Consider the following 1,153,433-nt stretch of genomic DNA (forward strand, 5'->3'; position numbering starts at 1 on the left):
TGATGTGCCGATATATTGTCATTCTTTTGCGCTATATGATGTGCCGATATATTGTCCTCCTCTTGAGCTATATGATGTGCCGATATATTGTCCTCTTGCGCTGTATGTTGTGCCGATATATTGTCATTCTCTTGCGCTATATGCTGTGCCAATATATTGTCCTCCTCTTACGCTATATGTTGTGCCGATATATTGTCATTCTCTTGCGCTATATGATGTGCCAATATATTATCCTCCCTTTGCGCTATATGATGTGCCGATATATTGCCCTCCTCTTGCACTATATGATGTGCCGATATATAGTCCTCTTACGCTATATGATGTGTCGATATATTGTAATTCTCTTACGCCATATGATGTGCCGATATATTGTCCTCTTACGCTATATGATGTGCCGATATATTGTCATTCTTTTGCGCTATATGATGTGCCGATATATTGTCCTTCTCTTGCGCTATATGATGTGCCGATATATTGTCCTCCTCTTGCGTTATATGATGTGCCGATATATTGTCCTCTTGCGCTATATGATGTGCCGATATATTGTCCTCCCCTTGCGCTATATGATGTGCCGATATATTGTCCTCCTCTTGTGCTATATGATGTGCCGATATATTGTCCTCCTCTTCCGCTATATGATGTGCCGATATATTGTCATTCTTTTGCGCTATATGATGTGCCGATATATTGTCCTCCTCTTGAGCTATATGATGTGCCGATATATTGTCCTCCTCTTGCGCTATATGATGTGCCGATATATTGTCCTCCTCTTGCGCTATATGATGTGCCGATATATTGTCCTCCTCTTGCGTTATATGATGTGCCGATATATTGTCCTCCTCTTGCGCTATATGATGTGCCGATACATTGTCCTTCTCTTACGCTATATGTGCCGATATATCCTGCTCTTGCGCTATATGTTGTGGTGATATATTGTCTTTCTCTTGCGCTATATGATGTGCCGATATATTATTCTCCTCTTGCGCTATAATATGTACGGAAGGAATGAGTTCTAACATCATAACATGTGTGGGTGGAATGTCTTCTTTTTATGCCGTGTGATATTCCGATGGAATGTCCTCGTTTTATGCCATTTAATGAGCCGATGGAATTTCTTCGTTTTTATCTACATAATGCACTGGTGGAATGTCATCCTTCCGAACCACATAACTTACTAATGGGTCACACTTGATTATAATGACAATAACTTTTATTGTTTCCATTTTCCATAACATATCGTGTTAACATAACCAAGAACTATACAGTGTGTTTGTATTTAATTTCTGATATTTCTGGCATAAATTGCTAGACTATTTTGTTACTAAGACATGTCGTTTCGGTCAGTATTCACATAATATTTTCTTAACTACCTTTGATTGCTTGGAAACGGAATTCGTAGTAATAATAAAATGTATAAAGGAAAATTACTTTTAACTTAATTTTCTATTAATAATTAGTTGAAATTGAGCCTTGTTATCTTGTTATTGCTTGTCAGGAACTGAAATCGTGATGATATTATAACTGACATTCCGAAATGCATAGGTAAGGTTTCTTTGAAATTTAATTTGATTAACCTTCGTTTGTAGTTACAAAATCCATACTAATTTAATGTGATTGCTAGAGACTAAATTGTGTTAATGTTAATATTAAAAGTGACCTAAGTAAATTTTATTAAATTTTTTACGATCGTGTTTCATCTTGCCGTCTGCAGCATTGTAGCCTACATATACCATATTATGTATATAGCATAAAACATTGGTACCTATAGAAATAAAAGAGATAACTTTAGTCTACTGTTCTAGTTTGTAACCTAACTCGCGGTTAATATAACTTGAAGAGCTCACTGCAAGAATGATGGATGTCATTTGGAATGCATTTTGCAGGAGAAGCAATTGAAAGTTTGAAATGCTTTGCGCCCAAAGCTTAATTGTGATTTTCCGATCATTACTGGACAATGACTATCAGTGTTAATGCCATGTAACTCTCTATGTACATTCTATATGTCTTAAGCTATGCATTGACAGTCTTGGTTCATTTTCGATAAGAAAGTGACATCCATCATTCTTGCAGTGGACTCTTCAATTATAAACATCACAGTTGTTGATGAAAGCAGCTTCTAGGAAGTAACTTATGTAATAATATTCATAATTACAAATATCTTCAGAAAAATAACCAAATACTACACTTCACCTTCTGGAGGCACTACGATATAATGTAGAAGTTTTCCACTTTTTACGAACTAACACTAAACTTTCTTATAATATTGGACAGCCCTGGGAATATACGGGAAATAGAAAGGAAAGGAGATAACCCCGCCCATATTGTTTCTGCTTCACCGCTTTAGAAACGAACATACAGTAATCACTGTGCATCAGTGGTGGATTTTAGGCGCTCAGCGAGAGCCGAAAACTATGATGCATGCCTCATACAATCCGTCACTGAGCAATGCTTGCCTTCAGATCTATTCGTATCGGTCCGATACATAACTGTCTCTGTAGGGGAATGTGGAGAGGGTAGTCTGCGCTACCTCAATTGAATGTATTAACGCCCAGTCCTGGTATAGGAGGCAAGATTTATCCTTGACCTTATGTGTCCTGGCTGTATCATCATTGGGTATGGTGGGGGAAGATAGGTTTTAATCTGAGATGACCTTTTAGTGTCGGTAGATTTGTACAATAATAACCATCATGAAATATACTCTGTTTCTGATAACTCATCTTTTCCCCCCTCGCACGGCTCACATGCCAAGTCTCGCCTCTTCATCTGTACATGACGGGAGTCCCCGACTGTGTTGTCAACCCGATATAGGACCACGCATACGTCACAGGACAAGTACAGAACAAAGGACAAATACTCAGTTCTGTGTAAGTGAGACAGGTTAAATCTCCATTCACGGTGGGAATAGAACCAAGGACGGCTATTTTGAGAAGAGAAAGCGCTAACCACTGAGCCTAGCGGAGAACCAAGTACTACATTAAGGTGTGTATTAATTTGTCTAAAGCAGTGCAAAACCGAATATACCAACAACTTAATTAACTGAATAAAATTGTAATCCTGTAGTTACAACATGCAAAGCTCTATAACACACAAATTATCATGTTACATTTTGCATAGCAAATACGACCGTGCAATTTATATTTATTTTGCAATACAAAAATTCTAATAAAAGTACATTCTTGCAAAAACTCATACAGGTTACATTTTTATTAAGTGCTTATAATACAAACTTGAAAACATATTGCAGAATAATCCTGACAGTCTCTCTCTCTCCCTCTCTCTCCCTCTCTCTCTCTCTCTCACTCAAACACACACTCTCTCTACAGCCCAGTATATACAGTCACGAAGCTCAATACGTAGTAAATATGAATCCATATATACTGGGTGTTCAGTTCAAAATGTGTCATGACTCGCTGTATGCCGTCATGTGGCTAGCCGATGAGCCTAGAGAATTCAATCTTCCTACACTTCCGCAGAGGTGTATAACCTAAGAGGCAGAGAAGTTGCCTAGCAAGTACGGCGTTCATTCTGAAGAGTACGTACCGATACGTACGGTGACGCCGGTAGTGGCAGGAATGTGAACTGTTTGGAAATACGTACTGTCGGGAAAAGGAGGAGAGGGTTAAGACGATTACTTACGTATTTGTTGACATTAACTTCGACGGTCAACATGGACACGGAGCATTTGATTTGTGTTGTGGAATGTTACCGTACGCAACCGATGATAACAAATACCCTGCGTACGACTTGCCGGCGCAAAACACAGTTCGAAAGAGGTTATGGTAGCACACAGACCGTACAGACCGCCATCTGTTGCTACGACGTTCAAGTTATACCGTACACGTTCTCAAGTTCAGATTGAAGAACGCCTTAAATAATAGGCAACTTCTCTAACATATAAACAGAAACTCGCTTCAAATCGGTGACCCAACAACAGTGACATCATGACACACTTTGAAATGAACACCCAGTAGTTGCTAACCACTAGGATCGATAATATCTCCCCAATATAGGCAATGCGAAATAGTACCGGCATAGTCTACTGTTCCTAGCACCCTCATAAGTCAAGCTTCGTGACTGTATATACTAGACTGTGCTCCCTCTCTTTCTCTCTTTCTGCCTCCTTTTTAACTTTTCTTCTATTGTGTTATACCGCACTTAAAATCGAATACAAAAAAACATAGTTAAACTTCAATCTTCGTTATAAAAAAGCGATTGTGTTAATACGAAAAAGTGTATGTTGTTTTGTAAGGAGTTGCCTGATATTTGGTGGTAAGCAGGCTTAGGATCCGGGACACTTTACCAACTAATGTACGCACAACTTGACTATAGAGTTCCTTGAACATAGTAGATAGACATACTGTGAATGTAAACAACGAAGGCAAGACCTCAATGTACTTTCGTTATATTTTGCTGTTAACAGTACAATCTATTGACGATAGGAAATGAAGTAGGATACAAATCTCACAAGTTTTCATGTCCCTCGGAGACGTGGAAGGCGTTAGCGTTACTATGTACATACTTGCAACTAGTTCGAAAAAGTTGTTCACTATGAATTGAAAATGCACTGTGATGGCCTGAGTTCGTTTCGTAGGGAGAGACTGAAGAATACTGTACCTCTGATCACGATCCGGATTGTACACTAACGCAGAGATAAACAAAAGTCAATGCGCCACCTCACTATATCTGTACTCTGTCGCACTGTAACTTCACTTCATTCTTAAGTTTTCTCGGATCCTATGCCTGGTGATAAGTTTAGCAGATTATAGTAGAGCGTCTCGTTTAGGCACAGCGAAAACGTAAACAAAGTGCAGGTAATATGTTGGGGGAGGACGAGTCGTACAATAAACACGGTGGATGCACAAGGTTTTTAGTTATTACATTTATAACGAGCATTAATTAAAATTATATTTTCCAAAAACACACAAAAGAAAAGAACACAAATTGCATAACGTTATCATATACGCGTTTCAACAAACAATCAATTGTAACGTTGAAATAATTCAATGTAACAAATCAAATTTGCTACTTATATGATGTTTTTACGGTTATGAATTTCATTCTCTGTATGACTAACATAATATTACCGTCTTCTGTGGCCGAATTAACAAAACTACAGTATATTGGTCTGAAGTGTCAACATTATTTCTTAAATATAATTATCTCTTCTCAAAGTTCAATTTTTTCAGGTAGACTAATACACTTACATATGTTAATTTGGCCACAGAAGACGGTGATATTATGTTAGTCATACAGAGAATGAAATTCATGACCGTAAAATATGCTGCTTGAAAGCAACATCATATAAGTAGCAAAATTTCATTTGTTATATTAAATTACTTCGACGTTACAATTGCTTGTTTGTTAAAGAGTGTATATGATATCGTTATGCAATTTGTATTCCTATCTATTGTGTGTTTTTGGAAAATACAGTATAATTTCAATTAATACTTCGCCATAAATGTTGTAACTAAAACCTTGTGCATCCCTCGCGTTTATCTTACGGATCGACCTTCCCCACACGTTACCTGCACTTTATTTACGTTTTCACTGTGCCTAAACGAGACGCTCTTCTGTATATTGTGAAATACAAAAAACAAAAGCATTTTGATAAATCTAAGTATCGGTACTGGTAAGTGGTAAAGATTTTGAAAAGATTGCTTCATAAGGAGATTTATGAGGATTTGGTGCCAATATTAAGGGGTGATTGTCCTTCTTACGCCACCATAAATTTAAGTTGCAAAATTTAAGATAGGAAGAACTGATTTCGAATGTGAACAACGTGTTAGAAGATCTGTTTCAGAAAATATCGTTGCTATGCAGATATTTTTTCAAATCATAATATACGATGTGAAAGATACACTGATGGAAATTTCGAAAGCTTCTGATATAATACGCTTGAGCCCAATTCGTCGATCATCATAGTCATGTCATGCATAGCAACGATATTTTCTGAAGTCACACAAACAGATCTTCTAACACGTTGTTTACATTCGAAATCCGTTCTTCCTCTCTCAAATTTTGCAGCCATGAGGCAACTAAGCCAGGAGATCATAATTATATAAAATGAGAAAGATGGATAGCTCTAGTGCAAGAATTCGTCCTTGTTCCTGTTCTCTAAAAACAAAACAAAGCAGTATGGTTTCCATTAATATAGCCTGCATATATTAAATTATGTGACGTAAGGTCTGCTTGCCTTGATAACAAATTTCATGGCGTGCTTATTAATTAATTTATAGTTAAATTCACTGTACGTAAGAAACTCTTTGAGTACATCCAATCCAACTGCAGTTTCTGAAATATCTTGATTTTCTGCGTATTTCACATGCACCATCTCCTGATACATCTCCTTTAGTTCAGGAATGGCGTCGTATGGAAATGTATGTTAACAGAAAGTTTTACGTTTCATTTGCTTCAAACTGAACATAGATAGAAATTATTAAATATGCAATAAAATATCTTACACAGAATTCAATTTCTTTACTTTCTAAACAGTTTACATATTGGTTTCAATTTTCTACGTCCTACAATTACAGAGCAATTAAACTTTGAATCAAAGTTTACGCTTTTTGGTGTTCGAAAATTTTCATTCTACCCCAGTAGACAGGGAATACTAAACCTTTACTTTATAGAAAAAGGAAGACCGAAAATAATGCCATCAAATATTGTAATAGTGACAGTGAAAAAGTCTGTCACTTAGCGACGCTTTTAGCGTCGATGGAATTGGTAATAGTAATATGAGGCCGAGGATTTACCATGCGATAAATTGACATTCGCCTTATATTTAGGGAAAGCCTGGATAATTATATCAAGTTGGTATCGAAATCACGCCCTAGTCTAACTCTTCATCAGCCTATCGCCTGAGTTATGTCTGTGGCTTCAGCTTCACGGTAAGAAATGAGTCAGCTACAACATAAGAGTAGAAAATATAAATAATAAGTATGAGCTTAGAGAAAATATTGAAATGCCAACATAGGTATTCACACGTACCGGTGTAGGTCGTTATTTTTTCGACTATTATACACCTTGGCATGAAATTCCTAACTTACAGTAAATGCTCAAGGAACCTAACAACAAGGTTTTATATATTAAGTTCTTAGAAAAGTCTGTCACTATCTGTGCCTGAAATTGTATATTTTCAATTTACTTTGCCAATCATACAAATCAGTATTGCTTTCATTAAAGTATCATGTTATTTTGTCCCGACCTCCATTTTTTACGTGGATTAATTAATTATTTTTGCCCCGTTAGTACTCTAATAAATTTATTGTGGATTGCTAGGCTACGAAGTACTGCTAACAATGAATATGACATGAAAACCACCGTTAATTTTATTTTGTATTTTTATATTTGATTCTTAACACCAGTGTTGTTTTATTTTGTATTCTTATATTTGATTCTTAAGATCAGTGTTATTTTATTTTGTATTCTTATATTTGATTATTAATATCAGTTTGTTTTATTTTGTATTCTTATATTTCATTATTAAGATCAGTGTTGTTTTATTTTGTATTCTTATGTTTGATTCTTAAGATCAGTGTTGTTTTATTTTGTATTCTTATATTTCATTATTAAGATCACTGTCTTATTTTATGTTCTTATGTTTTATTCTTAAGATCAGTGTTGTTTCATTTTGTATTCTTACATTTGATTCTTAAGATCAATATTGTTTTATTTTATATTCTTATGTCTGATTCTTAAGACCACTGTTGTTTCATTTTGTATCCTTATGTTTAATTGTTAAGATCAATGTTGTTTTATTTTGTATTCTTATGTTTGATTCTTAAGATCAGTGTTGTTGTATTTTGTATTCTTATATTTTATTCTTAAGATCAATGTTGTTTTATTTTGTATTCTTATGTTTGATTCTTAAGATCAGTGTTGTTTTATTTTGTATTCTTATATTTCATTATTAAGATCACTGTCTTATTTTGTGTTCTTATGTTTTATTCTTAAGATCAGTGTTGTTTTATTTTGTATTCTTACATTTGATTCTTAAGATCAGTGTTGTTTTAATTTGTATTCTTATGTTTGATTCTTAAGATCAGTGTTGTTTCATTTTGTATTCTTATATTTTATTCTTAAGATCAATGTTGTTTTATTTTATATTCTTATACTTTATTTATAAGATCAGTGTTGTTTTATTTTGTATTCGTATATTTGGTTCTTAAGATCAGTGTTGTTTTATTTTGTATTCTTATATATGATTCGTTAACATAAGTGTTGTTTTATTTTGTATTCTTATGTTTGATTGTTAAGATCAATGTTGTTTCATTTTGTATTCTTATATTTGATTCTTAAGATCAGTGTTCTTTTATTTTTTATTCTTATACTTTATTTATAAGATCAGTATTGTTTTATTTTATATTCGTATAATTGATTCTTAAGATCAGTGTTGTTTTATTTTGTATTCTTATGTATGATTCCTTAACATAAGTGTTGCTTTATTTTGTATTGTTATATATGAATCCTTAAGATAAGTGTTGTTTTATTTTGTATTCTTATGTTTGATTCTTAAGGTCAGTATTGTTTCATTTTGTATTCTTATATTTGATTCTTAAGATTAGTGTTATTTTATTTTGTATTCTTATATATGATTCCTTAAGATAAGTGTTGTTTTATTTGGAATTCTGATATTTGATTCTTAAGATCAATGTTGTTTTATTTTGTATTTTTATATTTGATTCTTAATATCAGTGTTATTTTATTTTTTATTCTCATATTTGATTCTTGAGATCAGTGTTGTTTTATTTTGTATTCTTATATTTAATTCTTAAGATCAGTGTTGTTTTATTTCGCTGAAGCCACAAACATAACTCAGGCAATAGGCTGATGAAGAGTTAAACTAGGGCGTGATTTCGATACCAACTTGAGATAATTAGCCAGTTGGAAATTTTCCGAGGTTTTCCCTAAATATAAGGCGAATGTCAGTTTATCGCATAGTAAATCCTCGGCTCATATTACCATTACCAATTCCATCGACGCTAAAAGCGTCGCTAAGTGACAGACTTTTTCACTGTCAATATTACAACATTTGATTGAATTATTTTTTGCTCTTCCTTGTTCTATAAAGTAAAGGTTTAGTATTCCCTTTCTGCACCTTGTTTCTAATTGGTTTCTATACCTAAAGCATTGTCAACATTTTAACAGTAATGGAGTAATTTACAAGAATTCAGTTATCTCTTGCTTGTTGACATACTTGAATATTAAACTCAATTGACGATAATTTAGAGTTGATATTGTAGACATTCAGTCTGGTGCCTTAATTTCTCTGTGGTTTATAAATTGAATTGAGGTGGAGAAAGTTAGTTAACACGTTTTAATTAAATTACAATGAGAGTGAAAGGAGTCATATAAGGTTTCAAAGCAATTTAGCACAAAAGCTTGTAGTATAATTGATCAGAGGAATTTCAACTACTTCAAACTCTCTCGCAAAGTATTTGGTCAATGAAGTATCGTGATATTGTAACTCTGATTACGTACTATTTTTTTTTCAAACAATTTAAAGTATTCTTTGGTTATATAATGACGCTGTAGCAACTGCTAGGCTATTTAGTGTCGATGAAAATGCTGATAGCGAGATGTTCTTTGGCGAGATCAGGTCGATGATTCGCCATAGATTACCTGACATTCACCTTACATTTGGTTAAAACCCAACCAGATAATCAGCTGAGGAGGTGTACGATCATCCTCTCCTCTACTTCTTCTTAAAGCGGCTGTTATTCGCTAGATCTATGGTACATTGTATGATTGGATGTGCGCAGTGGAAGACTTTTAGAAATAAAATAGTGTGAATTTGTATAACAGATATAATTAACAAATAATGGATAACAATATACATGAATGATAAATGAAATAACATATAGGTATGAAATTAAGTAAATGAAAATATTACAAGTTAATCTGAATAACCAGTAAACCAATAACTGAATCGTGGAGACTTTAATTACACTGGGCGAACATACTTACAACTCGTAATACAATCTGATACACCCATTTCTCAATAATCAGTTGCTGACTTATTAAACATTTAGTCGTAGATTTAATTTATGTTTTATTTAACGACGCTCGCAACTGCAGAGGTTATATCAGCGTCGCCGGATGTGCTGGAATTTTGTCCCGCAGGAGTTCTTTTACATGCCAGTAAATCTACTGACATGAGCCTGTCGCATTTAAGCACACTTAAATGCCATCGACCTGGCCCGGGATCGAACCCGCAACCTTGGGCATAGAAGGCCAGCGCTATACCAACTCGCCAACCAGGTCGACTTTAGTCGTAGAAAAATTGTCTCAATATATAGGGTGTTTCAAAAATACGGGGCATAATTTCAGGTATGTATTTCCCACATGTAGACAATCAAAATAGTTCATACAACATGTGTCCGGAAATACTTTATTACCGAGTTATGGCCTTCACAACATTGAAATTCACCGGAACGTTTTTCTTTCCGTAGGTCGTTGCCGTCAAAGGAGACATTAAGAGGGCACTCTGACAGTTCATTCCGAGGCGAAGGTTACATTCAGTGTTGTGTAGGCGTTACACTGTGCGACATGTATTCAAATCAAGAGCTGGCAGAGATACACTTCATGTACGGTAAGGCGGACGGCAATGCTACGCTGGCTCGTCGTTTGTACCAGGAGAGGTATCCACAGCGACAATGTCCAGATCAGAAGACATTTGTACGTCTCCATTACCGTCTGTGCGAGTATGGAAAATTTAACTCTCCTGATTTTGGAAGGGGACGACCAAGATCTACAACTCCAGAAGTACAGGAGGAGATTCTGGAGGCTGTGAACATGACTCCTCCTATCAGCACACGAAGGGTAGCGTTGCAAGTCAATGTTCCTCATACGACTGACTGTCTGGAGACTGTTGAAAGAGTATCAATTGTATCCTTATCATTTGCAACGTGTACAGGCCCTGTCACCAGCAGATTACCCTGCACGAGTTAGGTTCTGTCAGTGGTTCTTGCAGCAGTGTGGTGTAAATCCGAACTTTCCTGCCTTAATATTATTTACAGATGAAGCACAGTTCACACGAGATGGCATAACAAATTTCCACAATCAGCATGTATGGGCGTATGAAAACCCACGTGCAACTGTTCCATCTCATCACCAGGTGCGGTACTCCCTCAACATGTGGGCCGGTATCATTGGTGATCGATTATTACTTGTAAACAGACTTATGGGGCAGGCGTACACAAACTTCCTGGAGAACACCATACCTCATGTTTTGGAAGACACTCCACTGATCAATCGTCAACACATTCACTTCTTGCATGATGGCGCTCCTGCACACTTCAGTCTTACGGCTCGCCGGTACTTGGATCGAAGGTTTCCTGGTCGATGGATAGGTAGAGGTGGCCCAATTGCTTGGCCTCCACGCTCACCTGATCTGAATCCTCTCGATTTCTACTTGTGGGGCCATTTAAAATCATTGGTTTATTCGTCTCCGGTGCCTGATTTGGAATCCCTTCGGAATCGAATTGTGGCATGTTGTGAGGACATACGCAATACTCCTGGAGTTTTGGATCGTGTTCGCAGGTCAATGAGACATCGATGTGAGGTGTGTATTCAAGCAGGAGGTGGACATTTTGAACATCTTCTGTAATGACAACGACCTGCGGAAAGAAAAACGTTCCGGTGAATTTCAATGTTGTGAAGGCCATAACTCGGAAATGAAGCATTTCCGGACACATGTTGTAATGAAGTATTTTGATTGTCTACATGTTGGAATTACATACCTGAAATTATGTCCCGTATTTTTGTAACACCTGTATATATATATATATATATATATATATATATATATATATATATATATATATATAGCCAACTACATATAAACCTGAACACGAACGCCCAGTCAGTATGCCTACTCATAACACTTGTCCCATTCAATTACAAATAACATAAAATCTGATTAAGCAAATTCAACATACACATGAACTCAGTATTTCACAAAGAATTTACCCAATACAAACTGTCACAGACTGATCACTATATAAATTACCAATTCCACATATGTCTCACATAAACTATGCAGATAGCACTAACACTAATCTCTGTACGTTACAATCAAACAATGCCCAAGAGAGAGAGAGAGAGAGAGAGAGATACGATAGATAATAAATAACCGACGATAATTTCAAATACAAATGATCGTTAGAATAGCAACGGGAAGTCAATGCACTCGATTCCTGAATACCTGCGTGGAAACGAATAATAACCAATATGAAGTAGCAAGTACTAGAATAGATAAATGAGGCCCATACTATAGCGTCTAATACGATGTAAGCCAAGAGATCGTAATCGCCATGCTATCACCCAAACCGTCTTGGAACTTCAATACTACCTCACATATCAAAGTTATATCTCATCACGTAATCCCCCAATACAATACAACCTCACATATCACAATTATCTCACTTCACGTAATCCCAATTACTTAACCCAAGACGTATCATCAGCGAGTGATTTCCATACAGGATTCACCACAATATCTGTAACACATACTACCCAAAATAACAGTAATAACACAACCCAAATTTGCCTATTCCAATAATAACCAAACTGATACAACTCATTGCCAAACTAAATCCCGAAATATATTTCAAACAAGATTTCATAAAATCCGTAAATATTCAAATGAAATATAATGATTCACTATTCTCGAACAATCTAACACGATGAACTTAAGTTACAAGTGTAGAATACAATTCGAGATCTATTTCCTGAGTGCACGTCGATTGCCTGAATGAAGTTGTCGGTACGCGGCCTGGCTGCTGAGTAGTGTTCTCGATACTAACTCCGACTCCTGAGTAATGTTCTCGATACGGGCTCCGGCTCCTGAGTAATGTTATCGGTGCGACCTCCGGCTCCTGAGTAATATTACATATAATTGCGCGTAACCAAGTAACCTCGTTTTCACTCTCTCTATTCGTCTGACGTAATCAACCGGCCAATAGGAAAATTTGGATAAGAAAATGAAGGAAATGGTAACGCTATCTATGACATATCGTCTGAGAGCACTCTGTCGGGCGAAGTGACGTACTACATGAACAACTACGATGTCGAGCACGGCTCACAGTTCAAGAGGAATTTGAACCCACGCCCGAACGCAACTCCGAATCAGAAGGCAAGTGATTCTGCCGACTGAGCTACGCCGGTGGTTCATTTTGAGTTTTCTACGTCTGACTTAGTGATCATAATTATACCCAAACCGTTGTAACTTTGCACTTCACGGTTCATTTGGGTTGGCAACCGTTCCTGTAAAAAAATTGAAGAACGCTCTGCGGTAGCCTTCTGAACTAATCAGAACGTAGCATTTTTATCAACTGTTCATGCTACTACGCGCAGGGCTGCTGTGTTGTCGGTTTGCTACATGTTACATAGTATTAGTATAACGTGCGTAATTTATATGTTAAGGCTAGGTCGCAATAAATCGGGAATGAAAACGACAACGAGAACGAGAACGGAAATAATGTTAAAATAAATGTATTTAAATTTGAGCATTCACAATAGTAGAGTGCTTGCTTAATGATTCAAAGGTTGTGAGTTGAGTTCAAACCCTATTGAAGCTATTTTATTTTGTTATCATTTGTTAGCAACATAAATAATATTCAAGTTATCATTTGTATTCTGTTATTCTTTAGCTATATAAGTAATATTTAAGTTATTTCTATTCTATTATCGTTCTTTAGCGATATAAATAATATAAATTTAATGTCGGGTTTGGGACAATGCAGCTGCATAATACGAGTGTTAATATTTTTTTTCTTATATTATTACATTATACTATCCTGTAACACAATAGTTAATTGTGAATGCTCACATTTATATACATTTATTTTAACAATATTTCCGTTCTCGTTTTCGTTGTCGTTTTCATTCCCGGTTTATTGTGAATCAGCCTTTAGTTTATGAAGTTATAAATAATTTGTAGCTCTGCTGTCAAATGTCGTAATAAAATATGTAATTCAAAAATGATATCTCACGTATTGGGAATCCTTACGTAAATAGGCGTCAGAATTGGTGCAAATAACTCGTCAATATCAATTTTATGAGCAGGAGAAGGAATTTGTCCATATATATGCGAATCCGTCTATTCTTGCAGATAATTTAACACAGGATAAAAAATTTAACCCTCTCTAAAAGGATAGCAGTAAAGAATGGAGTTACATAATAATTATCATTTGAATTAACGGAGGAGAATATCAAACTTCGTGTAACGTAAATCAGCTGTTGTGTAGCAAGTGGTCATTGTGGCAACGTCGCATCTCCCTCTACCAACATCATGCAGAGCTGTCAGGTGCAAGGTTACAAATGCTTGGGTATATGCCTATCGTATTATCCATTGAGTCTCACGTTTGCGCTTTTAAGTAAAACTAAGAGTGGCCTATTTTAAGAGAAGTGGAAGTAAAAGAGCGTACCGTACATTTAGTAAATGAAAGGGCTACAGGAAAAATTTACTGGCCAGTTGTCGGTGTGGTATGAATTTTGGGTAAGGGGTAGAAAAAGCCCGTGCATACTTACATGACTAATGTGAGCCATTCTGGGATCTCAACATTCTGACGTGGGCGAGAGAAATGGGTAAAAAATTTTGGCTGTACCCTCTAAAATTTTGATTTACACTCTGTTATTATTTTAGATTTTGTATTTGTCAGTTTAAAGACGTGTCAATTTAAATTATTGGTTTAGCTTTCTAATCTCCTACATTCCTTAATCTGTCGTATGGTCAAAAAGTATGTTCTATGAGAAATATTAATTGCATTTACTTTCTATATAATTATGTTCTTTTGTTTCAGGATCCAAGCTTTATCACCACTCATCAGATTGGGGAGGTGAGTACATTGAATATTTTTATTGCAGACAATTTTTGCACCAAATTGTAGCTTCAAATGCTCTTCTTAATTTGTGTTACTGTGTTCCGTTACTGGAGAAAAATTTTGTCTCTCTTTGCTGCTAATGGTGGGGTAAAATGAATACTGAGATGTTAGGCCTATGTCTTAAGAAAACACAAATGCCTTATCTTAATACAGAGTGCTAATTAGTACATCCGGATATTTTTGGCAATAATCAATTGGGATACATGATCTACGGGGTGTAACAGGACCTCACCGACTAAATTTTCAGGATTGATAGGTTACATTCTTTTTGTGAAGGAACATATTACGCTCGATGACACGTTCTTAAAGAGCTATGCATCCGGAAAGTCAGATCTCCAGTAATTACTTTCATTTCACTTTTTTTTTTTTTTTGCACAAATGAGATTGAATTTTCCATGCATGTCCTGGCAGTATACAGGGACATCATTTCACTTTTACTCCAATTTTATTGTACCTGAGTTTTTTAATGTACTTCACTCCCACCCCTTTTACTGATGAAGTTCAACCGTCCTCCACACAGATCCAAGACCGCATATACAGTCACAGTAGCCTTACGGTCATAGTGAACAGTACGTTCCAAAATTATGTCAGCCTTTTCCAGTGACGAAAGAGCTTCCAATAGTGAACCATTTTCGCGCAGGTACTGTCGTCCATTTGCCTACGTCGCATCCCAGTGTCCCCCACCTGCTTCTATTCGCCTCTCTGTAAAGGCCAGTGGCTGGGCTGTCTTAGCTCTTTTCTGAGAACATTAATTTCTATTAGAAATTGGACGTCTACATAATATTATACAACTGTTTAAAATAATTTAAATAAAAGGGCCTCGTTAAGTAATTAACTTTCACGTGATTTCTCCTCTCTCTACGACCCTGCGACATAACAACTTGGACGGAAGTAGATAGCATGTCTGAGTAATGTTATCTTTTCGGATCGGGCAGAAGTGAAGATTGAATTTACAGTACGTAAGGTTCTTTTTTATAGAGTAGGTACAGAAATATTTCAACATGAGTTACTGGTACGAAGAACGAAACTGGTAATTGGAATTAGGTGCAATAGGCTACAGTGCGTAATATACACAAAAGAACTGAAGCCTTTATCGAAATGAACAGCCATCATTTTCAAAAATGTGTTTAAATATTCATATTGTGATTATATTTAAATTTAAATTCACTCTCTATATTGTACGCTAATGTGCTGTAGACTGTATAATATACATTGCACAATGAATAAGTGAAATTTCCTAGTTTACTAGTGAACTACTTTTCTTCCCTTCTATATCTAGTAAAGTGATTTGTTTCTATTTTATACTAGCATCATCAAACTCCGATCTTGGAAGGGGTAGCAAACGGTATTTCCGGTTCTCAACCGTTAATCCAAAGGTATAGCCAGGTTAATATTAGAAATATTAGTAAAAATAAAATGATGTCCCTATACTACTCCCTACTACCAAATGAATGTCTTCTGTGAATAGCCAGTAGTAATCCAGTATGATAATAAATGTCGAAGACAATGTTCATACTCGTATTTCGTCTATAGATCTAGCTGTTCAAAAGTTAGGAATGACGAAAAGTCGTGTTAAACAGCCTGGCGAAAATGCTTCGTGAATTCTGGTATGCAGAAATAATTGGAAGCTGTTTACAATGCCTGACGGTTGGTAATGGGAGCTACTTTATTCGTTGAACTTTGCCTTCCTGCGTCTGCTAAAGTACGAATCTGCGAGGCAGGATTCAATCTAATGATTTTAGAAAGTTCTCTTTTCCATCAGAATCCTAATCTCCACGTAGAAGTACGACACGACTCTCTCTGAGTTGATGGCTCGCAAATTAATACGAATATCTCTCTACTCTTTGGTCTGTCAACCACGCTACAGTACATCGGATCTGTCTTTTATGTGACTTCTCAGAATGCAGAATAATGTAACATCGTTTTGTGGTGTTCAGAGTAGCGTGAACAATAGTCTCCTTTCACAAAGACACAACTGTCCGTCTGTTTTCTACCTGTGTCCATGTGGGTTCATCAAGTTATTTCTTGTGTGTGTTTCCTTCGTGTAATGGGGATTTTCTGTCCATATTCATTTCACTTTGTTCAGTCTGAAGTAGTTTACTGAAGAGGGGCATACGTGAAAATTATTTAGTATATCCCAATAGACTGTAGGCTATATAACAGCGTTCTTCGTACATCTCATAATATATTGTTAAACTAACCCTTGAAATGACATTAAAATTCAAAATATATCAATAAAACTAAATTCATTATATGATGATGGATGAGTGGAACAGAGAAAAATTCTCTCCGGCACCGGGATTTGATCCCGGGTTTTCAGCTGTACGTGCTGACGCTCTATCAAACTAAGCCACACCGGATTTCCATTCCGATGTCGGATTGAATCCTCTCAGTTTGTTACACATCTTGGGTTCCCTTTAGTGGCCTACCCTCATGCATTGCGCCATAGATGTATGACAGTGGCACATTGTTGACACATGTGTAGAGGTGCACTCGTTATGAGTGACTAAGTGGCCGGGATCCGACGGAATAAGCGCCGTCTTAAATCACTAAGTGATTATTTTTCGCATATCATATATTATTACAATATACCGAAGTACATATGATATTCCCGTGCAGAAATTCTGCGTCGTCATATGATGATGGATAAGTGGAACGGAGAAAAATTCTTTCCGGCACAGGGATTTGAACCCGAGTTTTCAGCTCTACGTGTTGACGCTCTATCAACTAAGCCGCACCGGATGTGTGGACATTGTGCCTTTGTCATATATATCTATGACGCAGTGCATGAGGGTAGGCCACTAGAGCTCTTAAGGAAAGTTAATTTTTTATGTGTACATGATGTAAAAGAAGCTGTAGAGTGTATCCAACAAAAGATGTAGATGGACTTCATCCAGAAAATTTTAGAAAAATGTCTTTGGATATGAAGGCATTTTTTCCTGCAACAGCACTAGGCATACTAACTATTTATAGAAATATAAAATAGAAATATCTGGAAAACATACTGTGGCTATTGGAAGAAGTCGTATAGTAGGAAGACCCATAAGTATTTTAATGAGCAGCTATTTCAGTAACTAATTTTTCTCTCCTTTCCATTCTGAATTTTAGTAATAATTTTTTGATTTCGTTATATTTTATAGCTAATATATGAATGGCTAATAAAGCAACATTATAGGCATTATTGATTCCAACTGTACCGACGGGAACATCTTTAGGCATTTGGATCATGGAAAAAAGAGCGTCTAGCCCTTCTAACAATCCATTTTTGGAATGAATTGGAACTCCTTCGAAGAAATAATTTCAAAAGGAGAATGTCCAGAATAAACAACAATTATAAGAGCAGCCATTCCTTTAGGTAATAAGGCACTCATTTTGATTATTTTCTTTTTTTAGCATATGAGCACGTTTCATATTATTTTACAATGTGTTCCATTGAAATGAAGTTGTAATATCTTTCCTCTAGGCTTTTTCAAAATTCTTGTGTTGCGAACGTTCTTCTTGACATTCTACTGTTATTTTAGTTGGAATATGTGTTAATCGTACAGCTGATTCTGTTTTATTCCAAGATGTGGAACATAAACTGAGAGGATTCAATCCGACATCGGGATGGAAATCCGGTGTGGCTTAGTGGATAGAGCGTCAGCACATAGAGCTGAAAACTCGGGTTCAAATCCCGGTGCCGGAGAGAATTTTTCTCCGTTCCGCTCATCCATCATCATATGATGACGCAGAATATCTGCACGGAAATATCATAAGTAGACTTCGGTACATCGTAATAATATAAATTCATTATGTTTGATGAGTTAAACACCAACATAGTGACATAAATAAAATTAGTTTACATACTCCTGTTACTTACATAAAAATTTAAAAATACACATAACGTGAAATTCATATAACACTGTTGTTCGTACACTTACCCCACGAGAGAGGGAATAGTTAAGTTTAGATGCATACTAAACAAGCATGCAGTGTGCACAGGGTTGTCTTTCAGTGGAGGTCATTTGCTGTTAGTCCGTCATTCAGAATTGTGTACAGTGGAGCGTCATAAGGAGCTCAGTTACGATTTAAAGAAAGTTATTGTTCGCCTTACTCTGAAATGCTATTTCTATAGGAAAATAGATAAAGTAAAGTCCCGTTGCTCTAATTTCCGGCAGCCAATCGCGTTGCAGGTCGGCTACATTTAAACGTGTGCGTCTTGTGATTCGCTGGTGAAGACGTTATTCATTTCTTAAGGCTCGATAAATACTTAATATAATCGCCCGCCATTTTGGCTCTTTCGTTGGCGTTCCCAGAAAGCACACGAAGACGTTATTTGCCGCTCAATTATTTGCTGAATTACAGTGCGTTTGATTTATTATCATAGTAGCTACGACATGATAATGTTTAACGGTGTGGCAAATAGATTCTTCATATGGTAGCTGGGCAACGAAAGAACAAAAATGGCGAACGATACTACCTACCTAGACTTTATAGAGCCTTCACTTCCTAAGACGTAAGCAAAGAGGAGGAGTTACGCCGGGAATAACAGCGTCGCGACTATAGTGCATAAAACACAATCTACAGTACAACACATTGTAGAAAAATTTCGAAATCATGGAACTTTGAATAACTTGAATAGCATATCTAGGTTACTGGAAGGTTTCGGAGTATATGGATGTAGATGTTAATAATAAAATATGGTGTGGGACCAAAAAGACCCCAGGTAGGTTTTGAGAGTTAATCTAAGAGCTACCACGTGAGAGGGTTATCGAGAACAAGATAGCAATCCTCACAAGAGAAGGCATCTGACTTTTTGCGCTGTGCGAGTGACATACACGTGAAAGTCAATGCTTCGATTTTTAGGAGACTTTAATCTCGAATGTGCCAAAATTTAAGAGGGGAGGGAGGAGAGATGTAGGTTCGTGGCTGATTTCCTTTAGGGTTCATCGCGATATTTCTCTTAGCGCCTGAGGAAAACCAAAGGCAGGATGAACTCTCAGTTTAGGGGATAAGCCTAAGGCTGTTAGATGATTCCAATAAATAATTTCCCGATCAACTCCGAGGACATATTGCGGGAAAGCCACAAATGCTCTGGTTGAAGTAGCCTTTAAGCTGTGCTGTAACTCTGTCCTGCAACAGTTCCAGCTGATGAAATAGCGTACCATACTATGCATTTTACTCAATGATTGAATATTATGGATTCTCGGAACTCCAGGTGCGCATATTCTGTTTATTCACTTAGCCGTTATGAAGGAAATTAGCCTCGTTAGACAACCGAATGCAATCGGTTGCTGCAGGATTCCCCTCCAAATACTGATTAAATTATTCGGAATAGAAGTCCCTTGTTTCTAGTTAATGCTCGCCTCATTTGAGAAACATATTAAATATTTTCGTATTGTTTTTAAGGAGAAAGATAATTTAAACCGAGTTGTTGCAACAATTTTCCCAGGGTGCATGGCTGAACGAGTGTAATGTTTTTCAGGCCATTTAATGAACCTCAGTCCACCAGCAACACCTTTGGCATTCACATGGATAATAATCTCAACTGGGACATGCAAATCACAGAAACCTGCAGAAAAGTATATTCTGTTATCCATGTGCTAAAAAGGATAAATGTTCATCTTCTCTCTTGCTTAAAAAAAGTCCCTTGTGCAGACGCTTGTATTTCCCTATTTTGACTATGCTGACATTTTACTGATTGACCTCTCCAGCGACAACAAAACGAAACTTCAACGTGCTCATAATTTGTGTGTACGTTTTGTAAGCAATGTTCGTAAATATAATCATATTACCCCAGCCCTGGAAACAATAGGTTGGCTCAAACTAGATAAGAAAATAAATTTACATTCACTTCTCCTTCTCTTCGAAATCTTGAACTCTTCGTACCTGTCGTCTCGCTTCACTTACCTTTCTTCCCACCACAATCTGAACACACGCTCTGGCCATGAAACAATACTAACAATACCATCCCATCGCACCTCCTCATACTCATCCTCTTTCACAATAGCCCTTCCAAGACTCTGGAATTCGTTACCTGCTAGCATCAGGGACTGTCGAATGAAATTGAATTCAAACGCAAACTTACTAGGCACTTGGTCAGTAATTGAGACTCGTTCAGACATGGTTTCTTGCAAATAGTTCTCTTAATCTATCACAAAATATTTCAATATCCGGTATTTTTATCACTAGAATTTTGTTATTATAGGTTTAATTTGTAATTCAGTAAATACAAAAATATTCTTTGTTCTTAACTTCTATGATAAAATGTCTAGCTTTCATTAATCAGGTAATCTTGTCGTACTTTAATTTTTATTGTAATTGTAATTGTAAATTTAATATTAATTGTAATTTTATTGTTCACATTATAATTGTAATCCCCTGGTAGAGGGTCAGAGAAGGACTCACGGCCTTATTTCTATCAGGTTAAATAAATAAATACTACTACTAAATACTACTATATTTATTTATTTCAGTAGGTTATTTTACGATGCTTCATCTATATCTTAGGTTATTTAGGGTTTGAATGAGATGAAGGTGATAATGCCGGTGAAATGAGTCCGGGGTCCAGCATCGATAGTTACCCAGCATTTGCTCATATTGGGTTGAGGGAAAACCTCGAAAAAACCCTCAACCAGGTAACTTGCTCCAACCGGGAATCGAACCCGAGCCACCTGATTTCGCGGCTAGACGCGCTAACCGTTATTCTACAGGTGTGGACCCTCTACATTAAATAAGTAAATAAATAAATAAATGTTTATTTACTTATTTATTTATTTATTTTATTTATTTATATATTTATTCATTTATTCACTTATTTATTTATTTATTCATTTATTTATTTTGCAAATGGTTAATACATGGACCAGTGGAGTCATTGACTACAAACAAAAAAAAAAAAACAGTAATAGGACAATTTTACAGATATCTCAAATAACATATCTTCATCCTGGCGTCCCAGTGAAAATTATATACTTTTATATGTTCAGGAAAATAATATTCTTATCCTGAAAATATTCGTTTTACGTCACAAGAAGTAACTAGAGCAAACCTAAAATATGATAGGCCTACAGTATTCCTTACTATATCACCAAGTGATCAACACAATGCAACTAGAATAAGAATTATACTTCAAATATCAAAACTTTCAGGGACTTGTAGAACTAATCGTTCATTATCTGAACTACAATTTATTAGGCCTACTACCTTTTTTCACGTTGTCCCTTATTACCGTTTTCCACACAGGCTGCATTGTTTTATCTTCTGAAAACCCATTCTTACTGGCTTCATCGTATATGTGATCCAAACATTATACCTGACGTCCTGCTGTATACGGGATGTCTTTGTGTTTGTATAGCGGGTTGCGTATCTTTTTTGTGAAGGCGCGGTACACCTGGCGAGCCTTCCACGTTGACCGTAAATGGGGGATGATTCTCCTTTTCCCACAGCATCACTTTTTGTCGGCGCGTGTTCTTCCCTTCAGATCGTATGTCAGGCCACTGAGATTCCTGAAAGAGACGTCTACACAGATAAAGGTTGGTGGAGGGTTCAATCCTCCCTTCCTTCCCCTGACAGCCTGTGCCACACCCCTCTACTTTTCTAACCAACTGCACGGTGAAGTTTCGAACTGTACATTTTTATAGAAACAAAAAACTGTTAAATTTCTATTCCACCCTTGCTCAACGCTTTTCAACCCTCCTCCAAAATCTGTGCAAACTGTTGTGAAATGGTTAGTGGGGGTGTGTTGTGGTATTTCAAAAACTTTTATATTAAAAGACTAACAAACTGTTCCACCTCAAGTTAAGCCCCTGGTATACGTGCATGAAGTTCCTATCACACGGACATCTGCCTTACAACCCCCGCTAGCCACCCTTCACAAAGGAGGGGAGTGATTATGTATACTTGGTACTTCCATTTAAAAAGTTGAACTTTAGCCGCAGGGGGTGAGTTTGTAATTATAAAGCTTTTGTCAACAAGTAACCCTTTTTTATTCAGAAAACTCTTGAAATAAATAAGACAAAAATTGCTACATCCAAACATGTTCGGTTTTATAGGTTCTGCTCTAACCTATTCTTTTCTATTTCCTATACAATATAATTGTCCGGTATCATTGTAATTAGATCTACTCTTTTCAGTCTACAGTATATTATTATTTTCAATTCTGTTCAGAACGGTTCTTCTCTTCTCTTCTCTTCTCTTCTCTTCTCTTCTCTTCTCTTCTCTTCTCTTCTCTTCTCTTCTCTTCTCTTCTCTTCTCTTCTCTTCTCTTCTCTGTTGCATTACATTCTGCTATTGCTATTAGATAAACAGCCCTGTCTGGATGATTTTAATTTATTATATGAGTTTATAATGGTGCTGCAAGAAATCGGAAATAAACTTCCAGGCTCTAAACATCCTGCGCGCCGTTATTTTGAGATGCGACAACATAAAATGATTTTTAAATCTAATGACCGTACATATGCTAAAACCTCTAATCCGGAAAAGCTATCAAAAAGGTATATAAAGAAGAGACGTGAAAAGTATAATTAGGATCTTTTGCAGTATCAGTATTATAATGAACGGAAGAAATGTGTTCGGTCAATTTATAATAGGCCTAATAATGAGAGAGATGATCCTTGTAAAATACCGGTAGGAACTTTAAAGGAAGCTATGGAAAAAAAATGTAGTACTTCGAATAACGCTTACTTACTTATTTACTTACTTACTTACTTATTTACTTGCTTACTTACTTACTTACTGGCTTTTAAGGAACCCGGAGGTTCATTGCCGCCCTCACATAAGCCCGCCATTGGTCCCTATTCTTAGCAAGATTAATCCATTCTCTATCATCATATCCCACCTCCCTGAAATCCATTTTAATATTATCTTCCCACCTACGTCTCGGCCTTCCTAAAGGTCTTTTTGCCTCCGGCCTTCGGCATTTCTGGATTCGCACATAGGCTACGTGCTACATGCCCTGCCCATCTGAAACGTCTGGATTTAATGTTCCGAATTATGTCAGGTGAAGAACACAATGCGTGCAGTTCTGTGTTGTGTAACTTTCTCCATTCTCCTGTAACTTCACCCCTCTTAGCCCCAAATATTTTCCTAAGCACCTTATTTACCACGACATGGCGCGTCCTCAGGTTGCTGATCGAGGAGACGGCCTCCAGATATGGAGGGTAGCAGTGAATATATTGAATAAGCAGTCGCGGACAGCCGATGAGGGGTGGTCCTCCAGCTTGGGGGTTGGGCGAAGGGCTAATAAACCATCATCGTAAAAAACAGCTTGTTATGAATCCTTCAAATAAGCCTTCGAATAACGCTATAATAGATAATTATAGTATGAACTATGCTAATACGCAGCAAGATGATCTTGACCAGATGTTTCTAATTTCAGTTCAAGATATTCAACGGGCATTAAATGGAATGAAAGCGGATTCCGCAGCTGGACCAGATTGAGTGTTAGTTCGGACTTTGAAGTTAATAGATTGTGCTTCAGTAATTAATACCATTTTGAAAATCATGATGGACTGGAATGTCGTGCCTGAGGGAATGAGAGATGCTAGAACTATTTTAATCTATAAGGGGAAAGGAGACCGATGCTATCCTTCCAACTGGAGACCGATTTCTATATGTTCTGCTGTTAGACGATTAATTGAGAGAGTTATTGATGTAAAAATGAGACAATTCGTCCTTTTGAATGAGAACCAAAGGGGTTTCGTCAGTCAACCAGGTACATACATCAATATTTCGTTAGTTGACGGTTGTTTACGACACGCTAAGCAAGATAAGAAAGATCTTAATATCGTCATGTTGGATATGACTCAGGCTTTTGACAACGTGGGTTTTGAACGTCTAGAACAAACATTTAACACGCAGCCTTTACCGACTCGCCTTCGCGAATTAATAAAAAGTTAAACCAAAGGAACTTTCACTACCATCAATTCTTCAAGTTCAATGTCTGATCGTATCGAACTCAGAAGAGGGGTTTTTCAAGGATCTCCATTGTCCCCCCGCCTTTTCAATTTATTCATTGATTTCATTATTAAAGAACTGACAGAAAAACATATCATTGACCAATATGGTTTCCAAATTAATTCCGATTTAGACAGTCTTACTATATCAGCCCTTGCAGATGACATAGTTGTCGTTGGTAAATCCAGCACAAGAGCTCGTTATGATGTTTACATCTTCACTTCAAAATATTGGGCTACAACTCAATGTTCAGAAATCGCCATTAATTAATATTCGTGAAGGAAAACTACTTGAAAAGGATTTGTTTCTACACCATGACTCGTATATAAAGGCCATTGGACCAGAAGACACAATAAAATATTTAGGAATAACTTTCAATGATGAACTGCAGTTTAATTCCGAAGAATTGATAGTTTCCCTTCGTCAGGATCTTGAACTTTTAGTATCGACACCTATGTTGCGGCCTGATCAAAAACATAATATTGTTAATCAATATATCTGGCCCAAGCTCATATATCCCCTGCAAATGGCTCCCTTAGATAAATTATCTCTAAGTTTTTTGGAAGACGTTGATAAGATCCTTCGAAGCTTTGTTAAAGAAATACTTTCCCCTCCCGGCTGATATTCCAATAACATTTCAGAATCCACTTACGTTCATCGAACGATAATTGCACCGCCATGTTTGTTTATAAACACATGAACATGTTTCCATGCTTTCCACTGCCTTCTGAATCATAAACAGCAAAAATCGTATTTCTATCTCTTTGTTGTGAAATAATATTTCAAAGAGTGTATACATCAATTTGGGACACACTATATTAATTATATTGTTCCATTATATTAATTTTTGTGTGTTACACCCTGTTATATAGTTTTGTGTCATTCTTTTCTATATTGTTCTGTTCTGAATCGTTTTTTTTAATTATTCGTACATTGGTTTCTATTCTATTGTTTTCTATGACATTTCATTCTATTAATTATTTTTGTCCTTTCATAGCCCCACTGTCGACACTGTCAAACTTCACTATTTGTTTGTCTATTTCGTGAGTCCTGATCTATTTTCTTGGGCGGAGGTAAACTACACACACTTTCCAGGTATATTTTTTCCATACCTTTGCTGTACACTTGTGGTATGCAATCTGCACACGCAACAAACGTAGGTGATAGGGGTCGTATGTAAATTACACACACAGCATGACTCGGGCTATTTTTTTAATAAACGACATATAAATCGAAGACAATGTCAACCAATGTTACGGGTGACAAGCACAATTGACTTACGCAGCTTGTAGTGAGATTAGAGAGATACTGTATGAGTTAGGCTGACTTGGACGGATAGTTACGCAGCAGTTCAACATAAAGTATTGGCCCTTGAACACAGTTGTTTATAAGTGCTATCCATGCTGCAATAAACGTTGTATGGAGTGAGGCCAATGTCATTGGATGTAGATTCCACCTAAGTCAATTTTGGCTTCGTCAGATTAAAAAATATGCTTCCATAAAGAAATATAAACGTGATTCTGAAATAGAAGATGGTTAAAACTTGTATTCAGTCTACCATTTTTAAACTCACATGAGGTTGGCGACTATTTTGTATCTGATTTAGTGGTCATTAAGCCACAAGATGAAAGACTAGATAAATGTTGTGACTATTTAGTAGACATCTATGTAGGCGATGACGCTACCTTTCCTCCTTTGATCTGGGCAGCTAAAACAGAAAGCTTGCAGCTTATAACTAATCAATATCTGTGCGTATTTTCATATTAGATTCAACAAGACATTTTACTCTGCTTATCCAGATATTTATACTTTTACAAATAGTTTAATTGAATTTCAAATAGACACATACGTGAACATTCAGGGGATATCCACTGCTGCAAAAGTAAAAAATAAGGGCTCCTTAAGGAGGAAAGAAACTATGGAGAGAATTATAAAAAGATTTTAATGAGGGGCATATATCCCGAGTGGAATTCATTAAGCGAGCAAAATATCATCTACCAATAAAAATACATTGGTTAATACGTTACTATTGTAATAGTGAGTATGTTCAAAGTAAATATATGCCATTGTAGCGCTGTGTGCAATTTACATCCTGTTTTTATTACCTGGGTTATTTTCGTGTGCAGATTAAATACCCAAAATCGGTGTGTGCAACTTACATGTGTGTAAATTACCTTCTTTTAGGTGAAATACCTGAAACGTGTCTGCAGTTTACCGCCCCCGATTCTCTCCACTCCGGGACACATCTTATCGCTCGCTGTATCCCTTGACCTCTTCTGTACCTGCTCTACGAGCCTGCAAATGATATTGGGGCCTGCTGCTGCCACAGTATCGTCTTTGATGCTTAGCACTTTGTCCCGATTCCTTCATGTTGTGCTGGATTCGTGTTCAGATTGCAGATGACCACACTCATTTCCCTCGTTCTAACGTTCAACAGTTGCTATGGTAACGAGGGATGAAGATAAGGATGAGGATAGTGTGACTTCCAATATTATTAAAATGTTCAGAAAAACCATAACTTCAAATTCATACATAGTATGTGAAGGGCAAAGGTGGACACCATTTTCCGTACAGGTTTACATATAAATACGTGTATGAAACATGAGAAAATGGATCTGTAACTAATGAGTGTTAGTATATATATATATATATATATATATATATATATATATATATATATATATATATATATAATTTTAAGTATATATTGTACGAGGTTGTTTTGAAAAGTTTCTTCATACGTTATTGTAGAATAGTTCACTTCGACGACACAATCACATCCTCATTTGCATCTGCACTGCATCGTCAGAATCAACGGACGGTTCTCTCCGGTGTTCTTAAAGTTTCGGGAACAGATGTAAATCTTATGGCACCAGATCGAGACTGTATGGAGGTTGAACAAAGACAATGAAATCAAATGTCTGCACTGCATCGTCAGAATAGGCTGACCAGACGTCCCCGATTTCCGGGGACAGTCCCCGGTTTTGAGTTTGCTGTCCGCGGGGAGCAAATGTCCCCCGTTTTGTCCCTGGAATTTAATTTTGTCCCAGAAGCTTTGATTTTGTTTCAATAAAATTTTACACATAAATATTTAAGGATCGTGATGGAACTGCTGCGATTCATGCACATTTCTGAACGGTTCTCAGTATGAGGCAGAATAACCAGTAAGCACAGCATGAGATATTCTGCACTCTTTGAGAAGAACATAGTATCTTTATCTTTGGTCATCTTAGCATTCGCGTTGCGTAGATGCATTAGAACTGCCGCAGCGTCCATTTCTAAGCAGTTCAAAAAATGAGAAATTTTGTGACAAACCAACAGGTGAAAAGTGGTATGATGTTTTTAAACATTAAAAAAAATCATTCCGCTTGAACATCTTCTCAAAATAGTGCCATTATTATGTGTCTTCCAGGCAGTAATTCATCAGTTGAAAGACTTTTCTCCACAGTGAACTCAATCTGGATTGATGAAAAGTCGAAAAACAAAGTTGAAATAGTTAAATCTTTGTTAGGTCTACAAGTGTTTGAAGAACTTAGTGTGAAGCTGTATAGGAAGGATCAGACCCTTAAAAAGATACATCCTTCAGGCAAGTACTTGCAAAATGTATGTGCTAGAGTTCAGTGTGTACAATAGGCCTATTCTGTGAAAGATTCAATGCATGCTTCAGTACTGAAATTGAATTCTTAGTGGCTATAATTATCTATATATAGCAGTTACGTGTGTTTATGCATTTAATTCAAACCTTTAAGATAATCTATAAATTTAATGTGCAAAGTTCTATCGTTATATCTACTGTTGCATGTATTTTCTGTAACATTTCAACGGAGAGTGACTAGGTAAGCGTTTGTGGTTTTTCTTGATATTGCCGATGTCCCCTGCTGGACCATAAAAATTCTGGTCACCCTACGTCAGAATCAAGGAGCAATCCTCTCAGGTGTTCTTTGAGTTTTGGAAACAAATTAATATCTGATGACGCCGGATTGGGACTGTATGAAGGATGATCAAAAACAGTGAAACCAAATCCCATCATGGGTGCACAAAGATTTCGGAATATCAGTTCTGCCATTATCGTCTGTACATTGTCCGTCCTTTGTCACAGAAATTGATAGTCGCACCAGTTTCATTACAAGCACGAACAGACCAATGTCGCACAATACTTATGTCTACACATTCATCTTCATAAACAACTTTCCTTCTCCCGATGAATGTCAATCGGGACCACATGTTCTGCCGACAGAAACTTCATCACAGCACGCTGCTTCAGACGCACCGACATAGTGCTGTTACTGAGAGGATAAAAAGAAAGGAGGGAGCATTCCAAGCAAATATGCAAGTATATCGGTGCGACGGATATGACGTCAAACTACACCTTCGCGAATTACCGCCAATCGCCAAATATTCAATTGCTACTACAGGTTTCTGTCATACGTAAACGGTTTAGAATGGATGTGGAAGTTACAGGAGTATTAGCAGATTACTGTATCGATGTAAATTTCACTGTATATTTATTAAAAGTGTTACGGTTGTAACATGAACTGAACATTTCATTCCCACATACTTTCTTTTATCAAGAAGGATGTTTGCACTCCTTCACATGTTAAAGCATAGAGGGACATATCAACGGACATATTCTACAGTTGAGCCGAGCAGAATATTAGCTTATTAAAAAAATTACCACTTGCTGAACTTGACTACACTTTTTAAATATTCACAACAACATGAAACAATTTGTAATCGTAGTAATATGAACAAAAGAGCTGATAAACGTACCAGAAAAAGAAATGAACAACGGGTAATTTTACGGCAATATTAGTACAACTTTTTGGTTCCACCGTTTCAAGCTTATGGCCCAGGGTTGTGCTGTTATATGCCGCCATATTGCAGTCATAATTCAGAGCTCTCTAGCGGTAGAGATACGAAACTTGCTCCAGTGGAACAGGAAAGTTAACTGAGTAGAATGTATCACAGCTAGTACACCGAAATTTGTTAACAATAACACAAAACATTATAGTCCCGACGCTGTTATTTCCGGCGTGACTCCGCCTCTTTTCGTATGTCTTAGAAAGTGAAGGCTCTATAAAGTCTAGGTAGGTAGTATCGTTCGCCATTTTTGTTCTTACGTTGCCGAGCTACCATACGAGGAATCTATTTGCCACATCGTTAAACATTATCATGTCGTAGCTCCTATGATAATAAATCAAACGCACTGTAATTCAGCAAATAATTGAGCGGCAAATAACGTCTTCGTGGGCTTTCTGCGAACGCCAACGAAAGAGCTAAAATGGTGGGCGATTATATTAAATATTTATCGAGCCTTAAGAAATGAATCAGCGAATCACAAGACGCACACGTTTAAATGTAGCCGACCTGCAACGCGATTGGCTGCCAGAAATTAGAGCGACGGGACTATAGGAGGCATTACTTTTTAAAACACCCTTGTAGAATAAAATGTTCAGTAATATTATAACAAAACGTGGGCATTCGTCGGTAAGGATTCTGATGGAAATGTATCGTTACCAGTACTTACATAACACTGAAGAAAAAATGGATTTTTAAATAAATACGGATGATAAGGGTGTTGTTATGGTATTAAATCGATTATTTGAGGACGCTTTATCAACTGCGAGATATATAGCGTCGGCGGGATTGGAGATAACACGAGTCTCTGGCGTAGCTCAAACAGTAACAGGATTAAACAGAAGTGTAAAATGAATGTCAGGCAATCTCATGGCGAGTCCTCTGATTCATCGCATCGAATACCAACTATTGTAGTTATCGTTGTCACTAAGAGAAACATCAGACGGTTTTCTTCTACATTCTCTGTAATGTAAACTGATAAACAGGCTTCGAGACTTCGGACCCAATAGAACATTTCAATGGGAAATCCGCATAACAGCGTACTGAGTATAGTGGTAAAGCGTAGGCTACAGTGGGTGGGGGATTATTGTAGAATGAATGCCAACAAGTACGCAAAGAAAAACGTTCTAGATTTGAAGGTTCTGAGGAATAATTTGGTTTTCATACAAACTGTGTCTGAAACTATTACACGGTTAGAAAAGTCAGAGTAAGAGACGTCGGGAGCCCTCAAATTAATTGTGGAAATGACACACAGAATTAATGAGACACCAAGTACACGGGTACTGAACGTGTAAAACAGAAGTGGAAATCAATTTTATGTAAAAATAACCGATATGGAACATTGTGTAATATAAATATTGCAAATTAGTAGACATAGAGTCACCCGAGAATAAAGAACTGTCTCTTACAGACTGCAATAATGTCAGGTTTTTTCGTTTTGCTCCTATCACGTCATGCGACGTAGAGCGCAGCGTTTCGCAGTACAACTGTGTTTGGCAGATAACCGAAAAAGATTTACGTTTGAGACACTGAGAATGTATCTTGTAGTATATGGCAATTCGGTACTGTAACTGCAATTTCTAAATACGACCTATAGGATAGATGAAGATATTAAAATTGATACATGTTTATTTTCACCATTAACACTGTGTATAATTAAACACAAATGCTTATAAAGGACAGGAGAATAAATGCTTTTCATATTCTTTTGATATTGTCATTGTGTAATGTATATTTACTTTCAGAATGTACATCTGTGTGTGTTTCTCCGTACTACCGTACTCTACTCTAAATAGCAACGTTGTTACCTCAGCACATCTCTACCTTTCACTACCTGCAGCGAGTCAACAACCTATAGTATAAGCACAATAAAGTTATTGTATCGGGTCCAAAGTCTCGAAGCCTGCTGATAAATGAAACTATGAAGTCGAAATCAAGAGAAACATTACATTTATTAATTTTTTTATTACTTCCACTCTTCTCTGTGATTTCAGCGCACATTTTAAGCACTTAGAGCAAGATGCCTGAACAGATAGTCCGGTACTTAAAAATTGTAGAGATCCACCGCGGACGTGCGACTCGCGACAAGAACAGTTTGGCTGTGAGATGATAACTGTGCATGCACGGAGCGAGCGAACTCGATTAATAAAAACCTAAAATAACCAAACCTAACTTTTGTATATGCAAGATGTGTAACCGAAACACGAAGGGAACTTTTTTGATTTGATGAAAGATGGATAGAACAGAGAAAAATTGTCTCCGGCACCGGGACTCAAACCCAGGTTTTCATCTCTCTGTTTTCGACAATGATACACATGACTTCGAAACTAGTCAAGCAAGGTAAACACTAAATATCAACAGGGTAAAGATGTTTGCAATTTAATCAGTGATTTATAAGTTTAAAAGTGTATACAGAAAAATGAAATATAGACTAGTTATAAAATAAATCTAGCTTTCTATGGAAATTCACTTATTCGCACATATTCTATGTACAGTAGTGGTAAAAAAAACCGGACCGACTCTTGTAGCTGATTTCAAAGCCTTGTTCACTGCAGAGCACGATAGACTGGTAACTAAGACTTTCGTGGTTCAAATCCTGCCTGGTAAGGACACTTTTTTTTGTTCCTTATTCAAATTTATTCCCAATACATTTCGATTGCAGCGATATTTTACTACTTAATTAACTTATTATTCCCAGAACATGAATCTTACCAGCAATCGAAAAGAATTGGGAATAAATTTGAATAAGGAACAAAAAATGTTTTCTTCCCAGGCAGGATTGGAACCACGAAAGTCTTAGTTACCAGTCTGTCGTGCTCTGGAGTGAACAAGGCTCTGAAATCAGCTACAAGGGTCGGTCCGGTTTTTTTTCCACTACTGTACACAATTCATTCATTCATTCATTCACTGACTGACTGGCTGGCTCACTCACTCACTCATTGACTCACTCACTCACTCACTCACTCACTCACTCACTCACACATGTACATACATACATACATACATACATACATACATACATACATACATACATACATACATACATACATACATACATACATACATACATACATACATACATACATACATACATACATACATACATACATTTTATATTGCAGCTGATGGACTAATTCTTGATTAATGAATATTGCGACACCTGAGCCAACTCCCGGGTCTCCCTTGCCGCCATCGGTGTAGATGTCTACTTTGTAAGTTTGATGACTAGATTTTTCTCTAATCAGGATTTTATCTGCTGGATGCGGCCATGTTGTGTAATGCTCTACTGTGTCAATTTTAATTCCCTCCTGGATCCTTTTCGTTCTTTCATATGCTGTCGCCAGCTTCTGAATTTCTATACCTATGGGTGTGTTTTTATACATACATACATACATACATACATACATACATACATACATACATACATACATACATGCATACATTTTTACATTTTTTTTAAGTTTATAGGTATATGATAAAAATTGGCTAAGATAAGCTATACTTCATTTTCATATTATGAAAGCGCGTAAAACAATCATCAGGAATAGTTATTATAAGCAAAGTATGACACAATATTGTAATTGTATTTTAAATGTAAATTACCCAAGGCATGTATATAGTAATTTCAAGCTAATAAGTATAGGATTAAAATTAGTTAAGGTGATGTGTAAATTCAACTTCCATATTATGAAAAAGTAAATTTTAGCATTATATTGTAATTAGAAAAGTAAATTATTCAGTATAATGCATGTAATATTAGTTTATGCTTCGTAATTCAGCTACTTATAAGCTGGAATTAAGTTGCCTGATTCGAAGTATATGTGACGTCATAGCGCAAGTATAGATATGTTCGTATACAAAATAGATACGCATCCTCTACCCTCTCGCTCTAGTTTCTAGTAAGTCGAATCCTGGACGCAGTAATAGTGAGTACTGTTATCTGTCAGTGCTGTCTGCTAAAGTCTTATTTAAAAGCTACATCTTTGTGGCCGATTATAGGTTCATTGCAAATGTAAAATGCATTCGATAAGACGCTCAAGTGTGTAATGTTGCAGGGCATAGTTGAGTATTGAACTGATATTTTCACTGTTAATGTAGACAATATTACATTTTATGAACTGTGTAAAATAAACATAAAAGTGGCAAAACAGTGTATTGAAAGGCATTCCAATAACAACACGCGCAAAAATATGTTGAACGTGATTAAAAAAAGACAGTATCATCATAATCTGAAAATTATAACGATATCAAGCCGACGTTTAGCATGGATTTTTGTACCATGATGGTTAGTGTCAACATCACAATTACTAAATGAAACAGTCGCTATTTTAGGAAATTTATAGAAAAGTACATAGAAAAATAATGGGTTTTCAGTTGCGAATGTCATACGCACTAGTCCGATGAAACACGAAAAAAAATATTAGAAATATATTTTATTATTCTTTTGCACCAACAACGTCTTGTTATACTGAAAGAAATTTCTCGCGATATAAAATAATTTTAAGTGATGTCTGCAGGAAGTTCAAGCTCCGTGACTTACGAATTCACATTATTATTCACTAATGGAGATCACGTCTGTAGCATGCGTTTATGTGTAATATACATGTTACATAGCTCCATATTGGTGATGCCTCATTTCAGTAGTTAGCCAGAACTTATTCAACATTGCTCTACTATGTTGGGAGTTGACTGTACTCCATTAACACGAAGCGACGAGCTGTTTATTTATATCTTTATCCGTTGCATATCTGTTCGGCGTACTATATATCGAAGGTGTCTTTAACTTCAGTGTTTAGGTAGCTGCAATACTAAGCCTAAATATTACTGTGAAATTGGGTGTGCAGTTGACGTTCTCAATAATAAAAAATACATACATACATACATACATACATACATACATACATACATACATACATACATACATACATACATACATACATACATACATACATACATACATACATACATAGACGAAAATGTGATTTATTACTTGTTAGATACAGTGTAGAATGTAAGCAGGCTTCTGTGTTGCAATAGGCGACTCCTCTGCCAGCAGTTGTGACGCCTGGCTTGATCTTGTCATATCTGAGTGTAGCTGGCGAATGCCAGTTGGCGTGTATATTGTACACACCGCGCAGTTTGCGGTTGTTTTACAAGGAGTTACTGCATGATAGCGAGTCCGTCAAACAGAAGCCAGCATTAGCATGCACTCCGTCTCTGTCAAAACATCGACCACAGGCAGAACTGATAGAGTTGGGATGGAGCTGAATGGAGAGCCGTGGAACCTGGCGGCGAGGAACAACATTCAGCAGTTAAAACACAATATTCCTGTAATTACGTGTGAGAGGCACACACACAGATGTACATTTTCTATAGCGTGAGAACAAGCCCACATGTCACGTTCGATCACCCGTCCTCATGAAACAGCTAACACCCTCCAGGATATACAAGAAATATTAGCGATGCGTCTCTTTCCAAAAGAATAAGGGGAGAAATTCACGTATATGTTATCTGCTTTATACTTTTTTATTTTTTCTATAATTTTATTCCATCTTCACTTCCAACTTACTCTTAACTAATGTAGTTAATCTCTTTTATTTCTTTCTTCACTCCTTCCTTCATTTGTTATCTTTAATTTCTTCCTGCCTTTCTCTGTTTCATTACTCCTATTCTGCTTTTAGTAGTTATTTTCTTTATCGGTACTTTCCCCTTTTCCTTCATTTCTTTTTTATTTCTCCTTTCATTTCGCTCTTCTTATTTCAGCGATCTTTCATTTGTCCACTGTTCTTTTCTCTATACTTTAATTTTCCTGTATTGCATCCTTCTTTCCATTATTCCCCCGATCATTCCTTTTTTCATCTTTCTTTCTTTATTATTCCATTTTTCTCTCCATTAGAACATATTAAGACACTGGAAAAGATTCATAAACGGGCTCTCAAGTGTTTTCGTAATAATTCACCATTAAAATGGGACACACTCACGGACAGGAGAACGCGAATTCGATTATGTTCAATGTTCAAAACATACAGAGGTGAGCCTGCCTGGAGAGAAATAAAACATAGGTTGCAGCCGCCAAATTACTCTTCAAGGAACGACCACTCATATAAATTGAGGGAAAGAAGACAGAGGACGGGAACTGGAAAGTTTTCTTTTCTCAATCGTACTGTCAGGGACTGGAGTACTTTACCTGCAGACTTACTAAAGGCTTTACCAATAACCAAAAATGTATTTAAAAATAAGCTTAAGGATTTTACTAATAGACGGTAGTATATTATACATACTACTTAAAGGGTGTAATTGATATTTTGTTATTTGAAGTGTTCTATCAGTGAGGAAGTGTGTTGTGTCAGTGAGGTGTGTAGTATCAGTGAAGTCTATTGTGTAAGTGAAGTGTGTTGGTGTCAGTGAAGTGGCTGTGCAAAGTATTTGAACAGTGAATTGGTTAGAAGTGTTAGTGAAATCAGGTAGAATCAGTGCAGTGAGTGAGTTGACAGCGAAATAAGTGTAGTGCCGAAAGGTACTTGTGCAGGTATGAACCTGTCACACTCGTGGGTCTTAGTTTGAACTTAGGGTTAAGATACAAATTAGATTTACTTGAAATATTTTAAGTGACCATGCTTCATTTAATTTAGGATGCTCCTTGTTATTATTATTATTATTATTATTATTATTATTATTATTATTATTATTATTATTATTATTATTATTATTATTATTTTATTATTAATTATTGTTCTTTAATAGTTGTGTTTATTATTAATTGTCATTATTGAGTGTAATTAGTTACCACTGCCACCGGGTATATATCCATTTGCAGTGTGAATAAATACATACATACATACATACATACATACATACATACATACATACATACATACATACATACATACATACATACATTATTTCATCATTCTCCTCTCATTCGTTTCACTTTGTTCCCTCCTTATTCCCATTATTCCCTCGTTTATTGTTTATTCCTTCGCTCCTTTTATCCTTCAGTAGATACTTTTCTTCTTCTTTCGTTCTTTTCCTTCCTCCGTCTTATGCTCATTTTCCCTTCGTTCTTTCCTTTCTTCTGTTGTTACTTTCCTCCTTCCTTTCTTCCTTTTTTCGAAGTTGCTTTCCTTCTTTCTTCGTTATTTCTCTTCATTTGTCATTGCTTTCCTACTTACCTGATTTTTTTTTATATCTGTGGCGCCATGCAAAAATTACCGGTTGTTATGTAAGGTTGTGAAACTTGGATCCTCACTTTAAGAGAGGAACAGAGGTTAAACAGAGGGCTAAGAGGGATGAAGTTACAGGAGAATGGAAAAAGTTACACAATGCAGAACTGCATGCATTGAATTCTTCACCTAACATAATTAGGAACATTAAATCCAGACGTTTGAGATGGGCAGGGCATGTAGGGTAAAGTTGCCTAATGCCGTGATACTCTTTATTCCGTGATACGTTTTTTTTTTTTTTTTTTTTTTTTTCACTGATTGTCACAAGATTGGGTATCTTGCTAGGAAGTTCACCGATGTCTCAAAAGTAGAGGAAAGATGCACTCTTCCGAGAAAGATGTCTGGCGCTGTTGTCGAACGGCAAAGCTTTGACTGACATTCAATTTTTAAAAAGTATCACGGGATTAGGGGTATCACGGAAATAGGCAACTTTATACTAGAACGTATGGGCGAATCTAGAAATGCGTATAGAGTGTTAGTTGGGAGGTTGGAGAGAAAAAGACCTTTGAGGAGGCCGAGACGTAGATGGGAGGATAATATAAAATGGATTTGAGGGAGGCGGGATATGATTGTACAGATTTGATTAATCTTGCTGAGGATAGAGACCGATGGCGGGCTTATGTGAGGGCGACAATGAACCTCTGGGTTCCCTAAAACCCATAAGTAAGTAAGCCGAAAGAATTACAGCAAAGTACCGTTGTCAATATTACTAGCTCTCATCCTGACAGAAAATAATAGTTACCTATTGTCTCCGACGCTTTATGCTGTGACTATCGTGTTTATTAAGAGTTTCTTTGGGAGCATGTCAGAAAAAACAAACTCAGTGTTTGTCGTATCATACGACTACAATGAATGATTTTTTTATGTCGACCAGAAATCAGGTTTCCATATACATCAGTCGATTTTATCTCTTGTTGTTATTATGTTAATATATTTGCCTTGTTAACTACTACCGGTATTCAATGTATTCAGACGTTCGAAAAATATATCAGCAAATAAGGACAGTCTAAGAAGTCAAACAGAATTGGAAAATAGGTACCCGATTTCTCGTCTCACAGATACCGGTATATCAAGTGTTGGGTGGTACTCACTAGTTCTAAGTAAAATTATCGTTGTTTTCAATTTTACAGGGATTTGTTTTTTTTTTTTTTCTTTGAATGGGGTTAAGTACCGGTACGTTAGTGAACAGAGGTTCCGCGAATAAATATTTCTCCCAAATCTGAGTCGCTCCTTCAAAAAGACTGGGAACCACTGTTATAAACAGTATCCAGATCGAAGACTGTGGTGGGAACAAGAACACAATTTATGTTCTATTTTGGCAACTGGCAAAAGATCAAACATATGATAGTGCTTAGATGCATTTGATCCCCTCCCTTACTGCTTCGGGGGATGCTTCTGATTGTGGAACATAATTGCAACTGTCAACCGAGTGGACTCTTGTGTATATATGCCCTTAGTGGCTGTGTTGTCGATATACTACTGTCCGTTAGAGGAACTAACTCTCACCATATCCATAGACTTAAATTTCCAATTTATCGCACAAAAGCTGCCCTACATATATATAGCTTATATTTCTGTCGGGCGATTGGTAGTCACAAAAATTTATAGATCTTTGCTTGGATGAAGACAAGAAGCAAATTCTATCATTATGCAAAGAAATATATGAAAAAGGCCTGAAGATTTTACGGAGACTGTGTTGATTCCAATACCGAAGAAAAATAATGCCAAGAAATTTAACGAGTTTAGGACTGTTAGTCTGATATCGCACTCGGCGAAGATTCTCTTCCGAATACAGAATCGACGTTTATATTCTAAGAAGGAAGAACAGTTGGAAGAAGAGCAGTTTGGCTTCAGGAAGGGAAAAGGTACGAGAGATGCAATTGAACTGCTAAGAACAATTGGCGAATGGTATCTAGAGAAGAATAAAGAAGTGTATGTAGTATTTGTGGACTTAGAAAAAGCTTAAACAGAGTGGATTGGAATAAACTGATGGGGATCCTGAAGAAAATAGATGTGCATTGGAAAGAGAGAAGGTTATTCAGTAATCTTTATATGAAACAACGAGTCAAAGTCATGATAAAGGAAGAAATGTGAGAAGGAAATGAAATAGGCAGAGGAGTACGTCAAGGATAACCTTTATCATCTACTCTGTTCAACATCTATTTGGAGGATTTAGTGAAGAACAATTTTCACAACATGGGAGGAATAATAGTAGGAGGAAGAAGAATAAAGTGCATAAGATTTGCTGATGATATGCTTTGTTAGCAGAAGAGGAGATAATACTAAGAGATATACTACAGGAGCTAATTTTATATATGTATATATATATATATATATATATATATATATATATATAATTACAGCATGCCCCATTACCTAAGTAATACTACATGCTTTCACTTTCTATGTAGTACAAATATATATATATATATATATATATATATATATATATATATACAATATTTACAATTTGTCATCCTAATTAACTTAAAATGTCTATGTATGTATGGTCCTTGTGTTCTGTCACATATTTTAACACTGTAGTAGTGCCTGTTCATGCTACACATTTCTAAACTCACTTTTAGTTTCTGTTTTATCACACATTTTTGTTTTACACTATATTAGTTGCTGTTTCGTCACAAGTTTATAGATTTTATAAATTGATTAAACACTTTGAGGTAACTGTTCACAAGCTGTTGGCAAGTCACTGGCCAATCTCCTCCGTTCATCCTGATGTCCCTCATGAGCGATGTCCTCTGCTGTGCGGTGTCTGCACATTCATAAATATGTAAGATGATTCACTGTTTGCTGTACATGTTGGGTCGTCTATGATGTGGAATCTGTGAAGGTATGACTTGGTTCTGCCGTATCCTGTGATAACTGCTGTAAATTCTGGAGTTGAAGGTATTGATAATTTTAGTCTCTGCTTAATTGACGGGAAGAAGTAGGCTACTTCGTTGTTGCACCTTTGGTTGTTTTATTCCATCTATTGTGCCATTTCTGTATTCCTATTTCCTTTATTTCTGTAGCTATTGTTGATTTTGGGATTTTTCTGTAAATGATTTCTATAGTGTCGTCGCTAGCAGCTTGCTTTGCTAAATTATCTGCCATTTCATTGCCGGCTATGCCTATGTGGGCTTTAACCCAGCTGAAATGGATTAACCACATGTTTTGTTGAAGGGTACGAACTGTTAATGACAGCTGTGAGCAGTATGGGATGACGATAAATGCAAATAAGACAAAGACCGTGGTCATAGGAAGAAAAATAAAGAAGATAAATTTGAGATTTCTAAATGAGGCAGTAGAGCAAGTGGACAGCTTCAAATACTTGGGATCTACTGTAAGCAGTAACATGAGCTGCTGCCAAGAAATCAAAAGGAGGATAGCAATGGCCAAGGGAGCTTTTAATAGAAAAAGTAGCATCTTCTGCGGACCTCTGGAGAAATAACTAAGGCAGAGACTAGTGTAGTGCTCTGTATGGATTGTGGCATTGTATGGGGCAGAAACATGGACATTACGACTAAGTGAAGAGAAGTGACTAGATGCATTTGAAATGTAGATATGGAGAAGAATAGAACGTGTGAAGTGGACAGACAGAATAAGAAATGAAGCTGTGTTGGGAGGAGTGAGTAACAAAAGAATGATTCTGAAACTAATCAGGAAGAGGAAAATAAATTGGTTGGATCACTGGCTGAGAAGAAACTGTCTACTGAAGGATGTACCGGAGGAGTGGTGAACAGGAGAAGAGAAACTTATTTATCATTAGCGAACACAGAAAAGCAGAAACATTGCACATCAAATCATTAACCATTAGGTCCATTAAAACAGAATAGGACCCAGTACTGATCCTTGAGGAACACTATATTTTAAGGAGGAAAGATGTGCCAAATTTGTGGCATTCATTATTTACTATGATAACTTCTAATACAGTAGATGATTCTACTTGCCTATAGATCGGTTTATGTATCTGTTTAAAAAAGGGAGGATGGTTATAGGTGACTCCCCTTATGGATGTACTGGACGGAATGGTGAACGGGAGAAGAGAAAATTATTTATCATTAGCGAACACAGAAAAGCAGAAACATTGCACATCAAATCATTAACCATTAGGCCTATTAAAAGCAATAGGACCTAGTACTGATCCTTGAGGAATACTATATTTTAAGGAGGAAAGATATGCCAAATTTGTGGAATTCATTATTTACTATGATAACTTCTAATACAGTAGATGATTCTACTTGCCTATAGATCGGTTTATGAATCTCTTTAACAAAGGGAGGATGGTTATAGGTGACTCCCCTTATTTTTTTTTAAGCCCATGTATGAATTTTGCTAAGAAATAGTTCTCAAGTTTTATTTTTCTTATTTCCGTAATGGCTAATTTTTTTTAATTTTACAATCTTCCCAAAATATTTTGAATGATCTGCATATTTCTGATGCCATATAATGCGTGAGTTAGGTGCTACGCTGCATGTTTTGATCTCGTTAGCCGTATTGAATAAACCTACAATAATTCTGTTATATGCAGTTGGCATAGAATAATTTATATCTCACTCAGAATTTGCAATCCAGACTTCATTGAATAAACGAGAGATTACATCCGTGTCCAGCATGTGTTTTCTCTCGTGTTTGACATGGTGCACACTAACCCTTCCCCTGCTCCTGTCAGTGGATACAATTTCCATGTCCTGACCCCTATATAAACTCTAATTAAGTATATGCAATATACATTATACACAAATGTATATTAATAACTAGATAAGCTTAATTTCAGGTGGCCATCTAAATCATGAACTTCATTAGACTGTGAACATTTGTCACAAAAAGAATAATTATTACAAACGTATTGCCTGCAAAACTGATATAAAGGCACGTGCACAGTGTGATTCAAAATATTTGAGGGCTTAAGGCTGGTTCAAAATAAACCGATAACGAAAACGAGAACGGAAATAATGTTGAAATAAATGTATTTAAATGTGAGCATTCAAAATAGTTAATTGTGAATGCTCACATTTAAATACATTTATTTCAACATCATTACCGTTCTCGTTCTCGTTGTCGTTTCCGTTCCCGGTTTATTGTGAACCAGACTTTACAAACTTTGCGGGCGAGTTCTCCACACCTAAACGAAAAAATATTTCGTATATGCACATACACAAAATGCCTAGTTTATGAGTTGTACCCGAAAACTTAACATTCAATGCTTCGTTATCGAAGTACAATGTTACAACACATTGACTCAGCCAACCTATTGATTTTCCATCTCAAAAATTATTTTTAAATTTTAATGTTCTTAAAATAAGACAAATTTATTATATTGTATTAATAAAATTCATACATAAAAATCGAAATAATTTTGATTTGTATTCTCATAGGTATGGGAGTATAAGGGTACAGTACATCAGTTATTCATAGATTTCAAAAAGGCGTATAACTTGGTTAAGAGAGAAGTTTTATATAATATTCTTACTGAATTTGGTATTCCCAAGAAACTAGTTCGACTAATTAAAATGTGTCTTAGTGAAACTTACAGCAGAGTCCGTATAGGCCAGTTTCTATCTGATGCTTTCCCAATTCACTACGGGCTAAAGCAGGGAGATGCACTATCATCTTTACTTTTTAACTTCGCTCTAGAATATGCCATTAGGAAAGTTCAGGATAATAGACAGAGTTTGGAGTTGAATGAGTTACATCAGATGACGTGAATATGCTAGGAGAAAATCCACAAAAGATTAGGGAAAACGCGGAAATTCTAGTTGAAGAAGTAAAGCGATAGGATTGGAAGTAAATCCCGAAAAGGCTAAGTATATGATTATGTCTCGTGACCAGGATATTGTACGAAATGGAACTATAAAAATTGAAGATTTATCTTTCGAAGAGGTGGAAAAATTCAAATATCTTGGAGCAACAGTAACAAATATAAATGACACTCGGGAGGAAATTAAACGCAGAATAAATATGGGAAATTCGTATTAGTATTCGGTTGAGAAGCTTCTATCATCCAGTCTGCTGGCAAAAAATCACAAAGTTACAATTTATAAAACAGTTATATTACCGGTTGTTCTGTATGGTTGTGAAACTTGGACTCTCACTTTGAGAGAGGAACATAGGTTAAGAGTATTTGAGAATAAGGTGCTTAGGAAAATATTTGGGGCTAAGAGGGATGAAGTTACAGGAGAATGGAGAAAGTTGCACAACACAGAACTGCACGCATTGTATTCTTCACCTGACATAATTAGGAACATTAAATCCAGACTTGAGATGGGCAGGGCATTTAGCACGTATGGGCGAATCCAGAAATGTTAGTTGGGAGGCCGGAGAAAAAAAAACCTTTGGGGAGGCCGAGACGCAGATGGGAAGATAATATTAAAATGGATTTGAGGGAGGTGGGATATGATGGTAGAGACTGGATTGATCTTGCTCAGGATATGGATCTAAGGCGGGCTTATGTGAGGGCGGCAATGAACCTCCGGGTTCCTTAAAAGCAAGTAAGTAAGTAAATAAGTAATATTGTCAATTCTAATATCTCTAGTATTAAATTTAAAAAGTTATGTATGGATTTCATAAAAATTAAAAAATTGTAAATTTAAATTTATATATTCTTATTGCGTAGTAGACATAACACAAATTGTATTATATACTACTTAATTTCAATTCAGGAATCCGCCCCTGAGCACGAGTTCTACTCTTTCAGGAGCGAGCTAAAGTTTTTCTGTATATATTATATTATATGTTACAATTATTAGCAAAATAAATAAATAAATAAAATTAAATCAGTCAGTTGATGCTATAAATAAGACCAACTGATGTAGGTACAGATACAGAAATAAAATGTATAGCTTCCTTTTAGTATAAGTTTCATTTACAACACGCTGCGCATGTGCAGTAAACAAGATCTCCTATATACGAGTATATGCTACTTGTGGACAGTCGTGCGAAATTATTCCCTACATAAGGTGGACTCCCATCAAGACTCGCTTCAAATTTTAATACCGTATTCGTACATTGAAGATTTCCATGATATGACGTGACCGTGCTTGCATTGAAGAACGTGTAGGACATTTTGAGCATTTAGTAGTAGTATTAGTAGTATTTATTTATTTAACCTGGTAGAGATAAGGCCGTCAAGCCTTCTCTGCCCCTCTACCAGAATACCATTTATTGTGAATTGTGAGTATATTTTATATTGGACCGAAGATTTATTTGATTGGCAATGTGTTACAGTGAATATTCGAGAAAAATTCGTTCTGGTACCAGGAATCGAATGCAGGACCTCTCAGCTATGCGCGCTGAGCGCTCTTTTCATCTGAGCTATGCCGAGACCCGATTCACGGTGCCGGCCGAACTTACCTCCTTTCTATCAATGGCCTATTGCCTGCATTTTAGACATATAAGCCATGTATGCAGGATTCTATATTTAAATGGCTTTATGGCCATTTCGATGCCAGTTTATTTATACATATATGAGGCTTTGCCGTCCTCATTAAATAATCAAGGCTACCTATATGTAGTCAACATGTAGATACGTATTATTGTAGAAAAATATATGTAATATTACAGTGAATACATTCTCTCCATTTTAATTAAAATACAGGATGGAAGGGAACCTACTACATTAATTCACAGAGGTAATAGGTCAAGTCAATGCCAACAAGTTTTTCGATATGTTTAATAGTTTCGAGGCGGAGTGGGGATGAGTATAACTGCAGTCATCCATTCCGCAAGACTTACGAGAGGAGAATGTAAACAAAAACGTCTCATGAGATACGTTTCGATAAAATTACTGTACATTAGTAACACTTAACACATTAGTTAACATTACTGTAAACTTAATTCTTTTTTAAATTAATTTATTTTTAATTTCTTCAAAGATAATAACTTAAATGTAGACTGAGTTACAGAATGTGTATTCGTAGGTTAATAATGTTATTTTGAGTTTACATCAAATGATGTTGTGTGAAATGGACAGATAGAATAAGAAATGAAGCTGTATTAGAAAGAGTGGGTGAACAAAGAATGAAACTGATCAGGAAGAGAAAAACAAATTGGTTGGGTCACAGTCTGAAAAGAAACTGTGTGCTGAAGGATGCACTGGAGGAAGGAAAGGTAAATTGGAGAAGGGTTCTAGTCAGAAAAAGATAACAGATGATAGACGACATTAAGATAGCTATATGCGGATCATATGCGGAGACTAAGAGAAGATCAGAAAATAGAAAAGATTGGAGAAAGCGGGGTTTGAGTGGAAGTCTACCCTTGGGCAAAAAACTATGAACGAAAGCGTGCATTAATGTAAATGTGTTCAATTTCTGTAGCTACATGTCTTTTTGTTAATAGGTGTACAATTTTGCAATATAAACTTAAAAAAAATATATGCATGTACTGCTTGGAGGAAATAAAATAAAATGTCTCATATTGTGAACTCATTTTGAATTTTAAGATTTTGTATCATTTATAATTTAGTTTAAAAAAATTAATTCAATATTACGGTTATGAAACTGCCATTTTGTACTCCAGTAAACGTTCAACGATGAATGGAATAAAAATGTATTTTTATAAACTCTGGGATTTATGATTTTTTTTAAAAAAGAGTCTCATATTCGGCACTTAGGTTCTCATATTGAGCTCATGCATTAATTGAAAAAAAAATGGTAGATTTTTTATGTCTGGTTCAGCATCCAATACGTTTCAAACTATTAATAATAATAATAATAATAATAATAATAATAATAATAATAATAATAATAATAATAATAATCATCATCATCATCATCATCATCATCATCATCACGGGTTGAGCCGCTAGGCCAGTTCCGTCCCCATTAGAATTGTTTTCTCCAACGAAACCAAGGACGACCAACATTTCTCCTTCCTCTTGGAGCATACTGGAAAGCTTTCTTGGGGATTCGGTGATCCTCCATCCTTTCTAGATGTTCCATCCACCTATTACGTTGCTTTGTTAACTTTTGTGTTATTCCCTCTATCCATAATTCTCTTCTGATATCTTCATTCCTCTTGTGTTGTGATAAAGATTATCCCGCCACTGATATTAGGAATTTCATTTCTGAGACTTCTAGTCGTCTTTTGTCCCTTTCTGTTAAGGTCCATGTCTCTGCTCCGTAAAGTAGTACTGGAAGGGCTACTGTTTTTTAGAGTTTTAACTGTGTTTCTTTCGTTGATTTCTTCCCTAATCTCCGTCTAATTGTTCCACATATACCTTGAAATTTATGCATCTTTTCTTCCATATATCTTTTTTCCACATAAGAAATGTTGCATCCTAAATATTTAAAATTACTAACTTGTTCAATAATTTTGGAGTGAATAACTATTTTCGTCCTTTTATGCTGCATCCCTATGAAAGCCATTGTTTTTGTTTTAGTGTGTGATATTTTTAAATTATAGCTTTTGGTTATTTTACTCAGTTTATAAGTTGCACTTTGGAGGTTGTATTCCATATCAGCAATCACCACTTGGTCGTCTGCAAAAAGAAGGCAATTTACAGGTTTTTTTATCTAAGATAAAATCACAGTTTAAAATATTCAGCCAGTCATCAGTGGCTTCGTTAAGATATATATTAAATAAAGTGGTGATAGTGGGCACCCTTGTCTAACACCCCCATTAATTTCTGTTGTTAATTTACCTGGACCTTTTCCTTTGTCAATGCAAATATTGGTATTAATATACATCCTACGTAATGTTCTTATCAGATGTTGTGGGTATGCTCTTTTCTCCATTATTTTCCATAATTTTGATTTCAAACTATTAATTATTTTGTGCTCGACCATGCCGAAATGTAGTAATTATACACCTGGTAGCAGCCCTTTAATGGACCTCATTAAAGTACACCTATTCATTAAAGTTCAGGTGTTCCACCAATCAGAAAACACCATTATAGCAATGTGAAAGCGCAAGTATCGATTATTCTCGGATATGCAATCGAAAGACAAGTAGCGAAACGTCACTGAGGCTGGAAATCCAATACTGTCGCAGAAGGTTATGTTCTGTTACTATAATAATTAGCGTTAATTGTAAATAATATTCAAATAAATTCAATTTGTCGTCTCGTTTTTCAATGTCTAAATCAATTTCAAGGTTATATCAAGATTAATGTTTATTTTACTCTCTAGATTATATGAGGCGCTCAGAAGTCAACATGATTAACTCCACATTTGGTTATTTTATAGTTTCTAAGTTGGTAATGTATTAAATTGACCATATTTTTAGTGGCCAATGTGATTAACTCCATAGTTCAGTAAAAAGCCCACAGAATGCAATATTCTTCTTGACTACAACACAGAATCAATTATGTGTATTCAACTTTAACCTTGATTATCTCAAAATCTTTGGAAAAGGAGTTAATCATGTTGACTTCCGAACGCCTCATATCAAGGTCAATGACATTTCTTTCTAGGAAAAAATCAATACTTTCGCGTCTGCGCACATCTCACAATTTACGAGATATTGTACAAGGTCAGTTCCGCTCCTCAGTCAGATAAGAATAACATGAATACTTATGAATAATTTCAAGTCATAAATATGGTTGAGCATAAAAAGTCGTATGAAACTTGCCTATAATGGTAATTAAGTCTTGCCTATAATGGTAATTGCGCTCGTTTCATAAACATACTCGCGTCTTAAATTACTATCATTATAGGCTCGTTGCATAATGTACTATTGTTTATTCTAACATTCACTAGTACAATACGAAAATATGTCTATCCTGCCTTTATTAAACTATATCTATGTGAGTAGATCGAGTCAGAAAACTTATCTTTTAACGAAATAACTTTACACTGCTGTCTCGAATTAGCAGAGGGCTTGCTAAGTCACTGAAGCAACTATTGCTAGAAATGAAAACAATTTTGGTGAATAGGTTTGTACTCGTATTATCTCTCGAAATTACGTGCTGAATCAGCTCCTGGAGTAAGTAATATAGTCCAAATGTTACGAAACAACTTGTTTATTTGTACACAGTATTAGTTTCTGCAAACAAGTGTGAAACTGAAATTGGATTTTCTATATTTATTCCAGATACCTGTGTACAATCCCGAGTACAATTGATTTCGTGTATATGGTTGTGTAATTGAATTTAAAACAAACAGGGGTACTGTTGTTTTAGTTGGGATTACATTTTGTATGGTTTTATTCCGCGCTCATTGCGAAATCTACTGAAAAAATAGTGGTGAATAATGGGCGCATAAATCTAATTTCTGTATGAACTACGTGATTCAGCTGTAATCAATTGGCGCTGCATCTACTTCGGCCTCCTGAAACATTTTCTCTTTGTGCCCAATGCTGGCTTGCAGAATGCATGATGCTAGCAGGCATTACCTTGTCTTTGTGTCTTCGTCCTGCTGTACTTCCAGCTCCATTGCGACACAACTCGGAGCCGCTTGGATTATTAAAATGAATCCGGAGTTTCATTGTCAGAAAAGAGAATTTATGCCGTTTTCCCAAGTATAGAGAGAAAGTAGGGAAGTAACATATGAAGAGTGTCATTAACAGATTTTGTTATGTTTAGGTCACTGAAATATCTAGTAGCTACCAGTAATTTAAAATTAAAATTTGTAAGTAAGAAATATGAGTACGTGCTTGAGCTATACAGGGTGATTCATTTCGGAAGACATAAAATAAAAACGTGATAAAATGAGAACTTGCTATTTATTGTTAAATAATTTGCACATGCATTCTAGAAGAATGTAATGGAGAAAAAAATGGGAGTATAAGGGTGCAATACATCAGTTATTCATAGATTTAAAAAAGGCATATGACTTGGTTAAAAGAGAAGTTTTATATAATATTCTTATTGAATTTGGTATTCCCAAGAAACTAGTTCGATTAATTACAATGTGTCTCAGTGAAATGTACAGCAGAGTGCGTATAGGTGAGTTTCTGTCAGATGCGTTTCCAATTCTCTGTGGGCTAAAGCAGGGAGATGCACTATCACCTTTACTTTTTATCTTTGCTCTAGAGTATGCCATTAGGAAAGTCAGAATAACAGAGAGGGTTTGGAATTGAACGGATTACATCAGCTTCTTGTCTATGCGGATGACGTGAATGTGTTAGGAGAAAATCCACAAACGATTAGGGAAAACACGGAAATTTTACTTGAAGCAAGTAAAGAGATAGGTTTGGAAGTAAATCCCGAAAAGACAAAGTACATGATTATGTCTCATGATGAGAATATTGTAAGAAATGGAAATATAAAAATTGGAAATTTATCCTTTGAAGAGGTGGAAAAATTGAAAAACTTGGTAGCAACAGTAACAAGTATAAATGATACTCGGGAGGAAATTAAACGCAGAATAAATATGGGAAATGCCTGTTATTACTCGGTTGAGAATCTTTTATCATCCAATCTGCTGTCAAAAAATCTGAAAGTTAGAATTTAGAAAAGAGTTATATTACCGGTTGTTCTTTATGGTTGTAAAACTTGGATTCTCACTTTAAGAGAGGAGCAGAGAATAAGGATGTTTGAGAATAAGGTACTTAGGAAAATATTTGGGGCTAAGAGGGATGAAGTTATAGGAGAATGGAGAATGCAGAGCTGCACGCATTGAATTCTTCACATGACATAATTAGGAACATTAAATCCAGACGTTTGAGATGGGCAGGGCATGTAGCACGTATGGGCGAATCCAGAAATACATATAGAGTGTTAGTCGGGAGGCCGGAGAGAAAAAGACCTTTGGGAGGATAATATTAAAATGGATTTGAGGGAGTTGGGATATGATGATATAGACTGGATTAATCTTACTCAGGATAGGGACGAATGGCGGGCTTATGTGAGGGCAGCAATGAACCTCCGGGTTCCTTAAAAGCCAGTAAGTAAGTAAGTATTCTAGAAAAATGAGAGTTTTGTTGAAATTAGACCTCAACACGCCCACCATTGCGAAGACGACACAGTTCGAATCTTGAGACTAATTCCTCCAATGTGTCGCCTAAAATCTCAGGGGTAACTGTCTTTCTCAAAAGCTGAGAAAATCTTTGCTCTCAGATCATGAATATCCCTGGGTAGGTGTGCATATACATTATTCTTCACGAAACCCCAGAGAAAGAAATCGGGTGGTGTCAGTTCTGGAGAATTTGGAGGCCACATGCGGATTTTCACGTCCCCATATGTTTGCATTATGGGTATTAACTCAACCACTGACATGGAAGTTTGCTTCGTCCGAAAATACCCACCTATTCAAGAAGCCTTCTTCTCTCTCCATACGAATCGCATAAAATGGATGTAAATGTGAAGCGTTGTTGGTCATCAATCTCACGTAGTGCCTGAATACGTTGCATTCGGAAAGAGGATAGTGGAATAGTTAGGAATAGTTAGAAATATGGGAGAAGGGAAAAGGGAAAACAGCTGGGAATTTAATTGAAATTAATTGGAATAAAATTTCATTGGAAAAATTGTTCTGGGACCGGGTATCGATCCCGGGATCATTCGCTTAGCGCACTAATGCTTTACCGACTGAGCTACCCAGGAACTACACCCGATACGCTCCCAATTTTTCCCTTCATATCCACACAACTCATCTTTGAGTGGTCACAAACTCTGTGTGGCTTGAATTGTGGTTTTCTGTTAACGTACCTACAGTGAAGTATATATTACACAAATCTAGCTTTCAGGTAAAGCTCCCTGTGAAGCAGACTGCATTTGCAGATTTGTATAATATACACGTTACTGTAGATACGTTAACAGAAAACCATAATTCAAGTCATACAGAGTTTGTGTGCACTCAAAGTTGGGTTTCTGACGTCTTGTCAGCTCACTTGAGTTGTGTGGATATAAAGGGAAAAATTGCGACGGTGTCGGTTGTAGTTCCTGGGTAGCTCAGTCGGTAGAGCATTCGTGTGCTAAGTGAAGGGTCCAGGATCGATTCCCGGCCTCGGAACAAATTTTCCTTGAAATAATTCAAGTCTGCTTCACAGGGAGATTTACCTGAAAGTCAGATTTGCATAACTGGAATTGATTTAGCAAATTGAGAGTGAAATATGTTTACGAAGTCGTCTCTCGCCAGTTCTTTTTAGTCAATATACTGTATAGAAAATGTTACTCTTTTTTAGTACTATAAGAATATGGCAAAAAATCTTATAACTAACAGAAAATTACACACTCTTCATGTAGCAGATGAGCAGGTTTATACCATATTTCCCATCCTCTCACCTTTTCTCCTCAAATTCATATCCCACATCTTCTTTACCATATTCTGTGCTTTTATTCTGTTACCTCCTCTGCTCTCCCACTGGTCCTCTCTTCACAGCAATCAAATTTATTCTAATGTCTGCTCCTCTACTCAGCTCAAATCAATAACTCCTTTGCTCTACTTTATTCTCCTGTCACATACAGTATTCTCCTGTTTAATTTTCTAGTCTGTTTTAATCTCCTGCCTTCTTCTCTATTCTACTTTTTTCTCCTGTAGCAATCAATATTATTCTAATGTTTGCTCCTCTACCCAGCTCAAATCAATAACTCCTTTGCTCTACTTTATATTGCTGTCATATACAATATTCTCCTGTCTAATTTTCTAGTCTGTTTTAATCTCCTGCCTACTTCTCTATTCTACTTTTTTCTCCTGTAGCAATCAACATTATTCTAATGTTTGCTCCCCTACTCAGCTCAAATCAATAACTCCTTTGCTCTACTTTATATTGCTGTCATATACAATATTCTCCTGTCTAATTTTCTAGTCTGTTTTAATATCCTGCCTACTTCTCTACTCTACATTTTTCTGCTGCAACAATCAACTTCATTCTAATGTTTGCTCTTCTACTCAGCTCAAATCAATAACTCCTTTGCTCTACTTTATTCTGCTGTCATATACAATATTCTCCTGTCTAATTTTCTAGTCTGTTTTAATCTCCTGCCTACTTCTCTATTCTACTTTTTTCTCCTGTAACAATAAACTTTATTGTAATATCTGCTCTACTCCTCTATTCTACTCTACTGTTTTATTATCGCTCTGTTTTCCTCTAGTTTCGTACTTCATTTTGTATTTTTCTGTCTTCTACTCACAATGTCTTATAAACTATACTATTTTCCTCTCTTTTCTCTCTCTTTATTCAATAGTGTACTCTACTCTTTCGTTTGTCTGCTCTGTCTTACCAATAATCTCTTTCAAAATCTGGTCTTTTCTTCCCTTCAATCCTTCAATCTTATCTCATCCCGAAACTTCCACCCTCCTCCAATCGCATATCGTCACTTTCTCATCCTGTCTGTTCTTCTGTCTCCTCTTTCAACCTTTCCTCTCTTCTCTCCTTATAGTTTCCGTTCTTCTGTCCTTTCTACTGTCCCTTCTCTTTTCCTCACATCCCTCTTAGCCTCTCTTTCTCTCTTGTCCTTCCTTTCCTTTCTCTGTTATTTCCTCTGTTTCCTCTTTCCTCCTATTTTCTCTTCTTTGTATTGATTTCTTCTCCTTCTTTCACCTTTTCTACAAAATCTCTACCTTCGGTTCTTCTCTGTTCTCTCCACTTCTGTCATGTTTCTTCCCATCTCCTTTTACCTTTCTTTCCTTAATTCTCCTTCCCCTCATTTTTCCTTGTCACTCGACTACTCTCTTACTTACTGTACTCCAACCACGAGAAAGTCTCCAGAGAATGAGACGGAGCGGGGTGATGCTGTGAAAGAATGTTGATGTCATAAGATGTCCTAAGGTCACACACGTGGGTACTCGTATCTCTATTGGCTATCTCTTAAAGCACAAACAATAACACTGATATACACATTTTTATATACCCTAGTTACAAAATTAGATAACGGTTAATTTCCTGGTCTTTTAATCCCTCCATACAGGAAATAACATATGCAGGAGAGCGCATGATTTTTAAACTGACGTTATAACTCTAATATTATCTATCTACTTCGCTCCGATAGATGACGCAATAGTAAGCATATTCCTTTCACGGTTTTTCTCCTGGTTGGAGAACAGTACGATCTTCTCCTTTTCTGTCCTGTCCAATCTTTCTCTGTCCTCTATAGTTCCTTTAGCTATCCTTCCCTTCTCCTTTTCTGTCCAACATATCTCTTATCCTCTCCTTCATTTCGTCCTCTTTTTCCTCCACTACCATTTTTTCTCCTTTGTACTGTACTACCTCCTATCCTCGCCTCTCCCTCCACACCGTCGGCCCAGTAGGCACTGTGTTGTATTTCTCTTTCCCCTCGACGCTGTGATGTTAACAAGGTGGTGCTACAAATTGCACCCCGGGCTTGTGGAAGACGTGTATAATTATGACACAAGACTAGCCGGGGTTGGGTGTTGGGAATTCTGAGGTCACAGGCAATCATGTCGTCAGCCTTGGTCATGGCAACAAGATGAGTGGGGCTGCACAATCACCGCCGTTAATCAGGCCGGACAAGCGACAGTGGGAGGGGCCCCCAGAAGAATGTGGGCGCATTAGCTCTTTGTAAGCGGGTTCGGATCCTTGTGGAGACCCTCTGTGTGGCTCACATTCCTGTGGGGAAAAAGCACTCGTACAGGGGTGTCTAAAGTTCGTTTCAAAACATTAATATTGTTGTGAAGTTTGAAATGATCTGTTATAAATTAAGTTGAGGAACCTTTTACTTACACTTTTCAGCTGTAAATCGTTTGGAAAACTACTGATTGCTATAGCCCAATCAACAATGCCACCATTCTTTATATTAGCTCGAAATTTCGCTAGTTCATACCCGATTTAGGGCGATGTTTTATTGAAAAATCTATTTTCAAAAGTAGAACAAAATCACGGAGCCTAGTTTCCTAGCTATGACGCGTTAAATCTCAGTCTTTAATTTAATTTATTTAACTAGCTACCTAGCTAGTGAGTACAAATTAAAATTATAAAACAAAAATGTTTCTAGCCATTACCGTAAGAACCACGCTTGTGTACGGTGTGGTCTTAGCTATTAATATAACATAACATTTACAAAGACAGTTTACTAAATACAGTAATTAACTTAATTGAAACTAATAAATAACACACAAGAGCAAAAAAAAAAAAAAAAGAGAGAGAGAGAGAGAGAGAAGAGAAAGAAAAAAGAGAGAAAAAAACTAATGTTGTGGAATTTAATCGATTAATCGATCAATTTCTGTTGTAAGATTAATCGATCAAAAGTATTTAATCGAATAATCGAGTCAATTAAAATTAATCGGTTGTAGTTGGTATTAATTATTATTTTGTTAATAAATACTCATACTAAATTTCCGACGATATTTCCCTCTGGGAAATTGCTTACTTAAAAGCACAATAGTACTGTTATTTTCTAACTGTAAACCAGGTACCGAAGGGAAAATCTTTGCACAGGCACTTTAGAAAGAGATGGAGATATGGGGACAGTGACCTAGTCTACCTCTGTTGTAAGTTGAAACAATGCGAAACCCTTATTCAGTTTTATGGTTTTCCAAGAAAACGTCCTAACATATGAAATAGATACTTTTCTGAGATTCGTCCCCCTCATCCCTTATAAAATAGCCATGTCTACACTGTGTGCAAGTGAGAGCGTAACTACCTTCCCTGTCTAAAATCTGGTAATTCGATTACAATATGGGCCAGTCTTCTGTTTCGACCGCTGTACTTTTGCAGTTGCAGTTTCTGTACTGAGTTTGTATATGAAGGTTGTGTGTTTAGTTTGATAAAAAAAAGCACTTTTCTGTGGTTTGTTAAAAGTATAAACTCCATTATGTCATATGAGAATTTGAAAGGTAAACTCGTTGAAACATTTGGATTTATATTGAACGATCGTGGAGAAGTGCTTGACAGAAAAAAGGTTTTTCGTGTATAGTGATGCAGGAAACATTGTTACTAAACGTAGAGCAGCACTTAATTCGGAGCATGTGAATGCACTCACATGTTTAAAATCATATTAACTAGGTGAGACTTCATACTTTTTGTTATTTATGTTTGTCTGAAAAATTCTCGGAAAAATTATCACAATAACTTATAAGCCTCATAATAAATAAGTTAATAAGTAATGAAAATAGTTTTTTTGTAATATAACGATAAAATATATACAGATATAGAACATTTAAAACTTATGCTTATCACTGAACACAAGTTAATAATAATTGTGTATTACAGTATATTAAAACATTTCTTCAACTCGATCAAAACTCGATTAATCTATAGATTAATCGATTAAATTGAAATAGTTAATCGATTAAATATTTTGATCGATCAACAGCACTAAAAACACATTTAATATAAATTGACAATCAGACAGAAGCCAGTGATATTCAATAAAAATATGAATATAGTCGACAGAAATAAAAAGATAAAAATACACACATTTGTTAATATTATATATCATGAATAATTTTATAAATTTCTTTTTTAAGGATTCAATTTCAAAATATTTCAAATTTGGAAAATGGTTTGTAATTTCATTATAAAGTTGTGGGCCGAAACTAGCACCATGTTTAAGAGCTGCACTTGAATGACATTTAGGCTCAATTAATGGGAAAATAGACTTTTGTCTTCGAGTACGGTATTCAGGTCGATTAGATTTTTTATGTTTTATTTTATTTGTGTGATAGTAAGTTAGTAAACTATGTTTATAAATTTCTTCAGTAGTTAATACTTTAAAATCGGTATAAATTAAATTTGTGGGGTAATCCATATTTTTGGTTAACCAAATTTTTATTAATCTTCTGTGTAATAAAATTAATGGATCAAGTACAGATGATGCTACTCCACCCCAATTTACTATGCCATACTGGAGGGGTTCCCAACCGGTGTGTCGCGAAATTTTGGAATTGAAAAATAAATTTTATACCATCCAGAAACCTTTTTTCTCTTTACAACGAAATCGTTGATATGGTACATTTTATTTTGAGCGAGACTTTACCAATGAAATGTGAAGATCTGCAAAAATGTTCAGTTCATTTTTTCTGCGTGGCGAAAATTCGAATGAAAGTCCACACCTACAACAATGCTTAGTAATTCGTTTACTCTTCCCACTTAGTAATAAACAGAGTTTAGATCGTCAGAACATATTGGTCAGTTTCAGTATATAGTACATGTGAGCAGATGATAAAGCACTTTTCATAAAATAGTCGCACTATTTAGACTTTATCATGGACAAATTTTTAATTCGAAAAAGACAATCTGAATCGAGTTCTGGTTAGATGACAGCAGTGCTAATTCAAATAATGTGAGCGAAAATTCCCTCAGGGTTCACAAAAACGTACTGCGTTTCGTAAATATAGCGATGAATACTTGCAAAATGGTTCTAAGTGGCGTGGAGATGAATACAAACAAAATCCCGAGTGTCTTATATGCGGAAATGTTTTGTCAAATCATTCGATGGCTTCTAAGAAACTTGAAAGACATTTAGAACTGTTCGAAGTCATTGTGACTGGTTGTTATTATTATATTAAAGTTCGGTAAAGTGTGTCGTCAGTCAAAAAAGGTTAGGAACCACTGCCATATTGTATTAGGACCTAATGATTGTACTGAAGCTAAAAATACTATTTCCAATGCCTCCTTAGTTATAAAATTTCGAAGCATTATGAATTTATAAATTGTCTTTCTTATACTTGTACACATAAAATAAATTTGTTTCTCACAATTCGAAATTGGTGATCCACCGACGTTTAATTAAGGAGCTGGGTACCCCTAGATATCATTTAACCCTGAAGATGAGGAAGATGAACATCCTCGAAACGTCACTCATGACCTGGCTGGAAGCCCGAAAAAATTTCGAATTGTCACGTCGCCAGGAAAGCTTCAGTAGTTATTGTTTATCACAATAAATGTGTTGTTTGAGAGGGTTACAAGCGAAATTCCTGGCCAGCTATTCTACGCCTCATCGATTTTCCTATTTTCTCCGTTATTTTACAATAAATTTGCATATGATTCCACAGAATGTGTCGTTAAATCTTAGGCATTTCTTACAGGCAAAGTGAAAAAAATTAGAGACAATTAGGACGAAGACATGAAGTAAGAAAGCTGAAGTACCTCTGAACTTGAGAAAAGTACCAGCCAACGAAGTACAAGTAAAAATAGAGTTAATCGGGAGGAGATAACTATCGGGGGAAGATGCTTACTTCTTTGTAGTTTCACATTCTTCCCAGAGAGAACGCCACGCGCATGTCTTCATGATCACTAAGACAGTTGAATGTCTGTAGAGTGGAAGCTAACTCATTTTGCCACGTGTTATTGTTATGAAAAGAAGAAAAGCAACAAAACAGCCCATTTTTCTGATATAAAGTAATTGCAAATGTATGTTACAATTTTAATACATCCTTGAATTCGTAATAACTGTCTAATATTTCTAATGGATATTGTAGTAAAGGTTCTAAAGTTTATGTTGTTAACAACCAACGACCTTGTTCCGCCATCTGAAGTTGCGTCACATTACTAGGCATCTTACCCCGATACTTGAGGAAGATGCTCAATTTTTTCGGGGGTAAGATGGCAATTTTTTTATGCAGTTTTATTTTTTTTCTGTTTTCTTGCAGGGAATGCGTAAATATTACGTAAGGTCCTCTGATAGAAGTCAGTGGATTAAGGACAGTCCCAAAGTGCGATGGAACATGTTAGAAAAGGGGATATGAACTGTTTTAGAGCATCGCAACATACGGGATTTTCTTCCGTATCCTTAAACGCCGCCTAAAAAGAATGACAAAAAAATATACTGGATTGAATTCATTGTATACAAGAAGCGATTTCACGAGTCTTGCACACAGCAATAAAATATGTGCAATGTCTGTGTTGCTAAGTAGTGATAAACGAGTGAGAAAGTGTCAATGAGCTTCAGATGGTCATTTTTTATATGTACATGTATCAAACCAAGTTCAGGTAAAATACATATATCAGTAACTATGTTAATTGTATTTGACATCTTACCCAACTATCGAGGAAAGATGCCTACAGTGCAGATAAGAAGAAAACCTGTATCTCTAAACAAGGTAATTAGTGTTTTCTGTTTTGTACCAAAAATATAGTTTCAAAATACCTTCCAGGCTTTGGTATTTCAATATGAAATTCAAAACTAAATGAAAAGTATCTTAAATTTTCAATCAAATAAAGAGTGAGGCATCTTCTACCGATCCACTCTATCTTATTGATCGGAATGAGGATTTATTTTTGACACGTTCTCTGAACCATGAGGACAAAATGTTTTTATTAATACCATTTACCTTGTACACAGGCTTTATTGTTCACTTCAAAGCTACCACAAGCTTCTGTCGCGCCGTCTCGCTTTGAGAATGATGATCAGCTCTGATGCAATTGGTGTGATTGCGTATTTGAGGAGGGTTTTGCGATGATCACGTAATTGCTTCTGAACGATAGGATAATTGCTGCGAGGATATTGAACCGCATAATGTAAACACATGAATGGTTGATTGATTAATTAATGCTAGGTTCTGGGATCTCAGACATAGGTCGCCATGTTCCATTTTGAACGTAGGGATGGCAGAGTCGTAATGTGCTGCCTGAGCAGTAGAGATACCCTGTATCGATCTCGTAGGAATAGTTACTATCTTTTCTCAGCCTTTTATAGAACATAACATAATAGGATATAATGTGATATGTGACGTGATGTGATGATATATAGGATGTTTCCGAGGTGGTTTTACAAAGTTTCAGGGGTAATGACGAAGGGCACATGTATCAATTTGAGATCAGGAACCATGGTCCGGAAATGACTGAATCGAAAGTTATAAGCAAAAATAGTTGTGTGGAAATGGAATTGTAATTTGGCACCACGTGCCCTTCTTCCCTTAACTTTTGGAACAGTCGTGGAAAAATAATACGGGCCGGATGTCTCCTACGTGGGTACTTGCCTCGATGCAATCTGTGAGCTTGTCTACTGTTCCCATTGGCTCATCCGTATTCGAAAATCATGTCTGCTTATTTCGCTCTCATGTACTCCTCCATTTCACTAGCACTTATCGACTGTACACTGTAACTTGTACACATACACTGCTGTCTACAGACGTGCATATCAGGAAGACCGACCATGTCTGTTACACATTACGCTATCTGCATTGCTTTAGTGTAGTTTTCTGTCCCCATCCCTCAGACAGCGCACTGAATGGAATACTGTAAGTAGACAACGTAAACAACGTCAGATGAATACAGTATGTGTAAGATGTACAGATAAATACACACAAATAAGGTGTACAGGGGAATAAAATTATTTCATTTCCACAGAACTATTTTTGCTTGTAAATTTCGGCTCGGTCATTTCCGGACCAGGATTCCTTATCTCAAATTGATACATGTGCCCTTCGCCATCATCCCTGAAAGTTTGTAACACCACCTCGGAAATACCCTATATAGGCCTATAAGGGCGGAAACATATACCAGGCAAGGGAAAAGTGATCAAGGAGAAGAATGGTGATTAGCTTGCAGACTTTCATTCAATCCTGAATAAATGGAAAAACTATTTGGACAATTACTAAATGTACATAGGCCAAATAGAAATTATCCGGACAAAATTCAAATACCAACTGCTGATCAATTTATACCCGAACCCACACTTTCTGAAGTCGAAATTGCGATAGAAAATGTGAAAAATTACAAGTCTCTAATCATCGATCAAATTCTGGCAGAATTAACAAGCGCATTATCAAGCGAAATTTATAGTAGAGACAGGATTTTAAAGGAAACATTTTTCATCAAAAAAGGATAAAAAATGGAAAGTTATAGTCAAAAAAGGGACTTGAAAGAAGGACTATATTACTCCCCAAAACACACTTCAGCACATTCACGGATATACAGTACATGGCACACACAATCTTACGTTTATCTCTTCACAATATAAGGAAAGTGTTGTATTTGATATAGTCGAAAAAGACTATATTACTTCCTCAAAAGGGTGTTATTTTATTTGAAAACAGACTTCAGCACATTTATGAATACACGTAGGACACACAAACTTACATTTATCGCTTCACAACATAAGGAAAGTGTTGTATTTAATCACATTCAACATTTCAATATGTTGCAATATTATTCTACCTCTTTGAACGCAGAATGCCTTTATAAACAGAAAATGACCGCTCACCAGCAACTAAAATCAGAAGTGAAAATTTTCTTTTTATCCTGAACTCTAAATCAGCACACTTATTAGTTTTTCAATGTCTGGAATCAGAAAAAAAAACGATATTTATTTTCGTTTGCTCAGGAAGTCATAGGCCTATCGGAAAAAAAATACAAGAAAACTATCTAAATGTTTACGATATTCTGTCACAAAAGGACCAAAATAAGAGTTGTTTTAAAAAAAAGAGAAAAAAGGGAATATGGACTAAAAAGGGGAAGAAGGGAAGTCGAAACCACACAATTTGGTCGATGGAAGATATTTTGAACATCGTAATTAACTATTTCAAGTTGCATGTTGAAATAAAAAAAGGGGATTCCCTTTAAAATACGGTCTCTATTTATAAGCTTGTACTTGCTATTTGGGAAAAGGAAATTGTACCAGAACAATGTAAAAAGTCCACAATTGTACCCATTTTTAAGAAGGGGGTCAAAACTGACTGTAGTTACTTTCGAGACACGAGACTTTTGTTGACGTCGTACAAAATTTTGTCCAATATTCTTTTGAGATGATTAACTCCATATGTAGATAAAATTGCTGGGAATCATCAGTGTGGTTTCAGGAGTAATAGATGGACTATCGATCATAAAGGCATATGACTCGGTTAAAAAGAAGTTTTATATAATATTATTATTCTATTTGGTATTCCCAAGAAATTAGTTCGATTAATTAAAATGTGTCTCTGTGAAACGTACAGCAGAGTCCGTATAGGCCAGTTTCTAGCTGATGCTTTTCCAATTCATGCGGGCTAAAGTAAGGAGATTCATTATCACCTTTACTTTTTAACTTTGCTCTATAATATGACATTAGGAAAGTCCAGGATAACGGAGAGGATCTGGAATTGAACGGGTTACATCAGCTTCTTGTCTATGCGAATGACGTGAATATGTTAGAAGAAAATCCACAAACGATTAGGGAAAACACGGAAATTTTACTTGAAGCAAATAAAGCGATAGGTTTGAAAGTAAATCCCGAAAAGATAAAGTATAAGATTATGTCTCGTGGCCAGAATATTGTACGAAATGGAAAATAATATGAAAATTGGAGATTTATCCTTCAAAGAGGTGGAAAAATTCAAATATCTTTGAGAAACAGTAACAAATATAAATTACACTCGGGAGGAAATTAAACGTAGAATAAATATGGGAAATACCTGTTATTATTCGGTTGAGAAGCTTTTGTCATCTAGTCTGCTGTCAAAAAATCTGAACGTTAGAATTTATAAAACGGTTATATTACCTGTTGTTGTGTATGGTTGTGGAACTTGGACTCTCACTTTGAGAGAGAAACAAAGATTAAGGGTGTTTGAAAATAAGTTTCTTAGGAAAATATTTGGAGTTAAGAGGGATGAAGTTACAGGTGAATGGAGAAAGTTACACAACGCAGAACTGCACACATTGTATTCTTCACCTGACATAATTGGGAACATTAAATCCAGACGTTTAAGACGGGCAGGGCATGTACAGAGTGATTTATTTAGAACTGACACATTTCTTTCTTTAATTATTCCGTTGGAAATTCATTCAATGACCCAATTTTAGCACCAAATTAAGCAGAATGTTCTGGAGTTTCGATTCCTTGTCACTAGATGCGCAGATGTTTATGTCTTATTCCTATTGTTGGCAGCACTAAATGCGCAGATGTTTATGTTTTATTCCTATTGTTGGCAGCTGTTTTCGACGTTTTGTGTCAACGTGAAAATGCAGTACACATTAAATCAACGACTCTTCCTTGTGAAGCAATACTGGATTACGAATTCAATTACAGCTACTCAAAGGGCATACCAGAGAAAAATTGGTGTTCGCAATCCTCCCAAAAGAAACACAATACTGGGACTGGTAAACAAATTGGAAACAACTGGATCTCTGGAGAGTGAAAAGTGCAAGCATCGTTCATCTAGGCTTCCCACGGTTGTTGTTGACGTAAGAGCACGACTGGAGCAGTCACCCAAAAAATCATTAAGACGTTTGTCGCAGGAGACAGGGTACACCTACTCAATGTGTCAGAGAGCCTAAAGCCATATAGTGTTACGGTTGTTCATCAGCTTCAGGAACCAGATAAGGATAAAAGATTGAATTATTGTCGTTGGTTTCAGACGTTCATTGTGCAAAATCCTGCCATATTGTCCAACACATGGTTCACAGATGAAGCATGGTTCCATTTATCCGGTTATGTGACGACCGAATAATTTCCAGGAACCTGTGGCCACCGAGATCTCCGGATTTGACAACGCCGGGCTTCTTTCTATGGGGTTACTTAAAAGACAGGGTTAACGCCACACGTCCCCAGACATTGGACGATCTGAAGCACAACATCACACAGGAGATTCAAACGAACAACAGAGTCCTCTAACGAGTGGCCAGTAACATGGAACGACGTGTTGAGTTATGCCTTATGCAGGATGGAGGACATTTTCAACATTTGCTATAGAGGTAAATAATCTCCCAAAATTCCTCTACATTTTAGGTATAATAAGTTGTCGCTAGCACAATTCGTTTTGAAACAATTAATGAAAAATATGTGTCAGTTCTATATAAATCACTCTGTAGCACGTTTGCGCGAATCCAGAAATGCATATAGAGTGTTAGCTGGGAGGCCAGAGAGAAAAAAGACCTTTGGGGAGGCCGAGACGTAGGTGGGAGGATAATATAAAAATGGATTTGAAGGAGGTGGGGTATGATGATAGAGACTGGATTAATCTTGCACAGATAGGGACCAATGGCGGGCGGTAATGAACCTGTGGGTTTCTTAAAAGCCATTTGTAAGTAAGTAAGTAATATGTCAAAGAATAACCCCCTGAAATTAATGATATTATTTACGGATTAATCTGTACATTTTCCCTTGTCCACTTCTTCTTTTCGTCTCTTTCTTTTCTCTTCTCTTCAATTCCCCACTCCTGACAGCACATCTCGTATCTTCTTATCCCCGTCTGTGAGCCCAACTGCACGCACTTTCCACTCTGCAGTCAGTTTCCATTACCTCGTGGTTACCATGGTGACCGCAACAAGTCCTGCCTGGTCATTTCGGCGGTCTTCCCAGCACATGTGCCTGCGGCTCTGGACGTATCTGCTGCAGTCGATAACTCTGATATCTGCATTTCCACATACTTAGAATAGAAATCACTGCCCTTGGAAATTGTCACGGTTTAAGAAGGGAATCAGACCGCTTAAAGAGGAGCATACATCACTGAAGTCGATGCTTATTTAATAGTGGTTAGTCGCCATTTATAATAAGTCAGGAAATATTAATGTTAGGTCGTTTTATACAAATGGTAGATACTCTGTGATCACATTTTGAGTTTTCAATCTGATAGTAAACGAACTTATTCTCCGGGCAGGCGGAAGCAATAGGACTACGTCGCAAAACTTACGGATAGTTGTGTAACATTAATTCAATACAATACAATTGAGGGGTGCTCTGCAATAACAAGGTATGTGTAAGAAGTGGGTTTTTGGCAGTAAGTAAAAGTAACTTTGTTTTCATTAACAAAGAAAGGCCTTTGCAAATCTGCGTTTTTGAATTAATATTATTAATAGTTTATATGTATAATTTTCATGTATTATTCGTCAAAATCTCGTTATTGAATTTGTTATTTTGGTTGCACGTTTATGAATCACACGGAGGCCGGTCGAGAGAGCCAGCAGCTTCGGAGGGTCGCCTGTAGAGCGATCTGAAAACCAGAAGAAGTAACGAAATGATGAATGAAAGGATGATAGGGAGGAAAGGATGTGGCGAAGATGAGTGGGGTTCCAATCGCCTGATAAAGTTATCTGATATTCATCCATAGGAGTGAGGGAAAAGCCTCAAAAAAACCTCACCCAGGCAACTCGTTCCAACCGGGGATCGAACTTGGTCACATTGGGTTCAGAGTTAGACTCGATAACCCCTCAGCCACTACGGTGAACAAAATACGTAATTAATTAATGTTTTCGTACGTTAGTTACAATATGATTAGCATGAGTGATATTTAACGATGCTTTGCCTTAAGTGATTCCTTTGTGTAAGTATTACATCTTTTCGGAAGTATAAAATAGGGCAGGGTGTTTATTGTGATCTGATTAAATTACAACGCGCATCGTGGCTATTAACAAAGCTTATTTTGAACACATACATCAATTCAAGTCACAATTATTATCCAGAAAAACAAAAACAACTTTGTGCAAAATATTGGTAATACCAATATTAACTTAAACCGTTGAAACAAACATTCTAATGAAAACATATTAAAGAAAACTGGTTTCAATTTAAAAGGAGATCCAACGTATGAAAAGGGACATTGGCGAAAGCATTTATATGAAGTATAACGATGATGAATCAGTTGTATCTATACAATAAAAGCAGTCAAATTAAGACGGACATGGTAACTAGCTCGTATCAAACAACTGGCTTTTTTTAAGGAACCCGGAGGTTCATTGCCTCCTCACATAAGCCCGCCATCGGTTCCTATCCTGAGTAAGATCAATCCACTCTCTATCATTATATTCCACCTGCCTAAAATCCATTTAAATATTATCTTACCATCTAAATCTCGGCCTCCCCAAAGGTCTTTTTCCCTCCGGCCTCCCAATTAACACTCTATATGCATTTCTGAATTCCCCCATACGTGCTACATGGCCTGCCTATCTCAAAAGTCTGGATTTAATCTCCGTAATTATGTCAGGTGAAGTATACAATGCGTGCAGTTTTGTGTTGTGTAACTTTCTCCATTCTCCTGTAACTTCATCCTCTTAGCACCAAATATTTTGCTAACCACCTTATTCTCAAACACCCTTAACCTAGTTTCCTCTCTCAAAGTGAGACTAGCTCGTATCGGTGAAACTATTTGTACACAAAAATGTTTCTGTTTCGCTTTTCAAAATCTTTCCTTATGATGATCCGTAATGTATCTACGAATCGTTGGATATCTCTTTTTCTAAAACATGGCATAAAAATCTCACACCACGCTGATTACCATGAGAGTAGGAAATCGTGCTTCTTTCAGGAAGAATAAAAAAGACAGTCGAAACCTCATCTTTAAAATTCAATGTCTTAGTAAGGAGATTATTAAAAAATGTAATATTTATAGTCCCGTCGCTCTAATTTCCGGCAGCCAATCGCGTTGCAGGTCGGCTACATTTAAACGTGTGCGTCTTGTGATTCGCTGATTCATTTCTTAAGGCTCGTTAAATACTTAATATAATCTCCCGTCATTTTCGCTCTTTAGTTGGCGTTCGCAGAGACCACACGAAGACGTTATTTGCCGCTCAATTATTTGCTGAATTACACTGCGTTTGATTTATTGTCATAAGAGTTACGACATGATAATGTTTGACGGTGTTGCAAATAGATTCCTCGTATGGTAGCTCGGCAACGTAAGAACAAAAATGTCGAACGATACTACCTACCTAGACTTTATAGAGCCTTCATTTTCTAAGACGTAAGCAAAGAGGCGGAGTCACGCCGGAAATAACAGCGTCGGGACTATAGTATTACGTATGAGAAAAGAAAGAAATGTTGAAATCGTTAAACGTAATGACGACAATAATGGTAACGATAACAGAATCATTTCGGTTTATATGATAATAATTAAATAGAAAGTTACCACAAATATGAAAAAGCAAGGATGTAAAAACTAAATATATTTGACGGATTCAAAACCTCATGATCCTAGCTCCGCTATATACAGTGCCGCAATACCACGACCACTCAACCACACTAAAGGATTCGTTAATTAAAATTCCTACGATTTCACGTTAACTATGCATGTGCACAAAACGTTGTTAGCTGATTTTCAGAGTAATCCCTCATCGAAGCTACGACCGCTAGAGCCGAAGCTCGGCGGTAATGACGTTAATACTGCGAACTCCCAGCCAGCTACAATACCACTCTTTATTTATGTGTATATTAGCTTACTTAGAACTTCTCTTTAAAATGCTTTAATAAGGGAAGGTAATCCATGATAATGCGAATGGAAAAGTATACTGTCTGTGACTCAGTAGAAGACGAGAGCGGACTGAGGAGGAAGGGATGTGAATAGATAACGTACGACAACACGTGCAATATTTGTACTGTAGTAAGCGGAAACATTAGGTCTCCTTCTGTTCAACTTAGCTTTAATTTCCATACGCATTGTTACTCATGTTTCCTGTACGAGTAATAACCTGGCTACTGGGATGCTTATCTGAGCGATATTTATAATAATCAACAGAGATAGTCAAGAAGGTCACATTCTTTCCGCTCCTCTTCTCCTGAGTAACGGACAGTAGGTCTATCGAAATATTATGAACTAAAACCTATCTAGAATGTACAACATGTATTACATATTTCTTTTCTACTTATTGTTATGGAGAAGTAATAGAATTGTTTTATTTAACGTCATTTTCATCTGCTGCGTTTCTGTACAAATGTGTCTTGAAATGCAAGTGGACAGATTTTACCTGAAAACTCTTTTAATAGAGACAGGGTTCTGTTAAGTGTCCTATACTACGTATATCTAGGATAATATAAGACCTACAGCTTTACTTTTCTTCCAAAGAAGCGTTGCTTAGAAATGTATATCATCCTTTAAAACATATCGTCCTCGACCAGGTTTCTATTCCCGAACCTCGAACCGAATGGTAAATGCAACACCATCGAGGATTACCATATGAAACAGTAGTATGGTGGTGGTACTGGTAGTGGTGATGGTAGTACTGGTGGTAGTAGTAGTAGTAGTAGTAGTAGTAGTAGTAGTAGTAGTAGTAGTAGTAGTACTATTAGTAGTGTATGTATGACTGTATGTATTTATTCACACTGTATTTGGGTATATACCCGGTGGCAGTGGTAACTAATTACACTCAATAATGACAATTAATAATAAACACAACTAATTAATAATTAATAATAGTAATAATGATAATAAGGAGCATTCTAAATTAAATGAAACACGATCGCTTAAAATAACATTTAAAGTAAATCTAATTTGTATCTTAAGCCTAAGTTCGAACTAAGACACACGAGTGTGATAGGTTCATACCTAGACAAGTACCTTTCGGCACTACACTTAGACTACAGTATTTTGCTGTCAACTCACTATTACTACTACTAGTAGTGGTAGTTGTGTTAGTGAAAGTGGTAATTGTGTTTACTGAAAGTGGTAGTTGTGTTAGTGAAAGTGGTAATTGTGTTAGTGAAAGTGGTAATTGTGTTAGTGAAAGTGGTAATTGTGTTAGTGAAAGTGGTAGTTGTGTTAGTGAAAGTGGTAGTTGTGTTAGGGAAAGTGGTAATTGTGTTGGTGAAAATGGTAGTTGTGTTAGTGAAAGTGGTAGTTGTGTTAGTGAAAGTGGTAGTTGTGTTAGTGAAAGTGGTAGTTGTGTTAGTGAAAGTGGTAATTGTGTTAGTGAAGTGGTAGTTGTGTTAGTGAAAGTGGTAGTTGTGTTAGTGAAAGTGGTAGTTATGTTAGTGAAAGTGGTAATTGTGTTTGCGAAAGTGGTAATTGTGCTAGTGAAAGTGGTAATTGTGTTAGTGAAAGTGGTAATTGTGTTAGTGAAAGTGGTAGTTGTGTTAGTGAAAGTGGTAGTTGTGTTAGCAGGGACCGGCAAACCCTTTTTCAGGACTGCCCATACTCGTTTTACTCCATGAGTGGGCTAACGCAAGCTACCACTCGCCTGCCTTCAACCTTCCCTCACAAGCAGACAGGCACTGTTGTTGCACGTGACGTCAAACAGTCCTATTAGTAACTCGAAATGACTGTTGTGTTTTGCCGATCTGGGCCAGACTGTGCTGCTTTCAGATGCATGATAAATGTCAACCAAATCATTCAAACCTGATAGGAAGTATACAGATAAAGACAAAGTACTAAAAACTTAATTTGTTGTCTTCTGAAACGTACGTTAATAAATAGGAAGGAAACTATTTCTTGTCAACATAAAATCCATTATATGCCAACAGTTATTATAAATTACTTGCACTTTCCTTTTCATCGTACTAATATAAATTTAATGCGAACCATTCAAACTTTTAGCTTCATAAATAAAAATAAATCTGTCCCTCAGAAGTTAAATAGCAAATCAATATTCTGAAGAACAAAAACTTTGTTACATTTTACAGGTCTTCATGAGACTTTTAATTGTTGATAAGGAAAAAGTTAAAATGGAATATTTTCCTATAATAGTTGTATTCATAACAAATTGTTACCAATATTTCTTTCAACATATTATTCCCTTCCCTTCCCTTCCCTTCCCTTCCCTTCCCTTCCCTTCCCTTCCCTTCCCTTCCCTTCCCATCCCTTCCCTTCCCTTCCCTTCCCTTCCCTTCCCTTCCCTTCCCTTCCCAACTAGTCACAAGTTAGATACACTTTGCAGGAATATGAAATGTATAATGTTGGCTTATTACTTTACGAAATTTTGTAGCGCAATAAAATGTAAAACTTTGTTTCTTTAATCAAGAATTATCTGTTGTTATTTCTTGAGTCGGATACACTTTGTAGAAAAACGAAATGTATAATATTCATCTTATTATTTTGTGAAATTCTGTAATGCAATAAATTGTAAAACTATATTTCTTTAATCAAGAATTTTCTGTCGTGTTGGACCATAAAATGAAAATTTTTAGAAGTGTCTAAGTAGCCAACGAACTTAGATTTAAAACTAGTAGGCCTACTATTTCTTCTTAATCAGCGTAGACTGGCTTCCGTGAATGCAAGTCACTCTATAATACAAGCACACATACAGGCTTTCTCAGGTCCCGCCTGGAATGGGCTTATAAAACCCGGGCTGAATGGGCCACTCTTAACTTCTAACTTGCTTTCTAGCTTCACCGGAAGCCAAGCCTGACGACAGGCAGTTACAGGCGTGAATCTTGTCTTATTTGCCGGTGTCTAGTAGTTAGCTTTGGACGTACGAGTATTTGGAATAGAACCACCGGACAAGTTAATACGCACCTGACAATTACGCAATTCCTATACACAGAACTGTATTAGCTTTCGGCTTATTTTATTATTTGTGTTTGAATTTTTTAAAAGAATTTTAGATAAAGGTGCAAATAGCCTAGTAGCTAACGCGCCCTTTTTAAACCTCATTAACTAATAATAATAATAATAATAATAATAATAATAATAATAATAATGGCTTTATTTAACCTGGCAGAGTTAAGGCCGCACTGATACATAATGAGATCAATAGAGGTAGTTATATAAAATTTACCCCATAAAATAAAAATAAACATAGTGAAATACATATCAATTTTTTAGAATCAAATACGAATCACATAAAAACAGAAGCCGATAATTAAAAAAAAAAAAAAAAAAAAATGTACGCAGTAAAAATAAAAATAAACACATTGGTATACATATTAGTATTAGATTACAATTAAGTAGGGTTTACATAATTAAACCAGAAACCGACAATTGAATAAAATGTACACAAAAATAGATTAATAATAAAAAACAACAACACAGTGGGATACATATTGGCATTAAGTGATAAACACTACTACTACTACTACTACTACTACTACTACTACTACTACTACTACTACTACTACTACTACTACTACTACTACTACTACTACTACTACTACTACTACTACTACTACTATTATTATTATTATTATTATTATTACTATCCTTATTTATTATTATTATTATTATTATTATTATTATTATTATTATTAGTAATTGTCTTATTTTTTTATACTTTGTATGTCTCATTTGTTTTGACCTGCTGTTCACATTTTGTCCCTCGCCGTGGCATCGCGGTCTAAGGCATCCTGCCTAGGACTCGTGTTAGGGAATGCGCACTGGTTCGAGTCCTCATGGGGGAAGAAATTTTCTCATGAAATTTCGGCCAGTGTATGGGACCGGTGCCCACCCAGCATCGTGATGCACTTGGGGAGCTACGATAGGTAGCGAAATCCGGTTGCGAATGCCAGCTATAACGGCTGGGGGGATCATCGTGCTAACGACACGATACCTCCATTCTGGTTGGATGATCGTCCACCTCTGCTTCGACATGTGGGCATGAGGCCAGCAGCCGGCTGGTCGGTCTAGGCCCTCTACGGGCTGTAGCGCCACGGATTATTATTATGGTTCACATTTTATTATGCTTTTTTCTTTATTTCTGTATGGTATATACAGGTTGTATCTAAATTGTTGTCAAATATTTCGGGGATATGTTCCTAAAATCAAAACATTTTAAAAAGTTAATTAGAACATGTGTCTGAAAACCATTCGTTAGGGAGTTATTAAAGGATTTGTCCCTTCATTGACCGCTGATTGTTTGGTGGTGTTTTGTTTGTTTGTATTTTGTAGAGCAAAGAAATCAGAAGAAAATTTATTCTGTGAGTGAACAGAACGAAATGATTTGCATCATTTAATTGAAAATGTGCTTCTGGACGTCATCCAACGAATGTGTTTTAACACGATGCTGCTCCAGCTCATTTCAGTCTGATAGTTCGTAATTTTTTTAATGATCGATTTCCCCAAAGATATATTGGTCGAAGGGGATTCATTGCATGGCCTGCTCGATCGCCTTATTTGAATCCAATGGATTTCTGCGTCTGGGGACATTTAAAGTCCCTGGTTTATGCGACTCCTGTACTTAATGTTGATATTCTGAGAGCGTATCCAAACTGGATTTCACGAAATACGAAACACTCCAGGAATTTTCAACAGAGTATTCCAGAGCATGTAACGCAGGTTTAGGGGACACATCGAAGCAGAAGGAAGCCACTTCGAGCAATTTTTGTAAAATTAAATTTTGTCTTGCAACTCTGAAATAAATTATTTTGAGACCAATATTCATATGAACTTTTTGTAATGTTTTGGTGTTAGGAACACGTCCCCGAAATATTTGACACCAATTTAGATACACCCTGTATTATGTCTGATTTCTACTTACTTGTTATTTACATTTTATTATTATTATCTTATTCATTTTTGTGTGTAAAATTGTAGTGTACTTTGTAAATTTGCAGTGTTTTTTGTAACGCAGTTTTACTCCTGGTTGAGTGTTAGAGAAGGCCATATGGCCGTAACTCTGCCAGGTTAAATAAATTATTATTATTATTATTATTATTATTATTATTATTATTATTATTATTAATATTATAGCGCCAGGCGTTCTGTAGCAATATATAATTTCTATTTTTCGTAACTGGTTGTGCACGACTCTAATTCAGATACCAAAATGACTTTTGACTTTTTGGTTAAATAAGCCTATAAATTCTGTTCTTAAAATTAATACAGTTATACCCCTTTCACCCTGCATTTTGTTATACAGCCGTTATTAAGAGTTTATTAGCATTTCATGATATAAACTAATGTTTATAATGTGCTTAGATAGGAATCCCAGAGCCAATCTCTAAGCCGGAAAGCAGTGGCGGAGGAGAGGGGGAGTCGGTTTGCATTCCGATTTACGACCTCTCGAGCCCGGGGTGTCAGCTACGTAAACATGTGCACAGCTTTAGGACGTAATACGTTTTGAAAACTGATGCAAGGTTCACATGTGTGCGGAATCCCACTGGGTCACAATATGTTATAGGATGTAGGACACTTTTTGTTGTATTTTTAATGTAATGGGGTTTCATTTTTGACTCACCGTGGGACATACACACCTGCCGCATGAGATACGGTGGATGTGGGGGGTAGTGGGGTTGGAAACTGCCACCCCTATTCCGGCGGTGTGGAAGAGGCTACAGAAATAATTCTATTACCTGAAATCCACCTCAAAAAGCGAGAGATACAGAGAGGGGAAGATACGTGCGAAAATTACTTCGTCATTCTATCAAATTCGATTGTAATTTTATATAGGCAAAGCGCATCCATACCTTGCATATCCATTAAAGTAAGGGACTACGAAAAATCAGCTAATAAATTAAAAATATAAGCAATTGACTGAGCCTTAGTCACGCTTTATTTTCCTTCACGTTACGTTTTTACTGTTCAGCATAATAACGTGGGAACTATGAACGAGCTTTGCATAAAATGTACAGCATCAATGTCAGATAATGTTATAATTATAGGATGAACTACACTAGCAAAATATTTAATTTATTTCATATATTGTAGTAGTAACAATACCGTCAATTACAGTTCCACAATTACCATCTGCTGCATAAAGTGTTGTTTCATAAATCAATAGTATAACGCCAAAACTTTCAAACATATTAGTTATATCAATTAGTTCATTATTACGAGAACTAAAATCAATGTTAAAATCATCAGTTGTAAACGCCCTATTTAACTATATTGTATTTGTAAATTCAGCAGTAGTCTACATAGCTCAATTGATAAATTGTTTATGATTATAAATTGAATTAATCTACTTGATATGAATTGTACAAGTTTGTATAGCTTAACGAAAGTATGCTTGGAAATTGAATTACTTTGTATTGTATTGTACAGGGACATCATTTTATTTTTACTAACATTTTTATTATTAACCTGGCTATACATTTGGATTAACGGTTGAGAACCGGAAACACCGTGTGCTACCCCCTTCCACGAATTGAGTTCGATGATACTGGCGTAAAATACAAAAAACTCACTCTACTACGTATAGGAAGGAAGAAAAGTAGTTCATCCATTTACGTAAACTGGGATATCGCGATTTTGAGTCTGATAATTTTCATTAGGTTTTTGTTTAATCAAAATACAGTACTGCATTATCAATAAGTGTTTTTATTGACGAACCGAGCTATCCATTCGGACATATTCATTATGCAGTGTATATTATAATGTTTACAGCACATTAGCGAGAAATTTAGACAACGAAGTTAAATTGAAAAATAATCATAATATGGATATTTAAATACACTTTTGAAAACGGTGGTCGTTCATTTCATTATAGGCTTCAGTTCTTTTGTGCATATTATCGCACTATAGACTATTGTATCTAATTCCAATTACCAGTTTTGTCCTTCGTACTAGTAACTCGTGTCGAAATAATTCTGTACTTACTCTATAATAGAATACCTTACGTACTGTAAATTCAATCTTCACTTATGCCCGATCCGAAAAGACAAAATTACTCAGACATGCTATCTACTGTCCGTCCAAGTGGTTTTATCGCAAAGTCGTAGAAAGGAGGGGATCACGTGAGGTCCTTTTATTTAAACAGTTGTATAATATTACGTAGACGTCCAATTCCTAACAGAAATTAAGGTTTTCAGAAAAGAGCTAAGACAGCCCAGCCACTAGCCTTTACAGAGAGGCGAACAGAAGTAGGTGGGGAAAACCGGAATGCGACGTAGGCAAACGGACGACAGTACCTGTGCTAAAATATGATTCAATATTGAAAGCTCTTTCGTCACTGGAAAACGCGAACATATTTCTGGAACGTAATATACTCACTATCTCAGTACTGTTTACTATGACCAGAAGGCAATTTTTACTGCATACGCGGCCTTGGTTCTGTGTGGAGGATTGTTGGAAGTTTACTAGTAGAGGGGGTGGGAGTAAAATACATTCAAAAACTCAGGTAGGCCTACAATAGGAATTGAATTAAAAGTAAAATGATGTCCCTGAATATTTTTGTATAGTTTTAATGATGAATTGTATATGCTTTAAATTGAAAAGTAATCTGTATAGCTCTACTGATGAATTGTTTATGCTTGAAATTTTAAGTAATTTGCGTGATACGTATTATCAATTTCAGTATATCTCTACTATTGAATTTTTTATGCTTTTAATTTGAATTAACTTACTTGCTATGCATTATATTTTATAGTTCAACTGATGAATAATCGTTTGGGTTTGTAAATTTAATAATCTGATTGGCTATGGACTGTATATGTTAAGGACAGCCATCAATGTAGCTCAGTAGGCAGACTCGCTGGGCTGCTGATCCGGAGCTGCGCTCGTGCTTGTGTTGGATCCCCCGTTTGGTCTGATTGGTTTCTTCCGAGGTTTTCCCCAGCCATGGGACTGAAGCCGGGTGGTCTATGGCGAGTCCTCGGCCTCACTTCACTTCACCCCTGTTTGGTCTGATTAACTTACCTGGTAGGGTTTTTTCCGAGGTTTTCCCCAACCATAAGGCAAATGCTAGGTAATCTGTTAGCGAATCCTCTGCCTCACCATATCTCACTACATTCCGCCAAAAAATGGTAAAAAATTGAAATTGAAATTATGAAAAAATGTAAAAATTATAATTTGTAATCTTGTACGATTTTGTCTTGTTCTACATCTTAAAGGTTCTTTGCTAATGTAAGATCTATGTAATACAATAAATTAAATGAAAAAATGAAATATAGTCTATATTACAGTTAATAAATCATTTAACTTCTCCATAGCCTGAAAAAAATCTTCTTACCTTACATATTTTTATACAGCAGATGTTTCTCGGTTTTTCTATTAACATTTTTTGTGACACAGACCATTCAAGAAGATGATAACCATTCATTATCATCCCTAAACACAATACAATGCATAACAATGTAACTTATTTCTCTCAGAGCACCCTGTTAGCCAAGGATATTTCTTATACTTGAAAAATGAAAATTTCTATTTTGTCTTCTTTCTCCGCTATTTTAATATGTAAATGTGGTGTCGATCTCCTATTTTGTAAGCACATTTTGTTTTATACGTCCAACTTGGAAACTGTTTCCGTTTTAATTCTACAAATAATGACCTCAAACTCGGTATGAGCCATTTTGCACAAAATTAATATGCAACACAGACGCATAAACTTTTCATTAAACTAACATTCAACGACGCAGCACATTCACATTCAAATCGATTTGAATACATTTACCGTATTGAAACTTTCATGAAAAGGGGTATTCAAAAGGATCTGAGTCTCAAGGTCGATCGATGCACCTAATAAGAGGGATCAGATCATATTCAATACGGTCTGAGTTGCATGCAAACTCGTATGGATCCAAAACGATTTCAATACTCTAAGCGCATGAAATATCGTTACTAATTTTTTATATATAAGGTAGGTGTCCCTGATATGGCCATGCTAAAGTTTGAGAATTTTTTTTTTTTTTTTTTTTTTTTTTTTTTTTTTTTTTTTTTTTTTTTTTTTTTTTTTTTTAAATGTAAACCACTTTTTTCTTACTCGTTCTCAGTCTAATGGACTTTCTTAAAACAATTTCCTTTCCCCATAAAAATAGCTTTAATTGTCCAAAAAGTCCCAAATTCAAAAGTCTACCTAGTGGCCATATCAGGAACATGTGCACATGATATGGCCACCCTTGTTCCATGTTCTACAAATCGTGATTGTTTTCAGTTTGATAGCGCAGTTGTACTAAAATCAAATAATTTTGGTGTAAAATTAATAAAAACGACACTTAATAATCTTTATTATAATTCAAAAGTGTAGTCAAAACAGGTTTTTCCATAAAAACATTAAGTTGTTTTTCTTAAAATACAAAATTTTTGCGTAATCCCAGTTATAAGGCATGTAAATTTGTCAGGTGAAAAAATAAAAGTGAAATGAACTTGATATGGCCATGGTGCATTTGATATGGCCATATCAGAAGCAGGTAAGCTTTCACGAAAATCGTTTGATTATAAACAACTCGTAAAAGATACGCCATCAACGATAACACCAATCAACAGAACATTAAAAACTGAATGGAGTATGATGGTTTTCATGAAACAAGTCTTTGAAAAACATGCACAAAACAAAGGAGACTTACCAGAGAAAAATAAGAAGAGATCACATGAAAACCGCAAAACAGGCAACTGACGCCATATTGCTCAACCTGACTGGATGGAAAACGATCAAGTGACAAACCAGGATGCCCTTTCACTGGATGTTGCTGCAATTTAGCGGATTTTTTGGTTAACTAACTCACAATAGGGGGTGGCCATATCAGGAACATGGCCATAACAGGAGCACCCACCTTATTATTATTATTATTATATATATATATATATATATATATATATAGAGCCAGAAAATTAAGTTTCCATGTGCCTCATTAAGGAAACTCAACATTATTTTTTGCGAAGATCTGCAGGATGGCCAAAATGCTAATATGTCTATGACATGTTAACCAACAAATCTACTTTCTTCAACTTTCTGTTAATTTTTCACTGCTTGTAGAGTGTAAGAGAAGGCCCTATAGCCTTACACTACCAGTATAAATAAATAAATAAATAAATAAATTAATTAATTAATTAATTAATTAATCAACCAACGAACGAACGAACAAACGAACAAAGAAACAAACGAACAAAGAAACAAACAAACAAACAAACAAAGAAACAAACAAACAAAGAAACAAACAAACAAAGAAATAAACAAACAAACAAAGAAACAAACAAACAAAGAAACAAACAAACAAACAAATCAAACAAACAATTCAATCAATCAAATCATCCAAATAAATCAATCAAATCAACGAAATAAATCAATCAAATCAACGAAATAAATCAATCAAATCAACGAAATAAATCAATCAAATCAACCAAATAAACCAATGAAATCAACCAAATAAATCAATAAAATCAACCAAATTAATCAACAAACCAACGAATCAACAAATCAACAAATAAATCAATCAATAAATAAACAAACATTACTTTCGAAACTTCACCTTCTGTATTGAAAATTGCATGAAAACAGGGATGAGGGAGGTCATATTAAGTACGCTAAACTTATCCAAATCGATTTCAATAGTCCATGAAAACGTAGTATTGTAAACATAACTTTCTTACTAAACAGAACGTTCAAAAGGCTCCATCTCTTTTAGTGGATTAGGCGAAAATGACAGCAAATCAAAAGTTAAAATGAAAGAGACATTTTAATTAACAGTGAATAACACTGTCAAATTCCTTTGCAGAACGAAGAGTTACATTAGTTTTGATCAGATTTCTGCACATTTAAAGGACAGAAGTAAAACTTTTTCAATAATTTATCATCATAATACTCTGCTCTTTTAAATTGACTGAGGATACTGGGAATTCAATCAATGTCTTTCTGAAAGGACGGTATGAAATTTCTCATATGAAATAATTTTTATCTCGAAAAGGAATAAAAAAAGAGTAAAATTGTAATAAATCGTACTATTTGAAATATCTGAAAGGATAACTTTCTGAAATTAACGACATTACTTACAGTTCACTGTGTATTGTTTGGATGTTTGTACATTATGGACGTGATGTTGTATGCATTTTAGGCTGTATAGAATCCGAACTTTCTACTGAGTCCATTTTATGAAAGTTCTTTCACATCTCTCTCTTGTGTGGTAATGTTGTAATTATCTGAAAATTTAAAAGCAGTAAATTATATAAAAAAAGAGAAAACATGTTCCGTGACTGACATTTAAATTATTGGAAATCCCAAACTGTAAATTTAATATCATATTTGTTTGCTTTTGTTGTAATATTCTATATCTGTAATTAACTTTTAAAGTTTTGTCCCTGCTATCCCTAACTGGATTTTGCAACATATCTAACTTCTCTTGTTTCGTATCTCCGTAGTAATCCAGATTACACGGACGCTGTGTGTACTTCAAATAAATCAGAGATGCATGAACATGGAGAAACCCGGGAATCTTAGAATATATTCTTCGTGAGTGACTCAGGTTGCTGAAGCGTTATCTTAGAGTAACAATAGCATTCTGCCACTTTTTCCGCATGACATATTCAGAAACTACATAAGTTTGGTCGTGATTCTTATAGAAGAAACTGTACAGAATACTCTACTATTATAATTCAACATCTGACCCACTTTCGTATGACAATATAGTAACTCAACATAAGCAGAAATATGTCGGAATTTTGCTTTTCAAACTTTCGGATTGATTACAAATACACGTGGATTCTGAGAGTTGCTGACGTCACGTGAGTACCCAATAATGACGTGTATTAATCTTCGGAGTTGACTTGGCCCCGTTGAGTTATGAGAAGGCCAGTGTGCTGCAGGTTGCAGGACTTCTTTTCTTACGGAACCATCGAAGGTCCAATGTTACTGGCGAGGGGAACCGGGGTTAGAGAGGGGTAGTTTGATACGAGGGTGGTGCGTGGGAGGGTTTAGAAGCGATACCCAATACGTTACAAGTGTCCAAAAGCTTTTAGTACGAGTAAAATGTTATTGACTGTGAGGAAGGCATTTATTTGCGTGTCTTCGGATGGCGGAAAGTTTCCCTCCTGAAGAGAAGTTTTATTGCGTGAGTCACATTTCCATAACACATGTTATTCTTCAATCTCACGTATCTATTAGCTCTAAAGAAATCCTTTTTCAAACGGAAGGAAATTTCTGTATTTGTTTTGATGGTTTACCTACTTGGTCTAGAACTGCAAGGGGTCGGTGAATAGAGCTATGAACTGGAAGGTCGCGAGTTCGGCATTTCTAGTATTTTTCACTGTCAGTAAGATATTCCTGGAAGTAAAGTGGCCATTGAGCATGGCATTGAAATCTGACTTTCAGATTTTAAATCCGCCACGTACAATGATTTAGTCATGCCTTAACGGAAGGAAAGCAAGTTCACGTACCGATTTTATAGATTTATTGCACGTAAGATAATTTTGCTCCGGAATGAAAAGGCATGAGATGGAATTTAAGAACCATTTGCTCCGCCAAGCATTTTGCTTCTATGATAGAGGTCCCCCCCCCCAAGGAACTCTAATACAGTGAAACCTCTCCTTACGGACAATATAGCTGCTCCACCTTCATTAAATTTATTGGGTGAAATTAGATTATTAAATAGTTTGGTACGGATACTTCTCATATACGGACACATTTTTATGTCCCAACTGAAATAATATAGAAATAGTGATTATTATTTGTCTTGTCTCACTAGCAATAAAACCAAGTCCCTTCAAATAAGGGTGAAGATTATAGGAGGGTTGAAATTTTTCAGGATTCCTTCAAAAACCTTGTTATTGTACAGGCTACCGGAACTCAGTTTCTTGAAAGACAAGCTCAGTGACGGAACTACACAGTACGAAGAGAGATATTTTGTTATTTTATTTTGTGCTACAGAATTGTATCAACTAGTCCCTTCCGCCACTGGATGGATGGACGGCATCGCTCCACTCTCCCCATCGCCATAACAACACAGACGAAGTAAGACATATCTCCTTTCTCTCTCTTTTCAAAGTGAGACAAGATTCATCACACAGGCTTTAAACTCTCAGACACGGACAGCTGTTTCACAGTCCAAAAGCTTGCTTTACCTCCGGACTGCGGACAGAAGTTGGATTTCAAGACCTAATGTGTTACAAAGATAGAAAATTTGGTTTTGAGAACTACACAGAAATTCCTTAATATGAAAGAAGACAATAAGAGTCTCGTAGACTACCTCTAGCCCAGCTGGCTACCTCTTGTTCGCTGAAAGCGGGTGGATAAACAAAGTCATAAAATTTAACCTGTCTGATGGGTCCAAGGTTTCCGCGATCGTGAAATTGTATTCGACACATGATAGGGTTAGTAGGATTATTCTCTTCACTTCAATCAGTTGTTCTGTTTCGAGAGACATGGCACCTGAACGTAAAGGTTAAGTTGGAAACTGTAAATTACAGTACTGCACAACTGCAGACATAGAATAAAATTGCATGGCACAGTACTGTAGAGAAGTTTTATATAATATTCTTATTCAAGAAACTAGTTCGATTAATTAAAATATGTCTTAGTGAAACTTACAGCAGAGTCCGTATAGGCCAATTTCTATCTCATGCTTTTCTAATTCACTGCGGACTAAAGCAGGGAGATGCACTATCACCTTTACTTTTTAACTTTGCCCTAGAATATGCCTTTAGGAAAGTTCAGGAAAACAGAGAGGGTTTGGAATTGAACGGGTTACATCAGCTTCTTGTCTATGCTGATGACGTGAATATGTTAGGAGAAAATCGACAAACGATTAGGGAAAACGCGAAAATTTTACTTGAAGCAAGTAAAGCGATGGGGTTGGAAGTAAATCCCGAAAAGACTAAGTATATGATTATGTCTCGTGACCAGAATATTGTACGGAATGGAACTAAGAAAATTGGAGATTTATCCTTCGACGAGGTGGAAAAATTCAAACACCTTGGAGCAAAAGTAACAAATATAAATAACATTCGGGAGGAAATTAAACACAGAATAAATATGGAAAATGCCTGTTATTATTCGGTTGAGAAGCTTTTGTCATCTAGTCTTCTGTCAAAAAATCTGAAAGTTAGAATTTATAAAACAGTTATATTACCGGTTGTTCTGTATGGCTGTGAAACTTGGACTCTTACTTTGAGAGAGGAACAGAGATTGAGGTGTTTGAGAATAAGGTTCTTATGAAAATATTTGGGGCTAAGAGGGATGAAGTTACAGGAGAATGGAGAAAGTTACACAACGCAGAGCTGCACGCATTGTATTCTTCACCTGACATAATTAGGAACATTAAATCCAGACGTTTGAGATGGGCAGGGCATGTAGCACGTAGCCTATGGGCGAATCCAGAAATGCATATAGAGTGTTAGTTGGGAGGTCGGAGGGAAAAAGACCTTTCGGGAGGCCGAGACATAGATGGGAAGACAATATGAAAATGGATTTGAGGGCGGTGGATTATGATGATAGAGACTGGATTAATCTTGCTCAGAATAGGGACCAATGGCGGGCTTGTGTGAGGGCGACAATGAACCTCCGGGTTCCTTAAATGTCTGTAAGTAAGTAAGGCACAGTACTGTATTTTCCTTTTTCAGTTTTATCTACTGTAGTTCAGAGTTGAAAAGAATTTACTGCAGTACAGTAGACTGTATTTAGAATTAAACTACAGTAATACATTTCATTTAAAGCGTGAAGGGATATATAATGCATATTATAAATTTACTGTTTGATTGGGGAACCTTCCTCCCAATAAATGACACCTCCCAGATGCGGACAGATTGTTACGTCCCTTCGATGTCCGTAAATAAGAGGTTTCACTGTATTGCAGCGAACTCAAGTATAGTCTGATTCAAAGCAGAAAATAGAATAAACGGTTCCAAGCAGCCATTGTATAGCGCCAAAGTTACCAGCGTATTCCGAACCTCAGCAGACAGATGCAACGAAATAGGAACGAAACTGCTTCAAGGTTAAATGGCTATCATGGCGACTGTATGAGTGTCTCATGCGCTACGTTAGAAAATTTTTCGAAATTATCATATCGTCACATCGCTCAAAAAAAAAAAAAAAAAAAAAAAAAAGCACACCACAAAGAATTTATTTCTTCAACCAGTAGTATCTACACTTCGGATTTTAGGTAAAAACCTATTTTAATCCTTAAAAGATAAGTTCATAAAAAACTTGTGCAAGCACACGTTTCATATAAAACTATGCTTAAATTAGTATTTTAATAGCACTTAAAAATGCCTATTTTGATGACAAATCCTATTTTTACCTATTAAGTATGTTTTATCTCCACTAGGTCAAAACACCCATTCTCATTTCGAAAATTTATATTTTAAGTTCGAAATGTGTTTCTGGTTCTGTTGGAAATAAAGTACGGGATAAACTGGAGCAAGTTCTGCAAAGAATTGTAGGACTGAAGGACCAGCGTACTGCTTCAGATATCCTGGCAGGGAAGAGCACGGATTTACAATGCAACATTCCTGTCCAACTAGTGTCAAAATTGAAATACACTACTGTTACTTCAGTGGATGTGGAACGTTCATTTTCAGCATACAAATTTGTGTTGAGTGACAGACGGCATTGCTTTCTAGTCGAAAATGTAGAAAAAGTATTAGTAATTTATTGGGATGCTAATTATGGATATTAACGGCCAAGGCTTGATAAAAATTGATTATATTTTACTTGTTTGTGTACTGAAGTTACGTCTAGAATTTATTTTTCACATTTCATTGTTTAGTTTATGTATAACTACATAGTTAGATATTTGTTGTTCTTGTACTTTTTGTAGTATTGGTGGTAATGTTGTATAAGCATTTAAAATTATTAATTTCTAGAAGTGAATTCCTGATGATTTGGAATATGTTTTTAAAGAAAACATTATTTTTTGTTAGAGCCTATTTTAATTCTTTAGAGACTATTTCCTACACTTTTAAGCCCATTTTAGGCACCTAAAATTACATTTTAATGACCCAAAATCCGTACCCTAGTAATAACCGTTCCGTTGACATGTTCTTCATAAGTAAGGTTGTGACATCGGTATATTTGTATCAGTTTCAGGTCGATTGAAGGTGAACACACGACACCGGACGTGTTTCAAGTACAGGCTGCGGAAGCGAATTTAACACACGCATAAGCAAGCAGTTTGCGTGTTTTGTATACAATTATTGCGTATTATGAAATCAGACAATACAATCACTGTATATAAGGGTAAAATAAGTCATACAGATGTTTGACGGAAACGATGCAGCTTCCATAAGCAATTCCCAAACTCTTCTTGGTGAACCAAATATTAGAAAACAGTGTGAATATATTTCATCTAATTTTGAATTTATCTCCTCTACAATCGAATGTCTCGAAAAGACTGGTGTGAAATTGGTGGAGAAAATTTCGATAGTAAATAATCTCATCTCAAAAGTGAATGATCTGCAAAATGATATAAACAAAACGATGTGTGCGAAAATGAACACAGTAATACAAAAAAAAAAAATGGTGGTTTCAATTCATTATGCAAAATTACAAGAGTCTTGTCAAATGATAAATGCTATTGTTATCAACTTGATGTAGAAATGAAATTGATGATGTAAAATACTTTACATATGCTCCCTTGGTTTCAGCCGATGTAAAACGCATACAAGGTTATACTATCCGACACTCGGCGGTCATTTTCATTGAAAATGAATGTTGTTGTTCATTGCATCAGGAACCGAAACCAAGCAAACAACATGCAAGAAGCCACCGGCGTGGCTCAGTCGGTTAAGGCGTTTGCCTGCCGGTCTGAAGTTATGCTTTGGCGCGTGTTCGATCCCCGATTGGGCTGATTACCTGGTTGGGTTTTTCCGAAGTTTTCCCCAACCGTAAGGTGAATGCCAGGTAATCTATGGCGAATCCTCAGTCTCATCTCGCCAAATATCATCTCGCTATTATCAATCTCATCGACGCTCGTAGTTGATACAGCGTCGTTAAATAACCAACTAAAAAAACGTGCCAGAAAAGTGAGGTACGGAATAGATGTGATTAATAAATTAATGTAATGGTTAAATATAGGGAATGTAAAATTGTACGCCAATCGCCATATACGGTACGTTTACAGCATTCTAAAACTGTAATGCAAAACTCTAAATAAAAAAAATATATAAAAAAAATAAAAAAAACATCTTTTCAGACATGTTTTACCACATTTGTGACAGTTTAAGTGTGATTTCCAAAAATTATTCTGAACCTCACCAGCATTTTAGATCTTTGCGATATTAACCCTTACATACAATGATTGTATTGTCTTGATTTTATAATGGGCAATAATCGTATACAAAACACGGAACGTGCTTGCTTAGGCGTGTGTAAAATTCGCTTCCGCTGCCTGTACTTGAAACACGTCGACTGCATTCTGTCCGACGTCGTATGTTCACCTTCAATCTAATACAAATATACCGATGTCAGGGCCCTGTTCATAAGCCATTAACAGATTTTTTTTATCAATCAACACAGCAGAACACATCGCTGATATTACCTAGGCAGTTACGAGCGTCGTTAAATAAAACATAATTTACAACAACGAACATTTATATACTATGTCAGCGTTTCTCAAACTATGGTCCGCGGACCACCTGTGGTCCTCGAGTTCTGACCTTGTGGTCCTTCAAAAAAGACAGAAGAAGAAATAAAATTCAAACGAATTGCTTATCAAACTACAATTGAAAATCTCAGAGTTTGGAAATGACACATGACAATCGCCTTTCACTTTTCTCCCAGTAGCCTACTAATATTTTACGAAATAATTTCTTACCCTACCCGTCTACCCACTCTACTCTCAGCAACAAACAGGGATTTAAAGCACTATGAACTATGAACGTGGCATTTCTCGCCATGTTTTCCCTGCACATCTGGTGCCGTGCCTCTAACCCAGCCAGGGACCACTCGAATTCATAACAGAGGACCAAAGTACCAAACCTTTTCATATATTGATGGCTTTCTTGATAGTTTTGCCGACACCCAGTCTGCACATTGAAATGGGCACGTACAATACGTCGTACATCAATAAAATAGAACGTGCCAAATTGCATCTTTACTTTTTGAAAATCGTGCATGTTTCTGCATTAATTTTTTCATTTCTTTCTTCAGATGACGATATAAGAAATTTTAGATTCCGCCTATTTTAAAATCCGACACGTTTACTTTTTACACTTTCGTGTTTCGTCTCTATGTGCCGATTCAATTTTGCGAGTTTCATACACTCGTTTGAAAGCACTTCGTAACAAACAACGCACCGAGGTTTGGATTCACTCTCATTGCCACACCAAGTAAATCCAAGTTCCAAATCACTCTTGTCATATTTACGAGAGTGTTTTTTCTTTGAATAGCTATCACTAGGACTAGATATTTCTGTAATGGCACTATAATCACTGATATTAATATATTTCTTCACACACAGCTTCTGAACTATTAGCACTGCCTAAATGAAGCGTATCATCGTGTTCCTTTCTTTTCAAAGATCGGGATCGAAGTCGGTTTTCCATTATTTAGAATGGGCACTATTTAACAGAAACAGGGACAACTACGGTGTACCACATAAGAAGGATTTCAAACAACTAGCTGCTAACAGTTAAACGATGAATCAACAATACAAAGAATTTGTTATAAGTTACTTGTGATTAGCTACAAAAAATATAATTAGAAAAGTATTATGATTAATTAATTGTACTTTTAAATATAAGTAGGCTATACTGGTATTAAAATATGCTACAAAAATGATAAATTTGCTTTCGAAGGGAACAAGAATAAGGTGGTCCGCGGAACTGTTCTGACTTTAAAAAGTGGTCGTCGCTTCAAAAAAATTTGAGAAACGCTGTACTATGTGAATATCGAACCCATTATAGTCACCTTAAAAAAACTGAGGCCATACTATGTTGCATGAGAATAATTACTACAGCCTCCTTACTTCCTGTTGTGATTGCCACTCCGATGATCCTCCTAGCCGGAGCTGCAACTTGAGGTTAGCAGGGAGGAAGTCAGTCGAGGGTCGCTATTGTATTGAACAATCCCGGGCAACATCGTCCATCATCCGCTCTTAAGTATGCAGGACACTAGCAGTGCCTGTAATGAACAACTGCCCATTCTCAAGGAGTTCCGCCCGCCTTGGAGCCGCCCCTGCGGTCATGTAATGAATAATAGTCGCCCAGCTCTGCGACACAAATTCCCTCTCTAAACAAAACCAGTGCCGCCCGACAACTTGTACCCATCACCACAAAATTGAGAAGTTCGTACAGTGTGGAGCGAGTGCTCAATTGGGCTCGTGACCCTTTATTCTTTTCTTCTTTTTTTATTATCCAATGTAATAAACCCTATTTCACCCTCAGGTATATTAGGGTTATAGTTGACACCAAAATACATATTTTATAACAAGAGGACGGATGTTGATGACCTAAAACTTACTTAAAATGATCATTAAAATGCCCTTAAACTAATGGAAAAATGATATAAAATTAAATTTTTTAGATTTATAGATTTTAGATTTATTTATTTAATAAGAACATATACAGAGTGTCCGGGAAAGACCTGACGAAAAGCAAAAACTATATCTCTGAAACTGTTGCATTTATTGTTGCGATGTTTTCACAGTTACAAAGAGAATCACAATAAATTTTAATGTACCTCTATATGAGCACCATTTTTGGCCCGGGCTATGTCCAGGCGATACTCAATCTCCTGCCACACACGCGAAAGTATCTTCGGTCTGACTAGTCCTATTGCTTCGTAGTTTCGACCACATAATTCTGCAATTGCTCACAGAAGTGCGATACACTTTGTCTTTCACAAAACCCAACAGAAATAAATCCAATGGGGTCATGTCCGGCGACCGTGATGGCCATGGTATAGGTCCGCCTCTCCCAATCCAACGATCAGGGAGGGTGTCTTTGAGGAAAGAGCGCACATAGTTAGTATAGTGTTTTCTCCTCGCGCAATGGTATGCGCACGCTCGTAACATGCTGCTAGGTAACAAAACTTATTGAGTTTCTCTTTATAATTGTGAAAACATTGAGGTAATAACTGTAATAGTCTCAGCTATAAAAGGTAAAGGTATCCCCGTAACATGCCATGAAGGCACTTGGGGGGCATGGAGGTAGAGCCCCATGCTTTCCATGACCTCGGCACTAGAATGAGGTGGTGTGGTCGGCACCACGCTCTGACCGCCTTTTACCCCCGGGAAGGACCCGGTACTCAATTTTATAGGAGGCTGAGTGAACCTCGGGGCCGTTCTGAAAGTTTGGCAACGAGAAAAAATCCTGTCACCACCTGGGATCGAACCCCGGACCTTCCAGTTCGTAGCCAGCTGCTCTACCAACTGAGCTCTCAGCTATATGATTACTTATTTTTCGTCAGGCCTTTCCCGGACACCCTGTACATAAAAACGTTACAATAAAGTACCCCAAAAAGAGCAAAGCTCGTGTTCGGGGACAGTTCCGTTACATAAATATACATACTTTGTAGACAAAATACTTAAGAAAAAAGGTCATATAAAGATGATAATGATAAAGTTAGTCATAATAATACTAGTAATAACTGAGTGAAAAAAGAGACGATGTTGAGATTGGTGGATTAATATTAACTTATTATTAGTAGTATAATTAGTACAGGTCATGTTGATACAGTAACCAAGATAAGATAGAAAAATATACTTAGGATAGAAATAAACTTGTTTTACAATACATGGTACATAATAGAATACAGGGAAGTCTGTTATATAATTTTTTTAATTCTGGATTTGAAAATGTCATTGCTTAAAGTAGTCAATTCTGGATGAAATTCTATTATCGAATTATATAGACGTGGACCATAATTTGTACTGTGTAGTAAAGCAGCAGATGTGAAACATTTAGGTTCAACTAAATTAAGAATTTAATTTCGTCTTGTGTTATGATCATGTGGCTGAGCTACAAATTTCCATTTTTATGATAGAATTTCATTAAAGAGTATTTATAAATTTGGTCAATTCTAAAAACATTCAATTCAGAATGGATCAAATTTGTTGGGTAATCCAATCGCCTTTTCAAACAAATTTTGATTATACGTTTTTGCAAGAAAATGACTTTTAAATATTATCACCGTACTCGCACCACAACTTCTTAAAAATTACTTACTTGTTTCAATGACTGCCCTGCAAATCTCTGACAGAGGAGGCAACTTCCTGGAATTTGACTAAGATAAAGGGGAAAGAAGGATGCAATAAAATGAAGGTTTTAAGGGAAAGCTATAGATTTTAATGAGGGTTTACAATGTGTCAGTTCTTTCATTTTTCGTCTCCTCCGCCTTCCGCGCTTCACTTTTGTTACCAGATCTTCCAAATGAGGGAGTGTGAATGACAAAAGAAATTGTGGGCGCAGCGTGCATTATTGCAATCTTTGTGTTAAAAATACTGTCTACTACAGTAGACATCCCTTCCGAACCATGTTGAGGACACAACGTCCTGTCCAGGACATGGTGAAAGTTTGCCCCCTTCCAAACATAAATTCTAAAGACATCCTCGTACCGTCAAAAGAACAGTAGCGGTCAAAGCCCTCACTTAAACTAAGTTGCTGTCAAGCATTTTATATTACTTCCGTTGTGTGAAATGAAGCCTTCAGTGGAATTAGGGATGGACTTTAGAGTCTGTTCCAAACTATAAAACTCAAACTTCATTGTTATTCACTTATTCAGTAGGTAATTACTACTGACCTATTTGCTTAGAAAATGATTTAACAGACCTATCGGTAAAGAAGAAAGTAAAATGCATTGCAAATGATCTAAAAGTTCTTCAAAGTATTAAAAATGACCAAAAAATGCCGAAAAAATATAAAAATGACCTATTAGTTGAAAAACGTCAAAAAATTCAATATAAGAAATTACTTTTTTACGTTGATATTAACATAGAAAGGATTTCTATATTAATAGGCATCGTTCTAATATGAAAAATAAGGTGACTTTTCATCAACATCCGCCCCCTATTTCTAACCAATAAACAATAGTAAAGTGATAATACAAAATAGTGGTCACAGTTACAATTCACATGGATTACGTAGAAGCAGGCACATTAGTGAAAGAATGGCTCCTGTTAAAGATTAATGAGATGTTTGAGGAATAATCAATGCAAAAGATATACAAGAATGTCTAACCGTGTCAGAGTAAACACACGACTTTAGAAAGATAATAATCAATAGTAGATCGATAAAACAAAGTTTGACTTGAAGTTTCAAATTAATACTGAATTCATGAACAATGAAACAAGTAAGAGTAATAAAAGGATATTACAAGAAATGATTTACGCTTACAAGTTACATGCATGATTCAGGAACAATTTATTACAATAATTAAAGTATAACACAAGTAATGACTTACAACTAACGAATAATGAAATTCTTGAATATAGTAGGGGCAATACAAAATAGTTAGAAACGAATGTAAACAGTAAAGGAATAATAGAAAAAAATACTTAAAATTACAAATTAAATACATTCTTTTTAAAGCAATAGGTAACAACAAAGAGATACTAATAACAATACACTGCAGTTGCAGATTAAACACATTATTTTAAAAACAAACACGCAAAGGATCAATAGCTATTTTCACGCATTATATACATGGACCATGACTTTAATTCACATCTTCTTGACGTTACTTCGTATATTATTTTGTGTTTAAATCTATTTCAGTTTGTTATTTTTCACTGTAACAACAAAAATATGTTTCATAAAGCCACAAGGCATTTCTCTATATTTATCGTATAATAGTACTCTTTGTCAATGGCAACCTATAGTGCTTATAGGAAGATATATATATATATATATATATATATAATAACTATTAAACACATTATTTTAAAAGCAATAAATAGCTATATTAAGAGATAACTTAAAATTAACGAATTAAATACATTATTTACTAACAATTGGTCCACACCTGTGGAGTAACGGCTAGCGCGTCTGGCCGCGAAACCAGGTGGCCCGGGTTCGATTCCCGGTCGGGGCAAGTTACCTGGTTGAGGTTTTTTCCGGGGTTTTCCCTCAACCCAATATGAGCAAATGCTGGGTAACTTTCGGTGCTGGACCCCGGACTCATTTCACCGGCATTATCACCTTCATCTCATTCAGACGCTAAATAACCTAAGCTGTTGATAAAGCGTCGTAAAATAACCTACTTCGCGCACTAACAACAATTGGCAATAAGGAGGTATTACAAGAAATTGCTCAAAATTAGAAATCAAATACCTAATTTAAAAATGAACACCAATAGTAAAATTCTTCTTTACACTTCCCGTTCTCTGTTTTGCTTTCTTTTTTATATTATTCTTAATTTATGTCTACACCATTTCTTTCCTATTCTATTTTTACATCTCCATTTTCATATTCGTTTGCCATTTTAGTGGTCATAATTTCTTCTACTCCTCTCCTCTCCTCTCCTCTCCTCTCCTCTCCTCTCCTCTCCTCTCCTCTCCTCTCCTCTCCTCTCCTCTCCTCTCCTCTCCTCTCCTCTCCTCTCCTCTCTAATTTTCTTCCCTTTTTATATCATCTTCTCTTTCCCTTTCCTTCCTCTTATCCTACTATCTTACACAACTTTCTTTTCTTCGCTTCGTCTTTTCAAATCCTTACCTCCATTTCTTCTTTTATATTGTACTTCGTAAACTTCTTTCTCTTTTTATTCTTTCTTTATTCTTCAACAATTACATTTCTCTTCGTTCCCTTCTTTCTCCACTTTGTGTATTTTCTTTCTCCCGTTTATTTGCCTTCGCTTTTTCCTTCCTATACTCTCTTCTTCGTTTTTCTTATCCTCAACTTTTTTCCTTCCTATACTGTCTTCTACGTTTTTCTTATCCTCATCTTTCCGATCATCTCTTTTATCTCCTCTTTTTCCTACTCTTCTATCATTCCATATCTCTTCTTTTATCATATATTTTCTCCTCATACATATTCTCTTTTCTTTCCTATTTTGCATTTTATAAATCATGCCTTTTTTCTGCTTCGTCTTCATTCGTTTTCCTACGCTTTGATTCTGGCAAAGTTTTAGGCCTTTTTCAATCACAAGAGACAAAATATTAAAATGGTTCTGCCTTCTTCTACATTCTCCTGGCTTGTCTGAATGTTCTTCAGAGAGTCGATATTCTGGCATTCTTACAACTTTCTTGTACAAGTTTGATAGATATTTTTCTGCTTCTTGTGTCAGGCCTATGTACTGATGGAATTATATCTAACGTTAATTATTCTATAATTTAGTTGTATAGATCTTTAGAATTTTCATTGGCTCTTAAACTTTTGACGTAAACATGTAATATATATATATATATATATATATATATTATTTTAATGTACCGAAGTACATATGGTGTTTCCTTGCAGATATTCTGTGTCATCGTACGATGAAAGAGTAGTGGAACGGAGAAAAATTATCTCCGGCATCGGGATTTGAACCCGGGTTTTCAGCTCTACGTGCTGATGCTTTGTCCACTAAGCCACACCTGATTCCCATCCCGGTGTCGAATCGAATCCTCTCGGTTTAAGTTCCACCTCTTGAGTTCCCTCTAGTGGCCGCCCTCTGTACTACGTCATAGATGTCTGTGAACGTAAGACTAATGTCCACATATGTGCAGAGGTGCACTCGTTATGAGTGACTGGTTGGCCGGGATCCGACGGAATAAGAGCTGTCATAAATCACGAAGTGATTTACGCATATCATATATATTATTTTAATGTCCGGTGTGGCTTAGTGGATAAAGCATCAGCACGTAGAGTTGAAAACCCGGGTTCAAATCCCGGTGCCGGAGAGAATTTTTCTCCATTCCACTACTCTTTCATCGTAAACATGTAAGTCAAAGATTATATGTTTTAGAATTCCAGTGCTGTTCCTGTAGAAGCACTATTTAAAATAAGCAATTAAATTTTTCTGCTTGCGTAGACACATTTCTGGTCGTTTCCTACCGATTAGACAATTTACATTTTAGACTTAATCTTGGACGTATTATTCGGCAGTATTATTTAAATATTCGTGTTCTTTTTTTTACTAATGCTCTAGATATAGGAAAGTGAAGTGGCGGAACCATAGAGAACAGTTTTTGAGAACTAATAGCATTACATCTTCTCATTCCAGTTTCCACATAAGCTTTGAGGGGAAATTTTCTATTCCACGTCTTCCCTCGTAACGAGAGTACTTTTTACCATTCTTGGGGTAAGTTTTCGACATGCTCTCAAAGGCAGCGTAACTTCCCTTAATTTCCCTTCCTCGATGAGGCCATCCAACATCTCCCTCGCCCTGGGGCGGCAGCGAAATGATATCTACACAGCTTCGCCTCACTACAAAAGAAACTCCATCAAGCTAAATGCTTCAGCTACCATTTTCCCGTCTGAGGCGGAAAATCGATCACAGATGTTCTGTCTCATTGAGAGAAGCCACTACATAATGATCATGCAGTGGATGTACTAGTGAATTATAGAAAAAAAATAGGTGCAATTATTTTGTACAGGCTTTACACAATATTTGTCAAATTGGATATCATTATGGGTATGTAGAAATGAACCAAAGCACAACATACTCGTAATTAAACTGACAAAAGGACTTAAATATCTGCTTGAATTAATATAAAATGGACGTTATTAAATAAATAACACTTTATCAATGTATCATAATGTGTATTACTTACTTACTTACTTACTTATTTACTTACTGGCTTTTAAGGAACCCGGAGGTTCATTGCCGCCCTCACATAAGCCCGCCATTGGTCCCTATCCTGAGCAAGATTAATCCATTCTCTATCATCATATCCCACCTCCCTCAATTCCATTTTAATATTATCTTCCCATCTACGTCTCGGCCTCCCTAAAGATCCTTTCCCCTCCGGCCTCCCAACTAACACTCTACATGCATTTCTGGATTCGCTCATACGTGCTACATGCCCTCCCATCTCAAACGTCTGGATTTAATGTTCTTAATTATGTCAGGTGAAGAATACAATACGTGCAATTCTGTGTTCTGTAACTTTCTCCATTGTCCTGTAACTTCATCCCTCTTAGCCCCAAATATTTTCCCCAAGCATCTTATTCTCAAACATCCTTAACCCATAGAATAACTCTTCTCGGGTTCTCAGCCAGGTGAGTTGGAGATTAGCTTCCAAGCTTTCGACGGCTAGCTCTGCCATCTTCTTCTTCGTCCCTGAAGAAGATGGCAGAGCTAGCCGTCGAAAGCTTGGAAGCTAATCTCCAACCCATCTGGCTGAGAACCCGAGAAGAGTTATTCTACATCAAACGCCGGGAAAGCCTCAAGTCATACATCCTTAACCTATGTTCCTCTCTCAAAGTGAGAGTTCAAGTTTCACAACCATAAAGAACAACCGGTAATATAACTGTTTTATAAATTCTAACTTGCAGATTTTTTGACAGCAGACTGGATGATAAAAGCTTCTCAACCGAATAATAACAGGCATTTCCCATATTTATTCTGTGTTTAATTTCCTCCCGAGTATCATTTATACTTGTTACTGTTGCTCCAAGATATTTGAACTTCTCCACCTCTTCAAAAGATAAATTTCCAATTTTTATATTTCCATTTCGTACAATATTCTCTTCACGAGACATAATCATATACTTTGTCTTTTCGGGATCATAATATGTATTATACACCAATAAATTAAAATAATAGTAACCACAAACTCAGTTTTATCATGTTATCCACAATAACTTTCCCCTCTCTTCTATTTTATTCAATTAGTCCCACTTCAGGGGTGGGCACGGACTGGGACTGTCCACGGACGTCAGTAAATCGTTCGGGTAGGCCCATGATCAGGGCCGGGTATTTATGGAGATCGCGAAAATCACGACATAATAGATTTGCAATAGATTTTTTACTAATCTTCACGAATTAAGTGATTTTGATTAATAATATGCGGATAAAACAATCGCGAAATAGATTTGTAATAGCGAAATATGAACACATTCGCGAATTATTACTATTGCATCGTTTTATGGCGAATTTCATATTTCGATTTTTTTTTTTTCGAATTTTCTTTTTCACTTGAATTTGTTATAGATCCAAGTAGGCTACATTATTACATGGTATTCCAGATGTTCTGATTACATTAATAATACTAATAGTAATAATAATAATAATAATAATAATAATAATAATAATAATAATACAGTAAAACCTTGATAAGACGCGCCCGTTTATTACGCTATCTCGTGTAATACGCTTTTTTGTCCGGTCCCTGAACATTTCATATAAAATACCCCGTTTGTTGCGCTCAAGTCCTGCATAATACGCTGTATTTGTGGAATATTTTCGATGTAATTTTCAGCAATGTACTGTAACAGCAATGAATCATTTTGGCCATTGAACTTGCTGGTGCCATTAACCTGAAAAGTATTGCATTCGACCCTTTACCTGCGCAATTAAACCTTCATACTTCATACCTTAGTATACCCCACCCTCTTGTTACGCTGCCTTATTCGACCCTTTACCTGCGCAGCTTACAGTTACAATAATCCACCCTCTTGCTAATCCTCTCTCTCTCAAGCAACATTCCTCACTCGGTCGTAATAAAATTCTGGAAATTTTTGCTGGTTCGTTTGTTATCTTTTAATGTATTGAAGTGTCAGTGTGATTACGATGAGTGTTAAACGAAAAGCGCTTTTTGTGTCTGAAAAATTCGAAATCTTACGAAAGTACGATGAAAACAGTACTCTTAATCAGAAATAACTGTCTAATGCATTAAGAATCCCATCATCGATATTAATAACGATAATAAAAAATCGCGTCTCAATCACTGCAGCTGCGATGTCGGGAGGGTGTAAGCGCAGGAGAGTGAAGTGTGGTAAACATGAGGCTTGGAGAACAAGCACACGGCAAACAACACTATAAACGACTTTTTTTCGAAAGAATTAAGTGCAGTACGTACATACATACAGTATTGTAAATGTCTTTAACATACAGTACAGTAATTACATAATGGAGTAATACTGTATTACCTTTCATGAATCATGTATTTCAATAAAGAAAAATGCTAATAGATACTGTATATAAGTCAAAATTAGTATACCCGCCTACGCGGTCCCGGTTAATACGCGGTTTACACGCGGTCCCTTGAACAGCGTCTTATCGGGGTTTTGCTGTGATAATAATAATAATAATAATAATAATAATAATAATAATAATAATAATAATAATAATAATAATAATAATAATAATAATAATAATAATCCGTGGCGCTACAGCCCGTGAAGGGCCTAGACCTACCAGCCGCCTGCTGGCCTCACGCCCACATGCCGAACCAGAGGTGGACGATCATCCAAACAGAATGGAGGTATCGTGTGGTTAGCACGATGATCCTCCCAGCCGTTATAGCTGGTATTCGCAACCGGATTTCGCTACCTATCGTAGGTCCCCAAGTGCATCCCGATGCTGGGTGGGCACCGGTCCCATACACTGGCCGAAATTTCATGATAAAATTTCTTCCCCCATGAGGACTCGAACCAGCGCTCATTCCGTAACGCGAGTCGTAGGAGGGATGCCTTAGACCGCGACGCCACATTAGTGAACTCAAAAGACGGAGAATTCAACATTTCACTAATACATTTATTTTAAAATGTTCAATCTATATGATTGATCTTTATTTTGCAAATTTTGTTATTTGCTATGACATCTCAACTGGATATTAACGTTTTCGCCTTTTCGGCATCATCAGATATTTTAAAAGGACGAAATCTAAACTTCATCCATTAGACTATACATAGTAATGTGCGTGACAAAGTTGATTTCATGAGTTTTATGTAATTGAAGATTATTGATAAGCAGTTCAATTTTGAATCTGGTTTCGAGAAATATAAATTTTAGAATTGTGGATGTGACTCGATACATATAACTCATGTTACATTGTTAAAATACCACTTATTATAAAAATAAATAATTATAATGACTATTACACTCCTACTTTTGACCAATAAAACGGAACGAAAGGATATATGTCCCACCAATCATGGCTGCTTATCGCACAATTTTATCGCGTCCCTAGCATTTGTTTAATTTTATCGCGTCCCTAGCATTTGTTTCTTTGTTTGCCAACATTTGAAACTGCGCTGGTCTGGACGTCAAAAATATATATAAAATTACAAACCACTCCAGTCGATGCACAGCAGTTTCAAATATGACTCGAATTGGCATTCAAGAACAAGAATTAATAAAAATCACTGATCATACCTATGCATCTTGTGAAATCCGATTTACAAATAAATGAAGAGCACCATTCGGAAATCCTGAATAAGTTGAATACACCATGTGGGCCTAAATCAACGAGTTCCACTTCTATTACGCACACGTCCAATATAACATCAATTGATCCACCAACCGCATTCAAATTTGAAAATTGTACATTCAGTAATTATTCCATTTAAAATTATTCATTCGGAAATCCTGAATAAGTTGAATACACCATGTAGGCCTAAATCAACGAGTTCCACTTCTTTTACGCACACGTCCAGTATAACATCAATTGAACCACCAACCACATTCAAATTTGAAAATTGTACATTCAATAATTATTCCTTTTAAAATTATTCATGTATATTTTTTATGTCATAGTCGTTAATTAAACCTTTTCTAACACTTGTGTACAGTATATTAGTTAGGTTATGTTATAGCTTCTGCTATATGATATTATGGATAGTCACGTATCAGAGATTGTTTAATATTAAGATTTATTGAAAATCATCTGTCAAGTGACGTTGATTACTGGGATTCGGATAATTGAAGTGGAATGCAACTGTTTTAATAATAAAAATGAAACGAATCAACAAAGCCTTCTTCACTTGTGACATTGCCATCGTGTATAGATGGAGAACTTCTCGACGAGAAGGCATTGCTCACTACTGCCATCTAGCATGCATCTAGCGTAATATTTGTAATGTTGAGATGGTACAGTAATACATTTGAAGACAGTTGTATTTTCGTATGTCAATTAATATTTTATTGTATTGGAGTACTTCGTTACTTCTAATCTTTATATACTTTCTTCTAATCGTGTAATAGTCAATTAAATCCCACTCGAATTTTGATTTTCTCTAGATAAATCAAAACGTCAAGTGAGATTACTGTTGATAAAATTGATAAAATTTACATGTTATATTTTGTGTCTAAATTAGAAAACTATAGTGCCATGCTGTTATTATTACGATGTAGTTAATGGGGGATGTTTTACAATACAATTGGATCTTCTGTGGTAGTCAATCGTCGTGTTCTTAGGTCTGTAACATTTTAAATTTAGAAGTAATTCATAATTTTCTGTGACTATTACACTTTTACTATGTCACACTAATTTTGACCAATAAAACAGTACGAAAGGACGTCCTTCAACCAATCGGGGCTGCTTATCGCACAATTTTATCGCGTCCCTAGCATTTGCTTAATTTTATCGCGTCCCTACCATTTGTTTTTTTTATCACTACCCTAGCATTTGTTTCTTTGTTTGCCAACATTTTAAACTGCATTGGTCTGGACATCAAAAAACAGAAAATTACAAACCACTCCAGTCGATGCACAGCACTTTCAAATATGACTCGCATTGGCATTCAAGAACAAGAATTAATGAAGATCACTGGTCATAGCTATGCATCTTCCCTGAAATCCTATTTACAAATAAATGAAGAGCACCATTCGGAAATCCTGAATAAGTTGAGGGATACACCATGTACACCAACGAGTTCCACTTCTTTTACGCACACGTCTAATATAACATCAACTGAACCACCAAGCACTAAAACATTAAAATTTCAAAATTATACTATCAATAATTGATCCTTTTAAAATTATTGTTTATTTTTTATTTCAACATCGTTAATTAAAATTTATCTTCTTTATTTCATCATCCCTAATTAAAACTTTTCTAACACTTGTTTATAATAGGATATTTTATAACCTCTGCTATGATATATTGAATAGTCACGTAACAGAGATTGTTTAATACTAAGATTGATTGAAAATCACCCGTCAAGTGACGTTGATTACTGGGATCTGGATAATTGAAGTGGAATGCAACTTTTTAATAAAAATGAAACTGAATCAACAAACCCTTCTTGACTAGTAACCTTCCACAGAGTTCAATGAAGATTCCATAGTTGGCACAACTGATAACAAGAAAACAGCTAAACATAACACACTACTGCCATCTAGCGTAATATTTGTAAAGTTGAGATGGTACAATAATACATTTGAAGACAGTTGTATTTTCGTAAGTCAATTAATAATTTATTGTATTGGAGTACTTCGTTACTTCTAATCTTCATATAATTTCTTCTAATCATGTAATAGTCAATTAAATCCCACTCGAGTTTTAATTTTCTCTAGATAAATCAAAACCTCTAGTGAGATTACTGTTGACAAAAGGACTTAAATATCTGCGTGAATTACTATAAAATGGATGTTATTAAATGAATAATACTGCATAATAATATGACGTATTATGCACCAATAAATTAAAATAATAATCACAGTTTTATCAGATTATCCACAATAACATTCCTGTAAGCCTCTCTCTTCTATTTTATTCAATTAGTCCCTCTTCAGGAGAGAGCACGGACTGAGACTGTCCACGCACGTACAGTAAAGGCTGGTTCACAATAAACCGGAAATGCAAACGACAACAAAAACGAGAAAGGAAATAATGTTAAAATGATTGTATTTAAATGTGAGCATTCACAATAGTTAAATAATTGTGAATACTCATATTTAAATTCATTTATTTTAACAATATTTCCGTTATCGTTCTCGTTGTCGTTTTTGTTCCCGGTTTATTGTGAACCAGCCTTTAGTAGCTCGGGTATTTATGGAGATCGCAAAAATCGCGACATAGGGGAGACTCGGCTAATTCCGCAATATTAAACCGCATAAACTGAAACCAAACGACAGTCGTAAAGAATTTGATTGAGTATAGGTTGGATATTGTTCGTGCTACTAATGGGGCACATGTAGAAGTGTACTAGTGTGAGTAAAATAAAATCTATGAGTTTTTCTTGAATTCTCTTTAATTTCATTGACCTATCTTTCATACTTTCCGTTTTATGATTAATTGAAATCAGAGAGTTTCGAATGGAACACCGTGTATATCACAATGAATGTAACGTAGCGCCTTTCAAGTTTACATTTAAGCTTAGTATTCTTTCGTTGATAAAATTATAACTGTAAATATTAGATTTTCTCAAGATTTTAATTATAACTGCCATATCAGACGTCACGTGTTTTGTTCAACATTTTTATAAAATGTTATAATATCCTTGTAATTTTTTCTTCCTCTGAGTTTCTTATTTGCTTCCGTAATGACTGCTGTGCCTACATAGAAGTTCTTTAATTATCTTCTAATTACATTTCTTTATAGCAGAGCTCTCTTACGTTCCATGTCCCTTTTTAGTGGTCTTTTAATACGTAATTATTCCTCGTTGTCCTTTGTATTGGCCTGGTCAATGGATCCGCCCGGCTATTCCCATGAAGATGTGTAAATGTCCTCTGAACATGTTATCAGCGTGATGTAGAGTTAGACTGATGGAGGGGCCGCTATTTATTAAGCAATCAGTCATGCCGACCACTTGTACCAGCCCTAAATGGAGGGTTGCCTCTTCCGCCGACCGACGCGCGTTGCAGTCTTCAGCATTGAGTTCTTTACCTATTACACTAGGCACGGGCTCTTCATATTTATGTACCCTTGAGAGAGGATGGTCTAGTTATTAAGGTACCTGGAGACATTAAGGCCCAGCATGTTATAAGGCCCAGTACCTACCTTTGCCATTAGTTATACACTTTTGCAAAAGAGAGCAACGGCTCTTAAGAATTATTCCTTCTTGCATTCGAGTGAGGTTTAAAGATATTTTATACATATATATATATATATATATATATATATATATATTATTTTAATGTACCGAAGCACATATGATATTTCCATGCACATATTCTGCGTCATCATACGATGAAAGAATAATGGAACAGAGAAAAATTGTCTCCAGCACCGGAATACCTGCATGTAAATATCATATGTACTTCGGTACATTAAAATAATATATATGATATGCGTAAATAACTTTGTGGTTTAAGACGGCGCTTATTCCGTCGGATCCCGGCCAATTAGTCATAACGAGTGCACCTCAGCACATATTTGGACTTCAGTCCTACGTTCATAGACATCTATGACGTAGTGCAGAGGGCGGCCACTAAAGGGAACCCAAGAGTTGGAACTTAAACTGGGACGATTCTGTCCTACATCGGGATGGGTATCCGGTGTGGCTTAGTGGATAAAGCATCAGCACGTAGAGCTGAAAATCCGGGTTCAAATCCCGGTGCCGGAAAGAATTTTTCTCTGTTCCATTTCTCTTTTATCGTATGATGACGCAGAATATCTGCATGGAAATATCATATGTACTTCGGTACATTAAAATAATATATATGATATGCGTAAATCACTTCGTGATTTAAGACGGCGCTTATTCCGTCGGATCCCGGCCAACTAGTCACTCATAACGAGTGCACCTCAGCACATGTGTGGACTTCGGTCCTACGTTCATAGACATCTACTGTATGACGTAGTGCAGAGGGCGGCCACTAGAGGGAACCCAAATGTTGGAACTTAAACTAATACGATTCTGTCCGACACCGGGATGGGTATCCGGTGTGGCTTAGTGGATAAAGCATCAGCACGTAGAGCTGAAAACCCGGGTCCAAATCCCGGTGCCTGAGATAATTTTTCTCTGTTCCATTACGCTTTCATCGTATTAAAGATATTAGATTCTCTTTCTTGTTTGTAGCTGACCGGTGGCAACAAGTTATGTGTGATTTTTTGTGCTTTCATTATAAAACTTTGCAAAATTTAAGTTGGTATTTAATCGTTTTACTGTGTGTTATTAATATAATATTAAATGCACTTCATTGTTTAAACTTTAAGAAGTTTTGGGCTACCGTGAAACTTTCGCTAATGAGCATATGAGCACGCCATAAATTAAAATTGGTGCGAAGTAACAGAGTACGATGAATGTGTAGGTCTCACTGAGGAAAAAACTGAAGACTTTGTTTGCCCAAATTGTGTTCAACACTTATATTCTTTATTGTGGGCCTTATTTTCTGTCACAGCAGGATATAAGGCCCAGTGACATGATGTTAATTTTCATTGCTCACAGCATTTGTGGGTTTGTTTGAATATTTATTTGAAGTAAAATATTATAGCATGACTATAAAAGTATTCTATTCCATTATTTAAAAATTGCTAAGCGTCTCTATTTCAAAGAAAGAGCGTTTTATTCCTTAGGTGGGCCTTATTACCCCCGGTTACCTTATAAAGTCCCCCAGACATTGTGATCCTCGTTGTTGGTCCACGGATCCTTATTGTAGTAGTTATTCGGACCACAGCACAATATCTGATAGGTTCTCCCATATATCGGAGTGCACCGGTAGGGCTTACACTAAATATCGATCGAAACGTAGTTTTATTTTTGGAAGCAACATTTTTTTTATCATTTCACAAATAATTTTTAATTTACGACTCTGTAACACAGATACCAATGCTATTATTAAAGGGACTACACTAGGAGTAACTGCGTTTAATTTCCTTAAGACACTAGCCTATAGTTGTTAGAAATACATTATTATACAGAGTGGAAGGTAACTTTTTACAATCCTTCTGGGATGTGATATGTCGAATTGTGACAAACAAGAAAGTCTAATAATATTTAGTTGTCATAAGAACGGTTTTCGAAAAAAAAAAATGATATTTTGTAACTTGAAACTATGCTGAAGTTTTTCATGAAACTGCTCAAAATTGGATTTTTATCTCGTGTAGGATGAAGAGTAAGCTATGTATGGCCGTGTTACAGTAGTATATGCATTGAAAATAACACATATTTCGAATAAATTGCGTTAATAGTCGTGATCACATTGCATGGGAACAGGGCTGTGACACGCTGGAAGCACTGTTTCTTCCGTAGCAAACCGATTGGCTGGGGTAGGTGTACGGAGCGGACGATACGCTTACATGCACTTCGTCATTAGTTGCAGACTACAGCATTATGAGAAGCAGTAATATCTATGTTTTGCTTTTGAACCGTAAAAGTAGATTTATGAGCAGATATACAGGGTTATTTACGAAGATTTACCGTCACCCTATTTCCGAAGACATTCTGAGCAAAAAAGTCATATTAAAATTTTTCCTAATCACAATATTTTCAAACTTACATTAATTTGAAGTTGTTAGTAAAATACATTTCGTCTTTACTTTTAAGGGTAAAACATATTATAAATAGGGAATAAACTATTCAGAAGTATCATTTCTTTAATTAGCTAGTGTTCTGAAGCTAAAAATGTGTTGTTAATTGTTTCGTACAGATTTTATTTTTCAATTATTAACTAAAAATGACATCATTCTTATGTCCTTGTCGCAAAAATGTTTACAAATCATACGACTTTAGGAACTTGATTCTTTACAGTTTAATTATCCATCCTAATGTACAGTCTTAAAGAATTTACAAGAGTCGTCATTTGTGACAATTGTTGTGATAAATGCGTAAGAAAATGTAATTTTGTAGTTAAAAATTGAAAAAAAAAAAAAAAAAAATCTGCACGAAGCAACTATGGAATTCAGAACACATTTTTAGCTTCAGAATACTAGACAATTAAAGAAATGGTACTCTTGATTAGTTCATTATTTATCTGGAATTTTTTTACCTTTAAAACTCAATAACAATAGTATTTTACAAACAACTTCAAATTAGTGTAATTCTGAAAATACTGAGATTAAGACAAATGTTGGCTGGCCTTCTATGCCCAAGGTTGCGGGTTCCATCCCGGGCCAGGTCGATGGCTTTTAAGTGTGCTTAAATGCTACAGGCTCATGTCAGTAGATTTACTGACATGTAAAAGAACTCCTGCGGGACAAAATTCCGGCACATCCGGCGACGCTGATATAACCTCTGCAGTTGCGAGCGTCGTTAAATAAACTATAACATTTAACATTTCAAGACAAATGTTTATATGACATTCTTTTGCTCAGAATGTCTTCAGAAATAAGCTCCGTAAAGGACGATAATTCCTCGCGAATCACCATTTATATTTGAAATGTATTGTAATATCATTTTTATTAAGAATTTAGCATTAAAAATGCGTCACTAGTTTGATCACATTTGTATGTTAGGGATAATATTGTAGTTCATGTATTAATTCTTGAGCTTCAAAACACTCCCTCTCGTAAAATTCTGCAATGCACGCCACTGATGGCGAGCTTGCATCCGAGAGCGGAACTGTGAACTCACCAAAAGCATGTTCGTTACGGATAAAGTGTGCACGGACCTGAATTCTACTGTGTAGTGCCCCTTACACCTGACTACTCCAAACAGATATTTCTATAGAAAGTTGCACTTTATTTTGTGTTAAAAGCTGCGTTAATATCGGCGGATTCAAATGACTATTCATCAACGATTTCATCTTCTCTTCTTTCATGTTTTCGTAGTAGATTATTTAGTAATTGAATTTGAGAGATTTCCCTGTAAGGCGTACGTATCTGTTAAAACCAATATTTCAGCATCGGAATCGCCTTCTCTTGTTTCATATTTCAATGGCAATTTTCATTTGGATTCTGTTTGATACTCAAAGTGAACAGAATAATTGCAGGATTCTCTGAGCACTTTAAGCCATTTTATCTCTTCCTGGGGAAAATATGGATTGCATCGTGGGTCTGATCGTGTATTTATATTTTCCGCAAAACGAATAACAAGAGGCTTCCTCTGGGTGATTAATTTGCGGGATGTCTGTAATGTGCGCTCGAATTACAATAATTACATTCGTGATTTATTGTGCCGAAGTATATTGCTCTCAAATCCGTATTAGCCGCACATCGAAGAGGATTTACTAACATTCAGCAATACTGATGGAATCCTTCTGCTAGCGGATGATAAAAATTTCAACAGCAATTCTGTAATATTACAGAAAATCACATACTACACATTTTTTGAGCTACGTTGTTGCAGGAAATGATAGTCCTCCAAAGTATTTTAATGTCCACTAAGCATTTAGGAGCCAAGTTAGCTCTGTCATTCTGGCGATAACTCAGGACTTGAAAACCCCAGGCAAAGTGGGATTTTTAATCTTTTTCTGAATTCCACAGCGACTGCACACTTCGCTCTATCTCCTGCATCATTGAGTGCTATAACTTTGCAGAAGGCAAGTTCATGGTGCTCATTACATCAGCTCCTCTTTTACTTGCGTCAAGGACACATGGGGGTGATATCTCCCTTTCCCCATGCCCCTTAGTGGTCGGTATACAGGCGCCTTCCTTTATACTACATTTACTTTTAACTCAAATAATATTTTTCCTTCAGAAATACAGAGTGACCGTTTCGACATGGATAAAATAAAAACACTGTTAAACATTTACTACTGAACATTATTTGTTCAAACTTTGTGTATACAGCATTCAAGGATGGGAGATTTCTCAGAACGCTACATAACCCTCATTGCGCATTCTGCACAACTCATAACGGGGATGCAATTCATCCCATGTCCGTTGTAGTATTAGAGGGGTGATTTGTTGAAAAGGTTGAATCATTTTTAACCTTTAGATCATCAATGTTCCTGGGTTTCTCTGAATAGACAGTGTCTTTAACGAAAACATCAGGAGGGGTTAGATCTGGGGAGTTTGGGGGCCAAGCAATTGGTCCATCACGATCATACCACATACGTTTTAAAGCTTTAGCAAAAGATGAACCTCCCATGCCCAGTTATGCAACAAGACTATGAGCCACAATCTAAAGCTAATGTTATCATTGTTAGGTCATAAGTAGGGCCCGGATTTTTATGTAATATCAAGGTGTTAAATATGTACATATTTATGTAAGAAAAGTAAGCTGAATATGTACTAAATATGTACAATCATGAAAGTAATTAATATCAATATCTGGCAGGTATAGGATAGATAAGACTCCTCCAGTTGTGATTTCATAGAGCACCCGACTTTTTTTACCGCAAATTTGACACATTACTATTTTTCCATCTGTAGTGAAAGCTTCGTCCATCGCAATCCATGATTTTATTTTTGTCGTTAGGGTTGACGATATAGGGGTCATTTTAGTTTGTTAAAAGCAGTAGTTAAACTCACAGATTATACTGTAAGTACTAAAGCTAGAGAACTGAGTGAAATGAATGACATAACAGAACTGCAAGCACTGTTTCGCTTTACTGGATTAGGAGAAAATAGGAGATGTGGGACACATGCATTTTAGCTGCTCCCTGTAAGAAACAAAGTACCTACTAAAATCTCAATCTATAGGCATTTACAAACTGTTGTTTGAAAAGTGACATTCTTGTCTCATTCAGAAGGTTAGGATTATTCCAGCCGAGAACTACACTTTCTAATTGCTCGGAAAATCCCATTTCCGTATAGGGCTAGTAAATTTAAAGTAAAGAGGTCAAGCATAACCTGAAAATCTATTTATTTTAAACTTTCAACATCTTTCCAGTTTCTTCCTTTATTCCAGCTTCTTTTCAAAAGTCGGATACTTTATTGCGGCTCATGTCAGACTTGACACATGTTTCCCCTGGAAGGAATAGGAAGAGGATGGGTAAGGTCCTAATTGCATGGGAACGGCTTATTAAGACGTGTGCAGAACAATTATTATAGTTTGAGACAAATAACGGCGTCGTCCCACTCCACCGCATGATGGCAACGCTACTTTCCGAGTGATGTTTACAGTAAAATGTAGTTGTATGAGGAAGGTTGCCTTTTGTTCACTCATATTTACAGTGGGCGGTATGGGGTGAGTGTCTCTATTACTTTCTGGAACTAAGGACGTTATGTTTCGTCCCAAAATATATCCTTTCTTGGGTCGGTAAAAAGGCCTTTTAAATCTCTGTATTTCAAATTGTAAACTTCCCCTGCAGAAATTTTTCTCCCTTTTAGAGAAGTAAAAATGAATAAGACCATTAAATATGTAGATTTATGTAATACCAAGCCATAATATATAATGTGGGGTAAATATGTAAAAATATGTAGTATCGTCCACATCTGTGGAGTAACGATTAGCATGCCTGGCCGTGAAACCAGGTGGCCCGGGTTCGATTCCCGATCGGGGCAAGTTACCTGGTTGAGGTTTTTTCTGGGGTTTTCCCTCAATCCAATATGAGCAAATGCTGGGTAACTTTCGGTGTTGGATCCCGGACTCATTTCACCGGCATTATCACCTTCATCTCATTCAGACGCTAAATACCTAAGCTATTGATAAAGAGTCGTAAAATAACTTACTAAAAAAATATGTAGTATCAAATTTCATTATATTAATGGTAATTACAAGATTCTCAAAGATTTGTTATTTATATACGGTTAGGTTGAAAGGAATATAATATGTAATTACATAAAAATCCGGTCCCTAGTCATAAGCCTATGTAACGTGATTGAGCACGCCCAATGACCCAAGCTCCTTTACTACAAGCATGAGGCACCGTCTTTGTGTATAAAAATAGCCATACCGGGCAGCCATTGTCAGTAATATCTCGGCATCGAGACCAGCTACAGACATGTGCCTCACTCGTTTGATTCATAGTTGTGAGTTATGCAGTATTAATGTGATAGTAGACACGTACGATACCAGAAAAATCTACCTGTGGCAGTGTGAATCTTTTCGCTTCGTGATGTTACCTTCTTAAAAGCGCAGTTCACCATGATGTCCCCCGTTGTTTATGGAACTTGGTGTAGTAAGTTTCAGATTGGTCTGTGTACAATTAGGCTTCTTTTTGTAGTTAGCTTAACCCTTTCTGAACTGAATTTGGTTTCGTAGAGACACCATAGAGAAACAAGAAACCAAAGCATTACTCTTCCTAATAACAACTGTCCAAGGAACTGGTGGGTGCTGCATGCTATCGGTAAAGAACGAAACTACTTTCGAGGATACCAAATGGAATCATCAGGCGAATGATATGAGACAGAGATTACAGAAATTTCAGTGATTCCAAATGGATTCATTCGATCTGAAAGGGTTAATTATTATAATTATTTTATTTCAGTTTTATGTCATATGAAGTTTACTGTGGAACAAGTTTGTAGTTTAGGGAACGACAGAAGCGTTTCTTGAGTTCGAGTTCATGTCTGTTTACGATATCATTGAATGGACATCAAGTGAAAATAATTAGGATTGAAAGTTAGGTTTTCACTTTTAAATCTAAATTGATAATTATTAAATAAATGAAGCTCAGTTACAAAAAAGATATTGTAACGTACATTGGAATTGTTACCAGAAATAATGGCTTTATCTATGCACATTTCTAAATTTATTAAATATGCTAGGACAAGTTAACCGTTTTTATTTTCTTTAAATAGGCTTCCTCATCTATTGTTGTCTCATATCCAGAACTTTATTCCAGTTACCTCCATGAAACCGATGTAACGATCTTTCACTGTAAAGATCAATTCCACACAATTGAGAAGGATATCTCCAAATACAGACATGAACTACAGTATTTTGTATTTTCGCAGTAGGTTCTTGTAACTGTCTTTGTACTACGTCATGTATATTCCAAAAATATACGAATTCGAAGTTCATATCTCTGATAACTTATATCGTGTATTCAGTAAGGATAGGGACTGCGGTGTTTCTGAATAGCAGAGCCACAAGAAAGATTCATGGGTCTGATTCGTGTTTCAGGAGCGTTAAGGATAGAAGCTATGCAGAGAAAATATATTTAAGAAGCAATTAAAATCAAACTAAGTTTACTTTTGGTTTAGATTTATATATTCTCTTTAGATTCCAAGATATAGTAGTTTTGTTCACGAATTCTAGTTTCGATGCATTTTATGCCCGTTTCTGTCGACAACTTATAAAGTTTATAGTCGTCTTGCTTTATGAAGACATCGACGTTAAGAGGGTTGTTTGAAAAGTTCACAGCCTGACATAGAAATTAAACCAGGATTATTCCGAAACATTCTTTATTTCTCAACATAATCCCCCCTGAGATTCACACATTTGATCTCTTGTGGTGCAATGCTGCTGTATTATTCCTTGAAAACAGATTCCTCGAGATCTGCAAAAAAAGCCTTCTGATGCTGTGATGACCTCTTCATTTGACAAATATAGTGAATTTTGAGTTTTGGGAAAAGAAAGACTTCTGAGAGTGCGAGATCTGCTGTGTAGGGGAGTGCGGCAACACTTTGAACCGTAGTTCGTGTAGTTTAGCAACTGCGATTGCAAACGTGTGAGCAGGTGCATTATCGTGATGAAACTACACTTTTCGATCAGTGCTCCTCCAGGAAACATCTGGCATGGGTTTGGGGTTGTCAACCAAACCAAAAACTAATGCATTATATGCGTTTATGACATATGTTCGGTTTCTTATGGCTGTTGGCATGTTCCTTTGTACCTCTAGTAAATAAACAGATATTGGTCATTCCATTCAGTAAATTTCATAGCAGTTCAAAGTGACGTTTGCGCAGTGAACAAACAAGGACTGGTTTTGAGTAGGGCCTATTTAAAAGAAAAATGTACCATTTCGAGTGAAGGTAAATTAAAAGAGGACACTTTCATCTGTCCACAAATTCACAAAGTTATGGTTAACTCTTTGTTTGAGAAAAAACCTTTCCGTTACAGAAAAAATGGCATGGCGCGCTTTCAAATATATTTGCTCGAATTTCATTGGGCAGAGAACTACATACAACTTGTTGTGGAAACCATGTCAAGTGCATATGAGAAAATGGGGTGTAATATGTCTCTCAAAATACACTTTTTACATTCTCATTTAGATTTATTTCCTCCTAAACTTGGAGCGGTAAGCGACGACCATGGGGAAAGATTCCATCAAGAAATATCTGAAATGGAAAGGCGATATAAAGGAAGGTCATCATCCAGCAAGCTTGCAGACTATTGTTGGTTCCTTGTAAAAGACATCCCGGGTCTAGTTACAAACAGAAGTCATCCCGAACATTCTTTTAAATGTAAGTTCAAATTCCGAGACTTTTCTCGTTATAGGCTACGCATGAAATACTTTTATTGTTGTTGTGTTTTAAACTATGGAACATCATTTTTGTATCCATTACACATTTTTCAAGTATTATGAGGCATTTTGAGTCTCGTGTGTTGTAATTTTACCAGTAGCAATGAAAATTATTATAAAAAAGATTTTTTTTCATAAAAAATTCAATTCATTTTCCCTGGTAAATGGTACGTGATGGGGCAATTTGGATTTATATTCAGATTTAGGGCACACATATTAGTAATATTCACCTATTTTTATTTCGGAGCAAGACAAAAAGTAAAAATTTGTTGTTCATTGTTATTGTAAGCATGACACCAACCGAATCCTCTTTCCTTCACTAACAATATTCTTTGCACGGTTCCCTATCTCAAACTACATGCTACTGTTGTCGTTCCTTGCGTGTTAGCAACGTTGCAATCAGCACCAGCAGCGTTCTTTTCGTCGACGTCTTTTAAAATAATTTACAACTTAATCACTAATAACCGCTCCTGCCTGTGCAATAGTTGCCTTTTACAGTCTCTCCTTCCATTTACGTATCTCACATACACATAAGATAAAGATAAAGATAAAGCCTATTGTGTCCCATGAAGGGCAAAGGCCTCCTTAAATAAGGGAAAGCTCTATTTCTGTAACGTGATGAGCAAAGCTCGGAACTTGGGGACTTGTGTCTTTGCACGTGACTAAGCGACCGGACTTCAATGTCAACATATTCCCGCTTCCAGCACGGAGGTACTGTCAGGTCTGCTACAAAAGTGGTTTCTGGCTCCAACAACATATTAATAATATTATGGTAGGTTGAAACACGTAATTTCATAGCATATATATATATATATATATATATATATATATATAATAAAAATAAACATGAGAAATATATCAAATTTACTGTTCTGCTGTGTACATTTTATTACAGTGTATGACTACCTACATTCGAAGATTCTTCGGTAGCAGACTTAAAATAGTGAATGTTTTAATTGTTACTGTTTTCTATTCGATTTTCAGCAGTTGCTAGCTGATCTCGTATCTGAGAAAAATAAGTATATCCTAAATTTTTCTCGAAAATAGTTTTCAATTAGTGTGTCACTACTAGGGCAAGCCCCTCTACGTTTCGATCCATGTCTATGGACAGATTTTTCTACAATTTGAGGGACTGCAATGCCTTTCAATGAATTTCGTTTCCAGCCTCTAGTTTGTGTGTGTGGCACAACTTACAAAATATAAACTCTCCATTCGAAAGAAATAATATATCTCCTCCGAATTCTCCACGAAATTCTTTATCTTAAATTTAAAACAAAATGTATTTTCAAACTTCTATAATACCCATTCGAAATAACGCGTATTTTCTATTTCCTCAAACAGACCGTTTACCTTTAATTCTCTGAATGTCATTGGCTTCGACATAACAGTTTCTTCGTCCGTCTTCCTGTAATTAGTTGTGGCCACTTTCTTAGTGCATACGACTGTCCCTGAGCACTTGCAGCGTGAGCTTTGTGTACGTTGTACCTGTAACCTTACTCATGCACACGACACAAGTCCCCAAGTTCCGAGCTTTGGTGATGAGTTAGTTCAGGTTAGACATGATATTTAAGTCTAAGAACTTGAATTCCTTTAACAATGGTTCTCTCACTGTCTTTCACAACTTCCTGTCTATGCACAAATGTCTCTCGAGTAGTTTCCATTCCACTTTCTTCTGTCTCTTGCCTCTCTGGACCATTGTTGACCTGCCTGTTCTTTGAAGAAGTCTGCCCATCTGCGCCGAGGTCTGCCTTGAAGTCTCGTTCCTATACGGGGGTCCCACATGGTAGCTCGGTATGTCCATCTGTCGCCTGGTAGCCTGGCCACGTGTCCACCCCATTTCCATTTGGATGTAATGGCTGCATGTGTGAAGTCCTGTGTATCTGCTAGTTGGTACAGTGTCGCATTTGGGATTTCCTCCTTCAGTGATACGCCCATAATTTTGCGCATCATTTTCCTTTGACACGTTTGTAGTTTGGTCCTGTGTTTCCCTGTTAGCGACCATGTTTGGCACCCATAAAGTAATACAGGATAAACACAGGTCTCCAGTGCCTATATTTTAGTTTTTGTGCTTAAGGTTTTGTCAAGCAGAATGAATTTAAGGGCCCAAAATGCCTTTCAGGACAGGGAGATCTATTTATTTCCTTTCCTGTTCTGTCCTTGAAAGAGATTAGTTGTCCCAGATAAGTGTATTCGTCCACGTATTGAAGTGGTTGTCCATCCACTGATACTGGGATTGTTGGTCCGTTTGACATTACCTGCGTTTTTAGCATGTTCATTTTCAGGCCTGCTGCTTTGCTATGTAACCACATTTGTTGTAATATTAACTGTAATTCTTGTGGTGATTTCGCAAACGGGACCACGTCGTCAGCAAATTGCAGATTTGTTACCGCATATACACAAAATATATTACAGTGAAACCTCTCATTTACGGACATCGAAGGGACGTAACAATCTGTCCGCATCTGGGAGGTGTCCTTTATTGGAAGGGAGGCTCCCCAATCTAACAGTACGTTTATAATATGTATTATGTATTTCTTCACACTTTAAATGAAATGTATTACTGTAGTTTAATTCTAAATACAGTATACTGCAGTAAATTCTTTGCAACTTTGAACTACAGTACATAAGACCACAAAAGGAAAATACAGTACTGTACCATGCAATTTTATTCTACGTCTGCAGTTGTGCAGTACTGTAATTTACAGTTTTCAACTTAACCTTTACGTTCAGGGGCCACGTCTCTCGAAACAGAACAACTGATTGAAGTGAAGAAAATAATCCTGCTAACCCTATCATGTGTCGAATACAATTTCACTATCGACGTTCGCGGAAACGTTGGACCCATCGGACAGGTTAAATTTTATGACTTTGTTTACCCACCCGCTTCGAGTTAACAAGAGGTAGCCGGCTAAGCTAGTGGTACCTACGAGACCCTTATTGTCCTCTTCATGTTAAAGAATTTCTATACGGTTCTCAAAACTAAATTTTCCATTTGTGTAACACATTAGGTCTTGAAATCCAAGTTCTGTCCGCAGTCAGGAGGTAAAGCAAGCTTTAGGACTGTGAAACAACTATCCGTGTCCATGTCTGAGAGTGTCCGTAAACGAGAGTTAAATTTATCATTATTTCTATAATATTTCAGTTGGGACATAAAAATCTGTCGGTATATGAGGAGTGTCCGTATCTTGGGGGTGTCCGTAAGGAGAGGTTTCACTGTATGCGAGTTTTACACATTCAATTAATTGAAACATTCACACGTGAACAAACGAACTCGGGAAGCATTTGTTACAGACTGATTGTTTTCGCCAAATTCACTATGTACCACGAATCACGTTTTGGCCGCCTAGGTTATTTGAGCTACTATATGTAATCTGTGGTTTCAGAGCTTACTTTGTGTTTCCTCCACTTCTTATTGATTGCGTTTGAGTCTTTGAAAATATACTCCGAAGATTTAAAGCTGTATGTCATTTTTTTTTTCACAATCGCCTTATTTTAATCTCTATGTTTCTAGGAAGAGAGCTTTTTGCCTGACCATATAGAAGTTTAATGATGTTGTTGTACTGAGTTTAGTGGCTGCCATAATATCTCTTCTGAACAATGTCTATATTTTCGCTTCGTGTACAGCACATAGGCCTATATAGTTTATGTAATATGCCGTTCGTAAAGGTTCAGATAAGTATAGTTAAAACCGGGAGTCTGCTGTTTGAATTCTGCTATTCTTTTTAAGGGAAGTACTTTTGAAGATTTATAGACTCTGGTTATATGCACCCGTATCTATAAATTTGAAACTGCAGTTCCTAAGAAACTTGTTTCAAGGAAGGCCTTATTCCAGTTACGAGACAAATAAACAAGTGTATTTGTGTTCGTGTACGTGTATGTATGAAAGAGACAAGCAGCTGAATTCAAATTGCGTGTAGACCGTAGTTGACAGGTTATACACAAATCTCCCTTGAAGTAAACTCCTTCAGCGGTGGCTGAGTGATAGTGCCTGTCACGCAAGTGACCAGAGTTTGAATCCCGATCAGACCTGGGAATTTTAATTCAAAATTAATAGCAACACTTGTGAAGGACAGGGTTGAATTTGGAGATTTTCTCAGGATTCTTCCGTTTTCCAAAATTAGTTAGCTATGTATATCTTTCAGTCAACATTTCTCCGTTTCGCTCTCATTTCATAGCATTCCCCGAACGCTGACTTCGGGATCAAATGTTTGCAATGTTAAATGACCTGAATACAGCTGTGACCGAACGCATCCAAAATCTAAAATTTAGAGGAACATTAAGCGGCATTCAAAAGCTGCCACAACGTTGGGAAGCAGCCATATCACGTATAGGGGACTATTTTGAACGACCTTGATGTAAGTGAACTGAAAAAAAAAAATGAAATGTGTGCCAATGAAATAAATTTTCTGCATTACTTCTGGGGTCACACTCGTATTATCTTCGCGTTTGTCATTGGTTTCAGTCTAGAACTAAGATAAGAGAAGAATCGTTCCAAATACCTTTCAGGAAATCTTTCCCCGAAACACAAATTTCATCATTTCAAACAACAAATTTGTCTGTGGAACGCATAATATTTTCCACGGGATCTTGCACGCTAGAGTTTAGAACAATGTGTGCATATTTCATCATTCATTATTAATCTTCAAGAAAATTGCAAAGTCGTTGTGTTGAGTTCAGTGAAGGAAATCTCGTAGTTAAATTATGTAACATCAATTTTCTCCTTGGCAATGATCCACGATAATCCCAAGTATGAAGATAACATGTTGTATACCACTTCCCTCTATAGCTTTGATCCAGATTCTTGAAAGTAAATCCGCCTACCGCCTAAACCGGCTGTGGCCAAACGGAGCATAAGTAGAACTTGTCGCACTCCGGTTCGAGTCTTGGAAACTACACCCCACGTATTGATTGATGTTTACCGTACTCAACGCTATGTGCCAGTAGCATCTCGTAGGAGGACAGATAAAGTTTAACAGTGAAAACGAAACATTTTGACGTTTGTTATTTATTATTACTACAGGTCAGGGCTGGGCACCAAGAACGGATTCTACTCTCTCACGGGAAGCCATGTGACTTATCTTCAACCCCTTTCTTCCCCGTCGAATACCGAATACAATAATCATCTCTCCGTCCGCTATAAAACATTCTACACAAATCTCCGACATTTGTAATTTTCAGTAGTCTACAATAAAGGAATGCAATATGTAATTACATAAGAATCCGGACCCTAGTTAATAGTTCACAGAATCTCTTCTTTGCATAATTTCGAAGACGTTGATGTCCTTGAAATTTGTTTGTATACTGTATGTGCTTCCTTATATTACAAGACCATCAGTTAGATTATCACGTACGTTCTTTACCTTCTGAAGTAATCTACATTATAGTCTCCAATTCTTTTAATGAAAAAATTTGGGTTACTTTAAAGTCGACTTCAAAATTCTCTTATAATTTTGATAAGAACTTCATGTATGTATGGCATACTGAGATCTTCTTGTATTTGCGATATTCTAGTAAACCAATCAGACGCATGAATCAGTCTATAGAGGATTGCACTTTAAGAAAATAGCATTGAACATATGGAGGCTATTCCATCAACTATTTATAAGTATTTTTCTTGAGAACTGGGAATTAATTCGTTTCGTTTAATTCATAGAACATAATTTCATTGAGAACTAGGTCGATTTCATGTGCTAAAATTGTGTTACACCTCTCAAATTACCTTATTTTTAATTTACGAATAACTGGGTAACAGCTAAATTGATGGAATAGTCTTCCGCTCTCTTGCCGAAGATCTCCGCTGGAAAAGTTAACAGACAAGTAGGGGTGGTACATTTAAGGCTAAGATATCATGCTGTTAAAACACGCTTATGTGAAGAAGTACACAAAATTTAACTGTCAGCAAAACAACAAAGGTATTAGGTATGTATCTTAGACTTTTGTTTGATTATAGTGCGAATTTAGTAACGGAAAAAGTGTGCTGAACATAATCTTAAATTTGTATTATAAGTACTTCTTAACATTTTTAATAATGGAAAACATGTGCTGCACATAATCTTAATTTTGTATTATAAGCGCCCCGTAACATTTAATAACCCAAAACTGTGCTGCAAATAATCTTAAATTTGTTTCATAAGCGCTTCTGAACATTTAAATAACGGTAAACGTGTGTTGCACATCTGAAGTCTATATTATAAGCACTTCTTAACCGAATAAAATAACAGGTTTATTATTATTATTATTATTATTATTATTATTATTATTATTATTATTATTATTATTATTATTATTATTATTATTCAAATACTTGGGGTGTACCATAAGCAGTAACATGAGCTGCTGTCAAGAAGTCAGAAGGAGAATAGCAATGGCAAACGAAGCTTTTAACATAAAAAGGACCTCTGAAGAAAGAACTAAAGAAGAGACTAGTGAAGTGCTTTGTGTGAAGTGTACCATTGTATGGGGCAGAAACATAGACATTATGACGAAGTCAAGACAAGCGAATAGAAGCATTTGAAATGCGGATGTGGAGAAGGATAGAGCGTGTGAAATGAACAGACAAAGTAAGAAACGAAGCCGTGTTGGAAACAGTGGATGAAGAAATAATGATGCTGAAACTGATCAGAAAGAAGAAAAGGAATTGGCTGGGTCACTGGTTGAGAAGAAACTGCCTTCTGGAACAATGGTGAACGGGAGAAGAGTTCAGGGCAGAAGTAGATATTAATGATTTTATTATTATTATTATTATTATTATTATTATTATTATTATTATTATTATTATTATTTGTAATTGCAGTAACGTTTTAAGACCTTAAAACTGTATTTTAATGCGTATTTCGATCAATATGGAACCTAGTTGAGGTGTCTAAAAGTTTGTTAATGGCCTAAATATCCGAAGTCTAGTTATAATGTATATATGTTTTTGCAGGCATCATTGTGGCATTAATAGGTTTTTATCATTTCAACGTACCTATGTTGTGCGATAAACTTGCTAGAACGCTATACATATTAGGAAGAGAGTGAGATAGAGATACTATACCCCACTCGTTCTACTAAAAGAGGCATCTCGCGGCAACACCACAGTCTACTATATACAGTCACGAAGCTTGAGTTTTGAGGGTGCTAGAAACAATAGACTGTACTGTACTGGCAACAGTGTACCGGTACTAGCCAAGACCTGTAAGACCAATGCTTTTTTCTTAAGTTGGAATACTCTATGTGCCTTGACCTATGACGTCGGGCGCTGGTGTTGTTATTTGGTTCTTGAAACGTAAGATGGTGCTGACCGCAATTTTGCATCCAATTACCGCAGTCTAGTATATACAGTCGCGAAGCTCAATATGTAGTAAATATGCAAACATCAGATAGTTGCTCACCACTAGGATCGCTAGTATCGCCTCATTACAGGCAATGCAAAATAGTACCGTCACAATCTATTGTTTCTAGTACCTTCAAAACTGAAGCTTCGTGACTGTATATAGTAGACTGTGCTATTACATTCATCATGTGTACACTATGAAATTTCTTCAAAATCTGTATGTACTTCTTTCAGAATCGTAATATTTCCTCTTTACACTTCATATATTGCGAATTTGTAATCTTCAACGAAATTTCTTGGAAAATGTGTAAGGTAAGCTTTTGATGCTCCGTCTAGAGATCTTTAAATAAAAACGAATTCATATTACGTGAGGAGAAAATATTTAAAAGCTTTTAAACACCCACATAAGCGTTTTTACTTCCGAAATATTCCACGAATAATTTAAATATATCTTGTAAAATTCTGGGAAATGCTTCTGCTGGAAGACCTGTTAGAGTGGTCTCTAAATATCCCACCGAAGTAGACTTATCTGAAAGAGAAAATTTTCAGTTAATATCCATAGTGCAGGCCATAATTTCCTTTCATTGTCAGAAAACACTGCACGGCGACAATGTATAAATACAGTATTTCTTGTTATTATGCGTTCAAGGGCGAGCCATATTGCAAGCAGCTCACTGTAGGCAATTTGTTGTGATTAATTGAAATTATGCAATAATAGATCAACCGACATTTTGAAAAAATGAGATATTTGCACAAATCTGTTGATGGTAGACTAATTTAACTCTGAAAGGGCAATAACACGATATCTGAATTTTGCTGCTATTTGTAACGAAAAATTCGTTTATTGCATAAAATTCATTTATTTATTTTGCTTTGAAATATTAATTCAACTGCTGGTCTCTTAGTAAAAATCGCTTAGCCTTTTTTGGTATTATTTGTGCTATTTTTTGTAATATTATGAATGTTATAATACTTCTTGCATAAAATATTTTATTAGAAAAAGAAACAGATTTATTTCAATGACCAATATCTCGAAACAGGTTTTTGGCACTTGGTTTCTTATTGCGTAACTCCGTCCAATTTGTGGTTATAATACAGACCTGATAACTTCCTGCATAGTGCGCAAGCCACTAGCAATTAGCTTATGGCTCTTTTTCTCGCTCATTGACATGCTAGGCCTATCTTCCGAATTTGACGGTTTTGCATAGTTTTGGTTTTTAATGTTATAATTTCCAATTATTATTATTCAGTAGGATTATACGTTTTTTCAGGATAAATTATGCTCTTTGATCGACGAAGAAGTGTTTTTTTACTTGGGTATTTAACGACGCTCTATCAACTCCTAGGTTATTTAGCATTGACGGAATTAGTGACAGCGAGATTGCATTTTGGCGAGATGAGACAGAAGGTTCGGCAAAGATTACTTGACATTCGCTTTACGGTTGGGAAAAACCTCGGAAAAACCCAAAACAGGTAATCAGCCCAAGGGGGATTCGAAACCACGCCCTAGCGCTAGCGTCTCAGCCGACTGAGCTACGCCGGTGGCTCGAAGAAGTCTTGTACAGCCATCATGACAGCATACATATTTATTAGAGATTGTTCTTTGAATTTGAGAAACAAACAAAAGTCACAAGGGACAATGTCAGGACGGTGTTGAATCGTGAATTGTTGGGGCATCCTTTAGATTTAAAAGGGACTTATAGAATTAAATATTCTATTCACATAATTTTTAATTTCAGTATGTTTTGTGTCTCTTTAAAATTGTTCGGCTGAAATATTCGTTTAAAGTTGTTTTCAAGATAAAATATAAGATAAAAATCGTCCTTCTCCATCTTCATACAGTCCACACCTGTGGAGTAACGGTCAGCGCGTCTGGCCTCGAAACCAGGTGGTCCGGGTTCGAATCCCGGTCGGGGCAAGTTACCTTGAGGTTTTTTCCGGGGTTTTCCCTCAACCCAATACGAGCAAATGCTGGGTAACTTTCGGTGCTGGACCCCGGACTCATTTCACCGGCATTATCACTTTCATATCATTCAGACGCTAAATAACCTAGATGTTGATACAGCGTCGTAAAATAACCCATCTTCATAAAAAAATAGAACCATAGTTACTAGTCGTAAATTGCAGAAACCCCACACGGCCAGGCAATTCAGATTTTCTGTCAGGTAATACTCAAGAAAAGAAACTAAAGTTCATTATGTCAAACACTATAACTTATTATTATGCTTTAATAAAAATATTGTCAATTCAAAATACTAAACACTTTTGAAGATAAACAGTTTTTTTGTACGTCTTGAACAATTTACTCAAATTCACGTTTGGGATTCTTTTCAATTCACGATTCAGTTGTGATATGCAATAAGTTGAAATCTAACATTATACTGCGTGTTCATTGCTCGTTGTATGACGTCATGTGGCTAGCCGATGAGCTTAGAGAATTCAATCTTCCTACACTTCCGCAGAGGCATATTACCTATGTGCCAGAGAAGTTGCCTAGCAACTACGGCGTTCATTCTGAAGAGTACTTACCGATACGTACGCTAATTCCAGTAGTGGCAGGAATGTGAACTGTTTGGAAACACGTACTGTGGTGAGTTTTTTCTTACTGTAGGGGTATTTGGGAAAAGAGTTAAGACGATTACTGACGTACAGTATTTGTTGACATTAACTTCGACTATCAACATGGACACGGAGCATTTGATATGTGTTGTGGAATGCTGCCTTACGCAACCGATGATAACAAATACCCTGCGTACGACTTTCCCGAGCAAAACACAGTTCGAAAGAGGTTATGGTAGCACACAGACCGTACAGACCGCCATCTGTTGCTACGATGTTCAAGTTACACCGTGCACGTTCTTAAGTTCAGATTGAACGCCTTGATTAATAGGCAACTTCTCTGACATAAAAGCTGAAACTCGCTTCAAATCGCCGTCTCACAATAGTGACATCATGACACACTTTGAAATGAACACCCAGTACATTGCAGTAATACCAGTGTGTAGGCTTATTTTATGGATTGCTGCAATGGAAGAGAATTTCTTACATCTTTCATCTTCTTTTATCTTTGATGCAATCGCGAAGGCTAGTTGTTAATACTAAGCAGTAATCATCCAATTTCTGTTCACATAGTCAGCATTAAAATGTCTTTAGCATCTCAGAATATTGTGGACGTATTCTTTCTTGCTGAGGTCTGTACCAAAAGCTTGCGAGGTACAGAAGAACTTCAGTTACCATTCCATGCTTTCAATTCCAGACTCCGGAACAAAGTGTTTTTTTTTAATTGGTTTCAATTTACGGCACTTTATTAACTGAAATGGTTATCTTCAGTCTTAGTGAAGCGAAGGTGATAATGCCAGTGAAAAGAGTCTAGGATCGAGCGACGAGAGTTACAAAGCATTTGCTGTTAATGTGTTAGGCCTAATGGAAAAGCCCGAAAAAACTCAACCGGGTAACTTGGTCTAACATGCGCTAATGCAGAGGCGCTTCTTGCCGATCAGGAGTTGCGCTCGGGCGCGGGTTTGATTAGCACCTGGGTTGATTACTTGATTGGTTTTTCCGAGGTTTTCTCCAACCATAAGGCAAATGTCATGTAAACTATGGCGAACCATTGGCCTCATCTCTCCGAATATCATTTCGCTATCACCAATTCTATCGAAGCTAAATAACCCAGTAGTTGATACAGTGTCGTTAAATAACCAAGTAAAAAACTTGTCCTAATGAGGTTTTGAACCCGATTCCGCTCGTTTCACAGTCAGGTATGCTAACCATGTTCCACAGCGGTTGACTATCGAAGTGGTACACCCATATTTAATGTTCTACAAATGGACCAAGACAAATTTTTGGATTCCGTCTGAACTAGTTTCACACATAAAAATCTTTTCATGTTTTTGTACGGAAGTAAACATTATTGGTACCTACCTGGCAGACGCGTTATGGAGATTCATCATAATAATCGTCACCATCGTCATCATCATCAGCAGTAGCAACATTTTTAGACCATACGAAATGTTCCGGTCTGTCATATAATCTGGGCTAACTACCTCTTCGTTGGTCTTCCTCTCTCTTTCTCTCTCTCTCTCTTTCTCTGTCCTTGTGATCTATGTTAAATATCTTCTTGAGGATGCGGTAATCTGGCATTTGTAGGAGTGATTATAATGTTTGATCTGGTATTCTTTGTATCTTATCATTTAAATTGAATATAGCCAGTTCTTTTCTGATGTTTGCACTGCGCTGTTTACCTGTTGTTTTGAATCTCCAACTCCCCTTAAAAACTCACGTCTCTGAGACCTCAATTTTATGTTTCTGACTTTTTGTTAGTGCCCAACACTCTGACCCTTACAGAGGCGTGATAAAACTTTTTAAAATTTCAAGACCGTTTCTTTCGTAGTTTTCTTTAAAAAATTATTTTTTTTATAGTTCCACATGTAAAACTAAAATACTGGAGTTTCCTTTCTAGGTCCAATCCTTTTGTATTACCTGCTTCACAGCCAAAATATCTAAAACATTTGGCCTCTTCAATATTGTTAATTGATATCTTCGATTTTTACAAAGTTTTACCTTGAAAAGCTAAAATCTTTTTCTTTTTGTAGATATTGTCAGATTCATACAACAGTTTTTGGAGATGCAGTCATGATGATCTGTTCATCAGCGAATAAAGATGTTGTGAAACTCATATCATTAAATCTCCTATGGAAAATATTAAAAGAATAAGCTTTTCCACAACAGTTAATTAGACCTGTTCAGAGTCTTTAGTCTGAAACAAAGAGAATATTTCAAAGAGGTTATTGAGGTTCAAATATTAGTTTATAGTAGATCCAATTGTGCCGTTTGAGAAGCATGTTACTTCAGTTATACAGGGTGTATCAATATGTGTGCCCATAAATGTGGGGAAGTATTCCTGACACTAAACCATAACAAAAAGTTCATATGAACATGAGTCCGCAAACCCTTCGTTAGGGAGTTATGGGTTTATTGGTAATGGTACATGTGATACATTTAACAACACACATTTACAAAAATTGCTCAAAGTGACCTCCTCCTGCTTCGATGCATGCCCTGAGCCTGCGTTCCATGCTTTGCCGTACTCTGTGCAAATGTCCTGGGGTGTTAAGGATTTGATCAAATCCATTTTGGATACGCTTCCCCAGAACATCGGTAGTGCATATGTATTGCATATCCTACATTTCTCTCTCTGAATACATCATGTGATGTGATGAATGTTACTGTGAATAACACAAAACAGAACAAAAGACAATCAGACAGAAAAAAAAAAACAAATGTCATGACTAGACAGTGGATGCGGATGACTTATCGTTGAATGTAAGTGCACATTTACTATATGTTTCATTTTTTTCATTCCGATCATTGTCTCAACAGGTTTTAAACGTGAACAGACTACGTCAACATGCTAATGTATCTCCGTACAGTCAGAAGGAAAAGAAAAATAACGTACTGTAGTACATACCTTGCAAGGTTCAGTCCTCGTCATCATTGATGCAATTACCAGCGTTGCAGTAAACGACGATATATTCTCGTAAGTTGTCGAAGCTGAATCGTCTTCGCCTTTCGCTTAAACAGTTTTTGTATCTAGAGAATTTCTGAAGAAAACCTCTAAAATGGCGATCGCGCAATTTATTTAGAGGAATATTTGTACTGAGCATCATGTTGCACGTGTCGTTAGACCCGCACAACTAAATGGTGATGATGATGATGATGATGATGGTTCCTCAGATTTCATTTCAACGCATTTCCTGTGCGATGTACTGTTGCAATGTTTCTCTATAGCTTGAGTTGTTCTGGTTTTTATTTCAATTTTGCATACATTACAACGATATTGTCTTCGTTAATACATAAAAAATCACTCTCACACTTCTTAATTGCATTTCTTACCTCTGAGCGAATTTAACGTTTTGCCATTATGAATGGATCAGCACAACATTATTCAACGCATACTAAATACTTGAACAGGATAACACAACTGCACGTGCCATATACTCTGATACGAAACAACTTCACTTTTCCTTAAGTCATCCCGCATCCACTGTCTAGACATGCCTAACTGTAATGAAGAAAGTGGGAAAAATGCAAGTTTGAGGTGAATTACATAATCAGGGGTGACTACAGGAAATTCCTTTCATAACTCTCTAACGAAGGGTTTGCGGACCCATGTTCATATGAACGTTTTGTTATGTTTTCGTGTCAGGAATACGCCTCACATTTATGGACACATATATAGATACACTCTGTATATCCAGTGGTGAACCGAAAATTTCCCATGATTAAATCCTTCAGACGGTCAATACTTTCTTGAGTACATATAATCAGTGGTTGACCTACGACTTTATGTGTTGGCATGTTGTCCTTCCAAATCTAACATAATTGCTGTAACATCTCCCGAATACCTATCACATTTTGATGGATTTTGCCGGAAGGAAAACCTTTTTCCTGATCATATTTAATCACTGCATGACGCTCATTTTATCCACTTCTCAGAAAATGTCACATTATCACTTCTTTCGATTCACATGTCTCTAAAATACAAGTGATAAAATTGTTAAATTCTACATTTAACAATCAAAGATTAAACAAACTTCTGTTCTATAGTAATATCACGTTACGCACAGTAAATATTGCACAACGTAGTAATTGCTTCGACAACACCTAAGGAGACTGCTTCGATGGCTCAGTGCACTCGCTTTGCAGTGCCTGATTACTGAGAACCATTGAAGAGACCTGTGACGTCAAAGAGCATTTAGCTGGAAATCACTGCTGTGGATTGTGTTCGTTGTCACAGTGACGGCTTTTGATGTGCGTGTGACTTACTCTTGTGTGTATTACACTAAGTCCATGTGTGTCTCTTACGGATAATTGTTGTTTCTGCCGTCAATCATCAGATTCATGGAAACACCGTAGTAGAGATTCAACTTTACATATACAGCGTGTATAAAAATTAGACTGACAAACTGCGTTATGTAATATGTGTTGTCAATTAAATTAATTTGTAAGGGCCAATATACAGGGTGATTCAAAACCTCTGCGACAAACTCTGAGGGGTGATAGATATAACAATAAGGAACTCTTTTCGTTGAACAACCTGTGTCTTTTGACGCGTCATTTCGAAGTTACCGCTGAAAATGTTTTTACACGGGCGTACGTCAGTGTATGCGAATGTGTGCTCCCCTGTTTGTTTGTTTGTTTGTTTGTTTGTTTGTTTGTTTGCTTGCTTGCTTGTTTGCTTGCTTGCTGCTTGCTTTTTTGTTTGTTTGTTTGTTTGTTTGTTTGTCGAGATGTTTGTAAGAGACGAGAAGGGTTGTTGTTTACTTATTTTTAATGTTCAATACCTTTTCCTTTCAGTTCAGTGTAATCATCAACTGAGAATGGATGTCTACGCGGTCTTCCATCAATGCGCCGGGACGAAGAGACCCATCGTCTCGAAGGCGCTGATAAAGTCGAGCAAACATTGTGTGGTGAGGCTGATTTCTGTTTTGAAACTGTTGTTGGTACATATGGAGAGCTCTTCTTCCGTTTCCGCAAGCCTCCCCATAATACGTTACCATGTCTGCTAACTCGGGTAAAGTGTAGATATTCATTCTCTGTAGATAATTAGACTGAACTGAAAGGAAAAGTTATTGAACATTAAACGTAAACAAACAACACAACAACAACCCTTCTCGTCTCTCACAAACATGTCAACAAAAAAACAGGGGTGCACACATTCGCATACATTGACATACACCCGTGCAAAAATATTTTCAACGGTAACTTCGAAACGACGCGTCAAAAGATATAGGTTGTTTAACAAATAGAGTTCCTTATTATTATATCTATCACCCCTCAGAGTTTGTCGCAGAGGTTTTGAATCACTCTGTATGTCCAGAAATGTTATCCTTCATCGATGTAGTTGAAACCTGAAAGGAAAACTTACACAATGACATTAAAAATAAATACAGTGCTGTAAAGTTATACAAAATGCAAGACACAAGAAACATGTTAAAATATAGTACGAAATGTTCCATTGTGACATATTATAGCTACTTTTCTTCTTGTTCCATTCTAATTTTTCTTTCCATTTCCCTTATTGGATGAAATAGGTTTTACATCAGCCAGCTTTGAGATGTGAAAGAAGTAAAAAATTATTCACAAATTCACAATATGTGACCCATTGCGCGAAAAGGGATCTAAAGTCGTGAAAGAAAATTTTACAGGAGAACAAAATAACGAATTTTCGGTGTAAAAACTGCATTTCTTCGTTTTGACATCTTGCGCTACCTGTAGGCTTTTTTTACATACTGAACTAGGACGTAGTTTTATATAGTGCTTCTTAAATACCTAAATATTTCCCTTAGTTGCTAAGAAAACAAATGAAAACTTTAATTTGCTTTTTTCTCGAAAAGTACATATTGCAATATCAACATTCAATAAGTAATATATTAAAAACTATAGCACCTAGGACCATGAATTTTTTCTTAAATGCCCAGTATTTCATCCTCTTTTTTGAGAGCACAAAAAAAGAGAGAGAGAGAAATCCGACTATAGGTCCAATTTCCTGCAATTAGTCACATATATAGTTTTTGTGTACTAAACTATCCAAAGATGGTTTTAACTTCATAAGCAGAGCTGAGATTCCTTTAACCTCCGCGGTACTGTAAACTGCGCACCGACTATGTTTCTAGAGCAGCCGCGGCGAAAATGCGACTCACGAGCACATTGTGGCTCGCAGTGCTTTTCTCTCGCTTCCTACCTACAACCCCCACCCTCTTACTCACTGGAGTCAAACTCCGTTCTATTTGTATTTGTCTCGGACTTGCGAGTGGCGTATCGTCGCAATATCTCTCTCGAAACCATGTACCTCTATAAAAAAAAAAAAAAACAAAGTTTCAAGTAGGATGGGAGGATGCATTCTTTTGCGTACAATATGATGAAAATATTAAATGTATGATTTGTTCACAAATATTACTAGGAAAACGGTTGTATATCATAAAACGGCATTATAAGTTACTACATGTTACTGATGAAACATTAAAAGGTTAAGTATTATTATTATTATTATTATTATTATTATTATTATTATTATTATCATTATCATCTCTGTACGTCGATTCTTTTACAGCAGATGTACGACTAATGCGGTTAGATTTTCAATTTAAACTCACAGATTTACAATGTGACGTGAAATGAAAGCTTGATGTAAGGACTTGACAGATATTGGAAACTTCAAATCTTTGGAAAAAAATAAATATTTGAAGCTTCGTTCTTTCGCTTGCTCTGTTGAAGCCATGTTCGCTGTAACTTACGTTTGTGAAAAATTATTTTCAACAATGAAAATAGTAAAAATCAAATTTAGATCACGACTGACAGACAAATACCTTCGTGATCAACTACGATTGGCAGTAAGTGACATAATTCCTGATTTTGAAACTTTGTCGCAGAGACATTCTGAAGACAGTTAATTTTAGGTTGTGATAATGTGTCCTATGTTTCCTTGTTCATTTCTTTCTTCGTTACACGTCCTAAACATTAGCTTCCCCTTCGGTTGTCCGCCTCCCTTCATAGGTGCTATGCACGTTGCAGCTTACACAGTGGCTCGGCGCACCATGGCCTTTTCGCCACGGCTGTTCTAGAGAAAAGAAAGAGACAGAGAATACCTTTACGATTTCATTCGGGAGCAGTGCTGGCGTGTATACAGGTACAATCGGGTGAAAAAGTCTTCTAGCAGGTGAATGAAACATAGTTTCCATGTGTACTAAATGTTTAAATATTGAGCACTGGAATTCAACACAATAAACTTCTTATGACTTTGAAAAGTAATTAAATAAAATACATAAATACAATACAATTTCATGAATAACAAAATCTACTAATTACAGTTTGACATATATAAATAAAATGTACTTCTATGCATAACAAATATCAGTATATGGTTCGCTGATCTTTATGGCAATAAATTACAATATACATTCTGATTGTAGCAAGAGGTGCAGTCGGATGAAAAATCTTGTTGGGTACTTGCACTCCGTAAGGTGGACGGGACTTCTTCCTGTCGTGTTCTAACATGAATTTTCATATGTTCACTATGTCTTCTTGAATTACAATGTGATTGAACGGAATTTATTTTTTTTTTTCCGCTCCTATTTGCACATTACATACTTTACAAAATATGTTACACGCTTTCACACAAAAGTACTCACAGCCAAATTCGTTTACCAATATTTGTTGCATGTTGTGTTTTCTTAGTTTTGGCATATTTCTGAACAACGTAAGACCACAGTCTACTATATACAGTCACGAAGCTTGAGTTTTGAGGGTGCTAGAAACAATAGACTGTGCCGGTACTATTTTGCATTGCCTGTAATGAGCCGATATTAGCGATCCTAGTGGTGAGCAACTACCTAATGTTTGCATATTTACTACGTATTGAGCTTCGTGACTGTATATACTAGACTGTGGTAAGACTACGTTCTGACTAGCGCTTGTGCTCGTCATAAATTAAATGTTCTTGTACCTGAGTAAGGAAAACAAGCCTTCGCGGGACGACTTCCTTTGATATCATAAGTGTGAGACGTCTCACAAAACATATTGGGTACTACGTCTACAACGTCAGATGTTATAGGTGAATGAGGAAACGACCAGAATTAAAGCCAGGCGGGATATAATAATAATAATAATAATAATAATAATAATAATAATAAGTATTATTATTATTATTATTATTATTATTCTTTATTTATACTGGCAGAGTTAAGGCCATGGGGCCTTCTCTTACACTCCACCAGGTCACAGAGTATACAAGCAGTTAAAATTTAACAAAAAGTTACAGAACAGAATACTAACATATTACAAAAAAAAATAATAATAGCATAATAAAATCGACACTAAACAACATGAAAATAATACCATAATAGGAAAAAAGTAAAATACATTGGAATATAGTGAAAGCAACTCATTTAGTACAAATGGTTAATATGGAAAAACGTAAGGAAGAATATATCAAAATGGAATGTAATAAAATAATAATAAAAAAGAAAAGAAATACGAAAATGAAATAAAATTCACGATAAAAAGGCTATGATAATAAATTCATCGGCTGATAAAGAGAACAAAAAGGGGAAAGGAAGGAAAAAGAAATATGTAGCCCATATTTTTACAAAACTATGGCAGAGAAAAGGGCTTATAACTGAAAGGAATCTAATTCAAAAAGTGCAATTTTAATTTATTTTTTGAAACTAGATAAATTAATATGAAATAAAATATTACCAAATAGAAAGTAGAAACAAGTACAAATACTGTAATATATATATAATGATATAATAGTAACAATTAGATAGACAATAATTAAGGAAAATGAATATGGGTGACAGGAACGTAATAATGGCCGATCTGCACAGAACTTTCCTGAAGGTATATTCAACTGTGCCAAAACAATACAAAAATCTTATTATCGTCTTGTAGTCAAGAGAGACATAACCCTGTAACCCTGTACAGTATTACAATAACCTTGATGTTGAATCGGTTAACGGGAGGAAGAGTTTTTCTACCAAGTTATAATACAGATATCCATACTTTACCACTGCACGCGTCCCAAGCTAGCATACCAAATACGTATGTTTCTACTCCAGAACATTCGAACTGACCAGCACCTGCTGGCTCTCTATGTTACATACAGCAGGACTGGGTTCCCCCCTCTCCTCGCTTACCTATGTACCCGTGCTGCTGTGACGTGACGGAAAGAAGGGATATGCCTGTAACTATACTGATTAAAAGGTGGTGCTGAATGTGAGCCGATTACGCTTAAACTTGTTAACCAGCGTGTTAAGTCTTTTGTCTGTGGGTCCAGTTTTATGGAATCGGCGTGGAAATTTTGTCCGAATATCACCATACGACGACCCCCTCACCATAGCAACCTTTTCTGGTAAGCTGAAAATCATGCAGATTCAGTTACTTGTAACGACAGAAGACTTGACGCCTGGAGGGTAGGCTCCCACAAGAATCTGGATGTATCACGAGATGCCGCATAACACGACGTACATTTAAACAGAACCACATCCTCCCTCAAAATAGTTTCCGTTGGCCGTTATGCACGTTTGCCAAAGTTGGTATAGCTGCTGGAAGCACCGTTGAAAGATGTTGGCAGGAAGGTCCAGTATGGCTTTTCTTGTGGCAGTCATGACCTCTTCCGCAGAATGAAATCTACGCCCACGTAGGGTTACTTTCATGCGAGGAAAGAAAAAAAAATCGCATGGTGCGAGATCAGGTGAGTACGGAGGGTGTGGAAGAACTGTCACCTGTTGTCTTGCAAGTTCCTCTTGGACAAGGACAGAGCGATGTGCAGGGGCGTTGTCATGTAGCAACAGCCAATTCTTTGTACGCCATAGCTCAGGTCGCTTACGGCGAATTGAATCTCGTAAACGGCCAAGGATCTCTTTGTAGCGGGTTTTGTTCACAGTTGCACCTTCTGGGATGAATTCCATGTGAACAGTTCCATTTGATTAAAAAAAACAGTTCAAGCATCACCTTGCCTTTTGACCTGTCTTGTCGCGGTTTTTTCTGTCGTGGTGATAACGGCGTTTTCCAGGTGGCGGATTGTCGTTTCAGTTGCGGATCGTAAAGGAAACATCAAGTTTCGTCTGCAGTTATTATCCGTTTGAGAAACGTCGGATCATCGTCAGCACTACTGATGAGGTCACCACAAATCGTCATGCGATCATCACGTTGGTCTTGCGACAGGATTCGTGGCACACTGTGCTGGGTAACACGAGACATATTCAGGTCATCAGACAGAAATTTGTAGCAAGTACCATGGCTGACTCCTACTGTTGCTGCGATATCGTCTACCGATTGGGAGCGGTTAGCACGCACCAACGTTGCAACTTCTTGGATCTTGCGTTCAGTTCTAATTGTTTGTGGCCGACCAGTACGCTCATCATCTTCCAAACTGTCTCTTCCTTGCAAAAAACTTCGGTGCCACCTAAACACAACACTGCAACTCACTGCGTCCTCACCGTAAACTTGCTGCATCATTTGAAACGTTTCGGCAGCAGTTTTGCCTAGTTTCTGGCAGAACTTGATGTTTGCCCGTTGCTCAAACTGTGACATCTCTGGTTCCGACGTGCGCATTCAAATCACCGTCTCAACAAAGACCGTAGTTCTGCTTACAGTGCATGCACTCAACTGTCTCTTGTTGGGTCGAGAGACTAACTGACAAGGTATCATACCATGGCGCCACCTATGCGCTATAGTGCACCACAACGCCACTATGCGCTCAGTATTAGAACTTAATGACTGTACCACGTATTAGTACGTTCAAATTTCACTAGCTTCCAGTAACCGGCTCAGATTTCTAGTACAATTTTAATTTCATGGAACTCCAGTACCGACAAATATTGTCTATATTTGTCTCAGTTGGTAGAGTGTTGGTACGTTTAACCAAAGGTCCCGGGTTCGATGCCTGGCTCCGGAACAATGTTTCCTTCAAAATTAATCAAACCAACTTTACAGGGAGTTATATCTGAAAGCTTGATTTGCATAATACACGTCACTGTTCGGTAACAGAAAACCGCGTCTGGCCGCGAAACCAGTTGGCCCGGGTTTGAATCTCGGTCGGGGCAAGTTACCTGGTTGAGGTTTTTTCCGGGGTTTTCCCTCAACCCATTACGAGCAAATGCTGGGTAACTTTCGGTGCTGGACCCCGGACTCATTTCACCGGCAATATCACCTTCATTTCATTCAGACGCTAAATAACCTAGATGTTGATACAGCGTCGCAAAATAACCCAATAAAATAAAAATAAAATAAAAAAACAGAAAACCACAATTTAAGTCACACAGAGTAAGTGTGCACTCAGTGTTGGTTGCTTGATGGTTGTCGGCCCACTTTGAGGTCTGTGGATATAGAAGGAAAAAATGGATCGGTGTCTGATAGAGTTCCCGGGTGGCCAGGTGTTGGTAGTGTTGGTACGTTTAACCAAAGGTTCCGGGTTTGTTGCCTGGCACTGGAACAATTTTTCCTTCGAAATTATTCAAATCAACTCTACAGGGAATTATACCTGATAGCTTGATTTGCGTAATACACGTCAGTGTTCGTTAACAGAAAACCACAATTTAAGTCACATAGAGTAAGTGTGCACTCAGTGTTGGTTGCTTCACGGTTGTCAGCCCACTTTGAGGTCTGTGGATATATAGGGAAAAATTGGATCGGTTTCTGGTAGAGTTCCGGGTAGCTCAGTTGGTAGAGCGTTGGTACGTTTAATCAAAGGTCCCGGGTTCGTTGCCTGGCCCCGGAACAATTTTTCCTTCGAAATTATTCAAATCAACTTAACAGGAAGTTATGCCTGAAAGCTTGATTTGCATAATACAAGTCACTGTTCATTAACGGAAAACCACAATTTAAGTCACACAGAGTTGGTTGCTTCACGATTGTCAGCCCACTTTGAGGTCTGTGGATATAGAGGGAAAAATTGGATCGGTATCTGGTAGAGTTCCAGGGTAGCTCAGTTGGTAGAGCGTTGGTACGTTTAACCAAAGGTCCCGGGTATGATGCCTGGCCCCGGAACAATTTTTCCTTAGAAATTATTCAAATCAACTTTACAGGGAGTTATACGTGAAAGCTTGATTTGGATATTTGTCTCAGCTGCCAACATACCAGTTACAAAATCACTACCATTTGTAGTATTTGTCAGTATCGAAATTCGAAACTAAGTTGGCAGAAGAAAATTCAACCCGCAAACTAGCAGATCACCACAATCCACTAGCATATGTAGTAGTGGGAGAAAATGGTTAGCTTTCACCCTTAGGGTATCAGGTAAGCTGATCCGGACTATACCCCTAAACGCCATATTTATACAAAATCGATATTTAATTTCTGGACAGCTTGTATAATTAATGGACTCCGTATAAGCGTTGCTTATCGAAATGTACCTAGATGGTAATAAAAGAGGAATTATGAAGAGAACTTCGAGAATTCCTGATAATCTCCGCTTTCTCCATTAGAAATACGCTGGGATTTGAATTCTGGTCCGCGGTGCGTTGTAAGCCAACATCCGCTGCTAATCCTTCTGATGCGTTATAACAACATAACAAAATGCCTCTTAATTATACTCTCATTTTTATTAGCTGTACTTGTTATTTTCCTATTAATGTTTAGTTTGTATACATGACAAGCATAACATCGGATATGATTGTAGTTATTAGAGCGTGGATATTTTTCATGGTGTAGTAAACTAATTCTGCATTAAAAGTCAATATTGACCGCCTATCCTATCTCATGGAAGTTCATATTGGCATGTAATCTTAATAAAAGAAGGAAATTTATTTATTTAAATATTTATTTATTTTTATTGCTAGTAAGTTTGAAATGAATACAAGTTAATAAATACACTGAAAGATAACATAGCTCACTCCTGAATGAGTAAGACTCATTCTCAGGAGGGGATTCCAATACGAGAAAAATAAAATTAAAATTGAAAGTGAATACAGATTAAATAGTCTTTAATATGTTTAAACCCACACTATAAATCCAATAATTACTTACTTAAATACTTACTGGGTTTTAAGGAACCTGGAGGTTCATTGCCGCCCTCACATAAGCCCGCCATAGGTCCCTAACCTGAGCAAAATCAATCCAGATCAATCCAGTCTCTATCATCATAACCCACCTCCCTCAAATCCATTTCAATATTATCTTCCCATCTGCGTCTCGGCCTCCCCAAAGGTCTTTTTCCCTTCGGCCTCCCAACTAACACTATATGCATTTCTGGATTCGCCCATACGTGCTACATACCCTTCCCATCTCAAACGTCTGGATTTTATGTTCCTAATTATGCCAGGTGAAGAATACAATGCGTGCAGTTCTGTGTTGTGTAACTTTCTTCATTCTCCTGTAACTTCATCCCTCTTAGCCCCAAATATGTTCCTAAGCACCTTATTCTCAAACACCCTTAACCTATGTTCCTCTCTCAAAGTGAGAGTCCAATTTTTACAACCATACAGAACAACCGGTAATATGACTGTTTTATAAATTCTAACTTTCAGATTTTTTTACAGCAAACTGGATGATGAAAGCTTCTCAACGGAATAAAAACAGACATTTCCCATTGTTATTCTGTGTTTAATTTCCTCCCGAGTATCATTTATATTTGTTACTGTTGCTCCGAGATATTTGAATTTTTCCACCTCTTCAAAGGATAAATTTCCAATTTTTATATTTCTATTTCATAGAATATTCTCGTCACGAGACATAATCATATACTTTGTCTTTTCGGGATTTACTTCCAAACCTAGGCTATCTCTTTACTTGCTTCAAGTAAAATTCCAGTGTTTTCCTTAATCGCCTCTGGGTTTTCTCCTAACATATTCACGTCATCGTCATAGACAAGGAGCTGATGTAACCCGTTTAATTCCAAACCCTCTCTGTTATCCTGAACTTTCCTAATGGCATACTCTAGAGCAAAGTTAAAAAGTAAAGGTGATAGTGCATTTCCATGCTTTAGCCAACAGTGAATTGGAAACGCATCGGACAGAATCTGATCTATACGGACTCTGCTGTATGTTTCACTGAGACATATTTTAATTAATCCAACTAGTTTCTTGGGAATACAAAATTCAATAAGAATATCGTATAAAACTGCCCTCTTAACCGAGTCATATGCCTTTTTGAAATCCATGAATAACTCATGCACTGTACCCTTGTACTCCCATTTTTTCTCCGTTATCTGTCGAATACAAAATATGTGATCAATAGTTGATCTATTACGCCTAAAACCACACTGACGATCCCCAATAATTTCATCTACATATGGAGTTAATCTTCTCAAAAGAATATCGCACAAAATTTTGTACGGCGTCAACAAAAGTGATATTCGTTGAAAGTTACTACAGTTAGTCTTGTCCCCCTTCTTAAAGATAGGTTCAATTATGGACTCCTTCCATTGCTCTGGTACAATTTCCTTTTCCCAAATAGCAAGTACAAGCTAATGAATTTCGTTAGATAATGCGCTTCCACCCTCTGGTATTAATTCTATTGGAATTTGATCGATACCTGGATACTTATAATTTTTCAGATTTTCTATCGCAATTTCGACTTCAGAAAGTGTGGGTTCGGGTATAAATGGCTCAGCAGTTTGTATTCCAGTTTCGTCCCAATCATTTCTATTTGGCCTATGTATATTTAGTAGTTGTCCAAAATAGTTTTTCCATCTGTATAGGATTGAATGAGAGTCTGCAAGCAAGTCACCATTCTCATCCTTGATCACGTTTACCCTTGCCTGATATCCATTCTTGAATTCCTTTATGCCCTTATATAAATCTCTAATGTTTTTATTTTTACTATTTGTTTCTACCTCATTCAGTTTGTCATTCAACTATAAATCCAATACAATTTTTTATTTTTTATTTATTTAGAGAGGATTCGTGGTTGAAATATGATTGGAATAAAATTTGTTTAATAATCTGGGACCTTTACTCATGCTGTGATAAAAAACTGCATTGGTTTTACATTTTGATCCAGACGAACGCAGAGAATTCATATTTTTAGTTCTATATTTATGTATATACCTTTCAAAGTTATTAAAATTCCTATGAAAATATTTTAATAAAATGAAATAATACTTTTTTTAATGTTGAAAACTTTGAAATGTTTAAACACCAATTCAGTTGGGTAATCATTCTGCTTTTTTAAACAAATTTTTAATTCTTTTTTCTGTAGTAAAATTAACGGATAAAGGTTGAATTTATAAGTTCCACCCCAATCTATGATACCATACATAAATATAGATTGAAATATTGCTAAATAAATTATACCGGTACGTAAACAATTAATTGACAAAATATTTCTTAGAACACCAAAGTAACATAATGTTTTACGTAATTTATTACAAATATAATGAATATGATTATTCCATTTTAAATGTTTATCAACAATTATACCTAAATATTTAACTTCATTAACTTCATTAATAAATGAACAGTTGCAATCTATATCGGAACAATCAGAATTATGCATTTTAATTTGTAGCATAGATGATATCGGTTTATTACCTTTATTATTTAAAGAAAGTGAGATAGCTCTTGTTTTATCTTTATTAATTACAAGTGAATTTAAATCGAACCATTTTTTTTATTAATTTTAAGCTGCAATTTGCATTGTAATAAAATAATAAAATAAATAAAATAAACATTCTAAAAATATCATCGGAGATTCGAAAACATTGGCAAATATTGTATGAAAACATATTCACACACATACATTAACCATGAAACATAGGTTTTACCAAATGCACTGAAATTTTATTTAAGTAGTAGGCCTACTGGCTGTCCTATTAATGCTGGCTGCTTCGTTTCATGCGTCATAAATTACTACAGGGTTGTTTCCCATCTATGGAAACGAATTTTGAATTACGTCATGTGCGTCAGGAGTCACACGACACCTGAACTGTGGCGAGAGGTGACAAACCAGTAGTGAGTGATCTCATAGTCAGAGTGCACGGTGTCTCACAGCAGCAATGCCCAAGAAAATCGAGTCTTTTTGGGAGGGGTATATATCAACCCTTTCCGATGCCAAGTACAGTTACGTGAAAATCATAGGAGCCTGCAAAAAACGTGGTTTAATTATTTGCAAGAAACATATCTTCTGTGTACTTAATAAGACTGGAAGAGCTAGGATAAGATTAATTCCAGAGGGGGAAAAAACAAGCAAATCCGTTGCAATATTTAGCGAAGAATAATCAGAGAAAAAATAAAATATTACACAATCCTGTTTGCATAATTATTTAATAACAAATGAGATTACTTTTTTGGAATCATGCATAATATTAACATTACCTAAATAATACAATCATAACAGAATAGCTCACTTTGTTCAGAACCTAAAATATTAATATAAATTAAAAATATTCTTGGAAGTATTCACGACTCTACACAGCTCCACAGAATGTCACTATGCGTTGTTTATGTGAACATACTGTGTATCGTCTGTAGCGAGTGGTAACAGGGCGAGGTGCGGGTGACGTCAATACTCCATGCTGTACTCAACTGAAACCCAATGTTTTGGTACGAAGTCTCTACCTTTGCTTATTACACGCTAATACAGGCTCTATTAACTTCACCCCATTAATTTCTTTTACCCTAATGACATATTTCCCTCAAGCTTTATTCTGTAACTACAGGGTTCTTTCCGATCTCTGATAACGAATTTGAATGACGTCATGTGCGTCAGGAATCACACCGACAGCTGAATTGCGGCGAGAAGTGACAGACCAGTAGTGAGTGATTTCATAATCAGAGTGCACGGTGTATCACAGTAGCAATGCCCAAGAAAATCGAGCCTTTTTGGGAGGGGTACATAACAAATCTTTCCGATGCCAAGTATAGTTACGTGAAAATCATAGGAGCCTGTAAAAAATGTGGTTTCGTTATTTCCAAGAAAGGCATCTTGTGTGTACCTAATAAGACTGGCAAAGCTCGGATGGGATTAATTCCAGAGTGGAAAAAGCAAGCAAATCCGTCACAAGTCGCCGCACCCCACGAGATGATACAAATTAATTCCATTCGAGCTTTACCAATCTTATTAAGTATACAGAAGATGTCTTTCTTGGAAATGACGAAATCTAGTTTATTGCAGGCTTCTTTTATTTTCACTTAACTGTATTTGGCATTGGAAAGGGTCGTAATGTACCCGTCCCAAAAAGGCTCTATTTTTCTTGGGAATTTATGCTGTGAGTTGCCGTGCACTCTGACTATGAGATCACTCACTACTGGTCTGTCACCTCGCGCCACATTTCAGCTGTCGTGTGACTCCTGACACATGATGTCATTCAAATTCGTTACCAAAGATCAGAAACAACCCTGTACTGTCTTTCTTTCTTTACTACACTTGTAAGTTTTACTGCAAGTGCAATACGTAATAAATGTTCTGATGTAAAACTGCAAGCGTATTCGATCTGTGTAACGTGACAAAGCATTAATATTGAACAGTTGAATATCTGTTGCAGCATAATGTTTAAACATGCAATTCCAGGAATCTGATGCCAGACGTGGTTATCATGGGGATATTGTGGTTTTCCGATATACAGTATCAGTATTCATTTCGTTATTTATTCATGTAATTAATCTAGCCAGGCACCTGAACTTAGTATACCTAAATTAACAGAGGTGATGTATATCCTGTTACGTGTTTTTATAGTTATTGCTCATAGATTACGTTTATATAATTCTTAACATTCTATTTTTTTTCTTATCTTCACAGTTTTAAATTTATTTTTTTCTGTAGGCCTATATCTATTTCCTGCGTTCCTTTCCGCCCTTCGTTACTTTTCAGTATCGAAATTTCTGAAATTCTTCCTTCCTTTTTAATTACTGTATCATTATTAACCCTTTAAGTTTTTTTTTATGCGCACATTCTTTTCTGTTTAATCACAGCTGTAAGGTTTATCTTATTCCTGTCCCTTTCTACGTTTTACAAATCTTTCTTAATTTTGAATTTTCCCTTCTTTCTTTTACGTATCGTCTTTCAGTCATTCCTCGCCTTTCGTTTAACTTCCAGGCTTTCCTTCATTTTCACAGCTATGCGCCATAATTTCTCTTCGAGTTTTCTTTAACTTCTTTCTTTGTTGCAATCCAAAATTCTTCTCTATTTGTTTTCGTTATTTTTCTATTTTATAGTGTTTCCTTTTTCCTACATTCTTCTTTAAACCCTCGTCGATCTTTATCTCTTCCTTCGTTCTCACTTCATCTTCAATATTTGCTTCATTTCTCCTCTTACCTTCTTCATACAATCATTTCCTTCTTCGTCTTTAAAACATTTTATGTGCATTCAATTGTAATTATCCTTCTTTCTTCAATTTACTGTTCGATATTCTTCATTACTTTTGCGTACATAAATTTATTTCTTCGTCTTATTCATCCATCCATATATTACATCCATAGGATATGCTTATTCCTCCTTTTACACGTCGCCTTTTGTATTTCTTCCATCATTGTCTATTTCAATGTCTTTGTCCCTTTACTCCCTTCTTTTTATTACATTCCCAAGGTTCTTTTTCCTTATTCTTCTTATCTCTGTTAACTCTCCTTTTCTTGTCCGTAATACAGACAAGAAAAGAACACAACAATATTTTACTTACCTTTGTTTTCAGTCTTCCTTTAGGGTCTACTCCATTCTTTCCTCGTTATTAATTTTCTCGTTTTGTGCTTTCTCTTACATTCTGCTTTCTTTTCTTTCTTTCTTTCTTTCTTTCTTTCTTTCTTTCTTTCTTTCTTTCTTTCTTTCTTTCTTTCTTTCGTTCTTTTTTATTTGTTTCTTTCTTTCATTCTTTCTTTTTCCCTTTTTTTCTTTTTTCTTTCTTTTTTATTCTTTCTTTTTTCTTTCATTCTTTTTTCTTTATTTCTTTCTTTATTTTTTTTTCTTTTTCATTCTTCTCTTTTTCTTTCTTTCTTTCTTTCATTCTTTTTTCTATTTCTTTCATTCTTTCTTTTTTCTTTCTTTCATTCATTCTTTCTTTCTTTTTTCTTTCTTTCTTTCTTTTTTCTTTCTTTCTTTCTTTTTTCTTTCTTTCTTTCATTCTTTTTTCTTTCTTTCTTTCATCCTTTCGTTTTTCTTTCTTGCTTTCTTTCATTCTTTCTTTTTTCCTTTCTTTCTTTCATTCTTTCTTTTTTCTTTCTTTCTTTCATCCTTTCTTTTTTCTTTCTTGCTTTCTTTCATTCTTTCTTTTTTCCTTTCTTTCATTCTTTCTTTTTTCTTTCTTTCTTTCATTCTTTCTTTCTTTTTTCTTTGTTTCTTTTTCCTTTCTTTCTTTTTCCTTTCTTTCTTTTTCCTTTCTTTCTTTCTTTCTTTCTCCTCTTTTATTCTATTACCGGACTGAATTTTCTTGAATCATTATCTTTGTATATATTTCACTAACTTCTCTATTTTTCTTATTTTTCGTCGTTCATTGCGTTTCAATTCTTCATTCTTTCCTTATTTCTTTTCTTTTCTACATTATTTCTTTTCTGGCATTAATAATATGTCTTTATTCGAGGTACAATTTATTAATGAGAAAAATATAGTATTTTTAGCGTAACATATAGCTGAAAAAGTCTGCACTACAAAAAAAATGTAGATGCTTCGCTTGGCGAAACTACATGACTGTAGGCGAAACGTACTCGTGCTCCCATCTGTCGTGCGTAATCTGCTTGTAAGTGCAGAGTCTTCTTTCGAGCTCAACACGAGCTGCTGGTTCCCGCCGATCCGCTTTTGTATTGGTGCCAGAGGTGGGTGTTCAGTATTGTGAAAGTCTGAATCGATTGCAGTGCTTTCGTAGTCTTCTGAATAGCCTTGTGTTCATACTTTTTGTGTAAACATGAGGTGTACATAGAACAACGTATTTTTATTTCTTATAACTTAGTTAAATGTGAATGCTGGATGAGATCCCACAGGAGATTCCTTCTAGAATTTCCTAATTTTCCCGCTCATTGTAAATTTATTACCTATATGTAGGTCAGTGTGTAATGTTTGTTCTTTGAGGTCGTTTTTGGATTTGAAGCCAAAGAAACGAAGGCGAGTACTGACAGAGGAGAAGTTGGATGAAATTAAATTCTAGGAAGTTCTTGAATCGTTAGCGCAATGCGTCGGAACTTCACAAACGACTACGTTGCTACAAAATTTCTAAATTTGGAACACATGCTTAGGCCTACAGCTTCTGATAGTGAATAAAGAATAAATTGTTACAGATGGTTTCAGCAATCCATTCATGATGGAACAGCTCATATTTGATTTCCGAAAGTCCGCATGTATTCCTGGGAAGATATTACATGACGCAGAATTTGGAGTATGATGTCCTGTATCTGAAATGAGAATTATTGGTTTCACATTATACGAAAGGACAATAAATTCAGAGCGGTACAAGCCCGACATAGAGATCTCATTTTTTTTTCAAAATCTAACAGAGAGAGAGAGAGACAGACAGTTTGAAGAAAAATAAATCGTCCGGCCATAATTAAGGATGATCACAAGGATTCGGAAATTAATAGCAAATATAATGAATTAAAGATAAATATTGTTTTAAAAATAAATTATAATATTTAAGCACCGTTGATATCAATCATAAAATAAAATTGTTGACAAATGGACACTTAAATATAGGGTAGTGCCATTATTTAAAGTGTCATTGACTCAATTGCAATAAATTGAATCCGTATTTGAATATAGAAAAATAAGCCGCGGTTTATGGACTCCGCGATCACCGTATTTAAACTTCTTCGACTTTTATTTGTGGAATATATTAAAAGATAAAGCATAAGAAGATAATTCTCATCACTTACTCTCGAGGAGATTAAGAAAAAAGTCTGGCAAGAAATTGAATACATTTCACAAGAAAAACTCCGCCTTTTTTTTTTTAGTAATGATTTTGTCAATATTCTTTTGAGAAGATTAACTCCATATGTAGATGAAATTATTGGGGATCATCAGTGTGGTTTTAGGCGTAATAGACCAACTATTGACCAGATATTTTGTATTCGACAGATAATGGAGAAAAAATGGGAGTATAAGGGTACAGTGCATCAGTTATTCATAGATTTCAAAAAGGCGTATGAATCGGTTAAGAGGGAAGTTTTATAGTGATATTCTTATTGAATTTGATATTGCCAAGAAATTAGTTTGATTAATTAAAATGTGTCTCAGTGAAACGAACAGCAGAGTCCATATAGATGAGTTTCAGATGCGTTTCCAATTCACTGTGGGCTAAAGCAAGGAGATGCACTATCACTTTTACTTTTTAACTTTGCTCTAGAGTATGTCATTAGGAAAGTCCAGGATAACAGAGAGGGTTTGGAATTGAACGGGTTACACCAGCTGCTTGTCTATGCGGATGACGTGAATGTGTTAGGAGAAAATCCACAAAAGATTAGGGAAAACACGGCAGTTTTACTGGAAGCAAGTAAAAAATTGCAAATTTATCTTTTGAAGAGGTAGAGAAGTTCAAATATCTTGGAGCAACAGTAACAAATATAAATGATACTCGGGAGGAAATTAAACACAGAATAAATATGGGAAATGTCTGTTATTATTCGGTGAGAAGCTTTTATCATCCAGTCTGCTGTCAAAAAATCTGAAAGTTAGAATTTATAAAACAGTTATATTACCGGTTGTTCTTTATGGTTGTGAAACTTGGACTCTCACTTTGAGAGACGAACATAGGTTAAGGGTGTTTGAGAATAAGGTGCTTAGGAAAATATTTGGGGCGAAGAGGGATGAAGTTACAGGAGAATGAAGAAAGTTGCATAACACAGAACTGCACGCATTGTATTCTTCACCTGACATAATTAGGAACATTAAATCCAGACGTTTGAGATGGGCAGGGCATGTAGCACTTATGGGCGAATCCAGAAATGCATATAGAGTGTTAGTTGGGAGACCGGAGGGAAAAAGACCTTTAGGGACGCCGAGACGTAGATGGGAAGATAATATAAAAATGGATTTGAGGGAAGTGGGATATTATGATAGAGAATGGATTAATTTTGCTCAGGATAGGGACGAATGGCGGGCTTATGTGAGGGCGGCAATGAACCTCCGGGTTCCTTAAAAACCAGTAAGTAATGATTCCCGAAGGACTCAGGCGTGCCTACGAGGAGGGGGTTGACATTTCCAGCACCTGATGTAAGATAGGGTTAGGTTATGTTGTGTGACTTCTAACCTCAAACTCGGCACTTGAATTACCGTTGAAAGGAAGCCGCTCTATGACATGCAAAGGGCGTGCGGGCTGCGGGGTCTAGTCGCGTTCCTAGAAAATGTTATAAATTATTTATTATTGTCTTATCATGGACACAAGACAGTCAAGAGTATCGTATATCTGTGTCAGAAACGAAAGAACTTAAAATACAGAGAAATGCAACCTGTGTACCTTCACAAAAACAGATGAGAACAAAAAACTACAAACCAATGAAAGCAAAGTTGTATTCACGTAATCATCGGGAGTCTGTGAATTTCATGTCACATTTTCTTTTTTATTTTTTCTGTTTTTCGCTCACTTCCTTTTCCGCCCTCCCCTTGCCTTCTACTTATATTTTCTCCCTACTGTTCTACATTACCATTTTTTTAAACTCTAGAATGCTATCATACGTAATTTTGACGTATGAGGGTAAACAATTGAACCTCACTTTTCTCGCCAAGAGAGCCTCTCCTTCTTTTACCTATGCCTCCATCTGTCAGTTACTGACTGTCAGTGTTGACAGCAGGTTGCAACTTATACGTTTAGCCGAGTTACTATAAGATATATTGGAAGTGTATGTGAGATTTACATATCAATGGTATAAATAGAAAATTTTCTATCTGTGCAGTTTATTTATTTGTCATAAGTTTGTTTTATCTAACAAAGTAACACTGGATAAAAACTTACGTGATGATCCCGAAAATACTCTGCAAATTATACAGAGTGATTCACAAGGATTTACCGTTCCTTACGGAGCTTATTTCCTAAGACATTCTGAGAAAAAAATGTCATATAAACGTTTCTCCTAAGCTCAATATTTTCAGAATTACACTAATGTGAAAGAGACAGAAGAAGACCTACGAAGAGATGAGAGGACGGAACAGGTCGAAAGGCCTAATCACTGATGATGATGATGATGATGATGATGATGATGATGTGAATTTGTTTCTAAAATACCATTATTCTTTAGTTTTAAGGGTACAATAAATTTACAGATAAAGAATGAACTATTCAGGAGTATCATTTCTTTAATTAGCTAGCATTCTGAAGCTAAAACTGTGTTGTGAATTCCATAGTTGCTTCGTAGATAATTTTTTTTTCGATTTTTAATTACAAAGTTGCATTTTCTTACTCATTTATCACAAAAATTGTAAAAAATCACGCCAATCTTCTAAATTATTTAAGACTGTGCATTAGGATACATAAACTGTAAGGAATTGAGTTCCTAAGGTCGTATGATTTGTAAGAATTTAATGTGATAAGTGCGTAAGAATGATGTCATTTTTAGTTAATAATTGAGAAACAAAATCTGTACAAAGAAATTAACAACACATCTTTAGCTTCAGAACGCTAACCAATTAAAGAAATAACACAATAAATAGTTAATTCTCTATTTGCAATATTTTTTACCCTAAAAGCTAAAGAAAATGGTTTTTTTAATAACAACTTCAAATTAGGGTAACTCTGGAAATATTGAGATTAAAACAAATGTTTATGACATTTTCTGCTCAGAATGTCTTCGGAAATAAGCACCGTAAGTGACGGTAAATCGTCGTAAATCACACTGTAGATGAAAGTTCAGTCCATGGTGCTGAAGGCAATGTTGAGATTAAATAAGAAGCTTGTGACAGTAACAACGATCCAAAACACATACTGGGATGAAGTTGCAGCTCAAGGAGAAAAAAATTAATGGAATATACAGTAGAAAAGATCGAGGATAATTGTAGAAAACAAGCGAATGGAGAAAGGAGAAAAATAAGCGAGAAAACCGAAAATGGGAAGCTCACTATGTATTCCGCCTCCGAAGAAAAGAGAAGAAAGAATAGAAGTGTATTTTTTAATATTTTCTTGTAGTTAGATTTATTTGCTTTTTATTTCCTGTAAATTTATTTTGATATAAGCAGAAATTAGAAACAAAAATAAATAAAACTAAAAAGAACGAAATAAAAATCATATTCGTAAATATTTTCTTGTAATTATGTCTATAGTATGATTTCATAATTCATGTATATAAAAATTAGTAATAAAAAAGAGACCTAAACAACAACAAAACAACTATTTTTAACAAAATAATCTGCCCTGAGTGAGGGTGGCCTTAAAGATCCAGAATAAAAACACTACAGAATTAGAAAAAGAAAAAGATTAAATACAGGAATTGTTTAGTAAAAACTCCAGAGAAATGCAAAACCAATAGAATCATCAATGGCCAAAATAGAAATGGTAATGTAATATTTGGATTGAATCCTTAAGAATATTCAATAAATTTTTTTGAATTTCAAAAAATTGGAGACCTAGTGCTTTTAAAATATTACATGTGAATTTAGGAAGTGTGCCACGTGCACTAAACAAAAGACCAGAAGCAATCCACTGACTAGTGGGAATGTTCTATTTCTCACTTGTATGGGATGCAGGACTCATAAATGGATTTCTTCTCCTCATCAACGTGTTGTGCCTGCAGGGCATCCCTCTCAAACCGGATTGTAGGATCAAGGACTATTCTCTTAGATTGAGTGCTGTGGATGGCTATAATATCTGCTCTTCCATTCGAATCTAGGGATGAAACGCAGTGGACCTCCTCGTATACTTCCCATCCACGACGCTTGAGGACATCAGCAATACCGGTCCTGGCCTTATGGTGTCGATTGTTGCGCAGCAGCTCCGTTTTTCGACAGAATCCCAACACGTGACCAAGAGTAATATAACAATTATGTTCCGAAACGAATATAGAGCTCAAGAACACACTTTTGGCCTATTACGTCATGTTTACTGATCAATAGCAATACAATACTTCTTTAAGACGATATCATTCTAGAGTTAATTTTGTTTTACTTACTGTACTTTCCATTTTCTCTTGTTTCATTTATAAGTTTTCTTTATGCTATATTTTATTCCTTTATTTTTATCTGCAATTTTGTTGGCTTGTTTCTTTCTTTATGGCAGTTTTAGTTCTTAGCTATATCACAGTCTAGTATATACAGACAAGAAGCTCAATACGTAGGGTATATGCATCAATAGATAGTTGCTAACTACTAGGATCGCTACTATCGCCTCATTAAGACAATGCGAAATAGTACCTGCAAAGTCTATTGTTCCTAGTACCCTCATAAACAGCACATGAGCGGATTGCAGATATTAGCTGCGTTCTGTATAAGGGTGGACCGGAAGACGGGGTGATCTCGTACAAAATAAATACAAAAGGAAGTACTATTACGAGTGTTTATGAAATGAATTCCCGTTCAGTGTTCGCAAAACTATCTTGGACTATTATTAATTAATAAAGAAATATTTATTTTACAGAAGTAATAGAAATTCTATAGCTACTTAAATGTACAATATCATTTTGTTATATTTTTATTTATCAGTGCATCAAAACGAGGTTTTATGCTGTTGGCAGCTGAAAAGAAGTATAGCCTACTGATCATAATGAAACATCAGTTACAGATGTTCGATGTCTGCCTTTATTAAAGTTGATTATAGAAAACAGTTGCTCACAAATATAAATGTTGAGCCAAACATAGCAGTCATTTTCACAGCCAGCTAATGTTTAGTCTTGTAAAACTCAACCAGGCTAGTAGTATTATTCAAACGATCTTTAGCCCTTAAGTCACATTGAAGATCAGTAAGTTCGAGCTGTAAATCGTAAAATGCTAAATGTTATGTTCCGTCTTTTAGATTCCTCCATACTGTACTGTAGCAGTAGATAACCAACGTGAAACAGTTACTGAGAATAGGCATACAAACTGCACTCCACTAGATAGCTGAGTGGTCGTTTCCCCTCTACCTATAGCAAGTCTATATCATTCTGACGTATCTTTCTCTCCGTTTCGGCGAGCGGTAAACACCGCTCTCCCGCTCCGGAGGAGTGCTGTTTGTGCAGGCCTGTACTAGACTGTGGTAATAATCATCTTCACTTCCCTGCATTTTCTTTTTGAATCCTCTGCCTCGTTTTACACGTATCTCCATCTGAATTAACTGAGTAGCAGGTTAGATTTTAATTCCCTTCTATATGACTGAAATGTTTTACTGTCGAGACCGGACCCTTTAGATGCTGCGGTGGTAACAAGGTTTCACTGTTGATGCAATGTAACGGGGACATTGGAAGAGAGATGTGTGGTAGAAATCTTGCTGCAAAACATCTATTATGATTACGTTGGTATAAAGTCGTTATAAAAGTGAACGTACAATTCCTTTTGGACGTATTGCTCATTGCATGAATTGCATTTGTAAAGAGCAAGCAGAACTCTGTACCTTTTGTGTGTAGTTGTACTTTTCGTGTTTAAATCAAGACCACTTTTGCTTTCAGCTAAAGGTTTGTACATGGCAACTAATCAGGTAGTGAGTTCTGACTAAAGACAAAGGAACAATTAATGTATTGTCAAGCACGAGCACACTCTGTTGAGAAAAGAGTTAATTACAGCATTTTTCAGACTGCTGCAAATATACACACAAGTTCCGCTCTGTGACCTGGATTTCTTTTGTAGCTCGAATGTAGCGCTGCGTTGTGTTGACAGGGTTTACTTATTTTTTTATTGAATTGCGTAGTCAGGTAGATGTTTACAAAACTCTTCGAGTTTCAAAACATTCTCAGAATGCGAAAGCTTTTTTACGTATAACTCAACGAAATGTATTTTCAATTATTACCTTTACTAAACTTTTTTATTTTGTAATAACGTTTCCTCACACAGTGAATGTAAATGTATTTCATGAAAGAGCTCATTTTTTCTCTTACACACCGAAGGGTAGAGATAAAATTGATAAGAATTCTATGATCTCTGAAATATGACGTTACTGCATGTAATTTTAGTGATATTTGTTAGGATTTGGTCGTTGCATTCATTTTGTTGAATTATTATTAATTAAAACTTAGGTTAGAGTTCGCCTTCGTGTATAGCTTTAGCATAAATAATTTTGTTGGTACGATAAAAAATGTGTTAATAACGAAAGTAAGACATTAGTTTTAAGTTAATTTTATGTGAATTATTGATCAAAACTGTAGTTATTTACTTTTTAATTTTCTTGATTACAATACAACAGAATAGAGATGAACTTAAAACTCAGTCTAGTTTTTTATATTTCAAAGATTCAGTTGTAAATACGATTTTACTAGTAAACCGTGTATAGATTTTATACGAGACTAATGCAGAATTGGGATACAAAACATTACTAATAAACCATGCATAAGCGATGGTTTTATAAGCAGTGTAGTTTGCTGTAGTTATACATATGAAACTCCAGGTTTAAACTTTGTACACACACAAAAAAATGATCACATCTCTAACTGTTCCTATAGATTGTCATTTTAAGACGATGGTTGCCGTGTAACCACAGAACAACAAATCAAAGAACACAGAATAATTAGAATAATATTGCTGTAGCTGTACTCCTTGATCGAAATATAGCGTGTTAACCGTTGAGGCCCAATTGTATTATCGAAACTAAAGCGCGGCACACTAGCGTATGCTGCTGGATTGAATGAAGAATCTTAGTTATTCTCTTATCTTTCGTAATAAAATAATGACGAAATTATGACGTAGTTCTGTAACAGTTTTATCGTTAGACAGGAAGTAGGCCTATATACCGATTATTAGCCAGGAATTTACACACTACTTATAAACGATCTATTCATTGCACAGGGACATCATTTTATTTTTGCTAACATTTTTAATATTAACTTGGCTATATCTTTAGAGAACCGGAAACACCATTCGTACCCCCTTCCACGGCTGGAGTTCGATGATACTGGCGTAAAATACAAACAAATCACTTTACTAGGTATAGGAGGGAAGAAAAGTAGTTCATCCATTTACGTAAACTAGGAAATATCGCGATTTTGAGTACGATAATTTTCATTAGGTTTTTGTTTAATCAAAATGCAGTACTGTATTAACAATAAGTGTTTTTACTCACGAACTGAGTTATCCATGCGAACGTATTCATTATGCAGTGTATATTATACTGTCTACAGCACATTAGCGTACAATTTAGAGAATGAAGTTAAATTGAAAAATAATCATAATATGGATATTTAAACACATTTTTTAAAATGGTGGCCGTTCATTTCGATACAGGCTTCAGTTCTTTTGTGCATATTATCGGACTATAGACTATTGTACCTAATTCCAATTGCCAGTTTCGTCCTTCGTACTAGTAACTCATGTTGAAACAATTCTGTACCTACTCTATAAAAGAGTACTTTACGTAGGCTACTGTAAATTCAATCTTCACTTCTGCCCGACCCGCACAGATAAAATTACTCAGACATGGTATCTACTGTCCGTCCAAGTGGTTATGCCGCAGAATCGTAGAAAGGGGGGAAATCACGTGACAGTTAATTACTTAACGAGGCTCTTTTATTTAAGTTATTTTAAACAGTTGTATAATATTACGTAAACATCCAATTCCAAACAGAAATTAATGTTTTCATGAAAGAGCTAAGACAGCCCAGCTTTAACACAGGGGCGTGCAGAAGCAGGTGGGGGAAATCGGGATGCGACGTAGGCAAACGGACGGTAACTGTGCGAAATATGATTCAATATTGAAAGCTCTTTCGTCACTGGAAAACGCAAACATATTTCTGGAACGTACTATACTCACTAACTCAGTATTAGCCTATATGCGGCCTTGATTCTGTCTGCAGGACAGTCGGAACTTCATTAGTAGAAGGGGTGGGAGTGAAGTACATTCAAAAACTCAGGTATAAAGAAAATTGAAGTAAAAATAAAATGATGTCCCTGTATAAGTATCAGGAAGATAAATGTCTGAACAAGAATTTTCATTAGAATGGCTGTTAACAGTAATATATTACAATGAATAATAGGCCTATATAGAGCGATTCACGAAGTTTTACTGAAAAAGGTGTTTCCTGAAGTCAAATGGAGCAAAAAATGTAAATAAAAAAATAGGGTCCGATTTATATATAAGTCGCTACAGGTTACGTATTGAAAATTTGAAATTAGAGGTAATATTAAATAATATAAAACAGAAAACACAAAAAATTATATAGTTTCCATTCTTGTAACTGCTTACTTGTTGTAAACTTCGTTCTGTTCATCAAATCTTAGTTTTACAAAAGATGTTCAAACGTGTCTCCTTCTACTTCCACACACTTGGTCGCACGCTTATGAATCTCCCGCGTCGCATTCCTTAACTTATCAGGGCTGTTCCTGATGATTGCTGCGGCGTCCATTATGCATAAAATTAATTCTTCACGTGTGTTTACCTTAATCTGGGACACAAGATCATTCATCCACCCCATAAAAAATATTCAATTAGTGTCAAATCTGGGGACCTTGCTGGCCAGGGTGAGGACCTCCGCGACCAATCCAACGGTGTGGCAAATATTGGTTTAGATAATCTCTCACGGCGAGGACGAAATGAACAGGCGCCCCATCAAGTTGTAAGCGCATACGAAGTCTCGTTGCAAAAGGAACATCATCTACTAACTGTGGCAATTCGTTTTGTGGAAGGTGTAGGTACATGTCACCATTTAAGTTTCCGGTAAAATGAATGAGATCAGCTGATGACACCACACCATACATTTACAATAAATCGATACTGAAAATTGGTTTTCTCCTTGGATTTAGTGTTAATATCTGCCCATTCAGTAAGTTTTTAATGCCATCCCGTGTGAATTGTGACTCGCCAATGAACTTAATACAGCTATGAAACTCTCTACCATTCCCGTTTAACCAGATGCAGAATTCGACACGATTGGCATGATCTTATGGCTTTAAATATTGCACTTCTTGAAGATGATACGGATACAGTCCATTTGCTTGGACTGTCCTCTATATCTTTGACTGAGTAACATCGAGTCGCCGTACTACACATATTTTTGAAGTTGTACAGTGTTGAGAATGTTTTCTTCTTCTGCTACATCATACTGTTGACTCTTGCACACTGGTTACGATTACTGGGAACTGAATCAGTTTGCCTGTTCCACTAATAGTCTTAGGATTCGGAATTGTACGATTATGATAACAGCGGTGATATTCGGCCGTAGAAGCTATTGCACACACATCATAGTAAATATATACCATATCGGCATACTCCTCAGTTGTAAATTTATACGGTATCTTGAGACAACTGACAAGCTGCTAACTGCACAATGTAGATATGACCGTCAACTGAACATGCGACAAATGACTCTCGATGTATTGCGAAGTAAGCGAATGCGCTGATATTTGAGAGCTCTATTCATATCAACTCGTTTAGAAAATCAATAATTATTCCTGAATTATGTGAGATAGGAAAACTTTATTAGGAAAATTAGTTCCAAACCACTTCAGAAAAATGCTTCATTAATGGCGCTGAAACTTTGTTAATCACCCTGTATAAGTTTTCCACCATCGTAATTTACCTGTTATATTCAATAGGTCTATGGCATAGCCTATATAAATTGCACGATCGTATTTTACAATGCAGAATAAGCTATAGAACATTAATTTGTTCATTTAATTATTAATGTTTAGATGTATCTGCGTTTTGTTGCTAAAGCCCTCTTACATCTATATATATATATATATATATATATATATATATATATATATATATATATATATATATGAGTAGAGTATTTTAGAGACGATGTTGCCGAACTGTTGGAACTTCAAACTTAATTTTATAATTAACCGTGACTTAAACACAAAACGTGAAATAAGTGTTCCTTTCATTTACGTGTATAGGTCGCGCCAGGGATTTTGGCAGATGGATTTTCTTACTGTGATCTGGAGAGCGAGTTCTTACCCCCGCTGCAAGATCGGTTGTTATCTTTGTCGCAGTGGAATGGGTAGGACATAAGAGTAAACATGCACGCCCGAGCATTTGTGCACTCTGGACAGTCACCTCCAAAAACTAAACAAATAATACAGTAGTCTATATGTGTCTTTGGTATTCCCAAGAAACTTGTTCGATTAATTAAAAATGTGTCTCAATGAAACTTACAGCAGAGTCCGTATAGGCCAGTTTCTATCTGATGCTTTTCCAATTCACTGCGGGCTAAAGCAAGGAGATGCACTATCACCTTTACTTTTTAACTTCGCTCTAGAATATGCCATAAGGAAAGTTCAGGATAACGGAGAGGGTTTGGAATTGAACGGGTTACATCAGCTGCTTGTCTATGCGGATGACGTGAATATGTTAGGAAAAACTCCACAAACGATTAGGGAAAACACGGAAATTTTACTTGAAGCAAATAAAGCGATAGGTTTGGTAGTAAATCCCAAAAAGACAAAGTATATGATTATATCTCGTGACCAGAATATTGTACGAAATGGAAATATAATCTGTTATATGTATGGAAATATATGTATACGGAAATATGTTAATCCTTAGTCAATAGATAAGACTGAGTTTTACGAAATACGAACATTAAGGAATGGAAAATGGGAGGCAGTAATGATCAAAATAATTATACCGATTTATTTTTTTTTTAACCAGCAGACGTGCAGCCTTTAAATTTAAAACAAAGATTCACTCATAAAATTGGGTTAGACTATTCATGTCATCTCTCAGAATTGTTTCTGAAATGTATAAGGAAAGTAAAAAAATTCAATTTCATTTAGGCTACTCCCTTGAAATAAGTTCAGCTTTTTTACTTCCGAGCAGAGACGAGAGAGAAAGAAGTCGACGATTTTAAAAATTCACTAAACTATATTTAACTAGAGACGAAAAATTTAAAATGAAGGTTACTCTCTACAATATTGGTTAAACATTCTTAGATTTTTTAAATACCATATCCTAAGGTACGGTACTGATGAAAAGGCAGAAGGGAGTGAGAAATTTCATGTCATCCGATCTCGATGAAAGTCGATATCTCGGGATCTTTGCGATCACAGAATACGAATAAGGTATTATTTAGTCCGACTTTGTCCCTAAAGTGATGGAGTGGGACAAAAATGGGTGAAAAATTAAATTAGATATCTTAGGGGTTTTCGAGACGAAAATTACGAATAATACAATTTGTGCGAATTCAATATGGCAGTTTCAGTACTATGAATTATATTTTTAAAAATTAAACATCGGATATCGCACAGGTAACACATGTACAGTATTTAAGGGGGTATGTAACACCTTTTGATAGTAGGCCTATACATTTAGTAAAATTCAAAGTGTAATTTCTACATATTCTGAATGAATGTTGTGCTGGAATTGAGTATAGTCATCAGCCAATACCTCTAGATTAATAAATAACTTTTTAGAATCCATAAAGTACAGTATGTATTGTGAATGGTAATTATGTTTTTCAATTGGTGCAATTTGTGCAGGGAAAATTGGTTTCTCCGATATTTTGTATGATTTCGAATATTTAAAATGCTTTCTTCTCTGTTCTATTCACAATGTGCGTGTGAAGAAATTATTGCCCTTGTAATATCCATTACAATCCTATTTATTATACTCTTATATAAATCTAACTTCCGCAGCATGCAATTTTTACCCAATTAACCAAATTATATTTTGATTATTAAGAATCGTAATTTTATTAACTTGAATTGTCGTATCACCAGTAGAAGATCCCTAGATTATTACTGGACAAATCTTGCATATCGATCTGGTAAGGGTAGGATTATATATATATATATATATATATATATATATATATATATATATATATATATATGCGCAATGCAATGCTTTTTCCTTTTAATTAAGAATTAATTTAATTTAGAAAATGTAGGAGACGTATTGTAAAATCATTGCGAACGGAAGTCATTTATATTTATTAAAGGTATTCTTTGAGTAGGACTGTACCGTGATGTGTGTCATAATAAGGATAATTGATATGAGCTCCTGTTATGAAAATATGAACGACTAAGAATGTTATCGCATCTCATTCTCGCAGCTTACACAAACAATACTGGCTCGCCTACTGGAAATGTCATCGAGGTCATCTGCCAAAATCGGTGCCTCCGACTATACCCTATCGTCTCTTTCAATCTGCAAGGCTATTTCACTTCCACCTTGTATAAGCCCGCTTGTTATACTCGCATAGCTGACGTTCGATGCATTTTGAAGTACTGTCTGCGGTGAGAAAAGTTATATTCAATTAAGGCTTATTTTCTTTATTAAAAGTCGTTAAACCAGCACGTTCACCCATCCATGATGGCGTGATTTGGGTTACCTAAATGTATACGGCGTTTCTGGGACACTCTACATTTAATTGAGAGAAATGTGAGCAACATTAAAAAGAAGTAGAATGACACTTTATTACATTAAAGAACGCTTCGTTATACTTTAATTTTTTGTAGAAGAAACATTTTCTTGGTATGAGATACATTAAATATTGTTAGAAAATCGTAACAAGTCTTTAATTAATTTTGTCTTGTATGAGATACATTAAATATTGTTAGAAAATCGTAACATGTCTTTAATTAATTTTGTCTCGTATGAGATACATTAAATAATGTTAGAAAATCGTAACAAGTCTTTAATTAATTTTGTCTCGTATGAGATACATTAAATAATGTTAGAAAATCGTAACAAGTCTTTAATTAATTTTGTCTCGTATGAGATACATTAAATATTGTTAGAAAATCGTAATATGTCTTTAATTAATTTTGTCTCGTCGGTGGATAGAAGCACCAAATTTTTCGGCTCTTCGATCAGTGAACTGAATATACAACTCTTCCGAAAAAAAGTGAGATGGTTGAAAATAGGAGGTTAAATATACAGCCAGAATATATCGGAGATAGCATAGAGAGCCTCATAATGATCACCAGATTTAACTGGTAATTCCCGTGTTTCAACTGGTCTGGCCAATGGTGTGACTTCGGATGTTGTTGCAAAATGACTTTACCCGTTATGGACACCGATGCAGTGTTGTAAATATAGTGAAGAGAAATTGTACATGTGACTGACTATTTTTTACTTGATATCACTTAAGGGGTTAGGTAGAGCTTACAGCAGTAAAATTTTGGAAATATTCAACATGTTTTCCCTTCATTACTGTATCTTGTACAATAATCAAAATTAGTATGTGTAAAACATTGTCCTGCTATTTGAAAAGAAATATTTTTACGATTAAAAAAATTAATTAACTTTTTTTTTTTTCAAAACTCAGTTCACTGTGCAGTGATGAAGCGTTTCCCACAAAACTAAAAAACTATCGAACATTCTGTGATGAATTTTTGTGTGTGTATTTATGCATGTCATATCTACAAGATGATGCAAGATCACTTCTATACCTACCATAGATTGTCTTATAAAAAATACATTTCCTTTAAAAAATGATCAAATATCAGTATTTTCTTACAATACAAAATAAAAAAAATATTATTTATTAAGGAATGCAGTAGAGAGAGCATGATATTGTAAACATGTGTTTCAGCAATAAAATAAAAGAGAGCGAACATGAAAAAGTTAACAAGTTCATGATTTATGAGGAAACGCTTCATCACTGCACAGTGAACTACCACCGTTATGAATTTTGAAACACACACACACACACACACACATATATATATATATATATATATATATATATATATATATATATATATATATATATTTAATCTTAAAAATATTTTTAAGCTCGACCATGCCGAAATGTAGTAATTATACACCTGGTAGCAGTCCTTTAATGGACCTCATTAAAGTACACCTATTCATTAAAGTTCAGGTTTTCCACCAATCAGAAAGCACCATTGTAGCAATATGAAAGCGCAAGTATCGATTATTCTCGGATATGCAATCGAAAGACAACTAGCGAAACGGCACGAAGGCTGGAAATCCAATACTGTCGCAGAAGGTTATGTTCTGTTACCATAATAATTAGCGTTACTTGTAAATAATATTCAAATAAATTCAATTTGTCATCTGTTTTTTCAATGTCTAAATCAATTTCCAGATTATATCAAAATTAATGTTCATTTTACTCCCTAGATTATATCAAGATCAATGATATTTGTTCCTCGGAAGAAATCAATACTTTCGCGTCTGCGCACATCTCACAAGTTACGAGATATTGCACAAAGTCACTTCCGTTCCCCAGTCAGATAAGAATAATATGAATACTTATGAATAATTTCAATTTAGAAATATGATCGAGTATAAAAAGTCGTATGAAACTTGCCTATAATGGTAATTAAGACGCGAGTATGAAAATTATGAAACGAGCGCAAGCGAGTTTCATAAACATACTCGCGTCTTAATTACTACCATTATAGGCTCTTGCATAATTTACTATTTTCTTTTTCATATAGTAGAAGGACAGTGTTTTACACATACCAATTTTCATTAATGTACAAGACACAGCAATGGAGGAAAAAAATGTTGAATATTTCCAAAAATTTTGCTGTTGTAAGCTGTACCTAACCATTAAGTTCAGAAGCTAATGTGCCATATTTGTTTGTGTAATGAATCAGTGTGAAATAAGAGAAAAGTTCCGGCGAAATTGAGAGAATTGCGTTAGTGAAATGAATTACTGTAATTAAAGTTGAAGGAAATACATCCCCGCTTCCTGATTTAATGTAAAATAAATGCCATATAATACATGTCAGGGATTGAAATCGAGATTGCGAAATGCCAAGTCTGCTGTGAAGTGTTGGAGGGACAATCTGAAACTCATGTTTACAATATACTCTTTCAACTGCATTCCTTAATAAATAACATTTTTTATTTTGTGTTATAAGAAAATACTGATATTTGACCATTTTTTAAATGAATTTATTTTTTATCAGACGATCTGTGAAAGGTATAGAAGTGATCTTGCACCATATTGTAGATATACTTACTTACTGGCTTTTAAGGAACCCGGAGGTTCATTGCCGCCCTCACATAAGCCCGCCATTGATCCCTATTCTGAGCAAGATTAATCCATTCTCTATCATAATATCCCACTTCCCTCAAATCCATTTTAATATAATCTTCCCATCTACGTCTCGGCCTCCCTAAAGGTCTTTTTCCCTCCGGTCTCCCAACTAACACTCTATATGCATTTATGGATTCGCCCATAAGTGCTACATGCCCTGCCCATCTCAAACGTCTGGATTTAATGTTTCTAATTATGTCAGGTGAAGAATACAATGCGTGCAACTCTGCGTTGTGTAACTTTCTCCATTCTCCTGTAACTTCATTCCTCTTAGCCCCAAATATTTTTCTAAGAACCTTATTCTCAAACACCCTTAATCTCTGTCCCTCTCTCAAAGTGAGATTCCAAGTTTCACAACCATACAGAACAACCGGTAATATAACTGTTTTATAAATTCTAACTTTCAGATTTTTTGATAGCAGACTAGATGATAAAAGCTTCTCAACCGAATAATAACAGGCATTTCCCATATTTATTCTGTGTTTAATTTCCTCCCGAGTGTCATTTATATTTGTTACTGTTGCTCCAAGATATTTTAATGTTTCCACCTCTTCGAATGATAAATCTCCAATTTTTATAGTTCCATTTCGTACAATATTCTCGTCACGAGACATAATCATATACTGTCTCTTTTCGGGATTTACTTCCAACCCTATCGCTTTACTTGCTTCAAGTAGAATTTTCGTGTTTTCCCTAATCGTTTGTAGATATGACATGCGTAAATACACACACAAAAATTCATCATAGAATGTTAGATAGTTTTTGAGTTATGTGGGAAACGCTTCATCACTGCAAAGTGAACTGAATTTTGAAAAAAAAAAAAAAGATGTAAATAATTTTTTTAATCGTGTGAAATAAGAGAACAGTTGAGGCGAAATTAAAAGAACTGCGTTAGTGAAATGAATTACTGTATTTAAAGTTGAGGGAAATACATCCCCGCTTCCTGATTTAATGTAAAATAAATGCCATATAGTAAATGTCAGGGATCGAAATCGAGATTGCGAAATGCCAAGTCTGCTGTGAAGTGTTGGAGGGACAATCTTCAGACATTCCGACTACATAGAATACTCTAGAATATGTCTTACTGTGCAACAATAGGGCCGCGGGGAGGCAACAATTGGTGAACCACACACAGGGCCCACCTACCTGCCAGGGAGACAGGTAACCCATCATACACCGCCACAGGCATCATATCTGACTACAACATCAGTTGATTTAGACAGTTTGAATTAGTAAGCCAATTGCAGCTTGAATCATTCAGTACACAGCTTAGCGGCATTGTCCGCTATTGACACTCAGAGCCATCTGTTTGATTAGGAGGAATTAATCACCATGGCAATGGATGGCCTGGCAAATAATTATACAATGCTATATAATTACACCAGGGCGGAAACTTAATTCCGGGAACGGAAATGGGAATTAATTACACGTCTTAAGATGCGAAGCCGGTATTCTTTCGTCTTGGAATGAATCCAATTTAATTTCTGTCTGCAAGTACATTACACTGGTCTGCGTTTCAATTTTTTTTCCTGATGTAATGGATTTTATAACTGATATTTTATATTCCTTGCGTGCTGAATTAAAAAAATGTCACTCATTTTGCTCAATCAGATCAAGTTGTTTTACAACCTAAGTTTTTAGATAGTATGTATTACAGGAATAAAACGTATAACAGGTAAAATTACATATTCAAATATGCGAAAAAATAGTTTATTAAAAGGGAAATAGATGGATTACCAATATAATTCGTGCGAGTACTGATGTCACGATTTATGGCGAGGGTACTATATACCGGGTGTTTCAGACCTCCCATATCAGCATTTTTTTCGAAACTATATGATGCTGGTTGTTCATAAAAAAAGTGATGACCGAAATTTATGTAAAGAATCAATTGGAGGTAGTAACATTCCCGTAACAAACCGGAAGTAGAAGTATCTGTGGTCAACTTCGAAATTTCAAATGAGAACGTAAGTCATTGAAGGTACCATTGTGAAACTACTTTTAAAAAGAAACAACTTTTACTGAAACTTTTTTTCTAACTTTTATTGGTTACTCATAAAACAACAAAACTGGTATTTTCTGAGAAATGCTGCACGTGTATATATATATAATATATATATATATATATATATATATACACATACATACATACATACACACAAATATATACAGTGCATATACTAACTTGGCTCCGCAGGAGAGGTGGCAAGCAGAACGCGGGGACTCGAGAAGTTGTGTTGGTATCTTGCAGGTAGAGTCAATGACCTTGGCCGCATTGAATGGTGGAGAGTGGGAGGGAGCGAGAGAGGAGATGTAATATTCCTACATGTTCAAACCAGGCACTTCACAGTACCAACTTTACATCGCTGCCGGGTCGAATACTGCTGCTGGCTTCACTGCGGAGCCAGTTAGTATACGCACTGATATATATATATATATATATATATATATATATATACACACATATACACACACACACTGTACATTCGTTAAAATCACAACGTTATCTTTTGCTGCATCACACTAGGTCCTTTTTACATTTCTTTACACTTCGAATAATACGAAAGTAGTAACAGATTAAAAGGAAAGAAGGAATGAAAGGTGAGAACTCGAATGTAGAATCTTACGCTTAGAAAGATATAACCCGCATACTTGTACAATATACTGTTCAAAAGGGAAACAACTCAAAATTTGAAAATCATCAATTAATTTAATTTAATTTATTATTTCCGTCTAATGACTCATCTAATATAACAAAGCTAATAGGTGTTACAAGATATAATACTTATTTGTAATCCATCTAAATTTATTTTGAGAACGTTTTCGTCTCGTTGGCATTTTCAGGCAATGAATTGTACAATATCCAAACATGTGCATGTTAATTAAAGACAGTTTACAAAAGTGATTAACAATGAAATAAAACGTATGTTGAAACATTTTGGTACCTTAAGTTAATACAAATTAATATGGATTTTAAAATGTTAAAATTAAGTGGTCTTTATAGTTATAGGTTAAAGCTAATAAAAATACAATCTAGTTTATAATAAGTGGATTGTATTCAGTATAAATTACCTAATCTAAATATTTGTCATAATAACAACTGTAATTTGTAGTGTCTTGATTACAATATTATAAACAGTATTCTGTATAATTAATAATTGTAATCAAGAGATTATACATTACTATTGTTATTATGACCCACATTTAGATTAGACCATTTATACTGAAAACAATGTACAACTATAAATTCTATGTATTTTATTAATTTTAACCTATAACTCTAAGGACCACTTACTTTCAACATTTTAATAATATGAATTTATATTGTTGCTATATCCTTCAATATGACTGTTTTGTTTCATTGTTACTAACTTTAGCAAACTAAATATTTTAATTAATATACACAGATGTTTAGATATTGTATAGTTCACTGCCTGAAGATGCTAATCAGTCAAATCATTCGCAAAAGAAATTCAGATTAAAACAGATTATTATATTTGCTTTTTATCATTTAGATAGATCATTAGACAGAAATACATAAATTAAATTAATTTAATTGTTACATTTGACTTATCGGAAGACAACCACTACAATGAGTTATAAGATCAAAATGTCAAATTTTGATAAACCTGCATTTTAAATGTTCATGTTGCTATGAAAAATCCAAGTATCATTGAGATTATTCGAAATTATGTTAATGATGTTTTATATATCCTATAAGTTGAATGAATTAGAGGAGTGTAATAGGAAGTTAAGTAAAACGATAGAGATAATGAAAATAGGTGAGGAGTATAGTGGGGAAGGCTAGCTAGTATAGTGAAGTATAATATGTAGGAAATTAGTGAGATCGGAAAAGGGAATGTACACAAGAAACAGACATAATAACGAACATATTGGACAATGGTGTAGTATATTTTAGTAACAAGTATTATTAGAAACAATGTGTGTTCGCTATAAGTGAACTGAAAATTAAGAACAGCGTCGTTAAAGTGTCAATTTTGATTGATCTAAATTAAGTTGTTAGGTTTTAAAAGGTGGGAATACAGATAAATTTAAATGGGGTCGAAAGTTAAATTATAAGAGCGTCTACAAAAGCTTTATCTGTAATGAATGTAATTGTGGCACCACATACAAAATTGTGAGGTTCACATTACATGGATGTAAATGTTGACATCAAATATATCTTGTGAGGCTATCAAAAGTAAAACTCGCCTTATCCAGGTAAAGTGATTTGTCAGAAAACAGGAAAAACCGTAATGGATGTGGACAGTTTTGCATTTGATAGTAGTTATCTGAGCTCTATGGAAGAGGAATTAGACAAGATTTGCACAAACCGACTATATCAGTAGATAGAGAGCTGAAAGAAGTACAACATCCCATATGTAACTCATTTTTTTTTTTAATTTTTGATAAGGCTAGTTTTGCACTTGATAGCCTCATATATCATATCATATATCATATCATATCATATCATATCATATCATATATCATATATCATATCATATCACATCTCGTATCATATCATATCTCATATCATATCATATAGGCTATATCACATCTCGTATCATATCATATATCATATCATATCGTATCATATCATATCATATCTCGTATCATATATGTCGTATCATATATCATATCATATCATATCTCGTATCATATCATACATCGTATCATATCATATCTCAAATAATATCATATATCATATCATATCATATCATATATCATGTCATACCATATCATATATCATGTCATATCATATCATATCATATCATATCATATCATATCATATCATATCATATCATATCATATCATATCATATCATATATCATATCATATCATGTCATATCATATATCTTATCATATCATATCATATATCATATCATATCATATCATATCATATATCATATCTTATCACTAGGGACGACATTTTGTCCCAGTTCGCCACGAGGTTCACTGGTACTGGTGTATAGAGTACCTATGTTTACTAGTTGATAGCAGCAGTCATATCATATATCATATCTTATTATATCATATCCTTTGAGTTTCAAATTAGATTTTATCTTTTACAGAAACATGGAGCTTTAAATGCAGTTTTCTCGAAACTTTAAATTTTGGGTTGTTAAGGTCCGGGGTTCGATCCCAGGTGGTGACAGGATTTTTTCTCGTTGCCAAACTTTCAGAACGGCCCCGAGGTTCACTCAACCTCCTATAAAATTGAGTACCGGGTCTTTCCCGGGGGTAAAAGGCGGTCAGAGCGTGGTGCCGACCACACCACCTCATTCTAGTGCCGAGGTCATGGAAAGCATGGGGCTCTACCTCCATGCCCCCCAAATGCCTTCATGGCATGTTACGGGGATACCTTTACCTTTTTTTTCCCTTTGAACAGCCCCTTCGATATTCTATGTTTTCTATATTTTAGTAAAAATGTTGAAACCTTGACCGATATATGTATGTAAGTTACAGCTATTTAAGTTAATGCATATTTGTGTTGAAGTGAACCCGAATTGTTTCTTTGGTTAATGTGTTTACCATGTCAGAAGATGGGTGGAGTAAAATTGTTTTAACATAAATCTCCATTGAAGAGTAGTTTTGAAATAAATTGTGTAGCGAGAAAGCAGAAGTTCAACATTGCTTCCCTTAATTTGCTCTTTAAGCCTGCAACAATCACGCTTGGCGTTGCGTGGCAACGTGTCGGCTTCCTTCGCCCGCTCTGTCACCTGGCGGACATATTGATTTAGCTTCTCGGGTCTTCATCTATCTGGTCCAATTACCCGGCGCTAAGTCCCCTCCTCTTCATCCGCAGCTGTACGGGGTCGGACCTGATAGAGAACACTGTCCGTTGCCGGGTTAACGACATTGAATGGACTGTGATGGAGTTCCATCTCGTCCTCATCCCACTAACTTGTGTTTCTGTGTTTGCGCTCGTCTTCTGAGCCCGTTGTTGAAATAATTGACTACTCCGGGGCTCTTACGAAAGACTTCTTTTGGTCGTTGTCCTAATCCGAGTTAGATATACCCTCTTCTTCCAGAGATTTCGTGAAGGAAATGATTGTGACATAACAATAATTGACCTCTTTATTTCACAAGAAAGACTCTCAACTATTATTATTATTATCATTATTATTATTATTATTATTATTATTATTATTATTATTATCATCATCATCATCATCATCGTCATCATCGTAAATGTTAAATACTTAACTTCTGAGGATTCCATTAATATAGGGCAGGTATGCTCATTCTCTGACTCGCGATTACGTTCTGTAATCACAACCTTCGAATGTAGAGCGTGCTGTTCCTCGTTCGAAACTCGACGGATGACTGCGGAAGGCAGTTCAAGTACTTAGTAACGCACGAACAGTGCGGGACAATGACACAGTCAAAACCTTCTGTAGGCAAACGATCATTCCGTACAGTGTGGGAGGAAGACTATTTTTGTTGTACGTTCGGTGAAAATGGAAAGTGATTACTATATTGTAAGGTACTGTCAGAATACTACTGAGCAACATAAAACTACATTATAGGCTCTGCTTCCCAGAACATGCGGAAGTGATAGAGAAGCTGTTTTCTGTAATATAGCCTATTTTCATATACCAATATTATTATTATTATTATTATTATTATTATTATTATTATTATTATTATTATTATTATTATTAGAACTATTATTATTATTACTAGTATTATTGTTACTGCGGTGATTTTATTCCATCAGAAATAGATATTTTGATAAAATAATTTTTCAGAGGTGCAACGTGCAGTACAGCTTCAAGAATTGAAAGCACTTCATGAAAGGCCAAATATTGAAGAGTCGAATAATTCAGAGTCTATGTTTTGGAGCAAGTTAGCCTATGTAGTATGTTGGGATTTAGCTAAGGCACTAAAACCCTTCATGGATGGTGAACTTGTAAAGAGATGTATGGTGCCTGAACAAAATATAGTTAATTATGTCTCTGTACTGCAACAGTTCAAATGTGAATTCACAGGACATAGGCCTAATTTTAGTGATTTTAGACGTATGGAGAGTTATATTAGTATTTTTGTTAATCTTTTCATAAATTTAGTACAATCCGTGAGAGTGCAGTTCCAGGACTAGTTAATTGATTTACTAAGTAACGTAGAATTCAGAACTAAATGCAGAGAATATGACTTGACAAGCATAGAATTATTTAAAAAATGAACAAAACTAAATTTTACAAGATGAGCTTATTCGTTGCCACTATGTTAGCTACCTTCGCCTCGACATGTGTGTGCGAACAATTATTTTTGAGAATGAAGGTTACTAAATCCAAACATAGGTCCCGATTAAGAGATGAGAATCTTTAGCGCATTGCAGTAAATTCGTTGGAAATAGATTCCCGATTACTTGCAGAAAAGAATGCAGATGTTGAATAGACCGCAAAGTAGACTATATGGTGGAATATGAAAATGATATTATTATATCATAACTATATTAAATATAATAAATAATGTAATAACTGAATATTGCAGTGTATACTCTTTCCTTTTTCAAATTCAGTTTATTATCCGTATTTGTAAAAGTGTAAGAATTATGCTACGGGCGGTGCTGCAATGTAGTTGCGGAGCCCAGTCTGTACGCTGTGTTATGCAGTGCAGCATCATCCGTGTAATCGGGGCTTTTACAATTTTGAGCATACCTGATATAGGGCATTCACAATTTTGAGAAGAACAACAGAATGGTGAATTTTGATCAGAGGACGAGCGACCTGGCTCACAAGAGAACAACTAAAGCGCTTTCAGAATAAGAAGGCATATAAAGCGGAGCTAATTCAGGCCGGTCTATGTCGACTAGCCAGTGACAGTGAAGCGGTGTTGCCTAGTTAAATCGTCGCGAAGTCTCGCTGAAGCGTCGCGTATTATTTTCTTTCTTGCGCGCACAATACTTATGGGTAGGAATGAATTTTAAGCTGTGCCACTCGATAGAGCTACACATACTGAAATCAACTGTACAAGAATGGCAATTGTATGTCAACTGGTTCGCGTGTTATCGCTTTAAGACTAAAAAGAGATATTCAACCTACAGCATAGAACATATTTTGCTCTGAAGTCCCTCTCTATAAACGAAGATAGATTCTGTTTATTTTCAAATTCAGATGTGGACTGTTTTCTCTTGTGCGATGTGTAACTCGCCGTAACAATGTCTCTTGAAGGGATTGCAATTGGCTCTGGTATTTCATCTGTTATACGCAAAAGGGTAGTTCTACACTCACAAGCAAGGAATATAGTATTTTCTGTATATAAATTTTCTAAAGGACTAGCTTATGATGCAGTGCGTGTCAGTTTTACACAAACAAAGAATCTGACTGCAGAGGCGTGTGGTTTAGAAGTGCATACGTTACCTCATATCCTCGGACAGAACAAAGAGACAATTAAAATAGATGGTATACTTGAATTTACCTCTTCTGGAAAATAACGCAAAACAAACGTGTTAATTATTTGTACAATTTTCAGAACCGTGTATTACTTCATCGTACGATATTTGAAATATATTAGTAGTATGTGTTAACAGTGCCATTGTAATAGAACGTTGAAAGAAGAAGAAAGCTGAGAATAACCATAGGTACGATTTTCACTTTTCGTTGGAATATTATACATGGTATAAGAACGAAATATTGCATAAACATATGAGATACTTGGATGATATTGTAAACATAAACACTCCTGCCTCTTTTTCCATTAATTATACGAAGAGCATTAACAACATTCTTCCTTAAGAGCATTAGAAAACTTTATAAGATGAAGCAATTTAATTACACTTCACTTTTAAAATAAATACAGGCATGCTATGAACGAGAAGATTTTATAATTCCAAAACTCAATTTTTATTTTAAAAACCTTTCGTTATATGTAGTACACTTTATAGGTTTCTTCTAATATACAATTGTATCTTCAATATATTAACGATATTACGTTGGGTTACGGTTTTCATATTCACTTCTGTATAACCACTTTCACTCGTAGGTTTATACTGCCACAGGCCAGAGAGATAGAACATAGAATCTTGGACCTCTAGGCAGGACAGGTATAAGCTTGAGCATTAAATTAAATTCGATAGGCTTGATTTAACAAAGTAAAAGAAAGTATAAGCTTGAGGATTAAATTAAATTAGATAGGCTTGATTTAACAAAGTAAAAGAAAGTAATCTTCAATTTCAATATGAGTACTGAATTAGGCCTACATATGAACAGATATGCTAATGTTTTTATAGCCGGATTCTTAGCCAGAATATGGAACCCTGGACCTCTAGATATATAAAAATTAGATAATAAAATAAAATTAGATAGACTTAGTTTGACAGAGAAAAATAGAATAATCTACAGTTTCAATATAAGTACTGAATTATATATGAACAAACATGATTACGTTGCATTATAGCCAGATTCGTAACCAGAATATAGAACCCTGGACCCCTAGGTATGTATAAGCTTACTTACTTACTTACTTACTTACTTACTTACGGGCTTTTAAGGAACCTGGAGGTTCATTTCCGCCCTCACATAAGCCCGCCATTGGTCCCTAACCTGAGCAAGATTAATCCAGTCTCTATCATCATATCTCACCTCCCTCAAATCCATTTTAATATTATCTTCCCATCTATGTCTCGGCCTCCCTAAAGGTCTTTTTCCCTCCGGCCTCCCAACTAACACTCTATATGCATTTCTGGATTCGCCCATACGTGCTACATGCCCTGCCCATCTCAAACGTCTGGATTTAATGTTCCTAATTATGTCAGGTGAGGAATACAATGCGTGCAGTTCTGTGTTGTGTAACTTTCTCCATTCTCCTGTAACTTCATCCCTCTTAGCCCCAAATATTTTCCTAAGGACTTTATTCTCAAACACCCTTAACCTATGTTCCTCTCTCAAAGTGAGAGTCCTATTTGTGTTATGTCATTCCCATCTAACCTAACCTCCTGTACTCCCACAAAGTCTATTCTATATCTAGCTAGTTCTTTTGCTACTAATGTTACCCCTCCTGTTCTATATAGACTTGTAACATTCCAAGTACCAAATCTCAAAACCTTATTCCTTTGCTGTGGTCGTGCCAGAGAGTCAGTCCCATTCCGAGGCTTATGTATAAGCTAGAGAATTAAATTAATTTATATAGGCTTCATTTCACAGAGAAAAAATAAAATACTTTTCAACTTCAATATCACTACTAAATTACGTTTCTACAGATATGTTTACGTTTTATTATCGCTAGATTCGTAGGCTGCCATACGAAGAAACTGTATCTCATGTTTCCTCTGGAGAAATAAACAATAATAAATTCAGCTTTGCTGTAAAAGGAAGTCTGAGAGAGAATTAAGACATTCTTTCTCAGACATTAGCAAAGTAAATTTCTACATATCTGTCACTTTATTTCGCAAGTTAGTGACTCAAAGATCTACTGATCTGTAAAGCGAAGACGTAATAAAAATTGGGATGAAAATTACTTCATTAAGAGGAATTATATTTGAACATTACACACAATGAGGGAACAAGTCTCGACCCGCTCGCTGAACCTATATTTTCTGTTTTTATCTGTTGTCTCTGTCTTCCACGTCTCGTGCACCCTGCGACAACTCTGACAATGTCGTACTGCTGCTAGCACTCAATTGGCTTAGCTCAAATGCCTTCTTATTCTGAAACCGCTATAGTTGAGCCCGCCAGTCTAGTTCCAGCCAAGCACCAAACAAGAACAGTTCGACAACAGCTAAAATTGTAAGTTATTTTCTTGCATAAGTCTTAAGCGAAGTAGTTTTCAACTTAACAAAATCATCCTAATTCAATTCATTAATATAATGTAAATTGTTGCAGACACGCACGGCTGTACTAGATTCACGGAATCAACAGAAACATCTCGTACCACATACGTCTAATTACCGACACATAGTAACTGTATCAATGATTTTCACAGTAGTCAGTATGAACAAAAAAAAAAAAAAAATAAAATAAAAAAAAAGTGATAAGCCTACAAAGACTTCAATAACACATATTACCAAAACTATAGATAAATCAGTGAACAAAAAAGTGTGTTATTAAGACAGTGATTTTAACTAAGACCAGCAGAAGCAGCCCAATTCAACGACACAACAGGCTAACACGGCCAACCATATAAGCGTTCAAAGTGTTTTATAGTGTTTATAGTGTTTTATAGTGTATACTTCACTTGTTTTATAATCATATGTTATATTATTGTTCTCACATAATTTTACACTGTCCTACACGGGCCTTCAAAGTGAATTTTAACAGAATCTTAACAAGTAACTATAGACAATGAATTAGGTTAATTCATAACAACGATCAACTTTAGCTAAACTAGGAAATCATGATAAGTTCTATGCATTTGAATAACCCACAACACAATATGACGCTAGGTTTTCATCACATATGTTGACATAACATCCTAACATTTGAAGATGATACAATAAGAGTATCGAAAACGTTAATGTAAAACTAATAACATTAAGATAAGCAAAGGTGGAAAATAAAAATTGCTATAGTTAAATAATACAGGGACATCACTTTATTTTTACCAACATTTTTAACATTAATCTGGCTATACTTGGAAAAACTGTTATCCCCCTTCCATTACAGGAGTTTGGAGTTGCTAGTGCAATATGTAAACAAATCATTTTACTAGCTACAGGAGGAGAGAAAAGTAGTGTATCCATTTATGTTACAGGGAAATATAGTATTATGACTTTCAGTTTGATCATTACTTTTACGGTATTTTATCAAAAAAAAAGTAGAATAGCAACAATTTTTTTTCATAAACTCAACTCTTCAGGCGATTATATTCATTATGCAATGTCTACTTTATTCAGCATATTACTAACCTAATTTATTCCAGAGAATTTTGTGAGCACTTACGTAAGAAACCCAAATTTCTACAGCTAACGTCTTGACTGACTTATTAGGACTTCCCTGCATCCTTTCTCTAGTAGCTATCTTCTACAGCATCTTCTGTCACCTTTGTTGGCCATCTTGCACTTTTCTTTCTTTCTGTACACTCTGTTGCTCTAAATTTATCTACCAGATTAATTACATTTCTACGAAAATATTCCGTAATGGTATAATCAGGAAATTATGAAAAAAACTGCTGTTCACATTCGGTTATAGCCTATTGTAATATTCCAGTTTTCATCATCGTCCTTCATACCTACAAACAGTAAAACAAAACTCTTGTTTAAATAATGCTGTTAAGTACCGTACCATATTATAGGGTACCGTACTTTCGGTAACTCTAATCTTCACTTGTGCTCAGTCTACACAGATAAATTCAGTTATGCTACACACACTATACCTGTGTGAAAATAAACTTCAATGATATAATCTCTCTCTTCTATAGAAAACGCAACATATTTCTGAAACACGCTGTATTCTGTAGTACTTCACTGCTAGCAACAGCGGCCGTAAGTTTGTGTGACTGACGTTAGCAAGGACATTAGTGAAAGGGGTGGGAGTCAAGTGCATTTAGAAACGCAGGTACAATAAAAATTGAAGTAAAAATAAAATGATGTCCCTGTATAAGCTTATCGGCAGGGAAAGGATTTATATGTAAATACATATTTACTTATAAAGCTAATATAATTTATATTTTGCATTATCTTTATGTTTCACAATGTGTAGGGTTGAAAAATCCTACTTTTATTTTCCATATTTTTCCATATTTTAGAGTTTAGTACATATTTTCGTTAATTTCCATATATTTTCCATATTTCATATAAAACAGTCCATATTATATTAGGTTTAACAATAAAACAAAACAAAATTCCATTAACTTTTAAAAATACATTTCCACAATAGAGATTTAAACACATGTTCAGTAATCCCTTTAACATCAGAGTTATTTGAAAATTAGCAGTCCTATCAACAATGGGAAAGTAAGTTACAAAACTGTATTAATTTAATTTAAAATTTTTAACAGACTTCAGTTGTGCAGCTCAACAGTTAAATGCCAGTCAGAGTACACATAGGTTCAGTTTTGTAAATCATACTATAAAGACGGTAAATATGCCAAAAGTACGTCATTCAGTCAATTTAAAATCAAAACTAACAAGTTACATTTCAGAATTTAAAGAAGATGGTTTATCAACTGACAATAAAATATTATTTTGTAATTTGTGTCAGTGTGCAGTATCATCTACACAAAAGTTCCTGGTGCAACAACACATTACAACTAGTAAACATCAGGCCAACAAACAACTAAATTCCAAGCAGAGACAATTGTTTTTAACACAACCAACAACATCGAATGTAAGATCTGAGTTTAACATCGACCTGTGCCGTTCTCTCATCTCTGCTGATATTCCTCTCTACAAACTAAAGAATAAGGTCTTCAGGGAATTCCTTGAAAAATATACTCAACATACAATCCCGGATGAGTCAACACTTAGGAAGACGTATGCTCCATCCATCTACGATGAGACAATACAGAAGATAAGAAATGAAATTAAAGATAGTTCAATTTGGGTTTCCATTGATGAGACTCCCGACAAAGAAGGTAGACTTGTTGGTAATGTAGTTATCGGTTTGTTAAGTGAACAATATTCTGAACGAATTCTTTTACATTGTGATGTTCTAGAAAAGTGCAATAACAAAACTATAGTTAAACTGTTCAACGAAGCTATGGGTATCCTGTGGCCAAAGGGTATTATGTACGATAATGTGTTATTCTTTATTAGCGATGCTGCCCCTTATATGGTCAAAGCTGGACAAGCATTATCTGTTGTATATCCTAAATTGACTCATTTTACTTGTGTGGCGCATGCATTTCATCGTGTGGCAGAAGTGGTCAGAGACAATTTCCCTAAAGTAGATTTGTTGATTTCATCAGTGAAAAAAGTATTTCTCAAAGCTCCCAGTAGAGTTAACGTGTTGAAAGAAATGTACCCTGAAATTCCATTGCTACCAAAGCCAATTTTAACTAGATGGGGTACATGGCTAGAAGCAGTTGAATATTATGCCGAACATATAGACTCTATTAACAATGTTCTCCTTGCATTGGACTCTGAAGATGCAGTCTCAATTGATACTGCGAAAACAGTTACCTGTGACATAAGTGTGAAGAATGACTTAGCTCACATTCAGCATACATTTTCATGCATCATAAAAACGCTCAAAAGTCTCCAAAATAGGCACCTTTCACTATCTGAAAGTTTTGAAATTATAAATAGTACTGTGGAACAACTGAATCGTGGTAGAGGTAAAGTTGCAGATGCAGTAAGAGCTAAGGTGGACACTGTACTTTCAAAAAACCCTGGATATGAAGAACTACAAAAGGTTGTTGCTGTGATGAGTGGTGAATCAACAGTGAAGATTAACTTGGACTTATCCCCAGCAGACATTGTGAAATTGAATTATGTACCAGTTACTTCTTGTGACGTCGAACGCTCTTTTAGTCAGTATAAATCTATCCTCAGAGACAATAGAAGAAGATTCACTTTTCAGCACTTGAAAGAAATGTTTGTAACCTATTGTTATGGTAACAGACAATAAAAATTGTGTTTTGTTGAAACTACATTGGAAGATAAGGTACGTCCATTATATTTTTTGTTTAGTTTGATTAAAATGTACCAATATTTAACGTACATAGTCATTTTTTTATAATTTTAAGTCCATATTTAATTCCATATTTTGGTAAAAATCCATATTTAATTCCATATTTTGGTAAAAATAACTACATATATATTTACATATTTCATATATTTTTAGTCCATATAAATCCGTTCCCTGCTTATCGGTATCACTAAAAATGAAGCCGCTATAGTTGAGGTAATAAGACTAGTTTTGTTTCCTTGTAGTATGATCATGCGCACTGCCTCCTTTCTAGGACTTACAAAGTGTCTGTGCGACAAAACTTTTTTCAAAGACTGTACATAAAATAGCTATTCGTACACGTGCGAGAGTTTCTAATAGGCACAGTTCTTTTATTTACGAAAATAAGCATTGAAAAGCGACGAGAACGTTAAACGAAATGGAGTTTATTTTGGTTCAGGGACGCATGTATTTGTACATTTCAAGTCAGCAATTACATTAATTGTAATGTGGACCTCACAAATTTGCTTACAGTGCCACGATTACATTTATTACATAAACACTTTCTTGTGAACGCACTATTATACTTAAATTTTAATCCTGCTATTTTTTATTCCCTCCTATTACGAAATATCTCATTTGTGCCCCCCGTCCTGCCCTTCAAATATAATTTTTACATCTAGTCACTGTTTTATAGCCAACATGAACGTATCTCCTATTTCTCTCCTAAGTAATATTTATTTCCCAATTCTATTCCAAAACTAATGTATTAATTTAATCTATTCAAAATTGTCACTTCCGCTACTCCTTTCTTGATCGTCTTTACTAGCTTATCATCTCGTTCTCATTTTACTTACTAATAATCACTAATAACTGCTTTATCCCTGTATATTTAGTTTCATTGTTATAGTTCTTACATTAATCCTCTCTTCCCTAATTTCACTCAAATGTTTCTTGCACTTAGGCCTATTTAGCTCACTTGTTTTCTTTATTCTGTGACAAATGTCCCAATTCCGGTAGGGAATATGTTTAAAAATAGCTCAACAATTGCTGTGTCTGTTCCAATATTTTTTTCCAATGAAATTGTGTTTTCTTTCCGTTAACGACCCCAGGCGAACTTATTTCTTTACGGCCCTCGTAATTGCGGTCGAGTGGGCAAAATTTGTATAAGCACTTCTTTTGACATTATTAACATGGTGAAAAAGAAAATCAACTTTGTTTGCTTGTCAGCTATTGCTTATACCACGGCCTGTCGTAAAAGTGTTCTTAACATATTTTTTTAATTGGATTATTTTACGACGCTGTATCAACATCTCAGGTTATTTAGCGTCTGAATGATATGAAGGTGATAATGCCGGTGAAATGAGTCCGGAGTCCAGCACCGAAAGTTACCCAGCATTTGCTCGTATTGGGTTGAGGGAAAACCCCGCAAAAAACCTAAACCAGGTAACTTGCCCCGACCGGGAATCGAACCCGGACCACCTGGTTTCGCGACCAGACGCCCTGACCGTTACTCCACAGGTGTGGACCTTCTTAACATACATACAACATTATATGCCACTTCTGTTCTAATATGATTACACTGCAGGACTTTCGTAGCGCATGCTTGAATATAAATTCCGTCTGTACGTCTGTCCATTCAAGTGACCTGTGAAACTATGTAGTAATTACACAGGATTTAATCCCCTGACTTCTGCTTCATAACTTCCACCTGTGCCCAGTAATCCAGCGTCACTCTGTTATTAGCTAATCTGTATACGAGGGAGTTGTATCGGAAAAAGGGACTTAGCTACTTTGATTGAAGTTATCTTGAAAGAGAAGGGCGAACCCTAGCGCTACGTCCATCATAGCCATGGGTGGGCAACTCGTGCTCTCAAAATTTCAACACAACCTCAGTGCAGGTAGAACGGATTCTGTACTAGCTGTAGTGTCTGTATGCGGTTCTTACAAGATGCAAGTTCGCTCACGTCTGCAGTAAGTGGCGGCTTGTTTTAAGTGAAAAACATTATCATTTCCCTTTGGTGATGAGTCGAAACAAAAAGATTTTTTTTATTATTGAGAAGGGGGTAAACCTTGTATTATGTTCTATTAAACTTTCTTACGCATGGCATTTTATGTTACAAATAAACACAGTGAAGGTTTTAGTAAAGAAATACTGTCTAGAAGAGCTAAAGGGATATCAACAAGGTGAGACTGATATCAAATATCATTAGCGCGTTGTGCGTGCGAGTTATGGAATTGCACGACATGTGATCGACTAGCTGAGAGCATTTATGGATAAATTTGAAATGTGGCAGTATCATGTAGAGCATAGACAACTTCACCTTCTTTGACTATAAACGGTTAATCAATTTAAATTAAGAATTAAGAATTACATACTTTTTCATGAAATTGATTTGTGAGTGTTAGCCGATTTTTAGAGGTCATACTGTGCATATAAATTGTCATTTAGGCCTATCATAAAGTAGAATTAGGGAATAAATTGTAAATAACTTAATTATGTAACATGTTCAAATAATATTTCATTATAGCCCGTGTAAGCTTGTTAATGTGTATGAAAATACAAAAGTATGACTTTACTATTTATGTCATTGTTTCATTAGTACTGTATTTCACTTCTCGTAGTGTGGAAGAGAAGGTCTCATGGCTTTAACTGTACCAGAATAGATAGATAGATAGATAGATAGATAGATAGATAGATAGATAGACAGACAGACAGACAGACAGACAGACAGACAGACAGACAGACAGACAGACAGACAGACAGACAGACAGACAGACAGACAGACAGACAGACAGACAGACAGACAGACAGACAGACAGACAGACAGACAGACAGACAGACAGACAGACAGACAGACAGATAGATAGATAGATAGATAGATAGATAGATAGATAGATAGATAGATAGACAGATAGAGAGACAGACAGACAGAGAAGTGGATTGATGAATGAATGTTCAAGAGTGATAAATAAATCTTCTTATCAAATATAAGACCCTACTTCAAGATCTACAGCAGAATTCACTGGTAAGTTTAGAGAAACAGTGACAAATTGAAGGAATGGTGAACGGGAAAAAAGTTCGGGGTAGAAGAAGATATCAGATCATAGACGGCGTTAAGATATATGGACCATATGAGGAAACGAAGAGGAAGGCAGAAAATAAGAAATATTGGAGAAGGCTGAGTTTGCAGTGAAAGCCGCCATTGGGCAGAACACTAAATAAATGAATGAAAGTATGAATAACTATTTTCTTAATAATTTGTTCAAAATTACTGAGTACATCTTCTTATATCGTATAGCAGCCGTCGCGAAAATGCGACTCACGAGCACATTGTGGCTCGCAATGATAGCTGTGCATTTCTATTGCTTCCTATCTTCCCCAACCCCCACCCTCTCACTCACTGGAGTCAAACTCCGTTCTATTTGTATTTGTCTCTGAGCTGCTAGTGGCGTATCGTCGCAATGTCTCTCTCGAAACCATGTACCTCTATAAAAACGAAAGTTCCAAGTAGGATGGGAGAACGCATTTTTTTTTTGCTGCCAATATGGTGAGAATATTAATTGTATATGATTTGTTCACAAGTATTACGAGGAAAACGGTTGTATAACATAAAACGACATTATGCTACATGTTACTCATGAAACATTAAAAGGTTAAGTGTTGTCATTAATATTATTATTATTATTATTATTATTATTATTATTATTATTATATATTTTTTTTTCAATTCTTTTTCACCATATGTACTAATAATGCGGTTAGTTCTTCAATTTAAACTCACAGATTTACAATGTAATGTTACAATGAAAGCCAGATGTAAGGACTTCACAAATGTTGAACTTTTCAAATCTTTGCTAAAAAATAAATATCCGAAGCTTCGTTCTTTCGCTTGCTCTGTTGAAGCCATGTTCGCTACAACTTAATCTACGTTTGTGAAAAATTATTTTCAACAATGACAATAGTAAAAACCTAATTTAGGTTACGACTGACAGACAAATACCTTCGTGATCAACTACGACTGGCAGTAAGTGACAGAATTCCTGATTCTGAAACTCTGTCACAGAGACATTCTGAAGACAGTTAATTTTAGCTTGTGATAATGTGTCCTAAGTTTTCTTGTTCAATTCTTTCTTCGTTACACGTACTAAACATTAGTTTGTAACCTTACACATTATAAAATTATATTTAAGTGCTTGACGTAAGGAAAAAGAAAATCCGTTTATAAGTCAGACAGTTGCTTCACTTCCCCTTCGGGTGTCCGCCTCCCTCCATAGGTGCTATTCACGTTGCAGGTTACACAGTGGCTCGGCGCACGATTACATTTTCGCCACGGCTGTCGTATAGTAATATATTAACCTAATTGAACTAAATCTATCAAGTGTTTGTGTAGAGTTTAAAAGTTTCCATGGTAACACTGTTTTCGAGGCATACTGTGCTCTCTGGCGTTCGTGCTCGCCTGCTGAGAGTAATCTTGTGTACCCGTCCGCCACGTTGTGATCTCGGCCGGAAATTGAATCTGCCTTGCAGATAGCGCTTTGAAACAAAGCCCGAAATTCCAGATGGCTGAAGATGGTCCACACTTGCGCGCAGTTTTGGTTTCAATTTAATTCGCACCGACCTTGTTTGGCCCTCATGTCGAGATGTACTCTTCCCTTCGAAAGCGATCCCGACCAATGAAGGAAGGATTATCAGCGACATGTTTGTGGCTGCTCCGCTCTCTTTTGAGTTCTACCCTATGTTGGGTTTACCGTTCCTAAATCGAACGCTGCCATAGAAATGTAAAACAAAAGAAGGGAGGAGATTTGAAATACAAGGGTGTGGATAAGGCTCTACACATAACTTATGATTCAAGTGGCTATGGATTCATAAAACAAGAGAACCAGATTTATTGTTTGAAAGTTCAGACTGCTACCCGTTCGTAGCCTACATATCCTTATAGATAACGTTTTGAATGCTGCTTGTATTGCAAGTTGCTCTGGCGGAATACATGGGCATAGAATGAAACAAGAGAGGAGAGATTTTCATGGAAAATTCTGGTCATAATATTTTGCGTTATCTAAACAAAAATTAAAGTAGAAATTTTTATGGAAATGTAAAACAATGATAAGTAGATATCCTGTTTAAAAAATCTTTAATTATACGGAATGTTGACCATGAACCTTAAACACATTACTCATAAATGGTTTTTAGAAATCCTAGAGATTCATTTCCGACCTCACATAAGCCCACAATCGGTCCCTATCTTGTTTTAGCATGGTTAATAGAGTCCCTAGCATCATATCCCATCTTTCTAACATCCGTTTTAATATCCTTCCATCTACGTCTCAGCCTCTCCAAAGGTATTTTTCCCTCAGGCCTTCTGACTGTCACTCTTTATCCATTTCTGAATTTTCTCATATGTGCTACATGCCCTGCCCATCTCAAACATCTGGAATTAATGTTCGATTACGTCACGTGAAGAATACAATGCGTGCAGTTCTGCGTTGTATAATTTTACATTATCCTGTAACTTCACTCCTCTTTTTTTAGTGGCTTATTTTACTAAGCGTAATTGATCGAGTATTGATCAGATTTTTTGTATTCGACAGATATTGGAGAAAAATGGGACTATAAGGGTACAGTGCATCAGTTATTCATAGATTTCAAAAAGGCGTATGACTCGGTTAAGAGAGAAGTTTCATATAATATTCTTATTGAATTTGGTATTCCCAAGAAACTAGTTCGATTAATTAAAATGTGTCTTAGTGAAACTTACAGCAGAGTACGTATAGGCCAGTTTCTATCTGATGCTTTTCCAATTCACTGCGGGCTAAAGCAGGGAGATGCACTATTACCTTTACTTTTTAACTTCGCTTTAGATTATGCCATTAGGAAAGTTCAGGATAACACAGAGAGTTTCGAATTGAACGGGTTACATCAGCTTCTTGGCTATGCGGATGACATGATTATGTTAGGAGAAAATCCACAAACGATTAGGGAAAACGCGGAAATTCTACTTGAAGCAAGTAAAGCGATAGGATTGGAAGTAAATCCCTAAAAGACTAAGTTTATGATTATATCTCGTGATCAGAATATTGTACGAAATGGAACTATATAAGTTGGAGATTTATCCTTCGAAGAGGTGGAAAAATTCAAATATCTTCGAGCAACAGTAAAAAATATAAATTACACTCGGGAGGAAATTAAACGCAGAGTAAATATGGGAAATGCGTGTTATTATTCGGTTGAGAAGCTTTTGTCGTCTAGTCTGCTGTCAAAAAATCTGAAAGTTAGAATTTATAAAACAGTTATATTACCGGTTGTTCTGTATAGCTGTGAAACTTGGACTCTCACTTTGAGAAAGGAACAGAGATTTAGGGTGTTTGAGAATAAGGTGCTAAAGAAAATATTTGGGGCTAAGGGGGATGAAGTTACAGGAGAATGGAGAAAGTTACACAACGCAGAACTGCATGCATTGTATCCTTCACCTGATATAATTAGGAACATTAAATCCAGACGTTAGAGATGGGCAGGGCATGTAGTACGTATGGGCGAATTCAGAAATGCATATAGAGCGGTAGTTGGAAGGCCGGAGAGAAAACGATCTTTGGGGTTGCTGAGATGTAGATGGGAAGATAATATTAAAATGGATTTGAGGGAGGTGGGATATATGGTAGAGACTGGATTAATCTTGCTGAGGATAGGGACTAATGGCGGGCTTATGTGAGGGCTGCAATGAATCTCCGGGTTCCTTAAAAGCCAGTAAGTAAGTATTATCAACTGCTATGGTCATCTAGCATCTGAATGATATGAAGATGATAATGCCAGCAAGATGAGTCCAGAGTCCAGCGCCAAAAGTTATCCAGCATTTGAATCTAGGCCTAATGGGTTGAGGGAAACCTCCAGAAAAATCTGAACCAGGTAACTCGTCCCGACTAGGATTTGAACCCGGGCTCGCTCGTTTCACAGTCAGGCATGCTAACATTTATTGCACAGCGATGGCCTACTAGTAATTATAATGTTATTGATAATAATAATAATAATAATAATAATAATAATAATAATAATAATAATAATAATAAAGTAAAGATTCACTTCTCAAAAACACCGACTGTCGAAAATCACTTTCACCAGAATCCCTTTTAATGCCTATCTAAATACAATAGAAATGGAAGCATGTAAACCAGGGGGCGTCAAGTGAGTACACTCTCGTGCTTACGTACAAACCCTCAAGCCCTGACATACGGCTGCGGGCAAGGGTAGCTTCTGCCACAGTGGCGGAGCTAAGAACTTGTATGTGAACCAAATTTGTGATAAGAATGTAAATTAATTTCAGCTTTTAATTGAAGAACACTTTCACTGTTAATTATTGCAATATACTAAAAACAGTACTCTAGACAATTTGGTACAGTTAACTAATTATATACGAAATAAATTTTTGTACGTTTGCACAACAAAGAAACAAAACAAAATACTGTATACACTTTTATACAGATTAACATACTACGAAATAAAACTGTTCACTGCTTGTCTTCTTCTCATTGCTATACAGTTCAATTAACAAAATAAACCAACAATACAAACGTTGTTATTCAAATCTCTAATAATAGTACTTTTTCTTATACATCAGAGATCCGCGGCGATTTTTGTAGTTTTATGTTAGTAAGCAGCTTTTCAATTCGTGGAGCTATTGTTTTAGTACCACCCAATCACAAACATGCTTTCAAGTGTTCATGACTTAGTTGGCTTCTGTGACGTGACTTTGTACACTTCATTAAAGAAAAGAGTGTTTCGCATACGTAGCTTGTCCCGAACATGCACAACGTTCTTGCAGCAAGATTGTGCAGTTTAGGAAACCTTTCTCGTGGAAAACAAGTATAGAAATGGTTAATACTTTTTTATGTTTTGATACTTATCCTTTTAGCTCAATATCGCTTTGTAAATCAAGTATTTCTAATTGTAGTTCAGCAGGAATATCCAGGACACTCACTGAAAAAGGTGTTGTAAATATCTTAAATTGTTGTTCAAGTTCTCTAATTTCCTGATATCTACGTTCGAAGTCTTCGCACAATTGTTGCACTATTCTTATATATTCTTCCATGTCCAAGGCTTCTAACAGGTTTCCCATGTACATCCATAAATAAGGCAATTTCATTCCTAAGTGGGAGAAAACGTTCCAGAACTTTTCCTCGACTTAACCACCTTACCTCGGTGTGGTAGAGTAAATCCCCATACTCACTGTTAATATCATCAAGTAGTGCCCTGAACTCCATGTGATTAAGTCCTTTAGACCTTATGAAATTAATTGTTCGCACAACAACATCCATTACATTGCTAAGGTTCATGTTTTAGCACATCAATATTCCTGGTGCAAAATGCAGTGCACCGGTGCCCCCAAGCGACCTTGATAGGCTCCACCACTGATAGACTGCAGTGTACAACTGTACTGCCCGCAGTGGAAGCTGTAAGCAGGCCTGTACGCCCTCTCGCGATCTTGAGTCGACCTGGCGGAGCCTGATTGTAAACCATGCACTCGGGTGTGTGTGACCATCTCAACGTATGAGTCGAGTTAGGGTACGTACACGTTGGAGCAACGATAAACGATAAGAGAAATGATCCAGCGACGCTTCGGTATTATCGAAGAATCAAGTGTTCATATCGGAGCAACGAGGACGCGGGAAGCGAACATTTTGATTTATCAGTAGAAGATATTCTATGCATCCACTTAATGAGAGAAGATATATAGAAAGTATCAGCTGCCAAGTTCAAGGTTAATATAACTTAAAAACGTACAAAATTAAACCCGTTTCTCATCCCAAAGATTGTATAAATTCGTTGTGTTGTGATTGGTTCTTGTGATCACATAACATAGGACGAATAAATACACAACGGATCAATTTGTCAATATCTACAATAATTAATTTAATAAGCATAAATAATAATAAATCGATTAATATTCGGATATATTGATAATCACCGGTATTTATACAGATTAATATTATCTTAATGATAGATCATATGAACGACAAGAGCGAAGAAAATGGAACTTTGCTTTTTCGTCGCTTTTGTCGTGTATCTTCGCTTTTATCGTTACTCCAATATGCACACCTCAATGACAATGCATGCTTCAATTCTCTCTGATATAGCATCGCTGCTTCTTTTATCGTTTATCGTCGCTCCAACGTGTACGTACCCTAACAAGTTGAAGGTCAAATGAGCGTTGTTGATATGCTTGCTCTCAACGTGCTATGGTAGGGATTAGGTGCGGAACTTTTGCACCGAAACTGCGTTCTGGCTTGGGTCCAAGTCCAGTTTGGGCTGATTACCTTTTTCGTTTATTCTCAGGTCTTCCGAAACTCTAACGTGAATGTCATGTAATTCTGTGGAGACTCCTGAACTTGAAAATATCATTTGGTGTCGCAAATTCCATCGCTTCTAGTTAATCGCACTGTTTATGTGTGGGTAAATAAACAATTACGCAAGTTTTATTGAAAAATTTGGGATAACTGACTAATTGGGATGGTGGCTGAAAAAGGGCACTTAAGCAGAAACCATGCTTTGAGATACAGAGCTCTCAAGTGTAATTTTCTCTGCATAGAAATAAAAAAAATATTAACATGATCTCACATTCCACAATTTGTTATTTCAATCTTTTTCAATTATTATGTATTTGTTTCTATTGGGTAAATATACACTGGTAAAATAATTTTACAAAATATTAGCTATATGTCCCCTTTTTCTCCCCAACTGCAAAAGGTAGGAATTAAGCGACCAATATTTGAGTAAATATTTGTTTAATACATACAAGAAGTACAAAACACAAGAGTTTGAATAATTAACAAGAGCATACTATATACCATAACCATTACAATATATAATCAACACCGATATCAGACATTACTTCCTGATCTTCTGTAGGCTATCTGAAATGTCTACAGTCCTTTCTTCATAAATAAGCTTATACACATCTTAAATGTCTTTCACTTTTTAACTTTTAATCACAACGTGTTGACGATCAGAAGGTTGGAATGAGTTTAGTGCAGGCATGTTACATAGGCGTAAGAATTTCTTGTTACCTTTATTTCTTTTCTTGGCGCTAGACTCTCTTCTTACAGTCTTCCTTCCACCAGTCTGCACAGAATGGTTACATGAGTCATTTCAATCTTCCTCTTGAGAGTCTATTTGCATATCCTGTAAAATAAATTTTAAGTTCACAATTAATGTCATATGAAAATTTTATTGGGGGATTTCAACGCTAAAGTAGGACAGGAGGATATTTTTAAACCAACTATTGGAAAAGAGAGCCTACACGTAACTAGTAGTAAAAATGGAGTTAGATTAGTTAACTTTGCCACATCGAAAAATATAATTGTCAAAAGTACAACATTCCCCCATAAGGATATACATAAATATACTTGGACTTCTCCAGATAGATTGACACACAACCAAATAGATCACATCTTGATAGATAAACGGAGACACACTAGTATAGTAGACATTCGAACTTTCATGGGTGCAGACTGTAATTCTGACCATTATTTGGTGATTGGAGAATTAAGAGAAAGACTATCACTAGCCAAGCGAGTAAAGCAACAAGTTAATATTACTAAATTCAATATTTTGAAATTAAAGGGCGAGGAAACTAAGCAAAATTATCAGGTCGCAATTTCGAATAGGTTTGCCACTTTAGAAAGTTCCGACGAAGTTGAGAAAGAATTAGATGTTAATAGCGTGTGGGAAAATATCTGAGATAATATCAAAATTGCAGCTGAGCAGAGCATAGGTTATTATGAAACTAAGAAAAAGAAACCGTGGTTTGATGAAGATTGTTGCATGGTAGTAGAAAGAAGGAAACAGGCAAAATTAAAATTCTTACGGGATCCAGTTGAGGAGAAGAGAGAGAATTATTTCAATGAAAGACGGGAAGCAAGTCGTACACTTAGGAATAAAAAGAGAGGTTACTTGAAGGAAAAACTGAATGAGGTAGAAACAAATAGTAAGAATAAAAACATTCGAGATTTATATAAGGGTATAAAGGAATTTAAGAACGGATATCAGCCAAGGATAAATGTGATCAAGGATGAGAATGGTGACTTGCTTGCAGACTCTCCATCAATCCTAAACAGATGGAAAAACTATTTTGCGCAGCTACTAAATGTACATAGGCCAAATAGAAATTATCGGGACGAAATTGAAATACAAACTGCTGAGCCATTTATACCCGAACCCACGCTTTCAGAAGTCGAAATTGCGATAGAAAATCTGAAAAAGTACAAGTCTCCAGGTGTCGATCAAATTCCAGCAGAATTAATACAAGAGGGTGGAAGTGCATTATATAGCGAAATTTATAAACTTGTGCTTGCTATTTGGGAAAAGGAAATTGTACCAGAACAATGGAAGGAGTCCATAATTGTACCTATTTTTACGAAGGGGGACAAAACCAACTGTGGTAACTTTCGAGGAATATCACTTTTGTTGACGTCATACAAAATTTTGTCCAATATTCTTTTGAGAAGATTAACTCCGTACGTAGATGAAATTATTGGTGATCATCAGTGTGGTTTTAGGTGTAATAGATCGACAATTGGTCAGATTTTTTGTATTCGACAGATAATGGAGAAAAAATGGGAGTATAAGGGTACATCAGTTATTCATAGATTTCAAAAAGGCATATGACTCGGTTAAGAGGGAAGTATTATATGATATTCTTATTGAATTTGGTATTCCCAAGAAACTAGTTCGATTAATTAAAATGTGTCTCAGTGAAACATACAGCAGAGTCCGTATAGGTCAGTTTCTATCTGATGCTTTTCCGATTCACTGCGGGCTAAAGCAGGGAGATGCAGTATCACCTTTACTTTTTAACTTCGCTTTAGATTATGCCATCAGGAAAGTTCAGGATAACAGGCAGGGTTTGGAATTGAGAGGGTTACATCAGCTTCTTGTCTATGCGGATGACGTGAATATGTTATGACAAAATCCACAAACGATTAGGGAAAACGCGGAAATTTTACTCGAGGCAAGTAAAGCGATCGGTTTGGAAGTAAATCCCGAAAAGACGAAGTATATGATTATGTCTCGTGACCAGAATATTGTACGAAATGGAAATATAAAAATTGGAGATTTATCCTTCGAAGGGGTGGAAAAATTCAAATATCTTCGAGCAACAGTAACAAATATAAATTACACTCGGGAGGAAATTAAACGCAGAATAAATATGGAAAATGCGTGTTATTATTCGGTTGAGAAGCTTTTATCATCTAGTCTGCTGTCAAAAAATCTGAAAGTTAGAATTTATAAAACAGTTCTATTACCGGTTGTTCTGTATGTTGTGAAACTTGGACTCTCACTTTGAGAGAGGAACATAGGTTAAGGGTGTTTGAGAATGAGGTGCTTAGAAAAATATTTGGGGCTAAGAGGGATGAAGTTACAGGAGAATGGAGAAAGTTACACAACGCAGAACTGCACGCATTGTATTCTTCACGTGACATAATTAGGGACATTAAATCCAGACGTTTGCAATGGGCAGGGCATGTAGCACGTATGGGCGAATCCAGAAATGCATATAGAGTGTTAGTTGGGAGACCGGAGGGAAAAAGACCTTTAGGGAGGCCGAGACGTAGATGAGAGAATAATATTAAAAAGGATTTGAGGGAGGTGGGATATGATAATAGAAACTGGATTAATCTTGCACAGGATAGGGGCCGATAGCGGACTTATGTGAGGGCGGCAATGAACCTTCGGGTTCCTTAAAAGCCATTTGTAAGTAAGTAAATTAATGTCGTACATATTGTTTTCATAAATCACTAATAAGTTTTTTATTGTTCAAAAATTTCAAATTATGCATTAATTATGTAGTTAAATTTTAATTATACATTTAGTATTCATCAATATCTGCCTACAGAAATAAGTAATAACAATATTCAGGAAACACCTGTGCACTATTTCCTCTAAACTGCACTCCTGACCTCTGGTGTTAATGTTTTGCAACAAAAATGACACAGATTGTAGAACACAACATGGTGATTCATTTAAACTGATAGACGGAAAAAGGACACATAGGCCTATGTTCCCAGAATTCTTAAAGAATAGAAGTACCTAAAATTCATAAAGACTGCTTTCCAATTTAATTCTTGTTTCATTTTATGGTGATAATGTTTGCTGTCATATTTAATGCAAATTGTGTTCGTTTGTAGGTTAATTATCTACTTTATTTTCCATGTTTAAGCTCATTTTCAGCTACAGTTCACGTACATTTATATACAAAGCATTTCACTTTCTATGCAACCGCGCTTCATAGCGAGACCAATGCAGGTAATGACTCGAACGAAGCACGGTTGCACCAGTGGCTCAAAATGAAACTCGTACAGTGAAGTATTAACTAGAATTCAATGCGGTGAAGAATGAATATGTTGTTTCACTGAACTGGAATCTGTGTTTTCTAATGCTTTCATTATTGAATATTGTATATTAAAAATACTACACTACTTTCATAGAACAGCACATTAAAAGTAAACTAAATAAAGTATTTGTCTTCACAGCAATCGAGAACCAAAGTAAAATTCGTACAGTAAACTGATATACAATGCACATAATGTTAATCCCTCATTCATATTCAAGTTTTTTCCCGTGTAAACGTGCTTCACTCCGAGAGAGAACTGCTTGTTTAAGACTAGGCTATTGTGGATCGTCAAAAAGGGCAGAGTTATATAGCTGAACGTGAGGTGTTCATGCATCACCGTCAACAGGACAAGTCTTTAAGAGAAATCGCGAGGTTAGTGAAAAGATCGCATTCCGCTGTGAAGGATGTTGTAAAACGTTTTAAAGAACGAAAAACAGTAATAAACAAGCAAACAGAGAGCTCCAGAAAGATCTTTAATAATAGGGATGAACGTTCATTACTCAAAAAATTGAGGAGTAATCCAAAGTTATCTGTTCCTAAATCAGCTTTAGAGACTGAAAAGTGTTTAGGGAAGAAATGTAACCCTGAAACAATTAGAAATATGTATTGAAAAAACACAACCACCACTGCCGAGTAGCGAGGAAGAAACAGTTCATTAGTGAGGTCAACAGGAGGAGAAGAGTACAATTTGCTAAGGAGCACATAAAGTAAGGATTTTGAATTTTGGAAAACGGTTATATTCCCTGATGAGAGTAAGATAAACCTCTTTGGTTCACATGGGAGGGTTATTGTGTAGCATAAGCCGAATACGAAACTCCAAGAAAAAATCTAAGATCCTCTGTGAAACACGGTGGAGGATCTTTTATGATATGGGGTTGTATGGCTGCTAGTGGGGTCGGTAATTTGTAGTTCATTGAGGAAACCATGTATATTTAAACATTTTTTTTTAATGTGAAGCCCTGTACACAGTAAATAGGGATAAGTAACAAATCCAAATTTTATCAGGTCAGTAATCCGAAACATAAGGATCTGAAAGTACGCACTTGGCTTCTTCACAACTGCCCCAAAGTGTTACAAATCCCACCCCAGTCACCAAGTATAAATATAAGAGAACATTTATTTATTTATTTATTTATTTATTTATTTACTTACTTATTTATTTATTTAATTTATTTAATTAATTTATTTAATTAATTTATTTATTTAATTTCTTTATTTATGTATTTATTTACTTATTTATTCATGTATGTATTTATTTATGTATTCATTCATTCATTCATTCATTCATTCATTCATTCATTCATTCATTCATTTATGTAACTAGCTAGCTAGCTAGTGAGTACAAATTAAAATATTAAAACAAAAATGTTTCTAGCCTACCCGTAAGAGCTAGACGCATGTACGGTGTGGTCTTAGCCAATAATATAACATAAAATCAACAAGGACAGTTTACTAAATACAGTAAATAACTAATTCAAACCAATAAATAACACACAAGAGCAAAAAAAAAAAAAAAGAGAAAAAGTGAGAAAAAAATACATTTAATATAAATTGACAATCAGACAGAAGCCAGTGATATTCAATAAAAACATGAATATAGTCGACAGAAATAAAAGGTAAAAAGTACACACATTTGTTAATATTATATATCATGAATAATTTTATATATTTCTTCTTTAAAAGCTTCAATTTTAAAATATTTCAAATTTAACCAAGAAAAAATTATTTTCATCTTGTTCGCCACAAGTATCACCATGGACTTTTCAATTAAAAATACCATGTCTAACCTGAACTCGAACCCGCAAACCTGCGTGACATGCTGATGGCCTATATCACGTAGTCATCACAGACGTCTCTTTTCAGTGACTTTATTGCTCAAAATACTTCAAGCATGGTTTTTATGTTCGTGTATTTATATTCAGTCGATTTCTTTTGCCTTTCTTAAAACACGAGTGGATTAAAGGGTCAGAATTTTTATACTCCAATATGGCGTTGTAACTTGCTATACACAAGACAGAATCCCTGCATCCCTAGGGCTTTCCAAACAGAAATCACGGGTTCATGCAGATGTTGAATTTAAAATTTGAGGTTAACACCCTTTCTCTTCCCTTTGAAAACATCTCCATCATTCTCGCATGGAATATTCATAAGACTCCAGGATGGGAAACGAAATCGTTCAGAATATCAGAAATTCCAGACTCGCCAGCCAATTAGATTACATTTTTCTGTTATGCGATGCAAATGGTTTGCCTCTACACTTCTTTTTGTCGTGCAAGTGCTGCGCTCTGCTGCTGGGTGTGAACGATTGTTATCGCCTTCATTTGTTATTTTAATTGATGCGCTTAATTAACACCCTGTAATGAATTTTCCGTTCGCCTCTCTTCTGCTTGCCTTGTCAAGAGAATTGTATTCAGTGCTTCCGCTTTTTACGGCACTCTAAAAAAGTACAAGAATCACAAAATGTAATATTCACATTTAGACGGACGAAAACGTTTGGTAGTTCTCTAAATAACATGGCACTATTGCAGTAACGTTCATGTGTGTGTGTGTCTGTGTGTGTGTGTTGTATGTATGTTTTTTGTCCTATATATGCGTAGAATTCTTTTAATTGTTTATATTACGACGCTGTACCATGTGGTCAATGATCCTATTCGATAAACCCGCGAGTGCATCTTCTCTTCTCTAGTAAAAACTCACTATCACTTGAACTGCCTCAATGGCACACAGTAATTAAGCCGCTGTTTTGAAATGACGTGAATGTCATGGCCGAATTCGAATTTCGAATAGAGTGTAATTTTTTTCCGGCGTTTTAAGGTGCTCGCCTCGCCCACTCAGGCGCGACGAAGAGAAGAGAAAACGGACTGCAAGGCAAAGGAAGTGAAAGGAAGAATAGGGTCACAGTCTAGTATATACAGTCACGAAGCTTGAGTTGTGAGGGTGCTAGAAACAATAGACTCGGTATTATTTCGCATTGTCTGTAATGAGGCGATATTAGCGATCCTAGTGGTCAGCAACTATCCAAGGATGCATATTTACTACGTATCGAGCTTCGTGACTGTATATGCTAGACTGTGATAGGGTAGGGGAAAAAAGGGGGGAAAGAGAATGTGAAAGAGAAGAGAGGAGAGAAAAAGGAGAGAGCGGAAGAGAGGACGAATTGAAGGGTTGATAGCAAAAACCGGACAAGTCCAAAATATTAATTTTTCAGAAAACTAAAAACACTATCCCTCACGTTTCTCATGCAATATAGTAATTTGACATATTTTATACAGGTACCTCATATATCTTCCAACTTTGGTAAAAAAGTTTCACTGTTTTCTTTTATAACGTTTCTTGGAAGAAAGAAACACATTGGGCATATCCACTTTTTGCAGAACTTTTATATGTACACACATTAATTGAGACAAAGTATATGAAATCACGTTTCATTCATATTGTTTTAATTTTATCAACATACAAATAAATACTATATAAATGTTTTGGTACATTAAAAACTTAATATATCTTGATTACACAACTTTTAACACTATATCACTTCAGAATATGTATTATATGTCTTTCTAGTGTTACATTTTACCGTACTTGGTTAACATGTTTCGGCCTGCTATTGGCCTTCTTCAGAACTGGTTGTTGCTGGTCTTGGCGCCTTTTGTTTTGTTTCCAAGGAAACAGATACAACTCCAACATAACAGACAACATAATATGAAAGACAAAACATAATCACAAAAAAACATAAGAATACAACACAAATACAAGAATACAAAAAATACATTACACTGCCATACGAAAACAAAAACTCATACAAGATTGCAACCTCATTCAAGAAATTAAATTACAACTTCGCATACGGAACAAATAATTCTCTACAAAAACATCTCAACACACAAACAAACAAATACAACCACACAGGCGTATACAAACTCAAATGTATCACCTGCAACAACTTCTACATAAGACAGACAGATCAAACACGTTACAAAGAACACATCACAGCCATAACAAAATTACAAAACAGTTCCACATATGCAGAGCTCATTACAAATGCTAACCACACCTACAGAGACATCAACACAGACATGGGCATTCTACACATCCAACCAAAAAGCCAGAAACTAAACACACTATAGGACAGTAGGAAATATACAGACACACAAAAACACAAATGAAATTATCAACACACAACTCAATTTCAGAACACACACACTCTTTGACTCCACATTGCACTACACAAACACAACCCCCACAGGAAACAAAACAAAAGGCGCCAAGACCAGCAACAACCAGTTCTGAAGAAGGCCAAAAGTAGGCCGAAACATGTCAACCGGTAGAGCAAAATTTAACACGAGAAATACATGTAATACATATTCCGTAAAAACTTAAAGTTGGAGTGATTTCCTGAACACGAAAAACAATATTTTTATGTTTTTTTTTCTCTCTTTCTAAATTTGTGTCCTTCAGCTTTTGAATTCTAAGCACGTCGTATGCATGGGACTCTTTAAGATGTCTTCAATATAATAATAATACTTAGTCGCGATTTGTGAATATTCATTGAGTGCTTCTTTTGTGTCATATATTGAACTGTAATATGAATTGTATTTATGGACACAGTGTACTGTACTTACTGTATGTGATACTGTTTTGCTTCGTAAACTGTTATTTTTCTCAATCGATCAACATACAATACCTTCGGGAATTGTGTGTTATGTATTTCTTGATCTTTCGTAAGTAGTTATGCACACGGACGTATTGAAGCAGTTACGGACACACAGCAGAAGTTCTGTCTGTGATTGGTCGATTTGTAGGAGGCCATGACTGCAGGAGGGGTAGTTGAAGGCAGTGTGTTAAGCGATGAAGATGTCTTCCATATAAAATAAAAGTCGAGATTTGTGAATAATAGTTGAGTGCTTTCTTGTTGTGTCTTGTATTGAACTCTATTAACAATAATATTGATGGACACAGTGTAATTTTAATGAGTTTTGCTTTATAAACTGTTATTTTATTCCATGCATGGATGTCAAAACTGCGGGACGTGTGTTACATCTTTCCATATACTGTATTTCGTAACACTGTGGACACGGACATATAGAAGTGATTATGGCGACCTTGTAAGTATATAATAGGCTATTATCAGCTTATATATTACAGAAAATAGGTCAAATAAGGACTCTGTCTTTTTGATCCTAATAAATTAGCAACAGGAATGGGAAATAACCTAGAATGGCAACTGCTAACACGAATATAACCATGGTTAATTAATGTTTGGATAATGAATTTTATCGGCTTAAATGCACAATACCGGAGCGAGCATATGGTAGTTACTTAGAAGTCGCCAGTTGTTCATATAGTCTATGCCGCTTTTGAAGTACTCTTACAAATCGTAGGATTTAGGTGTAGTGCCGCCCCTAGACAGTGCTCAAATTTGCCGCCCCCAAGTCCCATAAACAGCTTATGAGCAGCTGTTATACAAGTCAAGTTTAGTTTAAATAAGTCTTAAATGAAATCTTACATTGCAGAAAACAATAAATTACTGGAATCAAAATACATGCTTCTCACTTGTGAATTATGAAGCTTTCCTTCGCACTTTCTTCATAGAGAAAGCATTGATGATGTCATCAAGTCGATCTGACGAAGCACATCAGATCAGAATCGATGCAAAGAAACATATTATTCAAACTTATTTATGTTGAAACAAAATTCATTTGTGAAAGTCAGGCTGTGGTTTATTTCTAAACATTGGGTTTGTTTGTTTTTTTTAGTAGGTTATTTTACGACCCTTTATCAACATCTTAGGCTGGCCGTCTATGCCCAAGGTTGCGGGTTCGATCCCGGGCCAGGTCGATGGCATTTAAGTGTGCTGAAATGCGACAGGCTCATGTCAGTAGATTTACTAGCATGTAAAAGAACTCCTGCGGGATAAAATTCCGGCACATCCGGCGACGCTGATATAACCTCTGCAGTTGCGAGCGTCGTTAAATAAAACATAACATTTAACATCTTAGGTTATTTAGCGTCTGAATGAGATGAAGGTGATAATGCCGGTGAAATGAGTTCGGGGTCCAGCACCGATAGTTACCCAGCATTTGCTCGTAATGGCTTGAGGGAAAAACCCCGGAAAAAACCTCAACCAGGTAACTTGCCCCGATCGGGAATCGAACCCGGGCCACCTGGTTTCGCGGCCAGACGCGCTAACAGTTACCCCACAGGTGTTGACTTGGTTTTGTTGGTGGTGTAATTTTAATATTACAAGTATTTCTTATTTCGATAGGAAATACATAGAGTAAATTGAAAAATAAACTCCAACTCCTTGCGGAATAAACATTTAATATCGAATTATATACGGTAGTTGAATAGTACTGTTGACGATATATTACATTGGAAATGTAACTAAGAGTTGTAGTTACTATTGATAGTGATAAATAACAAACACACATCTAATTTGATTTTCAACAGTGCATTCCTTTTTAATACGAGCAGTTAAATTTAAGCAGTTTCATATTATAATAACGTGAGACCACACCATCATTGCAATATAATTATGCAGCTGCACACTTTCCTTTTACTCTCGCTGCTACCATTGCAATGCGATAAACAAACAGTATTCGACTTCCACAAGGTGTGCAAGAATAAACTTCAGAAAAAATTTACCAACAAGTGTTTCAAAAACAAATTTCACTGTAAAGTGGAAAAAAAAGGAAAAAAAAGGACCAGAGAGAGAGGGAGAGAAATTGCACCCCTAGGCAACTGCCTAGGTTGCCTAGGCCTAAATCCGATACAGGCTTTAAGTCAGCTGTGCTTAATTCTGTAGTTACGCCTTGTACTGTGTTTGCGATAGCCCGCCAAGCATGGTGACGTATGGCCATCTGGCAGACTTTGTATGTCATCAGTGGTGGCTGGTGCAAACCAAAGGTATCATCTTAGACATAGCCATAGGATAAGTCCCCTTCGGAAAATTTCGCGTGCTTTCGTGAGAGAGCTTAGTTTCACACGTGAACGAATAAATTATACGGCGGGAAAGTTCCAATAATTTGTTGTCATTGTTTCAAATGACCCTTATTGTAAGAACACGTAACTGTTACCTCGAAACGCAGGGTTCACGTGGCGGTTTAGTAAAAGAGAAGACATGAGTGCAAGATTTCGCTCTGTTTTTATTTTGTTTTGCTTCCTTGTTGTTATTTCTGTTTACAAATTAAGCATTGTAAATAACATTAGAACAAAGATATATTCAAGGGTAAATTAGAGACTTAAGAGAAATTCAGGCTGAAGGAGATCGCTCATTTTTGTGTCGAAGAGTGTACAATGGAACAATAGTAATTAAATAATTCCCATATTCATTTCAATCTGCTTTCGGTGGACTGCAAAATATTGTAGGCCTACACAATATTACAGTACATACACATTTTAAACTATAAACTTTGAAATGCATTTTACAATATAAGAAACAAAATCAAAATAATGTGCTATTAGGAAATAGGCTACTCGGGAATAATATCAGTCATTGCAATTGTGAGCTGGTACTTTAAATTATCGTCTGTAAGTCTGGATCTCGATTTTGATTTAGCAGCTTCATCTGCGAAAAAAAAAAAAAAACTAATCGCATATTATGTAAGTGGAGCTAAACATTGATGTAAATTTCATAGTGAAAGTATGTAGATTTGAGTATGTTGATTTAAAAAGTTGTTTATGTATGTCCAAGCCAATCACCGGCGTGGCTCAGTCGGTAAGGCGCTTGCCTGGCGGTCTGAAGTTGCGCTCGGGCGCGGGTTCGATTCCCGCTTGGGCTGATTACCTGTTTGGGTTTTTCCGAGTTTTTTCCCAACAGTAAGATGAATGCCAGGTAATCTATGGCGAATCCTCGGCCTCATCTCGCAAAATACCATCTCACTATCACCAATCTCATCGACGCTAAATAACCTCCTAGTTTATACACCGTTGTTAAATAACCAACTTAAAAAAATGTCCGAGCCAACAACATTAGTTTTATTCTTGGCAAATTTAATCGACCATGCCGGAAATCAACATGAAATGGGTTTGAAAATAATAAGAAATTATTCTCCAAATTGTTAAAATTATGAAATGTATTATTTCAATATTGTATTATTACGTTGTCTAGCACTTGGGTAGCATTATCACTGACTATATAAATACGTTGGAAATTTTCAAATTCTAGAAAGGAATGAAATGGGGTTGAGACAAACCAATTAATTATATATTATTTTAAATATATAATTATACATAAACAATATTTTAAGTAAACTCTGAAGAAAACGAAGTATATGATTATGTCTCGTGATCATAACATACCTGTAGTACGAAATGGAAATATTAAAATTGGAATTTATCCTATAAAAAGGTGGAAAAATTCAAGTACCCTGGAGCAACAGTAACATAATATAAATTACACTCTTAACCGATGGCTGTTGATTGGTTTAGATATCAATGCCAATAAATCCGTACTATTATTTTTATCGCGCTATATGGCATTCAAATCATTCTAACCTATCTGATGATATCCCCACCCTTTCTTAACTGTAAATGAGCAAAAATGCTACTTAGGTGTAAATTTTTCTGACATTTTGTATATTCGATTCCCTATATGATGTATATGATTTTACCTTTTAGGTGTGTTTCCAAATTACATGTAATACGCTTTGTCAAATCTGGCAACCTTTTCATAAGGGAATATTATTATTATTATTATTATTATTATTATTATTATTATTATTATTATTATTATTATTAAATGCAGTATAAATATGGACAATGCTGTTATATTTCGGTTGAAAAGCTTTTGCTATTCAGTCTGCTCTCTAAAAATCTGACAGAATTTATAAAACAGTTGTATTACCGGTTATTCTTTATGGTTGTGAAACTTGAACTCTCACTTTGAGAGAGGAACAGAGGTGAAGGATGTTCGAGAATAAGGTTCTTAGGAAAATATTTGGGGCTAAGAGGGTTGAAGTTACAGGGGAATGGAGAAAGTTGCACAACGCCTAACTGCAGTCATTATATTCTTCACGTGACATAATGAGGAACATTAAATCCAGAAGTTTGACCTACATAAATTCTACATTCTGTTTTCGGATGCATACACAACCTATGGTTGAGATAATTGATTTTTATAAGGATTTTAAAGCACGTTTTACTTCAATAATACACATTATACACAAATTTCCCCATTCCTGGGGTAAATTGAGTATAGTTAATCTTAGGGTTGTTATTATTATGATAAGAGGATCCGGAATTGCGTTCGGGCACGGGTTCTATTCCCGTTTGGGCTGATTACCTGTTTGGTTTTTTGCCGAGGTTTTCCCCAACCATAAGGCAAATGTCAGGTAATCTATGGCGAATCCTATGCCTAGTCTCGCCAAATTTCATCTCGCTATCACTAATCCCATCGACGCTAAATGACCTCGTAGTTGATACAACGTCGTTAAATAACCATGTGAAAAAAATTATGATAAGAAGAGGCCAACAGATAAATAACTGGCTGGAAAATTGTATCATGGTAACAGGCTAAGGGTATCTAAATCTGAAAAAAGGCTTTTTTATACCCAAATTAGTGCCATCTATCACAAGGAGACGGGAGAGAGGTGCTTGGCATGAAAACTGCAAACATTGCTGGTTCGTGCACTCACATTGAGTCATTGATATTTCTTCCTGACTTCAATATACTATTCTCTTCAGTTTCACCTACCTTTATTTACTCTCATCTTTAAACCTTTTCCCGCTCTGTCTAACTTTTTCACTTTTACTTTTCAGGCCCTTCGTTTCCTCCTACCTTTTCCACTTATCTTTTACAAATTCTTCATATATACTTCGACCCACTTCAGTTCCACCTACATATTTTCACATTCATCTTCAAACCTCTCCTTTACAGCCTAGCTTTTTTCACTTTTACTCTTCAACCACTTAATTTCTGTTTGCCTTTTCCACAAAAATTTGCAGCTTCTTAATTTTCCCCCACTTTCGTCTTTCACTTTAATCTACTTTCCTCTTTAGGTCCGCCTACCTTTATTCACATTTATCTTTAAACCTTTTCCTTTCAGTGAACCTTTTTCACTTTCACAATTCAGCCTCTTCATTTCCGTCTGCCTTTTCCTCTTCTATTTTGAAAATTCTTCATTTAATATTCCATCCTCTTCAATTCCTCATACCCTTTTCCACTTTCATCTTTAAACATATTTTTTAGCCTTAACTTTATACTTTTACTTTTCAGTCTCTCAAATTCAGTCTACCTACTTTATTTTATTTTATTTGGTTCTTTTACGACTCTGTATCAACATCTCAGGTTATTTAGCGTCTGAATGAAATGAAGGTGATAATGCCGGTGAAATGAGTCCGGGGTCCAGCACCAAAAGTTACCCAGCATTTGCTCATATTGGGTTGAGGGAAAACCCCGGAAAAAAAACCTCAACCAGGTAACTTGTCCCGACCGGGATTTCAGTCTACCTATTAACGTCGTGCATTACAGGCGCTATGTTCGGTTCAAGTTTGTCGGGTACGGCGAAGTTCGATATTCGCCCATATTCGCTCTGCAGAAGGTGACCTGTCATGTTTGTTTCACCTTGTTATATAAGTATTTGCTGTTCTCTACTCATGCTTTAACTGCTTAAGGATTTTAGCACAGATCTTGCGATTAGTTTTTCATATAAAATAAGATGAAGTTTTTAATGTCTTGGTTGCCTGTCTCATGTTTGCACGTTGGAGGACACTACTACCTATTACACTTTGCAATATCTTCATTTTCCTCTACCATCCCTTTTTGAATTTCATCTTTCAAATCTATTCATTTTTGCCTACCTTTCGTCACTTTCATCTTTCAACTTCCTCGTTTCAGTCTACTTTTTTACTTTTATTTTTCAACCTCTTCATTTATATTTATCTTTTCCTCTTTCAGTTTCAATCTCTTAAATTTCCGTCTCTCGTCATAAATTTTTCTCTTTAAATTTTTTCGTTTGCCTCTACAGTTATTTTCCACTTTCACAATTTAGCCTTTTTATTTCTCTTTACCTTTTTTCCATTCTAATCTCCCCCACCCTCTCATTTGTCTCTTGGGTTCTACTTTAATTTTTCTCTAACGCAGCGTTTCTCAAACTTTTTTGAAGTGGGGACCACTTTTTAAAGTCAGAACAGTTCCGCGGACCATCTTACTCTTGTTCCGTTTGAAAGCAAACTTATCATTTTCGTAGCATATTTTAATACCAATAGGCCTATATTTATATTTTAAAATTGAATTAACGTTCGGTACTTTGGTCCTCTGTTATGAATTCGGGTGGTCCCTGGCTGGGTTGCAGGCGCGGCGCCAGATGTGCAGGGAAAAGATGTCGAGAAATACCACATATATAGTGTTTTAAATCCCTCTTTTGTTGCTGAGAGTAGAGTGGGAAGTCGATAGACGGGTAGGGTAATAAATTTCATAAAATGCAGTACTGGGAGAAAAAGTGAAATTCGTTTGCCATGTGTCATTTCCAAACTCTGAGATTTTAAGCTATAATGTGATACGCAATTAATTTGAATTTTTTTTCTGTCTTTTTTGAAGGACCACAAGGACCGACCTCGAGGACCACAGGTGGTCCGCGGACCATAGTTTGAGAAACGCTGCTCTAGCTCATTTCTTTATTCGTCTTTTCCATAAGAACTCTTTCTCTATTTCTGTTTTTTTTTATCGTTTTATGGTTGTTTCATTTGCCTGCCGTTTTCTCATTATTAATCGTAGGTCTATTAACACTCAATTCCTTTTCTCTCTCTCTCTCTCTCTCTCTCTCTCTTACTTTACCTCTCGTTTCATACTCTTGACCCTATTTGTTTTTCATTTTCCTTGCTTTTCTTTCTCTCCATAGCTTTAAATTTAAAATGTTGACTTTATCCTGTTTTAACTTTTATTCTCCTATAGTGATCCTATACTGATCTCGGGATTGATTCCGCTCAGAAACTACAGCGTGTTCATAACGCGTGCGTCCGCTTCATTTGTAATGTTCGATACTATGATCATATCTCACCTTCTTTCGATAAGTTATGGCTTAGTTTACATGAGAGGAGAAATCTGCACTTACTTTCTCTCTTATATCGAATTATGCACACTTCATCCCCCTATTATTTATTCGCTCGTTTTCATACTCTCTCTCGCTATCATAATATTAATACTCGATCACAATGCGATAGCACGCTAGAAATTCCACTTCACACATCATCTCTGTATTCCTCATCTTTCACTGTTGCTACCTCTCGTCACTGGAACTCTCTGCCGCCTGAAGTCAAGGGCTGCCGAACATTGAAATCTTTCAAATCGAAGTTAGAAAATTATCTTATGACGAGTTTCCAAGCAACTTACTATTATGACAAGTGTTGTATTGCATGTTTCCACGTATTCACATTTTTTTATGTACTAGTGATATTTAACTTATTTTATATTTTCGTTTTCATATTTTCCGGTAATGGTATATCTATAATGTGATACGTTGAGCTATATATAATCATAATTTTCCTTACTGTGTGTACTTGAGAATATTGTATTCATTGTATGCTTTTTACTGCACTATTTTATTAATACTATTATTATTATCATTATTATTATTATTATTATTATTATTATTATTATTATTATTATTATTATCATCATCAGTAATTGTCTTATTTTTTATACTTTGTATGCCTCATTTATTTTGACCTGCTGTTCACATTTTATTATGCTTTCTCCTTTCTTTCTGTATCTTATATATTATGTCTGATTTTTACTTACTTGTTGTTTACATTTTATTATTATTATTATCTTATTCAGTTTTGTGTGTAAAATTGCAGTGTACTTTGTAAATTTGTAGTGTTTTTTGTGACGCAGTTTTACTCCTGGTTGAGTGTTAGAGAAGGCCGTATGGCCTTAATCTGCCAGGTTAAATAAATTATTATTATTATTATTATTATTATTATTATTATTATTATTATTATTATTATTATTATTATTATTCGCTTTCTCTTTTTTGTTTTCTTTTTGTTCTCCTCCTCTCAATTCCTCCCTTGTCACATCCGTCATACACGAATCAAGCTTCTGTGTACGCAGTACATTTAATAAGATGCATTCTGCTGTGCCAATGTTTACCGCAGTTCATTTCTTCTCTGCTGACAGCGTGGAGAGAGATTTCCCCGATGTAGATTGCTGTGGTTGCTGGCAGTGCACCTTTTTCAATACCAACCATATTAATATAGTTCTCTGCTTCCAATTACAGCCCTGCTGCGAGGAATGCTAATTCATATTACACGCTAATATGTATGTAGTATGTAAATCAACCGACAGAGTTCGGGTGCGTCAGTGGTGGTTCGGTTGTTACGGTTACGCTATATAGAAGCACGCGATCTGTTCTGTAGTGAGTTCCCTCTTAAATGAATGTAGTTCAGGCTGGCGCAAGATAATTCAAGTATGCTAATTTACAGCATCACCCCCAACTTCTGCATTTTTACTTTGTTAAAGGATTACTTTTGTTTCGTACACAATGCTTGCGTAAATATAAAGCGGCCTTAATTTCCAATGTGCTGCTTGATGTTTGCTTTTCTTTTCACGATACTTTCCAGCGAACTCTTTGTTTAAGTATAATGGCCAAATCAATTCCAAAGAAAGCTTAAAAATGTCTTTCCAAGATATAATATTATATGCCTACATATACAGGGTAATTCAAGATTAGTTTCCGATACTTACGGAGCATATTTCCAAAGATATTTTGAGCAAAAATGTCGTAGAAACATGGGTCCTAGTCTCAATATTTCAGTAATTTGAAGTTGTTTGTAAAATATAATTTTCCTTTAGTTACAAAGGTTAAAAGAATATTACAGAGAAAGAATAAACTATTCAGGAGTATCATTTCTTTAATTAGCTAGTATCCTGAAGCTAAAATTGTATTGTGAATTTCGTAGTTGCTTAATACAGATTTTTTTTTAACTTACTTACTTACTGGCTTTTAAAGGATCCCGGAGGTTCATTGCCGCCCTCACATAAGCCCGCCATTGGTCCCTATCCTGAGCAAGATTAATCCAGTCTCTATCATCATATCCCACATTCCTCAAATCCATTTTAATATTGTCTTCCCATCTACGTCTCGGCCTCCCCAAAGGTCTTTTTCCCTCCGGCCTCCCAACTAACACTCTATATGCATTTCTGGATTCGTCCATGCGTGCTACATGCCCTGCCCATCTCAAAGGTCTGGATTTAATGTTTCTAATTTATGTCAGGTGAAGGATACAATGCGTGCAGTTCTGTGATGTGTAACTTTCTCCATTCTCCTGTAACTTCATCCCTCTTAGCCCCATATATTTTTAAGCACCTTATTCTCAAACACCCTTAACCTATGTTCCTCTCTCAAAGTGAGAGTTCAAGTTTCTCAACCATAGAAAACAACCGGTAATATAACTGTTTTATAAATTCTAACTTTCAGATTTTTTGAGAACAGAGTGAATGATAAAAGCTTCTCAATCGAATAATAACAGGCATATATCATATTTATTCTGTGTTTAATTTCCTCCCGAGTAGCCTACCACTTATATTTCTTCCAAGTACCAAATTTCGAAACCTTATTTCTTCGCTGTGGTCGTGCCAGAGAATCAGTCCCATTTCGAGGCTTATTTAAAGGTTTCGTAACAAGCTGTTTTTTTACGGTGATAGGCTGTTAGCCCTTCGCCCAACTCCCAAGCTGGAGGACCACCCCTCATCAGCTGTCCGCGATTGTTTATCCAATATATTCACAGCTACCCTCCAGGTCTGGAGGCCGTCTCCTCGATCCGCAACCTGAGGACGCGTCATGCAGTGGTGATAGGGACCCAAAATACATGGAGATTTTTAACTTCAAAATTATATTTTTCTTAGCACTTATCAAAACAATTGTTACAAATCAGACCATTCTTGTAAATTCTTTAAGGCTGTACATTAGGGTAGTGGTTCTCAACCTTTTTTTTTTTTTTTTGACTGGCGACACACTTCACTCTAGGCCCACTATATCGCGAGACATTTATTTGTTTCTATTAATAATATAATAATAACAACCAGTGCTTTTGTTCTGGAGAAAAATGTGGTGGAACTCTGTGTAGAATATTTTATAACGGACGGGGAGATGATTAGACCTACTGTTCACTGCACGGGAATTTTGTCGTTCTAAGCTCCTTTTTGTCCAATTAAGACTTTCAATGTCTAAGCGGAATTCAAAGAAAACTTGTATTAAAACATAGTTACTCACACACATTTCGGCTTCATGACGAAAAATGCAAGAAGAAGGTCTTGAAACGCCGTTCATGCGCATTCCGCCAGAAAAAAAAAACAGCAACTTGAGTGGCATTCGAAGAAAACACAGTTATGTGTCAAAAATCCCAACCTATCTATACTGGATGTTGGATTAAAGATTTTTATTATCGTTTTTGAATTAATGTGAAGTCTGCGTTTGGTGAGTTGCATAGAGTTTCTCTATACGTGGCCTATTGTCTTTTTCGAATTAAAAGTTTGTCCATGATGAAAGATAAATAAATCACTTTTGATCAAATAGTCGCACTATAATATGATCACACATATATATTGAAACTGACCAATATATTCTGGCGATCAGTGTTGCCAACTCACAATTCCATTTACCGCTGCACAAGCTTAAAAAACCGCTAAACTGTAGTTGAAAAACTCCAGATTTTTCTTAACACATCACTTCCAAATTTGAAATGCAAACTAAGCTTTAGAAACTGGAGAATTTTATAAAAATGTAGACTATGGAAAGTGTGTATCACTTTTGAGGCTCTGTTCTATGCAAAATCGTGTGGACAATTAAATCTCAATATTTTGCATTCAATATATCACCTTACACCATTTACACCGAGCTTTCCAACTACCACCTGCAACTTCTTCCATCTTATCTTTCAACACATGTTTTTTTTTTTTTTTTTTTTTCTTCACATATCTAAACTTTAGAACGTATAGAGTTATACGCGGTATATTTCTTCAAAATAGAATGAAGTAGCTTAAGAACATAAGAATATACTGGACACTTCGGAAACAATCACATTCACATTCACACCAGTCGGTTCGTAATCTGATTTCACACTGAGCTGGAGACGTGCCTGCTAATAATGAGTCTGGTTTTAAGTATGTCTCTGTTACATAAACTAGCTATAATACGGAATTATAAATTAAATAATATATTATACTATAAGTTATCATAAATAATAATAATAATAATAATAATAATAATAATAATAATAATAATAATAATAATAATAATAATAATAATAATAATAATTCAGTTATGTACTCTTTATGAATAAATGTACGTGTATCAATTCATTTAGAAAAACAATGCATACGTGATTAGACCAAGAGTTTAACAAAATGCGTCATACCTTATTTGTACAACAACAATGGATGAGGCAGGAAATGGACGTGGTTGTACCAAATCGAGTTAACATAAAACATTGATATTTTATACTCGCACAATGAAAAATTGTGATAATACCGTATTAAACTCTGTTTTATGATTAATTAATTTTGTCGTTCGCAAGTACATATAAAAACAATTATTATATCTTTACAGAAAAAAACTAAAAATATCGTCTCCTTCTGCCGGAATCATCAAGAAACGCCAGATAAACAGCTAGTCACTAACGGTAAAGTTCTGTAGCTGGCCATAGTCCGAAAAACACCAGATTTAGCTACAAAACCGCTGACTTGGCAACACTGCTGGCGATTCTAAACTCTTTATTACTAAGTGGGAAGAGTAAACAAATTACTAATCGTTGTTGCAATGTTCACTTTCATTCTAATAAATTATCGCCGGGCAGAAAAATTAAACTATATATATATATAGTTATATATATATATATATATATATATATATATATGGCAGTTGGAGGAAAAGATATAACTATGAATTATACCAACTTTTTAAAGAACCAGATGTTTGCAGAGAAATTAAAGCTAGGAGAGTCAGGTGGCTGGGCTATATCTGTAGGAAGGATGAAAATGATCCTTGCAAGAAATTGACTCTCACTATACCTTTTGGCACCAGAAAAGTAGGGAGACCTCAGCTAAGATGAAGTGGAGAAGGATATAATAGCAGCAGGTGTTAAGAGTATGGAAAACAAAGGTGTTAGATCGAAGGACATGGAAAAGCATCGTTGGGGCGGTCAAGGCTGGAACCCGGCTAAAGAACCAAAGAAGAAGAAGATATAATATTGGAAATAAAGATATTATGCAAATTTATGTAAAGTTATGTAACGGTCACTTGGGATACGAGTTCGCCAGTAACATTTTTCGAAAACGGGTTCAAAATTCAAATTCTCAAGTTATGACCTGTGTCTTTGGATCGCTCTGAATGTTCATTTCTTTCACTAGTAACGAAAAATTCGAATTCAGATCTTACAAATTTTAATGCGTAAACCTTATGCCACAGTACACATTTTAGAAACCTCACTTCAGACCAATTTTTAGCTATTTTTTCAACCATGATCAAAGTTTTGCTTCTACCTATTTCGCAGTGTACACCAATCGTTTTATAATATCGTGATTCGTATTTTATAGGTACGAAGAAGCTCTGGATACGGTTGAAACCATTGTCACACTCCTTGATTTATTTGTGGTTCTATTTCGTTACATCAAAACTTTACCCGTCCTGCACTACGAGAGTGGAATTAATCATACTCGTACAGACGGACAGAGGGACAGTTGAAGACACTCGCTCAAACTAATGGATTCGCTTCAAATGAACAGTTTGACGAGAATTATGTCCAATTTACATTGTACTGTTTACTTACCTTGCCGTTGAATGTGGGGAAGGTGTGGCCAACCCCTAGTGCCGTGGTGGCATATGGGATGCATAGATTAACCCCACCGTCCCGCCATTCGACCTCCTCCTCCCCCCGCAGCCCAAGGTCTATGTATCTAATTGGTTTTACCGGCTTAGTTTCACATCGCCTGGTAGCTGGACTGGAAATTAGAAAGGGTTCCGGAGGGTGCTTCATGCTACCTACCCCTTGATATGTGATGTCGCATCCTGTCGCAACAACCATCTCCTCCCATTCCTTCCTTTAAAGGTGGAGATAATTGTGTTTTGCATAGTGGATGGGAATGCTTGCACTGTTGCTTAGTTACGAAGTCTTACTGACAAATTAGGGTGATTGAGGAAGTCAAAATTAGAAGAGATAACGGAATTTCTGACGAGATAGGAATGGATTCGTAAGTCAGTTTCATACAAGATTGTCGTTAGTTTAATCTGATCAAAATATAATATATTCCACAGGGATGCATGTAAAATAATTTTCAAACCTAACTTAAAGGGTAGTCTAAGGTACAGCTTACAGCAATAACATTTTTGGAAATATTCAACATTTTTTTCCTCCATTAAGTTACTGTACCTTGTGCAATAGTGGCAAAAAAAAAAAAACGGACCGACCCTTGTTGATGATTTGAGAGCCTTGTTCACTCCAGAGCACGATAGACTGGTAACTAAGACTTTCGTGGTTCGAATCCTGCCTGGGAAGGAAACTTTTTTTTGTCCCTTATTCAAATTTATTTCCAACATTTTTCGATTGCTGGTAAAATTCATGTTCTTGGAATATTAAGTTAATTAAGTAGTAAAATATCGTTGCAATCGAAAAGTAAAAGGTAAAAAAAGGTAAAGGTATCCCCGTAACATACCATGGAGGCACTTGGGGGGGAAAAGTATTGGGAATAAATTTGAATAAGGAACAAAAAAGAAGTTCCCTTCCCAGGCAGGATTCGAACCACGAAAGTCTTAGTTATAGGTCTCGCAAGTACGGATTACCGACGGAAGGAATGCGAATCAAACACTGCGATAAGGAAGAGCAGGCGAGAGGAAAGGTCACGAGATAACTTGAATGATATTCAAGAGTACAGTCGGAAGAGAAACGACATCGATAGAATCAGTCTTGCATTGTGATAGCTACATTACGACTTTAGTTTGCTCCATTGCATGTGAATACGTGTCTTGTATCGCATGGTATTATTATTTCATTTGTAAACATATATTGCCCTTTTAATTAGTTTCGAATTTTTCTCTTGCTACGTTCTTTATTTCCACAGCGATGTCCTCATTTGTTCATCTTCTTGGAAGAGACAGTACTTCCATCGGCTCGTACCTCTACCCCTCGGCGTGCCTACATACACTCGTCAAAATAGACAGCAACGCCACCATTGGTTTTCGGTAATCGTTTTTTGCGCGAGCTATACCAGTCTATCGTGCTCTGGAGTGAACATGGCTCTGAAATCAGCTACAAGGGTCGGTCCGGTTTTTTTTGCCAGTACTGTATAATAATGGAAATTGGTATGTGTAAAACACTGTCCTTCTGCTATATGAAAAAAAATATTTTTACGATTTAAAAAAATTATATATATATATTTTTTTTAATTCATAACGGTGGTAGTTCACTGTACAGTGATGAAGCGTTTCCCTCCTAACCAGGCTTTGAGACTTCGGACCCAATAGGGCAGTTCAGTGGGAAATCCGCATAATGGCGTACTGAGTATAGTGGTAAAGCGTACAGTGGGTGAGGGTACTGTAGAATGAATGACAACAAATACGCAAATGGAAACGCTCTGGATTTGAAGGTTCTGACGAATAATTTGGTTTTACATACAGACTGTGTCTGATACTATTACACGGTTAGAAAAGTCAGAGCAAGAGATGCCGGAAGCCCTCAAATTAATTTAGAAAAAGATGCAGAGATTTAATGAGACACCAAGTACACCGGTTACTTAACGTGTAAAATAGAAGTGGAAATCAATTTTATGTAAAAATAAGGGATATGGAACACTGTGTAACATAAATAGCAAATTAGTGGACATAGAGTCACCCGAGAATAAAGGACTGTCTCTCAGAGACTGCAATGATGTTAGATTTTTTCGTTTTGCTCCTATCACGTCATGCGACGTAGAGCGCAGCTTTCTACAGTACAAACTTTGGCAGATAACCAAAAAAGATTTACGTTTGAGACACTGAGAATGTAACTTGTAGTTTACATTGTAATTCGGTACTGTAATTGCACTTCCTAAAGACGACCAAAGGATAAATGAAACAAATTAAAATTGCTACATGCTTATTTCCACCATTAACATTGTGTATAATTAAACACAAATGTTTATAAAAGACAGGAGAATAAATGCTTTTCAGATTCTTTTGACATTATCATTGTGTAATATATATTTACTTTCAGAATGTACATATGTGTGTTTCCCCATACTACCGTACTTTACTCTAAATAGCAACGTTGTTAACTCAACACATCTCTATCTACGTGCAGCGAGTCAACAACCTATAGTGCATGCCCAGTAAACTTATTGTATCGGGTCCAAAGTCTCGAAGCCTGCTCATAACTCATAAACTTGTTAACTTTTTCATGTTCTCTCGCTTTTATTTTATTTCTGAAACTCGTATTTACAATATCATGCTCTTTCAACTTCATTCCTTAATAAATAATATATTTTGTTTTAATTTGTGTTATAAGAAAATTCTGATAATTGACCACTTTTAAAATGAATTAATTTTTTTATCACAGATAATCTATGGAAGGCAGAGGAGTGATCTCGCATCATATTGTAGATATGACATGCATAAATACACACACAAAATTTCATCACAGAATGATGGATAGTTTTTGAGTTATGTGGGAAAATCTTCATCACTGCAAAGTGAACTGAATTTTGAAAAAAAAAAATGTAATTTTTTTTTAAATCGTAAAAATAGTTTTATCGTATAGCATAAGGCCAGTGTTTTACACATACTAATCTTTCATTATTGTACAAGAGACAGTAATGGAGCAAAAAAGGTTGAATATCTTAAAAATTTTATTGTTGTAAGATGTACCTAATCCTTGAGAAAATTTTACGAATATCGCACTTTATTATAATTTTCAACCTGCTGTTGAACGACAATATATCAACTAATAGGTTATTTAGCGTCGATGGAATTTGTGATGGATATAGCACTTTGAGGGATGAAGCAAGGATTCGCCATGTGGTTACCTGTTATTAGCTTTACAGTTGAAAATCTCGGAAGAAATCTAACCAAGATACTCAGTCCAAGCGGGAATGGAGCCCACGACCCAGCGCAGTTCCGGATCAGTACCAAAGCCGTCTACCACCTGAGCTACGCCAGTGTCTACTTTCTCATGTTTGTGTCTTTTGCAAAGAAATATTTATTGTAGCGAGTTATCAGTTACATTTCTACCTAGAAATTATTTTATAACTAAAACAAATGAAGGGTTCAGTGCCATAGTGGGCCAAGCGCCATTTATTAAAAACGGAGAAAGCGAGGTTTAAAGTTAAGTGAATACTATAGTTTAATGAAGATTGATATGTCATTTAATTTTAATATGCATACTTTATGTTATTTCCTATACGTTTCTTAAAATTATAATAATACCGGTAACTTAATTTTAACTCTTGTTTTCTTCGCTTTTTATTTATGGCGCTTGGCCCACTATGGCTCTGAACCCTTTAATTAATTATTTTGTACCACTTCCGTCCAACATTCACAACTCCGTGACATTGTACTTGGGAAGGGGTTGAGTTTCATTAGCGAAAATTTGTTTTTCTATATTGGCATCACTGATCGGCCCAACTAATGCATGAGGCATATGAAGCTATGCGATGCGTTCGGGTTATGTAGCAAAGATCACAGATTTTTTCCAATGACAAAACAATTAACTGTAACAAGAGACGAAGAAGCGAACAACAATTGTGTAGAAGACAAGCAAGCTAACGTTTCATCCACAAACGCGGCCAAGTGCAAGATTTCGTCATCTTAAAATGTAATATAAATTATGAGCATTAACTTGGAATGCGTTATTTAATTTATTTTTCAACAGAGATACCTTAAGGGGCGAGGTACAGCTTACAGCATTAAAAGTTTTGGGAATATTCAACATTTTTTCCCTCCACTACTGTATCTTGTACAATAATGAAAATTGGTATATGAAAAACACTTTACTTCTACTATATGAAGACAATATTTTTACGATTTAAAAAATTTATTTATATATATATATTTTTTTCAAAATTAAGAAAAAGATATCAGTTCACTGTGCATTGATGAAGCTTCTTCCTCATAACTCATAAACTTTACTTTTTCATGTTCTCTCTTTTTTATTCTATTGCTGAAACTCATGTTTACAATATCATGCTCTTTTAATTGCATTCCATAATAAATATATATTTTTTATTTTATGTCAGAAGAAAATACTGATATTTGATAATTTTTAAAATGAATTTATTTTTTATCACACAATCTATCAAAGGTAGAGAAGTAATTTTGCATCATATTGTAGATACATAAAAAAACTTCATCGCAGAATTTTGGATAGTTATTGAGTTATGAGGGAAAAGCTTCATCACTGCACAGTGAACTGCTACCATTTTGAATTTTGACAAAAAATATAAATAATTATTTTTAAATCGTAAAAAATTCTTTTGTTATGTAGTAGGACAGTGTTTTACACAAACTAAATTTCATTATTGTACAAGATACAGTAGTGGTGGAAAAAAATGTTGAATATTTACAAAATTTTACTGCTGTAGCTGTACATGGCCTCTTAATGCATTACGGTACAAGGTTGAGAAATGTTTTTCACAAAATCGAGCAAAAATTTTTCAAAACGAGCAGAGCGCTTTTTTCAACTTCCGAGATTTTGTAATGCACTTCACAAACGTGTAGGCTATTATACAAAATTTTTTGCACGATCATATTTTTAAAATTGCAAATACAATATATTTTGCATTGAAAATTTAGAGCAAGATTATTCCAAAGCCTTCGCAAAACTACACTGTAATGGTAACTAAGTAACAGTAAGTGCACTGTAATGGATCTATTTCAGTATAGTTTTATGTTATGAAGAATGGTCTCCCTAGCAACAAGTTTCTGTGTGAGAATTCTAACTTTCAATCCTAACAACAATAGCTGTAAATACAAGAAAAAACACGATCGGGCAGAAACTAATATTAAACTCTAGTAGCGAACTTTTGTTATTACATACTATACATGCATGCAATGAAATAGTTACAAGTTTCCATGACGACGAAATTTAACTGTGTAACTTTTTAATCTGTTTGAAGTCGGATGTAAAAAACAAACACTAATGTGTTACTAAGCAAGTTTTCATCTGTCGTTGCAGAATTCTCAATAAAGCTGTATTTGACTTCGTAATACTTCCCTTAGTTTTAAAAGCCTAATAAAGAACGAGAGAAAAGTTTTCTTTGCGTGTTTTTTAAGAACCATAAAATTTTAAACGTGTTATAAAATTTTCAAGGAGACTACGCACATAATGAGGTAGAGTTTTATGGAGCTGTTTTAAAACATTTGCGACCGTTGCTATGGTTGCAACAGTTTTTTTTTTTCGTCTGTAAAACTTTGACCTTCATAATGTATGCATCAGTATGGCTGGTCCGGTAAATATTTGATCATTACTTTGTGGTACGTAAGCCATACTGTGATCTCTTATGTGAGTGTGCTGTAAAGTATTGTTTATTTTTACACATAACCAGCAGCTTAATGAGGGGCCGTTTGACTAATTATTCTAGCGTTAAAAACTTTAGCGTAATTCTGGAAAAAAAAAACTCTACAAAGTTAACAGGTGTCGTAAAATGGTGTCCTCTCAACACTTTATGGAATTTATGAAACTTTTCAGCATTTGCAATTTAACTTTGTTGAAGAGGGAGTAAACGTTGACAGTGGCATTAAAAAGAGACCTTTTCCCATTGGACAGAAGTTACTGTCTAACTGGATGACTGACTACGTGGTCTGAGATGAGTGTGCGGATGGATGTGTCAAAATGTGAGGTGAGAGTGTTTATGGCTACAGGCCGAAGAGTGAGTAGTCGACAGCCCGTGTGGATGTGTGAATAGATGAATGTTTGGGTAGATACTTGAGTAAATACATGTTTGTGTGCATTATGTAAATAAATTAGTGAATTGATGCTTGGATGCTTTGTCAGTAAATTATTTTGAGCGCATATGAATTTACGGTGATGGCTATTTCCGTTTATGTAGAGTGAGATCACAAAGTGGGCGTACCCCCCATGTATTACGACACTACGATGGATATAGTTGATTGATTGATATGGATATGTACCTGGTAGTTCAACGATCGAAGACACTGGTATGATAACCTTAATTTTCATAGCACAGCTGAATTCTGCGCCATGTCTTGGCAGATATTTTGCCGAGATAATCAAGCGTCACTTTGTTGAAGGCATCTTCCACAGCTGCTTGTAATTGTGCCGTTATAGCGGTGATTTCGCACTTTGTCATTGATGAACTCCCAGAGAGCATTATCAGGTGTTATGAGGTCGGGATTTCGAGGAGGCCAGATAAAAGGAGCTTGATCATCTGCAGATCCTCTTCCAATCCACCGATTGGAAAAGGTCGTATTCAAGTATCCGCGCACTTCCAATACTAATGGCCAGTTTGTCCACGTAATATTTAATTTTGGCTTAACAAATGTTAAATTAACAACTGATTTATTTATAACGTTTTGTTAATATATTTTCCATTTCTTCAACATAATTTCGTTTAAAAATAATCAACACTTAACTTTAACTGTCGTTAATACTATTCTAACTGCAGTAAACCCCGATTATTCGTCACCCTATTAACCGATTGGCAGATTATCCGACTGTCTTTCTCTCGAATTTTTTTTTTGTACAGAAATATATGAAGAACTGTACATTATATTACCGCGTTACTTTTTTCTAGAGAGGGTTATTACAAGACCCTTTACACAATATGGTCTACTGTTTGAGTTTTGGTATTGTATAACTTCTATATAAATGTCTTCCGTAGGTATCAAAAGAAATCGTGTTGTGCTATATATAACAAAGTACAAATAACTGAGTAGTTTAGGGAACGAGAAATTGTAGCTCATCTCAGACTACTCACAACTGTGTGCAATTTAATAAAAATCAAGACTAAAGTGTATAAAGTATGTAAATCTACAACTTGAGACCTCCACTATTCCTATCTTTCCACAGTCATTACAAAGAGTTTTCTTTCCCCTTAAAAAGCGTCGTTAACAGCTGGACATAAATCAGTGATCTTCTGGTACACTACCTAGCGTGTTGAATACAAGGTCATAGAGAAAATGACGTTAGTGTAAGCATTATTCACTAAATTTATGAAAATGCTTTATGATACGGATTATTCGATTTTCTCGATTAACCCTTCAGGGTACTTTGCACATGTAAGGCAATTTATTATTGGCTGAAATTATTATTTAAATTCTGTACTATGGAGTAAGGCATGAAACATGTATAAAATCATAACCTATTATACTTCTTATTGGCTTTTAAGGAACCCGGAGGTTCATTCCCGCCCTCACATAAGCCCACCATTGGTCCCTATCCTGAGCAAGATTAATTCAGTCTCTACCATCATATCCCACCTCCCTCAAATCCATTTTAATATTATCCTCCCATCATAATCTATTATAGTAGGCCATTATCCATATACAAACAGTGAGTTGATAAATGAAAGTTGTATTGACTACTATTGAATAATAATTATTATAAGTAAGGTTATAGTTGTAATGCTAAATGTCAATGTCTGTTTAGAAACGTCTCAGCATTATGACCACCAGGTGACAATAATCACAGGAATGTGTGTGTAGTCAACTGTACATAAAACCCCGAGGAGAATTCCGTATCATATAACATTTTCTACTCACTCTCTCAGCTTCAGATTCATGTAGAAATTATATGTGATTTAGTTTTAAAGAAGCAATTGCTGCTGAAACATTTTATTATTTACTAACTGCGTATTTTGAAGCACTACTGACATCTGTAATAGCTGGTGAATTGGGGCAAATGGCCCATTTCTGTTTGTTGGATATTCAAATCTGACTTAAATTTCTTGCCACGTTGAGATCGAACATTTTCTAAATATTAAATGGGTAATAGCTCAGCATTAAAATATAAGTCAGTATGATAATCAGTTAACTTATAAAGATTATCTTCTGTATATTAATATTCCAAAGTCTCTTTTAAATGATATATTATCAGTCTTACTCTAAACATTCCTTAAAGAGAGACGTAACATATTATTTTCATAACTTTTGTCTGAACAGCTGTGATGTCATCCGCCATGTTTAACTGTTTGTTAAATGAGTTAACTGCCTGAAATCCTACATTTAAAGTTAACAAACGGTTAAGAAACTGTTAAGCCAAACTGGTGTTGAAGACATGAAAAATCTGTATTTAACAGTCGTTAAATGTTCTAAAAATACTTGGAGAAACCGGCCATTAGTGTTGCGAATGCAAGTTTTTCCCACCCCAAAATTGTTGCTTTTCATGGCGGTTCCACACCAAAACGGTAATGAAATTTCATCTTCACTTTATCCACGATGTCGCCGGTATGACGTCTTTTATGAAACCAAACCGCTGTCACTAATATTTGTTCAACGGTAAACGGATTCTGGGTCAGCCATATTTGTTTACAACGGCACGGTTACCATGGTAGCATGGTACCAACGTTAACATGAGGGTACCAACATTTACATTCAGCACTCACAAAGTAAGTGAAAGAAGAATACATGGACGGTACGCCCACTTTGTGATCTCACATGTAATGTAGGCTATATTTAATGATGAGAAAAGTGTCAGCATTCATGAGTAGAGAAATGTTTGGGTGCATGTACCTTTGTGATGGCAGAGTGGTCACACTTTCAGCCCGTCACCGGCACCGGGTTCGAGTCCCGGTAAAAAGGACTTTTTCATTGAAAAGTCTGTAGTATCAATTGTGGCGGACAACGTCGTAGTTGAGATTTTCTTTGGGTTTCTCTCGTTTCCCCATATTAGGTACCTATATCATTTTGTCAACATTTCACCATTCCGTCATTATTTCTTGCATTTACCCGAACGCAGCCGCTGGTCTAAGGAGGAGTGGCTTTGCCTGCTCGAAACCTGAGTACGCAGTGATATGGGTTTGGGAATGCACCTATTGTCAGAGCATTTGGAACTGGTGGATCAAGGTCACGTACAAACCACGCACGAGTCATTGAACTGAAAACTGTGAACTGAAGCACTGGTAATCCCGGCTGTCCCAGCTGACTTTAGTTGAGGAGAATGGTCCAGGAATGAGGTAAGCACGAGTGACAAATGCAGTCCATTGCTTGACCTTGATCCGCTAGTTCGAAATGCGCTGAGTATAGTTTGAGGGTTAGCGCAGTAGAGCTTGAAAGGTCTCAGTGCTGCGTTGTAATAGCTCACTTATTTGTAATTGGATGAAGTGGTGAGCGAATAGATGAATGATGAATGAATGTGAGTAAATATTAAGATTAATGTCCGAGTTATTAAGTATTCAGATGGATTGCATGTGAGTAAGTATTTTGAATGAATGGAACAGTTAATAAGTAGATGAGTGTTTGGGAGGATGTGTGAATAAATGAATGAATGAATGCATTTGAGTAATTATCTGAGACAATGAATAGTTAAGTGTTCTGGTGGATTTGTGAGTGAATTATCAAATGAATACCTGGGTGTGTTTGTGAGTACACAATGAAATCAAATGTGCGCTGCCTGTGTTTCTGAGAGAATCAATTACTGATTGATCGGGTCGATTTCTTTCTTACTTATTATGTGAAAGTAAAGGTGGATTTGGGAGCAATTAATTCTATGATGGTGTTTTCTAGATTCGTGGAATATGAACAAATCGTGTTTGGGTTAATTTATTAGTGAATTATTAAATAGTTTCTGGATTTATAAGTAAATGAGTTTGTGTTCAATGAATTTTCAAGGGAATAAATAAGTGATTGTTTGGATGAATTAGTTGGAGAATTATTAAGTTGAATTTGTTTAGTAATGGGTGAATGGGATTTGGCGAGTGTTGAATAGATTTTTGAGGGGATGAATGAGTGTTTTGAGCGAGTTTGTGAATGATTTATTATAGTGGATTTGTGGACTCCGTTGAATAAGATAAAGGTTGTATGAATTTGTGAGAGTAATAATGGTTCAGTGTCGGATGAATTTCTAACTGAAATAAATTCAACTTTTGCACTTGAGTGAGTGAGTGAGTGAGTGAGTGAGTGAGTGAGTGAGTGAGTGAGTGAGTGAGTGTTAGTTTGGTTTGTGATGGCGAGAATGACCGAGTGTTTGAGTGAATTTTTGAATGGGTCATTAAGTTGAATTTGTGGAATTATCAATAGATTGGACTCGATAAATGTTAGTTGGATTTGTAAGGTTATAGGTGAGTGAGTGTAGGATGAATTGCAAGCGAATTTTGAAGATGAATTTATGGACTTACGAGTCACGAAAATTTGGTGATAGGTACTTCGATTCTGGAGCATACATGATTGAGTGTAGGGTGAATTTTTAACGAATTAAGTTGAATTGGTGGGTTTGTTAGTGAATGAGATTAGGTGAGTTTGGGTTGGATTTTTGAAGACATGCATGATTGAGCGTAGAGTTGCTTTGTTGAATAGTCATTAGTTGAACTAGTGAAGTTGTTAATGAGTGGGACTAGATGAATAATGGTTGGACATGTAAGGACATGCATAATTAAGTGTAAGGTGAATTCGTGAGTGAATTAAGTTGAACTGATGAAATTCTGAAAAAGATTAGATGAGTGTTGGTTGCATTTGTAGGAAATGTGCGTGTATAGGATGAAACTGTGAGCAAATTATTAAGATGAAGTGATGGACTTGTGATTGAGTTAGATTAGATAAGTGTTGGTTGTAATTATGAAGGAATGAATAAATGAATCTTTGGATGAATTGTAAACGAATCATTAATTTTATTTACTTTGGTGAACGTATGACAAAACTTAGTTACGTGAGTGTCAGTTAAATTTTAAGATAAATAAATTATGGGCGCGTGTAGGTTGGATTTGTCAGTGAATTATTAGATTAAAATTGTGGTCTTGTGAATGGATGGATTTTTAGTGGACTGTCAGATAGATTTATGGATTCGTAAGAGAATGAATAAATTAGCGTATGTCTGAGGTTTTAAATGAAGTAAAGTTTGAATTGATTTTTTAAGCATTCGAATGACTGAGAGAGAGAAAGAATATATGATAATGAATGGTTAGGTGAATATGTAAATGTATGTTTTACTGAATAGATTTTGGGTTAAGTGAGCAGAGCCTAGAATACATACCATTAGGTAGTGAAGTTAAACGAATTAGATAGTAGATTAAATAAGTGGTTAGGTCTGTCAGTAATCTAGTGTGTGCGTGAACGAACAGATTCTAAGAAATGAGACATTAACTTTTTTCAGGGAACTTTCACAAGAAGTTAGTATCGCTATGTGAATTTTCATAGACTCGAGGTCAGTTTTGAGGTCAATACGGCTCCAATGAAATCTAATAAAAATATCCCGATGAAATTTCCCGGACTAAGTCTCTAGCTCTTACTTTCTCGCAGAGCTCTGCTCTTTTATATAGGTCTATTCTGTAATTGTGAGACAAAAATTAGAACCAAGGGGTGCAGAGGAATTGGGTTGATGAAGATTGTAAAGTGTGTTGGGATTACCTGCCGCTGGGCATGTAGGGTGCCTTCCTCTTCGGATAATCCGCGGATAACAGTCTATCTTGGTACCGCAGCCAACACGAGGTTAGGGAAGGGAGACTGTATGCATTACCCCGACCAACTTTAGAACAGGGGTGAAAATTAAACAAATGAGCACAAGGGGCGCATAAAAACGGGGTAGGAGGCGAAATGACTAGGGAAAAGGTGAAGAAAAATAAAGGAAAGAAATGCAAGCTAAAATAAAAGATAGCCTATAGGAAAGAAAATGGGGTCAAGGGGATGTCATATGCCCTATACATAAAACGGGCAATAAACTGGAGTGTAAGAATTATAGAGGCATATCACTGCTAAATACTACATATAAAATTTTCACTAATATCTTAGCTAAGTATTTAGAACCATACATAGAAGCAGCTCTTGGAGAATACCAGTGCGGTTTCCGTAAGGGTCGATCAACAACAGATCAAATATTTTCTTTACGCCTAATTTTAGAGAAGTTTTGTGAATTTAATTTACCTTTGCACCAATTATATATTGATTTTAAAAAAGTGTTTGACTGCATTAGCAGAGATTATATTCTAGAAACTTTAGGCGAAATTGGAGTTCCCAATAAACTGATCAATTTAACTAAAATAACTTTAACACAAACTCAAAATAAAGTTAAAAAGCAGAATAAACTCTCTGAAAGCTTTATAAGTTTTAATGGCATTAGGCAAGGTGATGCCTTATCAACTATGTTGTTTAATGTTGGATTGCATAGAATTGTTCAAAAGATAACCATAAACCCAGGAGGTACAATCATCAATAGAACGGCACAATATATGGCATATGCGGACGTTATTGTTATCTTATCACGCAATGTAAGTACAATGGATGAAATACTCAAACAAATAGAAGCTGAAGCAATCAAAGCCGGTCTGGAAATTAACAATGATAAAACTAAATACATGTATAATATGAATAATGACAATACTAATAAGATTAATTTAAATGATACTGATTTTGATAGAGTTTCCTGTTTTAAGTATCTGGGTTCCATGGTGAAAGACAATAATGATGTTATGACTGATATAAAAGAGAAGATTGCAGCTGGGAATCGAGGTCTTCGGGCATTGAATAAAACTATGAAGTCCAGGTGTATCTCAAGAAAAGCTAAAATAAGAATATATAAAACTATTATTAAACCAATAGTAGTATATGGAAGTGAAACCTGGTCTTTACCTGAAAGGGCAATAGAGATCTTAAATGCCTGGGAAAGGAAAGTATTACGGAAAATCTTTGGGCCTACTTATGAGCAAGGTTTTGGCGAATCAAAACAAATGCTGAGTTATATGAATTATATAAAGATAACAGCATTGTTGTTGACATAAAACTCAGAAGGTTAGAGTGGCTGGGACACGTAGCCAGGATGGAGAACAATCGCACACCCAAAGCTCTACTAGATGCATTGCCAGTAGAAAGAAGGAAAGTCGGACGACCTAAATTGAGAGGGCTGGATGACGTTCAGGCTGACCTAACAAAAGTTGGAATTAGAAGATGGAAAACACGAGCATTAGACAGGAGTGATTGGTCGGATGTTCTAAACTATAAGGGCCGTAATGCCAATGATGATGATGATGATGATGATGATGATGAGGAAAGAAAATAAATTGGAGGAAAATAAATAAATGTTTATGAGAAGGATTGGAAACAAATGTAACAACAAGAGTATGACAGAGATGAGAGAAATAAGTTAGAATATAACAAGTAAAGTGCAAAATGAAAAAAAAAAAATATTTCTTTAAGGGACACTGGGATTGAGTTTTGAAATTTTTACAGTTTTAATCTGATTTATTTCGTTTTTAGCTGTTTGTTAAAAGTATTAAGAACAAGGTAATGTGCAAATTTTTTAGCTCTATCGGACTGCTAGTTTCGAAGTTAATTTTATTTTAATTATGTAAATTTGTGATGTAGTCAAAATGATTAAATAAAATGACTTCGTATGATTCCATTAAGAAAATAAGGAGATATCTAAAAAATATTACATTTAAGAACCAAACATAAAAACCTTCAATAGTATAGTATATATAAAAATCTATAAAATAAACCATTAGTTTTTCAAAATGTTGTCATGGCAACGCCAAGGAGTAAGTATTTTACTGATGTCATAATCAGAAATGTAGCGTAAAACACACAAGAAATGTGGTACAAGTTCTAATTGTACCGTAGACTTTCTTGAGCATATATTGTCAACCGCACAATAGTAGACTGGAACAGCTTACCTGCGGCAATCTTTCAGAGTGGTCCTCTTAAAATCAATACATTTAAGGAAAGGTTGAGAAGATTAGACTGAAAATGTAATTGGAGGTGCAGTGTAATTATTTAAGTTGTGTCATATAATTGAGTTGATATGTAATTAATTAAGATATGTAATTTAGTTGATATGTAAATAAATAAGGGTGATATGTAATTAAGATGATATGTAATTAAGTTGGTATGTAATTAATTAAGGTGATAAGTAATTACTTAAATTGGTAATAGTTGGGTGAAATAGAAGTACTTATAAGTTAGATTTACTTTTGCTTATTGTAGGCTTTGTTGGAGAATAGTTTTTATTTATAGTCCTAGGTTTATTGCAAATACGTATTTATAGTTAGAAATAAATTTACGTTTATTTTATTTTATTTCATTTTTTTATGATTATTGCTGTACTTATTGTATTATTGTAATTGCAATTATTGTATATTTTATATCACTGCCACTGTATACCCAATTGTCGTGTTAATAAATACATATATATATATATATATATATATATATATATCGTATATTTCCTAAGTTTGCAATAAAGTAATATGCAAAAATTTCTGTGAGCACAGTGGCAACATACATCGCCATGATTACAGTAACTCTGGACATACATTTGGTTACACTAACGTGGTTGCGATAATGACTTGTTACTCCAGATTTTAATATCCATATTAGTGCCTTTATTTATATCCCGTAACTGTGTGAAATATGCTAGTAAAACGTCTAATACCAACAGTCCTAATAATTTCACTACTAATGCATTCCCGGAATGAATTTACTGAACTATAAAGTCGTTACTCGAACTGTGCGGAATATGCGAGTGCGTAATAAATAATTTACAAATTTACTTTCTATCATTACACACTACATCAGTGTTCGAGTGCATGTAATGGTTACTTGGACACAAAATTTTATATCATACCTATTAGTTTAACATATCCACATGGCAGGATTTAACACATTTGAAGAGTGATTTTCCAAATGGTGTTAAGTCAAAAAAGCTACTTTTTCAGGACACATGATTTATTATAAATGGGAATATTTTGAAGGTGCTAAAAAGAGACTTCTGGCAGTTAACACATTATGGAAAGTGAGCTTCATTGATAGAATTCAATTTTTGGAAATTGATATTGTGCCAGGTAATATTACTGTTAAACATTTTAATATGTACCAAAATGTGCTAAGTCACTTGATTGAACACGTCTTGGAAAAGAATTTGTGAATCTATTTTGTAACAATGTTTATTTGAATATTTTGCATTATATACGTAAAACTAAAAGTAGACAATGGGCCAGGTGAATAAAAATCAAGTTAGAACTTTAAGTGTTAAGTTTTAGTACTAGCTCTAGCTATCAAGTGTTAAGATAAAGCACTAGCTTTAGCTTGATAAAGTGTGAATAAAATTGAAATCAGACTTCTAAGTTAATGCTGGAAAATTTAAAGCTTTAGCTGCCGCTGAACTGAACACCTGCAAAAAAAAATCCGTATAAATTGGTTTAATTATTACATTGATGTATGCACGTCTGATATTATTAATAACTACTAGGCCTAAAGTATTATTGTTGAGAGAATGTAAGGCTGTAGTTTACAAGGGAATGAACAGTGCTGCAGGATGTCAGAGTCAGAAACAGAAACAATTCAAGAGTCAAATAATGATTCACAATTGAGATTTGGCATGTTGTTGGCAGAACATAAGATACTTTGTAGCAAGTCTCAACTGCCCAAAATTAGAGATGAAAAAGAAAGATCAGTGTCTGTATTGAGGAATGAATTCTTAAAACATGTTGGTAAAGACATCACAGAGAAGCAACTTAAGAAGAAGATACAAAATATGAAGACCGAAGTGAAAAAGAAGGCGGATAAAAATGCTACAGGAAATGAGAAAGTGGTTCTAAAGGACTGGGAAAAAATATTACTGGATTTGCTGTCATCTGATGAAAATCCCGTTTTCAACAAGATACCTGGTAATTATAACCTATTAGTATATTGTCAATAAATTTTTACTCTGATTCTTATTCATTCGTAATAATAAATTTTTATTAATTATATTATAATTTTGTAATGTATATTCATAATATAATATTAGTAATATTTTAATAATATTAATTTTAATTTTTAATTATTGTTAACAATAGTTATCCATTTTATTCATACATTTTATTACTAGTAGTAATAATAATATCACCCAGAAAATACTCAGCCAGCCATTCAACGTTCTCTTCTTCGAATCTGAATAGACCATGGTAGTCTACTATGTGCGTTGACTTACGTTCTCTGTATAATTTAGGAGTCCGAATATTCATGAAAGCAGCCATTCTATATGATGTAGCCTCACAAACTGATTTTAAGTCTGGTCAGAGGGACACTTGAAAATTCGTAAGACTAAACTTGTAGTTAAATAGTTTTAACTGGGTTTTATTCACACTTTTTAAAGCACTTGCTGGAAAATTTAAGTTTTATCTGCGTGCCTTAGTATAAACTTTGTCCAGTAATATTCAGTTCTAGTTATAGCTTATAAGTTTAAGAATAAACTTGACTTTATTCACAGAATCGGTAGTATGAACTTAAAATTTGCTAGATTAAGCAATAACTAGTTTTTATTCACTTGGCCCAATGTCTTAATAATGATTATTTTAATAACACAAATCACAAATAAATATGTTTATAGCTGATGCTACATAATACAGTTTTAAATAACAGAATCTAAAATATTACCAATGCCCACTTCGAAAACAAGTTGTTTAATAATTATGTATGTTTATTTGAACATTTTGCATTACACGTAAAACTGAAAATTGGCAATGTCTTAGTAGTAATTATTTTAATATCACATCAAAATGACTTAGCACAGTGTGGAACATTCGTACTACTGACTTAGCACACTTCTGAAAAAAAAAAAAACTGGGAGATTGTAATGGGAATAACACGAAACATAACACCGTTTGGAAAGTTTTAAGTGTATTCCTGTATAGATGTATAGGAAATAAAGTTAACCAACAAAATAATAAATCGTTTATAAAGGACTTAGCACCGTTTGGAAAATCACTCTTCATTATGTTTGTATATTCACAAGGGTGTCATAAATGTTACTTAGGGCCATTTTCTCCAAATTGAATTGAACTTATTGTAAATTAAACCAGTTCAACTTTAGTATTTAGCACCCATTTAAACGAATGTTGGCTGTATTATGCTGAAAGCTCCACTTGTGTTGGCTACACTGAAGGAACAGCTCAACAATAAGCTCGATCGAAACCAAGTAAACCAATGACTTCATCTAATTACAGTTACGTTTCAAGTTGAAATATGTATATGCGCTTATATAATAATTTTAATATCTGATTTCAATCATGGAAAGTACTAATTATATGAAATATGCATTGTGATTATTAGTCATAACAATACATATTATATTTCTGTGTGTATGTGTCTCTTTGTGTGTGTGTTTGTGTGTGTCTCTGTGTGTGTTTGTGTGCATAGGCGGAGAGAGAACCGTTTCCTTGGGGGGGGGGGGGAAGCAAAACCATAGAATCCCAATATAACAAGATTATGGGGGACATTATTAAAATTTACCTCCTCGTCCCGTTTTAGCTTCACCGTGGTACAGTATATCGGAATGATCATTTAATAAAGGTATTTTCGGGGGGCATATTTCTTACAGTGTTACATCCATATCCGTGATTTTTCGGACCTAGTTGTATAGGGCTAGAACTGTAGGTCTACTACAAATTATAATAGGGCATAACTTAAAAAAATCTCCCTATTTCTCTCTCTCTCATACAAAAACACATATATACATCAATAACACTACGTAACAATGTTAACAGAAACTTTTTTGTCCGAAAATTATCTTCCTAAAGATATCATATGAAATGGAAATTCTAATTATTTTACTTAATCTCTTATCTTTAAATTTACACATTGTACCGGGACCACTTTCCATTTTTCTGCATTGTTGTGCAGTATGTTATTCATATTTCTCCAAGTGGCGGCCTGAATACCTGCAGACTTCTAACACATGAGTACAGGCTGTTACAAAAGAAACATTACAGTGGTTCCATTCCTAAAATGATGTACTTACTTACTTACTTACTTACTTACAAATGGCTTTTAAGGAACCCGAAGGTTCATTGCCGCCCTCACATAAGCCCGCCAGCGGTCCCTATCCTGTGCAAGATTAATCCAGTCTCTATCATCGTACCCCACCTCCCTCAAATCCATTTTAATATTATCCTCCCATCTACGTCTCGGCCTCCCTAAAGGTCTTTTTCCCTCCGGTCTCCCAACTAACACTCTATATGCATTTCTGGATTCGCCCATACGTGCTACATGCCCTATCTATAGAAATTCTTATAGGCCTACATTCAGAAATTTAAAATAAATATTATAGTCCAGACACATGATCTGAAGACATTAATTCATCAATGTAAGCACAGAAACTTCATCATAAACAAAAGCAAGAAAAATCTTTTGAATTCAATATTTTCTAACGTTAATAGAAAAAAAAACAGCTCAAACAAGTTTGGGAGGGCAGTGCTCCCAATGCCCCCATAATTCCGCCTATGTTTGTGTGGTTTTGTGTAAGTGTTTGTTTTTGTGTTTTTGTATGTTGTGTGTGCGTGGGTGCGTGCGTGTGTGTGTGTGTGTGTGTGTATGTAAACGAATAGTTCTACTATTCTCAAGGTCCGCTTTCGATCCATGGCCTACTCGTGTTGAAGTTTGTTGTGATCAATACAGATGTTTCAGAGGGTTTATTTCGTAATAGCTACTTCCGTTTTCCTCTTCCAATCCGCTAACAATCACAACCTCTCCTCCCATTTCATCTATCATCTGTGATATGGTAATTAAAATAGGCTCGAGGTGAAATATAGGGATAGAAGGCCTACGGGTCTCCGATACTGACATAGGAATTAAGAACTTATGGCTCAGGGCTCTAGGGCTTATTACCTACTCGTCTGGGAATGGAACCTGGCTCTATCAGAGCTGAGACAAAATGATCTGCCTGTCAGCATTGGATTCATGAACGTCATCCGAGCCGCCTGTCGGACTGAAACAATCAACACACACAAGGCGCACAATGGGCCATTGTAAGCCTAATTGAATTGATCCATCCCAGATCCGGCCCAGGAAAGTCATTCAGCCAATGTGTTTGTGTGTGTGTCAGTGTTTGTGTATGTTTCTGTAATGTGTGTATGCAGTGGCGCCAACTTTTGGGAAACATTGGGTGGGTTCAAACACGAGTTTAAAGTTAATAATAATAATAATAATAATAATAATAATAATAATAATAATAATAATAATAATAATAATAATTTAGACCGCAAAGCTCTTGCAACCATAAAAGAGACACAGACAAAAACAAAGTCTAAAGTTAATTGTATGGGGGAATTTTCAGAACCTTTCGAAGTAAAACCAGGAGAAAGGCAAGGAAATGGACTCTATTATTTTTCAGCAATATCCTTGAAAAAGTAATACAAGAGTGGTGTAAACAAAAACAATCCTCAAAATTAATCAACCGATCACATTAGGCAGAGGAAAATTAAAGATAGATTACCTAGCATTTGTAGATGACCTAGCAATTTTAACTCATGACATCATAACAGCTCAAAAACAAATTGAACTGTTAAAAGAAATCACGGAGAAAAACGGTTTCCAGATATCCTTCGAATAAACAGAATACATTAACTGTAACAAACAAGCGCCAAATTATATGGAAACCAAATGAGTCGTTCAGAGCGGAAATGGTGTAAGTCAAAATTGGATAATGAGGTTTAAAGTAAAAATTATGTAAAAAACAGCGCAAAGTAGCAATTAATATGTCCTTCGTGCTATCCACTAGTTACTAATAGTTTAAAAAATTTGAATATCAATTGCTACTTTGTGCTGTATTTTACAGAATGTTTACTTTAACCCTCATTACCCATTTTTGACTTACATCATTTCTGCTCTCAATGGCTCAAATATGGTAAAATTAAACGAGTCTCACAATCTAAATACTTCGGTGACATGATTCAGGAAACTGGAGATGAAACAAAAGCGAACGAAATTAGATACCAAAAAATGGAGACAGCATTTCGGCTCACTCAAAATATTTGCAATAAAAAGTGCACATCGAAACATACAAAATTAAGACATTATAAACAATTATTAAACCAGAATGGAGCAGAAACGTTAATTTTGAATAAAAAAGTAGATTTCGAAAACATTGAGAAAAAAGAAGGAAAATTTTATCCTCAAACTTCATAGGCGAACAATATAGACTGAGAAGTAAACAAGAAATGAAAAAAAAATACAGACATTCATAGTGACATTAGGAAGGAAAAAGTTTAAAATTTTACGGACACTTCAAAAGAGTGAACCCCGACAGACTCTCAAAACAAATTATTGAATTTTATGTAAATATGAGTAAAGCACAAACAGATGCTATAAAATGGATTGGAGAAATAAAAATTGACTTAAAATAGCAGGAATCACACAAGACGACATCTTAAACAGAGAGCTCTTTGGAATTAGAGTTCATAAAATGGCAAGTAAACAAAGAGGAAAAACCGACTAAAAAGACTGAAACAACATGGACTGAAGGAAAAAAAAAAGATCACTGACAAAGAATGAGAATACTGTGGTTAAAAAGAGAGTCAAAGAAACGCTTCTTACTTTGCGTAATCCTAAATGGGCTTATTCGCAGCTAAAATAATGTGACAGAGCTGGGATACGATCTCACGACCGGCAGAAGGATTACAAGATCGGCCGTGGTTCTGCGCAAGTGCGCGCGCATCTGCTTCCTGTGGCATGTGCTGTGGAGTAGAAAGGAGGAGGGAGAGGAGAGAGAGCGACCACGGCAGAGAAGGGAGATATCCAGATTATTTATTCGAGAATGCCATCCTGACATCCGTGGAAATCTTCTAGGCATCTGTCGATTGTTCGGGAGATCGTACTCTCCAGAAACCATGGTTTGGTTATAAAAAGAAGAGACGCGAGTGAACAGTAGTAGTGTTGTTATAGTCAGTGGACAGCAAGCCAGCCAGTCTTCTGTATCAGTGAAGCCAGCTTTGAGACCGAAGTTCGACTTGAGTTGTGTCCGTAACTGTGGAGCAGGAAGTTCTGAGTTTGAGTGCAGTGGACCGCAGTTGGGGGACATGAGTTCGAAGTTCAGCGGAATGTCGCTGAAGGTCCGGGGTTCGAGATACTGTGAACTCGAGTGACTGAGCTAGAAGAGCTTACTAGCCAAGGCAAACGACCTGAGAACTGACAGTTCTGATTTGTAAATAGTGCTTTGTGAACATTAGTTAAAATTAACAGTTCATTGTTGTTCTCAATAATCCAAGTAAATTGTCATTGTCGTCTGTGGAATGCAATAACGAATACTGTGTTGAGTTAAAATCCTATTGTTGACGAGAGCGTTTAAGGTGAATTGTAGAAAGGAATTATTGTTGAAATAATAAAATTACATTGTTGTTTTGTGTAATAAAGTTATTATAATAATAATAATAATAATAATAATAATAATAATAATAATAATAATGCCTAATAATAACTTACTTACAAATGGCTTTTAAGAAACCCGGAGGTTCATTGCCGCCCTCACATAAGCTCGCCATTAGTCCCTATCCTGTGCAAGATTAATCCAGTCTTTGTCATCATATCCCACCTTCCTCAAATCCATTTTAATATATCATCCCATCTACGTATCGGCCTCCCCAAAAGTCTTTTCCCCTCCGGTGTACCAGTGAACACTCTATATGCACTCCTGGATTCGCCCATACGTGCTACATGCCTTACCCATCTCTAACGTCTGGATTTAATGTTCCTAATTATGTCAGGTGAAGAATACAATGCGTGCAGTTCTGCGTTGTGTAACTTTCTCCACTCTCATGTAACTTCATCCCTCTTAGCCCCAAATATTTTCCTAAGAACCTCATTCTCAAACACCCTTAATCTCTGTTCCTCTCTCAAAGTGAGAATCCAAGTTTCAAACCATAAAAAACAACCGGTAATATAACTGTTTTATAAATTCTAACTTTCAGATTTTTTGACAGCAGTCTACATAGATGATAAAAGCTTCTCAACCGAATAATAACAGGCACTTCCCATATTCATTCTGCGTTTAATTTCCTCCCGAGTGTCATTCATATAGTTGCTCCAGGTATTTGAATGTTTCCACCTATTCGAAGGATAAATCTCCAATTTTTATATTTTCATTTCGTACAATATTCTGGTCACGAGACATAATCATATATTTCGTCTTTTCGAGATTTACTTCTAAATCTATAGCTTTACTTGCTTCAAGTGAAATTTCCGAGTTTTCCCTAATCGTTTGTGGATTTCTCCTAACAGATTCACATCATCCGCATAGACTAGCAGCTGATGTAACCCGTTCAATTCCAAACCCTCTCTGTTATCTTGGACTTTCCTAATGGCAAACTCTAGACGAAAATTAAGACGTAAAGGTGATAGTGCATCTCCTTGCCTACAGTGAATTGGAAACGCATCTGACAGAAATGACCTATACAGACTCTGTTGTACGTTTCACTGAGACTAATTTTAATTAGACTAATCGAATTAGTTTCTTGGGAATACCAAATTCAACAAGAATATCATATAAATCTTCTCTCTTAACCGAGTCATATGCCTTTTTGTAATTTATGAATAAATGATGCACCGTACCTTTATACTTCCATTTTTTTCTCCATTATCTGTCGAATAAAAAGTATCTGATCAGTAGTTGATCTATTACGCCTAAAACCACACTGATGATCCCCAATAATTTCATCTACATATGGAGTTAATCTTCTCAAAAGAATATTGGACAAAATTTTGTACGACATCAACAAAAGTGATATTCCGCGAATAATAATAGTAATAATAATAATAATAATAATAATAATAATAATAATAATAATAATAACACGTCAAATAATTATTGGGTTGGCTCGGACCCCATGGGCCCATATAAGTTGGCACCATTGTATGTATGTACAATAGCGTTCATTAGTCTTTTGACAAAATGTGTTGGTTCTTTAATGAAGGCAGCACATACACAAACGGCCCAAGTCTATTGTACAAGGGTGCAGGTCAGTTACAGTGTTCACTACAAGTCTAGATATGTGTCTTCAAAATGGAGAAATAACATAGCAGTGACTGTTCGAAAGTGTTTTGACAATAGTAATATGCGTTACAAGAGCGGTATGTTGAAGTTTTCATGTCCGAGGAAAAGTTTGAAAAAGCGAAACGTAATTGAGCTTTTTTAATTTCCGAGAATTGAAAGAAAACATACCGCTCGTGTATCGTACATTATTTTGTGCGAAGATCGTTTATTATATAGCCTACCTGAAAGAGGAATTTCTAACTAGTTGCAATGAAATCTCCATCTTGGTTTCTGTTCAATGACGGCAAATTTGCAAAACAAAAATATCTATCTTCAACATTGTTGCTTCAAAATGTTTTCTATGTTTACTATACTCCAGCAGGCCGTAATATAGTCTGACTTCCCCCCCCCCCAGTCCATAAATGCGAACTTAAAACAAACGGTAAGGTTATGTAATGATTTATTTTTCATTTTAATATTTTAACAATATTATTTATATAACATATTGCAGTAATACATCGGCATCTGGAAACTTGTTGATTTTTTTACGGCTTCCTTAATGTTACTTGCATCACGAATGCAGTAACTTTAGTGGAGTTGTAGAATTTACTTAATTTTTGCAAATATTTAAAAACAATAATTAACAGTGCAATTTAGGTGAAATTGCAGTGGTAAGTTTCCAATTTATAATTATTAGGCTACTATATTGAACGTCTGTAAAAATAATATGTTAAAAGCCTAACGCAGTAAAATCAATATGTCACTTAAGCGGTAAGAAGAGGGAAATTGTTATGTGTGTTAGGTTGGGAATACTGAAAGTGGAATTTTAAGACTTTCCGCGGATTGATTTTGTGCGGAAACCAAGGAAATACGCACGATCTCGCACAAAAAAAGTTTTACGTCTTTCTTTCTCACTTGTGAATTCGCATGTTTTACAGACTAATAAAATAGTGAATCATTAACAAACCACCTGAACGTAAAAAGTACTCGTTTAATTACCTGTAGTTCATATTTAGCTCTGTATAAACTACAAACTATCGACTGTCTATTTTCTTTGTTGCAAGTTCATTCTCTAAGCAGCGCACAAAATTCCTCGTCCGATGTTCCTTTCGTTATTAATGCACTCAGGAAATAACACGATTATGTTATTTTTATCCCACACTGCAAAGTTTGCACTTAACATTTTATGGGTCACATCATAGCGCTTTAACCACCCCTTGATAATACACTAATCCGGTCTGATCTCGGGTGTGAATATATCATTATTAAATTAATACCAGGCTCCCTCTCTTACCTGGATTTCGCGTCTGAAATACTCGCCATGAAATTTAGATATGACCTGCAGCAAGAAAATTCCCATTACAGTTTAATGGGTCGCTATTTTCGTGACGTCATCCAGGGAGGCAGAAATGCAGGACACTGGGACTGCACGAACTTTATTTCAATTACCACAACGACGTACTTTACAACACATTTTCAATTTCCTGTAGCTATATGTATATTATTATCCTGCTTTTATATAAATTGGCTTCATGTCACTTGTCCTTTTTTGTCCTGCGTTGTTCTAGACGGTGTGCAGAACACATGATAAAGCGATGCGCTATTGAAATATCTAAAATCTATCATTTTTTAGATGGACAGTTGAAATTTTTACTGAATATGCATATCCTATCACAATCACACACTGTAAATTTCAATCTTTCCTCATAAACAGTTTTTGAAAAATTGAACTCCTTTTTTTTCTTAGTGAAAATCTATCTCTAAAATGGCTTTCATTTCAAAACATCCCGGTCTAAATAACTAATTATTTAAACTGAATTCAATTTAAACAAAAAAACACGTCTATTTAGATATTGAGGGAGAAGTCTGAAATCAGGCTTAATTGTATTTTAGACTTCACCCCCAGCCATCCCCACTTTGAAATTTCAAATGACACCCTTATATTTTTATAGGCCTACTTAAATATGAAAGAGTATTCAATTGTTTATACACCTCATTCATTTGTTTTCGCATCTTTTGTTTTCTATCGTCGCCTGGCAATCTGGATTGATGTTATTGTCGATTAGAGCTGAAGAGAATAATGCTACAAAGACGTATTGAGCATTTCATGTAATAGTTTTGTTGGTGTATTAAATAATTTTATGCCCCACCATGTCGAAATGTAGTAATTATACACCTGGTAGCAGTCCTTTAATGCATGTCATTAAAGTACACCTATTCATTAAAGTTCAGATGTTCAGCCAATGAAAAGTCAGCTTTGTACCGTTATAAAACCGCAAGTATCGATTATTCTCGGATATGCAATCGAAAGACAATTAGCGAAAAGTCACGGAGGCTGGAAATCCAATACTATTGCAGAAGGTTATGTCCTGTTACTATAATAATTAGCGTTAATTGTAAATAATATTCAAATAAATTCAATTTGTCATCTCGTTTTTCAATTCTAAATCAATTTCCAGGTTAAATCAGACTAATGTTCATCTTATTCTCTGCCAAGGTCAATGACATTCAGCCTCGGAAAAAATCAATACTTTCGCGTCTGCGCACATCTCACAATTCAGGTCATTGCGCTCGTTTCATAAACAAACATACTTGCGTCTTAATTACTACCACTATAGACTCGTTGCATAATGTACTATTAAAATTATGTATACCCTTCAAGAGAGAGCAGAAATCATCCTTATTGATTAAATGTAGGAAATTAGATAAAATAAGCTGTGTTTTCATCTTACAATCAACAGGTATTAACAAAAATACAGGTTGGCAGGTGACGATAGAAAAAAAAAATTGCGAAAACAAGTGAATGGGGTGTATAAACAATTAAATGATATTAGATATTTAAGTATAAATATGTAGGGGTGCCATTTGAAATTTCAAAGTGGTGGTGGCTGGGGTGAGGGTTGAAATCTAAAATACAGTTAAGCCTGGTTTCAGACTTCCCCGCAATATCTAAATTGACGTGTTTTTTTTATTTAAATTGAATGCAATTTAAATAATTAATTATTTGGACTCAGAAGTTTTTTTTATATATTTTTAAATTTAAACTTTTCTTAAAGATAACACTGCATATTGTGCAATGAGCATTAGTAATGCTCTACTTTAATTTGTTATTTTGTAAAAAAAATGTAATTTCTTCAATGTTCAAATATTGATAAAAATAATTATACTGCTTATGCAATCCTAGCATTAAAACACGCTTGTTATGACACTATAAATCACGCACAATAAAATTAGTCTAATTCTGGTACTGGTGCAGAAAAGGTTACCTAGCAACCAGTATTCCATGACAACGTCACCGCTTTCACAATACAATTTTATACAACGTACCTGTAAGAAAAAGCTTAAAAACAACAACATACCATTGGCTTAGAAACGATTACTTAGAAACCATGCAATATATTACGTCATATCGAGTATTAATGTCTCTACTACGTCATAACAGTACATTTTGTAAATTTATGATAGTTTTTTTTTACATCTTATTGCTATAATATCATAAAACATTGTATGTAACACGTGTATAATCTTCATTATAAACACTCGTGAAAATTACCAGGATTATACATTACTGTAGTTACAAAAATGACTATTACGTACATAGTATAATTATCTAGTTATAATACTATATTGAATACAGCCAATCAACTGCTCACTTTCACAAGACAGATACTAATGAAAATGAATATCATTACTCTAGCTTTAACCACTGAGTAATAAAATGAATACTTGTCGTTGAAAACGTGAAAAATATATTTTTTGAGATATTTAATTTAAAGTTTTGGTTACATACTGTATAACTCGTACTTTAACACACCATTTACCAGTTATATAAAAGTATACTTACAATGAACATATTGAGATAAAATTTTCGTGAAACCGTTCGTTTTGTAGCGCAAAAATAAAAGAAAATGTTAAAATTCGTTCATTTTCAGTAGTGCATCGTCTTTATGCATTGATAATGTTATTTTATATCACGATATTTTGAGCTAGTGATTCTAATCTTTAAGTAGATCATGATATTTGTGGACACTGGATCTCCACCTTCACTTCCCTTCAATAGGAAGCCATGCAAATGATTTTATCGTCTTAAAATTCTATCTCCTCAACCGGGTTTCAGCCCGCGAACCTTTGATTCCTTGGAAAATACAGTAATAAATTGTTGCATGTTATATTTGATAAAAAAAATACGACGTTGTAGCGATATAAATTGTTTTTTTTTTTTTTTTTTTTTTTTTTTGCTGAAGATTTCGAATAAAAGTGAAATGTTATCAGAATGTAATACCAAACCATGACAGAGCGAGTTTATAATGGGTAGTTCTCCTTGCAGTAACTCTCCGCTTTCATTTATCTCGGTTGAAATGTCTCTTACAAAAATACCTCAGAGATGATTATTATAAGTTTTAAAGTCATGTATAATGTTGTTGTATTTTTTAAATACATTACAAGTTTTTTCCCTGGTTATTTAACGACGCTAAATCAATTACTCGGTTATTTAGCGCCAATGGGATTGGTGACAGCGAGATGAGGCCGAGGATTCGCCTTAAATTACCTGATATTTGCCTTACTGTTGGGGAAAACCTCGAAAAAAACACAACTAGCTAATCAGCTCAAGAGGGTATCGAACCCGCGCCCGAGTGAAACTCCGGATCGGCAGGCAAGCGCATCTGGAACAGCGTCTTTAAATAACCTATTAAGGCAAAATAATTTTTATAGTAAGTTCTCCGAAAGATTAGTTGCAACACTGCACGCTTCTCCTTCGTCTCTTATATTGAGAACACAAAAGTGTTTTTAAATTGAGAATTGAGAATAATTTTAGTCACAGAGAATAGAAGTAACTTCCACAAAGAGAGAGGTGTGTTATTTTTTTGTTAATAGTTGTTGCATATCATCATTTTCTATTTTTAATGCGCATAATAACGCATTGGGATTCGAAATCAATCCTACATAATAACCACCGTGATATTTTAAAATTACATTCTACCTCAATGCAAAGCAGAAAGGCAACAGTTTTTTTTTTTTTTTCGAAAATAAATAATGGAGACAGTCATGTATTGGTTCTGCGGCATGATAGCAGCGCATCAGGGGTTTTATTTAATACGATTACGAATGTTATAATGGTAATATTTCAACCATCCAATGGTATTAAATGCTGTGAAATAAATTCAAGCACTCACAGTGACATAGAATATCGGCATCCGAAATAAATCCTGAACAGACAGGAAGATCGGTATAACAACGTTTCTTTCTTGTTTTCACGAATTTCAGATTTTTCCATGGAATCAAGTGATGAGACGTTTCTCCTTGTATACACCTCTATTCTAGTCAAAAAGGGAATTTATGTAAGTGAGTAATTGCATTCAGTTAGAATGTCAAATACGCAGGATTAAATATTGAAATTCACAGGGTTATTAAAAAAGTCAAGAAGGGATTCAAAGTCCTCTTTGTTGGAAAGTAAGTTTATGGAAAAGTAATAGGACTTCTACAGATTTATTTATAAAAAAAGTGGACTTCTCCAGGTATAAAACAATTTGAAATATTTTAGATATGGACGCCATTGTACTCATCTATCATTTCTACATATGTAAGAAGTGCTTATTTTGCCTTCTTCAATAGTATAATAACCTATGGTATGTATTTCTGTGTGGGGGAAATAGTTCTATAAAAAAAAGTCCCGCCGCTCTAATTTCCGGCAGCCAATCGCGTTGCAGGTCGGCTGCATTTAAACGTGTGCGTCTTGTGATTCGCTGAGGAAGACGTTATTCATTTCTTAAGGCTCAATAAATACTTAATATAATCGCCCGCCATTTGGCTGTTTCGTTGGCGTTCGCAGAAAGCAGACGAAGACGTTATTTGCCGCTCGATTATTTGCTGAATTACAGTGCGTTTCATTTATTATCATAGGAGCTACTACATGATAATGTTTAACGGTGTGGAAAAATAGATTCCTCGTATAGTAGCTCGGCAACGAAAGAACAAAAATGGCGAACGATACTACCTACCTAGACTTTATAGAGCCTTCACTTCCTAAGACGTAAGCAAAGAGGAGGAGTCACGCCGAGAATAACAGCGTCGCGACTATAGTGTAGGCTATTTAATGTTCTCCTTCTGCAAAAAAGAAAAAAAAACGTATTTTCACTGGTTCTGCTTATGATGTGCAATGTAAGCCACTATTCATAAATGAGGCTATTCTGTCTGTTATTAATCTATACATTTTCACTTCTTTGCTGAAGGTAAAAAAAAATTAGCAAATTATTATCACAGATCTGATCATCATAATTACAATACAAGATACAGTTTTCACTTGACTGAATCTAATATTAGACTGGAAACAACTAAAAAACAGTTTATGTCCATGGCAGTATCTAAGTTTAATAGATTACATTAGTCTGCACACACTGTTAACCATAATACATTTAAGAATGTTTTAAAATGCTGGATGATTAGTCATCCCTTTTATAGTATTAGTGAATACTTTGAGTCCTCTGTTAATAACTAATGTTGGTAATATAATATTATTCACTCTGTTTTGTTTTATTATGACTATGTCCATAGTATTTGTATAATACTCATGCCTTTAATAACATCTAATCTAATCTAATTTATTAACCTTTCTGCTAGGAAATTTAATTGAATATCGGAAGGGAGGCAGTACGACTCAGCACTGCGACCTTTCAAGATATATTGCCCTAACCCTCAAGCTAGGCGCATTCCCAAACCCACACCGGCTGACTATACTAAGGTTCGCTCCGTACTCTGGTTTCGAACAGGCAATCCCCTCTCGTCCTTAGCCCAGCCCCCACCTTGCCTCGCCAACCGGCATTCGGGGAATGCTATGGAATGATGACGAAATGGAAAAATGTTGATGGAATGATGTAGATGTCATTGGTGTTATTGGCACGCGTGCCATAATAAGCCGATTACGCACGATATTTGATGTAGTAACAACCTCTTTATTATGCTAGGATAGCATAAAATATATTATACGAGTATAAACAAACGGAGGCACGTCACTAGAAGAAGTAAGCGGAAAGGAGTAGCTGCCTTTTTCACAGAAGTCTTGGGGCTTCTGGATGAGCGGCGCCTTGCGTTGTCTTGCCACCTCCCGCCATATTTTATGGAAGAGTGAAGGAACAAAGAGCAGTAATATTTTATTCGGAATATTCCGTAAGTCTTTTGCAGGTAGCTCAGGTAGCTAGCCACGTGGTCATCCATAAAATATCTCTAAGTGTATTCTTGTCTGGACAGAAGAATGCTTGCTGTGGCTGTTAAAGGTTATGACTTTGATAACACCAAATGTGAGTTAAGCTACTCGTATACTATATTTTATTTCAAGGAGTGCAGTTCGGTGGCTCCTTTGAACGCCCTCTTACAGATTTATGACTTCCTACACAAACACCTCTGACAATTCCATCCTGTCCCCTTGTCCGAACATTGCACTGTTGCCATAATCCTGGTGACCCTCGAAATGAGACTGACGGGATTCTTGGAATTCGGAAAAAATGCAGCAACTCTGCCGCCAAGTGGATTCTGAACAAGGGTTGTGATTGGTTACTGACAGGAGAAGACAAGATTTCCGTCACAGTAAGAAATACATTTATTTATGACAACCAATTAGTAGGGGGCAGTAGAAGGTCTGTCGGCAAAGTCCTTTCTATGAAACTGCACTCCATGAAAAAAAAATAGAGTATATTAATATAGGCTATATAGTTATATATTAGTTCTTTATATCCAAATAATTTGAGTTATAGGAATTCAAATGTCACGCTCTATTTGCATAAAGCACAAATTGCAATTTTTTATTTGAATCAATAGCAATTAGACTTCTTTTAGTTGAGATATGGCTAACATACATTATAAACAACTCATCACACTTGTGCATGAGTTCATGAACTCGTACGACTTAGGCCTCTAGGAAATATTGATTGTCATAAAAATTGGAGAACATTGCTATCAGAAAATTGCTAAAAAATGTGTTAGTACATGATTTTAAAATAATTGATTTTAAGATTGTTATCAGTCTGAAAATTTTAACTTTAGCGGACGTCATATGCTGCTAAAGTCGTCACGGTAACCTTCAGCATGATTTTAACACATTCTACAGTGCGTTCGTAGCTCGGCCGGACCGTTATAACGTAATCTAAATAATATAAACAAGTGTTAGAAAAGTGATGAAATAAACCAGAAAACTTTTAATTAAGGATGATGAAATAAAAATTAAACATGAATAATTTTAAAAGGAACAATTATTGAAAGTACAATTTTCAAATTTGAATGTTTTAGTTGTCCGGCCGAGCTACGAACGCACTGTAGTACATACAGTCACGAAGTTCAATACGTAGGGAATATGCATCCAATGACAGATGAACTTTAGTTGCTAGCCATTAGAATCGCTACTACCGCCTCATCACAGACAATGCGAAATAATGGGCCTACCGGTACAGTCCATTGTTCCTAGTACTCTTAGTTGCTAACCGCTTGGAGCGCGAGAAATGCAAAAAATCACCTCAACCTTTGCGACTGCATGTAGGCTACTAGACTGGTTTTAATATGCCAACTGTTTCATTATTTTTATCAGACGGCGGTGAGAATATGACAATTGACTGGTTATGTATTTTATACTTAAAGGCCTATTTATATTTACTTTTACTTTATTTTATTTAATATACTTTAGAGATCTTTTACCAAAAATTATTATTTTATGCACCAAGTACGCAAAACCTTTAGCGAGTCCACACTTGTGTAGTAATGGTCAGCGCGTCTGGTTGCGAAACCAGGTGGTCCGGGTTCGAATCCCGGTCGGGGCAAGTTACCTGGTTGAGGTTTTTCCGGGGTTTTCCCTCAACCCAATACGAGCTTTCGGTGCTGGACCCCGGACTCATTTCACTGGCACTATCACCTTTATTTCATTAAGACGCTAAATAACCTAGATGTTGATACAGCGTCGTAAAATAACCCAATTAAAAAAACCTTTGGCGGACTCATCCCGTATTTTTGACTCGGCTTATATCTCGTCCAAAAACACTGAATTCGTCCGCTAAAGCCTTATTTTGCGTACTTGATACATAAATAACTATTCTTGAAACATTCTGAAGTTTTTCATGAATTTCTGTCTCTCAAAAGTCTATAAAAGAGTGATGATGTTCACCAAAAGCAGCTCTTTCGGTATTGATATCATGAGCCCACGTTCTAACCTCTCGCGTTTCCTCCTCTATAGTGAGGGTCACATAACAACAGTTCCTAAACAGCAAATATTGCCGTCTTGTCAGTGATGCCAACTGTTATCAGATATCACAAGATCCTACATACTAAATTACTTATTTACTACCATACTTTGTGTTGGAAGGTTATTCTAAATTATTCAATAATTTGTAACATGTTTTAGAACGGCAAACTATACGAGAAAGGGATCATCATGTCAAGTATTTTGTCCGGAAATACTAAAATGTGTTTTGTTTGACCACATGAAATTATTAGTACTAACTCCGAAAACTTACCTGATTTTAGTCTTGAATTATAACCACAACGCAACATATAAAATAACTATTATGTATTAATATTAATACTTATATTAATTAATTATTAGTATGCTCAAATTTCAATAGCTTCCAGTAACAGGCTCAGAAATCTAGTCGATATTTGTCTCAGCTGCCAACATACCTGTTACAAAATCACTACCATTTGTAGTATTTGTCAGTATCGAAATTCGAAACGAAGTTGGCAAAAGAAAATTCAACCCACAAACTAGAAAATTACCACAATTTACTAGCATATGTAGTAATGGGGGGAAAAATGGTTAGGTTTCACCCTTAAGGCATGAAGTAAGCAGACCCGGAATATAGCTGGGGTCAAAGGGCTACTAGATACATTTCACCCTCAGATCCACTGGACATGCTGCACTTACCACATTAGAACTACACTGCCTTGTCGGAGGAGAACGTCATTCGAAGTTGTCTAGCCGCGCCTTGCCATGTCAAGTGGGGAGCACCCACTGTGTCGTGGTTTCCATGCCTTGTTGCTCGTTGTCTCTAGTGGGCGTCCAGCTTTAGAGAACCACAATACTCATTTTCTGGTTAAAATCCAGTAGCAGCTTCTTTGGTTTATACTCGTTACTGTCTAAACGTTTACGTTTCTTAAGCCACACATTTATGGTGCTTAATAGACATGAGATAAACTGTTCTTTTTAAGCAGCGGTGACCAAAACTCGAGCTGCAGTGATTACATGCGACAAACAGCGTATGAAGTAAGGAGACGGGGGAAAGGTACTTGGCATGAAAACTACAACCAGTGGTGGTTCCTGTACTAACATCTTGATCAATCCCGCCGATAAAAACCTCAAGCTTTGCTGTATCAGTAATATCACTCCTGCCATCAAGAGCCTGTGAATAATATACGATTTTTCTTGCTTCTTTTCTAACCTTCCTCTTGAATATAATCAGGAATTTTTCTAAATTCTTCTCTCGATACTTGGTCGAGAAATTCGTAGTTTTTCATAATTGAAAACTTCTTATGGACAAGATATTTCAGTTATTTTAATCATTACTCTTTTGAGAAATTCTGTTTTATTAAAAGGCTTTAGAGCACGAGAGATTTCAAACCCTTACATTTATTTATCTCATCTTTCTCTTCCTGGCAATGATGTAAGACATGTCAATTCCTGGCGTTTAACAGTTCGTTGACACATAATATTGAATCAGTTTTTCTACAATATTATTATTAAATGAATAACTAATAAATAGTTACCTTCATCTAAAGATTGAGAAGATTAAAATTGAGATAAAATCTAATAGTTTTATCCTTCTAGGGAGAAGATCTAAAAATATGAATATCCATGCAGGTAATAGAAGAATTATAGAAACACATACTTCGAGGTCAGTAATAATAATAATAATAATAATAATAATAATAATAATAATAATAATAATAATACATTAGTCAGCGTGGCAATTAATGTTTCTATTACTCCTAATTGAATCGTTACACGAAGTAATCACGACACCCGCTTTGGTCACCACTGTTTTCAAGAAACAGTTTCGATTGTAATTGTTTCATGAACGAAACTGTTCCAAAATAACAGTTTCAAAAAAACAGTTTCATAAGAATATGTTTACATGTCAGTGCCAACTGTTCCAAATGTTCCAACTGTTTCAATTTATCATCTGTTTCATGAACATGTTTCAAAACTCTTGAATCGTCTTAGATCAGCTGTCCAGTGTATTATGACGACGAAAGTAAGTCATTTTTAGTAGGTTACTGTTAAAGAGTACAGTAATTAACTATAATTAAAAATGATCGAATTTAGTAAAAATAACGCATATAACCCTAGGAGAGTTTAATAACCATAAGACATTATCCTATAATATTTTTGCGATATAATAATTGACATACGGTAATTTTACTTGAAGCAGGTAAAAAGTTAGGTTTGGAAGTAAATCCCGAAAAGACGAAGTATATGATTATGTCTCGTGACGAGAATATTGTACGAAATGGAAATATAAAAATTGGAAATTTATCCTTTAAAGAGCTGGAAAAATTCAAATACCTTGGAGCAACAGTAACAAATATAAATGATACTCGGGAGGAAATTAAACACAGAATAAATAATGGGAAATGCCTGTTATTATTCGGTTGAGAAGCTTTTATCATCCAGGCTGTTGTCAAAAAATCTGAAAGTTAGAATTCATAAAACAATAATACAGTGGAACTCCACAAATAGACGCTCACTCTCGTATACTTCACGATATAAGGCAAGTCAACGCATCCTGTCCCGTGCTGCACAGGGCTAACCAGTTGAACCAGTGCAGTAGTGTGCAGATACTCGTACACGTTGGCAGCAAGGCAGGGAACAAAAAATGTGTACTTATGTTGAAGCAGAAGTTACAAATAATGGAACGGTTAAAAAGGTGAATCAATCAGAGCCATCCCTCAAGAATGTGACATTTCAATCAGAACAGTGCATGCAATAAAACAAAATTCATCTGAATACCAGGCAGTCTGTAGTGATTATAAGAAGCTTTGTTATTATCAGTTGAATGTAGGATGAAAACACAGCTTATTTTATGTAATTTCCTATATTTAATCAATAACGATGATTTAAATTCTCTCTTGAAGGCTATATACCATTTTAAAATAATTTAATGCACAAACACAACTATTACAAGAAATGCTAAATAAGTTTTTGTAACTTTATTGTCTTCAGCTCTAATCAACAATAACAACAATCCAAGTTCCCAGGCGACGATAGAAAAGAAAAGATGCGACAACAAATGAATGTGGTGTATAAACAATTGAATGCTCTTTCATATTTAAGTATAAAAAATATAGGGGTGCCATTTGAAATTTCAAATTGGGAATGGCTGGGGATGGGAGATGAAATCTAATATGCAATTAAGCTTTCCTCTCAATATCTAAATTTTACTTGTTTTCTTGTTTAACTTGAATTCTATTTATTTAACTAGTTATTCAGAGTGCGAAATTTTGAAATGAAAGCCCTGTATGTAGATACATTTAGAGAGTTTTTCCTCCAGAAATTTTGTTTGTTGTTTTAGATGTATCACGTATATATTATACTTAATCAGAGATTTGTTTTGTCACATAATTTACATATCGTCGTCGTTCCTGCAATAACTCCTATGTGACATATTTATCGATTTTCAGATATTTGCTCCATTAAATAACTTAAATGAATCGCTATTTGTTAAAAGGGCAGAAGTCACATTTTTTCACAATTTTTTTATTGAAATGTTTCTCTTACCGTAGACAGATAAATTTATGTTAAAATGGCTTTAAAAATCTCAGTATAAAGCGTTAAAATGCAACATAACATTTTATAATTTATGTTAAAAGGACGGATGTCCTCGACAGTTTTTTTGTCTGTCCTGTAAAATTTGTATTTTTGGATTTCTGCCCTTTTAACAAATAGCGATTCGAATAGTGATACAGCAGATAATAAAATCTCCTATATGTAATTATATTTCTTTCTTTCGAAAATGTAAGAATTCACAATCCCCTATATACAGCTGCCATAGAATGAATAAATGTGTTTTTTTTTTCATCCTACTGAAAAATTGTATATTTTGCACATAGGAAATTATTGCAGGAACAACGGCGATATACTACAATATATTATTTAAAATTATGTACGTTAATTATTTGTTTCGGTCCGTACGCCATAAAAAACATTGTACAGCTCTTATGTTTACCAATGTCCGCAGTACTCCGTAGAAAGACAGAGTTCGTACCTCGTCTCGCACACGGACCATTGCTGTGTCTATTTGTGGCGTTCTACTGTATTACCGGTTGTTCTTTATGGTTGTGAAACTTGTGGCCAGTTTTTCCAAGTAATGTTTAATTTGGCTTAACAACTGTTAAATTAACAGCTGGTTTATTTTTAACGTTTTGTTAAGATGTTTTCCATTTTTCCAACATAATTTTGTTTAAAATAACCAACACTTAACTTTAACTGCCGTTAATACTATTCTAACTACTCAACAGCAGTTGGTAATGATTTTGCATATATAAGACAACTTCTTATTGGCTGATATTATTATTTAAATTCTGTACTGTAGAGTAAGTCATGAAACATGTGTAAATTCGTAACCTGTTACAGTAGCCATGATTCATACAGTGCAGAGAGTTGATAAATGAAAGTTGCATTGACTACTATTGAATAATAATTATTATTATAAGTATGGTTATGTTTTATAATGATAAATATGAATTTTTGTTTACAAAAATCTCAGCATTATGGTCACCAGGTGACAATAATTACACGAATGTGTGTGTAGTCAACTGTACACAAAGCTCCGAGGAGAATTCCGTATCATATAAAATTCTCTAATTTAGGTTCATGTATAAATTATATGTAATTTCGTCCTAAAGAAGCAATTGCTGCTGAAACATTTTATTATTTACTCACTGCGTATTTTCAAGCACTATTGACATCGGCTATAGTTGAAGAGCCAGTAACATAGAATCTAGAGTTAATAGTAGCTGGTGAATTGGAACAAGTGGCCTATTTCAACTAGGTAACATACAACTGAGTTTTATTTTAAGACATGAAAGTGATTATTATAACTACATACCGGCACCTAAGAAATATTAGTAAATTAATAGATAATGTGCATTCAAACAACGAAACTTACTTGGTATATTATTAGAATTATATTATAGCTAGCGATAAGATATGTTTGCACTGGCTTCAAAACAGAAGCGAAAGAGCTGGATTCTTGGAATTTATCATCTTTTTCTTTCCGATGGAAATTTAATTTTCCAGCAGGATAATCACCCCGCGCACACCGTCATAAACGTTCAAAGACGGTCCACGGGAAAACATGAAAAAGAGGATTGACAAATATCGAGACATCCCACCTCAAAATCCAGATCAGTTCTGGGATCAAGTTCTGGTTACCTGGGAAGATTTCGCTAAGGACCAGAACTATTTCCGCGACCTGGTGGACTCAATGCCCCGAAAATGCCAGGCAGTGATAGACGCCGGTGGCTTGTGGACAATGTATTGGATCCACATGTGTATTTCTTTAATTTGTTTGTTTAGCTTTGTTTTACTTCGGGAAGAAAATTGATCTCCCAAGAGTTTTTTTTAAATTCTCCTAGTAGAGCCAGAGTTGCGAAATAATTCGTTCCAGTACACAAAATTGAAAAAAAGAAGAAAGGTAACATGTATAAAAATTAGTTACGTTAATAAAAAAAAGTTATCGCCGAGAATCGAACACGGGCCCCTGAGATGCCAAGCCAACTCGCTACTGACTGCTCCAAAGGAGAGATATGACGTAACCAGCGCGACGAGGCTCATATTGCTGCTCGGCTTGAAGTCTACGGAGACAACTCACATACAAACGTACCCGTGTAAATATTTTAATGTACAGTACTAGTTAATGTTTCATTTGGACAGATTTACCGAAGCTTGGTGAAACCGGCCCTTACTCTAAACATTGCTCAAAGAGAAACATTACATGTTATTTTCACAACTTTTGTCTGAAAAGCTGTGGTGTTATCCGCCATGTTTAACTATTTGTTAAATGAGTTAACGGCCTGAAATCCTACATTTAAAGATAACAAACGGTTAAGAATCTATTAAGCCAAACTGGTGTTGAACAAATGGAAAAACTGTATTTAACAAACTGTTGACGGTTTAACAGTCGTTAAGTGTTCTAACAGTACTTGGACAAACCGGCCATTGGACTCTCACTTTGAGAGAGGAATATAGATTGTTTTAATTCAACAAATGTGTTATTTCTTTTAATCCTATTGTTTTAGTACATTTCTACTTAAGCAGTGTGCAAACCATATTAAATACCTGTTTACTGTGATCGAATGAGAATTATTGATACTGTTATATTCTGTTCGTATAAAGCTATAATCTAACGTTTATTGCACCTTCAAAAGGTTTGGGAACCTGATAGCTGGAGAAAACCCCTCTGTTGCCTGAAACATGGGCTTCCCGACACAAGTTATAAATTCAGAGTGGAGTGGGATTTGAACCCGGGCCCACTGGCTTATAAACCCAAAGCGCTAACACTGAACCACCGTGGTAATTTTGTTGTTTGAAATAACTCATATAACTTCTTTCACAGTAATTTGAGACCTCAAAGAAAAATGAGACTTAAATCCTTTGCTTGATAACACGTCAGTCTTCTAGAATTTATATCAGATGGTAAGGAAGAAGGTTGTTGTCGTCTCGTACAGATTAACTGCAAGAGGCACTGCCACGCATCAACAAAGGGAGTTTCATGGCCCTCTCAAGAAAGTGCATGTTCAGAAAACTTTGACTTTTATCCTCAGTATATAAACTCATGTAAAGAGTGCTAGATAAAGTGTACGCCTCCCCTTTTTGAAGACCTACGACGATACAACCAACGTACTCTATTTAGCGTCGTATATCAAGTGCAAAGAGAGAAATCTTCTTATCTTGAGAGCAAAGGCGGGAAGGATGTGCGACTTAGGCTCTAAGACAGCGGGAGTAAATCTCAAGTTAAAGTAGAGGGGAAAGAAAAATGTTTTTGTCGAAATTCGTTACGACTGAGATTCTAAATTAATGCAAGAAGTAAGAGATTGTTTAAAATGACATTTATAAGAATAAAAATAATAGCATGAAGTTGACACTTTTTTTTCGCAATACATGTTTTTTGTATGTTATTACTTTTCTAGTATTTTGCAAGGGTAGGTCGAAAAATAACGCACAACAATTTTTGTGCGAGATCGTGCGTATTTGCTTGTTTTCCGCACAGAACCAATACGCGGTAAGTGTGAAATACCACATTCAATATTCCCAACGTAACACACATAACAATTTCCCTCGTCTTACCGCTTAAGCGCGACATTCATTTTACTGCTTTAGGCTTTTAACATATTATTTTTAGAGACGTTTAACATAGTAATAATTATAAATTGGAAACTTCCACTGCAATTTGACCTAAATTGCAATGTTAATTATTGTTTTTAAATATTTGCAAAAATTAAGTAAAGTCTACTACTCCACGAAACTTATTGCATTCCTGATACAAGTAACATTAAGGAAGCCGTGAAAAAATCAATGAGATTCCAGATGCCGATGTTATTACTGCAATATGTTATATAGATAATATTGTTTAAATATTAAAATGAAAATTAAATCATTACATAACGTTACCATTTGTTTTAAGTTCGCATTTATAGACTGGGGGGGGGGGGAAGACAGACGTATATCACGGCCTGCTGCAGTATAGTAAACCCAGAAAACATTTTACAGCAACAATGTTGAAAAAAGATATTTTGATGTTCCGAAGTTGGCGTCATTAAACAGAAACCAACATGGAGATTTCATTGCAACTAATTAGATATTCGTCTTTGAGGTATGTAATAAACTACCTTCGCACAAAATAATGTACGATACACGAGCGGTAAGTTTGTTTTCATGTTCTCGGAAATTAAAAAAGCTCAACTACGTTTCGCTTTTTCAATCTTTTCCTCGAACATGAAAACGTCAACATACGGCTCTTGTAACGTATATTACTATTTTGCGGCAACGTATTTCATAGGTAAGCAAAATGAAATAATGAATAAGAAAGCTACAGGTTTTACCTATTTTCGACATTGGAACAAGTCTCTCGACACATTTATCCCATCGTGACACCATATTCAGTATACATCGTTCATAAAACTCCGTTGTTTGGGCGTAAAGCCACCTGCGCACAACTGATTTTACTTCTTCATCCGAACCGAAGCGTTGTCTTCCTCGGAATTTCTTCATTGGTCCGAAGAGGTGAAAGTCAGACGGTGTGAGGCCTGGACTGTTGGGTGGGTGATTGCCGCCTTAATGATGCCTCTGACATTGCATTGGGTGGTGTTGCAGCGGTCACTGGTCGGCCGGAACGTGCTTCGTCGGCAGACTTCTTAGAAGAATCTGCACCATCTCGAGATGTTGCTATGATCCAGAACAGGGCTGGGCACCAAGAGCGAATTCTACTTTCTCACGGGGAGCCATATGACTTCTCTTCAACCCCTTTCTTCCCCGCCGAACACCGCGTAGCGTTGATGCAGTGACGGATGAATATTAAGCGTCCCGTTTAGAGTTTGGATTCGCTCCCGGTGCCCAGCCCTGATCCAGACAATCAAGCGCCGTACACCTCCAATATTTCCCTGTGAATTTCACTCGAATTTTTCGTTTTTCGCAAAAAACGGACTACACCTCGCTGCCCTTCACTAGTGAACGATGGCAGAAAACGCGCCATTTTTACTCAGTAGTTACAGCTCGTTCCTCAGGGTGATATCCGGTAGAATCATTGCTGTATGTAGCGCAAGATTCAAACTATCTCTCTACCAACTTTGAAGTCCTAAGCAAAATAGTATTCTGTAAAATAATTGTTGTGCGTTACTTTCTTATCTACCCTGATATCATATTCTTTCTTTTTATTAGTCCCCCTTGAGGGAAAGGACACGGACTAGGGCCTCCTCTCGTCCTACGTGCCCGTTGTACTATCTGGAATGGAATGGTGTGCTTATCCTAAGGCCTCCCCGCGCTACAGATTCCCTTGTGGGTCATCCCCGAACTCCCTTACAGCCTAAACAATCCTTTTGCCTTTCCTCCTATACCCACATTACAGCGGTTCTTCAACCCCGGTTCCACAAGCTACCACAATCCCAGGGGGGAGCCCACGGTACATAGCACTACCACCAGCAACTAATGACCACATACCATGCGGTTCAAGTTCGATGGCGGGCTGCAGGCGACTCTATCGGAGCAAGCCCGAAATATAGGAAAGAAACGGAAATTACTATGAAAGAGGGTGTAATTATGAGGTCGAACGCCGAAAGTTACGCAGAAATTCTGCTTCAATTGTTTGTGGTAAATCCTTGTGACTTGTTCGAAACAGAATTTGAGCCCGGACCTGCTTCTTTCAAGGTCAGGCGTGTGTCCCTGTGCAGTACTGTGCTCCAACCACGAGAAAGTCTCTGCCGGATGAGACGAAGGGGGTAATGCTGTGAATGAATGTTGATGTCATAAGATGTCATAAGGTCACAAACGTGGGTACTCTTATCTCTATTGGCTAGCTCTCACAGCACAAACCATAACATTGATACAAACATATTGATACTACCCTAGTTACAACATTAGATCACAGTTAATCTCCTGGCCTTTTAATCTCTCCATACAGTAAATAACCTATGCAGGAGAGCGCATGGTTTTTAAACTGACGTTATAACGGTAATATTATTTATCTATTTCGTTCCAATAGATGAAGCAATAGTAAACACATTCCTTTCACGGTTGATCTCCTGGTTAGAAAATAGTAGAAGTCTGCCGCCTGAGATCGGAACCAGTGTGTGACAACCTTCTCAACCTCTGTTGATCCACGGTATGACGAATGTTTCACTTCCGGTAGGGAATATGTTGAAAAATAGAAAACAACTACTGGATCTGTTGCAATAAATCTTTCCATAAAATTGTGTTTTCTTTCTGTAAACGACCCCAAGGAAACTTACTTTCTGAACGGCCCTCGTAATTGCGGTCGAGTGGCCAAAATTTGTATAACCACTTGTTTTGACATTATTAACATGGTGGAAAAAAAACTTTTATCTGCCCAATGAGAATGTTTACGTGTCAGTCCATGTTGACGAAGTGAATAAGAAAACATAGCTAACAGTAAGACTTTCTGTATGGACGCACTCAGTAGAAGGTGAGAGGTAGTTCTTCAAAAGTAATGAGCTGTAGAGCAAGGCACATTTCATACCTAATTTACAGACAATAATTTACTTACTTATGGCTTTTAAGGAACCCGGAGGTTCATTGCAGCTCTCACATAAGCCTGCCATCAGTCCCTATCGTCAGTAAGAGTAATCCAGTCTCTACAATCATAATCCTACCTCCTTCAAATCCATTTTAATAATTCTCTAATCTATGTCTCGGCTGACGAATCGGGATCTGTCAGATATTCGTACATAATTCGTGAGATATATTTTAACTATTGTCCCGCGCCGTAGCGTCGTGGTCTAAGGCATCCTGCCTAGGACTCCCGTTACGGAATGCGCGCTGGTTCGAGTCCTCATGAGGGAAGAAATTTTCTCATGAAATTTCGGCTAGTATATGGGACCGGTGCCCACCCAGCATCGTGATGCACTTGGGAAGCTACGATAGGTAGCGAAATCCCGTTGCGAATGTCAGCTATAACGGCTGGGGGGTCATCGTGCTAACCACACGATACCTCCATTCTGGTTGGATGATCGTCCACCTCTGCTTCGGTATGTGGGCGTGAGGCCAGCAGCCGGCTGCTCGGCCTAGGCCCTTCACGGGATGTAGCGCCACGGATTATTATTATTTATTATTATTTTAACTATTAGGCCTATATGACGTTTATGCAGAAATCGGGGTATCCATGATAATGTCGATTAAAAGACTTCGATGCTCACATTTTCTTCATTTCAGGCCGGAAACACCAGAGTGCTCTAGTGTCGGCACTTTCCTGTGCGAGGAAATGAGCTCTTGGTGATAGGGTTGTCTACCTCGAGGGCTTTTTTTCATATCCTGTCTGTGTCACTAGATAGATTCCGGTTTCAATCTTTAAAATTTCCATACAGTGCACTAATGAAACTGGGAATAGTGGGACGTGACTTCAAGGGATGACTTTTATGTCGTTGCTATGGAAAACGTATAGGCTACAGGGAGACTAAAAAGTGCTCGAAAGTTTAGGTTCATATATAAGACTACAAGTCTTCTTCAATATAGTAACGCTTTATTAACGAATTGTACTGAAACTCGTAAACAACAAAAGTTAGCTAAAACCTGATGAATATTTCAGAAGCTAGTGTCTAGGTCTGTTTATATATTTCGCTAGCAATATGACACCTACCGATTGCCTAATAATGCGCTACCTTTAACCTCCCGTCATACTCTCGGCCGATTTACCCTCTAATGGGGTTGATTTTACTTCTTATTAGTTCTAGTAGTCACTTAATTATACTATTACACTTTTACTACGTCGTCCTCCTTTGGCCAATATAACGGTACGAAAGGACATGTTTCAACGAATTATGGCTGTTTAAATTCTTTAGTTGGTTATTTAACGACGCTGTATCAACTACTAGATTATTTTACGTGGATGAGATTGGTGATAGCGAGATGGTATTTGGCGAGATGAGGCCGAGGATTCGCCATAGATTACCTCGGCGTTTACCTTACGGTTGGGGAAAACCTAGAAAAAAACCCCAACCAGGTAATCAGCCCAAGCGGTGATCGAACCCGCGCCCGAGCCCAATTTCAGCGCATTAACCGACTGAGCAACGCCGGTGGCTGGCTGTTTAACGCTACAATTTTATCACTTCCCTAGCATTTGTTTATTTTTATCATTTCTCTAGCATTTGTTTCTTTATTTGCCTACATTTGCAAACTGCAAATTATTTACGGTACGGTACTATAAAACATGCATTGCGATCGTCATTTGTTTCCCGGGTAGATAGTCGACTGAATATGGTGGCTCCGTTCAAAAGTTTTGGTGAAGTTAACATTGGTGAAATAGAATTTTAGTAAGTAAATTTAATACCTACAGTATTTTATTGCATTAAAGTACTTTATTTCTTCTAATGTTTATATACTTTCTTGTGTTTTTTATAATCTCCCTACCATTTTTTCTTTGTTTTACAACATTTCAAACTGCAGATTCTTTACGGTACTATAAAACATGTTTTGGGATCGTCATTTGTTTCCCGCACAGATAGTCGATTGAAAATAGCGGCAGGTGAAGGTAACATTAGTGAAATAGAATTTTAGTAAGTCAATTGATACCTATTTTATTGAGTTAAAGTACTTTATTTCTTCTAACGTTTATATACGAGGCGCATCCAGAAGGTAAGTTTCCCGATTTTTTCCCCTTGAAAGTAAACGTAATTAGCCGTGTCAATTGCGCATGCGTAACAGATCTATGACGTATCAATCATATGCCAGCCGGACATGTCCCGCCTGGTGCCAGTAGCGTGGCAGCAGTGGTCCGAAATGGAAGCTCTTATTCCTTCTCCCGCCGCCTGCGAGGTTCGGTCGGTGATAAAGTTCTTTAATGCACAAGGCATTGTGCCAATTGAAATTCATCGGCCGCTCTGTCAGGTCTATGGGCCGAACATTATGAGTAAGCAGATGGTGCGTCGCTGATGTAGGCAGTTTTCCTAAGGTCATCAAAGTGTCCATGATGAAGAGCGCAGTGGGCGACCGTCCATCATCAATGATGATCGTGTTGAGCTGGTGCGGCAGTGCATCATGGAGAACCGTCGCTTCACGATTACGGAGCTGAGTAGTCATTTTCCGCAGATATCGCGATTCTTGTTGCATGAGATTGTCACTAAGCACCTGCTGTTCAAAAAAGTGTGTGCCAGGTGGGTGCCGAAAAACCTGACACCCCAACAAAAATGCAACGTTTAGGAGCAGCACTGACATTTCTGCAACCATATCACGATGACGGCGACGAGTTCCTCGACAGGATCGTCACGGGTGATGAGACTTGGATTTCGCACTTCACCTTGGAAACCAAGCAGCAGTCAATGCATTGGCGGCATAGTGGATCTCCGGTCAGGACGAAATTCAAACAGACGCTGTCGGTACGGAAAGTGATGTGCACGGTGTTCTGGGACAGGAAGGGCATTCTGCTCATTTTCTTCCTTCCAAGAGGTGAAACAGTGAACGCTGACTGTTGCTGTGAAACACTGCGAACATTGCGACGTGCCATTCAAAACAAGAGGCGTGGAATGCTTACTGCAGGTGTTGTGCTCCTCCATGACAATGCTCGTCCACATACGGCTCGGCGCACAGCAGCTGTTTTGACGGAATTTGGCTGGAAGTTGTTTGATCATCCACCCTACAGTCCTGATCTTGCTCCCAGCGATTTTCACGTTTTCTTGCACCTCAAGAAATTACTGTCCTCCGATGAGCGTTTTGGCAACGACGAAGAGCTGAAGACGTCTGTCACACGCTGGTTCCATTCACAGGCGGCAGAGTTCTACGACAGAGGGATACAAAAGTTGATACCACGATACAAGTGTCTCAATTCTGATGGTGGCTATGTTGAAAAATAGCTGAAACATTGCTGTACCTGTTGCCAATAAATGTTTTCCTGAAAGTGTGTGTTCTTTTTTTTTAAATAGGGAAACTTACTTTCTAGATGCGCCTCGTACTTCCTTCCGTTTTTGTCACGTCCCTACCATTTGTTTCTTTGCCAACATTTCAAAATGGAAATTATTTACGGTACTATAAAACATGTTTAGCGATCGTCATTTGTTTCCCGGGTAGACAGTCGACTGAAAATGGCGGCTCCGTTCAAAAGTTTTAGTAAAGTTAACATTAGTGAAATAGAATTTTACTGAGTCAATTAATACCATTAAAGTACTTTATTTCTTCTAATGTTTATATACTTTCTTCTGTTTTTATCACGTCCCTACCATTTGTTTCTTTCCCAACAATTCAAACAACAAATTCTTTACGGTACTATAAAACATGCTTAGGAATCGTCATTTGTTTACTGCATAGATAGTCAACTGAAAATGTCGGCTCCGTTAAAACGTTTTGATGAAGCTAGCATTTATGGCAATTAAAATAGTTTATTGTGTTACAGTACTTTATTTTTACTAATATTTATGTACTTTGTTCTAATCGTATAATTGTCAATTAAATCCCAGTCGAGTTTTGATTTTCTGTAGATAAATGCTGCTAGTTTATTTTATTAATATTTTTCTTAATGCTGCTAGTTTATCTATACTAATAATAAATCTGTAGCCGAAATTTTTCTGGTAATTTTCGATTTTCCAAAAATAATTGGTCCTAACATATACAATTAACCACCCTGAAACCGAAAATCGCTTTTTTGAAAATTTTGTTTGTATGTCTGTCTGTCTGTCTGTCTGTCTGTCTGTTTGTTACCTTTTCACGCGATAATGGCTGAACGGATTTCGATGAAAATTGGAATATAAATTAAGTTCGTTGTAACTTAGATTTTAGGCTATATGGCATTCAAAACACATTACTTAAAAGGGGGGTTATAAGGGGTCTGAATTAAATAAATCGAAATATCTCGCTTATTATTGATTTTTGTGAAAAATGTTGCATAACCAAAGTTTCTTTAAAAATAATTTCCGACAAGTTTTATTCCTTGAAACATTTTGATAGGAATGATATTTAATGAGATAAATGAGTTTTAAAATTAAAATAACTGCCATCTAAGGCCGTGTAATGAATTAGAAAACAAATGACTTCGTCTATAAGGGGCCTTGGACAACAACAATCGAAAGCTATTAAACATAGTCTACAGATAATGTTTCTGTGTTTGTATGAAGTAATATCAGAAGCTAAATTAACCGATTTGTATAATTAATTATTAATTAACCATTGGAAAATGTAGTTTCTCTATATGGACATAATGCTATAATGTTATTACAGTAACTTCTGAGTGAATCGAGGACAGGTAAGATTAAAATAGCTTCTTATGCACAGAAAACTTGATAGGCTATTCTGTACATTCGTTTCCTGTATTTCCTAAAATAATTTTTATGACCAAATGAGTGGTCTCTGGATCAAAATGATCTCATTTTAATTATGCAAATACAATTTAAATTAAGTAACATAAAACGATTTATCCTTATATCAAACACGAATGTTCCCTGGATCAATTGTCCTATTTTAATTATGTAATTACTTTATATTTATTTCTAACGGGTGCAGCGGAGCGTACGGGTACGGCTAGTTTTATTAATATTTTCTTAATGCTGCTAGTTTATTTTATTAATAGTTTTCTTAAGAAAAATATTAATAAAATAAACTAGCAGAATTTCTCACAAAATGAATGCATAGAAACATGCAGCTACGTCATAAATACTTGCAGTAAAAATTTCATCAAGATTGATTAATATTTGGCATAAGAAAGTTGGTGTTGAATCAACAAAAATGAACACAGAAAAATAGATTTAAAAATAAAATGAATTTTTATGTAAATTAATATTCTCCTCCGCTACATAAATCTAGTAACTTCAGGGAGGCAACAAAAAGTTACTAGATTTGTAATCAGAAATTAAAAAAAAAAAAAGATTTCTTCGATGAAAAACAATTTTGACAGCTCTTTAAATTCCACGCCCCTTTTCAGCCTTAATTTTAAAAGTGTAAACATACGAGTATTTGTAATCAGAATTGAGCTGAATCCATGTGGGGTATGAAAATATAAATTCTGAATAAGTGAAATAGCTGAAAAAAAATTTGTAAAAATTTTCATGATTTTCAGTGGAGTCTTCCCTTAATATTCCTGCCTTGATTTGAATGTTCTTCTGGATTTTATTATTATAACTAAGCCCAGAATTCTTAAGTTGGAACCTATTCTGTTGCTGTCTCGTTACTTTCGAAAATATTGCTCTTCTTTTTCGTTTAATGTACCAATGAATAATATACCTAAACTTTATAGAACTTAAAAAGACCTAATTGGTAAATTAGGATCTAAAATTGAATATTTTTCTCGTTAGAACCTAAAAAGATCTGATTCGTTGTATTTAATTAATACATCTGCGTTTTATTTATTTTGAAGTCACTGTGGAACTCGGTGCAGTTGTATTTCCATTCATTATAGCGGCATTCTTTGAAAGGAAACTCTACAATGCGGCGACAATTTATACAAAGGACGAGTCTCTAGAAACATCGAACAAATTTTAAAAGAAAAGATCGATGTCAGATGTGTCACAATCATGTGATTATGATATGGGCAAAAAAAGCCAATGTTGTCTCCACCTTAAGGTGTGAGAAGTTTCAGTAATGACTATAGGGGAACAACTTACAAAACTCCTTCGGTCTGCGCATGCGTTAATCTTAAAGAGTGACACAAAGTACTATTCACGTCCTCCTTCCTAATTGTCAACCAACAACGGGAGAAGGCGTACTCACATAGACTTTCAATGAAGTAGAATATTTTCGCATTTTTGTACTTAATAATAACTCAAATGTAGTAGTCAGATTCTAATAAGGAAAAAAGCATGTGGAAGGGTATTGTTTGCATATTTCTAAGATGTTTGAGTCGCCGCAATATAACAAATGTAAGACTTCTTAATTGAGGTTTGTTTTATATTATTTTAGTGTGGGGAAAAATATGTTTTTGAAGTAGAAAATCAATTAAATATAACATTTTTTCTTGTAAAGGTAAGTGGGTAGTTGCAGTGTATGAAATCGTCTAAATACATTGTACTTTATGTTGAGAAAAACCCATGTTAATAGAATGAGTCTACAAGATATCGCTCATTTGCGATAAGAGTGACACAACTTAAAAAGTGTTAATTTTACAGGAGAAGCATTTTAAAATTTTCATATTCTTAAAAATCAAATTGTAGGCACATGCTTTTTCCAAACGGAATGCAATTTTGCACATGTATTATATTTATACTGTTGTAGCTTGTAGTACCATTATTATTAATTAATTTCAATAATTTCAACAATTATTTTAAGTTGTGTCGTTCTTTGTTTAAATAAATAAATGTCTGTTTTTAGTTATGACAGTGAGAATAATTACCTGAGGTACAATAATTGTACAATTATTGCAATTGTACAATAACTGCACAATTATTGCGTTTCTAGAAAAGTAATTTTTCGATAAAGTAATGCAATGGAATAATTTATTGGCATGTCATTACACAATAATATTATAAGGAAGCTCTGTGACATTCATTAATAAATTTAAATTTTAACAAAGATGTTGTATTGACAAACGAATGTAATAAATTTTTATGAAAATTATATTGTACAATTAACCGTATAATATAAAGGCCATTTTTAAATACAAGACTATGAATTATGTTAGAAAAAATAATATAATAGCGACAATCTAGATTGAGAAATCTTTATACAAAATCTTAAATTCTTTACACAAAATTATTTTAGAAATAAATTGCCCAGTATACATAAACTACAGCACAACACTTTCAATACAGTTCACAACACCTCTCTACACTTTCAAGATTCAAAGAATTCTTTATACAAGCTTGGAATGTGATTCGGTTTAATCAGATCTAGTAAATCTGCCGTTTTCCTATTTTTTCATTATAAACTTGTGGCAATTCTGGAGTCTCAGTTTTGGTTTTACTTCTTGAAGAACATTTTTTTAGTTGTACTTCTTAAAATTCTTCGTCGAAATAGAATGTTTTGTAGAAAAATGACAATGGATGACTTTGATGCACTGTCAAACCTTTACTTCGTTGATTTTCCTTGTGTTCCTGAAGTTAATTTGCGTTCTTGTAATTTGTTCCAAGATTCTTGATATTGAAAATGTCCTTATGGGATATTTCCTTGGTTTTGTAGGTCCTTCCTGTTTTTTTTTTTTTTTTTTTTTTTTTTGCAATAGAGACAAAATGATGTGGACTGTAAATTGGACCACTTTTGGACACGCGTTTTACTTCGCTCTCGATCATTGAAAGGGCACTACCATCTTTGTCCTGAGTGTGTCAAGTTATCAAGAATTTATGGATAATCATCTTGATAAAATTTGCGGTATATTACTGAACAAATCTTCGAGTTGTATTTGAGTAACCAGCTGCCAGACATCATTTTCTAAAAATGTTTGTCTTGACAGCTTTAGAATTAGATAGGAACGTAATTGACTCATTTCCGTGTAAAAAATTACGAACCCTATTAAAAAATAAAGGTAAAACGTTATTATACTTTTCAAATAGACAGACATAACATTAAATAATTATTAAATTAAAATAGTTTTAATCATAAATACTGTCACAATATTAAATGTAAGCTTATTGATGATAAGGGAAGTTAAATAAGTATTTGTTACTTATCTAAAATAATGACACAACGCAGAATAATTCCTTGCCGCCGAAAAAAAAATTATTCAATGAAAAGACGCAACACAAATTCTGTCACTCTTCATGAAAAGATTTAAACGTTTCAGTTTGAATGCTTCGTAACAATTAAAATTAAGTCTTTGTTGTTGTAATGATTTTGTTAGATTAAAACAATTTAATAAAGACACATCTGCCATCTGGGGGAAAAATAATATAATCATGTAGGCTAATTGTCGTTAGTCACGATAAAAATATACTACTTTTGGAGTTCATTTTTTTAAAAATCTCAAAAATGAAAAATTTTGAGTTGTGCCTCTCTTATCGCAAATGAGTGATATTATCACTTGTTAAAGGTTTATATCTGACTGCTCGCGGTCTGTCATGTAGCGCGTGTACATATGTGTAAACATTATCTTCAAAACCAAACAGTGCTTTAAAAATAAGCATTTAGGGCCGTATTCATAGACATTCTTAGCGCGGGCTTCCGGTGGATGATCAGCAAACTATCGTTTTCAGGGGCGGCTTTCGAAGAGGGGCTGCGGAGCTGCAGCACCCCCAGACATTTGTGGCTCTTGTCTCGTTTTATGTTGTGAAATACATTTATTATACAGTCTCTAGTTAGCGGCTTGAATTTTTTTAAATTACGCTCTCATTGACATGCACGCAATCGTTAGTGAAGTCACTTTCTCCTCTGGTGCTGCCAGAGCGAAGTCAGAAACAAAGACTATGGGTGAAGCCACTTCCTCCCCTGGAGCTGCCAGTCTCGTCTCTTATGCTTTGCGCGTTAGTTATTCCCCTCCCCCTGCAGCCCCTCGCCATGAATCCAGAGTTTCCAGGAGCTGCAACATTTGCAGCAGTTTGTCAGTAGCGCGCAGTTTTAAATACATTTTTTTTAATGTTGTGAGTATAACAAGTGCAACAATGTTTAATTCTGTACAATATTTACAGATTTACAATCTATTCAGTTCAGTACCTTAAAAAAATCAGGAGAAATGTGAAATTAAGTGCCCATCAGTTGAATCTCATAATGTAAAAGGCCGCTAAACAAAATACAAAGGCTCGCATATTTTTTTTCTGATTTATCAAGTATCCCTGCTTTCTTCTCTCGATCTCCATACAGTCTGTATTATATTAATGTGTTTCAAAGACAATTCCATCAGCTGGGGCAACAAGATTGAGTTTTAAAATAAGAACAGTAAATGTTGTTCATAAGAAGAAGGAGCCATTGCTAGAATGTTTTCAAACCATAATGGAATCTGAAACCTCTGACAACATCATAATAAATGAGGCAAGCGCCCTGGTTCGTGCTCTTGAAGATCCTGAATTCATTTTATGGCTCAGATTTTTCATTTATTGATGTATCATGTAGATATATTATACAACCAACTATAACATCGCCAGTTAGATATTTCTAAAGGTTAAAATCTGCATATAAAAATGAAATTATGGTTTATTTAACGACACTCGCAACTGCAGGGGTTACATCAGCGTCGCCGGTGTGCGGAATTTTGTCCCGCAGGATTCTTTTAAATGCCAGTAAATCTACTGACATGAGCCTGTCTCATTTAAACACACTTAAATGCCATCGACCTGGGCCGGGATTGAACCCGCAACCGACTATGCTACCGAGACCGACTCTGCATATCAAGCTTTGTTAATGCCATACAGACAATACGAAACAATGCACAGTTGAGCAGCGAGATCTGTGAAAATGAAATCCCTAAAAAGCGTCGTAAGGTCGAAGGGATTCAGACAAGGGTTGCGGCAGCCTAGGAAGTGTGTGACCTCATTATCGCACAAGCTAACACCCGATTCCAATTCATAAATCATCTGATATTATCTTCTCTTCTGTGACAAGAAAAATTTGAATGCTACAAAGCTCATTTCCTGAAAATGACCTAAATATATGTGTGAAGCTTTTTCTAATGTTCTATAAAGACAAACTAAAAACGGAACTCACTGTGTTGTATCAGAGACAAGAATTCAGAAATATCAGTGACGCAGTGAAGCTCTTGCAGTTTCTTCTATCTGAGAACTTGCAGGCCTCATTTTCAGAAGTTGTGAAACTACTACGCATAGCTACCTATCACCATACCAAAGACAACCAGAACGTTGCTTTTCGTGTTTGAAGAGAATAAAATCCTATCTTAGAAATACGATGAGAGAAGAGAGACTGACCGCATTAGCTATGTTTTCTATTGTAAAGTTTATGTTAAACGACATATCGGATTTTAATTAGAAGATGATTCAAAAGTTTGCAACCTACAAGACAAGGCGCATGGAACTAATATTTAAATAAGGTAAGTTGCATGGTTTATTTTTGTATACAGCCCCCCTGAATTCAATACCCACGAGCCGCCACTGATCGTTTTTCATATTCATAAACCAGTGTTAGCGATATGATATGAATCCTGTACAAGTAATCAGTCGATAGCCGGGGTTACTTTAGCACGCTCGTATCGCGGGCTAGCGAAATGTCTATGAATAGCACCCGTATTGTTTTGATTGGTATCATTTACTTAAGGGTCAGAGTAAAATGTTTAATCAGTTGTCTCCAGTCTTTTCAATTGGATTTTTGTAACAAAATTCCCACTTAACGCAAAGGAACGATTCTAAGGCCGCCTTTTCGCAGGATAGGGAAAAGAAGTGCATGAAATGTGTTGATCACGTTAAAAATATGTAAGAATAAAAGAAAAGAAGAAAGGAAAGAAGAAAGAAAGGAAAGGAAGGGAAGAAGGAAGAAAGGAAGGAAAGAAATAAAGGAAAGAAAAAAGAAGGGAAGGAAAGAAGGAGGAAAGGAAGTAAGGAAGGAAAGAAGGAAGAAAGGAAGGAAAAAAGAAAGAAAGGAAGGAAAAAAGTTAAAGGAGGAAAAAGAAGAAATGAAGGAAGAAAGGAAGGGAAGAAAGAAATAAAAGAAGGAAAGAAGGAATGAAAGAAGAAAGAAAGGAAGTAAACAAAGAAGAACGAAAGAAGGAAGGAAAAAGGAAGGAAAGAAGAAAGGAAGGAAAGAAGGAAGAAAGGAAGGAAAAAAGAAAGGAAGGAAGGAAAAAAGAAAGGAAGGAAGGAAAAAAGAAAAAGGAGGAGAAAAAAGAAATGAAGGAAGAAAGGAAGGAAAGAAAGAAATAAAAGAAGGATAGAAGAAGAAAGGAAAGAAGGAATGAAAGAAGGAAGAAAGAAAGTAAACAAATAAGAAAGAAAGAAAGGAAAGAATGATGAAAGGAAGGAAAGAAGGAAGAAAGGAAGGAAAAAAGAAAGAAAGGAAGGAAAAAAGAAAAAGGAGGAAAAAGAAGAAATGAAGGAAGAAAGAAGGAAGAAAGGAAGGAAAGAAAGAAATAAAAGAAGGAAAGAGGAAGAAATGAAAGAAGGAATGAAAGAAGAAAGAAAGAAAGAAAGGAAGTAAACAAAGAAGAAAGAAAGAAGAAAAAAAGGAAGAAAAGAAGGAAAGAAGAAAGAAAGGAAAGAACGATGAAGGGAAGGAAAGGAAGGAAAGAAGGAAGAAAGGAAGGAAAAAAGAAAGAAAGGAAGGAAAAAAGAAAAACGAAGAAAAAGAAGAAAGGAAGGAAAAAAGAAGAAAGGAAGGAAAGAAAGAAAGAAGGAAAGAAGAAAAAAGGACAGAAGGAATTAAAGAAGGAAGAAGGAAAGGAAGGAAAAAGAAAGAAAGGAAGTAAACAAAGAAGAAAGAAAGAAGAAAGGAAGGAAAGAAGGAAGAAAGGAAGGAAAGAAGAAAGGAAGGAAAGAAGAAAGGAAGGAAAGAATGAAGGAAAGAAAGAAAGGAAGGGAAAAGAAAGAAAGGAAGTAAACAAAGAAGAAAGAAAGAAGAAAGGAACAAAGAAGGAAGGAAAAAGGAAGAAAGAAAGGAAAGAAGAAGGAAAGGAAGGAAGGAAAGAAGAAAGGAAGGAAAAAGAAAGCAAGGAAGAAAAGGAAGGAAGAAAGAAGGAAGTAAGGAAAGAAGGAAGAAAAGAAGAAAGAAAGGTAGGAAAGAACGAAAAACAGGGAAGGTAGGAGGAAAGGAAGGTAGAAAAGAAGGAAAGAAGAAAGAAAGGTAGGAAAGAGGAAACAACGGAAGGAAAGAAGGAAGAAAGGAAAGTAAAAAGAAAGAAAGGAAGGAAAAAACAAAAAAGGAAGAAAAGGGAAATAACGGAAGGAAAGAAGTGAGGAAAGAAGGAAGAAAGGAAGGAAAGAAGAAAAGAAAAAGGAAAGGAAGGAAGAAAGGTAGAAAAGGAGGAAGGAAGAATGAAAGGAAAGAAAGAAAAGAGGTAGCAAGAAAGATAAGAACGAAGAAATGAAGGAAGAAAGGAAAGAAGGAAGAAATAAAGAAATTAAGGAAGGAAAGAAGTAAGGAAGGAAGAAAGAAAGAAAGGAATGAAGGAAAGAAGGAAAGAAAGTAGGAAGGAAAAAGTAAAGAAGGACCCTCTGAATTAAAAAAGTATCGGAAAATTACGGAGTCCTTTTCCCGAAAGAATCATTCGCTCTAGGTGGCCCACTACAAATATCCAGGATATTAGATATATCGTTTACAACAAAAAGTGTATAAATTTCCATTTATATGACTATAAAAGATTCAAGAGAGTTTGACTCAGAGATTTCCATTTCATTTACAAAGAAACATACCAGAAAGAAAAAATAAATGTATCCAATCTTACTTTTACAATCAAATAATGAAAACAAAAGCACAAGTTGGTGTTCAGGAAGGGAAATAAAAGGTCATCAAACTTCCATTGAAACACGCAACTGCAGTTTTGCTGGAAGCGAACACTTCAGCTTAATGAGAACTCGACAAAGGCGTTCTACTTAGACTAGGTCAGCCCCAGTATTCTTTGTAGACGAGGTTATCAACACAACTTCACAAGAAGGAAACCGACCAGGCAACTTCAACTCGCAACAGCTGAAGCCGGTAGTTTTAAACAGACATACGATAACGACGTAATATTACACAGCAAAGGATTTCATGCCGTGTAGAAAGGAACAAGACATTGCTAGAAACGGACACTTCCAAAAGTGTTGAGACAGTGTAATTGTGATAATAGAAGCTGAGCAAGTGATCTCTGTAATTATTTCAAAAAGCTTAATTCGTTCCTTCAACAGAAGAGCCAGCTTCCAAAACTGTTCTTCTGTGGTAATTGTAACCATTAGCCCTCGACAATTCAAGTAACTTTATATCAAAATATATTGGAAGGGTAAAAGTGATAAACTCACGCATAATTTTGTAGGTTAGAGGCACAGTTTATGTTCCTGTCTCACTTTAAATACACCTTCTTCATTTATTTATGTTAAAAATCTTCTTTATTCACATTTTGCGAAACTCTTCGTAGGATATATGTATTAGTGGAAAAATCAGACCTACAAGTTTTCTCATGTACAACCGTTTCAATTCCATTCAATTTGTTTAATATATTTGCTTTCCTGAATTCAAAAAGAGGTTTATTGTATCATGTATGTTTCATTTAATATATTTAATTTCAAATATTGTAATCTACACAAATATTTTCAGTCAAAATTGTTTGGTAATCTTTGTTTTATGGGAATCTATAATGATAGAAGCATCGGTTAAATAATTTTTATATTAGTATATTATTATGATTCTTGTCTATGCGGATGACGTGAATATGTTAGGAGAAAATTCGCAAACGATTAGGAAAAACAAGGAAATTTTACTTGAAGCAAGTAAAGGAATACGTTTGGAATTAAGTCCCGAAAAGACAACAATATATGATTATGTCCCGTGACCAGAATATTTTACGAAATGGAAATATAAAAATTGGAGATTTATCCTTCGTAGAGGTGGAAAAATTCAAATACCTCGGAGAAACAGTAACAAATATAAATGACACTCGGGAGGAAATTAAACGCAGAATAAATATGGGAAATGCCTGTTATTATTCGGTTGAGAAGGTTTTATCATCTAGTCTGCTGTAAAAAAATTTGAAAGTTAGAATTTATAAAACAGTTATATTACCGGTTGTTGTGTATGGTTGTGAAACTTGGACTCTCACTCTGAGGAATAGAGATTAAGGCTGTTCGAGAATAAGGTTCTTAGGAAAATATTTGGGGCTAAGAGGGATGAAGTTACAGGAGGCTGGAGAAAGTTACACAATGCAGAACTGCACACATTGTATTCTTCACCTGACATAATTAGGAAAATTAAATCCAGACGTTTGAGATGGGTGGGCATGTAGCACGTATGGGCGAATCCAGAAATGCATATAGTTGGGCGACCAGAGAGAAAGAGACCTTTGGGGAGGCCGAGAAGTAGATAGGAGGATAATATTAAACTGGATTTAAGGGAGGTGAGATATGATGATAGAGAATGGATTAATCTTGCATAGGATAGGGACCGATGGCGGGCTTATGTGAGGGCGGCAATGAACCTGCGGGTTTCTTAAAAACCATTTGCAAGCAAGCAAGCAAGCGTTTTATGAATGATTCATATTGTCTACTTTATACAGGGTGGAAGGTAATGTAGTACATTAATTGTAGGGTGTGATTCCTTAAAATATAACGAACAAGGAAGTCTAATACCATTTTGCTCGTTTTAGCGAGGTTTTTTGAAGAAATACTTCTTTTATGCCGACATTTCGATCGCGAATTTTACGAATACTAAAGTCGCGACGCTGTTATTTCCGGCGTGACTCCGTCTCTTTGCTTACGTCTTAGGAAGTGAAGGCTCTATAAAGTCTAGGTAGGTAGTATCGTTCGCCATTTTTGTTCTTTCGTTCCCGAGCTACCATACGAGGAATCTATTTGCCACACCGTTAAACATTATCATGTCGTAGCTCCTATGATAATAAATCAAACGCACTGTAATTCAGCAAATAATTGAGCGGCAAATAACGTCTTCGTGTGCTTTCTGCGAACGCCAACGAAAGAGCCAAAATGGCGGGCGGTTATATTAAGTATTTATCGAGCCTTAAGAAATGAATAACGTCTTCATAAGCGAATCACAAGACGCACACGTTTAAATGTAGCCGACCTGCAACGCGATTGACTGCCGGAAATTAGAGCGACGGGACTATAATTAAAATACGGTTTAATTTCTTGTATAACAACAAAGAGAACGTTAGTTATGTTCACGTTGCAGCAGTATTTTAATTAAAAAATTGACAGATTTCGAAATAATCGATTGAAGAAACATAGGAAACATTGATTGTCGGGTCACGTACACAAGGTCTAACAATCTGGCATCGCTGTCCGGACGGTAGACAGTTCGCCTAGTACCCGCAACTGATCAGCTGTTGTGATGTTTACATTGCATTAGTGTGCAGTTGGACGTACAGCGATACAGTTTAATTTATTTCAAAACTACGAGATGCCAGAGTCACAAATCGTGAGTACTTAGACATGGTCCAGGCCGCGGAAGAAATTCGGAACAGTGAAGAACTACTGGCCAGAGTTCGTCATAATCGGACTAGAAGATGTGAAAAATTCACGCACGCTGATGGTGGACATTTTGAACGGTACCTGTAAGATGTGAGTGGAATGTAGTTTAGAGTTTATTACTCTTTATTTCATTATTAACGCCCAGAATGAGTGATTCGTAAAACAACAAACTGTAATGTTAATTACATCGTGTTCACAAAGTTATATCAGTTTTCTTTTTTCATTAATTGTAACTGAAACTTCAATCCCAAGTGTTTTCACTAATTTGGACATAATTTCAAGATTTTCACGTTATTTCTTGTTATTACTGTACGTATTTCTTGCTTACATTAAAATTATTACGCCATACTTAGTATTGAATTGTTAGTGTATTGCATTGTAAGTAGATAATCCTTTATTCATTGTTGAACTGCGCCCGAACACGAGCTATTTTGTTCTTTCGAGTTATTGATTTACATTTTCTGACATTAAATTATTCAAACTAAACAAATAACGGTTACGTCCCTATCCGAAATTTACGTAGGTCATTTTTGTACGAAGATTTATCCCCAGATTATCTCGCGAAGTATTGCACCGAAGCTCAGTACATTTGTTTGCTGCCTCCCTCCCCCTCACCTGCTGCAATGTATACGGTGAAAGGTAGTTGAACTTTACCTTAATTGAACCTTCAAGTCGCTGACCGCATGGGGTGTGGGATACTACAGGGACATCATTTTATTTTTACTAACAATTTTAATATTAACCTGGCTATACCTTTCTATTAACGATTGAAACAGGAAACACCGTTTGCTACTCCTTCCACGACTGGAGTTCGATGATACCGGCGTAAAATACAAATCACTTTACTAGGTATAGAAGGGAAGAAAAGTAGTTCATCCATTTACGTAAACTAGGAAATATCGCAATTTTGAGTTTGATAATTTTCATTAGGTTTTTTTTAATCAAAATACAGTACTATATTAACACTTAATGTTTTTACTCACGAATTGAGCTATCCATTCGGACGTATTAATTATGCAGTGTATATTGTACTGTTACAGCACATTAGCGTACAATATAGAGAATGAAGTTAAATTGAAAAATAATCATAATATGAATATTTAAACACATTTTTTAAAATGGTGGCCGTTCATTTCGATACAGGCTTCAGTTCTTTTGTGAATATTATCGTACTATAGACTAGTGTACTTAATTCCAATTACCAGTTTCGTCCTTCTTACGAGTAACTCATGTTGAAATAATTCCGTACCTACTCTCTAAAAGAATACCTTAGTGTACTGTAAATTCAATCTTCACTTCTACCCGATCCGAAAAGATAAAATTACTCAGAAATGCTATCTACTGTCCGTTCAAGTAGTTTTGTCGCAGGGTCGTAGAAAGGGGGGGATCACGTGACAGTTAATTACTTAACGAGGCCCTTTTATTTAAGTTATTTTAAACAGTTGTATAATATTACGTAGACGTCCAATTCCTAACAGAAATTAATGTTTTCAGAAAAGAGCTAAGATAGCCCAGCTACTAGACTTAACAGAGGGGCGAACAGAAGCAGGTGGGGGAAACCGGGATGCGACGTAGGCAAACGGACGACAGTACCTGTACGAAAATATGATTCAATATTGAAAGCTCTTTGGTCACTGGAAAACGCTAACATATTTCTGGAACGTACTATACTCGCTAACTCAGTACTGCTTACGCGCCCTCGGCTGTGTCGTGAATGGTTGGAAGTTTACCAGTAGAAGGGTTGGGAGTGAAGTACGTTCCAAAACTCAGGGACAATAAAAATTGAAGTAAAAATAAAATGATGTCCCTGTACAAACTAAACAACAGTTACGTTCTTATCCGGAATTTACGTAGGTCATTTTTGTACGAAGATTTATCCCCAGATTATCTCGCGAAGTATTGCACCGAAGCTCAGTACATTTGTTTGCTGCCTCCCTTCCCCTCACCTGCTGCAAGGAACACGGTGAAAGGTAGTTGAACTTGACCCACTGCCTTCAAGTCGTTGACCGCATGGGGTGTGGGCTACTACTTATGCGGCGTTGAGTCATCTTGCAATTTCCGTCAGCGCTTTCGAAACACTTGTAATTATCTCACTATTCGTAAGTCCTATAATTTGTTTTATTTGACAAAATGTACCCTAAATAATGAGATCTATTACCTTACCTTACACCCTGTATTTTACAGGAAACTCTATTATAATTCACGATTCAAATTTCTTCAATTGTATTACATTTTAACAGGATTTACAAGGAAAAAATCTGCATACTTTTATTTTCATTTTTCTTTCCTGTTTGCTCCAATTTTCATCTGACTATCTCGTCCTAATTCTTACAGGCGGCGTTTAATATTCACTATGTATAGCGAACTAATTGGTCTCTCAGAACGAATCGCTTTCTAGTTCATGCTACGAAGACAGAATTGCTGTTGTCATTGTGATATGATATTAAGCTCTGCACTGCAATTTCGCGTATAGCTATTGATCACAGAACACCATTAATGCATATCTCAATAACACGTTACATGAATGAACTCTTTAATTAAATGCAATTCTATGCTACCATACATGATACTTGATAGAAAGTGTCATACGCATACATGAAACCTAATCATAACCATAGCCAAGAATAATGCAATCATGTACTTCAAACAGTACATATCATGAAGGTGACATATTCTTTCTCATTATACGTTTCGCGCATTCAGCAGTAATTCAGTTCTTATAATATAACGTAGCAAATGACGTTACTGTGTATAAATTGTTTTCATGAAGTACAGTGATATACAAAACACATCATAACTCAACGATAATAATGATTTTAATGCGCATCGAAATACACACAATATTATATCAAAATGAATCAATTTGACTTGTTGGGCTATACAGGATGATTCACGAAGGAAGGTCGTAAATTTAAGATGTGATTTCTGGAGTCTTTGTGAGTCAAAGAGTTCACATAAACATGGATTAGTTTCCGATCGGTTAGGGAGGTATATCTGTTTGATTTCACAAAGAATTATGAGATTTCATTATAGTAACTAACTCGCATTTAGAGATAGACGAAACAGTTTTAAAGTTTATATTCACATATGCATAAATACCTTTATGGAAGGACTCAGAGGAGTATTTGGAATTGGAGGAAGAAAGAACCAAATTAAATATCAACACAAGCGCTAATAGAAAATCCGAAATTAAAAAGCAATCAAGTCGGCCTGGTTGGCGCAGTTGGTATAGCGCTGGCCTTCTATGCCTGAGGTTGCGGGTTCGATCCCGGGCCAGGTCGATGACATTTAAGTGTGCTTAAATGCGATAGGCTCTTATCAGTAGATTTACTGGAATGTAAAAGAACTCCTGCGGGACAAAACTCCGACACACCGACGACGCTGATATAACCTCGGCAGTTGCGAGCGTCGTTAAATAAAACATAACATTTAAAAGCAATCAAAGAGACTAAAGACGGAAAATCGTCAGGCATAGATAACATCAATGCTGAAATGTGAAAAGGCAATTTATAATATTATCAGATACAAAGCATCCCTTATTTAAGAAAATATAGGAAGAATAAAAAATCCATCAAAATGTTATGTTTTATTTAACGACGCTCGCAATTGCAGAGGTTATATCAGCGTCGCCGGATGTGCTGGAATTTTGTCCCTCAGGAGTTTTTACATTCCAGTAAATCTACTGACATGAGTCTGTCGCATTTAAGCACATTTAAATGCCATCGACCTGGCCCGGGATCGAACCCGCAAACTTGGGCATAGAAGGCCAGCGCCATACCAACTCGCCAACCAGGTCGACAAATCCATCAAGAATTGGGAAAAGTTATAATTGTAAAAATTCCCAAGAAAGGAGACATGTCTAGGTCTATATACAGAGTTATTATTATCATAGGCCCCAGAAAAGAGCGGCCGGTCGAACGCGCCCTGCATGGTTTCCGCCGCGCGCTAACCGTTTCTCCCGCGCAATCGACCTTCAGTAGCCATATGGCTTTCAGTGTGCTTAGAAGTCGTGTAATGAAACTCTTTTAATTCTTCAAGTGTACAACGTTAATGTATAAAGTTTAGTGATTATTTTGCATTTAGGTAATTCCTAGCAACAAATTCTCATTGTGTGAACGTGTGTATACGTACAATACGTACATAAAGACAGAAGGTCGTGTACGAAAACAAGACGAAAATTTCGAATAAAGCTTCCGAAAAGACCTGTGCCTTCTGTCAAGACAATTAGACGACTCACTAAAAGATTTAAAAAAAAGTAGGCTCAGTGAAGAATCCAAAATTCGTAGTTTTCTTACGCTGAACGATTGTCAGTTTACTTCCAACAAAATTCCGCCACTGCTCATACAACTGCCGCGTCAATGAGGGAGTTGAGGCTGTATTTTCCGTACGAGACTAATCAGTAATAATTTGAGGCCTTCACGAAGCCCGGATATAACACCCTGTGACTTGTATTTATGGGGAACACTAAAAGGTAAGGTTTATAGGAAAAATCCTCATTCTATAGATGAACTAAAAGACTATATTATACGAGAAGAAATCCAAGCTATCAATGATGCGGAACATCAAAGAGTGGACTCACTATTACGTAGCACGGAGTGATGCAAATGTGTTTCTCCCTATAAATTCGTCACAAACATCTTATAAATCTAACTTTTCAGCACTATCCTTATAATAATAATAACAATAATAATAATAATAATAATAATAATAATAATAATAATAATGTATTTTAACTGGCAGAGTTAAGGCCATTCGGCCTTCTCTTTCACTCAACCAGTATGATAGAAAATTATACAATGCAATAAATATAACGTAATTAATACAATACAATTCAAAGCAATACAATACTACAATACAAGACAATATAATACATAATTAATATAATACAATGACAATTCTTTTTATATTCACAACACCAATAAAATAATTATGTAAATAATAATAATAATGATAATAGTAGTAGTAGTAGTAGTAGTAGTAGTAGTAGTAGTAGTAGTAGTAGTAGTAGTAGTAGTAGTAGTAATGATAGTGATGATAGTGATACCTAAATTAAATTAAATTATTAAACTCGATCACAATTATAACTTCAATTTGACTGCGGCCGTAAGAAATCGTTTAGCCTAGGAGAGATTTTTTTTAACAAAAGCCGCCCTAAATAAGGGTTCGATAGATCGACCTACTAATCAATTCATAAAGAATAATAAGTAAACAAAACAATTTTGTGACACTTGGAAAGAAAAAGAAAAGAAAAATTAAGATAAGAAAACGTAGGAAATCATTTACAATAAAAATTTTGTTGGGTACAAATGATTACTAATTATAGCTAAGGATGTTTTTAACACGTGAGATCCTATGGCATCAATCGTTGCATCAGAAATTTTATATTGTTTAAGTAGATTTAAAGTTTCACGTGGGATCGTGCCACGGGCACCGAACATGAGTCCAAAAATTGTCCAATGTGTGATGTGGTATTGTGCTCCAAGATGCTGACAACAAGGCTCATATATGACTTGTTTTTCACGACACACCTCTTGTGACTGTTGCTCATGCATCTCAAAACGGATTGTGGGATCCAGAATGACACAACAACAATGCATCCTTACTTAATGAAATCTTACTTATTGTAATTTACCGATTTCGCTAGCGGCGTGGTAGAGGGCTGGCCTTGCATTCGGGAGGTCCGGGGTTCGATCCCAGGGCCCGGCAATCCTAACTGAGGTTTTCCATGGTTTCCTCAGTTATTTCTGGGCAAATGCCGGGAATGTACCTTTTGAAAGTCCGGCCATGGACAGCGATCCTTCCCTTAATTCTTTCATATGTGTGAGTGAATGCTGTGTAATGTCTTAAATGTTATTGTTGTATCGGAGATGGCCCTGGCATTGAGCTCATCCGGGGAGGCCCTCCATGTTCTTGTGTGGTCAAAAAAAGTATGCATGTGATCCGTAGATTAATTCCTCTCCCGACAGGTCGCGGCCCTGTAAGGCCTGGGTGGCGTGGGTCGTGTAAATGCACCTAGAAGGGAGAGGTTAAACTAAGGGAAAGAAGAAGAAGAAGAAGAAATTTACTGATTTCAATAAGCAACCATCACATATCATGTTCTTGTTTAGTCAACTGTCCGAAGACAGATTTGTACCTCATAAATGACACCAGTAAGGCATCACTCATGAAGTAACTAGGCCAGGAAAGAATGGAAAATGGTATGATGACAGTAATAATAATAATAATAATAATAATAATAATAATAATAATAATAATAATAATAGTAATAATAATAATAATAATCTGTACTAATAATAAATCTGTAGCCAAAATTTTTCTGGTAATTTTCGATTTTCCAAAAATAATTGGTGTTAACATGTATAATTAACCATCTTGAAACCGAAAATCGCTTTTTTGACATTTTTGTTTGTATGTCGGTCTGTCTGTCTGTGTGGATGTTTGTTACCTTTTCACGCGATAATAATGGCTGAACCGATTTATATGAAAATTGGAATATAAATTAAGTTTGTTGTAACTTAGATTATAGGCTATATGGCATTCAAAATACTTTATGTAAAAGAAGGGTTATAAGGAGGCTTGAGTTAAATAAATCGAAATATCTCCCTTCTTATTAATTTTCATGAAAAATGTTACATAACAAAAGTTTCTTTAAAAATAATTTCCGATAAGGTTTATTCTATACAAAATTTTGATAGGACTGATATTTAATGAGATAAATGAGTTTTAAAATTACAATAACAACGCCATCTAAGGCGCTGTACTGAAATAAAAACAAATGACTTCGTCTATAAGGGGCCTTGGACAACAACAATCGAAAGCTATTAAACATAGCCTACAGAGAATGTTTCTGTGTTTGTATGAAGTAATATCGGAAGCTAATTAATTGTTTAATTATTATTTTACCATTGGAAAGTGTAGATGGACATAATTCTACAATGTTATTACAGTAACTTCAGAAACATATGGTAAGTAATGTAAAGTATACACATTAAAACTAAATGATAATATGTCAATCTTCATTAAACTATGGTTGCACGTAATAACAATTAAGAAACATGTTAAAGGAATTGTCATTGCACCAAATGATTCCTCTCTGGGCCGAAATGACCGCATTTTAATTATTTAAATACAATTTAATTTAAGTAACATATTAAACGATTTATCCTACTATCAAACACGAATGTTCCCTGGATCAAACGTCCTATTTTACTTATGTAATTACTTTATATTTATTTCTAACAAGTGCAGCGGAGCGCACGGGTACGGGTAGTAGTAGTAGTAGTAATAATAATAATAATAATAATAATAATAATAATAATAATAATAATAATAATAAATTAAAAAGACGACAAATTATTGAGTGGGCTCTAGCCCCACGGATCCATATAAGTTGGCGCCATTGCAGGCCTATATATTGTTAGTAGCAGATATATTAGTCATAATGAAGCTTGATAATTAAAAATAGCCTACCAATGTAAAAGATTTTATACGTCTGCTGTAATAACTGATTATGTATTGCACCGTTAGTTGTGGGGTAGCAAGCAAAACCTTAATGTCCCACCCAGTACACAGAAGGCTTTGGAATTCTCCCAACTTGTCAGTATGATGTAAACGGTATCTTAAATTGAACGCGCTCAACTTAGCAACGTCATTACTTTCATTTCATTTGTTTCGTTATTCTTTTGCTGCTCTGTTCTCCAGCATTAAATGATGCAACAAATCTGGATGAGTCTGCTCGGAGTTGTTTATCCCGTTGTCATAGCAACCTGGAACCAACCGGAGAGGAAATATTGCGTCTAGGCGCGTTCTGTTTGGTTAATTTTCCACGTGGGTGGAGGTACATATTTTAAACGTCGTCTTTTTTGCGTGGGATGGAGACAGAAGAGAAAGGCATAAGACGTTAGAAAAGAGGGTTGGAGAAATATAAAGTAGGGGAGCTATGTTTTATCACACTGTCACATCGGACGGGGAACTAGTTAAAAAGTTTCTGTTGCGAATGTTATGGCCGTGATTTTCTTTCCTGTGTTTCTGTGGCATATTCATGGGATAAATTACTCCAAGGAATCGAAAAAGAGGCAGCTTGTCTCGTGTTCATATCTGTGACAGGCACAGATCTTCATGTCTCGTTTTCTGGAATTCTGGTTGCGGAAATGAATATGGTGTGTCAGAAAATTGCTGCGTTATTACAGGAGACACTGAAATAAAGAATATATTCTCGGCTAACTTCTACATGTTTCCAAAATTATTTTTAGGAGGATTTATTTCAGATGTCATTGTTACTGATTTCATTACACCGCTATGGAACAAATTACAGTTGTAGCATTTTATTCCAAGACCCTTTTAACTGCTGAGATATTTCATCGTTGAAATGCAACGTGGGCGTAAACTGGTAGGTAAATTTTTTCCTGAGTATATGGTCTAAATCTACCGGAAAGGACGATAAACTTTATTTCCTTCCCGGAGAAAGCCATGCTATTTACTAGGGCTCGGAAGATGATGACCAGACTTCGAGACTTCGGACCCGATAGAGCAGTTCAGTGGGAAATCCGCATAACGGCGTACTGAGTATAGAGGTAAAGAGTACAGTGGGTGGAGGTACTGTAGAAAGAATGCCAAATAATACGCAAAGGAAAACGCTCTGGATTTGAAGGTTCTGACGAATAATTTGGTTTTCATACAAACCTACTTTCTAACTGTGTCTGAAACTATTACACGGTTAGAAAAGTCAGAGCAAGAGATGCCGGAACCCCTTAAATTAGCCGAGGAAATGACACAGAATTATTGAGACACCAAGTACACCGGTTACTGAACGTGTAAAATAGAAGTGGAAATCAATTTTATTTAAAAATAACTGATATGGATCACTGTGTAATATAAACAGCAAATTACTGGACATAGTCATCCTAGAATAAAGGACTCTCTTAGGGACTGCAATGATGTTAGGTTTTTTCGTTTTGCTCCTATCACGTCATGTGACATAGAGCGCAGCTTTTCACAGTACAAACTGTGTTTGGCAGATAACCGAAAAAGGTTTACGTTTGAGACACTGAATATATCTTGTAGTACATTGCAATTCGGGATTGTAACTGCACTTCCTAAAGACGACCAATAGGATAAATGAAGAAATTAAAATTGCTGCATGTTTATTTCACCATTAACACTGTGTATCATTAAAAACAAATGCTTATAAAAGACAGGAGAATAAATGCTTTTCATATTCTTTTGACATTGTCATTGTGTAATGTATATTTACTTTCAAAATGTACATATGTGTATGTTTCCCCATACTACCGTACTGTATTCTAAATAGCAACGTTGTTACCTCAACACATCTCTACCTTTCACTACCTCCAGCGAGTCAACAGCCTAGAGTACATGCACAGTAAACTTATTGTATCGAGTCCCAGGTCTCGAAGCCTGATGATGACCTAAAAATCACATAAAATTCACCTATAAAATGATCTTAAATTTCTGAAAATATAACATTAAAATTTAAAAAAAAATAACCATGATTATAAGGGTAAATATTTAAAAAATAGTATACTTTCATCTATGGAAAATACATTGTCACCAAAGTCAGTCACTAACTGTCGCTTTGTCTGCTTTGTTTTCCTTTCGGCATTTTTACGTCTTCACTTGTGAGATACATTATGCTGACTGAGGGCACTGGGGCTGCAGTATTTGTTCTGTTGCATTGAATGGGGGGAAGCAAGTGACACTCGTGATCAGGAGTCAAGGCTGATGCAACAGTAAAGAAAATTTCTGTAAGACGCAATCGAATTGCGTAAGCAATCTGCAGTAGATTCTCGAATATAGATTATGACTACAGCATAAAAAATCCATTCATAAAGAGAAAAGTGCAAAAATGCAACAAAAAGCAGAACGTTTCCTAAAAAAATGACCAATAGACAATAAAAGACTGAAAAATGCAAAATAAAAGCAGACTATATTTGTTCGTGTTGAACTGAAACGAGTTTGTATTGCAACCTGCATTGTCTGTGATGCCAAAAAAAAAAGATGATATGTCATCAATTTCCGAGCCTTACTAATTTCTTTAAAATCCATTACCGTCGGTCTGATTTGAGTTTGAAAATATCGAATTCAATGGCCAGTGATATTATAGTTTGTGAAATCGTATAGCTCTAACGAGGATTTTATAATATACCGTGTGGTCAAAATATTCTATTCATATTTATGAAAAATTTGGTATCAGCGGAGAACTACGGTCAATGTAAAAGAGAATTGTTTGATTACTTACAATGTACTGAGTCAAGTCAACATTATAGGACCATTCCGATAGCTCACTGCTACAGCGGAGGTTTATCACTGCGCAGTTTCGGGATCAAACTCGACACTGGCTGCAGTGATAATAGTGATAAACGAAGTCTGAAATTGAGAGGATTTCCTAGAATTTCTCCATTTTCCTCAACATTACAAGTTTCACTTCACCAGCACTCTTAATTTCATCCTAAAATACTTTTAATTTCATATAGAAATTACGTTTTCAGAATAAAATGTATAAACATAGGAGATTCCTAATGGAGAAGGAAAGTGACTTACTACTTCTTTGTTAATTATTCAAGAGTAATCTATATCCCGGTATTAGGCGGAGAAACTCAGTAGGGTATAACCATTGATTTACGAAACAATGTCCCCGGGATAGAGGCCTACAAGAATATTAAAAGTGTTCTGGCTACGTCCACAGTCTAGTATATACAGTCACGAAGCTCAATACGTAGTAAATATGCATCCATAGGTAGTTGCTAACCACTAGGATCGCTAATATCGCCTCATTACAGACAATGCGAAATAGTACCGGCGTAGTCTATTGTTCCTAGCACCCTCACAACTTAGGCTTCGTGACTGTATATACTAGACTGTGGTTCACCCGCTAGAATCCCACCCAGATGTACAGCTGCTGTTCGTGGCAGTCTGTGTTAATTGGTGACCGTTAAAAAGTGAAAGAAATCGGATTATAATTATAAAAATTTCAAAACTCAGTCCTAATAGTAACAACAGTGTATAAAGAATAAGTTATTTTCCGTTTACATAAAAAGGAGCTATATTTTCTTTTCATCTCAATGTTAATTGTAAAATTCATTCTTCGCTATTCTGAGTCAATTGGCAAACCCCGTATACATACTGTATACATAAGTCTTCCGCCATGGGCAGGTCTTTCACTGCAAACCCAGCATTCTCCAATCTTTATTGTTTTCTGCCTTCCTCTTAGTCTCCTCATATGATACTTATCTTAATGTCGTATATTATCTGAAATCTTCTTCTACCCCGAACTCTTCTCTCGCTCACCATTCCTTCCAGTGCATCTTTCAGTAGGTAGTTTATTTTCAGCCAGTGACCCAACCAATTTCTTTTTGTCTTTCTGATCAGTTTCAGTATCATTCTTTCTTCATCCTCTCTTTCTAACACAACTTCATTTCTTATTCTGTCTGTCCACTTCACACTCTCCATTCTTTTCCATATCCACATTTCAAATGCTTCTATTCGTTTCTCTTCACTTCGTCGTAATATCCGTGTTTTTGCCCAATACAATGCCACACTCCACACAAAGCACTTCATTAATCTCTTCCTTATTTATTTTTCAGAGGTCCGCAGAAGATGCTCTTTTTTCTATTAACAACTTCTCTTGCAATTGAGGGGTTTGCCGGAAGAAAGGCGGATAGACCTCTAAGCCCTTCTTCGGGAAAACGGTTTAAAATGTTGTGAATAATTCGCTAATTATAGTAGCGAAATTTTGTTTTGATTGTACTGTGCATACCTGCAGGACAGGGCTGCGTGCGTGCGTGCGTGCGCGATTTAGTCAGTCAGTCTACAAGTAGAGCTAGTGCTGCGCGTTACCGCATACTGTACTGTGTGTGTTTTCTCTTGGTAGAGACTAAGCAAATAAAGGGTGCGTCAGAAAGAACGGATGAATTTCAAACTATCGATACGCAACGAGGAGAGAGATATAATGAGGGGGACCACGACTGTTGGGTCAGCCAGAGAATGCAGTTTCAGTTGAGAACATGGTGTTGGTCTGGTGTACAACGTGCTTTCATCGTAGAGACATTTTTGAAAAATGAAGAGTCTGTGATCGCCACTCAGGACTCATTTCGACATCGGATGTCACGCTAGGATTCCAACTCGGAATACAATTTTGCGGTGGGAGGCTTCATTTCGTATCACAGGTTCAACATTAAAGAAGAAATCACCTGGACGAAATTCTATTGCACTGAGATTGTCCGAGGTTACGGTAAGATCTCGCGCCCTGCGACTTCTTTCTTTGGGACCATTTGAAGGCGTAAGTTTGTAAACATCGATCACATACACTGGACGAACTGAAGACAGCGATTCGTGAAGAAATCGTGGCAATTGCACCAGCTATGACTGTGAAAGTGATGGCGAACATCAGAAAACGCCTCGATGCCTGTATTGAAAGCCAAGGACATCATATGGATAATGTTGTTTTACATAAATAAACTGCATGTATTGGTGAATATGTTGATAACAATAAATTTTTGATTTGATGAATCTTTACAATTTTCTTGCCATGTGAAATCCATCCGTTCTTTCTGACGCACCCTGTATATAACCTTATAGTTCAATTTAGTCAGTCCAGTTGTTTCCTTTGACTTCTTTTTATGTTCATTATTGTCCTTGCTTTAAGAGTAAACAAACTTATGAAACTCATAGATTCAGACGGAAATATTTTATGTTCTATAAAGAGATTTGTTACAATATTCAGATTTTTGGCTTATTGTTATCAGGATTATACAAAGAATAAATTTTATTTATGTTCACATAAAATTGAGATTTTCTTTTTCTGTTCTATTCAGAGATTTTGCTTTGCGTACTTAATGTCTACTCAGTATATCTGAAATAATATAAATTACTTTAGAAGTAGATAATAAATGTCATAAAATGTATCTTTGTTTCAATTCCGTGTGAAATTTAAATCTGACATCTACATTAAATCCCCTAAGGAAATCATTATATGGATAAAGGGCGTATAGACCGAAGTTTTATATGGTACAAATATAAGGAAATTTAATAATATAAATTGCCTAAATGCGACAAAACATTTATACTCGCTAAGATTTTTAATTTAATATATAATTTTGTTCACTATCTGTATAACATTTTATTCAGGTGCGTTTTAAAATCTTAGATTGCCTGTATCTCAATTCACCATATTGACGTATACGCCCTTTTTCCGGCAAACCCCTCAATTGCTATACTCCTTTTAACTTACTGTAAGCAGCTCATGTTACTGCTTACAGTAGCCTACACCCTAAGTATATGACGTTGTCCACTTGCTCTACTGTCTCGTTTAGAATTCGTTAAGTTTACCTTCTTTATTTTTCTTGCGATGATCAGGGTCTTTATCTTGTTTGTACTTATCTTCATTCCGTAATGTTCACAGCTGTCATTCAGCTCCAGTAGCATATCCCTTAATATCGACTCCTCTTCTGCTAACAACGCAATATCATCAGCAAATCTCATACACTTTATTCTCCTTACTCCTACTTTTACGCCTCCTATGTTCTGAAAACAGTTCTTCACCAAATCCTTCAAGTACAAAACCCCGTATATGGGGCTAGATTTGAAATCTAATGTAATCTAATGCAAATTAACAAGACTATTTCATTTATATGACGTCATTCCATTTTCGGCCAATGAAGTGTAATGAAATTCTGAATTCCAACCAATCACAGTCATACATCGCAATAATTTTTACAGCTCGATTTATCACTATCAATTTATCGCATGGTCGTTCTTTTGTTTAGTCAGTGTCGCCAACTGTTTCCACGTAAATCGATGAAGATGAATCTATTGTACTGAATAAAGTGCAAAATCCTACTTCGACATTTACATCTTCATCTTCTAATTCCATGTCCATTGTATCTAAAAAAAATGACACTTCTTCATAACAATTGTTCATTTAACTAATCTATTAATCAGGTTATTTGTAATTATACTTTAATATGTTTAAATTAAGTTATGAATTCAGCAGATAATGAAAACTTATTTATGTTATAATAACAAGAGAAAGGCGAAGTACATGTAATTAACATTTTTAAACCTATATTTCGCTTTTCTCAATTGGCATTATTGAATAACTGTCAATTTATTTATTGCAGTAATCGTTATTCATCTATTTGACTTCACAATGTCTGAATAGATTAAGTATTCATAAATAATGTGCTGCATTGGAGTTAAATCGCTCGCTTGAACTCGGTCGAGTGTCGCACCCTCCAGTGAGATACGATCGGTCGTGATACGCTAGTAATAAATAGAAGCACAATACAAGGTCATCTCACCGACATGTCTTATCTTGTATAGAAGGGGACAGATAAGATACACATATGTTTTGCTCACACGGTACAAATAAGGCTTTATTTTCTGCTTTTATGACAAACGTTTAATCGAACAGTTAATGGAACGTACCAAAACAAGAACATGAAGTTATAAATAAAATAGTATGAAAAACTTCGATATACAGTTTTTATTCCTAATTAATAATTATTCAATATTTGATTTACCACATATATAATATGATAGGTCCATACATAGTGTTCCGCCTATATACTGCGACAATGTAGAAATGTTTTACAAAATATTATTGATATAGCAGTAGATTAATAACAATATTAGTACAGAGATAACGTCACAGAAAATATAATAAAACGAATAATAATGCTGCACAACTGTTACAGACGCAAAGATTGATACACTAATTATTATTATTATTATTATTATTATTATTATTATTATTATTATTATTATTAGAAAACTTGATAGAGTTCTTGCATTATCGTGATTGTGTTCTCCGTTTATAATAATCACATTTACATCCAATAACATCTATCAGATGAGGCAAAAATATTTACCTACAACATTTATATTACATTTTAAAGCAAGTTTTGTAGTTGTACTATGGAAAGGTTAGTTGAACACTGCAAAGTTTTGAAATGATAAATATCTATGATGTTACTACACAGTTCATCACTGTAACAAGAACGAATGTCTAACGCTCGGCTTATACCTTTCGAGGATTTATCGCTCGTGACAATTTTACCCATCATGCATGTGCGCTACCTATCGGATTATGCTATGAACTACTTGGCGCTCGAGCGAAAACGTCCGATGCAGACCTCTGATAAATATACACTTATTAACATTTTTTTTTTTTTCGTTGTTGGTAATTCTATAGCATCTATTCGATGCTTTATGGTTGTACTAACAGATGGAGTTATTTGTCAACAATGTGACGCTGAAACGTGTGTTCAGGTTACTGCCCAGCGACAGTCCTGATGCATTTTTATATTTTATGTGATGATTGGTTAATTAATATTAATCCGGCACACTCACAATCACACTCACATTCATACAAAATTAACATTTTGTGAGCGAATTTTAGGGACATATTATTTACATTTTTATTTTATTCACGAAGTAGTCCTAATAAATGTCACTTGAGTTCTGAGATTTCCCAAATAAACCCACTCGTACGCTCGTGGATTTATCGACAAATATCAGACCTCTTGTGACATTACTGTAAATAATCATTTAGTTGATATTCTTCTTAATATTGAGTGTAAGAAGAAACTTCTGTATTAAAATTCAAAACGGTGAGTAAAGTACATGTGACAAAATATTATATATATATTTTTTTTGGGGGGGGGGGCAGGATGGGTGAATAACTGGGACATAATTTAGCATCACAACAGGAATAGGGCGTTTCGAACTCCCTCAATACTTAGGTATAATGAGGAAATAGATTTTTTTAGTAGGTGATTTTACGACGCTTTATCAACAGCTTTGGTTATTTAGCGTCTGAATGAGATGAAGGTGATAATACCGGCGAAATGAGTCCGGGGTCCAACACCATAAGTTACTCAGCATTTGCTCGTATTGGGTTGAGGGAAAACCCCGGAAAAAACCTCAACCAGGTAACTTGTCCCGATCGGGAATCGAACCCGGGCCACCTGGTTTCGCGGCTAGACGTGCTAACCGTTACTCCACAGGCGTGGACTGAGGAAATAGAATAAAAGAATTGAAGTAAGAGGAAAGCACACTTTATCCGCAATACAAAATAATGTACGAATGATAATAAATTCACTGTAGAGGAAGAAGGCATAGATACATTTTCTCCCGAACATTGAACTTAGTTCCATTTTCAGTGTTTATAGAAACACTACCACCAGAATCATTGACCTTTGTCCAGTGTAATTGCAACAGATTTATCCTTCATATTTGAGCTGACAGCACGTTGTTTAAATCCGTTCCATAATTGTTCTGTCACAGGTTAAATATCACCTTTAAAAGAGCTGTAATTATGGGAACTGTTAATCACATTGTTAGCGTGCCAGTGTACAGGATTTCCACTACTGTACTGATTAGTGTGAACACAACATCTGGTATAATGTTATGATTCCAAACACATGACTTCGATTTGAAATGTTATGTTACCAATTAAATAAGATAACAAGGTCTTACTAGGAGGGTCAAACCACCTTTACTAAAATAACATATGATTGTAATTATTCTAAAACTATATCTCTAACTGCAATAGTAAATAGTTTGTCAAAAAGTAAATTATGATTGATATTGAATAATTTGAAGGGAAAAATTGTTCCGGGATCTGGCATCGATCCCGGGAACATTCGCTTAGCGCACGAGTGCTCTACCGACTGAGCTACCCAGGAACTATACACGACACCGTCACAATTTTTCCATTTGAGTTGTGTGGATATAAAGGGAAATTGTCAGTTCATTTGAGTTGTGTGGATATAAAGGGAAATCCTTCTTCACAGGAAGCTACTACCTGAAAGCCAGACTTGCATAATATATTCGTTACTGTAGGTACGTTAACAGAAAGCTACAATTTAAGTCGCACAGAATTGTGTGCACTCTGGTGTCTTTGTCAGTCAATTTGAGTTGTGTGGATATAAAGGGAAATCTTGCTTCATAGGGAGTTAATACCTGAAAGACAGATTTGCATATGATATTATCAAAAGCTTTCCGTAGATCCTAGAAAATACCCAAAAATTTATTTCCGACATTTAGTTCATTGATAATTTTTCCAGTAACATTAATAACAGCATCATCAGTAGAAATATTATTGCTGAAACTAAACTTATTTTTACAGAAGATTTTATGTTTCTCTAAATAATTTTCAGGCAATTTGGAATTTGATGGAAGTAATGATATAGGTCTGCAGTTATTTAAATTATCATCTCCAGATTTGTATATTGGAATTTACTATGACTAATTTCAAAACATCTGGTAATATACCTTGGAAAAAACGGGTGTAGGGCATTTCGTAACCGGAAATTTCGTCACCGTTATAGTCTGTCACCTGTTTTTCGTCACTAGTTTTTTGGTCATCAAATACATTTTATCATGTTTTTTTGTCACTGAGGAGATTTCGCCACCGAATATATTTTGTCATCATATACATTTTGTGATCATGTTTTAAAATGAGAGGATTTCGTCACCAAAATAAGCAGAAAATTACATTTAGGCTGTTTTCATTATGAGTCCTAAACCTTCACTGTACAATTATTTTAATGCTCTGTATTAACATAGAGTTTGAAGAAGCATACATACATCCTGTTTTATGGAGTTTCAACCAAAATTTCCACTGAAGTTGTGACATATGACACGTAGGTAACCAGGGATGTTATTTTCTGTTCTATATGCTTAATACCTATCAAAATTTCGTGCAATTCTGTTGTCTAAGAACGTATATTTCTTCTTTTTTCTGGGTGGAGACTGACCTGCTTCCAATTTCTCAATGTCCTGATGTATCCTTGCAGTCTCCTCATGTAGCAACTGAAGGACATGGTAAAAGGAGGAATTTGCTTTACCCCTTAAAATATTGAGGCGTCTATGCCACGCTTCGCAAGTATTTGTTGTTCTGGGCAGGTTTTCCCTGGTACGAATGTAACAATTTCATGTATTTGCAGGAAAGATGGGCTGCTGCCTGTCTCTGTCACGTCTACGATCCATGAAATAATTATCCTCAAAGTAATCGAAGATTCGGGTTAGCTCATCCATAACATTTTATATAGGTATCAAGAAAGGGATGCGACACGAAGGGAGAAAAAATTGTGGTGGCGAAAAATGATGAGGAAATTAAATTGGTGATGAAATATGTTGGTGACAAAAGTGATTTGGTGACAAAATGTTGCAGTGACAAAATGTAATATGTGACGAAATCACCGGGTGAAGAAAAATCGGTGACGAAAATTCCGGATCCCGGAAAAAACATGAGTTAAATGATATATAATAATAATAATAATAATAATAATAATAATAATAATAATAATACTTACTTACTGGCTTTTAAGGAACCCGGAGGTTCATTGCCGCCCTCACATAAGCCCGCCATTGGTCCCTATCCTGAGCAAGATTAATCCAGTCTCTATCATCATATCTCACCTCCCTCAAATCCATTTTAATATTATCTTCCCATTTACGTCTCGGCATCCCTAAAGGTCTTTTTCCCTCTGGCCTCCCAACTAACACTCTATATGCATTTCTGGATTCGCCCATACGTGCTACATGCCCTGCCCAATAATAATAATAATAATAATAATAATAATAATAATAATAATAATTTATTTAACCTGGCAGAGTTAAGGTCATACGGCCTTCTCTAACACTCAACCAGGAGTAAAACTGCGTTACAAAAAACACTACAAATTTACAAAGTACTACAATACAATTTTACACACAAAACTGAATAAGATAATAATAATAAAATGTAAACAACAAGTAAGTAGAAATCAGACATAATATATAACATGCAGAAAGAAAGAAAAAAGCATAATAAAAAGTGAACTGCAGGTCAAAATAAATGAGACATACAAAGTATAAAGTATAAAAAAATAAGACAATTAATAATAATAGTAATAATAATAAATAATAATCAAATAATAATAATATAAAATAATATTAATATATGAACCATGGGTTTTGATATACATATTTTATATTAATTTTGAATGTATTATTCTTAATTCCATCTATACCAGGAGCAACATTATTTTTTAAGGTCTTAACCAAAATAATAATTTCATCTTCAGTAACAGCGAAAAGAAACATGGAGGAAGCTAAATGTTCATTTTGTGTCTCATTATATATAGAAGGGTTAGAATGTGACGTACACTTTCAAAACAATAAAAAAGTGCCAAATATTACTAATTTTATTTATTTTACTTCTCCAAAAAGGGACTGTCTTTGCTAACAAAAGTTTAGAAGAAATCGTTGCAGACATCGAGCATGACGAATAGCACTGTTTAGGTGTTAGAGTTACATAAAATAATCAGAATAATAATAATTTATTTATTTAATCTGGCAGAGCTAAGGCCAGTGGGCCTTCTCTTCCGCCCAGCCAGACTCTAAGTCTAATTGAATACAAAATACTACTATGTCCAATAGTTATAAAGATAAATTAAGATAACTTGTTATACTTTTAATTGATATATAAAAACAGATCTTAATTAAAAATTGAAACGCTTTAAGTCAAAGCTCGTTCCCAACTTGTTTTCACTGTGTGTATGTTTAATTTAATTACCTCTATCGGGTTGCATTGTGAAGTGGAAACCTCAGATCTGGGTTGTGTTATCTCAACATGTTATAAAGTCAATATTCCTACGTGATTTGAAGAGCATGTTAGTGGAAATTTGAACGGATGCTGCCAGCAGAATTTCATTAATAATGCAAGCCTTTGTATGTGCTGAAAACTTTCGTCTGTATGGCGTTTAAGACAGACCGAATAATGCACAGACTGGAATTTCATTGCAGAATGTAAGCAAACAGGTCTTGAAATTGATATTCCATAGTTTGTAACAATAAACGTAGTATAGAATTACTAAATTATTCAGCCTTTGTTTCTGTAGTTATTAGAGGCAGATGACGGTAAGACTGTGAATGCTAATTATTTATGTACTACAAGAAGTTGAACTTCGCAAAGAGTTGCCATAGTAACTACATGTCGTACACTTAAAGGTTAGAAAATCTGTGTCTACAAATATGTGGCTTTATATCAAGACAAAACATTCGTATTAAGAATTAATTTTCTGACGAGTTTTCAACTAATTGCACGAGTACTCGACTCTGTACAAGTACTGTGACTCTTATGATGAACAAAGAGATTGTGAGACAGATTTTATGATATTGGTTCGTTTCTATACGTCACTCTCTTTCCAACATAGCTTCTTTCCACCGTATTAACACATCATTTTTAACCGGCGCCTTTTCTTGATAAGGAATTTTTAAACATTTATTGTTGCTGTATAAGTAGTGTTGTAGCTAATACAGTAACTTTTGTTACGAAAATTTTAGCAAATTTACTTATTTGCAAAACGTTTAGGATTTTATATATTATTATGATGTATCAAAGTACATATGATATTTCCGTGCAGAAATTCGGCATCATATGATGATGGATGAGTGGAATGGAGAAAAATTTTCTCCTGCACCGGGATTTGAACCTGGGTTTTCAGCTCTACGTGCTGAAGCTCTATCCACTAAGCCACTCATAGGAAGAAATCATGGTCATAAGAAGAAAAGTAAAGAAAGTAAACTTGCGAATTCTAAATGAGGCAGTAGAGCAAGTGAACAGCTTCAAATACTTGGGGTGTACTATAAGCAGTAAAATGAACTGCTGCCAAGAAGTCAAAAGGAGAATAGAAATGGCAAAGGAAACTTTTAACAGAAAATGGAGCATCTTCTGCTGACCTCTGGAGAAATAACTAAGGAAGATACTAATGAAATGCTTTGTGTGGAGTGTAGCATTGTATGGTGGCAGAAACATGGACATTACTACGAAGTGAAGAGAAGCGAATAGAAGCATTTGAAATGTGGATATGGAGAAGAATGAAGCGTGTGAAATGGACAGAGTAAGAAACGACGCTGTGTTGGAAAGAGTGGACGAAGAAAGAATGATGCTGATACTGATCATGAGGAGGAAAAAGAATTGATTGGGTCACTGGCTGAGAAGAAACTGCCTACTGAAGGATGCACTAGAAGGAATGGTGAACGGGAGAAGATTTTGGTGCGGAAGAAGATATCAGATGATAGACGACATTAAGATACATGGATCATATGCGGAGGCAAAGAGGAAGATAGAATGTAGGAAAGACTGGAGAGTGCTGGGTTTGCAGTGAAAGACCTGCCCTTGGGCAGAATACTATGAATGAATATATCTGCAGTGCTTGGGAAATGTGACATCAGTCAGTTTCCACAAAACTTTTTTGATAATCTATTGAAAACTTACACTGGTTTATGTCGATTTGATTTTTTTTTTCTCTATGAATTATTGTAATGGGAGAAATACTTATGTATTTTTTTCCAAGCGAACAGATGTTCCGTAAGTTGTCAATAAATTATCAAAAAAGGTTTGTGGAAACTGACTTATGTCACTTTTCCCGAGCACTGCAGATTATACATATATAATATGTCCCGCGCCGTGGCGTCGCGGTTTAAGGCATCCTGCTTAGGACTCGCGTTACGGAATGCGCGCTGGTTCGAGTCCTCATGGGGGAAGAAATTTTCTCATGAAATTTCGGTCAGTGTATGGAACCGGTACTCACCCAGCATCGTGATGTACTTGGGGAGCTACGATAGGTAGCGAAATCCGGTTGCGAATGCCAGCTATAACGGCTGGGGGGTCATCGTGCTAACCACACGATACCTCCATTCTGGTTGGATGATCGCCCACCTCTGCTTCGGCATGTGGGAGTGAGGCCAGCAGCCGGCTGGTCGGTCTAGACCCTTCACGGGCTGTAGTGCCACGGATTATTATTATTATTATTATTATTATTATTATTATTAATTTTATTATTATTATATATAGGAAAGACTGGAAAATGCTGGGTTTGCAGTGAAAGACCTGCCCTTGGGCAAAACACTATGAATGAATGAATTATTGTTTCAGTATCAAATAGTGACCCATATAGAGTTCACTTAACACTTTACTATTGTATCATTTAAGCTCATCTTACCTCCACCATAATTTTGATTTCACATTTTATATATAATTTTTTGACTGTTATAATTTCAATGCTAATAGGGACTAGGCTATTAAAATTTAATTAAGTTTATTGTAATAAATGTACACCTGCAAATGTAATTGCATTAGTATCTATTAATTTGCTAATGGAATAGCGATATATCGTTAATCGTTTCGATATACCGATATATTTTCTGCAATATATATCGTTTATCCAAATTAGGTTCGCAATATATTTCAATATCAATATATCGGTATTTAAATTATTTCCTCCATCTCTAGTGTATAGATCTTTCGCTTGGTGAACATGTACCGAGAAGCAGGAATCCCATTCTTTGAGGAATGCAGTGTGTAGTAGGACAAGAATTGCATGGCTCGTTTGCGAGATTTAAAACAATTATGTCTGAAAATCGTTTTCTTTCTGCTTTCAAATTTTTTGCTTTCTCTGTCAACGATAACAACGATATTCGTCCAGAGATGGTTACAATGTAATATCTTATTCTGTCCAGAAATAGTTGTAATTTAAGGTTGTATTCCTGCCTCAAGGTGTTAACCAGGAGAAATATCTGTTCTCGGAGCATGGAGCTTGGTGGGCGAAGACAACGACTCGTTATTCTCTCTGGAGTCCTCTTTATCAGAGATGAGCTGCTTTAGCGTGATACCAATTTACAGTATGGAAACTTCTGCTTTATTTCTCTTCTAATGGGTCTTTTGTTAGGGCGTTTTATAAGTTACTACTTAAAAAAAATCTCTAGAATGTTTTCGGAATTTGTTGAAAGAATTTGCGATCCAAAGGTAAAACACAGGAAGACGTATAAACGAAATTGTAATCTTACTTTTATTAATATTACAGTATTACTAATGCCGCTGTTACTTTTACTCCTACTATTACTAACATTGTTAATCTAATTACTAATTATACTGTCACTACTAGCCTATTGTTTTACTAAAATTGATTTTGTTATTTAGGCGCATAGTGCGTGCTTTCATTCCTTTTAACCTTTGCAAATTCGTATTAACTTCTTTCGCACTCTGTGCAAAACAAAATTGTTTGACTGTTATTGTAATCCCCGGTTTCTAGTACATTTCAGTTAACTCACAATTACTTAACTGCTCTTATAAATTTAGCTGCACTGATAACTTTCATGAGTCTCCGGAAATTTAAATTTAGATTTATCAGCGCTTGTAACTAACAGTTGAGATAACTTCAAGTTTAGTATTTATTGTTGTCTATAGATGTCTCTACTAATATGTTGTTAGTTAATTTTTTAATTATTTATAATTACTTTTGTTTGCAGAAGTTTTCAGTAATAAGGTACATAGTGTTCTCTTCGCTAGTAGGTGCAAGGCTTTTTAAATAAAGAACGATGTGATAAACGATAGTGTACATGTACACTTCCATCTCAGTCGTAATGTGATTAAAAAGCAATAGTTGTTGGTATTTGGCGTGATCATCGAGGTAAATAATGTTAGTGGAGAGAGAGCAAGACGTAACTTTGGTTACAAAACTGCAACCGTAGCCAGCTGTGGTGCCTATGGCAGCTATATTGATACACATTCGTCCATTAATTGATGAATCCATAATTCCAATTAATTGAGCCGATTGGGCCTGCTGTGTAGTGCTGTATATTGAATTTATTAACATGGTGTTGTATTTGCTCTGCAATTTGCCAATTATAGCTACGCCTACATTTTGTATTTTTGGCTGTGATGCCTGTACTTGGCTCTTTTTTATTTGTTTTTATTTGGTGTTTTTCATTTATATCTGTATCTGTGTATTTTATTTAGCTGGTATCTATTTCTTTTTTTTTCCTTCTCTTTTCCATTTTTAATTTGTAATTACACTTGTATCTGTTTTACCTCTTTTTTCGTGTTGTATGCAATTCTATGTTTTTTTTTTATCTGTACTTCTATTGTAATTGGGGGCTTTGCCCTGTTATGGACATAAATAGATAAATAAATAAATATGAATGCTTTCATGTGCTCAAATGAACTTTTTGGAGCCCTAAATACCATTGGCATTGGTAGAGCACCCAAGAATAAAACATTCCTTGACTCATGTCATAGAATCTGAAATTGATGACGAAAATTAAGTTTGAGATGTCGAAATTGTCTTTACAAACACATATTATTACCCTAATATGTCATAGAAAGTGGAACATTTACCGTAAATTACGCAAATAAACTTCAAATTGTTTAAACTTCACCGATAATTCAGTGAATTATTTTATTGTAGTCTATATTACTATTTAATATCAGTTACTATAGTTTACAAAACAGTAATACAGTAGCGCCGCATGTCGGTATTTGTTCAAATCGGTACTAACAGCCAGGTAACTACAGGCTGAGGCACAGGTATCAGTTGAAGCACAGATAACTGTTTTTCGGAAACTCATTTTAAACATATCAGCACGTTAAATCGCAGATAACTCTGTATGTACAGTTAACTGACTTTCCAGAAACCGGGCATAAGTAAACTTTAGTGTGCCAGATTGTTGAATAATTGTTCTTCAGAGGTCACTGTCATTTTGTTTGAAACCTCAGAACTTTAATTTTACTCTTATTTCCCAAAAAGAGTTATAATAATAATTTATCATGTTGATGTAGATAACATTTATTTTTACATGTAATAATTACATTAACAAAATATGTTATCTGCATCACTATCATCATAATCATTAAATTATATTGAACTATACAAGAAATTTTAGAAATCACAGTAAATTTCAAGTTGTGAAATAGTGTTTTTAAGCATTATATTTTAAAACATAAATGTTACTCCTGATCACATGTAGGCCTTATCAAATTGGCTATCACAATGTTATGAAATGACAACATAAAATGGAAACAACCATCAGAGCCTACACTATCGAAAAGGAATATTTTGGTACCGACCGCTAAAGTATGACAACTTAAAGTGAAACCCCGTAAAACACGCCAACTTCTGGAATCTCTCTCTTTCTTTCTTCTCTCTCCCTCGCTCCTCGTCATTCAGTCGCCAATCACCACGTAAATATCTGAGAGGGTGTGTGTGGGCATCGCGACCAATAGAAGAACCACTCTCCAGTATTACCACAATAACGGATTCTTCATTTTCGCCTCGACTGTCGGCTAGGAAGGTTCCATTATGCTAGCATTGCAGGCAACTAGTCAACCTTTTAATGCTTTTGTTAGCAGGTTTGACAAACTGTGAGTGGACCTGCAAGTACATAGTGCATAGTGCTGTCTCCCTTCCCCCCGTGCTTTCTCACTTGCTCCTCCACAAGACAGCCAGCGCTCACGTAGTAACTCGACCAGGGTTTCAGTTCGATTTGTCAATCTATAGATGGAAGTACAGTTACTCCATGCAATTCCATAGGGTTATACCGTAACTTCTTTAGCAGCCGCTAGATGGCAGCATAGTGAAATAGATGAAAGTGGATGCCTTGAAAATCCGTTAGGCTGATCAATCTGTTTTATGTGATCAAGGGTTGTTACTACATCAACATGATAAGCTATTATTACAACTCTTTCGGAAAATAACAGTAAAACTAAAGTTCTGAAGTTTCAATAAAGTCACAGTGACCACTGAGGAACAAATTTTTTATCAACAGTAATCTCACTAGAAGTTTTGATTTATCTAGAGGAAATCAAGACTCGAGAGGGATTTAATTGAGTATTACACGATTAGAAGAAAGCATATAAAGATTAGAAGAAATAAAGTACTCTAATTCAATAAAATATTAGGGCCTAATTGACTTACTGAAATGTTTTCATTAATGTTAGCTTCACCAAAACGTTTGAACGGAGCCGCCATTTTCAGTTCACTGTCTATGCTGTAAACAAATGACGACCGCAAAGCATGTTTTATAGTACCGTAAAGAATTTGCAGTTTTAAATTTTGGCAAACGAAGAAATAAATAGGGAGCTGATAAAACAGAAGAAAGTATATAAAGATTAGAAGAAATAAAGTACTCTAATACAATAACATATAATTAATTCACTTAATAAAATTCTATTCCACTAATGTTACCTTCACCAAAATGTTTGAACGGAGCCGCCATTTTCACTCTACTATCTATGCGGGTAACAATTTAAGGTCGAAAAGCATGTTTTATAGTACAGTAAAGAATTACAGTTTGAAATGTTTTCAAACAAAGATACAAATACTAGTAAGTATAGTGATAAAACAAACAAGTGCTAGGGAAGCAATAAAATTAAACAAATGCTAGGGAAGCGATAAAATTGTGCTATAAGCAGCCATGATTGGTTGAAAGACGTCCTTTTGTACCGTTTTATTGGTCAAAAGTAGTATGACGTAGTAAAAGTGTAATAGTCATTGAAATACCTAATTAATTTGAGAATTATTTTGCTTTCAAATAATAAAATAATTCTCTCGGATTCTGGATCTGCCACAGTCTCCACTATTGCCTTGCAATACTCGAACATGAGAGAGCCAACCAAGACATTAAAAATTTCATCTTATTTTATATGAAAAACTAACCGCAAGATCTCTGCTAAAATCTTTAAGGGGTTAAAGCATGAGTACAGAACAGAGAATATTGTTATAACAAGGTAAAACAAACACGACAGGCCTCGTTCTGCAGAGCGAATATCGGCGAAAATCGAACTTCGCCATATTCGACAAACTTGCCAGTGCTTGCAAGTTTTACATTTAATCCAAGTCCAAGTTTACTTACATTTCCTGAGCTATGAGCCTCTCTGGAACACCATAGCAACGCTCTGCTTCTCTGATCGAAATCTCTCCTTTTTTATCTGCTGAACAGTTTCTTTAAAATGTGCCTCACTCAATTCCCCACATTCCCTGGCTCCCGGCCTTCGTTTGTAATTTGTTGGCATTGTTGATAAGGCTGTAAAATTGGAGATATTTTACTTAAAAATAAAATTTTATAAACAATTGCGATGTATATTCAATATTAATAATAGAAAAGTTCTTTGTATATATTTACTTAAACGATACAATATATATATATATATATATATATATATATATATATATATATATATATATATTTTCAACTGGTAATGGAAATTACGGGAAAACGGCTGAACGGATTTTAATAAATGACCCCTCATTTTGAAGCTTGGAATCCAAAGTTTTTCAGAAAAATAGTAGTTTTCAGTGAAATGTCAATTTTCATTATAATTTTCCTATTTTCTAAAATCCATCTGTTGTCACTAATTGCATTGAGAATAAAACAAAACACACACTACAGTAAACAATATTGCAATAATGTTGACATATTTAGAGCTCAAATTAAATTGGTTATTAAAAACTTCGAGACTTACTAAAAATAATTTACAGGTCTGATTCTGTGGTGTGTAATTTTCTGAATACAGCTGTGTATTGGATATTAAAAACTACAAAACTTGAGGTGGTTTGATGGCATTATTAGCATTAGAAATGAAATATTATTATAGTTAATGCTAAGATGTGACTATTTTTCATTAATTATACATATTAATGCTATATTAATGATATGAAAGTGAAACGTTTTGGGGTTATTATATAAGTAGATGTAGAGAATATCTTAAATTAGATATCGATTTCTATAATTTACTGAGTGGCGGCTATATAGTATATGTAGTGTATATTACTGAAAACTATAAAACGTACGTAAGATAATAATATTTTTATTAAAAATCAAATATTTTTATAGATATTAATCAAGTGGGGTTGGGTCTTTTCCATATATTTAATGACTGTGTGGTGTAGATATTTATATACGTGATTCTCTTCAGTATTGGCTCGAGAGAGCGCAAAAATTAGAACTTCTATGGAAAGACCTAAAGGTATTTACTGATAAAATAAGAAGCCTACAAGATTTTGTAGTCTCCCGATCATTTCAGCAAGATCTCTTAGCAGGCTAAAATGATTTTACCCTCTACATTTCAAGGTAGTTTACGAAACATGCAGCAGCTATACCAAGATGCTATGTCTATTGTTCGAAAGCATAGCAAACCTGACATTTTTTTAACTTTCACCTACAATCCGCAATGACCTGAAATAGCTACTACTTTACTTCCACATGAAAAACGCACTGATCGTCCTGACATTGTTACTTGCGTTTTCGCGTTCAAACTAAAAAACTGAAGATGTATAGGTTCAAGAAAAACTATTTGGCATAAAAAAACCATTCAGAGGGAGTATGATTCATTATTATGGAAACAAATAACTTTCAGAATGTGTGGTATTCTTCATTGAAAATAAATCTGAAAAATGTTAATTTGAACGTCTAATGGACTTAGTTTGCAGCATTTGCTGCACAAGCCACTAGTTTTATTATAAAAATTAATGTAATGAAAATGTAATATGACACGGCACGTCATACTTTAAACTCTAAACACAGACACCAAAAATTGAACCCAGAGTCTCTTGATTATAAGACCATTAATACACTTGAGAGACGAGAAGTTCATTAAGGATATTTTATCACTCAAATAACTTATTTAACTAAATACCGTAACGGGAATATTCTAACTCATTTTTGGTGCAATAGAATGCTAATTTAATCCATTCACTGTTCGGCGACTTTGTTATTCGTGGCTTTCGACAATCAATCCGCATTAATTGTATTGCATATCACATGTGTAAGAATTAACACTGGTCAACAGAATTAAACATATTTTTTTGTTGAAAGATAAGGAATGGGTGATTCTTATAGCATTTTTCGTGCTGATTTCAGATCTGTTTTCAAACTTTTTCTATCACACAGGTTTTTGAGTAATTATATGAAATGTACTTCAGGCTTTTCTAGTATTGATACCTTGTAACATTTTACCAAAATCATATTTATTTAACTAAAATATGCTACGAAATAGATTTTAGGCTATACTTTGCTTTATAACTTAAGCCAGACATCTTAATACCTTACAATACTACCTTACCTTTTGTGTATAATCAATAAAAATTAATCCTGTAATTGCTTATTTCGCCACAAATTACACTGTGTTCACACTAAGAGTAGTATATAGATATAATAGCTTATAATTTCACAACCGTATATTACAATTCCTTAAGATAAAGCTGAATCAATAGAAAACCTCTCCGAGATTTCGTTTCATTCATTTCCCATGGCCATTGTTGTGTGCAGTGTTTTGTTTCAAGCTTATTGTTGCATGGCCATTGTTGTGTGAAATGTTTCGTTTTAAGCTTATTGTTGCATGGTCATTGTTGTGTGAAATGTTTCGTTTCAAGCTTATTGTTACATGACCATTGTTGTGTGAAATGTTTTGTTTCAAGCTTATTGTTGCATGAATAAAAATTTGCATTTATGAGTGTAGTTCCTTGTCAACAGCGATGTGGACGGTACAGAAAAATGTTCAATACGTGCTCTGGTTTGCTGAATTGAATTCAGTTACGCGTGTTCAGCGGCGCATATGGAGGGAATGGAATGTGGATCCTCCTACACGCAAATCCATTTACGAGTGGGATAGAACTCTACGAGATAATGGAAGCTTGATTTCAAAGACAGGAAAACATTCTAAAAAGCATATGGCCGAAATGACTATGGATCAGGTGCGTGAATCATTTGCTACAAGCCCACGTAAATCACATACCTTGATATGCTGGAGAAATTTGCTATTACGAAATTTCCGCCAGGTTTAACATTTCAGCAGGATGGTGCTCCTCCACACTTCCATCGAAATGCTGAAACGTTTTATGATGTAATCTTCCCAAGAAATTGGATTGGTAGGGGTGGGCTAACTTCCTGGCCGCCTAGTTCTCCGGATTTAACTCCTTTGGATTTTTTTGCGTTGGGATTTATTAAAAATTTTGTGTACAGCAGAAAAGTTCGTAATTAGATTGATTTGAGACAGCGTATCATTGAAGCAGTTGAGCTTATAACACCTGATATGTTGGTGAACAGCTGGCGAGAGGTTAAGTATCGATTTGGTACCTGTCGAGCTATAAATGGTGCTCATGTTGAAGTGTACTAGTGGAAATAAAAACTTTTTCAGTTACTCTATACAATGCAGAAGAAATTTATTTCATAAACCTTATCCAAGTTACGATATAATCTGTTCTTTCTGTATACTTTCAGTGTGGACACAGTGTATTTCTAATTACGGTAGTGAATTTAGTAACATATATCAAGAAATAAACTGCAAATGTAAATATATTGGGTAATGTAATTTACTGAAGATATTTAAATTGTTTATTTAACAACGCTCTATCACGTACGCGATTATCTTGTATCGGTAGAATTGAAAATAGCGTGACTGTAGTAGGCAATTGAGTCCCAGAATTTATCTGTAGTATTGTCACGAGAAGGTCTGAGATTAATCTGGGAAATCTCAGACCTCGAGTGACATTTATTAGGACTATTTCGTGAATAAAATAAAAATGTAAATAATATATCCCTAAAATTCGATTACAAAATGTTAATAATTGTTTATTAACGAATACTTAACCTATTCAGGCATTGTGACGTCGAAATACTCGTAGATGAATGTCGATTACTGCAATAAAGAAATTCGATGCTATTATTCAGTAATGCCAATAGCGAAATACAGATTTAACAATGTTAATTACATGTACTGTACTTTTCTCTTATTATTATAACATAAATACATTTTCATTATCTGCTGAAATCATAATTTAATTTAACAGTAACAGTGGGGACAGCTATATACCAATGCTTATGTATTCACAGCGAGACATGTTGCTACATAGTGAAACCATCTCTGTATAGATAGGCCTAATTAAAACACGAATTTTATTACGCCATACGGAAGGCAGTTTGATGAAAAACCTTATTATTACTGTGCAAGGTCTTTGGGTTTGATATGCGATGATGTTACATAAATTTGAACATCTTTCTATTAATTGGTTCATTTCATTCACAAAATACAATTTTTATAGGCTACTTATAGGTTATGTTACCTGTGGGAGCAGGACCAATGTCAGCTTTGTCTTATTTCGACCGTTACAATCAGTGCTACACGAAAGCATTTTTATAGCTCGACAAACACATTCTTGCTGTAGTGTGTAACGGAACTAAAGCTGCATCTACATAGTTCAATATTCCAATCGCGTATGCGTGCAATCTGGGAAGAATATTGAAAGAATCAAGTTTAAAACGTACGTTCAATTAAGATGCATGAAGATTTTGTGTCTACATGGTGCGCCGTTTTGAACGTCGTCTTCACTGCGTAAATATATTAATTAATATTAAGTTTAACCGTGTAGTTGCATCTTAATGTATTCATGATCATCAATTCACGGGGAAACAGTTAGCGACAACGACTAAACAAAAGAAAGACCATGCGATAAATTGATAGCGATAAATCTAGCTGCAAAAATTATCGCAAAGTCTGACTGTGATTGGTTGGAATTCAAAATTTTATTACACTTCATTGGTTGAAAATGGAATGACGTCATATAAACGAAATAGTCATAGAAGTACCATACATTTAATTTAGTCGGAGGAAACCTCTATAAAAGAAGCAAACTAGGTAATACACGCAAATGGGGTCCGTGCCTAGCTTCAAAGCATGAATATATCCTGGAAAGTCCTCAGCTACACCGGCTGCATTGATACAAAACTCATAAATCATTACAAATTTGTGTTATCTTCATAATACATTACTTTGATTAGCTATTTGTCTTGCCATTTGGCAACGTAACACGTAACTGCACACCATACGCTAATGCGCGCAAATATCAATAGGGAAATGAGAGGAGGAACATTGAAAGGCACGTGGAAAAGTGTCCTCACCAAGGGAAAGGCTTCCTCTCGTAGTTCACAAATCCATTATTTTTGTACACCCCGTTTCGCAGAATAAAATTGCGTGGTCCATCCCACAACGCTTAAATCTTCACCGGGTGTGAAACAGGCAATTGGTGTGACCACTGCTAACGTATTGGAGCCATACCTTCCCGCTCGTTCGCAGTTTTTATTGGTGAAACTTAACACCGTTCGAAAATGCTCCAGAAATTCAATATTTATTACCTCTCATTCTTTGCTATTATTATTACTAGACCACGGATTTTTAGGCTCGAATAGGATAGGTTGCAATAATTTTATGTAGAAATCCCTAAATGTATGCAACACGAGAAACTCTCGAGCGATGATATTGCCTAAAACTAGGTGCATTAAAGAACATGTGTTTCAGCTTACGCTAAACGAGTCTCAAAAGTCGAGGTCTGATTATCACTAGTCAACAATGATTTTGTTAAATGTATAATTTCTGCTGTTTCTTATGTAATGTCATTTGCTGATTCCAAAAATGAAGTCAGAATATTTCGGGCAATATCAAGCTCCCCAACAGAAAAGAAAACCCTCGTCAACCTTATATCAAAGTGCTCAACTATCTTCCCTCATTGGTTACCCCCACTCTTTCACATCAATATTAAGCAAATTCTCTTCACACTTCAAAGTAAATAAATCAGTAATGTCAATGTTGTGTACTCCGTTCTAAGCTTAGAACTAATTGTAGAGCTTCATGAACCTCTTGCTAGTTTTAAGTAGTCTCGGATGAAGTTTTCTTCTTTGCGTATATAAGTTCCTTCTCGTTAGATTCATATCTCTGGTCGTTATTTTCTCCCTTATTTCTTGTGGGGCTGAGCATATTCCTCTCCTGATTAATTTTGAAGGTCTGTCGAACAAGTCTTCTTCACTGGTTTTGCGTTTCAATTCATTTGTAATCATATGACGGTGTACACTTGCATCTTTTTCATGGTTGTGATTTCTTCCTGTATTTAAAAAGAATGTCACCTTCAACAGTTCTCACCATTTTGGTATTATACATTTTCACTATGCACCTCAATTTCTGTTCTTCTTTGTTCTTGCAGTACTTCCTGTATTTATATCCATCAACTACAGTTAATTCCTTCCTCTTTCCCTTTGACTGTACATTTTAATCATGTTGCTTGTAGTTGCTGCAAGCCGAGGTACAGTTTCCCTGGAAAATAATGAGACGATTGAATATTCCTAAGTCTCAGATGTAAAACACTGCGCATGATCAGAGACCAGAGCACTGATACACAAGATAACGAATATTGAGTTACTTAGATTCAGGCTATTTGGTTTGTTACTAGCATCGTTCCGAAATTCACTTCAAAAAACGGCAAAAAATATGATAATATTACGTAAATAAAAGATAATTATATACATAAATCGTGTAGTTAAATCGACAATGGACCTTCATGACTAGATCGATACTCCGCACAGAAAGGAAAGCTTTCGTGCCGTTTCAATAGCTCAGACGCTAAGACTTCTGCGTCTCGTGTAGAAGAGTGCGAGTTCGATTCTTAGTCTACATCAACGATTTTTTTTTGTCTAAATAACGTTGAAATAGCTAAGTAACGTTGAATTAGAGTTTTACAAAGTCCTGAGATTAAGTGTTAATGATCACAGACAGTACAAAATTACAAGTTATAATATTATAAACGTTAATCTAATGAATGCATTTATATACACATATACAATGTAAATGCATATATATTTAAAAAAACTAACAATTAAAATGAAACTAAAAAATATTCCTAAGCCACACAGACAAACTTTTACAAAGGTTTAGAGTCCTTAGGCTAAGTCATTTGTTGAGTAATTATTACAATATTTTATTAGTAGCTTTCCCAAATGTGTAATAAATGCACTCTTACGAAACAATTTTTGTTAAAAGTGTGGCTTTGGATTATTTTATTCTCACCCCTTCAGATGATTTTAACTATTTTATCTACGTGTTTGCAATAGTGTTTAATTTAATGTGCTTTCAACTTTATTCATATTATGATTGAATGAAAAAGGACTGTTGCAGTTATTGACTGATTACATATATTAATACTAATTATTAAATGCATCTGTTAAGTAACTAATTGCAGTATCTTTTGCAAAATCTTGAATGTTTAAGTTGTCAATAATATTTCTGTACTATATACTATAAGACGTTAAAAGAATTTTCAATAGATTTGGGATCCTCTACTTTATAATCACTGGTTTTAAAGAAAAAATATTTTCTTTCTCAGGATATCTACAAGTTCAACTTTAATAATATTCCGAATAGCTTTAATTGCATTATCTGAATTTTATAATTTTCTATTCAAATGTATTCTATTTCCCTCTTTCATAATTTAAAAAGAGAAGGATAGCCACCTATGCCCACCGACGCCATCGAAATTCGAGACGAATTGTAGGATCAAGTTGTTGACACCTGGGAAGATCTCGCCGGGGATTAGAACTTATTCCACAATCTCGTGACATCCATGCCGGACTGACTTAGAGCTGTAATAGAAGCTGATGGCATGTGGACAAGATTTTAAGTTAACAGGTCTCTTTTTGTTTCGTATGATTTTTGTTTGAGGAAGAATACTTTTAACTTCCAAGTAAGATTTTTTTTGACGAGGTTCAGCCCACTTGTAAGACCCAGAAATTGGGCATAAATTATTCATATTTTTCGACAAATTAGATAGTCGAGGAACTGTGAAGGAATTAATTACACCTCAATAAAAAAAGAGTTTTACCTGGGATCGAACACGAGACATTTCGGTTAAGCAGTGGAACCGACACGCTACTATATGAGCTACCGAGAAAAGACAGTGACAGCAGCAGTCTAGAATGTAGATCCCATAGCAGGCATTTGCCATTCGGTACAGAGAAGCAATGATATTTTGTGACCCGAGCTATCTTGTGAAATTCTGGCCTTAAATGGCTGTCTTCTTCGCGATCCTTATTCTGGTCCTTGTCCTTGTTGTGGTCCTTGTAACAATTCTTGTTGTATTGTCATGTAACGTATCGTTACGTCGATATCGAGTGAACCGCGCTGTAGAACTTTAACTTCCGACGACCAAGAGTCGTCTCATTCCTTTTAAGGGTAACTGTACATACGTACAAAATGAACAGTGCGCCAGCTGTGGAGGAGTGAGTGTGATAGCTTCGCGCAGAGTAATCAGTGCTGCGCGCGCACACGGAAAATAGTACCCGAGCTATCACAGTAGGGGAGGGGAAAACGGTGGGGGTAGTTGTTATTGTTGTGACCGCGAAGCATATTTGCAGAGCTTGATAACACCGGAATTTTTCTACCGCCCACCATTTTGTTTGTAATTTTAGAAAAATTGGTTTATTTTTATTGCTATATACAGTCCTTAACATGCTAATGGAAAGAAAATATTTCAAATATTTCATTTTATTGCTTTAACTATTGACCTATAACTTCAGATCGCTGTTGCCTATGTAGTCAGAATTCATAAAATTTAATTTTATTCCTTATAAGACTGCGTGCTCGAGGGCAGGAAAAAAGGAGAGAAAAAATGAGCAAGAAGAAGGTAGAAAATAACTACGAGAATAATATTATGGACGAAAATAACACTGGATTAAAGGCGAAAAAAAATAATGACATAAGTGATAAGGGTGAAAGTAGGAGTGAAGGAAATGACAGAAAAATGTGAGGAAGAAAATAAAAATGCGAAGAAAACAGTTGAGACGAAGCAAGTTAAAGTGATAAAGGAGTGTAAACATAGATTACGTGAAAATTGGTGCTAAAGGTGACTTTGACATAGGATGGGAAAATCTTTATATATCGTATATCGCGGTACTTTAAATGCATCTGAATTCATTTTCGTATGGAGAGGTTTTTTTATCCACTTAAGCTATTGGAAGGTGTCTTTGCCAAATGCTGTGCCCCACTGCAGCAAACTTAGCGGCTTTGAAGTGCCTGAAACATGGCGGTCAAGTGCGATGTCTCAATTAGCTGGCCTGGCCCTGGCTCCATTCCAAATGACGGAAGTGTCTGTCACAATCCCCTATAGTTCTTTCATGCCTTGTCAACAGAGTTCGCTATTCCTCTGTTTATGAGGAAAGAGGGCCAATTTAACAATAATAAAAAGAAAGTTCTATTGACAGTTTTACATTACCACGTTTTATGTAATAAAAGTAGAAAGTAACAGAGATAAATTTAAGATTACATTACGATGTTCTTCATAAATATATATATATATATATATATATATATATATATATATATATATATATATATATATATATATATATATAATTTTAACTGGTAATGGAAATTACGGGAAAACGGTTGAACGGATTTTAATGAGTGACCCGTCATTTTGAAGCTTGACATCCAAGGATTTTAGGAAAAGTAGTAACTTTTAGTGAAGTGTTAGTTTTCCTAATAATCTTCCAATTTTCCAAAATTCATCTTTCGTCAGTTTTGAGAACTAATTGCATTTCAGAATAAACAAAACACACACTACAGTACACAATAGGCTATTACACGAAGGCCATGACCTGCAGGATTGCTGATATATTTAGAGTTCAAATTCAATTGGTTATTAAAAACTTCAAGACTTACTAAAAATAATTTACAGGTCTGATTCTGCGGTGTGTAATTTTCTGAGTACAGCTGTGTATTGGATATTAAAAGCTACAAAACTTGATGACATTATTAACATTAGAAATGATATACTATTATAGTTAATGACATGATGTTAATATATATATATATATATATATATATATATATATATATATATATACTGTATATAACTACAAAACTTGCGTAAGGTAATAATATTGTTATTAAAAATCAAATATTTTTATAGTTATTAATCAAATGGGGTTGGGTCTTTTCCATATACTTAATGGCGGTGTGGTGTAGATACTTATATGTGTCATTCTTTTCAGTATTGGCTCGAGAGAGCGCAAAAATTACAGTTCCTAAGGAAAGACGGTATTACTGATAAAATAAGAGGCGTACAAAATTTTGTAGTCTTCCGATCATTTCAGCAAGATAAAAAGATTTTACCTTCTACATTTCAAGGTTTATGTGCGGCAGCTATACCAAGATGCTATGTCTATTGTTCGAAAGCATAACAAACCTGACTTTTTTAACTTTCACCTACAATCCACAATGACCTAAATAGCTATTGCTTTACTCCCACATGAAAACCCACTGATCGTCCTAACATTGTTACTTGCGTTTTCGCGTTGAAACTCTAAAACTGAAGGTGGATAGGTTCAAGAAAAAGTATTTTAAATAAAGAACCATTCAGAGGCAGTATGTTTGATTATTATGGAAGCAAATAACTATGAAAATATCTGGTATTCTTCATTGAAAATAAATTGGAAAATTTTTATTTGAACGTCTAATGAACAAGCCACTAGTGTAATATGATTTTAACATTTTATGATACCGAGAGTCCACACCTGTGGAGTGACGGCCAGCGCGTCTAGGTGGCCCGGGTTCGATTCCCGGTTGGGGCAAGTTACCTGGTTGAGGTTTTTTTCGGGGCTTTCAACCCAATATGAGCAAATGCTGGGTAACTTTCGGTGCTGGACCCCGGACTCATTTCACCGGCATTATCACCTCCATCTCATTCAGACGCTAAATAACCTAAGCTGTTGATAAAGCATCGTAAAATAACCTACTAAAATAAAAAAAAAAGATACCGAGAGGTGGGGTTTATCATGTTGTTTTGTCTATCTGTGCGTTCGTCGGTCTCTGTACAGATATTTTCCCTTAATCTTTACATGCATTTCATTCCTATTCAGTATCTAGCTGTTGTTCGTCGATTAGGTTGACCGGAAAAAGCCGAAACGAGTCCAGCTCTGTTCACTGCGTAGTCAAGGTCGGCCACTGCGAGTTAAACCGGTTTCGTATACAGTTAATTTGTGAATGTTGTGCTAGTATGGCGTGTTTATTGCTCTGTGCGTGGTTTATTGTGTAATAATGCTATAAATCTATAAAATTTAAATCATAGAATATTAATTTACGACAGTTATGCGAGCAAAACATTAATAAATCTTGCAACAGGGTATTTCGTCGTATCTATCCCGAGTTACACGTGCAATCACAACAAACAAGTTGTAAGTTAGTAAAAAATAATGGGAACATTGTGAAATTTATTTGTGGGCTATTCCTATACAAAAAGTGCACGAAAACAAGCCACGTAATCTGGATTTTTTTTAAAGAAAATATTCGGCAAGCGATTTTGTAATACAGAGAAATGAACTCGACGCAGTTTCCAGCAATATTTCCATCAGGTTTGATCGTCTGAAGTAGGAGTGAGTACAATTTGATTATAGCTGATAAGTAAGTAAGTTATTAAAACAAGTAACATTCGAGCGACAAACAGTGCCGGATCTAGGCTACCTGTCTGGAGGATAGCCGTCACTAGTAAATTCTTCATGGAATGATATACAAGAATTTTATTCTTAATTTTCTATTATATGAAGTAAGGAGAAAATATTGTGGCATTCCAAAAATTACGAGTAAATATCGAGATTTTTATAAAAAAAATTGCTGAAACTTCGATATCGCTATACATCACACATGGGACTGACATCTAATTTGTGTTGAAGTATTATTGGTTGGTATTATTGGTATTAGTAATATTTCATGTAGAAATGAAACTGAGAGATGGTATAACCAGCGAATAGGGATTATAAAGAATGGACACTGAGCGAATTTTCCTGTGTTTTGTTTCTCTGTGCGCCAGCGGCTAGTTCCACTTTCAAGCGCTAGAGGTAGTGTAATCGAGCATAAGCTAAGATAATAATTGAGAATAGAATTAAGGCACAGCATCCAAACATCGCCTACCTTATTGCATAATCCAGTAACGCTTTGCTTCAAATAAATTCAAGTTAACAGCTTTTCCTTATTTCTCAGTGACAAACTAGTTGTAATAATAATATTTTATATTTGAGATATCATAAATTATATTATAAAATAATATAATACATTATAAAATTAAGTATCGAATTCGTTTAATATTTGTATATAATATAATATAGGTATATGGTTTTACTTCTCGTAAGAGTTTTGTTTTTCCATTTTCAGCGCTATCGAATCATTACATATTTTAATTGTTGTTGGGGTCAACGTCTGAACTCTCATTATAAAGGAACTCTAGAGTCTAGACATTACAGTTAATGGAGGATTTATTATTTTATGGATCCAATTTATTTTATTTGAGTACATAATGTACCTAGATGTATTAATTGTATGTGTTATATTTCCGCTGTGTTGACTGCTAGCTGGTGTGATGTCAGCGCCAACTCTAGGGAGAAAGCAGAATCTGACGCTCTAGCTGGCTTGAAGGTCATTCAAATCGGTCCGGCTACATCAAAGGTACCGACGCGAAGTGTCCATTCTTTATAATCCCTATTCGCTGGTATAACTTTATAAATATACACGCAGCACAAATTAAGTAGGTATATAGCCTTCAAACATTCATAGTGTTCTGCCGGAGGGCAGGTCTTTCATTGCAAACTCATCATTCTCCAGTCTTTCCTATTTTCTGCCTTCCATATATAGCCTATATACGTTTATACAGGGTGTTTCCGAGGTGATGTTACAAACTTTCAGGGATGATGGCGAAGGGCACATGTATCAATTTGAGATAAGGAATCCTGGTCCGGAAATGACCGAGTCGAAACTTACAAACAAAAATAGTTGTGTGGAAATGAAATAATTTTATTCCTCTGTACACCTTATTTATGTGTACTTATCTGTACATCTTACACATACTGTATTCATCTGACGTTGTTTAGGCCTACGTTGTCTACTTACAGTATTCCATTCAGTGCGCTGTCCGAGGAAGGGGACAGAAACCTACACTAAAGCAATGCAGATAGCGTAATGTGTAACAGACATGGTCGGTCCTGCTATGTGTACAAGTTGCAGTGTCCAGTCGATCAGTCCTAGTGAAATGGAAGAGTACACGTGAGCGGAATAAGCAGACCTAATTTTCGAATACGGATTAGCCAATGGGAACAGTAGACAAGCTCACAGGTTGTATCGGGACAAGTACCCACGTAGGAGACATCCGGCACATACCATTTTTCCAAGACTCTTCCAAAGGTTAAGGGAAGGAGGGCACGTGGTGCCAAATTGCAATTCCATTTCCACACAACTATTTTTGCTTATAACGTTCCACTCGGTCATTTCCGAACCAGGGTTCTTATCTCAAATTGATACATGTGCCCTTCGTCAACATCCCTGAAAGTTTGTAACACCACCTCGGAAACACCCTGTATATATCACTTTTCATACATTAAATTTTTGCAATTCCACTAAAAAGGGTTATATTTGGTTTGTTTATGCTTTTGGTTAGCCTTTCTGCCAGTTAGAGGAGCAGACAGCTAGTTTTTGTAAGATCGAGGTTCAGAGGTTTGTTCAGGCTTTTGGTATGTCTTGCATATAAGAAGCTGTTCGATAGATGGATGGATGGATGGATGGATGGATGGATGGATGGATGGATGGATGGATAAGGTAGCTGGCTGGCCGGGTGACAGGCAGGAGGCTAACAGCTAGACCAGTGATGTCAAAGCAAGCGCATTTTCTGACCTAGACGTCGTGCGCGGGCATCAAGCGCTAAGTATGGAAAGAGGAAAGGTTGTGTATATGAATAAGCAGCCTGCTGAACTAAGAAAACAGTGGTGTACAAACTTAAAACGGAACATGAAATTTTATGTCGTTATTTTCATATGGCTTCTCTCTGTTTGATATGATCTATATTGTCTGTAAAACAAAAGTACTAACACCAATTTCTTAATATTGCGGTTGTGTTTTAAATGTTAATAACATAATAAAGAGTTAAGAAGGAATATTCACATACATTCCATAGTAGTATAACTATACTCTACTAAATGGATGAAACACATCATTCATAAAGAAAGTGATATCCCAAAAAAGAGATTGAGTTTGACATGATAAGTTGGAATTGATATTGATGGTACCTTTAGCCTTATAAAAGTAATCAATAAACCAATCAAAACAATACTATAGTACAAAGCAAAGTTACCTAGGTGCTATATATGTTTTAAGTGTAACTAATATTCCATAACAAAACTCTTATCGCATTATGCTTTTAAGGTGATATTGGTGACCAACTTCCTATCATCAGAATATTAAATTATTTTCTCGAAATTTGCTGAAGCTATAGAGCTGACATTTTTACATCACATGGGCTCGTATCTTTTGCTTATGGTGTAACATCAGTTGCTTTGTTAATTCATTTCATTACTAATAATTTCCATGCGAATATTTTCAATACACTATCTTCAGTAATACGTATTTACGATATATTAGATTTACGAAAACATTCTGTAAGGCTACTAAATAAATAGGCCTACATCTGAAAATTTCACTTTTCTATAAAAAAATTGAGAAAATATTTCTTTTGAATAAAAAAATCAAACTTGTGAAAAATGAGCATTAAAATTAAAACTTACATTCTTATACTGCACTTAAACTTCTCAGACAAATCTAAAAATTAACATGGATACAGTTTTAATAAGTTCTCTTCCCTTTAACTATTGAATCAGTGCTGGCCATCCCTGAATATAGCTCGACCAACGGCATATACTGCCACTTTCGTCTATCTCTTTCCTTTCAGCTGTAAAGCGCTCAGGCTCTCCTGAGCTCTAAAGCGCGCTCGCTCCTATGGGCATCAGTTGACATGACTGAGCTAGACTGTCAGACTGACCGATTGATTGATTGGTTGCTTGGACCTGATTTGATTTGATTGACTGATTGATTCATAATTAATTCATTCATTCGTTCGTTCCTTAATTCATTCATTCATAGTCAGGAAAAAAGTAATTTTTCTTTACGTCTAAGATGAATGAAAGGTTAGGTCTGCTTTTGTTGTAAGTCTTTTTTGTTAGGCAGGCTGGTCGTTTTCGCAATGTCTAGCATCAGTGACAGGTTAGGTTTGGTTTGTTTAGGCTTTTATTATGTCTTGTATATAATTATACAGGGACATCATTTTATTTTTACTAACATTTTTAATATTAATCTGGCTATACCTTTCTATTAACGATTAAGAACCGGAAACATCGTTTGCTACCCTTTCCACGACTGGAGTTCGATGATACTGGCGTAAAATACAAATCACTTTACTAGGTATAGGAGGGAAGAAAAGTAGTTCATCCATTTATGTAAACTAGGAAATATCGCAATTTTGAGTTTGATAATTTTCATTAGGTTTTTGTTTAATCAAAATACAGTACTGTATTAACACTTAGTCTTTTTACACACGAATTGAGCTATCCATTCGGACGTATTAATTATGCAGTGTATATTGTACTGTTACAGCACATTAGCGTACAATATAGAGAATGAAGTTAAATTTAAAAATAATCATAATATGAATATTTAAACACATTTTTGAAAATGGTGGCCGTTCATTTCGATACAGGCTTCTTTTCTTTTGTGCATATTATCGCACTATAGACTATTGTACCTAATTCCAATTACCAATTTCGTCCTTCGTACGAATAACTCATGTTGAAATAATTCAGTACCTTACGTACTGTAAATTCAATATTCACTTCTGTCCTATCCGAAAAGATAAAATTACTCAGAAATGCTATCTACTGTCCGTTCAAGTGGTTTTGTCGCAGGGTTGTAAAAAGGGGGGGAATCACGTGACAGTTAATTACTTAACGAGGCTCTTTTATTTAAGTTATTTTAAATACTTGTATAATATTACGTAGACGTCCAATTCCTAACAGAAATTAATGTTTTCAGAAAAGAGCTAAGATAGCTCAGCTACTAGACTTAACAGAGGGGCGAACAGAAGCAGGTGGGGGAAACCGGGATGCGACGTAGGCAAACGGACGACAGTACCTGTACGAAAATATGATTCAATATTGAAAGCTCTTTCGTCACTGGAAAACGCGAACATATTTCTGGAACGTACTATACTCACTAACTCAGTACTGCTTACGCGCCCTCGGCTCTGTGTCGTGAACGGTTGGAAGTTTGCTAGTAGAAGGGGTGGGAGTGAAGTACATTCAAAAACTCAGGTACAATAAAAATTGAAGTAAAAATAAAATTATGTCCCTGTATTTTTTGCTGGATAGGTACACAGATACCTTGGACTAAAAGGGAGAGCGTTTTTCCGCAACCGATGAGTTACTCCCCATTGCCTGTGAAAATGTCCGATACAATCATCGGTCTCGAATATAAGAAACGATGATATTTTGGGCAGACTTTCACAGCTATCAATCATATCCTGTATCTAGACTGTCTCTGGTGTGGTGTGCTAATATTTTGAGATTATTTGCAATGATTTATGGACGTTTTCTTCTCCTGTGTGTGGTGTGTAGCGAAATCGAATTTTCACCACAAACTCTTCACATTCATAAAAACTAAATTCTGGTTTTCGACGGGTTATCAGTGTATCAGTAGGTATACAGCTATCTATCCAGAACTATTGGATGGATTTAACCTCATTCAGTATAATACAAACAATTAAACTGGTAATAAAATACACCAAATGTCACTGAATTAATATATTGGTTTTTATTTGAAGAAATAACACGTTACGGAGACGAAATTTACGTAAATAAATAGACGGATTGTCTTCAAGGTACTTTTTTAAGAAATAATTGTTACTAATCTCAATCAAGCAACCTACCGCGAAAAGCTCTTTAGACCAGAACTGGACATTATTCAACCCTCTCAAGTTAAACAATATTTTGATGCATCGGAATAGACAGAGTAAGGCAGAGTCCATCATTACTAAACGGAATGACGTCACGGCAAGCATTCACTATCAGCGTATTCCGAATCTCACCGGACTGGTGGACAACAATGACGTCACGCTGCAGCGAAATAGGAACAAAACTGCTGGAAGGATCGATGGCTATCTTGGCGACTGTATAAGTTGTCTGTGCTACGTTAGCAAAATTTTGCTAAATTTCCGTACAGCCATCTCGTTCAAAGAAAAGAGAGCATAAGCAATTTATTTCTTGAACCAGTAGTAATAACTGGTCCGTTGACATGTTCGCTCATAAGCCATTAACATATTGTTTTTACGTTGTGCTCATTACAAACAATACAGCAGAACACACCGCCATGACACAACAGTGCACGATGTCATTCGTCTGCTAATTCCCGTCCTATACAAGAACCAATCAGATTCACTGATGGAGACTGCCACCACCTCTGCAAGTTGATGGCTCCGGTGCGACACCGGTGGAGCATCAGTGACGCCATCGATGAAATTCGGAACCGTGATGCCATCAGATTGCTTAGCGCTGAGATTCGGAATACGCTCTTTGCGGGCAGCGCTAAATATAAGTAGGTACTGTAGCGGTGAAGATGCACTTGCAGTTATGAATTTAATCACAGATGTAATTCTTCTGGCTACAATCTACAAAGTTTCCCCAGTTCATGCACTGCCCAGATCATAGTGCAATATATTGAGCAATTACTACGTAAGAAAAAAGCAAAAAATCCCCCAAAAAAATAGCATTGTAGGAGATGTCCTTTAAATGTGCAGAAATTTGATCCGAACAAATGTAACATTTTAAAATTCATTTTTAGAAAAAAAAGTTACATTTATTCGGAACAAATTTCTGCACACTTGAAGGACAAAACTGAAAAATTCTTTTAAACATTTATTATCATAATAAATTGCTCTCTTAACACTTAAGTAATCACGTACTACAGTATTTTGTGCCATTAGTACATAATAACACTGGGGGTTAAGATGACTCCCAAGCGACTACTTAAATTGTTAAACTGAGTGAGGATATTGGGAGTTAACTCAATGGCTTTCCCAAAACGCGCTATGAAATATTTCACATAAAACAAATTTTATCTCGTGGAAGACGCAAGAACGAACAAAATTGTATTAAACTTTTTTGTTTACAATATCTCAAAGAATAACCCCCTAGAATTAGATAATACGTTTACTCTGTACATGCTATTTTTTTCCACGACCGGGAGTAAATTGTCGTGATATACTTCTAAAATTCTTATTATTGAAGTTTCCTGGAGATATTTTTGTGAAACGATCGTTGAGGGACTTCCGCCGATTTTAGCAAGCTTCTAACTTCTGTTGCATTCAAATAATTATAAAATACGATAATTTGGTCCAGGGAGCATCCGTTTTTGGTGCGAAGATAATTCGTTTGGCGTGTTCCATAATTGAAATTAACCTAAGTGGGTCGGTATCTATTCCAAAATCGACGGAAGTCTCTGAACGCTCGTTTAATCGATATTTTCTCCGAATAAATGAAAATATAGAATTTTGGTTGAGAAATAACAACTACTGTTGGCTCTAGACAACAACAGCATTCTGATCAGCCTTATATTCACATTCTAATTTGGAATCAGTTTAGTTTGATTCTCAATTACTTAGATTGAAATATTTTCTCTATATTGTACGTAAATTGTGCACAAATTGTTAAGGAGTATTTCATTTCAGATGTCAGCGTATGCTATATTCTATCCTAGTCGTACATTTGGAAGGTTTCGTGGTTTCTCTTGTTGACATGGAAACTATTAATAGAATGGTCTGTTTCATAGCAAAGGTTCCTTAATGCAGGTACAGCTACAACATAAATGCAATTGGATGTTGTTACAAGGAAATGTCATTTCGAGAGTTAATTCATAGGCAAGATATGCAAAGCGACGGTTTGTTGGGCAATTCAGTTAAATAACACAGGCTGCATGCCAGTCACTACTCTCATTGCAGCGAGTCACTCTTATTGATTAACTCGGGTCTAGACAAAGCCACGAACTAGACAAACGGAAGAAAAACTGTCGTCACTTTTCACTCTTTTCCTTTCTTTCTTTATTTGTATTACTGCGTTTTGTTTCCCTTTTACACTTCACCTTTTCCTTAATCAATTACCTTTTCTCTTTCCGACGTGTATTCTGTTTTTTGTTTTTTTTTTTTTGTATCTACCGTATTTGTCTCCTTTGTAGTTTACTTATCTCTATTTACTTCTATTTCACTTCTCTGTCAGTCTCTCTCGAGCCATCCTGTCTTCGTCTCATTCTTCTTCCATATCTTTTATAAAACAAATTTTCTCCATATTATGTCTTAATATTGTTTCTTGTATAGGTATTGATTTCTTTGGTATTACCACAGTCTAGTATATACAGTCACGAAGCTTGAGTTGTGAGGGTGCTCGGAACAATTGACTGTGCCGGTACTATTTCGCATTGTCTTTAATGAGGCGATATTATCGATCCTAGTGATTAGCAATTATCTATGGATGCATATTTACCTCGTATTGAGCTTCGTGACTCTATATACTATAGTCGCGACGCTGTTATTCCCGGCGTGACTCCTTCTCTTTGCTTACGCCTTAGGAAGTGAAGGCTCTATAAAGTCTAGGTAGGTAGTATCGTTCACCATTTTTGTTCTTTCGTTGCCGAGCTACCATACGAGGAATCTATTTGCCACATCGTTAAACATTATCATGTCGTAGCTCCTATGATAATAAATCAAACGCACTGTAATTCAGCAAATAATTGAGCGGCAAATAACGTCTTCGTGTGCTTTCTGCGAACGCCAACGAAAGAGCCAAAATGGCGGGAGATTATATTAAGTATTTATCGAACCTTAGGAAATGAATAACTTCTTCATCAGCGAATCACAAGACACATACGTTTAAATGTAGCCGACCTGCAACGCGATTGGCTGCCGGAAATTAGAGTGACGGGACTATAGACTGTGGTATTACCCATAATTCTTCCTTTCTTCTTTTTTCCTTCCTTTCTTTCTGACTTTCCTTCCTCTTTACTTTCCAGCCATTTATTCTGTCCATTTTCTTCTGCATCTCTTCCTTCGAAATCTTTCTTTCCTTCGTAACTTTATTTTTGTATGATTTCTCAGAATTTTCTATCATTTGTATTTTTTGCTTTGATATACAGGGTGAAAATAAAGTTTTTCCCCGATAATAAATACTTATTATAAAATGAAGAGTCCACTGCAAAAAGGGGGAATATTGGAAATTTGTGAAAAATGAGATGGAAGTTCAGTATTACAGATCAAAAGGAGTAGAATACAACAGACTTTGTTGCACTGGAAGAAATATGATAGTTCCAGATCTACATCTTGTTAAGAATTGGTATACCACACAAAGAGTGGGAATGTCAAAGTTTAAATTGCATTTCCTGCAAAATGCAATATATTCGACATTCCCCCTTTTTGCAGTGGACTCTTCCTATTTATTACTGAAAAACTACGCTAGGTACAGGGACGCGGTTTTCAACAAATGATACGTGAACTTACCAAGTTTTTATGGATACATCTCAACATGTGCTCCGTTCGTTGTCTGAAGAACGTCAGTTCGAAACCCGATTTCATGTCATGTTTTCGCCAAAATCTCAATTTTCTGATCCCCAAAACCGAACATTGAATCTGTAGAATTTTTCGGTTGTGTGAAAAATTTTGCACAGACGTCTACAGTTCGACACTCAGAAAGTGCAAATCGTGCAAGCTTTGATGCCAGACGACCGTCCCCGAAGTGCTGTATTTGCTGCAGATATCCTGGAACTGAGCGATACAATAATTGTCTTAAGCCAGCCGTGGCGAAAATGCGACTCACGTGCACATTGTGGCTCGCAATGATAACTGTGCATTTCTTACCTCCCACAACCTCCACCCTCTCACTCGCTCGAGTCAAACTCGTTCCATTTGTATTTGTCTCCGACCTGCGAGTAGCGTATCGTCGCAATGTCTCTCTCGAAACTATGCAGCCAATATGATGAGAATATTAAATGTATGATTTGTTTATAAGTATTACGAGGAAAACGGTTGTGTGACATAAAACGGCATTGTACTACATGTTACTGATGAAACATTATAAGGTTGTGTTGTTATTATTATTATTATTATTATTATTATTATTATTATTATTATTATTATTATCACCATCATCATCATCATCATCATTATTATCTTATCTGTGCGTCGATCCTTTTTCAGCAGATGTACGAATAATGCGTTTAGATCTTCAATTTAAACTCGCAGATTTACAATGTGATGTTAAATGAAAGCTAGATGTAAGGACTTGACAAATGTTGAACTTTTCAAATCTTTGCCAAAAAATAAATATCCGAAGCTTCGTTCTTTCGCTTGTTTTTTTGAAGCCATGTTCGCTACAACTTACGTTTGTGAAAAATTATTTTCAACAATGAAAATAGTACAAACCAAATTTAGATCACGACTGACAGACAAATACCTTCGTGATGAACTACGACCGGCAGTAAGTGACATCATTCTTGATTTCGAAACTCTGTCGCAGAGATATTCTGAAGACAGTTAATTTTAGGTTGTGTTTAGGCTGTGTTTTCTTGTTCGTTTCTTTCTTCGTTACACGTACTAAACATTAGTTTGTAACCTTGTACTGTATAAAATTATATTTAAGTGCTTGACGGAAGGAAAATGAAAATCCGTTAATAAGTCAGACAGTTGTTTCACTTCCCCTTCGGGTGTCCGCCGCCCTCCATAGGTGCTGTGCACGTTGCAGGTTACACAGTGGCTCGACGCACGATCACATTTTCGACACGGCTGTCTTAAGCAAGTTTGTTTTTCTGATGAGGCAATCTTTGATTTGATTTGGACAAAGTGTCTTAATTGACAAATCCGATATCTAATTCTGTGGACAATTTTTGAAATGTGGCTTTGCCTGGCGAGTCGAGAATCAAGCACTACACCAAGATAACAAACAGACTGAAAAGTTGGCACTGCTTCTGCATATAGGACAATTGGATGATGAAAAGTTTTACAATTATAAGTAAACATAACAAGCTTTGACTTCTGTGGGTTCATCATCACTCTCAATGATTTTGACCAGACCTCTATTTTACCAGAAAAGACATTAAGTGTCAATGCAACAACGTCACAAGCATCTTTTAGTCAGGACAGCAATATCATCCATAAATTGCTCTATAGCAGCCGCGGCGAAAATGCGACTCACGAGCACATTGTGGCCCGCAGTGCTTTTCTCTCGCTTCCTACCTACAACCTACACCCTCTCACTCACTGGAGTCAAACTCCGTTCTATTTGTATTTGTCTCGGACCTGCGAGTGGCGTATCGTCGCAATATCTCTCTCGAAACCATGTACCTCTATAAAAAACTAAAGTTTCAAGTAGGATGGGAGGATGCATTCTTTTGCTTAAAATATGACGAAAATATTAAATGTATGATTTGTTCACAAATGTTACTAGGAAAACGGTTGTATAACATAAAACGGCATTATAAGTTACTACATGTTACTGATGAAACATTAAAAGGTTAAGTATTATTAGTATTATTATTATTATTATTATTATTATTATTATTATTATTATCTCTGTACGTCGATTCTTTTACAGCAGATGTACGAATAATGCGGTTAGATTTTCAATTTAAACTCACAGATTTACAATGTGACGTTAAATGAAAGCTAGATGTAAGGACTTGACAGATATTGGAAACTTCAAATCTTTGGAAAAAAATAAATATTTGAAGCTTCGTTCTTTCGCTTGCCCTGTTGAAGCCATGTTTGCTGTAACTCATGTTTGTGAAAAATTATTTTCAACAATGAAAATAGTAAAAATCAAATTTAGATCACGACTGACAGACAAATACCTTCGTGGTCAACTACGATTGGCAGTAAGTGACATAATTCCTGATTTTGAAACTTTGTCGCAGAGACATTCTGAAGAAAGTTAATTTTAGGTTGTGATAATGTGTCCTATGTTTCCTTGTTCATTTCTTTCTTCGTTACACGTTCTAAACATTAACTTCCCCTTCGATTGTCCGCCTCCCTCCATAGGTGCTATGCACGTTGCAGCTTACACAGTGGCTCGGCGCACCATGGCCTTTTCGCCACGGCTGCTCTATAGTTAAATTATCCTGAGACAGGAAATCCGCAGTGTATACCATATAAAGAAGTGGATCAAGGATGCTGTCCTGAGGGACACTCGAAAGTAAGGCATTTGATTTTGATTGTGCTGTTTTATATTTTACAGAGAAAGTTCTAATTTGAAGATATGATTGAGTAAACGGTAATATGTGTCTGTTAAATAGTTTCTAATTTTGAAGAGCAGACCGTGATGCCACACTTTATCAAAAGTCTTTTCTGTGTCTAAAAAAAGGCCTATGCACTAGAGATGAACAAAACTAACTGCCGCTTTCGCTCGCTGTGTTCGTTGCATTTGTCTTTCGAGTCTCGTCTCGTCATTCTCGTGCGCTTCGAGTCTCGCTCATCATTCTCGAAATAGCATTTGATCGGCGTGGAAAAATTTGAATAACATGTATCATTAAAATAAATAACATTATGAGGGTTGAAATGAGACAAAAACACAAAACAGAACAGTATCTTAGTCACCAAAATGTTTTGGTTCTATAATATATTACCTATGGTTACATAAATAGAAAAAAAAATTATAAAATAAATTTTCATTTTTAAGAAACATAATACATAACGTTAATATCTTTTTACTTGAGATTGTATACTTGATCTCAAACATATGAAAAGAAAATTCCTACCCTTTTAATAAGGACCTAGTAATTAAACAACGACTGGGGAACGGATTATTATACACTGAAAGGTAGAGATGATGTTTCAGATAGGCTACTTGATTGTTTATACATATATCACAGTTGCTAAAGTAAATAAAAGTTCAGTCAGGTATAAACAACTGTGGCGATTCAAGGCTGCTTGATGTTCGGGACTTCGAAAGTGATCAATTTCGACGTCTCGAAACACTCACAAGCAGTCTTTACGTCAAGGACGCGACGTATAGAACATTGTCGTGCGGGTTTTCGGCTTTGCGGACGCTGTAAGTCTTGCTTTCTCGATCCTTGTTCATCTCTACTAAGCACACTGCATTTACCTCGTATATGTCCAAAATGACATCAATTATACGATGTAGTTGTTGCGAGCATGAGTGTAGATACCATTCTATAAGTTTTACTGTAGTAAATTGCTTTATAACTTTTTTATCTCCCTATGAATTTCTTACTGTCCCATTTTTACTTCTCTCATAGCCTATCTTTTTGCTTGTTTCCTTTCTTTTTTGTTTATTTTTTCCTTTTATATGTTTCTTGCTGTCGTATCTTTCTTCCCGGAGTTCTCTTTTCGTTGGTGTCAACTTTATTTTCTCTTCATCTGTCGTTTCATTTCTATTCTCATATTTTACATTCTGCATTTCTTTCTCCTTATTATATTTGTTTTCATGTTTCTTTTAATTCTTCTTTCATACTTATGTTTGTCTATTTTTATTTTCTAATTTTTCTTTCTTCTCGTGTTTCTTTTTTCTATTTTACACATTTTCAATTAATTTACGTATATTTTACTTACTTTTCATTTCTACTGTTTTCCCTTTTTCGTACCTTTTTCCTTCTAATTCCTCTCCCTTCATTCAATTTTTTCTACTTCTCATTTTGTATGAGATATTCAGCAATCAAAACAATCCAAATCTCTTCCCTGCTTGATAAGTTTCAGATTCTCGATAACTTTCATTTCAATGGCAAAATATAAAACGTTACGATCGCTACAGATGTTTATTCGATTCGTATTTCTGAGCCAGAGCGTCAGAAAATAAATTCACATTAGGTTGCAATATTTCTGTAAACTTGAAATTCATTACGCTAGAACTCCATTTCATATCAAAACACAGAGTGCGTGTAATTATTGTGATTTGTGTACATAGATAACAAAGGTTCGTTAATTCGACATTTTAATGGTTTACCCTCAAATATGGACATAATGAAATTATTGTGTGCACACAATCGTAATGTTATAAACCCGTTTGGGGGTCGGGACGTTTATATTATTATGTTAGTGATACATCATGGGAAAAACCAGCAATTAAATAAAGTTAAAATTCATGTCACCAAATGTAATATGTGTGTTAAAGGGTGGTTTTCAATACGTAGAGCTTTTCACCCACACCACATCGGTAGTAATAATTATTGTGACTCTGGTAAAAAGAGGGTGAATAGTTGAAATACCTGAACAACTTCATGGAGCTAAATATTAGTATACGGTTAGACAATAATACTGTGAATGCGAAGTTTATTATTTATTTTAAATTAAGACTTTGCACTTCGTTAGGAAAGAATAAAACGTATTTTATCAGAAAGAATAAGAAAATTTGCTTTTGAAACACTTAAAATGTTCACAGTCATTCGTTGTAATGTATAGAGACTTGTAAAGCAAGTAGTCGATGTAAACAATTTTTTTTTATTTATTGTACTGTATTATGTGCACATACATATGCTGTATCAAGTTATAACGTTCATGTGAAAAACAAGTACGTCTATTCGTAATTAATTTCTGTAATCTGACACTACTGGGTGTTCAGTTCAAAATGTGTCATGGCTCGCTGTATGCCGTCATGTGGCTAGCCGATGAGCCTAGAGAATTCAATCTTCCTACACTTCCGCAGAGGTGTATAACTGTGAGGCAGAGAAGTTGCCTAGCAAGTACGGCGATCATTCTGAACAGTTCGTACCGATACGTACGGTAACGCCGGTAGTGGCAGGAATGTTAACTCTTTGGAAATACGTACTGTCGGGATATGGGGAGAGGGTTAAGACGATTACTTACGTATTTTATGACATTAACTTCGACGGTCAACATGGACACGGAGCATTTGATTTGTGTTGTGGAATGTTACCGTACGCAACCGATGATAACAAATACCCTGCGTACGACTTGCCGGCGCAAAACACAGTTCGAAAGAGGTTATGGTAGCACACAGACCGTACAGACCGCCATCTGTTGCTACGACGTTCAAGTTATACCGTACACGTTCTCAAGTTCAGATTGAAGAACGCCTTAAATAATATTCAACTTCTCTGACATATAAGCTGAAACTCGCTTCAAATCGGTGACCCAACAACAGTGACGTCATGACACTTTGAAATGAACACCCAGTAGAGACGGTAATACATGGAGACAAAAACAATCTACAAAATTTCTAAATTAACAGTGGCTGACCCCGAATTGATTCCAAAACTACGTGTTGTTTCCCACTAGCTATCACAGTATTTGTCCCATAGCGTACATATTGATTCCCATTAGCTGTCACCTTATTTCTCCCATAGCGTACGTGTTGATTCCTATCAGATAACAGTACCATAACATGTCTCTTCTCATTTTACACAGACCTGAGACTGTCTACTTGCAGTAAGTATGGTTAAAATTTTTGGCTTTTTGTTATTCTCATAATTTACAGTACTTACATGCAAAGTTGCAATTGCCAAGTATAAGTAATAAAATTATGTAGATGGATGAAACTTGTATCAGATATTTTGAAGATATTAATACCCTGTAATCTATATTAATAATAAATCTGTAGCCGAAATTTTTCTGGTAATTTTCGATTTTCCAAAAATAATTGGTCCTAACATATATAATTAACCACCGTGAAATCGAAAATAGCTTTTTTGAAATTTTTGTTTGTATATCTCTCTGTCTGTCTGTATGTTTGTTACCTTTTCACGCGATAATGGCTGAACCGATTTCGATGAAAATTGGAATATAAATTAAATTCGTTGTAACTTAGATTTTAGGCTATATGGAATTCAAAATACGTTATTTAAAAGGGGGGTTATAAGGGGGCCTGAATTAAATAAATCGAAATATCTCGATTATTATTGATTTTTGTGAAATATGTTACATAACAAAAGTTTCTTTAAAAATGATTTTTGATAAGTTTTATTCTCTGAAAAATTTTGATAGGACTGATAGTTAATGAGATAAATGAGTTTTAAAATTAAAATAACTGCCATCTAAGGCGGTGTATTAAAATAAAAAACAAATGACTTCGTCTATAAGGGGCCTTGGACACAACAATCGAAAGCTATGAAACATAGCCTACAGACAATGTTTCTGTGTTTTATGAAGTAATATCGGAAGCTAAATTAACCGATTTGTATAATTAATTATTATTTCATCATTGGAAAGTGTAGTTTCTCTGAATGGACATAATGCTATAATGTTATTACAGTAACTTGTGAGTGATTTGAGGACAGGTAAGATTAAAATAGCTTCTTATGCACAGAAAACTTGATAGGTTATTCTGTATATTCATTTCCTGTATTTCTTATAATAATGTTTATGAACATATTCATTTTTATCTCAGAGAATTAACGAAAAACGAGAGTGTATTGATTTAGTATGCAGTAATAATAGTACGTTAGCTTAGCAATCCATTATTTTATAAATCAAATTTTAACTATGCTCAATTGAATCATGTTAAAATACATAAAATACATATGCAATAAATGCAATGCAAAAAAAAAAAAACTGGATAATGAGCCAAGCAGATTATGTTGCGCTGTTGTAAAAGTTGTTCCTCCTGATATTCAAGAGCTCCCACAACAAATTAAAAACTTTCTAATTCGAGTACATCCATTATCAACACACTTTTTCATAATATAATATAATATAAACATAATAATAAATCTGTAGCCAAAATTTTTCTGTTAATTTTCGCTTTTCCAAAAATAATTGGTAATAACAATTAAGAAACATGTTAAAGGAATTGTCATTGCACCAAATGAGTGGTCTCTGGATCAAAATGATCGCATTTTAATATTTTAAATACAATTTAAATTAAGTGACATATTAAACGATTTATCCTTCTATCAAACACGAATGTTCCCTGGATCAAATGTCCTATTTTAATTATGTAATTACTTTATATTTATTTCTAACGGGTGCAGCGGAGCGCACGGGTACGGCTAGTTGTATAATAAAAGAGCTATTCCGTTTTGTTCTTTTATATAGTTTTGTTTGTCCCGCATTCTTTTGGGATTATTTTTCTTTCGCTTCTCATTTTAACGTAAGTTTCAGTTTGAATACCCTATAATGTCTCTAACAGGTGGAAAATATTGAGAGTTCAGTTTAGAGTGGAATGCCTCACAGCAGTTAGTAGTCCGTTCAGAACTACTTAACTACTATTAAAGTAAGTGAGCGGAATCAACGCGGATGTTATTGTTCGGCGAACTTATCCGAAGCGGAAATCAAGTCGTTCACTGTTCCACCGCAGGGGGACGCAAAACGGCAGCAGCGTGAACAATAGTTGAGACATCAGAGTCGAAGCATAAGGTACACCGGAGAAAGTGGAACCCCTAAATTCATTAGTGCAACTTTAACCTATCATTAATCTTATGATTTTCAAACAAATTTCTCGAAGTTTTGTGTAACGATCCATTCAAGTATGCTGAATGAAGGATGTAATTTTGAGAACAGCGAATGGAATGATCTCTTCTCAAAATCCATTCATGTTTTTAGTTGTGTATGAGTTCCACTTGCCCCAGACTCAAGGTGAGTGAAGCCTCATCACTCTTTTAGTTATAACATCAATCAGATGTGCTCAGAGAAAGTGTAAATAAAAGAAACATTAACTGAAAATGCAGATTTTCTCTTTATCAAAGCAACAGAAACTTACAAGTCTGGCTAGAGAAACTCTAACCATCATTCAGTCAATGTTGTACGAAATAAATGAAGCAGAGAAAGTGAATTTGTCACGTTTTCCAAACACAGGAGGTGGTTAAAAGTTGACAGTTTCATCACCTAGAATGATACTTTTGTTGTCTATGTTGGGCCATCGAAAGGAGGAGGTTGATGCTAGCCTTCTAGCAAATATAGCTCCCAAGCAAGCACCAACTTCTTTCAGTTGACCAACAAACGTCTTTACATCTTGTCTTTTGTAAACGTGACAAGAACCCAATCACCTACTGAAGAATCTGCAACATTTTTGGTTACAACATCCACCTCTTCAATTACGTCTTCACAATCAAAATCATCTGCTACTTTTTATTTCTTCAGTGTCATCTTCATCTACGCTGTCCTCTTCCATTGCTACAATATTCCTTTTCCTGTTTTTTTTTTCTTGTATGGGTTCCACTTACCCCAACAAGGCAAGGTATGAGGGCACATGGAACCCAGTTCATGCTTCCACTTTATTACCAAAAGAACACAAAAACACTGTCAAGGCTTATTAACTAATCAAACAGAAAAATCTTATAACAATGATAATTACGATGATAACGACGATAATGACGGTAATGGTGTCGATAAAGACGATCATGGAGTAAACAATGACGCAATGACTACCAAAAGGAAGTTAATGATTACTGTAAATGATGATGGCGATAATGATTGCGCTAGCAACGAAAATGACGATAACGAAGATACTGTTATTGAGAGGTGGCTGTAACGAAAATAATGTTATCGATAACAACGATAAAGATGAGATTACGACGAACTAATGAGTGTACCGATAATAATGGGGACTATAACAATATGACGATAATGATGTCTATAAAAAGATGACTATAACAACGATAATGATGACTATAATGACGATTATGATGACAATAACGACGATAAAGATAGCTGTAACCACGAAAATTATTACTTTAATGACGATAGTAATGGTTATGACGACTATAATGACATCGACAACGAATGATGATGATAACGCTAATGGTAAGATAACGACCATACAAATAAGTGCGCGGATGATTAACGACGAATTTTATATCGATAACAACGGTAATGATGAAAATAACGACAGTAATGATAACATAACGACAGTTATGATGACAATAACGACAGTAATGATGACAGTTATGATGACAATAACGACAGTAGGCTAATGACGATAACAACAGTAATGATGACGATAACTACAGTAATGATGACAATAATGACAGTAATGATAACGACAGTTATGATGGCAATAACGACAGTAATGATGACAGTTACGACAATAACGACAATAGATTAATGATGACGATAACAACAGTAATGATGACGATATCGACAGTAATGATGATGATAACGACAGTAATGATAATGACAGTAATGATGACGATAACGACAGTAACGATTACGACAGTAATGCTGACCATAAAGACAGTAATGATAACGATAACGACAGTTATGATAACGACAGTAATGATAACGACAGTTACGATGACAACGACAGTAATTATAACGATAGTGTTATGATGACAATAATTACAGTAATGATAACGACAGTTATGATGACGATAACGACAGTAATGATGACGATAACGACAGTAATGATAACGATAACGATAGTTATGACAATAACGACAGTAATGATGACAATAACGACAGTAATGATGACAATAACGACAGCAATAACGACAGTAATGATGACAATAACGACAGTAATGATGACAATAACGACAGTAATGATAACGATAACGACAGTTATGACAATAACGACAGTAATGATAATGACAGTAAAGATGACAATAACGACAGTAATGATGACAATAACGACAGTAATGATTACGATAACGACAGTAATGATGACGATATCGACAGTAATGATGACGATATCGACAGTAATGATGACGATATCGACAGTAAAGATGACAATAACGACAGTAATGATGACAATAACGACAGTAATGATTACGATAACGACAGTAATGATGACAATAACGACAGTAATGATGACGATATCGACAGTAATGATGACGATATCGACAGTAATGATGATAATAACGACAGTAATGATAATAATGACAGTAATGATGACGATAACGACAGTAACGATTACGACAGTAATGCTGACCATAAAGACAGTAATGATAACGATAACGACAGTTATGACGACAGTAATGATAACGACAGTTACTATGACAACGACAGTAATTATAACGATAGTGTTATGATGACAATAATTACAGTAATGATAACGACAGTTATGATGACGATAACGACAGTAATGATGACGATAACGACAGTAATGATAACGATAACGATAGTTATGACAATAACGACAGTAATGATGACAATAACGACAGTAATGACGACAATAACGACAGTAATGACGACAATAACGACAGTAATGATGACAATAATGACAGTAATGATAACGATAACGACAGTTATGACAATAACGACAGTAATGATAATGACAGTAAAGATGACAATAACGACAGTAATGATGACAATAACGACAGTAATGATTACGATAACGACAGTAATGATAATGACAGTAAAGATGACAATAACGACAGTAATGATTACGATAACGACAGTAATGATGACAATAACGACGGTAATGATGACGATAACGACAGTAATTACAATAACGACGAAATTAAGGGCGATAAAGACGAGAAGGATAACAACGATATCGATGTTACTAATGACGACGGTGATAATGGAAATAACGACAATAAAGATGACGATATCAACGGAAATTATAATGCTGACGATAAGAATGATTCGATGAGATCGTTAATGAGTCGATGAGGATGGCGACATTATTGACGACGTTTGCATGTTGATCATAACGAAGACAGTGATTACGATGATGTTGACTACAATAATGACGGAGATGATAATTGTGACAGTGGCAATGATGTTCAATGTTGTGTGCAGAGTGTTCAAGAGCGGAGAACTAAATCAACAGGTTTTCTCTGCAGGTAGAGTCTGGTGGAAGAAAACTTGATAAGTATAAATAAGCGATATTCCTTTTTGTTACATGGAGGTGGAATTATGTGGTGGAGTTCCTTACAAGCATTTCCACTTATAAGGGAGAATTCTGGATCATAAAGAAATGAAGAACCACAATGGAGGTATAGAATTTCATTTCCTGCAGTAGGAAAGTAGAAAATATGAAAGAAGACAGACTGGATGTGTGGATGTCGTCCATATTAATAGCACGCCTTCATGCGAGTCAGCGCTTCTTGTGAAAGAAGAATTATATTTAATTTCATCTTCCCTTTGAAAGCAAGTTTGACATTTTTTCTTGTTATGTGTTTCGTGCAGTATACAACGGTGTACGTTGTCTTATGAAAAGGTTTTGCGACGTAGATACCAAACGTCATAGAAATAGAGCCGTTGTGTCTGGTTAAAGCTGGCACAAAGTATACTTCTTCTAATAGGGTGAAACGATACACTAAGTTAGAACGTTAAAGTAACATTAATAGGAGAGGGAAGAATTAGTCGCACCAGGAAACTATTCCACAAAGATATGGTGTTGTACATTACAAATTACTGATGAAAGATGTTGTAAAGTATGGAGGTGTATCTTTCTGTTCCACGAAAGAATGAATCGGTACTAGTGACGTCATACCAATAAACATACTATAGTCCCGTCGCTCTTATTTCCGGCAGCCAATCACGTTGCAGGTCGGCTACTGTTGTCACGCCAGGAGAAGTCGCCAGAAGTATTTAGACGGGGCGCATGCGCACCGCGCTGTTCACTGCAATATTCCTGTTTCACAAACATCTACTGCACGTGTCTATGAGTCTTTGCGACTTTGTGAAAACAATAGTGGGGTTTTTACTGTAGTGTTTTATTAGTTTCAACAAGACACTTGTTTTCAGTATACTGCAAATCTTTGTATTGCTTTAGTTATCCTTTGCTTTTCGTGTTAATAGTGTTGATAATAATATAGTTAATAGAATTTATGTGATTGTATACTGTTATTTAGGTTTATAGCAGTTTTTTTTTTATTGTAAATATGTCGACAAAGAGGAAACAAGGATTGACAATCTATAGCGAAGAAAGGAATATTATTAGAAGTGCAAAATAATTCTGTGATGAAGAAAAAGAACAACAGTGCCTTTGCATTCCTCTTACGAAACCTAAAGCAAAGGCAGAAAAGTACTCTAATCTATCCACAAGAACAATACAGCGTATAAGGAATGAAATGAAAGACTGCACAGAAGAAAGTGCCTTGTCGACACCTGAGGGAGAAAAAAACGGAAACGTCTAGACTACCGAAACGCAAATGTAGAGAACTTCGACGGGAGATTGACAAAAAAGGTATCATTGAGAATTCTTATTTGAAAAAGAAAGAGGGCCACCGGCGTAGCTCAGGACGTTGCGCGTTTGCCTGCTGATCTGCAGTTGCGCTCGGGAGTGAGTTCGATTCCCGCTTGCGCTGGCTACCTGGTTGGGTTTTTTCCGAGGTTTTCCCAAGCGGAATGCGAATGTCAGGTAATCTATGGCGAATCCTTGGTTTCATTTCGCCAAATACCATCTCGCCATCATCAATTCAATCAACACTGAAGAAGCTAGTAGTTATTACAGTGTCGTTAAATAACAAGTAAAAAAATACCAAGCTGCAATGAACATCTACCCTTTTACAAGACAAAATTGATTTGAAATGAAAGACAACATTAAGACGAATACTGAAGAAAAAGGATTTCAGGTGGAAGAAGTGTGCAGCAAAAAAAAAAACTGAAGAAAAAGGATTTCAGGTGGAAGAGGTGTGCAGCAAAAAAAAAAAAAAAAAAAAAAGAGAGAGAGGAAAATACTGTAAATTAGAATACGTGAAGATATCTACAGCAAATAAGAAAGCTTAGGAAAGTGGAAAAACCGATTTTGTATCTGGACGAGATGCGGATAGATAGGCCTACCAATTTAACGTTTCCCAAGTGCTGGCACGATAAAAATGTTACGGGAGTTTTGACTACCGTAAATGTGTCCAGAACACTAATTGTTGTCCATCAGGATGGGGGCGGTGGGGCTAATGGCTTTGTTGAGAGATTCGAATTAATATACACGGCTGGAACATAAACAGACGATTATCATGGACAGATCATACTCCAGAAATTTTGAAAACTGTGATAATGATAGTCATAGCGACAGCACCGAAGATGCGGAATCTTTTATGTCTGACTCCGTTCCCTTGTAGCCAAGTAAGTGGACGAAGTTTTCAGGTCAGAGTGTAGCGTAAAGTTCCCCCGTCCCGCCTATCTACTCCCCGCGCCAACTCGTAGCGCGAAGACAGAACATTTAAACGTGTGCGTCTTATCATTCGCTATTGATGATGTAATGAATTTCCTGTGGCTCGATAAATACTTAATAAAATTGCCCGCCATTTTGGTTCTTTGTTGGCGTTCGCAGAAATCACACGAGGACTTTATTTGCCGCTCAATTACAGTGCGTTTGATTTAGTATCATAGGAGCTACAACATGATAAAGTTTAACGGTGAAGCTAATAGATTCCTCATCTGGTAGCTCGGGAACGAAAGAACGAAAATGGCGAACGATACTACCTACCTAAACTTTATAGAGTCTTCACTTCCTAAGACGTAAGCAAAGGGGAGGAGTCACACCGGAAATAACAGCGACACGACTATACATCATAACATGAAGGAGCTGGTTATTTTCGTATTTCATTCATGGAATTAGGTTATGTTTGTTTCTTTAAACGTGATGTATTTTACCGTAGGTTACAAAGCAAAGGCTCGTATATTCTATTTATTTCTTAACCCTGTAATGTTATTTATTTTAGTTCACTTCTTTAACAATGAAAATCGTACTTATTTATTATTATAGTCATGTACTTCCGCGATCTCCGCATAATACTCCTTGACAGTTTTCCATATTAGCCAACAGATGCCGCTAATAACGATCTTCTCCCTCAAACTTAATTGTTACGAAATTACAAACACTGCAAAATTATTCAAATGTTGTCAAAAAAGATGAAATTATTTCTTTTGAAGGAAATATAAGTAACGAAAGTTGTTAGTTATTATATAGCACATATTTATCAAAATATATCTTAATATTATGAAATAAATACGTATATTTAAATCGCATTAGTACAGTATGTAATAGTCTGCTTTCATTGGTAGAGAATAGGTCGACAATTCACTAGTAAGTTACAGATACTGGTAGTACTTTTGTGGAAGACAATCATGAATCTTCACTGGTAATTTGTAAATATGGGATGGTGAAGTACTACAGTAGAAAAATCTTATGTGGAACAGAAACCTAGTATTTTTACTACTTACTAGAGAACTTACTTGTAATGTACAACACCATATCTTTGTGGAATATGCCCCCGTAACAGTATTAGTAGTAGTTGTAACAGCAGCAGCAGCTACAGCAGTAGTAGCAGTAGCAACAGCAGCAATAGTATTAGTGGGGTGGTGGTGGTGGTGATAGTATAATATTATTGGTAGTTTTAATGGTAGTAGTAATATAATATTATTGGTAGTTTTAGTGGCAGTAGTAGTATAATATTATTGCTGGTAGTAGTAGTATAATATTATTGGTAGTTCTAGTGGCAGTAGTGTTAGTAGTAGTAAAATATTATTGGTAGTTTTAGTGGCAGTAGTAGTAGTATAATATTGGTGGTTTTAGTGGCAGTAGTAGTATAATATTGGTAGTTTTAGTGGCAGTAGTAATATAATATTATTGGTGGTAGTAATAATATAATATTATTGGTAATTCTAGTGGCAGTAGTGTTTGTAGTAGTAAAATATTATTGGTAGATTTAGTGGCAGTAGTAGTAGTATAATATTATTGGTAGTTTTAGTGGCAGTAGAAGTATAATATTATTGGTGGTAGTAGTATAATATTAATTTATTTGTAGTTCTAGTGGCAGTAGTGTTAGTAGTAGTAGTAGTAGTAGTAGTAAAATATTATTGGTAGTTTTAGTGGCAGCAGTAGTAGTATACTATTATTGGTGGTAGTAGTAGTAGTAGTAGTAGTAGTAGTAGTAGTATAACATTATTGGTAGTTCTAGTGGCAGTAGTGTTAGTAGTAGTAGTAGTAAAATATTATTGGTACTTTTAGTGGCAGTAGTAGTATAATATTATTGGTAGTTTTATTGGCAGTAGTAGTATAATATTATTGGTGGCAGTAGTAGTATAATATTATTGGTAGTTTTAGTGGCAGTAGTAGTATAATATTATTGGTGGTAGTAGTAGTATAATATTGGTAGTTTTAGTGGCAGTAATAATATAATATTATTGGTGGTAGTAATAATATAATATTATTGGTAATTCTAGTGGCAGTAGTGTTTGTAGTAGTAAAATATTATTGGTAAATTTAGTGGCAGTAGTAGTAGTATAATATTATTGGTAGTTTTAGTGGCAGTAGAAGTATAATATTATTGGTGGTAGTAGTATAATATTAATTTATTTGTAGTTCTAGTGGCAGTAGTGTTAGTAGTAGTAGTAGTAGTAGTAGTAGTAAAATATTATTGGTAGTTTTAGTGGCAGCAGTAGTAGTATACTATTATTGGTGGTAGTAGTAGTAGTAGTAGTATAATATTATTGGTAGTTCTAGTGGCAGTAGTGTTAGTAGTAGTAGTAGTAGTAAAATATTATTGGTACTTTTAGTGGCAGTAGTAGTATAATATTATTGGTAGTTTTATTGGCAGTAGTAGTATAATATTATTGGTGGTAGTAGTAGTATAATATTATTGGTAGTTTTAGTGGCTGTAGTAGTATAATATTATTGGTGGTAGTAGTAGTATATTATTGGTAGTTTTAGTGGCAGTAGTGTTAGTAGTAGTGTTTGTAGCGAGAAGAGGAACGTCAGTAGTAGCAATACCAATAGTAGCAGGAGTAGTAGGAGTGGTAGTTATAGTAGTAATAAGAGTAATAGCAACAAAAGTAGCAGTAGCAACAGTTGTAGTAGTAATAGTATTGGTAGTATTAGTGTCAATAGTGATGGGAGGAAGAATAGCAGTAACAGCAACAGTGGAGGCGACGGTAGTAACCATAGAAGCAGGGAAATACGAATGGAAAATTAGGAAAAGGAAGTATATTAGTGAAATTAATGGATGAGGAATATGGAATAGAAAAATTATAGAGAACATACTGCTATAGTAAATTTTAATGCAGAAAAGAGTTGAAAGCAATATTATGCAAGAAAACGAATGAAAAAATTAGAAGAATGGGAAAGACGATAAAAATAAACTGTATAACAGAAGGAATAAGTAAGAAGAAAATATAAGAAAGAAAAATGTATGTGACAGAAAGAAGGAAATGGATATTAGAAATAGAGTGGGATGATAGTTTGGAAGGGGGGGAGAAGAAACTGAGATGAAAGATTAAAGTAGATGAAGGAAGTATAATAGAGGGAATTGGAAGAATTACAATCAAATAAATTGTGGCCGCACATAAGAAATAAAGATGTAGTTCAAGAGTAAATGTAGAATTTATTGCAAGCTACAGGAAATTAAAAAAAAAATACATTTAACCTCCACCTGTTGGACAGACACACGAATACGTCTATACACGCTGCCCAGTCATAAGAAACCTTTCGAATGAATTTGTCTGAATATTATTTATTTTCATCCATTACAATATGAAAGACAGCTGTTTATTGAACCTAGATTTATACATTTTACTTTAGTGTACCGATTTGGAGTAATGGTCAGCGTGGTTGGGATAATTTTCTGTTTGAGTTATGCTATTTTCCGGGGTTTTTCCTCAACCCATTGCAGAGCAAATGCTGGGCAACCTTCGGCTCTGTATCCTGGATTCATTTCAGCGTCATTAACACCTTCATCTTTTACTCCTATACTCATCCCAGCATACGGAGCTGAAAAAATCCGAGCTCAAAATAGTATTTTTCAACAGTAACCTGACTAGAGGTTTTGATTTATCTAGAGAAAATCAAAACTCTAGTGGGGTTTAATTGACTATTTTACACTATTAGAAGAAAGTACATAAAGATTAGAAGAAATAAAGTAGTATAATACAATAAAATATTGACTTACTGAAATTCTATTTCACTAATGTTAGTTTCACGAAAACGTTCGAACGGAGCCGCCATTTTGAGTTGATTGTCTATGCGGTAAACAAATGACGATCGGAAAACATGTTTTATAGTACCGTAAAGAATTTTCAGTCTGAAATGTAGGCAAAGAAAGAAACAAATGCTAGGGAAGTGATAAAATTGTGTGATAAGCAGCCACATTGTTTGAAAGACTTTTTTTTTCGTACCGTCTTATTGGTCGAAAGTAGTATGACGTAGTAAAAGTGTAATATTCTGTAGTAATGTCACGAGAGGTCTTAGATCTGCCGATAAATCCACGGGCGAAGCGAGTGGATTTATCTGGGAAATCTCAGACCTCGAGTGATATTTATTAGGACTGTTTCTTGAATAAAATAAAAATGTAAATAATATATCCCTAAAATTCGATCACAAAATGTTAATAATTGTATATTTACGAATACTTAACCTATTGAGACATTGTGAAGTTGAAATAGATCAATATCGATTACTGCAATAAAGACATTCGATGTTATTATTCAGTAATGCCAATTGCGAAGAGCGAAATACAAGTTTAACAATGTTAATTACATGTACCTACTGCACATTTCTCTTATTATTATAATATAAATACTTTTTCATTATCTGCTGAAATCATGATTTAATTTAAAATTTTATAATATAATTACAGTAACCTGATTAATACATTGATTAAATTAAGAATTGTTGAAAACGCAGTTATCTAATGTGAATGAAGGAATGTAATTTTTTTCAGATAGCCTACAATGGACATCCAATTGGAAGATGAAGATGTATTTTATAGGCTACAGTTATAGGTTAGATTACCTGTGTGAGCAGGACCAGTGTCAGCTGTGCCTTATTTCGACCGTTACTACGTGCTACAGGAAAACATTTTTTATAGCTCGACAAACGCATTCTCGTTGTAGTGTGTAACGGAACTAAGGTTGCATCTACATAGTTCAATATTCCAATCGCGTATGCATGCAATCTGGGAAGAATATTGAAAGAATCAAGTTTAAAACGTACGTTAAATTAAGATGTGTGAAGATTTTGTGTCTACATGGAGCGCCGTTTTGAACGTCGTCTTCACTGCGTAATTATATTAATTAATATTAAATATCAATCTTGCATTCATTGCTTTAAAGTTGAAAGAAAAGTTTAACCTTGTAGTTGCATCTTAATGTATTCATGATCACCGATTTACGAGGGAACAGTTGGCGACAATGACTAAACAAAAGAACGACCATGCGATAAATTGGTAGCGATAAATCTAGCTGCAAAATTATCGCAAAGTGTGACTGTGATTGGTTGGAATTCAAAATTTCATTACACTTCATTGGTCGAAAATACAATGACGTCATATAAACGAAATAGTCTGTAGTAATGTCACGAGAGGTCTGAGATCTGCCAATAAATCCACGAGCGAAGCGAGTGGATTTATCTGGAAAATCTCAGACCTCGAGTGACATTTATTAGAACTATTTCGTGAATAAAATAAAAATGTAAATAATATATCCCTAAAATTCGATCACATAATGTTAATAATTGTATATTAACGAATACTTAACCTATTCAGACATTGTGAAGTTGAAATACTCGTAGATGAATATCGATTATTACAATAAAGAAATTCGATGTTATTATTCAGTAATGCCAATTACGAAAAGCGAAATACAGGTTTAACATTGTTAATTACATGTACTGCACTTTTCTCTTATTATTATAACAAATACATTTTCATTATCTGCTGAAATCATAATTTAATTTAACAGTAACAGTGGGAACAGCTATATACCAATGCTTATGTATTCACAGTGAGACATGTTGCTACACAGTGAAGCCATCTCTGTATAGATAGGCCTAATTAAAACACGAATTTTATTACGCCATACGAAAGGCAGTTTGATCAAAGACATTATTACTATGCAAGGTCTTTGAGTTTGATATGCGATGATGTTACATAAATTTGAACGTCTATTAATTGTTTAATTTCAATACAAATGTTATAGGCTACAATTTTATAGGTTACGTTAGGCCTATCTGTGAAAGCAGGACCAATGTCAGCTGTGCCTTGTTTCGACCGTTACTTACAATGAGTGCTACACGAAAGCATTTTTTATAGCTCGACAAACGCATTCTCGCTGTAGTGTGTAACGGAACTAAAGCTGCATCTACACAGTTCAATATTCCAATCGCGTATGCGTGCAACCTGGGAAGAATAGAATCAAGTTTAAAAGATACGTTCAATTAAGATGCATAAAATTTTTGTGTCTACATGGTGCGCCGTTTTGAACGTGGTCTTCACTGCGTAAATATATTAATTAATATTAAATATCAATCTTGCATTCATTGCTTTAAAGTTGAAAGAAAAGTATAATCGTGTAGTTGCATCTTAATGTATTCATGATCATCAATTTACGGGGAAACAGTTGGCGACAACGACTAAACAAAAGAACGACCATGCGATAAATTGATAGCGATAAATCTAGCTGCAGAAATTATCGCAAAGTCTGACTGTGATTGGTTGGAATTCAAAATTTCATTACACTTCATTGGTCGAAAATGGAATGACGTCATATAAACGAAATAGTCACCATAATTGTCAAAAATAGGCAGAGGCGAAAATGGTTACACGTCGATATGCGCGGCCTTAGATAAAAAAAACAATTCGTGCTACATTTCATAAAGAAGTTTTTGGAATAGAAAACATCAATATTCTAACACGGCGACACAAATTGCATCACCGGCGTGGGTTCCAATACAGTGTACAATACCGAGGCAGCAGCTTGCGATTTGTCGGGAGTGCTCGGAGGAGGGGGGACTTCTTCCCAATGTCAAGATTGCAACATGTGTTGCTGAAATTGGTACCTTACGTCTTATTGGAGACATGACGCGAAAGCGAAAGGGGATAATGTTACAAATTTTGACATGATTACCGTTCTGCCTGTGTATGAGTGTGCCACAGCGTCAATAGTGCCAACCTTTCGCAGAGCAGTTTGCTAACCGACAAGTTGTTTGTTGTTAAAACTCTGGCGTAAGTTCGAGTAAGGTTATTCTGAACTCTGATATTGTGCATTGGTACGCCAAGGTAGCTCTTTGGTATCGTGTTTATCTCCAGATTAGCCGGTTCGGGTTCGATTCTCGGCGTGGTTATACATATTCGTGTAATACAGGGACATCATTTTATTTTTACTAACATTTCTGATATTAACCTGGCTATACCTTTGGGTTAACGGTTGCTACCCCCTTCCACAACTGGAGTTCGATGGCGTAGTATACAAACAAATTACTTTACTAGGTATAGGAGGGAAGAAAAGTAGTTCATCCATTTACGTAAACTAGGAAGTATCACGCTTTTCAGTTTGATAATTTTCATTAGGTTTTTGTTTAATCAAAATACAGTACAGTATTAACAATGAGTGTTTTTACTCACGAATTGAGCTGTCCATACGGAAATATTCATTATGCAGTGTACATTATACTGTCTATAGCACATTAGCGTACACTATAGAGAATGAAGTTTAATTGAAAAATAATCATAATATGGATATTTAAACACATTTTTCAAAATGATGGCGGTTCATTTCGATACAGGCTTCAGTTCTAATGTGTGTAATTCCAATTACTAGTTTCGTCCTTCGTACTAGTAACTCATGTTGAAATAATTCTGTACCTACTCTGTAAAAGAATACCTTTCGTACTGTAAATTCAATCTTCACTTCTGCCCGATCCGAAAAGATAAAATTACTCAGACATGCTATCTACTGTCCGTCCAAGTGGTTATGTCGCAGTATCGTAGAAAGAAAGGAAATCACGTGACAGTTAATTACTTAACGGGGCCCTTTTATTTAAGTTATTTTAAACAGTTGTATGGGTATAATATTACGTAGATGTCCAATTCCTAACAGAAATTAATGTTCTCAGAAAAGAGATAAGACAGCCCAGCCACTAGCCTTTACAGAGAGGCGAATAGAAGCTGGTGGGGAAAATCGGAATGCGACGTAGGCAAATGGACGACAGTACATGTGCGAAAATGATGCACTATTAAAAGCTCTTTCGTCATTGGAAAACGCGAACATATTTTTGGAACGTACTGTGACCGTAAGGCTACTGTGACTGTATATGCGGTCTTGGATTTGTGTGGAGGACGGTTTAACTTCATTAATAGAAGGGGTGGGAGTGATGTACATTCAAAAATTCAGGTACAATAAAAATTGAAGTAAAAATAAAATGATGTCCCTGTACTTCTACCTCGGGACTAGGAGAGTATATTGTAAAAAATCTTCTGCATTATAATTATTTTCTGGTTTACTGCGCAGAATGTTACGATCGGCCAAACCAGAGCCTTCTTCAGTTACAAGCCGGAGCATGGGTAGATTTGGCAACGCTGTGTGGAAGCGGGCGGAGGCGAAATAAAGACATTGCGTTTGACGTTTTAGTGCTTTGATTCCGTTATCACATGTACAATTTTCGACATTAATTTATACAAAACTAAGTGCATATGATAAAGATTCAGTGTATTGATGTACGTAATTTATTACGGAATGCGAAATGGTATTTTATTCGAGTTTCAGAATACCGCGTAAGTACTTGCATACAGCCACTTATAACTTTTAAAAAAATTAAAAGCATACGTGTTTTTATTGATGGTACAAGGTAAAATAAATAAATACTTAAAGAAGTGTTACTTGTACCAAAAATAAATAAATAAAATAACGACGTACTTTCGCAATACCCTGTTCCAATCAATTTTAACCATTGTGGCTAGTAAACTGACAATGTTTAGCCGCTTTATTTCCTTTCACCTCTGACGTGAAAGGTCTAGGATATCATATACATGTTCATTTCATATGATTATCTGTCGTGCTTTTATATGAATATTTCAGACACCCAGGAAGCCAGTTTTAGCTTGAACCTGGCCAGTCACCATAACAAAAATTGTTATCCTGAATTATTTGTTATAAACTTTTTAAAATACGGTATAATTTTAAATAAATATAACTACAGAAAACAAGCTAAGAACGTAAATTATGCAATTAAAATAAAAATGTAAACAGAAGAAACTATTGACATATTATAATAAAGTATGAGAATGTAAATACAGTTAGGCCAAGTATAAATATCTATGAAAAAATGAAGAAACATAACTTCAACATAATACGTAACAAAACACATCATTATCTATTAAGTATGTGCCAATTAGCGATCTTTAAATCCTGTAAATACGAAGTGAAAAGAAACATGTTTATAACTAATTTAATGCAAAAGAAATAATATTAATAAACAAACCTTGAAAACCAACAAATTGAGTGCATTCACCTACAAATTATAGGTAGTTCTGACGTATAGCAGGCATTCCAAATCTTTAACAAAACTGTAACATTTATGGAACCACAAAACAGCTGTTTACAATTAACTTGAAAATGAACGGCGTAACTTTATTGATATAGCAGGCGAGACCCAACAATTTGGCCAGAATTCTGATACACCACAAACCACAAGTAAGACTATAAAAATTAATGTAGTTTATACAATATTTAATATTTAGAAGAATTGTCAATCACTTTGCCATTAATAATAACCGTAAAAATTCCTGACGACTGCAGCCATATTTTCATTTATCGTCTTGTTTTTATCGCCAATACGCACTTAATTTATAATATAGCAACAATTAACGTTTGGTACGACCGCGAACATAATATTCCATCGACACACACTTACATTGAAAATCGGCATTAGCACAAACACGTGTTGTGTAAAGTAGGCCTCCGGTTGACAGTTAATTACAGTGTTGCCGACGTATGGCTCCGGCTTGTAACTGAAGAAGGCTCTGGCCAAACTATCTAAACCAGACCTGCAGAACTGTAGCTCCTGAGAGCGATTGCTTTACTCTCCCCTAAGCTGTTGATAAAGCGTCGTAAAATAACCTACTAAAAAAAAGCTTTACTCCCCTTTCTTACCCCACCCACCTTTTCTACCAGTGCGGTCATGACGTTCAGTTGCGCTCGAGTGCATATCAACATTTATCGCGGCGGCAGGTATACAATACGCTATCAAGAATTACAAATGAACAGATATAAATCCTTAGGAACGTACCTTTAGAAAGTAAGAGAAAAATGAATGAGGGAAATAAATAAATTAAAAGACATGTAAAATAAATTTTAAAATGTATGTGTGCATATAAGAAGGTCTACCTATGTATATATCGTCCTATTACTAGTAAAGCCGATTAAATCCACTTTTTGTGTAAAATAAGTTAAATACAGTCCCCGACTTCTCTTTCCGTGCTCTGTATTCTACTAAAATGAAATAAGTCCGAAATATTGCATGCAGGCAACAAACCAATTACTTTATTTGAAGAATTTATTACAATTTTTCGTGCATTAATAAAATTTTAACTCCTGTTTTTACAAAACTTGTATTACTGGTCTTAACTGGTTTTACTAGTAATAGGACGATAAACAAATTGTACATTGATAAGTGAGTGATAGCTATATGACGGATGTCGATGCTGTCATTCTACATTGTAACGCACTCCAGCCAAGTAAATAAATAAATAATTAAGTAAGTAAATAAGTAGGCCTAAATAAGTAAGTAAATAAGTAAACAAACAAACGAACAAACAAATAAAACGCGGACTGCAGTTTAAAGAGAACTGGAACATGGCAAAATCTAAACCCGTGAAGGAATATTACTTCCAAAGGAAATGGGAATATGATTATTTTGTTGTTGAAGACGAAAAAATTGCTTGTTTACTGTGTCCCATCCAATTTATTTCTACTCGTCATTTCAATATTAAACCACATTTCAACAAAGTCCATATTAAGAATTATGGAATGCACAAACTTTCGGGTAAGTTCATTATTACGAACTGTATATTGATTATTTATTTATATACTGTAAAATTAAGGACGTCACTCGTTGTGTTCATTTTGAATTGAAATTAAAAGTGACTTTCAAGGTTCATTACTTAAATGCTATAAATGTATATTTCCGTAGGTGATGATAGGAGGAAAGTTTTCGAAAATCTAAAAAATCTGGTTCAGTTCGAGCAGCAGTGAACGACAGACGTGTTTTTGTAACGTTCCCAGAGAGTCATAAAAGTGAAAATGGTTAGGAAGCAAACAGGGAACAACAAAAATGACGCATCGACATCCGAGGAAAAAAAAGTGGCGGACGATAGTGTTATAATCAATTCAATGAAGAAAATGTTTGAGGAATTCAAATCCTTCATTAACACGGAAGTGAGTGACCTCAAGAAATCCGTGGAATTTATTTCGAATAAATTTGATGTCTTTAGCGAGGAGCTGAAGTCAGCAAAAGAAGAAATCAGACATCTAACGAAGGAGAACGAATTGCTGAAGCAGGAGATAGGTGAACTACAACAGTATTCACGTAGAGGCAATGTCGTTGTTTTTGGAGTGCCAGAAGCTCCTAATGAAAACGTATACGAAGTGATAGACAATGTGTCAGTAGCCATTGGAGGCAGTCAATACGTCCCGGATATCAGTGTAGAGCATCGACTCCCATCCAAACCAGGTAAACCCCGACCCATTAGGTTCGTTCCAACAACAGTCAGGAACCGTCCGTAACCATCGTGAGCATGCGCAGTACAGAAAAAGCGTTCCAACACAATCCGAATCAGTTCTGAACCGGAAACATGTACTGCAGTCGGGAGTTCCAACAAGCTTTTGACACGGGTTTGGAACGGTCAGAAATAGTCCGCGGATTGAGGCATGTACGGAAGAGTACGCAAGACGCGCATGCGCATAAGCTCACCAACGTCTCCTGGATATTGAAGAAAGACATGATCGACTGTTCACATCAATGAGGTTAAAGTTGAAAAGTGGCAGTACAGACGAATAATAAAACTAGAGATTTAATTTAAATTTTCGCCAAAAAGAAAGGGAATGGAAATTATTTGGTTATTGAAATAGTTAATTATAATTTCAACATGCAGCTTTGATTAAACGTATAATAAATAACGCACATACATTAATAATTAAAAAAAAAGAACTGTTTTTAGATGAGAGTCCCCCAGTACACGACATTGAATTAGCGGAATTCTTGCCTTCCATATTTTTTGTCAACTTTTTATAGAAAATGATCGAAATTCTGCTTTCTGCAATTAGAATTAGCTGCGAAATGATAATAATAATAAGCAGGGAACGGATTTATATGGACTAAAAATATATGAAATATGTAAATATATATGTAGTTATTTTTACCAAAATATGGAATTAAATATGGATTTTTACCAAAATATGGAATTAAATATGGACTTAAAATTATAAAAAAATGACTATGTACGTTAAATATTGGTACATTTTAATCAAACTAAACAAAAAATATAATGGACGTACCTTATCTTCCAATGTAGTTTCAACAAAACACAATTTTTATTGTCTGTTACCATAACAATAGGTTACAAACATTTCTTTCAAGTGCTGAAAAGTGAATCTTCTTCTATTGTCTCTGAGGATAGATTTATACTGACTAAAAGAGCGTTCGACGTCACAAGAAGTAACTGGTACATAATTCAATTTCACAATGTCTGCTGGGGATAAGTCCAAGTTAATCTTCACTGTTGATTCACCACTCATCACAGCAACAACCTTTTGTAGTTCTTCATATCCAGGGTTTTTTGAAAGTACAGTGTCCACCTTAGCTCTTACTGCATCTGCAACTTTACCTCTACCACGATTCAGTTGTTCCACAGTACTATTTATAATTTCAAAACTTTCAGATAGTGAAAGGTGCCTATTTTGGAGACTTTTGAGCGTTTTTATGATGCATGAAAATGTATGCTGAATGTGAGCTAAGTCATTCTTCACACTTATGTCACAGGTAACTGTTTTCGCAGTATCAATTGAGACTGCATCTTCAGAGTCCAATGCAAGGAGAACATTGTTAATAGAGTCTATATGTTCGGCATAATATTCAACTGCTTCTAGCCATGTACCCCATCTAGTTAAAATTGGCTTTGGTGGCAATGGAATTTCAGGGTACATTTCTTTCAACACGTTAACTCTACTGGGAGCTTTGAGAAATACTTTTTTCACTGATGAAATCAACAAATCTACTTTAGGGAAATTGTCTCTGACCACTTCTGCCACACGATGAAATGCATGCGCCACACAAGTAAAATGAGTCAATTTAGGATATACAACAGATAATGCTTGTCCAGCTTTGACCATATAAGGGGCAGCATCGCTAATAAAGAATAACACATTATCGTACATAATACCCTTTGGCCACAGGATACCCATAGCTTCGTTGAACAGTTTAACTATAGTTTTGTTATTGCACTTTTCTAGAACATCACAATGTAAAAGAATTCGTTCAGAATATTGTTCACTTAACAAACCGATAACTACATTACCAACAAGTCTACCTTCTTTGTCGGGAGTCTCATCAATGGAAACCCAAATTGAACTATCTTTAATTTCATCTCTTATCTTCTGTATTGTCTCATCGTAGATGGATGGAGCATACGTCTTCCTAAGTGTTGACTCATCCGGGATTGTATGTTGAGTATATTTTTCAAGGAATTCCCTGAAGACCTTATTCTTTAGTTTGTAGAGAGGAATATCAGCAGAGATGAGAGAACGGCACAGGTCGATGTTAAACTCAGATCTTACATTCGATGTTGTTGGTTGTGTTAAAAACAATTGTCTCTGCTTGGAATTTAGTTGTTTGTTGGCCTGATGTTTACTAGTTGTAATGTGTTGTTGCACCAGGAACTTTTGTGTAGATGATACTGCACACTGACACAAATTACAAAATAATATTTTATTGTCAGTTGATAAACCATCTTCTTTAAATTCTGAAATGTAACTTGTTAGTTTTGATTTTAAATTGACTGAATGACGTACTTTTGGCATATTTACCGTCTTTATAGTATGATTTACAAAACTGAACCTATGTGTACTCTGACTGGCATTTAACTGTTGAGCTGCACAACTGAAGTCTGTTAAAAATTTTAAATTAAATTAATACAGTTTTGTAACTTACTTTCCCATTGTTGATAGGACTGCTAATTTTCAAATAACTCTGATGTTAAAGGGATTACTGAACATGTGTTTAAATCTCTATTGTTGAAATGTATTTTTAAAAGTTAATGGAATTTTGTTTTGTTTTATTGTTAAACCTAATATAATATGGACTGTTTTATATGAAATATGGAAAATATATGGAAATTAACGAAAATATGTACTAAACTCTAAAATATGGAAAAATATGGAAAATAAAAGTAGGATTTTTCAACCCTACACATTGTGAAACATAAAGATAATGCAAAATATAAATTATATTAGCTTTATAAGTAAATATGTATTTACATATAAATCCTTTCCCTGATAATAAGCATCCCGTTCTTAGCAAAGATGATCATAGTAATAGCATCTCTGGATTTAGTACATAACGATCCGCGAAAGCGTTCCAACAGCGTCCAGTCCAGTTTCAATCCCATTGCAGATGCTCAACTAGCGCATGGGCATAAGATGGTACAGGAACCGTACATGAACTGATCCATGAACGGCTTGTTGGAACGAACCTATTGTAATCCGTTTCATGAAGAGAAGGAGCAAGGATGAATGGATGCAGTGCTACAAGAATGAGGCGCGAAAGGACAACAACGGACCCGGCATACCACTTCAGAAGTTGAACGAGAATCTACCTGCCGGAAGGTTCTCAGCAGGGGACCATTTAACAGCCGCGATTAGAAATCTGCTGAATAGCGCAAGAGATGCCGCCAGGAACAACGGCTACCAATTCGTCTGGACAAGGGATGGAAAAGTACTGGTTCGCAGAGATGAAAGAAGTCCGGTTATTAAGATAAGTAGTACATATGATATAAATAACCTGTAAAGTCTTGCACATTATTGCAAACGTTTACTTTCTAGTATTTTCTTAATGTTAACTAACAATGGAACACAATACTATTATAAATAAACTTAACCAGTACTACCACGAAAACAACAACGCCACAGAAAATTTTGAATCAAATATGAATGAGGTCACGCCCACCTGAGAGGTCCTGGGTTCGATTCCCGGTGTCGGTACGAATTTTTCTCGTACTTGATGGTATAAAAACAAACTGACTAGTCATACTAGTCGAGCAAAATATAATGAGGTGGGCGAGACCTCATTCATATTTGATACATACCAGAAGAAATGTTCCAACTCTTTTGGCAGAACCTAAATGCCACACTACAGCTGGATTAAGACACAGTAGGAATTATGGACCAAGACTATACAATTCAGTATTGAAAAATAATCCAGACCTAAGCAAGTTACATATTCTTAAGTTTAAAAATAAAGTGAAAATGTTTGTATGATATTTGAAAAATGTTATAATTTTTTTAAGTGTTACTAGCATTATATGATACTAATTTTTATTATATTTATCTGATTCATGTACCCTATAAGATAAAACATTGTAATAAATATAAATAGATCATTTTCTTAATTAATAACAGTGTATATCTCCAATAAATGATTTTCTTAGCATCGCCACAGATACACTTGATTGAACTTGTCACTATACCTTGTCACTAGAAAGTTTTTGAAATTTATATTTTCTCCGCCATTCATAAAATATTTTGATATGATACCTCTTGTACAAAAGGAGAGATCTATAACTGAATCTCGATTAATATATTTCAGTATTATTTGTATTTATCCTGGTAATCATGAACAGTTTGACTCGTAGACATTTTGTTTTTTCAGCATTAACTTCCCATGATTTTACGAGAAGATTAGAAGAGAACGGCAGTTACGTAGACTTTCAGCTCCCCACTACTACCATTAATGCACAACACAATGTCAATACGGCGGTTGCTGTCGTCTGTGATACAACGAACTTTTCTGTTGATTTTCGAGTTTGGCATTTTTTCCGGCTATTATATGCTTATTTAAGTTGTGTTAACTCTCGCTAGTGGTTTTATATTTTATTTTATTCGTCGTAGTATTTATTTTATTATTGTAAATATTTTTGTTTTATCACTATTATTATTATTATTATTATTATTATTATTGTTGTTGTTGTTGTTGTTGTTGTTGTTATTTATATCATCAGCATTATTATTTGAATCCTGTAAAATTTATGTAGACTACTGGACTGTACCCGAGCACGAGCATATGCTCATTTCGGGTATCTATTCATATGTATTCAATTCAAATGTAAATTGTAAATAAATTTGAAAATTTGAATTTGAAAGGTTAGGTGCAAAGAAATCTCAAAGAAACTACAGACAGGAAATTTATCATAATTGTAATATGACTGATTCTCTGGCACGACCACAGCAAAGGAATGAGGTTTTGAGATTTGCCACTTGGAACGTAACTAGTCTTTATAGAACAGGAGGGGTAACATTAGTAGCAAAAGAACTAGCTAGATCTAGAATAGACTTCGTGGGAGTATAAGAGGTTAGGTTAGATGGGAATGGCATATCACAAATAGGAGATTACTTGTTGTATTATGGGGAAGGAAACAATAATCACCAATTAGGAACAGGATTCTTTGTTCATAAAAGAATAAAATCAGCAGTAAAAAAGGTTGAATTTATCAGTGACAGGTTATCATATTTAGTACTTAAGGGTAGATGGTGCGACATCATAGTTATGAATGCTCACGCCCCTACAGAAGAGAAAGACGACCTTATAAAGGATAGCTTCTATGAGGAATTGGGACATACTTTTCATCAGTTACCTAGATATCACATAAAAATTTTATTGGGGGATTTCAACGCTAAAGTAGGACAGGAGGATATTTTAGACCAACTATTGGAAAGAGAGCCTACACGCAATTAGTAGTGACAATGGAATTGAATTAGTCAACTTTGCCACATCGAAAAATTTAATTATTAAAGTACAACATTCCCCCATAAGGATATACATAAATATACTTGGACTTCTCCAGATGGATAGACACACAACCAAATAGATCACATCTTGATAGATAAACGGAGACATACTAGTATAGTAGATATTCGAACTTTCAGGGGTGCAGACTGTAATCCTGACCATTATTTGGTGATTGGAGAATTAAGAGAAAGATTATCACTAGCCAAGCGAGTAGAGCAACAAGTTAATATTACTAAATTCAATATTTTGAAATTAAAGGACGAGGAAGCTAAGCAAAATTATCAGGTCGCAATTTCGAATAAGGTTTGCCACTTTAGAAAGTTCCGACGAAGTTGAGAAAGAATTAGATGTTAATAGCGTTTGGCAAAATATCAGAGATAGTATCAAAATTGCAGCTGAGCAGAGCATAGGTTATTATGAAACTAAGAAAAAGAAATCGTGGTTTGATGCAGATTGTTGCATGGTAGTAGAAACAAGGAAACAGGAAAAATTGAAATTCTTACAGGATCCAGTTGAGGAGAAGAGAGATAATTATTTCAATGAAGGACGGCAAGCAAGTCGTACACTTAGGAATAAAAAGAGAGGTTACTTGAAGGAAAAACTGAATGAGGTAGAAACAAATAGTAAGAATATAAAACATTCGAGATTTATATAAGGGTATAAAGGAATTTAGGAACGGATATCTGCCAAAAGTAAACGTGATCAAGGATGAGACTAGTGACTTGCTTGAAGACTCTCCATCAATCCTAAACAGATGGAAAAACTATTTTGCGCAACTACTAAATGTACATAGGCCAAATAGAAATGATCGGGACGAAATTGAAATACAAACTGCTGAGCCATTTATACCCGAACCCACGCTTTCAGAAGTCGAAATTGCGATAGAAAATCTGAGAAAGTACAAGTCTCCAGGTATCGATCAAATTCCAGCAGAATTAATACAAGAGGGTGGAAGTGCATTATATAGCGAAATTTATAAACTTGTACTTGCTATTTGGGAAAAGGAAATTGTACCAGAACAATGGAAGGAGTCCATAATTGTACCTATTTTTAAAAAGGGGGACAAAATCAACTGTGGTAACTTTCGAGGAATATCACTTTTGTTGACGTCGTACAAAATTTTGTCCAATATCCTTTTGAGAAGATTAACTCCGTACGTAGATAATATTATTGGGGATCATCGGTGCGGTTTTCGGCGTAATAGATCGACTATTGATCAGATTTTTTGTATTCGACAGATAATGGAGAAAAAATGGGAGTATAAGCGTACAGTACATCAGTTATTCATAGACTTCAAAAAGGCATATGACTCGGTTAAGAGGGAAGTATTATATGATATTCTGATTGAATTTGGTATTCCCAAGAAACTAGTTCGATCAATTAAAATGTGTCTCAGTGAAACATACAGCAGAGTCCGTATAGGTCAGTTTCTATCTGATGCTTTTCCAATTCACTGCGGGCTAAAGCAGGGAGATGCAGTATCACCTTTACTTTTTAACTTTGCTGTTAGAATATGCTATTAGGAAATTTCAGGATAACAGGCAGGGTTTGGAATTGAACGGGTTACATCAGCTTCTTGTCTATGCGGATGACGTGAATATGTTAGGAGAAAATACACAAACGATTAGGGAAAACACGGAAATTTTACTTGAAGCAAGTAAAGCGATCGGTTTGGAAGTAAATCCCGAAAAGACGAAGTATATGATTATGTCTCGTGACCAGAATATTGTACGAAATGGAAATATAAAAATTGGAGATTTATCCTTCGAAGAGGTGGAAAAATTCAAATAGGCGATCTTGGAGCAACAGTAACAAATATAAGTGACACTCGGGAGGAAATTAAACACAGAATAAATATGGGAAATGCGTGTTATTATTCGGTTGAGAAGCTCTTATCATCCAGTCTGCTGTCCAAAAATCTGAAAGTTAGAATTTATAAAACAGTTATATTACCGGTTATTCTGTATGGTTGTGAAACTTGGACTCTCACTCTGAGAGAGGAACATAGGTTAAGGGTGTTTGAGAATAAGGTGCTTAGGAAAATATTTGGGGCTAAGCGGGATGAAGTTACAGGAGAATGGAGAAAGTTACACAACGCAGAACTGCACGCATTATATTCTTCACCTGACATAATTAGGAACATTAAATCCAGACGTTTGAGATGGGCAGGGCATGTAGCACGTATGGGCGAATCCAGAAATGCATATAGATTGTTAATTGGGAGAGCGGAGGGAAAAAGACCTTTAGGGAGGCCGAGACGTAGATGGGAGGATAATATTAAAATGGATTTGAGGGAGGTGGGATATGATGATAGAGACTGGATTAATCTTGCACAGGATAGAGACCGATGGCGGGCTTATGTGAGGGCGGCAATGAACCTTCGGGTTCCTTAAAAGCCATTTGTAAGTAAGTAATTATGTAAATCTTGAAACGAGATAACGCATTATAAAAACATTGAATTTATTACAATTCTTTTTGAAAATTACATACCGCCACTGATGGACCATTGACGTCCAGAGAAGGTAAATATCTCTACGCGGAAGTTGATCATCCCCAATAGAAGGGGAGTGAGGCTGACGTCATATTTTCCATACTTACGAGTTCTGCAGGCCTGACCTAAACACAACAGTGCATCTATAACGATACACGAAAAAATACATTCAGGAGAGGCTAATATCTCTACCATAGGCAACATTCGAACCTAATACCATAGCCTCGCGCAATTTCCAAGCTTCCCATTAATAACTGAGATTGTCACAATTGAGTTCATTATTTCTTATCTAATTGAAATAAATTTGAGATAGAAGTTTACTTAAAAATTAAATGCAGTAAGCCTACGTCGAAAATATTATGTAACACAAAGGAAATAATTCCTATGTTTTTGGCATTATCTATGAACAATTCAGTGTTGACCTTTGTTGTACTTTGCACGTGTAAAGTTACGAAATTAAATTGATGCCCTATTGTTATGAAAACCCATTACAATTCACAGCAGGAGATTTTAATCATATTTTAATATAAATACTATGAGGAGAGAAATTTAATTTTTCTACTCAAGAAGATGAAGTACCATTCAATTTGAACTTACACAATTGAGAGGAGTTATTTATTTTGTAGCCTACGTTAGAAGTTACCATGACAACGATATAATTGAATATACGGAAGTTAATAACGTTTCCTTAATACTCGGATTGTTTTCAGACCTCTGTTTATGTGGAATGGCGCAATTGCGAATGAATTTAAAGAAAATCTGATTTAAGATGCTTTGTTTCGATTCATCTTACAGATGTACAAGAAAACTTAATTCTCATTTAGAAGAAACTAAAAGTTCCATTGCCCAGTTTTGCACTGTACGACACGACGTTCGTATTAAAGCAATTACTTCTACACAGGAGTTTATTGGAAACAACTTGTATGGTACTACAGCACTCTTCGCCTAATAATAATGAAGGTTATTGTTTAAAATGTAAAATGTATTTGTGCGAGATCGTGCGTATTTGCTTGTTTTCCGCACATAACCAATACGCGGTAAGTGTGAAATACCACATTCAGTATTCCCAACGTAACACACATAACAATTTCCCTCTTCTTACCGCTTAAGCGCGACATTCATTTTACTGCTTTAGGCTTTTAACATATTATTTTTAGAGACGTTTAATATAGTAATAATTATAAATTGGAAAATTACCACTGCAATTTCACCTAAATTGCAATGTTAATTATTGTTTTTAAATATTTGCAAAAATTAAGTAAATTCTACTATTCCACGAAACTTATTGCATTCCTGATACAAGTAACATTAAGGAAGCCGTGAAAAAATCAACAAGATTCCAGATGCCGATGTTATTACTGCAATATGTTCTATACATAATATTGTTAAAATATTAAAATGAAAAATAAATCATTACATAACCTTACCGTTTGTTTTAAGTTCGCATTTATAGACTGGGGGGGGGGGAAAGACAGACGTATATCACTGCCTGCTGGAGTATAGTAAACACAGAAAACATTTTATAGCAATAATGTTGAAGAAAGATATTTTGGTGTTCCGAAGTTGCCGTCATTAAACAGAAACCAACATGGAGATTTCATTGCAACTAAGTAGAAATTCGTCTTTCAGGTATGTAATAAACAATCTTCGCACAAAATAATGTACGATACACGAGCGGTATGTTTGTTTTCATGTTCTCGGAAATTAAAAAAGCTCAACTACGTTTCGCTTTTTCAATCTTTTCCTCGACCATGAAAATGTCAACATACCGCTCTTGTAACGTATATTACTATTATGTTGGGTTTCCATGGGGCATGAAACGCTTGTGTCCAGTGTTGCCAACAGTTCATAGAATCCTGCTAGATGTCTTTCGAAAACCCGCGATTTTCTAACAAATATCTCTAGATTTTAATGTGTACTTATTACTTATTATTGTTCAATTTTACATTAATAATAATAATAATAATAATAATAATAATAATAATAATGATCAAGATAGAGCATTCACCCACCAATGTAACGAATATTGCACACATCATTCCCAATGTGACGCTATAAAGAAATTTTGAACACTTCTATCACAGCTGCAACATATTTCAATTCTTATTGCACTATATATATATATATATATATATATATATATATATATATATATATATATATAGGCCCCATATTTTTATGTAATGTGAAAGTGCGAAATATGTACCGTACATAAAAAATGTAGTAAATATCGGAGAAATATGTAATTAAATATGTAGTATTAGTAAAATATGTAATTTAAAATCACTATTTATTAATGGATTAAATTCACAAAAATGTCGTCACAATTTAACTGCTCAGTTGAAGCAACACCACCTACATACAGGCCTAAGCATTGCTCTTGAGAACGTCAAAATGGCGGACAGAGAAGGCAATGTGTTTGCTGTGTAGCTTTCGATCTTGTTTAGTTATCCTGTATGAATTAATTTGTTTTGTTATGTTTTGCAATTAGTGTGAATTGAAAGTAATTTCAGTATGTTTAAAAGTGCTGTGTTCCAAACTGCAAAGAAAATTACGATTCTATAAATAAAGTACACATGTTCAAGTTCCCATCTGACGAAATTCTAAAGAACAAATGGCTTCGAGCAATAAAACGGGATAATTTTACTCCAACAAAACATTCTGTGGTATGTATATTATAGTTTAGTAATATATTTTATAACATATGTAGTGTAATTTCCTGTTAAAGCACCTGATACAGTATCATTAATGTTGGAATTGTTGACTGTATAGGTTAGGTGAAAGTGTGTCGTAGAAGATAGCTTCATTTTATTGCAGTCAGTTGATTCTGTAAATCAATCACAATACTCAACTATATACGTGGGTTGTGCTAAAATTATATATATTTATACGCACACAACATAGCCTGTTAATTACCGGCAAGAAATTACTGAGGTGTTGTTGATACTGAATTCAAATTTTTAGTATCACTGGGGTTTTGTTTAATTTTAAATTCTATAAATGTCATATAATTTTAGTACTAATCACCCAGCATTTTTGACCAGGAGTTCACTCTGATTATTTGTTATAGGCCTATAACTCTCGTTATTTAACCCTTGTTTTTACCCCTGTTGGTATTTTTCCAGAAAAGCTACACCAAAGACGGCATAGTTTTATTTTGTTTCACTGGTTTCTGGGACATGTATCGAAAAACGCGTGATTTTAGTTTGCAACCACAATTTACTTTCAACATAGAGATCGTTAGGTAGGCCTACTTATTTGTATATTGTAATGCATTGTTTTTGACTCCTCCCCACTTGTAACAAATACAACACTCGAGAGGTCCAGGATGCAATACTAGGGAAACTAACCATTCCCCTAATAATTCGCCCTGGACCTCTTCCATACTTAGTATGTTGGTAATTTCTAATCAGTAACAAGCGGTGTGGCTTACAACATTGATGGCTTACAACATTGTAGGCTTATGTTAGAATATAGTACATTACCGATACCAGTATCAGACTATTTTTATGCTGGAAGTATTTGTGGCTGCAAACTAAAACCATGTGTTTTTCATTATGTCCTATAGGCCTATCTTATAGAAGGCAATGAAACAAAAATAAATTGTGCCACCTTCGGTGTAGCTTTTGTAGAGAATTACTATTGAATAGGAAAAATACAACAAATGTCTTATAATAACCTGTTATTTCATCGTAATAACCAGTGGAGTTTCTTAGAAGTACCGGTACAGGCTTACGAAATATGATCAGAAAATTAATATAGGCCTAGGCCTAAATATTTCTATTAAATAGCAGGTTTGTGAATTGCACTTTCACGATAAACACATCAGGAATAGTACAATATTTAACTGTGCAAATGGCCAAGAAATAACTGTACCACTGAAAACACCAAGATTAGTACCAGGAAGTGTGCCATCAATTCTGCCAAATTGTCCTACATAGGCCTATATAAGTTCTACAAGTTCACAGAGAGAAGGCCTGGATGTAAAGCGGTTGAGGATAGACAATGCAAATCTTCTCACAGCAATTGGAACTTCTACAGCGGAATTTATATCCCATCAGGAACAAGTATCATTTGTAGATTTCACTACACTAAAAACTAAAATAGAATTGTTGAATATTCCAGAGTTCTGGACTGTATAACAGCATCATATTTGCAAATATTGAATTCTCTCCAGCACCTGTTATAACATAATAGTTAATTAATGAAAATTTAGATGTTGTACAGTTACGATATAGAAGTAGAGAGTGATGCAGATAATAATATTCCTAAAACAGCAATTTGGATGAAATTAGCAATGCTCTTGAGTATGTTAAAAGAGTTATTTAATACCCAAGACAGAAAGAAAAAGGATGTAAACAAAATTCTGACCTTTGTATCAGCTCTTTTAATGTGTTGTGTTTCTCCTCAATCAAAATTTACTGAGGTCATTAGGTTCATTGCAGAACAGATTCAGCTTATTTCTACAGAAAAAAAAGTCATACAGTTCTTCCCTTCTCATATTTTCTTGTATTATACATTCCATATCCCCTCATTGTTATAAATATATCAGAAGTCTACAGTCAATAGTTTTACCTCACCCATCAAAAATCAAGAGACCTGGCTCAATATTTTCCTTGGCCCACATCTAGAACAATATGATAATCATTTCCTGTCATATGTGAAGAGTAAGTTTTCTGGAAAGCAAGCTGATAAATATTTGATTCTTATGATGGACGAAATACATATAAATCCATGTATGGACAATGGACTACAAAGGAGGTGTTGTTATTGGAGGAGCCTTTAATAATTTCCACTTGCTACAAGCGCACATTGCTTTATGATTTCAAGCTTGCTGTCAGATTTTAAGGAACTAGTTCATATTTTACCTGTTGTTGTTGTTTTCTAATGCCAGGTATTTGACAATAAAGTCATTTGACCTCTTGCACTCCAATATTTTTCAAAGATATTATTGTGACCAGCCACTGAAGCACAGATTTTGAGGTGTTCCGAATCCATTTCTTGGTTTGAGTATCACAGTGGACAGTTAGGGGACTGTTATATTCCAATTCTATGCAGGTGTTTGGCCAAACAATCATGGCCTGTTGCCAATCTAAATGCAGCTACAGACGATTTTCGTGGTACATCGGGAATTAACTGTGGATTATGATGCAGAGAGTTCCATTTTTTCCCATGGGATTGTGTTATCAAATTTTGTTTGTTGAATATGTAGATTTAATAAATCTTTTCACAGAGTAATACGTAGATTTAGTAACAGGTCTATAAGTAGCAGTGCTGCCCTTCTTTGCTAAAGCATCCGCATTCTCGTTTCCCAGGATTCCACAGTGGGATGGTATCCATTGGAGTACAATTATTTTATTGAGTGATATTAATTGAGAGAGCATTTTAGTTATTTCTGCTGTTTGAGATGAAGGTGTGTGTTTAGAGACTATTGATAGAATAGCTGCTTTGGAGTCTGACAATATAACTGCATTTTTAAATTTACTGATGTGGCATAGAAGATTCCTGAGACTTTCACTTATTGCAATGATTTCTCCATCAAAACTTGTTGTTCCATACCCAAGAGATCTATAAAGTGAGAAGAGACAGCACGTAACACCTGCACCGGCACCTTGTTCTCTGGAGATCAAGGATCCGTCAGTGTATAAATGAAGCCAGTTTTGTGGAGGGTATCTAATATTAATTGTCTCTAAAGACAATTGTTTTAGTATTTCAGTGTTTACTTCTGATTTCAGTATTTCTTCTGTTAAATTTAGATTATATTCCATATTTAATAGATTTAAAGGGTTTGGTTTAATTTGTAGGCTTTCTTTTAAATTCGGGATATTGATTTTCTGTTTTAATTCTTGAACAATGGATATGAAACTTTTTTGAGTTTTCAATCTACAGAGAGGACTGTATGAATGCCAATTGTTTCCTGGTAATCTAATAAGTTTTTCATATTGAATCAGTGCTTTTTCTTCTATTGTCATTTTGATGCTGTTTATATTAGTGAGGAATCTCATAGAATCTATTGGAGTATATTTTACCTGTGAAGACAATGTGTGCTGAAAGTTTGCATAAAATTGTGAAAAAAATTATAATGGGTTTAGAGGCAATGGGATTTTTTTGCAATTTGTGTTGTGACAGCAACAGTATAGACGTACTTTTTTCGAAATAATAGTATCCAGTAAAATAAACTTGTGTATAATTTTCAGACATGTGCGATAAGCATGTATTTATAAAAATGCAGTGAACTTGAACAGTGAGCTAGAAGAACTAGCCAAGGCAAGCGAACTGTGAATTGAGAACTGACAGTTTTGTTCTGCACATAGTGCATTGTGACATTAATTGAAATTAGGAGTACCATGAACTTCTGTGGGAACCCACTGTGTGCATAAAATTGATCATACAGCTAAAAATGAAAGTAAAAAGTTTGCATGAATTTCGAAAGGAACTTCAGCAAGATATTGTGTGTGATCTTTTCATAAAGTTGACCAAATAAAGGTATTTATAAAGATATGTATTTTTAATTTCACTATCAGAAATTGTGTTTTATATTTTATAAATACGTCACCTCTTAGTTTCTGTTTTAAATTCAGTAAAATTTCTTGAGTATTTGTTGTACACTTAATTTAGAGTTACTTGGAAAATTAAGAATGCATTGGTTTGTTCCTGTTCAGTGTCATAATAATTACACTGATGTGTTTGATAATAGTACATTATGCAACGAGCCTATAATGAAGGTAATTAAGAAGTGAGTATGGATATTTATGAAACGAGCGCAAGCGAGTTTCATAATTTTCACACGAGCTTCTTAATTACCATTATAGGCTAGTTTCATACGACTTTTTATGCTCGACCATATTTCTAACTTGATATTATTAATTTTTTAGCAATGTCCCGTATGTTGTGAGATGTGCGCAAACGCGAAAGTGTGGATTTTTTCCGAGGAACAGATGTCCACATTGACCTTGCTAGGCCATAAGAACCTACAGAGATAACATTGAAATTAAATTACACATTGAAAAACGAGATGACAAATTGAATTTATTTGAATATTATTTATAATTAACGCTAATTATTATAGTAACAGAACATAACCTTCTGCGACAGTATTGGATTTCCAGCCTCCGTGGCTTTTCGCTAATTCTCTTTCGATTGCATATCCGAGAATAATCGATACTTGCGGTTTTATAACGGTAGAAAGCTGACCTGTCATTGGCTGAACAGTTGTAACCTGAGTCGTTATTGGCTGAAAGACCTGACCTTTAATGAGTAGGTGTACTTTAATGACATGCATTAAAGGTCTGCTAGCAGGTGTATAATTACTACATTTCGGCATGGTCGAGCATAACGATTATTTTCGTACAGTGGCCGATTAAAACTACTTAGACCTACTTCTGTGCATACATTCTAATTGAAATTGAACAGATGGTAATGTTTATAATCTTGAGATAATGTTTTATTTTACTGCTGTGCAGTATTTCTCATTATTTATATATTTTACAGTATAAAAGTAGCAAATTGTTTTTATATCTTCATTAATTTCTATGAAAATGAAGGATTAATTCCTATTTTCAAAATTATATTGCTTCTATTACTTCGTTGCATTAAAAATGTCAATACATTAATTCGTATGGTGCTACCTACTTTGGCGGCCATCTTGTTTCAATGGTCAAGCCTGTTGAAGTGGGAGAATGCAGCCAGGAAAATGATTTGCCATTTTCATCCCATTGTGTAGTTTGCAAATACAATTTGTCTCTGCAATAATTTATGTTTTTTCTTGTGCCTTGAGATTTCCTAGAAAAATATTTTTCTGTGGTATACATAATGGTATTTTGATTTACCTGACACCCGACCCAAACTCCTCGCTATAGCCTACTTTCAATTTGTAACATAGTCAAATAACTGGCGCACCTGACCATCCCAGATTTTGAGAAAGGATTAGTGCAAATGTATGGAGTTCAGGCTTTCCGAACTACTATGTTTTACAGACAAAGAGTTGGAATCCCTAGCTTCATGTTTGTTTTTTATTTATAAAAGAACTATTCTCTTTAGCCAGCTTTAGATTTTGAAGTATTTTCTGTAGTTCTGAACAAAACATAACGACGTCAGTTTTGGGACCTCCTTTACCAGCATCATGTACTATAGTGAGAACAAAAGACGGCCCTCCAGGCGGAGTAATGGGACAGGGACGTTAAGATATATGTCCAGATATATATATATATATATATATATATATATATATATATATATGTGTGTGTGAAAAAAACCAATAATTTACTCTGAAAAAATAAAACGAATTTAATAAAAAAAATTGAAAACTCAATAATTGTCCAGATATGTACAAAAATGTTACAATCATTACATAATATTTAACATGTGTAATATTGCTAAGAATATGTAAAAATATGTAAATGAAACTCGTCTATAACCATATCAGAACCTCATATCGCCGACATTTGTCATTTTCAGTGGTCTACAAGTAAAGGAATGCAATATGTAATTACATAAGAATCCTGTCTCTATATACTGGGTGTTTCAGACCACCCGTATTAGCCTTTTTTCTCGAAAACTATATGATACTGGTTGTTCATAAAAAAAATTTTGATGACCAAAATCTATGTAAAGAATCTATTGGTGGCAGTATCATTTCCCGTAACAAACCGGAAGTAGATGTACCTGTGGCCAACTTCGAAATTTCAAATGGGAACATGGGTCATTGAAGATGCCATTGGAAACTACTTTTAAAAAGAAACAATTTTTACTGAAACTTTTTTTTTCTAACTTTTATTGTTTACTCACAAGCAACAAAAATGGTATTTTCTCAGAAATGTTGTATGATGTTTATGTACGTACACTCTTCATAGTAAATGTTCAAAATATCCGCCACGCTGTGCATAACAATGTTCTCATCTCCTCCTAACATCCGTGACTGCACGGATACCTTCAGCACAGCTGAAAGACATACATGGTGTGGTTTCTCTAATTCTTTGTTTCATGTCTTCTCTAGTTGTTGGACGCACCTGGTAGATCATGTCTTTAATTCTGCTCCACAAGAAGGATTGCCCGTGACTTAGGATTGCATCATATTACAGTGTTTAGAATTCAAAACGTGAGGGCGGCAGTGAACCTCCGGGTTTCTTAAAAGCTAGTAACTACTACTACTACTACTACTATTATTATTATTACTATTACTACTACTATTATTACTACTACTACTACTACTACTATTATTACTACTACTACTACTACTACTATTATTATTATTATTATTATTATTACTACTACTATTACTACTACTACTGTTATTACTGCTATTACTGCTATTATTATTACTATTATTATTACTACTACTATTATTAATACTGCTATTACTACTACTACTATTACTACTATTATTATTATTACCACTACTACTATTACTACTAATAATACTACTATTACTACTTCTACTACTATTATTATTATTACTATTACTATTACTACTACTATTATTAATATTACTACTACTACTACTAATATTATTATTACTGCTATTACTATTATTAATACTACTATTACTACTACTACTAATATTATTATTATTACTACTACTACTATTATTAATACTGCTATTACTACTATTATTACTACTACTATTATTACCACTACTACTATTACTACTATTACTATTACTACTAATAATACTACTATTACTACTTCTACTACTATTATTATTATTATTATTATTACTACTACTATTATTAATACTACTATTACTACTACTACTACTAATATTATTATTACTACTACTATTGTTAATACTACTATTACTACTACTACTAATATTATTATTATTACTACTACTACTATTATTAATACTGCTATTACTACTACTACTACTACTACTATTACTACTATTATTACTACTACTATTATTATTACCACTACTACTATTACTACTACTACTAATAATACTACTATTACTACTTCTACTACTATTATTATTATTACTATTACTACTACTATTATTTATACTACTATTACTACTACTACTACTACTACTACTACTACTACTAATATTATTATTACTACTACTACTATTATTAATACTACTATTACTACTACTACTACTATTATTATTACTGCTGCTACTACTACGACTTACTACTACGACTACTACTACTATTACTACTACTACTACTACTACTACTACTACTACTACTACTACTAATTCATTTTCCCACCATTAGTTATAATCTGTTCACAAGTTAACAACCGTAAGTGATTTAATTCAATTTTCACTCTGCCTTATCAATGAGATGAAGAGATTCAGTTTTCCCAAACAAAAACAGAGAATTCAACAACGCAAAGTTGACTGTTAACTGACAGAATATCAAATTGATCTCCCCCATCTAACCGGTTACATTGGATTGGGAATTGCTCGATTACAGCTATCGGAATATTAATGAAAGTAGCGTTGACAATGTAAATATACATGCTGCTTATTTTGTTCCATATTGCTGCTTTCAATTTTTTAATTTCGTATTCCCACACTTCGACCAGTTCTCTTTTGAAACAGACCAAGTGTATGTTAAGGCAGAATGATTCGTGTAATGAAATTCGTTTTTCGCAGTTCTCCGAACATACTGTATTGACAATTTATGAATGTTTATGTACGCGGAAGTGTTACCCAATATCATGATTCCGATAACTAAAAAAATTAGAGATGCATTGTTTTTTTTTTTTGACTTAACACCCAGGTTCAAATCCAGCCAAAGCCGACACGAATTCTGTTAAGCAGGAAGTCTTTGTAACAAGTTTCTTAGTTGTAATTAGAGATGAACGAAACTAACTGCCGCCCTCGCTCGCTGTGTTCGTTGCATTTGTCTTTCGAGTCTCGTCTCGTACGTCATTCTCGAAATAACATTTGGTCGGCGTGGAAAGATTTCGTAACTTTGAATAACATACATCATTGAAATAAATAACATTATAAATGTTTAAATGAGACAAAAAGACAAAACAGAACAGTATCTTAGTTATCAAAATGTTCTGGTTCTATTATATGAGAGTATTACCTATTGTTATATAAATAAAAAAAAACAATTCTCAAATAAATTCGCATTTCTAAGAAACATAAAACATAACGTTAACATCTTTTTACTTGAGATTGCACACTTGATCTCAAACATATAAAAAGAAAATTCCTAACCTTTTAATAAGGGCCTAGTAATTAAAGACTGGGGAACGGATTATTATACACTGACAGAGCTGATTTTTCAAATATGCTACTTGATTGTTTATACAGGGACATCATTTTATTTTTAGTTGCATTTTTATTGTACCTGCATTTCTGAATGTACTTCACTCGCACCGCTTCACTAATGTCCTTGCTCCCGTCAGACACACAAACTTACGGCCGCTGTTGCATTCGAAGTCTTCAAGCAGTGAAGTAAACACTGCAGTGTATACTGTGTTTCATATATATGGTTGCGTTTTCTATAGAAGAAAGAACCTATATTAATAATATCGTACAAAAAAAATTATGTTCAAGAAACGATAAATTCAATTTCAGAGAATATGCTTCAAAATGTTTTTAATAATATGCGTAAAGAATTGAAGCCTGCATTGTAATGAACGGCAATCATTTTCAGCAACTTGTTTAAAAATTCAGATTAGCTTATTTGGAATTGAGGTGGCTAGAAGCAAAGGAATGCTAGTGAAATTTGTAATAACATGAGTTAAGTGCATCCAGTGTAAGCAAAAGTATCTAAAATTTTAGTGGCAAAGGGATATTTTAATCGCATCACACATTAAAATTTAAATAAAAATTTCACCGATTTTACGAAAGCTTAAATATTTAAACCCCATTTTCTCAAAAGTAACTTAAGTGCACTCACAGCCCTTTACTTATGACCCCCTCAATTTAAATGCACTTTCTATATTGTATGTTAACAACGATAATTAATATGCTAAATAAAGTAGACATTATGTTACGAACATAGCCGCCTGAAAAGTTGAGTTTTTGAAAAAAAATGTTACTACTCTACTGTATTTTGATAAATTCCGTAAAAGTGATCATCAAACTGAAAATCGTAATATCGTATTTCCCTACGACATAAATGGATACACTAATTTTCTCTCCTCCTATACCTAGTAAAATGATTTGTTTACATATTGCACTAATAACATCAAACTCCTGTAATGGAATGGGGCAACAGTATTTCCGAGTATAGTCAGGTTAATGTTAAAAATGTTGGTAAAAATGAAGTGATGTCCCTGTATAAACAGTTGCCAAAGTAGATAAAAGTTGTCAGGTATAAACAACTGTGGCGATTCAAGGCTGCTTGACTTCGGGAGTGACCAATCTCGACGTCTCGAAACACACCCAACCAGTCTTTACGTCAACGACCCTACGTAATACAGGGACATCAGTTTATTTTTACTAACATTTTTAATATTAACTTGCCTATACCTCTGGATCAACGCCGATTCCTACCCCCATCCACGACTGGAGATCGATGATACTGGCGTAATATACAAACAAATCACTTTACTGGGTATAGGAGGGAAGAAAAGTAGTTCATCCATTTACGTAAACTAGGAAATATCGCAATGTTGAGTTTGATAATTTTCATTAGGTTTTTGTTTAATCAAAATACAATACATTATTAACAATGAGTGTTTTTACTCACGAATTGAGCTGTCCATGTGGACGTATTCATTATGCAGTGTATATTATATTGTCTACAGCACATTAGCGTACAATATAGAGAATGAAACTAAATTGAAAAATAATCATAATATGGATATTTAAATACTTTTTTTAAAATGGTGGCTTCAGTTCTAATGTGCATATTATCGCACTATAAACTATTGTACCTAATTCCAATTACCAGTTTCGTCCTTCGTACTAGTAACGTATGTTGAAATAATTCTGTACTACTCTATAAAAGATTACTTTACGTACTGTAAATTCAATCTTCACTTCTGCCCGATCCGAAAAGATAAAATTACTCAGACATACTATCTACTGTCCGTCCAAGTGGTTATGTCGTAGAATCATAGAAAGGGAGGAAATGAGGTGACAGTTAATTACTTAACGAGGCCCTTTTATTTAAATTATTTTAAACAGTCGTATAATATTACGTAGACGTCCAATTCCTAACAGAAATTAATGTTCTCACAAAAGAGCTAAGACAGCCCAGCCACTAGCTGGCGAATAAAAGTTTGTGGGGGAAACCGGGATACGACGTAGGCAAATGGACGACAGTACCTGTGCGAAAATGATTCAATATTGAAAGCTCTTTCGTCACTGGAAAACGAGGACATATTTTTGGAACGTACTATTTCCTATGACCGTAAGCCTGCTTTTACTGTATATGCGGCCTCGGATCTGTGTGGAGGACGGTTGTACTTCATTAGAAGAAGGGGTGGGAGTGAAGTACATTCAAAAACTCAGGTACAATAAAAATTAAAGTAAAAATAAAATGATGTCCCTGTACAACATTGTCGCGCGGGTTTTCGGCTTTCCTGGCACTATTAGTCTTGCTTTCTCGATCTTGTTCATCCCTAGTTATAACAATATAATTTTATTTCGCGATGCCTTAATCTGTAGAGAAAAGTCAGCTTCGAATTTCAGCTTGGACTATAAAATGACAGACGAGTAACTATACCAAATCCTTTGTCAGGGACAGGGTTGTTTTACGTTCCATTAATCCATGACATAAGAGCCACAGTGCTACTACCCTACCTGATGAAGCCATACTAAGAAATACGTAAGCTTTTAAAATCCGTTGCTCTCAATCACGTTTGAAACTTCCAATAAAGTATCCAGTGCTTACAGTAATGAATTCAGGAGATGAATTCGTGGGGAAGCTCCCCCGGATTCCAGAATATTCTCCCCAGAGATTTAAGATATTTTAGACTAAAAAATGTTATATTACAATATCATATTTCAAGTTCGTGTATAAATTCTGTTATGTAAATTTTAAGGTAGTTGTTGATGAGTAGGCCAATCAGCGAACACTGTAATAATAATAATAATAATAATAATAATAATAATAATAATAAGAATAAGAATAAGAATAAGAATAAGAATAAGAATAAGAATAAGAATAAGAATAAGAATTATAATATAATAATTAGACAGTGGATGCGGGATGACTTATAGTTGAATGTAGGTGCACATTTACTATATGTTACATTTTTTCATTCAGACCATTGGCTCAACAGGTTTTAAACGTAAACACACGATGTCAACATGCTACTGTATCTCCGTACAGTCAGAAGGAAAAGAAAAATAACGTACTGTAGTACATACCTTGAAAGGTTCAGTCCTCGTCATCATTAATGCAATTACCAGCGTTGCAGTAAACGATGATATATTCTCGTAAGTTATCGAAGCTGAATCGTCTTCGCCTATCGCTTAAATAATTTTTGTATCGAGAGAATTTCTGAAGAAAACCTCTAAAATGGGGATCACTGAATTTCTTTAAAGGAATATTTGTACTGAGCATCATGTTGCACGTGTCGTTAGACTCTCACAACTAGATGATGATGATGATGATGATGATGATGATGATGATGATGATGATGATGATGATTCCTCAGATTTCATTTCAACGCATTTCCTGTGCGATGTAATGTTGCAATGTTTCTCTATAGCCTGAGTTATTCTGGTTTTTATTTCAATTTTACATACATTACACACGATATTGTCTTCGTTAATACATAAAATGTCACTCTCATACTTCTTAATTGCATTTCGTATCTTTAAGCGAATTTAACATTTTGACTTCGGCATTATGAATGGATCAGCACTACACTATTCAACTCGTACTAAATACTTGAGCAGGATAACACAACTGCACACATTGCGTTGCAATGTGGACCGGGGTTCCTTCGTTATGTACGCTGCTGTACTCGCCAGGTACACAAAAGACTAACGACGCGGCACGTGCCATATACTCCGATACGAAACAACTTCACTTTTCCTTACGTCATCCCGCATTCACTGTCTAATAATAATAATAATAATAATAATAATAATAATAATAATAATAATAGAGCAAGTGTTACAAATATGAAATAGTGTGATATACGACATGACAAACGTTGAATTCTTGCGGAAGCATTCCAAATTACTACGCACTGATATTCTCTGTAGCGAGAATTTGTTAGTCGCAGTTAGAAGCCGAATGTTGAAACGTTTATCATTATTGCGTTTTGGAGGGAAGTTCTTTTCTTGAATATACATTGTTATTGCTCAATGTAAGAAATATTAATGGTTAGGCCTATATTCTTAAAGAGACATAATCTAAGTTTATAGCAATGTATGTTTAATTTTTTTCTTATGTTTATTGTCAAGATGAATTTGAAATAACAGCAATTATGAAATAAAAGGGTAACAAAAACTAGAGAATTAATGCAATACATATGTATAATTTCACGTGTACAAAATACTTTTATCCCTTTCATTTAATAAATGACCCACGTAATGGAATAAGCATTTTACTGAACCAGACCAGTTCGTGACAGAAATTGGATTACATCACTTATTAAAAGAAGTTACGCACACAGAATACTTAATAAATTTTAAGCTTTCGTCATCCGTTTGGTCATCACATGTTACTGCCATGCCCAAGGGGCAGCACACGTAAGGGCAAACCTCAAATCTAGAGTTTCCATGCAATCTTACAGACGGGAGAGAGAAAATCTCTGGCTTGGTATGTCACCCGGCACCTTCCCCTAGCACAGTGATGTCAAAGGAAGCGCATTTTTCTGACCTTGACGTCGTGCGCGGGCATCAAGCGCTAGGTATGGAAGAAATATGCATATGAATAAGCATCCTGTTGGATTAAGAAAACAGTGGTGCACAAACTACAAACGGAAAGTGAAATGATATATCGTTATTTTTATATGGCTCCTTTCTGTTTGATATTATCTATATTGTTTGTAAAACAAAAGTACTAACACTAATTTCTTAATATTGTGGTTGTGTTTTAAACGTTAATAACATAATAAAGAGTTAAGAAGGAATATTCACATAACTTCCATAGTAATACAACTATATTGTACTAAGTGCATGAAACACATCATTCATATAGAAAGTGATATCCAAGGAAAGAGATTGATAAGTTGGAATTGATATTGATATTAATGGTATCTTTATCCTTATGAAAGTAATCAATAAACTAATAAAAACAATATTAGCCTATAGTACAAAGGAAAGTTACCTAGGTATATGTTTTAACTCTAACTAATATTACATAACAAAACTCTTATAGCATTATGCTTTTAAGATGATATTGATGCACAATTTCCTAACATCAGAATAATAAATTGTCTCGAAATCTACTGAAGCTTTAGAGCTGGCGTTTTTACAACATATGGGCACATATCTTTTGTTTATAATTTGACAGTAGTTGCTTTGTTAATTAATTTCCTTACATTTTCTATGCGAATATTTTCTAAATTTTCAAAATACTACGTATTTACGATATATTACAATTACGAAAACATTGTTTCAGTACCTGTAAAGCTACTAAATAAACATATCTAAAAATTTCACTTTTCTGTAAAAGAAGTTGAGAAAATATTCCTTTTGAATAAAATTGCAAACTTGTGAAAAATGAGCATTAAAATTACAACTTGCATTCTTTTAGTGCACTTATAGTTCTCAGACAAATCTAAAAACTAACATGGATACAGTTTTAGTAAGTTCTCTTCCTTTTATATATTGACTCAATGCTGGCCAATCCTGAATGTAGCTCGACCAAGCGGCATATAGGCTACTACGTTTTCGTGTGTTTCTTTTCCTTTCCGCTGTAAAGCGCTCAGGCTCTTCTGAGCTCTAAAGCGCGCGCTTGCGCCTATGGGCATCAGTTGACATGACTGCCCTAGCATGTACAAAACCACGGCTCAAGACCGACAGGCAAGTAGTCAGATCTTGACTCTGAGTGGAGTCACTTCTTGTCTTACCATGCTACACTTAACTCTACACTATTCACTCCCATAACGTTCCCGCCTTCGATTACCTCCCGTTCATTCCGGCTTGCCTTGGTCATCAGTTTCCATGAATGTCTCTGTCTGTGAATGCCTGTCACTGGCTATTGTTTGGTGAACCTCGTTAGCAGATTGTAATCGAAATCTTCTTCATTGGTCGTCCAATCGTGGGTCATTGTTTGCCGAGCTTCGACAACGGATAACACCCCAGAACTCGATTCTTGTCTCTCATCTTCCTATCCGCTAAACCAGGCATGTCAATTGATGCCCACAGGAGCAAGCGCGCGCTTTAGAGCCCAAGAGAGCCTGAGCGCTTTAGATCGGAAATGAAAGAGACAGACGAAAGAGGTGGTATATGGCGCTTAGTCGAGCTATATTCAGGGATGGCCAGCACTGATTCAATAGATAAAGGGAAGAGAACTTATTAAAACTGTATCCATGTTAATTTTTAGATTTGCCTCAGAAGTAGAAGTTCATTATAAGAATGTAAGTTTTAATTTTAATGTAATCTTCATCTTACGATGTTTGGTGACGTATACACGTCCGTTGATGTGACATATTAATGAATTTAAATACTATTATAGTCACAATCATGCCATGGTATGAAAGAAAAATTTCACAACCTCGAGCGGGAATCGAACTTGTCGATTCCCGCTCGAGGTTGTGAAATTTTTCTTTCATACCATGGCATGATTGTGACTATAATAGTATTTAAATTCATTTTAATTTTAATGTTAATTTTTCAAAAGTTTGATTTTTTTATTCAAAAGAAATATTTTCTCAACTTTTCGTATAGAAAAGTGAAATTTTCAGGTATAGGCCTATTTATTTAGTAGCCTCCTTACAGAATGTTTTCGTAAATATAATATACCATATATACGTATTACTGAAGATAGTGTATTGAAAATTTTGAAAATATTCGTATGGAAATTGTTTGTAAGGAAATGCATTAACAAAGCAACTACTGTTACATTATAAGCAAAAGATACGTGCCCATGTCTTGTAAAAATGTCAGCTCTATAGCTTCAGCAGATTTGGAGAAAATAATTTAATATTCTGATGATAGGAAGTTGCTCACAAATATCACCTTAAAAACATAATGCGATAAGAGTTTTGTTATGTACTATTAGTTACACTTAAAACAAATAGAGTACCTAGGTAACTTTGCTTTGTACTGTAATATTGTTTTGATTAGTTTACTGATTACTTTTGTAAGGCTAAAGATACCATTAATATAAATTCCAACTAATCATGTCATACTCTTTCTCTTTCTTTGGAATATCACTTTCTTTATGAATGATGTGTTTCATCCACTTAATACAGGTTAATATTATACTACTATATGGAATTTAAGTGAATATTCCTTCTTAACTCTCTATTATGTTATTAAGATTTAAAACACACTTACAATATTAAGAAATCAGTGTTAGTACTTATGATTTAAAGACAATATAGATAATATTAAACAGAAAGAAGCCATATAAAAATGACATAAAATTTCACGTTCCGTTTGAAGTTTGTGCACCACTGTTTTCTTAATCCAACAGGTTGCTTATTCATATACACAGCCATTCCTCTTTCCATACTTAGCGCTTGCTGTCCGCGCACGACGTCAAGGTTCAGAAAAATGCGCTTGCTTTGACATCACTGCGCTAAACCCTCTCCCTATAGTACAAACGTCGTTCTCCCCAAATACACTTATTTCCACTCAGCGTCGCCTTAGCTCAAATTGAAGCCACGAAAACAAATTTCAATATTCGAATTCTTCATAACGGCACTCCCGTTTCCCCTGTCTGAGAACCACTGAAAATATATAGAATTTCAATAAATTACTGTTTCTTTAACCGGAGTATTTTCTATCTACATCGTCGCATTACGTGACACGTTTCGATTTTCTTGTCCGTCATTGTGTTTCCCCTTTCTCTACCTCGACGACGCCAAAGGGCCGAAACGGAGATCTGCACACGACAATATTTCGACAACAAATATCTCACATGACTCAAAGTTATGGACTTAACGGAGCTGCTAGCTCGCAATTCGATCATGAGAGATAATTGCACCCACGCTTCAAATACTTGGGGTGTATTATAAGCAGTAACATGAGCTGCTGCCATGAAGTCAAAAGGAGGATAGCAATGGCCAAGGAAACTTTTAATAGAAAAAGGGTCATCTTCTGCGCACCTCTGAAAAATGAACTAAGGAAGAGACTAGTGAAGTGCTTTGTTTGGGGCAGAAATATGGACATTACGACGAAGTGAAAAGAAGCGACTAGAAGCATTTGAAACGTGGATATGGAGAAGAATGGAGCGTGTGAAGTGGACAGAGAGAATAAGAAATGAAGCTGTGTGGGAAGAAATGGGTGAAGAAAGAATGATGCTGAAACTGATCAGGAATAGGAAAAGGAATTGGTTGGATCACTGGCTGAGAAGTAACTGCCTACTGAAGTATGTACTTGAAGGAATGGTGAACGGGAGAAGAATTCTGACTAGAAGAAGATATCAGATGATAGACGACATTAAGATATGAGGAAACAAAGAGAAGGCAGAGAATAGGAAAGACTGGAGAGCGCTGGGTTTGCAGTAAGAGACCTACCCTTGGCAGAACACTAAATGAATGAATGAATGTACATTTTTGCTTACAACATTTGAAACAACCACGAAATTCTGCGTATAAATTAGAATAATAATTTTTATCATACGTTAGTCTTGTTTTCTTTCTTTTTTTTTAATTTGTACAGTTATATTTTCATTTTTGTAATTTAAAAGACTGAAGATCTGTTCTTGTATAAAAAAGACAACATTGCAGCCGTTAAAATACATACCGTATTCCGAGTTTAAAAGAACTCTCCCAACACAGTGACCCGAGGTATTGAACTCTGAAATTTTACTCGTTAGTCATGAATCAGTCTATAAACTGATTTGTCTACAGCGGCGCATTGGTTTCATTATATTTTTTATGACACTGTATCCCTTTCATCAGTTATTTACTGACGGTCCTCTGTCCGATATTTTCACTATTTCACTGGATACGTGTGAGAGAAAACTGATATAAAATTAACTTTTTTATTGCAGGTTTCTGCTTCAGAGATAAAAGAGGTTGGTGTTTGGTAAGTCAATATTTTTCAATATTAATTTTGATAGTTAACATAGAAGCACTGAGTTACTTTTATATTTCATTCTATTTATGAATAGCATTTATGTCTGCGACAGGCAATCAGTACAGAAAAATACAGAAGTCCGTATATGAACTTAAGACCTGATATGCGAATAATATTAAAATTAATAACGTTAATGATGATAATAATCAATCGTTGTCGCTTTCAGTTACAGTCGTGGGTTAGCATCTTCAATAAGACTTGAAAACTTTTTCCTTGTATGAATTTTTCGTTGTTAACTTTTGTTTTGTTAACTGCGATTTCGACGGTTTTTGATCATTGTTGTGAAGGGAGTATTGTCATATTTTCAACAAATATCACATAAAATAATACTCCATTAAAAAGGGGTTGGAACTGAATCCCAAAACGTGTAGATACATATTCGACAAATATGACTTTTTTTAGTCATGTCCTCGAAATTCCGATACCTGCTTCTTGGAGATTTAAATCCAATTACACTTATGCAATTTCTATACCTCCAAGGTGATTACGTACACTTATTGCTTTAAAAAGGTTACTCCGTCTTTCATTGGATGATAAGAGCCGTTTGTATAAAGAGATTGAACAGAGATTAGGGGGTGAAAATGGCCACCATTCAAGCTGAACCCAGATTTTTGCTGTGTAAACGCTAATGTAAGTTCATATTTAACTGTCGAATTTTCTCCGATTAATCTCAGAAGCATTATGTTTAATGTTTAACCGGTTCTGCAGCATAAGGCAAGAATTTTCGTATACCCTAACTGTGTACAACTACTTCATGGAGGTAAATTATATCTATTTTGAATGATAGTTATTTAAATAACATTGTCGGTCCTGATATGCACGTCTGTAGACAGCAGTATATATGTACAAGTTGCAGTGTCCAGTCGATCAGTCCTAGTGAAATGGAGGAGTACACGAGAGCGGAATAAGCAGACCTGATTTTCGAATACGGATGAGGCAATGGGAACAGTAGACAAGTTCACAGATTGTATCGGGACAAGTACCCACGTAGGAGACATCTGCCACATACCATCTTTTCAATACTGTTCCAAAGGTTAAGGGAAGGAGGGCACGTGGTGCCAAATTACAATTCCATTTCCACACAACTATTTTTGCTTATAACTTTCGACTCGGTCATTTCCGGACCATGGTTCCTTATCTCAAATTGATACATGTGATCTTCGCCATCGTCCCTGAAAGTTTAACACCACCTCGGAAATATTCTGTATAATATAAAATAAAAATATTACAATAATTACAGTAATAAAATTACGATAATTACAGCAATAAAGAATAAAATAAACTTAAATTTAATTCCAACTATAAATAAATGCAATAAACATAGAACTATAAATAAAAACTATTCTATAATAACTCCTATTAGCCCATAAGCAAAAGTAAACCAAACTTATAAGTACTTGTATTAAACCCAACTATTATCAACTTAAGTAAATACATATCACTTTAATTAATTACATATCACCTTAATTAATTATATATCAACTTAATTACATGACACAACTTAATTTTTTTGACTAATTTCGGCACCGCAACCTGAGGCTTATTGTACCTAGGCTCACAACTCTACTGAACACACGCACACACTGCAGGACTCTCCCGTTTATGGGTCAGGGTACCCGGCGGCCACTGCGAGACACCACACACACACACACACACACACGCACGCACAAGCAAGTACATACAGACACACACACTCTCTCTCTCTCTTTCTATCTCTATCTCTTCCTACATATCTCTATATATCTCTCTATCTCTCTATATATCTCTATCTCTCTATATCTCTCTATATCTCTACCTCTCTCTGTATCTCTATCTCTCTCTATATCTCTACCTCTCTCTATATCTCTATCTCTCTCTATATCTCTATCTCTCTCTATATCTCTTCCTCTCTCTATATCTCTTCCTCTCTCTATATATCTCTCTATCTCTCTCTATGTATCTCTCTCTATATCTCTCTCTATCTCTATAACTTTATATCTCTATATCTCTCTATCTCTATCTCTGATAATGGACAGACAACCAACCCCGTGAAGAGGTCCGAATTAAATCCCCCTGACTTCACGGTCCACCTTGATCAGGAGTCCAGCACGCCACCTCGAGACGAAGGAGGCGGACTAGATAGTTACATTGCACCTACAATTAAACTTTCAATCTAATCTTCTCAACCTTTCCTTAAATGTATTGATTTTGAGAGGATCACCCAGAAATTGAAAGATTGCAGTAATAATAATAATAATAATAATAATAATAATAATAATAATAATAATACACAAAAATTAAATACTGATAATGTAAACAAGTTTAATAATGACTCCCCCATGACAAAATTCTGCCTACTCCATAGACAGATATCCATTGCAGTCTTAAGGAATAATAACGTAATAAAATTGTAGCGTACTGCACGTGTACCGAGTTTGGACAAAATCGTTGCCCTCTTATAGATGTTATTAGAAGAAAACTCTGAGGAATACTTCGATCCCAAGATCAGTTTGTTTTCAGGAAATCAACTTAAAAGTAGTAAATATTATATATATAACCCATCACAGAAGCTTTGAAGGACTTATTAACACAAGAGTATGAAGGGTTCTCTATACAGGTATTATAAAGGGAAACTTTCTAGGAAATCTCTTATGAAACCCAGTATACATTATTTGTTAAGAGGCGAAATGGAACCTTAATGAGAAGGAAAACTCCATGAAAAGTACTAATGAGCTGCGAGGAACTGTAGTCTGGTGTTCGTTAATTGTGTACTCAGTATTAGGTATCACTGAAACTGTAAAATAAAGAGTTCGCCGTAGGCTATATTCATTTCATTTATCCGTACTTCCTTGTTAAAATTATAAATTATACCGATGGTTTTTGCAGTACTTTCCCTGAAATTAGTTGGCATTCCTCAGTTCATAAATAACAGACATTGTCGAAAATATATTGCCTGACAATGCAGGGCACGCTTGGCTAATTTCGTGATAGGCCTACTAAGATTTTGGTACAGAAATAAGATTCAAATTAAAGAAAAAATAGTTTTATAATGTACTTACAGTACTGTAGAAGAGGGTAAAGTCGATCAAAAGTTTGCAATTTTTTTTAGTAATATTGAGGTTATGCAATGGAGCGAAGTTCCTCAGAAAATAGAATTTTGTCGTCATATCCTTCTCTTATGAAGACACGTTACAAGAATTGAATTAGAATCTATAAAAATACTGTTTTTATATTTGACTTTTGATCGAAGTTACCTGCTTAAATAGGGTAAAGTCGATCACCATTGAATTTTTAGTTTAAGATCAATTTTAAAATATTGCGGAGTAAAGTCTATCACTGTTTATGTTTTTAAAAAACAAATTAAGTGTATTACATATATTTTATTTGTTATAAGGGGTGTAAAAACAATAATAATTTTCAATATATGCCTATAGCATTATATAGTGTATCTTTTGTTCCCGTGATCATACTATTCGATACAATTAGGCCTATAGGTCTCCACTGTACAATCGTGACTGATTGCCAACTTATAAAGCATAAAAACACATTTTAATACGTCACATACCAACAAACAAAGATTTAAGAGTTCAAATTTACACTTAGGTTCATATCAGATGTTATTTGAAATCTTCCCTTCCTCATGTCACTTTAGAAACTACGTTGTTCCCGTAGTCAGGTACAGAGTGGTGTACAAAATATGTTCCTTTGGCAGTGCTTCTCTTACGCAAGAAATTCACCATAATTTCGTCTTCCTCTTTCCCCACTATCCCATCAATATAAGCTATACTATGACACTTTTCTGTTTATAAGTGTTAGTTGGAGGTATTTCGGTGAACAATTTATTCTTCCTGCTGGTCCTATCTGTTTCGAGTAGGTCGATGGCATGATCGACTTAACCCTACAAAGGTACAAGTTTTCTTAAAATAATAAGTTTCAATACTAACATTTACGAACTGCAAAACTATTATTTCTGGATACAATCTCAATGAAAAGTACTTACGTATACTTTCTGTCTCCTTTCAGCTGACTATAATTTAGAGTTTGTAAGACTTTGTTTTCATTTAAGAAAAAAAGTTGAAAATAGCCATTTTCACTTCAACGGTAATTACACAGTATTCCCTTTGTTGGTATTAGCAGGCGTTTTGTTGTCCCTCTCGCTTACATTTACAATGTAAGGCAATGAAGTTAGCAGAACAAAATTTTAACAAGTAGCTGAGAGAATATATAATTTTCAATAAAAATCGCAATTGATCGATTTACACCCACTGATTGACTTTACCCACTTCTACGGTAGTGGCAAAAAAAAAAAAAAAAAAAAAAAACGGACCAACACGTTTAGCTGATTTCAGAGTCTTGTTCACTCCAGAGCAAGATAGACTGGTAACTAAGACTTCCGTGGTTCGAATCCTGCCTGGGAAGGAAACTTTTCTTTGTTCGTTATTCAAATTTATTCCCACTACTTTTCGATTGTAGCGATATGTTACTACTTAATTAACTTATTATTCCCAGAACATGAATTTTACGAGCAATCGAAAAGTACTGGGAATAAATTTGAATAAGGAACAAAAAAAAGTTTCCTTCTCAGGCAGGATTCGAACCACGAAAGTCCTAGTTACCAGTCTATCGTGATCTGGAGTGAACAAGGCTCTGAAATCAGCTACAAGGGTTGGTCCGGGGTTTTTTTTTTTTGCCACTACTGTACATTTTTAGATTTCAGGAAGTTACATGTCACGGAAATTTTACTTGAAGCAAGTAAAGCATTAGTTTTGAAAGTAAATCCCGAAAAGACAAAGCGTATGATTATGTCTCGTGACCAGAATATTGTAGAAAATGAAAAATAAAAATTGGAGATTCATCTTTCGAAGAGGTAGAAAAATTCAAATATCTTGGAGCAACACTAACAAATAATATGACACTCGGGAGGAAATTAAACTCAAAATATATGTGGGGAATGTTTGTTATTATTCGATTGAGAAGCTTTTGTCATCTAGTCTGTTGTCAAAAAATCTTAAAGTTAAAATTTATAAAATATTTATATTACCCGTTGTACTGTATGGTTATGAAACTTGGACTCTCACTTTGAGAGAGGAACAGAGATTAAGGGTTTTTGAGAATGAGGTTCTTAGGAAAATATTTGAGGCTAAGAGGGTTGTAGTTACAGGAGAAAGGAGAAAGTTACACTACTCTGAACTGTACGCATTGTATTCTTCACCTGACATAATTGGGAACATTAAATCCAGACGTTTGAGATGTGTAGGGCATGTAGCACATATGGGCGAATCCAGAAATGCATATAGAGTGTTAGTTGGGAGACCGGAGAGAAAAATACCTTTGGGGAGGCCGAGACGTAGATGAAAAGATATTAAAATGTTTGATTGAGATGGGTTATGATTGTAGAGACTGGATTAATCTTGCTGAGGATAGGGAACGATGGTGGGCTTATGTGAGGGCGGCAATGAACCTTTGGGTTCTCTAAAAGCCAAAATAAGTAAAATTTAAGATAATATCTTGGTAAATCATAGTTGTGTTCAATCAGAGGTAAATCATAACACTAACATCACATTGACATTCATGTCTTTCACTTCAGTTTGTGTGTCCTTTCAAGAGTTGAGTCGTAATCGGTATTGTCGCGGTCACCATGGTAATCATGTGGGCCGACGCTTGTTGGTTAAAACACTGTAGAGGATGATTGCATTTGAGAGGGAAATTAAATTTCCAGTATGGCTTCTTCTTGGAATGAAATAAAGTTAGGAAACCAGTGTCGTGGAAGTAGCTCATACCGCATTCCTGCAAAGGGATTCTGGAAAATATTGTCGATAATTTCTATGCCACATTAAATTTTGAGAGCAGTTGTACTGTGTACTACTACTACTACTACTACTACTGCACTGCTACTATTACCACTATTGCTACTACTACTACTACTACTACTACTACTACTACTACTACTGTTGCTGCTACTGCTGCTACTACTATTATTACTCCTGCTACTACTACTACTATTGCTCCTACTGCTACTACTACTACTACTACTACTACTGCTACTGCTACTATTGCTGCTGCTACTACTGCTACTAGTGTTGCTACTGGTGCTACTGCTGCTGCTGCTACTAGTATTACTACTATAGCTGCTACTGCTACTCCTACTAATGCTACTGTTGCTGCTACTGCTACTAGGCCTACTACTACTACTACCGCTGCTCCTAGTGTTACTAATACTACTACTACTACTGCTACTACCGTTGCTACTACTACTGTTGCTGCCACTGCTACTACTATTACTACTACTGCTGCTACTGCTACTACTACTACTGTTGCTGCTGCTACTGCTGCTACTGTTACTACTACTACTTCTGCTATTACTACTGCTACTACTAGTGCTGCTACTGCTGCTGCTATTACTACTATTGCTGCTACTGCTACTATTACTACTACTACTGTTGCTGATACTACTACTACTCCTTCTGCTACTACTATTACTACTAGTACTACTGTTTCTGCTACTACTACTACTGCCGCTACTACTACTACTACTACTACTACTTTTGCTACTGTTCCTACTAGTACTACTGTTGCTACTGTTACTACTACTACTACTGTTGCTACTACTACTCTTGCTGCTACTGCTACTACTATTACTACTACTACTGTTGCTACTGTTACTACTACTACTACTGCCGCCAGTGTTACTGTTACTACTACTACTGTTGCTGCTACTGCTACTACTATTACTACTGCTGCTATTTTCACTACTACTACTACTACTACTACTACTACTACTACTACTACTACTGTTGCTATTGTTACTACTACTGCTACTACTACTACTACTACTGTTCCTACTACTATTACTACTACTACTGCTACTACTACTGCTGTTAGTGTTACTGCTACTAATACTACTACTATTACTACTGTTGCTATTACTACTGTTGCCGCTACTGCTACTACTATTACTACTACTGCTGCTACTGTTACTACTACTGCTACTACTTCTGCTGCTACTACTACTGCTCCTAGTATTGCTAATACTACTACTGCTGCTACTGTTACTACTACTACTACTACTGTTGCTACTACTGCTGTTGCTGCTACTGCTACTATTATTACTACTACTACTGCTACTATTACTGCTACTACTAGAACTACTACTTTTGCTACTGTTACTATTACTACTAGTGTTGCTACTACTATTACTACTACTGCTGCTACTATTAATACTACTGTTGCTACTACTACTATTACTTCTACTACTACTACTGCTGCTACTGCTACTATTAATGCTGCGGCCACTACTACTACTACTGCTACTACTATTACTACTACTACTGCTGCTACTACTGCTACTACTACTGCTATTACTGCTACTGCTACTATTAATGCTGCTACTACTACTAAAACTACTACTGCTATTACTACTACTGCTACTACTACTACTGCACTAAAACTATTACCACTATTATTTTTCTCTAGTCTTCATTTGGTATGTACGATCTTCTCTACAGGGTGAAAGTTTTGCAATGACAGGCACTCCTTACAGTAAATTCTTAGCACCAAAAGGATAATTTTTTTTTGTCATTGTGCGTTATTTCTTTTTATTTGGTAGGAAATCGACTTTGCTTGTAGAAATATTGCAACTTTGCATTGAATTCAAAACCGTTTGTCAACTCATGGTCGAACTACCGCGGACGAATTGAGAAGGCGCATTAACACAGCAATCAGGAACGTCACACAAAACATGCTTGAAAGGGTTTGGGAAGAATGGGATCAGCGCTTGGACGTCTGTCGTATTACAAGTGGGGCTCATATTTACTGTATCTGAGGCCTGTATACAATTTCAGACTTTCCTCTTTCAAATGGTGGTATGATCATATATTTATGTTCAATATTGGTGAAAATATAGTCTTCTGAAATCGTCGAATAATTTATGACCACGGTGTACAATTCTTCGCATTATACGCTGTTGTTTATGTATACCTTTAGGTTGGTCATCCTGTACATTAAGAGTTTATAAAAAAATTAAATCAATAATTAGTTACAATTATTTTATTACAAATATAACTGTGATAAAAACTCCACGAAGTTCTCTTAGTTGACATAATATATCTGTTTCTCGTCTCTTTCAGATGACTTGCCTGGTTTTTTCCCAGATTAATTGGTAGTCTCATCGATTTTCCGACTTTCCTTCGATGTCGATGAAATGCAGGACTTCAGATCAGGCTTTATTTAATGCACTACATGCATGGGTATTTTCATTGTTAATTTCGTTTTTCTCGATTCTAAAAAAAAATTGATTTAGTTGGTTTTTTCCCCTTATCCTTCATATGACAGTGATATTAATGTACAATTCTATTTCCTCATACACGCATAGAAATAGCAGACATATTTAAGGATATCTTCAACCGATGCTGCTTGACTCTGTGACAGACCCCGAAATTCACAGCGCATATTTTAAGATCATTCTCCTAAATGCATTTCAGTCGTATATGAAGAAAACTCGGAAGTCCTTCAAGAGTCCGGGGGAAAAAACTGCAATTTATTTTAGGTAAGCGACTCTCTTCGTCTCCTGGGAACGTCTCTCTCTTTAAAACTTTTTATAAGGTTACGTTTTATGAAACTAATTTCCTAGCATGCCTGCAGCTATGAGGATATTTGGTTTTAAAATGGAGAAGCAGAGTTTTTGCGTTTTGACGACGTTTATCATACCTGTAAGAGGTTTGGTGTTCGAAACTTTACTAATACGATATCCGCATTGATACGTTAGCTAAATTGTGTAATCGCTTTCTTGGCACTATTAAGCTATATTTTTACTACTTGTGCAATAGAGTAAGAGATCTAACAGTGAGTTTCGAAGAGTAAAAGCTCATGTTATGAAGATATAATTTTCTCATTTTATGTTTTACACGTTGCTCAACTATTCAGTTTTTTTGTCCCGATGAACCATTATGACTTACAATAACTATCTAACTGGAGAGAAGTAAAGAGATGCAACCAAAACTTCTATGCGAGGTATTATTTATGAAAGATGAGACGTGTTAGATGCAATACTCTGTTCTAAACTAAATATGGGAAAATTGTCTCAGTGTGAGTTCTTTCTCCCCCCTCACCGTTCTTGTTTTACTTTCATCCACTATTTATTTCCGTTAAGTGTTAAGTATCTATATTATGCCGGCATAAGTCAAACACTTAAAACATTTGGACGGAGTTACGCAATAATAGACCAAGCGCCAAAAACCTGTTTCGAGATATTGGCCATTGAAATAAATCTGTTTTTTATAAAACATTTTATGCAAGAAGTATTATAACTAAGCTGCAGACTTATGCCTATATGCCTATTTTAATCCTTAATCTGAAGGCGGAAGATTTTAGGTTGCATATACATTTTAAGATATTGTGAGTATTATATGCGAATTCTATAGTGCCTATAATTCCCTATTTCACTAGTAAATGCCTATTTGCTTATAAATGCTTAAAAGTTGCCTAAATATCCGTATTATATAGTATTATTATACTTGAATTTACTGATCATTCTATCGATATTTTTTGAATCTGTAATTTGTTTCTTTTTTATCTAGCAGAGGGAAGTGATACAGAACTATCGATAATTCTGTGTGTTACGTTTTACTGCCATCAGAGCGCGGAGAAATCGAATAATTTAAAATCAACCAATAAAACAAATGTATTTTGAAAGCCGCATGAATCATTGTGGTAGTTGACTAGGGTAGTTGCTTTAAACTGTGTATCCATTTTGTGAGTTTGTGAATTGAGCATGGAGTTGAGTTTTCTGCTGTAATACGTGAAGTATACCGTGGAGATAGGCTATGTCAAAGCAAAAGTCATCGGAAGCACTGATTGGAAAATACATTGACATTGCCGCGTTCCCACTGGTTTGATCCCCGGCTGAGATTGGATCCCTGAAGTATTGCCCCATCACTTCAAGTAAAGTGGAAGGGAGTTTCTCCCCATTTAAGAACATTCTTACAGACAATATACATCAGTTCTCATTACAATATTAGGACGAATATTTAATTATTCACTGCCATAATGACATTCCTATAGAAAGTAGTACGCTATGGTCCTGTTAGCCATTGAGAATTAGAAATTTATTAGTGCCTTTTTAAATGCATATTTTATAATTTTGAATGCGTATTTTGCCTGCCTATTACAACTGTTTTTAGTGCCTAAAAATCCGCAGCTTGATTATAACATTCGTACTATTAAAAAAATAGCACAAATAATACCGAAAAAGGCTGACCGATTTTTAATAAGAGACAGCAGTTGAATTAATATTGTAGCACCCGTCTGGAACGTTCTGGTCGCGTCTGTTTGCGCGCGCATCTAGCGAGAAGGAAAGCGCGGGAAAACGGAAACTCGAGCTTCGGTAGGCGCTGTAGCGTGGCACGGAGCGAGGGGAAAGAACTGTGGTCACGGCGCGGAGCGGAGAGAGCGAAGAAACCATCTGAAAGCAGATATCTCTCGAAGACTGCGAAAGCCACGCGAAGAAGCTATGGTGTAATAATTAAAAGCGCGAGTCTTCGGAACTCAGTCGTCAGTCAGTCGCGAGTCAGTTAGTTAGTCTTCAATCTTCAGTCAGCCTTCAAGTCTTGGACAGCAGCGAGCAAGCTGGACCTGAGTTCGACGTGCAGTGAACTTGAGTGAGTCCGCAACTGTGGCAGCGTCCAGACGAAGGGGACGCGTCCGGAAGACCTGAGTTCGATGTGCAGTGAACTTGAATAGTGAGCTAGAAGAACTAGCCAAGGCAAGCGAACTGTGAACTGAGAACTGACGGTTTTGTTAGTGCTTTGTGAACCTTAATTGAAATTAGGAGTACATTGCTGTTCTCGATAATACACGTGTATTGTCATTGTCGTCGTGTGGAGTGCAGTAACTATTATTGTGTTGCTGTGTTGAGTGGAATACCCATTGTTGTAGGGTGAATTATTAGGAAATAAAAGCCACGTTGTTGACGGGTGTGTGTTGGTAAAAAGAAAGAATAAAAAGTCACAATATTTCAAAGCAAAATAAATAAATTAATTTTATGCAACAAACGAATTTTTGATTATAAATAGCAGCAAAATTCAAATATCCTATTCTTTATTTTTTTTTCGAGTTAAATTAGCCTGCTATCAACAGATTTGTGCAAATGTCTCTTTTTTTTTTTTCAAACTCTCGGTTGATCTATTATTGCGTAACTCCGTCCAATTATGTATGCATCAGTGGCGGAATCATGTCTGACCACAAGTCATATAAGTATGTTATCGAGAATAAATGGGAACAAAAGTAATACAGCGGGAAACGACATTTTCGAAACTGTCTTTCAAGATTTTAAAATATGTGGATAATTTATGATATTTCTCCAACGATACGAAAGCAAAAGAGCTTCATAACTGTATAAATACATTTTATAAAATCAGATAATGAATTTGCGTTTAAGTCAGATCTTCAAAATGTGAAAAATAGCGTCCAATATTTCTAAAATTATTTTGAGTTTGAAATTCGCAGCAAATTCACCCGGGATTGTCACTATCACACCATAATATTGGGAGTTGTTAATACTGGACAGTCAGCTTACTCTCTTCATTTTGGTATACAGTTGTGGGATTTACTACAAGTGTTGAAAAGTTAGATTTCTTCCTTGAAAAAAAAAAAAAAAGTAAAAATGGGTCCAAATTCGGGAATGTGAACGTGAAGTTGCAGATTATTATGATGTGAAAGAACGACTTGAGATAATATCTAACTCTGTTCCAAAATTCAGTAATCTAAATACATAAATCCTAGTGTAATTAATTTTTTCCTGCAAAAAAATGTAAATTTTCAGTAAGTTTTCATATCGAAAAAAGTGTTATACAGAGTGATTCACGAGGATTTACAGTCCCTTGTAAAGCTTATTTCCGAAGACATTCTGAGCAAAACATGTCATATAAAAATTTGTCTTAATCTCAATATTTTCAGATTACATTAATTTGAAGTTGTTTGTAAAATACCTTTATTCTTGAGTTTTAAGAGTAAAAGAATATTACTGATAAAGAATAAACTATTCAGGAGTATCATTTCCTTAATAAGCTAATATTCTGAAGATACAAATGTGTTGTGAATTCCATAGTTGCTTCTTACATAGTGTTTTAAATTTTAACTAAAATATTACATTTTCTTATGCATTTATCACAACAATTGTTACAAATCACACCACTCTTGTAAATTCTTTAAGACTGTATATTAGGATGCATAATTAAACTGTAAAGAATCAAGTTTCTAAAGTCGTATGATTTGTAACAATTTTTGGGATAAGTGTGTAAGAATGATGTCATTTTTAGTTAAAATTTGGGAAACAAAATCTGTACAAAGCAATTAACAACAAATTTTTAGGTTCAGAACACTACGCAATTAAAGAAATGGAATAGTTCATTCTCTATCTGTAATATTTTTTTACCCTTAAAACTAAAGAAAAAAGGCATTTTACTAACAACTTCAAATTAGTATAACTGAAAATATTGAGATTAGGATACAGGTTTATATGACATTTTGTGCTCAGAATATCTTCGGAAATAACCTCCGTAAGGGACGGTAAATCCTCGTGAATCACCCTGCATAATCTACAGTTTGAAAGATAGAGATATTGGATTTGCATTAAAAAATTAATTTCTGACAGGCATTGATTCCTTTATAAAGATCAGTGGATTTCACATAAATATAAGGACATGACTGAAACATCTCTTTCAAAGGTGTGTCCTTAAACTTCTGGTAGAAACTGTATTACATTTTATTAGTATACGTTCTAATTTTAATTTCATGCAGGCCATTCTGGTAATGAAATTTCTAAATTAAATAGGCAGTAGGCTTTTGCCATATTTGCAACCAAATATTTTCACTCTTTCTCTATGAACATAATAGGTCGTGACAGACATTTAATAGTGGGTTAATGTATTAAATTTCCTTTGATTATTACGCGGTTAGGGTCGATCAGGGTAATTGTAAACACTTTTCACTGATTTCAAATATATTTCAACATTACACAACCCTCTGTAACGGTAAGCGTAACAAAGAAACTTGTGTTATTTTTAGATCTTTCTATTTCCTGAAAATGGGTTTAAAATAATAAGGTTGACTTTTTTCATCTTTTAATTGCTAGTTTACATTTACCCCACCTGTTTACATTAACCCCTTTGAGAGGGGGTAATAATTGTAAACACAATTTTCGCACGCTCTATGAGACACTGAACATTTTTGTTCTGTTTCAGAAGAAAGAGCTGTACTCCTTCCACCTCCAGTTTTGGTCACTGGTATATTTCATCCCTTTAACCTATGATATATGACGGATATAGGAACTCCGTACTTCTCATGAGCTTCACGATAACCATTTTTCACACCTGTGACAACCCTCTCTAAATCTTCTACAGTATAGTTGGGTGGGGGTCTTTTTATAATATAATTTCTTGGCAATTTGATTACTGAAAAGTACGAAATGTAACCATAGTAAAACATGTTTACAATTACCCCCAAGCAATTAAAACTATGGGGAAAATGTAAACACGTCATAATTTAATGAACTGAGGTTATGGGAGATCTCAAAACCATTGTAATAAAGTTATTATTATTATTATTATTATTATTATTATTTCATTTATTATTATTATTATTATTATTATTATTATTATTTCATTTATTTTTTTTTCTTCTATCCAGTTTTCATTCTTGGTCACACCCAACCTCAAGCATCTTGCTTTTTCGGGTGTGACCCAGTTACGTTGTATTTATGAGCAATTCCACGTGTAACTGACTGGCATTTACATTACACTTTGACAGCAAAATGTCTGCCTAAATTGTGTAATGAGTTGAAATTAGACTGTGTCACCGCAGGATTTGATAGAGGAAAATATACACTTAAGAGAAATATAAAAATAAACGTCTTTAATAGAAAAAGTATACTATTTATTTACTTCCAAAGTGTCTGTAACTGACTGACATGTTCGGGTGAACATGGTTCTCCAGAGATTCCTCTGAAATGTCATTCCTGATACAATTTTGTAAAACATAGTTCGGAAAGGAAATTGTAATCTTCAGTTTAAGTTAAAAATGACCTCCAAACCACGATTAGTAATGGAGTTATGGCCGAAAAAGTGATTTGTAACAGATTGACCTCATTCTGTAAGTGACTGACATCTCTGAATTTTTAAATAAAGTTGCACTTACGGAACCGTAAATAGTACAAAATAATATGAAACTTGATAAGTTGTAAATTAACGTAAGGAATAATTTAAATGAATAATATGTTTTCCATAATACAAAAATTAGTTTGCTTAACCATACATCTTAAATGACACAAAATAGTGCAGATACATAGGTCTGCTTAATAACATATATAGTTCTTTTTCTGTGATTAAATACTGTATATACCAGCCATACGCATTGGTGTTTAATTTTAGGACTATATGAGTGTCACAGCAACCCTGACAGCGCTTATCACTCTACATGGCATCAACTCCCAGCGTAAGACAGTGTGTTACATTATCCAAGCGCGTTCCTAATCATCTGGCACTGACCTCCTTATCGATTACGATAAGGTGACGCAGATCACAGTTTATATTTCCAATGCCTATGGCTGTTACATATTATGTTCATAATAATAGATTAGAATGTTGAGTTCTACTTTTAGATTGAATTTGAACCATTAGAATTAAACACGTAGTAGGACTCCAAGGCACTCGTTGACTCACTCATTTAGTCTAACAAGTATGTACTGGAGGAACACTGTCAATATGTCACTTGTTATCTGAAAAAACTTTAGTTTCTTCTCACACACGGAACCTGTGGATGTTTCGCACTGATTGTTCACAAGACAGTTGTGCATATTCTATAACATAGGGATCTAACACGTAATACTCTACTTTCACGTAATGAACTCCATGAGTTGCCGGAATAGGTGCAAGATGTTCAATTCGTTTTTCGAGATACTTCTTTCCTTCGTCTATTTCAATCTGTGCTACCTCCTGAACAACAATTTGGATGTTTTTATTGCTCACAATGTTACAAAATTCTGTAGGGCTTTGTATCTTTCCCGATTTCGCAGCCATCCATGTCATCCTTTTTATTTGGCCTCAAATCGCATCCACGGCCCCTTTGCCATGATATGACTGAAAGAAGTTCCATTCTATGTTAAATCAAAATATGCGAGCAAGCAATGTCACATTTCTCAATGTACTTCTGTTTAAAATGACTCGCTGCTCCATCTGAAAATATTTTTACCACCTCAATGTTCGGAAGAATGGCCAAAATTTCCGAAAACACTTTTCGTAGACAAACATTCACTGCATAGCCTATTTGTCATGTGGTACATAATCTGACACTAATGCAGAGGATTTCTTCTGAACTTCCCTGTCACCTTCCCGTTTAAACCAGGCAACAGCAGTAAATATTGAGACCTGCTTATTGCTCCAATGAGCTGCCTGAATCTCATTTTGCTTTTTTCAGGTATAATTACTGCACACTTATCACCAGTTCACGTATAACTTCACCAAGGCCTTCCAAGCAACTAAGTACGCTGTGAGAATAAATAGCATAACAGCTGAGAGCGCGACATGTCAGTCACTCACAATGGCGCTGCGGAAAACGAAATCACTTTAGAAGAAAATATTCTAATACTTTTTTATTGGTCATGTAGTAATAACGCAGAATACCAAAGGAAATTTTAATCTGTCAATTATTGTGATGTGTGGAAGAGCTTTTCATGTTTATTATGACGGACTGACCGTAACTTACAGCACAAATAATTATAATGATTTTAAGTTATTTAGGATATTTCAACTAATTTCATATTTACTTCAAGAAAAGACCAAAATATAGTATACTAAAAAGACGGCTCTAAATAAAGAAATTTACATGTCCAAATAGTGACACGAAACAATAGTATCTTTACGTGTTTTTTTTAAGTGTTTGGAATATGACAAGATCTGCAGCAAGTTATAGACTAAAAGAAAGAGTATTTGAAACATTATCTTACGAAATAAGGCAATTTAAAGTATAAAGAAACATATTTCTTCAACAAAAATAGTCCCACATCAATTTCAAGAAATTCACCTCAGTATGACATTTTCATGGAATTGCTCTTATACAATAAATTGTAATATGTAGACTATTTTACTATGAGATTGGTAATCAATTTCGAATTTTGAAGAATATTCAAATACGAGTATTACAATAATATTGTAAAATATTTGTTATTGTATGTAATTTTTCCTTGCAATAAAATCTTTGTAATCTTGTAAAAAATACTAACTACTATACATTACTCATAAAAACAACATATTCTTAAAAATAGCTCTGTAACTTTACTTACAATGCGAAAATTCTTTCTCAACTTTTTTGTAGACTCTTACAAAACATTCATTCACAACTAACAAGTAAACCTTCACCTGAGGTAAAAAACAATGGAAATGAAACTAATATTATTGAAATCAGCATAATAAAATATGAATAATCCTCAAATTTCGTAACTCGACTGCAATTATCAAGTGCGATACACAGCGCAGAACACGGGACTTTAAGCAGAAAGAAAACATACCTTCAAGTAGTGATTAATGCATAAGATGGGAAACGATTATGCGGTCATGATGTTACTCAATTCATAGTATTTCCAGAATCTCTGTTTGCTTTTATCCAGGAAATTACGTCGCACAACAGTGATACCTAATGTTAGAAACACAAATTGTCGGAACACCATCCGCACTTTAAATAGATTTTGCACAGGTCGTATATAATCCTTGTGCATTTCGGATACAGTACTGAAGTACTCCGTAGTGTTTTGGAAACGTTGTCCACTCTTGGATGCCAATCCAGCGAACACCCAACCATACCGATGCGCCTGTTGGAATCGTGGAAAAAGAAACTACTGGTAAACGGAATCGTAGAAAAAGAAACTACTGGTAAACAAGTGGCTGTAGTTTCAGTATATTGTTGCGTTGTTGTATTATATCAGACGAATCGTCAAAATAAATATTATGGGAAATTTATCGAATCATATGCTTGTACATTCGAAAACAAATATCTCTCCAAAGGTTGCAGCTCGTAAGTCCTATTTGATGGCAAGCCTATGATTTTTAGCATTAGTTTTCCAAGACCATAATGCCCTTCTTCTATCATTTGCTTAATTGTATTTTCGTCGCAGTGGACATCATACGAGTCCAACAGCAGAAGATTGCGTGTTGCAGAGTTAGGAAGGAATATTTCTCGTAAGAATTCTATTTATAATTTTTTTGGTAATTTTTCCCGACGGAAGTCCATTTTACTACAAGGTTGACAGTCTGGAAAATGCGTTGCTTAACTCTTGCCCTTATATTTTTGGTTCTTGAAGAATCAGTACAAACTTTGGCATCAGTTTTCCAGTTTTAGAAACCACCGGCATTTTAGTGTAGGAATGTGTAGTTGCTCCTTTGGATTGCACATCATACACTTCACTGGTTCATTGATGTTCTAATATTTTGCCGAAAACCATTTCCTTATGGAATCCACATTGATCTGCATTAAACACATGATCATCATTGTACGTGTCCATAAAAGTGACGTGTACTCACGTCTGAAATTTGGATTGATTGTTCAAGAGCTGTTTTGTCGTGTACCTGACGCTTTGTTACATATGATATTATTTTTCGACTGACAATTTTATGATGATTTTTAAAGAGATGTTACCTGGAAGGACTTGCGTTGAAGTATTTTTTGTCTATGCCTACTAAATCGCGAGCAATTCTTCTTAAGTTACTTTCTTTTACAATTTTTATTTGTTAACAGCCGCAGACAAAATTCCTCAAATGTTTTTCGGTGCACTTATTTTATATTATTCATAACATCCTTTTGTTGTTCGACATCTCGTTTCATTTTGTAGAGTTGACTTTCGTGTGTTAGGCATATGAATTTATATTTCATACCGCTCAAAGACCAGATTTAAACCTTTTCTTTTTGTTGATCGGTGCACATGGCGGAATCCAATTCTCTATTATCTTACATTTTTCTTCAAAGTCAATGACTCGGGATGTTTTTGAAGGGGATGGAGCGCTTTGAAAACCGGAATTTTGTGAAGTACTTGATTCCACTTCTGACGTAGTATTTGTTTTTTCAGTCTGGCATTCTTGTACATGAGGCATGTCATTATCATCATCATCATCATCATCATCATCATCATCATCATCTCGTGGTTCATTTTCATCAGTGTCCAGAGTATGAATTTCTTCAACTGGTTTAAACTCTTTAATAAATCGCATATATCATCAATAATTTCAAGTTCCTTTCGCGATCCTCTTATTTTAATTTATCCATAATTTTAACCACTGGTTTCCTCTTCTTCAGTTAAGTGTACATAACATTACACAAACTGTAAAGTAGGCTACAACTGACAGCGCGTCTAGAGAAGCACAGTCTTCGCTCTCGCGTCTAGTATTGCTGCCTGCTATTCGTGTTTGCAATCTAGCCTAAGTAACTTGCATCTTGATTGGTCGCGATCTCTGGTGTTCATTGCGTTCGAGTTGTGTATTTCGCATTGGTTTTAATGCTTAATCGAACGGTAATAAAGGCATTTGTTTTGTTTCTTATCCCGCCTGAAGGTTTACTTGTAAGCAGTTACTCCTATTTAGCGCCCAATTGCTTTGTAGGTTAGCCAACATGTTAATTTAAATATTCCCCAAATTAAAATTTTTATATTGACAGTTTTGTATTTCTCACAGCATTTGTTTACAATTACCCTCATCTACCCGAATTATTTTCCTTTTTCTAATTATTTTCGTTCCGTTCGTGAAATATTTCGAATAAGTACTCTATACGTGTTTAAATTTGTTACTTATTATCAGAGACCAGAAATTTGGCGGAATGCCTTTCTGAATGTGTTAAATCTATCTTCATTTTGAAAGTAAATCTGTACGAATTATAATCTTTGTGATAGAAACATCACAGTTTTATGTTGCCCTTTTCTGCCTTTTTTTATACAAAAGCCTAATTTACAAAATAAATGCTTTTTTGCCTTACTTTCATTATTTATATATTATTTTATTAATTTATTATTAAAAATTGTCTACAGGTATATTTTAATTTACTTCTATAACCGCTACAATGAAAGTGACTTCATCGAATGCATATTATTGTCTTTCAGTCAGTTCATATTCTCTTTGCAACAATGAGTGCTGCCGTGCAAAAATGTATAACACTAAGCGTTTTAATAATTATCGCTTGTGTTTATTTGACAAGGCAACAATGAGTGCGGGTCTAACGTTATTTTTAACGGTTATTTTTCTTTCAGTTTTCATTGCGACGTTGTTTTAGCTATAGTCCCGTCGCTCTAATTTCCGGCAGCCAATCGCGTTGCAGGTCGGCTACATTTAAACGTGTGCGTCTTGTGATTGGCTGATTCATTTCTTAAGGCTCGATAAATACTTAATATAATCGCCCGCCATTTTTGGCTCTTTCGTTGGCGTTCCCAGAAAGCACACGAAGACGTTATTTGCCGCTCAATTGCTGAATTACATTGCGTTTGATTTATTATTATAGGAGCTACGACATGATAATGTTTAACGGTGTGGCAAATAGATTCCTCGTATGGTAGCTCGGCAACGTGAGAACAAAAATGGCGGACGATACTACCTACCTAGACTTTATAGAGCCTTCACTTTCTAAGACGTAAGCAAAGAGGCGGAGTCACGCCGGAAATAACAGCGTCGGGACTATAGCTAAATATTTCATATCGCAAGATATCAGTACAACCAAACACAAAAATGCACTTTCCAAGGCTACTGGGAAGAAGATTTCTTTGCTTCCAACAGTAATTGCAACATCGAATAGAAAATGTCAATTTGCATTCGACTTATGTAAAGTTTTTCTTGCTGCCGAAATTCCTTTTGTGGAAAGTGCAACGTTGAGGGTCTAGTGCAAGGTTTTTGTAATTGCCTTTTATTCCGTATTTTAGCTATTTATAATGCCTTTATGTCTGCCTATTTTAGATATTTATGATGCCTTTTTTGCTTCCCTATTTTAATGATTCATAATGCCTAAACTTCCGGTCTCTGCTTATTATATTTGAAAAAAGGCACTAATATATATAATGTTTACACTAGTTAATTGTCCTAATTCATTTTCTGTGCAATTTTTTTCCGCGCAGTACTATAGTCGCGACGCTGTTATTCCCGGCGTGACTCCTCCTCTTTGCTTACGTCTTAGGAAGTGAAGGCTGTATAAAGTCTAGCTACAATACGAGGAATCTATTTGCCACACCGTTAAACATTATCATGTCGTAGCTTCTATGATAATAAATCAAACGCACTGTAATTCAGCAAATAATTGAGCGGCAAATAACGACTTCGTGTGCCAAAATGGCGGGTGATTATATTAAGTATTTATCGAGTCTTAAGAAGTGAATAACGTCTTCCTCAGCAAATCACAAGACGCACACGTTTAAATGTAGCCGACCTGCAACGCGATTGGTAGGCCTAGTGATGGAGGAAATAAATGAAATACCGATATATTGATATTGCAATATATCGTAAACCTAACTTCGATAAACGATATATATCGCAGGAAATATATCGATATATCGCTATTCCGTAAGCAAATTGCTTTTTCAGGCGTACATTTTCTGTGATACAATAAAATTACTTAAATTTTAATATGCCTTTTTACCATTGAAATTAACATCAAACAGTCAAAAGCATAAATGTAAAATTGTAACAATAAAAATACATTTTCAGTACCATATGATGTAGGTTCTGACCTAAATCAAAATTATGGTGGAGGCAAGGGAGCTTAAATGATATAGTGGGAAAGAGTTAAGTGAACTCTACATAGTTGAGTATTTGATATTGGAACACTATTCAATTATTATAATGTTATAAAGGATTCAATCTAGGACACACATATAATGCACTTTTCTACCTAACAACGTAGTCATTTTTAAATGTAAGTAAACAGAACTGGCAATTATTTTTAAATGTAAGTAAACCGTACTTAGAATGTTACAAGTTTTAACAAACTTCACAGTTGATTTGATATAATCCTTTTATAGTAAGTTCCCATTGCAAGTTATTGTTACACTCCAACATTCCAAACAACAGTAGTGATGATGATAGGGATAGAATTTTTATGCACTAAAAGATATAATAAGGAAACAGAATGTCAGCACTAGGTTGTGCAGAGAAATCATAGACGTAAACAAATGTCACGTCGGTATTAAATCCTTGTTCCTCTTTCCATTTCAGAATATAGAAATAAAAGTTTTGATACCCGTTTTGAGGTCAGATGGTTCTCTTTCAGGGTAGGAGTTGCTCTCCTGCCTTGGAGAACATTAATAACAATACTAAAACAGCAGTAGATATACCTTCCGTCTGTCTCACGTTCCACACGCTGCATTTTGAATTTGGTGCATTCGAATTCCAATCCAGCCAATTAGAACAAGGTATTGAGTGAGGTTGCACAATTATGTAACTATCCACCTTCAGTAGCGCCATCTCTCGGGAACTATCGGAGTTGTCTAGTGTGGATTTCGTTGTTGTTGATAATGATAATAATTCCACAAAAAATTCGATAAATTGATGAGAAAACCGATATGTTATACGATATATTGAATCAAAATTTCGATATCGATATATCGCTATATTGAAAGGAAAATATCGGTATTTCGTAAAAATCGATATATCGTTCCCATCTCTAGCGATTGGCTGCCGGAAATTAGAGCGACGGGACTATAGGTTATAAATTCGACTGGGATTTCAACCCGGTGACTCTGCTCATAAGAAAATGTGCAAGCACTGAGCCACTGTGACGATGAGAAGACAAAAAGGATTAGTAGGGCAAAATAGATATGGATATTGGAACAGAGAAGCAGTCTAAATCACGAAGGAAGAACAAAAATAAGAATAATAATTCGGTTTGGAGGTGTCAAGTTATACAACACTGAGTCCATTGTAGTTAAGTGAGTTATAGCAGCAATTTTATAATTCAGCAAAGTGCACTTGAAGTAAAACAAGCAGTGAATGCGACGACAGGAGAAGTGGCTTTCTGGTGACGTTTTCCGTAAGAAATTGCGGCTAGTGCAGTCGAAAGTAGGTCAGTTGTGAATGCGAGGTATGCTCGTAGAGAGTTCGGACGTTGTTCTGTGAGTTCAATTCATCCCTGGAACGCACAGAATGTGAGTCCGACATTGTTAATATCTTGTAAGGACTTCCAGAAAAGCTATCTGAAATGTTCGAGGTCGAATACTTACAGGATTCCTTCAAAAGGCATCAACAATGCTCATATTGGTGCTGGAATACTTACAAGCTCGCAAATTCCATCAGCCGGACAGCGGGTGTGCGAAAAGGGCCGTGAAGATGTGAGAGTAGACTAACATAGTGCCACTCGTAAACAGGGTACATTCCTCTTCTAAAGGAAGCAAAGAGACGCACGGGACCCATGGCAGTAAATATACACATGTGGACTGAAAAGTAAAAAAAAAAAAAAAGGAGTCACAAAAGGAAATAGTTTCATTTCCATTAGGTATGTAGCATACAGGATGTTTCCGAGGTTGTGTTACAAACTTTTAGGGATGATGGCGAAGGGCACATGTATCAATTTGGGATAAGGAACCATGGTCCGGAAATGACTGAGTCTAAAGTTATAACCAAAAATAGTTGTGTGGAAATGGAATTATAATTTCGCATCACGTGCCCTCCTTCCCTTAACTTTTGGAACAGTCGTGGAAAGATGGTATGGGCCGGATGTCTCCTACGTGAGTACTTGTACCCGATATAATCTGTGAGCTTGTCTACTGTTCCCATTGGCCTATCCGTATTCGAAAATCAGGTCTGCTTATTCCGCTCTCGTGCACTCCTCCATTTCACTAGGACTGATCGACTGGACACTGCTACTTGTACACATACACTGCTGTCTACAGACGTGCATATCAGGACCGATCATGTCCGTTATACATTACAGTATCTGCATTGCTTTAGTGTAGTTTCCTGTCCCCATCCCTCAGACAGCGTACTGAATGGAATGTTGTAAGTAGACAACGTAAACAATGTCAGATGAATACAGTATGTGCAAGATGTACAGATAAATACACATAAATAAAGTGTACAGAGGAATAAAATTATTTTATTTCCACAGAACTATTTTTGCTTGTAACTTTCGACTCGGTCATTTCCGGACCAGGGTTCCTTATCTCAAATTGATACATGTGCTCTTCGCCATCATCCCTGAACGTTTGTAACACCACCTCGGAAACACTCTGTATATTTTACGCGTTTTCCAGCCATTCAGTTCCTTCAATCAGGTCCAAATAATATTATTGTTTGCAGTATATTTTCATGAACTATTTATGCAAAAGTCATAAAAAATAATGATATTTCATATGAACTCATTTCTAGACCAACTCTCGTCTCTTGAATTACACAAAAGATATTATCGTAATTTCAAAGATGTTCCACTTCATTATTTCTAACGACTGGGTATCAACTGTGGTGTTATCTGGCAATGGTGGAGTTGGTGGTAGTAAAATTAGTACGAGAATTGGCCATGAATTATCTGACATTTATCTTACAGTTACTGCATTTCTAAAAGAAAAAACATGCGCTCAAACCAAGTTGGATTCGAACTCATGCTCAAGCCCCGCCTCAAATCATGAATTCAACTCGTTATACTCTCAGCTAAGACTTTATTTATAAAGTGAATAGTTTCAATATGCAGTGTGTTAAGAAATCCATTTACAACTTACATGAACAGCTACACATACTCATTCTAGTACACGACATAACTCTCCGCATCATGCATAACGTGGCCCGCCAAAGTGGTGTGAAACTTCAAAAGTTAATCTCAGTCCTGCCATCTATCGCAATATGCGAAACCCGAAACCGGACGTGAAGTGCATAGGGATTGAATAAATGTTGCAGGGGCGATAGTGAAGATACAAATGAAAATCTTTATCATGTTGTAAAGATCTCTCAGATTTAACATTTCGTCGCTACAAGTTACGTCATCCAAGTTCTCCTAAATACACTTTCATCACACTAAACACGATTTGCGACATTAAATCACCAAACTACAATATTGCAATTTCTTTCTGACATTTTATTTATTTTATACTGCTCATGCACTAACTTCTAAGATTGTAACATTTTTGGCCCTTAATTCTACCCGTCACCGATAAAATACTGCCCTGCGGTGACGAAATCATAATCTCTTCACCCCTCATCCTTGTTGCATCCTGATGTCTTCTCTGAAAGCTTACCGCACTTTCCCTTGATTTCCCGTAAATCTCTATGGTTTCTGTAGAGTAATGGAACGGAGAAAAATTCTCTCCGGGCCGGGATTTGAACCCGGGTTTTCAGCTCTACGTGCTGACGCTTTATCCAATAAGCCACACCGGATTCCACCCCGGCGTCGGAAGAATCATCTCAGTTTTAAGTTCCAACTCTTGGGTTCCCTCTAGTGGCCGCCCTCTGCACTACGTCATAGATATCTATGAACCTAGGACCAAAGTCCACACATGTGCTGAGGTGCACTCCGGCGCCGGAGAGAATTTTTCTCCGTTCCATTACTCTTTCATCGTATGATGAGGCAGAATATCTGCATAGAAATATCATATGTACTTCGGTACATTATAATAATATCTATGGTTTCTGCTTCTTGGCTTCTGCTTCTTGCTGACTCATGTTGCCTAAACCATAATATGTTGTTGCATTGTCCTGTTCGGTCGACTGCTCCACTTGGCTCAGCAGATTCCTGACTGGGTCCTGCTCGGTCGTCAGATTTGTCCACCTGCTGTCTGGTCTCCGAGGTGTGCTTTAATCTAAAACTCCTCATTGTATCTTTCTTTTTTATTTTCGCTAAATGTACCGAACAGAATGTCTTTCCTTGCCTGTAGCTCTTTTAATATAAATAATTTAGTATCTTTTAACACCATTTTCACGAATTTTTCTTGTTAGTGAAACAATAACAAAAAAAAAATAACGCGCGCATATTATGGGAAGATAGATACTTGCCCATAACTCGACTGCAATTGCTACTGTTACGCACGGAAAATTACGACTGTCATTGTAGAGTGGAAGAACACGTTTAAATATTGACAAATACATGATAAAGTATGTAAATTCTCATTATTCCTGGTAAAATGATTCAGACAATATTATAGGGATGATGATAAACCATTCCTTGCATCCTGAAATACATAATTAAATTTAATTAAATTGTTTTGTATTATAATATAGCTCAACTTATGAATGATCGTTTGCGTTTGTAAATTTAATAATCTGATTGGCTATGTATTGTATACTTTTAGTAGAGCCATCGATGTAGCTCAGTCGACAGACTCGCTGGGCTGCTGATCCGGAGCTGCGTTCGGGCTTGGGTTGGATCCCCCTTTGGACTTTGGTTTCTTCGGAGGTTTTCCCCAGCCGTGGGACTGAAGCCGGATGGTCTATGGCGAGTCCTTGGCATCAACCCCTTTGATTTGATTACCCCCTTTGATTTGATTACCTGGTTGGGTTTTTCCGAGGTTTCCCCCACCGAAAAGGCAAATGCCGGGTAATATTTTGGCGAATCCTCGGACCTCATCTCATCTCACTACATCTCGCCAAAATGTAAAAAAAATGTAAAAAAATTGTACAAAATTGTAAAAATTGTAGAAAATTACTAAATTGTAAAACTATAAAAATTTGTAAAAATTGTAATTGTAATATTGTAAAATGTTGACATGTTCCACATCTTAAAGCTTCATTGCTCATGTAAGATGTATGGAATAAAATAAATGAATGAATGAATGAATAGGAGGTGAATATAACATAACTCAAGGTATGACGTCATGTGGAAAACAGCCTTTCCTTTGCATACAGTTATGGTGTTACTATGTACATTATTTTGTGGAACAGTAAGCTACAACTCCATACTAAACAAGAACAGCTTTCACTAATAACTAATAATGTATTAGACCATACTTTTGTGGAATAGGGTCTCCGTGTGAAATATTTGAGTAGCTGCTACTGACAACACTTTACTGAACCACAAAAGAAGATCAGAAAATTTCATAAAAACTAGAAATAACTTCAATAGCCGATTACTTTAAGAAGCAACATAGATGCAGTTTCCTTCAGCATGTGAATATAATGGAAAGATACAAGACACCACAACAAATATTACTCTTTACTTACCTGAAAGGAAACAATGTTTGGGAAGATCATGCAATAGATAGAGGGAGATGATAATGATGGTGATGACGACGAAGATAATGATGATTATGAAACAAGATATTAGTATAGAGCAGGCCTGCACAAGGTTTGCGCTCTCCGATCCGGCTCACAGCTCATGAGCGGAATGCAGATATTAGATGCGCTCTGTATAAGGGTGGACTGGAAGAAGGGGTGATCTCGTACAAAATGTACACAAAAGGAAGTGCTATTACCAGTGTTCATGAAATGAATTCCAGTTCAGTGTTTTCAGAACTATCTTGGACTATTATTAATGAATAAAGAAATATTTATTTTACAGAAGTAATAGGAATTCTATAGCTACTTAAATGTACAATATCGTTTTCTTATATTTTTATTTATCAGTACATCGAAACGAGGTTTTATGCTGTTGGCAGCTGAAAGAAACAGTAGCCTACTGATCATAATGAAACATCAGTTACAGATGTTCGATGTCTGCCTTTATTAAAGTTGAATGTAGGAAACAGTTGCTCCCAATCAATCATTTTCACAGCCAGCCTGTGTAGTCATGGTTATTATTGCTAATGTTCAGTCTTGTAAAACTGAACCAGGCTAGTAGTATTATTCAAACGATCTTTAGCCCTTAGGTCACATTGAAGATCAATAAGTTCGAGCTGTAAATCGTTAAATGTTAAATGTTATGTTCCGTCTTTTAGATTCCTCCATACTGTACTGTAGCAGTAGGTAAGCAACATGAAACAATTACTGAGAATAGGCCTACACACTGCACTCACTACTAGTAGATAGCCGAGTGGTCGTTTCCCTCTCCTCTACCTATGCAAGTCTATGTAATTCTGACGTATCTTCCTCTCCGTTTCGGCGAGCGATAAACACCGCTCTCCCGCTCCGAAGGAGCGCGCGCGCTCGTTGAGCTCTGTTTGTGCAGGCCTGGTATAGAGAGATGCAATTGCATAAGTTTTAGCAGTCTATGATTATGCTGACGTTTATTGTGGTGGTGAAAATGGCGGAAACATTTCTATAAGTATCCTACATTCTGTCTGCTAATGTTAAGTATTAAAAATATTCTCAGAGTATTGAATCAAACAAGAAATATTGTCACAAAATGCTCAACATTCTCTCAGCTTTAAAATTACTTCTTGAGAGCCAGTTCGAGCGAGCAGCCCTGACTCGTAAAAACACTTTTGTTTAGTAGGATGAAGCTTGGAAATTCTAGTTCAGTGGTACTAACTGAATGACATCTACCTCAAAGGATAACAAAAGACAGGAGAATTAATGTACAGAACAAAAGAAAGTTGGAAAAGATAAAGAAATGCTCGAAGACTGAAGGAAATGGAGTAATTCTAGGTAGGGTGTTGAGAGAGACGTTAATGTGGTGGAGGAAGGAGATAGACATAAAAAGGGTAGAAGGAAATAAGGACGATAATAAAAGCACTGAGTCGGAATTGAAGGAAAACGAAAGCTTTATACCTTGGATGAAGGCATTTAAGCGGTATTGTGAGTAGGAGTTCATTTCTTTTTGTTTTCTTTCTTCTATTTATCCTTCTACTTGTGTCATTATTCTTTAACTCAATTTTGTTTCCCTTCTTCTTCTTCTTCTTATTCCCCCGCTTTGCTATCATTTTTTTCGTTATATAATAATAATAATAATAATAATAATAATAATAATGATTTATTTTAGCTGGCAGAGTTAAGGCCGTAAGGCCTTCTCTTCCACACAACCAGCAAAAAGTGTATATATGGGTACTAAGTGAAAACAATTGCTTTTCCTATTCTTATAACGAAGTGTTTTGGTGCTTGCGTACTGTCATGAAAGAGGTAACATCCAAAGTGACTCTGCTACATATCGATACCTTCATGATAGAAGATAGGGAAAGAGGAACGGAGAAATCTTTCAATTGAATTCATTATCAACAATTCTTCTTGATTTTTAATTTATGGAATTTTCAGATTATAACGGATGTCCACCAGTCAATTGAATCCTGAACTGTTATGCCGTCGTCGTTCCGATATTAGCTACTGTTTTAATAACTTACTTTACTGACGTAGGTACTTACTTTAATAATACTTAATAGAAAAAATAATGAATTATATTCTCCAACTTCACTTTGGTAAGGAGATAAAAGATCTGCCCCAAAGAACTAAAGCAGTTGTACCTAATAGATGGCTCTCAAAACTATTCCAATCACAAATCCAAATAGCGAAGCAAAATATGACCAATTGCAGGAAATAAAAAAACACTGGTACCTGAATATTATGCATTTTATGGTAAATTTAAATATCATTAGGTCATGAAAGTAATTCAGTTCGTTAAGGAGTTTGCACAACTAGCTTTCCTCAAGTCCCTTTGAAAATTCCATAATTATTTTTTCATGTAATTCCTGTAAGATTTTCTTGGCTATTTTGTTTTTGTATTTTCTCTTTTATTCCTGTAATAACACGTAAAAAACCATATAAATAGTTTGTTATTAATTTTCAGGTTTTCCTTCGTATAGGGACATAAATACAGGGCGATCCGTTTGGGTATGGATAAAATAAAAACATTTACAAGTGAACTTTATTTGTTGAAACTTTGTGCATACAACGCCGAAAGATGGGAGATTTCTCAGAGCTCAACATGACCCCCATTGCGCACCCTGCACAACTCATAACGGTGATGCAATTCAGCCCATGTCCGTTGTAACATAAGAGGCGTGATTTGTTGAAGAGCTTGAGTAGTTTTTACTCTGAGATCGCCAGTGTTCCTGGGTTTCTGTGAATAGACAATGTCTTTAACAAAACCCCACACGAAGAAGTCAGGCGGGGTTAGATCTGGGGACCAAGCCAAGAGATAGCTGCTTCTCGTATTGGGTTTCGCCTGCGACCTCTTTAAGGCAACATAACATCACGCCACAACAATCAAGGGAACCGAAAATGGCGCCACAATAATCAGGGCAATCAAAAATCGCGCAATAACAATGAAGGTAACCAAAAATATCGCCACAAGAATCAAGGCAACTGAAAATCATGCCACAACAATCAAGGCAATCGTACATTCCGCCACAACAACAAGGTGCCCGAACGTCTCGTCACAACAATCAAGGCAATCTAACATCACGCCAGAACAATCAAGGCAGCCGAACATTATGGTGCAACAATCAAGGCAAACGAACATCACTCCATAATAATCTAGGCAAACAAACATAGCGCAACAACAATCAGGGCAATCGAACATCATGCCACAACAATCAAGGCAACCGAACGTTATGTCACAATTATCAAGGCACCCGAATATTACCACGCCACAACAATCAAGGCAACCTAACATCTCGTCACAATAATCAACGCAAACGAAAATCTCGCCACAACAATCAAGGCATGTTTTTTTAACACATAACCTGGTTCTACAAATGTTCGATACCACAACATTATGGAGTCGTAATTAGGTACATTACGCACACCATACTCACGTCAAAATTCTCTTTGAACTCTTTTAACACCCTCAAATTTAGCGTACCAAAGAACATTGTGCCCGCTGTTGATATGTATTAGCAATTTAATCATCTACGATTTTCATTTGTCCTTTCAGATTATGCATTGTTGATTGTCGTATATGGAAATTCCTACAGTATCTTTTAATCATAATATAACCAGCAATAAATTTTTCCTACTATCATAATAGCTTTATAATGATAAATTAATACTACCCATACACAAACGGATCAGACTGTATTTATCTACAGAAAAGTAAAAAAATATTAACTGCATTCGAAAAGTTAAACACAAAATATAGCCTACAGTTATTTACATTTGTTAATACGTGGTATTGCCGCTAGGCCATCGATATAGAGCTCCTTCCCTTTTTATTTTAACTTTATAAACAATCCGTTCTTCATATTTGCTTCTCTCCATCTTTTTGTTGACTGGAAGTTGTTTCACAGCTCTTCATTGTATACATATATCAGTGGCTCGTAGTCCGCAATGTTCCATGAAACGAGACTTTACAGCTACCAGTAAGTAATAACCGTTGTAATTAGAAAGTATGTGCACGTATATTTCCACCATTTGTATCAATTATCTCTTCCACACGTTAATTCTGTCATCTAACACACTGTTCACAGTAGCCCGAATTCTTTTGCGGGAAATTTCTCTTCCCTACTGTGTTGCTATGGCGACACGCTGCGAGTGTGATTCTCATCTGTTTCCGCCATTGTCTCTGACTTGAAACATCGTTACTGTTATTGTAGAGGGAGATGGATGCATTGCAAATAAAATTCGCAGGTCTGGCGTCGTGTTTCCGATGTTTATTCTGTGTATCGCAATTGCACATGATCGTAATACCCTAGGGTGCATGCCTGCGGGTATATATTGCGTTTGTTACAGTTGGGTATTAGTGGAAGGAATATATATGGAAGGTATTAGTGTAATCAGTGCTGCCAATTTAGTAGTTTCCCCCCCAGACCATCATTATTTTAATGCTCATTTTGCGGAAAAACCTGTCAAGTGATTAGCTGACGAGAAACTAGATTATCCTATTGACCGCAACTTAACCCAATTGTGACGTCGAAACTCATTCATTGTTTTATCATATTTATAAACTGTTACAACGAGCTGTGCACTTCCCATGTATTTTGTTGAAGCCTTGTCACCATGTGCTAGATCTGTTTATTCATGCAGTGTGAAGCATTTGTCAAACAGTATTTATCCAGAAGTAAAGTGGAATTGTTAGAGGGAATTTCATATAAGGTCATTGTGTATTGTTCACTCTTCGCCGTAATACCAAATGATGATTAAACATGTTATTTATTTATTTATTTATTTATTTATTTAAATGCACCACCAACAGAAGCAAGCTTCCATTATAGGAGGCTTACATTGGTACATATGCAAAATACATAATAAGAAAAAACAAAGCAAACATCACAAACGAAAGAAAGAAAATACCGGTAATGAATGAATGAATGAATGAATGAATGAATGAATGAAGCCACTGTGTCCCCTCAAGGGCTAGGGCCTCCTACAGGAGGGGGAGCTCGGTTGGTGTGGTTCACATGATGAGCTCTTTCACATGAACAATACATTCACATTCACTATACACTAGAGTTTGTCAGATTTTAGTTCTATATGAGTTTGTTCACTATCTGTCTCCACTCGTTCCTGTTGCGGGCGACGGTTGACCAGTTCCCTCCCAGCTGCTGCTTGAATGTATCTGCCCATCTTCTTCTTGGCCTGCCTTGTGTTCTCTTTCCTATGTAGGGGTCCCACATGGTGGTTTCTCTCGCCCATCTGCCTTGTTGCTGCCTTGCTACATGACCACCCCACTTCCACTTCGTTATGAGGGCTTTTTGTGTGATGTTCTCAGAAGCTGTAATTTTCTGCAGTGCCGTGTTGGAGACCTTGCCTCTCAGTGAAACGCCAACTATCTTCCTCTCCATTTTCCTTTGGCATATTTCGATGTTCGTTTTTTGCCTCTCTGTGAGGGCCCAGGTTCGGTAATAGATGCCGGGATAAAATATTGCAGTTAATATAGCGCCAAATGTCAATATAATAATGCAACATTATTTCAAAACTAGACTAAAAAAGATTATAATACACTTATTAATAATTTAAATATCTAAGGAAATACAATTCTTTTAATATTGTATGAAATTTTTTTTAACTATTACACCACTGATGATGATATAAACAACAAAAATCTCAAAATTTCCAAAAATTGCTGGAACCATCAACAGTGTACTCAAACCTTCCCAAGTACAAAGACATACAAGGCTGAAAAACTACAAAACTCTCGCACGACCAGTTTTGGCTTATGGCAGTGAAGCATGGACACTAAGAAAATGCAACGAAAGACGGCTAACAATTGCCGAAATGAGATTCATGCGAAAAAATGCTGGATCCACTCTTCTCGACCATCATTGGAACGTAGATATTGTGAAGGAATTAAAAATTGACTCTATTGTCCATTATCTGCAGCAATACAGGCTTCAGTGGCAGACACATGTCAAGAGGATGGATCGCTCTAGATGGCCCAGGCAGATTTTGTCGTATGTCCTAAAAGGTCGAAGAAATTTAGGAAGACTTAGAAAACTCTGGCAAGAGACCGTAACCGATCCACTGGGGTCTAATACTTGAAGGCTGATGATGATGAGATGATGATGATGATGATGATAATGATTTTTTTAACTATTAAACTGAAATCTAATTGAGAATCACAGTTTAAAGACAGAGAGTTGTATTACAAATAACAAACAATGGAGAGTTCTTGAAGAAAACAATTGTAGGAATTGGAATAACAAAAGGTTGCCTATGACGTAATTCTGTTCTTTTTACATTAAACTGAAGGAATTTAAGAAAATCACAGTTGTTCATTATACCGTTAAAAGCCTTATAGAGTAAAATTTGACTATTTATTACTCGTCTATATTTTAAAATTTTATAATTAAATTAAAAAAGTAAATAATTATATGAAATTCGCTTTTCATAAGACGACACGTGATGTTTTTTAAAATATAAATAACGTAAAAATCTTTTCTGTATCCTTTCTATTTGCAACTGATGGGACTGGAACTGAGGTGACCATATTACAGACGCATACTCTAGCTTAATTCTAACTAGAGTTTTATATAGAGCATCAATAATATTTATGTATTTTTTAATTCTTTTGTATTTCTGATTATAAATCCTAATTTTTATATGCATCAATTACCACATAATTTAAGTGCATTTTAAAACAAAAGTTGAGTTGTTCAAGTTTAGTAAAATAATTCTTGCTATTTTGAATTTATTTTTTAAACGTTTTTAAGTCCAGTACTGGTACAATTATAATTACAATTGTAGTTTCTGCAAGTTTCTGAAAAAATGTGACGTGTAGGCACGTTTTCAAACCATATTCGTAATCTGGACACATGAATTACATAAAAATACTCATTTTTGTCCATGTTGTGCAAATCGTGTTGAGTAGTGTTATTAAAAGTAGTAAGATTATGTTTTTGAGTTCCTAGCAATTTTGTGTTAATTGTTTTGAAATAAATACCCAACGATAATTTACGGAAATCATTTTATTTCACGCAAATTATTGCTTAGTAAACAGGCTTGCAGATACTAAATATAAACAAAATTGACCAATATCGTATCAAAAATTGCGATTCACGATTTGACGAATGGACTGGCAGAAAGCATGCCCAAAACGTAGACAGCGTTAAGGATGCTGAAAATATTTATTTCCGTGAGATTATCAAAATACGAGTTTTTGCATCGTCACAGTACTTTCTCCAACGTGAAAGCAAAAATAAGAAAATAATAAGTTATAAACATTCAGATACCGGTACAGATTAACTTTGTAGTAGGGCTATACAACATTATTTTGTACAACATGTAGCTGAAGTGTTGCTGGAAATGTGACCGTAGCAGTGCTATTATTAAGTACAATAGTGTGCAAATGAATGTGAACATAGAAAAAAATACTCATAGATAGTTTATTATTACCTTTTGGAAACAAATTTTGGTATCGAATGCGTCCTGTTTTGATTTAACGAGTTCTTTTACACGGCTCGGCATAGATCTGACAAGTTTTAAACACATTTCCTTCACTTCACTGGGGTTGAACCAAACTTGTATCAACTTTGAAATAAGTCCACACCTGTGGAATAACGGTTAGCGCGTCTTGGCGTGAAACGAGGGGGCCCGGGTTCGAATCCCGGTTGGGGCAAGTTACCTTGTTGAGGTTTTTTCCGGGGTTTTCCCTCAACCCAATATGAGCAAATGCTGGGTAAATCGGTGCTGGATCCCGGACTCATTTCACCGGAATTACCTCCTTCATCTCATTCAGACGCTAAATAACCTAAGATGTTGATACAGCGTCGTAAAATAACCGACTTAAAAAACCCTCAACCTTGAAATCATATGTTCCTTCGACGTGCAGTCTACTTTTCTCATTCTTTCCTTCAGAATTTTCCACAAATTTTCGATATAATTGATGTCAGGTGAATTACCTGAACAGTAGGGACATTTTTCTGTGTTTTTTTTTATCTTTCCATGGTTATTGTTTATTTGTGGCAAGGTGGAAGGTCCTGTTGCAATATTCCATTACCGCTTGGCAAAAGAGATTTCAGAGTTGGCACAATTCTTTTCGCCAATATATAAACACAGTCTAATATATACAGTCACGAAGCTCAATACGTGGTAAGTATGCATCCATAGATAGTTTCTAACCACTAGGATCGCTAATAACCAGGCCCGATAAGAGGGTATGGAAGGCATGGCTGTATTCTGGGGGCCCGGGGCTTCAAGGGGGGGCCCGCGTAACGTTATGGTAATACTATATACATATTAATTAAAATGTAAAATTAAAAGTAGTAATATTATTTAATTTATGCGACATTTTTACACACGCGGATCGCCGTTGCATTGGGCATGGCATCTACCTGGAAGGCAGATCACTCAACATCACGAACGTGATGGTCAGCCAGGATAGACAGTGTTAAGCCATTTGCTTCACCCATTTCAGGGTTGAGACCAGCTCTTACAAAAGTAAAGGATATGAACATCGCTGCATGAACGGTATTGAAACATATCTTACCAAATTTACTTGTGTTGTGATGTCTTCAATACGGATGAAGGACCTCTCTGAAATCGAGCACTGGAATTCCGGTCTGCAGGCTAGAAGGCGAAAATAGACGTGGAGGCGGAGAACATTAAGGCGTTGATTCAAAATTTGAAAACATTGCGTACAAAGTGGGACACGATTTTGCAGAAGTGCGTGCTTGTGGCAGCAAACATTGGTGTACCTTAGAATTTTTTTGAGAAACGAAAAGTTAGAAGATCTTCCCAAGAAGTGCATGACAATGACACTCCAGAGAAACTTTTTAAACGTGACGTTTTCTATCTGCTCAAGGACAGTGTCATTGGGAACTTAACCGTGCATTACAAAGCTGTTCCTGCAAATTGCAATAAATGAAATGTTCAGCTTCTTGTGAAACTATCGCTCACTGATAAAAAAGAATTGCAGCAAAGAGTGAAAAAATGAGCTCAAATCTATAAAAATGTTTCTGAAGAGGATATTGTATTTGAAATCGATCATCTTAAGATTATTCACTCAGCAAACTTTAAGAATACCTTACAACCTCTTCAACTCCTGAATGTCCTTACTCAACAGAAACTGACCAATCTACTACAAATGTCTGCATTGCGTTGAGTATATTTACTACATTGCCAGTAACAGTCTGTTGCTGAAGGAGAGAGGTCGTTTAGCTTGTTGGCGCGTGCGAAGAAAATATTTCGCTCAAAAATGTCGCAAAGGAGACTATCAAGTCTTGGTACCTTAGCTTTGGAAAGCAGTCTTGCACGAGAGTTGGACTTTGAAGAAATAATAGACTATTTTGCTAGTCGAAAAGCAAGAAAAGCTCCACTGTAGATTTCTTAAAAGTAATACTCTCCTAAAATGTAAGTTAGTCACTTAGCGTGTGTGTGTGTGTGTGTGTCTTTATTCAAAATAATGAATAGAGTAGTGTAAAATACTCGTATTTGTTCACTTTTGTAATGTTTATAATAAAAGCATTGTTCAGTGTTATGCTACTTTACATATATGAGTGTTCTCAATATATCGTTTGAAACGGGGCCCCATAGAATCCTAGTCAGGGGGTCCATTTCGGCTATCTACGGCCATGCTAATATCGCCTCATTACAGACAATGGGAAATAGTACCGGCACAGTCTATTGTTCCTAGCACCCTCACAACTCAAACTTTCTGACTGTATATACTAGACTGTGATATAAATTAATGTATTTAGTTCAATTCATTATTAAATCTATTGGTACAAGACGTGGTCCTGGCCCACGAATCGAAAAGCAATCCCAAAACATTTTACGGGATATTTTACAATCTGATCAATGTGCTTTGGAGATAAGAGTTCACTTTGTGATTTTCCAACATAACGAGAACGTCGTCCCTGCACCACAAAATGCTTCTCATCTGGGGGGGGGGGAATTTTTCCATTAATCTTTTCACCAATTTTCATATTCCTTTGTTTATGTCGTCTTTTTTTCATCATAATATCCGTCAAAAGTTGTTTCTTTTGGGGCCAGATTGCTTTTCGACCGGATTCAAGAAGTCTACAATGAACCTTAAAATCGTATATATGAACGCCTGCGTGGACTAATTCTGTTCATAGTCAAAGCTATACTTCGTTTCATAATGTCTGATGTAAACATTGCCGGCAGAGGAGGAGAGAAGTATAATTGCTATTCAACCAATGGCAGAGGATTCGTTCCACGCCTGTCTTGAAGTTGGGCGGTCTGAAGCGTTCTACCCCCGCTCAATTTCAAAGTAAGCGTAGAATGAGACCTTTGCCATTGGTTGAATAGCAATTATACTGCTCTCCTCTTCTGCTGGCAATGTTTACTTCTCCTGTCAGACATTATGGAACGAAGTGTAGTTAGTCGTGGATCGTCTTTAGATTTTCCCACTAAAACTGAGTCATTCTTCTTTGTTGCTTTTCTCTTTCTACCACATTTGTCACCTATGGAACTCCTTACCTCCTCATGTCAGAGATTGCCAAACGGTTAATTAACTTAAATTAAGAATTACATACTATTACGTAGAACTGATTTGTGAGTGTTAGGCGATTTTTATAGGTTATTCTGTGTACTTTGTATAAATTGTCATTTAGGCCTAATATAAGATGGAATTAGGATATAAATTTCAATTACTTAATAATCATGTATTATGTTTAACCAATATTTCATTATACAGTATGTAAGCTCCATAATGTGCATGATAACGATTTTATGTCTAAGTACTCTTATTACTATTAATATTACTAGGTACCATTTTATTGTTTCAATGTATATTTCGCTTCTGGTAGTATGGAAGAGAAGTAAGGAACCAACAACTAACTAATTAAGCCTAAAACAAAAACTATAACTATAACTATATAACTAAAACTAAATAACTATAACTATAAAATTAAAACTAAAACTGTAACTATAAAACTATAGAAGTATAAAACTATAGAAGTATAAAACTATAAAGTGTAAAACTATAAAAGTATAAAATTATAACAGTATTAAAGTATAAAACTATAAAAGTACAAAACTATAAAACTGAAACTATAAAACTATAAAACTAAAAAAAACTGTAAAACTAAAAATCTAAAACACTATATAACTAACAACATAACTTTAAATCAATAATTACAAATAACTAACTATAAATAAATAAGTATAAGTAAATAAATAACTATAAATAAACAAGTATAAATAAATAACTATAAATAAACACGTTATAAATAAATAACAATAAATAAACAAATAATTATAATTAAACAAGTATAAATAAATAAACAAGTATAAATAAATAAATAACTATAAATAAATAAATAAATAACTATAAATAAATAAATAACTATAAATAAATAAATAAATAACTATAAATAAATAAAAATAAATAACTATAACTAACTAAATAACTGTAACTGTTACTAAATAACTATAACTAACTAAATAACTAACCAAATAACTTAGTAACTTACTAAATAGCTAACTAAATAACAAACTAAATAAATAAATAAATAAATAAATAAATAAATAAATAAGTAAATAAGTGCCTTCACTTTGAGGAGGAATACTGTCTGATTAGTTATGTCTCTTAAGAATTTTGTTGACAGAGCCTAAACTGACTCCACACTCTGCCTATATTTCATATTTTTCATTTCATTTACTGTATTCTACACATCTTATATTAACATTGAATCTTTAACATGTTGAACAAGCCAAAATATTAGAGAAGATTACAATTTTGTGTCAAAATGAAGTGAGATGAGGCCGAGGACTTGCCATAAACCACCGGGCATTAGCCCCAGGTTGGGGAAAACCTCGGAAAAAAACCAACCAGGTAATCAGACCATAATTCCCTCTGAGGCATAGAAGTATGCTTAATGAGACTTACAATTTTACTTTTTTTTTTTTAAATAATATCCATTATGAACACAAACGAAAATGATGGACACAATTTGCTTCAAATATTCACTGCACTACAGAAAAGCTATTTGAAACCTTCTAACTCAAGTTAAAATGTATCAAAAATGACTTATAAAAGCACTATTCTAATTAGAAGGAATCATTGTTGTGATAAGAAGAGTTGGCATTCGTAAAAAGAGAAAAGTCTTGAAAAAGAAATGTTGTTGCCATTAATTTGCATACTATTGTATTTAGAACATAATGTCTGACATCTTTATATACTTACTGTGGAATTAAAAATATTTAATTAACGGGAATTAAACACAGTGCGAAAGGAGAGAGTCTGCACAGAATGAAAAGGGATATTTCACAGTCCTGTCAATCAAGTGGTGTGAAGCTATTAATATCTGGAGTTCATTAACATTCAAAACTCTACGCACATTGAGTCGCTTTTGTTTTTTTTAATAACATCCCAACTGTAACCTCGGCTTTTGTTTCCAAGGCAATTACACAGCTTGTCATTAGAGAATGATGCGCCCATGATTCATTGCGCGTCGAAAACTTGACGGATTATAATTTACTCCTTTACAGAACAATTTCTGCCCCATTTTACGTTAATGTGAGGGAATTGAATTGCAAAACAACACGAGGTTTATTTACTGGGATAAAGGACATAATGCATTTCATCTATACTCCCATTCGTTGCAAATACTACCATTTTTACGTCCAGAAATATTAGAATTATGATTTTCATTTGTTCAAATTTAATTTATGGTGCATTATGCAAAACGAAATGTCAAAATCTGACAAAAAACTTACGAAAAGTGTTACATTGTGATTCAAAACAATGATAAGTTTGTGTTATTTGTGTGATGTAATAGGGAAATTAAATTTATGCTTCAATTATACGTCGAATAATTCCTGTAATTGGTTATTACAAAATCATATTTTGACCTCTTTGTCATGGAATCAGTTCACCGCCCCCTGTTTTTTCACGCTGTCGGTTTTATCCACCAAACCTCAAACCACTTTGCGGTTGACTACATTTGAATATTGGCACAGGGCATAAAATTCCAATGAATAATTTTAACAATAAGGTGAAATAACACGGCAGCGTGCGAGACTTACATTTGCAAATATATTATGTATGTATACGTAGTGTGTATGTGTATATGTATATATATATATATACTCATAGTTTAATATACGTAGAGGTGTATTATAAGAAATCATTATTATTTATAAATATATGTCAACCCTATTTTTCACAGGAAAATTACATACGGAGAGGTGATGAAGTACTAAAATTCATCAGAATGCACTAAAAACTATTTTATTTTCTTAATTGCCATAAATAAAACTCTAAAATGTAACTTATTTTACTTTAATACTGGGTGTTCATTTCAAAGTGTGTCATGACGTCACTGTTGTGAGTCAGCGATTTGAAGCGAGTTTCAGCTTTTATGTCAGAGAAGTTGCCTATTATTCAAGGCGTTCAATCTGAACTTGAGAACGTGTACGGTATAACTTGAACGTCGTAGCAACAGATGGCGGTCTCTACGGTCTGTGTGCTACCATAACCTCTTTCGAACTGTGTTTTGCGCGGGCAAGTCGTACCCAGGGTATTTGTTATCATCGGTTGCGTAAGGTAAAATTCCACAGTACAAATCAAATGCTCCATGTCCATGATGACCGTCGAAGTTAATGTCAACAAACACGTAAGCAATCGTCTTAATCCTCTCCCCATATCCCGACAGTAAGAAAAATACTCACCTTAGTACGTGTTTCCAAACAGTTCACATTCCTGCCACTACAGGCGTCACCGTACGTATCGGTAACATAGACTTATTAAGGACGGTAAATACTCTTCAGAATGAACGCCGTACTTTCTAGGCAACTTCTCTGGCACATAGGTAATACGCGTCTGTGGAAGTGTAGGAAGATTGAATTCTCTAGGCTCATCGACCAGCCACATGACGGCATACAGCGAGCCATGACACACTTTGAACTGAACACGTAGTATTTCATATACCGTATCTGCTCGCGTAATTTGCGCACTTTTTAATTAACTTTGGCCACTGAAAAATTGGGGTGCGTAAAATATGCGGATTTTTCAAATAAGAGGTCCTGTTCTGAAATACAAGTATTTACGGTAAGGCTAATTTTCTATACCGGTAACTTGTCTCTACCAAGGACAAGCATTGTTAAAGTAGCGGGACTTTGGGGGTTCTTTCTGAAGCAGGTACTTCAGTTGCTGGTGAATGACCTACGATGGACTGTAGGGAAGGAAAATCCCTACTACACTGAAAAAAAATATGTACGTAATCCCTACTATACTGAAAAAAATATGTACGTAAAATGTGTGCGCAAAATACACGGAGCAAAAATAAAGTTCAAAATAATCCCTTAAAAATTAGGGTGCGCAAAATACGAGGGGGGCGCAAATTACGCGAGCAAATACGGTATGTTCCAGCGCCAGTCAATTTTTTTCTGTTTCTTTAACTTGGAATTTCACACTGTTACAAGTGGTGTTTCAGACCACACGTTTCAGCCCTTTTTCTCGAAAACTGTATGATACTGGTTGTTCATAAAAAAATTGATAACCAAATCTATTAAAGAATCGATCGGTATTAGTACCATTTCCCGTAACAAATCGGAAGTAGGGGAACATATGGCCAACCTCGAAATTTCAAATGAGAACATGGGTCATTGAAGATACCATTGGAAACTTCTTATAAAAAGAAACAACTTTTACTCAAACTTTTTTTTTTCTTTTCTTGTTTACTCCCAAAGCAACAGAGAATTAAAGACATGTTCTACCAGGTGCGTCCAACAACTACAGAAGACATGAAACAAAGAATTAGAGAAGCCTGTGGGTCTCTCAGCTATGCTGAATTGCAATCACGGATGTTAGGAGATGATCAGAACGTTGTTTAGGACAGGGTGGCGCACATTTTGAACACTTACTATGAAGAGTGTACGTTCTTAAACAACATACAGCATTTCTCAACAGATTCCATTTTTGTTAATTTGTGAGTAAAAAATGAATGTTAGAAAAAAAGTTTGAGTAAAAGTTGTTTCTTTTTAAAAGTAGTTTCCAATGGTACCTTCAGTGACTCATGTTCTGATTTGAAATTTCGAAGATGACCATAGGTACCACTACTTCCGGTTTGTTACGGGAAATGGTCCTACCAAAAATCGATTCTTTACATATGTTTCGGTTATAAAAATTTTTATGAACAACCAGTATCACATAGTTTTCGAGAAATAAAGGCTGATACGGGTGGTCTGAAACACCTGGTATATACCGTTTTTCTTCATCATAAAACTGAGTTGTTAGGAGATTATTTATCGACTGTCATTTTTTATTTGGTGTGTTGTACTTATACTGTAAATACTGATTTCAAGAAAGTTTGTGCTATCTATTGACTGAAGAAGATGGAGTGTTAAGTGGAAGAAAAGAACACTTCCGACAGGTCCTTCTGTCTGAGTTTAACATAGGAGCAAAGGCAGCGGAGGCGGTTCGAAACATTTGTGCCGTGTGCGAAAAGAATGCCGTCGGAGAAAGCACTGTAAGAAAATGGTTCTGTCGTTTCAACATATAACATCCCGACCAGAGCTTGTGTCCATCCACATAAGATGATGTTATGCGTCTTGTAAGATAAATAAGATATCGTGTACTACGAATTCCTTCCCAGAAATGCTGATATTTATTGGCAACAAGTCAGACGTCTTAACGGCCGCAATTGAAGAATAACGACCAGGAAGACTCTATCAAGTGCTGCAGCAACAAGATAATTCACGTCCGCACTCCGCTAACATGACGAAAGCAGCTATCCAGAAGCTAGGAAGTGATTCCACATTCCCCTTATTCTTTCGATCTTGCGCCCTCAGATTCGCACTGTTTCTCATCTCTATCCAACAATCTCCAAGGAAGCACCTTTGATAACGAAGATGCCTTACAAATTTGTCTTGACGACTTCTTTTTCTCCACATCAGCAGAATCTTTAGCATTTTTTACTATGAAGAAATAGTTGCGAAGCTAAAGGTTTTGAAATAAAAATCACGTGCTCCACCATTTTAAAGAATGTAGCAGAAATAGTAATAGTATGTGCTTTGTAAGTAGAAGAAAACTTTAATAAAAGCATTTATTTTCATAGCAGTCACTTCGGAAATAAGTAAATCATCATGTCATAATTTGCTTCAGATTTCGGAGAATTAACTGAGTTCAGGAAATTCTCCAATAGTCGTACCGCTTTAAGAAATATAATGTTTATTAAAGATGTATTAATTTGTCCTACAGAATAATCTCTGTAATTAATTGACAATTAATATTTGAGGAGAAAAATACGCTCCGGCGCCGGGGACCGAACCCGGGTCCTTGGTTCTACGTACCAAGCGCTCTGACAACTGAGCTACGCCGAATTCAATCCACAGCACCGGATCGAACCTTCATTGAAGGAGGAAGGTTCGATCCGGTGCTGTGGATTGAATTCGGCGTAGGTCAGTGGTCAGAGCGCTTGGTACGTAGAACATTCATTGAAGGAGGAAAGTTCGATCCGGTGCTGTGGATTGAATTCGGCGTAGGTCAGTGGTCGGAGCGCATGGTAGCCTACGTAGAACCTTTATTGAAGGAGGAAGGTTCGATCCGGTGCTGTGTACTGAATTCGGCGTAGGTCAGTGGTTAGAGCGCTTCGTACGTAGAACCAAGGACTCGGGTTCGATCACCGGCGCCGGAGCGAATTTTTCTCCCAAAATATTAATTATCAATACAATGTTTGTTAAGCTACGTACCGATACCTATATTTCTTATGAAAATGAGTTTTAATAAGGCTACACATTTTGCAAGCAGCGATAATTCCGTTCTGATGCACTAAGCTTGACAAGAGATACAATATGTGTGGGAATGTTATTTATATAAAGGTAATAAATCTCTTCTTTCCATTCGAGACTCGACTGGGATCAGATGTAGGCGTAGAAAAAGATTCGAGATTTTAGTTCATATATGTAGGACCTACGTTTCTTTGGTCATAAAAAGTCAAGTTTTTGACGGAACTGTTCTTTTAATTTCTAAACGCCCTGTAATTACACATTCATTTATCATTTTGGAATGGAAGTCTGAACACACGATTAATCAAACAATAATCAATCACCATTTCAATAAGACCCGAATCAAATCAGCAAAACGTCAAGCCACAGAATTAGCGAAATGATCACGTGGGTGTAAATGCACCGCCATCTATTAGACACATAACAAATTGCAGACGACCGCCCTCTTTTTATCTGGGTTCTGTCATTTTTTGTGGATCGTCCAGGCGATTTAATAATAGTGTGAACGTTTACAATGTTATTTCATCGAATTCTAGGCTATATATTTTCATAGTCTACGTTTGAACAAACAAGGCAGTAGTAAAAACATTAAACAATTTAATCGATGCTGCTATTTGATAAAAGTTACAGATGTTTTTTTTTTACAAAGATATATTATGTTATACCTGACATGAAGTTATATGTAAATTTTGTACAGTCCAGTACATGTTTTAAAGTTTGTAAAATATGGAAACAAAAACTATGTAACGTACCGAACTAATTTGTTACAAATTTATAGGTGTGGTAGCATATTTCTCTTTTATACAACTGGACGCATGTAACATTCTCGGTAAAGAAGTGAAGATTAACTTTTATATAATAAAATAACGTGTTTTTGTTTCTTTTCAACGACTCAAATTCAAGATAGTAGAATAAGTATCAAAATGAAGTGCACTGGGAAGAGGAGTATCTCAAGGATGACCTTTATCACCTAACCTGTTCAACATCTACGTAGAGAATTTATTGAATAAATATTGTCAGAACTTGGGAGGATAGGACGAACAAGAATAAAGTGCATAACATTTACTGATGATGTGGCGTTGTTAGCAGAAGAGGAGACTATACTAAGGGATAAGCTACTGGAGCTAAATGACGGCTGTGAGCAGTATGGAATGAAGATAAATGCAAACAAGACGAAGAACATGGTCATAGGGAAAAAGTAAAGAAGATAAACGTGTAAATTCTAAATACTTGGGGTGCACTATAGTCGCGACGCTATTATTCCCGGCGTGACTCCTCCTCTTTGCTTACGTCTTAGGAAGTGAAGCTCCATAAAGTCTAGGTAGGTAGTATCGTTCGCCATTTTTGTTCTTTCGTTGCCGAGCTACCATAAGAGGAATCTATTTGCCACACCGTTAAACATTATCATGTAGTAGCTCCTATGATAATAAATGAAACGCACTGTAATTCAGCAAATAATTGAGCTGCAAATAACATCTTCGTGTGCTTTCTGGGAACGATAACGAAAGAGCCAAAATGGCGGGTGATTATATTAAGTATTTATCGAGCCTTAAGAAATGAATAACGTCTTCCTCAGCGAATCACAAGACGCACACGTTTAAATGTAGCCTACCTGCAACTCAATTGGCTGCCGGAAATTAGAGCGACGGGACTATATAAGCAGTAACATGGGCTGCAGCCAAGAAGTCGAAAGGAGAATAGCAATGGCAAAGGAAGTTTTCAATAGAGAAAGGAGCATCTTCTGCGGACCTCTGAAGAAAGAACTAAAGAAGAAACTAGTGAAGTGTTTTGTGTGGAGTATAGCATTATATATGGCAGAAACATGGACATTACGACGAAGTGAAGAGAAGCGACTAGAAGCATTTGAAATGTGGATATGTACAGGGACATCACTTTAATTTTACTAACAGTTTTAAGATTAACCTGGCTATACTCGGAAACACTGTTACCCCCCTTCCATTACAGGAGTTTGGAGTTGCTAGTGCAATATGTAAACACATAATTTTACTAGCTATAGAAGGAGAGAAAAGTATTGTATCCATTTATGTTACAGGGAAATATAGTATTACGATTTTCAGGTTGGTCATTACTTTACAGTATTTTATCAAAAAACAGTACAATAATAACAATTTTTTTTTTCACAAACTCAAGTCTTCAGGCGGTTGTATACATTATGTAATGTCTACTTTATTCAGCATATTACTAACCTAATTTATTCCTGAGAATTTTGTGAGCACTTCCGTAAGAAACCCCAATTTCTACAGCTAACTTCTTGACCGACTTATTAGGACCTCGCTGCATCCTTTCTCTAACATCTTCTACAACATCTTCTGTCACCTTTGTTGGCCATCTTACACTTTTCTTCCTTTGTGTACACTCTGTTGCTCTAAATTTGTCTACCAGATTAATAATATTCCTACGAAAATATTCCGTAACGATATAATCAGGAAATTGTAAAAAAAAAAGAAAAACTGTTGTTCACATTCGGTTACATTGTAATTCCATTTGCCATAATCATCCTTCATACCTACAAACAGTAAAACAAAACTCTTGTTTAAATAATGCTGTTAAGTACCGTACCATATTATAGGGTAGCCTACTTTCGGTAACTCTAATCTTCACTTGTGCTCAGTCCACACAGATAAATTCAGTATGCTACACACGATACCTGTGTGAAAATAAACTTCAATAATATAAGCTCTTTCTTCTATAGAAAACGCAACATATTTCTGAAACACACTGTACTCAGTACTGTTTATTTCACTGCTAGCAACAGCGGCCGTAAGTTTGTGTGACTGACGTTAGCAAGGACATTAGTGAAAGGGGTGGGAGTCAAGTACATTTAGAAACGCAGATACAATAAAAATTGAAGTAAAAATAAAATGATGTCCCTGTAGAAGGATAGAGCATGTGAAATGGACAGACAGAATAAGAAACGAAGCTTTGTTGGAAAGAGTGAGTGAGAAAATAATGGTACTGAAACTAATTAGGAAGAGGGAAAGGAATTGATTAGGTCACTGGTTGAGAATAAACTGCCTTCTGAAGGGTGCACTGGAAGGAATGGTGAACGGGAGAAGAGTTCGGCGTAGAAGAATATATCAGATGATAGACGACATTAAAATATATGGATCATATGCAGAGACTAAGAGGAAAACAGAAAATAATAAAGACTGGAGAGTGCTGGGTTTGCAGTGAAAGACCTGCCCTTGGGCAGAACATTATGAATGAAGGACTCTTTCTTTTCTTACAATTGACATATTGTAGGTTACATTAAGCCGTGACTTTCTGTCATGGTAACCATACGACCACAGACCTCCGAAATGCTTTTAGGTCAGTACGTCTTAATGAACGAGGTCTAAAGTACAAAATGTCTAATCAGCAATTGCGTCTAATAAAAAATATACAAATTATCCATGTATAATGGGAAAAGATCTCATGCCAAAGTGTCTAATTTTGAATTAGGTCTAATTACAAATAATATCTATTGAACTATGGTCTACTGCTACAGTAGCAATATCCATTAAATTCATGATACAATAAGGTCAATTGAAAAATAGGGAATAAGTAACATTGCAACTCCTAAATGCTATCAATCTATCAGTGTGACCACTCTCTAATCCGACTGAACCGTGTAGTAATAACCTACAGCACATTCCCTGATTGAAAAAAATCTATAGAGTAAATTTGCAGACTGAACCATTAGAGGAAAATTAAATGGGTTTAACTACCTATTCAATATGTATTATGTATTACGGTTACAGATAAAACTGTAATTCATTTTAGAAGTCGAAATCTGCTGCACATTTTTTTATCTTTCACAACTTTAGACAACACTGGAAGTTAGAAATAATAATAATAATAATAATAATAATAATAATAATAATAATAATAATAATAATAATAATAATAATAATAATAATTTATTTTAGCTGGCAGAGTTAAGGTCGTAAGGGCTTCTCTTCCACTCAACCAGCAAAAAGTATATATATTCTTATAAATATTATCAAGGATTCTCTTCAAATATTACATCATCATCTCTATTTCAATTAATCAACTTATATTTCCCTTCAATTAACTTTCTTTTTTCTTTAATGTATCACATCACATTATTGTACATGTTTATTGTATTCAGGACCCTTGTGGTCACTCAAAATTCTTAGAGCTAATGTCTATAATTAACAGACATCGGATTCTAGGGCAAATGCCTATTTTGTTTCTTTAGGAGAAAAGTAAAAATAATTATTAATATTTGTGTTTCATGGAAATTGAAAGGTATTCAAAGAGTTTTATAGTGCCCTAAAATGCCCTAAAACGCTTATTAGAGCCTAATTTGTTAATATTCGCCTAAAAATGCCTAACTCACTGTAAAGTTTCGCATTTTACTCTTACTTTTTATAATTTATACATGCATTCACTGCGAAATTTAAGGCATTTAAAAAGTGGAAAGTTTGCTTCACACCGGCCATGACACCATTGATAAAGGAAACAAAATGTTTTGAATCTCACGACACTCGCAATAGATTTCACCGAATTTAACATGTTTGGAGGCATAAATGCCGACAAAGAACCAACCTTAGTTTTGAAGCAGGCAACAATCACAACATGTGCTGCTACCGATTCAGAGATATACTATACTATAAAAATGACTGTTTTCGGTCTGAAACCGATTAGCTGTACTGCCCTTCAGAGTGTCATAAAATCACAATTTTTGGAGAAAGAGTGTTTTTGAAATATTTATGAAAAGTCGTAAAAATGCGAATTAGTAGGGTAAACCGTTACAAAATATTTAAAAGAATGGCCCTCCTAGTGTTAACACTACCAGGAAATGCAACAATAAGTGGAACTTTGTATTTTTGTCCAATTGAATCTCAATAACAACGGTTCATTTGAATGCTCGTTAACAGATGCTCTTTCCCTCACCTTATTTGTGTTGAGAAGTTTTGAGCGGTAGGACGTTTTCCTGTGAAGTTTAACGCGATAATGCCGAAAAATATAAGTGCAAAATCTACATTGATCCGGCAATGGCTAACAGAATATTCAGAATTCACTTATGATGGAAAAATAATATTCTGCAAGATTTGTAGCAAACAGGTATGTAACAATAGTTGAAATATATAAATTCTATTAATTTTAATGAGTAGGCCTATAATATTTATACATTGACTGAGCTATCCTGTGGTATAATTCTTTTTAAGACCAATACACTTTAACCTTTTAAATTCCGATAGTTAAAGTATTTTCAGGTCATTAAATTGTTGATTGTTCGAACCCACTAACTTTGTGATAGAAATACGGCAATACAACAATTAGGATTTTATTTTAATTCAGTTTACTTTACATTTTTAGATTTCGCAAGAAAAGAAGTGCCACCTAAAGCAGCATGTGCAAGGAGCGGCTCATAAGGCTAAAGCGCAGCAGAAAAATCAACTGCAACAAACTTTACTAACACTGCCTACTTCATCCAATCTCAGCAGCAATTTCTATGCTGATTTAACCAGAGCGTTTGTTGCTGCTAACATTCCCTGGAATGCAATTGAAAATCCGGTTTTAAGACAGTTTTTACAAAAAACTGCAAACAAAATATCCCATCTGAGTCGACCCTAAGAAAAAATTACTTAGACAGAATATACAATGAAACTTTAGCTTCCATTCGGGAGGATATAGGTGATTCTTACATATGGGTCTCTGTGGATGAAACCTCAGATCCTATGAATAGATATATATAGCAAATATGGTAGTAGGAAAACTTAGTCCTGATGGACCTTCGATTCCACATCTCGTATGTGTTAAGGAACTTTCGAAAGTGAATAGCCAAGCCATTGCTTATTTTGTAAATAAAGGCCTACAGTCTTTATACTCAGGTAATATAGACGATTCTAAAGTTCTGTTGTTTTGTACTGATGCTGCCTCATACGTGGTTGCTGCAGCTCTACTTCTTAAAACATTTTATCCTAACCTCACGCATGTAACCTGTCTAGCACATGGCCTTCACAGGGTTTCTGAAACAATCCGGAATGTATTTCCTCTTGTCAATTCGTTTATTTCTAACACAAAAAAATGTTTTTGTAAAGCCCCATCCAGGATTTTAATATTCAGAGAGAACTTTCCAGATATCCCACTCCCAACTCAGCCGGTTGTTACACGATGGGGAACCTGGATTCAGTCAGTGGTGTATTATTCTAAGTATTTTAAAGAAGTGGTCACAGTTATTGATAAATTACCTGAAACTGATAGTGCAGCGTGTGTGAAAGCAGTGAAAGATTGTCTGAATGACTCACGAGTGAAAAACGATATTGTCTACATAACATCAAACTTTTCTTTCATACCTGCAAGCATTGAACAATTAGAACGTGAAAAACAATCTCTTTGTAGCCAAATAGCAATAGTAAAGGAAGCTCAAGTGAACATACATTCTGCTTTGGGCGAACTGGGAAAAAAGTTAAAAATAAGTGGGACAACGTATTAAATAAGAATGTAGGATTTTTCATTGTTGGAAAAAGTATCAAGAGTGATATCGGGGGAAAGTGTAAATGTTCCAGTAAGTATTGATGTTTCTATTGTACCTAATTTAAAATTTGCGCCTCTCACATCAGTTTCGGTTGAAAGAAGTTTTTCTGCTTTCAAAATGATTCTCAGTGACAAAAGGCAAAGGTTAACTGTGGAGAATTTAGAAAAAATTCTGGTGGTTACTGTGCAGATAATTATAATAAAGTCTGAGCATGGAACTGAATTTCATTAACTTAAAATGAGTAATCTTGATATCAATAATCATTATTTCATTAGTTTCAATATATTAAATTTGTGCAGCTCTGTTTATAAATATAATATAATATTCTTTTTTAATGTTTAAACATACTTTTTTGTGCGTATTTTAGTGTATAACTAAAAATTTCAGTGAAAGAAATAAGTATGATACCTTGATGTGCCTAAAGTGCCTATTTTCATTAAAATAGAGCCTAATTTTACAAATTTTGAGCTTATTTTAGGCGCCTAAAACTGCAATTTTTAGTGCCTAAAAATCCGATGTCTAATAATTAATATTACATATGTATGAATCTACAAGGTACAAAGAATTTAACAGTTTGATTTAGATAAGAGTTACATGTATGCAAGAGTTATTTATGAATTAAACAACAATTATTAATTAACAATGAAACACAAACTGTGTAGCAGAATTAAGCTAAATAAATAGAATTTTAATATATTTCAAATAATGTTAGATAATAATATAAAGAGATTATTGTGAGACAACTTTGAAAATACAGCGCCATAGGATGATATCTAAAGGAAGATGTAACAATGTAGTCAATGATAGTTTAAGTCAGTATGATTGAAGTGAATTGCTAAGAAGCTTATCCTTTAATCTATTTTTAAAAATGTTTATTGTCTTGCAGCCCCTAATACTTTGTGACAAGGAATCCCATTGTCGCGAGGTGGATACTGTAAAAGATTATGAATAACAAGATGTTCTATGAAGAGGTATACTTAACATGCCACAGATAAGTGATCTGGTATTTACGTCGTGGTTAGAGTACAGATAAGAAAAACGAGACGAAAGGTAATTTGGTGTTGAAGTGTGCAGAATTCGAAAGAGTAAAGACAAAGAGTGTAAAGTTCTGCGTTTTTTAAGTCGGAGCCACGAAACACTTGCTAAGGACGGTCATATGTGATAATATAGAGGTATTGGACATGATTATAAGCTAGAAATAGTTGTATTGAACTTAATTTTACATTAGGCACATTGGTATTAGACCCGCTTTCTTAGACCTTCGTCATTAGACCTAAGAAATTAGACTTAGAGGTATTGGACGTTGTAGTAAGTTATAATTCGAATGAACTTAATTTTACATTAGACATATTGATATTAAACCCTCCTTCTTAGACCTTAGAACTTAATTAATTCTACTACATTTATTTTCCCCAAAAGAAGCAATTAATTTCAGTCTGATAAATTTTCCTGTCTTCTAGATTACTAACTAATAATCATTCATGATTCAATGATATCCATTTCCCTATTTCAAGTTGCAATGTGTTCTCTGACTTATATTTACCAGGTACGGTATAAGAGACAAAACCTGTTCTGTGACCTTATCATATGTCGTGGCTATGTCACCATTGAGTATGGAGGGGGAAGATATGTTTTAGTCTGAGATGAACTTCTGTGTCGGTAGTTTCGTATAATATTAAAAAATTCTCTTTCTCATACTGTACTTCATTATTTCCAATCTCGCACAGCTCATACGCCAGGTCTCGCCTCCCCATCTGTACTTTGTTCCTGCAGCAAAGCTACAGCTTCAACTGCATCTATATATGAATCGGGGATTGCAGAAACAGCACATGTCATGAAAACTAAATTTTTCCGTAGACACAAAAAACTGTTTTACTGGTTGTAGACCACATTATTGGTTATAGTACTGGCTTCTTCAGACAGAAGTCTAATAGATGTGTCGTTTTATACCACATTTATTGGAATCTTAATGAATATTAATTAAATAAATTGATATATATATATATATATATATATATATATATATATATATATATAAGCTTCACATATGTTGTTTCTGTAAGAAATCAAAATTGTAGTATAATTTCAGTTAGTTATTCTGATGAAATTTTCACTTATTTTCTTAGTTAAATAACATGACAAACGATTTATAAAATAGTCATCAGGCTCGTCTATTTTGTTGTCGTGTGTGGCTTTATGTTGCCTACGAGACATATCTCGTGTACCACGGTGTTTCCCACTAGCTCCAATCAGAAAATTGCAGTGAAACGTTTAGCGCTTCTGGCGATCGGGTAACAAAACAACGGCCTGCATAGTCTTGCTACCGGAAACTCCTCTCTCAGTTCCCTCTCTCCCTGGATAAGATCTTCCTTAGAAAGCGTCTTAACAAGAAACACAAATGTGATCGGTTGATTTTAAGGAGGTTCTGAAACATTGATGAATAGAGACGAGAATTTCATGCATTATATAATCCCAAAATATGCATGCATTCATGCGCTATCAAACTGTGAAACATGCACGATCAAGCGAAAAATACGTTAAAATATGCACTTTCATTTTTGTTCCAAACGTCTTTTTTTTTGGGGGGGGGGCATAGTTGAGAACCTAACAATATTTCTAAATTGGTTTCTGTGAGGTTCCTGCGTTTGTCAGGGAATATGTTTTTGTAGACAGAGAATGACTTCATTACATCGCAAGAAGTTACGGATGCAAACTTTAATGAATAATATATTTGTGACAGTGTCAGGTGAAATTCTTCATTCAAGGTTCTGCCACAAATAACCTTCTTTACTTAACAAAAGAATCCGTAGTCCGGGTTCGCATTTATGACCCTGTACATTTTGTTTTCCGCCGCTACAAACATTTTCCCATGGGCTTAACTGAGGGATCTGTGGAATTGTTTCCAGATTCTTTCCTTTTTTTTGCATTCTTGCAATATGTGAAGCAGATGCGACATGCAGGTCGACTTGAAATTTTTCAGTAGATTTTACCTATAATAAACGGTTACCTAGATACGATTTAAAACTGACATCATAATTTAATTAATTATCTTAAAGAAATTTTGTAATTTTTTACAAAGAACAACTGCCATACAAAATATTCGGAAACAGAATAGCAGTGCTTACCTCTTTACTGAAACAATCGCAGAATACATTTCCATCTGATCTAATAAAATCCTTTCCTTTAATCTACTGTGCAAAGAGTACACTTTTGGAATTATTAATTAGAGGCATATTAGAACCACATTAACACACGCAAACAGAATAAACAAACACATTAACCACTTACGAGATTCACACACTGAAAAGACAGTTTAGCGAATGATTCCAATTTAATAAGAATCTAAATTGCTTCGAAACGAAGTGCTACAAAAGATGTCAGCAATTAAAGATCCAGCACTGCAAGCCATCAGTACCAAATGGAAGTGGGGAGGCCTGTTGCAAAACTTAGAGACGGAAGATGGACGCAGAAAATCACACTATGGGACCCCCGCATTGGCAAGAGATCACGCGGAAGACCAAGAAGAAGATGGGCTGACCTCATCAGTGAACGTGTAGGAAGCCATTGGTCAAGCAGAGCAAGACATGGGAAGACTGGAAAAACCTAAGAAGAAAAGTGAACAGCGACTAAAACCAGTGCGACAGAAACAAGTGAACATTAACAAAACAGTGCAGAATGTGAACCAAGTGAACAATTCCAAGTATGTAAACATCTCTTACGTGGAGTAGCTCACCGCGTGAGACGAATAGAGCTCGCTCTCTCTCTATAGGAGGAGACCTTTGCCCTTAACGGGACATTTTTAGGCTAATCTTTTCATTTCATTTTATTTCACTGGAAAAGGGAGAGAATTTACAACCTCCCTGAAATTGGGTGCTTTTGACCTGTATTATTAGTCGGCAGCTTCCTTATTTCCTCTACTATTACCAAAATATTCAACGTAATAAATCCATTTATGACACGTAGTTGTCGTCGGTAAAGTGTTGTAAAAGCAAACTTCCGTCCAGGGAAAGGTATTCTAACATCTTATTGTGAAAATCTTAATGTTTTCTTTCATTTTTCTGTTATTTAGTTTTTTTTTTCTTTTCCTTCTTCAATCCTGATTCCTGAAGCTAAAGTAAGGGACATAAAATAGAGAAACTGATGAATTGTATATGCTGTAAATTGTATAGTAGTCTGTATGGCTTAACTGATGAATTGTTTATGATTATAAATGGAATTAATCTACTTGATATTAATTGTGCAAATGAAAGTATCCTTGTAAATTGAATTAATCTGCTTACTTTGTATTGTATATGTTCGTATAGTTTTGGCTGATTAATTGTATATGCTTTAAATTGAATAGTAATCTGTATAGCTCTATTGATGAATTGTTTGTGTTTGTAATTTGAAGTAGTATCATCAATTACTGTACTACGCGACCAAGGCGGGACCCGTCGTGGCAGAATGAGGAACTCCGTGCTCATTGCATATGTTTACTGCTGGTGTGTCGTCACATCCAATACCTAGCGTTTCAATCTGGTCGCAATGCCGCGTGTAGGGAGACGTGTGTTTCGTAGCCAAGCGCGGAGCATTATTTATAATGCCATAAAGTTTTGTCATGAAGAAAAGACAACTGGTTTATTCCTACCTCTATCGAAGACAACAGAGCGTGCCCGTTATTTACCTGGACGAAACACGGTTCCATACTCATTACACTGTCCACAAGTGTTGGCAAGACATAAACGTGTCAGGAGTTTATACAAATAGCAGTGCAGGTCAACGACTTATAGTAGCCCATGCTGGTGGTACTGATGTTTTTTTATCGGGTGCTTTCCTCATATATGATGTCCGGAGTCCGGCCACTTTAAAATGCTAAGGTAAGAAATGTGTATCAAATATTGTATAATATACAGTACCTACTTTAGTTTGCGTTACTTTCGATTCATGTTCCCTCCTTTACGAACACCGATGTTTTGGTATGTTTTCTGAATAGATTCCTATATATGTAGGCCTTAGCATATGATAAAATAAAACAAACAATAAAGGTAACTATATATACGAACATATAACACATAAAGCGTGTTAATAATCATGAAACAAGAGCGCAGTTCAGCTTGTGCTTAATTTTGCATCTGATGCGGACGTTACAACACGGCCTGTGTTGTGAAGCGAATCGCAGCGCCACCAAACAAAACGGTTCCCGCCTTGGTCGCGTAGTATACCACAACTGATTGAATTGTTTATGCCTTAAATTGAATTAACTTGTTTTTTATTATACATATAGCTCAACTAATGAATAATCGTCTGTGTTTGTAAACTTAATAATCTGATTGGCTATGTACTGTATATTTTTAGTACAGCCCTCGATGTAGCTCAGTCGGCAGACTCGCTGGCCTGCTGATCCGGAGCTGCGCTCGGGCTTGGGTTGGATCCCCTATTTGGTCTCATTGAATGGTTTCTTCCGAGGTTTTCCCCAGCCGTGGGATTGAAGCCGGATGGTCTGTGGCGAGTCCTCGGCCTCACTTCATACCCTTTGGTATGATTACCTGGTTGGGTTCTTTCCGAGGTTTTCCCCAACCAAAAGGCAAGTGACCGGTAATCTTTTGGAGAATCCTCGGGTCTCACCTCATCTCACTAAATCTCGCCAAAATATTGTAAAAATTTGAAGAAAATTGTAAAAAATTGTAGAAAATTACTAAATTGTAAAACTGTAAAATTTGTACAAAATTGTAAAAATTGTAATTGTAATATTGTAAAATTTTGACTTTTTCCACATCTTAAAGCTTCATTGCTCATGTAAGATCTATGGAATATACAGTAATAAATGAAATGAAATGAAAACTGAGATGTCCACTCAAAACCATTAAAACATGCATTTAAATTGAATACAATGTATATTATATGCATTGTTATGCTAAAAATTGCTTAAATATGCATTATGCATGTTTTTATCCCCTAAAAAGGCCAAAACATGCAAATATGCACAGAAAGAGTACACATATTTGGAACCGGAAAGTAATGAAATGGATAAGTACTTAGATTGAGCTATGTTCCGCGTTCCTATAAAAACATGCATTTGCATGGAATTCTCGTCCCTATTCATGAATATTGCAATTTCATCCTATAAGTTGAAACTTACTTACTTACTGCCTTTTACGAAACCCGGAGGTTCATTGCCGCCCTCACGTTAGCCCGCCATTGGTCCCTATCGTGAGGAAAATTAATCCAGTCTCTATCATCATATCCCACCTCCTTCAAATCCATTTTAATATTATCTTCCCATCTACGTCTCGGCCTCCCCAAAGGTCTTTTTCCCTCCGTTCTCCCAACTAATATTCTATATGCATTTCTGGATTCGCCCATACGTGCTATATGCCCTGCCCATCTCAAACGTCTGGATTTAATGTTCCTAATTATATCAGGTGAAGAATATAATGCGTATAGTTCTGTGTTGTATAACTTTCTCCATTTTCCTGTAACTTCATCCCTCTTAGCCCCAAATATTTTCCTAAACACCTTATTCTCAAACACCCAGTACCTATGTTTCTCTCTCAAAGTGAGAGTCCAAGTTTTACAACCATAAAGAACAACCGGTAATATAACTGTTTTATGAATTCTAACTTTCAGAATTTTTGACAACAGGCTGGATGATAATAGCTTCTCAACCGAATAATAACAGGCATTTCCCCTATTTATTCTGTGTTTAATTTCCTCCCCAGTATCATTTATATTTGTTACTGTTGCTCCCAGGTATTTGAATTTTTCCACCTCTTCAAAGGATAAATTTTCAATTTATATATTTACACTTCGTACAATATTCTCGTCACGAGACATAATCATGTACTTTGTCTTTTCGGGATTTACTTCCAAACCTATCTCTTTACTTGCTTCCAGTAAAATTCCCGTGTTTTCCCTAATCGTTTGTGGATTTTCTCCTAACATATTCACGTCATCCGCATAGACAAGCAGCTGATGTAACCCGTTCAATTCCAAACCCTCTCTGTTATCCTGGACTTTCCTAATGGCATAATCTAGACCTAGAGCAAAGTTAAAAAGTAAAGGTGATAGTGCATCTCCTTGCTTTAGCCCACAGTGAATTGGAAACGCATCTGACAGAAACTGACCTATACGGACTCAGCTGTACGTTTCACTGAGACACATTTTAATTAATTGAACTATTTTCTTGGGAATACCGAATTCAATAAGAATATCATATATAACTTCTCTCTTAACCGAGTCCGTTTAAATAATTTTGCGATCCGAATGATACTGGGGTCAAGTTTTGTGCCGTTTATATTTCGGAACATCTTTCTTTTCCTTTCTATTTCTTTTAGATTTTTCTATCTTCATATTTTTATCTGTATTTTTAATTATTCTAACTCTTCATAGATGGCTCGTAGTTTTTTCTTTCTGATCTAGTTCTTCTCACTTCTCGTAGATGGCTTTTCTCTCAACTTTCTTTTTTTGCTCTGTTTCTGTTCCTATAACCTATGATGAGTTGAGCCCGGGGGGCCAGTCATTATTTGATCCGGGAAGAATTTATTATTTTATAATAGCGCTTGCTGATTGGTCAAGACGATGGCGTGATTTAGATTTGGTCTGTGAAGCGAGTTTCATCTCGAATGTAGCGTGAGTCTAGTGGATGGGCTCATGGAGGTCAGACGCGTAACAGGGTACAAGCTCCTACGTAGGCCGGGGATCGAACTAGGTTCGATAAGTTTACCAGGAGTTGTATTGTACACCGTGTTGTGGGATCCTGTGAAGTATCGCAGAAAATATTAGTGCAGTGGAAGGACTCGCTAAGGTTTGAGGTGTGCCGGCAAGTAAGAGTGTGGTGAAGAGTACGAGCTGCTACGTAGGCCGGGGATCGAACTGGGTTCGATAAGTCTACCAGAAGCTGTATAGTACTCGGTGTGCGGGAATCTGCGAGTGAATTGTAGAAGGTATTCGGGTGGAAGCTAGCGGCGAGTTTTGGGATGTACTTATTAGTTTGAGCTGCTATCATTTTCCTGACTGATTTGCGTTCAGTCAACTCTGGTAAAATACTGGTCGGTATTTGTATTTTTGGTGGATCGTTTCTCTAGTTGTGATATACCTAAAAGCCTGCCTCTATATATCATCAGTTCAGTGAGTTGGTTTTGGCTTATGTTTAATCTAGTTATTGCAGTAGAACGAATTTAAACAGTATGGAATCCACGACGAAGGCACCCATTGTTGTGTGACGTTTGAGGGGTGACCAGTCTGTATGTAACGGCTATGTGTGTGCTGAGTGATGGTTATGTCAAGGTTGTTTGACAAGATGGATGCCAGCGTGGGCAAACAACTACCTATGTAAGGTAATTAGCTGGATTTGGTTTACGCCACACTGTTAGCAAGATATGTTATGTGCCACGAATTTATTTTGCTTGTTCTAATAAATAGTTGTGTTTTATATAGTGAGTGTGTGTTATCACTTGACTACCTCGACACGCAGATTACCATCCTGATCATAACGATTCATGGCAGGGTTAGTTTATTATTTAATTGTCTTGTTTGCCAACTAACAAGTTTAGACGATTAGATAGATAAACAGATAAAGAGAGAGTGCCCGTGTGCGGCGCAGTTTGAAAAAAATACAGCCACTGGAATAGCTTAGTCGACTAAGGCGCGTGCCTGCCGATCCAGTTTCGCTCAGGCGCGGGTTCGACACCCGCTGTTTAGGCATTATCCGAAGTTTTTCCTAACCGTAAGGTAGGTATCATGTAATTTCTGGCGAACCGTCTGCCTCATGTCGCCAAATACCATCTCGTTATCAACAAGCCCACCGACGCTGAATAACCTCGTAGTTGATACAGCGCAGTTGCGGATAGTGGGTTTGAAAGTTGAGGAGGCCAAGATGTGACTAATGAGAGTTTGCATTACATGTATTAAAATATAAGGCCTATAACGTACCTCATTATCAAACGCAGAATTTATAGGTTTTATGAAATTTAAATTAGATTTTCCAATCTAAGTTTTAGGAATTTTTTTTTTAGGATTTTAAAACTCATGTTTAGGAGTTTATATTATTTTACGGGGAAAATAAATAAAAAATAAACAACATACTGTTAATATATTACAATACTATTAGAGTTATATTCAAATATCCGTTATTATATCTAGCTATATATCATAGCTACAAATCTAAAAACAACCTGCTGATTCACGTGGTGATGATGAAATGTTTTACGGAGCTACTGTATTTACCAATATTAATACATATTAATAGTCTATTATGTTTACAACACTCTATCTTTATTAATTATTACAACCACAAACCACTCATTTAAGTAGTGCTCCTGATATGAATTAGGTATCTTTAACGGTACAGCAATACAGTTGTCAGCGGTAGGTAGGACGTCTCCAAATTCGGCTCCTCTCGCGCGTTCTAGTTAAGTTTAAATACTCCGTTAACCAGCTGTCTTATTGGTTGAACTGCTGTTGTCATGGTTACCGGGGAGTAGAGTGATGTAGCTGTCTCCTCTCTCCCGCTCTCGCATAGAAATTGCAGGCTGCTAGATGTCGACTATACAGGTTATAGCACTATCTGTTATTTTTCGGTACGAATTATTTGTACTATCTACAGCAGTGATGTTAGAGCAAGCACATTTTTCTGACCTTGACGTCGTGTGCGGGCAGAAAGCGCTAAGTATGGAAAGAGGAAGGGTTGTGTATATGAATAAGCAACCTGTTGGATTAAGAAAACAGTTGTGCACAAGCTTCAAACGGAACGTGAAATTTTATGTCGTTATTTTTATAAGGCTTCTTTCTGTTTAATATTATCTATATTGTCTTCTTTCTGTTTAATATTATCTATATTGTCTGCAAAACAAAAGTACTAACACTGATTTCTTAATATTGCACTTGTGTTTTAAATCTTAATAATATGATAGAGAGTTAAGAAGGAATATTCACTTAAATTCCATAGTAGTATAATATTATACTGTATTAAGTGGATGAAACACATCATTCATAAAGAAATTGATATTCCAAAGAAAGAGATTGAGTATGACATGATAAGTTGGAATTTGTATTGATGGTATCTTTAGCCTTACAAAAGTAATCAATGAACTAATCAAAACAATAATATAGTACAAAGCAAAGTTACCTAGGTACTGTATCTGTTTTAATTGTAACTAATATTACATAACAAAACTCTTATCGCATTATGCTTTCAAGGTGATATTTGTGAGCAACTTCCTATCATCAGAATATTAAATTATTTTCTCGAAATCTGCTGAAGCTATAGAGCTGACATTTTAACAACACATGGGCACTTATCTTTTGCTTATGATGTAACGGTAGTTGCTTTGTTAATTCATTTCCTTACAAACAATTTCCATGAGAATATTTTCAAAATTTTCAATACACTATATTCAGTAATACGTATATACGGTATATTAGATTTACGAAAACATTCTGTAAGGCTACTAAATAAATAGGCCTATACCTGAAAATTTCACTTTTCTATACGAAAAGTTGAGAAAATATTTCTTTTCAATAAAGAAATGAAACTTGTGAAAAATGAGCATTAAAATTAAAACTTACATTCTTATAATCCACTTATACTTCTCAGACAAATCTAAAAATTAACATGGATACAGTTTTAATAAATTCTCTTCCCTTTACCTATTGAATTAGTGCTGGCCATCCCTGAATATAGCTCGACCAAGCGCCATATACCACCTCTTTCGTCTGTCTCTTTCCTTTCCGCTGTAAAGAACTCAGGCTCTCCTGGGCTCTAAAGCGCGCGCTTGCTCCTGTGGGCATCAATTGACATGCCTGGTCTACAGTATAGCCAACTGGATGTGGTCGACTTAATGTCATAGTGAACAGTAAAATTAATATAAATTGAAAAATGTTCGTAATTTGCTATAACTTGTCTGTGATCTTAATTCAGCTGGAATTAATATTAACATATTGTGTTCTGGTAAAATATTAGGGGTGGCACGGCCTCCGTTGCCTCCCCTGAAAATCCGCCGCTGATATAGCGTCGTTAAATAACCAAGTAAAGGAAAAGAAGTGGAGAAGCAGAAGAAGAGACAGAATAAGAAGATAGTTCTGCTAATGATTGCCACCAGCTGCTAGTCGGAATGTCTTCTGCAACAGAAAGAGAGAATGGAAGACTAGAAGGCAGAGCGGAAATAAACAGGCTGGCGTGAAGAGTACAACTAGTCGGGCCCTGCAGATTAGATGTCACTCCCAACTTGGCAAGTGTGACAGAAATTGTGCGACTCAGGTTTAATTAAAGTAGTTGGAGGGGATCAGCGGCTCTTGAGCCCGTGTGTTTGCGCTCCACTCGCCTCCAATCGCGACGGGCGTCCATGTCAACACGGGATATGCTGGCCGGCACACACCTGCTTGCACGCAACACAGGCGCAAGTACATGCAGTAATAATTATCAAGTGCCGGATTTAGGCTAAGCAACCTAGGCTATTTCCAGGGGGCGGCAATTTCTCTCTCTCTCTTCCTCTTCCCTTTTTTTTACAGTTAAATTTGTTTTTGAAACACTTATTGGTAAATCTTTAATGAAGTTTGTTCTTGAACATCTTGTGTAAGTCGGATATTGTTTTCTTATCGCATTATTGTGGTCGTGGCGAGAGTGAAAGGAAAGTGTGCAGCTGCATAATTATATTATAATGCCGGTATCAAGTTATTATATTGTACTATTTATTCTCACTTTTACCACCACACACCCGTCAACAATGTGACTTTTATTCTCAATAATTCGCCCTACAACAATGGGCATTCCAATCAACACAGCAACACAAATGTCGTTATTGCACTCCACACAACGACAATGACAATTCACGTGTATTATTGAGAAGAACAACAATGTACTCTTAATTTCAATTAATGTTCACAAAGCACTATGCAGTGTTGCCATATTTAGCGATAAGTCAGTAACAGTGTAACTAGAGATGGGTGTTGGTATCGAACGCCGACTTCGAGAACTAAACAGCTGACTAGAATAAATCCAGGAGAAAAACAAAACGTGAGACTGGTACAAAATATTGTTGACGAAGGATTATGGAAACAGCTGGAAATGTCTGAGATCAGGAGCATAGATAAGACTAAAGGAGGAAATGCAAGAGAAGACATGATAAGAACTAGCAAAGGAACGAAGCAACTACCAGATATTAGTGATTGTGAGGAGAGAATAGATAGGACTTTTGAACAATTGTTAAATGGCGTAATGGACGACAGAATAGTGAGGAGGAGGATGGAATTGACGAGGAAGAAGAGTGCTAAAAGGGAGTGCAAGAAAGTCAGGGATGGCAAAAGTGATAGAATAGAAATAGAGAAGAAAGTGTTAAGTGAAGAAGATAGTGTAAGAATGTAGTAAGATAGACATACAAACAGCGAATAAAATTAAATTAAATTGAAAGAACATCTGAACAAATGTGAAGTGGAAGTGAGAGAATTTGTAAGTGTAGTTAAGTGAATTAGATATCTGATGTTTTTCAATGTGGTGGGTTGGGAGTAGTATCAGGGGTGGTATACCTGTAGGAATATTATAGAAATAAATTTATGGAAAAAGGTAATAGAAAGAGGAAATTTAGAAGTGAAATGAAGAGAGAAAGTTAAATACCTAAATAAATAGAGGACAGAATAGTAGGGAAACAGTGAGTGATGTGTTGTAAATAGAGACAAGGGAAATGTAAACAAATAATTTCGGAGAAAATAGCTGGAAAATAATGATTAAATGTAGGTAGATTTAAGAATAGAAAATAAAATAAATAAATAATATAAATTATTAAGGAAGGGAATATGCAATATTTAATAGGAAAGCGAGAAATGGAAGCGAGTCAGTCTAGGTATGAGAGAGAGAGAATAGAATATGATAGATAGGGAAGAATAGATAACAATTCGTTTAAAACAGAAGAATAGGAAGTAATCAGGAAATACTTGACAAATGAATATATTAATAGAAAAAAGTGGTATGTATTGAAGCAGCGTTGTCAGACAGAGCCTAAACGGAGCGGAGCGCTCCACTAGACTCGTTGCGTGCTCCGGTGCTTCCACAGACATAAGCAAGTTCACGCAAGTTCTCTAGCTCCACAACCGGTTTCGGAGCTTACAACTCTGTCACTACTGTATTAAAGGGATGGTGGATCGAAAAGCAGAAATGTTATGGTCCACCATAACTATGAATTGTAAAGTTGGCTGACAAATATATTATATCGTATATCATATTATATACCGTATCGTATCATATATCATATCATATCATATATCATATCATATCATATCATATCATATATCATATCATATCATATCATATCATCATATCATATCATATCATATCATATCATCGCCTGAATGCAAGAACTAGGTAACTTGATTTTTCATATTTTGTGACATTGCCTATTTACTTATTTATTGCACTGAGGGATATGTCTCGTTTTCTTTTACCTATTTGTTATATTGGAAAATAGATATCGCTGGTATCATTCGATCAGTTACCTAGTTCCTGGATTACATTTTGTGCGATTTATGCTATGCTATAAAAAAAGGTAACTAAAAAACGCAAATTTCGAGTTACCTAGTTCTTGCATTCACGTGACGATCATGTCATATATCATATCATATCATATATATATCATATCATATCATATATCATATCTTATCATATATCATATCATATCATATCATATCATATGTCATTTTCTGTTCCTAGAAGCGACATCCGAGATTAGTCCAAATTCACAACAAACTTTATATTTTATTGCCAGTAAGTTTTAAATGAATACAAGTTAATAAATACAATGTAAGATAAACTAGCCCACTCCTGAATGAGTAAGACTCGTGCTCAGGAGAAGATTCCAATACAGACAAAAATAAAATTAAAATTGAGAGTGAATAAATGCTATTATGTATAACTTTAATAAAAAATTTTGATGCAAAATAATTTCTTAATCTGACTGCCCAATGATGTACAAAATACTTTACAAACCAATAGATCGTTGTTCAGTGCTTCGACAGAGAATACCTCTTTAGTAGGTATACCCAAGCGAATATCTGCGTAAGTATACAACTTCGGAATAAAGTCAATTTTTTATTTAAAAGTTGGTATGTATGACACCCACACAAGCTTATTGCATCGCTTCAGTTGATACACCCAGTAGGTTATAAGATAAGAATATGAGGTAGAATACTCTTTTGACAGAATGAAACCAAAGTAAATAAATAAAAATTATTCCTTGGTCTGAGTGTTCTTATGCATAAAACACTACTACAGTTCTTTGTAACATTTTATCTTATGCGTCCTATATTGTGTTGGTTAAAATATGAAAGAGGAAAGTTCTTTTACAAACCGAAACGAAGATAAAATATTGAAATCTTCATTGAAATTATATTCTTTTTGTGAGAGTACTTCTGCTATGCGATCTTAAAACGAGATCTTAAAAAAAAATATGGCAACGCATGGCTGAATACAACATCAAAAGCTTTTAAAGGATGTTGATCTAAGAGGAACTAACTGAAATGAAAATATTATTTGTACAGGAAAATAAGTAGGCTACTTTAAGCCTATATTACCTACGTTGTAGGCGTATATTAGTTTGTTGGTTACAAGATTTTACGACGTAGATCAAAGAGAAGAAAAATTATGAATTTTGAAGTATAGTCGAAAACGGAACCCATTTCTGTCCAGAGAATTATCGTATCCTATTTCCTCTAAGAGCGATAATATGCAATTACCATGACGTAAAATTAACGTGATAACGAAGCAGGACATCAGGAATTACGTCAGAATTGTCGCAAAATAAGTACACATGATGTCCAATCTCGCTACGTGAGCTACTAACATTGAAAAAGGAAAGAAATCCTTTCTAACTTAATATTAACAGACTCATAACGATGAAAGAGTAATGGAACGGAGAAAAATTCTCTCCGGAGCCTTGGATTTGAATCCGGTGTGGCTTAGTGGATAAAGCGTCAGCACGTAGAGCTGAAAACCCGGGTTCAAATCCCGGCGCCGGAGAGAATTTTTCTCCTTTCCATTACTCTTTCATCGTATGATGACGCAGAATATCTGCATGGAAATATCATATGTACTTCGGTACATTAAAATAATATATAGACTCATAACGCTTGTAGCCACACAATTATAGGCCTATTTGTTATTCTTTAAATGTAACATAAAGAATAAACTGAAAACTTCACTTTTACTAAATAATGCATGTAAAATTAACTTTAATGTGATTTTCTTATGCTTAGTAGTTAACATGGCTGCCACACAATTCGAAGTTTGTGAGTTCAAATCCGACCGAAGGTAATGCGATTTAATGCCGAAAAAATCCTTAGATTTTATTGCTCAGACCTAGTTTCCATTAGTAGAGTTAGCTTTTTTTTATTTATGTAGGTTATTTTACGACTCTTCATCAACATCTTAGGTTATTTAGCGTCTGAATGAAATGGTGATAATGCCGGTGAAATGAGTCCGGGGTCCAGCACTGAAAGTTACCCAGCATTTGCTCATATAGGGTTGATGGAAAACCCCGGAAAAAACCTCAACCAGGTAATTTTTCCCGACCGGGAATCGAATCCGGGCCACCTTGTTTCGCGGCCAGACGCGCTAGCCGTTACTCCACAGGTGTGGACTAGAGTTAGCAGAGTAAACTAGAACAGATCACTCCAACATAGCGTTTGAGGGCTAGGGCACCCGGACGATGCCCTGTGTCTGCCCGGGGCGGACCCCCACTTCTGTCCGTCGCTGAGGCTGTGGTGGTGTACGAATGTAGCCTATACGATCATCAACTCTTCTCGTCTGTTCGATAATATCCTGCAGTAATTGCTGGATAATGCGTTCCGTCAGTCATTCATTCTTCCATATAGTGTACTATCGTTTGTGCTTAACTGTTTTGAATAGGAATGAAGAGAAGTGCGTCGACAGCCGGTTCAGGATTTAACCCCTCTTGGGAGAGCTTGTATCTTGTCTAATCTGACGACAACAATGTTCATTGTTTAGTATGCCATAACAATGTACGGAAAAAACGTACATTAAGCGTCACTTTGAAGTTAAGCATTCTGATATCCAAGTTCATATTATCGGCGAAAAGAGGAAGGCATTAATAACGAAACTGAAGGTCGAAATGCAGTCTTCTTACGACTAGACAAATATCATTTCAACTAATTAAGTACTCTAAGGGCAATATAATTAAATTAATGGTTAGGTTATAGTAAGTTTATTTTGAATAGTTGTCAACAATGTATGGGAATTACTATAAAAACGTTTGTTAAACTGTTAAAGGATTTTCTGTCCGTTTATGTATGTACTCTTTGTATAGTGACAATGCCATTAAAAATTCATTTTCCCTTTCTTTCGCAGCATATTGAGTCAAGTTCCAAAAGAGCTGTCCATGCAAGCTATATTGTTGCCCTAAATATCGCCAAAAGTAGCCACCTTTATGGAAGGAATGTTTGTAAAGGAATGCACAATTTGAACGTCAGAGATGTCTCCTTCCCTGGTTCCCTGGTGACGTTATGTGAGATAATTAGTCTCTCTTCACAAACAATCTGTCGCTCAGTGTAGGAAATTTGTAAACATTTTTATGACGCTCTTTTCTGTAAATGTTGAGCAGGCTCTAGTCAAATTCCAAAGAGAATTGGTAAGGCTTTAGTGTCACACAATTTTGAAAGATAGATATTTAAATATTCCAGGCGGCCTGGTTTTCTTTTAATAACTTGGAACAAAAAGAGTTTCCGCTTATCCACACATAGACATGCAAGTTAATTGTTATGTTTAGCTGTACATACCTTTGCGAACATATATTCTCAGTTATGAACCTGAATAAGAGTAAAACTAGGTCATGTTTGTTCGATGTTGCGTTGGAAGCAGTGTTACGAATTCATTTTGCTCAAATAATTTTCCCTGATATAGCTGAAAGGGAAAGAAATCAAAGAAATGTCATTTGTGTTCCTAACTACAAAAAAGGATAATTTTATTTTGTTGTATTATTTCTAATGACCAATTGTAATTCTTGAATTCTTCCTATGTGACATAAAATGTGCCATCCATATATATATATATATATATATATATATATATATATATATATATACCTCACTGGCTCACTGTACCCTTTGCACGCGTGCAACCCTCTCAGCGATCGGTATTCCTTTTCTTTCCAATTCTGCTGTCTCTCTCGGGGCCTCGGCACAGGTCCTCCGAACCCAGGGCAGCTACGGGGCATCACGGGGGCTGCCCATTGGAATGGTCTGAATATATTTAGACTAACTACTCTACTCTACTGAATTTGGTAGAGTACCCGCTCACACCAAAAGGAGTAGACTCTACAATTCCAGTGTTTTCCTTAATAAAACTCGTTTGCACATTGACAAAGAGAGTCCTTTTCAGATAGTGTTATGTGTGTCCAACTGACAGCAGAATTTAAAGATGTATTCAGAATACATTTAAACTTTGGTGTCTATTTTCTCGGTTTAAATGTTTCCTACCCATTCACTTTTTCAACATCTCAACATTTATTGACATATTGTCCGAATTTTTTTCTGCTGTTTCAATGTATTCCAATATTTGATAATTGGCATTCAATATTGTGCAGTGTAAAGTATAATTGTGTCTAAAAATGTTTAATTCCCTAATATACATGACTTTTTTAAATTTTGAAATGATTAAATTCAATAATAATTAATTAAAAACATAGTTCTTGAGGAAACTAAAGCCAATTATGTTTTATCATGTCATAAGCTACCTTTAGAGAGAAAAAATATATTATTAAATTTGTAAAATTATAGCACAAGGTGGGAATTATATTGATATCAAAATATTAACATAACATTAATATGGATAATTAATAATGATATTAATTACACTACAGCTTTGAAAATTTGCATATATGTACCAAGTAATACTAATGCGCTAAAAAGGATAAATGTTGATCTTCCCTCTTGCTTAAAAAAATCCCTTGTGCTGACGCTTGTATTTCCCTATTTTGACTATGCTGACATTTTACTGACTGACTTTTCAGCGACAACAAAACGAAACTTCAACGTGCTAATAATTTGTGTGTACGTTTTGTAAGCAATGTTCGTAAATATGATCATATTACCCCATCCTTGGAAGCAGTAGGTTGGCTTAAACTAGATAAGAAAAGAAATTTATACTCACTTCTTTTTATTTTCGAAATCTAGAACTCTTCTATTCCTTCGTACCTGTCGTCTCGCTTCACTTACCTTTCTTCTCACCATAAAGTGAACACACGATCTCGCCATGAAACAAAACTAACAATATCATCCCATCGAACCTCGTCATACTCATCCTCTTTCACAACAGCCCTGCCAAGACTCTGGAATTCGTTACTTTCTAGCATCAGGGACTGTCGAAATAAAATTGAATTCTAACGTAAACTTACTAGGCAACTGGTCAATAATTGAGACTCGTCCAGACATGGGTTCTTGTAAATAGTTCTCTTATTCTAGCACAAAATATTTCAATTTCCGGTAATTTCATCACTATACAATTTTGTTATTCTAGGTTTAATTTGCAATTCAGTAAATACAAAGAAAATATTCTTTGTTCTTAACTTCCAAAATAAGTTATCTAGCTTTCATTAATCAGGTAAACTTTTCGTACTTTGATTTCTATTGTAATTGTAATATTGTAAATTTAATATTAATTGTAACTTTATTCTCCTATTGTAGTTGTAATCCCCTGGTAAAGGGGCAGAGAAGGCCTGACGGCCTTATCTCTATCAGATTTAATACATAAATACTAAATACTAAAATACTTATGCTCAGAATTAGTATGCAAAAAAACAATTCATCTATTTTTTATAGATTAGAAATTACCAAAATTCAATTCAGCTCCCCCTTAAGCACCATAACGAAACAAAACTAAGAACAACTCGCCAAACTCATGGTATCTTCATAAACAGTACACTCGACTATACCAAACCAGTTTTCATTAGTATAATGCCGGTAGAGTAAAGTAAAAATCAGTGGTGGGGGAAGGCGAGTAGTAGAGTTACTATCCCACTGTGCAATCTTACTCTACTCTACCATGATCAAGTACTCTACCAATTATGTTTACATTGGTAGAGTTGAAGGTGTTGTTAGTACATGCTTAAGTTACTCTACTAATGAAAACTAGGCCTTACGATGAAAATAAAGTTATGAGTCCTGGGATGCCTGTGTTATAGGTAGGTTAATGACACAAAAGACCACACCTATGAAGTAACGGTTAGCGTGTCTTGCCGCGAAATCAGGTGCCACGGGTTCGATTCCCGGTCGGGGCAACTTACCTGGTTGAGAATTTTTCCGTGGTTTTCCCTCAACCCAACATGAGCAAATACTGGGTAACTTTCGGTACTGGGCACCGGACTCATTTCACCGGCATTATCACCATCTCATTCAGACGCTAAATAACCTAAGCTGTTGATAAAGCGTCGTAAAATAACCTACTTAAAGAAAGAGACACAAAAGAGAATTCTTCTTCAGAATTAAATAATTTTCTGGTCATTTCTCTCTCAATACAAAAATCGTGGGTTAAGGCTCTTGCCTGCCGGTCTGAAGTTGCGCTCGGGCGCGGGTTCTATCCCCGTTTGGGCTGATTACCTGGTTGGGTTTTTTCCGAGATTTTCCCCAACTGTAAGGTGAATGCCAGGTAATCTATGGCGAATTCTCGGCCTCATCTCGCCAAATACCATCTCGCTATCACCAATCTCATCGACGCTAAATAACCTCGTAGCTGATACAGCGTCGTTAAAATAACCAACTAAAAATATACAAAAATCAGTTTTGGAATAGACACAATAATTATAAGTGACCTATTTGACTTTATCAATAACTTTAGGGTTAATTGTACGTTACCATGTTATAGACGCATAGTTCTATGAAAGGTAAAGTCAGTGAACAGTAAATTTGTCATACATTTTTTAATTGGTTATTTTAAGACTTTTTTTTTCGGCTTCTACGGTTATATAGCATCTGAATGAGATGAAGTTGACATTACCAGTGAAATGAGTCCAGAGTCCAAAGTCGAAAATTACTCAGCATTTGTTCTTATTGGGTTCAGGGAAAACCCCGGAATAAACCTCAACCAGGTAACTTGTCCCAATCAGGATTTGTGCCCGGGCCCGTTCGTTGCACGGTCAGGTATGCTAACGTTACTCTACAGCGGTGGACTAGCTTACGTGCGGTTTTCTGGTATCAGTTTTAGTACTATTCTGCAGTCTAACATCCTCATAAATTTGATATGGCAGAAGATCGATTCCAAGCTTTAGTTATAATTAATAATTCGTCGAATTTACGTGGCCGGGGAGATAAAATTATGTCTCATCACTCATTATGTAGTGAATATGGCCTAACATAACCGTACCGTTGCTTTTCATAAGCCACGTGCAATAATGAACACGTTTGTGGTTGCCGGTTTCTCTAACTGATGCATAGCGATCGTACTACAATATGGCTCTAAATGAAGGGTACACACGTTCTACTTTCACGTGTCCTGCTGGGATAATTTACGTATTCTTAGACTTTGAATAAATCCTTATGCGAAATTACTCTATAACCGTTCTTTGTTTCGGGGCGTTATGAACAGATCCGTAGAGCAGAACTTCTTAACCAACATTTGTGTAATTCTCTTCACCGGTTGATCTCTACCCAGAAAGTTCACCCCCAAAATTTGCTAGTTTTCGTAATCAAACAATTTCTCATAAAATATCTTTGAAAAATAGTGGAGTGCAAGAAGTCAAATGACTTTATTGTCAAACGCCTGGCATTAGAAAACAACAACACTTTCTCCTAAATACTCTACATTCACATTAAATTTTGTCCCTCTTTCGTCTATCGAGTAGGTATGTCAGGCACAGTGTTGCCAATTCAGCGGCTTTCCCGCTAAATCTAGCTTTTTTGGATAACCGTCTGCGGGTAAAATTATATCATCCCGCCTAGCGGGAATACTAGCGGTTTTCAATCTTCAAAGTTTCTGAAATGAAATTCATATTAGCATTATAAGCGGCTTTCATAATTACATTTAATTAGTTCAGTGTGTTTTTTTTAAATAATGGATGTGTTAATGTAGTGATAATTCCATATATGTTACCGTTAAAACCCGAAATCCGTCAAAACCAGTTTCAAATAGTAAAAACTAGTTTAAGCAAATAAAGATAGATAGAAAGTGAGTTTTCTTATGATCTAGAATCAATGTCAGGTTAGATTTGGTTTGTTTAGATTTTCGTTTTGTAAAAGCCTAAAAAAAACCTAAACAAACCAATTCTAACCTGTCATTGATTGTAGATCTTACGAAAATTTACTTTCTACCTATCTATATTTAAAACTAGTTTTTACTAGTTGAAACTGGTTTTGCCGAATTTTGGGTTTTAATGATATATATCGTGCAATAAGAATTTAAATATGTTGTGTCTGTGATAAAAGTGTTCAAAATTGCTTTAAAGCGACACATTGGCAATGATAATAGTGTGCAATATTCGTTGCATTCGCTGGTGGATGCTCTATCTTGACCGTTATTATTATTATTATTATTATTATTATTATTATTATTCAATAATAATAATAATAATAAGTATAGATTAAAATCTAGAGATATTTATTAGAAAATCGCGGGTTTTCGAAAGCCATCTAGCGGGATTATACGAACAACTGTTGGCAACACTGGTCAGGCATCTTGAGCGCGGGAATTTCTAGCCATTAAACTACCGGGTGGACGAGACGAAACGCCACCGAAGCTGCAGAAAACTAGTCGCCGGAATGCCACTACCTGCTCCCGGGTTTATGGCTATTTTATTCTCGGACTAGATCCCATGCAAATTACATATGAATTAGTTCACAAGGTCTAATTGAATGATTAACAGAAATCTAGCAATAATACATAATTTTTTTACCATTCTTGTGCGCAGTAATAATGAGTTCGCCAATTTACTCAGACTTGTGCAACAATCGAGAGAATATTCTCGGACTACCAGATCCCGCGCAACAAAATATTATAGATAGATATGAGCTTAAACGATATTTTCAAGTATCTGTGACAACTGTGACTGTGACAAATATCTTATGCAAATCTAGTCTTTCAGGTAACGCTCCCTGTAAAGCAGATTTGAATAATTTCAAGGGAAAAATTTTTCCGGGGCCGGGTATCGATCCCGGGACCTCTGGTATAACGTACCAGCGCTCTTTCCAACTGAGCTACCCGGGAACTCCACCCGACACCGTCTCAACTTTTCCCTTTATATCCACACAACTCACGTGGGTTGACGAAGCGCCAGAGACCCACATGGAGTGCACACAAACTCTGTGTGACTTGGAATTGTGGTTTTCTGTTAACGTACACAGTGACGTATATATTATGCAAATCTAGTCTTTCAGGTAAGGCTCCCTGTAAAGCAGATTTGAATAATTTCAAGGGAAAAATTGTTGCATTTATAGGGGATTTTTTTGTGGAGATGCAGTTGATCGGGTTACACTAGCGCTGAGGTAGTTTCGGTGATATCGGAAGTGAAAATCGTTGAATTTGATTTTTTGTGGAGATGCAGTTGATCGTATATGCAAGGCATAGCAAAGCCTAAACTAATAAAACCTAATCTGTCACAGATTCGTATATGCAAGGTGTATACGCGGAGTACGAAGAGAACTACCTCAACGCTAGTTTAGTTTTGATCGTATATGTCTAGGCATAATGAAAGATTAAACTAACCAAACCAGAACTGTCACAGATTCCTATATGTAAAGTGTATAAGTGGAATACGAAGAAAACTACCTCAAGGTTAGTTTAGCCAAATAAGTTGCCCACCATATTAGCCAGTTTTGTCTCGTTCGGTTTTAATACTATAGGTAATGTTGTCGGCTTCTGAGAAATGCTTCGAAAGTTTGGAAGCATAACGTTCAGTGACATTATTAAAATAATGTTGTAGGCTCCTTTAACTATTCTGTTTGTAATTAAAAGCATAACTGAAAAAATATTGTTATTGCGTAAAAATTGAGTGGAAAATACATATAAGTTAATATAAATTCACAGTTATATGAAAATGTAAAGATCTCGGGGAATACATAAAATACTTATAAAACATATATAGGGTACAGACTAACTATTAAAACAAAAATATCAGACTGATGTTTATATTATTATAATGCCGCTAATAACTTTGCAACAAATAATCACTTTGCAAAAAATAATACTAAACAAAATATCACGAAAAAATAATCAAATGTCACCACCCGATTGCTGTTTGCATGCGCAAACCCACGACGTAGAGGAGAAAGTTGTGAGAACGTCACAGACTCCCTGTTCCTAAGAGATAAGAGTACTGAATCGAACACTAGTGATATTTCAGTCACAGAGTACTGAATACGGAGCAGATTTCGATAGCGATATTTTGTCACGCATATTTCGCGTCATCAGTCACAGGTTTATCTGTGACAAAAAAATACCTGTGACAAAATATCGGTTTGTGAAATATCGGCCATCTCTAATTGCAGAAAGCAGTTTTCAGTTTTGTAGTGAGTGCCGATTTAAATAATACCTTTGATTACCAGTACTACTTTATCTTTTGTAAAATCCTATCTGAACAACTGTTTTGTTTCGTAATTATTTTCCAATGTTTTTCCGAATACTTATGTTTCGTTAATTTTTATTCTATGACTGAATATTATAATGTTAATGCACGACTTAAATAATTATCCATTATATTATATACAATAAAAAGGATCAATTTTTAAAACGATTAAGCTGTGTCATGAGGTACACTACAGAACAACGCACTTTTATTTGTAATACTTTCGCAAAAAGTCTTTGTGGAGAAGGTTTCGCCGTAAGTTCCATCGTCAATTTCCCGATTCCCCTGTGCCGGATAAGACAACAATATGCCAACTAATAAAGAAGTTCAAAGAGACAGGATCTGTTACAAAATAAGAAGCCTCATGAATAAACGTATATTAACTGAGGAGAAATTTACAGATCACTTAAAAGAATGAGGTATTATTAATATTAATAATAATATTATTACTACTACTTCATTGTTTTCTCTATTTCATACTGGTTGAGTGGAAGAGAAGGCCTTATGACTTTAAGTTTGCCAGTACTAGTAAAAATAAATGAACAAATAATTTAAATTTTAAGAAAGATCATCGTAGTATCTATCTTTATCACTAGAATGCATTTTCAACTGTCTGCGAGATCTAGTTTTGAGTCATAAATAGGACGTAATCTACAGCACAAACAAGAGGCAAGTGTTCCTTGATAGTACCTCTGCCACGCGCCAAATATGACGTCAAGCCAGTATAATGTATGAACAACTAACCTATCTCCGTACGCCCTGAAACAGAATACGACCTCTAGTTATTACGTATTATAAACGAATGTCACATAAATTTCAAATCAGAATACGTCAAATACTCCTAAGTGAGTCATAATGCTCGAATTCTACTGGCACTTTCGAATCCATGCCCTAAACGCACCAGGAGACAAGATAGTTTCCCCTAAGCTTCACCGGTAGTCCTAGGTCTACAACTTTTTATCATGTTGGAGCACGAATTAATGCCTCCTGTGTGGGAAGCCGTTGACTATTGGACTGACTATGACTCTAACAGTAGCATATAGTTAAGATAAATTTTGCTAATTCGACAAAAGACTGGTAAATGCTTCAGTATTAATATTAAAGAAATAATCCCTTGAGTGGTGGAAATTTCAGTTTCGCTTCTACTTGTGCCGAATGCTTCATTATCTACACTGGTCTACAATACGTGAAAAGAGCTTATATTCCAAGTTAGGTGCATTTCTTTCAATATTTAGAATCTTTCATTTCTCCAACGAGTTATATAATACAGTATATTGCAATTATTATTTAAACTTGCTCTTTCTCTGCCCTACCCTTGAACATTCCCTGCATCTTTCTCTCTTTTGTCTATGGCTGTAAATCGCTGGATGACATTAAATCCATCTATCTATCTATCTATCTATCTATCTATCTATCTATCTATCTATCTATCTATCTATCTATCTATCTATCTATCTATCTATCTATCTATCTATCTATCTATCTATCTATCTATCTATCTATCTATCTATCTATCTATCTATCTATCTATCTATCTATCTATCTATCTATCTATCTATCTATCTATCTATCTATCTATCTATCTATCTATCTATCTATCTATCTATCTATCTATCTATCTATCTATCTATCTATCTATCTATCTATCTATCTATCTATCTATCTATCTATCTATCTATCTATCTATCTATCTATCTATCTATCTATCTATCTATCTATCTATCTATCTATCTATCTATCTATCTATCTATCTATCTATCTATCTATCTATCTATCTATCTATCTATCTATCTATCTATCTATCTATCTATCTGTCTACCCACCCACCCACCCACCCATCCATCCATCCATCTATCCATCTATCTGCTCTCATATTCTTATCTTTATAGGTAGAGTTTAATTTTCTTCTTGCATTATCTCAATTTAATTCTTTCTCAGAATTTCTGTTACTTCTTCCTTATTAGGGCATACATTCTCTCTTATTTTTCCTTTATGCCACTTTATTAAAATTTTGTCCAATTTTTTTATTTTTCACTTCATTAATACTTTCAGTATTCAGAAAAGGATTTCATTTTTGACATCTCTGAGAATTTAAATAATACGTTTTATTTTTACTCTTATATTCCATTTATTAGCTTTTATTCCAAAGAACATAAAAATGAACCTTGCTTTGGGTGTAGGAAAAAATTTATATTATAAGAAATACTCTATTATTATTATTATTATTATTATTATTATTATTATTATTATTATTATTATTATTATTATTAATATTATTATTACTATTATTATTATTATTATTATTATTATTATTATTAGTCTATTATCTGCTCTAGTTACTATCCTCCAAAATTTATTATCATGTAACACGTAAGAATTGCGCATTATAACCTAGCCCCGGATTGTTAAGTTCGAACCTATTCTGCTGCCATCTTATTACTCACGAAATATCACTTTTTCTCTCCGTCTTATATACCAACGAATGACATATTTAAATTTTATAGGACCTAAAAAGGGCCTAATTCGGAGGTTAGGACCTAAAACTACCTATTTTGCTTGCCAGAAAAGGCCCAATTCGTTGTATTTAACCTAGAAAAAACTATTTTATTTCGTAAATGTGGAACTATCAGGTACTGTCCTTCATTGCATTATAAATACGTTATTGTAGGCGACGTTCTTTGAAAGGAAAGCTATACAATTTTGCAATAATGTAATACAGAAGTTGACAATATACAGAAACACCGAACTAATTAAAAAACATCCTGATTTCGGCACACTTTGTACCACCCTTCAAAGGTCTGTGAATGGACAGTATCACTAGCTACGAAATAGTAACTACTACCGGGGAACATCGTGGTGGAATTTATGTTGGACATAATAGACATCGTCATATGAAGATATTGTAAATTTTATTTTAAATAATAATTCACCCGACAACAATGGATATTCCACTCAACACAGCAACACAAAAGTCGTTATTGCACTCCACACGACGACAATGACTATGCACGACGTGTATTATTGAGAAGAACAACAATGTACTTTTAATTTCAATTAATGTTCACAATGCACTATGTGCAGAAAAAAAACTGTTAGTTCTCTGTTCATAGTTCGCTTGCATTGGTTAATTCTTCTAGCTCACTGTTAAAGTTCACTGTACGTCGAACTGCGGACTGTATCGCACTCGCCTGATGGACGCTGCCACAGTTATGGATTCACTCACTCAAGTTCACTGCACGTCGAACCTAAGTCTCCCAGATGCGATTTCACAGCACGTCGAACCCAAGTCTTCCAGATGCGGTTCCACTGCACGTCGAACCCAAGTCTTCCAGATGCGGTTCCCCTGCACGTCGAACCCCGGTCTTCTCGAAGGCTGGCTTCCTTGCTCGCTCGAAGACTCACTTGTAGACTTAGACTCAAGACTCATTGTCTGCCACTAGCGTTCTTATTTATTACACCATAACTTCTGGAATCTTCGATTCGCGTGACTTCCCGAATCTTCGAGAGAGATCCGCTTCTCGATGCTTCCTTACACCCGCCCAATCACAGTAGCTTTCCCCCCTCGCTCCGTACCGCGGCTAGTGTCAAGGGTTCGTGTTTCCGTTTCCTCGCGCCTTCCTTCTCGCCAGATGCGCGCGCAACTCCCTGACGCGACCAGAACAATCCAGACGTGTGCCACAATATTTCATTAAGTTTTTTGTATATGTTTAGTGGGTTATTTTATAACGCTTTATAAACTCTCCAGCATCTCAATGATTTGAAGGTGATAATGCGGGCAAAATGAGTCCAGGGTCCAGCGCAGAAAGTTACCCAGCATTTCCTCTTAATCGGTTGCGGGGAAACCTCGGAAAAACCTTAACCAGCTAACTTGACCCAAGAAGGATTTCAAACCAGATATGTCCTTTACACGGTCAGGCATGTTAACCGTTAGTCCACAGTGTTGGACTGGGTTTTTATTAGGATACTCCCATTTTCTTTTATCATTCCACCGGAATTTTCTACTTCTCCCTGATTTTGTATGTCATTCACAGCAGTTAAAATTAGACTTTGGGGAGTTTCGGGTTAGCATGAGATTCCATTCTGGTATAGGAAGGACTTGGCGTTACGGGCCTTGAGGCTTATCAGCAGGCTTCGAGACTTGGGACCCGATACAATAAGTTTACTGGGCGTGTACTATAGGCTGTTGACTCGCTGCAGGTAGCGAAAGGTAGAGATGTGTTGAGGTAACAACGTTGCTATTTAGAGTAGTGTACGGTAGTATGAGGAAACACAGACACATACGTAATTCTGAAAGTAAATATACATTACACAATGACAATGTCAAGAGAATACGAAAAGCACTTATTCTCCTGTATTTTATAAGCATTTGTGTTTAATTATACACAGTGTTAATGGTGGAAATAAACATGTAGCAACTTTAATTTCTTCATTTATCCTATTGGTCGTCTTTAGGAAGTGCACAGTACCGAATTGCAATGTACTACAAGATACATTTTCAGTGTCTTAAACGTAAATCTTTTTCGGTTATCTGCCAAACACAGTTTGTTCCGTGAAAATCTGCGTTCTACGTCGCATGACGTGATAGGAGCAAAACGAAAAAACCTACCATTTCAGTCTCTAAGAGACAGTCCTTTATTCTCGGGTCCACTAATTTGCGTTTTATATTACACAATGTTCCATATCCGTTATTTTTACATAAAATTGATTTCCACTTCTGTTTTACACGTTCAGCAACCGGTGTACTTGGTATCTCATTAATTCTCTGTGTCATTTCCTCAACTAATTTGAGGGCTTCCGGCATCTCTTGCTCTGACTTTTCTAACCGTGTAATTGTTTCAGAGACAGTTTGAAAATAGGTTTGTATGAAAACCAAATTATTCGCCAGAACCTTCAAATCCAGAGCGTTTACCTTTGCGTATTTGTTGGCATTCATTCTACAGTACCCCCACCCACTGTACGCTTTATCACTATACTCAGTACGCCGTTATGCGGATTTCCCATTTAACAGCTCTATCGGGTCCCAAGTCTCGAAGCCTGCTTATCAGGTATCGTCTGACGATGTGACCTGGCTGTCGGGGCTGATGAGACAATGGTGCACCAGTCAGCGTTGGATTCTCGAATGCCACCCACACCACGTTCTAGCTACACTTGGACAGTAATAGCATACAGTAATTTACTGGACTCAAAATGGACCAATGTAAGTGTGTGAGAATCCTTTGCAGGTCCGGCCCGCGGAATGGCAAGGCAAACCAAACCTAGTCCCTAAAAGCATAATTATATTTGACGACCACTTGCTGCTGTATGTACGTATGTAAATTCACAATAATGCTGTAAAATTAAAAAGTCTCGTAATAATTTGAATACCGTGCAATTTCTTAATCGATTATTTAACGGTAGTGTGTGAGCAACAACTTACATCGGCGGAAATGGAGTTAGTGTGATAAGACCAAGATTTCGCCTTAGAGTTGCAGGAAAACTTCGGAAATCTCAATCTGGGATTATAACTCGTTTTCAGAATTGCTTACGCTTATACAGGGACATCATTTTATTTTTACTAACATTTTTAATATTTACCTGGCTATATCCTTGGATTAAGGTCTACAACCGGAAACACCGCTTGCTCCCCCTTCCTAGACTGGAGTTCGGTGATACTGGCGTAAACTACAAATCACTCTACTAGGTATAGGAGGGAAGAAAAGTAGTTCATCCATTTACGTAAACTAGGATTTTGAGTTTGATAATTTTCATTAGGTTTTTGTTTAATCAAAATACAGTACTCTATTAACAATAAGTGTTTTTACTCACGAACTGGGCTATTCATGCGAACGTATTCATTATGCAGTGTATATTATACTGTCTACAGCACATTAGCGTACAATATAGAGAATGAAGTTACATTGGAAAATAATCATTATATGGATATTTAAACATATTTTTGAAAATGGTGGCCGTTCATTTCGATACAGGCTTCAGTTCTTTTTTGCATATTATCGCACTATATACTATTGTACCTAATTCCAATTGCCGGTTTAGTCCTTCGTACTAGTAACTCATGTTGAAATAATTCTGTACCTACTCTATAAAAGAGTACCTTACGTACTGTAAATTCAATTTTCACTTCTGCCCGATCCGAAAAGATAAAATTACTCAGACATGCTATCTACTGTCCGTCCAAGTGGTATTGTCGCAGGGTCGTAGAAAGGAGGGGGAATCACGTGACAGTTAATTACTTAACGAGGCCCGTCTATTTAAGTTATTTTAAACAGTTGTATAATATTACGTAGACGTCCAATTCCTAACAGAAATTAATGTTTTCAGAAAAGAGCTAAGACAGCCCAGCTACTAGACTTTACAGAAGGGCTAACAGAAGCAGGTAGGGGAAACTGGGATGCGACGTAGGCAAACGGACGACAATACCTGTGCGAAAATATGATTCAATATTAAAAACACTTTCGTCACTAGAAAACGCGAACATATTTCTGGAACGTACTATACTCAGTATTGCACACGCGTCCTCTGTTCTGTGTGGAGAACCATTGGAAGATTACTAGTAGAGGGGGTGGGGGTGAAGTACATTCAAAAATTCAGATACAATAAAAATTGAAGTAAAAATAAAATGATGTCCCTGTATAAATGAAGGGTTTGGGAGTAAAACATGGTAAGTGACGTTTTAGTGTTTTGAAGTTATTAGGTATGTAAACATTTATACTTGCAAGAGTTTATATAGATACCAGGAAAGTAAAATCTATATACAGGAACATGATTTTTATTTTTACTTCAATTAATATAGTACCTGAGTTTTTGAATGTACTTCACTCCCACCCCTTCTACTAATGAAGTTCCAACTGTAGTCAAGACAGAACCAAGGCCGCATATAGTATACAGCACTGAGTAAGTGAGTATAGTACGTTCCAGAAATATGTTCGCGTTTTTCAGTGCGGAAAGAGTTTTCAATATAGAATCATATTTTCGCACAGGTACTGTCCGTTTACCAACATCGCATCCCGATTTCCCCCACCTGCTTCTGCTCGCCCCTCTGTAAAAGCTGGGCTCTCTTAGCTCTTTTCTGAAAACATTAATTTCTGTTAGGAATTGGACGTTTACGTAATATTATACAACTGTTTAAAATAACTTAAATAAAAAGGGCCTCGTTAAGTAATAACTGTCACGTGATTTCCCCCCTTTCTACGATCCTGCGGCATAACCACTTGGACGGACAGTAGATAGCATGTCTGAGTAATTTTATCTGTGCGGGTCGGGCAGAACTGTAGACTGAATTTACAGTACGTTAGGTACTTTTTTATAGAGCAGGTACAGAATTATTTCAACATGAGTTACTAGTACGAAGGACGAAACTGGCAATTGGAATGAGATGCAATAGTCTATAGCGCGATAATATGCACATTAGAACTGAAACCTGAATCGAAATGAACGGCCACCATTTTCAAAAATGTGTTTAAATATTCATATTATGATTATTTTTCAATTTAATTTATTTCTCTATATTATATGCTAATGTGCTGTAGACAGTATAATATACACTGCATAATGAATACGTTCGCATGGATAACTCAGTTCGTGAGTAAAAACACTTATTCTTAATACAGTACTGTATCTTGATTAAACGAAACCCTAATCACAATTATCGAACTCAAAATCGTGATATTTCCTAGTTTACGTAAATGGATGAACTAATTTTCTTCCCTCCTATACCTAGTAGAGTGATTGTTTGTGTTTTACGCCAGTATCATCGGACTACAGTCGTGGAAGGGGGTAGCAAACTGTGTTTCCGGTTCTCTAAAGGTATAGCCAGGTTAATATTAAAAATGTTAATAAAAACAAAATGATGTCCCTGTACTTTGTCCACACCTGTGGAGTAACGGTCAGCGCGTCTGGCCGCGAAACCAGGTGGCCCGGGTTCGAATCCCGGTCGGGGCAAGTTACCTTGTTGAGGTTTTTTCCGGGTTTTTTCCTCAACCCAATACGAGCAAATGCTGGGTAACTTTCGGTGCTGGACCCCGGACTCATTTCACTGGCATTATCACTTTCATTTCATTCAGACGCTAAATAACCTAGATGTTGATACAGCGTCGTAAAATAACCCACTAAAAAAGTCCTATATACTTCTGCCATCTGTTGAGGTGTTTGGAAACTAACTACTGCATTGCATTAGACGCAGAATGTAAGATACCATATTACCCATACAAGCTACATATCTAATTTTTTACCAAAGTGTCAGTTACCATGTTTTATGCCGAGTCCCTCAAATATAGTCCCGCGTCGTAGCGTCGTGGTCAAAGGTATCGTACCTAGGACCCCCGTTTTGGAATGGACCTTGGGGTAGGAAATTTCTCCTGCCCAGTATATGGGGCTGTTATCCACCCAGCAAGTTAATGAATTAGGGGAGCAATGACAGGGAGCGAGATCCGGTTTCGAAAACCAGTTACAACTGCTGGAGAGATAATCATGCTTATCAAACGATACAGTTCTCAAGTAGTGAAATACCGAGACTCGTATGACGTTATAAAATGACGATTTCTGAAACATCCTTTGAAAAGGCAGTTATGAAAATGTAATTTTAAAATTTTAAAATGTTTTCTATTTATATAACATTTTATTTTGCTTGCTGAAATGAATGTAACCTAAATGCCTCTTCGCATCCTATCTGAAATTCTCTATAGTGCCAAATAAATGAACGCATTCCAACGGGATATCCAACTATCTCTCTCCCCCTTTTTTTGTCAGCGTCAATTACCTCGTGACCCTCTCGTCCCCTTCAGATTGCATACAAAACGTTCCAAGCATCGCTTGCTAAAAAAAAATATACATTTTTTTATTGATTACTCTTCTACGAATGCCAAGCTTTACCTTTTGCGACATGAACAACAGTTGACATCGGATCATTGCTATCACAACCCGTTTCCTTTCTATGGAAGTTTGGTTGTAGTCATAGAGAATCATGTACTTTAATATCATGATGCGAATTAATTACCCATCTCATTCAGTTACAGAATCGTCCTCCCTCCTATAACTACGTAAAAAGGTTGCTCGTATATAATTTTTCTTTTACTAAGCAGTTTTAATGGCCTACGTCAGGCATGTCAAGATCTCTGCATTAGCAAGGCGCTGTGGCATGGGTGGTACAGATGGTAACCATGGGACTAGAATCTGGTTAACCTGTGTCTTGTGTGGAGGATACCCGACCGCTCAGAATTCTTCTTTTAATTCCTAAATTTCTTCTTTATATATATATAGGGACATCATTTTATTTTTACTTCAATTTTTATTGTACCTGAGTTTTTGAATGTACTTCACTCCCACCCCCTCTACTAGTAAACTTCCAACCGTTCTCCACACAGAACAGAGGCCGCGTATGCAGTACTGAGTTAGTGAGTATAGTACTTTCCAGAAATATGTTCGCGTTTTCAAGTGACGAAAGAGCTTTCAATATTGAATCATATTTTCGCAAAGGTACTGTCGTCCGTTTGCATACGTCGCATCCCGGCTTCTCCCACCTGCTTCTGTTCGTCCCTCTGTAAAGTCTAGTAGCTGGGCTGTCTTAGCTCTTTTGTGAAAACATTAATTTCTGTTAGGAATTGGACGTCTACGTAATATTATACAACTGTTTAAAATAACTTAAATAAAAGGACCTAGTTAAGTAATTAACTGTCACGTGATTTCCCCCCTTTTCTACGACCCTGCGACAAAACAACTTGGACGGACAGTATATAGCATTTCTGAGTAATTTTATCTTTTCGGATCGGGCAGAAGTGAAGATTGAATTTACAGTACTTAAGGTACTCTTTTATAGAGTAGGTATAGAATTATTTCAACATGAGTTACTCGTACGAAGGACGAAACTGGTAATTGGAATTAGGTACAATAATCTATAGTGCGATAATATACACAACAGAACTGAAGCCTGTATCGAAATGAACGGCCACCATTTTAAAAAATGTGTTTAAATATCTATATTATGATTATTTTTTCAATTCAACTTATTCTCTGTATTGAACGCTAATGTGCTGTAACATTACAATATACACTGCATAATTAATACGTCCGAATGGATAGCTCAATTCGTGAGTAAACACACTAAGTGTTAATACAGTACTATAGTTTGATTAAACAAAAACCTAATGAAAATTATCAAACTCAAAATTGCGATATTTCCTAGTTTACATAAATGGATTAACTACTTTTCTTCCCTCCTATACCTAGTAAAGTGATTTGTTTGTATTTTATGCCAGTATCATCGAACTCCAGTCTTGGAAGGGGGAGCAAGCGGTGTTTTCGGTTCTAGACCTTTAATCCAAAGATATAGCCAGGTTAATATTAAAAATGTAGTTAAAAATAAAATGATGTCCCTGTATATATATATATATATATATATATATATATATATATATATATATATATATAGATAGATAGATGAAATCAGCTTTCATGTCACACACGAAAGTCCATAGACTGCTTAAATTAATATCACTTAAATTCGCCCTAATGCCGAAGCTATTATCACTAAGGCACGGTCTTCATTGCCCGCGTTTATAAGTTACCTGCTCTTGGATAGTGTGGTGTACGCCTAGCTTGATGTGTGATGGGAGGGGAAGTTACGGACGTTCCCTCCGTTGTACAGGTTCAGTGCGGTGAAGGACACCTTCTTTACATGGCAGCGTTGTTGTAAATAAATGCATTGTAACACATCCTTAGAACTTTAATAACATTATATTATTAATAGAATGCAATACTGTAGAACAGTTTTCATTTATGATTCACCTATTGATGCGTCCACAGTTCCATTACAATAAAGAACAATACATTTCCGTTAAGTATCGAAAGAAAAATCTCTTCGCCTACCACTTAGAAACATTTTGAACTGAGAAATGTGCGTTTCACATCGCAATGCATGAGTGGTGCGAAACGAAAATATGAGCTGTATAAGTATCATTTGAGGGCTTGCCATTAACCGACAAAATGTCTCTTATTTCACACATTGCTGAAAATCCACAGTTCTTTTTCAGCACGGTCCCAAATTTCGGCTTAATCGGCTCCAAACTTGGATGTGGTTTTGCTTCACACAGACTTTGGTACAAATGTTCTACGAGTCGGAAGCCACTGAACATTTCGAGGGTTGACGATTCTAGTTGTTTTATTGTTGTGGGAATATCTTTGTAAACATCTTTTATGTACAACAGATACCCATATTTTATTATTTGCTACAGATTTCCTAATGCTGTTGATGACATAATCATAGCACGGGGATAAATATCTTTTGCGTAGAGTTGACTCGCATGGAACGTTTCACCCAGTATATTTCTGCAGAAATGATTTGAAAGTAGCATTTTGTAACTTGTGTAACGGAATATTGCAGAGGTCGTTACAAAACTCTCTCGAGTAGGCTTATATGAATTTGAACTCGATGTTGTATCATGTCTGCCAAACAGCGACCGACTGCTGTACGTATTGAGAATGCGTCGAGACGCCGTACCCATCGCGAGTGATGTGGACGTGACGTTAGACACTCGGTATAGCCCTTGTGCAGACAACTTGTATCGCGGCAGCAGGCAATGAAAAGGCAACGAGGTCCGCGCTTTAATTATCACAGTCTAGTATATACAGTCACGAAGCTTGAGTTGTTGAGGGTACTAAGAATAATAGACTGTGCCGGTCCTTTAAATGTAAATTAGAAAAATATCTTACGATGAGTTGCCACACCTAACGCGCTGCAAATATTTAATGGAATGTGTTCCACTGTATTTATTTTTATTTTTTTTGTTTCTTATTTTTATTATCTAAATCGTGTTTATTTATCACTTAACGCCAATATGTATCCCACCGTGTTGTTTTTTATTATTAATCTATTTTTGTGTACATTTTATTCAATTGTCGGTTTCTGGTTTAATTATGTAAATCCTACTTAATTGTAATCTAATACTAATAATAATGTGTTTATTTTTATTTTTACTGTGTACATTTTTTTATTGAATTATCGGCTTCTGTTTTTATGTGATTCGTATTTGATTCTAACAACATTAATATATATTTCACTATGTTTATTTTTATTTTATGAGGTAAATTTTATGTAACTACCTCTTTTGATCTCATTATGTACCTAAATTGTATCAGTATGTAATTACTTAATTCCGATCCATTTTATGTTCAACTGTGTAAGCAAGTTTTAATCCTGGTTCAGTGTAAGAGAAGGCCTTACGGCCTTAACTCTGCAAGGTTAAATAAAGCCATTATCATCATTATTATTAGTATTATTATTATTATTATTATTATTATTATTATTATTATTATTATTTCGCATTGTCTGTGATGAGGCGATAGTAGCGATCCTAATGGTTAGCAACTATCTGTGGATGCATATTCCCTACGTATTGAGCTTCGTGACTGTATATACTAGACTGTGCTATTATTAATTATAATTCATCATTAATCCTTAATACAGCTTCGGGGGGCAAAGTCTAATTGGGATTTCCCGGCCTCTGATCGGGTCAGCAACCCTGATATAACTGATATTTAACCCTTACGGTGAATTTCGGTGAAGTCCGGAGGGCCTAATTAGTCAAATCCACTCTCCTCACCTCCACGCTGGGGCCCCCGCCCCCGGGATCTTTTCAAGATGCGAAAGAGAGAATGGTGTGCGGAAAGCAACGGGAAGCTACTACATTTATCTTCCCAAGAAAAACTGCAAACATGGCATGATGAGTCTTTCCAAGTAGCAAAATAGTAATTGAAAATAATATTTTAGAACAGGTTAATAACTTCTGCTATCTGAAATGCAATATCCCTTATGAAGATGAAATGACATCACTAAATTTTTATAAATATTATGACTAGAACCCGGATGTTTGGCAAAATGCTCTTTTTACTGGGTGGAAGTAAATCATTATTTCCATAAATGTGATTTGGATTAAATCAAAGTGATAGGGCTATTTTTTAAGGTAGGCCTATTTCTTACTAATAAATGCCTTTTTTGTAATTTTAAACCAATATTTTTTATTTGCAATTTTCTAATTATTTGTAATGTAATGTGCATGAAATTTAAATATTTGAAACAATGACTAACTTTATTAACAATAGTAAATAAAAGTAATTTATTTCGGAGCTTAATCTGCTAATAATTGTGTTTTAATACTATTGGTGTAATATCAATAAGGATCGACACTCCACAGTTACAAATATAATATCACAGTCTAGTATTTACAGTGACGAAGATTTAGTTGATGAGGTTGCTAGAAATAATAGACTGTGCAGGTACTATTTCGCATTGTCTGTAATGAGGCGGCAGTAGCGATCCTAGTGGTTAGCAACTATCTATGGATGCATATTTATTACATATTGAGCTTCGTGATTGTATATACTAGACTGTGATAATATTGTCATGTCTTCAAGATACCAACAATCAGCTTTATAATTTTAAATATTAAGCTCGTTCTCATAGAAGTTGTCACGTAGCATTTTCAATTGCTTACTTTCATATTTTCAAATCTTACTGTTACAATTTTGTGCTACACATGTTTATTATTGTCCCGGTCGGGGAAAGTTACCTGGTTGAGGTTTTTTCCGGGGTTTTCTCTAAACTCAATACGAGCAAATGCTGGGTAACTTTCGGTGCTGGACCCCGGACTCATTTTACTGGCATTATCACCTTCATTTCATTCAGACGCTAAATAACCTAGATGTTGATACAGCGTCGTAAAATAACCCAATAAAATTAAAAAAAATGAAAGAAATTTGAATGAGGAACAGTCAATTATTGTCGGGTGACTGAAGGTATAAGATCGATTAGCTAGAATGCCTAAATTCGGTAAACCATTGCAAATTAAACTTCATGCTTACGTTAGCGAATTTGGTGCTCATGTGTTTTCAACCAATGGAACAGTTTTGTTACGTAAGGTTTGTGAAAAGACAGTTAATCACGAAAAAAAGTATTTATAAGTCAACATGTGTCACTTACGTAGTAAATATGTGAGTTACGTTGATATAATTTAAATTAAAGCTAAAATATATTATGCCTTTTTCAAAGATTATTGTACCCCTTTACCGTTTTTATTGCCTTTTTTGTGTGTCTACTTTAACTGTTATAAACGCTTAAACATCCGGGCTCTAATTATGGCTCATATGATACACTAAAACCACATCTAGTACAATAACATTCCAGATTAAAACTGTATAAAACACTAGCCCTCCCGACTCTCTTAAATGGAAGTGAAATTTGGGTTCTGAAGAAGAAAGACGTCAGTAGATTAAGAGCTGCTGAAATGAGATATATGCTCCAAACAGCTGGATATACTCTGCTCGACCATCAGAGAAATGAGGACATTTTAGAAGAACTCCTCATGTAGCAATTAGAAGAAAAACTTTTCAATTATAGAGAAAGATGTCTCCTACATATGTCACGAATGTCACCAACTAGGATACCTAATGCTGAATTACATTACCATCCACAAGGAAGACGTCAACCTGACCGTCCACAAAAACGACTCTTAGACCTTGTCTAGCTGAGACCGAAACAGGTCAACTTATGGCCTAAATTCGTGTTGGGTGAAAGATGATAAATTATGTTAGGTGAAGAATGCAATGAGTGCAATTCTGCGTTGTGTAAGTTTCTCCATTCTCCTGTAACTGCATCCCTCTGACCCCCAAATATTTTCCTAAGCACTTTATTTTCTAAAGCTATAACCTCTGTTCCTCTCTCAAAGTGAGAGTTCAATTTTAACAACCATACGAAATAACCGGTAAGCAGGAGTAAAATTATAAAATAAGGAATTAATTAAGCTATATAGACAAATATTTGTTTCTCTCTTGTTAGGTCTTCCTTTTTCTCGTGTATTTTTAGCCGCATGGTGTACATTACCTGGTAGCTTGAAATAATTTAGCAGACTATTACAATTTAACTCGTCACACTGCTTTTGACCAATAAAACGTTACGGAACGACGTGTTTCAATCAATCACAGCTGTTTATACTACAGTATGTATCACCTCCCTAGCATTTAGTTTTTATCACCTCCCTAGCATTTAGTTTTTATCACCTCCCTAGCATTTGTTTTATATCTCCCTAGCATTTGTTTGTTTGTTTTCCAACATAATATTTTCAATAGTTGTACTATCTTTTAAAGTGATTCATGATTATTTTGTCATCCTTAATTAGCCACCGGCGTGGCTCAGTCTGTTAAGGCGCTTGCCTGCCGGTTCAATCCCCGCTTGGGCTGTTTACCTGGTTGGATTTTTTTTCCGAGGTTTTTCCCAACCGTAATGTGTATGAAAGGTAATCTACGGCGAATCCTCGGCCTCATCTCGCGAAATATCATCTCGCTATCACCAATCTCATCGACGCTAAATAACCTAGTAGTTGATACAGCGTCGTTAAATAACCAACTAAAATAAAAAAGAATCATCCTTAATTTAAACTTTTGTATCTTTTAGTTATATTATAGCTTCTGCTGTATGAGATAGTCACGTATCAGATGTTTAGCGTTTAGCATATCGATGGCTCAGAATCAGATTGTTTCAAGTGAATTTTACTACTTTTTTTTCGGGAGAGCTATTTTAAGCTTCGTGAAACAATTTGGAGTAGCTTCATAGCAACCTTATGGAGAGGAATATTTAGAATTTTGTTCGATTCATATATGCAGACAAGAACTGGAACACAATGAAACACAGATTTCTTTGTTATAAAAAGTTGCACTTAGAACAGTCTGGTTCTCAGCCATCGATACTTGAAGTGGAATGCAACTGTTTTAATAACAATTAAAGTGAATCAACAAAGACTTCTTGACTAGTGATCATCCATAGAGTTCAATGAAGATTGTATAGTTGGCGCAACTGGTAATTCATCATAACACATTATTGTCACCTAGTGGAATATTTGTTATGATAAGATGGTACAATAATACATTTTCAAGACAGTTTAGTATTTTAAAAAGTTAATTAGTATTCTATTGTATTAGAGTGCTTTATTTCTAATCTTCTAATCGTGTAACAGTCAATTAAATCCCATTCCAGTTTTGATTTTCTCTAAATATATCTGCTCGTGTTCTACTCGCAGATTCATCAATGAAATCGAAGCCTCTAGTAAGATTACTGTAGTTAAAAACTGTTTTTTTAGTTGGTTATTTAACGACGCTGTATCAACTACGAGGTTAATTAGCGTCGATGAAATTGGTGATAGCGAGATGGTATTTGACGAAATGAGGCCGAGAATTCGCCATAGATTACCTGGCATTCACTTTACGGTTGGAGAAAACCTCGAGATAAACCCAATCAGGTAATCAACCTAAGCGTAAAAACTTGTTTAATCCTCAAAATTTACCTGGAGTCTTCTCTGAACCCACACCATATTTGATTATTAGTATCTACATCCATATACTCCGAATCGTTCCAGTAACTTAGATAAAGTGTCCTTGGTTATTTTAGCTATCTTAGCAATTAAAATTATTATTTCATAATTATATATTGATAATATTTTTTATGTTTATTGCTTGCGTTCGTGGATGGTCCCAGCTATAAAACGAGTCTTTATTTTCTATTTAGAATTATTACACAGTGTTTTGTTCTAAGCAAAGTGAGCACGTAATTTTAAAAGTGAACAAATGAAACAAATACAGCATAATCTAAACGTAAGCCATGGGTAAAATATTTTAGGTTGAAGATTAATTATTTGTATTTGTAAAATTAGCTTTTTTTTTTCATTCTACACTTGATGCAATAAAAATTTCCTTTTTGTGTTTTATTTCAAGAAAAATTAATGTGTTCTCTGGTAATTAAACAATTAAAAACAGATGCAGACTAAATAATCTACCATAAAAGATTTTAATTAATTCGTCCATTCATTGTTTAAACATAGCGAGTAATTCTAATAACTTTCAATTTGCTTACACTGCGCTCATCTCTCTTTATTTTTTATTTATTTATTTTTTATTTTTATCATCTTGATATTTTACTTAATCGTTTCTATCTGTGTGCTATATTTTACGTTTTTGCTATTCAACTTTTTATGTCTTGTAACCCACATCGAGTTTATCTCGAGCAATTTGTCTTATAAATTGTAGGCTGTATATTCTCCTTATACTATGCCACTGATTTTGATTATAAGTAGTTTTCTACTTTATTTTATATTCTCTTTGTATTATGTAACTGATCTTGACTATTTACAATATTCTATTATATTTTATGTAATCTCTAAGATGTCTTACTTTGTATTGTTTTGTAATCTATTACATAGACATAATTATGTATATCATATATATTATTCGAACCTGGTTGAGTGGAAGAGAAGGCCTTATGGACTTAACTCTTCCAGAAAAAATAAAACTATTATTATTATTATTATTATTATTATTATTATTATATTGCATTAAGCTATAAAATATCCTAATTATTAACAAAAAATTTTCTTGGGGTCAAAAGAAACCCCAGACAAGCAGCACAAATTCCTAGAGCAGCTACGTTTCCAGGGTTAATAAAGTCGATTTTATTCCTCAACATATTACCACAGTTTAGTATATACAGTCACGAAGCTCAATACGTAGTAAATATGCATCCATAGGTAGTTGTTAACCACTAAGATAGCTAATATCGCCTCATTACAGACAATGCGAAATAGTATCGGCACAGTCTAGTGTTCCTAGTACCCTTACAACTCAAGCTTCGTGACTGTATATACTAGACTGTGATATTACTGCATGTGTGGCTATGTAATTTCGCCTTACACATAAAATTATGTTTACGTGTGAAGTCATTCCTAATTCCATATCGGAGAAAAGAAAGCGAGACACCGGATCGTTGTAAAGATTGTAGTTGCTGATTTAGGGCCACCAGGATAGACAGCTGCCAACTTCCTGTATTTCCTGCAGAAGGGTAACTGGAACAGACGCGGGAGTCTTCTATCACCGGATATAAATGAAGGAAGAAGGAAGCTCTTAACTGACAGCTTGGGGCCCTAGAATACTGCAGAAGAAGAAGAGGGATCCATCAATATTACAATATCGAATTCTAGGAGATTCAGTTTGAAAAATTGACGGAAGTGAATGCAGTAGCAGAAAGTAAACTCGCTTGTGAAGATGAACGATATGAAAAATTGCGGAGTAAAAGTATCAGAATCCAACAAAGACAGACTGTTTGTGAGAGATGGAGCGGTGATCATGCTTTGAGACGTTTATCAGAGGAATTGAATACCTCTCCATCTGATTCCTGAGCTGTGATGAATGTCGTTTAAGATCTAATGTTCCTCTTGAATAAGGTATCACGTTCTTTGAATCTTTTATACATGGAAAGATTCTATAATACCGAGTCACACGTTGAGAAAACAAAGCCAGATTCATGTAACTTTGTACGGAAATATTACGTCACCACTACATGCTATCAGATGATTATTGAAGCAGCATACATGTAAACAGGCAATCTACAAGTAGGTACAGACAATACGAAATACGTACTTTATACAGGGACATCATTTTATTTTTACTTCAATTTTTATTGTACCTGAGTTTTTTTAATGTACTTCACTCCCACCACCTCTACTAGTAAACTTCCTACCGTTCTCTACACAGAACCAAGCGTATACAGTGAAAGTCGCCTTACGGTCATAGTAAACACAAACAGTACTGAGTTAGTGAGTATAGTACGTTCCAGAAATATGTTCGCTTTCAATATTGAATCATATTCTCGCACAGGTACTATCGTCCGTTTGCCTATGTTGCAACCCGGTTCCCCCAACCGCTTCTGCTCGTCCCTCTGTAAAGGCTAGTGGCTGGGCTGTCTTAGCTCTTTTCTGATAACATTAATTTCTGTTAGGAATTGGACGTCTACGTAATATTATACAACTGTTTAAAATAACTTAAAAGGGCCACGTTAATTAATTGTCACGTGATTTCCCTCCTTTCTACGACCCTGCGATATAACCACTTGGACGAATAGTACATAGCATGTCTGAGTAATTTTATCTTTTCTTATCTGGCAGAAGTGAAGATTGAATTTACAGTACGTAAGGTACTCTTTTATAGAGTAGGTACAGAATTACTAGTACGAAGGTCGAAACTGGTAATTGGAATTACATACAATAGTCTATAGTGTGATAATATGCAAAAAAGAACTAGAGCCTGTATCGAAATGAACGGCCACCATTTTCAAAATTGTGTTTAAGTATCCATATTATGATTATTTTTCCAATTTAACTTTATTCTCTATATTGTACTCTAATGTGCTGTAGACAGTATAAAGTACAGTACACTGCATAATGAAAACGTTCGAATGGACAGCTAAGTTCGTGAGTAAATACACTTATTGTTAATACAGTACTGTATTTTGATTAAACAAAAACCTAATGAAAAATATCACACTCAAAATCGCGATATTTCCTACTTTACGTAAATGGATGAACTACTTTTCTTCCCTCCTATACCTAGTAAAGTGGTTTGTTTGTATTTTACGCCAGTATCGTCGAACTCCAATCGTGGTAAGGGAGTAGCAAGCGGTGTCTCCGGTTCTCAACCGTTAATCCAAAGGTGTAGCCAGGTTAATATTAGAAATGTTAGTAAAAATAAAATGATGTCCCTGTACATTATAAATAATATACATCGTGAGCAAAAGTTATAAAACAATGATGTAATTTTTTCTAGTTTAATTTTATTTAAAATTATATATAAATATGGTGCTCGAAATAAACCGGAATAATTTGCACATGTTTATAAAAAGTGGACTCAAGAGACATGCTTTTAAATCATACAATTACATTGCATAGGCTATTCGTTATCTCGTGAAACCTACTTGCGCGTAAAAGGAGAAAGTGGACTGAGAAGCTTCCCTTCTTAGTTAGCCATTCCGGGCATACTGGGAATTCCAATGAAATTTTTTTTTTCAGAAATATCTGTAGATTATTAGTGTTAGACATACATAAGTTTCTACATGTAAATATTAAAATGTTTTATTTTCAAAAGGAAACTATTTTACAAGTTTTATGGGTATTGAATCTAAGTAGTCTTGGCTGGGTAATAGATGCAAAGAAGAAGGATGTTGCTGTAAGTTGAGCTAAATAACGTCTTATAACTAATGATCCGTTTTACACAGCCAGGCTAATGGTATTACTTATACTATCGTAAAATACTGTGACATGGAAAAGGGAGAAAGCGAAGGAGAGCTTTCGTTAACCAAGCCACAAAACGTTTATTGTAGCTGGTAATAACGGAATTGTAAAATAAATATACTGTGCTTGGAAAATTCAAACATTAGTTGAAACAGTCCTCCATTGCCTACAAATATATTACATTTAGTGATCTTTCTCCATTGTTGGTAACCTTGTATAGCAGCGAGTTTTATGTCAAGACGTATGACGTTACACGGTATGATTCCGCCATTCGCCGATACTCATGTTCTCTTTGTCAAACATTACTTTGTACTTTAACACGGTGGTTGTCAAACTCATGGGCAACCAAATTCATCACATACAAGTATTCCTTATTACTAATAAGTTATTAGAAAAGAATGTAATATCAAATTAATTAAATATGTGACGTAATTGGAAGAAGTAATTTTCAAACATTCATTTATAACAATAAATGATTGCATCCAATAGCTGAATAAAGTTGTATCCTTGATTAGTCAAACGGTTCTGCTAGTAAATATAGGCCTAGCGAAATATGCTCTTAAAATTATTTTTCTCTCTCCTGAAAAGTGTGGTATAGTTTTTTGCACGATAGTGTGTTTTCTCATCGTTACAGAAAACGGCAGCCACGATTGAAAGTTGATTCTACGGAATTCAAAGTTGCCAACCTAGATAAATATGTTGGAATATTACAAATAACTGCTGTAGAGTTCTAATGAAAACCACTGCCTTCTATGTATGGTACAATCCTACAATGCGTGTAAAATTCATACGCAAAAGTCAGTGTTAAGAAACAAATCACTGCATTTGAAATGTACTGAACTTTATTTGAACAATTCAAACTTCACTTAACAAAAAGAAATACAAATTATTAGAATTAAACATTAAATATTACTAGCAAAAGAATAAATTTTACTCCTTCACATTGAAGTTCATGGTGAAGTTTCTACTTTGGACAGACTGCTAACCTTCTCGGAAATTAAAACACTCGGTCTGCTCGTTTTTAAAACTTTTCCTCGATTTTGTAAAAAGCACTTCCCAACCTTGTATGTTAAGGGTATATGTACGTGAACGACCACAAATATTATCAGAAAATGCAGGCACTAAATTTCTAAAATTTTATAAGAAAATTAACTCACAATTGGACAAAAATTACAAGGTACCACGACAAGACTTATTACAATTTAAATATATGATAAAAGTATAAAAAAGTTACTAATAATATTTTTAGAATTTACCTTTTCTTTAAGTTAAATTTTCCAAAATTTGAAATTTTCACACATATTATTTCATAACTACACAACCATTAGAGATAGAATTATGAAATTTTGTACACAGATTCAACATGCATTTATGCAAAAGGTAGACTACAATAATGCCCATTTCTTTGAAATTAGAAAAATTAGGTCACAAAACATTATGTAAATTTTAATATATTTTATATAGGACAAATAAAAAATTAATTGTTTTAAAATAAATAACTCTGTATGTCTGAGAGTAGTCTACTTTTCAGAAATAAGTGTTTATTACATGCAAGAAAAATAATAAAGATGTCAGAGAGACCATTACAATGTTATGGTTACCAAATGAAGTAACTGCAGAATTGTTTTTTTTTTTTCATACTTTGATAAAACTGGTTTGAAAAATATTAGTAACCTTTTTTATATTTTTATCAGATATTTACGTTCTAATAAGTCTTGTTCTGATAACATGTAATTTTTTTCCAATTGTGAGTTCATTTTCTTATAAAAATTTAGAAATTTAGAGTCTGTTTCTAATAATATTTGTGGTTCTTCACGTACATATACCCTTAATATACTATTTTTGGTTACACTCTTATACCAGGGAGGTCTTCATTATACTTCTTAGTGAATATTAAAATGTAAATATTTTACACATTCACGTAGTTCCGTGATCTGTAATAAATTTTTAAGTGCACCAACTAAACTCTTCCCTTCTACAATAATTGCAAGAACCACATTTGTTACTATCGATATTATTTTTCTTCTGGTGTGATTTAATTTCTTTATTAATCTTTTCAGTGCATAATCAGATCGTGTCCAGTTGCATTTTCCTCCACTTTAAGCAAGTACCTTCCCATAGTAATACCGGACAGCTGTATACTAGCAACATTCACGTGAGTTCGAAATATCGCGGACCTGACATCTAGCGGAGCGGCGTGGAATTACGTCCACAAATACAAATATTAACATAGCGGGATTCAGACTATTGTTTAAAACGTGAGTTACTAATGTGGAATAATATATTATGAAACACTTCAGAAATGTTGAATAATATTTAATGTAAAATTATTATCTTATATCCAAGCTGCATATTATGAGAAATATTGCATACTTCATATTACTTTCCATAATTAATTGTTAGATATTTTTCCTTTGGTTTAGTGAGACAAAATCAATTCTGACATTAAGAATGAATTTACAATAATGCTTTATATACTCATTGCTGACAACTGCAAATATAAAATTGATAGTAATCTGATGCTTTTAATAATTGGTAAAGGGATGTGACAACAATAAAACAATTTGATAAAACCTTAAAATTTCCAATACATTTTAACTTCTATGCATTTATTAGGTCTAAATAAAAAAAGCTATTTTGTATTTTTATATCAACACAAAGACGAAGGCATTAGGCCTACTAAAGAATATCGTTGACTCATGTTTTATGATCCCTCGGAAATCGAAAGTACGATTTGGAGCACTTTGTAATGCTGTAATTTTGTAGCAATTATAAATAGCACATAATTATAGACCCTGATATTGTAACACAGCACTAATTAATAAAACTGTTAACTAGCCCAGCAACAACATACATTGCAGTTGATTACAGCTTGTTTCGCGAGTATCGCCACACCGGCCGCCTAGGTAGCAGCACCAGCGTCGTTCGCGTGCAGAACTGCTAGCTGTCCGGTATTATTATAATAAGGTATTTGCTTTAAGTACTGTATAGGAGACATTCGTCTATAGATAAAACTTGTTCACCCTTCTAATGAAGACAGCTAATAAATAGCTATTTTAATACATACCCGTTAATTTTCTGCAAAATGATTGTGTATCAAGTATATCTTTGTGGAGACAGACGAAATGCTGAAAATTACATTTCGCAAAGCAGGAATATCGAAGACTTGTATTTTCATAAAAATGTTCAAACATTTCTCCTGTATTAACGCGTAATTGTTTTTATTTTCCGTATAATGAATAAAGGAAATACTATGTACGAAATTTTAGGAAAATACTTTTACAATATTATTATAGACCTACAGATTTTATACATCTGAGACCATAAAAAACGTCAATGAGATAAACTGAAAATGTGAAGATTGGAAACATGTGTAGTGCATTATTTTCTAAGTGAAAATTTACAGTTAAAAATTCCCCGCTGTACTGAAAGGGATAAAGAACCTTTCATAAGTATCAACGTGGCCACAGAATTAACGTAACGGTCACAGGATTATAAAAGATTAATTTTGTATTATTCCATATTTTGATTCCTTTAGTGTAGATTTAAAGCAGAAATTTACATAGCGTTATAAGAAGCAATTTTGTAAACAACGTGTGTGTGTGTTTATCCAGTTCTTCCGTCAGGTTCACATCCACTTCCCTATCTCGTAACTCTGACTGGAAACCTGAACGAACTGTAAAAACTCTTGGTCATGATTGGTCGGTTTCTAGAGGGTCATGCCAGCGGCTGTGACAATTTGAATACGGAGCGTCGAACGTGGAAGACGTGTTTTATTGTTTAATATCGCGATAAAGATGTAAAAATTGTAGAATTTCCGCTTATTTTTCGTATTGTGTTTAAATTAATTGTGTTCGGAACATTAATTCTGTGCACTGTGTAAATATTTGAGTTTTTCTGCAAAACAAAATATCTTGTTTAGTTATTAAGAATGTACGTAGGTGTATTTCGTTTTCCTGATATGAAGACTGACCTACTGAGGAAACTGGTGAATTTGTGAGTAGAACATTTAATGTAGCGTAGTTCTAAAATATTTACGATTTATTAATTTTAGTGGGTCTGTAGATATAACATAATTGAATTATAAATGAAGATAAATATCATAGGTTTTTCAATAACTGTCAATTTTTAACCTAATGCGTAGTACAAAAAATTACATTAGGTTATAGGCTACACATAAAAACATATATACGATTAGTGCTTTCGCTATTAAGATAGCATCTTCAGGTCTGGTTAGCATATTATGAAGCTTTTTACATAAAGACTTAGATGGAATGCAACATAATGAAATCTAATAAAATACACGACGTGAGAAAAATTACAATGTTAAGATAATTGTGCAAATAAAAGGCAAAGTAAAATAATGACTTGAAAACAGGCAAATGGTTGTAATAATTCAAACCTCTATAAGGTCTAGATATTAAATTATAAAAACTATGCCTTGAGATAAAAGTCTGCAAAACATGTGTGCAGCTTATAAAATATAACAGTCATCACGACGTATACTAGTAGAATGGCAGCAACTGTTGCAACTTTTTACTCTTTTAACCGCCTCTGTTATATTTTATAAGCTGCACACATGTTTTGCAGACTTTTATCTCAAGGCATAGTTTTTATAATTTAATATCTAGACTTTATAGAGGTTTGAATTATTACAACCATTTGGCTGTTTTTCAAGTCATTATTTTACTTCGCCTTTTGTTTGCACAGTTATCTTATCATTGTAATTTTTCTCATGTCGTGTATTTTATTACATTTCATTATGTTGCATTCCATCTACAGTATATCTTTATGTAAAAAGCTTCAAAACATGCTAACCAGACCTGAAGATGCTATCTTAATAGCGAAAGCGCTAATCGTATATATGTTATGTGTATAACCTAATGTAATTTTTTGTACTACGCATTAGGTTAAAAATAGACAGTTATTGAAGGACGTATGATATTTATCTTCATTTGCTTGTTAACTTGTCGGACCAACATGCCTTTCAAATTTTTAATTGAATTGTGTGAAACATGTACGATTTGATTCTACAATGAACTCTTGTATTGACTAGGATATTAGTACTGTAAATACGGATATAATGGAATATTCGTGTTTTGGTAAGATGACCAGAAATTCGTTCACGGGAAAAGTAGGGCCTATATACTGAAGGTATAGGGAACAGGTGCACACGCACAAAAGTGTACATATATGAAAATAAGGGGGAGATTTTGATAATTGCTACCATTATAACTTCTAAGCATATGAAATTTCATGTCTGTATTAATGAAGTTATATGATTAATTATTTTGGAATGATCAAGTAAGTCATAGGCACTCGAGGCCTTTATTTTCCGTCATTCATTAGTGATACGATGTATAATTTGCAATTGTCGGTCTTGTTGCATCAAGCAATGTCAGAATTAACTGAATGACTCATCCCTCTGCGTCTAAACAAATCTAAAATTCGATTATGTTTAACTTTTAACTACATTACTTGTATTTGGAATTTAAAAATTAAAAAAAATTGAATTTGGAAATATATTAAATAAAAATAAGTAAAAGTGTATAATTTTAGATTATTTGGAGGGGCACTATTATAGAGTACGTACATAGCTCTAAAAACGTATAATACTCTTAAAAATAATATGATTGGTCACTCTAGTTTTGGTAACGTATGTATGTATGTATGTATGTATGTATGTATGTATGTATGTATGTACAGTGACTGCACAAAGTGTTCGTACATCTACAAAACGTAAGTAAAAATAGTTTCTGAGGACAAATAAGACGTCTGAAATGTTTACAAATAACAATATTGTGACTGAAAACTCTACATATTTTATTGAGTGTAGCAAAAAGTGAAAAAATCTAATAATTTCTATAATATATTTAACAAAATTAAATCACTCCTATTTTCATACACAATAAGTTATCGTACACCTGCTAGCAAGAAGTCTTTATTAACCTATATTGCATTTCAGTACCTTGTAAGATTGCCCTTTTCAGCGATTATTGTCTCCAGCCTTTGTGGCATTGATTCTACTAATTTTTCTGTAATTGTGGAATGAATTAAGTCCCATTCTTTTTGAAGAGCTTACTTAATACATTCTTTATTTGAGAAATGGTGCTTTCTTATGCTTTTTTCTAGAATAGCCCAAAGATGCTCGATGACATTAGTGTCAGGTGGCTGAGGATGTGTGTGATGTTGTTTTGGAGTACTGGAGAGCAGCCACAATCGAATGTTTTCCGCAGTATGTTTGGAGTCATTATCTTGCTGGAAAACGAAAGTACTTTCAAGACCCAACTTTTCAGCACTAGCATGGAGATTCTGCTTTAAAATGTTCACATACCTTTTGCGGTCCATCACACTATCGATAAAATGCAATCTACCCACGCCCGAGGCACTCATACAACCCCAAACTAGCACTGGCCCGCCTCTATGTTTTACTGTAGACACAGGGTGTTGAGGATTCATCTCTGTGTTCTTTTGTCGCCACACCATACTTCTCCCATCCGAACCAAAAACATTAAATTTGCTTTCGTCCGAAATAATTACTTTTTTCCAATACTCCATTCCTTTATCTCGACATTCTTTTGCGAAATTAAATCATTTGTGCGATTTTTCTTACTCAACACTTTTTCCGGGCTATGCGACCATGATAATCATGGCTGTACTGGCTTGAACTTTCATACGTCGTCTTTCCTGATCTGCGACAACCTTTACTGCACTAATCTTTGGATCTTTCTTAATTTCCCTAATAATCACGCGCTCATCATGTTCTGTTGGAACTTTAGATCGCCCAGTTCTTGGGTGTTTTTCACAGTCTTTGATGCGCAGAACCTATCATAAATTGACTGGATGGTAGACCGAGGTCTCCCAACAAGTTAAGATATTTCACATAACGATTTGCACTGGTTGTGCAGTTTAATAGTAACTTTTCTTGTCTCCTCACTTGTTTCTTTACGGTTGCTGCCCATTTTGACGTTCCAGCTCTTCATTCACTGCTTACGGAGCTCTCTCCCTGTCACTGCTGCACACACAAAGGCACGCAAACGAGTACTGGCTACACCACCCCCTCCAACTCTTCTTTAGTATGATTACTTCAGGTGTACGATCACTTGTTGTGCCGACTTATGTATCATTATTAAGCTTTATTAAATTTTTCAAATATTGTACTACTTTTGTTGTTTTTGTAGACGGCATATCTGTGAGCGTCAGAACTCACTATTCATAATTAGTGCATTATTGTATTCTCAAATCCTGCGATTCTCCTTAAAGTGTATTATAATCTGAATTTTCTAAGAGTACGAACACTTTTTGCATTCACTGTATGTATGTATGTATGTATGTATGTATGTATGTATGTATGTATGTATGTATGTATGTATGTATGTATGTATGTATGTGTTTTTTATTTAGAACATCAACTGCATGCCCATTACATAGTAATATTATATGCATTATACTGAATAATTTACATTTGTAATTACAATATTATGCTAGAATTTCCTTTTTCATAATATTGTAAATTTATTTTGTAACAACAATGTAATTTATTCGTCACACAATAATTCCTTTCTACAATTCACCTTAAACGCTCTCGTCAACAATTGGATTTTCACTCAACACAGTATTCGTTATAGCACTCCACTGACGGCAATGACAATTTACTTGGACTAGTACGAACAACAATGAACTGTTTATCTTAACTAATATTTACAAAGCACTATTTACAAATCAGAACTATCAGTTCTCAGTTCACAGTTCTTCTAGCTCAGTCACTCGGGTTCACAGTATCTCGAACCACAGACCTTCAGAGACAGTCCACTGTACTCAAACTCAGGTCCCTCCAACTGCGGTCCACTGCACTCGAACTCAGGTCCCTCCAACTGCGGTCCACTACTCTCGAACTCAGGCCTTCGGAAGCTGATGCAGTTGCGGACGCACACTCGAGTCGAACTCCGGTACACAATACTGCCTTGCTTGCTCTGGCTTTCTCACTGACTGGCTGACTAATCAACTGAAAACTGGAACTCTCTCTGTCGTTCCTTCGCGTCCGTAATTTATAACCACAGCGACGTAGCCTCGAAAGTTCCACGCGTCTCTAGAGATGGCACTCCAGAAAAATCCAGAGCCCTCTCCTCTCTACCAGCACCAGATGCGCGCGCACTCTCTCGCCGCGTAGGGCCTTCCCCCTTACTTCTCTCCGCCGCGCGCCGTCCCCGCGCGATCTGCTTTCTTGCGGGACGCTGGTCGTGAGTTCGAATCTCACGTCGCTGTCACAATATAAAAGTTGAATTTACACATCATCTTAACTAATTTTGATCCTATACTTATAAGTCTGAAATTTCTACATACATGCCTTGGGTAATTTACATTTAAAATTACAATACTGTGTTATACTTTGCTTATAATAACTATTCCTGATGATTATCTTACATGTTTCTATTATATAAAAATGAAGTACATCTTATCTTAGCCAATTTTTATCATATACGTAAAAATATAAAATATCTATATTATAGGCTACGGTACCTGAAGTGAACCATATGCACAATTTTATTATTCTTTTACCCTTGTATTATATTGTTAGTAAGACCGACTACCTGAATTTTATATCTGCTTAACCATCTGTTTTCTTATATTCTATGTTTGTATGTAAGTATCTATTTTAGTAGGTTATTTTATGACGCATTATCAACATCTTAGGTTATTTAGCGTCTGAATGAGGTGAAGGTGATAATTCCGGTGAAATGAGTCCGGGGTCCAGCACCGAAAGTTAGCCAGCATTTGCTCATATTGGGTTGAGGGAAAACCCCCGGAAAAACCTTAACCAGGTAACTTGCCCCGACCGGGAATCGAACCCAGGCCACCTGGTTTCGCGGCCAGACGTGCTAGTCGTTACTCCACAGGTGTGGAATGTATGTATGTATTGTATTGTATTGTATATACTATATGAATTATACTTATTAAAAACGATTCGAATACGGAAGCTGCTGTCTGGGAAGTATTTATGTATTTAAAATGTCAACGATATGTTGGAATGTTTGTTATCCTGTAGTTTTTAGCTATAAACTATGTTACATCTTCTAAATGAGGTAGCTTTTCCTTTCTTCTTTTCCCATATACTATGTCTATGTCCTTAGGTTCTTCTCACTAGTGCATCTTCCCGCATTTTGTAATCGTGTTCTTTGTCATATTACCTATTGTCTTAAATTAATTCAGTAATATACTGAGTACTAACCAGTGTCATCGACACCAAATAACTGCGCAGTTTATAGTGTTGTCATATAACGGATTAAGAAATTACATTTGCCTAAATGCCTTTAAAATTAAAATATATCTATTTTTAATTAAAATTTGCTTTTGAAGTAATTATGTAGCGTAAATTTAATGGGTTGCAGAACGCGATGAGATGAATACTTCTCATTAAGCAACCCACGGTCAAAAATAATAAATATCACAGCAACGACCGTATGAAATACTTGACTACTCTCCTGTGTAACAGGAAACCAACCGCGCTCTCCATTCAGTTGGCAATACCTGTAGTATAAAGCCATGTCCCTGCTAATCACGCATGGTCCATGTCGCATTCAGAGGGTCTTGAGCTCACAATCAGGTCAAAGAAATTTCACTTCGCGAAGGGTAATTACTAGGGAGAGGAAATTCTCCTCAAAATATGTGACTGGTTCTCAGTCAATAAATTAGTATTAAATTGCAACAAAACTAACATAATTCAATTTAAAGCCTGTCAAAATTCAACCTCGCAAATTTCGAGCACAATAATTCATAATAGGTCATTAATAGAAACAACAACAACAACAACCAAATTTCTTGGCTTAAAAATCGATAATGTGTTAAATTGGATAAATCGTGTTAAAGAAATTACCCCCAAACTAAATTCAGCATATTTTGCTATTAAATCAGTGCAAAAGATAGTAAATAACAATTGACTATAAGTTTTGAAATCAAAGCGCTGTATATGCGCCCCAGAGGTCTGCATCGGACGTTTTCGCTCGAGCGCCAAGTGGTTCATAGCATAATCCGATAGGTAGCGCACATGCATGATGGATAAAATTGTCGCGAGCGATAAATCCTCGAACGGTATAAGCCGAGCGATAGACATTCGTTCTTGTTACAGTGATGAACTGTGTAGTAACATCATAGATGTTTATAATTTCAAAACTTTGCAGTGTTTAACTAACCTCTCCATAGTACAACTACAAAACTTGCTTTAAAATGTAATATAAATTTTGTAGGTAAATGTCCCCCCTCCACACACAGGAGTGATTTTTTTTTTTGCCATATCTGATAGATGTTATTGGATGTAAATGTAATTATTATAAACGATAATGCAAGTAATGCATCGAGTTTTCTAGTAATAATAATAATAATGATAATCTCATAATAATAATAATAATAATAATAATAATAATAATAATGATAATGATAATAATAATAATAATAATCTCTAATAATTAGTGTATCAATCTTTGCGTCTGCAACAGTTGTGCAGCATGATTATTCATTTTATTATATTTTTTGTGACGTTATCTCTGTACTAATATTGTTATTAATTTACTGCTATATAATAATATTTTGTAAAACGTTTCCACATTGTCGCAGTATATAGGCGGAACACTATGTATGGACCTGTCATATTATATATCTGGCAAATCAAATATTGAATAATTATTAATTAGGAATAATAACTGTATATCGAAGTTTTTCATACTATTTTATTTATAACTTCATGTTCCTGTTTTGGTACGTTCCATTAGACTGTTCCATTAACGTTAGTCATAAACGCAGAAAATAAAGCCTTATTTTTACCTTGTGAGCAAAACATATGTGTATCTTATCTTTCGCCTTCCATACAAGATAAGACATGTCGGGGAGATGACCTTGTACTGTGCTTATATTTATTACGAGCGTATCACGACCGAACTTATATCACTCGAGCGTGCAACATTCGACCGAGTTCAAGCGAGCGATTTAAATCCAATGCAGCACTCTGATGCGCCCTGTAGTGCAAGCTATTGCGTTTTTTTCTCATTTCTAGACAACACTTCAGGAATTATTCTTTCTTTACTAGTGTAGAGAAAATTATTGTATTTTTTTCTGTATATTTTTTTGGGGGGGGGCGGTGAGAATGGTATATAGGCCTAGTATATTGCAGCAATATGTGAGGGGTCTAGTATCAAAACCTACCACATCCACTTTGCTACATTTTGAGAAAAATGAGAAAAACGTGCAGTTACTTTGATATAAGAAGTATGTGACTCTTCTTTAGCAGATGATTGGGGTTCGTGGAAATCTACTAAAATAATAAGATTCAGAAAATCGTGCTCCCCTAAATAATTATATTTTTGACAGTTTGTAATGGATATGGTTGATTTTGATATATGACCCATAAGAACATGTGTTAAATAACTAATAATTTTTCTGTTAACATGAATAAGCTTTTTTGTAGTTTTATTGAATTACGAAAGGTTTTTACACAACGCCTTTATCATGAGGGTTAATGAATTGTTCAATCTCGTAGTAATCTTCCTCTGCTTCTTCCTCAGTTACTCCAGAATATGGACATAGGCCTAAACATAAAATAATGTTTATTTGCAAGCTTTTTGAAATTAAAAACACAGGTTTCACACAATGACTTCATCATGGGGGTTACTGAATTGCTTAGTCTCGCAGTAATCTTCCTCTGCTTCTTCCTCAGTTACTCCATAATTTGGACATATGCCTACACATAAAATAATGTTTATTTGCAAGCTTTTCGAAATTAAAAACACAGGTTTCACACAATGCTCTCATCATGGTGGTTAATAATTGCCCAGTCTCACAGTAATCTTCCTCTACTTCTCCTCAGTTGCTCCAGAATTTAGTACATTCGCATAAAATTTCAAGCGGCCGTCTTGTTGCCATTCACTTCCAAAACGTTTCTTCAACATATTAGCAACGTCTGTGATCTTTTTAGCGCATACAGGTACACCAATATTTACCACCATGGGCTGAAGTTGTGAGAGGCTTTTTCCACGACGAACTATAGTTTTCCCAATGCCAGTGTCAGTCATGTACGTCGATTCCCCACATATAAAAGTTCTATTGTCTATCTTTTGCATTTTAATTCTTTTTACAGTAGATATTTGAAAGTGAAGTTTCTGAGAGGATTTTACAACGTTTGCAGCAGTTTCTTTCCAATTATAAACATTTCAATCTCTTCCAATGCGCCACACCTTGCCATACTTACCGATAATGTTGATATAATGCTATGGGTTCAAAATCTCCTGTTCTTTGCTTACTACTGTTTCTATGAAACCAAACACTCTATCTGCTGGTAAAAATGAATGGCCAGTAACGGGAAAGTGAAGTTCCATCTCAGTGATGTTCTCTAGTGATTTAGATACTAACCAAGTTGCTGCCATTGAAACCACAGTAATGTTCTCATTTTCACCAGTGCAGCCGTCTGAACAGAGTCGTATTTTCCGTATTTTGGCTGAATACACTTTCTGCAAGCTGTCATAAATGGCTGAAGATATTTCACTGGATCCTCTAGACCTCTCATTTTCAGCCCAAACATAGCACCTAACATTGTTTATGCCTACCTGTTTGTTAGGAAGCATCGTCACAAAAGCGAAATTATGTAGATAAAGTTATCTGCTATAGTATGCTGACTGATCCTTTATTTTCGGTATTTTTGGGTATTCACAGTCAACACCAAAGTTACCTCGTCATCTGTGATCCTGTTTAGCAACTGATAAAAAATTTTGCTCGTTTCTTATGAACTTTGAGCTGAAGGATAAAAGATTGCTTCTTTTCTTTATCTTTTTCCATTTTTGCTTGATTCTTCAGTCTTACACAGGTTGAACAGATGTCGGTGCTTGGTTTTCCAAATCCAACATTGAAATTGGTATTGAATATCTTGTGAAAATATGACTCTTTTACAGCGGTATCATTAGAATACATCCGCCACAGCTTCTTCCTACTCAAAGATGGCGGTAGATACTGTCTGTTTTGAAGGTCCTCGACAATCATGGCTCTCCATCCCTTTAAATGACTGTATGAATGTTTTTTTTGCAGCTGCTTTTCTTTCAAAGCTACAGCTTATGAAAAATGTTATTAATAATATTTACCTGTCCTGTACGATGGTAATGTGTAACAATTGATTCCATCCGTGATCTACCAATAGAGAGTTGCCAGAAACATTTTGCGGCAAACACGAACACAGATCTTGTCTTTTCTTATGAAGTAGTGTAAAAAAAACCTTTTCTTTTCACTTGTGGTCTAGTGTCTAATGCAGTCATTTACAGATTCATGCTTCAAAATGAATGCATCTTGGCCTCTTTGTTTTCTTTATGGGATTAGAATGCAGAATTTAATCTGAGTATATCAGCCTCAGAAAATTCAGAACATTTCAAAGCATTTGATTTTGTTTTATGGTCGCATTGTTGGAAAGTCGGTGGTTTTAATGTGTACCTACAATCCACAAATGACATGCTGTAGCATCAACAATGGAACATTTTATAACAATTTTAAACATGGCACGTGACTTGATATTTTCAATTATCGTACACCAGTGAAAAGAAACGTTTTCTTATCTTTGCTTCCTCTTCTTTGTAGTGCTCCATTGTGAATTCCGAACGGCCCTTTCCCTTGATGTTTTCGGTGTAGTTAGTGCAGGTGACATCTTAAACAACAATACTGTAACAACTAACTCGCATGCAATGTTGAGGAACCGATAAAACTGAGCTCACGAGATTAAATAACTTCCAGTCATTTGTGAATGGATGTGGCAGGTTTTGAAAGTGAGACATCGAGTATTTTCCTTGGATGTGGCAGGTTTTGAAAGTAACTCCAATTTTTACTATGCATTATATATATGGGTTGTAGTTCAAATTTGGAAAAGCCAGCCAGTGCATATGGTAGGTCTTAGAAAGTACTCCAAAATACATAAGGAAACTCGATTTAAAAAAAAATGGATATGGCAGGTTTTGATACTAGACCCCTCATGTTTTGGTTTTGAGTTACGCAAAATGTGGAAGGAAAAATCCGACTGTTAATCATTTCGCACATTTCGAAAGAGGAGATTAGTCGTGGCTTCAGAATTATCTTCGAAGATGTCAAACATTACTAAAGTGGAACAACTAACCGTAGAAACGACTGTCGATTTCACGGTAACTTTTCAAGGAGTATACCAGAAAATACCGCCGACCTTGCGGTGTGAAGAGATCGTCATAGAGAGTGAACAGTATTAATTTCAAGAAGTTATTTTTTTAGATATTTCAAACAAAAAAGTTTAATACGATTTTGTTCGGTTTTGCTTCCTTTTCGAAATAAATATTGTTTTATATGAAACATTTCATAGCGTGTTTTGGGAAAGCCAGTAATGTAATTTCGAATATATTCAGTCAATTTAAGGGAGAATTGTATTATGAAAACTAACATTCATTCAGTCATTTATTTGTCCATCAAATATGAAGAAATTTTATCTGAAGAAATGTATTTTTGAATGTTACTTTTTTCGGATCAAATGTCTGCACACTTAAAGGACAAAACTAAAATTCTTTCAATCATTTAATATCATATACACTGCTTTTTTAATTTACTTAGCAAATTGGGAATTAAGTCAATGGCTTTCCCAAAATACGCTATGAAATGTTTCATATAGGTCTCAAACATATTTTCAATCTCGAAAAGAAAGTGAAAACGAGCAAAATTATTTTAGATTCTACAACTTCTACATAGGACAGACAGGCAGATCATTTCAAACACGTTACAAAGAAGACATCCATAACAAAATCACAAAACACCTCCACATATGCAGAACACATCACAAATGCTAACCACACATTAACACAGACATGGAAATACGACACATCCAACGAAAAAGCCTGAAACTAAACACATTAGAACAATATGAAATATATACACACAAAACACACTCCAATAAAATTCTCAACACAAATGAATTTCAGAACACACACATTCTTTGACTCCACATTACACCACACGAACACACCCTCACAGGAAACAAAACAAGAGACTCCAAGATCAACAACGACCAGTTCTGAGGATGACTCATAATAGGTCGAAACATGTAAACCAGGTACGATAGAATTTAACACAAGAAAGTCATACAATACATATTCCGAAATTTTTCTATTTGAAATATCGCTCAAAGAATAACCCCCTGATATTAATGACATTACTTACGTTTAACCCTGTATAGATCTGGATGATTTCGTAGTACAACGACCATCGTCGAGATAATAATATCATTATTTACCTGCTACACATAATAGTTCAGTTGACAAATGTGCAACAAAGACAGATATATTGGTTTTGAGGACGCTCTGTAAAGTGCAAGTTTATTTAGCGCTGGCATATTTGGCGATTGAGAAATGAATTCGAGGATTCATGAAGAAGAGGCCTATTACCTGATATTTGAATTATTTTTTAGGATAGACTAATCTCGAAACAGGTAATCAGCCCAATCGGGAATCGAACATACGTCCGAGCTCTGATTCAGATCTAAATGTCCAACTCACGACTGTCTGTAGTGTGGTGGTGACACGCCATTGCCTTTCACCACAAATTAAAACAACATACCGGGATAGCAAACCGTAATTTCTGTGTGGAAATATGACTATCTAGCCGTTCTGATAACAGCGTCGAACTTCTCTGTAAGCGATTTTCATAATTTATCCCGAAGGGATTGGGTATAGATTTTCCGTCAGGAGGAGCAGAAAAGACGACTGCAGTCAGGTAAGAAAGAGGAGGAATAATTGATGAGGCAATTACTGAAGTGAGACTGAACGGAAGAGAATCCGGAACAACAATAAAATTGAGAATCTCGCAGTAACTTTAATCATAGTGGGCGTAACGTGGAATAATTCCCTCCTGCTGGAAGTATTAGTGACGAGTTTTAAGAAATCGAAGATTATAAGCTTGCATAAGAAACAGTCGTAATTTAAAGTTCGGACCTATCAAAAACTTGAAACACTTCTGGAATCGTTATAACTACGTTAAAATAATATTTCCGTTTATACTAAAGACACAATAATTTTAACCTCCATCCTGTCTATTCTTTAATAATAAATACCGTTTTGATGTTATGTTATATTTAACGACGCTCACAACTGCCGAGCTTATATCAGCGTCGCCGGTGTGCCGGAATTTTTGTCCCGCAGGAGTTCTTTCACATGCCGTAAATCTACTAACATGAGCAAGGCACATTTAAGCACACTTAAATGCCATCGACCTGGCCCGGGATCGAACCCGCAACCTCGGACATAGAAGGCCAGCGCTATACTAACTCTGCCAACCAGGCCGACTTACGGTTTTGATCAGTTTGCATATTAGAAGACCTATAACACTAATCAACCAATCTTTCATTGAATGTGTGTAAATGGCATCAAATTCGGTTTTTCAGATTAATTTGCGCATAAGATGATAAAATATCACCATCCACAAAATCACTTAGCTCTAGATTTTTTATGATGAAGGATGAGTGGAACAGAGAAAAATTTTATTCGGCACCGGAATTTGAACCCGGGTTTTCAGCTCTATGTGCTGACGCTCTATCCCAGAGCTGGGCAGCAAGAGCGGATTCTACTCTCTCACGGGGAGCCATATGATTTCTCTTCATCCCCTTTCTTCCCCGCCGAACACCGCGCAGCGTTGATTGAGTGACGGATGAATATTAAGCGTCCCCGTCTAGAGTCTAGTTCCGCTCCCGACGCCCAGGCCTGCTCTATCCACTAAGCCACACCGGCTTCCCATCCCGATGTCGGATTGAATCCTCTCAGTTTAAGTTCCACCTCTTGAGTTCCCTCTAGTGGCCTACCCTCATGCCTTGCGTCATACATGTATGACACTGGCATCATGTCCATACATGTGCAGAGGTGCACTCGTTATGAGTGACTGACTGTGCCGGACGTTGTATCTGTTAAGAGAAGAGTTCAGGACGTCCACGAGTGTCAAACGAAAGAGTCGAGAATGTGGGAGCAGCTTTCTTACGTAGTCCCCAGAAATGTGTGCGGCGTGCCACAAGTGAACTAGGAATGTCTCGTACTGCAATGTGGAGAATTTTACGAAAGCGGCTGCATATGCGTTCTAACCATTACTCCACAGTGGACACTATTGTTGTAGAAGAAGCTGTATTTGCCTGTATATTTGTTTTTGTAATAGCTGTCACTTACAGGCCTAAAAGAAATGTTGATAATGACCGTTCATCTTAATACTCTTAGATTTCTTATTCTAATGACTAATTTACGCACGCTGTTGATGTTTCAAATGCTATTACTCTAGTATGCGTAACAGAAATATTACATTAAACACCAACACATTTCAATTCTGCCAGAATGCTGGATGCATAATCCTGTGAACCGGGATTTGATCCTCGGCGTACTTCAGATTTATAACTTCTGTTAAGCAAGTCCGGGAAATGCCTGCTCTATTATTCGGTTGAAGAGCTTTTATCAACCAGTCTACTTTCAAATATACTGAAAGTAAGAATTTATAAAACAGTTATATTACTGGTTGTTCCATATCGTTGTGAAATTTTGACTTTCACCTTGAGAGAGAAACCGAGGTTAAGGATGTTCGAGAATAAGGTGTTAGGAAAATATTTGGGGCTAAGAGGGATGAAGTTACAGAAGAATGGAGAAAATTACACAAGTTCTTCACCTAACACGATTAGGAACGTTAAATCCAGACGTTTGAGATGGGCAGAGCATCTAGCACGTATGGGCGAATCCATAAATGTATATAGAATGTTAGTTGAATGCCGTGAGGGAAAAAGTCCTTTGGGGAGGCCAAGACGTAGATGTGAAGATAATAGCCTATTAAAATTAATTTGAGGGAGGTGGGATATGATGCTAGGGACTGGATTGATCTTGTTCAGATATGAACCGATCGCGGGCTTATGTGAGGGCGGAAATTAATCTTCGTGTTCTGTAAAAGTCATTTGTAAGTAAGTTGGGCAAGACCGTGTACCATTTTCTCCGGGATCTCCGGTACCCTTGTGGCATCTCAACAAATCTCGATCATTATTTCATCTCATGGCGGGTGACTATAGACTAGACTCGTATGGACCATCTTGGGCAACGACTCTGTCGGTAAATTTGTCTGCTTTTGGCTTCATAAGGTGAATCACGAACAGTGAAATACCTGCCCTTAGTAAACAGATAATATTTTGGAGATAAATTAGTTAATTAATAACTCGGCAAACTAACACTCACACTTAACTTACATTGCTACCAGAGTGCTGCATTGGAGTTAAATCGCTCGCTTGAACTCGGTCGAGTGTCGCACCCTCGAGTGAGATACGATAGGTCGTGATGCGCTCGTAATAAACAGAAGCACAGTACAAGGTCATCTCACCGACATGTCTTATCTTGTATGGAAGGCGACAGATAAGATACACATATGTTTTGCTTACACGGTAAAAATAAGGCTTTATTTTCTGCGTTTATGACAAACGTTTAATGGAACAGTCAATGGAACGTACCAAAACAGGAACATGAAGTTATAAATAAAATAGTATGAAGAACTTCGATATACAGTTATTATTGCTAATTAATAATTATTCAATATTTGATTTACCAGATATATAATGTTATAGGTCTATACATAGTGTTCCGCCTATATACTGAGAAAATGTAGAAACGTTTTACAAAATATTATTGATATAGCAGTAGATTAATAACAATATTAGTACAGAGATAACGTCACAGAAAATATAATAAAACGAATAATCATGCTGCACAACTGTTACAGACGCAAAGATTGATACACTAATTATTAGAGATTATTATTATTATTATTATTATTATTATTATTATTATTATTATTACTAGAACACTTGATACAGTTCTTGCATTATCGTGATTGTGTTTTCCGTTTATAATAATTACATTTACATGCAACAACATCTATCAGATGTGGCAAAAACAAAATCACTCCTGTGGGCGGGGGGGGGACATTTACCTACAACATTTATATTATATTTTAAAGCAAGTTTTGTAGTTGTACTATAGAGAGGCTAAGTAAACACTGCAAAGTTTTGAAATGATAAACATCTATGATGTTACTACACAGTTCATCACTGTAACAAAAACGAATGTCTAACGCTCGGCTTATACCGTTCGAGGATTTATCGCTCGTGACAATTTTACCCATCATGCATGTGCGCTACCTATCGGATTATGCTATGAACTACTTGGCACTCGAGCGAAAACGTCTGATGCAGACCTCTGGTGGACTCTATTGTTGTAGAAGAAGCTGCATTTGCCTGTATATTTGTTTTTGTAATAGCTGTCACTTATAGGTCTAAAAGAAATTTTGATAATGACCGTCCATCTTAATACTTTTAGATTTTTTGTTCTAATGACTAATTTACGTGCGCTGTTGATGTTTAAAATGCTATTACTCAAGTATGCTTAACAGAAATATTGCATCAAATACTAACACATTTGAATTCTGTTTAAAATGTAGATAAACTCCTGGTATTTCTTATTTTAAAGATGAGCTCCCATGGTCATCTAGCGTTCAGAGCGCTGGACGCATAATCCTGTGAAATGGGATTTGATCCCCGGCGTATCGAGATTTATAACTTGTGTTGAGCAAGCCCGGGAAATACCTGCTATTATTCGATTGTAGAGCTTTTATCAACCAGCCTGCTTTCAAATATACTGAAAGTTAGAATTTATAAACAAGTTATATTACCCGTTCTATATGGTTGAGAAACTTGAACTCTCACTTCGAGAGAGGAACAGAGATTAAGGATGTTCGAGAATAAGGTGTTTAGGAAAATATTTGGGGTTAAGAAGGCTGAAGTTACAGAAAAATTGAGAAAGTTATACAATGTAGAACTGCACGTATTGTATTCTTCACCTGACATAAATAGTAACATTAAATTCACACGTTTGAGATGGGCAAGGCATCTAGCACGTATGGGCGAATCCAGAAATGCATATAGATTGTTGGTAGGAAGACGTGAGGGAAAGAGACCTTTGGGGAGGCAGAGATTTAGATGGAAGGATAAAATTAAAATTAATTTGAGGGATATGGTGGTAGAAACTGGATTATTCTTGTTCAGATAGGAACAGATGGGAGCTTATGTGAGGGTGGAAATGAATCCTCGGGTTCTCTAATAGTCATTTATAAGTAAGTAAGTTGGGCAAGACCGTGGTCCAGGGGTTTTCTTCGGGAGCTCTGGTTCTTCTGTGACATTTCAACACATCTCGATCATCAACTCATCCCATGGCGGGTGACCATAGACCAGTCTCGTATGGACTATCTTGGGCAACGACTCTGTCGGTAAATTGGTCTGTATTGGCATCATATGGTACGCTTAAATGACGAATATTCAAATATCTGCCCTTAGTAAACAGAAATATTTTGGAGATAGATTAGTTAATTAATGAATCGGAAAACTAACAATCACACTTAACTTACAATGCTACAAATTTCCAGACTCTAGACAACCAAGGAAATTTTATTCTTCAAGGAAAATTCCCAGAGTGTCCAGCCGGCAATCGATCCCTGGACTTTCAGATCTGGAAGCCAAACCATGGAGATAGTTCTTAGAGTAATTGAAATTCATTTTCACCGCAACTAAAAACTACACTTCGTCCCATAATGTCTGACGAGCAGTAAACCAGGCATGTCAATTGCTTCCCATAGGAGCAAGCGCGCGTTTTAGAGCTCAGGAGATCCTGAGCGCTTTACAGCGGAAAGGAAAGAGACAGACGAAAGAGGTAGTATATGCCACTTTGTCGACCTATGTTCAGGGATGGACAGCACTGATTCAATAGATAAGGGGAAGAGAACTTATTAAAACTGTATCCATGTTAATTTTTAGATTTGTCTGAGAAGTATAAGAACGTAAGTTTTACTTTTAATGCTCATTTTTTACAAGTTTGATTTTTTTTTATCAAAAGAAATATTTTCTCAACTTTTTTTTTATAGAAAAGTGAAATTTTCAGGTATAGGCCTATTTATTTAGTAGCCTTACAGAATGTTTTCGTAAATCCAATATACCGTAAATACGTATTACTGAGGATAGTGTATTGAAAATTTTGAAAATATTCGCATGGAAATTGTTTGTAAAGAAATTAATTAACAAAGTAACTACTGAATTTGAAAGGCATGTTGGTCCGACAGGTTAACAAATTTAAAGAAACAAATATCAAAAGTCCTTCAATAACTGTCTATTCAAAAATACAAAATATTACATAGGTTACATGAACATATTCTGACTAGCGCTTTCGCTATTATAATAGCATCTTCAGGTCAGACTTGCGTGATATTAAGCTTTTCATATAAAGACATAGATGGACAAGTAACGTCGAAATGTGTTAAGGTACATGACGTGAAGATATGAAAATACAATGGTAAGAAAAGTAAAATTTGACTTATGAACAGTCTAATATATGACAGTAAGGTCTCAAAAATTAATACATAAAAGTATTTGACATGTGTGCAGCTTATAGATCAAAATTTGTTTTTTTTTTTTTAACAAATACCATTGTATTTTTATATCTTCACGTCATGTACCTTAACACATTTCGACGTTACTTGTCCATCTATGTCTTTATATGAAAAGCTTAATATCACGCAAGTCTGACCTGAAGATGCTATTATAATAGCGAAAGCGCTAGTCAGAATATGTTCACGTATTTTGTATTTTTGAATAGACAGTTATTGAAGGACTTTTGATATTTGTTTCTTTAAAGTAACTACTGATACATCATAAGCAAAAGATATGTCCCCATGTGTTGTAAAAAGTCAGCACTATAGCTTCAGCACATTTCGAGAAAATAATTTAATATTCTGATGATAGGAACTTGTTCACCAGTATCACCTTAAAAACATAATGCATAAAGAGTTTTGTTATGGAATATTAGTTACACTTAAAACATATACAGCACCTAGGTAACTTTGCTTTGTACTGTAATATTGTTTTGATTAGTTTATTGATTACTTTTATAAGGCTAAATGTATCATCAATATAAATTCCAACTTATCATGTCATACTCAATCTCTCTTTTTTGGGGGGGAATATCACTTTCTTTATGAATGATGTGTCTCATCCATTTAGTACAGTATAGTTGTACTACTATAGAATTTATGTGAATATTCCTTCTTAACTCTTTATTATGTTATTAACATTTAAAACATAACTGCAATATTAAGAAATTGGTATCAGTAATTTTGTTTTAAAGACAATATAGATAATATCAAACACAAAGTAGCCATATAAAAATAACGACATGAAATTTCACGTTCCGTTTGAAGTTTGTACACTACTGTTTTCTTAATCCAACAGGCTGCTTATTCATAACTTATACACAACCCTTCCTCTTTCCATACTTAGCTCTTGATGCCCGCGCTCGACGTCAAGGTCAGAAAAATGCGCTTGCTTTGACATCACTGCAGTAAACAGTGCCGGAAGGGGAGGAAAGATGTATAATTGCTATTGAAGCAATAGCAGAGGTCTCATTCCACGCTTGTCTGGAAGTTGGGCGGAGTAGAACGTTTCAGACCGCCCAACTTCAAGTCAAGCGTGGAATGAGACGTTTGGAATTGGTTGAATAGCAATTATTATGCTGCTCTTCTCCTCTGCCAGGAATATTTATATCTCCTGTCACAGTCTGGAACGAAGTATAGATTGTAAGATCTGTGCCAAGTTTCTTTTCTGGATTATGATTTGATTCTCTTTTATCACCTACAGCTATATTTTTACAACACAAAAGTCGAGACTGGAGACGACTTTTTTTCTCTCTTTTTTTTTTTTTTGTGACTTCTGTCGTTGCTAGAACAAGAGTCGATTCTCTTTTGTCACCTGTTTCCCTCGTGCCTCCGACATGGGGACATCACTAATGCAACCGTACTCAGGAGTCGATGCTCTTTTGTCACTTCTCTCGTCGTTCCGACACAGTATTCGTGGATGTAGGTTTAGAATTTACGTTTGTCAGTGAATGTCCTTTCGTCTTTCCTGGGGCTGGCGGGGCTTGACGGACAGAACAATTATTACTCTGCCAGACATCTGCGTATCGTTCCCTGCCCGTACATTCCAGATCCAAAGCAAAGCATAAATGTTGGCGTTGAATTTCTCGAGACGGAGGGAGGAACTTCAGACTGTACACAATAATGTAGTTAATATTAGTTCAATTCTGTGGCTTAGACATAGCTCCTATAATTTCACATTGCATTGATTTGAGGTTAGGTGCCTGAGTGAGAAATGAGTTTTGTTTTTGTTACAATAAATCTGAATTTCTCCTTTTTCGTCTTAACGCTACTGGAGGCTATACATTATTAGGTAGAGGTCTGTCGGATTTCTATTCAGAGACAGGCTTTATTTTTACCATCAATCCAGCCAAAAAAAAAAAAAATGTGTAGGTGTAGATACACACACACACACGCACGCACACACAAGGTAGAATGTACAAGCTATGACAACGTCTTCCTCGACTGTACCCATGATAAAATAGCCAAGGAGAAGAAAAGGCGTATGTTAATTGCAAGATAAGAGAAAAAAAAAACTACAGTTTCCGCATAGTCGCTCATGTGAAAATCGACGATACACGACATAGTCCCCCGAATAGTCCCCGTAGAGTCACCCTATGTAAAATCAGACTGAAAAAGAATTCTGTCTCTAATAGAGGACTCCAGCAGAAAACTGATGATCATTTCTACTTCTTGTTGAGTTTCGACGCTAAATAGCGTATGTTGTAAATTTAATACTTGGTCTCTACTGTAGTATAGACCTGCTTTGTTCTTTTGTGACAATTGTTTCTTATAATATTATATTCCTATTATCCCTGTTATCAGTCGTGGCGAAAATGTGACTCACGAGCACATTGTGGCTCGCAATGATAGCTGTGCATTTCTCTTGCTTCTTACCTCCGCCAACCCCCAGCCTCTCACTCACTGTAGTCAAACTCCGTTCCATTTGTATTTGTCTCTTACCTGCGAGTGGCGTATCGTCGCAATGTCTCTCTCGAAACCATGTACAGCTGTCAAAAGAAAAAGTGGCCGCTCTCCTGGAACAAAGTTCCCTTCGGGTATCTTCGCTATAATTCGGAGACAGGCGATGTTACATGTTGTTGGACCACGTTGCCTGATATCTACAGTTATAATTGAAGTGTTCTCTCTGTGATTCGATATCGTAATGGTAGCGTTCAGGCCTCTTATTCATGAGGTCCTGCGTTCGACTACAACCTCGTGCTTTTTATGTTCTTTTTTGTTATGTTTTTGAGAGAGACAAACTATACATAGGCCTAATGGCTCCTTTCTCTTTTACGATTATTTTAGTAATTAACATCAGGTTCATTAATATATTATGCCATGACTTTATCATTATGATATTGTGGCTGCAAATGGAAAGAAAAAAGATTTTATTCTCAATAAAAATATCTTTCGTGACATAAACAAAACAAATTTACTGGCGTCGGCCTTAAAACATTCAAACAATTAAGCGTTCAAAAAACAAAACAAAAAGCCACAATTCAATATTTAGTCTATCTTCCTCTTATCTCGATCATCTTGCAGTCGAGTGGGCATGGAATCGACTAGTCTTTGCAAATAGCGACTGTTCTTAGACACGATATTCCAGGCATTCTGACCATACCCACATACATAAGTGTTCTGTCCATGGGCAGGTCTTTCATTGCAAACCCAGCAATCTCCAATCCTTCCTATTTTCTGCCTTCCTCTTAGTCTCCGCATATGATCCACATATCCTAATGTCTTCTATTATTCTTTTCAACCAGAGACCCAACCAATTCCTTTTTCTCTTTCTAATCAGTTTCAGCATCATTCTTTCTTCACTCACTTTTTCAAACACAATTTTATTTCTTATTCTGTCTGTCCACTTCACACGCACCGTTTTTTACCACATCCACATCTCAAATGCTTCAATTAGTTTCTCTTCATTTCGTCGTAATGTCCATGTTCCTTACCCATACAGTGCCACACTCCACACAAAGCACTTCACTAGTCTCTTCCTTAGTTCTTTTTCCAGAGGTCCGCAGAATATCCTTCTTCTTCTATTAAAAGCTTCCTTTGTTCATGTTTGCAGTTTTTCTTGGGAAGGATAGGCCTAAATGCGGTAACATCCCGTTGCTTTCCGCACACCACTATCTCTTTCGCATCTTATTAAATTCCAGGGGACCCAAGCATGGAGATGAGGAGAGTGGATTTGGCTAATTGGGCCCTCCGGACTTCACCGAAAGTCACGGCAAGGGTTAAATATTAATTCTATCAGGATGTTTGACCCGATCAGAGACCGGGAAATCTCAATTAGCCTTTGGCCCCCGCATCCTGGACTAGCTTCTACGAATCATCAGAAAATCTTAGAGTGTGATTGGGCCAATTTTTCCAAAAATGTTTCCACACTTTTGCCTCGTAGCTCAGCGGACGAACGTCGAAATTTAGATGTCAACGTCTCAGGTTCAATTCCTCGTTACTCCTTTTCATTTTATTGTGGTTCAAGATAGTATAATGTAATAATACAAAAAGAAAAACTAATAGCAGTATTATGCAACTGGATTTTTCGAAACCTAATATTAAATTTATGTTATTTATATCACTAAAGAACGATTACAATATAAATAACTAGAATATTATTTATACAGTATCACTAAAGAACGATAACAGAATATAAATGATAAATATCGGTTTGTTTAATTAATATAAGATATTATATAATACTTATTTAATTATCTAAATAAAATAACCTATTTTACAAAGAAGGATGGTTATTTGTGTTATAATAATTACTTACATAAAATACAGATTATTTATATTGCGAAAGAACAATAACAATATAAATAACTTGAATATTATTTTATAATGCTAATGAAGGAAAACAGAATATAAATGATAACTTGAATATTATCTATATCGCTAAAGAACGATAACAATATAAAAAACGTGAATATTATTCATATCGGAATTTCACAGATTTATTACAGATATATTTAAGAAATTGTAGAAGAATAGTAATTAGTAACAGTGTCCTATTTATTCTTCTTGGAGCCAAATTTGTAACTTTTAAAAGTGTGGTTACTATGTTGAAGTGTATGTGTTGTAACAGATGCTTGATTTGTTATGTATGTGAGTCAGTTATGTGATGCTTGATGTCGTCGCAATGTCGTAATTATAGTTTGATTGTGTTTGTATGACTATTGTGTATTAATTTATGATGTATGGTACGGAAGGCTGCGTGTTTGTGTTATAGAAGTGTTACGTATGTGTGTTGTTAATGTTTTTGTATGTTTCAAATTGATACCTGATATTTATTTTGCAATCGCAATGCCTAATTTACGGTTTGTTTATGTTTTGTTTACATCGCGTAAGCTAATTTAATTTTCTTTTCTATTTCTCTTTATGCTTATCTTTTTTGTGTATGAAACTATAGCCCTAACATACATATGTAAAATAGGGTTAACCACCATTGGAGATACAATAATAAAAATTGTTATTCATATCGTTATAAAACGATAACAGAATACAAATGATGACTTGAATTTTATTCATATCTCTAAAGAACGATAACAAAATATAAATAACGTGATATCCATAAAGAACGATAACTGAATATAAATGATAATTTGAATAGCATTTACATCGCTAAAGAACGATTAAAAAATAAAATGAAAACTTGAAGAAGGCCCGAACCCACAACCTTTGAATCACTAAACAAGCACTCTACCGCTGGCCTACGAGGCGCAGACCTGGAACACTTTCATAGTTCGGGAACTGCTTGTACAAGCACATGCATCGTGTAACATCGCCGCGACCCGAAGTGGACTTTGAAAATATTCGCTGTTCACGAGTGCGGCCATTTTTTTTTGACAGCTGTACCTCTACAAAAACGAAAGTTTCATGTAGGATGGGAGGACGCATTTTTTTTTTTTGCTGCCAATATGGTGAGAATATTAAATGTATGATTTGTTCACAAGTATTACGAGGAAAACGGTTGTATAACATAAAACGGCATTATACTACATGTTACTCATGAAACATTGAAGGTGCTATTCATAGACATTTCGCAGCACGCGCTACGAGCGTACTAAGCTAGTCTCGGCTATCCACTGGTTACTTGTACAGAATTCAAATCATATCCTATCGCTAACACTGGTTTATGAATACGAAAAACGCTGATCATCCACCGAAAGCTCGCGCTAAAAATGTCTATGAATACGGCCGTAAAACATTATATTATTATTATTATTATTATTATTATTATTATTATTATTATTATTATTATTATTATTATTATTTCGATCCTTTTTGCGGTTAGGTCTTCAATTTAAACTCACAGATTTACAATGTAATGTTACAATGAAAGCTAGATGTAAGGACTTGACAAATGTTGAACTTTTCAAAATCTTTGCCAAAAAATAAATTTCCGAAGCTTCGTTCTTTCGTTTGCTCTGTTGAAGCCATGTTCGCTACAACTTACGTTTGTGAAAAATTATTTTCAACAATGAAAATATTAAAAAACCTAATTTATATTATAACTGATACCTTCGTGATGAACTACGACTGGCAATAAGTGACCTAATTCTTGATTTTGAAAATGTGTCGCAGAGGCATTCTGAAGACAGTTAATTTTAGGTTGTGATATTGTTAATTTATTGTTCATTTCTTTCTTCGTTACACGTACTAAACATTAGTTTGTAGCCTGGTACTGTATAAAATCATATTTAAGTGCTTGACGTAAGGAAAATGAAAATCCGTTAATAAGTCAGACAGTTGCTTCACTTCCCCTTCGGGTGCCCGCCTCCCTCCATAGGTGCTATGCACGTTGCAGGTTATACAGTGACTCGGCGCACGATTGCATTTTCGCCACCGCTGCCGTAGAGTCACCCTATGTGAAATCACACTGAAAAAGAATCCTGTCTCTGATAGAGGACTTCAGGCGAAAACTGGTGAGCATTTCTACCCCTTGTTGAGTTTCGACGCTAAATAGCGTATGTTTTCAATTTAATACTTGGTATCTACTGTAGTATAGAGCTGCTTTCTTCTTTTATGACAATTGTTTCTTATAATTAGTTACATTCCTATTATCCCTGTTCTAATATTTTTCTTCACCCGGATTGTTTGCAACTGAAATAGGCTACGTAAATTTTATTTAACGTTCTAAACAATACCTATGAAAGAAACAAATTATTTACGATTCATTTCCCAAAAATGTATTGCTGTCATACAATTCCCATTGTATCTCAGAGGGTTATTTTCAGCTATAATTAACTTTGATCAATGTGCTGTTCGTTCTGTAATAGAATCTGGACTGAACTACACAATTGGAACATTGTTATCTTAACATTCGAAGCATAGCATTTTTTTTTTAATTCCAGCACGGAAACTTTCCACAAGAGCAGGTCAAAGCGCCTTTTGTAAATTTCTAAATAATAAGTGGTTTACAAATTTTCAGCCTCAAAGAATAATTTTGAAATAATATTCAAAAATAGCATAAAATGTTATGGTCATGACTATCCAAGCTACTTTTCTAATTGATGGATACGAGGGAAAAGTACTTTTTGGTTATTGTAGCTAAGCATAGGACAAAATGGTAAACATGTGCCTAGGTAAATGAAGTTAAATGTTCAAGAGAATGTAGAGAATAATTGTGATGTCTTCTATTGTTATATGCTTGAATTTTAACATAATTTAGTAGTAAAATTCTTTTGCAGAATGAAAAGTTATATTTCGCGGATCAAATTTCTGCACATTTAAAGGACAAACCTGCAATTATTTCAGTATTTATTATCATAATACAATGATCTCTTAAATTGACTGAACATATTGGAAATTAAAAGAATGGCTTTCGCAAAATACCATATGAAGTATTTCATTTAATAGAACTTTTATTTCTAAAAGGAAGTAAAAACGAGCAAAGTTTTATTCAACTTTTTTGTTTGAAATATCAGAAAGAGTAACCCCCTAAAATTAATGGCATTACTTACAGTTCTTCCTGTATAAAATAGTCTACCTATCTTACACCGCATTGGACTGTATACCTAAAACAAGACAAAGAAAAGAAGAGTGATTAAATTATTTAGTTTCGGTTCTCCGCTGACTAATAGTTAAAGAAATTGAACTGTAAACGGTAATATTCACAACATGACAAAGAAACAGATATATAGCGACACGCTTGAAGTAAGTAGGGCTATTATGAGAAAGCATAATATGCTTTCTCATGAGTATGTTACATTCGTGACACTATTTTTGTCATCCTAATCATGAAAACAACATATTGTTTCCGTATTACTAATAATAAGCTAATGAAATTACCTCGTCATCATTTTTTGTATAGTAATATCACAAGAGACCTGAGTTTTGCCGATAAATCCACGATCGAAGCGACTATTTCTTGAATAAAATAAAAATGTAAATAATATATCTCTAAAATTCGCTCACAAAATGTTAATAATCGTATATTTATGAATACTTAACCTATTCAGACATTTTGAAGTTGAAATAGATGAATAACGATTACTGCAATAATCTCACTTGCCGAATACCTCCGACGCGCAGCATCTGCTGCTGAATTGGCCGTGAAAAAAAAAAGTCAGTAAGTATGCTCATCTTTTAGACAATTATAACTTTGTCCCCTTTGCTGTGGAGACCTTCGGTCCTTGGAGTCATGACGCTAAAGTTTTGGTATCTCAAATCGGCCAAATTTTGATCTCCATTACCGGTGATCGTCGTTGCAGTATACTTATTTGCGTCAACGTTTAAGTATTGCAATTCAACGCGGAAATGCATTGAGCGTTTTGGGTACTCTTCTTGAGTCCAGCCCTTTGTATGAACTCTTTCTCTTGTAAAATTTATTTAGTATTCCGTATGTAAATATTTTTATTTAGTTGCAATAAAGACATTGAATGTTATTCAGTAATGCCAATTGAGAAAAACGAAATACAGGTTTAAAAATATTAATTACATGTACTGCGCTTCTCTCTTGTTATTATAACAGACAGGATACGATTTAACGTGGGGATGGGAGGGATTGTGGGATTTCTCCTTCTGTTGGAAAGTTATCCCCCCTCAGAAATTAATATTAACATCCCTGCCAGGGTCGAGCTGGTTGGCGAGTTGGTATAGCGCTGGCCTTCTATGCCCAAGGTTGCGGGTTCGATCCCGGGCCAGGTCGATGGCATTTAAGTGTGCTTAAATGCGACAGGCTCATGTCAGTAGATTTACTGGCATGTAAAAGAACTCTTGCGGGACAAAATTCCGGCACATCCGACGACGCTGATATAACCTCTGCAGTTGCGAGCGTCGTTAAATAAAACATAACTTTTTAACTCCCTGCCAGGGATAACTTCTTTCGCCCTTCACAAAATATAATTGTTTCAATACGAGTTCATGTACTTTATAAAGTACAAAGTAAGCAAAGAAAATAATATTGATGTATTATCATCACCGGCAAGCTGACAACAATCAATAATTTAGGAATTACAAATCTTATCTTAAGCCTGTTCACAGATATAATTATTATTATTATGACCAAGATGCAAGACAAGCAACTCAGTGCGACCAAGCGTTGAGCCGTATCGAATGAGGATAATAATAATAATTTTATGTGTGGTATTCCCTATCTAGGATTTTACCCCCCCCCCATTCATCAGATATCTTAATTCGCACCCTGATAACAGAACTACGTTTTCAATATCTACTGAAATTATAATTTAATTTAAACATTTTATAGTATAATTAGAAATAACCTGATTAATACATTAATTAAATGAAAAATTGTTATGAAGGAGTGTAATTTTCTTTAGATACAAAGGATATCGAATTAGAAGATGAAGATATAGATGTGGAAGTAGGATTTCGCACTTTATTTAGTACAATGGATTCATGTTCGTCGATTTACGTGGAAACAGTTGGCGACACTGACTAAACAAAAGAACGGCCATGCGATAAATTGATAGTAATAAATCGAGCTGCAGAAATTATCGCGATGTAGACTATGATTGGTTGGAATTCAAAATTTCATTACACTTGATTGTCCGAAAATGGAATTACGGCATTTAAACGAAATAGTCTTAGTAAATCCTGCAGTTTAAGAAGAACATATTTACCATGTTGTCACAGATAGGAGTTAATACTCTGTTACTTTTAAGATTCTATTCCAGTCAATCTTATTCCGAAAGTTCATTACAACACAATTTCATTTCCGTCTCCCGTATCTAGGAAACGATGTCAAAATTTTAGTGCAAGAGTGTCTCAAAGTTAGTCAGTCATTCTCTGAGTATTTTTGTATACAATTGAAAACGACGGTTAATTCAACCCCTCTCGACCTCTTAACACAGACGACAACAACCAGTGGGTTGGTAGGGGTTAGCGCGGGGGTGTTGGAGATTCGGTGACGACAGAGGGTGGCTTTGCCTGTTGCATATTTCATGTCGAGAGATCGGAATTGGGTCGGGACGTAAACAGAGACTAATGTGATAACGCCAGGAGCCACTTTCGCTATCAACCCCCTCCACAAACCTCTTCCTTTGAGAGCGCTTTCTCCCCTTCTTTTTGTGTACATGAGAACAATACACCAGGGCATATACGATTACGTACAGAGCGAGAATAGAGCGCTAGATGGAGTTGAAGATTTTTTTTTCATCCATTCAACTAAAATACAAGGAACTTGTTTTAAAAGTGCTCCTTTTCAACATTTCTGTTTTTCTGATGTTTTCGAACTAGACGCTGGTGACTGAGTCCATATGTCCGTAAGTTGTATTATCTAATATGAAATCCTATGTATATTTTACTAACATAATTTGAGTGACCTATAATATCTATATTAGTCCTATACTAACTTAGTATAATGACAAGTGTTGTATTGCATGTTTCCACGTATTCACATTTTTTTATGTTCTAGTGATATTCAAATTATTTCATATTTTCCGATAATGGTATATCTCTAATGTGATAAGTTGAGCTATATATAATCATAATTTTCCTTATTGTGTGTACTTAATATTTTATTCACTGTATGCTTTGTACTGCACTATTTTATTACTATTATTATTATTATTATTATTATTATTATTATTATTATCATCGTCATCATTATTACTATTCTTATTTATTATTATTATTATTATTATTATTATTATTATTATTACTATTATTATTATGAATAATTATCTTATTTTTTTATACTTTGTATGCCTCATTTATCTTGACCTGCTGTTCACATTTTATTATGCTTTTTTCTTTCTTTCTTTCTTTCTTTCTTTCTGCATGTTATATATTATGTCTGATTTCTTCTTACTTGTTTACATTTTATTATTATCTTATTCAGTTTTGTGTGTAAAATTGTAGTGTACTTTGTAAATTTGTAGTGTTTTTTTGTAACGCAGTCTTTACTCCTGGTTGTGTGTTAGAGAAGGCCGTATGGCCTTAACTCTGCCAGGTTAAATACATTATTATTATTATTATTATTATTATTATTATTATTATTATTATTATTATTATTATTATTATACCGATAGAAAATGTAAAGGCTTTTTTGGAGAGGAAATTGACATCTATTACCATGTAAATGTTTATTCATATACCGCCCAAGACCATTTATTCATTCATTCATAGTGTTCTGCCCAAGAGCAGATCTTTCACTGCAAACCCAACATGCTCCAATCTTTCCTATTTTCTGTCTTTTCTAATCTTCTCACATGATCCATATATCTTAATGTCGTCTAGGAATGGGATTTTATCAATATTTCTATTTAATCCTGTAGGGTTATTTGATCCTGTTTGGTGTAGAAATAGTAAATATAATATTACAGCTGCTATTACAATAAATGAAAGTAGAAAGTGGAATGTGAAGAGTCGATTTAGCGTTGCGTTATCTACGGCAAAACCTCGTTTATCATCTGATATTTTCTTCTGCCCTGAACTCTTCTCCCGTTCACCATTCCGTCCACTGCATCCTTCAGTAGGCAGTTTCTTCTCAGCCAATGACCCAGCCAATTCCTTTTCCTCTTCCTGACCAGATTCAGCATCATTCTTTCTTCACCCACTCTTCCCAACACAGCTTCATTTCTTATTCTGTCTGTCCACTTCACACGCTCCATTCTTCTCCATATCCACATTTCAAATGTTTCTATTCGTTTCTCTTCATTTCGTCGTAATATCCATGTTTCTGCCCCAATACAATGCCACACTTCACACAAAGCACTTCACTAGTATCTTCCTTAGTTCTTTCTTCCAGAAGCCTGCAGAAGATTCTACTTTTTCTCTTAAAGTCTTTCTTTGGCATTGCTATCCTCCTTTTGACTTCCTGGCAGCAGCTCATGTTACTGCTTATAGTACGCCCCAAGTATATGAAGCTATCCACTTGTTTTACTGTCCATTTAAAATTCGCACGTTTACCTTCTTTATTTTTCTTCCTCTGACTATGATCTTTGTTTTGTTTGAATTTATCTTCATCCCATACTTTTCGCAGCTGTTATTTAGCTCCAGTAGTATATTATCTATTAGTATCATCTCCTCTTCTACTATAGGTCTCGCAAGTACGGATTACCGACGGAAGGAATGCGAATCAAACACTGCGATAAGGAAGAGCGGGCGACAGGAAAGGTCACGAGATAACTTGAATGATATTCAAGAGTACAATCGGAAGAGAAATGACATCGATAGAATCAGTCTTGGATTGTGATAGAATACATTACGGCTTTAGTTTGCTCCATTGCATGTGAATACGTGTCTTGTATCGCACGGTATTATTATTTCATTCGTAAACATATGTCGCGCGTTTAATTAGCTTCGAATTTTTCTCTTGCTACGTTCTTTATTTCCACAGCGATGTCCTCATTTGTTCATCTTCTTGGAAGAGACAGTACTTCCATCGGCCCGCATCTCTCCTCCCTCGGCGTGCCTACATACACACGTCAAAACAGACAGCAACGCCACCATTGGTTTTCGGTAATCGTTTCTTGCGCGAGCTATAACAACGCCATATCATCACAAAGACAGTTGAGGTCTCTAATAAAACAACCCAATTTAGAAAACTGAATTTTATAGGAGAAGTTCCATTTGAATTATTCATTTCTGGGTTACATTTTATTAACAAGTTTTAGGTTATAGTTTTATGAAATAAAATTGAATATTGTAGCATAAAGTTTTCATGTTTGTGTGCTTGTTGGGTACGGAATCATGAACGATTATTTAATCCAGTGGTCGTCAGCACTCGCTGAAATGTGCAAAGGGTAAGTGGTGCCGTCCCGTGTGCACCGTCGTGGAGCAGGAAGAGATAGAGAGCATACCCGCTAGCAGCTACGAGTGCACCATGATGCACTGCGTTTTCCTCGGGTAAGGGACCCTAGCACCAGGGTGCTCTGTGCTGACGACCCCTGATTTAAGCTTTACTTTGCACGTTGTTTTATTTTAATTCTTCTTTGCTATACTGAATTAAACTTTGCTTCATTATAAATATACTAAACGAATAAAAAATCACATAAACAATAAAAAATGTCTGCACAAAATATATTTCAGACAAAAATAACGAATTAGCTAACATCTTAACATCGATTATAAGGAAATACCATAACATCATACAAATACTCTAGAGATCCAAGTCGTTTGCTTTTAGTTAATTAAGTACATTCCTTCTTTTCAAGATGTAAAGATCTATATTCTTTCAACGAAAATTTTGGTATCCGACTTTTCACATTATCAAAGACAAAAGGCATAATTGACATTATTGTGAGGGTGGGGAACGAAATTATCCAAAGCTTGTTGCCTTTACTCAACATTTTGTTCTCCATGCTTCTTGGTGGACGTTGTAGAGTATAGTTCTGCTCCTCGTCACACTTCCTCACTGTCTTACGCTTATTTTGGCTTCATTCTATAGGCTCGGCCATTTCCGAGTCCAATTTCACTATTAGATTCACTGAAGTTCGAGTGCCCTCCATTTTCCAGACTTTGCAGCAACACACGATTCCAAGTTGTACTGCCGACTACAAAGTGATAGAGTTGGGGTACTTTTACATGGGAACGAAGCATGAAGACATCATAAAATGTATGAAGACGTACTTTGGCAATTTGTTGTCGATGGATGGTCACTTTGCCTTAGCAGAGGTAACATCTGGATACTCGTAAATCTCTATTTCGCAAAACAGGGGACTTGGGTTGTTGTTTTATTCGAGACCTCAATTAGAAGAGTCCGTTCGTATACACAAGGAGAGTTCGCACAGAAACACAGACACGAGGTCCAGTTTTAAGTATTCAGAAATTTTGTATACAGTTTCTTATGCCAATTACATAAAAGTCCACTAAATTATGAAGATATATACAAGGTGAGTCAGGAGGAAAGGTACATTGTGTGAGGGGTGAAATATAGGTGATTCTGAACAAAAAAGTTTATATGAACTTATGGTGGAATGCTTATGGACTTTAAATAACTAAATAAATAAATAAATAAATAGGTAATTAAACAAGTAAATAGTTAATTAGATAAGGAAATAGGTAATTAATTTTAATTTTATCTTTCCATCTAAGTCTCGCCCTCCCCAAAGGTCTTTTTCCCTAACATCTTCCTACTAACAATATATATGCATTTCTGGATTCGCCCATACGTGCTAGATGCCCTGCCCATCTCAAACGTCTGAATTTAATATTACTAATTATCTCAGGCGAAGAATACAATACGTGCAGTTCTGCATTGTATAACTTTCTCCATTTTTCTGTAACTTCACCCCTCTTAGCCCCAAATATTTTCCTAAGCACCTTATTCTCGAACATCCTTAACCTCTGCTTCTCTCTCAAAGTAAGAGTCTAGGTTTCACAACCATATAGAACAACTGGTAATATAAATGTTTTATAAATTCTAAATTTCAGAATATTTGAAAGCAGACTTGCTGATAAATGCCCTTCAACCGAATAATAGCAGGCATTTCCCGGGCTTTCCCAACACAAGTTATAAATCTGCGGTACGCCGGGGATCAAATCCCGGTCCACAGGATTAAGCGTCCAACGCTCTGGCCGCTAGATCACCATGGCAGCTCATCTTTAAAATATGAAATACCAGGAGTTTATTTACATTTTAAGCAGAATTGAAATATATTGATGTTTAATATGATATTTCTGTTATGCATATCTGAGTAATAGCATTTGAAACATAGTATTAGAAATAGTAATAATTATAATTTATAATAATTACCTGTTTATAATAATTTCAAACTACTTGCATAGGCCTCATTCATTCTGTAACTGCGCAACTTTGGTTACTGGTATGTTACGTGAAATATTTTGAAAATGTTTCTAAGTACACGTCCGTAAATTTCTAGACATTAAATTTGAAACATCTTTTATATAGTTCCATTACAATGCCATCACTGTATTTTCTGTCTAAATGGTTATAACTATGATCCTTGAAAACTTCATTTCCGCCGCTTCATTTGTTCCTTCTTTTTGCATTCATACAGCTTCCGTAGTTCTGCTGAACGTAATAGCAGTGGAATTGACTTCGCAGAAATCTAAAAACCATCTCTCTATTAAAATATCTATGCAAACAGAGTTCCTAACCACAGACTGTGTTAACGTGCATTTTTCTTACAGTACATACCAACCCCAATGTTCATTTTAAATTAAAAATATAGAATAAACGGACATTTTATGTTAGCAACATTTTGTATCCTACGAACGAAATGCTGCGTTCACAGACCGTACTGTCACGAAAATGAAATTTCACGGATATCACGCTCGCCCTTGTATAAGTAATTAACAGGATGAAACCCAGCCGAAAGCTATGAATTACAAAGACAGTTAAGTTATTAGCATGACGTTATTCAAGAGAGAATAATGAGAGGCCCGTGTGATAGAGCTCCGTCACGTAAAAGAATTCCGTCACTTAAAGATGTCTCCAGGCAAACGTTTTTCATTTTTCGTCCGCGTTCAATTTCGACCCTAAGCAACGTCTGAAGCTCAGTGTGTCGTTCAAAAACTCTAGGCCTAGAGTAACTCCCACTAATATTAGTACTATAACCTTTTTCTAAGTCTATTACTATTATACGTCTGTTACTAATACTAATAATGTTACTATTGCCGTGTCTGCTATTATTGTTACGTCTGCTGCTATTGCTACATCTGTTACTATTGCTAATAATGTTACTATTATTACTACTGTTACTATTGCTATGTCTCTTACTATCACTACTACTGTCACTATTACTGCTTCTGTAACTATTGTTGCGTCCATTACTATTACTACTATTGTTACTATTACTGCTACTGTTACTATTGTTACGTCCATTGCTATTAGTACTATTGTTACTATTACTGCTACTGTTACTATTGTTACGTCCATTGCTATTAGTACTATTGTTACTATTACTGCTACTGTTACTATTGTTACGTCCATTGCTATTAGTACTAATATTATTATTGCTACGTCTGTTACTATCACTTCTACTGTTATTATTGTTACGTCCATTACTATTACTACTACTCTTACTATTGCTACGTCTGTTACTATCACTACTGCTGTTACTATTACTTCTACTGTAACTATTGTTACGTCCATTACTGTTACTGCTACTGTTAATATTGCTACGTCTGTTACTATCACTACTGCTTTTACTATTACTGCTACTGTAACTATTGTTACGTCCATTACTGTTGCTGCTACTGTTACTATTGCTACGTCTGTTACTATCACTACTACTGTTACTATTGTTACGTCCATTACTCTTACTACTACCGTTACTATTGCTACGTCTGTTACTATCACTACTACTGTTACTACTACTGCTACAGTAACTATTGCTACGTCCATTACTATTACTACTACTGTTACTATTACTGCTACTGTTACTATTGTTACGTACATTGCTATTAGTACTACTGTTACTATTGCTACGTCTGTTACTATCACTACTACTGTTACTATTGTTACGTCCATTACTCTTACTACTACTGTTACTATTGCTACGTCTGTTACTATCACTACTACTGTTACTATTGTTACGTCCATTACCCTTACTACTACTGTTACTATTGCTACGTCTGTTACTATTACTACTACTGTTACTATTGTTACGTCCATTTACTACTACTGTTACTATTGCTATCACTACTACTCTTGCTATTACTTCTACTGTTACTAGTGTTACGTCCATTACTATTAGGCCTACTACTATTACTTCGTATCCTAGCAACCATATGGACTACAGCTAGTTTTTCCACCTGTAGAACATAGTGTATCGAGAGGGTTGGTCGAAACGGCATCATCTTGGATTGGCATTCAAGAAGCCCAGGTTCAAATCCCGAAATGCTTTTTTTCTCTCTCTCTCTGTGTTTTGCCCATTCGGAAAGGCGAATGCAGGTTGTAAATTTATTTTCCAACTACCCCTAACAATCTGTCCGTTGTCTATATACATTTATGTTGTCTTTAGGCGGTGTTGCCTGCGCCGAGCTGACACCTCAGCATGGAAGTCCATTGTGTGACCAAAAATAATTATCCCTTCTCTACGGTCACATGGCTTGTAAAGCCCAGAAAGGAGGTTAAACAAGGATAAAGAAAAGAAATAACATATGTTATTGGTATTAAGGAATGACCGGTTGTGGATATTCTGGACACCAAAATGAAGTTAGGTAGTTGCATGCGGTGTATATTCAACACATCATGAAGAGGGGTAATTAGGCCGTGTCTCAAAGCTACATTTTCAGCTGAAGTGAACTAGATTGTTGACTAAATAGCCGGATGTGAAGTCAGAAGTTATGATCCAAAGCTGCATAGTGCATAGCAATCAAGTCCGTAGTAGCTAGTAAACGAAAATGCTTGCTTGATTGATGACTTGTTCACTAAACGAACATGGATACCTCATCTGCAATTGGGGTTATGAAATCTGAAAATGCTTTGGAAGTGAAATAATGTAAATATAATGTAGAACAACACGTTAACTTTGAACACTGATATTGTTAGTACCTACCATCTGTGCAATGCTTTAAACTTTATTGTAATATAGGCTATTAAGCCCTCATCTTTTCCTCATAACTCGTAATGAAACTGCATTAGGGCACTGCCTTCTTAATTCAGTGCTGCACCGTGATGTCATGGTTTTTAGAAAAATAGTCTATAAGGAAGGTCATGTTTCAAGCATACATTTCCGAAGCTCCCTAGTGTGTAGTTTACAAGTCACCTAGTTGCTAGTCGGTAGTGTGTAGTATGGACTTGAGCTTTGAGACACGGCCTAAGTACAGTCAGTCGAGTCTAGTCAGTGCATTACCTGGTAATGCGGACTGACGTGTTTGGTTCGTTTCGATCACGATACGTAGTTAAGGGGGGACTGAACTGAAAAATAGGTATATCATTCATTCATGCATTCATAGTGTTCTGCCCAAGGGCAGGTCTTTCACGCCAAACCCAGCAGTCTCCAGTCTTTCCTATTTTCTGCTTTCCTCTTTGTCTCACATGATCCATATGTCGTAATGTCGTGTATCATCTGATATCTTCTTCTGCCCCGAACTCTTCTCCCGTTTACCATTCCTCCCCGTTTACCACATATATGTATATAATAATCCGTGGCGCTACAGCCCATGAAGGGCCTAGACCGACCAGCCGGCTGCTGGCCTCACGCCCACACGCCGAAGCAGAGGTGGACGATCATCCAACCAGAATGGTGGTATCGTGTGGTTAGCACGATGATCCCCCCAGCCGTTATAGCTGGCATTCGCAACCTGATTTCGCTAGCTCCCCAAGTGCATCACGATGCAGGGTGGACACCGGTCCCATACACTAGCCGAAATTTCATGAGAAAATTTCTTCCCCCATGAGGACTCGAACCAGCGCGCATTCCGTAACGCGAGTCCTAATCGGATGCCTTAGACCACGACGCCATGGCGCGGGACCATATATGTATATATTAAATTAAATACCCATTATAGGAGTAAGAAAGAAAGACCTAGGAAGAGGTGGTTACAGGACGTTGAGATGGATATGGGAAGAATGGGTATAAGAGGATGGAAAAGGAAGATACAAGATAGAGACGAGTGGAGGAAAATTGTGAAGGAGCCCAAAGCTCACGAAGGGCTGTAGAGCCAGAAAATAAGAAGACACATTAAATTAAATATATTATATTACATAAAAAATTCTTGTTAATCATTTCATCAAGTTTCATTTGCATATTCCTCTTCTACTGTGTGTTTCTGCTGTCATTTTCAAAGTCGTGTGCTATCTATTTAAATGCGGCACTGGGAAATGCCTACTCTCGCTGCAAGACTTCTCTCTTTTTTTAATTACTGTGGTTTTCCTCAATTTTCTAAGTGATTGTTTCCACATTGAGATAGAGTCCGTTTCAGATAGTAGGCCTACATGTGCCCCACTGATAGCAGAGTTTCAGGATGTATGTAGAATGCATTTGTTATCTATTTTATGGGTTTAAATTTTTCCTACACATTCATTTCTTCAAAATCTACATACTCCCACTTTTATTTACATATTGATCTGAAATTTATTCTGCTGTATCAATGTATTCCAATATTTGATAATTGACATTTAAATTTGTGTAGTTTAAAGTATGATTGGGTCTAAAAGATTTTAATTCCATAATATGCTTGATTTTTTTTTAATTTGAAATTATTAAATTTAATAATATTTAAGTTAAAACATAATTTCAATTTGAACAAACTAAATGTTACATTGAGAAAAAAATACATTTGTCAAATTATAGCACAGAAATTATATAGATATCAAATATTAACATAAAATTAATATGAAAATAATAATGCTGATATTACTTTCACTACAGCTTTTAGAATTTGTATGTATGTATGTACCAAGTAATTTCCAGAACTAGTATGCAAAAAGTTATTAATATATCTTTTATGGTTTAGAAGTTACCAAAATTCAGTTCAGTCCCCTGCCACATAAAATGGCGTACTTTATCGATATGGACAATTCAGTTAGGTCTCTTTCTTAAGCAAATAACTACAGATCCCCGTTTTACCCTTCTGTAAATGCTTTTCGCATAGATTAATCGGTTGAATGGAATTCATACTTGTACAGCGAACTCGTCGAAAATGCGGAGCGCTGAAAGATAGTGTCATATGAATGTTTTAAGTGCATTTAATTTATAATTTATATAGTTTTATTAAAGAGATGTTGCTCTGAACTTAAAATGTGTTCCACAGAATTATTATTGAGATACGAAGACTTCAAGTCATTTCAAGATTAGATCTCCTCTTTTAACATACATCATATTAGCAACGAACTGATCCATATCATGGATGTATTTTGAACACATGATTCTTACCGGTATTTATAAATTGAAGACTTAACAAGTTCACATTCTTGAGATTCCATGATGAAGCTAATGCAGTTCAAGTGATTAGAGATGTGCATAAACTCAGCGTTCTCACTCGTTCCCTTTGTGTCTGTCTTATTTGCCTTGTCTATTTGTCTGTGTGTGTGTGAGAGAGAGAGAGAGAGAGAGAGAGAGAGAGAGAGAGAGACAAACACATACACATACACACAGAATACATAATGCCAGCTTTGGATCAGCTATTATGAAGTGAAGAGAATATGTAATTCGTCACTACTAAGGCATAAATTTTCTGAATACGAGAGTTATTTGCATGTAAATCAAAGCAGAAAATCTGCCTTCATCGCTAGTTACAGGGACGAAACAAAAGCAGAGCAGTAATCCTACATAGAATATGTATATCACTATGACAACAGGATATTGCAGATGGTTTTCTGTCATCCCCATTCTTTGTAGCAACCTTGGCCTTATTGCATATTGCCACGACTACAAGTTCATTGGAAAGAAGCTAGCTTTATGACAGAGATAACTTGACGTGTCATGTTTTGTTTATGACGTGTTTTGTCGGTGTAGGTCCACCTTTTCCATCGAATATTCGTTGTCCAGCTTTTGCATCGCATTTAAAACGTCACACGGATGAAATATGGTTTCAATCTCGCTATATTTTGTTTTGACATTCGTATGGAACATCTCAAAACACAATCTGTACCCCCCTGATAGAGATCTTTTTTGTGAAGCGTTTGTCATCATATACGTCAGAAATATGTAGATAAATTTAATTGCTTCAAACACTATCAAATGACGCATAGAATCGGAAATGTATGAGCTACTGATAACATCCATCTGTTAACATTTCTCTTTGTTCCATCCGATTGGCGAGAGAGTTTGTTTTGTTTTTGAAATCGATATCTTTTGTTTTAAGGTAAAACGAGTAAAATCGGATATTTTTATTGTTACGAAAATTCATCGACATACGTAGCGTGTTCCTTACGCTATGAAAGTTGTCTTGGTAACGAATATTAATTCGTTAACATGACGAATGTTTCATAAGAATTTCGTTTAAAATTAAGAAATTACTATCAACATACATTCGAAATAAAAGCGCTATTCAAAATTCTCAAAAGTTTTAAAAGTTTCTTAACTTTGTTAAATGGTAAATTATGTTTTATTTAACGACGCTCGCAACTGCCGAGGTTATATCAGCGTCGACAGTGTGCCGGAATTTTGTCCCGCAGGAGTTTTTTAACATACTAACAACCTGGACATAGATTTTATTACAGTGTGTCGAATTGGAACATATCCAGAAAAAATATCTACCACTCTCGATACTAAGTCAGAATAGGAGTTCGCTTCGCTTCATGGGGAATAGAGAATGAGAACAAAAGACTGGATTGTTCCTCTTGAAGGCGAGACAGACTAGAACTTCAGCTGTTGAAGTTTGTGATGCGAACTGACGAAGGGATACTCAATTATACACTTTCATGCCCGTTTAGTTTAGGATATATGTGTTTTGTTTGTGCCATTTTTATTTTAATCTGTGTGTTCTTTTGGAGAGTAGTTGGATCTAACTATAGGTGAGAGGGGTGAAACCTACAAATGACTTGTTTTAGGTACAAAGCACGTATGGTCAGAAGGCCCGTGAATTGGATTTAAGAGAAAATTATGATAATATGACATCTGTATGTATAATATTACTCAATAAATCCATCTGTCTTTCAAAAAAAAATTACATGCCTGTAAATCTACTGACATGAGCCTGTCGCCTTTAAGCACACTTAAATGCCATCGACATGGGTCGGTATCGAACCTGCAATCTCGAGAACAAAAGGTAAGCACTCTACCGACTACGTCACCCAGACCGATTAACTACGTTAAAAGTAGCTTTATTACGGACTGGAAGGTCCGGGGTTCGATCCCAGTTGGTGACAGGATATTTTCTCGTTGCCAAACTTTCAGAACGGCCCCGAGGTTCACTCAGCCTCCTATAAAATTGAGTAACGGGTCTTTCCCGGGGGTTAAAGGCGGTCAGAGCGTGGTGCCGACCATACCACCTTATATTCTAGTGCCGAGGTCATGGAAAGCATGGGGCTCTACCTCCATGCGCCTCAAGTGCCTTCATGGCATGTTACGGCTATACCTTTACCTTTTTTATAGAAAAAAATAATATACGTAGTTCTGTAAAAAAAATGGGTGAAGTTCGTTCGAAAGTCAGGAAAGATATAACAGTTCTCTAACTTGGTTAAAAGAAGTACCTTAAGTTTACTAAGAAACTAGCCGTATCCGTGCGCTCCGCTGCACCCGTTAGAAATAAATATAAAGTAATTACGTAATTAAAATAGGACGTTTGATCCAGGGAACATTCGTTTTTGATAGAAGGATAAATCGTTTAATATGTTACTTAATTTAAATTGTATTTAAAAAATTAAAATGCGATCATTTTGGGCTAGAAAGCACTCATTTGGTGCAATGACAATTCCTTTAACATGTTTCTTAATTGTTATTACATGCAACAATAGTTTAATGAACATTGACATAATTTAGATTTAATGTGTATACTTTATTTTACTTGCTATTTGTTTCCATTGAATTATGGTAATAACTTAATTTTAACCCTTGTTGTTTTCTACGTATTCAGTAAATGGCCCACTATGGTCCTGAACCCTTCAAATAACTTATATTATATTATATTATATTATATTATATTATATTATATTATATTATATTATATTATATTATATTATATTATATTATATTATATTATATTATATAGTATTATATTATATTATGTTACATTATATTATATTATATTACATTACATTATATTACATTACATTACATTATATTATATTATGTTATATTATGTTATATTATATTATATTATATTATATTATATTACATTACATTATTATATCAGAAGTTACTGTAATAACATTATAGTATTATGTCCATCTAGAGAAACTATACTTTCCAATGGTGAAATAATAATTAATTATACAAATCGGTTAATTTAGCTTCCGATATTACTTCATACAAACACAGAAACATTCTCTGTAGGGTAACTTTCATAGCTTTCGATTGTTGTTGCCCAAGGCCCCTTATAGACCAAGTCATTTGTTTTTTATTTCGTTACACGGCTTTAGATGGCAGTTATTTTAATTTTAAAACTCATTTATCTCATTAAATATCAGTCCTATCAAAATGTTTCAAAGAATAAAGCTTATCGCAAATGAGTTTTAAAGAAACTTTTATTATGTAAATTTTTTCACAAAAATCAATAATACGCGAGATATTTAGATTTATTTAATTCAGGTCCCCCTATAACCCCCCTTTTAAATGTATTTTGAATGCCATATAGCCTAAAATCTAAGTTACAACGAACTTAATTTATATTCCAATTTTCATCGAAAGCCGTTCAGCCATTATCGCGTGAAAAGGTAACAAACATACAGACAGACAGACATACAAACAAAAATTTCAAAAAAGCGATTTTCGGTTTCAGGGTGGTTAATTATATATGTTAGGACCAATTATTTTTGGAAAATCGAAAATTACCAGAAAAATTTCGGCTACAGATTTATTAGTATAGATAATACAGTTTTATTCACAGGAAGTAGACTTATTGAATAGTTAGGAAATCTTCTTCTTGTTGTACATTAATCAAAAAGGATAATCTAAAACTCCCTTCCTATATGACAGAAAATTATCCTTTTCACATGATTGCTTTCTAAAAGTATTGGAATGCACCTCTCTCTCTCCCTCGCTCTCTCTCTCACACACACACACACACACACACACACAGACAAATAGACAAGGCAAATAAGACAAAGCCCTTGAATTAATACACAAAATACTTGATAGGTGTCATGTTGTTCAGTACATATTCTCCTCTTCATAAAGACAAAGTGTGCTTCGTCATTACTCGATTAGCAACGATTGCAGAGAACATGAGACGTATAGCGCATGCATTGTGTCCAGACACTCCCTCACTCTTCCTACAGAGCTGCGCACGAGATCGGACGAGTCTACTTACGAATTATAGTGGAGTGGGTTTGTCTTTGCCTTGAACTCGGTAGACACACGCCCGACCTTCCCTTCCATTCCAACCCCCTCAACAGAAAAGTTGTTCCCATAGTTGTTAGTAGGCCTACTAAAGATATTCAAACTGGGCGAAACTTTCGCAGAGATCGCAGAATCAGCACAAAAAAGTGGAACAACAGTGTTCAACGATACAAGAAGTTTAAGACGGTGGAGAATCAATCCAGAGCTGGCAGACCATAGAAGCTAACAAGCAGACATTCTGATGGGGGCAAATAAAAAAGCTTTGTTTTCTTTCTCCATGTTAATAATGTCAAAAGAAGTGCTTATACAAATTTTGGCCACTCGACCGCAGTTACGAGGCCGTCCAGAAAGTGATTTTCTCCGGGGCCGTTTACAGAAGAAAAATACAATTGCATGGAAAGGTTTATTGAAACAGATACAGGAATTGTTGAGCTATTTTTCAACATATACCCCACTGGAACTGAGACTTTTTTCATATCATGGGATCGACAGAGAGGTGCTGTCAAACGCTGGTTCCGATCCCAGGCGGCTGACTTCTACGACATAGGGATACAAAAATTGATCCCATGCTATGACAAATGTTTAAATTCCAGTGGGAGATATGTTGACAAATAGCGCAAACATCTATTTCAGTAAATCTTTCCATGCAATTGTGGTTTTGTTCTGTAAACGTCCCCAGGGAAAATCATTTTCTGGACGGCCTCGTAATTGTGATGGAACGGCCGAAATTTGTAAAAGCACTTATTTTGACATTATTAACATGGTGGAAGAAATAGAATTACCTTTTCTATCTGCTCACAAGGGAACAGAGGAAAATAGTGTATCAAGTAAAGAAACATCGAGTGGTTTCTGCAGTGGAGATTACAGCACAGTTGAAGGAAGATGTAGGTAAGGACGTTCATGATGGAACTGTTCGGAAGGTCCTAATTAAGGCTGGGTACAATGCTAGAATTCCCAGTCGAAAGGTGAATCAAAAGAAATGCTTTCAATTTGCAAATGAGTACATAAACAAAACTACTGACTTTTTCGGTAAAGTTTTATAGTCTGATGAAAGTAAATTCAACATCTACCAGAATGATGTCTGGATAAGAGAGTGGAGAAAGAGGTAAAAAGAACATGATAGGGTGGAAGGCTAATGAACGTCTTTACATATAGTTGTCTTTATGAGGATAAGTTTCCTGAAAAGAGGGATTTTGTTCTGATTTTACTGAGGATATTTTACTTTTTCCTGTATGTTCTTGAAAGAAATGAATTCTGTATTTACGAATGTTACGAGTACTCAATTCAGTTATTTAGAAGGCTTAAGTTCTTTGCATTTTACATGATAATATAACTGAAATGTCCACATAAAAATATACATTTTGAATCGAGTGTTATTATGACGTCGGGCGCATTTAGAACGGCTTCACCATGCTCAATGCTTTGAGGCTTAGGAAGCAATTCCGTTTTATTTGTGCCCTTTGATCACAAACACTAGACAACGCATAGAGTAAATCACGCTATAATAAATGGCGGGTGGGTGGGAAAAGTGTATTAAGTCCAGAAAAGTATTTACTAAACAATATTATTTTTTTTGGTCCTACAGAATATATCTGTTATGTTAACAATTAATATTAGAAGAGAAAAATTCGCTCCGGCGCCGGGGATCGAACCCGGGTGCATGGTTCTACGTACCAAGCGCTCTCATCATTGAGCTACGCCGAAGTCCATCCACGACACCGGATCGAACTCCTTTCCTTCAGTATTTTTCCCTTTTGTGGCCTGACTCCAAGTTGAGCATGTATGTTGACATGTTATTAAGTCAACTGCCATTACACAAGAAGCGCACTCAGTTGAGTGACCTGGTGGCCAGGATTCCACAGTAATATGCATAGTAATCTGTATAGAAATATGAGCTGTTGCAAATATGTTCTGTATGACCAAAAAATAATAATCTTTAGTAAATTCTTCTAGCAACAGTGCATATTTCTGTATAGATTACTGTGCATATTACTTCGGAATCCCGGCCACCAAATCACTCAAATGAGTGCGCTCCTTGTATAATGGCAGTTGACTTAATACAAATGTCAACATACATGCCCAACTTGGAGTCAGGCCGCAAAAAGGAAAAATACTGGAGGAGGGGAGTTCGATCCGGTGCTGTGGATTGGACTTCAGCGTAGCTCAATGGTGAGAACGCTTGGTACGTAGAACCAAGGACCCGGGTTCCATCCCCGGCGCCGAAGTGAATTTTTCTCCTCTAATATTAATTGTTACCATAACAGATATACTGTATTCTGTAGGACCAAAAAAAAAATAATCTTCCGTAAATTATTCTAGCAACAGTGCATATTACTGTGGAATCCCGGCCACCAAGTCACTCAACTGTGTGCGCTCCTTGTATAATGACAGTTGACTTAATAAAATGTCAACATACACGCCCAACTTGGAGTCAGGCCACAAAAGGGAAAAACACTGGAGGAGAGGAGTTCAATCCGGTGCTGTGGATTGGACTTCGGCGTAGCTCAATGGTGAGGGCACTTGGTACGTAGAACCAAGGACCCGGGTTCGATCCCCGGCGCCGGAGCGAATTTTTCTCCTCTATTATTAATTATTCCAGAAAAATAGTTTTCGAGAAAAATGATTTTAAAATTTGCAATATCACAGTTTTGAACTAAATTTAGTGTCGCAATACCGACACAATTTTGTACGTTCTGCATTTGTCAACATTGGTTTCACCGTAAATGCTATGCAGGATTAGAGACTCGCATTAATAAGAGGGGTGGGGATTTCATATTGCAATTATGAATTACTGCACCATGATTTTGTAATAATGAAACATAATTAATAGCATTCGAAAGCCGTAGTCCCAACTTGTGAATTGTACGCGTTGTTATTTGTACATCAAAGGATGTCGGAATGCACGTGACACTTTAAAAATTCCATCGGTACACCATTTCCAATTCTCACTCCAATCATCCCCCTTGCTACGCACGTCTCACTGTGAAATGTTGTGGCTTTCATATTTGTTTATCCAATCTGCCGTACAGATATTTCATCAGAGATTGCTGGCAGCGGCTATATTTGTTTACGAGTTTGAATTGAAGCCCAGAATTCTGTTTTAAAATCAGTAAATCGGATTATAAGACCATGAACATAATTATGGGCAAGACATTCCATGGAGGAAAACAAGCAATAAACAAGAATTGCATTCGAATTACAAAGGAATTATTTTGTTAAGAGGAATAGATAAATTGCAGAAAAGAAAACAAGATTTGTAAAAGTATTATCTATGTATTCGTAAATATGCGTCATTTCAAATTAGGAATTCAAAATTCCAGCACAGTCTACTATATACAGTCGCGAAGCTTGAGGTGTTTTTTTGCAAATCTCGTGATAAAGCGCTCCAAGCGGTTAGCAACTAGAAACAATAGACTGTCCATGGTCGACTTTGGACTGTGTCGTATTACTGTACTATCGAGTGCTAGCTCGTTGCGTATTTCACATTGATGCTTGTGAAATGTTCGTTATTGGTTATAATGAAAATGTTAATGGCTAAAATATAATAATTGGAATAATAATATGGGACAAGGAAGAGACGTTTGTAGTGCTATAAATTGTAGCAACAGTAAGAGAAAGAGGCCAGAGTTATCCTTTTTCCGATTTCCGAAAGATTCAGAAAGGTTCCTGGGTTTCCACAAGAATGCTGTGCAGAAACAAAACTGTTAATTTGAAGTTCTTTGTGACTGTTAGAATACATTATATCCTTAAATTTCACAATGAAATGTTTCAGTCTAACCGAAAGGACATTAGATACTGGTTAAAGTTCTAGATACTGGTTAAAGTTCTGTCACTTAGGCTGCTAAATTTCCAGAGAAATAAAGGTTAGGTCTACTTTTTTTTTCAGAGTATATATTTTTAATTGTAGCTATTAATTTTGTTATTATTTTTATATGTTATTTTACCAAAGACGTAGAAAAATTAAGTTTGCTTTAATGAAATTTATTGATCACGTTTTATTTTTAATTCTGTTGGGATTATTATTGCTTAGGCCTACTTTTTTCTTCAAAGGATATGTTTTTAATTATAGCTGTTAATTTTGTTGTTATTTTTATTTTTTGCTTTACTAGAGACGTAGAAAAAGTATGTTACAATAAAATGTATTGATCACGTTTTATTTCCAATTCTGGTGTGATTATTATTGCTTAACCTCATCCCACTTTAACTACGTAAGCCTACACTACAAGTACCGGTACACGTAATTTACTCCATTAATTCATATTTCCATTATTATTGTTGTAAAGAGAAATTCAAATTAATATTTATTGGTTTCATAATCTTGAATGAGTGAAGCTATTATAGTAACTTTCAGTTCGTTTTGCATAAACAAAAATTATATTAACTTATTTCTTGCAGGTATCTTCGAGTTTATGGTGGAAATTAATGTACTTCATTAAAATAATAAATTAACTTTATGCACTTAATATTTCAATAATGGAAGGAAGGTGTTAATTTTTCCAAAAGAACACGACAACGAAAGTGTAACATATTTTGTCGTCTGCTAGGAGAGAGATCTGCGATGATGAGGCGATAGTAGCGATCCTAGTGGTGGGCAACTACCCATGTTTGCATTTTTACTACATATTGAGCTTCGCGACTGTATATAGTAGACTGTGATTCCAGCATTTCTTAACTAGATACACATAGATATTATGCTCTTTCATCTGTGGACGATCAAAATTTTGTTCCCAGTGAGTATTTCATTTACTTCGATATTATTCATTAATTGCTTTTTATATAATGATTCTGTCTCATTTCAAGCTTATCTAACGACAGTGGAATTGGTAATAATGAAATGATATTTTGATGACATAAGGCGAAAGACTAGCTATGGGATTATCTCACAATTTTAACACAGTTAGGAAAACTTTGGAAAAACCCGGCTTGATAATTATGCCAAGCGTGATTGGTACCATAGGGGAAACTTTTAAATATACTACTCTGTGATACTTACTTACTTACTTACAAATTGCTTTTAAGGAACCCGCAGGTTCATTGCCGTCCTCACATAAGCCCGCCATCGGTCCCTATCCTGTGCAAGATTAATCCAGTCCCTATCATCATATTCCACCTCCCTTAAATCCATTTTAATATTATCCTCCCATCTACGTCTCGGCCTCCCCAAAGGTCTTTTTCCCTCCAGTCTCCCAACCAGCATTCTATATGCATTTCTGGGTTCGTTCATACGTACAAGTTTCACAACCATACAGAACAACCGGTAATATAACTGTTTTATAAATTCTAACTTTCAGATTTTTTGACAGCAGGATTAGATGACAAAAGCCTCTCAATCGAATAATAACACGCATTTCTCATATTTATTTCCTCCCGAGTGTCATATATATTTATTACTGTTGCTCCAAGTTATTTGAATTTTTCCATCTCTTCGAAGGATAAATCTCCAACTTTTATGTTTCCATTTCGTACAATATTCTGGTCACGAGAAATAACCATATACTTAGTCTTTTCGGGATTTACTTCCAAACCTATACCTTTACTTGCTTCAAGTAAAATTTCCGTGTTTTCCCTAATCGTTTGTGGATTTTCTCCTAACATATTCACGTAATCCGCATAGACAAGAAGGTGATGTAACCAGTTCAATTCCAAACTTTGTCTGTTATCCTGAACTTTCCTAATAGCATATTCTAGAGCAGCGTTTCTCAAACTTTTCTGAAGTGAGGACCACTTTCTAAAGTCAGAACTGTTCCGCGGACCACCTTACTCTTGTTCTCTTCGAAAGCAAATTTATCATTTTCGTAACATATTTTGATATCAGTATACTTATATTTTACAATTGAATTAAGGTTCGATACTTTCGTCATCTGTTATGAATTCGGGTGGTCCGTGGCTGGGTTACAGGCGCGGCGCCAGAAGTGCAAGGAAAAGATGGCGAGAAACACCACGTGTATAGTGCTTTAAATCCCTCTTTTGTTGCTGAGAGTAGAGTGAGAAGTCGATAGACGGGTGGGGTAATAAATTTCATAAAATGTCTGTACTGGGAGAAAAACTGAAATTTGATTGCCATGTGTCATTTCCAAACTCTGAGATTTTAAGATATAGTGTGATACGCTATTCGTTTGAATTATATTTTTTCTTCTGTCTTTTTTAAAGTACCACAAGGACAGACCTCGAGGACTACAGGTGGTCCGCGGACCATAGTTTGAGAAACGCTTTTCTGGAGCGAAGTTAAAAAGTAAAGGTGATAGTGCATCTCCTTCCTTTAGCCCGCAGTGAATTGGAAAAGCATCAGATAGAAACTGGCCAATACGGACTCTGCTGTACGTTTCACTCAGACACATTTTAATTAATCGAACTAGTTTCTTGGGAATACCAGATTCAATAAGAATATCATATAAAACTTCTCTCTTAACCGAGGCATATACTTTTTTGTAATCTATGAATAACTGATGTATTGTACTCTTATACCACTATCTTTTCTCGGATATCTGTCGAATACAAAAGATCTGATCAATAGTCGATTTATTACGCCTAAAACCACACTAATGCCACTCTGTGATACACGAAAGCTAAATTCAGACGGATGTTTATTATTGATTCATTCGCATATAGCCTACATCTTATTATATAGAAAATTAACAAAAATTATATCTCTACCAACAATGAATCATACATTTGCACAGCAGCTGTATTAGGAACAGTGAATACACTATGGAAATGTAGTTGCCATACATATATGTGATAGGTGCGTTTTCCTACTGAACGGAAATTGCGCTCGATCTTGGTTTCGTTATTCTATTCAGTTGTTTACCTGCTTGGATTTTTCGAGGTTTCCCGATTGTGAAGCTAATGTCGGATAACCACAAGTTGACTCCACGGTATCATATCATCAAATAACATCTCACCACTACAGATGCCATCGAAGCTACATAAGGATTAAGTGATACAGTTTCGTTGAACAACTGACTGAAATGTCTAAGGCATTGGGAGGGGGGGAGGATCGCAAATAAATGTCTTGCCCAAAATTGGATCGCACCTTCAAAAAAGTTCGGAACCTCTGGACTGGAGCATTAATGCGAGAGCTGTGATACGGTGTCGCGGAACTATGAGGATTCGAGAGAGTGCAAGAAGTGGCATAAGTATCACCGCTTTTCAAGTCATATTTCGTAAAAGCCACCGGCGTGGCTCAGTCGGTTAAGGCTTCGGCTGATTAGCTGGTTGGGTTTTTTCCGAGGTTTTTCCCAACTGTAATGTGAATGCAAGGTAATCTATGGCGAATCCTCGGCCTCATCTCGCCAAATATCATCTCGCTATCACCAATCTCATCGACGCTAAATAACCTAGTAGTTGATACAGCGTCATTAAATAACCAACTAAAATAAATAAAAAAAATTCGTAAACGAGAAAAAAGAGAAATGAACGACTATCACCGCATTTCTTAACGAACGAAAATTAGCTTAAATATACATTTTGATAAAATTCAAACACTGTGACCTGAGATGGTACCCTTGTAAGAAAGTTCAACCATTCGCAGCTTTAAAAGTTCCTCACGAGCCATAAAGTCTGAGTACCATATTCCTTGTGATGGTTTGGCGTATTTCTTAGATCCAGCTAAGTCGCCATGTCTCCACCAGAGTGATATCCGGGGATCTGGATCGCATCTGCATTTCTCCGAATCGTCTAGAATCCACCACCGTTGACATCTATTAATTTTTTTTATATTTCACGAGAACCAACAACAATGGCGATAGGTTGATGCGCCTCTGAACGCCCACAGGCAAATATTCTGTTTTCCGGAAAGGAAATACTGATTAAAATTGAATTTTGGAGAGTGTTGGTGTAATGAAGAGAGGTGGGGACAGGAAAACATCGAGAAATAAAACCTCACCAACTTGACTTTGCCCACCACCTGTTTTAAAATTTTAGCTTGGTTCCGCGGTCGTCATAAGCCAACACTTTGCTACCTGAGCTGCAATGCGTGTTATCATTATTAGGCTTGTAATAATGTGGACCGATTACACAGTTTGACAGCAGCATAGTACATAGACCGGTAACGTGATCTAGTACGAAGATATTGACTTGGTTCTGCCATCGATTACGCGTTTAACAAGGTGCACATAAACAAATCTATACAGCTCTAGAAATAAATATATGCTACATAGCATTACAAAGACATATTTTTGCGTACCTTTCGTTATGTGCAGAAGAATTACATTGTAGAACATGCATTTTATCCTTTTTATAAAAATATGTGTATTCGATGTATTCTGTGGTCGCAAAAACGAATCTGCAGTTAGTTTTTGTCCAGCACGTATTGTTTCTCCAAAATAAAAAAAATTATTTAATGTTAGTGAAATGTTGCACTACTTTCATCTCATGGCATGCCACATGTCACTGAAAGTACACTTTCTTGACAGCCACCTGGACTTCTTTCCATAAAATCTTCGTGCTGTAAGCGATGAACACGGGGAGAGGTTTCATCAAGAAGTATCTACTTTCGAAAAGCGCTTCAGTGGAAGGTGGAATACAAGTATGCTAGCTGAATATTGCTTGTAACTCATCAGAAATATTGCAGAAGCTGTCTACAAAAGTAAAAGATCAAAAAATACATTTTAATTTTTTAATTTTGGCCAAACAAAGGTTGCTTTAAGTGCTAGTATAACAAATTTGTGTAAATAAGTGAAGTGCGTATACCATAAAAATGGTATGTGTTAGAAAATTTTGGTTTTCAGAAACGAACTCAGCACCTCTCAGTTAGTTTCATCTGAAGGACAGAAACAAAGTTTAAATTTGTTGTCCAGTGTTATCATTGAATTGTTCGTGGGTCTGAATTCCCTCTTTTCTTTTCTTGTGCTACAATGTCTGTGTACATAATATCGTTTGTCACCTCGTATGTTTGTATTACATAATTAACATGCAATGTTCCCGTCAATCACTTCAAAACACTCACCAAATTCCGCTGCAAAAATATGCGCCTGAGAACCTTTAACCTTCGGCATTATTATTCAGCAGGTACACTGTTTACGCATGCTACGGTAGTGACTGATGAATGGAGTATTCAGCAGATACACTGTTGATGCATGCTAGAGTACTGACTGGTGAACGGATAGTCAACTTGAAATCACCGTAACGCACCCTATCGGTCCCCAGCATTGCAAGCCTAATCATTATTATTATTATTATTATTATTATTATTATTATTATTATTAAACAGTCATACAGTTTGCAAAAGTTTTCTTACTAGTTCTCGCAACTTAAATGATCCCAAATTGTAGTAAACCATTGATAGTTTTCGGAAAGAGGCCAGCCTCTCTCCCAGGACCGGATTTAAGTATAGTGCTGCCCCTAGGCAGTGCTAAAATTTGCCGCCCCTCAACTTCCATAAAGAGTTTATGATTTATTTATTTATTTATTTATTTATTTATTTATTGATATATTCAGTTATTTAGTTAGTTATTCAGTTAGTTATTTATTCAGTTATTTATTTAGTTATTTATTCAGTTATTTATTAATTTAGTTATTTATTTATTGATATATTCAGTTATTTAGTAAGTTATTCATTTAGTTATTTATTCAGTTATTTATTAATTTAGTTATTTATTTATTGATATATTCAGTTATTTAGTAAGTTATTCATTTAGTTATTTATTCAGTTGTTTATTTATTTAGTTATTTATTTATTGATATATTCAGTTATTTAGTTAGTTATTCATTTAGTTATTTATTCAGTTATTTATTTATTTAGTTATTTATTTATTGATATATTCAGTTATTTAGTTAGTCATTCATTTAGTTATTTATTCAGTTATTTATTTATTTAGTTATTTATTGATATATTCAGTCATTTAGTTAGTCATTCATTTAGTTATTTATTCAGTTATTTATTTATTTAGTTATTCATTTATTGATATATTCAGTTATTTAGTTAGTTATTCATTTAGTTATTTATTCAGTTATTTATTTATTTAGTTATTTATTTATTGATATATTCAGTTATTTAGTTAGTTATTAATTTAGTTATTTATTCAGTTATTTATTTAGTTATTTATTTATTTATATATTCAGTTATTTAGTTATTCATTTAGTTATTTATTCAGTTATTTATTTATTTATTTAGTTATTTATTTATTGATATATTCAGTTATTTAGTTAGTCATTCATTTAGTTATTTATTCAGTTATTTATTTAGTTATTTATTTATTGATATATTCAGTTATTTAGTTAGTCATTCATTTAGTTATTTATTCAGTTATTTATTTATTTAGTTATTTATTTATTGATATATTCAGTTATTTAGTTAGTTATTTATTTAGTTATTTATTCAGTCATTTATTTATTTATTTAGTTATATTTATTTTTTTACTTATTTATTTATTTACTTAGGTCATGTTTAGTTTCAATTAATATTAAATGAAATGTTACGATTTAGAAAACAATAAATTACTGGAATCAAAATAAACGCTTCTTATTTGTGAATTATAAAGATTTCCTTCGCACTTTCTTAACAGAGAAAGCATTGATGATGTCCGTTATCACTGAATTATTGTTAACAATATAATAGTCATACCAATTATTAAAAATTCTTGATTATGTTGGTGGAACCATTTGTCATCAAGCCGATCTAACGAAGCACATCAGACTCGATGCAAAGAAACATAAATTCAAACTTATCCATTGTTGAAACAAAATTGATTTGTAAAAGGCAGGCTGTGGTTTATTTCTAAGCATTGGTTTTGTTGTTGGTATAATTATTACGAGTATTTCTTACTTCGATAGGAAGAAGTACAAAGTAAATTGAAAAATAAACTCCAACTCTTTGCGGAATAAACCTTTCATATGGAATTAAATAGTGCACATGCTGAAAAGTGAGGAAATAGTATTTTGGACGATATATTATGTTGGAAATGTGACTGAGAGTTGTGGTTACTATTCATAGCGATAAATAATAAGCACATCCAATTTGATTTTCAACAATGCATTCTTGTTTATACAGTATATACTTTCGTCGACTTGCCGAAAATGTAAAAATATAAAATATAAGTAAAATACATAGAACTCATATTACATATTTTGTGTTTGTTGAATGGCACTATTATATATTTAAAAAAATGTTAAAAAATCAATAAAAAATGTAAAATATTTGTACTTATGCCTATGTGACACAGATTTGACGTGATATTATGCAAATATTACTGATGTAATTAAAATTTTCATTGTTGTAATAATGTATGTCTCACATGCAATACAATTTGTTTTGTTGGAATCTTCTATATATTGTTCATCAGGTGATTATTGACTTCTGTAACGTGTATGTATTTGAATAACTTTAATGATTAAAAATCAAGACATGATAATGATATAATATTGACAATCTTTTGTCTTGTACTGTAATAATTCTCGAAAAAAATTAATGTGATTAAATATGAATTCATTCACATATTATGTGACGTTTCAAATAAATTAAAAACTTACGTCTTATGTACGTGTGGGATGAGTGCAGCATTAATTCATACTGATACATTTTAAGGTATACCGACTTTGATGTTGGTCGTTTTGGATTCGTAATCACTGGAATGTACACAGTAAAGGCATAATTGAGCCAAAAGAATTCAATGGTCAATTTCAGTGACTATGAAAAACATAATTTTTCCAGCTGGATTGAGATTGTGGCCCAATATACAGTGTCTAGTTTTAAGCAATATTGAGTATAATAAAATAGCAAGAGCAATATTATAATCTGTTTATGAACGAGTCACTTTCAATCTAATTCAGTGTCTTAGGTTTCATTGTTGCTCTACAGATTCACCGCCTTCATGCTCGCCCACGAAATCATTGATTAACCTAGGAATTTCCCCTGATTATTTTGCTCTAAAGCTAGTGTTTTTATTCATATCCACCTCTCCAATTTAAAGTTCCCTACGAACTCCTTTGAAGTATATCGCCCGGCAAGTTACGAGTCAGGCATATTCTAATTACATTTTCAAGAAACTTTGTTAATATTGGAGAAATACTTCTTCCTTAGTTGCAAGGTTGGGCACTAAACTACAGATTTCTTTAAACTATACATATGTTGCAAGTGTGCAGCTTAATTTTCTCATATCTTTGGTATCAAAATTATCTCATGTTTATTTCATTATTGTTGTTGTTTAGTCAACTCTTGGAAGACAGATCTGAAATCACAAGTGATACCAACAAGGCACCATTTATGAGGTAAGTAGGCCAGTAGATAATGGGGTAAGGTGGACAGTTCCTTTCTCCCTCCATTGCGTACAATGCCGATCAGAAACATATTACACTAATCAGACTTCAGATTCATAAAAACAATAATAGTTCTTCCTCTCACATATCGTCAAGTGAGATGTACTGCCTGATAATACATGTACTCGTAGATATCAGCCAGATTCTCAATCAGAGGCAATTTCATTATTAATATACCTTATTATTATAGACGTTTCTGATCTGTTGACAGTCCAGTGGTAAAATCTGTAACTTAAATTCGGCGAACTCTACTTGGAGACCTGGCGCATCATGTTTACTTCCATTGTTTATAAAGAATTTGTTCCTAGGTTTATGTTTACCATGTATTGTTTTAATTGATAGACTTTCTCTATGTAGACCATATTATTAGGATGGTCCATTCTGTGGCTATCTTGTTTTGGTTCTACAGTGAGGTTAGTTGGGGACGCTCGGCTTTTCGTCCTGAGCCGGCCCGGCTATCAATGTGTTGGTTACCGCGAGGAACACGCGCGCGTCTCCGGCACTTTTAGGCCTACAATCCTACTGTTACAATGCTTAAAATTTACGGCACTTACCAAGCGCACATTCGTTGCTCAAATTGTTCTCCATTTACTGCAGCACACATTTGACATCTTTTTATGAAATTTGCAGACACTCTTGCAAGTTCTTCAGCACTGATAGAATTTATTGCATCTCTTACATTCTGTTAAGGTTCGTTTATGGAGTGTGGGTTTTTTGCATTCTGTAGGGACTTAATTTAAGTAGAACTTTTACTTATTCCAGTTTTTTGCGCTAAATGTCTGGAGGATTTTTGAGGGGCATGTTCCAATCTTTCACTAATCTCGTCTAATTTCTCTTCAGACAGAGCACAGCGTTCTCTTTTCGTTTTTCATCGTTTACCGAACCTATCCGCATGAGCTTCTTATAAAGTCTTCTTATTGTACTGGAACAGTATAGTTCCAGAAAGTTGCGTGTTGTCGCCGCACAAGATTTTCGTTTCCCTATGTATGTATTGTACAGATATGTACTTTCACGTAATGAATAAGTCATTACAACAGTAGCCTACACGGAGCAATTTAAACTTAACTGAAACTTTTAAGATTACAACTTTCACAGCCAACTTACTTGTAGAATGTGGGAGCGTTAACCTCCCGTTATTCAGTGGAGCTTCACAGCCTGTAATAAAGCCAATTAACCATATTCCTAAGGAATGTAGGTATGGATCTGTCCGATTTAAAGGAACTTGAACAAAGAGTTCCTAGATAATTCTGTGTAACTAATACAAATTACTGGATTATTCGATAAATGAAGAGAAACCGAAATAAGAAAATATTTACTTCAGAAAATTGTACTAAGTGCTGTCATTCCTAATTATAACCCACTTGCAACCTTCCTTTCGTAACCTCACAATATTTACGGTATATGCTTGAGCAAGAGAAAAGAAAGAATTCAGTGTCGCGAAAATGTGAAATTTCCCACGTTTCAGAACTATCTACTTGTTTTATCATGTTGCCTTAAACTGTTATCCAAAAGTTATACATAAGTAATATCATTTACTGTGCATGCAAGTAAAATATACTTTCATTTCCTTACAAAAAAAAAAAAAAAAAAAAAAAAAAAAAAAAATACTTCCTAAAAATAAGAAACACAATAGTTATTACAAATCAATTTTTCATACTTTTACAAGAAATATTTTTTAGTCTTTGTAGTTATTTATTTTTTACGAAAATCGATATTCAGAAGTGACATATTGTTCTGTAATACATTCTAATCATATCAGCAATTTTGTCTATCAGGCTGTACTAAAATCAATTTCATCTTCGAAAGTGTAACTTGGGTTTACAAATATCCATTCTAAACCTGTAAGAAAAATGGACTTTCTGCTCGGCCAGGAAAGGCAACTCATTGTGTAGTCTAATCATTTGTGTGCGGGGGGAGATAAAGACTTGAAATTGTAACTAAAGTTGTGAATAAGTACAATAATTAAGAATACCGTGTTTGAAAATATTGTTAATACTTTCATGTAGGCCTAGCTGTTATTAAAGTAGCCTGTTAATGAGGAATTAACGAGCTACATGTCACGTGATAGTCAAACTCTCGAAGTTTTAAGTTCTAAATTTCGGAAAATGTTATATCTGTTGGCATAGAAGACATGATGAAAAATTGAACCTTCACAACGAAAACCGGTTTGCATTCTGCAGCAGACCTGTATACAGTGATGCAAATGCTAGTTCGAAGACATTTCCGAATTCACCACCTACCACATCGTTGGGCTATTGCCAGAACACCAGATATGACACCATGCGATTTTTTTCTTTGGGGTATGTGAAGGATGCAGTTTATGTGCCATTTTTATCTCAGTACGATGAAGAAGTAAGACTTCGGATCGTTACTATTATTGCATACATGAGTAGGTGTTAGAGAAATGTGGCATTAATTTTGACTAACATGTTTATAATGCTCTGTTAATAAAGGGTTTCCTACTTTGAGTATTTATAACGTGTCAATAGAAACTTAGAGACTTTCTTAAGCAAATTATATGCATCAGGGTATTGTATGGTTAAAATTTAATATCAATTATATGAAAATGTTACCGTATCACAGTTTTCAAACAGGGTGTATACTCTATATAGATCCCCAACAAAACATTACAAAGAAAATCATTCAACATTATTACTGTTCATTATCTTTTTGAAATGAAGACGCATAGGTTTGTTAATGAAGAGTGTGCAGTAGCGTCATCTTTAAGGCGTAAAGCTTCAAGTCGATGTTTCGATTCCCGATGGGGCCATGGATGTTCTCCATTGATGTAATCCTTTCGGCCACACTATGCCCCTAGGGTTTACTTAGCCTCTAACAGAAACGAGTACCAAGGGTATTTGCATGGGAGTAACGGCAGCGGGTATTTAGGACTGATACCCACTGCCATCAATGCAGATTATCCGTACATGTGGAAAACGTAAACTTCGGTTCCCATGTGTGCCTTCATGACCTGAGACGAGGTTAACTTTAATTTTACTCAATTTAATGTGCATAATTACAAGATAAATTGAATTTGAAATACTGAATATAAAAAAACCGTCGAAATATTAAAGAAAAATTGCTGTACTCACGACAGATAGAATGAATGTCGAAATTAAAGAAACCGAAAAGGAATATTCCACTATTACCTTACACAGAAGAACATAATTCCCTGAAACATGGAATTACATATCTGTTCATATCGTGATTCTTGGCACAACATTAGCCGAACAGCTAGGGAGTTGGCTTTCCATACTGATAACCCGGATTCGAATCCAGGGGGGTGCCAAATGGAATTTGTGGTGCACAAGGACGGTAAATTGTGCGAGGTGGCTCAGATGGTAAAGTTTGAGACCAACATTCGGAAGGTCCCGGGTTCAAACCCCATGACCAGCCAATCTGACTGAGGTGTTTCATGGTTTTGCCTCAGTCACGAAGGCAAATGCTGGATTGAAAATTTCCATACCATGCTTCATCATCACTTCAATCACCAATATAATAAACAATAATGAAAAACTAAAATCAGTTACATGAATTCAAGGAATCTGCAGCACGCGACAATAGAAACAGGAACTCTACAACAGTTAAAACAGCCTAACGAAATGCCCAAATATCCTACACGCTATATGACCACTGATGTTAAAGTAAATAAAGTTAATAAAAATATCCCTAAAACGTCCCATAAGGATGAATTAATAAAGGATTTTTATTGGATTAAATATTATACCTAGCCTCATCCGAAAACTACATTACTACCTCATAAATCATTAAAAGCTGCTAAAATCACTAATGATGCAAGTACAGGCATGTAAATTTACACAATTTTCGCTCTTTTAATGGCGCCATAAAGCACATTCACGTAATGATAATGTGTAGTACTATGTCAATAAACACAGCATGGCGAGATAAACATGGGGGAAGGGTGCTAAAGAGGGTGAAACTTAGCGCTGTCAAGTTTACACTAATTTAGCATTAAGTACTGCAAGTTGCTAGAGATTCAACTGTTTTCGCTGTCAATTAGGATCGTTCAGAATTTAGCTCAAGTAAATAAACTTCTTGTCGAGAGAATTTCCTTGACAATTTCTCTCGGTTGGCGTGGTTCCAATTCCATTCCCCCTCACCCCACCATTTACCAACCTATTCCCTACTCCCATTCCTAAGTAGCACTTGAAATAGTGTTATTAGAGCAAAGCTATTGGGAAAACGTGTGGAAGTACACAATATGTGGTTTTACTAAAACGTTACATTTCGCTAGGAATTGCTCCATTAGCAAGTGGGACATTTAAGAAGCGACATGCAGTTTAGCAGCTTTGGAATCTACTTAAATACTGCACCACTATTGAAATGTTACTAAAATAGCAGCGGTTCTAATTATAAATGCAGTGGACAGCGACTCAATGCTAGGCAGCATAAATGATTGGTACGGAAGGAATGCGACCCATTTTCATTATGTTATTCATCTTGAATACGGGAAAGGATGAGAGAGGAGTGCCGGATTTAGGCCTAGGCAACCTAGGCAGTTACCTAGTACAGCAATTTTCAGGGCAGTGGCATTTTCTCTCTCCCTTCCTTTTTTCTTTCTTTTTTTATTTTCATTTTACAGTGAAATTTGTTTTTAAAACACTTTTTCGAAAATCTTTTCTTAAGTCTTTTTTTGAACACCTTGTGGAAGTCGGATATTGTTTTATTTTCGCATTGTCGCGGTCGCGGCGAGAGTAAAAGTAAAGTGTGCAGCTGCATAATTATATTGTAATGCCAGTATCACGTTATTATACTATGAAACTGCTTAAATTTAAGTACTTGTACAGGGACATCATTTTATTTTTACTTCAATTTTTATTGTACCTACGTTTCTGAATGTACTTGACTCCCACCCCTTTCACTAATGTCCTTGCTAACGTCAGTCACACAAACTTACGGCCGCTGTTGCTAGCAGTGAAATAAACAGTACAGAGTACAGTGTGTTTCAGAAATATGTTGCATTTTCTACAGAAGAAAGAGCCTATATTATTGAAGTTTATTTTCACACAGGTATCGTGTGTAGCATAACTGAATTTATCTGTGTGGACTGAGCACAAGTGAAGATTAGAGTTACCGAAAGTACGGTACCCTATAATATGGTACGGTACTTAACAGCATTATTTAAACAAGAGTTTTGTTTTACTGTTTGTAGGTATGAAGGACGATGATGAAAACTGGAATTACAATATAACCGAATGTGAACAACAGTTTTTTTCACAATTTCCTGATTATATCATTACGGAATATTTTCGTAGAAATGTCATTAATCTAGTAGGTAAATTTAGAGCAACAGAGTGTACAGAAAGGAAGAAAAGTATAAGATGGCCAACAAAGGTGACAGAAGATTCTGTAGAAGATGCTAGAGAAAGGATGCAGCGAGGTCCTAATAAGTCGGTCAAGAAGTTAGCTGTGGAAATTGGGGTTCTTTTACGGAAGTGCTCACAAAATTCTCAGGCATAAATTAGGTTAGTAATATGCTGAATAAAGTAGACATTGCATAATGAATATAACCGCCTGAAGAGTTGAGTTTGTGAAAAAAAAAATTGTTACTATTTTACTGTTTTTTGATAAAATACTGTAAAAGTAATGATCAAACTGAAAATCGTAATACTGTATTTCCCTGTAACATAAATGGATACACTACTTTTCTCTCCTCCTATAGCTAGTAAAATGATTTGTTTACATATTGCACTAGCAACTCCAAACTCCTGTAATGGATGGGGGGTAACAGTGTTTCCGAGTATAGCCAGGTTAATGTTAAAAATGTTGGTAAAAATAAAGTGATGTCCCGAGGGACATCATTTTATTTTTACTTCAATTTTTATTGTACCTGAGTTTTTCAATGTACTTCACTCCCACCCACTCTACTAGTAAACTTCCAACCGTTCTCCACAATAGAACCAAGCGTATACAGTCAAAGTCAAAGTCGCCTCACGGTCATAGTAAACACAAACAGTACTGAGTTAGTGAGTACAAGTATAGTACGTTCCAGAAATATGTTCGCGTTTTCCTGTGACGAAAGAACTTTCAATATTGAATCATTTTCTCGCAAAGGTATAGCCGTCCGTTTGCCTACGTCACATCCCGGTTCCCCCACCCGCTTCTGCTTCTTCTCTGTAAACGCTAGTGGCTGGGCTATCTTAGCTCTTTTCAGAAAACAATTATTTCTGTTAAGAATTGGACGTCTACGTAATATTATACAACTTTGTAAAATAACTTAAATGAAAGTGCCTCGTTAATTATTTGTCACGTAATTTTCCCTCTTTCTACGACCCTGCGACAAAACCGCTTGTAATGTTATCTGAGTTATTTTATCTTTTCGGATCGGGAAGAAGTGAAGATTGAATTTAAGTACGTAAGGTACTCTTTTATAGAGTACGTACAGAATTATATCAACATGAGTTACTAGTACGAAGGACAAAACTGGTAATTGGAATTAGGTACAATAGTATATAGTGCGATAATATGCAAAAAAGAACTGAAGCCTGTATCGAAATGAACGGGCACCATTTCAAAATTCTGTTTAAATATCCATATAATGTTTATTTTTCAATTTAACTTCATTCTCTATATATATTTTTTATTTTACTAGGTTATTTTACGACGCTTTATCAACAGCTTAGGTTATTTAGCGTCTGAATGAGATGAAGGTGATAATGCCGGTGAAATGAGTCCAGGGTCCAACACCGAAAGTTACCCAGCATTTGCTCATATTGGGTTGAGGGGAAAACCCCGGAAAAAAACCTCAACCAGGTAATTTGTCCCGACCGGGAATCGAACCCGGGCCACCTGGTTTCGCGGCTAGACGCGCTAACCGTTACTCCACAGGTGTGGACTTCTCTATATTGTATGCTAATGTGCTGTAGACAGTATAATATACAATGCATAATGAATACGTCTGGATGGATAGCTACTTCATAGGTAAAAACACTTATTGTTAATACTGTATTGTATTTTGATTAAAGAAAAACCTAGTGAAAATTATCAAACTCAAAATCGCGATATTTTCTACTTTACGTAAATGGATGAACTACTTTTCTTGCCTCCTATACCTAGTAAAGTGGTTTGTTTGTATTTTACTCCATTATCATCGGAGTCCATTCGTGGAAAGGGGTTAGGAAACGGTGTTTCCGGTTCTCAATCGTTAATCCAAAGGCATAGCCAGGTTAATATTAGAAATGTTGGTAAAATAAACAAATCAGTGAAATTGAACACAATTCTCACGATATCAGATTCCCATTACATATAACTAGGCTTCGTATTCCAGATACCTAAAGACTGAAGTTAAAGACACTTTGGGTATATAGTAAGCGAACACAGATAATGCAACGGATAAGGACATAAACAAACAGGTCGTCGCTGCGTGTTCGTGGAGTACAGTCAACTCCCGACATTCTGAAGCTATACTAGTAAACACATGCTTGAGCTGTGGTGTTCATTTTTGTCGTGAACTTTGCAGTGAATAATAACGTGCATTCGTAAGTTGCGGAACTTGAAGTGATTTTGTATTGTAATAAATTCTTTAAATAGCATAAGACGTTATTGGTGAATGATGTAGTACAAGATATTCTTATTGCCTAATTTTTTTTCGTGTTTCATTTGGATATTTCATGTCGCCCATCACTGAGAACTCACTAATTTCCTATGCACTTTTGTAGGAATTCCCTAAAATGTAGATTATTTATTTTTAATTGGGATGTTGGCACTGAACGTTATGGTAGGCTACAGAAATCCATGCTAAACGTCGCTCGAGTTAATATCTTCATAATTTTCAGATTTTGGTGGTACCGTATTGTTTCTTTTGGATTGCGTTCAACACACTTTGTGTGCCTTTTGTTATTGCAATGTATTTCAGTGCACTGTTTTTATCACTTTTACGTTTATTTTACACAATTTATGTGTAATGTTTTCTATAATGACAGTGAAAATATTAGTTCAAATATCCTCAAATATACCCTGCAATATTACACGCTTGAGCGTCTTACCTAAAGCATTTTACGTCTGCAAAGAAGTTTCAATCAGCCACAAAGCTGAAGTTACTTAAATAATTAGACTAGTAAGAGCAGTGATCGATAAAATTACTCGCTATGACTGCGTCCCAGTTTTGACTTTCTAGAGCAGCCATGGCGAAAATGTGACTCAAGAGCACATTGTGGCTCGCAATGATAGCTATGCATTTCTCTTGCTTCCTACCTCCCCCAATCCCCACCCTCTCCTCACTGGATTCAAACTCCGTTCCATTTGTATTTGTCTGTGACCTGCGAGTGGCGTATCGTTGCAATGTCTTTCTCGAAACCATGTACCTCTACAAAAATGAAAGTTTCAAATATGATCGGAGGACGTATTTTTTGCTGCAAATATGATGAGAATTAAATGTATGATTTGTTCACAAGTATTACGAGGAAACGTTGTATAACATAAAACGGCATTATAGCCTACAACATGTCACTCATGAAACATTAAACGGTTAAGGGTTATTATTATTATTATTATTATTATTATTATTATTATTATCATCATCATCATCTCTGTACATCGATCCTTTTTCAGCAGATATACGAATAATGCGGTTAGATCTTCAATTTAAGTCCACACTTGTGGAGTAACGGTCAGCGCGTTTGGCCGCCAAACCAGGTGGCCCGGGTTCGATTCCCGGTCGAGGCAAGTTACCTGGTTGAGGTTTTTTCCGGGGTTTTCCCTCAACCCAATATGAGCAAATGCTGGGTAACTTTCGGTGCTGGACCCTGGACTCATTTCACCGGCATTATCAGCATCTCATTCAGACGCTAAATAATCAAAGATATTGATAAAGCGTCGTAAAATAACCTACTAAAAAATATCTTCAATTTAAACTCTCAGATTTACAATGTGATGTTGAATGAAAGCTAGATGTAAGGACTTGACAAATGTTGAACTTTTCAAATCTTTGCCAAAAAAATAAATATCCGGAGCTTCGTTCATTCGCTTGCTCTGTTGAAGCCATGTTCGCTACAACTTACGTTTGTGAAAAAGTATTTTCAACAATGAAAATAGTAAAAACACAAATTTAGATCACAGTAAGTGACATAATTCCTGATTTTGAAACCCTGTCGCAGTGACATTCTGAAGACAGTTTTCTTGTTCATTTCTTTCTTCGTTACACGTAATAAACATTAGTTTGTAACCTTATACTGTATACAATTATATTTAAGTGCTCGACGAAGGGAAAATGAAAATCCGTTAATAAGTCAGACAGTTGCTTCACTTCCCCTTCGAGTGTCCGCCTCCCTCCATAGGTGCTATGTACGTTGCAGATTACACAGTGGCTCGGCGCACGATCACATTTTCGCCACGACTGTTCTAGAGGAAGAACGCAGAGAATGCGTAACTATTTTGTATATGAACGTACCTGTACCTGCGCTGTGACTCCACTTCGAATCAGGTAACTTCATTCCAGTTTATTGATAGCTGGAATACGGAGTCTACATATAACTCATGAATATTTAAATCATTATGTTTATCACTGTGAATACCCTATTGGACTTACGTTTTTATAATATTTGAATATTTGATGATGCCGTATAGGCGAAAATGTTCATATATTTTCTTCAGTAAGATGTATTAGCAAATAATAATCTGCAACAAATGGTAAATCATATGACTGAGAAACTTTAAATAAATTTATATATTTATTTATTTATGTCTATAACAGGGCAAAGCCCCAATTACAATAGACCAGCTATGGGGACTATCAGCAAAGTAGGGAGGGAACGTGTCCTACTCATCTCACATTCGTTTGATTGGCAGGCGAGGGGCAACGCAGTTGTTTCGCTAAGTCAAGTGCAGTGGTGGATTCGACACACCTTGCGCATCAGTAATTTCTCCGCTGTTACTTCTTGTTTCCAAATCTTTACAGTCTTGTGTTTAGCCTATATGAAGTACGTGTGTCATACAATTATTATTACAGGAACCTACTGTGATTAGGCAAATTATATTCTTCAATTTTACAGACATTCGTTTATCATGTGCACGAAAAATCCTTGAACTGCCTTGTGATGGACATAATAAATTGTTTATTTTTAAAAACAATAAAGAAAAAACAAAGCTCCATTGTCATGTAACTGTACAACATATTAAAAAAATGTAATGATAAACATAATAAATTGTTGCCTTTTAAAAACCGATAAAGAAAGTAACTAAGCTCCATAATCATTTAACTTGAAAACATATTAAACACAATATAATGATCAACATAATCAATTGTTTTCTTGTAAAAACACTAAAGAAAGTAACTAAGCTCCATTGTCATTAAACTTTAAAACATATTAAACAAAATATGAGATGTGAACGAAACGAAATACTACTGTAGGCTTATATTCTAGTTTTCATTTTTGTTGTTGTTGATGGCTCTCGGAGTTTCTTGTTATTAACTCCTCGGCCTCTTCGGTAGCTGTCACTGAACAATCTTTAACGAATTCCCCATCTGAAAAACAGCTGTTTCTTTTAGCTACAAGCCAGGATATTCGATAACTTGCGCGTAATATTTTCTGTCCAGAGGTTTCATTCTGGGGTGCATTTGACTTCGATTTCAGTTCATTAAGTTTACGTCCTCTCTCCAATCCTAAGAGAAATAGATTTAAAAATATATTACAGAACTGATGAAATCGCATCAAGTAGGCCTAATATGCATTCAAAGCTTTAAATAAGTAAGTTCAGTTCCAGATACTTAATAAAATAATAACTAAACTCCGAAATTACCATAAACATGCCTTGTTTTGTATCTTTTCAAGATATTACGAAAATAGCTTTTAAAATTGTAAATAAATACCTACAAATCATCCGCTTTATGCTTCCGATCAAAGTGGCGTTTAATATTGAAGCGTTTTATATGCGCAATTTTAAACCCGCATATTAAGCAGCAGACTTTCTTCTTTTTGTAAGTAACAAAAATTATTTCTGCCACTCTTCCTGAAACTGACGTCCCGAGATCGAAGCCACACCCGCCACTGAATGAAGCGTGTCTACGAAGCACCAGGCGGAGGAGATGGTTGGTGGATTGAGGTAAGGAGGCTTTGAGTGCAGTGGCCCTTCGGAGCCATTTTTCCCCATGATTGCAATAGACAGTACAGTTCTTTGTTATAAAAAAACATAAAATTGCATATAACATGAAAAAAGAGATAAAACAGATTAATCATATTTATAATCATGATTAATGACGAAACATTTATACGTATTTTTGGTCATATATACCCCGCGCGAGTTCTCCCGGGTTAAGAATATAACGAAATACTTATAATTCCATTTCTGAATGTATGTCCAGTCCCTTTTCGTATTCATTGTCTAAGGATTCCGCAACAATATTTAGCTTACAACGTGGCGTCCAGTATAAAAAATTATCCTTTCATGCACGAACGTAGATCCCTTTGACGAGTAAGCGGACTTAGCCACATTTGGATTTTTTCAGTTCAAAAGTATGATTACAACGTAAAACTGTGTACGTTACAGCATGTAAAATTCGCATTAAATCGTGGTTTATCTCGGCGTTTTAACAAGGTTCTTGTATTTCCTGGTTAAGCTTACACAACGGTGCCTCAACTCTGTGCAGTTTTAATTTCCGGTGTGGGAGGGGTAGTGTTTTAATATTTATTGATTCACCCTTGCTCCCTTTGTAATTTGGATTCCATGGTGTAAGCTGGTTGTGATGCCGCCATTGTTATTTGCAGACCGTGTCAACTGAAGCTGTTGTCGTTTTACGTACGTTTCCGACTGAGCACGTATGTTTGTCCGTACTCGTGCAACGACTTTGAGCACAAAGAACAAATTTGAAACAAAATTGGCTCTAACACGTATTCAAGGTTCAATGTTATAAAAGAATTCACAACATTTAAGTATCTGCTACAAACTATTACATAATATTAAAAATAAAGATTAATTAACTTAATTTTACCTGCATCCGATCTGGATACTGTAAACCAGTGATGTCAAAGCAAGCGCATTTTTCTGACCTTGACGTCGTGCGCGGGCATCGAGCGCTAGGAATGGAAGGAGGAATAAGCAGCCTGCTGGATTAAGAAAACAGTGGTGCACAAACTTCAAACGGAACGTGAAATTTTATGTCGTTATTTTTATATGGCGTCTTTCTATTTGATATTATCTATATTGTATGTAAAACAAAAGTATTTACACCAATTTCTTAATATTGCAGTTGTGTTTTAAACGTTAATAACATAATAAAGAGTTATGAAAGAATATTCACATAAATTTCATAGTAGGCCTAGTACAATTATTATACTGTACTAGGTGAATGAAACACATCATTCATAAAGAAAGCGATATCCCCCCCCCCAAAAAAAAAGAGATTGAGTATGACATGATAAGTTGGAATTGATATTGATGGTATCTTTAGCCTTATAAAAGTAATCAATGAACTAATCAAAACAATATATTAGTACAAAGCCAAGTTACCTAGATACTGTATATGTTTTAAGTGTAACTAATATTACATGACAAAACTCTTATCGCATTATGCTTTTAAGGTGATACTGGTGCGTAGATTCCTCTCATCAAATTGTTTTCTTTAAATCTGCTGAAGCTATAGGACTGACGTTTTTACAACATATGGGCACATATCTTTTGCTTATGATGTGATAGTAGTTACTTTGTTAATTCATTTCCTTACAAACATTAATTTTTCATGCGAAAATTTTCAACATTTGTAATACACTATCTTCAGTAATACGTATTTACGGTATATTAGATTTACGAAAACATTATTTCGGAACCTGTAGAATTACTAAATAAATAGATCTATATATGAAAATTTCACTTTTCTATAAAAAGTTGAAAAAACATTCCTTTTGAATAAAAAAAACAAACAAACTTGTGAAAAATAAGCATTAAAATTTAAACTTACATTCTTATAATGCAATTATACTTCTCAGACAAATCTCAAAATTAAAATGGATACAGTTTTAATAAGTTCTCTTCCTTTTGCCCATTGAATCAGTGATGGTCATCCCTGCTCGACCAAGCAGCATATACTACGTCACTCGTCTGTCTCTTTCCGCTGTAAAGCGCTCAGGCTCTCCTAGGGTCTAAAGCGTTCGTTGACGCCTATGGGCATCAATTGACATGACAGCTGTAAACCATAACTTACAAGCAAACATTCTGATGGGAACAGATAAAAAAGTTAAATGTTTTACTTTTACCATGTTAATAATGTCAAAAAAGTGCTGATACAAATTTTGATCACTCGACCGCAATTATAAGGATGTAAAAATAAGTTCGCAAGGGGCCGTTAACAGAAAGAAAACACGATTTCATTGTAAAAATGGATTGGAACAGACACAGCAATTGTTGAGCTATTTTTCAACATATTTCCAATCGGTATTGAGGCATTTGTCATATGAGATCGACAGAGAAATACAGACGTCTGGCAAAGGCTGCTTCTGATCATACGACACAAGGATACAAAAATTCGTCTCATGGTATGACAGTGTCTCAGTTCCAGAGGAGGGACATGTTGACAAATAGCACAACAATTGCTGTATCTATGTCAATTAACCTTTCCATAAAATTCTGCTTTATTCTGTAAATAGCCTCGGCCTCGTAACTGCGGTCGAGTGGCCAAAATTTGTATAAACACTTATTTTGACATTATTAACATGGTGGCAGGAAAAAAAAACAACTTTTTATTTGCTCCCATCAGAATATTTGCCTGTTAGATTTTCTTTATAACTGATATTTAACCCTCAAACACAGAGGTGCGGTCTCTGAGACCACTCCGAAATTTTTAGTAAGTAAATGAACTGGTTCCCGCCATTTTACGAATCTGAACGTCTGTGTACTTTTTGGCAGGAAGCCGATGGCGGAGTTCACTTAATTGTATTGTTTCGTGTATTACTGGAGATATTATACACATTCTATAATCAGAGCCGTGTTTAGGTATATAGTGCCGCCTCTAGACAGTGCTAAAATTTGCCGCCTCTAACTCTCACAAATAATTTCTAAGCAGCTATTATACAGGGACATCATTTTATTTTTACTAACATTTTTTATATTAACCTGTCTATATCTTTGAATTAAAGGTCTAGAATCGGAAACACAGCTTGCTCCCCCTTCCAAGCCTGGAGTTCGATGATACTGGCGTAAAATACAAATCACTTTACTAGGTATAGGAGGGAAGAAAAGTAGTTAATCCATTTACGTAAACTAGGAAATATCGCAATTTTGAGTTTGATCATTTTCATTAGGTTTTTGTTTAAACAAAATACAGTACTTTATTAACACTTAGTGTTTTTACTCAGAATTGAGCTATCCATTCGGATGTATTAATTATGCAGTGTATATTGTACTGTTACAGCACATTAGCGTACTATATAGAGAATGAAGTTAAGTTGAAAAATAATCATAATATGGATATTTAAACACATTTTTAAAATGGTGGCCGTTCATTTCGATACAGGCTTCAGTTCTTTTGTGCATATTACTGCACTATAAACTATTGTACCTAATTGGATAATAATCTCAACTGGGATATGCAAATCACAGAAACCTGCAGAAAAGTATATTCTATTATTCATGTGCTAAAAAGGATAAATGTTCATCTTCCCTCTTGCTTAAAAAAGTACCTTGTGCAGACACTTGTATTTCCCTATTTTGACTATGCTGACATTTTACTGACTGACCTTTCCAGCGACAACAAAATGAAACTTCAACGTGCTCATAATTTGTGTGTACGTTTTGTAAGCAATGTTCGTAAATATGATCATATTACCCCATCCCTGGAAGCAATAGGTTGGCTTAAACTAGATAAGAAAAGAAATTTACATTCACTTCTCTTTCTCTTCGAAATCTTGAACTCTTCTATTCCTTCGTACCTGTCGTCTCGCTTCACTTACCTTTCTTCCCACCACAATCTGAACACACGCTCTCGCCATGAAACAATACTAACAATACCATCCCATCGCACCTCCTCATACTCATCCTCTTTCACAATAGCCCTGCCAAGACTCTGGAATTCGTTACCTGCTAGCATCAGGGACTGTCGAAATAAAATTCAATTCAAACGCAAACTTACTAGGCACTTGGTCAGTAATTGAGACTCGTTCAGACATGGTTTCTTGTAAATAGTTCTTTTAATCTACCACAAAATATCTCAATATCCGGTAATTTCATCACTATAGAATTTTGTTATTGTAGGTTTAATTTGTAATTTAGTAAATACAAAAATATTCTTTGTTCTTAACTTCTATGATAAAATGTCTAGCTTTCATTAATCAGGTATTCTTGTCGTACTTTAATTTTTATTGTAATTGTAATTGTAAATTTAATATTAATTGTAATCTTATTGTTCATGTTATAGTTGTAATCCCCTGGTAGAGGGGCAGAGAAGGCCTGACGGCCTTATCTCTACCAGGTTAAATAAATAAATCTAATCTAAATCTAATTCCAAAACTCATGTTGAAATAATTCTGTACCTACTCTATAAAAGAGTACTTTACGTACTGTAAATTTAATCTTCACTTCTGCCGGATTCGAAAAGGTAAAATTACTCAGAAATGCTATCTATGTCCGTCCAAGTGGTTATGTAACAGGATCGTAGAACGGGGAGGGGAATCACGTGACAGTTAATTACTTAACGAGGCCCTTTTATTTAAGTTATTTTAAACAGTTGTATATAATATTACGTAGACGTCCAATTCCTAATAGAAATTAATGTTTTCAGAAAAGAGCTAAGACAGCCCAGCTACTAGACTTTACAGAGGGGCGAACAGAAGCAGGTGGAGGAAACCAGGATGCGACGTAGGCAAACGGACGCCAGTACCTGTGCGAAAATATGATTCAATATTGAAAGCTCTTTCGTAACTGGAAAACGCGAACATATTTCTGGAACGTACTATACTCACTAACTCTGTACTGCATACGCTGCCTTGGCTCTGTGTGGCGAACGATTGTAAGTTTATATAGTCCCGACGCTGTTATTTCCGGCGTGACTCCGCCTCTTTGCTTACGTCTTAGAAAGTGAAGGCTCTATAAAGTCTAGGTAGGTAGTGTCATTCGCCATTTTTGTTCTTACGTTGCCGAGCTACCATACGAGGAATCTATTTGCAACACCGTTAAACATTATCATGTCGTAACTCCTATGATAATAAATCAAACGCAATGTAATTCAGCAAATAATTGAGCGGCAAATAACGTCTTCGTGTGCTCTCTGCAAACGCCAACTAAAGAGCTAAAATGGCGGGCGGTTATATTAAGTATTTAACGAACCTTAAGAAATGAATCAGCGAATCACAAGACGCACACGTTTAAATGTAGCCGACCTGCAACGCGATTGGCTGCCGGAAATTAGAGCGACGGGACCATAGTAGAGGGGATGCGAGTGAAGTACATTAAAAAACTCGGGTACAATAAAAATGTAAGTAAAAATTAAATGATGTCCCGGTACAAGTCATGTTCAGTTTGAATTAAGTTTTAAATGAATTAATGTTACAGTTAAAAAAAAATTACTGGATTCAAAATACATTATATAGATATGAATTATATAGATTTCCTTTGCGCTTTCTTTATAGAGAAAGCGTTGATGATGTCATCAAAGTCGATCTGACGAAGCACATCAGACTAGATGCAAAGAAACATATTCAAACTTATTCATTGTTGAAACAAAACTGATTTGTGAAAGTCAGGCTGTGGTTTATTTTTAAGTATTGGCTTTGTTGGCGAAGTGATTCGATGGCTGAGAACCGCCTGTTTTATAACGGTCTTTCCTTGATCTAAAAAGTAGTCATGTCCAACTAAAGAACAAGGAAAGTTCTGTTTGTTTGTGTTCCATGTCCTTGTCTGCATAAGTTATACGAATCGAACAAAATTGTAAATATTAGTCCCCATAAGCTTGTCATAAAGCTATAAAATGTTTCTTGTCCAGCTTTGAAAGTCAGGAACTTAAAATGAGTCTCCTAAAAAAAGAAAATAGTGAAACGGACTTGAGACAGTCCGGTACTAAGCCACCTAATTATTGCGCCATCTATTATTACTTCGATAGGAAGTATAAAGTAAATTGAAAAATGAACTCCAACTCTTTGCGGAATAAATCTTTCATATCGAATTATATAGTGCACATGCTGGATAGTGATTATCCGATTAAATAGTGTTGTTGACGATAAAATAGGATATGTATCTAAGAGTTATGGTTATTATTCATAGCGTTAAATAATAAACACATATCTAATTTGATTTTCAACAATACATTCTACGGAAAATATATTATTTGTCTTTTTGTGTTAACCCTACAATGGTAACGTTAAGAAAACTTACGTCAGTAGTAACGTTGGGTCTGAGAGACCCATACACATTTTCTACAACTATGAAGTGTATTAACTTGAATTATATAATTATTTTTTATTTATTTTTTATATTATATTTGAAATATTAATACAGAACTCAAATACAAGTAACAACGTAAAATTCAAACAGAACTGCAATTATAGGCTTTAATGTTATATTATACAAAATGTTCATCAAAACAGTCAAACATCTTATAATAATTAATAAATTTGTTTTAAATTAATGAGTAAATTACAATAAAAACTAGTTCCGTAACATAGCCTATCCACAATTCAAAACGAAAATGTCAATCTTCGTTTCCTGAGCAGCTGTCACATAACATGCATGCATGACTCAAACAGAGTCATTTATTACATTTTCGGCAGAAATATTTCGTTTTGTTGTCTTTACATCGATAGCAACGTCCTCTTCTTCCAGACTGAGGGGGTTCAGGAGCATGTTCTTGCAGGGTTGTTCCACAGTCTGGCTGCTGATTTTCTTAGGTCCATTGGATTGTATTTATTCTGAGCCCTATTCTTCAGCTGGCTTTCTACTAAACTTTTTGCCAATTCTTTAAGATATTTTCGTCTTGGTGTTACTGTTGCAGTATTCACTTTATGAATGACGTAGCCATTTATTGCAGCAACATTCAGGATATGGTAAAATAACGCCCTGGGCCAATGTCTGGTATTTCGTGCTACATCATACTCAGCACACATTTGGTCGACAGTATCGACTCCGCCTTTAGTCTCATTATAGAACGAGACAATATCTGGCTTTCTTTTGTCCCCTGTGGTTTCATCTAGTTTGTTGTCATGGTTGCATGCTGGATATCAACACTACACACCGATTCTCCTTTGGTACGTAAGATACAATGGTGCATTCCTCTTGAAAACCGAACACACTACTGTATTCTTCGTTGCATTTTGCATTCACAAAGGCACTTGGCAACTCTATTTTGTTCTTGCGGATTGTTCCCACAATTGTGAGTTTGTGATCCCTCAGCATCGTCTTCAACAAACTGTAGCTTGTGAACCAATTATCTCTGGTCACGTTACGAGAAGACTGATAAATCGGTTGGTACAATCTTTTCACCACAGCTTGTTGGCCCACGTATACCTCCATATTTGCAGAATAAAATAATTTTGCGTCAACAATACTGAAAACTTTTATCCCATATTTGGCGGATTTCTTTGGCATATACATGCGAAATTGACATCTTCCACGGAAAGACACAAGAGTCTCATCCAAAGTTGCAAAAATTCCAATTGAAAAGTTTTTCTTGCACTTCTGTACAAAAAATTGAAAAACTCGCGCATAGGAGCTAGTTTATCGATGGATTTTCTCTTCTGACGTGTTTCCAAATCATCAAATCGCAAGCATCGGCACAAGAAACGAAATCTCTGTAAGGACATTGTGGCCCAGAACATTTCTGCACCTGTTCCATCTCGTTCCCACAGTTCCTCGACATTCAGTCTTCCTGCATGCAACAAACCAGCCATATACAGCAAACCAATTAGGGACATTATCTCACTTCTGTTGGTGGGATGAGTGAAACATTGCTCAGAATAATAATTTGCAGTGAGTTTTAGTAAGTACTTATTTGTATTATTCACAATTATATCGATTATTTCCTCATCTATAAATAGAGACCATGTGTCTAGTATAGAGTGCGCATTCTTTGCACCTTGTCTCACTGTCGGTAAACGTGTAGTAACAATGTTACTACGTCGAGTACGAATATTCATATTTCCCACTTCTTTTCTCCATTTTGTTTCACCGTCTTTCCCAATGAAATATTGGCAATTGTCTTCCTCACTGACATTCTCACTAAATTCATCACTGTTATTTTCACTAAATTCTTAATCGGTATCTGTATTGTGGTCACTTTCTATATAAAAGTTAGGATCTGCAACCTCATCATCATCTTCTGGCTCACATGTTTCATTATTTAATTCTTGTTGTAACATGTTTTGTATTCGTGCAACACGAGTTTCATAACTTTCATCCATTTTGTACACTATAAGAAAAGTGTACATTATAAGAAAATTAAACACTAGAAATATAACAGATTTTTAAGAATATAATTTAAAACAATTTAATTGTTGAAATAGTAAGACATTATACTATAAAGACATGATTATTTGCGATTCAACTTACCTCGAAATAGTAACGCTACTAGTAACGTTGGGTCTGTCAGACCCAGACCTTGTAAATTGCTTCCTCACTCAACAATGGTCAACTGTAGAATGTTTGTAGCCACTTAAATTTAAAGAGAAACGTTAATTTGAAAGGTAGAGGAGAGATAAGGAAAATCCATTGTTGCCAAATTACGTTACAATTAAAATAAATTTAGTCAGGGTCTGGTAGACCCAACGTTACCACTGAAGGGTTAAATTTTATATTACCTTGTTAACATGTTTCAACCTGCTATTGGACATCTTCAGAACTGGTTGTTGCTGGTCTTGGCGCCTTTTGTTTTGTTTCTTGTAAGGATGTGATTGTGTAGTGTAATGTTGAGTCAAAGAGTGTGTGTTCTGAAATTGACACACACAGACACAGACTCTTTAACTCCACATTACACTACACAAACACGCCCTCACAGGAAACAAAACAAAAGGCGCCAAGCCCAGCAACAACTAGTTCTGAAGATATCCAATAGCAGGCTGAAACATATTAACGAGGTAATATAAAATTAAAAAAAAAAAAAAACAAACAAACAAAAACAAATAATACGTTTTCCGAAGTGATGTAGTGTTAAAAGTTGTGTAATCAAGATGTATAATACATCCTTGTTTATACAAGCAGTTAAATTTAAGCAGTTTCATAGTATAGTAACATGATACCAGTATTATAATATACACATCTGCAAACAATTATTATAATAATAGCGACAGTGTTATCAAAAAAACAGATTGAAGACCGAGAAAAAAGTTCACCCTTTGAATGTGGATTTGATCCTAAGTCAAGAGCACGACTACCCTACTTTTCTTTTATACTCGCCATGACCGTGACATTGCGATAAGAAAACAATATCAGTCAATATCAAGAACAAACTTCAGGAAATAATTACTAGCAAGTGTTTTAAAAATAAATTTCACTGTAAATTGAAAAGAGAAGAGAAAGGGAAGAGAGAAGAGAGTGAAATTGCCGCCCTAGTCTAAATCCGGCACTGAGTATACTGCTAGCGGTCTCGTAGACACGTCTGTGTATTTAGTGTTGCCAACTCAGAAATCCATTTACCGCTGCACAAGCTTAAAAAAACCGCTAAACTGTAGTTGAAAAATTCTAGATTTTTCTTAACATATCACTTCCAAATATGAGATACAAACTGTACAGTTTTAAGAACTGGAGAATTTTATAAAAATCTAGACTGAATTATGGAAAGTGTGTATCACTTTTTAGGCTCTATGTTCTTTGCAAAATCGTATGCACAATTAAAGTCCCGTCGCTCTAATTTCCTGCAGCCAATCGCGTTGCAGGTCTGCTACATTTAAACATGTGCGTCTTGTGATTCGCTGAGTCATTTCTTAAGGCTCGATAAATACGTAATATAATCGCCTGCCATTTTAGCTCTTCCGTTGGCGTCCGCAGAAAGCATATTAAGACGTTATTTGCCGCTCAATTATTTGCTGAATTACACTGCGTTTGATTTATTATCATAGGCGCTACGACATGATAATGTTTAACGGTGTGGCAAATAGATTCCTCGTATGGTAGCTCGGCAGCGTAAGAACAAAAATGGCGAAAGATACTACCTACCTAGACTTTATAGAGCCTTCACTTTCTAAAACGTAAGCAAAGAGGCGGAGTCACGCCGGAAATAACAGCGTTGGGACTATAAATCTGAATATTTTGCATTCAGTGTGACCTTACACCATTTACACCGAGCTTTCCAACTAACACCGGCAACTTCTTCCACCCAACCTTTCAGCACATTATGTTTTTTACGCGGCATATGTCTTCAAAATTGAATGAAGTAGATCAAGAATATACTAGACACTTCGGAAACAATCACGTTCACAATCATACCAGTCGGTTCGAAATCTGATTTCACATTGAGCTGGAGACGTGCCTGCCAACAATGAGTTTGGTTTTAAGTTTTAAGTGTTGCTTACGAGATTATAAGTATGTCTGTGCTACATAAACTATAATGCGGAATGATATATTAAATATATCATAACTGTAAGTTATCTTAAATTAAAATAATAATTCTGTTCATTCTCTACTCTTTATCATTAAATATATCATTTCATTTACAAAAGCAATGCATACATGATTCGACTACCTTATTTGTACAACAATGAATGAGGCAGGAAATGGACGTGGTTGTACCAAGTCGAGTTGACATAAAAAGTTGATATTTTATACTCGCACAATGAAAAATTTTGATAATACTATATTAAATTCTGGTTTATGATTAACTCATATTGTTGTCCGCAAATACATTTAAAAAAGAATTTCTTTACAGAAAAAAACTTAGAGATATCATCTCCCTCTCCAGAATCATCAAAAAACGCCAAATAAATAGCTAGCCGCTGACGGTAAAATTCTGTAGTTGATTATAGTCCTGAAAACACCAGATTTAGATACAAAACCGCTGGCTTGGCAACACTGTGTGTAATTGGACCATTTTTCTCCATTCCAATAATGAATTCTACACAAATCCTTTCGCAAAAAGTTAGGGTGCTATGCATAGACATTTCGCTAGCCTGCGCTACGAGAGTGCTAAACTAGCCCCTGCTATCGACTGGTTACTTGTACAGGATTCATATCATATCATGTCATATCACTAACACTGGTTTATTAATACGAAAAACGTTAGTTCGCTGATCATCCACAAGAAGCCCGCGCTAAGAATGTATATGAATACGGCCCTTAGTGTTTGTGATGAAAATTATGACGAGACAGTGCTTGAGTGGACAGAGGATAAAAATAATGAAGTTGACTCTGCAGGTGAACAGGATTTCGTCCTTGAGAGTGATCAACAGTGATTGCCTGTTAAACGTGTACTGTATATAAAGTAGGTGTATTTTGAATATTTCTGTTTTTTGCTTTAAACATATTTCAGTTTTTACTTCATTTAATTATTCAGACTTCGAGACTTCGGACCCAATAGAGCAGTTCAATGGGAAATCCGCATAACGATGTATTGAGTATAGTGGTAAGGCATACAGTGGATGGGGGTGCTGTAGAATGAATGCCAACAAATACGCAAAGAGGGGTGCGAAATTCAAGAAACTAGCACACACTCTTCCTCTACCTCCAGAGTCCATTGTTACTAGATGGAATACATGGCTTAATGCAGCTATTTATCATGCCAAATACCCCGTACAATTGTGCAGATAATCAACACATTGAGTGACGACTGTTCTGCAATCAGAATAATTTAAGCTCTGTATTTGAAGGTTCTGACGAATAATTTGGTTTTTATACAAACCCATTTTCAAAGTGTGTCTGAAACTATTACACGGTTAGAAAAGTCAGAACAAGAGATGTCGGAAGTCCTCAAATTAGTTGAGGAAATGACGCAGAGAATTAATGAGACACCAAGCACACCGGTTACTGAACGTGTAAAACAGAAGTGGAAATCAATTTTATGTAAATATAACAGATATGGAACATTGTGTAACATAAACAGCAAATTAGTGGACATAGTCACCCGAGAATAAAGGACAGTCTCTTAGAGACTGTAATGATGATGTTAGGTTTTTTCGTTTTGCTCCTATCACGTCATGCGACGTAGAGCGCAGCTTTTCATAGTACAAACTTTGACAGTTAACTGTAAAAGATTTACGTTTGAGACACTGAGAATGTATCTTGTAGTACATTGCAATTCGGTACTTTAACTGCACTTCCTAAAGACGACCAATAGGATAAGTGAAGAAATTAAAATTGCTACATGTTTATTTCCACCATTAACACTGTGTATCATTAAACACAAATGGCTATAAATGACAGGAGACTAAATGCTTTTCACATTCTTTTGACATTGTCATTGTGTAATGTATATTTACTTTCAGAATCTACATAGGCCTATGTGTGTGTTTCCCCATACTACCGTAGGCCTACCCTACCCTAAACAGGAACTTTGTTACCTCAACACATCTACCTTTCGCTACCTGCAGTGAGTCAACAACCTATAGTACATGCACAGTAAACTTATTGTATCGGGTCCGAAGTCTTTAATTATATATTCGGTTTTGATGGACGCGTCTTTATATGTTTCATGTATTTCCAAGCAGTGATTGTCACGAAATTTATAATTTTATAAATAAAATGTTGCTGTATATTACATCTCTGCTTTTTAAATTAAGCGAAGGGACGTAAAAGAACACTATCCAAGTTATTTCACATCAATTGCTTTATTCTTGTGTCGACAACACTGCCAACACAATACCGGTATGAGAGACCCCATGTCTGTGTTAACAGCTCACATAGTACTGGTTTTCTTTCACCATCCTTAGCAAGCTAAACAATGGCTTTAGTAGCGGTATTGAATTAAAATGTTTTAAATCACTCTCTTCATGACAGCCAACACGTTCGAAACAATAAAATCCATACATTCATTCAGAATTGTCAGTGTCAGCGGTTTCCCGCTAAATCTGGCGGTTTTTTTGATTCCTCGCTGCGGTAAAATTGAACGACCAGCGGTCGGCGGGAACTCTGGGTGTTTTTATAGAGAAATTTAGAGGGTTTTGAGTGGAAATTAGCGGTTTTTAGAGTGATTTTCAAATGGAATAGTAATTGGTTAAACAATTCAGTGGGTTAATTTATATTCCATAGTTACGATTTGTGTACGATATGCATTCTTAGGATACGGTAATATCACAGCTTTGGAGAGTCCTGAACTGGTCAATTATTATTATTGCTAAAGACAATGAGACTGGAAAGAGGGGGTTGTTGGCTCGGGTTCTCTGGATTGTTATTGCAGTTTGCTCTCATCTTAACGCTTACGAAGTAATATGGGCTAGACCTAAATGTTACATTCAATTCCGACAATTCGGGTTAGATTTAGAAAAGTGTTGCCACGACTATTAATTTCCGGATGGAGATCTTAAAAAAATAGAGCTAAGGCAGCATATCAGCAAATTTCTTCTTCCAATACTATTGAATGTAACTGTCCAAGAAACGGATTTCCGTAAGGAGGATAGTATACCATTCTTACAGTAACCTATGTAATAGGTAGTCCTATTTAATGCACTAATGAATGTATGTATGTACAGTATGTATGTATGTATGTATGTATGTATGTATGTATGTATGTATGTATGTATGTATTTTTTAAATTCATCAGCATGCTTCATTGCTTTTCTGTACAATGCTTTAGGTCTCGCAAGCAGGGAATACCGACGGAAGGAATGCGAGTGAAACAATGCGATAAGGAAGAGCGGGCGACAGGAAAAGTCACGGGATAGCTTGAATGATATTCAAGAGTGCAATCGGAAGAGAAATTACATCGATAGAATCAGTCTTGCGTTGTGATAGTTACATTATGACTTTAGTTTGTTCCATTGCATGTGAATACGTGTCTTGTATCGCACGGTATTATTATTTCATTCGTAAACATTTAATTAGTTTCGAATCTTTCTCTTGCTACGTTCTTTATTTTCACAGCGATGTCCTCATTTGTTCATCTTCTTGGAAGAGACAGTACTTCCATCGGCCCGCATCTCTCCTCCCTCGGCGTGCCTACATACACACGTCAAAACAGACAGCAACGCCACCATAGCTTTTCGGTAATCGTTCCTTGCGCAAGCTATACATGCTATAATTTTCAATTTACAGTATTATTTGCCTCTTATAATATTATTTTCAAGGTATACTATTATTTAAAAGAAAATATAAATTTATAATTCATTAAAATATACTGATTTTACAAATACTAAAAAGTTCCTGAAGTGTTTATGTAAAAGTTCCTTGTTTGTCACTGGCCAGTTTCCTCTGGATTTTTGAATGCCCTTTTTTTAGAACTTCTCTCTCTTTCTGAAGATGTTTGACATATGAATGTGTAAGAGTGAATGTCCAAGCATCACGGTGAATGTGCCAAATGCGGGTTTTGTGTACTGTTTGCTTCGCTGGGACTCGCTGTGAACGTGTTTGTATTCTGAGTCTAAGATCAGTTGTCTATATTAACTAAATGGACCTAGATCATCCTGTTAGTAAAGTGACTGTGTTGAAAATTCGTCGACAGGCAAGAGAGAATGGAAAACCGTATGTAACAAGCTCAGGGAAACAAACTGCAAGTAAACAACTACCGCCATAACAAGCCACCTGTTCATGTAAGTTTGCATGTAAAGATCTTGTACCTGAACAAAAGGAACTGTTATGGAATTCTACAAATTTAGTGAAAACCTACAAGTAAATTATTTACATGCAAAATGTGGGTCATAGGTGTCATGGAAAATATGATGATCCAGAAGAGAGTAGGCGTCAGTGTATATTTTCATACATGATATCAAATGTCTGGGGTAAAAATATACAGGTATGCCCTAAAACTTTCAAGGGCATATTTGCAATTCTACACATCCGTATCTCTCATAAGAACCCTCATGATATTAAAACATCCACGAGTGTAGATCTTACAAATGTGTGGACGAAAACAGACGTTCTCAACAAAAGGAAACATCTTAACTCACTTTCTGATTTACAAAACTTGCTAAGGATTCAGTTTGTTTCGAAAATGATCACCGAAAAGGCCAAAGATCTACTGGTGATGATAAACTACCTCGAAAAGAAAGTAGAAGACAGACAGTTCTACCAGGAACTTCTCTTAAAATCTGAAAATAAGAGACAATGAGTCACTCGGGTACAAAGATGTAGCGCACCTTGTCGAAGGACATTCGTCACCCCCGTCAAAAAAGAACTTGATAGGGTCTTCAACTGATAATGTATATATTTCATTATTTAATTTACTTTATGCCTGAGGATGTACATAATGATTATTGTAACCTATGTCAGACCATGCAAATATTCCTATTGGTTTATTTTGTGACATGAGGGTTGCTTTTTTTTTTAACAGGCAGTATTATAGTGGGTCTGCAATTTGTTCTTCTCAAGTTACAAAAAAAAAAATGACATAAAAATATTCAACACTGTTTTCCATTTGAACTTTCATCCTTTCATAAGTAGCCAGGTGGTACTTACACCATTCTCCAGGTTTATGAACAAACAACTTTTCCCTTTATCCATGCATTCTTCTTACAAAATAAAGAAAATGAAACGAAAAGAAGGTAACATTATGTTAAATTTTACAATTAAGATTAACGCTTCTTTCTTTTCAATAATTGAAACTAAAAAATTCCAGCTTTAAACAGTTTTATGTGATATCTACAAGTTTTTATTTGCGGCACTTTCAGCCTTTTCCATATGCATGCCTCAATTATAATTCTCTCTTAACAATTGAATAGCAGACATGGAAAACGGTATAAGTTCCTCAGATTTCAAATTTTGTTTTTGTCATGGTATGTGATATATGTCGCAGCGCCAATGTCATAGTAATGGTTATATGTGCCAAACATCCTTCCATAATATCAAACGAGTGCATTCTAGATGACACTTGATATAAGGTCCCGCGCCGTGGCGTCGTGGTCTAAGGCATTCTGCCTAGGACTCGCGTTACGGAATGCGCGCTGGTTCCAGTCCTCATGGGGGAAGAAATTTTCTCATGAAATTTTGGCCAGTGTATGAGACCGGTGCCCACCCAGCATCGTTATGCACTTGGGGAGCTACGATAGGTAGCGAAATCCGGTTATGCAAACCAGCTATAACGGCTGAGAGGCTCATCGTGCTAACCACACGATACCGCCATTCTGGTTGGATGATCGTCCACCTCTGCTTCGGCATGTGGCCATGAGGCCAGCAGCCAGCTGGTAGGTCTTGGCCCTTCATGGGCTGTAGCGCCACGGATTATTATTCATTATTATTATTACTTGATATAAGTCCCGTAGAATAGTCCTGGTGCACGATATAAGTGCCACCTAGTGTATGTTCTGTGGAGGGTTACTCGCTGTGTTGATCTGCAGTGAATGTAGCGGTTTTGTAGCATTTATCATGGATAATAACAAGCCACTAACTATAAAAGTGTCTAAGGCAAAGAAGTGTGTAGAAAATAGGAAACTACGGCAGCAAGGGAAGCCATACACAACTGCTAAGGGAGAAGGTTTGTAAAGCCATGATTCCTTATGAGATACAGGACATTGTAAGATCGGCCAGAATTATAAAAAACATTCAAAGTCATTTCAATGAAATCTGAAGACTTCTTGGATGTGGCTTCAGAAGCTGATAGGGCTCTAAATACGTTAACATTGCGCATTACTCAAGTATCATGGATTCGAGTAGCCTGTGATCATCCAACATTGGTCCTTACCAGGAAAAACTTGAGTGATTCTGAACAGTGGAAGACATGTCAGGTTCTAACAAGAGGACGAACACTGCAGTCTATTACAAATCTGGAGAAGAACTCAGAGAAGGAGAAAGACATTCTGGCAATGCTAGATTTCATGGACACTAAGTACCATGGTTTTTATAAGGACCAGTGCCAGTAAGAAAAACAAACAGTTTCTCATGCTTAAAAATAAAATTGCTAGTGTTCTATCTTTTAATATTCACAAATCACTCTACTGTTTGAACCGTTTTCAAGGAAATTATACATGGCACTTATATTGTTGTCATATTTTGATAATGTGGGAGTCAGTTACACTACATAATATTGTCAGTAATGGGTTGTTTCACAGCTCAATATGTTTGCAGGGGACTTAATTGGATGTTGAGACACTTCATGTTGAAAAAAAATTAAATATTAATTGCAAGTATAAGTACACTTTTTGTGTTTTCCCACAAGTTGTCATTTTGGCACATATACCGTTTTCCTTGTACAGTTCACAATTGCTGTATGGGCTACAATACTTCTGCAGCTAGTTACCACACCGTCTGCCATACTTCACTTCATACACAACCCTTTGTTACAGTTTATCCTGCCACCAGGAAGGTTATTTTATGAATAGCTTTTGCTGTGTTTACAAGTTGTCGGACAAGTTCACCTTTAGCTTGAGGTCAGATCAATCGCCAGTTATCAAAGCGGACGAGTTTACGTTTTGGATTAAAGTACCTGAACTCCGAATTGCGATATTTGTGCCAGTTTCGGACGAGTTAACATGTCCATTAATAGGTTAATTTCTGCATATTAATTTACACATACCATAGCCTGTCTATTTACTATCATGTAATACATAAATGTAGTCAATATCTTAATACTAGTTTTAAAAATATTGTCATTTTTGTTTATCTACGAAACAAAAATTCATGAAATTGGTTTCGTTTTATGTCCTCAATATATGTAATGTACTTAAATACAGTATTATTATTATCAATAATTGTCTTATTTTTTATACTTTGTCTCATTTATTTTGACCTTCTGTTCACATTTGATTATGCTTTTTCCTTTCTTTATGTATGTTACATATTACATCTGATTTCTACTTACTTGTTGTTTACATTACATTATTATTATTTTATTCAGTTTTGTGTGTAAAATTGTAGTGTACTTTGTAAATTTGTAGTGTTTTTTGTAACTCAGTTTTACTTCTGCTTGAGTGTTAGAGAAGGCCGTATGGCCTTAACTCTGCCAGGTTAAATAAATTCTTCTTATTATTATTATTATTATTATTATTATTATTATTATTATTATTATTATTATTATTATTACCATACTATATTTGTCCGCGATTAAAATATATGGCACCGAAATTCCGTTCAGTGAATCAGTGAAGAATCTAGGTATTTATATGGATAAAAGTTTAAATTGGAACATTCAAGTTGCAGAAACCTGCAAAAAAGAATTCTCATTAATCCACTCGTTTAGGCGATTGAAGAATTTTCTACCCTTTTCCATGAAAAAAATGTTAATGTAAACAATCGTGATGCCCCACTTCGATTATTGTGATATTCTCCTTACTGACCTAAGCGTTACTTCGGCGCAGAGACTACAACGTGTTCATAATATGTGCGTCCGTTTCGTCTGCAATATTCGCCGGGCTGATCGCGTAACACCATCCCTCGAAATGTTGTCCTGGCTCCGTCTAGAAGATCGTAGGAAAATCCACTGTCTTTCCCATCTCTTTCACATATTGCATTTCTCCATTCCTGTCTATCTTGCGTCTCGTTTTCAAAATTTATCCACCCATCATAACCTAGACACACGATCACAACACTCCTCAATATTATCCATTTCCTCCCACCGAACATCCTCATAGTCATCTTCTTTCACTGTGGCTGTTCCTCGGCTTTGGAATTCCCTACCGAGTAATGTCAGGGACTGTCAGACATCAAACCAATTTAAGAATAGACTAATAAAATATTTTTCTAACAATTCTTGTTAACAATAATAGCTGTTCCAGGTTTCTCAATGTTTAATGGTTATATATATTACAGATAAATATCGAAATTATTTTATTATTATTATTACTATACTATTTCTTACCAATGTTTATTATTGTCACACTAACATTACTTATCCAACTTTCATTATCTACTTTCATGTTGTTTTATGGTCTAGATATTAATGTAATAACTATGTAAGCAATTGTATGCAATTAGAATTAGAGTCTGGCTGGGCGGAAGAGAAGGCCTACTGGCCTTAGCTCTGCCAGATTAATTAAATAAATTATTATTAATTATTATTTTGCTGATCCATTCATAATGGCAAAACGTTAAATTCGCTCAGAGATACGAAATGAAATTAGGATGTATGAGAGTGACATTTTATGTATTAACGAAGACAATGTAATGTATGTAAAATTGAAATAAAAACCAGAACAACTCAGGCTATAGAGAAACATTGCAACAGTACATCGCCTAGGAAATGCGTTGAAATGAAATCTGAGGAACCATCTACATCATCATCATTATCATCATCATCATCATAATTTATTTGTGCGGGTCTAACGACAATTGGAACATGATGCTCAGTACAAATATTCCTCTTAAGAAATTGAGTGATCCCCATTTTAGAGGTTTTCTTCAGAAATTCGCTCGATATAAAAACTGTTTAAGGGATAGGAGAAGACAATTCAGCTTCGGCAACTTACGAGAATATATTGTCGTTTACTGCAAGGCTGGTAATTGCATCAATGATGACGAGGACTGAACCTTGCAAATTATGTACTACAGTACGTTATTTTTCTTTTCCTTCTGACTGCAGGGAAATACAGTAGCATGTTGACGTAGTCTGTTTACGTTTAAAACCTGTTGAGTCAATGGTCTGAATGAAAAAAATGTAACATTTAGTAAATGTGCACCTACATTCAATGATAAGTCATCCCGCATCCACTGTCTATTTATTACATTTATATTACGAGTTATTAAATCTTTGCTTGAATTATTGTATTTGTAATGGTCAATGGTCATGTATTTCTCTTATTAATCCAATTTATAATCAGTACTGAACAACGCTTCTTCCATTTCTTCATTATCTTTATGCTCGACCATGCCGAAATATAGTAATTATACACCTGGTAGCAGCCCTGTAATGGACTTCATTAAAGTACACCTATTCATTAAAGTTCAGATGTTCCACCTATCAGAAAATACCATTGTAGCAATATGAAAGCGCAAGTATCGATTATTCTCGGATATACACCGGCCACTGTTTTCGCAGGAGTTCTGCGACAATTTTAGTAGACGCGACATGACAACATTGAAACGTCACGGAGTCTGGAAATCCAATACTGTCGCAGAAGGTTATGTTGAAGAATTGATCCAAAATAAAATTGAAATCTCAAATACAATATTAAACTTAGTCGAAAGAAACAACACACAAATTAACATCAATTCACCGTCATCTTCCAGCCTTTCACAAAGCACATTCCCGCAAATTCATTTCACCAATTGTACAATAAATCACCTATATTTGAAATAAAGTCAGCTCTGTCACTATAATAATTAGCGTTAATTGTAAATAATATTCAAATAAATTCAATTTGTCATCTCGTTTTTCAATGTCTAATTCAATTTCAAGGTTATATCAAGATTAATGTTTATTTTACTCTCTAGATTATGTCAAGGGAAATGTCGACATTTGTTTCTCGGAAAAATCAATACTTTCGCGTCTGCGCACATCTCACAATTTATGAGGTATTGCACAAGGTCAGTTCCGCTCCTCAGATAAGAATAACATGGATACTTATGAATAATTTCAAGTTAGAAATATGGTCGAGTATAAAAAGTCGTATGAAACTTGCCTATAATGGTAATTAGGACGCTGGTATGAAAATTATGAAACACGCTTGCGCTCGTTTCATAAACATACGTCTTAATTAGGCCTACTACCGTTATAGGCTCGTTGCATAATGTACTATTATCAGTTCTCTGGTACGGAGGCTTGCACTACGAAAATTCTTATTTGCACAACTTCCATCGACGCCATTTTATCCTTCTTGAAAACAAAACAACATCAGTAAGTTTCAACTGCAACTTGAATTCAGGTTACTTGAAAGTGTGATCGAGGCTTTATTTACAGTGTAGTACACCCCTGTTGTAGTGGTCTGGAATGCAAACTGGTACTTGTTAACACAACGCACATCATCTTATCTTATGCTCGGGCTGTAACGTACACTAATGTTAGGTTACCCGCATGTCCACCAACCCCCTAATTAATGTCGTTTTCTCGGCCAACCCCTAGTAAGGTGCGAGCATTAACGGGCCTGTCCTACTTGGGTGATGCGGTCCCCTGTACAAACAACAATGCACTGTCATTGTTGTAATCTCGGTTCACCAGTGTTGCTAAACAGCTACGACCGTTGCTTGTTATTGCATTGCGTTCCATCCCCCATATCCATGGGGTTTGTAATTGCTACAGGTGGATGTAGCATTTCTCTCCATGAAGGAGATTGATGCAGTGAGAGGGTTGTATCACCGCAGAAACATCCCCATCTACGCATCTGTACTCAGGGTGTGAGGGGAGGGAAAGAATGCCACACGTTTGCTAGGAGGGGGTGAGATGGGATGAGGCAGTACATCCAGCTGTATGTGTGTGTCATTAATTTGATTGAAATTGCAAGCAGACGGTGAATGAAGATGAACAATTTATATGTATTGGTTGCCCTCGACGTTCGAATATATCTGTATATGAGCTATTCCATCTCAAATCGACCGAAATATAGAGAAAATTGACCTCACAATTTCTAAATACAGTGAAACTTTTTTTGTACGTAGAGAACTGTTATACAATGCTTTGTGCAAAGTTTGAGGCATCAGAACTTCATAGTGTTTAAATTAAAAATATTTAAATTTATCGTATTTTCATATAATTAGCAACTTTAAACTGTTGTAGCTCCGAAACCCTTTCACCCAATGATCAAAATCGTGGTTTATTTTGATGCTGAGAAATTAAAGTCTATATTGACATATACACAGATTTTCTTACTTTTTATGGAAATGGAGAAATTTATATTTTTCCTCATTAAGACGCCTTTGGCTAGGAAAAAATATTTTAAAAATATACAGTTACATTCCGCATTGAAAGTACAAATAAACATATTTTTTTACTGATGGTATGTTGTTAAGAAAGTATTGAAAATATCAAATAAAGAAAATAAATAATACGCGCGTTAACTAACAACCTGACTGTGAGACGGGAGCTAGCCGAGACAAGCAAGGCCAGGAGACAAACAGTGATGTATCGTCTAGCAGCGCATGGCTGTACTAGCTTTAACACAGGTTTTCATAAACACAGGAGTAAAATGACGCCCAACGCTCGCTTATTTTCAGCTCTCGGCCAGTGCGTGCGGTACTGCACCGTTCAAGTCTAGGCGTGTGAAAATAATCTATTTAATACCCTCGAAACTTATTGCCGTACCATTAAGCAAACAATGCCGAATCCCTCTTAATAATGCAAGGTTTTTTCTCAATATTTTTTTACATTTTTACAAATGGCCAAAAAGCCTAAAACCAAGTAAAATCAGATTATCTGTCTCTCTGTGTACAGTAAAAATAAGGATTACTTCTTATCATAACCTACCAAATGTCAGCTTCAAAATAAGCTCTCGTTCAATGTTCTACAGTAAATGGTTCCAGAGTTCTGAGCGCTGAAAGAGACTTGTTTTTATAAAATACGCTAAATTTGTCGCTCAATAATACGAAAACCGTTTGACTTTCGATAGTATATTTTTGAAAATGCACTCCCCTCAGCACCTTGTATAAGTAGGAAAAAAATTAGAGTATAAAAAATGCGAGGTTTTTTACTGATCGATTTCATATGGAATGGCACATATGAAGTTAGCGGGTTAAAAATTGGACGACGTACACTGGAATGAATAATATGTGAATAGTATATTATGCAACGATCATATAATGATAGCTATTAGGACACGATAGTCCCGTCTCTTTTATTTCCTGCAGCCAATCACGTTGCAGGCCGGCTACATTTAAACGTGTGCGTCTTGTGATTCGTTGCTGATTACGTAATACACTTCCTACGGCTCGATAAATGTTTAGTATAACCGCTCGCCATTTTGGCTCTTTCACTGACGTTCGCAAAAAGCACACGAGGACATTATTTGCCGCTCAATTACAGTGCGTTTAATTTATTATCATAGGAGCTACGACATGATAATGTTTAACGGTGTGGCAAATAGATTCCTCGTCTGGTAGCTCGGCAACTAAAGAACAAAAATGGCGAACGATACTACCTACCTAGACTTTATAGAGACTTCACTTCCTAAGGCGTAAGCAAAGAGGAGTCACGCCTAAAATAACAGCGACGCGACTATAGTACCAAGTAGGCTCGCATCGTAAAGTTCGTAAGAGTGCATTAATAACCGTATGATGAGAGTAGTTTTTAAATTGGTTATTTTACGACGCTTTATCAACTGCTAAGGTTATCTAGCGTCTGAATGAGATGAAGATAATAATGCCATCGAAGTGAGTCCAGGGTCCATTGCCGAAAATTACCCAGTATTTGTTCTTAATGAGTTGAGTGAAATTACAACTAAGTAACTTGTTCCAAGTAGAATTTGAACCCGGAGGCGCTCGTTTCACGGTCAGTCATGCTAGCCGTTACTTCACAGCAGTGGACTGAGAGTAGTTGCATACGTTGTTTTTTTTCCAAGGACGGTTACATAAGTAGAACGTAAAAATACACATTTACAGTATTTAGAAACGTTGAGTTTTAGTGATCCTGAAGGTATGGAACTATCAACAACATCTGGAATAGTGATGAACAATAGTTATAGGCTACATGACACCAGTTCGTAAAGATTGTCTTTTTGATACGATTTGCAACATTCAATATTCTTTTTCTGCGATAGCACAAATTTACATTAGATAAATATATCAAGTTTCAAAGCTTATAAGATCACGACTTCATGGCCGTCTAAACAAAATTTTCTGTACTAGAAATTCTAAATCTCTTTCTCCGGTCTTTAGGTGCAAGAGAAATGATAATATGCAGTGTGGTGATTTCGATCCTTTTAATGTATAATAGTGGCATATTTTAAGTGCTCAATTGTATTACTTATCTTGTAAACATAAGGCATTATTATTTTCATAAATAATCCCATATTATATTCATACTTGTTATTTACATTACGAGTAGTTAAGCACGTATATTTTATTGCTTTATGTACTATATCAAGAAAGTGACATAAAATATAGAATTCAGAATGGTAGATCGGCAATAGCTATGCTAAATGGGGTTTGGTGGGATAAGACAATAACAATTGAAACAAAACTCCGAATCTATAAATCTATAATAAGGAGTGCTATAACATATGGGGCGGAAACGTGGCATTTAAACACGAATCTGAGATTGAAACTCCTCTCCACTGAATGAATTGTTTTAGACGTTCCACTAAACATTCTAAATTGGAAAAAATTCGAAACACAACCATTAGACAAGAAATGGGAGTTAATAGTGCATTGTTAGATTTCGTTAGCTACAAGCAATTAGAATGGTATGGCCACGTACGTAGAATGCCAGAAACAAAATTGCCCAGACAGATTTTGGACTGGATTCCGCCAGGAAGAAGAAAGAGGGGAAGACCAAGGAAAACCTGGTTGGACGATATAAGAAGTGGAATGAAGGAGAGAGGCTTGGAAGAAGAAGGGAATTGGGAGGCAAGAGAAGAATGGAAGAAGAAGATAAGAATTTGAACACTTTGGATACAGGAAGATGTAGTTTGCATTGTAACCATGTTAATGATGTACTATATCATTGTTTTTTTTATTGTATTATTCATACTGTTTTATTTGTATTACTGTATATATATATATGAGGCCTCGCCATTGACGATACAGTGAGGAGAGTTCGGCCGGCACCTTGAATCGTGTTCCGGCATAGCTCAGTTGGAAAGAGCGCTCACCTGAGAGGTCCCGGGTTCGATTCCCGGTGCGGGAACGAATTTTTCTCAAATTATTAGGTATATTACTGTATTTATTGTTATTATTTTATTACTGTGCTGGATTATAATTGACCAACGACTGTTCAGTAGCACATAAATATTAATAAATAGATAAATTAAAACACTATTAATACTATTGCTATCACTATTATTGCTTTTACTGCAAGTATTGTTGCTATTGTTACCACTATGAATAATATTAATACTACTATTATGACTAGAGCCCGAATGTTTGGCAAAATGCCTTTTTTACTGGGTGGAAGTAGGCCTAAATCATTATTTGCATAGATATAAATGTGATTTGTGATAAATCAAAGTGATAGCGCCAATTTTTATTTTGCAAATTTTGCCTTTTTAAGGTGTTTCTTACTAATAAATTCCTCTCTTTTTTTGTAATTTTAAAGCTATATTTCTTGTTTATTTCCAGTTTTCTAATTAATTGTAATCTAATATGCATGTAATTGAAATATTTGAAACAATGACTAACTTTACTAATAATAGTAAATAAAAGTAATTTATTTAGGTGCTTAATCTGCTAATAATCGTGCTTTAATGCTATTAGTGTAATATGAATAATGATCGGCAATCCACAGTTACACATATAATATTGTCATGTCTTCACGATACCAACAATCAGCTTTTTATTTTAAATATTAAGCTCGTTATCATAGAAGATGACACGAAGCATTTTAAAATGTTTGCTTTCATATTTTCAAATCTTATTGTTACAATTTTGTGCTATACGTGTTTATTATTGTAGGAAAAAGAAATTTGAGTGAGGAACAGTCAGTTATTTTCGGGTGACAGAAGGTATAAGATCAGTTAGCTAGAATGCCTAAATTCAGTACACCATTGCAAAGTAAACGTCATGCTTACGTTTGTGAATTTGGTGCCCATGTGTTTCCAACCGACGGAATAGTTTTGTTATGACTAAGGTTTGTGAAAAGACAATTAATCACGAAAACATGTATTTTATAAGTCAACATGTGTCACCTACGAAGTAAATATGTGAGTTATGTTGATATAATTTAAATTTATTGCTAAAATATATTATGCCGTTTTCAAAGGTTATAGTGCCTTTTTTTTTTTTGCCTGCCTATTTTAACTGTTATAAATGCCTAAAAATCCGGTCTATAATTTATTACGCTCTCTACAATTTTACTAATAGAACTAGAACTATTCTTCCTCCTCCTCCTATTACTACTACAAATTTTGAAATTCCTATTTTCGTAAAAAAAAATAGAAATAATATGTTAAAAGAACGCACAGTCTATACTCAGATATTACAATTGCATTTAAAGATTAATGAAGACAATTTGATACCGAAATTTTAAAATTGAGTTCGAAAACGTGCACTTCATGACCCACCTTTCCCATTTATATACACAGTCATAATAATGGCAGTTGTTTTTAACAAACATCTTTGAAAAACATAAGGGAGTTTTAAATAACCTAATGTTTGGGAATGATTGGGAAACTTTACTGAGGAGAGATGACAGTAAATTAAGCAAAGTAGTCGCTGGATATGCAACGCTAAACCCTAGATCAGTGTTGCCATACCTACTGATTTAGGAGGAGATTTCCTGTTTTTCCATTGAATCTACTGCTCTACTGATATTTTTGTCAAAAGTCTGAATTTCTCCTGCCTTTTTAGCATGCTGCAATCACCTAGTTCTATTCCCGGATTTTCAACTCATTACTTTAGCGCACATATATTATGTCATCATGTGTTATTTTTGCATCTTATACACAAGTCAATGTTTTCATTTGTCTCCCTGCTCATAATGCGTCGCCACAATGATGCTTACAAGAAGCAAGGAGTCGCCTCTCGTCTGGAGTCCAGCGGCGGATTCTGATATCAGCACTCAGCAGATAAAGACAATGTTCTATACACATGGCTCTGAATTATGGGTCTCTCCAATCCACTCGATAGTCTAAACATAATTACAGATCGACAGAGAACGAATGGTTGAAACCTTACCACGAAAGGACACGCGCACGCGCACACACACACACGCTTCATGCAACGTTAACACATGATAACTGTCGTCTATTTGCAAAAGGAGACATGTCAAAAATAACAAAGTGTTGGAAAATCGCAAAAACTATAAGCGAAATTAAAATGTTAATATATTTTTTTCTAATTAGATCCCTATGGGTACAAACATTCAGGATCCACGAACATTTTAATATTGTAAGTCTCTTATGATTTTTTTCTTGCGATTTTCCAATACTTTGTTATTTTGGACGTATCCCCTTTTGCAAATCGACGACAGAATTAAGTCATTTCATTATTGTTTCGGAGACTCGGGAAACAGAGGAAGAACGAAACTCATTCAGTAGTGAAGTTTGTTTCTGATTGTGTGTACGTGAAACAGTGAGAGAGCGAAGTGTAGGTAATGGCATTTTTGTGTTACATATCTTGCACAGTGATCTTTTAAAATGAGTGAAAGTGTCCCAGCAAGAAAAAAAAGTAAATACTCCCACAATATTATAAATCAGAGTGGGAAAATGATGAACAGTTTAAAGGACAGTTATGTAAAAGCAAGAAAGGGGATAATTTTTCGTCTGTTATAATCGCAGCTAATGCAGTACTGTATTTAATAAATCTCGTTGTATCGAAAATCTTTTGTGAATACACGAAAAATTTCTGATTAATATACATTTTAATGCGAAACATTGTCAATAAGACATTACTGTGTAAAAACAAAATTGCATGACTTAGTTACATACACTGAGTAGAGATGACAGTAATTATATGTAGCAAAATTGTTCCATTTCATTGGTTATGGATGTGCTATATAGTAATACAACAGTATCATCTTTCTTACAGTACACTGTTTTGTAATTAATATTATAATACAAAGAGGAAATTCATGTTTAATTAATCTACTGTAATCTCCTGTTTTCTATCAATGATTTTCTCCTGATTTTCGTGAGTAGGTCGTGGCAACACTGCAGCTGTATCTCCGAGAGATAGAATATCATTTGTGACACTGCACCAATTGTTATCAACAACGAACATCACACAGCTAGCCATCAGAACAAAATGGAAATGGGGAGGCCATGTCGCCAGACTGAGGGACCACAGATGGACTTACAAGACTACCGCGTGGGACCCCCGTGCAGGCAAACGACTTCAGCACGGATCTCGGCGCAGATTGGCCGACTTCAAGAAGCGAGCAGGCCAACAGTGGGCTCCAGTAGCAAGAGGAAGAAGTGAATGGAAACACCCCCAGAGTCATCAGAGCAGTGTGTGAGAAATAAAACCATACAAAAAAAAATCAGACATTGCCATGAACTAAAAACTAACTACAAAATTAAAGTTCAATACAGATCTTCTAACGTGGATTTACTCACAGCGTTAGAAAAGCTTTCCCTCTAGCAGGAGGCCTTTGCCCTTCACGGAACACAATAGGCCAGCCGTGGCGAGAACGTGACTCGCGAGACATTGTGGCTCGCAGTGATAGCTGTGCATTTCGCTTGCTTCTTACCCTCCGCCAACCCCCACCCTCTCACTCACTGGAGTCAAACTCCGTTCCATTTGTATTTGTCTCTGACCTGCGAGTGGCATATGTCTCTCTCGAAACCATGTACGAAAGTTCCAAGTAGGATGGGAGGACGCATTTTTTGCTGTCAATATGATGGGAATATTAAATGTATGATTTGTTCACAAGTATTACGAGGAAAACGGTTGTATAACATAAAACGGCATTATACTACATGTTACTGATGAAACATTAAAAGGTTAAGTGTTATTGTTGTCACCATCATCATCATCATCAAAGCTCGGAACTTGGGGACTTGTGTCTTTGCACGTGACTAAGCGACCGGACTTCAATGTCAACAAACTCCCGCTTCCAGCACGGAGGTACTGTCAGGTCTGCTACAAAAGTGGTTTCTGGCTGCAACAACATATTGATAATATTATGGTAGGTTGAAACACGTAATTTCATAGCATACATATAATAAAAATAAACATGAGAAATATATCAAATTTACTGTTCTGCTGTGTACATTTTATTACAGTGTATGACTATCTACATTCGAAGATTTTTCGGTAGCAGACTTAAAATACTGAATGTTTTCACTGTTACTGTTTTCTGTTCGATTTTCAGCAGTTGCTAGCTGATCTCGTATGTGAGAAAGATAAGTATATCCTATATTTTTCTCGAAAATAGTTTTCAATTAGTGTGTCACTACTAGGGCAAGCCCGTCTACGTCTCGATCCATGGCTATGGACAGACTTTTCTACAATTTGAGGGACTACAATGCCTTTCAATGAATTCCGTTTCTAGCCTCTAATTTGTGTGTGGCACAACTTACAAAATATAAACTCTCCATTCGAAAAAAAATAACGTATCTCCTCCGAATTCTCCACGAAATTCTTTATCTTAAATTTAAAACAAAATGTATTTTCAAACTTCTATAATACCCATTCGAAATAACACGTATTTTCTATTTCCTCAAACAGACCGTTTACCTTTAATTCTCTGAATGTCATTGGCTTCGACATAACAGTTTCTTCGTCCGTCTTCCTGTCATTAGTTGTGGCCACTTTCTTAGTACACACGACTGTCCCTGAGCACTTGCAGCGTGAGCTTTGTGTACGTTGTACCTGTAACCTTACTCATGCACACGACACAAGTCCTCAAGTTCCGAGCTTTGATCATCATCTCTGTACGTCGACCCTTTTTCAGCAGATGTACGAATAATGCGGTTAGCTCTTCAATTTGAACTCACTGATTCACTATGTGATGTCAAATGAAAGCTAGATGTAAGGACTTGACAAATGTTGAACTTTCAAATCTTTGCCAAAAAATAAATATCCGAAGCTTCGTTCTTTCTCTTGCTCTGTTGAAGCCATGTTCGCTACAACTTACGTTTGTGAAAAATTATTTTCAACAATGAAAATAGTAAAAACCAAATTTAGATCACGACTGACAGACAAATACCTTCGTGATCAACTACGACTGGCAGTAATTGACATAATTCCTGATTTTGAAACTTTGTCGCAGAGACATTCTGAAGACAATTAATTTTAGGTTGTGATATTGTTCATTTCTTTCTTCGTTACACGTACTAAACACTAGTTTGTAGCCTTGTACTGTATAAAATTATATTTAAGTGCTTGACGTAAGGAAAATGAAAATCCGTTAATAAGTCAGACAGTTGCTTCACTTCTCCTTCGGGTGTCCGCTTCCCTCCATAGGTGTATGCACGTTGAAGGTTACACAGTGGCTCGGCACACGATTACATTTTCGCCACCGCTGTAATAGGCTATCATCTTTTTTATTTTACTTGGTGTGCAGCAAAAATGAAGTTGCAGAAAAAGTTAAACACATTTCAATTTAATGTGTGTGGAACAACTAACAGATTACTGATCAGGAGAATGTGAAAGACTCCTTGATGAAGTTTTATAAAGTATTTAGCTCTTCCTGTTTGTTCATATTGAGTGATTCCCAAAGGGGGGAGTGTAGATTAAAAAGCTGAGGGGTCGCCTTATTAATAAACAATAATTATTGTGTGTTTAGAAACATAAACAATATTCAACATAATAAAAAAGTTTCAGTAATTTTACGCTAAAGTAAAAAATAATTTTATTACTGCAATAAATATTCCTGTTTTTCAGAAAGTATCTCCCAAATCTTGACTTTGTATTCTATACACTTACTTTCTTACTTACAAATAGCTTTGAAGGGACCCGGACATAGGCGGAGTTTTGGGGGTGCATAGGGGGCACTGCCTCCCAAACTTGTCTGATTTTTTTTTCTACTAAGGTTAGAAAATATTGAATTCAAAAGATCTTTTTTGCTTTTGTTACGATTAAGTTTCTGTTCTTAAAATTCATGAATTAATGTCTTCAGATCATGTGTCTGGACTTTAATATTTATTTTAAATTACTGAGTGTACAAGAATTTCTATACCTCATTTGAGGAATGGAAACACTGTAATGTTCTTTTGTAGGAGCCTGTACAAGTCTACAGATGTTCAGGCCGCCACTTGGAGAAATATGAATAACATACTGCACAACAGTGCAGAAAAAAATAAAGTAATCCCGGTATAATGTGTAAACTTAAAGACGAGATTAAGTAAAATAATTCGAGTATTCATTTCATAATTATGATATTTTTAGGAAGGTAAACTTTATATAAAAAAAGTTTCTGTTAGCACTGTTACGTAGTTTAATTGATGCATGCATGTGTTTCTGTACGAGAGAGAAAAAGAGGGAGATTGTTTTAAGTTATGCCTATTATAATTTGCAGTAAACCTACAGTTCAAGCCTTATACAACTCGGTCCGAAACGTCGCGGATGTGGATGTGACACTGTAAGAAACACCTTTAATAAATCGTATTCCGATACTGTACCACGGTCAAGCTATAACGGGGGGAAGAAGGTAAATTACAAGTATGTCTCCCATAACCTTGTTAAGTCGGGATTATATGGTTTTGCTTTGCTCCCCCCCCCCCAAGGAAACTGTTCTCTCTCCGCTATAAACCCGGAGGTTCATTGCCGACCTCACATAGCCCGCCATCGATGTCTATCCTGAGCAAGATTAATCCATTCCCTACCATCATATCCCACCTCCCTCAAATCTATGTTAATATTATCCTCTCATCTAAGCCAAGGCCTTCCCAAAGATGTATTCTATACACACATATAGTGATATTACTTTAAAGTTCAATGAGATTTATCGTATTTGTTTTGAGGCAATCATAGACAATAAGTTTGTTTTGCAAATGTAATAAAAAATTTAAAAGATTCTTTTGCAAGTTTGGGGTATTCATAGGGGAGAGTTGGGTAGTATCGGACATCGGGTAATATCGGACAGTGAAACTCTTTTATCTACTACCCGATAATAGTACCTGAATGACATGGTTACGTTTCTGTGATGTCGCATACAGAAACGTATCCATGTCATTCAGTACTACCATCTGGTGGTAGATGTTATGTTTTATTTAACGACGCTCGCAACTGGAGAGGTTATATCAGCGTCGCCGGATGGCCGAAATTTTGTCCCGCAGGAGTTCTTTTACATTCCAGTAAATCTACTGACATGAGCTTGTCGCATTTTTGCACACTTAACTGCCATCGACCTGGCCCGGGATCGAACCCGGTACCTTGGGCATAGAAGGCCATCTGGTGGTAGATGAAAGAAACGCACTGTCCGATATTACCCGATGTCCGATACTACCCAACTCTCCCCTACATTCTTTTGATCTACAACTGGTGTATACTGTGCGAAAAATCCTGGTTTTAACATTCCATCAGCAAGTATTCATTCATTCATTCATTCATTCATTCATTCATTCATTCATTCAGTGTTCTGCCCAAGGGCAGGTCTTTCACTGCAAACTCAAATTTCTCCAATCTTTCATATTTTCCGCCTTCCTCTTCGTTTCCTCATACGATCCATATATCTTAATGTCGTCTGTCTGATATCTTCTTCTACCCCGAACTCTTCTCCCGTTCACCATTCCTTCCAGTGCATCCTTCAGTAGGCAGTTTCTTCTCAGCCAGTGATCCAATCAATTCCTTTTCCTCTTCCTGATCAGTTTGAGCATAATTCTTTCTTTTCCCACTCTTTCCAACACAGCTTCGTTTCTTATTCTCTCTGTCCACTTCACACGTTTCATTATTTTTCATATCCACATTTCAAATGGTTCTATTCGCTTCTGTTCACTTAGTCGTAATGTCCATGTTTCTGTCCCATACAGTGCCACACTCCATATAAAGCACTTCACTAGTCTCTTCCTTAGTTCTTTTTCGAGACTCTATTAAAAGCTTCCTTTGCCATTGCTATCCTCCTATTGACTTCTTGGCAGCAGCTCATGTTTCTGCTTATAGTACAACCCAAGTACTTGAAGCTGTTCACTTGCTGTACTGCCTCATTTAGAATTCGCAAGTTTACCTGCTTTATTTTTCTAGCGACAACCATGCTCTTCGTCCTATTTGCATTTATCTGCAGTAGCTCACAGCTGTCATTTAGCTCCAGTAGAACATCCCTTAAAATTCAGTATAATTGTGATAAAGAAACTGATTTGTTGCAAACACATAAAATATATGAGAAAGTACGTGTTAACTGTGTGATACTCAGTCGTCGTTATTCATTACTATTTAATAATGTAAATTCATTATTGTGGGGGATATGGCGTCATATTGACTGACCAGTATTGTCAGCCTTCGTATTTGACGTTGAAAGATTGGGAATTTCTCATTAGTAAGTTGATCACGTCGTCATAACAACACGTATAGGTCGCGAAATAGGCGTTCTTCATCTGTCAAACGTCGGCTCGATATTGCAGAATGCAATCATAGCGCGGGGGGGGGGGGGGTTGAAGCGGGGTAATGATGCCCTAATATTGACCGTTCTCTTCAACACCGTTCATTCCCCTCACGCCGTTTCTCTCATCCCCTGAGTTGTAGGATCCTGCTATCAGTTGTAAATTGCATTCCATTGTATAACGGTCGAATTGGGTGCTATGGTATTCGGCTCGCATATATTTTAATGCTGTTACCAACTGCTGTGACAGTTGCAAATACTGGGGGAAAGAGGGGAAGGGAGGGATGTGTATGTAACAATAGAGCGAAGAATTAGAGCCTCAGGGTAGAGATTTTGTTGAGAATATAAGAGGATTAGTAATCTAAGAATAGTCTATATGTGAAAATTGAACTATTGTGAAATGAGAACAAGAAATACGCCTAAAATTACCATAATAATAATAATAATAATAATAATAATAATAATAATAATAATAATATAATTTGCAGCAAGTAGCAGCCACATACAATATGGAAATTTTAACAGATAAAACAAAAATTATGGCATTTTGTGGGAAATACCCAATACAAAGTAAAATTTGTCTCGATAATAAAATATTAGAAAGATGTAATAATTTCCCATATTTAGGTTACAATCTTTCCATTTTTTAAGATTTGGACATATCACAGAAAATTAATAAATACACAAGAGTTATGGGCATTATAAATAGTGTGATGAAACCATCCTTGGTTCAGAAACACACCCGCATACGTCTCTACAACACATTGGCACGACCGATGCTCAGCTGTGGCAGGGAAGCATGGACACTGAGAAAAGCAGATAAAAGCAGAATAACGGCTTGTGAAATGCGATTCATGCGAAGAACAGCGGGCTATACTAAATGGAATCTGAAAAGAAATTGTGAAATTTTAAAGAAACTAAACACTCAACCAGTTTTAGATTACATTGTTCAATATCAGTCTAATTGGAAACATCATTTGGAAAGAATGAGTAATAGTAGACTCCCAAAAGCAATTTATAATTATATACCACATGGCCTAGATCTTTGGGTCGTCCTTCTAAGAGATGGCGTGAAAATTTTATATGAGACCGTAACAGACCTTGTGGCCTAACACTTGTCAGGCAGAAGAAGAAGAAGAAGATAATAATAATAATAATAATAATAATAATAATAATAATAATCAAAGGACATTATGGAGCATGTCGACTCCATGTTGATTTCACAAAACGCTTCCACTCTGTTCTGTCTTTTGCTAGTTAATCCCAGTTGGTAATTCCCATTTACATGCATTCCTTCTAAATTTCATCTTTCATCAACTTCGAGGTCTTCCCAGTTGCCTTCTGTTATTGAAGGTGTTCGTATATATTTGTTTTCCGCTGTTGCAGTTATCCATACGTATAACGTGTCCTGCCCAGTTTAATCTTCTGGTCCGTATTACATCTAAATTTGACGGTTCATTATAAAGTTTGTGAATATCATTATCACGTCGAATTTTCCATTTGTTATCAAGTGGGTAAAAAATTGGACCAAAAATTTTCCTCAACACTTTATTTTCAAAATCATGAACTCATTTAGTTCCAATGTACTATAAACATGACAGCATAAAATAACCTTACTTCTCATGGCTGTAGGACCGATTATAATTTCAAAGTAAATATAAATGATATAATTAACATCTACGGAGTTATAATACATGGTGAACTTTTCATATCCTTATGCAGGAGAGACAAAATAAATAATTATCTGCACTCACCTGCAGACATGATGCAGTTACTATGCAGCTGCCTTCTACAGTGGAGGTAATAATAGAGGGAAATAAAGGAATAACGATATTGTTGATAGGGTGTGTTCATTTAAAGATTCGAAACACTTGTCAAATGTTAATTTAGAAAAACCAAAGAAAGAACACTGCCTAAGTATTATTATTAAAGTACTGTTTTTGCGTCCTATACATATGACAGTGGGTCTAAATTAGTTAATTTGTGTTTCTCCTTTTTAGTTAAGCTCCTTGTTTCCTATCCATATAATAGTACAGGTTGGATTAGTGATTTGTACAAATTTTTTATTAAAAACAGGAAGATAATAATTTGTGGACAGCTTAAAAACTTTTGTTTGCATTATGCTGTCTGTTAAGTATTTCATGTTTTCTGTCATTAGAATTGTCTATCAAAGATATTTGAACTGATTGTTTCAAAAGTGTAATTTTTTATTTTAAGGCTATAAGGAATTTTTTTTATTGAATTATACAGAGCTATTATTATCATACGTTCCAGAAAAGAGCCCTGAATGGTTTCCGCCGAGCGCATAATCATTTCTCCGGGCTTCTCCAGTATATAACAGTACTAACAATAAATGCTCAATAAAAATTTGGACTTACCATGCTCACAGTCGTTGCTGAAAATGGCCCCCGTTTGCCGCCACACACAACTGACATCTTCTGATAAACGAATGAACAACACTCTGAAGTTCCACATCATTGATAGCTTGAATTTTTTCTCATATATAGATTTTTAGTTCATCTATAGAATGAGGATTTTTCCTGTAAACTCTATCTTTGAGTGTTTCCCATAAATAAAAGTCACAGGGTGTTATATCTTTGCTTCGTGGAGGCCACAAATTATTACTGATTAGTCTCGTACTGAAAATATGCCTCAATTCCCTCATTGACACGGCAGCTGTATGAGCAGTGGGGGAATCTTGTTGGAAATAAATTGACAACCGTTCCGCTTAAGAAGACAGCTTGTTCTGCTTGATTTTCTATTCTTCACTGATCCTGTTTCTTTAAATCCTTTAGCGAGTCTTCTAATTGTTTTGGCATAAGGCACAGGTCTGTTTGGAAACTTTATTCGAAATGTTCGTCTTGTTTTCACACACGACCTTCTGCCTTTTATGTACGTATTGTACATATACACACGTTCACACAGTGAGAATTTGTTGCTAGGCATTATCTAAATACACAATAATCACCAACTTTATACACTAAACGTTGTACATTTGAAGAATCGAGAGTTTCATTACACGACTTGTAAGCACACTGAATGCCATATGGCTGCTGGAGCTCGATAGCGCGGGACAAACTGTTAGCGCGCTGCGGAAACCACGTAGGGCGCGGCTCGCCGGCCGCCGCTCTTTTCTGGGACATATGATGATAATAGCTCTATATTATGAAAAATTGTCTCTTTTATGACTGTTTTTAAATTTGAAAAACGTTTATCAATAAGCCTTATCCTGACACAAAAATGTAACTCACTCTCGGCGTAACATCGTTAAATGACAGTAACTCACAAAGTATATGTAAAAGATAGGAAATAAAAATTTACTGTATATGTAAACTTAACAGTAAATATATACATAGCCATGTAATTTATTTTATTATATAGTGAATATTTCACTTAATGTTACAGAAGTGTCGAAAACATGCACTCACTTCCCGTCTTCAATCGTGCGCCTCTTCCGAAGTACAAGAGTTGGAAGATGCAGATGCGGATGAAATGCGTAAGTAGACACAAGCTTTTCTAAATCCTTATTTAGATTTAACTAGCTTTTATGGTTTAATAGTTTTGGTAAAATTTGTCAATAGAACTTCTTTATATTGAAGAAAACTGTTACGTAGTCCGCTGTGACGTCGTCTACAGTCAGATAAAGATATCATGTTCGCATGAATACATGCGCTAATATAGGAGAAGGAAGCGTATAGAAAACGCGGCTCATAATAATTGAACATTGTGATTAAAAAACGCGTTAAGCCCATTTTTATGAAAGGACCATTCTACGGACTGAGCTAGTTTCCAAGTGACATACACAATAACACGAACATTTAGACAAAGATTCGCGCAGTTTGGAAGAAAATTTAATGGTAGAAATCTCAAACATAATCATATATGCAAATCATAAAAATGGCCAAATGGACTGAGTGAGTTTTGTAATGGTAAAGGTAAAGGCAGCCTCTTCACATACCATGACAGCACTTGGGGGGGGGGCGGGAGGGCCATGGAGGTAGAGCTCGATGCTTTCTGTGACCTTGTCACCAGAATGAGATGGTGTGGTCGACAACACGCTCCGACCGTCTTTTACCCCCGGAAAAAAAAACCCGGTACTCAATTTTAATAGGAGTCTGAGTGAACTTTGGGCCGTTCTGAAAGTTTGGAAATGATAAAATCCCATCAATATAATATTTTATGAAATTCAAAAAACACATAGAGGATGCAAATATATTGCGTAACGACATTCAACGGTAACTTGGAAATGGAGGTTCCCTTATTTACTTATTTCAATTATGGTCTTTTCTTATCCTATAGGCCTACGTAGTTACTCATATATTCTTAATGGTGAATGTCTAAATACATCTTTTAAATTGTATTTATTTTATATTTATTTACTTATTTATTTATTTACTTATTTATTTATTTTCTTATTTACTTATTTATTTATTTATTCGTTTATTCGTTCATTCGTTCCTTCGTTCGTTCGTTCGTTCATTCGTTCATTCATTCATTCATTCATTCATTCATTCATTCATTCATTTACAGTTTGAAATGAATACAAGTTAGTACAATGAAACACTCCTGAATGAGTAAGACAAAAATAAAATTAAAATTCAGAGTGAGTACAGATTAAAAGTGTTTAAGATGTCTAAACCGAAACTATAAATCCAATACAATTTTTTTCTATTAATTTGGAGACCATTCGTGAATAAAATATGAGCATAATATTACGATAAAATTTGTTTCATAATCTGGGACCTTGACTCATGCTATGATAAAAAGCTGCATTGGTCTTACATTTGAGTTCAGAGAATTCGTATTTTAGTTCTATATTTATGTATATACCTTTGAAAGTTATTAAGATTTCTGTGAAAATATTTTAATAAAATAAAACAATATATTTGTTTAATGTTGAAAAATTTGAAATGTTTAAACAACCACTCAGTTGGGCAATATTTCTGATTTTTTAAACAATTTTTTAATACTTTTATCTGTAGTAAAATTAACGGATATAGGTTTGATTTATAAGTTCCATCCCAACCTATAATACCATACATAAATATAGATTGAAATAATGCTAAATAAATAATACGTAAACAATTAATTGACAAAATATTTCTTAGAAGAACAAAGTAGTATAATGTTTTACGTAATTTATTACAAATATAATGAATATGATTATTCCGTTTTAAATGATTATCAATAATTATACCTAAGTACAAGTGAAGAAATCGATGTTAAACTTTTCCTTCTGTCGTAAGGAAATAAGTTATGAAATATCTTATATTCATACCTTTCTCACCACGTATTTTGAGGAGAGATTGAAACAATTGAATTCCGAAGACGGAGTGTTTCTATGGCATCCAAGATTTAAGAGAATGAATGCACTTAAGAAGCAGCCACCAGAGACGCTGTAGTCGGAAACTTTACGGCGATTTTCATTGCTCATATAAAGACAGTGGTGTCTGTCTCCTGGAAATGCACTTAGAATTGTTGGAGCGTGGTCGCCGTCTAGAATCTCATTCACCGCAGTTTTACTGCCAACTGTGACGTCATAAGAGCTCTTTGATTGACATCGTCTTTGCATTCGCTGGAAAATTCAATTTTGATTTGAATTTAAATATATAGTGTGTTAAAGAAGTGGCATGCAATGTAGTACGTGAGCGCGTTGCTGATAGAGAAAATTAAAAAATAAAACACTACTGCTAAAAAAATTCAATAATAAACTACTCGTGCGCTATTTAGTAACAAGAACTACAAATAGCTACGAGGTACGTTATAAAAGTTCGTGGCCTGACGCAGGGACGGCATTGAAAACGTATAAACAATGCCGCCATTGTTGGCGACCATTTTACATTAATTCATCACGGAAAATTATAATTTTCTGTTCACTAAATTTTGTATAATTTAATTTTGAAATTAGTGCGCCGATTGATGAAAATACAAAATATCGATGAAGGCTGGGTGGAACGGAGAAAAATCTCTCCGGCACCGGGATTTGAACCCGGGTTTTCAGCTCTACGTGCTGACGCTTTATCCACTAGATCACATCGAATTCCCATTCCGATGCCGGATTGAATCATCTCAGTTTAAGTTCCATCTCTTAGGTTCCCTCTAATGGCCAACCCTCATGCACTGCGTCACAGATGTGTGACGGTGGCACAATGTCCAACATATTAATGTGCAGAGGTGCACTCATTACGAGTGACTAAGTGGCCGGGATCCGACGGAATGAGCGCCATCTTAAATCACTAAGTGATTATTTTCGCACCTCTGCACATTAATGTGTTAGATACTGTGACACTGTCACATATCTGTGACGCAGTGCATGAGAGTTGGCCACTAGAGGGAACGTAAGAGGTGGACCTTAAACTGAGAGGATTCAATCCGGCATCGGAATGGGAATCCAATGTGGCTTAGTGGATAGAGCGTCAGCACGTAGTGCTCAAAACCCGGGTTCAAATCCCGGTGCCGGAGAGAATTTTTCTCCGTTCCACCCATCCTTCATCATATGATGATGACACAGAATTTCTGCATGGAAATATCATATGTACTTCGGTATATCGTATATACAAATTATCGAGCTTCGTGCCGTTATTAGATATTTCATAAATATGTAATGAGTCCAACAGAAATTAAAGCAAACATGGATGCTAAAATGTGGGAATTCGTTCCAGCGTTTTCGAATGTGAAAAAATGGGCGGCACTATTTAAGAATGGTCGAGAGATTGTGGAAGACGGCCCACGCAAATACCACCAACAAGTGAAGATCTCGTTCAAAAAATCTACGACATGGTGTTGAACGACCGTTGAATGAAAGTGAGGGGAATTAGCGAGGTTATGCGTATCTCAACTGAATGGGTGAACCTCATTTTAGTCGGTGTATTGGGCGTGTCCCAGGTCTCCGCAAGGTGGGTTCCGCGATTCTTAAGAGCGGAAGAAAATCACGTCCCATGTCATATTTCGAGGGATTATCTGGCTCTATTCGAGCAAAATACAAACGATTTTTGAGGCGGTTTGTGACTACTCATGAAACCTGGATCCACTACTGCATACCAGAGACAAATAAATTAATGAATAAACCCATACGAATTAGACACTCTTTATTTAAAATTGCCAACAATGCCCTAATTGATTTACCAACACTAAAAGAGCAATCGAAGCAATGGAAGCATAGTAATTCTCCGCCTCCAAGGAAAGCAAAAGATCTTGAATCCGGTGAGAAAATCATGGCGTTGTGTTCCGGAATTCTAAAGGAGTAATCTTGATTGACTAGGCAGCAAACCGGGAAATATTATTCATACTCGTATTTTCTGCAGCAACTGAAAGGAAAAATTCGCGAGAAGATGTTGGGTAGGCCTATGCTAAAACGAAAGTGTTCACACGTCTACAATCGCAGTTGCTAAACTGTAATTCTAATGGTTGCCGCACCCCACGTACTTACTAGAATTCGCACCCTGAGACTTCCTTCTTTTCCCAAAGCTCAAAACTCGCTTGTCTGGAAAGTAATTTTCGTCAAATGAGGAGCATATTGCAGCAGCAGAAAGCTTTTTTGCAGATCTCGAGGAATCTGTGTACAAAGAGGGTATAGCAGCATTGCTGCACCAGTGGGCCAAGTGTGTGACTCTCATGGGGGATTATGTTGAGAGAAAAAGATTGTTTCAGAATAATCCTAGTTAATTTCTATGTCACACGAAATTTTCAATCAACTCGCGTTTAACATAAAATTAGTCTACAGGGTTAGTTAAAAGTCCCGCACCACCTAAATAACTTTCGAAGCATAAGGTTCTGTGACATGAAACTTGGTATGTAAGGATAACCATATACTAAGAACTACCGAGTTTTTTCTACGTCCGGTTTAACCGGAAGTAACACCAACTCTCTTATTTTAAACGGAATACCAAATATATTTTTTTCATTTTTGAATAGTGCTCATTAAGAGCTTTTCAAAAAGTACCCACACTCGGTACTTCTGTACAAATTCAGTGTTGCTAAATAAAAATGGAAGTGGTGCAAGATATTCCTAAAGCCTGGTTAAATCATTCCTTAAATGGTTTCTATGATAGAGTGACACATTGTAAAGCAGCAGAGGGCTACCAATTGGAACACATAATTTAGAAGGTGAGCTAGCTTTATTTTGTTTTTGTTAAGCCAGGAGTGTTTTATTATTTTAATATTCGATACACTTTTCTGTTTTCTTGACTTAGCAACACTGAAAGCTCTTAATGAGCACTATTCAAAAATATAAATATATATTGGGTGTTCCATTTAAAATAAGAGTTACTCCCGGTTAAGCCGGAAGTAGAAAAAACTCTGTAATACCATTATTGAGTTCTTAGTATATAGTTATCCTCATATACCGAGTTTCATGTTACTGAACCGTAAGCTTCAAAAGTTATTTAGGTGGTGCGGGACTTTTAACTAATCCTGTATATACTACATATGGTAGAAGTACGCACTTTGGCAACTTCATCCGTTTCATTCTGCGGTACGTCCGGAGTAATGATGGGCCTAATGTGAAAAAAATCAGTCCACGTAGCTTTGGTTTTCAATAAACAAATGAAACCAAATGTAATACCACAGTCTAGTACATACAGTCACGAAGCTTGAGTTGTGAGGGTGCTAGGAACAATAGACTGTGCCGATACTATTTTGTGTTGTCTGTAATGAGACGATTGTAGCGATCCTAGTGCTTAGCAACTATCTATGGATGGATATTTATTACGTATTGAGCTTCGTGACTGTATATACTAGACTGTGGTAGCATAGACCTCTCACTCGGTCATCGGTGTTCATTGGAATAAAACCTAAGGGCAATTAATTAATTTTTCTAAACATCTCTTGATTTGTGGAACTTGAGGCTTTCCCGGCGTTGGATATGGAATAATTCTTGTCGAGTTCTCAGCCAGATGAGTTGGATTGCTTCCAAGTATTCGGTCTTCTTCAGGGATTGAAGTGCCGTGGGACCATGTCTAACTTCATTTATCGATACCGAGTAACAATCGGAAGAAATGATCGATGTTAAAAGTATTTAGAAGGCCTATTCAATGAAAGTTATCGATGCTTTAATTGCATTTACTTAAGCTGAATCATCTCTACTACGTTTTAGATGTGAGGGTTGATAAAAATATTTCTATTAAAAAAATTACATGTAATTTTTAGTGTCATACTCCTTTCTTTTTATATTTCGTAAGGTGAAATGAACATTTTAAAACTAAAGTTCCTGTTTTGAGTTCTTTTAATATAATTGACTTATTATACAAGGTGAATCAAAAGTCTGGGACCATATAAATATCTTCCATATGCTTGATTTTAGATTAGGTGATACCAGTATTTGTAAGACTAAATACTCTATCAGTGACGCATTCGATTCTAGCCCTCGCCATTTTGAATGCAACTTTGAAATTTTAAATTCAAAGGGGGTCATGTAGGTACTCAAAATTATGTAAGATTTTATGAAAAAAATCAACGGTGTAATCCGTTTTGAAACATCTCTAATAGTTTTCAAGTTATTTAAAGATAACTGTCATAATGACATAAATAACATTAGTTACTGCATCTACATATATTTTGTAATATAGTACAGTACTAAAGAGACTTTGGAAAAATTATTTTTAAGCTATTCTGGTAATTAACTTTACCTGCTTTACTGTTTGGTTAACCTGTGACAGTTTCAATGTATTGTTGTGATTATTTGAAACTTACCTATAACAAATTTCTTGATTTTCGCGATGGCATTATCGAATGAGGAAAGATTGATACCATTCTTCATTCTGGTAGGTTAAGCCAGAGAAATGTTGCAGCAGACTGGACGAACAGTCCCTGGACATTGGATTGATCGGCGCGGACCAGTAGAATTGCCGGCCAGGTCTCCAGATTTAACAACCCTTGATATTTTCTTTTGGGGTTAAATAAAGAGCTTGGTATATGATGAGAAAGCTGAGAATGTGGAGAGAACATTTTGTAGCATTTCCGGGGTGACTTTAGTACAAGGTTCAATGATACGGTTCTTTAAATGTTCCACATTCTCAATTTTCTACATGACCCCCTTTCCATTTAAAATTTCAAAGTTGCATCCGAAATGGTGACTTTTGAGACAGATGAGGGCTAGAATCTAATGTGTCACTGGTAGAGCATTTGGTCTTACAAATACTGGTAACACCTATAGTAATCGAAAATAAAGCATATGGAAGATATTTATATGGTTCCAGGCTTTTGGTTCATTCTGTATTTCGTGTAATTCAGGAACAAACTCGCTCTTAGCTGTTTAATAGGAGAAATCAAGCTTTTACATAAAAACACACAAACAATTTCATCACAGAATGTTGGATAGTTTTTGAGTTATGAGGGAAACGCTTCATCACTGCACAGTGAACTGCCAGCGTTTTGAATTTTGAAAAAAAAAAAAAAAAAAAAAAAAAAAAAAAAAAAAAAAAAAACGTGTAAATAATTTTCTTAAATCGCAATTTTTTTTTCATATAGCAGAAGGACAGTGTTTTGCAATACTAATTTTCATTATTGTATTGTACAAGATAATGGAAGAAAAAAAATTGAATATTTCAAACTTTTACAGCTGTAAGCTGTACCTAACCACTTAACTATCTGTAACTATGTTATATTCCAATCTATAAATATTAGATCTATATTTTATTGCATTGCATTATGGTATTATTTTAATTTTGTATAGTCTCAATTTTTTTCTTACTTATAATATGTTAGTATTTTATAAATATAAATATATACATAAATAAATAAATGTCAATAAGTAAATTAATGAATAAATAAATAAATAATAAATAATTAAATAAGTAAATAAATGAATAAATGAATAAATAAATAAATGATTAAATAAATAAATAAATAATTAAATTAATAAGTCAATAAAAGTACACACTGAGCTCCCACGTCAAAAATCACTTTCTCTAAAAAAAAATAACACTTGAAAAGAAGCTCATTTTTATGAAAATATCACAATTGACATGTTTTCCATAAGAAAGTTTCTTTGTTAAAAAAAATAAGAGAAACAGTTCAAAAAATTCAAATTTAGAATATTAAGATTGTGGTGACCATATTGTAGCGGCTATCTACTGAATTAGTTGTTAGTGGAAAAAAAAACACCGTAGTCCTATGTTATAGGAGTGGAAATTTTCAGTGGTTTTGATAAAACAACCATAATCTGAAGACTTTTTTTTACATAGCCGTTGTCCTGGACGATGATAGCATTTACAAATTTCTCATTCTTATCATCTTGAAACATTTATCCTTACAATTTCTAACTGTAGTAGATCGGCAGTACTGCTTCGTATTTACGCGGAAAAAGCCACCTCAGAGAAAAATACTTTAGCACGTAAATTTTATTAGTTTTATGGCCGGTTTGTCCAAGTATTGTTAGAAGACTTAACGACTGTTAAACCTTCAACAGTTTGTTAAATACAGTTTTTCCATTTGTTCAACACCAGTTTCGCTTAACAGATTCTTAACAGTTTGTTAACTTTAAATGTAGGATTTCAGGCCGTTAACCCATTTAACAAACAGTTAAATATGGCGGATAACACCACAGCTGTTCAGACAAAAGTTGTGAAAATAACATGTTATGTTTCTCTTTGAGGAATGTTTAGAGTAACGGACGGTTTCACCAAGCTTCAGTAAATCAGTCCAAATGAAACATTAACTAGTACTGGACATTGAAATATTTACACGATTACGTTTGTATGTGAGCTGTGTCCGTAGAGTTCAAGCCTAGCAGCTATATATGCCTCGTCGCCCGTTTACGTCATGACACCCAATGGAGTAGTCAGTAGCGTGTTGGCTTGCCACCCTTGGGGCCCGTGTTCGGTTCTCGGCGATAACTTTTTTTTTAACGTAACTAATTTTTATACATGTTACCTTTCTTCATTTTTATAATTTTGTGTAGTGGAACTTATTATTTCGCAACTCTGGCTCCACTAGGAGAATTTAAAAAAACTCTTGGGAGATCAATTTTCTTCCCGAAATAAAACAAAGATACCAAAGAAAAATAAAAGAAATACACATGTGGATCTAATACATTGTCCACATGCCATCGGCGTCTATCACTGCCTGGCATTTTCAGGGCATTGAGTCCACCAGATCGCGGAAATAGTTCTGGTCCTTAGCGAAATCTTCCCAGGTAACCAGAACTGGATCCCAGAACTGATCTGGATTTTGAGGTGGGATGTCTCGATATTTGTCAATCCTCCTCTTTTTCATGCTTTTCCGTGAACCGTCTTTGAACGTTTATGGCAGTGTGCGCGGGGTGATTATCCTGCTGGAAAATTCAATTTCCATCGGAAAGAAAACGATTATAAATTCCAAGAATCCAGCTCTTTCGCTTCTGTTTTAAAGCCAGTGCAAACATATCTTATCGCTAGCTATAATATAATTCTAATAAATGAAAGTCAATATACCAATTAAGTTTTGTTATGTTTGAATGCACATTATGTATTAATTTACTAATATTTCTTAGGTACCGGTATGTAGTTATAATAATCACTTTCATGTCTTAAAATAAAACTCAGTTGTATGTTACCTAGTTGAAATAGGCCACTTGTTCCAATTCACTAGCTACTATTAACTCTAGATTCTATGTTACTAGCTCTTCAACTATAGCCGATGTCAATAGTGCTTCAAAATACGCAGTGAGTAAATAATAAAATGTTTCAGCAGCAATTGCTTCTTTAGGACGAAATTACATATAATTTATACATGAACCTAAATTAGAGAATTTTATATGATACGGAATTCTCCTCGGGGTTTTCTGTACAGTTGACTACACACACATTCGTGTAATTATTGTCACCTGGTGGTCATAATGCTGAGATTTTTCTAAACAGAAATTCATATTTAGCATTATAAAATGTAACCATACATAATAATTATTATTATTCAATAGCAGTCAATGCAACTTTCATTTATCAATTCTCTGTACTGTATGAATCATGGCTACTGTAATAGGTTACGATTTTACACATGTTTCATGATTTACTCCATAGTACAGAATTTAAATAGTAATATCAGCCAATAACAAGTTGTCTTATATATGCAAAATCATTACCAACTGCTGTTGAGTAGTTAGAATAGTATTAACGACAGTTAAAGTTAAGTGTTGGTTATTTTAAACAAAATTATGTTGAAAAAATGGAAAACATCTTAACAAAACGTTAAAAATAAACCAGCTGTTAATTTAACATTTTGCAGTGTAGGCTTTCACGGCCGGAGTCTATAGATGTAGATTCATTTTCCGGGCTGAGAGGCCGTGGTCTATTAGTTGGTTTTATACCAGACGTTTCGTCTGCAACTGCGGCAGACATCTTCAGTGGAGTGGTATCCGAGGTCGCAAGACTCTTCTCGGCGTACCTGAGGCAACTGATCCTGTGTCTCGAACAAATCGAAAAATCGAAGGAGAATTGGGAGGAAAATTTAAAAGGTACGCAAAACGCGTCCTTGCAAGGGGTTGGGGGCTGTACAAAACTAAATATGTGAGCTCCAAGCCTGTTGGCCACTAGTCTCACTCCGGGTTACGCTGCTCCCCTGAAGGAGCTCTAGAAAATTTTGAAGGGGAAGCCGAAATTGGACGTAACCTCTTAGGTACCACATACGCGAGGGGGGCTGAGACTGATCAATTGATCACGGAACGGGGCGAGGAGGAGTTGGCTGGTGTGTGCCGTTAGGATGGCAAGACGCCGTCATCTGTTGTTCGATGACAAAGCAGGTGAAGGCCGCCGGAAGAAGCGCCGTGAAATCTAAACTGCAATTTGAGAGGTCCCTGTCCTTTCAATTTGCGACCTATTGAGTGACCTCGTATGTTTAATATACTTTTAATATTATCTAAATAGGGCATACATAATTTATAAGAAAGGTGGAATATATATGGGGAAGGGCATATAGGTCCGTGGCCCATTTCTTATAGGGCTCATCCCGACATTTGTCTTACGCCTGAGGAAAACCACGGAATACCTTAGGCAGGATGAGTTGTCTCATATAAGAGACTAGCCAATTTGGCTATTATGTTGGAGGTCATGAGCCTTGTTGATTTGTCTCAATTTCGAGACCAGCCATTTGGCTATATGATGGCTCAATTGCGAAGAGGGGGGAGAGATGTGATTGTTAATTAGGGGGATTCATGGGGATATGAGTGCAGGTCCGTGGCCCATTTCTTTTAGGGCTCATCCCGACATTTGTCTTAGCGCCTTAGGAAAACCACGGAAAAACCTTAGGCAGGATGAGTTGTCTCAATATCAGAGACTAGCCAGTTGGCTCTTAGGTTGAATGACTCTATGAATCGATGGATATATACTAGCCAATTGGCTCTATTAGATTTCCATCGATCAACAAAAGTAGATAAGGTTATGGAGGGATTTTGTTTAGCCCAGTTAAGACAAGGTCATTTTACAGCGGTTGCACTATCCAAGGAGTCTCATGGAGTTGAGTCGTAGCTACCAAAACCTGGGAGTAACGCCAGCCTCCCTGTCCTCCTGTCTCAATAGTATAGCTAATGGACCTGTCTGGTGTCTACGCCGTAACCTAGGATCATACTGGCCGAGGCCAGATATGAGCGGGTTGGGGTTAGCACGAGCTTCCGCATACAGGTTCCTAGCCAGTCGAGCAATGAACTCGTCTATGGTTGGCAACTCTAGTTCATCATGGAACTTTCTTCTCGAGGCGACTCGGGGGAGATGGGTAATGAGTCGAATCACCTGGTTTTGGACAACTTGGAGTTTACGGAGATGGGACACTGCCGCAAACCCCCATGCGGGTGCGGCATAGGTAATGACAGAGCGAATGAGGGCCTTATACATGGTAAGTCCTACCCTCAGGTTGTCAGGAGTTAAGGCCGCCAGAATGGGATAGTGTCTAACTATCAGCCCGTTGGCCTTACGAAGAAGGGATTGGATGTGATCTCGGAAGTTGAGATGAGAGTCCATAATGATCCCTAAATATTTAATTTGGTTCATCCACGGCATTTCTCGTCCGAAAAGTGTGGGTGGTGGTGGTATGTCTTCGAGCCTCGCTCTTAGTGAAAAGAGTATGGCCTGACATTTCTCTACATTGACCTTGATTCTCCAGTCGTGGAACCACGGCTGGAGGTGATCTAAGATCGACTGTAATCTACGGGACGCTAATCTATAGGTTTTGCCCATCGCCAAGAGGGCAGTGTTGTCTGCATAGATATACAGATGACTACTTCTGCCGTGGATATAGCGAAACGGGAGGTCATTAATGAATATATTGAAAAGTATGGGCCCGATAATGGAACCCTGTGGGACTCCTGCGTGAATTTCACGGGGGGTGGAGAAACTAGTGCCTACACGGGTTTTGAATGTACGGCCTCGGAGGTAGTTAGAAATGAGGCGTATCATTCCATCTGGGACTCCCATGCCCAGTAACTTAACGAGGAGTCCCTCATGCCAAACCTTGTCGAATGCTCGCTCGATGTCCAGGTAAGCTGCAGCTACTACACGCTTCGTGCTCATAGCCCAGGTAATGTCCTCCGTCATGCGGAGTGCCTGGAGTGTAGTGGAGCGACCAGGGTGAAAACCGAATTGCTCGTTCCTGATTTGGGGCAATACTACTTCAGTGAGGCGTCTATGTATGACCCGCTCCGCCAGTTTGCTGAGACAACTGAGGAGACTAATAGGCCTATAGTTGCTTGGATTCGTCTTATCCTTTCCGGGCTTTGGAAAGAGAACTACGTGAGCTTCTTTCCAGGGAATGGGATAGTGACCGGAAGCCAAGATGTTATTAATTATCTCTGCTATGCGCTTCATAGCTGACCTTGGGAGATGCTGCAATATAATTCCTTGGATACCGTCGGCTCCTGCGGCCTTATGAGGGCCGAGGCGACGAATGAAATGGGCGACCTCGTGGGTGTTCGTAGGTCGTATCCCATTTTCCGGCTCCCTGCTAAGGAGGTCTCGAACCGATTCCTCAACAGCTCTGATATGGGGCAAGTTTAAATTTTGTTCCACGGGTTGAAAAGTGGTCTCTAGAACGTCTGCCAGTGCGGTAGCCTTCTCCTCAGGAGTAAAGGCCGTGACATCTGGACCGACTACTAATGGGTGAATAGATTGAGACGGATTGGACAGAGCTCGAGATACACGCCAGACATCTGACATGTTTCTGCTGTCCATCGTCTCAACCTTGGATTTCCAAGCATCCACGACCGTCTCGTGGACCGCCTCACTGATCCGCCTGCGCAAGCGGTTCATTTCTATTCTATGTTGATCTAACCTAGTACGCTTCCACAATGTTCTTGCTCTATTGCGGGCGATCTTTAGGTCTCTAATATAGGCTGGGAGCTGCATCCGTCCCGGTTGTGAAGACCGTTTCGGTATAGCAGCAACCATTGCCTTCTTTATGCACTCCGTCAGGTCGCTAACTGACCTATCTATCCCTGCCGGAGTGACTTCAGGGGGGAGTGGTGGAAGCGTAGCGGCTACCTGGTCTTGAAAGAACACCCAGTCTGCCGCCTTGTAGTTGAATTTCTCAGCGGTTGGGGAGAGTTCGACTGGGTGCATGATCTCCATTATCACCGGTAGGTGGTCGGACGGAAGATCATCCAGGGTTGTTAGTCTCGCTCTAGTTGTGAGACCTTTCACCAGAGCGATGTCTAATATGTCAGGCAGTTGATTTGCAGCATCCGGTACGTGTGTGGGTTCCCTAGGGGCCATCACGACGTATCCGTTTCCTGTAGAATTAAGAAAAAGCCTATCGCCCTGCCGATTGGGGCGTTGACAGTTCCAGCTAGCGTGCTTCGCATTGAGGTCGCCGGCGACTACGAATCTATCGGATAGACTTGTCACTATATCTAAATCGCGTTCATCTAGTATGCCCGGAGGACTGTAGGCAGCCATAAGCAGAAAGGGGAGTCTGCCTATGTAGGCTCTAATAGCCACTGCCTCTAATGCCGCTAGCTGGGGAAGGAGATACTCACAGTGCGCGATCGTAGAACGAACGAACACCGCTACACCTCCGCCTCTTCTACCTGCTCTATCTTGTCTATAGACTTTAAACCCCGCGCATCTTAAATTTACTTGGGGTGTCAGGAACGTTTCTGTTATAAATGCTACGTCTATATTATTAGCGTCCAGGAAAGCCCTGAACTCATGTCTATCATGTCTAAGGCCCCTGGCGTTCCATATACACATCCTAGCAACTCCGTCACTTCGTCTGGCCATTGAGAGAAACGAGGGAGGTTAGGAGCTTAAATATCTCCGGGAGGGCAGACATAGGATTCTCCATAAGGAGAACTATCACTTTGGTTAATCCTTCTAGGATTGGGGCGAGCGGGAGGTTAGGGTTTGCTAATTGCAACGCCTCGGCAAAGTGCTGAACTTGGTCCAAGGTCGCGCCTTGACCAGTCGGGCCTTTCGAGGTGCTTGCAATAGCTTCCTGCTGGGCCGGTGGGACAGGGGCGGAGATGGACTCTACCGTGGTAGCCTTGGTGGCTTTTCTGCTGCCCCTGTTGCGCTTAGGGCGCTGAGAGAGGGGGCCTACATTATTGGCAGCAGTTTAGGGGGCTGTCGCTGCCACGGTGGACCACAGAGGCGCGGCTACGGGCACTTCCAAAAGCGAAGGGATGGTCGCCTGCTGCTGCTGCGTTTGCTGCTGCTGTTGGCGGACCGGCCCGAGTTCCGTGCGTCGCTCCGCACGGGGCCCCTGCACAGGGGCGCGAGCCTGTGGCTGCGGCTGCTGTTCTCGGAACAGCTGCTGCTGCCTCGCAGCTCGCTCCACACGCTGCTGCCGGAGCCACTCGTATTGGAGCGTCCGCTGTTCCTCGAGCTCTGCCCTCCTCCGTCGGGCAGCCCTGCTCGTTCCTTCCGTGGCATCTCTAACCTGTAGTGCCACGGGACACCCTCCATAATTGGCGGTGTGAGCGCCAGTACAGAGTGCGCATGTAGCGGGGACATCGTGCGGCTTGCGACAATCTTTAGTCTTATGGGGGCGTGCACAAGCTCGACACATAGGCTGCGCTTTGCAGCTAGCCTGCGTGTGGTAGTACCACTGGCAGTTGCTGCACTGAGGCGGGCGCTTGCTGGGGACGTAGTCCTCAACTGTTGCCCTCATCAGGCAGCACTGACGCAAGGCTCTCATTCTATCCCGGGTTTCGGGGGAATTCTCCACATCGACAATGACCATTGGGAGTTTGGCCTTTGTCCTTGATGAGTGCATCCTCGTCACTCGCCGGACGATTATGCTTTGGAATTCCAGGTCGCCCTGGATGTCCTCCTCATCTGTGTGAATATCTATTCCTCTTAGAACGAATCGCAGAGGCTTGTCGTTCTTGGGGCGCAGCAAGTTGTACGCTACTCCCCGTTCGGTCAGGAACCTGCAAAGATTTGCGTAATCCCTTTCGCAAACAGTTTTCACGGCCGTCCCGCCGCGCGCCCTGTACGAGCATAAGCCCAACGGTTCGTATTTGGCCTTGAACTCTAAGTTCAGTCGGCCCAGCGAGCCAGTGAAGGCTGGCGTAATAATAACGGGTGGGATATCACCACGTCGCCTGGTGAGGGCAGTCTCAACATCATCTTCCTCGTCCTCACTCTCCGACACGTGAGTACGAGCTGGGGAAGGGGGGCGGGGAACTGCCTCATCTACCTCAGGGGCAGCAGCCGTCTCCTGTGGGGCCTCAGGTTCGGCGGGGGGTGCTGCCTCCTCGGTCACGACTTGAAGAGTCGCCGCCTCCAATTGCTCCAAGGTAGAGAGAGCCGATCTCTCTTCCTTGGTGAGCTCACTAGCGGAAGGAATGCCGCCCTGCTGAGTCTTAGCTGAGCCCTTATTCTTCTTCTTTTTGGCCTTAATGACCTGAAGTGCGCCGGACCCAGATGGAATCGACGGCACTTCATCAGCCAAGACCGTAACACCACGGCTATTCAGTCCGCTAGGACCGGGCAAGTCAATACGTGTCACCTCAGTGACCTTGGGAGCTATCTTGGGAGGGGTGGGCTTTCTCGGGAGTCTTGAAGGGACTGGGATGGTGGTAGGGGGACGAAGCTCAAGGATCTCCGCAACGGGGACCGGGACAGGCGGCGTCCGTACAGGACCAGCCGATCTCAGGTTCCGACGCCTGGGCGGAGGAGTAATCTGCGCGGTACGCGACACGCGCAAGTAGGAGGTGGTGGGCCCTGTCTGGCTAGTGCAAACTAGCAACCGCTGTACGCCACCTGCAGTAGGATGGCTCGTGGCCTTGTTGCTCTTAACTGGAGCCATTCGAATTACAGATTCGATCCTGTCAGGGGGGGGAGACCTAAGCGGCACTCTGTCCGCAGTGCAAGAACCTGCTAGGCCCCTTTCCCACTAAGGGTGGAAGCCCAGCAGTTACGCCCGACCGGTCGCCGAAGCCTAGCCCGGTTAGCCGATCGCAACAAGCGTTGCGGAGCCCGCCGGGGACCGTCGGTTTGGTTCGCTAATTTCGTTGGCCCTGATAAGGGCCGGACGAAAATTTGCGTAGCCCTCAGAAGGGCCGGGCAATAGTAGAAGAGTGGAGGGCGGAAAGCAAATTAGCCCGAAGGCCCTGCCTTTGGGCAGTCACTCCGGCACGAAGGCACAGAGTCTCTCCCTAGCAGGAAGCCTGCCTAGGGGCCGAGGACGGCTAGGGGTCTCCTCGAGAGAGGACCCAATCCCCGACCGGGATCCGCCTGGCCTAGGGAAGTTAGTGCGCACAGCCCTCCGTAGGCTGCGCGGCTTTCTTCGCGCTGAGCGCCGGTGCGGCAATGGAACCAATAGGCTGCTCTTTAAGAAGTGCCGATATCGTAGGTGTCCGCCGCCTGGCCGACAGAAGTACGATGCTCGGCGCCTCGAGCCTCCCTGGCCGAGAGCTGCTTGGCTGCTGCGCTCGCTTGCTGCTGTAGAACTGAGGAATCTGGTTGGTTGTCCGCTGTAGCTGCTTTCGCCGGTGCGCCAATCAGAAGTTCTCAGGACACGTCTTGCTCCTTTCACGTCCAAGAAAGAAGTCCCCCATCCATCCTGTGTCTGGTTGTGCGGGCGTATTTATAGTGCGGCTCGCGGGCCGAGGCCTGTTGTCGCTGCGGTCCGCGCCGCTTTGTTCGCTGCTCCCGTTCTGGGTTCCGTCCTTTTGTTGTAGTGGCTTCTTATCTGTTCTGTTTAGGACCGGGTACCAACACTTGTTTAGCTTTACGCCTTCTTCCTTGCGATTAAAGTTGTTGTTATGTTTATGTATTTCGATCGCTTCTCTATGTAGACGGGGGAAGAAGTGCGTCGTCGTGCTCAAGATGTCCGTGTCCTTGAATCTTATGTTGTGATCGCCCTCTTGATAGGCATGTGCTGCCACTGCCGATTTGTCGATCTGTCCTAGGCGGCAATTCCTATTATGTTCTGTCAGTCTCGTCCTGACGCTTCGCTGTGTAGTACCGATGTAGACCTTCCCGCACGAACACGGAATCCTGTAAACTCCGGCGGACAGCAGCTTGTCTCGTTTGTCCTTGGATGACCTCAGCATGTTCCGGATTTGCTTGGTCGGCAGGAAGGTCGTTTCCACATCATGACGCTTCAGCACCCTGCTGATACGGTCCGTCACATTCCTTAAGTAGGGTAGGAAGACCGTGCCCTTCTTAGTCGCTCGTTCCTGTGACCGCATCGACGGTGTTACCCTGGGGCGCATGGCTCTCTTTATCTCCGGCCTTGAGTAGCCATTGGCCATGAGTGCTGTCGATACATGGCTCAGCTCCCGTTGTATGTGTCGTGGCTCGGCTACCCGCCTGGCCCTGTTGATCAGGGTTTTCATCATGGCCCGTTTCTGGCCGGGATGATGATTCGAAGTCTTATGCAGATATCTGTCTGTGTGGGTCGGCTTCCTGTAGACGTCATGACCTAGGGTGCCATCTGTCCTCCTTTGTACCATAACGTCCAGGAAGGGTAACCTGCCGTCCTTTTCCGTTTCCATAGTAAATTGTACTTGCGTATGGAAGCTATTCAACTGACTCAGGAAATCCATCAATGATCGTTCACCATGGGGCCAGATTACGAACGTATCATCGACGTATCTAAACCAGCATGAAGGCTTAAGTGTCGCGGCTTCGAGGATCGACTCTTCAAGATTACTGTCGCGTTCCCTTTGTCTGCTGCCAGGAACGCGACAGTAATCTTAAACACCAAAGATTACGAACGAAAAATTGGTGACCTCCTGGACCCCAACACATATAAGAAGCTGACACGGGATCCGACGGCAGCAATCCTGAAGAAAACTAACCAGCTGATAAATACCTCGTCAATGCCAGCGGCCGTACAACGCTCCATTAAGAAATCGGAGGCATTACCGCCTAGACTATACGGCCTACCAAAAATACATAAAAAGGAGGTTCCACTCAGACCGATCGTCAATGCTATCGGCTCTCCTACCTATGAGCTGGCGAAATACCTCAGCAACCAATTGAAACAACACGTAGGAAAGAAGAGTTCTTACATCAGAGACTCGACCCACTTCATAGAAAAAATCAAGATGTTGAGAACGCGGCCTGAAGATTTACTTGTAAGCTTTGACGTGGTGTCATTGTTTACTAAAGTACCGGTCAAGGACACACTGGAGCTGCTACACAAGTTCTACCCGCAAGATGTAGTGGACCTGTTTCACCAGGTTCTGACCACAACTTATTTCCAATGGAATTATGAATTCTATGAACAGCTGGATGGTGTAGCGATGGGGAGCCCGCTAAGTCCGATGATAGCCAACTTTTATATGGAGTTTCTTGAAGAGTCGATCCTCGAAGCCGCGACACTTAAGCCTTCATGCTGGTTTAGATACGTCGATGATACGTTCGTAATCTGGCCCCATGGTGAACGATCATTGATGGATTTCCTGAGTCAGTTGAATAGCTTCCATACGCAAGTACAATTTACTATGGAAACGGAAAAGGACGGCAGGTTACCCTTCCTGGACGTTATGGTACAAAGGAGGACAGATGGCACCCTAGGTCATGACGTCTACAGGAAGCCGACCCACACAGACAGATATCTGCATAAGACTTCGAATCATCATCCCGGCCAGAAACGGGCCATGATGAAAACCCTGATCAACAGGGCCAGGCGGGTAGCCGAGCCACGACACATACAACGGGAGCTGAGCCATGTATCGACAGCACTCATGGCCAATGGCTACTCAAGGCCGGAGATAAAGAGAGCCATGCGCCCCAGGGTAACACCGTCGATGCGGTCACAGGAACGAGCGACTAAGAAGGGCACGGTCTTCCTACCCTACTTAAGGAATGTGACGGACCGTATCAGCAGGGTGCTGAAGCGTCATGATGTGGAAACGACCTTCCTGCCGACCAAGCAAATCCGGAACATGCTGAGGTCATCCAAGGACAAACGAGACAAGCTGCTGTCCGCCGGAGTTTACAGGATTCCGTGTTCGTGCGGGAAGGTCTACATCGGTACTACACAGCGAAGCGTCAGGACGAGACTGACAGAACATAATAGGAATTGCCGCCTAGGACAGATCGACAAATCGGCAGTGGCAGCACATGCCTATCAAGAGGGCGATCACAACATAAGATTCAAGGACACGGACATCTTGAGCACGACGACGCACTTCTTCCCCCGTCTACATAGAGAAGCGATCGAAATACATAAACATAACAACAACTTTAATCGCAAGGAAGAAGGCGTAAAGCTAAACAAGTGTTGGTACCCGGTCCTAAACAGAACAGATAAGAAGCCACTACAACAAAAGGACGGAACCCAGAACGGGAGCAGCGAACAAAGCGGCGCGGACCGCAGCGACAACAGGCCTCGGCCCGCGAGCCGCACTATAAATACGCCCGCACTACCTATACCAACCCGGAGTGAGACTAGTGGCCAACAGGCTTGGAGCTCACATATTTAGTTTTGTACAGCCCCCAACCCCTTGCAAGGACGCGTTTTGCGTACCTTTTAAATTTTCCTCCCAATTCTCCTTCGATTTTTCGATTTTTCGATATGCCGCACCCGCATGGGGGTTTGCGGCAGTGTCCCATCTCCGTAAACTCCAAGTTGTCCAAAACCAGGTGATTCGACTCATTACCCATCTCCCCCGAGTCGCCTCGAGAAGAAAGTTCCATGATGAACTAGAGTTGCCAACCATAGACGAGTTCATTGCTCGACTGGCTAGGAACCTGTATGCGGAAGCTCGTGCTAACCCCAACCCGCTCATATCTGGCCTCGGCCAGTATGATCCTAGGTTACGGCGTAGACACCAGACAGGTCCATTAGCTATACTATTGAGACAGGAGGACAGGGAGGCTGGCGCTACTCCCAGGTTTTGGTAGCTACGACTCAACTCCATGAGACTCCTTGGATAGTGCAACCGCTGTAAAATGACCTTGTCTTAACTGGGCTAAACAAAATCCCTCCATAACCTTATCTACTTTTGTTGATCGATGGAAATCTAATAGAGCCAATTGGCTAGTATATATCCATCGATTCATAGAGTCATTCAACCTAAGAGCCAACTGGCTAGTCTCTGATATTGAGACAACTCATCCTGCCTAAGGTTTTTCCGTGGTTTTCCTAAGGCGCTAAGACAAATGTCGGGATGAGCCCTAAAAGAAATGGGCCACGGACCTGCTCTCATATCCCCATGAATCCCCCTAATTAACAATCACATCTCTCCCCCCTCTTCGCAATTGAGCCATCATATAGCCAAATGGCTGGTCTCGAAATTGAGACAAATCAACAAGGCTCATGACCTCCAACATAATAGCCAAATTGGCTAGTCTCTTATATGAGACAACTCATCCTGCCTAAGGTATTCCGTGGTTTTCCTCAGGCGTAAGACAAATGTCGGGATGAGCCCTATAAGAAATGGGCCACGGACCTATATGCCCTTCCCCATATATATTCCACCTTTCTTATAAATTATGTATGCCCTATTTCAGATAATATTAATAGTATATTAAACATACGAGGTCACTCAATAAGTCGCAAATTGAAAGGACAGGGACCTCTCAAATTGCAGTTTAGATTTCACGGCGCTTCTTCCGACGGCCTTAACCTGCTTTGTCATCGAACAACAGATGACGGCGTCTTGCCATCCTAACGGCACACACCAGCCAACTCCTCCTCGCCCCGTTCCGTGATCAATTGATCAGTCTCAGCCCCCCTCGCGTATGTGGTACCTAAGAGGTTACGTCCAATTTCGGCTTCCCCTTCAAAATTTTCTAGAGCTCCTTCAGGGGAGCAGCGTAACCCGGAGTGAGACTAGTGGCCAACAGGCTTGGAGCTCACATATTTAGTTTTGTACAGCCCCCAACCCCTTGCAAGGACGCGTTTTGCGTACCTTTTAAATTTTCCTCCCAATTCTCCTTCGATTTTTCGATTTTTCGATTTTCGAGACACAGGATCAGTTGCCTCAGGTACGCCGAGAAGAGTCTTGCGACCTCGGATACCACTCCACTGAAGATGTCTGCCGCAGTTGCAGACGAAACGTCTGGTATAAAACCAACTAATAGACCACGGCCTCTCAGCCCGGAAAATGAATCTACATCTAATTTAACATTTGTTAAGCCAAATTAAACATTACTTGGAAAAACTGGCCAATGGAGTCATCTTTAGGTGCAGAAGAAATGACATTTCAGAAACGTAAGCAACGAAGGGAGAAGAAACAGAATATAATAAAGAAAAAGTATATTAAAGAAGAGGCACACTTTAGCTACAACAGAGAATAAAAAAAAAAAAATACATTTTCCACATTTATATACGTTTACAAGTATTTCTAAGAAGCACTTCAAGTTATAAAGTAATTCAGTTTTCCCAAGATTCTACAAATAGCAAGATGAATTTCATAGTTGAAGTGTCAACAACATCCATTCCAGATAGTTCTTTGTTTCTGCTGAAAATTTATGTTTTCAGACTTATTTACTTATAAATGGCTTTTAAGGAACCCGCAAGGTTCATTGCCGCCCTCACATACGCCTGCCATCGGTCCCTTTCCTGCGCAAGATTAATCTAGTCTCTATCATCATATCCCACCTTCTTCAAATTCATTTTAATATTATCCTCCCATCTAAGGTCTTTTTCCTTCCGGCCTCCCAACTAACACTCTATATGCATTTCTGGATTCGCCCATACGTGCTACATGCCCTGCCCACCTCAAACGTCTGGATTTAATTTTCCTAATTATGTCAGGTGAAGAATACAATGCATGCAGTTCTGCGTTATGTAACTTTCTCCATTCTTCTGTAACTTCATCCCTCTTAGCCCCAAATATTTTCCTACGAACCTTATTTTCAAACACCCTTAACCTATGTTCCTCTCTCAAAGTGAGAGTCCAAGTCTCACAACCATACAGAATAACAGGTGATATGACTGTTTTATAAATTCTAACTTTCACATTTTTTGACAGCAGACTAGATGATAAAAGATTCTCAACCGAATAATAACAGACATTTCCCATATTTATTCTGCGTTTAATTTCCTCCCGAGTGTCATTTATATTTGTCACTGTTGCTCCAAGATAGTTTAATTTTTCCACCTCGAAAGATAAATCTCCAGTTTTTATATTTCCATTTCGTACATTATTCTGGTCACGAGACATAATCATGTACTTCATCTTTTCGGCGTTTACTTCCTAATCTATCGCTTTACTTGCTTCAAGTAAAATTTCCGTGTTTTCCCTAATCGTTTGTGTATTTTCTCCTAACATATTCACGTCATCCGCATAGACAAGAAGCTGATGTAACTCGTTCGGTTCTAAATCCTCTGTGTTGTCCTGAACCTGAACGTTTTTAGACTATGGTTGTTTTTCCAAAAAAAGAACCTTCATATGATTTCATATAACACGATACGAAGATTTTAATAAGAGAACGCCGAGTCTGAAAATCGTACAGACTCCTTGACTGCACTGTCATTTTATTCCAAGACGATATCGATCCCAGGACTGTGGGATTGGGGGTGGGTGTTCGCGAGGAGTAGGGTTGTTGACACCAGCAGGCGAGAATTAATTGGGGAAAGCTTCATAGAAGCATCTGTGTGGGTGCGGGGTACCCCCCTTCACAAACCACCGGATGCCCGGAAATTACCGCTTTACTTTCTGAGTTCAAAGCTCGTGTAGGGAAAGAGATGCCATTCCCCTCCAATGTTGTGATATCGCGGACGGAAGTTGGTTAGTCTGGGCGAGAGTGGTTTGTGGCGAAGACTCCCCCCGTGGTGAGCTTGTCCCCCAGCGTTGCATTTCACATGTAAATGTGAGAGGACTTGCCTAAAAGTGTGTATGTGTTGCTCATGTACGTTATGTGTCAAAAGCGTTCCTTCTGTTCCATTTTTACTTTATCATAAAGTAGGTTTTTATGATGCTGCGTGTACAGTCTCAGCCGGTGTTATCAAGCTCCACAAATATATGTTCAAACTCCGCAAATATGCTTCGCGGTCACAACAATAACAACTATAGTCCTACCATCGGATCTGTGCCCCCGTAAGATATGCGAACTGAACCTTAATTCCTTTTCAGCCTCGGCAATTCATTTCTCCCCCTGTTTTCCTATTTCTCTCTTTTATATCCCTCTCTCTTTCTCTCCCCCACTACTCACAATTTTGAGCCTTCCTGCGGGACAGTTTATTTGCACTTGCAGTCCAGTGTTGTCAACTCAACATGAATACTGTAGCACGGATTGGTGAAAGAAATATTATTAAGCAAGTAATAGCATTTTGCATAAGTCAATCAGCGTCATTAGACGTACTTAAATTAAATTATGAATAAGTAATAATTAACCTTACATTATTATAAGCAATATTCAAGAGACATGACACTGTTTGACGGAAGTTTGGCAACATTACTATTTGGCAAGTTTCGTGGCCTGCTGTTTGACGTAGTGGGAGAGAAACGGGTGGAATGGGGTGAGTAGAGGCGTTAACTTTTCCGAGAACGACGACAGCGCTGAAGGGGCATAGATCCGATGGTCAAGCTATACCACCACCACCGTTTTCCCCTCCCCTACTGTCATAGCTCAGGTACTATTTTCCGTGTGCACACGCAGAACTGATTACTTGCGCAAAGCTACGAATACTCATTCCTCCACAGTTGGCGCACTCTTCATTTTGTTATTTGTACGTACCTCGGCTTGCAGCAGCTACAAGCAACATGATTAAAGTGTACAGTCAAAGGGAAAGGGGAAGGATTTAACTGTAGTTAATGGATATAAATACAGGAAGTATTGCAAGAACAAAGAAGAACAGAAATTGAGGTGCATAGTGAAAATGTATAATGCCAAAATAGTGACAACTGTTGAAAGTGACATTCTTTTGAAATACAGGAAAAAATCACATTGTACACCGTCATATGATTACAAATGCCACGAAACGCAAAACCAGTGAAGAAGACTTGTTCGACAGACCTTCAAAATTAATCAGGAGAGAAATATGCTTAGCCCCACAAGAAATAAGCGAGAAAATAACGACCAGGGATATAAACCTAACAAGAAGGAACTTATACACGCAAAGAAAAAACTTCAACCAAAACTATCTAAAACTAGAAAGAGGTTCATGAAGCTCTGCAAGTAGTCCTAAACCTAGAACAGAGTAGGCCTACACAATATTGACATTACTAATTTATTTACTTTGAAGTGTGAAGAGAATTTGCTTAGTATTGATGTGAAAGAGTGGGGTAACTCATGAGGGGAGATAGTTGCGCACTTTGATACAAGGTTGACGAGGGTTTTCTTTTTTGTTGCGGAGCTTGATATTGTCCGTCTCAGCTATAAGCCATGTGAGCATCACTAACTCATGAATTCCTCATAGACGCGGTTTGTACTGCAAAAGTATGAAGTAAACATTAATATTCCTAAATTTGCTATTAAGGCATTAAAGCGACTGAAGCACTTTCTTCCTGATAAATTAAAATTAATCCTTGTACAAACACTCGTGATGCCACACTTACACTACTGCGATATCATATTAAGTAACCTAAATGCAAATTTGAGCAGCAGGCTACAATGTGTGCATAATGCGTGCGTCCGTTACATTTGCAATATTCGTAGTATGATCGTGTTTCCCCGTCTTTCCAAACTCTGGCTTGGTTAAGGCTAAGAGATCGACGAGCCCTGCATTCTCTTACTCTCTTATTTCAAATTCTGCGCATCGCTACCTCAATCTATTTGGCTTCTCGTTTTCAAAATTTATCCGCATATCAGGTCTCATCATAACAATTTACTCATTACACCCTACCACAAGACATCTTTATATTCTTCATCCTACACAATTTCAGTTTGCTAGAAATTGGAACTCGCTTCCGGGTGATGTAAGGGGTTGTTGGATAATAACTTCATTTAGGTCAAAATTACGTAAGATCTTACTTAACAGATTAATTACTGATTAATATTTGTTACTTATAATGAAAGTAACATCTGTCCATTCTTATTATTACCATTAATTTCTCTAAATACATTTCAAAACCTCTAATGGCAAAATTTCATTACATTAATATTCTCATTATATAAATATATTTTAGATTTATATTTTTCCTCCCTATAACATAGTTCTAGTAAACGTATATTAAATTAATTCTCATAATTTTACTAGCTATCTCAACTTAATTATAATTGATTGAATTAAATTAGCTCATAAATTATTACTTTATCTTATAGTTTATCTAAATTTAAATAAACATGTACTAGTCGTTAAAAACTTAACTCAAAATATTGCTGGAGAATCTTTTAAGATTTGCGTAAATATTCGTAATTTAAATATGTATTGTATTGATTAAGGCTGGTTGAGTGGAAGAGAAGACCTTATGGCCTTAACTCTGCTAGCGAAAATAAATCATTTTATTCTATTCTATTATACCCTACAGTATTCTTTAACTGTATCAACGTTTTCCACTATCACCTTTCTACCATTCTTGCTTTTTCCTTAAATCCCTTTCCCCACTTCCTCTCTCTTTCATATTTTTCTTGAAGTTTTTTTTTTTTCATTTATCTGTCACAATCTCGATTTTCTGTAATTATTTCATTTCTTATCTTTATAGTCTCCCGTTTTCCTTACATTTCTTCCACTATTTCATACTTTGTGCTGTAATTTCCGACGACTTTTAATTGATTCCTTCCCATTTCATTTTTTCTTTTCCTCTAATATTTTAAGTTCTCACTTCCATTCTTCTGATGTTACCTATTCCTTCGCTCTCTCCCATTTAAAATTTCGTTGCCCTCCTCCTATTCCTTCACTTTTTCCCAGTCCGTCCATCTTCCATTCCGTTGTTCTTCCCCGTTTCGTCGTTCACCCGTTCCTCCGCTCTTCTACTGCTCTGTCGCTTATCTCCTAATACTTCGCTCTTGCTCCGTTTTGTCGCTTTTATATTATTTCGCTCTTCCCACTTTATTCACTCTTCTAACGTTCCGTCGCTGTTCTCTAATTCTGTCGCTCTTCTTCAGTTTCGTCAGTCTTCTCCAATTTCCTAGTCCTCTAATTAGAAGCCCTTCTCCCATTCTATTGTACTTGTCACGTTCCGTTACTCTTCTCCCATTCCGTCGTCTTTCTGTCATTCTGTCGCTCTTCTTCTGTTTCGTAATCCTTCTTTCGTTTCGTCGTCTTTCCTGTTTCGTCAACTTTCTCCCATCATGTCGTCTTTCTTTCGTTCCCTCGCCATTCCGTCGCTCTTCTCCCGTTCCATCGCCCTTCTCCAGTTTCGTCACCCTTCTCCAGTTCCGTCAGCCTTCTCTAGTTTCGCCACCCTTCTCTAGTTCCGTCGCCCTTCTATAGTTCCGTCACCCTTCTCCAGTTCCGTCACCCTTCTCTAGTTCCGTCACCCTTCTCTAGTTCCGTCATCCTTCTGCCGTTTTGTCGCCCTTCTCCAGTTCCGTCATTCTTCTCCAGTTCCGTCACCCTTCTCCAGTTCCGTCACCCTTCTCCAGTTCCGTCACCCTTCTCCAGTTCCGTCACCCTTCTCTAGTTCCGCCATCCTTCTGCCGTTTCGTCACCCTTCTCCAGTTCCGTCATCTTTCTGCCGTTTCGTCGCCCTTCTCCAGTTCCGTCACCCTTCTTCAGTTCCGTCATCCTTCTGCCGTTTCGTCGCCCTTCTCCAGTTCCGTCATTCTTCTCCAGTTCCGTCACCCTTCTCCAGTTGCGTCACCCTTCTCTAGTTCCGCCACCCTTCTGCCGTTTCGTCGCCCTTCTCCAGTTCCGTCGCCCTTCTATCGCTCCGTCAGCCTTCTCCAGTTCCGTCACTCTTCTCCAGTTCCGTCATCTTTCTGCCGTTTCATCGCCCTTCTCCAGTTCCGTCGCCCTTCTATCGCTCCGTCAGCCTTCTCCAGTTCCGTCCTTCTATCGCTCCGTCAGCCTTCTCAGTTCCGTCACCCTTCTCCACTTCCGTCACCCTTCTCCAGTTCCGTCACCCTTCTCTAGTTCCATCATCCTTCTCCCGTTTCGTCGCCTTCTCCAGTTCCGTCGCCCTTCTTCCTTTCCGTCGCTCTTCTCTCCCTTCGTCGGTTTTCTCCCGTTTCTTCGCTCTCCTATCGTTCCGTTGCTGTCCCGCTTCGTCATTCTTTGTCCATCCCGTCACTCTTCTCCTGTTTCTTCTGGCAGCAACACTTCTCATGTTTCTTCACTTTCCTATTGTTACGTCGCCCTTCTTCTATTCCATCGCTCTTCTCCCGTTTCTTCGCTCTTCTGGTATTCTGTTTCTCTCCCACTATTTATTGCGTCATCTTCTCCTACTTCTTCTGGCAATGTTTCTTCACCTCCCTATCGTTCCGTCGCCCTATTTCCATTCCGTCCCTCTTCTCCCATTCCGTTACTCTTCTCCTGTTTCATCGCTCGGCTAAGCTATAGTGATCCATGGTAGTCCTATGTCAGGGAATAAAATAAAATTGTTTTCTTAAAAATACAAGTATTTGTCTTCGAACAAAAGCGCAATACAAATGGAGTAATAATTAGTATTTTACCTTGGACCAGATTTGAGCTAAACCGTCTTAAGTAAACATTATTGTACATCACTCTAATTGTTTCCGTCGATCTTTTCCCATTCCGCTGTCCTCCATTTCTGTTCTCTTTCTCCCATTTCGTATATATGCCGGTATGTCATTCTTTATTATGTGCAAATGTCCAGAAAGAAATCTTTAATTAAATGAAAATATTATACAACAGTTATTAAATGACAATATTATGTGAAAGATTAATTATTATGTGTGTACACTTAAATACTAGGCCTACAATTTATAAATAAATTAAAATATCTTAAATGTTGGACAAAGATAATGACTATAGATTGTAATCCAAGAAACGAAAGTTCTTCTTTTCTAGTTGCATAGGAAATTGTTTTATATTTTATACATTATACATTTTCTGACTTCTGAATAACATTTAAAGCAAATGAACTGTAAACGGTAGTTGGTATTGTTAGCAACATAACAGATCTCAGATCTGAATTTGTGTGGAACGCAATATGTAAGTATCCACTCAATGTCACTTGTTTTATTTGATTTGTTATTAAGTCCATTGGTACTTTTTTATCATTTTTCCCATATAGCTTCTCTCTTTTCTGGATTTTATACTGTTCTATTATGTATTCTTTGTCTCTTGTATTGCATTGCTTTTATTTTATTTCTCTCTATGACTTTTTTTCTCTTTTACATATTCCCACCGTAAAGTTTTCCTTCTGAATTTGCCTCTGTGTAGTTCTGTTCGTTTCTTTCTTCATCCTCTGTTTTTTTTTTATTTTTTCTTCACTCCTTGCTGTATCAGTTCACTCGTCCAGTTCTTGTTCTTTAATCCATCTTCCTACCTCCCTCATCTCTGAAGCGTCGATATCTTCGGACCCTGTATTAAATCAGGCTGCTGTTTCAAATCCCATTCAGCCGTGTCCATAATGCATGACCTGCTTCGGAAGGTTATGCAGCTTTGAGGCACCTTACCTCAACCTTCTTCATATGTGGCTTTATGTGAAAATCATCTCAAACTTTTATACTGTCTGCCATTCCACATAAAGTTAGTTCCTTGCAAGAACCTTTAACAATAAATTGCTTAGCAATGCTTTCGTTTTTTTTATTCTTTTTTGATTATTTAATGACGCTGTACAAACTACTCGATTATTTAGCGTCGATGGAATTGGTGATAGCGAGATGACAATTGGCGACATGAGGTCGAGGATTCGTCATAGATTACCCGATATTCGTCTTACGGTTGGGAAAAACCTCGGAAAAAACAACTAGGTAATCAGCCCAAGCAGGAATCGAACCTACGCCCGAGAGTAACTATCGGATCAACAGGCAAACGCTCTACCGTATGAGCTACACCAGTAGCTTTCTTTCTTTTTCTTTTTCTGTCTGGCTATCTGTGTAGCTCATTCGATAGGCACGCAACTGCCGAGGTTACATCATCGTCGTTAAATAAAACATAAATTTTTTCTGCTATTAGTTGGCAACACTGAAGAGACGGCCAAATTAGGCTTTAAAAGTTAATATTTAATTGTGTAAATTCAACCGAATATTTTTGGAAGGTCACATGTCCAATTTTGTCGATTTTACAGGAGAGGCAAAAAACCGTTTATTTTGCTAATGGTACTTTGTAGTGTAATCAGGTATCTTTTATTTAACGACAAAGGTGTAAAGTTACATTTAGTTGTATAAACTAATGGTTTTTATTATTTTTTAATTTTATTGGGTTATTTTACGACGCTGTATCAACATCTAAACTAATGGTATCATCACTAAAACTTTAATATATATATTAGTCAGTTCACAATGCCTTTTGACATTTTCTGACAGCCAAATATTAATTTACAGTCACTGATAAATGTATCCCACTGCAAGATACCACTCCCCTCTATTTCTCCATAGGTCTTCTCCTAATTGTCTTCTCTCCATTCCTTCCAGAATGCTCTTTTTCTCGGGGGAGTCTGTATCCCTAGAGAGCGTGTCCCGAGGTGGCGGATAGGGAAATGCCTCCCAGATGTGGGTGCTAGGAGGGAAATCAAATACCTCCCGTGGACCAAACAGGCAGGGCAGATCAGACTCGTCAGCTGTAGAGAAAGCAACTGATCTAGGGGAAGGTAACCCTGAAAATAAATCTCTGGTCCTCCAGGTTGGGTGTTGTTCGTAGGGCCAACTCCCCTCCAGCGAGATCCATTATGGAGATAACAAACTGATAAGAAGCCAAATACAAATCACTAAAATTTAACTGTAAAAAAAGTAATATTTATGATGGACTTGTGTCCTTTTAATAATAAACAGTAAGTAAAACATAATTGTGTTTTAACTATTATTGGCTAACAAATACTTAAGAATTTAACTGCTGAGAACTTTATTTTGCTAAGGCAATATCTCTTATTTCTGAAATATAGCAATTTAATAGTACATAATGCAACGAGCCTATAATGGTAGTAATCAAGACGCGAGCACGTTTATGAAACGAGCGGAAGCGAGTTTCATAATTTTCATACGAGCGTCTTAATTACCATTATAGGCAAGTTTCATACGACTTTTTATGCTCGACCATATTTCTAACTTGAAATTATTCATGAGTATTCATGTTATTCTTATCTGACTGGGGATCGGAACTGACCTTGTGCAATATCTCGTAAATTATGAGATGTGCGCAGACGCGAAAGTATTGATTTTTTCCTAGAAACAAATATCATTGTCCTTGATATAATCTAGAGTAAAATAAAGATTAATCTTGATATAATCCTTGAAATTGATTTAGACATTGAAAAACGAGATGACAAATTGAATTTATTTGAATATTATTTACAATTAACGCTAATCATTATAGTAACAGAACATAACCTTCTGCGACAGTATTGGATTTCCAGCCTCCGTGACGTTTCGTAGTTGTCTTTCGATTGCATATCCGAGAATAATCGATACTTGCGCTTTCATATTGCTACAATGATGCTTTCTGATTGGTGGAACACCTGAACTTTAATGAATAGGTGTACTTTAATGTGGTCCATTAAAGGGCTACTACCAGGTGTATAATAACTACATTTCGGCATGGTCGAGCATAAAAGCATGAAAGCTTTTAAGCTTCTTCATTAAACACTTCCTCTGAAGTTTTCAGTCATCTTCATTGTTTTTTTCTTCTATCGGCCACTGGAGAATTTATTCGTAAAATTGAAGATATTCAGGAAGTACATACTGAATAACTTTGCTGACATCTTCAACTTTCTTGTTATTTATTGGAATTTTTCCATAACGTGATTTACAGTAGTTTCAAGTCATTAGTATACACCCATTAGTTTTATGCAGTAACTTGAATGTGTGTGTCATTACTTCATCAATATATTCATATGCAGCCACAGGGACTTAGCATCAAAAACCATAATTGAAAACTGTCACATTTGAAAGCACATTTTCTGTTCTTTAGGCATTCCTTTTCCTAATGATTCAACTACACGTCATTTTGTAACTGTTGTAAACAAAGAATGGAATCATGATATATTATAATGTACATCATGCAAAGAATGAGAGAAAAGAAGAGAGTTTGTTATTGAATAGGTCACATGTCCTGGACACGTATCCTTTCAATATTAAACGGAAACTTCTTTACACTGTAACACTGGGTAGAGTGCACATACTTGTGCCTTTTCTTCAGGAAACGGTGAGCTACAGTAAGAAGAATATGATGGTGCTCATAACTCAATTTGTCAGAAAAGTGGACATGTGACCTTTCAATAATAATCGATTGAATTATATTTAAGCAAAATAAGCTAATGGCCTGATAATTAAGAAATACTAGATAATAAATAATCATTTTCTTAATTAATAACAGTGCAAATTTCCAATAAATGACTTCTTAGCATCGCCACAGATACACTTGATTGTACTTGTCACTATCTCTGTCACTAGAGAGTTCTTGAAATTTGTATTATTTTTTCCCGCCATTCATAAAATAATTTGATATGATACCTCTTGCACAAAAGGGAGATCTTTAACTGAAACTTGATTAATATATTTCAGTATTATTTCTATTTATGCTGGTAATAATGAACAGTTTGACTCGTGGACATTTGGTTTCTCAGCATTAACTTCCCATGATTGTATGAGAAGATTCGAAGAGAACGTCAGGATGTTGACCTTCGGCTCCCCCCTCCTTCCAATAATGCTTAACACAATGTCAATACGGCGGTTGCTGTCGTCTGCGATACAACGAACTTTTCTGTTGATTTTCGAGTTCGTTATTTTTTTCTGGTTATTATATGCTTATTTAAGTTGTGTTAACTCTCGCTAAGTGGTTTTTATTATTTAATTTTATCAGTCTTAGTATTTATTATATTATTGTTAATATTTTTGTTTTATTATTATTATTATTATTATTATTATTATTATTATTATTATTATTATTATTATTAATACTTACTTACTTGCTGGCTGGCTTTTAAGGAACCCAGAGGTTCATTGCCGCCCTCACATAAGCCCGCCATTGGTCCCTATCCTGAGCAAGATTAATCCAGTCTCTACCATCATATCCCACCTCCCTCAAATCCATTTTAATATTATTTTCCCATCTACGTCTCGGCCTCCCCAAAGGTCTTTTCCCCTCTGGCCTCCCAACTAACACTCTGTATGCATTTCTGGATTCGCCCATACGTGCTACATACCCTACCCATCTCAAACGTCTGGATTTAATGTTCCTAATTATGTCAGGTGAAGGATACAATGCGTGCAGTTCTGTGTTGTGTAACTTTCTCCATTCTCCTGTAACTTCATCCCTCTTAGCCCCAAATATTTTTCTAAGAGCCTTATTCTCAAAAACCCTCAAATAATAATAATCAGGGAAAGGATTTATATGTAAATACATATTTACTTATAAAGCTAATATAATTTATATTTTGCATTATCTTTATGTTTCACAATGTGTAGGGTTGAAAAATCCTACTTTTATTTTCCATATTTTTCCATATTTTAGAGTTTAGTACATATTTTCGTTAATTTCCATATATTTTCCATATTTCATATAAAACAGTCCATATTATATTAGGTTTAACAATAAAACAAAACAAAATTCCATTAACTTTTAAAAATACATTTCAACAATAGAGATTTAAACACATGTTCAGTAATCCCTTTAACATCAGAGTTATTTGAAAATTAGCAGTCCTATCAACAATGGGAAAGTAAGTTACAAAACTGTATTAATTTAATTTAAAATTTTTAACAGGCTTCAGTTGTGCAGCTCAACAGTTAAATGCCAGTCAGAGTACACATAGGTTCAGTTTTGTAAATCATACTATAAAGACGGTAAATATGCCAAAAGTACGTCATTCAGTCAATTTAAAATCAAAACTAACAAGTTACATTTCAGAATTTAAAGAAGATGGTTTATCAACTGACAATAAAATATTATTTTGTAATTTGTGTCAGTGTGCAGTATCATCTACACAAAAGTTCCTGGTGCAACAACACATTACAACTAGTAAACATCAGGCCAACAAACAACTAAATTCCAAGCAGAGACAATTGTTTTTAACACAACCAACAACATCGAATGTAAGATCTGAGTTTAACATCGACCTGTGCCGTTCTCTCATCTCTGCTGATATTCCTCTCTACAAACTAAAGAATAAGGTCTTCAGGGAATTCCTTGAAAAATATACTCAACATACAATCCCGGATGAGTCAACACTTAGGAAGACGTATGCTCCATCCATCTACGATGAGACAATACAGAAGATAAGAGATGAAATTAAAGATAGTTCAATTTGGGTTTCCATTGATGAGACTCCCGACAAAGAAGGTAGACTTGTTGGTAATGTAGTTATCGGTTTGTTAAGTGAACAATATTCTGAACGAATTCTTTTACATTGTGATGTTCTAGAAAAGTGCAATAACAAAACTATAGTTAAACTGTTCAACGAAGCTATGGGTATCCTGTGGCCAAAGGGTATTATGTACGATAATGTGTTATTCTTTATTAGCGATGCTGCCCCTTATATGGTCAAAGCTGGACAAGCATTATCTGTTGTATATCCTAAATTGACTCATTTTACTTGTGTGGCGCATGCATTTCATCGTGTGGCAGAAGTGGTCAGAGACAATTTCCCTAAAGTAGATTTGTTGATTTCATCAGTGAAAAAAGTATTTCTCAAAGCTCCCAGTAGAGTTAACGTGTTGAAAGAAATGTACCCTGAAATTCCATTGCCACCAAAGCCAATTTTAACTAGATGGGGTACATGGCTAGAAGCAGTTGAATATTATGCCGAACATATAGACTCTATTAACAATGTTCTCCTTGCATTGGACTCTGAAGATGCAATCTCAATTGATACTGCGAAAACAGTTACCTGTGACATAAGTGTGAAGAATGACTTAGCTCACATTCAGCATACATTTTCATGCATCATAAAAACGCTCAAAAGTCTCCAAAATAGGCACCTTTCACTATCTGAAAGTTTTGAAATTATAAATAGTACTGTGGAACAACTGAATCGTGGTAGAGGTAAAGTTGCAGATGCAGTAAGAGCTAAGGTGGACACTGTACTTTCAAAAAACCCTGGATATGAAGAACTACAAAAGGTTGTTGCTGTGATGAGTGGTGAATCAACAGTGAAGATTAACTTGGACTTATCCCCAGCAGACATTGTGAAATTGAATTATGTACCAGTTACTTCTTGTGACGTCGAACGCTCTTTTAGTCAGTATAAATCTATCCTCAGAGACAATAGAAGAAGATTCACTTTTCAGCACTTGAAAGAAATGTTTGTAACCTATTGTTATGGTAACAGACAATAAAAATTGTGTTTTGTTGAAACTACATTGGAAGATAAGGTACGTCCATTATATTTTTTGTTTAGTTTGATTAAAATGTACCAATATTTAACGTACATAGTCATTTTTTTATAATTTTAAGTCCATATTTAATTCCATATTTTGGTATAAAAATCCATATTTAATTCCATATTTTGGTAAAAATAACTACATATATATTTACATATTTCATATATTTTTAGTCCATATAAATCCGTTCCCTGATAATAATTAATTAATTTGTATTACTATCTTTGTATTATCTCCGTCACGGTTATTCTATTACGATTATTATTATTATTATTATTATTATTATTGTTATTATTATTATTATCATCGTTGTTACTATTATTTCTTACATCAACATTATTATTGATATCTGTAAAATTTATGTAGACTGTACTGGACTGTACCCGAGGACGAGCATATGCTAATTTTGGGTATCTACTCATATGTACCATTTCAAATGTAAATTGTGAATAAATTTGAATTTGAATTTGACTACATCGTATCAGATCCGTCTATAGGTAGTAACACTGAATTCAAAATATCCTGTATTTTAAAATGGCACACTATTGAATTTTCTGTTTAATTTGCTTCAGTACGATTTGCTTCCTGTAATTTTTCAATCTGTCAATACTCCACTTAAGCTCTTCATTACTGCTGCTACATTTGTACAAGTGTCTGAAATTTTGTGTGCCAATATTTGAATAGTGTGAAACGTTTTCTGTTTGCCTACATCTTTACACATATAATTTTTGTAACTTTTAATGAGGAAAATTTCATCATATTGTTCTCCCCACCCTTCAGATGTCTCTCTAATGAAGGGATTAATGCGTTTCAGGGAGAAGTTTCGGATTTGCTCCTGTACCGTGGAAGGCTATGTTATTCCTTATTTCTGTAAAGCTGACGCCCCAGAATGACACAAAGGGTTATAATTATATTTCAATTTATGTAATGACTTTGTGAATGTAATTTATATAAGCATATTATGTAATGTATATTATATTTAAGGAATTGAGGGAAAGAAGGCAGAGGACGGACACTGGAAAGTTTTCTTTTCTCAATCGTACTGTCGGGGACTGGAATGCTTTACCTGAAGGCATACTTACCAATAACTAAATATGTATTTAAAAATAGGCTTAAGGACTTTACTAATAGACAGTAGTATATTCTACACACTATTTACAGGGTGAAAATGATGTTTTGTTATTTGAAGTGTTGTATCAGTGAAGAAGTGTGTTGTGTAAGTGAAGTGCGTTTGTGTCAGAGAAGTTTTATAGTTTATAGTGGCAGTGTAAAACATATTTTAACAGTGAAATGTTTTTGAAGTGTTAGTCAAATCAGGATAGTATCAGTGAAATGTGTCGTAGTTCCAGTGCAGTAAGTGAGTTGACAGCGAAATGAGTGTAGTGCTGAAAGGTACTTGTGCATGTATGAACATATCATACAGTACTCGTGGGTTTTAGTTTTAACTTAGAGTTAAGATACAAATTAGATTTACTTTAAATGATATTTTAGGTGATCGTGCTTCATTTAATTTTGGATGCTCATTATTATTATTATTATTATTATTATTATTATTATTATTATTATTATTATTAATTGCATTTTTATCAGTAGTGTTTATTATTAATTATCATTTTTGAGTGTAATTAGTTACCACTGCCACCGGGTATTTACCCATTTGCAGTGTGAACATGTGTTTATTTATTTATTTATTTATTTATTTATTTATTCTATTGATAGTAAGTTTGAAATGAATACCATTTAATAAATACAATGAAAGATAAACTAGCCCACTCCTGAATGAGTAAGACTCGTGCTCAGGAGGGGTAATGTATGTATGTAATATAACGTAATGTAGTGTAATGCATGTATGTATGTATGTATGTATGTATGTATGTATGTATGTATGTATGCATGCATTTATGTATTTATGTATGTACATACAACGTGTGTTTTTATCTATTGTAGACCTATTTGTGCATTTGTCTATTTGTATATGTGGTTTGTATTAAATTTCAAGGCTAAAAAAATATCGCGTTGGGATGAGTGGCAGTGAAAGCGCACATTTAAATGCCATCGACCTGGCCCGGGATAGACCCGCAACCTGGGGCATAGAAGGCCAGAGCTGTACCAACTGCGCCAACCAGGCCGATACTAATACCAGATATACCAAAGAATGTAAAATCACAATGTCATGTATAATAATAATAATAATAATAATAATAACGATGCCTTGCTTATTTACTTATTTACCACATCCCATCTTTATGTTGGTAAGTGTTCTCTAAATGGTTCAATAATTAATTGGTGAAAGAGTACATTTCCTCCTGGACCTCTCGCACATTATGCTGGTAGTTACTAGGGCCTAGATTAATGTGATCTAATATTAAAATGTATTTTGTCTGACAACATGAGATCCATTGGTTTGATTAAACAGTTTACGATTCACGAGACCTAACCTAAAAATGTGTTTTGTTTGATCACGTGAAATGATCAGTGCAAACTTCGAAAACCAAATGCCAATTTGAAATGTTTGCTTAAGAATACCTAGACCTCCAATCCTAATAATTTTCCTGTTCTAGTTATAATTGCTGCCTCCGTGTACATAATAAAATTCTTTCTTCAGTTCATTACACATTATGAATTATAGATTCCGAAAGCGTACTCTGAACGGCACACGCTTTTTTTTTCTTGGAGGAGTCACTTCCATGCTATTTCCTGTCTTTGACGTTATTATAATAAAAGTCTAAACACAAAATACATAAATTAAAATGTGAAATGGTATTTCTATCAACTACCCAAGGGCATGTATCACACCATATGTTATATTTATGTACGCTTACCCGACTGTAATCTTCAATTTTAACCACAACACAACGCAATACGTAAATTAACTATCATGTGTTAATATTAATACTGTTATTAATTAATTATTAGTATTTCCAATTTTCACTAGCTTCTAGTAATCGACTCAGAAATCTGGAATAATTTGAATTTTCAGAATTTGCACTACCGAAAACTGCTGTCACTACTGCCAACAAAACAGTTATAAAATCACTACCAGTTGTATTAAATTTCTCAGTACCGAAATTCGAAACGAAGTTGGCAAAAGAAAATAGAATCTGCAAACTATAAAATCACCATAATCCACCAGCATATGTAGTAACGGGGGGGAAAATGATTAGGTTTCACCCTTCGGTTATAAAGTAAGCTGATCCGGACTATACATTAGGATAACAGCGGAAAGGTTATAGACTGATACTCACCTCTCTGTCGCTGAGGCGAGAGGTCGAAACTCTTTTGCTCAGTAACTGCAGCCTTGCAGAATAGTTTCTCGTGAAAGATTCAGCAGATAGTTCACCTCCCCTTGCTATCTCTGATGATGCATTCAGTACCCCTTTCATACACTACGTACGACAGTTCTTTTCTCAGTAACAGAAATCTACAGTGTGCCTGAAAATTCCCGCAGTATAGGACTAATCACAGTATATGTTTTATATGTGCTTTACAAAGTTTCGCTCACGTCTGGATCCAAAACACATTTTATTTAAAATACAGGTCACAAAACGACGTCCTTTGCCGCAGATCTTCTACGTATCGGATTTGGAATCTGTAGACCTGTGATTTAGTGTATAGTACCCAGAAAGCAAGGTCCAGGAGATTCAAGTCGGGCGAGCGTGGGGACTCAACGCGACTATAGGACCTCTGCGACTAATCCTTCGGGAAAAGTTACTTTTTAACTAACTGTGTACAGCTGTGGCATAATGTGGCAGGGTACCGTGTCTTGTATTAACCCCGTGCCCAAATTCAGCATTAGCAAAATCGCCTAACTCTGCAGATATGACTAGCCAGACACATTTTCATTACAAATGTGCGGGTCCATACTATGATCCTTCCACATACCATACAATATAGTGCGCTGGGTTCTTATTTCTTGCGGAAGAATACATGTGACGTTGATCTATAACGTATGTTGTTTTTATTCATGAAATTAGTCATCCTCTCATGAGATGCAATCTTGTTTCTATGGCCATTTGAGTGGCTATGGAAAAGACATAGCATTAGACATGAAGTAACATAAAATGAGTGGATCCTAACCTAGCAAATACAAGTCACCCACTAAGATTCGTCCTACAACACGAGACATCTCGGACTCTGTATTAATTATAATTAATTATTATTAAAGTAGACATACAAGTAAACCCGTGACGACAACTTCGGACATAAAAAATGGGATTGTTATTGTCTCAAATATAGCTTTAATTTGTCAAAGGAGACTCATTTCAAACACAGGTTGTTTCCGAGGTGGTGTTACAAACTTTCAGGGATGACGGCAAGTTATAAGCAAAAATAGTTGTGTGGAAATGGAATTGTAATTTGGCACCACGTGCCCTTCTTCCCTTAACTTTTGGAACAGTCGTGGAAAAATGATATGGGCCGGATGTCTCCTATGTGGGTACTTGTACCGATACAATCTGTGAGCTTGTCTACTGTTCCCATTGGCTCATCCGTATTCGAAAATCAGGTCTGCTTATTCCGCTCTCGTGTACTCCTCCATTTCACTAGGACTGATCGACTGGAAACTGTAACTTGTACACATACACTGCTGTCTACAGACGTGCATATCAGGACCGACCATGTCCGTTAGATATTACGCTATCTGCATTGCTTTAGTGTAGTTTCCTGTCCCCATCCCTCAGACAGCGCATTGAATGCAATACTGTAAGTATACAACGTAAACAACGTCAGATGAATAGAGTATGTGTAAGATGTACAGATAAATACACATAAATAAGGTGTGCAGAGGAATAAAATTATCTCATTTCCACAGAACTATTTTTGCTTGTAACTTTCGACTCGGTCATTTCCGGACCAGGGTTTCTTATCTCAAGTTGATACATGTGCCCTTCGCCATCATCCCTGAAAGTTTGTAACACTCCCTCGGAAACACCCTGTATAATTACAAAAAATAACTTCCGGATTAATTGGTCGATACACAAGAACTGTGCTCGGATTTGATATATCTGACAAAGATAATATTTAAACAACATTTTCGTGATAATAGTTTGTTTCACACAAAATTGATCAACAACTTTTTAACTTGCTTTTATTTTTCCTCTCCGTCCCTTCAAACCTCTTCGTCTCCACTTTCTTTTTCATGAGGCTCGTTGCATATAAAAAAAATTGATTTTCTGCTTTTTCTATGCTCTATCGGAAAGGTTCGGTTTTGCAGCAAAACTCCATTACAAGTTTTGAGAAGTTTGGTTGTACGGAAACTTAGTATGCATTTATAGTAAACTACGTTAGATACATGAAAGCCCTGAACATGTGAGTCTGTACGTAATGTGTGTAGTTGCCAGATGTCCTCTCTTCTTCAGATGTATCCTCTTTTTCAGATATAAAAAAACTATCCGTGTGGGTTTAAAGAAACGTATGGAAAATCTCTTGGACACTTATCAATAAAGTCTGATATTGAAAGCGGCATACAAGCGAAACTCACTAAATCTAAAATCATATTTTGGAGATAATTTTAGTTAAAGATTTTGTCATATTTATTTACTAGATATCATTCGTTATAATCAAGATAGAAACCTGAATTTTTTTTTCATGCTTATTTACATGTTCTGAAGTAACCCACCAGTAAAAGAGGTATTATATACCTATTATTGTTTTGTTGGTATCAGTTGTTTTATGAAAAATGGCATTGACTTAGTTGCTATCTCCTGTCTTCATGGACTAAGTTTATTTCACCTGTAACAAAATATTTCAGGACAATACTTTTAAGCAGGAGATATACAGGAGATTAGAGCCTACAAATAAGTCCAATAATGGATTTCTCCTGTCAAACATTTTGTGATTTGTGGCTTAGTGAAAATGAACAATTCTCGATAGCCCGTTTATTTATTATTATTATTATTATTATTATTATTTCTTATCAATTCGCACTTTCTGAAATCTACTTATTAAATTTTGACGATACATTATTTTTTTCAATAATTATCATACTACATTGATCTCTTAAATTGACTGAGCAAATTGGGAATTGAATCAATGGCTTTTCCAAAACACGTTATGTAATGAAATGAAAGAGTAGTGGAAAGGAGAAAAATTCTCTCCGGTACCGGGACCTGAACCCGGGTTTTCAGCTCAACGTGCTAATGCTTTATCCACTAAGCCACACCGGATTTCCATCCCGGTGTCGGATCGAATCCTCTCGGTTTAAATTCCACCTCTTGGGTTATATATAGGGTTAGTTAAAAGTCCCGCACGACCTAAATAACTTTTGAAGCATACGGTTCAGTGACATGAAACTTGGTATGTGAGGATAACCATAAACTAAGAACTCAATAATGGTATTACCGAGCTTTTTCTACGTCCGGTTTAACCGGAAGTAACTCCAACTCTCTTATTTTAAATGGAACACCTAATATATTATTTTATTTTTGAATAGTACTCATTAAGGGCTTTTCAAAAATTAGCCACACTTGATACTTCTGTACAAATTCAGTGTTACTAAATCAAGGAAACAGAAAAGTGTTTGGAATTTTAAAATAATAAACGCACCACCTAAGTAACTTTCGAAGTATACGGTTCAGTGATATGAAACTTGGTATGTGAGGATCACCATATACTGAGAACTCAGTAATGGTATCACATAGTTTTTTCTGCTTTCGGTTTAACCGGAAGTAACTCCAACTCTCTTATTTTAAATGGAACAAATATATTTTTTAATTGTTGAATAGTGCTGATTAAGAGCTTTTCAAAAACTACCCACACTCGATACTTCTGCACAAATTCAGTGTTGCTAAGTCAAGCAAACAGAAAAGTGTATCGAATATTAAAATAATAAAATACTCCTTCCTTAACAAAAAACAAAACAAATCTAGCTCACCTTCTAAATTATGTGTTCAAATTGGTAGCCCTCAGCTGCTTTACTATGTGTCACTCGATCATAGAAACCATGTAAGGAATGATTTAACCAGGCTTTAGGAATATCTTGCACCATTTCCATTTTTATTTAGCAACACTGAATTTGTACAGAAGTATCAAGTGTGGGTAATTTTTGAAAAAATCTTAATGAGCTTTATTCAAAAATAAATAAATAAATATATATATATATATATATATATATATATATATATATATATATATTGGGTGTTCCATTTAAAATAAGAGAGTTTGAGTTACTTCCGGTTAAACCGGAAGTAGAAAAATCTCGGTAATACCACTATTGAGTTCTTAATATATGGTTATCCTCACATACCAAGTTTCATGTCACTGAACCACATGCTTCAAAAGTTATTTAAATGGTGCGGGACTTTTAACTAACCCTGTATATAGGTACGTTATGAAATGTTTCATATAAAATATTTTTATCTCGGAAATGAAGCTAAAGCTAAGCAAAATAGTATTAAACTTTTTTGTTTGAAATATGTGAAAGAATAACCCACTGACATTACTTACGGTTCACCGTGTATTTCAATAAATCTTGTATATACGAATTTATTTTCTTGTATTATGTGAGGGACCAAATATGAAATAGGTTTTTACCTAAAATCCGAGGTCTAATGATAAGCGAGAAAGTAAATTAAAGTACAATACATTAATCCTGTACCTATTACGCCCTCTTGTTACTAAATGTGGCAAGGAAGTTTCTGCATCATATTTCCCAAGTTCAGTGAAAGAGATACAGATCTTAAAGTATAAGAAGGACACAAATTTTAAAGACCGTGAAATGAAATTATCAGTGAGGTGGTGTTACACAGTAAAACCGTGATGATCGTTCTTGTTTCCTGAGGAGTCTGGTGACACATCTCTCAGATTTGGAGGCACCGTACTCACAAACATGAAGTGCAATAGTTCATAGACTCATTGTTTCAAACAATGTTAAAAGGAAAGCTTGTGAAGACATAAGCGAAATTTCCATAGAAGTTATTCGAAGAGCATTAACGTCTATGTGTATGTGTGTTTACTAGAGTTGAACAACGATCGACAAAGCAAGACTAACAGCGCCCGCAAAGCCGAAAACCCGCACTACAATATTGACTACATCGCGTCGTTGACGTAAAGACTGCTTGTGAGCGTTACAAGCCTTCGGGAATTGTCGAGTCTCGAACGTCAAGCAGCCTTGAATCATCACAGTTGTTTATACTCACAAACCAGATTGAACTTTTAACTATTTTGGCAACTGTTATATATTTATAAACACTCAATTAGCCTATTTGAAACATCATCTCTACCTTTCGATGTATAATAATCCGTTCCCCAAACTTTATATAATTACTAGGCCCTTATTAAAAGGCTACGATTTTTATTTTTGCATGTTCGAGATCAAGTGTATAATCTCAAGGAAAAAAATACATTAACGTTTTATTTAGCGTTATGTTTTATGTTTCTTAGAAATTAAAATTTATTTGAAAATTATTATTTTTTATTTATATAACCTTAGGTAATATCTGATAATAGAACCTGAAGATTTTGATAACTACGATACTGCTTTGTTTTGTATTTTTGTCTCCATTAAACATTTCTAATGTTATTTCGTCGTTGTTCCTGCAATAACTCCTATGTGCAAAACATAAAATTTTTCATTAGGAGGAAAAAACACATTTATTCATTCTATAGCAGTCGTACATAGGAGACTGTGAATTCTTACATTTTCGAAACAAAGAAATATAATTACATATAGGAGATTTTATTATTTGCTGTATCACTATTTAAGTTATTTAATAGAGCAAAAATCTGAAAGTCGATAAATGTCAAATAGGAGTTATTGCAGGAACAACGACGATTTATTTCAATTATGTATGTTATTCAAAGTTACGAAATCTTTCCACGCCGACTAAATGCTATTTCGAGAATGATGAGCGAGACTCAATGCGCAAGAGATTACGAGACGAGACTCGAAAGACAAATGCAACGAACACAGCGAGCGAGAGCAGCAGTTAGTATTGTTCATTTCTTGTGTTTACGATCAATAAAGTCCACATCTGTCCAGTAACGGTTAGCGCATCTGGCCGCGAAATCAGGTGGCCCGGGTTCGATTCCCGGTCGGGGCAAGTTACCTGGTTGAGGTTTTTTTGAGGAGTTTTCCCTCAACCCAAAATGAACAAATGCTGGTTAACTTTAAGTGCTAGACCCCGGACTCATTTCACCAACATTATCACCTTCATCTCATTCAGACGTTAAATAACCTAATATGTTGATAATGTGTCGTAAAATAACCTACTTAATAACGATCAATAAGTAACCACTGATTTATAACGTATACGTCAACATTTGTATGCTGCAAGGAAAAGCCACTTAACTTTACTACGGAAAAATTTTACAAGATGAGCACGAATCTTTGCAGTACTCACTTTTCGTACGGTAACTATTTCGCGCAATTCATAAGCACATTTCCATCCCATTTACGCGCAATTCGAATTGCATTACCTTAGCTGCTTTCGCGCGACTCGGATACAGATTCTGACCATGACAGACAACTCCGGCCTCTCCTTTCACGGATGACCTTTTTGTTGTTTCCTTCCGGTATGAAATTGACAATTTTACAACATATTGTATACTGGCTCAGAGCCGCCTTGGCAGGTCAGTGGACTATACCGGGTGTCCCATAATTCGCTGACACGGACTGCATCGTGTTAATTCTGGATGAAAACAGAGACGAAAATGTTAGTGACAAAATTTCGTCGGTAGACATTTTATTTGTATAATTGAGGAACACTGCATAACATATTGTAGAATATCTTATTTGTAAACATTACTCGCGTTTACGTGATATTATCTCTAGTGATAGGAGTATTTACTTGGTACGTAAACAATTAAGGTTTGCGTCCAAATATCATGTATAAATACGAGAGAATTAATTAAAAGTGTACAGTATATTATACTGCCTTGAATGTACTGAACTAACAACCTGCATTTAAACACATATTGGCATAATTATAATATGAGAAGAAACATTATTTCATTTTACAGAATCCGAAAGTTCAACGGCTGCTGATATGAAACATGGCTTCACACTTCACAACAAATTAATTTTTCTGTACTCTGTTTTAGCAAGAAATAGGTTGAAAATAAATCCAATGAAATCTAAGACAAACGTCATTGAAAATTTACAACATTTGGCAACATTAATAGTATTACTTGAGATAAAAAAATTAAATATTTAGGTGGTACATTTAACCAAGCCTTAGTATTTCACGAACTAATTTGGATACTCTATCTACAACTCATTTGTTTCAGCCTCACCGGAAATTAGTTGTAATAAATCCATTTACTGAACCGGCTCTTACCTATCCTCTTCAAACAGCCCATGTCAGTAAAATTCCAAAACAGTTTCTAAACAAGACCGGTAATATGATTCGAAGTGCTGTAAAACAAATTCTGCAGCTTCCTAGCGACATACCTAACAGCATGCTTTACACCAGCCGCAAGTATAAGTGTTTACGAGTTTCCTGGGAGCCTATCTACAACAGCTAAACATGATCAAATCATTAGAATATTCGTGTGATACTCATGTCAATTTACTTATAGATTTTAGAAAAATCGAAAATCGCTGTCTTAATGAACTGAAATTAGACCAGGCCATGAAGAATTTGAATGTTCGTCAAATAAGACAACATCTGAAGGAGAACGAATATAATGAGTGCTGTTCATACCGTCATAAAGGAAAAGGTGTTGAATTATTTTCGGAAGTACCATCTGCCAATGCTTGGATTATTAAAAAGCAATGTCTTTCCAGTTCAGAGTGGAGAGATATGATAAAAATGACAGCCATGGTAGCGCCAGTAAAAGCTCTTCCAGGACGTTCCACAGGCACATCCCACTGCAGACACTGTAGTGACTTTGAACCCCTACCTCATGTGCTTGGGTGGTGTCCTCAGGGAGAAATCTTAAGAATAAAACGACATAACATCATTCGTTCACTTCTTGCTACTGCTCTCCGAAACAAAGGTTTGGAAGTTTACGAAGAAGTTCATTGTTTGGCTGATCAAGATAGCGTACGGAGGATTGTCATGATAGCCATCAATAGGAAAAAATCTGTAGCAGAGATCATCGACCCTACAATACGCTTTGAACAGTCCAAGGCACAACCTATGGATGTTGATAAAGAGAAGAAAGAAATATACGAGTCAACAATACCTTACTTCCGTAACAAACGCAACGTTCAGAGTATCACAGTGACAGGTCTGCTGTTGGGGTCCAGAGGAACAGTGCCTAAATTTTTTTGTGACGTGGGAAGGGAAATATAAACTAGGCAAAGATATTCAAGACGAAATTGTCCAAAACATAATTAAATACTCAGTTGTCTTCTTTAAAAAATCACCTATATTGTGAACATACCATATAATTGTTAAAAATTATATTTGTGATTGAAAATCAGTGTTTTTGTCTTACATTTTTATCCATAGGCCTATATTTTTTTCATGTGCCCATTCATATACAAAATTTATTGTAAATTGTGTGTTATTCTGTGTTTATAGGCGAGCCTTGGAAGGTCAGATAATAAAAAAAAATATGATTAAATTTAAACTGAAAATTAAAAAAGAATATTAAGGGAACTTAACATAGGGTTAGATAATTAATTGCTAAATATTATTCTTATATTATTATACTTGTGAATATTGGTTACAAACATTATCAATTGTGATCAAATCCTGCTGATTCTTGCGGTTCAAGCCAGGGGATTAGTGTACAATTTGGATGCCCAGGGAAAAATGTAATTGAATATTTGTTTCTTTACACATCTGAGAGAGTTAGTAGATTTGAGTAAGGAACAAAAAATAAAATAGCGAAATGTTTTTCTTTAAACTTGATTAAGTAGTTCTACAGCTTTATATCAGTGAAAACTCTCACTGATAATAGCGAAGCGTCATTGCAACACCCACTATATAGCCAAGATTTCGGATCTTCGATTTGACATTTCCGATTGTGAGAGACAAAAAGTTTCGAAGTGATCAAGAGTTTCAAACCGCATAATCTAAGCTCTGTCGAAGGTGGTGAAAGTTTGGCACGGTATGTGTTTCACAAGTGGATATAGCGTTGTAAGAAAAAAGTAACGGTTTCCAAGACATATAGATCGGAAAGTGGAGTTAATACGACGGTACAAGCTTGCGTCATGAAGAATAAATTCAGACCACTAACTTTTCAAACAACTTTAGTATTTTTGTTTTTTTTTTTTGGTTAATTCACAAACAATTTACATTTTATACAGGAAAGTATTTATACTGTATTTTAGCGTAGGCCTGAATTAAATACAAATGAGTATCGATAGATGTAGCGATACAAAATTATATTGTTGAGAAAGGCTTTCTTGTTTCTTTAATTCCATTATCACACTAATTTCTTGAAATAAAATTGTCACTGTCACTTACCAACATCGTAATCTGTTGAGAGAAATCTAGGCTTTCACTGATAGTTCAGAGGCTGCCGTTAAAAGCAAATTCAAAATTCATGAATTAAAAAAATGTAAAATAAAATTCGCATTGCAACTATAGGACATGCAATCGTTGTGTACGAAAAGCGTGCATTTTATTTAAACACGGTAGGCAATAGATATGTTGTGTGCGAGTGGTCACATCGTAGTGCCGTAGTTCGAATCCTGGTTACTTGAAAGAAATTTGTGTATTTCTTTTTTTAAGGCCTCATATCACTTTCAATAATTTTTATTTCTCAATCGCATAGTTACACAATTGGTTATATCAAGATCTTAGAGGTCATCATTGCATGCGCTCGCAGTAATACTAAATTCAAAATGAATAATATTTAGTAGTTTATCTTAATGTTTTCTGGAAACAAATTCATTTTTGTTAACGTATACAACAAAGAAAGAATTATCAAAAGCGGTGAAGTAGTTTCTCAATTTACCTGATATAAACACACAATTACTTTATATTAATATAGATAAACATTTATGTGCACATCATAGAATACAATGATATCCGTATAAAAATAGTGTTAAATTATTATCTTCCGCTTATTGTGCAAGACCGCCTTAATAGTACATTATGCAACGAGCCTATAATGATAGTAATTAAGAATCGAGTATGGATGTTTATGAAACCCGCTTGCGCTCGTTTCATAATTTTCATACGAGCTTCTTAATTACCATTATAGACGAGTTTCATACGACTTTTTATGCTCGACCATATTTCTAACTTGAAATGATTCAGATGTATACATTTTATTTGCATCTGACAAGATCGGAAATGACCTTGTTCTAGGTCGTGAATTCTGAGATGTGCGCAGACGCGAAAGTAATTGATTTTTTCCGAGGAACAATAATGTCATTGACCTTGGTGTAAAATCCCGTTAAACTTGGTATAACCTTGATTATTGAATTGGGCATTGAAAAACGAGATGGCAAATTGAATTTATTTGAATATTATTTACAATTAACGCTAATTATTATAGTAACAGAACATAACCGTCTGCGACAGTATTGGATTTCCAGCCTCCGTGACTTTTCGCTAATTCGCTTTCGATTGCATATCCTAGAATAATCGATACTTGCGGTTTTATAACGGTACAAAGCTGACTTGTCATTGGCTGAACATCTGTAAGCTGAGTTGTCATTGGCTGAAAACACCTGTACTTTAATGAGTAGGTGTACTTTAATGACATGCATTAAAGGACTGCTACCAGGTGTATAATTACAACAGTTCGGCATGGTCGAGCATAAAATAAAATTAGCGCACAGACATTTGTTTTCACCTCATTATATTTTTAGTCTGAGGCGGTACTGACATAAAAGTATTGTTAACTCAAAAGTCACATCTCGTTATCTATCAGTCCTACCAAAATTTTGTATAGGACAAAACTTGTCGGAAACATTTTTAAAGCTACTATTGCTATGTAACATTCTTCTAAAAAATCAATAATAAGCTAGTTATACGAGGGGGATCCAGGAAATAACGACCGTTCGCGCATACTCGCCGCGCAGCTGACTCCCCTTGTTTGAAGGTCAACTGGCTTCCTTAACACGTGTTCTCATAATGTTGTGAGTACTGGTTGCAACAAGTCGCCATTGTGCATTTTGTGTTACTTCAAAATGAACGACGTGATTGATAATCCCGCCGACTGTGAGATGAGGAGTGTGATTCGATTTTTGAATGCCCGACATTTGAAACCTGCAGAAATTTACCGGCAATTGAAAGAAGTGTATGGTGATACTGTAATGAATGAAAGAAATGTGAGAAAATGGTGCGAAATGTTCAACAATGGGCGAACAAATTGCTGGATCAATTCGGTTGGGAAATCTTTGATCATCCGCCCTATAGTCCAGACCTTGCTCCTAGCGATTTTCACCTTTTCACTAAGCTGAAAGACTTTCTGGGTGGTACGCGTTTTCGAAGTGATGAAGAGTTGAAGACAGTGAACACGTGGCTTAATGAACTGGCGGTAGAGGAGTATAACACGGGAATTCTAAAGCTAGTGAACAGATACGACAGATGTTTAAATGTAGGTGGTGATTATGTAGAGAAGTAAAGGAAGCTTCAGTTATGTAACAGACTTTGTTTTTTCAAATAAATATATTTTTTTAATTATTACAACAAAACGGTCGTTATTTCCTGGATCCCCCTCGTATATTTTGATGTATTTAATTCAGGCCCCTTTATTACCCCTTTTATTGAACGTATTTTGAATGCCATATAACCAAAAATTTTAAGTGGGACGTGAATTATTTTCTATTTTACATACAAATTGTTATAGAAATCGGTTCATCTATTATATAGTAGAAAGGTAACAAACAGTGGCAGATATACAAATAAAAAAAACATTTGCGATTTTCTGCTTCACGATACTTCATTATACATGTTAAAAATATCTACCACCCTCGATGCTAAGTCAGAATAGGAGTTCGCTTGCATGTCTTGACCTCATGGCGAATAGTGAATGGGAACAAAACACTGGATTGTTCCTCTTGAAGGCGAGACAGATTAGAACTTCAGCTGTTGAAGTTTGTGATGCGAACTGACGAAGGGATACTAAATTATACACTTTTATGCCTGTTTAGGTTAGGATATATTATATAACTAGCCGTACCCGTGCGCTCCGCTGCACCCGTTAGAAATAAATATAAAGTAATTACATAATTAAAATAGGACATTTGATCCAGGGAACATTCGTGTTTGATAGAAGGATAAATCTTTAATATGTTACTTAATTTAAATTGCATCCAAATAATTAAAATGCAATCATTTTGGTCTAGAGACACTCATTTGGTGCAATGACAATTGCTTTAACATATTTCTTAATTTTTATTACATGCAACCATAGTTTAATGAAGATTGACATCATTTAGATTTAATGTGTATATTTTATTTTACTTGTTATAGGTTTCCATTGAATTATGGTAACAACTCAATTTTAACCCTTGTTTTCTACGTATTCAGTAAATGGCGCTTGGCCCACTATGGTTCTGAACCCTTCAAATAACTTAAGTTATATTATATATTATTACATATTATATTTTATCAGAATTTACTGTAATAACATTATAGCATTATGTCCATCTAGAGAAACTACACTTTCCAATGGTGAAATAATAATTAATTATACAAATCGGTTAATTTAGCTTCCGATATTACTTCATACAAACACAGAAACATTCTCTGTAGGCTATCTTTCATAGCTTTCGATTGTTGCTGTCCAAGGCCCCTTATAGACGAAGTCATTTGTTTTTTAATTCATTACACGGCCTTAGATGGCAGTTATTTTAATTTTAAAACTCATTTATCTCATTAAATATCAGTCCTATCAAAATTTTTCAAGGAGTAAAACTTATCGGAAATTATTTTTAAAGAAACTTTTGTTATGTAACATTTTTTCACAAAAATCAATAATAAGCGAGATATTTCGATTTATTTAATTCAGGTCCCCTTATAACTCCCCTTTTAAATAACGTATTTTGAATGCCATATAGCGTAAAATCTAAGTGACAATGAACTTAATTTATATTCCAATTTTCATCGATATCTGTTCAGCCATTATCGCGTGAAAAGGTAACAAACGTACAGACAGACATACAAACAAAAATGTCAAAAAAGCGATTTTCGGTTTCAGGGTGGTTAATTATATATGTTAGGACCAATTATTTTTGGGAAAATCGAAAATTACCAGAAAAATTTCGGCTACAGATTTATTATTAGTATAGATGTGTTTTGTTTGTGCCATTTTAATTTTAATCTGTGTGTTCTTTTGGAGAGTGGTTGGATCTAACTATAGGTGAGAGGGGTGAAACCTGCAAAGTAGGACTTGTTTTACACAGCTCGTACGGTCAGAAGACCCGTGCATTGGATTTAGAAACATTTACTGCTCAAGTTCATAACTTCTTTTTTTGTTAATATTAGAAGAATTACCTGAATGACTAGTTTCAACGTGTTATTTGTCATTGTTCGAAGCTTAGTGAGGTCCAGCACTATCTTCTGATTTCCTGTTATGGTGGGGTGTGTGTTTTGAAATTCAGTTGCGTGTTCAGGATGTGCTCTGGGTGTGTTTCTGTATGTTTGTAATTTTCATATTGTTCTGGAGTGTCAAGTTTTTTGGGTGTGTAGTATTTTCATGCCAGTGTCCATAAAATTCCACACTGACGAAATAAATGATGCAATAACTAAAATTAATGACGATCTGGACTCAATCTGGACATGGACACGGAAATTCCGACTTAAACTAAATCCAGAAAAATCACAGTCAATCATTGTGGGCTATTCACGTTTGCTAAGCACTGTTATCATACTAAATTTGTCCCCGATTAAAATACACGGCACCGAAATTCCGTTCAGTGAATCAGTAAAGAATCTAGGTATTTATATGGATAAAAGTTTAAATTGGAACATTCAAGTTGCAGAAACCTGCAAAAAGGTATTCTCATTAATCCACTCGTTTAGACTATTGAAGAATTTTCTACCCTTTTCCATGAAAAAAATGTTAGTGCAAACACTCGTGATGCCCCACTTCGATTACTGTGATATTCTGCTTACTGACCTAAGCGTTACTTCGGCGCAGAGACTACAACGTGTTCATAATATGTGCGTCCGTTTCGTCTGCAATATTCGCCGGGCTAGTCACGTAACACCACCCCTCGAAATATTGTCCTGGCTCCGTCTAGAAGATTGTAGGAAAATCCACTGTCTTTCCCTTCTCTTTCACATATTTCATTTCTCTACTCCTGTCTATCTTGCGTCTCGTTTTCAAAATTTATCCACCCATCATAACCTAGACACACGATCACAACACTCCTCAATATTATCCATTTCCTCCCACCGAACATCCTCATAGTCATCTTCTTTCACTGTGGCTGATCCTCGACTTTGGAATTCCCTACCGAGTAATGTCAGGGACTATCAGGCATCAAACCAATTTAAGAATAGGCTAACGAGATATTTTTCTAACAATTCTTGTTAACAGTAATAGCTGTTTCAGGTTTCTCAATGTTTAGTGGTTATATATATTACAGATAAATATCTAAATTATCTCATTATTATTATTATTATTATTGCTATTATTATTATTACTATTATTATTATTACTATTATTATTATTATTACTATTATTATTATTATTATTATTATTATTATTATTATTATTATTATTATAACTATTTCTTACCAATGTTTATTATTGTCACACTAACATTAGTTATCCAATTTTCATTACTTACTTTCATGTTGTTTTATGATCTAGACATTAATGTAATAACTACGTAAGCAAATGTATCAATATATAGCCTATATAATTTGAACTGGTAATGGAAATTACGGGAAAACGGCTGAATGGATTTTAATAAATGGCATCTCATTCTGAAGCTTGGAACCCAAAGTTTTTCGGAAAAGTAGTAGTTTTCAGTGAAATGTCAATTTTCCTACATCATTTTCCTTTTTTCCAAAATCCATCTTTCGTCAGTTTTGAGAACTAATTAATTGCATCCACGGCCGACTTAATGTTCGCTTCCTTAAGCGAAGCGAGCATTAAGTCGGCCGTATTGCATTTCAGAATAAAACAAAACACACACTACAATAAACAATAGGCTATTACACGAAGGCCATGACCTACAGGATTGCTGACATAGAGTTCAGACGGCCCAGATTCTTTCCCATTATAATGCCAATATGTCGATCTTCATTTGTGCAATTTTTTGATAACGTATAAAAATAATTTACAGGTCTGATTCTCTGGTTTGTAGTTTTCCGAGTACAGCTGTGTATTGGATATTAAGAACTACAAAACGTAAGAATGCTTGATGACATTAGTACCATTAAAAATGAAATATTATTATAGTTAATGCAACACATAATGCTATACTGATATATGAAAGTGAAACCATTTGAGGCTTTATGTAAGTAGACGCAGACAAAGAATATTTTATATTAGATCTTAATTTCTATAATTTACTGAGTAACGGCTATAGGCCTATATAAACTTATGTTACTGAAAACTATAAAACTTACGTAAGGTAACAATATTGTTATTAAAAATGAAATACTTTTACAATTATTAATCAAGTGGTGTGGGTCCTTTTCATATATGTAATGGCAGTGTGATATAGATATTTATATGCCGGATTCTCTAACTTTCTTTGGTAGTAATTGAGTCATGCTTCCTATTTTAGCTGCGTCTTTAAACTACATCAAAATTAATTTCATATTCCTTTGGTTTAATTGATTAGATTTGTGATCGCTGCCAAGCATATTTTGTTGTAGGGAAAATAGCATGCCATTTCACTTCTTGCTACCGTGATGAGTAAATTTATTTCCCGCAACCAGCAACAAATGAAACACTGAAGCTGCTAACGATTTACGGTGGACAATTTTATTTAGGGCGCATATAAGATTCTACAACTCTGACATATCATTCGCCTCATTTTCCACATCAGCAATAAATTCCTCACAACAGCCTATATTACAGAAAATATACGAAATAACGTTCATTGTTACACAAATTAATCCAGCACTATTTGATAGATCATTATTGTCTGGAAGAAGCGCAAAAAATTACAATTCATAAGAAAATACCAAAAATGTATTACTTATTGATAAAATAAGAGGCCTACAAGATTTTGTAGTCTCTTGATCACCTCAGCAAGATCTCTTAGTGGGAAAAAGTGATTCTGCCCTCTACATTTCAGGGTAGTTCACGAAACATGCAGCAGCTATACCAAGATGCTATGTCTTTTGTTCAAAGCATGACAAACCTTACATTTTCTTAACTTATACATACAATCCAAAATGACCCACATGAAAAACCCACTGATCATCCTGACATTGTTACTAGCGATTTCGCATTGAAACTTAAGAACTGAAGACGGATAGGTTCAAGGAAAAGTATTTGGCAAAAAAAAAAAAACATTCAGAGGGAGTATGTTTCACTATTATGGAAGCAAATAACTATCAAAATGTCTGGTATTCTTCATTGAAAATAAATCTGAACAATTTTTATTTGAACTTCTAATGGACTTAGTTTGCAGCAATTGCTGCACAAGCCACTAGTTTCATTAGAATTAGAGTCTGGCTGGGCGGAAGAGAAGGCCTACTGGCCTTAGCTCTGCCAGATTAAATAAATAATAATAATAATAATAATAATAATAATAATAATAATAATGATAATGATAATGATAATGATAATGATAATAATAATAATAATAATAATAATAATAATAATAATAATTATTATTATTATTATTATTATTATTATTATTATTATTATTGTGTTGCTGTTGTTATGGAGTTTGTGATGTATTTTGCGTGCATTGAATTGTTGTGTGATTTCATCAAGGCTGTGATATAACGAGTGCAATGTGGACCTGTAACAATCAGCATTCAGCTGGGTATGGGATTGTTGTCGTCTTGGTTATTTTTTTTATGTACGTTGTGAAATAATATACAGTTCTCCAGTAATACTTACTTACTTACTTACTTACTTACTTACTTACTTACTTACTGGCTTTTAAGGAACCCGGAGGTTCATTGCCGCCCTCACATAAGCCCGCCATTGGTCCCTATCCTGAGCAAGATTAATCCAGTCTATATCATCATATCCCATCTCCCTCAAATCTATTTTAATATTATTCTCCCACCTACGTCTCGGCCTTCCCAAAGGTCTTTTTCCCCCCGACCTCCCAACTAACACTCTATATGCATTTCTGGATTCGCCCATACGTGCTACATGCCCTGCCCATCTCAAACGTCTGGATTTAATGTTCCTAATTATGTCAGGTGAAGAATACAATGCATGCAGTTCTGTGTTGTGTAACTTTCTCCATTCTCCTGTAACTTCATCCCCCTTAGCCCCAAATATTTTCCTAAGCACCTTATTCTCAAACACCCTTAACCTATGTTCTTCTCTCAGAGTGAGAGTCCAAGTTTCACAGTCATAAAGAACAACCGGTAATATAACTGTTTTATAAATTCTAACTTTCAGATTTTTTGACAGCAGACTGGATGAAAAAAAAAACTTCTCAACCGAATAATAACAGGCATTTCCCATATTTATTCTGCTTTTAATTTCCTCCCGAATATCATTTATATTTGTTGCTGTTGCTCCAAGATATTTGAACTTCTCCACCTCTTCAAAAGATAAATTTCCAATTTTTATATTTCCATTTCGTACAATATTCTGGTCACGAGACATAATCATATACTTTGTCTTTTAGGGATTTACTTCCAAACCTATCTCTTTACTTGCTTCCAGTAAAATTCCCGTGTTTTCCCTAACTGTTTGTGGATTTTCTCCTAACATATTCACGTTATCCGAATAGACAAGCAGCTGATGTAACCCGTTTCATTCCAAGCCCTCTCTGTTATCCTGGACTTTCCTAATGGCATACTCTATAGCAACGTTAAAAAGTAAAGGTGATAGTGCATCTCCTTGCTTTAGCCCGCATTGAATTGGAAACGCATCCGACAGAAACTGACCTATACGAACTCTGCTGTAAGTTTCACTGAGACACATTTTAATTAATCAAACTAGTTTCTTGGGAATACCAAACTCAATAAGAATATCATATAAAACTTCTCTCTTAACCGAGTCATATGCCTTTTTGAAATCTATGAATAACTGATGCACTGTACCCTTATACTCCCATTTTTTCTCCAATATCTGTCGAATACAAAATATCTGGTCAATAGTTGATCTATTACGCCAAATGCCACACTGATGATCACCAATAATTTCATCTACATATGGAGTTAATCTTGTGATAGTAATAAAGATGTTATTATCGCTGCAACTCAAGAACTAGTATTAATTAAAAACATACATAACAAAGGAACAGAAACGACACAATGATCGCAGCCATCTCAAGACCCACTGCCTGTAGTGCACTCTGGATACCTTCTGACGAACTAAATGGTCTACACTTCTCCGCAGTAGTGACATCTATGAACCCGCTCGTAGAATAAGAGCGAATAACAACCATTTGTAAAGCGCCCTACCAAGGAACAACACTGTATGTTAGTGTTCTGTTTTATTTAACGACGCTCGCAACTGCAGAGATTAAATTAGCGTCGCCGGATGTGCCGGAATTTTGTCCCGCAGGAGTTCTTTGACATGCCAGTAAATCTACTGACATGAGACTGTCGCATTTAAGCACACTTAAATGCCATCGACCTGGCCCGGGATAGAACCCATAATCCGGGGCACAGAAAGCCAGCGCTATACCAACTCGCCAACCAGGTCGACACACAGCACTATATAATATAATATAATATAATATAATATAATATAATATAATATAATATAATCTATACTAATAATAAATCTGCAGCCAAAATTTTTCTGGTAATTTTCGATTTTCCAAAAATAATTGGTGTTAACATGTATAATTAACCATCCTGAAACCGAAAATAGCTTTTTTGAAATTTTGTCTGTCTGTCTGTCTGTCTGGATGTTTATTACCTTTTCACGCGATAATGGCTGAACGGATTTTGATGAATTAAGTTCGTTGTAACTTAGATTTTAGGCTATATGGCATTCAAAATACGGTTATAAGGGGGCCTGAATTAAATAAATCAAAATATCTCGCTTATTATTGATTTTTGTCAAAAATGTTACATAGTAAAGGTTTCTTTAAAAATGATTTCTGATAAGTTTTATTCCCTGAAAAATTTTGATTGGACTGATATTTAATGAGATAACTGAGTTTTAAAATTAAAATAACTGCCATCTAAGGCGGTGTATTGAAATAAAAAACAAATGACTTCGTCTACAAGGGGCCTTGGACACAACAATCGAAAGCTATGAAAGATAGCCTAAAGAGAATGTTTCTGTCTTTGTATGAAGTAATATCGGAAGCTAAATTAACCGATTTGTATAATTAATTATTATTTCATCATTGGAAAGTGTAGTTTCTCTGGATGGACATAATGCTATAATGTTATTACTATAACCTGTGAGTGAATTGTGGACAGATAAGATTAAAGTAGCTTCTTATGCACAGAAAACTTGATAGGTTATTCTGTATATTCACTTCCTGTATTTCTTAAAATAATGTTTATGAACATATTCATTTTTATCTCAGAGAATTAACGAACAACGAGAGTGTATTGATTTAGTATGCAGTAATAGTACGTTAGCTTAGCAATCCATTATTGTGTAATTCAAATTTTAACTATGCTCAATTGAATCGTGTTAAAATACATAAAATATATATGCAATAAATGCAATACAAAAAAATTGGGTAATGAGCCAAGCAGATTATGTTGCGCTGTTGTAAAAGCTGTTCCTCCTGAGATTGAAGAGCTCCCACAGCAAATTAAAAACTTTCTAATTCGAGTACATCCGTTATCAACACACTTTTTACATAATATAATATAATATAATATAATATAATATAATATAATATAATATAAACATAATAATAAATATGTAGCCAAAATTTTTCTGTTAATTTTCGCTTTTCCAAAAATAATTGGTAATAACAATTAAGAAACATGTTAAAGGAATTGTCATTGCACCAAGTGAGTGGTCTCTGGATCAAAATGATTGCATTTTAATATTTTAAATACAATTTAAATTAAGTAACATATTAAACAATTTATCCTTCTATCAAACACGAATGTTCCCTGGATCAAATGTCCTATTTTAATTATGTAATTACTTTATATTTATTTGTAACGGGTGCAGCAGAGCTCACGGGTACGGCTAGTATATAATATAATATAATATAATATAATATAATATAATATACTAGTTCATATTTAACGACGGTGCATCAACTACTAGGTTGCCATAGATTTCCTGAGATTCACCTTGTGATTGGGGAAAATTTCTGAAAAAACCCAGCCGACTAAGCAGCTCAAGCGGGAATCGAAGCTACACCCAATAAGCAGGCAAACGCACTTGCCAACTGAGCTACGCCGGTGATCCATATTAAATTGTTCAGTATAAATATGTCTTTTGAATATTAGCTTATGAAATTGAAGTGTAAACATTAGGCCTAATATTATTCTCATTGTAACGTAACAGAATTACTATAGTGAAAGGTGTAAAACATTAGGAAGGCGAAATATTGTCAAATTACTATCTTCCATCACTAGCAATGTGAAAGTCCACTGTACACCTCTTCTAAAGAAGCCAACATTGTATTCTCCTTCATTTGTAGAACGAGAGTAAATCACTGTACGTGTATATGGGCTAAAGAGCTGTATATTGTATATTGTAAGAACTGCAATTATCAGTTCGCTGTTAAAAGTCATATATACAGGGTCTTTCACTAGAAAAATTGACTAATTTTTACTATTTTTGACTGTGCTGTACATCTCTGCTAGTAAAAACCTTTCCAGATGCCGCACACTCGATTTGATTACGCGTTTGCCCGCCAGAAATCTCCACTTTTCTGTGTAGAGATGAATGAAAATATCAGTATGAAATTTAAAACTTTGAGTTTGTGTTAAAACCACAAATTACGGTAAATTGCAATGAACTTACACCTAACATCAATTATACATCACAATTCTCAACATATCTCCCACCCCGAAGAATGTACAAATGCAAGAGACGGACCATTTCCTCGTAAATTCTCGAGAACATTTCAGTAGTAACCATTTGTATCGTGTGCATAATCCTTTCCATCAATTCTGGGATGATGCGAGATTTATCTGTAAATACACGATTCTTAACAAATCCCTATAAAAGAAGTCCAGGGGAGTTAAATCTGGAGATCGTGGCGGCCAAGCAATTGGAAACACTTCGTCAAAAAAGGTTCGAATAACCATGCATAATGGGGAGGATCCGCTCATTTGTTATACAAATGGAAACACACATGGAATAGAAATGGTGCTTTTGGTGACTAGATCGACTTGTAACGAGCAAACGCATAACCAAATTGAGTGTACGGCACCGGGAAAGGTTCTTACTAGTAGAGATGTACAGCATAGTCAAAAATCGTAAAAATTTGTCAATTTTTCGAGTGGTCAGGTACTTATGAAATGTTATGTAGAATCGTACTTGGAGACAGGACTGTACCTTCAAGTTGAAGCGATGGGATATCTAAAACAAGGAATGCTCGCGGCCGGAGTCATGAACCGAAGGGGAAGCGGCAGTAATGCATGGAAGCTTAGATCTGACACGTCCTATCTGCGGTGGGAACAAGACTTTGCCAAGTTTCTTAATAAAAGTCTATGATTCGCTACTCAGAATGGAGCATTACGAGTTTGCTAAGATTACAGTTCTTACTCCCCATTAGACGTTGTCTATGCAAACTGATGACGCCGAGATTTTGTCATTAGTTTAAGATTTTAATAGGGAAACAATAAAAATGCAAATCATTTTCGTACAATGAGCTATTAAAATTAATAAGAATGTTGAAGTTTGAGTGCCCGGTAGCGTCTATTTTTTTTTATGAATTAATTAATTTAGCTATTTGCTTCTTAAAGGGTATATGTTATTATATGTTTACATTCCTTTACCACTATCCTATTATCTTTCGGAGTTTACTGGTTCGTTCCCATGGTCAAAAGTATATACTAGTTCGGTCCGCAGCCAAGAAGTAAACAATACTATTACGGTCCCGGGTCATTAAGTTAACAATACTAGTTCGGTCCCGGATCGGTACCGATTGGAAGTCAACATTTTCCTTCCCATTCTATGCAGGCTCAGAACTGTCATAAGGCAGAAACGGGTGACTAGAGACAGCAAACTACAAAATTGCCTGCGCCTTCCTTAAGGCACGGTTTAAAATATTGATTTTCATGTACAGTAGTGGCAAAAAAAAAATCGGACCGACGCTTGTAGCTGATTTCAGAGCCTTGTTCACTCCAGAGCACGATAGACTGGTAACTAAGACTTTCGTGGTTCGAATCCTGCTTGGGAAGAAAGCTTTTTTTTTTTTTTGCTCCTTATTCAAATTTATTTCCAATACTTTTCGATTGCAGCGATATTTTATTACTTAATTAACTTATTATTCCCGCAGTGTTGCCAACAGTTGTTGATATAATCCCACTAGATGGCTTTCGAAAACCCGCGATTTTCTAACAAATATCTCTAGATTTTAATGTGTACTTATTACTTATTATTGTTCAGCTTTACAATAATAATAATAATAATAATAATAATAATAATAATAATAATAATAATGGTCTAGATAGAGCATCCACCCGCCAATGTAACGGATATTGCACACATTTATCATTCCCAATGTGACGCTATAAAGAAATTTTGAACACTTTTATCACAGCTGGAACATATATATATATAGTGCAATAAGAATTGAAATATTATGTTCCAGCTGTGATAAAAGTGTTCAAAATTTCTTTATAGCGTCACATTGGGAATGATAAATGTGTGCAATATATGTTACATTGGCGGGTGGATGCTCTATCTACACCAGCGGTTCCCAAAGTGTGCTCCGCGGAGCCCTTAGGGCTCCGCGAATGATTCTCAGGGGCTCCGTCCGCGGAAGTTATGAACATGACAAAAATTGCTAATTCCATCTGGTCTCTAGCGGGGAAAATGGAAACTATTTCCATCAAGCGGAAAATACTATCTGAGAAAGTAGTTTGCATTCCTCTTGCTTACATGGAAGCATTAATATTAGATCAACTCGTCACTGGAACTATCTCAATCTTTCTTGCTTGCCAAGTACTCAATGATTCTCGAAATTTATTTTATTTTTTATATAGAGTGTTAGTTGGGAGGCCGGAGGGAAAAAAGACCTATGGGGAGGCCGAGACGTAGATGAGAAGATAATATTAAAATGGATTTGAGGGAGGAGGTATATGATGGTAGAGACTGGATTAATCTTGCTCAGGATAGGTACCAATGGCGGGCTTATGTGAGGGCGGCAATGAACCTCCGGGTTCCTTAAAAGCCAGTAAGGAAGTATACTGGGCAGGCAGCGTTTGTTATTCGTGATACGTGGAATCTACAATCTAATGACTGTTACGTTACCTCAAAAAATATATATACTGGATACCTGCATGTTAATTTGATAGCAGATGTGTTAGCTAAACTTTCGTTGAACCGGAACTGTGGCTTAAGACGGCCTCCCTAAGACCTAAGAGTCATTAGCCATCAACAAGTGCTCAGTCAAAGGGAGATAATAACAGCTATAACCTTACCTTCAAAGAAGATAGTACGAATTCCTGGGAATTGAGTTCGTAATATGTTGAACATGATCCTGTCTCAGAGTCTACGATGCCTAGTGTAGAGGTATTGAAAGTAACAAACGAAAATATTGTGATTTTACATTTAATGATAATACACACATGTTAGGTCAATAATACAGTGTTAATTGATTTTATGAAATACATTAAAGGTGATATGTTACATTTGTATGAACATTACACTACTTATTAGTGTTCATACAACTGTAACATATCACCCTTAATGTATTTCATTGTGATTTATATTTGGACATGGGATTCACTGAGTTTGCTGATGAACGTCCACAAAGTTTTTCCCAATAGTTCTATGTTCCCTGCCAAGCTTAGACGGCATTTCTCAATTCAAAAATTCACAAATAAAACTGCAGACTACTTCGAAAGAAAAAGTGACGAACTCCATGCAGTTCAGACAAAATTTCTCCTCGTGTAAAAACAAACAACTAGAAAGCACTGAAAACGTCGTACTTGGTTAGTCATGCCAGACTCTTGGTGGCAAACCTCACCCTTGCTGAAACTCTTATGAAACCACTATTAGTGAAGGTAGTGAAGTGCATGGTGGGGGAGAAAACTGCAAACTTGATTTCCAGTTTGTCCTTATCAAATAACACTGCATAATAGAATCCAGAGTCTATGAAAAGACGTAAAAAATATGATTTCCAGTATTAGTTAAACGAAATTTTCGTTGCAACTTGACAAATCCACGGTCTTTGCCGGATTAGCTATGTTAATGATGTTTGTGCGGTGTGAATTTTCAGGTTCTTTCATGAAATATTTTGTTCTGCAGCCTTGCCATCCTCTACAAGCGGTACTCAAATTTTTTCTTCTTCATTGAAAACTCGATACCGTGGGACAATTGCATTGACGTGTGCACAGATAGCTCAAAGGCCATGGTAGGTCCTGTTGCTGGCGCTGTTACAAGGATCAAGAAAGTTAAAAAAAAACTGAACAAGTAGTCACTGTGTACTACACCGACACGCCCTCGCAACGAAAAAATGCCAGTGTTATTAAAGCAGGTACCGTACTAGACAACGCCGTCAAAATTATCAACTTTGTTAAGACACGACCTTCGCAGTGTAGGCTATTTAAAATCCTGTGTGAAGATATGGGTAGTATACACAAGTCATTGTTAGTAATATTACACACAGAAATGCGATGGTTGTCGCGCGGTAAAGCGTTGTCCCGATTGCATGAACTTCGAACGGAAGTTTCTTCACTTTTGAATAACCAGAACAGTTTGCTAGCAGATTATTTGATTGATCAGGAATGGTTGTACAAATTATGTTACTTGGCAGACATTTTTCAAAAATGAATTCAGCACATACATACAAGGTAAACGGAAGACTATATTCGATGCTGATGACGAAATTGTCGCACTGGAGAAAAAGAAAGCGTTCTACATAGAAACCGTCGACAATAAGGATCTTACGTTTCTCATTGACTTCAAACTTTATAGAAGAAAATAACATAACAATGATGTCTCATTCATAGCAATAATGAAAGAACACCTTGAAAATTTGCTTCAAAATATCAATTCATATTTTCCAAGGGACACTCAGGAATCGATTCTAAAGAAAAATGAGTGGATTGTAGATCCATATCCAGTGATGTCAAAACCAGCAGCCCTCACTGCTTCAGATATGAGGTCCTTATAGACACGGTTTCGAACAGCCACTGTCAGGCATAATTTAAAAGCAAACCATTTCCCAAATTTTGGGCTAAGTTAGGAGAGGATCTTTCGATATTAAGTTCAAAAGCTAAATTTCTCTCACTGCCTTTTGGTACTGTGTACCTCAGTGAAACGACCTTTTCGAGGTACACGGCTACAAAAACAAAATATCGAACTTGTTTGGACACAGAAGACGATATACGTCTTCAACTGACTTCTATGATACCGGACATTGACAAACTCTGCCGCAAGAAACAGGCACATTCTTCACATTAAATATCTTTACTTGTTAATATCATTTTGTAGATTTAAATACATTATATCCAGTACTTTTTTTACTATTGTTCCCTTTATTAATATACTGTATATGTGTATATATATATATATTCATACTTCCGTTTATGTATCGTGTGAAACATGCTTCATAGAACGTAGACAGATACAACTAAAAAGTAAAAATTTCTTGGGGCTCCACGAGAAACTTTTGCTTCAAAAAGGGCTCCGTGGCTGAAAAAGTTTGGGAACCGCTGATCTAGACCATTATATATATATATGTATAATCCGAAATCTGACAAAACCCAGTTTCACCTAGTGAAAACTAGTTTTAAAATGTAGATACATAAAAAGCGAATTTTCGTAAGATCTAGAATCAATGACAGGTTAGGTTTGGTTTCTTTAGGTTTTTGTTTGTTTTTTTAGACGTTTACCAAACAAAAACCTAAACAAATCAAGCTTAACCTGTCATTTATTCTAAAGCGTACGAAAACTCGCTTTCTATCAATCTGTATTTGCTTAAACTAGTTTTTACTAGTTGAAACTGGTTTTGACGAATTTCGGATTTTAACGGTAACATATATATGGAATTATCACCACATTAACAAAAAATATACACTGAACGAATTAAATGTAATTATGAAAGCCGCCAGCAAGAAGAGTAGATAGAATTTCATTCCAGAAACTTCAAAGATTAAAAACCTCTAGTATTTCCGCTAAGCGGGATAATATAATTCTATCCGCGAGACTGTCATCCAAAAAAAGCTAGATTTAGTGGGAAAACCGCTGAATTGGCAACACTGATTCCCAGGACATGAATTTTACCAGCAATCGAAAAGTATTGGGAATAAATTTGAATAAGGGACAAAAAAAGTTTCCTTCCCAGGCAGGATTCGAACCACGAAAGTCTTAGTTACCAGTCTATCGTGCTCTGGAGTGAACAAGGCTCTGAAATCACCTACATGGGTCGGTCCGATTTTGTTTTTGCTACTACTGTACATTGCACAGTAGAAACCTTAGTCAAAATTTACTAAACTTCAGAGTAGTCAGTGATACTAAGCCGGGGTGCTTGAGAGAAAGTGCTACAATATGGAGGAGCTGTGCGATACCGACAGATGAAGTATAAGCAGGTGACGAATAGTTAATAAGAGGTAAAATGACAAATAGGAACTGTAACAGAAATAAAGTAAATTCAATTAAGGATATAGATACTGAACGAAACTACCTACTAAGAGATAGGCATCAACAAAGATTAAATTTTCCTAAAATTAGAAAAACTAATTATAACTAAATAAGATAATAAGACAGGTTTTGAAAATAAGATAGAATAACGTCAAGGTTTTAAAATAAAAAACAATAAAAATTGAAAATAGAGAATTAATGAAGTTATTAATGTATTCCGATAGCTATATTAATTAGTAAAGATTTAGAAGATAATTTGACATTATAAATTGGTTTACTACTATATTTTAAATTCAATAAGAATGCATTTATAATAATTTTATTAGTCATCATAATAGCAATGAATCAAAAATGTGTGCATGCGATACAATGATGAAACTAAATTGAGGTTGATTGTGTAAGCAACTTGTCAAGTTTGTGTATAAACAGGTATGCGGTAGTCTTCATAGAAGTTACGCAAACGATTCTGCTGACAAGAAAATATTGCAAGAGTGAAGATTAACCTACATATGGAATGTACCGATTGAGCTATTTCAGGCTCATGGCTTAAAGTATCTCGACATCTGCTCACCTATTTGAAATAATAAGTTATTATGTAAAATATGACCTAAAAATTAAACATAAATATTGGATAAATAGAGCAACAGGAAAGATTGCTTTACACTTATTTATTGTAAAGTTAAAATTAAAAAATTATTAAAAATATTTATGGTAGTAAATTGTGAAAAGGAGCAGATAAATAAGGTTTAAAGTCTTAATGGCTATTACGATTGGTTTAAACATGCACTTAAACCAGACGTAAGTACAAGTTTTAACTAATAAATTACTGAGTTTTGCAATAACTTAATTAGTTTAGGAAGTTGCATATTTATTATGTATAAGTACTTTTCTATATAGATCTTTTTGTTAAATTATTAAGTTTTGTACCTCTATGAACTAATATCAATAAATCTATCACTGTCACTATCACTATCAGTGATACTAAGGAGCTATGCGTTTGGGAGAAATTTGTAGGACAGTGTTTTTGTATATTGGAGTCTGTTTATTGATTTAGATACAAATTCTAACATTTTGTCTGTAATACATTGTTCTTTCTTTAATTGGTCTGGTCTTCTTTTTGTTGTTGGACTTCTAATTTGTATGTAAGTGTCAATTTGAATTCGTTTTAGAACGTTTTAGGGTGAGCTATGTACAATAAGCCATTTAATTTTGCATTGAAAGATTCACAACTGTTTGTCGTTCTTTCTGTCGTAGCTACGTTTTCGGCCCATAATTCTGGCGGGAAAGTAACATCACGCTTGACGTACTTGTCTAGCACATAATCGATAAATTGCTACACTCCTTGATGTTGGGGTTGAATGCTCATCAAGTCTTCCTTGGAACAGTCGTCCACATCTTGCGGCGGCAGGAATAAGATAAAGGTAAAGATAGCCTATTGTGTCCCATGAAGGGCAAAGGCCTCCTTAAATAAGGGAAATCTCTATTTGCCTAACGTGATGATACAATATTAAGTTTCAAATGGACAGTCTGTGCTTATTTAATTTTATGAAGTATTAATATAACATGAACGTTTTCGGCACTAGTGTGCCATTTTCAAATGTATAGAAGATGCTGCCTAGTTACATTGTCAAATAGATACACGTAAACATGATCATTATGTGTGTGAAAATTATAGTATATACCCTTAAATTATACCACAGTCTACTATATACAGTCGCGAAGCTTGAGGTGTTTTTTTGCAAATCTCGTGATAAAGCGCTTCAAGCGGTTAGCAACTAGAAACAATAGACTGTCCATGGTCGACTTTGGACTGTGTCGTATTTCTATCGAGTGCTAGCTCGTTGCGTATTTCACATTGATGCTTGTGAAATGTTCGTTATTGGTTATAATGAAAATGTTAATGGCTAAAATATAATAATTCGAATAATAATATGGGACAAGGAGGAGACGTTTGTAGTGCTATAAATTGTAGCAACAGTAAGAGAAAGAGGCCAGAGTTATCCTTTTTCCGATTTCCGAAAGATTTAGAAAGGTTCCTGGGTTTCCACAAGAATGCTGTGCAGAAAAAAACTGTTAATTTGAAGTTCTTTTTGACTGTTAGAATACATTATATCCTTAAATTTCACAATGAAATGTTTCAGTCTAACCGTAAGGACATTAGATACCGGTCAAAGTTCTGTCACTTAGGCTGCTAAATTTCCAGAAAAATAAAGGTTAGGTCTACTTTTTTTTCAGAGGATATATTTTTAATTGTAGCTATTAATTTTGTTATTATTTTATGTGTTATTTTACTAAAGACGTAGAAAAATTAAGTTTGTTTTAATGAACTTTACTGATCACGTTTTATTTTCAATTCTGGTGGGATTATTATTGCTTAGGCCTAATTTTTTCTTCAAAGGATATGTTTTTAATTATAGCTGTTAATTTTGTTGTTATTTTTATTTGTTGCTTTAACTAGAGACGTAGAAAAAGTCTGTTACAATAAAATGTATTGATCACGTTTTATTTCCAATTCTGGTGTGATTATTGTTGCTTAACCTCATCCTAATTTGTTAACTACGTAAGCCTACACTACAAGTACCGGTACACGTAAGTTACTCCATTAATTCATATTTCCATTATTATTGTTGTAAAGAGAAATGCAAATTAATATTTATTGGTTTCAATTCATAGTTAATTATCTCTATAATCTTGAATGAGTGAAGCTATTATAGTAACTTTCAGTTCGTTTTGCACAAACAAACATTATATTAACTTATTTCTTGCAGGTATCTTCGAGTTTATGGTGGAATTTAATATACTTCATTAAAATAATAAATTAATTTTATGCGTTTAATATTTCAATAATGGAAGGTGTTAATTTTTTCAAAAGAACACAACGAAGGTGTAACATATTTTGTCGGCTGCTAGGAGAGAGATCTGCGATGATGAGGCAATAGTAGCGATCCTAGTGGTGGGCAACTACCCCTGTTTGCATTTTTACTACATATTCAGCTTCGCGACTGTATATAGTAGACTGTGATTATACCATGAAATGCAAATCCCTTACATATAGTTAATTAAAACACATACTTAAAAATAGTAAATTAAATGCTATTATAATATCCATCGTTGTGTGATGAACGTTGTGGTTAACTTGACGTTGTCAAATGGAGTGATCCAGTTTCATATTAAAAACGTTGTTTAGTTGCACTATGATGTAAATTATTAAAATGTTAATTAAACTGTGGAAGTCACAAAATCATTTCTTATTGATCAAGGTCCACTTGTCTTTTGTTGATCACTTTCACATAATGAAGCACTTCGCAATAATGAAACATGGTGTGTGACACGTAATGTAAGTTGCGGTGATTAATTAGGTACAATACCTGTAACGTGATGAGCTAGTTCACGTTACACATGATATTTAAGTCTAAGAACTTGAATTAATTTAACAGTGATTCTCTCACTGTCTTTCACAACTTCCTGTCTATGCACAAATGTCCCTCGAGTAGTTTCCATTCCACTTTCTTCTGTCTCTTGCCTCTCTGGACCATTGTTGACCTGCCTGTTCTTTGAAGAAGTCTGCCCATCTGCGCCGAGGTCTGCCTTGAAGTCTCGTTCCTATACGGGGGTCCCACATGGTTGCTCGGTATGTCCATCTGTCGCCTGGTAGCCTGGCCACGTGTCCACCCCATTTCCATTTCGATGTAATGGCTGCATATGTGAAGTCCTTTGTATCTGCTAGTTGGTACAGTGTCGCATTTGGGATTTCCTCCTTCAGTGATACGCCCATAATTTTGCGCATCATTTTCCTTTGACACGTTTGTAGTTTGGTCCTGTGTTTCCTTGTTAGCGACCATGTTTGGCACCCATAAAGTAATACAGGATAAACATAGGTCTCCAGTGTCTGTATTTTAGTTTTTCTGCTTAAGATTTTGTCAAGCAGAATGAATTTAAGGACACAAAATGCCTTCCAGGACAGGGAGATCCTTCTATTTATTTCCTTTTCTGTTGGAAGGCTGAAACCAGTCTTAAGAAATACACCAATTTCTGAATTGTTCTTATATTCTGTTGTTCAGTATAGCTTCTGTATACATCGCCACCAAGAGTGTCCTAAATGAAATCTACAAACTTTAATTCGAATATCTTTCCATACTGTTGTCATTGCAGTGTGATGGAAACTTGAAAACATGTTTGATTCGATAAGACAGCTATTTCATAATACGAGTGTATACATGGTGTCCATTTATCTTGTGCACCTATTATAACTTCTTTGTTTGGATAGGTATTGGAGTTTTGTTTTTGAGCAATTATGTTAGAACGAGGGGCTAACATGAATGTGGAGATTTGGTGCATGCAACTACATTATGGTACAAGATACACGTGACGACATCAATTTTTCAAATAGCACTACTTATTATGTTACATTGATTACACATATTAAGCCGAGTTCAAAAATGTATCACAATGTCTCCTTCCTAATCAATAACAACAAAACGAAACGAAAACGTATTTCCAATGTGATAATGTTATGCTTTGAAAGTCACAGAAAATGTTCCAAATGGTGACCATTCACATTAATGCACATTCGAAGGCGTTTCCCGAAAGACCGTATGACTGCCCGGGATGTTGCTTGCTGAAAGGACAAACAAGCCTGTCGAACGCGTTCCTGCATGTCGTCTGGTGTTGTCAGAATGTTCTGGTACACACTTTCCTTTACAGTTCCTCACAGGAAGAAGTCGAGTGGCGACAGGTCCGGAGAACGTGAAGGCCACTGTACGTTGATTGTGGTGTCGACAGTTGTTGTAGTTTATTTACATGTTAAGACAGCAAACACACAACACACGACGTGTACGGATGTCAGTCGTCTTTCGTTTTGTGTAAGTTAATGCACAAGATGAATGGGGCACCACAACAAAGGCACATTTTGATGGCATTCATTAGTGCTAAAAGGCGAAATATATTATTTACGCATATCATATATTTGCGAAGTACATATAATAATCACTTATCGATTTAAGACGGCGCTCATTCTATCGGAATCCGGCCACTTAGTCACTCGTAATGAGTGCACCTCTGCACGTTAATGTGTTCAACATTGTACCACTATCACACATCTGTGACATAGTGTCTGAGGGTTAACCACTAAAGGAAAAACTGAGAGGTGGAGCTTAAACTGAGAGGATTCAATCCGGCATCGGAATTGGCATTAGTGATAGAGCGTCAGCACGTAGAGCTAATAACCCGGGTTCGAATCCCGGTATCGGAGATAATTTTTCTCCGCTTCACCCATCCTTCATCATAAATAAGTGGTAGGGAGGTGATAAAAACAGAAGGAAGTATTTAAACATTAGAAGAAATAAAGTGCTCTAATACAATAAAATATAAATTAATTGATTTGCTAAAATTATATTTCACTAATGTTACCTTCACCAAAACGTTTGAACGGAGCCGCCATTTTCAGTCTGCTATCTATACGGGAAACATAACGATCGCGAACCATGTTTTATAGTACCGTAAAGAATTTGCAGTTTGAAATATTGACAAACAAAAAAACAAATGCTAGGGAAGTAACAAAAGCAAAGAAATGCTTGGGAAGTGATAAAAATAAGCAAATGCTAGGGAAGTAATAAGAACAGAAGAAAGTATATAAAGATTAGAAGAAATAAAGTGCTCTAATACAATAAAATGTATATTAATTGACTTGCTAACATTATATTTCACTAATGTTACCTTCACCAAAACGTTTGAACGGAGCCGCCATTTTCAATCGACTATACAGGGTGTATCTAAATTGGTGTCAAATATTTCGGGGACGTGTTCCTAACATCAAAACAATTAAAAAAGTTAATAAGAACATGGTCTGAAAATCATTCGTTAGGGAGTTATTAAAGGATTTGTCCCTTCATTGACCGCTGATTGTTTGAGGTTTTTTATTTGTTTGTATTTTGTAGAGCGAAGAAATCAGAAGAAAATGTATTCTGTGAGTGAACAGAACGAAATGATTTGCATCATTTAATTGATGATGTGCTTCTGGACGTCATCCAACGAATGTGTTTTAACACGATGCTGCTCCAGCTCATTTCAGACTGATAGTTCGTAATTTTTTTAATGATCGATCTCCCCAAAGATGTATTGGTCGAAGGGGATTCATTGCATGGCCTGCTCGATCGCGTGATTTGAATCCAATGGATTTCTTTGTCTGGGGACATTAAAGTCCTTGGTTTATGCGACTCCTGTACTTAATGTTGATATTCTGAGAACGTATCCAAACTGGATTTCACGAAATACGAAACACTCCAGGAATTTTCAACAGAGCACGCCAGAGCATGTAACGCAGGTTTAGGGGACACATCGAAACAGGAGGAAGCCACTCTGAGCAATTTTTGTAACATTAAATTTTGTCTTTTAACTCTGAAATAAATTATTTTTGAGACCAATGTTCATATGAACTTTTTGTAGTGTTTTGGTGTTAGGAACATGTCCCCGAAATATTTGACACCAATTTAGATACACTTTGTACAGGGATCATCATTTTATTTTTACTAACATTTTTTATATTAACTTGCCTATACCTCTGGATCCACGCCGTTTGCTACCCCATCCCACGACTGGAGTTCGATGATACTGGGATAATATACAAATAAATCACTTTACTAGGTATAGGAGGGAAGAAAAGTAGTTCCTCCATTTACGTAAACTAGGATATATCGCGATTTTGAGTTTGATCATTTTCATTAGGTTTTTGTTTAATCAAAATATAGTACAGTATTAACAATGAGTGTTTTTACTCACGAACTGAGCTTTCCATGCGGACGTATTCATTATGCAGTGTATAAGCCTATTATACTGTCTACAGCACATTAGCGTAGAATATAGAGAATGAAGTTAGATTGAAAAATAATCATAATATGGATATTTAAACACATTTTTGAAAATGGTGGCCGTTCATTTCGATACAGGCTTCAGTTCTAATGTGCATATTATCGCACTATAGACTATTGTACCTAATCCCAATTACCAGTTTCGTTCTTCGTACTAGTAACTCGTGTTGAAATAATTCTGTACCTACTCTATAAAAGAGTATCTTACGTACTGTAAGTTCAGTCTTCACTTCTGTCCTATCCGAAAAGATAAAATTACTCATACATACTATCTACTGTCCGTCCAAGTGGTTATGCCGTACAAAAGGGGGAAATCACTTGACAGTTAATTGCTTAAGGAGGCCCTTTTATTTAAGTTATTTTAAACAGTTGTATAATATTACGTAGACGTCCAATTCCTAACAGAAATTAATGCTTTCAGAAAAGAGCTAAGACAGCTCAGCCACTAGCTAGCGAATAAAGGCTGGTGGGGGAAACCGGGATATGACGTAGGCAAATGGATGACAGTACCTGTGCGAAAATGATTCAATATTGAAAGCTCTTTCGTCACTGGAAAACGCGAACATATTTTTTGAACGTACTGTTTGCTATGCTACTGTGACTGTATATGCGGTCTTGGATCTGTGTGGAGGATGGTTGAACTTCATTAGTAGAAGGGGTGGGAGTGAAGTACATTCAAAAACTCAGGTACAATAAAAATTGAAGTAAAAATAAAATGATGTCCCTGTATATACTGGAAACATATGACGGTCGCAAAGCATGTTTTATAGTAACGTAAAGAATTTACAGTTTGAAATATTTGCAAACAAAGAAGCAAATGCTAGGGAAGAGATAAAAGCAAACAAATGCTAGGGAAGTGATAAAATAAACAAATGTTAGGGAAGTGATAAAATTGTGCGGTAAGCAGCCATGATTGGTTGAAAGACGTCCTTTCGTACCGTTGTATTGATCAAAATTGGTATGACGTAGTAAAGTGTATTGGTCAAAATAAATTCAAAGTATGAATGAGAATATGTCATGAATTGCTTCCTTACTTTCTCCTTGATGCTACATCATCTCACTGCGAATGCAGGTTTCATTTGAGTCGCAGATATTTCTCTGGAGAAAATGTATACAGATAAGAATTCTGTGTTACAGTGCAACGAAACAGTCTGCTGTTCTGCGTGACGTGGCTTGGGTATTATTAAGCGTAAGGCTAGGCTAAAAGATTTAATTTAAAGGGATAGGGGAGGAACATTTTAACTAGTGGGAGAGAAAGAAGAAGACTCTGCCAAACCCTCCCTGAAGGACAATCTTTACAGAATTGCAACCGCCTGGAAGAAAAAGTTTATTTCTTAAAAGTTGAATTAGCTGCACTCTGCAGGCAGTTGCTGGAACTAGTGGTAAGATGCCCATTCGTTTTCGTAGCAGATTGGTAGAGTACCATTAAGTAAAGATTGCCATGATGAGTTTCTTGATTAAAGAAATATTGTCAGTGCTGTGTTGAATGTTAGAATATAATGAAATTTTTATTGCGAATTCGTAATTTTGTACCAGAGTTTAGTTAAGTGAAATCTTTTTCTTGGAGAGTAGTTGGTTTCGCCAGAAAGATGCAGACTCTTGAAAGGATTCTGATTTATGATAGGCAGTCGTAGAATTTTATATCGAAGTTTACTCGGCTTCTTGTAAAACTCAGTTCAAGATATTTCTTTAAGTAGAAGGAATCGGGAACGCTATTCTGATCTCAACATAGCCATGTTCAGAAAGCCTTACAAGTTTGAGCAATATATGCATGAACGATACTATTCAGTCCTTCCTTTTAGTCAGGGTCTAAATTCATTCATTCATTCATTCATTCATTCATTCATTCATTCATTCATAGTTTTCTTCCCAAAGGTAGGTGTTTCACTGCAAACCCAGTATTCTATAATGTTTTCCTTATCTTGCATTTCTGTTAACTCACTGGCTTTTAAGGAACCCGGAGGTTCATTGCCGCCCTCACATAAGTCCGCCATTGGTCCCTATCCTGAGCAAGATCAATCCAGTCTCTATCATCATATCCCACCTCCCTCAAATCCATTTTAATATTATCTTCCCATCTACGTCTCGGTCTCCCAAAGGTCTTTTTCACTCCGGTCTCCCAACTAACATTCTATATACATTTCTGGATTTGCCCATACGTGCTACATGTCCTGCCCATCTCAAACGTCTGGATTTAATGTTCCTAATTATGTCAGGTGAGGAATACAATGCGTGCAGTTCAATTTCAGGATTATTCTTTCTTCATCCACTGTTTCTAGCTCAGATTCATTTCTAATTCTGTCTCTTCATTTCACCCGCTTTTTTGTTCTCCATATTCACATTTTAATTGCGTCTAGTGGTTCTCTTCACTTAGTCATAATATCCATGCCTCTGCCATATACAGTGCCATACTCCACACAAAGCAATTCACTAGTCTTTTCCTTAGTTCTTTTTCTGAAGAAGATGCTCCTTTTTCTAGTAAAAGCTTCCTTTATCATTGCTATCTTCCTTTTGACTTCCTGGGAGCAGTGTACACAGCTGTCATCAATATCATATCCCTTAGTATCATCTCTTCTTCTGCTAACAAAGCCATAATATCATCAGAAAATCTGATGCACTTTCTTCTTCTTCGTCTTCTTATTTTCTTCTTCTTTGTCTTCTTATTTTCTTCTTCGTCGTCTTCTTCTTCTTCTTCTTCTTCTTCTTCTTCTTCTTCTTCTTCTTCTTCTTCTTCGTAATGTCACTCCTACCATATTCTGAAAATAGTTCTTTACTAAATCCTCCAAATATGTGTTGAACAGGGTAACTGACAAAGGCTTTCTTGTTGTATCGCTGTCCCTATTCCACTTCCATCTGATATTTATTCCCCTACCTGACTTTGACTCGTTGTTTTATATAAAGATTACTGAATAGCCTTCTCTCTTTACAATACACACCAATTTTTTTTTTTTCAGGGGAGGGCGTACATCGGAACCTAAATCCAGTAGCCAAAATGGGAAATCTACGTTTTCAAACTCCATAACACTTTTGTTTTGGATTTCTTAATATATTAAACTGAAAAAATCATATTAAAGAAATTACCCCCAACCAAATTCAGCATGTTTTTCCTATTTGATGTATGCAAATGATAGTAAATATCAGTACTTTGAAAACAATATACTGTACTTTGCATACTTCCACTCGGTAATGAGTTTTGGAATAATATTCTGGGGAAATTCCACAGATAGTCTAGTAACAATATATTCCTACTGCAAAAAAGAGCAATTAGAACAATAGTCGGTGGCAAATCTAGGGACTCGTGTAGGACTGTTTTCAAAAAACTACAAATAATGCCCATGGCTTGTCAGTATATTTTTTCATTAATAATCTTCCTCGTATGTAATCGTGAAAACTTTATAACTAATTCAACAGTTCATAACATAAATACGTATCAAAAATGACTTTCATACTCCATCGGCAAGTCTATCGTGCTATCAAAAAGGAGTGCGTTAAATGACAGTAATAGTAATATGCGTTACAAGAGCGGCATGTTGACGTTTTCATGTTCGAGGAAAAGATTGAAAAAGCGAAACGTAGTTGAGCTTTTTTAATTTCCGAGAACATGAAAACAAACATACCGCTCCTGTATTGTACATTATTTTGTGCGAAGATCGTTTATTACATACCTGAAAGAGGAATTTCTAATTAGTTGCAATGAAATCTCCATCTTGGTTTCTGTTCAATGACGGCAAATTTGGAAAACAAATATATCTATCTTCAACATTGTTCCTATAAAATGTTTTCTGTGTTTACTATACTCCAGCAGGCCGTGATATACGTCTGTCTTCCTCCCCCCAGTCTATAAATGCGAACTTAAAACAAACGGCTTCCTTAATGTTACATGCATCAAGAAATGCAGTAACTTTAGTGGAGTTGTAGAGTTTACTTAATTTTTGCAAATATTTAAAAGCAATAATTAACAGTGCAATTTAGGTGAAATTGCAGTAGTAAGTTTCCAATTTATAATTATTACTATATTGAACGTCTTTAAAAATAATATGTTAAAAGCCTAAAGCAGTAAAATGAATATGACGCTTAAGCGGTAAAAATAGGGAAATTGTTATGTGTGTAATTTGGGAATACTGAATGTGGTATTTCACACTTACCGCGTGTTGGTTTTGTGCGGAAAGCAAGCAAATACGCACAATCTAGCACAAAAATATTTAATAGCATGTCTATAGATGTAAAAAACGAAACTCAAAATATAAGATTATTTAGGGCCAAATTAAAGAAGTACCTACTATCACACGCCTTCTATTCTGGACGTGAATTCATGACAATCAAAAAGGCTTTATGATATTGATACTGAAACTGTGTGTTGTACTAGTAGACTTTATTGTAAAACTCTTCTATATATGTTTCAAATAGACTGTGACTATAAATTAAGACTTTATAATAGTATTAAGTTCTTTGACTTGTTCCATATTCTAGCTGTGAAGCAATTTAGGAATACCATGGAATGATAATAAATAATACATTAGTACACATCCTGATTAATTATAAATTGGTATTGATGTTCTCATCGTTTCAGCACAGATTTTACCCTTGTACATTATCAAGTCTAACGATTGTTATGTAAATCGATAATTAAAAATTAACTGTGCCCCTTGTGAGGTTCGAACTCACGACCCCTGGTTTAAGAGACCAGTGCTCTACCACTGTGCTAAAGAGGCAGGCGCTCTCTTATGCTCCATACTAAAAGACGTCTCGAACAAAGGTTAATTACAAAATAATTAGATCGAGGCTCTGTAATATTATGTATATAGATGAAATTTATACTAATTGCTAATGTGTATGTTTTCTGGGAATCTTCATGGCGATTTCCAACTTCGCTGTAACCTACAGCGTAAACCAAGGGATACTGGGTTAGAATGTTCCATGCAGGGCAGTGTTATAGCATTATAATGATGATTTCTACTGCCTTACTTACTTAATTACTGGCTTTTAAGGAACCCGGAGGTTCATTGCCGCCCTCACATAAGCCCGCCATAGGTCCCTATCCTGAGCAAGATCAATCCAGTCTCTATCGTCATATCCCACCTCCCTCAAATCCATTTTAATATTATCTTCCCATCTACGTCTCGGCCTCCCCAAAGGTCTTTTTCCCTCCGGCCTCTCAACTAACACACTATATGCATTTCTGGATTCGCCCATACGTGCTATATGCCCTGCCCATCTCAAACGTCTGGATATAATGTTCCTAATTATGTCAGGTGAAAATACAATGCGTGCATTTCTGTGTTGTGTAACTTTCTCCATTCTCCTGTAACTTCATCCATCTTAGCCCCAAATATTTTCCTAAGCACCTTATTCTCAAACATCTTTAACCTATGTTCCTCTCTCAAAGTGAGAGTCCAAGTTTCACAACCATAGAGAACAACTAGTAATATAACTGTTTTATAAATTCCAACTTTCAGATTTTTTGACAGCAGACTGGATGATAAAAGCTTCTCAACCGAATAATAAGAGGCATTTCCCATATTTATTCTGCGTTTAATTTCCTCCCGAGTATCATTTATATTGTTACTGTTGCTCCCAGGAATTTGAATTTTTCCACTTCTTCAAAGGATAAATTTCCTATTTTTATATTTCCATTTCGTACAGTATTCTGGTCACGAGACATAATTATATACTTTGTCTTTTCGAGATTTACTTCCAAACTTATCTATTTACTTGCTTCAAGTAAAGTTCCCGTGTTTTCCCTAATCGTTTGTGGATTTTCTCCTAACATATTCACGTCATCCGCATAGACAAGCAGCTGATGTAATCCGTTCAATTCCACTGCCTTCTTATACTAATACTTCATTATGCCGTACACGTTGACTTATGGTCGGCACCAAATCTTGTGATTCTTTTTCATCACTCCTTCAGTGGAACGTTAGCCATGGTAAAAACAGGGTGTTAAAAGGTGTCCAATATTTCAGGAAGTGATAGTATGCATGAAAACAACAAAATACTGTCTAATAAACATGGGTCCTACAACACATACCTTCTGAGATCTGAAAACTTGTTCAGAGGAGGTACTCAATGTAACGTACATTCATGGCAATGCATTCCTCCGCCCAACAATACAGCAGACTACCAGATAATCATACCGTAGTTGACACCCCTGGCATGGAACAATGATACGTCGCGCAGTGGTCTAAAGTGCAAATTTAGCGGGACATATTAATAACTTTTCAGCTACCTAACAGATTTTTATGAAATTTTACACAGTAGTTACAGGTAGCATATATGTTTTGTATGCAAGCTCTCGTTACGTTGGTATAAGGGGAACTACCCCTTATAGGGGGACGCATTTAGACAAAATTAGAAACTTTTCTCCTATCTGACAGATTTTTATGAAATTTTACAAAGCAGTTACAAGTAGCATATATGTTTTGTATACAAGCTCTGATTACGCTCGTATAAGGGGAACTACCCCGTACAGGGGGCGCAATTAGACAAAATTAGTAACTTTTATCCTATTTAACAGATTTTTATGAAATTTTACACAGCAGTTACAGGTAGCATATATGTTTTGTATACAAGCTCTCGTTATGTTGGTATAAGGGGAAACCACCTCTTATAGTGGAGGCGCAATTAGACAAAATTAGTAACTTTTCTCCTATTTAACAGATTTTTATGAAATTTTACAAAGCAGTTACAAGTAGCATATATGTTTTGTATATAAGCTGTGATTACGCTCGTATAAGGGGAACTACCCCATACAGGGGGCGCAATTAGACAAAATTAGTAACTTTTCTCCTATTTAACAGATTTTTATGAAATTTTACAAAGTAGTTACAGGTAGCATGTATGTTTTGTATACAAGCTCTCGTTACGTTGGTATAAGGGGAACTACCCCTTATAGGGGGGCGCAATTAAAAAAAGTTAGTAACTTTTCTCGTATTTGATAGATTTGTACGAAATTTTACAAAACAGTTACAAGGAACATATATGTTTTGTATAAAAGTTCTGATTACGTTGGTATCAGGAGAACTACCCCTTTTAGGGGGCACAATTAGACAAAATTAGTAACTTTTCTCCTATTTAACAAATTTTTATGAAATTTTACAAAGTAACAGATAGCGTGTATGTTTTGTATACAAGCTCTGATTACGTTGGTCTAACTGTAACCACTCCTTATAGGGGGGCGCAATAAGACAAAATTAGTAACTTTTGTCCTATCTAACAGATTTTTATGAAATTTTATACAGTAGTTACACTTAGTACATTTGTTTTGTGTACAAACTCTGTTTACGTTGGCATGAACAGAAGTGCCCCTTACAGGGGGATGCATTTAGACAAAATCTTATGGGGGGAAAATGTTACATTTTAGGTACTATTGCACCTATCGGGAAGCTTATTTGGTACATAATTAACAAGCTGTCATCTTGAATTCCCTGAATTATACTGCGGAAGCAGATTCGGTTCACAGATATTGAAATAACTGCAACCGAGAAAAATTGCACTACTGCACCTCGAAAGAATAGTGCTCATAAATTATTACTTCCGCAAATCTACGCACCTTAAGACTAGATTTAAAATAGAGGTAAATAGTGGAGGAAGTGAAAAAAAATAATTTTTGGACGAACCAAAGGGTTTTTTTTTCTCTACCTTAGCAAAGTCTGCACTCAATGGTTATATTTATATTTTGTCCCGTGTCCATTCATGCTAATTTTACATACTATAATAACATTAAATGTAACAAAAACAAACAGTGTTACATACCCAAAGAACTACTTGACATGTTGATACCAAATATGAATGGAATCGACCACTTACAACAGAGTTACAGCACAAGGAAAACGGCATACTCGCGGTGCTTGCTGAGTAAGAATGCTGGGTGGCGAAATGTGGCATGTTACCGGCTTCTTATCTCGCTATGCAGCCACCTCCGCTGATTAAGATTATCAATTGAGTGTTACTCAGTTATATAGGAAAAATAATTTAAGGGTTTAATTTCATTTTTTTACATGTCATTTTTCTGCATTTGTCCTCCTAAATATGGATTTTAGACCACTGTGAGTCGCAAGGAATACTGAAAACAAAAGTCTGGTTGCGCTTGCGATTATGATTTCCGCATAATGACATTGAACCGTAGAATGAATATAACAATTCCTAATAATGTAAGAGTCGTTAGGCAGATTAATTAACCATTTCAGTTTGGACTTAAAGACAGAACTACAATAATTATTTAAGCATGCCAGTAAACTAGTGATTCAGAAAATTGAAAAATACGAGTTACATTTCATATTAATTGTTTGTAAATTTAAATCAATTTGTCAACCCTGCAAATTGTACAGATAAATGTTGATAGTATTAATGCGCTCAAAGAAAGGGTTAAAACTAGTGCTGTTGATCGATCAAAATATTGAATCGATTAACTATTTGAATTTAATCTATTAATCGATAGGTTAATTGAATTTTGATCACCTACCCTGTTCAACATTTATTCGGAGCATTTAGTGAAGAACTGTTTTCATGAGCATGGGGGAAGTGATAATCCATACTAATAATAAATCTGTAGCCGAAATTTTTGTGGTAATTTTCGATTTTCCAAAAATAATTGGTCCTAACACATATAATTAACCACCCTGAAACCGAAAATCGCATTTTTGAAATTTTGTTTGTATGTCTATCTGTATGTTTGTTACCTTTTCACGCGATAATAGCTGAACCAATTTATATGAAAATTGGAATATAAATTAAGTTCGTTGTATCTTAGATTTTAGCTATATGGCATTCAAAATACTTTATTTAAAAGGGGGGTTATAAGGGGGCCTGAATTAAATAAATCGAAATATCTCGCTTATTATTGATTTTTGTGAAAAATGTTACATAACAAACGTTTCTTTAAAAATGATTTCCGATAAACTTTGATAGGACTGATATTTAATGAGATAAATGAGTTTTAAAATTAAAATAACGCCATCTAAGACGGTGCAATGAATTAAGAACAAATGACTTCATCTATAAGGGGCCTTGGACAACAACAATTGAAACAGAGGCCTTGGACATCAACAATCGAAAGCTGTTAAACATAGCCTACAGTGAATGTTTCTGTGTTTGTATGAAGTAATATCAGAAGCTAAATTAATCGATTTGTATAATTAATTTTTATTTCACCATTGGAAAGTGTAGTTTCTCTAGATGGACATAATGCTATAATGTTATTACAGTAACGTCTGAGTAAATCGAGGACAGGTAAGATTAAAATAGCTTCTTATGCACAGAAAATTTGATAGGCTATTTTGTACATTCGTTTTCTGTATTTCTTAAAATAATATTTATGTACACTCATTTTTATCTCAGAGAATTAACGAACAACGAGAGTGTATTGATTTAGTATGCAGTAACAGTACGTTAGCTTAGCAATCCATTATTTTATAATTCAAATTTCAACTATGCTCAATTGAATCGTGTTAAAATACATAAAATATATATGCAATAAATGCAATGCAAAAAAGTTGGATAATGAGCGAAGCAGATTATCTTGCGCTGTTGTAAAAGTTGTTCCCTGGATTAAACGTCTTATTTTAATTATGTAATTACTTTATATTTATTTCTAACAGGTGCAGCGGAGCGCACGGGTACGGCTGGTAGGAAGAATAAAGTGTATAAGATTTGCTGATGATATGGCGTTGTTAGCAGAAGAGGAGACGATACTTAGAGATATGCTACTGGAACTAAATGACAGCTGTGAGCAGTATGGAATGGAGATAAGTGCCAACAAGACGAAGACCATGGTCATAGGAAGGAGAGTAAAAGAAGGTACTGTGTTCCAACCACGAGAAAGTCTCTGCCGGATGAGACGAAGAGAGGTAGTGGAGAGTCGGGTAGTATCGAACATCGGGTAATATCGGACAGTGAGTTTCTTTCATCTATCACACGATGATAGTACCTGATTGATATGGTTACGTTTCTGTGACGTCGCATAGAGAAACGTAACCATGTCATTCAGGCACTACCATATGGTGGTAGATGAAAGAAACGCACTGTCCGATATTATCCGATGTCCGATACTACCCGACTCTCCCCTAATGCTGTGAATGAATGTTGATGTCATAAGGTGTCATAAGGTCACACACGTGGGTACTCATATCTCTATTGGCTCGCTCTCACAGCACAAACAATAACATTGATACATGTTTATACTACCCTAGTTACAAAATTAGATCACTGTTAATCTCCTGATCTTTTAATCTCTCCACATAGGAAATAACAAATGCAGGAGAGCGCATGGTTTTTAAACAGACGTTATAACGATAATATTATCTATCTACTTCGCTCTAATAGATGACGCAATAGTAAGCACATTCCTTTCACGGTTGATATCCTGGTTGGAGAACAGTAAACTTGCGCATTCTAAATGAGGCAGTTGAGCAAGTGGACAGCTTCAAATACTTGGGGTGTACTATAAGCAGTAACATGAGCTGATGCCAAGAAGTGAAAAGGAGAACAGCAATGGCAAAGGAAGCTTTCAATAGAAAAAAGAGCATCTTCTGCTGACCTGTGGAGAAAGAACTAAGGAAGAGGCTAGTGAAGTTCTATGTGTGGAGTGTAGTATTGTGTGGGGCAGAAACATGGACATTACGACGAAGTGAAGAGAAGCGACTAGAAGCATTTGAAATGTGGATATGGAGAAGGATGGAGCGTGTGAAGTAAACAGACAGAATAAGAACTGAAGCTGTGTTGGAAAGAGTGGATAAAGAAAGAATGATGCTGAAAGTGATCAGAAAGAGAGAGAGGAATTGGCTAGAAGAGAAGAAACTGCGTTCTGAAGAATGCACTGGAAGGAATGGTGAACGGGAGAAGAGTTTGAGGAAGAAGATGATAACAGATGACAGACGACAATAAGATATATGGGTCATATTAAGGGACAAAAAGTAAGACAGAAAACAGGGAAGATTGGAGAATGCTGCGTTTGCAGTGAAAGACCTGTCCTTGAGCAGAACACTATGAATGAATGAATAAATACAGAATGTTTCAGAATTAAACCGAATAAATTTATCTGGCTACAGAGGGGTTGTAGACGAGCAATTTGATTTAAGAAACCAACGCACTCAGACGAAAAATATCTGAGTTATCAGTTGTTTAAATTATTTAATTTGACACTTATATTCTAGTATCAAAATGAAATACAGGTAGTTCAATAGTATGCGATGGTTTCGGACCCTATTAGCGATTGCATGAAGCCCAACTGTTAGGAATTAATCAAATACCATCAGCATAAAGAAACACTGTTTAGGCCATAAGGCCTGTTCCGTCTCCATACGTGTTCTAAATGTTAAAATTTAAATTGGTCACCCCATCTCTTCCTAGGTCGACCGATGTCTCTTATACCTCTTGGTTGATATTGATATATTATTTGTGGAATACGGTTTTGTTCAATTCTGGTAATATGTTCATGCCATCTATAATCTTTTCGCTGTAAGAAAAATCCTAATGTAAACAATAGCACGTCTGAAGTGAGGCTTCATTGGCCGCTGTTTGGCGCCATAGATTCTCAGTACGTGTTCCCGCCTACTGTTGTACATTCTGTTTCATGTTAAACAATTCCCGTTACTCATCAAGTAGGTCTAACCTCACTACTATGCATTCGTTTGCTTAGGAAACATTTATTTTATAATTACTTCCTTACTTACTGGCTTTTAAGGAACCCGGAGGTTCATTGCCGCCCTCACATAAGCCCGCCATTGGTCCCTATCCTGAGCAAAATTAATCCACTCTCTATCATCATATCCCACCTCCCTCAAATCCATTTTAATATTATCTTCCCATCTACGTCTCGGCCTCCCTAAAGGTCTTTTTCCCTCCGGCCTCCCAACTAACACTCTATATGCATTTCTGGATTCGACCATACGTGCTACATTACCTGCCCATCTCAAACGTCTGGATTTAATGTTCCTAATTATGTCAGATGAAGAATACAATGCGTGCAGTTCTGCGTTGTGTAACTTTCTCCATTCTCCTGTAACTTCTCCTCTTAGCCCCAAACATTTTCCTAAGAATCTTATTCTCAAACACCCGTAGTCTCTGTTCCTCTCTCAAAGTGAGAGTCCAAGTTTCACAACCATACAGAACAACCGGTAATATAGCTGTTTATTTTATAATTACTATCATTAAAACTCACATTACTTATTGTATACATTTAAGACTATTTCTTTTTCTCCGCTTTTGAGAGGGTTTCCACTCTTATGTTTAATAGCCACACACACCGAGAATGCAGAAACCATACTTCAATACCACGTGCTTACGTAAACAACTACGAGCTCTAGTGACACCAGCTTGTTACAAGAACAGATTACCTCGGTATTACTGTTGGTATTCATCCGCATTCATAGTACATAACAAAATATAAAAGTAGTTTTTCTTTTACATAGCGTTATACATATGAGTGAAGTTATATGTTTCATCGTATTTAACAACTAGAATTCAATTTTTTATATGTTATATGTTCCTGCGTCATGTCATTGTTTCGACTGGGAGCCAATTACGGATATGACAGCAACGTGCTTATGTTTACATTAGGATTTTTCTCACAGTGAAAACAGTATATTTATATATTCATGTATTGCTGTTACTCTTGTCATATTTAGTTCTTCACGTATTTCTGTATTTCTTTTATGATGGAGTAGACCGTAACCTGCAAATGGTCTGAGCAGTCTCATTTCCGTTGCTTCCATTCTTTTATTTTGTTTCTCAGTCAAAGTCCAGATATCATATCCATAAATTAATGACGGTATGGCAAGTACTTTATAAAATTTTAAAATTGTTTCCTTTCTGACCTTGTTGCAAGGTGTTCTTTTGCTGATTCCTAATAGCTGTTGGAATTTAGGAAGTTTTATTTCTACATCAGATGTTTTATTATATGATATATTACAGCCAATATAGTTAAAATCGTTAACTTGCTGAGTGGGTTCATTATTTATTACAATTTTCGTTCTTAGAGGCATTTTTTTCTCTGAAAGCTCATTACTTTCGTTTTCTTCGTTGAGATCTTCAGGTCATAATTGCAGGCTATCTGATTTAGTTGAAATAGTGCCCGTTGCAGATCATCCTCTGAATTAGCAAGTACAACCTGATCATCTGAGAATAAGATCGTATTTATAGGTGTATTGTTTATTATAAAATGTGAACTTAGCTCTTTTTAATATATGAGGAGAAAAATACTCTCCGGCGCCGGGGATCGAACCCGGGTCCTTGATTCCACGTACCAAGCGCTCTGACCACTGATTTCAATCCACAGCACCGGATCGAACCTTCCTCCTTCAATGTTTCCCTTTGTGGCCTGACTCCAAGTTAGGCATATATGTTGACGTATATGTCCAATATCAATTTGCCATTATATTAGGAGCGCACTCAGCTGGGTGACTTGTTTGGCCGGGATTCCGCAGTTAAGTGCATAGTAATCTGTACAGACATATGCACTGCAGCTATGAGGATATTATAGATTTATTAATTTGTCATACAGAATAATATCTGTAATATTGACAATCATAGCTGCAGTGCATATGTCTGTACAGATTACTGTGCACTTAACTGCGGAATCCCGGCCAAACAAGTCACTCAGCTGAGTGCGCTCCTAACATAATGGCAAATTGACGAAGGACATATACGTGAACATATATGCCTAACTTGGAGTCAGGCCACAAAGGGAAACATTGAAGGAGGAAGGTTCGATCCAGTGCTGTGGACTGAATTCGGCGTATCTCAGTGGTCAGAGCGCTTGGTACGTGGAACCAAGAACCCGGGTTCGATCCCCGGCGCCGGAGCGAATTTTTCTCCTCAAATATTAATTGTCAACATTACAGATATTATTTTGTATGACAAATTAATAAATCTATAATATTAGCTTTTTTTTACCAAATTCTGGCACTTTCGTCAATATATAAATTAAAGAGAGTAGGTGACAATGGGCACCTCTATTCAATAATATTTTCCAAAGTTTTGTACAGTTTACAGTGGCAAAAGCCTTTTCATAGTCAATGAGTGCAATATATATAAGAATATTAAATTCTCTATGTTTTTCCATTATTTGATTGATAGTAAATACGCAGTCCATACATCACCAATTTCTTCTGAAGCCATTTTGTTCTTCTGATAGCATATATTCTTTTATATTGTTTGCTCATTTTCGAAATTTAGCCTTCACAGAATCTGTAAAATTGTCGCCACTCCACTTCTTGTTTCACCCTCATTCGTTTTTTTTTATAGTGCCTATTTTAGAAATAAATTATCAACATGAGACTATGATGTAAGGTACAAAGCGTCAGACCTCAGGCCAGAAGGCAGTATGTTCGTGTGTGGCCGTAGTAGTTGTTTTTAATCCCAATACCTCATATTTTATTGATGAAATATCTGAATTATATATTTTCTGAACCTTCGAAATACGTATTGTAGTATTTATTTATTATGCTTTCGGCAAAAGTATACTGTATAGTACGGGCTATTGATTCATTACAGTTCACTTGAGGTCAAGTCAGTCGTATTGCATCCCTATGGAGCTCAGTTAGGTATTAAATTGTCTGCAACCAAACGCCAGCGCGTTTTTAACACTTTTTTTTAGAAACACGCTGGCGCTGCGTTTGGTTGCAAATGTGACGAGTGCATGAGCTTTCTGTGTTCTTTATTATTATTTTCATGCAGTTTTGTCCCACTTTAATCTTTAAGTTGTATGAAATACGTTGTAGCTACGTAGTTTTCAACGGTTAAGCCAAAATAATTAATAAGCTTCAGAAAAAATACTACACTAAAACGAAGGTGTAACCTGTTCTTCAACTAGCAGTGAGTAGAGAAATAATTTATTTTCCTTTATTATTGTGTACGTACGCACTGTACTGTACAGTAATTCCTGGACACTGCAACTTGTACAGGGACATCACTTTATTTTTACCAACATTTTTAACATTAACCTGGCTATGCTCTGAAACACTGTTGCCCCCTTCCATTACAGGAGTTTGATGTTACTAGTGCAATATGTAAACAAATCATTTTACTAGGTATAGGAGGAGAGAAAAGTACTGTATCCACTTATGTTGTAGGGAAATACGATATTACGATTTTCAGTTTGATTATCACTTTTACGGAATTTATCAAAATACAGTAGAGTAGTAACATTTTTTTCTTTCAAAAACTCAACTTTTCAGGCGACTATGTTCGTTATGTAATGTCTACTTTATTTACCATATTAATTATTGGTGTTAACATACAATGTAGAGAGTGCATTTAAATTGAGGGGCTCATAAGTAAAGGGCTATAAGTGCACTTAAGTTACTTTTGAGGAAATGGAGTTTAAATATTTAAGCTTTCGCAAAATCGGTGAAATTTTTATTTAAATTTTAATGTGTGATGCGATTAAAATATCCCTTTGCCACTAAAATTTTAGATACTTTAGCTTACACTGGATGCACTTAACTCATATTACAAATGTCACTAGCATTCCTTTGATTCTAGCCACCTCAATTCAAAATAAGCTAATCTGAATTTTTAAACAAGTTTCTGAAAATGGTTGCCGTTCATTACAATGCAGGCTTCAATTCTTTTATGCATATTATTAAAAACATTTTGAAGCATATTCTCTGAAATTGAATTTATCGTTTCTTGAATATAATTTTTTGGTACGATATTATTAATATAGGTTCTTTCTTCTATAGAAAATGCAACCATATTTCTGAAACACAGTATACACTGCAGTGTTTACTTCAGTGCTTGAAGACTTCGAATGCAACAGCGGCCGTAAGTTTGTGTGTCTGACGGGAGCAAGGACATTAGTGAAGGGCTGGGAGTGCAGTACATTCAGAAATGCAGGTACAATAAAAATGCAAGTAAAAATAAAATGATATCCCTGTACAATCAGTCATAGTGAAATTGAGGAGTACACGAGAGCGGAATAAGCACACCTGATTTTCGAATACGGATGATCCAATGGGAACAGTAGACAAGCTCATAGATTGTATCGGTACAAATACCCACGTAGGAGACATCCGGCCCATATCATTTTTCCACGACTGTTCCAGAAGTTAAGGGAAGGAGGGCACGTGGTGCCAAATTATAATACCATTTCCACACAACTATTTTTGCTTATTACTTTCGACTCAGTCATTTCCGGACCATGGTTCCTTATCTCAAATTGATACATGTGCCCTTCGCCATCATCCCTGAAAGTTTGTAACACCACCTAGGAAATAAATACACAAGAGCTATGGGCATTATAAATAGTGTGATGAAACCATCCTTGGTTCAGAAACACACCCGCATACGTATCTACAACACATTGGCACGACCGATGCTCAGCTGTGGCAGCGAAGCATGGACACTGAGGAAAGCAGATAAAAGCAGAATAACGGCTTGTGAAATGCGATTCATGCGAAGAACAGCGGGCTATACTAAATGGGATCTGAAAAGAAATTGTGAAATTTTAAAGGAACTAAAAACTCAACCAGTTTTAGATTAGGCTACATTGTTCAATATCAGTCTAATTGGGAACATCATTTGGAAAGAATGAGTAATAGTAGACTCCCAAAGACAATTTATGATTACGTACCACATGGCCAAAGATCTGTGGGTCGTTCTGCTAACAGATGGCGTGAAAATTTTATGTGAGACCGTAACAGGCCATGTGGCCTAACACTTGTCAGGCAGAAGAAGAAGAAGATTATTATTATTATTATTATTATTATTATTATTATTATTATTATTATTATTATGTAACGGGCAACTATAAGGAATTTAAAAAACAAATATGAATAAAAATGAAAATAATATTGAAAAATTATCAGTGTGGTAATCATATCACCCCTCTTGGTAGCAGAAGGGTTAGACTTGTGTTTCCATAGTACTATGAATGACGACTTTTGAAATACCAAAATTTAAGTGGGGAGAGATGTAAGTCCGTGCCTCACTTAAACCTGATAATTGTCTCAGCTCATTAGGAAACCATAGTCAGGATGAGTTGTGTAAACTTAAGAGATTAGGCTATTGACTTGAGATACAGTAATTCCAATAAATTATTATTACCCAGTGGATCCTAAGGGTGTAATGTGGGAAGGCTGAATATTCTTATCAAGAGAAAGAAAGGTGTGACCGTGTCTTTGAAATTCGTTGGGACTGAGGTAGTGAATCTGGATTTAAGAAGAGATAATCGATATATCATTTACGATTTTTTTTCAATTTATCGCCGTCGTGCCCTTAATCGCAACCGTGATCGTTCCCTTGCCCTTGCCCATCGCTTTGGTGTGTGGTATCCTTTAGGGACATGTCATAATCATCACTACAGGACTGCAAACCATTGCTCAATAGCGCTCAATGATCCTGTTAGGTTCACATGCAAATAGACATTCATGCACCAATTAATTAGGTAATGGTGTTTGCTGTAGGTATGTGGAGCGGTTGTATCAAGCATGGAATTAATGTCAGGCAACTTTCCCGTGTTATAGTTTGAAGGAAAAGTATGGATTAATTTAAGAAAATAGTGCTTTACCGTTTCCACTATTATTGCTGTTACTTTCAACTATTGCTACTTTTATTGTTTCCATTATTAAATCTGTTACCATTTCCATTATTAGTACTGTTACCGCATCCACTATTATTGCTGTTAATTTCTATTATTGCGACTCTTACTGTTTCCATTATTAATGCTGTTACTGTTTTTATTATTAGTGCGGTTATCGTTTCTACTACTATTGCTGTTACTTTCTACTATTGATACTGTTACTGTTTGCATTATTTGTATTGTTACCAATTCCACTACTATTGCTGTTATTTTCTACTATTGCTATTCTTACTGTTTCCATTATTAATGCTGTTACTGTTTCCATTATTAGTACTGTTATCGCTTCCATTACTATTACTGTTACTTTCTAACATTCCTACTGTTATTGTTTCCATTATTAATGCTATTACTGCTTCCATTATTAGTGCGGTTATCGTTTCCACTACTATTGTTACTTTCTACTATTGCTATTCTTACTGTTTACATTATTAATGCTGTTACTGTTTCCATTATTTGTACTGTTATCGCTTCCATTACTATTACTGTTACTTTCTACTATTGCTACACTTATTCTTTCCATTATTAATGCTGTTACTGTTTCCATTATTAGTACTGTTACCGTTTCCAATATTATTGCTGTTACTTTCTACTCTTCCTACTCTTATTGTTTCCATTATTAGTGCGGTGTCCACACCTGTGGAGTAACGGTCAGCGCGTCTGGCCGCGAAACCAGGTGGCCCGGGTTCGAATCCCGGTCGGAGCAAGTTACCTGGTTGAGGATTTTTCCGGGGTTTTCCCTCAACCCAATACGAGCAAGTGCTGGGTAACTTTCGGTGTTGGACCTCGGACTCATTTCACCGGCATTATCACCTTCATTTCATTCAGACGCTAAATAGCCTAGATGTTGATACAGCGTCGTAAAATAACCCAATAAAAAAAAAATTAGTGCGGTTATCGTTTCCACTACTATTGCTGTTACTTTCTACTATTGCTATTCTTACTGTTTACATTATTAATGCTGTTAATTCTTTCCATTATTAATGCTATTACTGCTTCCATTATTAGTACTGTTACCGTTTCCAATATTATTGCTGTTACTTTCTACTATTCCCATTCTTACTGTTTCCATTATTAATGCTGTTACTGTTTCCATTATTACTTTTGTTACTTTTTCATACTATTGATACTCTTTACATTATTACTGCTGTTACTCAATTCACTATTGCTACTGTTATTGTTTCCATTATTAATGCTGTTACGAATTCCATTATTACTTCTGTTACTTTTTCTACACTATTGCTACTCTTGTTGTTTACATTATTACTGCTGTTACTGTATTCACTAGTGCTAACTTAAACTATTTCCATTATTAATGTTGTTACTGATTCCATTATTACTGATGTTACTCTTTCTACAGTTGCTACCGTTACTGTTTTCATTATTAATGTTGTTACTGCTTCCATTATTACTTCTGTTACTCTTTCCACTATTGTTACTCTTACGGTTTCCATTATCAATGTTCTTGTTTCCATTATTACGGCTGTTACTCTATTCACTATTGCTACTGTTGCTGTTTCCGTTATTAATGCTATTATTGTTTCCATCATTATTGCTGTTACTCTTTCTACTGTTGCTACTTTTACTGCTTCCATTATTACTGATGTTACTCTTTCTACTATTGTGACTGACTGCTGTTGTTCTTTGATTGTTACTTCTCATACATTCATTATTAATTATTCTCTTGTTTCTGTCCCTATTTGAAGTATTACTGTCATTGTTTGCTTTGTTATATAATGTTACTGTTTCCTCGTTTACTACTTTTGTTACTACGTATACCATGGTAGAGTCAGTACTGCAGCGGCTTGTGTTATTTAAATAAGGTGGGAAAACAAACGGATAGGCCTATTTTCTTTCTTTTTAAAACTTTTATATATGTACAAAAGATATACTTTATTATAAATTCCTATTAATTTGTGCCCTACCGTTTTTGTTATACAGGGTGCTCGAAAATTCCCCTTACTTGTTAAGGGGACTGAGTAAATAATATTTTGAATTGGAACCCATGTCCGGAAACGTACCGTTTGAAAACATGTTTTTAACGCGACCACTTTTACAAGTAATTTTATTATGAGGCGTGACCCAGTACATCACTTGTTTTACAATTCAACTCATTACTAACCAAAGAAACAAAATGGAAACTGAATCATTTGTCACAAACACTTTTGTTTACAGTTCAACTTAAACTGTTTTTGTCCTTTTCAAATTATGGTTAATACTCAAATCCACTACAAATGCGGTTCGATGTGGCAACCACCAACTTCGTTGCACGCATTGTACCTACGAATGATGTTTTGTTAAACGCGCTCTATCACACCTGGTGTATCTGCAATCTCTCCTGCAGCGACCACAACTCGTGCCACCAGATCTTCTGCTGTCTCTACAGGAGTCTCATAAACCAAACTCTTCATACGACCCCAGAGGAAAAAGTCCAATGGAGTCAAATTCGGTGATCGTGGAGGCCATGCAATTGGACCACCTCGGCCTATCCATCTTTGTTCGAATCCTCGGTCCAGATGTTCCCGAATGGCAAGTGAAAAGTGAGGAGGTGCGCCGTAATGCTGAACCGAGAGCTAGGATAAACGTCAATTGACATCACATGATCTGACGTAAGCACCCCTCATCATGTAACGCTGCAGGCGGACGAATCGTGAAGCTACTACTTGTTGAGACACGTGACGTACGTTCAGGCAGTGCTTGCTTTCAAACGGCTGTAGCACGGAAACGGTACGTTTCCGGACATGGGTTCCAATTCAAAATATTATCTACTCAGTCCCCTTACCAAGTCCTAGAAGTTTGTAAGGAGAATTTTAGAGCACCCTGTATATCACCCATTCGTTGAATCTCCTCCATGATAATATGATCTCTGTAGCACAATTCTGTCACTCATATCTTCAACAGGAAGTGTAATGAAGGAGACATCACAGCTGTATTATCCCTAGGCATTCACAAAGTCTACTATATTTGCATTGTTTTCAGAATCAGTACATTCGAGATTAAAATAAGTACTTTTTTCCTATCGTTGGAAAGTCTTACTACAATGAAAGTCTTACTACACTGAATGCATTTAACTTTTTGCAAAGTGAACTTATATGTTTAATTTAAATTAGTGTATTTGTCGAATCAGCTTGTAACATTTTAATCTCTCTGCAAGAAGAACTAAATAATTTAATTCGCTTGCCCCAACTTTATTTAAAATATTTTGTATCAGTTTGGAAATGTTTAACAGGGTTATGTGTGCCGATGAATGATGCTTTGTAATTCAGGTTCCACAGTATTTTAATGAGCGAAATGTATCATGTGTGAATCACGATATTATTTCTGTCCTAACACACTTTCATAACATTATTTTGTACTTAGTGTTAAAACTGGTATCGCATTTAGTAGTTTTCCCTACTCATTGATTTTGATTTATTTGTTTATATCACATTTCAGGTGAAAAGCTGTAATCCCTCAAATTATAGCATAATCCACGGTATTCCAGGCTTATAATTTGCACTTGATTCTAGCAGTAATCTGGTATATTGATATGATATTTCATGCATCCCGAATGAGGTCACTTTATCGAACGTATATGGATTAGAGAAGTGCTGTTACGTCCACGACCTCTCTCCAAGTAGACAGTTGTATCATCATTAGCAGATAGAAGCTTTTATTGTCAAAATAAGCGCGTAGGGTATAATTTCTTCGTATACAAGTTGGAATGAAAACATATGCATTTATTGAGTGATTAATTTAATTAATATATTTTTAATTTATCTGATTAACCCAGATTTTCTCACCGTCCTTTTTTAAGGACAGTTGCAGTGCCTTCGGATATTATGTCATTGTTGGTGTTAGGGACATTTTATAAGTTGTGCGATAATGTTGGTTGTATTTGTTAGCTTTAGAAAATATACATTCCTTGTTTCAGTTTATTTCAACATCATTTAACCGATTTTTGGGAGTAATTAATGTGCTACTGTATTTTTATCACAAAAAAGTTTTGGGCTTATCTGGGTTAAATATAGTCTATATATATATACAGGATGCCCACTTTATCTTGACAACCCAAAATAACTATTGTTCGCAATCACCAAATGAAAAATTGTTTCATAGGAAGGGTTTACAACTAATACGGGGAAATAATACTGGTGGGAAGATAACCTTGTAGCGTTATTTTTTAATGAGATACGAGTACTAACATTGTTTCTTTAAATGACACTTTATTATTCAATATTTCAATGAAGTTCTTCAAGACCTCTAAATATGTATCCCCCAATGGACTGATTACTCTGTGTCGCTCAACTTGATTAATTTGTTTGTTGAATGCCTTTAACCACTTCCCTCATTATCCCGAGTTAACTCGGGTTGCTAACATGTGTTAAAATTTATTAACCCGAGTTAACTCGCTTGAGCCCCATTGTCTATTTCATAGTGATTTTTTAAGTATGTAAGAAAATTAGTGAGGTACAATGATTCTGCAATATTAAATGAACTCTTTACGAAAATAAAAAAATATGACACTTTTTTCACAAAACTGGTAAAATATATAGTAAGGGAAGAGGTTAATTAAGTGTATTGTCTTAGAGAAGAGATAATACGCAAAAACTATCTCCTTTCCTACTGTCCGCCACTGGGTCTGTCGTGTTTACGTATCAGCATAAAAACGGGTGTGTTCTGTCTCAAACGGTAGACTTGGAGTGCAAGTGATCAGTTTACATTTTTGTCCAGATTCGTGATTTGTACCAATGTACACCTATTCAGATAAAGTATATTATTTCTTGAAATTTGTTCTAGTCTCTCATTTAACGACGCTGTTTCATGTACTAGGTTATTTATTGTCGCTGTGTTTGATGACAGCGAGATAAGATCGGGAATTAATTATATAATTACCTGACATTCACTTTACAGTTTGGGAAAACCTTCAAAAAGTAGCAACGAGGTAATGAATTCAACAGGGATTCGAACACTCATCCACACAACCTCGAATCAATATGCAAATGGGCCTGTCGACCAGTAGATTTCTCTATTTCTTGAACTGCCGGTACGTGCTACAGTTTCCAATTGACTTTCACATGAAAACAAACAGGAATATGCCATCTTCTTGATTAATTAATTCATCAGTTTATTGATAGAGTTCTGGCCAAAGGCAGATCTTTTACTGCAAACCGATCATTCTCCAATATTTTCTAGTTTCCGCCTTCCTCTTAGTTTCCGCTCACAATCTATGCACGCCTATTTATCTAACATCAGATTTCTTCTGCACCGAACTATTTTTCCGTTCACCATTTCTTCCAGTGCATCCTTCTGTAGGTAGTTTCTTCTTAGCCAGTGACCATGTCAATTTCATTTTGTCTTCCTGATCAGTTTCAGCATTATTCTTTCTTCATCCACTTTTTCCAGCACAGCTTAATTTCTTATTCTATTCGTCCATTTCACATTCTACATTCTTTTCCATATCCACATTTAAAATGTTTCCAGTCGTTTTTCTTCACTTCGTCATAATGTCCTTGTTTCTAACCCATATAATAACACACTCCACACAAAGCATTTCACTAGTCTCTTCCTTAGTTCTTTTTCAAGAGGTACGCTTTCTATGAAAAGCTTTCTTTACCATTGCTACCCTCATTTTGACTTCATTGCAGCACCTCATGTTACTATTTATAGTACACCCCAAGTAGGCTATCTGAAGCTGCCCACTTGCTCTACTGCATCATTTAGAATTCGCACGTTTACGTTCTTTATTTTCCTTCCGATAATCATGGTCTTCGTCTTGTTTGTATTTATTTTCATCTCACACTGCTCACAGCTGTCATTTAGTTCCAGTAGAATATCCCTTAGTAACGTCTCCTCTTCTGAGAACAAGTCCACATCAACAAATCTTGTCCACACCTGTGGAGTAACGGTCAGCTCGTCTGGCCGCAAAACCAGGTGGCCAGGGTTCGGATCTCGGTCGGGGAAAGTTACCTGGTTGAGGTTTTTTCCGGGGTTTTCCCTCAACCCAATACGAGCAAATGCTGGGTAACTTTCCGTGCTGGACCCCGGGCTCATTTCACCGGCATTATCACCTTCATTTCATTCAGACGCTAAATAACCTAGATGTTGATACTTACTTACTTACTGGCTTTTAAGGAACCCGGAGGTTCATTGCCGCCCTCACATAAGCCCGCCATTGGTCCCTATCCTGAGCAAGATTAATCCAGTCTCTACCATCATATCCTATCTCCCTCAAATCCATTTTAATATTATCTTCCCATCTACGTCTCGGCCTCACCAAAATTCTTTTGCCCTCCGGCCTCCCAACTAACACTCTATATGCATTTCTGGATTCGCCCATACGTGCTACATGTCCTGCCCATCTCAAACTTCTGGATTTTATGGTCCTAATTACGTCTGGTGAAGAATACAATGCGTGTAGTTATGTCTTGTGTAACTTTCTCCATTCTCCTGTAACTTCATCCCTCTTAGCCCCAAATATTTTCCTAAGAACCTTATTCTCAAACACCCTTAAACTCTGTTCCTCTCTCAAAGTGAGAGTCCAAGTTTCACAACCATACAGAAAAACCGGTAATATAACTGTTTTATAAATTCTAACTTTCAGATTTTTTTACAGAAGACTAGATGACAAAAGGTTCTCAACCGAATAATAACAGGTATTTCCCATATTTATTCTGCGTTTAATTTCCTCGCAAGTGTCATTTATGTTTGTTACTGTTGCTCCAAGATATTTGAATTTTTCCACCTCTTCGAAGGACAAATCTCCAACTTTTATATTTCCATTTCGTACAATATTCTGATCACGAGACATAATCATATACTTAGTCTTTTCGGGATTTACTTCCAACCCAATCGCTTTACTTGCTTCAACTAGAATTTCCGCGTTTCCCCTAATCATTTGTGGATTTTCTTAGATGTTGATACAGCGTCGTAAAATAACTCAATAAAAAAAAATCAACAAATCTTATATATTTTGTCCATCTTCCTCATACTATCACCCCTCCCATGTTCTTAAAACATCTCAATAAATTCTCTAAGTAGATGTAGGTGATAAAGGACATTCTTATTGTTTTCCTCTTCGTATTCGACTTCCCTCTGACATTTCTTCCTCTATCCTGACTTTGACTCGTTGTTTCGTATAAAGTAACGGATTCTTAATTAAGAATAGAATTTACTAAAAAGATATTAAGTCAAAAGTCTGTGAAAGTTTCGAAACAATCGATGGACAAACCTGGTACTGAAACAGGACTACTGATGAACTTAGAAAGTGAATTGTCTGAAGTATATTCTTTCTTGGATAAACCTACGTTCTTCTGAACTCTACAATAAACCGGGAACGGAAACGACAACAAGAATGAGAGCGGAAATGTTAAAATAAATATATTTAAATGTAACTATTGTGAATGCTTACATTTAAATACTGTACATGTATTTTATCATTATTTCCGTTCTTGTTCTCGTTGCCGTTTCCGTCCCGGTTTATTCTGAGCCAGCCTTAATATATCGGTTTATATGTGCGTTTATATAATTATGATTGCTCACAGTAACTATAACATTATTATGATGGAAATTGAAATAATTCTCTTAAGGGGAGTCTGTACTTCCATATCTTACAATTTTAAATTTTTCAATTTTGGGTACACTTTTCTCAGAAGTTATTAAATATACAAATGTAGGAAAAAATAGAGCATATGTAACATAATTTTATGTATACAACCGGCTAAATAAATTTAAAATTCCACTGAGCGGTTGGTCAAAAATATCCATTGATAACATTTTTTTTTTGTAATAAGAATAAATACAAATCATTTTTTATTTTTGCTGAAGATAGAAATAAACTTATTTTTTTTTAACTTGCTGTGTAAAATACCATCACATTGATATTGTATATTAATTTCAGCCTTCTGAGTACAATACTTTCTTTGAAAAGTGTACCAATGTCACAGAAAATAAGAAAATGCAAAAAAAAAAAAAAAAAATGGTGTCAAAGTCTCCATATCTTGCACTATTAAATTTGTCAATTTTGGGTGAAATTTTCTCCGAAGTAATAAAAGATACAAATGTAGACAAAATAATCACTTGTAACATACTTTTATGTATACTCCCGACTAAATAAGTTGAAAATTCCACTGGGCAGTTGACAACAAAAAAAATTTAATTGATAACATTTTTTGCATTAAGAATTACTACAATATTCTTTATGAAGATAGGGCTAAAAGCTCACAATTAGAAGAAATAAAATCACATTATCATTTTATACATAAAACGATTACTTACTTACAAATGGCTTTTAAGGAACCCGGAGGTTCATTGCCGTCCTCACATAAGCCCGCCATCGTTCCCTATCCTGTGCAAGATTAATCCACTCTCTATCATCATATCCCACTTCCCTTACATCCGTTTTAATATTTTCCTCCCATCTACGTCTCGGCCTTCCCAAAAGATCTTTTTCCCTCCGGTCTCCCAACTAACACTCTATATGCATTTCTGAATTCGCTCATACGTGCTACATACCCTGTCCATCTCAAACATCTGAATTTAATGTTCCTAATTATGTCAGGTGAAGAATACAACGGGTGCAGTTCTGCGTTGTCTAACTTTCTCCATTCTTCTGTAACTTCATCGTTCTTAGCCACAAATATAGCACCTTATTCTAAAACACCCTTAACCTCTGTTCCTCTCTCAAAGTGAGAGTCCAAGTTTCACAGCCATATATAGCAACCGGTAATACATAAAACGATGAAAACAAAAATTACATTTTTTGTCAAAATTCGTTGCACAGACTCCTCTCATTTGGAAGGGGAAAAGTTACACCGTTGTGCAGTTAAACTTATTGCGTTGGCACTAATTAGTGGCGTGGGTACCTAAACACGTAGGAGAGAAAGTATAATTAGTCTAAATATTGCCGACAAACCTGCTCTGTCTGTTGGAATGATTACGTGCTGCAATGTTGGTATACGTGACGTTATCTTAAGTAGGCGAACACCCCTGTCCCGAGTTCCTAAGCTGACCTATCCGCCTCCCCGACAATCAACACGTTTCCGACAATCGTTCTTTTATATTTCACCAACACATTCGAAGCTAAATTAGACGAAAACATCAGGTTCATTGAGGAACTCCGTAGCAAGAGATTCTTCTGTAGTGGCTGAAAATTTATCTAATTCCATGTTTTTTTCTCGTTTCTTGCTCCGGTGTTTCCTCCCACCCTCCAGTTTCAATTTCGTTCAGCAACTGTTGTCTGATTAAAGGGGAAGAGATGATGGAAATATGTACACCTATCGAAAAAACTTATTCGCGTAATGGTATATATTACCACTGGCGTATGCTGAACCTGGAGTATGGGTGTTCTGTTAAAAATATCTAATTGGTATATAGTCGCACGAGTTTAGTAGAAATTTCAAATTCATTAACTACTCGTGCTACGTGAGTAAATAAACCATCTGCCGTTTTATCTAAAACTAAACCATATTTTTTAACATATTCAATAATTCTAAAAAATTTCCTTAGTTCATAGAACTATCTGATTCGTCATGTCCCCTTAGAGCAGGCATGTCAATTGATGCCCACAGAAGCAAGCGCGCGCTTTAGAGCCCAGGAGAGCCTGAGCGCTTTTCAGCAGAAAGGAAAGAGACAGGCGAAAGAGGTGATATATGCCGCTTGGTAGAGCTATATTCAGGGATGACCAGCACCGATTCAATAGATAAAGGGAAGAGAACTTATTAAAACTGTATCCATGTTAATTTTTAGATTTGCCTGAGACGTGTAAGTGGATTATAAGAATGTAAGTTTTAATTTTAATGCTCATTTTTCACAAGTTTAATTTTTTTATTCAAAAGAAATATTTTCTCAACTTTTCATATAGAAAAGTGAAATTTTCAGGTGTAGGGCTATTTATTTAGTAGCCTTACAGAATGTTTTCGTAAATCTAATATACCGTATATACGTATTACTGAAGATAGTGTGTTGAATATTTTGAAAATATTCGCATGGATATTGTTTGTAAGGAAATGAATTAACAAAGCAACTAGGCCTACTGTTACACCATAAGCAAAAGATAGGTGCCCATGTGTTGTAAAAATGTCAGCTCTATAGCTTCAGCAGATTTCGAGAAAATAATTCAATATTCTGATGATAGGAAGTTGGTCACAAATATCACCTTAAAAGCATAATGCGATAAGAGTTTTGTTACGTAATATTAGTTATCCTTGAAACAGATACAGTACTAGGTGACTTTGCTTTGTACTGTAATATTGTTTGGATTAGTTTATTGATTACTTTTATAAGGCTAAAGATACCATCAATATAAATTCCAACTTATCATGTCATACTCAATCTCTTTCTTTGACATATCACTTTCTTTATGAATGATTTGTTTCATCCACTTAATACTTACTTACTTACAAATGGCTTTTAAAGAACCCGAAGGTTTATTGCCGCCCTCACATAAGCCCGCCATTGGTCCCTATCCTGTGCAAGATTAATCCAGTCTCTATCATCATATCCCACCTCCCTCAAATCCATTTTAATATTATCCTCCCATCTACGTCTCGGCCTCCCCAAAGGTCTTTTCCCTCCGGTCTCCCAACTAACACTCTATATGCATTTCTGGATTCGCCCATACGTGCTACATGCCCTGCCCATCTCAAACGTCTGGATTTAATGTTCCTAATTATGTCAGGTGAAGAATACAATGCGTGCAGTTCTGCGTTGTGTAACTTTCTCCATTCTCCTGTAACTTCATCCCGCTTAGCCCCAAATATTTTCCTAAGCACCTTATTCTCAAACACCCTTAACCTATGTTCCTCTCTCAGAGTGAGAGTCCATGTTTCACAACCATACAGAGCAATCGGTAATATAACTGTTTTATAAATTCTTCATCCACTTAATACAGTATAATATTATACTACTATGAAATTTAGGTGAATATTCCTTTTTAACTCTCTATTATGTTATTAAGATTTAAAACACAAGTGCAATATTAAGAAATCAGTATTAGTACTTTTGTTTTACAGACAATATAGATAATATTACACAGAAAGAAGCCATATAAAAATAACTACAGAAAATTTCACTTTCCGTTTGAAGTTTGTGCACCACTGTTTTCTTAATCCAACAGGCTGCTTATTCATATACACAACCCTTCCTCTTTCCCTACTTAGCGCTTGCTGCCCGCGCTCGACGTCAAGGTCAGAAAAATGCGCTTGCTTTGACATCATTGCCGTAGAGGGAGCTCCTGGTTAGCTAGAAGACAAATAGCATCAATGATTCGTATTAATACATCTCTATTTTTCTTTACCCTTTCACAATTCTTCCCTTTATATCCACACAACTCATCCCCATTTAAGTTTTGTTGATATGAAGGGAAGAATTGTGACGGTATCGTGTATGGTTTCTGGGGTAGCTCAGTCGTTAGAGGATTCTTACGCCAAGCGAACGTCCAGGGATCGATACCCGGCCCTGGAACAATTTTTCCCTTGAAATTATTCAAGCCTGCTTCACAGGGAGCTTCTACCTGAAAGTCAGATTTGCATATCAATTCACTGTTTGCCGAAAAGTTTTGATTTCAGGAAACATTGTACGTGAGTTTGAGATTTTGAATGTTTTTGCTGTGCACTACACAAGTGATTTAATCAGCAAATCCATACTTACTCTAAACCTCACTTTTGTTAGAAAAAAAAATAAGCATGGCTAGAAAAACAACCTGTTTGAACTTTCACAATCTGCTAACCGTTCTACATTTTCATATTGTGAAATAGAAAAATGTCTAGTGTATTGTCCGCTTTTTGTTTTATATTGTTGCACTAAATTCGGTAGTGGCGGGGAAGATCTATCCTTATTCACTATATGTAATTATTTCTCTACTAATGGGCAAGAAGAGAATGATTTTTGGAAAAGATATTTTACAGTATACATTTCCAAGTGCTCTTATCATTAAATATGTAATTTAAATTGTTCACTTGCGCTGGCACACAGCTATGAACCCAAAAACTGCAACAACATTACAATATCATCGCCCCACATATGAGTAATACAACGACGAAAATATTCAAACAATTGCTGAAATAGTGGCTTATGTTTTACTGTTCGTGGAGAAATGTCAGTTGATTTATCCCCATTGGTAAAGATTGCTTTTATCTTGTATAAATATTTTTTGTCTAACAATATTGTACCAATGCGAATGGGAAAGGTAAACGGAGTGGGGAATTTAGTGCGTATGTATGTCTGAAATTAGCATTGTACCTCTTGGTATTAAGTGTAAGGAATACACGAGAAATTGTATGTTACGAACGTTTGGTGTACATAATTTGATGGGGCTCATCTTTATAACCCAAGCTATATATTTATATATATATATATATATGCATCTGTATATATGTATGTGTGTATGTGTATGTGTGTATATATATATATATATATATATATATATATATATATATATAGTGTTTATTGTATACTTCCTCCCCCCCTCCGCAATAGGGATATCTTATGGGAAGTTTTACCGTTAGATGGCAGGAGCGTTCCATGCGGCGCAACATGTTGTAGGGCTATATTATGTCATATGCTACAGTTGATTACGTTTTCCCGCTTGTTGGTTTTCTGTGCGTGTCAAAATTATATTTACAATTATTTTGTATAATCTAGTATAATTTAATATAATTCAGTATTTTCTTACCTCATAATTTAATAAATTTACAATAAATAATAACGTAAACCTGTATAATGTTGAGCGATTCCCCTTAAGAGATGGATGGGGAAATCTGCAGTATGCAGAATATAGATACGAGTAATTTGAATGTTCATGAACCTAAACGAGAACTTTGAGAACGAGGTGCACGAATAAAAAAATAGGAACAATGTCGAAGGTGAATATCATTTTTAATCATTAGTATTTACGAACCGTACGCTAAAAACATGATATAGAGCCACCAATGTGTTTTTTATATGTACCTATAGGGAAGGGACTATCGAGATTGAATTCCTTGTATTTTTTTCTGTAGTTGCAGAAAGATCGAATGCAATTTTTAATAGGATGATATAATATGATCGCAGTAGTATCACGATTATTCGTGCGTTTTGTAGGTTAAGGACATGCAGTGTTGAATACTATGAAGGATGATTTTGAAAATTTGAAGTTAAAACATGGTTTTCATAATTAGGGTACAGTACATTAAAAACATAATTCACGAAATGGATTTCACTACGGATCGTCCTGGATAATAAACATCTCAGTTTAACGAGAGTTTACTGAAGGCGTAAACTTCGGAGACTCCTACAACTACTGTATATAATCTAAGCTAAGATAGCTCGCTGTCGAGGTTGCATATGTCTTTATTAATTTTTCTTTTTCCTCTTCCAAAATGAAACTGTAGTCAAAATTCCTTACTTGAAGTAGTTACTTTTATTTAATACCTAGCTAGTACTTTCGAGGCGCAATTTAATTACTTATGTTTTTAAGGTTTAAAGCATACATTCAGAATATTTCGGGACCTGATTGAAGACAAAAAGCTTTCCCTGGTTTTTACATATAGGAACATAACAAAAATTTGCCATTTTTAGTTGTTTTTAAGAGTATTTCATATACTAATACACTACGTATATCCTCACGGTTTTACTAATAAACCGTGCATACTTTTTATACTATACTTATGCAGAGTTGAGACAGAAAACTTTACTAATAAACCATGCAGAAGCGATGGACGTATAAACAGCCTGGAACTATACAACGGGAAATGCTTTGCAGTTGATATATACACGAAACCCCTTGTTTAAGCGTTGTATATAGAGAAAAAATGGCCGCCCTTCTTACAGCTGTTCGTATCGACTGTCATTTTATGATGATGGTTGCCTAGTAACCAAAGAAGAACAAACCAAAAAGCACAGAATAATTAGAATAATACTGCTGTAGTTTGAACTCTTTGACCAAAACATAGTACGGTAATCGATTAGAGCCAGTTGTACTATCGATACTTAACACGCCACTCTAGAGCGCTCTACCGGATGGAATAAGGAACCTCAGATATTCTATTATCTTTCGTAACGAAGTCATGACGAAACTATGACGTAGCTGTGTAACAGTTATACTGTTATACAAGACGTATGTAGTCATTATTAGTAAGGAATTTACACACGACGTATAAACGAGCTACTCATTGTATAAGTATAAGACAGTTAAACGTCTGTATATAGAGTTTTTATTAGTAAGACTGTCAATGTCTGCGGGCTAAAGCAGGGAGCTGCACTATCACCTTTACTTTTTAACTTTGCTCTAGAATATGCCATTAGGAAAGTTCAGGATAACAGAGAGGGTTTGGAATTTAACGGGCTACATCAGCTTCTTGTCTATGCGGATGACGTGAATATATTAGGAGAAAATCCACAAACGATTTGGGAAAACGCGGAAATTCTGCTTGAAGCAAGTAAAGAGATAGGGTTGGAAGTAAATCCCGAAAAGACTAAGTATATGATTATGTCTCGTGATCAGAATATTGTACGAAATGGAACTATAAAAGTTGGAGATTTTTCCTTAGAAGAGGTGGAAAAATTCAAATATCTTGGAGCAACACTGTAAATGACACTCGGGAGGAAATTAAACGCAGAATAAATATGGGAAATGCCTGTTATTATTCGGTTGAGAAGCTTTTCGTCGCATGGCGAACAAAACCTCGTAACTCCAAAAATAAAAATTTTACAGGAGAAGCAAAAAACTATCTAGATAACAAGGTTTTTAGGCTTCCTTAACGAAACTCTACTACTTTGCAATAAAATCAGTCCTCTTGATGATGAGGTACCTGATTTTATATTGCTGTTTCATTTTGAGCCGTAAATGGAGTTACGTGTTTTTGTTTCTTCAATTCCCAATTAACAATGGACTTACGAGGTTTTGAAAGGAAAATTGGTGGGATAATTATTACACTACTAATACTTCTATTACTTCTATTACACACTATATTTATTGAAAATCATATGATAATATAGGTAAGAAATGAAAAAAAATTCTAACTTCCGTTTAGACAAAAAATATGTAAAGTATGAAACGAAAAAAAAAAACTGGAAATTAAAGTATCTAATAATTAATTTGAATTGTTAAACTTTTCTACTTCAATCAATTATAGTATAAACCAAAACTAAGGTAACTTCTTCCATTTCAATCTCCAAGAAGTCCACATGGTTTATCTGAACAAATATGTGGCAAATTATTGTAAAATGGATAGAAATCATTTGGTATTACACACCTAAGTTGTTTTTATTTTATTTTATTGGGTTATTTTACGACGCTGTATCAACAACTAGGTTATTTAGCTTCTGAATGATATGCAGGTGATAATGCCGGTGAAATGAGTCCGGGGTCCAGCACCGAAAGTTACCCAACATTTGCTCGTAAAGGGTTGAGGGAAAACCCCGGAAAAAACCTCAACCAGGTAACTTGCCCCAACCGGGATTCGAACCCGGGCCACCTGGTTTCGCAGCCAGACGCGCTGACCGTTACTCCACATGTGTGGACCCTAAGTTGTTGCAGATGTACAAATTTCTCTGTGTTAACTTTAATTGGTTAATTGTATAGTCTTGACACTGAGGTATCTGCTTTGTTCTGGTTGTTCATCCTCTTTGGAAGCGGTTGCCAATCATCCTCATAAAGATCTTTGTAGTGAATTACTCCACGAGGATTATACCGACGATATCTGAAGTGAGTCACAGTGGGATCATCAGCTTTATTCCCAGGGACAATAGAGCTATGAGAAGCTCTGAAGAATGTTTAATCAAGATTCACTGTCTCATAGGGTTTGGGGTTCTTCCAAATAGTGGCAACATAACCAGCAGGGATGAAAATCTGCCTATTCTTAAGTTTTCTTTATATTGTAGTGCGCATGGAGTCACACTCCATCTGAGTGTGACCCTTTTCAAGAAACGTTTGGACCACTGTAATGTTTTTTGAGCATGGCAAGTGTCACAAGAAGATTCGATGAAACGGAGTTTCTATTTTGATAAGTACAGCCGTCACTATACAAAATAATCTCTTTCTCAGTTGGATCTATTTTCGTATCTATGAAATCTGCTACAAAGATTGCAAATTCATCTACGTTAAGACCTCCTCCTGACTCGGTTCCACAGAAAACAGTATCCATCGTTTGAGTGTAGATCAGACATGGTAAAGTCGTAACTTTCAACTTCGTCTTGTAATACAAGACTGACGCCTACACGAAAGGAGACAGCAAAACGGCTTGAAGATCCATAGTACATACTTTTGTAGATTCCTTCTTGTCATTCTCTTTCTCCTTGCGTGCCTGATCTTTTCGAAGAATATGTTGTGAATATTCTTTCTGTGTAATGTTTCCAGCCTTGTATGCACAACAGAGATCGCATCGATCTATTTTTGGAGAGAAAAGGCTAAGATTTTCTTCCTCAAATTCCATTAAACAATTCATTGATGCTTCTTGTAACTCATTTAGAGCACAGTATTTCTTAAACTCTTCAATGAGAGCACTTTTTGATTGCCAATTTGTCTCAAGATATAGTTTCTGTGATGTGGATCTACATTAATATGATTCCAGTTACGTTAAATTTTGTAGAAACGTTTACACTGTTGCGCCCTGTCTGTTTATGAGAACCACGAGGAGAAACTTCAGATAATGGGATTTTCTCGTAGCCTTTTTTCACCCAGTTCCTTACACTACATTCTCCAATGCAGAGTGTATTAATAAACATGGTTTCACAAACCTCAATCCTTTTACCATTAATATTAATAAATGAAAATTCAACGTGTGAGATCTATAGGGTGTCTCTGTTATAGTATCTCTGCGACGTTTAACACTAATATACTCAATATTTTTCTTTGTTGTAACCATCTACTAAAATGTGGTCGTGCCGGGCAAAACCCCACGTCAGAAATTAATGCTAATTGTTGAATAAAAATTGAATATTATTAAACACCTGCAGGAGTTACGAGTTTTTGAAGGTTTAATTTTCTTGCGCTGGTAATACAAGTTTTCGATATTACACTGTATAAGCTTGTAGGAGTGACTTAGACGTTCGAGTCTTCGCCAAGAGATGTAGTAGTATTGCAAAAGTCTGATCATGAAGAAAACGCATTTTTCAGCCAGGGTGGAGTTACGAGGTTTTGTTCGCCATGCGACGTTTTGTCATCTAGTCTGCTGTCAAAAAATCTGAAAGTTAGAATTTATAAAACAGTTATATTGCCGGTTGTTCTGTATGGCTGTGAAACTTGGAATCTCACTTTGAGAGAGAAACAGAGATTGAGGTTTTTGAGAATAAGGTTCTTAGGAAAATATTTGGGGCTAAGAGGGATGAAGTTACAGGAGAATGGAGAAAGTTACACAACGCAGAACTGCACGCATTGTATCCTTCACTTGACATAATTAGGAACATAAAATCCAGACGTTTGAGATGGGCAGGGCATGTGGCACGTATGGGCGAATCCAGAAATGCATATAGAGTATTAGTTGGGAGGCCAGAGGGGAAAAGACCTTTGGGAAGGCCGAGACGTAGATGGGAAGGTAATATTAAGATGGATTTGAGGGAGGTGGGATATGATGGTAGGGACTGGATTAATTTTGCACAGGATAGGGACCAATGGCGAGCTTATGTGAGGGCGGCAATGAACCTCCGGGTTCCTTAAAAGCTAGTAAGTAAGTAAGACTGTCAATGTTTATATACCGAAAAACAAATGCACACGTAAAGCGCATACCTCAGAGTACACGTGCGCTATTTGTTGGTGCTAGTTCAGGATATCCCTATTCAATTGGAAAGTGCCGTAATCTCTTGCAGGAAATGTAGGTTACTAAGTTCAGCTATTTGAACTGGTGGATTCTCTTCAATGGTTAATTGTGGAGTTTGAATTATTGTATGGAGATCTATTTCTTTCACGTTATATTCCTCTTTCATTGTTACGGCTGTTGAAACTGAGCTGTCATGTCGGGGAACACTGAAGCCTGAATGTGTGCATGTGCGCGTGTGTGTTTACTTATAAGGATACATCTATTATATATAGTGTCAAAATACTTCAGATCGTATATGCATAAAAATCTGTTATATACATTGTATGTGCAATACATTTGAGAATGAATTAAAAATAAATATAATAATAAATAATCTATATATATATATATATATATATATATATATATATATATATATATATATATATATAATTTGAACTGGTAATGGAAATTACGGGAAAACGGCTGAACGGATTTTAATGAGTTACCCCTCATTTTCATGCCTGGAATCCAAAGTTTTTCTGAAAAGTAGAGTTTTCAGTGAAATGTCAATTTTCCTACATAATTTTCCTATTTTCCAAAATCCATCTGTTGTCAGTTTTGAGAAATAATTTTATCGAATCACGGCCGACTGCAGGATTGCCGACATATCTAGAGCTCAATTCAATTTGTTATTAAAAACTGATTCTGCAGTGTATAATTTTCTGAGTACAGCTGTGTATTGGATATTCAAATCTACGAAACTTGAGGTGGTTTGATGACATTATTACCATTAGAAATTAAATATTATTATAGTTAATATCATGATGTATATATTTTTCATTAATTGTACATAATATTGATGCAATATTGATGACATGAAAGTGAAACGTTTTGAGGTTATGTAAGTAAATGTAGAGAATATCTTAATTTAGATCTTCATTTCTATAATTTACTGAGTGGCTGCTATATATAACTAAAAAACTTAAGTAAGATAATAATATTGTTATTAAAAATCAAATATTTTTATACTTATTAACCCAGTGGGGTTGGGTCTTTTTCATATACTTAATGGCGGTGTAGTGTAGATATTGATATGTGTCATTGTCTTCAGTATTGGCTCGAGAGAGCGCAAAAATTACAGTTCCTAAGGAAAGATAAAAAGGTATTAGGCTACTTACTGATAAAATAAGAGGCCTAGAAAATTTTGTAGTCTCCAGATCATATCAGCAAGATCTCTTAGTAGGATAAAATGATTTTACGATCTACATTTCAAGTTCTACATGCAGCAGCTATACGAAAATGCTATTGTTCGAAAACTTAGCAAACCTGACATTTTTTAAACTTTTGCCTACAATAGCTACTGCTATCGTCTTGACATTGATACTTGCGTTTTCGCGTTGAAACTCAGAAACTGAAGTTGGATAGATTCAAGAAAAAGTATTTGGCCTAAAAAAATCCATTCAGAGGGAATATGTTTCATTATTATGGAAGCAAATAACTATCAAAAAGACAAGTATTCTTCATTGAAAATAAATCTGAAAAATTTTTATTTGAACGTCTAACGAACTTAGTTTGCAGCAGCATTTGCTGCACAAGCCACTAGTAATAATAATAATAATAATAATAATAATAATAATAATAATAATAATAATAATAATAATGTTTGTATGGGCAATAAATTTGAGAATGAATTAGAAATAAATATAATAATAATAATAATAATAATAATAATAATAATAAGTACTGTAGAATGTAACATGAAAAACAACATGCAATTTCAAATCTTGTATAGCTAATCGTACAACACTTCAATTTCTGAAATATGAGGAAAATTTACATGCGATCGTAAAAAGACTATAAGCTCTAATTTATACGCAGAACATTACAGTGGTAATATTTCCTCATTTTTTTTACATCATATCGTAGCTCCGTGTGTTTCTAAACAATACAATTTTAATTATTAGTTTCATGTAGTAAAAGATTGAAGTGTCAATTTGTTAATTGAAATAATTGTAGAAATGCAACAAAGAAGATTATGTGTCCAACTTTTAATTTCACTGTAAGTAATCTGAATTATATAAATATGTTGCATTACTGTAATGTACACATTGTAATATGTCAATTTGTGTGGTTAATGTGCTTAAAAGTTATACAATAATATTTTTCAAATTGAAATGCGACCATAAAAAGAGCCTTGTGTTCTTCATAAGTGACTGAATATTTTTAATTCTTTTGTTTATGTCTATAAAAGCAGTTTTTTGAGAGAGATGAAGTTTAATCGATCTCTTAGTGCTATAAAAACCAGCAAGTAATAAAAATTTCAGTATTAGTGAATAAATGTCTCTTAGGATCGTATTATACATTGTGTTCAAAATATCGAATATTTTAAGAGGTGATAGTATGTATCAAAACAAGAAAACATGGGTCCTACAACACATACTTTCTGAGATATGAACACTTGTTTATAGGAGGTGTTCAATGTGATGTCCATTTATGGCAATGCATTCCTTTGCCCTACAATACAGCAGACTGTCAGATAATCATACCGTAGTTGACACCCCTGGCATGGAATACTGATACGCCTCAAGGAATACTGAAAACAAAAGGTTAGTTGCAGATATGAGCGGGGTTCAACAGAGATGGTGTTGTGAATTTTCGTAATCAGCATGTGTGGGCTGATGAAAATCCCCATGCAGTTGAAGAAAGAAGGCTTCAGCACCTAATCTCAATTAACGCATGGGCAGGCGTTCTTGGTGATAGATTAATGGGGCCATACGTGCTACCACAGAGATTAACTGGGGATCGTTATCTTATTGATGTATTGCCTATCTTGATGGAGAATGTGCCATGTCAGTAAAGACTACAGATGTGGTTTATACACGATGGCGCATCAGTACATTTTCTCCGCAATGTGCGTGAACGCCTAACGCTGACATTTCAGGACCGCTGGATTGGTCGGGGAGGCCCCACACCTTGGCTTGCTCCAGTGACGGCTCGTGAGTTCTACGATGAAAGAGTAATGGAACGGAGAAAAATTCTCTCCGGCGCCGAGATTTGAACCCGGATTTTCAGCTCTACGTGCTGATGCTTTATCCACTAAGCCACACCGGATACCCATCCCGGCGCCGGACAGAATCATCTCAGATTAAGTTCCAACTCTTGGGTTTCCTCTAATGGCCGCCCTCTGCACTACGTCATAGATGTCTATGAACGTAGGACTAAAGTCCACATGTGTGCTGAGGTGCACTCGTTATGAGTGACTAGTTGGCCGGGATCAGCACGTAGAGCTGAAAACCCGGGTTCAAATCCCGGCGCCGGAGAGAATTTTTCTCCGTTCCATTACTCTTTAATCGTACGATGACGTAGAATATCTGCATGGAAATATCATATGTACTTCGGTACATTAAAATAATATATATGATATGCGTAAATCACTTCGTGATTTAAGACGGCCCTTATTCCGTCGGATCCCGGCCAACTAGTCACTCATAACGAGTGCACCTGAGCACATGTGTGGACTTTAGTCCTGCGTTCATAGACATTTATGACGTAGTGCAGAGGGCGGCCACTAGAGGGAACCCAAGAGTTGGAACTTAATCTGAGACGATTCTGTCCGGCGCCGGGGTGGGTATCCGGTGTGGCTTAGTGGATAAAGCATCAGCACGTAGAGCTGAAAACCCGGGTTCAAATCCCGGTGCCGGAGAGAATTTTTCTCCGTTCCATTACTCTTTCATCACATCATGACGCAGAATATCTGCATGGAAATATCATATGTACTTCGGTACATTAAAATAATATACCGTGAGTTCTAGGTTAGGTGGGGGAAGATTAAAAATAAACTTACGTTTTATACCATATGTCTCTATAGGTGCCTCTCAATTTGCTGTTATAGTTACATCAACATATCATTTCATATTAGCATTCGTTGGACTAGAAAGCATAGGCCTACTTAAGAATTAACATTTAACAATTAAAATATTTCTACATAGTGGTTAGTACATGCATAATTAAGAAAAAAATTCAAGTTAAACAAAACAACAAATTTACAATGCCCGATTATTTGTATAGCTATGCTGCTTTTCTGTTCTTCTGATGCGCAAATTTATCAATCACTTTCGAAATAGAGTTCATTATTTTATGAATGCATCCTTCGTTAATAGAAAGAACAGCCAGTGAATTTAATCTTTCTTGTGTTATAGTGTTTCTCAAAAAATTTTGTAAGAGCTTAAGGGTGCTGAAACAACGCTCTGCTTGGGCAGTATCCACAGGATTACAAGAACTATTTCCAACAACTTTGTTACTTCCTGGAGTGTGTCTGTGAGTTCATTTTCATGGAGTAACAATATCAACGCACTAGAGGTAAGTACGTTCCTGAACGCGGGATTAGAGTACAATACACTTACTGTGCTTCAACCAAGAGAAAGTCTTTGCGGAATGAAACGGAGCGGGGTAATGCTGTGAACGAATGTTGATGTCATAAGATGTCATAAGATCACACACGTGGGTACTCGTATCTCTATTGGCCCTCTCTCACAGCACAAACAATAACATTGTTACACACATATTTATACTACTCTAGTTACAAAATTAGATCACTGTTAATCTCTTGGTATTTTAATCCCTCCATATAGGAAATAGCATAGGGAAGACTGTTGTACCTTTAAACACTTTTCACATTATATATATATTTTTTTATTTTGGGAAATGAAAATGTTTAAAAGAAAAAATGCTTGAAATAATTATTGAAGATTCCTTTACAACTTCCTGTATGTATTTTTCTGTTTTACAGATCTATTAAGGATGGAAAAATAAAATGAAGGGATATGTAATGTGTTCAAAGGTACAATGGCTTCGTGTACCTTGGAACATTCCCTCTTGTAAGTTGGAACACATGGAATATAGGTGGGAATATAGCTGTAAAAACTGACAATCATATTTAAAATGTATCTGCCATCATAAACCAGAGCAGCTTCTCTGATTGAGTTTTTATTTCCTGGAGGAGCAATAACTGCTTCAACAGTTTCTCAAGGCATCCGGATCAAATGGGGGGTCTCTTAACTCCAGACTTACTACGTAACATGATCTTACAATAAAAGAAAAACAAAAACCGATAATATTGTGTACTTTGGAACATGTTCCATGAGATAAGATTTTTGTGTTCAGAGGTACAAGAGGGTACACTTTTAAACAAATATGGCTCCCAAAACTAGAGATTCGAATAAATCATGGAAATTAAAATATGTTATTACTCACCGGACGATAGGGAACACACCGTACTTGAAAGGTATTAACAAATACAATTTGGTTTCGTGTTAGAAAACATATATGAATGAACGAAATGTTTACTTTTGGTACTAAAAAAACTTATTTTGACCACGGAACTCACACTTTGCAGTAAATCAAACTGAAACTACGACCAGAACTACTTAGCGGCTTTCTCTATAATCTACTTCAGTTTTGAGTCCTCTAGGTAGCAGCAAAAATAAAAAAACAAAAAATGTTCAAAGGTACACTATGCTAAAGGTACAACAGTCTCCCCTATGCAGGAGAGCGCATGGTTTTTAAACTGACGTTATAACGATAATATTATCTATCTACTTCGCTCCAATACATGATGCAACAGTAAGCACATTCCTTACACGGTTAATCTCCTGGTTGGAGAACAGTAGTTCATTTCTAAGTATTTCCTTATTCAGCATATTGTATTGCGTAATAATATTTTGAGCATTGACTCAGGGAAATTATCACAATAAATAGGGAATTTTTTGGAATAAACTATTGAAAATGCAGAAAAATTCTGGAAGATTGGAATCTGTCACTTATTTCATACCTTATGATATCACATGCTTCTTTTGAATTGACACAACACTTATGTTTTATATGCTCTAACGTTGTTAATGCGTGTTTTAAAATTTTCATGTGATTTTACTACCTTAGACAAAAATGTTTTAAAACTGTACACCCCTTATTAATCCACAGAGTTTCGCCTCCCAAAACCAGGTAATAAAAACAATATAACGATTTTCTATTCTTACATGTCATTAAACATTCCTTCTTTTCAAACCATTCAGAACAAACTTTTCTGCGTTTCTTTCCGTCCTGTTGAACGATGTTAACGTTTTAGTAGCAATGGTTAATAATTCTACAACATTTTTTGTGCTGAAAAACAGAATGCTGATTATTATCAAGTCTGATGCGCTGATTACGAATATGTAATCAGATTTTTTCCATCACGTCAGGTTTCTGAGCACTGCAACAATGTTATATTTTATGAATAGCCATAAATATAGTGTGGGCGGGAAGCAACTAGGTATTATTAATTAGCTGTAGAATTTTTAATATCGATGGACCTATAATGAAAATTGTGTGTATATGTAGATCGTTAAATAGAGTTTGAACTTTTGCTCGTCCGTAGTATAGATGATGGCCGTGAGGGACGGTTAGCGCAACAATAGCAAAGATTGTCGATCACCTATTTGTTCGCGAGAGAGAGCAGAAGTGTGGAATTCCGTTGTTTTCGTTCGAGATGATGCCATATGGAGAAAGGAAGGAATGGCACAATCCGTCCAGAGATGATAAAGAATTGGAAGCATGGATTCGGGGCATTATCACCAATGCCCCACGCAACTTCCTCCAGAAGACTGTGGATTCCATTACCGGTCTCTCGAGGAAATTGGTGGAAGGCACAGGTGCCTACGTTTAATTTTGATGTATGTATACGTATTCCATTTTACAAGGCACACAAGAAATAAATTTCCATAATTTAATGTTGTAAATATAGAATTTATACACATTTTTCAATACCTAGTATACATGTAGCACTTCTTTCGTTTCTATCCATTATACCAAGTCCCTCTTCACTTGACACATCTGAATCATGGTTTGTTGATACTTGAAATATAAGACAGACTTACAGGGTACCTGGTAATGAAAACAGAGACAGTGTGTACTTTGTTTAGTTCGAGTGTAGAGATTTTGTTAGTAGTTTGAGCTGTTCTGTGTGAAATGAAATGAAGAAGAAAAGGCGTAGTTTTAAAAACTTTCCGAACCAATGATATGGTGTGAACAAAAAACTAAGATGATTGTTATTTCTGATGTTACTGGATTTTCTTAAAAAATAAGAGACTCATTCAGTATCCTAATCTCCCGTCAGCTATAAGACCAATATCTCACGGAGAAAATTTACCTGTCCCCATTCCACCTTCTACATTGCAAGAAGAATCGGAATCTGATATAACGTCATCTTGTGATGTGCAGCCCTCTACATCAAGGGATGACGCCTACATTCCAGATGAAGAGAGAGAAGAAAAGCCACATTTAATGGAACTCAATGATTAGTATACGTGATTTGTACTTTACTAAACAGCTGACGGAGCTTCTAGGATCTCGTCTTCAGGAATGGAAGGTGCTGGATAAAGATGCTAATGTTTCAATATTTAGAAACATAAATAAGAATCTATTACCATTTTTTATAGTTACAGATTCTGGAGTTTGTGCATGCAGCGATGTAAATGGACTGATTAAAACTAGGTATTACACATAATGCTAAAGAGCGGCGCTTATTTATAGATGCTTCTAAAATTAGTCTGAAAGCCGTTTTGTTACACAATGACAATAAACTTCCATCCATATCTGTAGCATACAGTGCAGCAATGAAAGAAACATACAAAGAAATGTGTCGCATTCTTGAAGCCATTAAAATATGAAACCATTGTTGGCATATTTGCGGGATCTTAAAGTCTTCTACATGGAATGCAGAGTGGATTCACTAAATATCTGTTTTCCTGTGCCTTTGGGATACCCGAGATACTCAGTATCACTATATAGTCAAGGAATGGCCAAGAAGAGAAGATTTCACTCCTGGGAAACATAATGTAAAATTTGAACCTTTAGTTGACCCACAAAAAATATATCTCCATCATTTACACATTATATTAGGGCTATGAAGAACTTAATGAAAGCTATGGACACAACAGGCGAAGGTTTCAAATATCTACGAAGAATATTACCTGGTTTGAGTGATACAAAATTAAAAGAAGGAATATTCATTGGCCCTCAGATTAAAAAAAGTGATGGGTAACCAATTTTTTTTAGAAAAAATTAACTCCAAACGAACGTGCAACATGGGAGTCATTTAAAAGTGTTGTGAATGGGTTCCTCGGCAACAAGAAGGAAGAAAATAATGACGAAATAGTTCAGAATCTTTTTCAAAATTATAAGAATTTTGGATACAGGATGTCTGTCAAATTCACTTCCTGCATTCTCATTTAGATTTTTTTTCCTAAAAGCTTGGGTGCAGTGCGTGACAAACAAAGGGAACGCTTTCATCAAGACATTTTAAGATGGAACAGCGTTATAAAGAGAGATGGGATCCATCTATGATGAGTGATTACTGCTGGTTAATACAAAGAGAGAATACTACAACATACACAGAAAAGTGTTTTAAAGCGATGCCTGCCTTCCACTACGTAAATGTAAGTAGCCATTTACATCATTATAACATGAAGGATACTTTATTTTTAGCACTAACACGTTATAATAGTGGAAGACAATGTTTATGCATTCTGCATTAGATATTTAAAATGTGGAACTGCTTAGTTAGTATCGAACTTTTCAGAAGTGTAATAAGGGTAATAACTGAAAATCTGAGGGTGCTGCTGAAAAATGGGTTCCATTTTTGGATTCAGCATGGACAAATATGTGGATAGTAACAATGTTTCATTTCGGCACAATTTTGAAAGTTAAAATTTGTTGACTAGTGTAATTATTAAAGGAGAAAAATTCGTTCCGATGCCGGAGATCGAACCTGGGTCCTTGGTTCTACGTACCAAGCGCTCCCTCAGTGATTAGATACGAGAGCTTTAATTGTCAATTTATCTTCTAATTTTAACCGCGAGAACAGAGTTTGAATCTACTGCAGGGCCGGGCGCCTAGAGGAGATTCCACTCTCTCACGGGGAGCCATATGACTTCTCTTCAACCCCTTTCTTCCCCGCCGAAAACCGCGCAGTGTTGATGCCGGGACGGATGAATATTAAGCGTCCCACCTCTTAGAGTCTGGATTAGCTCGCGGTGCCCAGCCCTGGTCTAATCTATTCATTCTTTGAAGCACTTTTTCACAATTTATAATACTTTTAATTAATGGTATGATGTTGTATACAGTTTTGTAAACGTACTTATCCACATTAAAAGCTGTACATACACTCACATGCACTTTACGTTGAACTTACTGTATTATACAGGGACATCATTTTATTTTATATCACATTTTTAATATTAACTTGCCTATACCTTTGGATCAACACCGTTTGCTGCCCACTTCTACGACTGGAGTTCGATGATACTGGCCTAATATACAAACAAATCACTGTACTAGGTATAGGAGGGAAGAAAAGTAGTTCATCCATTTACGTAAACTAGGAAATATCGCGCTTTTGAGTTTGATCATTTTCATTAGGTTTTTGTTTAATCAAAATACAGTACATTATTAACAATGAGTGTTTTTACTCACGAACTGAGCTGTCCATGTGGACGTATTCATTATGCAGTGTATATTATACTGTCTACAGCACATTAGCGTACAATATAGAGAATGAAGTTAATTGAAAAATAATCATAATATGGATATTTAAACACATTTTTTAAAATGGTGGCCGTTCATTTCGATACAGGCTTCAGTTCTAATGTGCATATTATCGCACTATAGACTATTGTACCTAATCCCAATTACCAGTTTCGTTAACTCATGTTGAAATAATTCTGTACCTACTCTATAAAAGAGTACCTTACGTACTGTAAGTTCAATCTTCACTTCTGCCCGATCCGAAAAGATAAAATTACTCAGACATATACTATCTATTGTCCGTCCAAGTCCGAGTGGTTATGTCGTAGGGTCGTGGAGGGGGAGGAAATCACGTGATATTTAATTACTTAACGAGGTCCTTTTATTTAAGTTGTTTTAAACAGTTGTATAATATTACGTAGACGTCCAATTCCTAACAGAAATTAATGATCTCAGAAAAGAGTTAAGGCAGCCCAGCCACTAGCAGGCGAATGAAAGCTGGTGGGGGAAACCGGGATACGACGTAGACAAATGGACGACAGTACCTTTGCGAAAATGATTCAATATTGAAAGCTCTTTTGTCACTGGAAAACGCGATCATATTTTTGGAACGTACTGTTTACTATAACCGTAAGCCTACTATGACTATATACGAGGTCTTGGATCTGTGTGGAGGACGGTTGAACTTCATTAGTAGAAGGGGTGGGAGTGAAGTACATTCAAAAACTGAGGTACAATAAAAATTTAAGTAAAAATAAATTGATGTCCTTGTAGAACTTCAATTTTAACACAGTATTACAGACAATTGAACAGCAGGGCCGGCCCTAAGTAAAGCTAGAGTGCGAGGGTGGTGGGGAAAGGGACGGGAAGAACTGCTATGTTACAGTCCAACCTTTGGTGCTAAAATGAACTACGTACAGGGTGGACTCTCACGGGCCCAGTCATCCATTCTCTTGCAGAATTCCGTCAATGCATACTACTTTTTTTGTATTGGAAATTCATTAAGAAAGATGACTTCAATATGAAATATACTGCACCATATTGTAATTTACGTTCTCAAAAATGGGGACCGGGACCGGGTCCCAATGGCCTTAAAAAGGAGCCGCCCCTGACCTGCTCGTTCCCCAAACCTAAATCCCTTAGAGCAGTCATGTCAATTGATGCCCATAGGAGCAAGCGCGCGCTTTAGAGCTCAGGAGAGCCTGAGCGCTTTACAGAGGAAAGGAAAGAGACACACGAAAGAGGTGGTATATGCCGCTTGGTCGAGCTATATTCAGGGATGGCCAGCACTGATTCAATAGATAAAGGGAAGAGAACTTATTAAAACTGTATCCATGTTAATTTTTTGATTTGTCTGAGAAGTATAAGTGGATTACAAGAATGAAAGTTTTAATTTTAGTGCTCATGTTTCACAACTTTGATTTTTTATTCAAAAAAGAAATATTTTCTCAACTTTTTTTTTATAGAAAAGTAAAATTTTCAGATGTAGGCCTATTTATTTAGTAGCCTTACAGAATATTTTCGTAAATTTAATATACCGTATATACGTATTACCGAAGATAGTGTATCGAAAATTTCGAAAATATTCGCTTGGAAATTGTTTCCAAGGAAATGAATTAACAATGCATCTACTGTTACATCATAAGCAAAAGATACGTGCCCTTATGTTGTAAAAATGTCAACTGTGTACTATAATATTATTTTGATTAGCTTATTAATTACTTTCATAAGGCTAAAGGTACCATCAATATCAATTCCAACTTATCATGTCATACTCAGTCTCTTTTTTTGGATATCACTTTCTTTATGAATGATTTGTTCATCCATTTAGTACAGTATAGTTGTAATACTATGGAATTTATGTGAATATTCCTTCTTAACTCTTTATTAACTTTATTAACATCTTCTTCTTCTTCTTCTTCTTCTTCTTCGTCTTCTTCTTCACTTCCTGGTTTAGGCATTAATTGCCTGTTCCGTCTTCACTAATAGATCTAGGACCATCTCTTCCGAGGACGTCCAACATCTCTTCTTCCTCTTGGGAAGTAGTTTTGTATTCTCTTTGGTAATCTACTCTCTGCCATTCTTTCTATATGTTCTTTCCATTGTTCCTTATTGTTAGTTATCTTTTCTTTTATAGAGTGGATTTGCAGTTCTTCACGGATATCCTCGTTTCTTATCTGGTCCATTCTAGTACACCCCTTTACTCTCCTTAAAAACTTCATCTCAGCTGCCTGGATTTTACTTTCATGTTTAGTAGTGGTAATCCAAGATTCACTCCCATATAGGAGGGCAGGAACTGCTATTGTTTTATAGAATTTTAATTTTGTTTGTTTGTAGGCTTTATTATTCAACGTTCTATTTATTGTGCCACAAATAGCTTGGAACTGATTGATTTTATATTCAATATCCTTATCATATCCATAGCTAATATCACATCCTAAATATTTATAGTGGGATACTTGTTCAATCATTTGGTCATCAATGATTATTTTTGCGCGTAGAGGGTTTTTTCCGCTAAAAGCCATCACCTTTGTTTTATTTATCGAAATTTTGAGATTATAATCTTTACATATTTCATTTAATTTATGGGAAGCCAGTTGCAATAAATCTTCGTCATAATGTAGTAGGGTCCAAAGGCATGCATGCGTAATACAGTTCCCATAGTGAACACTTAGCCTCTGCATGTCAACTCCTTTCCCAACCTGCTCGAGGTGGACCTGCTAATCCGAGTAACCCAAATCAAGGTTGTGGTATAAAATCCCTTCGGCGATTTGGGTCGGAGAACTGATGGGAAAAGGGGGTCCTTTCTCTGGGATGATAAGAGACCCATGCTCGGGGAAACATGAGTGAAGTCCACAACGAAACTAATTTAAATAGATTGGCGGAAGTGGCAGCCCTCTGGATGGGGCTAGTACATACAGAAGTTGGACCTAAAGCTTTGAGGTGGCAGCCCCACCAATGGTCTACTCTGCATAGCGTTGGTAGCGCGATCAGAGGAAAACACAATTACTCATATTCTTCACAATAGGAACTCGGACGGATCTACCGAAAGACGACCTCAGCGTAGAATTAAGGACAAACGTTATTAACATTTAAAACACAACTGCAATATTAAGAAATTGGTATTAGTACTTTTGTTTTACAGACAATATAGATAACAACAAACAGAAAGAAGCCATATAAAAATAACGGCATAAAATTTCACGTTCCTTTTGAAGTTTGTGCACCACTGTTTTCTTAATCCAACAGGTTGCTTATTCATATACACATCCCTTCCTCTTTCCATACTTAGCGCTTGATGCCCACGAACGACTTCAAGGTCAGAAAAATGCGCTTGCTTTGATATCACTGCCTTAGAGCAGTGACCGGCACGTTCCATGCTCTGTGACGTCATACCACGGAGCCGCCACGCTCTTTGCTCGGCAATCTCTGCATACTGAGCACAGCGAGGAGAGAAGGTTCAACTGAACAGTGGTGGTACGGCGCCTATGCAATGACAGAGCGCGATCCATTCGTCTGAGGTAGTATGGGAACAGCACAATTACAATATATTTATACGAAAACAAAACTGTACATCCGTGGTAAATCAATGTAACAAAATATTTTGGTTTGTAATCAAATTTAATATACTTATAATAATATGAAATTCATAATACAGCCAGCTGCAGAAGCGTTCGCATTATGTGAATGAGGCTCCGAAACTGCTATAAATATAAAAATATAGAAAGAAATAATTTAAGAAGTACTACAACACTTTGTCTACTCGGAAACTTGAAAACAGTTCAAGTGTTTTTAACAGATATTTTCCTACACAATATACAGATTGAACTATATAGGCCCTAAGTTGGTGAGTAGTATGCAAAGTATATTTCAACTTTTGAAACACACCATCACTTTGTGTTACTATCCTGCCCAAGCTAAATGCTTTGTCGAGATCAATCTGTGTTATGGAGTATGGAGGAATGGCGAAGTGTTTGATTTGTGGCAAACTGTTTCAGCATGTAAAGAAATTCAATATACAACGCCATTATTCTATATGCCACACAAATGATTATGACAAATATGGGGGAGAATATCGACAAGTACTAGTGCAGCAATTGAAAGACAAATTGTTAAGTGAAGCTAGGGAACACACTGTCAGTGAATCAATGGTAAGCTTAAGGCTTAAGATGTAGGATTTCATTAGCCATTGCAAAGAACATGCGTTCTTTTAATGACGGGGAATTTGCCAAGAATGTTGCCATCATGACCGCAGAGTAGTTATTCCCTAGCAAAATACAGGAATGTGATTCCATCAATTTATCTCCAAGAACTGTCGTATCATTGCTGCACTGACGCCACTACGCTGGTGCGTGTTAACAGTAATACGACTCAACTGCTCGCTCTTCCAAGCTCTTGAGGCCTGACTGGCTTTTACGTCATAACTGCAGCTTCTGCCGGCCACTGCCTTAAGGTACGGTTTGTTTATGGCGATCATCGTCGGACGCACATCGCCGGCGATTATAAACGCTGGCGATGATCGCCGAGAAGTGGTTTCTTTATTGACGCACATCGCTGTAGATTCTCATTTGTTTATTCCTTCATCTACTACATATGGTCAAATAAATTAATGTAGGCTGCGGACATAACCTAAAAATTATAATGAATAAATCCAAGATAATGAAGTTGCTATTTATTCTAGAAGAGGGAGATGACGATATCAAAATCTCGCATGCGTATTATAAAAGAAACAAGCTACAGACTTATGAAATATTCAGGAATAGGTTTACAGAATTCTGTTTTAACACATTGATAATGAGACATCTTTATAAAAGCGCTACAAAATTTAAGGAATATTTCAGACTCTCACCTGACCAGTTTGATTATGTTTTGAGTTTAATTGAAAGTGACTATGTTAAATTAGCTACAAATTTTGTCAAGACCCCGTAACTCCAGTTAAAAGATTGGCAGTAACTCAGATTATGAACTGATTATTATTATTATTATTATTATTATTATTATTATTATTATTATTATTATTATACTGTATTACATTACATGGTGTATTCCAAACAATAATTAAAAAAATTAGCTAAACTAGCGCTGAGGTAGTTCCCTTCGTAATCCGCTGATACACTTTACATGTACGAACATGTGACAGGTTAGGTTTGGTTCGTTTGGGCTTTTATTATGCCTTGTATATACGATCAACTATATCTCTACAAAAAAAAAAAAACAGCTATATTTCAGTATACCGCGTAAGTACTTAGGTACGAAGACTGTGCAAATTAAAAGTAATTAAAAACATGTTTTTATTTTTGGTACAAGATAGATAGCTAAATAAATAACTACATAAAAATAGATAGTTAAAAACATGTAAAATAAATTTTAAAATGTATATGTGCATATAATGCAACAAGATCTACCTATGTACTCGCATATATACAAATTGTATGTTGATAAGCGAGTGATGGCTATATGACCCGAGGTCAATGCTGCCATTCAAATTTGTATAATAACGCACTGCAGCCAAAAGATTATTATTGAGGTTATCGCAGCCGAAATCTAGTGCAAGGGAGCTGGTGGAAAACTTACAGAAAGAGAATTTCCCCCTTACCCAACACTGAACGAAATTCTCTGGGGCTCGGGCGTGGTACAAATATAATATGTAATGTAAGGATTTATTGTTTAATTTGTTTATTAATTCACATGCTCATATTAAAAAGAGCATTTTGTTGTGACACATATTCAATTATAATTTCGTCTTCAGACCGCGAAAAATTACAAAACGTCTTGATTTGTTTTGCAGCCAAAACGTACAGACGTGTATAACGTGTACAGATTATATATTCGATATTACAACATGACCTTGTCTATATATCGATTATTGAACACGAATGCGGCGATGTGCGTCCTGAATTTGATTCAGAAGCAACCTCCAGCGATCTGCGTCGCGTCCAACGAACAGCGCTGGCGATCTTCGCTGTAAAGAAACCATGCGCATTCATTTCAATTGCTAGCAACTCCGGCGACAATCTCTTGCGATGTGCGCCCGGCGATGATCGCCGTAAACACACCGTACCTTTTTAGAGCATGGCCGTCACCACTCGCTGAAATGGGTAAAGGATAAGCGGAGCAACATGATTTGCCCCGTCGTGCAGCAGGAAGAGGTAGAGAGCGTACCCACTAGCAGCCACGAATTCACGCTGGTGCTGTAAGAGACCTGCTGGTTAGAGACGGTAGCCCGAGAGGGCACTGAGTTGACGACCGCTGCCATAGAATTTTGGAAATGGGAAAACACAAAGGAATTGGTCTACGCCACTACAGGACCCAGGAATGCGTGTCATCACATACAAGAACAAGCAGGTCAATTTCAAAGAGTGTGTGATTCCTTTCGCCGAAGGGCAGAGCAATGCATTGCCATGAATGGTCGCCACATTGAGCTCCTCCTATGAACAAGTGTTCAGATCTCAGAAAGTATGTGTTGTGGGACCGATATTTGTTAGACATTGTTTTCTCGTTTTGATGCATACTATCAGTTAATAAAATACTGGATACTTATTTTTTATATATACCTTCAGGAAGGTGGAAATAGAAAATATTGGAGGATGCTGGGTTTGTAGTCAAAGACCTACTCTTGTACAGGACACTATGAATGAATGAATGAATGAATGTGATAGATAGGAAGAAACTAAAATTTTGCTTAACAGAATAGTGATTTTACTCATTATAGTTGCCTAGCGACAAACATATTGCGGCTACAATCTGTTTCTGGTAGTCAGTATTGTCCATTATTGTGCATACCATGGTTACGACATTAGTACAGGAAAGCAGAAAGATGAAAGTAAGTACAAGAAATTTAGATCTCTCTTTCTAGAAATAATGAATGTCTATCCGTTACTTCAATGGAAACGTTGATGGACGAGCGATAGCGTTCAAGTTAAGAGTTCGATTCTCTATAGGGTTGGGATATTCTACGTTGATCTAATTTTTTCGGCCGCACAATAGCGTATGCTTTACTCTGCCATTATATTTCCATAAGGGTAAAGAAGAGAGGCATGTAGAAGATATTACGGTAAATATATCACTATTGCTATTAAATACCTGTGGGTTTTCATTTTATCCTACAGCGAAAGTTCACCTTTTATTTTGAAGATTTGTGAATAAAATACGAATTACAAGAGAGATATTATGTAATATAATAGAATATTATTTTAAATAGTAACGCGTGGGCAATTCGAATTGCGACATTGAAATTCATTACTATATTTGACAGTACACATCATTCTGTAATTGTGTTAAAATTTTCTGTTTACCGTTTTATCTAATAGCGAAAATTCACCTTTTATTTTGAAGATTTGTGAATAAAATATTAAGTATAAGGTTCTTAGGAAAATATTTGGGGCTAAGAGGGATGAAGTGACAGGAGAATGGAGAAAGTTACACAACGCAGAGCTGGACGCATTGTATTCTTCGCCTGACATAATTAGGAACATTAAATCCAGACGCTTGAGATGGGCAGGGCATGTAGCACGTATGGGCGAATCCAGAAATGCATATAGAGTGTTAGTTGGGAGGCCGGCGGGAAAAGACCTTTGGGGAAGCCGAGACGTAGATGGGAGGATAATATTAAAGTGTATTTAAGGGAGGTGGGATATGATGGTAGAGACTGGATTAATCTTGCTCAGGATAGGGATCAATGGCGGGCTTATGTGAGGGCGGCAATTAACCTCCGTGTTCCTTAAACGCCAATAAGTAAGTAAGTACATCATTCTGTAATTGTTAAAATTTTCTCTTTACCATTTTATCTAATAGCGAAAATTCACCTTTTATTTTGAAGATTTGTGAATAAAATACTAAGTACAGGAGATATATTCTGTAATATAACTGAATATTATTTTAAATAATAACGTGTAGGCAATTCGAATTGCGACATTGAAATTCATTACTATATTTGACAGTACACATCATTCTGTAATTGTTAAAATTTTCTGTTTACCATTTTATCTAATAGCGAAAATTCTCCTTTTATTTTGAAGATTTGTGAATAAAATACTAAGTACAAGAGATATAATTATTATTATTATTATTTATTATTATTATTATTATTATTATTATTATTATTATTATTATGTAATATAACTGAATATTATTTTAAACAATAACGCGAGGGCAATTCGAATTGCGACATTGAAATTTATTACTAGGCTATATTTGACATACATACCATTCTGTAATTGTTAAAATTTTCTATTTACCATGCTGATTCACCTTTTATGTCGAAGATTTGTGAATAAAATACTAAGTACAAGAGATATAATTATTATTATTATTATTATTATTATTATTATTATTATTATTATTATTATTATTTAATACAACTGAACACCAACATTATAAAATTCAAAATTTCATTCCTCTCTATTGATTGTAAACAGTACTAGATTCAGCGAGAAACCGCTGATATTGTTATTTGTGAAAATATTTAATACCTAATGTACATCAGCATTTTACCTAACTTATCTTTAACTGTCCTAATAATAGTGTTCCCTATTGAGAACTAACGGAACCATTTAAAAGTTTGTCAGTTAGTTACACCTTTGGTTTTGATTTATCCCGTGGTTAGAAAGTTTCCTTACACTATCACAAAATTATAGGTCAGATATCTTTGGAGACTAGTGCACCTATTCGGAGAACATGTACTTTCTAAGATTTCCTGTACTCATAATGTTAAATTGTTTACTTTTCCAGGGATTCCGGTTTCTAAGTCAATGCTACGGTCGGCTGTTTCGTAGACCAGTAAGTGGAACACTTTACATTAGAATATTATCGATTTATTAATTTGTCCTACAGAATCATTTTTCTCCTCAAATATTAACTTTACATTAGGCTTATTAAAATATTGATTAATACAATAAGTTTAAAAAGAAAATATACATATATTTTATATTATTAGTATAATATAATTCTAAATATTAATTAAACAGTGTCATAAATGAGGTGTGTAGTTGCTAAATCAGATACATCACTTTTTTTTCGAAAATGAGTTAATATTATATTTCATATCTTCATATGATTCTTCAACTGCTATAGCACTGTTATACTCCAAAGCCAGATACATCATATGACTTAATTCTGTTCTTTTTACATTGAACTGAAGGAATTTAAGAAAATCACAGTTATTCAATATACCGTTAACAGCCTTATAGAGTAAAATTTGGCTATTTATTAATCGTCGAGATTTTAAAGTTTTATGATTAAATTCAAAAAGTAACTGATTATATGAAATTAGCTTGTCATAAGATGACGCGTGATGTCTTTTAAAATATAAATAACGTAAAAATCTTTTCTGTATCCTTTCTATTTGCATCTGATGGGACTGGAACTGAGGTGACCATATTACAGACGCATACTCTAGCTTACTTCTAACTAGAGTTTTATATAGAGAATCAGTAGTATTTATATTTTTTAATTCTTTTGTATTTCTGATTATAAATCCTGATTTTCTACATGCATCAACTACCACGTGATTTAAGTGCATTTTAAAACATAAGTTGCGTGTAAAATAAAATATACCCAAATCCTTAAATGATTGTACTCTAGGTAACTTCACACCATTAATTTCATACGAATTTTGAGCAACTGTCTTATTTTTAGAATATGTCATAAAGCAACATTTATTAAGATTTAACAGAAGAAAATTATTGATCCTCCATCTATATAGTCTGTCCAAATCATGCTGTAGATAAAAAAGTCTTGTTGTTTGTCAATGACTTTATACAATTTAACATCATCAGCATATAGTAAACATTTAGTGTGCAAAATCTGTTTAGGCAAGTCATTGATATAAAGTAAAAAGAGCAAGGGACCAAGATTGTATCCTTGGGGTACGCCTGAAGTTACTGTGAATGGTTTTGATTTTACTTGATTGAATGAAACATACTGCTGCCTGTTTGTAAGATATGACGTTATTAACTGTAAGTATGAAAAAGATAAACCAAAACTTGAAAGTTTATTAATTAAAATTTTATTGTCAATTTTATCAAACACTTTGGAAAAGTCAAGGTATATCACGTCTAAATTTCTGCGATTATGTAATGTATTAAATGCCTTTTGTGTAAAATTAATTAGATTTGTTGTGGTAGACCTATGGGTGTAAAATCCATGCTGATTTATATCAGTTGCACTATAAACATGTTGAATAATTCGTGTATATAGAATCTATTCAAATACCTTGGACGGGGCACACACTATTGCAATGGGACTATAATTTTCAATTTTACTATTACCACCAGATTTAAACACCTTTGTTAATTTCCACATTTTCGGAAAAGTTTTTCGTTTTAAAATTAAGTTATACAACAAACATAAAGGATACATAAGTACTTCGAAACAAACTTTCAATACATATGGAGGTAAATCATCTGAGCCACAAGATTTTTTTAGGCTTCAATTATTTTATAGCAGTCAAATATTCTTGTCTAGTTATAAGCTCAGTTGTTAATGGATAATTAATACAATACAGTATAATATAATGTTGCTGGTTATGTTACAACAGTTTATTTATTTTCTTAATGTGTTTCCTCTGATTCACAGAACTGTTTTATGTGATATTACAAAAGTGATACACAATAATTGTTAAAGATTGGAAATAAGTGATACGTTACCTTCTGTCCTGCATTTCATTTCTTGCTACTTCGCGCGTATAATGCATAACCAAGATAGCAAGCGTTCCGGTATTACATCATTACAAATAGTTCATTGCTTTTTGTCGACACTTGTGCCATAACAAGCCAATTACGCACGATTTTCCAAGTAATAACAACCTGTTTATAGTGGTAGGATGACATAAAAGTCTTTATACAGTATGTTTTATGTATTTGATTAATGTTTATGAGAGTCATCATGTGAGATTTCTTACGGTTTGATAATTTAATTTTCTATGACGTGTTTGCTTCAATTTGCATGACACGTTTCGTTGCTGAAAGTGACGTTTCTTTTTGTTTACTATTAGGCATATATCTTCTTGTTCGTAAGATGTTTTGAGGAAAAAACACTGCGACATTAATTGAAGGTACCAGCACTTTTCCAATAAAACTTTTTCTGGTCATCAGACATTTTTGAGAACACTGAAGTCTACATTCCATTCTCCCACAATGTTTACCTACCTTTCGTTCTGTAAAATTGTTTAGGCCTGAAGACGATTTCTTATTTTTGTAAAATGACTGTTATTCTTTTATTCATTTCGTTTCGCAGGAAGCAGCTAATGATGAACGTGAAGCGACAAGACGACATTTCAGAGTGTACGGAACAGTAACAAGAAGTGGATATGGGGTTAGTAACTTTTCCATGTATATGAATTAGAGTGGAAGTTGCGTACGAGCTATTCCATCTCAAATCGACCGAAATATAGAGAAAATTGACCTTACAATTTCTAAATAAATGAAACTTTTTTGTACGTAGAGAACTGTGATACAATGCTTTGTGCAAAGTTTGAGGCATCAGAACTTCATAGTGTTTAAATTAAAAATATTTAAATTTATCGTATTTTCATAAAATTAGCAAATTCAAACTGTTGTAGCTCCGAAACCCTTTCATCCAATGATCAAAATCATGGTTTATTTTGATGTTGAGAAATTAGAGTTTATATTGCCATACAAACAGATTTTCTTACTTTTTATGGAAATGGAGAAATTTAGATTTTTTCCTCATTAAGACGCCTTTGGCCAGGAAAAAATATTGAAAGTACAAATAAACACATATTTTATACTGATGATATGTTGATAAGAAAGTATTGAAAATATCAAATAAAGAAAATAAATAGTACGCGCGTGAAGTAACCAGCTGGCTGTGAGACGGGAGCTTGGCCGAGACAAGAAAGGCCAGGAGACAAACACGTGATGTGTTGTCTAGTAAGCGCATGGCTGAGCTAGCTTTATCACAGCTTTTCATAAACACAGGAGTAAAATGACGCCCAACACTCGCTTATCTTCAACTCTCAGCCAGTGTGTGCGGTATAAGCGCCGTTCAAGTCTAGGCGTGTGAAAATAATCTATTTAATACCCTCGAAACTTATTGCCGTACCACTAAGCAAACAATGCCGAATCCCTCTTAATAATGCAAGGCTTTTTCTCAATATATATATTTTTTTAATTTTTACAAATGGCCAAGAATCCTAAAAGCAAGTAAAATGAGATTATCTGTCTCTATGTGTACAATAAAAATAAGGATTCCTTCTTAACGTAACCTACAAGATGTCAGCTTCAAAATAAGCTCTCGTTCAATGTTCTGCAGTAAATGGTTCCAGAGTTCGGAGCGCTGAAAGAGGCTTGTTTTTATAAAATACGCTAAATTTGTCGCTCAATAATACGAAAACCGTTTGACTTTCAATAGTATATTTTTGAAAATGCACTCCCCTCACCATCTTGTATAAATAGGGAAAAAATTAGAGTATAAAAAAATGCGAGGTTTTTTACTGATCGATTTCATACGGAATAGCCCGTACAGGTAGGGAGGGGGATTTTGAATTCACCAGCGTATTTTTTTCTCTAAGATATTTGCATATGTGATAAGCAATTATTGTGTTTGCTCACTTGCTTAGTGCTGTTGTGGAACTGGACGGTATACATAAGTAAAGTATATACAACTTAATCATTTACTAATATTTTACTAAAGATTTCAAGGCAGAAATATTATTTGATAACCTCTTATGAGATATATTTTAATAAAGGTAAATTTAAAGCCATAATCATTATAACAGGAGGTATAATTTAACGATAAACATATTTCCTTTATGAAAAAAAACTCCATGCATATTTTTTAGTTGTATGCGTTTCTTTCTATCCATGTCATAAACTGTAATGAACTACTACTTCATGGTATGCGATGAAGAAAAATATCATGAATTCATAATATTTTGAAGAAACTAACCCTGTCAAAGCCAAATGTACAGTTTTAAGCTAAGTCGTATCAGTTACAAGTGATCAACATAACTAGTTTAAGATTACATGCTCAAATAGATAGATAGACAGGCAGACAGACAGATAGACAGGTAGGTAGGTAGGTACATAGATAAATAGACAGATAGACAGACAGACAGACAGATAGACAGACAGACAGATAGATAGATTGATTAGGATTTAGATTTAGATTTAGATTTAGATTTGGATTTGGATTTGGATTTAGATGGATGGATGGATAGATAGATTTATTGAGTAATATTGTACATACAGATGTTATATTATCGTAATTATCTCTAAAATCCAGTGCACGGGTCTTCTGACCGTACGTGCTTTGTACCTAAAACAAGTCCTACTTTGTAGGTTTCACTCCCCTCACCTATGGTTTTATCCAACCACTCTCTAAAGAACACACATATTAAAATGAAAATGGTACAACAAAACACATTATATAATACATCCTGACCTAAACCAGACATAAAAGTATATAATTGGGTAGATACCATTATCCCTTCGTCAGTTCGTATCACAAACTTCCACAGCTGCACTTCTAATCTGTCTCACCTTCAAGAGAAACAATCCAGTCTTTTGTTCGTATTCTCTATTCCCCATGAGGTCAAGACATGCAAGCGAACTCCTATTCTGATTTAGCATCGAGGGTGGTAGATATTTTCTCCGTACTTGTTGCAATTCGACACACTGTAATAAAATATGCCTGTAGGAGTCCTTTTCTCTGCAAAGGGTACAAAGGCGCTCTCCTTCGTTGACAATTTTATTAACCTTCGTAACCCCCAATCTTAGCCACGCTAAACCTGCTCTACTGTCTTTGTTACAAGAATTTATGCAGTCACACCTCCCCCAGTTAAGCATGAGATCTGATTGTAAATGTAGTGAGGACTTTTCCGAACATTGGAGCTCAATCTCTTGCCTCTCGATATCAATTAATCGCATCTTCACATTAAACCCTGTATTCCTCCAGTTATTATCACTTCTATCCCACACCCATCCCATTCCTATATGATGTAGCCTAGAATTAAGTAAGACACCAAGATCTCTAATACTATCTCTCCTAGTAATTATGACATTACTAAGAGAATAATTAACATTTAGTAATAATAATAATAATAATAATAATAATAATAATAATAGTAGTAATTTAATAAAAGTTTAAAATAATAGTTACGACAATTGTAGTTCAAATTTTCTTCTTGCTTATCTTATGGATATTGATTATTTTTATAATGTTATTCAATTTTACATTTATATACTGTATCTGTGGACAGGAATTTCACATAATATATGACTCCTTTTTGTCGAAGATGACTTTTGCCACGCCTTCATCCCGAATTTTCAATCCCTTCTTCCTGTTTCTCTGTCTGTTTATTCCAATACATCCCTTTGATCTCTGTTTAGAATTGTTTGAAGCATTTTCCATTCCTCAGCACTTTGTAGAACTGACGCTTATTCCACTAGATGTAACTGATGTAACCAAATTTTGTTGAAATCCCTAAACAGACTCACTTTGAATCTATGATTGGTACTACTTTTTAGGGTAGATTTCCTTTTTTCGATCAATGTAGTTCTAAACGTAAAGAACCGACTAAGAAATGATGAATAGAGTGAATTTCAGGACTTCTGAAAAAACTCACATCTAAAACCATATTCGTAATAGAATTCCTCACGGTTGGTTGCTATGAACATAAAGCCCGACAGTGACTATTCTATCATTTTAATTTGATTTATCTTTGAGGAGCGCACCATGGGTTCCCATCTTTCCGCCCCCCTCCCCCTCTGTCGTGTATTCCACTATATAGATTAGTCTTTATAAGACCTAAATTACCTTTATCAATTTTTATGCATTGAACAAGTTCTAGATTTGAAATTATTACTATCCTCTCAGCCGGGTATTTACCAGAAGGTACCGCTTCACTATCAGGCTGTTATTTAAGGGGAGAGGATGGTATTTTTGATGAAAAATGACTTAATTTAAGAAAAAAAATCTTTAAAATACTCTGTGATATTTGTGGATCGTCAATTTTAAATTCCTGCATTATGTATTTTTAAATCACTCGCCCACTTTTATTGTTGTTTCCGGTAAATTAAATTTTCAAAAAAATGGTTTTTTCTTTAAAATACCCTTTGATATGTGTAGGATGCATTGCATAACATGTTGTGGGTATTTGTGCCCTTATCGGACGTTTAGACGTCAATTTTAAACTTCCTGCGCTATGGATTTTTAAATCACACGCCCGCTTTTATCGGTTTCCAGTAACTTCATTTTTTTTTGCTACATTACCAGACAAAATGATTATAATTTCTGAACTATTAAAGATACATGCATGAAATTTAGAACACACATTCTTTAGAATATTAGGAAACTTTTGTCTGTAACAGAATTTTGTTAATTGATTTCATTTAAAAAATATGTCCGTTTGTTTGCAAGAAAGGAAATCAGAAAGTTGTTACTAAATTTTAAATGTTTATTTTACAAACCTAGGGACAAATATCAAATTTCTGTTACAGACAGTTTGTAGAACATACTTTTGCAAATACATTGCAAAAACGTTTTGAATCTATCTTTAAAAACGGTTTAGATATATCGGTTTTAGTACAATCCTGCATTGGGCATATATTTTTTCCAAATTGGGCAACCAAATAATTTTTTTTTTCAAAATATTTTTATTTGATTGAGTTGCCACAGATATGAGCTCTCTACATACATAAAATTAATAATTTACAACAAATAGAAAAAAAAGTTAAAAAAAATAACATCTTATCCCCTTAAAGGAATTAGACATATATTTAAAGTGTCATAATTCGCCTATACCAACCAGGCCACTAAAGTACAATCGTTACTAATAGAATTAATAAAACCAGTGGAATATTACATTTAGTCCACAATTATCCTTTGTTTCTGTAAATACTTGGCTAAAGAAGTGTTAATAATTTCATATGTCCAATAAGTTCAATGCACAAATATGAAGATATATATACAGGATGGCCCACTTAACGCCGTCACCTGCGATACCGTGTGAAATATTTCAGATATCCAGAAACCGACAATTACAAGTTAAATTACATCGAAGGGGACATCTAATATACGTAATGTATTTTTTGTATATGAAATAATTTTCAAAATATTAGACTTAGTTGGTTTCCTTTTAAAAAATGGCTGTTATCTTTTGTATTGCAAATCCCGAAAAGACAAAGTATATGATTATGTCTCGTGGCGAGAATATTGTACGAAATGGAAATATAAAAATTAGAAATTTATCTTTCGAAGAGATGGAGAATTTCAAATATATGGGAGCAACAGTAACAAATACAAATGATACTCGGGAGGAAATTAAACAGATAATAAATATGGGAAATGCCTGCTATTATTCGGTTAAAAAGCTTTTATCATTCAGTCTGCTGTCAAAAAATCTGAAAGTTAGAATTTATAAAACAGTTATATTACCGGATGTTCTTTATGGTTGTGAAACTTGGTCTCTCACTTTGAGAGAGGAACATAGGTTAAGGGTGTGTTCGAGAATAAGGTGCTTAGAAAAATATTTGGGGCTAAGAGAGATGAAGTTACAGGAGAATGGAGAAAGTTACACAACACAGAACTACACGCATTGTATTCTTCACCTGACATAATTAGGAACATTAAATCCAGACATCTGAGATGGGCATGGCATGAAGCACGTATGAGTGAATCCAGAAATGCATATAGAGTGTTAGTTGGGAGGCCGGAGGGAAAAAGACCTTTAGGGAGGCCTAGAAGTACATGGGAGGAAAATATTAAAATAGATTTGAGGGAGCTGGGATATGATGATAGAGAATGTATTAATCTTGCTCAGGGTACGGACCAAAGGCGGGCTTATGTGAGGGCGGTAATGAACCACCAGGTTCCTTAAAAGCCAGTAATGAATTATGTAAGTATTGCAAATGTTCCATTAACTCTGTCTAATAACAACTGATTACTTTACAGACTGTTTGATTGTCACCTAGTAGAGTAAACATAAACAATGTCTGACGCAACCTTATCATGTCGACTTAATTGAAGACCGAACACACTATAATACTGCACACTACTCAGTACAACCTTTATTTCTTCAGTTCTGTACTGGACAAGTGAAAGATTAGCCATCGGCGAGAAATGTCATTGTACATCAGAGATTTTGTTTTGTTTTTTGAGAATAATTGTTTATTTTTTGTTCTACACTACTTTTATGTCTCACTTCAACATGTGCAACACATACGTAGTATTAAAATGTACAGTACCTACAAATTGTGATTTAATTGACGCACAAATGTAACCAGATATGTCCTCCTCTTATTGGAATCTTGGTCAGACATTGTTAATGTTTACTCTTACCGGTGACATTCAAACAGCCAATAAAGCAGCCATATCTTATTACACAGAGCTAACGTATCATTTGCAATACAAACCATAGTTGGTTCCCATTTAAAAGAAGAAAGATGACTCTAATATCTTGAAAATTATATCAGGTACAAAAATTACTTTACATCACAGTGCTGCATTGGAGTTAAATCGCTCGCTTGAACTCGGTCGAATGTCGCACCCTCGAGTGAGATAAGATCGGTCGTGATACGCTCGTAATGAATAGAAGCACAATACAAGGTCACCTCACCGACATGCATTATCTTGTATGGAAGGCGACAGATAAGATGCACATATGTTTTGCTCACACGGTAAAAATAAGGCTTTATTTTCTGCGTTTATGACAAACGTTTAATAGAACGTACCATAACAGTAACAAGAAGTTGTAAATAAAATAGTACGAAAAACTCCGATATATAGTTATTATTGCCAATTAATAATTATTCAATATTTGATCTACCACATATTATATAATATAAGTGCATATAGGCCTATAGTGTTCCGCCTATATACTGCGACAATGTAGAAAAACGTTTTACAAAATATTATTGATATAGCAGTAGATTAATAACAATACTAGTACAGAGATAACGTCACAGAAAATATAATAAAACGAGTAATCATGCGGGACAAATGTATAGACGCTACGATTGATAACATATTATTAGAGATTATTGTTGTTGCTAGAAAACTTGATACGGTTCTTGCATTATCGTGATTGTGTTCTTCGTTTATAATAATTACTTTTTCATGCAATAACATCTATCAGATGGGGCAAAAACAAAACCACTCCCGTGTGGAAAAAAAAAAGGAAGAAAAAAAAATGTTTACCTACAATATTTATATTACATTTTAAAGCAAGTTCTGTAGTTGTGCTATGGAGAGGTTAGTTAAACACTGCAAAGTTTCGAAATGATAAACATCTATGATGTTACTACACAGTTCATCACTGTAACAAGAACGGATGTCTAACGCTCGGCTTATGTCGTTCGAGGATTTATCGCTCGCGACAATTTTACCCATCATGCATGTGCGGTACCTATCGGATTATGCTATGAACTACTTGGCGCTCGAGCGAAAACGTCCGATGCAGACCTCTGCTTTACATGTATCAGATGTAAGTTAATTTAACTTTTAATTGTCGGTTTGTGCGTATTTGAAATATTTCACACGCTATTGGAGGTGAAAAATTAAATGGGACACACTGTGTATATACAGGCTGATTACTAAACGTCGTCTTGGAAGACAGGAGTGTGTTAAAGGATATTGTGTCGCTGAAATTCGAGATAAGAACCGTCATTTTATGATGATTAGTTACGGAGATATTAGAGGCAATACTCAAAATCAAATGGAGTATTAGTGACTTTCGTCCCACAGCCTGTAGTATTTGGAGTTAAATGTCAAAAACACAATAACTATGTTATGTGTGCGACATGTACCTGTCTGTCCCTGATATGATCGGAATTCTTCGTTTAAGAGTAAGAACTGCGAAGAAAATAACTGTAGTTGGTTTGTTTTCAAGTACTGTACAGTGAGTTCTCTGTGCAATGTATCACTGTTTAAGCTCGCATTACTTGTCTGTCTCTGAAATGATAGGAATTCTTCGTTTAAGAGCAAGAACTGCGAAGAAAATAACAGTACGCTAGTCGGTTTGTTTTCAAGTACTGTACAGTGAGTTCTCTGTGCAATATCACTGTTTAAACTCGCATTACTTGTCTGTCTCTGATATGATCGGAATTCTTCGTTTAAGCGCAAGAACTGCGAAGAAAATAACAGTAGGCTAGTTGGTTTGTTTTCAAGTACTATACAGTAAGGTCCGAAAGTCTCGTCACCCCGACCAACTTATTTGTATGTTGCTGTGCATCCATTTTTATCATGTTACAATAGATGTATGGCAATGGTTGATACTTTACTTTCCAGCTTGTTTAGTGATCCAGAACATCAGTATGGGCACCATCATTGTCGCTGCACAAAATGATGAGGCGCCATGTCCTGTGCGAAATTTTCCGCAGGAAAATTCGTTGTGATTTCCCTGAATGCCTCCCTAACAGCTTGCTTCAAATCTTGAATTGTCTGGTATCCATGTTTCGAGACATGCTGCTTAATTATTCCCCAAAGGGAAATCACACCGCCTTTGCTGCGGAAAATTTCACACAGGACTTGGCGCCGCATCACATGTGCCGTGATAATGAAGGTCCACATATTATGCTCTGGATCACCTAACAATCTGAAACGTCACAGATCTGCTATGATATGTTCAAAATGGATGCAAATCAACATACAAACAAAGGGGTTGACAATACTTTCGGACCTAACTGTACAGTGAGTTCTCTGTCCAATGTGACAGTTTAAACTGGCATTACAATACGTATCTGTTTGTCATTTTGAAGTAAGGTAAGCACGTGAAGTTTACATTGCCTACGTCAAACTGGCGCCGGTTTTCAAAGTGTGGTGCGCGAGTCGCCAGTTGTACGGCCTTGGACTAAATCGTAGCAAACCTGTGTGCGTCATGCTTGGAGTAAGGAAGTGTAATTTGGAAGTGCGGGATGTTTGATATGGACAAGTCGGAGTCACAGTCTGAACTGAAATCTTGCATACAAAAGCGTTTAACACGGAAATAATATTTGGCCCAAATGACAATTGGGAAACCTTGCAAGATAGAGTATTGGTTCCTACCTTATTTATGCATGTTTTGATGTGGTCTATTACGCCCTGGTCTTCGAAGACGGCATTTAGTATTCATTCTGTATGTATATGTTATATGTGTAGTTCTAAGGATTTCGTGGCAGTTATTCTGACGAACATGTCATCAGGCTACATTGTTTCCTTGGTTTGCTGTCATTGGCATTAGTAATAAATCAGAAGGTACTGCTGACAATTACTGACGCAGTACTATGTTTTAATATGATTTTTAATAGTTTCTTTTTACCTTTTCTAGCGAAAGCTGCACCGTGTGTGGGCACAGACAAACATCTTCACCCCTGAGGTAACTATATGTTTATAATATATTATATTACTCAGATGCTCTTCCTTAATATTAGTACCACTTGATCCCATATCTAATGTGTTTATCGAGCAAAATTCGAGAATTGATTTCATTTTAGAACACAAGTGTTGATACTGGTTTCGGACTATATGCCTTACTTTAAAAATATTAATTTCGTTCGATCTCCACAATGGATACGAGTAATTGTCTCTTTATGCTCGACCATGCCGAAATGTACTAATTATACACCTGGTAGCGGTCCTTTAATGCATGTCATTAAAGTACACCTACTCAGCCAATGACAAGTCAGCTTACAGGTGTTCAGCCAATGACAAGTCAGATTTTTACCGTTATAAAACCGCAAGTATCGATTATTCTCGGATATGCAGTCGAAAGAGAATTAGCGAAAAGTCACGGAGGCTGGAAATCCAATACTGTCGCAGAAGGTTATGTTCTGTTACTATAATAATTAGCGTAAATTGTAAATAATATTCAAGTAAATTCAATTTGTCATCTCGTTTTTCAATGTCCAATTCAATAATCAAGGTTATATCAAGTTTAACGGAATTACATCAAGGTCAGTGACATTATTGTTCTTCGGAAAAAATCAATAATTTCGCGTCTGCGCACATCTCAAAATTCGCGACCTAGAACAAGGTCACTTCCGATCTTGTCAGATACAAATAAAATGTATTCATCTGAATAATTTCAAGTTAGAAATATGGTCGAGCATAAAAAGTCGTATGAAACTTGCCTATAATGGTAATTAAGACGCTCGTATGAATATTATGAATTCATAAACATCCATACTTGCGTCTTAATTACTATCATTATAGGCTCGTTGCATAATGTACTATTTTTATCCACCTCTCTTACTTCATAATCATTCATAGGCACATGTCATACTTCCGTCAGATAGACTTTCTTATTCGCGTCCATTTTTGATAATTGCATTATGTTTTGTGAAAAGGTATGTGACAGCAGATTTCATAGAAATCCTCTAGGACAAGGATAAGACGATGTTAGCTCCCAATCATTGTAGAAAACAATGACAAAGTATATGATTATGTCTCGTGAAGAGAATATTGTACGAAATGGAAATATAAAAATTAGAAATTTATCTTTTGAAGAGGTAGAGAAGTTCAAATATCTGGGAGCAACAGTAACAAATACAAATGATACTCGGGAGGAAATTAAACAGAGAATAAATATGAGAAATGCCTGTTATTATTCGGTTGAGAAGATTTTATCATCCAGTCTGCTGTCAAAAAATCTGAAAGTTAGAATTTATAAAACAGTTATATTACCGGTTGTTCTTTATGGTTGTGAAACTTGGACTCTCACTTTGAGAGAGGAACATAGGTTGAGGGTGTTTGAAATTAAGGTGCTTAGAAAAATATTTGGGGCTAAGAGAGATGAAGTTACAGGAGAATGGAGAAAGTTACACAACACAGAACTGCACGCATTGTATTCTTCACCTGACATAATTAGGAACATTAAATCCAGACATCTGAGATGGGCATGGCATGTAGCACGTATGGTTGAATCCAGAAATGCATATAGAGCGTTAGTTGGGAGGCCGGAGGGAAAAAGACCTTTAGGGAGGCCGAGAAGTAGATGGGAGGATAATATTAAAATAGATTTGAGGGGGTGGGATATGATGATAGAGAATGTATTAATCTTGCTCAGGGTACGGACCAAAGGCGGGCTTATGTGAGGGCGGTAATGAACCACCAGGTTCCTTAAAAGCCAGTAATGAATTATGTAAGTATTGCAAATGTTCCATTAACTCTGTCTAATAACAACTGATTACTTTACAGACTGTTTGATTGTCACCTAGTAGAGTAAACATAAACAATGTCTGACGCAACCTTATCATGTTGACTTAATTGAAGACCGAACACACTATAATACTGCACACTACTCAGTACAACCGTTATTTCTTCAGTTCTGTACTGGACAAGTGAAAGATTAGCCATCGGCGAGAAATGTCATTGTACATCAGAGATTTTGTTTTGTTTTTTGAGAATAATTGTTTATTTTTTGTTCTACACTACTTTTATGTCTCACTTCAACATGTGCAACACATACGTAGTATTAAATTGTACAGTACCTACAAATTGTGATTTAATTGACGCACAAATGTAACCAGATTTGTCGTCCTCTTATTGGAATCTTGGTCAGACATTGTTAATGTTTACTCTTACCGGTGACATTCAAACAGCCAATAAAGCAGCCATATCTTATTACACAGAGCTAACGTATCATTTGCAATACAAAACATAGTTGGTTCCCATTTAAAAGAAGAAAGATGACTCTAATATCTTGAAAATTATATCAGGTACAAAAATTACTTTACATCACAGTGCTGCATTGGAGTTAAATCGCTCGCTTGAACTCGGTCGAATGTCGCACCCTCGAGTGAGATAAGATCGGTCGTGATACGCTCGTAATGAATAGAAGCACAATACAAGGTCACCTCACCGACATGCATTATCTTGTATGGAAGGCGACAGATAAGATGCACATATGTTTTGCTCACACGGTAAAAATAAGGCTTTATTTTCTGCGTTTATGACAAACGTTTAATGGAACGTACCAAAACAGTAACAAGAAGTTGTAAATAAAATAGTACGAAAAACTCCGATATATAGTTATTATTGCCAATTAATAATTATTCAATATTTGAAGTACCACATATTATATAATATGATAGGTGCATATAGGCCTATAGTGTTCCGCCTATATACTGCGACAATGTAGAAACGTTTTACAAAATATTATGGATATAGCAGTAGATTAATAACAATATTAGTACAGAGATAACATCACAGAAAATGTAATAAAACGAATAATCATGCGGGACAAATGTACAGACGCAACGATTGATACCTTATTATTAGAGATTATTGTTGTTGCTAGAAAACTTGATACGATTCTTGAATTATCGTGAATGTGTTCTTCGTTTATAATAATTACATTTACACACAATAACATCTATCAGTTGTGGCAAAAAAAAAAACACTCCCGTGTGGAAAAAAAAAGAAAAAAATAACGTTTACCTACAATATTTATATTACATTTTAAAGCAAGTTCTGTAGTTGTGCTATGGAGAGGTTAGTTAAACACTGCAAAGTTTCGAAATGATAAACATCTATGATGTTACTACACAGTTCATCACTGTAACAAGAACGTATGTCTAACGCTCGGCTTATGTCGTTCGAGGATTTATCGCTCGCGACAATTTTACCCATCATGCATGTGCGGTACCTATCGGATTATGCTATGAACTACTTGGCGCTCGAGCGAAAACGTCCGATGCAGACCTCTGCTTTACATGTATCAGATGTAAGTTAATTTAACTTTTAATTGTCGGTTTGTGCATATTTGAAATATTTCACACGCTATTGGAAATGAAAAGTTAAATGGGACACACTGTGTATATACAGGCTGATTACTAAACGTCGTCTTGGAAGACAGGAGTGTGTTAGAGGATATTGTGTTGCTGAAATTCGAGATAATAACCGTCATATTATGATGATTAGCTACGGAGATATTAGAGGCAATACTCAAAATCAAATGGAATATTAGTTACTTTCGTCCCACAGCCTGTAGTATTTGGAGTTAAATGTCAAAAACACAATAACTATGTTATGTGTGCGACATGTACCTGTCTGTCCCTGATATGATCGGAATTCTTCGTTTAAGAGTAAGAACTGCGAAGAAAATAACTGTAGTTGGTTTGTTTTCAAGTACTGTACAGTGAGTTCTCTGTGCAATGTATCACTGTTTAAACTCACATTACCTGTCTGTCTCTGAAATGATCGGAATTCTTCGTTTAATCGCAAGAACTGCAAAGAAAATAACAGTAGGCTAGTTGGTTTGTTTTCAAGTACTGTACAGTGAGTTCTCTGTACAGTAACACTGTTTAAGCTCGCAGTAATTGTCTGTCTCTGAAATGTTCGGAATTCCTCGTTTAATGGCAAGAACTGCGAAGAAAATAACAGTAGGCTAGTTGGTTTGTGTTAAGTACTGTACAGTGAGTTCTCTGTACAATAACACTGTTTAAGCTCGCATTACTTGCCTGTCTCTGAAATGATCGGTATTCTTCGTTTAAGAGCAAGAACTGCGAAGAAAATAACAGTAGGCTAGTTGGTTTGTATTCAAATACTGTGCAGTGAGTTCTCTGTACAATAACACTGTTTAAGCTCGCATTACTTGTCTGTCTCTGAAATGATCGGAATTCTTCGTTTAAGAGCAAGAACTGCGAAGAAAATAACAGTAGGCTAGTTGGTTTGTTTTAAAGTACTGTACAGTGAGTTCTCTGTGCAATATCACTGTTTAAACTCGCATTACATATGTCTCTGAAATGATCGGAATTCTTCTTTTAAGCGCAAGAACTGCAAAGAAAATAACAGTAGGCTACTTGGTTTGTTTTCAAGTACTGTACAGTGAGTTCTCTGTGCAATATCACTTTTTAAACTCGCATTACCTGTCTGTCTCTGAAATGATCGGAATTCTTCGTTTAAGAGCGAGAACTGCGAAGAAAATAACAGTAGGCTAGTTGGTTTGTTTTCAAGTACTGCACAGTGAGTACTCTGTGCAATATCACTGTTTAAACTCGCATTACATATCTGTCTCTGAAATGATCGGAATTCTTCTTTTAAGCGCGAAGAAAATAACAGTAGGCTAGTTGGTTTGTTTGAAGTACTGTACAGTGAGGTCCGTAAGTCTCGTCACCCCCACCAACTTATTTGTATGTTGCTGTGCATCCATTTTTATCATGTTACAATTGATGTATGGCAATGGTTGATACTTTACGTTCCAGCTTGTTTAGTGATCCAGAACATCAGTATGGGCACCATCATTGTCGCTGCACAAAATGATGAGGCGCCATGTCCTGTGCGAAATTTTCCGCAGGAAAATTCGTTGTGATTTCCCTGAATGCCTCTCTAACAGTTTGGTTCAAATCTTGAATTGTCTGGTATCCATGTTTCGAGACATGCTGCTTAATTATTCCCCAAAGGGAAATCACACCGCCTTTGCTGCGGAAAATTTCACACAGGACTTGGCGCCGCATCACATGTGCCGTGATAATGAAGGTCCACATATTATGCTCTGGATCACCTAACAAGCTGAAACGTCACAGATCTGCTATGATATGTTCAAAATGGATGCAAATCAACATACAAACAAAGGGGTTGACAATACTTTCGGACCTAACTGTACAGTGAGTTCTCTGTCCAATGTGACAGTTTAAACTGGCATTACAATACGTATCTGTTTGTCATTTTGAAGTAAGGTGAGCACGTGATGTTTACATTGCCTACGTCAAACAGGCGCCGGTTTTCAAAGTGTGGTGCGCGAGTCGCCCGTTGTACGGTCTTGGACTAAATCGTAGCAAACCTGTGTGCGTCATGCTTGGAGTAAGGAAGTGTAATTTGGAAGTGCGGGATGTTTGATATGAACAAGTCGGAGTCACACTCTGAACTGAAATCTTGCATACAAAAGCGTTTAACACGGAAATAATATTTGGCCCAAAAGACAATTGGGAAACATTGCAAGATAGAGTATTGGTTCCTATCTTATGTATGCATGTTTTGATGTGGTCTATTACGCCCTGGTCTTCGAAGACGGCATTTAGTATTCATCCTGTATGTATACGTTATATGTGTAATTCTAAGGATTTCGTGGCAGTTATTCTGACGAACATGTCATCAGGCTACATTGTTTCCTTGGTTTGCTGTCATTGGCATTAGTAATAAATCAGAAGGTACTGCTGACAATTACCGACGCAGTACTATGTTTTTAACATGATTTTTAATAGTTTATTTTCCTTTTCTAGCACATGTTGCACCGCGTGGAAGCCCACACAAATATCTTCAAACTAGTAAGTAACTATATGTTTATAATATATTATATTACTCAGATGCTCATCCTTAATATTAGTACCACTTGATCCCATATCTAATGTGTTTATTGAACAAAATTCGAGAATTGATTTCATTTTAGAACACAAGTGTTGATACCGGTTTCGGACTATATGCCTTACTTTAAAAATATTAATTATGTTCAATCTCCACAATGGATACGAGTAATTGTCTCTTTATGCTCGACCATGCCGAAATGTACTAATTATACACCAGGTAGCAGTCCTTTAATGCATGTCATTAAAGTGCACTACTCATTAAAGTACAGGTGTTCAGCCAATGACAAGTCAGCTTTGTACCGTTATAAAACCGCAAGTATCGATTATTCTCGGATATGCAATCGAAAGAGAATTAGCTAAAAGTCACGGAGGCTCGAAATGCAATACTGTCGCAGAAGGTTATGTTCTGTTACTATAATAATTAGCGTTAATTCTAAATAATATTCAAATAAATTAAATTTGTCATCTCGTTTTTCAATGTAGAATTCAATAATCAAGGTTATATCTAGTTTAACGGGATTACATCAAGGTCAGTGATATTATTGTTCCTCGGAAAAAATCAATAATTTCGCGTCTGCGCACATCTCACTATTCACGACCTAGAAGAAGGTCACTTCCGATCTTGTCAGATACAAATAAAATGTATACATCTGAATAATTTCAAGTTAGAAATATGGTCGAGCATAAAGAGTCGTATGAAACTTGCCTATAATGGTAATTAAGACGTTCGTATGAATATTATGAAACGAGCTTGTGCTCGTTTCATAAACTTCCATACTTGCGTCTTAATTACTATCATTATAGGCTCGTTGCATAAAGTACTATTTTTATCCACCTCTCTTACTTCATAATCATTCATAGGCACATGTCATATTTCTGTCAGATAGACTTTGTTATTCGCGTCCATTTTCGATAATTGATTTATGTTTTGTGAAAAGGTATGTGACAGCAGTTTTCATAGAAATCCTCTAGGGCAAGGATAAGACGATGTTAGCTCCCAATCATTGTAGAAAACATCGACCTTGATCACGAGCGCATAGCGCATCCAGTACATAGCGTCGTAAAGTAGACATCAGGGAAGTACATGCACGTGTAGCGAATAAAGCAGGGCTGGGCACCAAGTGCGGATTCTACTCTCTCACGGGGAGCCCTATGATTTCTCTTCATCGCCTTTCTTCCCCGCCGAAAACCGCGCAGCGTTGATTGAGTGACGGATGAATATTAAGCGTCCCCGTTTAGAGACTGGTTCCTCTCCCGATGCCCAGCCCTGGAATAAAGGCAGGAATTATTATAATAACTTGTTTTACTAAATTTCTGGCTATATAATAGGGCTAATTATTCAGTTAATATACATGTAACTTACATAATTATATAAACAAATCGCAGAGGGAAGGGTTTTTTAGGAACAAAAAGAGAAATAGGAAAAGTTAATTTGTATGTAAACCATTTTCTTGTTAAAAGAATTGAAGAGTCCACTGCAAGAATGATGGATGTCACTTTCTTATCGAAAATGAACCAAGACTGTCAATGCATAGCTTAAGACATATAGAATGTACATAGAGAGTTATATGGCATTAACACTGATAGTCATTGTCCAGTAATGGTCGGAAAATCTCAGTTAAGCTTTGAGCGCTAAGCATTTCAAACTTTCAATTGCTTCTCCTGCAAAATGTATTCCAAATGACATCCATCATTCTTGCAGTGGACTCTTCAATTAAAAATAGATTTACCTTTTAGAAGAGAGAGATGTTGATATTAATTTTTTATTATAATTGATAGAGTCAAAATGAAAACTGACCAAGTGCAAAAAGGAAAGTTTTGAGAAAACTAAAAAAAAAAAAAAAAAAACTGTATTATTCAGTTTCATGTGAATAATGACCTGAAAATGTTACAAGTATAACTTATTGGCATAGAGTTTACTATAATAAAGTTGAATTAATTCTTATTTTCTCACATTTAGATATATGGGTCAGCTTGTTAGCTTCCTCAACTTTGTTTTTTTGCACTTGGTCAGTTTTAATTTTGACTGTATCAATTATACTGTACTTCCCTTTAAGAAATGTAATTTTGTTCCCCCTAATATGGAAATCCGTCTTTTTTTTTTTTTTGGCACAGAGGTTTTTCATCGTGATGTATTGTTTCTCTGTACAAATCGAGACTAATCTTTCCAAGTGACTCCAATTCAAAGGAAATGATAAAATTGCATAGGTATTTCAAATTGTACTTAAATGCGCTATGATTAACAATAATAATCAGACTTAGGATCCGGTACACTTTAGCAACCAATGTGCGTACAATTTGACTATAGAGTTCCTTGAGCATAGTAGAGAGACATACTGTGAATGTAAACAACGACGTCAATGTGCTGTGTTATATTCTACTGTTAATATTACAATCTAGTGAAGGTGGAAAATGAAATAGCATACATACATTACAAGTTTTCATGTCCCTCAGCGGCATTGAAGTCGTTAGCGTTACAGTGAATATCCATATAGTACATACTTGCAATTAGTTGGAAAAAACTATTCACTATACAATATTTAAAATACACTATGATGGCCTGAGTTCGTATCGTAGGGAGAGAAGGAAGAATACTGTACCTATGACCACGATCCGGATTGTACACTAACGCAGAGGTAAACAAAACTCAACGCGCCTGATAATAATATAATCTGCTGTGATGCAAGCTTTACTCAACCAGCAGACTGTTTTCCCACTTGGATGAACTTTAACTCCACTAAACTATTTCCAACTAAAGATTGAAGTAGACGTAAACAAAACCGAAATGTATTACTCCGCAATCGCAAGCTAGCTACCAAAGCAGCCACCAGGGCGCATTATTTTCAGCAAGTGAGCACGCAGGGCAGCCATTTCAACACATTCATTGAACTAACCTGTAAAATGCTCACAGAGGGTTAATATTTATTATTTCTCTACTGGGAATAGTGGATTTTCTTTTTCTGTAGATTCGTGATTGAATGTTAGTCTTTGAAGAGTGGAGAATTTCTTTAATTCTACAGAAATTTATTTGAGGTTGGCAACACTGAATCTCGCACTGTGTTATACCAGTTGTGCTGATGTGCTCTGTGAAGCTGCAAGTCACCTTGGGAGGGATTTAATGCCTATTACGCATGCGTGTTGCCATAATAAACGTTACAATGATTTAACACGCAATGTCTGAAACTACTAATATAAACATGTTGTTTAAATCGTAAGAAAGTGTTCTTATAAGCATGTTTAATTCACTCGTATTCCATGTATATTATACATTTTATTATTTTAGAAGGAACTATATTAATGTGAGGAAGAAGATGACAAGTATGAGTTTGGAGACATTATGCGTCCAATAGCCAATCAGGAACCATTACGCCACGTGCATTTATTTACATTTGCATCAATCTTTAGCTGGAAAGAGAGTAGCAACCAGGAGCGCATCATGGGTTCCCATTTTCCCACATCCTCTCTTTCCTATATTCCTGTATATAGGCCTAGACTAACTCTAGTAATCCCTAGGTTATCATTATCAGAATGTTTGTGCGTTGAACATGTTGCAGATTTGAAATTATTAATATCTTTTCAACCAGGTTTTCACCAAAAGGCACCCCTTGATTAGAAGGCTGCAACTTTGAGCAATTAGGCACTGATATATGTTGTTTTTGTTATTGTTGTCTAATGGCACACTGCTTGGTTTATAACGTCTTTTAACTTTCTACTCAAGGTAGCCAAAATCGGTGCTACCATTTAGTTCGTGTTTCAATTTACTCGGATAATGGTTAATGTTTGAGTAATTTACAGGAATTATAATATATAATATTTAAAATTGGCACTGTACTGTTCTCCAACCAGGAGATCAACCGTGAAAGGAATGTGTTTACTATTGCGTCATCTATTGGAGCGAAGTAGATAGATAATATTACCGTTATAACGTCAGTTTCAGAACCATGCGCTCTCCTGCATATGTTATTTCCTGTATGGAGGGATTAAAAGATCAGGAGATTAAGAGTGATCTAATTTTGTAACTGGGGTAGTGTAAATATGTGTGTAACAATGTTATTGTTTGTGCTGTGAGAGTTAGCCAATAGAGATACGAGTACCCACGTGTGTGACCTTATGTCATCTTATGACATACAAATTCATTCACAGCATCACCCCGTCTCATTCTCTGGAGACTTTCTCGTGGTTGGAGTACAGTACTTGTATACAAAATGGGATATGTGAATTACCATCTTGCCGGAAGTAATGCTTAACGAGAGGATTCGATCCGACACCGGGATGGGAATCCGGTGTGGCTTAGCGGCAGCGTTTCTCAAACTATGGTCCGCGGACCACCTGTGGTCCTCGAGTTCTGCCCTTGTGGTCCTTCGAAAAAGACAGAAGAAAAAATAAAATTCAAACGAATTGCGTATCACACTATAGCAGAAAATCTCAGAGTTAGGAAATGGCACATGGCAATCGCCTTTCACTTTCTCTCCCAGTACTAATATTTTATGAAATTTCTTACTCTATCCTTCTACCCACTTCCCACTATACTCTCAGCAACAAAAGAGGGATTTAAAGCACTATGAACGTGGCGATTCTCGCCATCTTTTCCTGCATATCTGGCACCGAGCCTGTAACCCAGCCAGGGACCACCCGAATTCATAACAGAGGACCAAAGTACCGACACTGAGTCTGCACATTGAAATGGGCACGTACTGTACGTCGTACACCAATAATAGAACGTGTCAAATTGCATCTTTACTTGTTGAAAATCGATCATGTTTATGTATTAATTTTTTTATTTGTTTTTCCAGATGACGATAAGAAATTTTAGACTCCGCCTATTTTAAAATCCGACAGGTTTTCTTTCTACAATTGCGTGTTTCGTCTCTAAGTGCCGTTTAAATTTCTCGGGTCTCATACACTCGTTTGAAAGCACTTCGTAACAAACAACGCACTCACTCTCATTGCCACAAGAAAGTAAATCCAAGTTCCAAATAACTCTTGTCATATTTACGAAAGTATTTAATATTGTATATACCACTGCCACCGGGTGCTTGCCCACTTGCAGTGTAAATACATACATACATACATACATACATACATACATACATACATACATACATACATACATACATACATACATACATACATACATACATTCAATAGCTACCACTAGGACTAGATATTTCTATAATGGCACTGTAATTAATATATTTCTTCACACACAGCTTCCGAACTATTAGCACTGCCTAAATTAAGCGTATCATCATGTTACTTTCTTATAAAAAAATCCGGGTCGAAGGCAGATTTCCATTATTTATAATGGGCACTATTTAACTGAGTCATGGACAACTACTAGCGTGTACCACATAAGAAGGATTTCAAACAACTGATTGCTATCAGGCAAGGGAGGAATCAATACTGCACAGAATTTGTTATAAGTTACTTGTGATTGGCTACAAAAAATATAATTACAAAAGTATTGTAATTAATTAATTAATTAATTAATTCTACTTTAAAATACAAATAAACTGGTATTAAAATACTATAAAAATTATAAATTTGCTTTCGGAGTGAACAAGAGTAAGGTGGTCTGCGGAACTGTTCTGACTTTAAAAAGTGGTCCCCTTCAAAAAAGTTTGAGAGACGTTGGTTTAGTGGATAAAGCATCAGCACCTAGAGCTGAAAACCCGGGTTTAAATCCCGGTGCCGGAGAGAATTTTTCTCCGTTCCACTACTCTTTCGTCGTACGATGACACAGAATATCTGCAAGGAAAGATCATATATATGTACTTCGGTACATTAAAATTATATATATACATATATATATATATATATATATATATATATATATATATATATATATCATATGCGTAAATCACTTCGTGATTTAAGACGGCGCTTATTCCGTCGGATCCCGGCCAACCATTAACTCATAACGAGTGCACCTCCGCACATATGTGGACATTAGTCCTACGTTCATAGACATCTATGACGTAGTGAAGAGGGCGGCCACCAGAGGGAACTCAAGAGGTGGAACTTAAACTGAGAGGATTCGATCCGACACCGGGATGGGAATCCGGTGTGGCTTAGTGGATAAAGCATCAGCAAGTATAGCTGAAAACCCGGGTTCAAATCCCAGTGCCGGATAGAATATTTTTCTCCGTTCCACTACTCTTTCGTCATACGATGACACAGAATATCTGCAAGAAAACATCATATCGTCGCTTAAGAACCAATATCACGTAACTGACAAAATGTAAATTTTACAGAAGGAAAAAACCGAATAAAAACCATAAATATAACGCAATAGTCTTGAAAATTGGTGTATGGCTATGAAATAGCATAACTAATTTGTAACTAAGTGAAAATGGATGATCACGGCCGTAGACATTTGGCCATGTCACTTACGCGGTATTGGAATTCTGCCGTTGACTACATTTTGTTAGTTACGCGGTATTGTGAGACAACTTTAGCAGCTTCAGGACACATGCCGACAAGCGTTTTCTTTGCGTGTAAACTGCCTTCTGGAAATATTATTCGTGCTCTTGTATATGTCAATGTGTTATCTGAATTGTTGTCCTACCATCTGACTTGAGGTCAAGGTCGGTAGGCTGTAGCTTGAATCAGCACTAGATTACGTTCCAGACAATGATTGCTACATTCTTAGTCAGTCAAATGCTGAAACTGGGAAAGGAAAAAGAAGACACAGTTCAATGCTTATTGTTATAATAATAACAACAATAATAATAAAAATATAATAATAATAATAATAATAATCTGATACCAGGTACTTTATTTTTACACTACGTATTTGAATAGATAAGTAGAATTGTTACTAAAAATGTTGCTAACAAATATAATTTTATAATAAAATAATGAATAATAACAATATTATTATTATTATTATTATTATTATTATTATTATTGACAATGGACTTGACTGACTTGCGAATAATGAAAAGAAAATCATATAAAAATGTAATAATGATGATAATTTTTCAGGCACAATATTTGTTAAACATAATAAAGAAATAATTATAGGTCTATGCTGAAATCACAAAAAGTAGTCCTTGAGTAACCCTAGTGTGGAATACTATAATAAAAACTATGGCACAATTGGTTCTATATACAATAATGTCACGGTAATTTAGGTAGGCTACTAATGCTCTTTTTTTCTGTGCTTTTGCACGAGATTTTTTTTTTTTCATACTGAAGGGACGCCATCAGTACTATTAGCTAACCTATATCGCACAGTTCATTCTTTAATTCCCAATGTACACAGGAACATCTTTTTGCAAACCTGAATTTTTTTTCTCAGCAACTTTTAGGTTGTAGACAAATGTTCCCTTTCTTCTCGATTCAGAACTTGTACTACCAGGTCTTTTCGTAGGAGTGAAATCCAACTGAAAGATTTGATACGTAAAGGGTCTTCTGTTCCCAAGTCATAGTTTTCCAGAATGCCTGAAAGATGTGTCTTCTCTCATTAGAAATTAAATTAGAGCCCCTTACTTTCGAATTTTGGCACATTTTATAACTACACTCTGGCCCCAAATTCCTTGCATCTCTTTCCGTATCATGTGTCACTTTGCCATCTTTCCACCTCTTGTAGCTAAGATAAGCTTCCTCTTCCATTCTAAGTTTTCTATTTTCCATTTTCTTCCACTTACCCTTTTGTGGCTTTGAACTACTTTTTCTTTTCTGTCAAATTTCCATGAAACACTTGTAGATTCTTCTCTTTACCTTTTTCTGACGAATGTAAAGATGTAGAATAAGTAGCACTCACGAATTCTTCGGGGTCGTCTACATCTGAAGACGCATCCGAAATTTGGTGTAGATCCTTCATTGACGGGGTATTGTCTTCAGTTTCTGTCCTATCCTATTTCTAGCGGTATTATTTTAATAGTGTGCTTTAAATCATACCAGACTGCATAATACGATCATAACCTTACCGTTAACACTGGACGGACAATGCCTGATCTGCAGCAGCCATTTTCAGAAGGACGGTTTTCTTTTGCATTTGAATTATCAGGCAGTACACCTACGAATAAGATGAGATTACTAGTGTTTAAAAATGTGATATAAATGGATTAAAAATATGTGTAGTAAATATTATCATCAATTTAGATCTTCCTCCTACCGGAGGAAATGGAAGGAACAAGCTCAGCACCACTGAATGTAGCGTAAATTATTTTAGCGGCCCATTCATGATTATTTACATAAAGTACTTAAATTAAGTTTGTTGTTATGATTCCGTAACGGAAGAAAAATAAACGTTTAATAACTGTGATATTTCTTATGCCATACCTTCGTTAATGTTCACAGAAGTTTCTCCCGTCTTGAATGCAGAACATAGCACAGATAGGATTTCGTTCTCGCTGAACTGACTGTCGTCTGATTCATTATCCTCTTCTTTTCTTGTATCTGTAGGCCTATATAATAATAAAATAATAAATGTACTATATTTCAGTGAATGAAATTGCAGTAATATTCTGCGGGAATTCAGCTCAATTAACATTCAATTAGTGAAATAATTCTATTATATTTACCTTTTAAATAATTGAAACTGAACACTTCTTTAATCTTCTCAGAATATTACACACTGTTGATACAATTTCACAAGGCAGTAACGAGAACCAGCTTCCGTACTGAGGGCGCGCAGGGAGTAGACATAACAGCCTATCTGTTGTCAGTCAGATACGCGGTATTTCCAACAGACTTCTCGTGACTTCAGATACGCGGTATTGTACCCCCCTCCTTCGCACGCAGACCATACATGTAATTAAATTCCCGAGCTTGTCAATGCATGCAGTGACAGTGGAGGCACCATCTGTGCAAAAAAACAGTTTTGACCAAACATGTCAGTTACGCGGTATTGTTTCTTAAACGACGATATGTACTTCGGTACATTAAAATAATATATATCATATGATATCACATCAGCATTTACAATTTTATGACCTATTTGAAATAAAATTCAGTTATAAATTTTAAAAACAGTTTGAAAATATTATATCAAAGATTTGTTTAAAACACACAGCATGCAAAATTGGGGTCACCCAATTACGGTGGTTAATATCAATAATACAGGGTAGAAGTGAAATAACCCTGTAGATTGACAGGGACGATAAGTACATTTGAAGGAATAGAAGACATATTCGTTTAGCAATAAAATGCACGGTTAATTACAAAATTAAGTTTGAAGTTTCAGCAGTCCAGCAACATCGCCACTAACAGAGTAATCTTTTTTCTAGTAATAAAGATGTAAAAGGTCAACGAACTCAGGTCTGTCTCTGTACGCGAGACTTTCTCACTACGACGTTACAATCTGTTCGCAGCGTTCAGTGGCTGGAAATTAGTGGTTTAAATTAAATTTACAGGAAAAGCGTCCACAATATTGAAATACACCAGGGGGATATATGATTTTTTATTAGATTTTCTATCGATATGGAGAAAAGTCACTATCCTATCGCAATAGTTAACGAATAAGAGGGTATTAAACATTTGGGAAAATAAAAAAACATTTTTTCTGAGAAATCTATGAACTTTCCAATATATTGCACACTTTTTTTATTAGAGAAATCATGATCTGTTCGATTTGAAAATATGCAGGGTTATTTCAATTCCACCCTGTATGTCAGGCATGTTAAAAATCAGACACTGAAAGTGCAGTGTATGTGCGCGGAACGCCGGTCTGTGCAGATTGCGCCATTCACGTGTTGCTCTTACCAGTTCTTAGCGGGAGTGATGTACAAGAATCTATTCTGCGCTTCTAGTGTTCAATTAAATTGACATTTGGACATTATGAACATATTTAGGAGAAGGAAAAAACACAATTATTGTCAGTGTCTATATTTGACAATAATTGTAACACAAGAAAGAATAGACTTACTCAGTTACAATTCACAATGCAGTCGTTTGTAAAGAATCATTTATTTACATGATTTGTATTCAGTATTTGAAGAAAATATAAATATTACAGTAATTTCGAAACAACAAAAAACGAACACAATATTTCATTTTACATAGTAGGTACTGATTATTTCAAAGTAATACTCTTCATTGTTCCTCAAGCATTATTGGGACTATTGGTGCACAAATGCTAAGAAAGAAACTATTTTACTCCCAGTTACATGCAATAGGACATTGTGAGGCTTTTACACTGCTGGCCTCACGGCCACATGCCGAAGCAGAGGTGGACGATCATCCAACCAGAATGGAGGTACCGTGTGGTTAGCACGATGAGCCCCCCCAGCCGTTATAGCTGGTTTGCGTAACCGGATTTCGCTACCTATCGTAGCTCCCCAAGTGCATCACGATGCTGGGTGGGCACCGGTCCCATACACTGGCCGAAATTTCATGAGAAAATTTCTTTCCCCATGAGGATTCGAACCAGCGCGCATTCCGTAACCCGAGTCCTAGGCAGGATGCCTTAGACCGCGACGCCACGGCGCGGGACGGAATCATTTCCTTGCTGTATATTAATATAAATTCACATTATTATTAATAAATTGGATAAATTAAGCTTGAATTTAAATTTATATATAGTTTATTTGGAAAACGTTGAGAGCAAGTATTAGCAAGTTTGGAGCGTTACTGAATTGAGTTAAAAGAGTACTTCACAAGCTGTGAAGCGAGGTCATTTTCTTTATGTCAGGTTTAAAGATTTATTAACGTAAGTATATTAGAAAATATAGTAACGTGAGATGGAAAATTCGCCATTATGTATTATTTTTCCAGAAAATTTTTCCGCCTTACAAATAGTTGCTTTCTTCCTTCCTTTACAACCTCAAGAGCCTCACATGTATTACTCACTATATCCTCATCACTTATCAGCTTATCAAATAAAAGTTGTAAGTCGTCTAACCATTTATGGCTGTCTTAGTACAGACTCCAAAACAACATCATTTTCATGTTTGTCTTGCCGTGAGAGTACTAATTAAGAAATAAGAGCTGGCGAATATCATATTTTGAGAACTTTACTAATATGATTTAAATTCTCATATCACTATTAGGTCCACATGATATGATGAAAGCCTTTCATTTTAAAATAATTACTATTGGCTGAGGAAAACATCATAACAGTTATGTTATATGATTCGTGATTTCTCTTTGTTATATCTGTGGACTCCTCACTTTATTTTCCATAACGTATTCACAATCACAACTCAATGAGCACCAATACTGATCTGTGTTACTGAAACAAAAGCTGATCTGCTACTATAGGTACTGTACAGCCCTGTCGCGTTCCCCTCCAAGCCGATTCGCTCCCTCCAGGTAGGGGAATAGGAACTGCACGTTGCACGCAGACTAGTGCACAATGTGCGCGACTGCACAATGTGCAGGGTTTTGACATGCCTGCTGTATGTAGTTAAAATCAAGACTTTTGTACAATTTACTTAATTTTGAGTAATTTATTGGAAATGTGTTCCAATAGATTACATGTTTTGGAATTCGATATGTTGTGACAAATTCTATGTAAAATAATGTGCACTGTGCTGACGATGTAGCCTGGACGTGGCAGTAAGATGAGGAAGTCTGGAAAATTAATTTCTATTTAAAATTTAAATTTGAAGTGATATATCTTTTATGCGGAATTATCTGTTGCACTGTTACTTACATATTATATTCTCCAAAGAAGGATGGTGAAGACTGGAACGTTACCCACGCACTGAATGAAGTTTACAGAAATATATCTTCTGACACGCAACTGACTTTGCCGGGAGGAACTGCTTGCTATTCTGCATATGTGATGCAATCGTATAACTGGTTCAGAATAAGTTCATTAAGCAATACAGTTTCTTATTATAGTATTTAGCAATATGACACTTTTCAGCGGTGATTATAATTTTACTGCTATTACTAGGGCTAGGATTTTGATGACATTGCATTTTTTTTCTAGTAAGCCAGAAACATAGCTGCTTTAGTATTTATATGTTATGTGATAAACTGAGTGTTTTAAGACATATTTGTTAGGGCATTTTTTTTTTTTGCATTTTTTGCCTGTTTCAACTCATAAGAGCAGCTTTTGTTTTATTCGGACATTTTTTAGGAATTTTCATTTAATTTTGGCCATAAATCTCCATTATTAATATAAAATAATGTTTATTTCCTTTAATATTTGTCTACATATTTTGTCCATTAATATCCATTATTTTTTTACTTGATTATTTAACGACGCTATATCAACTACGAGGTTATTTAGTGTCGATGGAATTGGTGAGAGCGATATTATATTTGACGAGATGAGGCCGATGATTCGCCATAGATTACCTGACCTTTGTTTTACAGTTGGGAAAAACCTCGGAAAAAACCCAACCAGATAATCAGCCCAAGCGGGAGTCGAACCCGCGACCGAGTGCAACTCCGGATCGGCAGGCAAGCGCCTTAACCGACCAAGCTACGTCGATGGCTAATACCCATTATTTTGTTTAATATTTCAATCGTTTTTCTACACAAATATTGCCATTTTAACGTAGTACACTCCAACCACCCCTCCAATATAGACTCCTCTATTCTTGCTAATACTGGGTAAGAGTGGCCTTGTGGTGAGCTACATGGAAATTACATAAGGTAAAATAATTAATTAAAGTGTACCACTTAGAAAAAATTATGTAAAATTAAATAAACTTAAATGTTGGTACTACTCTTATGGCCAGTTTTTCCAAGTAATGTTTAATTTGGCTTAACAAATGTTAAATTAACAGCTGGTTTATTTTTAACGTTTTGTTAAGATGTTTTCCATTTTTCCAACATAATTTTGTTTAAAATAAACAACACTTAACTTTAACTGTCGTTAATACTATTCTAACTACTCAACAGCAGTTGGTAATGATTTTGCACATATAAGACAACTTCTTATCGGCTGATATTATTATTTAAATTCTGTACTATGGAGTAAGTCATGAAACATGTGTAAAATCGTAACCTATTACAGTAGCCATGATTCATTCATACAGTACAGAGAATTGATAAATGAAAGTTGCATTGACTGCTATTGAATAATAATAATTATTATGTATGGTTACATTTTATAATGCTAAATATGAATTTCTGTTTAGAAAAATCTCAGCATTATGACCACCAGGTGACAATAATTACACGAATGTGTGTGTAGTCAACTGTACAGAAAACCCCGAGGAGAATTCCGTATCATATAAAATTCTCTAATTTAGGTTCATGTACAAATTATATGTAATTTCGTCCTAAAGAAGCAATTGCTGCTGAAACATTTTATTATTTACTCACTGCGTATTTTGAAGCACTATTGACATCGGCTATAGTTGAAGAGCTAGTAACATAGAATCTAGAGTTAATAGTAGCTAGTGAATTGGAACAAGTGGCCTATTTCAACTAGGTAACATACAACTGAGTTTTATTTTAAGACATGAAAGTGATTATTATAACTACATACCGGTACCTAAGAAATATTAGTAAATTAATACATAATGTGCATTCAAACATAACAAAACTTAATTGGTATATTAACTTTCATTTATTAGAGTTATATTATAGCTAGCGATAAGATATGTTTGCACTGGCTTAAAACAGAAGCGAAAGAGCTGGATTCTTGGAATTTATAATCGTTTTCTTTCCGATGGAAATTTAATTTTCCAGTAGGATAATCACCCCGTGCACACCGTCATAAACGTTCAAAGACGGTTCACGGAAAAGCATGAAAAAGAGGATTGACAAATATCGAGACATCCCACCTCAAAATCCAGATCAGTTCTGGGATCAAGTTCTGGTTACCTGGGAAGATTTCGCTAAGGACCAGAACTATTTCCGCGACCTGGTGGACTCAATGCCCCGAAAATGCCAGGCAGTGATAGACGCCGATGGCATGTGGACAATGTATTAGATCCACATGTGTATTTCTTTTATTTTTCTTTAATTTGTTTGTTTATCTTTGTTTTATTTCGGGAAGAAAATTGATCTCCCAAGAGTTTCTTAAATTCTCCTAGTGGAGCCAGAGTTGCGAAATAATAAGTTCCACTACACAAAATTATAAAAATGAAGAAAGGTAACATGTATAAAAATTAATTACGTTAAAAAAAAAGTTATCGCCGAGAACCGAACATGGGCCCCTGGGATGGCAAACCAACACGCTACTGACTACTCTATCTGGGTACCATGACGTAATCAGCGCGACGAGGCACATATAGCTGCTAGGCTTGAATTCTACGGACCGTGTAAATATTTCAATGTTCAGTACTAGTTAATGTTTCATTTGGACTGATTTACTGAAGCTTGGTGAAACCGTCCCTTACTCTAAACATTCCTCAAAGAGAAACATAACATGTTACTTTCACAACTTTTGTCTGAACAGCTGTGGTGTTATCCGCCATGTTTAACTGTTTGTTAAATGAGTTAACGGCCTGAAATCCTACATTTAAAGTTAACAAACGGTTAAGAATCTGTTAAGCCAAACTGGTGTTGAACAAATGGAAAAACTGTATTTAACAAACTGTTGAAGGTTTAACAGTCGTTAAGTCTTCTAACAATACTTGGACAAACCGGCCATTAGAATTTAATTTTAATTACTAGTTTAAATATTAAGTAGTACAAAACCTCTTTTCCTACTAAGCCAATTATGTAAGATCAATTTTTAGGGTATTTTAAGGGCATTTTTGAAAGATTTTTAGGTCATAAATGCATTGTTTTAGGTCATTTTTTCATGATTTATACGTCATCAAAATCCTAGCCCTAGCTATTACTTTCAAAATTTTAAGTGTGTTATTAAAGTTAGTCAGTTCGCGGCCCTCTAAGATTAAACGGGTTGCAATTTTTTTTTTCGATTGTTATGAAAATCTACAACAAGTTCACTCTACCTTGTTCTGAAATTTCTTTTGTCTGACCGATACATATTTTGTTATAATTTTTTGGTTTATTTTCTTGTTACAGGAAGCCAATCCAGACGGTAGAATCTACTTCACGAAAGAACCAAATGTAAGTAACTCATGGATGTACATAAGTAACAGTGTAGTAATATACAAATCTGGCTTTCAGGTAGGAGCTCCCTGTAAAGCAGGTTTGAATAATTTCAAGGAAAAATTGTTCCGGAGCCGGGTATCGATCCCGGGACTCTTCGCTTAGCGCGCTAACGCGCTACCGACTGAGCTACCCCAGGAACTATACACGACACCGTCACAATTTTTCCTTTTATATCCACAGAACTCAAATGAGCTGACAAGACGCCAGAACTCAACTGTGAGTGCCACAAATTAAGTCACACAGTATTTTGTGTGCACTCATAGTTGAGTTCTGGCATCTTGTCAGCTCATTTGAGTTTTGTGGATGTAAAAGGAAAAATTGTGACGGTGTCGTGTATAGTTCCTGGGGTAGCTCAGTCGGTAGAGCGTTCGCGCGCTAAGCGAATGGTCCCGGGATCGATACCCGGCTCCGGAAAAGTTTTTCCTTTAAAATTATTCAACAGTGTAGTATATTGTGTGCAGTGCATTTCTTATGATACGTGTTTATTTGTTTATTTATTTTCAAAATTTAATTTAATTTCAGGACAGAGATATTAATACCAGTTTCGAACAACATACCTTCCTTCATTATCGGTAATTGAATTTTGTTTGATGAAATAGGCAAGTAGCTTCGTAATTAATCAAGTTTCTCTAGGACTTACTGTCTTTAGATATAAAAATAAATGCTACAAGAAAGAGAACACTTCTCATCATTCATATTGCAAACGACCCATAGACCTTCAGTAAATAATTTTATATGTGCGCGCACAATATTCACATCGTGTTTTACAATACTTTGAAAATTCTTTAATTCAGTCAATGTTCCAACTTTATACGATATCTCATCGGTGGTCTTTAATCCATATTTTCGTCGTCGTCGTCGTCATCATCATCACCACCATCACTATCACCATCACCATCATCATCATCATCATTTAAAATATTTAGGCTTCATGACTAATATCGTTTTCCGCGGTTTTTTCTGCTATGAAGTTAAGCACGGGCAGGGCATGTAGCTCGTATAGGCGAATCCATAAATGCATGTAGTGTGTTAGGAGAGAGGCCGGAGTGGAAGAGACCTTTGGGGAGACCGAGACATAGATGGGAGGATAATATTAAAATAAATTTGAGGGAGGTGGGATATGATTGTAGAGACTGGTTTAACCTTGCTCAGGCTAGGGACCGATAGCGAGCTTATGTGAGGGCGGCAATGAACCTCCGAGTTCTTTAAAAATTATATTTGCACATATTAAGAGATAAATGTTTTCGGCTCGAAACTGCCACCTTCATTTACAATATAGTATACCTATCCAATACATTATATATATATATATATATATATATATATACATATATATATACACACACACACACACATTTTGATTACACAACTTTTAACACTGTATCACTTCGGAGTATGTATGATGAGACTTTCTTGTGTTAAATTGTAACATACCTTGTGAACATGTTTCGACCTATTTTGGGTTATCTTCAGAACTGGTCGTTGTTGGTGTTGGCGCCTGTTGTTTCCTGTGAGTGTGCGTTCGTAGTGTAGAGTCAAAGAGTGTATGTATTTTGAAATTGAGTTGTGTGTTGAGAATATCGTTGGGGTGTGTTTTCGTGTGTCTGTATATTTCATATTGTTCTAGTGTGTTGAGTTTCTTTCTTTTTGATTAGATGTGCAGTATTTCCATGTCTGTGTTGATGTCTCTGTAGGTGTGGTTGGAATTTGTGTTGTGTTCTGCATATGTGGAGGTGTTTTGTAATTTTGTTATGGCTGTGATGTGTTCTTTGTAACGTGTTTGAAATGATCTGCCTGTCTGTCCTATGTAGAAGTTGTTGCAGGTGTTGCATTTGAGTTTGTATACGCCTTTGTGGTTGTATTTGTTTGGTGTTGAGATGTTTTTGTAGAGTGTTATTTGTTCCGTATGCGATGTTGTAATTTAATTTCTTGAATGAGGTTGCAATTTTATGTACGATTTTGTGTTCGTGTGTTAGTATGATGTATTTTTTTTTGTGTTCTTGTGTTTGTGTTGTATTCTTCTGTTTTTTGAGGTTTTGTTTTGTCTTACGTATTATGTTCTCTATTATGTTGGGGTTGTATCCGTTTTCTTGTGCTATGTATTTGATTGTGTTTAGTTCTTCTTTGTAATCCTGTTGGTTCATTGGTATGTTGATTAGTCTGTGTACCATTGTTCGTAATGCAGCTTGTGTTGTGTGGGGTGGTTGGATGTGTTGTGTATGTATGTGTGTTGTTGTTGTTGTGGGTTTTCTATATACTTTGAATGTGTGTTTGTTGTCTACTTTTGTTATTGTAATGACTTGAAAATTTATGGGTTTGTTGTTTTCAATTTCTAATGTGTAGTGTAGCTTTGGGTGTATTTTGTTTATGTGTTGATGTAGGTTTTGGATCTGTCTTTTGTTTCCTTTGTATAGTATTATTAGTAGGCCTATGTCATCTACGTATCTGTGCCATATATGTTGTCTCCGTGTTTGTTATTGCCTTTGTTTTGTATGTATGTCTGTTCTACGTGGTGTAAGAATATTTCTGCTAGTATGCTGGAAATGGGTGATCCCATGGGTAGGCCTTCGGTTTGTGTGTAATATATGTTATTGTATGTGAAGTAGTTTTGTTTTGTGATGTTGTCTGTGGTGTGGATGATTTCTTGCATTTGTTCTTGCGGTGTGTTGTTTTTGAGCATTTGTTCTAGTATCTGTGGTGTATCTTTTATGGGTATGTTTGTGTATAGGTTAGTTATGTCGAAAGTTGCTAATGTTGTACTGTGTGGGATATGTTAACAAGGTATGTTAAAATTTAACACAAAAAAGTCTCATCATACATATTCCGAAACATTATATATACTGAACGAATACTTGAATATAGGCCTACGTTATATGGAAGTTGTGAATAGTAGATGACAATAGTGAGTATATGTGTAGAAAGGGAGAATACTTCTTATGCATAGCTATAGACACGAAGCTGTTATTCCCTGCGTGACTCCTCCTCTTTGCTTACGTCTTAAGAAATAAAGGCTCTATAAAGTCTAGGTAGGTAGTATCGTTCGCTATTTTTGTTCTTTCATTGCCGAGCTACTAGACGAGGAATCTATTTGCCGTACCGTTAAACATTATCATGTCGTAGCCCCTATGATAATAAATCAAACGCACTGTAATTGAGCAAATAATTGAACGGCAAATGACGACCTCCTGTGGTTTCTGCGAACGCCAGCGAAAGAGCTAAAATGGTGGGCGATTATATTAAGTATTTATCGAGCCTTAGGATATGCATAACGTCTTCATCAGCGAATCATAAGACGCACACGTTTAAATGTAGCCGACCTGCAACGTGATTGACTGCAGGAAATTAGAGCAACAGGACTATAAGATTGGAAATGCGCTACAAAACTGTATAAGACCTATTAAGTAACTGATTTCGAATGAGCCAGTATAATGCACATGATATAGATAAGTAGTGTAACTCAAAAAACATAATTTTTCAGGAGAACAAAATACCTGTTTCGTCAGAAATCACTTTTCCCTCGTTTACATCCGAATTTTCAAACCCTTCGTCCTGTTCCACTGTCTTTTCTTTACAATCTATTCATTTGCTGTCATTTTTAGGATTATTAATATCATTTGTAATTTGTGTTGGTTAGAGCTATGTATAGAGAAATATATTTCCTAATTCTTCGATTTTATTTGAATAGAAGTACGTAGTGATGTAATTAAAAATATTAATAATAATATCAAAACTCTTTTACGTTACTCAATTTGGAGATCTTTATATTAAACAATGAAGTATAATAGTTATTTATGCAACAAGTGGATAACTGATGTTTATTGCATGATGAATGTTTGTCGCATGATCGATAACGAGTGCTACAATTTTCATGAGTGTCATAATAAGATTATCCACAAGTTAATACAACAATTTATGGCATCTTAGCATTATACATTGTAGAAAAGAAGTAATGAAAGAAATTCAATTCAGGATCAATAACTGACAAATTATATTCATAATACATTCTGATCGATGACTTGCGCCTGGCATTGACATTGAGTAAAGAGTAATGGCTGACCTTGCAGGTTATGTAACAACTGTTCCTTTATTTTGTTAATATAGTTTCTCTGCACCACAGAACTGTTTTATGTGATATTACAAAAGTGATACAAAAATTGTTAAAGATTGAAAATAAATGATACGTTACCTTCTGTCCTGCATTTCATTTCTTGTTAGGCCGCGCGTAGAAGAGAAACCAAGACAGCAAGAGTTCCGGTATTACGTCATTGCAAATACGTCATTGCTTTTATCGGCACGCGTGCCATAATAAGCCAATTACGCACGATTTTCGACGTAGTAACAATCTGTTTACAATGCTAAGATGGCATAAAAGTATTTATACAGTATGTTTTATGTATTTGATTAATGTCTATGAGAGTCATAATGTGACATTTCTTACGATTTGATAATTTAATTTTCTATGATGTGTTTGCTTCAATTTGCAAGGCATTTTCGTTGCTGGTACTGACGTTTCTTTTCTTTTACTATTAGACATATATATTCTTGTTCGTAAGATGTTTTGACGAGAAAACACTGTGGCATTAATTGGAGGCACCAGCACTTTTCCAATAAAACTTTTTCTGGTCATCAGACATTTTTGAGAACACTGAAGTCTACATTCCACCCTATCACAATGTGTACTTATATTTCGTTCTGGAAAATTGTTTGGCCTAAAGACGATTTCATGTTTTTGTACAATGCCTGATATTCTTCAAATCACTTCGTTTTGCAGGGATCAAGTTACTCTGAGAATGAAGCTACACGAGAACAAATAAGCAGTTATGAGACGCTTGAGTCACGTGATAGTCACTGGGTGAGTAATTTTCTCGTATATATGAATTGAAATGGAAGTTGCTTACAGATAGGGACGGGTGTTTAGAATTCACCTGCGTCTATTTTTGTCTAAGAGATTTCCATATTTCATAACCAATATAGTTTTTCTTTTCTTAGTGCTGGTGTCGAATTGGACACTGTAAATAAGTAAAGTGTACACAACTTAATCACTTATTAATATTTTACTAAATATTTCAAGAGATAACTACTTTGGAGATATATTTTAAAAATATAAATTTGAAGCTATGATCATTATAACAAGAGGTATAATTTTGCGATAAACATATTTGCTTTATAAAAAAGTGCATGAATATTTTTTAGTTGTATGGGGTTCTTTCTATCCATTTCATAAACTGTAACGAACTACTACTTCACATATGGGATAAATAACAAGATCGTGGATTTCATAATACTTCGAATAAAATGGCCATACCAATTACAAGTGATCAATATAACTAGTTTAAGATTACATGCTCAAAACCCTGCTACTGCAATCAGTTGAAGCTTGTGATAAAGGATGAGGAAGTTTCATCTAAACAAATCGGTGTATGCCAGACAAGAAAGCTGATGAGAAGTCATGTGAGTGCGTTATGTTCCTTTGTTATAGAAAAAATTATTAAATAACAATTCATTGCAATTATATTAAAAGATAATATACTTATTTTAAACAGTTTTAATCAATTAAATACAATACAGAATTAACGAATGAATTATTGAACTCCATCAAATGTGCAAATTGACTATCAGATACTCGTACAAAAAATAATCAATAAGAAAAAATGGAGTTCTGCTTTTATACTAAACTGTCAAAGGATGAATGTTTGAATTAAATTATTTCGTAGTGATTCAATATTATTTAAAGAAAGGTACCCAAAGAACATATTTATCCTTGCATTTATGTTGGAATATTCATGAAAGCTTGCTACAGATTATAATAATTAGGTATAGATTATTAATCTAAAATATTACTGTTTCAGGGCAAATATAATGTCCAGTCTTTTTTCTACAACGAAGTTAAGTACACAGAGACCTTAGTAATAGTAATAATAATAATAATAATAATAATAATAATAATAATAATAATAATAATAATAATAATAATGATAATAATAATATTACTATTAAGGAACCCGCAGATCATTGCCGCCCTCACATAAGCCCTCCAACCGTTCCTATCCTGTACAATATTAATCCACTCTCTACCATCGTATCCCACCACCCTCAAATTCATTTTAATATTATCCTCCTATCTACGTTTCCGCTGCCCCGAAGGTCTTTATCCCTCCCATCTCCCAACTAACAGTCTACATTCATTACTGGATTCGCCCATTTGTGCTACATGCCTGCCCATTTCAAACGTCTGGATTTAATGTTCCTACTTAAGTCAGGCGAAGAATACAAAGCGTGCAGTTCTGCGTTTTGTAACTTTATCCATTCTCCTGTAACTTCATCCCTCTTGGCCTCAAATGATTTCCTACGAACCTTATTCTCAAACACCCTTAATCTCTGTTTCTCTCTTAAAGTGAGAGTCCAAGTTTCACAACCATACAGAACAGCTGGTAATATAATTGTTTCATAAATTTTAACTTTCAGACTTTTTGACAGCAGACTGGATAACAAAAGCTTCTTAACCGAATATTAATAGGCATTTTCCATATTGATTCCGCGTTTAATTTCCTGCCGAGTATAATTTATATTTGTTACTGTTGCTCCAAGATATTTGAATTTTTCCACGTCTTCGAGGGATAAATGTCGAAAATTTATATTCTCATTTCGTACAATATTCTGGTCACGAGACATAATCATATACTTTGTCTTTTCGGGATTTACTTCCAAACCTATCGCTTTACTTGGCTCAAGTAAAATTTTCGTGTTTACGCTAATCGTTTGTGGATTTTTTCCTAACATATTCGCGGCATTCGCATAGGAAAGAAACTGATGTAACCCGTTCAATTTCAAACCCTATCTGTTGTCCTGAACTTTTCCAATGGCATATTCTAGAGCGAAATTATAAGTAAAGGTGATAGTGCATCTCCTTGCTTTAGCCCGCAGTGAATTGGAAAAGCATGAGATAGAAACTGGCCTATACGGACTCGGCTGTAATTTTCAGTGAGATATATTTTAATTAATCGAACTAGTTTCTTGTGAATATCAAATTAAGTAAGAATATTGTACTGGGTGAACAGTATAGAGCAGAACAGGTTTTACAACTCGCATGACCTTGAGTCCCTCACCTCTGTGCGCAAAGCCGGCCTGCTGTGAAACGTGTTCTGCTCTATACTGTTCACACAGTATAAATCGTCTCTCTTAACCGAGTCATACGCCCTTTTGAAATCTGTGAATAACTGATGTACTGTACACTTATACTCCCATTTTTCTCCAATATCTGTTGAATAAAAAAAATGTGAACAATAGTCGTTCTATTACGCCTCAAACCGAACTGATTATCCCCAATTATTTCATCTACGTACGGAGTTAATCTTCTCAAAAGAACATTGGACAAAATATTGCACGACGTTAATAAAAAATTATATTCCTCGAACGTTACCACGGTTAGTCTTGTGCCCTTCTTAAAAATATGTACAATTATGGACTCCTCCCATTGTTTTGGTACAATTTACGTTTCCCAAATAGCAAGTACAAGTTTATAAATTTCGCTAGATAAAGCGCTTCCACCCTCTTGTACTAATGATGCAGGAATTTGATCGATACCTGGAGACTTGTACTTTTTTATAATATATATCACAATTTCGACCTCAGAATGTGTGGGTTCCGGTATAAATGGCTCAAATTTATATTTTAATTTCGTTCCAATCATTTCTGTTTGGCGTATGTACATTTAGTACTTGCCCAAAATAGTTTTTCCATCTCTTCAGGATTGAAAGAGAGTATAAAAGCAAGTCACCATTCTCATCCTTGATCATGTTTACCCTTGCCTGATATTCGTTTTTAAATTTCTTTATAGTCTTATATAATTCTCGAATGTTTTTATTCTTGCTATTTGTTTTTATCTCATTCAGTTTTTTCTTCAAGTAACCTCTCTTTTTATTCCCAATTGGACGACTTACTTTCCGTCTTTCATTGAAATAATTAACTCTATTTTCCTCAACTGGATCCAGTAAGAATTTCAATTTTGGCCGTTTCCTTCTTTCTACTACCATGTAACAATCTTCAACAAACCACGGTTTCTTATTCTTCGTTTCATAATAACTTATGCTCTGCTCAGCTGTAATTATGATATTATCTCTGATATTTTCCCAACGCTATTAAAATCAAACTCTTCCTCAACTTCGTCGGAACTTCCTAAAGTGGCAAAACTATTCGAAATTTCGACCTGATAATTTTGCTTAGCTAACTCATCCTTTAATTTCAGAATAATGAATTTACTAATATTAACTTGATGCTCTACTCGCTTAGCTACTGGTAGTCTTTCTCTTAATTCTCCAATTAAAAACAATGGTAAGATATTACATTCTGCCCCCCCCCCGAATGTTGGAATGTCTACTATACTCGTATGTCTTCGTTTATCTATCAAGGGGGAAGTTTGATCACAATATCCTCTGAAGGAAGGTCAAAAATATCTGATTGCTCATCATGTAAAAAAAAAAATAAATTATCAAATTTAGTAAACTTCTTTTGATACTTACTTCCTTACTTACTTATGGCTTTTAAGCAATCTGGAGATTCATTGCCTCCATACGTAAGCCCACCATCGGTCCCTATCCTGAGCAAGATTAATCCAGTCCCTATCACCACATACCTCAAATTCATTTTAATATTATCCTCTCACCTACCTCTCGGCCTGCCCAAAGGTCTTTCGTCCTCCGGCCTCCACACTAACACTGTATATACATTTCTCGATTCGCCCATACTTGCTACATGTCCTGCCATTCTCAGACGTCTGGAATTAATGTTCCTAATTAAGTGATGTGAATTATTACGTGCGTTCTGCGTTGTGTAACTTTTTCATTCTCCTGTAACTTCATCTTAGCCCAAATGTTTTTCCTAGGAACCTTATTCTCAAAAACCCTTAATCTCTGTTCTGTCAAAGTGAGATTCTAAGTTTCACAACCATTAGAACACGACGGTAATAGAACTGTTTTATAAATTCTTACTTTCAGATTTTTTGACAGCAGACTTGATGACAAAAGCTTCTCAAACGAACATTAACAGACAATGCCCATAGTTATTCTGCATTTAATTTCCTCCCGAGTATCATTTGTATTTGTTACTGTTGCTCCAAGATGTTTGAATTGATCCACCTCTTCGAAGGCTTAATTTCTTTATTTTTTATATTTCCATTTCGTCTTCTTTAGATACTGAACTTCGAATTCTGTTTCACAAATCATTTTACAAATTCTGCAAACAAAAAATTACAATTAGGCTCTCTTTCCTTCCACAAAAATGAGAACAAAATTTTCTTCTCTTGATTGTTCTAAATTCGCTCGAGCAATCAACTCAGTGTCATTTACACTTAAAATGGCATTGGTTTCAACTTCTTCCATTTCTGAACTTTATCCGTCATATTTCTCTTTTCACACAACTATCTTTTTTCTTTCTTCTATCTCGGTTTTCTCTGGCGTATCTATTAGAACAAGTGCCTTTCGTTTTTATGATTATGAGTTTTATTTTTCTGGAAAGAACATAATTTAGTTTTGCCGGGGTTTGCCTCTTGAATTTTCATTTGCTTCGTGGCAAATCCTCCGAAGCTGAAACCCCACAAAAGCCATTACTAAATACTGTTCTTGATTACTCATAAGAGTAACTTATTTACGAAATTATTTAAAATATAACGAGTCCTTCTGAAAACAGTTCTCCCCAGGTACACCGTCGCTAAGTACATCAGGAATTAGTAGAATATATCTCAGCAAGTTTTCAAGTCTCAGGTACCGAAAATAAACCAATAACCACATGGATACGTAGCGAAAATACCAGGTTTTAAAAATAAAGATCTAAGTTTTTAATCATTTAACTAAAGAATGAATTAAAATAATTCATTAGTTTGAAAATTACTTACGTTTCAGATTAAAAAACACATTGCTTCAACAAAAACTAAATCATTCACAGAACAACTGAATGATGAAATTAAAGTGATCAACTGCTAAAACAAAAATTACACCACATAAGTTTGAAAATAAACGAGGTGTCCCCAGCCTAGAGAAACAGCTTCCCTTAATATATTTTTTGTAAAAGAAATAATATTCAATGTATGAGAAATAAATGTCATTTTTAAAAGGAAACGAATTAACTTTTGTATTGCAGTTGTTCCATTAGCTCTATCTAATAACAACTGATTAATTTACAGACTGTTTGAATGTCACCGGTAAGAGCAAAGATAAATAACGTGTGTCGCACCCTTATCATGTTGATTTAATTGAAGATCGAACACACCTATAATTCTATATACTACCCAATACAACCCTTATTTCTTCAGTTCTGTACTGGAAAATATAAAGATTAGGCATCGGCGAGAAATCTGATTGCACACCGGAGATTTTGTGTTTTGTTTTTGTGAATAATTATTTATTTTTTATTGTACACTACTATTATGTCTCACTTCACCATGTGCAACACATACTAGTATTAAAATATACAGGACCTACATTGTGATTGTGGTTTAATTGACGCACAAATCTAACCAGAATTATCCTCCTCGTATCCGAATCTTGGTCAGACATTGGTAATGTGTATTCTTACCTATGACATTCAAAAAGCCAATAAAATAGCCAGTTGTTATTAGACAGAGCTAACGCATCATTTGTAATACAAAACATAGATGGTCCCATTTAAAAAAACAAAGATGACTCTAATATCTTGAAAATTATATCAGGTACAAAAACCCTTTTCATGTATCAGATGTGTCCTTCGATGTAACTTTATTTAACTTGTAATTGTCGGTTTGTGCATATTTGAAATATTTATCTTGCTATTGGAGGTGAAACGTTAATTGGGACACTCTGTATGTATACAGGCTGATTACTAAACGTCGTCTTCGAAGACAGGAGCGTGTTAAGGTGGGTACTCACTTAGCGAACGAACAACGAACGAATGATGAAGCGACACTTCGTTGTTCGTTCGCTGTTTGGAGCAACGTACAAATCATTCGCAAATGGTCAGAAAACATTCAGGTTCGCTGATTATCCGCAATAATGGTAGACGAAAATATAATTATAGCAAGTGCAGCCGTTATTATTATAGGCAGTTTAACAAAGAGAAAGTTAAAAAACAAAAGGCGATGGTGTCAGACGCCACTCTACGAAAGTCGCAATCAGTATAGAGGCACTGACTTGCTTCATGATTTACGTCGAATGGAATCGGGACAGTTTCACAACTTCTGTCGCATTTCAGAAACTGACTTCGAAATATTACTGTGCAAAATAGGGTCAACAATTTCCAAGCTGGCGAGAAGCAATATCTATTCAGGAAAGGCTAGCATTAACACTTCGAAATCTCGCTACAGGAGATTCGTATACAAGTTTAATGTCTTAATTGAAAGTGTCGAAACAGTTGATACCAGGATTGTTCCAGAAATATATACAGCTATAATTGAGGAACTGGAAGATTTTATTAAGTTACGACTGCAATACAGGGGAAAGTTTCAATATACGGATACCTCACTGACAATAATTATCTTAAAATATTAAAAAGAAAGATTTCTCTGTGTTTGTCGAATTCACATCATGCTTACGAAAAGGCATTTTTCAGTTCCAATGAATTATTTTGTGTGCACAAGGTTGGAACTTTGTTTTTTCTGGGCGTGAATTTGTCCAAAAGCAACGACATATGTTTATACGCGAACCAAGTTGACTCGTACACTTCATAACTCCCCATTCCAGATCTTTTTATGAACTTCTGTCTTTCCCTCCGGAATGATGTCAGTAGGGACTAGGGACTCAATTTTCTTTTCCTTACAATAAACAACAAATATGTATCCACTGGAAATAAATAAACAAAAATAATTTTCAAATGGAGCAAGTGTTTGACTCGTCTAACTTGCTGCTAAACATCTTTCCAATAGCTTTCCAAACATGTTTTCTTACTTTAGTGTGTGGTAAGAGGATACTAGGGATTCCATAAAGTTTCCTGCTGCTTATATGCATTAATAAGATTTATAACACTCTTCTTCCGTCCACTCCAGTTTCGACATCCTGTTGGTGAAACTGAACTAAGCGCTGCGTTCTGCTACGAACTACAAACTAGTGGCAAATTCCGTCCACAACGAATAACAACTTTCTTTGATGTACCGACAAACGACGGATCACTTCCGAAGGCACACCAAACTATCGGTGGCGATGAAATTCGAGATAAGAACCGTCATGTTATGATGAATAGTTATGGAGATATTGGAGGCAATACCGAGAAGTCAAATGGAGTATTAGTTACTTTTGACCCAAAGCGCGTAGTATTTGGACTTAAATGTCAAAAATACGACAACAATGTGATGTGTGCGACATGTATCTATCTGTCCCTGAAAGAATCGGAATTCTTCGTTTAAGCGCAAGAACTGCGAAGAAAATAACTGTAGTTGGTTTGTTTTCAAGTACTGCACAGCGAGTTCTCTGTGCAATGTCACAGTTTAAATTGGCATTACAATACTTATCTGTTTCTCATTTTGAAGTAAGGTAAGCATGTCATGTTTACATTGCATACGTCTTGCAGACGCCGGTTTTCAAAATGTGGTGCGCGATTCACCCGTTGTTCAGCTTTGGAGTCCACACCTGTAGAGTAACGGTCAGCGCGTCTGGGTGAGAAACCGTGTGGCCCGGGTTCGAATCTCGGTCGGGGCAAGTTACTTGGTTGAGGTTTTATCCGGGGTTTTCTCTCAACCCAATACGAGCAAATGCTGGGTAACTTTCGGTGCTGGACCCATGACTCATTTCACCGGCATTACCACCTTCATATAATTCAGACGCTAAATAACCTGGATGTTGATACAGCGTCGTAAAATAACCCAATAAAACAAAAAATCGGCGTTGGATTAATTTCTATCAAACCTGTGTGGGTCATGCTTGGAGTAAGAGAGTGTAATTTGGAAGTGCGGGATGTTTGATATGGACAAATCGGAGTCACAGTCTGAACTGAAATCTTCAATACAAAAGCGTTTCACACAGAAATAATATTTGGTCCTGTAGACAATTGGGGAACATTGCAAAATAGAGTATTTGTTCCTATCTTATTTATGCATGCATTGATGTGGCCTATTACGACCTGGTCTTCGAAGACGGCATTTAGTACTTACACTGCATGTATATGTTATATGCGTAGATCTAAGGATTTAGTCACAGTTTGTCTGACGAACATGGCAGTAGCGTACATTGTTTCCTTGGTTTGTTCTTATTAGCATTAGTGATAAATCAATAAGTACTGCTGGCAATTACCGACGCAGTACTATGTTTTTAACATGATTTTTAATAGTTTCTTTTCCTTTTCTAGAGTCGCATCCATCGTGAATTCGGTGACATTAATCTTTTGGAAAATGTAAATAACTATATGTGTATACAAGTAGTAGTATATTATAAAGCTCTTCCTTAATATTAGTATCACTGGCTCCCATGTCAAACTGTATATTGAAAAAAAAAAAATCCAAGAATTGATTTCATTTTAGAGAACAGGTGTTGATACTGGTTTCGAACTATATGCCTTAACTTAAAAATATTAATTTTGTTTAATCTCCACAATGGATAAAACGAGCAATTGTCTCTTTTTTAATTTATTAAAGGAACCAAGGTGGAAATTCTAGATAAGATAAAAAACATTGATTTCATAAAAAAAATGACAATTATTCCATTGATTCTTTTAATTTTGGAATAATTTCAGCACGTATTTTGCTTTCTCCATCCTCGATATTTCATGATAAGATCGCTGAATTTGGAATAATAGAATGTACATCCACCGTACCATAAATATCTCTAACGTCAACCATTGTCTGTGATTAAGCATCTCTTAATATAGCCTATATCAGGGGTGAGACGATATTAGCTCCCAATGACCATAGAAGAGCACGACCTTGATCACGAGCGCATAGCGCAGCCACTATATAACATCGTAAAGTAGACATCCGGCATGTACATGCACATGCAGCGAATAAAGCCAGCAATTATTACAATAACTTGGGCTACTAAATTTTAACTATGTAATAGGGCTAATTATTCAGTTATTTAATATACATGTGCATATATAAACCAATCGCAAAGGGAAAGGTTTTTTAGGAACAAAAAGAGAAATAGGAAAAGTTAATTGTATGTAAACCATTTTCTTGTTAAAAGCACTTATTTATTATGCAAATACTTCACTTCATTGGTTAGGAGAAACTAATAGGGTCTACCTGCTCGACGTGTGTGATCTCTAAGTATTTTTGAGTATTCATTGAAAAAATATTAATGGCAATATTGATTGAAATAGAGTATATCGATTGTGTGATTATGAAAATGTAGTCCTCACTCTCCAGTCGTAATTATGTAATGAGTTTTCTTAGAGTGATTTGTGAGATGCACGTAACACGAAAAAACAAATTGATTAAATTAAGATATTGAGAGACATCGAAATTTTTGGGGGTCAATCATTTAAGGGGATATGTATGGATATGTATGACTTTGAAAACTTCCACAATTTCAGCCTAAATTTGTGAAATTTAAACTATATCAACAGATCTATAATAATATCATCGGTACAAAATTTGATACAATTAGGTCTAATAGTTTTGAAATTATATTTTTAAGTATATTTTATATTGACGTTACTAAAAAAGTTTCTTGCATCAAAGTTTTCAAAAAGTTTAGTTCATATTTGCTCAAAATCTTGAAAATAGTTATTGGAATAAAAGTGAATTAGCTTTTTGAGCTTAGTAATAGTATAAGTTAAGGTGCAATCAAAGATAAAATATTATTTCTAAATTAAAGATACACGTAGTCCAATAAAAGTAAATATCCAGAAACGAGCAACAAATAAAACATCAACAATACATTTAAAATAAAGAAATAAAAGGAATCTAGATACAAACTATTGATCCAAATGTAAATTAATTTATCTTCGATGACAATTACGACATCAATTTATTTCTCTCTTCTCCTGAATAAAGCTATTTTTTTCATGTTGCGTCTCATAATGCCGTTTTATGTTGCTTTTTTTTGCAAATGATATTTTTTTTTACACAACAAACACTGGACTTCATCACCATGTTCGAAGCATAAACATTCCTTGAAAGCTTTAAGCGCTTCCGTTCCGTCATGATGCGCTGCATTTTAAGACCTGTACATCCTTTAGCAATGTTTACAGGTAAAAGAGCTCCGCTCGCGCGCAGCTGGCATAAAGGAGTTCTAGCTCGAAATTATTAGTCACCATCGCAAACTGGCCTACGTTATGGTAAAAATTTTAAGGAAAGAGAACATGTATATTTGGTTTATTTTTATTAAACGATGTGACTGATATAGATTGTCTGCTTTGGAATAAATTTGACACACATCACAAAATCTCTGTTATTTATATACAATCACATATTTACAAAGATTCATTAAATATCTTCATTACTAATGTAACAAGTGCGACAAGATGGATGTTGAATAACATAATAAATAACAAAAGGTATTACTTCATTTAAAGAATTCTGTTATTTAAAAATTAAATTTTCTTGTTTAATTGTTCAATATTACTTTCCAATTTTCTCGCACTGTGAAATAAAAAAACAGAATCTGATTAATAGCCGTTCGATTACGCTTAAACACATTTATAGTGCCCAATACCAACAATAAATAATAATAATAATAATAATAGTAATAATAATAATAATAATAATAATCATAATCATAATGATTTATTTTAGCTGGCAGTGTTAATGCCGTAGGCCTTCTCTTCCATTCAACGAACAAAAAGTAAAATAGTAATAGTAATAATAATAAATTATAAAATAATAATAATAATAATAATAATAATAATAATAATAATAAAATAATAACTGTAATAAATCTGTGCTTCATTTTTAATTCTCTTTGGCTGGTGCTCGTTATTTATGAATTATTCAATTTTATCTGGAGACAGAAATTTGAAATGTGATACTTTTTCGTCGGAAATCACTTTTGCATCGCTTTCAACCAAGTTTTCAAGCCCTTCGTCCAGTTCCAATGTTTTTCTTTACAATACAATATATGCCTTTGCTGTCGTGTTTAGGGTTATTAATATCATTTGTAGTTTGTATTGGTTACTGCAATATAATTATAGCGGAATGAATTTCCTTTTTTTTCAATTTTATTTGAAACGAAATATTTAGAGATAGTCTGAGTTATAAATTTTAAGCAAATTGTAATTGAAAAATATAAATAACAATAACAAACACTTCACGTTACTCAATTTGAAGATTCTTATATTGAACAATAAAATATAATAGTTATTAATGCAACAAGTGGGTAATCTTGATGTTTATGGCATGATGAATGTTTGTCGCACGAACGATAATGAGTGCTACAATTTTCATGAATTTCATAATAAGATTATCTACGAGTTGATACAACACTTTATGGCATTTTAGCATTATAAATTGTGGGAAAAATTTATGAAAGATATTCTATTCGGGATCCATAGCTGACAAATTGAAATAATATATTGTTATCGATTAGTTACACCTCGCTTTTACATGCAGCAAAGAGTAATGGACGACCTTGAAGGTTACGTCACAAATGTTCCTTTATTTTGTAAACGTAGATTCTCGTCCACAACCGCGGAGTAACGGTTAGCGTGTCTGGCCGCGAAATCAGGGGCCCGGTTTCGACTTCCGGTCGAGGCAAGTTACTTCGTTGAGTTTATTTTCCGGTGTTTTCCCTCAACCGAATATGAGCAAATGCTGGGTAACTTTGGGTGCGAGACTCCGAACTCATTTTACCGGCATTATCATCTTTTCATTCAGACGCTAAATAACCTGAGATGTTGATAAAATGTCGTAAAATAAGCTATTAAAAAATTGTTGAACCCACACAACTGTGTTATGTGATATTACAAAATTGATACAAAAGTGTTAAAGATTGAAAATAAATGATACGTTACTTTCTGTCCTGCAATTCATTTCCTGTTACTTTGCGCGTAGAATGGAAAACGAAGATAGCAAGCGTTCCGGTATTACATCATTACAAATACGACATTGCTTTTATCGGCACGCGTGCCACATAAAGGCAATTACGCACAACTTTCGACGTAGTAACAATCTGTTTATAATGCTAGGATGGCTTGAAAGTCTTTATGCAGTATGTTTTATGTATTTGATTAATGTCTATGAGAGTCATGATGTGAGACTTCTTGCTATTTGATGATTTCATTTTCTGTGATGTGTTTGCTTCAATTTGCATGACACGTTTCGTTGCTGAGACTGACGTTTCTTTTTGTTTACTATTGGCATATATCATCTTGTTCCTAAGATGTTTTGACGAGAAAACACTATGGCATTAATTGAATGCACCAGCACTTTCCCAATAAAACCTTTTTTCTGGTCATTAGATATTTTTTGAGAACACTGAAGTCTACATTCCACTTTACCACAATGAGTATTTATATTTCGGTCAGGAAAATTGTTTGGCCTGAAGACGTTTTTCATGTTTCTGTACAATGCCTGATATTCTTCACTTCGTTTTGCAGAAATCCCCCAATTTGCGACATCAGAAAGCGACAGAATACGCTGACCAGCGAGCGTCCACGTCCAGTGATCAGGGGGTAAGTAAATTTTTCATATATACATGAATTGACGTGGAATATGCGTATAGTTTGGGAGAATCATTTAGAATTCACCTGCGGCAGAAGGGCAGAAGAGACCAAGGACGTCCATATAAACGATGGAGAGATCAATTTTAATTAACATTGAATAATATTTTAGTCTTTTGAACTGTAAATTTCAACATTTTATAAAAACTCAGTACAATTATAATAGACCATATAACCATAATATTTCATGTAAGCACAATAATTGAAGCCGGAAGAGCCAAAGGCCAAAGCCATGCTGTTGATGATATTGATGATGAGTAATGATTTCAAGGGCAAACCTCTTTGGAGATATATTTGAAAAAAGATACATTTAAAGCCGTAATCATTACAACAAGAGGTGCAATTTTAAGACAGATATATTTGCCTTATAAAAAAAACTGCATGAATAATTTTTAGTTGTATGGGGTTATTTCTATCGATGTCATAAATTGTAACGAACTACTACTTCACATACGGTATAAATAACGAATTCGTGGATTTCGTAATACTTCGAAAAATTACCTCCACAAAGGCCAAATACACAGCTTTAAGCAGAGTCATATCAGTGATCAATAAAACTAGTTGAGATTACTTGCTCAAAACCCAGCAGCAATCAACTGGAGCTTGTGATAGAGGATGATTAAGTTCCATCTAAACAAGTCGATTTGAGCCAAGCAAGAAAGCAGATTAGAACTCATCTGAGTGCGATAGAAGCGTTATATTCCTTCGCTCTAGAATATTCCAAGAGGAAAGTTCAGAATAACATACAGGATTTGGAATTGAACGGGTAACATCAGCTTCTTGTCCATTCGAACGACGTGAATATGTTAAGAGAAAATCCACAAAATATTACGGAAAACACGGAAATTTTACTTGAAGCAAGTAAAGCTATAGGTGTGGAAGTAAATCCCGAAAAGTCAAGGGGTATGATTATGTATCGTGACCAGAATATTGTACGAAATGGAAATATAAAAGTTGGAGATTTATTCTCCGAAAAAGGTGGAAAATTTCAAATACCTTAGAGAAAAGTAACAAATTTAAATGACACTCGAGAGGAAATAAAACACAGAATAATTTATAGGAAAAACTTGTTATTATTCGGTTGAGCAGCTTTTGTCATCTCGTCTGTGTCTAAAAAATCTGAAAGTTAGCATTTATAAACCAGTTATGTTACCAGCTGTTCTGTATGATTGTCAGACTTGGACTCTCGCTTAGAGAAAGAAACAGAGATTAAGGGTGTTTGGGAATAAGGTTTTAGGAAAATATTTGGGGCTAAGACGGATGAAGTTACAGGAGAATACAGGAAGTTACAACGCAGAACTGCACGCATTGTATTCTTCACCTGAGATAATTAGCAACATTAAATCCAGACCTGTGAGATGGGCAGGTCATGTAGTACGTATGGGCGAATCCAGAAGTGCATAGAGAGTGTTAGTTGTGAGATCGGAGGGGAAAAGACCTTTTGGGAGTCCGAGATACAGATGGGAGGATAATATTAAAATAATTTTGAAGTATGTGATGAAAGAGACTAGATTAATCTTGCATACAAAAGCGTTTCACACCGAAATAATATTTGATCCTATAGACAATTGGGGAAAATTGCAAAATAGAGTATTGGTTCCTATCTTATTTATGCATGCTTTGATATGGCCTATTACGACCTATTCTTCGAAGACGGCATTTAGTATTCATCCTGGATGTATATGTTATATGCGTAGATGTAAGGATTTCTCGACAGTTTGTCAGACGAACATGGCAGTAGCCTACAATGTTTCCTTGGTTTGTTCTTATTAGCATTAGTGATAAATCAATAAATACTGCTGGTAATTACCGACGCAGTACTATGTTTTAACATGATTTTTAATAGTTTCTTTTCCTTTTCTAGGTTAAATTACATCGATCAAAAGGAGAAACATACTTACTCGAAGATGTAAGTAACTATATATGTATTCAAGCAGTATTATATTATAAAGCTTAGAGGCTCTTCCTTAATATTAGTACCACTGGCTCCCATACCAAATGGGTCTACTGAAAGAAAAAATTTCAAAATTATTTTCATTTTAGAACACGGGTGTTGATACCGGTTTCGAACTATATGCCTTGCTTGAAAAATCTCAATTTTTTTCAGTCTCCACAATGGATACAATGGGTAATTGTCTCTTTTTTTAAATATATGAAAGAAACCAAGGTGTAAATTCTAGATAAGATTAAAAAATATTAATTTTATAAAGAAATGACAATTTTTCCATTCATTCTTTTAATATTGCAATAATTTCAGCACGTGTTTTGCTTTCTCCATCCTCGATATTTCTTGATAAGATCGTTGAATGTGGAATAATAGAATGTATATCCACCTTACCATAAATATCTCTAACGTGAATCATTGTCTGTTATTAAGCATCTCTTAATATAGCCTACATTATGGTAAAAATGTTAAGGGAAGAGAACGTGTAGATTTGGTTTATTTTTATTAAATAATGTGACAGATAAGTTATAGATTGTATTAGTATTAGTGTTTTTGTATTAGTATTACGGTCTTACTAATAAACCGTGTGTAGTTTCTAAACTAGGCGTATGCAGAATTGAGACAGAAAACGTTACTAATAACCCTTGCATAAGCGATGGATGTATAAACATGCTGTAACTATACAATGGGAATTCCTTTTCAGTAGTTATATACACGAAAACCCCTTGATTAAGCGTTGTATATAGAGAAAAAATTGGCCGCCCCTCTAACAGCTGTTCGTGTGGACAGTCATTTAATGTTGATGGTTGCCTTGTAACCACAGAAGAACAAACCAAAGAACACAGAATAATTGGAATAATATTGCTGTAGCTTGTACTCTTTGACCAAAATATAGTGTGGTAATCGATCAGAGCTAGTTGTACTATCGATACTTAACACGGCACACTAGAGCGCTGTACCGGATTCAATAGAGAACCTCAGATGTTCTATTACTTTCGTAATGAAGTAATGACGTAGCTGTGTAACAGCTATACTGTTATACACGATGTATGTAGTGATTATTAGTAAGGAATTTACACACGACTTATAAACGAGCTACTCATTGCTTTTTTTTTAATTTTAGTTGGTTATTTAACGACGCTGTATCAACTACTAGGTTATTTAGCGTCGATGAGATTGGTGATGTCGAGATGATATTTGGCGAGATGAGGCCGAGGATTCGCCATAGACTACCTTGTATTCACATTACGTTTGGGGAAAACATCGGAAAAAACTCAACCAGGTAATCGGCCCAAGCGGGGATCGAATCCGCGCCCGAACGCAACTTCAGACCGGCAGGCAAGCGCGTTAACCGACTGAGCCACGCCGGTGGCGCTGCTCATTGTATCAGACTGTTAAACGTCTGCATATAGAGTCTTTATTAGTAAGACCGTTAGTGTTTAATTATTTAACCTGGTAGATATATGACCGCCAGGCCTTCTCTGCCCCTGCCTCTGCTTTTGAATAAATTTGAGACGCATGACAAAATCTCTGTTATTTTATTGCATTCACATATTATTTACTAAGCTTCATTAAATACTTTCATTACTGATGTAATAAGTTCGACAAGATGGATACTGAATAACATCATAAATAGCATAAAGTATTATTTCATTTAAACTTATTGTGTTATTTAAAAAATAAATTTTCTTGTTAAATTGTTCAATTTTACTTTCTAATTTTCGTGCTCTGTGAAATAAAACAAAGAATCCTATCAAAAACCGATCGATTACACCTCAAACCACATTTATAGGTACCAATAATAATAATAATATTAATAATAATAATAATGATAATAATAATATAATAATAAAATAATAAAAATAATATAATACTACTACTACTACTACTACTACTACTACTACTACTAATAATAATAATAATAATAATAATAATAATAATGATCATTTATTTTAGCTGGACGTAAGGCCTTCTCTTCTACTGATCCTGCAAAAAGACGGTGGTGGTGGTGGTAACATTAATAAACTGTGCCACCTTTTTAATTCTCTTTTGCCTGGTGCTCGTTATTTATGAGTTATTCAATTTTATCTGGAGACAGAAATTTGAAATATGACACTGTTTTGTCGGAAATCACTTTTGCCTCGTTTTCAATCAAATTTTCAAGGCCTTCGTCCTGTTTCCCTGTTTTTCTTTACAATGCACTATATCCCTTTGCTGTCGTCTTTAGGGTTATTAACATCATTTGTAGTTAGTGCAGGTTACAGCAATACAGTATATAGCGGAATGAATTTCCTTTTTCTTCAATTTTATTTGAACAGAAGTACTTAGAGATAGTCTGACTTATAAATTTTAAGCAATTTATAATTGAAAAATATTAATAATAATAATAATAATATAATAATAATAATAATAATAATAATAATAATAACAAACTTTTTACAATACTCAATTTGAAGATTCTTATATTGAACAATAAATTATAATTGTTATTTATGCAACTATCGGATAATATTGATGTTTATGGCATGATGAATATTTTTTTGTCGCACGAACGATAAAGAGCGCTGCAATTTTCATGAGTTTCATAATAAGATTATCTAAGAGTTTGATACAACACTTTAAGGCATTCTATCATTATGAATTGTGGGAAAAAATTATTAAAGAAGTTCAATTCGGAATCCACAAATGACAAATTGTATTCATATGTTCTTATCGATTATGTGTGCTTGGCATTGACTTTGAGTCAAAAGTAATGTAGGTTACGTTATAAATGATCCTTTATATTGTTAATATAGATTCTCGTCCACAACCGCGGAGTAAGGGTTAACGTGTCTGACCGCGAAATCATATGGCCCAGTTTCGATTCCCGGTAGAGGCAAATTACCTCGTTGATATTTTTTCCGTTTTTTTTTTTTCCATAACCGAATATGAGCAAATACTAGCTAGCTTTCAGTGCGAGGCACCGCACATGTTGATAAAGCGTCGTAAAATAAGGTACTAAAAATCCCTGAACCACAGATCCGTTTTATGTGATATTCCAAAGTGATACAAAATTGTTAAAGATTGGACATAAAAGATACGTTACCTTCTGTCCTGCATTTAATTTCTTGTTACTTCCCGTGTAGAATGCATAACCAAGACAGCAAACATTCCGATATTACATTATAGCATATACGACATTGCTTTTATCGGCACGCGTGCCACAATAAGCCAGTTACGCACAATTTTCGACGTAGTAACAATCTGTTTATAATGCTAGGATGGCATAAAAGTCTTTATGCAGTATGTTTCATGTATTTGATTAATGTCTATGAGAGTCATAATATGACATTTCTTACGATTTCATAATTTAATTTTCTATGATTGCATGACACTTTTTGTTGCTGTGACTGACGTTTCTTTTTGTTTACTATTAGGCATATATCTTCTTGTTCGTGAGATGTTTTGACGAGAAAACACTATGGCATTAATTGAGGGCACCAGCACTTTTCCAAAAAAATTGTTTCTTGTCATTAGACATTTTTTGAATTTGGAGTGGAAGGGGTTACATCAGCTTCTTGTCTATTGGAAAGACGTGAATATGTTAAGAGAAAATCCACAAGGGATTAGGGAAAACAAGAAAATGTTTACTTGAAGCAAGTAAAGCGATTGGTTTGGAAGTATATCCATGAAAGACAAAGGATATGATTATGTTTCGTGACCAGAATATTGTACAAAATGGAAACATAAAGCTTGGAAATTTATATTCCGAAGAGGAGGAAAATTTCAGATATCTTGAATGAACAGTAAAAAATATAAATGACACTCGAGGGGAAATAAAACGCAGAAGAAATGTTGGAAGTGCTTGTTATTATTCGGTTGAGCAGCTTTTGTCATCTAGTCTGCGGTTAAAAAATCTGAAGGCTAGAATTTATAGATCAGTTATATTACCGGTTGTTCTGTATGGTTGTGAGACTTGAACTCTCACTTAGAGAGAGAAACAGAGATTAAGGGTGTTTGGGAATAAGGTTATTAGGAAAATATTTGGGGCTAAGAGGGGTGAAGTTACAGGATAATGGAGAAAGTTACACAACGCAGAACTGCACGCATTGAATTCTTCACCTGACATAATTAGGAACATTAAATCCAGACGTTTGAAATGGGTATGGCATGTAGCACGTATGGGCGAATCCAGAAATGCATATAGATTGTTAGTTGTGAGACCGGAGGGGAAAACACCTTTTGGAGGCCGAGTCACAGGTGGGAGGATAATATGAAAATGTATTATGATGTTGGAGACTTGATTAACATTGCACAGGATAGGGACAGATGGCTGGCTTATATGAGGGCGGCAATGCAGCTGCGGATTCCTTAAAAGCCATTTGTAAGTACCGTAAACTGGGGTTACTTTGAACACAGAGGAAACTCTGACCATTTTTTTTTTTTTTTTCAGAAAATCATATTTAGGTTTCTACATGTTGCATTTGTTATAGATGGAGGTAAATTATCATAAAATCATTCTCATACCAAATTTACCTCCATCTATAACAAGTGCAGCATGTAGAAGCCTAAATGTGATTTTCTGAAAAAAATGGTCAAAGTTTTCTCTGTGTTCAAAGTACCCCCAGTTTACGGTAATAATAATAAAACTGACAATGATAATGGTATATACGTAGGCTACATACATAAATACATGCATACGTATATACATACATGTATACCGGCATGCATGCATACATACTTATATACATACATATGTAGATACATATATACATACATACAGACATACATGCATACATGTTCTGACTCCGGGCAGGTCTTTCACTGCAAACCCAGCATTCCACAATCTTTCGTATTTTCTCCCTTCCTCTTAGCCTTCGCATAATGATCCATATATTTTAATATCGTCTATCATCTGAAATCTTCATTTGCCCCGAACTCTTTTCCCGTTTCCCATTCCCCATTCCTTCCTTCAGTAGCCAGTTTTTTTTTTTTCATCCAGTGATTCAACCAATTCCTTTTTCTCTTTCCGATCAGTATCAGTATCAGTCTGTCTTCACCCACTTTTTCCAACACAACTTCATTTCTTATTCTGTCTACACACTTCACACTCTTCATTCTTGTAGATATTCAAATTTCAAACAAATGCTTCTATTTGTTTCTTAATCGTAATGTCCATGTTTCTGCCCCATACAATACCACACTCCACACAAAGCCCTTCACTAGTTTCTTAATAATAATAATAATAATAATAATAATAATAATAATAATAATAATAATACTTACAACTTACAAAATCGAATCTCCTCGAAGAGGATATAACAGGTCATGCACTCTCTGTGATGGGGAGCCATAAGCTGATATGTATGCAAGTTTGCGTCTTTACATGAGAAGGTTTTGGAAGTTACGCAAGCTCCGAAAAACCTCTTCGTGCTGCTAAAAATTTTCAGATTTAGAGTGTGTTTATGAATTATTTCTTAAACAAACCGCAAATAATAATAATAGATCAATTTTATCATTCATTTTTGTTTAAAAAAATGTTCAATACCATATCCAGTTTTGACAGGGAATGCCTTTTTCAAACATATGGTTAAACGTGCTTGTTCAATTTTACATGAGTGAAGACATGGCTGTTTGTTAAACTACTTACGTCTCTATTATCAAAGTAGAAACAATATACTATGCATTATGTGTTTTTTAATTAAATAATATATTCCAAACCAACAATAGGAAAAGTTCAAGATATAGCTCACTTTAATCAGCTTCTGATGTGGACTGAATCCTCGTAAAACTGTGTGCGTCATGCTTGGAGCAAGAAAGTGTAATTTGGAAGTGCGGGATGTTTGATATGGACAAGTCGGGGTCACAGTCTGAACTGAAAGCTTCAATACAAAAGCGTTTCACACGGAAATAATATTTGGTCCTGTAGACAATTGGGGAAAATTGCAAAATAGAGTATTGCTTCCTATCTTATTTATGAATGCTTTGATGTGGCCTATTACGACCTGGTCTTCGAAGAAGGCATTTATTATTCATCCTGGATGTATATGTTATATGCGTACATCTAAGGATTTCTCGACAGTTTGTCAGACGAACATGGCAGTACCCTACATTGTTTCCTTGGTTTGTTCTTATTAGCATTATTGATAAATCAATAAGTACTGCTGGCAATTACCGACGCAGTACTATGTTTTTAACATTAATTTTAATAGTTTTTATTTTTCCTTTTCTAGATTCATCTTCACCGCACAAAAGCGGAGACGAACCTGTTGGAAGATGTAAGTAACTATATATATGTATTCAAGTAGTAGTATATTATAAAGCTTAGAGGCTCTTCCTTAATATTAGTACCACTGGCTCCCATACCAAATGGGTCTATTGAAAGAAAAAGTTTCAAAATTGTTTTCATTTTAGAACACGGGTGTTGATACCGGTTTCGGACTATATGCCTTACTTGAAAAATATCAATTTTTTTCAGTCTCTACAATGAGTGCAATGAGTAATTGTCTCTTTTTTTTAAATATATGAAAGAAACCAAGGTGTATATTCTAGATAAGATTAAAAGATATTAATTTTATAAAGAAATGACAATTTTTCCATTGATTCTTTTAATTTTGGAATAATTTCAGCACGTATTTTGCTTTCTCCATCCTCGATATTTCTTGATAAGATCGTTGAATGTGGAATAATAGAATGTACTTCCACCTTACCATAAATATATCTAACGTCAATCATTGTCTGTTATTAAGCATCTCTTAAATAGCCTACATTATGGTAGAAATGTTAAGGGAAGAGATCATGTAGATTTGGGTTATTTTTATTAAACGATGTGACTGATACAGATTGTCTGCTTTTGAATAAATTTGAGTCGCATCACAAAATCTCTGTTATTTATAAACAATCACATATTTACTAAGCTTCATTAAATATCTTCATTACTGATGTAACAAGTGCGACAAGATGGATGTTGAATAACATAATACATAATATAAGGTATTACCTGATTTAAAGAATTGTGTTATTTAAAAATTAAATTTTATTGTTTCATTGTTCAATATTACTTTCTAATTTTCGTGATCTGTGGAATAAAACAAAGAATCTGACTAATAGCCGTTCGATTATGCGTAAAACAAATTTATAGTGCCCAATAACAACAATAAATAATAATAATAAGAATAATAATAATAATAATAATAATAATAATAATTTATTTTAGCTAGCAGTGTTAATGCCGTAGGCCAGGTATGCTCATTCTCTGACTCCCGATTACGTTCTGTAATCACAACCTTCGAATGTAGAGCGTGCTGTTCCTCGTTCGAAGCTCGACGGATGGCTGCGGAAGGCAGTTCAAGTACTTAGTAAACGTACGAACAGTGCGGGACAATGACACAGTCAAAACCTTCTGTAAGCAAACGATCATTCCGTACAGTGTGGGAGGAAGACTATTTTTGTTGTGAAAACGTAAAGTGTTTACTATGTTATAAGGTATTGTCAGGAATACTACTGAGCAACATAAAACATTATACGCTCTGCCATCCAGAACATGCCGAAGTGACAGGGAAGCTGTTTTCTGTAATATGTAGGCCTATTCATATATCAACATTATTATTATTATTATTATTATTATTATTATTATTATTATTATTATTGTTATTGTTATTACTACTACAACTATTGTTATTGTGGTGATTTTATTCCAATAGAAATATATGTTATGATAAAATAATTTTTCAGGGGTCCAACGTGCAATAAAGTTTCAAAAATTGAAAGCACTTCATGATAGGCCAAACATTGAAGAGAGTCGAACAGTTCAGAGTCTTTGTTTAGGAGCAAGTTATGTAGTATGTTGGGAATTAGCTAAGGCACTAAAAAGCCTTCACGGATGGTGAACTTCTAAAGAGATGTATGGTGCCTGAACAAAATATAGTTAATTACATCTCTGTACTGGAACAGCACAAATGTGAATTCACAGAACATAGATTTAATGATTTTAGACGTACGGAAAGTGATATTAATCTTTTTGTTAATATTTCATAGTAAATTTAGTACAATCTGTGAGAGTGCAGTTCCAGGACGAGTTAATTGATCTACAAAGTAACGCAGAATTATTCTGAACTAAATGCAGAGAATATGACTTGCCAAGCATAGAAGTGTTAAAAAATGAACAAAACGCAATATCCCAAGATGAGCTTATTCGCTGTCACTCGAAATATGTGTGCAAACAATTATTTTCGAGAATGAAGGTTGCTAAATCCAAAAATCCAAACGTAGATCCCGATTAACAGATGAGAATCTTTTGTGCATTGCAGTAAATTAGTTGGAAATAGATTTCCGATTACTTGCAGAAAAGAATACACATGTTGAATGTGGAATATGAAAATAACATTATTTATGATATAATAGTATCATAACTGTATAAAATATAATAAATAATGTAATAACTGAATATTGCAGTGTATACTCTTTCCTTTTTCAAATTCAGTTTATTATCCGTATTTGTAAGACAGTGAGAGCTATGCCACGGTCGGTGCTGCAATATAGTTGCGGAGCCCAGTCCGTACGCTGTGTGTGTTATGCAGTGCAGCATCATCCGTGTAATAGGCGCTTTTACAATTTTGAGCATACCTGCCGTAGGTCTTCTCTTCCACTCAACGAACAAAAAGTAAAATAGTAATAGTAATAATAATAATACATTATAAAAATAATAATAGAAATAATAATAATAATAAAATAATAACAGTAATAAATCTGTGCTTCCTTTTTAATTCTCTTTGGCTGGTGCTCGTTGTTTATGAATTATTCAATTTTATCTTGAGACAGAAATTTGAAGTATGATACTTTTTAGCCCGGTAATCACTTTTGCCTCGCTTTCAACCAAATTTTCAAGCCCTTCGTCCAGTTCCAATGTTTTTCTTTACAACGCAATATATGCCTATGCTGTCGTGTTTAGGGATATTAATATCATTTGTATTTTGTATTGGTTACTGCAATATAATTATAGCGGAATGATTTTCCTTTTTCTTCAACTTTATTTGAACCGAAATACTTAGAGATAGTCTGAGTTGTAAATTTTAAGCAAATTGTAATTGAAAAATATAAATATCAATAACAAACACTTTACGTTACTCAATTTGAAGATTCTTATATTGAACAATAAAATATAATAGTTATTTATGCAACAAGTGGGTAATCTTGATGTTTATGGCATGATGAATGTTTGTCGCACGAACGATAATGAGTGCTACAATTTTCATGAATTTCATAATAAGATTATCTACGAGTTGATACAACACATTTAAGGCATTTTAGCATTATAAATTGTGGGAAAAATTTATGAAAGATATTCTATTCGGGATCCATAGCTGACAAATTGAAATAATATATTGTTATCGATTAGTTACACCTCGCTTTTACATGCAGCAAAGAGTAATGGACGACCTTGTAGGTTACATCACAAATGTTCCTTTATTTTGTTAATGTAGATTCTCGTCCACAACCGCGGAGTAACGGTTAGCGTGTCTGGCCACGAAATCAGGTGGCCCAGTTTCGACTTCCGGTCGAGGCAAGTTACTTCGTTGAGTTTATTTTCCGGTGTTTTCCCTCAACCGAATATGAGCAAATGCTGGGTAACTTTGGGTGCGAGACTCCGCACTCATTTTATCGTCATTATCATCTTTTCATTCAGACGCTAAATAACCTGAGATGTTGATAAAGCGTCGTAAAATAAGCTACTAAAAATTGTCGGACCCACAGAACTGTGTTATGTGATATTACAAAATTTATACAAAAGTGTTAAAGATTGAAAATAAATGATACGTTACTTTCTGTCCTGCAATTCATTTCCTGTTACTTTGCGCGTAGAATGGAAAACGAAGATAGCAAGCGTTCCGGTATTACATTATAGCAAATACGACATTGCTTTTATCGGCACGCGTGCCACATAAAGGCAATTACGCACAACTTTCGACGTAGTAACAATCTGTTTATAATGCTAGGATGGCTTGAAAGTCTTTATGCAGTATGTTTTATGTATTTGATTAATGTCTATGGGAGTCATGATGTGAGACTTCTTGCTATTTGATGATTTCATTTTCTGTGATGTGTTTGCTTCAATTTGCATGACACGTTTCGTTGCTGAGACTGAGGTTTCTTTTTGTTTACTATTGGCATATATCATCTTGTTCGTAAGATGTTTTGACGAGAAAACACTATGGCATTAATTGAATGCACCAGCACTTTCCCAATGAAACTTTTCTGGTCATTAGATATTTTTTGAGAACACTGAAGTCTACATTCCACTTTACCACAATGAGTACTTATATTTCTGTCTGGAAAATTGTTTGGCCTGAAGACGTTTTTCATGTTTTTGTACAATGCCTGATATTCTTCACTTCGTTTTGCAGCAATCCCCCAATTTGCGACATCAGAAAGCGACAGAATACGCTGACCAGCGAGCGTCCACGTCCAGTGATCAGGGGGTAAGTAAATTTTTCATATATACATGAATTGACGTGGAATATGCGTATAGTTTGGGAGAATCATTTAGAATTCACCTGCGGCAGAAGGGCAGAAGAGACCAAGGACGTCCATGTAAACGATGGAGAGGTCAATTTTAATTAACATTGAATAATATTTCAGTCTTTTAAACTGTAAATTTTAACATTTTATAAAAACTCAGTACAATTATAATAGGCCATATTACTATAATATTTCATGTAAGCACAATACTTGAAGCCGGAAGAGCCAAAGGCCAAAGTCATACTGTTGATGATATTGATGATGAGTAATGATTTCAAGGGCAAACCCCTTTGGAGATATATTTGAAAAAGGATACATTTAATGCCGTAATCATTACAACAAGAGGTGCAATTTTAAGACAGATATATTTGCCTTATAAAAAAAAACTGCATGAATAATTTTTAGTTGTATGGGGTTATTTCTATCGATGTCATAAATTGTAACGAACTACTACTTCACATACGGTATAAATAACGAAATCGTGGATTTCGTAATACTTCGAAAAATTACCTCCACAAAGGAAAAATAGACAGCTTTAAGCAGAGTCATATCAGTGATCAATAAAACTAGTTGAGATTACTTGCTCAAAACCCCGCCACTGCAATCAATTGGAGCTTGTGATAAAGGATGATTAAGTTCTATCTAAACAAATCGATGTGCGCCACGCAAAAAGGCAGATTAGAACTCATCTGAGTGCAATAGAAGCGTTATATTCCTTCGCTCTAGAATATTCCAAGAGGAAAGTTCAGAATAACATACAGGATTTGGAATTGAACGGGTAACATCAGCTTCTTGTCCATTCGAATGACGTGAATATGTTAAGAGAAAATCCACAACATATTACGGAAAACACGGAAATTTTACTTGAAGCAAGTAAAGCGATAGGTGTGGAAGTAAATCCCGAAAAGACAAGGGGTATGAATACGTATCGTGACCAGAATATTGCACGAAATGGAAATATAAAACTTGGAGATTTATTCTCCGAAAAAGGTGGAAAATTTCAAATATCTTAGAGAAAATAACAAATTTAAATGACACTCGAGAGGAAATAAAACACAGAATAAATTATAGGAAATGTTTGTTATTATTCGGTTCAGCAGCTTTTGTCATCTCGTCTATGTCTAAAAAATCTGAAAGTTAGCATTTATAAACCATATGTATTATTTTAATGTACCGAAGTACATATGATATTTCCAAGCTGATATTCTGCGTCATCATGCGATGTAAGATTAATGGAAAGGAGAAAAATTCTCTCCGGCGTCGGGATTTGAACCCGGGTTTTCAGCTCTACGTGCTTATGCTTGATCCACTAAGCCACACCGGATACCACCGCGGCGTCGGACAGAATCTTCTCAGATCAAGCGCCAACTTTTGGGTTTCCTCTAGTAGCCGCCCTCTGCACTACGTCATAGAGTCTATGAACGTAGGACCGAAGTCCACACATGTGTTGAGGTGAACTTTTCTCCGTTCCATTACTTTTACATCGAATGATGACGCAGAATATCTGCATGGAAATATCATATGCACTTCGGTACATTAAAATAATATATATGATATGCGTAAATCACTTCGTGATTTAAGACGGCGCTTATTCCGTCGGATCCCGGCCAACTAGTCACTCATAACGAGTGCACCTCAACACATGTGTGGACTTCGGTCCTACGTTCATAGACTTTATGACGTAGTGCAGAGGGCGGCCACTAGAGGGAACCCAAGAGTTGGAGCTTAATCTGAGACGATTCTCTCCGACGTCGGTGTGGTATCCGGTGTGGCTTATTGGATAAAGCATCAGCACGTAGAGCTGAAAACCTGGGTTCAAATCCCGGCGCCGGAGAGAATTTTTCTCCGTTCCATTACTCTTACATCGTATTTATAAACCAGTTATGTTACCAGCTGTTCTGTATGATTGTCAGACTTGGACTCTCGCTTAGAGAGAGAAACAGAGATTAAGGGTGTTTGGGAATAAGGGTTTAGGAAAATATTTGAGGCTAAGAGGGATGAAGTTGCAGGAGAATACAGGAAGTTACAACGCAGAACTGCACGCATTGTATTCTTCACCTGACTTAAATAGCAACATTAAATCTAGTCGTGTGAGATGGGCAGGTCATGTAGCACGTATGGGCGAATCCACAAATGCATACAGAGTGTTAGTTGTGAGATCGGAGTGGAAAAGACCTTCCTATCTTATTTATGAATGCTTTGATGTGGCCTATTACGACCTAGTCTTCGAAGACGGCATTTAGTATTCATCCTGGATGTATATGTTATATGCGTAGATGTAAGGATTTCTTGACAGTTTGTCAGACGAACATGGCAGTAGCGTACATTGTTTCCTTGGTTTGTTCTTATTAGCATTAGTGATAAATCAATAAGTACTGCTGGTAATTACCGACGCAGTACTATGTTTTTAACATTAATTTTAATAGTTTTTTTTCCTTTTCTAGGTTAAATTACATCGATCAAAAGGAGAAACATACTTACTCGAAGATGTAAGTAACTATATATGTATTCAAGCAGTATTATATTATAAAGCTTAGAGGCTCTTCCTTAATATTAGTACCCCTGGCTCCCATACCAAATGGGTCTATTGAAAGAAAATATTTCAAAATTATTTTCATTTTAGAACACGGGTGTTGATACTGGTTTCGGATTATATGCCTTGCTTGAAAAATCTCAATTTTTTTTTCAGTCTCCACAATGGATACAATGGGTAATTGTCTCATTTTTTAAATATATGAAAGAAACCAAGGTGTAAATTCTAGATAAGATTAAAAAATATTAATTTTATAAAGAAATGACAATTTTTCCATTGATTCTTTTAATTTTGGAATAATTTCAGCACGTGTTTTGCTTTCTCCATCCTCGATATTTCTTGATAAGATCGTTGAATGTGGAATAATAGAATGTATATCCACCTTACCATAAATATCTCTAACGTGAATCATTGTCTGTTATTAAGCATCTCTTAATATAGCCTACATTATGGTAAAAATGTTAAGGGAAAGAACGTGTAGATTTGGTTTATTTTTATTAAATAATGTGACTGATAAGTTATAGATTGTATTAGTATTAGTGTTTTTGTATTAGTATTACGGTCTTACTAATAAACCGTGTGTAGTTTCTATATGAGGCGTATGCAGAATTGAGACAGAAAACGTTACTAATAACCCTTGCATAAGCGATGGATGTATAAACATGCTGTAACTATACAATGGGAATTCCTTTTCAGTAGTTATATACACGAAAACCCCTTGATTAAGCGTTGTATATTGAGAAAAATTGGCCGCCCCTCTAACAGCTGTTCGTGTGGACAGTCATTTAATGTTGATGGTTGCCTTGTAACCACAGAAGAACAAACCAAAGAACACAGAATAATTGGAATAATATTGCTGTAGCTTGTACTGTTTGACCAAAATATAGTGTGGTAATCGATCAGAGCTAGTTGTACTATCGATACTTAACACGGCACAGTAGAGCGCTCTACCGGATTCAATAGAGAACCTCAGATGTTCTATTACTTTCATAATGAAGTAATGACGTAGCTGTGTAACAGCTATACTGTTATACACGATGTATGTAGTGATTATTAGTAAGGAATTTACACACGACTTATAAACGAGCTACTCATTGCTTTTTTTTTAATTTTAGTTGGTTATTTAACGACGCTGTATCAACTACTAGGTTATTTAGCGTCGATGAGATTGGTGATGTCGAGATGATATTTGGCGAGATGAGGCCGAGGATTCGCCATAGACTACCTTGTATTCACATTACGTTTGGGGAAAACATCGGAAAAAACTCAACCAGGTAATCGGCCCAAGCGGGGATCGAATCCGCGCCCGAACGCAACTTCAGACCGGCAGGCAAGCGCGTTAACCGACTGAGCCACGCCGGTGGCGCTGCTCATTGTATCAGACTGTTAAACGTCTGCATATAGAGTCTTTATTAGTAAGACCGTTAGTGTTTAATTATTTAACCTGGTAGATATATGACCGCCAGGCCTTCTCTGCCCCTGCCTCTGCTTTTGAATAAATTTGAGACGCATGACAAAATCTCTGTTATTTTATTGCATTCACATATTATTTACTAAGCTTCATTAAATACTTTCATTACTGATGTAATAAGTTCGACAAGATGGATACTGAATAACATCATAAATAGCATAAAGTATTATTTCATTTAAACCTATTGTGTTATTTAAAAAATAAATTTTCTTGTTAAATTGTTCAATTTTACTTTCTAATATTCGTGCTCTGTGAAATTAAGCAAAGAATCCTATCAAAAGCCGATCGATTACACCACCTCAAACCACATTTATAGGTACCAATAATAATAATAAAAATATTAATAATAATAATAATGATAATAATAATATAATAATAATAAAATAATAAAAATAATATAATACTACTACTACTACTAATACTACTAATAATAATAATAATAATCATTTATTTTATCTGGCCGTAAGGCCTTCTCTTCTACTGATCCAGCAAAAAGACGTTGGTGGTGGTGGTGGTGGTGGTAACATTAATAAACTGTGCCACCTTTTTAATTCTCTTTTGCCTGGTGCTCGTCATTTATGAATTATTCAATTTTATCTGGAGACAGAAATTTGAAATATGACACTGTTTCGTCGGAAATCACTTTTGCCTCGTTTTCAACCAAATTTTCAAGGCCTTCGTCCTGTTCCACTGTTTTCTTTACAATGCACTATATCCCTTTGCTGTCGTCTTTAGGGTTATTAACATCATTTGTAGTTTGTGCAGGTTACAGCAGTATATAGCGGAATGAATTTCCTTTTTCTTGAATTTTATTTGAACAGAAGTACTTAGAGATAGTCTGACTTATAAATTTTAAGCAATTTATAATTGAAAAATGTTAATAATAATAATAATAATAATAATAATAATAATAATAATAATCTTATACATAAAAGTCAATGTGTGTATGTATGTATGTTTGTATGTATGTATGTATGTATGTATGTATGTGTGTATGTACTCAATACAAATCTACAAGCTTTGACTGATATTTGCCAAAGTTTGCACATTTAATATTCATAACCCGGAGAAGAACATAGGCTACATTAAAATTGGACAGATGGACGTTAAATTATTGAAAACAATAAAAATTAGAACGAAAAATGGCATTTATCATAGTAAAATGGCCTAATCTACAATCAATTGTTTTTTTTGACGTCATCCAGCCATGTCTTCTTCCGTTGTAAAAGCGGCCATATTGTTATTGAAATATAAAATAAAATAATATTAAATTAAAACTACGTAAATGAGGGACGATCTCTTGATTGAATGTATCATGGGCAATAATATACAATACCAAATGGCATAAAACACATTTTTGTTTAATTTTTAAAAATTCAAAATCAAACATAATATAGCAAATATGAAAGCATTCCTAATACATTAATTCAATCTCTTCAACACGTAGTTCTCTGTATCGTCGTGGTAATGTGAGCGGCTTTAGTGTATGGGGTCACTGGTTCGAAGCTCAGTTTACTCCTCTTTTTTTATTATTTTGATAATTTATTTACATTATTTTAGGTATGTTATTTTATTTTAGTCCGCCATAAGGGGAGTTTTACTACATAAATAATAAAAAAAAATCAAAATACAATTATACTGAAATCTTAATATATATGGTAAAAGTGAAAGTTATCTATACAGATCTACACGCTTTGACTGATATGTACCAAAGTTTGCACTATTAACCTTCATAACCTGGAGAAAAACATAGGCTATATTAACATTGTACAAAGACCGTAAAAGCATTCATTTGTGTAACTCTTCGTTTGGTTGGTACACTTCTTTGAAAATGTACGTGAGGATTCTCTATAAAATGCATGAAACAGCATGGAGCAGAGCAATAAGCACAACACGCAGAAGCACACCTGAACAATCTTCTGAACCACACTCCAGTGCTGAAAAATCAAATGCCACCTGAATTACATTTTTGAACTCCGAGACTTGTTCAAAATCCACGTAACCAGCTGACAGCCGGGAATACTGAAGCATAGGGCAGTACACTGGAGCAGACAACTGGTTATGAATAACAGAGTGCGTTTTCATTATAAACACTCGATTTCCCAAGTTAAGTACTGGATTCTCAGCAAGAGTCCTTATGTAATCTGTTATCCTCCAAGCATATATTTTGTATTGTCTAAGTAAATAGATATTCAGAGGCTGGATATATTTACTTTTTTAGGTGGAATGATCATACATTCCATATCCTAGCCTTGGAATGATTCATTTATTAAGGTTGCGTCCTTGTGCGCATTCAGTGACTCATACAACAGTGTACAGTTTTGATTACCTGCAATATTTTCAGACAGAACGTTGGAGATAAATGTTCTTAAATGGGCTCTAAACATTTTACCACGCGCATTAGCTTCTAGGCTAGGCTAGGCTTACGGGTAAGGTGTCCCATCCCCTTAACTTATTCAGTGCTCTCCCTACCCCTCAACTTGTACAGTGCTCTAACAGACAAACCACACATTACAAAAACGAATGCTTTTGGGAGCTTTACAGAGATGTAAAGATGGGCCTGTATACAAATTTTGGATACGAAATTCCTGTTTGAGCCGAAACCCTTCCCTTGTCAGTGGCCACATTTTCTTGGAAATTATCCGGTCGTCAATGAAACATTCAATTAGCTTCATGGATTCGTTTGGTGTGTGGCATGTGGCACCTTCTTGTTGAAAGCATCCGATATCCACATACGAGGGTGGACCCAAAAGTAACCGGAACTGCGCCATGCTTGGAGTGAAGAAAGTGTAATTTGGAAGTGCGGGATGTTTGATGTGGCCAAGTCGGGGTTTAGTTCCAAACGTATCTCCTTACTTGTTTCAAGTAAATTTCCCGTGTCTTCCCTAATCGATTATAGATTTTCTCCTAACACATTCACGTCATCCGCATTAATAAAGACCTGAGATAACCCGTTCAATTCCAAACCAACCAGATTTCCTTGGACTTGCATAATGGCATATATCACAACAAGTTGAAAGTATAAGGGTTATTGTGCATCTCTTGATTTACACCGCAGTGAATTTGAAAAGCGTCGGACAGAAGCTGACCTATTATAATGACCAAAGCTCGGAACTTGGGGACTTATGTCTTTGAACTTGGCTAAGCGACCGGACTTCAATGTCAACAAACTCCCGCTTCCAGCACAGAGGTACTGTCAGGTCTGCTATAAAAGTGGTTCCTGACTGGAACAACATAATGTAATATTATGATAGGTTGAAACACCTAATTTTATAGCATATATAAATAAACATGCAAAATACATCAAATTTACAGTTCTGCTCTGTACATTTCATTACAGTGTATGACTAATGCATTCGAAGATTTTCGAACCCATAAATTCTTCGTCTCTTAGTTAAACATGATTTGAAACGAAGGAAACTTATTTCCACGTCACATGAAGTGACGGGAGGAAACTTAAATTTTTTTATTTTATTTATTTTAACTAGCTACCTAGTGAGTACAAATTGCATTTATAAAATAAAAATGTTTCTAGCCACTACCGTAAGAGCCAGGCTCGTGTACGGTGTGGTCTTAGTGAATAATATAACATAAAATTTACAAGGACAGTTTACTAAATACAGTAAGTAACTTAATTCAAACCAATAAATACAACACAAGAGCAAGAATAAAGAAGAAAGAGAAAACGAGAGAAAAATACACATTTAATATAAATTGACAATCCGACAGAAGCCAGTGATATTCAATAAAAACATGAATATAGTCGATAGAAATAAAAGGTAAAAAAGTACATTTGTTACTATTATATATCATGGATAATTTTACAAATTTCTTTTTTAAAAGTTTCAATTTTAAAAAATTTCAAATTTGGAAAATGGTTTGAAATTTTATTATAAAGCCTTGGGCCTAAATAAAATACTGAATATTTTCACTGTCACTGTTTCCTGTTCGATTTTCAGCAGATCTCGTATCTAAGAAAGATAAGTATATCCTAAATTTTTCTCGCAAATAGTTTTCAATTAGTGTATCACTACTAGGGAAGGTCCCTCTACGACTTGATCCATGGCTATGGACAAATTTTCCATCAATTTAAAGGACTGCAATGTCTTTCAATGAATGCCCGTTTCCAGCTCTAGTTTATGTGTGGCACAACTTACAAAATATAAACTCTCCATTAGAAGAAAATAATGTATCTCTTCAGAATTCCTCCACGAAATTCTGTACCTAAAATTTAAGAAATGTATTTTCAAACTTCCATAACACCCATTCGAATAACACGTATTTTCTCATTCCTCAGACAGACCATTTACCTGTAATTGTATTAATGTCATTGGCTTCGACATGACACAGTTTCTTCGTTCGTCTTCTTGCCATTCGATGTGACCACTTTCTTAGTACACACGACTGTCCCTGAGCTCTTGCAGCTTGAGCTTTGTGTACGCTGTACCTGTAACCTTACTCAAGCGCACGACACGCAAGTCCCCAAGTTCCGAGCTTTGATAATGACTCTACTGTAAATTTTATTATTTTAATTAATGCTACTAGTTTCTTATGAATAGTACTTGTAAATTAAATAAGAGTATTATATCAAACCTCTCTTAACCGAGTCATATGACTTTCTAAATCTACAAATAGCCGATGTAGTGCAAACTCATATTGCGAATTATTCTTCAATATCTGTCGAATATTAAGAATATGATCAATAGCCGATCTATTACGCCTAAAACTTCATTGATTGTCCCAATAATGCCAATAAAATTTGTAGTAATAATGATGATGATGATAATAATGATAATAATAATAATAATAATAATAATAATAATAATAATAATAATAATAATAATAATAATAATAATAATCTGTGCTTTGTTTTAATTCTCTTTTGCCTGTTGCTTGTATTTTATTAATTATTCAATTTTATCTGGGGACAGCAATTTCAAATATGGCACTTTTTCATCAGAAATCACTTTTGCCACTTCTATATCCAAATTCTCAAACTCTTCATTCTATTCCACTGTCTTCTCATTACAGTATATATTTCTTTGCTGCCTTCATTAGAATTATTAATATCTATTGTAGTTCGTGTTTTTTACAGGAGTATAGAGAAATGAATTCTTTAAATCTTCAATTTTATTTGAATAGAAATACTTAGAGATAGGTTATAAATTTTAAGCAAAATAGATTTGAGAAATATGATTAATAATAAAAAAACTATTAAGCACTTTACGTTACTCAATTTGATAATGTTATATTGAACACAGAAATACTGGGTGTTCATTACAAAGTGTGTCATGACGTCACTGTTGTGAATCAGCGATTTGAAGCGAGTTTCAGCTTTTATGTCAGAGAAGTTGCCTATTAATCAAGGTGTTCAATCTGAACTTGAAAACGTGTAACTTGAACGTCGTAGCAACAGATGGCGGTCTGTACGGTCTGTGTGCTACCATAACCTCTTTCGAACTGTGTTTTGCGCGGCCAAGTCGTACGCAGAGTATTTGTTATCGTTTGCGTACGGCAACATTCCACAACACAAATCAAATGCTCCGTGTCTATGTTGACCGTCCATGTTAATGTTAACAAATACGTAAGAAATCGTCTTAACCCTCTCCCCATATCCTGACAGTAAGGAAAAAACCCACCTCAGTACATGTTTTCAAACAGTTCACATTCCTGCCACTACCGGCGTTGCCGTACATATCAGTAGGTACTCTTCAGAATGAACGCCGTCCTCGCTATGCAACTTCTCTCACTCATAGGTAATACACCTCTGCTGCGGAAGTGTAGGAAGATTGAATTCTCTAGGCTCATCGACTAGCCATATGACAGCATACAGCGAGCCATGACACACTTTGAACTGAACACCCAGTATAAGAGTCTGATATGTTTTAGGGATGTGATTAATGTTTATGACAGTCAAAATGTCTGATTTCTTATGATCTGATAATTTAATTTTCTTTGATATGGTTTTTCCAATTTCCATGACACTTCTCGTTCCTGAGACTGAAGTTTCTTTTTGTTTACTATTAGGCATTCTCTTCTCGTTCGTAAGATGTTTTGACAAGAGAACGCTATGGGTTTGATTGAAGGCTCCAACATTTTTCAAATAAAACTTTTTGTGGTCATTGGTTACTTGTTTAGAACACTGAAGTCAGCATTGCACCCTATTGCAATACGCATATTTCGTTCTGGAAAATTCATTAGGCCTAAAGATGATTCCACGCTTTTGTAAATTTCGTGCTAATCTTCTATTGATTTCGTTTCTCAGGACACCTTGGAGGCAAACGCAGGAAATGAAAACGAACAACCTATGTCGTCCAACAAAAAATCGGTGCGGGGTCCGATGGTGAGTAACTCTTCCATTTATATGAATTAATAATAATAATAATAATAATAATAATAATAATAATAATAATAATAATAATAGTAATAATAATAATGTTTTATTTTCGCTGGCAGAGTTAAGGCCATAAGGCCTTCTCTTCCACTCAACCAGCTCAATACAATATTTATTTAAATTACAAATATTTACACTACACTTGAAAGGTTCTCCAGCTATATTCTTCAGTTAAGTTTTAAGGACTAGTAGACTGCATATTTATTTAAATTTAGATAACCCTATAAGGTAAAGTAGTAACTTAATTTATGACCTAATTTAATTCAATCAATTATGATTAATTTAAGATTTGAGATAGCTAGTAAAATTATGAAAATGAATTTAATATAAGCTTACTAGGACTATGTTACAGGGAGAAAAAAAATATATAAATCTAAAATATATTTCTATAATGATAAAATTAATGTAATTGCCATTAGAGGTTTTGTAAATCTATTTAGAGAAATTAATGATAATAATAAGAATGGACAGATGTTAGTTTCATTATAAGTAACAAATATTAATCAGCAATTAATCTGTTAAGTAAGAATTGATGTAATTTTGACCTAAATGAAGTTATTGTCCAATAACCCCTTACATCATTCGGAAGCGAGTTCCAAATTCTAGCAACTGAATTAGGGTGGAAGTTGCGTACAGGTAGGGAAGGGCTTTTGAAATTCACCTGCGACGTTATTTCTCTAATAGATTTCCACATTTCATAAGGAATTACTGTATTTGTTCCCTTACTCAGTGCTGTTGTTCGAACTGGACAGTGCACACAATTTATTCTCTTGTTAACATTTTACTAAAGTTTTCAAGGGAGAAAATGTTATTTGATAACCTCTTTGCTGATGTATTTTAATAAACATTAATTGAAAACAATAATCATTTATAACAAGAGGTAAAATTCTACGATAAACACATTTGCTTTATCAAATAATAATATTGCATTAATATTTTTAGTCGCATGTAGGCTACGTAGTTCTTTGTATCGATTTAATAAAATGTAATGAACTATTATTTCACATATGGGATCAAGAAAAAGATAATGGATTTATAATACTTCGAAGAAACTAACCTCGCCAAGGCTATATAGTCCTATACAGTTTTAAGCTAAGTCATATCAGTGGTAAAGGATGAGGAAGTTCCATCTGAACAAATCGATGTAGGCCACGCAAGAAAGCTGATGAGATCTCATCTGACCGCAGTAGAATCATTTTGTTCCTTTGTTATGGAAAAAGATTTAATTACAATAAATTACATTAAAAATAATATATTATAAACAATTTTAATAATCCCTTAATAATACAAAATTAACGAATGAATTATGCAAATGCATCAAATGAGCAAAATAACTGTGCCTATTTATTTCGATAGAGGCTTCAGTTCTTTTGTGCATATTATCGCACTATAGCCTATTGTACCCAATTCCAATTTCCGGTTTCGTCCTTCGTACCAGTAACTCATGTTGTCATAATTCCGTACCTACTCTATAAAAGAGTACCTTACGTACTGTAAATTCAATATTCACTTCTGCCCGATCCGCACAGATAAATTTACTCAGACATACTATCTACTGTCCGTCCAAATGTTTATGTCGTTGGATCGTAGAAATGACGTGACAGTTAATTACTTAACGAGGTCCTTTTATTTAAGTTGTTTTAAGCAGTTGTATAATATTACGTAGACTTCCAATTCCTAACAGAAAATATTTTCAAAACAGGGCTAGGACAGCCCAGCGGAAGCGGGTGAGGAAAATCGCGATGCGACGTAACTAAAAGAACGCACAGTACCTGTACGAAAATATGATTAAATAATGAATGTCATTTTTTTCACTGGAACGTACTATACTCACTCACTCACTCACCCACCCACCCACCCACCCACCCACCCACTCACTCACTCACTCACTCACTCACTCACTCACTCACTCACCCACTCACTCACTCACCCACTCACTCACTCACTCATCCACTCACTCACTCACTCACCCACCCACTCACCCACCCACTCACTCACCCACTCACTCACTCGCTCGCTCGCTCACTCACTCACTCACCCACCCACCCACTCACTCACACACTCACCCACCCACACACTCACTCACTCACTCATCCACTCACTCACTCACCCACCCACTCACTCACTCATCCACCCACTCACTCACTCGCTCGCTCACTCACCCACTCACTCACCCACCCACCCACTCACTCACTCACTCACCCACCCATACACTCACTCGCTCACTCACTCACCCACTCACTCACTCACTCACTCAGTACTGTTTACTGTGACCGTAAGACGACTTTGCATATGCGGCCTTGGTTCTGTGCGGAAGACGGGTGGAAGTTCACTAGTAGAAGGGGTGGGAGTGAAATAGATTAAAAAACTCAGGTACAATAAAAATTGAAGTAAAAATGAAGTGATGTCCCTGGTCATATTAGAAGAAGAGTAACTTAATAATACAACGCAGAAAGCTGATAAAAATCCTCGTGAGCGGAGATTAAAATGGAAGAAAAGTGGGCGAATTGTACTACGAGAATGATACCGAGTTTTAAAGTGTAATAATGAAACTAAAGGCTGGTTCACAATAAACCGGAAACGAGAATCGGAACGAAAACGAAAACGGTAAAATTGTTAAAATGTGTACATTTAAATGTGAGCATTCACAATTAACGAAAAGCTTGTCGGAGCTCGGGATCGGGAACGGAGAGTTGGCCAAGTTTCAACTTTGGCGTTCACGTTTCCGATCACAGCCCACAAGATTCATTCTATTGCCATCTAAAAGCTACTTTGTCGTCATATATTTTGTAGCAAGAAGACCGTGACATAACCTATGCATTATTTTGTTCTGTGCTGTGCATCATAGAGCAAGTTTTATTTGATGAGATTCTAATATTGAGTGTTGAGGAAAATCCTTACGTTTACGATAAGCGGCGCGCCTCGTATAAAGATGAGAAAATGAAGGAGAATACGTGGCTATCAATAGCTGCATCTTTGAACACCCATCGTAAGGGAATCATATTTTATTACTGTATTGGTTGTATTACACACTACATATTCATGCTTCAATTCAATAACTGCTGTTGTTCATTTTTGTTCTATTACAAATGTTTCTTCTCTAATTATTTTACGTTATGGTAGATTTAAAATAGGTTGTGATAATAAAGATGGATGGGCATATTTATAGTACCGTACCTAATGAAATGTTTCAGTTGAAATTTCGAAGTTGGTTAACCTGTGTTTACGTTGGCTGCCTCGTACTCATGAGAGAATGCCATTGGTCAATTATACACGAATAACATCAGAATGCGTAATACCGACTTTATATATCGTTATTGACATGCATATCGATATGCATAGTCGTCTACGTTCTCGGTTTATTGTGAATAAAACATTTTCATATTCACTTCATCTGCTTCTCGTTTTCATTCTGGTTCTCGTTCCCGGTTTATTGTGAACCATCATTAATTCTAATAAGAAGGAAATGAATATTATTAAAATAAATGTGTAATAATGAAATAGCAATAATATTTTAAGGATAAATTGATTTCAATTATTACTTTTCATGTTATCTAAAATTACAACCCAACGAGTGTTGGCTTAAAGATAATCAAACAACAAAGTAGGCTTACTGTTATCAGTGGCGGACACCTTCATTGGACAACACGTTGAAGTTGAGATATTAAAATCAAACCTGTATCCAAATAAAATTTAACACAATTACCTGGCCAAAGTAGATTATGGTCAGCATGAAGAAGGACGTCTTGAACCTTTGAAAACGAAAACGGTAAAATTGTTAAAATGTGTACATTTAAATGTGAGCATTCACAATTAACGAAAAGCTTGTCAGAGCTCGGGATCGGGAACGGAGAGTTGGCCAAGTTTCAACTTTGGCGTTCACGTTTCCGATCACAGCCCACAAGATTCATTCTATTGCCATCTAAAAGCTACTTTGTCGTCATATATTTTGTAGCAATAATATTTTAAGGATAAATTGATTTCAATTATTACTTTTCATGTTATCTAAAATTACAACCCAACGAGTGTTGGCTTAAAGATAATCAAACAACAAAGTAGGCCTACTGTTATCAGTGGCGGACACCTTCATTGGACAACACGTTGAAGTTGAGATATTAAAATCAAACCTGTATCCAAATAAAATTTAACACAATTACCTGGCCAAAGTAGATTATGGTCAGCATGAAGAAGGACGTCTTGAACCTTTGAAATACTATCATTAGCTAAAGCATTTTAAAAATACATTACTGAGAATTCATATTACATTGAATGTCTGTTTCGAGAAGACAAACTGTCGAGGAATCTGTGTTTTGAGAAAATCCATAACAATTTTCCTTATCTTGGAGGGCTAATTACTCAAATGCACTCTCATCACCTACACGTTGGGGTCCACTGGCAGCTTTTAAGGTGCTAAAGAGAGAGTGGTGTGCGGAAAGCAAAGGGAAGCTACCGTATTTATCTTTACGAAGAAAAACTGCGAACTTGGAATATAGACATTACGACGAAGTGAAGAGAAACGACCAAAAGAATTTGAAATGTGTATATGGAGAAGAATGGAGCATGTGAAATGGACAATCAGAATAAGAAAGGAAGCTGGGTTGGAAAAAGTGAGTGAAGAAAGAATGATGCTGAAACTGATCAGGAAAAGGAAAAGGGATTGGTTGGGTCTCTGACTGAGAAGGAACTGCCTACTGAAGGATTTACTGGAAGGAATGGTTAACGGGAGAAGAGTTCAGAGAAGAAGAATATGTCAAATTATATGGACCATATTCGGAGATTAAGAGGATGGAAAAAGAATAGGAAAGATTGGAGAAAGATGTGTTTGCAGAACGCTATCAATGGATGACAATATGAATGTTTGGTTGGTTCTCATTATTACTAGGAGACTCTTCGTATTTTAGGCACAAATTTGCGTGTGAGTAATTCAGGGTGGAAATATTATATTTCATGTTATTTTAGCAGATTGTTTTCCTTTTTACCTAAGTTATTCAACTGTTATCATTGTTGTAAGAATAGAGTTTGTTTTTACAAAAATGTGTAATGTTATTGTGTTAGTTTACTTTGTGGGTACTTTCTTAAAACTGTTAAGTAAAAAAATTAATAAAATATGGATTAAAATATAATATTTTAATTAAATATAAGCTTGTTATATCTTTGCGTTTAGCGACTTAAAAAAAAAGAAATCGATTTTGTACTCTCACTTCTCTATTTATAAATACATACATTCATTCATTTATAGTTTACTACCAAGGGTAGGCCTTTCACCGCAAACCCAGCATTCTACAATATTTCCTATTCTATGTCGTATTCTCAGTCTCCACATACTCGTATTATCCACATCCTTTTATAAATCTAAATTTTAAATTATTAATTAACCAATCCCATTAGTACTTTAACAACATAATAGTAAAATAACAAAATATTTAACGTAAAATATTTTGATCATATTTTATTTTTATTTTATTTCTTTTTATGTATTTTTATTTTGCTAATAATCGTAACATAAAATATAGCCTAATATATACAAAAAAAATTTAGCGGATTCCTGAATTAAAATTAATAAGTATACAATACAATTTGTCTTATGTCTACTATGCAATTATAATATATAAACTTAAATTTACAATTTTTCAATTTTTATAAAATCCATACATAACTTTTTAAATTTAATACTAGGACTATTAGAATTGATAAGATTAGGATATTCAAATATAAATTTGTTATATATTCTTGGGCCTAAATTACTACTATGATTAAATACTATAACAGTGTTGCATTTTGGTTCAAACAATTGTAAAAAATTCATACCTTTTGTGTCAAAACTATGAGAATACAATTCAAAATTATTTCGATTTTTATGTATGAATTTTATTAATACAATATAATAAATTTGTCTTATGTTAAGTACATTAAAGTCTTAAAAACAATTTTTGAGATCGAAAATCAATAGGTTTATGAAGACATATTTTAATTATTTTCTTCTGTAATAAATAAAGTGGATTGAAATTGGATTTAAATGAGCTACCCCATCCTAATATCCCATACATAATTACCGATTGAAATAAAGTTAAATATATTGTGCGTAATAAAATTATTGACAAGTAATTCCCCAATAAGACAAAATAATATACTATTTTACGTAATTTATTACAAAGGTAATTAATGTGTTGGTTCCATTTTAAATGATTATCGAAAATTATGCCTAAATACTTAACTTCAGCGACTCTTTAATAATGGAACATTTACACTGTATAAGACAACAATCAGAATTATGTAATTTAATACTTAATATAGAAGTAGGAGGTATATTACATTTTTCAGATAATGAGAATGTAATAATTATGGTTTTATTTTCGTTGATAGAAAGATAGTTTATGTCAAACCATTTTTTTTTATTAATTTAAGTCCATTATTTGAATTATTATATGCATCATACCAGGTTTTTCCATCAAAAATTAAAACTGTGTTATCTGTATAAGAATAGTGAACACCATTGTATTGTTGTAAGTAAATTTTTAATGAGTCATTAATATATATTAAAAATGGAATAGGGCCTAGAACTGTGCCTTGGGGAACACCTATATAAATAATTGAAGGTTCACTTGAATAATGGTGAATTTTCGTTATTTTAATTCTGTCGTTAAGATACGATTTTATTAAGTTTAAAGCATTACCTTTGATTTCTAATAAGTCTAATTTCTCAATTAAGATATCATGTTTCACTGTATCAAATGCTTTTCTTATGTCCAGGATAATACCAATACATTACCTTGATCAAATTCTCTAACAATTTTGTTAGTAACTTGATATATTGCGTTATCTGTACTGAATTTTTTCCGAAAACCAAATTGATTATCACTTAATATATTATGTTTATCAAGATAATTCATTAATCGAACTTTAATACATTTTGTAGTAAACACATAAAAACACATTTCTTAACAAATTTACTATACATCTTAATTAATACAGTTATTCTTAGCAAATTTCTTCTTCGCCCAGTTCAGTTTTAGAATTCATTGATTATTAAGTTATGGTCTCAATCCACCGTCCTGCTGATTGCTCCATATTCTCTGGCCAAAAGAAACGTATTACGACATCTTCTTCGGTACACTGGTGTTCAAAGATATCTGGCACATACTAAAAATTATTGATCGATAATTTTCTTGTGTAAATGAGGCTTCTTTAGTTATTACTTCTATGAATAGATGGCGAAGATAGCAGTCAGTTTCGCCAATAGTGCATAAATATATAGTCCCGTCGCTCTAATTTCCGGCAGCCAATCGCGTTGCAGGTCGGCTACATTTAAACGTGTGCGTCTTGTCATTCGCTTATGAAGACGTTATTAATTTCTTAAGGCTCGATAAATACTTAATATAATCGCCCGCCATTTTGGCTCTTTCTTTGGCGTTCGCAGAAAGCACACGAAGACGTTATTTGCCGCTCAATTATTTGCTGAATTACAGTGTGTTTGATTTATTATCATAGGAGCTACGACGTGATAATGTTTAACGGTGTGGCAAATAGATTCCTCGTATGGTAGCTCGGGAACGAAACAACAAAAATGGCGAACGATACTACCTACCTAGACTTTATAGAGCCTTCACTTCCTAAGACGTAAAAAAAGAGGTGGAGTCACGCCGGAAATAACAGCGTCGCGACTATAGGTACCCACATTCTTATTGTTGTTGTTTAGTCAACTGTCCGAAGACAGATTTCAACCTCACAAGTGATACCAACAAGGCACCACTTATGAGGCAACTAGGCCAAGGGATAATGGTGTAGAGTGGCCAGATCCTTTGCATACATATCCTATTAGCTACATATTAGGCTACACTAATCTGACTTCAGATGCATACGAACAATTGTTCTTCCTTTAACACATACCGTCAAGTGAGATGTACTGCCTGATAATAGATGTGCGTATCAGCCAGAACCTCAATCTGAAGTGAACACCAACATTATAGAATTCAAAATTTCATTCCTCTCTATTGATTGTAAAGAGTACTAGATTCAGCGAGAAACCGCTGATATTGTTAATTATGAAGATACTTAATACCTAAATTACGTCAGCATTTTACCTAACTCATCTTTAACTATCCCAGTAATAGTGTTTCCTATTGAGAACTAACGGAACCATTTAAAAGTTTGTCAAATAGTTACATCTTTGGTTTTTATTTAGCCTATCGCGTGGTTAGAAATTTCGCTTATACTAACAGAATATGATAGGTCAGATATCTTTGAAGATTAAAGTACCTATTCGAAGAGCATCTACTTTCTAGGATTTCCTGTACTCATAATGGTAAATTGTTTACGTTTCCAGCACCGGTTTTTGTCGTGGTTTCGCCTGTGTTCCAGACGTAGGAAACGTAAATCGGTACGTGGAACACTTTACACTATATTATTAAACTATTTATTAATACAATATAATTTGAAGAAGGTGTATATTTTTGAAATTATTAGTATAATATTATTCCAAATATTAAAAAACCGATGTCATAAAATATTATTTTTCATTATATGTTTTTCTTTGTAAGCGAAGTGAATGGTGAATGTTTCTTCAATGTAAAATTCTTCGAAATTTGCTTTTATTCGCAAACAAGACTTCCATTGTGATGTTCTCTTTCTTTGTCAGGTGAATTTTAAGGAACTTAATGATATGATAACATATTATATGAGCCCCTATTATGCTAGCTCCAGTTTCGTGAAATGGCCCATAAATTTTGCTAAGAACTCTCTTCTTTAAGAACAGGGTTCTTTTATATGACACAGATGTCAACTCAGAATTTTCAACTTTCCTTCTTTCCATGCTTTGGAATTTTAATACTTTTAAAGCCCGTCACCCTCGTCTGGATGGGAATCTGCATAGTTGTGCCCCTCAAAACTGATGACTAGCACTCAGGAGGCCGTAATTGTGTGTGATTCTTCACGGAACATCTGCCAATTGAACAGAGAATTGAGCTTGAGGAAGGTGTCATTTGGTTAAAATATTTTGATTGACAGTAACTGTTAGAATTTAGACATCATACTTGCGTCCTCTTCTGCCCCTTTTATTCAAATAACATGGAATATTGTGGCGATATTCCCCTTTTTTGTCTTAACACCATGAATTAATTGAAGTTTTGTTTAATGAAGCAGCATTTGACAGTGGAAAAGATCAAATATCTCCATTGTTTTTAGACATATAAATATGAAGACTAGGATGCTATTCATAGACATTTCGCTAGTCCGCGCTACGAGAATGCTAAACTAGCCCCGGCTATCGACTGGTTACTTGTACGGAATTCATATTATATTATATCGCTAACACTGGTTTATGAATACGAAAAACGTTGGTTCGCCGATCATCCACCGGAAGTCCGCGCTAAGAATGTCTATGAATACGGCCCTGGAAAAAAAAAGAAAGAATACTTCTTATTCGTAACTGAGATTCGAAATGAGCTATAGACTGTATATCCCTATTAAGTATATAATTTGGAAAGAGCTGACACATTGCACATGAGATAGATAAGTAGTGTAAATAAAAAAAAACGATATGACATAGTTGCGCCCCGCTGTCAATTGGGAGGCCTAGGCATGGCATAGTTGCGCCCCGAAGAAACCAGGTAGCAGAATGGACATGGCATAATTGCGCCCCGAAGAAACCAGGTAGCTGAATGGACATGGCATAGTTGCGCCCCAATGGACATAGTACACACGAGAGTGATTGTCATAATATAAACAAATTACATACAAATATTACAGTGATAGCTGCATTGAAATCATGTAGCCCTAGCATATGATCAATTTTACTATTTAAAATACCGGTAACACTTTTTTATCTATCACACACAATAAATGAACTGCATTTTTTGTTTGTACATCGATATCTTAACCCTACGGTATAGGGTTTCGAAAATTGAAACTTAGAACCATTGTGAATTATTAACTCTTTACCCTTTTCACTAAACTTAACATTCATTTTAAATTAACCTCTACATACGCAACAGACGGTGTGAAAATCACTAACAAAATGTCAAGACTGCTTAGGCCCCATATTCCAACAGGTCATTCATTTCAATATGTCAGTTAATAAAGTACTACCAACTTCACGGTGTCCATTTTAACGGTAGGCTATTGATAATTACTGCATAAACAGTAGAAAACAGTTAATAAAGTACTGCCAACTTCATGGTGTTCATTTTAACGGTAGGCTATCGATAATCTATTCATAAATAGTATAAATATAGTTAACAAAATATTGCCAACTTCATGGTGTTCATTTTAACGGTATCGATAATGAATATTAAATCTCATAAGAAATCAATAAGGTTGGTTGATTACAAGGTTCGGGTTTCCGTAGTGTATTTTTCTCTACCTATTTCATCGGGGCGCAACTATGCCATCCCCTTTTCTCTACCTGATGGGAACAGGGCGCAACTATGCCACAAAACAGGGACCCTTTTATATCTGCTGCATTTTATCTGACCGTGGGGCGCAACTATGCCCTGCCCAAAAAAACATAACTTTTCAGGAGAAAAAAAAACTGGTCTAATAAATAAAATCGATGTAATGCTAATGTTAAAAATACAGAAGATACTATTATCGTAAAAGATATAGCTATTGATATTCACGCTGTAGTTTTCCAAGTTTTGTTGATATGGGGAGAACAGTAGGGATTTAATTTGAATTTGTGCATTTTTTTATAATATGCAAACTAAATATATTTCATATTTTGGCATCAATATTATGATAACAGTGCTTCAAAGGTTACAAACCTCCTCTTCCACTCATCTAGATCTATAATTAGTACAAACACATACGTAGTGGTAATAATAATAATAATAATAATAATAATAATAATAATAATAATAATACTTACTTACTTACCTACTTACTTACTTACTTACTTACTTAATTACTTACTTACTTACTGGCTTTTAAGGAACCCGGAGGTTCATTGCCGTCCTCGCATAAGCCCGCCATTGGTTCCAATCCTGAGCAAAATTAATCCATTCTCTGTCATCATTTCCCACCTCCCTCAAATCCATTTTAATATTATCTTCTCATCTACGTCTCAGCCTCCCTAAAGGTATTTTTCCCTCCGGCCTCCCAACTAACACACTATATGCTTTTCTGGATTCGCCCATACGTGCTACATGCCCTGCCCATCTCGAACGTCTGGATTTAATGTTCCTAATTATGTCAGGTGAAGAATATAATGCGTGCAGTTCTGCGTTGTGTAACTTTCTCCATTCTCCTGTAACTTCATCCCTCTTAGCCCCAAATATTTTCCTAAGAATCTTATTCTCAAACACCCGTAGTCTCTGTTCCTCTCTCAAAGTGAGAGTCCAAGTTTCACAGCCATACAGAACAACCGGTAATATTAATTTTTATAAATTCTAACTTTCAGATTTTTCGACAGCAGACTGGATGATAAAAGTTTCTCAACCGAATAATAACAAGCATTTCCCATATTTATTCTGCGTTTAATTTCCTCCCGAGTATCATTTATATTTGTTACTGTTGCTCCCAAATATTTGAACTTCTCCACCTCTTCAAAAGATAAATTTCCAATTTTTATATTTCCATTTCGTACAATATTCTGGTCACGAGACATAATCATATGCTTTGTCTTTTCGGGATTTACTTCCAAACCTATCTATTTACTTGCTTCCAGTACAATTCCCGTGTTTTCCCTAATCGTTTGTGGATTTTCTCCTAACATATTCACGTCATCCGCATAGACAAGCAGCTGATGTCACCCGTTCAATTCCAAACCTTCTCTGTTATCCTGGACTTTCCTAATGGCATACTCTAGAGCAAAGTTAAAAAGTAAAGGTGATAGTGGATCTCCTTGCTTTAGCCCACAGTGAATTGAAAACTCATCTGACAGAAACTGACCTATACGAACTCTGCTGTACGTTTCGCTGAGACAGATTTTAATTAATCGAACTAGTTTCTTGGGAATACCAAACTCAATAATAATAATAATAATAATAATAATAATAATAATAATAATAATAATAATAATAATAATAATAATAATAATAATAATATAATAATGGCACTAACTTACAAATGGCTTTTAAGGAACCCGGAGGTTCATTGCCGCCCACACATAAGCAGGACATCGGTCTCCATTCTGAGCAAGATTAATCCAGTCCCTACTGTACCATCATATCTCACCTCCCCCAAATGTATTTGTGACCATGCGGAGGGTAGCGTAGTCGATATAGCTCTGGTCTTCTGTGCTCGAGGTTGCGGTTTGACCCCGTCCCAGGTAGATGCATTTAAGTGTGCTTAAATGCGACAGGCTCATGTCAGTAGATGTACTGGCATGTAAAAGAACTCCTGCGGAATAAAATTCCGGCACACTGGTGACGCTCATATAACCTCTGCAGTTGCGAGCGTCGTTAAATAAACATAATTTTTACCATGCTTAGGGATGCCAATTCCGAACTCATAATTTTACAGGATAAATAAAATCTTGACTTGCTTGAAAATGTTATTTCTGGATTTTAGAATGATGATTATTTTTACGTTCAATGTTACTTACCGTAACTTTAAAGCCAGAGAAGAGCAATTCATAATATTAACTTGAAATCGTTGTAAAATGTTGAAATTATTTCTATCGACAACAAACTTTTGTTTTAAATGTTAGATTTTCAATTCTGACGTAGAAAGAAACAAAAACAGAAAATTAATTGAGGGCCCATTCGTATGCAGGACCACATTTTAATATTATCCTCCCAAGTACACTTTGGTTTCCCCAACGGTATTTTCCCCTCAAGTCTTCCAACTAACACTCTGTATGCATTTCTAGATTCACCTGTACGTGCTACATGCACTTCCCATCTCAAAGAAATTCATTTAATGTGAAGAATACAATGCGTGAAATTTTGCGTTGTGTAACTTCTGCATTCTCCTGTAACTTCATTCCTCTTAGACCCAAATATTTTCCTATGCACTTTATTCTCGAATATCCTAACCTCTGTACCTCTCTCAAAGTGAGAGTCCCAGTTTCACAACCATACAGAACAACCGAATAATAACAAACATTTCCCATATTATTCTGCGTTTAATTTCCTCTCAAGTGTCAGTTATATTTTGTTACTCTTCCTCCACGGTATTTCAGTTATCCCACATTTCAAAGGATAAATTTTTAATTTTTATATTTTAATTTCGTACCATGTTCTAGACACGAGACATAATCAACTACTTTGGGGGGGGGGGTTATTTACTTCCAAACCTATCTCCTTACTTGCTTCAACTAAATTTCCCGTGTTGTGCCTCATCGTTTATGAGTTTTCTCCTAACACATTCATGTCATCCGCATAAAGAAGGAACCGATGTAATTCGTTCAATTCCAAGCCCACCCAGTTTTATTGGACTTCCATAATGGCATATCTACAACAAAGTTAAAAAGTAAAGGTGATATTGCATCTCGTTGATTTACACCCAATGAATTTGAAAAGCGTAAGACACAAACTGGCCTAAAAGGACTCTGCTGTAAAATTCACTCAGGCATATTTTAATTAATGGAACTAGTTTCTTGGAAATAATAAATTGAATAAGAGTATTAAGTAAAACGTCTCTCTTAACAGAGTCACATGAATTTCTTAAGTCTACGAATAACTGATGTACTGTGCCCTTTTACTCCCAATATAATAATAATGCTTACTTACAAATGGCTTTTAAGGAACCCAAAGGTTCATTGCCGCCCTCACTTAAGCCCGACATCGGACCCTATCCTGTGCAAGATTAATCCAGTCTCTATCATCATGTCCCACCTCCCTCAAATCCATTTTAATATTATCCTCCTATCTACGTCTCGGCCTGCCCAAAGGTCCTTTTCCCTCCGGTCTCCCAACTAACACTCTATATGCATTTCTGGATTCGCCCATACGTGCTACATGCCCTGCCCATCTCAAACGTCTGGATTTAATGTTCCTAATTATCTCAGGTGAAGAATACAATGCGTGCAGTTCTGCGTTGTGTAACTTTCTCCATTCTCCTGTAACTTCATCCCACTTAGCCCCAAATATTTTCCTAAGCACCTTATTCTCAAACACCCTTAACCTATGTTCCTCTCTCAAAGTGAGAGTCCAAGTTTCACAACCATACAGAACAACTGGTAATATAACTGTTTTATAAATTCTAACTTTCAGATTTTGTGATAGGAAACTAGATGATAAAAGCTTCTCAACCGAATAATAACACGCATTTCCCATATTTATTCTGCGTTTAATTTCCTCCCGAGTGTCATTTATATTTGTTACTGTTGCTCCAAGATATTTGAATTTTTCCACCCATTCGAAGGATAAATCTCCAACATTTTTGTAGTTCCATTTCGTACAATATATTGATCACGAGACATAATCATATACTTAGTTTTTTCGGGATTTACTTCCAGCCCTATCTCTTTACTTGCTTCAAGTAGAATTTCCGTGTTTTCACTAATCGTTTGTGGATTTTCTCCTAACATATTCACGTCATCCTCATAGACAAGAAGCTGATGTAACCGGTTCAATTCCAAACCCTGCCTGTTATCCTGAACTTTCCTAATGGCATATTCTAAAGCGAAGTTAAAAAGTAAAGGTGTTAGTGCATCTCCCTGCTTTAGCCCGCAGTGAATTGGAATAATAATAATAATAATAATAATAATAATAATAATAATAATAATAATAATAATAATAATAATAATAATAATAATAATAGTACTTAAAATAATAATTATGATATTTGTAATAACAATAATAGAAATAATCTGTATTTTCTTCTTAGTTCTCTTTTGTCTGGTGCTGGTTTTTTTATGAATTATTCAAATTCATCTGGGGAAAGAAATTTCAAAGATGACACTGTTTCGTCAGAAATCACTTTTGCCACATCTTCATACAAATTCTCAATCCTCCCGTTGTGTTTTGCTGTCTTCTCATTATAGTATAATCCTTGGCTGTCTTCATTATAATTATTAATATTTATTGCGGATCGTGTTAGTAACAGGAATATAGAGAATTGAGTTTCTTAATTCTTTAATTTTATTTGAGTAGAAGTTCTTAGATATACTGTAAGTTATAAATTTTAGGCAAAATGTAATTGAGAAATATCAGTAGTAATAAATAAAATTTTAAGCACTTTACATTACTCAATTTGAAGGTTCTTATATGTATTGAACACTGAAATATAAAAGTCTTTATATGTCTTAGGGATGTGATTGGGGTCTATGGTAGTCATAATATCAGATTTATTACGATCTGATAATTTAATTTTCTTTCAAATGCTTTCCTCAATTTGCATGGCACTTGTCGTTGCTGAGACTGAAGTTTCCTTTCGTTTACTATTAGGCATACTCTTCTTATTCATAAGATGATGGGAAAAGGAATATCGTGGGATTGATTGAAGACCCCAACATTTTTCAAGTAAAACTTTTTCTGGTCATTGGGGATTTTTTGAGAACACTGATGTTTACATTTAAACTTACTACGATGTGTTAGAAAATTTTTTTAGGCCTGAAGAAGATTCCACGATTTTGTAAAATGCCTACTAGTCTTCTTTTAATTTCGTTTTGCAGGATACTTCCGATACAAAGCAAGATCCAACATCAGAATCCTTTGCCTCGGGACATGACAAGGTGAGTAACTCTTCTATGTATTTGAAGTAGAATGGAAGTTGCGTACATGTAGGGAGGGGGATTTGAAATTCACCTGAATCGTTTTTCTCTAATAGATTCCCACATTTGATAAGCATTTATTGTATTCTTTCCCTAGCTTAGTGCTGTTATCAAACTGGACGGTGTACATAAGTTAAGTTCACACAACGTAATCACTTACTAATATTTTACTAAAGATTTCAAGAGAGAAAGTATTATTTGATAATGCTTTTGGAGATATATTAATGAAGTTAATTTTGAAGCCAAACTCATTTATCAAGAGATATAATTTTACGATGAAGAAATTTCCTTTGTGATAAAAAAAACTATGAATATTTTTTTAGTTCTTTGTGGTTCTTCCTATTTTGTAAACTGTAATGAACTACTACTTCACATATGCTATCAAGAAAAATATTACGGATTCATAATACTTCGAAGGAACTACTCCGCCAAGGCCAAATGTACAGTTTTAAGCTGAAACATATCAGTTGTAAGTGATCAATATAAGTAGTTTAAGATTACATGCTCAAAATCCTGCTACTGCAATCAGTTGAAGCTTGTGATAAGGGATGAAGGAGTTCCATCTAAACAAATCGGTGTAAGCCACGCAAGAAAGTTGAAGAGATCTCATCTGACTGCAGTAGAAACATTTTGTTCCTTTCTTAAAAAAAAATAAATAAATACAAATTCAGTACTATACAGAATTAAAGAATGAATTACTGAACTGCGTTCAGCAAAATTACTTTCATATAGAAAAAATAATAAATAAGGAAAACTAGGGTGTTACTTTTAGACAATACTGTCAAAGTGTGAATGATCGAATTAAATGCCTTCGTGATGTTTCACTGTTATTTAAGGAAAACATACCGAAAGATAATATCCTTGCATTTATGTTCGAATACTAATAAAATCTTGTTTCATATTTTTTGGATATAGATTATCAATCTAAAATATAATGATTATAGGAGTAATTTATTTCCTGTGATGATGATGATGATGATAATAATAATAATAATAATAATAATAATAATAATAATAATAATAATAATAATAATAATAGCCAAGCGGGTAGAGCAACAAGTTAATATTAGTAGATTCAATATCCTGAAATAAAAGGGCAAAGAAACTAAGCAACATTATCGAGGTCGAAATTTCAAATAGGTTTTCCACTTAAGAAAGCTCTGATGAAGTTGAAGAGTTAGATGTTAATAGTATGTGGGAAAATATCAGAGATAGTATCAAAACTGCAGCTGAGCAGAGAATAGGTTTTTATGAAACTAAGAAAATTAAATCGTGGTTTGATGAAGATTGTTGCACGGTAGTAGAAAGAAAGAAACAAGCAATTCTTACAGGATCTAGTTGAGGAGGATAGAGACAATTATTTCAGTGATAAACGGGAATAAAAAGAGAGTTTACTTGAAAGAAAAACTGAATGAGATAGAAACAAATAGTAACAATACGAACATTCGAGATTTATATGAGGGTATAAAGAGATTTAAGAACGGATATCAGGCAAGGATAAATGTGGTAAGGATTGGAATGGTGACTTACTTGCAGACTCTTCTCATTCAATTCTGAACAGATAGAAAAACTATTTTTGGCAATTACTAAATGAATCAGGAATTTGCAAAATCGATCAAGTCCATATTTCTTTGCAAATTGAGTTTATACCCGTTTCTGGCTCTCCATACATTCTTTCTCGATTTCGGCATTAAAAGGAACCACTTTTTATAGAATGTACACATTAAATTGTGTATCAACATGTTTGGACTGTTATAAATCCAGATCCATACAGAAAAGTTTTATGTTGTGTTCTTAAAATTTACGTTTTCGGGCTTGGTCCCTTTTGCATATTCCTTATTCAAATGTACATAGGTCAAATAGAAATGATCGATACGAATTTCAGATAGAAACTGCTGAGCCATTTATATCCGAACCAACATTTTCTGAAGTCGAAATTGCGATAGAAAATCTGAAAAAAATACAAGTCTCCAGTTATCGATCAAATTCCAAAAGAATTAATACAAGACGGCGGAAGCGCATTGCCTAGCGAAATTTATAAGCTTGTACTTGCTATATGGGAAAAGATAATTATACCAGAACAATGAAAGGGGTCTATAATTGTACCTATTTTTAAAAAGGGCTACAAGACTATCTGAAGTGTCTTTAAGGAATAACTTTGTTGACGTCGTTCAAAATTTTGTCCAATATTCTTTTGGGAAGATTAACTCAATATGTAGATGAAATTATTGGACATCATTAGTGCTATATTAGGCGTAATAGATCGACTATTAATAAGACTTTGTATTCGACAGATATTGGAGAAAACATGAGAGTATAAGGGTGCAGTACATCAGTTATTCATAGATTTCAAAAAGACATATGATTCGGTTATGAGAGACGATTTATATAATATTCTTATTGAATTTGGTATTCTCAAGAAACTAGTTCGATTAATTAAAATGTGTGTCAGTGAAACTTACAGCAGAGTCCGTATAGGCCAGCATCTGTCTCATGATTTCCTAATTCATAGCAGGCTAAAGCAAGGAGATGCACTCTCACCTTTACTTTTTAACTTCGCTCTAGATTATGACATTAGAAATGTTCAGGATAACAGACAGGGTTTGGAATTAAACGTGTTACATCGGTTTCTTGTCTATGCAGAGGACGTGAATATCTTAGGAGAAAATTGAGAAAGGATTAGAGAAAACACGGAAATTTTACTTGAAACAAAGAAAGCGATATTTTCAGAAGTAAACCCCAAAAAGACAAACCATATGTTTATGTCTCGTGACAAGAATAATGTACGAAATGCAAATATAAAAATTGGAGATTTATCCTTCGAAGAGCTAGAAAAATTGAAATATCTTGGAGCAACAGTAATAAAAATATAAATGGCATTCGGGAGGAAATTAAAATCAGAATAAATATCGGAAATGTGTTTATTATTTGTTTGAGAAGCTTTTGTCATCTAGTCTATCAAAAGTCCTGAAATTTAGAATTTACAAAACGGTGATATTACCGGTTTTTCTGTATGGTTGTGAAACTTGGACTATCACTTTGATAGAGGAACAGAGAGTAAGGGTGTTTAAGAATAAGTTTCTTTGGAAAATATTTTGGGCTAAGAGGGATGTTGTTACAGGAGAGTGGAGAAAATTACACAACGCAGAACTTGTGACATTATATTCTTCACCTGACATAATTAGGAACATTAAATCCAGATGTTTGAGATGGGCAGGGCATGTAACTCGTATGGACGAATCCAGAGTGTTAGTTGGGAGTGTTAGTTGGGAGACTGAGAGAAAAAGACCTTTGGGGGGGCCGAGACGTATATGGGAGGATAATATTAAAATAGATTTGAGGGAGGTGGGACATAATGATAGAGAATGGATTAATTTTGTACATGTACAGGATAGGGACCGATGGCGGGCTTATGTGAGGGCGGCATTGTACCTGCGGGTTCCTTAAAAGCCATTTGTAAGTAAGTAAGTAATAATAATAATAATAATAACAAAATTAATAATAATAATAATAATAATAATAATAATAGTGGTAATAATATTAATGATAATGCTGACATTGATAAAGATAATGATACAATTTTTTATTCTCTTTTACCTAGGTTTATTATTCTGTGAATCCTTTTGTTTCAATCAACCAGGACTGCAATTAAAATACATAATAATAATAATGTTAATAATGGTATTAATAATAATAATAATAATAATAATAATAATAATAATAATAATTTAATCATAACAATAATAGTAATAATACTAGTAATAGTCTTTGCTTTGTTCTTACTTCCTTTTAGACTGTTGCTCCATTTAATATTATAAAATATTATCTTTATATATCTGTGGACAGAAATTTCAAATAGCCTATGACTTATTTTGTCAGAGATAACTTTTGCCACATCTTCCTGTTTCACTCTCTTTTCTTTACAATATATTCCTTTGCTGCCTTGTTAAATATTGTTAATATTTATTGTAGTTTTTCTTGCTTAGGTATATAGGGAAATTAATTACTTAATTTTTAATTTGTATATGAATAGATGTACTTGCAGATAAGTTGTAAAACTTAGACAAAACATAATTGAGAAATAGTAATAAAAGAAAAAGAAAATTTAAACACCCAACATTACTAAATTTCATCATTTCTGTATTTAACACTAAAATATGAAAACCTTTTATGCTTTAGGTACATGATTAATGTCTATGATAGTCATATTATCAGATTTCTTGCGGTTTGATAATTTAATTTTCTATGATACTTTTTGTTGCTGAGACTGACGGTTCTTTTTATTTACTATTAAGCATAGTATTCTTGTTCTTAAGATGTTAGGCAAGATAACTCTATGAGATTGATTGAAAGCCATAGTACTTTTCAAATAAATCTATTTCTGGACATTGGGCGTTTTCTGAGAACACTGAAGTCTACATTCCACCCTACCAAAATGTGTACGCATCTTTCGTTCTGGAAAATTCTTTAGGCCTGAAAATGATTTCACAATTTTGTACAATGCCTGATATTCTTCTTCCTCATTTCGTTCGCAGGACAACGGTAACTTAGACGAGCATGAGGACAGCTCTGAGACATCAGGGTATAGGCAGTGGGTGAGTAACCCTTACATGAATTAAGGCACGGTCACACATCGCTACTTTTGCAGCGCAACTTTTGTACTGCAGCTGCAAAAGTTGCGTGTCGTGTTCACACGTAAGCCAAAAGTAGCGCGCTGCACGCTACTTTTCGTGCTGCGCAACCCGAGTGCTGCAAAAGTTGCAACTGGAGGTTGCGAGTCTGTTCACACACAAGGCGCTACTTTTGTAGCCGCAGTCATGCTGCAGGTTTCCATCTCCGTGTTAACTTCTCAATATACATTTTGTGGTTATGTTCGCATTATTAAGAAACTCATGCGAAAGATTCCTTTTCTATTATTTGTTTTTCTGTCCTAACTAGTATTCAAAATTGACATTATTTTTACTGTAAAGCTTTTAAAAACGCCTATTTACTCAAATGATAACCAACAGTATATTCACGTAATCAATGTTGGCAACCATCCTGTTTGGAACTACGCTACGGAAAATTTAAAAAATGAATTATATCGTCAGCAATTATGTTCAGACTGTGTTGTGTATTTAATAGCTGTTACAAATAATTTATTTTCATCACATTTAACATTAAAATATATCCCTACAATAAAAGTATCATTCGCACATTTGGGTGGTAACACTGGTTGCAACCGCAGCAAAAGTTTCAACAAAACAGAAATCAAAAATGCTGCGACTGCAACCCTGAGAACCCTATTCACACGTCGCTACTTTTAAGTTGCGCGCAGCATGGAAATGTAGCGGACAGCAGGTTCGGCAGCCGCTACTTTTCGGATTGCACCGTTGTTCACACATCGCAGTATAAGAGTTGCGCAGTTTTTTGTACTGCAGCGCTGCAAAAGTAGCTCCGTGTGACTGTACCTTTAGAGTGGAAATTGTGTACATGTAGAGAGGGGCATTTCGAATTCACCTGCGTCGTTTTTTCTCTAAGACATTTCCACATTTGATAAGCAATTATTATGTTTGTTCTCTTGCTTAAAGCTGTTGTGGAACTGCGGTGTACATAAGTAAACTGCACACAATTTATTCACTCATTAGCGTTTTACTAAAGATTTCAAGGTACAAAATATTATTTCATAACCTCTTTGGAGATATATTTTAATAAAAATAAATTTAAAGCCATAACCATTGTAACAAGAGGTACAGTTTAACGATAAACATATTTGCTTCATAAAAGAAAACAGCATGAATATTTTTTAATTGTATTTGGTTCTTTCTATCCATTTCATAAACTGTAATGAACTACTACTTCACATATGGGATAAATAGCAATATCATAGATTTCATAATACTTCGAAGAAACTAACCCCGCCAAGGTCAAATATTTTATTTAATCATTTTATCCTGTAGTCTTGAGGCTTAGTGATATACTGTTGTTAGAGTGAAAAATAACAATTTGAATTATGTTGAAATACATGATAATAAAACGAAATAACGTCGAGAAGATGCGAATTAAAGTCATGATCCATATGTATGATGCATGAAAATTGCAATTGATCCTTTGAGTTTTGCAATCTTTAGATCTTTTAAAATATCTTTATACAGGCCAAAATGTTTACAGAAGTCGACTTGGAATCGAGATATGGTTCTACGGGCTCCTGTCATTAGTTCCGTAATGACGATTGATTAAAGATGGCATTGGTCCTTATAAAAACTGATGAAAGGTGCATATATATTCCTTTTCTCCTCGTGTAGTTTTTCTGGCTGGTGTTCATGCGATTGGAATCTCACAGTAGGGTCTATGATGTAACCTTGAAGAGAGGGGGTTTAAATGCAATTATGTCGATTCTTCGATTACTGCCCTCACTGGATATGCCGTGTACTTCTTCATATACTGAATAGCCTTTGTTCCTTAAGGCAGTTGCTATTATAGATCTTACTGTATGATGCCGCGTATTTCGTAGATGTTCACCGTGTGGATAGGTCCCTCAGGACATGGGCAAGGGTTTCAACCTCCCTATCGCAACATCGACAGAGATTACTGCCCGAAGACCTGCCAGGTACACTACGCACAGATGATACGTTCGCATTCATCTTGATTGCTTCCCTCCACTCACTACAGGAAAGACCCTTGTGATTCCGGATAAACTTATTGGCCGGGGTATATTGTTGGTATCAGAGCACGCCTTTGCCTTTATGTTTTTCTGGCTCCAGTTCTCAAACGCTTTTTATCTTTGTACTTGCCGTACCTTTGCGTATCTACAGTGCCATATTTGTCTAAAATATTTTGTGATTCGGGAATATTGAGTGCTGTGAGACTCGATGTAATTTCTTGGGTTAATTGCCTTGTAGCATGTAGGAAGGAATTATTTGATTTAAGCAATATCTTACATACATTTATATGTTGTAAGTATAATTCCCATGCTGAATAAAATAAATCTAATCCCTTGAATTTTGTGTGTGTATGCAACATATCTATAGGAAGGTCGATAGGCAGTTGCAATATTTCTTTCAGCACACGCCTTATCATAATATTTGCATCCACTATGAATTTATTACAAACTTTTTTGGAAGCACTGTCTGAAATAATATATATTACACTAGGACAGATTGAGGTGTTAATGATGTTGTATTTTTGATCCGCTTATAAGTGTGGTGAAGAAATAAGCAATTCTACGTTTGTTCTTAATTTAGTCAATGTTGAAAGATGATCAAAATTAATCTCGTCATAAAAATTTGACTCCTAGATAGCGAATGAAGTCACCTTTTTGCAAACCAGCTATTTCATTTCCAGACGAGATGTTGAAATTTTCTTCAAACAGCTGACCCTTTTTAATACACATGCCTTTACACTTGTTAATGTTAATATCTAGTCCAATTTCATGGAATTGTTGAACTGCATGATTGAAGAGTGCTGAAGAAGATTTTTTGTCTTTACCAATGATAACAATATCATCTGTGAAGCCCATTACAGTTAAATTGATCTTCAGATGGACTTAAGTTACATCCATTCTGAGTAGTCATGCCTGTTCACTAAGTTCGTTCAAAATATGATCAATGCATAGATTGAAAAAGAGTAGATAACAAAGGGGAACTTGTGACACACTTCTGACTGTGGTGATGGGTTTTGTTTTTTAAGCTAAATCATATTCGCATAGTTATGAAATAAAAGGTATAAATTGTTTGAACCAAAATGCAACACTGCTACAGTATTTAATCATAGTAGTAATTTAGGCCCAAGAATATATAACAAATTTATATTTAAATATCTTAATCTTGTCAATTCTAATAGTTCTAGTATTAAATTTAAAAAGTTATGTGTGGCTTTTATAAAAATTTAAAAATTGTAAATTTAAATTTATATATTCTAATTGCATAGTAGAAATAAGACAAATTTTATTATATATTATATATATAATATATTAATTTCAGTTCAGGAATCCGCCCCTGAGCACCAGTTCTACTCTTTCAGGGGCGAGCTAAAGTTTTCTGTATATATTATATTTTATGTTACAATTATTAGCAAAATAAATAAATAAATATACAAACAAACAAATAAATAAATAAATGAATAAATAAATACATGAATACATAAATAAGTGAATACTGTATATAAATAAATAAATAAATAAATAAACATAACTTTCTAAATGACCAATGTAACTAGTTTAAGTTTACATGCTCATAACCCTGCTACTGCAATCAGTTGAAACTTGTGATAGAGGATGAGAAAGTTCCATCTAAACCAGAAAAAAATTTATTAACAAAAATTTATTAAAACTAATTTTAAACAATTTTAATGAAACCGGTATCATACAGAATTAACGAATGAATTTTTGAACTGCATCAAATGAGCAAAATGACTATCATATTATAGAAAAAATAACGAATAAGGAAAACTACAGCGTTGCTTTTAGAGACCATGGTCAAGGGATGAATGATCGAATTAAATTCCTTCGTGATGTTTCAATATTATTTATGCTCGACCATGCCGAAATGTACTAATTATACAACTGGTAGCAGTCCTTTAATGCATGTCATTAAAGTACACCTATTCATTAAAGTACAGGTCTCCAGCCAATGATAACTCAGCTTACATATGTTCAGCCAATGACAAGTCAGCTTTGTACCGTTATAAAACCGCAAGTATCGATTATTCTCGGATATGCAATCGAAAGAGAATTAGCGAAAAGTCACGGAGGCTGGAAATCCAATACTGTCGCAGAAGGTTATGCTCTGTTACTATAATAGTTAGCTTTAATTGTAAATAATATTCAAATAAATTCAATTTGTCATCTCGTTTTTCAATGTCGAATTCAATAATCAAGGTTATAATATTATAATATTATCAACTTTAACGGGACTACGTCAAAGTCAATGACATTATTGTTGCTCGGAAAAAATCAATACTTTCGCGTCTGCGCACATCTCTCAATTCACGACCTATAACAAGGTCACTTCCGATCTTGTCAGGTACAAATAAAATGTATACATCTCAATACCGGTAATTTCAAGTTAGAAATATGGTCGAGCATAAAAAGTCGTATGAAACTCGCCTATAATGGTAATTACGAAGCTCGTATGAAAATTATGAAACTCGCTTGCGCTCGTTTCATAAATATCCATACTCGATTCTTAATTACTATCATTATAGGCTCGTTGCATAATGTACTATTAAGGAAAGTTACCTAAAGAAAATATTTATCCTTAAATTTATGTTCGAATATTTATATAATCTTACTTCATGTTATTTGGATGTAAACTATTAATATACTCGTAAAATATTACGGTTTCAGGACTAATTTCCTGTGCTTTTCTTCTGCTACGAAGTTAAGTACACAGACTCTAATAATAATAATAATAATAATAATAATAATAATAATAATAATAATGTTAATGAACATGTTAATGATAATAATGATAATGATCACGTTAATGATAATAATAATGTTAATGATAATAATGATAATATTAATAATAATAATGATGATAATAGACTGAGCTTCGGACAATGACGTAGAAACTAGTCAGACGGGTAATTCTATGTTATTAACACAGTAAAACACTTATTATTCGTTCAATAATATTAATCAGTGATAATAATAAAAAAAATATTTTATTTTACCTGAGATATCTGAGACTTTGAGATCTTTTCTTGTACTCAACCAGGTCTATAATTATTGAAAATAGATACGTAATAATAATATTTAGAATAATTTAAAATACCTAGTTATAACAATGGTAGTCTAGACTTTCTGAGTACTTATTTTTAGGCTGTTGCTTATATTTATGAGCTATTCAGTTTTATCTTTATATGTATGTCTGTGGTAAGGAATTTCGAATATGACTCATTTTTGTCAATGATCACTTTTGCCACATTTTCATCCCAAATTTTTAGTCCCTTCTTTCTGTTCCTCTGTCTGTTCATTCCAGTACTTCCCTTTGCTCTCTCTGCTTTAGAATTGTTTGAAGCATCCTTCATTTCTCAGGATTTTATAGAACTGAAGCTTACTCTATTATATGATCTAGTCGTCTCTGATGTAACGAAATTCTTCAGAAATTCCTGAACAGACTCACTTTGAATCAATGACGGCATTATTTTTTAGGGTAGAATTCTTTTTTTAAGCGATGTGGGTTTTAAACATAAACAACAGACTAACAAGTGAAGATCTGAATCAATTTTAGGACCTCTGAAAACCCTAACATCTAAAACTATATTCGCCAGCTTATAGATAAATAGATGGATTTATTGAGTAATATTATACATACCGATTTTATATTATCATAATTTTCTCTAAAATCCAATGCACGGGTCTTCTGACCGTACGTCCTTTGTACCTAAAACAAGTTCTACTTTGTAGGTTTCACTCCCCTCACCTATGATTATATCCAACCACTCTCTAAAAAACACACTTATTAAAATGAAAATGACACAACAAAACACATTATATAATATATCCTAACCTAAAACAGACATAAAGTGTATAATTGGGTAAATACCGTTATCCCTTCGTCAGTTCGTGTCGCAAACTTCAACAGCTGAAGTTCTAATCTGTCTCGCCTTCAAGAGGAACCATTCAGTCTTTAGTTCGTATTCTCTATTCCCCATGAGGCCGAGACATGCAAGCGAACTCCTATTGTGATTTAGCATCGAGGGTGGTAGATATTTTCTTCGTACATGTTCCAATTTTACACACTGTAATAAAATATGTTTATAGGAGTCCCTTTCTTTGCACAGTGGAGAAAGTCGCTCTCCTTCTTCGTTGACAATTTTATTAACCTTCCATGCCCCCCCATCTTAAATTTGCTAAACCTGCTCTACTATTTTATCTAAAACTATATTCACCAGCTTATATCTTCCTTATGAGATGTGATAGCAATAGAATTCCTGCCGGTTGGTTGCCAGCCAGTAGGGATCTAGTCTAGCAGGGCTGCTACAAAGCGTGTAGAGAGGCATATCAGGTACTTACAACATATTTTCTCTATCGCCATGATTCTGTCTCCAGAGCCTCGTTTGTAAAATAAGGTTATAATACGGAAGGGTGGGGATGGAATTTGTTAAAGAGAAATTCACCTAATGGAAGTATAGCTATAATTCAAAATAATGGTACAACTAGATTGTATATTGTTTGACTCTTACAACTTCTTCAGGGAATAATCTGCAAAGTTCAGTTTTAACTTTCATCTAAAGTTCTCGTTTTTTGTGGAAAATATTCTGTACGGAGCAAAATATGTTGAAATAATAGTTTAGTTTTCAAGCTTTCATTTGTCGAAGAACTTGATATGCGAGATAAAATTGTCAAGTAGAACAGTACTATGGGAATAACTCTCCTCGGGTTCTCAGCCAGGTGAGTTAGAGATTTGCTTCCAAGCTTTCGACGGCTAGGTCTGCCATCTTCTTCAGGGAATGAAGAAGATGGCAGAGTTAGCCATCGGAAGCTTGGAAACAAATCTCCAACTCACCTGGCTGAGAACCCGAGAAGAGTTATTCTACATCAAACGCCGGGAAAGCCTCAAATCATACAGTACTATGGGAATTTAATAAAGTATTGAAGCCATCCTAGGTGCGAATATGTACTATATTATCACTTTATAAAACATTATCAAGACTTGTATTAAGTTAGGAATGTGAAACGTGAACAAAAGGAAGAATGAAGGAAGGATGAGAAGAATGGCAGTGTATAAAGAAATGGGCCGTTAAAGGAATGAGGATGTGTTACAATAATTAAAATAAATCCTCTAATGCCCTACATTCAGGAATAGCACATCTAAAGGTTCAACCAATTACGTCGAATCTTCTCGAAGGGGATACAATAGGTCATGTACTACCTGTGGTGGGGAGCCATAAACTGATATGTGCAAATTTGAAAATTTACACGAGACGTTTTTGGAAGTTCGGAAAGATACCAAAAACTAGTTAATGCTCCTAATAATTTAAAAATTTAAAGTGTCCTTGTAAAATGGTTTTTAAACAAACCACAAATAGCAATACATGATTTTTATAATTAATTTTTGCTTTAAAAAATAATCAGTTACATACGAAGTTTTGATAGGTAATGTATTTTCAGATATAGAGTGTGATTCACGAGGAAAGGTAAAACATTTATGATGTGAATTCTGAAGTCATTCTGAGTCAAAATGTTCATATGAATATAGGTCCGTTTTCGAACGGTTACGGAGATACGGCTCTTTGATTTCACGAAAAATTCTGAGATTCCATTGTACTAAGTCTCATTTAGACACAGATAACGGACAAATTTCTAGACGTAGTGGTCGATTTTTTCGCACATTTTCAAAGGTACCTCCTTCTGCTTCAATGCACTGTTGCGCTCGGGCGTGAATCGCGCTCGTCGCTCGGGAGAGATGCACGTGGCTGTTCATTATGCCGCATCCAAAATACGGTCGATTAGCGCTTCTCCTGTTTCCCCATTCCTTTGCTATATCTAGTCTTTCATCCAACCCCATATACAGTAAGTACCCTTCGATATGGTACCCTTCTGTTCGGAAAGCGTCGTTCATATTCAGCGACGGCACGCAAGGAACTTCCATCGCACAAACCATACATATACACAATATCGACATATCCTTTAGTCGAAAATTTATAAGGCATCTTGAAAAACACAACTTAACAGTTCCGATAACTGTACCTGTATAACTACTGAACTGCTGTGAACTAATGAGAGTGTATTTGTGTTATCTGCGAGTTCTGTGTCATTACATCAGACAAAGGCAGGCGATTGGACATTTGTAATTTCCCACCAACCAGTTTCTTTTTCTTATCTACATCGCTCACAATGCAGATTCCAATGTTACGTCATTCATTGCGGTCGATGACCTTGCGCCTATTTCACGATTGTATAAATTACAAATTACATGCAAGAAAAGTTACAGATCTACAAATTCACAAAGTTTTGTTTCACAAAGACATTCTTGTAAATTTGTAAGTGAAGTAGAAAGTAACAGGTTCAAGGCCATGATAATTGTGATTTGTTTACAATTTAACAAATGGTTTGTTACAAATTTACAAATTTTGTAACAAATTCTTATCCTACTCTTGGAGGTTATACCGCATTATTTTAGATCCTAAAATTGTCTGAAGTGTGTTTTGTTAAAAGAAAAAAAGCATGTATTCTTCTTCTGGTGTTGATGAACTTAATATTTATCAACATAATCGACGTAGAAGAATATTTAGAGAAATAATTAATGTTAAATTTGAAACTTCAGCGAAGTTTAACCACAGATTCGAGAAACGTAATTGCTACTAATGATGATAATGCACTGGTGGATCTAAATACATTAATGGGAGATGTTTAAATGACTTACAAAAAGTTCATAGTTATTCTTTATTACATACATCATATTTAATTGTAACGATGTTCAATTTTTTATGCATTGAACAAGTTGTAGATTTGAAATTAAAACCATCTTCTTAGCCGGGTATTTACCAGAAGGTATCGCTTCAGTAGCAGGGTGTCATTTAGAGAAATTGGACAGATATTTAAAGAGTCACAATTCGCTTATACAAGCGTTTCTCAAACTTTTTATAGTGGGGACCACTTTTTTAAGTCAGAACATTTCTGCGGACCACCTTATTCTTATTCTCTTCGAAAGCAAATTTATCATTTTTGTAGCATATTTTAATGCCAGTTTACTTATATTTTAAAACGTAATTAATTAATTAGAATTAATTTATTTCAATTAATTTTATATGAGTATTACCTAATTAAGTTAATGTTAATAGAAGAAAATTAATTTTAGTTTTTTTTAATAATTCAAGTCGATTAGAGTTTGGATAATATTTAACTGTTAATTAAAAAATTAAGTAAATATTAGTACTCACATTAATACTGTAATCCGACAGGTTTACTTTTTACACTTCTGTGTTTCGTCTCTAAGTGCCGTTTCAATTTTGAGAGTTCCATACACTCGTTTGAAAGCACTTCATAACAAACAACGTACCGAGGTTTTGTTTCACTCTCATTGCCACGCCAAGTAAGTCCAAGTTCCAAATAACTCTTGTTATATTTACGAAAGTATTTTTTTCTTTGAACAGCTACCACTAGGACTAGATATTTCTTTCATGGCACTAGAATCACTGATATTAATATCTTCGCACACAGCTTCTGAATTATTAGCACTGCCTAAATGAAGCGCATCATCATGTTCCTTTCTTTTCAAAGATGTATAATGGACACTATTTAACAGAGACATGGACAACTACCACATAAGAAGGATTTTGAACAAGTAACAGGCAAGCGATGAATCTATACTGCACAGAATGTGTTGTAAGTTGCTTGTGATTGGCTGCAAAAATATAATTAGAAAGGTAATATAATTTGTATTTCTGGATCTGATTCGCCCGGATTTTAAAATAGGCGGAGTCTAAAATTTCTTATATCATCCAGAAAAACAGAAATAAAAAAACATGTCCGATTTTCAACAAGTAAAGCTGCAATTTGGCAAGTTCTGTTATTGGTGTAAGTACTGGGAGAAAAAATGAAAGGCGATTGCCATGATTGTGTCATTTTCAAACTCTGAGATTTTCAGGTATGGTGTGATACGCAATTCGTTTGAATTTTATTTTTTCTTCTGTCTTTTTCGAAGGACCACAATAGCAGACCTCGAGGACCACAGGTGGTCCGCGGACCATAGTTTGAGAAACGCTGGCTTATCCTAACCAGGCCACTAAAGCACAATCGTTACTAGTAGAATTAATAAAAACAGTGGAATATTACATTTAGTGCACTGTTGTCCTTTGTTCCTCTAAATATTTAGCTTAAAAAGTGTTAATTTCAAATGTCCAATATGTTCAATGCACAAATATGTTGATATATATGACATCTTCGAAGACCGGAGTGTGACAGACGATTTTGTGGCGATGAAATTCGAGATAAGAACCGCCATGATATGGTGATTAATTATGGAGTTATGAGAGGCAATACCCAGAAGTCAAATGGAGTAATAGTTACTTTTGATCCACAGCGCTTAGTAATTGAAGTAAAATGTCAAAAACACAACAACGGTGTGATGTGTGCGACATGTATCTATCTGTCCCTGACATGGTCTGATATCTCGGTTTAAACGCAACAACTGCCAAGAAAATAACTGTAGTTGGTTTGTTTTCAGGTACTGCACAGCGAGTTCTCTGTGCAATGTCACAGTTTAAATTGGCATTACAATACTTATCTGTTTCTCATTTTGAAGTAAGTTAAGCACGTGATGTTTACATTGCGAACGTCTCGCAGACGCCGGTTTTCAAAATGTGTTGTCCGATTCACCCGATGTTCGGCGTTGGACCAAATCCTAGCAAACCTGTGTGCGTCATGCTTGGAGTAAGAAAGTGTAATTTGAAAGTGCGGGATGTTTGATGTGGACAAGTCGGGGTCACAGTCTGAACTGAAATCTTTCATGCAAAAGCGTTTCACACGGAAATAATATTTGATCCAATAGACAATTGGGAAAAATTGCGAAATAGTATATTGGTTTTTATCTTATTTATGCATGCTTTGATGTGGTTTATTACGCCATGGTCTTCGAAGATGGAATTAATTACAGTTGTTCTGACGAACATGGGAGTAGATTGTTTTCCTGGTTTGTTCTTATTAGCATCAGTGATAAATCAATAAGTACTGCTGGCATTTACCGACGCAGTGCTATGTTTTTAACATGATTTATAATAGTTTCTTTTCCTCTTCTAGGTTGTTCCAAGAAAGGAGATAGTAATTACCAGCCTATATAACAACGTAAGTAAATATATATGTATACAGGTAATAGTATATATTGCTTAGAGGCTCTTCCTTAATAGCAGTACCACTGGGGCCCGTATCAAATGTGTTTACTGAAAAAAAAAAAAAATTTAAAAATTGATTTCATTTTAGAACACAGGTGTTGATACCGGTTTCGGACTATATGCATTACTTTAAATATATCAATTTTCTTCAATCTCCACAATGGATACAACGAGTTATTGCATATTTTTTATCCACCTCCCTTAATGCATAATCATTCATAGGCACACATATTCCTGTCAGATAGAATTTGTTATTCGCGCATGCATTATCGGTAATTTAATTGTTTTGTGAACAGGTATTTGACGGCTGTATTGATAGAATTTCTCTAGGACCTAAAGTGTTGTTTCATCAGCTGCTTGTCTATTCTAATGACGCGAATTAGTTAGGAGAAAATCCACAAGTTTATTAGGGAAAACACTGGAATTTCATTTGAAACAAGTAAAGAGATATGTTTGGAAGTAAATCCCAATAAGACGAAGTATACAAATTCATTATGCCTCGTTACCAGAACATATAAAGGAATGGAAATAAAACAATTGCAAATTTATCCTTTGAAGATGTGGATATATCTTGGAGCAACAGCAGCAAATAGAAACATAAATCAGGAGGAAATTAACGCAAAATAAATATGGGAAATGCCTCTTATTATTCGGCTGAGAAGCGTTTCTCATCCAGTCTGCTCTCAAAAAAGCTGAAAGTAAGAATTAATAAAGAGTGATATTACCAGTTGTTCTGTATGGTAGCGAAACTTGGACTCTTACTTTGAGAGGGGGACAGAGGCTAAGGGTGTTTGAGAATAAGATACTTAGGAAAATATCTGGGGCTAAGAGGGATGAAGTTACAGGAGAATGGAGAAAGTTACACAACACAGAACTGCACGGATTGTATTCTTTACGTAGCATAATTTTGGACATTACATCCAGACGTTAGAGATGGGTAGGGCATGTAGCACGTATGGGTGAATCCAAAAATACATATAGAATGTTAGTTGGGAGTCAGGAGAGAAGAAGACCTTTGGGAGTCACAGACGTAGTTGGTATGATGATAATATTAAAATGAATTTGAGGGAGGTGGAATTTGATGGTAGAGACTGAAATAATCTTGCTCAGGAAGGGACCGATAGAAGGCTTGTATGACAGCGGCAGTGAACATTCATGTTCTCTAACAGCCATAAGTAATTAAGTAAGGGCCTATAGTGTTTAATTAAATATTAATGCTACAAGAAAGACAATTTCTCTTATGTCCAATATTGCAAACACACCATGTAGCTCCAGTATATAATACGAGCATTAAATGTGGTGGGAAAATTCAGATCATGTTTTGCAATATTTTGCAAATTCACGATTTATATCAGTTTTACAACATTATAAGTTACTTCATTGGCCATTAATAATCGTTATTTTAATTGTCGCCATCATAATTAGCAATAAGTATTACAGTTTCTGGACACTTAATTTCCCGATCTTCTTTCCTGTTACGGGGGTAAGTACAGGGAGACTTTAGAGCAGAGGTCTCCAAAAAGCGTATCGTCTTTCGTGCTCTCGATGCTGCCCGCCGAACACAGTGTGATGTAAGGCTGGAGAAGGGGAAGAGACTCTTACCTCAACAGATGGGAGCAGTCAGTGGGGGATCGCGGCAACGGTCTGCTTATGTTTACAAATAATAACATCAAAAGAATAAGAAATATCATACGTTTCTATATTATTTTCAAATACTATGAAGCTGGTGCCTCGTCTGTTGCTATTGACACAAGCCGTTGCAAATTCAACCTCTTCTGTTCTATGGTGCCTTTCAGTACCAGGAAAAGATCTTCTCCAATTGTATTATGTAATTACATCTAGAAGACATTCAGACACAGTAAAATGTTCATTAACTCCTCGGATGAAAATGGCTACGTGAGCTTTGTCATTTCTATCTGTGCTTACGTCCAATGCAAGTGAGTAAGCTACAAACTGGTTAATTGTGGTTTCGACTTCAGATTCAATTACATTTACAATCTTGAAATTCCTTCTCTGAACTGTAATTGAAAACAATTAAATTTTCTTAAACTTTGACTTTGTTCTGGACACAGTATTTTTGTAACGTCCTGTATGCTCGATTTTACAAATGATGCTTCTGTAAAGGGCTTCATTGATTTTCCAATATTCCAAACTAGAACACAGCTAGAAAGAAGTTTTTCTTTGTTTAAGACTGACTGAGGACACGTGTTTGATTTGTGTTTGTATTTTCTTGTTTTATATTTATCAATATTTGTAGGCCTACGCATTTCACCTAAAATTAAACGAAAGCTATATGTTTTTCAAGCCGAACTGAGTGTAAACGTATTGTATTATACTGATTATTATTATAACCAACAGTTATACAGATAGCCCCAAAATAAATTATTTTCACATGTCCAACATGCCTGTAATTGTATGATATTCTTTGTGAAGAGTCGAGTATTGTCGTCGCATGTTGAACTTTAACACATCGTTAAAAATTTTCGAACACATTAAGTATTTCACATTCTCCCCACTAACACAAAAAAATTTCTCTTCCTATTCATCCTTGAATGTACTACGACCATGATTAGAAGACATTGTGAAACGTGGAATACTCCGACCAACACAATGATAATGGCAGTCCGCCACTACTCTTCGTTTGCGCATAAACATTGAGCACAGTACAGGTGGGGATGGGTGAGGCGGAGCGTGCTCATCACGTACTGGCTTCGGTTCCGTTCAGGGGCTTACTCGCGAGTACGCTTTTGGAGACGTCTGCTTTAGAGGGTCACTCAGTGACGTCATCATATTACCCCTATTCTTGTCGTTCATTTCTCGTTGCAACACCAGGAAATTATTCACTCCTTTCCCATAGAAACCGATTGAACATTCGCTTTTCCCATTCCTCCAACGAACACGGAATCTAGCAATAAATTCATTATATTGTATTATATTATATTATATTTTTATATTCACACCAAAACTCAGCCCTATTCACAGGCTGTGTATAATGCAGAATGTTTAATATAAAATTAACACATTGCTTTATTTATTTCAACAAAAATTATGCTAAGAATAATTTATTGGTGGATTACAGAGATGACATTGACCCCCTCCTGTCCAGGCGTAACTCATCATGTCGTTCCATGTCACTCTTACTAGACGCTCGTTAGAGTACTCTGTTGTCAATACCATCGATCTCGTGTGTAACATTTTGCTTCAAATCGTCCATTGTTAGGAATCGTGTGGCGTAAGCTCAGTCCTTCAAGTAACTCCACAGGAAGAATTCTGGTGTTGTTAAATTCAGAGATCTCAGTGGCCACATTTTCTTGGAAATTATCCGGTCGTCAATGAAACATTCATTTAGCTTCATGGATTCGTTTGGTTTGTGGCATGTGGCGCCGTCTTGTTGAAAGCATCCAATATCCGCATATCATTCAACAAACACCTATGCTCCCAGCGAAAGTAGTGGTTTGGTGAGCAATTTCCGCACACAGGATAATGGAACCAAATTTTATTAACCAGTCTGTGAAAACTGCAGAGTAACGTCGCATTTTCATGAAGTTTTTGAGCAACTTGGAAGATGTAGAGGTGGGTCAAGAATATTTCAACAAGACGCTGCCATATGCCACACATGAATTGAGTTTATGGACCTAGTGGAAAGTTTCCTTGACGACCGGTTAACTTCGAAGAACCTGTTGACACCGAGATATCTTAATTTTTCAATACTCGACTTGTTCCTGTTGGGTTACTCAAAGGATAGAGTTAACGAATCACGGCCCGAGAAATTGGACGATTTTAAGCAGAATAGCCTATTATAAACGAGATCAAAGACATTGACAACAGAATCTTCTAATGAGCGGCCAGTAACAGTAAATGACATGTTGAGTAGTGCCTCGAGCAAGAGAGACGGCATTTTCTACAGCAGAGCTTTGCATTTCACGACCGAGATTCATAATAATACACGCTATCGGTCGCTCCCTTCGTACTGTACACAGCAGACTGGCTGTCGCGTGCCCTGACGCCGCAAAAGACTAAGCACTCAATGAAGCATTTGTGCGGATCTGTCGTCTCGATCGTTTGAAAGTATCGTAGACTGAAAACTGTTTTCGAAGTAATGCTTGCAGTATGGAAGTTTTAAACTGCGTGAAGCCCTATCGCCTGATAGTCAACTTAGTAGGTATAGAGGCTTTCAGATTTAATAATAAAGTACAATAAAATATTTGAATAATAACAGAAAGAGTCAATAAAATGAAATAAAAATATAACAAACATTATCAATAAGAATATAAATAAAGTATAAGCAACAGTAAAAAAAGATAAAAAAACTGTTCGTCTTTTTCCCCTAGTTGAACGGAACAATAATAATATTTTGTAACAGTTGTATTCGTAATGCCATGTGACAAAATTAAATATATTAAAGAAACCAAAAAAGAAATTCTAGATAAGATTAAAAAATATTAATTTTATAACCAAATGACGATTCTTTTAATTTTGGAATAATTTCAGCACGTATTTTGCTATCTCCATCCTCGATATTTCGTGATATGATCGTTGAATGTGGAATAATAGAATGTGCATCCACCTTACCAATAGTAGCTCCAACGTCAATCATTGTCTGTGATTAAGCATCTCTTAATATAGCCTACATTATGGTAAAAATGTTACGCGAAGGGAACATGTAGATTTGGTGTATTTTTATTAAATACTGTGACTGTAATAGATTACATCTGGTATTGAAGAAAAATGTAACGCATCACAAAACCTCTTTTATATATATATATATATATATATATATATATATATATATATATATATGCAATCACACATTTACTAAGCTTCTTTAAACATATTTTATTATTGCTATAATAATTTCGACAAGATGGATGCTGAATAATTGATAATGTAAAGCATTATTTCATTTCAAAATTTGTGTTATTTAAAAATTATTTTTCTTGTTTAATTCTTCAAATGCTTTCTAACTTTCGTGCTCTCTGAAATAGAAACAAAATGGTAACCTTCTCAGGTAGGCTGTTTTGCGTACCAGCATAAAAACGTGAAGTAATATTAGTGCAACAACCTCGAGCGCTCGCGATGGGTTATAAATTTTCTACTGCATGCTCTCGAGCTTATCATTTCGCGACTGGCTTCTTCACAACCGGGGACTGATTGACGAGTTCGGTCGGCCGTTTTCAAAAGAATGCAGAGGTCTACATTATAGAGGTTAGTAATCTCCAAAAAGATGCTCTACATTTGAGGTAGAGTAAGAATATTGGTTAGAATCATTCTTGTTGAAATGTGTAAAGAAAGAAATATGTTAGTTTTATGCGAAATACTCAGCAGTTCTTCCTCTGGATTTACATATGAAAAGAAATTATCGACAAGGAATTAAGAATAGATTTAGCTTTTAGAAGTGAGATGCTGATATCATTTGTTTATTATATACTTCGGTCGGTGTAGAATATCCACCGGCCACTGAACGAATATTACACACTTTTGTCACTGCCAATGTGGCACTATAAGCCAATTTTCAATACCTTTATCACAACCACAACACATTTAAATTCTTATAGAATTACTACTACATTAACAAATTTAGTATATCACAAAACACACTAAACGAACGAAGTGCCATGAAAGTTGCCATATTTTCTTCCTGGAATTACGATCCACTTCCACTAGATGATTACCGACACTAGTAGCAGTGCCGGCAATACATGCAAACGAAACGTTACTAAATGTGAGGAATGTTACTACAGATGTGTAGTATTATGTGACAGGTTATTTTAGATTAGGTTAGGTTAGATTAAGTGTGTAGTGTTATGAGAGAGGTTAGGTTTGATTAGGTGTGTAGTATTATGAGAGAGGTTAGGTTAGGTTTGATTAGGTGTGTAGTATTATGAGGTTAGATTAAGTTTGATTAGGTGTGTAGTATTATGAGGTTAGATTAAGTTTGATTAGGTGTATAATATTATGAGAGGTTAGGTTAGGTTTGATTAGGTGTGTAGTATTATGAGAGGTTAGGTTTGATTAGGTGTGTAGTATTATGAGAGGTTAGGTTTGATTAGGTGTGTAGTATTATGAGAGGTTAGGTTAGGTTTGATTAGGTGTGTAGTATTATGAGAGGTTAGGTTAAGTTTGATTAGGTGTGTAGTATTATGAGAGGTTAGGTTTGATTAGGTGTGTAGTATTATGAGAGAGGTTAGGTTAGGTTTGATTAGGTGTGTAGTATTATGAGGTTGGATTAGGTTTGTAGTATTATGAGAGGTTAGGTTGGATTAGGTGTGTATTATTATGAGAGGTTAGGGTTAGGTTAGATTGTATTAGGTGTGTAGTATTATGAGAGAGGTTAGGTTAGGTTGGATTAGGTGTGTAGTATTATGAGAGAGTTTAGGTTTGATTAATGTGTAGTGTTATGAGAGGTTAGGGTAGGTTAGATTGGATTAGGTGTGTAGCATTATGAGAGAGGTTAGGTTAGGTTGAATTAGGTGTGTAGTATTATGAGAGAGTTTAGGTTTGATTAGATGTGTAGTATTATGAGAGGTTAGGGTAGGTTAGATTGGATTAGGTGTGTAGTATTATGAGAGAGGTTAGGTTAGGTTGGATTAGGTGTGTAGTATTATGAGAGAGTTTAGGTTTCATTAGGTGTGTAGTATTATGAGAGGTAAGGGTAGGTTAGATTTGATTATGTGTGTAATATTATGAGAGGTTAGGGTTAGGTTAGATTGGATTAGGTGTGTAGTATTATGAGAGAGGTTAGGTGTGATTAGGTGTGTAATATTAGAGGTTAGGGTTATGTTAGATTGGATTAGGTGTGTAGTATTGAGAGAGGATAGGTTAGGTTTGATTAGGTGTGTAGTATTATGAGAGAAGTTAGGTTAGGTTTGATTAGGTGTGTAGTATTTTTACGAAACTCACTCAGTGATCACATCAATTTCTAATAATCAATAATCCAAGGCATTTTCAAGGTATTTTATCAAGTTCCTGTAGTGGCCGGGACATAAGTAACATTCACCAACAGATTTTTATCGTAGTTTTGTGTGTCTGTACAAATTGAGATTAATCTTTCCAAGTGACTCCAATTAAAAGAAAATGACAAAATTGCATATTTAAAGTTTTATTTAAATGCGTTGTGATCAACAATAATAATATAATTTGCTGTGATGCAACCTTTACTCAACCAGCAGACTGTTTTCCCACTTGGATAACGTAACTCCACTAGCAACCAGGATCGCACCATGGGTTCCCGTTTTCCTACTCCCTCTTTTTCCTATATTCCTGTGTATATAGTCCTAGACTAGCTATCATACTCTCTAGATTATCATTATCAGAATGTTTGTGCGTTGAACATGTTGCAGATTTGAAATTATTAATATCCTTTCAAGCAGATGTTTATCAAAAGGTACCCCTTGATTAGAAGGATGCAACTTTGAGCAATTGGCCACTATATCTGTTGTTTTCGTTATTGTTGTCAAATGGCAGAATGTTTGGTTTATAACCTCTTCTAGCTTTCTATTCAATGTAGCCAAAGTCGGTGCTACCATATAGTTGAGGTTTCACTTTACTCGTAAATTGGTTACATGCATAAGAATTTACAGGGATTATAATGGACGGAGTTTCGCAGTAATAGATCAACTGGCAATTTGGGGGGGGGGGAAATAAAAATAAAAAAAGAGAAATTTGCACAAATCTGTTAATGGCAGGCTAATTTATGTCGGAAGAAATCAAGAATACCATATCTGAATTTGCTGATATTTATAAGAAAAAATTCGTTTATTGCATAAAAATAATTTATTTTGCTTTGAAATATTAATTCAACTGCTAGTCTCTTATTAAAAATCGGTTAACCTTCTTTGGTATTATTTGTGCTATTTCTTGTAATGGTATCAATGTCTCAATACTTCTTGAATATATATATATATATATATATATATATATATATATATATATATATATAATTTAGCTTCCTTTATGAAAAGGTTGCCAGATTTGACAAAGCGTATTACATATAATTTGGAAACACACCTAAAAGGTAAAATGATACAGATTAGAAACGGTTAGGGAATCAGATATGCAAAATGTCAGAAAAATTTATACCTAAGTAGTATTTGTGCTTATTTGCAGTTAAGAAAGGGGGGGGATATTATCAGATAGGTTAGAATGATTTGAATGCCGCGAGAAAAATAATAATACGGAGTGATTGGTATTGATATCTAAACCACAACAGCCATCGGTTAAGATAACTTGAAATTTCCATTATCACTCCCATACAAGTGATTTCTCAATATCTGAATCGATCCTTTGAGGGCACTAATGGCTATTTCCTTCACAATGCTGTGTGTTAGGCCCAGGTTTTTACATTTGTTGGCAAAGAAGGAGGGTATGGTACCTCGTGCTCCCACCATCAGACCTATTACATCAATGTGGGACAGGCTATATTTATCTTTATAGAACGGGATTGTTGGTTCATAGATCCGTTTCTTTTCACTGTCCACCTGTAGTATAAAAGAAACAGTTTATTTCAATAGCCAATATCATGAAACGGGTATTTACAATTGGCATGTATACAAAATATGTGAAGTGTCATCTCACCGGAAGTACCTTAACGACAAATATATCATATCATATCATATCATATCATATCATATCATATCATATCATATCATATCATATCATATCATATCATATCATATCAACATTCACAATTTGAAAGCCACCGGCGTGGCTAGTCGGTTAAGGCGCTTGCCTGCCAGTCTGAAGTTGCGCTCGGGCGCGGGTTCGATCCCCGCTTGGGCTGATTACCGCGTTGGGTTTTTTTCGAGGTTTTCCCTAACCGTAAGGTAAATGCCAGGTAATCTATGGCGAATCCTCGGCCTCATCTTGCCAAATACCATCTCGATATCACCAATCTCATCGACGCTAAGTAACCTAGTAGTTGACACAGCGTCGTTAAATAACCAACTAAAAAAATTACAATTTGATGGCCTATTTGAAATAAAATTCAATTAAAATTTGTAAAAAACTTTGAAGGTCATATATCATTGACTATGTTTAAAACACATAGCCTGAAGTTACTTTGTTGAGGTTTTTCCGAGGTTTCCCCTCAACCAAATATAAGCAAATGCTGGGTAACTTTCGGTGCTGGATTCCAGCCTCATTTCACCAGCACTATCACCTTCACCTTATTCAGACGCTAAATAACCTAAGATGTTGATAAAGCGTCGTAAAATAACCTACTAAAAATATTATCCAAAGAAGGGTTACGTTACCCACGCAACTGACTTTGCCGGCAGGAACTGCTCGCTATTCTGCATATGTGGTGCAATCGTATAACGGATTATTGACATTCGGAAGAAGTTCACTAAACAATAAAATTCCTTATTTTAGTATTTAGCAATGTAACACTTTTCAGCGGTGTTAATAATTTTACTGATATTACTTTCAAAATTTTAAGTGTGTTATTAATGTTAGTCAGTTCGCGGCCCTCTTCGATTAAACGAGTTGCAATTTTTTTTTTTTGGATTGTTATGAAAATCTACAACATGTTCATTGTACCTGGTTCTGAAATTTATTTTGTATGACCGATACATATTATGTTATAATGTTTCTGGTTTATTTTCTTGTTACAGGAAGCCACTCCTGATGGAAATATGATTATAAAGGAACAGATAATTGTAAGTAACTCATGACTGTACATTAATAAAAATGTAGTATATTGTGTGCAGCCCATTTCTTATGATAAGTGTTTATTTTTTTTTTATTTTTTATTTTTTTTTTCAAAATTTAATTTAACTTGAGAACGAAGATATTAATACCAGTTTCGACCTACATACCTTACTTCAAGAGTTCTATTTTGTTCTAACTGCAGAATGGATCCGATTTCTTGTCACTTTCGTAATCATTTCTACGCAAACATATTCTCTTTTTTACAATTAGTTATTCGAGCATGCATTATCGGTAATTGAATTTTGTTTGATGAAATAGGCAAGTGGCTTCGTGATTAATAAAATTTCTCTGGATCTTACTCTCTTTAGATATAAAAGTAAATGCTACAAGAAAGAGAATACTTCTCATCATTCATATTGCAAATAAGCCATAGAGATCCACTAAATAATCTCAAATGTGTTGGCACAATTCAGATCGTGTTTTACAATACTTTGCAAATTCTTTAATCATGTCAATGCTCCAACATTATAAGATATCTCATCAGTGGTCTTTAATCATCATCATAATCATCATCATCCATCCACACCTGTGGAGTAACGGTTAGCGAGTCTGGCCGCGAAACCAGGTGGCCCGTGTTCGAATTCCTGTCGAGGCAAGTTACCTGGTTGAGGTTTTTTTCCGGGGTTTTCCCTCAACCCAATATGAGCAAATGCTGAGTAACTATCGGTGCTGGAACCTTGACTCATTTCACCGGCAATACCACCTTCACTATATTTAGACGCTAAATAAGTTGAGATGTTGATACAGCGTAATAAAATAACCTATTCACCATCATCATTATCATCATCATCATCATCATCATCATCATCATCATCATCATAACCGTCATCATAATTTACAATATTTTGGTTTCATGACTAATTTTGTTTCCCGCTGTTTTTTTGCTTTGAAGACAATCACTTAAAGTCTTAAGACGGTCATAGGGTTGCCAACTCTGGTACATAAAATTACATTCCATATTACAAACTCAAGTTTGGACGAATAGGCCTATATATAGTGTACTAAATACAGAATCTGCTATATGAGATGAGCAAAAAAATAATTATTTTAAATCGAGCAACAATCTTTGCTTCACTGTTGAAAAAATGCACTTAAAATTTTATATTTTAAGCTTGATACCACAGGCTTAAGAACTTCCTTTTCTTTTCCTATAAAGGGATACAATTCTACACAACTTAATTGAAGTTTTTCCCTAGGACGAAGTTCAACTTTTACTATTTTCACAGTTCAACGATTCCTCCTATTATGCCTCGAGATATTCATGATACTGAATGCACGCTCCACAAAACAATTGCTTGCAGAAAAAAACAAACATTTGTTGAACTACTATTCTTATTTGTGAACATTTTTCTGAGGCATCTCTATCCTGAAAATATTTACACTCGTTTCTCTTTTTCACAAAGGAAGAACCCGTGACATTTAACAAGCACAGTGTTCTCCATAGAATATATCTTCATCTAGTTGCAGCCTTCATTTTTGTCTAATACTTAAAACTTCTTCCACTTTGATGTACAACCATCAAATATTTGGACTGAAGAATACTTAAAAATTCACATAGGCTATTATTTCGGAATATGTATTATATAACTTTCTTGTGTTAAATTCTATCGTACCTGGTTTACATGTTTCGACCTATTATGGGTTATCCTCAGAACTGGTCATTGTTGGTCTTGGCGCCTCTCGTTTAGTTTTCTGTGAGGGTATGTTTGTGTGGTGTAATGTGGAGACAAAGAGTGTGAGTGTTCTGAAATTGAGTTGTGTTCTGCGAATTTCATTGGAGTGTGTTTTCGTGTGTCTGTATATTTCATATTATTCTAATGTGTTTAGTTTCTGGCCTTTTGGTTGGATGTGTAGTATTTCCATGTCTGTGTTGATGTCTCTAGGTGTGGACAGCATTTATGATATGTTCTATGTGGATGTATTATGATCTGCCTGCCTGTCCTATATAGAAGTTGTTGCAGGTGTTACATTTGAGTTTGTATACGCCTTTTTTGGTTGTATTTGTTTGTTTGTGTTGTTTGTGTGTTGACAAGTTTTTGTAGAGTGTTATTTGTTCTGTATGCGATGTTGTAATTTAATTTCATGAATGATGTTGCAAATTTATGCGTGTTTTTGTTTTCGTATGTTAGTGCGATGTATTTTTCTATGTTCTTGTGCTTGTGTTGTATTCTTATGTTTTTTGTGATTATGTTTTGTCTATTATGTTAAGGTTGTATTATTTTCTTGTCCTATATATTTGATTGTTTTTAGTTCTTCGTTGTAATCCTGTTTGGTTCATTGGTATGTTGATTAGTCTGTGTACCATTGTTCGGAATGCAGCTTGTTTGTGTTGTGTGGGGAGGTTGGATGTGTTGTGTATGGGTGTTGGTGTTCTTGTTGTTGTTTTGGGTTTTCGGTATACTTTGTGTGTGTTTGTTGTCTACTTTTATTATTGTGATGTCTAGAAAATTTATGGATTTATTGTTGTTTTGTAATCAAGATGTATAGGCTATTATCTTCAGCTGCTCTGATTTAAAAGTTAAAATATCCCATGAAATAGGGGAAAATCCCTTTTAGCATGTATTTTAAAAGCTGTTACCAGAAGTTTTCAAACTCACTTAATATTATCGGGCACAAGTAGGGCCAGTAAGGGGTTGATACCGGTCATCGGTCTTATGTAGAGATTCACCAAAATTTCCGGCCTTGCAGGTGAAATACGAGCTACTTGGCAACCCTACTGGATGTTCAGTTCAAAGTGTGTCATGGCTCGCTGTATGCCGTCATATGGCTAGTCGATGAGCCTAGAGAATTCAATCTTCCTACACTTCCGCAGAGGTGTATTACTTATCTGCCAGAGAAGTTGCCTAGCAAGTACAGCGTTCATTCAGAAGAGTACTTACCGATACGTACGGTAACGCCGGTAGTGGCAAGAATGTGAACTGTTTCGAAACATGTACTGAGGTGAATTTTTTCTTACTGTCGGGATATGGGGAGAGGGTTAAGACGATTACTTACGTATTTGTTGACATTAACTTCGACGGTCAACATGGACACGGAGCATTTGATTTGTATTGTGGAATGTTGCCGTACGCAACCGATGATAACAAATACCCTGCGTACGACTTGGCCTCGCAAAACCCAGTTCGAAAGAGGTTATGGTAGCACACAGACCGTATAGACCGCCATCTGTTGCTAAGACGTTCAAGTTATACCGTACACGTTCTCAAGTTCAGATTGAACGGCTTGATTAATAGGCAACTTCTCTGACACAAAAACTGAAACTCGCTTCAAATCGCTGACTCATCAACAGTGACGTCATGACACACTTTGGAATGAACACTCAGTAGACTCACTGACGTTACCTTACTACCCCAACTCCTGTCGGTTCTCGTTTTAATAGGGTACTGAAAAATCATACACTCCTTTCCCAATCTAACCGAAAACGATTAACAATCGAATTTCCCAATCCTGCCGTTAGCCCCAAAACCAATCCCTAACGTGTAGGCTCCATCTGTAATGGTTCTATCACTGGACCTTCACATAAAAAGCATTACGTCGCTGCGCCTCCAAAATCCGCTATGGGTTTTTTGTTAATATTTTGCACGAAAAACAATAAAGGATTACCATTTTAATTATCTTGATATTCAGGTATAATTTAATCTTGATTCATTATTTGAATATAATTGTTCCGTAGAAATAATGCATCAGTAGAAGGTAATAAAAAGCGTTATGTTGAACTTATCTTTTATGAAAGAACTATCTTAAAACACCCGACGTTGCCCGCTTTTTCCTTTTTGCCTGCAGGCTTTCTGAGATCTCGGCAACTCAACTATAGAAAATGAAGCTCTCGCCTTCCCTAAAGATGAATCTTTACATAGCGTTACTTACATGAATTAATGATTTTCTTAGCCAAAATATCTGTCGGGGTTAACTCAATTTGAAATAGTTGGAGATCAGGGACGGAAGAAAACATTTAATCATTTGCCATACGTTCAAATGTTCTTGTTTTTAATTAGCATTGTCTTAAAATTTAGCTAAAAAAACACCCCTCTCGGTCCCTATTCGTATACGCCCGCTTAGCATTGACTCAATGTTCCATATTGATCGGAAGTTGTGCTACCATACATTTCATGTAATTTCCTTTTCATGGGTGCTTTCACTTGAACTTTAGATACAGTTGCTCCCCTCGGTGTGTTATGATGAGCTAAAATTTACCTCTTTATCGGCCCTACCAAACAATCGATGTGCGTGTGTGTAATTTATATAGAATTATTTTTCACCCCTCTACGCCCGCTTATATCAAGTTTTTTAAATATGACTTCAAAATGACATCTTGAAATTTCAGAACATATTAATTATTATATTAGTTTTTATTTAATATATATAATACAGTTAGAGTATTTTAGCTAGCTAGTAGACATTGTGAGTACAAATTAAAATTATAAAACAAAAATTTTTCTAGCCACTACCGTGAGAGCCAGTTTATTTTCGGACATAAAAAGAAAAGGCATGCGTTTTAGAATCAATATAATTATTGTTTTTTATTTCAGTGGGATACATAGCCTACATTCGCATACTACATTAGCAACATGGCAAAAGTATCACTGAATTATTGCTGTACAATATCTCCAAAACTAAGCGTTGCAGAAAGAAATATCATGAATTAAAGTTACTTGATATTATGGGGGAAAGTAACTGACATTTTTCGTGTTTTATTTGGACGTCGTTGTGATGGTCATTTTAGGGTCAATTTAATTTTGTTTAAATGGGAACCTACATTTTTTATGTTGTTTTCTCATTCCTCATAAAAAACTTTCGTATAAAGCACTTTGCAATTGTTCTTAAACCAACGTAAATAACTAAAAAAAAATATGAATGGCTGTGTACGAAAAGTGCAATGAATGGTCTGACCCATTCGAAACAGTCCACCATAACAGTAACAGTAGGCGAAGAGGCAATAAGACATTGTGTCCGTTGTTTTGTTTACTTTCCACGGTAGGACGGTTTCCTTGTATCTGTCGTTAATGTACTTGCAGCCGCCTTCGAGTCCACATGGATCCACCGGTAGTATGTACCTACAATTACCCATTATCGAGTAACAACCATCAGTTCCATGCAAGTCGTTTAACATTTGAAGCGTACTCAGTCGTCTGTGGGTTGAAATGGACCAACTTTCTCAAAAGAAAAAGTGGAAATGGTTCTCATTTACGGGGAATCTAGGAGAGATGTGTAACAGGCTATTCTGGTGTACGCGGAACTCCATCGAGAGCTTCATTTTATCGTGTGATAAAACAATTCTCCGAAGAAGGCAGTGTCCAGCCAAAGAAAAGGAGGCGCAGAAGAACCGCTACGGAAGAAGTTAGGAAAGTTTCGGTTCTAGTCGCAGTGGATTATGACCCCCATGTAAGTTCTCGCGAATTAGCTACCAACGCGGTAATGTCCAAAAGCAGTGTCCTCAAAATGTCGAAACGACATAAATTCCATCCCTACCAAGTGTCATTACATCAACAACTACATGGTGATGATTTTGTGAATAGACTAACGTTCTGTAGGTGGGCACAAGACAGCCTGCGGAATAATAATAACTTTTTTCAGTTAGTATTGTTTAGTGACGAGTGTACATTCGCAAATCATGGTGAAGTAAATCGACATAATATACAGTATTGGGCTGTGGGAAATCCACGTTGGTTACGAAAAGTGGAACATCAGAGACCCTGGTCTGTTAATGTGTGGTACGGGATTTTGGGTGATAAGGTAATTGGACCGTACTTCATTGATGGCATCTTAACAGGTACAGAAACTTTTTAACGGAGGAGTTGCCGTTATTTTTGAAAGATGTACTATGTCGCACATGTGGTATCAGCACGACGGATGCCCTGCTCACTGTGCACATACTGCTAGGGATGTTGTAAATAACAATTACCATGATCGTTGGATTGGACGTTCAGGTCCCATCAATTGGCCAGCTCGATCTCCTATCCTTACATCACCAGAGTTTTTCTTATGGGGCTACTTTAAATAGAAAGTGTATTGCGACATACCAACGACTCCTGACAACATGAAGGCGCGCTTACGAAATGCTTGTGCTCTTATTGGAAGAGACATGGTTTTGCATACACATCAATCGTTCCTTCACAGAGTTTGAAAATGCATTGCGGTAGAAGGGTATCATTTTGAACATTTATTACGCTAAGGTACGATGCTTATGAAGTAATACTGTACAATACCCGTACAGTGGTGATACTCTGTGTGCCTAACTTTCATCAATGTTTTGTTGTCTACACCAGTGAAATAATCGTGTACAAAAGCTATTTATTTTGAGATAAGGAATAAGGAAACAAAATAAAAAATGTTGTTCATTATTTAAAAAAACCTACCTTGACCCTCAAATGACCATCCAAACTTTCTCCAAATAAAACACGACAAATGAAATTTACTTTTTCCCATAATATCAAGCAAATTTTATTCAAGATATTTCTTTCTACAGCCACTAGTTTTGAAGATATTGTACAGTATCAACTTAAATGATCCACTCTGTAGATATAAATGTTTAGGTGTGTCCACTCGACTGCAAACCACATACGTAGTTGACAATGTGAAAAACACTGTTTCTAAGCTAATGCCTGCAACATTTGGGAAACTGCCCTTGAGCTTTGTTTTAATTATGGTCATTACGATTGCTAGTGGCACTGGGAATTACAGTTCTTTAAAATCGAAGGTCATGTTGGTGATTATCATAGGAATACGTGGAATAAAGCATCTTCTCATTTCGTTTTGCCAGTTAATATTTTCGCTTCTGATACGTTTCGAGCGAGTTTTTTTACACCAACACTTGTTTCGTTGCATGATTTTGTTGGAGCAGTATTTCGCAATAGTTTCACTAGTAATTCAATATTTAGTATTAAATTATGTGCTAGAATTTCCTGTAGTTTCAAAGAATTCAAGAATTCAGTTGAAAAAACATTGCCTGGTCACTATCTACAACTGTATCGAGAGACTCACAATAGCTATTTATTGCATTAATTTTTTAAATTTTGCCTTTCAACCGTATTATTTAATTTCATGTTATTTTTTCCACGACCTTATGAAATTCGATGTTCAATATTACGGAAATAAACAACAACAGACTGTAGAAAAGACTATTTGAATATTATACATGTAGGTTTGACCGTATTTATTTTTATTTTTTATGTTTTAATAATTAACGCCCATTTCTCCAATTTTAATATAGCCTCTCATTTTCTCCTGGTTGTGAAGATTTAATCTGAAAACTTTGCCTATATCAGTCAAAGCGTGCATGCATACAGACATTACATTACATTACATTCACTTTTATATTTTAAGTTGTGTTGAAAATGACGCCCACCTTTCTGGATGCAAGAATCTTAAGATATTAGTGCACGTATATTTTGACATGCTTACCTTGCAGCTGTAGTCCCATCAAGACAACGCATAGGTGAACTGTTTATAAAGTGCAAGAAAGCTTCTCTTGTGTGAAAAAGAGATACCGAAGGAGGACAGTTTTGAGAGAGAAGAAACTTGCAGATATACAGGAAAGAATGCAGCTAAGCTCTAGGAAATCTTCATGCCGTCTAGCACAATAATGCAACATGTTACAAAGATCAATATTGAAGGAACAGAAAATGTTGAACTTTTATTATTACAAGTAACAAATATGTATGATACTCGGGAGGAAATTAAACACAGAATAAATATGGGAAATGCCTGTTATTATTCGGTTAAGAAGCTTTTGTCATCTAGTCTTATGTCAAAAAATCTGAAAGTTAGAATTTATAAAACAGTTAGGATATTACCGGTTGTTCTTTATGGTTGTGAAACTTGGACTCTCACTTTGAGAGAGGAACAGAGATTAAGGGTGTTTAAGAATAAGGTTCTTAGGAAAATATTTGGGGTTAAGAGGGATGAAGTTACAGGAGAATGGAGAAAGTTACACAACACAGAACTGCACGCATTGTATTCTTCACCTGATATAATTAGGAACATTAAATCCAGTCGTTTGAGATGGGCAGGACATGTAGCACGTATGGGCGAATCCAGAAATACATATAGAGTGTTAGTTGGGAGGCCAGGAAAAAGACTTTGTGGAGGTCGAGACGTAGATGGGAGGATAATATTAAAATGGATTTGAGGGAGGTGGGATATGATGATAGAGACTGGATTAATCTTGCTCAGGATAGGGACCATTGGCGGGCTTATGTAAGGGCGGTAATGAACCTCCGGGTTCCTTAAAAGCCAGTAAGTAAGTGGTTTATCAATTACAGCAAATGGGTTCAATTATTCGTGCGAAATTTTGTTGGTCAATGTAGCAATCGCTTCTGGCGGGACTCTTGATTCATCTCAATTTATATTGAACAGAGCTTAGTTAAATTTGATTATGTTCTCTCTTAGAATACAAGGCAGTGGGACACCTAAAACTCTCCTATGTGCATTAAGTTCTTCTTCACTTCAAAAAGTATGTATAGAATATAATTTTCAACACTTCTTGCATCCATAAGTTGGATATCATTTTCAACATATCTTTTCATAAAATATAAGATCAACATGACGTTTCCTTGTTATCTTTTAGCGGAGCATTATTTCTAAGGGCGTATAGGCCTAAATCACCGCAACTCACCGGAGATTTGTTTTCCTCTGTGCGAAAGAGCTGTAGAATTTCTCCACTGAACACACGCGCTACGATCGGTTGTAATGCGGTGCCCTTATACTGCAATACCAAACGAATTACATAAAAATAAGTTTCTTCGACATATAGAAATTCTGAAACTGCATTGCAAAAGCAATATTGTTGTTCGAAAATACAGATTCACCACAATCTCTTCGTTCACTTCTGCTTCGCACCAATCTTATTGTTCTTTTTTCCTTGCCTAGTTAACGACGCTATATCATCTAGTATGTTATTTAGCGTCGATGGGATTGGTGGTAGCGAGATGAGGCGGAGATTACCTGATTTTCGTCTTACGGTTGTGTAAATCTCGGAAAAATCCAACCAGGCAATCAGTCCAAGCGGGGATCGAACCCGCGTCCGGGCGCAAATCTGTATCGTATCAATCGTGTTACTTCCGGTAAAATGTTAGTGAAAGAAGCAAGTTTAAGCATATAACGCATGTAATCGTGAAACATTTACTCGTAATCTAGGCTATGTTAATTTTATCAACAGTAATCTCACTAGACGTTTTGATTTATCTAGAGAAAATCAAAACTCGACTGGGATTTAATTGACTATTACACGATTAGAAGAAAGTATATAAAGATTAGAAGTAACGAAGTACTCCAATACAATAAAATATTAATTAACTTACGAAAATACAACTGTCTTCAAATGTATTATTGTACCTACCATCTCAACATTACAAATATTACGCTAGATGCATGCTAGATGGCAGTAGTGAGCAGAAGTTCTAGATCTATACACGATGGCAATGTTGCTAGTCAAGAAGGCTTTGTTGATTCAGTTTCATTTTTATTATTAAAACAGTTGCATTCCACTTCAATTATCCGAATCCCAGTAATCAACGTCACTTGACAGATGATTTTCAATAAACCTTAATATTAAACAATCTCTGATACGTGACTATCCATAATATCATATAGCAGAAGCTATAACATAACCTAACTAATATACTGTACATAAGTGTTAGAAACGTTTTAATTAACGACGATGACATAAAAAATAAACATGAATAATTTTAAAAGGAATAATTATTGAATGTACAATTTTCAAATTTGAATGTGGTTGGCGGTTCAATTGATGTTATATTGGACGTGTGCGTAATAGAAGTGGAACTCGTTGATTTAGGCCTACATTGTGTATTCAACTTATTCAGGATTTCCGAATGGTGCTCTTCATTTATTTGTAAATCGGATTTCAGAAGATGCATAGGTATGATCAGTGATTTTTATTAATTCTTGTTCTTGAATGCCAATGCGAGTCATATTTGAAACTGCTGTGCATCAACTGGAGTGGTTTTGACGTCCAGACCAGCGCAGTTTCAAGTGTTGGCAAACAAAGAAACAAATGCTAGGGACGCGATAAAATTAAACAAATGCTAGGGACGCGATAAAATTAAACAAATGCTAGGGACGTGATAAAATTGTGCGATAAGCAGCCATGATTGGTTGAAATACTTCCTTTCGTACCGTTTTATTGGTCAAAAGTAGTATGACGTAGTAAGAGTGTAATAGTCAATTGTAAAATTGTGCAAATATGCATGTGCTGTGGAAAATCATATTAATCTGCTGTAAGTTTACTATAGTCGCGACGCTGTTATTTCCAGCGTGACTCCTCCTCTTTGCTTACGTCTTAGGAAATGAAGGCTCTATAAAGTCTAGGTAGGTAGTATAGTTCGCCATTTTTGTTCTTTCGTTGCCGAGCTACCATACGAGGAATCTAGTAGTAGTAGTAGGTTTAAGAAGGGCGCGTCAGCTACTATGGCTATTTGCGCCCTTATCTAAAATTCTTTATGTAACAAATACATTAATAATATAATAATCAGAGTGCTAAAAGAACTAAAAAGCGTTGTCACGATAAAACGAGGCACACAAATGCAGTATACATAAGGTGATTTCTACAGAGTCATAAAAGTGAGCAATTCTACCACACTAGGTGGTATTCAAGACGAACAAATAAAACAATAAAACTAAGACCACTTGTCAATCATATTTTAAAACCATGAAATTTTATAAAATATTCGGATGTATAAAGTCCGAAATGTCAACAATGTAAAATCAAATATAAAACAACAAACGAGAAATCTATTTGCCACACCGTTAAATATTATCATGTCGCAGCTCCTATGATAATAAATCAAACACACTGTAATTCAGCAAATAAGTGAGCGGCAAATAACGTCTTCGTGTGCTTTCTGCGAACGCCAACGAAAGAGCCAAAATGGCGGGCGATTATATTAAGTATTTATCGAGCCTTAAGAAATGAATTACGTCTTCCTCAGCGAATGACAAGACGCACACGTTTAAATATAGCCGACCTGCAACGCGATTGGCTGCCGGATATTAGAACGACGGGACTATAATTTTTTGATACTGCTTTATTTAGGGTTTAGGAATTCTAAACGCTACGTTGGTCCTCATTGCTACAGGCACTTGTTTTTCAATTATGTAATACGTGAAAGCTCGATTATTTACAGCTGCAAGTCTAGTGGTAAATTCTCCGTAGTTACAGAAGAGAAGAGCTCCAATTTGAACTTGATTACTTCCACTTAGTGTTTGTAAATAGTGTTTTTCCTTCATAATCATGTATTTTCCACATGATAAGCACATCATACCTACCACTTTATTACTGTACGCCTTCTTCCGTGTTTTCTTGTTGAATTCCAAACTTACACTTTCTCACAGGCCTACCTACTTTCTGTTGCTGCGTTTCTAGCGTACTCTAGCTGCGTCCACGTGCTCTGCGGTAGATATGGGCACCGAATGATATCACTGATGTAATGGCAGTGGAATTAGCTTTTGCTAAATTAATTTTTTAATGCTAAGCACGAAAATTGAGGTAAACTTGCCAGGTGACTTCAAATAAATTACGTCAAAATTGAACATTACTATTTAACTTCAATGCGTTGTGGTCAATATATAAGGTGATCTGCTGGGAAGCTGTCTTCACTGCACCAGCAGACTATTTGCCGACTGGATGGACGTACAGCTCCATTAGCAATGAGAGCGCAGCGTGGGTCCCTGCTCCCCCCCCCCACCACTGAAGTCTAAATCAGTGTATAAAGTAGTTAAACAATACCTATATTGCCATCCGAATTTTTGTGCATTGAACACGTTGGATGTTTAAAATTATTAATAACCTTTTCAGCTAGGTAGGTCAGTAGAGGGGGGAGGGGTTGCCACTTTGAGCAATTGGACAGATATTGAAAGTGAAAGCACTTATTTATAAAAAACGAAGCCACTAAAGCTTAATTTCTACTAAGAAGATTATTAAAAACAGTGAAATATTAAATTTAGTCTATTGATATCTATTGCTTTATTGTTGTTATCTTCTAATATGTAAAACTGTGGATGGCAAGTGCTCAGTTGAAGCTCACTACAAATTATTATTATTATTATTATTATTATTATTATTATTATTATTATTATTATTATTATTTTTTTTTTTTGGTTTCTTATTAGCATTGGTGCTAAATGAGTCACCACTACTGGAAATTACTGACTCAGTGCTATATTTTGAGTATAATTTTACTAATTTGTTTTTTTCTTTTATAGGAATTGATATACGGCGACAAAGTCGCTAAGTTCACAAAAACCGTAAGTAACTCATGAACTAACATAACCGTAAGTACAATAGTGCTCGTATAATATGTTGCTTAAAGTCTATTCCATAATAGTGACATCACTGGATCTCCGTTGGTTAAGTGTTCACCGAAAAACAAAAATTCTCGAAAATAGAATTAATTTTAGAAAAGAGATGTTAATTCCAGTTTCGGACTAACCTATACCTTACTTAAAGAAGTCTATTTAGTTACATCTTCACATTGGATACAACGATTTATTATCTCCTTTTTATCCACCTTCCTTAAATCATAATCATTCATACTTACACTTATTTCCTTCAGTTACAGTGATGCCATTTGAGTATGAATAATTACCCATGCTTGATTTTTTATGGAAAGGCATGTGACAGCGATATTGATAAAATTTCTCTAGAACTCTTTGTCTTAAATATAAAAATATACGCTAGAAGAAAGTTTATTATCCTTAAGCATGATATGATATGATATGATATGATATGATATGATATGATATGATATGATATGATATGATATGATATATGATATGATATGATATATGATATGATATGATATATGATATGATATGATATATGATATGATATATGATATGATATGATATATATGATATGATATGATATGATATGATATGATATGATATGATATGATATGATATGATATGATATGATATGATATGATATGATATGATATGATCATTGATCTGTCCACCATCACTTTAACATTTTCGAACTTTTGCACATCAGTCCATTGTTTGTCATTTCCGCTCTAGTTCATTTCCTCTTTTTGAAATTTCTTTAATCGCTTTATCTGTTTTACAAACCACTGTGTCCACACCTGTGGAGTAACGGTCAGCGCGTCTGGCCGCGAAACCAGGTGGCCCCGGTTCGATTCCCGGTCGGGGCAAGTTACCTGGTTGAGGTTTTTTCCGAGATTTTTCCTCAACCCAGTATGAGCAAATGCTGGGTAACTTTCGGTGCTGGACCTCGGATTCATTTCACCGGCATTATCACCTTCATCTCATTCAGACGCTAAATAACCGAAGATGTTGATAAAGCGTCGTAAAATAACCTACAAAAAAAACAACCCACTGTTTTCAATTTATAATTCATTTGCTAATTACTTCCTCATTTAATCCTCTCATTTTACCCTGTTTTATTTAGCCACCTCTGCCTCCCTAATCCATCCTCTTTAATCTATTCCAGTCCTATACTGCCTCCCTTCCATTTCTCGATCTTCCAACTGTTATGTTATAAATTCTTTTCTTTAATTATCTGAATTATCTCCATTGTTAATACTCAAACCTACCTACATTCACTTACTCCTTCTTTGCTGTTCTCTCCTATAATTAATCCACCTAATATAGTTCCAGTAAATAATTTCAAAATTCTGAAACAATTCTGATCGTGTTTTACAACACATTGCAAATTCAAACATTACGAGATAACTCTTCTGTCTTCATCATCTTGGTAATCTAAAATTTTACAGTTTGAGGACTAATTTAATTTTCGGAATTTTTTTCTGCTATGAAGTAAAGAACACGGAAAATTAAAAAAAAAATTCTTCGTCTTTATATTATAGGGAAATTATTCACTCCTCTCCCTGTCCCACCGAAACCGACTGAACATTCATCTTTCCCATTCCTACCGTTCCCACTAAGACCCATCCCACTTACAGGCCCTCTTTAATAGTTATTTCACTGAATCTTGATATGAAAATCAGGTATTAAAAAAATTAAAAATTTTATTTACTATTCAGAACAAAGATATTGATGTCACTTTCGGATTATTTTCCTTCCTTTAAGAAGTTTTGCTTTATTGCACTTACACAGTATGTAATATGATTTTTCTCCCCTTTAGACATCTTCCTGCTGTCATAATCATTGATTCATAGCATTCAGCTATTGTATTGTTAGTATTTTTGTTTTTTTGAATGGATTTTGTATAAGGTTGCAAATAGCCATAGTAGCTGACGCGCCCTTTCTAAACACCACTAACTAACTAAATAGCTAACAGAATAGCATAATCATTCATTGGCACAGAAAGCTTTCAGTTACAATTTGTCATTCGAACATGTATAAATTGAATTTGGATAAATGAAGAGACAAGCGAGAGCAGGATAATTATCAAAATAACTCCTTGTTTTTAATTATATAATAAAGGTTAGAAAGAAAACATAATTTTTATGACTAATCTTGTAAACAAATCATATGCTTACAGGAATTAATTTGCAATGTGCTGGGACAATAATTATTTTAAATTGTGAGTCAACAATAAATAGAAAAAACCTCAAGAAACTTAGAAACTTAATTGATAATTACATCTCTCCCTGCCATCTCTTCGTAATTGAGTCACCATAAAGCCAAATGGCTGGTCTCTAAATTGAGACGATTCAACAAGGCTCATGCCAATCAATCACCTCCTACCTAATAGCCAAATTGGCTAGTCTCTTATATGAGACAACTTATCCCGCCTAAGGTATTCCGTAGTTTTCCTAAGGTGTAAGACAAATGTCGAGATGAGCCCTAAAAGGAATGGGCCACGGACCCATATGCCCTTCCCCATATATTCCCCTTTTCTAGCAAACGACGTAATGCCCTAGTTCAGAACCTATAAATTGCCTATTAAATGTGCGAGGTCACTCATTTAGTCGCAATGCGAAAGGACAGGGAACCTTTCAAATTGCAGATTCAAATTACACGGCGCTTCTTCTGACGCCCTTCACCTGCCTTGTCATCGAACAACAGATGACGCAGTCTTCTCGACTCCACCTGCACTGCGAAATGGCTAGGACCATTTCAATGTGCAAGATTACTCCTGCCATCCTAACGGCAAACAACGAGTCTTCTCGACTCTACCTACACTGCGATATGACACAGTTCATTTCAATGTGCAGATTGACACCAGACATTTGTTCCTCGTCCCGCTCTGTGATCACTTTGATCACATTTTCGTCCCCTCGCGTATGTGGTATCTAAGAGGTTACGTCCATTTTCGGTTTTTCCCCTTCAAAATTTTCTAGAGCTCCTTCAGTGGAGCAGCGTAACCTGGAGTGAGACTAGTAGCCAACAGGCTTGGAGCTCACATTTTCAGTTTCCTACAGCTCCCAACCACTTGTCCTCCCAATTCTCCTTTTTCAATTCAATTCAATTCTTATGTCCGTTTACCACCTTTATAAGATATCTCACTAATCCTTACTGTCTCCTACGCCGCCATCACCATCTTCCAGAACTTTAGTGAAGATGACCTGTTTGTTCGTTAAATGTTTGTCTACTTGTAATGTTATTCGAAATTCCGTTTTGTAAGCAAACACATTTTTCATCATGATATTTTATTTCTCTAAACCAGTTCTTCCCAAGATAAATTATTGAAGCATCTTTTTCCAAAATGAAATTACTAATGATTCTGCAAACCGTTCCATTAAAATTCTTACTGAAGATTATGTCGGTGTCATTTTATAATGAAAGATGATTGTAGATCAGTAATCGTTGTCTGACAGCTTGTGTGCATGCCTTTCCGTTAATTACACAGCAATGGGACAGATATTGAGAGTAACAGCACTCATTTATACTAACCAGGACATAAAAGCTTAATATACAGTATACGAAGGAGATTAATAAAATCAAGGGAATATTAATTTCAGTCCACTGATATATCGCTGGTTCACAATGACAAGGTTTTATCTAGTGTTTCGTAAATTTTACAGGAGAGAATTTTAAAAGTTAGGTTCTTAATAAAATCAATGCAGGTGAAGTTTTAAAAATATTTCTGGACTTTTAGATAGTTAAAGTCATTGTTTAACATGTGTTCAGAATTAAATTATTTATGATGAAATGAGATAAAAATAAAATGCAATCTGGGAAGAATATTGAATGACTCAAGTTTAAAACGCGGATTCAATTAATATTCATGGATTGTTCTCGTATAGAACCTTATGCTCCCAAATTGTGATTTTTTTTATTGTTAAATAGAGATTTGTGTTTCCAAACTGATTTTTCTAGTTTCATTACCGTCATAAAACAAAAGAGATCAACGTATTATTTTACATAGTTAAATTCACTATTAATGTCCTTTTTTCTTAAATTCATCTCAATATAGTTTAGATAATGAAAAGGAAAGCATTAAGAAATCATTTTTAACTTTGTATCCATAAATAAAATATTACTGGTTTGATCAAGTTATCACTTTGAAAATGCAGTGTAGAAATAAAACAGAATAAGGATTAATAAGTTCAATTTTAACCACTATTTTTCAACGTTAAACATTGTGCATTACATACAATATAGCGTTAGTGTTTCTAAACAAATATCACATTTATTTATATTACATATTGTTTTCTTTTTAATAGTTTATAGTCGGCCAGAGTAGCGCTGGCATTCTGTGTTCGAGGTTGGGGGTTCGATCCCGGCCCAGATCGATGGAATTTAAGTGCGTTTAAATGCGACAGACTTATGTCAGTAGATTTACTGGCATGTAACAAACCTCTTACGGGACTAAATTTCGGCACACTGGCGACGCTGATATACCCCTGAAATTGCGAGCGTCGTTAAATAAACCATAATTTAAATTTTTAAATAGAATATAGCATTAATATTAACATAAATATGCTGTTACAATATTTTCTTCTTAATGCTGGATAATATTTCCTTGTGGTAGCTCAGTTGGTAGAGCAGCTGGCTACGGACTGGAAGGTCCGGGGTTCGATCCCAAGTGGTGACTTTTTTTTCTCGTTGCCAAACTTCCAGAACGGCCCCGATGTTCACTCAGCCTCCTATAAAATTGAGTACCGGGTCTTTCCCGGGGGTAAAAAGCTGTCGGAGCGTGGTGCCGACCACACTACCTCATTCTAGTGCCGAGGTCATGGAAAGCATGGGGCTCTACCTCCATGCCCCCCCAAGTGCCTTCATGGCGTGTGACGGGGATACCTTTACTACTTTTTTTTAACAGAAAATGATTACTGTTTGAAGAGGTTTTTGAAATAAGTTTTGTCAACCTCTGGCATGCACTTACACATTAACTCAACGTCAGCTAGTTTCTCTTTTACAAGTTTAGGCTTGTCAGTATTTGCTGTATCTGTGGATATTTAACCGCGTTCGTTTCACATATTTTTTCTGCATGCGCCAAATTAACAACATGAAATTCATCATCTCCATGGGAAAGCTTATATATATATATATATATATATATATATATATATATATATATATATATATATATCTAAGTTTGAAAGAGGAACATCGAAAATCAATTGATTGACTTTAATAAATGGAACAATTGAATATGCCATGTCCAGAAATGGAGGTGAAGAAATGACCTTAATCGTTCTCTGCAAATAACCTAAAAGTAAAGTAAGTAGTAATATGCATTACAAGAGCGGTATGTTGAAGGAAAAGTTTGAAAAATCGAAACGTAGTTGGGCTTTTTTAGTTTCCAAGTATTGAAAGAAAACATACCGCTCGTGTATCGTACATTATTTTGTGCGAAGATCGTTTATTACATACCTGAAAGAGGAATTTCTAATTAGTTGCAATGAAATCTCCATCTTGGTTTCTGTTCAATGACGGCAAATTTGCAAAACAAAAATATCTATCTTCAACATTGTTGCTTTAAAATGTTTTCTGTTTACTATACTCCAGCAGCCTGTGATATAAGTCTGTCTTTTTTTCCCCCAGTCTATGATGAGTCTGAAATCTTGTTGATTTTTTCACGGCTTCCTTAATGTTACTTGGATCACGAATGCAGTAACTTTAGTGGAGTTGTAGGGTTTACTTAATTTTTGCAAATATTTAAAAACAATAATTAACAGTGCAATTTAGGTGAAATTGCAGTGGTAAGTTTCCAATTTATAATTATTACTATATTGAACGTCTCAAAAAATAATATGTTAAAAGGCTAAAGCAGTAAAATCAATATGTCACTTAAGCGGTAAGAAGAGGGAAATTGTTATTTGTGTTAGGTTGGGAATACTGAATGTGGAATTTTAGACTTTCCGCGGATTGTTCTTGTGCGGAAACCAAGCAAATACGTACGATCTCGCACAAAAGATTTATTCACTACAAGTGAGATTTAAATTATTATTATTATTATTATTTTTATTATTATTATTATTATTATTATTATTATTATTATTATTATTATTATTATTATTATTATTGCTCCTTAAGAAAAAATCATATTATTGACCAATGTGCTAGGTAAAGCTAATTTGTGTTATATTTACACGTCTATCCATGATGACTCTGATAATCCTTAACACAGGGAAAAATTAGCATCATTCTGTTTTGTTGACAACCAAGTTGAAAATTAAGAATTAATATATCCGTTGAATTAGGTTCTGTCTTTAATAATTGCTGAGAGCAATGTTTGCTATTATAGCAGGATTCATTCAATGATATCCACTATTTGCAGGTCTAATTATAAATCCAAAATGATTAAGAGCAATCATTACTTATCTTCTCCTTTGGAACTTCATGCCTACAGGAAAAGGCTGTGGAATATCTTCAGCATTGCTTGATAAATCATTGTACATAATCGTCGTCTGAATTTAAATTATTGCAGTAGGGAACGTAACACATTAGAAGAAATGTACCAGTGCTACCAATAAAAGGGAAATTATTCTTGCAACAATATTGTGGTTTCAAAGTACGCCTAGTCTATATTTATATTGTGCAGTCACTAAAATACCGTCACATAACAATCAAAATTGATTAATGGTGCTGAATGATAAATTTCATACTTCATCATGAAATATGATTTTAAAAGCATAATGTTGATTACGTTGGTTTACCTGATTCAAGAAGAAACATTCAGAAAGAACCTTGTCATTCTCATAAAAGAACTCGGTGTGTAATTAGAACCTTTTCAAACTAACTTTATCACGAAAAATAATAATGATATCAACATATAATTTACATTGTATATAGCTGTGAAAAGTAGCAGAATTCAATGCAACAAAAATGTCTATTTTGCTAAAAATGTCAGATAGAACCTTTTTATTTTGAGCCCGCGATATGTTGTTGTTCTTGTTGTCGTCTAATGGCAGTCTCTCAATCTTCGGGCTTCCCATTACGATGCTGTCAAAGTAGATGCTTTCATGTAGTTTAGACTTTTACATTCCGTGATTTGGTTCATATTTATGACTGAGTTACCGTTTATTGCAAATAGTAGATAATCTACAAATGTACAGAGTGATTCAGAAGGAGTAGGCGCCACTTACGAAGCATATTTCCGAAGACATTTTGAGCTAAATTATGTCATATAAACACGAGTATTTTCAGAATTACAGTAATTTGAAGTTGTTTCTAAAATACTTTTTGTAATTAGTAATAAAGTTCAAAGAATATTACAAATAGGGAAGTATATATTTTTTAATTGGCTATTATTCTGAAGCTTTAAAAGAATTGTTAATTCCATAATTGTTTCTTACAGAATTTTTTTTCAACTTTTAATCACAAAATTACATTTTACTTACGCACTTACCACACACAATTGTTACAAATCACGCCACCCTTGTAAACTCTTTAAGACTGTAAATTAGGATGCAACACTGAACTGTAAAGAATCAAGTTGCTAGAAGTTATGTGATTTGTAACAAGTCTTGCGATAAGTGCTGAAAAATAATGAAATTTTTAGTTAAAAATTGGAAACAAAATCTGTACAACCTCACTAAGGAATTAATAACATATTTTTAGCTTCAGAACACTAGCCAATATTAAAGAAATTATATTCTGAATAGCTCGTTCTCAATAAGAGAGGTATTTTACAAGCAATTTCAAAATAGTGTAAGTCTTAAAATATTGAGAACAGCACCCATGTTTAAATGACTTTTTTTTCTCAGAATGTCTTCAAGATAATCCCTGTTAGTGGCAGTAACCCCTCTGAATCACTCCTTTATAAGAAGGGATGAGAATGAGATAGTCCAAAGCCACATTTTAAGCGAAATTGTTTTATGTGCGAATTCATTTCTCATACATATTGAGCATCTACTTGTTGGATATTATAAACTTTACTCAACAAATGACGTAAATAGCATATATGTTCAGGAAATTATGACACTGCACCTAATAGCATTGGACTCAATTTTCAATATGCTCTCAATAATTTTTCTTTTCTCTTTGGCTTAGAACTATATAATTCTCACCCCTTCATGTGTATAAAAATTTATTTATGCCCGACCATGCGGAAATGTAGTAATTATACACCTGGTAGCAGTCCTTTAATGCATGTCATTAAAGTACAATTTAATGCATGTCAATAAAGTACACCTATTCATTAAAGTTCAGGTTTTCGATTATTCTCGGATATGCATTCGAATGACAACTAGCAAAACGTCACGCAGGCTGCAAATCCAATACTGTCGCAGAAGATTATGTTCTGTTACTGTAATAATTAGCGTTAATTGTAAATAATATTCAAATAAATTCAATTTGTCATCTCATTTTTCAATGTCGAATTCAATTTCAAGGTTATATCATGTTTAACGAGATTACATCAATGTCGTCGACATTCGTTTCGGGGAAAAAATCAATACTTTCGCGTCTGCGCACATCTCACAATTCACGAGATTGCACAAGGTCAGTTCCCTTCCCATTCACATAAGATAACGTGAAAATTATGAATAATTTCAAGTTATAAATATGGTCGAGCATAAAAAGTCGTATGAAACTTGTCTATAATGGTAATTAAGGCGCTCGTATAAAATTATGAAACTCGCTTGTGCTCGTTTCATAAACATGCGTCTTAGTTATTATCATTATAGGCTCGTTGCATAGTGTACTATTATTTGCTTGCCTGTTTGTTCGCTTGCTTGTTTATTTATTTATCTATTTATTTATTTGTTAGTTTGTTTTGTGGATTTATGTAAGGATATCATGGCTTGCGCACTGACGAAGCGCGGTTATAGATTATTGTTTTCTTTGTTTCTTCTTATCGGCATTGCTGTTAAATAACTACTACTGACAATGCATAATTCATACTGGCTCTTTTTTTTATAGATCGCTATAATCGAAGACAAACCTGTTTACAAGAAGACAAATCTGGTAAGTAACTAATAAGCGGAATGTATACCTTACCCCAAGAATATTCTATTTTGTTCAGTCTCAACAATGGAGACAACGAGTTATTTTTATCCACCTTCCTTAATTAAAAATATCGGTAGTTAAATTTGGTTGATGAAATGGCATGTGACAGCGGTATTAATTTCTAGGCATAGGCTAGACATTGTCACTAAAGCTGCAATTTCAACGTTATTTAAAATCGTAAATCATGCCATTGTACCAGATTAAATATGGTATATCACAAGTCAAGCATGATATTCTCTACAAATTAAACGGTCTTTACCTAACTGAAACAACGCTTAGAATATTTCACAGAACAGTATTACTTATACGTCTGGCATTTACGACACTAATTATCCCTCTAATAATAGGCGTTTTAGTTTCCCATAACATATAGGAACGAACGTAATTGGTATCGTGTTCATCAGGCCAAGATCTACTGCGTGTTCAGTTCGAAGTGTGTCATGGCTCGCTGTATGCCGTCATGTAATCGTGCGCCGAGCCACTGTGTAACCTGCAACGTGCATAGCACCTATGGAAGGAGGCGGACACCCGAAGGGGAAGTGAAGCAACTATCTGACTTATTAACGGATTTTCATTTTCCTTACGTCAAGCACTTAAATATAATTTTATACAGTACAAGGCTACAAACTAATGTTCAGTACGTGTAACGAAGAAATAAATGAACAATATCACAACCTAAAATTAACTGTCTTCAGAATATCTCTGCGACAAAGTCTCAAAATCAGGAATTATGTCACTTACTGCCAGTCGTAGTTGATCACGAAGGTATTTGTCTGTCAGTCGTGATCTAAATTTGGTTTTTACTATTTTCATTGTTGAAAATAATATTTCACAAACGTAAGTTGTAGCGAACATGGCTTCAACAGAGCAAGAGAAAGAACGAAGCTTCGGATATTTATTTTTTGGCAAAGATTTGAAAGTTCAACATTTGTCAAGTGCTTGCATCTGGCTTTCATTTGACATCACATAGTAAATCAATGAGCTCAAATTGAAGAGCTAACCGCATTAGTCGTACATTTGCTGAAAAAGGGTCGACGTACAGAGATAATGATGTTGTTGATGATGATGATGATGATGATGATGATGATGATAACATCAACAACAATAACACTTAACCTTTTAAAGATTCATCAGTAACAGTCATATAGTATAATGCCGTTTTATGTTATACAACCGTTTTCCTCGTAATACTTGTGAACAAAACATACATTTAATATTCTCATCATATTGACAGCAAAAAAATGCGTCCTCCCATCCTATTTGGAACTTTCGTACATGGTTTCAAGAGAGACATATGCCACGCGCAGGTCAGAGACAAATACACTCCAGTGAGTGAGAGGGTGGATGTTGTCGGAGGTTAGAAACAAGCGAAATACACAGCTATCACTACGAGCCACAATGTCTCGCCAGTCACTTTCTCGCCACGGCTGGCCTAGAGAATTCAATCTTTCTACACTTCCACAGAGGCGTATTACGTATGTGCCAGAGAAGTTGCCTAGCAAGTACGGCGTTCATTCTGAAGAGTACTTACCGATACGTACGGTAACACCTGTAGTGGCAGGAATATGAACTTTTTGGAAACACTTACTGAGGTGATTTTTTTCTTACTGTCGGGATATGTGGAGTGTTAAGACGATTACTTACGTATTTGTTGACATTAACTTCGACGGTCAACATGAACACGGAGCATTTGATTTGTATTGTGGAATGTTGCCGTACGCAACCGATGATAACAAATACCCTGCGTACGACTTGCCCGCGCAAAATACAGTTCGAAAGAGGTTATGGTAGCACACAGACCGTACAGACCGCCATCTGTTGCTATGACGTTCAAGTTATACCGTACATGTTCTCAAGTTGAGATTGAACGCCTTGATTAATATGCAACTTCTCTGACATAAAAGCTGAAACTCGCTTTAAATCGCTGACTCATAACAGTGACGTCATGAAACAATTTGAAATGAACACCCAGTAGTGAAGAAAGTACTTGTAGCTACTAAACCCGATCACATATAACAGATTAACAGCGATGTTGAATGGCTTTATAATAGGCCTAATTATTATGCATTGAAGACGTTAGAGATTTGAATTTATTAATATTCTTTCAGTAAGGTATGTACACTGATGTTCTAAGGTACCTGACATACAATTTTATGATCGTGTAAGCGAACGTACCAATAACGAGATAAGTCAGAACCAAAGATATAAAAAATTAACAAAGTTTGAAACAGTTATACTAGTTCTCAATAGATGACACTATTATTGGACGGTTAAAAATATATCAGGGAAAATGATTATGTAGATCAGGGATCGGTAAAAATGTTCATCGTGATCACTTGCAATAGTGACGTCGAGAGGCAGCGCAGTTAACTGCCTTTCTTCACTCCCTCCCTTCCGTCCAATTCCCCTACAACTCCAGTACACAGGCATCTATCAGTGGCGGGTTACCTGATGAGATTTAGATTGCTTCTTTCTCAAAATCTTCAACGTATGTTCGGAAACTATGCTTTAGAAAGAATCAGAGGAACAGTATTTGTTGTGCATACGGTGGCAATGTAGACGTCTTTTGTGTTCTAAAATTCTAATAGGCACTTGTAAATCAAACATCTAGCGACATTATGGCTCATGTCGTAGAATTATCACGAAATCATAGGTAAGCATGACTATATCCAAAACGGAAATGTATACATTAAAAATAAGGATAAAAATAATTTTCTTTTCATAAGGCTGGACGGGGCGATGCAATTAAATCATTAAAAGAAACTAAATTCAAATAAGAGTTCTGGTACTGAAATATGATGAAACAAGATATGAATCAAAGAGAACTCCATGCAAGTTATGTTATTGCTTTGGAAATCGCAAAATAAAATAAACGAAGACTTAAATTAGATTTCACTGTGGGCACACAAATTTGGATTAAGGTTAAATCCAGAGAAATCGCAAGCAATCGTAATGGGACATAATCGTCTACGAAGTACTCTTGATAGTTGTACTACGTGGTACAGTCATTAAGTTCTAATACTGAGTGCATAGTGGCGTTGTGGTGCACTATAGCGCATAGGTGGCGCCATGGTATGATACCTTGTCAGTTAGTCTCTCGACTCAACAAGAGACAGTTGAGTGCATGCACTGTAAGCAGAACTACGGTCTTTGTTGTGACGGTGATTTGAATGCGCGCGTCGGAACTCGAGATGTTGCAGTTTGAGCAACGGGCAAACGTCACGTTCTGTCACAAATTAGGCGAAACTGCTATAACCGATCATAATTGGAGACGAAACATGGTGTTTCCTTTACGATCCGCAACTGAAGCGACAATCCGCCACCTGGAAAACGCCATTATTTCCAAGACAGAAAAATCCGCAACAAGACAGGTCAAAAGGCAAGGTGATGCTTTAACAGTTTTTTTTATTCAAATGGAATTGTTCACATAGAATTCATCCCACAAGGTGCAACTGTAGACAAGATCCTCTACAAAGAAATTCTTGGCCGTTTAAGCAATTCAATTCATCGTAAGCGTCCTGAGCTTTGGCATAGGAAGAATTGCTGTTGCTACACGACAACCCCCTGCACATCGCTCCGTCCTTGTCCAAGAGGAACTTGCAAGGCAACAGGTCGCTGTTTTGCCACACTCTCCGTACTCACCTGATCTCGCACCATGCGATTTTTTTCTCTTTCCTCTCATGTAATCAATCCTACGAGGGCGTAATTTTTATGCGGCCGAAAGGTCATGACTGCCACAAGAGAAGCCGTACGGCATCTTCCTGCCAACATCTTTCAGCGGTGCTTCCAGCAGCTACACCAACGTTGGCAGACGTGCATAGCGGTCAACGGCGACTATATGGAGGGAGGATGTCGATCTGTTTAAGTGTACGCCGTATCACGCGGCATCTTCTGAGACATCCAGATTCTTGTAGGTGCCTACCCTTCAGGCGTCAGTGTCAGAACTTAATGACTGTACCACGTATACCACATATAATATTCAATGGGATTATTGTTAAATACAGTGAAACAGTTAAAAATCTTGGCATTTTTATGGATAGCGATCTAAATTGGAACACTCAAGTAACACACACTTGCAAAAAAAATATTTTCTCAACTTCACTCTTTGTTTCATATGAAAGAATTTCTACCACTTAGTCTAAAAAATAATCTTATTCAGACGCTTGTAATGCCCCATTTTGATTATTGCGATTCCTTACTAACTAATGTAAGTTCACTCTTAGCTGAGAGACTACAACGTGTTCATAATATGTGCATACGATTCAACTGCAATACTCGTAAATGTGACCATATAACACCTTCCCTCCAGTTACTTTCATGTGTGCGTCTGAAGGAACGAAGAACAATACATTCACTGTCTCTTCTATTTAGAATCATGCATACTTCTACTCCGAATTATCTGTTATCGCGCTTTCAATTTCTTACAACTCTTCGAAACCGGCATCAAGTACTTCTTTCTATCCCTCATCATAGAACGTCTCTATACTCATCCTCCTACACTGTAGAAATACCTCGTCTCTGGAATTCGTTACCTTATGACGTCAGGCACTGCCGGACTTTATCACAATTCAAAATTAAATTGGAAAATTTTGTCTTGTTTAATGCTTTTTAGGTATTGCTAGAAGTGTTGATTTGTGGTTTTTTAATCTAGATTAAAATCGCAAGTTTGTTGTTTATGTTAGTTAATTAGGATACAATTAATTTTACTTTTTTTTCATTTATTGTATCTATGTATTTATTCACACTGCAAATGGGTATGTACCCGTGGCAGTGGTAACTAATTACACTCAATAATGACAATTAATAATAAACACAACTAATAAAAAAACATTAATAATAATAATAATAATAATAATAAGGACCATCCTAAATTAAATCAAGCATGATCACTTCAAATTTCAAATTTTTTCAAACAAACTTAATCACTCATTTAAAGTTTGTGTGACTGCAACCTGTGTATATTTTTGTGTGACTTTACTTTGTTTATAATGTTTTTTTTCTTTTTATTTCTGTTATTGTATTTGTATTTCTGGTGGTGTGGAAGAGAAGGCCTGATGGCCTTAACTACACCAGAATAAATAAATAAATAAATGCATACATACATACATAAATATATACATACATACATACATGAATGAATGAATAAAATCATTAAAGTGTTATAATGAAGGGCACTTCATTAAAAATGCCTGAATAAAGTTGCTAACATTATTTGTCCCGATTAATCAGAAGTTTTTAACAATATGAAATTATCCACACGGACAATACAAAGGAGGATAAGGGAAATTGAAACACTAGCTAAACGAGTAATAATATCAAAGATGCATCGAACTGTGGTCTAGTCTCTCGCTTTAGGTGGAAACACAGATATTGATGTAGTAGAAGGGTTAATTTTTACCCACGTGATTACGAAGGATCCCTCTGTATAAGAATATTTTCTCCATTTCATTGCAGTTAAGGAGAATGCAACAGATTCAAGCATGAAGAAAATATGTAGAATATATGACTTGCAGCATAAAGTATTTTGTATCTATAGTAACAGACGGGACTCGAAATATGACTTTTAAAAATTCTAGTAGGTGGACTAACGTTTAATGGAATTAGTGAAGACATGAAATGTTTCCATTGTATAACACACCAGGCTGACTTAGATTTATTTCAAAACTAGTCGTACCCGTGCGCTCCGCTGCACCAGTTAGAAATAAATATAAAGTAATTACATAATTAAAATAGGACGTTTGATCCAGAGAACATCCGTGTTTGATAGAAGGATAAATCGTTTAATATGTTACTTAATTTAAATTGTATTTAAATAATTAAAATGCGATCATTTTGGTCCAGAGACCACTCATTTGGTGCAATGACAATTCCTTTAATAGGTTTCTTATTTGTTATTACATGCAACCATAGTCTAATGAATGTACAAAATAGCCTATTAAGTTTTCTGTGCATAAGAAGCTATTTTAATCTTACCTGTCCTCAATGGACTCAGACGTTACTGTAATAACATTGTAGCATTATGTCCATCCAGAGCAACTACACTTTCCTATTGTGAACTAATAATTAATTATACAAATTGGTTAATTTAGCATCCGATAATACTTCATACAAACACAGAAACATTCTCTTTAGGCTATGTTTAATATCTTTCGATTGTTGTTTTCCAAGGCCCCTTATAGAGGAAGTCATTTGTTCTTATTTCATTGCACCGCCTTAGATGGCGTTATTTTAATTTTAAAACTCATTTATCTCATTAAATATCAGTTCTATCAAAATTTTGCAACGAATGAAACTTATCGGAAATCTTTTTTAAAGAAACCTTTGTTATGTTACTTTTTTACAAAAATCAATAATAAGCGAGATATTTCGATTTATTTAATTCAGGCCACGATATACCCCCCTTTCAAATAAAGTATTTTGAATGCCATATAGCCTAAAATCTAAGTTACAACGAACTTAATTGAATCGCACTTTTTAGAAAGGAACTAATTCAAAATTTGCTACTTTTCAGGAGAGCATAAAAACATTTTTTCATGTACATAGACTATAGCTGAATAAAATATTTAAGAATTACATTATATAAAGATAACATGGGATTGAATTTAATGATAACAGACTTTTGAAGAAAATGTTGTGCTACAATAGTATACATAAATTTCTAAATTTGAGACTTGGTTCCTTTCTTCACTGGAAATTGTTTTTGAAAGAACGAAGTAAATATACTAAGTTTACAACAGTTATTCAATGCAGATCTACATATATTTTGATTAAATTGACATGTTAGAAATTTTTAAAATAATATTATGAATCAAAAAATAATTCAAAATGGACATGTTTCATAAAATATTAACACATGTGAAATGACTAGTGAGTCTCATTCATGGTGCACCAGGACCTGTGTAGTGGAATATGAAAATATTTCTTCGTAAAATGCTTCAGCATTTTCATCACTGACGTACTTCATTAGTTTCTTAAGGTCTTCAATGTTTTGGGCATTGATGGGAACTTTTCCTTCTGGATATGCCTTTGTTAGTTCCAGTGTCAAACTCGTAAATTCCCCTTCCCAAGGAGAATCATATTGCTTACATAACTCTTGATGTATGGGCGAGCTTCTACAACGCCAGGACTGTCTCAGCTGTATGTGAATTCCTTTCATATAGAGGGTGTGAAATGAATCTTTCTCTCACTAGGATTCTATGAAGTTTTTTTCCGATATGATATTCTTTTTGAAAAATTAGACCATTACATACCAAAGTTACTGATCAATTTTTCAGAGTCCACTTTGTATGGTTATTTCTATATATTCTTTTATTGTATACACCCTATCGGCCCCCTGTTATTTCTTTTCCGAAAACCCCAAAATCCCTATCACAAGGGAGAAAGGAATGGCCTCATTCAGGAAAATAATTCTTTTTATAGTTTTGAATCTTCCAGAAGCTGCCAGACCAAGACAAAACCTAACTATTGTATGATTTTTGTTTTGGCCTGGGCAGCTATCTGAGAACATGTCTATGTTTTCATCAAAATAATATTTCAAAAACGAACAAACATCATTGGCTCCCTTTCGAGCCTGTCCTTCGTAATACACGTACAGCACAAATTGGTTGACTTTAAGATCATGAATGCAAAATATATTAACCTATAATTACCTCATATAGAAGACTTCTTTGAACTGGTAATTGGGGGAAGGGCAGGTTTATAATATTATGCTGACAACATTCATAATGTCTTTGTAATTTAGGATTCATCTTAGTGAAATTACTGGCTCATGTATTGACGCACACAACTTTCTCTGTTATGAAAAATCGTACTGTAACAATAAAATAATAATGATTATGTAAACAACATATTACTTAATTATTACCTATACAAACATACATTGTTGTCTGTATAAACACATGTTTCGTAAGCAAGTTTAACAATATACCAAAAATCAATGTACCAATACCATAACAGAGTTACAAATGATATGTTGTCATGTTTTCGATGTCCAAACGGTGAAGAAACGCACTAACTTCCTGACTTAGTTATTTTCTTTACCGTAGTATAAATATCACGGTGATGTTAGAGACACATGGAAAGGTCTGACTAAGTTCATTTCTTCGCCAATCAATGTGTCTTGGAAGTAGTAATCATTTGGCGAATAAAAACAAAAATGGCAAATTTTGACTTAGTTCCTTTCTAAAAAATGCGATTCAATTTATATTTCAATTTTCATATAACTCGATTCAGCCATTATCGCGTGAAAAGGTAACAAACATCCAGACAGACAGACAGACATACAAACAAAAATTTCAAAACAGCAATTTTCGGTTTCAGGGTGGTTAATTATAAATGTTAGGACCAATTATTTTTGGAAAATCGAAAATTACCAGAAACATTTCGGCTACAGATTTATTATTATTATTATTATTATTATTATTATTATTATTATTATTATTATTATTATTATTATTATTATTATTATTATATAGATTCTCTCCATAGAAAAATATCTATTGTCCTATCTTAGGTCGCCTGTATATTTACGAACACTTGTTTTCTGAATGAAAACTGTAAAGTCTAAGCAAAGATCGTGACTAGGAGACGATAATTTACGATTTGTATTAAGATTGGCAAATTGTGACGTGTTTCCTAGGTTGTTGCAGCACACTAAGAATAAAGGTGAAATAAAATATAATCTATCCATCTATAAATCATTATTGTGCAGTATACGTCACATGATTGGATTGAGAGTCCGTCACTGGGATCCAAACCGAGTGCTCTATACACCTTGATTGATATTACCTCATATATATATTGCGGCTTGCGCATCGTGAGTACAAATTTTCCGATAGCTGATGTACATTAAGAATAAATTATTCTCTTAATTGACAGTATCAGCGCTTTCCAGCTAAACCCAGTGTTCTTTTACAATCAGTAGAATGATATGAGAAATTCGATTCTATAATGTGGGTATATTTATGTACGATTGGCAACACTGACTATTATCTTCGCCGTCTTATCATAGAAATGATAATTAAAGAAGCTACACTTACACTAACAAATTATCGGATTATCGGTCACTATAGTTAATTTGTTGGTGTAAATGCGGCTCCTTTAGTTATTACTTCTATGAATAGATGGCGATGTTAGTAACAAGTGTTGCCGATGATACATAAGTATACCCTCATTATAGAATTCAATATGGCATCCACGTGTGCTAATTTTATTGTAAAACAACACTGGGTATAGCTGACAACCGCTGATATTGTCAATTATAAGAAGAATTTATGCCTAATCTGCATCATCATCAGTTTCCTAGACACTTTTTAAGCCGCCCCTATAATGGTCTACCTATTGAAAGCTAGAGGAATTATTTTAAAATTTGTCAGTTTTTTATATCTTTGGTTCTGACTTATCGACTGAGTAGAAATTCGCTTACACGATCATAAAATCTTAGGTCAGATATCTTTGAACGTCAGTTTACCAGAAGGACCACTTCTGACCAATGAGTTTGGACAGACATAGAATGTATTAGCATTCAATAATCACAGTAAAAGCACTCAGTTGTAATAACCGGGTCAATGAATCTTAAGCTTAATACACACGATAAATATTAATAAAATCAGTGTATATATATATATATATATATATATATATATATAGAGTATTAAAAGGCACTAAGTAACATTTTTGGTAATGTTAGTTACAGTAACTGTGTAGGACAGCAGATTACTAACCCTATTTTAGAGTTGGTGAAGAAATTTCTGTTCAATTCCAAAAGTTGAGTCACCTGTCTTAATGCTGGCTACATTTATGTGACAAATAAATATGTATTTGCATGAAGTAAACCTCAGTACTCTTTGAGAGTTTAATTTGGTAGTTTTAAAAGGTTTGTTTGAAATAATTAAAAAAAACAATAGTTTGACATAGATTCTGAAAAAAGCATGAGATCAGATAGACTTTCTTGGTAAAGACAAGACTCAAACCGCTTAGAAATTTATAGAAAATCTTTTGTGAAACTTCAGTTTATAAGACAGTAAATGGTATTCACTTTTGATCTAAATCTGCAGTTCAAAAGGCGGCAGAAGTTACAACAAAATGTCACCGGAGTCCCACGAGATATCTGTAGGCCTAAGGAAGTTTATTATGACAGATTCTTTTCCAGTTGAAATTTCTTTAACCTCTAAATTACATTTTAATTTCACAGACTGAAATTTAGTCACTGGTTAACTTGCAACTTCTTTACCGTGTTAACATTTTAGGATATGAAATTTATACTTGCAAAAATAACAACAAACTATCTGAAGTGCCAACTTATACTCTAATACTTAAGTAGAATTGAAAGTACAATACATTCATTTATTTCTATAATGATGATAATGATGTCTCATCTGTTTCGCATTATGTCCAGTTATTATTTATGAGGATGCAATTCAAATTTATGTTTGCAAAAATAATAATAAATAAACTGTAGTGCCAATATTTATTGTGTGACATTTTCATATAAAATTGAAAGGAACTATCTACAATACATTCATTTATTTCTCTAACTACATTAAATTCAAAATTATAATTTATATACAATTTTTAAAATCAATGATCCCATCTTTACCTGTCTCAAAAATAAAATAAACGTACACATTAAAACTTTAACAATCCGACACATTTTTTTCAATTTACCAAAAACCACTGAAAGTGTAGTTAGCCCCTTTCATGTTTCACCAATTCATAAACATGTATTGTGAAAATAGTATCTGGTAAGTGTTCAGATGGAAGAAAGTATTACATTTTTTTATTTGTTGTTATTAGGATTGGTATTAAATCAGTATTAGTAACTGTTACTGGCAATTACTGAGCCATAGATGTATTTCCAGCATAATTATTATTGCTTTATATTCTTTTTATAGGACCTATTCTATCCAGAAATGCTGGCTCCTATAATGGCTCTTATTGTAAGTAACTTCATGATTTACCAATTTACAATAATATACTATTTATAGCACATAAATATTTAAAAGTTGTGTCACTAGATCACCATATGAAAGGTATTTAATGGAAAAAAAGTTATAAAATAGATTTGATTTTATAACGTAGATACCGATAGACTATCAGTTTTGGATTATACTGGATGTCTCAAAAGTCAGCTGTCTTAGTGCAAATCTCAAGTCTTGATGTGATGAATGTTGTACAATATTGACATTTGAGTTTTCGTTTGAAATAGAAAAAGCATTAATGTAAATGATGTTCAAATTGGTTTCCCTCTTGAGCGTTAAAAATATGGATGCGAGCATGGAAAGATCTTTGTACGTTATGAACATTGTTCTTGTGATAGCGTGATATGCAGCACTGCAGCATTAATGTTTTCTTTGAGATATCAGTTGAATGTGGATAGATTTAAGGTTTCGCCACAGGAAAGAGTTATGTATGTGAGGTGTGAGGTCTGGGGTCCTTGGCGGGCCATTCTGTAAGCACTCTACGACTGAACCATCGTCCAGGATCAATGTTCTCGTGAAGTCGTTCTCATACAAAGAACATCGAAGTGCGGAGAGATTCGTCTTGTTGCAATTTGAATCTCCGACTTCCTTTACTGACATATCGCCGACTTACGGTTCGAATACCGTACATCTTTTAGGAGTTGCAGATATCGTTTAGTGTTGACGTGTCCTTCAAAGAAAACTCGCGCACTGTTATTCTGGGTATCAATATATTATGCTATATGAGGATTCTCTTGCGATAACTTCACCATGTTGTGCTTGTGCACATGACCATGGTCCTGCCTGTTTATTTAATTATTAGTAAACCAATTACAAAATTCTTCCCGGCGCACAGTGGGATATTTGGCAGATTTAGGCGGCCAAAGCTATTTTTGTACTTGAATTGAGTCTAAACTTGTTTTCTTACTAATATATTGTATTTTAAGTGACATGAAATATTTTTATGAATAAAAATATTATTTCTACATTTTCAAGCCATTTAATAATACATTAAAATCAAGACATAAGTTCAACCTAAATATTCATTTTTATTATTGCTTAAAATCTGATTCACATTGATCAGCCGGATGATGATGGTGTTGCTTATGATGATGTTGAGTGCCATGGATCATTTCACTTGCTATGTCAGTAGATTCTTTGACAAATCTTATTTTAATAGGGCAACAATAACGTGGCGAAGTTGGAGTTGGATTGTGCCAGATGTAATTTTTATTTTGCAACAAATTAGTGGGAAAAAAGTCCAAGAAATATTTTTATCGGAATCAGCATCATTCTGAAATTTCTGTTTAAATGGAGTTTAAATGCAGTCACATCCTCATTTCCAAATTAACACCAACCAGTTACTCGTTCTTTCTTCTTCAATTAAAGTTTGTACAACTCATAAGACGCGTCAACAATCGTGTAATCCTATAGTCCAATAACCTTTGTAACTTTTTCTTAGCAGAAATAATAGTAGCATCGTATGACTCCTCATTCGCGTAGCAATCCAATTTTGCCTTCTGTAACACACTGTAGCAAGGTTATAACTTTTTATTAATTCTTGTTATTTCATATTGTCTTATTGAAACACCAGCTTCAACAAACATGCCAAAGTTCTTAATTTCACCTGGGAAATTATAAGTCAATATTTCCGTATACAGTATGTAGTTCTATACAAACTTTCTTTCTTTCTTTCTTTCTTTCTTTCTTTCTTTCTTTCTTTCTTTCTTTCTTTCTTTCTTTCTTTCTTTCTCTCTTTCTTTCTTTTCTTTCTTTTCTTTCTTTCTTTCTTTCTTTCTTTCTTTCTTTCTTTCTTTCTTTCTTTCTTTCTTTCTTTCTTTCTTTCTTTCTTTCTTTATTTCTTTCTTTCTTTCTTTCGCAACTCTCAGTCAATTTCTGCAAAGTCTTCATGGTCGTTCCGGTTGATCCACTATCTTAGTAATCGCGAATATTCCTTCGAACAAATCATTGTTTTTGTTACTGAATGTATGCTCCATTTTGTGTGCTGTGGTCCATCTTCATTTCAATTCAGATTTATAACGTGAAAATTTATGCTTTATTTCCTTAATTTGTTCGCCTATGTAATTTTCATAGGCTAGCAGCTAATATTCTACAGATTCCAATTTTGCGTTAAATTTTGGCAAACTTTGCCGCTGCATCATGTTACATAACTTCCTTCGAGATGTTATATTGACGTCCGGTGCCCTAAAATTTCGTATAATATAAAACAGAAATAAACATAGCTTAAAAATATCTACATTTATACCAACATTTCTAGCTTACGTTTTACTAATAGGTCTACCCTGCTTCATGCATTCAAACCTGAATTTTCAATTTTACATAATAATGTTCTTTTTTTCCCCTTCATATTTTGACATGTGGGGTCCTGAAGGTCATTTCTTGCAAATTTAAATTTTCAAAATTAAGAAAATGCTTTTAGCTCCCCCTCCATTTTTTCTTCAACGTGTAAATGGTATATTTTTACAAAGTAATTTAGGAATTAATACTTCAACACACAGAAAGAAGTGCAATTTCATGAAATCTGTGCATTTAAGCTGAAAAGAAAAACGAAATTTTGGTGATGTAACATAATCATTCACGCAAGGTCGTAAATAGTTGATGAATCTTTATCCTATAAAACCGCGCGATTCCGTGGCTGATTTTTAAGTAGGCCTAATAGTGAAGTAGAAGCCTTAAAGTTTCTATTAAGGCTGGTTCACAATAAACCGGGAACGGAAACGACGAGAACGAGAACGAAAATAATGTTAAAATATATATTTTTCAATCTGAGCATTCACAATGGTTAATTGTGAATGCTCCCATTTAAATACATTTATTGTAACACTAGCCGTACCCGTGCGCTCCGCTGCACCTGTTAGAAATAAATATAAAGTAATTACATAATTAAAATAGGACGTTTGATCCAGGGAACAACTTTATAATATGCTTCGCTCTCATTACCCAATTTTTTTTTTGCATTGCATTTATTGCATATATATTTTATGTATTTTAACACGATTCAATTGAGCATAGTTAAAATTTGAATTATAAAATAATGGATTGCTAAGCTAACGTACTATTACTGCATACTAAATCAATACACTCTCGTTGTTCTTTAATTCTCTGAGATTAAAATGAGTGTACATAAATATTATTTTAAGAAATACAGAAAACGAATGTACAAAATAGCCTATCAAATTTTCTGTGCATAAGAAGCTATTTTAATCTTACCTGTCCTCGATTTACTCAGACGTTACTGTAATAACATTATAGCATTATGTCCATCTAGAGAAACTACACTTTCCAATGGTGAAATAATAATTAATTATACAAATCGGTTAATTTAGCTTCTGATATTACTTCATACATACACAGAAACATTTCTGTAGGCTATGTTTAATAGCTTTCGATTGTTGATGTCCAAGGCCCCTGTTTCGATTGTTGTTGTCCAAGGTCCCTTATAGACGAAGTCATTTCTTCTTAATACATTGCACCGTCTTAGATGGCGTTATTTTAATTTTAAAACTCATTTATCTCCTTAAATATCAGTATTATCAAAATTTTGTAAAGAATAAAACTTATCAGAAATCATTTTTGAAAAAACTTTTGTCATGTAACATTTTTCACAAATATCAATAATAAGCGAGATATTTCGATTTATTTAATTCAGGCCTCCTTATAACCCCCCTTTTAAATAAAATATTTTGAATGTCATATAGCCTAAAATCTAAGTTACAACAAACTTAATTTATATTCCAATTTTCATATAACTCGGTTCAGCCATTATCGCGTGAAAAGGTAACAAACATACAGACAGACATACAAACAAAAATTTCAAAAATGCGATTTTCGGTTTCAGGGTGGTTAAGCATATATGTTAGGACCAATTATTTTTGGAAAATCGAAAATTACCAGAAAAATTTCGGCTACAGATTTATTATTGGTGTAGATTATTTCCATTTTCGTTCTCATTGTCGTTTTCGTTCCCGGTTTATTGTGAACTAGCCTTTACAGTAAAAACAGTACCAGTAAATATCCGGAAGTGAACTATTGTACTCGAATTTGCTTAAATTAACTTAAAAAATAATGAAAAGGAATGTCATTTTTTGAGATCGCTTTGTCTTCGTCAAAATAGTTAGGCCTGTAATACCGATAAAAATATTTAAAATGTATTCAACTTTCCAGTTTCATCAGAATCAGCAACTATTCACTTCAAACCATACACCGAATAAATAATATTCACTGTAGAACTTGAGCTTACACAAATAATGCCGAGAAAAGGTGCGAGCACTGCAAGAGATGATCAAATTTCCACTGTCATACAGTCTCAGGATTTGCGCGAAGCGATGGCAGTAGGGTAGTTTATTATTTCCCGTCAATTTCATTCAGCTTTACCAAGTGATATTTTTTTCTACCCAAAGTGAGTTTTAGAAAATCGATTTTCGGCCGCCTAAATCGGTGGCCAAATGCCCCCACTGTGGGACGATCAGAATCACCACTACGAGTATGCAGTTACTGCAAAAGTTGATTTTATAAGAATGATATTTATGATATTGCAGAATACGGTGCATAGAGTTTTAGGAATTCCAAGTTCCTTTCAATCTGATCGGGTGATCTAATACCGCAAAAGAACTGTCATTATCGTGGATCGCCCAGTTTGTCGTCCTTCTCCTACAGAACAGGTATCCTATCCTGAGAGTTTGAAAATTAGATTCAGGTCTTTGGGTGACGACGGTGAAATTCAACCCATGTTCGCGGTTGAGAGAGAAAGACCTGAGGCATGCTATGCTGAATCACAATTTCGGCTTTACCTTGCAAAATGTACGGTAGTGGCAAAAAAAACCGGACCGACCCTTGTAGCTGATACAAAAGAATCCTGTGCTGTGTATTGTGTCAAACTGTGGTAATTTCAATATGGATAGTGAAGCCAGAGGTATGTACTGCTATTTAATGTAAAAATACGCAGTTATCTTTGCCGAATAGAGGTAGAAATGTAATATTGATGCCAGATAAAAATAAAACTCTCAAAGTTTTTTCGTCTGTAAGTTTGAGGCACTGAAGGAAACACAAGACGGCAAGAATCGAACAAATGCAGTAAATTTCATTGTTACAATTAATTATACAAGATGGATGTGTTTTGTGACTAGCAGAATTTGAATCTGTGACTCCGGATTTTTTTGCCACTACTGTACATCCATTTCCTCTACATTAGCCTGTTACATATGATTATATTAGTTCAATTACTCCCTATTTTTCCCATGAAACCAAAATTTCAGAACAGTATATAATTGTTCCAGTTCTACTTTCTTCTTTACGTTGCGAGATATGGACTGTGAATATATTCCGGTTATGCTAGAAATCATTCATAAGGTACCAGGAGCGGTGTAGCGTGTCTTGTGAAAGGAATGAAGCAACTGTGATTATTATTATTATTATTATTATTATTATTATTATTATTATTGTTATTATTATTGTTTGTTGTTGTTGTATGAATTGCAGAATGGGTGTATAGAATTTCAGAAATCTACCTTTATCGTTTATATGCCATTTCAAACTTCCCATTAATCGCTGTAAAGTAATCAATTCTGTTACACTGGTCAACAAAATTAAACATGTATTTTGTTAAAAGATAAAGAATGGGTTATTCTTATAGCATTTTTCATGGCGATTTCAAATCTGTTTTCAAAATTTTGCTATCACCCAAGGGTTTTGAATAATTACCAAATGTACTTCAGACTTTTCTAGTATTGATATCTTGTAACATTTTACCTAAAATCATATTTATTTACCTAAAATATGTGTGTGAAATAGATTTTATTCTATACTTCGCTTGAGAAACCTCTCTTTTGATATAACTATTAGGCACATCCTAGATTCTCTTGTAACATCTTGTACGTCAGAAACAGACCAAGCTCGACTTTTGGCTCTACAAGAAAAAGAAGCGGGTTCCTGGCTACAAGCTCTACCTTCCCCAAATATTGGAACGCTGATGAACAACAAGTCTTTTAAGACTGCAGTCGCTCTACGTCTTGGATGGAAAATCTGCGTACCACATAAATATGTATGTGGGGAAGTTGTCGACACTTTTGGTCACCATGCTCTGAGCTATGTCAAGAGTAAGGGACGTTTTTATAGACATTCAACAATTAACGACATAATCAAGAGAGCATTAACATCTTCTGGTATCCCAACTATTTTAGAACCCTCTGGGATTAGTCGCAAGGATGGAAAGCGCCCTGATGGATTAACCTTGGTCCCGTGGAGCAGAGGAAAATCACTAATGTGGGATACGACATGTGTGGATACCTTAGCTCCATCCCACTTGCCGTCAACTTCTAAACTCGCTAGCTCTGCAGCAGAATCTGCCGTACGCAATAAACGTCGTAAATACGTACATCTAGTAGACAATTACATCTTCATCGTCTTTGCCGTGGAAACAATAGGCTCCTGGTGTAAACAAGCAAAAGACCTGGTTTCCGAAATTGATAGAAGTTTGGTGACTGTTACTGGAGACCCTCACTGCACCAATTACCTACGGCAACGAATAGGAATAGCCATCCAACGTGGAAACGCAGTTAGCATTTTGGGAACCTTTCCAGACGCCAATTCTCTCGATAAGATTTTCTTCATTTGAATATCTGAAAGCAAGACAAGGGTGAAGTATGAAGCCCCGTAGAATTGAAGACTGTGCAAAGAAGAGTTAAGGTGAACACAGCCTGCTTGTTGGTCACATGGGACATTTGATGGTCATTTCATAAGATATTCTGTAAGTTTGTATTATATTGCACGAAATTATCTCTTTTGAGTGTCCAACAGTAATCTGACAGAACATTTGGGGTCAATTTTTCCTGGCAGCTCCTTTCCATTTCAGAAAAATACTGACGAAAACACTCCCCATGTTTGTCGCTGACTACCCGAAGGTTTTGAGGAAAGAAAAAAAATAGATGAGAATCCAAGAAGTTATTTTCAGAGATACATGCCACCCCATCACGTTATACTTCTGAATCAGCTCGCTGACAAGTTCTCTGTAATCTTCTGATCTGTGGTTTTCTAGAAAGTAACAGTCTGTTGAATGTTGCTTAGGTTCCCGGCATATCATTGGAACTGGAAAAGATATATGACGGGATTCTTTTAGCCAATTAGAGTAATAGAATTACGTGGAGCACAGCAGATTTCATGGACTCAGTTCCTGTCCTCAACTATTTTGCAATCAAAAGAACACTCGTAAGCTCTTGTAATTAATTTAGTAGCTAAAATTAACCTGCGTGTTTTCAAAGTTAACTAACCACAACGTAACAAAACTTGTTTGTGATTTACACAGTATTTCGAGGTATGTTTCACTTTACAAGATACTTTTACTACATTTAAAATTAGGACAAAGAAAACACAGGTTATGAAACTTGTTTCATGATTGTAAGTTCCAGCTCGACTGAGAATAAATTAATACTATCTCTCTCAGTCTTATGAGGAATGAAATTAATTTTTATGAATTGTGGCTTCATACGCAACAGTGGTCTAAAGTTTTAGGTTAATTGTTAGAGCAATAAAATGAAATGTTTGACATATTTTCTTTCCATTCGCATGTTAAGGACAGTATGTACAAAAAAATAGATGTATTTTTATAAAATTGCAAAAAAAAAAAAGAATGGTGGGTGGTAGAAAAATTCTGACTTCATTTTTGGAATCAGCAGATGACATTACGTAACAAACAGCAGAAATTGTACATTTAACAAAATCATTGCTGACCAGTGCATTATCAAGGAAATAGGGCCAGAATTGTCTCAGCAGCAGAGTTATGTCGATGATCTTCTGTGTAAGTAATGGCGACTCTACTGAATCTGTGAATTTGTCATATAATAAATTTTTTAATACTGCTGACAATGGGGAATGCAAAAGAACGTTTGTTTCATGCCCTTGTTGCAGGAATCGTTATCAGTCTGTATAAGTGAAAATGTAAACGTTTCGGGATAAACATGGGATAGCTTCCTTAATTTTGAGAATTGTAAAGTTTGAGTGCACTGTTGTTCCAGTTATCAAGTTCAGAGAAACCACAATAAATTCGATGTTTAGAGCATTCATTCATAGTTTCCTGTCCAAGGACAGATCTTTCACTGCAAACCCAGCATTCCCCAATCTTTCTTCTTTTCTGCCTCCCTCTTCTTCTCCCTAGTTCCTCGCTTCACACATTTAGCATCCCACCACAACCGTGATACACGTTCACAGCATAACCTTGTTCTATCAATTCCATTCCATCAAACATCTCTCTGCTCCGCTTCCTTCACAATACACACAGCTCGTTCCTTGAATTGATTGTCATAGGAAATCAGGAGCAGTCTGAGTCTAATAAAATATATTAAGTAGACTCTACTTAGAAATGTTTTTAATGAACAGAACTAGACTCTTGCGGAAGTTTCTAAATAGTCTTAAATGACCTAGTTGTTATTTTTTTCTCCTCTCTCTTCTTTTTTTTTATTATCTTGATATATTACTTAATCATTTGTATTTGTATGCCATTTAGTACGACTTTGCTAATCAACATTTTATGTCTTGTAACCCACATATATTCTCCTATTAGTATATTAACTGTGTAATATATCTCAAGTGAATTAATCGTTGAATATATCTCGAGCATTTTAGGTCTTATAAATTGTGTGTTTGTGTGTGTGTGTGTGTGTAAGTGTGTATATTCCCCTTATGTTATGTAACTGATTTTGATTATGTGTAATTTTCTACTTTATTTTATATATTATGTAACCGATCTTGACTATTTGTAATTTTATATTATGTAACTGATCTTGACAATTGTAATTTTCTACTATATTTTATGTAATTTCTAAGGTATTTTCTTTTGTGTTTTGTAATCTAATTTCGTATTTCATGTACAGTATATTATTGAAACCTGGTTGAGTGGAAGAGAAGGCCTCATGGCCTTAACTCTGCCAGGCAAAATAAACCTACTACTACTACTACTACTACTACTACTACTACTACTACTACTACTACTACTACTACTACTACTACTACTACTATTACTACTACTACTACTACCACTACTATATGATCCATATAACTTAATGTCGTCTATGATGTGATATCTTCTTGTGCCCCGAACTCTTCTCACATTCACTATTCCTTCAATTGCATCCTTCAATAGGAAATTTCTTCTCAGCCAGTAACCCAACAAATTCCTTTTTCTCCTCCTGTTAAGTTTCAAGATCATTCTTGCTGCACCCACGCTTTTCAACACAGCTTCATTTCTTTTGCTCTCTGCCAATATCACACGCTCCATTCTTCTCCACATTCACATTTCAAATGCTTCAGTTCGCTTTTTTTCACTTCCTCTTAATGTCCTTATTTCTGTACCATGCTCGTACATTCCACACACAGCATTTCACTAGTTTCTTCCTTGGTTCTTTTTCTGGAGATCCGCAGAAGATTCTCCTTTTTTTTTATTAAAAGCTGCTTTTGTCATTGCTATCCACCTTTCAGCTTCCTAGCAGCAGCTCATGTTATTTCTTATAGTACACTTAAAGTATTTCAGCTGTTCACTTGCACTGCTGCGTCATTTAGAATTAGAAGGTTAACCGTTTTTATTATTCTTCCGATAACCATGCTCTTCGTCTTATTTGCATTTATCTTCATCCCATACTGCTCACAGCTGTCATTTAGCTCCAGTAGAATAGCTTTAGTAACTTCTTCTGCTAACAACGCCATGTCATCAACAAATCTTATTCACTTTATTCTTCTTCTTCCTGCTGTTATCCTTCCGGTGTTATGAAAACAGTTCTTCACTAAATCCTCCAAGTAGATGTTGAACGGGTAGGTGATAAAAGGGATCCTTGTACTCCTCTCTCAATTTCAATTTTTTGTGACATTTTTCCTCCTTAGGTTTGGAGGAATGAGATCAAAATAATTTTCATTATTTGTTTTACGATTAAATTCTTCGTCAGAAAAAGCACATTTTCATTGGGGGAAGTGTTTAGAATCAAGAAGATTAAGAAAGAAAAGCTTCTGACTATTACTGAATCTTCCAATAACATTAAGACAAATCACGCCACTTATTTCGCAATAGAGGCGGCTGTGAGAGTGTTTTCCATCTTTGTCATTCATGCTGTCAACAACATTCTAAGTCGACAATATTTTCAATTTTATTGCATAGTCTGTCAGAATCCTTCCTCAAATATTGTAATGACATTACAGATAGGCAAATTTTTAATTGTAGTAACTAATATCGACCTGTTTAATTTGAAAAATGCTGAAGCATTATTTAAAGAAACAAGTCCAAGCATATCATGCATGTTATCATCGGAAAAATTGACCATTAATCATTGGTTAATTAGTTCTTTCAATAGAAAATGGTTTACATATGCATGTGAAACTGAAAATCAGTTGCGCAGGGAATTTACGAATCTTCGGATTCTGTTCAGGGTTTAAGTAACTGTTAAAGGTACGGAAGTTCTCGTTATTTTACGTGTTTTCGAATAGTGTAGTATGTGAAAAATCAATTATTTCCAACTGCAACTCTAAGGATAAGATAATAGAAGGGTTCTAATTTGGATTGTATCACTTTCACTTAGTGTCTCTGATTACGTATTTTCTTAATATTCATAGATTGTTCATGTATTAACCGCATTATATCTTCTTTTTACTGAAGGCAGACTTCTGTATCTCCATGGTGAATGCTAAAGGTATAGAGTACAGTGTACAGTGTACATTGTACACCCCTTTCTCATACTAACCAGGCCGCTGAAGTTTAATATAACCAGATTGAGAAGAGAGTGAGATATTTGGTCCAGTGATTTTTTCCCCTATAATTATTACTGATTTATTTTCTTTTATAGAACCGAGGCCACTACAAAATCGAAAGTCAGAGCCAGACTGTTTCCGTAAGTAATTATTCAGTATTCATAGATCATAATGTATACTTCTTACAGGCTGTCCATAATAGTTATATGACTGAATAATCACATGGAAAGCAATCTTTAAAAAATATTTTGATAATAGATTACTTTTTAGAACAAAGATATTGATATCAGTTTCCGATTATATACTTTATCTTAAAAAAGTTTATTTTGCTCCATCCATACAAAAGTTGCTAAGAGCAATAGTCTCCCTTTCATACACTTTCCTTAGTTCTTAATCATTCATTGGCACATTCTCTCTAGAAATTTGTTCCTTGAGCATGAGTTACTTAATTTTTTAGGTGAAGAGCAATGTGCTAGAAGAATTCATAAAATATCTCAGTTGTTCTCAAACATAAAAATAAAGGTTAGAAGAAAGAATTCTTCTTATGCCTAATATTCAAACACTCCATAGACAGTACGTCTAGTAAACACCTAAGTTTGTGTACGTTCTCCTGTTGCAAGTCTTGCGGAGTGAATAATCACCTCCACTGCAGAGCGATGACCTCAAGGAGCACAGCTACTCCTTGCAGCGTTGCAACATGTTACATTTCATATTCTCAAAATTATTGGACATATCAGAAACGTATTGACATAAGTTGTTCGCATTGACTTCATCTATTAATGTAATAGGTTTCCTTCCACGCTGTATAATGCAGTGACTTTTTTAAATAAATTTTTCCCTCGTTTAGTCAACTGTCCGAAGACTGGTCTGAACCTCATAAGTGACACCATGAAGTATCACTTATGAAGCAACTAAGACAGGAGACAGTGGCTAGTGTGGCCGGTTCCTTTTCCCCTCCATTGCATACATCGCTGACTAGCTACAAATTACATTGATCAGATTTCAGATGCATACAAATTGTTGTTCCTCTGACAATTATCGTCAAGTGAGATGTACTGCCAGATAATAGATTACAGTAGACCGTCGATAATCCGAAAGTCGTTGTCTGAACAGTTGAATATCCGACTCCGAACGCTCATTTTTTTTTAATGAAAAAGCTGTCTGCCTGTGACATATAACTCCCAAAAATTCTCCTGGATGACTGCTGATATTTCAAGGATTGGTACGGAAATAACCTTACATCAAATATTAAAACAGTCAGATAGAACATAAAAAAGGGAAAGTTCTTTTAATCCAAGATAACGACCCTCATATCCTTCATTTGAAGTTCTTAATGTTTATAAATTTCGTATTGTTCTAGGGTGTTGAGTTTTTGCTCTTTGGTTCAATGTGTAGTATTTCTTGTCAGTGTGTATGTTGCTGTAGCTATGGTGGAATTTGTGATGTGTTCTGCGAAAGTTGAATTATTCTACAAAAAATTTAAAAAGAAAGTATTTAACACCGAATAATTTAAACACTTAACTTGAAGGACTGTGTTTAAATGGTTTATGATGTTTTCGATAGTTTTACAGAAGAAAATTAAAAAGTTGTGGATGAAAAAATTGCGGCCTCTATGTATAGAAGCAGGAAAAAATGGGGAATGGAAATGCGTGCAAAACGAAGATTTAACTGAAGCTACGACTCTTTCTAACGCCATACAGAGCTTCAGAAATTGTGAGAAGGTCGATGCTAACGAATGGTTGAATCTTGACCAAAATGACTTCGGGTACCAAATTTTGAACGATGACGAAATTCTGACTGTTGTAACAGATAATGAAGCACCTGTAGATGAAGATGAAGGCGTAACAGAAAACTAGGATGAAAGAAGCCCTAGAGGCCAATTCACGGTGAAGCAATCAGTGGTCTAGAGACTTTTAAAATTGGCTGAATAAAATGCCTGTGTATACGGTAACACAGCTTGTCTGTCTACAAATTAGAGATTTGACTGCAAAGAGACGAAACACAGTAAAAATTTAAAAAATGATCAAAGACTTTTTAAAATCTGTCTAATGTTGCTTGTAGTACAGTCAGTAGGTCTATTGAAATCTTTAAAGTTAATATAGCATGCAGTTAAATTATTTGTGGTGTTGTTATTGCTCTATGTTCGAAAATCCGAACGAATCGATACTTCGAACAGGAATGAACATCAATTAGTTCGGATTATCGACACTACTGTATTTATCAGCCGAACCTCAATCAGAAGCATAAAAATAATTGTTTATTGTTTATTAAATAACATTGACAGAAATACAATCTTAGTTCTTCCCTGAAGGAGTAAAAAAACTCGTGCTCAGGGAGATATCTAAACACAAAGATAAACACAAAGATAATTTTTTGACACAAACTGGGTCAAGAAAAAAAAATGACTAGTTTCTTTTCTTTTCACAGGTCCACACCTCCAACAACATCCAATGGAGGTGTGAGAGGACAGTCCGCCTGTCTTAGGAACAGGCGGGGTAAGTAAAACGTCTTCATAAGTAAATCGCAGTAACTTTCATTCCAAAACTTTTTAGTCTATATAACTATTTATATCAATTAAGTGAAATTCAAGCAAGAAACACGTAAATTTATGTATTGAGGGTAAAGTTTATAAAACAAGTGTTAATTACATTTTAGGTTTCCGAGGCCCATTTCAATTTCCAAATGCCACCCATGTATTTTTGTTATTTAGTCAACTGTGTGAAGACAGATCTGAACCTCACAATTGAAACAAGAAGTCACCACTTATGAGAAATAAGATAGGAGATAATCTGGTAATTTAAGGTTTCCAATGATACAAAATTCAGTTTTTAGTATTTCCACACTTAAACGATTTCTCTCATCATTTCGTAATCTGTTAGGACTATTCATGATATTAATTGTACACTCTGCAACCACGTTTTGAACTTACTTACTTACAAATGGATTTTGAGGAACCCGAAGGTTTATTGCCGCCCTCACATAAGCCAGCCATCGGTCCCTATCCTGTGCAAGATTAATCCAGTCTCTATCGTCATATCCTATCTTCCTCAAATCCATTTTAATATTATCCTCCCATCTACGTCCCGGCCACCCCAAGGGTCTTTTTCCCTCCGGTGTCCCAACTAATACTCTATATGCATTTCTGCATTCGCCCATACGTGCTACACGCCTTGCCCATCTCAAATGTCTGGATTTAATGTTCCTAATTATGTTAGGTGAAGAATACAATGCATGCAGTTCTGCGTCGTGTAACTTTCTCCATTCTCCTGTAACTTCATCCCTCTTAGCCCCAAATATTTTCCTAAGAACCTTATTCTCAAACACTCTTAGTCTCAGTTCCTCTCTCAAAGTGAGAGTCCAAGTTTCACAACCATTCAGAACAACCGGTAATATAACTGTTTTATAAATTCTAACTTTCAGATTTTTTTGACAGCAGACTAGATGATAAAAGCTTCTCAGCCGAATAATGAAACCCATTTCCCATATTTATTCTGCGTTTAATTTCCTCCCGAGTGTCATTTATATTTGTTACTGTTCCTCCAATATATTTGAATTTTCCCAACTTTTCGAAGGGTAAATCTCCGATTTTTATATTTCCATTTCGTACAATATTCTGGTCACGAGACATAATCATATACCTTGTTTTTTCGGGATTTACTTTGAATCCAATCGCTTTACTTGCTTCAAGTAAAATTTCTGTGTTTTCCCTAATCGTTTGTGGATTTTGTCATAACATATTCACGTCATCCGCATAGACAAGAAGCAGATGTAACCCGTTCAATCCCTGCCTGTTATCCTGAACTTTCCTAATGGCATATTCTAAAGCGAAGTTAAAAATTAAAGGTGATAGTGGATCTCCCTGCTTTAGCCGGCAGTGAATTTGAAAAGCATCACATAGAAACTGGCCTATACGGACTCTGCTGTACGTTTCACTGAGACACATTTTAATTAATCGAACTAGTGTCTTGGGATTACCAAAATCAATAAGAATGTCATATAATACTTCTCTCTTAACCGAGTCATGTGCCTTTTTGAAATCTATGAATAACTGATGTACTCCGCCCTTATATTCCTATTTTTTCTCCAATATCTGTCGAATACACTAAATCTGATCAATAGTCGATCTATTACGCCTAAAACCACACTGATTATCCCCAATAATTTCATCTACGTACGGAGTTAATCTTCTCAAAAGAATATTGGACAAAATATTATACGACGTCAACAAAAGTGATATTCCTCGAAAGTTACCACAGTTAGTCTTGTCCCCCTTCTTAAAAATGTGTACAATTATGGACTTCTTCCATTGTTCTGGTATAATTTCCTTTTCCGAAATAGGAAGTACAATTTTATAAATTTCGCTATATAATGCACTTCCACCCTCTTGTATTAATTCTGCTGCAATTTGATCGATACCTGGAGACTTGTACTTTTTCAGATTTTCTATCGGAATTTCGACCTCTGAGAGCATGGGTTCGAGTATAAACCACGTGTTGAACTACTATTTCTAATTGTGGAGATTTCTCTGAGGCACTTTTAGTCTGAAAATATTTATGCAATTTCCCAAAACTTTTCAAATACGCATCTTTCACAAAGGAAGAAACCACTTCATTTAATAAGCACAGGTCACCATGCATTGTATCTTCATCAAGTTGTAGCTTTAATTTTCAACTAATACATAACATTTCTTCTACGTTTGGTGTGGAACCATCAAGTAAAACCGAAAAATACTTGAAAATTCCCTATCTTCACGGTACACGAAATAGAGAAATATCCCTTTCAGCCTATGTAATAAAAATTCCTATAACAAGTTTTCAAACTGATTTAATAAAATTACCGGCCGAAATTAGAGTCTTTAACGGATTGATAACAATGATAACAGCCAACGGCCTTATGATGAGACCCACCAACATGTTCGGCTGAGCTGGTAAAATACCGGCAGGCTACCAACCCTAAAAGTATGATGTATTTGAATGGTATTTTATTGTGGCAAAAGATGACTGGGATATTTCCATTTTATTTCTCCAACCCATTGTTATGGGACATAATGCTACAGTTTTAAACAGTCGAAGTTTTAAAACTGAAAACATTACATCACATTTTTCCTTCCAGAGACAAAAATGTAAATCTGTTAAATATTGTCAGTTTTAATTATGAGAGATATACATACAGAGCTTTTGAAATGAATGTATCTAGAAGGAAAAATAAGCGATCGGTGACTGGCTATTATCGGTTTGTTGGGCTTTCGGTACCGTATCAGCATATTCCGAATCTCACCGGTCCGGTGGCATCAATGACGTCACATTGCAGCGAAATAACGAACAAAAAATTTGCTGGAAGGATCCATGGCTGTCATGGCGACTGTACAAGTTGTTGTCTGTGCTACACAGCAAAATTTTCGTACTCCCAGCTCGTTCAAAGAAAAGATAGCATAAACAATTTATTTCTTCAACCGGTAGCAATAACGGGTCCGTTGATATGTTCGCTCATAAGCCATTAACATATTGTTTTTACGTTGTGCTCATTACAAACAATACAGAAGAACACACCGCCATGACACAACAGTGCACGATGTTATTCTTCTGCTAATTCCCGCCCTATACAAGAACCAATCAGATTCACTGATGGCGGCTGATGGAGACTGCCACCACCTCTGTCAGTTGATGGCACCGGTGCGACACCGGTGGAGCATCAATGATGTCATCGGTGGAATTCGGAACACCGTGATGCCATCGGATTTCTCACCGGAATAGGCTAGATAGACAGAAAGCGGAATTTCCGGAAGCTCTACATGGGCTGTCGCACCACGGATTACTAATAATGTCTTAGTTTATATACAGCTATTAATAGGGATATGATCGTCTACCTCTGCTTCGGTATGTGGACGTGAGGTCAGCAGCTGGCTGGTCGGTCATGGCCCTTCATGGGCTATCATGCCTCAGATTGAAATTATAAATAGGTGTAGGAAAAAGTATTCCCATCCGTTCACTCTTATACCTAGTATGTTGAAACTACAACAATGACAGACGGTGATGCTGGCAGCAATAGATTTGATTCAAGGGATAAAACTCAGTTAATTAAATATATTTTGTTTTGTGTTGATTAGTTATATAAATTGGAGTTATATTTCTAAACTGGTGATGAATTAATAATCATTCTAAATTTCTCTTTTATTTATTTACATTATGATGAGGCATTTTTTGTTTTTATACGTAGGAATATACCTTTCTCAATTCTATCTTCAGCACGATTCAAATTGTGAACAATGTTTCTAATTAGTTTTGAATACAGAGTTCAGAACCAGATATTTCTAATGCTTCAACAGCAGTTGGAAAAATTCTAAAAGACGATCAAATATAATTTATATTACATTCAATGGCTGCATCCCTTGTAAATTACTGTTACTTACCTGGTTTTAACAAAATATGTCACTTCTTTTCTTTACAGCACTGCATCACCGAGGCCGGAACATCTGGCTGACGATAACGTAAGTTCATATTCACCGTTATTTATTTGTTTCCAGTGACACACCTAGAAATATGGTTTGGTGGGGGGACTAACCGTAATCAGTATTTGCTATAGCTGTAAAGCGCGGATGTGCTGAGAAGTACAGACGGCATCACTGAAAATGATTCACAGGTGGCAATGGTTGGGGCTATTAAACACATTTCAAGTAAAAGTTACAGATCTTCTAACATCATCAAAATCTTGAGCTTTTTGAATGAAGATATGATAAACATGTACAGGGGCATCATTTTATTTTTACTAACATTTTTAATATTAACCTGGTTATACCTTTAGAGAACCGGAAACACCGTTCGCTACCTCCTTCCACGACCGGAGTTCGATGATACCGGTGTAAAACACAAACAAATCACTTTACTAGGTATAGGAGTGAAGAAAAGTAGTTCATCCATTTATGTAAACTAGGAAATATCGCGATTTTGAGTCCGATAATTTTCATTAGGTTTTTGTTTAATCAAAATGCAGTACTGTATTAAGAATAAGTGTTTTTACTCACGAACTGAGCTATTCATGCGAACATATTCATTATGCAGTGTATATTATACTGTCTACAGCACATTAGCGTACAGTATAGAGAATGAAGTTCAATTGAAAAATAATCATAATATGGATATTTAAAGGCATTTTTGAAAATGGTGGCCGTTCATTTCGATACAGGCTTCAGTTCTTTTGTGCATAATATCGCACTATAGACTATTGCATCTAATTCCAATTGCCAGTTTCATCCTTCGTACTGGTAACTCATGTTGAAATAATTCTGTACCTACTCTATAAAAGAGTACCTTATGTACTGTAAATTCCATCTTCACTTCTGCCCGACCCGCACAGATAAAATTACTCAGACATGCTATCTACTGTCCGTCCAAGTGGTTATGCCGCAGGATCGTAGAAAGGGGGAACTCACGTGACAATTAATTACTTAACGAGGCCCTTTTATTTAAGTTATTTTAAACAGTTGTATAATATTACGTAAACGTCCAATTCCTAACAGAAATTAATGTTTTCAGAAAAGAGCTAAGACAGCCTGCTTTTACAGAGGGGCGTGCAGAAGCAGGTGGGGGAAATCGGGATGCGACGTAGGCAAACGGACAGTACCTGTGCGAAAATATGAGTCAATATTAAAAGTTCTTTCGTCACTGGAAAACGCGAACATATTTCTGGAACGTACTATACTCAGTAACTCAGTGCTGTTTACTATAAGCAGCCTTGATTCTGTCTGGAGAACAGTTGAAACTTCATTAGTAGAAGGGGTGGGAGTGAAATGCTTTCAAAAACTCAGGTACAATAAAAATTGAAGTAAAAATAAAATGATGTCCCTGTGTTAACATACATGCTTATTTAAAATTAAATGTTTTAAATATCACAAACTTCTCACAATAACATATACATTCAAGTCAAGACAAATAAAACCTTTCATTTTCTTTCTTGTTTTCCCCCCCTTTTTTTGGGGAGGGGCTTGGGCCCATTTGGATCCTCTTCCCATGGGTGTGCCTCTGTTTCTTCCCAAACACTTTCATTTCATTCAATATCATTGTGACTGTTCTGCAATTATGGCCTGTAGATAAACATGTTGTAATCAGAATATGTAGGTCTACATTAGTCCACCTACATAACTCTCACTTTACCTAACAGACAACACAATGTTCGTCTTGCCAAAATTAACAAGTTCCTTATTAAATGTTATCTTATTTGTATACTCTGATCTGGATGTCAGAAAATTATAGCTAAACGTTATGAAATCGTTACGTTTGATAAAGTTACCATCACATTCCCTTACAGTTTCATTCAGAACAGTATACCGTTCTTAACAACACTGTTCTTTTCCTAAATTCAGAGGTAGCCTATGTATTTTGAGTTTAAAGTATGAACGTTACAATAATAGGTGTGTATGTATTTTGTCGTCTATTTTGTAAGTAATTGTAATTTATTTTATTCTTGTATTTGTTTCTTTCTTTTAATATCCAATTTAATAAACCTTATTTCACCCTGAGTTATATTAGGGTTATAGTTGGCATCAAAATGCATATTTTATAACCAATAAACAATAGTAAAGTGATAACATAAAATAGTGGTCACAGCTGAAATTTGCATTAATTATGTAGAAGGATGCACATTAGTGAAATAATGGCTCCTGTTAAAGATTAATGAGATATTTGAGGAATAATCAATATAAAAGGTATACAAGAATGTCTAACCGTGTCACAGTAAATCACGATCTTAAAAAGATAATCAATAGTAGATTAATAAAACAAAGTTTCACTTTCACTTTCAAATGAATACTTAATTCATGAACAATGAAACAGTTAAGAGTAATAAAGAGAGATTACAAGCAATGATTTACGGTTATAGTTTACATACATGATTCAGGAATAAATTACAATAATTAAAATATAACACAAGTAATGACTTACAACTAACGAATACCGAATTTCTTGAAGGGCAATATATAATGGTAGGGACAATACAAAAGATTTAAAAACAAATGTAAACAGTACAGTAAAGGAATAGTAGAAAAATGACTTAAGATTACAAATTAAACACATTCTTTTTAAAGCAATAGGTAACAACAAAGAGATACTAATAATAATACACTGACTGTAGTTACAGATTAAACACATTATTTTAAAAAACAAACACGCAAAGGATTAATAGCTATTTTCAGGCATCATTCAAAGGGACCATGATTTTAATTCACATCTTCTTGACGTTATTTCGTATATTATTTTGTGTTTCAATCTATTTCAATTTGTTGTTTTTCACTGTAACAACAAAATATGTTTCATAAAGCCTCAAGATATTTCTCTATACTTACTGTATCACGGTACTCTTTGTCAATGGCAACCTGTAATGGTTATAGGAAGAAATATATATAAATAAAAATGAAATAGTTATTAAACACATTATTTTAAAAGCAATAAATAACTATATTAAGAGATGACTTGAAATTTACGAATTAAATGCATTATTTACTAACAACAATTGGCAATAAGGAGATATTACAAGAAATGGCTCAAAATTGGAAATTAAATACATAATTAAAAATAAATAAATAAAATAAAATAAAAAAAAATCAATAATACAATAGTATGCGAAATTGAAGACTTATAGTTTCATAATAGTTGATTAGAACTAATACGATTTTCCCCCCAGAATAATTTAACATTTTACAGTTTCACGAATATTCTATTCAAGAAGGACATGAAAAATTATATGATTTAGAGTTGGTATGTATATTGGTTAACGATTTGGTAAATGTATAATTTAAAGTGTTAATTTCTTTATATGTCAGATTTCATCTATGCATTACGTTTATTTTCTTTGTTGTTACCGGTGTCCATTAGTTGATTTATATATTAGTTATGAAGATAAATGCACCAAAGTGTCCAATCAATTATAATCCTATTTCAAGCTAACTTACTTAGTTACTTACTTATGGCTCTTAAGGAAAACGCGGCTTCATGGCCATCCACACATAAGCCCGCCATCGGTCCCTATGCTGTGCAAGATTAATCCAGTCTTTACCATCATATCCCACTTCCCTCCAATCCATTTTAATATTATCCTTCAATCTACGTCTCGGCCTCTCCAAAGGTCTTTTTCCCTCCGGCCTCCCAACTAACACTTTACATGCATTTATGGATTTTCCCATACGTGTTACATGCCCTGCCCATCTAAAACGTCTAAATTTAATGTTCCTAATTATGTCAGGTGCAGAATACAATGTATGCAGTTCTGCAGATTCTCTTACAGTCTCATTCTCAATAGCATAGGCCTACTGATCTTAATAATTATTATTTTCCCAAGTTTATAAAGTGTTATGTTTTATTTAACGACGCTCGCAACTGCCGAGGTTATATCAGCGGCGCCGGCGTGCCGGAATTTTGTCCCACAGCAGTTCTTTTACGTGCCAGTAAATCTTCTGACATGATCCTGTCGCAGTTATACTCCCTTAAATGCCATTGACCTGGCATGGGATCGAACCCGCAAACTCGGGCATATAAGGCAGCGCTATACCAACTCAGCGAACCAGGCCGACCCCAAGTTGATACAGGGACATCAGTTTATTTTTACTAACATTTTTAATATTAACTTGCCTATACCATTTCCTACCCCCATCCACGACTGGAGTTCGATGATACTGACGTAATATACAAACAAATCACTTTACTAGGTATAGGAGGGAAGAAAAGTAGTTCATCCATTTACGTAAACTAGGAAATATCGCAATTTTGAGTTTGATAATTTTCATTAGATTTTTGTTTAATCAAAATACAGTACATTATTAACAATGAGTGTTTTTACTCACGAACTGAGCTGTCCATGTGGACGAATTCATTATGCAGTGTATATTATACTGTCTACAGCACATTAGCGTACAATATAGAGAATGAATCTAAATTGAAAAATAACCATAATATGGATATTTAAACATTTTTTTAAATGGTGGCTTCAGTTCTAATGTGCATATTATCGCACTATAAACTATTGTACCTAATTCCAATTACCAGTTAAGTTATTTTAAACAGTTGTATAATATCACGTAGACGTCCAATTCCTAACAGAAATTAATGTTCTCAGAAAAGAGCTAAGACAGCCCAACCACTAGCTGGCGAATAAAAGTTTGTTCGGGGAAACCGGGATACGACGTAGGCAAATGGACGACAGTACCTTTGCGAAAATGATTCAATATTGAAAGCTCTTTCGTCACTGGAAAACGCGAACATATTTTTGGAACGTACTATTTACTATGACCGTAAGCCTACTTTGACTGTATATGCGGCCTCGGATCTGTGTGGAGTACGGTTGTACTTCATTAGTAGAAGGGGTGGAAGTGAAGTACATTCAAAAGCTCAGGTACAATAAAAATTGAAGTAAAAATAGAATGATGTCTCTGTACATGATGCAGGGTTTATTTCAAAGTCGCATTCGAGTATTTCGCTACGGGGCTTCAAAAAATGTATACCGGTATGTACAAAATCTGAGAACCACAAACTTGATAAATCTTCAGAAACGAAGATGAGAGTGGAAGAAATGAAATCAGAGTTGTGTATGATCTAATTACTCCTGGATTTTCTAAATGAGAATAAAATGTTAATACAGCTGGCAAAGTTGTAGAAAGTATTTAAGATTACCGAGACATGTTGAGGAATGGATTTCATTGTAGCGGCGGATTTTCAGGGGAGGCAAGGGAGGCCCTGCCTCCCCTAATATTTTACCAGAACACAATATGACAGTAATAATTTCAGCTGAATTAAGATCACAGACAAGTTACAGTAAAAGATGAACATTTTTCCTTGTATATTAATTTTATTATGCACTACGACTAAGATGTAAGTTACGTAAAGTCGATCACATTCGGTTGTTGATGCCCACTGGCTATAATGTAGATAGTACAAATAATTCGTACTGAAAAATAACAGATAGCGCTGTAACCTGTATAGTCGACATCTAGCAGCCTGCAGTGTCTATGTGAGAGCGGGAGAGAGGAGTCGGCTAGATGACGCTACTCCCCAGTAACCATGACAACAGTAGTTCAACCAATAAGATAGCTGGTTAGAAGAGTGTTTAAACTTGACTAGAACGCGCGAAGGGAGCCGATTTGGAGACGTCCTACCCACCGCTGACAACTGTACTGCATATAGTCACGGCTGGTTTCGCCTGTATTGGGAAGCTCTCTCTCTTTCTCTCTTCTTGCTTTTAGAAAACTGAGTCACGTGATGTTAGTTTTCTCTTCCTGCGTAAAAGTTTTCATTTATGTTGTTAGATTTTCTCTTGTTTGCGGGTGTTCTTGTTATTTTATCCTTTTGTGTTACGAGATGTATTTACTTATACAGTATTTCAAATATGTAGAGAGTTTAGAAACAAATGTAGATTTGTTTCTAGCTTCTTCTAGTAGCAGTGATTCAGTATGCTGTGATCTATTTGATTGGTTTGCGAAGAAAGAGGAACGTCCAGTTAATTTTCTGTAAAATTAGGCTATGTTATAGTAATGAGCAAACCCGGATTCTTAGGTTCGAATCAATTTTGTTGCTATCTCCTTACTCTCGAAATATTGCTTTCCTTGTTCGTTTTATGTAGCGAAGGGTAACATTCTTAAATTCAATATGAGCTAAAAAGAACTAATTCGTAAGTTAGGACTTACAATGTCCTAAAGAGAGACAACTTTACCAAGCCGTTGTAATATATTAACAGTGTGTTGTTTATTTTTATTTTTTTCCCCCGTGAAACCACATAAATTCCTAAACATAAGATTTAAAATCCTAAAACATAAATTGGAAAACATAATTTTAATTTCTTAAAATCTATAAATTCTGCGCTTGGTAATGAAGTACGTCACAGGCCTTATATTTTTATATTCTCATAAGTAGACTTCGTTAAATTGCAACACGCAGCATGCAATCAGGTTATCGATGTACGGTAGTATAGAGGAGGTGAGCGACCGCCCGGTCTCGTAGTAGCAGCAGTTCATGTTAAGAGTTGTGACAGGTTCAAATAGATGGAGCAGCTACAGCTAATATATACCTACTTGCTTTTACATTACTGTGGTTGTAATAGTCAAAGCTTAACATATTTTCAGTGCAGACAAGAATTCAATCAAACATACCACAATGAGAGTGTTACTATTCCAAATAATTGCCCCTTGAATACCCTTAACCCCGCAGCCAGTCTTGATCCGTTGGGGAACGTGGTTGGATGCTGTTCATTATTATGCAGAACATTAATGAAAAATAATGGAGGTAATTGATGCATTGGATATCACAGACAGTTCCGCTGTTGCAGCTGTAAAATCATTGCCTTCTGAACAGCTATTGGAAGATATTCTGTTCATTTATTCTAATTTAAAATCGTGTCCAAAAGCATCATCCTGTTAGAATCGTCTAATCTACAACTCTCAGAAGCCCTTAATATAGTGGATAAAGTATCACAACCCGTTATCCAAAATAACAATTCATTAATTTCAGAAAAAATGAAATGTAAGTTGAGAAACATTATTGCTAAATATTCTGCCTATTCATAAATTCGTACTATAAGTGGTGTACTATCAGGTCTCGACAATACATCTGAAGTTGGTGTACTAAAAAGTTGTGACTTTCCCTTCTTCAAATATGTATGTATTACATCATGTGATGTTGAACGTACATTTTCCCAAAATGAAAACTCTTTAAGTGGCCATGGGAGGAGGTTACTTTGCAGTCGCTCAAAATGTACGTAACTTTTCACTGCAGTGCACGTATTAAGGATGATGTGAGCATCTTACATTAAATTTTAAGAGTTAATATATCTCACTATAAAATAATTGTTTAGACATTTCCTACTTCAATGATCATTCATTATATTTCTTGAATGCAGGATACAGGTTTTATTGTAACCGCAGTATACTGCTCAGTGCTTATATTAGAGGCATACTCCATCCGTTGCACGCCCCCTTCTCATACAGTCTATACCGCGTGCGCAGTAAACCTTGCGATTCTCTTGGCAATTCCACGAAGTCTAATCATCAGGGACGACACTTTGTCCCAGTTCGCCACGAGGTTCACTGGTACTGGTGTATGGAGTACCTGTGTTTACTAGTTGATAGCTGCAGTCCAGCGACAGCACGCGACTGTTTGCTGGTACAGATCGGCGGAACAAAAACGCAACATTTCTACAGATTACCACTGCCGTATAGTATGTATGCGCGTAGCATAGACTATGCCTTGATTAGTTACATCTTTACAATATTACTTACACATATTTATAATAACGACGAGTTAGTCAAATTACACATACGTATTTGCAATCGAGGTACGTACATTGTTATGATACAACTGTAATCCGTTACAGTATATAACAATGTGCATTTTTAAGTGTGAAAAAGTGAAATTCCTTCTGTTTTCACTGAAAATATGCTTGTACTGTGAGAAAGTTATCTCAACATCGCCACCATGGAGTGGATGGGTTACGCAAGTGAGGTGGATTATGTTGGGGTATATGGTTTTTAATTCATTTCCTGCTTTGATCATATATGCAATACTGTCTGTCACTAAACAGTAGATGTCTCAAAAAGATTAACAATAGTTGTACTGTTTACTTTTCTTAGTACTTCCGATGTCAACAAAAATTTATTTTCTGGTTCATTGGAGGACATCACTTCTACAACAACGCGAGCTACATATCGTCCCACAGCATCCGATGTCTCATCTATAGATAGAAATATTCTGTTACTACCTATAGCTGTTTGAATGCGGTTCACAGTTTTTTCGTAAATAGGTTGTACGCATTGATATTATACTAGACAGTTTTCTAGACGTGTAATTTTCCTTAAACTGTTGAAAATGTGGATTACTGAGCTGTGTATTGGAATATTCGCCGATACCATCATGTCACACAAAACATTATAAAACTCAAGAGTATGTAAACCGTGCAGATGAGAGAAATAACGGCACACATTTTTTTCGTTTCACAGTGCTTTTGCAAATTTTTACGATCATTTACCTTTAGTTCTGTGTTACTCACTTCCAAACGCAGTTGCAATTACATTCAGTTTAGGGTTCTTGTCTGACTACATTGTATTATGTTTACAATACTGCACACAAAGTCACGATCACAATCACTTCGCCATTAAGTGACAACAGTTAAGGAACTGTAGGTAAGCCACTACAATGCAAAACAAGCAGGCGGTGGCAGAGAGCAGCATAGGTTCGAATCCTAAATAGATGAAACGTACGTTCGTTCTCCGACGCAGCACACACGTGTTGCTCTTTATCACAGTACAGTACCTTCGAACCCATGGCCTCCGTGACGTCAATATAGGCAAGCAACAACCAACCTGGAACAAAGTGTCGTTCCTGCTAATCATCAGTCACGTCTTGGCCTCCTCAACTTTCAAACCCCACTGTCCGCTACTGCTTCATTGTTGTTGCAGTTTACTTATAGTTTGCAAATGTAGCAATATTCCCGCAGACCTCTATGTTAATTTGAGTTCTTAAATAATTTGAAAGCAAACACGCGTGTAGAATCACGGATTTAGCATAGTAATTAATCGTTCGGTTTTATCGATAATTTTCGAACGTCTTGTTCACTCCATGCTTATGTTTGTAATGCGTAACGTTTTGATTGTCTCGTGGCATAACCGTTTGAATACACGTCACTCCCGTACTTGTTGGATGATCTTTCACTTCTGCCAGCAGTCTGCTGGTTAACCTGGAACTTCATGGACTATTGCGCTACGATTACTATTAATGTTTTAATTTATATACAACTGTCTAACAGGGCAAGGAAAAAGTAATCGTATCCGGGCACTCAGCTACAAACTATGAAGCCACCGACGTGGCCCAGTCGGTTAAGGCGCTTTCCTGCCGGTCTGAAGTTGCGCTCGGGCGCAGGTTCGATCCTCGCTTGGGGCTGATTACCTCGTTGGGTTTTTCCGAGGTTTTCCCCAACCGTAAGGTGAATGTCAGGTAATCTATGGCGAGTCCTCGCCCTCATCTCGCCAAATACCATCTCGTTATCACCAATTTCATCGAAGTTAAATAACCTCGTAGTTGATACAGCGTCGTTAAATAACAAACTAAAAAAATACACAGTAGTGCTTACAGTCCCGGGATAGGTTGAACAGGGATAAACAGTCTGATGCTAGAAGCGCTACCGGTACACTTGGTCTGAGAGAAACAACTCGGGTTACGTGTTAAATAATTTTATTTTGTGTTGATTGGCTATACAAAATAAGGTTATATTTGTACACTAGTGATGAATTAATAATAATTGTAAATTTGCCAATTACTTCTTTACGTAATGAGATTTTTTCGTCTTTGTATGTATGGGTTTCTCAATTCCATCTTCAGCATGATTAAGGACCCTAATCCTCATCACCTGTTATATCATGCACGGTTTAGGCAGTTTACCTGTTTTGAGATCTCTTATGTGTCGTTATCCCAAGGGCTTCATGATTATGCATTATTCTTGGTTTACTGCGTTAATCCATTCTTAACAAGTGTCCATGTCATTCTCGTTCACTGATCCACAGATGACGACATAATAGTCAAAATGTTTGAGCAGTGTGTTCTGCATCAATTCGACATCATCTGGCAAAACCAAAATTTCGATCAAATATAATTTATTTATGCTCGACCATGCCGAAATGTAGTAGTTATATACCTGGTAGCAGTCCTTTAATGCATGTCATTAAAGTACACCTACTCATTAAAGTACAGGTGTTCAGCCAATGACAACTCAGCTTACAGGTGTTCAGCCAATGACAAGTCAACTTTGTACCGTTATAAAACCGCAAGTATCGATTATTCTCGGATATGCAATCGAAGAGAATTAGCGAAAAGTCACGGAGGCTGGAAATCCAACTATAATTATTAGCGTTAATTGCAAATAATATTCAAATAAATTCAATTTGTCATCTCGTTTTTCAATGTCGAATTCAATAATCAAGCTTATATCAAGATTAACGGGATTACATCAAGGTCAATGACATTATTGTTCCTCGGAAAAAAATCAATACTTTCGCGTCTGCGCACATCTCACAATTCACGACCTAGAACAAGGTCACTTCCGATCTTGTCAGATACAAATAAAATGTATACATCTGAATAATTTGAAGTTAGAAATATGGTCGAGCATATAAAGTCGTATGAAACTTGCCTATAAGGGTAATTAAGACGCTCGTATGAATATTATAAAACTCGCATGCGCTCGTTTCATAAACAATAATGCTTGCGTCTTAATTACTATCATTATAGGCTCGTTGCATAATGTAGTATTATATTCAATGTTGCATCCACGTAATTAGTGTTACTTCCCGTCTATAAAAATCACTTAATGACTTGAATTTATTATAGACTGTCGTTTCTTTTACTTACAGAACCGGATTATGACTGAAAGACTGCCGCCGAATAATTTAAGTAACGGTGAGTTTATATTTACCATTCTTTATTTGTTTTCATTGTTTCGACGTCAGCTGGCAAAAAACACAAATTTCGATCAAATATAATTTATATTATATTCGATGCTGCTCCACCAAATTAGTGTTACTTATCTGGCTATAAACGTAATTTATTGAATTCCATTTATTCCAGAGTGCCACTTCTTTCCTTTACGATGCCCAACACAAGCAGGCGAAGTCGCCGCTCTCCCCTTATTAAGTAATGGTGATTATTAGACAGCGGATGCGGGATGACTTATCGTTGAATGTAGGTGCACATTTACCATATGTTAAAATTTTTTCATTCAGACCATTGGCTGAACAGGTTTTAAAGGTAAACAGACGACGTCAACATGCTACTGCATCTCTGTACAGTCAGAATGAAAAGAAAAATGACGTACTGTAGCTCATCCTTCGTCTTCATTGATGTAATTACTAGCGTTGCAGTAAACGACGATATAGTCTCGTAAGTTGTCGAAGCTGAAGCGTCTTCGCCTATCCTGCAGGAAAACACAACTGCACACATTGCGTAGAAATGTTACTATGAACGGACCGGGGTCCCTTCGTTCTGTACGCTGCTCTACTCGCCAGGTACACAAAAGACGGACGACACGGCAAGTGCCATATACTCTGATACGAAAGAACTTCACTTTTCCTTAAGTTGTCTCGCATATACTGTCTAGTGATTATACATTTACCATTATTTATTTGTGTTGTGTTATTTGTTATTTATTTGAGTTGTCATTTGTAACTATTATTTGGGAAGGCTATTCTTAATCTTTGTTACAGATCAACATTAAAGTTGCATAACTAATACACACGAAAAGAATAATGGATGCGTAGAGAATAATAGATAGCGTCATTGAATATGATTGGCTGGTGGGAAAGTTTTGTGCTACTAGATACGCTCCAAATGAAAGTCACAGAACTTCGAATATTGCCCAAGATTGAGCTTTGTAGAACAAAGCATGTGTTAAAAATCTACTCAAACACACAGGCCTGTACAAAATTGAAATTCTTTAAGTTCACAAACTTCCCAATATAAGAGATGAAGTCACGTCAAAGCAATTAGAAACTATTCTCACCCATTTGTTTCTTTTCTTCTTTGAATGGGGATACTTCAACATGCTTCCAGCTTTGTCCCCGTGGTTTTGTCACTGTTTGTTTCTAAACACTTTCAATTTATTTAATGTCGTTGTGACTGATATGCAATTTGGACACAAGACAAACATTGTTCAATTATGAAAGATATCTTTGCATTTATCCTAATCTGATATACTCAATTTATCTAACTGACAACTCAGACGTCATTCTCCTGCTTGACACTAATATATTCCTTAATAAATATTGTGACAGTATCATCCACTGTTTTGGCGCAATGGTCGGCAAGCGTGATAGTGAAACGAGCTGCCTCGGAATCATTTCGAGTTGGGACAAATTAACCTGCCTGGTTGCAGTTTTTCTCGTGGTTTTCCCTCAATCCATTAAGAGTAAATTAATATTGAATACCTTTCGACGAATGGACGTTGGACTCTGTTGTATTCTCGACTTCGTTCTTCTCTTCCCCGCAGTCCCTTTCGTAACTTACACTGGGACCTGCACTCGCAAAGACTCCTTTCCTTATAGTCTCCGTATTCCTCTTCGCTGATTCTCCTATTTTTCCCGACCCTGGACTCCTCTCCTTCTCTTTCCGTCTTCTTACCTCTATTATCCGCTCACTTGATTCATAGCCACCAGTAGCTCCTCCTTCTTCACTAGACTCATTCATCATTACACAGCTTAAACCTTTCTTTATCTTATCATTCGCATATTTCTTTACCGCTGTAGCCTTTATGCCACTCTTCTTAGAAGTGTCATTCTCCCTGTCTGCTAGCTTGGTAGGATTATGCTTGGTGATCCGTTTTTTGCTCCTTGGTTCTATGTCTTCTTTCTGCGTATGTTGCCTTCTTGCTTCGACTCCTGATTCATCATTTTTCGCCGCATGCTTCACGTCACGTTCGGATTGTAACAGCTGTTTCGTCCCATTACTCGGTATTAAACCAAAACATTGCTGCCTCTGATGTTTCTCTGCCACGTTATTTAATCAAAATTCCGGATGATTTACGTTCTTCTCACAAAACTCCAGGTCATAGTATCTCCCGTTGACTTTCAGTTTGTCTTCATATATCTTAGCAAAATGTCCCTTATTTCTAGCTGCTTTCATGAACGGTATCAGTGATTTGCGACTGCTTCTTGTTTCATAGTTTACGTCTTTTTCAACCCTTATTTTCGTCATTCTTAATTTTCTTAAGTTTCTTAAGATAACTTCTCTTGTTCTCATGCTTACGAATGATATTAAAATAGGTCTGAATCTTCCTTCCCCAATTCTATAAGTCTGTTCAATATGGCCCACTCTCACATCGATACCAAAAATCTTATCGCACACGTTACATACAGTCTCATATGCATCCATTTCATATTCATGACCCTCTTCTTCCACCCCGAAGAATATTAAATTCTTCTTCCTTTGCTTATCTTCATAATATTTGATTTTCTCTTTCATTTGCTCATTTTCCCGTACCAGATAATCAATCTTCGCACTGATGTTATCCACTCTGCACTTCAAGCTTTCTGATGATATATCCACTTGATTCTTCGAGTTTCCTGTACTGTTCTGCATTTGTAGTTCTCCATTCCTAGCTTCATTTCTCCCCTTCTTTATCACTTCTCGTTGTAGCACTTTATCCATTTTCTATTGTACCTCCTGCTCTATCACTCGCTCATAGGTCAATGCCTCTCTACGCTGTTCAGTCTCTGCTCCTTCAGCACACGTCTTTACTCGGCTAAAACTCGCTGATGACTGTGTAATTGTAAATATACCAATTACTTATTCATGTGATAGTGAGAAATTTTTCGTGTCTGTATGTATGTGTTTCTCAGTTCCATCTTGAGCAGGTTTCAGATTCATATTCATAATCATCGTCATCATCCGTTAGTTCATACACGGTTTAGGTAATTTACCTGTTTTCAGAATAACTATTTTCATCGTTTAATGCTTTTTTCCCTAGGGATTCATAATTATGTATTCTTATTAGTTTTATGAGATAATGCTTTTTCCATGATTTTGTCGTTGACTATTCCACAGATGATGACATACGAGTCAGGTTGTGAACACTATTTCTAATTCGTGTTGTTTGAGCAATGTGTTCTGCATCAGTTCGACATCAGCTGGCATATAGCCCAAATTTCGATCAAGTATAATTGATAATATATTCAATACTACATCCCTAATTAGCTCCACTTCGTGTGATTAAAAACATTTAATGACTTCAATTTATTATAGACTGTCAATTTTTTATTTACAGCCCGGACATGTTAGTATGTGTCTGCTTCAATCTGTGTGCTAAATTTGGTGAGTTTATAATTGTTTCCATTGGTACATCTAAACATGATTTGGGAAGGCTATTCTTAATCTTTGCCAGAGAGGAAAATTAAAGTTTTTTTTAACTATATTCACAGGCAAAGATTGGATGCATTGAAAATAATATTTATCAGCATTGAATATGAATGTCTGGTGGGAATCAATTGGGCTAGCAGACACGCTTCAATATTTAAGTCACAGAAATTAGAACATTACCCAGAAGTGGATTTTTATAATAGGGGTATGTTGTAAAAATCTACTCACACAGGTCTGTATAACATATTGTTTAAATATCACACACTTCCCACAATATTACACAAAGACATGTGAATGCATTTACCCTTTCTTTCTTTTCTCTTAGAAACGGGATACATGAACATGCTTCGAGCCTTGTCCACGTGGTTTGTCACTGTTTCTTTCTATGCACTTTCATTTTATCTAATGTCGTTCTGACAATTATACATATCTCTGAATTTGTCTTACGCAGATATTCGCACTTTACTTAAGAGACAACTCAGTGATCACTCTCCTGTTCGCAATTAACATATTCCTTATTAAATGTTGTGACTTTTTATCATATGAGTGCACAGTTGTTGCGCAACCTCATCGTGAACGAGCGGGTTCGGGATCCAATCGAGTTGGGACAGATTACTCCACCTGCTTGAATTTTTTTCTCAGGGATTTCCCTCATCCCATAAAGAGTAAATGTTGAATAATCTTCGACGATGGGCTCTGGATTCATTTCGCATCCATTATCACATTCATTTCATTGAGACGTTACGTAACCCTAGCAATTGATGAAGTGTCGTGTCATAAACTTACCTATATTACATAATCAGGAATGGATTTCAGGAAATATAGCCAAGCATTACGAAATTGTTGTGTTAAACAAACTTGCACGGACTTTCGTTTACAATTTCTTTCTGAATAGGACACTGGTCTTAACAATAAATTAATTTTTTTCCAAATTTTTTGGTGATTCAGTGTTTATTCCACAGACGCTTTTGAAGCATTTCGCTACGGGCCACTGAAAAAGTATATATGCATGTTGCGACAACCTAAGTGATCTTGAAAATCTTCAGAAACGAAGATGAGTTTGGAGGAAATAAAATCAGAGATGTGTATTAACTAATATTTTCTGCGTTTTCGAAATGAAAATAAAATGTTAACTTAATGTGCAACGTTGATGAAAGTATTTGAGGAAACCGGGATATTTTGAGGAAAGGATTTTAGTGTCTTTACAAATCAGGTATAGTTTGCTATATTCTTGTTTGCGAATATGTTAATGTTTAGTGTCTTAAATAATTGGAAATTAAAAACATATGTAGAATCGCAGAATTATCAGAGTAATCGATTTGTGTTATGGATACTTCTGTTCACTCTCTACAAATGATTGTATTAAAGTCTTAATTGACTGCGGGCATCATCGTTTTGAAAAACACGTTACTCCCTTACTTGTTGGATGATCGTTAACCTCTGCCCAAGTAAGTAAACGCCACGCCACCAGCCTGTAGATTAGCCGTTGGTTTCCATTAGCTGATGTGCCACGGAACTCTTAAGTCTTATTTGATATTAAACTATCAAATATGGCTAGGGAAAAGTATTGCTATTCGAGAACTCAGCCAAACACAGTAGTAGGGCCTACTGTGTGGGAATAGATTGAACGGAGATGTACAGTCTGATTGTAGAAGTGATACCGGTACACTTTATCTGAGAGAAATAACTCAGACTATGTATTAAACACCTTTTATTTTGTGATGATTGGCCATACAAATTGAACTTACATTTTACACTGTCATGAATTAATAATAATTGTAAATTCACCAATTACTTATTCACGTGATGGTGAGAGATTTTCGTCTCTGTATGTATGTGTCTTTCATCTCCATCTTAAGTAGGTTTCAGATTCATCATCATCATCATCATCATCATCATCTTTTAGTTCATGCACGGTGTAGGCAATTTACCTCTTTCAGATCAAGCATTTTCCGTCATCCCTTGATGTGTCGTTAAATTCTTTTTTTTTAGGGGTTAATTAATTTGCATTTTTCTTTGTTTTCAGAGATAATCGTATCCTAATAATTGTCCATCATTTTCTCGTTAACTGATCCACAGATAATTATATTCGGGTCAGGTTATGAACCCTGTTTCCAATTCGTGTAGTTTCAGCAATGTGTTCTGCATCACTTCGATATCAGCTGGCATAAAACCCAAATTTCGATCACGTATAATTTATATTATATTCAATGCTGCATCCCCCTTATTAGCATTATTTCCTGTGTATAAAAACCATTTAATGACTTCAGTTTGTTATAGACTCTCATTTCTTTTATTTAAAGCCACTACACAACACAATACAGCCGCCGAATCTTGGTATTTTCAGATGAGTTTTTATTTACAATTTTTTCTTTGTTTCTATTGGTATAACTAAACAAGATTTGGGAAGGCTATTCTTAATCTTTGTTACAGAAGAAAATTAAAGTTGTTTAACTTTATTCACACACAAGGATTGGATGCACTGAGAATAATATTTCGCGTTATTGAATATGATTGGCTGGTGGGAATGTCTCGGGCTAATAGATACGCTCCAAAAGTTAACTTTTTACAACAAAGTTATGTAGTAAAATTCTACTCACTCACAGGCCTGTATGAAATTAAATATTTTTAAGGGCACATACTTCCCAAGATAATAAAAGAAGGCACGTAAATGCAATGCAACTTTTTCTTTTTCTCTTTGAACGGGGATATATGAACTTGTTTCGAGCTTTGTTCCCGTGGTTTTGTCACTGTTTGTTTCTAAGCACTTTCATTTTATCTAATATCGTTGTGACATTCAAGTTATTATGGCCCCAAGACAAACATCGTTTAAACTGAATACTTATCTCTGCATTTATCTTACTCTGATATTCTTACTTTACCTAACAGACAACACAGTGATCATTCTCCCGCTCGAAATTAAAATATTCCTTATTAAATGTTGTGCCATTTTTTATCATATGAGTGCACATGATCGTGAAGCGAGCGGGTTCTTTATCCAATGGAGTTGGGACAAATTAGCCTACATGCGTGAATTTTTCTCAGGGTTTTCCCTCATGCCATTAAGGGTAAATGTTGGATAACATTAGACGATGGGCGCTGGATTCATTTCGCATCCTTTATCACTTACATTTCATTGAGACTTTATATAACCTTAGCAATTGATGAAATGTCGCATCATGAAATAAGCTATATCACATCATCTGGAATGGATTTCAGGAAATTATAGCTAACATTACGAAATTGTTGCGTTTAACAAATTCATCTGCACAATCTCTTACAATTTCATTCTTAATAGGACACTGATCTCTATTTTTCCCAAAGTTCTGTACTATACAGTGTTTATTCCACATTCGTATTCAACGCATTTCGCTACAGGGCTTCTAAGAATGTATATGATGTAAATGCGAGAACCTCAATGAACTTAGAAATCTTCAGAAACTGAGATGAATATGGAGGAAATAATATCAGAGATGTGTATGAACAATTTATATCTGGGTTTTCTGAATGAAAATAATGTGTTAATACAATGGGTAACGTCGATGAAAGAATTTAAGAAAACCGGGATATTTTGAGGAATGGATTTGAGTATGGTTACAATTATCGTGTAGTTTGTATATGTGCCAATATTCTTGTAGGCGTTACATCTTAATGTTAAGTGTCTTAAATAATTTGAAAAGGACACGAATAAATAAATAGAATGAGCGGAATTTGTAGAGTAACGGATTGGTGTTATTGATTGTTTTGTTCACACTCTGCAAATATTTACATCACGTAAAGTGTCAATTGACACGGAGCATAATTATGTTGATAGTACGTCATCCCCATAATTGTTGGATGATCGTTAACCTCTCTGCAAGCAAGTGAACGTCACCCTATCAGCCTGTAGATTGCCCCCTGGAGCTTCAATTGCTGGTGGGCCACGGACTACTCTTAATGTCTTAATTGACATTCAACTGTGAAATACGGCTAAAAAAATTATTCCTATCCGAGAACTCAGCCACACTCTATAGTTGGACCTACAGTCTGGGAATAGGATGAAGGGGGATATACAGTCTGATGCTAGAATTGATACCGATACACATGATCCATGGGAAATTACTCTGATTATGTAATAAATAGATATCATTTGTGTTAATTGGCCATACAAATTAAGCTTACATTTCTACACCAGTGATGAATTAATATTTATTGTAAATACACCAATTATTTATTCATATGATGGTGAGAATTTTTTCGTCTCAGTATGTATGTGTTTCTCAGTTCCATCTTCAGCACGTTTCACACTCTTCCTCATCATCATCATCATCATCATCATCATCATCATCATCATCATCATCATCATCATCATCATCATCATCATCATCATCATCATCATCATCTGTTACATCATGAACTGTGTAGGCAATTTACCTGTTTTCAAATCAAGCCTTTTATGCCATCACTTGATCGTCAAGTGCTTTTTTCCCTAGGGGTTCATTATTAAGCATTCTTCTTGGTGTTCAGAGAAAAACCTATCCTAATAATTGTCCATGTTTTTCTCGTTCACTGATCCACAGATGATGACATACGAGTCAGGTTATGAACAATATTTCTAATTCATGTTGTTTGAGCAATGTGTTCCGCATCAGTTCGACATCAGCTGGCATAAAGTCCAAATTTCGATCAGTATAATTTATATTAAATTGAATTCTGCATCCCCCTAATTAGCATTACTTCCTGTGTATACAAATCATTTAATGACTTGAATTGATAATAGACTGTCATTTCTTTTATTTACAGCCCCGACACCATCACGGAAAGACCGCTGCCCGCCAGTTATTACGTACCGGTGAGTTTATATTTACAATTCTTTATTTTTTCCATTGGTACATCTAAACATTATTTGGGAAGGCTATTCTTAATCTATGTCACAGAGGAAAATTAAAGTTGTTTAACTTTATTCACACGCAAGGATTGGATGCACTGAGAATAAAATTTCGCGTTATTGAATATGATTGGCTGGTGGGAATATCTTGGGCTAATAGATACGCTCCAAAATTTAACTTTTTACAACAAAGTTATGTAGTAAAATTCTACTGAGTCACAGGCCTGTATGAAATTAAATATTTTTAAGGGCACATACTTCCCAAAATAATAAAAGAAGGCACGTAAATGCAATGCCACTTTTTCTTTTTCACTTTGAACGGGGATATATGAACTTGTTTCGAGCTTTGTTCCCGTGGTTTTGTCACTGTTTGTTTCTAAGCACTTTCATTTTATCTAATATCGTTGTGACATTAAAGTTATTATGGCCCCAAGACAAACATCGTTTAAACTGAATACTTATCTCTGCATTTATCTTACTCTGATATTCTTACTTTACCTAACAGACAACACAGTGATCATTCTCCCGTTCGAAATTAAAATATTCCTTATTAAATGTTGTGACATTTTTTATCATATGAGTGCACATGATCGTGAAGCGAACGGGTTCTTTATCCAATGGAGTTGGGACAAATTAGCCTACATGCGTGAATTTTTCTCAGGGTTTTCCCTCATGCCATTAAGGGTAAATGTTGGATAACTTTCGACGATGGGCGCTGGATTCATTTCGCATCCTTTATCACTTACAATTCATTGAGATTTTATGTAACCTTAGCAATTGATGAAATGTCGCATCATGAAATAAGCTATATCACATCATCTGGAATGGATTTCAGGAAATTATAGCTAACATTACGAAATTGTTGCGTTTAACAAATTCATCTGCACAATCTCTTACAATTTCTTTCTTAATAGGACACTGATCTCTATTTTTCCCAAAGTTCTGTACTATACAGTGTTTATTCCACATTCGTATTCAACGCATTTCGCTACAGGGCTTCTAAGAATGTATATGATGTAAATGCGAGAACCTCAATGAACTTAGAAATCTTCAGAAACTGAGATGAATATGGAGGAAATAATATCAGAGATGTGTATGAACAATTTATATCTGGGTTTTCTGAATGAAAATAATGTGTTAATACAATGGGTAACGTTGATGAAAGAATTTAAGAAAACCGGGATATTTTGAGGAATGGATTTGAGTATGGTTACAATTATCGTGTAGTTTGTATATGTGCCAATATTCTTGTAGGCGTTACATCTTAATGTTAAGTGTCTTAAATAATTTGAAAAGGACACGAATAAAGAAATAGAATGAGCGGAATTTGTAGAGTAACGGATTGGTGTTATTGATTGTTTTGTTCACACTCTGCAAATATTTACATCACGTAAAGTGTCAATTGACACGGAGCATAATTATGTTGATAGTACGTCATCCCCATAATTGTTGGATGATCGTTAACCTCTCTGCAAGCAAGTGAACGTCACCCTATCAGCCTGTAGATTGCCCCCTGGAGCTTCAATTGCTGGTGGGCCACGGACTACTCTTAATGTCTTAATTGACATTCAACTGTGAAATACGGCTAAAAAAATTATTCCTATCCGAGAACTCAGCCACACTCTATAGTTGGACCTACAGTCTGGGAATAGGATGAAGGGGGATGTACAGTCTGATGCTAGAATTGATACCGATACACATGATCCATGGGAAATTACTCTGATTATGTAATAAATAGATTTCATTTGTGTTAATTGGCCATACAAATTAAGCTTACATTTCTACACCAGTGATGAATTAATATTTATTGTAAATACACCAATTATTTATTCATATGATGGTGAGAATTTTTTCGTCTCAGTATGTATGTGTTTCTCAGTTCCATCTTCAGCACGTTTCATACTCTTCCTCATCATCATCATCATCATCATCATCATCATCATCATCATCATCATCATCTGTTACATCATGAACTGTGTAGGCAATTTACCTGTTTTCAAATCAAGCCTTTTATGCCATCACTTGATCGTCAAGTGCTTTTTTCCCTAGGGGTTCATTATTAAGCATTCTTCTTGGTGTTCAGAGAAAAACCTATCCTAATAATTGTCCATGTTTTTCTCGTTCACTGATCCACAGATGATGACATACGAGTCAGGTTATGAACAATATTTCTAATTCATGTTGTTTGAGCAATGTGTTCCGCATCAGTTCGACATCAGCTGGCATAAAGTCCAAATTTCGATCAGTATAATTTATATTAAATTGAATTCTGCATCCCCCTAATTAGCATTACTTCCTGTGTATACAAATCATTTAATGACTTGAATTGATAATAGACTGTCATTTCTTTTATTTACAGCCCCGACACCATCACGGAAAGACCGCTGCCCGCCAGTTATTACGTACCGGTGAGTTTATATTTACAATTCTTTATTTTTTCCATTGGTACATCTAAACATTATTTGGGAAGGCTATTCTTAATCTATGTCACAGAGGAAAATTAAAGTTGTTTAACTTTATTCACACGCAAGGATTGGATGCACTGAGAATAAAATTTCGCGTTATTGAATATGATTGGCTGGTGGGAATATCTTGGGCTAATAGATACGCTCCAAAATTTAACTTTTTACAACAAAGTTATGTAGTAAAATTCTACTGAGTCACAGGCCTGTATGAAATTAAATATTTTTAAGGGCCCATACTTCCCAAAATAATAAAAGAAGGCACGTAAATGCAATGCCACTTTTTCTTTTTCACTTTGAACGGGGATATATGAACTTGTTTCGATCTTATTCCCGTGGTTTTGTCACTGTTTGTGTCTAAGCACTTTCATTTTATCTAATATCGTTGTGACATTAAAGTTATTATGGCCCCTAGACAAACATCGTTTAAACTGAACACTTATCTCTGCATTTATCTTACTCTGATATTCTTACTTTACCTAACAGACAACACAGTGATCATTCTCCCGTTCGAAATTAAAATATTCCTTATTAAATGTTGTGACATTTTTTATCATATGAGTGCACATGATCGTGAAGCGAGCGGGTTCTTTATCCAATGGAGTTGGGACAAATTAGCCTACATGCGTGAATTTTTCTCAGGGTTTTCCCTCATGCCATTAAGGGTAAATGTTGGATAACTTTCGACGATGGGCGCTGGATTCATTTCGCATCCTTTATCACTTACAATTCATTGAGACTTTATGTAACCTTAGCAATTGATGAAATGTCGCATCATGAAATAAGCTATATCACATCATCTGGAATGGATTTCAGGAAATTATAGCTAACATTACGAAATTGTTGCGTTTAACAAATTCATATGCACAATCTCTTACAATTTCTTTCTTAATAGGACACTGATCTCTATTTTTCCCAAAGTTCTGTACTATACAGTGTTTATTCCACATTCGTATTCAACGCATTTCGCTACAGGGCTTCTAAGAATGTATATGATGTAAATGCGAGAACCTCAATGAACTTAGAAATCTTCAGAAACTGAGATGAATATGGAGGAAATAATATCAGAGATGTGTATGAACAATTTATATCTGGGTTTTCTGAATGAAAATAATGTGTTAATACAATGGGTAACGTTGATGAAAGAATTTAAGAAAACCGGGATATTTTGAGGAATGGATTTGAGTATGGTTACAATTATCGTGTAGTTTGTATATGTGGCAATATTCTTGTAGGCGTTACATCTTAATGTTAAGTGTCTTAAATAATTTGAAAAGGAACACGAATGAAGAAATAGAATGAGCGGAATTTGTAGAGTAACGGATTGGTGTTATTGATTGTTTTGTTCACACTCTGCAAATATTTGCATTACGTAAAGTGTCAATTGACACGGAGCATAATTATGTTGAAAGTATGTCATCCCCATACCTGTTGGATGATCGTTAACCTCTCTGCAAGCAAGTGAACGTCACCCTATCAGCCTGTAGATTGCCCCCTGGAGCTTCAATTGCTGGTGCGCCACGGACTACTCTTAATGTCTTAATTGATATTCAACTGTCAAATATGGCTAAAAAAATTATTCCTATCCGAGAACTCAGCCACACTATATAGTTGGACCTACAGTCTGGGAATAGGTTGAAGGGGGATATACAGTCTGATGCTAGAAGTGATACCGATACACATGACCCATGGGAAATTACTCAGATTACGTTATAAATAGATTTCATTTGTGTTGATTTGCCATACAAATTAAGCTTACATTTCTACACCAGTGATGAATTAATAGTAATTGTAAGTACACCAATTATTTATTCATATGATGGTGAGAATTTTTTCGTCTCAGTATGTATGTGTTTCTCAGTTCCATCTTCATCATCATCATCTGTTACATCATGCACTGTGTAGGCAATTTACCTGTTTTCAAATCAAGCCTTTTATGCCACCACTTGATCGTCAAGTGCTTTTTTCCCTAGGGGTTCATTATTATGCATTCTTCTTGGTGTTCAGAGAAAAACCTATCCTAATAATTGCCCATGTTTTTCTCGTTCACTGATCCACAGATGATGACATACGAGTCAGGTTATGAACAATATTTCTAATTCATGTTGTTTGAGCAATGTGTTCCGCATCAGTTCGACATCAGCTGGCATAAAGTCCAAATTTCGATCAGTATAATTTATATTAAATTGAATTCTGCATCCCCCTAATTAGCATTACTTCCTGTGTATACAAATCATTTAATGACTTGAATTGATAATAGACTGTCATTTCTTTTATTTACAGCCCCGACACCACCACGGAAAGACCGCTGCCCTCCAGTTGTTATGTACTGGTGAGTTTATATTTACAATTCTTTATTTTTTCCATTGGTACATCTAAACATTATTTGGGAAGACTATTCTTAATCTATGTCACAGAGGAAAATTAAAGTTGTTTAACTTTATTCACACACAAGGATTGGATGCACTGAGAATAATATTTCGCGTTATTGAATATGATTGGCTGGTGGGAATGTCTTGGGCTAATAGATACGCTCCAAAAGTTAACTTTTTACAACAAAGTTATGTAATAAAATTCTACGCACTCACAGGCCTGTATGAAATTTAATATTTTTAAGGGCACATATTTCCCAAGATAATAAATGAAGGCTGGTAAATGCAATGCCACTTTTTCTTTTTCTCTTTGAACGGGGATATAAGAACTTGTTTCGAGCTTTGTTCCCGTGGTTTTGTCACTGTTCGTTTCTAAGCACTTTCATTTTATCTAATATCGTTGTGACATTCTAGTTATTATGGCCCCAAGACAAACATCGTTTAAACTGAATACTTATCTCTGCATTTATCTTACTCTGATATTCTTACTTTACCTAACAGACAACACAGTAATCATTCTCCCGTTCGAAATAAAATATTCCTTATTAAATTTTGTTGTAGTTGTTTTCTAATGCCAGGCGTTTGACAATAAAGTCATTTGACCTCTTGCACTCCAATATTTTCCAAAGATATTATCATGACCAGCCACTGAAGCACAGATTTAAATGGCAAGTTGTAGCCTATTTAAGTGAACACCATATTTTAACGTTTTGGTGGCTACTTCATTCACACGCACCCCCAGATTGTCTGGAGGACCACACTTGCTGTTGGTCGACGGGTCCATTGGACCTAGCTGGGAGATCTTGTTGATCACCAGCTTTCCCTCCTTAAGCCACTGGAGGACGATTTTAGTGCCATAGCAGGTCAGCACTAAGAACAAAAAAGTAGAAAGAGGAGGAAGGAAAGGGAAATGAACCCCTAGGCCTCGAATGCTCGAATGCCGTTGGGGTAAGAGTTCAGTCAGAGGACTGGATAGGAAAGGGTAAGGAGGGAATTAGGTATTGGATAGAGGAAAATTATACCAAATTCGGTCATTAACTCATCAAGCTGACCAGTGCTAATTGATGAGTAGCCCCTCCCTTTAGTTCAGCTCGTAAAATTATGCTTACTAACAGCTGCACCACGGGAAGGTAGGGATGGGACATTGGGTATTTGTCCAGGTTGGTTCCTTAAAGCCTTCAATGGGAAGGATTAATGGCTCTCCCCCCTGTATGCGACAGATACTCAAGAAGACATAAACAACACTGATATTGCATGTTTTCAATTTGCACCCACTGCATTGTGCGATGTATAACAAAGTTTTTCCAGGTATAAAAATACGGTAGTATGCGATTTACCTTACATACATTCAGAAAATATATTATGATGAACTGTAACACTTGCATCCATGAAGCAAAAGATAATAATTATATTTATTTCATGCCTGTCTGTCATATGTAGAAGCTGTTGCGTTGTTGTATTTGTTTGTGTTGATTGTGTGTTGTCAGTTGTAATCAAGATGTACAATTTTTATATCTGACGGGGTAGTAGGTAATTTGGGTTCCACAGTAACTTGGATCCAGCATTGAAAATCAATCAATGAATTTGAGCCACATTCGTTACAGATTAATTATTTCGTACCACATTTAAACTTTTGTGGTGCATCGCTAATACAGCAATCTTAGCCCTCAAAGAGAATGAATTAAATTCTAGAAGAAAGCTGAGACTTGGATTTAGCCATGCGGGGTGGTCAAAGTACAGAGGATCTCTTCAATACAGCGTCTACTGTATAGACTAGAGCTGTCGTCTGGCCTTAACTAGAGAAAGACTGATCTGCGATGCTGAGGCAAAGCGCCGTAGTATTGGTAGTGCTGATGCCTGAAGTGTCACGGAACTGCACCAGCACCACCTCATACGTCACGATAGTGCCAGCGAGCTAAAAACATGAGAATAATGCCCACTTATTAAGAGACTATAAAGAAGGTGATGATGATGATGATGTTAAATGTGATTGAATAGAGCGAGAAACATACAGTCAGGAGCAGTGTTCTTGTGACGGGAAAGAACCGGAGGCCAGTCAGGGCCACAGTGTCCGTGGTCATTTGCACCAGCAGCCGATGTGCCTGTTAGGAGAAAGCATTAGTCAGTTGAAAACGGGAGAGTTCCGTAAAAGCTTCTCAATAAATAAAGTAATATGTGCATGGAATTTGCACAGTATCCAATATTCAACATCTTACAAACACACAGTAATGACTTCAGGTTAATTCCTGCTATGTGTGATATATCATCTCAAACGTAACATGCGGTTACAGAATCTCTGAGAAGCAAACATTCTCATGGGGACAGATAAGAAAGTTAATTTTTTCTTTCATCATGTTAATAATGTCAAAACAAGTATTTATACACATTTTGGCCACTCGACCGCAATTACGAGGCTGTCCGGAAGGTTATTTTCTTTTTAAAGATAAAAAACACAATTGCATGGAAAGGTTTATTGGAACAGATACAGCAATTGTTGCGCTATTTGTCAACGTATCCCCACTGGAATTGAGACATTTGTCATACCATAGGACCAATTTTTGTATCCCTTTATCGTAGAAGTTAGCAGCCTGTTAACTTATTTTTTTTTTTACGGCCTTCGGTAATTGCGGTCGAGTGGCCAAAATTTGTATACCTAAGCACTTGTTTTGACAACATTAATATGGTGAAAAAATTTAACTTTTTCGTCTGTCCCCATCAGAATGTTTGCTTGTCAGAGATTTAGCGTTAACAAAGTCAAAGAGAATACATTCATTTGTTAATTAGTTAGTTCGCTCGCTCACTCACTCACTTGCTCACTCGCTCGCTCGCTCATTCACTCACTCACTCACTCACTGATCCATCTATCCATTCAGGAAGAAAAAGGCAAATCAGCGTCAAACAATTTTGGACGATATGGTGAAGTCTCTCTACCACAAGCTTCCCGTAATGCTGTGGCATTATCGAGCATTCTTGCCTCTTGCAATCTGAATTTTAATGAAGCAACTTTGTTCATATTTGCTAAACATTTTAGAGCACTACAGATAACAGTCTACAAAATAAATTCACTACCGCTACAAATATCTAATAAATGAGATCATTGCCTTCAAACTCACAGATAACACACATCATATTATCTTCTTTCTCATTGTTATCAGCTTGCATCATTTACCGCTGATAGCGCCACATGCAAACGTTGTTGCTACTAATTATTGAATGACCCATGTATTAACCATTATGAAACAAACTCTCTTTCTGACGGCTCATTCTTTCCCCTCTCGCACAACTCACATGCCAGGTCTCGCCTCCTCACCTATACAACAGTTTATGATTGATAAGTGGAATAATAAAGTAATACTAGTGTGCTTATTCACTTCCAGATGGTAGCTGTGGGTGGGCACGTCATACAGCACGCCCCTGGCTGCCAGACTATCGTCGTTGATGCTGGCTGCGTACAGGTTGACGGCGATGGCCCTGCACAGCAGGAATCCGAATGACACCAATGACGCCGTGTTCCTGTGGGTACCAACCAAGATAGGTATGAGTTCAAGGTTGCTACAATTTTATTTTTAATCAAATCAGACAAAGTTATTGTAAATCTAAATTTCTGTTCCACATCAAGCGCTACTCACATATTTTGCTTAGAATTGAAACAAAAATAATTCCATTTTGGATTGATAGTATAAAAACGTAAGTAGTTTTGCTTAATTCTATACTAGCCCCTGATGCAAAGGGGAAGGGAAAAGGAAAGGAGATAACCCCCCCCCGCCCATGTCCTTTTCGTTTACACCGCTTTAGGAACAAACACACAGTAACGCATTGTGCATCAGTGGTGGATTTTAGGCGACCAGCGAGAGCCGATAGTTATGATGCCTGCCTTATACAATCCGTCATTCAGCAATTTGCCTACCTGTCTACTCGTATAGGTCCGAAACATGCCTGTCTCTGCCTGGAAATGTGGAGTGGGAAGTTAAGGGGTAGTCTGCAGTGACTCGATTGAGTTATTAACGCCCAGGCCTGTTTTATACCAATAAAAATGCCTGGGGAAATGGGAGGAAACGCGTGCTTGCTAAGGGAATTGGGGCTAAGAGAAATATCTCTGTGAGCTCGTAGCTTGTTGGTCAGTTGGCTTACTTCGATGTTTCACGTTTCATACGAAGGAACATTAGAGAATTTTGAAGGAAATATCGGAAATAGACGAACCTATTAGCTACCACATGAGGGGGTGAACGTAGCAGGACAGAATAGTAAGAAGACAGGATCGCCGAAGATAATTATATATATATATTAAGTTGGTTATTTAACGACTCTGTATCAACTACTAGGTTATTTAGCGTCGATAAGATTAGTGATAGCGAGATAGTATTTGGCGAGATGAGGCCGAGGATTCGTCATACATTACCTTCCATTCACATTACGATTGGGGAAAACCTCTGAAAAAACTCAACCAGGTAACCAGCCCAAGCCGAGATCGAACCGGAGCCCGAATGCAACTTCATACCGGCACACAGTGTGCAATTTTCCCGATCTAGGTGGACAAAAATCAAATTTCAACTTGTTTAGTGATGCACAGGTGAATATGAATTCATGTTCTTTAACATTTGAAGAATGTTATGACTAAAGATGAGAGATTTGTGCGGTTTGTCGTCAGGTTGCCTGTACATAGACGTTATACAGCTCTATGCCCAGTGCCTGTGTTGACTTCCGACGTAAACAAACCATGCGAAGAGTACAGCCTAAAAATGACAAATGCAACACTCCGTTAAGGTCTAGCAGATGACAATATACAAATATGAGGAATATGTAGAAACATTAGTATAGTTAGGAGAAGAAACTTGTCTTTATGATTCATCCATAGCTTCAGAGCCATCACAAGCCAAATTGCACTCCACTACTAACATTCTTAAATTATCGAATGTCAAACGTCGTCGTCGATCACTCACACAGGTTTTGAACTGCGAAAAGCTTCTTTCAATGTCACAGGACGTTAACGGTGCATATGTCAAGTATACTATCCTATCGTCTGATGATGTTGCATTATTCAGGATGTTACAAATTGTTAAATAGCTCTTATTTTTCTGTTATTTATTCTTTATTCTCTGTGTGCAAGGTCCTGGAGGTCCTTCCTTGATTTTTTCTGACACTTCTTTTATTATTGGTATGCAATCAGATACATAGTCTTTACGGAGAGTTGTCTGATTCGGAACGCGCTGCTTGGTATATTTTTCGAAAAACCCTCGAACGGAATGTGTGTTTTAATCATCATCGCACAAATATCCTTAGCAAATTCTGATTTTGCGTTTTATACTAATTTTGATGTTGAGGGAATCACCACCTTTAAAGCGCGTGAAATATTGTCTTTATATTTTCTGCTGTTACGTCTTTCTACGTAATACTTCCTACACAATATTTTAATTTCATAGTCACATACTGTACATACAATTGTTTGCTTAGTTTCTGTCATTGTAGGTAACTACTGCTCACTACGTCCATTCACCACTGCAGTGCATTGGACTATGAAGGTCTGTGTTCATTCCGTGTTTTTATGATAAGACGGCAGGTAGGCACATGGCGTGTAGTTGCATTTATTTTGGTCGCACTGGTCGTAGTTGTTCACCTGTCTGTCCACCTATGCTCCCTGTCGAGTCAACGTGTTTTTCGTGCTGCGCACAAACCCCTCATCTTTAGTTATAAGCAGACATCGAGATTTTGGACCCGATAGAATAAGTTTACTAAGTCCATACTATAGGCAGCTTTTTCACTGTGTTAGAGGGGTATGGGAGTCGGCAGAAGAAGAGGCATGTGTACATGAAACCCAGTTCAGTCCAGTCTGCTGGTGCTGTAACAGTGACGTTCCAAAAAACAGCAACTACTTTATCAAACATTAAAGTAAAACGATTGTTAGAGGAAAACATTCTATTGGTCCAAAAAATTAATGTTTACATATATTAAAATAAACAAACCTATAATGCGAAATTTTCAAAATAAATTAATATGCATTTCCTTTCGGCTTCTGTCATAAGCACAAGTGCAATACTTACTCAACATACATAATAATCCTACACAATATACACAACTTATGATGTACAATACATGGTACTGTTACAATGTAGCCTACTACAACACACATTCTGAAGGTCTCAAAACTAAATTTTCTTCGGTAGTCGGCAAGACAAAGTTTATATTGGGAGACGCTCCGCTCTACATCACATGATGTAATGGATTTATTTTATTTTAGTAGGTTATTTTACGACGCTTTATCAACATCTTAGGTTATTTAGCGTCTGAATGAGATGAAGATGATAATGCCAGTGAAATGAGTCTGCGGTCCAGCACCGAAAGTAACCCAGGATTTGTTCACATTGGGTTGAGGGGAAAACCCAGAAAAAAACCTCAACCAGGTAACTTGCCCCGACCGGCAATTGAACTCGGGCCACCTGATTTTGCGGCCAGACGCGCTAACCGTTAGTCCACAGGTATGGATGATGTAATGGATGCAAAGCGAAAAAACACTAAGTCATTGAAATCTATTTTCGCTAACCCAGCAGTGTCCGTAGACCTCTTCCCTGCTAGCATGTCTTTTATGTCACAGAATATCGCATACAGTGAGTGTAAAAAGTATTCGCACGGTGGGTAATAAAAATATATAGTAATAATTAATGTGCTTCAAATCCTATACTCTCAACTTTTTAGACATGAACACAAGTTAAGTACAAGTATACACATTCTCTGTTATTTGTTTACATATAAACACAAAATTAATTGCACAATTCTCAAAATAAACAATTATATTTGATTAAAACACAATGATACCAAACAAAAATACGAATAAAAAGTATTCGCACACTGGTCTCACTTTAGTCAGTTCCTTTTCAATTTCAATACTTTGGAGGGTAGCCCTTGCATTTTAGAATAGCCTCTAACCTTCTGGGGATAGAATTAACTAAATTTGAAGTAATACTTGCCGGAATGTTCCACTCTTCTACAATTGCAGTCTTTAGAGACTCTTTGCTGGTAATATGCCTGGTTCTAAGTCTTATTTCTAAATAATCCCAAAGGTCTCGATTAGGTTCATGTCTGGTGACTGGGGAGGTGTCTGAAGGTATGAAGGGATGCTATAGAGAATCCACAGTCGAGTATTGTGGGCCGTGTGTTTGGGGTCGTTATTTTGCATGAATATGAAATTGTTCCTGATGCCAAATTTTTGGGCACAAAGCACTACATGATCATTCTGAATATCAGTGTAACGTTGGTGATCCATACTGCCCTCTATAAAAGCCAACAACTCCACTCATGCTGAACTCATGCACCCCCATACTAGTACTCAAACTCCACCTTGTTTCACTGTGGGACGAAGATTTTTCTTTTCCAGTTCAGCATTTTTTTTTCTCCGCACGAAAATTCTCCAATCAGACTGAAATATATTGAACTGACTTTCATCAGTGAAAAGCATTCTATTCCAAAATTCTTGGGGCGGTTAAGATTTGTTTCACAAAGTCTAATCTTTTACTCTTATTAACTTTACTGATGTTAGCATTTCCTATGGGCGATTCTACCATGGCATTCGCTGCTCCTTACTTAATTTCGAATTGTACTGTTACATACACTTATGCCGAGATCACATTGAAGCTCTGCCGCAGTAATATGCGGATTCTCTTTAATTGTTCGTATGATTGTTCTGCCACTGTATTCGTTTATTTTCCTCTGCCGGCCACTTCTCCTTAAATTTCTTTCCCCGTATCTGTCTATGATTCCCTTGATGGTTGACTTACCTCTATTCACAATCGTTGATATTTCACTCAGTGTTTTACATTGATTATGCAGACGAATGATAGTAGCCCTTTCTTTGTTAGAAGTTTCCTTCCCTCTGAGTCCCATTTGGCATGATAGCTATATACTACTTGTGATTCTAGAATCAAACTGTCTTGGAACATGCATTAGGAGCATTTTCTTAGTACCATGTGCCTACTGCGTTCCGGATGAATGCTTTTATTCGCCAACAGAGTTAAGTGTGCGAATACTTGTCATGCTGTAGTTTTGTTAGGCATTCAATTTACTGAACTATGACAGAACCTACATGCAAAATTATGAAAATTTATTGTGTGTATTTGCTATGTGATGCATTATTATTATACGTGAACAGTTTATTTCATACCAAGAATTAATAATACTTCATTTAAGGTTCAATTTGTAGTAAAAACATCGTCGTGCGAATACTTTTTACATTCACTGTATATTCTTAGACTAATCAGATAGATGCACAGATAAAAACTAGACTACTAGCTATCTCATGTCCTCTCTTCTGATAAAGTGAACTAGGTGTACGGGACTGTTTTATTATCAGAACAGTACCTCCTCTCCCTGCCTTACGAGTATGACTGAGTAAATAAAGCACATGGGATGACAGGTAGGTCGCTACCCTCACTGCTCCCACCCACTATCGTCCTGCTTTCCAACTTGAAATCGCACTGTTTTCATCTATCAGGTCTAAAGTCTCTAAGCCTGGTTATAAGTAATAGCTTTTACTGATTTATCAGCGGCAAACTACTGGGTGTTCATTTCAAAGTGTGTCATGACGTCTCTGTTGTTGGGTCACCGATTTGAAGCGAGTTTCAGCTGATATGTTAGAGAAGTTGCCTATTATTTAAGGCGTTCTTCAATCTGAACTTGAGAACGTGTATGGTATAACTTGAACGTCGTAGCAACAGATGGCGGTCTGTACGGTCTGTGTGCTACCATAACCTCTTTCGAACTGTGTTTTGCGCCGGCAATTCGTACGCAGGGTATTTGTTATCATCGGTTGCGTACGGTAACATTCTACAACACAAATCAAATGCTCCGTGTCCATGTTGACCGTCGAAGTTAATGTCAACAAATACGTAAGTAATCGTCTTAACCCTCTCCCCATATCCCGACAGTACGTATTTCCAAACAGTTCACATTCCTGCCATTACCGGCGTTATCGTACGTATCGGTACGTACTCTTCAGAATGAACGCCGTACTTGCTAGCCATCTTCTCTGCCTCTTAGGTTATACACCTGAGCTGCGGAAGTGTAGGAAGATTGAATTCTCTAGGCTCATCAACTAGCCACATGACGGCATACAGGGAGCCAAGACACATTTTGAACTGAACACCCAGTATATTTAGAAGGGTATAAACTTTGAGTTCTTCCTAACACGTCTAGCTCCGGTTCAGTCGTAGACAGAGAGAGCCAATTGTTAGTGATTTATTGTGTTGTGAAACATGGAATTTGTTCATAATAGGTACCGTTACCCTGAAAAAGAATGAGACGATTCTTGGTCGTCGGAAGTTAAAGTTCTACAGCGCGGTTCACTCGATATCGACGTAGGGATACATAACATGACAGATAGTACAAGAATTGTTACAAGGACCACAACAAGGACAAGGACCAGAATAAGGATCACGAAGAAGACTGCCATTTAAGGCCAGGATTTCACAACATAGCTCGAGTCCCAAAATATCATTGCTTCACTGTACCGAATGGCAAATGCCTGCTAAGGCTGCTAAGGGATCTACATTCTGGACTACTGCTATCACTGTCTTGTCTCGGTAGCTCATATAGTAGCGTGCCGGTTCCATTGTATAACCGAAACGTCTCGTGTTCGATCCCAGGTAAAACTATTTTTATTGAGGTGTAATTAATTTGTTCAGAGTTCCTCGACTGTCTAATTTGTCGAAAAATATGGAATAATTTATGCCCAATTTCTGGGTCTTACAAGTGGGCTGAACCTCGTCAAAAAAATAAATCTTACTTGGAAGTTAAAAGTATTCTTCCTCAAACAAAAATCATAAGAAACAAAAAGAGACCTGTTAACTGAAAATCTTGTCCACATGCCATCAGCTTCTATTATAACTCTAAGTCGATCCGGCATGGATGTCACGAGATTGTGGAATAAGTTCTGATCCCCGGCGAGATCTTCCCAGGTGTCAACAACTTGATCTCACAATTCGTCTCGATTTCGAGGGCGTCGGTGGGCATAGGTGGCTATCCTTCTCTTTTTCAATTCCGCCCATAAATTTTCGATGACATTCAAATCAGGTGACTTCGGAGGCCAATTAATGATTTCGATCTCGGGTCTCCTTTGAAACCATCTTTGAATGCTTGCAGCATAGTGCACGGGATGGTTATCCTGCTGGAACAGCAATGTTCCTTCGGGAAAACATTCTCGGGCTGAGGGAAGGAATATATTTTCCAGAATGTGCTCGTAAGTTTCCGCATTAAACCGGCCATCGATGCGTTCTATAACGCCAGGTCCATCGTAAGACATCCACCCCCAACACGATATGCTAAAGCGCCCCGATCTTTCACGTCGGTGCACATAGCGCTGATCATGTCGGAGACCATACTCACGATAGACACGGACAGGACCTTCGTAATCACTCGAGATGGTTGTTTCGTCGGAGAAAATTACATTTCTCCAATCGAAATCCACTCGATTGGTAGCGAAGGCAAGACGGTCGACAGCTTGTGCTTCCCCCAATATTTCCATTTGCGCAGCCCTCCGGCTCCTAATACCGCGGTTCCTCAACCTGCTGATCACAGTCCGTGAAGAGCCGGGAAAGTTAGATGCTGCTCTTATTTCGTTAGCAGTCAGAAAGGGGTCCTGTCGAACTGTCTCGAATAAAAGAGCATCCTCTTCCAATGAAGAAATCCGCGGACGCCCAGGAATAGGGCGATTTTCGACCTCCCCAAAATTTTGGTAACGATGAACCCATCTCGCGGCTGTACTTCCAGGAACACCGACCAAACGGCCAGCAGATCTAGCCCCATATCCAGCCTCAACTAGAGCTATAACTCGCTGTCTCATGTCACGTCGGTTCGCCATTACGATGAGAAATGAGAGATGACGATAATACTTTAGTGTAGACAATGACTATTTAACATGATATAGAATTATTGAAATAAGAGGCATCTTGCATAGTAAGAGTTAATAAATCAACCCTAAATAAAAAATATCTGAATAACAGGATATAACAGGAAGTCCAATTGTTGCGAAACTAATCAAATTAAATCTAATTACATTAAATAAACAAACCCCAAGTTATGACACCACATTGCTACAGCTAAATTGTATGTTATTAATATAAGCATTGAATAGGTCCGTGGTTGTGCGTTGGACGACAAAACCAAACATCGAAAGTTCGAATCTTGCCGAGGAATGTAACTTCTTGCTTTTTATAATGTAAATCAGACTTATAACTAAAATCATTCATATTTCTGATATTATTTATTAATATTTATAGCCAACATTGAATTTGTAAAGAAAAGACTTTAGAAATCTCATATGGAATTTGTGATCTGTAGTGACATAAACATAGATTATCTCTCGGAACTTTTCCGTAAAAGTAAATTAAATTCACTCCTTGAAACTGGAAACCTTATTCGTAGGGTCATTTTCCCATAGCATACAAGCTGAAGTAACACAGCCATTGATAAACGTTTTGTACACAGAATTAGACTATTCGACAGAACCTATAATCAATGGCTTGTCTGACCATGATAAACAAATCCTATGTGTTTCCAATGTCACTGAACAATTTCAAAATATTAATTTAAAAACTAAGAAAGGATCGTAATTCCTGTATCTAGTGATTATTTACATTTATGTCTACAAAATGAATCTTGGAAAAACATATATGATACTGGTACTATTGATATTAAGAGTAAATATATTGAATTTTTCACTTAATTTCATAATCACTTCAGTGGATGTTCTCCACTCAATGTTGTGAAAAAATTCAAAAGTTAAAACATGTAGATAACGCAGGGACTTCAAAATCCCATGTATTAAAAAGAAGAATCTATATGTAATGAGTTGCAATGTAATGATCTTCATGTTCTTAAATACTGCAAGAAGTACAGTGTAATTTATCAAAAATTATGAAAGAGGGAAATAGAATATATTTGAGTAGAAAAGTACAAAATTCAGATAATGCAGTTAAATCTATTCGTAATATTATTAAATTTAAACTTGAATATATCCTAAGAAAGAAAATATTTTTTCATTAAAACCAATGATTATAAAGTAGAGGATCCCAAATCTATTGCAAATTCTTTTAACGTATTATAGTATATAGTACAGAAATATTATTGACAACTTAAACATTCAAGATTTTGCAAAAGATACTGCAATTGGTTACTTAACAGATGTATTTAATAATTATTATTATTAATATATGTAATTAGTTAATAACTGCAACAGTGCTTATACATTCAATCATAACATGAATAAAATTGAATGCAAACACGTAGATAAAATAGTTAAAATTAACTGCAGGGCTGAGAATGAAATAATCCAAAGCCATACTTTTAACAAAAATTGTTTTTTGCGAGTGCATTTCTTACATATATGGGAAAGCTATTAATAAATTATTGTAATAATTACTCAACAAATGACATAGCCTAAGGACTCTAAACCTTTGTAAAAGTTTGTCTATTATTATATATTTTTTTAATTTCATTTTAATTGTTAGTTTTTAATATATATGCATTTACATTGTATATATGTGTATGTATAAATGCATTCATTAGATTAACGTTTATAATATTATAACTTGTAATTTTGTATTGTTTGCGATCATTAACACTTAATCTCAGGACTTTGTAAAACTATATTTCAACGTGACTTAGCTATTTCAACGTTATTTAGACAATAAAAATTGTTGTGTAGACTAAGAATCGAACTCGCACTCTTCCACACAACACGCAGAAGTCTTACCGTCTGAGCTATGGAAACGACATGAAAGCTTTCCTTTCTGTGCGGAGTGTCGTTCTAGTCATGAAGGTCCATTGTCGATTTAACTACACGATTTATGTATATATTTATCTTTTATTTACGTAATATTATCATAATTTTTGCAGTTTTTTAATTGAATTTCGGAACGATGCTAGTAACAAACCATATAGCCTGAATTTAAGTAACTCAATATTCGTTATCTTGTGTATCGGTGCTCTGGTCTCCGATCATGCGCAGTGTCTTACATCTGAGACTTAGGAATATTCAATCGTCTCATCCTTTTCCAGGGAAACTGTACATTCTGATCTTATAATGTTTTATATAAATCTCTACTAAACAGATGAGGCATTGAACTTTATCTATATTGATAATAAGAAAATAGTCTTGTTTCGATGCTTCTTCGAAATTAAAACGAAACCTACAATTTATTCGTTATTTTTCATCACTTTACACACCCCTGATTAGAACGATGTAGTACCGAGATCAACTTCTGATTACTGTATGCACACGCAGTCAGATAGAATATTTGTGGATGGAGAAATGAAGGGGTGATGTATATAGTGCTCGTGCGGGAACATATTGTCCATGCCAGTGTCGGAAATAATTTTGAATTGTATTCTCATAGTTTTGAAACAAAAGGTATGAATTTGTTAAGATTGTTTGAACCAAAATGCAACATTGCTACAGTATTTAATCATAGTAGTAAAGTAGGGCCAAGAATATATAGCAAATTTATATTTAAAAATCCTAATCTTGTCTATTCCAATAGTTGTAGTATTAAATTTAAAAATGATGTATGGATTTTATAAAAATCGAAAAATTGTAAATTTAAATTTATATATTCTTATTGTGTAATAGACGTAAAACAAATTGTATTATATAATTCTTAATTTCAATTCAGGAATCCTCCCCTGTGCAAAGGAGCGAGCTAAAGTTTTTCTGTATATATTATATTTTATGTTACAATTATTAGCAAAATAAATGAACAAATGAATGGCTGGATGGACGAGCGGACGAACGGACGGACGGACGGACGGACGGACGAACGGACGAACGCACGAACAAATAAATAAATAAATGCCTGTTCTAAACACACAGCAGCATGTTTCCCTCACTGTTGTACAGTAATAATATTGGTTGAAAATCAGTTACTTAAACACCCTACAATTGTGTTTCATTTTTTACTCAAATGAATAAGTATGAAGAGATAACACTGTGTTAATTTTGTCAGGAATGTATCATACCAGGTTCTGGATCGCCAAGAAATGTGTTTAACCTCAATTTAACTTTTACCTGCATTTTCATTACCCTAGTTGTCAAAGGTTGGGTCGGTCATCGATATAGCTCTCGAGCAGAGAGAGGGACACGTAATCCGAGGCTGGGTTCAAATCCCGCTTGGATTCATCGCCTGGTTGAGAAGATTTCTCCAACTGCAAGATGAACGTCAGGTAATCTCATGGCAAAACCTCGGTCTCATCTCGTCAGAATACTCTACCACTGTCACTAATTTCATGAATTTTAGATAAATAATCGATTAAAATACTTCGATTCCTCTCGAATTGCGAGTTACAGGCTATACCGCTTTCTTTCAGTTGAGCACCAGCTGGCGCTGTACAATTCTGCCAGTATAGCAGCGCTCTGCTCGACCGACACGTCAGATATGGCGTTCCGTTTCTTGTTGCTAGTGCACCGTCAAGTATTCGAGACCGTGCCCTACAGCCCGGCGCTAGCCGCCGTTACGATGCCCACGCTCGTGCTGTCTGCCTTCTACTGGACCTTCATCGACTTGTTCCGACACATCAACAAGAGCCTGCGGGCCAGCAGGGAAAAGGTGGGTCACTTATCCACATATAATCTATTTATAGTCCGCTTTTAATAAATTCGGAGGAACATATCACCACCCAAAAGAACTAGCGGTGAGCAAGTATTTTATTTCATCTTAAACCTGGGCCAGCTAATCCTTCGAAGATTACGAGTAGTATTAATTCTCGCTCCGGTCGTGTTACGAACGCTGCGTACAGCTAATTTTGGTGTATGGGGCTGCCACCTTACTGTCTCCAAGCTTGCAGGGTCTCTATTCGTGTTACCAATACTTCACAGGTTGACTTCCATCTCTTTAGAGTTGTTGCAGGGATGAATTACTAATGGGATTCAAAATGCATAACTTTCTTGTTTTCTTACGTCGTTATTTAACGAAGCTGTGTCAATTACTGGGTTATTTGGTGTCGATGAACAACGATCGAGAAAACGAGACTAACAGCGCCCGCAAAGCCAAAAACCCGCACGACAATGTTGGACTGGTTGTGAGTCTTCCGAGACCCGATATTGATCAACTCCCGAAGTCCCGAAGTCAGCAGTTGTTTATACCTGACTGAACTTTTATCTACTTTGGCAACTGTTACATATGTATGAACAATCAAGTAGCCTATTTGAAACATCATCTCTACCTTTCAGTGTATAATAATCCGTTCCCCAATCTTTATTTAATTACAAGGCCCTTATTAAAAGGCTAGGAATTTTCTTTTCAAATGTTTAAGATCAAGTGTGCAATCTCAAGTAAAAAGATAATAACGTTATGTTTTATGTTTCTTAGAAATGCAAATTTATTTCAGAATTGTTTTTTTTTCTATTTGTATAACCATAGGTAATATATAATAGAACCAGAACATTTTGATAACTAAGATACTGTTCTGTTTTGTCTTTTTGTCTCATTTAAACATTTACAATGTTATTTATTTCAATGATGTATGTTATTCAAAATTACGAAATCTTTCCACGCCGACCAAATGCTATTTCGAGAATGATGAGCGAGACTCGAAAGACAAATGTAACTAACACAGCGAACGAGAGCGGCAGTTAGTTTTGTTCATCTCTAGTTCAGTCACATTGTGGAAGAATACAGTAAGATGAATCTGCAGTTAATTAATTTCCGTATTTTATGTTAACTATGAATCCTGCCTAGGACTCGCGTTACGGAATGCGCGCTGGTTCGAGTCCTCATGGGGGAAGAAATTTTCTCATGAAATTTCATCCAGTGTATGGGACCGGTGCCCACCCAGCATTGTAATGCACTTGGGGAGCTGCGATAGGTAGCGAAATCCTGTTGCGAATGCCAGCTATAACGACTGGGGGGATCATCGTGCTAACCACACGATACCTCCATTCTGGTTGGATGATCGTCCAATCGTCCACCTCTGCTTCGGCATGTGGGCGTGAGGCCAGCAGCCAGCTGGTCGGTCTAGGCCCTCCACGGGCTGTAGCGCCATGGATTATTATTATTATTACTATTATTATTATTATTATTATTATTATTATTATTATTATTATTATTATTATGTTAACTATGAAGTTTCGATTCAACTAGCTGTGGTAAGTGTGGCCTAATATGAACAAAAAGGAACGTCGGCTTCACTCAGAATAAAATTGATTGCGTAAAATTCAAGCTGTAGGTCTTAGTGACGTGTAACGGCAAGGAAATTAGAATAGTAATCATATGAAGCTACTTCTCTGGCTACCGTTTCACAGATGACATCATAACATTACAGACAAATGACAAAATGATCAGAGAATTCTCCAAATACGAATTCTTGAGACGCAGAAGATGCCGACTGCCCACATGAGATATGGGCGCGAAACGATTGAACTTTTTCTGGGAAAATGTCTTCAGCTGCCATTATAAGAGCTAATGTAGAAATTTATCTTGCTTCCACCTCTTTTGTTTAGGAATAACAAATTACTCGAGGAGTCTAACAGCGCACCAAGGGGCACCACGTGCATAAAATATGTCCCCTCCTCCTTCTGAAACTAACAAATTTAATTTAAATCAAATAACATAGATTTTTATTCTTCCCATCTTCCATTGAAAATCCACATTGGAACCAATTGGGACAATGATTGAGTAACCATGTAGCTTTCACGTGGTGATTTCTTTCTCCCTCATTTTCTCTCTCTTGGCACATACATGAAAAGAGCTGATGTCTAAGGATAACATGAATTCCAGTCAGAAGTAATTAAATAAGCTAAGCTAACTTGTAGTAATATAAAATTCACAGCACGACACTACACAACAAAATCTTGGTTCTAAGAAAAGAAAAGTATTAAACTGAATATTTTATATTGATATTACTAGCAAAATAGTTCACAATTCATTTACCTCCTTCAATATGAACTTCGCCTTTGTTAAGATTGTAATAGAAGCATGGTGATTATTTAGCATAAATTCTTCTGCTAAAGCAACAACTGACCTGTATAATTTGTCTTTGAAATAGTTTCATGAGCATTTTCCATAGTGCACCTCTTGTCATGCTTTGCTTAGAAGAACAAATTGGATACAACAAGTCATTAATTTCGCTTTTGCCATCAATGTGGCCGATTCATATTGAGGGAAGAAATGCAGGCTAGGCTATCCGTTCCGAAATCAATAGTGACACAAATAATGAAAAATTCAAATGCTTACTGTTACAACTCTTGAAACCACTAAGGAATGCTAATATCATTAGTATTTAGGACATGAACCAATGTAACTTCTGCGACCACATCCAATGACGTCACCACCCCTCGCTATGAGCTTGAGGGCGTAGAAATTACGTATAAAATTAGCTTTGCCGCGATGCCTACCTCAGTAATATCTCGGCATCGAGAGCAGCTACAGATCTTTGCGACCACTCTTTCGATTTCTGATATAAAGATCTGGAATATTAAAGTAAAAATAGACACGGCTATTGCACTTCGAATGAAACCTATAGAAAATAGACACCGGCAAATCAGAAAGTCTCACGCCCGTAAGAGCCTGTCGTCAGACTTGGGTTTCGATGAACCTACAAAGCATGTTAACTTTCAAGACTGGCCCATTCAGCCCGGGTTTTTTAAGCTCAGTCCAGGCGGGACCCAAGAAGACCTACCTGATTGCTCGTATTGTAAAGTAGATTGACTTGCATTCACGGAAGCCAGTCTGCGCTGGTTAAGATGAAACAGTACTAGTGTGAAATCTAAGTTCTTTCGCTATTAATCACTTCAAAACATATGTATTTTCTGCTCCCACACGACAAAAAATTCTGGATTAAATATATACAGTTTTCAATTAATTGTACTACATGTTTTCATGAAATAATACGATAATTATCATATATTTTATTTTTCTGTAAAGTGTTACGGACTCGAGAAGTAACGGCAGATAGACCCTATCCCTTGATTAAACAAACACAGTTTCAGAATTTATTGCGCTATAGAATTTCATAAAATAATAAGATAAATATTATATATTCATTTTTTCTGCAAAGTGTATGTAACTCACGAAAGAACGTCAGATATTTCTTGATTAAAAACACAGTTCTACAATTTATTGCGCTATAGAATTCATGAAATAATAATAATGCAAAGTGTATCTGACTCAACACAATAGTAACATTTCGTAACTTGTTACCAGTCGAGAAGAGAAGAGGAGAGGAAAAGAAGAAAGGAGAGAGTGAACAGAAAAGTGAAGGGAAAGAAGAAGAGAGGAAAAGAATACAGAAGATGTATTGATAATTATGTTAAATAAACTTTTACGTAAAATATTCCATTTTAACTTTTTCCTTATCAACAAATATTATTAAAAGCCTCATGAAGACTTGTAAAATGTAAAAAAACTTTTTCGTTCTGCAGAATAATATTGATTTGTTATTTAACTTCTGAGGGATAGATATCTTTTTATTTGTGAAGCTGAAAGTTTGAACGGTTTGCATTACATTTACATTAGGCCTACTATGATGAAAAGGAAAGTGTAAGTAATTTATAAAAGCTGTTGGTATTTAATGGATATTATGTTGACGAGAAATAGTTTTCTTTGTATGTATTACGTTTCAGAAAACAACAAATCAAATTTCAGTAGTTTGTCTATATCTGTATGCTTCATATCAGGCTTGAATTACGTAGTTGATATTTACCATGCATCTGCCAGCAGCACAGTCTGGCGCAGGTCGGCGGAACCCAACAGTCCTTTCGGGTCACTAATAGGACTGTTTGATGTCACGTGCAATGGTTCAATCCCACATCGGGATGGGATTCCGGTGTGGCTTAGTGGATAGAGAGTCAGCACGTAGAGTTGAAAACTCACCTTCATCATATGATGACGCAGAATTTCTGCGCGGAAATATCATAATATGTACTTCGGTTCATCATATTAATATAAAATAAGATATGTTCACAAAGAATGGGAAGATTTTTTTCGTGAAGAGTAAGGACCAAATTCGATGTTCGATGTTTTCGAAGCTATTACGGGAAGGAAAAAGATAATCGTCGTAAATACAGTGAAATTAAAAGTAAGGGTAGTATTCTACATTTTACAAGTCTGTAACACGAAGTCTCGTCAAAATATTTGTAAAACTATCTTTGTTCATTTCTTTCTTTTATATTCAGCTTATTTTTCATTGTTAAAAAGCACATAATAGCTATTTACGCAAAAAATGGATAATATTAATGATTATGGTATGAGCGAATATTTGTTGCACAAACGATAGTGGATGCGACAATTTTCATGAGTGTCATTATAAGATTATCCACGATTTGATACAACATTTTATGGCATCTTAGCACTATAAATTGTAGGAAATAAAATTATAAATCATCCATAGCTGACATAAGTGTTGATATGTTCTTATTGATTGTATCGATTAATTTCGCCTGGCATTGGCATTGAATAAAGAGAAATGGATGACCTTGCAGGTATTACAAATTCTACTTATACCTTAGGTATGAAATTTTATGTTACATATAGTCTTTTATTTTGTTAACATAGGTTCTCTGAACCACAGAACTGCTTTATGTGATATTAAGAAAGAGATACAAAATTGTTAAAGACTGGAAATAAATGATACTTTACCTTCTATCTTGCATTTGAAAGGTTCAAAGGCATAGTGGGCCAAGCGTCATTTATTAAAAACGGAGAAAATAAGGGTTAAATGTAAGTGAATACGGTAGTTTAATGAAGATTGACATATCATTTAGTTTTATTGTGCATACTTTATATTACTTGCTATATGTTTCCATTGAATTATGGTAATAACTTAATTTTAACCCTTAATTCCTACGTCTTTAATATATAGCACTTGGTCCACTATGGTTCTGAACCCTTCGTTTCATTTCGTTTTACGTGTGGCGTAGAACGGGTAAGCAAGATATCTAGACGAGTTGCACGCATCCGCACCCAAGCGTTCCGGTATTACGTCATAGTGAATACATCATTGCTATTATTGGCACGCGTGCCATAATAAGCTGATTACGCACGATATTAGATGTAGTAACAACCTGTTAATAATGATAGCATGACATAATGTATTATACATAGAAACATTTCTCCTTATAACTTATTTATATCTTCATCATAAATTTACATACATAGAAACATTCCTCCTTATAACTTATTTATATCTTCATCATAAATTTACATACATAGAAACATTTCTCCTTATAACTTATTTATGAGGCGCATCCAGAAAGTAAGTTTCCCGATTTTTTCCCCTTGAAAGTAAACGTAATTAGCCGTGTCAGTTGCGCATGCGTAACAGATCTATGACGTATCAATCATATGCCAGCCGGACATGTCCCGCCTGGTGCCAGTAGCGTGGCAGCAGTGGTCCGAAATGGAAGCTCTTATTCCTACTCCCGCCGCCTGCGAGGTTCGGTCGGTGATAAAGTTCTTTAATGCACAAAGCATTGCCCCCATTGAAATTCATCGGCAGCTCTGTCAGGTCTATGGGCCGAATATCATGAGTAAGCAGATGGTGCGTCGCTGGTGTAGGCAGTTTTCCGAAGGTCGTCAAAGTGTCCACGATGAAGAGCGCAGTGGGCGACCGTCCCTCATCAATGATGATCATGTTCAGCTGGTGCGGCAGTGCATCATGGAGAACCGTCACTTCACGATTACGGAGCTGAGCAGCCATTTTCCGCAGATATCGCGATCCTTGTTGCATGAGATTGTCACTAAGCACCTGCTGTTCAGAAAAGTGTGTGCCAGGTGGGTGCCGAAAAACCTGACACTCGAACACAAAATGCAACGTTTAGGAGCAGCACTGACATTTCTGCAACGATATCACGATGACGGCGACGAATTCCTCGACAGGATCGTCACGGGCGATGAGACTTGGATTTCGCACTTCAACCCGGAAACCAAGCAGCAGTCAATGTATTGGCGGCATAGTGGATCTCCGGTCAGGACGAAATTGAAACAGACGCTGTCGGTACGGAAAGTGATGTGCATGGTGTTCTGGGACAGGAAGGGCATTCTGCTCATTGACTTCCTTCCAAGAGGTGAAACAATGAACGCTGACCGTTACTATGAAACACTGCGAAAATTGCGACGTGCCATTCAAAACAAGAGGCATGGAAAGCTTACTGCAGGTGTTGTGCTCCTCCATGACAATGCTCGTCCACATACGGCTCGGCGCACAGCAGCTGTTTTGACGGAATTTGGCTGGGAGTTGTTTGATCATCCACCCTACAGTCCTGATCTTGCTCCCAGCGATTTTCACTTTTTCTTGCACCTCAAGAAATTCCTGTCCTCCGGTGGGCGTTTTGGCAACGACGAAGAGCTGAAGACATCTGTCACACGCTGATTCCATTCACAGGCGACAGAGTTCTACAACAGAGGGATACAAAAGTTGATCCCACGATACGACAAGTGTATCAATTCTGATGGTGGCTATGTTGAAAAATAGTTGAAACATTGCCAATAAAGGTTTTCCTGAAAGTGTGTGTTCTTTTTTTTAAAATAGGGAAACTTACTTTCTGGATGCGCCTCGTATCTTGACCATAAATGTATATACATAGAAACATTTCTCCTTATAATTTATTTATATCTTCATCATACATTTACATGCATTGAACCATTTCACCATATACAGTATTCTCAAATCTGATATTCACATACTTAAAACACGGCATAAATCAAAACTAGGCACTTGAAGCTATTAATAATTCATGCTTTCCCAAAGGAATTGAAAATGTTATAACACAGTACCTATCTCTGCTAGAATATTGTTTGTGCGAGATCGTGCGTATTTGCTTGCTTTCCGCACAAAACCAATACGCGGTAAGTGTGAAATACCACATTCAGTATTCCCAACGTAACACACACAACAATTTCCCTATTCTTACCGCTTAAGCATCATATTCATTTTACTGCTTTAGGCTTTTAACATAATATTTTTAAAGACGTTCAATATAGTAATAATTATAAATTGGAAACTTACCACTGCAATTTCACCTAAATTACACAGTTTTTAAATATTTTCAAAAATTAAGTAAACTCTAAATCATTACATAACCTTACCGTTTGTTTCAAGTTCGCATTTACAGACTGGGGGGGGGGGGAGACAGACGTATATCACGGCCTGCTGGAGTATAGTAAACACAGAAAACATTTTATAGCAACAATGTTGAAGATAGATATATTTGTTTTCCAAAGTTGTCGTCATTGAACAGAAACCAAGAGGGAAATTTCATTGTAAATAATTAGAAATTCCTCTTTCAGGTATGTAATAAACGATCTTCGCACAAAATAATGTACGATACACGAGCGGTATGTTTGTTTTCATGTTCTCGGAAATTAAAAAAGCTCAACTACTTTTCGCTTTTTCAATCTTTTCCTCGAACATGAAAACGTCAACATACCGCTCTTGTAACGCATATTACTATTATGTATTACTAGCCGTACCCGTGCGCTCCGCTGCACCCGTTAGAAATAAATGTAAAGTAATTACATAATTAAAATAGGACATTTGATCCAGGGAACATTCGTGTTTGATAGAAGGATAAATCGTTTAATATGCTACTTAATTTAAATTGTATTTAAATAATTAAAATGCGATCATTTTGGTCCAGAGACCACTCATTTGGTGCAATGACAATTCCTTTAACGTGTTTCTTAATTTTTATTACATGCAACCATAGTTTAATGAAGTTTGGCAACATTTAGATTTAACGTGTATACTTTATACAGACAGACATACAAACAAAAATTTCAAAAAAGCGATTTTCGGTTTCATTGTGGTTTATTATATATGTTAGGACCAATTATTTTTGGAAAATCGAAAATTATCAGAAACATTTCGGGTACAGATTGTTAGTATAGATTATAAACACACATCATATCATCCATGTTGTTCAAGGACTCCAAGGCCGCCTTAAATAAATGCAGTCATTTGTTTATCTTTATTACGTATTTTATTTGGACCTGGCCATGATATAAAAAGCACTGTTATTTTAAAACAGATATCTCGCCATATGGTAATGTAGGATTCCAGCACGGAAATATTATGTACTTCGGTACATCATAGTAATATCAGTCCTATGAAAATTTTGCATTGAATAAAATTTATCGGAAATCATTTGTAAAGAAACTTTTGTTATGTAATATTTTTCATAAAAATCAATAATAAGCGAGATATTTCGATTTACTTAATTCAGGCCCCCTTATAACCCACCTTTTAAATACAGTATTTTGAATGACATATAGCCTATAATCTAAGTTACAACGAAATTAATTTATATTCCAATTTTCATATAAATCGATTCAGCCATTATCGCGTGAAAAGGTAACAAACATCCAGACAGACAGACAGACAGACATACACACAAAAATTAAAAAAAAAAGCGATTTTCGGTCTCAGGGTGATTAATTATACATGTTAACACCAATTATTTTTGGAAAATCGAAAATTACCAGAAAAATGTTGGCTACAGATTTATTATTAGTATAGATTTTAGAACTAAGATATATATCTAAGTAATTGAATGGTCTCAACATCATTTTATTTATTTCAAGAATTTGAAAATGTTCAGTGTATTTGTATAATCATGATAATGCCACCCAAGTGCTAGACAAATTAGCCTCACAATTCTCCAATAATATATTTGTTGATTTTAAAATTTGGAGAACTACTTATTATTTTCAAACCCCTTTCTTGTTGATATCCGATATGTTCGATTAGATTTCCATTTGGAGGTTATTCGTCTACAAAATAACACATTTACCTAAAATAAATAAATACTAATACTGTTGACTTGGACATATATAAACAACTTTGTAAATTAACATATAAAAATCTACATAGTTTCACTGTGAAAATTGCATCAATATTTGGCTCCACCTACATATGCGAACAGTTTTTTTTTTCGCAGATGAAGCTGGCTAAGTAAAAATTGAGATCCTGATATAATTTCGAGAATCAGCTCACAAATGCAATGACTGATATTATTTCCGACTTCAGACAACTACACTTTTCCATTTTCAGACAACACCTGGTTCACACTACGAGGGAAAAGATGTTTATTTTGTATGTATGTATGTATGTATGTATGTATGTATGTATGTATGTATGTATGTATGTATGTATGTATGTAATGTATGTATGTGTGTATGTATGTATGTACGTGGTAAAGTCATTAAATTTTAAGACTGGGGGCATAGTGGCAGGTGGTGCACCAGGACTGATAGGTGGCGCCATGGTATGGTACCTTGTCAGTTAGTCTCTCGACCCAGCAAGAGTTAGTTGTGTGCATACAGTGTAAGCAGAACTACGGTCTTTGTTGTGACGGTGATTTGAATGCGCGCGTCGGAGCTCGAGTATGTCGCAGTCAAGTTCTCCCAGAAATCAGGCAAAACCGCTATCGAATCGTTTCAAATGATGCAGCAAGTTTACGGTGACGACTCAATGAGTCGCAGGTGTTTCCTTTACGATCCGCAACTGAAGTGACAATCCGCCACCAGGAAAACGCCATTATCGCCACGACAGAAAAAAACCGTGAGATGACAGGTCGAAAGGCAAGGTGATGCTTGAACTGTAAGGAATTGTTCACATGGAATTCAGCCCACAAGGTGCAACTATAAACAACACCCGCTACAAGCAGATCCTTGGCCGTTTCCGCGATTCAATTCGTTGTAAGCGTCCTGAACTTTGGCGTAGGAAGAATATTGCCTGTTGCTACACGACAACGACCCTACTCATCGCTCTGTTCTTGTCCAAGAGATACTTGCAAGGCAACAGGTCGCTGTTTTGCCACATCCTCCGTACTCACCTGATCTCGCACCATGCGATTTTTTTCTCTTTCCCTACTTGAAAGCAATCCTACGTGAGCGTAGATTTCATTCGGCTGAAGAGGACATGACTGCCACAAGAGAAGCCGTACGGGACCTTCCAGTGCTTTCAGCGGTGCTTCCAGCAGCTATACCAACGTTGGCAGACGTGCATAGCGGCCAACGGCGACTGTTTTGAGGGAGGATGTGGATCTGTTTAAGTGTACGCCGTGTTACGCGGCATCTTGTGAGACAGCCAGATTCTTATGGTTGCCTACTCTCCAGGCGTCAGTCCAAGAACTTAATAACTGTACCACGTATGTATGTATGTATTTTTATTTATTTATTTATTTAAATTCAAATATACAGAATAAAGAAATATAATTACAAAAACAAACAAAGAGAAATACAAATAAAATAATACAAGCAATATAAAAAGAAGATACAGTAGTATTAACAAAATTTGAGACCGAATGAGCAGCGCTCGTGCTCGGTCGCAGTTCAGATATATTAAAAAAAAAAAAAAAAAAAAAAAAAAAAAAAAAAAAAAAAAAAAAAAATAAAATAAAATAAAAAAAAAATAAAATAATAATAATACTAATAATATAAATAAATAAGTAAAATAAAATAGGAACTAAAATATAATTACAGCGGCAATGGAATTAAGTATATAATATAATATTAACACTAGAGAAGAATAATATCGCACGTGAAAAGTAGGATTAACACATATTTCAAAATTATAGAATACAAATATAATATAGGTTGATTAATTCATACACATAGGCTATAAATTTATTTAATCAAATTGAAGATATTAACACGTTTCTAATTTTCTTGTTATATGTTAGTGGGTTACATGTTAGAAGTTCTGGGTGTAATTTAGTTAAAGCATTGTACAACCGAGGGCCAAAATTTATGCTATGCTTTAGACCAGCAGATGTGAGACATTTAGGTTCTACTAATGTTGAATTAATATTTCGTCTTGTGTCATAATTGTGTGTCTGTAATACAAACTTATTACGATTTTTATGATAAAATTTTAAGAGCGTATACTTATAAATTTGTTCAATATTAAATACATTAAATTCAGAATAAATTAATTTAGTTGGATAATCGAAACGTTTCTTCAAACAAATTTTAATTATTCGTTTTTGTAGTAAATTTAACGGACTAAGATTAATTTTTGTACTTCCACCCCAAACAATTATACCATATTGAATGATAGACTGAATAATGGCCAAATAAACATTTCGTAGAACTCTAATAGGTAAGTAGCATCGAAGATTAACGAATTTATAAATTGTTTTACGAAGCCTCTTACAAAGATAAGTAATGTGATGAGGCCATTTTAAATTCTGATCAATAATGATACCCAGATATTTGACATACGTGGCTTCTTTCAAAGGTGGACATTTACAACTTTTGGGATCTAAACAATTTTCACTGTGTATTATTAGTCTATATTTATCGCTAAATTTTAAATTTTGAACACTGGCAGCTGTTAACGAAAAAGGAACTAAAGTTGATTTAGATATATTTAAAGAAAGGAAGTTGGAATTAAGCCATTTTTTAACAAATGTTAGCACCTATATTAGCATTTCTATATGCTTCCTGCCAAGAAAAACCACTGAAAATAACTACTGTATCATCCGCATATGAATATATAGATCCATTAAATTTTTCTAAATTTATATTTAGCAGATCATTAACATATATTAGAAATAAAATAGGTCCCAAAATTGTTCCTTGCGGTACACCTATATCAATATATTTGTATTCGCTAAATTGATCTTCAATTTTGGTCATTTGCCTTCTGTTACTAAAATATGATTGGAATAATTTTAAAACTATACCCCTAACTCCAATAGTATGTAGTTTGTCCATAAGTAAATTATGATTGATAGTGTCAAAAGCTTTCCGTAGATCCAAGAAAATACCCAAACATTTGTTTCCGATATCTAGTTCATTGATAATTTTTCCAGTAACATTAATAAGAGCATCATCAGTAGAAATATTATTGCGGAAACCAAACTGATTTTTAGAGAGGATTTTATGTTTTTCTAAATAATTTATTAATCTATTCTTTAAACATTTTTCAAGCAATTTGGAAAATGTTGGAAGTAAAGATATAGGTCTATAGTTATTTAAATTATTTTTATCTCCAGATTTGTATATTGGAATTACTATGGCACATTTCAGAACATCTGGGAATATACCTTGCACAAAACATAAGTTAAAAGTATGAACCATGGGTTTTAATATATATTTGATAATAATTTTGAAAGTATTATTCTTAATTCCATCTATACCAGGAGCAACATTATTTTTTAACTTCTTAACCAAAATAATAATTTCATCTTCAGTTACAGGGAAAAGAAACATGGAGGAAGCTAAATGTTCATCTTGTGTCTCATTTTGTAGAGAAGAGTTAAAATTTGACTTATTGTATGTATGTATGTATGTATGTATGTATGTATGTATGTATGTATTAACTCTACAATTATATATAATTGATCCCTTGAATATATATTTGTCCCGAATTATTTACAATACTTAATTTATAAACAGAAAGAAGAAGAGAGAAACGAAATAAAGGAAACAGAGCGAAGTATTGCAATTATACCCTCTCTGTTACTAAACCGCCACGTGAACCTTGGGTTTCGAGGTGACAGTTACGTGTTCTTACAATAAGGGTCATTTGAAACAATGACAAGTTATTGGATCTGTCCCGCCGTATATTTGCAATACATTCGTTCACGCGTGAAACTATGTAAGTTCTCACGAAAGCACACGAAATTTTTCCGAAGGGGACTTAGCCTATGGCTGCTGATCATTATTTGTGTCTAAGATGATACCTGGGTAATTCCATGCAAAACAGTATGACAAAAACATTCATATCTCCAAACTTGATAAAAATTGTACATTCAACTCTATGTTGTATAATATTAATAATGTACAAAATTATGTTTGCGACGGCTACCGTTTAAATGTTCGTATATGTATGTGGATCCGAACATGCAGTCTGTCGAAAGCTGCTGATGAAGCCTGAGAAATCTGACTAATGAAAAATGTGAATAAAAATCACACTATCAGTCTGTAATTTCTAGCTGAAGCTAAGCAGGAGCACAATCAACATTCACAGTAGATGGGTCTATGATAGAGATAGGGAGAAGTGATATAACAGTACTTTCGAAACAGTTCCGAGAAAATAACAGTTCCAGAAAAAGACCTATAGGTCGGAAAACACTGTTCCAAAATAACAGTAGGAGTTTCTGACAGAATCTTTCTCATAGGAACTAGAATACTGTGTAACGTACCGTACAATTATCTTGTCTGGAACACTCCAGATACTCTCTCAGAGACCATAACAGTTCCGGGCTAAATGTTCTCAGAATTGAGTATGTTGGAAGGAGAGCGAAATTTTTTACTACAATGAATTTGCAGGGCGCGTTTCAATATTAAATAGTCAATCTGGTTGGCAAATCAGCTTCAGTTACATTGTTTGCTATTAATATAGCAATAAAAATGAAAAGAAAATCAAATTGTGAGATTGTGCCAATAATAATAATAATAATAATAATAATAATAATAATAATAATAATAATAATATTATTATTATTACTATTTTAAAGTCACTGTTTTACTATATAAAACGAAAAAAATACACAAATTTATATACTGATTGTAACATATCTGCCTTCTGAAGAATACACTGGAAGGAATGGTGAACGGGAGAAGAGTTTGGGGCAGAAGAAGATATCAGATTAGATACGACATTAAGATATTATATGGATCTTAATGCGGAGACTAAGAGGAAGACAGAAAATGGAAAGACTGGGTAATGCTGGATTTGCAGTGAAATACCTGCCCTTGGGCAGAGCACTATGAATGAATGACAACGGTAACAACAGTGCAAATGTAGCCAACTAATCTCAATGTTTATTACAAATAAATTAAGAAGCTTTAGTAGAGACTAATATCACGTAGTAGTAATATCCCTTATTTAAAAGAAGGAATGTTCAAATTATTGCGACGTTTTATGGTTTGTATAAATTACTATTACACCTGACTGCAACAGCTGTCGTGGTTCGAATTGCTTTATTGTCTAAGATTTTTGAAAACGGAGCTAGTTCCGAAACAATATAACATTTTGGTGATTATTACGTTATGTGAGACGCTTGCTCGTATTTCTGAACTGTTCTTTGAAACTAGTACTTTCTTGGAAACGAAACTCTTGGAAAAGTTCCAGAAAAAGAACGATTTTTCCCAACGCTAGGCTATGAAAATCTTGAAATCTGAAATCATACGTTCAAGTCTTGAAATTGTGAATGAAATTCCTGACGACTGTTGAGACATAGCCTACTACTTCCATTCAACATTGCAGCTAGCTTCTGTCAAGAGCCGCTACTGAACGGGAGATAGGGTTGTATAATGCCGAGCACGAGGTAATGCACGAAAGCATTGCTGAGCGTCCATGCCCGTTTTCAGTCGAGTTGACGGTCACTGGCCTACATCATTTGTATAAAAAGAGGTTACTATGTTTGAAGATAATTATACAGCCTACAACATTTTTATAAAAAGAGGCTACTATCACAGTCTACAGTCTACAGTCACGAAGCTTGAGTTTTGAGGGTGCTAGAAACAACAGACTGTGACGGTGCTATTTTGCATTGCCTGTAATGAGGCGATATTAGCGATCCTAGTGGTGAGCAACTATCTGTTTGCATATTTACTACGTATTGTGCTTCGCGACTGTATATACTAGACTGTGCTACTATGTTTGAAGATGTTTATACAACCTACATCATTTGTATAAAAAGAGGCTACTATGTTAGAAGATAATTATACAGCCTACAGCATTGTATAAAAAGAGGCTACTATGTTAGATGATAATTATACAGCCTACAGCATTGTATAAAAAGAGGCTGCTATGTTAGAAGATAATTATACAGCCTACAGCATTGTATAAAAAGAGGCTACTATGTTAGAAGATAATTATACAGCCTACAGCATTGTATAAAAAGAGGCTACTATGTGTAAAGAAAATTCCAGGAAATTCGGACTACAACATCACTGAATATCACCGGCTTCATTCGTCACCAAAAAAATAATATAACAAATCAGTAATATTTATTTATTTCTCAAAGCTTCCTCAAATTAGAGGCTGCCATTAGACAAAGCATACAAAACAATACAAGAACAAACAGAAGATGAGAGCTAAAAGAGTAAGGAAAAGGCAAATACACAAACAAACAATGGTAGTTTACAGAAGAAAAAAATTCAAGTAAAGAATCAATGAAAGCTAAGAAGGAAAAAGAAAAATGATAATGGTGCGTCAATTTTTTCCATACACTGAATTAGGTGGTTACGTAAAAGTTTGACTGACACTCTAACTATGAGGAGGGCCAGTTCATTCAGAAAAACGGGATGGTTTGGAACGTAGATTGCTCGTTTCTCCTCATGTACAATAATATCTACTTCACAACAATAGGACCAGTCTCAACACTAGTACATAGACCTTCGGATTTCATCCAAAAGATTAACTCGCGATATGACCAGAGATGTTAAGGCGAGTATAAAATATAACAGTAAAAAAAAAAAAATTCGGTTAAGTAATATGATGTTGAGCTATGTAACAAGAATCAAAGAGGCAGTGATCATGTGAAAGTTTACTGAATGTGCCTATGGTTGTGATGTAGTTATTTGTTTTAGCTTAAAATTGTATTGTTACATTGTCGAAGTATTAGAGACCAATAATACAATTAGAATGGAAATGAAGAACACAAACGTGTAAGCAGCAGTAATTTTATCTCATATGATAAAATATAATTATTTTAGTAGATGTAACAATTACTAATTATAAAAATGTAATTGAAGCCAAACATAGTGGTGGAACAAGCATTGGTTTCTTTAACCCAATATTTCAATCGCCATTTGGATGTGAAAACGCCAACTATAAAACAAATCGATATTATCAAAGTATTAAGAGAAATACTAAAAAGGGTCATGCATAAATAAAGTGTAACGTCTGAAAACTGGCTGTGGTACTTTCACTCTCAAAGTTGAAGATATGGGTGCGAAGATTTTTTCAATTATCCAGGATCAAGGAGAACCAATAGAAAATGAAGGTGATTGTGATGTTGAATACAATGGTGAGTGTTAACATTGTTTTCATATCTTAGATAACGTATTTTCACGTCATTAGTCGTAATGAAATATAAACTGTTAAATTAGTGAAGTAAAGAAATATCCATTTTCCGGGCTGAGAGGCCGTGGTCTTTGCCTCAGGTACGCCGAGAAGAGTCTTGCGACCTCGGATACCACTCCATTGAAGATGTCTGCCGCAGTTGCAGACGAAACGTCTGGTATAAAACCAACTAATAGACCACAGCCTCTCAGCCCGGAAAATGAATCTACATCTATAGACTCCAGCCGTGAAAGCCTACACTGCAAGATTAAAGAAATATCGTTTTGAAAATCTGCAACTATAATTATTAATACGGACTAATAATCACAGAAATGCTTACGTTATAAGCACGCATCTTTTCTTGGAAGTTTCCTTGTACCCGATACTCCTTACATAAGCTGTTAAGTCAGCCATTGTTGTATAATCATAAAAGGTCTATATTTTTCCTGGACCTAAAGATTATTACAAACTGACTAGAATCATATCTAGTAACAAACTATTAATATTCTTTTCAGAAAGCCACTGGGTAAATATAAATACGACCTATGTAATGAATACGGGTACTAGGAAACTACCCTTCTTCCTTTATTACTGATGCAGTGCTAATATTAATATCAATCACTTTAGCATTTATGAACGCATCTGTATGTAATTAAAAAGGCTTCAATATTGAGTGCAGCTAATTGTTTTCACTGTAAATAGCCTATATCTCGATATAATACAGCTTGTAACAATATGTTCCCTGGCAGCCATGATTCATGCTGTAACAGATTGTTAAGGATTTATTATAACAACATAATCTAACCTAACTTAATATTCTTAGGTTATGTTAGTTTAGGTTATAGCTGATATCCGACAAATGATAATATTTCTATCCTTTTTACAACGGTAAAATACTGCGAAAATGGAAGATTAAAAAAATTGTCCAAAAATAGTCAAACGTTATTACTCACATTTTTCGCAACAAATTATAATAGTAAGATATCACCCCGGAAGTTAGCAGTTCTGCGCGCGAACGACGCTGGTGCTGCTACCTAGGTGACCGGTGTGGTGAAACTCACGAAACAAGCTGTAATTCACTGCAATGTGTATTGTTGCTGTGTTAGTGAATAGTTTTATTAATTAGTGCTGTGTTAAATGTCAGGGTATCTATGTGCTGTTTATAACTGCTAAAATTAAAGCATTACAAACTGCTACAAATCCTGCTTTTGATTTCTGTGGGATCATAAAACGAGAGTCAACAAAATTCTTTAGTAGGCCTAATGCCTTCGTCTCTGTGTTGATAGAACAATAAAATTTAGCTTCCATTATTCAGGCCTAATAAATGACTAGAAGTTAAAATATACCGGTATTGGAAATTTTGACGTTTTAGCAAGTTTATTTTTTTGTTGCTGTCCATATGCATTTATTATTTATTACAAGCATCAGATTACTACCAATTTTATCTTTACAGTTGTCAGCAATGGGTATATAAAGCGTTATTGTAAATTCATTTTTAATGTCAGAATTAATTTTGTCTCGCTAAAGCAAAGAAAATATACGCAACAATTAATTACGGAAAATAATATGAAGCATACAATATTTCTCATAATACGAGTATGCAGCTTTGATATAAAATAATGTCACATTAAATACTATTCAATATTTCTTAAGTGTCTCGTATATTATTCCACATTAGTACCTCACGTTTGAAACAATGTTCCGATTCCCGCTATGTTACAGTCCCGACGCTGTTATTTCCGGCGTGACTCCGCCTCTTTGCTTACGTCTTAGAAAGTGAAGGCTTTATAAAGTCTAGGTAGGTAGTATCGTTCGCCATTTTTGTTCTTACGTTGCCGAGCTACCATACGAGGAATCTATTTGCCACACCGTTAAACATTATCATGTCGTAGCTCCTATGATAATAAATCAAACGCAATGTAATTCAGCAAATAATTGAGCGGCAAATAACTTCTTCGTGTGCTTTCTGCGAACGCCAACAAAAGAGCTAAAATGGCGGGCGTTTATATTAAGTATTTATCGAGCCTTAAGAAATGAATCAGCGAATCACAAGACGCACACGTTTAAATGTATCCTACCTGCAACGCGATTGGCTGCCGGAAATTAGAGCGACGGGATTTATGGACGTAATCCCACACCACTTCGCTAGATGTCAGGTCCGCGACATTTCGCACTCACGTCAATGCTGCTATAGTCCCGTCGCTCTAATTTCCGGCAGCCAATCGCGTTGCAGATCGGCTACATTTAAACGTGTGCGTCTTGTGACTCGCTGAGAAAGACGTTATTCATTTCTTAAGGCTCGATAAATACTTAATATAATCGCCCGCCATTTTGGCTCTTTCGTTGGCGTTTGCAGAAAGCACACGAAGACGTTATTTGCCGCTCAATTATTTGCTGAATTACAGTGCGTTTGATTTATTATCATAGGAGCTACGACATGATAATGTTTAACGGTGTGGCAAATAGATTCCTCGTATGGTAGCTCGGCAACGAAAGAACAAAAATGGCGAACGATACTACTTACCTAGACCTTATAGAGTCTTCACTTCCTAAGACGTAAGCAAGGAGGAGGATTCACGCCGAGAATAACAGCGTCGCGACTATAGTATACAACTGTCCGGTATTATTATAAGTAAGGTATTTGATAGCACTTTAGTCACTAAAATACCAATCTCGCGTCCGCGATTTTAATCACAGAAGAAGAGACGAGAACGTTCAGCATAATATGATAATACAATATTTATAATATTCAGTTTCCTAGATATAATTTTGAGTAAAATCATTGCATTTTCTTGAAGTAAGTATACTGTATGTGAATGAAATAGAAATAACTGATATGAACAGTAAAATACTTTTCATTTACCTGTAGACTATTTCTATTTATTTATTTATCTTCATGAAACTGTCAACAGAAGACAAGAAGTACCCGAGTTTACATTTTTCGACTTGTTAAGTTGGTTTTCTGTTATCAACATCCCTCCTTTAACCCATCATACAGTCAGGAATAATTTGATACTCATTGTTGCGATATGTTTTTAAATCAAAACATACATAGTATGTCATTAATATTATAAATAGCTATGCAACTTTTATATGACTATCTATTAACTGGATATTTAATTACTAAATTTTATAACCTAAGGCTGATTGGTACGTAAGTCTACATTGAGAAATATCAAATATCTTACTATTATAGCCTACTATCAGTTATTTCATGGATGAAAAAATTTGATCTAATATTGAACTCAAAGAAATCACAGGCAATTGCATTAGGACATCAGCAACTTTTAAGTAAATTAAGCATAGGTGACTTATCTCGTGTGAAAATGAATGAAACTATTATCCCTTACAGTGATAGAGTAAAAAATCTAGGAATTTGTATGGACAAAAACTTAAGTTGCAATACTAAAATCACACACATATGTAAAATAATTTTTATGAAAAATGCACACACTAAAATTAATTCGAAATTTCCTTTCGTTGCTTCTCAAAAAGAATTTAGTGCAGTCGCTCTTGATGCCTCATTTTGATTACTGTGACACTCTCTACACTGACCTTAACATGAGACTGACATACAGACTACAGCGTGTTCATAATGCATGTGTTCGATTTATTTGCAACGTCAGTAGATCTGACCGTATCACATCTTCACTAAATATGCTGTCCTGGGTCCGTCTCAAAGAGCGAAGAACTATTCACTCTCTCACTTTACTCTTCAATATTCTTCAAAACTCTAACCCTAGCTACTTAGCTTCTCGTTTTCAACATTTGTCCTCATATCACGAAATAAATACTCGCTCATAACACCATATCACACTCTCCATTCCTAAACACAGAACATCCTTCTACTCTTCATCTTTCACCGTCTCTACAGCCCATCTCTGGAACTCTCTACCACAACATGTCAGAGCCTGTGTCTAGTTTCAAAAATAAACTAAAATCGCACTTTTTCAATTCAGATTCCTTTCAGTTATAAGCCTTTTTCTCTGCGATAGTTTTGTGTGTGTATATATATATATATATATATATACACAAAACAGGGGAAAGGAAGGAAAAGATATATATATATATATATATATATATATATATATATATATATCTTTTCCTTCCTTTCCCCTTTTTTGTTCTCTTGATCACCAGATGAATTTATTATCATACCCTTTTTATTGTGAATTTTATTCAACTTTCGTATTTATTTTCTTTATTATTATTATTATTATTATTATTATTATTATTATTATTATTATTATTATTATTATTATTATTATTATTATTATTTTATTACATTCCAACTTGTTATATTCTTCCTTACATTTTCCATATTAACTATTTGTACTAAGGGGAAGAGAAGGCGTCATGGCCTAATCTGTACGAGGTTAAATAAATAAATAAATAAATAAATAATAGTTATTTATGGTACTTGTGAGGTAAGTGCATCTTTATTGCACGAGTGAAAAGATTTAAGCACGAGGCGTCAGCCGAGTGCTTAAATTACACGAGTGCAATAAAGATCACGTTCACAAGTACCATACGTAATTTTATCCATGACCATAACGAAAAATTATGTTTTATGAAAGAAAATATGTTGAAAATAAGTCCTCGTGTAATCACATACCATGGCATGGATTTTAGAATCAATACGTGTACTAGGTAGGTCATGGTGTAGGAGGCCATGATTGGTAAAGAATGGTATCTAAGGCGTTGGATAAATAACAAATTATAATTAATTATATAATTTTAATATATATTTTTTCATTTTAAACGTGTATTTTCGTCTTTTTGAAGTTTCAGGGATTATTTAGAAGTTTTCACGGGACTATTGTGATTAAAATAATTTCACATTTTACTTCTGTAAACTTAAGAGGAATATTAAAACTTAAATAGTCATCGTGTCTGTTTAGCTCAGTTGGCTAACGCGTGTTGTTTTAAAATCCTATAAACCCAACTTCGCAGGTTCAAGTCTCCTCGCATTCCAAAAGGTAAATTATTACAAAATTTTAAAAAGATGCATATTAGATATGGATGTAATGTACAAATTACGACGTAGCAGAGAGAGAAGACAAGGAGCTTGAGTGCATGTATATTTAAGGAATGGTAATAAAGAAGTAGAGGTAGTGACATCTAGTAACTAATATATTAACTTCTTGAGTAATAGTTGAATGGAAAAGTATACGTGTGTACCCGGGTACTAGGAAAATACTAATGAACTGTGAGATAAAGTTCAAACTGTGAGGTAAAGTCTTTATCTCACTAGTGAAATAAAGTAATGTTGAATAAAAGCCTACTTTACAAACGCAAAAGTATTAGTAAAGGCATGTTTTTCGTTATGGTCATGGATAAATAAATAAGTTGATTTTACTATATTCCAATGTATTTCACTTTTTTTCTATTATAGTATTATTTTCATGTTGTTTAAGTGTCGATTTCATTATCCTATTATTATTATTATTATTATTATTATTATTATTATTATTATTATTATTATTATGGTAATATGTTAGTATTCTGTTCTTTAACTTTTTGTTAAATTTTCACTGATTTTATACTTTGTGACCTGGTAGAGTGTACGAGAAAATCCTATGGCCTAAACTCTGTCAGTATAAACAAAGAATTATTATTATTATTATTATTATTATTATTATTATTATTATTATTATTATTATTATTATTATACCGGATAGCTGTATATTAGCAGCAGATACCTTACTATAATAATGCCGGACAGCTAGCAGTTCTGCTCGCGAACGACTCTGGTGCTGCTACCTAGGCGGCCGGTGTGGTGATACTCGCGAAACAAGCTGTAATCAAGTGCATTGTGTATTGTTGCTGGGCTAGTTAATGGTTTTATTGATTAGTGTTGTGTTAAAATGTCAGGGTGTATATGTACTGTTTATAATTGCTACAATTATAGCATTACAAATTGCTCCAAATCGTACTGTCGATTTCCGAGGGATGTAAAACGTGAGTGAACAACATTCTTTAGTAGGCCTAATTCCTTCGTCTCTGTGTTGATAGAAAAATACAAATTAGCTTTTTTATTTAGACGTAATAAATGAATAGAAGTTAAAAGGTATTTGGAATTTTATGGTTTTATCATATTATTAAGTTTTATTGTTGTCCACATGCCTTTACTAATTATTACAAGCATCAGATTGCTATCAATTTTATCTTTGCAGTTGTCAGCAATGCTTATATAAAGCATAATTCTAAATTCATTCTGTTGATTTTGTCTGACTACACCAAAGAAAAAATATGCAACAATTAATTATGGAAAGTAATATGAAGTATGCAATATTTCTCATAATATGCAGCATTCATGTAAGATAATAATTTTACATTGAATACCATTCAACATTTCTTAAGGGGATGTGCTACTGAATTTTCTAATTTCTACATTTTAAGAGATAATGTATTGAAATTTTAACAGCATATTATGATCATTATTATGAATTAATCAGGAAAATTTGAATGATCTAAGTCAAGAAATAACTCTTTAAAAAAATAAATTTTGAAAATAACACGTTTATTTTTGGAAACCGTTCTTTGGAATCTAAAACAAGGGTTTTCTATGTTTTTTATAGTGCATATTATAGCTGAAACACAGGTTGTGGTAATGGAGCATTGGAATTTAGCTTATGAAGCAAGGGGTAATGTTCAAAATTTCCTTTTTTTTGGAACTCAAAAATCAGAATTTCATTTATTTCACATATATTATATTTGCATGGCTTGTATGTAAAATATTTTTAGAGTAAAATAAAAAAAATATGAAATTTGCAAATCTAGTCTTTCAGGTAAGGCTCCCTGTAAAGCAGATTTGAATAATTTCAAGGGAAAAATTGTTCCGGGGCCGGGTATCGATCCCGGGACCTCTGGTTGAACGTACCAGTGCTCTACCAACTGAGCTACCCGGGAACTCCACCCGACACCGTCTCAACATTTCCCTTTATATCCACACAACTCGCGTGGACTGACGAAACGCCAGAAACCCACATCGAGTGCACACAATCTCTGTATGACTTGGAATTGTGGTTTTCTGTTAACGTACACAGTGACGTATATATTATGCAAATCTAGTCTTTCAGGTAAGGCTCCCTGTAAAGCAGATTTGAATAATTTCAAGGGAAATATTGTTCCGGGACCGGATATCGATCCCGGGACCTCTGGTTGAACGTACCAGAGCTCCACCACAATTCCAAGTCACACAAGTCAGTCCACGCGAATTGTGTGGATATAAAGGGAAATGTTGAGAGGGTGTCGGATGGAGTTCCCGGGTAGCTCAGTTGGTAGAGCACTGGTACGTTCAACCAGAGGTCCCGGGATCGATACCCGGCCCCGGAACAATTTTTCCCTTGAAATTATTCAAACATGAAATTTCTTCAAAAACTGCAATTTTTCAGTAGCGCATCCCCTTAAGTGTTTCAAATTATTATTACACATTAGTAACTCACAGTTTAAAGAATAGTCGAATTCTGCTATGTTAATATTTGTATTTTTGGTCGTAATTCCACGCCGATCCCTAGATGTCAAGTCCGTTATATTTCGCATTCACGTCATTGCTGCTAGTATACAGCTGTCCGGTATTATTATAGTAAGGTATTTGCTAGCATCATTGACGTTAGTGTGAAATGTTGCGGAGCCGACAGCTAACGGAGAGGTGTGGTATTACGACCAAACACAAAAATATTAACAAAGCGGGAATCGGACTATTATTTACAACGTGAGGTACGTACTAATATGTAATAATAGGCCTATATGAGACACTTAAGGAATGTTGAATAGTATTTTATGCTCGACCATGCGAAATGTAGTAATTATACACCTGGTAGCAGTCCTTCAATGCATGTCATTAAAGTACACCTACTCATTAAAGTTCAGGTGTTCAGCCAATGACAAGTCAGCTTTGTACCGTTATATCGATTATTCTCGGATATGCAATCGAAAGACAATTAGCGAAAAGTCACAGAGGCTGGAAATCCAATACTGTCGCAGAAGGTTATGTTCTGTTACTATAATAATTAGCGTTAATTGTAAATAATATTCAAATAAATTCAATTTGTCATCTCGTTTTTCAATTCTAAATCAATTTCCAGGTTACATCAGAGTAATCTTCATCTTATTCTCTGCCAAGGTCAATGACATTCGGCCTCGGAAAAAATCAATACTTTCGCGTCCGCGCACATCTCACAACTCAGGTCAGTTCGCACATAACCATAAGAAGACCTAATCTTATATATAAAAGTCAATGTGGCTATGTATGTATGTATGTATGTAAGTATGTATGTATGTATGTATGTATGTATGTATGTATGTATGTATGTATGTATATACTCAATACAATCTACACGCTTTGACCGATATTTGCCAAAGTTTGCACATTTAATCTTCGTAACCCAGAGAAGAACATAGGCTACATTAAAATTGGACAGATGGACGTTAAGTTATTGAAAACAATAAATTTTTTTTCATTGACGTCATCCAGTCACGTCTTCTTACGTTGTAAAAGCGGCCATATTGTTATTGGAATATAAAATAAAATAATATTAAATTAAAACTACGTAAATGAGATACGATCTCTTGATTGAATGTATCATGGACAATAATATACAATACAAAATGACATAAAACACATATTTGTTTAGTTTTTATAAATTCAAAATCTAACATTATAGACAGCAAATGTAAAACATTCATAATACTTAAATTCAAGAACTTCAATACATAGCTCTCTGTAGCGTAGTGGTAAGATGAGTGATTATAGTGTAAGGGGTCACGGTTCGAACCTGAGCTCAACTTCTCTTTTTTTATTTTGATAATTTATTTACATTATTTTAGATACGTTATTTTATTTTAACCCGCCATAAAGGGAGTTTTACTACATAAATAATATACCCGTAGTATTTTATTTATGCTGTCTCAGACAAAGTTACCATACAATTATACTGATATCTTAATATATATGGTAAAAGTGAATGTGGGTATGTATGTTCTCTATATAAATCTACACGCTTTGACCGATATGTGCCAAAGTTTGCACATTTAACCTTCATAACCAGGAGAAAAACATAGGCTATATTAAAATTGTACAAATGTACGTTAAATTAATTAAAATATAAAAAATAGAAATAAATACGACCAAACATTTAATATTAAAATGCTATCTTCTATAGTCAATTGTTTTTTTATTATTGTCTTTTGTATTCAACATCGACTTTCACAAGGCCATGGAAATTATAACACGAATAACATTGTTGGTACACATCATGAAGGCTAAAACTAGATAATTCGTACAATAAATATCTTTACGCAATCCATGACCGTATTATGAATTTATCGATGCAGTTGTAGATAGTGAGCAGGCTGTGTTTTATCCAACTGAATTCTAGAATTCTTTCAAACTACAAGGATTGCTACCACATAATTTACTCAATATTGAATAACCAGACGTACTACTGCGAAATATTAACCCACCAAAATTATGCACCAACATGAATTGGTGTGAAGAACCCATGCGAAACGTAATAAAGTCGCAATATTAACTGTAAAAACGAAAGGATATGATGTTTTTATCTCACGTATTGCTATGATACCCATTCTATTTAATGCAATTGCAATTCAGTGCGACTAGCATTTGTAATGACCATATTAAAATGAAGATCAAGGACAGTACCTCAAAGTTGCAGACATTTACTTAAAAACTGCGTGTTTTTCACATCCTCGACTATATTTTGTACAAAGGAGTGGGGAAAAAAAAAAGATTTTACACATATCAAAAAGCAATTCAATGATATTTCTGTCATGTTGGTAATGTAGTATGTGAATGTACATAAGCCGACTGACAGTAGCATTGTATTAATTTTAAAATATACGTTTCTCAAAATATTGTTGTTCACGTCCGAAAATATGTTACTGCGAAATTCTATCTGTATAATCACGTTGCAAATGTAGTATGTTATGCGGTGTGGAAATAACAATAACTTAATTTCTAAAAAATCCGTCAAGCTTATACGTCTCTCAGAATATTAGCCTTTATGTTAAAAAATGACTTATTGCAAGTTTATATTGTATCTGTATTCTGTGTATAAAATAAGAATTAATATAATATGTTCTGAATTTGTGAGATATAGTTTTCCAAGTCATATTAAAAAAACTGGGTATGATATAAGTGGGTGTACAGCGGTCAAGGGGTAAAAAATCTTCCAATATAAATTAAATTATATATGTACATATTGATTCGATGGTGAAACTGATCAGAAAGAGGAAAAGGAATCATATTATCGTTGGGTTTTACTTTGTTCATAGTTTGATTTTTCTATCATTTTATTTGTATTTCTGGCGATGTGGAAGAGAAGGCCTAATGGTCTTAACTACACCAGAATAAATAAATAAAAACAAATATATAAATAAATGAAAACCTTGAACGTCAGGCACATGATGACATGTTTTCTTTCGGTGCCTGATTTACAACTGTTTTAAATTGAGTTAACGCTGGCAGGTATTTCGCTAAGGAGTTCATCAATTCATGTAGGCTAAGTGACGTTAAGTAAAGAATAAATCTTAGCTTAGTAAAGGCAATTCGTTTTGGTTGTCTATAGTTAGGTTTTCGAGATTTCCAAAAATATAATAAGCAGTTTAATTAAAAACAGAAGCAGAAAAGAAAACCCGTGCAACGCCGGGTGCTTTAAGCTAGTTTCTCATAATATGCAGCTTTGATATAAGATAATATTTTTACATTGAATACTATTCAACCTTAAGTGTTTCATATTATTATTCCACATTAGTAACTCACATTTTAAACAATAGTCGAATTCCGCTATGTTAATATTTGTATTTGTGGACGTAATTCCACGCCGCTCCGCTAGATGTGAAGTCCGCGATATTTCGCACTCACGCCAATGTTGCTAGTATACAGCTGTCTGGTATTATTATAGTAAGGTATTTGATAGCAACATTGACGTTACTGTGAAATGTTGCAGAGCCGACAGCTAACGGAGAGGTGTGGTATTACGACCACAAACACGAAAATATTTACATAGCGGTAATCGGACTATTATTTACAACGTGAGGTACGTACTAATATGGAATAATAGACCTATATGAGACACTTAAGAAATGTTGAATAGTATTTAATGTAACAGTATTATTTCATATCAAAGCTGCATATTATGAGAAATATTGCAAACTTCGTATTATTTTCTGTAATTAATTGTTACCGGTACATATTTTTTCTTTGCTTTCTGCTTCAATGAAAAATAGGTAGGCCTATACATTTGTTTATATTATGTGCAGCTTGTCTCGCTAACGAATGACGTCTTCGAACAGGAGAAGTACGAACATTACAATTGAAGCGATGGGCCGAATAACGGTCCATGTTACAATTTGCTAAATGTGCAGGAGGAACAAAAATGTTACATCGTAATTCCACTCATAAATTTACTATCGGACGGGCAACATAGACCGTGATTTCATCCATATGTTTTGTACACGAAGCGAAGTATACGATTGTATGTTATAGAAAGTCATATTACACATCAGAGATGTTTGTAACATGTTTAACTTGTAATGTCCCTTGAAGTAGTTTATGGCTATAGGGTCCTATGCCTTATATTTTTATTATGTGAATAAAATATTACTTTATTTCACAACTCTAATAGCTTCATTAACCCTTTACATTATTTGCTCTTGAAACAAGTGGAAATACAACTACATATTATGCATAAATATACTTATTAATTATGCAGAACAACTACATAATCAATTCCGTTTTTTTTTATTGGAATGGTAGTGTTCAATATATATATATTTGTTATATATTGTTAACTGCCTCCCATTGGAGGTAGCCCAGAAGGACTCAGTATATTCTCCTACATGAATTTTACAATATTAAATGTTTACATAAATTTGTTGACAGAAAATTAAAATAAACATATATGAATTATAAAGTGAAGAAAAAGAAATTAAAGGGGGTGAATATGATGATTCAAAATTTGGTAAGAGTGTTTCAAAACTGAAGTTATGATGTCAGTAGTAAGTGTCTGTGGTAGTTTAAAAGTCTTCCTTATGCTTTCAAAGGACTTGGGAATCACACCACGAGCTCCAATAAGAAGACCAATCACCGTAATGTTTTCAAGCTGGTATTTTGCTTTGAAGTACGGTAATCAACTGTTGGCAGATAAATGTTGATCTTTTCTTTATTGACATCCTTCGGCTGGCTACTCCCCGTTTCAATCCTTATGGTAGGATCAATTATATAACCTTTCTTGGTAGTCTGGGAATACGCTATGATGCCAATACAGTCTAGAGGAGCCATTAGTAGCAAGGCAAAAAACTTTCTCTTCTACTGCCCAAGACTTGTTTTCAAGGCAGTTGCAATTAAGGATCGAACATGATGATGTCTGGCTTTTCGGAGGAGTAAACCTCTGTTACACTGACCTAGGACGTGGGCAAGGGTTTCAGTCTGCGGGCATCCATGTCTGCACCGGGATCCGTCCAAAAAGCGACCAGGTACTCCTCTAACTGCTGCTAAATTGGCATTAATTTTAAGGCAGGTTATCCATTCAGATGTAGATAGTCCAGACTTATTAAAAATCATTGAATTTCATTGATAGGTACATGTATATTACGTGTAGCTCGGTGACGTCATCTTCCACAGCCACGCCACAGCCCATACAACGTAAACTTCATTTCCCTTCATTCTGAGTTAGAGACTATGAAATCCTAAGACTGAATTTATTATTTTCTATTTTATTTAATTTTTTTATATGGTAATGCAGAATACCTGCACGTAAATATCATGCGTATTTCGGTACATCATAGTAATATGATACGCTTAAGTAATCACGTAGTGATTCAAGACGGCGCTTATTCCGTCGGATCCCAGCCACTTGGTCACTCGTAATGAGTGCACCTCTGTACATGTGTTGGTCATTGTGCCACTGACACATTCTGTAACACAATAGGCCTACATGAGAGTAGGCCACCAAAGGGAAAACTAAGAGGTGGAACTTAAAATGAGAGGGATTCAATCCTACATCGGAACTAGAATCCAGTGTGGCTTAGTAGATAAAGCGTCAGCACGTAGAGCTGAAAACCCGGGTTCGGGTCCCGATGCCGGTTTTTCTCCGTTCTACCCATCCTTCATCATCTGAATTTATTAGTTTCTTCGGTGAATGTTACTTATGTCCCGCCCACTATAGAGACATAGGCCAGTTTTACACTAAACATATTTAGTATAACTTGTTGCTTGTGAGCCATCCCAAACCCCGACCTCCGCCCTTAACAGCGCCGGTCCTTATATACCCGTCAGTCAAGGCCTTCTGAGAAATAAAAGCAATTGACAATAAATATCTCAGTCATGACAACCTCATAAAATATCCTATCAATTGAATAATCGATCTTGCTATGTACAAGATAATAATATTATAATAACAGATTTTCTTTGCATTTTTTTAACTCATCATATTAAACAGAGAAATGGAATAAATTCACAAAGCACAAATTAATAAATATATCACGCTCAATAAATTAATTTTACACAATTCTATTCAGTAAACAATTCGCAAATAAAAAAAATCTGTGGTTCCAAAGCAAAAAATGATGTATGTTTAGGGTTGCCAACTCTGGTAAATAAAATTACTGGCGATTTTACACTTGCAGCAAATTTGCATGAATAAAAGTAAATAACTGAAATTATACTAAGGAATAGTACACACCTAATCTAACCTAACCTAACCTTTGAGAATACTGCATACATACTATAACCAAACATAACCTCATATAATACTATACATAACATAACCTCATATAATACCTTTCATATAATGCTACACACCTAATCTACCCTAACCTAACATAACCTCATATAATACTACACCTAATCTAACATAACCTAACCTTTCATATAATGCTACACACCTAATCTACCCTAACCTAACCTAACCTTTGAGAATACTACACACATAATCTAACCTACATAACATAATTATAACAGCCCCGATACCCCGCTTTTTACATCATGTGCTACAAGTCGATCATCTTCGGGGCTTGCAGCCCCGATACCCCACTTTTTACATCATGTGCTACACGTCGATCATCATCGGGGCTTGCAGCCCCGATACCCCACTTTTTACATCATGTGCTACACGTCGGATCATTATTGGGGCTTGCAGCCCCGATACCCCGCTTTTTACCTCATGTGCTACACGTTGGATCACCATCGGGGCTTGCAGCCCCGATACCCCGCTTTTTACATCATTTGCTACACGTCGGATCATCATCGGGGCTTAATTATATTATTACCCATTTCAGCGAGTACTAACGACCACTGCAAAATACGATAATTTGGTCCAGGGAGCATTCTCTTTTTGGCACAAGAATGATTTATGTAACATGTTTGTAAATGCTACGTACAACATAATTATATTATATTATTATATTATTACCCATTTCAGCGAGTATTGACGACCACTGCAAAATACGACAATTTGGTCCAGGGAGCATTCTTTTTCGGCACAAGGATGATTTATGTAACATGTTTCTAAATTATTAGTCTTTTAAATACCGGTACATTCTTTAATAAATCACTGAAAAACAAATGTGAATATATAGGGTGTGGAATGAGTACGAAATTATTATTATTATTTATTTTTTGGCGCATCATTTTTACGTAAATAACGACAAATAAAAACATAACATTATTTTAAGAAATACAGGAAACAAGCATGAATAATATTCACCATAGACAAAAAACGTATGGAATAGAAATTACGTACAAATGTGGTTGTAATAAAACGTATGGATAGAAAAAAAACGTATGAGATAGAAATTACATACAAATGTGCTTGTAATAAACAATAAGCAAACCATCTTCGATTAATCATTTCAAAACAACGTGAATATAGCGTGGATTGTGTAGGAAAATAATTTCTTATATGTTGCTCCCAATGTGCATGATTGTTAACTTATGAAAACAAATGAAAATTAACATGGCATATAAACACTATTTGAAGAAAGATAGGAGATATTAAGTAATATTCATCGTTCCTAACGATCTTTGGATGGGCAATAACAATGAAATATGTATAAAATAAAAATTACATAACAGGTGAGCGTATAAAAACAGTAAGTAGAATCATATCTGATTAATAAGCTCAAATTACTCCAGTTTAGTGTAAGAGTGGTCTATATCTAACGATGTCTCCCAGCAAATTACTTAATTAATTAAAAACAAAAAAAAATCGTGTTAGAAGTTTGAATTTGTGAATTTTCTCTGAAACTTTCCAAATATCTGTAGGCAGTCTTTTACATTAGATTGCCGAAAATTGGTTTATAGCGCATTGGCAGTGATAAAAGTGTGAAATATTCGTTCAGCGAGTTTTTTATATTTGTTTCGCCGCCTGTTCGAACGAATCCGATGGCTGTTTATACCATAGGAAGCCTGTTTGTTTTATTAGTTTTGAACCACTGCCTGATGGATCACATCTTATGGCTGCGTAAGCAGCAGGCAGTGTTTTGAACACGATAGGGTTTTGTTTATAACAGAAGAACAGCAGGAGAAATAAACAAATATTGTTAAAATGAGTTCAAACGAGGAATCAGATATTAAAAATGCTGCAAATTCTGCGAGTCATTGTTAAGTACTGTACCATCCTAGATCATATATAAAACAGATTGACCAAGCTTATATTAAATTTAGACGCAACTGGAAAATAACGGACGTTATGCGTCGCTAGTGTCGAGAAATGAGCTTGCAATAACAAACACTAGATGGCAGAGTACCTGAACAGTACATAGAGTAATACGACTGTGGGGTGACTTTTTTACGTCATGCCACCTCCAAATTTCTTTCTCTTTGTAATGTGAGGTTATGTTACAATAAGACTTTGATGTGTCGCTAAATTGTAGTATACAGAAGCTTGTTTTACCCAAATTCATCAACACACATAGATGACATTTTGGTACATGGCTGATATAATTTTGTTTGCGTTCAATATATAATCTGTCATCATTTGATGTAAGAAATCTAATTGTTTTTAATTTTCAGTATACAATACCTCCCTAGCAACAATTATCACAAAATACTAAAAAGATCAGATTTGTCTGCGTTTGTTGAATGCACATCATGATGCTCACGAAAAGGCACTAATTTATTTTGTGTGAACAAGATTACAATTTTTGAATATGAAGGAAAAGCAGGTATCCCTCTTCTGAAATTTATCCGAAAGGGGAAGAATTACAACTCCCTCCACCCAAACTTGTTTCCTCTTTTCTAGGCCTATATGTTTTCATTTTACAGGTGTATTATATGATGCGATATGGAAGCAGATAAATAATAACTGTACGTTTCTCGTCCACATTAAATTCAACGTGTTAATAACGTAGACCTGATATATTGCTTAATGTAGGCTACACAGCTGGCAGTGTTCTTTTTACGAGTAAGCGGTCGTACTGATCATTTTCTTTTCATCTGAACTATTGCTAGAATATGCGTTTGTGTTTTTATTTGCTCTGTATGTTGTTAAATAACTACTGAACATCGTCTTTGGTTAACAAATTGTTCTAGTATTCGTTTTATATCAGTCTTACGGTATTGAATTATGTTCATAACGTTTGCGAGATATTGTCAGGCTGGAAAATTCGCTCTGAATGCATTTTTTTACACAATTTTCTAATTTTCAGCAGATTTACGATACCCTGTGCGGTTTCTCTGCCAATGCAGAGTTAATTGCAATATACGGTAATTCTGTTATTTTCCTGATACTTTTATACCCGTTCTCAAACGTACTGATTTAGATTCTTTACCCTACTGTAGGTATTTTGCTCTCTACAAATCATCGTTAGTCAAATTAAATAGCCTATAATAGTTGTTTGCAACGAATTAGTAGACAACCTCAATCCCTCCTGACCGCCTCCCTTACGAATTTCTTTCTCACTTTAATCAAATTTACTTTATACTGGTCCTTAAATTACTGAAACTAGTGCTGAGGTAGTTACGGTGATTTCTGAAGTGAAAATCGTTCAATTTATAAGGGTGAAATCAAAAATAACTTTTGTAGCCTTTCCTTGTCCTTAATTGGAAATTTGAGTAACTTCATATGACAACAATATTTCTTCCTTCTTCTACAGTTAACATAATCGCAGATGGGCATTTCTAAATGAAGTTTGTTACACAGAAACCTTTGAGACAATATTGACACTTGAAGTTCTTTATATAGTTCATCTATAAGAGTTAAATTAGCGCTGAGGTAGTTTCCTTCATACTCAGCTTATTCACCTTACATACATGAGTCTGTAACAGGTTAGGTTTGGTCAGTGCTGTCATGGTAATTTTTTTCTTGGCCATACACCCCACCCCTTGTTTTCTCCCTTGAAATATATTTTACTCTCCTCTCTCTATTTCTCCAATTGTCATTTAATTATTTTTTTTAATATTAAAGAAGAAGTAAAGAAATTGTTTTGCTTTACAATTTAATTGTACAAGTTTGATTTAAAGAATACACCATGTAGCACCACCATAGATGCACACTTGTCTCGATGAATCATGGAGTGTATATTTGCAGCACTTCTTGTTTTTCAACCATTATTTTATATAATTCTGGATTCCAGTGCTGAAGAGGTGGATAATTTTTGTTTATGAACATCAAACAAAATAGGCGGTAGGTACAGTAGGAACAGGAAGAGATGATCTAAGACCTGTATAGATCTCCACGTACAAAACTTAGGCACCCATATGCCGTATGGCTCCTTACAGACAAAATTTTCATTTCCCCATACGATTAATTAAAAAAAATTGTAGGTTCCATACGATATATGGCCTCGTGTGGCCTCCATGACAGCACTGGGGTCAGTTAGTTTAGGCACTTTTACACCTTGCATATACAATCAAATGCATCTCCACAAAATTTCCTTATAAATTGAACGGTTTTCACTTCAGAAATCACAGGAACCGCTTCACCCAGGTAAGTAGTTAGCAGTTAATCATTTCAAAGCTCTTGTTATATTAGGAAATAGCATCACACAATGCTGCAAAAATAAATGTTCCCAGTGTTAAAATTACAGAGTGTAAATTTCGCTTAGGACAGTTTTTTCTCTGGAAAATTAAAGGAAACAAACAGTATATCAAACCAGCAGCTGAGACACAAAGCACCTGAAATTCGAATGTGGTTAAAAATTTTTATATTTCGTTCTTTCTTATTTACCAGCAACAGAAGTACCGATATCAGATTTTTTGCAGAGCTAATATCAGAGGCCCCTCCTATTAGAGAATGTTTTGAATATTATTATATTCTGGAAAACTACATTGGCACATCAACCTCCCCTCCCCCCGCCTGAATTCTGGGCTGAAGCACGAAAATTTCGAAATGTACAAACTACAGATGCGGCAGAATATTACCACAATGGTCTTTAGCAAGAATTTTGTAAGACATATCCAAATATCTTCATGGTCATTATATGTATTAAAATAAAACATATACTACATGTAAAGTACCTACTAAAAATGAGAGAAATAGAAATGGGAAGGACAATAAAAAAAGTGGAATGGACAGACACTAAGAAACTATTCATCTTGAATCAGTATGAACAATAGGACACTTTTTTTTGGTGTTAGTGGTATAGAATATGAAATTAAGTTGCATCAATAAGTTTTTCGAGTTTAGCATTACTTTAAGTATTTATTGTCCCCCTGTTGGAAAGATGGAATTACTTTGTTTGAAACTTGATGAAATTTTATTGTACCTTAACTCAATTTATTAAGGTACAATAAAATTCAAAATAATAACTGCAGGCCATTTTAAAATAAATCTGTTGGATGTAAATTATTTCTTAAATTATTAGGACCATGACGGTATTGTTACAAGCGATAGATTGAATCATTTTTATCTTAATAATTTAATGTAGGATGATTATTTCGGGAATTGTTATGCTCTAAATTGTGAGGATATTTTAATACTTTTTTAAAATATAAATTTGGAATATGTTTCCAGTTAGTAAATAGTAATTCAGAGAGACAGAGGTCTCAAGCATATTTATTGACACATGCCAGAATTATTAAATATGAAAAAAAGAATTCTTGCACTAACATACTGTTTATAAAGTAACCAAATCTTAAGAAATACAGTATATATATACTGGTATTCTATATAAAGGCATAGGAGTGAATATAAATCTGTTTTAAGGAATTCCTATTTAATATTCCTGCTATAGGAACATGACAAAATAAATACAACGCATCATGGAAGCTAATTCAACTCTTATCGAGTATTGTTGATGAGATGTGTTATGAAGGTAGACCGAATCATTCAATATAAATGTATAAATAGGACGAATAATAATAGATTAATTTCAGTGTATGTAGTATCAAAACTGAAAGCGGTAACTAGTCTATGAATGATGTCTTAACAAGTATAAATAAAATGGACTCTTGACAAGAGACGCACATTTGGCTTCAGTAATAACTAGGACTTCAAGGAATTTATGGTAGCTCACCTGTCAGGCAAAACTCTGAATGGTCAGCATTGTCGAACTATAGAAGCACGATTAAAAAGTATTTTTTTCCCCACCCATTACATATGATTGCTTTTTTCAAGTCCCGGTAATAACATTATTAAATTAATTATCCCACATATTTGGGTGGTGCCTTTCTTTGTTTCTGACATAATTTATGAGAGTTTCTCTTTTACACTTCAATAGAGAAATACAACTTTCAGTGGACAATGAACGTGTAACTCTAATGGAACTCTAAGAACCACAGCATTAATGTTTTCTTCTTTTCTTTCATGCCCTTTAGTTTTTGTTGCAGATAATATCATGCTATTGGATAATTATACATGCACCTTTCTAATAAAATTGGCATATATTTCACTGGTCTCAGAAGTAAAATTAAATGTATAATAGCTTCTCGGTGCAAAATATTTACTGAAAATTATTGTAGGATTTGACTAGAAATGTCACTTCTCAGGCAAGGTTATTCGTGGATAACTGTATAATATACAGAAAAAATTAGTGATAAATCTTATATCACCGCCTTGCAAAACTAGCTTGACGTTATTGAAAACTGGACTACAACAAATAAAATTAAAATCAATGTGAGCAAAAGTAAATCAATATGTATCCTTCTGTAAAACACAAAATTAAATTCGTCTCATATACCAATTAAATGGATCACCAGTGTCACAAGTAAACACTTAGGTACTGTATATATTTTAGTAACAAACTGGTTGAAATGTCACTAATATTACAAGGATAGCCTGGAAAACACTACATTTCTTTATGCGTATTCTTAAGAAAGCTAACCGAAAGTCAAAAGAATTAATGTACATAATCCATGTTCGGTCCACTGCTGTGGAGTAATGGTAGGCACATCTGACCGTGAAATGAGTGGGCCCGGGTTCAAATTCTGATTGGGGCAAGTTACCTGGTTGAGGTTTTTCCGAGGTTTTCCCCAATTGTAAGGCGAATGTCATGTAATCTATGGCGAATCCTCAACCTCATCTCGCCAAATATCATTTCACTATCATCAATTCCATCGAGGCTAAATAACCTAGTAGTTGATACAACATCGTTAAATAATCAATTAAAAAAAAGACGTCAGATAAGCAGAGGAAGTTACAAAAGCTTGTAGTGGCGAAGAATTTAAAGCGTCTGTGTTGTTAAAAAAAGGGAAGTACTACAAATGGCAGAAAAAGTGGATAGCTTATATTGATGTATTTGTTACGTGACATTACACAGGAGATATCACCACATATAGTTGTAAACAACCGTGGATATTTTAAATCTGAAAGTGTACGTTAGTGTAATTTTTTTTATTGGGTTATTTTACGACGCTGTATCAACATCTAAATTATTTAGCGTCTGAATGATATGAAGGTGATAATGCCGGTGAAATGAGTCCGGGGTCCAGCACCGAAAGTTACCCAGCATTTGCTCGTATTGGGTTGAGGGAAAACCCCGGAAAAAACCTCAACCAGGTAACTTGCCCCGACCGGGATTCGAACCCGGGCCACCTGGTTTCGCAGTCAGACGCGCTGACCGTTACTCCACAGGTGTGGACACTTTAGTGTAATCAAGTGTTGCTTTGTATAATAAGAACTGTAGACACAGTGTATACGGTAAATCTCTATATGCATTTGAAAAGATTAGTAATCAACTTGACAGAAATGTTCGTGTGTCACAATATAATTTGTAATATTTTATTTGTTTATGGCACTGTTATTTTTATTAAAGTATGCGATTTAGCAGTTACATGTACTTCACAAATGTCTTAATTGTTTCAAAAACAATTAAATGCATTTATGACATTTGGCACAATAATATGAACATTTTCCATTTTGGTAATAAATTAAGTGGCAAGAAAATGTTCATGTGTCACACCATATAATATTTAATATTTTTTACATTATTAATTATTCCTTTTCATTATGATTTTCTGTTTATATTTTGGAATGCTTACGTTAAAAAACAATGATGTGTCTTTCATGAACTCCTAAGTATTTGATTAAGTATCCTGTGAAGATCATAGTTACTTCGAAAATGTTACGTGTGTGACTATGGAATGACCCATCAGTATTGTTAGTATTGTTACAAATTACAAAACCTGAAACTGTTAGAATGGGATCAGGAGTAGTGACAAAAAATGTAATGTTGTAGGCCTACATCAACATGACTATTTTAATCCAGTTTCTAATAGTTTTTAAGGTTTGAAGGCCTTTTGAGGTAAACAGTATTGAACATGTGAGGGAAGGGCTATTTCTTGGTAATGGATTAGGCCTGTATATTTTATAATATTATTAACTATATATTGTTAAAGTACCTAGTAAATATCGTAATATGTATATTATATAATACTGTAAACGAGACAATATCACAGGCTGCAAACTAGATAATTCTTGTTTTTGTATAATTATACGAACATGTCTGAAATAAACAAGACTACCATTGGTTAGGTTAGGATAGGATTACTTATATATTGTAATCAGGCTATATGCACAAATTTTCCAATATACTACTATCATAACTAAATAGGTAATGTTAACATTAATTTTCATAAGTTTTTGTGGTGCAAATTAAAATAATTCAAAGTAAAGTATAACAAAACTCCGACAACATTATAATTATGAACGTCAAATTCTCTTATTTTATTTATTTTTCAGTGTTTAGTCCCTTATTTCCCATTGTTCTTTGGATTTATCATTAGTGAAATATCAATTAACGGATAAATTATGTTATACACTCAGTTGATAATATAAATAATATTCACGACAAATATATAAAAACAGAAGAGATAACGAATCATAATTTAGCCCACCGATAACTTTATAACATGGTCTAAAAATTCTAGGTAGATTGGCTTTGCGCGAGACTCTGCATTGTATTCTATTCAATACAAAGGCGTACTTTATCTTATCTCTCCGCTTCGCCCACGTGACAACTATAATTAGAACTCCCACGTTCCGAACTTGCCTAGGTCATATAGGCCAATAATATTTATCCATGGTCATCAATTGTCGACAGTACATACCGTTGCTTACGAGAATATCTCGTAAGCAAGAAATAATCGATTTAGACCGACCAGACCGGTTCAGAGTTCGTGTCTCGTGATGGTGTTGGTCATTGTGCCATCTGTTGACGATTATTGAACTACATCAAGCCGGCCTCGACTGCAAACCCTAAAGCCTATATAAAAGAGCTATCTGTTAGTATATATGATCTAGGGTACCATCGAAATCCCGTGTGTGATATGAAGTGGAATATAAAATGCTTGAAGATTGGAGTTCCAAGAAAAATGTAGGAAGTGTGTCGAAGAAGGTAATGTTGATATAATTTAATGAGAAAGCTGCATGCGTAATGCCAAGTTCATTGTGGACTATTATACTATTATACTATTCGATAGTAAGGAGAACATTATTTTCTAAGAAGGCCTACATAAGTAAGTACATGCAGTTGTACGCGTTTTTGAAACGAAAAGCTGAAGGCTACCGTGTTAAGAAATCTAATATCTTTTCCAAAGAAGATATTCACAGTTTCCTACTGAAAGCAGATAACAAACTTTATTTGACGATCATTATCTAACTAGTTGCGTAATAGAATTATTATTACCTATTTTAGTTGCATAATAATACTCCTATTAAGCAACTATTTAATGATCGTCAAATAAACTATTATCACCTATTTAGTTGCGTAATTCGTGACGAGAATATTGTATGAAATGGAAATATAAAAATTGGAAATTTATCCTTTGAAGAGGTGGAAAAATTTAAATACCTAGGAGCAACAGTAACAAATATAAATGATTCTTGGGAGGAAATTAAACACAGAATAAATATGGGAAATGCCTGTTGGGTCATTCCACGAAAATGCGACATTTTCACGAAAAATAAAAATCTCACGAATCTCTGCTTGTTAAATGTCATTTTTTTTCGTCATGATCCGAATTTTTTGAATCTGATAACACTCATTGTGTAACAACACGTATGTGGGATAAAAAGCGCCAAGAAGTCTGTGGTTTAAGAGCGCGAAATTATCTACTAGAAAACACATATCTGAATGAACATTTAAGGCAAATAAATCATTACTTCTGTATGTTAAATCCCATTAATAACGAAGTGCGGACCTTTGTTAATAATTACAATGCATAGAAATCGTAATACAATGATTTTTTCGTGCTTGATTGCAATTATTACAAGGAAAGGTCGAGAGTTCGTATGTCACGCTCAAATGGACATTTGTTTATATTTCTTCAAAACCAATTCATTTTTTCATGTTTCATAATTGTAAAAGTGAGACACATCACATAACAATCAACTTCTTATATGGACAACATTTTGATTTATGTACGTATTCTACAAGAAAAACACGTGACACACGTAACGCAATGACTGTGACACACGAACAAAAATGTTATGTTCGTGTGTCAGTATGGTTTATCCTAAAATCCAGTTACAATTTTTGTTGTTATTGGAAGTCTTTACGTCTAAACATAATTAGTAGTGGAATTTCAAATACTTATGAACCATATTGTTGATTTAGATAATTGTATGTATGTATGTATGTATGTATGTATGTATGTATGTATGTATGTATGTATGTATGTATGTATGTATGTATGTATTCACAATGCAATGGGTATATACCGGTGGCAGTGGTAACTAATTACACTCAATAATGACAATAATAAACTTATTAATTAAAAATACAGTTAATAATACCAATAATTAATACAAATAATTAATACAAACAATAATTTATAATAATAATAATAATAATAATAATAATAATAATAATAATAATAATAGGGAATATTCTAAATTAAATGAAGCACGATCACTTAAAATAACATTTAAAATAAATCTAATTTGTATCTTAAATCTAAGTTCGAACTAAAACCCACGAGTATGATATGTTCATATCTGTACAAGTACCTTTCCACTTTACACATTACACTCAATTGTGTGTGCATGCACACGCACCTATGCGTTTTTTTTCATTGTACATAAACTGCAGGTTAAACACTGTTCAAAATATGTGTTCCATAACTGTTGTAAGGGGGAAAGGAACTGGCCACGGTATCCGATTATCTCGTGGCCTAGTTGCCTCATAAGTGGTGCCTTCTTGGTATCACTTGTGAGGTTCACACCTGCCTTTGGACAGACTAAACAACAGCTGTTGTAAAAATATAATGTGTAGGCCTAAAAATAGCATAAGACAATTTATCCTACAGTTCGTATAAAATGCTTATTTTTTTAATTCCTTGAATTAAAAACTTACCAAAATTGATTTATGTTAATTTATTTCATATAAAAACAAGGTAATGCAGTACATTTATATCGTAAATAGGTAGCCACCATACTAGGCCTATGTATAAATAAATTGGTGTAATTATTTGCACATTACGTAAATGGTACTAAATTTCTGGTATTAATTTAAAATCGTTTTATTTAATAACATTAATTAACTTACCCTAGGTATCATTCAGCAATTCTAAAAGTTAGGCCTTTTTAAATCTATATTAGTTCTTCTATTGATATAAATATTAATACATTTTGAACATTTTTATAGTATTTCAAGAATTTAAGTTGGGCTGATTACTTGGTTGGGTTTTTTCCTAGGTTTTCTCCAACCTTAAGGCGAATGTCAGGTAATCTATGACGAATTCTCGGCCTCATCTTGCCAAATACCATTTCGCTATCACCAATCACATTAACATTAAATAACCTAGTGGTTGTTACGGTGTCGTTAAATGACCAAGTAAAACAAAAAAGACTTCAAATATAGGCTACATGTGAAGTTACAAAATCTTGTGGTGGCGAAGAATTTAAATTGTCTGTGATGTCCAAGGAAAGGAAGTACTACAAATGGCTGACATATTGGTATATTCGTCACATGACATTATACAGGAAATATCACCACATAATATATGGTTGTAAACAATCGTGGATATTTTAAATTTAAAAGTGTATTTTAGTGCAGTCTAGTGTTGTTTTGTATGATAAGAACTGTAGGCATAGTGTATAAGACTTCCACAAAAAGTGATGTATTTATAGTGCATTTAAAGCAATTAGTAACCAACATAACAGAAATGTTCGTGTGTCACAACATATTTGCAATAGTTTATTTCTTAATGGCACTGTTAATTTTTTTTTTAAAGTTCGTGATTTAGCAGTTACATGTACTACATAAGTGTCTTAATTGTCTGGGAAACAACTGAATGCATTTGTGTCATTTGGCACAATAATATGAACATTTTCCATTTTGGTAATAAAACTAGTGGCTAGAAAATGTTAGTGTGTCACACCATACAATATTTAATATTTTTTGCATTATTAATTATTCCTTTTCATTTATAATTTGTGTTTTTATTCAGGAATGGTTATGTTAAAAGACAGTAATGTCTGTTTCATGAATTACTAAGTATTTAATTAAATATACTGTGAAGATCATAGTTAGGTACTTAAAAAATGTTACGTGTGTCACTATGGAATGACCCTGTTATTATTCGGCTGAGAAGTTTTTTTTCTCATCCAGTCTGCTGTCAAAAAATCTGAAAGTTAGAATTTATAAAACAGTTACATTACCGGTTATTCTTTATGATTGTGAAACTTAGACTCTCACTTTGAGAGAGGAACACAGGTTAAGGGTGTTTGAGAATAAGGTGGTTAGGAAAGTATTTGGGGCTAAGATCGTTGAAGTTACAGGAGAATGGAGAAAGTTACACAACACAGAACTGGACGCATTGTATTCTTCACCTGACATAATTAGGAACATTAAATCCAGACGTTTGAGTTGGGCAGGGCATGTATGGACAAATCCAGAAATGCATATAGAGTGTTAGTTGGGAGGCCAGAGGAAGAAGACCTTTAGGGAGGCCGAGACGTAGATGGGAAGGTAATATTAAAATGGATTTAAGGGAGGTGGAATATGATGGTAGAGACTGGATTAATCTTGCTCAGGATTGGGGCCAATGGCGGGCTTATGTGAGGGCGACAATGAACTTCGGATTCTTTAAAAGCCAGTAAGTAAGTATTTAGTTGCGTAATGAATGTGTTCACACCATTTTATGAGTGATGTAAAGTCCACATTACATAATAAAAGTGGATAAAATAGCTATTTAGTTCTTCTGCAAATTTGGAGATATGGTGCGAGGTATCGCTTCTTAGTCAATGATACGCTCTATATAGGTTGGCACCGTTAGAAAGGCAGCTTATATATTCGAACTTTATCACGTTGCAATGCGCCTGCTCGACGAATTTTTCACATTTAAGAAACAACATATCTTCGGGAGGTAGGATAGCCACACAGCACTTTTCAGTATTGTCACATATTGACACATAAAAGACTGGATACGCTCTTGAATATGTGCCAAAAACCACTTTTACAACTTAAGCTGAAAGGTTGGTTATTTCGTGATAACCTTGGTAATTTCGTGATATTACAATGATAATTTCGTGAGAGGTAGAAGAATTGTAGAAAAATTCATTAAAGTCAAATGAAATTCTCATTTATTGTTACAAGACTTCAAACATAGTAATTCCGTCTAATATTCATAGCAAGAAAACATAGAAATACATATCAACACATAATAAGAATGAAATCAAAGTAAAAATTGAAATTGAAAAGGGATCTTCTTTGCCCTGAAAGGGTGAACACTTTTATTACGGACTTTACTATGGCCTATATTACTAGGGTAACTCCAAAAGTAATGCATAACGTTTGTTTAAAAATTATATTTTTATCCTACAGCTTTGCTATTTTCACAGAATGTAGATGCATCCTTAAGGAATAAAATGTCACTTTTCCACATAATCCCTTTCCCTTTCAACTGCCTTACGTAACCTAGGAACGAGAGCCTCTAGACCAGCACGGTAAAAGTCTGGACCAACACGTCTGAGCCACTCTTTAGCGGCGTGCACAAGGGAGTCATCTTCTAACCTCGTTCCGCGAAGGGATCCTTCAGTTTACCAAAGAGATGACAATCGCACGGTGCCAGTTCAGGACTGTAAGGCGGATGTTTCAGTGTTGTCTATCCGAATTTTCTGATCTGGTCTGTGGTCTTGTGACTGACATATGGCTGTGCGTTGTCATACAATAGCAGAACATCCTGCTTCTCCCGATGTCGTCGAACACGACTCACTCGAACTTGAAGTTTCCTGAGAGTTGCAATATGCCCGTCAGAATTAATGGTGGTTCCGTGTGGCATGATGTCCACAAGCAAGAGTCCTTCTGAATCGAAAAACACAGTAGCCATAACGTTTCCTGCCGAAAGTGTACTTTTGAATTTCTATTTCTTTGGTGAATGTGCATGATGACACTCCATTGTCTGCCTCTGTCTCCGGTCCAAAATGGTGGAGCCATGTTCCATCTTCTGTCACAATTCTTGCAAGTAAGTCATCTAGCACTTATCATTGACACTTAGCATGATAACAAATCAAACAGAAGCTACACTGAACTCATTGCGTCTCCGTTTTCTTTTTTGTTATCACATCTTGTCTTCAGATTTCTAAAATTCCTATTGTAATACATTTTATACTATTTTAAAAATTGTAACACTTAATGCTCAACAAAATTTCGCCTCAAACAGCTAAGATTTCTATCAGTAAATCTAAGCCTATATGGCGACTACAGCTGTATCTAAAATTCCAAAAACATTTCCTAAAATTTCATGAAGATACAATAAATCTTTGTACCAAATATCATATGCTTACCTTTAGTAATAAGCCTGTAATGTAATTACAAACATCCACAAAATTTGTATGCCTGAGAAGTCGACGCAAACTTGCTCTCTCCAAACATAAAAGCTCACTGAAGCAACTACAATAGTCACACAAAGCTTAGCTGTATGTTCCTGGAAACTGGACAACATATGCAATCTATTGGCGGAAATTTGGATCTCGTAACAACATTGGTTAGTTCACAAAAGAGCAAAGAAAAAGTATCACGAAATAACCACTGGCACGAAATTACCAATGTTTACCCTATTTTCATAACAGAGAAAGTTGTGTACATCAATACATTAGCCAGTAATTTCACTAAGATGACCCCTAAAACTCAAAGACATGATGAACGTTGTCAGCATAACATTATAAACCTGCCCTTCCCCCAATTACCAGTTCAAAGAAGTCTTTTATATGAGAGGGTTAATATATTTCGCATTCATGATTTTAAATCCAACCAATGTGTTCTGTACGTGTATTACGAAGGACAGGTTCCTGAACGAGGTCACTCCTTTCTCCCTTGTGATAGGGATTTTGGGGTTTTCAGAAAAGCAATTACAGGGGCCGATAGGGTGTATACAATAAAAGAATATATAGAAATAACCATACAAAGTGGACTCTGAAAAACTGATCAGTATGCTTTGATATGGGATGTCCTAAATTTTTAAAAAAGAATACCGGTACCATATTAGAATAAACTTCAAAGAATCCTTGTGAGAGAAAGGTTCATTTCAGACTTTCTATATATAAGGAATTCACATACAGCTCAGACAGTCCTGGCGTTGTAGAAGCTCGCCCATACATCAAGAGTTATGTAAGCAATAGGTTTCACCTTGGGAAGGGGAGTTTGACACTGAATTAACAAAGGCATATCCAAAAGAGAAAAATTTCCCATCAATGCCCAAAAGATTCAAGACCTTAAATGAAGTACGTCAGTGATGAAAATGCTGAAAATTTTACGAAGAAACATTTTCATATTCTACTATATCAAAGAGACCCACTAGTCATTTCACATGTGTTAATTTTTTTTACGAAACATGTCCATTTTGAATTAATTTTTTGATTCATAATATTGTTTTAAAATTTCTAACATGTCAATTTAATAAAAATACATGCAGATCTGTGCTGAATAAATGTTGTTAACTTAGTCTATTTATTATGTTCTTTCAAAAACAATTTCCAGTGAAGAAACGAACTAAGTCTCTAATTTAGAAATTTATGTATAACATTGCAGTACAAAATTTTCTTCGAAAGTCTGTTATCATTAAATTCAATCCCATATTATGTTTATATAACGTAAGTCTTAAATATTTTATTCTGCTATATGAAAAAATGTTTTTATGCTCTCCTGAAAAGTAGCAAATTTTGACTTAGTTCCTTTCTAAAAAGTGCGATTAATTTATGATGGGGTATCAAACTTTTGATAGGAGCTGTAGGCCCACATGTTTTGTCGGTGAACATTCTGTTTTTTATACATATGTACCCAGAGATAGTTGCACGTAAAGATGCAGATGAAGTGTGTTCTATGTTACATCATTTTATATTTTGTGAAATTGAAAAAAATATAAAACAATCTTCTGTAATTCTGCATGTAGACAGAACAAGAATTAGACAGTTTTCCGATTTCTCCATGTTGTAGTTCATCATGCCGAACGTCTAATTTATGTCAAAATGATATTTCCAATTCGTGGACACTCTTATTTAGAGTGCGATAGAAATATGACACTAATTAATCAAAAGTTTCGAGCCAACACGCCAGAAGGCTGGGGCAATCATTTCAGAATGCGCGAAATAAACCCTCATCTTTCCATGTTACAGAATGATTCGTCAATGGACCATGTACTTGATCCTAATGAACCGAAAAGTATGCCCATTCAAAACAAGACATGGAACTCATCATCTGTAGGAGCAACCACGATTTAAGGACTACAGAGTCACTTGCAATGGCCACTGGGAGAGATCTGTTGTAAATGGTCCAAGAACAACTGTACACTTACCAGCAACATCAGTCAACGAGTTTCTCCTTGCAGAGATATTATATGAATGTAAGTGGAAGAATTATATTAAGTAGCTTTCCATTCATTAACCTGCATTAAAGATTATGTTTTTTTATGTTCTTAATTTGTTTTGCAGGTTTATACGCGATGTCCAATGAAAACTTTGCTGACTTGCTCAAGTCATTTGGTCATCTTGTGGACCAGAGGTAAGATCTTTATTGATGGTCTGCCTCATTATGATTAGAAACACTAATAAAAGATAAGGAACAGTGATGGCCTTATCTCTACCAGGTTAAATAAACAAATACAAAATAAATAAATAAGTAAACAAATAAATAATAAATAAATAAAAATAAATATTTAAATAAGTAGTAGAAGCTTGGTGATGTGATAGTGTGTGTAAAAATCACAATTTTTTGTTATGATACCACTGAGAGTCCCCATTATTTTCGTGACAAATGTATCTTGATATTATTTTCTTTTTTGTGTACATACAAAAGCTTGGTCAATATTTTCATTATTATGTAGGAATGATGCTAATACATTGGGCTACATATGTATCACCATTTCTATAGGCCTATCAATTACCCGTCTTGCAGAAAATATGAAAGATTAAAACTGTCAAAATGGAGTAATCTCAGAATGATGAATATGTGGCATTCCTCTTTTTTCCGTGCATCCTCTATAATATGATTATATTAATTTTTAAGTAAACACAATTCTCTGTTATGTTTACATTATTTATTTCTACGTTAATAACAATAAACGTTTAAAACTATATGATTAAAACATTTTTAAAGATACTTAATATAAGTTACTTCTCTCGTTTTGTAATTGTTTTATTTTGTCCCAATTGTTTAAAATATAAAGTCATGTTTGCCTTCAATTCGGCCCTTTATATAAAATTTACAGTTTACGAGTTTACATTGGTGCTCCTGAGTTTGTGAAGCTAAACTTTGACTTTTCCCAAACAAACATTATTGTTAATAAGAAATGTTAGTAGTATATACACAGAAAACAATTTTCATGCTGATATCTGCATATAGGCCTACTGTCTAAAACAGTTTTTATTATATTTACAAAAAATCCACTGAAAATAATTTAAGATGCTTTTACAAAATATTCTAGTCTATTTTACTTTTCTACAAACTTAGCTTAAAATTTCAAAATGAAAAACTGAGCTGTAAAATAAAACCCAACCAGTTGTATGTATGTATGTATGTATGTATGTATGTATGTATGTATGTATGTATGTATGTATGTATGTATGTATGTATGTATGTATGTATGTATGTATGTATGTATGTATGTATGCATGTATGTATGTATGTATGTATGTATGTATTTATTCACACTGCAATGGGTATATACCCGGTGGCAGTGGTAAATAATTACACTCAATAATGACAATAATTAACTTATTAATTAAAAATACAATTAATAATAATACCAATAATTATTACTAACAATAATTTATAATAACAACAACAACAACAACAGGGAATATCCTAAATTAAATGAAACGATCCCTTAAAATAACATTTGAAATAAATCTAATTTGTATCTTAAACCCAAGTTCGAACTAAAACCCACGAGTATGATATGTTCTTATCTGCACAAGTACCTTTCAACATTACACTCATTTCGCTGTCAACTCACTCACTGCACTGGTACTACGACACATTTCACTGATTCTATCCTGATTTCAATAACACTTCAAAAACATTTCGAGGTTCAAATACTTTGCACTGCCACTATAAACTATAAAGCTTCACTGACAGGAACACGTTTCACTTACACTACACACTTCACTGACACAATATAATTCTTCACTGATACAACACTTCAATAACAACATATCATTTTCACCCTTTAAATACTTTGTATAAAAACCGTCTATTAGTAAAGTCTTTAAGCCTATTTTTAAATACATTTTTGGTTGTTGGTAAAGCCTTTAGTAAGTCTGCAGGTAAAGCATTCCAGTCCCTGATAGTACGATTGAGAAAAGAAAACTTTCCAGTGTCCGTCCTCTGCCTTCTTTCCCTCAATTTATATGAGTGGCCGTTCCTTGAAGAGTAATTTGGCGGCTGCAACCTATTTATTATTTCTCTCCAGGCAGGCTCACCTCTGTATGTTTTGAACAGTGCGCATAATCAAATTCGCGTTCTCCTATCAGACCAAGCGGAAAATAACTAATTTTAGTCGTATTGCATAGAGAGGAATGTCCGCTAAGGAGACTTCTATACTCGTATACACAATAGTATTTTATAAACTCCGAACGCAGTATAGGTTTTAAAATTGTTTTATTTCATGACGATTTATAAACTATGATGATTCTAGCGTGTAACTGAAATGAAGGAGATAATGCCAGCGAAATGAGCCCGGGGACCAGCGCCGAAAGTTATCCTGCATTTGCTCCTAATAGGTTCAGGGAAAACTCCGGAAAAATCTTCAATCGGGTAACTTGTCCCAACCAGGATTTGAACCCAGGACCACTCGTTTCGCCGTCAGACATACTAACCCTTATTCCACAACGATGAACTCGTCCACACCTGTGGAGTAACGGTTAGCACGATCCGCGAAAACAGATGGCCCGGGTTCAATTCCCGGTCGGGACAAATTATCTGGTTGAGGTTTTTTCTGGAGCTTTCCCTCAACCCAATAAGAGTAAATGCTGGGTAATTTTCGGTGCTGGACCCCTGACGCATTTCACTAGCATTATCACCTTCATCTCATTCAGACGCTAAACAACCAGAAATGTCGATAAAGCGTCGTAAAATAACCTATTAAAATAAAATTATCCGACTTGGAAAACCAATAGCCTATAATAGACTGTTTTCGATGAAGCATTGAAAATATAAATTTTACAGAAACTGCACAATGGCTTTGTTTCGATTTGATGAGTTTAACAGAAGGAATGCACTCTCGTACGTACTGACGGATGAAGAACCGCAAGAGCTCCTTGTACTAGTCAATACGCAACGCACGTATTCATGTCATTCATACAGTTGTTGAGGGAAATTTCAACAACAATACTGGTAATACTGCTCAATATGCAGCTGTGTGTTAACATTAAAGGGAATACAGAACGTGAAGAATGCTTTGTGCAGCACGCACAGAATTAATTTCTCTTTGATTCAACTATTCACCTATTGTTATGCTTACTTCCTTACGGCTTTTAAGGAACCAGGAGGTTCATTGCCGTCCTCACATAAGCCCACCATCAGTCCCTACCCTGAGCAAGATTAATCCAGTCCCTACCATCATATTCCACCTCCCTCAAATCCATTTTAGGGGAGAGTTGGTTAGTATTGGACATAGGGTAATATCGGACAGTGAGTTTCTTTCATTTACCACCAGATAATAGTACCTGAATAACATGGTTACGTTTCTGTGATGTCGCAGACAGAAACGTAACCTTGTCATTCAGGTACTATCATCTGGTGGTAGATGAAAGAAACGCACTGTCCGATATTACCCGATGTCCGATGCTACCCAACTCTCCCCTAATATTATCCTCCCATCTACATCTTGGCCTCCCTAAAGGTCTTTTCTCTTCCATCCACTCAATTAACGCTCTATATGCATTTCTGGATGCACATATACGTGCTACATGTCCTGCCTATCTCAAACGTCTGGACAGGTGAAGAAAACAATGCGTGCAGTTCTGCGTTGTGTAACTTTCTCCATTCTCCTGTAACTTCACACCTCTTAGCACCTAATATTATCCTAAGCACCTTATTCTCGAAGACTCTTAGCTTCTGTTTCTCTCTCAAAGTGAGAGTCGAAGTTTCACAACCATAGAATAACCTGTAATATAACTGTTTTATATTCTAATTTTCAGCTTTTTCGAGAGCAGAATGGATGATAAAAACTTCTCAACCAAATAATAGCAGGCATTTTCCATATTTATTTTACGTTTAATTTTCTCTCAAGTGTCATTTATATTTGTTACTGTTGCTTCAAGATATTTGAATTTTTCCACCTTTGCAAAGGATAAATTTCCAATTTTTAATTTTCCATTTTGTACTATGTTCTGGTCACGAGACATAATCTTATACTTAGGTTTCGAATTAGGGGAGAGTCGGGTAGTATCGGACATCGGGTAATATCGGACAGTGAGTTTCTTTCATCTACCACACGATAATAGTACCTGATTGACATGGTTACGTTTCTGTGATGTCGCATAGAGAAACGTAACCATGTCATTCAGGTACTACCATATGGCGGTAGATGAAAGAAATGCACTGTCCGATATTACCCGATGTCCGATACTACCCGACTCACCCCTAAACTTCGAAAAGACAATCGCCTTACTTGCTTCTAGTCAATTTCCCGTGTTTTCCCTAATCGTTTGTGGTTTTTCTCCTAACAGCTTCACGTCATCCGCATAGTCAAGGAGCAGATTAACCCGTTCAATTCCAAACCCTCCCAGTTTTCTAATGGCATGTTCTAGAAAAAACTTAAAAAGTAAATATGATAGTGCATCTCCTTGATTTAGCCCGCAGTGATTTGAAAAGCGTCAGACAGAAACTGGCCTATATGGACTCTGCTGTACTTTTCACTGAGACACATTTTAATTAATGGAACTAGTTTCTTGGGAATATTAAATTCAACAAGAGTGTTATATAAAACTTCTCTCTTAACCGAGTCATATGCATTTTTTAAGTCTACAAATATCCAATATCTGTCGAATACAGAAAATCTTATTAAAAGTCGACCTATTACGCCTAAAACCACATTCACAGTCCCCAATAATTACCAAATAATAATAATATAATAATAATAATAATAATAATAATAATAACAGTAATAATCTGTTTTCTTTTTGCTTCTCTTTTGCCTGTTGCTCGTTTTTTTATGAAATATTTTATTTTATCTAGGGACGGAAATTTCAAATATGACACAATTTCGTTAGAAATCACTTTTGCCACGTCTTTCTCCAAATTCACAATCCCTTCTTCCTGTTCCACTGTCTTTTGACTACAATATATTCATTTGCTGTGTTCTTTAGAAGTATTAACACCTATTGTAATTTGTGTTGGTTGCAGAAAAGTAGAGACATGTATGTCTTGATTCTTTCATTTTATTTGAATAGAAGTAACTTAGAGATAAATGATAAAATTTAGGCGAAAATATAATTGAGAATTATTAATAATTATAACACTTTTAAGAACTTTACGTTACTATAATAAAAATATAAAAAGCCTTATATGTTTTAGGGATATGATTATGTCAGATTTCTTACTTACTTATTTATTTACCTACTTACTTACTTACTGGCTTTTAAGGAACCCGGAGGTTGATTGCAGCCCTCACATAAGCCCGTCATTGGTCCCTATCCTGAGAAAGATTAATCCAGTCTCTACCATCATATCCCACTTCCCTCAAATCCATTTTAATATTATCTTCCCATCTACGTCTCGGCCTCCCCAAAGGTCTTTGCCCTCCGGCCTCCCAACTAACACTCTGTATGCATTTCTGGATTCGCCCATACGTGCTTCATGCCCTGCCCATCTCAAACGTCTGGATTTTATGGTCCTAATTATGTCAGATGAAGTATACAATGCATGCAGCTCTGTGTTGTGTAACTTTCTCCATTCTCCTGTAACTTCATCCTTCTTAGCCCCAAATATTTTCCTAAGCACCTTTTTCTCAAACACCCTTAATCTCTGTTCCTCTCTCAAAGTGAGAGTCCAATTTTCACAACCATACAGAACAACCGGTAATATAACTGTTTTATAAATTCTAACTTTCAGATTTTTTGACAGCAAACTGGATGATAAAAGCTTCTCAACCGAATAATAACAGGCATTTCCCATATTTATTCTGCGTTTAATTTCCTCCCGAGTATCATTTATGTTTGTTACTGTTGCTCCAAGATATTTGAATTTTTCCACCTCTTCGAAGGATAAATCTCCAGTTTTTATAGTTCCATTTCGTACTATATTCTAGTCGCGAGACATAATCATATACTTAGTCTTTTCGTGATTTACTTCCAACCCAATCGCTTTACTTGCTTCAATTAGAATTTCCGCGTTTCCCCTAATCGTTTGTGGATTTTCTCCTAACATATTCACGTCATCCACATAGAAGAAGCTGATGTAACCCGTTCAATTCCAAACCCTCTGTGTCAGATTTCTTACGATCTGTAATTAAATTTTCTTTCGTACGCATATTTCGTTCTGGAAAAGTCTGTAGACCTGAAGACGAATACACGATTTTATAAAATGCCTGATATTCTTTTATTCATTTCGTTTTGCAGGACATCACCAACTTAGACCCAGAAATTGCCACAGAACGTACTGACATCTATGATACCACCTCAGGAGGCGGCCAGAGGGTGAGTAACTCTTCATTGTAAATGAATTAGAATGGAAGTTGCGTACAAGTAGAGAGGAGCATTTGGAGTTCACCTTGTCGTTTTTTTTCTATGAGATGTCTACATTTCATAAGCAATTATTGTTTTTGTTTTCTTGCTTAGTGCTGTTGTCGAACTGGACGGTGTACATAAGTAAAGTGCATACAACTTAGTCACTTGTTAACTATTTACTAAATATTTCAAGGGAAAAAAATGTTATTTGATAACCTCTCTGGAGATATATTTTAATAATGACAAATTTAAAGCCATAATTATAATAAGAGGTATAATTTTACGCTAATAGTACATTATGCAACGAGCCTATAATGATAGTAATTAAGACGTGAGTATGTTTGTTTATGAAACGAGCGCAAGCGAGTTTCATAATTTTCATACGAGCATCTTAATTACCATTATAGGCAAGTTTCATACGACTTTTTATGCTCGACCATATTTCTAACTTGAAATTATTCAGAAGTATTCATTTTATTTGCATCTGACTGAAGATCGGAAGTGACCTTGTGCATAGTTCGTATATTGTGAGATGTGCGCAGATGCGAAAGTATTGATTTTTTCGGGGAACAATAATGTCATTGACCTTGATGTAATGTGAAGAATAACATGAACTAATTTTGATATAACCTGGAAATTGATTTAGAATTGAAAAACGAGATGACAAATTGAATTTATTTGAATATTATTTACAATTAACGCTAATTATTATAGTAATAGAACATAACCCTCTGCGACAGCATTGGATTTCCAGCCTCTGTTACGTTTCCCTCGTTGACTTTCGATTGCATATCCGAGAATAATCGAAAACCTGAACTTTAATGAATAGGTGTACTTTAATGACATGCATTAAAGGACTGCTACCAGGTGTATAATTACTACATTTCGGCATGGTCGAGCATAAACATATTTGCTTCATAAAAACACTGTAATGAGCTATTACTTCACATATGGGATAAAGAAAAAGATCATGGATTTCATAATACTTCGAAGAAACTAACCCCGACAAGGCCAAATGTACAGTTTTAAGATAAGTCATATCAATTATAAGTGACCAATAGAACTGATTTAAGACTAATTGCCTGAAGCAACCATAGCAGCTTGTATACTGGATGACTATTTAAAAAAATGAATAGGACAATTAGACTAAAAATTAAAGCAATAAGGAACACTTGAAGGCACCAATTCGATCCAAACACAATTCTTTGTATAAAATCTAACTTTACATACTGCATATGCGAATAATTGAGTCAAGCATAACACTAATTGAAAAACATAACTTGACACAATTAGAATGAGACGTATTTATAATATTTTTTTGTAAACTATGTTTTTTGTATATGCTGTGAGTATATTAGCCTTGTTCACTTGTATTTCTAATGACAACTTGTATATATTGTGGATTCTTGACACGGCTGAATGAAACATACAAGAAATTGTCCATGGGTGAACCAAAGACGTTGTAGTTATATATCTAGACACACAATTGGCGCTGGTGTCGTGTATAAATTTGAAACCTCTCGCGCAGGTTCGCGCGACGCCATGTTTTGGGAGCACGAATGATTGTTTCTATAAACCATTCGGAGTTTAGAAAATACCATTGAGCATATAGGAGTTTTCTTAGTGGATTTCCTCCTTCACTGTAATATAACTAAACTTATTTACGTATTTTCTAACGTATAATATATAACAACAAAAGTAAATCTAAATATTGTAACTAAGCATTGTTTTAAATATAAACGCCTTATATTGTTCATAAATAGACTTATTAGTTTATTTCTATTTCCTATGACCGAATACATGGAATATTTTTAATTATGGTTTTTTATATACGTTAGAAAATACGTAAATAATTTATTTAAATTATATTACAAAGAGAGGCATGTCCGCTAAAAATGTCTATATATCCAATAGTATTTTTTCTACTGCAGACATTGATTGCAATTCCCTCATTCTTACATCATTCTCAATGACACAATATTGTCAAAATGTGACTGTATTCATTGCTGGCTTAGTTGTTAAATCATTAATAAAGATATGGTGTAATAAATCTAAAGACTCAATGTATGGTACGTAGCCTAACAGCAGTAAACAGAATCACTTTTATTTTTTTAACGAAAGAATAATGGGAGTCTTGTCATATCATCATCTGAGATTATAGAAATATGCCGCTTAAGTGAAAGAGCGATTATACACACGTTGACAGTTCAATGGCATATTACCACCCACTCTTACATCGTGTGAAAACAATGTGCTCTAGAAGTAGAACACTTGTACAATCTTTCTACACTTATAGGAACATATTTTAGAAAATGGATCTCAGATTCCTCCCGAGAATCATATTTTAAACTTGTTAAACTGACCATAAAAGTACATAAAGATCTAATGACGTAGATCAGTGGACTAAGGACTGTCGGTCCGGAGTCGCGCTCGGTCGCGGGTTCGATTCCCGCTGATTTCCTGGTTGGGTTTTTTCTTATATCCCCAACCGTAAGGGAATGTCAGGTAATCTATGGCGGATCCTTGGCCTCGTCTCGCCAAATATCATCTCGCTATCATCAATACCATCGATGCTAAATAGTCTAGTAGTTGATACAGCGTCATTAAATAATCAAATAAAAGAAAGTATTACATAAAGAGCAGATGTTAGCACACAGCTGAAGGTTACCAGTACAACACGACTTTACATAAAATGTTGTAAGACAATATTTAACGGAGTCAATAATAATAATAATAATAATAATAATAATAATAATAATAATAAATCAATAGGCAAGATGTTCTGTATACTAGGCCTGAGTTCTATTATATGACTAATTGACTAATTCATGCATGTGACGTTTATTTCATTCTACAGCTGTGATAATAAGCTATTGCACGATAGGCATACTTATGTTTCTAACTAAAACATTAGGTACGTGTTTCTATTTTACAGGTGTAGGCCTATATTATGTGATATGGAAGCGAATAAGTAATAATTGTTCATTTCTCGTCCACATCAAAGCAAACGTGTTTACAATGTAGGCCTAATGTAACGTCTCACACAGGCAGTGTTTTGTTAATAATAGTTAATACTAATAATTTTCTTTTCATCTGAACTATTACTACTATACGCTTTTGTATTTCTGTTCGCTCTATATGTTGTCAAATAACTATACAACATCTTTAGTTACGGTATCAAATTGTTACAGTTTTCTTTCGTTTCATGTCAAACTAACGGTAACTAAGCTTGATTATTTCTTTAACGTGGTCGCTTTAAATGTTAATAAGATTTTTTTTCATGTATCCATTCAGATTGGTTTGTAAGAGACACCAAACATATATATTAAACATTCAGCATTGTATAGTGCAGCCGTCTGCTAGCCGGTGCTTCTCCCAAAGCATGGCGGCGGACGCAAACTTCAATTTGTCCCTACTCTGCGCAGCCTCGGCTGTAGAGGCTCGGGGTGAACATAGGCTTAGAAAGCAAGATGCCAACTATCTTAAATGTCTGCCCTTGTGCTTCGTTGATGATCATAGCAAATGCCAGCCTCGATGGGAACTGGAATCTTGTCATTGAGGAAGGTATATTTGGATCAGTAGAAATTAGCTTTACCCTTGGCATAAAAACGATGTTTTCCTTTCCAGCAACTGTAATAATTTCAAGTTTCACAGATTTTTCAATTAAGCCATGTACCTTCATGCGAATTCCATTAACTAAGCCAGAGCCCATGTTCGTATTCCTAATGAGCATAACAATTGCACCAACTTTGAGGATGTGTTTGTGTGATGACATTCCTGAGGTATAATGGAATTCAGATATTCTAATGATATGTTTAACTTTTCTACCGGGTCATCTGTGATGATTGCGTCGACTCTGCAGTACTCCTTGAAATCCCCTGTATTTAAATGCATTACTTCCTTGTCTTGATAACAATTGTCTTTGAGAGGACACATAATAGATAACTCGGGTCAAATATTCATCAACGATAACAGCATTTCATAAATTACCAAAACGAGGCTGACAACAAAGTTCTTCTTGCATGTACATAAATTTATTTGAAATGTTAAATATATTTTCATCGAGATTACTAGATTGATGTGTTCCATTTTCTAATTGAAGCAACCACTCAGAAAATGGAATCTGGAACATCTTGGGTGGTGACTCATGTGGTGGAGGTACGGGTGGCGGCGGTGATTAAGAATCTGCAACTTCTTGGGTGGTAACTCATGTGGTGGAAGTGCGGATGGCGGCTGTAGTTAAGAACCTGGAACTTTTTGGGTAGAGTTGCAGTCTGTCTCTAGCGGGTTGTGTGGTTCTGCGCACAAAACACATGAAAATTTAGTGACATTACTTACAGAATTTTCCGTTTTTTCCAAGATAAATCCAAACATGTAAAGTACAATAAGAGTCACATTTTTTCTTATTTGGAAGCCGACTATGGAGGAGAAGTATAGAGTGGTCATCGGTCTGGTTTTCCGATGTACCGATCAACAAATCCTCGGCGAGGATTGGAGTTACGGCCATCAGAATTAGTATCGTAATAGCGCAATTTAACTACAACAACACATACTGAAAAGTCGATCCCCTTATCTCACACAAGTGTAATATCACGTAATATGTCTTCGTTGACTCTCTCCAGTTCGTCCACTGTAGTTCTTGTAATTTCTAACTCAGTGTTACCTTTCAAATTCTTAAAGTGTATGTCGAGCGATTCCCATTATTCTTCTAGCACTAATAGCACATCAGACGCAATCATAAATCTTTTTTTTTTAGTTTTAAGCGTTCTCATTATAAGGACCTTGGCTGTTATCATTGTTATCAACCCGTTAAAGATCTAATTGTGCCCGGTAATTTTATCAAATAAGTTTGAGAACTTGTGATAAGAGTTTTTATTAAATAGTATGAAAGGAATTTTTCTCTATTTCGTGTAGCCTGTAACTCAGAAGAGCTGAAGATAGGGAATTTTGAAGTATTTCTCAGTTTCACTGTCTTGATGGTTGCACACCAAAAGAAGAATAAATTTCAAGTATTAGGTAAAAATTAGGGCTACACCTAGATGAAAATATACTCTATAGTGACCTGTGCTGATTAAATTAAGTGTTTCCTTTCTTTGTCAAAAATGAATATTTGACAAGTTTTAGGAAACTGGGTAAATACCTTCATAGTAAAGGTGTCTCAGAGAAATCTTCACAAATAAGAATAGTAGTGCAAGGCATGTTTGCAGAGCGTGTATTTAATATCATGAATAACATATTATGTAATGATGAGAAGAAGTGTGGAAATACTACAAGCTGAACTTTGTAACGTGGAAAACCTTAAATTACCTCCCATTATCTCCTATCTTAATTGCCTCATAAGTGGTGACTTCTTGGTATCAATTGTGAGGTTCAGATCAGTCTTCGGACAGTTGTCTAAAAAATAAAAATACATGGGTGGCATTTGGAATTTGAAATGTGCCTCGGAGGGCGTCGAACCTAAAATATAATTAACACTGGTTTTATAAACTTTCCCCTCAATACCTAAATTGACGTGTTTCTTGTTTAAATTTCATTTAATTGACATAAATAGTTATTTAGACTAGAAAGTTTTGAAATGAAAGTTCTGTTTACACGTTACTGCGATCTATGTATGAAGACATTTTACTTACCCTGCCTGTTCCTAAAACAGGCGTACAGTCCTTTGACACCTCCAAATGATGGTAGAGTTGGAGGTGTGGACCTGTGAAAAAAAAGAAACTAGTAATTAGGCTGTAAGGAGTACACATTATGATCTATGAATACTGAAGAATTGCATACTGTTGTCCTCTGTTCCTTTCTAACGACACGGTAATGGCCCTGTAGTCTATGTATGAAGATATGTTACTTAACCTTCATGTTCTCAGAACAGAATCACAGACCTAACACACCTCGTAACTGTTCTGAAATGAGAATTGTGGACCTGTGAAAAGAAAAGAAACTTGTAATTACCCTGTAAGAAGTAACTGATATCAATATCTCTGTTCTATATAAAGTAATCTATTGTCAAAATATATATATATTTTTTTTAATATTGCTTTCCATGTAAATCGGGCATGCTCATTCTCTGACTCCTGATTACGTTCTGTAATCACAACCTTCCAATGTAGAGCATGCTGTTCCTCGTTCGAAGCTCGACGGATGGCTGCGGAAGGCAGTTCAAGTACTTAGTAAACGCACGAACAGTGCGGGACAATGACACAGTCAAAACCTTCTGTAAGCAAACGATCATTCCGTACAGTGTGGGAGGAAGACAATTTTTGTTTGTTATGCGTTCGGTGAAAACGTAAAGTGTTTACTATGTTGTAAGGTTCTGTCAGGAATACTACTGAGCAACATAAAACGACATTATACTCACAGAACATGGCGAAGTAACAGGGAAGCTGTTTTCTGTAATATGTATTCATATACCAACGTTGTTATTATTATTATTATTATTATTATTATTATTATTATTATTATTGTTATTATTGTTATTAGGTCTATTAAATTATTATTATTATTATTATTATTATTATTATTATTATTATTATTATTATTATTATTATTACCGCTACTATTGTTATTAGGTATATTATTATTATTGTTATTATTAGGTCTATTAAATTATTATTATTATTATTATTATTATTATTATTATTACCGCTACTATTGTTATTAGGTATATTATTATTATTATTATTATTATTATTATTATTATTATTATTTAGCTTATTCGCTGCTACTATGTTAACTATCTTTGCCTCGACATTACGTGTGCCAACTATTTTCCAGAATGAAGATTGCTAAATCCAAACATAGGTCCCGATTAACAGATGAGCATCTTTTAAGCCAGCTTCACATTTCAATAAATTCGTTGGAAATAGATTTCCGATTACTTGCAGAAAAGAATGCACATGTTGAATAGACCGCAATGTATGGTGGAATATGAAATTAACATTACCTATGATATAATAATATCATAACTATATTAAATATAATAAATAATGTAATAACTTAATATTACAATGTATAAACTTTCCTTTTTCAAATTCAGTTTATTATCCGTATTTGTAAGAGTATGAGAGCGATGGCACGGGCGGAGCTGCAGTAGTTGCGGAGCCCAGTCCGTACGCTGTGTGTGTTATGCAGTGCAGCATCTTCCGTGTAATCGGTGCTTTTACAATTTTGAGCATACCTGATGTAAATATAACTACGAGTATTATGGACAGCTTGTAAGGAGTACACACTGTGATCTATGAATACTGAAGAATTACTTACTGTCACTGTCTGCTCCTTCTGGAGTAACTGATAATGGCCTCGGCTCTATAAAAAGAAAATAAACCAGTCATAATTATAGGGAAAAAATCACTGGACCAAATATCTCTCTCTTCCCAATCTTCTTGTTATATTAAACTTCAGCGGCCTGGTTAGTGTGAGAAAGGGGTGTACATTTAGCATTCACCATGGAGATACAGAAGTCTGCGTTCAGTAAAAAGGAGATAAATGCGGTTAATATGTGTAGAATCTACTAATATTAAGAAAATACGTAATCAGAGACACTAAGTGAAAATGATCCAATCCAAATTACAGCCTTCTTTTATCTTATCCTGTAAATCCAGAAAATTTGTCACTAGAGTTTCAGCTGGAAATAATTTATTTTTCACATACTACACTATTACAAAAACACGTAAAATAACTAGTACTTCCGTGGCTTTAAGAGTTCTTTGAACCCTGAATATAATCCGAAGATTCTGCATAACTAATTATCAATATCACATACATAAGTGAACTATTTTTTTAATGAAAGAATCAATTAAGCAATGATGTTGTTGTATAGTCAACTGTCCGAAGACAGGTTTGAACCTCATAAGTAATATCAATAAGGCATCACTCTTGAGGCAACTAGGCAAGGAGATAATGGGGTAGGGTGGCCAGTTCCTTTTCCCCTCCAATGCATACATTGCCGATTAGCTACATATTCTACAAATCACACTTCAGATGCATGTTTTTCCTCTGACACATACCGTCATACTGATTAATGATCAATTTGTCCGATGATAACATGCGTGCTATGCTTAGATTGTTTCTTAAAATAATACTTTACTAGAAGTAATAAGATCGATGCGAGGCAGAAATCAAAGAACTTAATTCTGGTGAAAATTCATCTTAAATTATCTAATTTGGGCGGCAATATATACAAAATTTGGTAGTCTAAGTCAATTTGGTCAAGATTTAACCTTTTATTAACATAGACCTTCTCACAAATTTTGAAGCTGGGTATGGTGTTAGAGAGTCTTAGGTTCAGTTAAATCTTCAACTTGCACACTTTCTCGTTCCTAATTGTTTCCTACTTCTGTACCTCCAGGCCACAATTTGTTTCATCCACTTCTTTTTAATTTTCGTCTGTAAAGCTATCCCAAGCATCAGCAACCATATAAACACAGTCCTTCAAGTTAAGTGTTTAAATTATTCGGTGTTAAATACTTTCTTTTTAAATTTTTTGTAGAATAATTCAACTTTCGCAGAACACAATACAAACTCCACCATAGCGACAGCAACATACACACTGACAAGAAATACTACACATTGAACCAAAGAGCAAAAACTCAACACCCTAGAACAATACGAAATTTATAAACATTAAGAACTTCAAATGAAGGATATGTGGGTTGTTATCTTGGATTAAAAGAACTTTCCCTTTTTTATGTTCTATCTGACTGTTTTAATATTTGATGTAAGGTTATTTCCGTACCAATCCTTGAAATATCAGCAGTCATCCAGGAGAATTTTTGGGAGTTATATGTCACAGGCAGACAGCTTTTTCATTAAAAAAAAATTTGAGCGTTCGGAGTCGGATATTCGACTGTTCAGACAACGACTTTCGGATTATCGACGGTCTACTGTAATCTATTATCAGGCAGTACATCTCACTTGACGATAATTGTCAGAGGAACAACAATTTGTATGCATCTGAAATCTGATCAATGTAATTTGTAGCTAGTCAGCGATGTATGCAATGGAGGGGAAAAGGAACCGGCCACACTAGCCACTGTCTCCTGTCTTAGTTGCTTCATAAGTGATACTTCATGGTGTCACTTATGAGATTCAGACCAGTCTTCGGACAGTTGACTAAACGAGGAAAAAGTTTATTTAAAAAAGTCACTGCATTATACAGCGTGGAAGGAAACCTATTACATTAATAGACGAAGTCAATGCGAACAACTTAAGTCAATACGTTTTCGATACGTCCAATAATTTTGAGATTATGAAATGTAACGTGTTGCAACGCTGCAAGGAGTAGCTGTGCTCCTTGAGGTCATCGCCCTTCAGTGGATGTGACTGCAACTCCAATTATTATTCACTCGGCAAGACTTGCAAGAGGAGAATGTACACAAACTTAAGTGTTTACTAGACGTACTGTCTATGGAGTGTTTGAATATTAGGCATAAGAAGAATTCTTTCTTCTAACCTTTATTTTTATGTTTGAGAACAACTGAGATATTTTATGAATTCTTCTAGCACATTGCTCTTCACCTAAAAAATTAAGTAACTCATGCTCAAGGAACAAATTTCTAGAGAGAATGTGCCAATGAATGATTAAGAACTAAGGAAGGTGTATGAAAGGGAGGCTATTGCTCTTAGTAACTTTTGTATGGATGGAGCAAAATAAACTTTGTTAAGATAAAGTATATAATCGGAAACTGATATCAATATCTTTGTTCTAAAAAGTAATCTATTATCAAAATATTTTTTAAAGATTGCTTTCCATGTGATTATTCAGTCATATAACTATTATGGACAGCCTGTAAGGAGTACACACTATGATCTATGAATACTGAATAATTACTTACGGAAACAGTCTGGCTCTGACTTTGTTGTTTGTAGTAGCCTCGGTTCTATAAAAGAAAATAAATCAGTAATAATTATAGGGGAAAAAATCACTGGACCAAATATCTCACTCTCTTCTCAATCTTCTTGCTATATTAAGCTTCAGCGGCCTGGTTAGTATGAGAAAGGGGTGTACAGTTAGCATTCAGCATGGAGATACAGAAGTCTGCGATCAGTAAAAAGGAGATGTAATGCGGTCAATACGTGGATAATCTATAAATATAAAGAAAAAAAGTAATCAGAGACACTAGGCAAGGTGAACGTGATTCAATCCAAATTAGATCCCTTTTGTTATCTTATCCTTAGAGTTGCAGCTGGAAATATTTGTTTTTTCACATCCTACACTATTAAAAAACTCGTAAAATAACGAGAACATCCGTACCTTTAACAGTTACTTAAACTCTGAACAGAATCGGAAGATTCGTAAATTCCCTGCGCAACTGATTTTTAGTTTCACATGCATATTTAAGCCATTTTCTATTGAAAGAACTTATTCAGCAATGATTAATGATCAATTTGTCCGATGATAACATGCATGCTATGCTTAGATTTGTTTCTTCTAATAATGTTCTCCAGAAGTAATAAGATCGATGCGATGAAGAAATCAAAGAACTGATTCTTGTGAAGCTCGCATCCATATTTTTAAGGCTCATGAGAGAAACCAACTTAAACATCATTTACACTAATGCTTTTTCTATTTCATACATAAACTAAAGTATCAATGTTATGCATCATTCATTATTTCAAGCCTTGCGATTTGCACTAAGACAGCGGACTTTTGAGACATCCGGTATAATCCAAAACTGATAGTCTATCGGTATCTATGTTATAAAATCAAATCTATTTTATATATTTTTTCATTTAATACCTTTCATATGGTGATCCAGTGACACAACTTTTAAATATCTATGTACTATAAATAATATGTTCCTGTAAGTTGGTAAAATCTGAAGTAACTTACAATATGCGCCATTACAATTGCCACTAGTTCTGGGTGGTATAACTCCTATAAAAAGAAAATAAAGCAATAATAATTATGATGAAAATATATAAATGGCTCAGTAATTACCAGTAAGAGTTACTGATACTGATTCAATACCAATCCTAATAACAATACAGACAAGAATCTACAGCTATCTTCCATCTGAACACTTTTATTTTCTTATTCTATGAATTCTTCTGGCACATGGCTCTTCAACTAAGAAATCAAATAACTCATGCTCAAGCAACAAATTTCGGAAGAGAATGAGCCAATGAATGATTAAGAACTAAGGAAGGTGTATAGAATGGAGACTATTACTCTTAGCAACATTTGTATGGATGGAGAAAAATAAAAGTACTTAAGATCAAGTTTATATTCCGAAACTGATATCAATATCTCTGTTCTACAAATTAATCTGTTATCAAAATATTTCTTTAAGATATCTTTGCATGTAAATATTCAGTCATATAACTATTATGGCCAGCCTGTAATGAGTACACACTATGATCTATGAATACTGAAGAATTACTTACTGTCACAGTCTGGTACTGTTCTTTTTTCTGATAGTGGCCTAGGTTCTATAAAAAGAAAATAATCCATTAATAATTATAGGGAAAAATCACTGGCCCAAATATCTCACTCTCTTCTCAATCTTCTTGCTATATTAAACTTCAACGGCCTGGCAAGTATGAGAAAGGGGTGTGTAGTGAGCATTCACCATGGAGATACAGAAGTCTGCCTTCAGTAAGTAGGAGATGTAATGCGGTTAATACGTGGACAATCTATGAATATGAAGAAAAAAAGTAATCAGAGGCATTAAGTGAAAGTGATTCAATCCAAATTAGAACCCTTCTGTTATCTTATCCTTAGAGTTGCAGCTGCAATTAATTGATTTTTCACATACTTTCTCTATTCAAAAACACGCAAAATAACGATAACTTCCGCACCTTTAACAGTTACTTAAACCCTGAACAGAATCCGAAAATTAGTAAATTCCCTGCGCAACTGATTTCCAGTTTCACATATAATTTTATATTGAAAGAACTAATTAAGCAATGATTAATGATCAATTTGTCCGATGATAACATGCGTGCTATGCTTAGATATGTTTCTTCAAATGATGCTTCTCCAGAAGTATTAAGTTCGATACGAGACAGAAATCAAAGAACTCATTCTTGTGAAGCTCGCATCCATATTTTTAAGGCTCATGAGAGAAACCAATTTAAATATCTTTTACACTATTGGTTTTTCTATTTGAAACAAAACCTGAAGCATCAATATTATATAAAATTCATTACTTGAAGACTTGCGATTTGCACTAAGACAGTGGACTTTTGAGACATCCGCTATAATCCAAAATTGATAGTCTGTCGGTATCTATGTTATAAAATGAAATCTATTTTATAATTTTTTCATTGAATACCTTTCATATGGTGATCCAATGACACAACTTTTAAATATCTATGTACTATATATAGTATATTACTGTAAATTGGTAAATTGTGAAGTTACTTACAATATGAACCATTATCACTGAGAGCGACTGCGGATAGTATAACTCCTATAAAAAGAAAAGAAAGCAATAATAATTATGATGAAAATATATCAATGGCTCAGTAATTGCCAGTAAAAGTTACTGATACTGATTTCATACCAATCCTAATAACAATAAAGAAAAGAATTCTACAGCTATCTTCCATCTGAACACTTTTATTTTCTTATTCTATTAATTCTTCTGGAACATGGCTCTTCATCTAAAAAATCAAGTAACTCATGCTCAACCAACAAATTTTTAAAGAGAATGTCCTAATGAATGATTAAGAACTAAGGAAGGTGTATAAAAGGGAGACTATTACTCTTAGCAACTTTTGTATGAATGGAGCAAAATAAAAGTTCTTAAGGGGAGATTTAAGACCGAAATCGCCAAAAATGACTATTTTTTATTATTGGTATAAAAATTCTACATTTCATTGCGAATAAAAAATATATAGTTATATATGATTCTGACGTTAGTTACTTCCTTAGATTGACATTTGAAATGGTCTGCCACGCCCACTGGATTCGTTTTCGTTTGTATCATTGGATAATTCGTTGAATATCGTGATATAAAAGTGATGTATCAACGTGAGAGAAATTTTACCGGCTAGAGAATATTTCAATTTCATTGTTGCCGACCCTGTCTTCGGTATATCGAAAAGAAATGGAAAAGAATCTATGTAAACTTTGTTTTGTTTATGTTTTCCTCGTGTATACATAACGTGATCTTTTTGTTACGGAGATTTTCTTGGTCTGTTTTTTCATTGTGAGTGTGATTTGAGAAGATGAGACGAAGTACGAGTGTTTTTAAGTAGTTGAAATAGTCATTATTTGTGTCACTATTGATTTCGGAACGGATAGCCTAGCCTGCATTTCTTCCCTCAATATGAATCGGCCACATTGATGGCAAAAGCGAAATTAATGACTTGTTGTATCCAATTTGTTCTTCTAAGCAAAACATGACAAGAGGTGCACTACGGAAACTGCTCATGAAACTATTTCAAAGGCAAATTATACAGGTCAGTTGTTGCTTTAGCAGAAGAATTTATGCTAAATTATCACCATGCTTCTATTCCAATCTTAAAAAAAGGCGAAGTTCATATTGAAGGAGATAAATGAATTGTGAACTATTTTGCTAGTAATATCAATATAAATTATTCAGTTTAATACTTTTCTTTTCTTAGAACCAAGATTTTGTTCTGTAATGTCGTGCTGTGAATTTTATATTACTACAAGTTACATTTTGCTGCTAGGGCATGCATCCTATTTTATTTCGCTACTTTTCCGTTACTCGCCCGGTATAAATTAATATCTTGTGATTGTTCTTTACATTATAAAAATAACGGATTTCGCAATATGGCTGTAGACATAATAAAGTAATTTAATTTGGCTATAAACACATCCAACATTTCAACGCTTCAGGGCTATGCATTCTGAATAAAACATATTTATATTTTATGTTAACGTCAACACGCAAAAAAATAACAACATTAAATATTGTGAGAATGGACACAGTCTATTATATACAGTCATAAATCTCAAAACGTAGTAAATATGCATCCACAGATATATCCTAACCACTAGTTTCGCTAAAATCGCCTCATTATAGACAATGCGAAATATTACCGGCACAGTCTATTGTTCCTAGACCCTCACAACTCACGCTGCGTGATTGTATTTACTAGACTGTGGCATAGATACAAACAGTGGTGCACCCAAGGGGATATTAAAAGTGCTCTGGTCAACCCAAATTGAGAATGGGGAAAGGAATAAAAGATTGTAAGAATAAATAAATAAAGTTATTAATTTAATTAAATGTGTGTATATATTAATTAATAAATGAACAAATAAATTAATAAACAAATCGGTAGGTAAGTAAATAAATAAATACATAAATATATAAAGATGGAAAGAGGTGCTATGAAGGATTAAATTACCTTACCGTCTTACTTTTTGTTACTGTAGGAAGTGTGTGTGTTTGAAAACTTAATATGTAAAAACGCCTGTAGGTGAATAGATTTTTTTACAACAGACTGTAATTTTGAAAGACTCGAACTTTCCACAATATTTGAAGTTGTGTTAACTTTTATTTGGAGCGTGGATACCAGACTTAACTCTTTACACAGACAAATACATTTCATTGACAATGTCTGTACTTCTCAAAATACCCTAGTTTTGCGTAGGGTGTCCAATATACAGGTCTAATGCTGGTCCATATCAATGACATTGGTTATAAATGACTTTCCCACCCCATATTTTAGGGTGCACCACATGCCTGCACAGACACGAACGATCATCCAACCAGAATGGGGGGACACGCGTGGTAAACACGTCAATGGCCAGAGTGTATTGAAACGTTACGGTATCTGTAGCAGACTGATCATGAATTGACTTTCCAAACCATATTTCTAGATGTACCAATGTAAGCAAATAAAAAATAGTAAATATAAAGTCACCTTTACTCACAAGACCAGCGGGGTGGATAATTTACGACCTTCTGTAGGGCGCTCTAAAGAAAAAGAAATGACAGTCTATAATAAATTATTGTCATTAAATAATTTTTATAGACAGGAAGTAACATTAATTAGGTTCATGCCGCGTTGAATATAAAATATCTTTGATCGTAATTTGGACTTTTCGCCCTCTGATGTCTACCTGATTCAGAACACACTGCTCAAAAGAAATGTATTAAAAATTAGAGTTTACTACCTGAGCCGTATGTCATCATCTGTGGATCAAAGAACGACAACATGGATACTTATCATTTATCAAGTATCACAGTAAAGCAATAAGAATACATAATCATTAACCCCTATGGAAAAAAGCATTTAACGACACATCAAAAATGGCGAAAAATGCTTGATCTGCAAACAAGTAAATTGCCTACACCGTGCAAGAACTAACAGGTGATGATGATGATGATGATGAATATGAATCTGAAACTTGATGAAGTTGGCAGAGAGAAACGCATGAATACAATGACAAAAATGTTCTCATCATCACGTAAATAAGTAACTGGTAAATTTACAATTATTATTAATTAATCACTAATGTAGAAATGTAACCTTAATTTGTATACATAATGAACACAAAATAAGACATAGGATACTTAGTATGTAATCTGAATTATTTTTTCTAACATCAGACTCTATATCCCTCTTCAACCTATTCCCAGACTGTGGGTCCTACTACAGTGTGTGGCTGAGTTCTGGAATACGAATACATTATTTAAGCCATATTTGACAGTTGAATATCAATTAAGACATTAAGATAAAGTATATAATCCGAAACTGATATCAACATCTCAGTTCTAAAAAGTAAACTGTTATCAAAATATTTTTTAAAGATTGCTTTCCATGTGAATATTCAGTCATATAACTATTATGGGCAGCCTGTAAGAAGTACACACTATGATCTATGAATACTGAAGAATTACTTACTGTTGTCTGCTCTTTTGTGTTGATATGATAGTAGCCTAGGTTCTATAAACAGAAAATAAACCAGTAATAATTATGGGGAAAAATCACTGGACCAAATATCTCACTCTCTTCTCAATCTTCTTGTTATATTAAGCTTCTCCAGCCTGGTTAGTACGAGAAAGTCGTGTACATTTAGCATTCACCATGAAGATACAGAAATCTGCGTTCAGTAAAAAGGAGATATAACTTAATCCTTAAAAGCCTGAATTATTTTTAGTCAAGTTTTTCGTTTATTTCGTTATAGACTTATTAAATGGATGTAACTGAACACAACAATGATTTTGTTTTCAATTGTTGAAGCGAATATGTGGAATTACAGGGCGTTACCATGTGGTAATGCTAGGTCATTATGTTGTCAAATCTTAAAGAATGAGTTGTTGCCTTATAATGACATCTTTCAAGCAATTTATTGAATTTAACTGAACTTTAGCACACAAATAATATATTCATCACTCATTCAGTATTCTTCCCAAGGACAGATCTTTCACTGCGAACCCAGCATTCTCCAATATTTCCTATCTTCTGCCTTCCTGTTTGTTTTCTCGTATGATCCATATATTTTCATGTCGTCTATCATCTGATATCTTCTTCTGCTCCGAACTCTTTACCATTCACTCCCGTTCAGCATTCCTTCAAGTGGATCCTTCAGTAGGCAGTATCTTCTCAGCTAGTGACCCAAACAATTCCTTTTCCTCTTCCTGATCTGTTTCAGCATCATTCTTTCTTCACCCACTCTTTCCAACACGTCTTCAATTCTTATTGTCTATCCACTTAACACGTTCCATTCTTCTCCTTATTCACATTTCAAATGCATCTATTCGTCTCTCTTCACTTCGTCGTAATGTCCACGTTTCTGCCCCACACAATACCACACTCCATACAAATAATACAAAAAATACAAAAATAAGAAAATTACTTTCACAATACCTGAACAAATATACATAATAGAATTATTGTCACAAAATACTCGTATGAACAAAACACATTTTCGTAACATAACGTTTTACATAAATTTTTTTGTGGGATTTTCACATATTTCGGTAGTAAGGTAAAACATTTCTTATGATATAACAAAAAACATGAGCTACATCAAATTTTGAGGAAGCTGTATGTCGGAAGAGCATTCTCACTAGCACATCGCTGTCTTTTGTTTCCGGGTATCAGAATCACTAATGTTCTGTTCCATCGTATCTTATATAATCAGATGTTCTGTGACTGTAATATTTTCCATTGCCTGTAGCGATCCTAGTGTGAGCAGCTATCTAATGTTTGCATATTTACTACGTATTGAGCTTCGCGACTGTATATACTAGACTGTGATAGAACTATAGATATTTTCCAATGGAAAGGATTTAAAAATAAATTTAAGTCACCATGGTGTGTTATACAATGGAAACATTTCATGTCCTCACTAATTTCCAGTCCTCTTCATAACAAGTTAGTCCACTTAATAGACTTTTTAAAAATCATATTTCGATTCCCGTCTTTCACTACAGATACAAATTACTTTATGTTCCAATTCAGTTCTTCTATATATTTTCTTCATGCTTGGAATAACTCTTCTTCTGTTGCATTTTCTTACGTACAATGAAATGGAGTAAAAGATTCTTATACAGATCGATCCTTTGTAACTCCGTGGATAAACATTAACCTTTATACTGTATCAATTGTGTGTTTTCACCTAAAGCGAGAGATTAGACCACAGTTCGATGCATCTTTGATATTATTACTCGTTTAGCTAGTGTTTCAATTTCCCTTATCCTCCTTTGTATTGTCCGTGTGGATAATTTCGTACTGTTAAAACATCAGATTATTCGGGACAAATAATATTAGCAACTTTATTCAGACATGTTTTAATGAACTGTCCTTCATTATAGCACTTGAATGATTTTGCGATTTCCACAGCAATAAAAAATTTTCATGGATGACCCTTTGACTCCTATCTTGTTTCATCATATTTCAGTTTTCAATTTAGCTTTCTTTTAAGTTTGAATTGCTTCACCCCGTCCAGCCCTATGAAGAGAAAATTAGTTTAACCTTTTTTTCCTACTGTATACATTTCCGTTTTGGATAAAGTCATGCTTAACTATGATATCGTGTCATAATGTCGCTCGATTTTTGATTTATTAAGTGCCTATTAGAATTTTTAGAACGCATTGTCACCATATACACAACAAATACTGTTCCTCCCATTCTTCCTAAAACACAGTTTCCGAACAGACGTTGAATGTTTTGAGAAAGAAGCAATCTAAATCTCCTCAGGTAACCCGCCACTGATAGATGTCTATGTACTGAAGTTGTAGAGAAATTGGCCGAAAGGAAAGGGGTGAAGCAAAGACAGTTTTCTGTACTGTCCCTGCGACGTCACTACTGCTATTGATCACGATGACAATTTTGCCGATTCCTGATCTACATAATCATTTTCCCTGACATATTTAACCGTCCAATAATAGTGACACCTATTGACAACTGTAGTCCCGTCGCTCTTATTTCCGGCAGCCAATCACGTTGCAGGTCAGCTGCATTTAAATGTGTGCGTGTTGTCATTCGCTGCTGATGATGTAATGCATTTCCTAAGGCTCGATAAATACTTAATATAATCGCCCGCCATTTTGGCTCTTTCGTTGTCGTTCGCAGAAATCACACGAGGACTTTATTTGCCGCTCAATTATTTGCACAATTACAGTGCGTTTGATTTATTATCATAGGAGGTACTACATGATAATGTTTAACTGTGAAGCAAATAGATTCCTCACCTGGTAGCTCGCAAACTAAAGAACAAAAATTGCGAACGATACTACCTACCTAGACTTTATAGAGCCTTCACTTCCTAAGATGTAAGCAAAGGGGAGGAGTCACACCGGAAATAACAGCGACACGACTATAGTATAACTCTTTCAAAGTTTGTCAATTTTTTTATATTGTAACTTCTATACAAGTATGTGATGTGACTTTTATTTCTAACTTTAACCACACACCCGTAAACAATGGGTATTCCACTCAACACAGCAACACAGTAGTCGATATTGCACTTCACAGGACGATAATGGCAATGCACGTATATTATTAAGAAGAAAAATGCACTCCTAATTACAACTAATGTTCACAAAGCAGTATGTACAGAACAAAACTGTCAGTTCTCAGTTCATTCGCCTTGGCTAGTTCTTCTGACTCACTAAAGTTCACTGTACATCGAACCCAAGACTTCCAGATACAGTTCACTGCACTTCGAACCCAAGACTTCCGTATGTGCCGCACTCGTCTGGACTCTGGCACCGTTATGGACTCACCCAAGTTCACTGCACCTCGAACCCAGATCCTCTGGATCTAAGTAGCTCTCTCGCAGCTGACTAACTTACTCACGTCCGCAGCTCAAGGTGTTATTTATTTACCACGAACGTCTAGGATGTTCTGCGTCGCGAAGCATCTAGACCTCCACAACGATCTGTTTCCAGACGTTTCCCTGCTCTCTCCGCTCCGCGCTGTAGTCTTCATTCCTTTCACTCCGCGCCGCGCCCCAGCGTCCACCGAAGCTCGAGCTCCGCTTCCCGCGCGCCATTCCCCGACGCGGCCAGAGTATTCCGGCCTGCCACCATAGCAACTTACGTTCTGACATCCCGTTATTGGTAAATTCGCTTACACGATCACAAAATCGTATGTCAGGTACCTTAGAACGTTAGTGTACATCCCTTACTGAAAGAATATTAATACATTCAAATCTCCAACGTCTTGAAGGCATAATAATTATTATAAAGCCAATCTACATCGTTGTCAACTTTTATATTATGTGATCGAGCATAGTAGCTACGAGTACTCTTTTTCACTGGATCTTGGCAACACTGTTTGATCAACACGACATCAATTACGTTCGTTCCTTTATGTTATAGGAAACTAAAACGCCTCTTATTAGAGGGCTTATTAGTGTCGTAAATATGAGATGTAGGCTATAAGTAGCTAAAACTGTTCTGTAAAATATTCTATGCGTTGTTTCAGTTAGGTAAATTTAGACCGTTTAATTAATAGAGAATACGTGTTTGACTGTGATATACCATATTTAATCTGGTACAACGGTATGATATACTATTTTAAAGAACGTTGGAATTGCGGCTTTAGTGACAATGTCTGTGCCTAGAAATTAATACCGCTATCACATGCTATATTTTCATAAAACAAACTTTAACCATCGATATTAAGAAGAAACAAAGGTGGATAAAAAAGACTAAATCGTATCCATTGTTGAGGCTGAACAAAATGAAATAGTCTCGGAGTAAGGTATACATTCCGAAACTGGTATTAATATCTCTGATCTAAAATTAAATGTATTTTCGTGAAAACTTTTTTCGGTAAACATTTACCAATGGAGATCCAGCGATATCACTAAGAAACAACATACACTATTAACTGTGTTCACTCATCAGCAGGCTTCGAGACTTTGGACCCGATACAATAAGTTTACTGTGCATGCACTATAGGTTGTTGACTCGCTGCAAGTAGATAAGAGATGTGTTGAGGTAACAACTTTGCTATTTAGAGTAGAGTACGGTGGTATGGAGAAACATACATATGTACATTCTGAAAGTAAATATACATTACACAATGATAATGTCAAAAGAATGTGAAAAGCATTTAATCTCCTGTTTTTTATAAGTATTTGTGTTTAATTATACACAGTGTTAATGGTGGAGATAAGCATGTAGCAATTTTAATTTTTTCATTTATCCTATTGGTCGTCTTTAGGAAGTGCAGTTACAGTACTGAATTGCAATGTACCTACTACAAGATACATTCTCAGTGTCACAAACGTAAATCTTTTTCGGTTATCTGCCAAATTTTGTACTGTAGAAATCTGCGCTCTACGTCGCATGACGTGATAGGAGCAACACGAAAAAACCTAACATCATTGCAGTCTCTAAGAGACAGTCCTTTATTCTCGGGGGACTCTATGTCCACTAATTTGCTGTTTATGTTACACAATGTTCCATTTCCGTTATTTTTACATAAAATTGATTTCCACTTCTGTTTTACATGTTCAGTATCGGTGTACTTGATATCTCATTAATTCTCTGCATCATTTTCTAAATAAATTAGAGGGTTTCCGGCATCTCTTGCTCTGAATTTTCTAACCGTGTAATAGTTTCAGACACAGTTTGTATGAAAACCAAATTATTCGTGAGAACCTTCAAATCCAGAGGGTTTTCCTTTGCGTATTTGTTGGCATTCATTCTACAGTACCCCCACCCACTGTACGCTTTACCACTATACTCAGTACGGCCGTTATGCGGATTTCCCACTGAACTGCTCTATTGGGTCCGAAGTCTCGAAGCCTGCTCATCAGTTGCTTACCAAAGTCTTATTCTTCGACAGAATTTCGTCGTCGCATGTAGCGATCTATAAGAAAAACGAGCCAGTAAGAATTATGCTGAAAACATAGCATTGCCAGTAGTAGTTACTCATTTAGCAGCAATGCGATGTCACTATTATGGAAGAGCTCAGAAACAACATAATATATACTATTAACAATGTTCACTCATCAGTTACTTGCCAGAGTCTTTGTTTTGTAAATGACTGCGTCGTCTGATGTAGCAGTCTATAAAAAAAACGAGCCAGTAAGATTTATGCTGAAAACATAGCATTTCCAGTAGTAGTTACTTATTTAGCAGCAATGCGATGTCACTATTATGGAAGACCTCAGAAACAACATATGTATGTATTTATTCACACTGCAATGGATATATACCCAGTGGCAGTGGTAACTAATTACACTCAATAATGACAATAATAAACTTATTAATTAAAATACAATTAATAATATTAATAATTAATACTCAAATAATTAATAATAATAATAATAATAATAATAATAATAATAATAATAATAATAATAACAACAGGGAATATCCTAAATTAAATGAAACGATCACTTAAAATAACATTTAAAATAAATATAATTTGTATCTTAAAACTAAGATCGAACTAAAACCCACGAATATGATACGTCCATATCTGCATAAGTACCTTTCAACATTACACCCATTTCGCTGTAAACTCACTCACTGCACTGGAACTACGACACATTTCACTGATTCTATCCTGATTTCACTAACACTTCAAAAACATTTCACTGTTCAAATACTTTGCACTGCCACTACAAACTATAAAGCTTCACTGACAGGAACACGTTTCACTTACACAGCACACTTCACTGACACGACATACTATTAACTGTGTTCGCTTATTAGTTACTTACCGGATTCTTCTTATAGAAGACAATTCTCTCATCACTTGTAGCAATCTATAAAAAAACGAGCCAGTAAGAATTATGCTGAAAACATAGCATTGCCAGTTGTAGTTACTCATTTAGCAGCAATGCGATGTCACTATTATGGAAGAGCTCAGAAACAACATATACCATTAACTGTGTTCACTTATTAGTTACTTACCAGATTCTTCTTGTAAAAGAGAATGCTGTCATCACTTGTAGCAATCTATAAGAAATCGAGCCAGTAAGAATTATGCTGAAAACATAGCATTACCAGTAGTAGCTATTCATTTAGCAGCAATGCGATGTCACTATTACGGAAGAGTTCAGAAACAACATATACTATTAACTGTGTTCGCTTATTAGTTACTTACCAGATTCTTCTTATGTAACAGAACGTTCTCATCACTTGTAGCGATCTATAAAAAAAATCGAGCCAGTAAGAATTATGCTGAAAACATAGCATTGCCAGTAGTAGTTACTCATTTAGCAGCAATGCGATGTCACTATTACGGAAGAGCTCAGAAACAACATATACTATTAACTGTGTTCACTTATTAGTTACTTACCAGATTCTTCTTGTAAAAGAGAATGCTGTCATCACTTGTAGCAATCTATAAAAAAATCGAGCCAGTAAGAATTATGCTGAAAACATAACATTGCCAGTAGTAGTTACTCATTTAGCAGCAATGCGATGTCACTATTACGGAAGAGCTCAGAAACAACATATACCATTAACTGTATTCACTTATTAGTTACTTACCACATTCTTCTTGTAAAAGAGAATGCTGCCATCACTTGTAGCAATCTATAAACAATCGAGCTAGTAAGAATTATGCTGAAAACATAGCATTGCCAGTAGTAGTTACTCATTTAGCAGCAATCCGATGTCACTATTACGGAAGAGCTCAGAAATAACATATACCATTAACTGTGTTCACTTATTAGTTACTTACCAGATTCTTCTTGTAAAAGAGAATGCTGTCATCACTTGTAGCAATCTATAAAAAATCGAGCCAGTAAGAATTATGCTGAAAACATAGCATTGCCAGTAGTAGTTACTCATTTAGCAGCAATGCGATGTCACTATTACGGAAGAGCTCAGAAACAACATATACTATTAACTGTGTTCGCTTATTAGTTACTTACCAGATTCTTCTTATAGAAGACAATTCTCGCATCACTTCTAGCAATCTATAAAAATCGAGCCAGTAAGAATTATGCTGAAAACATAGCATTGCCAGTAGTAGTTACTCATTTAGCAGCAATGCGATGTTACTCTTACGGAAGAGCTCAGAAACAACATATACTATTAACTGTGTTCGCTTATTAGTTACTTACCAGATTCTTCTTAAAATAGAGTATCTTTTCATCACTTGTAGCGATCTATAAAAAAAACGAGCCAATAAGAATTATGCTGAAAACGTAGCATTGTCAGTAGTAGTTACTCATGTAGCAGCAATGCGATATCACTATTATGGAAGAGCTCAGAAACAACATATACTATTAACCGTGTTCGCTTATTACTTACTTACCAGATTCTTCTTATGATGAAGAAGTTTCTCATCACTTGTAGCGATCTATAAAAAAAATCGATCCAGTAAGAATTATGCTGAAAACATAGCATTGCCAGTAGTAGTTACTCATTTAGGAGCAATGCGATGTCACTATAATGGAAGAGCTCAGAAACAACATATACTATTAACCGTGTTCGCTTATTAGTTACTTACCAGATTCTTCTTATGATGAAGAAGTTTCTCATCACTTGTAGCGATCTATAAAAAAAATCGATCCAGTAAGAATTATGCTGAAAACATAGCATTGCCAGTTGTAGTTACTCATTTAGCAGCAATGCGATGTCACTATTATGGAAGAGCTCAGAAACAACATATACCATTAACTGTGTTCACTTATTAGTTACTTACCAGATTCTTCTTGTAAAAGAGAATGCTGTCATCACTTGTAGCATTCTATAAAAAATCGAGCCAGTAAGAATTATGCTGAAAACATAGCATTGCCAGTAGTAGTTACTCATATAGTAGCAATGCGATGTCACTATTACGGAAGAGCTCAGACACAATATATACTATTAACTGTGTTCGCTTATTAGTTACTTACCAGATTCTTCTTATGATGAAGAAGTATCTCATCACTTGTAGCGATCTATAAAAAAAAAAAAACGAGCCAGTAAGAATTATGCTGAAAACATAGCATTGCCAGTAGTAGTTACTGATTTAGCAGCAATGCGATGTCACTATTACGGAAGAGCTCAGAAACAACATGTACTATTAACTGTGTTCGCTTATTAGTTACTTACCAGATTCTTCTTATAGAAGACAATTCTCTCATCACTTGTAGCAATCTATAAAAAAACGAGCCAGTAAGAATTATGCTGAAAACATAGCATTGCCAGTAGTAGTTACTCAGTTAGCAGCAATGCCGATAAGAAGAAATAAAGAAAACAATAATCTGTAACCGGGCATCGTCAGAGCGTATGCCATGAAATCCTTACTCAATTCCACAAAGAAACTAACAAGTAAATAAATAATGAAATAGATAAATAAACAAGCAAGCGAACAAGGAAGCAAGCAAATAAATAAATTGTTATACACATGAAGGGGTGAGAATGATATCTTTCTTATCCTAACAGAAAAATAAAATTACAGGAGATCCTATTGGAAATTGAGTCCAATGATATTAGGTGCAGTATCATAATTTCCTGAATATATATTCTATTTACATCATTTGTTTAGTAAAGTTTATAATATCCTACTAGTAGATGCGCCATATGTATGAGAAATGAATTCGCACATAAACCAATTTCGTTTAAAATGTGTCTTTGGACTATCTCATTCTCATCCCTTCATATAGAGGGGTGATTCACGAGGAGTTACTGCCACTTACAGTAGTTATTTTGAAGACATTCTGACCAAAAAATGTCGTATAAACATGGGTGCTATTCTCAATATTTTAAGATTTACACTAATTTGTAGTTGTTTCTAAAATACCTTTTCCTTTAGTTTTACGGGTAAAGCAATATTATACATAGACAATGAGCTATTCAGAATATAATTTCTTTAATTGGCTAGTATTCTAAGGCTAAAAATATGTTATTAATTTCTTAGTTACTTTGTACAGATTTTTTTTTAAATTTTGACTGAAAATTACAATATTTTTACGCATTTATCACAACAATTGTTACAGGTAACGTAACTTCTGCAACTTGATTCGTTACAGATCAGTTTTGCACCCTAATGTACAGTCTTAAAAAGTTTGCAAAAGTGGTATGATTTGTAACAATTATTGCAATAAGTGCGTAAGAAAAATGTAATTTTGTAATTAAAAATTGAAAAAACAAATTATGTACGAAGAAATTATGGAATTAACTCATTTGTAGTTTCAGAATAAAAGCAAATTAAAAAAATGATACTACTCTATTTGTAAAATTATTTGAACTTTAAAAGTAATTAAAAAATATATTTTACAAATAATTTCAAATTATTGTAACTCTGATAATACCGAGATAGTACTCATGTTTATATGACATATTTTAGCTCGAAATGTCTTCGGAAATAAGCTGCGTAAGTGACGCTAACTCATTCTGAATCACCCTGTATGTTTTTGGAGTACCTATAACATCTGCAATAAAGGGTAACTCAGTCATGAATATGAACCAAACCTCAGAATGCAGAAGTCTAAACTACATGAAACCAGAGAACTGAGACACTGCCATTAGACAACAAGCACAACATCATAATATAGCAGCAGACTGAAATTAATATTCCCATGACTTTATTAATCTCCTTTGTATATATTAAGCTTGTATGTCCTGGTTAGTATAAATGAGTGCTGTTACTCTCAATATCTGTCCAATTGCTCTCTAATTGACAAAAAGGCATGCACACAAGCTGTTAAACATTGATTACTGATCTACAAACCTCTTGCATTATAAAATGACACCGACATAATTTTCAGTAAGAATTTAAATGGGACGGTGTGCAGAAACATTAGTAACTTTATTTTGGAGAAAGATGATCAAATAATTTATCTTGGGAAAATTGGTGCAGAGAAATAAAATATCACGATGAAAAATGTGTTTGCTTACAAAACGGGATTTTGAAGAACATTACAAATAGACAAACATTTAACGAACACACAGGTCACCTTCGCTAAAGTCGTGGAAGATGATGATGGCTGCGAAGAAAACAGTAACGATTTATTAATGAGATATCTTTTAAAGGTGGTAAATGGACATAAGTGTCTAGAGGAATTTTCTATTTATTGTTGACTCTCAATTTAAAATAATTTGCCAGCACATTGCAAATTAATTCCTCTAGGCATAATATTTATTTACAAGATTAGTCATAAAATTATGTTTCTTTTCTAACCTTAATTTTTATAATTCAAAACAAGGAGTTATTTTGATAATTATCCTGCTCTCGCTTGCCTCTTGATTTAACCAAATTCAATTTATACATGTTCGAATGTCAAATTGTAACTGAAGGCTTTCTGTGCCAATGAGTGATAGTTAGTTAGTTAGTTAGTTAGTTAGTTAGTTAGTTAGTTAGTTAGTTAGTTAGTTAGTTAGTTAGTTAGTTAGTTAGTTAGTTAGTTAGTTAGTTAGTTAGAATCGACGGCAATTCGAAAGGCGTTAGTCTGCTAGCGTTTGCGTCGAGAGAGACAGATAGAGAGAGCAAGGCAGCGGACAACATTGCCATGTCGTACTTCACGCGCACGTGCAATACAAATAGCGTAGGAGAGAATTTAAATTATCAAAAGACAATACTGACCTTAGCAGTTGATTATAGTAAGCTTGACACCAAACAAATCCTCTTTCCTTCACCAACAGTATTCTTTGCACTGTTCTCAATCCCACATCACATGCTTCTGCAGTCGTTTCTTGCGCGTTGACAACGTTGCAGGCAGCATCAAGATGGCCGGCAGCGTTCTGCTCGTCAACGTTTTTAAAATAATTAGACACCTTAAACAATATTTTCCGCGCCTGCCTGTGCAATACTTGTCTTTTTACAGTCCCTTCTTCCATTTATTTATCTTACACACACAACAATTGTTAGTTTTACTACTATTCGGTGTATTGAGACACTCACACGTGAACAAACGAACTCGGGAAGTAGGTCTATTTGCTACTGACTGATTCCGATTGGTTCTACTGTACAAGCTTGTGACGTCATATGCCAGAAATGCTGCGGCTCACATAGCAGCTGACCGCCTTCCGAAATGCCAGCTAGTCTAGTTAGTTAGCTAGTGGGGTTTAAAAAGGGCGCGCCAGCTACTATGGCTATTTGTGCCCTTATACAAAATTATTTCCAAAAAAAAAACACAAACAATACAACAAGCTTAATGCTATGAATCAATGATTATGAATGTAGAAAGATGTCTAAAGAGGAGAAAAATCATATTACATACTGTGTAAGTGGAATAAAATAAAACTAATTAAAGGAAGGAAAATAATCCGAAAATGATACAATATCTTTGTCCTGAACGATACATCAATTTTTTAATTCGTTCAATAAATGCTTTTTATATCGCGATTCAGTAATCTAACTATTAAAGACAACCTGTAAGTGGCGATGTGTCTTGGTGGGAACGGTAGGAATGTTCAATCGGTTTCGGTGGGACAGAAAGAGGAGTGAATGTTTTGCCAGTAATACAACGAGGAAGAAATTTTCTAAATTTCTGTGTTCTTTACTGCATAGCAGAAAAACTACCGGAAAATAAAATTAGTCTCCAAACTGTAAAATTTTAGATTACCAAGATGATGAAGGCAGTAGAGATATCTCGTAATGTTTGAAAATTGACTTACTTTACTACTGTGCAATGTGTTGTAAATGACGATCTGAATTGTTTCAAAATTTTTTAATTATTTATTGGAACTATATAGTGTGTTTGTAATATTAGGTGGAATAATTACAGGAGAGAAGAGCAAAGAAGGAGTAAGTGAATGTAGGTAGTTTTTTTGTGTAGCCTATTGACATTGGATATAATTCAGATAATTAAAGAAAAGAATATATATAATAACTGTAGGAAGATCGAGAAATGGAAGGGAGGCAGTATAGGAATGGAATAGATTGAGGATGGATTAGGGAGGAATATATGGCAGAACAAAACAGGGTAAATGAGAGGAATAAATGAGGAAGTAATTAGCAACTAAATTGTAAATTGAAAACAGTGGGTTGTAAAACAGATGAAGCGATTAAAGAAATTTCAAAAAGAGGAAATGAACTAGAGCGAAAATGACAAACAATGGACTGATGTGCAGAAGTCCGAAAATGTTAAAGTGATGGCGGACAGATCAATGATCATATCATATCATATCATATCATATCATATCATATCATATCATATCATATCATATCATATCATATCATATCATATCATATCATATCATACCATATCATATATCATATCATACAATATTAAATATATCATATCATACCATATTACATATATCATATCAAACCATATTATATATCATATCATACCATATCATATCATATCACATATCATATATCATATCATGTCATGTCATATCATATATCATATCATATATCATATCATATATCATATCATATCATACCACATCATATATATCATCATACCATATTATATATATCATATCATACCATATATCATATCACATATCATATTATACAATATCATATGCCATATCATGTTATGTCATGTCGTATCATATCGTATCATATCATATTATATCATACCATACCATATCATATATATCATATCATAACATATTATATATATCATATCATATTAACATATCATATCACATATCATGCATCATATCATATATCATATCATGTTATGTCATGTCATGTCATATCATAACATATCATGTATCATATCGTATCGTATCAGGCATAGCGTATATTTTTATATTTAACGCAAAGAGTCCTACAGAAATTTTATCAATATCGCTGTCACATGCCTTTCCATAAAAAATCAAGCATGGGTAATTATTCATACTCAAATGACATCACCGTAACTGAAGGAAATAAGAGTAAATATGAATGATTATGATTTAAGGAAGGTGAATAAAAGGAGACAATAAATCGTTGTATCCAATGTGAAGATGTAACTAAGTAGACTTCTTTAAGTAAGGTATAGGCTAGTCCCAAACTGGTATTAACATCTCTTTTCTAAAATTAAATCTATTTTCGAGAATTTTTGTTTTTCGGTGAACACTTTACCAACGGAGATCCAGTGATGTCACTATTATGGACGAGCCTTTAAGCAACATATTATACCAGCACTATTGTACCTATGGCTATGTTACTTCATGAGGTACTTACGGTTTTTTCGTAATGCGCGATTTTTTCGCCAAATATCAAGTCCTATAAAAGAAAAATAAATTAGTAAAATTATGCTCAACATATAGCACTGAGTTAGTAATTTCCAGTAGTGGTGACTTATTTAGCATCAATGCTAATAAGAACAAACAAAAAGAATAATAATAATCTGTAGCTGTGCTTCGACTGAACACTTGTCATCCACAGTTTTACATATTAGAAGATAACAACAATAAAGCAATAGATATCAATAGACTAAATTTAATAGTTCACTGTTTTTATTAATCTTCTTTGTAGAAATTATGCTTTAGTGGCTTCGTTTGTATAAATGAGTGCTTTAACTTTCAATATCTGTCCAATTGCTCAAAGTGGCACCCCCTCCCCTACTGACCTACCTAGCTGAAAATGTTATTAATCTTTTTAAACATCCAACGTGTTCAATACACAAAAATTCGAATGGCAATGTAGATATTGTTATAACTACTTTATACACTGATTTAGACTTCAGTGGTGGGGGGAGCAGGGACCCACGCTGCGCTCTCATTGCTAATGGAGCTGTACGTCCATTCAGTCGTCTTTCTTGTAGCATTAATTTTTAATTAAACACTATAGGCCCTCACTTCATTACTTATGGCTGTTAGAGAACACGAATGTTCATTGCCGCTGTCATACAAGCCTTCTATCGGTCCCTTCCTGAGCAAGATTATTTCAGTCTCTACCATCACATTCCACCTCCCTCAAATTCATTTTAATATGATCATTATACCAACCACGTCTGTGACTCCCAAAGGTCTCTCCTGACTCCCAACTAACATTCTATATGTATTTTTGGATTCACCCATACGTGCTACATGTCCTACCCATCTCTAACGTCTGGATCTAATGTCCAAAATTATGCTACGTAATGAATACAATCCGTGCAGTTCTGTGTTGTGTAACTTACTCCATTCTCCTGTAACTTCATCCCTCTTAGCCCCAAATATTTTCCTAAGTGTCTTATTCTCAAACACCCTTAGCCTCTGTTCCCCTCTCCAAGTAAGAGTCCAAGTGTCGCTACCTTACAGAACAACTGGTGATATCACTGTTTTATTAATTCTTACTTTCAGCTTTTTTGAGAGCAGACTGGATGAGAAACGCTTCTCAGCCGAATAATAAGAGGCATTTCCCATATTTATTTTGCGTTCATTTCCTCCTGATTTATGTTTCTATTTGCTGCTGTTGCTCCAAGATATATCCACATCTTCAAAGGATAAATTTGCAATTGTTCTATTTCCATTCCTTTCTATGTTCTGGTAACGAGGCATAATGAATTTGTATACTTCGTCTTATAGGGATTTACTTCCAAACATATCTCTTTACTTGTTTCAAATGAAATTCCAGTGTTTTCCCTAATAAACTTGTGGATTTTCTCCTAACTAATTCGCGTCATTAGAATAGACAAGCAGCTGATGAAACAACACTTTAGGTCCTAGAGAAATTCTATCAATACAGCCGTCAAATACCTGTTCACAAAACAATTAAATTACCGATAATGCATGCGCGAATAACAAATTCTATCTGACAGGAATATGTGTGCCTATGAATGATTATGCATTAAGGGAGGTGGATAAAAAATATGCAATAACTCGTTGTATCCATTGTGGAGATTGAAGAAAATTGATATATTTAAAGTAATGCATATAGTCCGAAACCGGTATCAACACCTGTGTTCTAAAATGAAATCAATTTTTAAATTTTTTTTTCAGTAAACACATTTGATACGGGCCCCAGTGGTACTGCTATTAAGGAAGAGCCTCTAAGCAATATATACTATTACCTGTATACATATATATTTACTTACGTTGTTAAATACGCTGGTGATACGTATTTCGTTGCGTGGAACAACCTAGAAGAGGAAAAGAAACTATTATAAATCATGTTAAAAACATAGCACTGCGTCGGTAAATGCCAGCAGTACTTATTGATTTATCACTGATGCTAATAAGAACAAACCAGGAAAACAATCTACTCCCATGTTCGTCAGAACAACTGTAATTAATTCCATCTTCGAAGACCATGGCGTAATAAACCACATCAAAGTATGCATAAATAAGATAAAAACCAATATACTATTTCGCAATTTTTCCCAATTGTCTATTGGATCAAATATTATTTCCGTGTGAAACGCTTTTGCATGAAAGATTTCAGTTCAGACTGTGACCCCGACTTGACCATATCAAACATCCCGCACTTTCAAATTACACTTTCTTACTCCAAGCATGACGCACACAGGTTTGCTAGGATTTGGTCCAACGCCGAACATCGGGTGAATCGGACAACACATTTTGAAAACCGGCGTCTGCGAGACGTTCGCAATGTAAACATCACGTGCTTACCTTATTTCAAAATGAGAAACAGATAAGTATTGTAATGCCAATTTAAACTGTGACATTGCACAGAGAACTCGCTGTGCAGTACCTGAAAACAAACCAACTACAGTTATTTTCTTCGCAGTTGTTGCGTTTAAACCGAGATATCAGATCCTTTCAGGGACAGATAGGTACATGTCGCACACATCACACCGTTGTTGTGTTTTTGACATTTTACTTCAATTACTAAGCGCTGTGGATCAAAAGTAACTATTACTCCATTTGACTTCTGGGTATTGCCACTCATAACTCCATAATTAATCACCATACCATGGCGGTTCTTATCTCGAATTTCATCGCCACAAAATCGTCTGTCACGCTCCGGTCTTCGAAGATGTCATATATATCAACATATTTGTGCATTGAACATATTGTACATTTGAAATTAAGACTTTTTAAGCTAAATATTTAGAGGAACAAAGGGCAACAGTGGACTAAATGTAATATTCCACTGTTTTTAGTAATTCTGTTAGTAACGATTGTGCTTTAGTGGCCTGGTTAGTATAAGCCAGCGTTTCTCAAACTATGGTCCGCGGATCACCTGTGGTCCTCGAGGTCTGCTCTTGTGGTCCTTCGAAAAAGACAGAAGAAAAAATAAAATTCAAACGAATTGCGTATCACACCATACCTGAAAATCTCAGAGTTTGAAAATGACACAATCATGGCAATCGCCTTTCATTTTTTCTCCCAGTACTTACACCAATAGTACAACTTGCAAAATTGCAGCTTTACTTGTTGAAAATCGGACATGTTTTTTTTTATTTCTGTTTTTCTGGATGATATAAGAAATTTTAGACTCCGCCTATTTTAAAATCCGGGCGAATCAGATCCAGAAATACAAATTATATTACCTTTCTAATTATATTTTTTGCAGTCAATCACAAGCAACTTACAACACATTCTGTGCAGTATTGATTCATCGCTTGCCTGTTACTTGTTTAAAATCCTTCTTATGTGGTAGTTGTCCATGTCTCTGTTACATAGTGTCCATTATACATCTTTGAAAAGAAAGGAACATCATGATACGCTTCATTTAGGCAGTGCTAATAATTCAGAAGCTGTGTGTGAAGATATTAATATCAGTGATTCTAGTGCCATGAAAGAAATATCTAGTCCTAGTGGTAGCTGTTCAAAGAAAAAAATACTTTCGTAAATATAACAAGAGTTATTTGGAACTTGGATTTACTTGGCGTGGCAATGAGAGTGAAACAAAACCAAAGCGTAACTTCATATCGAGAGGTCATTTCAACTAATAGTGTGGTGTTTTGCCGGTAATCTGGTGGAAGAATGTGTTCACGTGCAAGGCCGATTTTGGAGTTAGTTCAGAAGAAAAATGCAGAGAATTTGTTGTGCAAAAAATGCAAAGTAAGTATTCAACAATAGTATATTATAATAACAAATCATATTTTTATTTATTAAAGTATGTAACCCTGATTAAATGTTACGGTAGGTTATATTCTTTCATTACTATTTCTACATCACGATATTATGATTAATCAATCAATCAATCAGTCAATCAATGAATCAATCAATCAATCAATCTTCGTAATGTATCCAGCTGTTTGCTGACAACATAAAGTTCACTGTAGTCTACTCAGTTTTTGTTTTTCATTAGAAATGAGGCGTATTTTGATTGGTGTTCAAAACTAAATAACTTAAAAGTGAATACATAAAATTTTAGAGAGTATAATTCTTATAGAAATAATAAACGCCGTGTTTAAGTGATTTTTTTTCATTGTAGGTATTCAAGAAAATTTTTGGACACCCTGAATATTGGGGAGAAAACAGTAATTACTGCCAAGAAGAAGGAAGCTGGGGTTCCTTCATTTGTAACAGATGATCGACGTGGTTGTCATATCCCTGCAAATACAACAAATGATAAAGCTGCTGATGGTGTTAGAGAGCACATTAACTTATTTCCTCGAGTAGAGAGCCACTATTGACGAAAATCATCTACAAAGCAATTCCTCAATGCCGCCATGAATATCCAAAAAATATACCTGCTATATAAGACATGGAGCGCAGAGAAAAGATTTATACTCGTAAAAGATAATGTGTACCGTAGAATTTTCACCATAGAGTTCAACTTCCATAGTCTAAAAAGGGATCTCTGCAGAATATGTGAAAAATATAATTACATAACTCCAGAAGAAAAAGCCGCTTTTGGAATTGAATATCAAAGACACATTAATAACAAATGTGATGCAAGAAAATAAAAAGCGAATGACAAACACAAAGCGAGTAACTTCAAGAGTTTCACGTTTGACCTGCAATCTGTGCTCTATACTCCTTGTTCTCAGGTCTCAACACTGTATTACACAAGAAAATTTTGTACTTATAATCTCATCATTTATGATCAAGAAACTAAAAAAAGGAAGCTGTTACTTATGGCCCGAAAAATATGGTAAACGTGGTTCTGATAAAATTAACACCTCCTTGAAGAAGCATTTAGAGAATTTTCCAGCAGATATTACACACATATCATTATTTTCGGATTCCTGTGACGGACAAAATCGTAACAGGTGACATTATTTCATTTGTTCATTCATTGCAGTAATTAGTAGTACTAGGTATAGAACTGGGAAAATTACCCAACTAGATAACTGTATTTTCATGCTTACAGGTTCATACCAAGTTTCCTTTTGCACTTAGTGAGGACAATTTTACTTGAAATGATTGAACATAAATTTCTTAAATGAGGCCACACGGATATGGAAATTGATTCGATGCATTCAGCAATCGAATGAGCGAAAAAGAATACACCTGTGTACACACCAACAGAATGGACCACAATCATCAAATCTTCCTGAATCAAATATCGTTATACTGTAGATGTTTTATCTCGTGAAGATTTTCTGGATTTAAAGCAGCTACAGCAATCCGTTACAAGTGACCATTTATCTAGTACTTCGACTGGTGAACCCATTTCATGGATGGATATTAAGCCCATACAGGTGTGTAAAATGACACAGATAATGAAAGTAAAGACAAATCATGCTGATGCTGAATTTTTAACATTACCTGCACGAGCTATGAATCAATGAGGACGTCCACACAAACACGTAGAAGTGCATCAGAAGTACAAGGCTCCACTTGCAATAACTGCAGCTAAGTTGAAGGACTTGTTAAAGCTTTGTACTGATGGTGTGATACAAGAGCCTATCATGACTTCTATTTGAAACTGAAGGCAACCAAGAAGGTCGACGAATTGTCAGAATCAAGATTTAGAGGATGACAGTGACTACGAGTAAAAACTTTATGTGAAAAGATAGACAACAACTTTCTTCTAATATACATTGTAGTTATAATAGTTATGTTGAATAATTTTCGAGGGAAAAATTGTTCCGGAGCCGGGTATCGAACACGGGACCTTTGGTTTAACGTACCAACGCTCTACAACTGAGCTACCCGGGAACTCTAACCGACACCGATCCAATCTTTCCCTCTATATCCTCAGACCTCAGAGTGGGCTGACGACCGTCAAGCAACCAACTTCGAGTGCAAACTAACTCCGCGTGACTTAAATTGTGGTTTTATCTGTTAACGAACAGTGACTTGTATAATGCAAATCAAGGTTTCAGGTATAACTCCCTGTAAATTTGATTTGATTAATTTCGAGGGAAAAATTGTTCCGGAGCAGGGTATCGAACCCGGGACCTTTGGTTTAACGTACCAACGCTCTACCACTGAGCTACCCGGGAACTCTAACCGACACCGATCCAATCTTTCCCTCTATATCCACAGACCTCAAAGTGGGCTGACAACCGTCAAGCAACCAACTTCGAGTGCACACTAACTCCGTGTGACTTAAATTGTGGCTTTTTCTGTTAACGAACAGTGACGTGTATTATGCAAATCAAGATTTCAGGTATAACTCCCTGTAAAGTTGATTTGAATAATTTCGAGGGAAAAATTGTTCCGGAGCCGGGTATCGAACCCGGGACCTTTGGTTTAACGTACCAACGCTCTTCCACTGAGCTACCCGGGAACTCTAACCGACACCGATCCAATCTTTCCCTCTATATCCACAGACCTCAAAGTGGGCTGACAACCGTCAACAACCAACTTCGAGTGCACACTAACTCCGTGTGACTTAAATTGTGTTTTTTTTCTGTTAACGAACAGTGACGTGTATTATGCAAATCAAGATTTCAGGTATAACTCCCTGTAAATTTGATTTGATTAATTTCGAGGGAAAAATTGTTCCGGAGCAGGGTATCGAACCCGGGACCTTTGGTTTAACGTACCAACGCTCTACCACTGAGCTACCCGGGAACTCTAACCGACACCGATCCAATCTTTCCCTCTATATCCACAGACCTCAAAGTGGGCTGACAACCGTCAACAACCAACTTCGAGTGCACACTAACTCCGTGTGACTTAAATTGTGTTTTTTTCTGTTAACGAACAGTGACGTGTATTATGCAAATCAAGATTTCAGGTATAACTCCCTGTAAAGTTGATTTGATTAATTTCGAGGGAAAAATTGTTCCGGAGCCGGGTATCGAACCCAGGACCTTTGGTTTAACGTACCAACGCTCTACCACTGAGCTACCCGGGAACTCTAACCGACACCGATCCAATCTTTCCCTCTATATCCAAAGACCTCAAAGTGGGCTGACAACCGTCAAGCAACCAACTTCGAGTGCACACTAATTCCGTGTGACTTAAATTGTGGTTTTTTCTGTTAACGAACAGTGATGTGTATTATGCAAATCAAGATTTCAGGTATAACTCCCTTTAAAGTTGATTTGAATAATTTCGAGGGAAAAATTGTTCCGGAGCCGGGTATCGAACCCGGGACCTTTGGTTTTACGTACCAACGCTCTACCACTGCGCTACCCGGGAACTCTAACCGACACCGATCCAATTTTTCCTTCTATATCCACAGACCTCAGTGGTAGAGCGTTGGTACGTTAAACCAAAGGTCCCGGGTTCGATACCCGGCTCCGGGACAATTTTTCCCTCGAAATTATTCAAATCAACTTTACAGGGAGTTATACCTGAAATCTTGATTTGCATAATACACGTCACTGATCGTTAACAGATAAAAACACAATTTAAGTCACACGCAGTTAGTGTGCACTCGAAGTTGGTTGCTTGACGGTTGTCAGCCCACTTTGAGGTCTGTGGATATAGAGGGAAAGATTGGATCGGTGTCGGTTAGAGTTCCCGGGTAGCTCAGTGGTAGAGGGTTGGTACGTTAAACCAAAGGTCCCGGGTTCGATACCCGGCTCCGGAACAATTTTTCCCTCGAAATTAATCAAATCAACTTTACAGGGAGTTATAGCTGAAATCTTGTTTTGCATAATAGTTATGTTGTTTATAGTTAAATATCATGGCATTCCTAATTATAATGCAAACCTAATTTCTCAATAAAAATATATTTAGTGAGCTAAAATAATAATTTTTCGTAAGAATGCCAGGGCCATATGTCCAAAAAGGTAAGCAATATTTGTGCCAAAAGGTCGTATCTCATTTACTTTTTGGGAGGACAGACCTACCACATTAGTGAAAATGGTTATAAAATTGTACCCAATTAAGTAAAAATTTACAGAAATTTCAAGTCCATTGGTAAAAAATTAGATTTATCACGGCTGTTTGAACTTTTAATTCGCTCTCCTGTAAAATTTAGGAAAGTAACCATACGACCTTATGGAAGTAAGGTGACGATATCATACCATATTATATATATCGTATCATACCATATATCATATCACATATCATATTATATCATATCATATAACATATCATGTTATGTCATGTCATGTCGTATCATATATCATATCATATCACATATCATATATCGTATCATGTTATGTCATGTCATGTCATGTCATATCATAACATATCATGTATCATATCGTATCGTATCAGGCATAGCGTATATTTTTATATTTAAGGCAAAGAATCCTAGAGAAATTTTATCAATATCGCTGTCACATGCCTTTCCATAAAAAATCAAGCATGGGTAATTATTCATACTCAAATGACATCACCGTAACTGAAGGAAATAAGTGTAAATATGAATGATTATGATTTAAGGAAGGTGGATAAAAAGGAGACAATAAATCGTTGTATCCAATGTGAAGATGTAACTAAGTAGACTTCTTTAAGTATGGGCTAGTCCGAAACTGGTATTAACATCTCTTTTCTAAAATTAAATCTATTTTCGAGAATTTTTGTTTTTCGGTGAACACTTTACCAACGGAGATCCAGTGATGTCACTATTATGGACGAGCCTTTAAGCAACATATTATACCAGCACTATTGTACCTATGGCTATGTTACTTCATGAGGTACTTACGGTTTTTTCGTAATGCGCGATTTTTTCGCCAATATCAAGTCCTATAAAAGAAAAATAAATTAGTAAAATTATGCTCAACATATAGCACTGAGTCAGTAATTTCCAGTAGTGGTGACTTATTTAGCATCAATGCTAATAAGAACAAACAAAAAGAATAATAATAATCTGTAGCTGTGCTTCGACTGAACACTTGCCATCCACAGTTTTACATATTAGAAGATAACAACAATAAAGCAATAGGTATCAATAGACTAAATTTAATAGTTCACTGATTTTATTAATCTTCTTTGTAGAAATTAAGCTTTAGTGGCTTCGTTTGTATAAATGAGTGCTTTCACTTTCAATATCTGTCCAATTGCTCAAAGTGGCATCCCCTCCCCTACTGACCTACCTAGCTGAAAATGTTATTAATCTTTTTAAAACATCCAGCGTGTTCAATATACAAAAATTCGAATGGCAATGTAGGTATTGATATAACTACTTTATACACTGATTTAGACTTCAGTGGTGGGGGGAAGCAGGGACCCACGCTGCACTCTCATTGCTAATGGAGCTGTACGTCCATCCAGTCGTCTTTCTTGTAGCATTAATTTTTAATTAAACACTATAGGCCCTCACTTAATTACTTATGGCTGTTAGAGAACACGAATGTTCATTGCCGCTGTCATACAAGCCTTCTATCGGTCTCTTCCTGAGCAAGATTATTTCAGTCTCTACCATCACATTCCACCTCCCTCAAATTCATTTTAATATGATCATCATACCAACTACGTCTGTGACTCCCAAATGTCTTCTTCTCTCCTGACTCCCAACTAACATTCTATATGTATTTTTGGATTCACCCATACGTGCTACATGCCCTACCCATCTCTAACGTCTGGATGTAATGTCCAAAATTATGCTACGTAAAGAATACAATCCATGCAGTTCTGTGTTGTGTAACTTTCTCCATTCTCCTGTAACTTCATCCCTCTTAGCCCCAAATATTTTCCTAAGTGTCTTATTCTCAAACACCTTTAGCCTCTGTTCCCCTCTCCAAGTAAGAATCCAAGTTTCGCTACCATACAGAACAACTGGTAATATCACTGTTTTATTAATTCTTACTTTCAGCTTTTTTGAGAGCAGACTGGATGAGAAACGCTTCTCAACCGAATAATAAGAGGCATTTCCCATATTTATTTTGCTTTAATTTCCTCCTGATTTATGTTTCTATTTGCTGCTGTTGCTCCAAGATATATCCACATCTTCAAAGGATAAATTTGCAATTGTTCTATTTCCATTCCTTTATATGTTCTGGTAACGAGGCATAATGAATTTGTATACTTCGTCTTATTGGGATTTACTTCCAAACATATCTCTTTACTTGTTTCAAATGAAATTCCAGTGTTTTCCCTAATAAACTTGTGGATTTTCTCCTAACTAATTCGCGTCATTAGAATAGACAAGCAACTGATGAAACAACACTTTAGGTCCTAGAGAAATTCTATCAATACAGCCGTCAAATACCTGTTCACAAAACAATTAAATTACCGATAATGCATGCGCGAATAACAAATTCTATCTGACGGGAATATGAGTGCCTATGAATGATTATGCATTAAGGGAGGTGGATAAAAAAGATTCAATAACTCGTTGTATCCATTGTGGAGATTGAAGAAAATTGATATATTTAAAATAATGCATATAGTCCGAAACCGGTATCAACACCAGTGTTCTAAAATGAAATCAATTTTTCAATTTTTTTTTCAGTAAACACATTTGATACGGGCCGCAGTTGTACTGCTATTAAGGAAGAGCCTCTAAGCAATATATACTATTACCTGTATACATATATATTTACTTACGTTGTTATTGATGCTTCTAATGAATATTTGCTTTCGTTGAACAACCTAGAAGAGGAAAAGAAACTATTATAAATCATGTTAAAAACATAGCACTGCGTCGGTAAATGCCAGCAGTACTTATTGATTTATCACTGATGCTAATAAGAACAAACCAGGAAAACAATCTACTCCCATGTTCGTCAGAACAACTGTAATTAATTCCATCTTCGAAGACCATGGCGTAATAAACCACATCAAAGCATGCATAAATAAGATAGAAACCAATATTCTATTTCGCAATTTTTCCCAGTTGTCTATTGGATCAAATATTAAATCCGTGTGAAAGGCTTTTGCATGAAAGATTTCAGTTCAGACTGTGACCCCGACTTGACCATATCAAACATCCCGCACTTCCAAATTACACTTTCTTACTCCAAGCATGACGCACACAGGTTTGCTAGGATTTGGTCCAACGCCGAACATCGGGTGAATCGCACAACACATTTTGAAAACCGACGTCTGCGAGACGTTCGCAATGTAAACATCACGTGCTTACCTTATTTCAAAATGAGAAACAGATAAGTATTGTAATGTCAATTTAAACTGTGACATTGCACAGAGAACTCGCAGTGCAGTACTTGAAAACAAACCAACTACAGTTATTTTCTTCGCAGTTGTTGCGTTTAAACCGAGATATCAGACCATTTCAGGGACAGATAGGTACATGTCGCACACATCACACCGTTGTTGTGTTTTTGACATTTTACTTCAATTACTAAGCACTGTGGATCAAAAGTAACTATTACTCCATTTGACTTCTGGGTATTGCCTCTCATAACTCCATAATTAATCACCATACCATGGCGGTTCTTATCTCGAATTTCATCGCCACAAAATCGTCTGTCACGCTCCGGTCTTCGAAGATGTCATATATATCAACATATTTCTGCATTGAACATATTGGACATTTGAAATTAACACTTTTTAAGCTAAATATTTAGAGGAACAAAGGGCAACAGTGGACTAAATGTAATATTCCACTGTTTTTATTAATTCTGTTAGTAACGATTGTGCTTTAGTGGCCTGGTTAGTATAAGCCAGCTTTTCTCAAACTATGGTCCTCGGACCACCTGTGGTCCTAGAGGTCTGCTCTTGTGGTCCTTCGAAAAAGACAGAAGAAAAAATAAAATTCAAACGAATTGCGTATCACACCATAGCTGAAAATCTCAGAGTTTGAAAATGACACAATCATGGCAATCGCCTTTCATTTTTTCTCCCAGTACTTACACCAATAGTACAACTTGCCAAATTGCAGCAATACTTGTTGAAAATCGGACATGTTTTTTTTTATTTCTGTTTTTCTGGATGATATAAGAAATTTTAGACCGCCTATTTTAAAATCCGGGCGAATCAGATCCAGAAATACAAATTATAATACCTTTCTAATTATATTTTTGCAGCCAATCACAAGCAACTTACAACACATTCTGTGCAGTATTGATTCATCGCTTGCCTGTTACTTGTTTAAAATCCTTCTTATGTGGTAGTTGTCCATGTCTCTGTTAAATAGTGTCCATTATACATCTTTGAAAAGAAAGGAACATCATGATACGCTTCATTTAGGCAGTGCTAATAATTCAGAAGCTGTGTGCGAAGATATTAATATCAGTGATTCTAGTGCCATGAAAGAAATATCTAGTCCTAGTGGTAGCTGTTCAAAGAAAAAAATACTTTCGTAAATATAACAAGAGTTATTTGGAACTTGGATTTACTTGGCGTGGCAATGAGAGTGAAACAAAACCTCGGTGCGTTGTTTGTTACGAAGTGCTTTCAAACGAGTCTATGGAAACTTAGAAACGAAACACAGAAGTGTAAAAAGTAAACCTGTCGGATTACAGTATTCATGTGAGTACTAATATTTACTTAATTTTTTAATTAACAGTTAAATATTAAGCAAACTCTAATCGACTTGAATTATTAAAAAAAAACGAAAATGAATTTTCTTCTATTAACATTAACTTAATTAGTTAATACTAATATAAAATTAATTGAAATAAATTAATTCTAATTAATTAATTACGTTTTAAAATATAAGTAAACTGGCATTAAAATATGCTACAAAAATGATAAATTTGCTTTCGAGGAGAATAAGAATAAGGTGGTCCGCAGAACTGTTCTGACTTAAAAAAGTGGTCCCCACTTTGAAAAGTTTGAGAAACGCTGGTATAAGCGAATTGTGACACTTTAAATATCTGTCCAATTTCTCTAAATGACACCCTGCTACTGAAGCGATACACTGACCTACCTAGCTGAAGAGGTTATTAATAATTTTAAACATCAATACACAAAAATTAGGTATTATTATAACTAGGCCTACTTAATACACTGATTTAGACTGCAGTGGTGGGGGAAGCAGGGACCCACGCTGAACTCCTCATTGCTAATGGAGCTGTACGTCCATCCAGTCGGCAAATAGTCCGCTGGTGCAGTGAAGACAGCTTCCCCTTATTATTGTTGACCACAATGCATTGAAGTTATATAGTAAATGTTCAATTTTTACGTATTTTATTTGAAGTCACCTGGCAAGTTTACTTCAATTTTCGTGCTTAGCATTAAAAAATTAATTTAGCAAAAGCTAATTCCACTGCCATTACATCAGTGATATCAATCGGTGCCCATATCCACCGCAGAGCACGTGGACGCAGCTAGAGTACGCTAGGAACGCAGCAACAGGAAGTAGGTAGGCCTGTGAGAAAGTGTAAGATTGGAATTCAACAAGGAAACACGGAAGAAGGCGTAGGTATAATAAATAAGTAGTAGATATGATGTGCTTATCATGTGGGAAATACATGATTATGAAGGAAAAACACTATTTACAAACACTAAGTGGAAGTCATCAAGTTGAAATTAGAGCTCTTCTCATCTGTAACTACGGAGAATTTACAACTAGACTTGCAGATGTAAATAATCGAGCTTTCACGTATTACATAATTGCAAAACAAGTGCCTGTAGCAGCGAGGACCAACGTAGCGTTTAGAATTCCTAAACCCTAAATAGAGAAGTATCGAAAAATTAGTAAACTTGCAGCAGATTAATATGATTTTCCACAGCACATTCATATTTGCACAATTTTACAATTAACATAGCCTACATTAAAAGTAAATATGTCCCACGATTACGTCCGTTATATGCTTAAACTTGTTTCTTCCATTAGCATTTTACCGAAGGTATCAAGAGTGATACGATCCGGAGTTGCACTTGGGCGCGGGTTCGATCCCTGCTTGGACTGATTTTCTGGTTGGATTTTTCCGAAGTTTTACCCAACCGAAAGACGAATATCAGGTAATCTATGGCGAATCCTCCGCCTCATCTCGTCAAAAACGTTTTTGATCTACAGCATGATTTGGACGGACTATATAGATGAAGTATCGATAATTTTCTTCTGTTAAATCTTAATAAATGTCTCTTTATGACGTATTCTAAAAATAAGGCAGTTGCTCAAAATTCGTATGAAATTAATGGTGTGAAGTTACCTAGAGTACAATCATTTAAGGATTTGGGTATTTATTTTACACATAATTTACGTTTTAAAATGCACTTAAATCACGTGGCAATTAATGCATATAGAAAATTAGGATTTATAATCAGAAATACATCATCATCATCATCATCAACAAGATAGGCCATTTGGCCTGTTTCTTCTCAGAAGTTGTCTTCCCAACGACGTCTAGGTCTGCCGATATCACGCACCCCTGTTGGGCGATATTGCAGAACCTGTTTTACTAATCTTTCATCCGGCATCCGGGATATATGTTCCTTCCACTGAACTTGATGTTCTTCAATTCTCTTATTCAAACAAAAATATTCAGGTGTGCTCTTATATCTTCACTTCTAATGTGATCTCTAAGAGTACAGCCAGAGACATATCTTAAGAATCTCATTTCAGCTGTCTCTATTATTCTTTTATCATTTCTGTTCATGGCCCAAGTCTCTGCTCCATAAGTCAATACTGGTACTGCCATTGTTTTATAAAATTTTAAAACCGTGTCCCCTTCGTGTTTTGTTTTTTAATGTTCGTTTTATGGTGCCACATATACTTTGAAATTTATGCTCCTTTTGTGTGAGATCTCTCTCCTCATCGAAAGATCACACCCATACAGAAATACAAAAGAATTAAAACATATAAATACTATTGATACTCTATATAAAACTCTAGTTAGGAGTAAGCTAGAATATGCGTCTGTAATATGGTCACCTCAGTTCCAGTCCCATCAGATGCAAATAGAAAGGATACAGAAAAGAATTTTACGTTATTTATATTTTAAAAAACATCACGTATCGTCTTATGACAAGAAAATTTCATATAATCAGATACTTTTTGAATTTAATTGTAAAACTTAAAATCTCAACGATGAATAAATAGTCAAATTTCACTCTTTATGACTGTTAACGGTATATTGAATAACTGCGATTTTCTTAAATTCCTTCAGTTCAATATATAAAAAACAGAATTACGTCATAGGCAACCTTTTGTTATTCCCATTCCTAGAACTGTTTTCTTCAAGAACTCTCCATTGTTTGCTATGTGTAATACAATTCTCTGTCTTTAAACTTTGATTCTCAATTAGATTTCAGTTTAACAGTTGAAATATTTCATAAAATATTAAAAAGAATTTATTTCTTTAGATATTTAAATTATGAAGAAGTGTATTATAATGTTTTTACTCAAGTTTTAAATAATTTTGCATCATTATATTGAAATTTGGTACTATATTAACTGCAATATTATATTCTAGCATCTATTACCGTTATGTATTTTCTTTCTTTCGTTTATGTTATTTGTTTTGTTTCCTTCTTATTATGTATTCTGTGTATGTATCTATGTAAGCCACCTGTATTTGTAAGTCTAATTCTGTTGGTGGTGGGTTTAAAATAAAATAAGTACCATCTCGCTACCACCAATCCCATCGACTCTAAATAATAAAGTAGGTGATACAGAGTCGTTAACTAACCAAGGAAGAAGAAAACAACAAGATTGGTGTGAGGAAGTAGTCAAAGAAGGGATTGTAGTGAAACTTCATTCTAAAAATCGACTATATTTTCGTACAGCAATATTGCTTTTGCGATGGCAATGATACAGTTTCAGAAGTTCTATATGTCAAAACAAGTAATTTTTATGTAATTCGTTTGGTATTGCAGTACAGAGCGCGTCATTACAACCAATCGTAGCGCGCGTGTTCAGTGGAGAGATTCTACCGCTCTCTCACATGGAGGAAAGCGAATCGGCAATGAATGGGGGAGATTTAGTCCTATATGCCCTTAGAAATAATGTTCCGCTAAGAGGTAATATTATCTCGACAAATATCATCTCACTATTACCAATTCCATCGACGCTAAATAACCTCGTAGTTAATACAGCGTCATGAAATAACCAAGTAAAACAAAGAGGTAACAAGGAAACGTCATGTTGATCTTATCTTTTATCAAAATAAATGTTGAAAATGTTTTCCAATTTATGGATGCAAGCATCAAATTGGTGTAGAAAATCCTGAAACACCTTCTGTAACTTAAATACATTCTGAAGTGAAGAACTTCATGCAAGGAAGAGAGTTTTCAGTGTCTCACTGCCTTGTATTCTGAGAGAGTTCATAACTACTTAAGGTAACCAAGGTCTGTTCCTAATTATAAATTGAGATGGATCAAGAGTCCCGCCATGAACAGATTACAGCATTCACTCACAAAGTTTCGCACGAATAGGCCTAGTTGAATCCCTTTGCTGTAATTGATAAACTATTGTCACTCTGTAAGAAAAAAAGTGCAACATTTTCAGTCTTTTTTAAAATTGATCTTTGTAACATATTGTAGGCCAATTATTGTGCTAGACGGCATGAAGATTTCCTACATAGAGCTTAGCTGCATTCTTTCCTGAATATCTGCAAGTTTCTTACTTACTTACTTACTTACTTACTTACTTACTTACTTACTTACTTACTTACTTACTTACTTACTTACTTACTTACTTGCTTTTAAAGAACCCGGAGGATCATTGCCGCCCTCAAATAAGCCCGCCATTGGTCTCTATCCTGAGCAAGATTAATCCAGCCTCTATCATCACATCCCACCACCCACAAATCCATTTTACTATTATCTTCCCATCTACTTCTCGGCCTCCCCAAAGGTCTTCTTCCCTCCGGCCTCCCAACTAACACTCTATATGCATTTCTAGATTAGCCCTTACGTACTACATGCCCTGCCTATCTCAAACATCTGGGTTTAATGTTCCTAATTATGTCAGGTGAAGAATACAATGCATGCAGTTCTGCGTTGTGTAACTTTCTCCATTCTCCTGTAACTTCGTCCCAATTAGCTCCAAATACTTTCCTAAGCACCTTATTCTCAAACACCCTTTATCTCTGTTCCTCTCTCAAAGTCTGAATCTAAGTTTCATAACCGTACAGAATAACCGGTAATATAACAGTTTTATAAATTCTAACTTTAACCTTTTTTGAGAGCAGACTGGATGACAAAAACTTTTCAAGCGAATAATAACAGGCATTTCCCATTTTTATTCTGGTTATTATTCCTGTGTTTGTCCATGGTCTGGAATTTATGTTAAGTTTAGATTTAAGACCTCTCCTGTCACCACATAATCATAATCATCCTATCACATCATCGGGGTAATGTAACTCCCCCTTCCAGGCGCCCCGACCTCAGAAGTGGGTTACAACTAAGCCACGGCCAGGAGAGAAGACCAGAAATGTCGAAAAGACAACCTGTTGGCATTGGATTAGAAAATTTCTCCTGAGTGTTATTTATATTTGAAGGATTGGCGGGAAGAACGATGATGGTCGAAATAACAAACTATAGAGAAAAATGAATTTTAAACTCTAAGGGTGCTATGCACAGACATTTCACTAGCCCGCGCTACGAGCGTGTTAAACTAGCCCCGGCTATCGACTTATTACTTGTACAGGATTCATATCATATCATATCGCTAACACTGGTTTATGAATACGAAAAACGTTAATTAGCTGATCATCCACCGGAAGCCCGCGCTAAGAATATCTATGAATACGGCCCTATAACACTCTGCTTTAATTCGTTTGCGTAATGTAATTTACTGTTAATTTTTTTATTGCACCTGGAGATTATGTAATAACCATGTAAGCTTCTATTAGTTCTGAACATAATCCAATAGATGGCACTTCTAACTAAAAAAATTTAATTTTATGGACCCTCATCGTTCTTCCTGCCAACCCTTCATTTGTTATTGTTGCTCCAAGAAATTTGAATTTATCCACATCTTCAAGGAATAAATTTCATATCGTTATATTTTCATTTCCTTCTATGTTCTGGTCACGAAACATAATTTATAAACTTAGTCTTTTCTGGATTTACTTTCAAACCTATCTCTTTACTTGCTTCAAATAAAATTCTCATATTTTCCTTCATAATTTGTGGATTTTCTCTTAACATATTCCCGTCATTCGTATAGACATGTAACAACACTGTAAGTTAGAGCATTACTATCAATGTTGCCGCCACATATCCTTTCACACAACAGAATTCAGTTACCGATAATACATGGAATGGAATTTAACTGAGGGGAGCACGGATGGCCCAGCACTCCGACCTATCGAGATCTATTGCGCTAAACCTCGATATAGAATGAGTTGCGTGCCACAGATCCCCTACGCGCACCGCCCTAATCACATGACTCCCTTACCGACCGGTCCCTACAGCAGACAGAAATCTATATACCATTGCTGCTTCGGCAACTTCCCCCAAGGCCCCCTTGTCGGTCCGAGGAGAAACTCCTCCCCCGAGTAGATTTACCTCGGATGCTCGTTGCAGAAGCCATCCAACGTCGCTTAACTACATTCCATGTAGGCCGGTCGAGAGAGCCAACAGCTTCAGGAGGCCGCCTGTAGAGAGATCTGAAAAACCAGAAATAGGATGATGAGGAAAGGATGATAGGGGAGGAAAGGAATTGGCGAAATGAGTAGGGTTCCAATCGCCTAATAAAGTTATCTGATATTTATCCATAGGAGTGAGGCAACTCGTCCGGACCGGGAATCGAGCCGAGACCGCTGGGTTCGGAGTTAGACTCGCTAATCCCTCAGCCACAACGGTGGACACAGATAATACATGCACGAATAACAAATTGTAACTGACGGGATTATGTGTGCCTATGAATGATTATGAATTAAGGGAGGCGGATCCCTTGTAAAGATTGAACAAGTAAGATATGTAGTCCGAAACCTGTATCAGCATCTCTGTTCTAAAATTAAACCAATTTTCCAAAAGTTGTTTTTTCAATTAACACATTTCATATGGGACCCAGTGGTACTGCTATTAAGGAAGAGCCTCTAAGCAATATAATATACTATTATCTGTATATATATATATATATATATATATATATATATATATATATATATATATATATATAGTTACTTACGTTTTCAAACGGGCTGGTTATTAGCATGTTTCTTCGAGGAACAACCTAGAAAAGGAAAAGAAATTATTAAAAATCATGTTGAAAATATAGCACTACGTCAGTAATTGCCAGCAGTACTTACTGATTTAGCATTAGTGCTAATAAGAACAAACCAAGGAAACAATCTACTGACAGGTTTCATCAGAACACCTGCCACGAAATCCTTACATCTATGCACGATAACTCAATTGGTACAATGAGATCTCGCGGACCGCAGGGTGCAAATCCAATGAGATAATTTCCCGACATGTGAAGGTACAGACACGTGCACTCATCTAGCTATCTACCTTCTTATCAGTGTGTCAACAGTCTGTGTAAGGAGTTGCCGTGTTGTGCTTGCTTGTATTATTGATTTATTTGCTTCTAATTACAGAAAAGGTCTCACTGACCGCGCGTACCACTTGCGTTACTAATATTGTTGGGTGAGTCATTATTTATTCCTTCGTATAGGCAGAGCCTATAATTTATACTCATATGGATATAGGCTAATGATAAGTGTTTTTATTCCGATTGATATAATATATGTACAGTCTACAATATTCACAGTTGATTTTGTTAATATTTATTTATTCTAATGTGGTTAAGGCCGTCAGGCCTTCTCTTCCATACCATCACAAATAGAAATAAAAAGAAAAATCATATCTATAGACAAAGTAAAGCCATATAAAAATATACACGGGTTGCATCACACAAATTTTAGATCAGTTGTTAAGTATTTTTCGAAGTGTTATGAAATTCATAGCCTTCTTCTTGGTCCCATATTATGTGTAGTAGTAGTTCAGTACAGTTTATGAAATGGGTAGAAAAAACCACATACATCTAAAACATATTCATGCAGATTTTTTTTCATAAAACAAATATTTTTTATCGTAAAATTTTATTGTAGCTCTTGTTATAATGATTATGGCTTTAAATTTATTTTTTTAATATATCTCCGGAAAGATTATCAAATAAATTTTCTCCCTTGAAATCTTTAGTGAAGTGTTAATAAGTGAATAAGTTGTGTGCACTTTAATTAAGTACTCCGTCCAGTTCGACAACAGCAAGAGAAGAATTACAATAATTGCTTATGACATGTGGAAATCAATTAGAGAAACAATGACACAGGTAAATTCCAAATGCCCCTCCATACCGTACGCAGCATCCACTCTGAGGGGCTGGTTTGCAAGAAGGGCATTTTAGAGTCTTTGCCCTTTTTGAGTAAAACGCTTTATTGTGTTCTCTGATCTGTTATGCATATGATCACCAAGTTGTAGTTCAGTACTGTGATCATAGAGGTCAGGAGTAACCAAAATGTAAAGGCGTGAGTAGTAACATCATTACGGTTTGAATTTTCAACGTCAGTTACCTCAAAACTTGCATTTGAGTGAACTGCCTTTCTTGCACCCTACCCCTCAATTCATGTACATGGAAGAGTTACTCACCGCCTAGCTGCTTCCTGTGGTGGTGGTGGTGGTGGTGGTGTCGTAGATTTAAGTATATTCTGAGTCAAAAGTTAGAGGTGCCCTGCAAAACGAAATGCACAGAAAAATAACAGACAGTTCACAAAATCATGGAAAAGGATATATCTCATCATCTTCAGGCCTAAACAATTTTCCATAACGAAAGATGAGTACACAATGTGGGAGGGTGGAATATAGACTTCAGTGTTCTCAAGATATACCCAGTGACTAGAAAGAGTTTTATTTTAAAAGTGCTGTGGCCTTCAACCAATCCCATAGCGTTCTTTTGTCAAAACAATTTACAAACAAGAAGATGTATTCCTAATAGTATACAAAAAGAAACGTTAGTCTCAGCCTAAATCATATTATGTGCTCAGATAGCTCGGCCTTATAGGTTTTGGCAGTAATAACTATTACTATACTGCCATCTAGTTCTTACATAAGGAGTCACGTCATAATTCCCATTTGAATTGCATTAGCGAATTTACTGCCATCTCGTGTTCGTTTACGGCGGACGGGTAGCGATCCTGGTGGTTGTTCTCTTCAAAGTGCTACCTATTTTAACATATGGACGAGCTATCTGTTACGTATATGATCTAGGGTCTCAGCAAAGAGAAGTGTCATGCAAATTGAACCAAACACATCATAGAAAATTAAATTTAATAGTTGTTATGAGTCTCATTGACATTAATCATATACTTAAAACATGTAAAGACTTTTATATTTCATTGTTCAATATAAAAATGATTAAATTGAGTAATGTGAAGTGTTTATTTTTTATTATTATTACTGTTCTGAATTATGTTTTTGCCTAGGTTTCATAATTTATCTATAAGTACTTCTATTCAAATAAAAAAATAAGAAATTAATTTGCCTATGTACCTGTAAACAGAAACTACAATAAATATTAACAATTCTAAAGAAGGCGCAAAGGAATAAGTATATTGTAATGAAAATGCAGTGAAATAGGAAGAACGCATAGAGATTTGGGATGAAGACGTATCAAAAGTGACCTCTGACAAATAAAAAAAAAAGTTATATTTGAATTCCCTGTCCACAGATATAGGCCTACAGGGTGGAAGCGATATAACCCTCCGCATTAGAATGAGGGACAGATTACTTATGGCTTTTAAGGAACCCGGATGTACATTACCGCCCTCACATAAGCGCGCCGTCGATCCCTATGCTAAGTAAGATTAATCCAGTCTCTACCATCATACCCCATCTCCCTCAAATCTATTTTAATATTATCCTCCCATCTATGTCTCGGCCTCTCTATAAACGATCTCTTTCCCACTGGTCCCCCAACTAGCACTCTATATATATATATATATTTTTTTTTTTTGGATTCGCCCATACGTGCAACATGTCCTGCCTGTCTCAAACGTCTGGATATAGTGTTCCTAATTATGTTAGTTTAAGAATACAATGCGTGCAGTTCTGCGTTGTGTAACTTTCTTCATTCTCCTGTAATTTTATTCCTCTGAGCCCCAAATAATTTCCTAAGCACCTTATTCTCAAACACCTTTAACCTCTGTTCCTCTCTCAAAGTGAGAGTTCAAGTTTCACAACCATACAGAACAACCGGTAATATAACTGTTTTATAAATTCTAACTTTCCGATTTTTTGACAGCAGACTGGATGATAAAAGATTCGCAACCGAATAATAACAGGCATTTTCCATATTTATTCTGCGTTTAATTTCCTCCCGAGTATTATTTATTTGTTACTGTGTCTTCAAGGTATTTGAATTTTTTCACTTCTTCAAAGAATAAATTTCCAATTTTTACATTTCCATTTCGTACAATATTCTGGTCACGAGACATAATCATATACTTTGTCATTTCGGATTTACTTCCAAACCTATCTCTTTACTTCCTTCAAAAAACTTTCCGTGTTATCCCTAATAGTTAGTGGATTTTCTCCTAACATAATTTGGAGTCCACTTCCCTTTTCTATATAACTCTGTGCAGGTCATCTTCTGTACTGATCATCTCTACCTGATCATGTGGGAATATTAGTGTGTTCAAGGGGCTATTATTTACTATAAAATTCCTTTTAAGGTTATCTGAGATTTTCTAATGGAATCGTACGAGCTTATAAATTAAATAGAACGGATGACAACGTGCAAGAAATTATTAACATTTAGTTTCAAGCATTCCATAATTATTAACATTCAGGAAAATAGATTCAGATATTTCATTTGGCATTCTGTCCTTGCGGATGAAATGTCATTCAGGATACTGGATCCGGGATTTTGTAGAGAATTGAAACGTATGTAGCTCAACAGACTAAGTGCAGTGCTTTAATTATTGCGAAATATCTTAATCTTGAAAGTACAACGAATTTCACCGGAGATATCTTCAGGAGAACGTCTCCACCTTTATACTTTCTAGATTCAACAGCTGATATTCCATCTGTCAAGCGACATGGTGAGTGGAAATCTTATCAGGTAACAGAGAAGTATGTTGAGAATTCCCTTCAAAGATTACATAATTCCAATAAAATTTTGCAAAGCAGAAACTACATTGTCCAAATTTCCGAAGAGATAGCAGTACCATCCTCTTCTGGAATAATGAATAGCAACTTACATTAAAACGAAAATCTACAATAGACTACTGCGCCAATAGCGTTCAATAACTGCACAGGTTGTACTCTCACGTTTATATTTTGTAAATAACTTAAATGTTTTACTTCTTTATCATTTTACTTACGCTTTAGTGCAGTAAGTAATCATTACATCAATGATTTTTCTTTCGTTAGTGTAGAAACCTGGCAAAGTGCGGTATTGTCAACTTAGGAAGCCTATAAACAACATCGAGAACTACGAGGAAAGAGTGGGATAGTAAATAATAATAATATTATTATTTTTACAGCCTGCATGCTCCATTACTCTGGAGCAATACCACAGTCTAGTATATACAGTCACGAAGCTTGGGTTGTGAGGGTGCTAGAAACAATAGACTGTGCAGGTACTATTTCGCATTGTCTATAATGAGGCGATATTAGCGATCCTAGTGCTTACCAACTATCTGTGGATGCATATTTGCTACGTATTGAGCTTCGTGACTGTATATACTAGACTGTGGTAATGCTACATGCATTGGTTTTTCTTAAACTATGTATATATAATAACTTTATAGATGGATGAATTTTTTTCATTTTCCCTATCTGATCTTGCAAGGCCTGCTTATAGGCACAGAATAACACACAATTTACAATAATGGTTGGACATGAATATATATATAATTAAGATAAAATACATATTTTCAATCACAAATATATAATTTAAGAATTATGTGGTGTGTTTACCATACTCAGATGGCATCTGAGTATTTAATTATGTTTTGGACAATTTCGTCTTGAATATCTTTGCCTAGTTTATATTTCCCTTTCCACGTCACAAAAAATTTAGGGACTGTTCCTCGGAACCCCAACAACAGACCTGTCACTGTGATACTCTGGACATTGTATTTGTTAAAGTAAGGTATTGTTGACTCGCATGTTTATTTCTTCTTTTTATTAACATCCATAGGTTGTGCTTTGGATTGTTCAAAGCGTATTGTAGGATCGATGATCTCTGCTACAGATTTTTTCCTATTGATGGCAATGATGCCAATCCTCCGTACGCTATCTTGATCAGCCAAACAATGAACTTCTTCGTTAACTTCCAAACCTTTGTTTCGGAGAGCAGTAGCAAGAAGGGAACGAATGATGTTATGTCGTTTTATTCTTAAGATTTCTCCCTGAGGACACCTCCCAAGCACATGAGGTAGGGATTCAAACTCACTACAGTGTCTGTACTTTTCTTTCATTGTAATTTGTCAAGTTGTATATTGTTAGTAAATTTCATCAAGTTCTTATGGTATTTGTGAACTAGCCGGTCTTTATTCACTGGCCAGTTTTCAGTCTTGGGAACTGCCGCTTTCAGAATGTCTCTTTCTCTCGGAAGTAATTGACAGTTGTATAACAAATGACCTATCATTTGTTTGTCATTGTGGCATGGACATAATGAGTTATCTATAATTTTATATTTATGTAAACTAGATAAGATTTTATATTTCTGTGTCCTGTTATTATGGTTGTGAAGTTTGGGGTTATGTTAAATTATAGTTTTAACCGAACGTTTATATTTGGGAAAAATATTTTGTGATTTGTCCTTTTGCTGTGTTGTCCCATTCGTTTTGCCACTTCACTAAACTATTTTGACTATGCTGACATTTTACTGACTGACCTTTTCAGCGCCAACACAACGAAACTTCAACGTGCTCATAATTTGTGTGTACGTTTTGTAAGCAACGTTCGTAAATATGATCATATTGCAGTAGTAGGTTATTATTTTATGTCGCTTTATCAACATCTGAGGTTATTTAGCGTCTGAATGAGATGAAGGTGATAATGCCGGTGAAATGAGTCCGGGGTCCAAACCCGAAAGTTACCCAGCATTTGCTCATATTGGGTTGAGAGAAAACCCCGGTAAAAACCTCAACCAGGTAACTTGCCCTGACCGGGAATCGAACCCGGGCCACCTGGTTTCGTGGCCAGACGCGCTGACCGTTACTCCACAGGTGTGGACATGATCATATTGCTCCATCCCTGGAAACAATAGGTTGGCTTAAACTAGATAAGAAACGAAATTTACATTCACTTCTCCTTCTCTTCGAAATCTTGAACTCTTCTATTCCTTCGTACCTGTCGTCTCGCTTCACTTAACCTTCTTCCCACAACAATCTGAACACACGCTCTCGCCATGAAACAATACTAACAATACCATCCCAACGCACCTCCTCATCCTCTTTCACAATAGCCCTGCCAAGACTCTGGAATTCGTTACCTGCTAGCATCAGGGACTGTTGAAATAAAATTGAATTCAAACGCAAACTTACTAGGCACTTGGTCAATAATTGGGACTCGTTCAGATGTGGTTTCTTGTAAATAGTTCTCTTAATGTATCACAAAATATCTCGATACATGGTAATTTCATCACTATAGAATTTTGTTATTCTAGGTTTAATTTGTAATTCAATAAATGCAAAATATTCTTTGTTCTTAACTTATATGATAAATTGTCTAGCTTTCTTCATTAATTAGGTAATCTTGTCGTACTTTAATTTTTATTTTAATTGTAAATTTAATGTTAATTGTAATTTTATTCTTCATATTATAGTTGTAATCCCCTGGTAGAGGGGCAGAGAAGGCCTGATGGCCTTATCTCTACCAGGTTAAATAAATAAATACTACTACTACTACTACTACTACTACTACTACTACTACTACTACTACTACTACTACTACTACTACTACTAAACTGAGATTGTGTATTTCACCTTTCACTGCACTTTTTGGTGTCTTGCTGTAGCGCTCTTGAATATCCTCGGAGCGTGCTGCCTCTTTCGCAAGTTGATCTGCTAATTCATTCCCCACGTGTCCTGCATGGGCCTTAATCCAGTTGAATTCTATTTTCCAATTCTTCCCCTCCGCTTTCTTTACTTCTCTTCTGATTTATTCTATAAGTTGTGTATAATTTGTTTCGTTTCTAAGGGAATCTAATGTTATCCTGCTGATTATTATTATTATTATTATTATTATTATTATTATTATTATTATTATTCACAGCTACAGGGTTAACTGTGTAAAGCCCACTTTCCCCTGTACAGTTTCATTTATTAACCAAAGCCGCCTGAGAGCATGACGTCCTTGTTGCCAATGGCAACCGCAAGAGACACCTGGCCGCATGCAAGTATTTGCAAACCTTTTCTGTGTAGGGGGCAGTGATGGACCTTTCTAAGCCTTATTTGCATTATAACGTCTCGGGACCAGGTCAGGCAGGGATTGAGTCCCAGACGGAAACCACAGTCACGTGATGAAAGCCCATGTTAAATATTTAAATAACCCGAGAGCTGGGCGCCACAAAGGTTGCCATAGAGAACAGAGCAGCTTGCCGTCAGTACATTGCACTGTGCTTGTGTAATGTTTCAGGGGCTGGGGTCAGTGGGTTTCCAAATCATAGTCATGAGTTCGATACCGGCTCACTGTCATCTACATAGATTAAGTAATTATGATCATCTCATCGCTGTCGTAATCATCATCGTCGTCATCATCATCATTATAATCTTCTCCATTGTCATCATCATGTTCGTCATTGTCATACATTTCGTCATAAATCATAAGTTCATTATAATTATTGTCACTGTTGTTCTTGTCATTGTCATTAGCTCTTGTCATTATTTCCTCCGTCGTCATCATCATTGTCAACTTTGTTATCGCTATCTCAGTTTCCATCATTGTCATCACTAGGGCTGAAAAAAGTATTGGTTATAGGTAGACAGTGGATGCGGGATGACTTAAGGAAAAGTGAAATTGTTTCGTATCAGAGTATATGGCACGTGCCGCGCCGTCCGTCTTTTGTGTACCGGTACCTTGCGAGTACGGCAGCGTACAAAACGAATGAACCCCGATCTGTTCATAGTAACATTGCAACGCAATGTGTGCAGTTGTGTTATCCTGCTCAAGTATTTAGTACGAGTTGAATAGTGTAGTGCTGATCCATTCATAATTTCGAAGTCAAAACGTTAAATTCACTCAGAGATACGAAATGCAATTAAGAAGTATGAGAGTGACTTTTATGTATTAACGAAGACAATATCGTGTGTAATGTATGTAAAATTGAAATAAAAACCAGAACAACTCAGGTTATAGAGAAACATTGCAACAGTACATCGCACAGAAAATGCGTTGAAATGAAATCTGAGGAACCATCTACATCATCATCATCATCATCATCATCATTTAGTTGTGCGAGTCTAACGACACGTGCAACATGATGCTCAGTACAAATATATTCCTCTAAAGAAATTGAGTGATCCCCAATTTAGAGGTTTTCTTCAGAAATTCTCTCGATACAAAAACTGTTTAAGCGATAGGCGAAGACGATTCAGCTTCGACAACTTACGAGAATATATCGTCGTTTACTGCAATGCTGGTAATTGCATCAATGATGACGAGGACTGAACTTGCAAGGTATGTACTACAGTACATTATTTTCTTTTCCTTCTGATTGTACGGAGATACAGTAGCATATTGACGTCGTCTGTTTACGTTTAAAACCTATTCAGCCAATGGCCTGAATGAAAACAATGTAAAATATAGTAAATGTGCACCTACATTCAACGATAAGTCATCCCGCATCCACTGTCTAGTTATAGGCTAAGCTGTGTCATACGTAAAGCCCTGTGTTTACAAAATGTTTGTGTGCACGCTCGACTTGTTACAGTAGCGGCTGTTTATACAGTCCGTTCCGTATAAATCAGCTCATAAAAATGTACATTTACAGCATTACTTGTGTTTCAAAGTAATTAACTCGGAGCAAACATTATATTTTCAAAAAATATCATTCTTATCAATTAAGTCAAACACATTTCCCCCATGTTCTGAATTCAGTTGTCTTATTATCTGTTCTTTGCTGGATTTTTGTTCCGGCATTCTGATACAACCTCACGTCACTTAAGGGGTTAGCTACAGCTTACAGCAGTAAAATTTTGGAAAAATTCAACATTGTTTCCTCCATTACTCTATCTTGTACAAGAATGAAAATTAGTATATGTAAAACACTGTCCTTCTGCTATATGAAAATAGTACATTATGCAACGACCCTATAATGGTAGTAATTAAGACGCAAGTACGATTGTTTATGAAACGAGCGCAAGCGAGTTTCATAATTTTCATACGAGCGTCTTAATTACCATTATAGGCAAGTTTCATACGACTTTTTATGCTCGACCATATTTCTAACTTGAAAGTATTGAAAATTAGATCTTTTTATGGTTATGTGCGAACTGACCTGAATTGTGAGATGTGCGCAGACGCGAAAGTATTGATTTTTTTCCGAGGCCGAATGTCATTGACCTTGGCACAGAATAAGAATGAACATTAGTCTGATACAAACTAGAAATTGATTTACAATTGAAAAACGAGATGACAAATTGAATTTATTTGAATATTATTTACAATTAACGCTAATTATTATAGTAACAGAACATAACCTTCTGCGACAGTATTGGATTTCCAGCCTCCGTGACTTTTCGCTAATTGTCTGTCGATTGCATATCCGAGAATAATCGATATAACGGTACAAAGCTGACTTGTGATTGGCTGAAGACCTGTATTTTAATGAGTAGGTGTACTTTAATGATATGCATTAAAGGACTCCTACCAGGTGCATAATTACTACATTTCGGCATGGTCAAGCATGAAAATATTTTTACGATTTAAAAAAATTATTTACTTTTTTAAATTCAGTTCACTGTGCAGTGATGAAGCGTTTCCCACATGACTAAAAAATTATCCAACATTCTGTGATGAAATTTCGAGTGTGTATTAATGTATTTCATATCTACAACCTGATGCAAGATCACTTCTCTATCTTTGATTGATTATCTAATAAAAAATAAATTCATTTTACAAATCGGTCAAAAATCAGTATTTTCTTCTAACACAAAATTTGAAAAAAATTATTAAGGAATGTAATTGAAAGAGCATGATATAGTAAAACTGAGTTTCAACAGTAAAATAAAAGGGAGAGAACATGAAAAAGTTAACAACTTTATTAGATATGAGGGAAACGCTTCATCACTGCACAGTGAACTGCAAATTTTGAATTTTGAAAAAAAAAATATATATATATAATTTTTTTAATCGTAAAAATAATTTTTTTATATAGCAGAAGAACAATGTTTTACACATACCCATTTTCATTATTGCACAAGATACAAAAAATGTTTAATATTTCCAAAAATTTTACTGCTGTAAGCTGTACCTAATCCCTTAAGCAGGTCTACTATTGAGGGAAGTCGAATGTTCACGCTATCTGCTCCTTACAAACAAAGAGATACCGGCAACGGGACGCATTTTGTATATAGAAATTGTTTACTACCCTGATACCAATACTTTTCTTCAGCCCTAGTTATCACTTACCATCATTTCTTGTATGATAGGAAATTTAGACTTCCTAGGACTGTCAAGAAAACAATAACTATAGAAGCAAATAAAATTACCACTTACTCTTGAAAAATTCTATATAACGTCGACTTGTGTAGTCAGACTTAAGTATGACGGTCACGTTGTCGATTGAGATATCTCTAGTAACAATGACAATGTTTAAGGCGTGGATGATTGTAATAAATTGACGATGGATGACGTGAAAAGAATGAACGTAGGAGAAACAAATTTTACAGCACCGTATTATGTACTATCAGTATAATCAGATTCTCATAGGTCAATCGAGTGTCAGTAAGCTGGTTGATTCGTTGTATGACGTTCGCGTCGATTTATCGGTATATTCATATCATAATTAGGGAATTGAATTGTTGCGAACAATATAAATGTACTGTATAATGAAAATGGATGTGTCAACTTAGTTATATACTTTTATATTTATTCTGGCCTCATTTTTTTACCTTTTTTCTTTATTTCTTTCCTTCTGTATTTCTTTTTATATAACCTATATTTATTTTTCTTCTTCTCTCTTTCTCTTGCTAAACCTCCATACGTAGCCTCGATACATGATTATTGTGTTCAAATGTCATTAAACTTTACTTTAATTCTCATGCTGTTGCCATATCAACATGGATGGTTAATAAGTCACCAACGCATCGTTGACTTTGTCAGTAGCGCCAAACATGCCTGTCAGTAGAGCAGGAGTCTTGTTCCCACCGAGAAAAAAACGCTTCTGCCCAAATGTCGTGTTATCCCGCAGGGCAAAAACCGGAGGGCGTGGCGGTATTGCATAGCCCTCAGGCGAATTTGTCTTTTGTGCTACGCGCCACATCAATTTTGCACTACCCCGCGCAATTATAAAAGAATAGCCCCGCACTAAAAAGAGCCACCCCAGGAGACCAAGCCATTATGACGTCATCAGCACCTGCTCTCCGGTCCTTTTACTGAAACAAAGACTTCCCAATTCATTTTGAACAGACAGACCAACTATCAAGAATTATTTTGTTTGAATGAGGGACTTTTTACGCCGGAAACAGGAGCAGGAGGGGAGTTATATCGGGTTTAGTTTAAACGTGGAAGGACAATGCGTACTTAGGGGTAGGAAAGGTTTCAACAGACCCAACCTCCTTCAGTTTCGAATGACACCGAAATTTAAACCACGTAAAAGTGTTGTCGGAGAGGAAAATCACAGGTAACGCAGACGTCTGACAATGATAAAGCCCGAGTGTGGATGAACAACAAATTTTTAAATTATACAGGGTGTGTCAGAACAGAACAGATGATATTTAAGATATCATTAAAAAAAAACATGAGATCGGAATCGTGTTCTTACTTCATTACGTTAGTTTGAAACTATGAAGTATATTGACTAACTGATAAGGGAAACATTACGGGCCGTATTCATAGACATTCTTAGCGCAGGCTTCCGGTGGATGATCAGCGAACTAACGTTTTTCATATTCATAAACCACAGTTAGCTACATGATATGATATGAATCCTGTACAAGTAATCAGTCGATAGCCGGGGCTAGTTTAGCACGCTCGTAGCGCGGGCTAGCGAAATGTCTATGCATAGCACCCTACAATTTTAGTGAAGTTTCTTGAAGTGCAAAAATATTGTTGAAAGTTTCCTCCAGTCATTTGTAAACGATGTTCATACGGTTCACTGTGGATTCTTCCTCTCTTTCCAAAATTCCATCTATGATCATATCGCATGTCTAGTATCTTTGAATATACCGTCTATCATTAGGCTCTGAACTATTGTTGTGATTGTTTATATTGGCTTATGTTACAGATATGGCTTGTGTTCGTTTAATTGATTTCAAATGTTGAATGATAATGGTGGTTAAAGAGGTGATTAATTATATACTAACTACCAAAAGTAACTGGGCACTGTTTTTGCCCGTTTAGAACCTCGTAATGCCACCTCTTGTTGCTATAACAGCAGCCACCCTGTCAGGCTGTTCTCCACTAGTTTGTGTAGGATATTCACTGGAATTCTTCGCCATTCCTCTTGCAACATGGCACTCAGCTGGTCAATGGAAGTTGCCCCCATGTTTCGGCGGCTACTATGCAGTGGTATGCAGACAATAATGTTCACCGGTTGGACTGGCCTGCACAGAGTCCTGATCTCAATCCCATTGAACACCTTTGGGACTGATTGGATCGGCGATTGAGGTCTCGGGAGATGCGGCCAACTTCCTTTATCCAACTGAGTGCCATGTTGCAAGAGGAATGGCGACGCATTCCAGTGGATATCCTACACAAACTAGTGGAGAGCATGCCTGACAGGGTGGCTGCTGTTATAGCAACAAGAGGTGGTACCACGAGGTTCTAAAGGGGCAAAAACGGTGCCCAATTACTTTTTGGTAGATAGTGTAGTATATAAATTTCCAATCCGGAATTTTCCTTTTTGAAAGAGGGATATCTTCAAAAACCTCAGTGAGATTAGCCGACCATGGGATTTGAACCCGGAACTTCCGAATGCGAATCTAGTGAGGCACCACTGAGCCAACTCTCTAAATACATCATTCTTAAATATCAAAAAAGCAAATGGATCGGTAGAGGACAACAATTCCACTTCTAAGAACACAGATATTAAATACAAAAAGATAATTATCCCTGTCTTCTCTAGAATTCCAACTAACGACCATTAATTCCACGAGAAATGAAATTTACTCGTTCAAGTTTGAGATTTGAACTCTATATTTAAGAAGAGATTAATTAAAAACAACAATAATTTGTAGGCCTACGTAGTTAGTATATTGAGATATAACAAGTTTACGAATCCAATGTACATGTGCTGGTCTTGCACCTACATGGTTTGGAATTAATTGCGAAACGTTATATTCAGAATCCCCAGTATCGTGATGTTACAACTTTCAGTGAACACTGTTAAATGCTGCTAATTCAAGTCACATATCCTCTAGCTATATCCGTCGAATAAATATGAAGTATAATGTTTCACTTCACATCATGTTACAGAAATATACGGAAAATGCGTACGTGTACAGTAAAGCGAAGAAGATAAATATCACTGGAACGTCAGTTACACTACAGGAGCGGTTTCGTATCCAAGCGGCCATGATAAGTTAATATCCTTTTCCTCACCAGACAAAACAGGAGCGACAATCCAGATTCAGTTCAAATGAGTAATGGTTATACAATTGAGACTACAGTGACTATTTCACTTATGTGATGTCATCCTACATTGAACCAATGAAATGTAGAGAAATCTTTAATTTCAGAACTGATATTTAACCATTGCGGTGAATTTCGGTGAAGTCCGTAGGGCCTAATTAATCAAATCCACTCTTCTCGCCTGCACGCTATGGAACCCTGTGATCTATTAAGTTACGAAAGAGAGAGTGGTGTGCGGAAAGCAACGGGAAGCTACCTTACCCAAGGAAACTGCAAACATGGTGAAGGATTTAGTGAAGAACTCTTTTCAGAACATGAGAGGAATAATACTAGGAGAAAGAAGAATAAAGTGCATACGATTTACTGATGATATGGCGTTGTTAGCAGAAGAGAATATTTATACTAAGAGAGATGCTACTGGAGCTAAAATGACAGCTGTGATCAGCACGGGATGAAAATAAATGCAAACAAGACGAAAACCTAGGTCATAGGAAGATAAGAAGGCCTAAAGAGGGTAAACTTGCGAATTCTAAATTAGGCAACAGTGCATGTGGACCGCTTGAAATACTTGGGGAGTGGTCTATAAGCAGTAACATGAACTGCTGTCAGGAAATGAAAATGAGGATAGCATTGACAAAGGAAGCTTTTAATAGAAAAGGAGCATCTTCTGCGGGCCTCTGGAGAAATAACTAAGGAAAAGACTAGTGAAGTAGTTTGTGTGGAGTGTAGCATTGTATGGAGCAGAAACACGGACATTATGACGAAGTGAAGAGAAACGACTAGAAGCATTTGAAATGTGGATATGGAGAAGAATGGAGTGTGTGAAGTGGACAGACAGAATAAGACACGAAGCTGTGTTGGAAAGAGTGATTGAAGAAAGAATGATGTTGAAACTGATCAGGAAGAGAAAAAGGAATTTAGCTGGGTCACTGTCTGAGAAAAAGCTGCCTACTGAAGGATGAACTGGAAGAAATTGTGACCGGGATAAGAGTTCGGGGCATAAGAAGGTATCAAATAATGGACGACATTAAGATATACGGATCGTATGAGGAGACTAATAAGGCAGAAAATAGAAAAGACTAGAGAAACTTGGGTTTGCAATGAAAAACCTGAACTTTGGCAGAACAATGTGAATGAATGAATGAATGAATGAATGAATGAATGAATGAATGAATGAATGAATGAATGAATGAATGAATGAATGAATGAATGACGGCTGTATGTCGTTGGAATAAATTTTTATCGTTCACATTTTATCGTTTTAGTTTTCTCACCTCGACATTCAGTTGTTTTCTCAGTGTCGCCAATTCGTTTTCCTAAGTCGCTGTGCAAGAAATGATTAATAGCATAACAATCATAATTTCAAAAATGGAGGATAGGTCAAAACGTTTTGCTTTTACGTGAAATATAGAAACTGATTTCGTTATTTAAAGTTCGAATCCAAAAAAAAAATATATATATAGTGAAAAATGTAGACAGTGTGTGGAATCAATTTAATGAATTTTGTGGTGAACGAACATATTAACGCTTACCGGACAAGCTAATTGAAGATGTCAGAATTTTGAAAGAATGGGCGATTAACATGAGAATGTCCATTGGAAATGAATACAAGAAATGCCCAGTCGAACGTGATGGTCAAAATTATACAAGAAAAATACTACTCAAAGCACAAATGCAAATTCAACCAATTTTCCGATATGGAAGAAAATTCAAATTACCAAGGATGTAAGAAATGCAACTAGAAAAGAAATTCAGCAACTACTGAAGAAATGAGGGGTTGGTTGTGTTGCATTAAAACACAGGAATATAAAGTACTAAATGATACATGTACTGAAAAAAACTCCCATAGATCTATAAATGAATTCTCTGTAGAGTTTCCAGGGATTTTATTACTAGCATAATATGAGCTAGACGCTAATGTAGGTGCAGACGTAGTTAATAGTTATTTATGACTAGTAATAATATTATAGTAACAACTTTTCTAATCTGTAAATTACATGTAGTTAGAAATATTGCTATAACACGACCTAGAAAGACTGATTGTAAAACTTTATTGAAACTTACATGCAAGATGCGAAGTTGAAATAAACCCAAAAACAATTTTGACGTCCATATCATAATTTTTATTAATTCCAAAACAAGGATATCTGCTCGGCAGTCCAGGTGACCATAAAGATCCAGAATATAACATAAATATGTAAGCAATACACTAGGTTACTCAAAAGTAAGTTCCATTTTGACGTCGCCATAACCTTTTTAAAAATTAAAATATAAGGTAACCGGGGATAATTAGGCCCACCTAAGGATTAAAACGTTCTTTCTTTGAAATAGAGACGTTTAGAAATTTTTAAACAATGGAATACCATACTTTTATAGTTATCCTATAATATTTTATTTCAAATAAATGTTCAAACGAACACATATATGCTGTGAGCAATGAAATTAACATCATATCACTGGGCCTTCTATCCTGCTGTGACAGATAATAAGGCTCACAATAAAGAATACAAGTATTGAACACAACTTGGGCATAACAAGTCTTCAGTTTTTTCCTCAGTGAGACCTACACATTCATCGTGCACCCAACATTCACAAGAGACACACACATGTACATATACAACAATTCTCTTCGCAGACAGAACACATCCGCGTCCCCTGGATGTTTACAAAACCTGAAGTTGATGGTTCATCCAATGCTCTTTCTGCATTAGGATTTTTTTATATTTTAGGCCTATTGGGTTATTTTACGACGCTGTATCAACATCTAGCTTATTTAGCGTCTGAATGAAATGAAGGTGACAATGCCGGTGAAATGAGTCAGGGGTCCAGCAGCGAAAGTTACCCAGCATTTGCTCGTATTGGGTTGAGGGAAAACCCCGGAAAAAAACCTCAACCAGGTAACTTTCCCCGACCGGGATTCGAACCAAACCTCAACCAGGTAACTTTCCCCGACCGGGATTCGAACCCGGGCCACCTGGTTTCTCTGCATTAGGAATTGTCAGTCTTTCGCTTCTTTCATTTCTTGCAAAAAAGACTGTGCTTCAGAGTTTGAACTTTATCGTTCAGGGACTTCTATGAACTTGTGGGCGTTTCCACGTATTTATTTCATGGGCCTTATTTCCTGCTCTGTTACTTCGCGTCAATTTTAATTTATGGCGTGCTCATATGCTCATTAGCGAAAGTTTCACGGTAACCCCAAACGTCTTAATGTTTACACAATAACGTGCATTTAATATTATATTCATAACACACAGTAAAATGATTGAATATCAACTTAAATTTTGAAAAATTTTATAATGAAAGCAGAAATAATCGCACATAACTTGCTGCCACCGGTCAGCTACAAACAAGAACGAGAATCTAATTTCTTTATACCTCACTCGAATGCAAGAAGAAATAGGTCTTAAGAGCTGTTGCTCTCTTTTGCAAAAGTGTGTAACTAATGGCAAAACTAGGTAGTGGGCCTTATAACATGCCGTTATAAGGCCCACACATCCGCCGTTCAACAATCTTTCTTCTATGTTGTGAATAGCATTTACTAATATAATATATCTTTTGGAATATATTCAATTTTTTGAGAAATTACATATTTTAGTTCTGCGGTAGTCGTAGGATTAGTTAAAAACTCGATCTTTTAGTGATTAACTTTTTACTGTGTTAATATTTATGAATTTACCTGGCGACTAGTTTCGAAGCGTTGTTCTTCATTGCCCATAGCCTAGGCCAGTGCCCGTCAGCACTCGCTGAAATGGGTAAAGGGAAAGCGGAGTAACATGTGCCTCGTCGTGCAGCAAGAAGAGATATAGAGCATACCCGCCAGCAGCTACGAATGCACCATAGTGCAGTGTCTTCTCCGCGGGTAAGAGACGCTAGCCCCAGGGTCTCTGTGCTGATGACCGCTGACCTAGGCTAAACAAGCCTATGGACAATGAAGAACAACACTTCGAAACTAGTCGCCAGGTAAATTTCTATTAACACAGTAAAGATGTTGGAAAATTAATCAGTGATATTTAAGTGTTAAAAGTGTATATAGAAAAATGAAGAATCGATCTTTTATATATCCCACAGCCAAAAATCTGCTGGATTGATATCGGGGGAACGGGCTGGCCAGGTGTTAGGAAAATGTCTGCTTTTTATGCGATCACCAAACGTGTTACATAACAGTCACTTAACTGATGTATAAATATGGGGAGGTGCATCATTCTAAATAAAGGTTATGTTCTCGATGTCACGATTTTGTATATTTTTATAACGAAATTCTGCAGCATCTCAAAATAACTCATCTTCAAAAAAAGTAGGATCCTATAATGAAATGGGTTGTGAATCCACACCATACGTCACTTTTATATCATGTAGTCCTTTCTGAATAACAGTATGGGGATGTGTTTCAGACCAAATCTTACAGTTATGAGTAGGCTTCGTATTCCAGCTACCTATAAGCTGGAATGAGGTTGCCTGATTCGAAGTATATGTGACGTCACAGCGCAGGTATAAGTACTACGTTCGTATACAAAATAGTTACGCATCCTCTGAATTCTTCTAGACGCATTCATAGTGAATAGTATTATCGATCACTCCTCTTACTAATCGTATTATTTAAATAACTACATCTTTGTGGCTGATTGAAGGTTCATTGAAGAGGTAAAATACCTTAGGTAAGACCTCAAGCTGTAATATTGCAGGGCAGAGTTGAGGATATTTGAACGTAGGCCTATATTTTCACTGTCAATATAGACAACATTGTCCACACCTGTGGAGTAACGGTTAGCGCGTTTGGCCGCGAAACCAGTTGAGGTTTTTTCCGGGGTTTTCCCTCAACCCAATATGAGCAAATGCTGGGTCACATTAGGTGCTTGACCCCGGACTCATTTCACCGGCATTATCACCTTCATCGCATTCAGACTCTAAATAACCTGAGATGCGTCGTAAAATAACCTACTAAAATAAAAAAAATAGACAACATTACTTATAAATTGTGTAAAATAAAGGTATAAGTAACAAAAACAGTGCACTGAAAGACACTACAATACCAAAAGGAGCAGAAAGTGTGTTTAACGTAATCCAAAAGTACCAGTACCATCACAATCTGAAAAGTATGGAAATAATATTAACTCTACGTTTAGCATGGATTTATGTAGCCTACCGTAATGTTCATTGCCAACATCTCAATAATTAATCAATTAAATAATATGCATTTCAGGGAATTTCTAGGAAAGTAAGCCCACATCGAAAATTAGTGGTTTTCAGTGATGGGAGACATATGCAATATCCTAATGAAACAAGAAAAAATATCAGACTGTAGGAATATCTTGTACTACATCATGCACCAATAACGTCATGTGCTGTTGAAAGAATTTCTTGCAATATAAAATCATTTCAAGTGACATCCGCATATGTTCAAGTTCCGTAACTTACGAATGCACGTTATTATTCACTGCAAAGATCACAACGGAAATGGCCATCACGGCTCAAGCATGTGTTAACTAGTATAGCTTCAGAATGTCGGGAGTTGACTGTACTCCACGAACACGCAGCGACGATCTGTTTGTTTATATACTTATAAGTTGCATTACCTCTGTACGGCGTACTATATACCCAATGTGTCTTTAACTTCAGTCTTTAGGTAGCTGGAATACGAAGCCTGTTATGAGTATTAATACCGGCATTCAATTGAAGTTTTGCATAATAAGTCCATAAGAAGTTATCCAACCACTGCGGATTTGTTTGAATTTCTCGAAGAGCGAAATTCAATCTAATTACTTTATCATCTTCTTTAATTTCAAATAAAATTTGCATTTTACAGGGACATCGTTTTATTTTTACTAACATTTTTAATACTAACTTGCCTATACCTCTGCATCAACGCCGTTTGCTACCCCCTTCTTCAACGACTGGATTTCGATGAAACTGCCGTAATATACAAACAAATCATTTTACTAGGTACAGGAGGGATGAAAAGTAGTTCATCGATTTACGTAAACTAGGAAATATTGCGCTTTTAAGTTTGATTATTTTCATTAGGTTTTTGTTTAATTAAAATACAGTTCAGTAGGTATTAACAATGAGTGTTTTTACTCACGAACTGAGCTGTCCATGTGGACGTATTCATTATGCTGTGTATATTATACTGTCTACAGCACATTAGCGTACAATATAGAGAATGAAGTTAAATTGAAAAATAATCATAATATGGACATTTAAACACATTTTTAAAATGGTGGCCGTTCATTTCGATACAGGCTTCAGTTCTAATGTGCATATTTTCGCACTATAGACTATTGTACCTAATCCCAATTACCAGGTTCGTCCTTCGTACTAGTAAGTGATGTTGAAATAATTCTGTACCTACTCTATAAAAGAGTACCTTACGTGCTGTAAATTCAATTTTCACTTCTGCCCGATCCGAAAAGATGAAATTACTCAGACATACTATCTACTGTCCGTCCAAGTGATTATGTCGTAGCGTCGTAGAAAGGGAGGAAATCACGTGACAGTTAATTACTTAACGAGGTCCTTTTATTTAAGTTATTTTAAAAAGATGTATAATATTACGTAGACGTCTAATTCCTAACAGAAATTAATGTCGTCAGAAAAGAGCTAAGACAGCCCAGTCACTAGCTGGCGAATAAAAGCTGGTGGGGGAAACCGGGATACGACGTAGGCAAATAGACGACGGTACCTGTGCGAAAATGATTCAATATTGAAAGCACTTTCGTCACTGGAAAACGCGAACATATTTTTGGAACGTACTGTTTACTATTTACCGTAAGGCTACTATGACTGTATATGCGGTCTTGGATCTGTGTGGAGGACGGTTGAACTTCATTAGTAGAAGGGGTGGGAGTAAAGTACATTCAAAAACTCAGGTACAATAAAAATTGAAGTAAAAATAAAATGATGTCCCTTTATAAGGATATCTTTTTAGAATTCTTCTGAGATTTCTCCAGATTGTTGTACAACACATTTGATGCAAATTCATTGGTACTACATATTTACTATTTTCAGTTATTTCTTCATTTTGACGTAACACTTCAGCAACATTAACATCATTATTTAGTGTGTGTTTGGATCTTTCAGACTTTTTCTCATTCGTGACACAACCAGTTCTCTCAAATTTGTCCATTAACCTTCTGTAAGCTTGTAAACTGCATGAACTAATTCTCAAATTATGTTTTGTTATAATTTTTCGTATGCCGATCGTTAAACTTCTTTCACATTCATAATAACTCTTAAAATCTTAGGCTGGGGACTAGCCTAGTTTGATGTGTACAAACTATAGGTAGACAGTATAAGAGGCCGGGAACTGTGTACTGCTGATCCTGGTGCAGTTGAGCATTTGCGTGGATATAGTACAGCCGCGTGGGTTACGAGTGTTGTCAAAGCGTGAGTACTGTGGACAAAATAAATTTTTTAATACCAAAAGTAAACATTTCGTTCATTGATATATGTTTTCTAACACAAAACCAAATTATATTTGTGACTATCTACCAAGTACAGTGTGTTCCCTATAATCTGGTGAGTAATAATATATTTTAAATTCCATGGTTTATTCGAATCTCTAGTTTTGGGAGCCATATATGTTTAAACGTGTACCCTCTTGTACTTTTGAACACAAAACATCTTGTACCATGGAACATGTTCCAAGGTAGGCCTACACGATATTACTGGTTTTTGTTTTTCTTTTACTTTAAGAGCATGTCACGAAGTAAGTCTGGAATTAAGGGTAAATGTACGTGAACTACGACAAAAATTATCAGAAAAAAAAACAGTCCAGGCTCTAAATTTCTAAAATTTTATAAGAAAATGAAATCACAATTGAACAAAAATTACGAGCTACCACAACAAGACTTATTAGAACTTAAATATCTGATAAAAAAGTATAAAAAAATGTTACTAATGATATTTTTGAAACCAGTTTTATCGGAGTATGAAAGACAAAAGCAAAAAAAGTTCTACAGTTACATCATTTTGGTAACCATAACATTGTAATTTTTCCTTCATGTAATAAACACTTATTTCTGAAAAGTAGACTACCCTCAGACATGTAGAGTTGTATATTTTGATAAAATTAATTCTTTATTTGTTCTATAGAAAATATATTAAAATTTACATAATGTTTTGTGACCTAATTTCTCTATTTTCAAAGAAACGGGCATTATTTTAGTCTAACTTTTGCATAAATGCATGTTAAATCAGTGTACAAAATTTTAGAATTCTATCTCTAAAGGTTGTCGAGTTATGAAATGTGTGTGAAAATGTTCAAATTTTGGAAAATTTAATTTGAAGTAAAATGTGAATTCTTAAAAATATTATTAGTTACCTTTTTATACCTTTATCAGATATTTAAGTTCTAATAAGTCTTGTTGTAGTACCTTGTAATATTTGTCCAATTGTGAGTTCATTTCCTTATAAAATCTAAGAGATTTAGAGCCTGCATTTTTTTAGAATATTTGAGGTCGTACACGTACATATACCCTGAGGCCCCCAATTGATCCGGATGCCTTGAAGAAAGCTGTTGAAGCAATTATTGCTCCCCCAGGAAATAAAATGTCAATCAGAAAAGTCATCACTGGTTTATGATGGCAAATACATTTTAAATATGATTGACAGTTTTTACGCAATATGTGTTCCAAACTACAAGAGAGTATGTTCAAAGATACATGAACCTGTTATACCTTTCAAAATATTACATATCCCTTCATTTTATTTTTCCATCCTTAATAGATCTGTAAAACAGCAAAATACATACAAGAAGTTGTAAAGGAATCTTCAATAATTATTTCAAGTTTATTTTTCATTAAGATAATTGCATTTCCCAAAATTAAAAAAAGCAAAATGTGGAAAGTGTTTATAGTTACAACAGTCTCCCCTACAATGTACTTTACTATTCACGTAACGCTGTACAGGGACATCATTTTATTTTTACTTCAATTTTTATTGTACCTGAGTTTTTTAATGTACTTCACTCCCATCCCTTCTACTGATGAAGTTCAACCGTCCAAGACCGCATATAGCCTACAGTCATAGTAAAGAGTACGTTCCAAAAATATGTTCGCATTTTCCAGTGAGCTTTCAATATTGCATCATTTACGCACAGGTACTGTCGTCCATTTGCCTACGTCGCATTCCGGCTTTCTCCACCTGCTTCTATTCGCCTCTCTGTAAAGGCTAGTAGCTGGGCTGTCTTAGCTCTTTTCTGAGAACATTAATTTCTGTTAGGAATTGGACGTCTACGTAATATTATACCCATACAACTGTTTAAAATAACTTAAATAAAAGGGCCTCGTTAAGTAAATAACTATCACGTGATTTCCCCCCTTTCTACGATCCTGCGACATAACCACTTGGACGGACAGTAGATAGCATGTCTGAGTAATTTTATCTTTTCGGATCGAGCAGAAGTGAAGATTGAATTTACAGTACATAAGGTAGGCTACTCTTTTACAGAGTAGGTACAGAATTATTTCAACATGAGTTACTAGTACGAAAGACGAAACTGGTAATTGGAATTGTACACATTAGAACTGAAGCCTGTATCAAAATAAACGACCACCATTTTGAAGAATGTGTTTAAATGTCCATATTATGATTATTTTTCAATTTAACTTCATTCTCTATAATGTACGCTAATGTGCTGTAGACAGTGTAATATGCACTGCATAATGAATATGTCCGCATGGACAGCTCAGTTCATGAGTAAGAACACTCACTCATTGTTAATACTGTACTGTATTTTGATTAAACAAAAACCTAATGAAAATTGAATGAATGAATGAATGAATGAATGAATGAATGATGTCCCATGTTGGGCACAGGCCTCCTGTGATGGGGTTAGAACCCCCTCGACAGGGGTGGCTCAAGTGTACTCGCTTGGTGAGCCAATCCAGGCGAGCTCGTCGTGTACACTACTTTTGTGACATGGTTAATAATCCTGTTCAACTTTAACTAGCCTCCGCACTGTTCTTTGTTCATTTTTTTTCTTGCATTGCACACATTATACTGACACTGGCACTTTGACAACACTGATTCTATTTACACTATTTAACTGGCACTTTTTCAACACTGACTTTACTATTTACAAAACTTATCTCACACTTTCACTAATACTGAATTTACTATTTACAATATCTTAACACTGGTTACGTTATCTATTTACAATGACCTTCCCTAGTTCTTTCCACAAATCTCTGTTCTTTGCTGTCCTCGACCATTGTTTCCCCGCCTCTTTGGTAAACATGTCAGACCATCTGAGCCGTGGTCTACCCTGTCCTCTCTTTCCGACGTAGGGGTCCCACATCGTGACTGCATGGGTCCATCTTGTCTGATGTAGTCTCGCCACATGTCCCCCCCCAGGTCCACTTCGTTGCCGTTGCTCGTTCTGCTGCATCAGTAGTGTTCGTCAGTCTTTGTAGTGTTTCGTTAGTCATTCTGTCTCGTAGCGTGGTGCCCATAATATAATGAAAATTATCAAACTCAAAAGCGTGATATTTCCTAGTTTACGTAAATGGATGAACTAATTTTCTTCCCTCCTATACCTAGTAAAGTGATTTGTTTGTATATTACGCCTGAACTCCAGTCGTGGAAGGGGGTAGCAACCGTTGATCCAAAGGTATAGCCAGGTTAATATTATAAATGTTAGTAAAAATAAAATGATGTCCCTGTATATAAAGTGGAGAGTTCGTAACCGCTTCAACAGTCCAGCAGTACACAGTACCCAGTCCCTCATACTGTCTACCTACAGTTTGTAAACATCAAACTAAGCTAGTCCCCAACTTGCGATTTTAAGACTTACAAAATCCTAAACCTAATAATAAGTAATAATACTGAAGAAGACTAATTCGATCTTGTAAAGTCATAAAACCAAGTCAATGATTTAAAAAATTCAATAAGAAGTAAATTTACTTTTGACACATCATGAACAAAACCTGTTCCCATGTTAACCAAAACAAATGAGTGTAATAAATGAACAATTCCCGTTGTTCGATACATACAAATGTGTTACTTGTTACCAGTTTGTGTATACCTTAATGTTATATGTTTCGTAATTCCTCTTTTTCGTTATCTGTGAACTCCTCACTTTATTCATCATAACTCATTCACAGACACAGCCAAATCAGTACCCGTGCTGAAATTGAGTTACTGAAACAAAAGCTGATATGCTGTTACAGGTCTGTATAACCCTGTCACGTTCCCCTCGAAGGCGATTCACTCCCTCCAGGCAGGGGAATAGAAAGTGCACATCGCACACAGACTACTGCACAATGTGCGCGACTGCACAATGTGCAGGGTTTTGGCATGCCTGGTCTAGTATATACAGTCACGAAGCTTGAGTTTTGAGGGTGCTAGGAACATTAGACTGTGCCAGTACTATTTCGCATTGTTTGTAATGAGGCGATATTAGCGATCCTAGAGGTTAGCTACTATCTATGGATGCATATTTACTACGTATTGAGTTTCGTCATGTATATAGTAGACTGTACTAAAACTGTCTTTCTTCCTGTTTCATTTGAGTCTACAATAGTAATATGCGTTACAAGAGCGGTATGTTGAAGTTTTCATGTTCGAGGAAAAGTTTGAAAAAGCGAAACGTAGTTGAGCTTTTTTAATTTCCGAGAATTGAAAGAAAAATGCCGCTCGTGTATCGTACATTATTTTGTGCGAAGATCGTTTATTACATACCTGAAAGAGGAATTTCTAATTAGTTGCAATGAAATCTCCATCTTGGTTTCTGTTCAATGACGGCAAATTTGCAAAACAAAAATATCTATCTTCAACATTGTTGCTTTAAAATGTTTTCTATGTTTACTATACTCCAGCAGGCCGTGATATACGTCTGTCTCCCCCCCAGTCTATAAATGCGAACTTAAAACAAACGGTAAGGTTATGTAATGATTTATTTTTCATTTTAATATTTTAACAATATTATTTATATAACATATTGCAGTAATAACTGTGGCAAGTTTAATTTTTGCCGGTCAAGGAGATGTTTAGAAATAGAAAATATCTTTGACATCTAATTCTGCACATTGAAATTAATTGTTACATCTGTGCAGTTATTCAGAGTCACTGGAGCATCACCACCAGTTGTTTCTATTGTCAAACTTTTTTGATCTCCTTCGCCATGACGAGTCTGGAATTTTGTTGATTTTTTCACGGCTTCCTTAATGTTACTTGCATCACGAATCCAGTAACTTTAGTGGAGTTGTAGAGTTTACTTAATTTTTGCAAATATTTAAAAACAATAATTAACAGTGCAATTTATGTGAAATTGCAGTGGTAAATTTCCAATTTATAATTATTACTATATTGAACGTCTCTAAAAATAATAAGTTAATAGCCTAATGCAGTAAAATCAATATGTCACTTAAGCGGTAAGAAGAGGGAAATTGTTATGTGTGTTAGGTTGGGAATAATGAATGTGGAATTTTAGACTTTCCGCGGATTGGTTTTGTGCGGAAACCAAGCAAATACGCACGATCTCGCACAAACATCTTTCTACGCCTCATTTGAATGATAATACAGGGACATCATTTCATTTTTACTAACATTTTAAATATTAACCTGGCTATACCTTTCGCTACCCCTTCCCACGACTGGAGTTCGATGATACTGCGTAAAATAAAAACAAATCACTTTACTACGTATAGGAGGGAAGAAAAGTAGTTAATCCATTTACGTAAACTAGGAAATATCGCAATTTCGAGTTTGATAATTTTCATTAAGTTTTTGTGTAATCAAAATACAGTACTGTATTAACAATAAGTGTTTTTACTCACGAACTGAGTTATCCATGGGAACGTATTCATTATGCAGTGTATATTATACTGTCTACAGCACATTAGCGTACAATGTAGAAAATGAAGATAAATTGTAAAATAATCATAATATGGATATTTAAACACATTTTTGAAAATAGTGACCGTTCATTTCGATACAGGCTTCAGTTCTAATGTGCATATTATCGCACTATAGACTATTGTACCTAATTCCAATTACCAGTTTCGTCCTTCGTACTAATAACTCATGTTGAAATAATTCTGTACCTACTCTGTAAAAACGTACCTTACGTACTGTATATTCAATCTTCACTTCTGTCTGATCCGAAAAAATAAAATTACTCAGACATGCTATCTACTGTCCGTCCAAGTAGTTATGTCGGAGGATCGTAGAAAAGGGGGAAATCACGTGACAATTAATTATTTAACGAGGCCTTTTAATTTAAGTTATTTTAAACAGTTGCATAATATTACGTAGACGTCCAATTCCTAACAGAAATTAATGTTTTCAGAAAAGACTAAGGCAGCCAAGCCACTAGCCTTTTCAGCGGCGTGAGCAGAAGCAGGTGGGGAAAATCGGGATGCGACGTAGGCAAACGGACGACAGCACCTGTGCGAAAATATGATTCAATATTGAAACCTGTTTCGTCACTAGAAAACGCGAACATATTTCTGGAACGTACTATACTCAGTACTGCTTGACTGCATGTACGCGGCCTTGGTTGTGTTGGAAGTTCACTAGTAGAAGGGGTGGGAGTGAAGTACATTCGAAAACTCAGGTACAATAAAAATTGAAGTAAAAATAAAATGATGTCCCTGTATAATGACTATAATCTGCTATATTCTTTTAAGCACTCGGTGTATTATCGACCATATTCTGAAGTTTAAATATAATGAATATCATACAAAAAACGACATTAATATGTCAATGTAGCTACGTAATGTTTAGTTTCGAGAATTTAGTAACCTAGCAACCAAACACAGCGAACGTGCATTGTGCTAAAGTGACATATGAAGACAGACTCGCAGGCCAATTGTAACTAATAACGTAATGAAGCTGATAACGAGACTGTCGTGATGATATTCTCACATGTCACGTGGCGGGGTAATTCTCCCCCTTCATCACAACGGCATTAATTAGCGCTCGCGTCCATGTTGCAACCAACAAACAATAGTAATTCCGTCGGCCGCCATTGTGCTCTCTGATTAACGGATTGTGGTACAAAGCCGCGGTACTGTCGAATCGATTTGCACAGGTAATTGAATCCCTGACTATCGTAAATGACTCCAAATTATTTGCCCAGTCCATGTTCAAATTACTATACTTCTGTTAGTGCATATGTATGAAGGTATTCAGAAGTCAGTTCAATATGCAAAGCTTTATGAAAATTGTAATACTTTAGAGAGGAAAGAAACGAAAATATTACTGTGTTTTTTTTTTAACTTTCGAGTTTATTTTGAAATGCCTGAAACTTTGTGCATATATACGTCGTTCTCTTATTAAGCAAACATATATACAGGGTGATTCACGAGGATTTACCGTCCCTTCCAGAGCTTATTTCCGAAGACATTCTGAGCAAAAAGTGTCATATAAACATTTGTCATAATCTCAATATCTTCAGAGTTACACTAATTTGAAACTGTTTGTAAAACACCATTATTATTCAGTTTTAAATGTAAAAGAATATTACAGATAAAGAATGAACTATTCAGGAGTATCATTTCTTTAATTAGCTAATATTCTGAAGCTAAAAATTTGTTGTGAATTCCATAGTTGCTTCGTACAGATTTTTTTTTCGATTTTTAACTACAAAATTACAATTTCTTACGCATTTATCACAACAGTTGTTACAATGTTTATGTAATGCATTAATTAGAGCTTACCCTGAGCTACGTAAACTTAACACTCATAGATTTAAGAAACAAATACGATTAATTATTTAATTGTTTAAGCCAATTGAGTTCAAAATTGATACTCTAATATTCATGTACTTTCGTATTTTCCATTTGTATATAGACCCTATTATTACATACTGCATGTATTTTACCATTTACAGTATTAATGTTATTGTGCTCAATGAACTCTCTTAATTTTGTGATATGTTTTGTATAACTGATCTGAACTGCGTCCGAGAACGAGCTTCTGCTCTTTCGGGCTGCAATGCCTAATGTAGCATTAAAAAAATCACGCCTGTCTTGTAAATTCTTTAAGACTGTACATTAGGATGCATAATTAAACTGTTAAGAATCGAATTCCTAAAGTCATATGATTTGTAACAATTTTTGTGATAAGTGCATAAGAACGATGTAATTTTTCCTAAAAATTGAAGAACAAAATCTGTACAAAACAATTAACAACGTATTTTTAGCTTCATAACAGTAGCCAAATAAAGAAATGACACTTCTGAATGGTTCATTCTCTATTTGTAATATTCTGTTACCCTTACAACTAAAGCAAATAGGTATTTTACAAACAACTTCAGATTATTGTAACTTTGAATACATTGAAATTAGGACAAATGTTTATAGCCTGTGACATTTTTTTTGCTTAGAATAACTTCGGAAATAAGCTCCGTATGTAGCGCTAAATCCTCGTGAATCACTCTGTATATATTATATATTTTGCAAATGGCTAGTACACGACCAATAATAATAATAATAATAATAATAATAATAATAATAATAATAATAATAATAATAGTAGTTTTATTTTCCCTGGCAGAGTTAAGGCCATCAGGCCTTCTCTTCCACTCAACCAGGATCAGATGACATACTGAAAATTACATACCGGTATACAAATATTAAATTAAAATAATAATAATAATAATAATCATAATCATAATCATAATAATAATAAATTGAATACATATGCACAATCAGTATTAACTTTAAAATAATAATAAAAAATATATAATAAAAAAAGAGACTGAATACATAATCACAAACAGGAAAATACATTCTAGTATTCAAGTATTAACCAACGGACTAGAAACAAACAACAAAGAGTAATAGGAAAACTGCAGCTAACTGAAATAACACATCTTCATCCTGGCTTCCCAGTAAGGTCAACTGTCCATCTCTTCATTAAGATTGCAGACCATACAGTTTGGGGATTGCATAATCCTAATTCGATTTAGGTGTTTGCCCAGTATATCATGTCCGGTAGATATATATGTGTATATATACATAGTGGGTAAAAAGAACAAGATTAGAAATACCCTATTTTCGGAAATACATAACATTAATTTATAATGAATACACTATTGGAAAGAGTAGACTTTAAAGATAAGCAGGACTTTTATGTCTTTTTTTAGGCTCAGTTAAAATCTTATGGAGGTCAATACACAATGATGCTAAAAATGTTGTTTTTTCAGACAATTTATTACATCAAAATGCAGAAACTGAATGTTGGTAAAATTTACTACACATTTATGGCTTCAGAAGTTTATTTCTGCCGCACAAAAGGTTACAAACATTTTGCAATATTGCCCCATTATTAATTCTACATATTTCTACAGTACGAGAATGTCGTATTGCGCAACTGTAACATATTACAGCATTATTTTGTATCCTTTATTATTTCGTAATAGTTTCTAGGTTCCTTAGTTCCTTTGTTTTCTTACATATGCAACAGAAATCAATTTTCTGCATTAGTTCCTTTTATTTTTTAATCTAGTAGGTAATTTTACGACGCTTTATCAACATCTTGGGTTATTTAGCGTCTCAATGAGATAAAGGTGACAATTCCGGTGAAATGAGTCCAGCAGCGATAGTTACCAAGCATTTGCTCATATTAGGTTGAGGGAAAACCCCGGAAAGAACCTCAACCAGGTAACTTGCCCCAAACGGGAATCGAACCCGGACCCGAGTCACCTGTTTTCGCGGCCAGAAGCGCTAACCGTTACTCCACAGATGTGGACTTCTTTTTATTTAATACTTGACGTTGGAAAGAATTTTGAGAGTGTTGGACTATAAGTTTGTCAAAGCGAGGAACAGAAATAAAAAAAGTGAACGGACGAGAGCCATCATTAAAGATTTTTTGCCCCTCCTTTGATGTCACAGAGATGTCGGAACCTTCAACAGGTATGGCATTATTCCTTCAAGTGCAGTCATTTTTTACTCTTATCGACAGCCTCGTCCAGCTGGAAAGTGTTTTTAACAATAGGGGAATCCCTACTCAACGTTGATGCCACTTCCACTTGTGAACGAAATACTGTCACATGAAGTCTCGGAGTCGTAACTGATTTCTCTATTACACATTCTCATGTGACAGTCCTGTTGGCCTGAAGTAAGAGTAAACGTCAAAATATGACTTTATAGTAAGACATCTTACACATGTTCAGAGCCGGTTTCTTTTTGTTGTTGCTATTGATAAACAGTAGATCTACGCGAAATGTGACAGATGTACAAATAAGTATAAAGGCAGTATTATATGACTGTGACTCATTTATGCCAGTAAATTAGTCGCGCATATTCATGAAGATAGGCTGTTTATGCCAAAAATATCTATCTTGAAAAAAAATGTATTTGAAAGTTATTTCAAAGATATACAGTAGAGCTACGTTAGTTTTGAAGATGATACCTGCAAGAGAATAGAAAGAAAATTACTGTAGAATTTTATTTAATGATGTACACCAGTGATGTCAAAGCAAGCGCATTTTTCTGACCTTGACGACTTGCGCGGGCAGCAAGCGCTAAGTATGGAAAGAGGTAAGGTAGTGTATATGAATAAGCAACCTGTTGGATTAATAAAACAGTGGTGCACAAACTTCAAACGGAACGTGAAATTTTATGTCGTTATTTTTATATGGCTTCTTTCTGTTTAATATTATCTATATTGTCTGTAAACAAAAGTACTAATACTGATTTCTTAATATTGCACTTGCGTTTTAAATCTTAATAACATAATAGAGAGTTAAGAAGAATATTCACTTAAATTTCATAGTAGTATAATTATACTGTATTAAGTGGATGAAACACATCATTCATAAATAAAGTGATATTCCAAAGAAAGAGATTGAGTATGACATGATAAGTTGGAATTTATATTGATGGTATCTTTAGCCTTACAAAAGTAATCAATAAACTAATCAAAACAATATTACAGTACAAAGCAAAGTTACCTAGGTGCTGTATCTGTTTTAAGTGTAACTAATATTACATAACAAAACTCTTACCGCGTTATGCTTTTAAGGTCATATTTGTGAGCAACTTCCTATCATCAGAATATTAAATTATTTTCTCGAAATCTGCTGAAGCTATAGAGCTGACATTTTTACAACACATGGGCACGCATCTTCTGCTTATGATGTAAGAGTAGTTGCTTTGTTAATTCATTTCTTTAGAAACAATTTCGATGCGAATATTTTCAAAATTTTCAATACACTATCTTCAGTAATATATATATATATATATATATATATATATATATATATATATATATATATATATATACGGTATATTAGATTTACGAAAACATTCTTTAAGGCTACTAAATAAATAGGCCTATACCTGAAAATTCCACTTTTCTATACGAAAATTTGAGAAAATATTTCTTTTAAATAAAAAAATCAAACTTGTGAAAAATGAGCATTAAAATTAAAACTTTCATTCTTATAATGCACTTATACTTCTCAGGCAAATCTAAAAATTAACATGGATACAATTTTAATAAGTTCCCTTTCCTTTATATATTGAATCAGTGCCGGCCATTCCTGAATATAGCTCGACCAAGCGGCATATACTACCTCTTTCGTCTGTCTCTTTCCTTTCCGCTGTAAAGCGCTCAGGCTCTCCTGGGCTCTAGAGTGCCCTCTTGCTCCTGTAGGCATCAATTGACATGCCTGATCTACACTGTAGAGAATCAATGATAAATTGGGTTTTTGTACAAAACTGAGTTAAATAACAATAATACTGATTTATGTGAATGTGACAGTTTTATTATTATTATTATTATTATTATTATTATTATTATTATTATTATTATTATTATTATTATAAGTCCGTCGAGTGTGTTCTGTGGTAGCGTGTCTGCCTCCAGACTAGCCGGCCCTGGTTCGATTCCCGGCGGGGTCAGAAATGTTCTTTCCAGACTAGAAGAGATGGTGATGCACAACTTCTAATCACTAAATTGTGCACCAATATGCCTGGGTTAAATCCCAAATCTCTCCGCAGTTCATATGAAGGGAAGGCATATGTGACTGTTGATAGTGATTTCTTTTAAATAAATATTTCCCCTTTTCTGTTCTATTTCCGTAGTGCTTAAATTTCTTTTCATACACTGTCCCTAAGTTCGTCTATAGTCTGTACGTTTTCATGGAGTGTTCAAATGGATTTGAATACGTTTACCGTATTGAAACTTCCATGAAAAAAAGGATTCAGAACGATCTGGGTCTCAAGGTCGATACATCTAGAAAGTGGGATTGCATCATATTCAATACGGATTGAGTTGCATGAACACTGATATTGTAATCCAAACGATTTCCAACAGTAATTTCAATTACATATCCAAAGGAAGAAACTGGTGGAATGTAGGTAATAAGTTTTGTGCGAGATCGTGCGTATTTGGTTGGTTTCCGCACAAAACCAATCCGCGGTAAGTCTAAAATTCTACATTGAGTATTCCCAACCTAACATAACAATTTCCCTCTTCTTATGGCTTAAGTGACATGTTGATTTTACTGTTTTAGGTTTTTAACATATTATTTTTAGAGACGTTCAATATAGTAATAATTATAAATTGGATACTTACCACTACAATTTCACCTAAATTGCACTGTTAATTATTGTTTTTAAATATTTGCAAAAATTAAGTAAACTCTACAACTCCACTAAAGTTACTGGATTCGTGATGCAAGTAACATTAAGGAAGCCGTGAAAAAATCAACAAGATTCCAGATGCCGATGTTATTACTGCAATATGTTATATAAATCATATTGTTAAAATATTAAAATGAAAAACAAATCATTACATAACCTTACCGTTTGTTTTAAGTTCGCATTTATGGACTGGGGAAAAAAAAAAGACAGACGTATATCACAGCTTGCTGGAGTATAGTAAACACAGAAAATATTTTGAAGCAACAATGTTGAATATAGATATTTTTGTTTTACAAATTTGCCGTCATTGAACAGAAACCAAGATGGAGATTTCATTGCAACTAATTAGAATTTCCTCTTTCAGGTATGTAATAAACGATCTTCCTCAACTACGTTTCGCTTTTTCAAACTTTTCCTCAAACATGAAAACTTCAACATACCGCTCTTGTAACGCATATTACTATTGTATAACAGTTCATATTCGTCTTGTTTGTATTAGTATATCAGCACTGTAGATCTATTATTTATCCATAATGGTTTAATAATGTCTACTTATCCATCCTTACTTCACTAGAGCAAGGATCGGCAGAAATTTCATCGTGATCACTAGCAATAGTGACGTCGCAGGGACAGCGCTTTAAACTGTTTTTGCTTCACCCCTCCCTTCCGTCCAAATCCCCTACAGCTCCAGTACACAGGCATCTATCAGTGGCAGGTTACCTGATTAGATTTACATTGCTTCTTTCTCAAAACTTTCAACGTCTGTTCGGAAACGTATGTTTAAGAAAGAATGGGAGGAACAGTATTTGTTGTGCACATGGTAACAATGTAGACGCCTCTTGTGTTCTATTCTAATAGGCATTTATAAATCGAACATCTAGAGACATTACGACACGTCATAAGATTATCACGAAATTATAGGTAAGCATGAACATATCTAATGTAATTGTAAACGGAAATGTGTACAGTAGAAAATAAGAATAAATATAATTTTCTTTTCGTAGGGCTGGACGGAGCGAAGCAATTAAAACGTTAAAGAAAAACTAAATTGAAATAATAGTTGGGGCACTAAAATATGATGAAACAAGCTATGAGTCAAAAGCAACTCCTTGCGAGTTACGTTATTGCTTTAGAAATCGCAAAATCATTTAAGACCTTTAATGAAGGATAGTTCATTAAAACATGTCTGAATAACGTTGCTAACATTATAGTCTGAGGTTTTTAACAGTATGAAATTATCCACACGAACAATACAAAGGGGTATAAGGGATATTGAAACACTAGGTGAACGATGAATTAAATCAAAGATACATAAACATTGGTCTAATCTCTCGCTTTAGGTGGAAACACAGATATTGATAGAGTAGAATTGATGATGTTCACTCGCGGAGTATAAGAATATTTGCTGGATGCCATTCCACTTAAATAAAATACAAAGGAAAGGAGTTATTCCAAGCATGAAAAAAATATATAGAAGAAATGAATCTGAAGAAAAGCAACTTCTATCTGTAGTAACATACGGTTTCGAAATACGACTTTAAAAAACACAGCAAAGAACAGAGTTTTGTGGAAAGAACTAGGGAAGGTCATTGTAAATAGATAACGTAATCAGTAGACTTCATGGACTTGCCACGAGAATCGTAAAGTTTACTATGCAAGCAGTATAGACTGTATGAGAAGGGAGGCGTGCAACGAATGGAGTATGCCTCTGATGTAAACACTGAGCAGTATACTGCAGTTACAATAAAACCTGTATCCTGCATTCAAGAAATATAATGAATGATCATTGAAGTAGGAAATGTCTAAACATGTAAGTACACAATTATTTTGTAGTGAGATATATTAACTCTTAAAATTTAATGTAAGATACATCATTTTTGAATATGTGCATTGCAGTGAAAAGTTACGTACATTTTGAGCGACTGCAAAGTGAACCTCCTCCGATGGTCACTCAAACAGTTTTTATATTTGGAAAATGTACGTTCAACATCATACGATGTAGTAGGTGCATATTTTAAGAACGGAAAGTCACTACTTTTAGTACACCAACTTCAGACGTCTTGTCGTGACCTGATAGCACATCATTTATAATACGAAGTTGTGAATAGGAGAATTTTTAGCAATAATGTTTCCCAACTTACATTTCATTTTTTCTGAAATTAGTGAATTGTTATTTTGGATAACGGTTTGTGATACTTATACACTATAATAAGGGCTTCTGTGAGTTGTAGTTTAGCCGATTCTAACAAGGTGATGCTTTCGGACACGATTTTAAATTAGAATCAATGAACAGAATATCTTCCAGTAGCTGTTCAGAAGGCAATGATTTTACAGCTGCAACAGCGGAACTGTCTGTCCTATCCAATGCATCAATTACCTCCATTATTTTGCCGTAATATTCTGCATAATAATTAACAGCATCCAACCACGTTTTCTAAAGGGTCAAGACTAGTTGCGGGGGTAAGGGTATTCCAGGGGCAATTGTTTGGAACAGCAACACTCTCATTGTAGTATGTTTGATTGAATTCTTGTCTGCACTGAACAAATGACTATTCCAACCACAGTAATGCAAAAACAAGTGCTTACATAGGTATACATTAGCTGTAGCTGCTCTATCTATTTGGACCGGTCACAACTCTTAACATGAACTGCTTATACTACGAGACCGGGAAGTCGCTCACCTCTTCTATACTACCGTACATCGGTAACCTGATTGCATGCTGCGTGTGGCAATTCAACGAAGTCTAGTAATCAGTGTTAAGATATTTTAAATAGTAAAGTCAGTATTAGTGAAAGTGTAAGATAAGTTTTGTAAATAGTAAAGCCAGTGTTCAGAAAGTGTCAGGTAAATACTATAAATAGCAATCTGTGTTTGTCAAAGTGCCAGTGTCAGTATAATGTGTGTAGTGCAAGAAAAAAAATGAGCAAAGAACAGAGTGCTGAGACTAGTTAAAGTTGAACAGGGTTATTAACCATGTACAAAAGTAGTATACACGACAATCTCACTAAGCGAGTACACTTGAGCCATCCCTGTCGAGGGGTTCTAAGCCCATCACAGGAGGCCTGTGCCCAACATGGGACATCATGGCTAACATTCATTCATTCATTCATTCATTCATTCATTCATTCATTCATTCATTCATTCATTCATTCATTCATTCATTCATTCACTAGGTGATATTAAGAGAGCTGAAAATAAGTGAGGACATGAAATGTTACCATTGTGTGTTATACACATCAGACTGGCTTAGATTCATTTAAAATGCTTTCCATAGAAAAAAATAATGTGTGTAGTCCTATCATAGGTCGCCTGTCGCTACATTGGCTCTATGTTTGGCTCTATATTCAGTATATTTCGGAACACTTACTTTCTGAACGAAAACTTGTAATATCTAAACAAAGATCGTGCCTAACAGACGAAAATTTACGATTTATATTAACAGTGGCAATTTGTGATGTATTTTCCTAGGTGGTTGTAACACAGTAAAAATAAAGGTTTAATAAAATATAATTTGCCAACCTATAAATCAATATTGTGTAGTCTACGTCAGATGCTTGTGTTGAGAATCCGCCACTGAGAGCGAACGGAGTGCTCTATACTCCTCGCTTGATATAACATTTTATGTATTGCGGCTTGCGTCCAGTATGTCATCGTGAATACAAATTTTCCGACGGCTGGTCTAGAGTCTAGACTACGCACTCATAGCAGAGTCTGCTGCCATGTCTCAGTTTCCAGTAGACGCACGTTCCTCGTGTATGTGTGTGCGCGTATTCTCACCCTATTGCCGGACAACCCAACAAACTCAATTCCGTGCGATGAGGCAATCAGAAAGTCTTGCCAAAAGCTCGGGCGATTGGCTCCACAAATCTGTCTTGAAGAAATCGATTGTTGAGGGAAGGGGGGAAGGGTGGCGCGGCCGGCAATATCTCCTCCACTACCTCCATTCTTACCGGACTGCCGAAAAACGAAGGATTCCTCTCAGAAAATGTCTCTGAATATTGTTGTTTTTCGACCATATTCTTTATATTTCATTGTGTACACCACCTCATTCTAGTGCCGAGGTCATGGAAAGCATGGGGCTCTACCTCCATGCCCCCCAAGTGCCTTCATGGCAAGTTACGGGGATACCTTTACCTTTTTACTCAAAATTTGTCATGTTTACTATTATTATTATTATTATTATTATTATTATTATTATTAATACTATGATTATTATTGTTATTATTAACACCAGACATAGCATCTTGGGAACCGATGAGTTAATTTGACTGCAACGCGGAGTATACACTAAAGGTAAACGTTCACTACATCGCATCGCACTCATCGGACGAATCGCACGGATCGGAAAAAGACAATCTTTACTGTAATTGTTATGTAACCACGTTCACTACAACGTATCGCACGCATCGGCTCTCGGTAAATCCGTCCACGTTTCTCGGATGAGCAACTTTTCCGATGCGTGCGATCATGGCCTTCTTTAATAAATAAATATTAATTTCTCAACTGTTACTATTATGTTGTGCCATGTACAGAGTCCCGCCAAAAAGGTAGGCGGAAAACTTATTTCGCTTGTAGAAAACTGCGAAGAATTATACAATTTGAGGCATTCCCATTACAGTAATCAAGTCGTTTCTTACATATATATTATGTAACCAATATCTCTTTCGTTTCTTCCTTTTCAATTAAGAAGCTTGAAACAACTACAAATTCTTATTCGCTAACACTCAAGATTAATATAGGCCTACATAGCCTCAAAACTCCTCTGTTTTCAGCAATGTCAATATCGTACGTCGTATGTTTGAAACAAGTGATAGGGAATACGATGAGACGACGAGGTAAAGCCGTTACAGTGAACGCACTGCACTTAAAACATCCGTTGCGTGCGATTCGTCTGAGGAGTGCGATACGATGCAGTGAATGCTTACCTTAAGGTAGTGATGTCAACTGATGCCCATAGGAGCAAGCGCGCGCTTTAGAGCCCAGGAGAGACTGAGCGCTTTAGAGCGGAAAGGAAAGAGACAGACGAAAGAGGTAGTATATGCCGCTTGGTCAAGCTATTTACAGGGATGGCCAACACTGATTCAATGGATAAAGGGAAGAGAACTTATTAAAACTGTATCCATGTTAATTTTTAGATTTGTCTGAGAAGTATAAGTGCATTATAAGAATATAAGTTTTAATTTCAATGCTCATTTTTCACAAGTATTTAGTTTGCTTTTTTATTCAAAAGGAATATTTTCTCAACTTTTTTTTTTTTACAGAGAAGTGAAATTTTCAGATATGTTTGTTCAGTAGCCTTACAGCTACTAAAACAATGTTTTTGTAAATCTAATATATCGTAAATATTTATTACTGAAGATAGTGTATTAAAATGTTTGAAAATATTCGCATGGAAAATGTTTGTAAGGAAATGAATTAACAAAGCAAATACTGTTACATCACAAACAAAAGATATGTGTCTATGTATTGGTAAATCGTCAGCTCTATAGCTTCAGCAGATTTCGAGATAATTTAATATATTATAACAGAAAGTTGCGCAACAATATCACCTAAAAGCATAATGCGATAAGAGTTTTATTATGTAATATTAGTTACAGTTAAAACATATACCTAGACAACTTTTCTTTGTACTATAATATTGTTTTGATTACTTTTATAAGGCTAAAGATACCATCAATATTAATTTCAACTTATCATGTCATATTCAGTGTCTTTCTTTGGGATAACACTTTCTTTGTGAATGATGTGTTTAATTCACTTAGTACAGTATAGTTGTAGTTATTATGGAATTTGTGTGAATATTCCTTCTTTAATCCTAATGTTGTTAATGTTTAAAACATAACTGCAACACTAGGCTAAGAAATAGGTGTTAGTAATTTTGTTTTAGAGACAATATAGAAAATAACAAACAGAAAGAAGCCATATAAAAATAACGACATAAAATTTCACGTTCCGTTTGAAGTTTGTGCACAACTGTTTTCTTAATCCAACAGGCTGCTTATTCCCTCTAGCATACCTAGCGCTTAATGCCCGCGCACGACGTCAAGGTCAGAAAAATGCACTTGCTTTGACATCACTGCCTTAAGGCTTCGTTTCTACAGGGACATCATTTTATTTTTACTTTCATTTTTATTGTACCTGCATTTCTGAATGTACTTCACTCTCACCCCTTCACTAATGTCCTTGCTCCCGTCAGACACACAAACTTAAGGCCGCTGTTGCATTCGAAGTCTTCAAGCACTGAAGTAAACACTGCAGTGTATACTGTGTTTCACAAATATGATTGCGTTTTCTATAGAAGAAAGTACCTATATTAATAATATCGTACTAAAAATTATATTCAAGAAACGATAAATTAAATTTCAGAGAATATGCTTCAAAATGTTTTTAATAATATGCGTACTGAATTGAAGCCTGCATTGTAATGAACGGCAACCATTTTCAGCAACTTGTTTAAAAATTCAGATTAGCTTTTTTTGAATTGAGGTGGCTAGAAGCAAAGGAATGCTAGTGACATTTGTAATGACATGAGTTAAGTGCATCCAGTGTAAGCAAAAGTATCTAAAATTTTAGTGGCAAAGGGATATTTTAATCGCATCACACATTAAAATTTAAATAAAAAATTTCACCGATTTTACGAAAGCTTAAGTATTTAAACCCCATTTTCTCAAAAGTAACTTAAGTGCACTTACAGCCCTTTACTTATGACCCCCTCAATTTAAATGCACTCTCTATATTGTATGATAACATCGATAATTAATATGCTAAATAAAGTAGACATTAAATAACGAACATAGCCGCCTGAAAAGTTGAGTTTTTGAAAAAAAAATGTTACTACTCTACTGTATTTTGATAAATTCCGTAAAAGTGACGATCAAACTGAAAATCGTAATATCGTATTTCCCTACAACATAAATGGATACACTACTTTTCTCTCCTCCTATACCTAGTAAAATGATTTGTTTACATATTGCACTAGTAACATCAAACTCCTGTAATGGAAGGGGGCAACAGTGTTTCCGAGTATAGCCAGGTTAATGTTAAAAATGTTGGTAAAAATAAAGTGATGTCCCTGTAGTAGCAGAAGATGGAGGTATACAGAAACATCAAAACTAAGAAGCGTTGTTTTCTTCTGAATGTGTGTTGACTTTGTAGTTCAGAATCAGGTACGTTTCTTTGAGTTTTATTATTATACAAATACTGTATATTGATCGTCTGCTTGCAAGGAACGATTAGAACATTTATAGAAAATTAAATAAATATATTAAAAATGAAAATAACCTAAATACAGTCGGTCTTATTTAATGCAATGTGCTATCGTAATACATTTAAAATAATTTTGTTTTAATGTTACATAGATTGGCAATATTTTATTTATATATTTTTCAATAAAGAATTTAAAGTGAAGATATTAGACTTAGTTCAAAGAACGGTATGCCAGCCTTTACCGTAATCTCACACAAATCCAGTTAAAATTGTGATTGTTTATTTGAAGTTGGAATTGGCAGATCTTCACTTTCGTTTTTCGATGCAAGTTTCCTATTTTCTGTGTGTTTTTTAGTGTTTCAATATCTCTGTATATATATTGACGTTTGTCATCCCCCATGTTTACGCTACACAATTTGCAAGTAATATATTCCCCATTCACTTCAAAACACTCGCTTGTAAACTCTGTCACAAATTGATAATCCTTATATCCCTTTTTCTTCGTCATAATGTACTACAGATCCAATTTACTAATAGGCATGCTACAGAGATCGTTTGAGAGCGGGAAAGACGGGTAACAAAGTAATTATAAGAATATACGATGCTGCTTCTAACGATCATTATTGAAGTCACATACACCTGTTACTGCTTCATGTTAAATGGACTATAGCATGGATGCTCACTCTTGACTCGATTGACTCACAAACACCGCCCCTCCTTTTCTCCCACTCCTTCACAGCGCAGCCAGTGCAGTTGTTTGTAGCGAACAGTAGGAGAACATCATAACATTCAGTGCCGGATTCATCATGGCCCGAGGTTGCGGGTTCGATCCCAGGCCAGGTCGATGGCATTTAAATGTGCTTAAAAGCGACAGGCTCATATCAGTAGATTTACTGGCATATAAAAGACCTCCTGCGGGACAAAATTTCAGCACATCCGGCGACGCTGATATAACCTCTGCAGTTGTGAGCGTCGTTAAATAAAACATAACATTTAACATTTCATCATGGCAAGTCGATCTCGGCACAATTTCCATAATTAGTATGATATGCAATATTTTTGTGTACAGGAAGGAGTGTATGAGGTCAGATGCCTGATATGTAAGGCATTAATTAAATCGTTCTCCACTTTCAACATTTAAAGGCATTTTAGACTCATAATCGTGATTACGGAATTCACGTTTTGTCTGGTAAGTGTAGTCATATCATCCGTAGTAATTTATTATTTCTGACCATTATTAATATTACTGTAATTTATCAGTTTACTGTGACTATTACATTTTTACTACGTCACACTACCTTTGACCAATAAAACGGTACGAAAGGACGTCTTTCAACCAATCATGGCTGCTTATCGCACAATTTTATCGCGTCCCTATCATTTGTTTATTTTTATCACTACCCTAGCATTTGTTTCTTTGTTTGCCAACATTTCAAACTGCACTGGTCTGGACGTAAAAAATAGAAAATTACAAACCACTCCAGTCGATGCACAGTACTTTCAAATATGACTCGCATTGGCATTCAAGAACAAGAATTAATAAAGATCACTGGTCATATAATTATGAAGAGCACCATTCGGAAATCCTGAATAAGTTGAGGGATAAACCATGCACATCAACGAGTTCATTTCTTTTATGCACACGTCCAATATAACATCAGCTGAACCGCCAACCACTAAAACATTCAAATTTGAAAATTGTACTTAAATAATTCTTCCTTTTAAAATTATTCATGTTTATTTTTTATTTTATCATCGTTAATTAAAACGTTTCTTGTTTATTTCATCATCTCTAATTAAAGCTTTTCTACTACTTGTTTATATTATTTAGGTTATGCTTGTTATAGCTTCTGCTATATGATATTATGGATATTCACGTATCAGAGATTGTTTAATACTAAGATTTATTGAAAATCATTTGTCAAGTGACGTTGATTACTGGGATCCGGATGATTGAAGTGGAATGCAAATGTTTTAATAAAAATGAACAGAGTTCAATGAAGATTACATAGTTGGCACAACTGATAATAAGAAAACATAATCATAAAACACTACTGCCATCTAGCGTAATGTTGAGATGATACAATAATACATTTGAAGACAGTTGTATTTTCGTAAGCCAATTAATATTTTATTGTATTGGAGTAGTTTGTTACTTCTAATCGTACAATAGTCAATTAAATCCCACTCGAGTTTTGATTTTCTCTAGATAAATCAAAACCTCTAGTGAGATTACTGTTGATAATTAGTATACTCCGGAATACTGTTGCCTTTGCTACTGCCATTGCTAATGTTACGTCTTAAATCGAACACTGATGACTTCATGGTTACAATAATCGCTATAAATGTACTTCTAATATGGTAATAATAATAGTAGGAATAATAATGATAATAATAATAATAATAATAATAATAATAATGACAATAATAATAATTTTCTTTAGGAGAAGCGAGGACAGCGAAGCTAGAAGATCTGAAATATGAGTTGCCGATACCTGTTCTGATACAATACCGATAGAAAACACTGCCAGAGCTAGTTATGATTAGATGGCGGAAAAATGTGCGTTACCACGCGATACAGATTAGTTTGCTCTGAAGTATGGATGACGTCACTGGTACAAGCGCAATAACATAAATGCACTACGAAAGGGCGGCAATACAAGTAGAAATCAACAAATGATCTTCAGTGTCAACTTCTAATCGTTTGGGGAAGAAAGCCAGGTATTTACAATATTGTTTATTGCCTTTGTGCTGGTAGTAGTGTTGTGTAAGAGTGATTTAAAATATCTAAGTCGAAGTATTTGGAATTACATAGTCTAGGAAATAAATACGGAAGAGGGATTTTGATTCCGTTAAGGGAAAATATTTTCTATGCCGTGCGCAATTGTGAAAATAAAATACGTAGGAAATATTATATAGAACGGCATTGTAAAACATAAGAAGGTCTTCGACATCAAATAATGAAAAACATAAACGATCTGAATTTAATGTGGATTTATGTAATATAAAGATTTCTGCGAATATTCCGTTCAAGAAACTTGATAATCCACATTTTAGAGGTGAAAAGGCGAAAGAAAAATTTCTCAAATTCTGCAAAAGAAAAAAATACCGGTTATATAGTTATGTGGAACATTTTGAGTGGAGGGAAAAACGACATACTACAGCACTTTTTTCATTTGCATCTCTAACATCTTGTGACACGGAAAGAAGCTTTTCGATGTTGAGAAACTGAGTGAGAGACGTCGAACTTTCTCTTTCGATAATTTACGGATGTATTTTATGGTTCAGTCTAATGCATCCTATAATCATTCAGGCGGTGGCAGTTAACATTTCAGGTAAATTTTTAAATCATAATAACTATATTACAACTTCATTCCAGTATTTATAGATTGATTGAATGCAGTGGTGAGGTTCTCATTACCAGGCTGTACTCTCTTCCCGCTGTTTACGTGAGTGAATGCCAACACTATAGTCCTTTGACACTGAACTTAAGGCATAACGCACATTTTTCCGCCCTTTAGTTATCATATATCGGAGCTAATTGTCAAATATATGAAACCGTTGTCTGAGGGCGAGTTTATTAAGAAGTGTCTCATTGTTGCAGCGAAAGAAATTTGCCCCGAAAAATTAAAGTCATTTGAAAATGTATGTCTTTCTCGATGTACAGTTACAAGGAGAGTAGAACAAATGGGGGGGGGCGATAATGAAAACCAACTACAAAATAAATTAAAAAACATTTTCATCATGTTTGTCTTCTCTATCTTTCTATGAAAGAGTAATGGAACGGAGAAAAATTCTCTCCGGCACCGGGATTTGAACCTGGCTACGTTGCGTTCATCTGTACGTTGAATTTCTACCGAACGTTCAGAGGCTGTGTATTATGATCGACGTTCGTGACAACTATGACGCTCTGCCGGCCATAATGAGTACTGAAATGCACACGTCAGTCAGTCAGTCAGTCAGTCAGTCAGTCAGTCAGTCAGTCAGTCAGTCAGTCAGTCAGTCAGCTGATTATGATAAACATTGAATTTTATGGTAACTTTGAGACTAATAAATTAGGCCTACCGGTATTACAAAAATATTTTATGACAGAATAATATAATGTGACGATAATAATAATAATAATAATAATAATAATAATAATAATACAGTAATAGTAATAATAATAATAATAATAATAATAATAATAATAATAATAAACCATATACTAGAGAAGACTGTTGTACCTTGAAACACTTTTCGCCTTTTTTTTTTCTTTAATTTTGAGAAATGAAATATATTAAATCAAAAATGCCTGAAATAATTATTGAAGTTTCCTTTACAACGTCCTGTATGTATTTTCGTGTTTTACAGATCTGTTAAGGAGGAAAAAATAAAATAAAGGGATATGTAATGTATTCGAAGGTACAACAGGTTCATGTATCTTGTAAGTTGGGACACATAGAATATAGGTGGGAATGTAGCTGTAAAAACTGACACTCATATTTAAAATATATTTCCCATCATAAACCAGAGTAAGCTTCTCTGATTGAAATTTTATTTCTTGGTTTTGTGTTAGAAAACATATATCAATGAACGAAATGTTTACTTCTGGTACTAAAAAAAAATTGTTTCGTCCACAGAACTCACACTTTGCAATAAATCAAACCGAAATTGCGACCAGAGCTACTGAGCGACTTTCTCCACAATCTACTTCAGTTTGAGTCCTCTAGGTAGCAGCAAAAATTAAAAAAACAAAAACAAAGCTATACTATGCTGAAGGTACAACAGCCTTCCCTACTAAATAGCTGGACTAGTGCGAATTACGAATATATTATTTGTGAGGTAAAAGCCCCTTTATTTCGGGTTAAAATAAAATAACGTATCTAAAATAATGTAAATTAATTATTAAAAACATAAAAAGTAAGTTTAACCCAGTCTCGAAGCAGGGCCCAACTTCACCATGACCAGTCTCTTGACCATTACGCTACGGAGAGATACGAAATGTAATTGTTGAATTAGGTGTTATGAAGCCTTTCATGTTTGCTGCCTATAGGCTAATGTTTAATTTTAAACAATATGTGTTTTATGCGATATAGAGGAAATATGTTCATGTGACATGACATATTCAATCAAAGATCGTTTCCCGTATTATGTAATTTTTAATTAATATGATTTTATTTAATATTTCAGTAGCAATATGGCGCATCTACAACGAAAGAAGAGGTGAAAACATTTATGAAGGGCTTCTGATTCGTGATTGGTTGACGTTCAGCCTACGTTTCTTTGCGTTTGTGAAAGCTTGACCTTGGCAATGTTGAAACAACGCCGTCATGCGTTCGTTCATTCTAACGTTGATCGTAATGAAATACACGGAGCTTGTATTTGTCGAACTTCTACGTACTTCACCGCAACGCAACGTAACGCAAACGAACGTCGATCGTAATCCCGGCCTTACGCATATCATATATATTATTTTAATGTACCGAAGTACATATGATATTTCCATGCAGATATTCTGCGTCATCATACGATGAAAGAGTAATGGAACGGAGAAAAATTCTCTCCGGCACCGAGATTTGAACCCGGGTTTTCAGCTCTACGTGCTGATACTTTATCCACTAAGCCACACCCGATACCCACCCTGGCGCCGGGAACCCAAGAGTTGGAACTTAATCTGAGACAATTCTGTCCAGCGCCGGGGTGGGTATCCGGTGTGGCTTAGTGGATAAAGCATTAGCACGTAGAGCTGAAAACCCGGGTTCAAATCCCGGTGCCGGAGAGAATTTTTCTCCGTTCCATTACTCGTATGATGACGCAGAATATCTGCATGGAAATATCATATGTACTTCGCCTATATATTCTCCATCTTTTCTTATCAGCATATGTACCTAACATCAACAAACTTATAAATATGAAAAAGTGGCGTCTATGTTCCAGTGAGTGTCAGGAAGATGAGTTTATTTTGTAAACAGATTTAACTTACACTATACAATTTGAAACAGCTGATTACGAGAAAAAAACAATTTATTTTCGTCATATAGGCTTACATTGTTAACTGAGACACCACGTATTTGAGTTTGAAAGATTAAAACTATTATTTGTTGTCTTGTTACTTAAGTTCCTTAAAACAAAAATTGTGCTTGATAAACGTATAGCCAACGTTCCGCCACTGATAGCCACGTTGCCTCGTTCAAGTAGTAAGCAGTTGCTTTGCTGCGTATAAAAGAGGTTGAGGGCACCAGATACTTCCCCTACCGTTTGCTTGTGAGCATGTCTGGACTATAGTTTTTGCGACTTGCACATGGATTACTTGAAGATGATACCGAATCTAATTAAGATGGTGAAATGAATCCGAGGTCCAACGTCGAAAGTTACCCAGCAATTATATTTGAATTGATTGAGGAAAATACTACTAACAAACTCAGGATTTGAACCGGGATCCGCTCGTTCACGATCAGACGTGCTAACAGTTTCTCCACAATGGTAGACATTGAAGTAGTTGTAGTGGTTGCAGTAGTTGTGGTTGTAGTGGTTTCAGTGTTGTCCATAGTAGTTGCAATAATAATATTGTTATAATAGTTGAATTTGGTATTCCCAAGAAACTAGTTCGATTAATTAAAATGTGTCTCAGTGAAACGTACAGCAGAGTCCATATAGGTCAGTTTCTGTAAGATGCGTTTCCAATTCACTGCGAACTAAAGCAAGGAGATGCACTATCGCCTTTACTTTTAAATTTGCTCTAGAGTATGCCATTAGGAAAATCCAGGATAACAGAGAGGGTTTGGAATTGAACGGGTTACATCAGCTGCTTGTCTATGCGGATGACGTGAATGTGTTAGGAGATAATCCACAAAAGCTTAGGGAAAACACGGGAATTTATTGGAAACAAGTAAAGAGATAGGTTTGGAAGTAAATCCCGAAAAGACAAAGTATATGATTATGTCTCGTGACCAGAATATTGTACAAAATGGAAATATAAAAATTGGAAATTTATCCTTTGAAGAGGTGGAAAAATTGAAATACCTGGGAGCAACAGTAACAAATATAAATGATACTCGGGAGGAAATTAAACACAGAATAAATATGGAAAATGCCTGTTATTATTTGGTTGAGAAGCTTTTATCATCCAGTCTGTTGTCAAAAATCTGAAATTTAGAATTTATAAAACAGTTATATTACCGGTTGTTCTTTATGGTTGTGAAACTTGGACTCTCACTTTGAGAGAGAAACATAGGTTAAGGGTGTTTGAGAATAAGGTGTTTAGGAAAATATTTGGGGCTAAGAGGGATGAAGTTACAGGAGAATGGAGAAAGTTACACAACACACAACTGCACGCATTGTATTCTTTCCCAGACATAATTAGGAACATTAAATCCAGACTTTTGAGATGGGCAGGGCATGTAGTGCGTATGAGCGAATCCAGAAATACATATAGAGTGTTAGTTGGGTGGCGGAGGGAAAAAGACCTTTGGGGAGGCCGAGACGTAGATTGGAAGATAATATTAAAATGGATTTGAGGGAGCTGGGAAATGTTGATAGAGACTGGATTAATCTTGCACAGGATAGGGACCAATGTCGGGCTTATGTGAGGGCGGCAATGAACCTACGGGTTCCTTAAAAGCCAGTAAGTAAGTATAATAGTTGTAGGTTTAGTACCAGTAATAGTAGCAGCAGTTTATTTAATGATGCTTTCAGCTGCAAAAGTTATTCGCTATCGAAATTCGAGGAGAGTGGAAAATATCCGATAAACTTTACGTGAATTCCTCTACCAAGAGACAGTTTTTTTTATTTTCCGTAAATCCACGACGCTGAACCTTCAGATTTATCCATGACGCGAGGCCTATAGATTCACTTCCTTCTAGAAGAAAAGCGTGATAAGAATTTTAATATATTTTTAAATCTTCGTTTCAAACCGAAATTGAACGAACGAACCTCGTATCCACCAGAACACAGATGATGATTTGTGAGCAGGGTGGGAAGTTATGCGAAAACAACTATGAGTACTGTTTGCAAACATTTTCTGCGAAAAAGAATGTTAATTTCTGCAAGACACGTAAAATACGCTTACAAATTGCTGCTCCTTGGGTACCAGCATGCATCGCGTGAGGTAATTAACTCCAGCTCCTCACTTTAAATCTTCATTTATTGTATCCTTTGAAACGATACGCCGACACGACACAGATTCCGCTTGGCTATCCGTGCTGATACTGGGACTTTTTATGTAAAGGGATTCAATATTTTAATAAACTGCAAACCACTTGTCATAGGCGGATGAAATTTTGTACATTTGTCATTATTAACCAGATATACAAGTGGTAAAAATGTGGTGAATCTATCTTCATAAGTATGGTAGTTATTGATTTCAATATTGTGAACCCATAAAAATATGGAACTCGGAAATTTCAGTATAATACCCCTCTTAAATCTGATAAGATTAGCTTTCAGGCATTATTAAAGTAAAATAAAATTAAAAGCAACAATGACATCTGAATATAGAGTAGTGAATACTTTATTAATAAACACTATGAATAATGAAAAAGTGTATGAATAATTCACAAAGTACTAATCGTTCTACTTAAGAAAATAACAATGAAAAGGGTGATAACTTTTGTAGTTTCATTTCATTTCATTTATTATATTCCATAAATCTTACATGAGCAATGAAGCTTGAAGATGTGGAACAAGTAAAAAATTTTACAATATTACAATTACAATTTTTACAAAATTTTACAATTTTTACAATATTTTATAATTGTTGTAGTTTTAGTGATATTATGATCTATCTTATTCTTTGAAAAAAATTAATATCTGTGTTAGAACAGTATGTAGTGTTTGAAAAAATTAAATTCTAGTTTAACTATAAGACACTTTTTAATTTTTATGGTTAGGTTTTGAATTGAATCGAATTTAATTTACGTGAGGGGGGCACTATGGCTCAGCACTGCGACCTGTTAAGGTCTGTTACGCTAACCCTCAAGCTAGGCGCATTCGCAAACCCACACCGGCTGACTACACTAAGGTTCGCTGCCTATCCATGTGTCGAGCAGGCAATCCCCCTCGTCCCCAGAGCAGCCTCCTCCGTGAGTCGCTAGCCGGCGATCGGGGAATGGCTATGGAATAATGACGAAATGGAGAAATGACGACGGAATGATGTAAATGCCTAAACGGGAGAACCCCGAGAAAAACCCCAACTGCGACCTTGTCCCCCGCAAGTGTCACTATGGATTTTTATGGTTGGGTACTTTAGACAAAATGAATGGCACTGAAGTTATTGTAGAATGATTTTACTGTTGGTGGTTAATTATGATAATTAACTGCAAAAGTAAAATACATGTTAATATTTTTTTTAGATTCTTTTAATTCATATTACGTATAGCCTATGTACGAATACGTTACATTTCACCGCTGGAATTGTTTTCACTTGTACGATTATAAATGAAGGTTATATAAAATAATTGCTTGTCAATTGTATTGCCATGGATTTTTATTAATTTATTCCCATAAAAATAATTTATTACGTCGTGTAAATAATCGTGTAAAATCAGTTTTTCTACACGACGTAAATTACGTGTAATTTACGTAAAATATGAATATTGTAATTTATTACATTTCTTTGTTTCGGCTTACGTTTTGGTTTTATATATTTCAGGGAATAACTGTTCCGTATTGAACTCGGTCATACCGGACGAAGTGTCTACTAGTGCGAGATCACCAAAAGAAGACAAATAGACCAGCATGTGATAGGTAAGTGATGTATGAAAACTAATTGATTATTAAAAATTCTTCTCTGTTTTACGTACAAACATTTCTTTTAAACATAAAATGTCATTTTGCAAAGAGACGATTTCTTCAGATATAGCTATAATTCGTATTCGGTAACATGTCATTTTGCAAAGAGACGATTTCTTCAGATATAGCTATAATTCGTATTTGGTAACATGTCATTTTGAAAAGAGACGATTTCTTCAGATATAGCTATAATTCGTATTCGGTAACATGTCATTTTGCAAAGAGACGATTTCTTCAGATATAGCTATAATTCGTATTTGGTAACATGTCATTTTGCAAAGAGACGATTTCTTCAGATATAGCTATAATTCGTATTTGGTAACATGTCATTTTGCAAAGAGACGATTTCTTCAGATATAGCTATAATTCGTATTTGGTAACATGTCATTTTGCAAAGAGACGATTTCTTCAGATATAGCTATAATTCGTATTTGGTAACATGTCATTTTGCAAAGAGACGATTTCTTCAGATATAGCTATAATTCGTATTTGGTAACATGTCATTTTGCAAAGAGACGATTTCTTCAGATATAGCTATAATTCGTATTTTGATAAGTGGATTCTATATTCGTCCATGATTAATTTTCCCTCTTGGTGAAAACCTTTACGGTAAATTTCCTTCGTATAGTACATATTATTACGGGATATTTAATTTTTGTTGCAACAGTAACCTAAATTATCAAGGTGTATTTGATTAACCCACTGGAAAAAGTTGTTACATCGACTTGATTTTTTTTGGGGGGGGGGGAGGGCTAGAGCGAAAAACTTTGTATCGTTTTTCTTATTCAGGTTATGAAAAGAGAAATAAAAGCTATTCTTGTTTGTTAATAAAAACCTTTGTAATATGGCATGAAGAATACAATTTATATTTTAAAATGCACTTGACTGGCTTTACGGCTGGACAAAGGATTTAGCTGATTTTGGAACTGAAGTGTCTGCCATTTTTATTTTCTGTACAGTTGCGAATACAGCTAAGTCTTGGATTTAGGCTGTGGAATTAAAACAAACTTATAATATGAAGAATTCTGTTGTTCTATTATTATACACACAATTGCATATTACGGTACAGGATGGACCGTAAATAATGTCATTAACTTCGGTGGATGATTCCTTTAGTAAAGAGCAACAAAAAAGTCAAATACTATTTTGCTGTGTTTTGAATAGTTTTCCAGAAAAATATGAATTTCAAAATACAGGGACATAATTTTATTTTTACTAACATTTCTAATATTAACCTGGCTATACCTTTGGATTAACAATTGAGAACCGGAAACACCGTTTGCTACCCTCTTCCATAATTGGAGTTCGATGATACTGACGTAAAATACAAACAAATCACTTTACTAGGTATAGGAGGGAACAAAAGTAGTTTATCCATTAACGTAAACTGGGAAATATTGCGATTTTGAGTTTTATAATTTTCATTAGGTTTTCGTTTAATCAAAATACAATACTGTATTAACAATAACTGTTTTTACTCACGAACTGAGCTATCCATTCGGACGTATTCATTATGCATTGTATATTATACTGTCAAGAGCACATTAGAGTACAATGTAGAGAATGAGGTTAAATTGAAAAATAATCATAATATGGATATTTAAACACAATTTTGAAAATGGTGGCCGTTCATTTCGATACAGACTTCAGTTCTTTTGTGCATATTATCGCACTATAGACCATTGTACCTAATTCCAATTATCAGTTTCGTCCTTCGTACTAGTAATTCAAGCTGAAATAATTCTGTACCTATTCTATAAAGAGTACTTTAAGTACTGTAAACTCAATCTTCATTTCTTCCCGATTTGAATAGATAAAATTACTCAGACATGCTATATACTGTCCGTCCAAGTGGTTTTGTCGCAGGGTCGTAGAAAGGGGGAAATCACGTGACAGTTAATTACTTAACGAGGCCGTTTTATTTAAGTTTTTTTAAAACAATTGTATAATATTACGTTGACGTCCAATTCCTAAGAGAAGTTAATGTTCTCAGAGAAAAGCTAAGACAGCTCAGCCACTAGCCTTTACAAAGGGGCGAGGAGAAGCGGATAGGGAAAACCGGGATGCGACATAGGCAAACGGATGACAGTACCTGTGCAAAAATATGATTCAATATTGAAAGCTCTTTCGTCACTGGAAAACGCGAACATATTTCTGGAACGTACTATACTCACTACCTCAGTAGTGTTTACTATGACTGTGAGGCGACTTTGACTGCATACGCGGCCATGGGTCTGTGTGGAGGACGATGGGAAGTTTATTAGTAGAGGGGGTGGGAGTGAAGTACATTCAAAAACTCAGGTACAATAAAAATTGAAAAATAAAATGATGTCCCTGTACTTGACTTAGGAGAACGTGCAAGGATGTGTAATCAGTAGGGAGTGCACGTAAGTCTCTGTTACTTTGAACAACCTCTTTACCGGGGTTGTTATGAACAGGGAAATTAAAGATCTTTTCTATGTACATTGTTATTTAGCTCTTTAAAAAGTGCAGGTGATATACCATTTAATTTTCGTGTGAGATAGGGAAAAATGAACATTGTTTACTTTACGTTAAACAAAATCCTTAAAATTTTAAAATAAACTCTGCATCCTAATTTTAATTAAATATTCGGAGAACATAGTCGATAAGATACGCTTATTTCAAAATAAATTTAAAAGAATAAAAATTATTTATACACCCCCATTTCAATTGAATGTTCTAAAGAACTAAAACTATGATGCTTAGTTCAGTTTTTAAAAACAAGATATTAAAGCATTTAAAACTCTGCAGGCAAAAATAAATATACGATACTATTTTACATTAAACGAACAAAATTAAAAATAATATGTTTAAACTCTTTCGATTTAATTTTAATTACTCGTAAATATCTGACGAACACAGGCAATACGAAAAGCTTATTTTTATGTTACACAAATCAACTTACTGTAATTATTTAAAAACACTCCATTTTTGTCGTACTGAAGCATTTTCTTCAGGTAATTAGAAATAGTTCCATCCCACTTACATTTTAAAGTGATAACCAACCGGTTATCACTTTAAAATGAAAGTGGGATGGAACTATTTCTACATACAAGTTTACATACAAGAAATCAAGTTTGCCGAGACGTATTTAAAATCAACCATGTGTGGTATGTTTACTTTTATCATTTTCTCAACGTATCGAGCACGCCAGCTGTTCAGGTACTTGGCCTACGACAACGGATATCTGCCTCTCTGCAGGCAATAATAGCCTTTACATCGTTCCGGCGCCGGGGATCGAACCCTGGTCCTGGTTCTGCGGTGCTGTGGATTGAATTCGGCGTAGCTCAGTGGTCAGAGAGCTTAGTACGTAGAACCAAGGACCCAGATTCGATCCCCGGCGCCGGAGCGAATTTTTCTCCTCAAATATTAATTGTCAAAATAACAGATGTTATTCTGTAGGCCAATAAAAAATATATTTAATATTCTTTACATCGTTGCCTCATGAAAAGATAACAAATATCCAGAAAGATAGGCAGACATACATACAAACAAACAAAAAATGCAATTTTTGGTCTGAAGATGGTTAATTATACATGTTGAAACCAATTATTTTAGAAAAAGCGAAAATTGGCAGAACAATTTTGGTTACAGATTTATTATTAGTACTAGCCGTACCCGTGCGCTCCGCTGCACCTGTTAGAAATAAATATAAGGTAATTACATAATTAAAATAGGACGTTTGATCTAGGGAACAACTTTTACAACAGCGCAAGATAATCTGCTTCGCTCATTACTCAATTTTTTTTTTTTTTTTGCACTGCATTTATTGCATATATATTTTATGTATTTTAACACGATTCAATTGAGCATAGTTAAAATTTGAATTATAAAATAATGGATTGCTAAGCTAACGTACTATTACTGCATACTAAATCAATACACTCTCGTTGTTCGTTAATTCTCTGAGATTAAAATGAGTGTACATAAATATTATTTTAAGAAATACAGAAAACGAATGTACAAAATAGCCTATCAAATTTTCTGTGCATAAGAAGCTATTTTAATGTTACCTGTCCTCGATTTACTCAGACGTTACTGTAATAACATTATAGCATTATGTCCACCTAGAGAAACTACACTTTCCAATGGTGAAATAATAATTAAGTATACAAATCGGTTAATTTAGCTTCTGATATTACTTCATACAAACACAGAAACATTTTCTGTAGGCTATGTTTAATAGCTTTCGATTGTTGATGTCCAAGGCCCCTGTTTCGATTGTTGTTGTCCAAGGCCCCTTATAGACGAAGTAATTTTTTCTTAATTCATTGCACCGTCTTAGATGGCGTTATTTTAATTTTAAAATTCATTTATCTCATTAAATATCAGTCCTATCAAAATTTTGTAAAGAATAAACCTTATCGGAAATCATTTTTAAAGAAACTTTTCTTATGTAACATTTTTCACAAAAATCAATAATAAGCGAGATATTTCTATTTATTTAATTCAAGCCCCCTTATAACCCCCCTTTTAAATACAGTATTTTGAATGCCATATAGCCTAAAATCTAAGTTACAACGAACTTAATTTATATTCCAATTTTAATATAAATCGGTTCAGCCATTATCGCGTGAAAAGGTAACAAACATACAGACAGACATACAAACAAAAATGTCAAAAGTGCGATTTTCGGTTTCAGGGTGGTTAATTATATATGTTAGGACCAATTATTTTTGGAAAATCGAAAATTACCAGAACAATTTCGGCTACAGATTTATTATTAGTATAGATACTGTAGATTGACTGGACGTCATAGCAACAACTGTAATGGAACATTACCACATTTTAATATAAATTATCTTGTTGTATGGTAACCGTTACGGAACACTTCAGATGAAGTACAAAAATTTGTCTTATAGCAACAGTAAAAACATTATCGGGCGCATTATAAAGAGGATAAAATTTCGTTTGACTGGCATTACCTTTAGACAGACAGACGTAAATGTAGCAAATCGAGAATTGGACTTTAACATTGAGGGAACCAGGGACAGAGGAAGATCAAGAATGACATGGCGAAGGACAACTGAAAAGGAATTAAAATAACGAAAAAAAAAAAAAACATGGACAAGTCCGGGCTCAGAATAGAGCCGAAAGGAAAACATTCGTAAAGGTTCTATGCTCCACCCAGGTGCTAAAGCAAACAAGAAAAAGCTTCTTCTTCTTCTTCTTCTTCTTCTTCTTCTCCCTTCAAGGATTAGGTGATATCACCTGTTCCGGTCTCTATCGTCCAGCCACCTCTTGCGAGGTCTACCCATATCCCTTTTCCCGATCGGGCTATAATTCATTATCTTCTTTGGTAGCCTGTTCTCTGCCATTCTGTCAACATGATCTTTCCATTTTGTTTTATTTTCTTCTACCATGTCGTGTACTGAGAAAATATTGAGATCTGATCTTATTGTTTCATTTTTATTTTATCGGCTTTAGTGCATCTTCTTACGTATCTCATAAATTTCATCTCTGCTGATTGTCTACGTGATTCTTCTTTTTTTGTTATTGTCCATGATTCAGAGCCATATATAAGAGTAGGTACAGCCATAACTTTATAAAATTTCATTTGAGTTTCTTTTCTCGTTTTTAAAGGAAATAAAGGGACATAAATAATTGGGTACTAGATTAAGATCCGTTACAGGTGCAAATCCCATATAAGGGTTTAGATTAGTCACAAAGGATATTTGTTCCATGGTAACAAACCTTCATGAAATATTTATATCTGTATTAAAATTACACATGTATTAACAGAAATATGATATTTTTTATTAAATACAGATCATAATTTGAAATTCGTAATAGAATATCATTGTATGCAGACGGAAATCAAGTCAAGCTAAATTTAGAAAGAAAACCTCTAGTTGACTTATGACCAATTTTTTTATATTTTGCTATTAATTGTAATGTTTAACATAATATAATGTGTGACAATACAATTTCGTAAGTATTTATTATAATTGCATTTATAAACATACGTAATATGAATTATAAGGAATTGTAAAAAAATATAACATGTCTTTTAATTTAGCACTTGCTAATTATCAAGATTACTCACCACCGCCGAAATCACTCTTCAGTAACTTCAGCCATTAATTTTGTTTATTGCACTATTAATCGTGCACAATTTTTGTAATATAGAAATAAAATAAACAAATGCACGAATAAATAAATGTATAAGTAAATAAATGAGTGAATAAATAAATGAATGAATGAATAAGTAAATTAATTAATTGATAATGAATACATGAATGAGTAAATAAATAAATAAATAAATAATGAATGAATGAATAAATAAATAATAAATTAGTAACGGAATAAATAAACAATAAATAAATTAATGAATGATTGAATAAATAAATAAGTAACTGAATTATAGGATGAATGAGTGTGTGATTGATTGAGTGATTAAATGAATAAATGACTAATGAGGAAGTGAATAAACGAATAAATAAATGGATGATTGAACGAATAAGTAAATAAATAAATAAGTCAATAATAAATAAATAAATAAATATGCTCATCTTTTAGACAAATATATCTTTGTCCCATTTGCTGTGGAGACCTTCGGTCCTTGGAGTCATGACGCTAAAGTTTTGGTATCTCAAATCGGCCAAATTTTGATCTCCACTACTGGTGATCGCCGTTGCACTACTTATTTGCGTCAACGCTTAAGTATTGCTATTCAACGCGGAAATGCAATGAGAGTTTTGGGTACTCTTCCAGAGTCCAGCCCTTTGGACGAACTTTTTCTCCTGTAAAATTTTTTATCTCTATGTAAATGTTTATATTTAGTGTTTATATATGTGTAATTGTAACGGTGAAAATATTATTAATCCAATACTTTTTTATTTATTTCTTTTCATAAGTGTATATTATTTTTGGGAATGTTTTTGTAAGTAATTTTATGAGTTTGTTATTGATATGCTGATAAATTATTTTTAATAAATAAATAAATAAATAAATAACTGAATTATAGGATGAATGAGTGAGTGATTGACTGAGTGATTAAATGAATAAATGACTAATGAGGAAGTGAATAAACGAATAAATGAATGGATGATTGAACGAATCAGTAAATAAATAAATAAGTCAATAATAAATAAATAAATGAATAAATAAATAAATAAATAACTGAATTACAGGATGAATGATTGAGTGATTGATTGAGTGAGTAAATGAATATATGACTAATGAGTAAATGAATAAACGAATAAATGCATAAATAAATAACTGAATTATAGAATGAATGCGTGAGTAATTAATTGACTGAGTGAGTGATTAAATGACTAAACGACTAATGAGTAAATTAATAAACGAATAAATGAGTGGATGGTTGAATGAGTCGGTAAATAAATAAATCAGTAAATAAATAAATAATTGAATTATAGAATGAATGATTGAGTGATTGATTGAGTCAATGTTGAAATTAATAAATGACTAATGAGTAAATGAATAACGAATAAATGGATGGATGATTGAATGAATCGGTAAATAAATAAATAATTGAATTATAGGATGAATGTTTGAGTGATTGATTGAGTGAATGATTAAATGAATAAATGACTAATGAGTAAATGAATTAACGAATGGATGATTGAACGAATCTGTAAATAAATAAATAAATAAATAAATAAATTAATTAATAACTATATCAGAAAATAAATAAATAAAATAAATAAATAGTAAATAAATAAATAACTGAATTATAGGATGAATGACTGAGTGATTGATTGAGTGAGAGATTAAGTGAATAAATAACTAATGAGTTAAAGAATAAATGAATAAATGAAGGGATCATAAATCCTTCTCAATCACTCCTTATAGGCATATCCCTTCTTGAAATTTAGTTAAATTATGTAGTGTTAACATGACTTTCCCGACTTTTTGAGTTCGACTTCGAAATAAATCTGTAATTTTTTTAATAAACATTTCAATTCATATTTAAGTCGTTTTCAGTTCCCAAATAAGTATCTCTCCCTGCCTTTATAATATGGGATACCAAACAATATACCTACAGAGTACAATTTGATGTCTTTACATTTCTACTAAGTAACAATTTATTCCATTTCGCCACCGGCGTAGCTCAGTCGGCTAAGGCACTTCCCTGCCGATCCGGAGTTGCGTTCGGGCGCGGGTTCGATTCCCGCTTGGGGTGATTACCTGGTTGGGTTTTTCCGAAGTTTTCCCTAACCATAAGGCAAATGTCAGGTAATCTATGGCAAATCCTGGCCTCATCTCGCTATCACCAATCCCATCGACGCTAAATAACCTCGTAGTTGATACAGCGTCGTTAAATAACCAAGTAAAATAAAAAAAATATTTATTTCATTTCGAATTTTATATAATAGTATATTTTCATTTAACGTCTTATTCCCTTCTTGGTTATGTCAGTTACATTATAACGCTTCGAATCACATTTGTAGGCCTACTTATTATATTCTTGTACTTATCTTCTCCTTGGAAACATAAGTAATTTCTTCCTTTGCATATAGTTTGAGATATTTCATATCATAATGATTCATAAATTTGTTTTCTCTTCCGTCAGAACAGACACTTTTGCCACAAATTTAATTTCACCCTTTCATAACAGATTAATTAACTTTATAAATAGAAGGATTTATAAATTTGCTTTATTCACCAACTGCATATACAGGCTTACATTAGAAATTCGATATCTATCTATCAATACAGGTTGAGTTTTATGAATAGGATGAATAACATTAGCTTTTATTCGCCATCAGTAAATTATACGTAAATACTCCCATTAAATATACGTACTGTTGTTCCAGGTTTTGTATCTCTAAATACAGAATGAGTTATGTTACTAGCAACATGAATAATTAGTTATATCGGCGTTTCTATAAATAGTTGGGCTGTCATTATTAAATCTTTTGGGTACTGATTGAAGCCACCGACGTGATAAGGGATGGGGCTCTTGCGCTTATTCTGTTCGAATCCCGCGTCAATTTATTTCTGTTTGGAATTTTTCCAGATTTACTAAAACTGTAAAACGAATGTCAGGTAATGTCACGGGAATATTTTAACCCTTTTCGTCAAAATACCATTTTGCTATGAGCAGTAACACCAACGTTATGTAGACGAGCAATTGATGAAGCACAGTTTAATTAACCGATTAAAATATAAGTTGTATTGCATTGTATTTATTAACATTCCATGATATTCGTACATTGCTTCACAGCTAGAATATGGAACAAGTCAAAAAACTTAATACTATACTAGTTATGTTATTTAAAATGTTTTGTTTATTTACAATTTTACATTTATACTTTCGACTGCTTTGATGCTAATTTCAATGATAATAAGAAATATTACAATTTAAGTTTATTGTGACTATTACACTTTTACTACGTCACACTACTTTTCACCAATAAAACGGTACGAAATGATGTCTTTCACCCAATCATGGCTGCTTATCGTACAATTTTTATCGTGTCCCTAGCATTTGTTTAATTTTATCGCGTCTCTAGCATTTGTTTAATTTTATCGTGTCCCTAGCATTTGTTTAATTTTATCGCGTCTCTAGCATTTGTTTAATTTTATCGCGTCCCTAGCATTTGTTTAATTTTATCGCGTCCCTAGCATTTGTTTAATTTTATCGTGTCCCTAGCATTTGTTTAATTTTATCTCGTCTCTAGCATTTGTTTATTTTTATCACTACCCTATCATTTGTTTCTTTGATTGCCAACATTTCAAACTGCACTGGTCTGGACGTCAAAAAACAGAACATTACAAACCACTCCAGTCGATGCACAGGACTTTCAAATATGACTCGCATTGGCATTCAAGTACAAGAATTAATGAAGATCACTGGTCATAGCTATGCATCTTCCCTGAAGCCCTATTTACAAATAAATGGAGAGCACTATTCGAAAATCCTGAATAAGTTGAGGGATACACCATGTACATGAACGAGTTCACTTCTTTTACGCACACGTCCAATATAACATCAGCTGAACCACCAACCACTAAAACATTCATATTTGAAAATTGTACTTTCAATAACTGTTTCTTTTAAAATTATTCACGTTTATTTTTTATTTCATCATCGTTAATTAAAACGTTTCATGTATATTTCATCATCCCTAATTAAAACTTTTCTAACACTCGTTTATATTATTTAGGTTATGTTTGTTATAGCTTCTGCTATATGATATTATGGATAGTCACGTATCAGAGATTGTTTAATACTAAGATTTATTGAAAATCATCTGTCAAGTGACGTTGATTACTGGGATCCGGATGATTGAAGTGGAATGCAAATGTTTTAATAAAAATGAAACTGAATCAACAAAGCCTTCTTGACTAATAACCGTCCACAGAGTTCAATGAAGATTCCATAGTTGGCAAAACTGATAATAAGAAAACAGCTAATCATAACACACTACTGCCATCTAACGTAATGTTGAGATGGTACAATAATACATTTGAAGACAGTTGTACTTTCGCAAGTCAATTAATATTTTATTGTATTGGACTACTTTGTTACTTCTAATCTTTATATACTTTCTTCTAATCGTGTAATAGTCAATTAAATTCCACTCGAGTTTTGATTTTCTCTAGATAAATCAAAACCTCTAATGAGATTACTGTTGATAAATGTAAACCGGAAAATGTAATTGCATTAGTATCTATTAATCTGCTTACAGAATAGCGATATATCGATAATTTCGATATACCGATATATTTTGTGCTATATATATATCGATTATCGAAATTTGGTTTGCAATATATTGCAATATCAATATATCGGCATTTAAATTATTTCCTCCATCTCGGTCGACTTGGTTGGCGAGTTGGTATAGCGCTGGCCTTCTATTACCAACTATAACCAAGGTTGCTGGTTCGATCCCGAGCCAGGTCGATGGCATTTAAGTGTGCTTAAATGCTACAGGCTCATGTCAGTAGATATAATGGCATGTAAAAGAACTCCTGCGGGACAAAATTTCGGCCCATCGGCGACGGTGATATAACCTCTGCAGTTGCGAGCGTCGTTAAATAAAACATAACATTTAACATTTTCCTCCATTCTTAATACAAATTTATTTCTGTGCAATGGTTGAGCTGTTTCGATTTTTTCCATTGCTAATTGTTAAAATTATAACACAACGTTTCGAAAAGTGGATCTCTCTTCGTCTTCAGGTGAAAACCTACTGTGGGGATCGTTACAAACAGCTAGCCTGTCTGACTGATTGATGACCGTCAGTCGGTGCGAAATATAAAGACGGAGCACACAATTTCATACGCTGTTGTAACATGAAATACAGTATATAAAATAAAAAGAAGAATTCCGTGGTTGTAACTAAACTAATTATATGTAACAGTAACACACCAACAAGGAATAATAGACACTAATAATCAACAGTGAAAAATAGTGAAATGATGAAACAATAGGAAGGAAATAAATGAGCGGGGAACTATTAAACTATTACTACCATCTAGTGGTGGAAGAGAGTAATTAATAAGTGGGACCCAATTAAACTGGTATTGCCAGCGTATAGATATTATACAGTATGGACACTTCGCGTCGGTACCTTTGATGTAGCAGGACTGATTTCAATGACTTCCAAACCAGTCTGAGCGTGACATTCTGCTTTCTCCCAGGAGTTGGCACTGACATCACACCAACTAGCAGTCGACACAGCGGAAATATAACACAATTATTAATACGGGTACATCTAGGTACATTATGTATTCAAATGAAATAAACTGGACCGATGAAATAATAAATCCATCATTAACTGTAACGTCACGGCTCTAGAGTTCCTTCATAATGAGAGTTGAGACGTTGACCCCCATAAACAATTAAAATATATAATGATTTGATTGCGCTGAAAATATAAAAACAAAACTCCTATGAGAAGTAAAACCATATACCTATATTATATTGTATACAAATATTAAGCGAATTTGATGCATAATTTTATAATGTAAGTTATTATATTATTTTATAATATAATTTATTATATATCAAATATAAACAACTATTATTGCAACTAGTTTGTCACTGAGAAATAAAGAAAAGTTGTTAACTTGAATTTATTTTAAGCAAAGCGTGACTTGATTATGCAATAATGTAGGCGATGTTTGGATCCTGTGTCACAACTCTCTATTCTTAGCGTGTGTTCGATTACACTAACCCCTAGCGCTTGAAAGTGGAACTAAACGCCGGCGCAAAGAGAAACAAAACACAGGAAAACTCGCTCAGTGTCCATTCTTTGTAATTCTTATTCACTGGTATTGCCTTCTAGTGGTGCAGGGAAACAAACTACTACTGCTATCTATTGGTGTTACTTAGAGCATTTTTCTTGAATTTTCTTGATATCCTGTTCGACTATAGGTAGCCACATGTCCGAAAGAATGATACTGGGTTGGCTAATAGCGTTATTCGAAAACTCATATGTGCGGCTTCCTTTTACTACCTTTTGCATATTTCTTCATACGTCTGCAATGAAATAGTATTCAACAATTTTTGGAGCACTCTACTTCCTTAATGTTTAGGTGAGGGGTTTGGACTTTTTTCATTGCTGGTTGTCACAATCAAAAAATTAAGACACAACGTTTCGAAGGGTGGTTCTCCCTTCGTCTTCAGGTAGAAGGAAGGAGAGAAAGGAAAAAATCTACTGTTGGGATCGTTACGTACAGCTATTCTGTATGACTGATGGTCATACAGCGGAATAGCTGTACGTAACGATCCCAATAGTAGGTTTTTTCCTTTCTCTCCTTCCTTCGTACAGCTATTCTGTATGACTCATGGTCATACAGCAGAATAGCTGTACGTAACGATCCCAATAGTAGGTTTTTTCCTTTCTCTCCTTCCTTCGTACAGCTATTCTGTATGACTGATGGTCATACAGCAAAATAGCTGTACGTAACGATCCCAATAGTAGGTTTTTTCCTTTCTCTCCTTCCTTCGTACAGCTATTCTGTTTGACTGATGGTCATACAGCAGAATAGCTGTATGTAACGATCCCAATAGTAGGTTTTTTTCCTTTCTCTCCTTCCTTCCACCTGAAGACGAAGGGAGAACCACCCTTCGAAACGTTGTGTCTTAATTTTTTGATTGTGACAACCAGCAATGGAAAAAGTCCAAACCCTTCACCTAAACATTAATGATCCACCATTGCTTTCCAAGCCCTCATTTAGATAAACTCTAATTCCTATCGTCCTCAGTCAGGTTTGAAACCACAAGCCACTAGACCATCGAGGACAATGGCCAATCTTCATATCAATTTCTTCATCTCCGTCAGCGTGTACGTCAGTTTTAGAGCTTTTAATTTCATCTCTCGAAACTTTAATGTTATAGAAACCTTTATTTATGAAATCATTATTTATGAAACAATTCCCTTTTTTAAACAGAGTTTCAGATATAACAACCCCATCGTTTATATCCATAAAGTGCAAGTCGTAACGTCTGTTAGCGAGTTTCCTCATTCCTACCTTATTCCCCTCCTATATAACAGAGCAATATTACTACATTAGGCGTCTAGAATTCATAGCAATGTGAACTCAAGTCAGAAACAAAAGTGTAAAATCCACCAGGAGGCTTTAAAAGCTTAAAGTCTCAAATATTTACCTAAACAGGAGAAGTAGGAAGGAGGTGATGTTATTAAAAGGCTGTGGAGCCAACAAACACGCACTTCCCTGCGAGCGCAGACCTCTTAGAAAGCCAGGGAATCCCCCACCCCGCCACACTCTTCGCCATTACCAACACGACTTCCTTAAAGTAATACTGCTTGACGAGTTAGGAATTCTCTAATTCAATTCTTAGTTTAAATCTTTTGCACACCTAACTGGAATCTCTAAACTTACTCACTACATTCCCTTGCTTCATATCAACCATTTTCAATCTAATATCTACGGTATAATGAAGTTAGAAATTCTACTCTTTCTACAAAAGTTTTTTTTTTTTTTTTTTTTTTTTTTTTTTCCAGTATAGTTACAATAAAATTTCTTTCTACGGAAATTGTTACCATTAGACTAAAAGGGAATTTATTTACGTAAAGATTCATTTTTGGTCCTACAGAATATATCTGTTATGGTAACAGTGATTATTAGAAGAGAAAAATTTGCCCCGGCAACGGGGATCGAACCCTGGTCCTTGGTTCTACGTACAAAGTGCTCTAACCATTAAGCTACGCCGAAGTCCAATCCACAGCACCCGATCGAATCCCCCTCCTCTAGAGCTTTTCCCTTTGTGGCCTGACTCCAAGTTCGACATAATATATGTTGATATATATTAAGTCAACTGTCATTACACAAGGAGCGTACTCAATTGAGTGACTTGGTAGCTGGGATTCCACAATAATCTGCACTATTGGGCGAAGAATCTATGTAAAGATTAATTTTTGGTCCAAAGAATACATCTGTTATGGTAACAATGATTATTAGAGGAGAAAAATTTGCCCCGGCGCACAGTGTGAAATTTCGCCAATCTAGCTGGCCAAAAATATTTGTCGCTTCTATAAGCACGAGCAGTAATGTTTTATGTTACAATAACATGAGATTACCCTTATTCTATCATTTGAAGACAGTTTCAGATGCGCGAGGTTTCTGAACTCGCGAGGATGTCGGTTCGAATCTCTACGGATTACAAAAAAATATGTTACATTTTGGAATTGGCATAGAATATTCTTAAATTGGGCAATTGGAAAAGAAAAATTACTGTAGGTAATGTTCAATATTTTAAAAATAATTTTATTACTTCTTTAACCATAAATAATTATTTTGCGTTAAGTGTTGGAGGGATAATTATCGGACAATTATAATACTGACACGTACACATTTTAATCACTGTCTTAGCAGATATGGAAAATCCTACTGTATTTTAACTCACATATATTCTATCTAACATCTAGAATCTTAAACATTTTCACAATACATCACACTTTAGAACATAATAAAATATATAAAATATTATTGTCCAGTAGTGGGGAAATAAAGACATGTTAGCCAATAGTTTATAAGTGAAAGAAATTACATTTAAAAGTAACATTTAATTATAGTAATAATAATAAAAATAACAATAATAACAATAATAATAATAACAATAGCATACTAAACATAATAAATGGAGATAGAGCAGACTGAATCACACAAACAGAACATAATACGGAATAGAAATATTAAAAAAAGAATGAAAACGATAAGAAGGCAATAATAATAACTCAAAATAAAGTGAATAATAAAATATTAATATAATAATGAAGGGATATATTAAAATACTGACTGACACTTAAATTAAAACAGGTAATATCTAAGCAAGAGAATGTTTTCAGACCAACAAATGCTTAAAACTCATTATCACTCTCACTATCTCCAGCATTAAAGGGAATGTCAGGGTCCGTAAGCAACTTTATAGCGGTGATAAATCAACATGTGTTGTGTGCCGAAACTTTCTGAGACTGGAGATGATAGGATCACTTGAAATCAACATCATAGAAAGTATATCTCTGTTAGTATGGATTCTTGACATCTTTCCAGTATGATTCTGCCTGTATCTTCTACAGTCCTTGTTGCGAGCCTCTTGTGCTTCTTCCGATAGTTGACTTATTGTAGCATGAAATTACTTACAATTTCTGGGCCATGTACCAGGATCTTATGAACAGATACTGCCATATAATACCATGGATATAAATTAATGTACAGTTCTCTTGTTTGATTTAAATATTGTTTGCATTTATTTTCATTGGTGTCCTAATACTATTTAGAACGTCCTCTTACACACTTGGTAATCTATGAACTGTATGGTCCAATAATGACTGTAATTTAATTTCTGCATTTACTTCTGTGATCGAAATACTGTCCTCTAGAAGGTAGCATGCTTCTTTTGCCTGACGTAAAATGTAGTAGGAAGGATATATCAGTGATCCTAATTCTTTTGCATTGTTGTACACAATTTTATATTGATTGTACGTAAGATTGGCACTAACATAGAAGGATAATACCTGTTCAGGAGTAATTTACTTCGGTTTTGATTCGAATAACTGCCTGGCTTTTTATTTTTGTTGCTCTTTTAAGGGAAGCTAGGAACAGTTCTTTAACAATGTTAGCAGCATCTCTTTACCCTAAATGTTTAAGATCTAGTTCAGCTGCTAACATTACAGCTCCGGAACCTTGCCCCTGAGAAAAAGATTTAGCTTTCCGCCTCTTACTCCTGTAACTACTATCGCCAAAGAATAATTTTGGCCTACCTTACTTGAACCCGATTTGTTCGTAAATTCTGAACAGTCCGATTTCATGTTTCTATGTACTGCTGCGAATGTTAAGTCACAATCTAACCACTGATGATTCAATGAAAAAAATTGATGCATCCGTCTTCCACACTTAACCCACTTGTTATTAAACTGTATCGAACGTTTTGACAAAAAAAAAATTCATTTTATTAAGAGTTGTTTTATTACATTCTTCTATGTCCAAAGCCTGAAGAGCAGCGAGTCCAGCATTTTTGTATTCCTTGTTTGTTTGGAGCTACTATGCCACACTTCAAACAGCCTCCGCCTTGCATTTGAAGTGCGCGAATCTGAAAATGACAAACTTCCGCACATTTCCGCACTTTGAGATTTTGCATGCATATTTAAAACAAATCGATCTTCATAATTATGTAAATTCCAGAGTTTGGAACTTTTTGGAAATTTTCAAAACTCTATTTAAATGAGGAAATATTTTTTTTAAATCCTATATTTTTTGGCCATTTTAAACTTAATGCTGTGGCTTATTAGTAGAAAACAAATTATTTAAATATATATAGGATTAAAGTGCATACCTTCCTCTGCATTTTCCATGTTTCACTTTTAAAATACCACCCTTCTGACAAAAGTTACACAGCTTCTTCTTATGGTGCGCTGAACGCAACTGAGAACGGCAACCGAAACCTTATCTCGAGCCGTATGTTTATGCTTGTGCTGAGTGTAAACTATGATGACCCTTGCCAAACAAAATGCAGAACAAGATACTCCAGACATTTAAGAATAAAATGTACTGCAGCATGGATCTCAATTTTCGAAGTCAAAAATTGACTTTTGGCCAGCTAGATTGGCGAAATTTCACACTGTGCGGCGCCGGTGATCGAATCCGGGTCCTTCATTCTACGTACCAAGTGCTCTAACCATTGAGCTACGCCGAAGTTCAATCCACAGTACCGGATCGAATCCTACTCCTCTAGTTCTTTTCCCTTTGTGGCCTGACTCCAAGTTTGACATATTAACCCTTTCCAGCCCAATGATTCCATATGGCATCATACACTTTACCTGCTCTGAGAATGCATGTAAAATGCCAAATGACTCCATATGTTATCATAGCCATATTCTTAGTTATTTTTAAGATAGCTGGCACCCCTGAAATCCCGAAACAAAACACTATCGGGCAGCGTTTCTCCTTCATGTCAAAATATTTTTTTAAAACACCTTAAAAGATAACCTTATTAGCATTTCACTCCACTCTTACAGAATTAAACTATCACTGACTACATTGTTACTTCATTCTTTAGACATCATCCTGATAGTGCTGTATTTTCAAAATTGTCTCATAATAATCTATTTCTATTATCTAATATTATTTGAAATATATTAACATTCTATGTATTTTAGCTTAATTCTGCTACACAGTTTATTTCAGTGTCTAATTAATAGTTCATAGTATTTTGTTGTTTAATTCGTATATAACTCTTGTATACATGTAACTCTCACTTAATCAAATTGTTGAATTCTTTGTAAGTTCATGCATATGTATATACACTTTTTGCTGGTTGAGTGGAAGAGAAGGCCTTACGGCCTTAACTCTGCCAGCTAAAATAAATCATTATTATATTATTATTATTATTATTATTATTATTATTATTATTATTATTATTATTATTATTATTATTATTATTATTATATGTTAAAATATATTAAGTCAATTGTCATTATACAAGAATCGCACTCAATTGAATGAATTTTTCTCCGCTCCACCCATCCTTCACATATGGCAATGCAGAATTCCTGCACGGAAATATCGTATGTACTTCGGTACGTCACAATAATATTATTTCATGTTATAAGTTATAAGTTACCGTACTAAAAAATTTTTGGTCTGCTAACAAAATGCAGCAAATATCGATAGAGGTATAAAGTGTCACTGTAGTATATAAAGCGCGTCAAATTTAAATAATTCTAGTCGCTTGTGCAGCAAATGCTGCAAACTAAGTTCATTAGACGTCCAAATAAACATTTTTCAGATTTATTTTTAATGAAGAATACCACAGATTTTGAAAGCTATTTTCTTCCGTAATAATGAAACATACTCCCTCTGAATGTTTTTCCTTATGCTAAATACTTTTTCTTGAACTTATCCACCTTCAGGGGTTTGAGTTCAACGCGAAAACGCAAGTAACAATGTCAGGACTATGAGTGAGTTTATCAAGTGGGAGCAAAGCAATAACTATTTTAGGCCATTGTGGATTGTAGGCGAAAGTTAAAAAAAAATGTCAGGTTCGCCATGCTTTCGAACAATAGACATAGCTTCTTGGTATAGCTTCCGCACTGAGAGCTTGAAATGTAGAGGGTAAAATCATTTTAACCCGCTAAGAGATCTTGCTCAAATGATCAGGAGACTGCAAAATTTTCTAGACCTCTTATTTTATCAGTAAGTAATACATTTTCCTTAGGAACTGTAAGTTTTGCGCTCTTTCGAGCCAATAGTGAAGAGAATGACGCATATAAATATCTACACCACACCGCCATTAAGTATATGAAAAAGACCCAACCCCACTTGATTAATAACTATAAAAAATATTTCATTTTAAAGAACAATATTATTATCTTACGTAAGTTTTGTAGTTTTATATACTACATAGCCGCGTCTCAGTAAATCATAGAAATGATCTAATTTCATATATTCTCTGCATCTACTTATATAACCCCAAAACGTTTCACTTTCATATCATCAATAAAGCATTAATATGTATTATAATATGTATGTATAACTTTATTTTTTCTTTAATGTATCACATCACATTATTGTACATGTTTATTGTATTCAGGACCCTTGTGGTCACTCAAAATTCTTTAAGCTGATGTCTATAATTTAGAAATGTATTATTAATGAAAAATACTCGCATCGTGGCATTAATTATAATATTTAATTTCTAATGGTAATAATGTCATCAAACCGCCCCAAGTTTTGTAGATTTTAATAGGCCTATCCAATACACAACTGCACTCAGAAAATTACATACCGCAGAATCAGACCTATAAATTATTTTTAGTAAGCCTGAAATTTTTAATAACCAATTGAATTTGAGCCCTAAATATGTCAGCAATCCTGCAGGTAATGGCCTTCGTTTAATAGCCTATTGTTTATTCTAGTGTGTGTTTTGTTTTATTCTGAAATGCAATTAGTTCTCAAAACTGACGAAAGATGGATTTTGAAAAATAGACAAATTTTGTAGGAAAACTAACGCTTCACTGAAAGTTACTATTTTTCTGAAAATCCTTGGATGTCAAGCTTCAAAATGACAGGTCATTCATTGAAATCCGTTCAGCCGTTTTCCCGTAATTTCCATTACCAGTTCAAATTATATATATATATATATATATATATATATATATATATATATATATATATAACATATAGATTTTATAGTGATATTCTAGTAAACATTTTCGACACGTTCTGCAAGCAAAGTGCAACAATTAATACTTACCAATAAAGTTATACAATGTTACTCTATCGTATAAAGTATACCAAATTGAAATATTTTATTATCAGATTCCAGGTATTTCTTCATTGTTATCAGTTACTATACCAAGCAGTTTTGGCGCTCCTGTAAGTAAAATGCAATAAATATCGATAAAGTTACACAGAGTTACCACAGGTTAGTATATACAGTCACGAAGCTCAATACTTACTAAATATGCAAACATACACAGTTGAAATATGCATCCATAGATAGTTGCTAGCCACCATGATCGCTACTATCGCCTCATCACAGACTCTTTCCCTAGCAGACGATAAAATGTATTGTACTTTTGATATCGTGTTCTTTTGAAAAATTAACACCTTCCTTCCACTATTGAAATACGAAATACATAAGGTCTATATAGCCTATTATTTTCATAAAGTATATATTATATTTTATAAACTCACCTTCCTGGATCTTTCGGAAGGATAAATCTGACCTCTTTTTCTTAGAATTTATAGTGCAACAAACGTCTCCTTATCCCATAGTATTACTCAAATTATTGTATTTTAGCCATTTACACAGTTTACAAAACTTTTCACAACAATGCGAAATACGACACAGTCAATGCCTTTTCGATCTAGACCAGGGCGTAATATATGTTCGGGTTTTCTATTTCAGTGTATGGAGCTCAGTGAATTATTATATTATAACTTTATTGCATATCATAGCTAAGTTTTATTTAGTGTAATGTGTCCATAAGTTCCCTTTAATTCTTGTTGCATAATATTTTGCAGAAATAATTACAAAACTGTGTTATTTTAATGTGAAGAGAATTTTACATGTTAACATAATCTTTTCGCATCAACATTTTAAGTTTAGAATGGAAGCTATTTTAAGGTTTAATAAAAAGGAATTTATATTGTGATTTTAATATAGCACATCTACCTTCCTTGATAAAGATAGAAAATTTATCATACCACTCTTATGAAATTAGTGTACGTACGATTGTTACTTCGTCTCTTAGGTAGTAGATAAATACAGTACAATAATTCACTACTCAATTGCAGTATTAAAATACAGACAAATTGAATGTGCGGAGTATCATACATGACATTATGCTTAATTATAATGTATAATTCCGAATTTAGGAATGTAAGATATAGTAAACATAACCTATAATATTTACATATGAATGGCAGGGCACTGGAGACCACTAAAATTAGACAGAAAGGGGCAACTGGGACAGTAAACATAACCTATAATTTCAACATATCTAAATATTCGTGCGGTGCAACTGAAAATTATTGAATCGTGCATAAATGAATGTACAAGAATTTCGCAATATTTAATCGAAATAAAGGCAGGTAGGTCTATTACATATACGAACAACGTAATTTTCACACCAAAAATAATATTACACCTTAACTCGCAAGTAATTATGTCTGAAGTGTCTCCTAATCATTGTTTTAAATTTTATTAATGCAATTACACTACATTTTAGAGAAATATACGTTACTTTTTATGCATTCCAATTAATTTATATGGTTGAAACGCCGCCCTTCGTGATCGGGTTAAGCGAGTCACATGGTCTGCCTTACGGCCTGTATAAGATCACGATGCCAGTGACACAGTCTATTGTTCCTAGTACACACAGCGCTCCAAGCGGCTAGCAACTATCGCGAGAAATGCAAAAAATCACCCCAAGCTTCGCGACTGTATATACTAGACTGTGGTGTTACTGTATTGTATGAAGTGCGCCAAATGTAAATGTTTAATGATCAAATTTATAGGTATTCCTGTAATGTTATCAGCTACCTTATCGAACAGTTCTGGTGCGGTCTCCAAGCAAAGTGCAATAAATATCGAATAAAAGAACACAATCGCAATGTACTACATAAAGTACCCTCCAAATTCAAACTCTTCTTATGACAAGATTCTAAGCATTTCTTCATTGTTATCAGCTACTGCAGTGAACAGTTTTGTTGCGGTCTGCAAATGAAGTAGTGTAAATATCGAAAAAGTGTAAATATTTTTACCTTATTGTATAAACTCTGCCAAATTTACAGACTTTTCTATGCTAAGATTCTGTATTCCTTTAGTTTTATCAGTTACCATAATGAACAGTTTTGACGTGTTCTCTGACGAAAATGCCGTAAACATCGATAAATTCAGTAGAGCAATATTGTATTTAATTAAATGTGCCAACATGCGGGGATTTTATTTATGGCTATATTCTCTTTATTCTTACATCAACTCCGATGTGGCTCTGGACGCAAAGCGAACGAGTGCGCTTGGGCGAGTCTTTTAGTTCTCCAATTTTTATGTTCTGCACTCAATCCAATTTATATTAAAATGCGTCTCTTTGCACTTGCGGCTACGTGCTTGATATCTAGAATGCTTGTTCCATTCGGGACAGTAAAAAATGTAGCAGACGGTGAAGTTGATAGGCTACTCAACAAGGATGTGATTTTCCAGCTTTGTGGAGGAAACAAACTTGCTAACTCGTTAGAATATTAATAAGAACATAATTCTGAATTAAATAAAGGCATCCAACGATTTATTTGGCACGGAACAAGTTAGATCCAACAGAATGTGCAAGTGTAAATAACGAGTTACTTAGAAAGGAGATCTTCTACTGAACTTTGGAGAAAGAACTAAGGAAGAGACTATAGGCATCCAACAACAAAATTCAGTGCGCAGAAATCAGCCGGCGTGACTGTCTCGCGCAGATGACGTATGCTCCCGTTTCCAGCATGCTGTCAAGCATACTGCAGGAGGGTAAGAGGGGTATAGCATGCGCGACGCGAGGAGTTCGAGCTGAGTGTTACTTGTAGGATACGTATAGTGAAGTGCTTTTTTGTGGAGTGTATGGGGCAGAAAGATGGGCATTGGGACAAAGTGAAGAGAAGCGACTAGAAGCTTTGAAATGTGGATATGGAGAAGGATGGAGCGTGTGAAATGAACGGACAGAATAAGAAACGAAGCTGTGTTGGAAAGAGTAGGTGAAGAAAGAATAATGCTGCAACTGATCATTCAGTAAGAGGAAAAGGAATTAACTGGGTCACTGGTTGAGAAGAAACTGCCTTCTGAAGGATGTATTGGAAGAAATGGTGAACGGGAAAAAAGTTTGGGGCAGAAAATTATGTCAGATGATAGACGACATTAAGATATATGGATCATATGAGGAAACAAAGAGGAGGGCAGAAAATAGGAAAGACTGGAAAAAGCTGGGTTTGCAGTGAAAGACTCGCCCTTAGGCAGAACACTGTGAATGAATGAATTAGAAAGCAGAAAAACGAAAAGTAAAGTAACAAATTAGCTCATTTTTTCGAGGACCAAAATCTGTTGTGGAACAAGTAAATATGAAATATTTATTTGCATTACGTTTTTCTTGTATTATTATTATTATTATTATTATTATTATTATTATTATTATAAATGCACTAATTAAATTAATATTTCTTGAAACATTTGGCGAAATTTTACATAAAAATACCTACAAAAAATGGAAGAGTATTTATTTTTATACAGGAAGGGATGCAAAATAATTAAAAATATGAAGAATCTGTGTTTCTGGGATTGAGTTATAGAGCAAATATGAATTTCTAAAGATTTCTATTTGCTCTACGTTGTGTTCTGAAGTATCAGACGATAAAGAATAGTTTACTACAGATTAGCTGATATTAAGACAATTCTTAATTAGTTTGGAGCCAACTGTAAGGACTCTTACTGCGAAGGAGAATTTGTGACATTGAATAAAAATTACATACCTTTCGGGATAGGGGTGAATTCATACAACATACAGCTCGACCAAGTTAAGTCTACGAGCCGAGAGGGGAAGTTGTAGGCAGGTTTGTAGTGAAAGGAGGCGGTAACGAAAGGAGATCCGTACAGTCACATACGACAGTAAAGTTTTCCTACTGCGCTTCAGTTCATAGAGAAGTAATGAAAACGCAAGAACACTCCGAGAACAAGACACTTTGAAATAGACTGTACTTCTATATCTGCTTGACACACTCTCGAAAGTGTGGTTTGGCGTTCCTATTGGTAAGCGTGGGCATAGGAGAGAAAGTTGCATGAGGAGGGGAGGTTAGGAGACAGCATAACGGTTGTCACAGCTTGCCTTTTTCTGAAGACAAGGACAACAACTGCGTAGTGTATTTCAAACGATGTACACACTTTGAAATCTGAGCCTCAAATGACCTATGTGGCAACTGTGTTTTGCCTCTACATTCCTCTACATTCCATCCCGGTATCCCCACTCGCAGACTTGACTTGGGCGAGCTGTACACTGCTCCGCCTATGTAGTGGAATACGTTTGAGTCTAAGCAAAGCAGAAAACAGTAGCCTACAACGTGATCTGTTGTGACGACAAACCAAGCCCCGCATACCGATAAGGCATCATGTCACAAACACATTCACGTCTGAGCATATTTTGACAAAGTAAATAGGCCTATTATTATTGAACGCCTTGAAAACGTAGCAAATAGTAAGGATATCGCTGGAGACTTTAAGGTAGTATCTATTTATTTATTTATTTACGTATTTATTTATTAGTTTTATTGTGTTCTATAGATAGGAATATTATAGAAAATATAAATAATTTGTATTAACTTTGTATCTGATTCAGAATTAAAAACTCTTAAATAACCATTCCTGTATGATCGACTTTTTTCCTGTCTCTAATTTTTTTTTATTTTCATGCTCTACCTAAACATAATGCTTGCCGATTGCAGGGGACTTGCTCCGCGTGCTATATCTAAGTCGATAAACACTGGCTTTCTACTATATCGACGGAGCAGTATAATCCACTCTGGCCAGATAAGGACGGAATCAAAGATTTTTCAAGTTATTACTTACATTTATGCGATGTTAATAAGATTAATTATATTGCAGTGTATTATATTGAATCCTTAAATTGTTTATATTAAGTGCATCGCTCGGGTCAGGTAACTAAAACGTGCGAGACCGCTAGAAGTTTAATAATGTCTGTCTACGTAAACAGATTTTATCATTAATGCTACTGGTTTATGAAGATGTAAGAGTTATTACATGAGCTATAAGTTAAATAGCTTTCATTTCCCCCCCCCCGTATTTAAGAAGTATTATCAACTACATCTCTCGAGGTACGGAGTCTGAGGCTTTCTTAATATTTGAACGTATTATTAAATTTTTGCATACAGTTCCTTAATTGTATATGAAATATAATATGTCTAACAAAAGAGAAAGCCACATTTGTTACACTGTAAGAAAAAAATCAAACAAATTTTAAAACTGATATGTAAATCTAAACAAATACTTAATTACTTACTTACGTACAAATGGTTTTCAAGGAATCCGGAGGTTCATTGCCGCACTTACATAAGCCCGCCATCGGTCCCTATCCTGTGCAAGATTAATCCAGTCCCTATCATCATATCCCACCGATCTCAAATCCACTTTTATATTATCGTCCCATTTACATCTCGGTCTCCCCAAAGGTCTTTTTTCCTCCAGCCTCCTAACACTTTATAGGCCTATGCATTTCTGGATTCGCTCATAAACCTAAACAAATAGAAACTAAAAAGTAGCATTAATGTTAACATAAGTCCTAAATTATAACCTATATTGACCATTAGATAAGAAATGGAATCTTTTTTGTCCATTTTGTATTGACTGGAAGAAATATTTTTTTTCGGAAAATATGATAGTTTCGAAACAAGACCATCTTTTGGTGATTCTGGTTTCGAAGGCTTCATTAAAGTAGAATTACTCCTGACTAGCTTCGCTAGACACCCTTACATTTCCATCATTTGCCCAGGACTGGTCATCATAAGTGGAAAGAACCCAGTCACATTTGACCAGATCAGAGAAATCTTCAGTGGCAGAAACTATTAACAACAGTTTAGGAAAATACAACTTTAAATATTGGAGGAAAAATCGTTACAGCCGGTATTCAAAGAAGAAGCTAAGTGAAAGACAAGTAAAAATTTGTGTTAATACAATAACTATGTAAAGGATACAGTTTATCAAGTCATCGTCCATTTTTTTTCTGGACCGTTCTTAGTCAAGATCACTGCAGATTCTTCAGTCTGATCACCCATCGAGATGCTGGAAACACTATGCGTGGCTTGTTCTTTTGCAATTGTTTGCTTTTTTGAGGCTACATTTCTACCGGCAACTAGTAAGAAATTAAAACTAGAAGGAGCTGCTTCTATTTTGCAAAGGTGACACATTTTTGGTTTAAATGGACACTGGCGACAAGAAATTTTCCTCAGAATTACGCTGGTTTCATTCAAAAGCATTTATTCTAATATAGTTGTATATTTGGAAATACTTCGGTATAGCCGGTATTACTCTTGGTAAAAGTTAAACAAACCACTAGTATATCTTTTCCTCTTTTTGTGAATGTTCTTATTGTTGTGTTTTGGAGATAGGAAGTGAAGTTTGCAATAGTTGAAACACCATTTCCTCTTTGTGCGGCTTTATCAGCTATCTGTTTTACTCGGCTACCAACAACATAAGCCACACTTTACTCTCACCAGCTTCAAAATCATTCCACATTACCTCATTGAAACCATACAACGTTGGAATTCTAGTCATCCAGAAAATGTTGCTACGTATACGTTGCTGCAATGTAGGACCATCACTGCATATGTGAAGAATGTCATCAACTGGAACATATTGCTTTATTAAGTTGAAAATGGGTTTCATGTGAGTCCATATCGACATTAGGCCACGACATGTGGATTCAGGAACTACCAAAACTTTTGTGCTCCACGTTTTCCTTAACTTTGTAATAAAGAGTATGTGTGTGCAATGTTAACACCTTATGGGATCCCAAAATTATACATTATGGACCTCCTCTGAATATTTCAGAATATAATTTGCGGGTACGCGGACAAAAGGTGATAAGTCACCAAAACTAAGTTTTGAAATAATTGCTAAACCACTTCTACGAAATATGCAGCATCGCAGAAACAATTTTTTTAACTCCATATGCACAATTATCTTACAGTTTTAATTTAAAAGCTATGACTTAGCGCATTCTACACAATGTTCTTCTCGCTTTTCTTTATGAAAATGCTGACTGAACTCAATTTTGGCTCAAAGGTGACTTATCCCCCTTTGTCCCCGCACCCACAAATTGTTTTCATTGAAATTCACATAAACACTTCAGTAGATGACAAGTCCTACATCATTTGTTTGATCTTGATATGAACGATATGAGTGTGCAAAGAATTTTAGAATGACTTGAAACACCTTTACAAAGAACTGTTTAAAAGTGACAACGTTTTTATTTTTAGCTGTTATCAGATTCTTCTGAGTTTCTCACCTATCTTTTTGTTGTACTCGTCAACTGTTAACTTAAGTATATTAATTTAAGTAAAGTTAATAGAAGGTTTGAACTTCTTCCTTATGTTTTCAAAACATATATTTAGTAGCACCCCACTCATTATAATGTCATTGTATCTTCATTGGATATCTTTAATGGAGCTTACTCAACACTTTGGGCTGTACATAAAGCCTGTGACAGATGGACGGGATTATTTTAAGAAAATTTAGTTTTTTTTTTCACAAGGTATTCAAAATTGACGTGTTTGATATAAAGGCACTTGATAAATACTGCTTTCAAGAAAATAATTGTGACAGAGAAAAATAGTAAATCCATAACATATACCTTAAGATAATCATACATATATCTTAAAAGTAAAATTCAATGGACTTATAGCTTTTTGATTTGTTGAAAATAGGCCTAGATTCCTGTTAATATATACCTTAACTCCAAAGAATATCTCAACTCACTTCCAGTTCCAAAACCTTCTCTATGTGCACAATATTCCAATGTAAAATGTTATGTTTTATTTAACGACGCTCGCAACTGCATAGGTTATATCAGCGTCGCCGGATGTGCCGGAATTTTGTCCCGCAGGAGTTCTTTTACATGCTAGTAAATCTACTGACATGAGGCTGTCGCATTTAAGCACACTTAAATGCCATCGACATGGCATTTAAGCACACTTAAATGCCATCGACCTGGCCCGGGATCGAACCCGCAACCTTGGGCATAGAAGGCCAGCGCTATACCAACTTGCCAACCAGGTCGACATTCCAATGTATTTTACTTTCTTTTTTTCTATTATGGTATTATTTTCATGTTGTTTAGTGTCGATTTTATTATGCTATTATTATTTCTCTTTGTAATATGTTAGTATTCTGTTCTGTAACTTTTTTGTTAAATTTTAACTGCTTGAATACTTTGTGACCTGGTAGAGTGTAAGAGAAGGCCCTATGGCCTTAACTCTGCCAGTATAAATAAAGAATTATTATTATAATATATCGATCCTGCACAAAACATATAACCATAAGTTCAATTTCTAAAACGAAATGATTTAAGTCAATGGTACTTGAGATTATTTGATTTGTTGTGATGATTTAAGGCTTTTTAAATTAGTAATAGTGTAATACATAATATAGAGTTACGCCAAACTTAATTTCGGTTTCTGGTGTTAAAATGCGAATGAAGTATTTTTATCATGCAATGTGACCAGTGATGTCCTCTGAATGAAGAAATTCACCTTAACTCAATCTTAAAAAAATGGAGTCAAGGTCTTCTGTTTTATGAAGGCAGAGTTATAAGTATATGATTTATAAATTGTGTACGGAAAGAACAAATATTCAGACTTTCTTTACATAAATATAAAATATTTTAAACGGTATCGCCAAAGTTCTTCCCGATAAATTTGTCACTACGACAATTCGTCCCAGAAAAAATTCGTACCTGCGACGGTTGGTACGTTTCACAAGCTTGTCCCATTTTTATTCGTACTGGACAGTATGTACCACAACAGTGCATCAAAGAATGCCAAGTTTGTATGAAAACGGCAAGACTTTAAAAACAACGGTGCATCAAAGAATGCCAATTTTCTATGAAAACGACAAGACTTTAAAGATAACAGTGCATCAAAGAATGCTAATTTTTTATGAAAACGGCAAGATTTTAAACACAACAGTGCATCAAAGAATGCTAAGTTTCTATGAAAACGACAAGACTTTAAAAAACAACGGTGCATCAAACAATGCCAAGTTTCTATGAAAACGACAAGACTTTAAAAACAACGGTGCATCAAAGAATGCCAATTTTCTATGAAAACGGCAAGATTTTAAACACAACAGTGCATCAAAGAATGCTAAGTTTCTATGAAAACGACAAGACTTCAAAAACAACGGTGCATCAAAGAATGCCAATTTTCTATGAAAACGGCAAGATTTAAACACAACAGTGCATCAAAGAATGCTAAGTTTCTATGAAAACGACAAGACTTTAAAAACAACGGTGCATCAAACAATGCCAAGTTTATATGAAAACGACAAGACTTTCAACATGACAGTGTATCAAAGAATGCAAAGTTTCTGAGAAAACGACAAGACTTTAAACACAACAGTGCGTCAAAGAATGCTAAGTTTCTATAAAAACGATACCACTTTAAATTGGATAAAACACTCTAAATTGAAAAGTATATAATTAGATTCTATATTGTAAAGTATATAAATTATGGGTCATGCAAAACCAAAGAACTCATGGAATGCTTAAAAGAGAGTGACCACTCGCATGGACTTGATTGGGGTAGATGCAAGGTTTGGAAGTGGTAGTAGTAGTATTTGTATTTATATATTAAACCTGGTAGAGGTAAGGCCGTCAAGCCTTCTCTGCCCCTCTACCAGGGGATTACAACTATAATATGAACAATAAAATTACAATTAATATAAAATTTACAATTACAATTACAATAAAAATTAAAGTACGACAAGATTACCTGATTAATGAAAGATAGACATTTTATCATAGAAGTTAAGAACAAAGAATATTTTTGTATTTACTGAATTACAAATTAAACCTACAATAACAAAAATCTATAGTAATGAAATTACCGGATATTGAAATATTTTGTGATAGATTAAGAGAACTATTTACAAGAAACCATGTCTGAACGAGTCTCAATTACTGACCAAGTGCCTAGTAAGTTTGCGTTTGAATTCAATTTTATTTCGACAGTCCCTGATGATAGCAGGTAACGAATTCCAGAGTCTTGGCAGGGCTATTGTGAAAGAGGATGAGTATGAGGAGGTGCGATGGAAGTGGTGTTACGTATTAAAGAAACTATCGTCCAATGAATCTGCTAATTCTATATTAAGCAGGAAAGTAGGAGAAACAGACAGCGAAACTTACCTGGAAATTCCGCAAACTGATTCATGAAGACGTATACAAAGAGAAAGGCTTAAACTACAAATGTTTTGAAGGTACAAATTTTCCAGGACGAACAGTCTGTACCGAATTTTTCCCGGTACAAATTGTGCTTGGTACGAAATACATGGTACGAAAAGTACTGGAACGAATTTTCTGGGACAAATTGTCGCATAATCATTTTAAACCCCTCACTGAAAACTCCCCTCCTTAATATAAGGAAATCTCTTACTAAATTAATTTAATCCTCCTGAGTCCTGAGAGTATACTATAGTGTACTATGCTTCATACATGATTATGTTATAACATGTATGTGCAGATATCCGAAGTGTAGTATAATATACTTGCATTTGTGCTCTAACTATAACCTGCAGAACTTTTTCAACATGTTTCTTTATGTCAGTGACTTCTTTTTTAAGTGTAATGTTATAATGAACTTTAAAAATAAAACAACAAATGTCTCAGCACTCAGTAGATTAAGTACATAAATTAACAATAGAGACGAAGCAAATAGTATTGTATTGCATTTTCATAATTTGTGCTGCATGCATGTGGATGCTAAGGGACGAAATCATGGTAAAATAATAAGTTAATCTTAGAAAATATTTCAGAAAAATTATATTATATAAATCAACGTATGTAAATCATTCTCTTTCATATAGTAGAGTTCCACTGAGTGTGTGTACGCAAGTGGAAATCGCTCACTTTTCGTTGGAAATGGAGTTGACGCTGGTGGGTTCAATGTCGTGCAATAAAAAAAAATGTTGTGGTCTCACTTCACTTTAACGCTGGAATTACTCAGGATTGGAGGAGGGCTTCTTTTAAATCGTCTGGCGCCGGATGTGACGTAATGGTGCATCACATGACGTCATGAAGCACTCAGAGTCCTCACCGCCATATTGACCCAGTCCCTATCCGTGCTTGATGGCCTTTGAACTAGATAAGTCATTGTTCTATTTCAAATTCCATATTCCAGATGGCAGCAGCTGTTCGGCGAATGAAACTGTGGTCTGTAAAATCTCCTCTTTGTGTAGGAACTAATTTATCTCACATTCGGAGGCTTTTATGCGTATGGATAATGATTTAATTGTCTCTATCATTTAGGATATCGTTTCCGGTCCAATTTTTATGTTGAATGAATAGAATGGGTGATCACGTTCGTAAGCCAGTTCCACAGCAAGGGCTGTTTCCGAACTTAGGTTCGATTTCTGGTTTTGACAGGAATGCCATTGATTTTTAACCAGATTGGAAAAAGAGAATTTTTCCGGAGTTCTGACGTTACCTTCAACATGTATAAATTAATTCCAAATAAGCCTACATTCTCCATTTTCTCATTTCATTTATCCATTATGCTGAACGAAGTAGGCCACCTAGGTTACTATTATCCCTTTGAAGCCACGACCATGCAGCAGGGTCAGCAAGAGACTTTCAGTTAGTGGAAATCATTCGCACAAAGGACTGTTCCCAAGCGAGGATGTTCTGTGGACGGGATTCATCGGTATTTGGGGTATGTGGGGGGACGTACTGCTAATAAGACCCAAAAGCATATCTACGGAAAAGAATTATTGTAAACTTTGTGACATTACAGAACGGCCTGAGCCATATCTCTGTTATACATCGTCCACTGAACATCCACTCGCATGAAGTTCATTTATCCTGGTGAAGTTGGAAGACATTCTGGACAGAGTTTAAAGAAATTCTTTATGAAGTCACAAAACTATGTGTGACTTGGAGGTGTTTTGGGTGGACTAAAAAAGAATTCTGCATGGAGCTGGAAAACAAATTGAGTGGTTTCGTAAGAGATTGTACGTGCATTTGGAAGAAATTCTCAACTAGGTCGAAAGAAATTCTGCATGGAATCGGAAAACATTCTGAATGGTGTGGTAAGGGATTCTAGGTGGATTTGGAAGAAATTATTGACCAGTCCAAAAGAAATTCTTCATGGAGTCGGAAAACATTCTGTGTGGTGTGGTAAGGGAATCTACGTGAATTGAGAAGAAATTATGGACTAGGGAGAAAGAAATTCTCCATGGAAACAGAAAACGTACTACGTAATGTCATAAGGAATTCTATATGAATTCTGAAGAAATTATAAACTAGGCTGAAAGAAATCCTGAGTGGAATCGAAATACAATTGTTTATGGATTTGAAAATAATTCTAGGTGGGATCGGAAGAAATAATTCGGTGTGTGGTTGGGAAATATTCTGGGTATAGCCAGGAAATATTCGGTGTTAATTCGGAACATATTTCAAGTGGACAAAAAAAATTCTGAGTGTTACTGAAAAAAAGTGAGTGAGGTCGAAAGAAATTCTGGGGGACGTAATGCTGATTCGCGATATCTACGTTGCTGCGATCTTCAGGTCAATATAAGATGCACCAGGACGTAGTACATGGTATGCGAAGAGATGAAATCGATATGAGGAGGCTGCGGAATATCAAGAGATAGACTCCGTCAGACCTGGATGTAGCAGTTGAATTAAAAACATGGCACCAAGTAGGGAATCACGAACTTATAGGAATGCTGTCCTAAGGACTTCAGCAATCATCCCACAACAAGGAGTTCTGCACAATAAACCTCAGACTGTGGTCTAGTCTTCGGGCCCTCCTCAGAAAAGGAAAAAAAAAGACAAATGGAATGCACAACGGGCCATGTAAACGTAAGTTATCCGAATCCAGCACACTTGAGAAGGTAAATCATCCAGCTAGATACCATGGACTAAAACACTAAGCGTTTAGACATAAAGCAATTCATGCTTATCTCAGAAAATAAGAAGTTTTCTTATACATACATACATACATACATGCATACATGCATACATACATACATACATACATACATACATACATACATACATACATACATACATACATACATACATACGGGGACAAATTATTAGCAAAATTGAAGATTTTATGACATATTTTTACAAACTTTGACTGTACAATAAAATTTGGACTACAGTGACATTTCTGTCTACGATAATGATAGAAATATGCAAAAATGTTAACTGTAGTATAAATTGAAAAGTCAAATTTTGTAAAAATATACACTAAAAATCGTCAATTTGCTAATAATTTGTTCACGTCTGTACATACCTACCTACATACATACATACATACATACATACATACATACATACATACATATATACATACGGGGACAAATTATTAGCAAAATTGAAGATTTTATGACATATTTTTACAAACTTTGACTGTACAATAAAATTTGGACTACAGTGACATTTCTGTCTACGATAATGATAGAAATATGCAAAAATGTTAACTGTAGTATAAATTGAAAAGTCAAATTTTGTAAAAATATACACTAAAAATCGTCAATTTGCTAATAATTTGTTCACGTCTGTACATACATACATACATACATACATACATACATACATACACGATGTTGTGCTAAATGACAGTGCTGTTTTCTGCCTTCCTCTTATTTTCTGCATGTGATCCATATATTTTAATATCATTTATCATCTGATATCTTCTTCTGCTCGGAACTTTTCTCTCGTTCACTATTCCTTCCAGTGCATCTTTCAATAGGCAGTTTCTTCTCATCCAGTTACCCAATCATTTATTTTTTCTTCATGATCAGATTCAGCATCATTGTTTCTTCATCCACTCTTTCATAAAACAGTTTCATATGTTTCATATAAAATGTAAATATTATGATATTTTTTCCATATAAAAATATGACTATTATTGCCATTATTTCAAAACTTCGTTGATTTTCTTATTTCTCAAGCCATTTCTTTTTGTTATGGAATGGATGACATTCGCCTTATATTTGGGCCAAATCTGTGATAATATCCAATCAGTTAACGAATCTGAGAGGGATTCGAACCCACGTTTGATCGCAGCATTTAATCAGCGGTACAAGTTCCTTCCTCCGAGCAACACCCGTGGCTTCTCAATCTTACTCAGTTTCTTCTTTTTGTACTGGAAATATAAATTGCAGTAAGCAGACTGTCCTGACCTCCGGTATAGACCCTTTGCGTTGAAGATAATACATTATGTTAACCTTGATGTAAAAAGACGTTTAGAAGTTGTTTAGAGTGGGTCCGTATTATTTCTTTCTCGCTGGACACGCTGCGTGGTTGCCAGCCTGTCTGCCTGTCTGACCGAGACTCGTCTCGCATCAATTTGTCTGCGTCTATTGATAATTCCGACCGGATCAAGTCTGGGCAAGATGAAAGGAAAAATTAGCTGTCAACTCCCATGCAGGAGTTCATCAGTTGAGCCATGCCCCACACCCTGCTTCCTAGCGGAGGGAGATAACAAATGAATTGCTGAACATGCGCACATCACCATATTGTTTTAGAATTAAATAAATGCCCGTTTTTACAACTGCTTTGCTTTTCGTGTTACATGGAACGTCCTGCTTTGAGCTGTTTGACATTGATATATTCAATAGTGTCAGTGTAAGTCTAGAAGTATCAGAAATAAAGGGAAGAGAGATTTGTGTTAGAAATATGAGAGAGATTTGAATTAAACATATAAGAAAGAGAGATGTGAGTTAGAAATATAAGGAAGACAGGTTTTAATAAAACATGAGAAAGAGATTTTAGTTAAAAACATAAGAAAGAGAGATTTGAGTTAGAAATATAAGAAAGACAGGTTTTTAATAAAACATGAGAAAGAGAGATTTTAGTTAAAAACATAAGAAAGAGAGATTTTAGTTAAAAACTTAAGAAAGAGAGATTTGAGTTATAAATATAAGAAAGACGGGTTTTAATGAAACATTAGAACAGCTTCTTGTCTATGCGGATGACGTGAATATGTTAGGAGAAAATACACGAACGATTAGGGAAAACACGGAAATTTTACTTGAAGCAAGTAGAGCGATCGGTTTGGAAGTAAATCCCGAAAAGACAAAGTATATGATTATGTCTCGTGACCAGAATATTGTACGAAATGGAAATATAAAAATTGGAGATTTATCCTTCGAAGAGGTGGAAAAATTCAAATATCTTGGAGCAACAGTAACAAATATAAATGACACTCGGGAGGAAATTAAACGCAGAATAAATATGGGAAATGCGTGTTATTATTCGGTTGAGAAGCTCTTATCATCCAGTCTGCTGTCCAAAAATCTGAAAGTTAGAATTTATAAAACAGTTATATTACCGGTTCTTCTGTATGGTTGTGAAACTTGGACTCTCACTCTGAGAGAGGAACATAGGTTCAGGGTGTTTGAGAATAAGGTGCTAAGGAAAATATTTGGGGCTAAGCGGGATGAAGTTACAGGAGAATGGAGAAAGTTACACAACACAGAACTGTACGCATTGTATTCTTCACCTGACATAATTAGGAACATAAAATCGAGACGTTTGAGATGGGCAGGGCATGTAGCACGTATGGGCGAATCCAGAAATGCATATAGAGTGTTAGTTGGGAGACCGGAGGGAAAAAGACCTTTAGGGAGGCCGAGACGTAGATGGGAGGATGATATTATTAAAATGATTTGAGGGAGGTGGGGTATGATGATAGAGACTGGATTAATCTTGCACAGGATAGGGACCGCTGGCGGGCTTATGTGAGGGCGGCAATGAACCTTCGGGTTCCTTAAAAGCCATTTGTAAGTAAGTAAGAAAGAGAGATTTTATTTAAAAACTTAAGAAAGAGAGATTTGAGTTATAAATATAAGAAAGAGAGATTTTAGTTAAAAATATAAGAAAGAGAGATTTTAGTTAAAAACCTAAGAAACAGAAATTTGAGTTATAAATATAAGAAAGACAGGTTTTAATGAAACATAAGAAACAGAGATTTTAGTTAAAAACCTAAGAAAGGGAGATTTGAGTTAGAAATATAAGAAAGACAGGTTTTTAATAAAACATGAGAAAGAGAGATTTTAGTCAAAAACATAAGAAAGAGAGATTTTAGTTAAAAACTTAAGAAAGAGAGATTTGAGTTATAAATATAAGAAAGACAGGTTTTAATGAAACATAGGAAAGAGAGATTTTCGTTAAAAACTTAAGAAAGAGAGATTTGAGTTATAAATATAAGAAAGAGAGATTTTAGTTAAAAATATAAGAAAGAGAGATTTTAGTTAAAAACCTAAGAAACAGAAATTTGAGTTATAAATATAAGAAAGACAGGTTTTAATGAAACATAAGAAAGAGAGATTTTAGTTAAAAACCTAAGAAAGAGAGATTTGAGTTATAAATATAAGAAAGACAGGTTTTAATGAAATATGAGAAAGAGAGATTTTAGTTAAAAACCTAAGAAAGAGAGATTTGAGTTAGAAATATAAGAAAGACAGGTTTTAATGAAACATGAGAAAGAGAGATTTTAGTTAGAAACATAAGAAAGAGAGATTTGAGTTAGAAATATAAGAAAGACAGGTTTTAATGAAATATGAGAAAGAGAGATTTTAGTTAAAAACCTAAGAAAGAGAGATTTGAGTTAGAAATATAAGAAAGACAGGTTTTAATGAAACATGAGAAAGAGAGATTTTAGTTAGATACATAAGAAAGAGAGATTTGAGTTATAAATATAAGAAATACAGGTTTTAATGAAATATGAGAAAGAGAGATTTTAGTTAAAAACCTAAGAAAGAGAGATTTGAGTTATAAATATAAGAAAGACAGGTTTTAATGAAACATGAGAAAGAGAGATTTTAGTTAAAAACCTAAGAAAGAGAGATTTTAGTTAAAAAACATAAGAAAGAGAGATTTGAGTTAGAAATATAAGAAAGACAGATTTTAATGAAACATGAGAAAGGTAGATTTTATTCATCTTGATTACACAACTTTTAACACTATATCACTTCGGAAAAGGTATTAGTGTCTTTCATGTGTTAAATTTTATTTTACCTTGTTAACATGTTTTGGTCTGCCATTGACCATCTTCAGAACAAACAAACAAATACAAGCGTACAGGTGTATACAAACTTAAATGTAACACCGGCAAACACGTTACAAAGAACACATCACAGCAATAACAAAATTACAAAACACTTCAACATATGTAGAACACATCACAAATGCTAAACACACCTACAGAAACATCAACACAGACATGGAAATTCTACACATCCAACCAAAAAGCCAGAAACTAAACACACTAGAACAATACGAAATATACAGACACTCAAAAACACATCGAAATGAATTTCCCAACACACAACTCAATTGCAGAACACACACACTCTTTGATTCCACATTACACTACACAAACACACTCCCACACACTCCCAAACAAAATACGCCAAGACCAGCAACAACCAGTTGTGGATATGGTCAATAGCAGGCCGAAACATGTTAACAAAGTAACATAAAATTTGTCTAATACGTTTTCCGGATAGATTTTAGTTAGAAACATAAGAAAGAGAGATTAGTTTCAGAAATATAGAGAAGAGAGATTTGAATGAAACATATACGAAAGAGAGATTTGTTTTGGAATTATAAGAAAAACAGATTTGAGTTAGAAATATAAGAAATAGATTTGTGTTAGAAATATAAGAAAGAGAGATTTTAATAAAATATATAAGAAATAGAGATTTGAGTTATATGTATAAGAAAGAGAGATTTAACTAACTAATAATGACATCTTACAAACAACTTCAAATTAGTGTAATTCTAAAAATATTGAGAGTAGGATAAATGTTTATGTGACATGTTTTGCTAAGGATGTCTTCAGGAATAAGTTCCGTAAGGGATGGTAAATCCTCGTGAATCACCCTGTATACAAAATTTCTCCTAACTACTGGACGAGAATTGTTCATATCGTCGTTGTTCCTGCAATAACACCTATGTGACATATTTAGCGATTTTCAGATTTTAGCTCTATGAAATAACTTAAATAGTGATACAGCAAATAATAAAATCTCCTATATGTAACTGTATTTCTTTCTTTCGAAAATGTAAGAATTCACAATCTCTATGTACGGCTGCCATAGGAGGAATAAATATATGAGACTGGTGCAGGTTAAATATATTTAAAAGAACTAATAGATTTTTATTCTAATTTAGTAAAAGTGAAAAATATCCATTAAAGCAAAGCGTATACAGACGAATTTATTTAATTTTGTTACTTTCATAAGATAAGAAATATTAATGAAATGAGCTGCCTACTATTTTTCCAGATATTCATGCTTACGCACGTGCATGTTTTTAAATATGTAATTGGTTGTGAATGCTCCAAGTCCAACAGCTTTTAGAACTAAGCAAGTTAGTCTCTAGTGAAAGAGGAGCGAACATCCGCTAACAGGCGATTGAGCCGTTGTGGCGCTGCTGTTTCCCGTGTGTAGCGGAAGGACCTGGAATGTTACCTGTCGGCTTGTGTACATTGCTGACATCTGCGAATAAAATTTCTGTCGCCAGAGAACAGTTGGATTTCAGAAATAATTATATTTAATAAAGTCAAATAGCTTCATAGTCATATACTCCTCAGTCCTATCGTCCATCTCAAGAAGAATGTTTTAAATTTTCTTTACACTAATTTAAGGTGGTTAAAAGAGACGGCAGCATCACCTAAATTTGAATTCAACCAAATTGTAGTACATTATGCACCGAGCCTATAATGGTAGTAATTAAGAAGCTAGTATGTTTGTTTATGAAACGAGCGCAAGCGTCTTAATTACCATTATAGGCAAGTTTCATACGACTTTTTATGCTCGACCATATTTCTAACTTGAAATTATTCATAAGTATTCATGTTAAGGTTATGTAAGTGAGGAGCGGAACTGACCTTTTAAATTATGAGATGTGCGCAGACGCAAAAGTATTGATTTTTTCCGAGGAACGAATATCATTGACCTTGATATAATCTAGAGAATAACATGAACATTAGTCTTGATATAAATTGGAAATTGATTTAGAATTGAAAAACGAGATGACAAATAGAATTTATTTGAATATTATTTACAATTAACGGTAATTATTATAGTAACAGAACATAACCTTCTGCGACAGTATTGGATTTCCAGCCTCCGTGACTTTTCGCTAGTTGTCTTTCGATTGCATATCCGAGAATAATCGATACTTGCGCTTTTATAATGCTACAATGGTGATTTCTCATTGGCTGAACAACTGAACTATAATGAATAGGTGTACTTTAATGAAGTGCATTAAAGGGCTACTACCAGGTGTATAATTACTACATTTCGGCATGGTCGAGTATAAATTAATTTACATACCAGCCACATATGCTACAAAATTCAATGTAATATGTAGCCTAAAACATGGAATCTAGATTTTAGCATTTCTTATATGAAACATAAACATTTTCTTATTAATATACTGAAGGTAGTTTATTTTAAATAATATTGCTATCTATTTATTACTCTGTAATTTGCCATTTATAGCTACATTTTACATATTTTGGTTATGATATTTATATTTATCCATTCTTCATTCTTTTTTATTTTGTATTTTTCGTTTATATCTGTATCTGTGTCTTTTATTTACGCAGTGTGGATTTGTCTGTTTTTTTCATATTTAATTTGTATTTTTCATTTGCATTTACACGGGTACCTTGCATTTATGTCTGTTTTGATCTCATTTTTCATGTTATATCCAATTTTATGTTCTAAGTAAATATTTGCACTATTGTAATTGGGGCTTTGCCCTGCTATATAAATACATAAATAAATAAATAAATACGTAAGAGTAACTAAGTAACTAATTAAAAATAAATAATTAAATAAATAAATAAATAAATAAGTAAATCAACCAATCAATAAGTAAATAAATAATAAATATATAAGTAAATAAGTAAATAAATAAATAAGTAAATAACTAAATAACCAAATAAATAAATAATAGATAAATAAATATATATATATATATATAAATAAATCATTCAGTGAATTAATGAATAATTGAATACATGAATAAATGACTAAATGAATTAATTACTATAATAATAACTATAATTATGATAATAAATAAATAAATAAATTAATTAATTAAATATGCCTGTTTCTGGAAAGAAGGAGATGGGACGTAAACCACTGGATTGTTGATAATATTAAAGAATTAAATATTACATTAAATGGGTTAAATAAAACATTGTTCTGTTTGATAGAATAATCAGATTCGTGCTTTAAAATTGGTACATATTACTAAAATTGACATATATACATTGTGTCTTCTATGGGAGATATCAGGCTTCTAGATTTTAAAAGTAAAAATTATTTTGTATGACATATTAAAAAATGAAAGTAAATATTAAATCAGAGTTAATGTAATTAATTTGCAATATATTGTGTTGCAATATCTCCTATAGCATACATCCATCTTGAGTTACTTTCATTACTTCAATTTTTTCCCTAATTCTTTCATCAATATACTGTCCATTTGCAACACTACAATATATTAAACTTTCATAGATTTCTGAATCTCAAAATTTTCTGCAGGACTGAGGTGGTTATAATTTTATATTAGGCCTATTCTGTCTTTCAGCAAATAATTTTTTCTTTCTTTATACCTTGCCTCCTTCTTTCCTCCTTTACTTCGTCTCTAATATGAAGAGCTGTTTTAGTTGTATTGTTCGAATTCTAAGTGTGTCAGCTAGACTGCTAGGTAGTATAAGTTGGCTGCAATACGTAGTTTAAGAATGTGTTTATATAACACGGATAGGGAAGTAAATAATATCATCAGAAACTAAATTGTTCGCGAATGTACGAAATGTGAAATACAAAAGTATGTACTATCGCCTTTGAGATAGCCTACTCTTTATTTTTTCTTGCCACATTAAATTTTTCTGTTAGAGTTAAGACATTCTCTAATGGAGTACAGTTCCGATGTGTTAGATGATATCCTTGCGAGTTGTTTATCATTTGAGTCTGAGGATTATTTTCAAAGGCGTTCAAACGAGACGGTTCGCCATATTGAACCAACGTCAGCGGGAATGTGAGGAAGGACGGCACGTCGCCACCAATTCACGGTTTCGGCATCACGCCGTCGGGTGGAATGAAGTCAGACGTCTCCTTCCCTCTTTTTGAAGCAAATTGATTACGACACAATGTCGGCAATTGGGGGCGCTACAGAGGTGAAGTTGTTACACAATCTGGGGTCTATGCAGTGGAGCCCGGCTGCAGACACAAATACTGTTTCTCGAAACGGAACTAAAAGTCTGGTTAATTATATTAACATCTATTTGTCGAAATATAGCCTACGTGCGTTGAAAGAGATTCGAGGCTGGACGCAAAAAGTCCCTCCTTCATAAAATTAACATCACTTGTATGATTTTGTCGTTACCTAGTAACTATTTTCTTCTAGGCCTAAATAATTACATTACATTTAAATTAATTTTTTTCACAATGTAGGTTTGCACATTGGAAAAAAAGGAATATTTTGGCAAGTGTAAGGTTTGTGACAGCAAATTCAGTGGTGACTATAATATTTCTAAACATTTAAGAAGAGACGTTCATCACAAATGCATGATACATAAAATAGAAAAAAGTGTTGAAAATGCTAACGACCAGTGATAAAATATGTATATAAACTCTGAAAATGTGTACTGCGTGTTAAATGATGGATTTGAAGCACTAATATGCTAAGTCAGAAAATAAATATGAATTTAGATATCAATAAATTTTATGTCATTGTAATCAATTAGTAAACATTGAATATTAAATTTTTTGTCACACGTGATGCATCTTTTGGAATTTGTGCTTTACTGTTAATAATAAACAGTTGGGGAAAACTGTGAAACACAACTACTATTAAGCCATTAAGTTAATACTTTTGCATAAACATATTAATTATTGCCACAAACTCTTCAGAAAGACGCCAGAGAAACGTGATGTAATTTACAGCCAGAGAAATATTGTTTGTACGTGGAAACCTGCACCTGCAATTATTTGATTTCTTTATTGCAATTTTGAGACGTTATTAGTCACTAACTGTATGTACGTAGAGGGATAATTTGTATTCCTTTTCTTTTAAGACAAAACTAAGTGCTGTATTATGATGGAAAAAAGATGTCCCTCTTTGGTATATCTAAAATCTGGAAACCCTGTGTGTAGCCCTATCACCAGAAAAATCGGGAAATTAATTTTTGAGGCATCATGATACTCCTATTTATGTTTCATAGTACTGTACCGTAGAAAAATGTAAAGTTGATCAACCATTTTACATTATTTCTATGATATTGAGGCTATGCAATGGAGCGAAGTTCCTCAGAAAATTGCATTTTGTCGTCTTATCCTTCACTTATGAAAGGCACGTTACAAGAAGCTAATTACAATCTATCAAAGATTGACTTTTTTTGTTCGACTTGTGATCGAAGTTACCTGCTTAAGTAGGGTAAAGTCGATCACCATTGAATTTTTAGTTTGAGATCGATTTTAAAATGTTGCGGAATAAAGTCGATCACTGTTCATGTTTTTAAAAAACAAATTAAGTGTTACATATATTTCATTTGTTATAAGGGGTGTAGAAAGTGATAATAATCTACAATATAGCATGCCTATAGGTTTATATAGTGCATCTTTTCTTACTGTGCCGGTACAATTAGATACAATTAGGTCTACGCTGTACAAACTTGATTATGATTGCCAACTTGTAAAACATAAAAACACATTTTAATACTTCAAATACTAACAAACAGAGATTTAAGAATTCAAGACTTGCATTGAAATACCACCAATTTTAATCTAAAATGCTATTCAACATTATGACAGATGTTATTTAAAATCTTTCCCCTCCTCATGTCATTAGCAGTCATGTTAGAAAACTATGTTGTTCCCATCGTCAAGTACAGAAGAGTATACAAAATATGTTCCTTTGGCACTGCTTCTCTTACGCAAGAAATTCGCCATAATTCCGTCTTCCTCTTTTCCCACTACCCGATCAATATAAGCTATACCATGACACTTTTCTGTTTATAAGTGTTAGTTCGAGATATCTCGGTTAATAATTTATTTTTCCTGCTGATCCTATCTGCTTCGAGTAGGTCTATGGCATGATCGATTTAACCCTACAATGGTACAAGTTTCCTTAAAATAATAAGTTTCAATACTCACATTTACGAACTGCAAAAAAAAGTTATTTCTGGATACATTCTCAACGAAAGGTACCTACGTATACTTAGTTCTTACTGTCTCCTTTTACTGCTGCCATTTATAGTGTGTAAGACTTTGTTTTCGTTTAAGAGAAAAAACTTGAGAATAACAGTTTTGATTTCAACGGTAGGCTAATTACACTGTGTTCCCATTGTTGGCATGCGCAGGCTTTTTGTTGTCCCTCTAGCTTACATTTTCAATGTGAGGCAAAACAAAATTGTGACAAGTAACTGAGAGAATATATCATTTTCAATAAAAATCGCAAATGATCGATTATATACCCACTGATTGACTTTACCCAATTCTACGTACGAATCCAATTCTGTGAATGGTTGTAAGCGTACGGTGGCTTAGTAAACAATGATGATACCAGTTCTGTTCAGGTACTGGCATCGAGCACATCACAGACTGCAAGAGATGCCCGTCAAGAGGACGTGTTTAAACATGCAACAAAAACTGTAAGTTATTCATCGAACTGAAAATGGTGAAAACTTTAAACGCATCGCAAGTAACTACAAAATTAGTGTTCCCATACGATTTATAATGTAGCTGCCTGCCAGGCTAAAATTTTCATTGAAACTCTAAAGAAAAGCTGGAATTAATTACTTACATATCAAGTCGAAAAGGCGACTTCTGAATAAAGAAATCTTCGGAAAACGTATTATTTGTCTTTCTTGTGTTAAATTTTATATTACCTTGTTAACATGTTTCAGCCTGCTATTGGCCATCATCAGAACTGGTTGTTGCTGGTCTTTGCGCCTTTTGTTTTGTTTCCTGTGAGGGTGTGTTTGTGTAGTGTAATGTGGAGTCAAAGAGTATGTGTGTTCTGAAATTGAGTTTTGTTTTGAGAATTTCATTTGTATGTGTTTTTGTGTGTCTATATATTTCGTATTGTTTTAGTGTGTTTAGTTTCTGGCTTTTTGGCTACAAAACGCTTTCACATATGCAGAGCACATAAAAAATGTTAACCACACCTAAAGAGACATTAACACGGACATGGAAATTCTACACATCCAACCTAAAAGCCAGAAACTAAACACACTAGAACAATACGAAATATATAGACACACAAAAACACACCGAAATGAAATTCTCAACACACAATTTCAGAACACACACACCTTCTGTGCCCAAGGTTGCGGGTTCGATCCCGGGCCAGGTCGATGGCATTTAAGTGTGCTTAAATGCGACAGCCTCATGTCAGTAGATTTACTGGCATGTAAAAGAACTCCTGCGGGACAAAATTCCGGCACATCCGGCGACGCTGATATAACCTCTGCAGTTGCGAGCGTCGTTAAATAAAACATAACACACACACACACTATTTGACTCCACATTACACTACACAAACACACCCCTACAGGAAACAAAACAAAAGGCGCCAAGACCAGCAACATTCAGTTCTGGTGATGGCCAATAGCAGACTGAAACATGTTAACACGGTAATATTAAATTTAACACAAGACAGACAAATAGTATGTTTTCCGAAGTGATATAGTGTTAAAAGTTATGTAATCGAGATATATAAAGAAATCTTATGTAAAATTCACCAATCACGTACGACTCTTATCAGGACTGTCTGTAAAATACTATTCATTTTTCTTTAAGAGCATAGTGAAACTATACGAGAAGTTTGTTAGGAACTCTTTTAGCCCTGAAATATTAGGCATACAGCTCATAAAAGAAAATGAAAAACTATATATTAGAAAATTGAAGATGTAATTTGTGTTTAGTATTAAAGTAAATCGATGGTGTTGAAGAGCAACCTCATATCTTCATAAAAATATTCAATTGTAGAAAAAAAAAAAAAAATAAATTATGATTTATTTAACGACGCTCGCAACTGCAGAGGTTACATCATCGTGGCCGGTGTGCCGGAATTTTGTCCCGCAGGAGTTCTTTTACATGCCAATAAATCTACTGACATGAGCCTGTTGCATTTAAACACACTTAAATGCCATCGACCTGGGCCGGGATCGAACCCGCAACCTCGAGTATAGAAGGCCAGCGCTATACCGACTATGCTACCGAGGTCGACTTTACAGGAGAGCGAAGAAACCTTTTTAGATCTTTATAAGGAACAAACGTCTGACATAAGATGGTATATGAATCTCTTCTTGTAAAGTTTGTAGCCATGCCCTGATTTAAGATGTGTTTGCAGAAGGTCCGGGAATATTTCTGTATTGAGAATAAAGTGAAATCTTATTTTTTTCACATTTCTTTTACATATGAGCTTGCTGTTCAACACCAACGAACTGTTACATTATATAACATTGCTTAATTATTTATGGTAGGCCTATTATCGCGGTTATGGGTGCTTTCCTAGTGCGCCTGCATCGCTGCAACCTTGGTGATCAAAAACAGAAGCTTGTGTTGTGAGGGTGCTAGGAACAATAGACTGTGTCGGTACTATTTCGCATTGTCTGTAATGAGGCGATATTAGCGATCCTAGTGGTTAGCAACTACCTGTGGATGCATATTTACTACGCATTGAGCTTCGTGGCTGTATATATTAGACCAGGGCCGGGCATGAGAGCGGCTCCATTTAGTCTGCCAGAGCTGCTCTCGCTCCGCAACGCACTTCAATTCCAAGCCGGAGCAGAACGCTCACGCAGTGGCGGACTCGCATTACAGCTACCTTCCCTGCATTAATATAACAAGAGCCACGGTTGTTCTAGTCATTCAGTCTGTCAGTACATACTAGTTTATAAGGATATTACATCAATCCATTGTACAGTACAGAATTTATAGCCTAACACTCTTATTAATTTAATGAAATAAACTTCGCTCTATGCACACACACAAATCATTAGGTTTATTTACATAACCCATACGCACATACTGCAATCTCCTCACCACGGTTCTACGAGACAGGCGTATGGCTTCCACTTCCCCTACTTGCTGTGGACAGAGTTCATCTGCCAATATAATTAAACATCGCTTGATGAATTCACCTTCGTTTAATGTTTTCAATTCCTTTGCAATTTCGTGGCAAATTTTGTAGCTAATTCTCATAGCCGAATCACTAAGTGCATTTTTGTCATCCTGTTAATACATAATATAATATAATATAATATAATATAATATAATATAATATAATATAATATAATATAATATAATATAATATAATATAATATAACATATTATAATATAATATAATATAATATAATATAATATAACATATTATAATATAATATAATATAATATAATATAATATAATATAATATAATAATGATATGATATGATATGATATGATATATGATATGATATGATATGATATGATATATGATATGATATGATATGATATGATATGATATGATATGATATGATATGATATGATATGATATGATATGATATGATATATGATATGATATGATATGATATGATATGATATGATATGATATGATATGATATGATATGATATGATATGATATGATATGATATGATATGATATGATATGATATGATATGATATGATATGATATGATATGATATGATATGATATGATATGATATGATATGATATGATATGGTATGATATGATATGATATATGGCCATAAATTAATACAACTTAAAGAAAATGTTTCTCAGGTACATTATATTAGAGTATCTATTCGATATTTATATTGCATTATAAGTTATTATGGTACATTTAGTAATATATAATTTTAAATTATACAAATATTATGATATATCATAATATAGTATATTACAGTTCATGATATATGACATATCATGAACTGTAATATACTATACTATGATATATCATACTTGTACAATTTAAAATTACAGACGTGGACAAATTATTAGCAAAATTAAAGATATTTATTATATATTTCTACAAAATATGATTCTTCAATTTAGACTACAATTAACATTTTTGTGTATTTTCAAATAATTAGCCAAATTGGAGATTTGTATTGTATATTTTTCAAAATTTAACTCTCTAATTTGGACTACATTTGATATTTTTGCATATTTACAAATTATTAGCAAAACTGAAGGTTTTTATTGTATAATTTTACAAAATTCGATTCTTCAATTTGGACTACAGTTGACATTTTGGATATTTCCAAATTATTAGCAAAACTGAAGATTTTTGTTTTATATTTTTACAAAATTTGGCTCGTCAATCCAGTTGACATTTTTGCTAATTCATAAATTATTAGCTAAATTGAAGATTTTTATTATATATTTTTACAAAACTTGACTCTTCAATTTAAACTACAGTTGACATTTTTGCATATTTCTGTCTACTGTAATGATGGAAATATGCAAAATTATCAACTGTAGTCTAAATTGAAAAGTCAAATTTTGTAAACAGAATTATCATAAAAATCGTCAATTTTGTTAATAATTTGTCCACGTCTGTATTATATATTACTAAATGTATAATAACTTCTAATGCAATATAAATATCAAATAGATACTCTAATATAATGTAGGCTACTTGAGAAATATTTTCTTTAAGTTGTTGCATTAATGTATGGCGTTCATTACCAACATATCTGTCATATTCAGTAGCATGTTGTAAAGAATAATGTCGTTGGATATTGAACCTTTTAATCAGTTGGAGTGTTTTATGCCAAATTAAACACTTTGCTAATCCACTGCTCTCTACCAAAAAGAACTCCTCCTCCCATGATACATAAAAAGCATTGGGAATAGCGGGCCACTTTAGTGTATGAGCGGAAGCTTCGTCTTCAAAGTTCGCCAACATACTGCAGAGTCACCACTGCACCGACACTGAATTACGTACAGTATGCATACCTCACAGTGCTCGCAAGATGCGCTCTTTAAAGCACACAGCGCTCATTTCTCAGAATCACGTAATGTGCCCAGCCCTGCCTTAGAACCTAGGTCAGCATCGGAATCCCGTATACTATCCCAGTCATCATCCCACGTTATTTGTAGACTACTATTACAGATTGTAGATGAAAATGAGGGGTGGAATGTGAATCAAAGACAAACCGCAACGCCTGTTTTGCTATCAGAAATTCCAATCTGATCAGACCGGGGATCGAATATTAGCACGCTAGCACTGTAGCCACAGATACAGCGTGGGCATACTTGCTCTGAACATACAGAATAATTTAATAAGGTTCCAGTACAGCGTTATCGGACACATTATTTTATCTATGTTCGCAAAAGTAAAGTATCCAGAAGATACTTAATGTTATTATTATTATTATTATTATTATTATTATTATTATTATTATTATTATTATTGAATCAAGCATCAGATCTGAAAAATTTGCTGTTTACAATGTCATGCAAATTTTCATTAATCAGGTTCTTTTTCCTTCAGTTTTTTAGTCAAGCGACTTAAGTTTGATATTAGCCTATAACTGCATATCTGTCACATCCTCTGATTAAGGTTGTATACATCTGAAGTCTGATCAGTGTAATATGCAGTTAATCATCGATGTATGCAAAGGTGGGGGAATGGAACTGGCCACCCTGTCCCATTATATCCTGGCCTAGTTGCCTCATGAGTGGTGGCTTCTTGGTATCACTTGTGATGTTCAGACCTTTTACAAAACAGGTTTTCTTTTTTCAAACTCCTAATCTGTTCATTTTTGTTCTCTAACTCACCTTCCATTAATCTCAATCTTTTCTCGGGGCTGAACATATAATTGTGTCCCGCATTAGTATAATGGACGTGTGAACAATTTGCAATAACAGTAACATTGTCTGGTTCTTAGACTCCAGTACTTTTTTTTTTCAGAATCCTTGTAGGATCTTTTTCTACCTAAAAATAATATTTTACCACAAAAAATAGATTCTACTAAATATACTTTTAAATGATGAAGTTCTAGCAATTGTAATTTATATATATATATATATATATATATATATATATATATATGTGAATTTAACTTGTTTCAACAATGAACCTATCCGCATAAAATATTTTGGAAAACTAAAGAGGGATGAAATTGTGTCATCTTCCATTTTTTTCGTGTGATTTCCAGAACTAATCTTCTGTCAAATGTTCAATATACAATTTGTATTGTGATCATTTGTTGGAATGAAATTATCTCTTCTAATGACAGATAGTCATCGCAACAGTGGTACACAAGGAAAATTGAATAGTTTTCAGGGAGAGATTATTGTTTAAAAGACAGATTTTGTAGCTTTCACATACTTCATATTCATATTACAGATGTACATAGTTGTTGTTAAGATAGATTTTACTCTTAATAAGAATAGCTACATTTTTTACGAAGTTGCAGAAGGAAATTTTATTAAAAAGGGTTTCCTTCTTTTGTTCAGAAAAATGGCAGTTTCTGTTCCTGGGAAGAAATCCTACGAGTACTTCTAAACCTTCCGACATCTACTATAGCAACTGATTCTATTAATTATTTTAAGCCTTTTGAGGAATAAATTTTAATTTCATCTTCAGAAGGAAGATATCTACTGTTCATTTTTTAAACTATTTTCTACTCGTAGTAATTTCCTAAATCCATCGATATGTCTAAGAGTGTGGCGCATCGTTTCCCAATGAAGATGTTCGAGGTTCGATTTTCGATGTGAGATATGGAAGATATGTATATTTCTTCTGGGTGTTTATCCGTTGTCTTGTGATTGACCTGTGATGTTTCAGCAGTGGCCCCGCGTCATGCCGAGGCTATGACCAGGGAGGTCCGCATTTTGAGATGTCTAGTGCATGATTTATTGAATCCCACTTAACTAATTTCAATGATATTTTAAGGAGGATAAAAGAGATGTTTAAACACAGGCAAGAAAGAAGGAAAGGCCCATACCTATGGAGTCAGCGTTGTCAGACAGAGACTAAATGGAGCGGAGCGCTCCACTAGACTCCTTGCGTGCTCCGGTGTTTCCACAGACATAAGCAAGTTCACGCTCCGACTCTAGCTCCACAACCGGTTTTGGAGCTTACAACAGTATGGAGTAAAGGTTAGCGCATCTCACCACGAAACCAGGTGGCCCGGATTTGAATCCCGTTCGAGGCAAGAATGAGGGTTTTTTTCTGGGTTATTCCCTCAACCCAATATCAGCAAATCCTGGGTAACTATCGGTGCTGTACCCCGGACTCATTTCACCGGTATTATTACCTTTATTTCAGACGCTAAATGACCTGAGATGTTGATAGAGCATCGTAAAATGAAAGAAGGAAAGTAATCACCAGAAACGGAAAGTGGATACAAACTAGCGTCCAATTGAGTGAGTGTGCTATCAGTTTAATAACTAATTATGCCAAAATTATCATTTTGAATGTAATTAGCTTCAGGCTTATTAAATATATGACACAACTTGTTTTGGCTTTGTTGTTGTGGACGTGGTATTGCAGTTCCCATATACGGCCACATGCTATTTGAGTTTCATTAACTTTAAATCTGGTTTTAATGCAATCTGCTACCGGAATAAATCATGCCGTGGTATAATGTGCTCATATTTCCGAAAATAAGTTCCGACAAATAAACTTCCTATAATGAAGGATATAGATTATTTCCATACCTAGTACGGGGTTGCTTGATTACTATGCATAATTGAGCCTCGTTTAGTTGAAAATGTTATTTAATAAAGCCATTTGCTTCATATATTTCCAATTAACATCAAGTTTTGGATTTTACAGTTCTAAATGCAGAGTTTCACTGGCACTTACGAAACAATTAAATGAGAATATTGTGCTTTAAATTTAATGTCAACATGAGTCTGATCCTAAAATCTTACTGATATGCACTAATGTTTGTGGAAATTGCAACACCAAGAAGGATACATGTAACTGAAATGAAATTGATACCACAGATTAGGTACATGACAATATACAAATGATTAGAATTACGGAACTGTACCTGATCTGTGACCGTGAGATTTCAGTATGATGTGAAGCCTCCATGCCCTGCAATCAGAGCCTGTAAGCGTTGTGACATGGAATCAAGGAGGGCCTGGATATATTCCTGGGGAATCTCCCTCCGCAGTTCGTATGCGAGTCCACAAACAGCGTATTCCGAATCTCACCGGTCCGGTGGCATCAATGACGTCACGTTGCAGCAAAATAAAGAACAAAACTGCTGGAAGTATCGATGGCTGTCATGGCGACTGTATAAGTTGTTGTCTGTGCTACGCTAGCAAAATTTTCCGAAATTTTCGTACTCCCATCTCGTTCAAAGAAAAGATAGCATAAACAATTTATTTCTTGAACCGGTAGTAATAACTGGTCCGTTGAAATGTTCGCTCATAAGCCATTAACATATTATTTTTACGTTGTGCTCATTACAAACAATACAGCAGAACACACCGCCATGACATAACAGTGCACGATGTTATTCGTCTGCTAATTCCCGCCCTATACAAGAACCAATCAGATTCACTGATGACGGCTGATGGAGACTGCCACCACCTCTCCAAGTTGATGGCACCGGTGCGACACCGGTGGAGCATCAATGACGTCATCGGTGGAATTCGGAACACCGTGATACCATCGGATTGCTCACCGGTGAGATTCGGAATACGCTCAAAGCGTCAAGGGTGGGTGCTGGAGGACCATGATGAAAAGTTGCCGACCAACCATATCGCAAACATGTTCGATGGGCGACATGTCTGGCGAACGTGCAGGCCAGGGAACCAGTGATACCCATCGTTCTTCGAAGAAGGCTTGCACAATCCTCGCCACATGCGGCCGGGCATTGTCCTGCTGAAATATGGCGTGTGGAGTTGCCTGAAGAAGGGGCAGTACCCCGGGCTCTAAAACCTCCCTAATGTAGCGGTTGCTGTTCAGATTGCCCTGAATACGTAACAGGCGAGTTCGCATATTGTATCTTGGCGCCCCAAACCGTCACACTAGGCACTTGTCCGCTATACCGCTCAACACTGCAGGCTCTCAGATTGCGTTCATTACGGTAGCGCCTAACACGTATGTGGCCATCATTGTAGAAAAAGTCTAAGCGACGCTTGTCCGAAAACACTACATTTTGCCGCTCAGCACGCCAGTGACGGCGTTCACGTGTCCATTGCAGTCTGAGGCGCTGGTGGTTTCTGGACAATGGAAGCCGACGCAACGGCATGCGCCCTTAAAGGACGGCGACGAACCGTTGACGCAGACAGGTCCACACACGTTTCAGTACTCCAACGTCACTCAACAGTATGAATGAAGCTGTACGACCCTCACTGCCATGCGGACAAGATGGTGATCATCCAGTGCTGTGATCACATTACGTAGTTCAGTACCCGCTCGTCTCTGCGTACGACCCTCTTCTATCCACTGGTTCCACACACGCATCACTGTCGTAGCAGCATGCCCTGTACGGGTCGAAATTTTACGGTATGACAAACCTGCTTTCCGGAGACCAACCACTCTGCCCAGTTCGAATTCACTCACATGCTGATATTGCGCCCTTCCACGTCGACGAGGTATACCTGCACTAGCGTTCACGTTTCCACTTCGTTTGGAAGCTCTGCACTGCCAGAGCAAGGCATAACACTGACCTTGCTGGTGACATAAGAGACGTAACTGTTGGGCCCATGTGTACGCCATCTCTCTGGAAACGTAATCAATTATTGGTGGTACACATCTCCCGAGTTTTGAGTCGTTCGGGCCATTCTTCCTGGGTGTTGCACTTTTCACAACGAATTTCAACTTAATAGCTTCATGTGTTGATTGAGAATGCCGAGAACTCCAGAAATATTGCATCGTATCGATAGTAGGCCTGCAACCGGCGTAGTTTATGCGTATGGCGCTGGATTTGTATTTCTAGACTGCGCTCAGACGTGGATTCGAATTCCGCTTGGACTGATGAACATCTGAGTAGAATCATAATTGAATTTGAGGAAAAACCAATTAATCTAATGCAACTTTTCCGTTTCATATTTCAATGTGTTTTTAGGCTAATTAGATATATATGGATAACAATAATAGCAGCATTCAAGAACTAATTAACCGTGCATTTAGTTACAAAATGTAATATGGGTTTTCCATTTATTTCAGTGTACCCTATCATCCCTTTCAATCTGCAAGGTTATTTCACTTCCATCCTGTATATGGCAATAAATTCGATTCTGAAATTGAAATAATTGACTTTTCTCAGAGTGTTGGAGACGTAACTTGAAAACGCTTCCACTTTATCAATTGTGAATGGTTGAAATCATTATTTTATTATGAAATTCCCTTTTCGTTGTTCCTATCGGAGATACGATGACGACACAATGGGCCGGGGTGTGAGGCATGTATATGCCAACCCATAGTGAATCGATTGGATTCAAGCGGCCGAAGTGGTCATGTTGTTCAAATCGAAGTGTTTTGTCTCGTAAATCTCGAGAGTGGGATTACCGGAATTAGCCATGATTTGTGGGCTCCCGTCGACGAGATCCCAGGGCTTTGGCACTGAGGAACTCTCTTCAGGGTGAAGAATTTCCTCACCGGGCGCTGGCACGTTCCTCACTAAATCATCGACGTCATGATCGAGGCACGTTTTCGCTGTACTCCAAAGATATTGCTAATACATAGCCATGAAATATTTTCTCTTTCTGTCCCATTCCGTTCTTTAGCTGAGTATGGTGTACGTAGCGGTTATGGCGAATCCGTAAGAATGTGTGCATTCTATGGATGCGGATGGAATCACGAAGAGGGAATTAATAAATCATATATTCTCTGTGTTGTAAAGCAGACATGTCGCAATACTACAGTAATAATTGAATGTAAACAGCCGTGACAACGAAAATACGCTGAGAAAACAAATCCTATCGCAGTTTTTTTCGACCACTTTACAGGATTGTATAAAATACCGGCACATTGTTGACATTCCCTAAGAGTTCTATGGGAACCACGACCATGGTATTAAAATCTGCATTATAGCCTACAATCCACACCTGTGGAGTAACGGTCAGCGCGTCTGGCTGCGAAACCAGGTGGCCCGGGTTCGAATCCCGGTGGGGGCAACTTATCTGGTTGAGGTTTTTTCCGGGGTTTTCCCTCAACCCAATATGAGCAAATGCTAGGTAACTTTCGGTGCTGGACCCCGTACACATTTCACCGGCATTATCACCTTCATCTCATTCAGGCGCTAAATAACCTGAGATGTTGATACAGCGTCGTAAAATAACCCAATAAAATGAAATTATAGCCTACATGTAAAATGTGTATTGAATCAATGTAATGCGGAATGATTAATATAAAACTAACACATTTATTTATTCTATTTATTTGTTTATTTCTTTGTTTATTCGTTTATTTATCTACTTGCTTATCTATTTATCTATACATCTATTGATCTATCTAGTTATCTATAGTTTATCACTAAGGAGGCGTTGAGAATAATATTTTTAGCTTTAGTACAATCATTAATACAATATGGTATAATAAATTGGAGTGGAGTAGCATCATCTGTATTTAATCCATTAATATTATTACACAGAAGATTAATAAAAATTTGTCTAACCAAAAATATGGATTACCCAACAAATTTAATTCATATAGATTTTAAAGTATTAACTATTGAAGAAATTTATAAATATAGTCTACTAACTTACTACAATAGAAATCAAATAAAGCATAAATCTAATCGACATGAATAACTCGAAGACAAAAGTTCACTATTCCATTAATTGAGCCTAAATGTCATACAAGTGCAGCTCTTAAACATGGTGCTAGTTTCGGCCCAAGACTTAATAAGAAAATTACAAACAATTTTCCAAATTTGAAATATTTTTAAATTGAAGCTTTTAAAAAAGAAGTTTATAAAATTATTCATGATATATAATATTAACAAATGTGTGAATTTTTTACTCTTTATTTCTGTCAACTATATTAATGTTTTTATTGAATGTCACTGGCTTCTATCTGATTGTCAATTAAATGTGTTTTCTCTCTTTTCCTCTCTCTTCTTTCTTTTTTTATGCTCGACCATGCCGAAATGTAGTAATTATACACCTGGTAGGAGTCCTTTAATGCATGTCATTAAAGTACACCTATTCATTAAAGTTCAGGTTTTCGATTATTCTCGGATATGCAATCGAAAGACAACTAGGGAAATGTCACAGAGGCTGGAAATCCAATACTGTCGCAGAAGGTTTTGATCTATTACTATAGTAATTGGCGTTAATTGTAAATAATATTCAAATAACTTCAATTTGTTATCTCGTTTTCCAATTCTAAATCAATTTCCAGGTTATATCAAGACTAATGTTCTCTAGATTATATCAAGGTCAATGATATTCGTGCCTCGGAAAAAATCAATACTTTCGCGTCTGCGCACATCTCACAATTAAGGTCAGTTCCGTTCGTGACTTACATAACCATAACATGAAAACTTATGAATAATTTCAAGTTAGAAATATGGTCGAGCATAAAAAATCGTATTAAACTTGCCTATAATGGTAATTAAGACGCTCGTATGAAAATTATGAAACTCGCTTGCGCTCGTTTCATAAACAAACATACTTGCGTCTTAATTTTTATTAGTACCATTATAGGCTCGTTGCATAATGTACTATTTTGCTGTTGTATGTTATTTATTCGTTTGGATTAAGTTTATTACTGTACAGTATTTAGTAAACTGTCCTTGTAAATTTTGTGTTATATTGTTGGCTAAGACCACACCGTACACTAGCCTGACTCTTACGGTAGTGGCTAGAAACATTTTTGTTTTATGATTTTAATTTGTACTCCCTAGCTAGTTAAATAAAATAAAAAATATACTGTACTTATTTCTTAATTTTATATTTATTTCAACAAGAACGATGCTAAACACAGTTTGTTACACAATTAGGCTTTTCAGGTATAACGCCATATAGAGCTGAAAGAAAAAAAAATTCTGGGGCCGGGCATCCAACCCGGGACCTTTGGCTAAGCGCGTCAACGCTCTACCAACTGAGCTACCCAAGACCCTGTCTCAATTATTCCGTTTTTATACACATACTTCAAGTGGGCTGACAAGACGTCAGAGACTCAGTACTGAGTGCACACTTTGTGTGACTTAAATTTGTGGTTTTCTATTAACGAACATTAAAGTGTGTTATACAAACCTGGCTCTTCAGGTATAACTCCTTGTAAACCTGACTTGAATAATTTGAATGGAAAAATTATTCACGTTTTATCCACATATTGAATTGGGTTGAGAAGACGTCAGAGACCTGGGTAGCTCAGTCGGTAGAGCTTTGGTGCGCTCAGCCAAAGGTCCCGGGTTCGATGTTCGGTCCTAGAACAGTTTTTTCCTTTAAATTATTCAAGTCAGCTTTACAGGGAACTATATCTGGTCCACACCTACGCTCAGCGCATCTGGCCGCGAAACCAGGTTCGATTCCCGGTCGGAGAAAATCACCTGGTTGAGGTTTTTCCGGGGTTTTCTCTCAACCCAATATGAGCAAATGCTGGGTAACTTTCGGTGTTGGACCCCGTACTCATTTCACCGGCATTATCACCATCTCATTCAGACGCTAAAAAACTTAGATGTTGATAAAGCGTCGTAAAATAGTAAACTAAAATAAATAAAAGCTATATCTGAATCGCCAGATGTGTATAACACACGTTACTGTTCGTTAACAGAAAACCACAAATTTAAATTACACAGAAAATGTGCACTCAATGCTGGGTCTTTGACGTCTTGTCAACCCACTTGAGGTGCGTGGATAAATAAAAAGAATAATTGAGCCTGGATCAGCGCATGCACATAAAGTAGAAATTTGATATAAACTTTGAGACTTGTGCTATACATTGAAGCATAGCACTTATTTCTATTATTTATGAAACAAATTTACGTACAGATGTATTTATAAATTGTCCTGTATTTTAATATCGTACATAAAGCGTAAGAGCAGAAATGAAATTTTAGATGTTAAAATCCTGTGCGATGTTTCCTTTGAAGTTGGCGTCGTCATATAAATATATACATTACTTTCTTCTCAGAAATTTTAAAAATCTGAACGTTGTCATCCTGGTTCCCTGGCCCCGTCCTATTCATTCTGAACGCACCCTACGGCTCTGCTCTTGGAATTGTCGAAAGCAGAGGCTTTTGTCCTGGTTGCATGAAATATGCAAGAGCAGATAAGGTTTCGTGTTGTACTCCTGTTCCCTTAGGGCACATCTGTCCTGTCTTCAGAGCTTTCAATGCTTCTTATGTTATGAGACTTAAACCAGTTTATATGGCAATATTATGCCTGCTGTGGCGATAGCCTTAAGATTAACAAGGAAAATTTTAAAGAATATTTAATACGTGATGTTACACATGTAAATGTTTACGTAACGATTGAGAAATGTTTGAATATTCAGATGATTTTCTACCAGAGCTATCCAAAGTAAGCGTAACTACGATCTCAAGTCATTAAATACAAGTATGGAAACCTTGGTACAGACAACAACGTACATCAGTTCGGATTTATCCTGTGAATAAGTTTAATTTCATTAAACTCTTAGGTTCAGACCTGCCTTCTGACAGTTGGGTAAACAACAACAATGCGTTTATAAAACGCTTCGTAATCGGTCATTCCAGAAAATATGGAACCGTACATTGAAATATTAAAAATTAATAGAAAATAATGTAACATTCTTTTTTCTATAGAATAGGCTGTGCTCTTAATGCATAAAAAATTAAGCCATAATTTTCTAAATAATTTGTTTTTCTAGTGTTCAAAGTGACAGTGATGGCTACAAGTAACATATTCGCTCGCGAAGATTAATGCTGGGGAGCTTTTATATGATCAGCTGGCAGATATTTGATTAAGGTAGTAACAAGGCATGCGTAAATGATGTTTGTGGACGTTCTTGCATTTTTGTTACTACGTTAGTGTTGTCATGGCACGGAACTTCAAATTCCCACACGAACACGATTCCCTGTAACTGTAGCAACAAAGAAAAAATAATACTGTTATGTAATTTTCCCGCGCGCCTTGCGGGAAGCAAAATCCTACGTATGCCTCTTTATACCTTCGTTTCAATTTCTTCGGCTTTAGTGTAGCACAACCTACTTTCCACGCCGGTTCTATATCACTACATTCCATCGCATCAGGACAATCGTTATCTACAATCATTTCTGCCATAAATTTTACGATTAATATCAAAATTGGCAGAAAATTACAACTTACGCAGAAAGGCAAAACAACAAGGAAATTCTATGTACATAACAACAGTACAATCATAGTAACACAATCCAAATCCCCAATAAGATATAAATCCAAAACAAACAAAATCAGTCTTCATCTAAAACCAATGTAACATTAAAAACTTATTAATTAATTAATTAATTAATTAATTTAAATTAACTAGTGTGCAATGCATTCGTGTGAAGTGTATAACTGAACCTCGGAAATTCCTCCGTTCTGTTATAATGCATTTCCCACACTTTTATCGCAGTATACTATTTTGCATGATCGTGTTTATTTGTATTTACAGCTATTGTTTTAAGTCTTGAAAGTTAGAATTCCCACAAAGGAACTTGTTGCTAGGGAGACCATTCTTCATAAGTATTAACATAAAACTATACTGAAAGAGACCCATCACAGTGCACTTATTGTTACTTAGTTACCATTACAGTACAGTTTTGCGAAGGCTTTGGAATAATATTGCTAAAAATGTTCATTGCAATTTTAAAAATATCGTCATGCAAAAAATGTGCAATATACTTTTGTGCGAGATCGTGCGTATTTGCTTGGTTTCCGCACAAAACCAATCCGCGGCAAGTCTAAAATTCCACATTCAGTATTCCCAACCTAACACACATAAAAATTTCCCTTTTCTTATCGCTTAAGTGACATATTGATTTCACTGCTTTAGGCTTTTAACATATTATTTTTAGAGACGTTAAATATAGTAATATTATAAATTGGAAAATTACCACTGCAATTTCATCTAAATTGTACTGTTAATTATTGTTTTTAAATATTTGCAAAAAATTAAGTAAACTGTTCAACTCCACTAAAGTTACTGCGTTCGTGATGCAAGTAACATTAAGGAAGCCGTGAAAAAATCAACAAGATTCCAGACTCATTACATAACCTTACCGTTTGTTTTAAGTTCGCATTTATAGACTGGGGGAAAAAAGACAGAAGTATATCACGGCCTGCTGGAGTATAGTAAACACAGAAAACATTTTTTTAAAGCAACAATGTTGAAGATAGATATTTTTGTTTTGCAAATTTGCCGTCATTGAACAGAAACCAAGATGGAGATTTCATTGCAACTAATTCGAAATTCCTCTTTCAGGTATGTAATGAACGGAAGTTAAAAAATCTAAACTACGTTTCGCTTTTTCAAACTTTTCCTCGAACATGAAAACTTCAACATACCGCTCTTGTAACGCATATTACTATTGTGCGAGATCGTGCTTATTTGCTTGGTTTCCGCACAAAACCAATCCGCGTAAAGTCTAAAATTCCACATTCAGTATTCCCAACCTAACACAAATAACAATTTCCCTCTTCTTACCGCTTAAGTGACATATTGATTTTACTGCTTTAGGCTTTTAACATAGGCCTATTATGTTTAGAGACGTTCAGTATAGTAATAATTATAAATTGGAAACTTACCACTGCAATTTCACCTAAATTGCACTGTTAATTACTGTTTTTAAGTATTTGCAAAAATTAAGTAAACTCTACAACTCCACTAAAGTTACTGCATTCGTGATGCAAGTAACATTAAGAAAGCCGTGAAAAAATCAACAAGATTCCAGACCCATCGTAGACTGGGGGGGAAGACAGACGTATATCATGGCCTGCTGGAGTATAGTAAACACAGAAAACATTTTAAAGCAACAATGTTGAAGATAGATATTTTTGTTTTGCAAATTTGCCGTCATTGAACAGAAACCAGGATGGATATTTCATTGCAACTAATTAGAAATTCTTCTTTCAGGTATGTAATAAACGATCTTCGCACAAAATAATGTACGATACACGAGCGGTATGTTTTCTTTCAATTCTCGGAAATTAAAAAAGCTCGACTACGTTTCGCTTTTTCAAACTTTTCCTCGAACATGAAATCTTCAACATACCGCTCTTGTAACGCATATTACTATTTTACATGATCGTGTTTTTGTTGTATTTACAGCTATTGTTGTAGGTCTTGAAAGTTAGAATTCCTACAAAGGAACTTGTTGCTAGGGAAACCATTCTTCATAAGTCATAACATAAAACTATACTGAAAGAGACCCATCACAGTGCACTTATTGTTACTTAGTTACCATTACAGTACAGTTCTGCGAATGGTTTGGAATAATATTGCTCTAAATGTTCAATGAAAAATATATTGTTTATGCAATGTTAAAAATATGGTAGTGCAAAAAATGTGAAATATACAGTACGTTTGTGAAGAGAATTACAAAATCTCGGAAATTGAAAAACTAGTTCTGGTCGTTTTTCAAACTTTTTTTCGATTTTGTAAAAGCACTTCCCAACATTGTATTGTAATTTACTATTACTTTTATGATTTTTGTTGGGGTCCTCTAACTTTCATCCATCGTTGAACTGTCACTACTAATTGCAGATATATTAAAATAGAATTACCCGGCCGTGAAACGAGTGGGTCCTGTTCACATCCTCAGGAATCTTGATTTTTTTCACAACAAATACTATTCCATCGGTACCGGCAGTCATCGTCAGTCAGTGTTCTGCAAATTGTTGTGCTACCAAGTCGAGTAAAACCTGTAGTTTATGTGTAATTTTGGTCCTCATTGCTCTGTATTGTATAAAACTACTTAAAAAATTGTAAATCATTGTTACAAAACTTTCGAATACAACGGTAAGAATAATGACTCCTATCTATATGAGTTAAAGGACAAGGTGGTAATTTAATCAGGGCATTGGAATGGAAGACGAGACTGTTAAACTAGCTTCACAAGAGACCTTCTGGGGGCCACAAACTGCAGTCCCTCTCTCCCTAGCACACAATAAACACAATGTTATGAAACATTACTAGCATGACATTTACTAAACGCTGGGTAAATGTAGTTATTTCTGCTACAAGGGAAGTAACTAGCTCTTACCAGTCGAGGAAAGCTCGGGCGACAATTATTCCGAGAGTGGTCAAATTTACTTACATCCCGAATTGCATATAGGCTCATATTTTTCCCACTTTTGCTTAAAAAATATATTACATTTTCAAAACTTAGCTTGGATTTACATCTCTTAATATCAGTGAACGCGTTTGAGTATTCTTTTGTTTTATTTAAAAAATTGGTTTGGATTTACATCCGTTAATATTAGTGAACGCGTTTCACTATTTTTTTGTTTTATCGCATTGTTGCTATAGAAGTTATTAAACTGTTTACACGTACAGAAGTGCGGCATCCATTTTGAAAATTGTATTGTAGTTATTAAAAATGATTTCAATTGATGTTGTGGTGTGATTATTCTATGTTAAAGGCAACTCTTTTTATTGAGAATAATATTCATAGACTGGTTGAAAGTGCTTAAGATTTCTTAAATTCCTTGAAATTTTTTATTTTAGTTTTGTGTATGATGTGCCACTAAAACTTCAAATGTTTTATCTTGCTTTAGATGCACTAAACCATTGTTTTTAGAAATGTCACTTGTATCCCTTTGCTTCTGACCCCTTATTCATGTTCTCCATTAATATTTATTTTAGTTGGAAGCTGTTTTACGACGCCTTATCAACATCTTAGATTATTTAGCGTCTGAATGAGATGAAGGTGATAATGCCGGTGAAATGAGTCCGGGGTCCAACACCGAAAGTTGCCCAATATTTGCTCATATTGGGTTGAGGGAAAACCCCGCAAAAACCTCAACCAGGTATCTTGCCCCGACCAGGACAAGAACCCGGGCCACCTGGTTTCACGGCTAATGCGCTAACCATTACTCCACAGGTGTGGACCTCCATTAATATTTTGTCCAATTTTCTTATAGAATAAATGTGTATAAATTCAATACCTAATAAATATTAATGATAAGTTTGTGGTTCTTGTGAAATTTATGGAACATAGAATCTGTATTTATTTTATTTTCAGGAGTTCGCCTACTGCATAGACCTATCATGTTATTTATTAGAGAAATTATATGCACTTTAGTCATATCGGGTATTAAATGTTCTGAATAAAAGAATGCATCTGCTTTCTCATGTTAGATGATAAAACAAATGGATGCAAAGCAAGAGTTTGGACAACTTCTACATCGTAAGTACAGAGTACCTGGGTCAGGGGTGAAAGCACAATTTTAACTGCAGTTATGCGTTAATTTTGAAAGAAAAATTTGTAGACCTATATACAGTCTGATCCGTTTGGGTATGGATAATATTAATTCATTATTATAAAGCTATTATGATAGTAGGAAAAATTTCTTGCTGGTTTTATTATGTTTAAAAGGTGGGAGTTTTCATATATGACAATCAATAATGCATAATCTGCAAGGACAAATGAAAATCGTAGATGATTAAAATGGCTACTACAAATCAAGAGCGAACACAATGTGTTCTTTGGTATGCTAAATTTGAGAGTGTTAAAAAAATTAAAAGGAATTTCGACGTAAGTATAGTGTGCGTAATGTACCCAAATACGATTCCATAATGTCATGGTATCGAACATTTGTAGAAACAGGTTCTGTGTTTAAAAAAAAAAAACATGCAGAAGGTCGCAGACGAAATCCAGTACGAGAAGCAGCTATCTCTAGACTTGGCCCCCAAACTCCCCAGATCTAACCCCTCATGATTTATTCATGTGGGTTTTTGTTAAAGACATTATCTATAAACAGGAACCCAGGAACATTGATGACCTGACAGTAAAAATTACTCTAGCTTTTCAACAAATCACCCCTCTTATGTTACAATGGACATTGGCTGAATTGCATTACCGTTACGAGTTGTGCAGGGTGCGCAATAAGGGTCATGTTGAGCTCTGAGGAATTTCTCATCTTTCAGTGTTGTATACACAAAGTTTCAACAAATAAAGTTCAGTAGTAAATGTTTACGTTTTTTTATTTTATCCATACCCAAACGGATCACCCTGTATATTTATATTTATGTTTTCCATTAACATTATGCCCAATGTTGTTATAGAGTAAATGTATTTATACTGCGTGTTCAGTTCAAAGTGTGTCATGGCTCGCTGTATGCCGTCATGTGGCTAGCCGATGAGCCTAGAGAATTCAATCTTCATACACTTCCACAGGGGCGTATTACCCATGTGCCAGAGAAGTTGCCTGGCAAGTACTGCGTTCATTCTGAAGAGTAAGTGTACGGTACGGTACGGTAAGGCCGGTAGTGGCAGGAATGTGAACTGTTTGGAAACACGTACTGAGGTGAGTTTTCTTCCTACTGTCGGGATATGGGGAGAGGGTTAAGACGATTACTTCTGTATTTGTTGACATTAATTTCGACGGTCAACATGGACACGGAGCATTTGATTTGTGTTATGGAATCTTGCGCTACGCAACCGATAACAAATAGGCCTACCCTGCGTACGACTTGCCAGCGTAAAACACAGTTGGAAAGAGGTTAAGGTAGCACACAGACCGTACAGACCGCCATCTGTTGCTACGACGTTCAAGTTATACCATACACGTTCTGAAGTTCAGATTGAACGCCTTGAATAATAGGCAACTTCTCTGACACATGAGCTGAAACTCGCTTCAAATCGCTGACTCAACAACAGTGACGTCATGACATTTTGAAATGAACACCCAGTATTTAGGTTAATACCTAATACATAAATATTGATGAAGTATTTGTAATTCGTGTTATTAAGTTTACCGAGTAAATAATCCATATTTTGTATGCCCAGGAGTTGGCCTGAAGCATATTGTGTTATTTATTACAGAAATTATATGTACTTTATTTACATTGCGAACTGAATAATTATGATTAAAAGTTACTGTATAGTAATTATGTTTTCCGTGTCTTATGATAAAATAAGTACGAGTTTAAATGTTTGAACAACCCTTACACTGTAGCTGCGTGGAAATTGAGGGTTTGTTTCGCTTGAGTGGAGGTACTGCTGCTCTTGTCTAGATGCGATGTCGCTTACGAAAGCGAATGCACTATACATGGCAGCACAGGAGTGTAAAATAATTTTGTAAATTATGTTTTATGCTCGACCATGCCGAAATGTAGTAATTATACACCTGGTAGCAGTCCTTTAATGCAAGTCATTAAAGTACACCTATTCATTAACGTTCAGGTTTTCGATTATTCTCGGATATACAATCGAAAGACAACGAGGGAAACGTCACGCTGGAAATCCAATACTGTCGCAGGAGGTTATGTTCTGTTACTATAATAATTAGCGTTAATTGTAAATAATATTCAAATAAATTAAATTTGTCATCTCGTTTTTCAATGTCGAATTCAATTTCCAGATTATATCAAAATTAGTTCATGTTATTCTCTACGTTACATCAAGGTCAGTGACATTATTGTTCCCCGGAAAAAAATCAATACTTTCGCGTCTGCGCACATCTCACAATTTACGAGCTACTCACAAGGTCACTTCCGATCTTCAGTCAGATACAAATAAAATGAATGCTTCTGAATAATTTCAAGTTAGAAATATAGTCCAGCATAAAAAGTCTTGTGAAACTTGCCTATAATGGTAATTAATAATAATAATAATCATTATTATTATGATTATTTATTTATTTAATCTGGCAGAGCTAAGGCCAATAGGCCTTCTCTTCCGCCCAGCCAGACTCTAATTCTAATTAAATACATTTGCTTACATAGTTATTATATTAATATCTAGACCATAAAACAACATGAAAGTGAATAATGAAAATTGGATAGCTAATGTTAGTGTGACAATAATAAACATTAGTAATAATAATAATAATAATAATAATAATAGTAATAATAATAATAATAATAATAATAATAATAATAATGAGATAATTTAGATATTTATATGTGATATATATAACAATTAAACATTGAGAAACTTGAAACAGCTATTATTGTTAACAAGAATTGTTAGAAAAATGTTTCGTTAGCCTATTCTTAAATTGGTTTGATGTCTGACAGCCCCTGACATTACTCGGTAGGGAATTCCAAAGTCGAGGAACAGCCACAGTGAAAGAAGATGAATATGAGGATGTTCGGTGGGAGGGAATGGATAATATTGAGGAGTGTTGTGATCGTGTGTCTAGGTTATGATGGGTGGATAAATTTTGAAAACGAGACGCAAGATAGACAGGAGTAGAGAAATGCAACATGTGAAAGAGAAGGGAAAGACAGTGGATTTTCCTACGATCTTCTAGACGGAGCCTCGTTTCATAAACAAACATACTCGCTTCTTAATTACTGTCATTATAGGCTCATTGCATAATGAACTATTATTTAACAACGCTCGCAACTGCCGAGATTATATGATCGTCGCCGGTGTACCGGAATTTTGTCCCGCAGGAGTTCGTTTACATGTCACTAAATCTACTGACATGAGCCTCCCGCATTTAATCACAATTACCTTTAAATGCCGTCGACCTGGGCTGGAATCGAACCTGCAACCTCAGGCACATAAGGCCACCACTCTACCGATTGCGCCCCCCAGGCAGACCACAGGAGTGACTTTCGCTGTCTGGACAACGTAACTGATTCGTGTCGACCCGTGTTTATCCACAAAGTCTCCGTTCGCAATTGCTATGATCAAACGCTGTGATATTGAGAAGAGGGTGTTCCTGTTGAGAAAGGCTTTGTGTTCGAACCTCGGAATGTGTAATTAAATCAGTCGTGTTAATTTGCATACAAGTTACGTTCTCTGAGACCAGATCAGACCCGATCATAGCATCGGTTGTGTACTAATTAATTTCAAGCAGCAAGACTTAATTGCTTACCAGATTGAGTTCAAAGGGGATGAATGGATTGTGGCGTAACTTTCTCTCCATATGTAAGTCTATTGACGGCTTCTGAACAAAGGAATCAACTGAGACTTCAGATGTATGGTAGATGAGCAACATGCTGTGCCTTGAAATCGTGTTGTAGGCTACTATCGATCTGTTTTAGCAGTACTGTTTCATGGCAATTGAACAAACACTGCTGTTGAATATTTAAGGTGAAATATAGTAATTTATTATTCAAATGCATGTAGGCCCTAAATATATTGAATAGAAGGTTCCCAACCTTTTGTAAGCTAACGTCAAGACCTGAGAACTGGATGCAAAATACAGGGTGATCCGTTTAGGTATGGATAAAATGAAAACAACGTAAAACATTTACTACTGAACTTTATTTGTTGAAACTTTGTGCACACAACACTGAAAGATGGGCGATTCCTCAGAGCTCAACATGATCCCCATTGCGCACCCTTTACAACTCATAACGGTGATCCAATTCTGTCCATATCCGTTGTAACATAAGAGGGGTGATTTGTTGAAAAGCGTGAGTAATTTTTACTCTCAGATCATCAATGTTCCTGGGTTTCTGTGAATAGGCAATGTCTTTAACAAAATTATACACGAAGAAGTCAGGAGGTGTTACATCTGGGGAGTTTGGGGACTAACTGCTTCTCGTACTGCGTTTCTTCTGCGACCTCCGGCATGTTTTTTTTAACACAGAACCTATTCTACAAATGTCCAATACCACAATATTGTGGAATCATATTTAGGTACATTGCGCACACAATACTCACGTCGAAATTCCCTTTGAACTCTTTTAACACTCTCAAATTTAGCATACCAAAGAACACATTGTATCCGCTGTTGATTTGTAGCAGTCATTTTATTCATCTACAATTTTCATTTGTCCTTTCAAATTATGTATTGTTGATTGTCATATATGGAAACTCCCAACTTTTAGTCATAATATAACTAGCAAGAAACGTTTTCTAATATACGGTAATAGCTTTATAATAATAAATTAATATTATCCATACCCAAACAGATCAGACTGCAATAATAATAATGATGATGATGATGATAATAATAATAATAATAATAATAATAATACGTTAGATATTAAAGGTAAAACAACAACAACACAGTTACAATATTTACTATATGTCATTGGTTAAGCCCAAGATGCGCAACCATTCCTTCCAGTGCATCCTTCAGTAGCCAGTTTCTTCTTAGTCAGTGATGCAGCCAATTTATTTTTATTTTCCTGATCAATTTCAGCATTATTTTCTCTTCACTCATTCTTTCTAACACAGCTTCATTCCTTATTTTGTCTGTTCATTTCACATGCTCCATTCTTCTCCATATCCACATTTAAAATGCTTCTATTCGCTTCTCTTTATTTCGTCGGAAAGTACATGTTACTGCTGCCCCATACAATCTTACACTTCACATAAAGCACTTCACTGGTCTCTTCCTTAGTTTTTTTTTTCCAGAAGTCCGCAGAAGATGCTCCTTTTTCTATTAAAAGTTTCCATTGCAATTCCTATCCTCCTTTTGACTTCCTTGCAGCAGCTCATGTTACTGCTTACAGTACATCTCAAGTATTTGAAGCTGTCACTTGCTCTACTGCCTCATTTCGAATTCGCAAGTTTACCTTACTTAGTTTTCTTCCGATAACCATGGTCTTCGTTTTATCTGCATTTATCTTCAACGCGTACTGCCCACAACTGTCATTTGATTCCATTAGCATATACCTTAAGAGTCATCTCCATCTCTCCTAGCAACGCCATATCATCAGTTATATTATTAATGTTATTATTAATTTCAAGGGAAAAATTGTTCCGGGGCCGGGTATCGATCCCGGGACCTCTGGTTGAACGTACCAGCGCTCTACCACTGAGCTACCCGGGAACTCCACTCGGCACCGTCTCAACTTTTCCCTTTATATCCACACAACTCGCGTGGGCTGACGAAACGCCAGAGACCCACAACGAGTGCACACAATCTCTGTGTGACTTGGAATTGTGGTTTTCTGTTAACGTACACAGTAACGTATATATTATGCAAATCTAGTCTTTCAGGTGAAGCTCCCTGTAAAGCAGATTTGAATAATTTCAAGGGAAAAATTGTTCCGGGGCCGGGTATCGATCCCGGGACAGCCCACGCGAGTTGTGTGGATATAAAGGGAAAAGTTGAGACGGTGCCGGGTGGAGTTCCCGGGTAGCTCAGTGGTAGAGCGCTGGTACGTTCAACCAGAGGTCTCGGGATCGATACCCGGCCACGGAACAATTTTTCCCTTGCAATTATTCAAATCTGCTTTACAGGGAGCTTCACCTGAAAGACTAGATTTGCATAATATTATTATTGTTTTTTATTTTTAAACTTTGTATGTCTCATTTATTTTGACCTACTGTTCACATTTTATTATGCACTGTCCTTTCTTTCTATATGTTATATATTATGTCTGATTTCTACTGACTTGCTGTTTACGTTTTAAATGATTATCTACTTCAATTTTGAGTGTAAAATTGTAGTGTACTTTACTTTGTAAATCTGTAGTATTTGTTTGTATCGCAGTTTTATTCCTGGTTGATGTTAGAGAAGGCCTTATGGCCTTAGCTTTGCCTGGTTAAATAAACCATTATTATTATTATTATTATTATTATTATTATTATTATTATTATTATTATTATTATATCATCAGCGAATCTAATGCACTTAATTCTTCTTCCTTCTACTATCACCCCTTGCAAGTTCTGGAAACAATTCTTCACTAAATCCTCCAAGTAGATGCTGAACAGTTAAGTAAATGACATCCTTGCCGTACTTCTCTCCCTGTTCTACTTTGCTCTAACATTTCTTGTCCTACCCTGACTCTGACTCATACAAAGATTACTTAATAGCCTCCTCGCTTTCCAATTCGCACAAATTTTCTTCTGCCTTATAGACTATATTATTTGTTCAGAAGTAAATTATATATTTCTGAGCTGTGATTAAATATATGTAATTATAAAAGCATTTATCACAAATTATTACATGGGATCAGGATAGGGACCAATGGCGGGCTTATGTGACGGCGGCAATGAACCTCCGGGTTCCTTAAAAGCCAGTAAGTAAGTAAGTATTACATGGGATAGTTTTCATCCCATACAAAATCTACCCCAACTAGTGTTTCAATTATTGTTATGAAAAATGAGAAATACAACGTTCCTCAAGATTTAGAAAGAAAGAGGGATCAATAAAAATAGAAATGAAGTAAATAAGGACATAAAGAAAGAAATGAACAAAAAAAGGAAGTATGAAGGAAGAAATAAAGAAAAAATAAATGAAAGTGAAAGAAATTAAGAAATAAATGAAGAAACAAATAAGAAAATAGAGAAAAAAGAAAAAAACAAAGAAATAAACAAATAAAGAAAAAAAGAAAGAAATGAACAAAGAAAGGAAGAATGAAGGAAAGAAATAAAGAAAAAATAAATAAAAAGTGAAAGAAATTAAGGAATAAATGAAGAAAGAAATAATGAAATAAAGAAAGAAAGAAAGAGAAAAAGAAAAAATGAACAAAGAAAGGAAGAATGAAGAAAAGAAATAAATAAAAAATAAATAAAAGCGAAAGAAATTAAGAAATAAATTAAACAAATAAGAAAATAAAGGAAGAAAGAGGAAAAGAAAGAAATGAACAAAGAAAGGAAGAATGAAGGAAAGAAATAAAGAAAATAATAAATAAAAGTGAAAGAAATTAAGAAATAAATGAAGAAACAAATAAGGAAATATAGGAAGAAAGAGAAAAAGAAAGAAATGAACAAAGGAAGGAAGGATGAAGGAAAACAAATAAAGAAAATTTGGGCAAATCGCAATATAGCGAACGTAGAAGTTCCTCCCACGACCCCTTCCACTTTTCCACTACTAGCTCAACAGACACTCTAAGTGATAGGCGAGTGTTGTGTCGAATGCACATTTCATGTGGGTGGGGATAACTTCCCCTACTGGCGTTCGCTATATCGCGATTTATCATAAAAATTAAATAAAAATGAAATAAATTAAGAAATAAGTGAAGAAACAAATAGAAAATAAAGGAAGAAAGAAAAAAGATAGAAATGAACAAAGAAATACAGAAAGAAATTAAAGAAAATAAATTAAATAGAAATTAATAAATGAATGAATAAAAAATTAATTAATTAATAGACGAATAAATGGAATGAATGAATGAATGAGAATAAATTAGTGGATGAATGGATGAATAAATAAATGAGTGAATTAACGAATGAGTAAATAAATAATAAATTACTTAAGTTATTCTTAATGGCGCTCTCAAGAATTTGAAAAAGGAAAGGGATTAGGCTGATAGGTCTGTAAGATATGGGATCATAGCAGCTTATCTTTCTTGTATATTTTAATGTGCCTAGGGGCCACACCTGTGGAGAAACGGTCAGCGCGTCTGCCTGCGAAACCAGGTGGCCCGGGTTCGAATCTCGGTCGGGGCAAGTTACCTGGTTGAGGTTTTTTTCCGGGGTGTTCCCTCAACCCAATACGAGCAAATGCTGGGTAACTTTCGGTGCTGGACCCCGGATTCATTTCACCGGCATTATCACCGTCATATCATTCAGACGCTAAATAACCTAGATGATGATACAGCGTCGTAAAATAACCCAATAAAAAATTAATGTGCCTAGGTATCTTTCTTTGTTTAAGAACTGAAGCTGCTTTTGACTTCTATCTGACATCAGGAATATTTCTAAACTCCTTTTTACTATACGTCACAGGCGGGCAAAATGTGTGTTGCAACATGAAACAAACTCTGTGATCGCCGTGAAGTCAGGCAACCCCCTAAGCGAAAAACAAAACCAACAGTAGATATCAATGCTGTATTTCATGTTCTCCCCACCTTGTCATTTCGTTGTCATGCAGGCTGCATCAATTGCTCCTTACATTTTGCCCGTCTCTGCTCTACGTGTTGCGTTACGTTGATGCAGTACTATTATGGTTTTTTTCGGTACGTGCAATTCCCGTGAAGGAAGACGAATTGATTTCTGAGGACTGCGGTGAAATGCAACTTGCACACTGTCGACTGACTGTTGAGACAAACCTGATCATCCACTTCTTTCCTCTCTGTACCCATCTGAGTACAGTGAGTTTGGAAGGCAGATCTCTCCTATATAGACGGCGAAATTATCGTTGAATAGTAATTGGTGACTTGCATTCAGTGTAGATCTACAGCAGGCATGTCAATTGATGCCCACAAGAGCAAGCGCGCGCTTTAGAGCCCAGGAGAACCTGAGCGCTTTACAGCGGAAAGGAAAGAAACAGACAAAAGAGGTAGTACATGCCGCTTGGCCGAGCTATATTCAGGGATGGCCAGCACTGATTCAATAGATAAAGGGAAGAGAACTTATTAAAACTGTATCCGTGTTAATTTTTAGATTTGCCTGAGAAGTATAAGTGCATTATAAGAATGTAAGTTTTAATTTTAATGCTCATTTTTCACAAGTTTCATTTTTTTATTCAAAAGAAATATTTTCTCAACTTTTCATATAGAAAAGTGGAATTATCAGGTATAGGCCTATTTATTTAGTAGTCTTACAGAATGTTTTCGTATATACGTATTACTGAAGATAGTGTGTTAAAACATTTGGAAATATTCGCATGGAAATTGTTTGTAAGGAAATGAATTAACAAAGCAACTACTGTTACATCATAAACAAAAGATAGGTGCCCATGTGTTGTAAAAATGTCAGCTCTATAGCTTCAGCAGATTTCGAGAAAATAATTTAATATTCTGATGATAGGAAGTCGCTCACAAATATCGCCTTAAAAGCATAATGCGATAAGAGTTTTGTTATGTAATATTAGTTACACTTAAAACAGATACAGTACCTAGGTAACTTTGCTTTGTACTGTAATATTGTTTTGATTAGTTTATGGATTACTTTTATACCATCAATATAAATTCCAACTTATCATGTCATACTCAATCTCTTTCTTTGGAATATCACTTTCTTTATGAATAATGTGTTTCATCCACTTAATACAGTATAATATTATACTACTATGGAATTTAAGTGAATATTCCTTCTTAACTCTCTATTATGTTATTAAGATTTAAAACACAAGTGAAATATTAAGAAATCAGTGTTAGTACTTTTCTTTTACAGACAATATAGATAATATTAAACAGAAAGAAGCCATATAAAAATGACGACATAAAATTTCACGTTCCGTTTGAAGTTTGTGCACCACTGTTTTCTTAATCCAACAGGTTATTTATTCATATACACAACCCTTCCTCTTTCCATACTTAGCGCTTGCTGCCCGCGCACGACGTCAAGGTCACAAAAATGCGCTTGCTTTGACATCACTGTTCTACATCATAGTTTGGACCTTCTTCTGGTGGTGTTAACATTTTAATGTTTGCAGCTTCAGAGTTACGATTGAGTGTAATGGTAATGGGCCTGTAAGAACACGGTGTGTTTTAATTCAGCTATTTTATTCGAATACACTAGCGTTATTATACTCATAAATACATTAAATACATGAAGTTTCATTCTACGCTGATAGACTGTCGGTAGCCTTTGTCTGTGTTTGAAGTCCTCCATATTTAGGCGTAACTAAGTAATCTCCGTCTATCATAAGAAAAAAATCAATGTAAAGAGAAGCACATAGTTATAAGTACTATGATTGGAGCTTGACCGCATCACCTACAATCCTCTCGAAGAAAATAGTTCCGTTTGTTTAGTGTCTTTTGTCTCTTTTCCGATACAGGTATTTACATTTAAAACGTATGTGACACGGAAATAAAAATCTTACACAGTGTTTGATTCATTGATATAATATTGTAACCAATAAAGGTAAGCGTTCACTACATCGTATCGCACTCATCGGACGAATCGCACGGACCGGAAAAAGACGATCTTTGCTGTAATTATTATGTAACCGCGTTCACTACATCTTATCGCACGCATCGGCTCTCGGCAAATCCGTCCACGCTTCTCGGATGGGCAACTTTTCCGATGCGTGCGATCATGGCCTTCTTTAATAAATCAATTTTAATTGCTCAACTGTTACTATTATTTACAATTCATTTTAATATATCAATATGCCTGGTAAATTATTAATAAGTATTTAATGAATTTCAATCTTAAGGCATATAAACTTTAACTTAATCTTTAGGTTCAGATAGCGTTTATACAAAGTTGTCTGATTGACATTGAGTAGATGGCGTTATTTTAATTTTAAAACTCATTTATCTCATTAAATATCAGTCCTATCAAAATTTTGTAAAGAATAAAACTTATCGGAAATCATTTTAAAGAAACTTTTGTCATGTAACATTTTTCACAAAAATCAATAATAAGCGAGATATTTCGATTTATTTAATTCAGGCCCCCTTATAACCCCCCTTTTTAAATAAAGTTTTTTGAATGCCATGTAGCTTAAAATCTAAGTTACAACGAACTTAATTTATATTCCAATTTTCATATAAATTGGTTCAGCCATTATCGCGTGAAAAGGTAACAAACATACAGACAGACATACAAACAAAAATTTCAAAAAAGCGATTTTCGGTTTCAGGGTGGTTAATTATATATGTTAGGACCAATTATTTTTGGAAAATCGAAAATTACCAGAAAAATTTCGGCTACAGATTTATTATTAGTATAGATTATTATTATAATTATTATTATTATTATTATTATTATTATTATTATTATTATTATTATTATCATCATCACAATCATAATTGCCATTACTGTCATTTTAACTATTTTTTGCATTAGCTTTAATAAGTGCTTTGACCTTGTTGACCCACTATAGGCTTTAATTTAATTTTTATTATTTTTGAATTTATGTGTGCTGTCACGTAGAATGGCAGAGGAAGCCTAATGGCCTCAATCCTATGGGATTAAATAGATAAACTAAAAAAAAAATAAAAATATAAGATATATGGATCGTAAGCGTAGACCAAGAGGAACGCAGAAAAGAGAGGAGATTGGAGTACATTGGGACTGCAGTGAAAGACCTGCCCTCGGGCAGAAAAGTATGAATAAATATAGTATCAATATAAAACAAGCCCGCCCACTTGTATGGGGAAATTGGAAAGGCGTGCAAAGCGAATAAATGTTTACCTACGTCATGGTCGAGATGAATGTGTGTATGTAAAATCTGAAACTGCCCTTTCGCTCTTAGTTTGTCGTACGTAGTATGAATGAGTATCATTAGGAGTTTGATTTTAATTTCGTATGGAAAAGTTCTAACTCCCGAGCCGAGGCGGATGTATTAATGTCGTGCCCAACGCAAACGGTAATCAGGATAATTATGAAAGTGTCAGATGCCTGGCGTAGTAATGTGAAATGTGTGCAAAGTATTCAGGAAATTGAAATGAAACATGCGCCAATCAGACGCGAGCTGTGTTGTACATTATGCGTCATTTACATTGGTATGGTGAACCAGCGGATATCGGCGTTAAATTCCGTAGGAATGTGCTAGGCAATTCTATAGAGCCCTAATCATATCCGTATAGTTGCGGTTGGGAATTTTGTAATTAACACACTTAACTACGTTCCGTGTCGATTTTCGTTAGCGTCTACGTCCGTTTTCAGATTAAGTAATTACGTCCCGATTCATGTGACAGGACATTCCTAATGTGGTTAGGTTGGCACAAATACAACGCTGTAGTATAAACACAAAGTAAGGTAAACAAACTGTCTATGCTAGAAACCTACACTTTCCTCTCTTCGTACTCCCTGCGGTGGCTGAGTTTCCATATTTCTACTCTGTTACGTAGTCCCGGTCAGGTCTGGAATTTTTCACTGAAAAATCCATAGTGACATTTGTGGCGGACAAGATCGTAGATTGGTTTTTCTTGGGTATTTTACGACGCTTAATTAACATCTTACGTTGCAGAAACCTGCAAGAAAATATTCTCATTAATCCACTCGTTTAGACGATTGAAGAATTTTCTACCCTTTTCCATGAAAAAAAAAAAAAAATGTTAGTGCAAACACTCGTGATGCCCCACTTCGATTACTGTGATATTCTGCTTACTGATCTAAGCGTTACTTCGGCGCAGAGACTACAACGTGTTCATAATATATGCGTCCGTTTCGTCTGCAATATTCGCCGGGCTGATCACGTAACACCATCCCTCGAAATGTTGTCCTGGCTCCGTCTAGAAGATCGTAGGAAAATCCACTGCCTTTCCCTTCTCTTTCACATATTGCATTTCTCCACTCCTGTCTATCTTGCGTCTCGTTTTTTTAATTTATCCACCCATCATAACCTAGACACACGATCACAACACTCTTCAATATTATCCATTCCTTCCCACCGAACATCCTCATATTCATCTTCTTTCACTGTGGCTGTTCCTCGACTTTGGAATTCCCTACCGAGTAATGTCAGGGACTGTCAGACATCAAACCAATTTAAGAATAGGCTAACGAAATTTTTTTCAAACAATTCTTGGTAACAATAATAGCTGTTTCAGGTTTCTCAATGTTTAATGGTTATATATATCACAGATAAATATCTAAATTATCTCATTATTATTATTATTATTATTATTATTATTATTATTATTATTATTATTATTCTGCTACGAACTGTCATGCGGGGTAGACGTGTTTGTTCGTAGCTGCACTGGTAACAGTGTTTATAGTTGCGTCAATCGGCCTACATATTGTTATACGGTGAAAATCAGTATGCCGGCAAGCAAGGATACCTGCCCGGCTTGTAGTTCTGCGTTCTTCGGAAGGCAGAAATTCTTGAAGTGTGCGGGGCCTTGTGGCTTTAGATATCATCTTGACTGCATCAATTTGGGAGATGCAGAGTATGACTTATACATGGAGAAAGGCAACTCATCCTATAATTGTGAGCGTTGTATTAGTGCTTCGAAGACGTCGCGTGGTGATGAAACTCCTGTGGGTTCTAAAAAACTAGTTTCTCCTGTGAAAAAAGTTATTTCGCCTACAAGAGAACTCAAGCTGCCTTCTCTGCCGTTTGTGGATTCTCTCTCTGTCCAGGTAGAGACTGTAAGGTTAAATAGTGTGACCATATTGGATACTCTTAGTGACATATTGGACTATGTTAAAAGTCTTCATAATGAAATGTTAGAAATTAAGAATGAGAATGCGGCACTGAAAATTCAGATGGCCGAAATTTTGGACAAAAGAATTTGCTCTACAAATTCGGATCAATCCGAAAGTAGTTCAGCAGGTTAATGCTAGTTGCATCAGAAAATCATACAGTCAGGTGTTGTCTCAATCAGCACCTGCGTCATCAAAACAAAGTAATCCAGGTACTGCGAAGTCAGCGTCTGCATCAAATGTTGTGACTACGCAACTTACGGCTAATGAGGTCGGATCCCCTTCACCTCCTATTGACGGTGAGGGATTTCAAGTTGTAGCAAAAAAGCGCAAAATTCGTAAAGTCACTCAGGGTGTGTTAACATCTAGTGCGCTGGAAACAGTTCCAGTTAGAGCTAAAATGAAATCTCTTTTTGTTTCTAGATTCAGTCCGAAAGTTAATGGTAAAAGTATTGAGGATTCTCTAAAGAACCAACTTTCGCTAAGTTCTCTGGTAGTAACCAAATTAAAGACAAAATATGAAACTTATTCCTCTTTCCATATCTCGGTTGAGGAAAAAGATTTCCACTTAATTAACAACACTGGTGTCTGGCCAGTCGGGTGTCTTATCGCACCTTTCTATGGTAAATTGAAACCGGAGCAACACTATGCTTCTACTGCTAGAGAACCTGAGGGATCCAACGGGAATGCCTCTTAGTTTTACCATTGATATACAATGTATAGTTCAAGCAATCATCTTGAAATATATTATCAAAACGTCAGAGGATTAAACACTAAAATTGATGAATTTTTCGGTAATGTTGTTAGTAATGCTGACACTATTATCTGTTTGACAGAAACATGGCTTCAAGAGCTTGTTGAGTATAATAATTTATTCCCTAATTATTATACCATTTTTCGTGGTGATAGAAAATTTGAGGATACCAATAAAACCCGTGGTGGTGGTGTCTTAATAGCTGTCAACAATCAAATACCTGTAGTATACCGGAGACATGACTTAGAATTCATTAGCGAGTGTGTATGGGTTGAGATTCCTATGGAAGACGGATTCAATTTGTTAATTGGTAATCATTACTTTCCACCTGATACTGATCCAAAGTTTCTAAAATCTTATCTAAATTTTCTTGAAAATCATCTTGATGCACACAATAATAGAGTAGTTCTTCTCGGCGATTTTAATACTCCTGGTATGAATTGGTCATCTGGTTGTTGTGCTAATAACATCCATTACTACTCCAAAATTAAGGCTCAAGAGTTATTTTCATCTTCTTGCTTTCTTGGATTGAAACAAGTAAATTCAACAGTTAATAACAAAAACTTACTTGATCTTGTATTTACAAATTTAACCGAGACTGAGGTCAATCTGGCCACTCACTCGCTAGTCTTGCAGGATGAATATCATCCTCCCTTAACAATAACTCTTGAAGTCACACTAAATTTTTCTCCCCAGAATCAACAAAATTCTTTCCCAAATTATTCTCAAGGTGATTACTTGAACTTATATTGGACTCTATATAATTACGATTGGTCCTGTGTTTACCAAGCTGTCGATGTTAACGATGCAGCTAGCTCACTATGTTCAGTAGTTAATAGTGTCATATCCCAGGCAGTTCCTGTCACTCGAGTCAAAAGGTCTAGTTATCCACAATGGTTTTCTAACACCTTACGTAAACTTATTAGAAAGAAAGACCATGCACATAAAAAATATAAAAAATTCAAAACTGAATTTTATTATCAAACATTTTCCTACTATAGAAAACTTGTGAAATCTAAAATTAAATCATGGCTTCAAAATATTAATGAAAATATTAAAACGGAACCAAAAAAGTTTTGGAAATATGTTGAATCATTTCGGAAGACAGATAATTATCCCTCTGAATTAATTCTTAACGATAAACACATCACAGATCAGTTAGACATTGTCAATGCTTTTGCTGATCACTTCAAATCTGTTCAGACTAAACACAGCCATACATATGAAAACATTATTACGAATATAACAGACTCATTACCTATACCTAAAGTAACACATGATGACGTTCGTAAAGCAATTAAAAAACTTAAACCAACAAAAACAACTGGCACTGACGGTATTCCAAATTTTATAATTAAAGGATGCTCTAATATATTTATTCCTCTTTTAGCCCACATATTTAATATTAGTTTGAAAAATGGTGAATTTCCCTCACTATGGAAACAAGCTGCAATTATTCCTATATTTAAAAACGGAAAAAGAAATGATGTCAGAAACTACAGACCTATCTCGATCCTAAATAACTTTTCAAAAATGTTTGAAACCATTATTCACAGACATATATAGTTTTATGTGAAAAACAAGCTCAATTCTTCACAACATGGATTTACTAAAACTAAATCCACTGTCACTAACCTGGTCACATATCTAAATCAAATTGTACCAATAATTGAAACGCAGGGACAAACTGATTCAATATATTTTGATTTCAGCAAAGCTTTTGATGTAGTTCCGCAGTACATCCTTCTTCATAAGTTAGGAAATATTGGCCTTTCTGTAAGCTACGTAAAGTGGTTCGAAAATTATTTAAGTAATAGAGTTTCATGTGTAAGACTGTTTAATATGCACTCTTATTCTTATAATATAATTGCGGAGTCCCGCAGGGATCTACTTTAGGACCTCTCCTATTTATTATATTCATAGATGATATATGCAAAAGAATAAGTTCTGACTGTTTATTATTTGCAGACGATTTAAAAATTTTTCGTACAATCAAAAGTAGTACTGACTGTCAATCACTTCAATGTGACATTAATTCAGTCGCTAAATGGTCGGAAGACAATGGTATGACAATTAACGTATCCAAAACTAATGTAATAACCTTTTCTAGAAAAGCTTCTTCACTGAAATTTAATTATTATCTAAATAATGTACTAATTAACAGAACGGATTGCGTAAAAGATTTGGGAATATTCTTTGACAGTAAATTGTATTTTCATAGTCACGTTGATTACATTTACAATCACGCAATCAGAATGCTAGGAATAATACGGTCAATAACTTATTCTTTTTCCACGCCCGATTCTCTTTTAATGCTATACTATACATTGGTGCGATCGAAACTCGAATATGCATCTGTAGTTTGGAACTCGATTACAACTACGGACTCGGCTAAATTAGAAAATATACAAAGAAAATTTATATCCTTATGTTCATTCAGATTTCTGCCCATTAATTCCGGGTATAGTTATGAGAGAAAATGTGAATATTTTAATTGTCAAAATCTATATGCTAGACGCCATGAGCTAGATTATCTGTTCTTTTGTAAAGTCCTCAAAGGTGATATATCCTGTGACTATTTCTTAAACAGTATTACCTTACGTATTCCAACAAAAGATATGAGAGCCCACAAACTTTTCTATATTAGAAATTCGAAATTTCTTTCACCAGTCTCCAGATGCATTAAAAATGCCAACATGCATGGCTGCGAATTCGATCCCTTCAATGTATAGACTTTGTTTGCTCTTGGCAACGATTTATCATTTATGTATTCTTTTAGGCATTATACTCTATTAACATTCTCTCATAGTATTCTTAGTTATCCATTCATCGTCATTATTGTAATTGTAATTATATTTATGTGTAATAATTATTTTTGTTTTATGTTTTTGTTATATTTGTGCTGAACTGTAATTGGCCACTGGCTGTTGTACAGCACATTAAATAAATAAATAGAAATAAAATAAAATAAAATAACTATTTCTTCCCAATGTGTTTTATTGTCACAGTAACATTACTTATCCAACTTTCATGTTGTTTTATGGTCTAGATATTAATGTAATAACTAGACTTCGTTGAATTGCCACACGCAGCATGCTATCAGGTTGCCGAAGTACGGTAGTATAGAGGAGGTGAGCGACCGCCCGGTCTCGTAGTATAAGCAGTTCATGTTAAGAGTTGTGACTGGTCCAAATACATAGAGCAGCTACAGCTAATGTATACCTATGTAAGCACTTGTTTTTGCATTACTGTGGTTGGAATAGTCAAAGCTTAACATTTGTTCAGTGCAGACAAGAATTATGCAGAACATTACAGTAAAATAATGGAGGTAATTGATGCATTGGATAGCACAGACAGTTCCGCTGTTGCAGCTGTAAAATCATTGCCTTCTGAATATTGGAAGATATTGTGTTCACTGATTCTAATTTTAAAATCGTGTCCAAAAGCATCACCCTGTTAGAATCGTCTAAACTACAACTCTCAGAAGCCCTTAATATAGTGGATAAAGTGTCACAAACCGTTATCCAAAATAACAATTCACTAATTTCAGAAAAAGTGAAATGTAAGTTGAGAAACATTATTGCTAAAAATTCTGCCTATTCACAATTTCGTATTATAAATGATGTGGTATCAGATCACGACAAGACGCCTGAAGTTGGTGTACTAAAAAGTAGTGACTTTCTGCTCTTCAAATATGCACGTATTACATCGTGTGATGTTGAACGTACATTTCCCAATATAAAAACTGTTTAAGTGACCATCGGAGGAGATTACTTTGCAGTCGCTCAAAATGTACATAACTATTCACTGCAATGCACATATTCAAGAATGATGTGAGTATATTACATTAAATTTTAAGAGTTAATATATCTCACTATAAATTAATTGTGTATTTACATGTTTAGACATTTCCTACTTCAAAGATCATTTTTTTATATTTCTTCAATGCAGGATACAGGTTTTATTGTAACCGCAGTATACTGTTAAGTGTTTACATCAGAGGCATACTCCATTCTTTGCACGCCCCTTTCTCATACAGTCTATACCGCGTGCGCAGTAAACCTTACGATTCTCGTGGCAATTCCACGAAGTCTAGTAATAACTATGTAAGCAATTGTATTCAATTAGAATTAGAGTCTGGCTGGGCGGGAGAGAAGGCCTATTGGCCTTAGCTCTGCCAGACTAAATAAATAAATTATTATTGTTATTATTATTATTATTATTATTATTATTATTATTATTATTATTATTATTATTTAGCGTCTGAATGAGATGAAGGTGATAATGCCGGTGAAATGAGTCCGGGGAAATCGAACCCGGGCCACCTGGTTTCGCGGCTAGACGCGCTAACCGTTACTCCACAGGTGTGGACGGTTTTTCTCGGTGTTCCCCCTTTTTCCCTATATTGAACATCTACATTAGAGTCGTGCACAACCTGTTACGAAAAATATAAATTATACAGGATGATTCACGAGGATTTACCGTCGCTTATGGATGTTATTTCCTGACATATTCTGAGTAGAATATGTCATATAAACATGTATCCTAATCTCAATGTTTTCAGAGTTACAATAATTTGAAATTGTTTCTAAAATACCGTTATTATTTAGTTTTAAGGGTAAGAGAATATTACAGATAAATAATGAACTATTCAGGAGTACCGGTACCTTTTCTTTAATTAGCTAGTATTCTGAAGCTAAAAATATGTTGTCAATTCCATAATTTCTTCGTACAGAATATTTTTTCGACTTTTAAATACAAAATTACATTTTTCTTACGCATTTGTCACGAAAATTGTTACAAATCACGCCACTGTAATAAATTCTTCAAGCCTGTACAGTAGGATGCATAATTAAACTGTAAAGAATCACGTTCCTGAAGTCGTATGATTTGTAACAATTTTTGTGACAAGTGCGTAAGAAAGATGTAAATTTAGTTAAAAATTGAAAAAAAAACCTGTACAAAGCAATTAACAACACATTTTTAACCTCAGAATATTAGCCAATTAAAGAAATGACACTCCTGAATAGTTCATTCTCTATTTGTAATATTCTTTTACTCTTAAATATAAAGACAAAAGATATTTTACTAAATTCAAATTAGTGTAACTCTGAAAATATTGGTATTAGGACACATGTTTATGTGATATTTTTTGCTCAGAATGTCTTCGGAAATAAGCTCCGAAAATGGCGGTAAATCCTCGTGAATCATCCTTTATATTGGTATTGAACACCTGGCGTTATAGTCTGTTATGCAAAGCTCTCCCATCTCGCGGAGTGTCTCAGAGTCGGTTTATCGAATAGTCGAGTTGTTTCTCATTCTTTATAGGTACACGGCAAAGACAGCCCACATTTAGCCATACAGAAGTTACAAGAGCCCTTGCAAGGACGTGTTTATCATCGTGCAGGCCTACCATTTAATTGATAATTCATCCTCTCTTAGTATATTCAATCTATCATCCACCATTCATTCATCGACTCATTGATTCATTCATGTATGGATTGATTGATTCATTCATTGATTCACTGATTAGTTTCTTGATTCATTAGTTGATTTAGTCATAGATTCATTGATTGATTCATTCATCCAGTCCAGGTATTACAGTTGGGTACCTTCAAGGGCAACAACATTCTTCGTGCAAGTAAAAGCATTTAAACTTCAGAGTACTTTTCTTTTTGTTAATAACACTCTATCTTCTTAAACAATGATTTATTAATGAAATAATAATGCAGCTCTTCAGAGTAATATTAAAAGGTATAATAGGTCTATATTAACTACTACAGTTTCAGAGGTATGTATTTTGAGTTTAAAATGTAAACATACACTAGAATGTAGGTCTGTGTACTTATTTGCTCTTCTCTTTAGTAAGTAATTGTAATTTATTTTGTTCTTGCATTTCTTTACGTACCAGATTTCATATTCTTCACTACACTTATTTCCTATGTTGTTACCAGTGTCGTCGGCCTGGTTGGCGCAGTTGGTATAGCGCTGGCCTTCTATGCCCTTAGGTTGTGGGTTCGATCCCGGGCTAGGTCGATGGGATTTAAGTGTGTTTAAATGCGTTAGGTTCATGTCAGTAGATTTACTGGCATGTAAAAGAACTCCAGCGGTACACACTTCCGGCACACCGGCAAAGCTGATATAACCTCGGCAGTTGCGAGCGTCGTGAAATAAAACATAACATTAACAATACCAGCGTCCATTTGTTCATTCATCTATTAGTTATGAAGATAAGTGTATTGCTGGTAAAATTCATGTTCTGGAAATAATAAGTTAATTAAGTAGTAAAATATCGCTGCAATCGAAAAGTATTAGGAATAAATTTGAATAAGGAACAAAAAAAGTTTTCTTTCCAGGCAGAATTCGAACCACGAAAGTCTCACAAGTAAACCTTCACCTGAGGTAAAAAACAATGAAAATGAAACTTATATTTTTGGAATCAGCATAATAAAATATTAATAATCCTAAAATTTCGTAACTCGACTGCAATTATCAAGTGCGATACACAGCGCAGAACACGGGGATTTAAGCAGAAAGAAAACATACCTTCAAGTAGTGATTAATGCATAAGAAGGAAAACTATGATGTGGTCATCATGTTACTTAACGCATCGTATTCCAGAATCTGATTTGTTTTTATCCAGAAACATATGTCGCACAACAGTGATAGCTAATGCAAAATGTTGGAAACACAAATATTCAGTACACCACCCGCACTTTATACAGGCTGATTTTGCACATATCGTACATATTCCTTGTACATTTCGGTTACAGTACTCCGTAGTGTTTTGAAAACGTTGTCCACTTCTGGATCCCAATTCAGCTAACACCCAACCATACCCATGCGCCTGTTGGAATCGTGGAAAAAGAAACTTCTGGTAAACAAGCGACTGTAGTTTCAGTATATTGTTGCGTTTTTGTAATGTATCAGATGAATCATCAAAATCTACATTATGAGAAATGTGTCAAATCATATGCTTACACATTCGAAAAAAGTACCTGTCCAAAGATTGCGACTGGTAAGTCGTATTTGGCGGTATGATTTTAACTACTAGTTTTTCAAGACCATAGTCCCTTCTTCTAACAGTTGCTTAATTGTATTTTCGTCGCAGTGGACACCATACGAGTCCAACAGCAAAAGATTGCAAGTTGCAGAATTGGGAAGGAATATTTCTCGTAAGAATTGTATCCATATTTTTTTGGTCATTTTTCCCGACGAAGTCCATTTTACTACAAGGTTGTCACTCTGGAAAATGCGTTCCGTAAATCGTTTACTTATACCTTTCGGTTCTTGGAGAATAAGTAGCAACTTTGGCATCAGTTTTCCAGCTTTAGAAACCACCTGCGTTATAGTGTAGGAATGTGTAGTTGCCCCCTTGGATTGCACGACACCGTACACTTTACTGGTTCCTTGACGTTCTAATGTTCTGCCGAAAGGCATTTCCTTATGGAACCCACATTCGTCTGTATTAAACACTTGATCATCATTGTACATGTCCAAACTGTCCAAAATCATGCCACCAAATACGACTTATGAGTTGCAATCTTTTAACAGTTGACTTTCGTGTGTTAACCACTTGAATTTATGCTTCATACTGCTGCATGACCTATGGTTAAACTTTTTCTTTTTGTTTGTCGGTACACCTGACAGAATCCAATACTCTGTTACTTCACATTTTTCTTCAAAGTCAGTGACTCGGGATGTTTTGGGAGGGGAAGGAGCGTATTGAGAACCGGAACTTTGTGAAGTACTTAATTCCTCTTCTGACGTAGTATTTGTTTTTTCAGTCTCCTATTCTCGTACACGAGGCGTGACATTGTCATCATTTCATGGTTCATTTTCATCAGTGTCCGGAGTATTCTTCATCAGTGTCCAGAGTATTCTTCAAGTGCTTCCGATTCATAACTCTTCAATAAGTCATATATATCATCAACAATTCCAAGTTCCTTCCGCGACATTTCACTGTCTCCTTATAACCCTCTTCATTTAGTTTATCCAAAATTTTAATCACTATATTCACTGGGTTCATCTTCTTCAGCTCACTGCGCATAACATTACACAATAAACTGCAAGGTACAAACTAGCTGACAGCGCGTCTACAGCAGTAGTCTTCGCTCTCGCGTCTAGCATTGCAGCGTGGTATAGTTGTTTGCAATCTAAGTAGCCCATGTCAACTTGATCTTGATTGGTCGAGATCTCTGGTGTTCATTGCGTTCGAGTTGTAAAATTTACGTATTTTTCATTGCTTTTAATGCTTAATCGAATGGTAATAAAGGTAAGCCTTTATTTTTACCCCACCTGAAGGTTTACTTGTCAGTTACCAGTCTATTGTGCTCTGGAGTGAACAGGGCTCTGAAATAAGCTACAAGGGTCGGTCCGTTTTTTTTTTTTTTGCCACTCCTGTACATTTCTTTGCTGTTTTCCTCTTATCTTCACTGGCCATATTTCCACCACCACTTTGTAGGCTATATTTGTCGTTTCTCCTATATTTACGTCTTCTTTCTTTAACCTCGTTTGTTTGTTTTTGTAATTACAGTTTGTACTTTCCAATCCAATACCATGTAAAGTAGCCTACTAGGAAATGTAACAAATTCAAGTGAAAAAATGTATTCATATTTCGCTATAGTTATATTGTCAGACTCCAAAGCAGCTATTCCATTAATAGTCTCTAGACACACACCTTCATCTCAAACAGCAGAAATAACTAAAATGCTCTCTGAATTAATATCACTCAATAAAAGAATTGTATTCCAATGGATACCATCCCATTGTGAAATCCTGGGAAACGAGAATGCGGATGCTTTAGCAAAGAAGGGCAGCACTGCTACTTACAGACCTGTTACTAAATCTACGTATTACTCTGTGAAAAGATTTATTAAATCTACATACTGAGACTTCAACAAACAGAATTTGATAATACAATCTCAAGGGAAAAAAAATGGAACTCTGTGCATCATAATCCACAATTAATTCCCGATTTACTACGAAAATCGTCTATAGCTGCATTTGGATTGGCAACAGGTTATTACTGTTTGGCCAAACACCTGCATAGAATTGGAGTATATCAGTCTCCTAACTGCCCATAGTGCAACTCAAACCAAGAAATGGATTCGGAACACCTCAAAATCTATTCTTCAGTGGCTGACCGTGATAATATCTTTGAAATATATTCGAGTGCAAAACGTCAAATGACTTTATTGTCAAACGCCTGGCATTAGAAAACAACAACATTTATTTATTTTTATTAGATTTACCTGTCTTAGGCGCTCCTTAACTTTTTTTTTTTTATCAATTCTTACCTTTTATAAGCTTCTCATATTTTATTCTTTTGTTGCTATGGAAACGCTCTCTTGGTAACATCCTGTCTACACTCGCATAGGATGTTACGCACAAACTAACGTCTGTCTGAATCCATCTCTGTGCTTTCATTTCTCCTTCCTTTTGCAATTTTAATTTAAATTACGCGTTCAGTGAATCGGAACAGCTATTCCATAACTGCCCGCCGTTCCGCTGCTCTGCCTGTGAGAGAGCGATCGACTCTTGCCTATCATCGCAAGCATTTGTTCTTACAGTAATAGACTCATCGTGTGCGTTCCTTTGAAATTAAGGAGTTGGCGAGAGGATTCCGTTCCACTCGGCTGCATGGCTCTCGGCTCGTCTCCGCTTTGTCTGGACCCGTTCTTGCAGCGGATGCGATACCCGCTGCTCTTTTGTTTCAGGCCTAGAAGTGAGCAGTGCAGCCAACTGAGTTTGCTTCGTAATTAATGCAGAGGAACTGCACTTGGATACTTCGACTGGCGACAGTCGGCATTGCTTTATGATGGCCACACTGTACGACATCATAAACGTATATATTATTTTATTTGCTATGTACTAAAACAAGGCTACGGTGCTGTAAATTTGTGTTTTGACTCCGGAATAGTTCTAGGGTTGAATTCTGTGGAAATTGTTGTTCCTTCTCCTTTGACGCAGTGGCTGCTGATTGGCTGAGGCAAGTGAGGCCGGGCCTCAGTCACTTTGCTTCCTTAATCTCAAAATTTTAGTGGTTTTTAGAAAAACTAGAAGGCATTTCGGAAGGCGGTCAGCTATTACATGCGCCGTAGCATTTCTGGTGTGTGACGTCACAAACTTGTACAGTATAACCAATCAGAATCAGTCTATAACAAGTACCTTTTATTTACTTTTTTTTATTGGGTTATTTTACGACACTGTATCAACATCTAGGTTATTTAGCATCTGAATGATATGAAGGTGATAATGCCGGTGAAATGAGTCCGGGGTCCAGCACCGAAAGTTACCCAGCATTTGCTCGTATTGGGTTGAGGGAAAACCCCGGAAAAAACCTCAACCAGGTAACTTGCCCCGACCGGCATTCGAACCCGGGCCACCTGGTTTCGCGGCCAGACGCGCTGACCGTTACTCCACAGATGTGGACAACAAGTACTTCCAGAGTTCGTTTTTTTCACATGTGAGTGTTTCAATACATTGAGTAATTAAAACTAACATATTTACTGTGTGTATGTAAGATAAATAAATGGAAGAGGAGACTGTAAAAAGACAAGTATTGCACAGACAGGCGCGGAAAATAGTGTTTAAGGTGTATAATTATTTTATAAACGTTGACGAGCAGAACGCTACGGGCCATCTTGATGCTGGCTGCAACGTTGCCAACGCGCAAGAAACGACAGCAGAAGCATGTGGTGTGGGATTGAGAACCGTGGAAAGAATATTGTTGGTGAAGGAAAGAGGGTTTGTTTGGTGTCATGCTTACAGTAATCAACGGCTAAGGTCATTATTGTCTTTTGATAATTTCAATTCTCTCCTGCGCTATTTATATTGCACGTGCGCGTGAAGTACGATGTGGCAATGTTGTACGCTGCCTTGCTATCTCTATCTGTCTCTCTCGACTCAAACGCTAGCAGACTAGCGCCTTCCGAATTGCCGTCGACTCTATCCGTATATAATATATTATATTAGTTATTTCAATGAAGCGTATAGAGTTATAGACGTAAAAAAAACTTTGTGATGTACACAGACCTGTCTTGCAGTAAAATTTGTTCCTGAGGCCAGGATCGCTCGTGCCGGATTTGGCTTCTGCAATTCGTATGTTTCCACGGGTTTTAAGGTTGCACTCGGAAAGCTAAAACTGAGGCACATTTCTTGTGGCCTCGTGACCCAGCAGGTATTCCCCCACCCATCAGCCTTCACTTCTCCCATTCAGAACCCGGTCTTTTGTCAATGCGGTCTCAAGTGTCGGTTGGGATGAACAGTGGTGAATCGTCTTGTGATCTACTGTGGTTATGTGTTTCGGGAAAATGAATGCATGAATGAATGAATGAATGAATGAATGAATGAATGAATGAATGAATGAATGAATGAATGAAGCCACTGTGTCCCATGAAAGGCTAGAGCCTCCTACAGGAAGGGAAGCTCGGTTGGTGTGGTTCACATGATGAGCTATTTCACGTGAACAATACTTACATTCACATTCACTATGTGAGATACACTATAGTTTGTCAAATTTTAGATCTATATGAGTTTGTTCACTATCTGTCTCCACTCGTTCCTGTTGCGGGCGATGGTTGACCAGTTCCCTCCCAGCTGCTGCTTGAATGTATCTGCCCATCTTCTTCTTGGCCTGCCTTGTGTTCTCCTTCCTATGTAGGGGTCCCACATGGTGGTTTCCCGCGCCCATCTGCCTTGTTGCTGCCTTGCTACATGACCAACCCACTTCCACTTCGTTATGAGGGCTTTTTGTGTGATGTTCTCAGAAGCTGTAATTTTCTGCAGTGCCGTGTTGGAGACCTTGTCTTTCAGTGAAACGCCAACTATCTTTCTCTCCATTTTCCTTTGGCATATTTCGATGTTCGTCTTTTGCCTCTGTGTGAGTGCCAAGGTTTGGCAACCGTATGTTAGCACCGGGAATACATAAGAGTTAAGAGCCTCTAGTCTGAGTTTTTAGTTTATGGACCTGTCAAGGAGTATAAACTTTAGCGCCCAGAAGGCTTTCCAGGATTGTGTTATTCTCCTTTGTATTTCTTTCTCCATCCCTTACGGGAAAATAGAAATCGAAAAAAAAATGCGAGAAATAATGATGCTAATTGTAATAAATTCATTGTTAGAGTTTCGTTATCGATAGGAAATAATATTGAAAAAGGAAAGTTTTAAATTAAGACAGATCTACGCTATCACTGACAATTTTTCAGAAAGATAATCTTGAAACGCGAGCTTTCAATGCATCCTGGTGTGAGTAACATAAATGGATCTTGGTAATGTGGTGCGAAATGAACTTTCCTGTTGGTCGTGCTTGTTGCTGTTAAAAAACAAAACAAAAACAAACAGAAAAGAGAGAACAGTGTGTCTACTGAAACTTCAGCGATCTTAAAAATATTTCCAATGGGATTTCAACGCACGCTTCTTCAATTGAGCATAATATTCGTTGCTTTAAAAAAATTAAATAGTTATGCCTAATGAAATCAACACACAGTATAGCAACTTATTTGAAAATTTATGTTATTACTTTTCACTAATAATAATAATAATAATAATAATGATAATAATAATAATAATAATAATATAGTAATAATTTCAATCATAATAAACTATCGTTAATAATAAATATTTTGTATGGAAGATAACCTGCTTAAACTACTTACTACAGGCATCACCGAGGATTTCGGTCACCAGCCGCTACTGCTTTGACGATATGTGTTACATTTTTAACGTCGAGCAATGAAACAATTGAAAGTTATGTTTCTTTCCTAGTAATCCTAAGCATTATTTTTTTATGTATATGGTGATTTACATGTTGATGGATGTATTCGCTTTGAACAAGCGTCTTTATTCGCTAGCCAATTCGCTGGCAAAAACTTCTAAAAGACGCTGCTTTGCTCGCTAGCGACTAATTTTGACGCTGGCTCAAAGCGATAAGAGAGCGACTGGAGAATAGACCTGCCTTCTACGCATGCGCGAGACGCCTGCTGAATACATCTATAGTATCTTTCTTCTGTAAGATTGGATGTACCTTCTTCCACAGCTCTTCAGATTTCTCACACATCAACCTTCATAATTTGTGGTACGCGATTGGGTCCTCCAATGCTAGTTTCTTAAATAGATTATCTGAATCACCTCCGTACCATTCTCTTCTTTTTGTTTCCTGCTTGTTTACAGAATCGCGTATTTTGGTTTGAATAATTCGTGCATAAAGCGTAACAGCGCACAGTAGGCCAGAATCTCAATCTAGTTGGAAAAAGTCAAGTCACTGAAATTGGTGTTTCTACACTGTAAACACTAACCACATGTCTGCATTTCAGTAATTCGCAACGCAGAAAGGGATTCGGATAAATACACACGGAAGTTAATTATTATTATTGTTGAATACCCGGGCGGTTCGCACTCAGTTGTGCGTTGGATCGATGAAAGGGAATATTGTTGTGTTCTGCTTAGGCAAAATATTTTTTAAATTCCGCGTAGAAAGTCTACCGAAAGATATGAAGAGTTCGCGGGAAAAACGATGAATGTCACATTTCTGTTAAGGATTAGATAATGATCTAACTGAGTGTATAACTGCAAGATGTAGTGCTGTTTCTATAGAAAATAAAGGAAAGGATTACTGTATTCGTGGTGATAATTCTCCTTTTTACCATTTTTCATAAGAAGAATATTAAATTTCGTAGTAATCCATTGAATTAGATAATGACATCAACCTTAACAAAACTCTGACATTCATCGTTTCTCATATGTACTTATTATTTATATAAGGTTTAATTAATTTATTCCATGTTAATACTGTAATAATAGTGTTCAAATTTACTGGATTGAAAATTGAATTTTCGGTTATGAAATTCATTTTTGTACTGAGATTTAACAAAAATCGACACTTAATCGCACGGAATTTTTGGCCAAAATACAAAGCAACATTTGGGCTTTTTACATCCAATATTGCGATTTAATGGCTAACGCCCGCCTTTTTTAAATAATTAATTTTATTTATTTATTTATCTATTTATTTATTTATTTATTTTTATTTATTTTATTTATTTATTTTATTTATGTTATTTATTTTATTTATTTCATTTGTTTTATTTATTCATTTATTTTATTTTATTTATTTTATTAATGTATTTATTTACTTATTTATTTATTTACGTATTTTATTTATTTCTTTACTTAATTAATTTATTTTATTTATTTATTTATTTAATTATTTTATTTATTTATTTACTTAATTTATTTATTTTGTTTTATTTATTTTATTTATTTATTTTATTTTATTTTATTTCATTTATTTGATTCATTTAATTAATTTATTTATTTATTTATTTATTCATTATATTTATTTATTTATTTCATGTATTTAATTTATTTTATTTGTTTATTTATTTATTTATTTATTTATTTAACCTGGTGGAGAAATGGCCATCAGGACTTCTCTTCCCCTTTACCTTTATTTTAAGTGACGATAAGCAAAAGCGGCCTTCGATGCCTCGTAAACAATTATATAAATAGTAGTGCTTGAAAATAAAAGCTCTTCAGAATCATCATATTAGTATGTTTTGACTATATTATAAAAGGAGAGTGTTCACAGAGCGTTTTTAAGGGAATTATACTATTTGCGTCTTGTTCTTTTTTTTCGGCGTGCTGACTGCCATACTCACTGAAAGCAGACCTGAGCCGTACTGTATGTCTGGGATTCAAAGCCACTGATCTACATTCCAGAAGCAACTGAGCTGTTGCGGTTTACTTGGTGACTCTAGTTAACGAAACGCAGGGCTCTAGTTATCAGTTATCAACATAAGTCTACCCCATAGAGATATTTATGTCGAAAAGTTGTATACAAACGTAGGGAAGGCATTTAAAAACTGAAAACGTTTGCTTTCGTAAAAGAAAACTAATGTTTTGCTATATTACAGACATCTTTCTGCTTACATAAAGAGGAAATAGTAAAAAGCTTTTGAACAAATTAAAACTGAAATCTGAATATTTCATGATTTAGGCTCATGTACTGGCATGTAAAAGAACTCCTGCGGGACAAAATTCCGGCACATCCGGCGACGCTGATATAGCCTCTGCAGTTGCGAGCGTCGTTAAATAAAACATAACATTAAAACATTTCATAATTTTCTTTTATTTGAAGTACCGTAGTGCTGTATTTTTGGTATTTAGAGCAGTGAATTAGCTTCCCCGCATAATACAGGTAATGTAAGTTAAATATTTCCGTTTTAAGCTTTGAGATTGTAAGCACAATGTACAATTACAAAGTAATTCTTTTTTATATATAAAAATAATATTATTTACTCCTCTATACACTGAGAATTACTATTGTTTTACAGTAGTTGGGAACAAAAGCATTTCCTCTTGGACATGAGAGATAAATATGATGGAACAATCAACTTCAATATAAGCAGAAAGATACTCCTACAGTTCATTTATAGAGGATTGGAATTGTAAAAGAAAAAATAGCGCCAGGTTATAGAGATGTCTATAAGTAAAGAGTTGGGCATTTGAGCGTGCAAGAAAACAAAGGAAGATCGAAGCTCGTCCTTAGAGGAAGAAGGGGAAATTTCTTCTCATAGCAGTTGGCTTTTCACAAGTCTCTTTACAACAAATTATAAAGCTTCTGTGCAACCGGGAATCTTTCTAATACTTCAAGGGCCAATTTATATAAATATAGAGACCCTCTTCAAATGTCATTTGTTACTTTAACGACTCGAACAAACTCTCTAAGTAGTCTCTCCACTTCTTTGTATTGCACTGAAGAAGAGAGAAAAACCGTATCATTCTACGGAACATCTTGGGAGTGCCTACACATTTTTTTATCATTCATTAAGCGAGGTACAAAATGAAATGTTGTGGTCCTGTAAAAAGGCTCGTGAATTTTTTCACAGAAGTAAACGTTTTCAGCATATCTGCTTATGAAAAGAAGTGTTTAGTTTATTTTGCAAAAGTTATATAACGTTGCAGAAGATCCCTGGCGAGATTCTCGCGAAATTTGAAGATTGAAAAATACATCACACTAACATACGGAAACAAAAACACACAAGATTGCAACCTATTCAAGAAATTAAATTACAACATCACATACAGAACAAATAAAACTCTACAAAAACATCTCAACACACAAACAACACAAACAAACAAATACAACCACTCAAGCATATACAAACTCAAATGAAACACCTGCAACAACTTCTACATAGGACAGACAGGCAGATCATTTCAAACACGTTACAAAGAACACATCACAGCCACAACAAAATTACAAAACACTTCCACATATGCACAACACATCACAAACGGTGACCACACCTACAGAGACATCAACACAGACATGGGAATGTTACACATCCAACCAAAAAGCCAGAAACTAAACAAACTAGAACAATACGAAATACAGGGTGATTCATTATTACGTGTAAATACTTTGTGTGTGTATTGTAGAGGTAAAACTAAGACTAAAATGTTCTATATAACTTTTTCTCAAACCTTTAATTCCAGAGTTCCAGTAGATGACACTTACGTTGTAGTAACTGCATACGCATCACTGTTATCCCTTCAGTGGTGTTGAGGGAAAGATGTACACAAACATTGAGTATGCTGATATGCACCTTGTGTATGGTGCAGCAGCACGATGACGATACAGTGAGCTGTTTCCTAGACGACAATACCAAGTCATCAGCCATTTGCAGGTGTGGACAGGCGTGTGAGGGCGTGCGGTATTCGAAGTGCGCCGCATACAGGACGACCACGTGTGCATGTAAGGGACTGTGTTCTGGACATGGTAGATCAGGATCCAGCCGTAAGTACTACAGCAAATAGTGCAGCACTAGGAATTCAGCAAAGTACTGTATGGCGCATGCTTCGGAGACAACAGCTGTATCCATTTCACCTGCAGAAAGTACGACAGTTGACACCTGAAGATCATCCGCATCGTTGACAGTTCTATCAGTGGTTACTACAGCGCAAGTTCCACGTAAAATGGCGTTAATTCTGGAATTAAAGGCTTTGAGAAAAAGTTGTATAGAACGTTTGTCTTAGTTTCACCTCTACATTACGCACAAAAAGTATTTACACGTAATAATGAATCACTGTATATAGACACACAAAAACACATCCAAATGAAATTCTCAACACACAACTCAATTTCAGAACACACACTCTTTGACGCCAAATTACACTACACAAACATACCCCCGCAAGAAACACAAACAAAATGCACCAAGACCAGCAACAACCAGTTCTGAAGATGACCGATAGAAGGCTGAAACATGTTAACGAGGTAATATAACATTTAACATAAGAAAGAAAAATAATAATACGTTTTCCCGAAGTGATATATTGTTAAAAGTTGTGTAATCAAGATATATAAAATTTATGCTTAAGAACAGGTTTCTTAGTGACGGATTGTATGAGACTTTGACAAACTTTCGGTTCGCTGGTCATCTTAAATCACAGTGCCTCCTGTGAGCTTGTTTATAAGACAATATAAGAGAAAAGGATATGCTCGGGGGATTCTGAGTTCCGTTTCACTTCCCCTTTGTGCCCAGGATTGCAATAGACTATAATACCGGCCATGATACTTATCATAATTCACCATTAATTTTATGCAAAAATTGATAATCATAAACTTATACACAATGGGATCTGTGAAAGAGATAGCTAGCAATTTGTTGTGGAGGCATCGGACAAATGTAAAAGCAGAGTATAGAGTGAACTGATATGTCACATTGAATCAAAGGCTTTTATAATATCTAACAAGAAAACCGTGGTATAAGGTTTACCGTTGAAACTTTTATTCCTTCGACCACAGTCACAATACTAGTGGTTATTGTTCTGTTCTTCGAAAACGCCACATGATAATTTGGTGTAAGATCGTCTATATGGATTGGTAGTCCGAATAGCTTTCTTCGTCCAAAAAAAATTGGTCGACAATAAGTTGGAAAAGTGAGAACGTTCCTTGTTCTATATAAAGCTCTTATAAAAGCATTCTCTTGAGAAATAATCGACACTAACGAGGCGAAGGAGTGTTTCATTGGGTATGTTTTTCAAACTTAGGAATTCCATCTTAGACAGGTGATTTTGAAGATTTGAATCGTTTGATTTTAGTTCAAATGTCGAATAGTGAGGTAGGTTTTATTAATTTTGTTGATGTTTGCTGTAGCATGTTGTTTACTTCGCGGTGTATTATGTTATTTTGTTGAAGGCAGGAAGGGTGGACTGGATCTGCTGACAAATTGTGACTTTAACTGCTGAGCAATAACTTTAGATTTATAGGGGGGGATTGTATAGGGACCATTTGAGCTTTCAATGGGTTTTTGTCTTGAGTGTCGAGGTAGTTTTATAAGCGTCTTGGTGATACGCCAGACATTGTTAGAAGAAGATGAGTCACGGATATTTTTTTCAAAACGTTCTAGCTTTTGGCACAGAGCAAGTCGATGAACTCTGTTCCTAAAGTTAATGTAGACAATTACGTAACGTCAAATAGAATATTTTGTTACATTTTTCTTGCACTTTTTTCGGCTTTTATTATGTTCTTTACATCCTCATTTCATTATATCATATTGATTAACAATTCCGCTGTAATGGAGATACGGATATCATCTAGAATTCTCTTGCAGGTTTAGTGTGTCTTCACTTGTGATGAGAGGTTTACAAGGAATTGAAAAGGATAAATAATCCCTATAATTTATTATCGTTTCCTCTTTTTCTGTTGTATACCAATTCGTCAACACGATGTAGATCTGGAACTACCGTCTTCCTTACAGTGCAACAAAATGTATTGTATTATACTCCCTTTGATCTATAGTAGTGAACCTTCACCTCATTTTTCACAAATTTACAACATTCCCCTTTTTTGCAGTGGACTCTTCAAATTGTATTTTCCACAATTTCCATTAATCTCCGCCAAGAGTACAAATCAATCTCCAATAATCTTCGCCGATATCAATATTAAAAGATCTATATATATAATTTGAACTGGTAATGGAAATTACGCTAAAACGACTGAACGGATTTTAATGAATGACCCCTCATTTTGAAGCTTGCAACCCAAAGATTTTCAGAAAATAGGAGTTTATAGTGAAATGATAATTTTCCTACAAAATTTTCCTATTTTCCAAAATCCATCTGTCGTCAGTTTTGAGAAGTAATGGCTTTTCAGAATAAAACAAAACATACACACTACAGTAAGCAATATTACACGAAGGTCATGACCTGCAGAATCGACATAAATGAGAGCAAATTCTGTGATGATAGAATGACAACAATATGTCGATCTTCATTTGTGTCATTTTTATAACGTCTCTATAATTGGTTATTAAAAACTTTCAAGACTTGCTAAAAATAATTTACAGATCTGATTCTGTGGTGTGTAATTACTGTATCTGAGTACAGCTGTGTACTGGATATTAAAAACTACTAAATTTGAGGTGGTTTGACGACATTATCACTATTAAAAGTGAAATATTATTATAGTTAATGCCATGATACGAATATTTGTCACTTATAAACATATTAATGATATAGCCTATTGATGATATGAAACTAAAACCTTTTTGGGTTATATAAGTAGACGTAGAGAATATCTTAAATTAGATCTTCATTTCTATAATTTACTGAGTGACGGCTGTATAATATATACAGTAGGTATATGTTACTGAAAATTACAAAACTTACGTAAGTTATAATTATTGTTATTAAGAGCGAAATATTTTTATAGTTATTAATCAAGTGGTGTGGGTCATTTTCATATATTTCATGGCGGTGTGGTGTAGATATTTACATGCGTGATTAAGTACAGTATTGTCTAGAGAGAGCGCAAAAATTACAGTTCCTAAAGAAAGACCAAAAGGTAATACTTAATGATAAAATAAGAGACCTACAAGATTTTGTAGCCTCCCGATCATTTCAGCATTATCTCTTAGCAAGATAAAATGATTCTACCTTCTACATTTCAAGGTAGTTCACGAAACATGCAACAGCTATACGAGGATGCTATGTCTATTGTTCGAAAGCATGGAAAACCTGACTTTTCTTAATTCTCACCTACAATCCGCAATGACCTGAAATAGCTACTGCTTTACTCCAACACGAAAACTCACTGATCGTCCCGACATTGTTACTTGCGTTTTCGCCTTTAAACTCAAAAACTAAGAGGGATAGGTTCAAGAAAAAGTATTTGGAATAAAAAACCATTCAGAGAGAGTATGTTTTATTATTATGGGAAGCAAATAACTTTTAAATGACTGGTAGGCTTATTCTTCATTGAAAATAAATCTGAAATATTTTTATTTGAACCTCTAATGAACTTAGTGTGCAGCATTTGCTGCACAAGCCACTAGTACAAATTATAAAATTAATCTCCATAAATACCTGTTCTTGGATATGAATGTAAAAGAAGGATTTTACTGTAAAATTTCACATGTATGATGGTATATCACACAAAGTAGTTCCGCAGTACATATAGTGTTGTTATATAATTGATTAAATGCACGCTACACAACACTGTCTTCTCTATGACCGAACCCGAAATAGTTCCATGCACTTACACATTGGCCCATTGTTCTCGCTTTAAGGGAGAATTGTTTCAGTACGACAGCTGACACGTGACATTTATGAATGCCATTCTCATAGATGGGCCTTCCTGCTCCAGCACTGACAGAACCCAGGGCCTTGAGCCTTATTAAGTCCTTTCTAAATCAGCATGTGATATAATGTAAATGGGAAATAATGTACATAAATTGAGGGGTTACGTAGACTAACAGCTTAAGTGCAAGATCATACTTTTGAGTAAACTGAAGTTGAAAATTATGATATTGCTTTTTGTGTGTTCCTATGATATTCCATCAAACTTTTAAAATATACTTGATCAATATAGCATTCCTTAATCACAAAATTGTAACGAAGTAATGGCTATCATTGAACTACAATATTTTTAAAATGTTAATAGCGATTTCTTTTTAAGTTGTTAGTCCACAGAACACCAATAAATAGTTTCTATTGGAGAATATTATGTAACATAAGAATAGAAACACTTCTGTTAACTTTGTACTTTACTGCACAATAACACAAAAGCATAAATAAACTCCATTCTTTCGTACCATACTCTGAAAATAATATATACAAAATTAATTAATGATTTCATTATATAAGTTAAATTAAAGACATATTAATATTTGAACTGTGTTTACCTTTGTTCATACATCTTTATAATATTAAATAAAAAGTTTTGGGTTTTTAAACCTGAAATTTAATGTACAAAACGAACATGGTTTTCATTCATCTTCATCGGTGACTTCAGATCCATCATTGCTTATAGAACTGCGCCGTTACATTAAGCCTCGGAATAGCCAAGTTTTGACTAAAATCAAATTCTAGTACAAGAGTATCAATATCTTCATTCGCAAAATTCTTCACTTTTTCAAGATATTCCTCTTTAAGATTGTAGTACTTCTGAACATTTCTAAGATGAAGCCATAGTCGATCATTGGGATTCACGTTTAACATAAGTTCAGTTTCCCTACAGTAGGCTTCTCTGAAGAATTGATGATAAGTTTGTTATTTCATTGACAAATGTTTTCCTTTTTGTTCAAAGTAATTTTGCTGGAAGGACTTAAACAAAGTGACAACATTTAAAGTGGGATCATCAAAGTACCGTCTAGCAGAACCGCCTCTTGCATAATGTGACGTCTTAGAAGGGAATAAACTCCAGTGTACGTTTACCATATCCCATATTTCTTGATAAGTCTTCCTTGATCTATTTCTGTGTTTTCCACGATTTTCAGTTGTAGCAACAGTCCCCACTTTCAAAGCTTGCTGACATGTTTACATACGGGCTTCTGTATTTGCAACACTTATAGTAATATTCCTTTACATGCAGTGACATTAATGCCCTCTAATTTCACTTTGTATACAAATGAATACTGACTATTTCTTCCAGATGTAGGTTTCTTTGTGTTACGGAAAGGTTTTTTTTTTTTTTTCAATGTAACCCAACAACATTGTGGCCTCCAGTTGCTTTCTCCAATACTCCAAAATCCCCTGAAAAGTCTCTGCTGATCAAGATGATTGAATTAATCTGCATAATTCAATTTACAACATGTTTTCACAACAGCAAATCGTTTAGCGGGTATTGTTTTACCGCTCCTTGAAAGGTAACTTCTACCTGAATTAGCCTACGTTTCTTCTTTGCACTTTCTTTTTTCCAACTAAGTTACATTTCCTTATTTTTCTTTTCACACTTCTCTTGGATATAGTACTTCCATACGCAGCACCACTTTCATTGTCAGAATCAGTCTCCATTTATGTTTACACTGAACAGACACAACGCAGTCGGGCCGCTAGACACTCAGTAAGAAAAAGCTTCTGCTTCTGCTGCCCTCTAGGATTAAGGTAGAGAAACAATATTTTGTTACAATATAAAGCACACAAGAGGCTGTCGGAAAATGTGGTCTGTGAAATAACGACTTAAAGTCGCTTACGTTGTTAGTCCACATAACCCCTCAATTATTCACTTCACATAACTTCACTTCAGTCCACTTTATTTCGCTGCTATTACTAAAATTCTCGTTGAACATCACCATATTTTCTTAGGTATCCTTTTTAATTATTGTTCGGTATTTGCAAATTTTTCCTTCTTACATTGCCAGTGTTCTTCGATTTATATTCTTGAATTGTTAAAATAAGTAGCCAATTCTATCTTGACGTCGCCATTATCTGATTCATCCAGTTCGCGAAACAAATTTTTAAGAAAATACTGTATATTGGTACAGATATGTAGACGACATACTAACACTATACAAAGAAACAAAAGACAGATTAAAAACCTACATCATCACATAAACAAAATATACCCAAAGCTACACATACATTAGAAATCGAAAACAACAAATCGATAAAACTTCCTAGACATCATAATAACAAATGTAGATAACAAACACACCTTCAAAATCTACAGGAAACCACAACAACAACAACAACAACACACATACACAACACATCCAATCACCCAATACAACACAAACAAGCTACATTCCTAGCCATGGTACACAGACTACTCAACATACCATTGAACCAGCAAGACTACAAAGAAAAAATAAATACCATCAAATATATATGGCACAAGAAAATGGATACAACCCCAACATAATAGACAACGTAATAAACAAAACAAAACATAATTACAAGAAACATACGAACACAACATAAACACAAGAACACAAAATATACATCACACTGTCCACACCTGTGGAGTAACGGTTAGTGCGTCTAGCCGCAAAACTAAGTGGCCCGGGTTCGATTTCCGGTCGGGGCAAGTTACCTGGTTCAGGTTTTATCCGAGGTTTTCCCTCAACCTAATATGAGCAAATTCCGGGTAACTTTCGGTGCTAGAACCCGGACTCATTTCACCGGCATTATCATCTTCATCTCATTCAGACGCTAAATAACCTAAGATGTTGATAAAGCTTCGTAAAATAACCTACTAAGAAAATACATCACACTAACACATGAAAACAAAAACACACACAAGATTGCATTTTCATTCAAGAAATTAAACTGCAACATCGCATACAGAACACAAAACACTTTACAAAAGCATCTCAACATACAAGAAACACAAACAAAACAAATACAACCTAACAGATATATATATAAACTCACATACAATAGCCACAACAACTTGTACATTGGACAGATAGGCAGATCATTTCAAACACGTTAGTTACGTCACAGCCATAACCAATGGGCGAATGCCGGGTAATCTTTTGGCGAATCCTCGGACCTCACCTCATCTCGCTGCATCTCGCCAAAATATTGTAAAAAATTGTAGAAAATTGTAAAAATTGTAGAAAATTACTAAATTGTGAAACTGTAAAAATTGTAAAATATTGTAAAAATTTGTAAAAATTGTAATTGTAATATTGTAAAATTTTTACTTGTTCCACATCTTAAAGCTTCATTGCTATCTATGGAATATAATAAATGAATGAATGAATAAGCCAAATCACACAACACTTCCACGTACGCAGAAAACATCACAAACGCCAACCATACCTACAGCAACATAGACACAGACATGGAAATTCTACATATCCAACCGAGAAACCAAAAACTAAACACACTAGAACAATACGAAATATACAGATACACAAAAACACACCCACAACGAATCCTCAACTCAGAACTCAATTTCAGAACACACACACTAGGCCTATTTGACTCCACACTACACAACGCAAATGAACCCCCACTGGAGGCGAAGACACCGGAAAAGGCAAGGACCACATAGTTACGAAGATCGTTCCGAAGCCGAAACCAGTCAACTAAGGTATTTTTAAACTTAGTTCAAGTTAACACGTGAAAGTCATATTTATATTATTCCTAAGTGATATACTGTTAAAAGTTGTGTAATGAAGATGTATAATTTCTTTACAATATATTTTATTTTAGTTTCTATTTCGGCTACAATCACATACTAGACAATTGTTACATTTTCATTCCATTGTAATGCAATTTCTCTTCCTGAGATCCTTGACTTAACCACTCGCGAATGCGGATGAACCGCAAGACACAAATGTGCACCGGGTTGCATCTACCTGCCTAATGCTAATGTACGATATAATTCAAAGGACGTAAATCTCAGCTACCCAGGTCAGCAAGTGTACGACCTGCAAAAGCGGTGGTGGGTATGTCATATACACCGGCAGGGTTATTTATAACTGTTATTAAAAAGTGCTCTATGTTCTCGAGTGCCTTTGAATTTCGTTCTGAATTTGAGAATGCAGTTTCTCTTATAAAGGCCACTAATGGCCATGTAATGAGCCTTCACATACGATTAGAAAATTTTCGTTGTTGTGTTTCGGCATTTTCGTTTTGTTTGCACCATATTAAGCTGTATACAGCAAACATTACGTCATTTAAAATGCAGTCCGCAATACACAGCAAAAAGAAGGTAGGAAGGGAAGGATACCAAATGTTTATCGTTGAATTAACAAGTGATGGCTAAGTGGAAGGACGTCATGTCTTACCCCTCCGCCCAGCTTGTGTACAAGGGTTTGACTCGCAAGTCAAGAAATGCTGATCCTTGATTAAATAATACTAAGGAATGCTGGCAAATGGATAGCATTGTACTTTTTTCTAAACAAAATCGAAGACTGTTTTAATGGAAAAGATTATATTATTGTTTCATGAATATATATTTCATGTTTGGTGACAAAAAGTTTAGTCGATTCTGTATTTTTAATTTTTAAAGATATGGGTCATTCGCTGTCTCGTGAAACTAAATGCATTCGTGCGTTATAGCTCATAGTAAGAACCTGATGGTGGGGGTAAGCGAGTCGAAGTTTGGCGAAGGAGGGAAGCTTGTCAGTCCACATTTTCCTTCTCCTCACGCGCAGGTAGCTTTCACGAGGTACCGAATGGCCTATAAACATCAGGTAAAAATTATTTAATTTTTATGAAATTGAGTAGCGAGAGGTGAGTAAGTAGACTACCTATTATTCAAAGAAAATTTATGCGGATATGACGTTTATATTGGTGAGGGTTCGTGATGTAATATATGATACGATATTATGATATGATATATTTGATATGATATATGATATGTATGTATGCAATGCCTACCCACTTCACATGCGTGATTCGGGTTTCGGATATTGCGGATAGATGGCAGAACTGGGACCCATTTTCTAGTTGTACACCACTTCGGCGGGTCACACTGTACATGCGTAGTATCTGTGGAGAGTTATGTCGTGTACTAGGGTGAGTGTATGTGTAAGTGTTCATGTATAGTATCTGGAATGAATGATGATCATGAAGATGAGGAAGGGAGAAGGGGAAACCCGGTGTCGGCACGTAGCCTACTCCTGTCGAATAGCACCAAGAGGGCCGCCAGGCTTAACGTCCCCATCCGACGAACGAATCACTATCAACAGTAACATATGCCTTCTCTTCATATGCACTGCGGAGAGATTTGGGATTTAACCCAGGCATAATCGTGCACAATCTAGTGATTAGAAGTTGTGCACCGCCATCTCTCCTAATCCCGTGGAAGAAATTTTACTCGGCGGACCGATATTTAATATGTTGTGATATATGATATGATATGATATGATATGATATGATATGATATGATATGATATGATATGATATGATATGATATGATATGATATGATATGATATGATGGGAGCCACCGGGATGGCTCTGTCGGTTAAGGCGCTTGCCTGATGGTCTGAAGTTGCGCTCGTGCGCGGGTTCGATCTCCGCTTGGGCTGATCACCTGGTTTGGTTTTTCCGAGGTTTTCCCCAAACGTAAGATGAATGCCAGGTAATCTATGGTGAATCCTCGGCCTCATCTCGCCAAATACCACCTCGCTATCACCAATATCAGCGACACTAAATGACCTATAGGCATCCAACAAGGAAAGCTCAGTGCGCAGAAACCAGCAGACGTATGCTCCCGTTCCCAGCATGCTCTCACGTCTACTGCAGGGGGGTAAGAGGGATATAGCATGTGCACCGCGAGGACTCCCAGCTGAGTTTTGGTTGTAGGATACCTATAGTAGTTGATACAGCGTCGTTAAATAACCAAATAAAATAAAAAATAAAAAGAATATATGATGGAATGTGTTGCGATCTTAAATTCATAGGTAAGGATCCACCATCACTCGAATAGATATACCACCCATTTGTGTTCACATAAATGCATGAAGGAAAGGAATTTATAATATCTAATGGGACATCAAGAAATGGAAGGGAGGTAGTCTAGGTAAGAGAGAGAATGGAAGATGATGATAGATAAGGAATTATAAAAATTCAGCTAAAATAGAAGAATAGAAAATAAACATGAAAAAGCACACACATCATAGGCATAAATATATTTCTTTTGCACATTTCTTTTCGATTTGGCTTCAATATTAACATATTCCGGGACAGAAATTTGTGTAGTTAGTTATTGTTCCTCCTCTCATAAAGTTTTATTGGTAGTGATAATTATAAACATCCTTGTAAATACGTGGTTGAAATTCCACAGTGGAATTCAGTTTTACAATATCCTAATGGGAATTAACAATTTTGTGAATTTATGTATCCCCGTTGATGAAACCAAGCCCCATTGAAGAAGGAAATAGAATAATTTCCTATTTTCATAATTTCATCACAAATAGTCTATACCTGGTGATCGAACTCGGACTATCTGTAAAGAAAATCAACTATAGACACGGCTGCAGTTCGAATGTGTCACTGACAACACCACGTCAATTCTATTGCCGACGTCAAGGAAGGGTGGACTCTAATTTCATTTAAATAAAATGGTAATTTTAATACTACTAATCACATAATAAGCTATATTAATATTGTCATTAAAGAAAATATGAAGAGGGTTAGGAATTAATTGGATTACATCAGGTGCTTGTTTATGCGGATGACGTAATATGTTAGGAGAAAGTCTGTGAACTATTAGGGAAAACATGGGGATATTTCTTGAAGGAAATAATGAGATAGGTTTGGAAGTAAATGCCGAAAAGGCAAAGTATGTGACTATGTGTCGTGACCAGAACATAGTACGAAATAGAAATATAAAAATTGGAAATTTACCCTTTGAAAAAGTGGAAAAGTTCAAGTACTTTGGAGCAAGAGTAACAAATATAAATGTCACTCGAGAGATAATTAAACGTAGAATAAATATGAGAAATGCCTGTTATTGTTATTGTTATAATAATAATAATAATAATAATAATAATAATAATATTATTATTATTATTATTATTATTATTATTATTATTATTATTATTATTATTATAGCATTGTTTTCTATGTTGTCATTTATAATTTCTGTGCACTTTTAACTGGTTGAGTGGAAAATAATACCTTATGGCAGTAGTGTCAGAGTTGTAAACTCCAATACCGGCTGTGGAGCTAGATCGGAGCTTGAACTTGCTTACAGTATGTCTGTGGAAACACCAGTCTAGTAGAGCGCTCCGCTCCGTTTAGTCCCTGTCTGATATCGCTGCCTTATGGTCTTAACTCTGCTAGTAAAATTAAATGAATTAAATTATTTCAAATTTATTGACAATTTTCATTTGAACGGTATGATGGTTACTCAAAATGAGATGTGACAGTCCAGTAGAGTCTACATAAATAAAATGTGCAAATAATTTAAATTGTAGGAAACATCATCGTAGTATATCAGTTTGATCAGTATAATGCTTTGTAAACAGTCTATGAGATCTAGTTTTGAATCTTGAATAGAACATATACTCCAGCACATACAAGATATGTACCACGCATCAGATATGACGTCACATCTATGATTAGCTGACATACCGTCTCTAGTGATGATATGTGAATTAATGATGGCGGAATGAGTCCGAGATTTTACGTCGAAAGTTATCCAACAATTCTGCTTCAGTTGGCTGAGAGAAATCACCGGAAAAAACCCAACCTCATTGTTCAGAAAACGTCAATTTTGCCCACAATTCAATGTGTAGTGCAGTATTTTACATACCTCGATGGCTGACGACCAAAAAATTGTTTATTCTTTGATGTGTTCCTTCAGAAGGAAAATTTTCTTCAAGAGCACGCTGAAAGTAGGGCAGACAGGAAGTGCATGAAAGTATTTTGGTGTCAAGAATGCTCAAAATATGTTTTCGTTTCTTAAATTTCGCAACTCACTACATATTATGAAAAGAAAGCAAGTGATTTGCTGTTACTGTAGAGACCACAAGCAATGGCAGAATTGTGTAGCAACTATCGGGAGTTCAGCTCCATTACAGTGCAGACTCTTCTGCTGTATTTCCGTACAAATGTCCATTTGAAGCGAGGTACGAGAGACTTTGCTACAAGTTTGCAAGTATGCCCTTATTTACTGTGCACAGTACTTAAACTTCTATACACTGTCTCCCTCCCCAATCCCACCCCCAACACAGACTGTGTACGAAGTTGAGCATATGAGATGCGAGTTCATTACTAAGCCTGCAGGCAGTTCTGGCGGGTGCAAATGAAAGTTCTGTGTTCCATTCCTCGTGCCGAATTTTATTTCTTCTTCTTTAAACGTTTTCACAATTCAGGTAGTTTACAGTAAACTTAATGCAGTATTTCGTTAGACGTAAAGTAGATGAATACATAGTGGATTTGACACGATGCTACACGTCCCGAATAGGACAAGGAAATGTGCATACTATAAACAGGAAGATTTATCCTAATTGGAGGGAGTATCAGCATATTTTTTTTTCATTTTGAATAATTGAATTGAATATTAATCAACAGCTTGGGTCCAAGGATTATACAGGGTGTAAGGGAATTAAGTGTCATTATTTAAACTGATGATTATTCATGTCACAAGCAAGAAAAAATGTCCTTACAATTTTTTTTCTAACTGCACTATTTAGCTAATTATTGAAGTTTACAATATTATAAGTTTGGCAACGTTGCTGGATGCAAAGGAGGAAGTTTACAAGTACACAGTACAGTTGAAGCAGGTACAGACATACCCATAGAAAACAGATGTTCTGTTCTAATCCTAGATCATATATACCCAGATTGCTCGGCCTTATAGGCTTTGACGGTAACAACTTTTGTCAGGTTTACTATGCTGCCATCTAGTTGTTGCATAAGGAGTCACGTCATAACTTCCATTCGAATTGCATTAGCGATTGTACTGCCATCTCGTGTTTGTTTACGGAGGACGGGTGGCGATCCTGGCGGTTGTTCTCTTCAAAGTGCTACCAATTTTAACATAGCGATAAACAATCTGTTATATTTGTGATGTGGGGTTCTAATGCAAGGTTGGACCAGGACAACTGTGGTTTACATAAAACGAGCAGCAAATACAAACTTTAAACCTCATTAGTAGAACATTAAGATAAATTATCATTTTATTTTACGGTATTGCTCCATTTTTATTGTACGTCTGAACATTAAACAATAATGGTTTACTGCAGAAAATCACACAAACTTTTTTTTCTAATGCAATATTTTAATCTCTCTCGCTTCCGTAAAGCGGTATAATTTTTTTAAGACATTTTTGATTGTGTGATTTTCGATACGGGGTAAGAGACTCCCAGCTTCTAATAATTATAATCGTTGAGAAACTGCTACAAAGGTTTGCCGATTAGGTAACCTTTGCGGAAAACGTTGACGGTACATCGTTGTTGCCTCACTTGAATTACGACTTTCTCCATAAATTAATAATATATTAACATGATATTCCTGAACTATGAATGGCATTGTAAGTTGTTTATCAAATACCTGCACTGATCTGTCATCCTCTCGGCAGAAGACTTATGAACAGAGAGCTTGATCTCAGCTGATCTGTAAGTCTGTGCAGAGTACTGTCAGTTGTATGAATCCTAATCAACATGTTGCCACGTCTCTCACGTCATTATTATTTAATTTCACGAAAACGTAATATAAGAGAAATATTTAACTAAACTAATATGAACTCTTTGCTAGATATACCTACTTATGTAATCGTTTTCGTAATTTTACTAACGATAGAAGCAACATAACGCAAATGAAATAAGGAAAGAAGTATTTTTTCTGCGAAAACTATAAAGCTTTGACCCTATATTGCAGGAACATTTTTGATCCTTTAGACCTTCCCCGAAGAATGGGAAAAGGGCAGCACTTACACTCCTTACATCCTGTATATTTCCGAATTTTAAGAAATGTGGCAACATTTGTAATGAAGTCAGTAGGATATGACTTGAGACTAACAAAATTAACCCAGGAGGTAAATAAGTGAAATCTATCGGAGTCGTGTGTGTTTTAAGAATTAGTAACTGAAATTATATGGTCCGAAATAACGGCAATCCTTTCTTTCTTTGAATATTATTTGCTGTTGTCACCTATTATTTCTTATTTCAATTTAGAGTATGTTTATTTTACTGCGGTGTTTCGTTAACATTTATTATGTGGAATTATTATATGAGGCTCTCAAAATAAAAGTGGTGTAAGTCCAAAAATTAAACATTTGCTAATTTAGGGTTTAATAGGTACGACAGTGAAAAATAATATGAATCATTATTTAAGCCATATAGCGGCCTCAAGCTGATGCTGCTCGCAATACACTCCGGCACAGACGCCGCCCTCATAAGCGTGAAGTTGCTCTACAGATTCCAAAGGTATGTTTGCTACGATCACTGTAGAACGGCTGAAGGTGTAAAAATGCCGACCACTGGTCTATATCTTCAGTCTGTCACGCAGGCGATTGGGATTCGATTTCCGGCCAGGCCTGAGATTGTAAAAGTCCGTAGTGATACTTTTTTAAGAACAAAGGCACAGTTAGGGATTTTCTTGGCTTTTTCCGTATTCCCTAGTCATGTAATTAATAGAGTTCCCTGCGATCTCTATTCGTTTATAATGCCGTTATTATTACATATCATTCCCCATCACCTGCTGCGACGCATGAATACGGCTGGTCCAGGAAAGACTAGAATTCTTTGTTCGAGATCTAGATCTGGTTACTATGGAAACCTATTGTACCCAGCTCGTGTGGGTTGTCTCGCTCAAGGATAAGCATAATAGGTCTACTACGTCGTAGTTCTGAGACGTAGTGATTTAAAGTAAACCACTTTCGTTGCTGCGTCCGTATCCCAAATGGTAGTTCGCTGATTCTCCATCCAGGCAGCCCGGTTTCGATCCCCTGTAGATTGTGAAGGGTTTTATGATGGACAAAGTGAACGTTCCAAAGTTTTCTTTCGGGATATTCCCATTCCCTCTATCATTCCTCCAGCACTCCCCTTTCCCCTCATTTGAGCTATCATCTGCAGTAGTTAAAAGTAGTTAAAAGTAGTTTTGGATGGAATCTTGATGGTAGTACGCTTTGCCGTTGCTAATATAAGGAGGTTTACCGCTCAGGACCCTGGGCCTTGTCAGTAGCGAACGTATTCTGTTCCAGGGTGTACGGAGATAAAGTTGGTTGTTCATAGGCCATATTGGCGCGACGTCATGTTGACGCGTGGCACTGGTACTGTGAGGGAACTTTTTTGTTTTGCAGTTGACGTCCTATTCATGATTCAAAACTTCACCTTGGAGACTGTTGAAAATTCATTCTAGTGATAAAGATGGATACTGCGATGACGTTTGGTTGAATTAAAATTATTTATTCATTTATTTATTTTATTTATTTTTATTGGTACTGGCAAAGTTAAGGCTACAACCAGTACAAAAATTCATATCCAATATAAATACCATCAATACAGAAATCAATGGAATAATATAATAATAATAATAATAATAATAATAATAATGATAATAATGATAATGATAATGATAATGTAAGAGCAAGAAGTAAATGTGTTTAGATATACGAATATCATTTTAAAAAGAGTTAAACAATTATAATTTAGTGTAAAATAAGAAAAGTTAGACCAGTGGTTCTCAAACCTTTTAGCTCACGGTACGCTGTCCCATGTAGTGAGTTCCCGCGGACATTAACATACGTGTTGGCAACAATGCGAGAGGGGACTAACGCACGAGTTGGCAACAATGTAAGAGCCTCGATCTAGCGTGCTCACAACTTTATTTCACCCAGTGTTGCCAAGTCAGCGGTTTTTTTTAGCTAAATATGGTGTTTTTAGGACTATGGTCAGCTACAGAATTTTACCGTCAGCGGCTAGCTATTTATTTGGCGTTTTTTGGTGATTCTGGCAGAAGGAGATGATATTTTTATTTTTATTTTCTGTAAAAATGTTGTGTGTACTTGAGGACAACAATGTTAGTTAATCATAAATCAGAGTTTAGTTTGGTATTATCACACTTTCTCATTGTGCGAGTGTAAAATATCAACGTTTTATGTTAATTCCACTTGGTGCAACCACGTCCATTTCCTGCCTCATCCATTGTTGTTGTACAAATAAGGTATGTCGCATTCGTTAAACTCTTAGGGCCGTATTTATAGATATTCTTAACGCGGGCTTCCGATGGATGATCAGCGAAGTAACGTTTTTCGTATTCATAAACCAGTGTTAGCGATATGATATGATATGTATCCCGTACAAGTAACCAGTCGATAGCCAGGTACAGTTTACCACGCTCGTAGCGCGGGCTAGCGAAATGTCTATGAATGGCACCCTTAATCTAATGCATGCATTGTTTTTGAAAATGAATTTATGTATTTAATCATAAGGAGAATAGATAATGAACTGAATTATTATTTAATTTTTCCTTTCGCATTACAGTTTATGTAGCCTAACACAGACATACTTAAAACTTAAAACCAAACTCATTGTTGCCAGGCACGTCTCCAGCTCGATGTGAAATCAGATTACGAACCGACTGTGATTTGATTATTCCCGAAGTGTCCAGTATATTCTTGATCTACATCATTCAATTTTGAAGATATATATTATTTAACGATGCCGCGTAAAACTCCATACGCACAAACATTTAGAGATGTGTGGAAAAAACTTAGTGTTGAAAAATTGGGTGGAAGAAGTTGCCGGTGATAGTTCGAAAGCTCGGTGTAAATGGTGCAAGGTGATATTGAATGCAAAATATTACATGCTGATAGAGATAAACACAAAAAGAGTAGCGAGTGTTTTTCTGTGGTCGGAAACAGTTGCTGAGATACAGTGGCGGAAAATTAACTTTGGGGATTGGAAAAATGTTTCCAACCTACACGCTTCTGAGCAGAGGTGAGTGTTATTTCAATTTCCAAAGGATTAAAAATATTAGGTTTTTTTTTTTTTTTAAATTTTAAATCTTATTATGGTTCATTCCAAATTTTAGGTTGCAATTTTCCGAGATGCATGTGGTGACTATTCTTTCAGAGAGCTAGCTCAAATGGCATTTTATTTCCTTATCCTACCATTGTCAAATTCAGAGGTTGAGAGGCTTTTTAGGCAGATGAATCTTGTGCAAAAGCACAGGTACAGGATGGAAAATTCCAAGCTAAATACAATTTTGACCATTCGAGCAGGACTAAGAAGACTTGAAAAATGTTGTTGCACTTATGCATTACCCCAAGATGTATAGTTTGTATTTCGAATTTGGAAGTGATGTATTAAGGAAAATATGGAGTTTTTTTAACTACAGTTTAGCGGTTTTTTTAAGCTTGTGCAGCGGTAAATGGAATTCTGAATTGGCAACACTGCTTTCACCAGTCAGTTGTTTATAGACTTGCAATCGTAAGGCCATTTTGTCCATATTATAGCATATTTTGAGGTTGATTTCTAGTTTCACGCGTGTTATTCGCGTTATTATGGTAATTCAACTTCAGTATGGATAAGTTTTTGATTAAAAGGAGAAAAAAGTTGAAGATGACTCAGTGACAGTGATATTAACTACAAGAATACTCTTCACACAAATAAGATATCCATTAGCAATAGGATTAATACTATCGCTAATGGATGTCTTATTTGTGTGAAGAGTAGAGATGGGTAAAAAATAACACAACAGTTATTTTGGAACTGTTCCGGTCTCGGAACTGTTGCAAAAATGAACAGTAGGTCGGAACCTCCTGTTCCGAAATAACAGTGTTCCGACTCCGAGCTGCTCACTTGCCCAGCTGTTGCGGGCTCGCAGTACCGCGTTGCACAAGGTATGTTCCGACTCCCTCGGAACTGTTGCAAAAATGAACAGTAGGTCGGAACCTCCTGTTCCGAAATAACAGTGTTCCGACTCCGAGCTGCTCACTTGCCCAGCTGTTGCGGGCTCGCAGTACCGCGTTGCACAAGGTATGTTCTGACTCCGAGATAACAGTCGGAACGTCGGAGCTTGTTCCGATGAACCAACGACAGCTGCAGTTACACTGTTCTCGTTGTTCTTTATGTTGTACTTGGAACTTCGTTGGATGAAGTTGGTACTTGAAACTCTCACGTGGTTGGAGGGGGGCGCATGGAAATTGAAATCCTTGCGGTGGCGCGAACTTTAATATCAACATTTGTAAGACTGGCCAATCATCTGTAATGTTATAGTAAGTATTTAATAATCTGTAATATTCATTCCCGCTTTATGGTTTATTTCACCATTAGTTGACTAATTCTGTTTTATAAACATTCTACAAAGTTATAAAGTACGCATACTATTATTAATTCATTGATCAGCTGATTGTATACAAAGGTTAAAGTCGTAAATGGTAATGAGTGATTTAGTTACAATGTCTGTATGTCGTTTGTTGAGGTTAAGTCTGACAAGCACAAGTTTTTGTGCTATCTTCTCTGTTATCAAAGAACGACAAAAATGTTGTAGCATTATTTGTTGGAAACTACCCATATAAGTACTGATTTGGAGAGCGAGGTTTAATGCGAAGTTTAAATTACACTTTGGTAAAGATGCGATTCCAACATTTTACTAACCCACTGCGGGGTTTCCAGGTTTCAGTACTGCCAATATATATCTTTTTTATTTATGAAATTGTAATAATAATAATAATAATTATTATTATTATTATTATTATTATTATTATTATAACTGTGCATTAAGAAAAGTAAAAATAAAAATTAATGATTTGTTTTTTTTTTATTATGTAATAGAGAGAACAGAAATTACATACCATATGTTTTAAATGTTATGTTATTTTTTTTTTAGTTGGCTACCATGTCTTTATAACTTTATGTACGAAAACAAAGTGTTGTATTCTGTCCTTGTAGTCAACATCTGTGTAATTACTAACATTAAGCTTTTGAGTTCTGTCCGCATGCACAGCAATTTTCCAAAATCGATTCGAATGTGCATTGCAGTGCCATCTATAGATAAGAATGTGTACTATGTCATGCCTATGAGTGCTCCAGTGTGAGCTGCATGGTGTTATTTGTCTATGGTGAAGAGGGAGGGTACTGTACCGTTCGTTTGAACGACTCAACGACTCCGACTCATCACCACTGGTGACTGTTATTTCGGAACTGTTATTTGGAACATAGTATTTTTTCGGAACCGGAACCGTCGGAACTGTTCCGGGAAAAGAACAACTTCGCCCATCACTAGTGAAGAGTATTCTTGTAGTTACAGTCGAGCCGTTCTTATTTCCGGCGTGGCCACGCCTTCTCGACTTTTGGCGCGACGAAAGTAGGCAATAGCGGTGTTGCTAAATCTCTGTCAAGCCAATAATGAACGAAGGCAGTTCTAATAGTAGGTTGTCGAACGATCAGTCGGTAGTGCAGTGTTATTGTTGTTAGTGCTGTGTTATCGCTGAGTTTTCAGCATCACAATGCCGCGGAGGAGTCGGAAGACCATCAATTCGCAAAGCAGAGAAATGATTCGTAGTGTAAAAACATGTTGGAGTTGTTCATTTCGCCTCTCCGATAGCGCACCTCGCCATTTACTCGCCGTGCATCTCGCATCTCGCCTCAGCAGAACATAGTGAAGCAATTCACCTCGCCATGATTCTCGCCGTTACGCGGACAATGAGTACAGATGTGAGATTCTCCATGAACACAACGTGGTAAATACTAATAAATTTATTGGTCGTACATATTAGTACTTAAAAGATGTTTACAAATTCTGACAGTGATAGCGATTTATCTAGGAGTACTGCAATGAAGTGGTGGTTACTTTCCAACAGAAGAAGAAAATACAGCGTGCATAGGAACGCACTAAACTTGGTGAATTCTATCAATTATATCAGCAGCTTAAGGCATTTCCAGATAGATTTTACGAATATTTAAGAATGTCTCAGTCAACGTTCAATTACATCTTGATGCTAATAGAACCTAAAATCCAAAAAGTATACACTAACATACATAAACAACCAATCAGTGCTGAAGAGAGGTTGGTACCTAGTGACTCTCAGGTAATTAATAATTATACAGTATATAATAATGTACTATTATCAAAATTTATTACTTATTATTAGCAAAAATCTTTCACTGTCAGTCATAATAAGAAACACATATTCTTTCAAAATATTGTGCAAAAGTTTGACGTCGGTATAAACACTTTTTGTTCTGAAAACTAAATTAATAATAATAATAATAATAATAATAATAATAATAATAATAATAATAATAATAATGGCTTTAAAAATTAACATATTGAAATATAATAAGCAATTAAGAACTGCAAGATTAAAAAAAAAAAGAAAGAAAAAAAACTGCCCAACAAATTAACAGAAAATGAAATAATTACTGCCACTGAAAGTCTTTATATATCTCATTTACATTAACAGTTGTCAAGTTTTGGTACGACTTATTTCCTTATTAATTCCTCCTTATCCATGGCTGTAAATCTACACGGCAATATTTGTCATTAATAAATAACAATGTACACGGCCAGCAGTATCACAACTGTGCATTTACATCGAGAGGACGGATGGAGAGAATCATGACGTTCCGTTGCGACAACCGACCAATCAGAACGCTAGTTTCAGGCAGCTGCATCTTGAAAATCAAACCAGTTTGATTCCCGCTGAACGGCGAGGTGCATAGCGAGATGAACTACTCCAGCATGTTTTTACCCATTATATATCGTTGGTTTGTTTCCTAATCGCCACACGGCGAGATGCGCGGCGATATGCGTGGCGAGATCAACAACTCCAGCATGTTTTTACCCTTAGCGTTATAGGTTATTTCGAAAACGAAGTGAAAATAAGGGTAGTTTATTGCCTTTAATGAAAGTGGTGCAAAGAACAGCTGATGCGTGTGATGTGAACAAGTGCACGGTTTCTCAAATAACGACAGAGAAGTACGGAAATCCGGCAAGAAGAAAATCAACTGAGAACTATGGCGGTGGCAGGTACTAACAATGATTGTAGCGATCTAGACGTAGCACCTCTAAATTGAACAATACCGGTAGGCAGGGTTCTTCGTGTAATTTTTTTATGTAGCAATGACTTATCATGACAAAATTTTTAATACTAACATATTTTACTTAATTTACAGGTTGTGTGGTTTTAGTTATTCATTCACATAAAAATGTTTATTTATTATATTTTACAGCTTTCTCTCATTTTAATAATTTCTAATATTGTTTCTGTATTTACGAAAATCGTTATTTCAAATGGTCGGAAAAACCAATTATAGCACAACATGGTAAGTCTTCTGTGTCCTGGGATGCTGGGATCAACAATAACTATAATATACAATATTATGTATTCATAAATTACTAATTATTTATCGTAGGAAATAATTTTTCGTTCGATGTTTAAGACTAGACATGTGCTAAAACTTCGTTAAGAGTACAAGCACAGTCTAATACTTACAGTCACGCAACTCATACGTATAAAATATGCCAACATTTGACAGCTGGCGCGACAGTAGCCCTCTAGCGGCAGGCAAGTTAACAGTGTGCACACGACATATGATAACACATCAGAAAACGGGCTTTGCGTAATTTATTTTATATTTTTATGCTATACAGTAAGTGTATATGTTCTTATTAATTTTACTTTAGAATCCTAGAAGAATTTCACACGCAGTTAATCTACAAGTTTCAGAAGCTGGGAATAAACGTAATTCTTTCTGCTCCTTACAACTGAATCTTGGCCCTGATCACGTATCATGGTTTGAAATAATATAATTGTTCGTACGTGGACGGCTAATTCAATTCATTCCAAAATATATTTATGAATCATTGGAATTCTATATTTACTGTGAGAAGAGTCAAAATTAGTAGCTTCAAAATTGTAGGCCATATCTCGTAGGGTACATCGCGTGGTGAACTCCTCTCCCTATTTCCTGAGAAATTAGCTATTTTCCATACCACAAATAGGGGTAAACTCGGCCGCTGAGGTAAACTTGAAAATAAAAAAGGGGAGGATTTAAACCTTAATATGACATTGATTTATGAAGTTCATTATTTTTCCATTTCTTAAGAACCGGTATTCCCTTTATTATTTTGAGTCACAAATAGTGCTGATATTATGGTTTAAATTTTTATGGCAAGTTTACCGTATTTTACATTACATTTCCAGTTTTCACACATAAGCTTAATTTTAACTTATCCTACCTATATAATTCGTAATTTACATGCACTTACTGTTAATATGACGTAGGTGAGAACAAATAAATGAACACACAATTTTGTTCAAAAAATTGTAACTTCAATATTAACTCCGAAAATGTAGGCCTAATTTTATTTTCAGAGCAGAAGTGGTGTAAGTCAAAAATGGGTAATGAGGGTTAAAGTAAACATTCTGTAAAATACAGCGCAAAGTAGCAGTTAATATTGAATTTATTTAAACTATTAGTAGTCAGTGAATAGCACGAAGGATATATTAATTGCTACTTTGCGCTGTATTTTACAGAATTTTTACTTTAACCCCCATTACCTAATTTTGACTTACACCACTTCTGCTCTGAACGGCTCAAATAATCACTGGTAATGTAAAATCAACACCAATAACAGTTAACAGTCACGCAAATTATTACAGAAAAGATTGCTTTTTATATTAAATTTAAAAAGGCTCTTTTATTTCTTGAGAACTTTATACGTCTGCCACATGAATCTACACCAACACATCAGAAATTTTATCGACACAGCCCGGATTTATTCAAGAAGTGAATATTTCGCAAAAGGATTACAATACTCCATGAATTCTTGGAAAATTAACACCATGATCCCTACTTGAATGCAATATAACATTCAACTTCTGAAAAATATAAAGAAATAAACACGAATACAAAAATTATGGAATTACTTGCATTAAAAACTCTAGATACATTATCCAAAATCGGAACGGTTACACATTTACACATATGATCTCTGCAAAAAAATAATATACTGTAACAGGTATCTACTTTGACATACAAATAGATAACTGATAACTAATAAATGTTTTATAGAACACAATACGTAGGCTACCTACAACGTGGATTATTGGTTATGACTGAGTTATGATTTTCTCTTGGTCTTTAGGGAATCCGAAGAACGACAAATTCGGAGATTTAAACTTGTTGTTACTGCATTTTTCGTCATTGCACACATTGCCTTTGTTCCGACGCATGATTAAAACGTTTATAACATCTCGCATCCCTTTAAAGCACGTGCTGGCTGAACGAGATTGTATCAACCCTATTACCAGTGCCTTGCCTGCCGCTTGGGCGCTAGTGTCGCGAATGTTGGCAAAAAAAGTGTTGAAGTTGCGCGACTGTAAGTATTAGACTGTGGTACAAGGGTAGACTTGACAACACAGTAATATCCACCGTGAGCGAGAAGCGGTATGTCTTCTGCATAACCTTGACGACAACCACTGCCAGTGAAGCAGCGTGTCAGCTGACCAGAAACTATCGTGTGATTTGCTGCCGGAAATAAGAACAGGTCGACTATAGTATCATGATTATAATATTTTTAATGTCAGAAAGTAACAATAACAAAAGTGAGAACGAATCAATTCCAAGTGTAATTGTCGTGAAAGCAGTACAGGGGGGGGGGGGTGTAGAACCTACTGGAACAGTCCGTAACTACCAAGATAGTTACCGCTATTTAAACTTTGAAATTACGTTCTGTGGACCTGAAAACCATCCTGCACTAGAATGTGTCGTGTGTGGAGAAGAACAAAGAAACGAATCCACGGCACATAGTAAATTGAGTAGACTTTTGATTACCATACATGGTAACTTATCCGGGGAAAGATGAGAAGTATTTTAGCCGATTGTTGTCATCGGAAGAAAAAAAGCAAAGGCTATGAAACGGATAGAAACTATTTATAAAGAAGCGCATTTGGGCAGTTAAAAATTTACCGAAATAATAGCGAAAAAATGCAGAGCCACGCTAATTTTACCTGCCTGCAAGGAAATAGTGAAATCGATGTTAGGTGACGGCGCCGAGGAAATATCCTTGGTTCCATTGTCAAACGAGACTATTTCCCAGCTGATTGATGACATGTCTTCAGATATCCAGTTCCATGTACGTGAAAAGCAAAGCGACTCTTGAATATTTCCACTACATCTCGACTAATCAAGTGATATAAGTATGAATTGTCAATTACTGAGTTACATCAGATTTGTTCATGAGGATTCGATTATTGAACAGTTCCTTTCATTCACTGAATTACCCTCAACGTAATCCGTAGCAGATATATTGTAATTCGATATTCAGCATTTTTGAACAAAAAAGGCTGGGCTTAAGACACTTACTTACTTACAAATGGCTTTTAAGGAACCCGAAGGTTCATTGCCGCCCTCACATAAGCCCGCCATCGGTCCCTATCCTGTGCAAGATTAATCCAGTCTCTATCATCATATCCCACCTCCCTCAAATCCATTTTAATATTATCCTCCCATCTACGTCTCGGCCTCCCTAAAGGTCTTTTTCCCTCCGGTCTCCCAACTAACTCTCTATATGTATTTATGTACGTGCTACATGCCCTGCCTATCTCAAACGTCTGGATTTAATGTTCCTAATTATGTCAGGTGAAGAATACAATGCGTGCAGTTCTGCGTTGTGTGACTTTCTCCATTCTCCTGTAACTTCATCCCGCTTAGCCCCAAATATTTTCCTAAGCACCTTATTCTCAAACACCCTTAACCTATGTTCCTCTCTCAGAGTGAGAGTCCAATTTTCACAACCATACAGAAGAACCGGTAATATAACTGTTTTATAAATTCTAACTTTCAGATTTTTGGACACGAGAATGGATGATAAGAGCTTCTCAACCGAATAATAACACGCATTTCCCATGTTTATTCTGTGTTTAATTTCTTCCCCAGTGTCATTTATATTTGTTACTGTTGCTCCAAGATATTTGAATTTTTCCACCTCTTCGTAGGATAAATCTCCAGTTTTTATATTTCCATTTCGTACAATATTCTGGTCACGAGACATAATCATATACTTTGTCTTTTCGGGATTTATGCTTCCAAACCGATCGCTTTACTTGCTTCCAGTAAAATTCCCGTGTTTTCCCTAATCGTTTGTGTATTTTCTCCTAACATATTCACGTCATCCACATAGACAAGAAGCTGATGTTAACCCGTTCAATTCCAGACCCTGACTGTTATCCTGAACTTTCCTAATGGCATATTCTAGAGCGAAGTTAAAAAGTAAAGGTGATAGTGCATCTCCCTGCTTTAGCCCGCAGTGAATTGGAAAAGCATCAGATAGAAACTGACATATACGCACTCTGCTGTATGTTTCACTGAGACACATTTTAATTAATCGAACTAGTTTCTGGGCTTAAGACACTAACAAATATAAAATAAAACAGGAAGCGCGAGAATCTCTCACTTGAACAAAAAATGCGTGTGTGTTTATCTTCAATCCCACCACGAATTAAGAAGGAAAAATAAATATTGACTGAAATTATTTTAATCACTTTTACCAACAATAAAGTCTCAGAAGTTAGCTAATCTCGCGGCACAATAGCGTGCCGCGGCACATCCGTTGAAAACCACTGATTTAGACCGAAAGAATGAACATAATGAAGGAAAATTGTTAGGCCCTATATTAAAAATAAATATTCTACAAAATTAATATTGGAAGAAATATATTCTAGAGACGAAACGCAGCTTTTCTGACAATCGGCTTTTGAAAGTAGTACCGTCAACCGGGTATACTTTACACAAGGGGTGTAACTTTACACATTTCTAGAAAAATGTTTAGAAGGCAGCACATTACATACAATGTTTAGCAACTCCGTGGAACTGATTCTATGTGACAACAGCACATATGTGTGGTAGACTGAAGTGTATGCCATTATTAAAACTGTTATACACCATTTTTCTAGAAATGTGTAAAGTTACCCCCCTTGTGTAAAGTATACCCGGTTGTCGGTAAATGCTTGACAGGCTTTTGCGCTATGTACACTAAAGTACGCTGTTTTCACTATTACACTATCACAGAGAATGAAGACTTACATGATCAAACATTATTTCCAATATTGTACCCAATTTACAAAATAAGTGGGCTATAGTATTATGTAATAAAATACATTGCATTACAATACACAACACTGTACATAAGGTAAATATTGTAACTAATATTATATCAATGTACGCCTACATTCCTTATGAATTTAAAAATAGCGTAAGTATTTGAGTGTACACAGTTTAAATAATTTCAATTGTAAATATTAGTGTAATTATTGCAATGGTCCATGTTTTGTTCTGCCGCACTTTACGAAACAAGAGTCGCGTGAAGTATCAGTCGAGGACTTCGCTTTCTAGACGCACGCACGTCGTTCACTTAAAAACTCTAATAATACTTAATATTCTAGCTTCCTGGGGCAAAGTACAGCTCTAAATTATGAGATACACGTCTGAGGAAGGGAACTGGTTCTATCAGGGATGAGAAAGGATGAGACATCTGTCAGCATCGGATTCACGAATGCCACGCAGGGCACCTACCTCACTTAGACTAGAGAATCATAGCCACAGATTCGACCTTTAAAATTATAGAGGAAGTATTTTCCCATGTTTTATACATCTTTTTTATTTAGGTGTATTTTAAATTATTTAATTTATGTACGGCTGTACTTTCAAATAATTATTCAAGAAAAAAAATTGTAAACGATAATATTATTCAACTTCTAAATCTTATAATGTGGAGTATGCATCATTTTCACGCGACTAATTATTTTCTAGTAAGAAAGCGTGTACTTGTTTGCGTGCCACACCATAGCGGCAAGTTGCGCACACCGCTCGCTTGTGGGCTAAGTAATGATGAGGCAGCTTGCGGGGTGCTAGTTTAGATTTACGTTGCTG

At 35.4% G+C, this 1,153,433-nt stretch overlaps 2 non-coding genes across 2 annotated transcripts; one reads left to right on the forward strand and one right to left on the reverse strand.

Annotated features, from left to right (window-relative positions):
* Nucleotides 1-630,482: 630,482 nt before the first annotated feature.
* Nucleotides 630,483-630,554, reverse strand: TRNAK-CUU (transfer RNA lysine (anticodon CUU)). The gene has a single exon. It is a non-coding gene; the product is annotated as a tRNA-Lys (tRNA).
* An 81,679-nt stretch (nt 630,555-712,233) lies between these two features.
* On the forward strand, nt 712,234-712,307 carry TRNAS-GCU (transfer RNA serine (anticodon GCU)). The gene has a single exon. It is a non-coding gene; the product is annotated as a tRNA-Ser (tRNA).
* The last annotated feature ends 441,126 nt before the right edge of the window (nt 712,308-1,153,433 follow it).

This window comes from Periplaneta americana, chromosome 3 (assembly GCF_040183065.1).
Source record: "Periplaneta americana isolate PAMFEO1 chromosome 3, P.americana_PAMFEO1_priV1, whole genome shotgun sequence".
Classification (NCBI taxonomy): domain Eukaryota; kingdom Metazoa; phylum Arthropoda; class Insecta; order Blattodea; family Blattidae; genus Periplaneta; species Periplaneta americana.